Source organism: Aquarana catesbeiana, linkage group LG05 (assembly GCF_042186555.1).
Source record: "Aquarana catesbeiana isolate 2022-GZ linkage group LG05, ASM4218655v1, whole genome shotgun sequence".
NCBI classification, from domain to species: domain Eukaryota; kingdom Metazoa; phylum Chordata; class Amphibia; order Anura; family Ranidae; genus Aquarana; species Aquarana catesbeiana.
Genome location: NC_133328.1, coordinates 52,627,468 through 53,780,900, shown reverse-complemented (window position 1 = coordinate 53,780,900; position 1,153,433 = coordinate 52,627,468). Strand labels below are relative to the sequence as shown.

The window sequence follows — 1,153,433 nt, the reverse complement described above, 5'->3', positions numbered from 1 at the left end:
ATCGGGACAGATTTTTTTTATGTTTAGTGTTTAGATGTACTGTTTGTGTTCTTTGCTGTGGATTAATGTTCAGAGATATCTTTAATCTGTGTGGCCTTACAGATTCAGCACTGCCTGGATCAAGATGGGTTAAAGCCTGAGCAACTTACTAGTTAAGGAGGATCTGTCACTTTGTCCATTCAGGGCCCCCCCCCCCCCCCCCCCCCACACACACACACACACACGCACTCATACTCAGGGCTTTTTTTCATCAGGGTTGTGCAATGCACCTCCAGCACTGAATGTATGTAATGGCAAGGGGTGCCGGGGTGTGCTGGAGAGTCCATTGATGTTGGCAGCTGGGGGATCTATTGTTGCAGGAGTTCTTTTGTTACTGGGGTGGTCAACTGTTGCTGGTGAGGGGTCTATTGTTGCCAGGAAGGATCTACTGTTGAGAGAGGGGTCTATTGCTGCTGGCTGCTGGAAAGTCTATTGATGCTCACTGCTGAGGGATCTATTGTTGGGGGCATCTACTGTTTCTGGGGGGATCTATTGCTGCTTGATGGGGTCTATTGTTGCTGGCTGCAGGGGATCTACCTTACAGCTTTTCTTGATATCATTAACAAATTCCATGCAAATGACTTTACACAACAAAATTATATTTGGTTCTGTATTCTCTAAAAGGGATAGTATTGGGAAGTGGGTAGGGGGTGAAACCAAGGGACAGAGCTCGGAGGTGGGTAGGGGGCATAAAAAAGGGGTGACTCAGAAGTGCTCTCTCCCACCATTACAGAGCACTGAGTAAAATCCCTGTGTACACTTCATGTCAAATAGTGTTACAGTGTGTGGGCGATTGGCCTCTTAGGCATAAGCACTACATCTGGGGAGGAAGCAGAAAAGGTCATATTTTCCCCCATACACAGTAATACCTGGTACTTTCAATGGCTTTAGCAGATGAGCGGAGCAGTAGGACAGAGTATCAGGAGGAGGAAGGGAACTATAAAAAATTTTTACCTTTCCCTGTTCCCCTGTGTGTTAGAGGTCCCTTCAAGTAGTGAGAATCACACAGCCTGGACATTACAACCATATCACAAGTTAATCTCTCTCCCCACTGGTAATTAACAGGCCTGCGGAAGGGAGCAAAAAGATGGGAAGACATTGACTGGCCACATTGGTGGCTGGACTTAACCCCACCCTAGAGACAGAGAAGTGTAGAGATTTTTGAAGCTGGGGAAAGTTGGAAAGGGAGAGAGCAGTGCAACAGTGGAGAGGGGAGCTGTGGGGCACGTGGAAAATGGTGGAGGAAGGAGCTATGCTCCTGTTCTGCTAGTCCTGTAAGAGCCGCTGGAATTTTGCCCAGGTTCTTCCCCAGTGGATTGCCTCGCTGGACTCTCCATGAAAAGACCCAGAGTCCAGTGTACTCAGAGAATATATACAGTTAGCCAGCATGCCATCAGGGACCAGCTCCCTGAGATTGGCCAGGGCTGTATCAATATTCATGTTGCCATCTGCATAGCTCCACTCCTATGATCCAGAAAGTTCTCGTAGCTTTTCTGGAAGGCAGAGGGAGTGAACAGACTAGCAGTTGCTGAGAACACTGAGCAGACCTAACTAGTTAAAGGCAGCTGCACCGAATACAGTGAGCAACTCAATTTACTTAACACAGCAAATGCAGCCACACTGACTACAGTGTGACAAGCTAAATTTACCTATCAAAAACACAGCTCCACAAAACACAGTGAGCCAACACTAAATCTATCTATCTAATCCTAGCACCTATCTAGGAGGGAGCTACACTCTCTTTCACTCTCTTTCACCTGGCCTTGGAAAGATGTGTAAACACTGGAGGCCCTTGTCTGCAGCCAGGGCTAGCCTATACAGTCCTCCACGGCAGTGGCTTGTAATGCATCCTGTCTTCTGAGCCAGTTATAAGACTACAGACTGCTGTCAGGAGAACATCCAATGGGGATCTGATGGGTGAGGGACCTTAGGCCATTCTTGTGTGTATTGAACCTGCTTATTACCTCACGAATCCTGCCACTGCCAGAGACCCCTAATTAAATGGGACATCCTCATCCCTTTATCTTCAATTACTCTAGAACAGTGTTTCTCAACTCCAGGCCTCAAGGCGCCCCAACAGGTCATGTTTTCAGGATTTCCCTCAGATGAAACAGCTGTGGTAATTACTAAGGCAGTGAAACTGATCAAATCACCTGTGCAAAATAATGGAAAGCCTGAAAACATGACCTGTTGGGGCGCCTTGAGGACTGGAGTTGAGAAACCCTGCTCTAGAATACTTTGTAAGTGTGTCTCCAACCTTGGATTAAATATATTTTAATTTGAAGGTTGAGCACTCCCATGCCAAGTTAAAGGGCTCCACCACTGGCAGACTTTGCTTTTGTTAGCCCTCTGATCAATGACTAGATAACACCTAGGCAGAGTAGTTAGGCCATATTGTTAACCTCATTGTCCTACATTTTAGTAATACCTACCTCTGTGACTTTTGTTACTATTGCTGGTAGACTTATTGCTCTCTCATCCACCTAGTGCAGTCTGGAAAGGCCATTCACAGGTGACTAAAGCCTGGTACACACAATGAGATTATCGGACGAATGATCATGGCCACTGCCCTCACCTATAACTGGTCTTTGCAGCAAGGAGCCCTGGAAGGGTGACGTATGTCAAACAAATTCAAAGAGATTTCCAAGCTCAAACTCACCAACCAGCCAGCAACCAACCGAATGAACCTGTCTAACAATATGCGTTAAGGACAGGGTTGTAGTCTGCACACATTTGCAAATACATGCGTAAGCTACAGACCCCATTAAGGGACCCTGTTTTCTGTAGTTCCTCACTCTAACTTCTGAGAGTCTCCACAATGGAAGCACATGCATTTTAATGGATAGGCAGAGGGCAGGTGAGCCTGGAAGGAGCCCATCCCCCCTTAAAGGTACAGGGGCACACTGAACACCCAGCACATAGCCTTTCCAGTGCTCCTTGCTGCAAAGACCAGTTATAGGTGGGAGCAGTGGCCACTTGTTTGCATTTTTTGATTATATTGGTCAGGCAACGCACTGACATCTTTGCTGCTATAGTGCTATGTGCTGGGTGTTCAGTGTGCCCCTGTACCTTTAAGGAGGGGTGGGCTCTTTCCAGACTCACCTACTCTCTGCCTATCCATTAAAATGCATGTGCTTCCATTGTGGAGACTCTCAGAAGTTAGCGTTAGGAACTGCAGAAAACAGGGTCCCTTAATGGAGCCTGTAGCTTACGCATGTATTTGCAAATATTGTTAGACAGGTCAATTTGGTTGGTCGCTGGCTGGTTGGTAGGGTTGAGCTTGGAAATCTCTTTGTATTTGTTTAAGTTTAATGCTGCCCCGGCCAGAAGGGTTAGAGTTAACACGCTTCCTGGGTCTTTCTTGGTGGGCTTTCTTGGGGCTGACCCACTGGTCCTGTGCTGTATAAAAAAGGGATGGGGTGTGATCCAGGGGTGCGCATAGTAAAAAACATGTTGCCCTTGCCAGAGTCCATTCGTCCAGTCTGCTGCCGAGTCCAGAGTAACTATGGATAAAGAGCCTTCTGCAGTTTGCAGGACCACTGATATCTGCAAATTGCCCAAAGATACCAATTTTGGAGATCTGTCATAATGGATTCTATCCTGTGCAGGTATGCTGGGGCAGTTAGGGACTAGGTTAGGGAAAGACTGTGCACTTTGTTTGGAGCTGTTATGCTGAGAGTTCCCAGTAAAGCTTTTGAAGCCTTGTCTTTGCCTGGTCTGAAGTTACTAAAGAGGTGTAATGGAAATAACCGGCACACGCATGTAGTTTCCAGCCTGGGTCAGAAAGCACATTGGGGTATGAATACAGTACTGCAGGAGTAATGTGGTTTGGAGTAAAGCAAGTGGTTACCATGGGTAACAAAGGTTTCTCTAGCAGCCTGTCGTGTATACGTGTGACAGGTGGGATAGCCTCTTGCAGGAGGAGTTGTTGTCGGCACTCTATCCGTGCGTGGTCCATCTCCCATAGTAATGGGAGCAGTTCAGCACCACAGAGGTCCTCGGCCTGTGCACAGGTATGGAAGAGCAAGAGTTAAGTAAGTGCGTGCACGGAGCCTGTGCTAGGCACACGGCAGGGCCCCATTCCATTACTGGGAGTGAGGTAGCAGATATATGCTGGACAGGAGAAGAGGGCACTGGCTCATCATGTTCCTCCTAAATGAGACAGTGACCGTGGTGGTGTATATTAGCATCAAGAGTTTAATAGAGTTTAGTTGTCTGTTTAGGTAAAGGTACCCCATGTGTTAAGTGCCTAGCATAGCCCAGAAGAACCCTTCCCAGGGTAAGCCTGCTATGTGACCCAATTCAAAAAAAGAGATATATGCGATATAACTACTTCTCCAATGGTCAAATATATACAAAAAAATATATATTTAAAAAAAATAACTTTATATAAGTGTTTTGCTTGCGTTTATCTAGCAAGGTTACTCTGTGGTATAAGCAAGGAAGCTAAAACTTCTGCAGTGTGTAAATGTGCTTTTACTATACAAAGATGCTGTACATACAAAACTATTACAATCTTAGATATTACAGATATTACATATATAAAAATATGGGGATTTGGTTACACCATATGGCCATATAGTGCTAAGCCCACTACTGCGTCAAAGTACCCCATTATCAGTGGGTCCTACACTATTCATAGAATGAAAGGTCCTCCATCATCCCCATATTTTTTAATATGTTCAGGTGTTTTAAATAGCCTTGCAGGATTTAAATGTCATTTTTGTATGTGTGTGCTGTAATCTATTTTGTTCTGCTTGCGGTCTTATAGCAGCACCATCTTGAATGTAAAAGCATTTTTAGGGTTTGCCCCCCAAGTCTGTTGTTTGTATATTGTAAGGGTCCTGACCAGATCTCTTGGGCCGGAGCACCCCATCCCCCCTTCATTACCTCTTATTAGTGTCCACATGTGTTATAGGAGGAGTCCTTATAGTTCTCCCATAAAGAGGAGTTTGTCTCCCATGGTTGAGATGCAGGATCTTCCATTCTATGACTAGTGTAGGACCCACTGATAATGGGGTACTTTGACTCAGTAGTGGGCTTAGCACTATATGGCCATATAGCGTAACCAAATCCCCATATTTTTGAATATGTTCAGGTGTTTTAAATAGCCTTTGCGGATTTAAATGTAATTTTTGTACGTATGCGCTGTAATCTATTTTGTTGAAATGATTGTTGTCTACTGGCGTGCATGTAGTAAACTTCCACCCCCTCACTGCCCTCATGGGGGGAAAGATCATTCTGATAGGTATCAGAAGCATATTGACTTTTGTTCCACCAAGATAATAAGATTACATGGGAATTTCTGACCAGCATCTGTGGTCCATAGCCACATTCATAATCACAATAGCTACATACATTGCTAAGGAGTCTCTTGTGTTCACAATGAGTTGCACATTCTTTTCTCTCCCTTTACTCCACAAGAAAATTTTAAAAAGCTTTTGTTCCACATTGCTTTATTTTCTTTCTGTACAATGATTATAAGGTAAGTGAAATAAACTGTAGATTTGTAGCAGTAAGCAGTAAACACAGATTGGAACTTTTGGCCTTCGAGATAAGAGCCTCTTAATTTTTCTTGCAGTGTAAAAGGTGTATGTTTGAAGGATTAACCATGGGCCCCCGGTATGGAATTTTAATCAATACAATAAATAGGTCTAATCAAGAAATCTATAGCGTTAAGTGAAAAGTACTGGTGCGTGCAATGTTCCTGAGCTATACTGATTTGTCACACTGTTTTTCAGGAGCAAAAAGAACCAGCTTATAAAGTTGGCAAAAAAAAAAAAAAATGCTACTGTTTTTTTTTTTTTTTACAGTTTTTTCTTATATACTGTAAGTTATTAAAGCCGAAGTTTAGGTATGAATTGTAATGCATAGATATAGCTTGGGCCAATGTAAGTAGGTAGGTGCCATACTTGACTGATTCCTGTGTAAGTCATACCTCCCAACATTTTAAGATGGGCATGAGGGACACCTACTAGCAAATGTGTGTAGGCATAGGACACACCCCCTGTCACACCTCCTAAAGGAGAATTAACCAAAAAAAAAGTTAATTAAATCCACAAGGGCTTATTTACCAGGTTTTGTAAGGTTTAGCACTGGGAAACACTTTTTGAAAGATAAAAAGTGCATTTTATATACAACTATATAGATCAGACCAAAATGAGGGACAAATGAGGAGGAAAGAGGAACAGAGGACCTTTGTTCCAAATCAGGGACAGTCCCTCAAAATCAGGGACAGTTAAGAGCTGTGTAAGTGCAAATTAGTGTAGTAGTCACCACTATTACAGTGATAGCAGCAGCCTTCTAGGTCCAGTACTGAGTGGCTGCCCTTCCACATACTAATAATGTAACCACCGGGTGCTTGCTTGGCATGACCTCTATTTAGAGAATATGTGTATTTTTTCCATGAATACAAGGCATGCTGTGATTGGACAAAGTGGAGAGGCAGGGTGATGATGTCAAAATCTCCACCTTGTTCAATGAAGAATGCCTTGTATTCATTAAAAAATATAATATCATTTCTCTAAATGGCGACCCCCTGTGGTTACTATGCAGAATTGCAGCTGCTTAGCTCAGGACCCAGAAGCTGCTGCTATTACTGTAGCAGTGGTGACTACTACAGTGGATTTGCAGCTTCCACACTTACATTGCTCCAAGATGGACCAATGTAACGATGCAGAGAAAAAATATACCTAATCTTTAGCTTTAAGAGGTAAGTAAAGCCAAGAACAAAAATGTTATTTTTCAGGCTAAGACTACTAGATAACTACTAATCACCCCCAAGATTAACAAAGACGGTCATTTTTTGTAGCTCAGCCAATGACAACTATGACTTATGCCACAGTGGAGCAAAGGAGCATAGCCTCACAGGGACAGTTATTCACAGGATCAACAGGTAAAAATAAGTAAAAAAGTATAACAAATAAAACAAATTCAGCCACACCTTATTTAAGGACTGTTTTTTCTGTGTTTAAAGCTTACCTTACCTTTTAACACTTTACACTTTAAAGCCCCGTTCACACCTATGCGAATTAGATGCGGCTTACACCGCATCCAATTCGCAGGACATTTTAAAATACTTTCATTTGAATGCATCTGGTTCACATATGTGCGTTGCATTCGCACTGCGCATTGCCCAAAAAAAGTGTGCTTTTTTCTGGGCATTGCGGTGCGAATTACAAGCATGTTATCTTCTATGGGAACGCATCTGATTCACAGATGCATTCCATTCTGAACACAAATTCTCTCCTTCTCCTCACTACACCTCCCCCCTCTCCAGTGGCGTCTCCAGCTTTCAAATTTAGGGGGGGCACATGGGGGGACAAGGACAAAAGTAGGGGGGCAACTATAAAATGCATATATATATATATATATATATATATATATATATATATATATATCCTGGGGCCCTTTACTACGACCCCACAACGGGCCCTTTCACATGTTCTGCAGTGAGCTCCCTTCCTACTGTATTGGGGCCCCCCAGGATGGCAGAAAACAAGAGATATATGTCACCAGCATATCAAGAAAATATAAGGATCCAAAGCAGTGGGAGAACTATCAGGGTTGCAAAGGTTGTCTTGCCTCCGGGCCCTGGTGTTCTGCCACTGTGGGGTTCCCCAGCCTCCTCTTGCTGTCCTGCCCCTGCTATTGACAGCTCTGGTCTGGCATCTCTTGGAATTTACAGACTGGTTCTCATGGCCTAAGGACGGGAGAAATCAGTCTGTTTTTTCAGTAACTGAAAGTCCTGGTGGAGTCCTTCCTGCAACTCGCTCTTCTCTCTGCTAATGAGGATGCAGGTGAAGGAGCAGATCAGGCGGCCGTGGTTGTGTGAACACTCGCATTATGCAGTGTCAGCGAGCAGGGGAGGGGGAGGAATCACCCGCAGGAGCTGACTGGGGACTCTCTCCCTCTTAGACATTGATTTTTTGTAAAAAAAAAAAAAAAAATTTTTTTTTTTGGGGGGGCACATGGTGGGGCACAGCATAATGTTGGGGGGGTCAGGGCCCCCTCTGGCCCCCCCCTAGGGTCGCCATTGCCCCTCTCCCCCCTCTCCCTGCTCACTGATCAGCAGCTACAAGGGAGAGGAACCGCTGAACAGCTGTTTTTTCTCTTTGCAGAGAAAACAGAGCTGGAATTCGCACTGCACATGTCTGAACCCAGCCTTACACTTGTGTTTGGGAGGGGGTGATAAAAAACATACAGTTGAGCTGTGTTTTTACCACCCCCACCATCCCATTCAGTCTCTGTTTAGGTAATCTTGAAGCTGCCACATGTGCTGTGGCTATCTGAATACAATAGGCAGCAGGGGAGATTCCTCCATCCTTACTGTTGATGGGGAATCTATTGAAATCTAAGCATGTATGACTAGCATAACTTGATTTCCATTTTTTTTCCTGCTTTAGGCTTTAAACATTTTCCTGTCTCAATTTCTCAAATTTGAACTCTTTTCTTTCTTTTCAATAAAAGTGGGCTAAAAAGCTCCAAAACAGTACTTCTGGTATGACTAATCTCACTGGAAAGCACTACATTTGAGCTAACAACTTGCACTTACACAGACATATGCTCGAAATGCGGATAGTGTGTGTTCAGAACATAGGCCTGGGAGTGTGCGGGTGCTCATGCAACCCTTGGTGTATAACAACATACAGCCGCATCTTCTAATTCATATCAGTAGACAGCTGTGTGGCCATGTGCATGAAGCCATAAAAAGATTAATATCAAAATATGACAGGACAATGCAGTTTCAGCCACAATGTATTATTTATGGTGTTGAAGTCTGTGTAATTGAAATTGGATTAAAAAATTATTGAACATCTGAAATTGTTATTTAGCAGACAAATGCAAAGGCGGTATCACATTTTCTTATCTCTGAAATGTCCCGTTACCCCCAAATGAACTGCAAGCCCTCCTGGGCAATCTATATTTATGAAGCACTAAATGGAAAAAAAAAAAAAGCATGCATGCATTGTGTCATCTTGTATAGATGCAGACAAAATTATCAGTCAAGTAACATTCACCAGTTGTATTATCATCCTTTATTTAAAAGGCATTGGCACATGCAAAATTTGCAAAATCACTGAAGCAGAACTCATAATCTCAAACATATGTGGTACGTATATGTCCTATGTTTTCCTACAGTTGCAAGTTTCCTCCCCAAAACCAAGGTAATGGTATGTACCCATCAGAAGTCTGAACCTGGATTCAGACCTGCCCCTAGTGTGGCCAATGCAGAAATCTGAACCTGGATTCAGAACTTGTCTCTAGTGTGGACTATGCAGAAATCTGAACCTAGATTCAGAACTTGCCCCTAGTGTGGACTATGCAGAAATCTGAACCTAGAGTCAGAACTTGCCCCTAGTGTGGACTATGCAGAAATCTGAACCTGGATTCAGAACCTGCCCCTACTGTGGCCTATGCAGAAATTTGAACCTGGATTCAGAACCTGCTCCTAGAAGACGATAGACAACTGTTTCCATAATCTGTCAGTAGTTTGGTTCTAGGTGTATGAACTATACATGTTGTGCAGGGACAAAGATAATGATAACGCATACGCCGTTCCCTGTCCAAGTAGAGCACCCTTACTGGTCACTAATGCAGTCTTTTAATCAGCAGCACAGTGTCAGGGTAGCAGGGTGATGCCCAGGGCAGTCCTATGACCCCCAAGCCATAGCTAATGTTACCTAAGCAGAAATCCGAACCTGGATTCCTGTCTCTCATTGGGTCAGTAGTGGGATCCTTCATATCTCTGTCAGTTATGGGTTTAGCTTTCAGTTTTGCAAATAGTCCTCTAGTGTGTGTCAGAACGACTCTGGTGGGGACATTAATCTGCTGTCTCCTCTATGGTGGGAACTGATGTGAATAGTTCAGTGTTCTTTTTACAATACAACTAAAAAGTTATTTGCATGTGTACAGATGATTACCTAGGGAGCAACTGTAAATAATTGTGTTCTCTGCCTTGCCTCTTGGCGAAATGCCTTGTATCTGAACATAACAGCTCACAGACAAACCTCTGGCAAGAATCAGGCTCCAGTCACTTGGGCCTTTTTACCTTTTATTGCTGAACAAAAACTGGATAGAGGGTATAGAAGTTGAAAGATACTCAAAAAGCACAAAAATCAGATATATATTGAATCATTATTAGATCTTATGATAGCAAGCACTAATAGGGTTCTGAAGGCCCCTAATGTTCCATGAAAGCAAAGGGACATCACTTGCGCCATGGGCGCCCGGGGCAGTGCACAGTCCTGTTTGGCCAAACTGAATGGGCAGGAAGTTCGAGCAATAGCAGAGATACGGTGCAATACACACATAGTAGGAATTATCCACATCACAGGCCTTCGTGACTGCGTGTTAGCTCTACCAGTGTAGGAATCATGACAGTAGCATAGTAAAATAATAAGGAAAAATACCAGACAAAGAACAAAGGCATCCCCACCTCTGCGTGAATGCCGGTGAAGCCTGGCCTTCAAGGACTGACCCCACAGGCCAGTAGGTAGAGGGGAGGGAGTTGCAAAAAAAAACAGATAACCGGTTAAAGAAGAAAAAAAAACATAGGGTTGCTCCGGGCAACACAACTTGTAATCTGCTCGGGAAACTCCAAGTTCTTCTTGGTTTAAACTTGTAGATAGCAAGAACTCACTAAATGGTTTGCATTAAACTCACTTGCTCTCAGCACTTACGATGTAGCTGTTGGTCACGGCTTCCCAGCCAAACATGGTAAAACTTCACTTTTTTGATCTGTTGCGATGCAGCGTCAGTCACCCCCTGCAGCGTCTCTTCTGGCCTGGCGAAGAACATTTTCGTTGGCATCCAGCCATGAAGAAGCTTACGCAGCCGTGACACGAAGTTTCGCTGGAAACAGCATGGCGTAGGTAGCACAGAGTTGTTGCAGCCTTTTCTTCACGTGAGCAAATCTGGCTCCGTGTCTCTTCACTTCTGCAGAGTAATCAGGGTAAAATGAAATGCAAGCTCCATTAAACTGCATATTACGCCGTTCCCGTGCCTGGCGAAGCACAATTTCCTTATCTTTGTAGTTAAGCAGCCTGGCTAATAGGGTGCGTGGTGGGTGACCCGGTGGAAGGGGCCTGGATGGTACTCTGTGAGCCCACTCAACCGAGCTGGGTAAACACTTCCTTTCCAAAGACATCAAGGAGCCATTTTTCTGCAAACTCAGTGGGGCGCCTGCCTTCCGTTTTCTCCGGGAGCCCCACAATGCAGATGTTGTTTCGTCTCAGATGATTTTCAATATCGTCAGATTTGAGTTTGTTCACCCTTGCAAGTCTGGCTGTAATCTGTGTATCTCTGAGAAGCAGAGTCAATTTGTCCTCTATTTTACTAATGCGGCCTTCACCTGCTGTGGTGCGCAGGTCATGTCGGATGAACCCCAACTCTTCCTTGAGACCTCCAAAGTGCTCCTGGAGAGTGTGCACCAATGCAGTGCATTTGTGCACCTCTCTGAGGATTTCAGCCAGGGTGGGTTGATCAGCCTCGTCTCCCTCCTCATCTTCCTCCATATCAGGAAGTGTCTGGTCAGTGGTGTCTGAGGGGTCCTGTGTAGGCTGCACATCCTCTGGCTGAGTGTGAAATATAGCCGGGGTGGCCAGCATATCCTCCCCAACTCCCTGCCCAGCTGCTCCCGACAGTTTGGGCATATTATAACATGTCCCGGGGGGGTCTCTTCCAAATCCTTTAGGGGTCTTAGGGGGCTTACCCGTGTCCTTCTGCTTGTCCATGCCTTGTGAGCCCTGGGAGAGAGGGGCTGCAACGCCATGTCATAGCTTCTCTTGGCCATGCTCCCCCCTATACCACCTTACCCTGCCCTATACCACCCCAACCTGCCCTATACCACCCCAAACTGCCCTATACCATCCTATCCTGCCACTATACCCCCCTATCCCACCCTAACCTGCCACTATACCACCCTAACCTGCCACTATACCACCCTATACTACCGTAACCTGCCACTATGCCACCCTAGCCTCCCACTATACCACCCTCTACTACCCTAACCTGCCACTATACCACTCTATACTATCATTTACAAGGACTGGTTTGGGGTTCAGCCCGTGACCGTGCGCTTCCTGCAGGGTGCTGGGCAGCCTAGACAGGAGGGGGGGTGTTACCGCACCAGGAGACACCAACCCTAGTGACGCCACTGCTGCCGGGTTCCCTTACCAGGAATGGCGGTGGCTGTACCCGACAGCTAATCTGAAGATGCCGACATTGCAGGCTCCCTGGACAGATAAGTGTCCATGTATTAAAAGTCAGCAACTGCAGTATTTGTAGCTGCTGACTTTTAATTTTTTGTGGGGGGGCTTGACCTCCTCTTTAATTACATAAACACATGACATTTTAATAGCAAACAGATTAAAACTATTATTTGCTATACATCTGATGCTCAGGTCTACACCAATAAGGATACTGCAATAAGACTAGTACCGAAAAAAAGATCAGGTTTATATTAATTTTTATAAAAATTATAAATTTTAACAAAAAACACACTAGAACTTATTTCTAGAACTTATTTATTTACTCTATGTACAATAATCTACCTTTATTCAAATAAAGTCATGTAATCTTCTTCTGAAAAAAAAAAAATATATATCCTGATCCTTTAAAGCATGATAGACCGCACAGTGCTTGTGCTGTGTCATTTACCCCTCTCTATGTTCTAAAAAACCTGGAATAAAAAAATGTTTTTAAAAAAGTTCCTGTGTCGCCTGTCTTCTCTCCCCCTCTCCCCCTGTCAGCTCAGGAGTTAGCATTATAAAATTCTGTAATACCAAAACCTTGGTTAAAGTCATTGTAAAATGATGTAATCCATTTTGTTAAAATATTATATAATGTGCAATGTGTCCTTGTGTAACTTTATTGTGGAAAATACAGCGCCGCTGGGCGCCGACACATGACCAGCCGGAGCTCTTCTTCCTGCTCCGAGCACTGCAGAAGGAGGGGCCAAGATCTCAGCTGACGTCAGCTTGCTTCTGAGCACTGCAGAGGGATGGGGCTGCTGACATCAGACGGGAGAAGAGGAGAAGATCTCAGGCGAGTCACCTAAGCCCAGTGGTGCTATAGATAAGGTATTTTCCAAAGTAAAGTTACAAAAGGAGACACACTGCACATTAAATCATCTTATATTGCAGCTATCCCCGAAAATCACGCTAGGTCTTATTTTCGGGTAGGGCTTATTTTCGGGGAAACACGGTAGCTTCTTCACTACACACATGGATACACAGCAAAATATAAAGGTTGCTACCAAGGATCCGTTACCAACTAGGTCTAATTAACGAATGTCATGAGATGGGAGTCCGACATGCTGTCACTTTGGTCATCTGTTGTAGAATCAGAGTTTAACCAAAGATTCCACACCTTCTCAAACTTTTTTGGGGCAGCGCGTAAGTTGCTTTATAGAGAGGAACAACTGAACTGACAAGGTGCTTCCGGAGGGATATAATAGGAGCCCTATCAGATTTCCACCAGAGCACTATAACCTTTCTGGCATAAAATAGTAATAGCCCTAACAAAGTGTGCGTAGCCCCGGCAAAGGTCAGAGAGTCCACCAACCCCAATAGGCACACACTAACCTTTAGGGGACTAGGCATAGTCGTCAGATTGGTCTATACTTTAAAAAGATCTCTTTATGTTTTTATCATTTTTTTGTAATTCTCCCAAATTTCAATAGTGACATAACAAGCCAAATCATACCTCAAGCCATCACGCTAGCATTATTCAATGCCTTTTTATTGTTAGGTCCAAGCGAAATGGTCTTGAAACCCTTGTTACACAAGCAAACTGTGACAGACTGATGATCCTTCCATGTAAAACTACTGTTCTTGTCTCCTCCAGTAAAGCAGAGCAATTTAACTCATTCTTTATAAATAATATAAATGATTGCTCTTTATTTTATTGATGAAAGACTAAAGTTACTGTGTCCTGAGATTTAATCTCTATCATGACGGCAGATGCCATATGAATGAATATGCACTTAGAGCAAATGCACATAATTTTCTTATCTGACCTTGCCATAATAGCATGTATTCAAGGGAAGGGGTAGCTTAAAATATAACTAAAGACAAAACTTTTCCCTTCATTTGAACTAGATCAGGAACTGGTATAAACCCCTCTCCATTTTTTTTTTTTTACATCTATGTCCCATCAGGGAGATTTCCTTTTACTTCCCATTCTGTAGGGACAACAGGAAGTTAGAGGACATTTTTCCAACGTGAAAGAAACCCCCTCTTAGACAATTGTCACCAAAAACAAGTGTCCCAATTTGAAGATTTCCCCTCTATTCCTCTTTTGGTGGCAACTAAGAGTTTTAGATTCTCCTTGACTTTCAGTCCCTGTAATGGCGGTCAACAGGAAAAATGCAGAGAGTGTTTTTCTCTTAAAAGGGAGAACTGACTGGGTAAAAACACCTCACCAAAACAAAATTAAAGTTTTTGCTTTTAGAAACATTTTTAAGGATCCTGGGAATACAGGCATATGGGGGCTTGCAACCAATGCGAAGGCCTGCTCCTCTTTGTGTCTGTGATGATAAACACCATCTAGATGATCACAGGTTTCTGCCCAATGTACATAGCCAAAGGCCTACAGTTACAACTCATGACAACATATTTTACACAGGTGTGGTCACTGGAGGGGAGCCTCTTCCCCAGGACATGCCTCTGCAGTCCACAGGCTGGCCTTCTCTGGTTCCCTTAACACAAAATTCAAGGATCCCTTTAACCAAAAAGCCAAGCAGAGCCCATGAGTATACTCTTCAGCACTCAGTTTACCTTTTCCCAGGGCAGTCGCCCGGCACACCAAACCTCAATGTATGCACTGAATCCCCACTGATACTTTCTCTCTCTCTGCATCTTTTATCAGCACAGTACAGAATAATGTCCAGACAGGTTCAGTTAAAGAAATTTCAACTTTATGTAGTGCTACCCCTGGAGGAGCCGCTTAAGTATAGTTGGCTCCGTACTCTGCCTCTCAACCCCAAGAACTGTCCCAGGCCCTCTGGCACACCTAGCAAACAGTGTACTTGCAAACACACTTTTTGCGCTATAAACAAAAAAGACAGACAATTTTGGTAATACATATCCAAAAAAATATATAAAAAAACTAATTTATTCATCAGTTTAGGCCGATATATATTCTTCTACATATTTTTGGTAAAAAAAAAATATCGCAATAGGCGTATATTGATTGGTTTGTGCAAAAGTTATTGTGTCTACAAACTATGGGATAGATTTAGGGACTTTTATTTATTTTTGTTGTTTTTACTGGTAATGGCGGCGATCTCCGTTTTTTAGTGGGACTGCGACATTGAGGCGGACAAATCTGACCCCAAATTACACTTTTTGGGGACCAGTGACATTATTGCATTGATCATTGCTATAAAAATGCACTGATCAATGTATAAATGACAATGACAGGGAAGGGGTTAACACTAGGGGACGAGTGTATTCCCTGGGTGTGTTCTAACTGTAGGGGGGATTGGCTGCCAGGGACATGACAGAGATCACTGTTCTCGATCACTGGGAATCGAGTCGACAGGATCCACGGGCACACTCCCACGGCGCGCGGCAGGAGCGCGCCCACTATCCTCCTTGCACAGACCGATGTACAGGTACGTCGGTTTGGGCAGGAGAGCCGACCTGCCGCAGTAAATGTAAGTGAGCTGATCGGCAAGTGGTTAACGGTATAAATCAAAACCAAAGGTAAACTTCAAAAAAGCACACTTAAATATACTCTAAAATGGCCTATGCTCTCAGGCATAAAGGAGAACAGATCTGGCTTAAACACGGTCAGTCTGTTTCCCTCAAATCCTGATATCACAGACCCAGGCAATAATCATGTGAGGCAATAGGCCACAAATCCAAGTTAACACTTTAACAATTAACGTGAGAGTTCCCCTTTAGAGGTAATCAGTGGAATCTCTAAATTACTGGTACTAAAAGAGTAACAGAAAGGGTCCTCACAATGGAGATATCCAGGATCTTCGGCTAGCCTGGCATTGGTGCACTTGGTGTCCTGTTGATCAGGATAAACAAAGTGTACTTGAAAGTATCCTGGTAAGGCAAAGTGGAATGTAGGATGCTAGCAGTATCCTGGTAAGGTAGATGTAATGTAGTGACTGTTCAGCAGGGTGTAAGTGTTCCTGCAAATGTGGGCACTGGTAAGGCAATGTTGCCTGAATACAGTGTCTTTGGGACTAAATGAAATTGTATTCGCTGGTGCTACAAATACGAATGTGAACAAAGACAATGGTGTCTGTATACAGTGTCCGGTGGTACTACAAATACCAGAGACGTGAACAAAGACAATGGTATCTGTATACAGTTTCTATGTGATTAAATGGGCAGGTGTCTGCTCACCAAATACCGCAACAGATGAAGTTGGTGGTGATGACAGTGACTCTACAGGCTCTCCCTCTGGTTCCTGGCTCAGAGGATGATGTCCGACTTCTGCCGCAGCCTACCCGGATCAGCTACTGTGTCATTCAGATGGAGCAGAAACGGCCTCCCGGTTGCCGCTGGACAGTAAAGCAGTGCTGTCCACAGGTTCTCCAAAGATGCACATTTGGTCACTCTTCTTGTGCAGGCCGCAACTCAGCCTCAGCACTCTGCAACACAGAGCCCCTGCTTGCAGATCCAGGCCGGTGTCCCAAAAGAGCGATCTAGGCCTAGATCAGCCTTTTTATATCCTCTCCCAGCAGTCTGTTCTTCTCTTCTCAGCAGTCTGGAAGTTGTAGTCCTAAATCAGTACAAAGATTTCCCCTTAGGGGTGGGACTTTTTAGCCACAGACTGTGAGACACTGTATTTAGTAAAAAAGTATATAAAGTAATTTTATTTAACAATTATCAAAAACAAGTGACAAAATATTCATAAAAACATATGATTGGATTATCTGTACAAATCACTTTGAAATGCATATATTTCCTGGAGAATTCCAAGTATACATGCACTAATGATGTAAACATACAATAAAGTTATATGCATTCGTGTTTCCTACACATTACAGAGTATCATACACTCCTTCTTCAGGGTTAATCCAATATGCACGGACACCACCCTCCTGACAGGTGTAGGTGATAATAATCACCCAACACATCCATCCAATGCTGGAAGCACGGTCCCCTGAGTGCTCGGCGCATGGCGCCACCCCCTGCCCACATCCAAGATGGTGACGCGGGAGGAGTGACATGCGTCACACTCCCACCGGGACACATGTGCAGCCAACCAGGGAGCCGCCACGTAAGAGGCAGGAGATGAAGAGATGAAACGCTGTGGAGGATGGGCCATGGATGGAAAAAGGGAAAAGTCATTGGCCCATAAAAAGAGGGCCAATGTCGTAAGCCCTCCCAAAACATGGGGGACCACAGGGGAATGCCAAACAGCAAGAGGGTAGATCGGTGAGGGATACACTCGATCAAAATCCATGAGCCTAGTCCTAAAACAGTGAAATCTTAATGTAATACTTGAGTATTGGAACTACAATTCCTTGTATGCCTTGCTTCCTGGTGTTAATCACTCTGCTGGCAGGATGTGATGACACAGTCTTTGCTGCCACTAGAGGGAAACAGTGTCACTGCAGAAATGTTGCAGAGTGTCTTCTAAATACTGCAGGTAAGATAGCCAGCTCCCTACTACATCCTCCCCCCACTAAAGAACCTTTGGTCCGCCAAGGGAAATAACAGTCCTTGACATGCTTTTGTCATACAGTAGGGAGGAAACAGGTTAATGCACACATGACAACAAACAATTTGCATTTTCATAAGAAGAGCCCAAACTCAAACAACTCATGTCATGACACAAAGTTGATAGAGGAACCTTTCACCAATTGTCATGGGGGGGGGGGGGGGGGGTTGTTTTTTCCACACGCCTCTGCTACTGGAGTGTTCTGCATAGATATGCCAGGGAATGAGTTGGGGTTGTCCTCCACCATATCAGCAGTGGAAGAACCAGGCGTTTCAAGAGCCCTTTTGGAAGTGAGAACGACCTCCTCGGAGCTTTCACCCAGAGCGTCATAAGTTAGTCTCTTGGGTGGGTGAATAACCCTCCGCTCTCTCTGTTCTTTAGGCTCTGGTGTTACAGGCATACTGGTATCGCCTTCATCCACAGCCACTTCTTCCTCCTGCATATCAGCTTCAGCTTCCTGCAATTCAGCTTCAATGAAGAAAGAAAAGTCCTCAGATACTGCTCCCAGCAAGGAAAATTTGGGGTCTTCCAGATCTTCCAGAGGTTTATTCTGAGGCACAAATTCAGGGGCTTCTGGTGTGAGAATCCAAATGTTTGTCACCTTAGAAGGAGAAGAAGGGGGGTAGCAGACTCTGGCATTTGAGATGGCTACAACCAGTCTATTCCCATCTCTTCATCTTCGCTGTCCTCATCGTCTATGGCAAGCGGTACAGACTGAGATCTAATCACTGGTCGGGATCTTTGTGAAGCTGTAAGTGCAGGCTATGAATCCAGCTGTGGAGGCACACAAACCGCTTCCTACAGGGGTAACAAGTGATAGCGATGCCAAGTCTTTAATGGGCCTGTGCTTCCCTCTGGCTGGATCTGGTATACTGGGAGCCCTGCAGCTGCTTGCAGATGACATAGGGATGTGACTTCCAGTGATCAGCCAGCTTGTGCTTCCCAGGGACACCCAGATTCCTCAGCAGCACTCTGTCACCTGGTTGCAAGTCCTGCACTCGTACCCTGAGGTCAAAGTTCCTCTTGTTCCTCTGTCCTCGGGCATCTGAGATACAAGGTTGCTAAAACTGGCACTTCTCCAGAGAGAGCTTCAACCCCTTGTCATGGAGTCTCTTTAGGACCTTCTCCAAGCACTTTTCGTGCTCCTCCAGAGTCCTGCCGAACACGATAATGTCATCTAAGTACACCAACACCTCGATCAGGTTCATGTCACCCACAGTCTTCTCCATCAGCATTTGGAAGGTGGCCGGGGCAGCAGACAGACCTTGAGGCATGCGGTCAAATTCAAAGAACCCCACCTGGGTAATGAAAGCGGTCTTTTCCCGATTCTTAGGGTGCATAGGGATTTGGTAGTACCCGCTCTTCAAATCCAGCATGCTAAACCATTTTGCTCCTGACAGGCTCTGCAAGGCATCTTCTATTCTTGGGGTGGTATATGTGTCAGGAATGGTCCTTTGGTTTAGCGTCCTATAGTCGATACCCAACCTCAATGATCCATTCTTCTTCCATACCATCACTATTGGGGAAGCATATGGACTCCGGGACTCTCAGATGATGCCTGCTCTCTTCAGTTCTGCCAGCTGTTCACACAGGTCTTCCAAGTCCCCTAAAGAAATCCGTTGGACTCTTTCTCTGAACAGTTTATCCTCTTGAAGACAGATCCGGTGTTGGGCGCTTTTTGTACATCCAACATCGAACTCACTCTTGGAGAATGCAGCCTGTCGTCTCATAAACTGAGTCTTGGCCCTTTCCTTCCACTCAGGTGAGAGAGGAGTATTCTTCGGATAGAAGTCCTCGACAGGGATTCCATTCTTCGCTCCCCCCACCAAATCAGCTGGGAATTAGCTCCACTCCCATATCTTCTTTCTGACTGTCCGCTTCAAGGACGATGAAAGGGCCTGGTTGCCTCCAATTTAGCTTAACCGAGACAAGCTTCCTCACCGGGTTGTAACACTTTCTCACACCGATCTAGGCGCCAGATGTTCCCCAGTCCTTCAGCTGGGGCCTTCTGTTCTTGCACCAACCGCTGGTAGGCTTGCCTTAACATGGGGTGCACACTCGCAGTTGAAGTGCCAGGTTCCAGGACAAAAGGTGTCAACAGCCTTCAGACAAGATCAGTATTAGTCCCTATAATCAGGGACCTCTTGCTGGCTCCTGGTGGGCGCGGACAGACCACTTCCAGAGTGTCAAAGGTCTCTGCTTTCCCAGCCATGGAGGGATCAAAGGTCAGCTTAACTGGCAGATAGCCATCATAGGGGAAGTTCTTAGTCCCAATGCCCCATATCTCTAGCTCTTCCAACTTCTGCAATGGCAGGTGCTTGAGGTGCCTGTCAAATAAGTCTCTGTAGAGAAGGGTCGCTTGAGCTCCAGTATCCAAGAGGGCCTTGGTGTAGATTCCCTCTACTTGGATGGATACAACAGGAGAAGGCCCCAGACTGTACACTTATACCGAAATCACACAGGCCTGGGGGAACAAACCATTGGATAAATGGAGGTACGCCCAGATACAGCACTTTGCACGGTCACTACCACAACTACTGAGAGGAAGAGACCAACTAAGGGTCTTAGAAAAATTATTAAGCACCCCCACTAGCGTGAAAGGAAGCATTTCTAAACTGTACAGCGTTTTAAGGGGGGAAGCGAGTAAAGGGCACCCCATTTTTTTGGAGAAGTGGGAAAGGGAAATAGGAGGTCTAGAAGGTGAGGCACACAGATGCAAGATTTTAAAAATGGTATATCTAACGGCAAGAGAATCTCGGACACATGAAATGGCTTATAAGGCGATAGCGAGGTGGCATAGGACGCCCCAGAAGGTGCATGAATATGTTGCTGAGACCCCTCCAACTTGCTGGAGAGGATGTGGAAAAATTGGTACCCTCACCCATCTTTGGTGGGAGTGTCCTAAAATTCAGGCATATTGGGAGGAAATTCTGGGCAAAATACAGCATATAACGGGGGAGCAGGTCAACAAGAACCCATGGACGTGTCTGTTTCATGATACGGAGAAAGAGATATCCCAGTATAGCAAGTCAGCAGTCCCATACCTCCTAAACGTGGTTAAAGCACTGATCCCGTGTTGTTGGAAGGGGGCGTAAAGTGGCGCATTTTTCCTGTGTTTAGAACAGTCCCTGCACAAAATGAAATTTCTAAAGGAAAAAAAGTAATTTAAAACTACTCGCGGCTATAATGAATTGTCGGGTCCTGGCAATACAGATAAAAGTCATTGAAAAAAAGGGCATGGCCCTTTGGGTCTGGTATAAATATTTAGGGGAGCCCCGCGCCAAAATGAAAAAAAAAAATGGTGTGGGGGGTCCCCCCAAAAATCCATACCAGACCCTTATCTGAGCACGCAACCTGGCAGGCCGCAGGAAAAGAGGGGGGGACGAGAGAGCTACCCCCCCTCCTGAACCGTACCAGGCCACATGCCCTAAACATGGGCAGGGTGCTTTGGGGTAGCCCATTTCACAAAAAAAGTGTCAAAAGGTTAAAAAAAAACAAGACACACCTTGGAACAAGTCCTTTATTAAAAAAAAAAATGTCCCATGAAGTCCATTCATCTTCTTCTATCTCTCGGACCAAAAAATAAAATAAAAAAGATCCGCTTCCATGGGAGGCACCCGCCATATGATGCTTCAACGCCAATGACAGTTCTTTTATAACTGAGGGCGGGGCCAAACGGTGACGTACCCGGTGACCCCTCCCCCCTCTGACGCACGGGGGCTTCCGAATGGCTTTCCCGTGGTGTCAGAGGGGGCGTGGCCACCCGGGTACATAAACGGGTGGCCCGCCCCCCTCTGATGCCACGGGGAAGTCATTGGGAAGTCCCCATGCATCAGAGGGGGGCGGGGTAACCCGGGTATGTCACCGTGTGGCCCTGCCTTCACTTATAAAAGAACTGTCATCGGCGCTGAAGCTTCATATGGTGGGTGCCTCCGGATCTTTTTTATTTTATTTTTCGGTCCGTCGGCGGAGCCATAAAAGAAGATGAATGGACTTCATGGGACATTTTTATTTTTTTTATTTTTTATTAAAGGACTTGTCCCAAGGTGTGTCTTTTTTTTTTAACATTTTTACACTTTTTTGTGAAATGGTACGGGTACTATGTACCCGTTACCATTTCAAACAGGGGGGGGGTGGGACCTAGGAGCTTCCAGATTCCAATAAGCCCCCCGCTCACAGACCCCCACAACCACCGGGCAAGGGTTGTGGGGATGAGCCCCTTGTCCACATCAACATGGGGACAAGGTGCTTTAGGGGGCTAACCCAAAGCACCCTCCCCATGTTGAGGGCATGTGGCCTGGTACAGTTCAGGAGGGGGGGCGCTCTCTCGTCCCCCCCTCTTTTCCTGCAGCCTGCCAGGTTGCTTGCTCAAATAAGGGTCTGGTATGGATTTTTGGGGGGACCCCTCATGCCATTTTTTTTAATTTTGGCGCAGGGTTCCCCTTAAAATCCATACCAGACCTGAAGGGTCTGGTATGGATTTTGAGGGGGACCCCTACGCCATTTTTTAAAAAAAATTGGCGCAGAGTTCCCCTTAATATCCAGACCAGACCTGAAGGACCTGGTATGGAATTTGGGGGGACCCCCACACAATTTTTTTTCTATATTTTTGTTTGGGGTTCCCCTTAATATTCATACCAGACCCAAGGGGCCTGGTAATGGATTGGGGGGATCCCATGCCCTTTTTTTCAATGACTTTTATCTGTATTGCTGGGACCCGACAATTCATTATAGCCGCGAGTAGTTTTAAATTACTTTTTTTCCTTTAGAAATGTCATTTTGTGCAGGGTCTGTTCTAAACACAGGAAAAATGCGCCACTTTACAGGCATACTATAGACACCCCCCAGGTACGAAACATTTTTTTCGCATTGATACATGTCCCCTGGGGAAGGACCCAGGTCCACAAACACTTTTTATGACAATACCATGCATATAAGCCTTTAAAATTAGCACTTTTGATTTCTCCCATAGACTTTTAAAGGGTTTTCTGCAGCTTTCGAATTTGCCCCGAACACCCCAAATTGTTCGCTGTTCGGCGAACAGGCGAACACCCGATGTTCGAGTCGAACCTACATTCGACTCGAAAAACGGGCTCATCCCTACTTGGCAGGGAGCTTGGAGGAAGTGGTGGCCTTGGCCTGTTTGGTGGACTGTATCCATGCTCCTTTCTTGCAGAAAGTATGATCCGGCTTGAGTTTTCATTGAGTTCTGGGAGTCTGGTGTGCACCGACTTCCCGACGCTGTGCTGTATGTGTCAAAGGGAGCGGGACATTGGGTCGTTCAGAAGCAACAAGGGGAGCCCTCTATAAGGGTTTGGACTTTCGCTGCTGTCTTTTTGCGTTGTTGCTTTTGGAGCTAGCTACTGTAGATGGACACCCGGTTGGCTCCTTCACCAGGGCCCTCTGAAGTTTCCCGCAGGCTTTTGGCTCTGGGCTTCAGGCTTTATTGGACTTGGACATGCCTGTTGATAATGTCCCACTCCTCTACAGTTGAAGCATACTTCTTGGTTCGTCGGCTTTTTGCCAGAGACAGTAGGTGGGGTCGGAGGCACACTGGGCTCTGTGACACCCTCGTCAGGTGCTTTGGTGACTTTCGTCCGCCAGCAGGGTTATCATCTTCATTATCTGTGCCATTTGAGACTTCAGAGCAGAAATTTCGGAGTTCGGCTCCATTGCTTCCACAGACCCGGCATCAGCTAGAGGTGCTGATGCTGAATGGATGGCTACTCGCTTGTCTTAGAACATGGCCTCCTCTTCCCTCACCACTTTGATGAGCTCGGGATATTTTATGGACATAACAACTGCAGAAGTCTTCAGCTGAATCCAGACTGGGTCAGAGTGTAGGGCTCCCTTGAGGATTTGCTGTATTCCGGCCTGGTCTATGACAGAAGGCATCATCCCTTTTTTCAGCACGATCTCGTATAGCATCTTGTTCAACTTTCTGATGTATTCAGACAGACATTCGCCTTGGCATTGAAGGGCATGATCAAATTGATAAATCAGGTCGGCTGCTTTCTCTGTCCACCTAAACTCCTCCTGTAGCCAGGTAATCATACACTGTACAAGTTATGTTGCTGAATCTCAAGTTCCTGATTGCCTCAGCTGCAGACCCTCGGAGACTCTCACTGATGCGCTGCTCCTTTTGGGCCTCTGGCAGGTTCCACTCTTATAGGGTCTGCATGGCTTGTTCCATCCAGACTTCATACTCTTCCTCTCCAGTGGGCACTGGCTGTTTCCCCAAGAAGATCCTCAGCTTCCAAAATCCAGCCCCAGAACATACTGGATTGCCCTTCTGGCATTTTGATACAAAGTATCCCAGAGCTGTAAGGAATTCTGGCCGCGATTGGCCAGGGGCGCTGGGCAAGGGGCTACTTCCTCAATTGCCTCAGCTTGACTGGAACCTATTGGGCACTCATCTGGAACTTTCAGCTGGATTATGCAAAGCTCAGTCTTGTTGGCCAACTGCACACTGATGCCTCTGAAACTGTCTGGGACTCCTTGCTTCCATAACAAGGCATATGTACGGGAGATTCCATGGTCTGATCTGATGTCAATCTCCCATACTTTCCTGTCCGGGGCCAATGTCTTCACTGCTTGACTGATCTGCTCTTCAGCCCAGACCTCTCCAAGGAGCTCAATCACCATGTTCAACTCTGGGCAGGCACATTCCCCACCACACCACTGGATCGCAGTGGCAGAGTCCATGCTGGTGCTTGTAGGGGTGCTGTCTTGAGAAATTGATTGCAGAGTAGCAGCATATCCCGGACGAGCCCCCAGGTATAGTGCTACCCCCAGAGGAGCCGCTTAAGTATAGTTGGTTCCGTACTCTCAACCCCAAGAACTGTCCCAGCCCCTCTGGCACACCTAGCAAACATTGTACTTGTAAGCACAGTAATAACAGACACAAATATAGTGAACAGGAAGTTTGTTTACTGGGAGACTTTCCGCAATCAAAACAAACAGTAGTCTGATAACTTAATAGTAAAGAATAGCAAACTGTGATCTTTTTTTTTTTTTTTTTAACTCTTTATATTGTCAAAGATATAACAATTGGTACAATATCCATGATGCTCAACATGAGCATATGCAAGAATAATGCCGCGTACACACGGTCGGACTTTTCGTCTACAAAAGTCCAACGGACGCCGACGGACTAAAGCTGGCTGGTAATCCGATCGTGTGTGGGCTTCTCCGGACTTTCAGCAGACTTTTTCAGCCTCAAATCCGACGGACTTTAGATTTGAAACATGCTTCAAATCTTTACGTCGTAACTACGACGGACCCCGAAATCCGCTCGTCTGTGTGCTAGTCCGACGGACAAAAACCCATGCTAGGGCAGCTATTGGCTACTGGCTATGAACTTCCTTATTTTAGTCCGGTGTACGTCATCACGTACGAATCCGTCGGACTTTTGTGTGGTCGTGTGTAGGCAAGTCCGTTCGTTAGAAAGTCTGCTGCAAGTCCGCCGAAAGTCCGCCGGAAGTCTGTCGGACAGGCTGTCGGACTTTTGTAGACGAAAAGTCCGACCGTGTGTACGCGGCATAAGACTTTTCACATAGCATAAGTATAATGCAGTACATATACAGTGCAATATGCCATAACAGATCCAGAACATATTTGGCAAAACACCATCTCAGAAAACGAAGGCTAAAAGATATCATATGAAAACCAAATGGTTATATATGCTAATACTAATTACTCCCAAAATCAAATTTGGCTAGTGTATCACTCATATTTCTTAGTTGTTAGTAATAGTAAGCGTTGAGGAACACCACACATCTCAAATTTTATTGAATTTATGCTGGCATCCCCTAAGTTCAAAAATACGTTTTTCATAGGGTAAGATTTGGTTTACCAAATGCATCCAATGATGGATAGAGGGAGAGAAAAATATTGAAGATAACTAATATTTTAGTTTCCTTTAAGCATTTCTGGATGAATAGCATTGATAGTCAGGCTGACTTTAAAACAATGTGTGAGTTTATTGTCACACAGTTGGCATCATAAATACAATGTAAAATGTATAACAGTTCAGTTCAGTGTAGTTAAAAATATATGAAATAGAATTAGTAGTTATAGAAGTAGTTATAAAACTGTAACAAGCTTATGGAAGCATGTGTGCCTCATAGCTGTGCCTTCTGTCTGCACACTGTCTTGTGAGTCAAGAAGAAACAGGAAAATGACATTGTTTTCGGCTTCTGAGAGAAGTCAGCTGTTCCAACTTGTCCAAGGGTATAAGAATAGACTCCGTGTGTGGAATTGTCTGAAGATTGGTCAGCCTTCCCTTGTGTGTGTCCTTGTGTGTGTCCTTGTGTGTGTGTCCTTGTGTGTGTCCTTGTGCGTGTCCTTGTGCGTGTGTTCTCCTGAATATGGATGTCTTGTCTTTCTCTATCCTCCATGTGGACGTCATAACTTCACAAAACTCAGGACCTTGTATTGAACACATTAATGTTAACATCAGCAATATGCCATACAAGAAGAGGTACTAATTCAGAGTCATATATGGACTGTGACTGTCAAGCCCACATGCAACACACTATTCTTGTTTTGTAATGTGCTGATCATGTTATATAACCAAAAGTGTATTAAAGTAACACATATTACCAACTTAAACAACATTAAGTAAATACATACAAACACTAATGATTATAACTGAGATTACACTAATCCCAACAGCAATTAAACAAACATATGCATTATTCCTCTAATTACATAGATCCTGTCTATTCTTGACTTCCCATGACATTCTATACCAGTTACCTTATATGTCATACTCAAACCAGCTACATACACCAGCAATATCTGACATATTACTGACTCGGCTTCAGCTGGTCTATTTTACCAAACATCTGATCAAGGTAATTAACACATATTAATATTATGATTGCCGTAATCATAAATCCAAATATATTTTGCAAGCTCGCCATGAATATAATATAACACCTATAAGTGCCGAATTTTGAATTTGGAATAATATTCTACCAGGGAGGGGTAGGTTGGATCCACTTAAGCGCCACAGCTTTCCTGGCCAAGAACTATGTTTCTCTTAACATAGTCCTGGTATATCTCTGCCACTACTCACAAACTGTGATCTTTAACGGTGTAAATCAAAACCATATGTAGACTTCAAAATGGCACAGTCAAACAACTTAAATTACTCTAAAATGGCCTATGCTCTCAGGCATAAATGAGAGCAAATCTGGCTTAAACATGGTCAGTCTGTTTCCCTCAAATCCTGAAATCACAGACCCAGTCAATGATCATGTGAGGCAATAGGCCAATAGGTAATTAACGTGAGAGTTCCCCTTTAAAGGTAATCAGTGGAATCACTAAATTACTGGTACTAAAAGAATAATGCCCTGTACACACGATCGGACATTGATCGTACATTCCGACATTCGGACATTCTGACAACAAAATCCATTGGATTTTTTCAGATGGATGTTGGCTCAAACTTGTCTTGCATACACACGGTCGCACAATGTTCTTGGAATTTCTGAACGTCTAGAATGCGGTGATGTACACCACATACGACGAGACAATAAAAGGGCAGTTCAATACCAAGTGCGCCACCCTTTGGGCTCCTTTTGCTAATCTCGTGTTAGTAAAAGTTTGGTGAGAGACGATTCGCGCTTTTTCAGACTTGTGGTTTTCAGTTCGTTTTTCTGCTATTCAGTTTGTTCTTGTGGGTTTGTATCTGGTCTTCAGTGCGTGTAGTGAATTTGCATTGATTTATCATTGTGTTCTTGTCCACTCGTTGCTGATTTTCAGGTCGCTCTTCACAGGCCTTGCTGTTCTTCAGTGCGTTCTGTTACTTCGTTCTGACCAGCCGACCGTTTTGAAGCCATGTTGCGTGTACGTACTCATTGTAGAGTTTAGGCTGTGCAGGTGCTTGGTGTTGGGGTTCTTACTTTTACACCAGTCCATGAACAGGGTGGGGAGGAGTTTATGGACCAAAAATTGGTTGCTCCAGCGTGATCAATTCTGTCACATGCCTTTGCTACGTGAGATCCGTGAGAATAATCCTGACGTCATCCTCAGGATGACGGACCCCGTATTTCACCGTTTGTTGGCTTTGCTGATCCCTTATATCAGCAGGCAGGACACCTGCATGAGGCAAGCCATCACTCCGGAGCAGAGGTTAGTCTCCAAGTTGCGGTACTTGGTGACGGTGAGAAGCCTGCAGGACCTTAAGTTCTCGACAGGCATCTCCCCCCAGGCTCTGGGGATCATTATCCCGGAGTGTAAAAAAAGTGCAGCGCTGAAGGTATAAGAATCTCAGATAAACACTGAGAATGATGGATTCAGTTAACCAGTGACTAAACAAACATTGTAATGGAAAAATAATAAAATGTGGATAATATGTAAATCAAAAAAACATAACGTGTACACAATAATAGAATGAAAAGTCACTAAGAAGTGGAATTGATATGAATGACATAAATGGTAGTCCCAATCATGTTGTATTAATCCATAAAGAAAAATGCCCAGAGTGACCCGAATATAGTGAAGATGATAAACAGTGACTTAGGTGAAAAAAATTTTTGATAGAAAATCCACCACCTTATGTTCATAAAGGCTTACCAAAGAGATTGGACACAGATGGATGCACACCCACTGGGTCAATCAAGCTTGAAAACCGGTGGTTCCGGATGGAAGCTGCTGCAATAGACGCGGATTCCAAGGGATCAAGGAACTTGCAGTAATGTGTTAAAGGAGTTGGTCCAAAAAAACATCAATGGTGTATAGAAAAGGAAATAGGAGAGCACATAGCGGAATTCCATAAAACTCATAACATGTTTGTTGAAGATAAGAAATAACACTCACATTTCTTGAAGATAAAAAAGCGCTTAGATATAAAACAACGGCAGTATTAGTGGTATCAGTAGTCCATCCCCATGCGTTTCGTCCTATGGGACATCATCTGGGGTACTGATCCACTGTAGATACTGCCCCTTTATAATAAAAAGGACCCCCATATCGAGCCGTGGCTCCAATGAAGCGGCGCGGTTCTGTGGAGGTGACTTCCGTGAAGGAAGACGTTCGGAGCGCACAGCTGGAACGCACAGCTGGAACGCACATCCTGAGGTGGAGTATGTTAGAAACGGACGTTGTGTCAGTGCGACTCAAACTTCATTGTGAGTGAAGCCGAAGGAAGAGTGGAACGCATAGCGAGGCGCCGCACGTCTCACAATTGTATGCGTATCACAGTAACCATAAATACATGGCGTGAAAAACATCATATACATCACATGGTATAAAAGAAAAAAAGAATCCAGTCTGGATTCAGTAACAATATACTCTGTGTAACAAGATCTCAAACCACTATGAATATTATTCTTTTTCTTTTCTTTTATACCATGTGATGTATATGATGTTTATTGTGATCCCATGTCAAGCCGTGGCTCCTTAGTTGTTAGTCACTTTTATGTATATTGGTACATTGACCAATAATACCAATATACCCAAAACAACACTAAGTCATGTCCTGTACATAACGACACTTACATTCTTTTTTAAAATATTTGGGTTAAGTTCCCTTTTTTACACCTTTTCAGTCAAATTAGTATATATATATATATTTTTTATCGTGATACAGCCACATTGTTATCACTTATTTTTTTATTCTATGTCATAGTTTCTTGTGGACAATGATATTTGCATCTAGTCTTAAAACACTTGTCTATTTAGCCGATTTTATTTTCAGTACACACTTGTTATCATTTTTACTTCCGGTTTTCTGAGTGTCAGCTATAGCGAGGCTTGTCCCACATTCACCCCGCTATACGTTCCACTCTTCATTCGGCTTCACTCACAATGAGGCTTAAGTCGCATTGACACAGCTCCATATTAGTGCTTTACCCTAAACACCCCCTAAAATGTGTACAAATGTTATTTGTGTCCTTAACCACTTCCCGCCCGCCCTATAGCGGATTGACGTCTGGGAAGTGGTTCTGTTATCCTGACTGGACGTCATATGACGTCCAGCAGGATAACATGCCGCAGCGCGCCCCCGGGGGCGCGCATCGCGGCGATCGGTGGAGCGGTGTGTCAGCCCCCTTCAGACCCCTTAATAAAGGTATTTTTTTTAACTAATACTTGCCTATGTGTTTTCCTTCAAAAAGGACAGTTTGTTTGTGAGGAGGCAGGTACATTTTCAAAATACAATGTGAAATTAACAAGGGGCACCAACACCAACCAATCTCCTTGAGATTAAAAAAGACAAGATAATAATGGTATTGTGGTAACTTGACACACAAAACACACCCAAAACTAGGAGATCTGTATTTAAAAAAAAATACAAAAAAATAATAACAAAAAATAAATGAAAAAAAATAAAGATATTTTCGGTAGATGTGACAAATCAAAATATTATATTCATGAAATCACGAGAAATAATAAAGAAAGGAGTTTGTGAGAAGTCTGTGTGAATATGAGCAGCAAAACAACCTCATTCTTCTAGCATTATAAAGAAGAAGAGAGTGCGCTGCATTAAACCATTTAAAACATTGCAGTGTGACAAAAGTGCTATATCCATTCCGAATGCTAATTTTACCAGGCCGAGCAGTTCCGTCTTGGAATTTATTCTAAGCATGTGTGTCACTTTGTGCGTCGGAAGTGGCCGCACACGGTCGGAATTTACGCGAACAGATTTTGTTGTCGGAAAATTTTATAGCCTGCTCTCAAACTTTGTGTGTCGGAAATGCTGATGGAAAAAGTCAGATGGAGCCCACACACGGTCGGAATTTCCAACAACAAGCTCCGATCTGATGGAATATGTACAGGGCATAAGAGTGGCAAGAAGAAAGCTATTGTTGAAAGAAAGTCATAAGAAGTCCCATTTGCAGTTTGCGAGAAGCCATGTGGGGGACACAGCAAACATATGGAAGAAGGTGCTCTGGTCAGATGAGACCAAATTTGAACTTTTTGGCCTAAAAGCAAAATGCTATGTGAAACAAGCACAACATAGTTCCCAATTTTGGGTAAAGTATAAAAGAGGAGGTTGCATTGAGCAAATAGATACCAAACATGTCAAGCATCGAAACTTTGTGTGTTGGGAAACGGTGTACAGCTAAGATATCAAAAAAGTGTCAATAGGTGATTGAGGCTTTGAGGCTGTCAGACATTGCATGTGATTCGCACTGCACATCATCCTGAACACACCTTCCCCACCGTGAAACATGGTGGTGGCAGCATGTTGTGGGGATGCTTTTCTTCAACAGGGACAGGGAAGCTGGTCAGAGTTGATGGGAAGATGGATGGAGCCAAATACAGAGCAATCTTAGAAATAAACATGTTAGAGTCTGGGGCGGAGGTTCACCAGCAGGGCAACGACCCTAAACATACAGCCAGAGCTACAATGGAATGGTTTAGATCAAAGCATATTCATAGTTACATAGTTACATAGTTACATAGTAGGTGAGGTTGAAAAAAGACACAAGTCCATCAAGTCCAACCTATGTGTGTGATTATGTGTCAGTATTACATTACATATCCCTGTATGTTGCGGTCATTCAGGTGATTATCTAATCGTTTCTTGAAGCTATCAATGCTCCCCGCTGAGACCACCGCCTGTGGAAGGGAATTCCACATCCTTGCCGCTCTTACAGTAAAGAACCCTCTACGTAGTTTAAGGTTAAACCTCTTTTCTTCTAATTGTAATGAGTGGCAACGAGTCTTATTAAACTCTCTTCTGCGAAAAAGTTTTATCCCTATTGTGGGGTCACCAGTACAGTAAAATACAGTAAAAGTACATGTGTTAGAATTGCCCAGTCAAAGTCCAGACCTAAATCCAAATGAGAATCTGTGGCAAGACTTGAATATTGCAGTTCACAGACGCTCTCCATCCAATCTGACAGAGCTTGAGCTATTTTGTAAAGAAGAATGGGCAAAAATGTCACTCTCTAGATGTGCAAAACTGGTAGAGACATACCCAAAAAGACTTGCAGCTGTAATTGCAGTGAAAGGTGGTTCTATAAAGTATTGACTTGGGGGCTGAATACAAATGCACGCCACACTTTTCACATATTCATTTATTAAAAAAATTGAAAACCATTTATCATTTTCCTTCCACTTTACAATAATGTGCCACTTGTTGTGTCTATCACATAAAATCCCAATAAAATACATTTACGTTTTTGGTTATAACATAAGAAAATGTGGAAAATTTCAAGGGGTATGCATACATTTTCAAGGCACTGTATATGCCCCTATTTGGTCTGTTAAATGAACCATTGAAAGAGTGTCACAGATACCGAGCGCTGGTATCCTGTGAAACAATAAGCAACCACCTAAACCAAATATATACAGAGAGTAGGATATGGCTCACTCTGCCAGGAGATCAGGCAGAGTGAGCAAGGAGCAAGCCAGAACAGGGAGAGGGTACACGGAAACAGGAGCAAGGAAGCAGGCGAAGGATCAGGAATGGGATAATGATCCGCCTGCAGGTACATGGTTTGCAGGTCAGGGGCAGATGGCAGAACACTAAAGCAAGGGGAAGTAGCACAGGAAAGACTAAATACGCTGCTGGTGGACACCGGAACTACAGCCTATTGATCTGTAAACCACAGTGCCACCAGCAGGTGAACCAATTCCCGACAAAGAGTTTTGCTATATCTGTTCAAAAATTGCAAAAATAAAAATGCAAAAACTGTAGATTCTGCAGGAATAGGTTTGTAAGTTTTAATGCACTTAGTTGACTGTGGTTTTAAAGGGGTTGTAAAAGTTCATTTAAAAAATAAATTACAAACATGTCATACCTCCACTGTGCAAAGCGTTTTGCACAGAGTGGCCATGATCTTCCTCTGCTGGGGTCCCTCTGTGGTGCTCCTGGCTCCTCTTCTTCTCGAGTGCCCCCACAGAGAGCCACATTCCATGGGGGCACTTGTGCGGATACGCCCCCGATTCCAGCTGCTTCTGCTGCTATCAATCTATCCAATGAGGACCCGAGACAGTGGCTGAAGCTGCTGTGCTTGTCCCCGTCGCTGGAACGATCGGGTTCAGGTAAGTAAAAGGGGGGCTCTGGGGGGCTGCTGCACTACAGAAGGTTTTTCACCTTAATGCATAGAATGCATTAAGGTGAAAAACCTTGAGGGTTTACAACCCCTTTAACTTTAGAACACCTCCCCCTATATTATGGAAAGGAGGAGAAGTGGAGTAGTAGAGGCCTGTCCATAGATACAGTAGGGTGAGTGAACGTTTTACCTATGACAAGAAGTGGGTTACTGATAGGATCACCGGGAGGAAATAAAGGCAAAAAGTCAGAAAAATTAAAACAAATGCAGCCATGTGGGTAAGCTGCATAAAATAAGATTTGTGTTATTTTGTTTAAAGTGGTTCTAAAGTCAGAAGGTTTTTTATCCTAATGCATTCTATGCATTAAGATAAAAAACCTTCTGTGTGCAGCTCCCTCCTCAGCCCCCTTAATACCTACCTGAGCCCATCTCGATCCAGAGATGTTGCACGAGAGTCTTGGCTGTCCGGGACTCTCCCTCCACATTGGCTGAGATAGCAGTGGGGCGTCATTGGCTTCCGCAGCTGTCAATCAAAGTTGGTAAACCAATGAGGAGAGAGAGGGGGCGGGGCCGAGCCATGGCTCCATGTCTGAATTGACAAGCTGCTTGTTGTGGGAGCACTCGGCAGGAGGGAGGGGCTAGGAGCGCCAACGGGGGAAAAGAAGGATCTGGGATGCTCTGTGCAAAACCACTGCACAGAGCATGTAAATATAACATGTTTGTTATTTTAAAACGAAAAAAAAAATTTAGACTTTAATATCATTTTAAATACACTTTAATGAATACCGCTTATAAAGTTTATTATTACATTGCCCACATTTTCTTGTTGTGTCTCCAGACTATTTATGTGCTCTTCAACCACTTACTGGGTCCAACTCCCCAGGGGTTGGCCCCACAAATATTTAGACACTCATTTGATCTGCTCCACTCCTATGTTCTGGAGCCTTCCAGATGGCACAGAGAAGCAATCAAACCTGCTGCTGAGCTCAATCCAAGACAATCAGCAACTTCTCCACTGATTACAGAGCCAAAAAAGAACAACATTTACATAACATCCTAGCATCTAACTAAGAGGATGCTAAACTTATTTATATGCCAAGTGCATAACTGGGTCATAATTTGCATACTTACTAACATTATGGTTCTAGTTCCTGGGACATTGGTAACTGTGACCATAGTCCAAATTTCATACCCCCAAATCATGTCCACTTTATGGGTCGTGGACACTTGCAGCCCTGATCTCTGCAATAAATACCTTTTTGATTTACTGCTATAGCCAAGGGTTTGTCATTACAGTTATTATAGTTAAATAGGTTGTTGTTGTTGTAAATGAGTTTGGCTCCCTCTAGTGGCTGCTGTACTCTGTTAAGATTATTCTTTACTCCTTGAGAAGGAATGCAGCAAAGTATTGTGGGAGATGTAGTTTGGAAGAGGAAGTGACTCTGTTAGCTGGATCAGCCCCGAACTACAGGACAGACAATGCAAAGCGCGCAGCACTGCCTGCTGGGAGGAGTGATAAAAGGACAAGCGCGGCCTGCTTTCAGCCTCTCTGGACGCCATTCAACACCTGCCAGCAGGAGGTCTGTGTGTGACCAGGAGTGAGAGACTGTGGCTTATACAGCGGAGAGCCAGATCGCCTGCCTCTGTGGGATCTCGGAGTACAGCCCTGTTATCCTAGCAAGCTGACCGGCCTGCGCTTCAGAGCAACTGGAATCCCCTGCAGTTCAGTCCATCAGGAGTTGCAGCACTGCGCAGCGGTGCCATCTTCACCAGTTGGAGACATCAGGGGGATTCCGGACGGAGCCTCACAGCCATCAGGGTCTATTGTGGTGAGAGGGCACCTGCCCATTCCAGTATAGAGTACAATATTGCTGAGTGAGTTCTTTCTACAGACTGCTGGTGAGACTTGTAGTTCACAGAGGTGGATCTACTTCTTCACAGGCATCATACAGCTGGACATTGGGGTCTTGTCTTTCTCCCCTGCGCTGTAAGGTCAGTACTGTATTGCACTCACATGTAAAGAGGAATCTACAAGTGGTGTTATTTCTTCAGTTAAACCATCATCAGCATATCTTTTGTTCTACTGTCATGTCTTTCCCTTTGTCTTTGTGGATTACAAATACTGCAATTTAAACATCAGGCTAGCTGAAGATATCTGGAGTTAAAGGAACTTTCACCATCTTCTTCTTTTACTAAGCATAGCTGCCCTACTCATAAGTTGAACTCTGAATCACAGCCTAGGGGGAGCCATAGAGTATATGTTAGACTTTACACTGTGTTCTTGAATGTAAAGATTATATACTGCATTTTGGTCTGTGTGTAGAGGCCTCAGTGGGAAGGTATTTAATATATGTTTTGAAGATATTGAGTACTTATCCCTATGCGCACCCGTTCACATATACTCCTTAGAGTGATAAGCGGTTATAAGTCCTGTTTATGTGCTTTAAGTAATAACAGTTGTCAATCATAACTTGTGTTCATTCATGCCCTTTATTGTGTTTTATTACTTATCTCAGTAAACTTTTCTGAGTGGTTCAGTGATATTGTGTGAGTTTCTCATTGCTAACGACACATTGCAGAATGGAACCCAAGGTGTCAGAGGTAAGAGAGGATCTGCAGAGTCGGGGTAGCCAGTGGGGTATAGAGTCAATCAGCAGCCCTCACGGGGGTACCGCTACACTGCACATGTGCAGTAGCTCAAATAACGTTGATGATGTGATCCCAGGACATGACCCAGGACTCAGCATTGGTCAGACTCAGGGCCAAGATGCGGGGCTGTATTAGCAAATATGGGACAGTTGACATTATTGGATTTGACATATGGTATTTTGCTGCAGTATTATGTACAATGGGTTTGGAGAAATCAGCTCAGCAGCAATGTAAAGATATGAGGACACAAGGACACCCCCTGCCAGGCCCCTAGTTATGTGGACCGTGAAAAATGCTTTTTGACCACTCTTTTGCTTTATACTGGCTTTTCAAAATAATAAATGCAATGATATAGAGGTTGGATGAAATGTTCAGAGCAGTGTAACACTTTTGGCAGTTAAGTAGTACATTTTCATACAGGTCTATACATCAGATTAAAAAGAGGGACAAAGGAGGAGGAAAGAGGGACGATAGAGTTGGCTCTAAAGAAGGGAACAGTCTCTCCATATAAGGAGGTTGGGAGCCTTGGTTATTTTATTTCATTGGCAGCTATGATGTAAAATGGGATTTCATCCTTGATGCGAAGCCAAAAGCATAGCTGAATAGCAGGCATATTATTTAACAATTTGTAAACATGCATATTGCATCATTAACCATTTACATTTTATATAGTGTCCTGTCGCACCGTTAAATGTACTGTAAAAAGCCACCAGTAACCTTTTTGACTTTAGGTGTCGATGCGCTCACTGTGTCAACACAAACCATCATGAAACATTACTGCAGTGTGAAAAAAAACCTCCCAGCTAGCAATTAATATGCTTTATGTGTGCTGCAATGCTAAAATCCTTCATTTGTTGAATGCCATAAGTGCCCATTAAGGGCGGCATCAATTCTTGCCAAATGAAAGGAGCATTTATGGTTTGTGGAAAATTACAGAGGAAAGAGTGAGAAATAAATCCTCAACTATGCTGTACTGTGACCTGGAAACCCGAAGGTACTCTCCTCGCATCAGTACATGCAAGCATGAGCAAATAAAGAAAAATCCACACTGTAGATACAAGCACATATAAATAAGTGTCACAGTTAACAAACCAATATGTAGCAAAACAAAGCACTTATTATCGTTCCCTCAACTGCAGATTTTTTTTCTCAGTAATATGAATTATTGTATGTATGAACAAAATTGCAATAAAAAAAATCAACTTGGGCAGCATAGTGGCTTAGCGGTTAGCACTTCCGCCTAGCAGCACCAGGGTCATCAGTTTGAAGCTATGGCACTAACTGCACAGAGTTTGCATGTTCTTCCTGTGCCTGCGCGGGTTTCCTCCCATATTCCAAAGACATGCTGGTAGGTAGGTTAATTGGCTAATTACTAAATTGGCCCTAGTATGTGAGTTATGGACCTTTAGATTGGAAGTTCCTTGAGGGCAGGGACTGATGTGAATGTACAATATATACATGTAGATTGGGACAGCTCTATATAAGTACCTGAAATAAATAAAATGTTATTATATTGATAATAATTGTGTATATAACATTTCTATAAAATACACAATTAATCAAAACATTACATTCAAATTAATTAACCCCTTCACGACAAAATAACACATATATGAGGCCTCACTGGACTGGCCTTTTTGCCGTGGGGCAGCATATATGTGTTTCTGTCTTGGTGCTAGGAGCGCGCCGCACAGCTTGCTTCCACCACAGAGACCGGGGTCTCACCGAGAGCCCCAAGTCCCATACGAACTGCCGATTTCGGGTCATCTGATCACTGTGGATGCCTCTGATTGGCTACCACAGTGATCTGTCACTGTAAAGCCCGTCCCTGTGTTTCTCTCTCTGTGAATGGAGAGGAAAAATACATTGTATCTCTCTCTCTCTCTCTTTGCAGAGAGAAAAAAAATGTGTTTAGAAAAAATAAAATAATAATAATAAAAAATTCAAGAAAAAATATAGAAAAAATACCTAGATCAAGGTTTGATTTAGGTCAGTGCCAGGGTAAGTGTGGGTCAAGTAAGGGTCAACGTCAAAGGTCAGGACCAGTATATTTTGGGCAGTATATTTATTTTTTTAAATTAGTATCAGTGTCAGTGTGTTTTAGGTAGGACAAAAAAAACAAACAAACAAATTATACACTATTGTTTCTGGGCTCTAACATACATATACACTATATTACCAAACCTGCCTTTACACACACATGAACTTTAATGGCATCCCAGTCTTAGTTCGTAGGGTTCAATATTGAGTTGGCCCACCCTTTACAGCTATAACAGCTTCAACTCTTCTGAGAAGGCTGTGCACAAGGTTTAGGAGTGTCTATGGGAATGTTTGACCATTCTTCCAAAAGCACATTTGTGAGGTCAGGCACTGATGTTGGACCAGAAGGCCTGGCTTGCATTTGCTGCTTTAATTAATCCCAAGGTGTTCTATCGGGTTGAGGTCAGGACTCTGTGCAGGCCAGTCAAGTTCCTCCACCCCAAACTCAGTGTTGCCAACCTACCAGATTGAAATTTACTGACACAACACCCAAAATTTACTGGCACAGCCACGTTTTTACTGGCATTTCCAAAAGTTACAAAATTACAGTTTTAAGTGCAAATGAGAGTATTTAGGCTACAAACAATACAATATGCAATTAGCAATATGATTTAAAGTAGATAAGGCAAAAAACATATTTCTTATATTATTTTCAATATAGTAAGTAAGTAGCTCAGGGACAGGACTCAGGAGGGCAATAAATTAGAATGGGCGCACACACACATAAAATTGACTCTCACAGTGACACTGACAGCAGTGTGCAGCAGCACAGATGATGATAAGACCTCACAGACACAACATGTCCTCTCCTGAGTCACAGTGACAGTCTCTCTCCAAGCCAAGCGGTCCCTCCAGTCCACTCCAATCTAAACAGCACTGACTGTCGCGGTCTCAGCTTGCCTTGCTCCAATACCGCAGACCTGCACACGAGGCTTTGGCCGCTCTGCTTGGCTCCATTGCACCATGACATCACACGACATGCTCAGGCACCACCTCTGCCAGAGCCGCCCGAACACACTGTAGCAAGCACTGGGATGGTCTCAGCCAACTCCAGACCAAGCCGAGCGTCACAACCATATTTTTTACTGGCAACCTTTTACTTTTACTGGCATTTACTGGCAGGAGAAAATTGCCTGTTTTTTACTGGCTGCCAGTAAAAATACTGACGGTTGGCAACACTGCCCAAACTCGCTCATCCATCTCTTTGTGGACCTTGCTTTGTGCACTGGTCAAATCATTTGTTGGAGGGAGGGATTATGGTGTGGGGTTGTTTTTCAGGGAACGGACTTGGTCCTTTATTTCCAGTGAAGAAACTCTTAAGGTGTCCTTACAGAGACACCCATTCTAAGGCTTCAAAGAGAACTAAAAAGAATAATAAACTGACGAGCGGGACAACCTTGTGGACCATACCTCTACCTTTCAACCCTTTTTCTTCTCTCTCTTTCCTTTTCTCCACCTTACGATTAAAGCTCATTATCAGAATTTATTTGACCTACATACACTCTACTTGTAAACAATATGTATAGTAGGTATAAATCATTTAAATACCTACAAAAGTAACTAAGGAAATGATATATATCTTTAATTTAAGTTTACGTGAACCCAATGTTTAATATTTGAAATTTCATGATATTTACCTATATAAACCCTACTGTAAAACAATGAGCTTACTTTATAGATCCTTGTAAACTTACTTTATGTATCTTTATAACATTGTATACTCAATAAACTTCTTTTGACAAGGAAACTCTTAAGGTGTCAGCATACTAAGACATTTTGGACAATTTCATACTTCCAATATTGTGGGAACAGTTTGGGGATGGTCCCTTCCTGTTCCAACATGACTGCTCACCAGTCCATAAAGACATGGATGAGCGAGTTTGGAGTGGAGGAACTTGACCAGTTTTACTTTGCCATTTACCACCAAATGTAAGCCCACCTGGATGCACAGTAGCTGTGATGATATGTACGGTTTTACTAACACATGTCAAACTTGTAAAATGGTGCTTAGGCATTAAGATGTGTTTTACCCTTAGGTGTGAAGGGGTTAAACCCCCCCAAAAGTAGGATAAATAGACTGATAACTTGATATTGTGGGACCACCTCCTTTATGTATTTCAGGAACCAGCTTCAAGTGGTAGAGCTTTAGGGACACAGATACTCCCTTAATTCTTCTTTTTAAGGGCTTTTATTGCCCAATTTTTTTTTTTTTTTTTTTCCAAAACAAAATGGTGTTTTATTAGAAGAGTAGGTTGCATACAGTGCATATTTAGACAGCGGTATTTAAACAGTTTGATCAATATACATTTGACATCGATATATAGGAAGAGGTAGCAGGGGAAGTGTACAGGCATAGTATGTGGTATTAAGTAAAACAATGTGTTGTACAACAGGTCAATACTGCATATTCATTAACCATTATATCCATAATGTTCATCAATTTGTATATTTTGGGTATTCATTCAGCTAATGCATTACATGTTGAGGCGTTACCTATCCAGGTGTCCCAAATTTTACCATATTTTGCAGGGCAACCCCTATGAACATATATTTCTTTCTTGTACGGTAAGACATTATTTATGGCTAAAATCCATTCCTGAAGTGTCGGGGATATGGGCTGTAGCCATTTCCTGGCTATCAGTAGTCTGGCCGTGAAAAGTGTTTCTTGGAGAAAGATCTTATGAAATTTATCTGAATCAGGATCTGGGAATATTCCCAGCAGACATTGTTTGGGGCATAGTGTGAGGGGGGAACCCATTTCGTCGTGGATAAATTTCACAATTTGAGACCAATAATCCTGTATTGCTGGACACGACCAGAGAAGATGGAAGAAAGTGCTAGAGGGGCCGTCACACCTAGGACACCGCGGGTTCTGGTTGGGTTTAAATTTAGCCAGACGGAGGGGAGTCATGTATGTCCTGTGCATAATGTAAAGTTGTGTAAGGCGGTCTGATAACTTTGTGGAGACTTTTTTGCAAGTATCCAAGGCATCTTCCCATTCATTATCCTCCAACTCGCCTATATCTTCAGACCAGGGTATTTTTAGCCTATATGCAATGTGCACCGCTGTGGGTCTTAATAAGGAATTGTAAAATCCTGATATCAGTTTACGATGGTCTGAATCTAGCATAATATAGAGCACATCTAGCTGTTCCAACGTTGGGGGACCATCGCCAAATTGCGCTCTTAGGGCGTGCCGGAGTTGCAGGTAACGAAAATGCATATTGTTAGGGAGGTTGAATTCCTCCTTAAGTTGTTGGAATGATTTTAGTGTATTGTCAGCATAAACATCTGACAAGAACCCCACTCCATGGTCCAACCATAATTCGTGACCCGGCACCTCCAGCAGTTCCCCCAAGCTCGGGTTATTCCATAGAGGGGTATGAGAGTGTATAGCTGGTATTTTGAGTTTTCGTTGTATCACTTCCCATACTCTGCAATGGTGATACAGCAACCCTTTCTTATTATCTATTTTACTAGTGCCTCGAAATAGGATCTGGAAGGGGTGTGTGAATCTATGTCCTAGGGGAGAGTTCATAAGGGATAGGTATCGTTCCTTATCGTGCTTATCCAAGTGGAAGAAGTGGGATAGCTGTGCCGCTAAATAGTATAAGTTGAAGTCAGGTAATGCCAGTCCCCCCAACTCCGAGGGGTTTTTCAGAGCTTGCCAGGACAATTTGTGGCGGCTCGATCCCCAAACAAAGGAGTTAAGGATGGTCTCGATGGATTTAAATATCCTTAATGGGATATACTGTGGGGTGTGCCAAAGGACGTATAGGAACTTGGGGAGAAGCACCATCTTAATTAGGTTCACCCGACCCATCACCCCAAGTGGTAATTTAGCCCAACTTTGAGTTTTGGATTTCAAGGTAGTTATTAAGGGTTCTATGTTAAGGCGAATAAAGTCTTCCGGGGAGCGGGTCACCACGATTCCCAGGTATGTCATGGTACTGACTCTGACAAGTGGGGAGTTGGCCTGCAGTTCAGTGGGGGCACTTATGTCTAGTGGGAGGATTTGGGATTTATCCCAGTTTATTTTTAAGCCCGAGTATTTACCAAATTTTTTGATCACCTCTAGAGCCACCTGTAAGGAGGGGCCGGCGTCCGATAGGTATAGTAACATGTCGTCCGCATAGAGACTGACTTTTTCCAGTATGTTTCCCCTGCTCAGTCCCCGAATACCTGGGTGGGTCCTAAGGGAGGAGGCAAGGGGTTCCACCGCAAGTGCGTATAGCAGGGGAGAGAGTGGGCATCCCTGCCTCGTTCCCCTGGATAGAGGGAAAAAAGTGGAGGTTTTGCCATTAACCAAGACCCTGGCGCGTGGGTTCTGGTACAACAACCTGATCCATTTAATGAACCTAGGCCCAAAACCAAATTTGGCAAGGCATTCCCAAAGGTATATCCATTCAACAGAGTCGAACGCCTTTGCGGCGTCAAGAGACACCACGACTCTGGAGCCTAGAGAATCATGGTTGGCCTGGATATTCATGTGAAGTCTGCGTAAGTTGTACGCCGTGTTCTTAGCTGGCATGAACCCAGTTTGATCTGGATGGATCAATGTATGGATCACGTTATTCAGACGGAGCGCCAGGGCCTTGGCCAAAATTTTGATGTCCAATTGAAGAAGAGAAATCGGGCGATAGGACTCTGGGTATTCTAGGTTCTTGCCCGGTTTAGGGATTAGTACAATATTTGCTTCTGACATGGAAGGGGGTAAACTCTCGGAATCAAATATGTGTTGGAACAGTTCATGAAGTTTGGGAGTTAAACATTCACTATAGGCCGTATAAAATTCCAAGGGCAACCCATCTGCACCAGGAGCTTTGGATGGACTGAGCAGTGCCCAATTTTATTAAAGCAACTTTCAAGAGAATGCATTGGCTTCCTTCACAGGGGTTTTGTTTTCAGCATGGCACAATATTCATTGTACATCAGCCTCCATGGTTAAAGTGATTGTAAAGTCTAGTTTTTTTTTTGGTGTTTTTTTAAATAACAAACATGTTATACTTATCTGCCCTGTGCAGTGAATTTGCACAGGACAGCCCGGATCCTCCTCTTCTCATATCCCTCTTCGCTGCTCCTGGCCCCTCCCTCCTGCTGAGTGCCCCCACAGTAAGCAGCTTCCTATGGGGGTTCCTGAGCCGAGCTGCAGCTCCATTCAGACACGGAGCTGTGGTTTTGCCCCAACCCCTCTCTCTCCTGATTGGCTAACTGCTTTGGCAGCCTCTACTGTGTCTCAGCCAATCAAGAGGGAGGGTCCCTGATAGCTGGGACTCGTGGATATTGCTGGATAGAGAGGGGGCTCAGGTAAATATTAGGGGGGGTTGCTGCCACACAGAAGGTTTTTTATCTTAATGCATAAAATGCATTAAGATAAAAAAAACTTTCTACTTTTACAATCCCTTTAAACTTGCAGCACTGCTTCTCTGGCCTCATACTTCAGGCCCTAGTCTATCTTCTCCAGACAGTCTTCTCAAACTCCTAGGTGGAGCCCTCCTGACTCCTGGGTAGAGACCTCCTCTGTCCACCAGGGTGGAACCCTGAATGATAGTCACTTCACTAATGAAAAAACCTGTACACACCTGCCCAATTTGTGTGAAGGTTTTTTCACAAAACCTGGACCCAGGATTGGAGGCTTAATTCCTTCCAAGTCTCTACAAACCACTGAGGAAACTGAAAAAACAGTTTTCTCAGAATGAAACCAACATTCGGGAGACCCTCAACTTTCCTACATGAGAATCCTGGATGAAGTTAAAATCTTTCCACACCATAACAGGGCACAGCACTATCACAGTATATGCTGTATCTTGCTTTCTTCTTACCATGAAACTTGTGTGTTTAAGTTTTCATTGTACTCCTTTCCATGGAAAAGCTTCAATCTGTATATCTCAGTAGGGTCTTTGCGTATAAAGCAGTTCACTTTCAAAGTATGAAGAGCCACTTCACTGGCTAAAATGATGGTTAAATATAATACATGTTCCCATATATCTGAAACAAAAGACATCTGCTGACTGTGGCTGCACAAAATGAATGTAGGACTTAAATGTTCCATTAGCGTTAAAGCCAAGAATGTCTATAAAAATCCAACATCAGCTGGGTAGTGTGCATTTGGAATCAATGGGGTTGATTTACTAAAGGCAAACAGACCATGTACTTTGCAAAGAGCAGTTGCCCTCTGTAAGTTAACTTGCTCCAGTGCTTTTCTAAATGAGATAAAGGGGGTTATTTACGAAAGGCAAATCCACTTTGCACTAAAAGTGCACTTGGAGGTGCAGTCGCTGTAAATCTGAGGGGAAGATCGGAAATGAGGGGAAGCTCTGCTGATTTTATCATCCAATCATGTGCAAGCTAAAATGCTGTTTTTTATTTTCCTTGCTTTGCAAAGAGTACCCAATCACGTGCAAGGAAAACAAAACAAAAAAAACAGCATTTTTGCTTGCACGTGATTGGATGATGGAAGTCAGCAGAGCTTCTCCTCATTTACTAAGCTCTGGAGCAACTGCACTTGCAGAGTACTACACCTTGCAAAGTGCACAGTCCATTTGCCTTTAGTAAACCAAACTCACTATATTATAATGTAACCCTGCTACTGTGCACAAATGGTGCACCACATTACTTTTAATAATAAATCATATTCCACCTAACAAGTAGTATGTTGTAATACAGAATCAAATGCAGCTGTTCAAATCCAAATAATTTTCTATTTTCAAGTTGTGATTTGCAGATTCACCAATATTACACCAATGTAAAGCAAATGTAATCTAAAGGCAAAGTTTTAAAAAAAGGACAAATATGATGCAGTCTGTTGCTAGCAGCAACACAGCAGTTTTTGTTTTTCTTAGCCTTATTGATAATAGTTTTATTACCTGTCGATCTTGCCAGTAGATACGCTATTTTTCATTTACGGTAAAAGGGTGACACCACTGTTCTTTCTGCAATGAAATCTCACAACAGCATTGTTCCCGTGACAGCTGTAAAATAGTGGATTCCCCATCACTTCCTGTACCAGAAACAGGGGCCAACAGGACTAACAAAGACAGTGATTACACAGTAGGGATGAGCGAATCTACCTGCGTTCAATAGGTGGCCAGTTTTGCAAACATTTCTCTGAACCCAACGGAAGTCTATGTGGGAGTAGGGGAGTGTTTCAAACCTAGAGCTTGCAGAGGGGTAGTCCAGACACTGGAATGCATTAAAACGGATCTTCACTGCATCTGAGCCCCACAAACTAAAAACACTATTTTATTCATCTTTAACTACTTGCCGACTGGCTAACGCCGATATACGTCGGCAGAATGTCACGTACAGGCATATTAACGTACCTGTATGTTGCCCTTTAAGACGCGGCATTATGGGCGAGCGCCCGTCCGCCGCAGGCTCCGTGAGTGTGATCGCGGGTCTCGCGGACTCGATGTTCGCGGGGATACCCGCGATCGTCTCACAGAGAGAGGAAGAACGGGGAAATGCTGATGTAAATAAGCATTTCCCTGTTCTTCCTAGTGACAGGACACTGATCACCGCTCCCTGCAATCGGGAGCGGTGATCAGTGTCGTGTCACACGTAGCCCATCACCCCCACAGGTAGAATCACTCCCTAGGACACACTTAACCCCTACAGCGCCACCTACTGGTTAACCCCTTCACTGCCAGTCACATTTACACAGTAATCAGTGCATTTTTAATCGCTCTGATCGATGTATAAATGTGAATGGTCCCAAAATAGCGCCAAAAGTGTCCGATCTGTCCGCCATAATTTTGCAGATCGCCACCATTACTAGTAAAAAAAAAAAAATATTAATAAAATGCCCTAAAACTATCCCCTATTTTATAGACACTATAATTTTTGCGCAAACAAATCAATAAACGCTTATTGCTATTTTTTTTTACCAAAAATATGTAGAATATGTATCGGCCTAAACTGAGGAAAAAAAATGTTTTTTTTATATATTTTTTGGGGATATTCATTATAGCAAAAAGTAAAATATATTACGTTTTTTTTTAAAGTTGTCGCTCTTTTTTTGTTTATAGCGCAAAAAATAAAAACTGCAGAGGTGATCAAATGCCACCAAAAGAAAGCTCTATTGTGGGGAAAAAAGGACGTCAATCGGGGGGCGTGGTCTTGAGATGGCCGGGTGAGGACGTCTTTCTGAGGAGCTCCCGGCCTGACCCGTCCATTACCAGCTTTTATTCGCTTATACTCTGCTTGCTCCACCCGGTATGTACTCTGCTGGAAAGCGGAGAGGCAGATTTAGACAACGGGTATCTCCTAAACCACGTAACGGCGGAGACATACACCGATTCCTAGTGAACGCTTCAGGGGCAGCATCAGCTACCAAGATGGCGGACACCACGAGGCCCGGCGCACACAAGGACCGGCAACCACAGGCTACCTCGGACCAGATGTCGACACCGACGGTACAGAATTTAGACTGCTCAATCCCCGGCATATTCCGCTCCGACTCACAGGAGTCCCTCTCCCTCTCACACACACCGCTGACTTTGAGGGCTGATGCGGAGCTAAGGGCGCTTTTACAAGCCCTTCCAACCAGAGCAGATTTTGAAGCCCTTGCCAGCAGACTAGAGGCTTCACACCAGCAGGAGATAGAGGGGGTGAGACAGGAGATACAGACTCTGTCAGGACGAGTGGAAGTGGGAGAATCCTCAATGACCACGATTGAAAGACGTTTAGCGGTAGTCGAGGCGGCTCAAACTACACAGGCCTCGGCGCTCCTCACTCACCAGCTACGGTTAGAGGAGGCCGAGGACCGCAGCAGACGCAATAACTTACGTCTGAGGGGAATACTGGAGGCAACGGGGATAGAAGATCTAGCGGAATCCACACTGGCGATCTTTAGGGATCTACTGGGAGATCAATATCCTTCAAGCCTGTCTTTTGATCGCATACACCGAGCGTTGGGTCCCCGCTCGAATGATTTGGGCAGACCGAGAGATGTTATTTGCCGTATACACCAGTATACACACAAAGAAATGGTGCTGCGAGTGGCTTGGGAGAAAGGAGATGTCACATTTGATGGAGCAATTATTCGAATTCTCCCAGATTTATCGCAATCAACATTGCAGAGAAGAGCACAGTTAAAGCCAGTGCTGGAGGTGGCGAGAAATGCTGGCTGCACCTATAGATGGGGTTTCCCCATCTCAGTGACGTTTAGAAAAGCTCAGCATTCATTCACACTGCGGAGCCCTGCCGAACTTCCCGCCCTGCTTGCATTCCTGGAAGTGGAACCGGTGGTAGTCCCGGATTGGCTACAGTTGTTGCAGCGTCCCAACAACCGGCCTGGACCATCTGGCAGGCAGAGATCCCGGTCACCGAGACCACAGCGGAATCAACGCAGGTCACGCTACACTTCTGCAGAAGCGCCGAGGGAAGACTGAACGAATAACTCTGAGCGTTGGATGCCGTATGTCCTCTTTATCCTTTTGATGCTACCCCCGGACATATATCTTTCATGTCTTCACTGCAATTCTCCTGTGATTTGCTAGATCTCTCTCCCCCCTGTTGATAAAGATGTCTCATCCTCACTGAACAGCTCCATAAAGTGGCATGAAGGAGGGGAGACTATTTGCTCAGGCTGTTACTGAAATAACCTGTGAAGTTACTGTAGCCCCCCTTTTTACTTGGCCCGATATTTTACCTCAGGATCACAATTGCCACATAAACCCTTAACGGATTGAAAGGTCCTGAAGAGCATATTCAGAACTTGGACCTAAGGGTTTTTACATATGACACAATGTGACTTTATATCTCCCCCCCCCCCCCTTTTTTTTTTTCTTTTTTTTTTTTTTTATATCCTATACATGGTAATGGGGAGGGACGTTGGCTGAGGGGAAACTGATGTTGGTATTGCTTATATAGTTGCTTATAATATTGATATTATTATTGGGGCACTATAGGGGGGCAGGATTGCTTACCCTCAACTGGTCATCATACACATACCCCAAGAGGCAGATTTTGAGAGGTCCCGGGCTGCCAAACAGCGATGGGATGCTGCGGAGCAGTCTGGGTGGTGAGGGGAGTAGATGGAGACATCCACCCACGATAGCAAGAGGAGATGAATAACATCGCGGACAAACTCACATATTGCGAGGATGACATGGGAGGTTTCAGACCTCTGGTTATGGAGGAAGGGTCATCTGAATACACACCCCCCAGCATATCTCTTTATTGAAGTTTTGACCTCCCATAGGGGAAGACGCAAGTAGTATAGGAAGGGTGGTTAGTTTCAGAAGGGAAATATGGTAGTAACGGAGGGGTTCGTTTGGGGGGTGGCGAGGATAATGTGCATCCCCTGTCTTATCTCAAAGATATCTATATACTATTATAAAGTGCGCTGCTCATAGTCAGTAGCTATGCAACAAATCAGGATGCTATGTATTTTACAACATACACCCTACAAAAATTTCTGCTCGGTTATTTGTTGAGCTAACTTGAGTTTATTTCTGCCATGTTCAATGGAATATATAGTAAGATTCTAAGTAGAGGTTTATATAACGTTGTCAAGCTGGGTGGTAAGGGACGGACCGGGGACACCTTCACTGGTCTACTCTTACCTCTCCCCTAATAGGTCGGAGCAAGTCTCCTGGTAAGGTCCAGGACGTGCTCTCTTGTAAAGTAATTTACTTAATTTACTTCAGTAAACAGACGATACAAACCAACTGGTAGACGTCTCACTTGACGTTCTTTCCATCTCGTTTTCTTTTCCTATCGTCTCCTTTCTCTACATATATTCTTTCCTACATTCCCCTACTTTCCGCCCCCTTATCCCACACCCATCCCTTAACCTTCTTTGACCCGGGTGAGGATGGACTCAATCAATATATATTCCTTGAACGCCAAGGGTCTCAATATGCCAGAGAAACGCCGTATGCTCTTATCTGACCTTAAAAGAGCCCGCGCGGACGTCGCATTTATACAAGAGACACACTTTAGGACAGGAAATCAGACATATCTAAAAAGCCGACACTTCCCACATGCTTACCATGCCACGAATAAGGCGGCCAAGTCCAGAGGAGTATCAATACTTATTGCAGGGACGGTACCCTGGACCTGTGCAGATACCCTTGTGGATCTGAATGGCAGATATATGTTCATTAAAGGCATGCTTAAAGATACCAAAGTAACACTAGCCACCATATATGCACCGAACGACCGACAAGACACCTTCCTACATCACACACTGAACTTACTCACGGAATTCATGGAAGGACAGTTAGTGTTGGGAGGAGACATCAATGTACCCTTAATCCCATCGGAAGACACATCATCTAGATCCACGTCCATACGCTCTAGTGTACACAAACGCATAACTCAAGAATTACATGACACTCGACTGATAGACACATGGAGGTTACTTCACCCCGGGGAACGCGAATATACTTTCTATTCCTCTCCACACAAAATATACTCGAGAATAGATTACTTCTTTGTTCCCCACAGTCAGTTAGAGGCGGTTCACGGGGTGGAGATAGGCAACATCACATGGTCAGACCATGCACCTATCACCATGTGTTACTGTTTGTCATCATCCTTGACGACCAGATCCAAATTTTGGAGATTGAACGAGAGTCTATTGCAGACACCGGAAGTCCTAGCAGACGTGCAGACTGAACTGACACATTACTTTCGACTTAATGACACAGGAGATTGTGACCCGGGCATTGTATGGGAAGCCCATAAGACGGTAATAAGAGGCATGTTTATAAAACACGGTGCACACATTAAGAAAGAAAGGGAACAACTACTATTGACTCTTCTTGACAAAATACATGACCTGGAAGCCAAACACAAACAAACGCAGACCGTCTCAATAGAAGCAGACCTAACATCCCTCAGGAAACAAATTGTTGATTTGTTACAATATAGAGCTAAAGCTGCCCTGCAAATGTGCAGGAAAATATCTTATGAGTCAGGGAACAAATGCTGGAAACTTCTCGCACGGTCAGTCAGAAAACATCGACTTAATACGTACATTCCCCAAATTATTGATGTAAAGGGGCAAAAACAGACCACACCAACTCAAATTGCAGATGTATTCAAGAAATATTACACTTCCCTATATAACCTCCCTGTTAAACCGCTTTCTGATGACACAGTCAATGACTACCTTATGGCATCTCAAATGCCCAGATTGTCCTTAGAGGATAAGTTAGGATTGGAAGATCCCATCACAATAGAGGAACTGCAGAGAGCGGTAGGGGGGATGAAACCGGGTAAAGCTCCGGGTCCAGATGGGATGACAATACAATATTACCAAACACTCTTGACAATATTAGGCCCCCATATGGTGAAGATGTTTAATGGGCTAAGTAAGGGGGATTCCTTACCGAGGGATACCTTACGGGCACACGTATCTCTTATACTCAAAGAAGACAAGGACCCAGCGGCGTGTGGCAGCTATAGGCCCATATCGCTCTTGAACGTGGACCTTAAACTTTTCACGAAAATCCTAGCCAACAGACTGACACAGTTTATGCCAAATCTAGTTCATTTGGACCAAGTGGGATTTATCCCTGCCCGAGAGGCGAGGGATAATACCACCAAGGTACTCAACCTCATCCATGAGGTAAACAAACAACATGTCCCATCCGTCTTTCTCAGCACAGACGCTGAGAAGGCGTTTGACCGAGTTAATTGGGTGTTCATGTTGGCGGTCCTTAAGCATATTGGTTTGGGACACAACATGATACATTGGATATCTAGTATATACTCTACGCCCACAGCACAGATCAAGGCGAACGGACTCCTCTCAGATTCGTTCCCAATAACAAACGGTACCAGACAAGGATGCCCGCTTTCACCCCTCCTTTTTGCCCTGACGTTAGAACCTTTTCTTTGCACTATAAGATTGAATCCAGATATATCAGGTATATCAGTAGGGGATACTCAATACAAAATATCTGCCTATGCAGACGACCTTATGTTCACCCTAACTAACCCTACAGTGTCACTTCCGAACCTTTTGAGGGAATTTGGAAAATATGGCAACCTTTCCAATCTAAAAATCAACTTCGATAAGTCGGAGGCCATGGGAATCAATATACCGCCAAATAGACTAAGCTCTTTAAAATCGCAATTTAAGTTCAGATGGTCAGATACATCACTTAAATATCTAGGGACCTTGATTCCCAAGGACCTAAGACACACCTTCAATCTTAATTTCCCCCCTCTGCTAATCAAATCTAGAATGCTGTTAGAAGAATGGAACAAGGGACTCCATTCCTGGTTTGACAGGTGCAATCTAATTAAAATGACCATACTCCCGAAATTTTTATATTTGTTTCAAACCCTGCCAATTAAAATCCCGCTTCATTATTTTAAGCAAATACACTCTATTTTCATACAATTTATATGGGGGAAATCAAAACCTCGAATACGTAGAAGTTACCTTACCCTTCCCAAACACTATGGAGGATTAGCCCTTCCAGATTTAAAAAACTACTATAGGGCAGTTCACCTAGGCAGAATAATAGATTGGTGTAGACACAGCAACAACAAGTTGTGGATACAACTAGAACAGGCACAGTCCGAGGCCTCTTTGCAGGGAGCGGTCTGGTGCTTTGACAAACTACCTGGGACATTGAAATCGCACCCTACAATTGGTACGTCACTTTGGGTGGGAAATGCCACGATACTTGCAAACTCCTTATCCACAGATAGCTCACCTCTATACCCAATTCTGGGTAACCCAGGGTTCCCCCCAGGTCTGGAACGAATAGGATTTGAATCACTTAGATTGACAGGAAGAGACCAAGCTTCTAATTTTTTGACAAACAACAAATGGCCGTCCATACAGTCCTTAACTCTAGAGGGTGGCCAATTTCAACTCCCATTCTGGACAGCAATACGTTTGCATCACTTTCTTTGTACGATCCCCAACCCGTCACAGTTTAACCGTGACCTGACGACTTTTGAAAGCTATTGTAATGACGAGGGAAATTTACCTCAAGTCCTGTCCAAAACATATGCTTTGATTAATTCCCCTTCTGAACAACCCGCTTTGACGTTCATACGTGCATGGGAAAACGACCTACAACGCACATTTACTAGTGCCCAAGTACAAAAGATTATCACATTTTCCCTAAAAACATCTATATGCACCAAAATACAAGAACTTAACTATAAGATACTGACTAGGTGGTACTACATGTCTAGTAGACTTCACGAATACTTTCCGGATACATCTGACAAATGTTGGAGATGCCAAACGAGTAAGGGGACGCTCCTCCACATCTTCTGGTCTTGCCCACTCCTGCATAATTTTTGGACGACAGTCCGTATGATAACGCAAAAATTCACGGATTACACAATAAGTGATGATCCGGCACTGATTCTGCTTCACGCGACTACGATCTCGCCTCGAACCTATAAAAAATCGATAGTACGACATTTGCTGAATGCAGCTAAAGCGTGCATTCCCCTCTTGTGGAAACAGACACTCCCGCCGTCTATAGGGCTGTGGCTGCGCAGAGTGGAGGAGATCAGGAGATTGGAGGACTTGGTCCAAACGGCACAAAACAAACAAGATCAACATTCACAGACATGGAGGCTGTGGAATATGTTCATACTTTCAGATGAGGGAATAGCCCTTCTGGCAACATAGAACAAAATAATTTAATAGCAGACGGTTCACCTGGGTCGAATAACCCCCCCCCTCCCCCGCTTTTTACCCACCCCTTCTCTTCTTCCTAAAAACTTCTTATCCGTCTTTCTCTTCTTTCCTCCTTTTCTTCTCTACTTTCTTCTTTGTCTCTTTACTTTGTAATGTTCTTCAGTGGAATCTATTTGTTTACCTTATTGTATTTCTGGTTTTTAAGATGGAGGTATTACATGACAGTAATCGCAAAACATCCCAGAAACGAAATATACATCGTACATAGCAGGCGTTGACCAGTAATTTCTGTAAACACTGACTCGGTTAGCTAGATATCAACTAACAATTTGGAATACATAAACACAAATGCCAGTTTACTGCTATGGTCAAAATATGCTTTCAATTGTGTATAATGGATGACATGCTGGAGACTGTAATACAATCCTATTTCTGTTTGTCTACTTTCCTTTTTTGAAATAAAATTTATATTTGAAAAAAAAAAAAAAGGACGTCAATTTTGTTTGCCACGTCGCACGACCGCGCAATTGTCAGTTAAAGCTACGCAGTGCCGAATCGCAAAAAGTGCTCTGGTCTTCGGCCAGCCAAATGGTCCGGGGCTGAAGTGGTTAATATTCAAAGCAAACTCCCCCATCCATACATGTCTTAATGCTTTATTTTGGTGAGAAATCATTTTGAAAAACGCCCCCCTAGCATTTCTGGCCGTTGCCATCTTGAGTAAGGGCAGATGATTCATGTAGTATTTACTACCTGGAATCCATCTGCCCTTAGCTCAAGCATGCATGCAGGAGAGCTTAGCTGAGAAAACCCTTCTTGACCAAGAAATCTGACCAACACTGTAAGGGTGGCATTCTTGCTACTGACCATCAATGCAAGAGACATTTTTACACTGACCCTTCAGGATTCCCTGATACCTAAATTGTTTTTTTTAGAGGTCCCTCTGGAATACAAAGGTTGATAAAGGCTAGTCTAGGCCTGTACTATGCTGACTTGTACCCAGACAGGCTGGGGTTAATAACCAAACTATTATCAAACAAAAAGCAATGGGAACCAGACAATGCAAAGAGGAATATATATATATATTAATACCAAAATAAAAATATATTATACAGTGTGGAGAGGGCCTTTTCATACAGCTTCAATGGCAACTTTGAAAATACTCAAATCCTTTACATTATAGTTTTGGGGGATGCCATACAGCTGGAAGTGGTGTTGCAGAACAGCACAATTTTCATGGACATCCTCAGAGACAGCGTACTCTGGTATATTTGAATTGGAATTCATTTACACCTTAAAGTGGTATTAAACCCCAAACCAAAAATATAATATATTGCAGCTTAACAGTCATTAGATGTGCTAGCTGCATTCATTTTCTTTTTCCCCTCTCCTTTCACCTGGTAATCTGGCCAGTAACTCACCTCCTGTACCACACTGGAGGAAGCAGCACAGGAGGCACCTATAAACAGCAGCATTGTCAGTCGGGGGGGGGGGGGGTGTAAGATGCACTAGCAGATTTAGATACACTAAACAAACTGAAGCCAAACTCCAGCTAGCACTTTTTAAGCAGATGCAGCAACATTTTTGTTTTCTTTTAGGATAAAGGTTTTGCATAAATAAATAAAAGCCAGCCATTGTAAGTTCTCTTGTCAGTAGTAAATGGTTTGTCTCAATGCTTTAACTGCTACATCTGCAAGACAGCTTGTTCTGTGGAAAAACAACAGACTTACTATCTACAGGTGAAAATAAAGGAAAGAAAGCCTAAAAAAGAAAACAAACGCAGCCATCACATCTAAGAATTGGTAAGCAGAAATATAATAAATGTTTACTTTTAGGTTTAACCACTTTAGTACCATGCTATAGCCAAAAGACAGCTACAGCATGGCTCTCTAGTTCTGGGAGGGCGTCCATAGACGTCCTCCCAGAACCCCACCCCCTGCTCACCTCCTGTGGCATGCATCGGGCACACTCTGTTAGAGCCGGTTCACACTGGGACGACTTGTCAGGCGACTTAGCTGCTTGACAAGTCGCGCTCCGTTCTGTACAATGGAACCGTTCTAATAGGAGCGACTAAAGTTCTGTTGTATAACAGAAACTAAGAAAAACTTTTTTATTTTTTTCAACATTTGTGATCTTTTTTCATTTATTTAGAAAAAAAAAAAAAAAAACAGTGGTGATTAAATACCAAAAAAAAAAAAACTCTATCTAAAAAATATGATAAACATTTCATATGGGTAAAGTGTTGCATGACAGCACAATTTTCATTAAAAGTGCAACAGCTCTGAAAGCTTAAAATTGCCTGGGCAGGGAGGGGGTGAAAGTGCTCAGTATTGAAATGGTTAGTCTGATTTATTTCTGTTTTTTTTTTTTTTTCGGAAGCACTAGCTCTTAAAGCCACAGGAAAGTATAATTATTATACATGATTTATATAGGGCAAAGTAACTGTGAGGGATGAACTAATGAAGGAAGTAAAAGATTCGGTTGTTAGTTGAAGGCAAGATCGGCCTCCCTGAAGAGACGAGTTTTCAGGGATCGTCTAAAAATGGACAAAGTAGGAGATGACCGGACAGATTGGGGTAGGGAATTCCTGAGGGTGGGAGAGGCTCCGGAGAAGTCCTGGAGACCAGCATGGGAGGAGGAGACAAGGGAGCTAGAGAGCAGGAGGTCTTGGGAGGAGCGGAGAGGGCGGTTTGAGTGAAATTTGGAGACAAGATTGGTGATGTAGCTCGGGGCAGAATTGTAAATGTATTTGTATGTTATTGTTAGAGTTTTGAATTTTATTTGTTGGGCAATGGGAAGCCAGTGGAGGAATTGGCAGAGAGGGGTGGCGGATATTGAATGGTTGGTAAGGTAGATGTATCTGACATCTGGCAGCAGCATTCATGATAGACTGAAGCTTGTGAAGAGATAGGCCAATGAGGAGGGATTTACAATGGTCAAGGCGAGAGATAACAAGGGAGTGAATAAGTTGCTCAGTGGTTGCAACAGTTAAAAAGGTGCGTAATTTGGATATATTGCAATTTACTTAAAGTGGAGTTCCAGTCCCCCAATTCATTTTTTGAAAATGCTCTGCCATAATTGCCTCCAATTCAAATGACATTTAGATAATTACATTAATGTGGTCCTTTTAGTTCATGTTTAAATTGTTTAAACCTGACCTGATCTCAGAAGCATCTCTGATCTCTGCTGTGGGCACCTGAAGCCCTTTAGCATACACCTCCCAATCTCTTGCCTATGCAGTAATGCCACTGCACGGCACTCTTTTGTCCTGACACGTTGCTATAGCAATGGTGGCGTCAGGGGACACTCCTGCCCCGTTGCTAGAGCAACCGGTCAATCAGGACATCCTTGTCCTCCCAATCACATCATTTTCCAGTATTGAAATCACGTGAGATTGCGGTATTAAGCTATTCCCATGGACTCCTGGGATAGATGATGCCGATTTCCCAGGAGTCCATGTGAATCGCCTAGTTATGTCATCGCCTAGGCGGCCGGAGCCATATGTGCTCCATACAAAAAGGATAAAAAGGGTATTAAAAAAATAAAATATTTGCCATTTGAAATATAGATGAGGATGGGCATTGGATTGATCACAAGGTAAAAACATGGCGGAACTTGGCTTTAAGGAGGTATCTTCCTAACTAAATGGCAATGTAAGCAGATATAGCTTCCTATAAATTGGCCAGTGTCATTGGTGTCAGAACTATCTGCTGGGTGTGCTATGGCTGTGTTGGTTGACCCCTTTGGGGAAAAAAAAAAATACGTGCCCTTCCTCTAGTTTTTGCCGACCACCTCCGCTATGTCCTGCGGGACTACAAGTTTTGGCTAGGTATACACTTTATGGAACACTCATTTTTAATTTTGTTCATTACAATAAAAGTTTGCTACCCATGTGTTGCCGTTTCATCACATCTGTTGGATTGTAATTGATCTTGTACTCTGTTATCCCAACAAAAATAACAAACCAAAGAAGCTTAACAACAAATACTACAAGAAACAAGGCAGGAGACACAGAGAACCTAAATAAATATTAATTGCGAAGAGAGCACACACAAAGCAGCTGTGATAACATTATTTTAGTGTATTTCTGCAAATATTGTCATTAACTAACTCAAAGAAACAAGTGCAACAAACTTAGAACACAAACAACAAATCAGCCAAAGTCAATAGAACATCTCATCCAGGTTTGCAAAGTTTAAAATTAATCATTAAAGCAAATGTCTTTTGTAAAGTAGAAAAATTGCATTCCTTGACTGTCGTGGAAAGTTTATTTTCTTGTAAATGTGTTTACCTAAAAAGTGATTTTAATCTTCTTTCATGTGTTTGCTCCTAAAAAAAATATAGCTTTATTTGTACTAATATATTGTGTTGAAACAGTTTTAAATAAAATTAGAAAAATACTCACAGGGAGTCTATAGCAATTCTTGGCTATATACTGTGATGAGATTAGATCACATTATTATATTATTATAATTAAAGAGGAACTTCAGCATTGTAAAATTAAAAAAAAAAGACATCAGCTGCAAATACTGTAGCTCCTGACCTTAAAAAAAAAATCAGGTACTTACAAGTGTTTGAAATCCAGCGCTAAATTCTGCAGCCAGTTCTTTTTACCATTGTGGGTCCTCGACACCCCCCATCTTAGATTTGAGAGGCGGCTGTGACTTCATGAGGAATCAGAGCCAGCTTAGCACTGCATATGCAGATCTCATGGCACTGCGGGACTGGTCTTGCAGCCTCCTGGCGGTGTGATGTGTCCCAGCATGCTGAAGGCAGGGGGCATAGATGCTATTTTCACCTAGGTAAGAAACCAGGAAGTGGGAGCGGGTACCTGTCAAAAAATACCCGCTCTCATTAAAAAAACAAAAACAAAAAAACCTCAAAATTGTTACAGGTGGGGGTGGAGAGGAGGAATAGCGGCACTTTTGAGAGAAGGTCCGCTTTAATCATTTATAAATACATTTATGAAGAATTTGCAATTCATACATTTATGAAGAATTTGCAACCCTTTTAGTCCAGACAGCGATGCGCGCATCAAGTTCAGGTAGTTCTAAAATGCACCACTTTTACATTGTGTTGCATTGGATGGGCTGTTTAAAACTGTGTTGCATTGAATGAGCTAAATGTAAAAGTGGAGCTAGTTAAGAATAAACTTTCTTTTGGCGTACTGAGATAAAAACGGTCTCAGACAGATTCTGCAAAAGTGTCTCCCGTGCATTCTAAAAGTGGTGCAGCATGAGCCAAATTCAAGTACAAATTCTAGATTGGTACATGAATTTGGAGCTTTCTTCACCACTTTTAGAATACATGAAAGACACTTTCACAAAATCTGCCTGAGCCAGTCTTCAGGAATTCCAGGGATAGGATCTCTGAAAGTGTATGTTAAAGGAGTTGTAAAGATAGAAGGTTTTTATCTTAATGCATTAAGATAAAAAAAACCTTCTGTGTGTAGCAGCCTCTCCAGCAATCCCCACTTACTTACCCGAGCCCCATCTCTCTCCAGCGATGTCAACGAGTGTCTTAGCCATCCGGGACTCTCCTCCTGATGGCTGAAACACAGTGGCGATACCATTGGCTCCCGCGGCTGTCAATCAAAGTAAGTTAGCCAATCAGAAGACAGAGAAGGCAAGGCAGGGCCGGGTCGGGGCTCGGTGTCTGAATGGACACACAGAGCTGTGACTCGGCTCGGGTGCCTGCATAGCAAGCTGCTTGCTGTGGGGGCACTCCACAGGAGGGAGGGGCCAGGAGTACAGAAGAGGGACCCAAGAAGAGGAGGATCCCGGCTGCTCTGTGCAAATCCACTGCACAGAGCAGGTAAGTATAACATGTTTGTTTTTTTTTGTTTTTTTTAAAAGAGACTTTACAATCACTTTAGAGCACAGTGAGAAAACATATTTAGTACATTTCTGTAATACATGCACATTTCCCCTTTTTTGTCCCTTAAAAATCCTGCAAGTATAGAAAACATACTTGAGCTGCTTGTGCTGAAACCATGGCACATTTTCTGCACTGAAATTTCAACTTGCATTGTCAGCTGTGCCTGCTGGACCACAGAAGTCCTCATACCCCCCCCATCCCTCTCTTTGCCGCTTCATGTGAATACATTGATTTTTGCTCCAGCAAAACAATGCTTCTGCCTTGAAAGAAAAGAGCCTACCTGCAGAATGTGTGTAGGTGTAAGTGATGTAGTATTTTTCTTTCTTTTTTTTTTTTTTTCAAATTCCAATTTTGCCTTTTTGTGATTGTGTGGTGCAGTAGGTTATACTTAATTTTCTCTAAACATGCAATGTACTTTCTCTGTCACTTGCTGTACTAGCTTGCTCCAGCAGGGTGTGCTACAGAGGTGGCTCTCTGTGTTATGGATGTTTGATGTCTTGATCTTGGGGGGACCTGTTGAGTTGGCTGGGAAGATCTTAAATATTTGTAACACTTCCTTTCTTCTTCCCTCCTTGGCTTTTGCCCTGTCATGCTTTTCCTTAGTAGTGAAGCACATGCTATATATGTGTGTGTATTAAGCTATCTATTTATTTGGAGAACACCTACATTTGGCTAGAATAATTATTAAAAAATTGGAATTTTTAATGTACTACAAATAACAGCTGCTTAGCTAAACTGACCACTGAATATCTGGTAAGTGTAAACCCACAAATCATTATATTGTTGTTAGAAAAAAAGAACTGCATTTTTGCAACTATTATTTTATCCGACTGAGACACATTAGGTTACAAAATATTGCCTTGCCCATTACTGCGAAAATGTGTTGTAAATGTCCTAAACTACCTCTCATCATAGTTCATCACTCTCTAAAATATTCACTTTTTATGTTCTCTAGGTACATAACTTTGTAACCACAGACTTGCATGCAACTCTCACATATTTTTAGGAAATTATACATTAAATATTCAGTCTTTCTTTACTTGACACTGCACAATAGCCGATTGGGTATCCAGTTCATTAGTTATCAACAGAAAATTTACCACTGCTGTGAATGTTCTTTATAGATGAGTCAACTGCCTTCACAAGACACTCTTAAAACTCTTGCAAACCTTGGAAAATCCAGAGCATGTTGAGCTCCAGAGACACAGTGTGGCAGCAGCTTGTGGGTGCAGCGTGGTTCAGTGGCAGTGAGGACACAGAGCCCGGTTGCAATAAACAGAACTTGTATTAAGTAGAAAGTTCAATGATACAAACAGCCCAGTGGGAAGGCACCCAACTGGGAGCACTCACAGTATGTTTTGCCAAAGTAGAATTGAGCAGTTCTTGAGCGTGCCAACAACATCTGTCCCAGAAGGTGAAATGCGACCTGGCCAGTCTGCACCTAAGCGGGAGGATTCCAAGAAGGAAGGCTTACCCCTAGCCTGTCCCTACTCATTAGGAACCTCTCCCTACTGCTTGCCACAATCCCTAACAGATGGGAGATCTGCCCCTAACCTGTCCACTCACAAAAATGGGCGCCAATCCCAGGAGCCAGTGTCTTAAATAAACTTTGCCTTACCTAAGATGGCCACCAGAGTCACATGGGCTGCCAGCATCCAATCGGATCGCTGTCCCAGTGACCCAGGAAACCATAGAAGAGCCGTGTTCCTCTTGACTTCCTCTCCCTCTGCAATGCTACTGCAGTTGAGCGTCACTAGCAATGGAGAAAATACAGTAGACTGCATCTGCCTACAAGCTTTGTAAGCAAGAACTCCTTTTTTGGAAGGGTGCTGGGGTAGTGATCTTGACACAAGTGCCTGTTATCCTGAAAGAAAGGGATATGATGTGTGGTTAGAACTGGGCAGTCTAGGAATTATTTGTATGTACCTTATGTATGTATGTTTTATTGCTGCGTAGAAGCTGCCTACATCTCTTAAAAAACCATACATCTTATACTTACCCGCTCTGTGCAATTGTATTGCACAGAGCAGCCCGAATATCCTCTTCTGGAGCGACGCTCCCCACTCCTCCCCTTTTCAGTGTGTTGCCATAGGAAGCTGCTTCCTATAGGGGCAGATGTGTGGGCTTGCTTCCGAGTGTGCTGTTCTCAGTGAAGCTTTTGAGAGAAGGAAAAGGGGAAAGAACGACTGAAGCCGAGCACAGCACAGGATCGATACAGGACTCAGGTAGGTTTTTGAGGGTCGGTCGGGGGACGCTGCTATTGTAAGGTTTTTTTTTTAATGCAGAGAATAGCCTCTTGGGGTATCAGGAAGGATTTTTTTCCCCTGCTGGAGCAAATTGGATCATGCTTTATTGGGTTGTTTTTGCCTTCCTCTGGTTCATCTGTGGGTTAAGAATTGTATATATATGAATGGGCCTGGTTGTTTTGATTTGGGACTGGGAGTGTTTGGTATAGTGGTGGGTGTGGCCACCTGTGCTCTGACTCAGAGGTGCCTCCCCTGCTTTCAGGCAGATTGTTCTGGAAGAGAGGTTGGACCTGAGGTTTGAGTGGCAGGCAGCTAATGTGAGGAGATCTGACCAATAACCCTTTGGTATTGGCCGGGGGCAGGCCTCCCATATAAGCTGAGGTCACATGCTGCCAGGGAGGAGTTCTGATGGTGCAGGAAGAAAGAATGGAGTTTTAGGAGTCTACCACAGGGCGGCCCCACGTGGGGGCGCGCCGAGCGTGGAGGAATGTATTCCTGGATAAAGATCTTCATCATGGAGTTGGTGTCAAGCTGCTGTGACCGGGGAACACAGGACTTGTACACAGGAGAAGATCGGTGAAGGAGAAGTAACAGTAGGACTGAGAAGAGCAGAGTTCTGTGACCGGGGAACACAGAGTTTGCCCTTTGGAGAAGGTCAGTGTGAGAGAAGCAAAAGGAGAATTGTTGAGAGTAGTGCAGAATGCTGTGGTCGGGGAACGCAGCGTTTGCAGTTATGGACTGGCTGGAAACAGTGGTCTGCCTATTACCATGTGCTAGGCCGTCGGGGAGAGGTACTGAGTATCTCTGGCCAGGTAAAACACTTTGGTAATACCTTCCAAAAGACTGTGTAGCTACCAAATTCACTGAGCCACCGGGGAGAGGTAGTTGCATGCCTCTGGCTTATTGATTTGCTGAAGCAACACCATTCAAGTACATCCAGCAAACTGGGATTATTCAGAGTGGTCCCTTTTTGTAATACTGGAAGTGAAGCAACAGTAATCTAACAGTTTTGCAGTAGAGGATTTGTACAAGAGAAGTGATATTCTGCAGGAGTCAGTACAGAGGAGGAGGAGCAATAGTCTGCAGAGGAGATATGCAGAGGAAATAGACTGTATGTGTTAGAGGTGCATCATTTCAAGGCTAAAGCTGCTAATCAATGTGTTATCAATGTGATGACAATACACTAAGTGCTGTGGGCATCCCATATCTTCCTTTACCCCAACCAAGTTGTATCCCATAATAAACGCAACAAAACTACGCAAATTACTGCTCATTGTCTCAAATGATATATGGGGGTTTGGCAGCGGGGTGATTGGCAGATTGTTTGTCAGGAGTGCTCGTCACCATGGATATATATATATATATATATATATATATATATATATATATATATATATATATATATATATATATATATATATATATATATATATATATATATATATATATAGTATATTTACACACTGTATACATATTCCTGCTATATTCCTTCTACTGGTTGAATTAGATGGACTTGTGTCTTTTTTTCAACCAGACTATGTAATTATGAATGCATTAAGGTAAAAAAACAACTTTTGCCTTTCAAACCGCTTTAAATGCTGGAACTGCTATTTTTCCCCCCCAAATCTGTTAGTTATAATAAACTGGTCGCTGCTAGTTTGAAACCTGCCTGCCTTCTGGATTTCAAGAGAAAACAAGGACAATAAAAACAGGATCCAAACCATCCAATAAGAGATGAGTCATTACTGTGATTCATTCGGTTGTGTGTATAAAGTTCAGTTTGAGCTTTGAACCCAAGCAGTAGGCCTTTTCCATCAAAGGGGCTAACAAGACCCAGGGAAATGTGTGAACAGAAGGCAAGAAGCTTCACTCGCTGACTGCCTTAGGAAATAAAACATTTTCAAATACAATATTTTCTATTTACATGATTATTTTAAATAATAAAAATCATTACGCAATACGCAACACTTTTAAGCGCTAATAGATTTCTTTGCCTTCAAAGTTAAACAATGAACAGCAAGACAGGCAAGTATGTGTAAAAGGAGATAGTCACCCTGGATAAAGCCAGTTACGTCACCGGAATTACGAACCTTTCCTACTCCTCCGCTTTACTGCCCATAGGGATTATCCTATTTCTTCACATCTTCACATCCTTCACATCCTTCACTGCATGCCAGCTGAAACTATATCTCATTCACTATATCTGGTCTCCCACAGTACACAGAACATGGAAATGCAATTATTTTAGTAAATATAAACTGCTAAATACCTTTTTTATCAGCAGTATATAGCAGTCCTGTGACTTCTATCAGTGTCCAGCTGAGCACTGGCTAAGACTTGTAGGAAGAGTTTTCATGCTCCTCTGGTTGTCCTATGAGGGTGCATGGCTCCTGACCCTTTGTTTGGACAGTGTTGATTGGCCATGTGCCAATCACATGCACCCTCCCCAAAAAATAAAAATAAAACTCCCTAGCAATACACACCAAACTGAGCATGTGCAGAGTGCCCCCAAGGCTCTGTTCTATCAGCAGATGGATTGGGGACTGTGGAAGAAGGGGAGGATCAGAGAAGACAGGATCAAACAGCCTTTTTACACAATGCGGAGGATTAACCCCTGAGGTTCCACAGTGAGTATAACAAGCATGCTTTACTGCATATACAGACAGATCTTACTGTTGTGGGTTTAGTAATACTTTAAGGGCCCCAACTGAGCCGACATAAGAACTTGATACATAGTTTAAATGTGAGTGGTGGATTTTACCAACTTTCTGGAGCATAAACTTTACCTCTTCTGACTGAGGGCCTACAAGTCAGTTAGCCTTGTGTTTTTGTTACTCTTACTTTGCTCACTTGGGGAAAATCTCCCATTCTGAGAGTTATCGTTTACATTTTCAGTCCTGCAGGATGGGTGGGTGTGTCTTAACCACTTTCCGACCAGCCGCCGCAGTTGTACTGTGGCAGGTTGGCTCCCCTGGGCGAACCGACGTAGCTGTATGTTGGTTCACATTTTGACCACTAGAGGGTGCACGTGTGCGATCTCCGTGCTGTCAGGGGTGTGGAGAGTGATCTGTTCTCCTCACCCAGGCAGTCCCATCCTCCCCACAGTTAGAATCGCTCCCTAGGTAACACAGTTAACTCCTTGATCGCCCCCTACTGTTAACCCCTTCCCTGCCAGTGACATTTACACAGTATTCAGTGCATTTTTATAGCACTGATCACTGGATAAATGGCAATGGTCCCAAAAATGTTTTAAAAGTGTCCGATCTGTCAGCCATAATTTTGCAGTCCCGATAAAAATTGCTGATCGCCACTATTACTATTACATATAGGCTGAAACTGAGGAAAAAAAATAGCTTTTTTTTACCAAAAAATGGGGATATTTATTATAGCAAAAAGCAGTAGCGGCTGGTGCTCAAAATTTTTTGGGGGGCGCAAACAAACTGAAAAATTATGAAAAATACGTTAAAAAAAAACACATCAATTGCAGTCTTACTGTGCCTATCAAATTCAGGTACTTTGCCCATCAAATGCAGCCACTGTGTCCATCATATGCAGCCACTGTGTCCATCAAATACAGCCACTGTGTCTATCATATGCAGCCACTGTGCCCATCATATGTAGCCACTGTGCCCACTAAATACAGCCACTGTGTCTATCATATGCAGCCACTGTGCCCATCATATGTAGCCACTGTGCCCACTAAATACAGCCACTGTGTCCATCATATGCAGCCACTATGCCCACCAAATAAAGCCACTGTGCCCATCATGTGCAGCCACTGTGCCCACCAAATACAGCCACTGTGCCCCTCATATGCAGCCAGGCATGTCCCCGGCTGTCACTTTAACTAACCCCTCTGTGGCCAGTCCGGCGGCACTTACCGCTCGTGTCGTGGGGCTCTACTCCTCTCCTGGAGTGACAGGGCTCTCCTCCTCTTCTTCTGCAGAGGCAGGAAGCGGTGACTCCTGTGTCCCCTTGGCTCCTCAGGCTTCCTCCGCTGCGTCTCCTCTTCCAATAGGATCGCCTAATGCCTTGGCCAATCGGGAGACAGGTCTCACTGACCTGCCCCCTGATTGGCAGGGAGGAATGTTAAAGTGAAAATAGTGAAAATTAATTTGCTATGTCACACAACAGGATGGGATCGGGACGCAGTGCTCTGCGCCCCAAGCCCACCCTATTTTGAAGCCTATTATGCCGCGTACACACGAGCGGCCTTTATGGCAGACTTTGTCTGGCGGGCTTTTCGACGGACTTTACGACGGACTTTCCGAATGAACGGACTTGCCTACACACGATCAACCAAAGCCCGACGGATTCGTACGACCGGACTAAAACAAGGAAGTTCATAGCCAGTAGCCAATAGCTGCCCTAGCGTCGGTTTTTGTCCGTCGGACTAGCATACAGACGAGCGGATTTTTCGTCCGGACTCGAGTCCGTCGGACAGATTTGAAACATGTTTTAAATCTAAGTCCATCAAACTTTTGAGAAAACGAAGTCCGCTGGAGCCCACACACGATCGAATTGTCCGACGAAATCTGGTACGCCGGACCAAATATGCCGTAAAGTCCGATCGTCTGTACGCGGCATTAGGCTCTAATCACGTGCTTCAAAATACACACCCCCCGCCTATCCCCGCCATAGTATTTCATGTGTCCGGCGTCCTGAAAGGGGCCGGGCACATGAATAGAGAGGGTGGCGAAGGTGTCGGGGGGGGGGGCGGCGCCTAGAATGCATGGGTCGCCACTGGCAAAAAGTACAAAAAAATTGAGTTTTTGTCAAAATTGATGGTCTTTTTGTTTATAGCGCAAAAAATAAAAAACAAAGAGATGATCAAATACCACCAAAAGAAAGCTCTATTTGTGGGAAAAAAAGGACATCAATTTTTTTTTGGGTGCAGCGTTGCACGGCTGTGCAATTGTCAGTTAAAGCGACGCAGTGCCGTATCGCAAAAAATAGCCTGGTCATTGGGCAGCCAAATCTTCCGGGGCTGAAGTGGTTAAAGGGGTACTGTACAGTGTTGTATTGTTCCTTTACTTGTTGTTAACTCTTTCTTTGCCAACCATTCTATTCATTGATCTTAATACAATCCAATCATTTATTTTATAAGCGTATGCATATTTTTCCTTGTGTGAGAGCCAGGAAACTCCCTGGCCAAGGTACTTTTGTGGTGTGAGAGGAGGTGGTATACTGGCCAGGGATCAGTGACGAACAGAGGACCAAAAATATACTAGTGGCTCCTGCGGTGGTAGCGCTACATACATCTGCAGATAATTTTACCTAAAAGCAAAAAAAAAGCAAAAAAAAATATTTCTTTATTTGTAATACATTCTCTCAAAGGTCACAGGCCCTAACCTAGGGTAGCAGGGGCAATGGGACTACTTACAGATCATGCTATAATACTGCTGTATTGGTGATGGTGTATTATTTTATTTATTTCAGGTACTTGTATAGCACCATCAATTTACGCAGCGCTTTACATATACATTGTACATTCACATCAGTCCCTACCCTCAAGGAGCTTACAATCTACAGTAGGGTCCCTAACTCACATTCATACTAGGGCCAATTTAGACAGGATCTGATTAACCTACCAACATGTCTTTGGGGTGTAGGAGGAAACCCACGCAGGCACAGGGAGAACATGTAAACTCCAGGCAGGTGGTGACCTGATTTGAACCAACGGCCATTTTGCTGCTAGGTGAAAGTGCTATCCACTACACCACTGTGCTGTAATAGAGTCTCTCAAAGGTCAAGGCCCTAACCTAGGGTAGCAGGGGCATTGGGACTACTTAGCGCAATTTACAGATCATGCTATAACACTGCTGTATTGGTGATGGTGTATTATTTTGGTGTATTATCACTGCTACTAGGCTCCTGCATACAATACTCAACCTAAAGTACTTCTTTGCTCAAGTTGTAAGCCAGTTGCTTTTAATAACCTTTGTTTGCATGATAGCAGTGTAACCTTTGATATGCTTTAATACAGCCTTTAATCCTACTTGACAATTTAGACTGGGTCTTTGTAGGATACTGTACATGAAAAGACCACATATACTGTTTCAACAACAACTTTAAAGTAAATGTAAAGTCTCAAGGTTATACACCTTAATGCATTCTTTGCATTAAGATGAAAAAACCTTCTTTGCTGCACCTGCCCCCAGAGCCCCCGTTTTTCATACCTAAACCCATCCGGTCCAGCGATGTGTACAAGCCCAGCTCATCCAGTCACTGTCTCCGTCCTCATTGGACAGATAAATAGCAGTCCATTAGCCCCCGCTGCTGTCAATCAAATCCAGTGTCACAGGAGCAGGGGGCCGATTTCTGTGTCAATGGGCGCAGCAGCAGGACTTGGGAGCGAGCCTGCATGTGTGCCCCCATGGAAAGCGTCTTTCTGTGTGGGCATCCGATGAAGGGGAGGAGCCAGGAGCATCCCAGAAGTGGAGTATCCCTTGAACAGAGAAGGTAAGAATAGACATTTTTTTTACATTTAAAAAAAAAAGGCAAACCTTTACAATCACTTTAACCAACCAATTATTCTAAAATGCCCCTGAATGATACTGAATCTCCATACTCCTTCTCATGGCCAGGTCATGCCCTTTGGGTAGATTTCAGGCATCAGAAGGAGCAAAGCAGTTCATACAATAGGGCTAAAGTCTCTACCAGCCAGAGAGAAGATAATTTGGAACCTGTTGTTGAAGGCCAAGGGATGTATACAGCAAATTATTCATGATTCATGATTGATTACTCACAGCAGAAGCCGATCTGCGGGTGCTGTGCACTGGATGTCCGCCGGCACCCAGCGATCATTGGGCAGAGACACAGAATGAAGCTCTGCCTAGGTTAACAAGGCAGGGCTTTGTTCTGACAGGGGAGAAGTGATGGATTTTGTGTCTCTGCAAAGCAGGGAACAAAATCCATCACTTCCCTTAGTAAAAGCACCTCACACAGTACACATAAACACTAGTTAGGCACACAGTTAACCCTTTGCGTGCCCTAGATGTTTAACACCTTCCCAGTCACTGTCACTAATATATTAGTATTAGTGACAGTGCATATTTTTAGCATTGATCACTGTATTAGTGTCACTGGTTCCCACACAGTGTCAAAAGTGTCAGTTATTGTCTGATTATCGGCAGCAATATCGCAATCCCTCTATAAGTCACTGATCACCGCCATTACTAGTATAAAATAAAAAAAAGCAGTATATATACCATAGTTTGTAGACTCTATAACTTTTGCACAAACCAATCAATATACTCTTAATGGGAATTTTTTGGACCAAAAATATGCAGCAGAATACATATTGGCTTAAATTTATGAAAAAAAAATGATTTTTTTCAATTTTTTTTATTGGATATGTTTCATAGCAGAAAGTAAAAAATATTGTTTTTTTCTTTTTAAAAATTCACGGTCCTTTTTATGTTTATAGTGCAAAAAATAAAAAATGCAGTGGTGATTAAATACCACCAAAAGAAAGCTCTATTTGTCTGAAAAAAAGCAATACATTTTATTTGGGTACAGTGTTGCATGACCGTGCAAATCTCAGTTAAAGTAACGCAGTATCACAAAAAATGGCCTGGTCATGAAGGGGTGTAAATCTTCCAGAGGTCAAATGGTTAGGGTACTTGCCCCATTAAGTGTTCTCCTGGAGCAGCATCTGCCAAGCACTACTCATCTTATCTTCTCTACATCCCCAGCTCCTGAGGGCGGTTGGATCATGCAAGCACATCCAACTACCCTCATAGATCTACAGGCAGCCCCATTATTACACAGACCATGTAACATTTAGAGGCCTTCTTATTGAAATGCAAGCCTGCAGGTCATTAGTTAAGTCAGGAGCATTGAAAGGTATTCTAAATTTACAGCATTTGGTTCTCAGGGTCCAAATGACCTGTTTGGAGAAAGGTCTACAAAAGCTCTTCGTTGCTGTGCTCTATAAGGTTGACCTACTAGCTTGTCACTCATTGTCCACACGGTGCTTTGCACTTTCTTATTACTAGATTAAGCCTAAAGGCTTGTGCTATCAAACCTCTTTCCTTGGGAAGCTCTACAAAGTACTGTCAGGATGTGAGCAGTGAATTCTGCAATGGTTTATCCTAAGTAATTATGCAAATCAGCCCGCCGAACAGAGTTTCAATGACTTCAGCAGAAATGTACTTTCTATTTCAGTCTGAATTATGAATGACTCAACATTATTATCTCAGCAGTTTTAAGACATCCAGTAATGTACGGTGTGCAAAAAAATATGTTTTTTTGAGCTATAAAATTGATGTTTTCCCCCCTGTTCCGCTGTGGGATGAAATTTATTTTACTCTGGGTGACAGGGCAACATTTAAAAACAAATAAGACTCACTTCTGCTTTTAAGAAATATAATTAAGAAAAAAAAAAAAAATGGTAATGATTTTCCATTCTGGAGTTCTTACAAAGAATTTCTTTATGCTATTAAACTTTATGAACAGTTCAATGGTAGCTAGTTAGCATTTTTGTCTTAATGTAACATATTGGAAATGAAAGGATGTGAAAGTCAGCGGATACATTAAGATGGTATTCAGACTTGGATTCCCTTTTGATTTGATTCTAAAGATGTTGGGTTAGATTAAATTAGGGACAAAAGTTACTGTAATGTATCAGTAGGAATAATGTCATAAAGGTCTGTACTTACTGTCAGATCTAATAGATCTAAGAATGTCATAGTAGATAATGCCAGCTAAGCTCACACTATTAACTGTGCCCTTTTACTCCTGTAAACTTTTAAAACAAAGAGCCAGATCACTCCATCATACTGTTGCTAATAGATGTAAAAAAAGGCCCCAACATCAGCAGTCAGAAAAATAGTGAGCTCTTGTTGGTGTCAGTGGGAGGAGAAATAGTGTCTGATGACTTGTGTCATTGGGAGAAATAGTGTCTGATGACTTGTGTCATTGGGAGAAATAGTGTCTGATGACTTGTGTCATTGGGAGAAATAGTGACATATTGTTGGTATCAGTGGAAGGAATAGTGACATTTTGTTGGTGTCAGTGGGAGGAATAGTGACTAGGGATAAGTTACGTGTTCGGTTCAGCCATGAGTTTGAACCTGAGCTGTTCACAGTTTGCCACATAGGCAAACAAAATGCCTAGATTTGGCCAGTTCACCTGCCCAAACCTGTTGGCTGATGAAGCTAAAGTCATTCATTTAGTGGTGGTATTACTACCACCGCTAAATGACACCTCCAGCTGTCTGTCGCCTGGCTTCTTTCAAAATGTAGACAAGCCGATGGGCATCCTGGGTGATGTCACTGACCAAATTTTTCATGACCATATTTGGACAATGACATCACCCATGATCTCTGGTCAGTTTGTTGACATGACTAAACTGCCTTCCACTTTAAATTAGCTGCTGAAAAAAAACTAAGGGCTTAATATTACTTTAAAGTCATCTCCTCTGCTGGGCAGAGGTTAAAATTTTGTGAGATTTGGAGTGTTGGCAGGTGTAGTTCTTCTCCACCCAGCAGGTGGTGCCTTGCCACTATGGAATTGACTAGAGACCCATGGAGTGTTACTGAACCTGTTACTGAATAATACTGAACCTGTCACCACAAGAGATAGTACATCTGTGTAAGATAAAGCTGCTAATGCTTACTTTTGTACTCTGCAAGTGAAAGTGCTATTTGTGGAACTGCATTCAACTAAATACCATACTGTGAAACTTCTTTGGTCGGACATTCTGACAACAAAACCGTGGATTTTTTTTCCGAAGCATGTTGGCTCAAACTTGTCTAGCATACACACGGTCACACATATGTTGTCGGAAATTTTGAACGTCAAGAACGCGGTGACGTACAGGACGTACGACGAGCCGAGAAAAATGAAGTTCAATTGCCAGTGCGGCTCTTCTGCATGATTCCAAGCATGCGTGGACTTTTGTGCATCGGACTTGTGTACACACGCTCGGAATTTGAGAACCTACTCTCAAACATTTCTTGGCGGAAATTCCGAAAGCAAATGTCCGATGGAGCATACACATGGTCGGACTTTTCGACAACAAGCTCACATCGAACATTTGTTGTCGGAAAGTCCGACCCTGTGTACGCGGCAGGAGTGTGTTGCTTCTTTGTGTTGGGTACCATACCACTGGCCCCACCTACAGGGATCCTAAGCTTTACCTGGAGGCTGAGTGACGTCACTGCTGCTTATGGGAAAAGGCCAGAAGCCATGGTGGGTTCAAGATAAGTAACTTTTGTTTTATTTTTCCTTGCAGCAGTGTTAAGATTTTTTAAAACTTGTTTCGGTACATAGTTTACAACGAATGATTCGAGTTTTTTTTATCAATTTTTCTTTTTTATGTCTCTGGAGTATGATATTTACAGTGCCTTGAAAAAGTGTTCCTACCCCTTTAGATCAAAGCATATTCATGTGTTAGAATGGCCCAGTCAAAGTCCTGACCTAAATCCAATTGAGAATCTGTGGCAAAACTTTAAAATTTCTGTTTACAGACGCTCTCCATTAGGGATGAGCTTCGTGTTCGAGTCGAACCCATGTTCGACTCGAACATCGGCTGTTCGATCGTTCGCCGAATTGCGAACGTTATGGGCCGTTCGCGCTAAATTCGTGTGGCGCGTCACGGCCCATAATTCACTGCGGCATCGCAGTGCATTGCTGGCTGATGATTGGCCAAGCATGCACTATGACCCGCATGCTTGGCCAATCACAGCGCCGTCAGTAGAGAGAGCTGTAATTGGCCAAAGCCAGGGTGGCTTTGGCCAATTATGGCTCAGGGGATTTAGTACACACCCCACACTATATAAGGCCGCCTGCACGGCGGCCCTGTGTAGTGTGTGTTCCGGTGTGCTGAGAGATAGAGAGAGAGAGAGACAGTGTCATTTGATTTGAGTTAGATAGATTAGGCAGAACAGTCAGTCAGTTAGCTGCACTTACAGTGTATTGTGTATATATATGCATCCCAGGTGTTGCATATATATATATACACTGTATTCAGTTTAGCTAGATCCGTTCCTGTTATCTTCTATCTAGACTATTTACATTTAATGCAGTGCGTCCTGCTCACAGTGTTCAGCTAGATCCGTTCCTGCTATTTACATTTAGTGCAGTGCGTCCTGCTCACAGTGTTCAGCTAGATCCGTTCCTGTTATCTTCTAGACTATTTACATTTAGTGCAGTGCGTCCTGCTCACAGTGTTCAGCTAGATCCGTTCCTGCAATTTACATTTAGTGCAGTGCGTCCTGCTCACAGTGTTCAGCTAGATCCGTTCCTGCTATTTACATTTAGTGCAGTGCGTCCTGCTCACAGTGTTCAGCTAGATCCGTTCCTGCTATTTACATTTAGTGCAGTGCGTCCTGCTCACAGTGTTCAGCTAGATCCGTTCCTGCTATTTACATTTAGTGCAGTGCGTCCTGCTCACAGTGTTCAGCTAGATCCGTTCCTGTTATCTTCTAGACTATTTACATTTAGTGCAGTGCGTCCTGCTCACAGTGTTCAGCTAGATCCGTTCCTGCAATTTACATTTAGTGCAGTGCGTCCTGCTCACAGTGTTCAGCTAGATCCGTTCCTGCTATTTACATTTAGTGCAGTGCGTCCTGCTCACAGAGTTCAGCTAGATCCGTTCCTGCTATTTACATTTAGTGCAGTGCGTCCTGCTCACAGTGTTCAGCTAGATCCGTTCCTGCTATTTACATTTAGTGCAGTGCGTCCTGCTCACAGTGTTCAGCTAGATCCGTTCCTGCTATTTACATTTAGTGCAGTGCGTCCTGCTCACAGTGTTCAGCTAGATCCGTTCCTGTTAAATTCCTACTGACCGGCAGGCTTGTCTGGTTACAGTATATAAAGCTACCTGAAGAAAATTACAGGTGTTCTATTTGATCCTATTAGTACCACGGTCAGGCAGCTAGACTATTTACATTTAGTACAGTGCGTCCTGCTCACAGTGTTCAGCTAGATCCGTTCCTGTTATCTTCCTACTGACAGGCAGGCTTGTCTGGTTACAGTATATAAAGCTACCTGAAGAAAATTACAGGTGTTCTATTTGATCCTATTAGTACCACGGTCAGGCAGCTAGACTATTTACATTTAGTACAGTGCGTCCTGCTCACAGTGTACAGCTAGATCCGTTCCTGTTATCTTCCTACTGACAGGCAGGCTTGTCTGGTTACAGTATATAAAGCTACCTGAAGAAAATTACAGGTGTTCTATTTGATCCTATTAGTACCACGGTCAGGCAGCTAGACTATTTACATTTAGTACAGTGCGTCCTGCTCACAGTGTTCAGCTAGATCCGTTCCTGTTATCTTCCTACTGACAGGCAGGCTTGTCTGGTTACAGTATATAAAGCTACTTGAAGAAAATTACAGGTGTTCTATCCCAGCTTAGTGCAGCTACAGGCCATTAGTATGTCTGGAAGGCCAAGAAGGAGAGGCAGACAGTCACAAGCCAATAAGAGAGGGCAAGCAGGCTCTGTGTCTAGTGCTGGTCGTGGAGACGGTGCATCCTCATCAGCACGTGGCCATGGGACACGCTTGGCCTTTTTTTCGGCAGCTGGCCATGTTGAGCCGCAACATGCGGAAGACTTGGTCGAGTGGATGACCAAGCCGTCCTCATCCTCCTCATCCTCTCTCACCCATGCCCAGGGTGCTTTGTCTGGCAAAGCAGCGGCCTCTTCCCTCAGCTCAATGTCATCAGTGACTCCTTCCCTAGCTCCACCATGTCCTCATGAGGATTCCCTCGAACTGTTTGACCACAGTGTTGGGTACATGCTCCAGGAGGATGCCCAGCGTTTGGAAGGCTCTGATGACGATACTGAGCTCGATGAAGGCAGTAACATGAGCGCGGACAGAGGGGGTGCCCAAGAAGGACAGCAATCTGGCAGTCATGCTCCCCCTGCTGCAGCATACTGCCAGGTTTGCTCCAGTGATGAGGAGGGAGGGGATGATGAGGTCACTGACTCAACGTGGGTGCCTGATAGGAGAGAGGAGGAGGAGGAGGAGGAGGAGGAGGCGGCAGCACATCACCAACGAGGCAGGATGCCCTCCAGGGGCCAGCCTAAGGGCAGCACATTGACTGCATCACACCCCAAAGCTCCACATGTGCAGGGCGCTGCAGTCTCTGCGCGTTATTCAAAAAGTTCTTTGGTGTGGGCCTTTTTTGAGACGAGTGCATCAGATCGCACCGCTGCTATTTGCAACATATGTCTCAAGCGTATCTCGCGTGGCCAAAATATCTCCCGCTTGGGTACCACATGCTTGACCAGACATATGTTGACCTGCCATGCAGTTCGTTGGCAAGCGTATCTAAAAGACCCACACCAAAGAACAAAGAGGATCTCTCCTTGCTCCTCATCAGCTGAGATTTCCAACCCCACTAGACCTTCAGTCCTCTCTGAGACCTGCAGTGAGAGGAATGAAGGTGTAGAATTAGGTGTGTCACAGCCAAGTACTTGTGGGCAATCTGCTTTTGGTACACCGACGTCAGATTGTACCAGGCAAATTTCCCTGCCCCAGCTGCTGCACCGCCGAAAGAAGTTTGCTCCCAGCCATCCACATGCCCAGCGGTTGAATGCTAGCTTGGCAAAATTGCTAGCACTTCAACTGCTGCCTTTTCAGTTGGTAGACTCTGCCCCCTTCCGTGAGTTTGTGGAATGTGCGGTTCCTCAGTGGCAGGTACCCAAACGCCACTTTTTCTCACGGAAGGCGATTCCGGCTCTCTACCGGCATGTGGAAGGCAATGTCCATGCCTCGCTGGACAGGGCGGTCAGCGGTAAGGTGCATATTACCGCTGACTCATGGTCCAGCAGGCATGGACAGGGACGTTACCTAAGTTTCACGGCGCATTGGGTGACTCTGCTGGCAGCTGGGAAGGATGCAGGACAAGGTGCAGTAGTGTTGGAGGTTGTTCCGCCACCACGCCTCCAAAATGCTGATTGTGACACACCTCTCTCCTCCACCCCCTCCTCTTCTTCTTCCTCCATGGCCTCTTCCTCGGAACCAGCGGTGCTCCGTAGGCGTTCAAGGGGCTACGCAAGTACGCAGGCCAAAAGATGCCATGCGGTGCTTGAGCTGGTGTGCTTGGGGGACAGGAGCCACACTGGGGCAGAGGTTCTGTCAGCTCTGCAGGGGCAGGTTCAGAGGTGGTTGACGCCACGCCAACTTAAGGCAGGAATGGTGGTTTGCGACAATGGCACCAACCTCCTCTCTGCCCTCCGACAGGGACAAATGACCCATGTGCCCTGTTTGGCTCACGTCCTTAACTTGGTGGTGCAGCGGTTCTTGGGCAGGTACCCGGGCTTACAGGATGTCCTGAGGCAGGCCAGGAAAGTCTGTGTGCATTTCCGCCGGTCATATAATGCCAGTGCTCGGCTGACGGACCTCCAAAAGGAGTTTAACCTGCCCAAGAACCGCCTAATCTGTGACATGCCCACCAGGTGGAACTCAACGTTGGCCATGCTGCAGCGGCTGCACACGCAGCAGAGGGCCATCAATGAGTACCTGTGCGACTATGGCACCAGGACAGGGTCAGGGGAGCTTGGTTTTTTTTCCCCACGCCAGTGGGCCATGATCAGGGATGCATGCACTGTCCTGTCACCATTCGAGGAGGCCACGAGGATGGTGAGCAGTGACAGTGCATGCATCAGTGACACTGTCCCCCTTGTCCACCTGTTGGAGCACACGCTGCGTGGAATAATGGACAGGGCACTTGAGGCAGAACAGAGGCAGGAAGAGGAGGACTTCCTTAGCTCTCAAGGCCCCCTTTATCCAGACAGTGTTCCTGCGTGCCCGCCGATCACACAGGAAGAGGACGAGGAGGAAGAGGAGGAGGAGGAAGATTGTGTCAGTATGGAGGTGGAGCCTGGCACTCAGCATCAGCAGCAGTCTTTAAGGGATCAGTCCCAAGAAACACATGGACTTGTACGTGGCTGGGAGGAGGTGGCTGCGGACCATGTCGTTCTTAGTGACCCAGAGGACTCCGGACCGAATGCCTCAGCAAACCTACGCTGCATGGCCTCCCTGATCCTGCAAAGCCTGCGTAAGGATCCTCGTATTCGTGGTATCAAGGAGAAGGACCAATACTGGCTGGCAACCCTCCTTGATCCACGTTACAAGGGTAAGGTTGCGGACCTTATCTTGCCATCGCAGAGGGAGCAGAGGATGAAACATCTTCGGGAGGCCTTGCAGAAAGGTCTGTGCAACGCGTTCCCAGAGACTGGGAGGTTACAAACTCCTGTTTCTGGACAACGTGTTGCTGAGGCTTCGGTCAGTCAAAGAAGGAGCGGTGGAGAAGGTGGCCGTCTGACCGATGCGTTCAGACAATTTTTTGGTCCGCAGCCCCAAGGTATGATCGGTTCCAGCAACCATCGCCAGCGTCTGTTTTACATGGTGCAGGAATACCTAGGGGCAAGATCAGACTTGGACACCTTTCCCACCGAAAATCCTCTGGGTTACTGGGTCTTGAGGATGGATCACTGGCCAGAGCTTGCACAGTATGCAATTGAGCTACTGGCCTGTCCTGCATCCAGCGTTCTTTCGGAACGCACATTCAGTGCTGCTGGAGGCGTGGTAACCGATCACAGGGTGCGTCTGTCCACCGACTCGGTCGATCGGCTGACCTTCATAAAAATGAATGAGTCTTGGATCACCACCAGCTACCAAGCACCTGATGCTGATGTAACCGAATAATTTTTTTTGAAATCTCAGATCCCTTCAAAGACTGCCTATGCTGATGCTGAGTGACTATCCCTGAGTAATTATCCTCTTCCTCCTCAATCATCACGCTGATAGCTTGTAAGAACATTTTTGGTTCTGGGTGCCACCACCAGTGCCTAAGGCACAATTTTTCAGCCCCTGTTTAACAGGGGCGTGTAATTACAATTTTTGATGTAATACTTTGCAGCAGGGCTCGTTCCTGCATTCCAACTAGAGTGTCTGTGAGGGGTTGCAGTGTTGTGGCACCAGCACCAGTGCCTAGGGCCCAATTTTTCTGCCCCTGTCTAACAGGGGCGTGTAATTACAATTTTTGATGCAATACTTTGCAGCAGGGCTCGTTCCTGCGTTCCAACTAGAGTGTCTGTGAGGGGTTGCAGTGTTGTGGCACCAGCACCAGTGCCTAAGGCCCAATTTTTCTGCCCCTGTCTAACAGGGGCGTGTAATTACAATTTTTGAAGCAATAATTTGCAGCAGGGCTCGTTCCTGCGTTCCAACTAGAGTGTCTGTGAGGGGTTGCAGTGTTGTGGCACCAGCACCAGTGCCTAAGGCCTAATTTTTCAGCTCCTGTTCAACAGGGGCATGTAATTACAATTCTTGATCTAATATTTCACAGCAGGGCCCTGTGAGGGCTTACAGTGTTGTGGCCACAGCAACACCTAAGGCCCAAATTTCTGCTGAGTATATAGGGCAGGACCCTACTTTCAAACATCTAACTTACAAACGACTCCTACTTGCAAACGGAAGGAGACAACAGGAAGTGAGATGAAATCTACCCCTAGGAAGGGAAATTCTCTCCTGTAAGAGTTAATATGGGAAAACAATTTCTCCTTTCCACTGATGCTTTCCAATCCTTGTTCCACAAAAAAACCCAAATTTTCAAAAAACATTTTTCATTGGGACAAAAAAGTGAGGTGAAATCTTCTGAAGAGGAGGAAAGACAGCAAAACAAATGTCACAGGGGTGATAACCCTTCCCTATGTTTTCCAAAAAGCTTAGAAAAGATTTTTTGGCTGGAGCTAAACACGTTAAAAATGTTCAAAATTACAAACAGATTCTACTTAACAACAAACCTACAGTCCCTGTCTTGTTTGCACCGCCTGTATACTGCTGTTCAGAGTATATAGGGCCTGGTGGCCCCACACCTTTCCTTATTTTAATTTGGGTGCGGGGTTCCCCTTAATATCCATACAAGACCCAAAGGGCCTGGTAATGGACTGGGGGGTACCCATGCCGTTTGTCTCACTGATTTTCATCCATATTGCCATGACCCGACATGACATTAAACCCGCAAGCAGTTTTAAATGAGATTTTTTCCTTTAAAAATGACATTTGGTGCAGGGACTGTTCTAAACATGGGAAACACGCGTCACTTTACAGGCATACTATAGACACCCCCCAGGTACGATATTTAAAGGAATATTTCACTTTTTTTTTTTTACTTTAAGCATCATTAAAATCACTGCTCCCGAAAAAACGGCCGTTTTTAAAAGTTTTTTTTGCATTGATACATGTCCCCTGGGGTAGGACCCGGGTCCCCAAACCCTTTTTAGGACAATACCATGCAAATTAGCCTTTAAAATGAGCACTTTTGATTTCGAACGTTCGAGTCCCATAGACGTCAATGGGGTTCTAACGTTCGTGCGAACTTTCGGTCCGTTCGCGGGTTCTGGTGCGAACCGAACCGGGGGGTGTTCGGCTCATCCCTACTCTCCATCCAATCTGACAGATCTTGAGCTATTTTCCAAAGAAGAATGGGCAAAAATGTCACTCACTAGATGTGCAAAGCTGGTAGAGACATCCCCAAAAAGACTTGCAGCTGTAATTGCAGCAAAAGGCAGTTCTACAAAGTATTGGCTCAGGGGGGCTGAATACAAATGCACACCACACTTTTCACATATTTATTTGTAAACTATTTTGAAAAACCATTTATCATTTTCCTTCCACTTCACAATTATGTGCTACTTTGTGTTGGTCTATCACATAAAATCCCAATAAAAAAAATTTACGTTTTTGGTTGTAACATGACAAAATGTGGACAATTTCAAGGGGTATGAATACTTTTTCAAGGTACTGTAATAATCCAACAGTGTGAATAGCTCCTTCATGTATTCTCACAAGCAGGAGCATTACTAGGATAGTAGAAAAACTGGGGCACCTTTGAGCACCCCAAAGAGAGTAATAATGCGGTGTGCTAAACGTGCTGCAGCGAACAGTGGGTGTGGCCAGACTGAATTTACAGTGGAAACAATCATACGATTATGCAAATATCAAAAATATATTGAACAGTGGAATCCAGGGATGTAGGTGATCCTAGGCAGATTGCATTTTCCTGCAGGTGGCCCTAGGTAACACCAATATGCGATGCTAAGCCCTCATGATTGAAAGAACTGAAACCCATATAATGAAAGCATCAGGTCAGGGATAGGGGGAGGAAAGTCCTAAAGATGCTGGGCATCTTCCAGCCAGGAAACAAATCTATTTGAGGGAGGAGCTTGCCCAATTGTGCAAAACTGAGGATAAGGCAGCAGGTCAGCTTTAAGAGAGAAAAACGGGAGGTGCCAGGGGCAGTAGGTTGGCTGGAGTTGGGTGGAGGGGAAAGAACTTGTGTAAAGATCACAGGAATATTATTATTATTATTAATAAACAGGATTTATGTAGCGCCAACAGTTTACGCATCGCTTTACAATATTAGGGCAGACAGTACAAGTACAATACAATTCAATACAGGAGGAATCAGAGGGCCCTGCTCGTTAGAGCTTACAATCTAGGAGGGAGGGTCAAGTTATATAAAAGGGTAATAGCTGTGGGGGATGAGCTAATGGAGAAAATAGTGCAGTTGTTAGATGGAGGAAGGATAGGCTTCTCTGAAGAGGAAAGTTTTCAGGGATCGCCTAAAAGTGGATACATTTGGAGACAGTCTGAAAGATTGGGGTAGATAATTCCAGAGGATGGGCGAGGCTTGGGAGAAGTCCTGGAGGCGGATATGGGAGGAGGTGATGAGGGAGCTAGAGAGCAGGAGGTCTTGGGAGGAACGGAGACGGCGATTAGGTTGGTATTTTGAGACTAGGCTAGTGATGTAGCTGGGGGCAGAGTTGTGGATGGCTTTGTAACTAATTGTTAGTATTTTGAATTTAATTTGTTGGGCGAGTGGCAGCCAATGGAGGGATTGGCAGAGAGGGGTAGCAGACACTGAGCGGTTTGTAAGGTGGATGAGTCTGGCAGCCGCATTCATGATGGACTGAAGGGGGGATAGTCTATTTAAAAGTAAGCCAATGAGGAGGGAGTTGCAGTATATAGGTTAATATAGGTTAAGGCTTGGTTCACACTGCCACGACTTGGGATCTGACTTGTGAGACCCCAAGTTGCGTGACATGTGAAATCCCATTTGAGTCAATGAAAGCCATCCTAATTAGCACTACTGAAGTCCCTCCCACTTTAGAAAAGGTTCCTGTACTACTTCGAGGCGACTTCTATCTGACTTGTCCCCATAGACTTTAATGGACGTCGCCTCCAAGTCGAATCCTTAATTGATATGATCTGGATCCGATATTATAGGAAAATTACCAGGCATTCCATGAAGTTGCTTCAAAGTCGCTTTCGACTTTCAGGTCAGGGCAGTGTGAACCGAGCCTTATGCCGCGTACACACGATCGGAAATTCTCCCAGCAAAAGACCGATGAGAGCTTTTGGTCGGAAAATGCGACCGTGTGTATGCTCCATCGGACTTTTGCTGGCGGAATTCCCACTAGCAAAAGATTGAGAGCAGGTTCTCAATATTTCGGTCAGAAAAAGTTCCTATCCGAAAATGCGATCGTCTGTACAAATTCTGACGCGCAAAATTCCTACGCATGCTCGGAAACAATTCGACGCATGCTCGGAAGCATTGAACTTCATTTTCTCGGCTCGTCGTAGTGTTGTACGTCACCGCGTTCTTGACGCTCGAAAGTTCAGAGAATTTTTGTGTGACCGTGTGTGTATGGAAGGCAAGCTTGAGCGGAATTCCGTCGGAAAAACCATCCAAGTTTTTTCAGACGGAAAATCCGCACGTGTGTTAGTGGCATTAGTTAAGTATAACTGGGTCATTGAAAATTCATTAAAAACTAAAAAAAAAAAACAAGAAAAAAACTGTGGTAGATTGGCTGGAGTTGGGTAAAGCAGTAAACACTTGTGTTTTTGGTTCCTTCGCTGGAGTTCAGCTTTAAGCAAAAAGTATTTTTCTGCATCTACAGCTATCACTGTCAGACAAGCCCATATATTTGTTTTTATACAGCTTGACCATAAAATAATCAATAAAGAGCATTCATTTCAGTTGATAAAACTGTTAAGATAGCAGACCTATTCTATCTATTATATGGTTATGAAATTATGTAGAAGCCAATATGTACTGAGAGGCTCTATGACAAGCCTTTTATATAAGGTTGATATAGAGCCACAGCTATAACTATTTAATTCTAAAACATTAATGCCACAGTGCCAGCCATGAATACTCAGGAATAGTCATTTGTTAGCTCTGCTGTTTTGCAATCAATAGTTTAAAAGGTAATTACAAACTTTTTATGTTCTTTTGAAAGAGAATGTTTAAGAGCATTTATTGTGAGAAGTATAAAGTTAGTCTGCATGTAATGACTGTGCTGCCATAGCTGCCTTTTTATTAGTTTATTATACCCTTGGTATGTTCCTTTGCTCCTCCTCTTCAGTTGTATCTCTAGTTAGTACAGTCCCTAGCTAGACCCTGCTTGCCTTTCCCAGTTGCACAATAGTTTCTACCGCAGACAGGGCTTTAGAATGTCTTCTGACATTTCAAGGTGCCCCCGGCAGAGTCTGTCCTTGCATCAGGTACCCTCGGCAGAGTCTGTATAGACCCCCTCAGTGCAGACCCCCCTCCATCAGTGCAGACCCCCTCAGTGCAGACCCCCTTAGTGCAGACCCCCTCCATCAGTGCAGACCCCCTCCATTAGTGCAGACCCCCTCAGTGCAGACCCTCTCCATCAGTGTAGACCCCCTCCATCAGTGTAGACCCCCTCAGTGCAGACCCCCTCCATCAGTGCAGATCCCCTCCAACAGTGCAGACCCCCTACATCAGTGCAGACCCCACCTCTATTAGTGCAGACCCCCCCTCAGTGCAGCCCCCCCTCTATTAGTGCAGCCCCCCCTCTATTAGTGCAGCCCCCCCTCTATTAGTGCAGACCCCCCTCTTTTAGTGCAGACCCCCCTCAATTAGTGCAGCACCGCCCTCTATTAGTGCAGACCCCCCTCTATTAATGCAGCCCCCCCTCTATTAGTGCAGACCCCCCTCTATTAGTGCAGACCCCCCTCAGTGCAGCCCCCCCTCTATTAGTGCAGGCCCCCTCAGTGCAGCCCCCCTCTATTAGTGCAGACCCCCCTCAATTAGTGCAGCCCCCCCTCAGTGCAGCCCCCCTCTATTAGTGAAGACCCCCCCTCAATGCAGCCCCCCTTAGTGCAGCCCCCCCTCAGTGCAGCCCCCTGCTCAGTGCAGGAGCGGCCGGTGTTCTGCCGAGAAAAGTTCCCCTCGGCAAGTAAGGACCCTCTGTACTGCGCAGGCGCAGCGCTTGCGCAGTACGAGCTGGGGAACTTTTCGGCAAGACACGGCGACGGCGGCGACGTGTCTTCTGCTTCAGTGGAGAAGGGAGGGGCCGTGCAGCTAAAGAAGCCAATTCATTGGCTGCATGGATCGAGACCCCTTCCTCTCTGCACTTACTCAACACTAGGGGGAAGATAAAGTGGCGGCGCCGGCCGCCATTTTGCTGGAGCCAGCTGCTCCAAAAATAAAAAAAACAACATTCCCGATTTCCCTTATGGAAAATCCGGATTCGGGACAGCCTCCAATTGGGACGAGGGTCCCAAAATCGGGATTGTCCCGGGAAAATCGGGACTGTTGGCAACTATGGGTCTAAGGAGGTATACCAAGCAGGGGCGGACTGACAACTCATGGGGCCCCCGGGCATTAGGGGATCATGGGGCCCCTAGGTTTAAAGATGGTCACCACAAAGCAGCCATCTTTCTGATGCAACATTAATGCGGCATGGCCTTTGTGGAGGGGCACCTAGCTTGGTGACATGAAGAGTGGCAGGAAACTTAAAGCTGGTGACCCAATAAATGTACTGGGAGCCTCTCATGGGCAGTGCCACCTTAATAGCATGGGCTCTGAAGGCCCGGCACTGTAGGAGTGTATGCACTGATGATGTCCTCAGCTGCATGCACTCTGAAAATCTCCTAAACGGTGCAAGTTTAGGAGATTTTCACAGTACCTATAGGTAAACCTTATTATAGGCTTAACTGTAGGTACAAGTGGTAGTACAGAGTTTAACCTCCCTGGCGGTTTTCCCGAGTGTGGCTCGGGGTTAATATTCAGTACCATTAGCGGTAACCCTGAGCCACACTCCGGATCGCATTGCAGGATCCTGGGGCGGCGTTACTTACCTTGTCCGCGGGATCCTGCAATGTCACCCGCAGTGTCCGAGGGCTCCGTCCTCCTCCGAAGCCTCTCCGTGCCAGGCTCCGTTCCCTGCGAGCGGCGCAACGCACGGGGGCGGAGCCTGGCGGCAAATTGAAAAAAAAGTAAAAATCATAACACATACAGTACTGTAATCTTACAGATTACAGTACTGTATGAAATGATTTCACATCCCTTTTGTCCCCAGTGCTTTGTCCTATGCCCTGCATGCAGTTTTACATGATATACACTGTTCTTTCTGCCTGGAAACTGGAGATTGTCCATAGCAACCAAAAAGTGTCCCTTTATGTCAAAAGTGGCTTTAGATCAGCTAGAAAACAGCGATAGTAAATTAGAACACTTGCAGAATTGAGCGATAGTGAATTGTGGGGAAATTTATTTTATTACTATTTTTTTTTTTTTTTAATTATTTATTTTTATTTATTATATTATAATTTATGTTTTTGTGTTTCAAACTTTATCATACCCGGGATATCTACTAGACTCTGGTTTGGACAGATTTAAGTGTGTTATTGTTAAGATTTACAGACCTACAATATAAAACGCCAAATTTCCATGCAAAATAATGGTACCGCTTTCAGCACCTAAAATCCGAAATAATCATACCGCCAGGGAGGTTAACACCACTCAGATTTTTTACAAATGTTTTTTTTTTTTTACAATGTTTAATTTTTTTTAGTCAAATTTTTAATTCAATGATTTTCATTTTTTTAAAACATTTTTTTCACAACTCTGTTGGGGGGGGGGGGATCTTTGGTGAGATATCAGGGGTCTAAACAGACCCCCTGAAGTCTCACTTTTGAGACAGAGACAGGTATTGAGGACAGAGATTCCCCAGTTCCTTTCTCTGCAGCCTCAGTTGCACTTAAAATGAATGAATAGGAGACAGAGACTACTATCCATTCATAAACTGAAGCATAGTAAACATAGTTTGAATGACTATAGTGAGTGATCAGTATCAATCACTTACTGTGTTCACCTAGAAAAGGAAGGGGCTGGTAAATGCTGTTGGGAAAGGAAAGGAGAGAAACCGGCAGCACTGCTGGGGGGGGGGGGGGGGGGGGGGATGTTCCAGGCAGTGAGAGAAGTCCAGATTAGTGCAGCGGGTGGGGGAAATAATTGAATCAATCTTTCAGCTGCAGTGAGAGCCACAAAAGATCGGTTTCAGTTATTTCCCCCACCCGCTCTATCCACACATCATCCCCTTGGTGGGAATAACTGCAGGTTCAGGGCCCCCCCCCAAAGCACCAGTGGGGTGAGGGTGTGAGACAGTTGGCGGGGGTGACTCAGTTGTGGAGGGATTTATTTCAGTGGCAGTGTCTGTGGTGTGACCGGCCAGGGATGTTGGGAAGGTAGAGAATGAAAAGTGACCATGGAATAATGTCACTCATCTGGGGGGTAGGAAGTAGCTCAAAGTGATGTCTGTTAGCTGGATGTATGAAGTAGCCTGGGGGTTATGCAAGCTGGGGGGAGGCAGAGGCTGAGAAATATTTAGATAAAGATGTCTATAATCAAAAAACTTCTGCGCTCATCTACAAATAGATAAAACAATAAATCGCACAATGGTACTGCTCAAAGAGAACAACCTCTTCTTATAATAATATGCAACCCCCAATCACTCTGTGCATGTCCAGATTCTTTTTCTAACCCTGTGTTATCCAAACTCTGTACGACCAAAAGTTTAAACTCAGCACATAAACTAAACACTCAATGGGGTTGATTTACTAAAGGGAAAAAGACTGTACACTTTGCAAAGTTGCAGTTGCTCCAGAGCTTAGTAAATGAGCAACAGCTCTGCTGACTTCCATCGTCCAATCATGTGCAAACAAAAATGCTGTTTTTTTTATTTTTCTTGCAGGTGATTGGATATTCTTTGCAAAGTGAAGCCTTACCATTTACTAAGGTCTGGAGCAACTGCACTTTGCAAAGTGCACAGTCTGTTTGTCTTTAGTAAATTAACCCCAATGGCTAAGTTCACATCTATGCATTGGGGGAATGCATGAAAAAGTGTATGCTTTCCCAACATGCACAGAAATTAGCTGCCCTTTAATCAGATGCACAGCAGTTCTATTAACTGGTAACGGAACTCCCATGCATCTGCAAACATGCACACCGAACTGGACTTTTTCATGGCTTTTAAATGTTGCTTGCGTGTAGGGCAGCCCATTGAGATTAATGGGCTACCCTACACGTGATATGTGAAAAACATGCCCATGCTTGGTTGCACATGTACCATAACTGTTAGCACATAAAAAAATAACAATCCTCCATAAACATAGATATTTTCTAATGTTCAGTGTTCATAAAGTTGTGGTACCATGCAGATAGCCATGAATATTGTGTTATGACATGTTTATAGTTTATGTGGTGAGTGTACACTTTTCATTGTACAGGGTGTGCATAACACAGGGTTAAACGGAAAGGTCATAAATGAACTTCCCATTATCTGGGACATACACAGAGTGATGGGGGGATGTTTCTGTAGATAGATAGTGCTTAGTATAAAGTGTGCCTGCTTAGGAGATGTCTGTCAGCTGGGAGCAGTGCCGGCGCAAGACATGGTGCTGCCTGGGACTAAGAATGAAATGCTGCCCCCCCCCCCAAAAAAAAATCACGCCTACCAAAAGGCCCCCACATTCATTATTTTATATCAAGATAACTAAAATTAAATTAAATCTTTGAGGCGCAGAAGGAGCGGTGAATACACCGCTCCTAAAGCGCCCCTGCCCATTGAAGGTTAACTGAATATACTAAAACGGGGCTGTTGGTTGCAATACAATTTAAATACAGAATACAGGATTACCATGTGCCAATCTGTGTGATTGTCCCCTACTGCTAAGGTTTGGGTGCCCAACTGCACGCCTCATAGTGAATTTTTCACTGGATCTGAATCTGGGGGACCCTGGCAGGTTGGAGAGAGGTTAAACACACAACCTATCCTGGACTGCCCTGTCCCCCAAAACACTCCACCTGCCTCCCCCCCTATTTCCCCCTTCTCAACCTAACTTTTTTATTTTCCTCTGACCCCCTCAATAAGGCCTCTCAGACTCAATACCCCCACCCTAATCACACCCAAAAGCTAAACTAAGCATATACAAGCCTCCAAGGACACGCTTGTACTGGAATTCCCACTGGAGGCCTCAACTCTTAAACCAAATATCCCTACCCAACCTCTTTTGCTTTCTTGCAGTTTAGATGTTCATGTCTATCCCACTCAAGCTGTAAATGTCACTGTTTTAGTTGTTGAATAAACCTGTAAATTGTAATGCAGACACTAAACTGCACCTGAAAATATTCCGTACAAATTATTAGGTACAAAAAAAATTAAAGAATGAAAAAACAACAATATAAAGCAACAGAACCAAGACATAATAACAACGTTAAACACATGTCACTAGAGAAAAATGTCCTCTAAATAATGAGAAAAAAATAGTAGCAAAGCAGTGCAGAGATTCCCAGGGACAAAGCAGCGGTCACCAGGTTTCTCGGGAGGAGACTGGATCTGAGCAGCACAAATTCTGTCACCCAAAGGTGAGGTGAGACTGGTGCATACAGTAGCCAGAATGCGATCGGGAGGTATTACAGGAACAGGCACTGACCCAATCTTGGAAGCAGAGGAAAACCCTTGCGACAATGCGTCAACCCTTACATTCTTAGTACCGGGTAATGTAGTTGAAGTGTCAAAGAAAAAGAGCCCACCGCGCTCTTCTGGGAGATAAGCACTTAGCCTTAGACAAGAATGAGAAATTCTTATGGTCAGTCAAAATGAGGACTGGCACAGTGGTACCTTCAAGGAGATGCCTCCATTCAAGAGCTAAAATTATAGCTAACAATTCTCTGTCCCCAATCTCGTAATTGCATTCTGCAGGTCACAATTACTTAGAAAAGTAGCCACAAGGATGCAGGAGGAGGTAGGACGTTGAGACAGAAGGGCGTTTACTCCAGTCTCAAATGCATCAACCTCAAGAATGGAGGGTAGCATAGGATCAGCATGTGCCAGCACAGGAGCTGAAACAAGGCAGCCTTAAGAGACTCACAGACTTTAGTGGAATCCGGAGACCAATTCTGTGGTTTACTGTCCTTTCTGGTCATATCAATCTGGGGTTTGACCAGAGAAGAGAAGTTCCAAATAAATTTCCGATAATAATTGGCAAAGCCAAGAAAATGTTGTAACGGATGTAGACCTACGGGTCGATCCCACTGTAGAACTGCAGATAATTTCTGGGTCCATCGAAAAACCGGCAGTAGAAATGTCATAACTCAGAAATTTAACCTGTTCATGATGGAACTCACACTTCTCCAACTTACAATACAGGTTATTATCTCTCAGCCTCTGTAGCACATGGGAGGCATCTGTGTGGTGGCTCTCTAGGGATTTAGAATATTTAATAACGTTGAGATAAACCATATCTCGGAGGACAGCGTTGATGTACTCCTGAAAAACTGCAGGAGCGTTGCAAAGACCAAACAGCATTATGAGGTATTCCGAATGTCCTGTCCCGGTGTTAAAAAAAGATTTCCATTCATCGCCCTCCTTGATCCTCACAAGATTGTATGCCCCTCTTAGATCAAGCTTTGTGAAAACCGTTGCTCCCTTGAGGCAGTCAAATAATTCCGTAATCAACGGAATTGGGTAGACGTTCTTAATCGTAATGTGATTGATACCCCTATAGTCTTAGTTCACTACTCTTCTTTTTCACAAAGAAGAAGCCAGCTCCAGCAGGAGATGAGGATTTGTGGATGAACCTCCATGGTTTTATCTTCCGAGACAGACAAAGGGGAAACCAGGCCACGGGAAGGCATAGCACCAGGTTGAAGGTCAATTGCCCAATCATACGACCGGTGGGGAGGCAAACTACTAGCTTGACCTTTGTCAAAGACATAGCTAAATTTGCGGTACTCCTCTGGCAAGGAGGAGAGGGAAGAGGTGCACAAGACCTTAGCCACTTCCCGCAAACATGTCTTACTGCATTGTGGCAACCAGGAAAGAACCTCAGCATGAAGCCAATCAAAAGAGGGGTTGTGCCTCTGTAACCAAGGATAACCAATAACCACCATATAATGAGGAGAGGAAATGACTTGAAATTGGATTATCTCATGGTAAAGAGCCCCTACGGCCATAGTCAACGGAGCAGTCTCATGAGTCACATGGACAAGCTGTAGAGGTCTCCCATCAATAGCCTTAATGGTAAGTGGAGTGGCATGAAGCTTCAGCAGAATCGAGTGCTTAGACACAAAGGCTATGAACAGGCCTGCAGCCCCAGAGTCGATTAGAGCATGTGTATCGATGGACGACTCAGACCATAAAAGGGTAACTGGAACGAGAGGCTTATCCTTCAAGGTAAATGGGGACGTAAAAACGCCACCTAAGGTCTGTCCCCTACAGGACCTACCTGGCCACAATAAAGGCACAATCTCTCCCTCCTCCTAAAGGCCCTCTCATCCGCAGAGAGATGTGTGAAGCCCAATTGCGTGGGTTCTACTTCACTGGCAGTCACCAGTGCATAGGAGGAATCCCTTCAGTTCTCCCACATAGAGGAGTTTGGCTCCCATGGTTGAGACGCAGGATCTTTCATTCTATTACTAGGGTAGGACCCACTAATTCGCTTACTTTGTCGCAGTAAGTGGGCTTAGCACTATATGACCATATAGTGTGACCAAACCCCCGTATTTTTTGAATATGTTCAGGTGTGTTTAACTAGCCTTGCAGGATAAATGTCATTCTTGAATGTGTGCGCTGTAATCTGTTTTGAACTGTTTGTTGGTCTTATAGCAGCATCATCTTGAATTTAAACGTATTTTAGGGTGTACCCCCCAAATATGTTTTTGTATATTGTAATAGACCCTGACCAGGTTTTTGGGGCTGGAGCACCCCTACCCCTCCTCATTACCTCTTTATTAGTGGTCACCAGTGCATAGAAGGAATCCCTTCAGTTCTCCCACATAGAGGAGTTTGGCTCCCATGGTTGAGACGCAGGATCTTTCATTCTATTACTAGGGTAGGACCCACTAATTCGGGGTACTTTGTCGCAGTAAGTGGGCTTAGCACTATATGACCATATAGTGTGACCAAACCCCTGTATTTTTTTGAATATGTTCAGGTGTTTTTAACTAGCCTTGCAGGATAAATGTCATTCTTGAATGTGTGCGCTGTAATCTGTTTTGTACTACTTCACTGGCAGACTTGGTACAAGGGGGCATGGGAGGTAAGGGATGCAAGTGTGGGACTGCAAAGCTCGGAGCCAAACATACAGGAGGCTTCCCCAAGCGCTCCTTAAAGGAAGGTCTCCCTCGGAGTCTGGAGTCAATGAGAATGGCAAACGTGATCAACTTCTCCAGATCTGTAGGTATGTCTCGGGCTGCTAGCTCATCTTTGATGTTATCTGAGAGACCACGAGAAAAAGTAGCCACGAGGGCCTCTTTGTTCCAAGCAACCTCTGCTGCCAGAGTACAGAATTCAATGGCGTAATCGGAACAGTTCTCATACACTGTTTGATGGACATGAGGCTCTTGGCAGCAGAAGTGGAGTGCGTGGGAACGTCAAATACCCTTTTAAAGGAAGCCACAAACTCTGGGTAACTCAGGACAATGGGTTTTTGCGTCTCTAAAGAGGGTTTGCCTGGGCCAAAGCTCTATCAGAAAGCAAAAAAATAATGAAGCCTACTTTGCTTCTGTCCATGAAGAATGCCTGGGGCAGCATCTCAAAGTATATCCCAACCTGGTTGAGAAACCCTCTGCATTGAACCGGATAGCCCCCAAATCGCTGAGGAAGCAGAGTGGAACCAGACATACCTCCTACAGAGGTAATATTCGAGGCAGGTGCCTGCACAGAGACTAGGGCAGCAGCAGGGACGGTCCACAACACGGGTTGTACTGGAACAGCCGCAGTGGGAGGATCCAGGTGAGCAGCGCGAATCAGGAGAGTCTGTAACGCTATGGCAAGCTGATAATAAAAGTATTCACATATGGACATGGAGTTGCCCTTCTCTCTTCGCAAACTGATCCATGCGGTGATCCTGCTCATTCAGCCTGGAAAAAAAATTACCACTAGGTGAATTGCCTGCATCTTCTGAATTCATGGCCTTCACCTACTGTCAGAAACCATGAAACAGACGGAGACAAAAAATGCAGTAAAAATAACATCTTTTAAAACATTTTTAAAAATAGTACAACTGGTAAACGTAGTCAAAACATAGCCAGGGTTTGGTAGCCAAATTGGGTAGTCTAAACAAGCCAGGAAATCAGGAAGCCAGAGATCAGTATAGTCAGAGGCAGCAGACAGGAGCAGGAACCAGAAGGGACGTCAGCCAGGCAAGTCGTCAACAGGAACACAGCAGTGAGTCTCTAGATATGTTGACCAAGGTGAAGGCATTGAAGAAATGGATCAGGCAGTTTAAATAGCCAGAAGGGGCTGGCTGTTGGCTTGACTGATGAGTAGGGATGAGCCGAACACCCCCGGTTCGGTTCGCAGCAGAACATGTGAACAGGCAAAAAATTTGTTCGAACACATGAACAACGTTAAAGTCTATGGGACACGAACATGAAAAATCAAAAATGCTAATTTTAAAGGCTTATATGCAAGTTATTGCCATAAAAAGTGTTTGGGGACCCGGGTCCTGCCCCAGGGGACATGTATCAATGTAAAAAAAAGTTTTGAAAATGTCTGTTTTTCCGGGAGCAGTGATTTTAATAATGCTTAAAGTGAAACAATAAAATTGAAATATTCCTTTAAATATCGTGCCTGGGGTGGGGGGGTATCCTTAGTATGCCTGTAAAGTAGCACATTTTTCCCGTGTTTAGAACAATATCACAGCAAAATGACATTTCTAAAGGAAAGAAATGTAATTTAAAACTACTCACGGCTGTAATGTATTGACGGATCCTGGCAATGTAGATGAAAATCATTGAAAAAAATGGCATGGGTCCCCCCCCCAATCTATTACTAGGCCCTTTGGGTCTAGTATGGATATTAAAGGAAACCCTACACCCAAATAATAAAAGAAAAAAAATGGCGTGGGGGTCCCCCAGGCACTATATACTCTGAACAGCAGTTTATATACTATACGGCCTGCCCTATATACTCTGCAGAAAATTGGGCCTTAGGTGTTGGTGGTACCAGAACACTGTATGCCCCCACATTTAGTCTTGGTGGGCGCAGGAACAAACCCTGCTGTGAAATACTATATCAAAAATTGTAATTACAGTACATGCCCTTGTTAAACAGGGGCAGAAAAATTGGGCCTTAGGTGTTGGTGGTACCAAAACACTGTAAGCCCTCACAGTTACTCTTGGTGGGCACAGGAACGGGCCCTGCTGTGAAATGTTATTAAAGAATTGTAATTACAATACATGCCCCTGTTAAACAGGGGCAGAAAAATTGGGCCTTTGGTGGCGGTGTTGGTTGGAGATCCCAGATGAGGAGCAAGGAGTAGTCCGCCTTTTTCTTTGATGTGGGTCTTTCAAGTGCTGTTGCCAATGGATTGCATGGCAGGTCGTCATATGTCTGGTCAAGCATGTGGTGCCCAAGCGGCTGCTGTACTGACCACGCTTGATCCGCTTCAGACATAGGTTGCAAACAGCAATGGTGCGATCTGCTGCACACGTGTCGAAAAAGGTCCACACCAAGGAACTTTTAAAAATCAGCAGCGCCCTGCACCTGCGGAGCTCTGCAGTGTGATGCAATAGGGTGGCTGTCCTTAAGCTGCCCCCTAGAGGACATCCTGCCTCATTGGAGTTGTGCCTCCTCCTCCTCATCTCTTCTCTCAGGCACCCAAGTACAGTCAGTGACCTCATCATTCCCTCCCTCCTCATCACTGGAGCAAACGTGGCAGTATGCTGCAGCTGGGGGAACATGACTGCCAGTTTCTTGTCCCTCTTGGGCATCTCCTCTCTCTAGGCTCACATTACTCCCTTCCTCAACCTGGGAACCAACATCGGAGTCTTCAAATCACTGCGCATCCCCCAGCGGCACCCAATACTGTGGTTGAATAATTCTGGGGTGTTACAAAACAAAATATACATCATGTTCGGAAGGCCACCAAGGAGAGGCAGATGCTCACAGGCCACTAAAAGAGGGCAAGCAGCAGCCTCTGTGTCTACAGTAAACAGTGCTGGTCATGGACATGGTGCATCCTCTGCAGGTGGCCGTGGGGCAAGCTTGTCCTTTTTTTCTTCTGCTGGCTGTGTTATTGAGCCAGAACATGCAGAAGAGTTGGTGGAGTGGATAGCAAAGCCGTTCTCATCCTCCTCATCCTCTGTCACCCAGGCTCAGAGTAGTTTGCCTTCTTGGCCTATTCCACAAGCTCCTTGTCCACAGGCACTCCTTCCGTAGCCCCAGATCTGCCGGCGCCGATGTCCTGCATTTTTTAAATAACGATGGGGGCGTGGCAATCGGATTGCATCATCTGAAGGCCACGTCCCCTTGCGACATCACCGCCTGGGGCTTGATGGGTCAGTGACGTCACAAGGGGGCGTGGCCAATTGTTATTTAAGAAATGCAGGACATCGGCACCGACAGATCAGCGGGACGCAGCATCGGAGGAGGGTCGTCGGCGGGAGCGGCGGCAGAGGAAGAAGAAGAGCGGAAGAAGAAGCAGGGGAAGAAGGAGAAGACCAGAGGATGAAGATGCGGGAGAAAATGGAGCAAGGGTGGAGGAAGAAGCAGAGAAGAAAAAGAAGATTTTTAATAAAAGACTTGTCAAAAACTGTCTACTGTATTTTTTAACACTCCACAATTTTTTTTTAGTGAATGGGTAGGGGTACAATGTACACATGGGGGGGGCCTGGATCTGGGGGCCCCCTTGTTAAAGGGGGATTCCAGATTCCGATAAGCCCCCGCCCGCAAACCTCAACAACCACCGGGCAAGGGTTGTCGGGAAGAGGCCCTTGTCCTCATCAACATGGGGGCAAGGTGCTTTGGGGTGGGGGGCGCAGAGCCCCCCCTGCCTCAAAGCACCCATCCACCATGTTGAGGGCATGCGGCCTTGTATGGTTCAGGAGGGGGGGCGCTCGCTCGTCCCCTCCCTTTCCTGACCTGCCGGGCTGCATGCTCGGATAAGGGTCTGGTATGGATTTTAGGGGGACCCCCACGCCATTTTTGAAAAAAATGTTGGCATGGGGGTCCCCTCTAAATCCATACTAGACCCAAGGGCCTGGTATGGACCTGGGGGGACCCCACACTGTTTTTTTTTTCACAATTTTTTTTTTTTTTTTAGCCGGCATTTTTTTTTTACATTGAGCGGGAAGCCAGCTGACAGCTGATGACTCATCGGTTGTTAGGGAAGTGGCGGCTGGCTTCCCGGCCCCCTCCTTAGCAACCAGCTATATACAGTGTAAAAAAAAAGAAATTAAAAAATGCAAATCGCAGCAAAATCACAGTAAAAACGTGGTACTTGCATTTTGGATGCAGGTCCATTGAATTCTATTACATGCAAAACGCTGCATTGTGCTGAAAATAAAAGTCCCTGACCCTTTTCAAAAACGCAGAGGCACAAAAATGCATTGTTGTGAGAACATGTTCCATAGGAACCCATGTTAAAAAATTTCCTTGCATTTCTGCAAAATGCATCAAAAAACGCATTAGTGTGAATCCAGCCTTAGGCTGGATTCACACCTAGGCATTTTTAATGCTTTTTTCATTTTGCAGATTTGCACTACAGAACGTGTTCCATAGGAAACCATGGTAAATGAACTGTAGTGCAAGTCTGCAAAATGCAAAAAGCACTAAAAATGCATAGGTGTGAATCGAGCCTTAGTGCCCATGACTGCTTTGAATGAGGAGTGGTTACACATTTTTTTTTTTAAATGTTCACATTTCCATGTGGAACTAATGTAATTTTGATAAATAGTAACTTTTTTTTCAAACGTCATTTTTTTTGTTTTTATTAAATTAGGGTTATATTAGGTCATAAGTTCAAATGTACAGTAGATAATGCAGGCAGGTAAGCTTTTTTTTATTTATTTATTTTTTTAGAACTTGTTTTTCATTTAATTGTTTCATTTATATAGAATTCTGGATAGTGCCTTACAGTGTACAGAGCCAATTATTTAAACCTAAATCAATAGAATATATGGATTGGGCTTTTCCTCTGTGTCATTCTTTTCTGTAGTTAAGATTACTCTGTTCCTGTTGTACATTGTACACTAATATTCCTCCATTTACTGAAAAAATGGCACCATGTTTAATGGTCAATACTGATCTTCTTGTTCATCCCAAGTGTATCATTGTAGAAAATTAAAGTGAACCTGTTTTTGCAAGACACAGCAAATTGATTAAGCTGCAGAAGGCACGGTATGATATGTTCTTATTGTTCATTACTTTCACTGGCTGTGCTCTTAGCCAAGGGAGAACCTCAACACAAAATACCTTTACTGTCACTTAAAGTGTATCTAAACCCAAAAACAAACATTTAATATACTGCAATTTACCAGTCCTTAATTGTGGTCGTTGCTTATTTTTTTTGGCTTTTTTCCTTTATTTTCATCTGGTGACCATGCCATTATGTCTGTAATTTTTCCACTTCTTTTAACAGACTAAGCTGTCCAGCAAAAATGACAGTTGGAGACAAACCTTTAACACTGACAGGGGTGCTCAGAATGGTCAGCTTTTAATCATTTAGTTAAAACCTTTATTCCAAAAGAAAAAATACAGTTGCTTTAACTGCTTAAAGAAGTGTTAGGTGGAGTTCTGCTCAAAGTGTTACTAAACCCACAACAGTAAAATCAATCTGTATATGCAGCAAATCATGCTTGTCATACTCACTGTGGAACCTGTGGAAGATTTTAATCCTCTGCATTGTCTAAAAAGCCTGTCTTCTCTCTTCCTCCTCTTCTTCCATAGTCTCAAATCCATCTCCTGATAGTACAGAGGTACAGAGGTACAGGGCAGTATTCCAACATGATAACAACTCCAAACACACCTCCAAGATGACCACTGCCTTACTAAAGAAGCTGAGAGTAAAGGTGATGGACTGGCCAAGCATGTCTCCAGACCTCCAGACCTAAATCCTATTGAGCATCTGTGGGGCATCCTCAAACGGAAGGTAAAGGATTGCAAGGTCTCTAACATCCACCAGCTCTGTGATGTCATCATGGAGGAGTGGAAGAGGACTCTAGTGGCAACCTGTGAAGCTCTGGTGAACTCCATACCCAAGAGAGTTAAGGCAGTGCTGGAAAATAATGGTGGCCACACAAAATATTGACACTTTGGGCCCAATTTGGACATTTTCACTTAGGGGTGTACTCACTTTTGTTGCCAGCGGTTTAGACATTATTGACTGTGTGTTGAGTTTTTTTGAGAGGACAGCAAATTTACACTGTTATACAAGCTGTACACTCACTATTTTACATTGTAGCAAAGTGTCATTTCTTCAGTGTTGTCACATGAAAAGATATAATAAAATATTTACAAAAATGTGAGGGGTGTACTCACTTTTGTGAGATACTGTACATGCACGGTGGTATGCAGAAAGACACAGCTTAGAGAACCCGACTTGAATAAGTCCTAAAAGTGCTGCTCCCAGATGACATTTTTTTGTATTGGTACATGTTACCTCTGAAGGTGCCCAGCTCCCCATGCACTATGTTTGAAAATCTCTCTCCTATTAGCCCTAGAAACTATTTATAGGATTTGTCCCCCTTAGACGTCGGTTGGGTTAAGGAAATATTCACAGTTTTACCTGTTTATCTAGTGTCCTTTGAATTAAACCCAGGCACACCTGAATCACTATCTACCAAAAACAAATACTGGTTTAAGGTGGACTGATCCTTTAAGTCAGCAGTCTCTAAACTGCGGCCTGGGGGCTGGATTCGGCCCTTTGCTTGCCTTTATCTGGCCCTTGAGGCACTATTCCATCCACTGACACCAACAATGGAGCACTATTCCTCCCATGGACACCAATTATGGGACACTATTTCTCCCACTGACACTAATGAAGGGGCACTATTCTTTCCACTGGCACCAACAATGGGGCACTATTTCTTCCACTGGCACCAACGATGAAGCAGAATTCCTTACATTGACACCAACAATGGGGCAGAATGCCTTCCACTGACACTAACAAAGGGGCAGAATTTCTTCCATTGACACCAACAATGGGGCAGAATGCCTTCCACTGACACTAACAAAGGGGCAGAATTTCTTCCATTGACACCAACAATGGGGCATAATTCCTTCCATTGACACCAACGATGGGGCAGGATTTCTTTCATTGACACCAACGAAAGGGCACTATTCTTCCCACTGACACCAAAGATAGAGCATTGTTCACTCCCACTGGACGCCTGGACATTTTCTACTCCTACTGGCCACAGTCAGGTCCCCCCCTAAACTCTGAAGGACAGTAAACTGGCCCTTTGTTTGGAAAGTTTGGAGACTCCTGATTTAAGTCATGAGGGGAAGGTGAGAATTACCAGAATAACAAAATAAATAAATAGAAATGCTTTTGCTTATTCATCCAGCTCACAGTTGCATTATGTGACATTGAGCTATATTGGTTTTATTTATGTAGAGGCATGTACTTTAGGATTAGTGTGTATGTTATAAAGGTGTTACATATTGATTTCAACTCCCAAGTACATCCGAAAGGCACAGTTCTATAATGAGTGAGAAGTAGAAAAGTTTAGCAAAGTCTGAAGTGATTATGTTAGTAATGTACTGTAACTCATAGGTCAGACACCGCCGGGTGCGTTCTTGGCAACGCTCGCCCGTGTCCTCATCGATAAGTTATTACAATAAACAAGGAGCTCTGTTTTTTAAGAAATGCAGGATGCTTGCTGTTTTCTGCTCTGAATATTCTGCTGGCTCATATAAATAACAATAGGAGGAAGAGCGCGGGGATGTGGAATAAAAACAAACACACAGTGAAAGTAGATCTGGTTATTTGGAAGGCTTGCTCCTCCATATGTTATGAGGCAGAGCTCCAGCAACCCTGTTGTATACCGGTAATTTACTACAGATGGGCTCCTCTCTCTATAACTCTAGCTGTTTTTCATATCTGCGTCTTGCTGATCCAGAATAAAATATCTGTATTGATGCCCATCTGTGTTCCCGAGCACTATCAGCAGCATTGTGTCACCTGTAACGTTCTATTTAACACACATTTTCTCTGGGTTAATATCTATTTTTCAAAATAGACATTACCTTGTTCATGTTACTGCTAGAATTTAGCCTTTAAAGGCACATGTGCCCAGACTATGGACTTTGAAGCAATTGCAAACCCTTACATATACCCAGTGAAGTGACTGGCCTCAGGTGATACACAGACATGAATCAAACCATCCTATATAAGTTGTATCTGTTTATCTTCAATCTTCTCTCCTCTACAGCCTTCTAAAACCACAGATCAAAGGCTATTTCTCAGCTTCAGCAGGCAGAAAGCGAGATTATGAGGTCAAACGGCGCACCGCACATAGAGGAGAGCTGAATGTAATCTGAGACCTGAGTGAAGGGAATAGACACGCCCCTCTACAGAGTCTCCTAGGCAAATATGAACAGCTGAGGCTGTCAATATCCTTCTTCATGCTGAAGGGGGCGGGACCGAATTTGTAATCACTTGTCGTCGCCCTATAGCAGTTGGACTGCTACAGGGTGGCAGCTGTGCACCAGATCACGTATATATACGTGATCCCGCCCTTCCGGGTAGGGGGCGCACTTGCGCGACGCTGGCGGACCTCTTCTGCTGTGATTAGAGCTAAAAAAAGTGAACACCCAACTGGACCATATAGGTTGCCAACATCCCTCAAATACAATATAGAGAGGGTACCCCCATATAAGTGGGATTTTAACAGCAAAAAAAAATATATATATATATATATATATATATATATATATATATATATATATATATATATATATATATATATATAAACAATAAAAAATTTTAGAAAAATACAGAAAAAGCACAGTGTACATAATACAAAAGTACAAAAATACCGAAAACCATTAAAAACATTGGTGTCAATAGTGATGATACAAATGGTTGTCCAGATGGCCCGACGCATTTCAGGACTATAAAGATGTCCCTTCATCAGGGGAAAATCATAGGACAGGATCATACTGTGCAATAACATCAAAAAAGGAAAGAAAACCAATTAAACAACATAGTATACACATAAATCTAACAGCTGCTCTGAATAACAGGACATACAAGATCTGCTGTGATTACACACAGTGGAAGCCATCATCAGGCAGAGACACGGAACTGCAATCCGCCTATGTAAACAAGGCAGATCGCCATTCTGACATTGAGGGAGTGGATGGAGTTTGTGTCCCTGCAAAGCAGGGAATAAATTCCATCTCTTCCCCTAGTAAAAGCACCTAAGGCCCCCCCTTCACACGGGCGCCTCCGTCTTACATATTTTTCTTGCTCAGCAGGGGATCGCTCCACCAACAAACAAAAACTAAACTTGAATGGCCAGCTTTACTCTATTGGAGAATGATTTCTGGCACAGAAAATCAAATCTAATGCAGGCCACATACTCATGTGCGCTCTGATAGAGCACACATGAGTATGCAATTTTTCTTGGATCTACTGTCTGCCTTTCCTGTCAACTACCAGACTTCATGTTGGGGTTGCTTTACTAAAACTGGAAAGTGCAAAATCTGGTGCAGCTCCCCATAGAAACCAATCAGCTTCCATGTTTTTTTTGGTCAAAGCTTATTTGAACAAGCTGAAGATAGAAGCTGACTGCCTACCATGCGCAGCTGCACCAGATTTTGCACTTACCAGTTTTAGTAAATCAACCCTATTGTCTACCAGGCTCTTGACTGTGCATAATGGCATCAAATAATGTAGGTCGGAATTTAAAGGGAATGTGCATGCTTTCAAATTTAGATAAAAATGGAAAAGTGATCAGCTTGATGTAAATAATTATTACAATCTGTGTTATAATTTTGAAAGCTTCTTAGGACCGTATGTATTTGTAATGATAAATGTAGCTATATTTGCTCAATATATCTGTAGACTCTTCTTCCTGCATTGTAGAGGATAATGTCACCACACCGAATCCCACCGGGACATTCTATACATTAGAAATATATGGAAGCTCAGGTATGCTACCGGATGGGCCAAGCGCCAGCTATGGAAATAAAATGTTACTAGTCTTGTTCTTAGTCTTTTTATGCAAACCTTATCCATCCTTTTCATTATGTAAATTTGTAGTCAGAGATTACGATATCACAAGAAACTCTGTTCATAAGCCACTGGATTAATAAGAAATGTTTACGTTTTCTTCTTGATAAATTCAGTCATTATCGGCAACTGAAGACCCTTGCAGTATCTAACTGCTGTTCATCCTAATTAACGGACTGCATTCTTTAGCGCTTTGAAGATAGTTTAATACTTCCATGCACCTAAAAGAGTTCTGAAATTTCATGTAGAATGTAAGCAGATTAAGCAATTATCAAAGTTTATAGCTTCTCTCTCCAACTTTTATCTTCGATTCTGAGCAACAGGCAACGAAAGTTCATCTCTCATGGGAGCAATTATTAGAGTTTAGTTTAAGCTTTCACAAATTTTATAACCTTTACTGGCATTCAAACAGCGCTTAAAGGTCATTATATATTACTTTACCGGCCAAAGAAAATTATTTCAAACCTTCATCTAATACAAACATGATTATAGGTCAACAAGCTGTACTTCTTGCTTACTGTAATAGCAACATCAGAAACATATTAATTGCAAATATGTCTGCTAAAATAGATGAGCAACGTGTTTACTGTATTAAAAATGTAGACAATAGACCAGTGGTGACCAACATGTGGTTCACCAGTTCTAAGTGTGCATGCTGCCTGATAGCGGCTCCTACAGGTCCTCATCAACTTCAGTGCTGGAAACATTGGCTCAGTGACCCCATCACTAAGCCCAGGAGAACCTAGACCTCTGCTCCCACTACAGAACACTCTGTAGCAAGCACTGACCTGAAGAAGACCCTCCATATGTTAATCTGCTTTGCATTAATACAGCATGAGTACACAGTGGAGCCTCACATAGTACCCAAACAGTCCCCGCCTGTTAGCCATGCCCCTCCGATGCGTTTCACCCTGATTGGGCTTATTCGTAAATCTCTACGAATAAGCCCAATCAGGGTGAAACACGTCGGAGGGGCCTGGCTGACAGATGGTGACTGTTTGGGAAGCCGACTTTTGGCTAAGGAATTACTAGGTGACGTTACCAATGTGAGGATCCAATGTGTACTCGTGCTGTATTAATGCCAAGCACATTAACATATGTAGGGTCTTCTTCAGGTCAGTGCTTCCTACAGGGTGTTCTGTAGTGGGAGCAGAGGCCCTGTTTGGGACACTGGTTTGTGCCTATTGCATTCAGTTGGCTTTAATTTCATCAACTGCATTCAAATAAAAGAAATGGTGAGGTCATTAGATTAGAGAAGAAAAAAAGAAAGAGAGGGAAAGAAAAAGAAAAAAGGGTGGGGAGGGTTGTGGGTGGAGAGAAGGGTAATGGTGTGGGGAGCACTCCTCAGTTCCCAACCAGGGGGGCTTGGCAGCCAGTAGTTCTTTGTACGTATCAGAAAATTGGAACTGAGTCCCATAGAACAATGTCTTTCAAAAGCATTCCTCTTGTTTTCGCAGGGACATGGTAAGGTCACCCATAGTCTAAAATTGGCTTTTTATGTTGATTACAGTAGCTGGAAAGTGGGCTGGAGAATTATTGTATTGTTCTTCTGACACCCTGATCACTGCTCTACTTCGGTGTCATTCTTCAACCTCCTGTGATAGGTCATCAAACACCATCACTAAGAACGGAATGGCTACAGAGAGCACACAAGGGGTAGGATTCCGTCTCCCGTCTGGTGTATAAACACCTACATATCCGTATTTAGACTACCGTTATGGAAATCTCGTAAAACTGCACATTAAAAATTCATCTAAGATAAATGTTAAAACATTATCTCAAATGGCTATTACCTGAAAATGACTATAATTTTCCTTTAGGTGATCTTAAATAACCACAGTAGGAATTTCTAATTCTCTGTTATTTCACTCCCTGCCCACTGTAGAGATGCTTATTCTCTAACTGGATTTCAGAGTACCAGCCTGTATGATGGATGTGGTTCAATGTACAATAGCTCGGCTCTTTCCTAGTCCCCTTTGCACTGGTAAGTCATTTGAGGCACCACGCTACATAGATTTTTATAAGCCGACATGAAATTCGGTGCAGCCCAGTGCAATTATGTTATATAGAAGACACAAAAGAACAGTTGGCGCTCCATATTCACCTGCATAGCTCTCTAGACACGGTTATAACTTACTGTAACATAAAATATATGCTTAAAGCGAGCCTAGCATCAAATCTATTTTATCATGCAGCGTGCATGTACGACAAATATTGTGTAATGCTACCAGGTATGTATTACGTCTGACAAAGATGAAAGTACTCCCCTTGACCATGTCCTAATCTGTTTTTCTCTCTAGAAGGGCACAGCCATTTTTGTTCAGATATCATCCAGGGTCACAATCTACTTCTTGGACTGAGATTCTGGCTCATGTGGTGCATGTGTTGTTCTAGGCTGTGTTCACAAATGTCTGACACAAAGCAGCCACTGTCACAGCCATGCAACTAGCTACAAAGTCACAATGTTGCAGTCTGATCACTGGCCTCACTGATTTCCTGACTGCAGAAGACTGATAGCATCATATCAGCCAAGGCAAACTGACTGAAGGTGGTTCTAAAAGCATTATGTTTTTTTTTTACCTCAATGCATTCTCTGCGTTAAAGCGAAGCTCCACCCAAAAGTGGAAGTTCAGCTTCAAGTACATTTCCCCTGCCAAATTTGGCATGTTATTTTTTTCAAGGGGGGTACTTTAATTTTTACAGTTCTCCTCTCCCCTTCCCTGTCACAGGTCCCATAAGACTGCCGGACCATTCAGGAGGCACATCGTGACTCACACATGCGCAGTGGGCACCCGGCTGTGAAGCCGAAAACTATCACAGCCGGGTGCCCACAGTTGAAATGCCAGCGTCAGGGAGAGAACCCGGTGGGAAGGGACGACTTGGGCGAGCCCATCGCTGGATTCTGGTACAGGTGAGTGTGTATTTATTAAAAGTCAGCAGCTACAGTTTTTGTAGCTGCTGACTTTTAATAAATGCAAAAACAACTGGAGCTCCTCTTTAAGGTAAAGAAAGCTTCTGTGCTGCAGGTTCTCCCCCAGCCCCCCTTTTACTTACCTGAGCCTGATCTCAATCCAGTGCTGTGCCTGCGAGCAGCGGTTTTCTACCTCCTCACTGGGCAGATTGATTGCAGTGGAAGCCTATAGGAAAGTGCAGTCTACTTTCTCCACTGCAGGTGGCGCTCACCCGCAGTGGCCTTGCAGCTGGAGAGGAAGTCAAGAGGAACATAGTTTCTCTATGGTTTCCTAGGTCACTGGGCTAGCTATCCGGTTGGATGCTGCTGCCCCACGTAACTCTGATGCCGCGTACACACGGGCTGACTTTTTGGCCGGACTGGTCCGACGGACTTTCTGACGGGCTTTCAACGGACTTTTGAAGGACTTCCGACGGACTTTCGAACGAACGGACTTGCACACACACGATCACACCAAAGTCCGACGGATTCGTACGTGATGACGTACACCGGACTAAAATAAGGAAGTTGATAGCCGGTAGCCAATAGCTGCCCTAGCGTCGGTTTTCGTCCATTGGACTAGCATACAGACGAGCGGATTTTTCGACCGGACTCAAGTCCGTCGGAAAGATTTGAAACATGTTTCAAATCTAAAGTCCGTCAGATTTTTGACCAAAAAAGTCCGCTGCAGGTCCGATGGAGCCTATATACACGCTCGGATTGTCCGCCGGATTCGGTCCGTCGGACCAGTCCGGTCGAAAAGTCCGCCCGTGTGTACACGGAATGACGGTCATCTTGGATCAGGCAGAGCCTTGGCTCCCAAGTTTGGTGCGCTTTATGTGAGTGTGTAAAGGCACCCCATCTGTTAGGGACAGTACCAGCGGTAAGGAAAGGTTCCTGACGAAGAGAGAAAGCGTGGGGTCGCAACTCCTTTGGGCATTATTTCGCTTGGGCACGAGAAGGCCAGGCCACATTCTGCTCTTTTAGCAGACACTGTCAGTCCAGCTGAATCTTGCTCTCTTCATGTTGTTGGAAACCGCGAGTGCGCCCAGTTGGACAGCCTTCCCACTGGGTTTTTTGTGACTGTTGCTGCATTACTTCAACACAAGTTTCTCATTGCACCAGACTGTATGAATTATTGCCGCCGCACCACGCTGCACCCCACCTACAAGCTATTGGTTCCTGCTGCTTTCAATCCAGGGACTAGTAAATATGTAATTTACTGGCCCCTTCCTTTTCTAAATGAACACAGTGAACACTTGCTCACTGTGTTCATTTATGTTTACTATGGTTCAGTTTGTGAATGAACAGAAAACCACTCAGCACAGAGCACTTGCCATTTATTCACTGGCCCGAGAAAGGCATGTGTGTTTGAGCTTTGGGGTGCACACCCTAACGCAATACACTGCGCACACCTATGCGAGTCACGAAGAATGCTTCTTCAGGAGCTAAAGGGGTTAAGTTTGATTCTATACCCTGCTAGGGGTAAACACAAAAATTTTAGTCATAACTTATTGGCTTGCAAAAGTACAAGATATACAATGTATTAAATTTACAAATTACTGTATACATAGAAGGTAACCATATATACTTACGGAAACAGGCGTGGGTCAGGTGGAGGAAGGGGCAGAGCAGATGGTGCATATGGCCCCCTAGAGATAGGCAGATTAGGGCTGCGCATCTTCACTGGTCTCACGATTCGATTACGATTATCTGGCCAACGATTCGATTCGACTTGATTCCGCGATGCATCACGATGCATCACGATTACCGACGAGCTCCCACTTCCGCTTGGGCCGCCTAGGTGGCCCTTCCACCCTGCAATCTTCTAGGACACATCACAGTTCCCAAAAGATTGCCCGGCTATGCAGGACAGCGCAGTGAGACATGCGCACCCGGCTGTGAAGCTGCAAGCTGTCACAGCCGGATGCCCACAGTAGTATTGCCAGCGCTGTGGACAGGTGGGGGAGAGAAGGGAGGGTTTGGGTGGCCACGTCGCTGGATTGTGGGACAGGTGAGTGTCTTTTTATTAAAAGTCAGAACATGCACTTTTTTTGTAGCTGCTGACTTCTAATAAACAAAAAACTGACTGGAACTCCGCTTTGAATTAAAAATAACCTCACTCCCTAAAAAAGTGCACTAATCCGGTGCACTACAGGGTACAGAGATTCACACACACACTGCTGCTGGGAGGTCAAAAGGGATAGAATCCACAGATGACAAACAGCCCTGTGAAGTTCCCTGTACTGTCTCTGTGCTGACCAGTGGCGGCTGGTGCTCAAAATTTTTTTGGGGGGCGCAAACAAACTGAAAAATACTGAACCTCCCCCGTCAAACGCAGCCATCTGTGCCCGTCAAACGCAGCCACTTGTGCCCGTCAAACGCAGCCACTTGTGCCCATCAAACGCAGCCACCTGTGCCCATCAAATGCAGCCACCTGTGCCCAAACGCAGCCACTGTGCCCAAACGCAGCCACTTGTGCCCCCCAAACGCAGCCACCTGTGCCAAAACGCAGCCACTTGTGCCCAAACTCAGCCACTTGTGCCAGCCAAACTCAGCCACCTGTGCCCAAACTCAGCCACTTGTGCCCAAACGCAGCCACCTGTGCCAAAATGCAGCCACTTGTGCCCGCCAAACTCAGCCACCTGTGCCCAAACTCAGCCACTTGTGCCCAAACGCAGCCACTTGTGCCCGCCAAACTCAGCCACCTGTGCCAAAACGCAGCCACCTGTGCCAAAACTCAGCCACTTGTGCCCAAACGCAGCCACTTGTGCCCAAACGCAGTCACTTGTGCCCACCAAACTTAGCCACCTGTGCCAAAACGCAGCCACTTGTGCCCGCCAAACTCAGCCACCTGTGCCCAAACTCAGCCACTTGTGCCCAAACGCAGCCACTTGTGGTCCAATAGTCAGTGACACAGTAGAACCCACCATACAAAGGGGCCCATCAAGCACAATTCATGAAAGCATGCCTACCTTGTCACCTGTATATCTGTCAGACTACTTGCTCCTCGCTTGCACTCCAATGCTGCACCAATGAGACTGATCAGCGGGTCTCAGCAAGGCCCTGCTGATCATCTCTCCCTATTTTTGTGCATCCCGACCGACGCGCCCAACCCTTAAAGTCCCATACTCTTGTATCCTCTTTTTCTTATGCTTTATAGGGATGAGGCACGGGTTACCAGTATGTCCACGGTAGCCACCCTGTGTTGACATAAATATTCAATTAATTCCACAGAGCAGGTAAGTATAACATTTTTTAATTTGCTTCTCAATATATTGGTGCCGTGAGGACAGAAATGTGGCAGTTGCCGTTGCTGAACAGTTTTTAGGGATGCAGGGGGGTGAGAGGCTGTAATCTGGATCCTGAGCAAACAATGCATAACATCTCTTGTAAACTTAGAAAAACACAATCATCCTTGGCACTATGCTCAAAGAGTGAAGGTACAGGGCCCAAATGTAATAATATCACCTTACTCAGTGTGCAGAACACATCACCTGCTCTTAAAGCAAACCTTTCCCCTTTCGCTAAAAATCACATCAGCATACAGCTTCACATGCTGATATGAAATCATCTTACATTCATTAGTTAAGAAAATGTCTTTTGCTTTTTTGTGCCATAGTGATCCTTCCTTCCTGCCTTTCATGTGCCATGGTGATCCTTTCTTCCTGCCTTCAATGTGCCATAGTGATCCTTCCTCCCTGCCTTCCATGTACTATAGTGATTCTTTCTGCCTTTCATGTGCCATAGTGATCCTTCCTGCCTTCCATGTGCCATAATAATCCTTCCTGTCTTCCAAGTGCCATAGTGATGCTTCCTGCGTTCCATGTACCATAGTGATCCTTCCTGCCTTCCATGTGCCATAGTGATCCTTCCTAGACATGTGCACAGCCAAAAAATTTGTTCATTTTCGTTTTCGTTTCATTAGTTTATTATTTTTTTGTTTTTCGGGTCATTCGTTATGATCACGATTCGTAAATTCGTTCATTCGTAAATTCGTAAATGCGTTCATTCGTACATTCGTTCATTCGTACATTTGTACATTTTTACATTTGTACATTTGTAAATTCGTACATTCGTAAAATCGTACATTTGTAAATTAGAAAATTTGCGAATGTACGAATGTACAAATGCCCGAATTTACGAATGTCCAATTTTATCGAATTTACGAATATTCGTAAAAAATTTGTTACATTTGTTAAACGGGTTTTCGTTAATTCAGATATTCCCGAATTAACAAATTTGTCGAAATTCGTTAAAAAACTAATTTGGAACGAAACGAATTGCACATGCCTAATCCTTCCTGCCTTCCATATGCCATAGTGACCATTCCTCCCTTCTGTGTACCATTGTGATCCCTCCTTTTTTTCTTCCATGTACCATAGTGATCCTTCCTTCCCAACTTCAATGCACTACAGTGATACTTCCTTTCTTCCATGTAGTAAAGGGATCCTTTCTTCCTGCCTTCCATGTATCATAGTGATCCTTCCTTCATTTCTTCCATATACCATAGCAATCCTTCCCTCTTCCTAAGGGTTGGTTCACACTGGAACACAGTGCAGGAAAGGCACATTCCGTGTGCATTTCCCGCATTGCATGCAACCATGTGAGATGCATGCATGTGCCATTATTTGTAAATGGCAGCGTGTTTGCGGCCACCAAACCACATGGTACTGCAGTACTATGCAGTTTGGCGTGGTGTGATTTGAAAAAGCAGTGCGTTGTAGAGCATCCCCATTCACTTAAATGGGTCGCGACTTGTGGGCAGTAGTGGCTGCCAATGCATAAGGGGATATAGCTCCTGCCACAGCCACGAAGCAAAGCATATGTGCACCACTGGCTGCTGCCTCTGTAGCTAAAGGGGGAGCACTTGACAAGGTGGTAAAACCCTGTGGTTGAGCCACCTTTTTACCACCCCTACAAACACTAATGTGAATGAGCCCTAAGTGTTATGTTGCATATTTCTGACATTTGAGATAAGATGTCCTTCTGATGTTCATTGTATACAGCAACTAGGCTCAGCTCCTGTTTAATCCTCCCTTTTTATGTCACTCCTACTGTTAGGTGCAACTTGACCATGACCATCATTTGCTACTGTGTGCTACATGTACTGCAGCACTTATTTTTTGGCTCTATCCCAGGGTTCCTCGGGGCCTTCATAATACTCTATTTTAAGTTCTCTGTTTATTTTCAGTGTATACAAAACTTTATGTATTGAAACTATTTTTTAAATGATTGTGTATCCCTGAGACTCCAGCTTGTGGCACAGCAATCAAAGCATAATTTATATGTACAAAGAAGCCCAGATTTCACCCCTCCCACTATCATGTTTGGCCACACCCACTTTTTGCTGCCACATCTCCCTTAAATGTCCCTCATTCTCAAGTTCAAACATTGTGAGGTATGATTTAGTGGTAAATGGTAATGGATATCTCCATTGTAATGCATACCTACCACCAAAGAACAACCCAATATACATTTTCCTGCTCCAGATGATCACAGCGATACCACATATGTGTATGTTAGCTGTTGTTTGTACCCGTAGTACAGCCCAGAAACAATAGTGCGCATTTTGCTTTTTTTATCCTACCTAAAACACACTGACGCTAACGGAAACTGATAGTAATGGAAAAAATGCTTTTTTTAAAAAAAATCATGTCCAAAATATACTGACCATGACATTTGACCCTGACCTTTGACCCTTACTTGGCCCAAACAATAACCATAGTTACCTAGTAAATAAGGTTGAATAAGGACGATAGTCCATCTATTTCAACCTGTGTAGGTGTACATTTGTCAGTGTTGATCATTATTTCCCATATCCCTGTATGTTGTGTTCTTTAAGATGCAGGTCCAAGAGTCTTTTATAAAATATCCCTACTCCCCGCTGACACCACCAATTGTGGAAGAGAGTTCCACATCCTTATCGGCCTGACAGTGAAAAACCCCCTACACAGCCTAAGGCTCAACCGCTTCTTCTCCAATCTCATTGTGTGGCCCGTGTCCTCTTACACTCCCTGAGACTGAATTGTTTTTTTCCTATGCTGGGATCACCATTGAGGTATTTGTAAATCACTATCATGTCCCCTCTCAAGCGTCTCTTCTCCAGCGAGAATAAATTTAGTGCTTGTAGCCGTTCCTCTTAATTGAAGTCCTCCAGTCCCCTTATTAATTTAGTTGCCCTTCTTTGGACTCTCTCCAGTTCCAGCACATCCCTTCTGAGGACTGGTGACCAGAACTGGATGGAGTACTCCAGATGTGGCCTGAAAAGAGTTTTATAAAGTGACAGGATTATTGTTTTATCTCTGGAGTATATGCCCCTTTTTATGTATGCTAATATTCTGCTGGCTTTGGTAGCTGCAACTTGACATTGCATGCTATTGCTCAGTCTGTCTTCTACTAGAACCCCCAGATCTTTCTCCATCCTTGATTCCCCCAGGGGTTCTCCCCCTAGTGAGTAGCTTGCCTTTAAGTTTGTAGCCCCTAAGTGTATTACCTTACTTTTTCCACATTAAACCTCATTTGCCATGTATTAGCCCACTCCATTATTTTGTTCAGGTCTTTCTGTAAAATTTCTACATCCTGATGTGAAGTTATTGCCCTATTTTTGTGTTGTCCACAAAAACTGAGATTGAACCATTTATCTCATCCTCTATATCATATATGAATAAATTAAACAGATTTGGTCCCAAGACAGAACCTTGGGGTACCCCACTTACTACTACAGACCAGTCTAAATACACGTTATTTATCAACACCCTTTGGACACGCCCCTGTAACCAGTTTTCTATCCAAAAACAAACTTTATGGTCTTTGCCTGCAGATCTCAGCTTGTAGACCCCAAGGCACAGACCTAGATCAAACCTTGATCTAGCTAATTTTTTAATTTATTTTTTAATTTATTTATTATTAGAATTAATATTTATTTTATTTTATTTATTATTAGAATTAATATTATTATTTTACAGTTTCTTTTTTTTTTCTCTGCAAGGAGAGAGAGATACAGTACAATGTATCCCTCCTTTCCATTCGCAGAGAGAAAGAGACACAAGAGGCTGGCTTCAACGTTACTGATCACTGCGTTAGCCAACCAGCGGCTCCGTCTCCTGTCTCCCGGAAGTGGGGTACGGTACCTGTCAAAAACAGTTGTTTCAATAAATGCAAGCCTTTCTCTGATTGCACAAGGTATTTGTGACATCTTCTGCCTCTTCTCTCTGACTCATCCAATCAGAGATCACCTTGTATTCATTGAAAAAAATTACAAGCCATTCTCTAAATGGTGGCGGTGCCGAAGGAGTGACACCCTGTGTTCAGTGTGCAGAGGGGAAGCTACTAGAGAAGCATCTGAAAGATCACAGCTATCTCTGTATGTAGTCCCAACTAATACAGTTATTTTCAGTATGCTCAGCAGCTCTATGGATATTAGATACTTTAACAGAGCCAAGCTGGATCAATGTAAATTTGCAAAAAAAGTAATTCCTGGAGTTCCGCTTTAGGTTGCCATTGACAAGATCAGAAAAGGTTTTTCTTCTCCTGTAGTATTTCCAGTGCTATTAAACGGTCAGCCTTTTTTTTAGATTAACGCATTGAGCACAATGAAATAAATATTCCCCAGTAAACTTGAGTTTTTTCTTACTCCAACACTATGTTACAACTTTCAATGCTGGTTCTTGCTTTCTCAGTACTACTTCCCTTAACTTCTGGTCTTCACCAGAAAGAGTTAACAGTGGACAGTGGGTTGTCTAGTCAGTCTGTTAGCTTGGAGAATGGAGGAGCAGGGGAGTGCCTTGCCAACCTAGGCTACCAGCTGTGTGTTTCTATGATGCACACAATGTAGGGAGACACAAATCCAGTCCCTGCATACAGGGATTCTCAAGGAGAAAGGAGCCACCCTGAAATAGGAAACCCATGGCAAGGGCCAGTTTAACACCTTTCCGCTCAGCCTATAATACAATGACGAGTGGGAGAACTATTGTTCTGGGAGGACGTCAGGTGATGTCCTCCCTGTATGCGCCTCTAGCACGGCCACGCAGTGGTGTGATCTGTCACCGGATGACTGATCACTGTACCAGTCCGCTGCCAGTACCATGTAATTGCTGTGACCAATCACAGCAGATCACATAACAATAATAAACAATGGATGGCTTCCTTTCATGCCACCCATTGTATACAATTGTGTTACTTGCTGTGATTGGTCACAGTGATGACATGGTACAGACAGGGCCAATCACAGACCATCTGTACCAAGTGATTAGCTTTACCAATCAAAGATAATCACAACAAAAGACATGGAACGCTTGCAATCATGATTTGTAAAAAAAAAAATCCCGCTCACTTCCCTAGAGCAGTAGTGTTACTATGGTGACACTGTATTCTCTGGTCACAGTGTGTTAGAAAAAACAAAATGCAAAGAAAAAGAAAAAAACGTTAATGGAATTTCTTCATGTTCCAAATTATTGTGACAAAAAATTACAACTTCCAAAAACTTGCCATGCCTCTTACTAAATACCTTGGACTGTCTACTTTCCAAAAAGTGGTCCTTGGGGGTCCTTGGGGGTAATTGTACTGTTCTTGCATTTTTGGACCTTTGGTACATCAGGATTGACCAATTTTCAGATATATACCATAGTTTGTGGACTCTTTCACTTTCCTACAGACTAAATAATCAACATTATTTGGGTTGTTTTCACCAAAGAAATGTAGCAGAATACATTTTGATCCAAACTTATCATGAAAGATTATTTTATTTCAAAATGTTATAACAGAAACACAGAAAAATGCATTTTTTTCAACAGATTCCGTCTTTTTTCATTTACTTAGCAAAAAATAAAAAAAACAGTGGTGATTAAACACCACCAAAAGAAAGCTCTATTTGTGTGAAAAAAATGATAAATATGTCATATGGGTACAGTGTTGCATGACCGCGCACGCAATTGTCATTCAAAGTATGACAGCGCTAAAAGCTGGAAATTGGCCTGGGCAGAAAGGGGGTAAAAATGTTAGATATTGAAGTGGTTAAACTGGAACATAGGCAAGAATTAAAAGATAAATAAGCTTCATACACAGTAAATGATTAAATAAGCTACTGAAAGTGCATAAAAAGTGAGGGTATAATATCACTTTAAGGTGAAATTGAAACTTCTTACAGTACCAGCAGGTTAAGTAAACTTCTGAGGTTATTTGGCAAAGAAGAAATGTAACTGTTACAAGTTTTAACTGTCAGCATTCTTTTTGTTTGTTAGACATTTGATGACATGTTCTTGGAAGAAATCAGAGCTGCGATACTTTCTTTCTTAAAGCACAAAATTAGATTTATACTGCTGAACTACAAGTGATTATGTTACCTCTTCAAAACAGTGCTCTGCCTTTGCCAGGAATCAATGAGTAAAGGCTGGTGTTGGGCTCCCAGTCACTGTGTAGTTTTTCTTACCACTGGACATTCTCCTGCAATAGTCACTGTAGACTCACCACTAGATATTTCCCTGCCATACAGTGCCTTGAAAAAGTATTCATACCCCTTGAAATTTTCCACATTTTGTCATGTTACAACCAAAAACGTAAATGTATTTTATTGGGATTTTATGTGATAGACCAACACACAGTGGCACATAATTGTGAAGTGTATGGAAAATTATAAATGGTTTTCAATTTTTTTTTTACAAATAAATATCTGATAAGTATGGCGTGCATTTGTATTCAGCCCCAGTGGCGGAACTACTGCCATAGCAACACACGCAGGCGCCATGGGGCCCGCAGCCGAGTGGGGCCCGGTGAGGACAGGCGGCTCCGCGGGTGAGAGCGGGCGGGTCTGAGGGCTGTCAGGCTGCTCAGTTGGTGATAAAGCTGGGCCCCTCGTGGGTGAGCGGGCTGGCCAATCAGGAAGCTAGCGGGTGGGGGAGCAGAGAGATGACATCATCTCTCACTGCCCGGTGCCCGCCCTGAATCCCTGCAGTGCAGTTCCCCCCTCACTGTGCAGGCAGCTGCGGGAAGCAGAGAGATGACATTATCTCTCTGCTGCCTGACTGATAATCTGCTGCCTGACTCTGGGACACAGCAGGAAAGTGACACAGCAAGTGACAATCCGTAACATGTGGCAGGCGACGTGGCAAGTGACAATCCGTGATGTGGGAAGTGACATTCCGTAATATGTGACAGGTGACGTGGCAAGTGACAATCTGGGACGTGGCAAGTGACAATCCATAATGTGTGGCAGGTGACGTGGCAAGTGACAATCTGGGATGTGGCAAGTGACAATCTGTAATGTGTGGCAGGTGACCTGGCAAGTGACAATTCGGGACGTGGCAAGTGACAATCCGTAACATGTGGCAGGCGATGTGGCAAGTGACAATCCGTAATGTGTGGCAAGTGACAATCCGTGACGTGGCAAGTGACATTGCGTAATGTGTGACAGGTAAAGTGGCAAGTGACAATCTGGGATGTGGCAAGTGACAATCCGTAATGTGTGGCAGGTGACCTGGCAAGTGACAATTCGGGACGTGGCAAGTGACAATCCGTAACATGTGGCAGGCGATGTGGCAAGTGACAATCCGTAATGTGTGGCAGGTGACGTAGCAAGTGACATTCCATGACGTGGCAAGTGACAATCTGTAATGTGTGGCAGGTGATGTGGCAAGTGACAATCCGGGATGTGGCAAGTGACAATCCGTAATGTGTGGCAGGTGACGTGGCAAGTGACAATCCGTAACATGTGGCAGGCAACGTGGCAAGTTACAATCCGTAATGTGTGGCAGGTGATGTGGCAAGTGACAATCTGTGATGTGGCAAGTGACAATCCGTAATGTGTGGCAGGCGACGTGGCAAGTGACAATCCGTAATGTATGGCAAGTGACAATGCATAATGTGTGGCAAGTGACAATCCGACACGTGGCAAGTGACAATCCATAATGTGTGGCAAATGACAATCCGGGACGTGGCAAGTGACAATCCATAATGTGTGGCAGGTGATGTGGCAAGTGACAATCTGGGACGTGGCAAGTGGACAATCCGCAACATGTGGCAGGTGACGTGGCAAGTGACAATCTGCATCTGGTGGCAGGCGACATGGCAAGTGGACAATCCGCAATGTGTGGCAGGTGATGTGGCAAGTGACATTCTGCAATGTGTGACAAGTTGCATCTGGTGGCAGGCGACAGTGGCAAGTGACACACTCAGGGCTCCCACTGATTCTGCATTATGGTGAGTTGAACTATTCCATTTTCTATAACAATGTAATAATAGAAATAATGTGTTTCAATCATCCTGACACTATAACAACCATGGTGCCGTGATGATTGAAGCGCCAACATCAGCCATTTCCCTGATAAATTGCCCCCAAAAAAAGTATTTTCTGGCAGTGCCCCTCTCAAGACAAGACTCTAGACCCGCCCCTGGGGTGAGGATGAGGAATGTAAGTTTACTGTTAATCCTCCCGGGCCCCGCGAGTCCGGCCGTGTCCTGACACACGCAGCCGCATACAGCAGGAGCAGAGAGAAGAGTGGGCGGGAGCAGAGTGGGCGGGGCAGAACGCTCGAGCCCGCCTGTGAAGGGACATCGTTTTCGGCACATGAGGAGGCTCTGGAGCCTGGACAGGAGGTAGGAAGGGAGTGGGAGACTGTCATCTGTTTTGCACTGTTTTGCTATTTTTGTGAAGAAAATATTTGCTATATTTTTTCATTAGCATAATTTCGGCACAAAGAGAGGGGGAGCAATGCCAGGTTCAAGGGTGCAGATGTTCCTAAGACCTTAAGAATAATCTTGATCAAACTGCCATTAGGGCCACTGTTCATCATTGCTGTCTTATTTCTCCCCTATTTGTCTTGTATTTACACATAAGTTTAATCAGAACAGAACGTGGTTAGAAGGCATAGAGGTCAGCAATGTGTGTCCTTCAGGGGCTGCATATAGTATACTGCATACTTTATTGTTCTAAATTAATTTAAACTGTTGCCTGGGTACTGTGCCACATGGGTGTGGTAATCTGTTGTTCTATGGCATTAGTTCATTTTTTTGTGGGGGGGGGGGCCATACTACATTTTGCTATGAGGCCCTGTGATTCCTAGTTATGCCCCTGTTCAGCCTCCTTTACTCTGAAACCCCTAACTAAAATCTAGTGGAACCAATTGCCTTCAGAAGTCACCTAATTAGTAAATAGAGTCCACCTGTGTGTAATTTAATCTCAGTATAAATACAGCTGTTCTGTGAAACCCTCAGACGTTTGTTAGAGAATCTTAGTGAACAAACAGCATAATGAAGGCAAAGGAACACACCAGACAGGTCAGGGATAAAGTTGTGGAGAAGTTTCGAAGTAGGGTTAGGTTATAAAAAAATGCCAAGCTTTGAACATCTCACGGAGCACTGTTCTATCCATCATCAGAAAATGGAAAGAGTATGGCACAACTGCAAACCTAAAAAGACATGGCCATCCACCTAAACTGACAGGCTGGGCAAGGAGAACATTAATCAGAGAAGCAGCCAAGAGGCCCATGGTAAATCTGGAGGAGCTGCAGAGATCCACAGCTCAGGTGGGAGAATCTGTCCACCGGACAACTATTAGTCGTGTTTTTGGCCTTTGTTACTGTAGACTATCCCGTTAAATAAGCTTCATGTGGGTAATTAAAAAAAAATTAAACCTGCATTTTGTAGGACCAAAATTAAAAGTAGTTATAATACCATGGTCAGAATATCAGGTCTGTGTGTTATGTTTCCATAGAAGGACCATGAGAATGGATTTTGTTAATGTGTCATCAATGTATCATCTCCATACACATTCTGTAGCCATTCTGTGGGCCTGCACCCTCCTTCGTTAGGAACTCAATGATGGCACAATGCTTCTGCTTGGAATCCATTATTCACCTGCAATGAAAAAGAAGAATTAGAGTTACTGTAGAGGAACAGTTATTCTACCAACATGTGAAATTTGAAAACCTATGTAAGTTAATGAAACTGTTATGCCCACTTTTGCATTACTTTTGGTACAACCCTCATATAAACATGCATACAGAAGCAGTCGCCTAAGAACATTCATTTTAGACAATTTTCCCTCCAAAGGCTGGTCATCCAAAGGTTGTCGCCTGCACACATAAAATCATTTCTCCGTCTGGGTCATTTAGTGCTATTTGTAATTATAGGGTGATCAGGCACCATTATATTTAATCTATGAGAGGTTGAAGAAAGAGTTGGATAAATTCACGGTTAAAGCTGAACTCTAGGCAAACAGCCAAATACAGTGAAAAAATACTTATACTGTAAGAGAGCTGTTTTACCTGCTAAACGACACAGGATATTATAGTGACATAGGGGCCCATGGTAGGAACTACAGTGCCCAGCAGTATACACAACTGACACAACCAGAAATGTGAAATAGCAGCTGTGCTCAAAGCAATCACACTGAGCTAGCATTTAACACACCACTGTCTGGGAAAGTAAGTAAAGCTGAATATACATTAGTAGAAATTAGATCGAAATTTTGCATTATAGGAACGCCTGTTTGATTCTCTAATCATTATTTGTGTCAAAATTACATTTAGTTTACACCGTAGTAACGAGAAATTTGAAGGAGCAAGACGAAAAAGTTTTCTTGAACAGGAAATATGAAATACCTCAAGAATTGACTTTTTAAGGCAATTATAGAAAATAGAGAATATATATATACAGGGCTCCACCACCTCTGGCTCAGGCACTCTGCTCCCTGCTGACCACTATTACTTGAAAACACAAAAGTCCAGCTTCTATGCTTACAAGTGACATGCAGAGGTCAGAGCTGAAGAGGGGTAAACGTGAGATGTGGATGGGGGGTGCAGAGGTAAGCAGCTGTGGAAGAAGGCCGAATTCTGCACTCTGTATGCAGCGCACCCCTGAACTCTGCACTATTTACATAGCACACCCTGAACTCTGCAGTCTGTGTGTAACCCCCTCCCTAAACTCTGCACTCTGTACATAATGCACTCCTGGTATTTAATGACCCTGTTTAGACCCCCCCACTGCTAGTGAAATTTGACCACACCCACAATTTGATGCGGTTTGGAGTGTGTGTAAGGGACGGGGGGGTGAGTGGTTCGTCATTGAGTTCCTGTACCTATTTTCCAAGAAAAAAAGATATATATATATATATATATATATATATATATATATATATATATATATATATATATATATTCATATATTCATAAAAAGACTGAAAATGTATTGGTACAATTTAAACATGATAAAAACATTTCCCAAGGAAGGAACCCAAGCAAAAAACAAAAAAAACAAACACACACATGTACATGTATCATAATACAGATAATATCACAAATGGCATCACCCCACTACACATGAAATACCATCCATGATGTAAATGAATGATGATAAGTAGTGGGAATATCCAACGCGTTTCGATAATATGTATGAAAATATAATCTTCTTCAGGGACTGATGCCACTTCTGAGAGTACAGAGTAAAGTATGAATACAGATTGAAATTCTCATAAATAAATATGGGACATACCTATCATCATTCATTTACATCATGGATGGTATTTAATGTGTAGTGGGGTGATGCCATTTGTGATATTATCTGTATTATGATACATGTACATGTGTGTTTTTGTTTTTTTGTTTTTTGCTTGGGTTGTTTTTTTATACATATTTTTGTACAAACTTTTGTTCAAAAATCTAGCCAGCTTAAATCTTGTTCTTTTACAGGTTAGTTTAGTGATTCCCCAACTCAGAAGTACGCTGCCAGTGACAGGGACGCATTAAATTACCAGCAGTGCTTTTACTGCCCTCAATTGTTTTATCCCAGCCCGGATTCTTTATCCCATTCTGTTTCATTAACCATTTTTCATCTGAAAACACTAAGCTTTAAAGGGCAAAATTACTTAAATACTAATGGCTATTTTCCTGTTTTAAGTGCTCCTACCTGATTAAGCTCCCAGAAATGAATTAGCAGCAGCATTGATTATTCATTAATTTTTATAGCATTTGAATAAAAGAAGGGCTCTACTAAAGAAGCTCATTGACCATACTCTTGTTTGGCTAGGTAACTTGTGACCTGTGAAAAAAAGGCAGGTAAGAATTCATCAACTGGACAGCAGAACAATGCCTATACACAGCACACAGTTGGGCATACTTAGCATTGTTAGGAGTACTCAGACTTAAAATCAAATTGCAGCATTATCGTATTATATCAATTGCTAATTTGACGCTGTAGACTCTCCCTGTGAAATCAATGCTTTTTTTAATAGGGCATCAAACTAGTTAAGCAAAGGTCTTGTTATAACCAGAAGCAAAAAAAAAAAAAAAAGCAGTTTCCCTTTCAATACTATTCTGCAATAAATATTAATCTACACTACAACTCATTATTAATGATTACAGTTTAATTATAATGAAATAATATTTAATCGCTTCATGACCACCCACCGCACATATACTGCAGCAAGGTGACCGCTCTGCACCAAATTACGTACCTAGTACGTGAGCTGACACTTCCAGGTCTGGGGTGCGCATGCACGCCACTGGTGACCCGCTCTTTCTGTGATCACTCACAGCGGGAGCCCAGCAGTGGGTACCACAGACTCGATGTCTGGCGGCACCCGCCGATTGTTTAGTACACAGGCAGAATGACGATCGCCCTTTTGTCAGTAGGGAAGACATTGATCCCGTGTCCCTGCTAAGCAGGAAAATGGATATATGCCTTCTCTTAGTAGAAGCCCCTCCTCCACAGTACATAAGCACTGGTTAGGAACACATTTTACCCTTTGATTGCCCCTGCTGTTAACCCCTTTCCTGCCAGGGTCATGAGTACAGTGACAGTGCCTAATTTTTAGCATTGATCACTGTATTAGACCCCATACACACTATTATATTTTCTACAGATTTTTGTCTTCAGATTTACCAAAACCATGTAATATGAGGTCAAATCTTAATGCTCCGTATACACGATCGGATTTTTCAACAACAAATATTGGATGTGAGCTTGGTGGCTGAAAGTCCGACCATGTGTATGCTCCATCGAACATTTGTTGTCGAACTTTCCACCAACAAATGTTGGCTAGCAGGTTCTCAAATTTTCCGCCAACAAAACTTTGTTGCTGGAATTTCCGATCATGTGTACACAAGTCCGACGCACAAAAGTTCACGTATGCTCGGAATCAAGCAGAAGGAGCCACAGTGGCTATTGAACTTCCTTTTTCTTGGCTCGTCGTACGTCTTGTACGTCACCACGTTCCCACATTCGTAATTGTTGGCCAACATTTGCGTGACCGTGTGTATGCAAGACAAGTTGGAGCCAACAACCTTCGAACAAAAATCCACGGTTTTATTGTCGGAAAGTCCGATCGTGTGTATGGGGCATAAGAGTTTCAATTTGTATGCAATCAAGCAGGCCCTTGCACTACATGGTTTTGGTAAATCTGCAGACAAAAGTCTACAGAAAACCTAATAGTGTGTAAAGGGGTTTAGTGTCACTGGTCCCCAAAAAGTGTCAGTTAGGTGTCCGATTTGTCCGCCACAATATCGCAATCCCGCTATAAGTCGCTGATCGCCGCCATTACTAGTAAAAAATTTTAAAAAATTATAAAAACAAATTAAAAAAAAAATATATATCACATAGTTTGTAGATGCTATAACTTTTGCGCAAACCAATATTCGCCTATTGGGATTTATGTAGCAGAATACATATTGGTATAAATTGATGAAATTAGATTTTTTTCAATTTTTGTATTGGATGTGTTTTATAGCAAGAAAGTAAAAAATATTGTTTTTCTTTCATAATCGCCGGCCTTTTTTTGTTTATAGCACAAAAAATAAAAACCGCAGAGGTGATCAAATACCACCAAAAGAAAGCTCTATTTGTGGCAAAAAAGGAACATACATTTTATTTGGGTACAGTGTCACATGACCGCGCAATTGTCAGTTAAAGTAACACAGTGCCGAATCACAAAAATTGGCCTGGTCATGACGGGGGTAAACCTTCTGGAGCTGAAGTGGTTAAATCAAACCTATTATGCATTTTACCTTTTTAAAGTAAAAGCCTTGCATAACAAACATCACCAGAAGATATCTTCTGTTTTCTACTTTTAGCCAGAAAACTCACCTCTATGCACCTCCTGTATTTAATCTTACAGATAATTTGACTTCTGGGCTAAACCCCACCAACCTTGAGAGCCCCTACATGAAGGATAACAGTGGGGCAGAGCTTAGCACACAATTCAGGCCCATTGAGCTGGCCATACACCAGTACATTTTCCAATGAACATTCGTATGAAAATTCGTAAAACATTTGTACGAAAAATTTCGGTACATTCAATGACTTGACAAATATAGTTTGAAACACTTCAAAAGTTCATTGCATTTAACATTCTATTTTGGGAAAAATGGACATTCTCGAACGAAAACCACTTTCCATTTTCAACGAAATAGGCTTTCCCAAATGAAAAATACATACACTGCTGGAAATTTGTTTGTTCTTAAAATATTTCCCATCCTGCGCCTTCAAAATGTGTCATCACTGCGGCCAAAAACAAATGACCCTAATGATTGGACACTAATGATTAGACCATTGAATGAATGTTCTTAAAAGGGAAAATTTCCTACAAATGTCTACTAGTGTATGCCCAACTTTAGGCTAAATCAGGGAAGAACACAGAGGAGTTTCTGGTTAGTAAAAATTACAGCAATGAGCTTGCGGAACTTGCTGTTCGGCAGGACTTCATTCATTAAAATTATTAAAACTGATAGGTTTATCTTAATAATTATTCATATCAATTTAATATTAATATCCATTATTATTTATGGACATACTGCATTACATGGTGTCTTAAGTAATACACTGCTGGAGTACATTTTTTCTTCATAAGGATTTCCCCCCAAAAATGTTCTCTAACTTGTCTAATTTATTCTGCAGAATTAAATTTCAAAGTCCCCCTAAATTTTGCTTTACTGGATTAAAGAGTAACTCCACGTTCCTGGGAACAAAAAATAGCAAATTAAAAAAATATATATAGCACATACAATTGCCACACAAGCCATATTATAATTGAATGGTTTTACCCTTCCTTTTCAATCTACAGCGTTGTAATTTTCTGTAAAATTTAATGTAATATTGCAACCTGGAGGTGTTCCATGAACATTGGTGTACAGAACCCACCCCCAGAAATGTAATGTAATTGGTTCACTGATTTTCCCAGAAGTCTGCATTTAGGCAATTATTTCTAAAGGGATGCTGGCCCTCCAGCTTTCCTCATTAGAACACTGCAAGTGCATCAGCTGATTATTATGAAAAATCACTCTCATTTAGATTCATTGCACATTGACAATAACCAAGCAAACAGCCTTTTCTTCAGAGCAGAATTAGGTAGGATTCTGCAACAAAATCTGTTAAAATCCTTGCAATGTACATAGATCACCCAGAGAGGATTGTTTTTTTCTCAACAAAAGTGGAGTTACTGTATAAAGAGGAACTTCACTCCTCAGTTCATGTGGTTTTTTTTTTCAGATATCCTTTTTTTGCTGGGGATATGCACAGAAAACATACTCAGATGACCAGTTAAACCAGCATTGTCCTGCTGTAATCTGCATACTGGTTCCTGAATCACCTTCTTCTTTCTATATCGTACATTTTATGTTTTTTGGTTTATTAGTGCTTTAAGTCAGATCAGTTTTACTTTGCAAATGCAGTCAGACTCTCAAAGTTTTTGGCATAGTTTGTTTTTTTTGTTTTTTCTGCACAGCTGCTCTTGGTGCAGGATAATATGAATATATAGCAAACGGAGGTTAGGCTAATCTTAGGGGTTATTTGAAGTGTAAATTAATTTATTTATTTATTAAAATGCTTGACCTACGCAGTCTTACCTGAAGGCCTCGATGCGTAAAACAAATGACGTTGACATTAAAAGACCTTAAGAGAGCCAGCATACCAGCATGACAACATACAAAATCAAAACCTGTGGGTCTGTCCAACACACCCCAATAAAATTAGGTGACTCCAAAAGCTTGTACAAAAAGTTCGGTTTTCAATTTCTTTCGAAATTTCAGAAAATCATTCACAAGTCTCAGTTTCAGAGGCAAGGAGTTCAAAAATTCAGCTTCCTGTACTGCACACAGGGGAGGGCTGGCAGCCTTAGGCCTGGGGGGCAAGTCCAGTCAAGTGGCCCATTGAACCACCGAATCAGCTCAGTCACCGTCCATTTACGCCACATTCCCCGTACAGAGAGAGAGGGAGGGAGACCGCTCCACATTGCCCCAGAGAGAGATAGACTGCTTGACAATGCCCGCACAGACAGACAGAGACCGCTTCACCCTGCCTGCACAGAGAGTAACCGCTTGGGTGTAGAAATTCACTTTGAACTCCACCTTATTTCCAGAACTCTCTTTAGGGTACTTTCAGATTAAAGGCGCTTTACAGGCATTTTAGCACTAAAAATAGTGCCTGTAAACTGCCTCTCATGCCACCCCAGTGTGAAAGCCCGAGTGCTTTCACACTGTAGCGGTGTGCTTGCAGAACATTCTGAAAAGTCCTGCAAGCAGCATTATTGGGGTGGTTTGGGAGAGGTGCCCTGCCCAATTAAATGAATGCAACACAGGCGGTTTTAACCCTTTAAAGCTTTACCACTACCGCCCACACCACCCCAGTGTGAAAGTACCCTTAGGCATTAGATGTACAAACAATAAGGTGAGAGCACATCTAATACAGTTTAAAGTGAACCGTGGCATTACCTGCAGGGATTGGCATTTAGGGGGTTAAAACAGACAGGGATGAAATGTGATATCAACTCCTCACTGCCTGTCAAATGCCTCTGAAAAGTGATCCATGCTCAGGTCACTGAGTGGCAGTGCCTGCTGCAAGTGAATACAAGCCTTTGGGCTGACACTGGTGTGCTGTGTTTGGCTGCAGTGCAGGTGTACTGGCGGGTTTCCTTAGCCTCAGTCCCTCAGACTTCTTTTAGGTTGCACATTTTTGCTGCATTTTCTGAAAGTGCACCAAAAGATGCAGCATTCAGGACATTTTGTGCACTTTCAGAACATGCAGTAAAAATGTGCAACCTCTATGGGACCAGGGGCAACATGCAGGAAGACTGCCAGTACACCAGCACTGCAGCCAAACTGCATCATGCCAGTGTTTGCCCACATCATAGCACCTAGCAGGGCGAGGTACTGCACAGTCTGCTAGAAAAAGACTCTTTGGCTGCAGAGAGGGGGAGGGAGGAGAAGTTCTCTTACTTGGACAGTTCCAGCCAACTGCTCAGATTTAACTTTCCCGCCCACACATCCTCGTCACAGACAGCACACGGGCTGCCCGGAGTGTGGGCGGGGCTGCCTGGAGTGTGGGCGGGGAAAGAAAGAGCAAGTCCAGCCTCTGCCAGCAATTCGTGTGAAGGAGGGAGGGGCTGGGCGGGGCTGTGCTCTGTAACACAGACTGTCAGCCCTGACAAGAAGACATCGCTGGCTCACAGTACTGGACTCGGCCAGCTCAAGATCTGCGCATGTCTGGTTTTGAGCTGACGACACAGCAGCCTTTGCACAGGAGATCAGAGCGGCCCAGGGGGCAATTGCATCCCTGCCCCCCGGCTAAGCCCACCCCTGACTTCACATGTTCTCCCTCCGCATGTTTTCTTTTTAAGTTTTGGAATCTTTAATATGGCCAAATTCGCTGATCTCAAGGATCGGGTAGGCACATACTTGATCAATTTTTCCTTCAGATACTCTGGGCCACGTCCATGCAATGCCTTATGGACAAGAAATCCAGTTTTGAACAGAACACGTTCTTTCACAGGCAGCCAATGCTGGGATCTAAGAGATGGAGTGATGTGGTCACGATGACAAGCACCCGTCAATAACCTGGCTGCTGCATTCTGAATCAACTGGAGCTTGTAGATGGTACAAGCAGTTAAACCCAAGTACAAAGCATTGCAGTGGTCCATTCGACTGCTGATAATGGCATTGACCATAATGTAAGTTATTATTAGGGTCAGGGATTAAGGGTTTACTTTTTGTTTTGGCATTGTTTTAGAGAGTAAGCTAAACTTTTGGGATTAAAGCGCAACTAAATGCATGTATACTGACCTTAATTTAAATGGTCGGATACCCGTGAGGTTCCCTGCTGGCACCTTCTTCCTGGGTGCTTCTGGGAGCCAGTCTTTGGCCATTTTGATTGGCCAGTGCAGATATCAATGAGTCAACTAAACTCCAGAACAGGATGGAACTGTGGGAATTTTGTGTTAGAACAGTGCCACGTCCTAAATGACAATCTAATTAACACAAGAACAACAAAAATGGACTTTGTAGGCACCAATTATAAAACATGCATAAATTTATTATTTAACATATAGTGCAAAAATCGACTTTAAAAACATTGCAGTTAAAATGTGCAAGCAGCTAGCTAGACCTCTCTAATGTGAGTTGAATAAAATAAATGCGTAACATTAGCGGAGATGGAATCCTGCAGTAAGTAGGAATATAGAAGAACGAAATAAGCTCTACATGTTTCGCAATTTGATTGCTTCTTCAGGAGATATTGTTAGGTACCTGGTAGTAGAGCCTGACTTGTAGGAGAAGACCTCTCATACAACACTGGTTCAGGAGCCACTGGAGTGGGGACAGTGGTCTCCTGAGCACAGTGGGGTAGGAGTGCCTGTTGAAGTAGAGTCTCTGATGCTGGAGTGAGGTGAAGATCCCTCCTGGGATGGCTGGACTGCAGGTAAACAGGAAGCAGCAGGCTGGAACACTGGAGATGCAGAGATCACTGGAGCTGGAGGTGCAAGAGCAAACAGCAGGCAAAAGCAAGGTCAAACAGTCCAGGTCAGCAGGTAGATGAGACAGGCAATAACGGCAGGCAGAGGCAGTGTAAGTAGGCAGGCAGAGGTCGGCAATGGTATTCGGTAGAGGCAGCAGAATAGTCAGGCAGGCCGGGTCGGGTTTGGAGCAGGACGGATGGTCAGACAAGCCGGGTCAATCAGGTAACAATCAATCAGGTGCAGGTTAACAGAAATCACAGAGCTGAGACAAAGCAGCAACGCACCCATGGAACAGGGGTACTCTTATGAGCTCCTTGGCGCCAAAACGGCGCGAACGCGCAGCGCACCCGCGCGCCCGAGCGCCGCGCTGTTGCATGCTAACAGTAGAAGTTTGCTGCAGAGTTTGAACAGGGGCGAGCCGGCGCATAGGCGCATGCAAACGCCCAGGTCTGGCGCTGGTAGATCCCTGACAGATATAAAGTATTCTACAAAAGAGAGATACAATTACAAGCAATCAGTAACAATAGACAGACAGAAGTTTATTTAAAAGGTAGAATGTCTCCAGTGGTTTGCAGGGAGTGTCAGGAGGTGATCAGAGTTAGCTCCCAAAATTAGCGTGCATGTGGAGACACAGGGTATAAGTGGGGGCGTGCCTGGTATAGAACCTACAAAAATATAAAAGTTGGTACTGGTGGTAAGGGGGACGCAGTCAACCACCAACTGAAATACAGAAAATAGTTCTATAAACAGATAGGGGGGTAACTCCATGCAGGAAGCCAAAGGGGAGTGTGAACATTTTCTTGTGTTAAATTGATTGGCCAGTGCAGGATAGCTTCACTCCTGTGCATGTGCAGGACTGCAGTCATCCTGGCACACCGACAATGTATGCCAGAATATAAAGTGTGCTATACAATATGCAGAGGATTGTGACTAGGCAGGTAAGTGTACATTGCATGTCTTTTCTGCAATAAAAAATCCTGCCTGCACAAATTTTTTATTTTTTACATTTAGTTCCACTTTAAGCATGAAGGACTCATAGGGGAGGGTAAGGGTCGAAGTACCACATTTCCTAGAAAAAATACTGGCCACTATGGGTGTGTCATGCGGTGAGTGTGGACCAAAAGGGGGTGACACACTCAATATAACAGTAAACAGTTTCAGGTCTTCTAGTATACACTCAACTAACAATTTAGGAACGCTATACTGAGGTTGGGTACAGCCTCCATCAATTCTTCATGGCATGGATTTCATGTTCCACAAACATTCTGTTGGCATAATTGCATCATGCAAGGAAGATCTGTGCTAAAGGTCTCCATTACAACACAAGAACACTAATGCCGCGTACACACGATCGGAAATTCGGCCAACAAAAGTCCGATGAGAGCTTTTTGTCAGAAAATGCGACCGTGTGTATGAAATGCGACCGTGTGTATGCTCCATCTGACTTTTGCTGTCCGAATTCCAGTCAGCAAAAGATTGAGAGCATGTTCTCAATTTTTCGGTCGGAAAAAGTCCCTATCCGAAAATGCGATCATCTGTAGCAATTTCAACGCGCAAAATTCCTACGCATGCCCGGAAACAATTCGACGCATGCTTGGAAGCATTGAACTTCATTTTCTTGGCTCGTCGTAGTGTTATACGTCACCGCGTTCTTGACAGTCGAAAGTTCAGCAAACTTTTGTGTGACCGTGTGTATGCAAGGCAAGCTTGAGCGTAATCCCGTCGGAAAAGCCATCATATCTTTTTCCGACGAGAAGTCTGATCCTGTGTACGCGGCATTAGAAGGAAAGTCTTCACCAGAAGGAATGTCACCTGGGGATGAAACTAGTGCCTGATTTTCTGCAGTCACTTGTACAGTAGAGCTTGGAGCCCTGTTTGCCTATGGAGATCGTAACGCCACTATAAACCAAGCTAAGTGACTTTAGTGTATCCCTATTGTACACAGATGATTGTTCATGCTTATTGCATGTATGTATATTATGTATGTACAGTATATCTGTAATACTCTGTATGTCTTGTATTGTTTTACTACAATTGTAAGTTATTTGTATTTACAGCATTATTGTTTGGTATTGTTTAGCACATAACATACTACACAGGTTTTTATGCATTTGGCCACTTCAGCAGGACACAGCCAAATATCAATCCTTCTGTGGCCATTCCTGTTCAACACTAGTAGCTGCCTTCCTATAAAGTGTACGAGGTCCCGAGGGAGATGCTTAGGAGAGTGTCCTAAAACCCCATGGAATGTTGTAATTATGCCGTTGTTCATACTAGCATGTATTGATAAGGCACAGTAAAGTGGAAGTGAACACCGCATTGCACAGTAATTCACTACTGCGAGTTGCAATTATCTGCTTTACCATAAATACTGGATGTGCATTTTTCAGTTACAGAGGTTGGGAAAAAACTATATAACACTACTGGAGGTGCTTACAACTGTAATTATGCATTTGGAGTGAATTAACCTAGCGGGGATAATGCACTTATTTTTCAATTCCTTTTTTTGACCACAATACAACTTTAAAAGTCCAAATGTAAAATGCCACTTGCTGTGAAAATGTTAATTAACCTTGCAGCTAGAAATGTGCAACTGTGTGTGTTTCTAGTGCTCAGATCTGCTGTCAAGCTTCTTGATGCATAGCAATGCTACTAAAATTGGCTGAGTGCCTTAAAGCTGAGTTCCACCCAAAAATGGAATGGCATGTCATTTTTTTTTTGGGGGGGGGGGGCGGATAGTTTCTTTTTAGAGGGTCCCAGCTCCCACTTCGTCCGGCGCACCGCGGCGCCGGAAGGGAGGTTACCTCTCCACCTCCCTCTCGGCAATCATCTGGGACATGCCCCAGGTCCCTGATGATTGCCCGGCCGGTCACACGCATGCGCAGTGGGTGCCCGGCTGTGAAGCCACAGCCGGGCGCCCACAGTTACAATGCTGGCGCCGCAGAGAGGAGGGGGAGACAAGCGGGGCTTCGTTCCCTCGCATTGCTGGATCCTGGGACAGGTAAGTATCCGATTATTAAAAGTCAGCAGCTGCAGTATTTGTAGCTGCTGACTTTTATTTTTTTTTTTTCCTTAAGCAGAACTCCACTTTAAGCTTCAAAAGAACTCTGTTCATGAAAAATCAGGGAAAAAAATCAGTCTACATTGCAAGGATTTTAACAAACTTTGCAGATTCCTCCTTTCTGCTCTGAAGAAAAAGCTGTATGCTTGATAATGTCAATGTGCAAAATAAATCTGAACAGGGATGAATTTTTCATTATTTATCAGTTGATGCACTTGCAGTGTTCTAATGGGGAAAGTTGCAGTGTCAGCATGCCTTTAGAAGTGATTAGCCCTTTGGGAGTATCTCACCAAAAATGAAATTTTTGTTGCAGAGGATGCCTCAATTAAGACTTGTATTTTTGTCTAGACTTCTGGGAAAACCAGAAAGCCGATCACACAAGCAGGAAATTACATTTTTGGGGCAGTTCTGTACACCAACTGTCTTCATCAGATTGATTTAGCTCCAGAAGAAGCGAATATTCAAGTGCAAAACTAGTCAAGCACGTCTTTGTACCTTGAAAAGCAGAACTAATACTCCCTGAGCTACCCATTATGGACAACTACCATAGGATTGTATCTTTTCAGGTTACATTGTATGCTACTGTATTGGGGCAATTGCCATACTCAGGATTTCTCAGGTCGACTATTTGTATCTATTGAGCCCGCAAGGACTCTGGACAGACATATTCACAAATGTACATGTTTTTATAATTGTTTGTCCATATATCTGTTATAAATAAAATATTTTTGTCATATTGTTTACAAGTATGCCTAGAAAGTCAATTCTTTCCAAACTTCAAATTTTTTGAACAATTTATAGGAAGTGGCATATTATATTTTGCTGTCCTGTCCACAGTGCCACCCTGTGGTGACAACACCAATGACATCCGTCTATATCTCTACAGAAGGCCTCCAGGTTGCCATATTGCATTGAATTTTACAGAAAACCTCATTGCTGCAGATTGAAAAGGAAAGGTAATTTCTAATCATGTGCAATTAAAATATTGCTTGTGTAGTCGTTGTATATGCTATATAATTTTTTTCATGTTACAGAAAAAGGTGTAACTGCGCTGACCCTAAATAGTATATTTATCTTACCACATATCAAAAACAATCTTTATCAGTGATTTATCATCATGAATTCAAATAAAGTGCATATTTTGTGAACTGCAATATTATGAAGAAAATTATCCTTCTTAATCCAGAATAAAATCATGTGTTAAACAAAAAACAGTCACAATATTCCTCTTCAAAATATGATTATCCGAATCCCACGTGCACAAATCCACATCCGTGATTGGAAAACTTCACCAATTCGTGAAACACCACCACCTTCTAGAATGGACACTCACCAGAAACAAGGTAAAAAGACACTTTTGGTTTATGTTGATATAGTATAGCTGAAGATTTCCCAATCAAATGCCAGTAATCACTCCTTGCATCTCCACATTAATCTCAGGATCTCATAAAAAGCAAACAGCCATCATTGCACAGCATAAGATAGTTTATTCAATCATTAAAATAAGTATAGGGAATTTTCACTCACAAGTGTGGTGCCTATAGACTAAGTCTTTCCAGCAATGCTCTTAGGGCTAGCAAGCGTTGTTCCGTCTCCCGGGATCAGTCGTACGATCAAAGCCTCGATTTGGTGCAGGTTGGGGCAGGAAGTGACGTCGGCATTACCCAGAAGCCTCTACGCGTTTCACATCCAATCGTTCTTCCTGAAGACACACGATTGGATGCGAAACGCGTAGAGGCTTCTGGGTAATGCTGACACACAGATCTGTTGGTGCAGAGAACTAAGGCACCCGTTTTTAGAATGCGGCTTCTGTATAGCTGTTCATTAGAAAAGTGTGAATAATCTAAATAAAAAGCTGCTGACTTCCTGCTGCTGACTACTCAGCAATGGCAGCAGGAAAGTATAAACTGTTCTGCCATCTCAGTAAGCTATAAAAACACTGATCTTCCCTCACATTGGCAGATCTGCTTTATCAGAGAGAAAATAAAATCCTTCTGACCTTTAAATGGCAATTGGATAAATCCCTGGATCAACATACTACTCTATATTGTTATAAATAAAAGTAACCCTTTATAGTTTGCTGTAGGTACCATGCTACTTCAAGAACACAGGAATCATGACTCACTGTGTTAATGGATGTTTTTGTCACTTGATAATTTGGCAACTAAAGCAAGATATGTATTAGCATACTATCTGCTTTATATTAGGAGTGATCATTTACTTTCTGATTCTACAAATGTAGGCCCATGTTAGAGCTGAGATTGCCAGGATTGCCCGTCTGGACTACCGCCAGATGGATTTGCTAAGAGGTGCCCATGTCCTCATGTATGAAACTGACAGGTCTTGGGACACACCATTCTTGTGAGCACCATGGTACACCTTCACCACTCCTGGCTGTTATAGTGGAGAGAGGCTCCCGAGCACTAATTTTGTTCTCACTGCACCACAATGCACAAAAAATAACTCCTGCTTCGTCTTTCATAATGTAGAGCATTGCAACACCCAGAGCAATTACATCTGTGCACTGCGATTGGATGCTGAAATCCTGCAAGATTTGGGTGGCCATCTTGACACAGAAGTGCTTAAAGTGGGGTTCCACCCAAATTTTGAACAATATCTGTATGTATTCTCTTCCTTGCCTAGATGCTGACATGCCGTTTAAAAAAATTTAAATCGCCGTAATTACCTTTTATTTTTCTATTCTTCTTTGCACTTCCTGGTTCTCCTCCCGTGGGAGTAGGCGTGTTTCTAGCCTCTCCCAGACTCCTGGGAGCTAGTCTCAGGCTTCCCAAGATGCCACTGAGCATGTGCGGGAACGAGCGGTGTATGCTGGGAGCACAGCATTCACCACATCCAGGAAATAAATGCTTGTGGGCTTCAAATGCCCACAATGAAGATGGAAACCGCCTGCAGTGAATAATATTATTATTAAGTTATTCTTTCCGACGAAATCTGCCACAGGCGGACATATTACACACAATATGTGAGTATGTAATGCTGAGAAGAAAAGTTTGTGAATGAACTCAAAAAAAAAAAAAGATAGATAGGTGGACCCCTGCATCATTTGGTATGTCCAAAGTGTGGGAGTAGGACAGGGATAGGGAGTGAGTAGGAGCAGTGTTAAGCCCCATACACACTATTAGATTTTCTTCAGATTTTTGTCTTCAGATTTACCAAAACCATATAATATGAGGTCAAACCTTTAAGAGTTTCAATTTGTATGCAATCAGGCAGGCCCTTGCACTACATGGTTTTGGTAAATCTGAAGACAATAATCTGCAGAAAATCTAATAGAGTGTATGGGGCCTTAGGGAAAGATTCCTGATAAGGAGGAGACAAAAAGGTTTCCCATTACAGAGCATCTCTTCTTTTCTTGGAAGTGTCTCCAACATCAGCCTGATAAACTGCAAGGACTTTGGGGATCTCAGGGTTACTTAGTAATCTGGATACCTCCTCCAAGGGGTGTGCTCTTCAGGCATTCTGTGGTCTCTAAGCATATATTATATGGCTACTGAAAATGTGGCTTGTTGACAGACATAACCTCTCTGCTTCAAGAAGTGTGTAACCCATTTCTGTATACTACTTTATACAGTATCTCTGATCATTCAATGTCTCCAATATAAAATGATGCTTAAAAGATAAGTATGGGAATATATATATATATATATATATATATATATATATATATATATATTTTTTTTTTAAATCATACTTACCTAGGTGGATGCAGCATTGGTCTGATGCTGCATCTGTCCCCCGGCGCCTCTACACTGATAACCCAGCGATCGAACACCAAGGGGTCTCACAGCTCCCTGAGCAGAGAGCTGATGACTGTCAGTCACCAGCTCTCCCCCTCCCCATTCACTGGATCGCTGAGCTGTGGCTAAGGTGGGAACAGCCGGCTCAGGCTCTCAGCAGCTCACTGAGAGGCTGAGCTGGGTGTCGGTCCAGGCATGTGGGCAGATCTGGACTTTATTGTTGCGATCTTGTCCAAGCCTGGACCGGCTCTGTGACGCCAGCCGACAGCGGGCTTCTACAAGCTGTCGGCTGAAAATGGGTCACAGGAGTGCAGAACGAACTGCAGTCCTGTGGTCCACAGGAGAAGTACAGCCAAACGAGCTTAAAGAGGAAGCTCACATAATTTGTATTAAAACATCTTTGCCATTCTGAAGCTTCCCTCCAACCACTTTGCATGTTATTTTATATATACTGTGATTCTGGACTCGTACTGCCAAATATGCTGCAGGAATCTCCCTCTACCATCTTGTGGTTGCAGCCATTTTAACTGTGGGCAGCCGAAGCTGCTGCCTGTTCATTTCCTGGATTTACACAGACACACAGAGGCACACCTCCAGCTCTGCAGCCCTGCAGCTCTCATTGGCCCTCTTATGACTCCTCTCCCCTCCCTTCCTGGCAAACTCTCACAAGAGTAAGAGAGAGAGCTGTGTATGATGTCATAAGCCTAGGCTAATGACCAGACAAGAAACAGGAAGTGGGCTGTATAAGGTATTTACTGGCAGAAAAAAAATGTTTTACTATTCAAAGTTAAAACAACAAGGGCAGAGCATTTAACCACCTCAATATTGGGCACTTTCACCCCCCTCCTGCCCAGGCCATTTTTTAGCTTGTAGCGCTGTCGCACTTTGAATGACACTTGCGCGGTCATACAAACTGTACCCAGATCCTTAGGAGAGTTGCCACTGAGGGGGCTGCGGAGTGGACTGGACAGTCTTTTTCCTGTCAGCAGGGCCCATTCTGTTCTAATTTGAGTTGAGAGGCTGGGGGAACCACATTTTTTCCACACACTGGAGATTGGCTTATGGTTGCACTGGAATTCTTTGGATGAACTGTGTGCTGCACATTGAATTTTGATTGTCACAATCAGATTGCACCATGTATGGGAGTCTTTTTCAACTTTATTTCCATTTGTGATGGTTTTTTTTTTTTTTCACCTTCTAGCATCAAGCACTTTATCCTGGACTATTTTGGATTGTATAACCTATTTCTGCACTTTTTGCAACATTTTGCACGTATTATCACAGTTTAATAATTTATATATTATCTATATTTTTTTTGCATTTCTTGCTCAGATTGCACATTTGCACTTTATTTGCATTACTCTTGATTGTCATTTGCACTTTTTAGTGTGATATAGTTCTTTATTCATTTTTTAGTAAGATATACATTATTTTGGATTAATTTTTTTGGGGGGTTTTTAATCATGTATTAGGAATTATTTACCCTCTTATCAAGTGCTTACCGACTATTATCTCTGGAGTGGTTTATCCTCTACTCATTAATTGTTGTAACATTGTTTTTTGTTGATGAAAGATTAACTGTTAAGACGCATTATCCGCCTGGACTTTCTCTTTTTGAATATACAAAGATTTTGTTTCTATACATTTATTACTTTTAGTATCGCCACATAATTATTATGTTATCATACCAAGGTGTGTGCAGCCCACACTGCTTGTGGATTTGGCTGGGGATACTGCGGCTGCCTGACTTGGCGCTGCACCCCTATCCTCCTCCGCAGTGCCGCGCATGTCAGATGTGAAAACATTAGCCGGCACCCCAAAGCTGCTTTGTGACAGCTCAGAGTGAGGGGAAGTCTCATCCCATCTCCACCCATATGACAAAGCCGAGAATGGGAAATCCACTCACTGTGAATTCTCACCCATCTGGTGAGTGAGGGTTATAGGGGTGTCTGTTCTTCGGGTTTCCACTTGGAGGGGGGTTGTGGGTGGGTCTGTACTGAGGATCTGTGCTTGGGGAGGGGTGGGTGGTGTCTGCACTAAAGATTCTGTACTTGAGTGGGTATGGAGGGTGTCTGTACTGTCTCAGGTTTGTGCTGGGGGGTGTTAGTACTGAGAGGTCTGTGATGGGGGGATTGGTCTGTGCTGGGGGGTCAGTATGTACTGGGGGGGTGGCCTGTACTGAGGGGTCTGTACTAGTGGAGGTCAGTCTGTACTGAGGGATCTGTGTTGGGGAGAGGGGTTGGACAGTTTTGGGGGTGGGGGGAGGGGGGATGTGACTGCACTAAGGGGTCTGTGCTGGAGGGGAATTGTTAGTACTGAAGGGTCTGTATTAGGGTGGTTTGTCTGTGCTGGGGATTGGTCTGTACTGAGGTGTCTGTGTTGGGGAGAGGGAGGCATTAGTACTGAGGGGTCTATGTTGTATTCGGTACTTTGTTTTTTAATTTTGGTTTAATGGGGCAGGGCCTTACTTTTGTTGGAGATCCCAGTGGGGACATCTTATGCCCTGTAAATACGATAGGATTTTCCGACAACAAAATCCATGTTTTTTTTCCGACGGATGTTGGCTCAAACTTGTCTTGCATACACATGGTCACACAAAGTTGGTCGGAAATTCCGAGCGTCAAGAACGCGATGACGTACAGCACATACGTTGAGGCGAGAAAAATGAAGTTTAATAGCCAGTGCTGCTCTTCTGCTTGATTCCGAACATGCGTGGAACTTTGTGCATCAGAATTGTGTACACACGATCGGAATTTCTGACAACGGATTTTGTTGTCAGAAAATTTGAGAACCAGCTCTCAAATTTTGTGTGATGGAAATTCCAATGGAAAATGTCCGATGGAGCCTACACATGGTTGGAATTTCCGACAACAAGCTCCTATCAAACATTTTCCGTCGAAAAATCCTATCGTGTGTACGGGGCATTAGTCTGGCTATGATCATACCTGGAAACTTGCCAGAAAACAGACAGCAATAGTGGATCTGTGGGCCTTCATTAAGGTTTGCCAGGTCAGTACCAAACCTTAGAATAGAATGTTTGTAAGCATACATGCCATGATGTCAGTCTCATAAGTCTTGCATACCTACTTGACGCAGCCGTAGAGTGGAGTGGAAGGTGGAATGTTGAAGGAAGAGGATGTAAACCATGTGTAGCGCCCCCCCCCCGGTCTACTGGGAGCAGGAAGGTACCTCCAGATACAGGGAGTGGGCTTACATTCACCCCAGGGCTGAGTCCATGGCTATAATGGGAAGTTTGAACAGAATATAGGCGCCAGTCACTTTAGGTACTTTTCAATGCTTTAATTGAAACTTGAGAAAGGTTGTAGAAAAGAGGTTGAGGGGAGGTTTCAGATACCCTTTTTAGCAGATCCCTTACAGACTCCTTGAATTAAATGACAAACAACTTTCTTTCAGAAGATCTTGAATATCTGGGTAGGTCTCTCACACAGACCTAGCAACCAGTAAGATGTCTGGATAAGCCTCTCTCACAGACTTAGCAGCCAGGAGTGTATTACCTTGATTAGATTGTAGAACAGCTTGACAGTATCAGAACCTTTAAGCTGACCTGGCGGTATTGTAAGGGTAGTCAGATACAGGTGCGTCCTCCAAGTGAGTTACCAGACCCTTCTGAGAGACCAGCCTTCATCTTGGCTATCTCCAGCAAGGGTCCTCCCCTGGATCTCCTCAGCTTGACTCGGCTTCTTCCATTCAGGCAAGACAGCCTAAGGACCACCTCAGGAGTAGTAGGCCCCAGACAGGCTTCTGGGCCTACTTGCAGAGCTTGCAGCAACGTAGCCTCGGGCCAGAAGGGCCACGAGGTGAGGACTGACTAAAGCACATGGCCTCTGCCCAATAAATACCCCTTCCCAGAATGCACAGCGGCTAGGAACCTCCTACTGGACTGTTTCCGGAAAAAGAATATTAATTACAGCTCAACCTTGTTATTTTCACACTGTCCTGTGGTACCAATGACATCTACTAGCGACAGTGGGAAATGCCCAACACAGTCAAACAGAACCAAATAAACTATGTACAATCAATCTGAGCTGATTACAGCTCAGCCAAAAAATAAATTTACGCTATAGCCCCAATTTCAGGAACAGGGGGCTACACATGTAAGTGAGGGAAGGGATTAGACCAGCGAGGATGTTGGATGTGATGGCATTGCCAGTTTGCCAGCCCATGTGTCGTCCAGAATGCCATTCTTTTGCCTATGAATTGTCATATGACTATCTTACTATAATTTTATCCCATACTGCCTGTCACTTTCAAACCAAAGAACAGTTAGCTTTTTTGTCACTACTAAACCATTAAAATTGCACTACAACCACTGCCTCTATTTTGTCATGGGTACTCCATCCATGAATCCTTATTAGCCCCTATTGTTACCCAACCACTGTCCTACCCTCAATCTCTGGTTCACCAACTTTGAAAGGTTTCCAGGTAAGGCTATGACAGTTAAAGCTGGGCTGTGAAGGAAAACCTTCTCCATAATTCCCCAGACAGCCCAGGCCAGTTTTCAGTAGTTATCTGCTTGACATGCTTACCAACAAGTTGCTTGCTTCTTTTTTTATAGACATTAAACTGTCTCAAGCTAACACCATAGAGAATTTTTAAATAAAAATAGATGACAAATTCTCAAAAATTAACCCTGACAGCTATATAGAAATTGAGACATGGAAAATGTGTTTTGTTGAAGGTATAATATGATTTGAAGCATGAAAATTCATTATGAATCAATTCATGTGACACGAGGAACAGAATATGTATTTGAGATGCTCAATCTTGTTTATTTTGCAACAGAGTAATTGGCATTTAATTGCAGTACGTAACATTAACAAATTACATGAAGAGTCTTTTTTGTCCTCTAATAATTTAAAGTCATGGCTAGTAAGTCTGAAAAAAAGATGGAAATGGTATGACAAAGCTATGTATATATATATATATATATATATATATATATATATATATACATAGCTCTGTCCTCTCAAAATAACTCAACACACAGCTATTAGTGTCTAAACCACTGGCAACAAAAGTTAGTACACCCCTAAGTGAATATGTCCAAATTGGGCCCAAAGTGTCAATATTTTGTGTGGCCACCATTATTTTACAGCACTGCCTTAATCCTCTTGGGCTTGGAGTTCACCAGAGCTTCACAGGTTGCCACTGGAGTCCTCTTCCACTCCTCCATGACGACATCACGGAACTGGTGGATGTTAGAGACCTTGCGCTCCTCCACCTTCTGTTTGAGGATGCCCCACGGGTTTAGGTCCGGTGACATGCTTGGCCAGACCACCACCTTTATTCTCAGCTTCTTTAGCAAGGCAGGGGTCGTCTTGGAAGTGTGTTTGGGGCCATTATCATGTTGGAATACTGCCCTGCTGCCCAGTCTCCAAAGGAAGGGGATCCTGTTCTGCTTCAGTATGTCACAGTACATGTTGGCATTCATGGTTCCCTCAATGAACTGTAGCTCCCCAGTGTCGGCAGCACTCATGCAGCCCCAGACCATGACACTGCCACCACTGTGCTTGACTGCAGGCAAGACACACTTGTCTTTGTACTCCTCACCTGGTTGCCACCACACACGCTTGACGCCATCTGAACCAAATAAGTTTATCTTGGTCTCATCAGACCAACGGACATGATTCCAGTAATCCATGTCCTTAGTCTGCTTGTCTTCAGCCAACTGTTTGCAGACTTTCTTGTACATCATCTTTAGAAGAGGCTTCCTTCTGGGATGACAGCCATGCAGACCAATTTGATGCATTGTGCAGCGTATGGTCTGATCACTGACAGGCTGACCCCCCCCCCCACCACCCCTTCAATCTCTGCAGCAATGCTGGCAGCACTCATATGTCTATTTCCCAAAGACAACCTCTGTATATGACAGGGAGCATGTGCACTCAACTTCTTTGGTTGACCACGGCGAGGCCTGTTCTGAGTGGAACCTCTCCTATTAAACCACTGTATGGTCTTGGCCATCATGCTGCAGCTCGGTTTCAGGGTCTTGGCAATCTTCTTATAACCTAGGCCATCTTTATGTAGAGTAGGGATGGGCCGAATACCCCCAGTTCGGTTCACACCAGAACACCGCAAACAGGCAAAAAGTTCTAGCAAACATGCAAACCCTATTAAAGTCTATGGGACACAAACATGAAAAATCAAAAGTGCTCATTTTAAAGGCAAGTTATTACCATAAAAAGTGTAGGGGATATGGGTGCTGCCCCAGGGGACATGTATCAATACAAAAAAAAAAAGTTTTTCCAGGAGCAGGGATTTTAATAATGCTTAAAGTGAAACAATAAAAATGAAATATTCCTTTAAATATTATGCCACGGGGGGTTCCTTAGTCTGCCTGTAAAGTGGCGCATCTGTGCGATTGTATGGAACAGTGCTGCAGCAATAATGACATTTCTAAAGGAAAAAAATTAAGCCAAACTTGCTCATGGCTGTAATGTATTGCCGGATCCTGGCAATATTGATGAAAAATCAAGGAAAAAAACACTGCGTAGGGTCCCCCCCAGTCCATACCAGGCCCTTTGAATCTGGTGTGGGTAATAAGGGGAACTCCATGCCAGCATTAAAAAAAATTGGCGTGGGGTCCCCCCAAAATCCATACCAGACCCTTACCCGAGCATGCAGCCTGGAGGTCACTATAGGGGGGGACCAGGCCACATGCCCTCAACATGGGGAGGGTGCTTTGGGGTCCCCCCCAAAGCACCTTGTCCCCATGTTGATGGGAACAAGAGCATGTTCCCGACAACCCTGGCCATTGGTTTAACAAGAGGGCTCCCAGGTCCCGTCCCTCTTGAATCACGCCGCCTGATGGACCCAATAAATCGAAAAAAAACAAAAAAAGTCTCCATGGGAGGCCTCCCAGCAACTGCTGTCTTTTCGCTTTGACAGCTCTTATATAGGCAAGGGCGGGGCCACCCGCTGATGTAACCGGATGAGCCTGCCCCCCTCTGATGTCACATGACAACAATTCTTTTTTTCAGATCCTCAGAGAGTTCTTTGCCATGAGGTGCCACAATGAACTTCCAGTAACCAGTATGAGAGAGTGAGAGCGCTAACACCAAATTTAACACACCTGCTCCCCATTCACACCTGAGACCTTGTAACGCTAACGAGTCACATGACACCAGGGAGGGAAAATGGCTAATTGGGCTTGTATAACAGTGTAAATTTGCTGTCCCCTCAAAATAACTCAACACACAGCCATTAATACCTAAACCGCTGGAAACAAAAGTGAGTACACCCCTAAGTGAAAATGTCCAAATTGGGCCCAATTATCCATTTTCCCATCCCTGGTGACATGTGACTTAGTGTTACAAGGTCTCAGGTGTGAATGGGGAGCAGGTGTATTAAATATGGTGTTATCGCTCTCACTCTCTCATACTGGTCACTGGAAGGTCAATATGGCACCTTATGGCAAAAAACTCTCTAAGGATCTGAAAAAAAGAAATTGTTGCTCTACATAAAGATGGCCTAGGCTATAAGAAGATTGCCAAGACTCTGAAACTGAGCTGCAGCACGGTGGCCAAGACCATACAGACTTTTAACAGGACAGGTTCCACTCAGAACATGCCTCGCCATGTTTGATCAAAAGAGTTGAGTGAACGTGCTCAGCGTCATATCCAGAGGTTGTCTTTGGGAAATAGACGTATGAGTGCTGCCAGCAGGGCCGGATTAACATAGGGGCTATAGGAGCTGCAGCTCCAGGCCTCTGCCTTTAAATCGGCCCACCCAGCCAGCAGTACAAACCCAATTTCTCCTCTCCATAAACGTCTATGGGACAGGAAAAGCTGTGTGTAAATGTAGGGATGTCTGGCTGCATTTGTGTTGACTCACTGCGGTTATTACAGTGTCACAGTGCACAGCCCCCCCTACACAAATGGCTCTGCCTTCCCCCTCCCCTCTCTCTCCTCTCTCTCTGTGAAGTCCGTGCAGTGAAGGAGCCACGTGGGCGGAGAAATTGTGAACAGAGCAGCCGGTAGATGCAAGGTGAACTGAACACAATATCTGAGTGTTAAGCTTCCGACCATCCAAGTGTGAGCTCAGTGACTTGACTCTTTTCTCCCTTCTCTCCGACTCTTTTTTTTTTACTTTTTCCTTCAGCAATGGCTGTTATAACTGCAGCCAATATGTTTAGACTTGGCTCCTTGTGCTTTTAAGTGTGTTCACACTGGTTTGCTGTGTTTTGGCCCATTGGTGGTGTATCCGCAGTTTTCCTGCGTTTTACTCACAGTCCTATTGATTTCTATTAGGTTGCGAGTTATTTCTGAAAGCGCACCAAAATTCCTGCATGCTGCATCTTTGGCGCACTATCAGAAAATGCGTCGAAAACCTGCAACCTGATATAAATCAATAGGACTGCAGCTAAAACTGCAGATACACAAGCAGTGCAGCCAAACTGCAACACACCAGTGTGAGCCCAAAGACTTGTACACACCCTCCTCTGTAGAACTTGGTATGATTAATACTGCTGGCATTCATTTTACACACAGCCATACCATCCCAGCTCCAGAGGGGTGGGGGCTTCAGGGATTTGTTTGACTATGCATGCACTGTCCCTTCTACTCATCCGGGAAGAGTCCTGGAGGGAGTGGCAGGCTGCTGGTGGCAAGTGACACACTGTATTTGGGAGCAGGCTGCTGGTGGCAAGTAGCTCATTGCATCTGGTGGCAGTCTGTGAGTGGCAAGTGGCACACTGTATCTGGTGGCAAGTTGCACACTGTATCTGGTGGCAAGTTGCACACTGTATCTCGTGGCAGGCTGCTGGTGGCAAGTGGCACACTATATCTGGTGGCAGGGTGCTGGTGGAAAGTGGCACGCTGTATCTGGTGACAGGCTGCTGGTGGCAAGTGACACACTGTATCTGGTGATAGGCTGTGGTTGGCAAGTGGCACACTGTATCTGATGGAAGGCTGCTGGTGGCAAGTGGCACACTGTATCTGGTGATAGGCTGTGGTTGGCAAGTGGCACACTGTATCTGATGGAAGGCTGGTGGTGGCAAGTGGCACACTGTATATGGTGACAGACTGCTGGTGGCAAGTGGCACATTGCATCTGGTGGCAGTCTGTGGGTGGCAAGTGGCACACTGTATCTGGTGACAGGCTGTGGTTGGCAAGTGGCACACTGTATCTGGTGATAAGCTGCTGGTGGCAAGTGACACACTGTATCTGGTGGCAGGCTGTGGTTGGCAAGTTGCACACTGTATCTGGTGACAGGCTGCTGGTGGCAAGTGGCACACTGTATCTGGTGGCAGGCTGTCGGTGGAAAGGGGCACACTGTATCTGGTGACAGGCTGTGAGTGGCACACTGTATCTGGTGTCAGGATGTCGGTGGCAAGTGGCACACTGTATCTGGTGGCAGGCTGTCGGTGGCAAGTGGCACACTGTATCTGCTGGCAGGCTGTCGGTGGCAAGTGGCACACTGTATCTGGTGGCAGGCTGTTGGTGGCAAGTGGCACACTGTATCTGGTGGCAGGCTGTAGGTGGCAAGTGGCACACTGTATCTGCTGGCAGGCTGTTGGTGGCAAGTGGCACACTGTATCTGGTGGCAGGCTGTTGGTGGCAAGTGGCACACTGTATCTGGTGGCAGGCTGTCAGTGGCAAGTGACACACTGTGTCTGGTGGCAGGCTGTCGGAAAGTGGCACACTATATCTGGTGACAGGCTGTGGTTGGCAAGTGGCACACTGTATCTGATGGAAGGCTGCTGGTAGCAAGTGACACACTGTATCTGGTGGCAGACTGCTGGTGGCAAGTGGCACACTGTTTCTGGTGGCAGGCTGCTGGTGGCAAGTGGCACACTGTATCTGGTGGCAGGCTGCTGGTGGCAAGTGGCACACTGTATCTGGTGGCAGGGTGCTGGTGGCAAGTGGCACACTGTATCTGGTGACAGGCTGCTGGTGGCAAGTGGCACACTGTGTCTGGTGGCAGGCTGTCGGTGGCAAGTGGCACACTGTATCTGGTGACAGGCTGTGGTTGGCAAGTGGCACACTTTATCTGGTGGAAGGCTGCTGGTGGCAAGTGTCACACTGTATCTGGTGGCAGGCTGCTGGTGGCAAGTGGCACACTGTATCTGGTGATAAGCTGCTGGTGGCAAGTGACACACTGTATCTGGTGGCAGGCTGTGGTTGGCAAGTTGCACACTGTATCTGGTGACAGGCTGCTGGTGGCAAGTGGCACACTGTATCTGGTGGCAGGCTGTCGGTGGAAAGGGGCACACTGTATCTGGTGACAGGCTGCGAGTGGCACACTGTATCTGGTGTCAGGATGTCGGTGGCAAGTGGCACACTGTATCTGGTGGCAGGCTGTCGGTGGCAAGTGGCACACTGTATCTGCTGGCAGGCTGTCGGTGGCAAGTGGCACACTGTATCTGGTGGCAGGCTGTTGGTGGCAAGTGGCACACTGTATCTGGTGGCAGGCTGTCAGTGGCAAGTGGCACACTGTATCTGCTGGCAGGCTGTCGGTGGCAAGTGGCACACTGTATCTGGTGGCAGGCTGTTGGTGGCAAGTGGCACACTGTATCTGGTGGCAGGCTGTCAGTGGCAAGTGACACACTGTGTCTGGTGGCAGGCTGTCGGAAAGTGGCACACTATATCTGGTATAAAATAGTAAATGTGCCCACTATATCTGGTGACAGGCTGTGGTTGGCAAGTGGCACACTGTATCTGATGGAAGGCTGCTGGTAGCAAGTGACACACTGTATCTGGTGGCAGACTGCTGGTGGCAAGTGGCACACTGTTTCTGGTGGCAGGCTGCTGGTGGCAAGTGGCACACTGTATCTGGTGGCAGGCTGCTGGTGGCAAGTGGCACACTGTATCTGGTGGCAGGGTGCTGGTGGCAAGTGGCACACTGTATCTGGTGACAGGCTGCTGGTGGCAAGTGACACACTGTATCTGGTGGCAGGCTGCTGGTGGCAAGTGGCACACTGTGTCTGGTGGCAGGCTGTCGGTGGCAAGTGGCACACTGTATCTGGTGACAGGCTGTGGTTGGCAAGTGGCACACTTTATCTGGTGGAAGGCTGCTGGTGGCAAGTGGCACACTGTATCTGGTGGCAGGCTGCTGGTGGCAAGTGGCACACTGTATCTGGTGGCAGGCTGCTGGTGGCAAGTGGCACACTGTATCTGGTGGCAGGCTGAGGGTGACAAGTGGCACACTGTATCTGATGGCAGGCTGCAAGTGGCACACTGTATCTGGTGACAGGCTGTGGTTGGCAAGTGGCACACTTTATCTGGTGGAAGGCTGCTGGTGGCAAGTGGCACACTGTATCTGGTGGCAGGCTGCTGGTGGCAAGTGGCACACTGTATCTGGTGACAGGCTGCTGGTGATAGGTGGCACACTGTATCCGGTGGAAAGCTGCCGAGACTACATCCCCCACCCTCATCTTTTTTTGGGAAGTCCCAAATGGCAGTTTGAAAATGTGGTCTCCCTATGTTGCTGCTGATGAGAGACCGCATAGCAGGTGGTATTGGTGGTTTTGCTGCTGCTCAAAGGCTGCACGGCTGGTATTACTGGTGAGAGTATATTTCATTTGTTTCAGTGAAAAATTGTTTGCATTTTCCATAAAAAGGCCCACCAAAATCCTCAGCACCAGGCCCATGATGTTCTTAATTTGGCCCTGGCTGCCAGCATTGCTGCTAAGGTTGAAGGGGTGGGGGCCAGCCTGTCAGTGCTCAGATCATACGCCGCACACTGCATCAAGTTGGTCTGCATGGCTGTCGTCCCAGAAGGAAGCCTCTTCTAAAGATGGTACACAAGAAAGCCTGCACATGGTTTGCTGAAGACAAGCAGACTAAGGACATGTATTACTGGAACCACGTCCTGTGGTCTGATGAGACCAAGATAAACTTATTTGGTTCAGATGGTGTCAAGCTTGTGTGTAGGCAACCAGGTGAGGAGTACAAAGACAAGTGTGACTTGCCTACAATCAAGCATGGTGGTGGGAGCGTCATGGTCTGGGGCTACATGAGTGCTGCCGCCACTGGGGGCTACAGTTCATTAGAGGAACCATGAATGCCAACATGTACTGTGACATGCTGAAGCAGAGCATGATCCCCTCCCTTCGGAGACTGGGCCGCAGGGCAGTATTCCAACATGATAACGACCACAAACACACCTCCAAGATGACCACTGCCTTGCTAAAGAAGCTGAGGGTAAAGGTGATGGATTGGCCAAGCATGTCTCCAGACCTAAACCCTATTAAGCATCTGTGGGGCATCTTCAAACGGAAGGTGTTGGAGCGCAAGGTCTCAAGGTCTCTAACATCTTTATATAGAGCAACAATTATTTTTTTTTTAGAATTTCAGATCCTCAGAGAGTTCTATGCCATGAGGTGCCATGTTGAACTTCCAGTGACCAGTATGAGAGAGTGAGAGCGATAACACCAAATTTAACACACCTGCTCCCCATTCACACCTGAGACCTTGTAACACTAACAAGTCACATGACACCGGGAAGGGAAAATGGCTAATTGTGCCCAGTTTGGACATTTTCACTTAGGGGTGTACTAACTTTTGTTGTCAGCGGCTTAGACATTAATGGCTGTGTGTTGAGTTATTTTGAGGGGGGCACAAATTTACACTGTTATACAAGCTGTACACTCACTACTTTACATTGTAGCAAAGTGTCATTTCTTCAGTCACATGAAAAGATATAATAAAATATTTACAAAAATGTGAGATACTGTGTATATATATATATATATATATATATATATATATATATATACTGTTAAAACATATTAAAACATAGCGGCCAAACGGGCAAAGGGGAGCAGCTACTATGAATTAGAGGTAGGGTCTCCTTTCATAATAAATAGATTAGAACAGATTGAGATTCCTCATAGCTACATAGCATGCGCACTCCTTAACAGCCGCATAGTAGTTGACTATAACTAATTTGAGGGCCCCCCTTCAGGAAGTGTGTTTGAATCTTTCCGTTGTCCATAGAGAGTGGATCACTAATCTTCATCACTCCACTAGTGCCTCTCCAGTTGATCTCTCATTATCTGTGGGCCTCTAGGCCTACTCCTATCAGCTTCTTGTCGACATTTGTCAAATGCCCTTTTTATATTGGTGGTTAAAGTAAGAAAGGATGCTTCCTTACATTCATGTTCAGTTGGAAAAAGTATACCCCCTTTACACTTGTGGTCATTGAGAGGAATAATATGCTTCTTTTCATTGATGGTCAGTAGGAGGAAAAATTCCTGCATACATTCATTGTCAGTAGAATTGGTGGTTAGAGTGAAGAAGGATGTCCTCTGCATTAGCGGTCAGTGGTGGAAAGAATGCCTTCTCACTTTGGTGATTAGTAGTGACAAGGCCTGAACTCACAGGAAGCTGTCATATGATAGCAGGCAACCAGCCCAATCATCTATGGCTAGGGAATCCCCTTATTCACAGACACTCAAAGCCAGGGGGCAGGGATGTTGGTGACATCATTAGCCTAATATAGCCACAGGGCCATATTTTGGTAAAAAGTCATGGATGAAATATGGCCACCAGCATTCCATACCCATAGTTACATGGAGGGGAATCTTCTGGTGTTATCTCATTGGGCTGGTAGCCTACTATCATGTAACAGCTTTCCTGTTCAGCCCAAAGCTTAGCTCATCACTAGTGATCACGTAGAAGAAGAAAGCCCCCTTGTATTGGTGGTCAATGAGAAGAAGAATGCTCTTTTACATGGGTGGACAGTGGAAATAAGGATATCCATTTACATTGGTAGTCAGTGAGAGGAAAAATGCCCCTTTATATCGATAGTCAATAGGAAGAACAATGTCCTTTTGCACTGGCGACTGGGTGTGCAAGAAGGAAAGAAAGAAAGAAAAGCAGACTGTATAAAGTCCACATTCAATTTTATTTAGACTCATATCATAAAAAACACATTCCAGGGGTTTGCGGGGTCCCCCCTTGATCAGGTCTTGATTTTGACTGCTTCAGATGCCAGCTTCTAGAGTGATCATACAAATTACCTCTAATAGGGCGTACACACGGTCGGACTTTGTTCGGACATTCCGACAACAAAATCCTAGGATTTTTTCCGACGGATGTTGGCTCAAACTTGTTTTGCCTACACACGGTCGCACAAAGTTGTCGGAATTTCCGATCGACAACCACGCGGTCACGTACACCACGTACGACGAGACTAGAAAAGGCCGGTTCAGAACCAAGCGCGGCACCCTTTGGGCTCCTTTTGCTAATCTCGTGTTAGTAAAAGTTTGGTGAGAGACGATTCGCGCTTTTTCAGACTCGTGGCTTTCAGATCGTTTTCTGCCGTTCGGTTTGTGCTTGTGGGTTTGTATCTGCTCTTCAGTGCGTGCAAGCAAGTTCCGCGTGACTTTAGGTAGTCATTGTATTCTTGTTCGTTCGTTACTGGTTTTCAGGTCGCTCTTCACAGGCCTTGCTGTTCTTCAGTGCGTTCTGTTACTTCGTTCTGAGCAGCCGACCGTTTTCTAGCCATGTTTCGTATGCGTACTCCTCGTAGAGTTCGTGCTGTGCAGGGGCTTGGTGTTGAGGTCCTGACCTTGACACAAGTCCAGTCCATGAACAGGGTGGGGAGGAGTTCATGGACCAAGAATTGGTTGCTTCAGCGTGACCAGTTCTCTCATATGCCTTTGCTCCGTGAGATCCGTGAGAATAATCCTGATGATTTCAGGAACTTTCTCAGGATGACGGACCCCGTATTTCACAGTTGTGTTGGCTTCGCTGACCCCCTATATCAGCAGGCAGGATACCTGCATGAGGCAAGCCATCACTCCGGAGCAGAGGCTCATCGCTACCCTGCGGTATTTGGCCACAGGGAGAAGCCTGCAGGACCTCAAGTTCTCGATAGGCATCTCCCCCCAGGCTCTTCTTTGTGGACATTTACTGCTTGTGTTTGTTTGAGCTGACCCTGACAGAAATGTGTGGAGTCCAGAAAATATCGTGATTGTGTAACCTTATACAAAGCACTGTTGGTTGTTATTTACTAAATGCAAAGACACTTTTCACTACAAGTGCACTTGCAACTGCACTGAAACTGCACTTGTAGTGCAAAGAGGATTTGCCCTTAGGAAATTACCCCCATTTTCTCATAAAACAACAATTACATCACCCCAAAAGTGTTGTAGCGTTGAGACAATAATCCACACATTCTTGATGAGCAATCTTTTTAATACCTGCACAATCACATGTGCATTTACCAAAGGTTTTTCTGACAAACCAACATGTTTGTTGTATAACAATTTTTGTGGTGTCATTATCCAAAATCAAAATGTGCATTTTATAGAAAACAGGCCTGTGTAAAACCCACAAGAAAGACACAAATCTTGATCTTACAAAGTTCACATATGGTAGAACTTGAAGGAAATATCAGACATGAGTATTTAGGAACTGTGTTTGATATTGCGTTCAGATGGGGGGAAATCACCCCAGGAAAAGCCAAATTTGGAAGATGCACACAAATTTCACAATGTCAACATGTGCGACCTGCCATCACGGGGGATCAAGGGACGTGTTTTGGGGGAGAAAGCCCTTCCTCACCGCTACTTTATTATTGAGGAAGGGGTTGCACCCCCAAAACACGTCCATTGATCTCCCGTGATGGCAGATAGCACATGTTGACACACTGTGTGCATCCTCCAAATTTGGCTTTGGGAAAAATCACAAAAACATTTCGCACATTGTAGCACACAAAAGAAGAAAGTGATTTGGAGGGGTTTTAAACTCGCCCCAAAACATCAATGATGTTTTTATATTTTGGAATAACATCATTGATGTTTTGCTTGATGTTTTCCAATTGTAAATTACACCCCATGATCTCCCCGATCAGGATCTGGGCACTTTCTGATGTGAAAGGATCTTCATCCACAACCTCACGATCACCTAAAAAGAGAGGAAACCCAAAATAAATTAGGTCTAAAAAAAATGCCGCCATCCATCTCTTATCTGAGCCTGTGGTCGCAGACACTCACCTGTTGTGGTGACTAGTTCCACCACGTCTTCATCCTCCTGCTCATCTTGTGTTGGGTGGATTTCCCCTTCTTCCAGAGGGGGGGGGGGCTCTGGTCTCCTCGGATGAGGGGTGTCCTCCGAGTCTTTTCTCCCCTATGTAAAACAATAATGGTATAATTAGCACACAGATATTTGATGGCAGAACTATAAAGATGAAACATTGCTTGGAAGTGGGGTACAATTATGTATTTTAGCCGTGTTCCAAGATGTAGCTTTTTTATTGTCCTTTGTCAAGCTTCAATACTTTACCTGTTTAGTACAAGCTTCACAGATGGAGACCCCCCTATAGTATACACTGGAGCACCTGTGTGCCCCCCCTAATAAAAATGGTGTTCTGGGGTCCCACACTAGTGCTCCAGTGTCCAGATGTGAAAACAGCTGCTCAGTGTCCTCTCCTTACACAGAATCTAGTTTGCATTTCATTCTAGTAACAAAGCCATCTACACAACCCAATTCTTTGAAGACAAGTATAGGGCGTCAAAATGGTGGCCAAATGCATATGGCCTAAACAATGGTATTTTATCGTCCGAAATGAAAATGTGTGATCCGAACGAATAATGTGCCCATGAACATGAAAGTTGCCATTTTAAACTGTACAAAAGTTCCTAAAAGCACATGGAGCAGCACGAACGTAATAAACACAAAAAGAATAGGAACACAGCACAACTACTTACTTTTTTGCAGCACTCTCCGGATCTTTCTGTACTGCTCATGTTCTCGTAATTTCAGGTCCGACCACCGCTTCCTGAGCTGATCTTTCGATCGTCGTACCCCGAATTTCCGGTGCAGACTCCTGACCACTTTCGCCATGATCTTGGCCTTTCGGACATTGGGGTTGGGGTAAGGCCCATACTTTCCATCATAGTCAGACTTCTTCAGGATGTCCACCATCTCCAACATCTCCCCAAAGGACATATTTGAGTCCTTTAATCTCCTTCTGGATCGGGACGTTTCAGGCTCCGGCCTCTCCTCCTCCTCCTCCTCCTCGTTGCTGTAATTAGCACGATCCTGCTGTCTATCCGCCATGTGCTCTTCCTCCACTGCGCCGAACGAAAAGGGGCGGGGAATAGAATAGAAAGAACGTCAGGGGCGGGCGGAGTTATACGCATGCGCAGTGTGTATAAATCGTAACGCGCGCGTCTTACGTACGATCTGTGAGCGGAGGAAGGAGCATCGGAGACGCCGATCGTGCTAACGAAGGTAGGATCTAAACTTGGGCCTATACTGCTTCGAAATTGAAGCCTATATTGTAACAAGATTAGGGGAGTTTGGCCTGACATTAGGGTTTGTCTTGTGTTGTGTCTTGCAGAGAAAATGGATGGGTTCAACGACCACAATTTCCTGCCCCTGTTCATTGACAAGTACAGGGAGCTGCCCTGTCTGTGGCAAGTGAGACACCCCCACTATAATAACAAACAGAAGAGGCAGGCAGCGCTGGAGAAACTGCTGGAGTTGGTGAAGCCGGTGGTCCCCACGGCAACCATCCCTTATTTAAAAGCCAAAATTGGTGGCCTGAGGAGCACGTATCTTAGGGAGCGCAAGAAGGTCACAGATTCCCAGAGATCCGGAGCTGCAGCAGATGACATTTATGTCCCCAGGCTGTGGTACTATGAGAGACTGCGATTTCTGTCAGACCACACTGAAGTCAGGGAATCCCTCTCCACTCTTCCTTCCACTCTTCCTTCCACCCCAGCTGAGGCTTCCGATGTCCAACCTGGGCCTTCCAGCCAGGAAGAAGTGGAGGAGCCCAGCTGGAGTTAGGTATAGCATTCTTCTACAGATTTCTGGGCAATAAATAAATGATGTTTACTAGATGTTATTATTGATCATTAATTGCTGATTAAAAAAAGTGTTTTACATATCAATAGACAGTAGTGGGCACCCAAAATTGGGACAAGAATGCAAAATGCTGGGCTCAGAAGGATAGTCTGTTATATTTGTTAACATTCAATTTGCAGCAGTCAGGAGGTGAAAATTGTGTGTGATTGATGAAAACAATACTAAAACTATGTCCCTTTTTCATACACAGGAAGACCTCAGCCAGGAGGAGGCTTTGGAATGCGGGGGGAGGAGGTGGGGATTAGTGGCAGCCAGGAGGAGGCGGGGCTAAGTGTCAGCCAAGAGAAGCCTGGGACAAGTCGCAGCCTGACTGAGTCTCAGGTTCCTCCCCTCCGCCTGCCACATAAACGAGCCAGGAAGATGACTCCCAGTCCTGTGCAGGATTCAGCGTACAGGCTGATCCAGGAGGCTTCGGCGTCCCTCAGAGCCTTCCCCAGTCCTGAAGAGGCCTTTGCCTGCATGGCTGCCACCAAATTGCAGGGCATGCAGGAGGGCCAACGCAAGATCTCTGAGGACCTGATTTATAAAGTCCTACATAAGGGGGAGAGTGGGGAACTGACACACAAGACGGATGTCATTGAGATTGACGATCCTCCTCCTCCTCCTCCTGCTGCCACAACTCCACTACCACAGCCAAAGGCTGGAAGGAAGCGTGGAAGGAAGACCAAAGAGTGATTGCCCTGGGTTCAGTCTGGTCTGACAAAAGCTGCAGTCTCTCGTATGACCACAGCCTGGGGACACAGATGTCATCTGCTGCTTTCCGGATCTCTGGGACTTCTGGACCACACTGCCCTCCCTTAGATAAGGACTCCTCAGGCCACCAATTTTGCTTTTAAATAATTGATGTCTGCCCTGGGGGTCCAAGGCTTCGCCCACTTCTGCAGTTTCTCCAGCGTTGCCTCCCTCTTTGTTTATAGTTGTGACCCCTTAATAACATTTTTTTAGGTAAATTCTACTCTCCTGTGTGTGTTTTCATCCAAAAAGGACAGTTTGTTGGTGACGATTCAGGTACATTTCTAAAGTACAATGTGAAATTAACAAAGGACAACAACACCAAACAATCTCCTACAGATTAAATAGAACAACATATCAATGGTGTTGTGAGAACTTGTCACAAAAAACACACAAACATTTTCGGGAGTACTAATCAAAATCACCAAAAAACAAAATTAAAAAAGAGAAAAACAAAAAAAGAATCTACATTAAAGTCCAAAAAAATAAAAAAAATATGTTGTCAGATGTGAGAAATCAAAATATATTGAGGGAATCCCGATAAATAGTAACGAAATAAGTTTGTGAGAAGTGTGTGTGAATATGAGCATCAAAACTACTTAATTCTTGTCACATTATAAAGAAGAAGAGAGTGCGCTGTATTAAACCATTTTTAACATTGCAGCGTGACGAAAGTGCTGTATCCATTGCGAACGCTAAGTTTACCAGACCGAGCTGTCCATTGTCGGAATTTCTTCTGAGCATGCGTGGCACTTTGTGCGTCGGAACAGGCCACACACGGTCGGAATTGACTCGATCGGATTTTGTTGTCGGAAAATTTTATCTCCTGCTGTCCAACTTTGTGTGTCGGAAAATCCGATGGAAAATGTCCGATGGAGCCCACACATGGTCGGAATTTCAGACAACACGCTCCGATCGGACATTGTCCATCAGAAAATCCGACCGTGTGTACGGGGCATAAGAATTCCTCCAATTTTATCAGTTCAGTACACATTTTGTTCAACAGTAAACAGTACCAAGGTCTTATGAAGTGGACCCTCTGAAACCTTGATGCACATTGGATTTTTATGATATATGAATCTGAATAAAACTGAATCTGGACTTTATACATTCTACTTTTGGAGCTTTTCTCCATGCACACACATTCCCTTCTCAAGCAAAGAGCTGATTGCGAGCACATACAGCTTTAAGAAATTAGGCACCTCATCTCTTTTCCATAATTTCTCTTACACTGATGGTCTGTGGGAAAAGGAATGTCCCTATACACTGACAGTCAGTAGGAGGAAATATGCCCCTTTACATTGGTGGACAAAGGAAAGAAGAATGCCCACTACGGTGTTGGTCAGTAGGAGTAAGAATTACATACATTGGTGGTCAAGAAGAAAAATGCTCCCTTACATTGGTGGTCAGCAAGAAGAAGAATGTTTTTAAGGAAGCTTATCATTTAGATCAATAACATTTTTGAGTATTCTGGATACAAGCATCATGAAATGTGATGCCTTCTCTTTCATGATAGCCTTATATTGAACAGCAGAGAGAAGCTCTGGTGTGAACCTACGTGTAAAAGCCAATGGGAAATTGCTATAATAAAAATAGAAAGCTATAATATTTCTTATGCATAAAAAAATAACTTTTCATTGAAGTTTCATAACGAGCTCCCTGACAAGGGACAAGCCCTCATTCACACGTTTGAGCCATTGATCTCTGTAAACATTAGGCTTTTTGCAAAGCAATCGTAAAGAGGAAAACATGAGAAAAGGAGAAGTGAGTTCCACCTGCTGTCTGGAGAGAATATTACATATTTACTATATATGTAATATTTTGTATCTACTTGCCAAATTTTTTTATTGCCATAACAAACAAAGAAAATATGTATAAAGCACTTTTTAAAATCAGTTAGGAAGATAACAGAAACCCTGAAAACATGACCTTTTGGAGGCACTTGAGGAACAGAGTAGGGATGAGCGGACAGTTCAGCCTGAGCATAAGTTCGGGCCAAACTTTTGCTGTTCGGTTGTTCAGCAAACATCCGAACAAACGGGTCGTTCGACCGTTTGTTTGCCCCCCCCCAAACCGTCCACATAGCATTGCGGCGCTGAACACTGCATTGCAAGCCCTGATTGGCTGAAGCAGTGAAAGCTTCAGCCAATCAGGGCACAGAGCACTGTCAGAGTAATGATTGGACACTGTCATCATTACTTTATCCAATCATGGCTCATTCCCACCCAGGGGAGTAACTAGAAATCACAGGGCCCCATAGCAAAATGTTGTATGGGGCCCCCCCTGCAAACAGCCCCCCCCCACAAAAAAATGAACCAATGCCATTGAACAACAGATTACCACACCCATGTGGCACAGTACCCAGGCAACAGCTTATATTAATTTCGAACAACAAAGTATGCAGTATACTGTGTGTAGCCTCTGAAGGACACACACTGCTGACCTCAGTGGCGTTGCATCCATAGAGGGCGCAGGAGCGCTGCCCCCTGTCTCCTGCACCCATCATTCTCCAATAGATAGATTCATGCATTGCATTCATGCACTGCACATGCACTGCTGTATGCGGCTGCATATGTCGGGACAGGGCCGGACTCGCGGGGCCCGGGAGGCTTAACAGTAAACTTACATTCCTCCTCCTCACCTAGGGGCGGATCCAGAGTCTAGTCTCGGGAAGGGCACTGCCAGAAAATATGATTTTTTGGGGGCAATTTATTTAGGAAATGGCTGGTGTTAACGCTTCAATCATCACGGCACCATGGTTGTTATGGTGTCAGGATGATTGAAGCGCATTATTTCGATCATTACATTGTTATAGAAAATGAAATAGTTCAACTTACCATAATGCAGAATCAGTGGGAGCCCCGAGTGTGTCACTTGCCACCGTCGCCTGCCACCAGATGCAGATTGTCACATGCCACAAATTGCGGATTGTCCACTTCTCGCACGTTGCAGATTTCACTTGCCACGTCAGCTGCCACAAGTTGTGGATTGTTACTTGCCACAAGGTGCGGATTGTCCACTTGCCACATCACCTGCCACACACTGCGAATTGTCCACTTGCCACGTCACCTGCCACACATTGCGGATTGTCCACTTGCCACAAGTTGCGTATTGTCACTTGCCACAAGTTGCATATTGTCACTTGCCACGTCACCTGCCACACGTTGCAAATTGTCCACTTGCCACGTCACCTGCCACAAGTTGCGGATTGTCCACTTGCCAGGTCACCTGCCACAAGTTGCGTATTGTCACTTGTCTGCTAAGGTGGGGAATGGGGATTTTCACATCCTGTGTCCCAGTCTGACTCAGGCAGCAGAGAGCTGATGTAATCTCTCTGCTGCCTGCACAGTGAGCGAGGGCGGAACTGCCAGGATGCAGGGCGGGCACCAGGCAATGAGAGATGATGTCATCTCTCTGCTCCGCCACCCACTGATTCGCCAGTCCACCCACCAAGCCCCCCAGCTTCCCGTCCGCCGAGCTGCCCAGCTGCGTCCACTTGCACAGTCAGTAGTAGGCGGTAGTTCCGCCACTGTTCCTGCCCCACAGTATAAAAGTATTCTTTCAATGGCCGCCATTTTCAGTGTGATTTTGGTGTGGAGATAGAACAGGGCTCTGTTCAGTGGTATTAGTCAGTGTGCTATACTGTGCTATTTTGCTTCAATTGTCAGTGTAGAATATTAGTCTAGTGTCAGTCTAGGGATAGTGTGAGTGTAGTGAGGTGGACCATCATTCAGCTTTGCATAGTGTGCAGCTCAGAGTAGGGACAGCTCAGAAAGTTTTACTCTAGTGTAGAGAGACCTTGTCAATTATACATACATTAGTGTAGAGTAGGGACAGCTCAGATAGTTTCAGTGTAGTGTAGTGAGAGCATGTCAGTAATCTTGATATTAGTGTATTGCTAGAGTAGGGACAGTTCAGATAGCATCAGTGTAGTGACGGTTGAACACTGTCTATTTAAATGCATTACTGCCAGTTTAACGCCATTTACTTCTGTGTGCGTTACTGCCAGTTTAACGCCATATAGTTCTGTGTGTGTTATCGCCAGTTTAACGCCATATAGTTCTGTATGCGTTACTGCCAGTTTAACGCCATATAGTTTTGTGTGCATTACTGCCAGTTTAACGCCATTTACTTCTGTGTGCGTTACTGCCAGTTTAACGCCATTTACTTCTGTGTGCATCACTGCCAGTTTAACGCCATATAGGTTTGTGTGTCTTACCGCCAGTTTAACGCCATATAGTTCTGTATGCGTTACTGCCAGTTTAACGCCATATAATTTTGTGTGCATTACTGCCAGTTTAATGCCATATAGTTCTGTGTGTGTTACTGTGAGTTTAATGCCATATAGTTCTGTGTGTGTTACTGCCAGTTTAACGCCATATAGTTTTGTGCGTTACTGCAAGTTAATGTAATTTACTTCTGGGTGTGTTGCTGCCAGTTTAATGCCATATCGTTTTGTGTATGCGTTACTGCCAGTTTAACGCCATATAGTTTTTTGTGCGTTACTGCCAGTTTAACGCCATATAGTTCTGTGTGTGTTACTGCCAGTTTAACGCCATATAGTTCTGTGTGCGTTACTGCCAGTTTAACGTCATATTATTATTTATTACTATTATTATAAAGGTTTTATATAGCGCCAACATTTTGCGCATCGCTTAACAAAATAAAGGCAGACATTACAGTTACATTACAATTTTGTACAAGAGGAATCAGAGGGCCCTGCTCATTAGAGCTTACAATCTAAAAAGTAAGGGGCAATTGATACAAAGGGTAATAGCTGTGGGGGATGAGCTGATGGAGGAAGTAGAACAGTGTTAATTAGAAGCAGGATAGTCTTCTTTAAAGAGAAGGGTTTTCAGGAATCGTCTAAAGATGGATAGATTAGGGGACAGTCAGACAGACTGGGGTAGGGAGTTCCAAAGGATGGGAGAAGCTCTGGAGAAATCCTGGAGGTGAGCATGGGAGGAGGTGACAAGGGAGCTAGAGAGCAGGAGGTCTTGGGAGGACCGAAGAGAGCGGCTTGGTTGGTATTTTTGGAGTAAGCTATTGATGTAGCTGGGGGCAGAGTTATGGATGGCTTTGTAAATTATTATTAGTACTTTGAATTTTATTCGTTGGATGAGTGGAAGCCAGTGCAGGGATTAGCCGCGAGGGGTGGAGGACAATGAATAGTTGGTAAGGTGGATGAGTCTTGCAGCAGCATTCATTATGGACTGAAAGGGGGATAGTCTATGTAAAGATAATCCAATGAGGAGGAAGTTGCAGTAGTCGAGGTGAGAGATAACCAGGGAGTGAATTAGAAGCTTGGTGGTGTCATTAGTGGAAATGTTGCAGAGGCTAAGGTGGCATGATTTGCACAGGGATTGTATGTGGGCCTGAAAGGACAGTTCAGAGTCTAAGGTTATCCCTAGCACCCTGGCATGTGGGGATGGACTGATAGATGTGCCATTGATCTTGACAGAGAAGTTAGGGGAAGGGGCACGTGGGGGAGGAAATATTAAGAGCTCAGTTTTAGATAGATTCAGTTTGAGGAAGTGGTTTGACATCCAGCCTGATATGTCTGTTCGTAAATCAGTGATGCGTGAGGAGACTGATGGGGTGAGTTGAGGGGCAGAGAGATATATTTGGGTGTCATCAGCATATAAATTGTAGTGGAAGCCATGGGAGGCTATCAGCTGACCCAGGGAGGATGTGTAGATCGAGAATAGTAGAGGTCCAAGGACAGAACCTTGGGGGACCCCAACGGTAAGAGGAGTTGGAGAGGAGGAAGTGGAGTTGTAAGTGACACTGAAGTTGCGATGAGATAGGTAAGATTCGAACCAATGGAGAGTGCAGCCATGGAGACCAAGCAAATTGAGTTTTTTGATTAGGGGGGGGGGTGGTCAACTGTATCAAAGGCAGCGGAAAGGTCTAAGAGTAAGAGTATGGAATAATCACCATTGGTTTTGGCTGTTTGTAAGTCGTTTGTGAATTTTAGGAGGGCAAGTTCTGTGGAGTGCTGTGGGCAAAATCCAGACTGAAGGGGATCAAGAAGGTTATTCTCATTGAGGTGGCCACTCAGTTGGTTGTAGACTAAACGTTCAAGGAGTTTGGAGGCAAAAGGGAGTAAAGAGATGGGTCTTAGGTTGTTAAGATTGGTGTGGTCTAGTGAGGCCTTTTTGGTATGGGAGTGACTAGCGCATGTTTTAGAGGGTTGGGGAAGATGCCAGTAGAGAGTGAGAGGTTGAAGATATGAGTTAAAGAGCGTAGGATAGAGTCAGATGGTGACTGTAGTATTTGAGAAGGAACAGGGTCCAGGGGGCAGGAGGTTAGGTGGGCGTTAGAAAAAAGTTTAGTGACTTGCTCTATAGTAGCTGGGTTAAAAGTTTAAGTATTGATTGTGCAGGAGGACAAGAACTGTAAAGTGAGGGAGATATCTGTAGAGCGGAGATCTCGAGATGAATTGTCTCAATCTTATTTTGGAAGTGATTAGCAATCTCCTGGGCAGTGAGTAAGTTAGTGGGTGGAGGTAATGGAGGACGAAGTAGAGTGGTAAAGGTAGAAAAGAGTTGACGGGGACTGCGTGAGAGGGTGTTGATGAGAGTGATAAAGTAGGTCTTTTTGGCAGTGTGGAGGAATGGTATTTTAAGAGAGCAGATTTATATTGGCTGAAATCGTGCTGTGACGCCACAAACGCTCAAGAGCGCGGCTACGTTTTTTGAGGCTTCTGGTATTGTCTTCCAGGGTTGTAGTGGCCGGGGCCTGATTCTGTGTGTAGCGAGGAGGCGAAGGTATCCAGGGTGGATGACAGTGAACTGTTGTAGACAGAAGTGGCCAAGTTGGGGCAGGAAAAGGATGAGATTTTGTCGTAGAGACAATCTGTAGCAGAAAAAAAGAAGAGAAGGGTTAAGATGGCGAAGGTTTCTACGGGTAATAGTTTGGTAGTTGGAAGGCAAGGAGGAGGCAGACAAGGAAAGAGTGAAACTAATAAGGTGGTGATCAGAGAGAGAAAAAGGAATATTGGAGAGGTTGTGCGGAGTGCATAGGTAGAAGAATATGAAGTCAAGGCAGTTGCCAACAGAGTGAGTAGAAGCGTGTATCCATTGTTTTAGGTCAAAAGAGGAGGTTAGGCTCAGCAGCTTAGAAGTAGCAGGAGTGTTAAGATTAACAGGGATGTTGCAAGTCACCAAGAATGATTGTTGGAATTTCAGAAGAGAGAAAGTAGGTTAGCCAGGCAGAGAAGTCGTCAAGGGGGCTGATAGATTACAGCAATTCTCAATGAAACTGGAGAAAATAGACAAATATGGTGAGCTTCAAATGAGGAGAGGGACAGAGAGGGGGGTGGATGAAGAACCTTAAAAGTGCTTTTAGGGGATAGGAGGATTACAACACCACCTTCTTTCCATCCACCAGGCCTGGGAGAGTGAGTCCACAGGAGGCCACCATAGGGCAGCAGGAGAAGGAAGGTCAGATTATTGAATCCAGGTCTCAGTAATTGCAAGTAGGTTCAGGGAGTTTGTGATAAATAGGTCATGGACGGTGGTGAGTTTGTTACAAACAGAGTGGGCATTCCCAAGGGCACAGGAGAAGGGAAGGCTGGTTCTAGGCTAAAGAGGAATAGAAATGAGATTGTGTGGGTTGCGGCTGCTATCAGAAGATGAGGGGTGCTGGGTATGTTGGCCGAAGTTTTGTGCGTTACTGCCTGTTTTGTGCATTATAGCTGGTTTAACGCCATATATTTTTGTGTGTTACTGCAAGTTTAACGCCATTTACTTCTGTGTGCGTTACTGCAAGTTTAACGTCATATAGTTTTGTGTGCGTTACTGCCAGTTTAACCACTTACCAACCCGGACAATTCTGACACTTTGCGCCTACATGTAAAAATCATAATTTTTTTGCTAGAAAATTACACAGAACCCCCAAACATTATATATGTTTTTTTAGCAGAGACCCTAGAGAATACAATAGCGGTCATTGCAACTTTTTATCTTGCAGGTATTTGCGCAGCAATTTTTCAAACACTTTTTTAAAAAAAGAAAAAAATAGTTTCATGCTTTAAAAAAAAAACAAAACAGTAAAATTAGCCTAATTTTTTTGCATAATGTGAAATATGAAGTTGCGCCGAGTAAATAGAAACCTAACATGTCACGCTTCAAAATTGCACACACTCGTGGAATGACACCAAACATAGGCGATGCTTTAAAAAATTTTACTGCTTACATGTTTTGAGTTACAGAGGAGGTCTAGGGCTAGAATTATTCTCACTCTCTCACTCTCACTCTAATGTTTCTTGGCGACACCTCACATGTGTGGTTTCAACACCGTTTTCATATGTGGGCGGGACTTACGTATGCATTCGCTTCTACGTGCGAGCACACGGGGACAGGGGCACGTTAAAATTTTTTATTTTTTTTTGTTAATTTTACTTAAAAAAATTTAATTTGACACTTTTTAAAGAAAAAAACATTTTTGATCACTTTTATTCCTATTACAAGGAATGTAAACATCCCTTGTAATAGGAATATGGCATGATCGGACCTATTTACAATGAGATATGGGGTCAATAAGACCCCACATCTCACCTCTAGGCTGGAAAGCCTATAATAAAAAAAATAAATAAAACGATCACCGCTTCCCAGCCGAATCGGCGCCATTTTTTTGAATGCAGAGGCCGGGCGCGATGTTATGACGTCCCAACGATCATAGAGACTCCGGCGACCATCTGGTCCACCGGAAATCTCTATGGTGGACATCCGGCGCTGGCGGATCCATTCTCCGACTCACCGATCGCAGAGGTGAGTCGTAAGAAGCACCAGAGAGTGGCGGGAGGGGAGGGACATCCCCTCCCGCTGCCCGTAAGAAGGATCAATCGGCTGACTCGCCGCTATGATCATTCTTATGGTGTAGGGAATCGCCGGCTGAAAATGGCAATATCTGAATGATGCCTCTAGCTACAGGCATCATTCAGATATACCCCCACAAATCCAGGACATCCTAGGACGTCCCACGGTCGGCAAGTGATTAATGCCATATAGTTCTGGGTGCGTTACTGCCAGTTTAACACCATATAGTTTTTTGTGCGTTACTGCCAGTTTAACGCCATATAGTTCTGTATGCATTACTGCCAGTTGAACGCCATATAATTCTGTGTGTGTTACTGCCAGTTTAACACCATATCGTTTTTTGTGCGTTACTGCCAGTTTAACGCCATATAGTTCTGTGTGCGTTACTGCCAGTTTAACGCCATATCATTTTGTGCGTTACTGTACGTTTGGTGCATTATATTGCAGTATATTATAGTGTATCCGTGAAGTGTGTCTGTGTAGTGTGAGTATTCAAATTAAAGTGCACCAAACACCACTTTACATTGATTAAAGTGCATCTACGTACAGATTTCCACTTCTTCTTTACATTTGCTTATAAGCACTGCCCCCTCCCTTACAATAATGTCTGGAAGGACAACAAGGAGAGGCAAACGTTCCCTTGGCACTGTAAGGGGGCCAGCAACAAATGTGTCCACAGGCAAAGGTGGACGTGGTGGTCAGTCCTCAGGTAGAGCATCATTTCCTCTGTTTAGTGAGTTTGCCCTCGCTATCCAGCCACAGCATGCAGAGGAGGTTGTGGACTGGCTTACTAAACTTTCCTCATCCTCCTCATCCTCTGTCACGCAAGCAGAGACAAGTGTGCAATCCCATGCAGTTGCCAGAGTGGATAGACCTGCCTTGTCCACATCTATTCATACCATAGCCCCAACATCAGCCATGGAGGAGTCAGCTGAGTTATTTGACCACAGCGTCATCCACTTGCTCCTTGATGATGCCCAGCCATTACTGAATTCAGATGTTCTGAGGTTGAGGATGACAGGAACATGAGCCTAGAGAGAGGGGAGAATACTGGTAGACAAATTGGCATTTATGTTCCCCCCAGCCGCAGCATATTGCCAAATTGTCTTCAGTGGTAATGATGGAGGAGATGGAGATGATGATGATGATGATGAGGTCACTGATGCGATTCGGGTGCCAGATAGAGTAGAGTAGGAAACTGAAGGTGATGCTGCAGAACCCCAAGGAGGCTAACATGAAGAAAGAGTAGAATGCAGCCACCCTATTCCATCACATTCTGAAGCTGTTATTTCCCATCCCACTCCCCAAAGCTCAGCTGTTTGGGCCCTTTGCCTTTTTCAGCACATCTGCAGCAGATCGCTGTAGTAATATGCCCAAACCATTGTGACTGATATGCTTTGATATGCTCTGCTATTTCAGGATAGCTTAAATTTGCAAATATAACAGAATGCTTAGGAAGATATGTGCACAAGCACTGTACTCTATATCAGTGTTTCTCAACTCCAGTCCTCAAGGCGCACCAACAGGTCATGTTTTCAGGATTTCCACTATTTTGCACAGGTGATTTGATCAGTTTTTACTGCCTTAGTAATTACCACAGCCATTTCATCTGAGGGAAATACTGAAAACATGACCTGTTAGTGCGCCTTGAGGACTGGAGTTGAGAAACACTGCTCTATATATACATCATTGTGGGTTGGTAGGTCATGGGACATGATGCATGACTTATGACTCATAACCAGACAGCCTGACCCAACCTAATATATGGGTGGTCCTCCGGAATACCTCATATTTCCTTTCAGATGGGGGCTCGTGTCCGGGTAAGACAATCATCTGCGGTGGGATGGACCTTTGTCTATTTTGATAAATTCTTTCTTACCCTGGCTCTGATAAAGTCTTAGCCTTTTAAATTTAAAGAGAAAGGAAGGACGGACCACGCCTTAATAGATGCACTCACAGGAGTGTAACATTGTAGGGTCTTTGGGAGACCCGAGTCTTTATTTAAGACTCAGTTCAGTATCCTTTTGGGGAAGGTATTTAAGTAACCAACAGCACCCGCTAAATCTTTGCTTCTCTTTCTGTACCATAGAAGTAATAAGATGTGATTGCTGATTGGTATTGGTAGATTACTTGTTTTAGCAGCTTGGGGTTTCTATAATGTTATGCCCAGGTTGGCTTTAAGTGTTTTGGGAACGCTGAAGAAGCGTTTTGGGAACGCTGTGGAAAAGTGTACACACCCATTGGAAGCTTGGTGCTCGTGGAAATAAAGGTGATCGATCAGGTAGGTTGGAATATTAGTCCGAAATAGGGACAAAGTAAATTAGAAATTTCCCTTGCTTATATCAAAATATCGTGAGAGTGGTGAGTACTTTTGTATGTATGTTCATATAATCTGCTAAGTTTTCTTTAAAGAATGAAAGAAGGTATGGGGAAAATTCAAATGTGTGTATGTCATTACTTAAGGTGTTAAACCCCCTCTGACGCCACGGGGAAGCCATGGGAAAGTCCCCATGCGTCAGAGGGGGGCGGGGTCACCCGGGTACATCAGCATGTGGACCCGCCCTCAGTTATATAAGAACTGTCACCTGCGAGGGCGCATCAGACGGCAGGAGCCTCCTATGGAGGCGGATCGGTGGTGGGTTTATTTTTATATTTTTCGGTCCTTCAGCAGAGCAATAGAAAAAGAAGAATGGACTTCGTGGGACATTTTTATTTTTTAATTTTTAAATAAAGGACTTGTCCCAAGCTGTGTCTTGTTTTTTTAACATTTTGACACTTTTTTTGTGAAATGATACTGGTACAATGTACCCGTTACCATTTCACTCGGGGGGGCGGGATCTGGGGGTCCCCTTGTTAAAGGGGGCTTCCAGATTCTGATAAGCCCCCCGCCCGCAGACCCCAACAACCACTAGGCAAGGGTTGTGGGGATGAGGCCATGGGGACAAGGTGCTTTGGGGGGCTACCCCAAAGCACCCTCCCTATGTTGAGGGCATGTGGCCTGGTACGGTTCAGGAGGGGGGGGGAACGTTCTCTCGTCCGCCCCTCATTTCCTGCGGCCTGCCAGGTTACGTGCTCAGATAAGGGTCTGGTATGGATTTTGGAGGGGTCCTCTATGCCATTTTTTAAAATTTTGGCGCAGGGTTCCCCTTAAAATCCATACCAGACCCGAAGGCACTCCTACGCCATTTTTGAAAAAAAATTTGGACCACTGGCCAGAACTTGCCCAGTATGCTATTGCGATGTTGGGCTGCCCTGCATCCAGCGTGCTTTCAGAACGGGCATTTAGTGCTGCAGGAGGTTTCATTACTGATCATCATAGACTCTGTAGACCGTTCGACTTTTATAAAAATGAATCAGTCCTGGATTACCAGCTATGAAGCCCCTGATGCCGATCTCACTGATTAAGTCTTTTCGGGATGTGGAATCTCTGCAGGCCTTCGAGGCTGCCTAGCTTTGAGGGTGTTCAATCATTTCTCCTGGAAGAATGTTTTTGGTATAGGTTTCATGGGTACAATTAACATCCAAGGACCAATTTTTCAGCACCTGTTTGACAGGTGCATATCATTGCAATTTTTTTTGCCTTCATCAAGAGCACCTCTATAGGGTTATGATGGGAAGGCGCCCCTGACACCCAAAGAGTAATTTTTCTGCACCTGTTTGACAGGTGCATATCATTGCAATTTTTTACAACAAGGCCAATTTTTGCTTTCATCAAGCGTACCTCTATAGGGTTTTGGTGGGAAGGCGCCACTGACACCCAAAGACCAAATTTTCTGCACCTGCTTAACAGGTGCATATTATTGCAATTTTTTACAGCAAGGCCAATTCTTGCTTTCATCAAGATTACCTCTATAGGGTAATCAAAGACCAATTTTTACGCACTCGTTACTTCTATCCAAAGTCAATGTGACACCAGAATGTATCCAAAAAATCTCTAAACTTGTTCCCAGTGCACTACATTGTGGCAGATTCTAGACATGGTACAGATCTGCCACTTTACAAGTAGACTAAGGGGACCCCCCCCCCCCCCCCCCCCCGGCACTATATTGGATGGAATTTTTCATTTTTATGTTTTCACTTTAAAAATAAAAAAATCATTTAAAAATGACGTTTTTCACAAACTTTTTTTTATTGCTACATGTCCCCCAGGACAGGACCCAGACCACTATAACCAATGTATGCCAAATTACTTGCCTATAAGCCTTCAAAATGGGCACTTTTGATTTTTGAAGTTCGGGTCCCATTGACTTTAATGGGGTTCGTTATTGGGGTTCGAACTTTTGCCGTGTTCGGAAGTTCGGCCCATCCCTAGAACAGAGTTGAGGAACACTGCTACACACGCTCCAAGTGAAGATAATATGCTGTAAATATGATTACGTTTTTTCATAATCTTAAGAGTTTTATTTTACATACTTTGGATATAGACAATAAACTGGTGGAGAGGCAGCTGGAACCAGGCACGGAGCTGGAAGTAATTCCAATATTGCAAGAATAAAAGGTTCCGGGATTCATTGTTTCTGACGGTGACCTGGAGGTTGAGTGAGAATTTGATGCCGTTTTAGTTCTTTTCTTCGGGAACGCTCGGGGGAAGAAATTTCCTTCCCACTCGCATGACTCCATTTCACAAGGGTAAGTTTCCATTTAGAGGTGAGACGCCGGCTGTATGAATACCAAGCACAAGAGTCTACGAGTTGTTTTATGAAACCTGACATTTGCTAGTCATTACTTTCTCCGTGGCACGGGGGAACGTGAAAAGTAGTGTATAAAATATTTAGGCCGAGCAGGTAATATTGATCTGTTTATCTGGTGCCGTCCATCACTCCAGGACTTGCACTGAGCACAGCAGCGGGATTTGATGTTTTTATATGAAGAGTGTAATCAAAATATGGAAATATAAAGAAGTAGCGTCAAAAATTCATTGCCTTTGCTCAGAAATCAATCAATTTTTTCCCACAGTCCTAGGAAAAGTGTTTATGCGAATGTTTTCTCCCTTTAAATGAAAGGCAACTTTATTACTGAATGACATGAGCGATGTCCACTCAGTGGGTACAGCAGGGTGAAAGATGTCCAAGGCTTGTTCAGCTGCTATCACACGGCAGGGTGCAGAAGTACATGCTGCGTAATTTCCAGTTTGAAGTCTGTTTTTATGTATAGGTTTCTGGTATGTTACAGCAAAATAAGAGTGATAATGCATGCACTTTAAAGTGAATCGGTGGTTAGGCTATAGACAGTTAAATATTATTATTTTGTTCATCAGCATTAATTAAGCTTTAAGACATGCCCTAGCTGTAGCTGTAGCTGAGGGCACTGTGAAGAAGTTCATCGTAAAATTTAAAAGCATAAACACTCCTCTCCGCTCTTGCCCTCCTTCCCTTCCTAAACTATATTTTTGTTTTTACAATATAGATCACAGCTGGAATGCTGCTGAGTCACTGCTGAAAATGGGGGTCAGGGTCAGCTGTACTGCTGAGTTGCTGCTGAAAATATGGGGTCTGGGTGAGTTGTACTGCTGAGCCTGTGCTGAAAATGGGGGCTAGGATGAGCTGTGCTGCTGAGTCACTACTAGGGTGACCACATTTCCAAACTGCCATTCAGGGACCCCCCCCCCCCCCGCCCAAAAAGGATGGTTTTTGATACTTTTTTTTTTTTGCCAATTTTTTTGCCAGGACGCAGGGGGGCAGCAGCAGAACGCAGGGGCAAACGGAGGAAGAACGGAGGGGGACAGCAGCAGAACGGAGGGGGACATGGAGGAAGAAAGGAGGGGGACAGCAGGACGGTGGGGGACACGGAGGAAGAACGGAGGGGGACAGCAGGACGGAGAAGGACAGCAGCAGAACAGAGGGGGACAGCAGAACGGAGGGGGACATGGAGGAAGAACAGAGGGGGACAGCAGCAGAACGGAGGGGGACACGGAGGAAGAACGGAGGGGGACACGGAGGAAGAACGGAGGGGGACACGGAGGAAGAACGGAGGGGGACACGGAGGAAGAATGGAGGGGGACACGGAAGAAGAATGGAGGGGGACACAGAGGAAGAACAGAGGGGGACACAGAGGAAGAACGGAGGGGGACACAGAGGAAGAACTGAGGGGGACAGCAGGATGGAGGGGGACAGCAGCAGAACGGAGGGGGACACAGAGGAAGAACGGAGGGGGACAGCAGAATGGATGGGGACACGGAGGAAAACTGTAGGGGGACAGCAGAATGGAGGGGGACACGGAGTAAAAACGGAGGGGGACATGGAGGAAAGATGGAGGGGGAGAGCAGCAGAACTGAGGGGGAGTGGGGGGGACAGCAGCAGAACTGAGGGGGATGGGGGGGACAGCAGCAGATCTGAGGGGGATTGGGGGGGACAGCAGCGGAACTCAGGGGGAGTGTGGGAGACAGCAGCAGAACTGAGGGGTGTGGGAGACAGCAGCAGATCTGAGGGGGGTGGGGGACAGCAGCAGAACTGAGAGGGAGTGCTGTGTGGGGGGGGGGGCAGCAGCAGAACTGAGGTGGGTGGGGGTCTGGGGACAGCAGCAGAACTGAGAGGGAGTGTGCATTGCTCACTGAACTAGGTAGGTAGTGGAAGTTACAGAACTGAGGGGGGTGGGGGTCTGGGCTGGGGACAGCAGCAGAACTGAGAGGGAGTGTGCAGTGCTCACTGCAATAGGTAGGTAGTGGAAGTTACACTAACCTGAAGTTTGTCTGGCGGTGGCGGGCGGACCTCGTGGGCGGGAGGGAGCCGGAGGGAGGACTCGGACGAGGCGGCTCAGTCAGGATGGAGAGAAGTTGGAGCAGCTCGGAGTCGGCCCGGGTTGCGCTGCTGGCTGGCAATGTGCTTCAAGTTCTGCTTCACGAATCACCGGCTGCAGTGCTGGAGTAGTCGGCTCGGCGGCTGGCAGACACCAGCCAGGACTGGCCGGGACTGGCAGGCACCACTGACTGGGGCTGGGCACAGGGCAGGGCAGGCTAGTAAGTCAGTGTGGCAGGCTGGCGGCTCAGCGGCTGCTCTCTCTCTGGGACTGAGGTGCGCTGCACTGACTATCACGTGAGGTGAGGGACGGTGCCAGCTGACGTCACTGGTTGCTAGCAACCAGTTAAGCTGCATGGTGTGTGTTACATGTTACTGTGTACTACTGTATAAGAGTGGCGGACTCGGAGATGGAGTCGGACTGGTGCCAGCCCCGGCAGTGTGTTTTTTTTTCATTCCGGGACACTGTATTGTCCCGGAATGAAGGTACCCGGGACACGGGACAAAAAGCTGAAATAAGGGACAATCCCGGGCAATCCGGGACACGTGGCCACCCTAGTCACTACTGGGAATGGGGGTTATTGCTGGGAGGGGAATCTGAGCTGCAGAGTTCTGCAGAGTGTTCCTCCAGAGTGCTTATAGCCACAGAAGTCAGTGAAGACTTGTTTTAACACTCATTTATTGCATGCTAAGAATATGTAAATACTTGAATGCAGGGCCATCTTTAATATTGGACTCTGGGCAAACATTTTCATGGCCCCCCCCATGCAATTTCAATCTCCACTCCAACATCCCAAAAGACAAACAAACACACACATAGGGCTCTTTCGCATGGGTGGACTCTGACAGCGGATCTACCTGCTCAGCAGGAGAGCTGTCCGCTGATCCATGTTGAGCAGGTGGATTACAGGTCTGTGCCCTCTCTAATTATGCAGAGCGGACACGGACACTTTCCTCTATGGGCAGTTGGATGTAAATGGATTGCTTGTCTGTTTACATCAGACTGTCATCCGATCCACCAGACAGATGGAGCACAGATCCCCATTCATGTGTTGTGGTGGATAGTATCAGATCGGATGTTGCAGGTGTCAATAGGCACATGCCCGTCAGCTGCTTCATAGGGGGCAATGGATGGTCCGATCAGGTCCACCTAAAAAATTGACAAGTGGACCCAATCAGTCGGCCTGTGTGAAAGGGGCCTTATGCCGCGTACACAAGAGCGGACTTTACGGCAGACTTTTCCCAGCGGACGGGATTTCGTCGGACAATTTGATCGTGTGTGGGCTCCAGCGGACTTTGTTTGCTCAAAAGTTGGACGGACTTAGATTTGAAACATGTTTTAAATCTATCCGTCGAACTCGAGTCCGATCGTAAAGTCCGCTCGTCTGTATGCTAGTTCGATGGACAAAAAGCCACGGTAGGGCAGCTACTGGCTACTGGCTATGAACTTCCTTGTTTTAGTCCGGTCGTACGTCATCACGTACGAATTCGACGGACTTTGGTGGATTGTGTGTAGGCAAGTCCGTTCATTCGGAAAGTTCGTCATAAAGTCCGGCGTAAAGTCCGCCGAGCAAAGTCTGCCGTAAAGTCCGCTCGTGTGTGCGCGGCATTAGACTTATCCAAAAGAACTTTAATAATGTAAACTTAAAAAAACTGGTTCACACTCACTGATTGCTTGCTAGAGGTTACTGCACATTCTTATCGCTCACTGATTGGTTGCTAGAGGTTACTGCACATTATTACTGCTCACTGGTTGCTAGAGGTTACTGCACATACTTATCGCTCACCCATTGGTTTCTAGAGGTTACTGCACATCATTACTGGTAACCGATTGGTTCCTAGAGGTTACTGTACATAGTTACATAGTTAGTCAGGTTGAAAAAAGACACAAGTCCATCCAGTTCAACCATAAAAAAAATTAAAAAAACATAAAAACAAAAAAAAACAAAAAAAAAACATCATTATTGCTCACTGATTGGTTCCTAAAGATTATAGCAGATCACTACTGTTCACTGACTGGTTACTAGAGGCAGGGCCGGTGCACTCATTTTTGTCTACACAGGCGAAGGTGCATTTTGCTGCCCCCCCACCCCCATCATCCTCCCGGGAGTGGTTGGATTAAATTGAATATTGAGTGTGGCTTAATACAACTTAGATTCTGAGTAGAAATAATGTAGAAACCTTGTGTGGCAATTTTATAGGCTATATTTTTCTTTAACAAAAATCCATTAAAAATTACAAGTTCATCCAAGAATATCCTGTCCACAGAGTGACCGCGCTGCTGCACAATTTCACTTCAAAATGAACACCGTAGTCACCCCGTTATGCTGCATACACACGGTCGGAATTTCTGTCAAAAAAAGTGTGATGGGAGCTTTTGGTCGGATATTCCGACCGTGTGTATGCTCCATCCAACTTTTTCTGTCTGAATTTCCGCCAGCAAAAGATTGAGAGCTGGATCTCTATTTTTCCAACGGAAAAAGTTCCTATCGGAAATTCCGTTCGTCTGTATGCAATTCCGACGCGCTAAGAAACATGCATGCTCGGAAACAATTCGACACATGCTCGGAAGCATTGAACTTCATTTTCTCGGCTCGTCGTAGTGTTGTACGTCACCGTGTTCTTGACGGTCGAAAGTACGGAGAACTTTTGTGTGACCGTGTGTATGCAAGCCAAGCTTGAGCGGAATTCCATCGGAAAAACCATGTAAGATTTTTCCGACGGAAATTCCGCTCATGTGTACGGGGCATTAGAGTTAGAAAAATAACAGATCTACTGGCAGGATCAATAGGTAATAACAGTATGTTAATGGAGGACTCATAAAAACAAAGACCGCTGTGTTAATACTATTGACTTACTACGTCATATATGTCAGTTTGCCTGTAGTTCCACATTTACACAATTAATTACATTAAGTGGATCTGTCTGGTACATGTGAAATGTATATCTCAAATGTTAAAAAAGGCTGTAGGTCTACTTTAACACTAAACTCTGGTTTAAAGAAAATAAAAATTATCCTTCTGTTGCTTCCAGCCTCCTCCAAACCTCCAAATCCCTTTGTTTTTCATTTTTGGTGCCGTGAGCTCAAAGAAGATGATACAAAGAAACATAGATAACAGGGCCATTCATTAGTTTATGCATATGGAATATCTTTAGAGTAGAAGGATATAATTTAATGTCACTTTAAGATTAACATGCAAACAGAAAAGACTGTTATCCTGCTTTCTATAATTTATTTAGGTATTTAATTTTTAAAAATCTTTTTTTTTTTGTATCTTTTTTATCTTTATTTAAAATTCCAAAGTTTGCCCAATATCTTGAATTTTGATGTTATATTGGAAGATTTCTTGAAGAATTCTAAAAAAAAATTATTTCAGCCCAGAGTTGTGTTACATTGTCTTGAATTATGTTTATTTGTTACATTTAACATTGTATTTACATGCATGCTATATTCCTTTTGTTTGTGACATCACAGATCAATCTTCACAGTTTTATAAAAGATTCATTGAAATTCAAGTTGGTGTGAACTCTTCTCTGTAATTGATATGGGTCTTTTTTCCCACATAAAAATTGAATTGTCCTTGCTGAGAAGCAAGCCAGTCATCTTGACTGATGGCTTCCATAGAAAGCCCTTAGGGAAATTACCTACAAATGTATGCATCATATATAAATTTAAAATAGAAAGCCTACATAAACCAAAGTGTTCTTCATCTGAAACAGGGAAGGTTATTGTATTTTACCTTTTATAAAGTTAGGGGACTATGTGATTTAATGTTAAAGCATAACTAAAGGCAAAACTTTTTTATTTTTTGGTAGAGTGGAGGGGGATTAGAATATCTGTCAAGTTTTTATTGCTGTCTGTGCCCGGGAGTTTCACCCTCTCTATTTGACATGTTTAGTCACTGAAGGTAATAAGAAAATCCCAAATTCTGGGTTGTCCCCAGAACAGGAATAGTGGTTCTGTTTTTTCTCTCACTTCCTGTTTTGGCTATGAGACAGGAAGTGAAGGGAAATCTCCCCAATGGGATACAGATGGCAAAAATAAACCTTAGAGGGATTATAGCAAATTTAAATGCATTGACCTGGGACTTTAAATGAAGCACATGACATTCAAATGGTAAAATGATCAATACACATGGTTACATATTTATTAATTCATACATATGTAAGTCTCATCATAGCAAAATTCAGTTAAAAATAATATGATGCTATTGAGCTAATATGTAGTATATATATTATATCCATATAAACAAATTATACTAAAATTAATTAATGTTGAAAAAATTAATGTATAAAGTCCAAAGTATAAACGCATGATTGCATTAAAGCTGCATTCAAAAAGCTCAATGGAATACCATCCACTTCCTCAGGGGGCTCAGCATGTCATTCGGACACCCCCCTAAATTACTTGCAGATCAGCTCTTAATTCAAAATGGTGGTACTGAAGACTAGGGATGAGCTTCGTGTGCGAGTCGAACCCATGTTCAACTCGAACATCGTCTGTTCGCCCGTTCCCTGAATTGCGAACCAGTGTCATTTAATTTAAGTTAGATAGATTAGGCGGGACAGTCAGTCAGTTAGCTGCACTTACAGTGTATTGTGTATATAAATATGCATCCCAGGTGTTGTATATACATATATATATATATATATATATATATATATATATATATATATATATATATATATATATATATTGTATTCAGTTTAGCTAGATCTGTTCCTGTTAATATCTTCCTACCGACAGGCAGGCTTGTGTTGTTACAGTATTTACAACTACCTGAAGAAAATTGCTGGTGTTCTTCTGATCCTATTAGTACCACAGTCAGGCAGCTAGACTATTTACAGTTAGTGTAGTGCGTCCTCCTCACAGTGTTCAGCTAAAGCTACAAGTTAGTTTAGTGTGACCTCTGCACAGTGTTCAGCTAAAGCTACAAGTTAGTGTAGTGCGACCTCTGCACAGTGTTCAGATAAAGCTACAAGTTAGTGTAGTGCATCCTCTGAACAGTGTTCAGCTAAAGCTACAAGTTAGTGTAGTGCACAGTGTTCAGCTAAAGCTACAAGTTAGTGTAGTGCATCCTCCTCACAGTTTTCAGCTAAAGCTACAAGTTAGTGTAGTGCGTCCTCCTCACAGTGTTCAGCTAAAGCTACAAGTTAGTGTAGTGCGACCTCTGCACAGTGTTCAGCTAAAGCTACAAGTTAGTGTAGTGCATCCTCTGAACAGTGTTCAGCTAAAGCTACAAGTTAGTGTAGTGCACAGTGTTCAGCTAAAGCTACAAGTTAGTGTAGTGCATCCTCTGAACAGTGTTCAGCTAAAGCTACAAGTTAGTGTAGTGAGACCTCTGCACAGTGTTCAGCTAAAGCTACAAGTTAGTGTAGTGCGTCCTCTGAACAGTGTTCAGCTAAAGCTACAAGTTAGTGTAGTGCGACCTCTGCACAGTGTTCAGCTAAAGCTACAAGTTAGTGCAGTGCGTCCTCTGAACAGTGTTCAGCTAAAGCTACAAGTTAGTGTAGTGCACAGTGTTCAGCTAAAGTTACAAGTTAGTGTAGTGCATCCTCCTCACAGTGTTCAGCTAAAACTACAAGTTAGTGTAGTGCGTCCTCTGCACAGTGTTCAGCTAAAGCTACCTGTAGAAGGTTGGTGGTGTTTTCCTGATCCTATCACTACCGCAGGCAGCTACATTATTTTAATGTTAGTGTAGTGCGTCCTCTGAACAGTGTTCAGCTAAAGCTACCTGTAGAAGGTTGGTGGTGTTTTCCTGATCCTATTACTACCGCAGGCAGCTACATTATTTACACGTTAGTGTAGTGCGACCTCTGCACAGTGTTCAGCTAAAGCTACCTGTAGAAGGTTGGTGGTGATTTCCTGATCCTATCACTACCACAGGCAGCTACATTATTTACACGTTAGTGTAGTGCGACCTCTGCACAGTGTTCAGCTAAAACTACCTGTAGAAGGCTGGTGGTGTTTTCCTGATCCTATCACTACCGCAGGCAGCTACATTATTTTAACGTTAGTGTAGTGCGTCCTCTGCACAGTGTTCAGCTAAAGCTATCTGTAGAAGGTTGGTGGTGTTTTCCTGATCCTATCACTACCGCAGGCAGCTACATTATTTACACGTTAGTGTAGTGCGACCTCTGCACAGTGTTCAGCTAAAGCTACCTGTAGAAGGTTTGTGGTGTTTTCCTGATTCTATCACTACCGCAGGCAGCTACATTATTTACACGTTAGTGTAGTGCGACCTCTTCACAGTGTTCAGCTAAAACTACCTGTAGAAGGTTGGTGGTGTTTCCTGAACCTATCACTACGGCAGGCAGCTACATTATTTTAACGTCAGTGTAGTGCGTCCTCTACACAGTGTTCAGCTAAAGCTACCTGTAGAAGGTTGGTGGTATTTTCCTGATCCTATCAGTACCGCAGGCAGCTACATTATTTTAACGTTAGTGTAGTGTGTCCTCTGCACAGTGTTCAGCTAAAGCTATCTGTAGAAGGTTGGTGGTGTTTTCCTGATCCCATCACTACCGCAGGCAGCTACATTATTTTAACGTTAGTGTAGTGCGTCCTCTTCACAGTGTTCAGCTAAAGCTACCTGTAGAAGGTTGGTGGTGTTTTCCTGATCCTATCACTACTGCAGGCAGCTACATTATTTTAACGTTGGTGTAGTGCGTCCTCTGCACAGTGTTCAGCTAAAGCTACAAGTTAGTGTAGTGCGACCTCTGCACAGTGTTCATCTAAAGCTACCTGTAGAAGGTTGGTGGTGTTCTCATACTGCAAGCAGGCAGTTGATTTTGCTAGCTGCAGTATCAGTATATATATATATATATATATATATATATATATATATATCCCAGCTTAGTGCAGCTACATCTCACTGCAGGCCATTAGTATGTCTGGAAGGCCAACAAGGAGAGGCAGACAGTCACAAGCCAATAAAAGTGGGCAAGCAGGCTCTGTGTCTAGAGGCAACAGTGCTTGTCGTGGTGACGGTGCTTCCTCATCAGCACGTGGCCGTGGGACACGCTTGGCCTTTTTTTCGTCAGCTGGCCGCGTTGAGCCACAACATGCGGAAGACTTGGTCGAGTGGATGACCAAGCCATCCTCATCCTCCTCATCCTCTCTCACTCATGCTCAGGGTACTTTGTCTGGCAAAGCAGCTGCCAACGCGGCCTCTTCCCTCGGCTCAATGGCATCAGTGACTCCTTCCCTAGCCCCACCATGTCCTCCTGAGGAGTCCCTCGAACTGTTTGACCACAGTGTTGGGTACATGCTCCAGGAGGATGCCCAGCGTTTAGAAGGCTCTGATGATGATACTGAGCTAGATGGAGGCAGTAACGTGAGCACAGACAGAGGGGGTGCCCAAGAAGGACAGCAATCTTGCAGTCATGCTTCTCCTGCTGCAGCATACTGCCAGGTTTGCTCCAGTGATGAGGAGGGAGGGGATGATGAGGTCACTGACTCAACGTGGGTGCCTGATAGGAGAGAAGAGGAGGAGGCATATCACCAACGAGGCAGGATGCCCTCCAGGGGCCAGCCTAAGGGCAGCACACTGACTGCATCACACTGCAAAGCTCCGCATGTACAGGGCGCTGCTGTCTCTGTGCGTTATTCCAAAAGTTCTTTGGTGTGGGCCTTTTTTGAGACGAGTGCATCAGATCGCACCGCTGCTATTTGCAACATATGTCTCAAGCGTATCTCGCGTGGCCAAAACATCTCCCAATTGGGCACCACATGCTTGACCAGACATATGTTGACCTGCCATGCAGTTCGTTGGCAAGTGTATCTAAAAGACCCACACCAAAGAACAAAGAGGACCTCTCCTTGCTCCTCATCAGCTGAGATCTCCAACCCCACTATACCTTCAGTCCTCTCTGAGACCTGCACTGAGAGGAATGAAGGTGTAGAATTAGGTGTCTCACAGCCAAGTACTTGTGGGCAATCTGCTTTTGGTACACCGACGTCAGATTGTACCAGGAAAATTTCCCTGCCCCAGCTGCTGCACCGCTGAAAGAAATTCGCTCCCAGCCATCCACATGCCCAGCGGTTGAATGCTAGCTTGGCAAAATTGCTAGCACTTCAACTGCTACCTTTTCAGTTGGTAGACTCTGCCCCCTTCCGTGAGTTTGTGGAATGTGCGGTTCCTCAGTGGCAGGTACCCAAACGCCACTTTTTCTCACGGAAGGCGATTCCGGCTCTCTACCTGCATGTGGATGGCAATGTCCATGCCTCGCTGGACAGGGCGGTCAGCGGTAAGGTGCATATTACCGCTGACTCATGGTCCAGCAGGCATGGACAGGGACGTTACCTAAGTTTCACGGCGCACTGGGTGACTCTGCTGGCAGCTGGGAAGGATGCAGGACAAGGTGCAGTAGTGTTGGAGGTTGTTCCGCCACCACGCCTCCAAAATGCCACTACGAATGATTCTGACACACCTCTCTCCTCCACCCCCTCCTCTTCTTCTTCCTCCATGGCCTCTTCCTGTGCTTTGTCCTCGGAACCAGCGGTGCTCCGTAGGCATTCAAGGGGCTACTCAAGTATGCAGGCCAAAAGATGCTATGCGGTGCTTGAGCTGGTGTGCTTGGGGGACAGGAGCCACACTGGGGCAGAGGTTCTGTCAGCTCTGCAGGGGCAGGTTCAGAGGTGATTAACGCCACGCCAACTTAAGGCAGGAATGGTGGTTTGCGACAATGGCACCAACCTCCTCTCCGCCCTCCGACTGGGACAAATGACCCATGTGCCCTGTTTTGCTCACGTCCTTAACTTGGTGGTGCAGAGGTTTGCGGGCAGGTACCCGGGCTTACAGGATGTCCTGAGGCAGGCCAGGAAAGTCTGTGTGCATTTCTGCCGGTCATATAATGCCAGTGCTCGGCTGGCAGACCTCCAAAAGGAATTTAATTTGCCCAAGAACCGCCTAATCTGCCGCCGAATGCCTCAGCAAACCTACGCTGCATGGCCTCCCTGATCCTGCAAAGCCTGCGGAAGGATCCTTGTATTCGTGGTATCAAGGAGAAGGAACATTACTGGCTGGCAACCCTCCTTGATCCACCTTACAAGGGTAAGGTTGCAGACCTTATCTTGCCGTCGCAGAGGGAGCAGAGAGAGGATGAAACATCTTCGGGAGGCCTTGCAGAAAGGTCTGTGCAACGCGTTCCCAGAGACTGGGAGGTTACAAACTCCTGTTTCTGGACAACGTGTTGCTGAGGCTTCGGTCAGTCAAAGAAGGAGCGGTGGAGAAGGTGGCCATCTGACCGATGCGTTCAGACAATTTTTTAGTCCGCAGCCCCAAGGTATGATTGGTTCCAACAACCATCGCCAACGTCTGTTTTACATGGTGCAGGAATACCTAGGGGCAAGATCTGACTTTGACACCTTTCCCACCGAAAATCCTCTGGGTTACTGGGTCTTGAGGATGGATCACTGGCCAGAGCCATTTTTTACTTTAAGCATCATTAAAATCACTGCTCCCGAAAAAACAGCCGTTTTTAAAAGTTTTTTTTACACTGATACATGTCCCCTGGGGCAGGACCTGGGTCCCAAAACCCTTTTTAGGACAATACCATGCAAATTACCCTTTAAAATTAGCACTTTTGATTTCAAACGTTCGAGTCCCATAGACGTCAATAGGGTTCTAAAGTTCGTGCAAATTTTTGGTCCGTTCGCAGGTTCTGGTGCGAACCGAACCGGGGTGTTTGGCTCATCCCTACTGAAGACTGAAAGCTCCTGGGGACGTCTATCCTGAGAGCTATGGCATTACGGTCCATGGTGACCCATGGGGACCAATGGTACAAAAGAACAAACTTCTAAAGCAATACAAATCCACATATCATGGTCAATATTGATGCCAACAGCAACTCCAAGAAGTTTCTGGGGAGAATGTTTTAATGTGCATAATTATATGAAGTAAGTGTATACTACTTAAAATAAATAGCGTATAACCTATGACTGCTAATTGGATCAAGGAAGCAGAAAACAAGACAGGCAAGATGAGAGGTGTGCTATTACCACACAAAACCCAGAGAGAAAAAGGAAAAAAAAGCAATAGTAAAACCACAGTGAAATTTCCCACAAGGGGCTCATAAGAATATAGAAAAGCTCGGACAGAGAAGGAACCAGTGTGAAGAGAAAGACATGCAAGAGCAGATACCTCATAGTCCCATATAATAGAGCCATCATCCAAAATGTGATCCACAGTACCCCAAGAGGAAAAGAAAAAGAAGGATCTAGTCCAGCTAAAAGTATTACTTACTTGGATTAACTCACCCTTACTCATCCAAAATGGGGAAAAAAATGGAAAATTGTATCAAATACTTACCGTAATTTTCCATTCCTGATGCCAAACCATGGCAGCATACTAGTGATAGTGATAGGCTCTGCCTCTCTTCCAATCCTTCAGGACCAGTGAATAGCATAAATCAAAAGGCCTAGTTAGGCCCCACCCCATTCTTTGTAATTAGCTACATACCGAAACGTACAAGGGTGGGTCCGTATGCTGCCATGGTTTGGCATCAGGAAAGGAAAATTACGGTAAGTATTTGATACAATTTTCGGTTTTCCTGATGCCACCATGGCAGCATACTAGTGATAAATAACTAGCTGACAGGGTGGGTTCTACTTGTCGAATCAATTTTTAACCAGAATGGGACAGACGATGGAACAGTCCTTCCTCCACAGTCCATTAATGACAAGACCCCAGGATCTTCGAATGGGCAGCCCATGAGACTGAAACCGCTCTGGAAGAGTATGTATGCACTGCTGAAGGATGTTCATGACACCTCTCCCTATATGCCTACTAACCTACTAAGTCAAGGAGGTAGCCTCTTTTCCCTGACGAATTCCAGCTGGAAAGATGAAAGGCTTATTACATGAACTGAAAAGGATCTGAAAAGGGCAATTGTGGATATGGACTTCAAGTTCTGTACACGTTCAATTTTTGTGACCCACATGAGTGATCCTCTGAACGATCCTCTGGGAAGTTAGGCAATGCCCAGATGACTGTTCGATGGAGGGCTGTCGCTACCCTTGATACAAGATGATCTACTGGACACACGTCTACTCCTTCTGGAAAGAAAACAATATCTTTTTCTGAAGCTCTTCGAGATTGAATCTCAGACATCCTTCTGCTTGAAGATCTTGCGATAGATACTGCCTAGTAGGTAATGTCACAAACTGAACACTGTTCTGTCAGAGCAAGTGGTCGAACTGATTTGAAATCCAGCAACATCGATAGAGTCCACTGGGAAAGATCCTCTTTTGTGGTGGTCAAAACCTCCTGACTGTCTTCAAAAATGTGTGCCAACGAAAGTATTTCCGGCACATTTAAGCTTTGTTATTGCCAACCTAATCGACACTTGCAATCTCAAGGAATATAGGCTAAGGCTCATGTCTAATCTGGTCTACAAGAAGTCCAGAACAGCTGTCACCGGAGGTGCAGTAGTATCAATATCTCACCCTGCTAAGAAATAACGCAAACTTGTTGCAGATTTATAGGCATAGATGTTGTTAATAAAGTGCCTTTTCACACTCTACAGGGTAGAGATCATCCTGGAGCAGGCTAGATTCTCAAGCTTCCCCTATCAGTTGTCCTGTTTGCAGCCATGGCAAAGGGGAATTGGCTTCTGTCTCATGAGATGGATGGCCATGAAAACTCAAGGCCCTCATTGTCAAAATGGCGGAATGGATATGACTACCATGTTCACTCTTGACAACCTCAAGAGGAATCTCATTACGAGAAATGTTGTTGGAAAATATATAGGCTAGATTGCAGATCCATGGAGAAAATCAACGCATTTGTCCCCTCTGCCTTGGGGTGCGGAACTGATTCAGACATCCTCCTAAGTTTGAAATTGCTGTGAGAAGCAATGTAGTCTGTCTGTGGTTGGCCCCACCTGTGGACAAGCTCATAGAAGACCTACAGTGTAGGGCCACTCATGCTCTGGAAAGTTTGCATGATGGTCAGTCTGTTTGTGTGTTCAAGTCCCCTAGGAGGTAAACTGCTTTCGAAATTTGCAGGGGATTTCCTGACCCCTACAGTGTGGGGTTCACTTCTCTTAATAGCATATTGCCACAAGTTCCTCCTTGGTGATGAATATAGACAACTGCTGCCATGTTGTTCAACTGCATAGAGACTGATCTTCCCTTGATTCTGTGTAGTAAGGCAAAAGGTGCTTGGATTTCTAGGTTAAAACTATCTGGGAATCTTCTATTGGACTGAACCGACGGTTTCCCGCAGTGTGCCTTCCAGGATATCTTTGCTGAGATAAATAGTAATTGTGATCTAGTCTAATGGTTCTAATGGGGCGACTTCATCAGATTCTCCCTCTTCAGCCACCACCGTATACTCCTACTCATACTGAGTGACAGTTGCTAACTGTGCCAGACTCAAGGGATTATTGGTATGACGACATTGTGCTCCAAAGATTTAGGCACTGAGAAATGGTCAAACAAGTGGAGATTACTGTCTTCAGCATTCCTTCTTTGACTTCCACCGTTTTCTCCAGTGGAAGCCGAACAGAGGAGTTGGCAGAGTACCTCCCAGCATACTAACTGTTAAGTTAGTGTAAAAATGTGGAGAGGGTGTAAAAAACCTTCTCTTCTCAGACACATGTTATGTCAACAGTGTCTTAGGCGTTTTGTTCAAAAGTTCAGTAGCCAGACTGTCTTTAAACAAAGTGTGAGTTTATTTGGTCACACTTGGCAATTACTTGAAAATATATACAAAGTTAAATTCTTCTTACAGCTTGATGTAGTAAAACAAAAATAATAATAGGAACAAAAACTTGTATCAAGAAGGTTCAAGACATGTCTCAGCTCCGTTGGTGCTTTTCTATGTCAGAGAGATGTCCGCTCTAGCAGCTGTTTGTGAGGTAGGCTGTATTTAGGCCTAATGTAAACGAAATGTCTTCTGTAGAGTAAGAATGCGTGTGTTCTTCTTTGTGTATGTGAAAAGGTAATGAAGTCCTTCTGTTTGTGTGTGTGTGTGATGTGTCGTGTGTGTGTAGTAAAGTGTGTGCGTCCTGAAGTGAAGTGTCACTCTGTTTTTATACTATTTCAAATCAACTAGTCAGCAGACTAAAGTCATAGCCATATACGGCTAGAACTAAAAATGAAATGATCATATTCGTGATTATTCTAAATATTCTCTTTGCCAACAGCTGACACGTCTCTTAAACCTCTTTGATTGTCAGTAACACACAACAGTTTCTTATAAAAAACTCAAGGTGAATGACCTTTCCAAATGGCCAAATTCTTGTAATGGATATCTTTTAAACTACAGAAATGCAATTCTGTACCAAACCTTACAAATGCATATTAAACTATAATTGGATACATATATAAATATATACTAATTCACACAAACTCAATCTAACTAACTAATTAAATAACTATATCAAATAACTAACTATATTATAGATAATATATGTTTTTACTTTTAAAAAGATCTTTGCAATAAAGTCTATGACAGACACAGTATATTCTTATCTGTGACATCACTGACCTACTGACCTTTAGTCATTAACTCAGCACATGTAGAACAACTGTTACAAAAATGACATGCACACAACCTAGCTATTTCAAGATTTGTCTTATGCTGAGCTGAATGAGCTTTTTCAATGTCAAAGCTTAAAAGGGAACCCAGACTGCATACTTACAGATCTTGATTATAAAGCCGAATTAATATAATTATTCTACAATTCCCCCTGAATATAATTTATTATATTAACTAAATCACGCACACTCCATTTATGGCCCTTTCATACACATTTTGAATCAGTTGTTCCAGATGTACCACAGCCAATCACAGGATCAGATAAGCCAGAAGTAATTTTCTGACTAAAAATACCTGTCATAATTTTTAAATCATTATCTGATTCCATGGTTTGAAATCCAACCCCAATGGAATATGACATCAGTTCACAACAACTTAGCTTTTGTTAAAAATATTATTTTTTCTAGAATTATCTCAATTAATTTATCAAAAAGAAACATTAACTAAAAAAACAACATCCTAATATCCTCCTTTAGTAGGTAGAAAAAACTAATATAATCAATCTATAAAGATTTGCCAAATTCCTCAATACTTTGTAGTATCAGGTTACTCTTTCCTATTGGATTATTCAAATAAAACATTATTCAGAAGTTTGATGACAAAGTGTTCTAAAATGAGTAGTTCAGAATTTCTTTCATTAGCTTAAACAAAAAATCAATCAGTCAGTCAGGTACCTGGATATGCAAAAATAAATATTTTCATTTAAAAATAACTCTATCCATTTTTGTTGAAATCATTTTTTACCATAAATTTTATCTCCATAATCAATCTGTACTGACTCTAAGACAAAGTGTCATAGTCCCCCTTTTTATCCTGTGACTAATATTAAATCTTGTAAAAGAATAATCTTACCAGATTACTGTATTTTTTCCTTTACACTGACAATTTAGGTTGGGCTTTCCCAAATATTCTATTTCTGAAAGAAATTTGATCATGTTGAAATTTCTTTTCAGAACCAACCATCCCTCTCATACAGTATGATTGAATGAACCACACATGCTCTGTCACTCTGACTGCTAAACAAACACATGGCAGTCTTAAGATCAGCTTTCAATGCAGACACTTACAGAAAGTTTAATATTGTCATTCCATTGTGCCAATATTTGGATCCATCTATAGAAGCACAAGAAATTCTTTCCCAATAAATGTCCACTAAAAGTTGACAAAGTGACTTTTTCATGATTAATTTACACAACTGTGGTTCTATCCCTCATATTGCATCTATTTAATCCCCATGTATTTTTAAATACCACTACAACTGATCTTTTTAACATCCAATTGCCATTAGACAAAGCTGTGTGTATTGACACCTCCTGTTTTCCTAGTAATAACACCTTTAGTGTAACATAAGATGTTTTCAAAACAAATGGTGCAAAACCCACAATGTCTCTGATCTGTAGCATTGGACAATGCTCTCCTAACACATTTTTTTTATAAATACCAATGAAATTGTCTCATCATCCACATACACTTGAATGTAAAATGGCTGAGAGAGATCTCTATATTAATCAAAAATACTAAATTAATAAGGGCTTTTTTTAGATCTTCAAATTATTTTATATAAGTTTTCTCTTGTAATTAAAAATATTTGCCTTACAGTAAGCCTATATAATTCATTAAAATTTACTCAGACAAATACTTTGTCTACAAAAATCTCAATGAACTCTCGAGAAAAGTTAAGGCCCAAAAAATCTTATTTTTTTTAAAAACAATTACTTTAGTAAGTGATAATACCTTTTAAAAATACATTTTTCTCATCCATGAACCCTCTTCCAGATATTTGGAAGACTTTGATCCACAGAAGTGAAAACTGTCATGGCATGACGACTAGTCTGTGTAACTTGATCTGCATTTCTCTGTTGGTAATACACTCCTCGTATGTCACAAACTCTTCAGAAAATGATCTGTTACTGTCAGTCTTAGCTATCATGCTTTGTATACAATACACTGTACAATTCGGTAACAATCTAGTTTTTCGTTTTTAAAATGTTTAACCTTTTTAACACTTTTTAAACATATTTTGTTTGTACATCTGCCAAAAATCATGTACACTACGTTATATGACTTTTCTGATTATAGTAATGACAAAAAAATTGTTTAGAGGACAATCTCGTGAAACTCACAGATTGGGTCCTACCCAAAAAACTGCGATTGGCCATATCCCCGAGAAAACTCCTCCCTCAATCAAAGTCCTTACTTTTACCAGAAATACTCATTTCCAAAGACTTTTAACAATTCTTATTTTTACAATTTTTTTTAGATTGAACAAAACTTTCATATTTTAATATTTTCTCTAGGTAGTCTTAAATAAATTAGAACAATCTACTACTTTTAATTTAATAACCAAATCTAAGTTTGGAATTTTTGTAAAAATTGTTCAATCCTTAACTTATTATTTCTTACAACCAAATCTGTAGGATTTTTGTAAAACACTAAACACCATGTTTTTTCCATTATCTCAATTTCATACAGTTCTTTCCACAATCTTAATCAATACTTTTTCTCTGAAAACTTTTTTTTCTCTGCCCCCTATATATGTGTTTTAAAATGACCACGTGTAATAACACACATTTTCTGTTGTTCAGGGCTAAAATATTCATAAACATTTACATGCAGCATTAAACTTAGTTTCCTTATTAAATAACTTCTTTACACTCTGGAATTAATTAATTACCTTACTACTGCATGTATTCCTGTATTCCATATATATGGAATGTATCAATTTCCCGATAGTACAGGAAAATACTTCTGAGCCTTGAGATGTTAACCATCCCATGTTACCATTTTATATAAACAAACACACTCACCCCTTGTTAGTATGATAGTCCTTGTGCACTTTAAAAAAAACAAGAGATGAATAATGTCCTTTAACTTTGTTGTTCGTTGCCTTTTCTTTAGTTTGTTGCTTTTTCTTTCGTTTGTTGCGTTTTCTTTCTTTCGTTGCTTCTTCTTTCGTTTGTTGCTTTTTCTTGGAAGAATCATTTTCTTGTAGCTTTTTGCCTTGTTCCTTGTATTGTGTGCTGTAGTGTGCTTTAGTGTGCTTCAGTGTTCTTGCCTGTTGATTTTTCTTTGCCTGTTTCTTGGACTTTCCATCTTCAAACATCAAAATCCGACTTTCATCTTAGCTCACCCAAATAGTACATACATTTGCCTGTTGTACCTCAATGGTAGCTTTTTCAAATAACGTGAAGTCTCAGTTCCTGATTCAACATTTTTTCTTATTGGGCAACTACCCAATATTTTCTTATGTGAGACTTTCTCACCTTCTTAGGAACTAACCTTGGCAGAAATCTTCACGTACGTAACGTTACGTTTTCACAAAGTCTTGGATTTCCAACCATAGCTTGAAGCATACCGTCCAAATGGCCTTGTCAATCAACTTCATAGGCTGGGTCTTCCTTTTTTTTTTTTTTCTTCAAAGTTACAAACTTTGGCTAGAGGTGAGAAAACAGACATAGAAAAACTCACCCTCAACTTTTATTGAACTGTTGTCCACATCTGACGCAAACGCCTCCTTCTAGGTTCTTTACTTAGTTTCTTCTTGGAGCTGCTTGTTCCTCCATATTTGATTATCAGAAGCCATATCTTATTTAGAAGAATTTCTCGTCTTTAGCTGGCTCAGTTCCTTGGACCTTGCATCCTTGTCTGATGGAACACAAACGCCGCTTTCTAGGTTCTTTGATCGTTTTTTCCCGAGACTTGATCAATCATGAAAATGTGTGAGTCTCCCCCCTTTGTCGAGGAACAGGGAAAAAAACTAAACTGGCTGGCAATCGCCAATGTAAAAATGTGGAGAGGGTGTAAAAAACCTTCTCTTCTCAGACACATGTTATGTCAACAGTGTCTTAGGCGTTTTGTTCAAAAGTTCAGTAGCCAGACTGTCTTTAAACAAAGTGTGAGTTTATTTGGTCACACTTGGCAATTACTTGAAAATATATACAAAGTTAAATTCTTCTTACAGCTTGATGTAGTAAAACAAAAATAATAATAGGAACAAAAACTTGTATCAAGAAGGTTCAAGACATGTCTCAGCTCCGTTGGTGCTTTTCTATGTCAGAGAGATGTCCGCTCTAGCAGCTGTTTGTGAGGTAGGCTGTATTTAGGCCTAATGTAAACGAAATGTCTTCTGTAGAGTAAGAATGCGTGTGTTCTTCTTTGTGTATGTGAAAAGGTAATGAAGTCCTTCTGTTTGTGTGTGTGTGTGTGATGTGTCGTGTGTGTGTAGTAAAGTGTGTGCGTCCTGAAGTGAAGTGTCACTCTGTTTTTTTACTATTTCAAATCAACTAGTCAGCAGACTAAAGTCATAGCCATATACGGCTAGAACTAAAAATGAAATGATCATATTCGTGATTATTCTAAATATTCTCTTTGCCAACAGCTGACACGTCTCTTAAACCTCTTTGATTGTCAGTAACACACAACAGTTTCTTATAAAAAACTCAAGGTGAATGACCTTTCCAAATGGCCAAATTCTTGTAATGGATATCTTTTAAACTACAGAAATGCAATTCTGTACCAAACCTTACAAATGCATATTAAACTATAATTGGATACATATATAAATATATACTAATTCACACAAACTCAATCTAACTAACTAATTAAATAACTATATCAAATAACTAACTATATTATAGATAATATATGTTTTTACTTTTAAAAAGATCTTTGCAATAAAGTCTATGACAGACACAGTATATTCTTATCTGTGACATCACTGACCTACTGACCTTTAGTCATTAACTCAGCACATGTAGAACAACTGTTACAAAAATGACATGCACACAACCTAGCTATTTCAAGATTTGTCTTATGCTGAGCTGAATGAGCTTTTTCAATGTCAAAGCTTAAAAGGGAACCCAGACTGCATACTTACAGATCTTGATTATAAAGCCGAATTAATATAATTATTCTACAGTTAGAGAGAGTTAATAAACCAGCCATATCCCTGTATTGTGTTTATGAGAATCTCTTGGTACGTCGGCAATTGTTTCAGACCTCTGGATAGAGGAATAATGTTGTCCAAGTAACGGCACACCCAGAGAACTTGTTCTCTGAGTGGAGCTAACACTGCACTGAGAACCCTTGTGAACAGTCTCGGAGCCCTGCATAGGCCAAAAGGCAGACTGTTAAACTGGAAATGCGTCTAGCTGATCGCACGCTTACCAATTATGAAAGAAAGAAATATTTTGGGATGTTTAGTCATCGTGAAGATTCAAAAATAGCATTTTGCCATCTGGCTGCGCTGGTTTCATGGATTACATTATGAAGATCTCTAAGGGGATCTTCAGATCTACAACCGGACGCTAGATACCATCCCTTGCAAACTACATACAGGGTTGAATTGAAGCCTGTATATTCTTTTTGTGAATGGAGTCAGGACGAAAACCCCCTAGGTCTGATATGTATGTATTATAGCAGCCCATCTGCCTAGAAGAATGGAACCTGCTGAGAGGAGGAACATTTCCTATCCCTTTGCTTCCCATCTTGTGGGAGCAGGACGGACTTCCTGTCACTCCTGGTATGGCTGTGTTAAGTTACCTACCAACACAGAGATTTCCTGTTATAAGGTATATTATACCAAACTTGCCTGAGAAAACAAACGCAGCCCAAAGTTTCAAACATCATATCTACTCTAGGCAGGGATTAAAGCGATGCTATCCAATCTCTAACAAGGATAAAACCTGTATAGACAAATAGAGATTTTCTCTCGGACTTTGCCGTTCTGAAGAAAGGGTGAATATGACTTTACCCATACAACTGGCCTGCTTGACTGTCTGGATAAATAGTTCAATAGAGGGAAAATTGGAGCCAAGCAGTTTTGGGCCTTCCTCTGATGAAGAGGAGCTACTACTGTCCGCAGGCTGTCCACTCGCCAGAGTAGCGGAACTAAGTGGGTTAACGCCACTTGTCGAGGCGCCAGGATGCTCTTCTAGTGACAGGCAACTAGTAGGGGTCTGCCTGGCCGAGATAATTGACATTTTTACTTCTACGCAGAGACACATCAACTGCCTTTTTCTGCAGCAACACTCATACTCTATTATTCAGTGGCATGCATTTGGGCAGGAGCTCACACTACAATTAGCCTGGAGTTCTTGCAGTTGGGTAATGTGCTTCCCCCTCTGGTTCCTCTTCCCCTGGTCGTGGGTTCGTCCCCCTCCAGTTACCGTCCGGGATCTGCTTCGGCTGCACTTGTCAGTCCACGGGAATCTAGTTACAAGCAAGATCCTCCCCTGGTTGTTTTTATTAGTAATTAGCTCATCCATGTAAGTATAATCTCATTTGCTGTGATGTCCTTCTATATGTGCAGATATGCATTTTTTGTTTAAAGTAAAACTTTTATGTTTATTCATTATTGAAACACATTGTAATCTACTATTTTGTACTAATGTTGATTATATTTATATTATAGGACATTTACGATCTTTTCAAATGACAATAAGCCTCTGAAGCAGGGGCGGATCCAGGGGGGGGGCTCCCGACTGAGTCTCTCTCTCTCACATCAGTATAATTAGCCAATCAGCGGCGCTGAGAGAGAGACTCTGTGTTGTGGTGATTACGCCGTGCTGAACCTGGAGAAGATGGAGGGAGGAGCTGTGCGGAGCTGCGCCGTTGGCTAGTGTTCCCTACACTGGTTGCTAACGCCTAGGCCTCCTGGCGTGTAGCAACCAGTGACGTCAGTCACGTCGGAGGCTGGAGCCGCTGCTGAGGAGGAGGAGAACCCCCGTATTCATAGCGGAGCCTTCTTCGTTCTCTGCCCCTGCATGAGAGTGTTGGCTTCACCCACCTCCTCCCTCCATCTTCTCCACAGCATGGCGTGAACACAGGAAGAAGCAGTGACTGTGTGTCACTGTCATCTGATGCTGCCGGCTGCACCTGCCAACGGATCCTACTCATCTTCATTGCTCCTGCATGGGAGCCCCTCCCCCCCACCAGAGCACCAAAATCATTTATAAAAGTGAGTAAAAGAACTAATGAATGTGTAAAATCGCAAAATCTTGTGTGCCATACTGCCATTATTTGTGGAAAGCAAATTCTGCCCTTTTAGTCTTGTTCAATCTAAACCCCTTCAGCTCCGGAAAGTTTTACCCCCCCCCCTCATGAACAGGCCATTATATGCGATACTGCGTTGCCTTACTGTAACTGACTGACAATTGCGCGGTCATGCAACGCTGTACCCAAGTAAAATTGATTTATTTTTTTTCCACTAATAGCCCTTTCTTTTGATGATATTTTATATTTTGTGGTATAAGCAAACCGACAATTTTGAAAAGAAAACTATATTTTTAAAATTTTTGCTATTAAAAAAATGTCTTCCTCAATTTAGGCCAATACTGTATGTATTTTGCTACATATGTTTGGTAAAAAAATCCCAATAAATGTATATTGATTGGTGTGCACAAAAGTTATCGCATCTACAAAATAGGGGATAGATTTATGGCATTTTTATTTATTTTTTTTCTAGTAATGGCGGCAATCAGTGATTTTTTTTTTAGCAGAACTACAACATTGTGGCGGACAGATCGAACACCTATCTGACACTTTTGACACTTTTAGGGGACCAGTGACACTAATACAGTGATCAGTGCTAAAAATATGCACTGTCACTGTACTAATGACACTGGCTGGGAAGGGTTAACATCAGGGGTGATCAAAGGGTTAACTGTGTCCCTAGGGGGTGCTTGCTAACTGTGTGGGGATGGACTCACTAGATGAACACAGTGATCCGTGTTCCTGATTAGCAGGAACACAAGATCACTCTGTTCATCTCTGACAGAACAGCGATCTGCCTTGTTTACATCAGCAGACCGCTGTTCCATCTCTGTGGGGAGTGATTGCAGGTGGCCGGCAGATATCACTTCCGCCGGACTCGCTGTTTGGCTCCCCTTCTGGCCAATCAGCATGCGTGCCTTTTGCACAAAATGGCGTACAGGTACACCTTATTGTCTGGCAGTGCCCCTCCCGAGACTAGACTCTGGATCCGCCCCTGCTCTGAAGAAGGACTACACGGTCCGAAACATGTTAGGTGTCATTTCCTAGTATGTATTCACGCTAACCCAACAATGTGTATAGGGCAGCTGAGATCCGTGCTAAGGTTGTATTGAGTTCACTTGTCATTATCATATATATATCCTTTTATCATGTATTTTCTACCCCTTTGCTACTACCCCTTTGCCACTATATTACCTGGTCTGTCTTTAAAAATCCAGAGGGATAATACCGTGCCTTGAGCACTAAGTTTTCTCTTTTTGAGATAATTGAAATAAGTACAGCATAAAATCTCACACCACCCTCTTCAATAACAATGATATTTGAGTGTTACCTGTCAACTGCGAACTCCTCCAGGCAGTCTTTTCTCACCAGCCTATTGGGCATAGGTATTGCGCCACAGGTGTTGCAGGACTTTTGCTGGGATGGTAGAGTTGCTCTAGGAAGAAGCGATAAGACGTCATCCTTAGAACTTTCCCCTTGAATGGGAGCGGCCTCTAGGGATACCCTGTTTCCCTGAAAATAAGACCTAGCGTGACTGACAGTGATGGCTGCAATATAAGCCCTACCCCCCAAATAAGCCCTACCCTGTTTCCCCTAAAATTAGCCCTACCCTGAAAATAAGACCTATAAGGACTTTAACTAGGGCTTATTTGGGGGGTAGGGCTTATATTGCAGCCATCACCGACAATCACGCTAGGTCTTATTTTCGGGGAAACAGGGTATGTTCCTCCAAAGAACGTCTGCCTTCCGTGGCTCTTGAACTTAGAGAGCATGAGCATGCGGGGCTGAAAAAATTCAAAGCAATCCGCAAAGGGAGGCACTCTTTTCCTGAAACTTACCACATGATGGTCCCCCATCTTTGAATTTGAGGGTCTTTTGTATAAATGGTGACTGACTCATGGTTTGAGGACAAATAGGATGACCAGCTGAAAAAAACAAGGATAGCTGAAAAGGAAAATAGCATTAGAGAGCGAAAGGTTTAGAGATGAAAGAGAAAAATATACATTGGTAACAAAAAAATGAAAAAGTGTTCTTTTTTTTTTCCTTTTAAACAAAAGTCTAAGGGAAATAAATAAATTATTGCCCATACATACACATACGAATATGTGCATAGACACATATACAAACACAGGTTTTTTTTGTGTCATACCTGAAGCAAACAGCAGGGGGAATCGAAGGAAATCTTCCCTCGGTCCCAGGAAGCAGAGGGAAGAACGATCCAGAGCCAGGCAAAGGAGGTTCTGCCTGACCAAAACTCCAGGGCCGTTTTAGCCCCTCTAATTATCCCTGGAGATCTATAGATCTACTCTGTTACTCTGACCCTCATTATTAACAAGAGGGCAGCTTTTCCCAAACGAAAAATGGCGGTCAGTATTCCCACCAGCCAGTGTGCATGTGCAGACCGGCGCAGCCCGATGATGTTATCAAGAGTGCCTCCAGCACAGAGAAAACAGTCCAGCACAGGATAAAACAAGCAAAAGGTCAAACAGAAACAAAAAATGGAGCCAAAGAAGAAACAGAAAAGGTAAAGACAAAGGTAAAAAAGGGGACACATATAGGGAGACAGAAAAGAAAAACAAAAAGGGAGAGGCAGCCCTGTGAGATACAAGGGACCAAAGGAGTGAAATGAATGAACTAGCGGTCCCCCCCCCAAGCCTCAGTCTGCAGACACTTACTGGAAGATTCCATTCCTAAAGAGGAAACACTGTAGGACCCCATCAAGACCCACAGAAGGGGTTACCAGGCTGTTTAGTGCAATTTAGAGGCCCGAGCGCTGGGGCTTGGCACTGGGAGAGGCTCAATCCAGCTTGCACGGAGGCAGAGGTGGGGACATAGTACTGCTTACTCTTCACTGGTGCGTAGAGGTATGAGGAAAAAAAGAAGAATGGGGGGGCTAACTAGGCTTTTAATTTATGCTATTCACTGTTCCTGAGGGAGTGGAAGAGAGGCGGAGCCTATCACTAGTATGCTGCCATGGTGGCGTCAGGAAAAAGTTTTGCCTTCAGTTCTACTTTAAAGTGAGTCTAAGTTTGGAAATTCTGGAAGTCTGGCAATTCACCCCTAATCTTTAGGCAACATTCTCACTATAGTGTTTCTTCAATTCATGCAAAATTGTGCAATTTATGAAAAGCGAAAAAAAAAAAACCCACACATGACATATTTGAGTTTCCACCCATTGTTAATGGAACCCCAAATATGGTAAAACAGATGTGCATTTTGTCATGCAGAAAAGCACACATGCAAGCTCAATAAAGTGCATGAGCTACTTTGGATTATTTGTCGCACGTAGGCCAACTGTGTCCTCCTGCACTGCCATGACAAATAATGTGTCACTTTCTTATAGTTGGATCTTCTGTTGTTTATGTTAAATTATAGAGACTTCCTCAGCAGGGCCGTAGATAATTTTTTGCTCTGGGGGGGTTCAGCAGCAGGTACTAAGTAAAAGTATTAAAAAAAAAATAAAAAATTGCGCCAAATTCATAAAGACTGGAAAAAGGAAAAGCTATGTGATGCTCACAGTACGCAATCACATCCTTAATTCTATTTTCTCAGATCCTCCTGAAAATCAAACCTGATTTCAGTTTTGCCTTTTTCCGGTTTTTATGAACATTGCCCAGTGAGGTTGGCTATTGTCCAGTCTAAAGCCTCGTACATGATCGGATTTTTTGGCAGGGAATTGTGTGATGACAGACTGTTGGCCTAAAATCCGACCGTTAGTACGCTCCTTCAGACAATTGTCCAACTTTCGGCCAACAAATGTTGGATGGCAGCCTAGTACATTTTCGGCGAACAGCGGTCTGTTGTCAGATTTTCGTATCATCTGTACACAAGTTCTTCACACAAAAGTCCAAAGTACAAACACGCATGCTCACCAAACACGACATTAGCAGAAGTTGCCCAAAGGGTGGTGCTCAAGAGCTGAAATTCCATGTAGTACATCACTACGTTCGTGTTTGTTGGCTGACAATTGTGTGCTGTTAGTATGACAAGTTCCTGGCACACACCCTTCGGACAAAAGTCTGAAGCTCGGTTGGCCAACAATCCGATCGTGTGTACGAGGCTTTAGGTCTGGTACTGGCTGAACGAAAAACAAAAAGAAAACCTGACGGATCAGTGCTCTCTGCCATTGGACTGCCTATCACAGGGTGGTGCACTGTTATAGCTGGGCAGGTGCAAAGGGCACCATCTTGTGGAAGGAAGCACACTCACTGATTTTTTGTTAACCCAGGATACTAGACAAGAAAAGTGCTACTGTGCAGAGTCCATACTTACAGAACGTAGTTTTGAGCTTGAGAATCAGGGGTATGACAGGGAAGCAGTGTCCCGCTGCTGCAAAAAAGTGGGTGTGGCCAAACATGATACTGGTATCATGGTATCACTGGATACACGGTTAAACAAAACCTGGGCTTCCTTGTACCTATAAAATACGCCGAGGCTGAGTCTTCCATAATTGCTGTTGTGTTAGCCTGTTAGGCCCTGACTGTTCACATGTAGCGATTTGGGATCGTGGACAGAATTGCTGTGATTCTGTCCACATTTCCAAATCACACTGCAATGTTGGCAAAACGCAGCACATGTGTTTGTGTTGTATTCATTTTTAGTGGTACGAAAACACAGCGTGGCTTTGGATGCTTGTTCAACAATCAACAATTTTCGATCAACAATTTCCTCCCTCAGGTGCCACTTCCCCGATTTCTCTGTCAATGTCAACGGCTCAACTATCAATTTGTCCCCCCACGCCAAGGTCCTAGGTATAATCCTGGACTCTAAACTAACCTTTCGGCCCCACATCCTACCGCTATCCAAAATTTACTGCCTCAACCTCCGCAACATCTCCAAGATACGCTACTTCCTAACCAATGTCACCACAAAGCTGCTAATACACTCCCTGGTCATCTCCCACCTCGACTACTGCAACTCCCTCCTCATTGGTTTACCTCTAAATAGGCTATACCCACTTCAGTCCATCATGAACGCTGCTGCCAGGCTCATCCACCTCACAAACCGCTCAGCGTCTGCTATACCCTTCTACCAATCTCTCCATTGGCTGCCACTCAGCCAACAAATTAAAATCAAGATACTAACTTTAACTTACGAGGCCATCCACAACCTGGCCCCCACCTACATCACTAACCTAGTCTCAAAATACCAACCTAATCGTTCTCTTCGCTCCTTCCAAGACCTCCTGCTCTCAAACTCCCTTGTCACCTCATCCCATGCTCGCCTTCAGGACTTCTCCAGAGCCTCTCCCATCCTCTGGAATGCTCTACCCCAATCTGTCCGATTTTCTCCTACTTTATCCACTTTCAGACGATCCCTGAAAATTCATCTCTTCAGAGAAGCCTATCTGGCCCCCACCTAAAAATTGTACATTTATCTTCTCAATCAGCACATCGCCCACAGTTATTACCTCTTGTATCTCTTCACCATCCCTCTTAGATTGTAAGCTCTAAGGAGCAGAGCCCTCTGATTCCTACTGTATTAAAGTGTATTGCATTTGTACTGTCTACCCTCAAGTAAAGCGGTACGTAAACTGTTGGCGCTATATAAATCCTGTTTAATAATAATAATAACAATCACAGCAAAAAGACACCACATTGTGGTGCCAGTAAAAATGAATGGACCACAAACACATGGGCTGCATTTTGCCAGCATTGCAGTTTGATTTGGAATCAAGGCGTGGTGGCGGGTGGAATCACAGCAATATTCTGCCCTCGATCCCAAATCGCTACATGTGCCTAACAGGCTAACACAGCAGCAATTATGGAAGACTCAGTCCAGCGCCTCAATCACCAACTTTGCCAGGGCACACCTAGTGACTCGGGGTGGACAACCCCCCCCCCCCTCCCTTAGCTATGTCCCTGTTTCTCAGGGGAGTGCAATGTCTTCATAGAGTTTGAGACTGCTGTTACAGCTGGGCATAACAGAAAATTCCGGTAGAGATATGGAGTTGGAGTTTTCAAGAAATATATTGTAATTTAACTTGCCAGCAACCATGAAAAAGAGAAATATCAATTATAAGTAGAGTTATTTTTTCCTGTTTCAATCATTTGTATTGAAAATATTTTAACGGAACATGGAGTTAAATGCAAGAACATTCAACAATACAATCTCAATGTTGTGGTGACAAATACAAAGAATTAGGTCTGCTTATAGATGGTAACCGGATAACTAACTGGATCCGTCTTCAGGGTATAACAGAGCAAATCACCACAATACGATGAAAATGATACTCTTACCATACCTCACAACTGCAGACATATAATAAAAAGACCAATCAAAAGCAAAAAAGAAATACAGACCTGCACCTATCGGAGAGATATAACAGTATTAGCCCCACTGCCCTGGAATAAGCCAAAAGGTAAACGGGTGTTTCCTGAAGTATAGTACAATATTCCAAAAATAGAAATAGCAAATCTATCATGGTAGAGTGTATTCAAATTATCTTGTAGAATGCACATCAGAGAAATAAGTACCAGAAAAAGAAAAAGGAAAAAAAGAATTGGGAAAAGAAGGCACAAAATGGAGAAGGGAAGGAAAGAGATGGATCCACTCCATTCGACCACCACGGCCCCCAAAATATCCCACTTCAGGTCAGTGATTGTAAATAGTTAATCCAGGGATTCCAGACCCTCTAAAATCTAGTCTGCTTGTCCCATAAAATACTGCCTAGTTTTCATGGAGCATAATCCAAAAAATGTTTTGTTTCGTAGCTGCATAGTTAATTGTAGAGCTATAGTCACCCTGACCGCCAGGAGGATAAAGAAAATGAGGGCATTTTTGTAAGTCTCGATGGATACCAACAGGAATGTTTTCTGCTTCAACTAACATCATGTTAGGAATTCCATTATGAACCATGACTGACCATTGAGCTCATTTTTCCTCCTTTATCTCTACCCCCAAGTTCACTTCCCAAGCTATCATGTGAGTTTACCCAGCAGGGCTGGAGAAGAGAAAGACGTCTATATTTCAGAGACGTCCCCCTTTGTCCCAGGGCCCCTTAGAAAGTTGTGGAGTTATCTTGGGCCTGCATCAAACAAAAACCTGAAATATGCAGCAACAGTATATATATATATATATATATATATATATATATATATATATATATATATATATATTAAAATTTTCTATAAATAAAAACCCATGCTTGAACTCTAGTCAGGTGACTTTACCTAGGCAAAGTTGATGCCATTCCTTGGGGACCCCCAGGTCACCAGAACTAGTGTCCCCATTGGAAGATTTCCCCTCTGTTACTTTTCTGGGGACAACCCAAAATGTGTGATTTTCTTTTACTTTTACTTTCAATGACTCATAAAAACAGGACTAATAGAGAGGGTAAATCTCCTTAACGTGGATGCAGACAGCAATAAAAACTGACAAGAATTCTAATCCCTCTGCACTCTATCCAAAACTAATAAATAAGTTATACTTTAAGAACCTGTTCCCAGCCTGTGACTGGACAGTGAAAGGAGAAGCAGCACACTGATGAACCCATCACTCGTTTCTCATATCAGCATGTCAGTTCATGTAGTGACTGACTCTTTGTGCTTCTTTCTCTCCCTTCCTGAGTTCTGCTGTAAAGGGATTAAAAAGCCCATACTTGGTCACTTTCACATACTTGCTCACTTTTAAAAAATATGTTTACCGATGTATTATTGGATCATTAGCTGCATTCATTGGTGCCTTTTATAGCTGCTTTATTATTGTATAGAGAAATATCAATGACTCTAATACAAATTATATTTAACTTCCCTTTTCTAACAATTCCTCTTAAATAATCCGTGTTCTATTAGTAATGAAGAAAGTGATGATAATCCCTCCTTTTGTTGTTATGATCATGATCCCACCAGGAGCGAACGTCTAATGGCACTTATGGGGAGATGCAATCAGTACGTTGTGGTTTATCTTCCAGAAGTAGACCTGGGAGACCGAAGTGCCTCCATATGCAGCATAAACCATTCACTGTGCTCAGAACACAGACCCGACCATAAAAATATTTCATTGCATCCATGATGAGGCTTTTTATTTATGAAGAAAATGTTGCACCAGCCTCACGGGAAGCACAGAAGAAAAACCTCAATCTCAACCAACTGAAATCATAATGAGGGTAAAAACAGCCTAATTTCCATACCTGTGTAGAGCCAGAGCCTAATTCAGGCTCACTGGAACGACAGATGGCTCAGAATTTTCCCCTTTTGAGAAATGGCAATTTATTCCGGCTGAATTTGGCAATATTCACACGTAAGGGCGCTGTGTCTGTGTGGACGAAGATTGCTGTGTTTTTTTGCTGTTTAAGATTTAATTTTCTTTATTGGTGTCACTTTGTCAGCAGATGGGGCTGTAGCTTTGGGCGTCCTCTGGGTTTGTGTTTGTATAAGTCACTGGATGTGCATCAGGGAAGCGTTTTAGATAAAGATCCATTCCCAAAGTGGAATATGCAGTATATGGAATTTTTATGTCTATGTGTTATTTGCTTATTTTTATATTAATTATATATTTATATTAATGGATCCACCCTTCCTCTGATCCTGTCTAATTGTATCCCTGTCCCTTCCCATCAGCTTAAAGTAAATCTGTGCTTGCCCATGCAGGGCAAAGCAACAGGGCCATTCTAATGGCAGTCCTACCAGCTGCACTACTTGCCTTCCTTCACTCCCCTGTTTGGCTGCTGGGAACACAATGAATGATCCCTATGTAAGTTTGGGATTTGGAGCTTGCCCAGGGCTAATAATAACTTTCCAAGGATGATTGGGGGGGGGGGGTCCGAATTCCCCCCAGAGCAACCATGTCGCCACAGCTAGCGCTGACAGTAGATGCTCACCTGAAGCACTACAGCTATGTTCCTTCTACCTGTTAGACTTCAAAGACAGTCAGGGGCAGTTCAGAGTGAAGGAGGCACTTTCTTAGCTCTTCCTCAGCTCCAGCCATATTACACACCAGAGGGAGGATTTCCCTTCAATTTGAAATGCCTGCCATGGTGTCAGAGCTGGGCTTCTGCTACTTAAAGAGGAACTGCAGTCTGCTCGCATAATTTGTAATAAAAACATCTTTGCCATTCTGAAGCTTCCCTCCAACCACTTTGCATATTATTTTATATATACTGTGATTCTGTACTTGCTAAATATGCTGCATAAGTCTCCCTCCACTAAGTCTGGCTGCAGCCATTTTAACTGTGGGCAGCTGAAGCTGCTGCCTGTCCACTTCCTGGATTTACACAGACACACAGAGGCACATCTCCAGCTCTGCAGCCCTGCAGCTCTGATTGGCCCTCTTATCACTCATCCCCCCTCCCTTCCTGGCAAACTCTCACGAGAGTGAGAGAGAGAGAGCTGTGTATGATGTCATAAGCCTAGGCATTTTACCAGACAGGAAACAGGAAGTGGGGTATATAAGGCATTTACTGGCAGAAAAAAATGTTTTACTATTCAAAGTTAAAACAAGGGCAGAGGATTTAATAGATGGAAATGCAAATGACTGAAGGTCTGCTTTAAGACCCCTTTCGTACTGGGGCGCTTTTCAGGCTTTTTTTTAGAGATAAAAATAGCGCCAGTAAAGCGCCTCTCAAGCCACGCCAGTATGAAAGCCAGACTACCCCTGACCATTGGTGCAAAACAGCGATATTAACTCTTTTCTCGGCAGCTAGCAGGGGTTAAAAGTGCCCCGCTAGCGGCCGAAAAGTGCAGCTATAACAGTGGTATAGCGTCGCTAAAACTAGCGGCGCTTTACCGCCTGAGTGTGAAAGGGATCTAGCAAGCAACTCTTTTCTTTCAGTGCTCAGAAGCTGCTCAGCTCTCAGTTAATTACCAGCCACTCGTTGTTACCAAAATGACTCACCTGGTTACCATTAAGCTGCCTCATTAGGCCTCATGCACACGGGGCATTAGAAAAAACAAGCTGAAAAGCCACTGCCAACGCCAGGAAAAAAGGGTGGTAAAAACGTGCTTTTAGTAGCTTTTTGCATTGGCGTTAATAATGCACGTTTAGCCGCACTAGCTTTTTTTCAGCGTTTCTCTGCCTCTATTGAAAATCAGTAATTCCCTATGAGAACACATTGATTTAAATAGAAGTCGCACCACAAGTCGGATCATGATGATCTGACTTGCGGTGTGGCTTGTGCGCTGAGGATCTTGAAGGGAAATCCTCGACAAAACGATTAAAAAAAAAAACAGTGTGGGGTTTCAGCCCCCAAGAGCATACCAGATCGTTCGAACTGTATGGATTTTAAGGGGACCACCACACCAAAAATGCATACCAAACCCTTATCCGAGTGCGCAGCCCAGCAGGTCAGGAAAGAGGGGGGACGAGCGAGCACCCCCCCAACTGGATCATACCAGGCCACATGCCCTCAGCATAGGGGGTGGGTGATTTGGGGCAGGGGGGCCCTGCGCCCCCACCCCAAAGCACCTTGTCCCATGTTGATGAGGACAAGGGCCTCTTCCCAGCAACCCTGGCCGTTGGTTGTCGGGGTCTGCGGGCAGGGGACTTATTGGAATCTGGAAGCCCCCTTTAAAAAGGGGGCCCCAAGATCCCGGCCCCCCACCCTATGTGAATGAGTATGGGGTACATTGTATCCCTACCCATTCACCCCCAAAAAAGTGTCAAAAATAAAAACAGTACACAGGTTTTTGACAAAGTAAGTTATTAAAGCAGCTCCAGCATCTCTTCTCCTTCCGATTTCTCCATCCTCCGGTTCTTCTCCCTCCACTGATGTCTTCTTCCGCCGGTGTCTTGCCGAGAATGTTCCCTCGGCGGATAAGTTCCCCCCCTGTACTGCGCAGGCGCAGCGCCTGCGCAGTACATACTACTCTCAGCCGCCGGAGATAGCCGAAGCTCAAATGCTTCAATCAGCTGTACACGGCGCCTGCGCTCTGGGTCCAGGTTCCTTCCCCACCATCCAAGTGGACCTAGAGGGGGAATCTAAAAGTGCCGAGCGCAGCGAGGGGCCCTCTTACAGGCGCCGTGTACAGCTGATTTTCAGCTGTTCTGCTTCGGCTATTTCCGCCGATACCTACTGCGCATGCGCAGTAGAGGGGGGAACTTATACGCCGAGCGGAACTTTCTCGGCAGAACATCGGCAGTTCTCTTCTCTCAGCTGTCTTCTCCTACTGCCGGTTCTCCTCTCTCCACTGTCTTCTCCCTCTGCTGGGTCCACTCTCTGCTGTCTTCTCACTCTGTTCTTCCTATAATGTTCTTCCGACGCTCTCTCCCGCTGTTATGCTGGGTCCGCCGTATGCCATTACTTATTTAGCCATGGGGCGGGGCCACCCAGTGATGTCATCTGGAGGCCTGCTCCTTGTGACATCACTGTCCCATCATGCCCCAGGCGCTGACATCACAAGGGGCGGGGCCTCTTGATTATTCTGTTCAAATTAATGGGCTCCTATAGGGAACCATTGATTTTGACATAAAACAAAAAAAATGCTTGACAGTGCTTAACATGGCTGTATCCAGCATTAAGCAGTGGTTTGCAGTTTTTACAGCTTTAACGCCAGTCCTTTTTTTTGCAGCTCAAAAATGCCTATGCCACTTACAGCTCCTAAAAGCCTGTGTGTGCATGAGGCCATAGAATAACATGGAGAAGCATTTTAAAGGTGTAAAAAAAATGCCTGACGCTCCTAAAGCGGATGTAAAAATGCCTTGTGTGCATGGGGCCTTAGTCCAACCTACAGCCAGTCCCTTTTTGCTATTTAAGCAGCTTAGCTCATTTCCTCTTTGCCCTTGCGTGGTCTATGATCTCTAGGTGTGTTCCTCCCTGTGCTCCTGTGTATGACTTGGCCTGGCTGATTTCCCTTATGATTCCTGTTCCTGATTTTTGCTCCTAACTACGCTGACCTCTGGTTTCCTGACCCTGGCTCATCTGATTACCTGCTCTAGAGTTTTCACTGTGTTATTTTTCTCATTTCATGAAAGGTGTGATTTTAACTGCACTTTCTTTCTCCATCTGGATTATGGTTCCTGACATCTGGTGAGTGGATTTCATGGAGCAGGAAGATCTGTACTGGAAGGGGGGGGGCACACTGTTGTTGTGGGGAGGATATGTATTGGTGAGGAGATATGTACTGGGGAAAGAAAATTTGTATTGAGGGAAGACCTGTACTGAAAGGAGACCTCAGCTGCTGGTGCTCAGCCGCTCAGAGCAAGCAATGTATTCTAGCAATGAATACAAAGCTTCCTCTGATTGGCTGAGTGAGAGTTTGTGACATTATCAGCCCGCCTCTCTGACTTAACCAATCAGAGGAAGCTTTGTATTTATTACTAGAATACATTGCTTGCTCTGAGCAGCTGAGTGCCATTGCGGTAGACTCTTCTGTTTTCCGGGTTTGAGACAGGAAGTGTCGGCTCACACCCAGAAAACAGTGCGGTATCCTGCGGCCTTACAGGTTAGTGGGGGACATAGCTTTCTTGGGCTAGCTTGGCCCAAATGAACTATGTATAGTGTGTGGAAAAATTGAGTTCTTAAGACAAATGATAAAATACTACATGACTTCATAACTTCATAAAACATCACCTCCAGCAAGTCTCACTGTATACTATTTTTTTTGAATATGCTCAGTTTTAGAAAACAACTTAATTTCCATGCTGACTTTATTTTCCAAGTTCATTGTGCTTAGCTATTTCATTATCATAGTGTAGAGGCAGATTACCATATATAACAGCATTAAACATTTACTGGAAAATGTTCCTTCTCGCACTCAACTACTTTTTAACTTTGTTAGCTGAACTTTTCTGGCAATGGAAACGGAGGCAGACTTGTGCGGCAGTGCGTCTATAAGTTCCAAACCTGAAATAATATTTTGATGAAATCAGCACTGCTATTTCTGGAAGAGCTGTGTTCCCGGATATTTTATCAGCCGAATGTTGTGATAGATGTGTCCTTTAAGCTCTCTATCTTTTCGGTTTATTTGCACGTTTTGGTCGAAGGTTCAATCACCGCAGCAAGATGTAATTATGTTCTCCGGGGCACGAGTGGCATATACCTTAATGCTGAGCTTTTGAATGTGATCTATTTCCCTGGGCACAGTAAAAAAATGAAATATTTGTGGTGATGAAAGCCACAAAAATGTTATACAGGAGTCATGGTAAAGGAATAACGTCTGTCCGGAATACTTGGATGACCCCATTTTAAACTTCTTTTTTAAAGACAAATACTGCTTTATATTGTGTCTATTTACATTGTTAACTAATTAATCTGTAAGAAGGTATAAGACATATTCTTATTGTTATATGTAGCCTTGCATAGACCATTGTCTGTATCTCCAGAATTGCCCCAGATAGACAACCTTTCAGAAGCGGATATCTACCTGAACAATATGAAAGGAAACAAAGATCACAGGGGTTCGGCTCCCTTATTTTTTTTAACTAGCAAGGTCTAACTAAATAGTAAGGAAAATATAGAAAAATAAAGTAAAACAAATATTGCTGTAAAAATATAAATTTACACTACAGTACCTTTAAAAGTGGACAGTGTCAGTCAGTAGAGCAGTGGACAGCTTCAGTAGGGCAGTGGACGATGTGTGGACAGTGTCAGTAGTGCAGTGAATGGTGTCAGTAGGGCAGTGAACAGTGTCAGAAGAGCAGTGGATGGTGTCAGTAGAGCAGTGGATGTTTCAATAGTGCAGATGTCGATGTCAGTAGGGCAAAGAATGGCGTCAGAAAGGCAGTCAATGATGTCAGCAGAGAATTGGATGGTGTCAGTAGAGCAGTGGATGTCTCAATAGAGCAGAGGATGGTGTCAGTAGGGCAGTGGAAGGTGTCAGTAGAGCAGTGGATGTCTCAGTAGGGCAGAGGATGGTGTCAGTAGGGCAGTGGAAGGTGTCAGTAGAGCAGTGGATGTCTCAGTAGGGCAATGGTGTCAGTAGGGCAGTGGAAGGTGTCAGTAGAGCAGTGGATGTCTCAGTAGGGCAGAGGATGGTGTCAGTAGGGCAGTGGAAGGTGTCAGTAGAGCAGTGGACGATGTCAATAGGGCAGAGGTTGGTGTCAGTAGGATGGTAGATGGTGTCATTAGGGCAATGGACTTTGTCAGTAGGGCAGAGGACAGAGTAAGTAGGGCAGTGGATGATGTCAGTCGTTTTTTTTTTATTTGTATTATTTTTTACAACTTTATTTTTTTATTAATGTAGCATTATCCCTGCATGAGCCTCTAGTAATGTGTGGGTCCTCTGGTCTTTCTAGCCCTAGGCAAGGCCTCACCCTCACTGACACCACCAGAATATATTGTCTGGGAACTCCCAGTAGATGTACAAGAATTGCACACACTGCCCTTAAAGATAAACAGACTGTACTGGCAGGTTAAAGTCACAAATATAACAGAGCAGATTAGTACATCTATGTCAATGCATGGAAACACAAGAAAGACAGATACAGTGTACTCAACAGAAGTACCTCTCAGTGGCAGCTGGGGGTCAAACTTTTTTGAGGGGGTGCAAACAAACTGAAAAATACTGAAAAAAAAAACCCTTTAATTGCAGCCTCACTGTGCCCATCAAATGCAGCCATTGTGCTCATCAAATGCAGCCACTTGTGCCCATCATATGCAGCCACTTGTGCCCATAATATGCCGCCACTTGTGCCCCATCAAATGCCACCACTTGTGCACATCAAATGTTGCCACTTGTGCCCATCAAACGCAGCCACTTGTGCCCCATTATATGCAGCCACTTGTGCCCATCAAATACAGCCACTTGTGCCCATCATATGCCGCCACTTTTGCCCCAACAAATGCCGCCACTTGTGCCCATCAAATGCAGCCACTTGTGCCCATCATATGCAGCCACCTGTGCCCATCAAACGCAGCCACTTGTGCCCCATTATATGCAGCCACTTGTGCCCATCAAATACAGCCACTTGTGCCCATCATATGCCGCCACTTTTGCCCCAACAAATGCCGCCACTTGTGCCCATCAAATGCAGCCACTTGTGCCCATCATATGCAGCCACCTGTGCCCATCATATGCCGCTACTTGTGCCCATCAAATGCCGCCACTTGTGCCCCATCATATGCAGCCATTTGTGGCCATCAAATGCCGCCACTTGTGCCTGTCATATGCCGCCACTGTGACCCCCACCCGCCCGCTGTTTGCCCAGCACTTACCCCATTATAGTAGCAGGTCAGGCAGTGGGTGATGGCGGCGAGCTATGGGATGGCTCCTGTGACCTCCATGCTTCTCCCTCCTCTGTTCTTCCGTTCTGCTAGGTGTCCAATAGGGGCGCCTGTGCCTTCAGCCAATCGGGTGATGGGTATTAGACCCGCGCTTCCTGATTGGCGGAGAGGCGGTTCAGTGTTGGCGAGGGTGACGTGACAGAGGGGGCGGCACCCATGCACCCTTAATGAACTGGCTGCCCCTGGTACCTCTAGAGTCAAGCCCAGCTTATACTGCAGTATTAGGAGCGTAAACAGTAGCTCTCCATATGAGAGGTTACTACTCAAGTGACCAAAGAGAATTATGAAAGATGTATCAAACTAAGTCAATTGAAAGTTCTCAAAGGCACTAGGCTTAGGCCTACAAATTTAAGCATAGTAACAGCAACCCAGTTCTACCCTCAGAAATAGACTGACTGGGATATGTCTTTATGGTAAACTTATGCCGGCTAAGCGGGGGCCCTTTAGACATATTGGCATGCAGAATGATGAAGATGACTCAGAGTGTTGTGTTTAACAGCAGCCTGATGTAAGCTTGGGCTCAGTAGATATGTAGACTCCATGTGGCAACAATGCAGAATATAGAGCAAGTTTGCAGGGGGGCAGTTGGGGGTATCAGGACTAAAGTACTATACACCAATGGGCGGTAGATGAGTAACAAAGTAGAGTCAAAGATCTAAAGTATTCCTGACCTTATGCCGCGTACACACGATTGGAATTTTCGTCGGAAAAACCCTGGGTGGTTTTTCCGGCGGAATTACGCTGAAGCTTGCCTTGCATACACACGGTCACACAAAAGTTCTCTGAACTTTCGACCGCCAAGAACGCGGTGACGTACAACACTACGACAAGCCGAGAAAATGAAGTTTAATGCTTCCGAGCATGCGTCGAATTGTTTCCGAGCATGCGTAGGAATTTTGCGCGTTGGAATTGCTACAGACGATCGGAATTTCCGATAGGAACTTTTTCCGTCGTAAAAATAGAGAACCTGCTCTCAATATTTTGCTGGCAGAAATTCCACCAGCAAAAGTCCGATGAAGCATACATGGTCGAAATTGCCTACCAAAAGCTCACATCGGACTTTTGCTGGCGGAATTTCCAATCGTGTGTATGCGGCATTAGGCTCTATGTTTGACTTTCTGCTTAGTGGTGGGTGCAACTGCAAGAGTGATAGTTCTCTTAGGGCAAAGTGTAAGTGGAGAAAATGGCTCTTTAAAGTGGTTCTAAAGGCAGAAGGTTTTTTAATTCAATGCATTCTTTGTATTAAAAAAAAAACTTCTGTGTGCGGCAGCCCCCCTCAGGCCCCCTAATACTTACCTGAGCCTCATCTTGATCCAGCGATGTTGCACAAGAGTCTCGGCTGTCCAGGACTCTCTCTCTCCTCATTGGCTGAGACACATCAGAGGGCACCATTGGCACCTGCTGCTGTCAATCAAAGTAAGTGAGTCAATGAGGGGAGAGAGAGGGGGCGGGACCAAGCCACGGCTCTGTGTCTGAATGGACACACAGAGCTACAGCTTGGCTTGGGTGCCCCCATAGCAAGCTGCTTGCTGTGGGGGCATTCGGCAGGAGAAAGGGGCCAGGAGCGCCAGCGAGAAGAGAAGAATCTGATCTGCTCTGTGCAAAATCATCGCACAAAACAGGCAAGTATAACATGTCATTTTTAAACAAAAAAATAACCAAGACTTTAATATCACTTTAACAAGTTTATACTAAAGACAAGGTTAACAGGTGGTAAGGTGGTTGCAACTGTAATGCGGGTCAGTGACCCTCTCACCGGATCGGTCTGTGGGCAGTCCTCTGATGGCAGCAAGGGGTCTGTATGGTGGGATGGTGGGAGGCCCACTTATGCAGCGGTACAGCAGGCGGCAGCAGATGCGATGGCCATTTGGACAGCAACTCTGGATGCAGATGTCCCCATTTGGATCAGCTTGCTGGTTCCAGCCTCCAGCACAGCAACCTGCTCTCTAATCTCTCTGACACTGCACAGCTTGACACAGCTCTGCTCAGCACAATGTGACTTGGCTCTGCACGGCTTGACACACAGCACAGCCCACTCTCTCCTGCCCGGTCGGCGCACTTCCCCAAACTCCTTCCTGCGCTTTTACTTTTATATGGTCCCTCCTGCTCTCAGGTGCTTATGGACCTTGTAGTTGCAGCCCATGGTTAGAATCCTCCAAGACTACATCTCCCAGACTGCTCCAAGCAACCTGTAATCCAGTCAAGGTTCTGCAAATAGTAACTTTGCCCAGTGTTACATTATTTTTTACATTTTTTTTTATTACTTTTTACAATATTATGATTTCAGTTAAATTTTTTTTACAATTATTTTAGAAGCTCCATTGGGGGGCATTGGTGAAATATCAGGGGTAAAAACCTACCCCTGATGCCTCACTTTTGAGACAGAGAAAGGGACTGATGACAGAGATTGCCCAGTCCCTTTTTCTGCAGTATCATCTGCACTGGCCGATGAATGAATGGGAAGTGTTCTGTGCTGAGTGGCTTCATGTTCATTCACACACTGAGTAAAGTTTACAGTTTATTTATGAAAGAACACAGTGGGTGATCAGTACTGATCACTCACTGTAATCATTCAGAAAAGAAAAAGAAGGGTCCAGTAAATAACATATTTCCTGAAATATCCAATGCAGCAGGCGACGGGAGAGGAGTAAAGCGCTGCGCATGGAGGGTGGACACAGGGAGCACACGGGGCATCGGGCAGCTGGAACAGGAGGAACAGGAGGGGCAGCGGGGGCGGCATTTATTGGTTCCAACCCTTTTTCCTCCTGTACCCTCTGATTGCCGGCAGGAGCGAGAAGAAAGGCACCTTCCAGAGGCTGCAGGAGGAAAGGGGATCGGTATCAGTAAATAATGTCCCTCCTGTCCAAGTTCTGGGGTCGGCAAGGAAGGATCGTAGTCTACTCGTCACCTATTATCGATTGATTGGTAGATTGCCATTGATGGGTTGCCGACCCCCATTCTAAAGCTTTGTTTTAAATGTCCTTTTACGATCTTTTATAAGGCTGGCTGCTTTAATATCTAAACTTAAGAAAAAAGTGTGATATTTTACAGCTTACGAGTTCTTATGCCCTGTTCACACGACCGGTTTTGCCATCGGAATAAACTCTGAAGGTTTTTACGATGGAGTTCCGACGGAATTCCACTCAAGCTGTCTTGCATACACACGGTCACACCAAATTCCGACCGTCCAGAACGCGGTGACGTACAACACGTACGACGGGTCTAGAAAACGGAAGTTCAATAGCCAGTAGCCAATAGCTTCCATCTCGTACTTGCTTCAGAGCATGCGTCGTTTTTGGTACGTTGGAATAGCATACAGACAAGTGGTTTTTCCGATAGTAATTTGTTCCGTTGAAAAAATATAGAACATGTTCTCTATCTAAGTCCATTCGAACTTTAGACAGAAAAAGTCAGATGGAGCATATATCGGAATATACAATGAAAAGCTCCCATCGGACACTTTCTGTCAGAAATTCCGCTCGTGTGTATGCGGCATTAGATGTAGTGGCTGCATTACTTTTTGTTTTTGTTTCAGGCTTTTTTCTTTTATTTTAACATGGTGATCCTGCCAGGAACACACTTCCTGTTCTATGAACACACTTCCTGTTCGCCGTAATAAGTCTATGGAGGAACAGTGTTGCCACCCTCCCTCTATTCTCACCTCCATAAGGTTAAAGGTGCTTTGTAGTCCAGAGAGAGAGCTGGAAGTACAGTGGAACCTCGGATTGCGAGTAATGCGGTTTACGAGCGTTTCGCAATGAGCTATTTTTTTTTTTAAATCTTGACTCACTTTGCGAGCGTTGTCTCGCAAGACAAGCAGGATTCAAGCCACTGGGGGTGTGCAGTACCGCATTTGACCAGAGGTGAGGGAGCGCCGGTGACGCTCTGAAACATTCGGAGTCGCTCAGAGACACTCGAAAACACCCCATTCCCAAGTGTCTCCAAGCATCTCCGAGTGTCTCCGGGCGCCCCATGGCCACATGCGATACTGCATAGACAAGCAGTGGCTGTGGAACGGATTATCTGAGTTTCCATTATTTCCTATGGGGTAACTCGCTTTGATATACGAATGCTTTGGATTACAAGCTTTCTTCTGTAACAAATTATGCTCGTAATCCAATGTATTACTGTAATGGTAACTGGTAGTAATGCAGCACAGGCAGAGAGCACAGGAAGTTATAGGCTCACTGGATTTCTAGTGAGATCAGGAGGTATTTTTTGCATTTATTGAGCAGGTATAAAAAAATATTTCAGTGGCAGACTTAACAGTACAAATATTTCCCTGTACTTACTGCAAGTGGAAGTACTCAGCTCCTGGCACGAATGTAACCATTTCTGGGGAAAAATACCAGCCTTATGAACTGTTTAATATTAATAAATATTGACAAGCATTCCTATATTTATTAGCCAAGCCATTCAAAAAAGCAATTTGGCAATCCTAGCTCCTGGTAAAATGTAAATTGGGCAACTTCTGTAGGAGAGAATGACACAGGAATCCCATTAAGGCTTAATGCGAGGTTCTGAGCAGAGAAAGCTGTGTTTTGACTTTTTCTGGATTCTGTAAACCCAAAATGGGGTTTGGAGCTTAAAGGTTCCAAAGTGTCTTGGGTGGGATGGAACCTTCAATCCTGTGTGGGTGGGATGGAACCTTCAATCCCGTGTCCACATTGTGTGACTGCACAGGTGTGCAGTGTCATGACTAATGCCGCGTACACACGAGCGGACTTTACGGCAGACTTTGCCCGGCGGACGGGATTTGGTCGGACAATTCGATCGTGTGTGGGCTCCAGCGGACTTTGTTTTCTCAAAAGTTGGACGGACTTAGATTTGAAACATGTTTTAAATTAATCTGTCGAAATCGAGTCCAGTCGAAAAGTCTGCCGTCTGTATGCTAGTTCGACGGACAAAAAGCCACGCTAGGGCAGCTATTGGCTACTGGCTATGAACTTCCTTGTTTTAGTCCGGTCGTACGTCATCACGTACGAATTCGACGGACTTTGGTGGATTGTGTATAGACAAGTCCGTTCATTCAGAAAATCCGTTGTAAAGTACGTCGAAAAGGCAGCCGGGCAAAGTCTGCCGTAGAGTCCGCTCGTGTGTACGCGGCATAAGGCATACCAGAGGTAGTGCATCACTTGCCACCATAGACTGCTATGGCCCACATGAACCCCTCCCTCCTGCCACTTACAGCTAATAAAATGATAAGACCAACACTCTTTTTTGGAGTAAAAATTGGCCATAGCAGCCATTTATTAACACTAACGAACATATCAACATTCCTTTGAACAGAAATATAATAACAGTACGATAATGACCAGGGTTGCCGATCCTTGGAGGCACTAACAAACCAACAACAAACTTGTATTAGCGGAACCATTTAAAGGTCCTCAGCTACAGAACACCGGCTCGAGGACAATATCAAATTTCTGCTGACACCTCCATTTTCACCAATTCCCGTTAAACCACCGTTAACTGGGTTTACATAGAGGATGCCATACCATAGACGGGCCCTTACTCTGACGTTTCACAGTACAATTTGGATGCTTCCAAGGACCCCAACTGCCACAGCTCACATGTGCAACACCTTACACCTGTGAGCCCCTCCACAACCAAAATGCTCTCTGTAACCCTTTCAGTAAACCCAGGAACCACATATTAGTGCCAATGGCGTTCAAATGAACTCCATCACTCCGCAGATACTGTCATGTATCCTCCTCAAGCTCCCGGTGCATAATAACGAAACCTTAGTTTCACACTACAAACCTACCCACCTCCTTGTTAACTTAGATGTGATTTATTGAGTTTGTCAACAGAACGTGCAAGACGCCAGGAAGTTCGGCCGATGGTGTCGGACCAAATCACAATCATTTTGTGAAAGCTCTGCGAAGCCTAAGGAAATCACATTTAATGTCCCGAATAAGATGGCGCATGGACAGAAGTCATTGCCGCCAGCATGCAGCGCAAGGATATTGGGCACTCTGTCCAGGTGGGAAAACTATGACCCTCATGCACAACCCTGCTCCAAAGCATACCTGAGATGCCTATCCACCTGACCCTGGTCTCCCAATTGGCGCCCATTGGGACAGACTTCTGCCTGCTTGGCACCCCAAAAACAAAGGAATGGCTCAGAATCCACGCAAGGCAGGCACTATCATCTGAAAAACAAAATACAGCAGGCACAAATACAAACAGAACTTACCCAGAGCCCAAAAAAGGCACATAACAGAAAAACAGAGAACAATACTCCCCAAGTCAAAACGTCCCTGGACTAAGTGGGGGCGAACGTACAAAACAAAACCTATCCGACTCCCACAGGCCAATGTGCATCAAAAACCAATGTATGCACGCCCCACTTGGCAGCCTCAGTGACTGGCAGCCTCAGTGACCGCCCCGATGCGGAAGGAGTAAGAGGAATAATCATAAGAATCATTACCCGCAGCCAAAAAACTGACACAAACTGAAATAAAGGCTGGCCATACATTACAATACAATTTTCATGTACAATTTTCATTTAGATTTACCAAAACCGTATAATAGGAGGTCAAACCTAAACACTTTCAATTTGTATGCAATCAGGCAGGCCCTTCCACTACATAGTTGAAGGCAAATCTAAAGGAAATTGAACAAGAAAATTGTATGTAGCAATGTAGTTGCCGCTAGTAACAAACAATCCACCAATTCACCCCGCTGGCAGACTTCATACATCACTTTCAGAGACAATGAACAGTCTTTTGCTGGTTTTGTTTTTGTTGTTTTATTGGGGGATACAACTTGGATAGGGAATAGGGACATGGGATGCCCATAGGATATATCGTTGTCATCATATTTAAGATTTAAGTAAAATAGAATAAGGTTAGAGCCAGAAGATTGGATGTGCATTTACATTGAATATGAATCTTCCTCTGCATCTCCATGCAGACTGTTACTCTTCCTGCATAAACTTGTTTCTTCCTACACACACTGGTTTCCTCCTGCACAAACTTACAGTTCCTGACTTAAAGTATGTCACATCTTCTTCTACTGAGTGCTACTCAGTAACCTTCCACTACCCTGAGTCCTTGATGAGGAACTTGACCGGACCATGCGTTCCGACAGCTTCACCTGCCCCTCTGCTCCAGGAGTTCTCTACCACCGACCGTGTGGTGGCAAAGACAATGCCAATGACCTGTAGAGGCAAAGTTCCTTCACAGCTCTCCCTGGGCCTCCTCCTGCAATGGGCACCCCCCCAAGATGGAGGAGTCCTCCTGCTGCTGCCTAGCATTCCATTCCTCACTTCACTCAGCCGACATCTCCTCCCCAGTGGCATATCACCTCAGTTTATATAGGAGGCCTGCCCCCTGCCAATACCAATTAGGGATTGGTCAGAGCTCCCACATGAGCTGCTTGGCACTCCAGTTCCAGGCCCAGCCCCTCTTCCAGAATCTTTTCTCTGGAAGCAGGGGAGGCGCCTCAGAGCTAGAGCACAGGTGGTCACACCCACTGCTACTCTGACCACTCCCAGCTCCCAGATCAAAACAGACAGGCCTAGCTTGCAGCATAGGCCTACCTTAATTTGCCTGTGCTGATTATCCCTAACAAAAACACATTACTAGAACCTACCTATTGGTAAAGGGTGCTACATGTATAATGTATAGCCAGCTTAAGATAAAGCAGATCCATCCTGATGCATCAAAAAAGGATCCCTGCCACGCTGGACGAATCCTCAAATAATCCTCCACAGCGGATACAGGACAAATAGCTGAGCCATATACTCGGTATACACGAATATACGTACCTTTACCAGCCTGCTCCATTTTGGAACATCTAATGAACAAAGACACTGTATTGCCACCGCAACAGACATCGCTAACCTGCATACCCCCTTGCGCCATCCTAGACGAGCTGACCAACTAGCCAACCCTAAAAGCACCATAAAAAGCCACAGAGAATGTTTCCTTAAACAAAAGAACCTTAAATGCTGAAGTGCACACAGAACTTACCTGACCAAACAGATCCCGTAACATTGGAAAGGTAAAGGGTCGTCCCATGTCCGGCCATCTGTAGCCCTTCCTATAGCCCTATACATATAAAATAAAGCAAGACATTGCCCACATCCGCACTAACCATGTTGACGGCAACCCCCTCTGAAAGGTCCCACCAATCACACCATACCTTTGAATAAGCAGACAAAGTCGACCCACTTAAAGAATTCGGTATCAATCCTGCAGCAATGGCAAGGTAATTTGCCACAGCTTCTAAAGACAAGGAACTCCGTGTTTCTCAGCTCTCAGTCCCAACTCCTGGAATTTGTCCCACTGAAACCGAGACAAAGCATCAGCCAATGTGTTAGTAGACCCAGGAAGGTGAACTGCATACAAGAAAACATTCAGTTGTCAAAAACGCAAAACGAGCTGCCGCAAGAAGCCGAATGGAGGCAGAAACCTGATTGATGACCTGTACTACGCCCAAATTATCTTAGTGACCTTTTTATTACAAAAGAATGAGCCCCAGATTTTCACAGCGACAATAACCAGGAAAAGTTCCATGAGGACCAAGTTCTTCAGGAACCCTGCTGCCTACCAAGAATCAGGCCAGCATTCAGCGCTTTACAGGCCCCTAAAGAAATGCCTCATAGCCCGTTGAACCTGCAGCATCTGTGTAAAAATCTAAATCAAAATGACTGAATGGCCCATCGATCAAGAAAGAAATAGTGAGTGACGGAATTAACCCTCGACACACCCCGAACAACCCATTCGATGAAGGTCTCGAAGAGTGCACAGGAAATGGAGCATCCCCATCGGTAGGCAACGGTCTACATAAAAGGCATTCATCTTCACGCAACCCAAGAAATGAAAGCGTGGAGGATGAATTGGCCATAAAGGAACCCTGTCCGTAATGACAAACCCAAAATAAGCTGCATCTAAGGAGGTATCAGCCACCGTGCAAGCCACCAGGTAAATGGCCTCATTTACTGACCCACCTCTAGGGAAAGAAAGGTGGTGAATCAAACTCATTGGGCTCCTTCTTGGGGATGACCCCCAAAGCAGAAACTACGAAGTTCACCAGCAGAGGAGCTGAAAAGGGGCTGCTTGTGCAGCCCAGAGCTACTTCCTTGGGTAGCTTGTCCGAGACAACAGAAAGTGTAACATCGTAGAACGCAAGTCGTCTGCCATGAGCGGGATGCGGAAAAGAGAACAAGGATTTTGAAAACCATCGAAAAAAATTGAACTCCAACAACCACGCATCCACACGGTCCGGATACCTCCCCTTTTCCCGAAGCATCGCTAGAACGTCCCTAACCCTGCTTGAAACAGCGAGAGAAGGCATGGGATCCGCCCCAACTAGAGCATTCATGTTTGAAGCGGCAACCACTTCCAAACGTGTACACTCCCTTGTTAAATGACCAACAGTACCTCTTTTGTTTCACGGCTGGTTGTCTCGAGGCAGCGGAGCTGCCAGCCAAGTCTGGAAAACACAACGTAGAGGCACGGGCAGACACCATTAGCTTCATCCAATGTAGCGGCTACATCCTCCGTCGCTGCCAGCATGGTAGATGGAGCCCCCGACATCCCCGCAGGCTCTGGTTACCCCAACATCCCCAAAGGCTCTGGCTCCCTCCCGCAGGGGCATACTTACCCTGGTACGGCCCCCCACATCTGCTGGCCCAACCCCAGGTCCTATGCGGTACCCATGCCGAAACAGGGCCAGCGTCGGACTGTGACCCCCTGTCGAATCGCTGCACCAGAGATCTAAGACCTGATAACAGCCCCTGTAACTCCCCAGTGGCCCTGGACGCAACGGACACTGGTTCCACTTCACGTGAAGCATAAGATGGTCCAGCCACAGCAGCAGGTCTTCCAGAAGTCCTTGCCCCCCATGCCACCAAGTCCAAAAGACCCATCAACTGCAAAGAAGAAAGATCAGAAAAGGTGCACTCACCAGGCCTCACTGGACCTGACCCAGCCACCGCCTCTCTCATATCCACTGCTGAAGCCTGTTCTATGGCACCACCATCTTCAGAGCTGGAGAGCTCCCCCTTGGATCTGGCCAGCTCTTCCTCTGTTCTGTCATCCTGCACCAGCTTGCCAGGCACACTAGAGCCTGTAGCTGAGGGTCCAAGCCGCTTGCCGCCATCCTAGATATATGAGGGCTCTGACCCGCCAACAGATGTCTTCCTCCTCTTCCCCCTCGCTGGTGCACAGTCTCTCTGTAGGTCCCCGAGCTGAAGCTCCGCCCACTGTCACTGAGCATCGCCACTGAGCAGGGCCCACACAGCAGAGCTCCACCGAGGAAGGCAGGAGTGCACTTCAACGGAGGGCCCCGCAGGGGCTCCCAAAGGGGCGCTGAGCTCCAGGGGAGGAACGTGAGTTAAAGCGCTTCAGAGGTCGGGACCTCCGAGCGCGTGACATAACCTACACCCCCGCGGCTGAGCTGTCACTTTCAAGCAGAGAGGACACACACTGTTGCAGCCATGCAGTGCTCATGGATGCAGCCGCAGACCGCAGCTGTCCCAGCAGCCGCTCCAAATCACCCTTGATGTGGGACAAAAAGGGGATACCAAGTATGGACTAGAGAATAGCAGGGGATCTTCCAAGTTTCTTTGTCGTTAGTTTGCCTCAAAGTGCTCACAGACCCTGCATCCCCACCTCAACATAGTTGCTGCCCCTCTCTATCCATTCTTCCACCAATCCAGGTATGTGCCCCTACTCCGTCAACTCTTGACTGTGCTATTTATTTGAACCTTTTGACTTCTGTACTCCCCTGCTAGCCCAGTCATGCCAGCACTTTGCCTATTTTTAATTTTTTTTTGCTTCGGGCCAACTTAGAGCCTATCTTTATATACTCAAGCCTGAGGATGTCTCAGGGCACACAGGGTGGAGACAGGAGGTCTCACCCAGTAGTCAAAGGCGCCCCAGCCAGGAGATCTCATCCCAGGAGTCAGGTGGGCTCCTATCCGGGTGTCAAGAGAACTCCTTTCCAGAGGCCAGAAGTTGTTTAGTGCAGCAGGGAATAAGGCTAAACGAGCCAAGTGTACCAGAAGAGCTGGACAATACAGTCAGAGGGACTGGTAAGAAAAGTTGACAAGGGAGTCATGTAGCTCTGCATTTTCAATTGACTATTTATGTTCATGTGGAAGAGCCCCTGTGTGGGCAACTGATGTTTATGTGAACTTTCCCTTTTGTTCAATAAAAGTGGGCTACCGTGCCCTAAAATACAGTTTGGACTGGCGCAACTTGAAAAAAAACCCCTCTACTACATTAGTATATTTACCCCAACACCACACCAGCTACAAACAGGCTGCAGGTCCACTGTTTTTTCTTGATATCTAACAACTTTTTTGCAAGTGTACAAACATAAAAAGTCAGACTGTTGCACACTGCTCACCGTCAGACCCTCCTCTACTACTTCAACAGACTTCTTCCAAAAAGAAGCATGTATTGATGGCCTTCCATGCAAATTGCCTGAGAGGATCCGAGAGTGAAGGCTGCTTATGTTATAACAGGGGCAGATTTTTTGTTGGCTTGCCCTAATCTCCCTGTGTCGCTAACATCTAAGGAGTCCAAACCATCCTTCACTACAGGACTTGAGGAGACTTCTTCTCTGGGACCACCGTCAGGGTGGCTAGGGCCCTTTGGCGGGGACACACCACTGATCTTGCCTTTTGGCAATGGCAAAGCTATGTTCTTTTAATTAATGTACGGCTACATGTCTTTCTAATCATTTCATATTAAATCTAGATTGTATATATCTCCCCCAGTATACCCCTGAAGAAAGGATTGACCTGAAATGCTTCAAGTTGGAGTGGAGACAATATGACTTCATAAGTGTAACTTTGCAAGATAAATGTAATCTGAGCTGTTCAAGTTTTTAGAATATGCATATACATCCAAATAATGGAATTTTAAAGTGTACAAATAAATGCATGTTTTTACAACCAATTTATTTATGGTCAAGTTGCCTATAAAGTCCCGCTCATTTGTGGGGGTATTTGTTTGCTCCATAACTATCAGTCGAAATCTACTTCCCCATGTCTGGTGCATCGATCGTATGGGTTGTTCACTATGAATGTATTATTCCGACTGGAAGGGATCAATCAGAAAAAAAAAAAGATAATTTATCAAAGCGTGTATGACCACCATTAGTTATGAAGTTCATACTTAAAACTGTCTGCATGTCTAAGTTTTTGGAAAAAATGATTTTGCATAGGGTATGTTGCCCAAGTTTCAAATGTGTCAAGCTGAACTGTATTTTTCCAACTGTTATTTTTGCTTTAAATGCGGACATTTATCATTAATGGTAATAAATGGGGTGTTTTTACCTTGGATCAGTATCTTCACTTTCCTAAATATATCTCACAAGTATTATACATTGGTGTCCCTAGATAATCAATAAATCTTTGTACTTTGTTTTGTGTTGTTGATTGATTGCTTTTGTTTTGCCCAAGTAAGAAACATTTGGATTTCACAGTGTAATCTGAATACTCACCTCAACACATTTGTGCAACTCAGCCAGCAAACTTCTGTATATAGCTGCAAGCAATCATAGTAACTGCACGTTTTATTTAGAAGTTGCCTGAAAAGTCTTTGTTCAAGGCACAAAATTTTACATAATTGACAGTTTGTACCACTTAAAGCAGTATTAACCCCCCGCCCCCCCCAACAAAAAAAATGTAAAATGTTGCAGCATACCAATCCTTAGGGCCGGTTCACACAGGGGCGACTTGTCAGGCGACCTAGTCGCCTGACAAGTCGCCTCCCGTTCTGTGCTACGGAACCGTTCTAATAGGAGCGACGCAAGTCGCTCCGACTTAGAAAAAGGTTCCTGTACTACTTTGGGGGCGACTTGCATAGACTTCTATACAGAAGTCGTCTTGCAAGTCGCCCCGGCAGTCGTGTGCAGGTCGCCTCGGTGAGGCGACCTGCAAGTCGTGCCGCGTCTAGTGTGAACCGACACTAAAAGTGTTACTAAACCCACAACAGTTAAATCAGTGCATGCAGTAAAGAATGCTTGGTATACTCACTGTGGAACCTAAGGGGTTAATTCTCTGCATTGTGTAAAATACAAGTCACAAGGCTGCTATATATTGCTGATGAGAAAAGTCAAATAATTGCATTTCCATGTTTTGTGTACTGTGGGGGACCAGATATAGTGAACGTGGAGTCCTGGGTTCAGTAATGTCCTGTACACACAACCGGTTTTGCTGTCGGAATAAACTCTGAAGGTTTTTCCAACGGAGTTCCGACAGAATTCTGCTCATGCTGTCTTGCATACACACAGTCACACCAAATTCCGACTGTCCAGAACGCAGTAACGTACAACACGTATAACGGGTAGTTCAATAGCCAGTAGCCAATAGCTTCCGTCTTGTACTTGCTTCAGAGCATGCGTCATTTTTGGTGCGTTGGAACACCATACAGACAAGCGGTTTTTCCAATAGTAATTTGTTTCGTCGGAAAAATATAGAACATGTTCTCTATCTAAGTCCGTCTGAATTTTTGGCAGAAAAAGTCCGATGGGGCATACACACGGTCGGAATATATGATGAAAAGCTCCCATTGGACTCTTTCTGTTGGAAATTCAGCTCGTGTGTACGCGGCATAACACTTTAAATGTGGTGGCTGCATTAGTTTTCCTTTTTAGTTTTTTTTCCTTTTTTTTCACTTGGTGATCTGACTAGTAACACACTTCCTGTCCTAGGACATCTCTATTCTGGATGGAGGAGAAATGGGTACACCTTAGGCAGCAGCATTGTTAATCTAGGGAGAGGGTAGCGTTGGACTACTAGCAGATTTAGATGAACTAAACTAACAAATCAAAATTGAACTCCAGCTAACACTTAACCAGTTACAGCAACAGTTTTTTTCATTTGGGATAAAAGTTTACATGAATTAATAAAAGCGGACCATTGTAAGCACCTGGTAAATGGTTTATATCAACCCTCTCACTGCCACTTTTGCTGGACAGCTTGGTCTGTAAGAGGAATTTGAAAAATAGCAGACTTAAAAAAAAAAACAAAAAAAAAAAATGCAGCCACCACATCTAAGAATTTAAACTGCAATATATTTCATTTTTGTTTTGGGGTTTAATACCCTGCTTTATAGCCCAGGTCTGGGCACAATAAGCTTACCAGGGTTAAAGCAGTTGAAGACTATGTTGTTTTAAAAGCCACCTTCTATGATGAATGCCTTCTTCTACATTATCTTGTTTCAGCACTATGGTCATGTCTCCGCCAACCTCTCCTCCTTGCCATTTATAAAACACATAGCCCCAGGCTTCATTTTTACTAGAGAACAGTGCTTAGATCCTTGCGGTCTCGAAGCACAATGTGGGCTGAATTCCCCTGGCATGTAAATATGACGATTTGTGGGATGTAGAAGAAAGTGTTCCTCAGGGGAGGAGGCTTATTAGGCTACTGAGTTTTCAACTGCCTTAATCTTAGTACGCTTTTTGTGTCCAGAGTTGTACCTCAAATAAATGTCTTTGGTGGTCTTTGATGTGGTCTTCATAGCCAGTCTTTCTTTGATCAGTATACACTGACTGCCTGTACAAGAAGTTAAGTAAAGTGGAAAAATACTGGATCCATAAGGTTATCGGGTTCTGCACCCCAGGGGATCTCCACAGTCACCTTGGTTTATAGTGTAAAGCAACAAATATATAAATTAAAGCACCACACCACTGATAAAAGGTCTTTATTCCAATAAAGGTCAGGGTGACAATTGAAAGGGTAATCAATGCATTTCAAGTGTCCAAAAATGCTCCCTTAAATCTGAATTGCCTTGGCACTATCCACACAGGTATCCAGTCTAGATCATAAAAGGAGGAACAAGCTGTCTATTTTATTACAAATATCTATTCCAGTAGGTGTTGTTTTCAAATCCTTACAGATCAAAAAGTCTTAAGACATTTCAGCACCATACAGGTATTGCAAAAAACTAACAACGCAGCTAGACCACTGACATCAATGCTTTGATCAATCCTCAAGGCTAAGCAGAACACTTGATTGTGCAAATGATATGACTCAAAATGCCAGCTGCAAAAAAGGATAATTCTACCTTTTACAGCATTGTTTAAAAATATATAACAATTATGTACTAAAGGACATATTTTAAAGTAGATGTAAGCCCAACCACTAAAATCTTATGTAGCCAGATACTTGGCTACGACTGTATAGAAAAGGAGACACTGCTCCTTGTTTTTACTGCTCGCACTCTTCTGTGATATTAATGTTGTACTGCATGACCCTCCATTAGCCTGCAGGGGAGAGCCAAGTCAAGTGAACCCATGGACTTTAATACAGAGCACCTGGAATCCTGGGAGGTGTAATCCAAGGCAGCAGCTATGTAAGGAAACAAGTGACCCTCTAGTCTATAGGCTCCAATAGACTCTGAGCAGCAGGAGGAGCTACAAGGAGCATTTAATTCAATTGCCAGGGAAAGCCCTGGCTCTTTGAACAGCGGGAGTCTACGCACACACACCTGTTTGTGATGATGACTGCCAGTGCCAGCAGGGGACCAAGCCAGTTTCACAAGACCCCGAGGTTGGGGGTGAGATCCCTGGAGATTCAGCAGCACCGCCAGCCCTGTTGATCTTGTGCGGTTGCCGCAGGGGTCCGTAGTGTTCATCCGACCCTTCTCCTCAGCCAATTGAATTGCAGCATCAGCAGAACAAGATCAAGGGCCCCCCCTTCCACCGCAAAAGCCTGTTGCCACATCCCAGAGTTGATGAAAAGGCCCCTGGGACGCTTCTACACTGTTAGCAGTAATCAAGTTACTAAGAGCAGGACACTTAGAGTACCCAATCCACACCCCTTCTATAGCAACCCTTTACCTCACTACCATCGAAGATATACCACACCATTACCATCCCTGAAATGTGGTAGTACTACACTATTAGTATCTCTGGCCCACTCCACTTCACCTTGTACTGAACTGTATTGCACCTTTCATCATCTTACTGCATGCAGGTTTAAGAGACTTAAGTGAACCAACGCTCATTTAAAGATCCTCAATGATAGCCGGCAGAAGATCAACTTGAAGGACTGCCCCTTTAGGTTTAGTCCTAGCATAGTGCACACTAGCAGTATTGTCCCAGCAGTTTGTTAGATTGAGCTTTATTGCTACTCACTGTTGGACAGGGGATGCTAAGATACTGCAAGCATGCTATAAGGGCCTGTGACCGCAAAACACAAAAAGTGCCACTCCAAGCCCCAATTAATGTCAACCCGGTGACTTCAACCACTGCAGGGTGCCAGCTTCCAAGGACCCGGTAAAGCTAACTGTCTGACGGAACACTGAAGCACATACCTGCAGACTGCCCAGGCAAGTGATATAACAAATCAGCTTCAGCTTGTCTCTTCCCATGCCACATTCCCCTAATGGCATGTTGGAGGGACGTAGCTTGGGAGGAGACAAGCTGAAGATGATTTATTATACCACTTGATTGGCTGCCAATGTGTGCTTCCCTATGCTTTAAGAATAATTCTAAAGAAAAATTGCGCTAGGTGAACAAGTGTTAAGTGAAAATTGAATAAAACAACCTGTGAGAAGGTATCCTGCAGCTGAGCACTATAACCCTGATATGGGGCACCAATAGATATATGTAAAAAAGAGTGCAGCGCTGGATAAATATATCTTAAACAAGCTTATTGTGAATATTAACAAAAAGTGCAAATACCATAAATAAATAAACCGTGTATAGATAAAATATATATGAACCTGTGATTAAAGGATAAATAATAAATATGGCAAAAAAATTTGGCAAAAAAATGTAAGCGTCCATAAATAGTAAAGAATAATGAAGATAACTTTGTTGCAGAATATATAAGTGACTTCCACCGCAACAAACGCCCGTCACCTTAAAAAGATTAAAGGCTTACCAGGCAGCCTTTTAAAAAGGCACGATGACACAAATGTCGAAATCCTAGGTACTTCCTTTCAGTAAGTAAACTTCTTCTGTCATGAAAAGGAACTTCCTCACAGATATCCGGTTGTCACCCCAGGCTTCTCATCTTTGGAATGATGGATAGGTATTGGCAGAGTGAACCAAATGCATTCACTATCAATCCAATCAGCAGACCGCTGGGCACCACCAGCACCTATGCAGCAGCATATATATAAGAGCCTGTTCACACTAGGTGCAGGAAAGACGCATTTCTATGCGCATTTTGACACCGCGTGAAAATGTGCTGCCCTTGCTAGACTCGTGCTGGTGCAATTAATTGTCAATGGCACCCTAAAAGCATCTAGGAAATGCAACGTTTCCACATTTGAGGCCACTAAACTGCACTGTACCACAGTACCATGTGTTTTGGTGTGATTTTTATAAGTTGCACCTGCCATACTTTGTGAATTCCAGTGCGTTTGGCAGTCCATTGAAATGAATGGGCTGTTAAAAACAGAGCGTGCAGGAATGTCCAAAAAAAGTGTGTGTTCCAATGTGAACCAGCCCTGAGAGTTGTTGGAGACTGGGTACACACTACAGGAGACAGTCAAAGCCTAAAGACATGTGGCTGCCCCATTGCTACTACTGCCGCTATATGGAAAGTCCCCTACTTACTAATGAGTTCCATTCCGGGGGCTCGTTTGTAAGTCCAACTTGCTTGCAAGTCCAACAAAGATCAGTGCTTGCAGACAATGGCTGCGAGTGCTGATCAATGTGTTCTGGTGGGGGGAGTCCCCCTAGCAGAACACAATAGTACAATGCTTGGGTTGGTACGGCGATCTGTCAGTTTTTTTTTCTTTTAGCCCGCTGGCAGTGTATGTACCCAGCTTTACACGACTGAACATGCAAACACGTTTGCATCTTTGAAAGTTTGCAAGTTGAACATTCATATTTAGGGGGCTTGCTGTAAAGTCAGTGTTTCCACATTTATGCTTCCTACAGCCATCTCTAAACAAACTCATAATTTTTAGAAACCACGCTAAATAATATTTATCCCTCACAGGCTCGATTAAGTACTAAAATAGACGGCTACAGTCTGCAGGAGCCCTGTGGGCCACACAGTAAATGCCAAAGGGCTGCATGTGGCTGCTAGGCCACAGGTTGGACACCATGATGTAGACAGTAGAGGTAAGTGGAGTGATTTAGGCATACCCCCCAACATTTTGAGATGGGAATGAGGGACACCTACTTGCAAACGTATGTAGGCATAGGACAGCCACCTGACACACCCCCTTAAAAGGAGAATTAACCAAAAAAGGTTAATTAAATCCACAAGGACTTTTTTTTACCACTCCTATTCCTTTATATTGGTTTTTAAATTTACAAATACAGCAATTTAGAAATTGGATGAAAGGTTTAGCACTGGGAAACAATTTTAAAAGATCAAAAGTGCATTTTAGATACAACTACATAGATCAGACCAAAATGAGGGACAAATGAGGGGCAAAGAGGGACAGGGGACATTGCTCCAAATCAGGGACAGTTGGGAGCTATGATTTAGACAAAAATAAATTTTGCTGCACAATTACTTAGAGCCCTTGCACACTGGGGCAGGGGCGGCCTCGGCGGTAAAACGCCGCTATTATTAGCGGCGTTTTACCGTTGGTATTCGGCCGCTAGCGGGGCGGTTTTACCCCCCGCTAGCGGCCGAGAAAGGGTTAAATACCACCGCAAAGCGCCTCTGCAGAGGTGCTTTGCTGGCGGTATAGCCGCGCCGTCCCATTGATTTCAATGGGCAGGAGCGGTAAAGGAGCGGTATACACTCCGCTCCTTCACCGCTCCGAAGATGCTGCTGGCAGGACTTTTTTTACCGTCCTGCCAGCGCACCGCTCCAGTGTGAAAGCCCTCGGGGCTTTCACACTGGATACACAGCAGCGGCACTTTCAGGTCGGTTTGCAGGTGCTATTATTAGCGCAATAGCGCCTGCAAACCGCCCCAGTGTGCAAGGGCTCTTACAGTTCTTGTCCCTTCTTGTCCCTCCCTTAACCTGTGACTAGACAGTGAAAGGAGAAGCAGTACACTGATAAGTTCATCTCTTGGTCACTGCCTTTCTTTTTATTAGAAAGCTCTTTGCTAGCACATGAACATTGCAGCACAGATGATTGGGTCATTGTGCTGCTTCTCCCTCTTTCAGGGAGAGCTCTGCTATGCAAGGACTGTGAAAAGCTGATACCAAATCAATGCCAGACATTTACACTGCTTGAAATTAAAAAATAAAAAAAAATGTAATTTTATTCTGAAGCTTCCCTCCAACCACTTTGCATATTATTTTATATATACTGTGATTCTGTACTTGCCAAATATGCCGCAGAAATCTCCCTCCACTGAGTCTGGCTGCAACCATTTTAACTGTGGGCAGCTGAAGCTGCTGCCTGTTCACTTCCTTTATTTACACAGACACACAGACACACACACATACACATACATACAGACAGACACACTCACACCACTGCTTGCCTGCATATTTCTCCTCTGTGGATGAATACACATGGATCTCTGCAGTCTCCTGTTATCTCAGCCCTCATCCAGCCCCCTTCAGCTCTTCAGCTCTCATTGCCCTTCCTATAGGGTTGCCACCTGTTCGGGATTCACCCGGACAGTTCGGGTTTTGAATCATGTGTCTGGGTTTCAGTCCACCTGAAACCTGGACATATTATTCAGACAGGTATGTGGCTCAGAACAGGGCCGATAGGAAGGTGAGGGGGCACTATGCATGCCACATTACTTTTCTCTTTGGAGCACCCAAAGGTGTCCCAGGTCTGTTACAATCATATATTTTATGCTAAAAAAAAAAATTTTTTGCTGTGCGCTGCTAAAGTGTTCAGGTTTGGCTTGAAGAAAAACTGGCAACCCTACCTTCCCATGACTCAGCCCCTCTCCACTCTCCTGCCCCCCTCCCTTGCTGGCAAACTCCCACGAGAGTAAGACCCTTTTCACACTGGTGCTGCCGAGCATTAGCGTTAAAGCGCAGCTCGTTTTAGCTGCGCTTTACCGCTGTTTAAGCTGTGCTTATCGGCCATTAGTGTCCGAAGAAGGGGTTAAAAGTGCCAATGTTGTGGCCCTTCCAAAGCACTTTTCAGGCGGTTTGGAAGAGTTGGCCATTCATTTCAATCGGCAGGGCGTTTTGGGAGCGCTGTATACAGCCTCCTAGCATTTCTGGCTGTGGCCATCTTGAATAAGGGGAGATGATTCGTGTAGCATTTTCCATCCCTGGAATCCATCTGCTCCTAGCTCAGGCATGTAGACAGGAGAGTGTGCTTAGCTGATAAAGCCCCTGCTCCTCCAGATGAAGAGAAAAAAAAATGCCCATGAAGACTCATGGGTTTGGTCTAGGTCAGAAACCCGGAAGCAACTGAAGAAATGTAAAAAAATAAAATAAAGCAAGTAAATATATTATACCTTCCTGTCTATTTCGTAATGATAACAGCATAAGGATCAAAAGTAGTTAACGTTGATTGAGGGAGTTTAATTCCACTTTAAATTTCATTTTTTTTTTTTTTTTTTTTTTTTTTTTTATGCAAGCAGCGTAAGTTCCTTCCTTGACTTGGTATCAGCCTCCTCCAATCCCTGTACACCAGATCTTAGACATACAAGGAGGGCTTTTTTTATCACTAACTTCTCTGTCTGTGTCGTAGAACAATCCCAAAAGGGAGGTAATTCCAGCCAGCGAGGAGTTCCTTAAAAGCGCTGCAGTTCTAAACTTGGGCCCTTCTAAACAAATTAGCGTGACTGCTATGAACAGGCCTAACCAGGGAACATTGTGAATATGGATCAGTAAATAAATCAGCGAATCAAATCTGCACCAGTTACTCCATTCTGCTTCAATTACTTCAGCTCAAATGCCAGAGAGCAAATGGCACTTCAAACGTAATCATGTATTACAAAGTTTCTGTTGTTCCCAAAGCACTTGAGAAAAACTCCAGACAACTAGTAAAGTGAATCGTTCAGCTGATGCTGCTATTCAGGAAACATCGTTACTGGGCTGCTTCAGAGCTGTCAAGTCTCCTGGGAAACCGGAGAGAAACCTGTTATTTGAGAATATTCTTATGGTCTAAAGTTGTAACAAGTGTAGCACCCAACTACTTAGGTTGCTAGGAAATTAGGCAAATGCATTTATTTATTTTTTTTGCTCCTCTGTAGTCAGTGATTGTTCTTAGCTGTTCTGGGTCTCACAGGCTGCATGTTTGATTGCTCTCCCCTGCTTTCTAAAGGTTTCTAGAACATACAGTATTTTACCAAAAGTATTGGGACGCCTGCCTCTACATGAACTTGAACTTTATTGGCATCAAAGTCCGTAGGGTTCAGTATTGAGTTGGCCCACCCTTTGCAGCTATAACAGCTTCAACTCTTCTGGGAAGGCTGTCCACAAGGTTTAGGAGTGTGTCTATGGGAATGTTTGACCATTCTTCCAGAAGCGCATTTGTGAGGTCAGGCACTGATGTGGACAAGAAGGCCTGGCTTTCAGTCTCCGCTCTAGTTCATCCCAAAGATAATCTAACAGGTTGAGGTCAGGACTCTGTCCAGGCCAGTCAAGTTCCTCCACCCCAACCACCAGTAGTGTATTTAGGTTTTGTGCTGCCCTAGGCCTGACTAAACTCGTGCACCCCCTAATTTAAATATGACCCACCCCTTCCTGTCAAGGCCACACCCCTTGCTGTTTAAAACCCACCCTGAAATTTTGGAGTGGGGACACTAGTTCTGAGGGCCTGGGGGGAGCAATGGATTCCCTTAATTTGCATAAATTTCTTCTCACTTCCTGTTTGGCTATGGGGCAGGAAGTAAAGGGAAATTTCTGCAATGGGACAGGGGTGGTAAACTGACAGGGGCTATAACCCTCCCTTACTCTATCCAAAATGGAAAAAAAAGTGTTGCCTATAGTTCTACTTTAAGCACAAATTTCTGATAATTTTATGGAGAGGACTAAGAAGATATAACCATGCCAATGGTGCAGCAGAAAACATATAGCACAGTGAGGAAGGTTTGTGGTCCAGGATGATAGGACAGTCAAAATTAGAAGCGCCCCCCCCAGTTGCGAAATGCCAGCCGCCCGCATACCGGAAGCAGTGAGGCCGCTTTATTGGGGCACTAGACTAATTTGCCTCACAGCCAAGTCCACCCCATAAGTCTGGTGTTACACTAACAGTGTTGCGCAAGCTGGCGGGGACTCTTTCCATGCTGCCCCCCTGCAAAGTGCTGCCCTAGGCAGCACTGTGAGCCAGGTCTTCTCTGTATCCTGGCCTTGTTGCCTTAGGCCAGGATACAGCGTTGCCAACCACCCCATTTCTTTATGGACCTTGTTTGTGCACTTGTGCACAGTCATGTTGGAACAGAAAGGGGCCATCCCCAAACTGTTCCCACAACAGTTTTGAAGCATGTAATTGTTTAAAATGTCTTGGTATGCTGATGCCTTAAGAGTTCCCTTCACTGGAACTAAGGGGCCAAGTCCAACCCCTGAAAAACAACCCCACAATATAATCCCCCCTCCACCAAATGTCTTGGACCAGTGCACAAAGCAAGGTTCATAAAGACATAGAACTTGACTGGCCAGAGTCCTGACCTCAACCTGATAGAACACCTTTGGGATGAATTAGAACGGAGACTGTGCGCCAGGTCTTCTCGTCCAACATCAGTGCCTGACCTCACAAATGTACTTCTGGAAGAATGATCAAACGTTCCCATAGACACACTCCTAAACCTTGTGGACAGTCTTCCCAGAAGAGTTGAAACCGTTATAGCTGAAAAGGATGGGCCAACTCAATTTTGAACCCTACGGACGAAGACTGGGATGTCATTAAAGATCATGCACGTGTAAAGGCATGCGTCCCAATACTTTTGGTAAAATAGTGTAGGAGGCTAGGCAACAGAAAGGGGCAACCTGAATATTTATTGTGCTTCAGTCAATCCATGGGGAAGTGTACCCAATAGTGGTTGGAGAGCACATAAATAGTCTGAGGCCTGAAGCATCCAGGTTCTTGTTCTACTGCATAAGTTCCCAGCCTGAGGGGCTCTGTCCCTCTGGGCAGACTGCTAGAGTTTGCTGCGTGTTTGTCGAGGTCCCAGCTGTGGCATCTAAAATACTTCTTTGTAGCTAATCGAGGGGATTTCGCCCAAGGGCCTGGTCTGCAGAGTTTACTGAAGGGTATCTAGTGGAAATTGGAAGGGGTCTGACTGTCCTGTGACATTGTGAGCATTATTAAAGTCTTGGTTTTTTTTTTGTTTAAAAATAACAAACATGTTATACTTACTTGCTCTGTGCAGTGGTTTTGCACAGAGCAGCCCAGATTCTCCTCTTATTGGGTCCCATCCCGATGCACCTGGCCCCTCCCTCCTGCCGAGTGCCCCCACAGCAAGCAGCTTGCTATGGTGGCACCCAAGCCGCTGCTCTGTGTGTCCAGACACAGGATGGTTCAGCCACGCCCCCCTCTCTCGTCATTGGCTCACTGACTTTGATTGACAGGAGCAGGAGCCAATTGTGCTTGCAGTGTGCTCGATCCCACGCTTCCAGCACTGAGACCGGGCTGTCTGCCCCAGCCCCAAGTCTCCACTAATGATTGGGATTGGGCGAGCTGGATTCTGATCACATGATTTCTGTTATAGTGTCTGATTGGCTGTCACACTGATCCTTGCAATTCTTGTGGGTGACCTTGTACATGGCAGGTGTATGTGGGTGAAAAACTGAAAATAAAAACAAAACAATCCAGTTTACTCTTTTTGAATCCTCCTTCCAAAACTGTTGCTTTTCTAACAGACATTTGAATGGCATTTGTAGGCGGTTGTTGTTGGAGGTACCTTTTATTGGGAGTAATTATGCACACATTGTATATAACATTCTGATGTATTTTATATAAATCTTGAACAGTTAGGGCTCATGTACACTACAGCTTGTAAACTTGAGTTTAGGAGTTTTGGGCGTTTTTTTGCCAAAGCTCCTAAACTTAACTCCGTCAAAGTGTAAGAGAAGTGAAGAAGGAGTTATCCCTTCTTCTCAGGAACTTCTCCCTGTGCTATGTACTGGCCCTTACAAGTGGGTTCTTCTCCCTGTCCACTTACTTGCTGAAAACACATCAAAACGACATGGGTTACCTTATTTAAAAGGTTCCCTCACCCAAGATGGCTGCCAAATTCTTTTGAGAGTTCTGTGTCCAATCAGACCACTTCCCTTTTCAAGGTAATGGACGGAATCACTAAGGGTTCAATTCCTTTATGAGACTCCCTTCCCATGCAATAATGGCCACCTAGAGGCAGGAAGGCTAATTGCAACTGCCTACAAGAATATAGATCAAGAGTTCAGACTTCACTTACTTCAGTGGCTCAGGTAGCAGCAGAGGTAAGTGTCCACAATCTTTTTTAGAGGGAGAGCGTTTATCTACATTTTCTGTTTTACGCTATTTGCTTTAATGTCATTGTCAGTAGTTTTAATTCTGCAGATTTTATTAAAATGATAACTGGCTATTCATGAAGCTCTTTTACTTTATTTATTGCCTGTCAATGGATGACAACAACTTGTTCCTGTCTCCTATTTGTGCTCCTGGTATATTACCCTGTCACATGGTCTTCCAATGGAGACTACAAGCAGTTGTTTTCACACACATTATGCAGGCATTGTTCGGTAACACCATTGGGAAACCCAGCCTAACAAATGCCATGTACCTATCGCTGGAGTGCATGTAAAAAGGAAGTGGCTGAAAAAAGGCTGTATGAGAACAGCAGCACTGAGATGCAACGAAAGAAGAAAAAAGAGAAAAAAAAAAATCAAAATGTCAATTGTTTCTGAAACAGAGGGGTTGATTTACTAAAGGCAAATAGACTGTGCGCTTTGCAAGGTGCAACTTGACTTTGTAAATAATACCCAATCATATGTGAAGAAAAATATTAAACAGCATTTTTGCTTGCATATGATTGGATGATGGAAGTTAGCATATCTTTATTTCATTTACTAAGCTCTGGAGCAACTGCCTTTGCAGAGTGTAACTACACTTGCAAAGTGTGCGGTCTATTTGCCTTTAGTAAATCAACCCCAGAGAGTTTTGGGAAATTAAATATCATTTGGTTAGGGTTTGGCTCTAGGTCAGTGGGTAGGTTAAGACAGTGGTCGCCCACTAACAGGCCAGGTTTTATGTATTACCTTAGGGAGATGCAGACTAGAATACTGCAATCACTGAGCAGCAAATGATATCACCTGTGATGTATTCCAGTTATCTTGCAAACCTGGCCTGTTAGTGGGCCCTGAGGACAGGGTTGATGACCACTGGGTTAAGGGTTAGGATACTTGGGAAACTTTTTTTTTTTTTTTTGGTCACTTTTTCTCAGCACAGAGCACCAGCAGCACCACATTCTTTCACAATAAATTAATATAGCATCATCTAAACCAGTGGTCTCTAAACTGGGGCCAAAGAGCACTACTATAGTCTGAACCTCTGGAAAATGTGTCTGTGTGACAGCAGGTATTGCAGACATTTCTTTAACAGTCAGACCTGGTACAGTGGTTATTGTAAATGGTTCTTGTTTTCAATCCAACACGTTGTGTCAGCTGTTTTGGTGCATGCTGGGTTAATGTTACATAGTTAAAGTGGAACTAAAAGGATTCTTACTTACCTTTCCTCCAGCTGTCCTCATCCCTGGCCCACACCGGTATTTTCTTCTGTGGTCTTTGGCCATCTTCATTGGCTGGTGCACTATTCCTCCTACAAAAACTAATGACAGGGCACTATTCCTCCAACAAAAACTAATGACAGGGCACTATTCCTCCCACAAAAACTAATGATGATGACAGGGCACTATTCCTTCCACTGACACCAACTATGGGACACTATTCCTCCAACTGATATCAATAATGGGGCACTATTCCTTCCACTGACAAAAACAATGGGAAACTATTTCTCCCATTGACACCAATGATGGGACACTATTCTTCCCACTGAAACCCAGGATGGTACACAATGCCTTCCACTGACACCAATGATGGGACACTATTCTTCCCAATAATACTGGTGGGACACTATTCCTTCCACTAACATCAATGATGGTGCACTATTTCTCCCACCTATACCAATGACGGGACACTATTCCTCTCACTGACAGCAATAATGGGGCACTATTCCTCCCACTAATACCAATGATGGGACACTATTTCCTCCACTGGCACCAATGACAGGACACTATTTCTTCCACTGGCACCAATGATGGGACACTATTTCTTCCACTGACACCAATGATGGGACACTATTTCTTCCACTGGCACCAATGATGGGAAACTATTTCTTCCACTGACACCAATGATGGGACACTATTTCTTCCACTGACACCAATGATGGGACACTATGCCTCCCACTGAGACCAATAATGGGGCACTATTCCTCCTCCTACTGACCACAGGTGTTATGTAACTTATTACTTTCACTGGCTACCAAGCCTGAGGCATTGTTTACTCCCATGATAAAGAGGCATCTTCTAGCCACAGTTTGCCCCCCCAAATAAACAAATATGAAACACAGTAAACTGGCTCTTTGTTTAGGAAGTGTGGAGACCCCTGATCTAATCCTATAGGTTACACACCATTTATTTCATTAGCACCAGAAAGCTTCCTACGGGAATCTTTCGTTTGGCGAGCATTTTTTCAGGGTTTAGGGGGGCCCATTTGGTGACAAAACAGAATGTTCAGTATCCTATGAACACAACGTACTTCTGCAGAGGTGACCTGTCAATTTCCCGTATCTCCAAAACAAATTTATCTTCCTAAGAAAAACAGCCAGAGTAAGACAGATGTTGCCTCCCCCCCCCCCCCCCCCCCCCCCCCCCCGGCATTGGTCATGGATCCACATTACTGTCACAGCACGTCACCATCCTATAAATGAAATTATCTGCTTTCAAGGGATGTTAATTTATGTACAGCAGGCTACAAGTCTTACTTTGACTAAGTGAATGCATTAGCCACATTTAAAGCACATTTTATTATCGCTCAGGAAAGTAAACAAGTGATAAGACGACAAAGCGGAAGCAAAGCATTGAACCCCCCAGTGCCGTGTACACTGGCTGTTCTGTGTTACGCCAGCAAAGTAGCATCTGGGAAAAGAAATTATTTGACTTTTTATGACTTTTGCGTCATATTTGTAATTTTTATTCTTCTCTGTGTTTCCTCAAACTCTATACGCCTTTCCAGCAAGCATAGGAATTTAATAAAAAGGAAGAAACCCGAGGATGGTTAAACATGTTAAAAGAGTATTTACTTTAACCACTTCAGCCCTGGAAGGATTTACCCCCTTCCTGACCAGGCCCTTTTTTGCGATACGGCACTGCGTCGCTTTAACTGACAATTGCGCGGTCGTACGGTGCTGCACCCAAAATTGACGTCCTTTTTTTCCCACAAATAGAGCTTTCTTTTGGTGGTATTTGATTTTCTCTGCGGTTTTTATTTTTTGCGCTATAAACAAAAAAAGTGACAATTTAGAAAAAAAAAGCAATATTTTTTACTTTTTGCTATAATATATATCCCCAAAAAATATATAAAAAACAAATTTCTTCCTCAATTTAGGCCAATATGTATTATTCTACATATTTTTGGTAAAAAAAAATCGCAATAAGCGTATATCGAGTGGTTTGCGCAAAAGTTATCGCGTTTACAAAATAGGGGATAGATTTATGGCAGTAATGGTGGCGATCTGCAATTTTTATCATGAATGCGACATTGCGGCGGACAGATTGGACACTTTTGACACCTTTTTGGGACCATTGACATTTATACAGCGATCAGTGCTATAAAAATGCACTGATTACTGTGTAAATGTCACTGGCCGGGAAGGGGTTAAACACAAGGGGGCGATCAAGGGGTTAAGTGTGTACCCTGGTTGTGTTCTAACTGCAGGGGGGGTGGGCTCACTAGAACATGAGAGAGATCACTCCCGATCACTGGGAGCAGTGAATCCCTGTTATGTTGCTAGGCAGAACAGGGAAATGCCTTGTTTACATAGGCATCTCCCTGTTCTGCCTCTCCGTGCCACGATCGTGGGCCACCGGCGGACATCGAGTCCGCAGGACCTGTGGGCATGCCCACTAGCTGCCGATGGTGCAGTGACGTACGGGTACGTCGTTTTGCGTACCCGTGCCACTTTGCCGACGTATATTGGTGTGAGCCAGTCGGCAAGTGGTTAAAGTTGAAATCCTGTTAAATACACAAATTAAATGCAGATTTCACCTGTTTAAGAATTTGTACTTTTGTCCATCCAATCCTGAGATTTACATAGCTCTGCTTCAGATCACAGCCAGCTTTTTTCTAGTGCTGTTAAAGTGGATCTCTGGGAGTTAACTTCTCTGTAAACTTGAAATGGTCCATCTTGGCTCCATGTAAGTATTCATATATTGTATGATATCTAAAGTTCCATTGGGGTTGCTGACAATCACTGTTGTAGTCCATAGCCTTGTCTTCCAGGCGCTGCTCCAGCAGTTATCCCTCTGCACGCTGAATACAGGGGGGTGGGGGTGTCCTTTTACTCGGCACCACTGCCATTCAAAGAATGTCATGTATAATTTTTAATGAATACAAGGCATTCTCTAATTGGACAAGGTGCAGATTGTGACACCATCATCCGCCCCACCTCTCCGCCTTATCCAATTAGAGAGCAGCACAAACTACTACAGTGATTTTCAGCATCCCCCGTAGCCCTCTGGATATCAGATATGGATACTTACTTTGAGACAAGCTGGACCAATATAAGTTTAGAGAAAAGTTATTTCCTGGAGTTCTGCTTTAACCACTTCAGCTCCGGAAGATTTACCCCCCTGCATGACCAGGCCATTTTTTGCGATACGGCACCGTTACTTTAACTGACAATTGCGCGACATGCGACGCTGTACTCAAATACAATTTACGTCCTTTTTTCCCCACAAATAGAGCTTTCTTCTGGTGGTATTTGATCACCTCTACGTTTTTTATTTTTTGCGCTATAAACAAAAGAAGGTATGTATGTGTGTGTGTGTGTGTATATATATATATATATATATATATATATATATATATATATATATATATATATATATATATATATATATATAATATATATATTAGGACAGGAGGGCACACAGCAGGGAGAATCAGATGTGGGAAGGACAGTGAGGGGGATCGGTGTAGCGAGGGCATTTACAGGAATGATACTCTGTGTGTCTCTCTTAGAGCTGGGCGATTTTCTCCCCCCAAAAAATCTGCGATTTAAAAAAAAAAAAAAAAAATCGATTCACAATTCGAATCAAGTGTTTTTTTTTTTTTTGATGGGCACCGCGCTGGTCCTGAGGAGCTGCGGGCAGGAGTTTTTAGGCGAGGCCGCGGCTTCGGCCTAGTCCTCGGCATCTGGCCTCGCGGACTAGGCCGAAGCCGCGGCCTCGCCTAAAAACTCCTGCCCGCAGCTCCACAGGACCGGCGCGGTGTCAGCACCGGTCCTGGTGAAAAAAAAAAATCAAAAGAATCGATTTGCTGAAAATTTGAATCGATTTGACCTCTCAACTCAATTCAAGATTCAAATCGATTTTTTCCCCAGCCCTAGTCTCTCTTTGCAGCAGCTGGAAGCTGGCAGTAGGGAGAGGGGCAGAACCCCCCCCCCCCGCACCTGTGTGCACCCAACAGGAGGAACAGTGGTACCCCCTTATCGGCAGCCCTGCCAGGTTATATGGCATATCATCACCTATCTAGCAGTGGTAACATTACAGTGTAATACAGTACTGAGAGCTATGCTGAACTGTCCTATTCTGCAGTGTGAATGAATTGTTCATTCATTGTGACTATTTCAACTGTGAGCAATATTATAAAGTTTTACTGTGCCAAGGCCTAAATGTGTGTGTTGTCCCCCTCGGGCAGGTACATTGGAGAGGTCCTGCCTTCATGCTGGACTTTTTATCTATTTCATATTATGAAGAACGTAACAGAAGGATCCAAAACACATAAAGGTGGGCAGGAACTCCCCAAACTTCTGAGTGGACAGGAACAGGGTAGAACATGATAGCAACTGCTGGAATCAAAAACACTTAAACTCGGTCAATTATTCTACATTTGTGACTAAAATGCTACTTTTGGACTATTTTAATATCCTGTAGGTTTTAATTAGATGATAATAATGTGGGTTGTTAAGTACTGTAGCTAAAAAAAGAAACTGGGCTGGGATGACACCATTTAGTCTATTAAAATGCTGTGTGTTGTCGGACATAAGAAAATTTATTGCGGAGCTTAAATCTGACAGATCAACATATATTTTTTCTGTACTTGTAGAGTCTTTAAAGGGATAAAACATGGAACTGCATATTTTATTTTATTTTGCCTTGACATACATTTTAAGTCTTTGCATTGAAACAAGACAACCCAGACTGATGCATTACAATTTAGAGAACTCTCTTCCACACAAAAAGCATCGGATTTTTAATTATTTATCAAATATATTGCTTTATTCATCCTAGGCATACTTATTACACAGGACAGGAACATACAGCCCCTTAAAACCTTCCGCAGGACCATGGATAGCATCATTACACCAAAGACATTGACCACCCAGCTGCCTTCTTGCCTCTCTGTCACTTTGAATATTTGAAAACATTACCTGGTAATGGTCATCCCACATTCAATCACAAACCTATATGACTACAATCTTGATGACCACTAGAGATTACCTGTGGGACAATTTCTTTTTTAGACATCAATAAAAAAAGAGATATCACTTTGGCCACATTTGTAGTATGCAGGAAAAGCACAATACGTAGTAGACAGCAAAGAGCCATTTATTATTTTGTATATGGATCATTGATGCCTATGTGCATCCTTATAGAAATATTAAAAAAAAAAAAATCACATATCCAGAGCCACGTGTTTGCCATTCTCCTCAGTATGATCATGTGGCTTTCATCTGTTCATTTGCAATTTTATGCTACACAAGCTTTCGTCCATGTGAGCTGAACAAAATGCACAAGCCATAGGAACATTGTTGTATGGAGAGCTCCTGTTAGTGCACAGGTTTGTTCGGAGTCTCTTCTGTAGCCAGTAGAAGAGTCATTGTCCATTCACTACTGTTGTCCAGCTACAATGCCCAGGACGTACTACGTATTTCCACCATAGGAAGATGACCGTGAGTGTCCGTTATATTTCAGAGTGAAGAAATCTTTCTTCGTGATCAGTGATCATGAGAAGCTCTCTTTCTGTCTCCGGATAGGTAGCTCACAGCACTTTTTTTTCTTGGAAAATATATGTAAAATGTATGGGTCGGACACCAGAAACCAGTACTGATGTAATGTTCCACACACAGGACTCAGCATTGCTCTGATACAATGAAACCTTCTTTTTCGCCAACAGGTTCTACTTCAGCATAAGCGGGATGTCCAGATCCTCTCCGGAACTTCATTGCTGGCCACCGGCTGGGACGTCGCTGTCAAGATACAACATTACATATTTTAAATGAGAACTTCAATAAATGTCATGTTTATAGATGGACCTATACTTCCTGTCCACCTTGGTCAATTGGCTCTTGATGTCTCCCTCTAACTCCAAATGACTGGCTTACCTTAAGCTGACCATACACTAGTAGAATTTGGTTTGAATGTTTTTTTTTTTTTTTTCAAGAACTTTAATTCCATTTCCTAATTGTTAGTGGGGTCACATTGATGTTAGTTTCCAATGCAGGAAATTTGAAGGAGTAGGATGGAAAATGTTCTCAAAGTTCTAAAAGTGAATGTGGTTTTGTTTGTAAAAGTTCAAAATCAAATGTTAAAAGTAAACATTTTTTACGTTTTGTCAAGTCATCAAACGTACTTACGAGACTTTTCATAAAAATGTTTGTATGAAATTTGACCAAAAATCTACTAGTGTATAATCTAGCTTTAATAACACACACAAAAAAATCAGATGTCATATCCATGCAAGGCATGCTCAAGCTGGAGGCAGAAAGGCTGAAAGAGACATTTTGGTCCCTCGATGTGAGTACAACCAGAACCAGCAACTTGAAGAGCACTGACACTCTACTCTGCAGTATAATTCCACTGACAAATTGTAATAAAAGCAAAAATTACTCAGGTAGCATAGACAGGATGGAGGTCTAGAACTTTTTACATGGAAACGTTTTTCTGATTGTAATATGATGTGTATTTGGATATGTACCCAGCACCTATGCTGCCCTATAAGGGCTATGTAAAAGTCCATCCCTGGATTGGCTAGGCCCCAGGGTTGACTAACCTCCAACCACTCCTTTTGAGGATGAAACTACAGATTGTGATTATTATATTACTATTATTATGCATGGGAGAGGCTCTGTAGAAGCCCTGAAGGCAAGCATGGGAGGAGTTGAAGAAGGAACTAGAGAGCAGGAGGTCTTGGAAGGAGTGAAGAGAACAGTTTGGTTGGTATTTTGAGATGAGGTTGGTGATGCAACGCAGAGCATAGATGGCTTTTTAGGTTGTTAGTGGATTAACTTGGGTGTAACTAACCTGTCCACAGATGGGTCAAACCTCGGACGGTCCCTGCTGAACCGGGCAAGTTTCGACCCATCTATGGCCAACTTTAATGTGGGTTTCCTGCTGGTGCTCTGGTTTCTTGCAACAAACAAAAAAATATTGATCATCACTTTTCTCCCAAACTTGCCCTAGTGTGTGTAGTAGCCTGCAGCAGGGGTGTAGATTGTAAGCTCATTTGAAAACAGGGAGTGATGTAAATGGATTGGTATTCTCCAGAGCTATATCAAAAGCTGGGTTCACACTGGTACAATAAGACAGTCTTACGACTGTGGATCAGACTTTGCACTGCGACTTGAAGTCCGACTTCCATCCAACTCCAAAGAATAGGATCCGACTTTTATCCTGACAATACCAGGCCCTTTGTGTCTAGTAAGAATCTTGAGGGGAAACTCCACGCCAAAAATTAAAAAAAAAAACACGGCATAGGATTCCCCTTTGACCATACAAAAGGGTCTGGTATTGTTTTAAGGGGACTCCAAATGCCAAAATTAAAAAAAAAATGATGTGGGACTCCCCCAAATCCATACCAGACCCTTATCCGAGCACGCAGCCCAGCAGGTGAGGAAAGGGGGGGCGAGCTAGCGCCTTCCCTCCTGGATGATACCAGGCTACATGCCCTCAACATGGGGGGTGGGTGCTTTGGGGAAGGGGGCCCTGTGCCCCCCCACCTCAAACCACCTTGTCCCCATGTTGATGGGGACAAGGGCCTTTTCCCGACAACCCTGGGCAGTGGTTGTGGGGGTCTGCTGGCAGGGGGGGCTTATCGGAATCTGGAAGCCCCCTTTAACATGGTGGTCCCCAAATCCCACCCCCACTCTATGTAAATGAGTATGGGGTACATTGTACCCCTACCCATTCACCTAAAAAAATTTACATAGGGTGGGGAGGCTGAGACCTGGGGGCCCTTTTGTTAAAGGGAAAAAAAGGAAAGAAAAACTGCGCATAGGTAAAATGTGTAAATAAAAAAAAAAAGCTGCAAATTCCTATGTGTAACACAAACATAAGATAAACAGAAAAAAAATGGAACTGCGCTAATGAAACAAATTATATGAATGACAACCAGCCATCATACAGTGCAAAACCTTGTGAAAGGTATATAAAACATGCATATAATACACATCACTAAGCATATGCATTTGAATAAACGTACAAAAGTGCTTTTTCATGTGCAATAGTGCAAATTATAAAATACTATGTTAAAGTCCATACAATAAATGGGATAGGTCACCCAAGTGTTGATTGAAATGTGGACAATCTGGATGATTGAAAATAATGTGTTAGATCCACCACCACCAATAGAGATACTGGCCGCTTACCAGAAACACATGACCCCCCACTACAGAGGGTCTGGGTAGGCTGTTAAAATGATTGTTCCGAACCACCATCAAGGGACCGGATAGTAATGCTCCGATGGGATAATGGGGGCCTGGATGTCAGATGGATCAGCAGCACAATAGCAGGGCGTCAAACTCTCGGCAGCGAGGTTAACCATAAGTGAAAAAGAGAACTTCAATAGTGTAAAATCATATGGTTTTATTGAGTAAAAAATTTCCTCTTCAGTCGTTTAACACTTTGATTTTACATGTGAGTGTTTACATTTTTTACTCAATAAAACCATATGATTTTACACTATTGGAGTTTTCTTTTTCACTTATGGTTAACCTCGCTGCCGAGAGTTTGACGCCCTGCTATTGTGCTGCTGATCCATCTGACATCCAGGCCCCCATTATCCCATCGGAGCATTACTATCCGGTCCCTTGATGGTGGTTCGGAACAATCATTTTAACAGCCTACCCAGACCCTCTGTAGTGGGGGGTCATGGGTTTCTGGTAAGCGGCCAGTATCTCTGTTGGTGGTGGTGGATCTAACACCTTATTTTCCATCATTGTCCACATTTCAATCAACACTTGGGTGACTTATCCCATTTATTGTATGGACTTTAACATAGCATTTAATAATTTGCACTATTGCACATGAAAAACCACTTTTGTACGTTTATTAAAATGCATATGCTTAGTGATGTGTATTATATGCATGTTTTATATACCTTTCACGAGGTTTTGCACTGTATGATGGCTGGTTGTCATTCATATAAATTGTTTCATTAGCGCAGTTCCTTTTTTTTTTTTTTTTTTTCGTTTTGTTAAAGGGAGCTTCCAGATTCCGATAAGCCCCCCACCCGCAGACCCACACAACCACCCCCCAGGGTTGTTGGGAAGAGGCCCTTGTCCCCATCAACATGAGGACAAGGTGCTTTGGGGTGGGGGGGCGCAGGGCCCCCCCACCCCAAAGCACTCACCCCCCCATGTTGAGGGCATGGGGCCTGGTATGGTCCAGAAGGGGGGGTGCGCTCGCTCGCCCCCCCTTTCCCGACTTGCTGGGCTGCGTGCTCGGGTAAGAGTCTGGTATAGATTTTGGGGGGACACCACGCTGTTTTTTGGGCATGGGGGTTCCCCTTAAAACCATACCAGACCGAAGGGTCTGGTATGGTCTTGGAGGGGGAACTCTATGCCGTTTTTCTTTTCATTTTGGCGTGGGGTTCTGTTTCAAAATCCTCAGAGCACAAGTCGCATGCCAAAGTCGGATCAGTTAAGACAATGATCACACTTGGATCCGACTTCAATGATATTCAGTGGGCTAAAGTAAGATCAAAGTGGGACTAACGTAGTGCGGGAACCTTATTCAAAGTCGGACCATGTACTCCCAATGTCGAAGCGTTTGTCGTACCAATGTGAATTCAGCCTAAAAAACCCAATCAATTTCAGTTTACACCAACTAAATGCATACCAGCTGCAAAGAAAATGTGTACAAAGTCTAAGGTCTCATTCACACCAGCACACAAGCTAACACTGGCATCATTGGTGGGTGTGCACCTGCACAGATGTCAAATTAGGAGCAGCAGCTGTGTCCGTGCAGCTGCTGCATCCTAATTGCCATGAATGGGACTGTGTGCGTGCAGATGCACGGAACACCTATACAGTACATGCCCGTGCAGGCAAGCATGGTCCACACACAGGTGTAAGGTGTAGTATGCCTGTGTGAATAAGTCCTATGTCTTACCCAGTCCTTTATTCTTTTCTGCTGGTATTTAACTATGTAAGAAGTGTAGTGTATCTCAGCCCCTTCTATCCCAGCCTCAGAAATCTCCATTCCTCTTATGATCTGGGTGCTTACATACATAAAGTACAGTATATATTTCTTTTTAACATCAGCTAACTTTATTGTTTTTGATTTCCCTCTCCATTTAAAGCACATTTCCACTTAATACACACGGCAACGCATTGCTCTTTTGTTCATTTATAAAACTAACTATATAGTAGAAATGGAGATCATCTTCTAAACAGAGCGCTGCCGCTTCTAGTCTCTGGAGTGCCGTGTGATCAACATTCTGCCCAAGGTTGTCATTCTCACTGAGACTTGACAGATATTTAATAAGTCATTGTGAAGGCAGATAGAAACCCCTTTATCCGACAAAAGACTGATTTGATGTTCATGAAAGAAACATGTCTCTGTACAGTACGCCAATGGAGGAGACTACACAGGAATAAATGTTTATGGTATTAGAAGAATGCTGGCAAGGCACAGAATGTAACATTCAGGCAACATTTGAGATCAAGCAAACCAGCTTTAGTTTGAGGGATTATGTCTTTTTTCATCTAAAATATACAGTATGCTTTAATAGCCCCAGAACACAACACGTTGGGTATGCCTTACAGATGGACTAAATCAATTAGCTATAGCAGGGTTTACAAGATATCTAAGAAGATAAGGGCCTATTTAAACCACCTAGAACAACAGCAGAGCAGGCACTGCAGAGGACTAGAAAGTTGGAAAGAGGTATGGGCTGTCTTCTCCTCCACCACCATCCACTTAGTGACCAGATGGAAGCAGAAATTACTACCTTTACATGATGGAATGAAACAGCGGTAGGAGGAGGTGAGAGATGGGTTGAGGGAAGGCTGTCTGAGTTCCTGGTATTTTTCTGCCATTGCCAATTTATAACCCACATATTGCCAACATTGTTCATTTGTTGTCTAAGTTGTTACCAACTCCTACTAGTCCTGGTAAGGACACTCTCTTCATAGAGTTTGCATGTTATCCTTGTGCTTACCTGGGTTTCGTCCAAATACTCCAGTTTCTGCCCATACTCCAAAGACATGCTGGTAGGTTAATTGTCTATTTTCCAAATTGGCCCTAGTATGTGTGTATGCATGTTAGATATTGACCTTGGATTGTAAGCTCCTTTGAGATTAGGGTCTGATGTAAATGTACAGTATGTAAAGCACTGCAAAAATTGTCAGTGTTGTATAATTACCTGTAACAAATAAAAAAAAAATGTATTGCCACCATTTTGCATTGCCTGTGTACTGCAATGATTAGTAGTTTTGTTGTTTAAGCATTGACATGACTGTCAGTCCATTACCAGGACACGCTCCTGTATTATTACAGTTGCCAGCATGTAACCTATGCATAGCCACAGTTGTTGGTGTGTGTTTGTTGCCCATTATTTTGTCACACTTGCCATTGTTTAGCCAACACAGGTCTGTGCATGTACTGGCATATTTGTTCATGTTTTATCACAGGTTAGTGTTGAGGGGCTATTTATATGAGTGCATAAAATCAAATCTAAACAGCTCTGTTTATTATGGGGTCCACATTAATATCATTTAAACCCCTTCCCCACAGGCCAGTCACTTTACAACCATGCCTCTTAACCACTTAAGCCCTGGACCATTTGGCTGCCCAAAGACCAGAGCACTTTTGCGATTTGGCACTGCAACACATTAACTGAAAATTGCGCGGTCGTGCGACGTGGCTCCCAAACAAAATTGACGTCCTTTTTTCCTCACAAATAGAGCTTTCTTTTGGTGGTATTTGATCACCTCTGTGGTTTTTATTTTTTGCTCTATAAACAAAAAACTAGCAACGAATTTGAAAAAAAAAACGCATTATTTTTTACTTTTTGCTATAGTAAATATCCCCAAAAAATATATAAAAAAAACATTTTTTTTCCTCAGTTTAGGCCGATACATATTCTTCTACATATTTTTGGTAAAAAAAAATCACAATAAGTGTATATTGATTGGTTTGCACAAAAGTTATAGTGTCTACAAAATAGGGGATAGTTTTATGGCATTTTTATTAATAATTTTTTTTTTACTAGTAATGGCGGCGATCATCAATTTTTATCATGACTGCAACATTATGGCGGACAGATCGGACACTTTTGGCACGATTTTGGGACCATTCACATTTATACAGTGATCAGTAAGATTAAAAATGCATTGATTACTGTGTAAATGTGACTGTCACTGAAGGGGTTAATCACTAGGTGGAGCTGTAGGGGTTAAGTGTGTCCTAGGGGGTGATTCTAACTGTGGGGGGGGGTTGGGCTATGTGTGACATGACACTGATCACCGCTCCCAATTACAGGGAGCGGTGATCAGTGTCCTGTCACTAGGCAGAAAGGGGAAATGCTTGTTTACATTAGCATTTCCCCGTTCTTCCTCTCCGTGAGACGATTGCGGGTATCCTTATGGACATCAGGTCCACGGGACCTGCGATCACACTCACGGAGGTCGCGGTGGGTAATCACTTCTTAAAGAGCAACATACAGGTACATTATTCTGCCGGTACGTCCCCTTCTGCCAACGTATATCGGCATGAGCTGGTCGGCAAGCGGTTAAAGACAAATATATTTTTACATAGTTACATTGGACCAGCTTGGATATATACCATACCTGGCCAATGAAGCAAGAAGCTGGAAACAACTGAAGTAGACACCTCTATTCCAGTGCCTCGCACACTTGCTTTCAGTCTTGCGTCGGGTCACTGAACACAGGAGGTCAGCTGTTCACCACAGGCACCATTCAGGAAATTCTTTGCAACTTCTGAATGAATGCAAAATGTTCTCTGACTGGATGAGGTGGAGAGGTGGGGCGGTGATGTCACACTTTCCACATCGTCCAATCAGAGAATGCTTTGCATTCATTCAGAAGATGCAAAGCATTCTCTGAATGGCACCCATGATGAGTGGCCAGCCTACTAAGTTCACAATGCAGCAGATTGGCTGCTCGGCATGGGACCCCTGAAACAAGTGGAGATCACTGGAGCCCCATTGAAAACGTCACCTATGACGAAACGCGTCTGGGAGGGCGCGCATTGATGTCACCACGCTGTCTGTGAGGAGGACGGGCTTTTATGTTTGCTGGCATTTGGTCTATAAGTTTTTATCTATGTAAGTGCAATACATTCTTTCATTAATAAATGATATGCAGTATTACGCTATGGTCAGTTTCTCCCTTCTTTGAGCATTCCCCGGAGTACAGTCCATTATTTCTTCGACCCAGTGGGATGCCTAGGGGGTTGTTACCATCAGACCTTTGACTAGGGGCAATCCCGTGTCAGTCCAGCAGCTGTCCTTGGAAGATAAAGGCCGTGGTTACAGTCGATTGCTTCTTGCCTCCTGCCATTTGGTAAGCAGGCAATTCGTAAGGTGGTCGGGCACTTTTTATTGGTATGAAGTCACTGTGGTGGTTACTTGATCAATTTATGGACTATTGATTTAGCATTTACGGACTGATTCACTGTTTATTTTTCACTTTTATTTTTCACAATTTGTATTACATTTTTTATTATTTCTTATTATATTTACTTGTGTTTTGAGCGCAGCTCCTTTTTATCCATAGATCACTGGAGTAGCAGTGCCTACTACAGTGATTAACAACATTTTGGGGCATCAGCACCTATGGCATTTACATAGTAACTATGTAAAAATATAGCATGTGTGGAATTATTCTATTGGTATTTTGGCTGTACTCCTAAATTGGCATTCTAGCGCAAACTGCTCTCCTAGAATCACAGACCCTTAGGGTTAGCAAGTATGCATATGCTGGTTGTATACTGTTTTTGGGGCCTGGAAACTCCAAATCATACAAAGCACCAGACACAAATTGTCATTCAGCATGTAAAATTGTACTGACAGATTAACTAGGTTTCAGAAAACTAGAGGTTGGCAGTGCTTTGTACCCAGTACTGTAAATGCAATAATTTTGCTAGTGTGAAAATATGAAATGAAAGGGAAGCAGATTACCTCAATAAAAAAGAGGCTAGCAGATGATGTCGGATGATGGTACATGTAAATTGTTACAAGGATGGCAGCAGCAACAACGAGGACCAGTACGAGTATCCCTATAATTAATCCCGTGTGCAGCGTGCCGTGCGTCTTCTCCTCCGCGCTGTCATCCGTTGAGGCTGCAGTATAAGAAAACATGACAGTATAAAATGAATAACAATACTTTGTTTTCCTACCACTCTGTGCATTTAATCAGTACAAGCCTCAGTCACATATTTTATATGAAAGGTATAGGTAATGGAAATCCATCAGGAGTCTTACGGTACAACAAAAATGCTGGATGTCTGATGGTGTAATATGAACAAGGGCCAGGTTTGACGGGCTTGTGTTGATAGGCAAATGCAGTGTGCTTTTGACATCAGTTTAAGACCTTTCTAAAACAAATCCAAATTCATTGGCAGGTGCAGTTGAGTTGACCTTCTACTCACTTGCTTCAAGCTGCTTTTGCATTTCCAAAATCTTGTATGGAAAAAGAAGCAGTTCTGGCACGAGCAAGAGCCATTTAACACTGGCCTTCTTAGCTTGGGCCTGATGTAAAAACATAATTTTTCCTTCCTTGTGGCTCACTAATGTAAAAGGAAAGCCTCCTCCAAGAACTGGTCAACGAGTCATATAAGGATTTATGTATGATTTGTATGATTTACCTTAACTGACCTAACGCTTGAGGAATGCAGGATGACAGAGCCCACTATCTCCCTTAAAAGGTGATATCACTGTCCAAACAACGTTGATTGGTCATTTACTCACATACTAGCCTGTATCTACCACAGCCCCAATTAGAATAAGCTAATCCTCTAATGCCGTGTACACACGGGCGGACTTTTTGACCAGACTGGTCTGACGGAACAAATCCGTCGGACAACTGACCGTGTGTGGGCTTCATCGGACCTGCAGCGGACTTTTTCGGTCGAAAATCAGATGGTCTTTAGATTTGGAACATGTTTCAAATCTTTCCGCTGGAACTCTGCCGGACCCAGTTCCTATCGAGAAATCCGCTCGTCTGTATGCTAGTCCAACGGACGAAAACCAACACTAGGGCAGCTATTGGCTACTGGCTATCAACTTCCTTATTTTAGTCCGGTCGTACGTCATCACGTACGAATCCATGCGGCGGACTTTGCTGTGATCGTGTGTAGCCAAGTCTGTTCATTTGAAAGTCCGTCGGAAGTCCGTCGAAAGTCTGTCGGAAAGACCGTCAGACCTTTGATGCCGAAAAGTCTGCCCGTGTGTACAGGGCATAACAGAACGTCGAGAAGCAAGTGTCTGTCCTGATCATCTGCCAACTATTAAAAACAGATGGGGTCTTTGGGAAGAGTATCTAAAATCTATCCTTATATATTCTTTTGATATTATTGCATTTGTACATTTGTCACTCTGTCGTTATTCAATTAAATGTTATATACAGTGCCTGGAAAAAGTATTCATACCGCTTGAAATTTTCCACATTTTGTCATGTTACAACCAAAGACATAAAAATTTATTTTATTGGGATTTTATGTGATAGACGAAAACACAAAGTGGCACATAATTGTGAAGTGGAAGGAAAATGATAAACTGTTTTCAACATTTTTTACAAATAAAATGTGGAAAATTTGAAGGAGTATAAATACTTTTTCAAGGCACTGTATATACTTACAATTGTTTGTGTGATCTTTGCACATATGGAAAATCTCTAAAAAGTGTAAACTGTCATGTAACCAAAACAGGGCCTTGTTCTGCCTTGACGGCCATGCACATCTCTGTATCTTCCTGGGGATTTACATCCTATCCAACCAGAAGCTCTTGTAGTACACCTGCACGGTTCCATATGGACCCTTGAGCAGACACGGCTTATGGGCTGTTTGGTGCCCTTCTATGGTTGATGTAATGCCACTACCTACTAAACGGCTACTTTTTGGCCCTTTCCTTGCTGGAAATGAACCCCAAGATTGGTTGTAGATGGGAACAGTGGATGTTTATCTACCTCTATTGACAAGACCTTGACGTCTATACTCTAATAAATTTGAATTACCATTGGTTTGAACTTGTGAAAGCCTCCTTACAAGTAAGATCCTCTTGTGTGTTAACTGAAACCTGAATGTGTCCTGAAGAAGTTCTCTACGAAACGCGTAGACGCATCGGGGCTTGTATCATGTACATTTTCATATAGATGGTTTTTATTACCTTGAGTCAATGTATTTGTATTGTATGCATTTAATAAAATGTATTATATTATTATTTTGATTATGTTCTCTTAGGTTTGTTGTGCCTCTAAAGTCCGTTTAGGAGTTCCTTGTTGAACCCCCTCCTTTTTTAGGCCATGCAAAGTTGTCCCATACACTCCTACACCTTCATTAATGATTGTATCCTAATAATTAGCATCGAAAATTTCATTTTTCACATATTTAAAAGATTAAAGTAAGTATGTCACAAACCTGATCAATTAAATCCCAATTCCAGCATTTTTTAAATGAAAAAGGTAGCCCATCTGTTACAAAAATCATAATACTCAGCTCCTCTCCTACACTGCCCCCCCCGCAGACCCAACAATCTGTGATCCAATGCTGGTCTTCTTCCCTGTTGAATGTCATCCAGCTTAACTTCACACCTTTCTGTGAGTGCAGGATGTCATGAACCTGTCACCATTGTGCTCCATACTCATAGTGTAATGACGAAGAGAACATTGTTATTTTTGGAATCAAATTCCTGTATCTCTTTTGTCTAATGAGTTATTTTTGGTTTGATGTATACATTTCTATAAAACACTAATTTAATACCAAAAATATTATATTACAATAAACTTTTTTTCAACATCTAAATGATTACATTTCCTATTTCCAACACCCTTACCTTTCCTTTTTATCTTTTCTAATTCCATTAAAGTGTAACTAAAGGGAAAACCTCTTTTTTTTTTTTTTTTTTTTTTAAATGGATAGCATAAGGGAGGGTTATAACCCCTGTCAGTTTTTTGTTTGCTTTTTTTTGCATTCTGTGTCCCATTGGGAAAACTTCCCTTCAGTTCCTGTCCAATAGCCAAAACAGGAAGTGAGATGAAATTCCTCCAAAGTGAGGGAATCCTGATGTGTCACCAGAACAGTGCCCCCATTGGAACATTTCCTCCTATTGGTGTTCTAATGTCAACCCAAAGTTTGGAATTTTCTTTTACTTTCACTTTTGATGACAACAATAAACAGAACAAATTGAGAGGGGGAATCTCCCTAACGTGGGCACAAACTGCAAAAAAAAAAACGACGGGGTCAAATTTCTCTCCACTTTAACCAAAACTAAAAAAAAAAGTTTTGCCTTTATCTACACTTTAAAATGTTTGTGATAAGACTATAGAATTGTAACACATTTATGCAAAACATTTTTGTTTTACTCTGAATCTTTTATTTGAAATGTAATAAATATAATTGACTTGAAAAAACGCACTTATAGGTTTTACCTATTTTTTAATATTTCACATACATGTTAAAACATAAATAAAATGTGGGAATGCTGTGCTGTGTTTCAAAATAATATCTAAAATCTAGGCAGCTAACACATAAGCAGTATACACAACTTACAACATAAATAATAGTGGAAATGTAGCGCCTTTAAACACAGGTGTTCAAATATTCAAACATAAAACATTTAAACACAGTATTGTTATTAGATTAAAAAGGACAGTCCATGTTTAATAATTCCATCAAACAGGTAGTAGTCCATGATAGAGCCACCAAACGAGTGAGTATACAGCAGGGCAAAAGTATCCAATGGAATGCACAGCCACCAATGGAAAGGATGCAAACTCACCGAACAAAGTAGCTGCCATTCCATGACATGAAAGCCTTAAACACACATAGAGGTCCCTCTGGACATCATGCAGTGGATCGCTTCCACCTATAGATCATATCAGGATCCCACTAGGAATAAAATAAGCTCACCCAGAGCCCAGAAGGGTTCTAATAGTGTATTAAGGTTTATTCCAAATGTAAAATACACAGCAAGTCCAAAAAGTAAAACAATAAAAACTCACATAGATTGCGTCTGGCGACCAAAAATCACACAGCAGCGAGACGTTAGTGCCAAATGCCGTACTGACGCATTTCATCCGATAGGACAGTGTCAAGGGGTTCCATGTTTGACAGAATTATTAGACTGTCCTTTTTAACCTAATAACAATACTCATGTTTTTACATGTTTTATGTTTGAATATTGGTACACCTGTGTTTAAAGGTGCTGCACTTCCACTATTATGTTAAAATATACATTTATGGCTTGAATATTTACTGGGGAACCTCAAAACTATAAATCTTCTGAAAGTAAAGGACCTACAGAATAACATGTTCATTGGCACAATTTTTTTATTTCACGCAATGTGTGCAAATGTTTATGAAATCTATACAGTACTTTCAGTAAAAAAATACATTGAAATGTATTTTAGTGCACACACAAAATAATCTTTACATTTTTCAATAAATATAAAAGATGAGACAGTGTCAAGATAATAAATACAAAATATGTCAATCCTTAAAATCGCATGTGTCTGTGAAATGGCAAAAAAAACCCCTACAATACCCAAAATGGCCAAAAAGCAACCTTTTAAAAACCTACATCCATTAAGAGTGGTTGGAATGTGTCCTTTCCCTGCACACTTTGTACTATAAGGTGTCTATATTTCTGATGCCTGAAAGCTGGGAAGTATGGTAAAACTGACCCAGAAAACAGTAATGGTAAACCAGAAATTAGTGATCTCACTGGCTACAGGTGGTGTGTGTATCACAAGATTGACTGGCCAAAAAAGAATAAAATGTTGGATATCCTAATGGAATGTATCTATGAAAAAGAATCTAATCTCTCTGGATAAGATGGCATCAATGCACAAAAGGGCCATGGGGGAAACCTCAGACAGAATCCAATGAGGGGGCTGAAGAACAACAGAGCACATTGGTTCTTTTCTGTCCAAGTTCAATGTCTAGTTCCTTATGTTCTACAAGCCAACACACTTCTTCATCAGAGCTTTAGGTGTTGAAAGAAAGAATAGGTAAAAAACAACTAAATGCCTATCCAGAGTAATTACCATGTAATGGTGTTCTGTAGTTCTTATAATCAAAAACTCCTCCAATTCTTTAGAGCCCTATGTTTACATCATATTTCAATCACTAAAGTCCTGAAGAAGGGGGCATCTTAGGTCTCCTAAATGCTTAGAAATAAACCTTTAACTTGGACTTCCAAATACCAGTTTGGTGTTTCCTTCTTCTCTCTCCCCCCACCCCAGTTCCACTTGAAAACTGACCATAATAAAAACATTGCACAAGCCGTGGTTACCTTGAAAGAAACCTGGATGTTAAAATGAACATTAGATCCAGAGATACGGGAAAGTGTAAGGAATATGCAAATCTAGACTTTACTTGTTAGAAGTGGACCCGCCTCGCCAAGCCGATTTATTGACCAAGAAGACTTTCTATCACATCAACAAGCTAATACGGATTCCCAGAAGCTAGAACTGTATAGAAAAGTGCCACAATTTGCATACAATTTCAGCTGTTCAAATCTTTGGAAAACCTGACTATTATAACATTTAGGGATGGGTGAACGGTTCAGCCCGAGCATAAGTTCGGGCCGAACTTTTGTTATTCAGAATTTCAGTGAACAACGAACATTATGCGGGTTCGTGGCAAATTCGAAAGCCGCGGAACCCTGTTAAAATCTATGGGACCCTAACATGAAAAACCAAAAGTGCTTATTTCAAAGGCTTATATGCAAGTTATTGTCATAAAAAGTGTTTGGGGACCTGGGTCCTGCCCCAGGGGACATGTATCAATGCAAAAAAAAGTTTTAAAAATGGCCGTTTTTTCGGGAGCAGTGATTTTAATGGTGATTTTAATGGTAGGGGTACAATGTACCTGTTACCAATTCAAATAGGGGGGAGGCCGGGATCTGGGGGTCCCCTTGTTAAAAGTTCAGCTCATCCTTAATGACATTCTTGTTCTGTTCATTGAAGGTATACCACATTTTTTTCACCATATGTTCAGTTTGAATTGCCCATATTTGTGACAGATTTACTCTAGCCACTTGAATACCAGGCCCATTCTGACATTTCTCTCCTACATGTAAAAATCATAATTTTTTTTGCTAGAAAACTACATAGAACCCCCAAACATTATATATATATGTTTTTTTAGCAAACACCCTAGAGAATACAATGGCGGTCATTGCAACTTTTAATTTCGCAAAGTATTTGCGCAGCAATTTTTTGAATGCGTTTTTTTTGGAAAAAAAAAACAGTTTTGTGCTGTAAAAAAAACAAAACAGTAAAGTTAGCCCAATATTTTTGCATAATGTGAAAGATGAAGTTACGCCGAGTAAATAGATACCTAACATGTCATGCTTCAGAATTGCACACGCTCGTAGAATGGCGCCAAACTTCACTACTTAAAAATCTCCTTAGGCGACGCTTTAAAAATTTTTACTGGTTACATGTTCTGAGTTACAGAGGAGGTCTAGGACCAAAATTATTGCTCTCGCTCTAACGTTCGCGGCAATACCTCATATGTGTGGTTTGAACACTGGTTTCATATGTGGGCAGGACTTAGGTATGCGTTCGCTACTGTATGCGAGCTCGTTCATTTTACTTAATTTATTTTAGCTTGACACTTTTTTCCCCCAAATTTTTTTTGATCACTTTTATTTCTATTACAAGGAATGTAAACATCACTTGTAATAGGAATATGACATGACAGGTGCTCTTAACAGTGAGATATGGGGTCAGTAAGACCCCACACCTCACCTCTAGGCTGGTAAGCCTGAAATCAAAAAAAAAAAAAAAAAAAAAGATCACCATTTCCCAGCCGAAGCGGCACCGTTTTTTTGAATACAGAGGCCGGGCGTGATGTCATAACATCACGCCTGGCCTCCGAACGATCATAGAGATTCTGGCGACCATCTGGTCCGCCAGAAATCTTTATGCTCAACATCCGGGGCCGGCGGATCCTGTGTCCGACTCACCGATCGTAGTGGTGAGTCGGTAGAAGCACCGGAGGGCGGCGGGATGGGTGGGACGTCCCCTCTCGCCTCCCGTAGGAATGATCACGTGGTGGCCGATATGATCATTCTTATGGTGCACAGATTCACTGGCTCTAAAAGACGATATCTGAATGATGCCTGTAGCTACAGGCATCATTCAGATATCCCCGCTCAAAGCCGAGGACGTCATTTGGCGTATGGCAGGCGGGAAGCGGCTAGAGATTAAAAGAGGAACTGCAGTCTACTCACATAATTTGTAATAAAAACATGTTTGCCATTCTGAATCTTCCCTTCAACCACTTTGCATGTTATTTTATATATACCGTGATTCTGTATTTGCCAAATATGCTGCAGAAATCTCCCTTCACTAAGTCTGGCTGCAGCCATTTTAACTGTGGGCAGCTGAAGCTGCCACCCGTTCACTTCCTAAATTTACACAGACACACAGAGGCACATCTCCAGCTCTGCAGCCCTGCAGCTCTCATTGGCCCTCTTATGACTCATCCTCCCTCCCTTCCTGGCAAACTCTCACGAGAGTGAGAGAGAGCTGTGCATGATGTCATAAGCCTAGGTGTTTTACCAGACAAGAAACAGGAAGTGGGCTGTATAAAGTATTTACTGGCAGAAAAAACGATCTATATTACTATCCAAAATTAAAACAACTAGGTCAGAAAATGTAATAGATGGAAAGTTGAAAAAAAGACTGAAGGTCCGCTTTAACTTACACGGGAAACAAGTTATATTTGCCAAGCTGTACAATTCTTTTATTTCGTGGGCAGCCTATCTTTGATGACACTGTCCGTCCCGCTCAACTTCACCCTAGAGTGTTGTATCATAACTTTGTGCCTACCATGAAAAGCGCTTGAACTCTGACTGCCTCCCTATACACCTCCCTACCCACTCCTTATGCCTAAACTAAAAGACTGTCTAGGTAAAGTTGCCAACATTTTATAATTCAACAGGTTGTTATGTTGAAGGCTTAATTTTGTTTGTCTTATGCCCCGTACACACGGTTGGACATTGATCAGACATTCCGACAACAAAATCCTAGGATTTTTTCCGACGGATATCGGCTCAAATTTGTCTTGCACACACACGGTCACACAAAGTTGTCGGAAAATCCGATCGCTCTGAACGAGGTGAAGTAAAACATGTATGTCGGGCTCTAAATGGGGTAGTAGCCAATAGCTTTCATCTCTTTATTAATTCTGAGCATGCGTGGCACTTTGTGCGTCGGATTTGTGTACACACGATTGGAATTTCCGACAACGGATTTTGTTGTTGGAAAATTTTATAGCAAGCTCTCAAACTTTGTGTGTCGGAAAATCCGATGGAAAATGTGTGATGGAGCCTACACATGGTCGGAATTTCCGACAACAAGGTCCTATCACACATTTTCTGTCGGAAAATCCTATTGTGTGTACGGGGCATTAGAGAAGCTCCTAATAAAGAACCTAAACATTTTTCACATGGGAGAAGGTCACATTTTCCCCTGTACCTTATCACCAGGTATTTCCATCTGCTAAGGCAACAGTAGGAGCAGCAGGGGAGTGTTGGCAAGATATTAGTGGATGGGTGGGGATCTCCTTTACACAGACACTGTCTCTTTGCCCTCAATGGGCAAGGTGACAATTTTTTTAACTTATTCCCTTCCATCCAATTAAAGGAAAGGCCTTCTGTAGGACTTGTTGACACCAGATCCACTTCAAAATGCACAAATCCACAAACAGTGCTCTAATGCTTATGGTTAATCATCTTTAGATGCATTTTGAAGGACCCTATCCAGCTAACTTAAGGTGGTCTGACTGGGCTGATTTTTGGCAAAAGCCTGCTTAATTATTGTCCATCTCATCAAATAAAGTCACTCTTTGGTTGTACAGGCAGCTGAAAGTGCCACAGCTGCCTGAATACAATAGCCAGCAGTGGAGTTTCCTCCATCCATGCTGTTTGGTTTGGGTGGGGAATCAACTGATTTTCGTGTGGGCTGAATGAGAGAAAATGAGAGGTGTATGGCCAGTGCCACCTTTAAATGCAAAAGCACAGGTGATTGCATCACAAATGTAGCAGGCATGACTTATTTTCAACACACCTCAAGGCAGTGTGTTGGTGTAAATGGCTTCCTTGAAAAAAAACATGGATCTTCTCATGCCTGTGCATTTTGGCTGTATAGGCAAATGCAGCTCAATGCTTGACAACATGTTTGCCGAGAATGAACCCTTCACAATTATTTCCACTTTTTTTTTTTTTTTTTATACTTTTATTAAAATGACTTTATAAAGAAGCTTCTGTTTGCTGAAACATCGGCTGGCACCAGCTGCCGCAGGCTACAATCCAAATAGAGAACTCTGTGGTCCATTTGTAAAAGAAATTAAAAACAGGCAGAATAGGGAGACAAGGATGGGGGACTCAGTATGTCACAGACTGAAGATCAGGTCATGAAAGAGGATATCACGTTAATCTACTGTGATATATTATATCTGTATAACTGGGAGCCAGTTCTGTCATTTCAAATTGACAATGCTGAGCATGAAAAAAACGTGATTAGAGCCTCCGGGAGGGAGGCTTTTGTACCTGAATTATCAGAGGACCATGAGAGCAGACGTCAGGTTAATGAAATATACCATAGGCACATAAGGAGAGACTTTTCTAAACAGTGTAGGAAAATAACGAAACACAGTAAGTAACTGGTGATTTCCATAATCAAAACTTTATTCCTTCACCTCAAGGTTATTCTCCTCAAGAGGAATTGATTTCAATCTGTTTTCACTGAAGACAATAAACAAGGCTGTCAACTAGGAAAATAAGCTGTGCCGCACACACAAGCAACAGTTTCTATGGATGAGCCCCACCAGCATGGATTCCTGTGGGCTTAGTTGCCAGAAAAAAAGTTTATTAGACTCTGAGCAGCTTTTATTGCAAACTTAAAGTTAATATGTCATATATGAAAACTAGCGTTGTGGAGTAGATTAAAACAATGTAGGAAAGGTATATACTTTTCCTACATTTCCTACATCAGGGTATCTAGTATTTGGCACAGCCAATGCTCACTTTCAGCTGGAAAATTTGACATCAGTACTTTTTTTCATATCGTGTCTGGTAAAGTCAAATTATAAATTAGCTTTCCATCTGTAAGTTGGGAAATGGCATGGGGTTGCAAGTGTAGCACCCTCTAGTGCTAGTGTAAATAGTTTTTTTCTAGTGCAGGTAAATTTATGCAGGCTTGGCTGGCAGCCAAGTCTGTCAGTTTTTTTTGTCCTGGGTTAGGCAGAAAGCCAGGGAGAGCTGGATAACTCACATGCAGCATCACTGAGACCTGTCCCCAATTTCCACAATGTGCTGGATCCTTCTGGAAAGATGGAAGGAGAGGTGAGCTGGAGCTTTCTGGAGTATTCTGAGGGCCCTGACCAATCCCCAACTTGGAATGGCAGGGGGCAGGCCCTCTCAATACTTTGGGTCAGCCCAGCTGGGGAGAAGTTGTGTTTGGGTGGAAGCTGGAGATGGAGTGTTAGGCTGTTGTGGCCTTTGAGGGAACTCCCCAGTCTGGGGGGGGGATGACCTTTGGCCAGGAGGCACTGGGAGCAAAGAGGACAGTGGAAGAACACTGCCAGGGAAGTCTCCAGGAGGAACAACAGATTGGTGCAGAGCCAGTAAGGAGGACTGTGGTGGCATGGGCAGTGGAAAGAGGCAGCTGCAATCAGGAGGGCTGGCAGGGCCTGAAGCAGTGGTACTGGGATCAGTAGCCACATGGGACAGCTACCATGAGGACTACCATATTTGCTACACCATAGGGTCCCACAGTCCCTGCCTGCAAAGGGCATTTGATTTGGGCCTGGCTGAGCTAGTGTCAAACCTCAATAATAGTACTAGCTGGTCTCGGGAGTGATAGTCTGCAATTAAGTATATGTACTGGAGGTGAAGAGAAGAGATTGTACAGTATCTCACAAAAGTGAGTATACCCCTTACATTTTTGTAAATATTTTATTATATCTTTTCATGCAACAACATTGAAGATATGACACTTTGCTACAATGTAAAGTAGTGAGTGTCCACCAATGCAGCCTTGTGCCCACCAATACAGCCTTGTGCCCACCATGCAGCCTTGTTCCCACCATGCAGCCCTGTGCCCACCAATGCAGCTCTATGCCCACCAATGCAGCCTTGTGCCCACCAATGCAGCCTTGTGCCCAGTGCCCACCAATGCAGCCTTGTGCCCACCAATACAGCCTTGTGCCCACCAATGCAGCCTTGTTTCCACCATGCAGCCTTGTGCCCACCAATGCAGCCTTGTGCCCAGTGCCCACCAATGCAGCCTTGTGCCCACCAATGCAGCCTTGTTTCCATCATGCAGCTTTGTGCCCACCAATGCAGCCTTGTGCCCAGTGCCTAGTATGCAGCCTTGTGCCCACCAATACAGCCTTGTACCCAGTGTCCACCAATACAGCCTTGTGCCCACCATGCAGCCTTTTGCCCACCATGCAGCCTTGTGTCCACTATGCAGCCTACCTGTGCAGTGTGCAGGAGAGGAACAGGAGAGCCGCCCAGGTGTTCAGAGCGCAGCGCGGGGCCACAGCAATAACAGCTTTAATTTCAATTGACGTGTTCCCGCTGTACAACGTCATATACAGCCCTGCCACCTGGCCGGGGAACTTTGATTGACAGATCACCCGTTACTGGAATTTGACAAGTGATCTGTCTATCAAAGTCCTGGGATCAGGAGGCGGAGTCGTATCTGACAGCGAGTGGTGGGGAACATGGCAATTGAAATGAAATGGAATGTGTTCCCCACACTGTGCTCCGAACACCTGGGTGGCTCTCTCTCGCAGTGTCAGCATGGAGAGGGAGGGAGTGAAGGGAGGGGGGGATCTCCCGCAGGAGTGACAGGACTCTCTCCTCAGGAGAGCCTATGTCATTATGATGGTCGGCGGCCCGAGCAAGATGTGGGCATTTTAATTGGGGGGCACATGAGGGGACACAGCATAATGTTGGGGGGTCATGGCCCCCTCTGGCCCTACGTTAGTGATGCCGATGCCTCTTGGGCATGGAGTTCACCAGAGTTTCAAAGGTTGCCACTGGAGTCCTCTTCCACTACTTCATGATGACATCATGGAGCTGGTGGATGTTAGAGACTTTGTGCTCCTCTACCTTCCATTTGAGGATGCCCCACAGATGCTCAATAGGGTTTAGGTCTGGAGACATGCTTGGTCAGTCCATCACCTTTACCCTCAGCTTCGTTATCAAGGCAGTGGTCATCTTGGAGGTGTGTTTGAGGTCTTTATCAGTGGTGGAATTACCAGGCTCACAACAGTTGCACCTGCGACGGGGCCCTGGCATTCTGTCACTGTTGGGGGGGCCCAGTAGGGTTACTATTCACAAACGACTCTGAGCAGGGAGCATGTCTCTCATGGAACAGCAGCACAGAGACACAGGCATTGACAATCTATTTTCCCCTCCGTCAGTCCTCTCTCGCACGGGATGACAGAGGACACATAGCTGATCTGCTCCCCCTTCTCTGTAAAGCTAACAAGCTCACATTTCCCGCGGAACACACAGGAGAGGGAGAAGGGGGAGCAAATCAGCTGTGTGCCCTCTGTCATCCCGTACAAGAGAGGACGGACGGAGGGGGAAATAGAATGTCAATGCCGGTGTATCTGTGCTGCTGTTCCATGAGAGACATGCTCTCCGCTCAGAGCCGTGCTGTCCCGAGAAAGCAGACGGCACTGATGGGCACTAATAGCATTCACTGAGGAGCACTGATAGAAGGCACTGATGGGCACTCATAGAAGGCACTGATGGGCACTGATAGAAGGCACTGATGGGCACTGATAGGAGGCACTGATGGGCACTGATAGGAGGCACTGATGGACACTGATAGGAGGCACTGATGAGCACTGATAGAAGGCACCGATGGGCACTGATAGAAGGCACTGATGGACACTGATAGAAGGCACTGATGGGCCCTGATAGGAGGCACTAATGGTCACTGATAGAAGGCACAGATGGACACTGATAGGAGGAACTAATAGGCACTGATAGGAGGCATTTATAGGAACTGATAGGAGGCACTAATGAGCACTGATAGGAGGCACTGATGGGCAGTGATAGGAGGCACTGATGGACACGGTTAGGATTCACTGATGAGCACTGATAGGAGGCACTAATGGACACAGATAGGCCACATTGATGAGCACTGATAGGCAGCACTGATAGGAGGCACTAATGTGCACTGATAGGCTGCACTGATAGGTAGAATTGATGGGCACTGATAGGTGGCACTGATGGGCACTGAGGAACACTGATAGGCAGAACTCAGGCAGTATTGATGGGCACTGATGGGCAGCATTGAAGAGTACTGATAGGGGGCACTGATGGATGCTGTTAGGCAGCATTAATGAGCACTGATAGGTGGTGCTGATATGCAGAATTGATGGGCACTAATAGGCGGCATTAATGAGCACTGATAGGTAACACTTGTAGGCAAAATTGATGGGCACCAATAGGCGGCATTGATGAGAACTGATAGGCAGCATGGCTGGGCACTAATAGGTGGCATTGATGAGCACTGACAGAAGGCACTGATGATTGGGGCACTGATTATCAATGTAAACAATTTACTGACATTATTGACAGTTAACGGCAGTCCTTTCTAAAAACAGACACAGCATGGGAGGAAAGGGCTGCAGATAACCGGCAAGTCTGTTTACATGTGATCAGCTGATACATATAGAAACAAAAGGTGTTTTAATTGGGGGGCACATGGTGGGGCACAGCATAATGTTGGGGGGATCAGGGCCCCCTCTGCCCCCCCCTTAGTGACACCACTGAGAGCAGAATGAAAACTCCCCCTACAAGCTTTAACCAGACACTGATAGAAGTCACAAGACTGCTCAAACTGCTAATGAAAAAATTTGGCAGTTTATATTTTCTAAAACCATTGCATTTCCATGTCATCAAGTGGAACAAATTAAACCAAGCCTAAGTTGCTTGCACAAGAAGATAATTTGCTATAGGATGTTATAACCAAAGGGAGGAACTGTAGGAGAAATTACACAGGACAACAAATTGTTTTCAAAGTTTTGCTTCCTGAAATTTTTTTGGTGATTATGATAGACCTCTTCAAACTGAACACAAATAACATTTCAGAATTACTGTATCGTAGGAAATATGAAATTAACTTTTAATAACTATAAATGTATTTAATCTCATAAAGTTTCGACATTCAACAGGACTAAAAGTGTTTTGCAGGAAAATTTGTTTTGTACCAAATGTCTGGTGCATCTCATTGCAGTGTCCATCAATAGTCAGCAAGCAATGATGGATTGCAGTTGCTCTGATATCGTTATTCCTTTGTAGTTATGTCCTGGTGAAACCTTTTGACCATGTTCGTCACTGACTGCACCTAGATTTTAGGGAAAGAGGTACAAGTGTGAATGCAGAAAATGAATCTTCAGTGGCATGATGCACTTTATGGTCTTGCATGGTCTTGTATGCTGTAATTTGTCAACCAGCTGAATGTAGTTTGGTCCTCTGTAGCAGCCTAGAAATTCTCAATGACATCCTTAAATTCTTTCCAGGTAAGGACAATTCTTTCCAGATAAAGTAAGGATCCGGATCTGAACCTACAACCTCTGCTGTGTCTGGTGGTATCTCTTCTTGCTGAGCCGCCTGAGATGCTGGACAACTCTCTGCCTGATTCCTTAGACAACCTTGCCTTGTGTCTTGTTTCTCTGGAACCTTGAACCCTTTGCTACTCCCATGAACTTTCTATTTATGCCAGGCCTTTGCACTTCCTGTTTGCCAGATTATTGTGCTCTCCAGCCAAAATCTCACTTTCATCACTCCTACTGCCGTCCATATCTTCACTACCACTCATTTGGCTTATTCCTCGACTATGCTTCCACTTGATCCCAATCTGCAGCCACTTGTTGCCTGTTCATCGACTGTGGTTCTGCTTAGTCCCAGCCTGGAACCACTTGTTGTTGCCAACCTGTAACGTGTTTACTGACTGCGCTTCTGCTTAATCCCTACTATATCTGCTACTGGTTATTTTTGTGATTAGCAGCCAAATTAGCACCCGTAAGTGTCATAAACCTGTAGAAGCCTGAGGTTTGCAAGATGGCGTTTTAGGCATGGAGTAAAACTTAAGGATGGCCGCCGAAAAGGTAAGGTATGTATCATATTCTTTTACAGGCTAGGCTTAGTTTAATTTGCTGCACTTTATAATAGGTTTGCTTTAATAGGAACGCTTAGCTATAGTACATGTAACTTTCCAAAATCCTTTCATTCTCCAACTGTAAAGTGGAAATCTGCATGCAGTCAAGAGTTATACACTTTGCTTCATGCCTGGACTCTGCATATAATTATTCAGCATTGCCACAAGCATTTTGCATTATACTGTAATAGTAATCTAGATACAGTATTGGCAAAAACATGTTATTAGTGAAGTTTTGCATGTCCAAGCCCTAATTTAATTAGCAAAGTAGTAAATTAATTAGTAAAATAATTAAATGTGCAATTCAAAGCCTGGATTAATTAATTCATTAAGTAGGTCTGTACTTTCATCCAGGGACATCATGCCAAAAAAAAATGGTCGCAGATAGAAACGTATAGTGGTAAAAGAGCGCCATGTGGCGTTCCAGGGTGGTATGTAACAGAGCAACAGTAGGAGGACCAGAACTGCCTATCGTATAAAAGGGGCAGCTTTACTACACTGGAAGACTTTGCAGCATGCATCGGAAGGTTGAAGCTGAGGATCCTATATGCAGCTTCAGTGTGCTTATATTAGTGACTATTGTGGCTTATCTCCACTGTGCAGCAGTCTAATAAGTGGTGCTGTTCTTTACTTCCCATCACAGCACTGTCAGATGTTGCCAGTGATTCAACTACAAATGGCCAGTTTAATAAGGTGCAAATGTAAGTATATTTGCTTCTCTACCTCAGATGTGGTGATAGAAGGAAGAGAAGAAGAAAGAGAAATTATATATATTGTGACAGTTCGAAGTCCTGCCACTATGGAAATGGATATAGGAATAACACAGGGTTCACACTAATACATGCGGGGCTCCAGGGTGTTTATTGGAAGTGGAGAAAACAGGGTTTTTCTAATTTTTTTCTAGTTTTTGTAATCCTGGATCGGAGCCTGGAGCTAGAAGGCTTCAAAGTATCTCAGGTGGGACAAAGTCTTCAATACTGGGTTTGGGTCTTGCTGGAGACCTGCAGACCATGTGAGTGCACAAGTGTGTAGATTCATTATAAAAAAGGCCTAACCATAGATCAAATCTCCCATTTGGAGACAGAGCCCTGCCTGGGGAGAGTTGCGTGCTCCACCCAGGGGGCACATGTGTTCCTGCCATCGAGACTGTACCCCATATTGCGAGATTCCTTGCTCACAGGATTGGCAGAGTTGGGACAGCTTCACAAGCCTGGGGAGAAAGCAGAGGAGACTAGCGAGTCCAGGTGACTGGAAGATGTCCGTAAGTCTCTGGAGTCATGTAAGAATCCAGGGTTACTGGAGATCCAATATTTAGAAGCCAAGGAGTGGGTCCTGTGCATCAAGGGTTCTGCATCTGTACTGGCTGAGTGAACCAAGAAGAGTTGGGTGAGCCAGGTCTAAGAGACCAGAGTAATGAGAACAGTGGCGCTGCTGGAAAGATAGTCAGGTGTCTCAGCATTTATCTGTTTAATTTTTCTGCTTGAAACTGAAATTCCCTGCGCTTGCAACTGCTGTGTTAGACTTTTCTTTTCAACTTTTTCAACTTTGCCTAATAAAAGTAGGCCACCAAGCCCTTAACCACAGTCCTTGAGTTGCATGGAGTTACTACAAACACATTTACCACATGAGATAAACATTCCCCATGTGACTATATATCACCATGCCCCCTTTGACTCTAAAAGTCGGGGACCTTTTTTAATTCCTGAAAAAAAACCCTAATGCTTAGCGGTTTGTGTCCCTTATATTGGGGTGTAGTGTGGGTAAATTCCCATCCTTTATGAAGTGAGAAAAAAATACACACGGGGAACAATTATTTAAGAATATATGTTATTAACTTGATTTTTATTTTCTAACTCTTATTTTTTCCACCTTTACATTTTACTTTTTATTGAGCACTATTTCATTCCTTGGCCTCACACATTTAATATTTAGGGAAAACCAAGATATAAGTGCAGTGTAAGTGTGCTTTTATGCTTTTAATAAATGATATATGCTCGTATTGATGTTTGCCCTGTGGCCACTTTTGTTTTCTGTTATTGAGGATTCCCAGACCTGATAAGCCCTGCTGCACCACAATCTGAGCTGTCATCCATCCATCCATCCATACTCACATCTTTTCCTGTGATACATCCCACATTCACTTTCACTAAGGCTGCTGCTGATTGATGTATTCCACTCTGATCCATCCCATCAGAACCAACACTCCATAGGAGTACTGGACTTGGAGCCCCTCTGTTACATCTTAAAGTCCCTTCTGGCCGTGGATCCTCATTCCCCGATTTAAGGCTTGATGAGCCTGAACTTAGAGCGCAATGAGACTCTTTTTTTGTACGCCGGCACAATGGCACGGCTGCGCAAATGGGCGTACCTGTATGTCCCCTTTAAATCGTGGGCTAGTGGGGGCGCGCGTGCCTGCGGGTCCTGCAGACTCGATGTCCACCAGTGGAACGCGAGCGTGACACGGATAGGCAGAATGGGGAGATGCCTATGAAAACAAGGGACTTCCCTGTTCTGCCTAGCAACATGACAGTCCTGTCATCGGGAGCAGTGATCTCTGTCATGTTCTCGTGAGCCCATCCCCCCTACAGTTAGAACAGAGTGAGGGAACACACTTTCCCCCCTTGATCGCCCCCTAGTGTTTAACCTCTTTTTTGCCAGTGTCACTTACACAGTAATCAGTGGATTTTTATAGCACTGATCGCTGTATAAATGCCAATGGTCCTAAAATAGTGTCAAAAGTGCCCGATGTGTCCACCATAATGTCACAGTCATGATAAAAATTGCAGATCTCCGCCATTACTAATAAAAAAAATTATAATAAAAATGCCATAAATCTATCCCCTATTTTGTAGACGCTATAACTTTTGTGCAAACCAATCAATATACGCTTATTGCGATTTTTTGACCAAAAATATGTAGAAGAATACATATAGGCCTAAACTGAGGAAGAAATTTGTTTTTTTTTACATATTTTTTTTTGGGATATTTATTATAGCAAAAAGTAAAAAATTGTGCTTTTTTTTCAAAATTGTCGGTCTTTTTTTGTTTATAGAGCAAAAAATCAAAACCACAGAGGTGATCAAATACCACCAAAAGAAAGCTATATTTGTGGGAAAAAAAGGACGTCAATTTTGTTTGGGCACAACCTCGCATGACTGGGCAATTGTCAGTTAAAGCAACGCAGTCCCGTATCGCAAAATTGCTCTGGTCAGGAAGGGGGTAAATCCTTCCGGGCTGAAGTGGTTAACTTGCTGGAGTCGTAACCCATAAAGTTCATGAACTACGGTTCAAACTTCGTGATTTACATTAATTGATTCTGAGACGTGGCACTGTTGTATTGGTAGGGTTAATGGACTCCCATTGTGCCTCCCAATGGTTCTCCATTTGATTTATTCTTAATCCACTGCAGAACTATTATGATGTCATCCCTCTACTTCCTTTTCTTGCCCTCCTGTTCGCATGTTCACTGTGAGTTACACTGAAAAATATATTTATCGTTTCACTGAACACATAACTGCAATAATTGTTTTTTCTTGTCTAAAATTCTGATTTAATTATCCTCCATGATTCAGAACCTTTCACTACCTGAAAGATCTTATGAAAAGCGATGCTTCATCTATTTACAATTTTCCACTGAACATGTACCCTGCTTTGAATTCTACTTCATAACAATATCTTCATGTTGCCAGCATTACAGAAAAGGTCAGCATTGGGTATTTTGCCTGAGATGAAAAACGATATTTCTGATTTTTTTTTTTGTGGTAGATTTTAAATGAGATAAAACAATGACATTTCCTGTGAAAATGAAAAGTCTAAAGCTGTATCGTCTGCTGTTATATTTCCTTGTAAGCTGTCAAGTCCATGATATGTCACTTTGCTGTAAAATCTCAAACTCTAATCAACAGCTTCCATAAGCAAAGGAATATCGGGATGAAACATCAACCCTGCCACAGTATGGGGAGAGGGAGGCACAGGGTGTGCAGCATGGGTATGAGGCATATGCTGTGTCTCCATTGTCCTAATAGGCAATGCAGCGCCTCCTATTCCCTGGTGGCTTTATATAAAAAAAAATACAAAAAAATAATATATATATATATATATATATATATATATATATATATATTTATATATATATGTATTTATATATATATAGCGCACTACTCCCTTGGGAGCTGCTGGGTGTGTTCATACCTTTCTGTTAACTGATTCCATTCTTCCACTCCTGCACGAATTACATCAGCAGACAGTTTACTAACTTTTTACAAAGAACTTTATTCGCTTGATTGCAGTATGTTACAGGATTTTTTAGGGAAATATGAGCTGTCTCTTAGTCTCTGGTTCCTTAGTGTATCCAGTGTCCTCTCCTATAATGAACTGACCAGTGCCCCTCTGAAAGACACTGTGGTATGTGGACGCTTAAAGCCCCAGGCCTCACCTGCCTATCTTGACTCCTGCAGTCCTCCCACGTCAGTTCAGGAAAGTTCTGGATTAATTGAGTACCGCTGGGTTGCAACCTCTTGCTCTCTCCCACCGACAGTCCATGATTGCCACAGAAAGCCGATCCCAGTCTACTCCCTCCTTTTGGCAGCTACTTCCCGATCCGCATGGTCCGGTGCATCCCAGGTTGATATGCCCGGTCCACTTCCCCCGGAATTTCTTGTGGTGAATTGGTGTTGTTGAACCATCCAGCGCTGAGGTCTCTGAACCCTCAGGCCTTCAGGTTTTGTTCCTGCTGTCCAGCGCTGGAGGCATTGCACCTCCAGGCCTTCAAGACTGCTCTTTGCTGGTTACATTTCTGCTGCTTCTCTGGATTCAGTTCCCATCTCCAACCCCCAGGAAGCATGTGACCTTAGTTTTTATAACAGTTCCGCCTCTGTCCAAACAAACAATGATTGGCTCAGAGCGGTCTTCATGAACTAACTACCTTCCACTCTGCTCCCCAATCCGCCTACCTTCCAGAACATTTCAGGGAAAGTAAGGGAAATCCTTCAGGGCAGACTGTAGGTGGCCACACCCTCCTCTATTCTATGAAATCTCCCAACCAAATTAACCAACCAGGCCTGAACAAACAGGGTGAGGCACTGGCAATTTACCTAATGCCGCGTACACACGGTCGGACTTTTCGTCTACAAAAGTCCAACGGACGCTGACGGACTAAAGCTGGCTGGTAATCCAATCGTGTGTGGGCTTCTCCGGACTTTCAACTGACTTTTTCAGCCTCAAATCCGACGGACTTTAGATTTGAAACATGCTTCAAATCTTTCCGACGGACTCGAGTCCGGTCGAAAAATCCGCTCGTCTGTATGCTAGTCTGACGGACAAAAACCCACGCTAGGGCAGCTATTGGCTACTGGCTATCAACTTCCTTATTTTAGTCCGGTGTACGTCATCACGTAAGAATTCGACGGACTTTTGTGTGATCGTGTGTAGGCAAGTCTGTTCGTTAGAAAGTCCGCCGCAAGTCCGTCGAAAGTCCGTCGAAAGTCTGTCGGACAGGCTGTCGGACTTTTGTAGCTGAAAAGTCCGACCGTGTGTACGCCCCATAACACTTACCTACTAGCACCCACCTTAAGGTGGTGGGCGCTACATATATATATACCTACACACACCAATCAGACATAATATTATGACCTCTCCCCTAATATTGAATAGGTCCCCCTTTTGCCACCAACACAGCCCTGACCTGTTGAGGCATGGACTCCAAAGAATTCTGAAGGTATGCTGTTATATCTGGCACTGAGCTGTCCGTAGCAGATCCTTTTAAGTCCTGTAAGTTGGAAAGTGGGGCCTCCATGGATCAGACCTGTTTTTCCGGCACATTTCAAGATGCTCTATTGGATTGAGATCTGAAGGATTTAAAGACAACATCTTCCATGGCTCCATGGTCCAGTTCTGATGCTCACGTACCCATTGTAGGCACTTTTGGCTCCAGACACAGGTCAGCATGGGCACTCTGACCGGTCTGTGGCTACGCAGTCTCATACACAACTACTGCGATGCACTGTGTAACCTGACCCCTTTCTATCGAAAACCAGCATTAACTTTTTCAGCAATTTGAGATACAGTATCTCTTCTATTGGATCAGACTACATGGGTCAGCCTTCCATCTCCATGTTCATCAATGAGGCTTGGCCACACATGACCCTATCACTGGTTTGCAGGTTTTCCTTCCTTGGACCACTTTTGGGAGGTTCTGACCACTGCAGACCAGGAACATCCCACAACAGCTGCAGGTTTGGAGTTGCTCTGACACAGTTGTCTAGTCACTACAATTTGGCCCTTTTCAAAGTCACTCAAATCCTTATGCTTGTTCATGTTTTCTGCTTTCAACACATCAACTTCTGGGACAACATGCTCACTTGCTGCCTAATATATGCCTCCCACTTTCAGGGGGCATTGTAATGAGATACTCAATGCTACTCATTTTTCCTGTCAGTGGTGATAATGTTCTGGTTGCTCGTTGTATATACCCTATAGTTCAATCAATTAGAACTGCAAATATCCTTGATTCAACACAATTCAACTCCCTTCCCTCCCATGAAGTCATGGCAATGGTACTTGTCCATCTGCTGGGTAACTATAGGCAAAAAGTGCTGAAGTTCTAGTTACTTGGACAGTGAAGGCGCAGCAATACACTGTTAAGGCCATTCTGTAAGCCCAACTCACCAGACACTAGGTACCACCTCATTCAGCTGTCAAATGCGCAACCTGGGGTTCAGCTTCTCCCCAAGACCTACAGCAGCCTTTCTCTGCTTTCCAATATAAAGGAACCCCCTAAAATAACTTTCTCATCTCAGGGAACCCCTAATGAAAATTACTATATCTACAACTCATGATACATTAGCATGAAGGTCACTGGGAAGAATGCTCCCTACACATTATGGTCAGTGGGAATAATTCTGCCTATGCTTGTGGACATTGGGAAGAATTATCCCCTTACAGATAGCTAAAAAGATCAATGGTATCAGTTGGAACCTATGTGTGAGGCAGAATTTGCTCATTGCTCAAGGAACCCCTAGCAACCTCTGGAGGAATCTTGGGGTTCCATAGAACCCTGGTTGCGAAGCCCTGACCTAAAACATATCTGAACCCTAGAAAAAAATGTAATTTGTTGTGGCTTTCCAGTCCCTTTGTTCTAAGGCTAAATACAGTCAGTTAGTACAGAACATATTTGTTGATCTTGCCTGAAATACAGTGTTCCTCTCACGCCCTGTGAATTGAATTGAAATCACAAACAACATTATCTTCTATCCAAGTTACCTTCTGTAAATTACTAATTCCCATGTCCCAGTGTAATGGAAATGAATCAAGAATGCAGCCTAGTGTGACGAGCGTAGTCACCCAGGGACAAAAAAGTGTCTTTGTCTGTCCCGGTAGCTACTGTTACCAGGACAGAAGAAGATGGGAAGACAAGTAACCAAAGAAGGAGGTAAAGGGAAGTCTTCCAATGAAGACACCTATTCCAGTTATAACTAAGAGAAGATTTCCCTCACTTTGGATTCTTTTGTTCTGGGTGGAATGTGGCTAGGTTCACTTCACTGGCACATTCCTGGTTGCTAGTGGACAAATCTCCCAATCTTGTGTCCAAGATGAGTTGTGAATGTAACCTGTTGCTGAACTGGATTAGATTTTTAAAATGATAAATTAATCAAACAGTATATTTGTTATAATTTCCTCTGGCACAGGTTATATGTTTTGTATACTGTACCTGCGGTATATGTTTTGTATACTGTACCTGTGGTGGCATTTCTTTTTATATAATTGATCTTTGTATCTTGTTCTGCTTACAAAGTTTTCCTTTGAACCTGCCTAGACGGATGACAGTGCTGTCCTGTCTTCTTCCCTATAACTCATTACATGCATCTTTGTTAATGTGCCTCCAGTTAGGTTTCTGTGTTATGATCTTGGTGTCCATGCTGGCATTTTAATGATTCACATTCTAATTAGTTGCTTCATTGTTACAAGAGATTCCATCACTGACAAATTATCCTGGAGATCATCATAGGTCTTTTTTTTTTAATTGGAACTCTTGTGCAGAAAAGGACGGCAGGGAAAACAAGATGAATTAATGAACTTTCTTTTAATTTGTACAAATGTTGCTCAGTTGGAAGCCCAGGAGCAACATGTGACCCTTCAAAGTCTCATGTATGGTCCTCCTGAGCTTTAGAAGGGTAAACATTAATTTTATGGCTTCCTTGGTGATTGCTGTAAAGTTGTAGAAGAGAATGGAGATCACCTTTACCTCCTATGCACTTTACTCTCTTTTCCATATACCCACCTTACTTTTTCCCAAGAACTACATCCATCTGATGAATTCTTCCCCTTCTCAGGCTGTTTGTTTCACCAACTTCAAAAGTGCCCTTCTTACCTTTCCCAGATACTGTCACTATGGATCATTACTCTTGCTACAATGACACCCCCATTTTATTTTATGTTGCAGATAACCCAGCTAGAGAACTCTCTTAGTTGGTGCTGTCATGAGGTGTCAAGTTGATCAGTCTAGTTTGTAGATCTGCAGTCCCCCAAAGCAGCCAATGGGAGAGTCAGTTTGCTAGAATCAGTTTTCCAGTCTTTCATTTAGAAGGGTAATTACTTGAAACCCATGTTTGACTTGCCACGTGGCTACTTTCAAGTAGAACTTCACTGAAAAAGTGAAGTTCCCTAGGTTTATTCCTACCTCCAGCTTGTAAATGAGGTACAGTTTTTTGGTGGGATGGGAAGTACCGATTTTTTGTGGTACCCAGCCCCCTCCCCTTCTGCAACTTCCTGGGTAACATCGCACATCCCAGAAGGCTGCGGGACCATTCACAAAGCACTGCATGAACTCGTGTATGCACAATAGGGGCCTGGCTATGATTCCTCAGGAAGCCACAACCAGCTTTAATATCCAAGATGGAGGTGCCGAGGACTTGCAGTAAGAAGAACTAACTGTGGGAAGACAGTGCTGGGCCCCAGGCATTGGTATGTACCTGATTTTTAAAAGTCGGCAGCTACAGTATTTGTAGCTGCTGACTTTTAAAAAAGAAAAAAAAGAAACCTAAGTTTCTGTTAAATGTTGAAATTAGTTTTGCCATGCGAATGTCTGTTCTGTAAGATGATGGGTTGAAGAGGGAGGCACTAAGGCAGACATACAAAAGGGAATAACAGATTCTTGCCATAAGTTTTCTAGCTGTCCACAATGCAGGCTGGGGGTGGGGCAATGTTACAGAGACAGCAAAAGTGAAAGTTATGGTGTCATACAGTGGGAAAACAAGACTGCGTCCATCACTTTACCAATCTTTTTGGCAAGCAAAATTATTTGTATATACTGTAGGTGTTTTAGCCGAGTTAGGTGTTTGCAGCACTTTAGAAATGAAGCATATCTGTTCAATTTTATGAAATAATCCTAAAAACAAATATGTTTACTTTGAGGGATCTGAGAAAAAAAAGAAATACACAGTTCTAGACAAATCTCTAATATTGCTTTGACAACCGGAGCCCTCTTATAATTGAAGGCGTCATTTTTTTGCCAGCATCTTTCTTTTGTTTGTGCAAATGAAAAGACGAAAAAGTACAACATAAGGTAATTCCCAAACACAAGCTTGGAAAAGAGCACCTGTCACATCAGACACCCACTTTACACTTTTCTTATAGAAGTGGTGCTCAACGCTCAGCTTTCATATTCATTGACATTCTTTGATTTCCCCATAGAGCTGCATTAGAGCAGAACTAAACTCTCTGAATCAACATTAACTATTTTTAATCCTTATTCTGCCTTCTTGCCCTTAATCCTTATTCTGCCTTTTTGCCCTTACTCAAGATGGTCACTGCTAGAAATGCTAGTGGGATGTTTTTCAAAGTGAATTCTGAACAAAATAAAGCATGGAGACATGAATGGATGGGTGAGTTTGCTTTGAATATTAAAAATGAATTAAATACCATTTTCTGTCTGTGCATCAAAATCTACTGTGTGTAGGGGAGGTGTGTGATACTGTAGTAGTTTATACTATTGGAGGTATCATCCCTAGAATTACAGGAAGTAAAGGAACAACTCAAGAAATGGGAACTTTCATTTATACCTCCAGGAGTGTAATATAAACACAAACAATACAGTATTAAAATATTAACACTTTATTCGGACATATCCATTAAAAGAGAATATAATCAATTGTACAGGTTACCCGTCCAAAGTTTCCTGGGTGTGTAAAATAGAAAAATAGCCGGCAACTCCAATCCGTAAGAAATATTTACTGGCACATATAGAAAAACAAAAGAGCAGACGCGTTTCGGCTGAAAAGCCTTGGTCACACACTTCCTGGGTGTGTGGTCTTTGGATCAAATTGTCTAGGTCAACGTGTTTCACAGGGAACCCCGCTTCGTCAGGACCTGAGATCTCAGCATAAATGAGTTCATAATAAACTTGTTGGAGAGTGGTCGATAGCAGTGGTCAAGTTGAGTCTTTTTATTGCATGTATAGATGGGATCTATGTGAACTTAGAAGTTATAGGATACATAGCAGTCCCTTTTGAGTGTGAGGTGACTCAGAATTGGTGTTCCCAGAAGACCTTGCTATTGACCACTCTCCAACAAGTTTATTATAAGCAAATTTTTAGATCTCATGCTGATGAATCGGGGGTTCCACGCGAAATGCGTCACCTAGACATCTTGATCTCAAGATCACACACACACAGGAAACTATTGATGGTTAATCCGTACAATTGATTTTAATTTGTTTTAATGGATATGCTGAATAAAGTGTTAATATTTTAATACTGTATTGTTTGCGTTTATATTACACTCCTGGAGGTATAAGGCAAAGCCCCCATTTCTTGAGCTGTTCCTTTACTTCCTGCATTTTCTGTTTGTGGCACTCAGATACAGTTAATTTCCACTTTAAACTGTTTCTACAGCCAACACTTTGACATAAAGTATATGTGAATCATTACCTTGGAAAACAGACCATTTAGTTAAAGATAGAAATGAAAGGCATTACATTTGTGTATGTGTAAATAAATATATATATATATATATATATATATATACACACACACACACACAGTATATATCATTATAAACTTTTTTGCTTTTTTTATGAGTAATCTCATAACCTTTCCACAAGTGGCTTAGAGAGGTGGGGTTGTAAACTGCGGTGGGGGGGGAATGACCACTGGAGGAATAGGCAGGCTGGCTGTGCTCCCAGCACAGTTAGAAAACTGACCAGGCTGCGAAGGATGTGCTTCTATAGAAATACAATATACCTGTGCTCAAATCTCAATAGCTTATACATACAGTATATAAACCATCTGGTGCTAAAGGTGTATGAACAATGTGCTTCTATGTCTAACATGGTCAGTTTGAAATAGGAAAGCAGGGGGTCTGGCAGCATCACAAGGTATTTCACACAAAGGAAGAAATACAAAGAGAACAGAACACTTTTTAACAGACATAAATGGTACAACAGACACAATTTAGGAATATGAAACCTTGGGGTAACATATTCTTTAAGTTAGAACTTTCATCAGGCCTTTATTACTGTATGTGTCACCAGTAGAAAAATTCACCTAAAAAGCAATTGGAATATGTTATTTTAAAAACTGCCATCGGAGAGAACTCTTCGAAAAGACTTCCACTTACTTTCTGTTGAATCTCTGGGACAGGAATGAGGAATATGATTAAATACTACTGGCCTCACTTTCAACTGCAGTCACGTCTTCCCCTTAACATCAGCTAAAGGAATGTAGTTAAAATGTATCCATAGCCAAAACCTTTTTGGTTTTGGTTAGAGTGGGAATGGATTAGAACCCCTGTCAGGTTTTTAATTGTTACCTGTGTACCTGCTGCATAGATTCATCTTCTCTATTGCTCCTGGTGACCTTTGTCACCAAAACAGAAAGAGATGTGAAATACCCACTTTTATTGTTGTCCCTAGAACAGGAGGTGAGGTGATATCTTCCAATAGGGACACCTGCTCGGGGGGCAAAGTCTAAGAGATATATTCCCCCCACTTAGTAGAGATTTCCTATTGTGTCTCTGGGGCAGGAAGTAAGGGACGTTCTCCTCAACGAGACACAGGCAGAAAAAAAATCAGCTGACAAGGTGTAGTACGTTCAAGCATGCATACACTTTAATTAAAGGACATTTGCCATGAAAGAAACAAGGACGTTGCCAATGCTGACCTCTCTTTGTGGAAATGCTAATTGCCAGACACCCCACCCTGCTACATTTATTTGAAACACTAACTTAAATTAAGTATGCAAACTTAAACTTCTAACTTTCTTGGCCTATATACGTTTTCCAGGTCAGGGACCTGGAATGTATTGAAGCCAAACTTTCAGCACAACAGACGGGTAGCTAACATTTTGAGAAGGAGGTAGAAATTGACAGCACTTGTCAATAGTGGGCTTCTACTCGCTGTTGTGTGATACTACAATTCCAGAACAGGAGCACCAGCTGAACCTACCTTTCCCATCCTGGCACTTCATCTCTGCCATAGGACATCATTCTATACAGCTGCATTCAGTGGACAGATCTGATGCTCGCAGCCAATGAGATCTTGAGTAGGTAATGATAATAAATGCTATGTATGTAATTGAATTATCTTATAAGTTTACAGTATTTTTCAGAGAGTTGGTGAGCGTAAGCATGCACCAACAATTGGAGACCTTTCATTTTTGGAAGTCTTCAAAGAGCTTGATTAGAACCTGTTTCTGTAAGGTGATTACAAAATGGTCACCACATGGTCTAAGCATGGCACAACAAAGCCCAAGCTGCCAAATATTTTTCACGGAGCTCTCCAAGAGCTCTTATTGATTAATCACATTCTTCCCTGCTCCAAAAACAGGTCCTCCTGATTGCACTTTTACAAAATCTAGCCTTGAAGGGATTAACGACTCAACATTCATCGCGTTCAAAACTATTAAAGATGCCTGCAAGGTTTACAGATTGCATTGAAGTTTTGCTCACAGCAAGCATGAATTTTATCTTATTAAAAAATCTTTTGCTGGCACCAAATGCAATGAATAATTGAAGTATTTTTGAAGAGTCAGTTCTCTGATTTGAAGGTATGTTTTAAAACACAAATGGGAAACCTGTTTACTGATTTGGCTCCATGAGGCTTTAAAGCCTTCGTTTTGTATCAAATATAAGTAATCTGCCCTCGGGATGTGAATCCATAATGAGGTAAAGTCTTGATACAGTTGAGTCACGCTAACCGTTCTCATAAATCATGTTCTCTCACATGAAAGAAAGTCAGATCTTAGCAGCTCTTTTGGTTATTTTATTGATTTCCTCTCTTTGTTTTCCCGACACTGATCAGTTATGTTGAATAATTTAAAGGGCAGATACACTGGGTTGCTCATAGACTAAAGACACATGGGGTAATAATGGTTCATTTGTAAAGATGTTTACAGGCAGGACACACCTTCGTGATAGGAACAAAGCTACATATGTGCTAAAAAGGCAAAAACAAAAGCCCATGGAAATTTCATAAGGAACGCCAAACAGAAGAAAGAAATATAAAAACACAGAATTTTATTGCATAAATACAAAATGTATTAAAAATGCATTCTAAAATATGTATTAATGGTCAGTTGGATTATTTCTGTCATATATTGGTTCACACAGTATTTGATAAATCAACAGTAGCCTAATACATGCAAATAACTCTCATATCATGAATATTCTCAATGCGTTTCGAGAATCTCAGTTCACTTCGTCAGGAGAACCAGTGTTTGACCAGAAATCTATAAAGGAATTATATATTAAAGGTTATTAATCCAATCCTCCCATACATTTCACATGTATGATGTAAAACTGGTCCCTTGTGGTAGCCCTGGAATTTTGTCCCACTCTTCCACAGCTCTCGGGACAGACACCTTACGGAGACCCTCATGCATTCATTGATTGAGATCCAATTCCCATGCCCTCTTTTTGCAATTGAGTTTGTGGGTATGGACTAGTATTATTTTTTTAATAATGTCAATATTTTTGAAATTTATGGGGATGTCATAGTTCAGCTATTTGCATTTATTATGCTGCTGATGATATATCAAATACTTGTGTAAACCAATATATGACGCAAATAATCCAACTGCCCATTAATGCATACTTTATGTATATTTTAAAATGCATATTTTTACCACATTTTGTATTTATGTAATACAATTCTGTGTTATTATATTTCTTACTTCTGTTTGGCATTTTTTATGAAAGTTCCATTGGCTTTTGTTTTTGCATATTTGGCATTCTCTAGGGATGAAGAGACGCCACTCTGTGCATACAACCACATACATTGTGTAGATCTAAATATATACCTTTAAAATAATTATTAGTAGAATAGCTTTGTTTTACCACACCTCTGGTGACCTCTATGTCTGCCTCTTGTGCAAAGAACACATAATAGGGACAGGGAAAACATGGCTGTTAACCATATCAATCAATTATGTTTTAGCTCTATACTATGGAAATCTGACCAATTTTGTCCTGCTTGCCAAATTCAAATCCACCAGTTTTTATTTTTACCATTTATTCCTTAGTTGGTAGATACCAGTCCAGCCTAAAGCAGAACTAAACCCATCAATTTAGGTTTCCTAATGAAGTTAAATTCAAGACATGCTGTCACGTTTGCTTGTGCTCTCAACTGAGCTGTCAAACCATCAATCGGCTGGTGTCTTAGCTGATCATATGTGCAGCACCGTGGCAACTTCAGATCAAACAGAAGCCAAGATGGCAGTCGCCTTGGCTGTAAAGGATAGGAGGGTTTCGTTCAACTTTAACAATCATGTATATGCCCAACAGTATGTTACAATGTTTTCCACAACTAAATTATTTTGCAAAACCATACCAATGCTCCCCCTCTTCTTCTTCCTTCGTCGCAGTTAAAACTAAAATATTTAGTGACGGTTGGTGTCAAATAATAGGGGGGGTGGGTGGTGGGTGGTGACGTTATTGCCTCTGAATGCTCTGATGTGCTCAGGCCTAGCAACTGGCAAGTGGTTTAAAACAGTGGAAACTTTTATCTGTTTTTCTGCTGACCTCTTCTCTTTGTGATATTGACCTGGTTTAGTTGGACATATGGGCTTCTTTGAGCATAGCAGGGGCATAGCACTTTTGCTGTGCTCTTGCTATAGGATAACTTATCTTATATGTCTAGTGTGCTGAACTAGTAACTTTAATGGGAGGGTTCTCATTTTCTATTTAAAAAATCTAAATAAGAGACCAAGATTGATATTTGCATAATGTAACTGCATCAATTTGTATCTTTTATATCTGCCTAGAGTTCAACTTTAAAGCTGAACTCCAGGATTTCAGCCAATCTGTAAAATGTGCTGGCATACTAGCAGTTAATCCATCGAGTCATGCATGTCACCATGGATTTATCTCTTTAATTTACATTTCACATTTTTAACAAACTCTGGGGGCACAGCTATCTCTACACTCCCAGAGCTCTGACAGGAGAGACTCTGCTGTCTCATACAGCAGCAGTTTTGCCCACACCTCCCTTTTAGTGTTCATTCACAGAAGCCTTTGTATTTGGTGAATGAGTTCACATAATACAAATTTCTCCTTGATTGGGCAGGAGGAAGGAAGGGGTTGGCAGAGCTGCTGCATGCAACTCTGCAGCCTCAGGAGCTGAGACCAGTATGCCCAGGCTCCTATGGCTCATCCATCATCAGAGCTCCCTTCTTGTCCCTGCAGCCTACATTGGCTGACAGAGGGGAGTCAGATTATGTGACAGGACAAGAGCAGCCTGAAAGTAGGTAAAAATATATAGAAAGAAGAAAGATCCGAATCAAATCAATATTTGTTGTGACTACCCTTTGGCTTCAAATCAGCATTGATTCTTACACTTGCACACTTTGTACATTTGGACAAAGTCAGGGATTTTGTAGGATTAGGGTCAGGCGTATGATTAACCAATTATACCAAGCAAGTGCTAATGATCATCAATTTCATATGGTGGTTGAAACACAGTTATTAACTGAAACATAAACAGCTGTGTAGGAGGCATAAAACTGGGTGAGGAACAGCCAAACTCCCCTACTAAGGCGAGATTGTGGAAGATAGTTTCATGTCACAGGTCATACACCATGGCAAGACTGAGCACAGCAACAAGACAAAAGGTAGTTATACTGCATCAGCAAGGTTTCTCCCAGGCAAAGATTTCCAAACAGACTGGAGTTTCAAGATGTGCTGTGGAAGCACTTTTGAAGAAAGAAACAGGTTGAGGACCAGAGACGCAGTGGTCAGCCAATGCAGCAGATGAAAAACACATTATGCTTAATTCCCTATGACATCAGAAGATGTCCAGCAGTGCCATCAGCACAGAACTGGCGGAAACCACTGGGACCCAGGTACACCCATCTACTGTCCGGAGAAGTCTGGCCAAAAGTGGTCTTCATGGAAGATCTGCAGCCAAAAAGCCAAACCTCTGATGTGGAAATAAGACTAGGTGACTCAACTATCCACTAAAACATAGGACAAAAAACAGAAAAGAAAGGGTGCACCGGCCTTGTGCATTAGCTTTAAAAAAGTTTATTGCAAAAGAACACATAAAAACTACTACTCACAAGGGTAGATGAAAATCATGCATAAATGGTGTTGGTGATAAGTCAACCGATTGCAGTCTCCAGACCTAAGGACAAGGCGTGCAGACAGCTGCTGGCTGACGCGTTTTGAAGGTAGCACCTTCTTCTTCGGAGGCTCTGAAGAAGAAGGTGCTACCTTCGAAACGCGTCAGCCAGCAGCTGTCTGCACGCCTTGTCCTTAGGTCTGGAGACTGCAATCGGTGGACTTATCACCAACACCATTTATGCGTGATTTTCATCTACCCTTGTGAGTAGTAGTTTTTATGTGTTCTTTTGTAATAAACATTTTTAAAGATAATGCACAAGGCCGGTGCGCCCTTTTTTTTCTGTTTTTTGTCTGATTGTTAGGATATCCCTATCCTTGAGGGCAGCAAGGCTGGAAGCTTCCGTCCATCTTAAACTTTGAACTGTCGGGCTTACACACTTATGCGCAAGAGTTTTTGTTTTGTTGTATTGACTAAAACATAGGAACTGGGGTGCAGAAAAATGGTAGCTGGTGTTCTGGGCTGATGAGTCAAAATTTGAAATATCTGGCTGTAGCAGGAGGCCGTTTGTTCGCCGAAGGGCTGGAGAGTAGTACAATAATGAGCGTTTGCAGGGAACAATGAAGCATAGTGAAGGTTCCATGCAAGTTTAGGGCTGCAGTCCTACAAATGTAGTTGGAGATTTGGTCAGGATCAATGGTGTCCTCAATGCTGATAAATACAAGCAGATACTTATGCATCATGCCATACCATCAGAGAGGCGTGTAATCGGCTCCAAATGTATTCTGCAGCAGGACATCGGCCCCAAACATACAGCCAATCTCATTAAAAACTCTCTCTTCAGCGTAAAGGGGAACAAGGAGTCCTGGAAGTGATGGTGTGGCCCCCACAGAGCTCTGATCTCAACATCATTGAGTCTGTCTGGGATTTCATGAAGAGACAGGATTTGAGGCAGCTTACATCCACAGAAGATCTATGGTTTATTTTCCAAAATTTTTGGAACAACCTACCTGCCGAGTTCTTTCAAAAACTGTGTGCAAGTGTACCTAGAATAATTTATGCTGTTTTGAAGGCAAAGGGTGGTCACACCAAATATTGATTTGATTTAGATTTCTCTTCTGTTAATTTTCTTTCCATTTTGTTTAATGATAAAAAAGAAACTCCTAAAACTTCTGTTTCTAAAAGGATTCCTAATTTACAGCATTTCTTCACACCTGCCTAAAACATTTGCACAGTAGTGTATATATCTTTAAATATATATCATTAGAACAGATGTTAGGAGGGAACATTTTTAATAAGTTGACAAAGATGATGATTTCTTATTTGAAAACCTACCCGCGGCCGCACACAATTGTTCCCTTTTCTATGATGAAAACGGGAGCTGTTAATTTCACGTATGCCGCATACATATGACAGTACAATTGGCAATAAAACTGCAGTAAGTCAGGACAGTTTGAAAAAATGGCTGTGAACTTGTGAACTTGGAATCTGAAAGCTGTGATCAATATCACCATTTCTCTTTGCTATGGTTTCACTCGATTACCCCTTCTGTGAACAAGGCAACTACATTTGCTCATGCACAGAATAATACAGTATGTTGCAGTTTGCTTATATGCAGTAAAATATCCAGTTGTGGATATTGTCTTCTTAAAGTAACCGCTAGAAAATCTGGAAGTTTGTTGTACACGGAGAGATACAGAATATGAAAAAATGTTTGGAACTACTGACAAAAATTGCTCATGTAATGAACTCACAACCAGGCCCATAAATATAGAGAAGACGTATAGTTTAGCAGGGAATTGTAAGATTAAAAGCCATGCATGTGCTTGGAAAAGTTTTTTTGTGATCCATATTATATACAGAGGTCATGAAACGCCTCACCCTGCTCCGAGGTAGAATGCAAAAGTCTCACTCTGTGCTGTGGAACTAGAGAGGTAACTTTCAATCTGTAAAGCTGGCCATAGATGGATCAAAATTGGAATTCAAATTTTTATTTTAATCCATCTATGGCTGTTCCCATTTGGCAAAAGTCGATCTAATAATCAACTTCTGTTGAACAGGAATGTTGGAAAATTTTGATTCAATCAGTGGATGATCAGTGTATTCTGACATCCCTCTGTCAGAATCCAATAGCACAATGGGAATGATTCCTCCATCCACCTTGCTTAAAGCGGGGTTCCACCCAAATTTTAAACAATATCTGTATGTATTCTCTTCCTTGCCTAGATGCTGACATGTCGTTTAAAAAAATTTAAATCGCCGTAATTACCTTTTTATTTTTCTATTCTTCTTTGCACTTCCTGGTTCTCCTCCCGTGGGAGTAGGCGTGTTTCTAGCCTCTCCCAGACTCCTGGGAGCTAGTCTCAGGCTTCCCAGGATGCCATTGAGCATGTGCGGGAACGAGCGGTGAATGCTGGGAGCACAGCATTCACCACATCCAGGAAATAAATGCTTGTGGGCTTCAAATGCCCACAATGAAGATGGAAACCGCCTGCAGTGAATAATATAAGTTATTCTTTCCGCCGAAATCTGACACAGGCGGACATATTACACACAATATGTGAGTATGTAATGCTGAGAAGAAAAGTTTGTGAATGAACTAAAAAAAAAACAAAAAACGATAGATAGGTGGACCCCCGCTTTAAGAACTAAATAAATATGTACTATCCCATGCTACCTCTTCAGCTACATGTATATTATTAAATCACTTCATTCTATTTGGTGGCTGCAAACAAAATAATTGTGTTCCCAAAATCCTTAGTTAGAATAGATAAACAAAATGTTTTGTTGCTTACAGGGTAGGCGCAACAAAACATTTTGTTTATCCATCCACCTTGCTTGTGTTGATGGGGAAATCTGTTCATTTTTTTTTTTTCTGACCAGCCTAATGCCTGATTGGCAAAAAAAAAGACCCATCTATGGCCAGCCTAGCTCTTAAGCCCTGTACAGATGGGCAGAATATTGGCCAAAATCAGCCAGTAAAGTAGAAACCAGCCAACATTTGGCCTGTGTGTACAGGTCCCTGTCCTGCAGAAGCTGATCTCACAAATCGGCTTCTGTCGAAGGAGAATGCTGGAAAACCAGCCAATGGCTGCGAGTGATCGGTGTGTTCTGGCAGAGGGGGAAGAACATCATGTGACCTCAGAAGGGGGCGGTGCCACGGGTGACGTAGCAGGGTGGCCCTGCCCCTTGCCTATAAGAACTGTCAAAGCGCAGAGCAGGCATACGGCAGAAGGCCTCCCAGGAGGCTGAGCGGTTTTATTTTTTTTTCTATTTTTCAGGTTCAGTGGGCTTCATGATTGATGACTGATTTACATAGAGGGACACTATATTTTTATTTTGTATTTTTTAATCACTTCCCGTCTGGCCTATAGCAGATTGATGGCCAGAAAGTGGTCCTGTTATCCTGACTGGGCGTCATATGACATCCAGCACAGCGATTGGAGGTGCTGTGTGTCAGTCTGACACACTGCATCTCTGATCATAGTAAGGAGCCTCTGATAGAGGCTTCTTACCACGTGATCAGCTGTGACCAATCACAGCTGATCATCTCATGAACCAGAACGGCATTCCTCGGTTCGCACTGACAGGGAGATCCGATCGGTGGCTCTCCCTGTCAGAGGGGGGTCTGTGCTGATAACCAGCACATTGATTATCAGCACAGCTGCTAATCAGCTGCCAATCAGCGCTCCATCAATAAAGTCTGTCAGTGCCAATCAAAGTGCCAATCAGTGCCCACCACAGTGCCAATCAGTGCCCACCACAGTGCCAATCAGTGCCCAGCAGTAACACCTGTCAGTACCTCATCATCAGTGCTGCCCATCAGTGCCATCTATTATTGTCCATCAGTTCCACCTGTCAGTGCCAATCAGTGCCCATCAGTGCCGCCTGTCAGTGCTGCCCATCAGTGCCCATCTGAGCCTCCTATCAGTGCCCATCAGTGCTGCATATCAGTGCCGCCTATCAGTGCCCATCAGTGCTGCATATCAATGCCACCTATCAGTGCCCATCAATTCTACATATCAGAGCCTCCTCATCAGTGCCCATCAGCGCCACCTTATCAGTGCCAACTCATCAGTGCCCATCAGTGCCACCTCATCAGTGTCCATCAGTGCTGCCTCTTCAGTGCCCGTCAGTGAAGGAGAAAACAAAATTTATGACAGAAACTAAGAAAAACATTTTTTTTTTAAATTTCGGTCTTTTTAGTTTGTTTAGCAAAAAAATAAAACCCCAGAGGTGATAAAATACCACCAAAAGAAAGCTCTATTTGTGGGAAGAAAATGATAAAAATTTAGTTTGGGTACAGTGTAGCATGACCACGCAATTGTCATTCAAAGTGCGACAGCGCTGAAAGCTGAAAATTGTTCTGGACAGGGAGGGGTGAAAGTGCCTGGTATTGAAGTAGTTAATAACTGTCAAAAAATAGTTTCTTGTGGTTATTACTTTTTGACACTTTTTTGGTGAATGGGTAAGGGTACGATGTACCCGATAACCATTCACATAGGGAGGGGAGATCTGGGGGCCCCCCTTGTTAAAGGGGGCTTCCAGATTCCGATAAGCCTCCCACCTGCAGACCCCAAAACCACAGTCCAGGGTCGTCGGGAAGAGGCCCTTGTCCCCATCATCAGAGCCCCTCCTGCCCCAAAGCACCTACCCCCCATGTTGAGGGCATGTGGCATGGTATGGTTTAGGAGTGGGGCACGTGCTGTCCCCCCCTTTCCTGACCTGATGTGCTGCATGCTCGGATAAGGGTCTGGTAAGGATTTTGGGGAGACCCCACGCCATTTTTTTTTACAAATTTTTGAAAAATTGACATTGTTTCTCCACTGACAGATAAATGCAAAGAAAAGAATGCCGGCAGTCGCCCGGCAAAAAAAAAATGTAAATAAAAGCGGCGTCCCCCCCCCCCCCCCCAGTCCATACCAGGCTCTTCTGATCTGGTATGGAGATTAAGGGGAACTGTACGCCGTTTTTGTAAACATATTTCTTTTGCTGAGTAATTACTGGTATTCTTTTCTTGACATCACCTGTTAGTGGGGAAGCCACGTTGGAATTCATTAGAAAATTAATAAATTAAACTAATTTTAACGAAAACAAAACAAAACTAAACAAATCCTGAGACCAAAGAAAACGAATTCCATAACGAAACAAAATTAGTAACATAAACAGTCTATTCGAAACGGAACAAAACAAATGTTTCCGTTCTGCACATGTCTACCAGCCATTACAATATTAGTAAATCAAACCTTACCTCTGTTGTCTTTGAGGTGTAGCGCAATCTTTGTGTCATCTGAAAAAAAAAAAACATGACAGCAATTTGTTATAGGCACAATATAAAGCGGAATTAGATAGTATGTAAATCCAAATAATAAACTTTTATAATTTGCTTCATTTTGATCTGTTAAATATACCAATGATATTTGGTTTTGTTATATCTGTTTGATAAAAAAAGAAAAGGCAGGCGCTAGCCTTTTAGTGCATAATTAAAAACAATCCAAGTCCAAGATATTTATATCAAGAAAAGTCCCCAATCACCATGCTGTTATATTAATTGTGAAATAATTCTTTCTTCTTTTAATTGAAAAAGTGCTTCTCCTTTTGCCCAGGTGAAATATACACTTACCGGTTGGCCTACAAGCCTGATGTATTAAATCCCGTGTATATGATATTAGATCTTCTCCATGAAGGTTCAAACGCCACCCAGCTTTGAGATGTCACTGTCTTAAAATCCCATTCACTCATATGAGTGAACAAAAACCCAGAAACAAATCATAGTGCAGTATATTTTATTTATAATGAGGAGTCAAACAAAAATAGTAAAAATACACTCAGATTTTGTGGGTGCCAATAGGGGACCGACACAACCCACTCGACTGTTATTGTATCCTGCACCGCTGCTCGTAATGCCAGAGAAGGCGTTCCAAGAGTCTGGATGCGACGTGGGTGGAAGACTGGATGTGACGCCGGCAGCTCAGCTTCTATGCATTTTCATGCGATGCGCATCCTCAGGAGTATTTATAATTATGCACTAAAAGATTAGCGCCTGTCTTTTAATTAATGTCAAGTTGAAAGTCTTTTTACACTTAAAGGGGCAGTTGGGTCTATTCTATTCACACCATTTTATTTACAGTATATTTACATGCAATTATTGGTAATGTAGTTATACCCTAAGGACAGCGCCTTGAGATTGGTTTTCTGTTTAATAAGTGCAAAAAATGTTAAAAGAAAAAAGTCTATGGATATGGCCAGAAATCTAATGTTGTTCTGAGCACTTTGCATTATATTTAAAAAAAAAAACGTTATCAGGACCTATGTTACGAATACTAGACACCTCCCTCCTATGGTGTGGTGAAGAGGAGAGGCGTATGTGTTCTGTAGTCTTGCCCTAAGTCCAAAGGTAGGGTATGGTGAGTGAGCATGGTCCCCCTAGGACACAAAGTATATTACAGTATTACAGACAGGATCACCAGGTAAAAATAAAGGAAATAAGCCTGAAGGAAAAAAAAAAAGTAGACTAATGCAGCTTCAATATCCAAGGACTGCTAAGCTGAAATATATTATACTTTTGTTCTTGGGTTTAGATTTACTTTAAAGCCCAACTCCAGGAAACTTAAAAATGATCCCTTGCAGTGAGAATATGACCGCACTGCAAGGGTTGATTGCTTGTTCAGGGCTAGGGGACATAGAAAAGAAGATCCACTTACCCGTGTTGCTAGACTGATCCCCACGGAGTCTTCTCCCCCAGTGCTTCATTGGTCTATGGTCCTGATGTCATCAAGATCAAAGTAGGGTCCACAGCCCTGCTTTGGACGTGATGACGCCAAAAGGCCACTCCACCGCTGGAGTGTGAGGGAGCGCCATCTGGGAGGGCAGAGGATCGAGTAAGTAAAAGTTCTTTTCCTCTAAACTAGATAAGCAGTTAACCCTTGCAGTATGGACACAGTCCCACTGCACGGGAGCATTTTCAAATTTACTGGAGTTGGCTTTAATCCCCATCCCGCCCACCCTGGCATCCCCATCTTAGCGCCCAGGGGGGTGGGCAGAATCGGTGATCATGTAACCACTATGATTGGCTGTCACAGTGGTCACATGATTTGAAGCTAGTCCCACCAGCTACCGAGGTCCTCTTGGGGCTGAGAGACATTTTTGTCAGCTGCTTTTTGCCACCACTCATATTGATTGCTGCGATGTAAAGGGGTTAAGACCCCTTTCACACCGAGGCGCTCTTCAGGCACTTTCACGCTAAAAAAAGCACCTGAAAAGCTCACGAAAACCTATTTCCATTAAATAAATGAATGCTTTCACACTGGGGCAGTCCGCTGGCAGGGCGGTGAAAAAACGCCCCTCTCCATTGAAATGAATGGAAAGCTCTTCAAAAGCGCCTGAAAAGCTCTTCAAAAGCGCTCAGTGTTTTACTGGTGGTTTAGAAGCGCCTCACTGTGAAAGGGGCCTAAGTTTAAATTTATTATACAACAGTAATTATGCTGTATACAGTACATAAACGGAGACGTATAAATACACTGAAAACCTGCTATAACACATCTAATATTGTGTATTAGCCCTCGTTGACATGGGACATGCTATACCTGCGCAGGGTTGGGTTTACCCGCATGGGGATGCAGGTAGTCCCATTGGGATGCAGGATCTGCCCAGACACAGATTCTGCTCTCAATTTGACATCCGTGTGGAAGTGGGTGCACGACAAATGCAGACAGTGTGTTCAGGGCTGCACCCACACAGATGTTAACCTTTGTGCAGTATCTGTGTCCGCACCACTTTAGCATCCCATTTAACATCAATGGACCTGCCTACATGGGGATGCACAGAACACCTGTGCTTCCCCATGTGGGTAAACATGGCCTTGCACTGGCTTACACTGTAGTATACTCCATGTAAATAAGGCCTTTAATAAAATGCAGAAGCAGATAATCGGGCAGTTTACAACCAAATATAGTTAGTACCAAGTCCCCTTCTAATGACATGTTGATCCTAAATTCCAGGGTTCCATTAAGTGAGGCAACAAAAAAAATTGAAAGGAACCCTTTAATGACATGAGACCACATGTAAAGAATTCCATGGAGCCTGTAATTAGTGATATATTGAGAATCTATGTGCTAAGACTTGCTACAAAATATACTGTAGATAATTTCAGCAGATGTACTGTATATTGTTCTTCCAAAACAAAACTGCTGTGGGGAAAAATGGCACTGGAATGAAATTCGTGATAACATCATCAAACGTTCTGCAAAATATTTTTACTGTAGTATTTAGCTGTCAGACAATATATTATTGTATTGTATTAAAATATCAGATTTTACCAGTTTATACACCAAAAATTAGGTAGTTCTGGACAGTTATGATAACAGATAATGATTCTCTGATCTATAGCAACCTGTCAAAGGCTATTACAAATCAAAGTAACCCAGTGGCCATATAGCAAGAATTCTTTTCTGCCCCGGATATTTAGTTCAGTACCTTTTTTTTCTAACCTTTGGTAAATGGGGTGCTTAGTGAAAGCTTAAAATGTGTACCAAGCTACCTTGCTCTGAGAATAAGGCCTCGTACACATGGTTTGATTGTTGGATGATTTTTGTCAAAAGGGCATGTGCAGGATTTTGTCTAGAATACTAACTATCCGTAAATTGTCGTTTGACAAACATGAACGTAGTGATGTACTATGAGAGTATAAAGAGGAAGTTAATTTCTCAAGCGCCACCCTTTGGGCCCCTTCTGCTAATTTTATGTTAGTAGAAGTTTGATGAGCGTTGATTTGCGATTTTCAGATCGTACAAGACAAATGCCTTTTAAAATAGGTCGTTAGCATTCTCCCACTATGCTGGGAGAGGTCACTTTCATCGAGACCAAGTTAAAAGTTGGGGAGTCCCTAGTGAAAATCCTTGATGCTATCCGAATTACATCATTATCTGGCTGAACCATCTATTGCATTGCCGGTTGGCAATATAAGCCTTATTGATTCATTAAACGTATGTTTGTATGAGTCCAACTTATCCGGTAAGCCTGCACTGCTTACATGTGGGGGACACACTATATCTGTCTGCGGTCTTAGTAACCACTCACACGGGAAACGGAATCATTTTATTCACAACAAGGGACTTTTTTCTTTGCAACGTGTTTATACCCAACAGATATTCGCTGGAGCATTTTTCACTACAGGTTACAGGATACCTGCTGGAGCATTTCATATTACGGTCACATAAAGTGTATGACATATTTATCCATGTATCTTTAATTTTATACTGCTTGCAATATTATGATTGTATTTTCTCATTTTAAGTAGCGTTACACGTATGTATACAGTATATCCCTTCTTTACAAATTTCCTGTTTTGTAGTGTGAGCTGCTACCCCAATAGAGTAAGCGCAGAGTTTTTGGTTTTTGTATACATGCAAAGCAGCTTCATTATTATCCTATTAAAGAAGATGAGAATTTTGACATTTCATCAATTGCCGCATCACGAATGTTAATTCTAGATTACGAACAGTAGTTTATAAGACCGTTCTCTTCCCAGTCGTTCCTTGATTCCGAGCATGCGTGTTTGTACTTTCAACTTTTGTGTGACGAATTTCTGTACTGACCATCCAAAAATCAGACGTTGAGTTCATATCAGACAAAAATTTTATATCTGGCACATCCAGCTTTTGTCTGATGTAAAAATCAAATCGTCTGTCAAATGCACCATACTAACGACCCGAAAATCCAGAGACGTAAATCCAGACTCGTCTTCAGACTTTTCCCTTCTGATTTTCGTACTGTGTGTATGAGGCCTTAGGCTGACCATGCACACTTCAATTTCTACCGCTCAGATCCGCTGGCTGAATGAGAGGAATCAATAGATTTCTTCATTCACGATAAACAGAGTGGATGAAGGAATCTCCCCTGCCAGCTATTGTATCTTATTGATTGCAGTCACTGTTCAACCAACAATTGTCCACCTGGCCCCTTCAATGTTTTGCATTCAGGTAGTGGGGCATTTTTTACCTTAACGCAGAGAATGCATAAAGGTAAAAAACATTTAGACTTTTAGAACGACTTTAAAGTTTAGGTTATTTTTTGGGGGAATACAGCACCGATTACATTAGGCATGTATAATGGTATTCATTTTATCACCTGCAGGCTTTTGCTTCTGCTAAAAAAAAAAAGTATGGAGAAGTACAAAGACGTGCTGGGGGGGTACATGCTGGTGCTTGCAAAGCCTTTGCAGCATTGTAAAAAAGGTGTGCTGAAGGGATACAAAGATGCTGGGAGGTGCAGGGGTGTGTGTGAGGGGGTATGGAGGTGTGGGGGGTGCAGAGATGTGCAGCGAAGTATATAGATGTGCTAGGGGGTGTTAAGGTGTGCTGGAGGTTACAAAGAAGTGTTGGGGGATATGGAGGTGTGCTGGGGATTACAGAGAATGCTTGGAGGTGCAGAGGTGTGTGAGGGGGTGCGGAGGTGTGCTGGGGTGGGGGTGTGTTTGCAGAGATGTGCTGGAGGGAGAATGCTGGGAGAAGCAGAGGTATGTGTAGGGGGTGTAGTGAGGTGCAAGGGGGTACAGAAGTGTTCTGGGGGTATGGAGGTGTGTTGAGGAGTACGGAGGCATTCTGGGGGGCGTAGAGGTGTGCAATGAGGTATGGCATTAGGTGGCTCTTGAAGAATGACGCCCATTTTAAATGCTCCACCCCTGATAATCTCCTAACGGTCTCCGCCCTTTAAGAAGTTTCAGATGCCGGGAGGCGGAGGCTGACATAGTGGTCACATGATCAGAAAGCTCCCAATTGCATGTAGCGATCGGGAGCTTTCCATTACCCGCTGGTAACTGTGCCAGGAGTGCGCAGGGTGCACACTCTCAGCACAGCTTTGTTGACATTTTGGTACACATATATGCAGCCTCTCGGCGGGTGGCCTTACCTTAACAATGAGAGGCCACATATATGCGTATGGCCTGCACAAAGGTGCTGATACGTTCTCCACCTAAAATGGCTTACAGAACACATAGCAAAAAAAAAAAAGGTGTCCCTGAAAATTTTTTGGAAAGGTTGGCAACTATGCAAGAAGGGGGCCCGCTGCAGAACTCGTGAAAGGGTTCTGCTGCAGGGACCATAACAAAGAGCCCCATGACAGGAGAAAAGGGCCCTGGAATCAGTGGCAAGGGTCCGGGACTGATGGAAAGGGCCCTGGTATGGGGTCAGGGGGGCCCTTCATTGTTTATTTGGGTCCCTGAAAGTTCTAGTTACGCCTCTGTTGCACTGCTTACCCATTCCCTTCTGCCCACTCCGCCATTCACAGAACTTATACTATTACACTCCCACAATGCACTGTGTTCTGTGAATGGACAGTGCAATTCTGTCATTCAACTGCTCCACCGCCTGTCACGGAATGCATTGTGTTGTGGGAGTGTAGCGATACAAGTTCTGTGAATGGAGGAGAAGGCAAGAGAGGGCGGGCGGGTGGCACAGTTTGTCGCAGTAACAGTGGCTGCAGTAAACTTTCACAGAGAAGGAAGACAGCCACTCTGAGCAGTATCTGGAGGCTGTGAGGAGAAACAACAGGGAGGATTTTTAACAGAAGCAGCCATGCAGATAATGGGTACACTCTATTACACATTACGAATAACTAATGTCTATGGTGCTGCATACTCCCCCCCCCAAAAAAAAAAAAAACCCTTAAAGTAGGTTCCCAGGATAAACCTATCAATCTTCAAAAATGCTCCCTTCCCCTCTCTAATACCTATAGTATGCTGACTAACCTGTGTAAAAAAATTGTAAAGTCTCATTTGTTTTCCTTAAAAATAACAAACTTACCTGCTCTGTGCAATGGTTTTTGCACAGAGCAGCCCCAATCCTCCTGTTCTGGGGTCCCTTGCTAGCTCTCTTGGCACCTCCCTCCTGTCGAGTGCCCTCATAGAAAGCAGCTTGCTATGGGGACATCAGAGCTGAGCCACAGCTCTGTGTGTCCATTCAGACACAGAGCTGTGGTTTGGCCCCGCCCCTCTCTCCCCTGATTGGCTAACTAACTTTGATTGACATCAGAAGGAGCCAATGAGAGGAGAGAGTGCTCGACAATGGCTGGAATACCTGGGAGTGGTGACGTGACATCACCCATAGGCTCCTATGGCCCATCTGTTGTATTTATTGTGAGTTAACAATCATAAAGCGGATATTAGAAGGGTGCTGCGGATAAGGTGTATAGGAAATGTTTAGAAATTGGTAGGTTATTTTTTAAAAGCATACCTTTTGTAATAAAGCCCATTACTTAGAAATGGTGGTATATATTCAGTTCAGTGATAAATAGCTAAAATGAACAGTTTTTATATGCCATTCAGTTTCTTAAAACATTCCAAAGGCCACAGTTTCAAAAAAGGAAGATAAAGCCTTTCATTGTACTATTTGTCATAGCACACTGTTTATATCAGCTATATTTCCTTCAGTACTGTGCATGGTGTATTAGTTTTATTTACAGCACTGCTAAGCTCTCTTCCATATCATTCTTTTATTGCCAAATGCTTATTGAAAGAGATCTATCAGCTGCTATGAGAATGTTTGTATTTGCTATAAAAGCATAATCTGATCAATGCTCTGTTTGCTTTTATGCTTTGTTGTATAGCATTTTCATAATTTAAAGGCAAAAATAAGACATGCAAGGCTGTTTTATGTAAAGAACAAACTATGACAGCTCCACAGTCCTGAAAGCAGCATGACCCTGACTTTCCAGATGTCCACTTTTATTTGCATACATGATGGTGGATACAACCAAGGGTCACAAAGATGAACCAAGTTTCACAAAAGCTCACAGCTCAGTTCCACCGAGCATTCTGGCTAGTAAGAGACCAACTTATTCTCTTTATAGTTTAGAGAACTCCAATAGGATCCCCTATTTTCCAACATACCAATACAGGAAGTGCCCTTGTAGGCAGGTGCAGTTTGTCCTCCCCACTGTAGGTGGCGATGTTCAGCTGGCTGCTGTGCATAAGGGAATCGAGGTTGAGAGGAGCTTAGTTTCTTAGTTTGAAACCTTCGTAGGTGTCATCAGGGGAGAAACAGTCCAGTTGGGTGCTGCTGCCCTGGCTGACCCAAGCAGCCATCTTTAGTGAGGGCAATGCTAATAAATAGCACTGTCCCACTGCAGTTGGTGTGCATTTGGAAAGAGCACGGACAGTATTTCCGCTGGCTAGGGACAGTGTATCTAGCGATAGGGAGAGGAGGAATAGTGCAGGAATGCCACACCTGGCTCAGCTATCTGGGAAGTCTAGAGAGTTGGATCAAGGACCTTTCCTATCAGTTTACTAAAGGCTCTTGCACCACTGTTATGCCTATCAGCCTCCCCTTTCCCTTAGATGCTGCTTGGGTAACATAAACCAAATCAGAGTGTCTTCCAAGTGAAGAGACTGTTAAAGCACTGTCAACATTTTTAAGGGTGATTGTACGTGGATTGCCTGTGATATTAAGGTTCCATTGCCATATTGTCTGGAACTGTGAAATGAGCACCTTGCCGCTGTCTTCCACAAGTTATTTGTTACATTATTTATTATTATTATTTATTACAGGCACTTATATAGCGCCATCAATTTACACAGAGCTTTACATACATATTATAAGTTCACATCAGTCTCTGCCCTCATGGAGCTTACAGTCCAAGGTCCCTAACTCACATTTTTATTATTATACAGGATTTATATAGTGCCAACAGTTTGCGCAGCGCTTTACAATGTAGGGAGACACTAGATCAACAGTACAATTTAAAACAAGAGGGTTAGAGGAGTGTTATTTTTGGGCAATGGGAAGCCAGTGGAGGGATTGGCAGAGAGGAGGGGAAGACACTGAACGTTTGGTAAGGTGGATCAGTATGGCAGCGGCATTCATAATAGACTGAAGAGGGGATAGCTTGTGGAGAGGTAGGCCAATGAGGAGGGAGTTACAACAGTCAAGGCAAGAGATAACAAGGGAGTGAAAAAGTTGCTTAGTGGTCTCGACGGTTAGAAATGGGCATATTTTGGAGATGTTCCAGAGGTGAACTCTGGATGATTTGGACAGTGATTGGATTTGAGGCTGAAAGGACAGGTCAAAGTCTAGGATTACACCTAGTACCTTGGCATGAGGGGAGGTACTGATGGTTGTATTATTGATCTTGATGGAGAAGTCAGGGGGAGGGGCACAGGCTGGAGGAAAAATGATGAGCTCAGTTTTAAAAAGATTGAGTTTGAGAAAGTGGTGTTAGTAAGTTAGTAATGCAAGAGGAGACTAAAGGAGTGAGGTGAGGAGTAGAGAGATAGATTTGTGTGTTGTCAGCATAGAGGTGGTACTGGAAGCCATAGGTGTTTATTAACAGATCAAGGGAGGAGGTGTAAATGGAGAAGAGAAGGGGTCCAAGGACAGAACCTTGAGGTACCCCTACAGAAAAAGGAAGTGGAGAGGAGGAAACAGAGTGCCACACTGAAGGACCACTGTGATAGTAGGAGGAGAGCCAGGAGAGAGCAGAGTCTTGAAGTCCAAGAAAGTGGAGTTTTTTGAGGAGGAGGGGATGGTCAACAGTATCAAAGGCTGCAGAGAGGTTGAGTAGTATGAGTATGGAGTAGTGGCCATTTGTTTTAGCAGTTAGTAGGTCATTAGTGAGTTTCAGTAGGGCAGTTCCAGTGAAGTATGGCAAGCGGACTGTAAGGGGTCAAGAAGGTTGTTGTCAGTGAGGAAGGAGCTAAGACCGTTGTAGACTAAGTGTTCTAAAAGTTTTGAGGCAAATGGGAGCAAGGAGATGGGTCTCGGTGTATCATTATTCTATCTTGAGTACCAAGCAACTGGCCCTGCCCACACCCTGCTCAACTTCTAAGAAAAAATCTAAGCATGGGCAGTGCTATGGTTCTAAAATATACAGACTAATCTTGGGCACCTTGAAGAAACATGGTGGAGGTTGTACTTAAAGGTGAGTGGCCCTGTTTCTTGTTCTTTGTATCATCTATTTTCTCTCCCTTCTCCTCCTCCTTTGCTGTGTTCTCTCTATTGTGTCCCAAGAATTCAACCATTGGTCAAAACTTTTTGGAATGGAATGAAATTAGTGTTTTTATTCTCTGAAGGCAAATTCCATTTTAGTTGTCACCAGAAACTAGTCGTGATTAGAAGATTTCCCTTACCTTTTGTTCCATTTGAAAAATGGTAAAAGTAAATCTCCTAAATGGAGTCCCAGACAGCAAACAAATTCTAGCCATATTCTACTCTGTCCCAAAAAATTTTGGATATAGATGTAGCAAAGTCCCAGCCCCCCCCCCCCCCCCCCCAGGTCTAATAGTGACCTCCAGAGTTAGGGACAGCTGACATCCTTCTATGTAGAGTGGGTTACAAGGCATGGTGGGTGTAATGCAAGGTAGATTGATGGGGGCCAGACACTTCTTGAATGCAAAGAAATCTATTGTTTCTTAAACAGAACTGTGGGAGAGAGGGTTGGGGCCAGGACACCCTTAAGTAGACGCAATGTTAACAGCTTCCCGACCGCCTCACGCAGATATACTGCGGCAGAAGGGCACCTACAGGCAGATTAACGTACCTGTACATTGCCCTTTAAGAGGCGGCTTGCGGGCGCACCCACGCCCGCAGTGGGCTCCGTGACCGTGATCGTGGGTCCCGAGAACTCGATGTCCGCGGGGATACCCCGCGATTGTCTCACGGAGAGGAAGAACTGGGAAATGCTGATGTAAACAAGCATTTCCTCATTCTGCCTAATGACACCTACACTGATCACAGCTCCCTGTAATCCGGAGCGGTGATCAGTGTCATGTCACACATAACCCATCCCCCCCACAGTTAGAATTACTCCCTAGGACACACTTAACCCCTACAGCGACACCTAGTGGTTAACCCCTTCACTGCCAGTCACATTTACACAGTAATCAATGCATTTTTAATCGCACCGATCGCTGTATAAATGTGAATGGTCCCAAAATAGCGCCAAAAGTGTCCGATCTGTCCGCCATAATGTCGCAGTCAGGATAAAAATCGCTGATCACCGCCATTACTAGTAAAAAAAAATTATTAATAAAAATGCCATAAAACTATCCCCTATTTTGTAGACGCTATAACTTTTGCGCAAACCAATCAATAAACGCTTATTGTGATTTTTTTACCAAAAATATGTAGAAGAATACGTATCAGCCTAAACTGAGGGAAAATTTTTTTTTTTTATATATATTTTTTGGGGATATTTATTATAGCAAAAAGTAAAAAATATAGCTTTTTTTCAAAATTGACGCTTTTTTTGTTTATAGCGCAATAAATAAAAACCACAGAGGTGATCAAATACCACCAAAAGAAAGCTCTATTTGTGGGAAAAAAAGGACGTAAATTTTGCTTGGGAGCCACGTAGCATGACCGCGCAATTGTCAGTTAAAGCGACGCAGTGCCGAATCGCAAAAAGTGGCCAGGTCATTAAGCAGCCAAGTCTTCTGAGGCTGAAGTGGTTAACCCTAAACTGCATAGGGGGTGTTGGTCTTTGGCCAGCCAAATGGTTGGGGGTTAATTGGCAAACTCTGAGACTTCTATAGGCAGACAGCCATGCAGGGAAAGGTATCTAGCCAGACACCACATCTGCATGAGTAGCAACAGTCTCGTAACAGTTTCTAACAAAGATTGCAATGAACGCTTTAACTTCTTCTACAATCTCCTATGGTAGAACTTCACTTCCACTGAGCTCTCTGTCTTTCACTAGACTTACTGATCCACTGCCACTGGATTCCCCTGAGCTCTTCCAATCTAGCACTCAGTATCTTCCTCAAGCGTCACCCCCGCTTCACCACTGGGTCCCTGGCTTTGCACTCACAGATACTCTTTAAGCTTCACCCTTGCTGACACGTTAGGTCCCTTGCTTGGCACTCCACAAGCGTCACCTCTGCTGTCCTGCTGGGTCCCTGACTTAGCACTTGCTGAAGTTTACCCATTTCTTCACCGTCCCCGGCTGGGGAAAAGTCTGCTTTGGTACTGGTCTCAGCTTATTCACAGTGGTCTTCGGTAGCAAGTGGATAGTCCCTTAGTGGCGACAGCTTTCCTTCTACCGCCGACCGCAACTGGTTACCCGGGCGGTTGAACCGTTACTTCTGGTTGGACTGCTAGTCGCAATCCCAACCCTGCACTGCTCTCTTGCTTCTCGATAGGCCCTCAGACAGTCAGATGTCCCCGGTCATACGCCTTAGATTTATGGCCTAGCAGCCCAGGGCAATACGACACACGTCTACCCAGACAGCCATCCAGGTGGCACAGAAGCCAGATCACTTGACTCCACCCAAATAAATAGGCTCTCCCAGCAGGCCAAGGAACCCAAGAAAATCCCTGCCTATTGGCTGTGACACCCCATTCATTCCTAATCTGTCCTTGCATTGCCCTTCTCTCATCTAATGCCACCAGATAACCGGCCATCTAATGACAGAAGAAAGAAGTGCAGCAGTTCCAGAATTAGGGTGAAATCAATTGACCTCCTATCAAATTGTCAAGGCAACTATCACTTGGCAGATACATTTAATAGCCACCCTGCCTAAACATCAGGGTGCTACATAGATATACTTTAAAATAATCATAACTACTATGATGGCTCTTCAATTTACAAAAAGATTTACTCAATTCTCAAGATCTGTGAGCAAAAAAATGTAATTATTAGTGGAGGTATGTTAATGATGTCCTAGACAAAAAAAAAAACAAAACACATCCAAAGTTATATTTTTCATACTGGTAGACACAATTTTTGGAAAGGAGTGTTGGGTATTTAGTAGAAGACCTGGGGTATATGTCCTTGCTGTGAGGGTGTAGCATTGTTTCTGACTATGAGCTCTTCAAACCCAAAGAAGTAATTTTGTATTTTGAGTCCCTGCCTTTAACTGCCATGTTTAACTGCATGTTTTAAGCTTAGTTCATACTCTACCTGCATGTGCAGATGCCCCTTTCATTCAATATGTCACTGCCAAAGAGGTAACTCAACAGCCAGGGTACATTAGTGTGAAAAGAAGCCAGCAGTATCCAAAAGGAATGGTAAGTAATCAGATGACTAGAACCGGCTGAATTTTTAGTGGGTCTTGTTTGCTGGACTGCAGGATTAATATTTCTTTGCCATTAAGTGCATGGTATGTCATGGGTAACCTCAGAGAGCCCAGAGTCACTGAAAAGAGTGATGCCTTTTGCTGACAAATTTAGTAAAACTGGAGCTATCACTGATATGTCCTTTTTAATATGCACCCAAATCACATTGAAAAAACTCATACAGTTGACTGCGTGCTAGTAAATCACACCTCCCTGTTCCTAGCCAATTTCATGTATTTTTTTTTAGCCCTTAAAATCCAGAAAAACTCACCTGATCTCAGATATTGTTCAATGGTGATCAATGATACCTCCCTATACTTTCTGCTGCTCAGTTGGGAGTCCACTCTTGTTGTGATGTCACAAAGGAAGACTTTGGGATCCTGTGATGGACACTTGTGGCATCCGTTGGCCAGCACCCACATCACCAGGAAGCATGTCACCATTGGGCAGCACTCCAGAAAGCACGTCACCAGAAAGTGAGGTGAACATTGCAGGCCAGACCTGCAATGTTCTTGGACTGTCACATGACTAGAGGTTTAGCCAAGCAACCAGGCTTATTGGTAGACTTTTGAAATGAATAATTATAGATTATTCACAAGGGAAAGAGTGTATTTTTTTCTTGGAGATGAGCTTTAAAATGTATAACTAGCCTAACTAGTTTTTTGTCATCAATACAGAGAGTTTAAGGGAATACTACATTTTATGGTTTTCAGCAGAGCTCTTCTAATGAGGACACCTGTTCTCTGGATAACTGTCTAAGAGGAATTCTCCTCTATTTTGGACAGACATCTTCTCACTTCCTGTTAAAGGGGTAAATATCACCAATTGGTCAAGGAGATTAATAAAAAATCAAAGCAGTTTTGACCCTTCACTTCAATATCCAAAACTAAACAAAAAGGATTTAACTATAGATAACTAAAGTTACATACAGTAGTTTGTAAGGTTGAATATAGACACCAGCCCATCCAATTCAACCTGTGCTAGTGTGTGTGTTTATGTCAATGATAACACTGACATACATGGACCTGCGTGAGCTTCACTATTCCAAGAAAAATATTTGCCAACTCACCTTCTGTGGGGAGGCTGCTTGGCAGGTGTGACGTTGTTAGCTTTGCCGTTGTAGTAAAATGTCTGTAGGTCGTGCCATGAATTCCAGAAGTGGTGTGATGTGGGACTTGGGTAGTGGGAAATAAGTCTTCACATACTTTATCTTTTGACTAATGGAAGAAAAAAAATAAAATAAAAAAGAGCTGTCATTGCAAATAAATAAATAAATAAATAAATAAATTAGGAAACAAAAGTAAGTTAAGGTTAAATAGACCTCAGATTGATTTTATGTTTATGGAAATAACAAATGTGCTTTCATTCAAGATTGTAAAAATGTTTTGACATTTGAAGAGAAATGTCTGCCTTTGCAGCATCTTCTTTTTTGTATACATACAGTACTGAGCAAAAGTTTTAGACAGGTGTGAAATAAATGCTGTAAATTAAGAACGCTTTCAGAAATAGAAGTGTTAATAGTTTATTTTTTATCAATTAATCAATAAGAAGCTAATGAACAGAAGACCAATCCAAATCAACACATTAAGTTGGTGTGACCACCATTTGCCTTAAAAACAAAGTAATTTGGCTGGTTTTACACTTAAAAAGTCAACACAGCATGATAAAGTATGAGCCCATGAAATTTACAGACAATTGTAAAAATCACTGATTTTTACAAACTGTCCCTAAATTTACTGACGTTTGCCAACCCTTCTTCAAAACTGCATCAAGTCTTCTGGTTACAATTGCACACAGTTTTTGAAGGAACTTGGTAGGTAGGTTGTTCTAAACATCTTGGAGAACTAATCACAGAGCCTCAAATCCCTCTGTTTCTTTATGTAATCCCAGACAGGCTTGATGATGTTGAGATCAGGGCTTTGTGGGGGCTAAAGCATCACTTCCAGGACTCCTTGTTCTTCTTTACACTGAAGATAGCTAGCTCTTAATGATATTTGCTAAATGTTTGGGTTCGTTGTTCTGCTGCAGAATAAATTTGGGGCCAATCACATGCCTCCCTGATGGTATGGCATGATAAGTATCCGACTGTATTTCTCATCATTGAAGACACCATTGATCCTCACCAAATCTCTAACTCGATTTGCAGAAATGCATCCCCAAACTTGCAAAAAGCATCCACCATGCTTCATTGTTGCCTGCAGACATTCATTATCGTACCGCTCTCCAGCTCTTCAGCGGACAAACTGCCTCCTGCTACAGCCAAATATTTAAAATTTTGACTCATCAGTCCTTTTTTTCGGCACCCCAGTTCCAATGTTATTAGTGTAGTCTAAGTGTAGTCTTCTTTCCATGGTCAGGACTCAGGATAAATGATGTCCTTAATAATGACAAATACAGGCAGATACTTATCTATCATGCCATACCATCAGTGAGGTATGTGATTGGCCCCAAATCTATTCTGCAGCAGGACAACAACAACCACAAACATGTCATTAAAGAGGAGCTCCAGTCTCCCCCCCAAAAAAAAAATAAAATAAAAGTCAGCAGCTACAAATACTGTAGCTTCTGACTTTTAATATAAGGACACTTACCTGTCCAGGAATCCAGCGATGTCCACACTCTTCAATCAGGTTTGGGTGCAGGTGTCGGTATCTTAGGTAAGGGAAACTGGCAGAGAAGCCTTGTGGCTTCATAGCCTGTTTCCTACTGAGCATGTGCGAATCGCGGAGAATTAATGCTGTTTTGAAGGCAAAGGGTGGTCACACCAAATATTTGATTTGGATTTCTTTTCTGTTCATTTACTTTCCATTTTGTTAATTGATAAAAATACACTATTACCGCTTTTACTTCTGAACACATTCTCAATTGACAGCATTTTTTCACACCTGCTTAACCACTTGCCGCCCGCCATATAGCAATATGACGTCAGCAAAGTGGTTGAGATATCCTGACTGGACGTCATGTGATGTCATATGATTTCGCCAGGATATCAAGCCACTGCGCGACCCCGGGGGCGCGCATCGTGGCGATCGTTGTTGCGGTGTGTCAGTCTGTGGCACTCTATCAGTGCCCATCAGTGCCGTCTATCAGTGCCACCCATAAGTACCTGTCAGTGCAGCCTTTCAGTGCCCATCAGTGCCCATCAGTGCCACCTATGAGTGCCCATCAGTGCCACCTATCAATGCCCATCAGTGCCACTTATCAGTGCTGCCTATCAGTGTCCATCAGTGCCGCCTATCAGTGCCCATCTTCAGTGCCACCTCATCTGTGCCATCTCATTGGTGCCACCTCATCGGTGCCACCTTATCAGTGCCCATCAGTTCAGCTTATCAGTGTCCATTAATGAAGGAGAAAACTTACTTGTTTACAAAATTTTAAAACAAAAACAAAAAAAACTTTTTTTTTTTTCAAAAGTTTCGGTCTTTTTTTATTCGTTTATCAAAAAATAAAAACCGCAGAGGTGATCAAATACCACCAAAAGAAAGCTCTATTTATGGGAACAAAATGATAAAAATGTAGTTTGGGTACAGTGTAGTATGACCGTGCAATTGTCATTTAAAAAATGACAGCGCTGAAAGCTGGTTTGGGCAGGAAAGTGCGAAAGTGCCCAGTATTGAAGTGGTTAAATCCTTTGCACAGTACTGTATATTTTCATTTATTATTTTATTTAAAGGGACAGCACAACAATGTTTGACATAAAATAAAACATTCTTGCCTTTCCAGTAAAACAGTAAAACATATACAATGTCGCAGAAAACAAAAGCAATCTTTAACTTGGTGTTAAGAATAAATAATGTAAGTTATGTGTGTGAAATGTATGCTCAATGTCATTATGCGGCATTATGCGGGGTTAAAGAGTTACATTATCTCTCCCTGAACTCTGCTTCCATTATGAATCCATTAGTGGTGAAGAGTTTGAAGTATTCACTTTGAGCCTTCTGTACAGTGCAATGGGTCATACGTGAACGCTTTTAGTCTGGAAAAGGTACAAAAAAGTATACAGCAGGCTCAGAATACAAATGACGCTCTCCAGCATTCGCTAACAGCCATTTAGCAAAAACCATCTAATCGTTAATTAGCTCTCAGGCAGAACTCAGCCTTATTTTTATGGACGTCAAAACAAGAAATAATTAGATGTTCATCGATTTCAAGAAACAATGGATTGAATGCAAAGGTGTTCAAAGGGGCAAGTTGTTGAGGAATTACTTATTTTGGAAGCATGTGTCTTATAGATCTTTGTCTTTGTATACATTCTTGTTAAGGAGTCTGTTTTCATGAATATATTAGTAACACTTTTCATTGACTTTTATTTTTACAGCCAGAAATCCATCCAAGAATAACAAGATAAAAATGAAGATCCCATGCAATAAAATAGAATAACAAAATCAAGTTTGGCTGCAATATTCAGGTTCAATCCAGATATTTCTTTTGCAGTACATTTTTCTGCAGCTAGATATCCTCAGTCTGATGGCCAGCATCATTCAACTCACCTCCTCTGACCCAAGATCATCCTGGACCTGCCCCAGCCTGTGACTGGACAGTGAAAGGAGAAGTAGCACAGTAAGGAGCTCATCTCTCTGCCACTCTGCTCTCTCCTCCTTTTATTATGCCTCTTAAAGAGGCTAATACCAGGTCAAATTCAGGGACCTACACTACTTGTATTTAAAAAGAAAATACATTTAATGATATGTGTCTTTTATATCATGAAGCTCATCTTTGATAAAAAAAAAAAAATAGTTGTGGAAATGACTAAATATAATCAATTATTTTTATATGTCCTTATTTATATACAGTAAATACTAAAGCAGAATTCTTAGCAAACATGTATATACGTTTTTGCTTACTAAAGTACTATATTTTTAACTGTGTTGAGCCAGTATTGTGATTTACACTGCACAACACACACTTAATTCCTGGTGTAGACCCCTTTCACACTGGGGCTGCCCGTGCATTAGCGGTAAAGCGATGCTCGTTTCAGCGGCACTTTACTGCTGTTTAAACCGTGCTTTTTGGCTGCTAGCGGGGCACCCCAAAGATGCTGCTTATAAGACTTTTTCTTACGTCCCGCAAGCGCACCGCCCTAGTGTGAAAGCACTTGGGTTTTCACATTCGGGGGGCATGGGAGGCAGTATTCAGGTGCTTTACAGGTGCTATTTCTAGCGCTAAAACACCTGAAAACTGCCTCAGTATGAAATAGGTCTTAGTATTTCAGCGACCTTTATCACTTCTCTGCCTCTAGACTTCTATCTGAATGGGTCAGCATTTTCACCTCTGTCCAGCGAGCTGGGAGGTTACATATAGTTACATGGTTGGTAATGCTGAATAAAGACACTAGCCCTGTTCAACCTGTGTAGGTGTGCGTGTTCATAATCATTTCCCATATCTCTGTATACTGTGTTCTTTAAGATGCACATCCAATAGTTTTTTAGAACTATCAATACTTCCTGCTGACACTACCAATTGTGGAAATGAATTCCACATCCTTACTGCCCTGACAGTGAAACACCCCCTAGGCAGTTTAGGGTTAACTAATTCAGCCCTGGAAGACTTGGCTGCTCAATGACCGGGTCATTTTTTGCGATTCGGCACTGCGTCGCTTTAACTGACAATTGTGCGGTTGTGCGACGCTGGACCCAAACAAAATTGACGCCCTTTTTTCCCACAAATAGAGCTTTCTTTTGGTGGTATTTGATCGCCTCTGCGTTTTTTGTTTTTTTTTGCGCTATAAACAAAAGAAGAGCGACAATTTTCAAGAAAACACGCAATGGTGGTTATTTACTAAAGGCAAATCTACTTTGCACTACAAGTGCAAGCTACAAGTGCAAAGTGCACTTGAAATTGCACTGAAAGTGCACTTGGATGTGCAGTTACTGTAGATCCGAGGGGGACATGCAAGGAAAATAAAAAACAGCATTTTAGCTTGCACATGATTGGATGATAAAATCAGCAGAGCTTCCCCTCATTTCAGATCTACCCCTCAGAATTACAGTGAATGCACTTCCAAGTAGGGCTGGGGAAAAAATCGATTTAAATCTTGAATCGAGTTGAGAGGTCAAATCGATTCAAAATTTAAGCAAATCAATTTTTTTTTATTTTTTTTTCACCGCGCTGCGGGCAGGAGTTTTTAGGTGAGGCCTCGTCTTCGACCTAGTCCGCGGCTTCGGCCCAGCCCGCGAGACCGGACGCCATGGACTAGGCCGAAGCCGCGGCCTCGCCTAAAAACTCCTGCCCGCAGCTCCTCAGGATCGGCGTGTTGTTCACAAAAAAAAAACAACTCGATTCAAATCGTGAATCAATTTTTTTTTTTTTAGGAAAATCGCAGATTTTTTTTTTTTTTAAGAAAATCTCCCAGCCCTACTTCCAAGTGCACTTTCAGTGCAATTTCAAGTGCACTTTGCACTTGTAGTTTGCACTTGTAGCTCAAAGTGGATTTGCCTTTCATAAATAACCCCCAAAATCTTTTACTTTTTGTTATAATAATTATCCCACATTTTTTATCAAAAAAACAAATTTTTTCCTCAGTTTAGGCCGATATGTATTCTTCTACATATTTTTGGTAAAACAATCGCAATAAGCGTATATTGATTGGATTGTGCAAAAGTCATAGCGTCTACAAAATAGGGGATAGATTTAAGGCATTTTTTTTTTTTTACTTGTAATGGCAGCGATCTGTGATTTTTATCGGGACTGCGATATTGCGGTGGACATATCGGACACTTTTGACACATTTTTGGGACCATTGACAATTATACAGCGATCAGTGCTATAAACATGCACTGATTACTATATAAATGTCACTGGCAGAGAAGGGGTTAACACTAGGGGGCGATCAAGGGCTTAACAGTGTTCTAACTGTAGGGTGGATGGGACAGTCTAGGAGAGATGACAGATCGGTGTTTATAATCAGTATGAACACACGATTAGTCTCCTCTTCCCTGAGATAACCAGGATCTGTGTGTTTGCACACACAGATCCTGGTTCTCGCTCTGTCACGAGCGATCACGGGAGCCAGGCGGTCATCGCGCCCGCCGGGCACTCGCTTTGGCATACGCCACAGGCACGCGTGCCCCTAGTGGGCAAAAGGCGAAGTGACATAAGGTAACATTGCGTCGCCCAGCCGTGGCATTCTGCCGCAAAACTGCGGCGGCTGGTCGGCAAGAGGTTAAACCACTCCCTGATGCTAAATAGTTTATTCCCTATGCTAGAATTGCAATTGAGGTATTTTTATACCGCTATCATATCTTCCCTTAAACCTCTCTCTCCAGAGAAAATAAGTTTAGCACTTGTAGTCATTCCTCGTAACTGAGGTCCTTCAGTCCCTTTATTAACTTTGTTGCCCTTCTCTGAGCTCTCTCCAGTTCCTGCACCTTCCTCCTGAGAACTAGGGATGAGCTTGATGTTCGGGTCAAACATGAGTTTGACTCGAACATTGAGTGTTCGCCCATTCGCTGAATATCGAACATTATGGGGCGTTTGCTGCAAATTCGAGCACCCGCAAAACGCCTTATGATGATTGGCCAAAGCATGCACCTGGCCTGCATGCTTTGGCCAATCCCAGCGCCCTCTGCTAAGAGAGCCTTTGGCCAATTATGCCTATATATATTTACACTCTGCATCTAGTCAGTGTAGCCTAGAGATGTACATTCTACAGTGCATTCCGTGGTGTACTATTTCTAATCTACTTCAGGCGGTGTATTTGATATATATATATACAGACAGTCTAATATATATATATATATATATATATATATATATATATATATATATATACACACTCTGCAGCATCCAGTGTAGCGTATATCTACAGTGCAACCGTAGTGCAGTTGCTACTACTTTTCTGGTGGTGTACACATCACACAATACAGTGCAACCGTAGTGCACTTGCTACTACTTTTCTGGTGGTGTACACAGCACACAATACAGTGCAACCGTAGTGCAGTTGCTACTACTTTTCTGATGGTGTACATATTACACAATACAGTGCAACCGTAGTGCACTTGCTACTACTTTTCTGGTGGTGTACACAGCACACAATACAGTGCAACCGTAGTGCAGTTGCTACTACTTTTCTGGTGGTGTACATATTACATAATACAGCGCAACCGTAGTGCAGTTGCTACTACTTTTCTGGTGGTGTACACATTACACAATACAGTGCAACCGTAGTGCAGTTGCTACTACTTTTCTGATGGTGTACACATTACACAATACAGTGCAACCGTAGTGTAGTGGCTACTACTTTTCTGGTGGTGTGCACATTACACAATACAGTGCAACCGTAGTGTAGTGGCTACTACTTTTCTGGTGGTGTGCACATTACACAATACAGTGCAGCCATAGTGCAGTTGCTACTACTTTTCTGGTGGTGTACATATTACACAATACAGTGCAACCGTAGTGCAGTTGCTACTACTTTTCTGGTGGTGTACACAGCACACAATACAGTGCAGCCATATTGCAGTTGCTACTACTTTTCTGTTGGTGTACACAGCACACAATACAGTGCAACCATAGTGCAGATGCTACTACTTTTCTGGTGGTGTACACAGCACACAATACAGTGCAGCCATAGTGCAGTTGTTACTACTTTTCTAGTGGTGTACACAGCACACAATACAGTGCAGCCATAGTGCAGTTGTTACTACTTTGGTGGTGTACACAGCACACAATACAGTGCAGCCGTAGTGCAGTTGCCCCTACTTTTCTGGTGGTGTACACATTACACAATACAGTGCAGCCGTAGTGCAGTTGCTACTACTTTTCTGGTGGTGTACACATCACACAATACAGTGCAGCCATAGTGCAGTTGCTACTACTTTTCTGGTGGTGTACACAGCACACAATATAGTGCAACCGTAGTGCAGTTGCTACTACTTTTCTGGTGGTGTACACATCACATAATAAAGTGCAGCTGTAGTGCAGTTGCTACTACTTTTCAGATGGTGTACACATTACACAATACAGTGCAACCGTAGTGCAGTTGTTACTATTTTTCTGTTGGTGTACACATTACACAATACAGTGTAGTACAGTGCAGCTGCTACTACTTTTCTGGTGGTGTACACAGCACACAATACAGTGCAGCCATAGTGCAGATGCTACTACTTTTCTGGTGGTGTACACAGCACACAATACAGTGCAACCGCAGTGCAGCTGCTACTACTTTTCTGGTGGTGTACACAGCACACAATACAGTGCAACCGTAGTGCAGTTGTTACTACTTTTCTGGTGGTGTACACAGCACACAATACAGTGTAGCCATAGTGCAGTTGCTACTACTTTTCTGGTGGTGTACACATCACACAATACAGTGCAATTGTAGTGCAGTTGCTACTACTTTTCTGGTGGTGTACACAATACAGTGCAGCCATAGTGCAGTTGCTACTACTTTTCTGGTGGTGTACATATTACACAATACAGCGCAACCATAGTGCAGTTGCTACTACTTTTCTGGTGGCGTACACATTACACAATACAGTGCAGCCATAGTGCAGTTGCTACTACTTTTCTGGTGGTGTACACAGCGCACAATACAGTGTAACCATAGTGCAGTTGCTACTACTTTTCTGGTGGTATACACAGCACACAATACAGTGCAGCCGTAGTGCAGTTGCCCCTACTTTTCTGGTGGTGTACACATCACACAATACAGTGCAACCGTAGTGCAGTTGCTACTACTTTTCTGGTGGTGTACACATCACACAATACAGTGCAGCCGTAGTGCAGTTGCTACTACTTTTCTGGTGGTGTACACAGCACACAAAACAGTGCAACCATAGTGCAGTTGCTACTACTTTTCTGGTGGTGTACACATTACACAAAACAGTGCAACCATAGTGTAGTGGCTACTACTTTTCTGGTGGTGTACAAAATACACAATACAGTGCAGCCATAGTGCAGTTGCTACTACTTTTCTGGTGGTGTACATATTACACAATACAGTGTAACCATAGTGCAGTTACTACTACTTTTCTGGTGGAGTACATATTACACAATACAGTGCAGCCATAGTGCAGTTGCTACTACTTTTCTGGTGGTGTACACAGCGCACAATACAGTGCAACTGTAGTGCAGTTGCTACTACTTTTCTGGTGGTGTACACAGCACACAATACAGTGCAGCCGTAGTGCAGTTGCCCCTACTTTTCTGGTGGTGTACACATTACACAATACAGTGCAGCCGTAGTGCAGTTGCTACTACTTTTCTGGTGGTGTACACATCACACAATACAGTGCAGCCATAGTGCAGTTGCTACTACTTTTCTGGTGGTGTACACAGCACACAATATAGTGCAACCGTAGTGCAGTTGCTACTACTTTTCTGGTGGTGTACACATCACATAATAAAGTGCAGCTGTAGTGCAGTTGCTACTACTTTTCAGATGGTGTACACATTACACAATACAGTGCAACCGTAGTGCAGTTGTTACTATTTTTCTGTTGGTGTACACATTACACAATACAGTGTAGCCATAGTGCAGTTGCTACTACTTTTCTGGTGGTGTACACATCACACAATACGGTGCAGCCATAGTGCAGTTGCTACTACTTTTCTGGTGGTGTACACAGCACACAATACAGTGCAATTGTCGTGCAGTTGCTACTACTTTTCTGGTGATGTACACAGCACACAAAACAGTGCAACCGTAGTGCAGTTGCTACTACTTTTCTGGTGGTGTACACAGCACACAATACAGTGCAACCGTAGTGCAGTTGCTACTACTTTTCTGGTGGTGTACAAATTACACAATACAGTGTAACCGTAGTACAGTTGCTACTACTTTTCTGGTGGTGTACACATTACACAATACAGTGCAGTGTGGTGTTACCAAACAATATATACATCATGTCCATAAGGCCACCAAGGAGAGGCAGACGCTTACAGGCCACTAAAAGAGGGCAAGCAGGCTCTGTGTCTACAGTCAACAGTGCTGGTCGCAGACTTGGTGCATCCTCTGCAGGTGGCCATGGGGCACGCTTGTCCTTTTTTTCTGCTGCTGGCCATGTTATTGAGCCAGAACATGCAGAAGAGTTGGTGGAGTGAATAACAAAGCCGTCCTTATCCTCCTCATCCTCTGTCACCCAGGCTCAGAGTAGTTTGCCTTCCATAGCAGCTGCCAAAGTGGCCTATTCCACCGGCTCTTTGCCCACAGTCACACCTTCCCTAGCCCCACCATCATGCACGAAGGAGTCCCCTGAACTATTTGACCACGGTGTCCGGTACATGCTGATGGAAGATGCGCAGCGATTGGAAGGCTCCGATGTTGGTTCCCAGGTTGAGGAAAGGAGTAAAGTGAGCCTAGAGAGAGGGGGTGCCCAAGAAGGACTAGAAACTGGCAGTCATGTTCCCCCAGCCACAGCATGCTGCCAAGTTTGCTCCAATGACGAGGAGGGAGGGGATGATGAGGTCACTGACTCTACTTGGGTGCCTGATAGAAGAGAGGAGGAGGCACAACACCAACGAGGCAGGATGTCCTCTAGGAGGCAGCTTAAGGGCAGACACACTACTGCATCACACTGCAGAGCTCCACAGGTGCAGGGCGCTGCTGACTCCCCGTTGATTTTGAAAAGTTCCTTGGTGTGGGCACGTGTGCAGCAGATCGAACCGCTGCTGTTTGCAACCTATGTCTGAAGCAGATCAAGCATGGCCAGAACAGCAGCCACTTGGGCACCACATGCTTGAGCAGACATATGGCGACCTCCCATGCAGTCTGTTGGCAACAGCACTTGAAAGACCCACAACAAAGAAAAAGGCGAACTTCTCCTTGCTCCTCATCTGGGATCTCCAACCCCACTATACCTCCAGTCCTCTCAAAAACTTGCACTGAGAGGAATGAAGGTATAGCAATAGGTGTCCCAAGTACTTGCAGCCAATCTGCTATCAGTACACCTCCATCTGATTTTAGCAGGCAAATTTCCATACCCCAGTTACTAAACTGGAAAAAGAAATTCGGTCCCAGCCATCCACATGCTCAGCGTCTGAATGCTAGCTTGGCCAAATTGCTAGCACTGCAACTGCTGCATTTTCAGCTGGTAGACTCTGCCCTCTTCTGTGAATTTGTGGAATGTGTTGTACCTCAGTGTCAGGTTCCAAAACGCCATTTCTTTTCACGGAAGGCCATTCTGGCTCTCTACCGGCATGTGGAAGGCAATGGTTTGGCCTCGTTGGACAGGGCAGTCAGCAGTAAGGTGCATATTACCGCTGACTCATGGTCCAGCAGGCATGGGCAGGAACGTTACCTTTCCTTTATGGCACACTGGGTAACTCTGCTGGCAGCTGGGAAGGATGCAGGACAGGGTTCAGTATTGTTGGAGCTTGTTCCACCACCAGGCCTCCAAAATGCTAATGGTTATTCTGCCACAGTTCTCTCCTCCACCCCCTCCTCTTCTTCTTCCTCTATGGCCTCTTCTTTTGATTTCTCCTCTGAACCAGCGGTGCTCTGTAAGCAGTCAAGGGCCTACGCAAGTACTCAGGCAAAAAGATGCCATGCAGTGCTTGAGTTAGCCTGCTTAGGGGACAGGAGCCACGCTGGGGCAGAGATTCTGTCAGCTCTGCAGGGGCAGGCTCAGAGGTGGTTGACGCCATGCCAGCTTCAGCCAGGAATGGTTGTATGCGACAATGGCACCAACCTTCTCTCCGCCCTCCGACAGGGACACTTGACCCATGTCCCATGATGGCACACGTCCTGAATTTGGTGGTGCAGCGGTTCTTGAGCAGGTACCCAGGCTTACAGAATCTCCTGAGGCAAGCCAGAAAAGTCTGTTGTCATTTCCGCCAGTCATACAATGCCAGTACTCGGCTGGCTGACATTCAAAGGGAATGCAACCTGCCCACCAACCTCCTCATTTGTGATATGTCCACCAGCTGGAACTCAATGTTTGCACTGCTGCAGCAGCTGCACTCGCAGCAGAGGGCCAGCAATGAGTACCTGTGTGAGTATGGCACCAGAACAGGGTCAGGGGGGCTTGGCTTTTTTCTCCACGCCAGTGGTTACTGATCAAGGATGCATGCACTGTCCTGTCACCATTTGAGGAGGCCACAAGGATGGTGAGCAGCAACAATGCATGCATCATTGATACTGTCCCTCTTGTCTTCCTGTTGGAGCACACGCTTCGTGGAATAATGGACAGGGCACTTGAGGCAGAACATCGGGAGGAAGAGGAGGACTTCCTTACCTCTCAAGGCCCCATTTATCCAGATAGCATTCCTGTGGGCCTGCCAAACACACAGGAAGAAGAGGAGGAGGATTGTGTCAGCATGGATGTAGAGGATAACACTCAGCAGTATTCTTCAAGGGATGGTTTTCAGTCCCCAAAAACCCAAGGAATTGTACGTGGTTGGGGGGAGGTAGTTCCTGACAACGTCATCCTCAGTGACCCAGAGGACTCACAATCGAATGCGTCTGCAAACTTACGCTGCATGGCCTCCCTGATTCTGCAAAGCCTGCGAAAGGACCCTAGGATTGATTTGTGGTATCAAGGAGAGGGATCATTACTGGCTGGCAAGCCTTCTTGATCCACGTTACAAGGGTAAGGTTGCAGAATTCATCCTGCCTTCGAAGAGGGAGCAGAGGATGAAACATCTTCAGGAGGCCATGAAGAAAGGTTTGTGCAATGCATTTCCAGACCCTGGGATGTTACAATTTCCTGGTGCTGGACAACGTGTTGCTGAGGCTTCGGTCAGTCAGAGAAAAAGCGGTGGAGAAGGTGCCTGATGCCTTTAGACAAATTTTTAGTCCTCGGCGCCAAGGTCTGATCGGTTCAAGCAACCATCGCCAGCGTCTGCATTACATCGTGCAGGAATATCTTGGGGCAAGAGCAGACTTGGAGACCTTTCCAACAGACCATCCACTGGGTTACTGGGTCTTGAGGATGGACCACTGGCCGGAACTTGCTCAATATGCAATTGAGCTACTGGCCTGTCCTGCATCCAGCATTATTTCTGAATGCACATTCAGTACTGCTGGAGGGTTTGTAACGGATCATAGAGTGCGCCTGTCCACAGACTCCGTTGATAGGCTCACATTCATAAAAATGAATCAGTCTTGGATCAGCAGCAGCTATCAAGCACCTGATGCTGATGTAACTGATTGATTTTACTACAGATGTGGGATCCCTTGAAGACTGCCTATGCTGAGTGACTATCCTATTCCTCCTCAACCTTGATAATGCTAGCTTCCAACAATATTTTTGGTTTAGGGCACCACCATCACTGCCTAAGGCCCAATTTTTCTGCCCCTGTTTAACAGGGGCATGTAATTACAATTTTTGATCAAATATTTCACAGCAGGGCCAGTTCCTGCACATAACAAGAGTATCTGTGAGGGGTTACAGTGTTGTTGCACCACCACCACTACTACCTAAGGCCCATTTTTTCTGTCCCTGTTTAACAGGGGCATGTAATTACAATTCTTGATATAATATTTTCACAGCAGGGCCCGTTCCTGTGCCCACCAAGAGTAACTGTGAGGGCTTACAGTGTTCTGGCACCTCCAACACCTAAGGCCCAATTTTCTGCAGAGCATTTAGGGCAGACCGTATAGTATATATACTTCTGTTCAGAGTATATAGTGCCTGGCCCCCCCCCACGCCATTTTTTTTTAAAATTTGGGTGCAGGGTTCTCCTTAATATCCATACTAGACCCAAAGATCCTTGTAATAAGCTGGGGGTACCCATGCCATTTTTCTCAATGATCCGACAATACATTACAGCGGCAAGCAGTTCTAAATTACTTTTTTTCCTTTAGAAATGTCATTTTGCTGTGGTATTGTTCTAAACATGGGAAAACTGCGCCAATGTACAGGCATACTATAGACACCCCCCAGGAAGATATTTAAAGGAATATTTCATTTTTATTGTTTCACTTTAAGCATTCTTAAAATCACTGCTTCCAAAAAAACGGCCGTTTTTAAAACTTTTTTTGCATTGATACATGTCCACTTTTTAGGGCAAAAACTTGCATACAAGCCTTTAAAATCAGCACTTTAGATTTTTCACGTTCGTGTCCCATAGACTTTAACGGTGTTCGCATGTTCTAACAAACTTTTTTGCATGTTCGGATGTTCTGGTGTGAACCGAACCGGGGGTTGTTCGGCTTATCCCTACTGAGGACAGGTGCCCAGAACTAGATGGAATACTCCAGATGTAGCTGAAGTTGAAGCTGAGTTTTATAAAGTGGCAGGATTATTGATTTCTCTGGAGTAAATCCCCTTTTTAATGCATGCTAATATTCTGCTACTGTAGCTTTGCTTGCTGCAGCTTGGCATTGTATGCCATTGCTGAGTCTGTGATCTACTATGACCCCCAGATCCTTCCCCATCCTGGATTCCTGTAGAGGTTTTTCCCCTAACGAATAACTTCCATTATCATTTTTAGCCCCCAAGTGCATCTAGGAAATAGTGCAGCTGAGACAGGAAGAAGCAGAGATCCTCCTGGCGCAGTGTTGTAGAAGTGTATAAATCACAAGAGTGGACAGGCAGAATTACAAATCGTTTCTCAGATGAAACAGCTAATCAGCAGCGTACCAAGGGCAAGGTGGCATCCTAGGTGCCACCACTGACAGAAAGCATCTTAGGCATTGTCAGGCGGTGGGTTGATGCTCTCCTCCAATGTGCTTGTCTGCACAGTTCCCATGTTAACATCACTCAGTAGAGCTGGAGCCAATGGGATAAGATTTGGAGCTTTTTACTTGTCAGGTATATAGTTTTATTCCCAAAACAATGCAGGGAGGCACCAAACCACTGACCACCAATTTAAAAAGGGGCAGTACACTGATTGCAAATTCAACAGGGGCACCACAATGACCACAAGCGTAATGAGGAGTACTAAACTGACCACCAGTATATAAAGGGGCACTACACTGACAACCAATAGGGCTGAGGAAGGGCTACACTGAACCTTAAAGCGTTTGTTACCCTAACATTCCATATTCCTGATATGTTCCTGTTGTACCATGCACTTGTATGAGAAAGTATCCTGTTCTCTTTGTAATGCTTCCTTTGTGTGAAATCCCTGGTGTTCCTGCCAGTCCCTCTGCTTTCCTATTAAAAACTGACTGACCACACTAAGCAGGAGGACACACAATGGTCAGTTCTCTAGCTATGCTGGGAACTCGGTGTGCTCTCCTCCAATGACCAGACTTCTCCTGACACGCCCCCCGTTGCACAGCCATTCACTGGGAATCTCAGCGTGCTGCTGTTTTCCCACCCCCAGCTCTTATGCAGCTGAGAACAGAGGGAATGTGATCACTTAAAAAAAAAAGGGAAAAAGGGTATTTATAAAGTATTTTTGATATCTATACAAAAATGTGATGCCTTTCATACCACTTTAAACTGATTGGGTTGTTTTACAAGGTGATCATTTACAATCACTTTATTTTAATGAACGGAGGAAGGACTATACTGACCACCAATGTTATAGGGGAGGACTACACCTACCATCAATGTAATGGACGGAACTACACTGACTGCCATTGTAATGGAGGAGGAAAGCAGCACTGACCACCAGTTTAATGGGGGAACGTTCACACTGTCCCCCAATGTAAGGGATGTGATGGACTACACTGAACACTAATGTAATGGAGGGGCTACGCTGACACCAATGTAAAGCAGAAAGAAGGCACTCCACTGACCACCATATAATTGAGGGGGGCTACACTGACAACCAATGTAATGGTGGAAGAGGGGAAACACAGACCACCACTGTAAAGAGTGGGGGCTACACTGAACACAAATGGGAGGGAGAAGGACTACACTGACTTACAATCTAACAGAAACGGGGACTACATTGACCATCAATGTAATGAAGGAGGGCGGGGAGGGGACTACACTGATAACAAATGTAGAGGAGGGAGGGGGAAAAACAAGACAATTTTCTGGTTTACATTACCTCATCTGGGCATCCATTTTCTACCCAATCTTGCCGGTGACGATCAAACCCACTTGAACATCTGTAAAAAAAAAAAAGAAAATGTAGGATGTAAAGCAGATACCGTATATGCTTAAATAAATAAAGACATTGTTCCTGATTCATCAGTCTACAATAGCACTTATGGCATGCCAAAGGTTGACACATATTTTAGTGTTCTTTCACGCAGGTGTCATCAGTTTAGTCACATTTTTTGCTAAGAAAAAAATTATGAATACGAATTCAGGTTACTTCAGTTTATATCAGTGAAAGAGACAAAAACGTTCCCCTGTGGTGGGATTTTTAAGGCACTACCATGAATGATACAATATAAATATAAAAATAATTTTTATTACAAAGATCCAAAAGAGCGACAAAAAATTAACAAAATGTACAAATCAAATACAGACAATATGTACAATAGGATACATCAAAAGCAACAACATGTAGTTTAGGATACAACTGCATAACAATGGAAAGAAAGCCAAAAATTGGAATGTAATGCGTCTCACTCAACCGACGCGTTTCGGAGAATCCTTTATCAGGGTTCACCAAGTGAGAGTTACCATTTCCAAAATACAAGTGCTATAGAGGTATCCAAGGCTTAAATCAACTTCACAACGGTCTCCCAGGCCATGCGCATATAAAGATAGCCAGGTTGCTGGCCATATGAAGTAGTATCATAGATAACCGGTGCATAAGATGAAATCCCAATTAGTGCTGAAAAACGCAGCGCCTGAAGATTTGGCATGGCGTTTGTGCGCGGGCTAGGGTCCAAAAGTCTCCGGACCTGTGAGCTAGATCCAGTAGTAAGACCTACAAATTGTCATGATCGGAGGAGGATGTTTCATTGTTGCTGTGTCTTTGGGCTGACCAAGTCTTTTTACTATCTGCACCTTTATGGTTGCCAGCCCGGACTCTGAGCCCTCCTCCTCTCCCCTACATGACAATTTGTAAAGGCAAAAAACTTTTGCCTTTACAACCTCTTTAACCACTTGCCTACCAGGCACTTACACCCCCTTCCTGCCCAAGCCATTTTTCAGCTTTCAGCGCTGTCACACTTTGAATGACAATTGCGCAGTCATGGTACACTGTACCCAAACAAATTTTTTATCATTTTCTTCACAGAAATAGAGCTTTCTTTTGGTGGTAATTAATCACTGCTGGGTTTTTTATTTTTTACAAAAAAAAGACCAAAACTGTAAAAAAAAATAAATAATTTTTTACTTTTTTTTCTGTCAGTAAATTTTGTAACCAAGTAATTTTTCACCTTCACTGATGTGCGCTGATGAGGCGGCACTGATGAGCACTGATAGGCTGAACTGGTGGGCATTGATGAGGTGGCACTTATGGGCACTGATTAGATGGCAGTGATGAGGAGGCACTAATATGCCGCACTTATGGGCACTGATAGGTGGCACTGATATGTGGCCCTGATGAGCACTGATAGGTGGCACTGATGGGCACTGTTAGGTGGCACTGGTGGGCACTAATAGGTGGCACTGGTGGGCACTGATATGCGGCACAGGTGGGCACTGATAGGCGGCACAGATAGGCGGTACTGATGGGCAGTGATGGGTGGCACTGATGGGCGACACTGATGGGCATTGATTGACAGCAATGATGGGCATTGATGGGCAGCACTGATAGGTGGCACTGATTGCCAGCACTGACTGGCATCGTTAATGGGTACTGATTGGTGGCACTTGTGGGCAGTGGTGGGCACTGATTGATGACATTGCACTATTGTAATCAGGGCACTGATGATCAGTGCCCTGATTACATTCTTACATGTCTCCCTGTGAGGAGATGCCGCTGATCGACTCTCCTCTCCTCACACTCTGTTAGTGTGAGGCGAGCTGATTTACATGTGACCAGCTGTGATTGGACACAGCCGATCACATGGTTAAAGAGCCGCAGACGCGACTCTTTACAGAGATCAGGGTCGCGCTGTGTCCTAGTAAGATGGTGCGGCAGCAATCGCCGCGATGCGCGCCCCCCTGGCCGTGCTAGAGCGCCCGTTCTGGGACGACATCATACAACGGGGTCCCAGAATGAGAGCTGCACCGTCCCGCCGTCATTTGATGGTGGGTGGGCAGCAAGCAGTTAATATAACTCGTCTGGCAGCCACCAATACTAATAAGTGTGGCACTGCAGCCTAATGCTCTGCCTACCCTCCTCGATATGTAACTTCCTCCCAGGATCTGTGTCAATAGCGGAGAGAAGAGGGGAGGGAAGCCCCCAGGTATGGCATAATTTCAATAACATAATTTAATTTCTTTAACCACTTCCCTACCCAGCCATAGTCATATGACATCCACAGATGGGATCTCCCATCCTGGGTGGACGTCATATGACGTCCTGGGATTCCTGGCCGTCTAGGGGGCGCGCACGCGCCGCCGGGAGCGCGTGCGCCCGCCGCGTTGCTCGGGACCCGGTGCGTGTGCCCCGCGGCCGCGATGTCTGCCGGGCACCCGCGATTGCCCGCTAACCGGGCCGGACCGTGGATCTATGTGTGTGTAAACACACAGATCCACAGCCTGTCAGCTCTGAGGAGAGCGATCTGTGTTCCCAGAACGGAGGAACACTGATCGGTCTCCTCCCCTTGAGCGTCCCCTCCCCCTTCAGTTAGAATCATTCCCTAGGAAACATATTAACCCCTCCCCGCCCCCTAGTGGTTAACCCCTTCACTGCCTGTCACATTTACACAGTAATCAATGCAATTTTATAGCATTGATCGCTGTATAAATGTGAATGGTCCCAAAAATGTGTCAAAAGTGTCCGATGTGTCCGCCATAATGTCGCAGTCATGAAAAAAAATCGCGATCGCCGCTAAAAAAATAAATAAATATATATTTTTTTAAAATGCCATAAAGCTATCCCGTATTTTGTAGACACTATAACTTTTGCGCAAACCAATCAATATACGCTTATTGCGATTTTTTTTACCAAAAATATGTAGAAGAATACGTATCGGCCGAAACTGAGGAAAAAATTTGTTTTTTAAAAAAAAAATTGGGATATTTATTATAGCAAAAAGTAAAAAATATTGTGTTTTTTTCAAAATTGTCGCTCTTCTTTTGTTTATAGCGCAAAAAATAAAAACCGCAGAGGCGATCAAATACCACCAAAAGAAAGCTCTATTTGTGGGGAAAAAAGGACGTCAATTTTTTTTGGGTACAACGTCGCATGACCGCGCAATTGACGTTCAAAGTGCGACAGTGCTGAAAACTAAAAATTGGCCTGGGAAGGAATGGGGTGAAATTGCCCGGTATTGAACCAGTTAAATATCCTTATCCTTGAGTGAGCATATTGAATTGCATCACATACAATTACAACTTTTAATTGTATATGATTGCAACAATATTTTGGACCTGCTCACCTCAAATGTGCTATCACAATATGTCACTGGATTAGTAAGATTACTCCTATCTAAGATATTTGGACTTGTAATTGCTGCCACTGATTATCTCACTTATTTGTATATTGACTAGGGACTTCCTAATCATTATACAAATAAGTAAAATAATCCAATGATTACAATCAGTGGCAGCAAACACAAGTTGAAATGTTTTACAAAATAGGAGTAATCTTACTAACCCAGTGACATAAGGCTGCACTGATGGGCACTGATAATGCTGCACTGATGGGCACTGGTGAGGTGGCACTGATGGCCACTGATGCAGCTGCACTGATAAGGAAGCACTGATATGCTGCACTGATCGGCACTGATATGCTGCACTGATGGATACTAATAGGCTGCACTGATGAATACTAATAGGCTGCACTGATGGCCACTTATGAGGCGGCACTGATGGCCACTGATGAGACTGCACTGATAAGCTGCACTGATGAGGCTGCACTGATATGCTGCACTGATGGGCACTAATAGGCTACACCGATGGGCACTAATAGGATGCACTGATAGCCACTGATGAGGCTGCACTAATAAGCTGTACTGATGGGGCTGCACTGATAAGGCAGCACTGATATGCTGCACTGAAAGGCTGTACTTATGGCCAGTGCCACTGAGGAGGCGGCTCTGATGAGGCTGCACCGATAAGAGGAAGATGTGTGCTTTAAAGATGACGGGACGGGTCTTAAACTGGAAGGGGTGTGGCCTTGACAGGAAGGGGTAGGTCATATTTAAATTAGGGGGTGCACAAGTTTAGTCAGGCCTAGGGCAGCACAAAACCTAAATACACCACTGGCTTTGCAGGGACAGATGCAGCATCGATCCACCTAGGTAAGTATGATTTAAAAAAAAACTAAGCAAATCCCATACTTCTCTTTTAAGGTTGGTTCTGATGGAAAGTTGTCAGATCACACAGTGCATCACAGTTTGTTGTGTATGGAGATGCGTAGTTACAGACCGCTCAGGGTGCCCATGCTGATCCGTGTCCACAGTCAAAAGGGCCTACAATGGGCAAGTGAGATTCAGAACTGGACCACAGAGCAATGGAAAAAAGTGGTCTGATAAATCATGTTTTTTCTTTTACATCATGTGATTGGTCGGGTGTGGGTGTGTCGCTTACCTGGGGAAGAGATAGCACCAAGCAGTGTAAATCTGTGGACGAAAACTAAATTAAAAGTACAGCATATTTTCGTCCACTGACGAAAACTATGACGAAGATCAAATCTGTTTTCGTTAAGGAACGAAAACGTGACGAAAACGGCAAGGAGGGACGTTTACCCTCATGGACTACTGCATTTATCTTATATTTGTTTTTACCAACAGGGGGGTAGGGATTGGGCGATCCGCCCCGGGTGCCTCACATTGGGGGGGTGTCAGGCTGGCCGCCCGTCTCTCCTGGCCCTGGGACAACACTGCCAGCATAGTCTAAAGTTAGGAAAAAATCACTGCCAGCCCCTTCTCCTACGTGGGAGTACACCACTCCAAATTAATCACTTCTCCTGAGAACAGCTGTCTCCGCAATTAGGCGGGGTGCTGGCTCTGTTTGCAACAGAGATAATGGAAAAATAGAACATTGGATAGCCGCACTCAAAAAAAATTCACCTCTATTTTAAAAAGATTGAATATCAAAGCATCACAGGTCGATACAGACTAACTGGACAGCTGCTGACGCATTTCACATTTCACACCGAATATGGTGCTTAGTCATAGCCCCTTCTCCTACACCGCTCCTCCTCCTGTGTCAATCTCATTGTATAATGAAGCTTGTAAATACCGAAATTACTCCGTTCTTGTCGGCTGCTCTCCTCCTCCTGCTCGCTCTCCTCCTCCGAGTGTTGATTTAGATTGGAGGAGGAGAACGGTCACATGACCATTCATGAAATGTCAGAGGAGAGCAGTCATGTGACCGGGTTAGTGAAAGAACAAAGCTATTAAGGTATTTAGAGACTTTGATTTATGAGAGTGACACAGGAGGAGCTGTGTTGTGCATTGTGCAGAGAGTGGGGGGCTGTGTATTGTGCAGAGGGTGGAGGGCTGTGTAGTGTGGGGGGCTGTGTATTGTGCAGAGGGTGGGGGGCTGTGTATTGTAAAGAGGGTGGGGGGCTGTGTATTGTGCAGGGGGTGGGGGCTGTGTATTGTGAAGAGGGTGGGGGGCTGTGTATTGTGCGGAGGGTGGGGGCTGTGTATTGTGAAGAGGGTGGGGGGCTGTGTATTGTGGGGGGCTGTGTATTGTGCAGAGGGTGGGGAGCTGTGTAGTGTGGGGGGCTGTGTATTGTGCAGAGGGTGGGGGGCTGTGTATTGTGAAGAGGGTGGGGGGGCTGTGTATTGTGCAGAGGGTGGGGGCTGTGTATTGTGAAGGGGGGTGTGTATTGTGGGGGGCTGTGTATTGTGCAGAGGGTGGGGAGCTGTGTATTGTGCAGAGGGTGGGGAGCTGTGAATTGTGCGGAGGGTGGGGGCTGTGTATTGTGAAGAGGGTGGGGGGCTGTGTATTGTGCAGAGGGTGGGGGCTGTGTATTGTGAAGAGGGTGGGGGGCTGTGTATTGTGCAGAGGGTGGGGGCTGTGTATTGTGGGGCTGTGTATTGTGCACAGGTGGGGGGCTGTGTATTGTGAAGAGGGTGGGGGCTGTGTATTGTGCAGAGGGTGGGGGCTGTGTATTATGCAGAGGGTGGGTCGCTGTGTATTGTGAAGAGGGTGGGGGCTGTGTTTTGTAAAGAGGGTGGGGGGCTGTGTATTGTGAAGAGGGTGGGGGGGTGTATTGTGCAGAGGGTGGGGGGCTGTGTATTGTGAAGAGGGTGGGGGCTGTGTATTGTGGGGGCTAGTTGACTAAAATGATTTTATTTGAATAAAATGTACTGGAGATTTTAGTCGACTAAAATGGGACTAAAACTAAAATGGCATTTTAGTCAAAGACTATGTCTAAAACTAAAACACTTGCAGAAGACTAAAATTGGACTAAAACTGAAATGCCATTTTAGTCCTAAGACTAAGACTAAAACTAAATCGAAATTTGCTGCCAAAATTAACACTGGCACCAGTGGTGGCTGGTGCTCAAAATTTTTTGGGGGGGTGCAAACAAACTGAAAAGTTCTGAAAAAAAACCCATCAATCACAGCCATTGTGTCCATCAAATGCAGCCACTGTGCCCATCAAACGCAGCCACTGTGCCCATCAAACGCAGCCACTGTGCCATATCAAATGCTCCCACTGTGCCATCAAATACAGCTACTGTGCCCATCAAATGCAGCCTCACTGTGCATATCAAATGCAGCCTCACTGTGTCCCATCAAACGCAGCCTCACTGTTCTATGAAATGCAGCCTGTGTCCCATGAAATGCAGCCTGTGTCCCATGAAATGCAGCCTGTGTCCCATGAAATGCAGCCTGTGCCCCATCAAATGCAGCCTGTGCCCCATCAAATGCAGCCTTTGTCCCATCAAATGCAGCCTGTGCCCCATGAAATGCAGCCTGTGCCCCATGAAATGCAGCCTGTGTCCCATGAAATGCAGCCTGTGTCCCATCAAATGCAGCCTGTGTCCCATGAAATGCAGCCTGTGCTCCATCAAATGCAGCCTGTGCCCCATGAAATGCAGCCTGTGTCCCATCAAATGCAGCCTGTGTCCCATCAAATGCAGCCTGTGTCCCATTAAATGCAGCCTGTGCCCCATCAAATGCAGCCTGTGTCCCATCAAATGCAGCCTGTGCCCCATCAAATACAGCCTGTGCCCCATCAAATGCAGCCTATGTCCCATCAAATGCAGCCTGTGTCCCATCAAATACAGCCTGTGCCGCATCAAATGCAGCCTGTGTCCCATCAAATACAGCCTGTGCCCCAACAAATGCAGTTTATGCCCCATGAAATGCAGCCTGTGTCCCATGAAATGCAGCCTGTGTCCCATGAAATGCAGCCTGTGCCCCATCAAATGCAGCCTGTGTCTCATCAAAAGCAGCCTGTGTCCCATGAAATGCAGCCTGTGCCCCATCAAATGCAGCCTGTGTCTCATGAAATGCAGCCTGTGCCCCGTGAAATGCAGTCTGTCCCATCAAATGCAGCCTGTGTCCCATCAAATGCAGCCTGTTCCCTATCAAATGCAGCCTGTGTCCCATCAAATGCAACCTGTTCCCCATCAAATGCAGCCTGTGCCCCATCAAATGCAGCCTGTGTCCCATGAAATCCAGCCTGTGCCCCATGAAATGCAGTCTGTTCCATCAAATGCAGCCTGTGACCCATGAAATGCATCCTGTGCCCCATGAAATGCTGTCTGTGTCTCATCAAATGCAGCCAGTATCCCATGAAATGCAGCCTGTGCCCCGTGAAATGCAGTCTGTCCCATCAAATGCAGCCTGCGTCCCACCAAATGCAGCCTGTGTCCCATCAAATGCAGCCTGTTCCCCATCAAACGCAGCCACTGTGCCCATCAAACGCAGCCACTGTGCCATATCAAATGCTCCCACTGTGCCATCAAATACAGCTACTGTGCCCATCAAATGCAGCCTCACTGTGCATATCAAATGCAGCCTCACTGTGTCCCATCAAACGCAGCCTCACTGTTCTATGAAATGCAGCCTGTGTCCCATGAAATGCAGCCTGTGTCCCATGAAATGCAGCCTGTGTCCCATGAAATGCAGCCTGTGCCCCATCAAATGCAGCCTGTGCCCCATCAAATGCAGCCTTTGTCCCATCAAATGCAGCCTGTGCCCCATGAAATGCAGCCTGAGTCCCATGAAATGCAGCCTGTGTCCCATCAAATGCAGCCTGTGTCCCATGAAATGCAGCCTGTGCTCCATCAAATGCAGCCTGTGCCCCATGAAATGCAGCCTGTGTCCCATCAAATGCAGCCTGTGTCCCATCAAATGCAGCCTGTGTCCCATTAAATGCAGCCTGTGCCCCATCAAATGCAGCCTGTGTCCCATCAAATGCAGCCTGTGCCCCATCAAATACAGCCTGTGCCCCATCAAATGCAGCCTATGTCCCATCAAATGCAGCCTGTGTCCCATCAAATACAGCCTGTGCCGCATCAAATGCAGCCTGTGTCCCATCAAATACAGCCTGTGCCCCAACAAATGCAGTTTATGCCCCATGAAATGCAGCCTGTGTCCCATGAAATGCAGCCTGTGTCCCATGAAATGCAGCCTGTGCCCCATCAAATGCAGCCTGTGTCTCATCAAAAGCAGCCTGTGTCCCATGAAATGCAGCCTGTGCCCCATCAAATGCAGCCTGTGTCTCATGAAATGCAGCCTGTGCCCCGTGAAATGCAGTCTGTCCCATCAAATGCAGCCTGTGTCCCATCAAATGCAGCCTGTTCCCTATCAAATGCAGCCTGTGTCCCATCAAATGCAACCTGTTCCCCATCAAATGCAGCCTGTGCCCCATCAAATGCAGCCTGTGTCTCATGAAATCCAGCCTGTGCCCCATGAAATGCAGTCTGTTCCATCAAATGCAGCCTGTGTCCCATGAAATGCATCCTGTGCCCCATGAAATGCTGTCTGTGTCTCATCAAATGCAGCCAGTATCCCATGAAATGCAGCCTGTGCCCCGTGAAATGCAGTCTGTCCCATCAAATGCAGCCTGCGTCCCACCAAATGCAGCCTGTGTCCCATCAAATGCAGCCTGTTCCCCATCAAATGCAGCCTGTGTCCCATCAAATGCAACCTGTGCCCCATCAAATGCAGCCTGAGCCCCATCAAATGAAGCCTGTGCCCCATCAAATGCAGCCTGTGTTCCACCAAATGCAGCCTGTGCCCCAACAAATGCAGTTTATGCCCCATCAAATGCAGCCTGTGTGCCATGAAATGCAGCCTGTGCCCCATCAAATGCAGCCTGTGTCTCATCAAATGCAGCCAGTATCCCATGAAATGCAGCCTGTGCCCCGTGAAATGCAGTCTGTCCCATCAAATGCAGCCTGCGTCCCATCAAATGCAGCCTGTTCCCCATCAAATGCAGCCTGTGTCCCTTCAAATGCAACCTGCGCCCCATCAAATGCAGCCTGAGCCCCATCAAATGAAGCCTGTGCCCCATCAAATGCAGCCTGTGCCCCATCAAATGCAGTCTGTTCCATCAATTGCAGCCTGTGTCCCATGAAATGCATCCTGTGCCCCATGAAATGCTGTCTGTCCCATCAAATGCAGCCTGTGTCCCACCAAATGCAGCCTGTGTCCCATCAAATGTCCCATCAAATGCAGCCTGTTCCCCATCAAATGCAGCCTGTGTCCCATCAAATGCAACCCGTGCCCCATCAAATGCAGCCTGTGCCCCATCAAATGCAGCCTGTGTCCCACCAAATGCAGCCTGTGTCCCAACAAATGCAGCCTGTATCCCATGAAATGCAGCCTGTGCCCCATCAAATGCAGCCTGTGTCCCATCAAATGCAGCCTGTGCCCCATCAAATACAGCCTGTATCCCATGAAATGCAGCCTGTGCCCCATCAAATGCAGCCTGTGTCTCATCAAATGCAGCCTGTATTCCATGAAATGCAGCCTGTGTCCCATCAAATGCAGCCTGTGCCACATCAAATTCAGCTTGTGTCTCATCAAATGCAGCCTGTGTCTCATCAAATGCAGCCTGTGCCCCATCAAATGCAGTCTTTGTCCCATGGGATGCAGCCTGTGTCCCATGAAACCCCCCTCTCCACCCCCCGTTCTCCACGGGAGGTCCGGACCTTACCTTGCTGTGGTGTCCTCTCCTCCTGCTGTGTCTCCTTCAGTGGGCACTGGCAGCGGCAGTGGAGGAATCCGCTCCTCATACTTCCTCTGCTCGGGCGCAATGGGACTCAGAGAGAGAAAACCGGAAGTGACATCTAACTCGGATGTCAATCAAACCTCCCATCCGTAGTAATACATACTACGGGCGCCAGGCAGAAGCTGCTCGGTGCCTTGGAATGCGCCGCAAGGTGGGACAAAAGCCTGCAAATGAAGTGCCGCGTCTGCAATCTGGTAATTGCATAGACATGGCGCCTCCCATAGTGCACTGTGTCCGGCGCCCGAACACAGTGCACTTAAGGACCTTTTTTCCTATTTTTTTAAAGGGCCATTTAAATTTTTTTTTTTTTGTGACTGCCTGGAGGGGAGGCGGCACCCGTGCGCCCCCTATGGACTGGCCCCCAGCCTGCGTGGGTGCCCCCATTGAAAGCGGCCTTCCGTGGGGGCACCTGATGAAGAGGAGGGGCCTGGAGTGCCTGCGGGGGACCCCAGAAGGAGAGAATAAGGGCTGCTCTGTGCAAAACCATTGCACAGTCCAGGTAAGTATAGGCATGTTTGTTATTTTAATACAAAAAAACCCAAAAAACTTTATAACCACTTTAAGGATGTCAGCATCTTCTTATTTTAAAACAGTATACTGCCTCTCCATAAGGCTGGAAATGTAAATTTCTGCTAACCATGCTGCTGCAAAGTTGTTATTTTCTTTATATAGGAAGAGCATTTTAGTTTCCTCAAAGGCTGATACACCTTATCAAAGAATATCATGTGCAGATAATTGAACAGATAAGGTGGAATAGTACATGAGCACAGCAGGGAGAACTATAGAAGCGTATATGAACTAATAAAACATCCATAACCGGATATGAGGTACAGTGATACAAGGTAATATTTCCCTTGGTACCAGGCTAATATTCCAGAAAGCATATAACCTGTAATGATAAACTCAGACTTTTATTTCATTTGTATAGGAACAGCATAAGGCATTCAGTAGCCACTGAGCAATGTAAGATAAATACTCAATTGCTATACACACTGCCTAGATTTTACTGGGATCCTGCTATTACACTGAAATGTGATATAGGTTATACAGTACAGTGGATCACACAGTTCACCAGTGGGGACCATTTGTATTTAAAGTGTAACTAAACCCAAGATCAAAAATGTAATATAATCACAGCATACCAGCCCTTACATGGGGTAACTACATTCTTTTTATAGGCTTTTTCCTTTTAACCACTTGACCTCCGGAAGATTTACCCCCTTCATGATCAAACCATTTTTTGTGATATGGCACTGCATTACTTGCATTACTTACTAACTGAGAATTGCGTCGTCATGCGACGCTGTACCCAAATAAAATCTTTGTCCTTTTTTTCCCATAAATAAAGCTTTCTTTTGGTGGTATTTTATCACCTCTGCGGTTTTTATTGTGTATATTAATGCACTTTTTTTTTCCTTCACTTTATTTATTTTTAAACATAGGACATGCTCGAGAACATACATACAAAGAGAAAAAAAAACACAAGCATTAACATTTTTAAACATACTTAAAACATGATTTCCTATCATCCAGCAGTAAGTTGAGTCTATGTCTAAAATAACTCTTACTCAACCATTACCCTGCCTCCCTTATAGTCTCGAGCCGGTCCCAGTCATTTTTATACCCATATATATTAACAAAACAAACACAAAAAAAAAAGAGCCAATCCATGGAGATATCTCTCCAGGACGTTTGTATCCCATAAAGAGGATACAGGTAGAATCCCTAAGTAACTACTTGAACTATTCCGATTACCGTCATAGAGGGTCCTTCCCTCTTCCGAGGCCAGGAAAGAATTCCAAGGGGACCAAGTCTCAGAATATCTCTCCTGTTGGTGTCGTGCAGAGAGAACCAAATCTTCCAATTTATTGATCTCTTTCACTTTACGCAACCACATCTCTATCGTCCTTCCTTTTAACCACTTGACCTCCAGAAGATTTACCCCCCTTCATGATCAAACCATTTTTTGCGATACGGCACTGCATTACTTTAACTGAGAATTACGTGGTCGTGCGACGCTGTACCCAAATAAAATCTTTGTCCTTTTTTTCCCATAAATAAAACTTTCTTTTGGTGGTATTTTATCACCTCTGCGGTTTTTATTGTGTATATTGATGCACTTTTTTATATAGATTTATGTAAATTATAGGTTGTCATGACATTGGGAGTATCGCATAGGATTGCAATTTTTAATTGTTTATGATCGCAATTTTAATCGCATAAGATTTCATTATTATGTTCACTAGATTTTTTACATAGGAATAGAATATCTCACCACCAATATTTAACTGCACTCAGTAATATTAGGATTTAGTACAATTATCATTTGATTACATTTGGATAGCGCAGCATTATATTGGTATAAATTCCTATTTGGCATGAGCATATGAGACGTGGTCAATGCTAGCAGCTGTCCTTTAATCATCTCTAATTATCATTTGGATTTTCACATGGTAGCTCGCAAGAGTTTGTTTGTTTTTAACTTTTGAAAAAATATATATATTTTTTACTTCCCGCTATACAACATATCCAATAATACAATTTTAAAAATCTAATTTCTTCATCAATTTAGGCCAATATGTATTCTGCTACATATTTTTGGTAAAAAAAAAACAATAACACAATAAGTGTAAATTGATTGGTTTGAGCAAAATGTTATAATGTCTACAAACTATGGGATGTTTTTATTTTCTTTTCTTTACTAGTAAGCTCGAAGAGCAGGGCCCTTTGATTCCTCTTGTATCAAATTGTAATGTAACTGCAATGTCTGCCATCATGTTGTAAAGCGCTGCGCAAACTCTTGGTGCTATATAAAACCTGTATACATAGGCGTGCGCACGGGGTGTGCCGGGTGTGCCTGGGCACACCCTAATCACCCCGTGCTGTGTCCAGAGATTTGCCCCAAAATGCTGCATCCAAGAGAGTGTGTGGCCCGCGCTGCCTGCGAAACAGTTTCACAGGCAGCAGATTGTGAGAATTGCCAGAGCTGTTCAGTGTATGAAACTGTCAGATAATGACACTGCATGCAGGGAGAGACACCAGCTGTCAAAATCTCGGGGTGATGTCGGGGGTGGGCGGGACAGAACAGCCATCGAATACCAGCCAATGGGATGGGGTCTGGGCGGGCCGCTACATTTATGTGGCCCCGCCCCCTCTCTGAAGCAGCTCAAACATTGGCTGGTGTTTATAGCGCTTGGTCCCGCCCACTCCCGACATCGCGGCTGAGTTGTAAGTCATCACAACTCAGCGCGATGTCGGGGGTGGGCGGGATCAAGCGCCAACACCAGCCAATGATTGGGCTGCTTCAGAGAGGGGGCGGAGCCAGAGAAATGTAGCGGCCCGCCCAGACCCATCCTATTGGCTGGTGTTTGGTAACTGTTCAGTCCCGCCCACCACCAGCATCACCGCTGACTTTTAACAGCTGGTGTCTCTCCCTGCATGCAGTGTCATTATCTGACGGTTTTATACACTGAACAGCTCTGGCAATTCTCACGATCTCCTGAATGTGAAACTCCCCCTCTCTCCTATCTGTGCCACCCAATGCTGCCTATCAGTGCCAACCAATGATGCCAATCAGTGCCAACCAATGCTGCCTATCAGTGCCAACCAATGCTGCCAATCAGTGCCAACCAATGCTGTCTATCAGTGCCAACCAATGCTGTCTATCAGTGCCAACCAATGCTGCCAATCAGTGCCAACCAATGCTGCCAATCAGTGCCAACCAATGCTGCCAATCAGTGCCAACCAATGCTGCCTATCAGTGCCAACCAGTACTGCCTATCTGTGCCAGTGCTGCTTATCAGTGCCAACCAATTCTGCCTATTAGTGCCAACCATTGTAAACCAGTGCTGCCTATCAGTGCAAACCAGTGCCGCCTATCAGTGCCAACCAATGCTGCCTATCAGTGCCAGTGCTGCTTATCAGTGCCAACCAATGCTACCTATCAGTGCCAGTGCTGCTTATCAGTGCCAACCAATGTTGCCTATCAATGCCAACCAGTACTGCCTATCTGTGCCAGTGTTGCTTATCAGTGCCAACCAATTCTGCCTATCAGTGCCAACCAGTGCTGCCTATCAGTGCAAACCAGTGCTGCCTATCAGTGCCAACCAATGCTGCCTATCAGTGCCAACCAATGCTGTCAATCAGTGCCAACCAATGCTGCCTATCAGTGCTGCCTATCAGTGCCCATAAGTGCTGCCCATCAGTGCTTCCAATCAGTGCCCATCAGTGCTGCATATCAGTGCCCATCAGTGCTGCCTATCAGTGCCAATCAGTGCTGACAATTAGTGCCCATCAGTGCTGCCAGTCAGTGCCCATCAGTGCTGCCAATCAGTGCCAACCAATGCTGCCAATCAGTGCCAACCAATGCTGCCAATCAGTGCCAACCAGTACTGCCTATCCGTGCCAGTGCTGCTTATCAGTGCCAACCAATTCTGCCTATCAGTGCCAACCATTGCAAACCAGTGCTGCCTATCAGTGCCAACCAGTGCTGCCTATCAGTGCCAACCAATGCTGCCTATCAGTGCCAGTGCTGCTCATCAGTGTCAACCAATGCTGCCTATCAGTGCCAACCAGTACTGCCTATCTGTGCCAGTGCTGCTTATCAGTGCCAACCAATTCTGCCTATCAGTGCCAACCAGTGCTGCCTATCAGTGCAAACAGTGCTGCCTATCAGTGCCAACCAATACCGCCTATCAGTGCCAACCAATGCTGTAAATCAGTGCCAACCAATGCTGCCTATCAGTGCTGCATATCAGTGCCCATCGGTGCTGCCTATCAGTGCCAATCAGTGCCCATAAGTGCTGCCCATCAGTGCTGCCAATCAGTGCACATCAGTGCTGCATATCAGTGCCCATCAGTGCTGCATATCAGTGCCCATCAGTGCAGCCTATCAGTGCCAATCAGTGATGACAATTAGTGCCCATCAGTGCTGCCTATCAGTGCCAATCAGTGCTGACAATTAGTGCCCATCGGTGCTGCCTATCAGTGCCAATCAGTGCCCATAAGTGCTGCCCATCAGTGCTGCCAATCAGTGCACATCAGTGCTGCATATCAGTGTCCATCAGTGCTGCATATCAGTGCCCATCAGTTCAGCCTATCAGTGCCAATCAGTGCTGACAATTAGTGCCCATCAGTGCTGCCTATCAGTGCCAATCAGTGCTGACAATTAGTGCCCATCAGTGCTGCCTATCAGTGCCACCTACCAGTGCCCATCAGTGCTGCCAGTCAGTGCCCATCAGTGCTGCCTATCAGTGCAGCCTATCAGTGCCCATCAGTGCCAATCAGTGTCCATCAGTGCTGCCAATCAGTGCTGTGAATCAGAGCCTATCAGTGCCCATAAGTGCTACCAATAAGAGCCCATCAGTGATGCATATCAGTGCCCATTAGTGCCAATCAGTGCTGCCTATCAGTGCCACCTATCAGTGCACATCAGTGCTACCAATTAGTGCCCATCAACGCTGCCAATCAGTGCAGCCTATTAGTGCCCATTAGTGCTGCCTATCAGTGCCCATCAGTGCTGCCTTAGCAGGGATGGTGGAAACCCCTCTACCGATAATTGCAATACAAATTACCTTCGAGTGCAACAACTTTTTAGTTGGAAGGTTCACACCATTATAGCACTTTGGATTTTTTATTTTTTAGAGTGTTACACTTAATTGTATATGTTTTAGTTACAGTTATAATGTGAATTATTGCACTTGAAGTTAATTTCCCACCACCCCTGCTAAGTCCATGTCTTTATGGACCTTGCTTTGTGCACTGGTGCGCAGTCATGTTGGAAGGGGTCATCCCCAAACTGTTCCCTCAAGGTTGAGAGCATGAAATTGTCCAAAATGTCTTGGTATGCTGACGCCTTAAGAGTTCCCTTTACTGGAACTAAGGGGCCAAGCCCAACCCCTGAAAAAAAACTCCACACCATAATCCCCCCTCCATCAAATGATTTGGACCAGTGCAGAAAGCAAGGTCCATAAAGACATGGATGAGTGAGTTTGGGGTGGAGGAACTTGACTGACCTGCAAAGAGTCCTGACCTCAATCCGATAGAACACCTTTGGGATGAATTTGAGTGGAGACATCACAAATGCCCTTCTGGAAGAATGGTCAAACATTCCCATAGACACACTCCTAAACCTTGTGGACAGCCTTCCTAGAAGAGTTGAAGCTTTTATAGCTGCAAAGGGTGGGCCAACTCAATATTGAACCCTATGGACTAAGACGGCATTAAAGTTCATGTACGTGTAAAGGCAGGCGTCCCAATACTTTTGACTATATATATATGTATGTGTGCTTGAGCTTTCGGGTGCACACCCTAATGCAATAGGCTGCGCACGCCTATGCCTGTATAATAATAATAGTAATGGCGGCAATCAGCGACTTATAGCGGAACTGCGATATTGCGGCGGAAAATCAGACACCTAACTGACACTTTTGACACTTTTTGGGAACCAGTGACACTAATACAGTGATTAATGCTAAAAAATATGCACTGTCACTGTACTAATGACACTGGCAGGGAAGGGGTTAACATCAGGGGCAATCAAAGGGTTAACCGTGTGCCTAGGTTGTGCTTACTCGACTGCCAATTTACTATTTACAGTGCTGCTCTTGTTCACATTTGGGGAGAGGATTTTTGTATCTGATCAGTGGCAGAGACATATTGTGGGAGATTAAGGCTCCATTCACACTATTCAACTTGTCATGCAACATTGGACATCAAAGTTGCACGGAAAGTCATTCCCCATGTTTTTCAATGATAACCATTCATATATGTGTAACTTAAATTAGCAGCAACTTCAAAGTAGTTCATGCACTACTTTGGTCCAACTTTCATGCAACTTGAGGGCCATAGACTTCAATCTGAATACTCAAAAGTTGCAAGCTAGGTTCACACCTATGTGTTTTTCAGCCGCTGTGTTTTTGGAAAGGGTCAGGGACTTTTTTACCACAGCAGATTGTGTTTTACATGTAAAAGGCTTCAATGGACCCTCACCAAAAATGCAAATGTTGATTTTTTTTATGCGTTTTTGATACTTTTTTTTTTTTTTTCTTCAGCGGCCAGCGTTTATTGTGATTGATGCTGGATTTACTTCGGGGGACATTTTTTAACAATTGTTTTTGAATAAGGACTTGCTTTTTTTTACCTTGGTGAATGAGTAGGGGTACTATATACCCCATACTCATTTACATAGGGGGGCCGGCATCTGGGGGCACCCCTTGTTAAAGTCACCCCCCACATCGCCCGATAGATTTTGGGGGGACCCCACGCCACTTTTTATTTTAGCATGAGGTTCCCCTCAAAATCCATACTAGACCTAAGGGTCGGGTATTTATTTGGGTGGGGAACCCACACATTTTTTCTTTACATTTTGGCATAGGGTCCCCCTTAAAACCTGTAGCAGACCTGAAGGGCCTGGTTTGGATTGAGGGGGACCGATGTGTATTTTTTTAATGTCGCATCCTTTTGTTTACATTTAGCTTTTAGCGAGGAATCCTGCTTACAGCTGATGAGTCATTGATTGTTACGGACTGGATGGCTGCCCCTTCCTTAAAACCCGCTATTCACTGGTTGTTAAGGACGCCGACGGCTGCCCGCTCCCTAACCATGAATCACATCCAAGTCACACCCATCCAAAGTAGCATCAAAGTTGCAACGAGTGTGAATGGAGCCTCACTAATGCTACTTAAGTGCCAGGGAGTGTAAAGTGGCATTACATGAACAGAACTACTTTCCTATTAATGAAAAAAAAAAAGCAAATGTAAAACGCATCAAAAACATGTGTTCAAAAATGCAAAATGCATTGCAAAACACACTGGAAAAACGCATCAACTGCAACCTGCATAGATGAGAACCTAGTATGCATAGATAAATTTTTTTTCGTGGTTTTTGGAGAAGCATGTGAAACTCTTTTGGACTTGCTTTTGGAAATAAGGTGCTCTCCTCCTCTTTTAATCAGGGTTAATGTCTTCTTTTCCACTTCTGCGTAGGAACAACAACTTGATAGAGGGTCTTTCCAAAACTGAAAAAATATTTTTGCCTAGAGATGCACTTTATTCTGACCATCTGAGAAGACCGCTCATGTCTTGATGATTACATTTTTTTTTTGTTAATTATGACGAGTCTTCTGTTGTCCAGTACTGTCCTCTATTTAACAACATTATCCAAAAATGTGCACAGCACTTGATCTTTATACTTACGATAATACTTTCATTAATCAAGAACATACCAACTTCCTGCCAGAAATAAATTAAAGTGCAAATAAAAATTGCAGCCTCTGGACACAGAAGAATAAATCCCCTCTGTAAACAACAGAATTATTATTATGGATGTGTACGCCATTTCTACAATATGAGGAGCTGGTAACGGGAGTAAAGCTGTCAGTTTGATAAATGCACAAAATTAATTTTAGAAGAGTTTTGGAGATACAGGTCAAGTTCATTGACCAGCCTCTTGTAGGAATTTTCTACTCTCATATCTCATCAGGACGCTGGCTTGATACTCTTGTGCTTTCTTATGTTAATCAACTTGATTTTGTACAGTTTGGTGTTCTGGACGACAGGGGATTTATCTTCCACCCATAAATCATTCCATCTTCTATAGATCGTTGGGAGAAATTCTGGAAAGTCTATAGTTGCAGGCAAAGCTTTAGGTTTATTTCACTGTCCAAATCTTATTTGGATCTGGTTATTCATCACAAACTCTGCTTTGTCTTAACGATTACCTGCCAAGATAAAGTTACTTAATGTAGATCTAAACCCAATTACTAGTAGACTCTAACAGAAGCTTTAGTCGTGATGTAATTTTAATTCAATCTTTTTAAATCTGCAGTGTTCATTAAGAATTACATGGCATGGTGATCTGCCATGAAGATCCTTGCTTAGACACTTCCTTTTAGTGACAACCATGTCACAATTACAGTATGCTCCTGCGTTGCAATCCAGTCATATGTACCCCTGATTAAGGACTACAGGTGGCTATGCTGACAAACATTGCACAGGCATGGTCCGCAGTTCTCACTATCAGGAAGTCGATCCAGGCAAATAAAGTGCTGCTGACCTCCTCCAGCCTCATTCAGCCACTTGTAGGCAGGTGCCTATGTGCCTATAGAAGGGGTAAGTTTTTTTCTGCTGTTCTGACTCGTGTTCTGCAGCTATCTGCAAACTGTGCTGTTTCTCCTGTCTGTGCTCGTGACCTCAAGTTAACTGAGCCAGCCAGGTGCAAATTTTACTATGTAGATGTGTGTTGGGTCTGAGGAATTGATTGGCTACATCTTCCTGACAATTTTCCAGAGATCCACATAAAAAGGGCTCACTGAAATGCCCTGAGAGAGCTGCTGGAAACAACTGTGAAGAGGTAGGTTGTTGTCAGTCTGTGTCCCCATTTGGGGGGGGAGCAATTGGGGTTCCCTGTGGGGCTAGGATCCTGAGGACTCTTAAAAGCCAGCTGTGGCCTTATTGCCTTTATGGATTTACTGCCTTTATGGATCACTGCCATGGATCATGTATGATTTTTAAAAGGAAAAAAATGCACTTATGAGTTTTGAAAGTGAAAAACAAAAAGTATAAAATTGGATAAAACCCAGCAGTGATTAAACAAGCTACAACTCTACTGTGTGATGGAAGCACAGTGAGACATAATCATATATAAACAGACAGTTAATCAATAATTGGTGTAAAAAACATAGTAAAAAATATATAACATGTGCTCAAATAAGTCCAATTATAAATGCTGCAAAGATTAATTGTTAAGGTAAAGTCCCCCTCATATGTGACACAGGTTGGAAAATGTGCAGTCACCATCCATCACCATGTGCAAAGGTCCGCAGAAGACACCGCCACTTTGGAATGGTAAAATTGCCTGCTTACCAACTAGAATGGACCTTTACTCGAGAAAGGTCAACAGCGCTTTTGGCTATATACCCAGCCAGGACCTATCAGTGATGTTCCTGCGGGGTACCTTAGAGTCAAAGTAGGAATTATCCAACCACAGTCTCCATAATATCAACCCCAAAAACATAAGATGCTCCACATAGTGTAAAAACTTAAGGTTAGTGTATTAAAATAAAGAATCACACTTACATTAATGTAGAAAAACATGTGAAAACGATCACACCGGCCGCCGTAGAATAAGGCAACCTCTACTTCTGGGAACCGAGGTACGCAATTATGTCAGCATGGTCGTTCTTCCCTATGCGTTTCATCACAGGATGACGTCGTCCAGAGCATGGGTGCCATGCTGCGCCATCACTTAAAATAGTCTGTACGGAACCAAGCCTCGACCTGAATCTCAAGTGCTTAGCAAGGGACCTTCCAAGCCTCGTTCAGCATATCGTCCCAATCTGTGTCAGATCTCTACTCTTTGATGCAAGACAAAAACTAAACACCCAGAAGCATCCATAGAGTATTCACAGTGCTTCACTACAGCCTTATTCCAAAATGGATTAAATTCATGATTTTCCTCAAAATTTTACAAACAATACCCCATAATGACAACGTGAAAGAAGTTTGTTTGAAATCTTTGCAAATTTATTAAAAATAACAAACTAATAAATTACATGTACAGAAGTATTCACAGCCTTTGCTCAATACTTTGTTGAAGCACCTTTGGCACCAATTAAAGCCTCAAGTCTTTTTGAGCATGATGCTACAAGCTTGACACACCTATTTTTGGGCAGTTTCTCCCATTCTTGTTTGCAGGACCTCTCAAGCTCCATCAGGTTGGATGGAGAGCGTTGGTGCACAGCCATTTTTAGATCTCTCCACAGCTGTTGAATTGGGTTCAAGGCTGAGCTCTGGCTGGGCCACTCAAGGACATTCACAGAGTTGTCCCATAGCCACTCCTTTGTTATCTTGACTGCGTGCTTAGGGTCGTTGTCCTGTTGGAAGATTAACCTTCACCCCAGTTTGAGGTCCAGAGCACTCTGGAGACAATTTTCATCTAGGATATCTCTGTACATTGCTGCATACATCTTTTCCTCAATCCTGACTAGTCTCTCAGTTCCTACATCCCCACAGCATGATGCTTCCACCACAATGCTTCACTGTAGGGATGGTATTGGCCAGGTGATGAGCGGTGCCTGGTTTTCTCTAGACATGACGCTTGCCATTCAGGCCAAAAAGTTCAATCGTTGTTATATCAACCATCTTCTGAAAGGTTCTCCTCTCTCCACAGAGAAATGCTGGAGCTCTCTCCGAGTGAACATTGGGTTCTTGGTCACCTCCCTGACTAAGGCCCTTCTCCCACTATCACTCAGTTTGGCCGGGCGGCCCGCTCTAGGAAGTCCTGGTGGTTCCAAACTCCTTGCATTTATGGATGATGGAGGCCACTGTGCTCATTGGGACCTTCAATGCTGCAGAAATTTTCTGTACCCTTCCCCAGATCTGTGCCTTGATACAATCCTGTCTCTGAGGTCTACTGACAATTCCTCGGACTTCATGGCTTGGTTTGTGCTCTGACATGCACTGTTAACTGTGGGACCTTATATAGACAGGTGTGTGCCTTTCCAAATCATGTCCAGTCAACTGAATTTTCCACAGGTGGACTCCAATCAAGTTGTAGAAACATCTGAAGGATGATCAGTGGAAACAGGATGTACCTGAGTGTCATGGCTAAGGCTGTGAATACTTATGTACATGATTTTTTCATTTTTTTATTTTTTATAAATTTGAAAATATTTCAAACAAACTTCTTTCACGTTGTCATTATGGGGTATTGTTTGAAGAATTTTGAGAAAAATAATGAATTTATTCCATTTTGGAATAAGGCTGTAACATAACAAAATGTGGAAAAAGTAAAGCGCTGCTAATACTTACCGGATGCACTGTATACTCTGAGCACATCTAAATGTAGCATTTTAACCAGAGTCTTTGGGAAAGCAAAAAATAAACTGACATAGGTTTTAACCCTTTAGTTCTCTATCGAAAAAAAAAAAAGTTTTGGCCAGAGATACCCTCTTACCTAATCCCAGTTGTAATTGTCATTAAACTTTAATAAACTGGTAGTTAAATAGGTAACTTCAGCATTGTTTGAGGGAGCCAAATAAGCCCCAAAAACCCCAGATGCTCTGAAAAGAAGCTGAAGTTAAAGAAGATTTCCAGGTATGGTCATTTTTACATAGTTACATTGCTCCAGTTTAGTATATACCATACCTGTGGGATCCATTGAGAAACTGGAAATCACTGTAATAGACATCCGTACTCCAGTGATCTCCAGGTGCTTGCGGGTCCTGGGCTGAGCGGCTGATGCATTCTGAACACAGGAGGTCAGCCATTGGAAAAGGGCGCCAAATAGAGAATGGTTTGTATTTTCTCAATCAATACAAAGCATTCTGATTGGACAAGGTGGACATTGTGATATCACCGCCCCACCTCTACACTTTATCCAATCAGAGAATGCTTTGCATACATTGAGAAAATTCAAAGTGATCACTGAATGGCACCCCCCTTCCCTGCCGATCGTACAGCAGGGCAGCCACTCGGCACAGGACCAGAAAGCTGTTGGAGATCAATGGAATAGCAGTGTCTACTTCAGTGATTTCCAGTTTCTAATGGGATCCCACAGGTATGGTATATACAGATGGGTAACTTGAAGCTAGTGGGCCCTGATGCAAAAGTTAACCTGCCCCAACCCCCCCCCCCCCACTACCACCTGCCACTTCCACTGCATACCAAGATACTCCAAGAGGCTAAAGAGTTATTTCAGATGTTTATTTATATATTGAGAAGGTAATTCAAAAGGTTTTGGAGCAACTGTCTACGTTTTGACATACCTCTCCAATTCTTTTGAATACCCAGGAGCAGGGGTAGGCAGCCTTTGAGAGGTGGAGATCTACCAGAACAACATGAAAGTAATTTAAAGCTCACCAGGGTTTGGTGCCTTTTTCTTTTTTTCTATTTTCTTAAGTCATTAACTAGCAAGGCATAACTAAGTAGGATTGAAAACTTAGAAAAAAAAAAAAAAGGGACAGTAAAAATAAAAAAACGTAGCCTACCTTAAAAGTGGACAGTGTCATTCAGTAGAGCAGTGGACATGTCAGTAGGGCAGTGGTTGGTGTCAGTAGGCAGTGAATGGTGTCAGTAGGCAGTAGATGGTGTCAGTAGGGAAGTGGATGGTGTCAGTAGGGCAGTGGGCAGTGTCAGTAGGGCAGTGGACAGTGTCAGTAGGGCAGTGGAGAGTGTCAATATGGCAGTGGACGGTGTCAGTAAAGCAAAGGTTGGTGTTAGTAGGGAAGAGGTTGGTTTCAGTAGGGCAGAGGACGGTGTCAGTAGGGTAGTGGATGGAAACAGTATTTTTTTATTCTTATTATTTTTTTATTCTTTTTTTTTCTTTACAATTTTATTTTTTATCATTTTTATTATCAGACCTGTTTGGGGTTTTTTGTGAATTCGAGGGGTCGAAACAGACATGTCAGAGACTTTCAGAGAAGGGAGATTGAGGACACAGCTCGCAATCTCCATCTCTCCAGCCTCAGCAGCACAGTACAGAGCTTCCTGTTCATTCATAAACTGAAGCATAGTAAACAGTGTCAGTGATTGGTATGGATCACTGACTGTCCATTCAGAAAAGGTAGGAGCCAGTAAATTACATATTTACCAGCTCCTTCCCTGCTCTCCATCCTGACAGCATCCCAGCATCCCCCACAGCATCCAGTGAGGAGGGGCAGCAGCGCTGTGGGGGGTGACAGGGGAGAATGGGCAGCAGACATAAGAGTAACCTGGACAGGAGGGGCAGTGGGGTGGCATATACAGGAACTTATTAGCTTTATGTTCCTCCTGCAGCTGCTGAATGCCAGTGGGATGGAGAAGAGAAGAAGTGGGCTTTCAGTGACTGGCAGGGGGAAAAACAGTTGATTGGTTCCTGCATTGGCCCCCCTGCCTCCCCTCCTGTCCAGGTATAATTTCAAATGTGACAGGGAGGCTGCATTGGCAAGGTCGCCGCTGCAACCTCTAATGATTATGGCAGTGTTGGGGTCCCTTCATGTCACACAGGGGTCCCCCTGCTGCCTTCAAACTACAGCATGTCCATAATTCACCCCCCTCATGCTGGCTTCTTTAACTCTCCCACACATGGGATGTTCCCAGTATAGGGGGCGTCCAGGAAATTCTTAGTCCCACCCAATGTGTAGAAGTCCCCCAACCCTGTCAATATCCTGGACTGTATAATGTTCTCATTCCCTCCACATACCCCCTTCTCCCCCCCCCATACTCCTCTCTCACCACTTGCTGAACTTGCTTGCAGGATCTCTGTCAACTGGACTGGCTCCAGGTAGAAAGCATGTACCCCCAGCCGGGCCCCCGCCGTGACTGAGGACAAGTCAGGGGGAGCAATATGAGAAGCGGGAGATGAGGAGACACCAGCAGAGACTGAGATGCAGAGGTGAGGAGAGGAGACAAGGGAGGAGACGCGACCAGCTCACAGAGCGGCAGGGACCGGGAAGACACAGGACCGGTAGGCAGCGGGGAGAGGTCGGAGATTAGACTGTCCTCTACTCAGCGGCCCCATCCCTAAAGGCACATGTGTGCACAGACACACAAATGAGCAGGAGGCACAGAGAAGGAGACACAGAGAGTGTGATCAGTGGGGGGGGGGGCGCAAGTGGAGGAACCGATCCCCTGTATGCAGCAGCTGAAAGCAGTGGGAGGAAGAGGAGGAGATGATGGCTTTAAGCTGCTGCATACAGGGGATCAGTTCCTCCACATGCCACCCTCTGCGACCACTGATGGTACGCCACTGAGTACATACATACCTTAGCCCAAGGTGGCTCAATGTAACTATGTAAATATATCCATACCTGGAATTATTCTTTAACTGCAGGTGCCTAGAGGTGAACTCCACTACCAGTTTATTTATGGTGACAGCTACTACAGATACTTTTTCATTATACTGATGCTCATTTCTTTGGAAATTTAAAATATGGCACTTAGGGCTTTTAATATCAAAAATCCAAAACATCATCTTTGGAGGACTTTGCTACAAAAATAGATTCTTTTCGATTTAAATGCATGATTGAAAAGCCAAAAGTGATTAGCAAAGCATAAATGATTGATGCTCTTTCAGAAGAAAAGTCTTTGACATAGTGGACATAGCAGAAAAGAAGAGAGGGGAAGCAATCACAGAGGTGACCGACATCAGACAGAATGTTCCTCCTAGTAATAGTTTCCTTTAAAGCAATCACCGAAGGATTGAGTAAGGTCAAAAGTCATATATGTTCAGAGAAAATGGGACTGAGATGTGCATTTTTATAAAGAATAAAAACTTCAAAAAGTTTACAGAAATACTTTTTTTTTCAGCTTATATCGGTGTTTAAAGTGATTCTAAACGATTAACTTGCAAAACAACCCATTCAGTTTAAAACTGAAATGAAAGGCAAAACATTTGTGTATAGATATAAAAAAACATTATAAATACCCTCCCCCCCTTTTTTTATAAGTGATCACATTCCCTCTGTTCTCAGCTGCATAAGAGCTGGAGGGAGGAGAAGCAACAGCACACTGAATTCTCCAGTGAATGACTGTGCGGGGGCGTGTCATTACAATTTCTTATCATTGAAGGAGAGCAGACTGAGTTCCCAGCATAGCTAGAGAACAGACCACGATGTGCTCTCTTGCTTAGTGTGGTCAGTTTATAATAGGAAAGCAGGGGAACCTGCGGGAACACCAGGGAATTCACACAAAGGAACCACTATAAATAGAACAGAACTTTTCCATAGAAGTACATGGTACAGCAGGCACATATCAGGAATATGAAATGATGGGGTAACAAACACTTTAAAGTTAACTTGTTTAAAACATGAGATTTGCAATGTGCAAAAAAAAAAAGAAAGCAAGACTTAAAAATGATTCAACCTGAACTCCAGGAATTAGGCAAAATGTACCATTTCAATGGGGTTCTCTACACTGAAAGGGTTAAAGAATAACTAAAGGCAAAACTTTTTATAGAGTGTAGAGGGAAAATTACAAAGAACAAGTATCAGCACTACAGGTGAACGAGCTCCTCATGTCTATGAGTCTATATAGACATTCTCGGGTAGTGTTCCTCTTCTGTCTCACCAGACATTTGAAAAAAAAAAACAACTTTTGCTGCGTACACACAACCGGTTTTGCCGTCAGAATAAACTCCGAAGGTTTCTCCGACGGAATTCCATTCAAGCGGTCTTGCCTACACGCGGTCAAACCAAAGTCCGACCGTCCAGAACGAGGTGACGTACAGCGCGTACGACAGGACTAGAAAAAGGAAGTTCAATAGCCAGTAGCCAATAGCTTCCGTCTCGTACTTGCTTCAGAGCATGCATCATTTTTGGTCCGTCAGAACAGCATACAGACAAGCGTTTTTCCCGATAGGAATTGATTCCGTCGGAAATATTTAGAACATGTTCTATTTCTAGATCCGTCAGAATTTTCGAAAAGAAAAGGCTGATAAGGCATACACACGTTCGGAATAGACGATAAAAAGCTTCCGTCCGACTTTTTCTGTCAGACATTCCGCTCGTGTGTGCGGCTTTAGAGGAACTCTGAAACATACATACCTTTCTGTCCACATCAAATAGGACAATCCTTAGAACAAAGGCTAAAACAAAGTAAAAAAAGAAAGGGCGCACCATCCTAGTGCATTTTCGTAAAACCTTTATGTTGCGCCCTGGGGTTTAGTCAGGGAGCTCCTCACAAATTTACTTTCCAAGAGTAGTTATCTTGGTCGATTGGTAGAGAGCTATTGATTTCTTCAATTTCTCAAATTGAAGTTTGGCCTTGTTGCACTTTTCTCTTCTACCACTAGGTGGCCGGGTGTTTGGTGGTACTAGATATGAGAAGCGGAACTCAAGGTCAGGTTATGAGTATATGGGGTATCTCAGCCAATGGGCAGGGGTTCCCTTCTGGGAGAACCTATATATTCGGGTGAGTTCAGGTGATCTATGTTCTGTGCCACCTGGACAGCTGTCTGGGTGGACATGTTTTGTACGCCCCGGGATGCTAGGCCGGAGACTGGGCCTATCCCAGGGGCATCAGGCTGCCAGGCTGTGTGAGGGCCTATCCAGAAGTAAGAGGGCAGCACAGAGTTGAGACTGCGGCTTGCAGTCCAACCAGACCAGTCCAACCGGCCGGAGAACCTGTCAGTGGTCAGAGGTAGAAGGGAAGCTATCGCTGCAAAGGGACCAACCACCTTTACCAGGGACCACAGTGAGTAACTGAATCAAGTACCGGAACCATATTCTCACCGAAAGGGCACGGTGGAGAATTGGAAAAGTTCAGCCGGTGATCAAGTCAGGGACCCAAGCCGCGAGGGAGACGCTTGCAGAGCAGCCTTGTGAGTCAAGCCACAGACCTCGCCGGTTAGCAGGGGTGAAGCTTGAGAAGTATCTGGAGTGCCAAGCTAGGGACCCAGCAGAGAAGCAGGGGTGATGCTTGAGAGAGACATCACCACAACCTTGGGATTCAGAGTCAGTGAATCAGAGGGTTTAGTGAGAGACCAGGAGCTCAATGTTAAAGAACTACAAGATGCAGTTGTAGTGGAGCTGAAAGAACTGTTACGTTTGAGTTAGGAACTGTTAAAGACTGTTACCATAGGAGACAGCATTCCTGCCAGTGCAGATGTTGCTTCTTGCTGGGGCCTTTCCATGCATGGCTGTTCTCTTATTGAAGTCTTGGAGTCTGCCAATTGAATTAGCAACTATCTAAGGGTGTCCTGGCTCTAACCCTCTTTCTCCCAAAAATACAAAAAGGACTGTTAAGAGAAATAAAAACAAGGCCAGAGACTTTGCTACATTTATATTGTGAAAAAATAAAAAATCCATGAAGAGATCCATAAATCTGATGAAGAGGGCACTGCCCTTGAAATGTGTCAGCTACGCCCTTGTGGATGGGCATCATTAAAGCATTGGAACTTGACTGAGTATAGGATTGGAGTTGTTCACTTTTGTTAGTATATTGGTTTTTATATTTTTTCACAATAAAACGGTCTTATGATAAGTGAATAGAATGAGTAGAGATGGATTAGAACACCTGCTAGATTTGTATTGCTGTCTGTGCCCCTGTTAGGGAGATTTACCCTGTCTGTTAGTCCTGTTAATTGTAATTACTGTAAGTAAAGGTGAAAGAAAATCCCAAGTTTTGGGTTGTTCCCAGAACAGTAATAGAGGGGAAATCTTCCAATGGGGCACTAGTTCTGGTGACAACCAGGGATTTCCCTTACTTTAGGCGGATCTCCATTAATTTCCTGTTGTGTCTATGGGACAGAAAAGGAAACATCCCCAATAAGACATAGATGTAACCCTCCCCTGCCCTATCTAAAATGAAGCTGGGTTCACATTATTGTAGGTTTCCTTGCATCCAATTTGCATGTCAGGAGACTGTTACCAGCTCTCAATGGAGCCGGTTCACACAACCCCTGGGACGGCTGCGAAGCGAATTGCACAGGGGTCCTGTGCGTCTTCTGGTCTGTTTCAGGTCCGAATTCAGCCAAAAATTCTGACAAAAATCAGACCTGAAACAATGAACAGGGACGCACCGGACCCTTGCTGTGAGCCGCTCCGCACAGCAGTGTGAACCCAGCCTAAAAGAAAATGTTTCTTAGACCCCTTTCACACTGGGGCGCTTTGCAGGCGCTACATCACTAAAAATAGCACCTGCAAAGCACCAAAGAGCCACTCCTGTGTCTCCAATGTGAAAGCCCAGAGGACTTTCACACTGGAGCCATGCGCTGGCAGGATGCTAAAAAAAGTCCTGCTAGCAGCATCTTTGGAGCAGTGAAGGAACGGTGTGTACACCGCTCCTTCACCGCTCCTGCCCATTGAAATCAATGGGGCAGCGCGGCTATACCGCCAGCATAGCTCTGCTGCAGCAGTGCTTTGCGGTGGTTTTAACTCTTTCTCGGCCACTAGCGGGGGGTAAAAGCACCCCACTAGCGGCCGAATAGCGATGCAAAATTGATGGTAAAGCGCCGCTAAGAATAGCGGCGCTTACCGCCAATGCACCCACCGCCCCAGTGTGAAAGGGGCCTTAAGATTACTTTAAATGCTTTATAATGCATCAGCTTTATAAGGGAAGGTGTGAACAGTGGTGTCGGGGGGGAATGGGTCCCCCGAAAAGCCGTGGGTCTCAGGCATGCACAATTGTATTGTTAGTCCCGAGCACCGCCGAGCGCTGACCGATCTGATCCCAAGCGCCGCCAAGTGCAGCCAAGTCACATAGTAGGTCCCGCCTTCTGGAGCCTGCAGTGCCTATAATGGATGTCCCACTGGTCCAATGGCGGGACCACGGGACGTGTGACATCCATCATAGGTGCTGCAGGCTCCAGAAGGCGGGAATTACAATGCGGCCGCCTCGCCACATCACTGTGAGATCCCAGATCCCCGCTCGGGCGGGCGGCTCTCCTCTCCTCAACAAAAGCTTCACATAAATAAACGAACGCACCCACCACATCTAAGGACTGGTAAGTTGCAATATATTATATTTTTATTCTTGGGTTTAGAATTAGATACATTTTAAAGAATATGTCAACCCAGAATGTTATATTCCGGATATGTGCCTGCTGTACCATGTACTTGTATGAAAAAGTTTTTTTTTAATGGGACTGTACTCACATGTGCATAAACTGTGCTATGTTGGTTCAATTAAAAAAAAAATAAATAAATAAAAAATCTGCTTTGCTGGACAGTATTTACTACGTGCATAAATGCACATATACAACTTTCCCCAAGAAAGAATGAAATAATTTTTGTGCACTTTTGTGTACAAGAGAATAGACACACTAACTATACAGCCCATCCTTGTGTTTTTATGCAGGGTCTTTTTGCCAGTAATTTGGTGTTCATATACATCAGTACCGTGTGCAAGTACCTTAACTACAGCAGACAAAGTTAGGTTACCAGGCTGATTGTGCAGGGTTGTGTACATAGCAGGACTGGATTTACAGAAAAACAAATCCATTGGCAGATATACCCACTTTCATTTATGTACTTGTATTGTGTGTTTCTCGCTTACCTGGGGTTCTGCTTTAAAGCGGAACAAAAGTCCCACTGTAAAAAATTGCGAGCAGACAGACTTTTATTGCAGAAGAGACATGCACTTGGAATGATTTACTAAAGGCAAACAGTCTGTGCACCATAGGCGTGCGCACAGGGTGTGCCGAGTGTGCCTGGGCACACCCTAATCACCCCATGTGCATTAGCATTATCCAGGGGTGGCACAAGGTGGGTGGTTGGGGTGCCGGTGGCCAGTGTAAATGCCCCCAATATATTAAAGGCTAGGTTCAACTAGGAACAGATTACACCTATACTTAGGATGTAAGGTAATATGCTCCCAATCAACTGTCTCCCACCATCAGAGCCTCCTCCCTGTGACAGCAGGTGGCACTCATGTGTATTTGAGCTTTGGGGTGCACACCCTAATGCAATAGGCTGCGCACACCTATGCTGTGCACTTTGCAAAGTGCAGTTGCACCCTGCAAATGCATTGCTCCAAAATGTACTAAATGAGGTAAAGCTCTACTTTGCAGAGAATACCCAATCAAGTGCAAGGAAATAAAAAAAAAAAAAAAAAACAGTATGTTTGCACTGTGTCCTAGGATCGGAACACAGACAGGCCAATCACCATAAGGACCTTTTGTGTCTGAAAACTTCGGGAAGGTGAGCAGGCAGTACACACTAAGGTGGTGGTGACTTTCTGTCTGCACTTTTTCATTTTTTATCATCATTTTTTCACTCTGTATTTCATTATTTTTTTATGAAGATTGGTGGTAATTTGAATATTATGGACAATCAACTACATGAGGATATATTTTTATCACTGTGATTCATTATGTGTATAGGTTCTAGCGCACTAATAATCAATTAATTAGCATGTTTGCTTGCACATGATTGGATGATGGAAGTCATCAGAGCATCCCCTCATTTACTAAGCTCTTGAGCAACTGCACTTGCAGAGTGCACAGTCTATTTGCCTTTAGTAAATCAACCCCTATGTCTTTTCTGCAATAAAATGCCCCTACCTGCCTGCTTGCTGTCTCCTCCAGCACTGTAAACTGAACTGCGCATGTTCAGCTCAACTTACAGTGCCGGGCTGGTCTCTGAGTGCCAGGATGACGGCCGCTGTGCATGTGCTGTAGTGAAGTCAGCCAACGAAGAGGTTGGAAGACCAGCACTCAGGTAAAGATACCAGAGCAAGACCATTGGACAGGTAAGCATGGGGATTTTAGTTCCCCTTTAAGGGTCCTTTCACACGGGACGGATCCGTGATGATCTGCCCCGTGAACATCCGCTTGCTCAGCGGGGATCGCTCCGTGGATCCCCGCTGAGCAGGCAGATGACAGGTCTGTCTCTGCACACTGTGCAGCGACGGACCTGTCAGAGCGCCGCTGTCCCCTATGGGGGATCGGATGATGACGGACCGTAGAGTCTGTCGTCACCCGATCCGATCCGAAAACGGATGGAAAAGTAGGTTTTTCCTCCGTCACACGTTTTGGATCGGAGCAGGTCCGATGTCAGCAGACATGTCACCGCTGACATCCGACGCTCCATAGAGCTCTATGGAGGGTCCGTTCAGGTCCGCCTAAAAAACTGACAGGCGGACCTGAACGGATCGTTCATGTGAAAGAGGCCTAACACCTGTATTATAAACCATCTCCTGAAAGTTTCAAAATGGTATAGGAAAATATTCAAATTGATCGCATAACTCTGACACTTTGGGGTTGATTTACTTAAGGCAAATAGACTGTGCACTTTGCAAGGTGCAGTTGCACTCTACAAGTGCAGTTGCTCCAGAGCTTAGTAAATGAGGTAAAGCTTCACTTTGCAAGGAATACCTTATCACATGCAAGGAAAATAAAAAAAAAAAAAAACAGCAATTTTTTCTTGCACATGATTGGATGATGGAAGTCAGCAGAGCTTCTTCTCATTTACTAAGCTCTGAAGCAACCGCATTTGCAAAGTGAACAGTCTATTTGCAGTCTATTTAGTAAATCAGCCCCATTCTCTCATCTGCAGTAAGTATAAAATAAGTTACAGGGACACATTTAATGAAATCAAATGGGTGGCATTGTTCCTATCAAAGGAAATTACATTTGTTGTACTCAGTGAGTGATATGGAATTTGTTTAACAATGTTTGGAATTCCCAAACACAGCCATTAGCTATAATTACATCAATAACTGTCGGTGAAATTTCGTTAAGAATGGATAAACCAACCTCATCAGTGAAATGGCAGTATGGTTTCCTGAATGACAAGAACGCCTTAGAAAATAATTACCCGAAATCTCACTGAAAGGGAGCTGTTTAAATACATCCCAGGATAACCTTTTCCCTGAGCTGAACATCTTAGAGAGGACTTTGTAAAGTTTAGCCATTTGATATTCATGCTGAAATTCCGAAGATTAAAGAGAAAGCGAGATTTTGTCTTATTAGTCATGAACTTATGCGGTATATCTAAAGCCAAAAATGTTTTTTTTATTCGTTTGGATAGAGTAGGGAAGGGTTAAAACCCCTGCCAGTTTTTTTCTTTTTTTTTTTTGCCTTCTCTTTTCCTTTGGGGAGATTTCCCCTCGCTCCATTTACTTTATATACAACAGGAGGTAGGTGGAAATCTCTTCAAAGTGTTCTGTTTCAAACGCTGCTTTATGCATTTACATATCTCGTTAAACCCAATCTATCTGGACTGTATGGTCACCTGCTGACTTGGCACCATTCACAGGCAGCTTAGCTCTTCAATAAGACACAGAAGTTGAATCCAACGTAATTTTACTTCAGCTATTTGCAGTACAGATTTTTGCAGAGTTTTGCAGTCTTTTAAAGAAGACAATGGGCTTTGATATACTAAAACCTGAGAGTGCAAAATCTTACATAGTTACATAGTTAGTCAGGTTGAAAAAAGACACAAGTCCATCTAGTTCAATCACAAAAAAAATAAATAAATAAAATAAAAAATATCATACAATCCCATATACCCAATACTATACCCACAGTTGATCCAGAGGAAGGCAAAAAACCCCAGCAAAGCATGATCCAATTTGCTACAGCAGGGGAAAAAATTCCTTCCTGATCCCAGAGAGGCAATCAGATTTTCCCTGGATCAACTTTACCTATAAATGTTAGTACCCAGTTTATATTATGTACATTTAGGAAAGAATCCAAGCCTTCCTTATGAGCCCTTTCACACTGGGGCGGTTTGCAGGCGCTATTGCGCTAATAATAGCGCCTGCAAACCAACCCGAAAGTGCCGCTGCTTTAATTCCAGTGTGAAAGCCCCGAGGGCTTTCACACTGGAGCAATGCGCTGGAAGGACGGTAAAAAAAGTCCTGCGGTGGTATTTAACCTTTTCTCGGCCGCTAGCGTGGGGTAAAACTGCCCCGCTAGCGGCCGCATACCGACGGTAAAACGCCGCTAATAATAGCGGCGTTTTACCGCCGACACCTCCCCCGCCCCAGTGTGAAAGGGCTCTAAAGCAATCTACTGAGCTGGCCAGAACTATCTCTGGAGGGAGTCTATTCCACATTTTCACAGCTCTTACTGTGAAGAAACCTTTCCGTATTTGGAGATGAAATCTCTTTTCCATAAAGAGTGCTCCCTTGTCCTCTGTGATGATCTTAAAGTGAATAACTCAACACCAAGTTCACTATATGGACCCCTTGTATATTTATACATGTTGATCATATCCCCCCTTAATCTCCTTTCTCAAGAGTGAACACATTCAGTTCCTCTAATCTTTCCTCATAGCTGAGCGTCTCCATGCCTCTTATCAGTTTGGTTGCCCTTCTCTGCACTTTCTCCAGTTCCCCGATATCCTTAGTTTGAAAATCTAGGGTAGCTCTGCATTTTATGTTAAAACTGAACTGAACAAGCTGAAGTTAGAAGCTGATTGGTTACTACCGTGTTTCCCCAAAAATAAGACCAGGTCTTGTATTACTTTTGGCTACAAAAAACACACTAGGGCTTATTTTCAGGGGATGTCTTATTTATTTACGGCATGCACAAAAATGTTCCTTCCCTTGTCAGCTTAGGAGTCAGCATTGTGAAATTGTGTAATAAACCTTAGTTAAAGACCTTGTAAAATCATGTAATCCGTTCTGTAAAAAGATTATATAATATGCAGTGTGTCTCCTTGTGTAACTTTATTTTGCAAAATACCTTATTTACAGTGCCGCTGGGTGCTCCCGTGACCCGCCGGAGCCCTTCTTCCCTGCTCCGAATACTGCAGAGGGAGAGGCCAAGATCCCTGCTGATGTCAGCCCACACCGAGCGCTGCAGAGGGAGGGGCTGCTGATATCAGCCTGGAGGAGAAGGTAACCCGCTCCGTCGGATTACATGAGCACCCACGGCACTGTAAATTAGGTATTTTCCACAATAAAGTTACACAAGAAGACACACATTATATAATCTTTTTACAGAACGGATTACATGATTTTACAAAGAATTTAACTAGGGCTTATTTTTGGGGTAGGGCTTATATTGCAGCCATCCCAGAAACTTACACTAGGTCTTATTTTCGGGGTAGGGCTTATTTTCAGAGAAACAGGGTATGCACAGCTGCACCAGATTGTGGAGTCTGCAGTTTTAGACCCCTTTCACACTGGGGCTCGTTGCAGGTGCTACAGCTCTAAAAATAGCGCCTGCAAAGCGCCCTGAAAGTGCCGCTACTTTGTCTCCAATGTGAAAGCCCCGAGGGCTTTCACACTGGAGCGGTGCGCTAGCAGGATGGGAAAAAAAGTCCTGCTAGCAGCATCTTTGGAGCGGTATATACACAATGAAATCAATGGGGCACCGTGGCAATACCGTCGGCAAAGCGCCTCTGCCGAGGCGGTTTGCGGTGGTTTTTAACCTTTTCTCAGCTGCTAGCGGGGGGTAAAACCGCCCCTCTAGTGGCCGAATACCGCCGCTAAAACGACAATAAAGTGTCGCTAAAAACAGCAGTGCTTTACCGCCGACGCACCTCCCGCCCCAGTGTAAAAGGGGCCTTAGTAAATCAGGCCACTGTACACTATCTCTGTAAAAAACTAACATTGACCAAGGGAGCATTGAAGAAACTGGGAGTGTCTAGCTAGGACTGAACTAATTAGCACTAAACAGGAGGAGAATACAGAGGGAGAAACCAAAATCACATATTAAACAAGTTTTAATGGTTCAAAACCTCCACTAGGTGTCAGCATACTACTTAAAAGTATTGGATTTATTTTATTTTTAGGGGTTTAAAGCCTAAATATGACTAGTTTGAAAAAATAGTGCCTTAACCAAAGCTCTCTTTATTTTAAATAAAGTTTGTAACATTCAGTAATATTCACCTTAATATGTATAAACGCTAGTTCTTGCTGTGACAACAAGGCCACTAAAGCCAATGTGCATGCAGGCCTATGACTAGTTTTGATGCCACCCCTTTTGTCAACATTATCAATCCTGCACATAATTAGTCAGCCACGTCATCAGAATAGGTGTAGAATACCACTACTAGAGGTACCCTCCCGCATTCTAGTGCTCGAGATCGGAAGAATGGGAAGCCAGCTAATGCAGGACTATGGCTATTGATGTTATAAACTTACATTTTTCCCCATAAATTTGTGTTGAAGATTTTTAGAGAAAACAGGTACAGGATGTAGAGAAGTTAGAATTACAATGGTATCGACTATGCTGTTAATTGGGCTGACTTCTTGAGACAGGAGGGGTAGGTTTGTTTTTTATTTATTCATACTTACCTAGCTGGATGCAGCATCGGTTCCCCGCTGGCTATAAGACTGAGAACCCAGTGATCAAACACCACCGATCGCTCTGTTCTCAAAGCTCCATGAGCAGAGCGGTGACTGTCAGTCATTGCTCTCTGCTCTGCCCACCCCTACACTCACTGGAGCGCTGGGCTGTGCAGGGGGTGGGAGCACCCAGGTCAGGCTCTCAGCGGCTTGCTGAGAGGCGGAGTCAGGTGGCGTACCAGGCATTTGGATGATCCCGACTTCATTGCAGCGATCTTGCCCAAGCCTGGGCCGGCACTGTGACATCAGGTGAAAGCGGTCACAGGAGTTCAGAATGAGCTGCACTCCTGTGATCCATAAGAGGAGTACAGCCAAACAAGCTTTAACAAAATGAACCTGATGTGGTTTACTACAACACAGAAAAATACATATAAGTGGGACAGGACACAGAGTTGTCACTGCAACAAGTGCCCCCATTAGAAGATTCCCCCCTTTCTACTCCCGCTGTCAAATGACAATGATCAAAGGACAAATAGAGGGACTGAATCTCCCTAGCCAGGAGGTAGCAAACATAAAAGGTTCTACCCCTTACCTATTACCTATTCTAGCCAAAACAAACAAACAAAACATTTTTGACTATAGATGCAGAGTCCCATTTATGGCAAAAGGTTTTTCCTCATAAGGCACCCCATCTCCGTCTACTTACCGTACAATACTCCCATACCATTCCACTCAAATGCAGATGCAATCAAAAATAATCCTTGTGTCTATGTATTGGTGAGCAAACACTGAGACAATGATGGGGCACTATACCACTCACTGACACCAATGATGGGGCACTATTCCTCCCAGTGACATCAACGATGGGACACAATTCCTCCCAGTGATACCAACGATGGAACACTATTCCTCTCAGTGGTACAAATGATGGGGAACTATTCCACCCACTGACACCAATGATGGGGCACTATTTATCCCAGTGATACCAATGATAGGGCACTATTCCTTCCACTGACACTAAGGATGAGGCATTATTCCTCCCACTGACACCATCAATGGGCCACAATTTCTCCCACTGACACTAAGGATTGAGCATTTTTCCTCCCATTCACACCAATGATGGTCACTATTCCTCTCACTGATACCAACAATAGGGCACTTTTTCTCCTACTAATACCATTGTTTACCACCACTGTCACTGGGGCATTTTCTACTCCCACTAGCCAAATAAAGACCCCTTGTTTAGAAAGATTGGAGACCCCTGTTTAAAAGGAAACAGATGCCATAAAATCCTCCCACACATTATAAATACCAAAAGGCATATTATTGACATACAGGCATACACAATTCCAGGGTACAACTCTAACCCATGAAACCAATTAACCCCCAAATATCATTGGGCTGCCCTTCTCAATAAATCAATATTCACCCACAAAACAAATCTGGGTTTGGAGATAGATTGGTAAAAGCCCAATACTGAGTGTAACACACTGTTACTACCACACTAAAGCACTGTACACACATGCCATTATCCAATGGTGTTGGATGCACCTATGACATGGAAGTGTTCCATGCGTTTTGTTTTTTTTTGTTTTTTATGTCCCTATTACACTATAAGCACACTTACATATTGGCAGCGCGTATTTACACTTACAGTGGGGGGGGGGGGTGTAAAAATATTAAGTTGCACAAACCCCTTTAGGATGCAATGGCAGGTGAATGGGTATCACTGCCGTGTTCAGTGGGTGGCACCACCGCTGCACGTGACCCAATCAAGTGAATAGTGCCACGCCACAACTGCCATGCAACCATGTGCAGTGCATGCAACACAGTGGGTCAGCATTTTCAGTACTAAAACAGATACCTTCTGACTGAATGCCAAGCTCTGCCTATATTGTACATGTTGATGTGTCGATGGTAAATCCAGCTATACATAATTCACGAGCATAGAGGGAAGCCAGTTTGATTCCTTGGAGAAGAGCTTATGAAGTTCTTTTTGATTCACCATTAAACAGATTGACATTTTGATGGTGTGAGCTCCTGTCCAGTAGGTGGTGGGATTGCACCTGCAGTACTGAGTGATACACATCAATGGATTTATTGATTATTCCAGATTGCGCATAAAGATACCGACTATTTTTTTTTTTTCATGTTTTATCTCCTTTGATTACGAACATTAAAAATAAACACAGTTTGGCGAAGTACGACATTTTTTTTCATTTCTAGAGACACAACGGTTCTCTTTAATCTGGCAGTCATGTAATATTTATAAGACACACTCAGCTTGGGAAAGTGTGAAGGTGCCTGTGGTTTTATTGTTTCTGTATTAATTAAAAAAAGGAAAATCACATTTAATAAGCTGACTTTATATTCCAAAGACTTGTATTATTTATAATGGATTTTACATCGAAGTCTCCTATTTATACTTTTAATAGGATTATATGTTCTGACATATCCCGCTGTGAACTGTATAAATAAATACAGAAATAGATTAACCCGTGATCTACATGGTTCATGGATTCTGCATCTCTGCAATATATCAAAGAAAGGACGATGCTTTATAAGGCCGCAGCATCAGCAGCCTGGTCCAAAAGTGGTGTTAATTTATATGTTCATATACTACCCTACTTACATACATTAGTCTATACTTCTTCAAACTCCTCTTCACTTATACCGAAGGGAATACATAAACGTTTTGCATATATTTACTTTATTTTATTAAAGTAATATTAATAATATTTATTGAAAAAAGTTTATAGTATAATAACAGTGTTCAAAGAGAATAAAAAACATGAAAATGATACAGTTTGTACAATGAGCCCTTGTGCGTCTATGCATTTCGCCGTTAGGCTTCTTCAGGACACAATCAAGATTCAGAGATGAGAAGAAGAAAAGAGAGTGAATCTCACTATCTTCAAGTAGACTAGGCCTCTTGTACAAATTCCCAGTAGCCGGAAGGTTTCAAAGATTGTGGAATGCTTCTTGCAAATAGTATGTGAACTTTAAGTATTACTACAACAGGGGCAGTTGTACGTCTTGTGTCCAAACGTGAAAGTGACCACCAGAACAATAACGCTGGAGAGTCCAGGATCCAAAAAGGAAAAAACACAGGACAAAATTCAGCAAAGCTAGTGGCATGTAATACAGCCCAACTAGCATACAATGCATGGAAATTAAGATAGACGGATATGCCCCTGGGAGACAGCTGGGTGCTGTACATGAGGCCTAGTCCACTTGAAGATAGTGAGATTCACTCTCTTTTCTTCTTTTTTGTTACGTCTCTGAACCTCGATTGTGTCCTGAAGAAGCCTAACGGCGAAACGCGTAGACGCACAAGGGCTCATTGTACAAACTGTATCATTTTCATGTTTTTATCCTCTTTCAACACTGTTTTTATACTATGAACTTTTTTCAATACATATTATTAATATTATTTTTGCTACTTCTCCATTGTTTCTATGCCTAAAAAGTCCCGACCTTTTGTTACTTAATTAGTACCCTCTCTTGTCTCCCTGAATTTATGGATGTGGCATCATGAGTGCTTCCCATTCTCATTCTCCTTTCTTTTATTAAAGAAGAAGTAAAGTAAAGCTCATTTGGCTGTACTTCTCCTGTGGATCATGTTGGGGCCTTTCAGAACCGGACAGCTGGGAAACTCGCGACGGAGCTCCAGGAATACACAATGACACCACACAAGATGAGGTCAAAACATTTTCGGTTTATTCACAGGAAATCCCAAGCTTATATACAGTTAAAACAGAAGGGGGTAGACCGTTTGAAATTGGTTTAAACAAGAGTTAAAGTCATACGTTGCATTCCAGCAATGTTTGCAAGTCAAGATGTTCTCGAAGGGAACTGTTTCTGCTGATTAGGCTTGTATGCGCAAATCTCGGGGCTATGAGTCATGCATAGTTAGATGAAAAACAAAGAAATATATACAGCATAAAAACATCATTAACCCTTCAGATCACAGGAGTTCAGTCTGTTCTGCACTCCTGTGACTCGTTTTCAGCAGACAGCAGGCTGAAGCCAGCAGTCGACTGACGTCACAGAGCCGGTCCAGGCTCGGGCAAGATTGCGACAATCAGATCGGGATGGCCCACATGCCTGGATCGGCACCCAGCTCAGCCTCTCAGCGAGCCACTGAAAGCCTGAGCTAGCCGCTCCCGCCCCCCCCGCACAGCCCAGCGCTCCAGCGAGCAGGGGGCAGAGCAGAGAGCTGGTGACTCACCAGCTCTCTGCTCAGGGAGCCCTGAGAACTGAGCGATCAGCGGTGTTTGATCGCTCGGTTCTCAGTGTTAGAGTCAGTGGGGGACACACCATCTAGGTAAGTATAATTCCAATAAAAAAACAAACCCCATACTTCGCTTTTAAGTTCAGGCCTAAAACTGTTTTGAAAAAATCTGTTTTCTTTTCTTTTTTTAAGCACAACTTTGGGATCACCCCTACAATTTCCTTCTATCCACTCTAACTATACTTTAATTTTAAAGTTATCATATATACTGTTTTCTATCCATCTCCTGGCCGGTCACGTCATGTGGGGTCTTCTTCCTCTTCTGTTTTTCTCTGTCAGTGGGTGATTTTGCATGCGCTCTTGTGCTGTGCTTGACTCGCGCATGTGCATTACGGGGTTGCTGATGCTATCCACAATAACATGTCACTGGGAGTGAGGTGGCATTAAAGCTGGGCTGGGGAGCGGTATACAGAGAGTAGTTAATTGTGCCATGAAGGGTGCTCGCTTCTAAATTGAAGACTAAATGCAGATTTCTCATGGCCGCCGTTTCTGCCTGCATAATTGGGCATTAGCAAGCAAAGAAGCTAGAGCTCCCCTTTCCAGGTGATAAGCTCTGCCCCACACATACACGCTTTCAGTTGGCTAGAATATTTATTCATTCTAGCCACTAGAATAGATGTACGCACATATGTGTGTGTTTAGGCGAGTTTAGATGCATTTACCTGAATATGGGAGTAAATTATGCAGAAAAATTGTCTGAATGCAGATTTGGGGCATCTGACCAACCAAACAATGTCCATGTCCAGGGTGACACTAGGGAGACTCTAGAGGCCAAGGGAGCACCCTACAGGCATAAAAAGCACACTGCAACTTTCAGAGGCCGGTAATGCTGGAATGAAAGCACAAAACATGGAACAGGAGGCGATGGTGTACAAAGGTGTACAGCTACATTTATTCTTTGATTTTTATGAGGACAGTTTAATATCACTTTAAGTTGCAGTTGTTACTTGTTGGAAGAACAACAGCAAAGTTGCTTATATAAACTGACAATATATACATATGCATTATACCTGTCTATACCAGCAGGTGGCGCTGCAGTATTATAATGTGTATTCTATGGTAATGTAATGAGAGGAAGTGTTTGCTTTCCTCACTGTGTTCTTGTATGCTCCATGTTTCTCATGCTGGAAGACATGCATTGCAATCCTCCATAAAAGCAAAGCTATTGCCGCAAACAAGAAGCTTCCAGCACATGATTTCAATACTCTGCACAACAGGTTATGGGCTCCAGGCACCCAGGCATTGGAGAGGACACCTCAACGCACCCAGCAGGCACCCAGCAGGCCCCCAGAGGCACTGGAACGAATTCTGCAAGTCAGTGAGAACTGTATACAAGCTGCTTAAAGATGGCAAGCGGTTCAGATGTGAAGTTTGCAATAGCAAAGCTGAACAATGCCAATTACCAGCTGTGAAAGTTCAATGCTTTTTAGCATGGATGACTTGTGGCAAGTGCTGAATATAGACAGTACCACAAACAGAGAGGAATGGGACAAGACGGATAGGCAGGCAAAAGCGACTATAAGCTTGCTAGTGGGAGATGACCAGCTTATTCACATAAGAACACTGCATCGCGGTGACCGTTTTTGCGGTGTGTTAGTCTGACACACCGCAACACCGATCTAGGTAAAGAGTCTCTGGCGGAGACTCTTTACCACGTGATCAGCTGTGTCCAATCATGGCTGATCACGGTGTAAACAGGAAGAGCCGTTGATAGGCTGTTCCTCACTCGCATCTGTCAGACGCGAGTAGAGGAGAGCCGATCGGCTGCTCTCCTGACGGGGGGGGCTGTGCTGATTGGTTATCAGTGCAGCCCCCCCCCCAGGATGCCCACACTGGACCACCAGGGACGCCCCTAGGACCACCAGGGATGCCAATACGTGCCCACAATGGATGCCAATCAGTGCCCACAATGGGCATCACTGATTGGCAGGCATTATTGTTTGGCACTGATTGGCATCCATCCGTACCATCAATTAGTGTACATCAGTGCCACCTATCAGTGCCCATGCATGCCCATCCGTGCCACCTATCAGTGCCCATCTGTGCCGCCTATCAGTGCCCATCCGTGCCGCCTATCAGTACCCATCTGTGCCACCTATCAGTGCTCATCCGTGCTGCCTTTCAGTGCCACCTATATGTAGCCATCAGTGCTGCATATCAGTGCCACCTATCAGTGCCCATCAGTGCCGCCTATCAGTGCCCCATATTAGTGCCCATCATCAGTGCCATCTCATTGGTGCCCATCAACGCTGCCTTATCAGTGCCGGTCAGTGCAACCCCATCAGTGCCCATCAGTGAAGGAGAACACTTACTTATTTACAAAGTTTTGTAACAGAAACCAAAAAAAATATTTTTTTTTCAAGATTTTCGTTTTTTTTTTAATTTGTTTAGCAGAAAATAAAAATCCCAGAGGTGATCAAATACCACCAAAAGAAAGCTCTATTTGTGGGAACAAAATGATAAAAATTTTGTTTGAGTACAGTGTTGTATGACCGCGTAATTGTCATTCAAAATGCGACAGCGCTGAAAGCTGAAACTTGGTCTGGGCAGGAAGGTGTAAGTGCCCTGTATTGAAGTGGTTAATACCCTTATAGAAATCTACACAGCATCTGCTCCTGAAGAGCAGCAGTTTAGCCACAAAACGCGTCGAGCTATTAGATGCCACCCATATTACTTTTATATACTATCAGTATGTATGTATATATGTATATGTTCCAGTGGATTTTACCAGTTTCAATTATGTTTTATACTGTGGAGACAAGCACAATGAGTCTGGCATTTGTACGATGTTACCATTGTTATACCAATATGTTGCTTTGCCAATATGTCACTATATTACTATGTTACTATGATATGGAATAAAATGTTTCTGTATTTTATTATATTGGATGTTTTTTTATTATGCAAGATATATGGTGGTTATTATTATGGTTTACCTACCAGACATCATTGTGTTGTGTTGCCTCCCTGGCTGCATGTTTCATAGAAAGTCCCAAACCTTGCTCCTATGTATATCTCTATATCCAGAAGAAGCTGAATGTAATTTGACAAAGCACATACTGTTAAGACGAGGTGTTGAAAGAACAACAGCAAAGTTGCTTATATAAACTGACAATATATACTTTATACCTGTCTATACCAGCAGATGGCGCTGCAGTATTATAATGTGTATTCTATGGTAATGTCATGAGAGGAAGTGTTTGCTTTCCATTTCATGTTTCTCATACTGTAAGACATGCATTACAATCCTCCATAAAAGAAAAGCTATTGCCGCAAACAAGAAGCTTCCAGTGCATGATTTCAAAACTCTGCACAACATTACTATGATGTTGATTACCAAAGTTCTATCTCTTTTTTCTGCAATTCAAAGGGTGCTGCCCTCAGTAGATATAATGCTGCCCCTTTATTGATGTATTCCACTGAGTTTGGACCACTGTTTCATATAAGTTTGACATGTCTGCTAAATTGCCAATTAAAAGATATAACATACGGTGGTAATGAAAGCAGATTCAATTTAGGAGCTACAGTAGTTTCAGAAAGGTCATGGTGAGGCAAGTCTGATTTCGTTAGAGCTGAGGAAGATAACATTCGGCGACAAAGTTTGTGACAATCCTTCCATAGTGTAAAGTCCACCAGACAAGGATAATTTTTTCCCCTTCATTTTGAGGCCTCGTTCACATGGGAGCTCTGACCTGTACACCCGTGGCACAGGGGTCCACGAAGCCGTGTGCAGCCAGCCTAGTAAAATCAAAGACAGGTGCATGGCTATACAGATCTTCACTGTTCTTCCCACACATCCCTGACCAATGCAATATCTCTGAATGCAGTGTGTCTTCTGAACCCTGCATCATTCCTGCATGAATGTACAAGCAGGGATGTGCATGAAGATCCATACAGCTATCAACCTGTCATTGATATTAACAGGCTGGCTCAACAGACAACCTATTCCTCCCGGACAGGTAAACGCGGGTCTGTCTGTGTAAAAGAAGGCTAAACCTGAATGCCAAGCAAAATGCTAACTTTACAGATTAAAACCTTGCACAATGATTTGTAATAACAATTAAGTGGGCGGCGCTATCACAAAAAAAAGTGTTTCAATATAAGATCCAAACACAAGATCTCTCTGTTCATACCTGACAGGACGGCGATCTGCCTTGTTTACATCGGCAGACCGCTGCCCTGTCTCTCTGGGCAGCGATCGCGGGTGGCTGACGGACATCACGTCCGCTGGACGTGCTGATTGGCTCCCCTCTGGCCAATCTGGCTATTGCATGAAATGGCGTACAGGTACATAATTTCATACAATAAAGCCGACCGGCCACAGTATATGTGCATAAGGTATCAGAATAGTAGTTTTATTTGAGCAGCTTAAAAACACAGTACCAGCCAGAGTAAAGCACCAGTACAAACAAATACAGAGTAAAATGCCGCTTGTAACTCCCATGCAAACGCCGGCGCAGTTATTGCAAGGCATGGCGGCTTGATGTCATGTGGACAGCTCTGCCCAATGCTTTTCCAACCAATGCTCGTCTTCAGAGGCCCCTGAGGACGCTGGTACTGGTATCATTTGGTGATGTGAGCGGCTGTGCGTCCCCTAGGAGATATTGATTGATATTGACGATTGATTGAGAGTCCTGGGCTCAGAAGACAGGAGACACTGTCTGGATCCATTGATCTGCTAATAAGGGCTGTATATTGCATGGCTTTATACTCCCTCTGGTGAGTGTTTGTTATTACTACGGGTGATTTATTTCACTGTTCCATTTAAATATTCACTAAATACTACACTATAAGATTTTCTTGTTTAGAACACTGGTACTGGATTGCATATGATCTGGAGGAACTAACAGTATATGACACCAGACGTGAATTTACATGAGCTGTTCTCTTGATTGAGACAGCAACTTTGTCTGGTGAGTGACCACTTCTTCCATTAATGCACATTTCAAGGAGCACTGCACTTTTATGGACTGCTTACTGTATATGGACTCTTCTACTTGTTCATAATATTAATCTGTTTTCCTTGCACTACACTTTATATGGACCTTTTGGAACTATATGATTTGTTATACTGTTAAGCGCTGCAATTTTGATTTTATATTTGTTTGAGGGTGGTGCATTTCCTCTATTGCTAGCATCTATTCAGAAGGTATAGCACTGGTTATTTGTTTGATTTCCTTTCCTGTAGGTGTGAGTGGGTGGGATTAAATGCTAATTAGGATGTATTCAATCCCACCTGCCATCAGAGCTGTAAAGGAAATGACATCATATCCAAAGTCTGAAGGACACCAAAGAGGAGTGTTACAGACTCTAGCTGCTGCAGGAAGTGGCTGAAGAAGGGACAGAGTCTATCTACAGGATATACAGAGTGTCACATGATACAAAGCCACAACTAAACCCAGAATATCAGAAGATCTGCAGACAACAGAGCAACATGATATAGAGGTATGATCTATGCAGGGATTGATCATTCCATTGAGTTCTAGAAAAAAAAGTTGGATTTCAAATTTATTTAACCCTGTCTATACTGTGCAGGCAGATCTTTATTATCAACAGTAACTCGATTTGAACACGGTCTGTCCTAACAAAGAGTTAAAGGATATCTAAAAGTTTTTTTTTTTTAAAAACAAACATGTTATACGTACCTTGGTTTTGCACAGAGTGGCCCCGATCCTTCTCTTCTGGGGTCCCTCAGCGGCGCTCCTGGCTCCTCCTCTTCTCGAGTGCCCCGTTGGAGAGCCGCTCTCCCTTGGGGCACCCATGCGGGTGCGCTCCTGTGTCCTGCTGCCGCATCTATAGACACAGACAGCAGGACTTGGTCCCACGTCATTGGATTTGATTGACAGCAGTGGGATCCAATGGCTGCGCTGCTATCAATCTATCCAATCAGGACCCGAGACACCGGCTGGAGCTGGTATGCTTGTCCCCGTCGCTGGAAAGACCGGGTTTAGGTAAGTAAAAAAGGGGCTCTGGGGGGGGGCTGCTGCATCACAGGAGGTTTTTGAGCATTTACAACCCCTTTAAAGGTGTATAGTCTTGGTTTCTTACATTGTATGTTAATGAAGACAGACTTGGGACACGCTCACTCTTAGGCTCCATTCACACCTGAGCGTTTTGTAGCTTGAAGCCTGAAGCTACAAAACACTGGAGGGGAAAAAAACAATTATTCTCTATGGAGATGGTTCACATCTCCACTCCAAAACGCCTGAAGCCTTACGCCTGAAGCTCAAACAAGTTCTGGACCCTTTTTTGTTGCGCGAATCAGGCAGATTTGGGCGTTTTTCTGCTTTTTACATTGGTGACCTTTTGCCCTGCACAAAATCGCTGCAAATCGCGGTAAAAAACGCCACAAATTGTGGTAAAAAATGCTGCAAAAACGCAGTAAAAATGCGCAATTTTCTGCCTGAAAACGCCAAGCTCAGGTGTGAACGGGGCCATACTGTTCACAAAATTTGCAGTCAGCCATGACAACTCCTCCTGAGAAACATCTAAACAGTAAGAAATGTTTTTAAAACATGTTGGGCATGGTGTGTGAATGGGAACACATAACAAACATCTAGTATGGTTTTCTCAAATGTGACTGCAAAAGTGGAAATACACTTTAAAGCAATGGTAAAAGTTTTGCTGGTATAAATAACTACAGAATTATATTAGAAGGGTTTAAATACTAACCTTTCCTAAGGTAGGTGCTGTTCCAGGCTCCCAGGTTTACAAGTGATAGTTGGCTGAGAATATTTTCCACTCTTTGCTGATGACTTATCCTGATCGGAGCCAATACACTTTACTTTTCGCCATCTTGAGTAACTCAGCCAGTATATTTCCAGCCAATCGGTAAATAAATCATTAATCACAAATGCCACAGTAAATGAACTGCTGTACCCGATCTTAAAGAAAATTGTACTTTGCTTCTCCAGCCAGTGAAACTTCCAAAACTCTGAAGTCATTTGAGACATATTAGTCCGGCTCGATCTGCCTGAACAGATTTAGGTGCTGTTATTCTTGCCATCTACACAGCAAAAGCAACATGGCTGCAAATTCACGGCGAGACTAAATGAATGCCTGGAGCTGTGAGTCAGTCCATTGTTTCGGCACCTCGGGCTCATTATTTCTGCTACTCTTCTGGATTTATTGGGACATAAAATCTACTACCAACTTTCTGCTCTGAGCTTTCGCTTCTGTCTCATTTTTTTTTTGCTTGCGCTGTAAAATGCCAGTGACAACTTTTTTTTCAGCCTGAATAAAACCTGAAAGCTGAACTATGGGCACATTTAAAATATACAAATGAATGCAGCTCTGTGTTAATTAATACATCATGCATAAATGTATTTGTTTTAAATGAAATACCTGTAACTACCTGAATCTGACCTGGTGATGAGCCTACAATCCCTCGTACAGCAGAATGCAGAGCGAGAAAGGAAGAAGCAGCACAAAGCTCCAATCAGTTGTGCTGCAGTGCACATATGCAAGCAAGGAGCATGCTGATAGTAGGAGACAGCAGAGGGATAGAGAGATGAGCTCATCAATCTGCTGCTTTTACTGTCCAGTCACAGCCTGGGGAAAGGACAAGACTGCAGCAGTCAAAAAACGGGTCTTCTACTCTGCCAGACAGAGCCGTTTTGTGGCAAAGCTGTGTTACTACCAGGATTGGGTGAACAGAAATTTAAATCACTTTGCCACTAAACAACTATATGTTATCCAAGCAAAAGTAAAATGTTTAGAGTTTGCAGCTATACTGTAAGAGAGGTATACTGAATGACTCAAAGAGGGACAGCAGAGACAGGACTTTCTGGTTTAGTCAGTTATGCACAGGCTGCCAAAAAGCATGCCGGAGCTTTATTAGCTTTAAAAGTCTTACAAACGGCAAACTTAGCATTTTGCATGCGCCCTGCAGCAATAAAGCAATAAAATAAAGATATTACTAAAAAAAAGAATAATAAAGAAAAACATCAGATAATGTACCCTGTATGTAAGGCCTTTTTGTATGGTATGGGTTTTATAAAATGAAAAAAATATATACAGTATATACTACTTGAAAAAGTATTCATACCCCTTGAAATGTTGCCCATTTTGTCATGTTACAGCCAAAAAAGTAAATGTATTTTATTGGGATTTTATGTAATAGACCAACAGAAAGTGATACATAATTGTGAATTGGAAGGAAAATAATAAATGTTTTTTTAAAGTTTTTTTACAAATAATTATCTGAAAAGTGTAGCATGCATTAGTATTCAGCCCCCCTGAGTGAATACTTTGTAGAACCACCTCTCTCTGCAATTACAGCTACAAGTCTTTTTGGGGATGTCTCTACCAGCTTTGCACATCTAGAGAGTGACATTTTTGCCCATTCTTCTTTGCAAAATAGCTCAAGCTCTGTCAGATTGGATGGAGAGCATCTGTGAACGGCAATTTTCAAGTCTTGCCACAGATTCTCAATTGGATTTAGGTCTGGACTTTGACTTGGCCATTCTAACACATGAATATGCTTTGATCCAAAGTTCCATTGCAGCTCTGGCTGTATGTTTAGGTTCGGTTCCTCATGGAAGGTGCACCTCCACCCTAGTCTCAAGTCTTTTGCAGACTCTAATGCCGCGTACACACAATCGGAAATTCTGCCAGCAAAAGACCGATGAGAGCTTTTGGTCGGAAAATGCAACCGTGTGTATGCTCCATCGGACTTTTGCTTTCCGAATTCCAGCCAGCAAAAGATTGAGAGCATGTTCTCAATTTTTCAGTCGGAAAAAGTTCCTATCCGAAAATGCAATTGTCTGTAGCAATTCGGACGCGCAAAATTCCTACGCGTGCTCGGAAACAATTTGACGCATGCTCGGAAGCATTGAACTTCATTTTCTTTGCTCATCGTACTGTTGTACGTCACCGCGTTCGTGACGGTTGGAAGTTTTGTGTGACCGTGTATATGCAAGCCAAGCTTGAGCGGAATCCCGTCTTAAAAGCCATCATATCTTTTTCCGACGAGAATTCCGATCGTGTGTACGCGGCATTACAGGTTTTCTTCTAAGATTGCCCTGTATTTGGCTCCATCCATCTTCCCATCAACTCTGACCAGCTTCCCCGTCCCTGCTATGGTGTAGCATAGGTAAGATCGTACCGTGCTAATTCCCAGGTGCTTTGGTTATTTATGTATCCCATTGTAAATTTTACTGCTATTCTGTTTGCATATTACCATAAGCTTTAAGTTGTGGGAAAATTCAGTTTGATTATCAATAATGTGGACCTAACTACAAACAACATTTGTCACGTCATTTCTGTTCTTTTGTCTTTTCATTCATATTTTCATGTCAATCTCTCTCTCCTCTCAGCTGCTTCACAAAACATTGATGTCAGTCACATTTAATTTTATCCCAACCTTACCCTCTCCAGTGACATGTTGTATGCATACATAGGCGTGCGCAGCCTATTGCATTAGGGTGTGCACCCGAAAGCTCAAGCACACATACATATATATATAGTCAAAAGTATTGGGACGCCTGCCTTTACACGTACATGAACTTTAATGCCGTCTTAGTCCATAGGGTTCAATATTGAGTTGGCCCACCCTTTGCAGCTATAAAAGCTTCAACTCTTCTAGGAAGGCTGTCCACAAGGTTTAGGAGTGTGTCTATGGGAATGTTTGACCATTCTTCCAGAAGGGCATTTGTGATGTCTCCACTCAAATTCATCCCAAAGGTGTTCTATCGGATTGAGGTCAGGACTCTTTGCAGGTCAGTCAAGTTCCTCCACCCCAAACTCACTCATCCATGTCTTTATGGACCTTGCTTTCTGCACTGGTCCAAATCATTTGATGGAGGGGGGATTATGGTGTGGAGTTTTTTTTCAGGGGTTGGGCTTGGCCCCTTAGTTCCAGTAAAGGGAACTCTTAAGGCGTCAGCATACCAAGACATTTTGGACAATTTCATGCTCTCAACCTTGAGGGAACAGTTTGGGGATGACCCCTTCCAACATGACTGCGCACCAGTGCACAAAGCAAGGTCCATAAAGACATGGACTTAGCAGGGGTGGTGGGAAATTAACTTCAAGTGCAATAATTCACATTATAACTGTAACTAAAACATATACAATTAAGTGTAACACTCTAAAAAATAAAAAATCCAAAGTGCTATAATGGTGTGAACCTTCCAACTAAAAAGTTGTTGCACTCGAAGGTAATTTGTATTGCAATTATCGGTAGAGGGGTTTCCACCATCCCTGCTAAGGCAGCACTGATGGGCACTGATAGGCAGCACTAATGGGCACTAATAGGCTGCACTGATTGGCAGCGTTGATGGGCACTAATTGGTAGCACTGATGTGCACTGATAGGTGGCACTGATAGGCAGCACTGATTGGCACTAATGGGCACTGATATGCATCACTGATGGGCTCTTATTGGTAGCACTTATGGGCACTGATAGGCTCTGATTCACAGCACTGATTGGCAGCACTGATGGACACTGATTGGCACTGATGGGCACTGATAGGCTGCACTGATAGGCAGCACTGATGGGCACTGACTGGCAGCACTGATGGGCACTGGTAGGTGGCACTGATAGGCAGCACTGATGGGCACTAATTGTCAGCACTGATTGGCACTGATAGGCAGCACTGATGGGCACTAATTGTCAGCACTGATTGGCACTGATAGGCTGAACTGATGGGCACTGATATGCAGCACTGATGGACACTGATATGCAGCACTGATGTGCACTGATTGGCAGCACTGATGGGCAGCACTTATGGGCACTGATTGGCACTGATAGGCAGCACCGATGGGCACTAATTGTCAGCACTGATTGGCACTGATAGGCAGCACTGATGGGCACTAATTGTCATCACTGATTGGCACTGATAGGCTGCACTGATGGGCACTGATATGCAGCACTGATGGGCACTGATATGCAGCACTGATGTGCACTGATTGGCAGCACTGATGGGCAGCACTTATGGGCACTGATTGGCACTGATAGGCAGCACCGATGGGCACTGATATGCAGCACTGATAGGCAGCATTGGTTGGCACTGATTTACAGCATTGGTTGGCACTGATAGGCGGTATTGGTTGGCACTGATAGGCAGCACTGTTTGCACTGATAGGCAGCACTGGTTGGCACTGATAGGCAGAATTGGTTGGCACTGATAAGCAGCACTGGCACAGATAGGCAGTACTGGTTGGCACTGATAGGCAGCATTGGTTGACACTGATGAGCAGCACTGGCACTGATAGGCAGCATTGGTTGGCACTGATAGGCAGCACTGGTTGGCACTGATAGGCAGCACTGGTTTGCAATGGTTGGCACTGATAGGCAGAATTGGTTGGCACTGATAAGCAGCACTGGCACGGATAGGCAGTACTGGTTGGCACTGATTGGCAGCATTGGTTGGCACTGATTGGCAGCATTGGTTGGCACTGATTGGCAGCACTGATGGGCACTGACTGGCAGCACTGATGGGCACTAATTGTCAGCACTGATTGGCACTGATAGGCAGCACTGATGGGCACTGATATGCAGCACTGATGGGCACTGATTGGAAGCACTGATGGGCAGCACTTATGGGCACTGATAGGCAGCACTGATAGGCAGCATTGGTTGGCACTGATTGACAGCATTGGTTGGCACTGATAGGCAGCATTGGTTGGCACTGATAGGCAGCACTGGTTTGCACTGATAGGCAGCACTGGTTGGCACTGATAGGCAGAATTGGTTGGCACTGATAAGCAACACTGGCACAGATAGGCAGTACTGGTTGGCATTGATAGGCAACATTGGTTGGCACTGATAAGCAGCACTGGCACTGATAGGTAGCATTGGTTGGCACTGATAAGCAGCACTGGCACTGATAGGCAGCATTGGTTGGCACTGATAGGCGGCACTGGTTTGCACTGATAGGCAGCACTGGTTTACAATGGTTGGCACTAATAGGCAGAATTGGTTGGCACTGATAAGCAGCACTGGCACAGATAGGCAGTACTGGTTGGCACTGATAGGCAGCATTGGTTGGCACTGATTGGCAGCATTGGTTGGCACTGATTGGCAGCATTGGTTGGCACTGATTGGCAGCATTGGTTGGCACTGATAGACAGCATTGGTTGGCACTGATAGACAGCATTGGTTGGCACTGATTGGCAGCATTGGTTGGCACTGATAGGCAGCATTGGTTGGCACTGATTGGCATCATTGGTTGGCACTGATAGGCAGCATTGGGTGGCACAGATAGGAGAGAGGGGGAGTTTCACATTCAGGAGATCGTGAGAATTGCCAGAGCTGTTCAGTGTATAAAACCGTCAGATAATGACACTGCATGCAGGGAGAGACACCAGCTGTTAAAAGTCAGCGGTGATGCTGGTGGTGGGCGGGACTGAACAGTTACCAAACACCAGCCAATAGGATGGGTCTGGGCGGGCCGCTACATTTCTCTGGCTCCGCCCCCTCTCTGAAGCAGCCCAATCATTGGCTGGTGTTGGCGCTTGATCCCGCCCACCCCCGACATCGCGCTGAGTTGTGATGACTTACAACTCAGCCGCGATGTCGGGAGTGGGCGGGACCAAGCGCTATAAACACCAGCCAATGTTTGAGCTGCTTCAGAGAGGGGGCGGGGCCACATAAATGTAGCGGCCCGCCCAGACCCCATCCCATTGGCTGGTATTCGATGGCTGTTCTGTCCCGCCCACCCCCGACATCACCCCGAGATTTTGACAGCTGGTGTCTCTCCCTGCATGCAGTGTCATTATCTGACAGTTTCATACACTGAACAGCTCTGGCAATTCTCACAATCTGCTGCCTGTGAAACTGTTTCGCAGGCAGCGCGGGCCACACACTCTCTTGGATGCAGCATTTTGGGGCAAATCTCTGGACACAGCACGGGGTGATTAGGGTGTGCCCAGGCACACCCGGCACACCCCGTGCGCACGCCTATGTATGCATACAGGAAAGATGAAATAAAAATGGAAAATATTAATAAAACCAAAAGCTAACAATCACTATCTGCACTTCCATATGTCCATTCCACTTTGTAACATTATAGTTATTGAAAAATGTGACGTCCGCTTTAAAGAACACACATTCGTATTTATGAGCTCAGTTATTATACCATAATTCATATTTTACAAAGCTACTAAATTTTCTTTCAGATTGTAAAATTGTTTATTCTGTGAATAACAGTGAAATGTTTTGTTTTATTTTATCTTTTTTACCACACTAAACCCACCTCAATAAACTCTACTGATACGCAGAGCCATCTTGTTGAGTGCTGTCCCTGTGCCACTAAACAGGGTAATCACATTCTCAGGAATACTCTTCTTTTTTTTTTAATCTGTTATTTGACGGCAGCAATATTTTGCAGAAATGTAAAGATAAATAAAAATTATAATGTACAATAAATTTGACTCTGCTCCGCCTCTTCTGCCCTCTCCTAACCTTCATCTCTTCTCCATTTCATTCCCCCTCCTCCACTCCTGCCCCCCCTTCCCATGATTCCCTCCCCTCTGGCCTACTCTAATCGGCTCTTCTTCTCCCTCCTCCTGTACTCTTTTCCCTAATCTCTTTTCTTGCTCCTCTCCTTTCCTTCTTGTTTCTTCCCCTAACCATCCTTCTCTGTCTTCCACTCCCCTTCTCTTCTCCCGCCATCCCCTAATCTGCTCATCTCCTTTCATTTATTTTTCTTCCCCTACACATTCAACCACTCCACCACTCCTGCTCTCTCCTAATTCTCTTCTTCTCTTCTTATCTCCTGCCCTTGCTTAATATGCTCCTCTCCTTTCCTACCCTAAACATCCTTTCTTGTCTTACCTACCCTTCTTCCCCTAAATCTCTCCTCCCTTCCTTCTCTCCCCTACTGCCCTCCACTAATTTCCTCCTCCCCTTCCCTCCTCTGTCTCTACTCTCCTCTGTCTCTACTCTCCTCTCCTCTTCTCCTCTCCTCTTCTCCTCTTCCTTCTTCTCCCCCACTAGCCTGCCTCATCTCTCCGCTTCTTCATCTTCCCTCCTTCTCTTCTGCCCTCCCCTAATGCTCTCCTTTACATTTCTTTTCCTACTTTGCTTTCCCCCTTCCCTTCATACTTGCCCTTCATTCTACACTTACTTTGCCTCTGCTTTTCTCCTGTCCTCTCCTTCTTCTCTTCTGCCATCCACGTCATTTCCCTTGCCCTCTCATTCTTCTCTCCTGCCCTCCCCATCTTTTCGCCTGCCCTCTCATTCTTCTCTCCTGCCCTCCCCATCTTTTCTCCTGTCCTCTCCTTGTTCTCTCCTGTTCTTCCGTCTTCTCTCCTGCCCTCCTTGTCTTCTCTTCTGCCCTCTCATTCTTCTCTTCTGCCCTCCCTGTGTTTTCTCCTGCCCTCTCATTCCTCTCTCCTGCCCTCCCTGTCTTTTTCCTGCCCTCTCCTTCTTCACTCCTGCCCTCCCTGTCTTCTCTTCTGCCCTCCCTGTCTTCTCTTCTGCCCTTCCTGTCTTCTCTTCTGCCCTCTCATTCTTCTCTTTTGCCCTCTCATTCTTCTCTTCTGCTCTACCCATCTTTTCTCCTGCTCTCTCATTCCTCTCTCCTGCCCTCCCCGTCTTTTACCTGCCGTCTTCTTCTCTCCTGCCCTCCCCGTCTTCTCTCCTGCTCTCCCTGTCTTTTCTCCTCCCCTCTCATTCTTCTCTTCTGCCCTTCCTGTCTTTTCTCTTGCCCTCTCCCTCTTCTCTCCTGCTCTCTCATAATCCAATCCTCACTTTTCCTTCTCATTTCCTCTTTTCCCCCTTGCCCTCTCATTCTTCTCTCCTGCCCTCCCCATCTTTTCTCCTGTCCTCTCCTTGTTCTCTCCTGCCCTCCTTGTCTTCTCTTCTGCCCTCTCATTCTTCTCTTTTGCCCTCTCATTCTTCTCTTCTGCTCTACCCATCTTTTCTCCTGCTCTCTCATTCCTCTCTCCTGCCCTCCCCGTCTTTTACCTGCCATCATCTTCTCTCCTGCCCTCCCCGTCTCCTCTCCTGCTCTCCCTGTCTTTTCTCCTCCCCTCTCATTCTTCTCTTCTGCCCTTCCTGTCTTTTCTCTTGCCCTCTCCCTCTTCTCTCCTGCTCTCTCATAATCCAATCCTCACTTTTCCTTCTCATTTCCTCCTTTCTAGCCCCAACAATACTGTTCTTTCTTAAAAAGGAAGCAATCAAAACTATACTTCTAATAAAATTTAAAAAATAGTCTTTCAAACTTCAGCAGCGCTAAAATACTGTTCTTTCCACTGCACTCAACTTTCCTCCACCTCTCCTCCTCTAATTCTTACCCCCTACCCTAATCCTTTCCACTTCTCTACTCACTTCTCCCTACCCTTTCTCTCCTTCCCATCTCCTTTCCTTTCTGTCCTTCTTGAGCATTATTTATCCTATTTTCATTTTCAAGGAAATCCTTTTAGAAAGAATTACAAATAAGGCAACAAGTACATTACCATTAAAACAAAATGAACACTCAGATGCGCTTAGATAGATCAAAAAAGCTATTCAGCTAAAAACTGCAGTGCTGTTGAATACATTACAGCCATATTTCAAAGGAATACTCTTTGTGTGGAATAAGATTGATTACTCAATCTGCTTTTGTTTATTACAATCCCAGCAGATATATTTTGGTGTGGAACATACGTTACTTTGAGTGACCACATTATAAACGTACGTGGAAGTCTTACAGATAAAGTCACACAGCAACATATCAATATCTTAGATAAAAAAGTATTGAAATGGTCCTGTAGCAAAGCAACCAACCATTTAAGAGGTAGAGAAATAATCCCGGAGTATGACCCTAGCATTTCCAAAATGTCATTGCAACCTATCCCTATTATGCTGCCATGGATCAGAGACCTGTGTTTGGGAGTTATTGAGACCAGGAGCCTCCAAACTTTTTAGTACAAGGGCTACATTGTAATTTTTTCAAATTTATGTGGAGCAAAAAAATACTCATCAGAGTCCCCCCCTACATAAGGGTCCGTATAAGTGTCCCCCCAGTACATCAAGGTCCCCATCAGAGTCTTCCTTACATCAGGGTCGCCACCAGTGCCCCCCTTACATTAGGGTTCCAAACAAAGTTCCCCTTACATCAAGGTCCCCATCCCCCAACCCTTTTAGAGATTGGCATATTTTGCACAATTAAAAGTCTGGTGCATGCACTGCTGCCTATCCCCATATGTTTTTTACTTGAAGTGGAGACCATAGGAAGCCTCTGCTGACCTTATTCCTTAAAGGGTTAGTTCATCTTTACAGAACTGAGACGGTACAGCCTCCTTATCCCCCACCCAGTCTCTGCTGTACTTACCTTCAGCAATCCTGAGCTGTCAGGGATTTCACAGCCGGTCCAGCAGTCTGGAGGTTTGAAATGCCTGCTCTTCTCCATCTTCCCTATGCAGTGCTCATAGGAAGATTTCCCTTTATGTAGTGCACCTTCCAAGTGGGATCCCCAACCCTGCACAGGCAGGCACACCGAATCTTCACAGGCACACTTGAGTCAGAAAACAGTACGTGACTTTGTTGTTTTTGTTTTATTAAGTGGTTCAGAACAAAGTAAAGAACAAACTACAGGGATAACTCTTCCTATATACAGTCTCTATATACAGTTCTATATACAGCTCTTCTTCTTCCTCCAGCACTCACTTGCTTACAGAACCCAACTGGAACACTGTGAATTATCCAACAGTCACTCAGTCAGATGAAGCAATAGCCCATTACAGGTAGGAACCCGAGGCCCCTTGGTTGTGTAGCAAATGTTCAGTGTCCAGCTTACATTACTCCTGTGGCTACTGATCCCAGCACCACCTCTTCAGGCACTGCCAACCCATCTGGCTGCAGCTGCCCCTTTCACTAGCCCTCCAGGCTAACTTCTCCCGACAATCCTCCAAACTGACACTCACCAGCCCACCCGACTGACTCTCAGGAGATCTCCCAGATGTGTTGACTTGCTCCTGCTGTCCTCTCCTTGCTCCCGTGCCTCCAGGAAGGGTTTCCTCCATGTGTTATGGTGATTTCTTCCAGCACCTGAGTCCCAGGCCTGAAGTGACCCCCCAGACTAGGGGGGGCACCCTCAAGGGCCACCGACAGCCTCCTCAGCACTCCATCTCCATCTTCCTCCCAATTGCCCATGGTGGCATGACTCATGTCTATTTATGAGGTGGCTTGCCCCCTTCCAGCCCTTTTTTGCTGGGGTTTGGTCAAGGGCCTCATAAATATGCATGGCAGCCCCTTCTTACTCTCACCCTCTAGCTCTGGAAGTTTCTATCAACTTCCAGACCAGGGGGAAGTGTCAGAGAGTGCTGCCAGATGAGTCATCCAGCTCCCAAGTCACTAAACCCTGACCCAGATTCACAACAGAGGCCTGGCCCTCAGCCAAGACAAAGTTTTCCTACACTAACAACTACTTCTAGCACACACTAGAGGGTGATACATTTAGTTCTTTAGTATGCTCTTTAGATGTACATGTGTAGATTTAAATCTATGCATTGCGGCAACATATGCACTGCAGCATATGGTGACGCGCCAAAGTGCATTGCAGCAAACTTTTCATGGTATGTCCAATATTTGGGGAGTTTTCGTGCATTGGAAGCCCATTGACTTCAATGAGCTGCCTTAATGCAGCTCATGTTAACGTGTGACACAACACCTGCCAATGCACAGCACAAATGTAAATGAGCTCTAATTGTTTTTGCAATCAAAAACTGGTTTAAGTTCCTAGACACGTGCTGTGTGTTTTAGGGCTTGTTCACATCTATGTAGTTTTTATTTCCTTTCTAGCCAATCAAAAATGGCAACTGAGGACAATGCACATCGATGAATGACAGGTAAAAGGGTGAAAAGTGGATGGAAAATGGGCAGCGGATAACCTCAGAATTATAATCACAATCTGGCTTTGCATGAAATGAAATGCCCTCTCTTGCTTTATTCTAAAATGCTCAAATGGTTTAATGCACTCCATTTATAAAGTTAATAAAGCTGCACTAAGTAATCAAAGTTAGTAAAACATTTCCTCCATTTAAAACAATAAGCTCTGTCTCTAATGATGGCAGATGGTGTTGTGCTGCATTAGCCTTAAAAAAACATGTGTCTATCATTAAAATTGCATGCCCCTACAGCACATAATTGCATTATGATATTGTCCCAGCATTGCAAAACTACCTCATCTGGAAACTTTATATTTATTTTGCTTAGTCTTGTAACCATTAGAGCTCAGCTACACATGAGAGGATAAAAGATTTAAAGCGACCCTATCAAGCCATAAAAAATCCTTAAGGAAGGTCCTTGGAATACAAAAACTCTTGATGTCAACCCAAGTCCCCAACAGGAACAACCTTAAAAACATTTTTTTGTAGTGGATATGGGGAAGTCGACATGTTTAAGCTTGAGTTACACTTTAAAATGACCCTATTAATAGAAAAAGATTTCTGCACTGGAAGAGCTCTTATACTTCTGTGCCCCCCGCTGCACATGGTAGTTCTATTCGCTGACCTCCTACATCATTACAGAACACAGCAGTGCCTAGGATTTGGAGGAAGCACCTTTTAGGGGATTCATGCACTTTCAGGGTTGTCAAAAGCTGGACAGAATGATGGAGGCTGCAAATAAAGGAGACCAGGCCACCAGAGAGGTGAGTATAATAGATCTTCCAGTGCAGAGATTTTTTTATTTTGAACAGGGTCACTTCAAAGTGTAACTTTCCCATGTTCACATCTCAAAAAATGCTTTTAAGGTTGTTTGTGTTCCTGTTGGAAGCTTGGTGACACATTGTCACTGGGACAGGACGTAAGGGAAAAATTCACAAGAAAGTCCCAGACAGCAGTAAAAATGTGACAAAAGTTGTAACCCTTTCCATACTGTCCAAAAGGACAAAAGAAAACAAAAAATAGTTTTAGTTGAAGACTTACTTTGAAAGGAAATGAAAGCCCAACTCTAGCCAAACCATTTACTGGTGAGTAAATGAGGACACAACACAGGAAGCACCTCCATGGTTAACAGAGGACAGAATTAAAATTAGACTTGAGAAACCTAACATTAATAAATCACCGGGACCAGATGGCTTGCATCCGAGGGTACTTATGGAACTCAGTTAAGTGATTGCCAGACCGTTGTTCCTAATTTTTACAGACAGTCTACTGACTGGAATGGTACCAGCTGATTGGAGAAAAGCCAATGTAGCACCAATATTTAAAAAGGGCCCAAAATACATCCCTGGGAATTACAGACCAGTTAGCCTAACATCAATAGTATGTAAACTCTTGGAGGGGGTGATAAGGGACTATATACAGGATTTTAGTAATAAGAACGGTATCATTAGCAGTAATCAGCATGGATTCATGAAGAATCGTTCTTGCCAAACCAATCTATTAACCTTCTATGAGGAGGTGAGTTGCCATCTAGATAAAGGAAGGCCCGTAGACGTGGTATATCTGGATTTTGCAAAAGCATTTGACACAGTTCCCCATAAACGTTTACTGTACAAAATAAGGTCCGTTGGCATGGACCATAGGGTGAGTACATGGATTGAAAACTGGCTACAAGGGCGAGTTCAGAGGGTGGTGATAAATGGGGAGTACTCAGAATGGTCAGGGGTGGGTAGTGGGGTTCCCCAGGGTTCTGTGCTGGGACCAATCCTATTTAATTTGTTCATAAACGACCGGGAGGATGGGATAAACAGTTCAATCTCTGTATTTGCAGACGATACTAAGCTAAGCAGGGCAATAACTTCTCCGCAGGATGTGGAAACCTTGCAAAAAGAGCAAATTCTGAACAAATTAATGGGGTGGGCAACTACATGGCAAATGAGGTTCAATGTAGAAAAATGTAAAATAATGCATTTGGGTGGCAAAAATATGAATGCAATCTATACACTGGAGGGGGGGGACCTCTGGGAGAATCTAGGATGGAAAAGGACCTGGGGGTCCTAGTAGATGATAGGCTCAGCAATGGCATGCAATGCCAAGCTGCTGCTAACAAAGCAAACAGAATATTGGCATGCATTAAAAAGGGGATCAACTCCAGAGATAAAACGATAATTCTCCCACTCTACAAGACTCTGGTCCGGCCGCACCTAGAGTATGCTGTCCAGTTCTGGGCACCAGTCCTCAGGAAGGATGTACTGGAAATGGAGCAAGTATAAAGAAGGGCAACAAAGCTAATAAAGGGTCTGGAGGATCTTAGTTATGAGGAAAGGTTGCGAGCATTGAACTTATTCTTTCTGGAGAAGAGACGCTTGAGAGGGGATATGATTTCAATATACAAATACCATACTGGTGACCCTACAATAGAAATAAAACTTTTTCGCAGAAGAGAGTTTAACAAGACTCGCGGCCACTCATTAAAATTACGTAGAGGGTTCTTTACTGTAAGAGTGGCAAGGATGTGGAATTCCCTTCCACAGGCAGTGGTCTCAGCGGGGAGCATTGATAGCTTTAAGAAACTATTAGATAAGCACCTGAATGACCGCAACATACAGGAATATATAATGTAATACTGACACATAATCACACACATAGGTTGGACTTGATGGACTTGTGTCTTTTTTCAACCTCACCTACTATGTAACTATGTATTTTTTCTAAAATGTAATTTTGGAAAGAACGCAGTAAAGTTAGAGCCTCTTTCATGGTTTCATTGCCATCTATGTTTAATTTGGGAAACTTCTCTGCACTTCCTATCAGGACAGGAAGTGATGAGATTTCTCTTCAATGCAGAGCATCACTTATCCTGAAAGACTGAGGACGTCTAGTGAATAAAAATATGTACAGCATTAGAGAGGAGTACAGGAGTTGGAGCTTTCTGGGGCACTTATAATATATATATATATATATATATATATATATATATATATATATATATATATATATATATATATATATATATATATATATATATATATAAATATATATAAAATTATCTGGTATTCGATTCGATTCAGCGATGCATCACAATTACCGACGAGCTCCCACTTCCGCTTGGGCTGCCTAGACGGCCCTTCCTCCCTGCAATCTTCAGGGACACATCACAGGTCCCAGAAGATTGCCTGGCTATGCAGGACAGCGCAGTGAGACATGCGCAACCGGCTGTGAAGCTGCAAGCTGTCACAGCTGGATGGCCACAGTAGACATGGGCACCGTTAATTAATTCGTAATTCGTGTCCGAAATTCAATTCGGATTCGTAAGAAATACAAATTTTCGTTAGGTTCGTAAACTTTTCGTAACAATAACGAAAGTTCGTTATGATAAATTTATCATTATGAGGGGCTTCCACCATCCCTGTGCTGTGCGGACTTCCTGGGGATTTTAACTTTTAGGTTTGTTAACTTTTCGTAACAATAACGAAAGTTTGTTATGATAAATTTATCCGAAGTTCATAAACGAAATTCCAGATTTCGTACAAAATTCGTATGCATAAAAATATGTATTTCGGATCCTCACGAATGTACGAATTTCCGGAAATTCGTACGAAACTAATCGCACATGTCTAGCCCACAGTAGTATTGCCAGTGCCGTGGACAGGCGGGGGAGAGAAGGGAGGGTTTGGGTGGCCACGTCGCTGGATTGTGGGACAGGTGAATGTCTTTATTAAAAGTCAGAAGATACACTTTTTTTTGTAGCTGCTGATTTTTAATAAACAAAAAATTGACTGGAACTTCGCTTTGAATTAAAAATAACCTCACTCCCTTAAAAAGTGCACTAATCCGGTGCACTACAGGGTACAGGCATTCACACACATTGCTGCTGGGAGGTTTACGAGGGATTACAATCCACAACTGACAAACAGCCCTGTGAAGTTCCCTGTACTGTCTCTATGCAGACAGTTCCCTGGCTTTCCTGTTTGCACCTTCCAGCACACTAGTAGTTAATAGTGGAATGTGCAAAGGGGAAGCCTGGGAACTGTCAACACGGAGCGTGTATGAGGTGTAAGTAGAGTACAAACACATTTGTACTCTACTTACCTTTGTTAAAATTACTGTGTTTTAATAAATCCCGTGTTACAATCAATTAAGTGCCCCGCTGTATGTGCTTTTTAAAAAATATTCAGCTTCATACCTCATTTCTCAGTCTGTATACATGCCGCTCATGTGACTTCCCGGCCCGCCTCTCTCCTCAGCGGAGAATTCTCAGCCCTGCCCACCTCTCTTCTAATCTGATAGCTACAGTCAGCGGGCAGGGCTGAGAATTCTCCGCTGACGTCAGAAGAAACGTGAGACGTGAGAGGAGAGAGAAGAGAGGCGGGCCGGGAAGTCACATGAGCGGCATGTACACAGACTGAGAAATGATGTATGAAGCTGAATATTTTTTAAAAAGCACATACAGCGGGGCACTTCATTGATTGTAATAGGGGATTTATTAAAACACAGTAATTTTAACAACTTTACCCTGGAGGGGCGGGGCAAGTCGGCATGACGTCACCCGGCAATCGATTTTTCCGGTCGTATGCATCAATGCCGCATCGGGGACACCCGAATTGTGATGCATCGATGCAGCAAATAATTTCAGCACCCCTAATATAGATAGATAGATAGATAGATAGATAGATAGATAGATAGATAGATAGATAGATAGATAGATAGATAGATAGAAATAGTCCAATCTGCAGCACCTTGTAAATTGATTAAGAGAGTGAAAAACTCATAAAAGAGACATAAAAAAATCACAACATTTTGGATATCAGAGATCAAGATTCTTGCTATACTTGATTAAGGATCTTGATAGATCTGAAACGTCGTGATTTTTTGATGTCTCTTTTATGAGTTTTTTACTCTCTTAATAAATTTACAAGGTGCTGCATATTGGACTTTTTCTTGTTTTTCTATATACTGGAGTCTGGGTGATCTCCATTGTCTGCTCTGCACCTAAAGGATAAAGGATCAAGTTATATGCCGGGTGTGTGCAGTCCTGACCTGTTTGTGTATCTATATATAGAGTATGCTGAGAAAATAATGGTGGCCACACAAAATATTGACACTTTGGGCCCAATTTGGAGATTTTCACTTAGGACTCACTTTTGTTGCCAGCGGTTTAGACAAAAATGTGAGAGGTATACAGTATATATATATATATATATATATATATATATATATATATATATATATATATATATATATACAGTGGGGACGGAAAGTATTCAGACCCCCTTACATTTTTCACTCTTTGTTATATTGCAGCCCTTTGCTAAAATCATTTAAGTTCATTTTTTTTCCTCATTAATGTACACACAGCACCCCATATTGACAGAAAAACACAGAATTGTTAACATTTTTGCAGATTTATTAAAAAAGAAAAACTGAAATATCACATGGTCCTAAGTATTCAGACCATTTGCTCAGTATTTAGTAGAAGCACCCTTTTGATCTAATACAGCCATGAGTCTTTTTGGGAAAGATGCAACAAGTTTTTCACACCTGGATTTGGGGATCCTCTGCCATTCCTCCTTGCAGATCCTCTCCAGTTCTGTCAGTTTGGATGGTAAAAGTTGGTGGACAGCCATTTTTAGGTCTCTCCAGAGATGTTCAATTGGGTTTAAGTTAGGGCTCTGGCTGGGCCATTCAAGAACAGTCACGGAGTTGTTGTGAAGCCACTCCTTCGTTATTTTAGCTGTGTGCTTATGGTCATTGTCTTGTTGGAAGGTAAACCTTCGGCTCAATCTGAGGTCCTGAGCACTCTGGAGAAGGTTTTCATCCAGGATATCCCCGTACTTGGCCGCATTCATCTTTCCCTTGATTGCAACAAGTTGTCCTGTCCCTGCAGCTGAAAAACACCCCCACAGCATGATGCTGCCACCACCATGCTTCACTGTTGGGACTGTATTGGACAGGTGATGAGCAGTGCCTGGTTTTCTCCATACATACCGCTTAGAATTAAGGCCAAAAAGTTCTATCTTGGTCTCATCAGAGCAGAAAATCTTATTTCTCATCATCTTGGAGTCCTTCAGGTGTTTTTTTTTTTAGCAAACTCCATGCGGGCTTTCATGTGTCTTGCACTGAGGAGAGGCTTCTGTCAGGCCACTCTGTCATAAAGCCCCGACTGGTGGAGGGCTGCAGCGATGGCTGACTTTCTACAACTTTCTCCCATCTCATGACTACATCTCTGGAGCTCAGCCACAGTAATCTTTGGGTTCTTCTTTACCTCTCTCACCAAGGCTCTTCTCCCCTGATAGCTCAGTTTGGCCGGACGGCCAGCTCTAGGAAGGGTTCTGGTCGTCCCAAACGTCTTCCATTTAAGGATTATGGAGGCCACTGTGCTCTTAGGAACCTTAAGTGCAGCAGAAATTTTTTTGTAACTTTAGCCAGATCTGTGCCTTGCCACAATTCTGTCTCTGAACTCTTCAGGCAGTTCCTTTGACCTCATGATTCTCATTTGCTCTGACATGCACTGTGAGCTGTAAGGTCTTATATAGACAGGTGTGTGGCTTTCCTAATCAAGTCCAATTAGTATAATCAAACACAGCTGGACTCAAATGAAGGTGTAGAACCATCTCAAGGATGATCAGAAGAAATGGACAGCACCTGAGTTAAATATATGAGTGTCACAGCAAAGGGTCTGAATACTTAGGACCATGTGATATTTCAGTTTTTCTTTTTTAATAAATCTGCAAAAATTTCAACAATTCTGAGTTTTTCTGTCAATATGGGGTGCTGTGTGTACATTAAAGCGGAGTTCCACCCAAAGGTGGAACTTCCGCTCATCTGATTCCTCCCCCCCTCCGGTGCCACAATTGGCACCTTTCAGGGGGGAGGGGGGTGCAGATACCTGTATTAGACAGGTATCTGCACCCACTTCCGGGAATAGACTCCCGCAGGAGTCACGCCCCCTCCCGCACCACCCCGCTGTGACCTGGGAAACACACAGGTCCCAGGAGATAGCGGGACCACTTAGGACGCGCAGCGCGACTCGCTCATGTGCAGTAGGGAACCGGGAAGTGAAGCCATAACGCTTCACTTCCTTATTCCCTCACCGAGAATGGCGGTGGCAGCAGCCGAGAGCCGAGCTATTGCTCGGCTTCGGCTGCCAACATCGCTGGACTCCAGGACAGGTAAGTGTCCGTTTATTAAAAGTCACCAGCTGCAGTATTTGTAGCTGCTGGGTTTTAATAATTTTTTTTCAGGTGGACTCCCTCTTTAATGAGGAAAAAAATGAACTTAAATGATTTTAGCAAATGGCTGCAATATAACAAAGAGTGAAAAATGTAAGGGGGTCTGAATACTTTCCGTCCCCACTGTATATATATATATATATATATATATATATATATATATATATATATATATAGTACTACTGTATAGTACAGATAGATAGATCTTGATTAGTCATAAAATATTTATAATAAAATACTTAAATTATATACTTCGGTGTTTAATATTGATGTAAAAATATGGCAACACATTCAGGATTATCCATCTTTCAATAAGATGTTCCAACAATGCAAATGCTGCACAGTTCCCCTTCAGCCGCAAGCTACAGATTTTCTAAACCTACTCATTATTATTCCTGCAAAACACATTTTGTCAGATTATATATTTTATCGATTTACATTAGTTTGCTACTTGATTGCAAGACATAAATCTAGGCCAGAACAGCTATATATAGCCTATATTAGATGACACAGTAAACACAATAAACAAGTATTATCATACAAACAATATACTCAGTGATATTGCTTTGTTTCCTAAGGGAGGAAATGGGAGGGAGATATGGATGTAAACTTCCATTATCATATAATACATGGATTACCTAAAATATGCACTACAAGAACACACTTGATGTGGTATATCTAAAGAGATTGCAGGAGTCTGAACATCCAGTGTTAAGTAATTATATTTCTACAGACTTACCTATAAAAGATGTATATATATCTATATATATATACCCTTATTTAACTTAATTTTATAGTTGTATTACGCCAAAACAAAAAGATTACATTGCAGCTTACCTAATCTTAGATGTGGTGTCTTCGTTAGTTTTCATTTTTAGGCTTTTTTTCCTTCATTTTCACCTGATGATCTTGGCCAGTAATGTCCCGTACACACGGTCGGACATTGATCGGACATTCCGACAACAAAATCCTAGGATTTTTTCCGACGGATGTTGGCTCAAACTTGTCTTGCATACACACGGTCACACAAAGTTGTCGGAAAATCCGATCGTTCTGAACGCGGTGACGTAAAACACGTACGTCGGGACTATAAACGGGGCAGTAGCCAATAGCTTTCATCTCTTTATTTATTCTGAGCATGCGTGGCATTTGTGTGCACACGATCGGAATTTCCGACAACGGATTTTGTTGTCGGAAAATTTTATAGCAAGCTCTCAAACTCTGTGTGTCGGAAATTCCTATGGAAAATATGTGATGGAGCCTACACACGGTCGTAATTTCCGACAACAAGGTCCTATCACACATTTTCCATCGGAAAATCCTATCGTGTGTACAGGGCATAAGTCTTTTATTTTTCAACTTACTTTAACAGACCAAGCGGTCCATATAAAGTGTCAGCTAAAGGGTTGGGGCAAACCATTTACCACTGGCAGGGATGCTTACAACGATGGGCTTTTATTTATTTATGTAAAATCTTTATCCCAAAAGGAAAATAAAACTGTTATGCCCTGTACACACGACCGGTTTTGCCGTCGGAGTAAACTCCGAAGGTTTCTCCGACAGAACTCCGACGGAATTCCATTCAAGCGGTCTTGCCTACACATGGTCAAACCAAAGTCCGACCAAAGTCCGACCGTCAAGAACGCGGTGACGTACAACACGTACGATGGGACTAGAAAAAGGAAGTTCAATAGCCAGTAGCCAATAACTTCCGTCTCATACTTACTTCAGAGCATGCGCCGTTTTTGGTCCGTCGGAACAGCATACAGACGAGCGGTTTTCCCAACAGGAATTGGTTCCGTCGGAATAGAACATGTTCTATTTCTAGATCCGTCAGAGTTTTCTAAAAGATAAGACCGATGAGGCATACACACGATCAGAATATACGATGAAAAGCTTACGTCGGACTTTTTCTGTCGGACATTCTGCTCATGTGTACGCGACATTACTATAACTGCAAAAAAAAGTTTTAGCTGGAATTCGGATTAAATCTGTTAGTCGAGTCTATCTAAATCTGCTAGTGCATCTAGAATGATCCTCTCCTCAGATTGAAAATGCTGTCCAAGGTTATCTCCATTGCTTTGCCATCTCGAGTGGAGACACCCAATGACAGGAGGTGTGTTACAAGCCTAATCACCAGGTGAAAATAAGGGAAAAAAAGACTATAATAGGAAAATGAATACAGCTAGAGCATGCAAGGATTGATAATCTGCAATATACTGTATTCAGTGACTCAGGGGGCTGGACTATTTTTGACAGCTCTTCTGGTGGCTCCCCCTGTTTTCTGGAATATTAGAGAATGTTCCAGAGGTAGTGGGTGGAAGCTAGGAGGGGCTGTCATTCATATTTACAAGGTTCTTGGCCAATCCCCAGCAAATGGGCCAACATGGGGCAGATTCACCTCATAAATAGTCATGAGTCATGCCAGCAGGGTATTTGGGTAGAAGCTGGAGATGGAGTGCTGAGGAGGCTGTCGGTTGCCCTTGAGGGTGCCCCCTAGTCTGGGGGGGGTGACCTTGGGCCGGGGCTCAGGTGCTGGAGGGATCCTGCCAAAACACATGGAGGAAGCCCTTCCTGGAGGCACGGGAGCAAGGAGAGGACAGCAGGATCAGGTCAGCACTACTGGGAGGTCTCCAGAGAGTCAGACGGGTGGGCTGGTGAGTGTCAGTCTGATCCCATCCTTTCAAAACTCCAACAAACTCCTCGGGAGGTCCAGCAAGACCCCACAGTTGTAGGTGAGCAGCCTCTCGGACCACAAAACCTCCATTCTGTTAAAACACATCTGCATGAGGTTCAGTGATCCTACATCACAAAGAATCCTGTAGGAGTATGACTGGGTCTAATGTGGAGGTACTGTGCAGGCAGAGAGCAGCAAACAATAAACTGCCAGAGGTTTTAACCCCTCTGTCCAAAACAACAAGTGACTAGAACATGGGTTTTTATCTTTTACTGTGTTATTCAATCTAGAGCGGTTTTACTCAGTTATCCTCCAACAGCTTTCAATGTGTGTGCTTTTTAGCCTTATGTAAGCAAGTTGTCATATGTCAATGTGCGTTTCCTTTGTGCCTTCACATGTTTTGGTGTGCATTGATAGGCGTTTTCAATTTGCTTTTTATTTAGAATTAGGAGTGGATAGGGTTTAGAGTCATTGACCAAAGCTTGTTAATGTAACGCGTGTGAGGCAGCAAAAGGGTGGGCTTTAATGCCAACATGCCACACATATGCGCCGTTGGGCGGCTTTCGTTTCTGTCCTGACAGTGTGCTCATGGCGTGCCCCCAGCACAGAGACCGAGCTGACGTAGACAGCTAATAAATGTGAAATAAGTCCCTACTAAAATGTCTACATAATTATCCTTGAACATACATGCACTTGTGAAGTTCAATGTGATATGATCAACATGTACAAATACATAAGTGGTCTATATAGTGTACTTGGTGTTGAGTTATTTACTTTAAGGTCATCACAGAGGACAAGGGGGCATTCTTTACTTCTATAGGAAAAGAGATTTCATCTCCAAATACGGAAAGGTTTCTTCACAGTAAGAGCTGTGAAAATGTGGAGTAGACTCCTTTCAGAGGTGGTTCTGGCCAGTTCAGTAGATTGCTTTAAAAAAGGCCTGGATTATTTTCTAGGTGTACATAATATACAGTAACTGGGTACTAACATTTATAGAAAAAGTTGATCCATTGAATATCCGATTGCCTCAGACCAGTTTCCAGCGATGAGCCCACCTTCTCGCTTTTTGGACTTGTAGGACAATCTAACGAGCCTGCCGGTGCTGGCCCTGGATCCCCAGGGGTGGGGCTTACTTTCTTCTCCGTGATTCCTTTTTCTTTGGCTTTCTACTGTTACTCTCCACTTTGTTCCTCTTTCTTTCCTTCTTTCTCTATTTTCGATTTACTTATTATTTTTGGCCATTTACCACTGAAGGCCAGTGTGCGGAGTCTGTTAATAGCTCCCTGACAATACTTTTGGGGTCACTTTTTCCACTCCTTATCTTGCGGTATGGCTTTTGGCCTCTGGGTGGGGGCGAAGCCCTCCAGCACATCAGGAAGCTTATGTAATAGTTCCCTCCTCCCATTTTCTTTTTCTTTTACTTTTCTCATATACAAATTTCTTATCGTTAAGTCCTTGAGAAGACCCCTTTATTTTTATATGAAAATATAGGTCAATCTCAGGTATCGTATAATATTTGTTGTATGATGATTCTTGAAATACCACTTGTTTGGTGTACTTTCTAGGCTTTGATTATAGGGAGTACCATAGTTCGTTATGTCCCTACAGACAGTGAGAGTACCAGTACATCCTCACCTGGTTACCTTTCCTTTTTATTTGTAGTTACTGTCTAAACCATATAAGAGGTCTACTTATCTGTGATATATTTGTTATCATTTTCAAATTAATTTCTGCCACTGGCCCCGGCGTCTGTTCGATGTTTTGTGAGTTTGTCTTTATTCAATAAAAATATTGTAATAGAATATCTGATTGGCTCTCAGGGGCAACACCAACCTCTGTGCTCCAACTTCCACTACATAAATCTGCTTACCAGAGCCCAAAACCTGACACTTCTCTCAGGGAGATGGATGGCTCACAGTCCTTCCAAAAAGGCATGGATGGCTTTCTCACAGCAGGGCATCTCACAAATAGAAAGGAGGGAAAAGGGACCCAATAGTGTAGCGTTTACTTTGTCCGTTTATTAAAAAAAGCATATATACTCACATAAAAGAAAGAACAGGTTAACATTAAAACATAGCAAATGCTGCTCATCCAAGCTGGCATGATGACATCACCGCTTGATCCTGCCCTTGCCTGCCCATGCGTTTCTTCCCAAAGAACGTCGTCCGAGGGTTGCCAGATGCAACACTTTTTTCTATTCATTTTATGTTCAGTTTCATAGTATTCTGATATCTGAGTGCTGCTGTTACTTGTAATTTTATTTTTTCACTTCCTCGCTAACGGTAGCTGGTGGGATCGGCTCATGATTATGTGACCACTGTGTAGACCAGGGGTAGGCAACCTGGGGCCCTCCAGCTGTTGTGGAACTACATTTCCCATGAGGCATTGCAAGGCTGGCAGTTACAATTACTCCCAGAAGCATGATGGGACTGATAGTTCTGCAACAGCTGGAGGGCCCCAGGTTGCCCACCCCAGGTGTAGACTAATCAAAGTGGTCACATGATTGCTGATCGTTCCCACACCCCCCACCCCAAGGCATTCAGAAATTTTTTAAAGGGAAGCCGGAGCGGGTGAGAAGGGGTTAATACTTGTTGCCAATGCATCAAAATGCATGTTATATGCTGCCATTAAACTGAAAAAAAAGCTGAAAAATGTATTTATTGTATTATTTTAACAAATGGTGCACTGCAGCCCTGAGATGGGAACAAACACTATCCTTATTATAGCGAGCCATGACATGACACCTGTTTTAATGTCTTGGAAAGCCTGTGTTAATACTCAACAGGGTACAGTATATGGGCCCTCGATGTCTATGTCATTCTTTATTTCTACAATTTCCAAGAGATAGAAAAAGCTAGATACTCCCAACAGTGTTCTCCATAGGAAGCACAGCAGGCATATGTACAAAATAGATATGGTTGCCCACATGGGCAAATACAGTTAAAGGTTGTAAAATAAAACACGAAAATGAAAAACAAGACCTAATATTTACACGTAACTGATCAATCTTATGAATATAAATTAAAATAACACAGCACGCTGCCCTAAAAAAGGTGATCTTTGAGAGAACTTGACCTTAACATAATGTTTATTCAAAAGGAAGACCTTTGACCAATGTTAATCATCGATTATCTTTATCAGCCCCGTACTGTCATTTAAAATTCAAATGATAGGATGACCCTAATGATAGAATCAGTTTAAATGGAAGATGAATTGGTTTAAGAGGCCTCTCATTTGTAACTTTCCAGAGAGGTCATCAACTCCAAGTGCTACCAATAAGCCTTCATTTTGTCATCTCATTAAAGTGAGTGATTGCCCTAATGTGCTATAACTAAGGCCTGGCATCAGAATTATTCTGATAAGACGTGTACGCAGATTTTGTACAGTGATGGTTATGTCCTGTTTGGTATATTGATTTTTATTAGAGAGCGGGAATATCATTATATTGTATGTAAACCTCCACTGAAATTAAGTGAGTCCCCCTGCAGGGTTAAAGTGGTATTAAAGCCTTGTTTTTTTGTTTTTTTAAATTGCAGACATGTTATATTTACCTGCTCTGTGCAATGGTTTTGTCCATTCACACACAGAGCCGTGGCTTGGGCCCCACCCCTCCTTCTCCTGATTGGCTCACTGCTGCAAAAAAGCCAATCAGGAGTGTGAGTCCCCGGAGAGGCAAGGCTCTCTTGGACATCGTTGGGTCAAGAGGGGGCTCAGGTAAGTATTAGAGGGGGTGCTGCTGCACACAGAAGGTTTTTTACCTTCATGCATTTACAACCACTTTAAGTCATATTGTACGAGTATGCACTACATACTCGTACATTATGACAGGCTTACATGTAAAGTGGATCCCTCCAGCGTAGCGCTGCCATGGATCCCCAGTGCTGCCTTCTTCACCCGATCTTCCTTCCGGGTTTGCGGACTCCGGCTGTATGAATTGCCAGAGCCACGGTGATGGCAGCATCGCTTGTGACTATCTCCTAAACAGTGCAGGTTTAGGAGATATTCACTGTAACTACTGTATAGGTAAGCCTTATTATAGGCTTACCTGTAGGCACAAGTTCAAAAGTGGAGTTTACCTCCACTTCAATTAGAACCCAGCATAGAGGTCTGCCATCCTCTTAGCCTGATCGAAAAGGATGAGAGGACGGCAGGACCTGATGTTGGGTCCTTGTTTGGAGATCCCACTTTTCAGTGAACCAGGCACTCAAAGATCGTGGGATGGGGAAAGAGAGGTGCACATGTCACATATATGATTTAAGTCTATAACCATTCAACTGTTTTGGTTATTATGGATTCCATTTATATCTTTGAATACAATTGCAGTGCCTTCATCTAGTTAGGCTGCTAGGCTAAATTTCGTTTTTAGCTTCGCTGCAGTCAGTGGAGCAGTGATCTATTTAATTTTTTTCTGGTCAGTGTTTCCTAGCTGGGTGTTTGCTTTCTCTCACCTGCTCCTGGAAGAAGCTTTCAGAATATAGGGCAGGGAGAGTCAAATGACCAGTATGAATATTTATCATGCCCCAGGTAATCCCTGCAAGGAGGCGTCCAGAAGATGGCTGGGGAGGTGATAAACATTTGGGAGACTTTTCCAGACTGTTTTTTCCTCTCCCGGAAGGGTTCCAGTTCTCCTGGGGCTGCCCCTGGGAGATAGCAAGTGAGACCAGAAATTGCAGTCTGGGCCTCAACAGGTGCTGAGCCAAGGGCCTGGAAAAGATTTCTAATGGATTTTTGCTGAAAGGCACTATACTGGAGTCTTGGTCTGGATAAAGATCTTTTGTCTTACTCACTGAGGATCTACCTGTGGAAGCTGGGTGGCATACAGCTCCTGATACATTGCAAGTAAAGACTTTGCTGTGGACTTCTGGGTGTGCAAGTGCTAAAAGGAAACTACGTGCCCAGGATATGGCCCGGAATTGCTCCTATAAAGCCCTAGATATAATGGTTAATCCCTGTTACCTCCAGGAAAGGCTGCTTAGAGAAGATTAATGAGAAGCTGTCCTCCTGGTATTTCTGCTATCGTTTGAAGTATCCTGATCCCTGAACCCCTCTCCTGTTTCAAGTTATTCAACAATAAATTCTGAAAAGGCATTTCCTAGACTGAGAATATGTGTTGTTGGTGTGAATGGAACTGTGCTTGTTAATGGCAGCCTCTGTATTAGCTAGGGAGACCTAAAATTATATTCAGTGGCACCTCCAGGGGTGAGTGTTACACAACCATTTTATGTGTAAAATAAACCAACTAACCATTGGAGTTCCCTAGGATTGAAGAAGCAGGGTCAACCCAAGAAACACGTTGATGGACATAACACTGGTTTATGATATTGTATTTGCCTGTATGTACTGGTTTTGATTGTAGTGTTATTGATATAAAATATATTTAACATACAGGTATAGGGTTATTTTGTACATCTTTAATATAAACGGTATACTTCTGCTATGTTACTAATTTTTTACCTACTGGGATGAACTATGATTCTCCGTTTAAATTTTCTGGATGAAGAAATCTTTGAGTTTTGTGAGATTTTCTTTTTTTTCTTAAAATGGTTGTAAAGGCAGAACATTTTTTTACCTTAATGCATTCCCTGCATTAAGATAAAAAATGTCCCAGTGATAATGTCACCCTCTTATCTTTTTAATTCCTTACTCAAGTTCTATCTCGATCCAGCGCTGTGCCCACCTGCAGCGGTACTGCTCTCTGTTCTTCTCCTCACAGGACACAGAGGCAGCAGTGGGAGCCATTGGCTTCTGCTGCTGTCAGTCATAATCTATGAGGAGGCAGCAGGGGTGGGGCCAAGCGGCGTTTTGTTTGTCTATGGACACACAGAGCCCGGCTCAGGAGTGAGCCCACACGAGTCTTGCTATGGCGGTGCGGGAGCCTAGAGCACGGGGGGACTCCAGAAGAAAAAATTTTGGAGCTGCTCTGTGCAATGGAATTGCACAGAGCAGGTTAATATAGACCTCTTTATTATTTCCGGAAGAAACAAGAACAGACTTTACAAACATTTTAAGGGCAGGTTCACACCGGGAATGCACTGGATTTCACGGGTTTGAACTAGTTTGTCACCATTCCAGGAGTGTGCGCAATTTTAAAGCATGATATGTTAGGTATATATTTACTCACGTAACATCATCTTCCACATTATACAAAAAAATTGGGCTACCTTTACTTTTTTGTTTTTATTTTGTTCATGAAAATGTATTTTTTCAAAAAAATTGCATTTGAAAGACCGCTGCGGAAATACAGTGTGACATAAAATATTCAAACAAATGCCATTTTATTCTCTAGGGTCTCTGCTAAAAAATATATATATAAAAAATTTGGGGACTCTAAGTAATTTCCTAGCAAAAAATACTGATTTTAACTTGTAAGCAACAAGAGTCAGAAAAAGGCTTAGTCCTTAACCTCCCTGGCGGTATGATTATTTCAGAATTTAGGTGCTGAAAGCGGTACCATTATTTTGCACAGAAATTTGGCGTTTTATATTGTAGGCCTGTAATTCTTAGGAATAATTCAGTTAAATCTGTCCAAACCATAGTCTAATAGACATCCCGGGTATGATAAATTTTGAAAAACGAAATAAAAAATTATAATATAATAAATAACTATAAATAATTATAACAAATAATAATATAATAATAATAAAAATTATTCAATAATGTAATCAAATCAAAAACACTGAAATTTGCTCAGTTGCAGAATTGTCACTTTCGTTACTTTTAGTGTTTGATGATGGATTTTCCCACAAATCACTATCACTCAATTCTGCGAGTGATTCTAATTTATTATCGCTGTTTTCTAGTTGCTCTAAAGCCACTTTTGATGTAAAGGGACAGTTTTGGTTGCTATGGACAATCTCCAGTTTCCAGGCAGAAAGAACAGTTTTTATAATATAAAACTGCATGCAGGACACTGGGCAGACCACTAGGGACAAAGGGGATGTGTAATTATTTGATACAGTACTGTAATCTGTAAGATTACAGTATACTGTATCTATACTGTGTGTTTCACTTTTTGAATTTGCCGCCGAACTCCGTCCCCGTGCGTCGCAACGCTCGCAGGGAACGGAGCTCGGCACTGTGCATCGAGCGAGACACAGCGGCTCACCGATCACAGCGGGGAGACATCGCAGGAACCAGGGGACAAGGTAAGTAAACTCTTCCTGGATCCTGCGATGCAATCCTGCAATCCGGCTCGGGGATACCGCTTTGGTATTGAAAATCTACCCCGAGCCAGACTCGGGGAATACCGCTAGGGGGGTTAAAGAGGAGTTCAACTAAAAAGTGGAACTTCCGCTTATCCATCTCCCCCCCCCCCTCCAGTGCCACATTTGGTTTTTCAGGGGGGGTACCTGTTTTTGACAGGTACCATTCGCCACTGCCGGGAGACCAGGCCACAGCCCGATCTCCTGGAAGTTCAATCCCCTCCTCCTTCCTCCGCTGCCGGACCAATTAGAAAGTGCAGCATGCTTCGCGCATGCGCAGTAGGCTTCACTGCTGGCTTTCCTTACCAGGAATGTCGACAGCTGCACCTGACATCCCATCCAAGTTCGGCTGAGATGCCGAAATCGCAGGCTCCCTGTACAGGTAAGTGTCCATATATTAAAAGTCAGCAGCTGCAGTATTTGTAGCTGCTGACTTTACATTTTTCGTGGGGGGGGGGCTGTACCTCTTCTTTAAAGAGGTTGTAAACCTCCCTGTTTAACTTGTACCTATAGGAAAGCCTATAATAAGGCTTACCTATAGGTACTGACTGTAAATATCTCCTAAACGTGCGCCGTTTAGGAGATATTTGCTGTATACTGTGCTGATGATGTCATCTGGGAATGCGTTTCTTTAGGAGTGTGTGCTGAGACTGGCGGGAGTGATGTCAAATGGCTCCAGCCAGTCACACAGCCAGAGTCCACGGAAGGAAGATGGGCGAAGATGGATGTGGCCTGCAGCGGGGACGGCACGGGCTTTGTTTGCAGGTAAGTGTCACATAATGTGCTAGCATGCGATTGCATACTAGCACATTATGCCTTTACTTTGCAGGGAAAAAGAAAGGAAGAAAAACCCACCAGGGTATACTTCCTCTATAAGTGGTTAAGCTTTGACAAAAAAACTGGAAGCTGATTGGCTACCATGCACAACTGCATCAGATTTTGTACTCTCCAGTCTTAGTAAATTAATTCAATAGCGCTGCAGCAAACTAAATGTCATCCAGTTAGGGTTTACATCCACTTTAATCAACATGCAATTATCTCAATAGTATATTTTAATGATCTGAACATACTCCATCTACACAATACATTTAGAACATTTAGTAAATCCAGCATTTTGTATTACAGCTAATGCTGTCATTTCCTTTGGTAGCTGCTTTCATTAAGAAATTTAACAAGAGGTTTTAGTATTTGAAGTCAGAATATTGTTCATCGAAGGTTTATTAGCTCCTCTGTTTTCCAGCATTCTGCAAGGCATTTGACTGGAATATAAAATCATCTATTATTAAATGCTAATTCCCATAGAGTTCTATGCAGTTTGTGCACACAAATTATCTTGTTACATTAGAACACCACTAGGACTGGAAGACTCTGGGTGGGGAACAATTTTCTGCTCTATAAACTCTCTTGAGCTATCGCCTGTTATCAGAAATATGTTTCAGACACCGCATTTTATAATATAACTATTTAAAATATATATTTAGATTTTTTTGTCAAATGACTAGCATTTATGTTCAGATAATCTATAAAACAATTATTTAAAATTAAATTTTGTGAGCCATAGATTGCATAATTATAAAATATGGAACTATATAACATATGAAGTATTTGGAAGTCTCAATGTCACTCTCGGAGTGTAGACTTTTTTTTTTTTTTTCAAAGTCTGAATTCACAAAAAAAGGAAACCATGTATTTTAGGAAGTTATAGCACATTTTTTCCTGAGAATCATGTTGGACTTGACTTTCACATTTTTATTCGCTTTTATATTTTCGTGAGTCTACTCTACATCCAGATTTATAATTCTGCATCCAATAGCTATCAGCACATCAGACAATATGATCACCAACAAAAATGAATGACTGTTGTGAAAACAATATTCTCAGAATAAAACTACCTGTTTTATTTGGCAAATAACAATATGAAAAATCTAGATACAATAAGCAGTCATCTAGCACCTAAAGCTGAACTCAAAGTGTTTGTTACCCCAACACTTCATATTCCTGATATATGCTGCTGTTCCATGTACTTGTATGAGAAAGTATTCTGTTCTCTTTGTATTGCTTCCTTTATGTGAAATCCCTGGTGTTCCTGACACTCCCTCTGCTTTCCTAATAACCACTTCAATACCGGGCATTTTCACCCCCTTCCTGCCCAGGCCAATTTTCAGCTTTCAGCGCTATAACATTTTGAATGACAATTGTGCGGTCATGCAATGCTGTACCCAAATTAAATTTTTATCATTTTTTCCCCCACAAATAGAGCTTTCTTTTGGTGGTATTTGATCACCTCTGCGGTTTTTATTTTTTGCGCTCTAAACAAAAAAAGAGTGACAATTTAAAAAAAAAAAAGACATTTTTTACTTTTTTGCTATAATAAATATCCCAATTTAAAAAATATAAATATATTTTTTCCTCAGTTTAGGCTGATATGTATTCTTCTATATTTTTGGTTAAAAAAATAGCAATAAGCGTATATTGATTGGTTTGCGCAAAAGACATAGCGCCTACAAAATAGGTTATTGATTTATGGCCTTTTTTATAATTTTTATTTTTTTTACTAGTAATGGCGGCGATCTGCGATTTTTATTGTGACGGCGACATTGCGGCAGACAGATCAGAACTTTTGACACTATTTTGGGAACATTGACATTTATACAGCGATCAGTGCTATAAATATGCACTGATTACGGTATAAATGTCACTGGCAGGGAAGAAGTTAACATTAGGGGGCGATCAAGGGGTTAAATGTGTTACCTAGGGAGTGATTCTAACTGTGGGGGAATGTGACTGACTGAGGGAGGAGACCGATCGGTGTCCCTATATACTAGGAACACACGATCGGTCTCCTCTCCCCTGACAGGACGTGGATCTGTGTAAGGTAAGAGAGGGGGCACTGACATAAAGGAAACTGTGTTTGTTGCAAAGAAAGAAGATGGCTGTAAAGGGGACCGGGATACCAGAAAGGAGGGGACTGTGAAGTGAAGTGAGTGTCAGGGGGGATCAGTGTACCTTTCAGGGGGGATCAGTGTATGTGTCGGGGGGGGGATCAGTGTATGTGTCAAGGAGGGGGGGGTCAGTGTATATGTCAAGGGGGTGTCAGGAGAGGGATCAGTGTATGTGTCAAGGGGGGGATCAGTGTATGTGTCAGGGGGGGATCAGTGTATGTGTCAGGGAGGTGTCAGGAGAGGGATCAGTGTATGTGTTGGGGGGATCAGTGTATGTGTCAGGAGAGGGATCAGTGTATGTGTCAGGAGAGGGATCAGTGTATGTGTCGGGGGGGATCAGTGTATGTGTCAAGGGGGTGTCAGGAGAGGGATCAGTGTATGTGTCAGGGGGGGATCAGTGTATGTGTCAGGGGGGTGTCAGGAGAGGGATCAGTGTATGTGTCGGGGGGGGATCAGTGTGTGTGTCAGGAGAGGGATCAGTGTATGTGTCGGGGGGATCAGTGTATGTGTCAGGGGGATCAGTGTATGTGTCGGGGGGATCATTGTATGTGTCAGGGGGGTGTCAGGAGAGGGATCAGTGTATGTGTCGGGGGGATCAGTGTATGTGCCAGGGGGTTCAGTGTATGTGTCGGGGGATCAGTGTATGTGTCAGGGGGGTGTCAGGAGAGGGATCAGTGTATGTGTCAGGAGAGGGATCAGTGTATGTGTCAGGACAGGGATCAGTGTATGTATCAGGGGGGATCAGTTTATGTGTCAGGGGGATCAGTGTATGTGTCAGGGGGGTGTCAGGAGAGGGATCAGTGTATGTGTCAGGAGAGGGATCAGTGCATGTGTCAGTAGATAGATCAGTGTATGTGTCGGGGGGATCAGTGTATGTGTCAGGGGGGATCAGTGTATGTGTCAGGGGCGGATCAGTGTATGTGTCAGGGGGGTGTCAGGAGAGGGATCAATGTATGTGTCAGGGGGGTGTCAGGAGAGGGATCAGTGTATGTGTCAGGGGGGATCAGTTTATGTGTCAGGGGGATCAGTGTATGTATCAGGAGAGGGATCAGTGTATGTGTCAGGAGAGGGATAAGTGTATGTGTCAGGGGGGATCAGTGTATGTGTCAGGAGAGGGATCAGTGTATGTGTCAGGGGGGTGTCAGGAGAGGGATCAGTGTATGTGTCGGGGGGGGATCAGTGTATGTGTCAGGAGAGGGATCAGTGTATGTGTCGGGGGGATCAGTGTATGTGTCAGGGGGATCAGTGTATGTGTCAGGGGGGATCATTGTATGTGTCAGGGGGGTGTCAGGAGAGGGATCAGTGTATGTGTCGGGGGGATCAGTGTATGTGCCAGGGGGTTCAGTGTATGTGTCGGGGGATCAGTGTATGTGTCAGGGGGGTGTCAGGAGAGGGATCAGTGTATGTGTCAGGAGAGGGATCAGTGTATGTGTCAGGACAGGGATCAGTGTATGTATCAGGGGGGATCAGTTTATGTGTCAGGGGGATCAGTGTATGTGTCAGGGGGGTGTCAGGAGAGGGATCAGTGTATGTGTCAGGAGAGGGATCAGTGCATGTGTCAGTAGATAGATCAGTGTATGTGTCGGGGGGATCAGTGTATGTGTCAGGGGGGATCAGTGTATGTGTCAGGGGCGGATCAGTGTATGTGTCAGGGGGGTGTCAGGAGAGGGATCAATGTATGTGTCAGGGGGGTGTCAGGAGAGGGATCAGTGTATGTGTCAGGGGGGATCAGTTTATGTGTCAGGGGGGATCAGTGTATGTATCAGGAGAGGGATCAGTGTATGTGTCAGGAGAGGGATAAGTGTATGTGTCAGGGAGGATCAGTGTATGTGTCAGGAGAGGGATCAGTGTATGTGTCAGGGAGGATCAGTGTATGTGTCAGGAGAGGGATCAGTGTATGTGTCAGGGAGGATCAGTGTATGTGTCAGGAGAGGGATCAGTGTATGTGTCGGGGGGGATCAGTGTATGTGTCAGGGGGGATCAGTGTATGTGTCAGGAGAGGGATCAGTGTATGTGTCAGGGGGGATCAGTGTTTGTGTCAGGAGAGGGATCAGTGTATGTGTCAGGAGAGGGATCAGTGTATGTGTCAGGAGAGGGATCAGTGTATGTGTCAGGAGAGGGATCAGTGTATTTTGAGGTGGGAGCTATGCTTGACATTCCATCATTTTGTAGACTGAAGGTATGCTGAATCTCCACCAGCTTGCATCCCTTAGAACTCATCTACCTTATCAGCCAGGTGCCTCTACCAGAAAACAGTCCAAGGGGCACCAAAGGGAGATTGATTTAGGGTGCACTCACATTGGGCATGGTTGAACTGAGCCATGCCCGAGTTTGATTGCCCCCTCTTCCTACTCTTCCGCTGGTTTCCGCTCACACTGGGCAAGTGTTCCCAGACACACATACATCATCATCATCATCTCTGCCGACCAGACCACATGGATCCCTTCCTCTGTGCTCAGTGATGTGTGGCAAACTGTTCTGGACCACAAGTGAACCATGCCAGAGATCACCTCTTCCAGGTGGTTCTGAGCATGGTACGCTTAACTGTTTCTGGGCATGCTTTTGAGCATGAACACTATGAACCCGACCAAAGGGAGAAACCATGCCCAGACATGGTTAAAATTGCCAGTGTAAGTGCACCCATCAAGACTAACACAAGTGAAAGAAGCCACAAAGTTCTGCACTTCAGCAGTAGACACTTTTTAGGCCTTGACCTTGTACCCTTTAATAGCAGTCCTGTCTGTAACTTTAAATAGAGTATAGACTTCAGCAGGTTTCACTTACTGTAGCTTTTATACAGCTAGGATTCTTCTTGAAGCTTATTTGAAATGCTTTGTAAATACGTGATAGTCTTCAGATTTGGTTTACTAGCATTAAACAATTTTCATTTGTATGAAGCTTTGTAGATTGCACCAGTGTGATTTCCTCCCATAAGATTGTACTTCTTCCTCCCACCCACAACTGACTAGTGTGAAATACCACAAAAATATAAAAAGAAACACGTGACTCAACATGCCAGAAACCATGTAAACCCAGTTCATCAATTTTGGATGGAGTTGTTCTTCAGAATAGCAATGAATGTTATTGTACAGCAACAGAATAAAACTGGGAATGTGTGAGAGTATTACACATAGGATAGTCTTAAGACACTGTTCACATACTTGGGAGAGAAGTCATTGCATGAGTTACCCAGCAAATCGAACACTCCTGTGACAAATTCGGTAGCACAGTGTGAAACATGGATACTTTTTACAAACTTTATCTTAGCTCACGCTAAGCCTTATGGAGCCTAAACAGAAGTGCAGCTAAAGTACTCCTGATTTATGAAAGTTATTTTATTTAACCCCTTCATGACCAAAGTCAAAAAGATCTTAAAGCCCAAACCCAATTTTGCCATGTGTTTACCACAGCCTTTTTCAAAATTTTCAACACAGAGGAACCCTTGAAATAACTTTACAGTCTCAGGGAACCCCTACCAAAAGTTACTATGTCTACAACTCATGACACATTAGTGTGATGGTCATTGGGAAGAACGCTAATTACACTTGAGGTCATTGGGAAGAACGCTCCTTACACTTGTGGTCATTGGGAAGAACGCTCCTTACATTTGTGGTCATTGGGAAGAATGCTCCTTACACTTGCGGTCATTGGGAAGAACGCTCCTTACACACGTGGTCATTGGGAAGAACACTCCTTACACTTGTGGTCATTGGGAAGAACGCTCCTTACACTTGCGGTCATTGGGAAGAACGCTTCTTACATTTGTGGTCATTGGGAAGAATGCTCCTTACACTTGTGGTCATTGGGAAGAACGCTCCTTACACTTGTGGTCATTGGGAAGAATGCTCCTGACACTTGTGGTCATTGGGAAGAATGCTCCTTACACTTGCGGTCATTGGGAAGAACACTCCTTACACTTGCGGTCATTGGGAAGAAAGCTCTTTACACTTGTGGTCATTGGGAAGAACGCTCCTTACACTTGCGGTCATTGGGAAGAATGCTCCTTACACTAGTGATCATTGGGAAGAACGCTTCTTACATTTGTGGTCATTGGGAAGAATGCTCCTTTCACTTGTGGTCATTGGGAAGAAAGCTCCTTACACTTGTGGTCATTGGGAAGAACGCTCCTTACACTTGTGGTCATTGGGAAGAACGCTCCTTACACTTGTGATCATTAGGAAGAACGCTCCTTATACTTGTGATCATTGGGAAGAACGCTCCTTACACTTGTGGTCACTTGTGGAGAAGCATAAATTGCTCATTGCGCAAGGAACTCCTAGCAACCTCTGGATGAACCCCAGGGTTCCATGAGAAACTGGTTGAGAAACCCTGGTATAACTTACACATCGTCACAACTGCTGCTGTGTTTCCAGGTGGATTATACTTTGTTTTTCTTTTTTCAGGAGAGGTTGGGTTTTCATTTGATGGTTAATGTTAATGGATACTTCCTGATTTATTTTATTATGCCAGGAAAATGGGTCCAAAGCAGTAAAAAATATAATTTTTTAAAGTTCGAGCTGATCAGGAGCAATGGAAACAATGCTGCAGGCCTAGAAGTGAGATCTAAGTAAGAGTGGTGACTTGTGGAGGAGGGCTACATCTACTGAGCTTGGTGGGGGGGCAAAAGTCTTAGCAAAATTTTTGGTAAAGTTTCTTTAGCCTTTTAGGCAGTGTGATGTCTAAATAGGGCTTTTTTTTAGCACAAATGTGGCAGCACCTCCAGCACTCAATGTATTTGCTGGCAAAAAGTGCTGGGGAGTGCTGCAGGGTCTATTGATGCTGGCTACTGGGGGATCTATTGTCGCTGGTGGTCGATTGTTGTTGGGGGGATCTTTTATTGTGGGGGTCTATTGTTGCCAGTGGGGATCTATTGTTGTTCTGGTAGTCTTTTGTTGTTGGGTGGGGATCCACTGTTGAGAGTTGGGGGTCTATTGATGCTGGCTGCAGGGGGGGTCTATTGATGCTGGCTGCAGGGGGGGTCTATTGTTACTGGCATGGATCTATTGTTGCTAGTGGGGGGTATATTGATGCTTCGGGGTATTTTGTTTCTGGGGGACTATTGTTGCTGAGAAGGATCTCTTGTTGCTGGTAGGGAATATATTGCAGCTGGGGGTTATTTTATTCATGGGGTCTATTGTTGCTGGGAAGGATCTATTATTGCTGAGATGGTGGATCTATTGTTGCTGGTGGGGTATATATTGTTGTTGGGGGTATTTGGTTCCTCTGTGGGGGGGGGGGTCTATTGTTGCTGAAAAGGATCTATTATCGCTGAGATGGGGGGTCTATTTTTGCTGGCTACAGGGGATCTGTTGTATTGCCTTTTTTTATCATTAACAAATTCCATACAACTTACTTAACAACACGAAATGAAACTTGGTTCTATATTCTCTAAAAGAGGCGGTACTGAGGGGAGGGAGTTAGGGGATAGAGATAGACATGTGCAATTCGTTTCGTTCTGAATTCGTTTTTTTAACAATATTCAACAAATTAATTAATTTGGAATTATTTGAATTAACGAAAACCCTTTTAACAAATTTTTTCAAATATTCGTAAATTCGAATATTAGAAAATTCGGAAATTCGAAAATCCAAAAACCCTAAAATTCAAAAATCTGAAATAATAACTAACTAATAATAAATTAACTATTAGTAACTATTAAATTATAGGTATTGGAATTATCTTTTCAAATTTGGCTGTTGAACGTAACAGCACAAATTTATTTTACGAAGTTACTAATTATCTGAAATAACGAATGCCGTATCTAACAAATGGAACGTAAGGAATTAATGATAATAAATATCAATAATAAAAAGGTATTATTATTTATTATTGATTAGTTCCATTCCATTTGTTTAGATGCGGCATTCGTTATGTCTGGTAATTTGTAACTTTGGATAAATTCGTATTTGTTACGTTCACTAACAGCCAAATTTGAAAGTAAATTCCAATACCTATAATTTAATTAGACATGTGCCGTTCATTTCGTTCCGAATTAAAATTCAAATTAATTTTTGTTTTTTGGAAATACCAATGTATCCGAATTTCCGAATTAGCATAGTACTGAATTTAAATGAATCCGAAATAACGAAAAAAAATTCAGATGAAATTTGAATTCAAATAGTTTTCGAATCGTTTTCGAATACTTTTTGAATTCGAATAGTTTTTAAATTCGAGAACTTGCCGAATTCAAATAGTTTTCCAATTTCCAAAGAGAATAAAATAGATTAGAAAATAAAGGAATAGAAGAAAAAAATATTTTTTCTATTCTATTCCTTTATTTTCTATTCTATTTTATTCTCTTTTGAAATTGGAAATCTATTCGAATTTGACAACTATTCGAATTTGAAAACTATTCTAATTCAAAATTGATACGAAAACTTTTAGAATTGATCCAAATTTGAAAAATTTGAATCGATTCAAAAACGAATGAAACGAATGAAACAAATTTAACTAAACTAATTTATCTAAATAACGAATCAAAAATTTGTTTTCATTCTGCACATGTCTAAATTTAATAGTTAGTTATTATAAGTTAGTTAGTTAGTTATTCTTTCGAATTTTCTGAGTTTCTTTCTTAGTTTTGGATTTAGGAATTTACAAAATTTTTAATTTATGAATTGCGATCATAACGAATGACCCGAAAAACAAACAAAAAAACAAGGGGTGACTTTGGGGAGGGGTGAGTACCTGCATCTATTCCCTGAGAAAAAAATCCTAAGTATGGCCCAGGCAATAATATTATATAAACATGTGCAATTCATTTAGCTCCAAATTTGTTTAACGAATTTTGACAAATTCGTTAATTCTGACATTTCCGAATTTTGACAAATTCGTTAATTCTGAAATTTCCAAATTTTTTTTAATTTCCTAAATTTCGAATTTCCTAATTTCTGAATTTCAAATTTCCATATTTTGAATTTCCGAATTTTCTAATTTCTGAAAATTTGGAATTTCGGAGTTTCAGGAATTCGAAATTTCAGAAATTCGGAATTTCAGAAATTCGGAAATTCAGAAATTCAGAAATTCGGAAATTCAGAAATTCGGAATTTCGGAAATTGAACATTTCGAAAATTCTAAATTCGGAAATTGGACATTTTGAAAATTCTAAATTTCGAAAATTGGACATTTCAAAAATTCTAAATTTCGGAAATTGGAAATTCAGAAATGGGAACTTTTGGAAATTGGAAAATTTCGGAAATTTCGGAAAAATTCGTATTCGGAAATTCGAAATTTGAAAATTCGTATTCGGAAATTCGAAATTTCTAAATTTCGGAAGTTCGGAAATTCAAAAATTCTAAATTTGAATATTCGAAATTCAGAAATTCGAAATTTCGGAAATGTAAACATTCTAAAATTTGGAAATTTGAAAATCCAAAAATAAGAATGAAAATCCAAAAATTCAAAAGAATGAAAATCCAAAAATTCAAAAGCCCGAAAATCTGAAATAATAACTATTAAATTATAGGTATTGGACTTTCCTTTCAAATTTGGCTGTTAGTGAACATAACGAATATGAATTTATCCAACGTTACGAATTATCTGAAATAAGGAATGCTGTATCTAAACGAATGGAACGTAATGATCTAATAATAAAAAAATAACAAAAATAATAATGAAAATCTTTTTATTGTTATTATTTATTAATAATTTGTTCCATTCCATTTGTTTAGATGCGGCATTCGTTATTTCGGATAATTCGTAACTTCAGATAAATTTGTATTCGTTATGTTCACAAACAGCCAAATTTGAAAGGAAATTCCAATACCTATAATTTAATAGTTAGTTATTATTAGTAAGTTATTATTTAGAATTTTACTGATTCTTTCTTTTTTTTCAGATTTTCACATTTTTCGGATTTTCTAATTTTTGAATTTCTGAATTTTCGAATTCCAGAAATTTGAAAATTTGAAAATTCAGAATTCGAAAATTCGGAAATTCGAAAATTTGAACATTCGGAAACTCTAAAATTTGAAAATGTGAAAATTCGGAAATCCGAAAATTCGAAATTCAGAAATTCGATAATTCGGAAATTCCGAGAATTGCAAATTTTCGAATTTCCGATTTTCCGAATTTTCAAATTTCCAAAAAAAGCAAAAAAACTAATGAAACAAAAAAGAACACATTTTTTATCAGTGCAAGTGTCTAATATTATATATTGTACACACACGCTCTGCCTCTCTCTCTTCATTTCATTACCTTTCTATGTATCTCATGTAATATATCTGTCTTGCCTGTACTCTCTCTCCTTGTGTAGTATGATAGGATTATATTAGTGTGTGTGCCTTATAATGATTTAGAAATGAAGCAGAAAACTCCAGGGTTTAAAAAACCATTTTAGCCGATAGACAATCATTTCATCAGATAAGTGAAAACATAATTACGCGGAGGAATTCCAATCTCACTCTACCTTTGGAGATTATTGCACCAGCTGCAGTTGAAGCCGATCTGGGATCTGACACAAGTGCCACAGCTGCTAAACTGGAGACAAGCTGGAACAAAAAATAAATAAAAATAAGGTGCCGATTTATACATCTGTGAGTCAAAAAAGAGAAAACAGTAAACTGCGCAAGTGGTCACATCCAAAAAAATCAAGACTAGTGAAAAAAGCAGCAAGCACACCAAGTGATATCAACCTAGTTAGAAACAATTAAAAACAGACTGTGTTGCGCTAGACAAACAAAATTATAGTGAGCAAACATAACCCCCCCCCCAAAAAAAAAACAATATGAAACTGTTGAAAAATAAAAAAGTGCCCTTTTATATCTTAATAGTCCAATGATGACCTTGGTTTTCCACTGTAGAGTACTATGAAAGAGTATATTCACCTCTAAGTTATACTAAGCACACACTGTTTAATATACATTGTCCCTTCTATTTCTGTATGTGGATGATGGCACTGTAATTATTATAACCCCTTTGCGCCTAAGGGTAAGACAAATCTTAATGCCTAATACGATCCAAAAATCGAACAATAGTGCTTGCAAAGCGATCGTACGATAATCTGATCATTAATACAGAGCTTTCGAGAGCCGATCATGACAGTTCATCCGATATTATCTGGACAAACACGGGAAACATCATCACACTGAGCTTCCCATTGAATGGCTGGGGGGGGGGGGGGGGCGTGTCAGGACAAGTCTGATCATTGGAGAACAGGCTGAGTTCCCAGCACAGCTAGAGAACTGACCACGGTGTGCTCTCCTGCTTAGTGTGGTCAGTTTTTAATAGAAAACTGGAGGGACTAGCAGAAACACCAGGGATTTACCATAAAGGAAGCAATACAAAGAGAACGGAATACTTTCTCATACAAGTACATGGTACAGCAGCCACATATCAGGAATATGAAGTGTTGGGGTAACCAACGCTTTCATTTTCTTTCTGTAAGTAACTTATTTCACATACCCCCATGTAATGGAATTGAACAAAGACAGACATTTTTGAATTGCAGACTACGTGACAACCACAGATTCAGTAGAGTGAGCGTAGCCGCCCTGGGAAAGGAAGTGAGTTGTTCGCAGGTATTCCAGGTGTAAATAAAAGAGAAAAAAACAGAAAAATTGTAAACTAAAGTAGCCACCAAAACTAAAGGCTAGTAAGTTGCAATATATTTAAAAAATATATTTTGGGCTTAGAAACACTTTACCTACATTGTCCAGTATCAGACCTCTTGATCAGCAAGGTAACTGGCACCAGCAGAAACCCAGTGTAGGTCAATCATTTTCATTTTCCCTTGTGGCTCTATGTCATATGTCATCACATGACACAGAACACCAACAGTTCAAAAATAGTCCCACAGCTCATATGGGTTCCTTATTTATCAAGTTTAACCTTTGTAGCAGTAAACACTGTGAAGCAATTCATCCTTAAAGTGGTATTAAACTCCAAACCAAAAAATGTAATATATTGCAGCTTACCAATCATTAGATGAGGTGGCTGCATTAGTTTTAAAACAAAAACAAACATGCTATACTTAGCAAAGTCCACAAATCAGAATAGGGAAGAAAAGATATCACCGCTCCAGGAGGACAAACAAGTAGTAAACCTCTTCACCAGCCTAGAAGCCACAGGTGCTGGCAGTTGCTAGTAGCAATAAATAGGAAGTGGTTCTGGACAGCACTCTGAAGATTTGACCATGAGCTATGAGTAAGCACTACTGTTAGTGCGAAACGCGTCAGTCTTTTGTCTGCTGTGGCATGTACCCTTGATTTTGATTAGATTTTTGAATAAAAAGGCAATTTCCTCAGAGTGTGGCTGTCCAGAACCACTTCCTATTTATTTAAACATGCTATACCTACCTGCTCTGTGCAGTGCTTTTGACCCAATCCTCCTCTCCTCGGATCCCTTGCTGGCACCCCCCTGGCTCCTCCCCCTTGACCAGTGCCCCCAATAGCAAGCCACTGGCTATGGGGGCACTGGTGCGTGTTCAATCCTGAGCTCTGCTCTATGGGTCTATAAGACACATTGGGGGTTATTTATTAAAGGCAAATCCACTTTACACTACAAATACAAACTACAAGTGCAAAGTGCACTTGAAATTGCACTGAAAGTGCACTTGGAAGTGCAGTCGCTGTAGATCCGAGGGGGACACGCAAGGAAAATAAAAAACAGCATTTTAGCTTGCACATGATTGGATGATAAAATCAGCAGAGCTTCACCTCATTTCAGATCTACTCTTCAGATCTACAGCGACTGCACTTCCAAGTGCAATTTCAAGTGCACTTTGCACTTGTAGTTTGCACTTGTAGTGCAAAGTGGATTTGCCTTTCGTAAATAACCCCCGTAGAGCTGCAGCTCTGCCCCGCCCCCTCTCTCTTCATTGGCTCTTTGGCTGTGATTGACCATAGTGGGAGCCAATGGCTCCCTCTGCTGTGTCTCAGCCAACGAGGAGAGGGATTCCCGGGACAGCCGAGGCTCTTGTGCACATTGCTGGATCGAGAGGGGGCTTAGGTGAGTATTAGAGCTGGCCAGTAACAGACTTCCTCTATTAGAATACCTGAACCCTGAATGAAGGATCACAGGGGGCAGCTTTGGACAGCAGCATTGTCAGTCTGGGGGTTGGTGGGTGTTCAATGTACTAGCAGATTTAGAAACACTAACAAATAGAAGCCAAACTCCAGCTCACACTGCAGTTACATGCAGAGTTACAGCAATAGTTTTTTTTAATTCTTTTTGGGATAAAGGTTTTACGTGCATAAATAAAAGCTGATCATAGGCGTGCGCACAGGGTGTGCCGGGTGTGCCCAGGCACACCCTAATCACCCCATGTGCATTAGTGTTATCGCTCTGTGTAGCAACAGGAACATGGGAAAGATCTCCCTCTTACCGGTTCTGCCATAAGAGAAGTGTTTATGCTCTTCTCTTTCACTGTGCCAGCATAGAGATCAATGTGTGGGTCATATATATGTAGATACATACAAATTCATGTGTGTTTGAGCTTAAGGGTGCACATCCTAATGCATTAGGCTGCGCACACCTATGAAGCTGATCATTGTAAGCAGCCCTGTCAGTGGTAAACGGTTTATCTCAATACTTTCACTGAAGCATTTGCGGGAAAGCTTATTCTGTTGAAAAAATAACAGATTTACCGGACAGATCACCAGGTGAAAATAAAGGAAAGAAAGCCTACAAAAAAAGAAAAGGAATGCAGCCACCACATCTAAAAATTGGTAAGCTGCAATATAATAAATGTTTGTTTTTGGGTTTAATACTGCTTTGAATTTCAAAAGATGTTCTTTATTGGTGGCACAGGTGGTGAGACAGGTAATTGTTTTATTTGAAGGAATCCCTTTTTATTAATTTATTTCTATTTTTTATATGTAATGATCACTAACACAAGCAAGATCCAAGTGAAGGCAGCTTCACTGCTATAAAATACTGTCTATACACAAAGGTTCAATCTGTCACTTTGCTTCTTCTATGCAGTAGAACCTTTAATAAAAGTAACCCATATATTGTTAAAAATTACATAATATTCTTTAATTCATTGGATTGCTTATATTGTTGCCTATACTGTATGTTGTACAAGGCATCCGTTCTATTGTGGGACCCTGTCCTCAATATAACAGCAATAGTACGTGTACCTTGACAGCTTTATTACATGATTATTAAATGATAAACCCAGAGGACCCCCCATATTAAATTTATCTTTGCAATATAATTTTAAAAGATGTGGAATAATTTATTCCTCTCTTTTTTCCTTCAATCAGATGTACCTAATGCAGGGAATATTAAGGAAGGGTCTTTTGCAGATAAATCACTGTGCTTTGTAAAAAAAGAAATTGTGTCAATCGTTGTAAATTTAATTTAAAAACAGATCAAGCTAATTAAACAAAGGTGTGACAGAAATGTGGCATTTACAGTTAGAAGCATTATCCGAGTCAGCTTATAACGTATTCCAGTGCATGTCTGATCCATTCCATATTAACCTCCAGCGCAGGATGCTCAAACTACAAGGGCATGTGTAAAAAAAACAGTAAAAAGAATAAAAAACAAGTTACGATTCCTCTATTGCATAACATTGTATTTAAAGTGGTTGTAAACCCATTAAAAAAACAAAAAACTAACACCTGCAAGACAAAGGCATAATGAGCTAGTATGCATAGCATACTAGCTCATTATGTAATACTCACTTGAGATCGAAGCCCTCGCTGTGGTGCCCGTACACAGCACCGGCCGGCAATATCACTCCCGGGGATTACTTCCAGGTATCGCGGCTCCGGCGGTGTGATTGGCCATAGCCGCGATGACGTCACTCCCGCGCATGCGCACAGTAACAGCACATTCACTGGAGCAACGGCACATACGTGCCATTGCTTCAATTTGTGTCAGTGCGCATGTGCCGATGACGTCGGCACATGCAATTACAAGGGATATCTCCTAAACCGTGCAGGTTTAGGAGATATCCGGGGTAGCTACAGGTAAGCCTTATTATAGGCTTACTTGTAGCACAAAGTGGTCTGTAAGGGTTTACAACCACTTTAACATCAGCCATTCTATTCTAATGCTGCGTACACGCGGTCAGACTTTTCGGCTACAAAAGTCCGACAGCCTGGCCGACAGACTTTCGACGGACTTTTGGCGGACTTGCGGCAGACTTTCTAATGAACGGACTTGCCTACATACGATCACACAAAAGTCCGACGGATTCGTACGTGATGACCTACACCGGACTAAAATAAGGAAATTGATAGCCAGTAGCTGCCCTAGCGTGGGTTTTTGCCCGTCGGACTAGCACACAGACGAGCGGATTTCTGGGTCCGGCGTAGTTACGACGTAAAGATTTGAAGCATGTTCCAAATCTAAAGTCCCTCAGATTTGCGGCTGGAAAAGTCAGCTGAAAGTCCGCTGAAAGTCCTGGGAAGCCCATACACGATCGGATTGTCAACCGTATTTTGTCCATCGGCGTCCGTCGGACTTTTGTAGACGAAAAGTCCGACCGTGTGTACGCGGCATAACAGAGATTGTTCATCGCAAAGGGATCACTAAAGCGGAAGCTAGAGATACCAGGAAAAATGTCTCTACCCATTGATGGTAGAGATCTGCACCCTCTCATTTTATCTCCTACAGTATTCTTTCCCCTTAGGAGGCTTTTGTGGTTTCTGTAAAGGCTCATTCTATTTCCCTTAGAGAAAAGTTACCCATTGCTGAATGAGATCAGATATTTTTCAAATCTGTATACAGTAAGTGACAGCAAACAATAACATACAAGTTAAAGTGTTACTAAACCCAGGACCCTGCATTCACTATATCTGGTCTCCCACAGTACACAGAACATGGAAATGCAATAATTTTTGTAAATATAAACTGCCAAATGTTTCTCATCAGCGGTATATAGCAGTCTTGTGACTTCTATCAGTCTTTGGTTAAAGTTTGTAAGAGGAGTTTTCATACTGCACTGGCTGTCCTATCAGGATGCAGAACCCCTGACCTTCTATCTGGACAGTGCTGATTGGCCCTGTGCTGATCAAATGCACTCTCCCAAAAAAAAAACTCTCTAGCAATACACACCAAACTGACCATGTGCAGCCTGACTCCACTAACGCTGTAATTTCTGGACATGTTATGGGGGCAATGCAAGAAGGGGAGGATCTGTGTATACAGCATTAGGGATGAGCCGAACACCCCCCTGTTCGGTTCGCACCAGAACATGCGAACAGGAAAAAAGTTTGTTCGAACACACGAACACCATTAAAGTCTGTGAGACACGAACATGAATAATCAAAAGTGCTAATTTTAAAGGCTTATATGCAAATTATTGTCATAAAAAGTGTTTGGGGACCTGGGTCCTGCCCCAGGGGACATGGATCAATGCAAAAAAAAGTTTTAAAAACGGCCGTTTTTTCAGGAGCAGTGATTTTAATAATGCTTAAAGTCAAACAATAAAAGTGTAATATCCCTTTAAATTTCGTAGCTGGGGGGTGTCTATAGTATGCCTGTAAAGGGGCGCATGTTTCCCGTGTTTAGAACAGTCTGACAGTAAAATGACATTTCGAAGGAAAAAACCCATTTAAAACTACTCGCGGCTATTGCATTGCCGGTCCGACAATACACATAGAAGTTCATTGATACAAACGGCATGGGAATTCCCCACAGGGGAACCCCGAACCAAAATAAAAAAAAAAAAAATGACGTGGGAGTCCCCCTAAATTCCATACCAGGCCCTTCAGGTCTGGTATGGATATTAAGGGGAACCCCGGCCAAAATTTTTTAAAAAAATGATGTGGGGGTTCCCCCTAAATTCCATACCAGACCCTTCAGGTCTGGTATGGATTTTAAGGGGAACCCCGCGCCAAAAAAAAAAAAAAAAACGGTGTGGGGTCCCCCCAAAAATCCATACCAGACCCTTATCCGAGCACGCAACCTGGCAGGCCGCAGGAAAAGAGGGGGGGATGAGAGTGCGGCCCCCCCTCCTGAACTGTACCAGGCCACATGCCCTCAACATTGGGAGGGTGCTTTGGGGTAGCCCCCAAAACACCTTGTCCCCATGTTTATGAGGACAAGGGCCTCATCCCCACAACCCTGGCCGGTGGTTGTGGGGGTCTGCGGGCGGGGGGCTTATCGGAATCTGGAAGCCCCCTTAAACAAGGGGACCCCCAGATCCCGGCCCCCCCCTGTGTGAAATGGTAAGGGGGTACTTACCCCTACCATTTCACTAAAAAAATGTCAAAAATGATAAAAATGACAAGAGACAGTTTTTGACAATTCCTTTATTTAAATGCTTCTTCTTTCTTCTATCTTCCTTCATCTTCTTCTTCTTCTGGTTCTTCTGGTTCCTACTCCGGCGTTCTCGTCCAGCATCTCCTCCGCGGCGTTTTCTATCTTCTTCTCCTCGGGCCGCTCCGCACCCATGGCATGGGGGGAGGCTCCCGCTCTTCTTCTTCATCTTCTTCACTTCTTCCCTTCTTCATTTTCTTCTCCGGGCCGCTCCGCATCCATGCTGGCATGGAGGGAGGCTCCCGCTGTGTGACGGCGTCTCCTCGTCTGACGGTTCTTAAATAACGGGGGCGGGGCCACCCGGTGACCCCACCCCCCTTTGACGCACGGTGACTTGACGGGACTTCCCTGTGATGTCACGGGGAATGCCACAGGGAAGTCCCGACATGTCCCGTGCGTCAGAGGGGGCGGGGTCACCGGGTGGCCCCACCCCCCGTTATTTAAGAACCGTCAGACGAGGAGACGGCGTCACACAGCGGGAGCCTCCCTCCATGCCAGCATGGATGCGGAGCGGCCCGGAGAAGAAAATGAAGAAGAGAAGAAGGAAGAAGAGAAGAAGATGAAGAAGAAGAGCGGGAGCCTCCCCCATGCCATGGGTGCGGAGCGGCCCGAGGAGAAGAAGATAGAAGACGCCGCAGAGGAGATGCTGGACGAGAACGCTGGAGTAGGAACCAGAAGAACCAGAAGAAGATGAAGGAAGATAGAAGAAAGAAGAAGCATTTAAATAAAGGAATTGTCAAAAACTGTCTCTTGTCATTTTTATCATTTTTGACAGTTTTTTAGTGAAATGGTAGGGGTAAGTACCCCCTTACCATTTCACACAGGGAGGGGGCCGGGATCTGGGGGTCCCCTTGTGAAATGGGGCTTCCAGATTCCGATAAGCCCCCCACCCACAGACCCCCACAACCACCGGCCAGGGTTGTGGGGATGAGGCCCTTGTCCTCATAAACATGGGGACAAGGTGTTTTGGGGGGCTACCCCAAAGCACCCTCCCAATGTTGAGGGCATGTGGCCTGGTACGTTTCAGGAGGGGGGGGGCGCACTCTCGTCCCCCCCTCTTTTCCTGCGGCCTGCCAGGTTGCGTGCTCGGATAAGGGTCTGGTATGGATTTTGGGGGGACCCTACGCCGTTTTTTTTTGTTTTTTTTGGCGCGGGGTTCCCCTTAAAATCCATACCAGACCTGAAGGGTCTGGTATGGAATTTAGGGGGACTCCCACGTCATTTTTTTTTTTTTTAATTTTGGTTTGGGGTTCCCCTGTGGGGAATTCCCTTGCTGTTTTTATCAATGAACTTCTGTGTATTGTCGGCAATGCAATAGCTGCGAGTAGGTTTAAATGGGTTTTTTCCTTCGAAATATCATTTTGCTGTCAGACTGTTCTAAACACGGGAAACATGCGCCCCTTTACAGGCATACTATAGACACCCCCCAGCTACGAAATTTAAAGGGATATTACACTTTTATTGTTTAACTTTAAGCATTATTAAAATCACTGCTCCTGAAAAAACGGCCGTTTTTAAAACTTTTTTTTGCATTGATCCATGTCCCCTGGGGCAGGACCCGGGTCCCCAAACACTTTTTATGACAATAACTTGCATATAAGCCTTTAAAATTAGCACTTTTGATTTCTCCCATAGACTTTTAAAGGGTGTTCCGCGGCATTCGAATTTGCCGCGAACACCCCAAATTGATCGCTGTTCGGCGAACTTGCGAACAGCCAATGTTCGAGTCGAACATGGGTTCGACTCGAACTCGAAGCTCATCCCTATACAGGATCAAACAGCCCTTTAACACGATGCAGTGGATTAACCCCTTAGGTTCCACAGTGAGTATAACAAGCATGCTTTACTGCATATACAGAATAGTTTTACTGTTGTGGGTTTAGTAACACTTTAATGTTGGCTAAAAAAAATGTCCACTTTTGTTAAAGTGAACCTGAACTCAAAAGGTAAAGATTTACTATGTTGTATCTTATAGGGGACCTCAAGAAAGGATAATTGTGCCTAATCAGTCCTCTTCATCTTAAAGTGGTTGTTAATGCATTAATATAAGTCTATGCCAGCCCCTCTATTAGAGGTTGGCATAGCACAATGTGTAATTTGTATTTAAAAATGAGCCGTGTAAATACTAAAAATCAGCTGTCTTCAAGCCAGTCTCATCACTCACGGCCGCTTTCCAGCTCTGATAGATGTCTTCTGAGGAAGGTTTACAGAGTTGGTTTACTCTATTCCATTTGCCATGGCAGATGTTTTTATTGTAAAGCAGGGGTCTCCAAACTTTCTAAGCAGGGGGCCAGTTTAATGTCCTTCAGGCTTGGGGGGGGGGGGCAGTGGGAGTAGAAAAGCATCAGTACCCCATCATTGGTTTTAATGGGATGAATAGTACCCCATTGATTGTGTCAGTAGGGGGAATGGTGTCATAGCCAGGGGCGGACTGACAACTCATGGGGCCCCTGGGCAATAGAAGATCATGGGGCCCCCTATGTCCCCGCCCACACTCAAGCCACACCTGCACAGGGGGACACTGGGGGGGAGCACACGGGGGACACTGTGGGGGGGTGAGAGCACACAGGGTCTCCCTGGGAGGGGACACTGGGGGAGGGAGAGCACACAGGGGGACACTAGGGGAGGGAGAGGGCACAGGGGGACACTGGGGAGGGGGGGAGAGCACACAGGGGGACACTGGGGGAGAGCACACACAGGGGGACGCTGTGGGGGGAGAGCAAATAGGGGGACACTGGGGGAGGGAGAGCACAATTGGGGACACTGTAGGGGGGGAAGCACACAGTGGGACACTGAAGGGGGAAGCACACAGGGGGACACTGTAAGCGCGGTAAGCACAAAGGGGGACCCCGGGGGGGGGGAAAGACACTGGGGGGAAGAGCACAGGGGCACACTGTGGGAGGGGCACACGGGGGACACTGGGGGAGGAAGAGCACACTGGGGAGAGACAGCACACAGGGGGACACTGGGGGGGGGGGGGGCACACAGCGGGACACTGGTGAGGAAGCACACAGGGGGACACTGTGGAGGGGGAGAGCACACAGGGGGACACTGGGGGCACACAGTGGGACACTGGCAGGGAAGCACACAGGGGGACACTGTGGAGGGGGAGAGCACACAGGGGAACACTGGGGGGCACACAGTGGGACACGGGGGGGCACACAGGGGGACACTGTGGGGGCAGAGCAAACAGGGTGACACTGGGGGGGGAGCAAACAGGGGGACACTGGGGGAGGAAGAGCACAACTGGGGACACTGTATAGGGGAGAGCACAAAGGGGGACACTGGGGGAGGGTGAGCACACAGGGGGACACTGTGGGGGGAGAGCACACAGCGGGACACTGGGGAGAAAGCACACAGGGGAACACGGGGGGAGCACACAGGGGGACACTGTGGGGGGGGCACAAGGGGGCACTGTGGGGGGGGAGCAAACAGGGGGCACTAGGGGAGGGAGAGCACAATTGGGGACACTGTAGGGGGGGAGCACACAGGGAGATACTGGGGGAGGGAGAGCACACAGGGGGACACTGGGGGAGGGAGAGCACACAGGGGGACACTGGGGGAGGGAGAGCACACAGGGGGACACTGGGGAGAAAGCACACAGGGGAACACTGGGGGGGAGCACACAGGGGAACACTGGGGGGGGGGGAGCACACAGGGGGACAATGTGGGGGGGAGCACAGGGGGACACTGTGGTGGGAGAGAAAACAGGGGGACACTGTGGGGGGGGGAGCAAACGGGGACACTAGGGGAGGGAGAGCACAATTGGAGACACTGTAGGGGGGAAGCACACATGGGGACACTGTGGGGGGAGCACACAGGGGGACACTGGGGGAGGGAGAGCACACAGGGGGACACTGGGGGAGGGAGAGCACACAGGGGAACACTGGGGGGGAAGTACACAGGGGAACACGGGGGGAGAGCATACAGGGGTACACTGTGGGGGGAGAGCACACAGGGGGACACTGGGGGAAGAGCACACAGGGAGACACTGGGGGGGAGAGCACACAGGGGGACACTGGGGGGGGAGCACACAGGGGGACATGGGGGGGAAGTACACAGGGGAACACTGGGGGGGAGAGCATACAGGGGGACACTGTGGGGGGAGAGAGCACACAGGGGGACACTGTGGGGGTGGGGGGACCTGGAGAGACCTTCCTGAGGTCCTGTTGGAGCCCAGGCTCCATACATCTGTACTGCCCCCTCCCTCCGATGGCGGCCCTGGTGTCTCCCCGCCGGCTCCTCCTCTCTTCTTGTCCGTTCCAGGTGATGTCGCGTACAGTACAAGCACCGGGGGGAAGGAAGGAGCAGCGCGCTGTTAGCGGTATTATCGGTATAATTACAGCCGCTTAAAGTGGCCTCTCATGGGGCCGGGCCCCTAAATGAGTCAGTCCACCCCTGGTCATAGCTCCCAACTGTCCCTGATTTGGAGGGACTGTCCCTGATTTGGAAAAATGTCCCTTTGTCCCTCTTTCCCCCTCATTTTTCCCTCATTTTGGTCTGATCTATATAGTGGAACCTCGGTTTGCGAGTAACGCGGTTAACGAGCGTTTCGCAAAACGAGCACTGTACTTCTAAAAATCCTAACTTGGTTTGCGAGTGTTGTCTCGAGCAGGATTCAGGGCAAAAGCGGTGTGCAGTACTGCTTTTGGCCTGAGGTGGGGGGCACAGGAGCTGAACAGCGCCGATCGTCGGCGTTCGGAAATGGACGGAAAGGCCCAAGGACAGTTCGGCTGATTTTGGAAAACCTCAGAAATGCTGAACGTAGTCTTTCCGAGGTTTGCTGAGGTCAGCCGAAGTGTGCTTGGGCCTTTTCGGCCGTTTCTGAGGCTCTCCAGCGACCCTGCCTCTGGCCGCATGCGGTATTGCATCCCAATTAAGTCAATGCGGATCGAATTATTTTTGTTTCCATTGACTTCAATGGGAAAACTCGCTGTGATATGTGAGTACTTTGGATTACGAGCATACTCCTGGAACGGACTATGCTCGTAATCCAAGGTTCCATTGTAGTTGTATATAAAATGCACTTTTTATCTTTCAAAAAGTGTTTTCCAGAGCTAAACCTTTCATTCAATTTCTAAATTGCTGCATTTGTAAATTTTAAGAGCCAATATAAAGGAATAGTAGTGGTAAAAAAAAGCCCTTGTGGATTTAATGAACTTTTTTTGGGGGGTTAATTCTCCTTTAAGGGGGTGTGGCAGTTGGCGTGCCCTATCCCTACATACATTTGCTAGTAGGTATCCCTCATTCCGATCTCAAAATGTTGGGAGGTATGTTGGTGTCAGCTGGTGGAATAGTGCCCCAAGAGCCAGATAAAGGCAAGCAAAAGGCCATATCAGGCCCCCGGGCCGCAGTTTGGTGACCACTGTTGTAAAGCATCCGCCAAAACCCTCCATAGCAGTTTGTATTTGCATGACACCATTGCTTTATACATTTTTTTCAGAGCATATGTATATCTTTAAATAAGTGATCATGTGCCTCTTTTTCCTTTTGTCTACTGCCAGAGCTTTAAGCTCCTCTTGCTTGCTAATAGGCTACATCGATCAGAACGTTTTCATTTATGAAATGGACACTTCATTTGTCATGGTTTGTACTTATTTCCAGATGACTATGCATTTGTTCATTCAATCATTCATATATTTATTTACAGAATTTAAGTTCTGATAAATTTTGCATTTGTCAGTATGTGTTTCCCAGCGGCACCCAACTAGATGTTGCTTTGTTTTTTGCAAAAGCTTTTTTATATGAACCAGAATTGTAATGAAAGTTTACTGACCCTGTAAATGACCATACAATGAAATATCTGCTAACAATTACATCTTCCTGTCCTGCATTTATAAAACGTCCATAAAACTGAGGAGCAAATCATGTCAGTCCATTCATCTAAGTAATGCAGCACTTTTAAAAATGATATGACATCAAATATAGAAAAAGCGCACTGTGCATATGAATTCTGTAATGGATCTTGCTTGCTTAGTCTTAATATAATCTGTACAAACTATATGTTTTCTCTGATGTCCCCTGCATTATGATCATTCCTCATACTCGGAGCCACTTTACAGATCATTAAATCAATAGACTGCAGTGTCTTTTGTAGAGTGACGTATTATCCAACAACCAAAGCACTCACTTGGAAGAGGCAACATTTCCACCGCTGAGTAGTTAGTTATCCTAGACATTTCCAACTCCACTCTGTGATACTCAAAAATCGTTCTTCTGCGAACATCTAGAAAAACACAGAATTATAAAGTATTAGAGGAATAGATCATATTTATTAACCACTTGACCACTGGGCACTTAAACCCCCTTAATAACCAGACCAATTTTCAGCTTTTGGTGCTCTCACATTTTGAATGACAATTACTCAGTCATGCAACACTGTATCTATATGAAATTTGTGTCCTTTTTTTCACACAAATAGAGCTTTCTTTTGGTGGTATTTAATCACCTCTGGGTTTTTTATTTTTTGCGCTATAAAAGAAAAAAGACCTAAAAATCTGTAAAAAAATGCATTTTTCTTAGTTTCTGTTATAAAATTTTGCAAATTAGTAATTTTTCTTTATATATTTTGGCCAAAATTTATACTGCTACATATCTTTGGTAAAAATAACCCAAATCAGTGGATATTATTTGGTCTTTGTGAAAGTTAGAGAGTCCAAAAGCTATGGTGCCAATATCTGAAAATTGATCACACCTGAAGTACTGACGGCCTATCTAATTTCTTGAGACCCTAACAAGTCAGAAAAGTACAAATACCCCCAAATGACCCCTTTTTGGAAAGAAGACATTGCAAGGTATTTATAAAGATGCATGGTGAGTTTTTTGAAGTTGTCATTTTTTCCCACAATTCTTTGCAAAATCAAGTTTTTTTTTTTAACTTTTTTTTTTCACAAAATTGTCATATTAGCAGGTTATTTCTCACACACCGCATATGCATACCACAAATTACACCCCAAAACACATTCTGCTATTACTCCCGAGTATGGCGATACTACATGTGTGAGACTTTTACACAGTGTGGCCACATACAGAGGCCCAACATGCAGGGAGCACCTTCAGGCGTTCTGAAGCACCCAGGCCAATTCTGACATTTCTCTCCTACATGTAAAAATCATCATTTATTAGCTAGAAAATTACATAGAACCCCAAAACATTATATATGTTTTTTATCAAAGACCCTAGAGAATACAATGGCAGTCATTGCAACTTTTTATCTCGCGCGGTATTTGCGCAGCAATTTTTTGAACGCGTTTTTTTGGAAAAAAAACAGTTTTGTGCTTTAAAAAAAAAAACAAAACAGTAAAGTTAGCCCAATGTTTTTGCATAATATGAAAGATGAAGTTACACCGAGTAAATAGATACCCAACATGTCACCTTTCAAAATTGCACGCGCTTGTGGAATGGCGTCAAACTTCGCTACTCAAAAATAACCATAGGCGACGCTTTAAAAATTTTTTACTGGTTACATGTTTTGAGTTACAGAGGAGGTCTAGGGCCAAAATTATTTCTCTCGCTCTACTGATCGCACCGATACCTCACATGTGTGGTTTGAACACCGTTTTCATATGTGGGCGGGACTTACGTATGCATTCGCTTCTGCATGCGAGCACACGGGGACAGGGGCGCTTTAAATTTTTTTTTTTTTTATTGTTCATTTTACTTTATTTATTTTAGTTTGATGCTTTTTTCAAAAAAAAAAAAATTTGACCTCTTTTATTCCTATTACAAGGAATGTAAACATCCCTTGTAATAGGAATATGGCATGACAGGTCCTCTTTACAGTGAGATATGGGGTCAATAAGACCCCACATCTCACCTCTAGGCTGGGAAGCCTGAAATAAAAAAAAAAGATCCTGGCTTCGATCGGTAGAGTCGGTAGAAGCATCGGAGGGTGGCGGGAGGGGGGGACGTCCCCTCTCGCCTCCCGTAAGAACGATCAAGCAGTGGAACAGCCGCTATGATCATTCTTATGGTGTAGGGAATCGCCGGCTAAAAAAGCTGATATCTGAATGATGCGTCATTCAGATATCCCCGCTCAAAGTCAAGAACGTCGTATGACAGCCGGCGGGCGGGAAGTGGTTAAAACGCATTTTTTTTTTAACACAAAGTTGTCCGTTTATACAATATTTCTAACACATAACATGTACATACCAAAAATGACACCCCAAAATAGATTCTCCTACTCCTCCTGAGTACGGCGATACCACATGTGTGAGATTTCCACAGCCTGGCCACATACAGAGGCCGAGTACAGCCGAGTATGGCTGAGCATGGCAGGGTATGGCTGAGCATGGCAGGGTATGGCAGAGTATGGCTGGGTATCACCGAGTATTGCAGAGTATGGCTGGGTATGGCAGAGTATTGCATGGTATTGCAGAGTATGGCTGGGTATGGCAGGGCATGGCTGGGTATAGCAGAGTATGGCAGGGTATCGCCGAGTATGGCTGAGCATGGCTGGGTATGGCTCAGTATGGCAGGGTATCGCTGAGTATGACTGGGTATGGCTGGGTATCACAGAGTATGACTGGGTATGACTGGGTATGGCTGGGTATAACGGGGTATTTCAGGGTATTGCGGAGTATTGCAGGGTATTGCGGGGTATTGCAGAGTATTGCACAGTGTTGTGGGGTATTGCAGAGTATTGTGGGGTATTGCAGAGTATTGTGGAGTATTGCAGAGTATTGTGGGGTATTGCAGAGTATGGCGGGGTATTGCAGAGTATGGCGGGGTATTGCAGAGTATGGCAGGGTATCGCCGAGTATGGCTGAGCATGGCTAGGTATGGCTGAGTATGGCAGGGTATCGCTGAGTATGACTGGGTATGGCTGGGTATCACAGAGTATGACTGGTTATGACTGGGTATTAGGGGTGCAACGGATCGTCATCGATCCGTGATCCGATCCGCGGAGGTTGATCCGTACCGGACACCCGCGATCCGCGAAGCGCTCTGTGGCCTCGGCCATAGGAAAGGCCGCGGCTTCGGCCTAGCTCCGGAGCGGCGGCCATCTTGGTACACCCGGCGGCTGTTTAGCACGTGATCGCTCCGTCAAATGACGGAGCAATCACTTGTAACAAACCGGCGTCATGTCATGACGCCGGTTCCTCTCTCCCCTCTGTGTACTGATCTGTACAGTGGAGGGGAGATATCGGATGGCAGCAGTGCCAATACTCTGCAATGCCCTGCCGCAATACTCTGCAATGCTCTGCTGCAATGCCCTGACAATACTCTGCAATGCCCTGCTGCAATGCCCTGACAATACTCTGCCATGCCCTGACAATACTCTGCCATGCCCTGACAATACCCTGCCAATACCCTGCCAATACTCTGCCAATACTCTGCCAATAGGGAGATTGTATTACAGTGGGGGAGATTTTTTTTTGTTGATCCGAAAATGATCCGAACCGTGACTCCTGATCCGAGGAACGATCCGAACCGTGAGTTTTCTGGGTATGGCTGGGTATAACGGGTATTTCAGGGTATTGCGGAGTATTGCAGGGTATTGCGGGGTATTGCAGAGTATTGCACAGTGTTGTGGGGTATTGCAGAGTATTGTGGAGTATTGCAGAGTATTGTGGGGTATTGCAGATTATTGTGGAGTATTGCAGAGTATTGTGGGGTATTGCAGAGTATTGTGGGGTATTGCAGAGTATTGTGGAGTATTGCAGAGTATTGTGGGGTATTGCAGAGTATTGCACAGTGTTGTGGGGTATTGGAGAGTATTGTGTGATATTGCAGAGTATTGTGGAGTATTGCAGAGTATTGTGGGGTATTGCAGAGTATTGTGGGGTATTGCAGAGTATTGTGGAGTATTGCAGAGTATTGTGGGGTATTGCAGAGTATTGTGGGGTATTGCAGAGTATTGTGGAGTATTGCAGAGTATTGTGGGGTATTGCAGAGTATTGTGGAGTATTGCAGAGTATTGTGGGGTATTGCAGAGTATTGCAGAGTATTGCGGGGTATTGCAGAGTATTGCACAGTGTTGTGGGGTATTGCAGAGTATTGCACAGTATTCTGGGGCATTGCAGAGCATTAGGGATGGCTGAGCATGGATGGATGGATGGCTGGATGTCACTGGTTAGCGCTGTGAGCACTACACATACAGGCAACATCGCTACTGCCATCCATCCACCCCCCTCTCCGCTCACAGTGTACCGATCGGTACACAGGAGGGGAGGAGAGGAACCGGCGTCATGAGATGACGCCGGTTTGTTTACATGTGATCGCTCCGTCATTTGACGGCGCAATCACATGGTAAACGGCCGCGATCAGCGGCCATTTACCGGGATCGGAGAGGACCTGGCGGTCATGGATGTGTTCAGGTGCGCAGGGGGCACGCGAGAGGGGAACTCTGGGAAGACGTCATATGACGTGATCCCAGAGTTAAGCAACCGCCCTGCTGCAGTCATTCAGCTATGGGCCGGTTGTAAAGTGGTTAAAACCGAAGCAGGTAAATACATAGTTGTATAGGATTTGTCATAGGATTTGCTTCTGAGATCTACTAAAACTTGAGCATACAAAATCTGGTGCAGTTGTGCATAATAACCAATCTGCTTCCAGGTCTATTGTCAAAGCTTAATTGAACCAGCGGAAGTTAGAAGCTGATTGGTTACTATGCACAACTGCACCAGATTCTGAGTGCTTTTTTGTCTAGGTGCAGGAACTCCTCCCTTCCAAGTCACCCCTTGACTCCGCCCCCTGTGCATGTCTGAGCACCGTACCTTGGTTCCACCCCTTACCCACCTCCCAGTATCGCCCCTTTTAGAGAATACAGAACCAAGTATAATTTTGTGGCACTAAGTAATTTGTATGGAATTTGTTAATGATAACAAGAAAGACAGTAAAATAGATCTAGCAACAATGGGTTGCTAGATCTATTTGCTAGATCCCCCAACAACAAAACATCCACTCCAGCAAAAATAGACTCCCAACAGCCAACATTAGTCCCCTCCCTCAACAGTAGATCCCTCCCAGCAGCGATTGACCCCCCCCAGCAACATAAGACCCCTCAGCAACAATAGACCCCCCTACAAAAATAAACCCTCCAGCAAAAACAGATTTCCCAGCAGCCAGCATCAATAGACCCCTCTCTCAACAGTAGATCCCTCCCAGCAATGAAAGACCCACCCCTCTGCAAAAATAGATCCCCCACCAGCAACAGAAGACCTCCTTCCTCTTCAAAAAAGATCCCCTCCAGCAACAATAGATTCCCCAGCAGCCAGCATCAATAGACCCTACAGCACACCCCAGCACCCCTTGCCATTATATACAATCAGTTCTGGAGGTGCTGGAACTACGTTCCCCTGTGTTCCTGCTGAAAAAAGCCCTGTGCACCAATATTAATAAATTTAGCACTTTATGTCCATCTATTCCTGTGACTAATGCCGCGGACTTTTCGGCATCAAAGGTCCGATGGTCTTTCCGACGAACTTTCGACGGACTTTTGACGGACTTTCGAACGAACGGACTTGCCTACACACGATCACACCAAAGTCCGACGGCTTCGTACGTGATGATGTACACCGGACTAAAATAAGGAAGTTGGTAGCCAGTAGCCAATAGCTGCCCTAGCATAAGGACTAGCATACAGATGAGCGGATTTTTCGACTGGACTCGAGTCCATCGGAAAGATTTGAAACATGTTCCAAATCTAAAGTCCGTCTGATCCAAAAAAGTCGGCTGCAGGTCCGATGAAGCCCACACATGGTCGGATTGCCCGACGGATTCGTCCCGTCGGACCAGTCCGGTCGAAAAGTCTGCCCGCGTGTACACGGCATTACACAGCCTTATCAGATAACAGTTAAGCAGCACAGCTAGGTCAAGTCTTCGCTCACAGCCTCTGACAGGTCAATAAAAGAACAGCAGAATACTGATGAACTCATCCCTCTGCTCTCTCTTTCTGTCAGTATGTTTATTTTTGGAACACCTGATTGGTTGTTACTACTGCCCTTCCCTCCCTTTATATGATTGCTGATGTGCAGAAGATATTAATTCTGATACGAAGACAAACTAAGGTACTAGAATTCATTCTGTTTAGAAAATATATTATTTTTCATTGATGAGTTGGAATTTATGTTGCGAGGGCTCAGACACCCATGTACTGTACAAGAGGCCTTAAGACAGACCTAAGTTTACCTTTCCTTTGTCGGTCCCCATCCCTCACCTACTCCAGCATCTTCTGCTGGGTTCTGATCCTTCGACTTTTATCATTAGCCAGCACTTGGTGCTATTATGTCTCTTCTGCACTAAAGAGACTACCTGCTTGTAGTTTTTTTACAGCACTTTACGTCTGCTTTAAGACTCTCTAATTAATGTTTCTTCGTACTGAACATTTTAATTAATCATTGATGGAGAATCCTAGCTCTGACTCAGCAGGGGGTGGGGTTGGACCTCTACAGAGAGACCACTGCTTCCATCGAGCATAAGGGTACTGCTATTCATCATGCTGGTAGGGGACAGGCCCGTTCCCAACTGATTTCTAAATAAACAAACTGCAAGACTTTTTTACAATTTTATTATTCTTTTACAATTTTTTTAGGAGCCCCGTTGGGGGTCTTTGGTGAAGTATTAGGGGTCTTAACAGACCTCTGATGTTTCACTTTTGAGACAGAGAAATGAGAATGAGGGCACAGTTCTCAATCTCCCTCTCTGCAGCCTCAGCAGCACAGAATGAATGGACAGGAATAGCTCTGTACAGAACTTCCTGTTCATTCACAAACTGAAGCATAGTAAACGCACACACTGTTTCCATTCAGAAAAGGAAGTAAATTACATGTTTACTGACCCCTTCCCTGCTCTTCATCCTGACACATCTCCTGCAGCAGCCGGTGGGAGATGGGGAAAGTTGGCAGCGCTGCTGTAGAATGAGGGAGGTCAGGGGATCAAAAAGGGGCCCGGGGGCAGCAGGACCTTGATAAGGCAGAGCGGCAGGGGTAGCATATAGATGAACCAATGCCCTCCAATTTCATCCTGCAGCCGCTAAATGCCTACAGGAGGGATAGTAGGAGAAGCAGGCTTTTAGGTGTACAGGGGTGCTGCACAGGCACAGGGCCCGGTTGTTATTAGGGCCCCCCTGTAGTTACGCCCCTGGTGGTGAGTCATTGCTCTGCTACATTTCTGCTCTCTCCTTCTGTCAGAATGCTCCTTGCCAGCTCATGTGCACTGCCCATTCCTCTTTAAAGTTGAGTGCTGCGGAAAGAGGCTGATCTCAAGACATATTTAGATACTTACACTAGTTGCATTTCAAAATATGATAATAAATATAATGTTATAAATTTAAACGAATACATAAATTGATTAAAAAGTGTTTTTTATCTGCTTAGAGCTCAGATTTAAATTCATGAAGATGAATTCTTTAAAATTATTTTCTACCCTATATGTTACTAGTATAGACAGCCAGTTGTTGCTTGTTTTTTTCAGATGACCCCGTACTGATGGATTTTGAAGTTTTCTATTTTGGCAGTGCTGATGGCCTGGTGGCTCCAGTGCTGCACCTGCATACACCGAGCGGTGAGGAGAAGTACAGTTTTGCACTGAAGCAATGCCCAGAGCTATGATGGAGCCAGTCATCCTTTTCTGAAGAAGTTAATGGACTGTTTTATGCATCGTCCCAGAGAAAGGAAAATATAATAATGTTTTCTGTATAATTAGTCCTGCGTACGTGTCCTTGCCAAGTATCTTCGCTAGTTTGTGTTTTCCGAACACCAGCAATGGTGCTATGAGACTGCTGATCACTGCTAGGAGCCTGCTTTAAAAAGTGAATTAGCTGAGGCAGTTAACTCTGCTTTTAATAGTCTAGCATTCTGAAGAAGAAAGTCAATATGCACCCCTGAGCTTACTCAATAACAAAGTACAAGGAGCAATATGCAATGTGCAGTATACAGTGAAGGAAAAAAGTATTTGATCCCCTGCTGATTTTTTTACGTTTTCCCACTGACAAAGAAATGATCAGTCTATAATTTTAATGGAAGGTTTATGTTAACAGTGAGAGACAGAATGACAAAAAAAAAATTAAAAAAAATGCATTTCAAAAACGGTATAAATTGATTTGCATTTTATTGAGTGAAATAAGTATTTGATCCCCTATCAAGCAGCAAGATTTCTGACTCCCGGGTGTCTTCTATACAGGTAATGAGCTGAGTTTAGGAGCACTCTCTTAAAGGGAGTTCTCCTAATCTCAGCTTGTTACCTGCATAAAAGACACCTGTCCACAGAAGCAATCAATCAGATTCCAATCTCTCCACCATGGCCAAGAACAAAGAGCTTTCCAAGGATATCAGGGACAAGACTGTAGACCTACACAAGGCTGGAATGGGCTACAAGACCATCGCCAAGCAGCTTGGTGAGAGGGTTAAAACAGTTGGTGCGATTATTTACAAATGGATGAAACACAAAATAACTGTCAATTTCCCTCGGTCTGGGGGCTCCATGCAAGATCTCACTTTGTGGAGTTGCAATGATCGTGAGAACGGTGAGGAATCAGCCCAGAACTACACGGGAGAATCTTGTCAATGATCTCAAGGCAGTTGGGACCATAGTCAACAAGAAAATAATTGGTAACACTACACCGTGAAGGACTGAAATCCCCTGCTCAAGGAAGCACATATACAGGCCCGTCTGAGGTCTGCTAAAGAGCATCTGAATGATTCAGAGCAGAACTGGGTGAAAGTGTTCAGATGAGACCAAAATCGAACTCTTTGGCATCAACTCAACTCGCCGTGCTTGGAGGAGGAGTAATGCTGCCTATGACTCCAAGAACACCATCCGACCATCAAACATGGAGGTGGAAACATTATGCTTTGGGGGTGTTTTTCTGCTTAAGGGGATAGGACAACTTCACCACATCAAAGGGACAATGGCCAGGGCAATGTACCGTCAACTCTTAGGTGAGACCCTCCTTCCCTCAGCCAGGGCATTGAAAATGGGTCATGGATGGGTATTCCAGCATAACAATGACCCAAAACACACGGCCAAGGCAAAAAAGGAGTGTCTCATGAAGAAGCTCATTAAGGTCCTGGAGTGGCCTAGCCATCTCCAGACCTTAATCCTATAGAAAATATGTGTAGGGAACTGAAGGTTCGAGTTACCAAACGTCAGCCTCAAAACGTTAATGACTTGGAGAGGATCTGCAAAGAGGAGTGGGACAAAATCCCTCCTGAGATGTGTGCAAACCTGGTGGCCAACTACAAGAAACATGTGTGATTGCCAATAAGGGTTTAGCCACCAAGTACTAAGTCATGTTTTACAAAGGGCTCAAATACTTATTTCACTCATTAAAATGCAAATTAATTTATAACTTTTTTGAAATGCGTTTTTCTGGATATTTTTGTTGTTATTCTGTCTCTCACTGTTAAAATAAACCTACCATTAAAATTATAGACTGATCATTTCTTTGTCAGTGGGCAAATGTACAAAATCAGCAGGGGATCAAATAATGTTTTCCCTCACTGTACATAGTAGATAATTTGTACCAGTTTGGCATCAACAAAGTGAATACTGATTCGTGTCAATTGATTACAACACTGTTCTCTATTGCACCGTTTATTTAAAAAGCCAAAATATTTGTATATTATAGCGGTTGTAAACCCTTACATATACCCATTGAAGGGACTATCCTAGGGTGATACACAGAAAAGAAACAAATCCTACATAAGTTGTACCTATTTGTCTGCAGTCTTCTCTTCTCTACATCAAATTAAAGTCCAGAATGTATAAAGCTTGTCTGAGCTGTCAGAAAAAAAGGGGTGGGGAGCTGAAATCACACTCTGCAGAGCTCAGTGAGGATAGCTATGAGAGCTGATTCTGGGGAAGGGGCACATACATTCTGTGGGCTGTATCTGAAGTTCCCACAGTCAGGATCTCTCCCCCGCCCACTCTGACTCACCCTCTCGCCGGCTCTCCCCTGCCCACTCACCCGCCCACTGGCTCTTCGCCGCCCCCTGACCCACTCGCTGGCTCTCCCCAACCCACTGACCCGCCTACCGGCTCTCCCCCGCCTGCTGTATGGGATGTATGAGGAGGGAGAAGGAGGTGGGTTAGATCAGCTTCACCTCCTCCCCATGTCCCGCCGTGTCCATCCACAACCCCCCAGCATGCAGCCAATCTGTGCTGGGAAGGGGTTGTGTGGGTGGGAGATTTTAAAGCAGCCAGCGAGCCTGATGTCTGCCTGAGCCTCTGGACTGGGCAAGAGCCAGCCTGGGGTAAGTGAGCTCTCCCCTCTCTCTCTTCCCTCTCTCTCTTCCATCCATGTCCCACAGTATTCCTGCTTTCCATGTCCCACAATATTCCTGCTTTCCATGTCCCACAGTATTCCTGCTTTCCGTGTCCCACAGTATTCCTGCTTTCCATGTCCCACAGCATTCCTGCTTTCCGTGTCCCACAGTATTCCTGCTTTCCATGTCCCACAACATTCCTGCTTTCCGTGTCCCACAGTATTCCTGCTTTCCATGTCCCACAGCATTCCTGCTTTCCGTGTCCCACAGTATTCCTGCTTTCCATGTCCCACAGTATTCCTGCTTTCCGTGTCCCACAGTATTCCTGCTTTCCATGTCCCACAGCATTCCTGCTTTCCGTGTCCCACAGTATTCCTGCTTTCCATGTCCCACAGTATTCCTGCTTTCCGTGTCCCACAGTATTCCTGCTTTCCATGTCCCACAGCATTCATGCTTTCCATGTCCCACAGTATTCATGCTTTCATTGTCCCATAGCCTTCCCTCCTTCCATGTCCCATAGCGTGCACTCCTTCTTTGTCCCATAGCATTCCCACCTTCCAAGTCCCATAGCGTTCCCTCCTTCCATGTCCCATGTATTAGAAGTAATTTTTTAAATGATTGTGTTAAAGTTTATATGTATCCCTGAGACTTCAGCTTGTGGTACAGTAACCAAAGCATACTTTTATAGGTACAAGGAAGCCCAGGGTTTGTTTAACCATTGCCCTCAAGCCCTTCCCGCTATCATGTTTGGCCACACCCACTTTTTGCCGGTGCACTGGAAATTGGTCTGGTTAGGAAGGAGGTTTAAGTGCCCAGTGAGCAAGTGGTTAAAGACCAACTGAAGTCTCACTTTTTTATCTCTTTATGGGCCTGTATACTGACATGTTTTGATTTGTAAATGCTGTATCTTTAGCTGCTTACTGCTCTCCCAATCCTGTGCTCTGTACTGGCAGAGCTGAGTAACAGCCACACCCGCATCCCATGTCCTCACACGGACTTGCACTGCAGAGAAGAGGAGGGGGTATTTCAGACCAAGTTATTAACTGGGTGCTGATTATTGAGAGCATTGACTCATTTCTGGTGCCTATTAGACTGTACAATCAAACTCAGAAACTCGCACAACCGTTATGACATTAAAGGGGAAGATATAGTATGAAAATAGAGGTTATCAGTAGAGTGTTTATGTGACTGCATATCTATTTTTATTACTTCAGTTTGGTTATTAGTGACATCACAATTCTTTCTGTGAAAAAAAACTTACATTAAAGTGGCTCTAAAGGCAGAAGGTTGTTTACCTTAATGCATTCTATTCCGTTGGCTCCTGCTGCTGTCAATCACAGCTAATCTAATGAAGAGAGAGCAGGGGACCGGGCCGAGCCATACTCTGTGTGTCAATGGACACACAGCAGCGAGCACACATGTGTCCCCATAGCAAGCAGCTTGCTATGGGGGCACTCGGCAGGGGATAGGTGCCATGAGCACCATCGGGTGACTCCAGAAGACTGCACAGAGCAAGTAAGCATTACATGTTTTTTAATTTAAAAAAATACTGTAGAAATGTTACCTTTAAAATCACTTTAATGGTGTATTCATACCATAGACTTCCAATAAGGTACATCATGATTTGAACGTTAGCCCCTGGGTGTGGAAAAAGGGTGTTTTTTTTTAAACATTATGGTATGGGAATGTCTGGAGACTCTGTTTAAGATTGCAACCCATTAGGTTACAGTTTCCAGTTAAGTGTGATTTATAAGCTATTAGTTATATATGGTTGGTCTGTCATGCAATGTCTAAAGCTGGCCATACACTGTTAGAACGTTAACCATGGGTGGCCCTGGCGGCAACATCCGAGTGGACAAGTTTTTGAAAAATTTAAGTAGAGAATTGTGGTTGCTGTTTATGTATTCTGACAGCCATCCTATCCTACCTATGGGGGTCCCCACTAGCCTCCCAGGGTGGGGAACTCATACACTTATGTCAAACGCTTATTGCTGTCATTGACCCCATTGGGGAGATTTCAAGTTTTTTCCTATTCCTATGACAGCAGGACGAAAATTGTGGGGGGGGGTGGTTGTAACCTGGACAGAGAGAGACATAAGCCGCATACACATGAGCGGATCGTCCGACAGAAAAAGTCCAACGGCAGCTTTTCATCGTCCGATCGTGTGTAGACCTCATCTGACTTTTTTTTTCGAAAATTTGGACGGACCTAGAAATAGAACATGTTCTAAATATTTCCAACGAAACCAATTCCTATCGGGAAAACCGCTTGTCTGTATGCTGTTCCGACGGACCAAAAATGACACATGCTCTGAAGCAACTACGAGACGGAAGCTATTGGCTACTGGCTATTGAACTTCCTTTTTCTAGTCCCGTGGTAAGTGTTGTAAGTCACCGCGTTTAGACGGTCGGACTTTGGTCTGACTTTGGGTTGACCGTGTGTAGGCAAGACCACTTGAATGGAATTCCATCGGAGTTCCGTCTGAGAAACCTCCGGAGTTTATTCCGATGGCAAAACCAGTCGTGTGTACACGGCAACAGACAGTGATACTGTTCTGAAAGAAGGTCTAACATTTTCCCATTTTACTTAAAAAAGTCAGGAAGTGGGGGTGAGTCTCCTTAGCAAGAATACAGACTGCAGTACTAAAGTACACTGAACTAAAATTTTGACTGGGCTTGAGCTATAACTGTTACTTTTCATTAAAACTCATGTTTTAGAGTGGAACTCCAGACATTTTTTTTTTAAGTCCTATTTAACATTAACACCTTCTTGGGAAAAGATCCCAGCCTTATTCCAGCCCTATGATCTCTTTCCTATTAATAACATTGGCAATAGGCAGGTCAAACACTGGCCAGGTGGTAATTTCAATGTAAAGCATTCATGACCGTACAGAAACAGAGTTTTTAAAAAGAAATACATACTTGGAATCTGCTGAATCTTGTGCACCACCACAAAGGCGTCTGACAGTCCCACTTTCACGGGGTGATTGGTGGAGCTTATCTCCATTACCGGTACAGGGATCTGCAAGACAAAGTTGCATTTGTGTTACAAAGTGCGGCTCTGGTGACTAGGATAACGGCTCATGATAATAGACATCAGCACAGTACGGTATCATCATAATCACTCTGCTTTATTGAAGGCACTCATGCATCTGGAAAACAAACAAATCAGATATTGTGTAGGCCTTTCTGCGGATCTCTGCTTTAATTGCCCACATCCATTCATCCTGGTGACTAACTACTGCTCTCTTCACACTGGCAAATTCCTATCACACATCTCCTATCTCAAATAGTTTGTTTTCACTGCACTCTGTATTTTACAATCTGTCTTTCCAGTAGTTCTGTTTTGGATCCACTGTGTCTTAAAGTGGTTGTAAACCCTTTACAACCACTTTATACTACAGGCAAGCCTATAATTAGGTTTACCTGTAGCTACACTGGATATCTCCTAAACCTACACGGTTTAGGAGATATCCCCTGTATTTGCATGTGCCGATGTCATCGGCACATGCGCACTCAAGCAAACTGAAGGAAAGGCACGTATGTGCCGTCACTTCAGTTGTACTGTGCCGTTACCTGTGGCTCCCACGCGCATGCACGAGAGTGATGTCATCGCGGCTCGACGCTGTGATTGGCCGGAGCTGTGATACCCGGAACTTACCCCCTGGGGAGATGTCAGCCTCCGGAGCGGTGAACGAGGACTGCTACGGGGGCTTTAATCTCAGGTAAGTAATTCTTAATGAGCTAGTATGCTATGCATACTAGCTCATTATGTCTTTGTCTTGCAGGTTTTGTTTTTTTTTTGTACATTTTTTAAAAGGGTTTACAATCACGTTAAGCCTAGTACACAAGGTTCAATGAAAACTGGCCGACATTTGGCCCATGTGTATGGTAGCTTTGTGCACTGTTTCAAATCATTTGGTGGAGGGGGGATTATGATGTGGGGTTGTTTTTCAGGGGTTGGGCTTGGCCCCTTAGTTCCAGTGAAGGGAACTCTTAAGACATCAGCATACCAAGACATTTTGGACAATTTCATGCTCCCAACTTTGTAGGAACAGTTTTGGGGATGGGCCCTTCCTGTTCCAACATGACTGAGCACCAGTGCACAAAACAAGGTCCATAAAGACATGGATGAGCGAGTTTGGGGTGGAGGAACTTGACTGTCCTGACCTCAACCCGATAGAACACCTTTGGGATGAATTAGAGCGGAGACTGCAAGCCAGGCCTACTCATCCAACATCAGTGTCTGACCTCACAAATGCGCTTCTGGAAGAATGGTCAAACATTCCCATAGACACAAGTTGTTATAGCTGCAAAGGGTGAACCAACTCAATATTGAACCCTACAGACTAAAGCTGGCCATACATTATACAATTTTCTTATTCAATTTCCTTTAGATTTAGCTTCAACTATGTAGTGCAAGGGCCTGCCTGATTGTAGACAAATTGAAAGGGTTTAGGTTTGACATCATATTATATGGTTTTGGTAAATCTAAAGGAAAACTGTACAAGGAAATTGGATAATATATGGCCAACCTAAGACTGGGATGCCATTAAAGTTTATGTACATGCAAAGGCAGACAACCCAATACTTTTGACAATATAGTTTATGTCTTAACCATAGAGAGCAAGAACTGTGGTTTGCCTTAGGCCCCAGACATACAGTTTGCCAAAAGTACTTATGTTAAGAAATCTGCACATGCCATATAAGACCAACATTCCACTTGCACTGGTGAGACCTTATCAATTCCTCGCCTGCAGCTAGAGGGGTGAGTGAGAGCTTTCTTTTAAATGTAACGCTTTAAAGTGATTGTAAACGTTGACCTTGTAAAACACTCTATTCGGTTTAAAAAAGAAATAAAAGGCAAAACATTTTTGTATAGATATAAAAATACATTATAAATACCCTTTTCCCCCATTTTTATAAGTGATCACATTCCCTCTGTTCTCAGCTGCTTAAGAGCTAAGGGGAGGAGAAGTAACAGCACACTGAGCTTCCCAGTGAATGATTTTGAGGCAGGGGAATGCCAGGACAAGTCTGATCATTGGAGGAGAGCACACTGAGTTCTCAGCATAGCTAGAGAACTGACCATGATGTGTTCTCCTGCTTAGTGTGGTCAGTTTTTAATAGAAAAGTGGAGGGACTAACAGAAACACAAGGGATTTCACATAAAGGAAGCAATACAAAGAAAACAGGAGACTTTCTCATACAAGTACATGGTAGAGCAGGCACATATCAGGAATATGAAGTTTTGGGGTACCAAACACTTTAAGTTCAGCTCTGAGCAGATATAAGATGCAAAAATGATTTCAGTACTGTAATCACTAATAAATAATGAAAGGAGAACTATGGGGTTGGATAAAAATATACCTAATTCTTTATTTCAATCAAACAGTGAATCCAAAAACAAATACTGTAATGCCGCGTACACACGGTCGGACTTTTCGATCAGACTGGTCTGACGGACGCCGACGGACCAAATCCGGCAAACAATCAGATCATGTGTGGGCTTCACCGGACCTTCAGTGGACTTTTCCAGTCGCAAATCTGACGGACTTTAAATTTGGAACTTGCTTCAAATCTTTACGTTGTAACTCCGCCGGACCAAGAAATCCGCTCGTCTGTATGCTAGTCCGACGGACTAAAACCGACGCTAGGGCAGCTATTGGCTACTGGCTATCAACTTCCTTATTTTAGTCCGGTCGTACGTCATCACGTACGAATCCGTTGGACTTTAGTGTGATCGTGTGTAGGCAAGTCCGGTCGTTTGACAGACTTTCGACAGACTTTTGACGGACTTTCTGACAGGCTGTCGGACTTTTGTAGCTGAAAAGTCCAACCGTGTGTACGCGGCATTGAAGGGGAGCTCCAGACAAACTGCTAAATACATACAGTAGATGAAACATATAAGGAAGCTCTTTTACCTGGCAAAGGATTTTTATTTCTTACTATCCAGTCCTGAAATGCCTGCAGCATAGGCGTGTGCAGGGGGTGTGCTGGGAGTGCCTGGGCACACCCTAATCACCCCATGTAGAGCAGATTCCCTCTGCTTATGTTTCACCAAATTCCCCTACTGGGGCTCCAAAAAAATAAAATTGTAAGAAACAAAAAAAAATAATAAAATTAATAAACATAAAAAACTACTGTCTCCGTCCATTGCTCTACTGACAAGTCCACAGCCCTACTAACACCGCCCATGTTTTAAAACATTTGGGTGCACACCCTAATGCAATAGACTGCACACACCTATGGCTTGCAGCTTTGTCACACAGCCTAGCCCTATCTGGCACCTAATGGGACCTGATTTTTCACATCTACATTTAAGTAACATCATGTCCTGCCCCCATTTTTTGATTGAACAGTGAAAGGAGAAGCAGCAAACTGATGAGCTAATTTTCAATGTTACTGTACTCTCCTTCTATCAACATGTCCATTTGCCCCCCTTGTTACCATATGAGCACTACAGCACAACTGATTGACTACTTGTACCACGTCTCCCTATCCAAGTCTAAGATGTGTTGGACAGTGGATTGCAATATCTAATAGCAGGTCAATTTCACATGCTTATTCTGTTTGCATTATATGTTTAACCTCTTCCCATCCCGCAAATAGTTAAATGACGGCTGCAAGGTGGCTCTCATATCCTGGGCGGCCGTCATATGATGTCCTCGGCTTTCCGGGGGGGGGGGCCGTGTCACTCGGGAGCCGATGCGCGTGCCTGGCGGCCGCGATGTCACAGGGCAGGGACGTGGATCACGTCCTGTCAGGGGAGAGGAGACCGATTGTGTGTTCCCAGTACAGAGGAACACCGATCGGTCACATTCCCCAGTCAGTCCCCTCCCCCCACAGTTAGAATCACTCCCTAGGTAACACATTTAACCCCTTGATCGCCCCCTAGTGTTAACCCCTTCCCTGCCAGTGACATTCATACAGTAATCAGTGCATTTTTATAGCACTGTTTTCTGTATAAATGTGAATGGTCCCAAAATAGTGTAAAAACTGTCCTATCTGTTCGCCGCAATATCGCAGTCCTGACAAAAATGATCGCCGCCACTACTAGTAAAAAAAAAAAGAGCTTCCCCTCATTTCAGATCTACCCCTCAGATTTACAGTGACTGAACTTCCAAGTGCACTTTCAGTGCAATTTCAAGCACTTTTGCACTTGTAGTTGGCACTTGTAGTGCAAAGTGGATTTGCCTTTCGTAAATAACCCCCAATGTGTTTTTTTCAAAATTGACGCTCTTTTTTTTTGTGTATAGCACAAAAAATAAAAACCGTAGAGGTGATCAAATACCACCAAAAGAAAGCTCTGTTTGTGGGAAAAAAATGCTCAAAATATCATATAGGTAGAGTGTTGCATGACCGCGCAATTGTCATTCAAAGTGTGACAGCGCTGAAAGCTGAAATTTGGCCTGGGCAGGAAGGGGGTGAAAATGCCCGGTATTGAAGTGGTTAATAATGATGTATTAATAAATATAGAGATTCAATAATCTGTGTTCTATATCTGCCTGGAGTTCAGCTTTAACCCCTTCACGCCGACGTCACACAAATATGCAGCCCCACTAGACTGGGCTTTTTTCCATGGGGCCACATATTTGCGTACCTACCGTGCGGCGTGCTCCCAGCACAGAGACTGGGGTTTGAATGTGATCCCCGGCCCCATACCAACGATCGGGAACTCGAGATTCCAGGTCACCCGATCACTGCGATAGCGTCTGATTGGCTATCACAGTGATCAGTCAATGTAAAGCTGCCTCCATGTTTTCTTTTTCTGTGAATGAAGGAGACAGATACATTGTATCTCTCTCTGTCCTTGCACAGAAAATAAAATGAATTCAATAATAATATTCATAAAAAAATAAAGTAAAAAAAATACAAAAAAATACCTAGATCAAGGTTTGATCTAGGTAAGTGCCAGGGTCAGTGTTTGGGTCAAAGGTCAGGGTCAGTATTTTTTTTTTTGGGGGGGGGACAGAACTGTATTTTTAATTTTTTTTTTATTAGTATCAGTTTCAGATAACGCCCGTGTCAGTGTGTTTTAGGTTGGATTAAAAAAAAAGCAAAATGCACACTATTGTTTCTGGGCTGTACTAAGGGTACATGCAACACCTAACATACACATATGTGGTATCACTGCAATTGTTAGGAGCAGGAACATTTATCTTGGGTTGTTCTTTGGTGATAGATTATAGTAGTACTAAGAAATATACAGCTAAATTAAAAATGCTTTTTTTTTACTATTTTGGACCAGTTTTTCTTTAATATTAAAAAAGTCAGGAGATATCAATTACCATTTACCACCAAATGAAAGCCCAATTTGTCCTAAAAAAAAAAAACAAGGTATAATCAACCCTGGATGCATACAGTAGTTGTGATGATATGTACGGTTTTACTAACAGATGTCAAAAGTCATCAAAATTAAACTTAGGCATTTAGATCTATTTTACCCTTAGGCACAAAGGGGTTAAATACCTTTCAACTTGCATATTTGTTATTTCATTTTGTGTTTTCCTTTAATGCAGGTCCCCTCTGACAATCATCTGAGCCCTATTTGAGACTCACAAATTCATATTTTTGCATATTCTAGATAATAAAGATTTTTCATGTTGTGTATTTGATTGTTATACTCATTTACAAAGAGCAATACAAAGAAAGCACAAGCACCCCATTTATACTCACTAATAAAGAATACAACTAGAGTTAAAAGAAGAAGAAGAAAAGGATAAAGCACATTTTTTTGAGAATTTTTATTCAAATTTCCCCGTATAAGTAGCAATCTTGTTTTCTGACCTTGAAAGGATTGCATTTGAAGTTAAATGACTACTTAATAGATTTGGAGGAAAAAAGAATGACTCAATTAATACATATCACACAGCCTCTGAGCACTCACAGTCATTTTCTGTTCTTAGATAGATAAATTAACTTTTAATTAAAAAGCAAAATAAAAGAACAAAACAGAGTCTCTCCTAATCTGTTTATTTTGTATCCAGAAGATTCTAAAAAAAAACGTGAAGGAAAAAACATTATTTGCTGTTTCTCAGGGAAATAATATACCAACAGATATAAATGTTAAAGGGACTTAAAGACAAACTCCGGCCAAACTGATATTTTGGTGATGCATGGTTGTTAGCAAAACTGAATCACAGGCTGTTTTTTTACGTCTTTGAAGGCATCAAAGGTCAGCTTTTCTCACAGAATCCATTCTTTTTAACACCTGCAAAAATTACAATTTAGATAATATAGTGTCATGAAACCTCCAGTGGATTGACCATAATGTACAATAAACAATTGATTGGGTCCACCTGTGAGAGAGAGAGAGAGAGACCATCATGACAACTATTCAGTAGCATGTGGTGTTTCCATTTCTGTAACCCCAAACCCTTAAAAAAAACAAGATTAATATAGATTCCATTTCTGGAACCCCAAAATGTTAAAAAAAAACCAATGTAAATATGGTTTGAAGGAAGGTACAACCAAGGCAAATTAGAACATTATTTAAAGCGTAACTCCACTTTCATGGGAAAAAAATAGCATATTAAAAAAATAAAAATAAAAAATAAATATAATATATATATATATATATATATATATATATATATATATATATATATATATATATACAGCCATACCCCACTTTTAAGTACACAATGGGCTTTATTTACTAAAGCTGAAAAGTGCAAAATCAGGCTCACTTCTGCATAGAAACCAATGAGCTTCCAGGTTTTATTACCAGAGCTTAACTGAACAAGCTGAGGTTAGAAGCTCATTGGTTGCTATGCAGAAGTGAGCCTGATTTTGCACTTTCCAACTTTAGTAAATACATATGCCTATATATATATATATATATATATATATATATATATATATATATATATATATATATATATATATATATATATATATATATAAAATGTGTATATATATATATATATATATATATATATATATATATATATATATATATATATATATATATATAATGTGTGTATATATATATATATATACACACATATATATATATATATATATATATACACATATATATATATAGTATATACAATTGCGACACAAGTTATATTGTAATTTTCTAGCAAAAAATTATGAGTTTTACATGTGGGAGAGGAGTGTCAGATGAGGCCCAGTACGGAAGTGGTTGAAGAGGAACTACAGTCTGCTCACATAATTTGTAATAAAAACATCTTTGCCATTCTGAAGCTTCCCTCCACTTTGCATATTATTTTATATATACTGTGATTCTGTACTTGCCAAATATGCTGCAGAAATCTCCCTCCACTAAGTCTGGCTGCAGCTATTTTAACTGTGGGCAGCTGAAGCTGCTTCCTGTTCACTTCCTGGATTTACACAGACACACAGAGGCACACCTCCAGCTCTGCAGCCCTGCAGCTTTCATTGGCCCTCTTATGACTCATCCCCCCTCCATTCCTGGCAAACTCTCACGAGAGAGAGAGAGAGCTGTGCAAGATGTCATAAGCCTAGGCTAATGACCAGGCAAGAAACAAGAAATGAGCTGTATAAGGTATTTACTGGCAGAAAAAAAAATGTTTTACTATTCAAAGTTAAAACAACAAGGGCAGAAGATTTAATAGATGCAAAGTTGAAAAAATGACCGAAGGTCCACTTTAATGAATTAAAAACAAAACAAAAAAAACCCAGTAAATTTAGCCCAAGTTGTTTGTATAATGTGAAAGATGATGTAGAGTAAATAGATACCTAACATGTCATCCTTTAAAATTGCACACGTTTGTGGAATGGCGACAAACTTTGGTACTTAAAAATCTCCATAGGTAACGTTTTAACGTTTACAGGTTACCTGCTTAGAGTTTCAGAGAAGGTCTAGTGCTAGAATTATTGTTCTCATGCTAACGATCGCGTTGATAACTCACATGTGTGGTTTGAACACCGTTTAAATATGCGGACATGACTCACGTATGCATTCGCTTCTGCGAACAAACTCGCAGGGATGGGGTGATTAAAAAAAAAAATCTTCCTTATTTTACTTTTTATGTTTTATTTTTACACTGTCCCTTTAATTTTATTTTTTTTTATCACTTTTATTACTATTACAAGGAATGTAATCATCCCTTGTAACAGAAATAAGTATGACAGGTCCTCTTTATTGAGATTGATTGGGGACCGGAGCGTCCTCTGATGTCACTTCCAGCTCTCAACCATCAACTTTTTTTTTTTTCTTAAAGTCATAATGCCATTTTTTTTTCTTTTTTTTTTCTTTTAAAGGTTAATGAGAGATGGGGGGTCTTTTTGACCCCCCCATCTCTCATTAACCTTTAAAAGTAAAAAATAAAAATAAAATGTATGTAATGTATGTATGCTGGAAATGTATATTTAGCTGGCATGTCAGCACTTTTTATTAATCCAACTTAACTTCCGCTTTAAGTCTTGTATGATGGGTATTCTTTCTAACCTTCTTTCCCTTCACTCTAGTAAATAATACCAATTCCTTATGCTGAGGGAGTTAATGGACGCTTGAATTTACGCCATCATTACATTAGTTTCCCATGTGATATTTATTTTTGTCCTTAGATAGGAGGCACTGACATGTACTGCAGGAGAGTGTCCTTGCAGCTAACTGACAATCAAAATTAATACATGTGGTCCTATTTATTCAAAACAAATATTGTATAAAATCCATTATATTAATGAAAATTTCTGTTATCATGAACATGCATCTTCAGTGACTGAACAAACTAGGCAACAGTCCTATGGTTTGAAGCTGTAATTACGCTAAACATTAGATATTACAATTTAAACATAAGACCAGTATCCTAACTGGGCTTCCAATAAAAATAGACTAATGCCACGTACACACGGTCGGAATTTACGACAACAAACGTTCGATGGGAGCTTGTTGATGGAAATTCTGACATTTTCCTTCAGAATTTCCGACAAACAAAATTTGAGATCTGGGTCTCAAATTTTCGACAACAAAATCCGTTGTCGTAAATTCCAATCATGTGTACACAATTCTGACACACAAAATTCCACGCATGCTCGGATTCAAGCAGAAGAGCCTCACTGGCTATTGAACTTCAATTTTCTCGGCTCGTTGTACGTGTTGTACGTCACCGCGTTCTTGATGTTCGGAATTTCCAACAATATTCGTGTGACCATGTGTATGCAAGACAAGTTTGAGCCAACATCCGTTGGAAAAAAAACATGGATTTTGTTGTCGGAATGTGCGATCGTGTGTACGCGGCATACGTTTTTATCAACCCAAGCATGGCATTGCGGGAGTTTCAAGCTAAAGAAAGCCTGTCAGGTCTTTTTAGATTGAAACCCATCAGATCCGTGCATTAGAAGCAGGGCCATGTTTAAGGCAGTGCAAAAGGGGCAGCTGCCCAGGGCCCTGTCATTGTTGTGGGGCCCAAAGCAGCTGCCTCATACTTGCCAACTATCCTGGTTTAAATTCCCTCATCCCTTGAGATTTTAGTCCCGTGCTGTGTCCCAATATCTCAGTGTGAAGGGCTGCTACTAATGCTGCCCAGCTCTGCCCTTCTGTTGTGTACAGATGACTCACCTGCAGACCCTATGTTTACATGTAAATTACCGGCATTCATATGTAAATAGCGGCGGCCGGCAGCATTGATATGTATATCATGCCCCCCTGAGGTCATATCCACAGTAATATCTAGCAGACAATCAACAAGCAGAAATCATGTGCTGTAACCTCTAGCAACTAATCAGTGAGCCGTAATGTGTGCTGTAACCTCTAGCAACCAGTCAGTGAGCGGTAATGATACACTGTAAGCTCTGGCAACAATAGCTATCGCAATAGCTGCCAGTAAACTGATTTTGAGTCCAGCTGCTATTTATTGTATGTCTCAGAGCAGGTGGAGAGCGAAACTGCATGGGGGGGGCAAGAAAAATTTTGCCCAGGGTCCAATCAATATTAAAGACGGTCCTGATTAGAAGACAGTACACTCTTATTAAAAGAAATGTGTAATTTTTCTAAGGCATTTTGACTCAAATAAATAATTCAATCAGGTTATCACAATGACATTTAGCTTCATGCTGATGATATTTGGGTTTCGGTGAAGTGTCTATTGAAAAGAGAAGGAAATGGAGCTTTTGTCAGGTGAAGATAAAGTAATACTTTTGACTAATGCTGCATACACACGGTCAGAATTTCCGTCAAAAAAAGTGTGATGGGAGCTTTTGGTCAGATATTCCGACCGTGTGTATGCTCCATCCAACTTTTTCTGTCTGAATTTCCACCAGCAAAAGATTGAGAGCTGGTTCTCTATTTTTCCGACGCAAAAAGTTCTTGACGGAAATTCCGTTCGTCTGTATGCAATTCCGACGCGCAAAAAAACACGCCTGCTCGGAAACAATTTGACACATGCTCGGAAGCATTCAACTGTATTTTCTCGAGTCGTCGTAGTCTTGTAGATCACCGCGTTTTTGACGGTCAAAAGTTCAGAGAACTTTTGTGTGACCGTGTCAGACAATTTTAACCGCTTCAGCCCCAGAAGATTTTACCCCCTTCCTGACCAGAGCACTTTTTACAATTTGGCACTGAGTCGCTTTAACTGACAATTGTGCGGTCATGCAATGCTGTACCCAAACAAAATGTGTGTCCTTTTTTTCCACAAATAGAGCTTTCTTTTGGTGGTATTTGATTGCCTCTCTGTTTTTTATTTTTTGCGCTATAAACAAAAAAAGAGCGTCAATTTTGAAAAAAAAAAAAAAACAATATTTTTTACTTTTTGCTATAATAAATATCCCCAAAAATGGTTTTAAAAAACAAATCTTCATCAGTTTAGGCCAATATATATTCTTCTACATATTTTTTGTAAAAAAAAATTGCAGTAAGCGTATATTGATTGGTTTGCGCAAAAGTTATAACGTCTACAAACTGTGGGAAAGATTTATGGCATTTTTATAATTTCTTTTTTTACTATTAATGGCGGTGATCTGTGATTTTTAGCGGTACTGTGACATTGCGGCCGACAGATCGGACACTTTTGACGCATTTTTGGGACCAGTGACATTTATACAGCGATCAGCGCTATAAAAATGCACTGATTACTGTGTAAATATCACTGGCAGGGAAGGGGTTAACACTAGGGGGCGATCAAGGGATGTTCCCTAGTTAGTGTTTCTAACTGTATGGGGATAAGACTGACTGGAGGAGGAGACATATCGCTGTTCCTACCTAGTAGGAACAAACAATATGTCCCCTCTCCCCTGACAGAACAGGGATTTGTGTGTTTACACACACAAATCCCTGTGCTGGCTCTTGTGCCCCGCGATTGTGGGTAGCTGGCGGCTCTTAAAAGGTACAACGTACCCATATGGGGTTTCGCCCAGCAAAGACATATGCCGACGTATATCAGTGTAAGCCGGTCGGCAAGTGGTTAATTGTCAAAATACATTGGTGGTCAGTAGGAAAAGAGACCTTGGTTTTAGTGGTTTTACTTTTGTGGTCAGTTGGAGAAGGGCCCCCTCTTACATTCGTGATCAGTTTTAGAAGTGCCCTTACACCGGTGGCTAGTTGAAGTGCAACATTTGTGCAAACATTTGTGGTTCGTGTTTGAAAGGCCCCTTTATATTGGTTGTTAGTGGGAGAAGTGACCCATTACATTGGTGGTTTGTGGTGTTATTCAAGTAGCTGCAGAGGAAACCATTGATTGGATGATGTAAGTCAGTAGTAGAGCTTCTGCTCATTTACTAAGCTCTGGTGCAACTGCTCTTGCTGAGTGCAACTGTACTTTGCAAAGTGCAGTCTATTTGCCTTTAGTAAATCAACTCCATTATCCCTCAAAGTATGCTGGTATCAATAGACAGAAGATTAAGCTGCATGTAGAGCAAGCCTAGAGTCCAGAGGCTGAGACGTTCATTTAAATGTAATTTGGCCAATGTCTGACCTCTGTGGTCCTGGGACCCATTGTAGGCAAGGATGGTCCTTGACTGTATTGAGTCTCAAGATCTCAGGGGCCCCTTTCTTTGTTCATATGACATATCCACCCTTGCCAACTGCCTTGACAGCTGTTTTGCTATCTGTTACAAATCTAAGCATACAGTCATTTCAGAATTGTCAGTTAATACACTGACACTCATGGGTGCTGTAGATCGGGGGTGATAAAAGCAGCTTGACCAAAGAGGGGACACCAATAGAATTATTTTATGGGGATTTCTATTCATATCTCTGCCAGTATGTCTGGTGTTCTGGGGTCATTCCATTTTCATGGGGTTAATTACATATCATTTAAAATACAAAGATTGCAAATGCAACTGAAAAAAAATCCATTCCAAAGTGAACCTCAAAGCTCTTGGGTCGATTCTGTAATCTCTTATTATAAATATTATTTTGCATTGCACTCACTCAGTTTAATAAAGGTCATCTGTCATAGGTCTACAGTCAATAAACTGTTTTAGCATGCATTCAAACAAAGAGGTAGGGGCTAGTTCACCATCTATGCTTATGTACAGTGGATTTTGCTGAGTTCTATTGTTTATTATATTAGATTTTCTCTCAAAAGCCACAGTGTTTATCAGACTCGGATGCTGAAAAGAACATGAGTAGCAGGGGTGACCTTGTGACTGTCCTGATGATGAACATCTGCCATCATTCATTCTGTAATTGAAAAATATGACTGTTAGGTTTTGATAGGGACAAAATTAATGAAACTAAAATTAAAGGAGAGATGTACTAGGAGAACACGGAAGATGCCACCGCTGCCTTCTCCATTTGGAGATATTAGTCATTTGGCTGTGATGACAATCCAAAAGCTTTGAGGTACTGACCTGGACCAAAATATGTAGACCAGGTGTTCTAAATTTACTGTGACTTTCTAATCTGCATGCTTGTTTTTAGAAGACTTAACTTCCAGTGACTCAGAAACAGTGGCGTTCCTGGTATATTTCACAATCTTCAGAATGTCCCTTAATATAAGAGGCATTCCTCTTTCCACAGACCCTTCTTCTAGTGGCCAGTGAGAAGAATTCCACATCCCCCCACTGACAAACAATGTAATGGAGCATTCTTCCCACTGACCTCTGATGTAAGGGACATTCAGAATTCCCTTAACATTGGTGGTTTGCTGAGAAATAATGCCTTCTAACATTGGTAGTCAGCTGAAGAATGATGCCTCCTTACATTTATGGCCAGCTGAAGAATGATGCCTCCTTACATTGGTGGTCAGCTCAAGAATGATGCCTCCTTACATTCATGGTCAGCTGAAGAATGATGCCTCCTTACATTGGTGGTCAGCTGAAGAATGATGCCACTACATTTATGGTCAGCTGAATAATGATGGCTCCTTACATTGATGGTCAACTGAAGAAGAATGCCATTGGTGGTCAGTGGGAAAAATGTCCCCTTTACAGTAGCAATCACGTGCATGCTATCTATGCACTACACTTTATTTGCAGGTTTCCTTAATATGTACATTAATATAATTGTGTTGACTTGATATATATTTTAAATAGTTTTAACTTCTACAACTGAATTGGCTTAAACAAAAGAATGTAATGCTTAAATCTGATTACACAGGAAATTGAAGGGTTGCCAGCATTTGAGGTAGGGGAACACAGAGGAAGGGCTTTTCAGAAAGAAATGAGCTATATCGTACTTTGGCATGTACTACGCAAGAGCCTTAATGACTCCACTGGAAGCATCAACTGAACCATGCACCAGCCATTAGAGCTCTCTACTGTCAAATTTTCTTAATACTTTTATTAACCTTTCATGGAGTATGTAGATGCATAGATTTCTTTTAGCACTTAAAGAAGGTATTTTTCTTTAGCTGAGTTTTGTTCGACTTATGTGTATATGTGCAGTACTGTTTCTTTTTCTGTGCAGATTTATTACCCTGTTCATGATGTTGCCATTTCTTTTTAAATCAGTAATGCTAACTTTTTTTTACATCTTTTCTTTTAGAAAATTATAGAGTCTCTACAATCTCTAATTATACAAGAGTCCCACATCATTTTTTTTAACATCTCAAACTAGCTCAACCCCGAGAATCAGCGCTCTTTGATCCAGCACTGGTCTTCCTCCAGGTTGAATGACACCCAGTATCAACCCAATTACTGTCAGTCCTGGTGGGAGATTTGATGGAAGATTCTCACCAAGTTAGAGGACATAGAAATGCCTAAGGATTACAAGATTACCAGGTGTTAAGTCTTGCTAAAGAGCAGCCTTCAGAATGCCTGGCTGTAGACAGTCGACAATTCAGATAGAGCCAAGTAAAGTACCAAATATTAAAACTTAGCTCCAAGATAAGCAAATGTTGTCTAAATAGAAGAGTCATGTGTATTCTTCCATGAATCTTAGTGGGCTTTGTGTATTTCTTCCAGATCTGTGCAGTAATCCAGTGTGAAACTTTGCCTCTATGCAGGAGCTTCAGTAATAAAGACTGTTCACTTCTGTTCTCTCTCCTTGTGCAGGGTAACTGGTCTTGTCTCCGCCCCCTCCTGCATTTCCTGTAGGCGCATACTCACAAACGACAACATCAGTTGGGCATAACAAAATCCAGTGCAGCGCTAAGAATCAAATGTTGAGTATTGACATATCAACATACTGTGATATACAAAATACATTTTGATTAGCATATACAAAAAACTCTAACACCATCATCTGATTGATAGTGTCTCTAAATAAAGTGCACTGTGCAAATTTTAAATCAACATTGGTAGTATAATCCCATTGGTGATTAAAAAATTAATCCATTAGTATATATTGATGGGAAGGAATCCAGGATTGTAGTACTAAAGGAGTCACCGTCGTGTGTGCATCCACCACCCAGGGGAGAAGATTAAATACGCTTACCAGAAGGTAGCATCAATCAGGCATGTGATATCAAAGCTCTGGATATCAAGTGGTGCAATTCTTCCTCTTCAGCTGAGCCACCTCAGACAACCTCGATCCGGCATGTGAGAATATGGATCAGGATGGCAATGTCCCAGATGGTAAAAAACCTACTTCTACCACAGAACTGTTTGGTAGGTTTATGGTTAACAGCATCCATAAAAAACAACAGAAAGCCTCCACAGAGTGAAAAACCATATGGTTGCGGAATAAAAAGGCTTTACATAGATTCCAAGATGTACTGCATAAAGTAAAAATCTCCTCTGTGATCACAAAACCATAAAATTCAAAAAAGGCACAATGGCATGGAAAGGACTTATCAAAACCCATGCCTATGCCGTTACATAAACGGGTGACCCTGCCCCCCTCTGACGCCACAGGGAAGCCATAGGGAAGTCCCCGTGGCGTCAGAGAAAGCGGGGTCACCCGGGTACGTCACCGGGTGGCCCCGTCCTCAGTTATAGTAGAACTGTTGCAAGCAAAGAAGCATCACATGGCCGGAGCCTCCCACTGAGGCGGATCGGTCGAGAAGAAGATGAATGGACATCATGGGACATTTTTATCTTTTAATAAAGGACTTATCCCCAAGCTGTGTCTTGTCGTTTTTAACATTTTGACACTTTTTTTGTGAAATGGTAGGGGTACATCTGTACCCCGTTACCATTTCACACAGGGGGGAGGCTGGGATCTGGGGGTCCCCTTGTTAAAGGGGGCTTCCGGATTCCGATAAGCCCCCTGCCTGTAGACCCCCACAACCACTGGGCAAGGGTTGTGGGGATGAGGCCCTTGTCCCCTTCAACATGAGCACAAGGTGCTTTGGGAGGCTACCCCAAAGCACCCTCTCAATGTTGAGAGCATGTGGTCTGGTACGGTTCAGGAGGGGGCGCGCTCTCTCGTCCCCCCTCTTTTCCTGCAGCCTGCCAGGTTGCGTGCTTGGATAAGGGTCTGGTATGGATTTTGGGGGGGACCCCTACGCAATTTTTTTTCTATTTTGGCGCAGGGTTCCCCTTAATTTCCATATCAAACCCAAAGGGCCTGGTATGGATTTTAAGGGGACCCCCCACACAAATTTTTTTTTTAATTTTGGTTCGGGGTTCCCCTTAATATTCATACCAGACCCAAAGGGCCTGGTAATGGACTGGGGTTATCCCATGCTCTTTTATTTAATGAGTTTTATCTATATTACTGAGACCCGACAATTCATTACAGCCACGATCAGTTTTGAATGACAATTTTTCCTTTAGAAATGTCATTTTGCTTTGGTAGTGTTCTAAACACAGGAAAAATGTGGCACTTTACAGGCATACTATAGACACCCCCCAGGCACGATATTTAAAGGAATATTTCATTTTTATTGTTTCACTTTAAGCATTAAAAAAATAACTGCTCCCGAAAAAACGTCCGTTTAAAAAAAAAATGTTTTGCATTGATACATGTCCCCTGAGGCAGGACCCAGGTCCCCAAACACTTTTTATGACAATAACTTGCATATAAGCCTTTAAAATGAGCACTTTTGATTATTCATGTTCGTGTCCCATAGACTTTAACGGTGTTCGTGTGTTCTTGCCAAATTTTTTGCCTGCTCACATGTTTTCCTGCGAACCCAAACAGGAGGGTGTTCGGCTCATCCTTAATCATTACTATGTTTGCAAGGAAATAACTGGGCTTGCAAAGGCATATGGTACAAACAAAGTATATTTACAGTATTTGTTGTGTCTACTGAGGAATGTATTCAAATAAACATTTTTGTCCCTGAAGTTCAGCTTTAAAGCAGAGTTTTGGTTTTATCAGGCCAGTAAACTGTGCAGCTGACTAGAGAACAGGATTAGGACAAACAGCAGAAGGAAAATCAAATAAAAACTCAATCAAGTCACAACCAAGAGTAACTGAATAGTAGCAATCAGTGGGGAAGTTGCTTTTAAGTCAGTTGCTGGTGATCTGGAATTGGATACTAGAGACTAGCAAAATCATAACCAGAGTAACAGATCAGAGTAATCTCAGGAATAGTTTAGCAAACCCAAGTAACAGATACCTGATCAGAACACTATCTGCATGGAGTTTGCATGTTCTCTCTATGCTTGTATGGGTTTCCTCCGGGTATTCATGTTTCCTCCCACACTCAAAAAATATGCCAGTAGGTTAATTGGCTCCTGTCTAAATTGCACCTAGTATGTGTATGCACATATGTAAGATAGGGCCCTTAGATTGTAAGCTCCTTTAGGGCAGGGACTGATGTGAATGTGCAGTAAAGCACTGTGTAAAATTTTTGGTTCTAGATGTAGTGGTACCCCGTAGGGGCTGCTGATACTTGTGGTCCGTCTCTCACCCTGCACAATCAGGCACACAGTTCTCAGTCACTCTTAGGCAGAAAAACAGTCCTTGCACTTTGGTTTTTGTTTTTATTGGGGAAATTCAACTTGGATGGGGTAAGCGTAAGTATGGGATGCCCACTTGATTGAAGAAAAAATAGAATCTTGGGACTGAAACTATATACACTCCCTTACTTCCATCTCAAGCATATTACTTGATTACTGCTTATTCCTCACTTCCAGCTCCAGCACATCACTTAATTACTGCTTATCCCGACCAGCTAGCACTGTTAGTAGTCCTAGTGCTAGCCCTGCCTGCCCTCGTGGCTGCAGCTGCCTCTCTCCACTGCCCATGCCACCACAGTCTACTCCACTGGCTCTGCACCCATCACAGACTACACTCTCCCAGTCCGCTCAGGCATACCTCCCAGTCCTCCTGGCTGTTTGAACACTCACCAGCCCTCTTGGCTGCCTCTGTGGAACTTTCCTGGCAGTGTTCTCCTGCTGTGCCATCTCGCTCCTTCTGTGCCTGGTCAGGACACCTCTGTGCAGGGGCATAACTAGAAATCACAGGGCCCCATAGCAAAATGTTGTATGGGGCCCCCCTGCAAACAGCCCCCCCCCCAAAAAAAATAACTAATTCCATTGAACAACAGATTACCACACTCAATTTTTTTTTAGATTTTTTTTAGATTTTTATTTTTTTCACAGCACCAGTCCTGAGGAGCTGCGGGCAGGAGTTTTTAGGCGAGGCCGCGGCTTCGGCCTAGTCCGCGAGGCCGGACGCCGCGGACTAGGCCGAAGCAGCGGCCTTGCCTAAAACCTCCTACCCGCAGCTCCTCAGGACCGGTGCGGTGTCCAAAAAAATAAAAAAATAAATTTGAATCGTGAATTGAGTTTTATTTTTTTAAATCGCAGTTTTTTGGTTTTTTTTTAGAAAATTGCCCAGCCCTAGTGACCGTGACCAGTAAATGCATTCATCAGTGACCCTGAGGGGACCAGTAAATCATTCATCAATGACCGTGAGGTGACCAGTAAATCATTCATCAGTGACCATGAGGGGACCAGTACAATCATTTCTCAGTGACCATGAGGGGACCAGTACAATCATTTCTCAGTGACCATGAGGTGACCAGTACAATCATTTCTCAGTGACCATGAGGTGACCAGTACATTCATTCATCAATGACCGTGAGGTGACCAGTACAATCATTCATCAATGACCGTGAGGTGACCAGTAAATCATTCATCAATGACCGTGAGGTGACCAGTAAATCATTCATCAGTGACCATGAGGTGACCGTGAGGTGACCAGTACAATCATTTCTCAGTGACCATGAGGTGACCAGTGCAGCCTGCAGGACATTAATACAGCAGTTACTTGACTCCAGTGCAGGACATTTACCCCCCTCCCCCCACCCTCCACCATGCTGTATATTACAGAACAGACACAGTTTATATTCCTCTGGCCGTATAACATCACTGAATGCAGCATACTTACCTGTGTGAAACGTTAATGATCTCTCAGTCTGAATCTGTCTCTCTCTGGCGCTCTGCAATACAGTAGGTTCCTCCTCCTCAGCAGCGCTGCCTGGCTCGGCTCCTCTTGGCTGCAGCAGGCTCTGCAATAACTCTCGACGCTTCTCCCTCCTCCGGCCGAGTGACGTCACGCCGCTGGGATGGGGATGGCGTCGGGCCGGTGTTCTAGCTACTGTGCAGCACCAGGGACAGTCACAGGAGCTTGCCGATGCCACTCGGCAGCGGGCCCCCGGCTGAGGGCCCCACTCGGCAGCATGCCGGGGCCCCATAGCGACCGCGGGCCCCATAGCGACCGCATGTGTCGCTATGGCGGTAGTTCCGCCACTGCCTCTGTGGGTTGTAAGAGGGTCCCATCCCAGGTACCCAAGCCCAGGCCCAAGGTCAACCCCCCCCAGACTGGGGAGCTCCCTCAAAGGCCGCAACAGCCTAATACTTCATCTCCAACTTCCACCTGAACACAACTCCTCGCCAGCTGGGCTGACCCTGAGTATTTCAGGGGGCCTGCCTCCTGCCAATCCAAATTGGGGATTGGATAGGGCCCTCCAAATACTCCAGGCAGCTCCCCCTCTCCTCTCCTCCTTTCTTTCCAGAAGATTCTAGCATGTTCTGGAAACAAGTGGGAGGTCTCAATGATGCTGCCTGTGAGTCATCCAGCTCTTCCTGGCATCCTGCCAACCCAGAATCAAACAGACAGGCTTGGCTACCAGCCAAGCCTGCTTAAATGTACCTACTCTATTGAAAATCTATCTGTACACACCTAGCACAACTAGAGGGTGCTACATATAGAAATACTTGTAGTAAATAAATAAAGTTTGCATGAACTAGGAAGGGTCCCAAACTGATGTCAAACTGATACCACTGACATGAGCCTAAAGACTGATGACACAGACCCTAATGTAAGTGAGGGGAGGCAGCGAGGTGTCAGCAGACTACATGTGGTAAGGAGCTAGACGCAGATCAGTAAAAGCTAATTATTATTCCTAGCAGTGGCCTTAGAATAAGGAGAGAAAAGATAGCAATTGACTGACCCTGGGCTCTTGAAAGCTTAGCCTTCACCATGATTGGAAAATTCTTGTCTCTTTTCCCTTGTTACAGTGAAAGAGGCATCCTAATGGTTTAATAATCAGCTAGAAGAAGCCTTCATACTCGCAAAGTAGTTACTGCAAAAGGTATTTGTATACTTGGTAGATAATGTTTATAATGAGGAGATGTTGAGGGAGCTTGGTTTACATTTACATCAGGTCTCAGTGGAGTCTGAAGAGCTTCCTAAGGCAACAAGTAATATCAATCAAAGCAAGGCTAATGATCATGTGTCCTAAGCCGCTATGATAAGAAAAAGGGGAACTTTTCATACAAAAATACCTAGGTAAAGGACCCCCCCCCGCCCCCGGACACACCTATATGCCCAGTCATGTAAAGGAAACAATCAGGAAAACCCTTTAATTAATTTTCACCACAAGTTATCCATTTTACTAGCATTTGAAAATATCAAATCTGGTGATTTTAGAGGTTGAATAAAATGTTATTTGCAATATAACACTTTTAATAGGTAAAAAATATTTTTTTTTATAAAGATATATACCACAGATGGAAAAGATGGACAAACAAAGAGGAAATTGAGATAAAGGAATCTAGTTATGAAAGAATGGCACTTGTGACATACTGAAGCCACAGGAATAGGTATTTAGTCAGAAACACATTGTAATAACATCTTTCATTTACCATGGCCTCCTATTAAAAAAAAAAAAAAATGTGTTGCAATTTATTATAGGTGCATCTGCATTTAAAGTTTTCTCTTAGTCCTCCTGAAAAGTCCTACAAATACCTGTTACGTGAAGTCTACCTAATGCAGCTTCCTGCCGGTGTTGCCAACCTTCCAGATTGAAATTTTATGACATGACGCCCAAAATTTACTGGCACAGCCAAGTTTTTACTGGCATTTCCAAAAGTTTAAAAAAATTACAGTTTTTAAGTGCAAATTTCAGTATTTAGACTACAAATAAGTACAATATGCAATTAGCAATGTGATTTAAGGTAGATATTAGGACAAAAAACAAAAAACATATTTCTTGTTTTATTTTTAATGTAGTAAGTAAGTAGCTCAGGGACAGGACTCAGGAAGGAAAGAAATTATAGGCGGCACACACATGAAATTGTCTCTCACAGTGACACTGACAGCAGTGTGCAGCAGCACAGATGATGATGACCCCTCTCCGACATGACATGTCCCCTCTGGAGTCACAGTGACAGACACCCTCCATGGCAGGTGGTCCCTACATTAGGCATGTGCAATTCGTTTCGTTCCAAATTCGTTTTTTAACTAATTTCGACAAATTCGTTAATTTGGAAATATCCGAATTAACGAAAACCCTTTAACAAATTTTTCCGAATATTCGTAAATTCGAAAGATTTGTAAATTCGTAAATTCATACATTTGTAAATTCATACATTCGTAAATCCGTACATTCGTAATTTATGAATGTACATTCGTACATTCGTACATTAGTAAATTAGTGAATTCGTAAATTTGTAAATTCGGAAATCTGAAATAATAATTAACTAATAATAACTTAACTACTATTACTAGTAACTATTAAATTTTAGGTATTGTAGTTTCCTTTCCAATTTGGCTGTTAGTGAACGTAACACATACAAATTTATCCGAAGGTTACGAATGATCCGAAATAACGAATGCCGTATCCAAACGAATGGAACGTAATGAATTAATAATAATAAATAATAATAATAAAAACGTTTTATTATTATTATTTATTATTAATTTGTTCCGTTCCATTTGTTTAGATGCAGCATTCGTTATTAAGGATAATGCGCAACTTCAGATAAATTCGTATTTGTTACGTTCACTAACAGCCAAATTGGAAAGGAAATTACAATACCTATAATTTAATAGTTATTTACTATTTCAGATTTTCGGATTTTTGGGTTTTTGGATTTTCAAATTTCGAATTTACAAATGTACAAATTTACGAATGTACGAATGTATGAATTCACGAATGTACGAATGTACAAATGAATTAATTTACGAATGTACAAATTTACGAATTTATGAATTGCAATCATAACGAATGACCTAAAAAACGAAAAAAAAAAAATAAACTAATGAAACGAAAACGAAAATGAACACATTTTTTGGCTGTGCACATGTCTACCCTACATTCCACTCTAGTCCAAACAGTACTGACAGTCCCGCTACCGGCTTGCTTTGCTCTTGTCCCACAGAACTGCACATAAAGCTCCGATCTGCTGCCTTGACATCACACGATACACTCTGGCACCGCCTCCACCAGACTCGCCCCCCACTGGTGCCACCCAAATATTCTGTAGCAGGCACTCGGGTGGTCTCAGCATGCGCAGTTCTGAGCCGAGCGTCAGACATATTTTTTACTGGCAACCTTTTCCTGTCACTGGCATTTACTGGCAGGAGAAAAGTGCCTGTTATTTATTGGCTGCCAGTAAAAATACTGACGGTTGGCAACACTGCTTCCTGTGATGGGGTGGCAACTATGCTGCACTGCTTCTGAATTCAAAGAGGTGCCACTCTCATGTAGGCTGTATCTGCTTGCACTACAGTGGGAAAAAATGTTGCAAGAGCTGTGGCTATCAGCATATTCACTAGTTGATAGCTTATCAATCAGCATCTGGCCACACCTAGTCCTGCTCATGGCTTTGTGGACTGACAGCACTGCCTCTGTTGCTGAAACCCTCCCACTGTGAGCTGCAGTGTCTGGGAGGGGGAACATGGGAGACACAAGTGAAGGAGTCAGTAGGTGAAGGAAGTTTTTGGTTTACATTATGGGCCATATGCATCACATAGTAACTGGATTTGGTACTTGTTTAGACTGTCATACTGGAACCTTCAGTTGTACTCCAACTCCAAAATCCTGTTTTAGCAGTTGTACATTGTTTGCAAATATGACTGGACAGTACAAAGGGCACGAGAGTTTGATCACACTGTAGAAAGAAAAACTTTAATTTGGCTTGATCTGCCACCTTCTGCCCTTGATGCTCCTGGAAGGAAAATCAGGGAAGCTTATTTAAAGGCTTTCCAGAATTCGTCTCAATGCACTAGGCCAGCAACACTAAGCATTCCTTCCAACTGTTATTATTTTGAGGAGTGTCCTTGCAGAATGCACAGGAAAGATTTTCTGGGTTTGATAAAGTGTTTCTACAAAGTCTTCTACATTTTGTACACAGTTTTTTTCAATAGCTGGGGTGTTTACCCCATGGACCCATACTACTTATGTGCCCAGTGCTCTACTTTAAAAATGGTCTATTACCATTTATTTTAACCTATGCATAAGCACCAGAAACACATAATTACATTCTGGAGATTGGATTGTGGCATTTAAATTTTAAATACCACTTTTGATTTGAAATTTGAAGAGGGAAGCAACAAGGCATGAAGGTTATTGAACATATCATTGTTTCCCATGCGTAGATAAGTAAATGAGCCACTCTAGAGATCAGAGTAAAATTGTGCTCCAAGAATAAACAATGGCGATCAACTCCTTTCAGCGGTATTCTGGAATTTCACATATCAGAGCTGCAAATGCAGAGGATCCAAGCCAGAAACTCACACCGGCACTAAAAAACAAACTACATCAACTCTGCCAGGTAAGGTGGAATGGAGTGCCAAGTTCCCTGTTAGAAGGATAAATTCACCATATTGCCATTGTCCTATGGACAATACAGAATCTAGGAGGATAAAACTCTCCATCTGTGAACAAAGAAACCCAAACTCCAACACACAAGGTGGTTAGTTAAGCCAATATTTAGATAAAAGAACATCTGTTGTAATTTAGAGAAGAAGCAATCCTGATTAATTAGAAGATTTAAATCAGGTTGCTATAGTGCCAAACATTTTCATGGACAAAATACTTCTCTGAAGGATTCCTGAAAATGGAATGGTCTCATATTTTCAAATGAGGAATGTTTAAGGTACAAGAATTGGCATATATTTGTTACATCTATCTCATGGCCAAGTTGTGTTTTCAATTGGACACTCTTCAAAACTCCTGACCAAGCAATTATATGCAAATTAGTAGATTCTCTAAATCAGACACCAAAATTATTAATCTTGCTGGCCTTCTTTAAGGTTCTTTGTGAAGACCATGCTGTGTGTGTATAATTTGGACAAAAACTCACCCAAGCTCTAACACAAAATTGTAGAGTAATGGGCTGAATATCGATGCTCAGGCTTGTTGTGTCCCATGAATATTAAAATAGCAAGAAATGCTATAAAGCGACAATGCTAATTAATGAATTCTCCATATGGGCTATCTTGGGAGAAGAGAAAAATCTCCTCCCACCAACCCATATACAAATTTGCCAAAGAAGGGGAGAATTTTGTGCCCATCAAGGCACCAGGGCACTGTAAATAATATTTAGAGTCAAACATAAAATAGTTGTATTTTAGCAGGAATTCTATGGCCATACAGAAATTCACATAACTCCCACTTCTAAAAACAATAGCGTGTAAGGTGATATTTGACAGCTTTAAGTGCCAGGTGGTGTGGTATGCAGGAGTACAGTGCTTTACCATCCACTGTAATCCAACAACAATTGGACGACCATTTTATCTCATGTGTATGTACCAGTAAATGTCCTGTATCTCTAAGATAACTGGGTAGGTTTGACCAAGGGTTGTAAATGCTCATCAACCCATTCGATTAGTTTTTGTAATGGGGATCCAATACCTGCTACTATTGGGCGTCCCTGAACAGGGGATTGTTGCTTGAGCAGCTTTGGAAGGTGGTGGAATATTGGGGTCACAGGTTTATCTGTAAATAAAAAATCAATGATCCTCTGTTCTAATACTCCTATTTCTCCACCATCATCCAAAATGTGCAACAAGCCACGTTGAATACTGTCAGTAGGATCAGAATCCAGTGGCCTATAGGTACTGATGTAATTTAATTGTTTGAGTGCTTCTAACCTATAGTCTTCTGTATTAAGAACTGCTACTGCTCCACCTGATTTTAAATGGGATTGCACCGCCCCCTTTTTAGGAGGAATGGATATTTTTTTCTATATAAATTTGATTTTATTGTAAACCTGTATGCTATGAGGAAGGCTTCGACCGAAACACGTTAGCACTTTAGATGTAGCACTGCTGTTAGTGCCAAATAAAGATTTGTAAGAATAAGCACTCGTGTTGCCGTAATTTCTTGCCATGCTGTGTCTGTAATACTTTCTACTAGCTTATTGGAGCACAATTTTCTTTTTTCCTTTCAAACTTGTTGAAAAGGGGGTTCATACCTTTCCAGTGCCAGGAAAAGGGTTTTCTACCACCAAAGGTGAAGTTGGTGTGCTGTCTCTTGAAAAATATTTAAATATCATAAAGTGAACAGTGAATATTAATCATGAAGTGCAATAAACAAAGTGCGACATGCAATAAATTCACGATAAATAAAAATAATTTTTTGGTAACCAAGGTGAAGTTGCCAAAGTGAACCCCCCCCCCCCCGATGCAGCCACCAATGACCACTAGAGCTGGACCACTGCAACAGTCCAATTCTCATTTTTTTAACCTTGCAGCAGAAAATGCCATGTAAATAAAAAGAACAGCAAATGTGTTACTGTATTACAGTAAGAAATCATGATGGCTCAATTGGGCCTTGAAGCTAAACTCCAGACACCCAGAATAAAGCATGTGCACAAAAAAAACTCCATGCTAATAAGCATTCAAAGGATTAAAAAAATTACTTTCCATTGATAAATCACTTGAAAAATTAAGCTTCGCATGATAAATTGCAGTTGCTCGAGAGCATGCTTTTCAGCTAGTGTGTCCCAAAATCAGCTTCTGCTCAGGGCTACAAAAAAGGCATGGACTGGTTCTGGCAAAATGCATTGACTCCATCATTTTTTCATTTTTATAAATTGTCTTGCTTTGCAATTAGAGCAAATTTATCCCATATTTTGACACCTAAAGCTTCCAGCATGCTAAAAATCCATGTAACCAGTAATAAAGATAACTCTAGCCAATTATCTCTAGAGCATATTAGTTACTGAAAGTTTTGAAACTTAAAAAGTCTATAATTATACCAAAAGCAGCTGTTGTTTTTTTGGATGTACTCACAAGAGTACGGAGGACTATGACGCATACGGTCAGGAACCTCAAGCGTTTACTGTGTGCTGCATTCACACACTTCATAAAGAACTTATTAACACTTTTATTTTTCTCTACTGTATGTATAAAGGAGTTGAACATTACTGTTTTTCTGTGTACATTAGGTGACTCATTCAGAAATAAGCATTTATTAAACAAATTCATATAAACGCAGAATGGCTCCCAAATATAGATTTCATTATGTAAATGAGGGAAGCATAGGGGCCTAAAGAACACCTGTAAAGACTAAAATTCAGGCTGCCATTGTTAAAGCTCAACACTGGGTAATAAATATTTTTCTTTTTTAAAAAAAAAGAAGCATGAGAATCACAAAATTGTACAGAATTCCGTGTTGTTTGGCAAGTAAAAACCCAGAGTTTAAAATAGGAAAGTATATTTGGCTGCAATACTCATCACCTCTCCCGCACTGTGACCCAAAGTAAATTTTCTCCACCTGAGGATCTTGTCAGACTTCCAGGCTGAATGACGTCCAACATCATGTAACTACTTCAATACTGGGCACTTACACCCCCTTCCTGCCCAAGCCAATTTTTAGCTTTCAGCGATGTCGCTGTTTACATGACAATTGCACAGTCATGCTACACTGTACCTAAACAGAATTTTTATCATTTTGTTCCCACAAATAGAGCTTTCTTATGGTGGTATTTGATCACCTCTGCGGTTTTTATTTTTTGCTAAATAAATAAAAAAAGACCTAAAATTTTGAAAAAAAAGTTTTTCTTTTGTTTCTGTTATAAAATTTTGAAAATAAGTAAGTTTTCTCCTAAACTGATGGGCACTGGTGGGCACTGATAAGGCGGCACTGACAGGCACTGATAAGGCGGCACCGATGAGGTGGCACCAATGAGGTGGCACTGATGGGCACTGATGATGGGCAATGATAGGTGGCACTGATGGGGCCTGGTAGGCGGCACTGATGGGTGGCACTGATATGCAACACTGATGGGCATTTATAGGCGCAACTGATGGGCACTCATGGGTGGCACTGGTGGGCACTGATGGGCACTGATAGGCGGCACTGATGGGCACTGAAAGGCTGCACTGATGGGTACTTATGGGTGGCACTGATAGTCAGCACTGCTGGGCACTGCTTGGCACTGATATGCAGCACTGATAAATGGCATTGATAGGCATCACTGATGGCACTGGCAGGCATTGAGGATGGGCACTGATTGGCAGCTGCCCGGGCACTGATTGGCATTTCCCTGGTTATCTAGGGTGGCATGGTCTAGAGTGGCATACCTGGTGGTCCAGTGTGGTGGCAATCCCTGGTGGTCCTGGCAGCATCCTGGTGGTCCTGGTGGTCCTCCGAGGGGGGGGGCTGTGCTGACAAACAATCAGCACAGACCTTCCCTATCAGGAGAGCAGCCGATCGTCTCTCCTCTACTCTCGTCTGTCTACTCGCGTCTTTTAGACGTGAGTGAGGAAAAGCCGATCAATGGCTCTTCCTGATTACATTGTGACAAGCCGTGATTGGACACGGCTGATCACGTGGTAAAGAGCCTCCATCAGAGGCTCTTTACCAAGATCGGTGTAGTGGTGTGTCAGACTGACCACGGGCGCGCGAGAGCGGTCGTTCTGGAGGGCCGTCATACGACGTCCACCCAGAACGAGAACCGCCCCGCCGGTGGGCGGGCGGCAAGTGGTTAAAGTGGTAGTAAACCTTTACATATGCCCAGTGAAGTGACTGACCTCAAGTGATACACAGAGATGAAATAAATCCTCCTACATAAGTTCTACCTTGAATCCTTCTCTTATCTACAGGTGTTTAAAGTCCAGAATTTATAAAGCTTGTCTGAGCTGTTAGAAAAAAGGGGGAGGAAATGAGCTGAAGTTACACTCTGCAGAGCCCAGTAAGGAGAGTAATGAGAGTTGATTGGAGGGCAGGGACACCCCCCTTCACACAGCAGACAGGAACAGAGCTGAGATGGTCAATCAGCTGGAGGCCCCTCCCTGTCAACTTTTCTCTCTTGGTGTCAGGAAAATTTGTCAGGCGGCAGGCAGACAGAAATGGCACGGAGTGCCAGTTCACACTTGTGCGCTGCGAATTCCGCACCGCATCCAAATCGCACACCGTTCATACGAACCACTTCAGGTGGGTGTGTTAAGTTAAAAACACCCCCAAATCGGTTTGCAAAACGCAGTGTGATTCAGAATCAGATGGCGTGGGTGTGAACATTCTGGTAAGGCAAAAAAAAAGGGTCCTGCACTGTTTTGGTGCGGATTTGGTTCGATTTGAGCCATACAGAATAATGGCTCAAATCACACTGCTAAAGAATCGCATGTGATTTGAACAGGAGGGCGGTGTGATTTTTGTTTAAAATCAACCCCTTAGTACTCTTAATTGAGATTATTACACTCTATAGAGAGATATGCTTTGCCCATTTTTCATGTCTGAGGTTTACAACCACTGTAATCTGTATGACTAAGGACATATTGTGAGTGCCGGGTGTCATTGACCTGTACCCTGGAAGGGCATCACCGTGTCACCTTGTGTCATGAGCATAAGTGATGCAATGAACATCTCTGATGTCATCACTTCAACTACTTCTCCAATGGATGACTGAGTGCCTTGTGAATTCAAAGGCTTTTGTCCTAGGACAAGTAAAGTCAAAACATTTGTATAGCACTATGGGTTAGTCAAAGACCGAGCACAACACACCTACTTTGCTTTCAGGCATGCTGTGTCTCATTGAAACTTTGGAAAGGGCTATCCTGTAACAAATGAGTTACTGCTTTAACGTATCTTGAGCTTCTAAGCTCTGTAAACCACTTTTTGCAGCCGGAGATAAGGAGGATACATCAATAAATATTTAATAAATGCAAACAGTGTAATTGTCTCAGTTTGACTTAAAGAGGGAGTCCACCTAAAAAAAAAAATATTAAAAGCCAGCAGCTACAAATACTGCAGCTGCTGACTTTTAATACATGGCCACTTACCTGTCCCAGGGTCCAGCGATGTCGGCAGCCGATGCCGATAAATCGCTCAACTCTCGGCAGCTGCCGCCGCCATCCTAGGTGAGGGAATCAGGAAGTGAAGCGTTGCGGCTTCACTTCCCGATTCCCTACTGCGCATACAGTAGGGAACCGGTCCCCGCTATCTCCTGGAACCTGTGTGTTTCCCAGGAGACAGCGCGGAGGGACAGGAAGAGGCATAGACTCCCATGGGAGTCTATGCCGGAAGTGGGTGCAAATACCTGTCTTAGACAGGTATCTGCTCCCCCCTCCCCCCTGAAAGGTGCCAAATGTGACACCGGAGGGGGGGGAGGGTTCCGAAAAGCGGAAGTTCCATTTTTGTGTGGAACTCCGCTTTAAGCTGGCCATACATTTATACATTTACGAATGAACATTCATTTGAAAATTTGTACAACACTTCTCAGTACATCTGATGACCTGATGAATGTTGTTCAAAAGTACAGTAGTACCTTGGATTGCGAGCATAATCTGTTCCAGAAGGATGCTTGTAATCCAAGGCACTTGTATATCAAAGCGAGTTTCCCCATAGGAATCAGTGGAAACTCAGATAATTTGTTCCAGTGTCACTGCTAGTGTATGGCATGTGGCCAGAGGTGGGGGGGGGGGGAGCCGGAGACACTCGGAAACACTCAGAGATGCTCAGAGACCACAAAGGAGACGCTTGGAGACACTTGGAGACGCTCTGAGATGTTAGGAGACACTCGGAGACACTCGGGAACTGAGTGTTTTCGAGTGTTTCTGCGTTTCTCCGAGCATCTCCAAGTGTCTCCACGCATCACCGGCTCCCCTGCACCTCTGGCCACATGTGGTACTGCACACCCCAGAGGCTTGATTCCTGCTTGTCTTGCAAGACAACGCTCGCAAATCGAGTCAAATTTAAAAAAAAAAAAAAAAAAAAAACAGCTCGTATTGCGAAACGCTTGTAAACTGCGTTACTCGCAATCCAAGGTTTTAATGTACATTTTTGCTTTTAACCTTCGATTTTAGTACGAAAGGATTTTCTCAAATGCACATCACATTCACAAGTGAAGTGCTCCTTTGAATTTTCTTGTGACTGCAGTTGAAAATGGCCCCACTAAGAATTAGAAAATCAAACAAACATTCTTAAAGAGGAGCTTCAGGCTCCTTCAGAAAACATGTAAAGTCAGCAGCTACAAATACTGCAGCTGCTGACTTTTAATATTAGGACACTTACCTGTCCAGGAATCCAGCGGTGTCCTCACCCGAGTCGATTTTTCAATTGGCCATCGGATGCTGCCGCTGCCATCTGCAGTAAAACTGTAATCTGTCAGTGAAGCCTTGCGGCTTCACAGCTGGTACCCTACTGCGCATGCTGCAGGGGAAGGCGGAGGGAGGCCTCGGCAAACCCAGCTGGAAGTGGGAGCGGGTACCTGGCTTTGACAGGTACCCACTCCCACGACCGGTTGAGTTTGCTGTGGCCTCCCTCCTCCTTCCCCCACTCCCCCCCCCGAAAGGCGCCAAATGTGTGGCAGCGAAGGGGGGGGGGAGGCAGACAAGCGGAGCTTCCTCTTTTGGGTGGAGCTCCACTTTAATATAAAAAAAAATTGAACTAATTCTATTAGTGCATAGTTCACTTTAGTATCAGCCTCTTGAAACCCCCTACATAGTAGAGCTCAGACTCGGGAAGAGGGCTGCAGAACAAAAAGATCAATATTTGTCTGCAGTGCAAGAAGCATTCTGAAAGAAGGAGAGAACAGAGTGACAGAAAGAGGAGCTCATCAGTGTGCTGCTTCTCTTTTTACTGTCCAGTCACAGGTTGGGGGTGATGAAGAGACCTGGAAGTGTTCCTGAACTGCAGCAGAGGAAAACGCCCGCCCTGTTAGACGGGGCTGTACTGTTTGAGGGGCTTTGTAAATCGCACAACGAAATGGTTAACGTGTGATACAGCTTACATATATGTAATTTATTTATTTATTTATTTCAGGCACTTATATAGCGCCATCAATTTACGCAGTGCTTTACATATACATTGTACATTCACATCAGTCCCTACCCTCAAGGAGCTTACAATCTAAGGTCCCTAACTCACATTCATGTACTGGGGCAATTTAGACAGAAGCCAATTAACCTACCAGCATGTCTTTGGAGTGTGGGAGGAAACCGGAGTACCCGGAGGAAACCCACGCAGGCACAGGGAGAACATGCAAACTCCAGGCAGGTAGTGTCGTGGTTGGGGTTCGAACCAGTGACAGATAGATAGATAGACAGATAGATAGATAGATAGATAGATAGATAGATAGATAGATAGATAGATAGATAGATAGATAGATAGATAGATAGATAGATAGATAGATAGATAGATAGATAGATAGATAGATAGATAGACTTTATTGTCATTGTATACATACAATTGTATACATCTATTGTATCTGAAGGAGATTGCACAGACCATGACCCATGTGGCCAGCTTAAATCTTACACCTTCTATTCAAAACATAAAAAAGTCTTAGCTGGGCTTCTACTTTAATGAATAGCCCTGGTGATTCTCAAGTCGTATTATTTCTTGCTGAGCACATAAGAACTTTAAATTGCAAAACCTCTCAGTTGTGACTTATTAAAGAAAGTGCACCATTTGAAGAAAATCAAGACCGAGAGAATGATCCAGGCTAGATTACAGTGATATGAGATCTTTATAACTGTAATTGTCTTTAACCTGTATATTAGGAAGTTGAATATACAATCTTTTGGCCTTAGTGAAAGGAAATTAGTTAAAGATATCTGATACGTTTATATGGAATACCCAAGCGCTGCTATGTGTGGTGATGAAAATAATAATATAAGTGTATAGGCAGGACAGCTGAAACTATTCAGTAGTGATCTGCCACTTATAGTCAATCAAATTGCCGTGAAAAAGTATTCCTACCCATTAAAATTTTCCACATTTTGTCATGTTGCAACCAAAAACGTAAATGTATTTTATTGGGATTTTATGTTATAGACCAGCACAAAGTGGCACATAATTGTGAAGTGGTAGGAAAATGATAAATGGTTTTCAAAATATTTTACAGATACATTTGTGAAAAGTGTGGCGTGCATTTGTATTCAGCCCCCCTGAGTCAATACTTTGTAGAACCACCTTTTACTGCAATTACAGCTGCAAGTCTTTTTGGGGATGTCTCTACCAGCTTTGCACATCTAGAGAGTGACATTTTTGCCCATTCTTCCTTGCAAAATAGCTAAAGCTCTATCAGATTGGATGGAGAGCTTCTGTGACCAGCAATTTTCAAGTCTTGCCACAGATTCTCAATTGGATGTGGGTCTGGACTTTGACTGGGCCATTCTAACACATGAATATGCTTTGATCTAAACAATTCCATTGTAGCTCTGGCCGTATGTTTAGGGTCGTTGTCCTGCTGGAATGTGATCCTCCTCTCCAGTCTCAAGTCTTTTGCAGACTCTAACAAGTTTTCTTCTAAGATTGCCCTGTATTTGGCTCCATCCATCTTTCCATCAACTCTGACCAGCTTCCCTGTCCCCGCTGAAGAAAAGCATCCCCATAATATGACGCTGCCACCACCATGTTTCCCAGTGGGGATGGTGTGTTCAGGGTGATGTGCAGTGTAAGTTTTCCACCACACACCGCGTTTTGCTTTTGGGCTAAAAAGTTAAATTTTGGTCTCATCCGACCAGAGCACCTTCTTCCACATGTTTTCTGTGTCCCCCACATGACTTCTCGCAAACTGCAAATATGACTTCTTATGGCTGTCTTTCAACAATGGCTTTCTTCCTGCCACTCTTCCATAAAGCCAGATTTGTGGAGTGTACGACTAATAGTTGTTCTCTGGACAGATTCTCCCACCTGAGCTGTGGATCTCTGCAGCTCCCCTAGAGTTACCATGCTTCTCTGATTAATTGCTCTCCATGCCCGGCCTGTCAATTTAGGTGGATAGACATGTCTTGGTAGGTTTGCAATTGTGCCATACTTTTTCTATTTTCAGATGATAAATTGAACAGTGCTCCATGAGATGTTCAAAGCTTGGGATATTTTTTTTATATCCCAACCCTGCTTCAAACTCCTCCACAACTTTATCCCCGACCTGTCTGGTGTGTTCCTTAACCTTCATGATACTGTTTATTCACTAAGGTTCCCTAACAAACCTCTGAGGGCTTCAAAGAACAGCTGTATTTATACTGAGTTAAGTTACACACAAGTGGACTCTATTTACTAATTAGGTGACTTCTGAAGGCAATTGGTTCCACTAGATTTTAGTATCAGAGTAAAGGGGGCTGAATACAAATGCACGCCACACTTTTCAGATATTTATTTGTAAAAAATGTTGAAAACCATTTATCATTTTCCTTCCACTTCACAATTATGTGCCACTTTGTGTTGGTCTATGGCAGAAAAACTTCCAATAAAATACATTTACGTTTTTGGTTGTAACATGACAAAATGTGGAAAATTTCAAGGGGTACGAATACCTTTTCAAGACACTGTATTTATTGGATTAGCGTATTATTATTCCTTTCCCTAATATCTGATACGCTGACTACCCTGGTTCCACTGGGCTCTGATGGCAAAATGGGTCCAGCAACGATAATGACTACTGCTTTAAATCTATAGAAAACTTCCACTTAAAGTTATTGTAAAGTCTTGCTTTTTGTTTAAAAATAACAAACGTTATACTTACTTCCTCTGTGCAGTTGGTTTTGCACAGAGCAGCCCAGAGCCTCCTCTTCTCTGGTCCTTCTTTGGTGCTCCTGATTCCTCCCTCCTGTTGAGTACCCCCACAGCAAGCAGCTTGCTATGGGGGCACATAAGCTGAGCCACAGCTCCCTGTGACCATTCAGACACTGAGCCCCAGCCCTGTCCCCTTTCTCTCCTCATTGGTTGTAAAAACACAGTGTAGCACTAGAAAACCATCAAAGAAACAGCATACTGCGATGCATTAAAAAATAAAAAAGACAAAAATATAATAATGATATATACTGTGAAAATGATATTACTACAGTCCAGTGACTATGAACTAGTGAAAACGTGAATTCACCACTGTAGTGAGCTAATTATAACAAGTTTAAAATAAACTGTAGCGCTAAAAACACACATAAATTAATAATAAATATAAAGTTCAAAGTGCATATAAACGTAATGTCCCAAGAAAAAACAAGTGTGTGATCCAAAGGAACAAAAGTCCACAATGAAAATAAATGATCCGTGTATCAATCCTGTCTGCTTCCCACCCTTCAGCTTGTATATCATCAATTTAAGCAAACAGATGGAAGGTCATTGGACCGAAACGCGTAGGGCGGCTTTTTATAGACCCTATACACTGCTTTTTACTTTATCTTTGTGATCACCTTTTTTATATGTATTGTGTTTTTTTTATGAATAAAAATACCCAGAAGTTAAACTATGTGGGAGCATTCCTTCTTTTTTCCACATATCCTGGGGAACTGAGAAACCACTTCGTTTTCTGGAACCCATTTTCGGCTCTGCTTCGGTGGGTAAAGAGGGGACGTCCCGGCCTGGTAGAGGCTCTACCCTTGCCTCCAACACTTCACCACTTCGCCCTGGGTGGCATTAAGCTCCATTGATTCTATGCTCATGGCAGTAGAATCCAACTTCTCTGGTAAGCGTATTCCATCTATTCGCTTAAATTGATGATATACAAGCTGAAGGTTGGGAAGCAGACAGGATTGATACACGGATCATTTATTTTCATTGTGGACTTTTGTTCCTTTGGATCACACACTTGTTTTTTCTTGGGACATTACGTTTATATGCACTTTGAACTTTATATTTATTATTAATTTATGTGTGTTTTTAGCGCTACAATTTATTTTAAATTTGTTTCCCTTTTTTGTCACATGGTTTGTAGCAGCTGTATCTATTTCTTTTGGGTAGCGCTTTAATCATCCCCTTTTTCACTGCAATTATAACAAGTGTACATAGATGTCAAGGACTCAGGATCCACTCTTGAGGTGACACTTGTAAAAATGGAAACAGGTGACTGGCCATTGAAACGCCAGGGATAGTGTGTCTTCCACCAAAGAAATTGGATATGTACTCTTACCGTACGGAGTGGACTCACATGCCAGCGGCAGTGAGTCAATTGCACTTATATTGGCCACAACCTGGGAGTCCAATGTTGCACAGGACTTGGATGGAACTGGAACTCAGTTCCAGTTACTTCCTTGTACCCTATACTAGCAAGGTGTACCTAAAAAAAGTGGCCAGTGAGTGTATATCACTGAAGGTAAATATATTTACTTACTTCCTTGTATCCAAACACTATCCGGCCATCGTTGATTATGGTGGCCTGAAAAGTGAAGCTCCCAAGGCTGTAGTTATCTTGCAAGTGAACGTGATCCCACTGAACTACTAGTGCAGTACCTGCAAAATAAAAACAAACTATAAGAAAAACCCTAGTACATATGACAATCCGCCAGTTAAAGTTGAAATGAAAACTTTAAAAAAGAATTTGGGCTCCAATGCGGTGTTGCCAACCGACCAGATTGAAACTTATTGACACAACACCCATATTTTAGAGGCACAACCAAGTTTTTACTGGCATTTCCAAAAGTTACAAAATTACAGTTTTAAGTGCAAATTTCAGTATTTGGGCTACAAACAAATACAATATGCAATTAGCAATGTGATTTAAGGTAGATATTAAAGCAAAAAAAGATATTTCTTATTTTATTTTCGATATACAGTAAAACCTTGGTTTGAGAGTAACTTGGTTTGAGAGTGTTTTGCAAGACAAGCAAAAATTTTTAATACATTTTGACTTGATATACAAGCGATGTCTTGATATAAGAGTAGCGTTGTGTCACAACTGGGTATAAAAGAGAAGAGAGGAGCCTCTAAGTGTAGCAATATGGCTACATTTAATGAAGGTACAACATTTAACAACTCACATGGTTAATGATTAAAAGAGGCACATCTAAGTATGCAGACATCTGGGTAAAGCTGTCCACATAGACCATCCTCCTCACAGCCATCAATGTCGTCTCTTTCACTCTGCGCTCCAGGAGCGGTTCAAGCCTTGCTTTCAGATCACTCTACTGCAGGGTAGTCTTTCCGGTCATGATTGCAGACTGACAGCGGTGAGAGTCGGCGGTGCGGAGGATAATCTATGTGGACAGCTTTACCCCGGATGCCTGCATACTTAGATGTGCCTCTTTTAATCATCAACCATGTGAGTTGCTAAATGTTGTACCTTCATTAAATGTAACCATATTGCTACAGTTATGCCCTGTACACACGACTGGTTTTGCCACCAGAATAAACTCCGAAGGTTTCTCCGATGGAACTCCAACAGAATTCCGCTCAAGCTGTCTTGCATACACACGGTCTGACCGTCTAGAACGCGGTGACGTATAACACGTACGACAGGACTAGAAAAAGGAAGTTCAATAGCCAATAGCTTCTGTCTCGTACTTGCTTCAGAGCATGTGTCGTTTTTGGTCCGTCGGAACAGCATACAGACGAGCGGGTTTCCCGATAGGAATTGGTTCCGTTGGAAATATTTAGAACATGTTTCATTTCTAGGTCCGTCAGAATTTTCGAAAAAAAAAGTTCGATGAGGCCTACACACGATCGGAATAGACGATGAAAAGCTTCCGTCTGACTTTTTCTGTTGGACATTCCGCTGGTGTGTACGTGGCTTTAGAGGCGCCTCTCTTCTCTTTTATACTCTGTAGCTCCTGCTGGATTTTGCTTCTAATCCCCTTGTGGAGGCTTCCATTTGTGGATGGACATTTTATGGTTACACAACTTATCACATTGCTATAATCTTTTTTATGGTCTATAAACTGAAGGACCTATGAATAAATGGTTGTGGAACAAATCATTTGAGTTTCTGTTATTTCTTATGGGGAAATTCGCTTTGATATACAAGTGCTTTGGATTACAAGCATGTTTCTGGAACGAGTTATGCTCGCAATCCAAGGTTTTACTGTAGTAAGTAAGTAGCTCAGGGACAGCACTCAGAAGGACAAGAAATTACAATGGGCGGCACACACACAGGGAATTGACTCTCACAGTGACACTGACAGCAACACAGATGATGATGACACCTCACCGACACGACACGTCCCCTCCTGAGTCACACTGACACTCTCGCTTCATGCCAGGTGGTCCCTTCAGTCCACTCCAGTCCAAACAGCACTGACAGTCCTGCTCCTGGCTTGCCTTGCTCCCTTCTCGCAGACACATGCACACGGCTCTGGCTCCCTTGCACCATGACATCACATGACTCAGTCAGACCCGCCCCCTGCTGGCGCCACCCGAACACACTTTAACAGGCACTCAGATGGTCTTGGCCGGACTGGAACTGCGCATGCGCATGTGCAGTTCCGAGGCAAGGGTCACAACCATATTTTTTACCGGCAACCTTTTCATAGTTACATAGTAGGTGAGGTTGAAAAAAGACACAAGTCCATCAAGTCCAACCTGTGTGTGTGATTATATGTCAGTATTAAATTGTATATCCCTGTATGTTGCGGTCATTCTGGTGCTTATCTAATAGTTTTTGAAACTTTCAACGCCCTCCGCTGAGACCACCGCCTGTGGAAGGGAATTCCACATCTTGCCGCTCTTACAGTAAAGAACCCTGTACGTAGTTTAAGGTTAAACTTCTTTTCTTCTCATTGTAATAAGTTGCCACGCGTCTTGTTAAACTTGTTATCCCTATTGCGGGGTCACCAGTATGGTATTTGTATATTGAAATCATATCCCCTCTCAAGCGTTTCTTCTCCAGAGAAAATAAGTTCAGTGCTCGCAACCTTTCCTCATAACTAATATCCTCCAGACCCTTTATTAGTGTTGTTGCCCTTCTTTGTACTCGCTCCATTTCCAGTACATCCTTCCTGAGGACTGGTGCCCAGAACTTTTCCTGTCACTGGCATTTACTGGCAGGAGAAAAGTGACCGATTTTTACTGGCTGCCAGTAAAAATACTGACAATTGGCAAAACTACTCCAATGGTGACACCTGCTCCTCTGACTACTGTTTGAGGTGAAACCTCATTCAGTTTGCACAGATCTCCTCTCTATGAAGAATAATGAATAACCCTAACTCCCTCCCCCCCTAAAAAAAAAAAAATTCAATTGGACTGGAGGATATATACTTTAACATTCAAAAGAAATAACCCACCTGCCTGTGTGCCAGTGAACACAGGATGCAATCATAAAAATGATCCGTTACCAAAGAATCCCCGGAATCCAGACAGTTCAACGATATAAGAGATTACACAGCAGTCATCCCAGAAATACCCTGACTTATTTTGTTCAAACTTACTCATAAGGCCAAGTTGTGTGAGATGCAACAAGACGCTTTTGAGATGACTGCTGTGTAACCTTTTATATCTACAAACTTACTAAATTCCAGAGATTCCTCAATACACTTTAACACGCAATTCTAGGATGAGCAAATGTCATCTAAATACAAGAGCCATGAGTATATCTTGGTGTGATTTGTGTATTTTTTTCCAGATTTGTGTAGTAATCCTCTGTGCAGGAGCTTCTTGTAATACAGACCAGTCTATAGGGCTCTCCCTCCTTGTGCAGGGAGACTGGTCTTGTCTCTGCCCCTTCCTGTAGTTTTCTACAGGCAGCCTGTAGTGGGTGGAGCCTGCTGGGCCCCTCCCACAGCTCTGCCCTCTGAACAAAATATTTACATCACAGTGATAATGTCACTGATGCTTTTGCATTGTTATGCCAATGGGATAACCTCCGTCGGCATTTCTGACGGAAAAATTTAGAACATGTTCTCTATCTAAGTCCGTCGGAAATGCCGACAGAAAAAGTCCGATGGGGTTTACACACGGTCTAAATATCCGACCAAAAGCTCCCATCGGACTTTTTCTGTCAGAAATTCCGACCGTGTGTACGGGGCATTATACCTAGGTGTGCAAAAGTGTTTGGAAACAGTAGATTTACAGTGGGTATAGAAAAGAATCACCCCCAGCTGTATTTACTCAGTGCAACATATAACATCTAAGTGAAAGGTATGACACCAACATGTCAGAAAAAAATAATAACAATTCAAAAACAGAATCACTGAGTTGGAAAAAAGGATCACCCCTTCCTAAAATTGACCTGTAAACCAATCAGGTGTAGCTAATCACATTCTCAATGGCACACAAAGACATTTGACTTTCAGCTGTGGTCATTTTGATTAGCTCAACATGAAAAGAGTTTTCCTGGAGCATTTTAGTCCCTGATAGTACAACTGAAGTAAACAATCAACTATGGGAGGCAAACTAAAGTTGTGGACAGGCACAAGTCATGAAATGGATACAAAAATATTTAAAAGGCTTTATCAATACCCAGAAGCACAGTGAAGTCTGTTATTAAAGTGTTACTAAACCCAGGACCCTGTATTCACTATATCTGGTCTCCCACAGTACACAAAACACAGAAATGCAATTATTTTAGTAAATATAAACTACTAAATACCTTTTCTCATCAGCAGTATATACAGTAGCAGTCTTGTGACTTCTATCATTGCCTGGTTAAAGCTTGTAGGAGGAGTTTTCATATTGCACTGACTGTCCTATCAGGATGCAGGGCCCCTGACCCTTTGTCTGGACAGTGCTGATTGGCCCTGTGCTGACCACATGTACTCTCCCCATAAATAAAAACTCTCTAGCAATACACACCAAACTGAGCATGTGCAGCCTGACTCCATTTACTCTGTCTTATCTGGACATGTTTCGGAGACAAGAGTGCAAGAAGAGGAGGATCTGTGCATACAGGATCAAAAAGTCTTTTTACACAAAGCGGAGGATTTCGGTTCCACAGTGAGTATAATAGGCATGCTGCATATACAGACTGATTTTACTGTTGTGGGTTTAGTAACACTTTAAGAAGTGGAAGGTATTTGGTACAATACAGACCCCCCCCCATCCCCAATCAGGAGGTCACTCCAAACCTGATGAAAGAGCCAGGAGGAAACTGGTCAGAGAGGCTACTAAGAGGCCTGCAGCAACTCTGATGCAGTTGCAGGAATTTATGACAAAGAGTGGTCTTTGTGTGCATGTGACAACAATATCACAAATTCTCTACAAATGTGGCTTGTATGGGAGGGTTGCAAGAAAAAAAGCCACTCCAAAAAGCCAATCCAATACAGTTCACCCATCCAAAAAACAGAATTCCTAGAGTAAAGCATGGAGGTGGTAATATCCAGTTAAGGGGGTGTTTCTCTGCAGCAGGGACTGGTGCACTTGTCAGGATAGAAGAAAAATGGATGGGGCAAAATACCATCAAATTCTTGAGGAAAATCTGCCGCCCTCTGCCAGAAAGATGTCAATGGGAAGAAGGTTTACCTTCCAACATGAAAATGACCCAAAGTACACAGCAAAAATGACCACACAGTGGTTGAAGGAGAAAAAGGTGGATGTCCTTGCATGGCCTAGTCAGAGCCCAGACTTAAACCCCAATGAAAATCTGTGGAATGACTTAAAGACTCCAAACCACAAACGGTCACCTTGAAATTTAACTGAACCTGAGCTGTTCTGCAAAGAAGAGTGGGCGAAAATTGCAAAGTCTAGATGTGCAAAGTTAGTAGAGACAAATCCCAACAGACTAAAGGCTGTAATTAAAGCAAAAGGTGGTTCAACAAAATACTGACATAAGGGGGGTGATCCTTTTTCCAACTCAGTAATTCAGTTTTTTACTTCTTTTATTTTTTTCTGAAATGTTGGTGCTATTTCTTTCACTTGGATGTTATAAGTTGCAAAAGTTGTTGTAAATACAGCTCTATTTGACCATTATTACAAGTAAAGGTAAAAGAAAATTCCAAATTTTGAATGGACACAAGAACAGACACAGACTAGAAATCTACCAGTGGGGACACTAGTTCTGGTCACAACCAGGGGTTGCTTAACTTTGGATGGATTTCTATTCAATTCCTGGAGTAGCTGTGGGACAGGAAGTGAAGTGAAATCTCCAGAATGGAACACAGATGGAAAAAAAAACCTGACAAATAGTAACCTTCCCCTACTCTATCCAAAATAAAAAGAAAAAGTTTTGCCTTCAGAAAAGAACTGCCAGGCCAAAACTGGATGAAAAAATCCAAGATAGTTTTTATTGTTAGTAAAGAAAAGCCATATATAGCCAACATGTTTCAGGGGTAACACCACTCCCCCTTCATCAGGGCTACTTTATTTCTATGGTTTGAGCTTTTGTTGAGTGCCTATTGAGGGAAGCCATGCTGTGTGGGAGCCATCTCGCCTAAGCTATTAAGCTTGTTTTACATTTTCCTTCATCTGACTACATGTGCAATTCTAGAAGTTAGACTTGCACATGTAGTCAACTTGTTAACATAAAAAATTGTTAACAGAAAGGCCCTGTACTCAGGAGGGGGTTAAACCTGTACTAATAAGATGTGCTGAGCTTGTGGCCTTGAGTTAAGATATTGCTCCAATTCAGATATCAATAAGAGTTGAAACCATTTGGATACAGAAATAAGGGCCAGACCAAAACTGGATGAAAGAGACCAAGATTATTTTAATTGTTGCTAAAATAAAGTCATTTTATATGACATTTATACTAACAATTTATTATTATTATTATTATTATTATTATTATAATACAGGATTTATATAGCGCCAACAGTTTTCGCTGCAATTTACAACATGGGGGCAGACAGTACAGTTACAATACAATTCAATACGGGAGGAATCAGAGGGCCCTGCTCGTTAGAGCTTACAATCTAGAAGGGAGGGTCAAGTGAATCAAATGGTAATAATTGTGGAGGATGAAGTAAAGAAAATGAAAATACATTTGTTAGGTGTGGATAAGATAGGCTTCTCTGAAAAGGAGGGTTTTTAGGGATCGTCTGAAAGCTAACAGAGTAGGAGATAATCGGACAGATTGAGGTAAGGAGTTCCATAGGATTGGAGAGGCTCTGGAAAAGTCCTGGAGACAAGCATGTAAGGAGATGATGAGGGAACTAGAGAGCAGGAGGTCTTGAAAGAAATGGAGAGAATGATTAGGTCGGTATTTTGAGACTAGGCTAGTATGGTAGCTGGGGGCTAAATTGTGGATGGCTTTGTAACTTGTTGTTAGTATTTTGAATATAATTCGGTAGGTGCCAGCCAGTGGAGGGACTGACAGAGAGGATTAGCAGACACAGAGCAATTGGTAAGGTGGATGAGTCTGGCAGCAGCATTCATGATGGATTGAAGGGGGATAGCCTATGTAGAGAGAGATAATGAGAAGGGAGTTGCAGTAGTCGAGGCGAGAGATGACCAGTATCAGACTTCTACGTACCTGACCGGTGAGTCCACTTGGGCAGAGGGTAGACTCCCTTACGCATCCGACTTGCGGCCCCTGAGTAAACAGGAGACACGGGAGTGTAGAGTGGTATGGGAGCCTGGTAGTAGAATCCAGATGCTGGCAGGTAAGCAGTCCTTCAGCAGCAAAGGTGTAGGCTGGATCACAGACAAGCAGGTGCTGAGCAGGAGCAGAGCAGGATGGTCAGGACACTGGCTGGGTTCGGCAACAGGCAGACAACGAGGTACAGTGGAGCAGGCAGAAGCGGAGTCAAACAAGCCAAAGGTCAGGTGTGGGCAGAAGTCAGAGGAGTCCAAGAAACAAGCTGGGTTTGTCAGGAGATCCAGAACACAGATACAGGAAACAGGAACAAGGCATGGGGGAGCTGTTGATCAGGCAGCACCGAGCAGAGTGTGCAGCTAACCTAAATAGGCAGATTGGCACCAAACGGCACCGACGTGCACAGGCGCGCACGCACGCACACCCGCACACTGTCACGCACACCAGCACCCAGGGTGATGCAAACCAGTGTCCATAGGAACGCACACGCTAACGCGCACACGTGCGCGCGTCCGAACAGCGGCGCGCACACCAGGGCCAACTGGATCGTGCACACTAGTGCCCACAGGAGCACGCACACCAGCGTGAACAGGAACGCGTGCCCCAGCGCGAACAGGAACGAGCGCGCCAACGTGCACTGGCCCACCCCGGCGCGCACCAAGGTGAGCAGCACTACGTCCACCAAGGTAACCTCTCTGACAACCAGGAAGTGAATTAAGAGCTTTGTTGTGTCATTGGTTAGAAAGGAGCATATTTTGAAGATGTTGCGGAGGTTTGGACAGTGATTGGATGTGGGGCTTAAAGGAGAGTTCAGAGTCAAGGACTACACATAGGACCTTGGCATGCGGGGATGGGCTTATATTTGTGCCATCCATTTTGACAGAGAGAGATCAGAGGAAGGAGCACGTGGTGGAGGAAAAATAATAAGTTCAGGGGTAGAGAAATAGATGGTATTGGAAGCCATGGAAGGCTATCAGCTGACCCAGGGAGGAGGTGTAGATTGAAAATAGGAGAGGTCCAAGAACAGGACCTTGGGGGGACCCCAACAGAGAAAGGAAGAGGAGAGGAGGACGTAGAATTATAAGTAACGCTAAAGTTGCGGTTGGAAAAGTAGGAAGAGAACCAATGAATAGTACAGTCAGGGAGACCAAAGGTGTGGAGTTTTTTGAGGAGAGGGTGGTTAACCATATCAAAGGCAGCAGAAAGGTTCAGGAGTAGGAGTACAGAATAGTGTTCATTGGTTTTGGTCGTTAGTAGATCGTTTGTTAGTTATAGGAGAGCAGTTTCTGTGGAGTGTTGAGGACGAAATCCAAACTGAAGACCAGACGTTCAAGGAGTTTGGAGAAAAAAGTGAGCAAGGAGATGGGGCGTAGGCTGTTAAGATACAGAAGAGAGGGAGAGATAGACGATGTGGGTTAGAGAGTGTAGAATAGACACAGAGGATGAACGTAGCATTTGCGAGGGAACAGGATCCAGGGGGCAGGTGGTTAGCTGGACGTTGGCAAGTAGTTTAGCAAGCTCGTCTATAGTGGTGGGGTTGAATGAGGGAAGTTATGATTGTACCTGTGGGTATGAAGTGTAAAGCGTGGAGGGTATCTGAACAGCAGAGTTCTCCTCATGAATTGTGTCAATCTTCTGTTTGAAGTTATTGGTGATCTCCTGGGCAGTGAATGAGTTAGTGGGTGGAGGCAGAGGAGGACGAAGTAGAGAGTTGGTAGAGAAAGGTAGAGAAGAGTTGATGGGGACGGGATGATAAGTTGGTAATAAGAGTGATAAAATAGGTCTGTTTGGCAGTGAAGAGGCTAGAATTGTATTTTTGGAGGGCAGATTTATATTGGTTGAAATCTTTCTGAGACAATCTTATCATGGACTCTTTCATCTGGTTTTGGTCTGGTGCTCCTTTCTGTATTTCTACAGATTTGGGCTACTGACCATTGAGGGAAGCCTTGCTGTGTGAGAGTAACCTAGTCAGAGCTATTGAGCTTGTTTGAAGTTTTCCTTAAAGTGGAGCTCCACCCAAAATGTCATCACAGGTCTAATCATTGGAGAAGAGTAGCCTGAGTTATCAGAACAGCTAGAGAACAGACCAGGCTGTGCTCTCATGCCTAGTTTGGTCAGTTTTTAATAGGAAAGCAGAGGGACTGACAGGAACACCAGGGACTTCACACAAAGGAAGCAATACAAAGAGAACAGGATAATTTCTCATACAAGTACATGGTACAGCATACACATATCAGGAATATGAAGTGTTGGGGTAACATATTCTTTAATCTGACATCTGGCAGCATGTGCATGTCTGGAAGTTCCCAGTGCCTCTTTTTAATATGAGTTTGCATTTGGAAGAAAATATTCTGATAAAGACAAAAAAAGTAAAACATTTGCAAACGGTGTTTTAATAATCCCCTTACAGACCATTACTTGTCTAAGGGAAGGGTTTCTTTTCCCTTTAGTGTGTTAGAAAGAGATTTTGTGAGTCGTTAGCTGATACACAGAGCTATTATCTATAGACTTCATTAAGTTAGCTATTAGTATAACATTCTTTGTTACAATTGCTTCCAGATCAATGTGTTTGTCTTTTGTTTAAAGCACCAGAAGCAATGGTTTGCTTTTGCTTATTATTTAGGTTATAATGGTGATTCTATCTTAATGTCCCTTTTGCCTCACAGCCAAAGCAATGTGTTCAGCACTGAATGAAGATTTACTAAATAGTGTTTCCTTTGCTTGATAATATTAAACGTTGAATTCTCTGTGTGCAATATAGTTGAAAGAACCAACAATTTTTTCGCTTGTAGCTCACCATTAAAGACTGAAAGAAAATCTCATTAGAAGAATTTCTAAAATCAAAACTTCATATATACAGTGGGGCAAAAAAGTATTTAGTCAGCCACCAATTGTGCAAGTTCTCCCACTTAAAAAGATGAGAGAGGCCTGTAATTGTCATCATAGGTATACCTCAACTATGAGAGACAAAATGTGGAATCAAATCCAGACAATCACATTGTCTGATTTTTGAAAGAATTTTTTTGCAAATTATGGTGGAAAATAAGTATTTGGTCAATATCAAAAGTTCATCTCAATACTTTGTTATATATCCTTTGTTGGCAATGACAGAGGTCAAACGTTTTCTGTAAGTCTTCACAAGGTTGTCACACACTGTTGCTGGTATGTTGGCCCATTCCTCCATGCAGATCTCCTCTAGAGCAGTGATGTTTTGGGGCTGTCGCTGGGCAACACAGACTTTCAACTCCCTCTAAAGGTTTTCTATGGGGTTGAGATCTGGAGACTGGCTAGGTCACTCCAGGACCTTGAAATGCTTCTTATGAAGCCACTCCTTCGTTGCCCGGGTGGTGTGTTTGGGATCATTGTCATGCTGAAAGACCCAGCCACGTTTCATCTTCAATGCCTTTGCTGATAGGAGGAGGTTTGCACTCAAAATCTCATGATACATGGCCCTATTCATTCTTTCATGTACACGGATCAGTCGTCCTGTTCCTTTTGCAGAGAAACAGCCCCAAAGCATGATGTTGCCACCCCCATGCTTCACAGTAGGTATGGTGTTCTTTGGTTGCAACTCAGCATTCTCTCTCCTCCAAACACGACGAGTTGTGTTTCTACCAAACAGTTCTACTTTGGTTTCATCTGACCATATCACATTCTCCCAATCCTCTTCTGGATCATCCAAATGCTCAGACAGGCCTGGACATGTACTGGCTTAAGCAGGGGGACACGTCTGGCACTGCAGGATCTGAGTCCCTGGCAGCGTAGTGTGTTACTGATGGTAGCCTTTGTTATGTTGGTCCCAGCTCTCCGCAAGTCATTCACTAGGTCCCCCCGTTCTGGTTCTGGGATTTTTGCTCACCGTTCTTGTGATCATTTTGACCCCATGGGGTGAGATCTTGCGTGGAGCCCCAGATCGAGGGAGATTATTAGTGGTCTTGTATGTCTTCCATTTTCTAATTATTGCTCCCACAGTTGATTTCTTCACACCAAGCTGCTTGCCTATTGCAGATTCAGTCTTCCCAGCCTGGTGCAGGTCTACAATTTTGTTTCTGGTGTCCTTAGACAGCTCTTTGGTCTTCACCATAGTGGAGTTTGGAGTGTAACTGTTTGAGGTTGTGGACAGGTGTCTTTTAGACTGATAACAAGTTCAAACAGGTGCCATTAATACAGGTAATGAGTGGAGGACAGAAGAGCCTCTTAAAGAAGAAGATACAGGTCTGTGAGAGGCAGAAATTTTGCTTGTTTTTAGGTGACCAAATACTTATTTTCCACCATAATTTGCAAATAAATTCTTTCAAAAATCAGACAATGTGATTGTCTGGATTTGTTTCCACATTTTGTCTCTCATAGTTGAGGTATACCTATGACAATTACAGGCCTCTCTCATCTTTTTAAGTGGGAGAACTTGCACAGTTGGTGGCTGACTAAATACTTTTTTGCCCCAATATATATATATATATATATATATATATATATATATATATATATATATATATATATATATATTTACTGTATATATATATATATATATACACACACACATAATAACCAAAAGTATTTTTTGGTTGAAAAAGTATACTTTATTTTGCATAATAAAATATACAAAAAATCAAATACTTAATTGGGGTACATTCTACCCTGTACTGCGACGCAGCGCATAAATACACTACATAGCAATACAGTTTGAATCATACAATAAATACATTCAGCCTGCGGTATGATGCCTAACATGTTGCGCAGAGTAAAAATACACCGAAACATCACGTCGTGCATGACGCCGCTTACCCTGAAAGCATTTACTAGAAACATGTTACATTTTTTGAATCAAAGCATGCATCTTTTGAACATAATACAATTTCAACAAGTGAAGGGTGTGATGGGGGTAGGGAAGAAGGATAAGGGAGGGGAAAGAGATTACAGGACCAAAGCTTTATTGAAAGGACAAAGACACACAAGGGAGAGTGGGGGGAAGGGGAAATCTTCAGACCTCCTCTTCCTCCTTAAAGTCCATGAAGGTATAGTATCTGAGAAGACTGTAGACCAGTCTGTGACAGTCCTTAATGAACATCCTCTCTGGCTGGTGCATGAGGCACTTTCTGGAGCAACATAAAGCATCCTTAAAGCAGCACAGCACCCGCCAGGCGCTGTCAATGTCCTCCTGGGTAAAAGTCCCACAAAACAGTCCGTTCAGCACACCAAAGTGTGTGATGGCAGTCTGTAGCACAAAGTCCTTAAGTTCTGGTTCCAAGGCCCTCAACAGCAATTTCCTCCTGGATGATGCAAAATGGGCAGTGCCTATATCTGCACAGGTTTCTGGCATGCATAAATGTCCAGATCTTTGTGCCTGTTGGTGAGTCCCTTTGAAGAAACATTCCTCCAGACCACTTTCCAAGTGGCTGAAGGTAGGCCTGGAACAGTCCCTACAGTGTCCATGGCTTTAATCAACTTGTAGATAGTCTTTGGCTTCCACAAGTTGGGTTTAACTCCATGCAGCCTCTGCTCCTTGATAAACTTAAAAGTGTCCAAGTAATTCCAAGGAGTGTCCCAGTTGTAGGAGATAGAACCGCCCCATTTGCCCCATCTAAGGGACCTCCAAAGAGGCAGGAGGAAAAAAACGGGACATAGAATTACCACCAGAGTCCAAAGTTCTGTCCACCAAAGTCCTGCAGACGAAGTTACAAACAAAGAACACCCTCAGTAGTGTAGCGATGTGAGGCACGCCCTTACCGCCCTTGGGGCAGTTCAGTAAACATGACTGCCCACTTCACTCTGTCCATTTTGGAGCCCCAGATGGAGTGAAACACCACCCTGGTGATGGCCTTGCAGGGGTTGACCCGCCGGGGGGGGGGGGGGCCAAGCCTGGGCGAGGTATTGCAACACAGAGAGAATCTTGCTGCGGAGTACCAGTATTTTTCCTTCAATGATAAGTTCTCTGAGGCTCCATAGTCCAAACTTTTGCCTCATCTTGGACAATATCTCCTACCAAGACTTAAGGGTTGTGCCATAAAAACCAAAAGTATTGGGACGCCTGCCTTTACACACACATGAACTTTAATAGCATCCCAGTCTTCATCCGTGGGGTTCTATATTGAGTTGGCCCACTGTTTGCAGCTATAACAGCTTCAACTTCTGGGAAGGCTGTCCACGATGTTTAGGAGTATGTCTATGGGAATGTTTGACCATTCTTGCAGAAGCGCATGTGTGTGGTCAAGCACTGATGTGGACAAGAAGGCCTGGCTCACAGTCTCCGCTCGAATTCATCCCAAAGTTGTTTTGTAGGGTTGAGGTCAGGACTTTGTGCAGGCCAGTCAAGTTCCTCCACCCTAAACTTGCTCATCCGTGTCTTTATGGGCCTTGCTTTGTGCGTTGGTGCACAGTCATGTTGGAACAGGAAGAGGCCATCCCCAAACTGTTTCCACAAAGTTGGGAGCATGAAATTGTCCAAAATATCTTGATATGCTGACACCTTAATGCCGCGTACACACGAGCAGACTTTACAGCAGACTTTGCCCGGCGGACTGGATTTCGTCAGACAATTCGATCGTGTGTGGGCTCCAGCGGTTTTGTTTTCTCAAAAGTTGGACGGACTTAGATTTGAAACATGTTTTAAATCAATCCGTCGAAATCGAGTCCGGTCGAAAAGTCCGCTCGTCTGTATGCTAGTTCGACGGACAAAAAGCCACGCTAGGGCAGCTATTGGCTACTGGCTATGAACTTCCTTGTTTTAGTCCGTTCGTACGTCATCACGTACGAATTCGACGGACTTTGGTGGATTGTGTGTAGGCAAGCCCGTTCATTCAGAAAGTCCTTCGTAAAGTCTGTCGAAAAGTCCGCCGAGCAAAGTCTCCCGTAAAGTCCGCTCGTGTGTACGCGGCATAAGAGTTCCCTTCACTGGAACGACGGGGCCAAGCCCAACCCCTGAAACAACCCCACACCATAATCCCCCCTCCACCAAATGGTTTGGACCAGTGCAAAAAGGGCACCAAAACAAGACCTTATTATTTATTATTATTATATAGGATTTATATAGCGCCAACAGTTTACGTAGCGCTTTACAACTTGAGGGTAGACAGTACAACTACAATACAGTTTAATACAGTAGGAATCAGAGGGCCCTGCTCCGTAGAGCTTACAATCTAAGAATTCCAAGAAAATGTCACTAACCAGTTCATACCATAAACATATAAAAACACATTGTTCTAAAATATGTACTTTTTTTTAAAATCATCGTTTTATTTAAAATTAGTTAAACAAAAAAGCAAGTATCCCTTTAAATCTGAACTCTAGCCACAAAAATATTAATATAAAAATATTCCTCAATAACTACAAAGAATATAAATCCATCTGTGTGCAACAAATGTCTTTGCAAACCCAGAAATTAATTTGTAAAAGTAGCAATGACATCACTGTGCTCTTCAAAGCCTGTGCAGATAGCAGAGTTGTAGGAGGGGCCTAGTAGGCCCACCTACTACACACTCCATGCAGAAAACAACAGGAGGGGTCAGAGATAAGATCAGTCACCCTGCACAAAGAGTGAGAGCAGCAGTGACCAGTCTTTATTACAGGAAGTTCCTGCACAGAGACAATGTTTTACACTGGATCACTGCACAGATCAGGAATAAATACACAATGCACACCAACACTTGAGATGAGACATGACTCTTGTATTGAGACATTTGCTTATGCCAGCTTTAAATATCTCAGATTACAATTGTGACTTTCTAAGTAAGACACATGTAAAGCTGGCCATACACTAGTAGATTTTTGAATAAACTTTTATGGGACGATTCGTATGAAAATTCCAAGTACAGTTGATGACTTGAGGAATGTTGTTTGAAAGTACTTCAAAATTTCATTTGCTTTTACCATTTAATTTTAAGATTTGATTTTGGATTAAAGGATACGTTCCCCTTTGGGAACATGTTACACGTTCTACCCATTTATAGGGTGGAACACGTAACATGTTCCCAATGCTGCAGCAGCTCCTCCATCCCCCCTGTGACATCAGTTTGGGGAGAAATTCTCTGTACCAGCTGTCACTTTTTGAAATCAGCACGGCTGTGCAGGGCTCCGCCCAAGTGGCCACGTCATTCATTCACACAGCTTTACATCCTTTACAGCTGTCGGCTTGCAGTTCTCAATTAACTACCACAGCACTGTGGAGCACTGAAGTAGTTCATTGGTTCTTCCTGTCAGTGTTTCTGCTTGCCCATATGAGATGTAAAGGACAGATCTGCAGGAGACCTGCATGGCACTAGTGATCTGCTGATTGCTGGTGCAATGCTTTACAGGCTCCAAAAAAAAAATGCACATTTTTTTAACCTGCAAAAAATTGTGCATTTATTTATTTATTTATTTTTTAAAATGAACTTATCCTTTAAATGGAATTCCCTAACCAAAAATTACATTCACTGTTAGAAATGTGTTTGTTCATTTGGATACTAATATTTATAGGTAAATTTGACCTAGGGAATATCCGATTGTCTCTTGGGGGATAAGGAAGGAATTTATTTTTCCCCCAAATGGAGCAAATTGGACCATGATTTATTGGGTTTTTTTTGCCTTCCTCTGGATCAACTGTGGGTTTAGGTTTCTGTATATGGAGGTTTTCTATTTGTTTGTGTGTTTTATTTTTTCTTTGTAGGTTGAACTGGATGGACTTGTGCCTTTTTTTTAACCAGACTAAACACCAATTTGACGAAATGAATCATTAGAAAATATTCTACTAACGCGGCTTTTTTCAACCCTGGGGTGCCTTGAGGTGGCTTTGGGGGTGCCTTCGCAAAATCCTACAAATTGCCCCAAATTGTATACAAGCCAGTGGGTGGATAAAACCTGCCTTTTTCATTGTACACCATTACAACCTTCTAGCTGCCAACCTTCTAACAACCAATGACATCGAAAAAAAGGAGAAAGGCTGGTGCTATGAAAGTCAGCTACAATATCGTTTTATTATTGTATGTGAACAGCAGTCAAAAACAAAGCTTTCTTTTTGACTGCTGTCCACATGCAATAATAAAAATGGCTTACTTTCTGACTGCTGTTCACATGCAATAATAAAATGATGTTTTAGCTGACTTTCATAGCACCAGCCTTTCTCCTTTTTTGCATGGACTATATGGAGGTTTACAGAGACTTCGTAGGCTGAGTGCTGTGTTCTTGAGCCTCACCAGGCATTGCACAGGGATAGTAGCTCAGATGCACCTGTTCCAATGACATCATCAGTTGATAAGGAGGATGCCAGTTGTCTGCATATAATCCTTGTTTGACCCTCCCTTGCCTCTCTCCAACAGCTTTGTGATCTCATTAGCTAAGTGATGGAGAAAAACTGAGGGAGAAATGAAACATTGGAATACTAGTCAGTACCAGTGTGCAAAAGTGTATTTGCTATGGAAGAATAAATCACCTGTAACGTTGGGTGTCCTACATGTATTGATGTAGCTGCATTATGTAAAACTATCAGAATAGTTTTTACATTTTAGAATGGGGAGCCTCAAGATTGTCCATAATTTTGGAGGGTGCCTTGAAATTGTTCATAATTTTGAACAGTGCCTTGACTGAAAAAAGGTTGATAAACACTGTACTAGTGTATGGCCAGCTTAAGGTTGGGCTTAGTGGCCTATAAATATAAAAGCCAGCACTCAAGGTTCAGCACTGAATTCGCAAAACACAGCATTACATACCGTTGTCAAAGTATCTGACGGTAGAATTCCGGGACACGCTCGGATCAAAATTGGCCATCAAGGGAGCAATATATTGAGTTGCTGTGAGCATCCGATGCACAACTTCTCCCGTATATATAAAACCTGAGGAAAGACACACAAATTAGAACACTTTTCCTTTATCCACTTCAACAGCAGGGAATTGAAAATGCTAACACAAGCTTTGTGTGTTCTTTGCAGGAGCTTACTTATCTCTGGCGTGATCTATAATACGCCACAAATTTGCCAATTAAGGATACTTTATATGTGTTTGGTAGAATTACAGAGGTCTGAGTACCGCAAAGCAATGGGAATCACATCTGCTCAGAAGACCAGAAATTGCTCAAAAAGCATATGTTCCAACATATTGCAGGACTCGTTCTCTACTTTTATGCTGTGTTTGCTAGCTGGTTTCCTTTGCATTAATTCCAACGCATTCGCATTTTTGTATTTCATTTTATGCTGCTTCAATTACCTTCTCAGAAATGTAAAGTATCCCCGGAGTCCTTCATGGCTATGAAGCAGATTGTCATGAGAAATGTAGCTGACAATTTAAATACACAGCTTCTGCCTAAACAGATGACTCCTCTTTGGGTTTGCAGGTTTTGATCCCCGATTGGAGTTTTCTATCTTTACTTCTCCTTTGGGACAAAAACCTGTTCCTTGTGACAATTGGAAGGAGCTTGCCTTTTCAGCCAGGATATTGTTATCACCAATCTAAGTTCTCCATTTATCATAATGGTAAATTTACTTAGTCCAATGGTAACAATAGCTCGGATCAAAGTTGAACTAAGGCCGGCCAAACACGGAGCAAATTTATTTCTTGCAACCATGGGTTGCAGGAAAGAAACTTGCATGATTCCCCCATCAACACAGACAATGTTGATAGGGAAATCCCTCCTGCTGGGCCATTGTCTTCTCCCGGCTGTGGGGCGGGGGAGGGCAGTGGAGGGTGGAAGAAGCCATTGCCACTGGGAGAAGACAGTGATTATTGCTAGCAGCTATAACAGCGATAATCGCAGGTAAGACCCGGCATGATGGTTGTACCCAAGTTGGCCGATCGATCAACTTGTACATTCAGCCTGCCCATACACGGTTCGAATCTCAGCCAGTTCCTGCCGAACCGGCTAAGATTTGAACCGTGAATGGCCTGCCTAAGTCTCTCCCATCTTTGCCACCAGGTGTGGCTGTAAAATATTGAAGTTTGAGAGCGTGTTTTATATCTTCCAAGATTTGGAAAATTGCCAGGCCAGCATGCTTAGTAGCACATTTGTGATCCAAAGGAGATACTGGTGATCAAAAACTGTTGGTGCAAATCCAAACCAAGTACAATTATTTGAAAAACTGTCAGTTTCTTTTAAGCTGAATTCTAGGCAAAAAACATCAGTGAATGCAGTTATGTACCAATTAAAATCATTAATGGCGACCTTTTTGTAACTTTGAAAGTCTGCATGAATAAATCCCAGACATGTCACAATATACTGCAAGTTTATTTTTTTTAAAAAAGCTCCTTGAACTTATGCCAGTGACTTTGGCTGAAATGATGGCATCAGTCTACTGAAGGCAGGATGGAGCATTTCCTCAGTCTCCTCTCCCCCTGGTAATCAGACTGCAATATTGTAACTTGGTAAGTAGTCAGACGGTGAGAGACTGAAGCAGAGGCTGATCTGGGTCAGACGTTTGTGAACACAGCTAAGAACTGTGCAGACACCAGGATTTACAAGACTGTATCATTTCTAAGCCAACATCTCAGTCCAGGAAGTAGATGCTGATCTTGGATAATGCATGAACAAAGATTGTGCTGCATTTCTGGAGGCAAAAAGGAGGAATGTATATGGAGGCATAGTCAGTTGAAGTACTGTTATCTTTGTGAGAGCTAATAATTACCTGTAAGTGTTACATCCAGCCATTACTTAGCATGCATGCAATAAACATAAAAAAACATATCTGATGTTAGGTCCACACTGCGACTTGTACTGATAGCTTGGAGCGCCGCACTAAGTGCTTGATATAATCCCTCCGGTTATCCATTACTAAGATGGCTGCTGGTGTCCAAACCCCTCATCCAAAATGCATAGTATCTGTACAATGTGAAGGCGCAGCACTCCCGACAGTCCAATGTATGCTAGTAGTCGGAAACGGTTTTAGCCTCGGCTCCTCCTAAGCCACACCTTCACAATGTACTGATGCTAAGACCACTTTAACATTTAATCTGATACTCAACATGAACCCTTTACATCTCACATAAATCCTCAGACGTAACCCCTCATAAATTAAAACACTCTATAAATCCTAATTTTAACAGTTAATCTTAAAGTCAAACTGCAGGCACTAGGATCCAGTTCACCTAATTTCTATAATTTCCCTCGGTGTCATTCAGCTGGAAAGACTAAGGATATTGCATCGTGAAAAGGAATTACTGCAGGAGAAGAAGTTTTACAACCAAGCTGCATTTTTTAGCTACTCAGTCTTTTGTAGAATAGTTCTCAAGTAGAACAGCTGTCAGGAAAGGTTTCACCTGCTGGTGGCGCTGTCTCTCCTATGGGCCGCATTTCTGGTGTCCACCAGCAGGTTTCTCCCGGCAGTCTGGAGCCAACATCATCCCCTGCAATCAGGCATCACCTGAGACTGATTGCAGGAGGTGTGTGCACTCATGCTTGCAGATGCTTGCACTCATCGCCCTGGTATTCTATCCATGTGCCCTGACCTGTGTTTGCTGAATCCTGTGTGCCTGAACCCTGCATACGTTCCTGGACCCCTGCCCTGCAGCCTGATCCCTTCCAACCTGCTCTTTCCAACATCTGTTTCCTTTTCCTGCCCTGTCTTGCTCCCAACTCCCACTGCTTGATCTCCTGTGTATGACCCTGCCTCGGCTACGATTACGATTTTGGTATTCCCTATCTGCTGTATATACTTAGTTTAGACAGCTGTTCTTTGTGGGTCACTATTTGGTTATTTGATTTGTTTTGGACAGTTTGGTATGTTGGAGGTGGAATTATATCTTTATTGTTCACTTATCTTTTAAATGAATTATATTATTTTACACTGCTTGTGTCTGGCATTCTCTGGCAGTCCACACATTTCTGGTCTCCCCCAGTTCCTGACAACAGCGACAGTGAAAAGTTCCTACACACCAACCCTGGCGAAGTGGCCAAAGCCACCACAAAACATATTGGAGATGTTAAAATTGCTTCTATAAAGCCTTCTTGATACACACAATTGGTAAACCTCATAAAGAATAAGAAAAACCACTGCGCTCGGGTTTAATACTGTAAGTAATACCACAAGCTGGTAGAATTCAGATACACAAACTCAAAAAACATATATAAAAGCGAAGTGCAGTGCTAGAAAAACTACAACATATTACATCCATAGTGAAAGAACCACCTTAAATAATAAATACACATAAACTAAAAAAAAAAAATAATCAGTCAAATTAGTAAGATGGGCAGAGATAGAATGTTAAAAGTCTGTCCTTTGAGGAACAATGCGGATAATATTAGGTTTAGTTGGTCTATGATTGCAATTTTTTTTAATCAACACTTTGCCATCAAAAATTGTCTTTAAAAACATTGGGCTGTTTTAAAGAGTGACAGGATTTTAGGCCCGTTACTTCCAGATCAACCAGTAGTGGTGTTTAGAGGGGCATCAGAACTCCAACATAGAGTGGCTCCCAATATCATGGACCCACCCAAAAATGTATATATATTTTTTTCATTCCATGAAAGTTTTTTTCCCCATGCCGCAAATGAATCAGATGGGGCAATCTTATGATATTGATTCTTTTTTGACATGCACATCTAAATACGTTATTTACATGATCCAATGTACATGTGGCAAACAATATGTGGGAAGCACTATGGGTATGCAACATCTGCTTCCCGCAGAACATATACGCAATATTAAATTCGGTTTCAAAGGCCACAGCCTATCCAAACATTATGTGAAATACCATTAAAGAAAATCCAGATGGTACGCTTTTTGTGGCATTAGAGAAATATATTCCACATTGGAGGGGCAGTCATATCAAAAGAGCCATCTCTAGATTAGAGTAAATTTGAAAATCTATGTCCCTGTGGGTCATAATGTTGACTGGGATGTAGATAGAATTTTTAAATAACCGTTAGGTCTATTTTTTGGATGCACTTGATTAATAATAGACAATTATACCAGGTCTAATACCCTTTTCATAGAGTTCAGAATATCATTATAGTTTATGTAAATGGCATTCCTAGGGTTGTTAATATTGGACAACATTTTTATTTATTTTTTAACATGCTTGTGTTTTTTTATATGCAATATATATATATATATATATATATATATATATATATATGCATTATACCTATCTATGCCAGGAAGTACCCTCTGTATCTAAGTGTACATGTGTTTGTGTTTAGCTTCCTGTGTTCCTGTTCCATGATGAAGAAGACACGTTATGATATTTCTCCATGACATTAAAGTATTCTCTGTATCCAAGAAGCTTCCAGCGCATGATTTCAATACTAATGGCACTATAACAAGCATATGGGTATCAACTTACTGTGATTATATATGGACATTAGTGGGTTTTCTTTGTGCTATTATCCCCCAGTCCTGAGGTGGTGCTGTATGGGCCTCAGTAGCAGTATTGGCAAAACGCCATGAGTCAATATGGCAGTGGTACATTATATATATATACTTAATGCGTGATGGCTCGTCTCTAGCCTGCCCCCCAGACGACGTAATCTCTGATGAAATGTGTAGGGTGAGGCCTTCGAAGGTGACGTCATCAAGCACTATCTTCCTCTTTATTTGGCCTCTCCAGAAATGTTATTGGAGAAATCTTACAGCTGTTCTGGGCTGTCCATGGAGGACAATCAAAAATGAGATTGAAAACACATGGACATATGCCTACCCCCAAGGCAATGTTTCATTTTATAGTTGTGGGAAGGGCGGGTACTGTTTTGCTTTGTTGCTTGTAGAAGTTTGGGCTTGATGGAGGACTCCAAGGACTTTACTACAACAAAATTAAACCTGGCCATGGTTGGATTTACATTCAAATGTTCATTGTTGTCAGAACATTCTTTCCTACTATCTATGTTTCCTACTATGTCCTACTATCCTACTATCTACGTTTGTTCAAAAATCCCCTGAAATTTCATCCAGACCTACTATTTGAATAAAATCCCACATAGGTTTCATTGTGATTTTTCTTAAACAGAAACCTCATTCACAGTTAGGACTTTGTTAGTTTGAGAAGAATTCTCTATCCTGCTCCTTTAAACTTTCTTGTTACTATTATGGAAAGCTGACATGGATTTGCCTCCACTAACCATTAGGAAAATGTGAAAATATTTTAACCAATTCTACTGGTGTATGGCCAACTTAAGTGACACTTAGGTGCCAATTTCCAAATCAGTGATATGGCCTTATCATGACTATAATAAAGCTTTTTAAAGAAAAAAAATCTTTTGCTGCATTTATCAAGTACAGCTACTGTATGTGCTTCAAAATGGGCTATCCTCTTTACTTGCTTTGAGATATTAAAGCAAGAAAACCCCCAATTATTCTAATTCATTTTAATAAATGGGGAAAAAAGTGCTGGGAGGAGGAAAGCCTAGTCACAAGACCTGGCAAAATCATGTGACCAAGCTTTCCCCCTATCATGGAGTGTTCTCTGCAGCGTTCTGCTGAGCATAGTTCTGCATTGTGCTGAGAATATTTCTTGATGTAAGTTATCCAGCCTATTTGTAATCGCTAAAGTTTAGCTGGTGGGATTCTTTATTTTTGCTTTATCTTATTATGTAGGTGTGAATCAGTTATTATGGACAAAAAAAGAGGTAGATGGAGCCCAAGACTGTGGACAGTGGGGCCCAAAAAGTTTTCTTACCTTGAGACCCATGCTGGTTATCAGTGCCCCTGATGGAGTCTCAGATTTCAGCATTGCCCATTAGGCTTGCAACATTATTCAAAGCTATCTAATTTGGATGTTGGAACCCCTGACCAGCATACCCAACATCTACAAGTACAATCACCGGTCAGTCCCCGCACAACTGAATTGTCTGCTGAGATTTTTTTTGAGGCTTTCCCGTTCTCATTACAAATGTTAAATAAAAAATGTGAATGACCTATTTAATATAGCTCATATTGTTTCTTTTCTAAATAATATGAGGATTTCCAACCTCCCATTGTTTAACAGGCTGATAGCTCTACTAATTGCAGCCATTACTTAATTTCATGAAGGAGCTGATTAAAAGAGTCTTCAACATTCCCCTTAATAATTCAGCGCGGGGTACAGTTTGCTAACTTTTAATGCAATTTGCAAATGTATTTGTTATGGCCGCACAAAAAGTACAAAATAATTGAAATATAATTTAGAACAAAGATTTATAACAGGCTGCAGCATAAAGAAACACCCTCGCTATTTTTGTATTAAATGGGATAAAAGGGTGAAATGAACGCTCGACGTCTGCTCTTTACATAATATTTAGCCCTCAGTAACACTGAGACATCACATTGATTGAAAATATAATTTATGGAGTATTTTATGGGTTGTACCCTTGAAATGGATTTCAGCTAATTAAATGACAATCCATTGGACACTTCAGCTGTATTTACTTCCATTTGCAAAAAAAGGTCATTTATGCTAAACATAATAAGACAAATGATTGGGAATATCATTTTATTTGCTATGTTAATTTGCAAATCACTCAAGTGCAGACAACACTGACATTTTAATGGATACAAGAGGTTGGACCCCCTCTACAACTGGCTTTTCACATCTCTATTTTATATTTTTATATTCATATCTCTATTTAAAGCCAAATACCACCCAAACTGCTATGTACTCTTTGGCTGGACAGCAAGTTTACTCAATTGAAATCTAAATTACAGTTGTCTATATTTCTGTACTACCCACAAACCCATGACAAAGGTGTAATACTCTCACAAACAGAACCTGCGTTGTGAAGAGTCCACCATGAGCATAGCAAAAGAGTGTCACGGACACAGCAAGGATCTCCATAATGAGTCCAAAACTTTATTCAGCAATCACATTGTTACAGCAGACAGCAATGTTTTGGAGCCACGCAGGACCCTTTCATCAAGGGTCCTGCGTGGCTCCGAAAGTTACTATCTGCTGTAATGATGTGATCGCTGAATAAAGCTTTGGGCTCGTTCTGGAGATCCTTGGTGTGCTGGTGACACTGTTTTGCTCTGACTAGACACGGTTCTGGCCGGTGGTCGCTTCAGCACCCACTTATATGCACAGCCATTTCTACAGGAACATGTGCATTGGGCCGCCATGGGCATGACACCATTATAATGGGATACCCGTCTGTCAGGGACAGTGTTTAGCATCAGGGAGAGGTTCTGGACAAGCAGGGAAAGTGCCGAGACATGTCATCATTCCTGGAACCCTCCCCATTTGGGTACAAACCAGCCAGGCTGTATTCTGCCCCTCGAGACAGATGCTTTCAGCTAACCTGAGACTTTCATCTACTGCACATGTGTCAAACACAAGGCCCGTGGGCCAAATCCAGCTGGGCAAGCCATTTCATGTGGCCCTTGCACCTCTTCTGAAGATGCAGCAATCCTTGGCCTGCACCCCCACCTTGTCTCAACAGTTGACAGCACAAAGGAGGACAGAAATCCTCCGACAGATCCCGGGCCTCTCTGTGCAGTCTCAGCATTTAGCAGACTCTGGCAACTGACTCCAGCCCTCCTTTGGTCCTCCTCCAAACCCTGCACTTTCTGCTTTTCTGCTTCCCAACTCCACCCCAAAGTTCTTCCCAGCAGCAGCATAAGGGGGTTGCACTGTGATGCAGGGGAGGGTGGGGGGCTCTTGACATCTGATGTAAGGGGGATGGAGTGCTCTGGACATCTCTGGATACAACTGACCCTTTGAGGGCAACCATAATGCTGATGCGGCCTGCAATGAAATTAAGTTTGAACTACTGACACATCACTGTTACATTCTGTGAGTGGATTGGCTTCCTGTCAGGCCTGTTGTGTATTGCTAGACTTCTGTTACAATATATTCCTGTTTCCTGCCTACCGCCCCACGTTGCACCTGCCCACAAGCAGCTGTAGAGCAAGTTGTTGAAGAGCTTTCAGTAGTCTTGGATAAAAGAATAATATAGAGTCAGGGAGGTAAGTATAAGCAGCCTTTTTTACAGGCACCTTTAAAAAAAAAAAAAAAACAACCATCATAAGGTCTCTTTATATTAAAACAATGGATGCTCCTTTGGACCCATCTGAAACTTCATCCTGCTCCGCCATGCCTCACCAATATGGAGAACACTGCTCTAGTCTAAAGTGAAGCTCATAGTCAACTGCAGTTCCTCTACCATAAAGCAGATTCTTTAAACTGAGATCAGGAATAGGAATATGTTAAACCTAAAGGCACAGCAAAGAAGCTGTTGGACCTCCATGCTATCTGCATTGTTCCAGATTCTCATCTGTACTCTGTGAATTGAGCAATTTATCCTGCTTACTGTCTAAGCATCTTTCTTTACTTCAGTATCCCGCCTCTGACAGGCAATACATTTCCTTCCTGGAGATCATATTGACTTTTACCATATGTGCCTTTTAATTACCGGGCTGAAGGCTGATGTCTGGGAAATAAAAGCATCTTATTTCCAAACGTTTCACAGGAGATGCTAATCTATATTATAATACAGCTCTGTGTCTCTTTGTTAGGTTTTCTCATGATTGGCAATACAATGAGTGGGTTACTAGGCATCTGTATATTCATAAAATCCTGTGATCTTGTTTTTCTTCCTTCTAAGTGCTGTAGATTTTCTTTTTTGTATAGAAAATTAGATTTTATTCTCCACAGGATATCTTCTTGATGATGGCTAGACAAATTCTAACTATACTATTCAGCAGAGCTTGTCCAAACAAGAAGGCTTCTTCAATCCCATCTCATCTTCTGTCTGCTACTGCTAGTGGAGGTCACCACAGGGCCAGGCCTCAACTGCCAACACTCAGCAGATTGCTCCTGAGAACAGGTGGTGAGAAATTTGCCTGTCTTTACTGAAACTGGCCACCACCAAGACTTGCTGCGATCCCAACTCGACTAAAAAACTGACACGAAGCATACAAAATAAAACATCTGCTCAGTTTTCTCCATGTCTCTCCCCAGCTAACCTCTGCAGGAGTTTCAAATACAATGATTTTTGGCGCTCTGTATGACCACTCTTTGATGTTCCAGAGACAAATTCTTCTGGGACATATAACACCATATTAGGTCATCGTAATACATTTTAGAGATTCTTTTTTCTTTAAAATATTTAAATTTATGTTGGTTACGTATCATTATCAATGTCTGCATTGCTTAACCGAATAAGTCAAATCACTGAATCATAAACTACCTATGATCTCACACAGAGAAAAGCAAGAGGATCCTGTCTGATGGGGTTTGCTGGCAAGTACCTAGCTATTTCAATATACCTCCTAGATTAAACCTTTCATAACTAGAGGCCATTGGTGCCCAGATGTCCAGGTTTAGCAACATCAGCAACCCTATCACTTTTTTTCTCCCTAAATAATTTTTATAACTTTAACATACATATTTTTTTTTTACTTACTTCTATTTGGTAAACTGTTTTAATAAAGACCCCCTTCCCCTGTTTTTTTTGTTCTTTTTTTCTTTTAATATAGACAGACTAATAAGCATTTTTTTTCTTAGTTAATTAATATTTTAAATACTGCAGTGCCATCAGTATATAATTGCCACTATAGGCTGAATATGGCAGTTTCATCTACATGTAAGCATGTTGAAATAGCCATATAGGTGCTGTCCTGGCCTGGGAGGGTAGAAGTTAACACCTCTTCCAATTCTTTGGTCTTTTGGCTGATTCTTCCCTGGGTCTGGCCCACTAATCCTGTGACACATAAAAAAAGTGGTCAGGAAAGAGAGATCCATGGTCAGAGTTCCTGCTGGGGGATAGAGAGTTCAGGGAGTTCCCCCATGGAGAGTCAGAAGGAGAGAGATACAGTGGGGACAGAAAGTATTCAGACCCCCTTAAATTTTTCACTCTTTGTTATATTGCAGCCATTTGCTAAAATCATTTAAGTTCATTTTTTTCCTCATTAATGTACACACAGCACCCCATATTGACAGAAAAACACAGAATTGTTGACATTTTTGCAGATTTATTAAAAAAAGAAAAACTGAAATATCACATGGTCCTAAGTATTCAGATCCTTTGCTCAGTATTTAGTAGAAGCACCCTTCAGATCTAATACAGCCATGAGTCTTTTTTGGGAAAGATGCAACAAGTTTTTCACACCTGGATTTGGGGATCCTCTGCCATTCCTCCTTGCAGATCCTCTCCAGTTTTGTCAGGTTGGATGGTATTTAAGGGGGTCTGAATACTTTCCGTCCCCACTGTAGCTGTAACCAGGGCCCGTAAGGGAGAGAGACAGAGAATTTTACCCATGAGGAGCAGAAGGAGGTCCTCTATCACTATTGGGATGTAAAGTCATCTGAATCTGGGGTTCTCCCTGAAGACACCAGCACTGGAGCATGCCTCTGAAGGACATACATCTGCATGAGAATGACTCTGAAGGACTGTAATTGCTTGGACTTCACCTTTGCAGGTATGCCGGGGCAGTACGAGCCTGAAGTTAGGAGTAGGGATGTAGGAAAAACTTTGCACTTGTACATTGGAATGTTCATTTTGCACTCTTGTTAAGTAAATTATTGAAACTTTGTGCTTCCCTGGTCTGAAGTTACTAAAGAGGTGTATTGTAAGTAACCAGCATACATAGTTTATTGAGTGGGTCTTGACACATTGGGTACTGAATACATCAGTGTGTAATGGAGTAGTGTGAAGACAAAGTGGTTACCTAGAGTAATGGAAGCTTAACAAGCAGCCCGTCGATAGCATGTACCTGTTCTTGGTGAAGCGACCTCTAGCATCGAAGGAGATGTTGGTGACACTCCTTTCACCAGCAGTCTGTCTCCCAGAGCAATGGGAGCATATTCGCACCGCAAAGGTACCCAACCTGTACAGAGGTACGGAAGCTCAAGATTTAAGATAAGTACACGTGTGGAGCCCGTCCAGAGTGCACAGCAGAGCCCACTCCGCTACTGTGGAGTAGTAGTGGAAAATGCTGGACAGGTGGATGTGAACATTGGCTCAGCCAGTCCCTCCTAAATGCATATTACAGAGAAGGTGTACTTTGTCACGGGGGAGCCGAGAGTTAACGGGAGTGCAGTTGCAGTGCTAGTGTACATTGGGTATGTTCATCTCTATGAGTGGAGGCCTGCTTTAAGGTTAAGTATGTCACCCCGACAGCTTCAGCCTTGTCCCAGGGCATTGATGAAAATGGCACAAAGAAAGTGTATCCCATGTGTGGTAAAGTGATCCTGTATAAGGTGCCTAGCATAGCCCAGAAGGACCCACCCCAGGGTAGGCCTCTCATGTGACCTTTGCTTGGCGCCCAACGAGGAGGGACACATGCTGGATGTGACGACCAACCACCCCCACCTACAAACAGGCTAAAGGCTCCTTTTTTAAAAAAAAGCCTACAGCTTCATCATATCATAGCTGGCACAGCCATCATATGATTTGGAACCACTCTGATTGGTTCCTGATTTTCATTTGGGGCCCCTGAATGTCAGACCTTTGATTGCCATTCAAAGTGTTGGCTGCTGGCTCTCAAAGTGGGGATGTTTATTAACACATCCTCGGCATGAGTATTGTGTTGGGAAAAAAATGCTAAACAGTTTAAGGGTGGGAAGGGGTTAAGCTACCCATACACATAAAAGCATGCTATTAGACTTGTGAGATAATGGTTCTACACATTGCTTTCTGTGCTGCCACAGCAGCTTATTTATTTTTGCGCCCTTGGTATGTCTCCTTGTTCCAGTTCCTGTTTTGGTGCAAATTGGTAAAGTCTTTAGCCTTTGCCTCAACCTGCTGTATAGGTATTTTTACTTTCCACTGCAGAAACAGGGCATAGAAAAGTCACTGTCTACTTTGAAAGACCGGAAGAATAACCTTTGTATTGTACTTACCTAATGTAAGGCTATGTAGAATTACGTTTCTGTGTCTTATTGAAGGGTTAGGGCTCATGCACATGGCTGACAAAATCACAGTTTTTTAATCAGTACTGCTTTTTTTAAGGATCTAATTGTAGTTCTATAGGCCCATGCACACAATACGTAAAAAATAGTAAATCTGCTATCAGATCTGTAAAATCCAAATAAAAAAATCTGCGTCCATGTAAACACAGTGCAGATATCAATAATGATATGTAACCAACATAAAGTCTCTATCTATTTTGTGTTCTTGACTCTGCACTGCTAGACATACACAGGTTCTGAAAAAACATATGCATACCCTAACCCTTTCATGACTAAGCCTATTTTTGAAATTTGGTGTTTACAAGTTAAAATCCATATTTTTTTCTAGAAAATTAATTAGAACCCCCAAACATTATATATATTTTTTTAGCAGAGAATCTAGAGAATAAAATGGAGATTGTTGCAATATTTTATATCACACGGTATTTGTGCAGCTGTGTTTTAAACGCAAATTTTTGGAAAAGGGACACTTCCATGAATTTTAAAAAATCCAAACAGTAAAGTTACCCCAATTTTTTTGTATAATGTAAAAGATGATGTTACGCCGAGTAAATAGATACCAAACATGTCATGCTTTATAATTGCACACACTCGTGGAATGGCGACAAACTATGGTAGCTATGAATTTCCATAGGCGACGCTTGAATTTTTTTTTACGGTTACCAGGTTAGAGCTAAAGAGGAGGTCTAGGGCTAGAATTATTGCTCTCGCTCTGACGATCGCAGTGATACCTCACATGTGTGATTTGAACACCGTTTACATTGCGGGCGCGACTTCCATATGCGTTTTCTTCGCTGCGCGAGCTCGCGGGGACGGGGGCGCTTTAAAAATGTATTTATTTTTTTTATTTATTTTATTTATTGTTAGACTTATAAATTGTGTTTTTAAAAAAATGTTTTTTTTTTTTACTTTTATTGCTGTCACAAGGAATGTAAACATCCCTTGTGACAGTAATAGGTGGTGACAGGTACTCTTTATGGAGGGATGGGGGGTCTAAAAGACCCCCCATCCCTCCTTTACACTTCAAAGTATTCAGATCGCCGAAAACGGTGATTCTGAATACTGTGTATTTTTTTAAATTCGGCGCCATTGGCAGCCGAGTAAACGGGAAGTGATGTCATGACGTCGCTTCCGCGTTTACATTGAGAAGGCTGGAACGAAGCCACCCACGGCTTCGTTCCAGCCCGCCCACAGCCGCCGGGGGCCGCCGATTGGACCCCGGGCCTCTCGATTGCACGGGAGGCCCGGTAAGAGCGGCGGGAGGCGGCGGGAGGCGGCGGGAGGGGGGGATGTCCCCTCCCGCTCCTCCGGTATAACAGCCGAGCGGCTTTTAGCCGCATCGGTTGTTACATACGGTAGCTGATCGCCCGCTCAAAACAACGGTACCGGGATGATGCCTGCAGCTGCGGGCATCATCCCGGTATAACCCCGGAAAGCCGAGTACGCATATCTGCGTACGGTCGGCGGGAAGGGGCTAATAATGCATTTTCTCTCTCTGCTAAATATTCCATTGAAAATATATTATTACATGGATGCAAAAATACCTGTTAATCCTGACAGATCTTTAGTGAAATGATAGCTTGCTGTGCCCTCTGGATGCTTTGCACTCTTATTGGTTAGCAATGTTCTCAGAACTCCGTTGACTACAGAACACCTTCCCCATTGTTACAGAGATGACTAGCGAGGAAGTTGTTCTGTACTCCAAACTCTTAAACCGCGTACACACAATCAGATTTTCTGACGGGAAATGTGTGATGATAGGCTGTTGGCGGAAAATCTGACCGGTTGTACGCTCCATCGGAAAATTGTTGTCGGATTTTCTGCAGACAAATGTTGGATGGCAGGCTTTAAAATTTTCCATGGACAAATGTCTGTTGTTGGATTTTGCGAGCGTGTGTACACAAGTCCGCCGGACAAAAGTCCAAAGTACAAACATGCATGCTCGGAAGCAAGGACGAGCCAGAAGCGGTCGGTCTTGTAAACTAGCATTCCTAATGGAGAATTAACATTCGTGACACGGCAAATTATGAAATCTGGAAATGCAGCGCACAATTCTTTTCTTCTTTAATGGGATAATAATGAAGCTGCTTTGCTGGTGATACTGATTGAGTTATGGCAAACGTATTTTAAAAGGCTTTTATTTTCTAGAAATATCAAGAATAATATTATTATGCTTTTTTTTTTTTTTTTTTTTTTTTTTTTTTTTGGTCAAGTTACCACAACATCATTATCCCGTAGTTTTTAAGATCAAAGATACAACTATGTTGGTGTCCCTTGTCAATTTTACATTGTATTTTTTTAAATGTAACTGCCTACTCCCAAACTGTCATTTGAAGTAAAACACATAGCCAAGTATAATTCTACACAATTTTTTTATTGTGCATTAAAAAAAGAAAACAAATAAAATTAGACATGCTATCTGTCAATAGAAATTAACCAAAAAGTGCATTCTATGCATCCAAAAATATAGAAAATATACCAAATCAAATCATTATTCAACCAAAAATTTAAATAAAAGCCTCATGCATGTCTCCTGCTTCTTAATACAGGGGGTCAACCATGATGAGAGTTGGTGAAAGCAGGGGTCCGTCATCCAGAGATAATTCCGAAAAACATCTGGATTATTCTCCTGGAGCTCCCGCAGCAAAGGCATATGACATAATAGGTCGTGATTAATAAAGCAACCAATTTTTGGTCCAAGAAATCCTCCTTCTCCTGTTCCTGGACTGGACTTGGGTCAACGCAATAACTCCAAGGCCAATAATAAATAACATGTTATCTCCTTCGATTACGCAACATGTCTGGTTGACGAACGGCCACTCAGAAACGAACTGAAGAGCGCTATATGAAAAGCATGAATCAACACTCACCAAACTTTTACTAACACAAAGTTAGCAGAAGGAGCCCAAAGGGTGGCACTAAAGAGCTGAAAAAACATGTAGTATGTCACTACGTCCATGTTTGTTGGCTGACAATTCCTTGCCATTTGTATGCAAGACAAAATCCAGGCACACGCCTTCGGACAAAAGTCTGAGGTTTTGTCTTCATAATGCATGCATAGGGAGCTGATTTAAAAAGTAGTGGTATGGCCACACCGTTGTCATATCTTTTTTTACTTCAGGAGCCTGAAGTCGGTGGAGTGCCATTTAATAAATGGCAAGTTATAAAAAAACATAAAAAACACAGAGACGAGCCCTTTCAAGGTCACATGTGCAACTCTCCTCCAATCACAGAGCTCTCTCTGTTGTGTCAAGCAGAGGGAACTCTGTTCAGTACTGTAAGCTTCACTGCGTGGCTTGAATTTAATAAATGGGCCTTAAAATGTGGGCCATGGTGTGTGCAAATTAGTATAGAAGAATGGAGAGCGGATAGCAATATCTGTTATAAATGAGTGTGGAAAACAAAGAATGCTTTTACATAGAGAAATATTTGAATATACATAAAGTGATTTAATGAAATGTGCATCTCTAATTTACTTCATTAAAATTACACATTCCTTATTATCATAAATCATATTATAAAGACACTTGCAAAACTGAACCCATTTATTCAGTTATTATTAATTAATAAGTTATACCTGCGCTTAGGTACAAAAAAACATAAAAGAAGCTAGCGCAATTTCTACAACAAATAACAAAATACTTATGCCCTGTACACACGGTCGGATTTTCCGATGGAAAAAGTGCGATCGGATTGTGTTGTCGGAAATTCCGATCGTGTGTACACAAATCCGACGCACAAAGTGCCACGCATGCCCAGAATAAATAAAGGCGAAAGCTATTGGCTACTGCCCTGTTTATAGTCCCGACGTACGTTTTTTACATCACCGCGTTCAGAACAATCGGATTTTCCGATAACTTTGTGCGACCGTACGTATGCAAGAAAAGTTTGAGCCAACATCCATCAGAAAAAATCAGATGTCCGATCGTGTGTACGGGGCATTGTAATAAAGATGCAGCTCTTTCAGTTACACTAAAACATAAACACATATATATACTGTATATAAATAGTAGAAAAGTCCTCCAAGTAAGGCTTGGTTCACACCTATGGCTTTTTTATTGCTTTTTATTTTTTTGAGAAACGCACTGCAGTCCATTTAACATGGTTTCCCATCAGACACGGTCACATCTATGCTTTTCAGCTGCTGCGTTTTTGGAAAAGGGCAGGGACTTTTTTAAAAGCAAAACTGTGCACTTTTGGTTCAACAGACTTCAATCCAGAAGCTGCAGAAAAGCATGTCTGCTGCGATTTGCATTTTGCCTTTTTTTAACCACTTAAGAAGCGGAAGGATTTGCCCCCTTAATGACCAGGCCGTTTTTTGCGATACGCCACTGCTTCGCTTTAACTGACAATTGTGCGGTAGTGTGACGCTGTACCCACACAAAATTTATGTCCTTTTTCCCCCACAAATAGAGCTTTCTTTTGGTGGTATTTGATCACCTCTGCGGTTTTCTTTTTTTTGCGCTATAAACAAAAAAGGACCAACGATTTTGAAAAAAAAACTATATTTTTTACTTTTTGCTATAATAAATATCCCCCCAAAAAAATGTAAAAAAAAACAAATTTCTTCATCAGTTTAGGCTGATATGTATTCTTCTACATATTTTTGGTAAAAAAATTGCAATAAGCATATATTTATTGGTTATAGCTAAAATAGGGGATTGATTTATGGCATTTTTATTATCATTTTTTTTTTTTACTAGTAATGGCGGTGATCAGCGATTTTTAGCAGGACCGTGACATTGCGGCGTAGTTATTGGACACTTTTGACACTTTTTTGGGACCAGTGACATTTATACAGCGATCAGTGCTGAAAATAACCACTGATTACTGTATAAATGTCACTGGGAGGGAAGGGGTTAACACTAAGGGGTGATCAAGGGGATAAGTGTTCCCTAGTGAGGTGTTTCTAACTGTAGGTGGAGTGTAGTGACTGGTGGAGGAGACAGATTGCTGTTCCTAATCACTAGGAACAGCAGGTCTGTCTCTCCTCCCCTGACAGAACGGGGATCTGTCTGTTACATTGACAGAGCCCCATTCTGTCTCTCTCAGGAGGGATCGCGGGTGGCCACCGCGCACATCAGCCCCAGCGTCACACAGCGGGCGCACGCGCCCACTAGAGGTCTTAAAGCGCCCCATGTACAATGACGGGGGTTCGCCAAAGAGAGCAAACCTTGTACTGTGGCGGCTGGTCTTTAAGTGGTTAATCTGTCCAACAACAAATTGGCCAAAGTTAAAGAACAAAACAAAACTGTGTAAAAAAAGCAACAAAAACGTGTGTGCAAAATGCAAAATGCACTGCAAAAAGCACTGCAGAAATGGATCAAAAGCAAACTGCATAGGTGTGAACCAAGCCTAAATTCTTGAAAAAGTGTCAAATAAAAAATCCAGTTGAAAACACCTAGAATGTGCTCAGAGATTATGAAGTGGTGCCAAAAGAAATTTCCTCCAGATGTTGACCACCAGAGTTAAGTGGTCAAAAGTGCTCATATAGCATATTGGTGTGGCTAAACTCCATGACCCCAATGTTCTAATACTTGTACAGTATATCGCAGGTTAATAGATCGCCCCTCCAGGACAAAGAATAATGGTATATGCCCAAATTCCAATAAAAATATCCCTAGTGTCATTTTTCGAACTACAGGACACCTATAGTATGCAGGGCTTTGTCGTTCTGATTCCACATCTGGAATAAAAGATGCAACTTGATAAAGATTTATTCTAATATAAGCTATTAAATGTTGACACTGACAATGAAGAATATCTGTCAAGGTTGAATTCTATTTGAACAACATTTGGCAGTGAAGTATAGCAATAAAATATCAGAGAGAGAACATCTTGATCTAAACATGCACTCGGAAATTTGCGTGTGTTTAACCAGCTCGTTATTAAGTTGTCGGCAATATCGCGCAGTGTCTGTTTCCATTAGCATACAAGAGCTCTTCTTTGCTTATGCTATGCTGGTTCTTCCAGGATATGATTTCCCAGCTGTGGTCTTAGATATCCTCGACATATCATGTTTTAAGGATTTCCAGAAGCAATTAAGTCTTCTCTGGGCAACATTTGCAGTGGCAGCAATGGTATTCACTGGTTCTCTTCTGAGAGTCAGAGGCTCTTCCATGCAATAGAGCTAAGCGGAGAAGGGAGCGGACTGCTGTCAGGGGCCAGCATGCGGATGTATTAACTATGGATTATTCAGCTGAATCATAAAGGAAAAAAAACGAGGCATAATATTTTGATAAATCCACAAAGTATTCACTCTGATCCATTTACTAGATTAAATCAGATAAATGGCCTTTACCTGATTTAAAAACATCTCCAGTAAAAGTAATTTTATTTTAACATGTCTACATGGCAAGTCCATAGCTAAAACTCCAAAAAAAAAAAAAAAAAACCAGGACCAAACACTTTACAGATGTGTGCATATTGCTGGTAATCTGCCATATAATCCTTTTCCAAGTGTCAGATCCTAATGAGAGTTTTGTTTTGCCTTTCTTTAATTACATTGACATTATAGAATAGACATTTTCAGCCAGGGTTCCTCCAAAGTTTGCTAGGGTATCTTGAGCTGTAGCTGACTGACCTCCCATCTGATAGTGCCTACATAGTTTTGGGTCCAGCACCAATTAACAGAGGCAGCAGCATGGCACTGATGATCTTCATTGCTGTCTGTAAGCCCTAGTTCACACCGATGCGACTTCAAAGTCATACGATTTGGTGCAATTTGAGTGTGACTTTGATGTGCGTTTATGTTGCGTCTTGATGTAATTTCGTTGCCACTTGATGCAATTTTGTTGCAACTTTAATGTGACTTCTGGCGATTTGTTCTTTGGCTATGCCTAATCAAAACAATAGAGTGTGTGACATAAATCCTTTTCTTTCTAGCTTGGGTTTCATTTCCTTTTTATGTTTCTATTAACCAGTTTGTGCTCAACAGTGATGTTTGCAGGGCGCTATGTTGCAGCAACAGCTGTCATTACGCCTGCTATCACTGTATTAACTGATGAGGAGGAGGAGGAACGTATGAGAAGGACGAGGAGAAAGCGTAGATACTGGATTCATCCAATCATTGCCAATAGGCAAACAAGAGGACAGTTCTGGGTCATGTACAAAGACCTTCATGCACATTCTGATAAGTTCTTCAATTACACACCCATGTCAATAACAAGGTAAGTACATATGCTCATTCTCAACGTGTACATACAGCATTATGGTTAGAGGTGACATTCTGACCAACACTGTAAGGGGGAACATTCTTTCCACTGACCACCAATGAAACAGGAGTTCCCTGAGACCTGAAAATGATTGGGTTCCGCTGGGGTAAAAAAGGTTGACAAAAGCTGTCATAGAGTGTTGGGGTGAACTGCTGAGGTCCTCTTTAACAGTTCACTTCCAGGGTTGGAGATTTGAGGGAAAAAATTGATTGCCTTGTCAATTGGTCATGTTTGGAGATATTTGGGTTGCTGCAATACGGTCTGATCCAGATCAAATCTTGGATTGAGTAAATCCACGTTTACTTGCTTTATATTTCGATTCTACACCTGTAGTAGTCACTTTCTTCTAAAAAAAAATGTTAAACTTTGCAGTTTGGGAAGCATGTGAGGCCCTCTATGGTAGGAGATCTTTTTAGGTCAAGTGAAGTAAGGAGACCACACCTGTAACTGGTTCCTACAATGGGAAACTCTATTGAGGAATCACATGGCAGATCTAGTGGTCTCCTACAAATAGGAAAAAGGCATTGTCTCCTCAGCAGCCTGTGGAATCCCCTTCTCCACCCATTAACCAACACCCTTTCTCTTGATTGAAGGAAAATCTTTATCTTTTGCTTTGCTACAGTCGTAGACTTGAGGCAAAGTTATGTAAGCATTCGTTATAAGCTGCTTCCTCCTCTTAGCACATCACAGCTGAAGAAGAAAATCTAATACACAGATGATAAAATCCAATCACCTGACTGTTTAGTGAGTTCTTATCAACCTATCTGTGTCTGACCTGATTGTGTTTAAAATAATACCATCAGTCCTGGATCACAGACTCAACGTGAATCTACAGTTAAAGTATTACTAAACCCATAACAGTAAATTCAGTCTGTAAGGAGTGAATTCTCTACATTGTGGAAAAAGGCTGTTTGATCCTGTCTTCTCTGGTCCTCCTCTACTTTTACTGTCCCCAATCTATCTGTCAATAAAACAGAGCCTTGGTGGTACTCTGCACATGCTCAGTTTGGTGTATATTGCTAAAAAGCTTTTTTGGAGGGGAGGGTGCATGTGATCAGCACAGGGCCTATCAGCACTGTCCAGACAGAGGGTTCGGAGTCATGCAGCCTCATAGAACAGTCAGAGGAAAATGTTAACTCCTCCTACAATCCTTAACCAGTGCTCGGTCAGACACTGATAGAAGTCACAAGACTGCTATATACTGCTGATGAGAAAAGGTATTTAGCAGTTTATATTTACTAAAATAACTACATTTCCATGTTCTGTGTACTGTGGGGGACCAGATATAGTGAATACAGGGTCCTGGGTTTAGTAACACTTTAATAAATTTCCCCAAAGCAAGGAGCGTTGGCTGGCACACATAGCAGCCAGGTTCCCAAGGATCTGCATCTTCTAACCTGCAATAATTTAAAGTGGTTCACAATGCAGAAGGTTTTATTTTTTATCTTAATGCATTCTAGGCAATTAAGATAAAAAGCCTTCTGTGTGCAGCAGGCCCCTCAGCTCCCCTAATACTTACCTGAGCCCCATCTTGATCCAGAAATGTTGAACAGTTGCATTTTGGGAGTACCCACTTTTATACAAATTTTTTATTAATAAATTATCTTCAGTAATGCACTAGGTGTGCTTGCCTTTCGCCTTCCATTTTTGTTTTTGTAGTTTCCTTCAGATTACCCCATCTGAGGAAGGCAGCATCCACCCAATCCTGGGATACCATTTATACCATTTTTACCACCATTATATCTGATACCTGTTACCCCTTACTTCAGAAGACCTATAAGCGCTGGAAGTGACTGTGTTTTTTGTATCACTAATGTTGCACGAGAGCCTCGGCTGTCCTGGAATCTCCCTTCTGATTGACTGATACACAGCAGTGGCTGCCATGGCCTCCCACTGCTGTCAATCAATGTCAGTGAGTCAATGAGGAGAGAGAGAGGGGGCAGGGCCGAACCACAACTCTGTATCTGAATGGACACACAGAGCAGCGGCCCGGCTTGGGTACCCCCACAGCAAGCTGCTTGCTGTAGGGGCACTCGGCAGGAGGGGGGGCAAGAGCGCCGTCGAGAGACCCGAGAAGAGGAGGATCTGGTCTGCTCTGTTCAAAACCATTACACAGAGCAGGTAAGTATAACATGTTTGTTACATTTAAACAAAAGAAAAAAAAACAAGACTTTAATATCACTTTAAGGACTGGACCACTGGTCCCAGATTGGGATTTCTTGGTCTATATTTTTTGTCAGACTCTATAACAAATGTACATTTTCCCATAGGCTGGAAGCAAGATTGGGAGAATGTCATAGTATGTCCCAGCTTATAGAAGCATATGCAGGGGATCATTGCAGCACTTGAGACTTAGCTGGAGCAAGAAATAAAGAAATTATTTACACTTCACTCATGCACCCCTAGACATATGAGCATTTAACTATTGCAGTGTGGGAGCCCCATTGCAAGGATGTATGTTATGTTATGTGGTCTTTAAACTGTGTACTTTTTTGTTTTAAGACAATCATTATTTAGGCTGAAAATCTGATAGACAACTGTAAAACTACAAACTATAAACAGAAAAAGAGACTAACGATAGAAAGATAGATAGCTAGACCATAGATAGATGGATAGACGTTAGATTGCATATTAGCTCTGAACCAGATATAAATATGAAGAGATCTGAATACAGAGCAGAAACTCCCATGACCTCCTAGGTTTTCTCACATTTAATACTTTAATAGCTACCTATGTTTTGTGAGCTGTAATCCTGTGTTTGCTCAATATGCAATATATTTATTTAATGCCTCCAGTTAGTTACACGTCCACGTCGTTATTCCCTCTGAAGCTGTTTATCATGCAGGCACTCATTCCAATGTCCCCTACCAGCAGAAGAAGTGATTGCTCTTCAGATGACCAATTTCATAAACATACCAGTATGAGCCAATCCAACATCTTATCGAGCATTCCTCCTGTGGGCATGGCGTATTATTTGTTTCTCCAACATGCTTCTCACTCATCATTTATCCTATTTGTCCTTCAGACATATCATCTATAAATCTGTTCTTCATAATGAAAGCGTGTTCTATTGCAGCTCTCTAGATACTTTGCTTAAGAAGTCTCTGATGCGCTCTGTTTTCTTGTTTATACGGAAAACTTACAAGCTTTTATTTATTAAGGAAGAGCTCAATTTTTATTGAAACACAGGGTACTATTATAAAATGAGTGTACATCAAAGATGAACTGCAGGAATACAGCTTAATAAATGGATTAAATAATATACTGGAACTATTAAAATGGAGACACTGTCAGAGAATGCCTACCAGACATTTGGCTAATAGAAATGTGCATACACAAAGATTGGCTAATAGAAATGCGCATGCTTGCAGAGTTATCGGCGGAATGGTGACTAGCTGCGTGAATGCGCACAGGAATGCACACAGGTGTGCACGCACAAAAAAACACAAGCTCGCATTCAATGAATGTTGGCACCAAACAGACTATTTAAAGAAGCTCATGCTCATGCTCCAGTGCTGACTGGTCTTTCAGCTGTTCCCTGTGTTCCACTATTATTCTGCTTGTCCCCTTATTGCTAACTTGGCTTGCCTTTGACCTTAACTTGGATCCTGTTTCTGCTCTGTCCCAGTTCCCAACCTCAGCTCTGTTCTTGACCACCTCTCTGTCTTATGTCTCAGTACCTCGCTGCCCGCCCGTTTCTGACCTCGGCTAGTCCTGTGACCACGCTGCTCTTCCTGGCTCTGCTCTCACATCTGGTTCAAGTGCCTATCTGGCTGTCACCTGTATCAGCTCTGCCCATCGCAGCTAGTTCCTGTTTCAAGCCTGCTAGAAGCTCTGACAAGCCTCGGATCTGTACCCGCAACCAGTGCAGAGTGCCCCTTTTACTTCAGCTGGATCAGCTACTGTTCCTGACCTGATGTCCTGCCAGCCTGCCAAGGTCTATCAACACCTGCTGGCACTCATGTTCCTCCTGTCCCTCTGTTCCACCTTCAGCGGGACTTGGGCTGGAAATACAAGAGAGGTCTACCTCGTCTTTTCAGTCTCTGATCAGGTACGTAACACCCACATAGAGATAAGTAGAAGCTTCTCACCCCAAATAGTATACAAGAAAGAAAGTAACTCCCCAGGGGTTTTTATTGCAGCAAGGAAGAGTCAAACAAGGACGAAAGTAGTTTTAAAATATTAATTGTAATGTTACAAAAATTAAAACCAACATAACCAGACATCAAGTTGGCCCACTGTTGGCCTTGAAAATCATAACGCCCATACATAAAATAATAAATATCCAATATGTATGAAAACAACAAGAAAAGGATTAGTTGACACAGCTTATATTTTAATCTCTATGTATTGGATTGGGGGAGGGGTGTTTGCAGATGGCGGAGTATTGCAGATGACAGAATGCTCTTTTACCGATCAGGTCACACAGTTTGCCGACTGCTCTTTTGCCGACTTAGATACCCAATTCAGTTTAGTTTAGATTTTTTGGGGTTTACAACCACTTTAAAGTAAGTTGAAAAAAAAACAACAGATTCACTGGCCGGATCACCAGGTGAAAATGGGAAAAAAAAGGTCTAAGGCTGGGTTCACACAAATGCAAATTGGATGCAGGTTTCCTCAATTGAGCCAGTTCACACAGCTCCGGGGTAGCCATGGTCCGCATTTAAAAAGGGTCTTGTGTGTCTTTGGTTCCGATTCAGGTGTGAATTCAGGCAAAAATTCGGACCTGAGTCGCACCTGAATCAGTGAACAGGGACGCACCGTACCCCCTGCTGTGAACCGCGGCTGCGGGATATGTGAAGCCAGCCTAAAAAAAGAAAACCAATGCATTCACCATGATTAAAGTGGAGCTAAAACCTCCTATCCTTTATAGCCAAGGAAACTACCATCTATGCTCTGTTTGCAAAAGGCTGATGCCAGAACAAATATGGGTACTTGCAGTGCTTGCATTTAAAAAAAATCATGCAATGGTATATTAATGAATACAGAGTTGCATTTTTTTTTTTACAAATATCTGCCTGGAGATCTGTTAAACATAAGTTTTTACACGTCATCACTTACAGCAATAATCCAAAAATGAAAATAGTCATACCTCATTTAAGGGCCATATGCAGAACTATATTAATAATTTCTTTATGCCCCCGTGCCTAACTGTGCACCCAGAGCAGCTGTTATACAGCTCTGATAACTCCTAACATCAAACAGCAATTTATTTCAAATTGTACACAGATGTTTAAAGTAACCTTGCTGAAAAAGTTAAAGGCTGGCCAGCCTGTAAAAGAAAAAGAACTTAGACTCATATTATCCACAATTGACATACATACTGTACATGTCTAGCAAAACCCAACATTGTCCCGCTAGGATCTGCCACTCTGCTGCAGCACACCGGCTTTCACACTTCACCACACGACTTCTCTTCTTACATCAATGGGAGATTTCATCCAGCTGCAGTGTGGAAGGTGATGCAATGATGTAGGCATGGGGCAGGCTGAACTGGAAGGGTAAAGAAGGTGAATTAACACACCCACACAAAAAGTCAGCTTTTTTAACTCGCGGTGGTAGTGTGGGGTGTTACAATGATGCAAAATGAATTTTTGGTGTGAAGGTCAGCCCACTGGATAGGTTAGTCCTTCAGAGATATTGGCACCAATGCTGTCTGATTAATTTCACCACCTCCCATTAATTTCAACGTAATTTCAATTAATTCATTTCATTTAATTTTAATTCATTTCACTTAATTTAAATGAAAGGGCAAAAGCTTCCTGAACATTTTCCTGATTTTGGGGAAATGAACAACCTCAATTTCATTCACCCCTATAAGGAATCCACCTGGAACTCTTTTGCCAGACCACTCAAAGCAATGGTGTGCCTACAAACTAAGCAAAGGATTAAGAACAGAAATATTCTACTTTCCTAGAACTCCACACAATAGACAAAAGGAGTCTGGATTCTGGCAGACACCTAAAGGTGTACTGAACACTGAGTTATATGCAAGCACAGCTGCTGGATGGTCAGTGTAACTTAAAAAGGGCCTCAAGACACCAGAGTTCTGGTTGACTGTCAACTGTGCAGGCACAGCCACAGTACAGAATGGCAAAGCAGGAACACATTTAGAGAAGCGGGAGCATAGTTGTGTGCAGCCTTTTGCATTAGGGTGTGCACCCCAAATCCCCCTGCTTCTAGAAATAGGTCAATGTTTTATCCAGAAGTCTAAACAGAGCTTGTGGACAAATCACAGAAAAAGTTGTGCTGACATAATGTCATTAAGGGTTCAGCAGGGACCGACCGAGATTCAAACCATCTATGGGCAGGCTGATTGTACCCAAGTCACTCCACGGATCGACTTGGGTACAACCAGCATGTTGGACTTCTGGCATGCAGTTATTGCCAGCGGCTATAGCCGCTAGCAATAATCATTGTGTTCTCCCAGCAGGGACAGTTCCCCACGTCCCCCCCCCCCAGAAGATCACATTAACTCAGCAAAAGGGATTCCCCCATCAACACTCATCAACACTCAGGCTGGGTTCACACTAGGCCACGGAGCAGCTCACAGCAGGAGTCCGGTGCGTCTCCATTCACCGGTTCAGGTCCAAATTCAGTCCGAATTTTTGGCTGAATTCGGACCTGAAACGGACCAAAAGATGCATGGGACTCCTGTGCAATTCGCACTGGAGCGGATCCAGAGATGTGTGAACCGGCTAAATAGAGAGACGGTCACAATCTCCTGCTATGCGAATTGGATACAGGGAAACCCGCATCCAGTTCGCAATAGTGTGAACCCAGCCAAACTGTGTTGATGGTGGAATTGAGCGATTTTCTTTTCTGCAACCCGTGGTTGCAGGAAAGAAAATCGCATAATCTATGGCCTCCCTTAAGTCGGCAGTAGACGGTTTGAATCTCGGACAGTTCAGCAGGAACCGGCCAAGATTAGAACCATGTATGGGCAGGCTGAATGTACCCAAGTTGATGGATCATTGTGGGTACAACCAGCCTGTTGGATATTACACACGATTATTTCTAGTGGCTATCGCTAGCAGTGTGTTCTCCCGGAGCACACAATGGCTCAGTGGGAGAGATTCCCCCATCAACACTGACTTCATCATCATCATCATCTATGGCCAGCTTTACACTGTGAGTACAGAGTGCCACAGTGATGCTTCCCAAGGAGGGTGGAACCATGACACCCTTCACTCCCAGTATGTCTTCAGTCCTCTAGGTTGAATGACTTGAGGACATTTGTGATGAAAAAAGATTGCTGCAGATAACAGCAGCAGTGAAAGGAAAAGTACTGCACTCAGAGCTATGTTTTTTATACATGCTAGAGAACATTCGACAAAAAAAAAGCCTAGAATTGCGTTTTAAGAATTTAATGTTTACTCCATAGTCAAAAGTTAGCATTTATGTTAATTCCACAGTTCTTTTCCAGACATTTTCTATAAAGAAAAGTTACTCAAAAATAAACTTAATTGATTTCTTCTCATAAAATATTAAATTCAATTTTCTTATCACTTATTCTTTTTCTACAACCAGAACAAACTTGCAGAGAGCTTGGTGAGAAGAAAAAAAAAAAAAAAACAATTAATGGTATTAAGGATTCCAGACAATGCGTTTTATATTAATCCAATTCCACACTATTTTCTTAATTTAATTTCAATGCATTCATTTGAATCAAGCGCAAGTGACATAGAGCTGTTTAATCAGACAGTTCCTCAACCTTAAAACTGTAACCAGCTGCACAGCACCCGGCACAAAGACAAAGACGGATTCATTAAAATGGAACAAATGGAAAATAGACTGACTGCGAGAGGTTTATTTATTTTTCTTAAATAAATATTAAGGCATATGTGTGTATTATATTGTTTGCGGATAGAAATGGGAAATGGCATTTATGTGGTCACAAATATTTTGAGGACAATAAAATCAGCAGACTATGTTATTAGCTAGCGGGCAAAATGAGTCTTCATAATGGACAAGAGATTTTGTATATTACCAGAAAAAAATTCCACTTGCCTTTAAAAAAAATTGATAAAATGTATATATGCAATCTACATGAACCATTTTGTAATTTAATGATACAGGTCATTACATCGCTGCCCAGTAATGCATTTATCCATGCCTAAGGCAGCAGGGTTAGGAAACACAAAAAAATCATTGCGCAAAGGTATTTTTACCATGCAAGGTTGTGTCATCTGTGGGATGGGGATAAGGTAAAAATGTCTGAAATCTGAACATATAGTCCAAAAATCCAGAGGGGATCAGAGAGTCAATAAAAATTAGCATAAAAGGGATTGCTGATAAGGGTGTAAGGATTTTTGATGGGGGTCCGTAGCCTGGGTGGTTTACCACAGGAGATGTAGCCGGAACTGGGAAAGCAACGTGCTGAAGAGTAGAAGAACCTCTGGCAGAAACATAAGAAGAACAAGCAGTGCCAAATCTGTGCAGCAATAAGTTAACATGTATAATGTAAGTTAATGCACTTACTCAAAGCAGGGTAAAAGCAGGCACATCTTTGGTCAAAGAGTCAAATAGGCGACAGGATCCAAGTTCAAACATCCAGATAGCGTTGTAGGATCTATCTTGGCAGCGCCGGTGGTCTCCGGTGTCCTGGGCTTGAAACTGCAGGGCGCAGGAGGAAGTCGTCAGTTGGAGTGTTCCAGGTCGCGGTGTGGTGATGCTGTGATGTGCACGTGTTCGGAGCATGCGTGCTCCTGCATCAGGCATATTGTTATATCAGGCATATCGTTCAGCCATCTTGGATGTGATATATAGGTTTTTCCTTGCCAGTCCTATAAACCACATCCAAGATGGCTGAACGATATGCCTGATATGCCTGATGCACGTCACAGCATCACCACACCGCGACGAGACATTCCAACAACATCGCTGGATCTAGATGGGGCTCAGGTAAGTATTGGGGGGGGGGCTGAGAGGGGCTGCTGCACATAGAAAGCTTTTTATTTTAATGCATATAGAAAACCTTCTGCCTTTACAATCACTTTAATAGTGGGCAGTGCAGTCCTGAGACAGTCTGTTATATTGGAGAAGGGGGGAGGAAGGAAGGGGCAGGGGAGTGCCTTGCTTTATAGGCTATGGAGCTGTGTGTAGGGCTGTGTGTTTCTATTTGGAGTAAATCCTCCAAATAGATGCACTATTGGCTCCTGAAGAAGCGACTATGTTGTGAAACATGTACAGCTATTCATGCTGGTGTAAGAAAACCCTAGCACCTGGAGGGACTGGAAGTACATAGTTTACATTTAGACAAGCCTCCTGGTGTGCGGTATACGTGCATTACACCATGTTTGGATCATATAGCGCACAATAGAGCTATAATGGTTTATATATACAGTATATATTTACAGTATCTCACAAAAGTGAGTACACCCCTCACATTTTTGTAAATATTTTATTATATCTTTTCATGTGACAACGCTGGACACTTTGCTGCAATGTAAAGCAGTGAGTGTACAGCTTGTATAACAGTGTAAATTTGCTGTCCCCTCAAAATAACTCAACACAGCCATTAATGTCTAAACCACTGGCAACAAAAGTGAGTACACCCCTAAGTGAAAATGTCCAAATTGGGCCCAAAGTGTCAATATTTTGTGTGGCCACCATTATTTTCCAGCCTTAACCCTCTTGGGCACGGAGTTCACCAGAGCTTCACAGGTTGCCTCCTCCATGATGACATCACGGAGCTGGTGGATGTTAGAGACCTTGCGCTCCTTCACCTTCCATTTGAGGATACCCCACAGATGCTCAGTAGGGTTTGGGTCTGGAGACATGCTTAGCCAGTCCATCACCTTTACCCTCAGCTTCTTTAGCAAGGCAGTGGTCATCTTGGAGGTGTGTTTGGGGTCATTATCATGTTGGAATACTGCCCTGCGGCCCAGTCTCTGAAAGGGAGGGATCATGCTCTGCTTCAGTATGTCACAGTACATGTTTGCATTCATGGTTCCCTCAATGAACTGTAGCTCCCCAGTTTTGGCAGCACTCCTGCAGCCCCAGACCATGACACTCCCACCACCATGCTTGACTATAGGCACCTGGTTACCACCACACACGCTTGACACCATCTGAACCAAATAAGTTTATCTTGGTCTCATCAGACCACAGGACATGGTTCCAGGAATCCATGTCCTTAGTCTGCTTGTCTTCAGTAAACTGTTTGCGGGCTTTCTTGTGCATCATCTTTAGAAGAGGCTTCCTTCTGGGACGACAGCCATGCAGACCAATTTGATGCAGTGTGCGGCGTATGGTCTGAGCACTGACAGGCTGACCCCCCACCCCTTCAACCTCTGCAGCAATGCTGGCAGCACTCATACATCTATTTCCCAAAGACAACCTCTGGATATGAAGCTGTATGTGCCTCCATAGTCCATATTTCAGATTTGTTTAAATTATGCACAATTTCGGGACATGGCACTGACTAAGAATAAGAGTGCTCATGGTACCACCCAGTGGGCACTACACCTATTTAAATATTGATTGCTACTGAAAATGCTTAAACAATTGAGGGTTTAATACCACTTTTACATATACATCCCAGTTAAAAGTAGTGGAGCACTTCTGAAAACGATAGTGCCTATGTACCTACTGTTCTTCTAGCCTTCCCATCAGAAGTTTAATAGATTTAGCCTACCCACTGCTGAATTACTGATTACTGGATTACACTGATCATGTCCGTCAGGCAGCTGGCCTGGGAACAGGAAGCACCGCCATTGATAAGGTGGTCTCCTCACGTTCACAAAGTGCTGTGAAATGAATGAAAACATGGGCAATTGCAGAATGCCTTTTTCTTTTTTTCTTCTTTTTTTGGTGCTCAAAAAGAAAACACCATAGTGAACCAAAAGATTGCATGTGAACACCCACTCAAAAAGTGCACTTAGAGTGTGTCAAATGACTTCCTCCCAAAGAGGCAGGACCCCTCCCTGACCCCTTGGAGTGAAAGACTCCTAACAGGGAAACATGATCAACCAAAGATGACCAACGAGTACTGGGTGGGGAGATCTCCAGGAGGAGAAACCACCAAGGAAGGGGAGAAAGGAACCTAAGGGCCACACATCCCCCCTCTTGACTTCAGGGTTAGCCCAAAGACATACATCCTACAATCCTTGAGTGAAAAGGTGACACCAAAAAAAATGCAGTGGCAGACAGTAAGAAAAAATAAATAAAAGGTGCCCACATGCAATACTATGGCTAGGCAACTGCAAAATGGTGAAATGGTGGATATAAGTACTATATTATTCACAACTGACTTGTCTCATACTATCTAAAGGACAAGTCTGCCCGAGTCTAGGTCCACTTTAATTGTTAACTTAAAGGTGCTTCAATCTATGTGTGGATGATATTTCAGTTTAAAACCAAATTAAAATATGTAAAACATTACTTTAATTTAAGATTCATGCTCTACTACTCACTGCAACCTGTCCTACAAATGAGCAGCTGTCCTTCCCGGAAGGGGCCAGTTCTGCACAGCATAGGGGAATTATGGGAAAACTTTACACAAGGAAGGTCTCTCCCATTAGTAAGATTGGTCTGTTCCCACACAAAGAGATATCTTCAGGCTTATAAATCACATTAAAGAAAAAATATGTAAAATATGCTAATATAGGCATAGAAATTCACAAATCTCTTAAAACGAACCAGTCGGAAGCATTTCTTCCCCTAAAATACCTATAAGTGCGTAGCTGCTTGCAGTTCTGTCTGTACATAGTGTGGAATTTCGCACTTACAGATTGTGAATATATTACACAGCACCCAGCAATACAGATAAAACAGGAGTACTTTGTCACAGCCTGGCAGGATTACTGCACATTTGGGTTTTTTGAAATATGTGAAAATACAATAAATTAAATCCAACAACAAACAAGAACCAGCTTCCTAACACATTATGGTAATAGGTGTTTCAGCATATAACTGATACATGTTTATCCTTAAAGCATAACTTAACTCATACATTATACAATCCTCAGCCTCCTCGCTTTTAAAATGATATAGGAAGTTCGGAACATATATATTTTTTTTGTATAATACTTTTTGTGGGCAATATTTCAGCCTACTCTCACCTTCCTGGCCTAGGCCAAAATGACATTGCTGCTCCACCCCACAGACTCCTGGGGTATCCTTGTCATAAATCCCAGGAGTCTTCAGGGGAACTTTTTTTATTGTGAGAATATGGCAGTAGTAAGCTGTAGCTGCTGGCAGTAACTGCATGTGAAAAAATCCAACATGCTGGTTTTTCCCAAGTTGATCAACCGGGGTTACAATCAGTGTCACAGTCTGGGGTCAGGCTTGGAGACTAGTAGCTATAGCAGTAGGGGGTCATCTACCAACCAGCAGGATTGGTATACAGGCAGGTCACCCTGGCAAATAACACAGGCTCACCTGAGGTGCTGAGTCAAAGTACTAACTGGTGTTTGCCAGAGCTCCTGATGGTGGAGATGGGTTTGGCTGCATGTTAGCACCAGGTTGTGGTCCTCAGAATCTCCCCACCAGGAGGTGAGCAAGCCGGGGTCCAGTAGCGGATAAAGCAGGCAAGGACCAAATAGAAGCGTAGTCAGTAAACAAGCCAAAGGTAGTTAACAAGTAGATGCAGGTTGGGATTAAGCTGAAACGTAGTTGAGGAACAAGCGAAGGCTCAGTAACTAGTGGTAACAAAGATATGGATGGCAGCAGGAAAGACAAAAGCGAGATACTGGCTGGAGAGAGCACAATAATCTGGCAAACAGGAAGTGCAGAGACATTGCTTAAAGAAGGAAGTTCATGGGTGGGGCAAAGAGTTCAAGGTTCAAGACAAACGAGGTTCAAGGCAGGATCATTCAGGCAGGATCATTCAAGGAAATGTCCAGGGAACTATCTCAGCGAGAAGAGTCATTGCCAGACACAGCAGAGGTCCCAGGTTTAAGTCCAGGCCCTGACAATCAGCCTGCCGGTACATGGTTCAAGTCTCGACCAGTCCCTGCTGAACCGGCCAAGATTCAAACTGTCTATTGCCGGTTTTACATTTACATTCCAAATCTGCTCTGGCTTTCTCCAATACAGCAAAGGTTAATAAATGTAGAGAGAACTGGATAAAGAAGGAGCAAAACAGAATATGCAAACTGGAGGAGGGTAAGGGAGCCATCTAAACACCCTAGGCTTACCTCTGCTCAAACCAACTAAGTGGAGTTCTCAGTGAACAGAAAAAGGAAGATGAGAAGTAAGAGAATGGGCATACAAATTGCCACAGGCCCACAATGTACTGATTCCCTAAAAAGCGGCAGACTGAAGTCAAAGAGATTTTGTGAGTGCTGAAATTCAGCAATGCCTCTGGGAGACATTACTCAATCCTAAGTTCAGTAAGATAACAAGACTCCTGGGACACTGATCGGAAGCTTCACATATGCAACGCTCACTGATAGCCAATATTTCTTTAATATTCAACTCCTTAAAACTGAACAGTAGCTAATCTATGAGATGCCACGTAATGCAGCAGGGCTAGCACTTTTCCTGAAAACTTCACTCTTTAGTTCTCTTCTTTTTAATAGCTTTGATTTATGTCCACTCAGCAGTACCCACTACATGGTCTGTAAATGTAATATTTAGAAATGGGGATGTGTTGGTGGCTGCACTGTTATAACTCACAGGGGCTTGTGCACACAGTTGCCACAGACCTTTGCTTGGTGCCCTGCATATGCTTTCAGTAGGGGAAGCTGCAAATTATTTCAACCTCAACTCCTTGGAATCCACATGTATTAAATATATTTGACAACTGGGCATCGGAAATAAACATATAACTTTAGTGGAGTGATTACAGATCAGCTTTGGAATTTTAGAAACGTGGAGATCACCCAAGCTCTCAATATCTCCCTTAAAGTGTATACATTGAATAGGAACATGTTAAGTACACACCAAAATTAGATCTATACAAAAAGGTTCTGAACACCTGGCCACCATGGGCATTAATACAGACAACAAAAGTTGAGTGTTTTCACACCCCCAGGAATGCCATCATCCCTTCAAATAAATGTACCGTATAAAGAAAAAATATATGTGAATTGGGATTTTATAGGCATCCAGGCTATTAATTCATAAAAATAAAAACTTCATTGTCACATATTTATAACACATCAGTTAAAAGTAACAAAGAAAAATGTAAAAATGATAAGTGATCATAGCAACAGCTTGGGTATAGTATTCTCATATTCTGAAGCATTTCAAGACACTCTCTTCTTCAAGGGAACAAAGAAGATACAGAAGAACCCAAGGGATCACTAAGCATTGATGATAAAAAAACACATCGCACTAGGGGAAAGCCACCCACCACCATGTAACAGGCTTAGGGACATCTTGCTTGACAGGATCACAGACACTCTTAGCAAATATTGTCAGCCTTGGGGATGTCTGATGATTATTTGGTATCTGACAAAGGCAGCACTATAACTTATGGACACTAATCCTTGCAACTTGCTGCACAACTTTGGGCTTCCATATTTTACCTCAGCCTGCAAATGTTTTTTAGTTGAATGGCTTCAATATTTGCAAAGAGTGACACCTGTCAAGTGATCTTGTCAAGCAAGATGTCCATGGACCTGCTGCATGGTGGTGAGTGGACGTTTCCCTTGTGTGATGTGTTTTTATCATCAATGTTCAGTGATCTCTTGGGTACTTCTGCATCTTCTCTGTTCCCTTGAAGTAGAGAAAGTCTCAAAACACATTAGAATATGAGAATACTATACCCAAGCTGTAGCTATGATCACTTATCATTTTAATATTTATTTATGTTACTTTTAACTGATGTTTTATATTATGTGTCAATAAAAATGTTATTTTTATGAATTAATATCCTGGGGAGCAGTCATGCTGAAACAGAAAAGAGCCGTTCCCAAATTGTTGTCACAGGGTTGTCTAAAATGTTTTTGCATGTTGTAGTACTAAAAGTACCCCCTAGTGGAAACGCCCGAACTCAAAATTTGGAAGGATATCTACGAACTTGTGACCTCATAGAAGTCAAGGAAGTAATCAGTATGAGAGGCCATGGCTTGAAGATTCTGAAAAGTAAGCAGCTGGTAATAGGGTATTTTAGGTTGGAGGTTAGGCAGGCAAGGTAGGTATATTTGTGAAAGCGTAGTTACTCTTTGAATTTTATACAGCAAAGGACTAGACATGTGCATTTCATTTCGTTAAGATTCGTTTTTTGGACGGAGATTTCATTTTCGGAGAGTTGGATGTATATGAATCTCCGAATGGACAATCAATGTTCAGTAACGAATGCCAACAAATCCGAAAAAAGTTCTAACAAAATTAAAGAGGAGGTAAACCCTGATGGGTTTTACTTAATCTTTTACTCCCCGCAAGGCCTGCAAATTAAAAGCATAATGGGCTAGTATGCATCGCATACTAGCCCATTATATGACACTTGCCTGAAAACGAAGCCCGCGCTGTCCCCTGTGCAGGCCGTGTCCATCTTCGCCCCTCTTCCTTCCGGGGCCACGAACTCCGGCTCTATGACTGCCTGGAGCCACGTGACTGGAGCCGCCAGTCACAGCACACGTTGGGGGAAGAAACGGCACGGTGGTCCGTTTCTTCACAGTGCATGCGCCGATGAGGACATTGGCGCACTACAAGTGAAGTATCTCCTAAACAGTGCATGTTTAGGAGATATTTCCACTACCAATAGGTAAGCCTTATTCTAGGCTTACCTATAGGTAAATGTCACACAAAAGGGTTTACAACCACTTTAAAGAATGCATTAATTTGGATGACATCACATGATGCAATAGTAGTTTAGACTCATGGGGAAATTAATTAAATTTTCAAATTTGTCCTGCGCGAGTCCCACTCCTGATGTTACCCAAATGTTGGCTGTACTGTTGTATGTTTGTTTTGTCTATGTGTTTGTTATACACAAAATAAAAAGATTTTCAAAAAAAATGTTCAAATTTGTTTGAGAATTCGGATTTGGATAATGAATGCATCCAAATTTTGTTCCATTTTGTTAATTCAGATGCATATGAGGCCAGTCAATATTGTCCAATCAGCTCCTGCCATTTCTCTTGGTGGGTTGAATTAGCATCTCCCAAAATATCAAATCCTTCCAATTCAAATCTGTCCGATTCGATATATATTGAATATAGAGCAATCTTCTAGAAAAACTGCTAATTTATTTACCACCCGGACAAACAAATATACAAAATGAATGCTAAAGATACGGATCAAAATTCCAAAAATGAAACGGTTTAGCATAGCTATTATGACAAAACTAAATTCTTCAATGAAGAAATGCATCCAAAATGAAACGAAAATTTCTGGCGTGCACCTGTCTACAAAGGACTACAAAGTGCAAAATTGATGCAATAGGGGGTTGATTTACTAAAGACAAATAGGCTGTTCACTTTGCAAGGTTGTTTTCTTTTAGCTCGGTGAATGAGGTGAAGCTTTGCTGACTTCTATCATCCAATCATGTGCAAGCAAAAATATATATATATTTTTTTCCCCTTACATGTTATTGGGTAGTATTTTCCTTACATTCACTAAGCAAAGGGCAACTTCTCTTGCAGATTGAAAATTCCCTTGCAAAATTAGCATCCTGTTTGCTTTTAGTAAATCAACCCTGAAAAGTGTAGTATCTCATAGCAATGAATGAGAATTACATTATCGGAAGTTGGATCCGAGGTTGATTCTAAATGGTTGCAGTGGATTATTTCTTTGCATTGGTGACTATTAAGCCCACAAGTGCTTCTTTTGCTGTTCAAAAAAAGTTTTTATAAGAGGCTACATGTACCTAAGCCTAGAGCTCCCTTAACTCAAGCTCCCAAAGCGGCCAAACAAGCTACTACGGAGGTGGATTCTATGCTACTTTAGCATTTGTTTAAAACTTGGATGAGAACACAGAACGATCTGCTATTAACCTTTGATATTTAGAGCCATTAGACTGTAGCAATAATTTAATTTCCAGTACAAGACTACAGAACAATTTTGTTACCCTAATGGATTTCCAAAAATGCCACTGATAGTGAAAGCCCAAGATCATAAAATTATAATAAGTACGAACTTCCCAGTGGATACTTTCTTTCAGATAATAAAAGTCAGACGAGGCGCATAAAATATAAACGAAATTTGGAGTTTCTGGCTACTAAAATCTAATTTTCTACTGTGTTATTTTTTTTTAGTTTCTAAACTGAAGTGCGCAAAAGTTCAAAAACTTTCATTGGCATATGTTGACATTAATTAGGACAGAAAATTGAGGGAAATATTTACTCTTTCAACAGAGGCAATTTCTAATTTGTTCTGGGTTATACGGAAGAGAGAAAAGAAACAACTTTGCAAATTGATTGACATTGTAGGACACTCAAGAGTTTTATTAGAATCTAAACGGGTCACATGGAGATGATTCAGTTTCCAAGACAACCATTAGAGCTACCAACTCTATAATACCCTTAGAAACAGAAAATAGAGGAAAATGATACTGCTCTGTACAATGCTTTGTTTTTTTTTTCTTTAATAGAAATGTCTGTTAGTTTAATAAAAAAAAATGTAAGCTCACCTCCAGGCAAGCTGCTAAATATACACAATATTACCAAAAGTATTGGGATGCCTGCTTTTACACGCACATGAACTTTAATGGCATCCCAGTCTTAGTCCGTTGGGTTCAATATTGAGTTGGCCCACAGCTGTAACAGCTTCAACTCTTCTGGGAAGGCTGTCCACAAGGTTTAGGAGTGTGTCTATGGGAATGTTTGACCATTCTTCCAGAAACGCATTTGTGAGGTCAGGCACTGATGTGGACGAGAAGGCAGTCTCCGCTCTAATTCATCCCAAAGGTGTTCTCTCAGGTTGAGGTCAGGACTCTGTGCAGAGCAGTCAAGTTCCTCCACCCCAAACTCGCTCATCCATGTCTTTCTGAACCTTGCTTTGTGCACTGGTGCTCAGTCATGTTGGAACAAAGAGGGGCCATCCCCAAACTGTTCCCACAAAGTTGGGAGCATGAAATTGTCAAAAATGGCTTGCTATGCTGACGCCTTAAGATTACCCTTCACTGGAACTAAGGGGCCAAGCCCAACCCCTGAAAAACAACCCCACACCATAATCCCCCCTCCACTAAATGATTTGGACCAGTGCACAAAGCAAGGTCCATAAAGACATGGATGAGTTTGGGGTGGAGAAACATGACTGGCCTACACAGAGCCCTGACCTCAATCTGATAGAGCACTTTTTGGATGAATTATTGGAGTGGAGACTGCGAGCCAGGCCTTCTCGTCCAACATTAGTGCCTGATCTCACAAATGTGCTTCTGGAAGAATGGTCAAACATTCCCATAGACACACTCCTAAACCTTGTGGACAGCCTTCCCAGAAGAGTTGAAGCTGTTATAGCTGTAAAGGGTGGGCCAACTCAATATTGAACCCTACAGACTTATGCCCCATACACACGGTCGGACTTTGTTCGGACATTCCGACAACAAAATCCTAGGATTTTTTCCGACGGATGTTGGCTCAAACTTGTCTTGCATACACACGGTCACACAAAGTTGTCGGAAAATCCGATAGTTCTGAACGCGGTGACGTAAAACACGTACGTCAGGACTATAAACGGGGCAGTGGCCAATAGCTTTCATCTCTTTATTTATTCTGAGCATGCGTGGCACTTTGTCCGTCGGATTTGTGTACACACGATAGGAATTTCCGACAACGGATTTTGTTGTCGGAAAATTTTATCTCCTGCTCTCCAACTTTGTGTGTTGGAAAATCCGATGGAAAATGTCCGATGGAGCCCACACACGCTCGGAATTTCCGACAACACGCTCCGATCGGACATTTTCCATCGGAAAATCCGACCGTGTGTACAGGGCATAAGACTGGGATGCCATTAAAGTTCATGTGCGTGTAAAGGCAGGCGTCCCAATACGTTTGGTAATATAGTGTATGCGTGTTGTTCATTCGCTACTGGAGACAAAAACAAAAGCCCCATTATAGCTACGTATAAAAGAAACGAGGCGGGGGAAGGGGGGGGGGCAGAGGTGCCTCTCTAAGTGTAGTATTAAAACGGTATCATTTATTGCATAAGATTAAAAACACTTAGTGCGCATGCGCGAGAGCTCCGTAATGGCCGCATAAGACCGGAGCTCCGCACCACCCCGGACCGACGAGCGGCATAACCCCGGCCCCAGCAGGAGGAGGACGCTCTCAAGCACTCCCCCCACTCGCGGAACAGCGGGGGAACACGGTGAGATGGCCGGCACACAAGCCCGCCGAGATCTGGGCCCGCAATTTCCAGCGGTGGCGGCGGACAGGTCCACCAAGATGGCCGCCGACGGGGACACTGCTAGGCCTCACACAGCCTCACTTTACAAGGGGTCAGAGCAGCGTCCCATCCTCACCCCTCCGACCCTGACCTATGCCCAGGCAACACAGGGAGGCCACAACACGCTCCAGACCGCGCACCAGGGCATGCACCAGCACCAAGCTCCACAGGCTGCTCTCAGAGACTCTCACAGCAGTGAGCAGGGGGAAGATGGCGCTTCTCCCTCAGGCATACCCCCTCACCTCTCCTCCTATGCAGGCTCCCCACCTGGATACACATTTCAGGACATATCTGTCATGCAAGAGGAGCTCTCCAAATTCTCTACCCTTTTAGAAAAGGGCCTAGCCAACACTGCCTCCCAGATCACAAATGCTATTAAATCAGACCTCTCTAACCTGGGCTCTAGGATGGAGGCGATGGAAGACAAAATTGACCATACAGTCGCCAGAACCAACCAGAACGCCGCACACCTCCAGTCAGTCCAAGAACAGCTAGAAACGGCCCTATCAAGAATTGACGAACTTGAGAACAGGTCTAGGAGGTACAACTTCCGAATTAGAGGCCTTCCTGAATCCTTCACGGATATCCCCCTCACGGTGCAGGACTTTATCTCGGACCTCATCCCCAACATCCCGCAGCATAGGCTGGAGCTGGATAGGGCGCACAGAGCCCTGGGTCCCCCGAGGAAAGACGGGTCCCCGAGGGACATAATAGTTAAACCGCACTTCTACGCGGTAAAAGAGGAGGTAATGAGACAATCTCGCCTGAAGCCCAAGCTCCAACACCAGGGTCACCAAATTCAGGTCTTTGCGGACCTCGCTCAATCCACCATCCAAAGAAGACGCACCCTCAAACCCCTTCTGTCAGTCTTGATGGAACGAGACATCAAATACCGCTGGACTTTCCCCTTCGCGGTAAAGTTTTCCATACAAGGCAAGACCCACACTTTCTCCAATCTCCCGGAAGCTGAAAAACTTTTCCTCTCCCTCAAGCTGATCTCCCAGGAAGCCCCCATGGAGCTCTCCTCATCTGCCACGGGCTCAACCAAACGCCCCCCCCCAGGCAGCCCAGTTTCACCTCTCTGGATCAAGGGCCCCTCTAAGAGGAGCAAAGATGGCAAGCCCCCTTAACGGAGCAAGAAGACCCCCTTCTTACGCACCCAGGCCTTCCACGGTCTTTCCTGTGGGGGACGTTCCCCCTTCTTTGAATGAGCTAACGCTCCTCTTTTCAATCCCAAGACCCCAACGAGGCCTCGGACACAGGTCATTGAACTTAATTTTCTTTTACAGATGGGACTACGTCTACGGATGAAATCCCCTGAAGTGTCCATCCTACGGAGAACAGTTCTTGTGATCCCTTGGCCTTTTCGAGGCGGAAGAGAGTTCTCTTCCCATCCCAATCTGAGACTTATAACACTGAGACCTCAGTTCCTCATAGCCCTCAATAACTAATTTCCTTTTCAGATCCAGGTACCAGGTTGCAGGTCACCTAAGGTAGATGGTCATGCTCCTCCCATGACATTTAATTATCTTCTCCCCGTTGTTACTTTTTATTATCAGGTTTATTTGGGTTCTTAGCCCTGCTTGAATCCCTTTTACAGTCTCCACGAAAGTTTTTACTGTACTGAAATAACAGTAACAAATTGCACTTATTGAGATGAAGATCTTACACCACGTTATGCAAATAGTATATAGTTACCCTGTTTCCCCTAAAATAAGACCTAGCGTGATTGTCGGTGATGGCTGCAATATAAGCCCTACCCTCCAAATAAGCCCTACCCTGTTTCCCCAAAAATAAGCCCTACCCTGAAAATAAGACCTACAAAGACTTTAACTAGGGCTTATTTGGGGGGTAGGGCTTATATTGAAGCCATCGCAGACAGTCACGCTAGGTCTTATTTTAGGGGAAACAGGGTACGGTTCCTTAGAAGCATGGGTCCGGGGTGGTACCCATGCGCCTCCTCTCACCTCGAGGGCAACCACTGTGCCCCCGAAGAGTGAGACTTCTCTCGGCCAATATGGACGAGGGAAGACTTAAATTGGAGTGTAAGCGGCCTGACATACCGCTATCCTCCACGGGTCCTTCTAGAAGACCCTTGTCGCTACAGTTTTTGTCATTATTGTTGTTGTTTTTTTATTTACTTGTCTCTCCTCCTTCTTCCCTCCTTTTCCTCTCACCTTTACTTTCTCTCCTAGCTGGCCGTCTGGAGATTCCCCGGTCCCTCCCGCACGCTACTATAGCACGGACCCGTCCACCTTCTCGTACTCAAGGAACTCTCCCCATCACAAGGTAGGAGGCTGCTGGGCCGGCGATCACTCCTCTCTCTGTTCCCATGACTGATCAAGTGTCTAAGGGCCTGGACCTTAGGGTCGCCTCTCACAACGTGCAGGGGCTCAACTCTCCCAGGAAAAGAAGGGTTGCCTTAGACCAGTATAAATCCCTCAAACTGGATGTAGTGCTCCTTCAGGAGACGCACTTTCCGATTCGATACAGTCCCAAGTTCTTACATGCCTTCTACCCATCTTTCTTCATGGCCAACGCACCAAACAAAACCAAAGGGGTAGCAGTACTTTTCTCTAAAAATAGCAAATTTAATCATATCTCTGACCTTAAAGACCCAGAGGGTAGGTTCATCCTTGTAAAGGGCACTCTGGAGGGAGTACTATACTCCATAATCTCTTACTACGCCCCTAATAAGGGTCAAGCATCCTTCTTCCAGAACCTCTTTGCAACTCTTGGCCCCCTCCTGGAGGGGAAAGTCATTTGGGGTGGGGACTCAAATGTAGCGTTTGACCAGGGTCTAGACAAAACCAACCCTCTCAAAGGAAAACTTACACGCCCCACCAAACTAAGCACCAGAATAGCTAAAATGATTCACTCCCAGGGGTTAGCAGATATTTGGAGGGAACTGAATCCCACCTCCAGGGACTTTACTCACTTCTCCTCGCCCCACCAGACCTACGCAAGGATAGATCACATTCTTATCCAGACTAATCTCATCCCTCTTGCCACCAAAGCCAAAATCCTAGACATAGTCTGGTCGGACCACTCAATGGTCCTCCTGACTTTGAAAAATGTCCTATCGCGTAGTGGTGGCTCTTACTGGAAACTGAAGGAGTCTCTCCTGGGGGATCCAGTTCAAGCCAAATTAGTAGCGGACGCGATTAAGGAATATTTTCGGTTAAATGATGTGGGTAACATCTCCCCCGAAACACTATGGGCAGCCCACAAGGCCTCGGTCCGTGGCGAGCTTATCAGATTAGCCACTAAAGTTAAAAAGGAGAGGATGATAGACATTCTCAGGCTGGAACAAAAATATATAGCTTTAAAAACCGAACATAAAAAATCCCCATCTAAAGACCTCAATGACAAATTAGACACAATTAGACTGGAACTCAACCTAGCTTTAACGGCAAAAGCTGAAAAACACATTAGATGGAGCGGTGCTAAATTCTACTGCCACAAAGACAGAGTCGGGACAATGCTAGCCGCGAAACTCTCCCCCAAGTTCCAATCTCGCACTTTCCCCAAAGTGCGCATAGCGGGTCAACCCCCCATGGCCAATCCATCCAAAATCATGACAGCTTTCCATGACTTCTACTAAGGCTTATACAAAGCCACGCAAACACAGAGCGACAGTTCAACCGCCTCCTTCCTCGAGAATGTCAAACTGCCATCCCTTTTCAAAGACCACAGAGACCTGATGGAGGAGCCCTTCTCCCCAGATAAATTAAGGAAGTTATCAAAAACCTCAAGACAGGCTCGGCCCCCCGGGCCGGACGGCTTGTCAGTCCCTTATTACAAAAAGTTCGGGGATATACTGGCCCCACACATGGCCAAATTTTTCAATTCTAAGAGAACGGGATCCCCATTGGACCCCCACTTGAATACGGCTTTCATAACAGTAATCCCCAAACCGAATAAGAACCACGAAGAAGTAGAGAACTATAGGCCCATTTCCCTTATCAATAACGATCTCAAGATACTCACTAAAATCTTAGCCAACCAACTAGCCTCCTTTATCAAGCAGTACGTTCACAAAGACCAGGTAGGCTTCATCCCAGGAAGGCAGGGTCCAGATCAAATTAGGAGAGCGGTGGACATTTTCTCCATTCTCCAATCAAATTGGGATGGGGGCCCAAAACAAGCAGGTATGTTGTTGTCATTAGATTTACATAAGGCCTTTGACTCGATCGAATGGCCTTACCTTTTCTCCATCCTGGAGAGATGGGGTTTCGGGGCTAGCTTCCTAGGGGTACTAAGATCCCTCTACTCCAACCCCGGTGGCAATAATCCGACTGCAGGGACAATACTCCAAACCCCTTCAAATAACGAGAGGGACGAGACAGGGTTGCCCTCTCTCCCCTCTCATTTTTGCTATGGCCATCGAAACACTGGCAATAGCGATTAGATCAAACCCCAACATTCACGGCGTATCCTGTGGGGAACAAGTCCACAAGTGTGGGCTCTTCGCCGATGACATGCTCCTGTTCATAACGTCCCCTATCACTTCACTCCCTAATTTATGTAAATTATTGAAAGATTTCTCGAGCACCTCAGGCCTCAAGGTGAACTACTCTAAATCTTCTGCCTTAAACATCTCCCTGCAGTCGGGTACGGTTGCCGCTCTTAAAAGCTCCTTTGATTTCAAATGGAATGACCAATGGATAGATTATTTAGGAATCAAACTTCCAGCTAGAACAGAACAACTGTACCCCCTAAATTTCCCGCCAATGTACCGGAAATTAACAGCTGATCTGGGAGCTTGGTCCAAGGGTGAAATTTCCTGGCTGGGCAGAGTTCATGCTGTGAAGATGACTCTTCTTCCCAGACTGCTATACCTCTTCAGGGCCATCCCGATAAATATAACCAAAGAACACCTTTCCAATTTGCAAAAGAAGATCACCAAATTTATCTGGGGGGGGGAGAGGACATAGATTTCAACAAAAAACCCTATTCCTTCCAAGAGACCAGGGTGGCATGGGGGCTCCTCAGCTTCACTGGTACTTTCAAGCGGCCAGGCTGGCCCAACTGTCCACGGTTTACTCCAGGGCAGAGAAACCAGACTGGATTCAAATAGAGCGATAGGCTGTCCCCACATACACCCTGGACTATCTCCTCTGGACCCCTCCCAAACAGAGACCCCCAATTCTCTCCCCATCCTTATCTCAATCATTCCATATATGGGATAATCTAAGAAAAAATTCGGCATTAATCTCTAGATGTCTTCCTTTAGCACACATCTTCAATAACCCTGACTTTCCCCCTGGGTTGGATATTAAGGCTTTTCGTTGGTGGCTGGACAAGGGACTGTATCGAATCGAACATTTTTTCACGAATGAGGGTCCTATCTCCTCGGAGCAAGGTATAAGGCAACTGGAAATTCCGCATTCTGAGCACTTCAGATTCCACCAAATTAGACATTTCCTCTGTCAACGTTGGAGAGGGGAAATCCCCTCACAGAACGCCTTTACGCCATACGAATTATGGTGTGGTCGCTCCTTTGAACAGAGAGGGGGGATCTCCGTCATCTACCAGTCACTAGCCTTGCACCCCCAATAAACCCCCTTTATGCTGGACTGGGAGAGGGATCTAGCCTTTGAATGGGAGATCTCTAAATGGAGATGCTCCTTCGACAGAGCCTTTAAAGGCATCAAAAACATTTCCTTAATCAAAGGAGGTGTTAAGGTTTTAACAAGGTGGTACCTCACACCTGTCAAGCTCTCCAGAATGTACCCAACAGCTGACCCTAGGTGCTTTCGAGGGTGTCAGCTAGTGGGCACAATGGCCCATGTATGGTGGGAATGCCCCAGACTAAGGCCCTACTGGAACAAGATTTTTTTCCCTGATAAAGAAAACGACTCAGACCCAAATCCCGAAATCCCCGACCATAGCTCTTCATAATGACAACTTTCCCAGGATGCCGAAGAGCTCACGCAAACTGACACACTTCATACTCTTAGGTGCAAAACTCACCATTGCTAAGGCCTGGAAACAGCCCAAAGTCTCGGTGAAAGCGGCTATCCACAAAATCTCTTGGATCATGGCCCAAGAGAAACTGGCTAGCATCTTAGATGACAAAACTAAGCAATTTGAAGCCATATGGGAGCCCTGGGCAAATTTCGTCGGCATCTCTCTCATACCAGGAGTCCCACCCCAAAACTAACAGGGGTCAACTTATGAGGCGGGGGCCCCTCCAGACGGACGGTTAACATTCCTCTCACTCTTTTCCTTTCTCCTCTTCCTCTTTTCTGTCCTTCCAAATGTATTTTCGATTGATCCAGTCCCTCTGCTGGGGGAAACTAGGATAGTTCAGCGGGTAATGACTGTATTGTGTTTTCTGACCAGTTTTCCTTCATTTTGAGACAATCATTACTCATCTCCTAGCTCGTTTCTCTCGGATAGGTGGTAATCTCCACTGCTTTATTATATAGATCTTTGAGACCCTAGGGCCCTTGGTCAATCCCTGGTCAGGATAGGAGGGGGGCTCACACTGTGCACAGCATGATCCCGTTAGGGGTGCCGGTGGGATCCCCTAGTGCCTCTCTAGACGTCAGATAATCCCCCTAGGGAACACGTCCTATGTATACATCAGTTGCAAGGTTTCAAGCATAGATTCCTATACACCATAGTTAATCATATTCAATGTACCTTATAAATGCTAATGCTCTAGCCCCAGCAGGCATATCTTATGTATCAGAGGATGTTACATGATATGTGATTTCAAATCCTGTATTGTATTTTATCTTATATATTTTCTTGTTTTTGTACAAAACCAATAAAAGATTTTGAAAGTAAGATTAAAAACACTTACAAGATATAAGTGGGAGTCATGCTCGTCATAAGTATGTAGTCCTAGCAGTTCTACTGTATTGCCAGATACCCGATTTACCTTCCATTATAGATATGTAGTTGTTGGATAAAATTTCCCATCACGTTCACTCCCAGTGATAATGGTCACCTGGACAAACTAGAGAGAGTAAATCTCCCTAGTGGGGACACGGATGGCAACTCAAGCTTGACAGAGTTGCTAACCCATCACCACCCCATCCAAAACTAAAGAAGACTGTTTTTGCTTTAGATGCTCTGTAATAATTTAGCATTTTATTATAGTATATAATTCATCCTTTAGCCATAAAGGGGCACTCTGGTCTAACTGGAGAAAGAATGCCTATAAAAGGTTTTGTGCTCTCTGTAGTAAATTTGTAAATGGAAGAACACTCAGTTGGCTGGCATAGTTTATTTTTACCACTACATCCTTGAAAATCCTGACATCTGCCTGCAGCATGCATAATAATGAATTAGGAAACTGACATTCTTTTCTTTGGTCAGAACTAGCACGTGCCCAGCATTTAAAAGTGCAAGAGGTGAGTTATGTAGGGCTTATAGGGCTAAGGACTCTCCTTTTGTAATGTGTTGGTGCTTTGTATTTAGCCCAGTGCTGTCATATGAAGTGAGTCACATGCGCCCCCTACCTAGAAGTACCCGCTATTTCTCTTTGGTCCTGGTAACTGAATGGAGCTGGGGAAGAGCATTAAAGTGATCCTGTTACTTTGCCATGCATGGGAAAATGACAAGTGTGCTTTAGGATCTATTCTCAGTGCATGCGTTTCTGCTTTTATTTTAAATGGCACTCCAAAGCCCCTCCACAATGCACTTGATTTGCAGCACACTACAGTGCGTTTAGGTGAACTGTGTTGCGAAAATGGCAATTAACCCTTTTTGAAGTGTTCTGGTGTGTTAGCAGCCCATTCAAATGAATTAGTTGCATTAATGAAACACATGGTAATGTGCTATAACACAACGTACCAGAACATGAAGGTATAAGTGGAACTTCAGGGGGTTTTTTTGTTATTGTTAGACAGGTGCAGAACGAATAAAATCTGTTTTGTTTCGTTTCAATACATTAATTACATAAATTCGTTTAATTTGTTTTTGAATCGATTCGAAAAGTTTTCGAATCCATGTCAGTGTTCAAATCAATTTCGAATAGTTTTCGAATTTCAAAATGTTTTTGTCAGAAACCATGAAATCAGGCCGAGACAGAAGTACAGTTAAATCACATATATTGAATAATAACAGTAAATAGAACAACAAAGTAAAAACATAGACAAAATTCAGTAACTGGAACAGATAGTCAGTCAAGCAAGAAGTCAGGGATCAATGCAGTGGAACAGCAAGCAGGATCTGGAGCCAGAAGGGATGTCAGCAAAGCAAGTCTTTAAACAGGAACACAGCAGATATTCTCTGTGGTGTTGACCAATGCGAAGGCAGAAATCCTCTGGACTGGATGGCTTAAGTAGGCAGGACTGACGAGCAGGATATCATCAACAGCTGAGTAAATGTGGACAGATAGAAGCCGGAAATTAGCCGACAGCTGAGCGGCCAGCTCTGAGAAGGAAGGGCTGAGCCCAGCCCTGACAGTTTTAGATTTTGAAAAGTTTTCGAATTCGAAAAGTTTTTTTTTTTCTATTTTATTCCTTTATTTTCTATTCTATTTTATTCTCTTTGGAAATTGGAAAACTATTCGAATTTGAAAAGTTTTCGAATTTGAAAACTATTCGAAAGGTTTTCAAATTTGAAAACTATTTGAAAATTATTCGAAAAGTATTTAAGAACTATTCAAATTTGAATTTCCTCCGAATTCGAGTTTTGTTATTTCGGATTTGTTTAAATTCGGTACTATTCTAATTCGGAAGTTTGGATACATCCGAATTTCCAAATAACAAAAATTCGTCCGAATTTTAATTCGGAACGAAACAAACCGCACTTGTTTAGTTACCTGCTACGTACCTGCCACACTTAAGTATAAAATTTCAGCTTCCACTGTAATACTCACTATATCCCCAACGTGTTCCTTTTTTTGATGAATAAAGTGATATTAACCATTGTCATAATATTTCTTGACAAATGCCGCCAATGGCATGCAATCAAATACACCAATCAGCCATAACATTATTACCACCCCCTAATATTGAGTAGATCCCCTTTAACTGCCAAAACAGCCCTGACCCATCAGGGCATAGACTCGACTAGACCTCTGAAGGTAAGCTGTGGTATCTGGCACCAAGCCTACAGTAGCAGATCCTTTAAGTCCTGTAAGTTGTGAGGTGGAGCCTCCATGGATTCGACTTGTCTTTCCAGCACATCCCACAGATGCTTGATTGGATTGATACCTGGAGGATATGGAGGCCCCAAATTTGTTGTTGTGTTCCACAAACCAATTTTAAACCATTTTTGCAGTGTGGCAGGTTGAAAGAGGCCACTGCCATCAGGGAATACCCTTTCCATGAAGGGTGTACTTGGTCACCAACAATGTTTAGGTAGGTGGTACCTGTCAAGTTACATCCACAAGAATGGCAGGACCAAGGTTTCCCAGCAGAACATTGCCCAAAGCATGACATTGCCTCTGCTGGTTTGTCTTCTTACCATACTGCATTGTGGTGCCATCTCTTCCCCAGGTAAGTGATGCACACACACCCGGCCATCCACATGATGTAAAAGAAAATGTAATTTATCAGACCAGGCCACCTCTTTCAATGGCTCTGTGGTCAAGTTCTGATGCTCAAGTGCCCATTGTAGGCGCTTTTGTCTGTTGACATGAGTCAGCATGGGCACCCTGACCGGTCGCAGCCTCATACACAACAAACTGCAATGCCCATTTTTTCTACTTTAAACACTAGGGTTGCACCGATACCACTTTTTTTAACACCGAGTAAGCGTACCGATACTTTTTTGTAAGTACTCGCCGATACCAATTACCGATACCCATCGCGTAGGTAGGGGGGTGGTTTGGGAGGGGGGTTGTTAGGGAGTTGGGCGAGGCTTGGGTGAGGACAGGGTGGGAAGTAGAGGGGTAAGTGAGGGCAGGGTAGTTGAGGGTGGGGTGAAATAGGGATTGTGGGGTAGGAGAATTGAGAAGAAAAAGGCTGTGATTGCTGGGGGAAGAGGATGGGAGGGTCATTGAGAGACATGGGGGCAGAGGTGACAGCTGGTGGGGGGGGAGGAGGAGGCAACACAGGGAGGGCACAGTACAGGGTGTTAGGATGGTGTTAGGAAGGCGCAGTACAGGGCGTTAGGAGGGCGTAGTACAGGGCGTTAGGAGGGTGTTAGGAAGGCGCAGTACAGGGCGTTAGGTGGGCGCAGTACAGGGCATTAGGAGGGTGTTAGGAAGGTGCAGTACAGGGCATTAGGAGGGTTTTAGGAAGGTGCAGTGCAGGGCGTAAGGAGGGTGTTGGGTTGGCACAGTATAGGGCGTTAGGAGGGTGTTAGGAGGGTGCAGTACAAGGCATTAGGAGGGCGCAGTACAGGGCATTAGAAGGGTGTTAGGAAGACGCAGTACAGGACGTTAGGAGGGTGTTAGGAAGACGCAGTACAGGACGTTAGGAGGGTGTTAGGAAGGCGCAGTACAGGGTGTTAGGAGGGCGCAGTACAGGGCATTAGGAGGGTGCAGTACAGGGCATTAGAAGGGTGTTAGGAAGACGCAGTACAGGGCGTTAGGAGGGTGTTAGGAAGGCGCAGTACAGGGCATTAGGAGGGAGCAGTACAGGGCATTAGAAAGGTGTTAGGAAGACGCAGTACAGGGCATTAGGAGGGTGTTAGGAGGGGGCAGTACAGGGCGTTAGGTACAGACCAGTCTGTACACTAACATCGTACCTTACATTATTTACAGACTGGTGTGTGTATAACATATACAGTACAGTATTGGGGTACAGACTGGTCTGTATATACTGTATGGTGCTAGTGTATAAGACAGCTATCTATCTATCTCTCTATCTATCTATCTATCTATCTATCTATCTATCTATCTATCTATCTATCTATCTATCTATCTATCTATCTATCGCTATCTCTCCCTAATTACTTTTTTAGACAACTAAATCAAGGAATCAATGCAATGACATTGACAGAACTTCAGAAAGTCCTTTTTGTTCCGATAATGCTATTTTATATTTTTAGCTCTTATGCGGTGTTGGGATTATAGGGCTAAAGCTTCCCTGAGCCTCACGGGAAACACTTGGAGTGCTCTGAATCACCAAAACCAAATAATTAGTAACATTTCAAAGTCACGAAAGCATTTGAAATTCCATAGTTTCTACAGAGAAGGACATTTCAGACCAAATATTGTAGGAAACACAACATACTACTTTTAAAAAGGTAATCATTGGGTTTATAAACTTTAATTGCCTCTAACACAGGAAATGTAGCGGAGCGTGTTTAATGATCTAAAACACATAGACAATTTCCTGGGGATTGAAGTATACAGTATCTCTACCCAGTCAATCCCAAAATCAATAAGCAGTCCCAAAACGTTCAGTAGCACTGAGATAACACTGTCTGGGAGCTCTTATCTAGTTGCTTACAGAATTTAACTGACAAATTGTCAACTTGTTCAACTTTTGCAGGTTTTCTCTGCATGCATTAGCTGGGAAAATGCATTTTCTCTGGAGAATTCAAATGATTTCAATCTGATAATGGTACGAATGTTGATTCGATGTGATAAAAGGCTGACAAAGTTTACATCTGATAGGCTGTTTTACAACGCTGGCACTTGCTTTTATGCAATCTTTTGTTTTATATACTGCTAAAACTAATGTAACTAAGACCCCAGAGGAACACTTCCCCTTCCTCACAGCAACATTTTTTTTTTTTTACTTACCTTTTTGATATTGTTCTGCCAGTCACATGACATACTGGGCTCTCTTCATCTTATGTCTTCTCACAGTGGTGGACAGTACTGGATAATACAGAAAGTGGCACTGACGTGATGATGTCAGCACCGCTCTCTATACCAATACACTGTAAGTGCAAGGCACCCTGGTCAGGGGAGGAGCAATGACATTCTGAACTCACAGCCTTTCCTCAGTCTACCAAGAGTGATGTTGCACAACTTGCAGCCCAGAAGACTGAGGACATCTTGTGGAGAAGAAAAGGTATTACATGGGGACAAAAAAAAAAAGTGTAGAGTTGGAACCACAAAATACAGAGTGTAACCGGGAGCACCAGGTGCTTGGTCAGCCTTTACATTCTGTGGTTTCTTCTGCCAATGTTCTGTTACCACAGGATGCAGATACATTTAAATAATATTGTAACACCTTAAAAAATGGGTGTTTAGCCTATTTATTTAGACCAGGGGTGTCCAACCTTTTGACCTTCCTGGGCCATATTGGAGGATATACAGAAGAGAAATTGTCTTGGGCCACACATAAAATACACTAACACTAAGGATAACTGATGAGCAGAAAAAGACAGGAAAATCACAAGTTAACGATCAGTGATATAGATAATGTGCCTATCTGTGTAATAAAACTTAATTTTTGTGTAATTTTTTTCATTACAAAAGTAAAAAAGGGCAACATAAAACTAGTGCAATGCTTTTGATAAACTAACGTATCAATATCTGGTTCAATGAATGTACAGTAGTAGCAATTCCTAATTAATTCTCAAAGTGTTCATCAGATATTTTGGTTCTAATTTTGCCCTTTGTGTGCTTTATCCTTGAAAATAGTTACTCACAAATATAGGCTCCCGAAAATTAATGGCATGAATAAGGCGTGATTGTGAAGAGCAGGATATTTTTCTTTGGGAAGATAAAATGTATTAAAGTCCAGTAAAGAGACACTGTCAAATTTTTCTTCAGCCGCATGTGTTCGCTAAATTTAAATGCATTTTTACAAAAATCCCCCCCCCCCCCGAATTTATATTATTAAGTAAATTTACGATTGAACACCAGGTTGGACACCACTGATTTAGACCTTATTTTTGTTTCTCTGATGCATCACTCTACCTTTGGTAGAGAAGAGAAGAAGACATGTGCAAACTTCAAAGATGCAGCATAGGGCTATGGTCTCCCTCCCCATCTCCAAATGAGAGTGTTGGGTTAATGAATGGCCAGTCTCTGTGCACCAACAAAAGAAAGTCAGTGTAGCACCCTCTAGTGTGCTAGAATGGGAGTGTACATAGTTTGTTAGTGTAGGTAAATTTGGCTTGGCTGGCAGCCAAGCCTGGGTCTAATCTGGGTCAGAGTGAGTGATCCAGGGAGGCTGGGATGAATCGTCAGGCAGCATGTCTTATACTTCCCCCCTTCCCCCACTGCCAAATGGGCTGGCAGTGGGAGGTACCTCTTAAATACTCTGGGCCGGGCCAGCCGGGGCAGTGGAGTTCGGGTGGAAGCCTGAGATGAAGTGCTGAGGAAGCTGTCGGTGGGCCCTTGAGGGTAACCCCCCAGAGGGGGGTAGGGTGACCTCAGGCCTGGGAGCTCAGGTGCAGGAGGGATCCTCTAACAACATAAAGAGGAGTCCTGTTCAGTGGGACGGAAGCAGGTGTGAGGACAGCAGCAGCCAGCGAGCATGCCTGGGAAATCTCCAAGGAGAAGACATCCAGGTGGCTGGTGAGTGAGACAGTGGGGAAGACTGAGGTGTAGCCTGAGAGGACTGGGTAGTGCAGCCTGACATGGTTTCAGAGTCAGTCTGGGAGGACTATGGAAGATTAGCCAATGCTAGTGAAAGGGACAGCTGCAGCCAGGTGTCTGAAGAGGTGGTGCTGGGATCAGTAGCCACAGTAGGATACCTGGGTACTGGGACTATAATACACAACCAAGGGGCCCGCAGTCCCTGCCTGTAAAGGGCTTCTACTGGATCTGGCTGAGTGCCTTGTTAGAGCCCTCAAACAATGTTCCAGCTGGGCCTGAGTGTTCTGCAAGTAAGTTTTGTGCAGGAGGCAGAAGAGAAGTGTATATGGACTGTATATAGTTGTGTCTTTTATGAAAAGTCAAGTGGGCATCCCATAATACCCCAATCTAAGTTGAATGCCCCTAATAAACAAACAAAAAAAAAACGTTGGTGGACTGTTTCCTGACTGAAGAGTGCTGTGGAAATTCAGTGCAGAGTAGGGGATCCCTATTTACCAGCAGCTCCTACGAGGGTAGCGCTACAACAATGCAGTCATATATTTAATAAAAATAATGAAAAAGGTTTTGAAATACAGCTAGTGTAAGTACCTAAATCTATCTTGATATCAGACATCTGTAAACCCCTGATGAAGGGTCAGCACTAGGAGCTAATCAGGCTCTGCCCCATGCACCTGTGCTCATAGGGGAGATGCTAAAAGGAGGAGAACAGAGTGAGCAGAGGGCTAAGCTCATCTCTGTGTTTCTTCACCTCTGTAGTCTCTGTAGTCTCCAATTAAAACATGGGGCATATCAGACCCTTTCCTATGTGATAAAACACCACAAAAATCTGGTCAAATACAGAGCAGTACCACTCAGACTTGTTGAACCCAAGACAGTTGGCAGGTTCAGATGTCTTGCTTGTCTATAAAACATTTGCAGCATGTCATAAAATATTTTTTCTAACAGCCATGAAAAAGTTTCAAGAGATTCTGTAAATTCATGCACAGTGCATAAGTTTGGGACGATATGTGAAAAAAATGGAAAAATCTTTTAAGAACTATAAAAACCAGCAGGAGGACTGTGCTGCCCTTCCTTCATTATACCCTGTAAGTCATTTACATTTATGGGCACTTAAATATCAGTAGGCTTCCATTTCATTTTATAGCTCTCCGTCTGCCAACTAAACTCTTTACATGACAGCAGAAAATAACCATCAGGACGGCACAAGTCTCTTCTGTTGTTGTAAAAGTAATAATACTTCTGCCTTTTTGGGGTGTGATTTATTTGTATATTATGATCCTGCTGCCTGCAGCCTGTCAAAGTCTATGGCATGCTGAAATATGCTATGGGGCTGAACTCTGTAACGAGTTGTACGCGCGTTTAGGGCCCTATGTGTTTAGAGACAAATGCCCAGGATGCAGATTACTTCTGATTAATTTAAAATTTAGTCCCACCCCTTCCTGATGCTAAGCCCTGCCTCCTGTCAAATGTTAGAGCCTCCATTGCCTACTGAAGCTCTTGCACTTGACAGCTGAATGAAAGGGGTGGGGCTAATTGCTAGGAAGGGGTGTGGTTTAGGAATACATGTACAGCCTGGAGCTAGAGTACACGGGACACTGGGGTCAATCTGAGGATTAACACAGGTTCCTGCAGGTACCACAGGGTACTTAAACGTCATCACTTTTAGGCCAGGAAGTGCTTTAGGCCAGGTCAGGTTCACTTTAAAACTACATTGGGCACAGAAAACCAGTAATTCTGCCTTGTTTAGGAGATTAGCTAATTTGCATACTGGCAGGATTCCCAGCTTCTGAAACTGAGACAACATTTTTAATAGCTTATACGTAGAGATCTCAACAGCTCAACCATTAGAAAATATAGAGTTTAAAGTTTTTGTAGCACATTTTTTTTCAGAAAGCATTATGGTTCTGGAACTTTACTCAAGTCACGTGGCCAGTTTAGATGCAGTAGGAGCTTACTGCAATTTTTTATTTTATTATCTCACCACCATGGCTGAAATTCCAGTGATCTACAGTAACAATTTATCTTTATTGTGTTGGTCCCATGAACATTCTTGTAGGATCGAAAGGAATGTACAGTGGATCTATCCATCTATCTAGAGATACAATAGATATATACAGTATCCCACAAAAGTGAGTACACTCCTCACATTTTTGTAAATATTTTATTCTATCTTTTCATATGACAACACTGAAGAAATGACACTTTGCTATAATGTAAAGTAGTGAGTGTACAGCTTGTATAACAGTGTAAATTTGCTGTCCTCTCAAAATAACGCAGCACGCAGCCATTAATGTCTAAACCACTGGCAACAAAAGTGAGTACACCCCTAAATGAAAATGTCCAAACTGGGCCCAATTAGCCATTTTTCCTCCCCGGTGTCATGTGACTCATTAGTGTTACAAGGTCTCAGGTGTGACTGGGGAGCAGGTGTGTTAAATTTGGTGTTATTGCTCCCACTCTCTCATACTGGTCACTGGAAGTTCTACATGGCACCTCATGGCAAAGAACTCTCTGAGGATCTCAAAAAAAGAATTGTTGCTCTACATAAAGATGGCCTAGGCTATAAGAAGATTTCCAAGACCCTGAAACTGAGCTGCAGCAAGGTGAACAAAACCATACAGCCGTTTAACAGGACAGGTTCCACTCAGAACAGGCCTTGCCATGGTCGACCAAAGAAGTTGAGTGCATGTGCTCAGCGTCATATCTAGAGGTTGTCTTTGGGAAATAGACATATGAGTGCTGCCAGCATTGCTGCAGAGGTTGAACGGGTGGGGGGTCAGCCTGTCAGTGCTCAGACCATATGCCTCACACTGCATTAAATTGGTCTGCATGGCTGTCATCCCAGAAGGAAGCCTCTTCTAAAGATGATGCACAAGAAAGCCTGCACATGGTTTGCTGAACACAAGCAGACTAAGGACATGGATTACTGGAGCCATGTCCTGTGGTCTGATGAGACCAAGATAAACATATTTTTTTCAGATGGTTTCAAGAGTGTGTGCCGGCAACCAGGTGAGGAGTGCAAAGATAAATGTGTCTTGCCTACAGTCAAGCATGGTGGTGGGAGTGTCATGGTCTGGGGCTGCATAAGTGCTGCTGGCACTGGGGAGCTACAGTTCATTGAGGGAACCATGAATGCCAACATGTACTGTGACATACTGAAGCAGAGTATGATCCCCTCACTTTGGAGACTGGGCCGCAGGGCAGTATTCCAACATAACAACCCCATGCATGTTAAGCGTGGTGTCACGCGTGTCAAGTGTTGTCAAGCGTGTGTGGTGTCAACCAGGTGAGAGGTACAAAGACAAGTGTGCCTTGTCGTCAAGTATGGTGGTGGGATGGGGGAATAGGCTTTTTCCTTAATTGGAAGGTAAGGCATAGGAAGAAGATGGGGAGCTGTCAATAGGATGTCTTTTAAATGGTGAAGGACCCACTACTGTGATGATGTGAGTCTACAGAATTATTTTTATTATAGAAGATTTCTATAGCACCAACAGTTTGCACAGTACTTTTCAAAAAAAAGGAAGACAGTACAGTTACAATACAAGAGGGTTCAGAGGGCCCTGCCCATGAAAGCTTACAATCTAAAGGAAGAGGCAAGTGATACAAAAGCATTGATGGAAAAAGTAAAAGTTCAGTTTTTTTAGGAAGAGGTGGGATAGGCTTCCTGCTTAAAGGTGAAAAGTGTAGGATATAGCTGTAGAAACTGGGGCAGAGAGTTCCAGAGGATAGGAGAGGCTCTGGAGAAATCCTAGAGATGATCATGGGAAGAGGTGACAAGGGGACTAGAGAGCAGGAGGCCTTTATTAGAATGTTTGTAAAGGCTGAAGTTTTTTTTACCTTCATGCGTGAAGGTAAAAAACACTCTGTGTTCAGCTCTACCCACAGCCCCCCAATAAGGGGATAGTGGGGGGGGGGCGAGCCGTGGATTTGTGTGTCTTATGAACGTATAGAGCATGGCTCAGGAGCAAGCTTGGACGAGTACCCCCATAGCAAGCAGCTTGTTATTGGGGGCACTGGTCAAGAGGGCGGAGCCACACAAGATGGCAGGGGACCCAAGAAGAAGAGAATCAGGGATTGCACAGTGCAGATAAGTATGATATGTTTGCTGTTTTTTTTTTTTAAAGCTCTACCTTTTATACCACTTTAAGAAAAAACTATACAAACAATGATCTAGAGACTCTTTGTTGTCAATGAAGAGCATTGACTACCCAATCACATGCAAGGAAAAGAAGAAAAAATGCATTTTTGCTGGCACATGATTAGATGATGAAAGTCAGCAGAGCTTTATTTCATTCACTAAGCTCTAGGGAAAAATTGCCTTGCAGCCTATTTGCCTTTAATAAAGCAGAACTATTGTCCAGTGTAACGATCTTCTGGATCTACCGGCTGGCCACTGACATCTTCAGCTTGGCAGGTTCCTGGTAACAATCGACAGCCATTTTAATTGGCTGGGCCAAGATAACATCACTCCCACGCAAACGCGGCAGTGTTAATTTCATTGATGAAAATATTTTCATCAAAGTTTTCGTCGGCTGCATGTTTTCAGTGCCAAAAACGAAACAAATATAAAATTCAATTTCAAGTCAGATGACTAAAAATGACTAAAACTAAAATGGCATTTTAGTCAAAAGACTATAACAAAAACTAAATCGAAATTTGATGTAAAAATTAACAGTGGTCAAAAAACAATATTCTTGTTTGTTTACTAAACTTGGTTTTATTTATATGACCTCATGCACACTGGATGTTAAAATAACGTTAGAAAAAACACCAGTAGCTTTGCAGTGAGTTTTTCAAAATTTTTCAACGTTTTTGCAATAGCGGTTTTTAGCATTGGTGAGCAGCGTTTTTGAGCGTTTATCTGCGTTTATCAGCATTTTTTGATGTTAGAGCATTTTTACAGCTGAAAACAGCTGAAAAACTCCTCTCAGAACCCGCTAGTTTTGTGTTTTTTTTTTTTTTAAAGCCAAAAAATGCCCTAGCCAAAAACTGCTGATAACATCCTATGTGTGCATGGACACATAGGATAACATGATGGGGAGTTTATTGACTGTAGAAAAAAATGTCTGAAGCCAAAAACAGCTGTTGTAAAAACGTTCAAAAACGTCCAGTGTGCATGAGGCCTAAGGATTAAACATGGGCCGAACACCCCCCTGTTTGGCTCACAGCAGAATCCACGAACAGGGGGGAAGTTTTAACCCAAACGGCAAACTCCATTGAAGTCTATGGGAGCCGAACAGAAAAAAAATCAAAATTCCCCATTTTGAAGGCTTATATGTAAGGCGTATGGGAGTATGGGGGTCTGGGTACTGCACTGGGGAACGTGTATCAATGCAATTTTTTTTTAATTATCGTTTTTTTCAGGAATAGTGATTCCTTAATGTAAATCCATCATCAATCACACTGTCCCCCCCCCCTTTTCTGACCTGCCAGGCTGCATGCCCGGATAAGGGTCTGGTGTGGATTTTGGGGGGCTCCATGCCATTTTTTTTTTTTGGAGTTTTTTTCTCTATTTTTTTAACCAGCTGTCAGCGGAGAAACCCATTGGCAGCTGATGACTCATCGGTTATTAAGGACGCTGCAGCCGGCTTCCCGGCCCTGCTCCTTAACAACCAGCTTACGTTGACTGCGCCTTGATTAATGATCGATTGCTCAGTGCATTGCAGGGTGTTCAGCGGGCCTTCAAAATTCGGGTGTTCGTCGAACAGACAAACAGGCAAATTTTTCGGCCTGAACTCATGCTTGGGCCGAACCGTTCGCACAACACTAATAAAGAGTTATTAACAGAGAACTGTTAAAGTTTTTATATTCAGGTAATATATGCTATGGTATTATAGCCAATACAGTTTACATTTTTTTTTTTATATTTTAAAATGGCACTTCTGTTTGTCAAAAAGCAATATTTTTGTTTGCTTATGATTCTGGAGATTGTAGTCAACTAAAATATGCCTAAAACAATTCACTTGATCAAGATATGAGTAAAACTAAAATGGCATTATAGTCAAAAGGCTATGATTAAAACTAAAAGAAAAAATAGTAATGCTTGATCAATAATAAACTGCAAATCTACCATAGAGTAGTGACTTAGTGCATATTGAAAAAACAAAAACACTGGTATTGAAAAAGTATATATGTGAAACAAATATGAAAAAAATGAAGATAAAAAGCTAGAAGGTACAAGAGAGTTCCCAAAATGTAAAATCCAACAGGATATTGTGATCCAAAAAGTTCCACCACCAAGAAAAGCAGGCAACTCTTCCTGTGATAATCACTCTGTAAATGGGGACTCTTACCAGATAATGTGAACCTCGTATTGCTAGCGAGGTCACAAACACTTACAAATATAGCCCTCTGCAGGGTCAAATGCTCCACCTCGTCTCTGGAACCCACTGAGGGTCAGAGAAGGTCATCCACGGTATCCTGTTCTCATCTGTGGAGCATATATAAAGGAGGCACCAATAGTGTAATAACAACTAAACAATTTATTAATAAATGCCAAAAAGGTGGGTACTCACAAAGGCATACAAAATTCCAAGCATAGTAGAGATAAGTTTGCCAGCAAACAGAATTTAAATCACCTGCACTTCCGGGGTCACGTGGGGCGTAATGATGGCAGCACGTAGCTCCGCCTAACATATTTTGTCATACGTGACATCTTCCTGGGGTACGGCGGACGCGCTGAGCCATCACAGTTTATACCATAATATAGAAACCAAGCCTAATTTCCTCAACCATATTGCTCTGAGTCCATACCTCATTACCTCATCGCATATATAAAAAAGAACCAAGCTTTAATATGAATTAAGGATCAAGCCTCGATGTGATAATGGGTCAAACTACATGAATTAGAGAGGCCTGGAATCAATACATTTAATCCAAAAATAAAACATTAAAAATTAAGAAATAAAAAAAGAAAATTAAAAGTTTTGAACAAAATCACAGCATGCTACAATAGATCTGAATTTAATTACAGTAAACATCATATTGGGGATATTATAAAAACTTGGATATTATCCAAATCTACAGAAATAATTTCTAAAATTAAAATACATTAATCGAGTAAACATATCACATATGGCTTAATATTTTATGCATTGTCAATAAAAGCATAAATCTCCACATCTCCACATCAGCGTTCAACCCTAATGGTCTAAGGCAGGGATCCTCAAACTACAGCCCTCCAGCTGTTACTGAACTACACATCCCATGAGGCATTGTCAAACACTGACATTCACAGACATGACTAGCCATGATGGGAATTGTAGTTCCTGAACAACTGGAGGGCCGTAGTTTGAAGACCCTTGGTCTAAGGCATTTGATCCTATAGATCCAACTCATTTTGAGTTTTGAAATCTCACGTCTTTTGGATCCTCCTCTGCAATGCAACCTAAGTTTATCTATCCCTTAAAGTTAAAAGGTAAACTACATTAGGAGTCGAACATTAAAGGACTTTATCTGAAATTCCAGAGAAGTACTGATGAAAGTAAATTTTGTAGTTTTTCTGACTTTGATAGCATTAATAGAACATACGGCACACTTCTTACGTTTGTGAAACCCTATCAATTTTTAAAAAAAACATCAATTTTTTATTGTTGGGGGGATCGCAAACACCGGGAGCCAGTGTGTCTTTAAGGGAGGGAACTCCTCTAAAAACCACCTGGGGTCTGTCAGGAAGAGTAGAACCGAGAATGTGATAATTTTTCAATATATGCCAATGTTTACATACAAGTTTTTTAATCATATAATGTTGGTGAGAGTATCCTGTGATAAATGGCCAGGAGAAATTGGTTTCTTCATTGGTCATTTTGGGTTTCTCAACTATAAACTGCTCCCTGTCCAATTCTTGAACTTTAGACAATGTCTGGCTGAGAACATCAAATGAATAACCCTTCTCGATAAACCTATTAGTTAAGATGTTAGCTTGTATATTAAAGTCATCTACTCTAGTACATTTGCGCCTTAGGCACATATATTGACTTTTAGGGACCGAATCCAACCACTAAGGGTGATGACAACTATCACGAGGGATACATTATTTTCTGTCTGTAGGTTTAAAGTAGGTGGAGGTTAGGAGCTGGTCTCTCTCTACCCAAATTTTCAGATCTAGAAAATGAATAGTATTTAAATCTGCCTCATATTTCAAGTCAATCCATCTATCATTATCATTTAAGTACTCCATGAAGGTGTTTAAGGATTCCAGTGTGCCCTTCCATAGGAGGTTCCAACTCGGATCTATTGTAGGCATAGATGACATCCTCCTCCCATTTTCCCATAAACAGATTGGCCAAACTGGGGGCAAATTTGGCCCCCATGGCCACGCACCTATTCTGGAGATAATATTTATTATTAAACCAGAAGAAGTTGTGCTTAGTGGTGTATTTTAAAAGTTCCATAATGAAATTTTTCTGTTTAATGGGTAGAGAGTCCTTATTTAGAAAATATTTAACAGACGTAATCCCCCATTGGTGAGGAATTATCGTGTACAATGATGTAACATCTGCAGTAACCAATCAACACCTTTCTTTTAAGTAAGTAAGTTGATGGTATGTCTACTATCTTTGATATATGTGGGTAACAATTTTACAAGCGGCTGAAGAAAGCCATCAATGTATGCCCCCGCCCGAGATGTGATGGAATTTATCCCACTAATGATGGCCAGGTGGGTGGACAGGATCCTTATGGATTTTAGGTAGATAGTATGATTAAAACTAAATCAAAATTAGATGTCAAAATTAACACTGATACGTGGAAGTGCAGTCAACTTGGTGTACAGTGGCAGACAGGCAGGTAAGCAACTTTAATGCAGAAGAGACATGGTGGGGTTGATTTACTAAAGGCAAATAGGCTATGCACTTTGCAAAGTGCAGTTGTACTCTGCAAGTGCAGCTGCTCCAGAGTTTAGTAAATGAGCAGGAGCTCTGCTGACTTCCATCATCCAATCATGTGCAAGCAAAAATGCTGTTTTTTTTTTTTAATTTTCCTTGCACGTAATTGGGTATGCATTGGACATTCAAGATTTACCCCATTTACTAAGCTCTGGAGCAACTGCACTTTGCAAAGTGCACAGTCTATTTGCCTTAATAAATCAACCCTGATACAGTATGTCTCATCTGCAATTAAAATCCTGTCTGTTCACCTATTCTTATTTTGTCAATGAAGTGCCACTTTAAATTAACCCCATTGCGCCATAGCTTCCAGTATACCCAGAAATGATGGACACCACTGTAGTCCTGGTTCACGGCAAGCCACAGAACCCAAGTGAAAAGTTTACGAGGAGTATTTTGCTCATAAATGTGTAAAAATGATAAGTCAGCCAGCTCTTAAGTCTGACTTTGTGAAAACAAGCAGAGCGTTCCCCACCATGCCGGCTGATGAAATAGAATATATGAATGTTCTATTCCAACATCTGAGAGTCTGAAAGTCGAAGCGTCTCACAAGATGCCCTGCATTAATTCTCCCGAGAAAACAAAAACTTCCAAAAGTCACTTGGAAGAATTCCGTCTCCAGCAACCAACTACAAAACACGACACCGTGCCAACGTGAAGTGGATTGTTGGCTTACAAATTGATACATGAAAGCAGTTCTTAAATTTAACATGTTTTATATTTTTAATGTTTAATCTTTAACATTTCTTTTTTTAATTTACTACAATTCAGCCTGACTTATAATATCCGCTACAGATGCTGCTACACAGCAGTGGTTCTTAATGACTTGAAAATTCACCGACTTTACTGTGAATACAAAATATCTTTTGTGCTTCTATTGACAAAGCAGAAAGCATTCTTGACTGAGTGAACAAACAATGCTAAGCTGGCCACGCACATCACAATCTTATTGTGCAACCTCCTTCAAACTGACCATATACATGACAATCTAAATGTAGATTTTCTTGTAGAGCTACTACCTACTGTATAGTACAAGGATCTTCCTCAAAGTCTACCACTTTAAGACCGGGCCTTTTCCTGACACTTTTTGCTTACAAGTTAAAATCAGTATTTTGTGCTAGAAAATTACCTCAAACATTATATTTATATATTTTTTTTTAGCAGAGACCCTAGAGAATATAATGGCAGCCATTGCAATATTTTATGCCACTGTATTTGCAAAGCGGTCTTTCAAACACAATGTTTTGGGAAAAAATACACTTTAAAGAATTTAAAAAAAAAAAGTAAAGTTAGCACAATTCTTTTGTATAATGTGAATGTTGATATTACGCCGAGTAATCAGATGCCTAACATGTCATGCTTTAAAATTGTGAGCGATCGCAGAATAGCGACAGACTACGGTACTTAAAAAATTTCTAGAGGTGACATTTTAAAACTGTTTACAGGTTACCTGTTTAGAGTTACAGAGGAGGTTTTGCACTAGCATTATTGCTCTCGCTCTAGCGATCGTGTCGATATCACATGTATGGTATGAACACTGTTTACATATGCTGGCGCAACTTACGTATGTGTTCGCTTCTGAGCGTGAGCTCGGAGGGATGGGATGCTTTAAAAAAAAAATAAAAATCTTACTTATTTTGCTTTTTATTTTTTATTTTTATGTAAGCATACCTTGTGGGAGAAATAAGCATGACAGGTCTCTTTATTGGTGGATCTGGGGTCGAAAAGACCCCAGATCTCTCATTTACTTTTAAAAGCAAAACAAAAAAAAGACATTTTGCCTTTACAGGAAAAAAAAATCATCCCTTTAGGCTGAAGGGCGTTAGACATCGCTCGGGTCCTCCAAGGGCATAGAGCCAATTGGAGGCTATCTTGCCCTCACTCGGCTTCCTCTCCAGCCACCGATCGGACCAGATCGCTTTCGGGTTTACCAACGGCTCTGGTAAACCCATAAGACACCCAGAAGTGGCAGGAGGGGGGAGGGGCACATCTCTGCTGCCTATAAAAGTGATCTCATGGCAAATCTGCCGCTAAGGCCACTTTTGTATGAAAGCTGGCCATTAGCGGTAAATAAAGATACTGGGGCTATTGCAGCAAGCTGCTGCCATAACCCCAGTATTTAACGTCAAAGTAATCACCTACATTTACAGTTAGGCATTTGGCAAGTGGTTAAATGAATACTTTAGATACCTCATATTGCATAATTTTAGTATAAATAGAAGACTGTACAGTCATGGAACAATTACTGTAAATTGAAATGTGTATGGCCATCTTTAGATTCACAGTCAATTTTGTTGTGCAGGGGCCGGCCTAAATAATCTTTTCCATTGTTCCTACCAGAAAAGTCATAATTGTTGGTAAATATAAGCTTATAAAGATTGTAATGGTAGAGGGTATTTTGAAAATGACCCTGCTGCTATTATAATTATAATATACTGTTTGCATACCCTGTCAATCATCAATCAAATCATGAAATGTTGGCATTGATATTGAAAATTGACTGATCATGCCAAATAACTGTCATATGTCTAGTGATCATATAAAGCCATTTATTATCACATAGTTGTTTGGCTCCTTTTTAAATTATAATAATAATATAAATCTCCCAAATGGTCATGATCAAAAGTTTCCATCCCCTGGAATGTTTGGCCTTAGTACAGACACGCAAGGTGGCACACACAGGTTAAAATGGCAATTAAAGATTAATTTCCCACATCTGTGGCTTTTTATATTGCAATTAGTGTCTCTGTAAAATAGTCAATGAGTCTGTTAGCTCTTACGTGGATACACTGGGTAGGCTAGGTACTGAGCCATGGGGAGCAGAAAAGAATTGTTAAAAGAACAAGGCAATGGAACTTTATAAAGATGGAAAAGGATATAAAAAGATATCCAAAGCCTTGAATATGCCAGTCAGTACTGTTCAATCACTTATTAAGAAGTGAAACATTTGTGGATCTCTTGATACCAAGCCAAAGCCAGGTAGATCAAGAAAAAATGCAGCCACAACTGCCAGAAGAATTGTTTGGATACCTAGAAAAATGCCACAGATAACCTCAGTAGAAATACAGGCTGCTCTGGAAAAAGATGGTGTGGTTGTTTCAAAGATCGCAATCCGATGATACTTGAACAAAAATTAGCTGCATTGTTGAGTTGCCAGAAAGAAGCCTTTACTGCGCCAAAGCCACGAAAAAAGCCCGGTTACAATATGCCCAACAACATGAAACGCCTTACAGCTTCTGGCACAGTAATCTGGAGTGATGACACCAAAATAGAGCTTTATGGTCACAACCACTATGTTTGGAGAGGGGTCAACAAGGCCTATAATGACAAGAATACCATTCCCTACAGCAGAAAAAGGTGAAGGTTCTGGAGTGGCCATTACAGTCTCCTAACCTTAATATAATCGAGCCATTCTGGGGGGATCTTGCATATCATGCAAGACAACCAAGGACTTTGCATGACCTGGTGGCAATTTGCCAAGACGAATGAGCAGCTATACCACCTGCAAGAATTTGGGCCTCATGCACCACTATTACAAAAGACTGCACAGTTTCTAAGGGTATGCAGACTTTTGAACAGGGGTCATTTCCTTTGTTTACTGGTTGCCATGTTTTGTTTTATGATTGTGCCATGCTGTTATGGCCTACAGTTACAGAATACGAATCCCATCAGAAATAAAAGGAATGCGTTTTGCCTGCTCACTCATGTTTTCTTAAAAATGGTACATACTGTATATTACCAATTCTTCAAGTGTATGCAACTTTTCAGCACAACTGTAACTTGCACATTGTGCAACCTCTGTTTGATCTACCACAACTATGTCAACTATGTAGTACAAGAGAATACTTGACTGGATACTCATGGAATGGATCTTTTCTTTTTTTTTATAGGTAGGGCTTCGACTGCAATCAAGGGTTTTGTCACCAAGTACTAAGTCACGTTTTGCGAAGGGGTCAAATACTTATTTCACTCATTAAAATGCAAATCAATTTATCACTTTTTTTAAATGCGTTTTTCTGAATATTTTTGTTGTTATTCTGTCTCTCACTGTTAAAAAAAGGGTTAAACAGAGCCCCACACAGCTGCCCCCTTTTTTGAATTGTGTCAGCAGGTGCGGGGAGAGGATCCCCCATCCGCTGTCATGGGGGTGGGGTGCAGGGAGAGGTGCGCAGTAACATGTTACACCCTAAACACAATCTAATTACCAAAACTGAACTTTGCCTTTAACAATTATGTAGCACGAGGGCCTATCTAAACAATCTATTTATTTGTTATAACAGCTAAATATGCGCTCACCCTATGCAGTGGTTGATAAATCTAAACTAGATTGTACAATCGGATTACAATATATAGTATGTGGTCAGTTTTTATCTTGCCGCACACATAAGACATAAGACAGAAGAAATATGCAATTTCTAGTCAATCATTCCTCAGCGTGTGCATTTATTTTAGTAAACTGATTTTTGCTGCAAACTGAAATAACCAGAAAAATCAATCTGTTGAACAGCAATATTTTTTGCTGTTTTCTGTCAAAAAAGCTCAGTTATTTCACCTTCAGAAAATATATGTGTACATTTCCTGTAAATGGAAGCATTGCTTCTGTATAGACTGGCACTAGTGTGGGTGATTTCATCCAAAAGTCATTTGTATTTTTGGAACCAATGCATGCACTTAACCCAGCTTTCTCAACCTTTTCAACACAGAGCAAACCTTGAAATAACTTCCCGGTCTCAGGGAACCCTTCTAAAAATGAATATACTTGGGAAGAATTAGGGTGTGCACCTTGAATGAAAATTGCGCGGTCATGCTACACTGTACCCAAACTAAATTTTTATCATTTTGTTCCCACAAATAGAGCTTTCTTTGGTGGTATTTGATCACCTCTGCGGTTTTTATTTTTTGCTAAACAAAAGACCGAAAATTTTGAAAAAAATAAAAGTTTTGCTTTTGTTTCTGTTAAAAAATGTTGCCCCCAGCCTCGCCAATCTTTTAATGGCTCAATGGGAGGAGGATGTCGTCTATGCCCTGAATAGACCTGAATTGGTACTCTGGGCTAGATATATAGACGACAGCCTTCTCCTATGGAAGGGTGACGAGGAGTCCTTACATGATTTTATGGCTATTCTTAATAACAATGAGAGAGGCATCTTATTAAGTTATGAGGCTAGTTGTACCACCATTCACTTTCTTGATTTAAAAATGTCCATTTTAGACCGCGGACTAATTACTAGGACTTTCTTCAAACCCACTGACCAGAATGGATACATTCCGGTTGACAGCTGCCACCACAGTTCTTGGCTGAAGTTAGTCCCACAAAGTCAATTATTGCGCATTAGACGCAATTGTACTAATCTATCTGATTTTCATTATCAGGCTTTAATTCTTAAATCTAAATTTGTAGAGAAAGGGTATCATCCCACAACCACAGATGAGGAGATTGGCAGGATGTCTTTGTTGGATAGGTGTACATTGACAACTGAACAACCTAAACGCGTACAGGATACTAAGTTTAGATTGTCCTTTGTGACTGAATTTTCTGTACAACACAAACAAATAAAATATATCCTTAATCGTCATTGAAAGGTACTGAAGAATGATCGAGTGTTAGGCCCTGCCCTTCCCGAGCATACTGGAGTTATCTGCAGAGGAGCACTTCCTTTGAGTGGACAGATTGCTCCAAATGATATTGATCCCCCGATCAGAGCTTCCTTTTTCCAGAATCTTAAAGGATATTATCCCTGTCGCAAATGCAATGTATGTATGCACAATGTGTGTGGGAGGAGGAAGTCTTTTGAGTCCACTTCCACTTCCACAACATACCAGATGAAGCATTTTACCACCTGTGCCACCCAACATATTGCTTATCTAAGAACTTGCCCTTGCAAGAAGCAATATGTGGGTCGAACCATTAGATCTTTTTCGGTGAGGGTTAATGAACACATTGCCAGTATTAAAAAAGGCCGTATTAATCATAGCGTACCCCGACATTATCTCCATCATCATAATAAGAACCCATTAGGTACTAAATTCCAGATCACAGATAAATTTGTACCCCATTGGAGAGGAGATTCTTGTTTACGGGGGAGTATCACGTCTAGAAACATTCTGGATATATCAGCTTAAATCATATTCACCCTATGGGATGAATATTGATTGGGACATAAATGCCTTTATCAAGAAAGCCTAGACCTTTGATTGTGCACCCATTTTTTAGGGTCTTGTGTTTCCTGATTTTTGTCCATTATCTAGCTTTATTCAAAAGAATAGGTCCATACATTTTATTAGGTCCTGTTTATACACTAGTTCCCTATTACAAACCTATATACCATATATACCATTGAATGTTACCTACTACCATTCTATTTATTTTTTTTATTGTTTAGTCTCCACACATTTATATATTGTTAAATATCAGACTTCAGTGAATGTTATTAATTTTAGATTTTATTAACGTTAGACTTTGTGGTGTTCAACCGGCCATATAATTAACTTTGCATGTAAATCCTGGTTTCTGTTCCATTTTAATGAGTAGCCTTTGCCCTTTCGGTGTATGATTGACATTGGTCTTCTGATGTACCTGCCTAATCTTACGTCTATGACACACATGGGCGGGGCTGAGTTGTTTTGCGAACCAGGGCGTGTTGACTTCATTTATGTGTCATGCCCTATTGCACGTCTCCTGGTGTGTTGTGAATTATGTATCCATAACCGCAAAGAAGCTTGGACGTTCACCACAATGTCATTTAAGTGATGATGCTTGCCACGTGATTTTATGACGATGGCGACGTAGCCTCGATTGACGCACCCGTGATTGGTGAGCAGGAACGAGGCAAGGAACGCATGCCATACGTTTTGATGACGTGACCCTGAAGCTACGCTCGTGTGATTGGTGAGCCAAAATGGGGGGAGAAGCGCACGCCATGCTCTAAGATGGATTCTTAATTAGGCATTTGATTATAGTTTAATTGAGTTATAAAGCTTGTTTTATATATATATAGCGTAGTGTGTGACAGCAGGCTTATACCCCAGTTGAAGTCCCATAGGACGAAACACGTCAGATTATTGCCTGCTAGGCTGCATATACTGCGCCTGTTTTATCAATTTCTGTGATCACATTTTAATGTACACATCTTGAGCAATGTTTGTACTTTTCTTTTATTATTAAATCCATACATTATTTGACCTACGCCATGTGAAAGCCTTCCTTTTTTCTTTTATGAACATTTTTCCCTGGCGGGAGGAGAGCTTCAAGGAATTTGCACAATCCAGGACATCGTGACTGAATCTCTGTTTCCTGTGTCCATTGCATCATCGCAGGTGTGTTTTTCACATCGGTCCAACCACAGAAGATCGTGACCCATGATTCCGGCTTCTATCTATGCCTGTTTGACCCACCGCCTCTGGCGTGTGTGTCCACACCTTATGGTAAGAGTACCTACCCCTCCCCTGGGTGGTTGAAGCACAGTCCTAGGTGCCCTGTGAAAAATTGGATCATCACTATTCATGCTTGTTTGAGATCTAATGACATCTGGTATCTACACCATCATGTTTTTTCCCAGAGGAATACATCATGTTATCTACTATTGATGGACTTTGCACTATGTTATATTGTGTCAAAGTTTAATTTTTATTGATATAACACGTACACTTGGTATTTTGTTATATGTGTTTTCACTTTTTTCATTTAAGGTGCCACCTGCACACATGATGCTACCTGACATTTGATATTTTTGCTTGCACTTGATTCACCTTTAGTGCATATTATATTAGTGTCTTCATTGCACTCTTTTTTTTTACTTATTTTTAACACAATCCAATTGTGACGGTTTCTTTTCCCCCAGGTTTACACTTGGGATATATTGGTGTTTCTAGCGCTGCACTTTTTCTAATTACACATTTACACACAATCAGTCTCATTGTTAGTGCTGGCAGCTCATTTTTTAAACATTAGTAGCGCAATAATTCCTTATATTACTGGTCATAAAATTCAACAACTGAAACATCAAGATTATAAAAAAATCTTTCTGTGAATAGTAAAGCTGGATTCACCCCTGTGTTTAGAGGTATTGTGCGCTACACGTACAGGTTTTACCATCTGGTCCCTTACACACTTTTGGAAAATTGTTCATGGTGATTTGGTGGGAAGACCACTCTGACCACAGCTTAATTCTGGCACAACTAGGCCTCATGCCCACAGGCATTTTAAAAACAAGCTGCAAAGCTAGTACCGATGCTAGGAAAAAAGCGGCGTTAAAAACGCTTTTTTTTCGCATTTTGCATTGGCGCCAATGAGCGTTTAGCCGCGCTAGCTTTCAGCCGTGTTTCTCTGTCTCTATTCAAAATCAATGATTCCCTATGGAAGCCCATTGATTTAAATAGAAGTCGCACCAGAAGTCAGGATTGTTGGGAAGAGGCCCTTGTCCTCATCAACATGGGGACAAGGTGCTTTGGGGTGGGGGGGTGCCCCAAAGCACTAACCCCCCATGTTGAGGGCATATGGCCTGGTATGGTCCAGGGGGGGGGGGTGCTCGCTCGTCCCCCTTCTCCTGACCTGCCAGGCTACGTGCTTGGATAAGGGTCTGATTTTGATCTTGGGGGAACCTCACGCAAAATTTTGGCGGGGTTCCCCTTCAAGATTCTCAGCACACAAGTTGCTCCGCAAGTCGGATCATCTGGATCCGACTTCTGGTGCGACTTCTATTCAAATCAATGGGCTCCCATAGGGAACCATTGATTTTGAATAGAGACAGAGAAATGCTGGACGAGACATAACGCTGTGTATACAGCGTTAAGCCTTGTTAAATCGAATTTAACACCTTTTACCAGTGTCTGGCGTTTTTACAACTCTAGCGCTGGAGCTTTAGAATGCACTGGTCCTGGGTTTTTTTGGAGCTTAAAACGCCTATGCCACTTACATCTCAAAAACGCCATGGTGGGCATGAGGCCATAGGCTTACATGGAGAGGCGTTTTTAAACTGCCTAAAACGCTCTTAAAAGCGGCTGTAAAAATGTCCCTGGGCATGAGACCTAATGACATTTTTGACAATGAACTGGTCACTGGGAAGTTGTCAGTTGAGGCTGCAGCGTGTCCCCAGACAAATACAGGTAGTCAATTAGAGGAATGTTTTTGATGTTACTCCCAAAGTGTTCTTGACCTTATTTTACAGGTCATGTGTGTAGTTCAAAGAGACAGCCTAGTCCATTGTCACTTTAATTAGGTCTGTTGTCAATGGTGTATAAACTGGAACTGGAATTTCTGAAACTAGAGGCACTGTACATAACCAGTTCTGTACATGGCCCCTCTTCCTTGGTACTCTCATCATCTAAGCAGCAGACTCTGATGCTCTATACTTTCTGCATACAAAGCACCTGCAGTGCTGGAGAAAGTGCTATGTTGCACAAGTGGAGGATAAGACATATGAGGCGCTAGTCTCAGGTACGGGGTATTGCCTCTCATGAGGGCTGGCCAGAAACTCTGTTGCCCACACTGCTCTTTACCTATGGTCGTTTAAATAACAAATAATTAAAGCAGTTCTAAACCCAAAACCAAAAGCTTACCAGTCATAAGATGTAGTGGCTGCATTCATTTTCTTTTTTTAGTCCTTTTCCCTCTGTTTTCACTTGGTGATCTGGCCGGTAACACATCTCCTGTATTAGAGGGCCTCTACTCTGGATGAAGGAGCACAGAAGCACTTTTGGACAGCAGCATTGTTAATTTGGGGGAAAGGGATTGTTCGATTGTACTAGCAGTTTAAAGCTGGCCATACATCGAATTCCGAAAGAATTTTGTTAAAAAATCATAACTAAGAACTTTCTTTCAAATTTTGCACCATTAGTTGGCCCCAGCAACAGCCAATTTTCGTGCAGCTATCAAATTTGAGTGATGGGGCATGTTGTAAGTTTTTGGAAAAACGAACGAATGTCTAATCAATGACTGGAGAATCGTGCGAGAAATATTATCGAAAAAGAAATGTGCATGAGCGGTGACCAGGAAAGAGAAGAAGATTCCCAGCCACCAATGTTCTTTTTTGTAGCTTGGTTGGTTGAATTTTAAAATTAATGGTGGCACCATCAGATCACAAAACACACAAAATATCTGATTTTCAAAGGAAAATTTGTTCAGAATTTGGAATGGCCAGCTTTAGATGCAAGTGATGCACCGAAATTTTGTCCGACAAAAATTAGTGCCCGAAAATAGGGTTTTTAGCCATGTGCCAAAAGAAAAAAGGTGTCATTAATGGCTGCCGAAAACGCCTGTGATTTTGACAAATTTTACCATGATTTTGCTTAGATTTTACCATACTTATGGTGTGTTTTTCGTCCATCATGTGACTCAAAAAATGCATCAGAAACCCGGGTGCATTTTTGGTGCGTTATTGCTGCATTTTCAATGCATTTTAATGGGGAGGTGTATTTTAGGTGCGTTTTTTTTAACCTGACCAAATATACACCAAAAAATGCAGCAGGCAGGATTTTTAACACCCCTTCAAAAGGTGCAGATAATGGCCACCAATAAATTCATACTAGTTTAAATTCATGATATTAATTAAAAAGTCAAATATAATACAATTATTTATAAATATAAATATATATATATATATATATATATATATATATATATATATATATATATTTTAAAAAATGTTGGTTTTGGTTTTTGGACAAGTGCATCCTGAATTTTCGGTTTTGGTTTTGACAGCAGAATTTTTATTTCGGTGCACCACTACTAGAGACACTAACAAACCGAAGCCAAACTCCAAATGATGCTTTAGACGCAGTTACAGAAGACAGTTTTTTTTTTTTTTTTTAGATAAATGAACAAAAGCTTGTAAGCACCCCTGTCAATGATAAATGGTTTGTCTCAAAACTTTAACTACTACATGTGCAGGACATGTTGTTTTGTTAAAAAACAGACTTACCGTACTGGCAGGATCACAAGGTGAAAATAAAAGAAAGAAAACCTAAAAAGAAAACAAATGCAGCCATCACATCTATATTGTTTATAAATGTTTGTTTCTCTTTAAACTGAAATTTTAGTTTTGTGATTAATGCTGTCTATTGCAAGGATTTGATCAATGTTATTGCAATCTCTTGCCTGATCTTTTTCTGCAGAGGTGGCTCAACAGAATAAAGGGACTAAAACTTATAAAAAAAGATATGTAGCCCATATCTTGTAGCAGTGAGGAAAATGTGAGTGTAGGGCTTCGTTATACAGTGACAGACCTTTTCCGACTTTACATGCTATCAGCAGTACAGAAGTTCTCCTAATTAACAGTAGAATACCCACAACCAGCAGTGTGTAAACTGCAGCACAGATGTCATCCCAGAAAAGAAGCTTCTAGGGCAGGTTTTATAATCCTTTTTAACACAGCAGAACCCTTTAAATAACCTTCAAGTCTCAGGGAGCCCCTGACAATAATTACTATATACAGTATGTATATCTACAGCTCATGGTACATTAGCATGAACACGAAGTTGAGATGTAAAAATAAACCAAGGAATAAGGAATGTGGCGTTCTCTATGTACTGTATTTGAAACCTAGGGCTGCTCTAACCGACAAAATTATTTTCAGTAACAATGGAATGAAACAAACAATTAATAATGGGCAAAAAAGAAATTGAGACAGTGAACACTGAAATGATCCCTCACTGGTGGTCAGTAAAGACTGTCGTTACACGGGGAATGGGCGTGACCAGAGGTTGAGGGGAGGGGAAGGACGTTGCTGACCGGACCGGACCCAGCTGCTCTACCTAATGCCTTCGCTAGAAATCTGGCTGCAGTAGCGGCTCTCCCTATCCCTATGCTGGCTGGTTCTTATGGAAGCAGGTGACTGGCGATATAGATCGAGCTCCGTCCTGTGTCTTCCTGGGGACAGGAGCCTGCACGCCTGGAGCAGCTGCATTGGCTGAGAAGGGAGGAGGACGCTGACGGAACAGCGGAACAGCTGATCAGACGGCCGAGCGGTGAGGTCACTTCAGGTACACTGTGTGTGCGGTGTGTGGTGAGAGAGCCCGCCCGTGGTGTTCCTGGCTGAGAGCCTGTAACCTGCCCCCTCTGGTGTGTCCCCTTGATGAGATCTGGATGTGGAGATTGGGGGGAGGACGCTGATGCTGACAAGTGAACAGCTGATCGGTGGATTGTGCGGCGTGAACGCTTCAGGTACAGGTACGCTGTGTGCTGTAATAGAGTCTGCCAGTAGTACTCCCTGGAGGGGCTCTTGGAATCGCCCCCCCCCGGCACGTCCCTTGGGGTGTTTCTATTGTGGTGTGTGGGGAGGAGGACGCCGAAGGTCGAAGCGGTTGTCATAAGAGGGGGAGCGTGTGCATTAAGCTAAAATTGGTGTTTGCATAGCCAGGGGTGGCTCTCCCCTGGGGCAATCAGCATACTCCTTGGGAAGAGGGAGGAGGCGTCTGGTAGAGACTGTGCAGCACTTTATTTCGGGAGACCCAAGGGGTGTTTGGAGACAAGATGACCAGGAAGAAAGGGGCAGAAGAGGCTGAAGCGCAGGAAGGAGCTGGGGCACATAACACACGCGGCCCCAAGGATAAAGCAGGTCAGGGAGCAGCTGCAAAACTGGAGCGCTTTGCCCACACACCGAATTGCACGCCTAAAAAAAGTAGCCAGGTGGGGGGCGCGCAACTCCAGGGGGCGCAAGCCAACCACCTTGGGGGAAGGAAAAGCCAAGGACCAGCAGAAATATGTGTACCGGCACTGTCGGAAGCGGCATCACAAACACATTTGGAAAGGGTGAGCGGATCAAGCAATGAAATAATAGATGGTAAAGGGCCACTAGAGCAGGAGCCATCTTTAAAGGACATTCTCCTAGCAATTAATGTCTGTAAAACTTCCTTGTCGGATCTATCGGATCAGCTTAGAGGTATTAGAGAGGATTTATATACGCTGAAACGGGATATGCAGGAGGTATGTGCGCGGACTACCGCTCTTGAGGAGAGACTCAGTCAGGTGGAAGACGACGTGAACCCAATGAGACATGAAATTAAAAGGTTGAAGGAACAAGTGGATATGTGCTCGCAGAAGTTGGATGAATACGAAAATAGGGCACGTAGGAAGAACGTGAGGGTTTTGGGTCTCCCCGAAAGGAGCGAGGGTAACAACCCTGTAGAATATATGGAAGGCTGGTTCAGGGACATGTTTGGCAAAGACTCTTTTTCTAAATATTTTGCAATTGAACGAGCACACAGAGTTGCCTTTAGGGCTCCATTGGCGGGGGGTCAGCCAAGGCCTCTCATTGTCAAATTTCTGTTTTTTAGAGATAAAATCACCATTCTCCGGAAAGCAAGGGAGATGAAAAACATACAGTATAACGGCGAATATCCCTATATCCCTATACCCAGATTTTTCCCCTGAGCTGCAGAGACAGAGGGCAAAGTTTATAGAGTGTAAACGGAAACTTCAGCAGCATAAAATTGGTTATGCGCTATTATACCCAGCCCGCTTGCGAGTAACAGCAAATGGGGAGGTGAAGTTCTTTAATGCCCCTGCAGAAGTTTTTTCATGGTTGGAGAAGTATGAGGGGAGGCAACAGCATGGTGAAGGTCTATAGAGGGGGGGGGGGGAGAGGAGAAGGATAAAACAAGCTCTTTTTTTTGTGTTTTTTTTTTGCTCTTTGGACGAAGGGTCATTTAAATTTTCTGGATCTTTTTTTTTCCTTTTTTTTTTTTTTTTTTGTAGAAGTGAAGGTTTAGGGGAGTAGTAGATTCAATCCTTTTCACATTGGTTAGGTTGGGGGTAATTCCCCTCTCATAAAGGTTCGGGTAGCAACGTAGAAGGAGAAAGGAGGTATACCCACGTTTAGAGGGTTAATCACGGTCACTTTGGAAGCCCAGGATAGGGGCCCAAGGGTGGGCGAAGGGGGGAGGGGGAAGGGGGGGAGGGAGGGTGGGGATGTGTTGGGGAGGATTGGAAGAAAGGGTATGTATGAGGTGGTAAGGGGGGAGGAGGGTGGTAGGGGTGCGGTATGGAATGTAGTGAGAAGTATTGAGTGTACAAGAGTAAATTCACTAAAATTTCAAAGATTAGTCAAAATGGTTTGTTTTGTAATATTGAGGGCCGGGACTGTATTCTGGCAAGTGTGTATATACCTTCACCATTCAGCACAGGGATACTCAGTGCACTGTTAAGCTCTATAGCGGATAAGTATTGAGTGCACACGAAAAGTAAATTCACTAAAATTTCAAATATTAGCCACAACGGTGTTAGAGATGATTACTATTTTTTGCAAAGTTAAGACACAGGTATAAGTGTATGTTAGGCACTAAAGGTGATAGGATGGTAACCTCAGGGATATTTAGATGTATGAACGTATGTTCATGGAATGCACGGGGGGTAAAGGAGATGTGGAAAAAACAGGCAATTTTTTCCATGGCCAGGTTAAGGGATGTTGGGATATTCTGTCTTCAGGAGACCCACCTGGATAAAGGTACAACTAGTGTTCTGAGACATAGGAATTATCAGGAGCAGTATCATTCAACATACACATCGTATTCAAGAGGTGTGAGTGTACTGATAAGCACTGGGTTGGTTTTCTCCTGTAGACAGAGTAAACTGGACAAGAAGGGCCGGTATGTTTTTTTGTTTTGTAATATTGAGGGCCGGGACTGTATTTTGGCAAGTGTGTATATACCTCCTCCATTCAGTACAGAGATACTCAGTGAACTGTTAAGCTTTATAGCAGATAAACCTGGGGTGCCGGTAATAGTGACGGGAGACTTTAATATGGTTATGGACAACTGCTTAGATAGGTTCCCGACAAGGGTGGTCTCTGGAGGGGCATCCAGAGGCCCGCTCCTACAACTTTGCAATGAGGTAGGGTGGGTGGATATCTGGAGGAAGTGGCACCCGGATGTGAAGCAATACTCTTGCCACTCTAGAACACATGCCACTCTCTCTAGGATCGATTTAGTGCTCTGCAATGAGGAAGCCCTAAGGATAGTGGCGGGGGTAGACTACGAGCCAAGGGGGCTCTCAGACCATTCTCCAGTAGTTTTTTCAGTTAGAACGGGGTCGAATTTTGGAGGGAGGGAGTGGAAATTGAACCCCTTTTGGCTCGAAGTAATTGAGGATGATGGGGGGATTGTAGGTGGTCTAAAAGAATTTATAAAGCTGAATTCAGGTTCCGCCCCGCTAGGTATAATATGGGACGCCTTGAAGGCGTTCCTCAGGGGGATCCTTATACAGAAAATTTCCTCTGTTAAAAGGAAATCACAGGTTAAGGAACATAAAATAAAGGAACGGGTGAGGGAGGCGGAAAGTAGATATGTGGAGGAACCAACCTTAGACAGATATGAGGGCTGGGTAGAGGGTCAGGAGGAATATAGGAAACTAGCTCTGGAGAAAGAGGAAAAAAGGAGAATGTTTCAGAAGCAGAATCTTTTTGGGGAAGGGGAATCAGTGGGAAGAACCTTGGCATTGATAGCTAGAGCAAATGGCCCCTCATCCACTATATCAGCAATATGGGATAAGGGAGGGAGGATTATAAGGACTACCCCCGGTATAGTGGAGGTGTTCAAAGAGTATTATGAAGACCTGTACAAGGCCCCACAGCTGGATGTAGAGGGTGAGATGTGGGAGTTTTTTGAAAAACTGAAAATTGTCCCGTTATCCAATGAAGACAGGGAAATTTTGGAAGCCCCGTGAACACAGGCAGAGCTGCAAAGAGTGGTAATGGAGATGGCGAATCAGAAAGCACCAGGACCCGACGGCTTGCCTATAGAAACTTACAAGAAATATGGAGATGTTTTGCTCCCAAAATTACTGGAAGTTTTAAACGGGGCAGTGGCGGAAGGAAGATTGCCCATGTCCATGACAGAAGCCACTATCATAATTTTGTTGAAAGAAGGGAAGAATCCGCTAGAAGTATCCTCCTATAGACCGATCTCACTCTTGTGTACAGATATTAAGATCCTGACAAAAGCCTTAGCAAATAGGTTAAAAAAGATAATTGCTAAAGTAATATATTCGGACCAAACAGGTTTTATACCGGATAGATCGGTAAGCATGAATATCAGGCGTGTCTATGGTAACGTACAATTACCTACAGAGAAGGGGGGGAATAGAGCCATTTTATCTTTAGACGCGGTCAAGGCTTTCGACAGCCTTGAATGGCATTATTTATGGAAAGTACTGGCAGAGTTTAAATTTGGTCCTAATTTTGTGAAATGGCTGAGAATTTTATATGACAAACCAAGAGCTAAAGTCAGGGTCAATGGGGAGTGTTCCGGGGGGTTCCAGTTGGGGAGGGGGACGAGACAGGGGTGTCCGCTGTCGCCCCTGCTCTTCGCCCTCGCGGTGGAGCCACTGGCAGTGGCTCTAAGAATGTCACAGGAGTTTCGTGGGTTTAGAAGAGGGAGCGAGGAAGAGAAAGTCGCAATGTATGTGGATGATATTCTGCTATTTTTGGAGGATACACAGTCCTCACTGCTAGCAGCCATGAAATTGATTAAAGAATTCGGCCATTTCTCCGGTTTAAAAATCAACTGGGAAAAATCTTCACTCTTGCCGATAGATCCCCTGGTAGACCCGCTTCCAAGACAGGTAGACTCAATAAGAGTGGTAAACCAAATGAGGTATTTAGGGGTGAATATAACAAAAGACCCGGGACAGTACATAACAGGTAATATAGTACCACTGATGGTGAAGTTAAAACAAAAGAGTCGGGTGTGGAGCAGTCTTCCTCTCTCGGTCGCCGGTAGATGTAATCTTATCAAGATGATATGGATGCCGCAAATTCTATTCGTAATACACAATTCCCCTGTCTGGATCCCAAAACATTGGTTTAAAAAGATGGACAGTTTGTTTAGAGAATTAATTTGGAGGAAAGGGGTGGCAAGGATTGGTTTGCGGGTGCTTCGTCGGCCGAGGGAGGAGGGAGGTTTGGCCCTACCGGACCCCTGGAGCTACTTTTTGGCAGCCCAAATGCAGCATATGAGAGGCAGCAACCTGCCTGAAGAGAGGGAAGGAGGTAGTGGTATATGGCTAAACAACAGTGGTCATGATACAGTTGTGGAAGCAGTGGAGGCAGAGTCTTTTGTGCATAGCTGTCCCACAACTCAGTTAATGATTAGAAGCTGGAAGACTGTGAAGGCCGTGTTAGGGTATACAGGGTTTTCTGAGTTCTCTCCAATATGGAATAACAAAAATTTAAAAGAGCTTATTACATTGGGGAAAATAGAGGAGTGGGATAGGAGAGGTATTCATTGCTTGGCACAGCTGTATAGGGTGGGGAGACTGAAGTCATTTCAAGAGCTAAGAGAGGAGTTTGCAGTCCCCAATAGGCTATTTTTTCAATATCTGCAAGTGAGGCACGCCCTGGAGACACAATTCAGAGGAAAGGGGATAGAGTGGAATGAAATGCCTTTGTTGAAGAAAGTGGTAAACAATAGTAGCTCGGGAGGGCTGATCTCAGAAATGTATAGGGGCATAAATATGACAGGGCAGGAGGGGGTAGTGGTGTTGAAGAAAAGAGCCAAATGGGAGGAAGAGATTGGCACTATTACGGAGGCACAGTGGAAGTATGTCCTAGCATTGGGGCCTAGGATTTCTCTGTCACCGGCACAAGGGGTATCCCATTTGTATCTGATCTATAGACTATACTATACCCCAGAAAAACTATTTAGGTTTGGGAGGAGGCAAGACGCGAAATGTCAACGTTGCGGGGACGGGGGAGGAGACCTGATGCACATGTTCTGGCGATGCCCCAAGCTATATAGGTATTGGGAAGAAATAGTGGGGAAAATCAACGTAGTATTTGGGACCTCGCTAGCCATGGAGGCCAGAACCTGTCTTTTGAGCCTGATGGAGAACAATGGTATGCTGAAAGACACCCAAACCGCAATAATAAGATGCCTGTTCCAGGGTAGGAGGATTATAGCTAGGAAGTGGCAGGCAAAAGACCCCCCAACAGTAGTAGAATGGCTGAGAGAGGTTAATGATATGATTATGAAGGAGGAGCTTTGGTTTAGAAAAAAAGGTAGTTTGAAGAAATATAAGAAGATATGGAAGCAATGGCTGGAGTATGAATGGTCTGATCGGGTATGAGTGGATTAGGTAGAAAGGGTGGAGTGAGTATGGGGGGGAGGGAGGGTGGAAGGTATGGTGTGATGGAGGGAGGGGAGGTGTGGAGGGGTATTATAGGGGAATATGTTTGGGGATGCTGTCCTTTGTTTTTCTGCTCTTCAGTAGGCCGACTTGTCTTAAGAAGTTTTTATACGGGATGTGCACCCTATTTGCTTGGTTGGATAAGTCTTTATTTTATACTTAAGGGGGGGAGGGGGGGAGGGGAAGGAAGAAGGAAGAAGAGGGGGGAGGGAAAAAAAAAAAAGGGGAAAAAAAAAAAAAAATGAGGCGGAAATAAACCACAATGATGTGAAAAATGAGAGGAGATAAATTTTGATTTTCAAAGTTGATACAATGTCTCTCAATAAGATTTTCGCTGAAGTGGAATAGAAAAAAAAAAAAAAAAAGACTGTCGTTACAATGATGGTCAGAGAAAAGTGCTTCCTTACACAGGAGGTCAATGCATGGGTGTAGCATAAGGGGTTGCAGGGGTCACAATCGCCCCTGCAGCCTCCCTGTCATATTATCATATCCTCCACAAAGTACAGCTTCGATCTGCCCTAGGGCCCCACAGCCATGCTCCAGTACTGGACTTCCACTTTGCCTTCCACAGTCCACACCCTTTTGTTCTCATTGGCTGGGGAGAAGCTGTGAGCCATTTCCTGAATGGAGAGGAGCATGTGGTGAGAACAGCCCAGGATGGGGAAGTGTCTGTGTGCTGGCAACATGGAATCGTAACCAAGCTCAGTGAGGTAAGAGGAGGAGAGTACCGTCCTGTAGCCACGATGGGACCAATGTCACTGGTGAAGTAAGACACCGCTCAGTGTCTGCTAGTCACTAGCTAAGATTCTTTGTACCCCCCCTGGGATGTCCGCTTACCCCACTAAAACAAATCCCTTAACACCTCTTGAGGGGCCCCTGAGAGGCTGCAGGCTCCAGATTGCATGTCACATGGCTTTGCCCCCCAGATCTAAGTTTCCCCCCCCAAAGCCCCCTGACCACCCCCTCCACCCTGCATGCTATGCCCGGCTGCTGAGCTTCTTTCCCATTACAGCACTCTATACTGTTCCTCCTCCGCAGGGCTCAAATCACATTCCTTTACAACACAGCCAGTTAGCCATGATCTGCACAGGGTGTATCTGCCTACTGCAACCACACTGCCGTTCTGCCCAGAGAATTTCACAGAATGGCAACATAAAAGTCAGATACACCCTGTGAAGACTGATAGACTGTGTGTAAAGGAATGTGATTTCAGCCCTGTGTATTGGGGGTGGGGACTGTTTACAGTGCTGGAATGGGAAAGGAGCTCTGTCAAATGACCTGCCAGGGGTCCCTGTCCTCTGATTCTCCAGCAGTGATCCCTGTCCTCTGATTCTGCAGGGGTGATCCCTGTCCTCTAATGTAAGGAGGGACTCTGGGAACTCTAAACTCTTAAGCCACTTTGAGTATCTTGGCATGCGGTGGATGTATCTGCACACACGGTGGGAGTGGTGGGTGGTAGTGGGGGGGCCGTGTCAACTTTTGCATCGGGGCCCACAAGCTTCAAGCTACACCTCTGGGTCAATGAAATGCTCCTTTACACTGGTGGTCGGTGATCTACCCCAGGAGTCGCCAAACTTGCTAAGCAAAGGGCTAGTTTACTGTCCTTCAGGCTTTAGGGGGGCCAGACTGTGGCAGTGAGAGTAGAAAATGCCCCAGCACATTATTGATTTTAATGGGAGGAATAGTGCCCCAAAGTTGATATCAATGAGAGAAATCGTGCCATTGATGGTGTCAGTAGGGGGAATGGTGCTCTATCATTGGTGTCAGTTGGTGGAATAATGCCCAAGGGCCAGATAAAGACAAGCAAAGAGCCACATCCGCCCCCCGGGCAGCAGTTTGGAGACCACTGATCTACCCCCTTGCATTGAAGGTCAGTGGAGAAGGGCCCCTTTAGAATTGTGGTCAGGGGAGAAGAACCCTCCTATTTTGGTGGCCACTGGGAGATGGGCCCCTTACACTCATGCATATGAGCTGACAAGGAACATGCTGACAGGGGATATGACAGAGCAATAAAAAGATGATATCTTGCAAGTCTGCTGCTCCATCACTATCCAATCACAGGCTGGTGACAGGTGTTCAGTAGGTCAAGGGCCCTCTCCATACATTGGTAGTCAGTGGAAAGAATACTTACAGTGGTGGTCAGTAGGAAGAAGATACCATAGCTAAAATATAACTGGTGTAAGCAGTTATTTATCAGAGAGTCAAAAATTGCTCATTGCTCAACAAACCCCTGGCAATCCCTGGAGGAACCAGAGGGTTCCATGAAACTGTGGTTGAGAATGTCTTTTCTAGAGTGAAACGCAAGAAAATTGGTAGTGACCAAATATGTAATGTTTAATTCCTGTGGCATAATCATATAGAACTCATTCAATAAATTTTCCCGCATCCAATTTGTATGACAGGCAAGTGTGACCGTCTCTCAATGGAACTGGTTCACACAGGTCTGCGGTGGCAAATTGCAAAAGGGTCCTGTGCATGATTGAGTCCAGTTCAGGTGCGAATTCAGGCATAAAATTGAACCCAAATTGCAATTTAACCGATGAAGAGACACGCAGCGGACCCCAGGCACAAACCTGCAGTCGCACATATGTGAACCCGGCCTCAAAGATAACTGGCAAGATACAAAGAATTGACATCCTGTACTATTGATGGTCTCCTGTTGGCTGTCTTGTGTAATGCATTGGTAATCTCTAGAGACTAACAATGTACTAAGACGGATAGAGACCAACAAAATTATACAAAAATCAGTAAAGACCAACAGACTGCCATGCTACAATAGGTTATTACTGTAATACTAAAAAAGAAATGTGTCAGATATACAAAAAAAAAAAATCATGTACAAAAAACCTTCTTCATTCACTGGATTTGGTCATGGTTGATGGAATGACTGTGCATTTTGAAATGGTAAATTCAGAGGATTTGCTGTAAGACGGACATAAGGTTAATAGCCGGGCTAAATGAGAAGAAAAATATTGAGCACTGGAGTCTTGTAATGATGTCACTTTATATTGATTGATAGCAAGTGATGCATTAGTGCTCTTTCTGTTTATACTTTGGATCTTCTCTTTAAAAGCTGGCTGGACAGTGGAAATGACCCTGTGGGTCACTGAGCAATTTGCCTTGCCACTGGTTAGACACAGGTGTCCTATGCTAAGACTGGTTTTTGTACCTTCTGTGACACCTTCCCTAGGAAGAAAGTATATAAAAACTGCCATTTTCGTCCTCTCAAAATCCCAGTCTCAATGCATTCTAAATCACTGGCACGATAAGAACAAATTGATAATATAGACTATAGCCAAAACTTATGGTTGGAATGAAGCTTTTCAGTCAGTGAATCAAAATATTGAAGCCAGAGAATCAGCACAACAGCCAGACAACTACTAGAAGAAGAGGTCAGAAATTGAAGCCTCCATGTATTTCCCAGTAGAGGATTCCATTTAAAAATGGAATCCGCTGAAACTAAAAGAAGTAAAGGCTCAAAAGTAATAGTATAGATAAAGTATATATGCTAGGTCTGTGATTTATCAATGAGACTAAAACATAGGAGCCACAATATGGATTATGCTTACATGCCAAGGAAGTGGTGAAGAATGATAGGACTTTTTAGAACTTCATTAGTCCATGCCAGTTGTGCTGTCATAGTAAGAATTCTTGATCTGTAGCTGGGTTGTGCAATACAAACATACTGTTTGCTGATATGGAATATGCAGCCAAGGCTTAAAGTGGCTGTAAACCTAAAAAAAATGTAAACATTTTTAACGAAGGATACACAACCTAGTGCTTGTACTGGGTCATTTGTCCCTCTCTATGTTCTAAAAAAAACTTGGTTGATCCTGCCTGTTCCTGTGCCCCCCTTAGTGTGCTGACCACGGTTATCATGGCTGCTGATCCATGATTACTGTAGTCCGGTTACATGCCTCCGTCACACCGCTGCTCTCCCCCCCCCCTCCCTGCCTGTCAGCTTGGGAGTCTGTGTGTTATCCATCTCCTCCCCACCCCACCGGCTGCTATAGCTGATAAATTTACTACTGAGAAATTCTGTAATTCCCTCTCTTCCTGGAAGATATAATGTGCAGTATCCGTGTTTTTTAAAAATCATTCCTCAAAATACCTTATATCCAGCACCGCTGGGCGCTCCTGTGACCTCCTGCCGCACTCCTTCTCTCCTCCCTGCTGATGTCAGCGGGGAGTCTCAGGCCTTCCCACTGTAGTGCTCGGATCGAGGAAGGAGAGCATCGGCAAGTCATGTGCGAGAGGGATCTTTATGTAAGAGAGGGATCTCAGGATTTGACTTTACAACCACTTAAATTGTATATGAGCTATTGAGAAAATTGAGTACTGTCCGTGATACTTTTTTTATTTGCACTAACATATGAGCTATTGAAATCTTTGTGTGCACACACTCCTTGGTGCAGGAGAAGGACTCTTATGGATTCAATAAATACTGAATTTATCTGCAAGTGATCTTATGGAGAGCAAGCCTGGATATAGAGTGGTGCTGGGGTGGACTCTGCCCCCCCCAGATTTTAATTGCAACCCCCCTGCCTCAAAATTTCAGAGAACAATGCATCCATTGAGACATGAACCGCTCCCTAATCCAGAGCCCCAAGCTCAATTTTCTCTACAGTGGTTGGTTGGACCATTGGCATCCTGACAACAATGATGTCACATGCTTAACCTTGCTCCAGCATTCAAAAAAGGATTAAAGTGGAACTTCCTGCATCCAAACCTGCAGCCTGCTCTGCCACCCAACTCCCATCCTCTGCCTGTATAGCACTACAGGGGTTGGGGCCACTGTGATGGGACAATTGATGTAAGACAGAACTCTGATGCAGACAATTTATGTAAGGGTAGACTCTAATGGGGACAACTGATGTAAAGCGGGACTCTGATGGGGACCCTGATGTCCGGGTGGGACAGGTTCTGTTTCATCATGCTAATCCCAGTGACAGCCTAATACATGTGCTTTCCCTGGCAGTCATATAGAGATGCAGGGAACTTGTGTTCCCTGTTCACTCCTGCACCACCTCTGCACTACCTGGAAGTAATGTCAGACATTGCTTCTGAATCATGCCTTGTGGTACAGAAGCATGCTGAGTGAACAAGAAATGGACACGATTGAAACCTTTAAAATACATCAAGGAGGTGAATACGGTTCAGGAAGACAGTCTTTTCAATATGAAACCAAAATCAAGAACATGGGGACAGGACCTCAAACTAACTGGAGGAAAGTTCAAAATGAATCTTAGAAAGTAGTATTTTACTGAAAGGGTAGCTGATGCTTGGAATAAACTAACAACAGAGGTAGTGAGACAGTCAACAGTAAATGGCTTCAAACATGCTTGGGAAAAACATAGAACAGTTGTTCTCAACTCCTGTCTTCAGGACCCAGTAACAGACCAGATTTTAAGTATTACCTTGGGGAGATGCAGAATAGAATATTGCAATCACTGAGCACCAAATGATATCACCTGTGATGTACTTCAGTTATCTTGCAAACCTTGCCTGTTAGTGGGTCCTGATTACAGAAGTTGAGAACCACTGACGTAGAGCTATAGTCACACAACAAAGGAAAAAAAACAAACAATAAAACAAAAAAAACAAACAAAAGAAAACAAAACAACCCCCCCCCCCCCCCAAAAAAAAAGGGGCAGACTCAATGGACTACTCTGTCTTTTTCTGCCGTCACTTTTCTATGTTTCTAAATATTAGATCCCTGTATCCTTTTCACAATGCATGACAAACTGTCAGTGGTTCCCATAAAGTGTTGACATTATGCCCCCTGATTTTTTTTTAATGCACCCACAAATTAGACAGGATAGATCTGGTCCTGATGAAAAGTTTGCTCTGTATACAAATTTGAAGAACACATGGACCTAAAGTGATTCTGAAGGCTCAAGGTTTTTTTACCTTAATGCATTCTTGCTATTGGGGGGCACTTGGCAAGGGGAGGAGCCATGACCACCGGCAGGGGACCCAAAAAGAAGAGGCTTGGAGCTGCTCTATCCAAAATTATTGCACCGAGCAGGTAAGTATAACATGTTTATTTATTTATTTATTTTTTATTCTTTCCTTTAGAATCACTTTAATCTGATATAATTGCTATCATTTAGAATTGATTATAGGGTACTAGAATCATCAGCATGCCTTAGCCCTGACATAGGACATATCTGCCATCATAGGAAGGAAGGATTGCATCAACGAATTATAGTTTACCTTTATTGCCCCCATTTTTATGTTACAGTATATAGCAGTCTTTACCAGGTATAGTTTAGGATTGTAGGAGGTGCTGCTGACCAAATAGTTATATTATTGTGTTTTTTTTTTTTTTCCCATAAACAATTTTTATTGAAATTACTAAGAACAGTGCATACAATCAAGGTATGGCAACAATATTTGTCAAATTCCAAGGCATATAAATTCACCATAGACAACAGGTGGTTATCAAGCCCTGGTGCATGAACAAAACTTAGATAGAATATTTGTTCCTAGGGATCATGTAAGTAAAAGTTGTTGGGTCAAATAAGGGGGCATAGAGCTCTTATGCCTCTTCACGTATGGATATTCTAATCCTGTAGTATATAACTGGCGGGGTGTGCCATCAGAACCGTATAAGAGCCTAAGAGACAGGCTGTTACAGAGGAAGAGTAGGAGAATGAAAAAGAAAGAGAGAGAAGAGAGAGAGAGGAAGAGGAAAAAAGGGGGGGGGGGAGGGTACACTGAAGGGTAGGGGGGAGGGGGAGGAAGAAGGGTACATGGCATATATTATTATGTTTTTATTGGCAGGCTATGCTTTTTTGTCATGATTTAGAATTTCACATAATTACTATTTTTTTTTTACTACTGGATTCGGAATACTCTTAAGTGGTGTCCATATAATTTTGCCACTATAATATATGCTAGGCTTCACCAGTACTAGAAATTCATCCTACGAATGCATCGGTCTTGTAAATCCGATGTGTTGCCAAACATGCAGATATCCTAATTGCCAACTGCAGCTTTGTTGGAAGAGACTCAGACTCACAAGAAGTGCCAAATTATAGCTTTCCTGACACATCATCCAACTTACCTGGTATGCTGCAATGGATTTGATTGGTCCTATGGTGATCATTATGTGCACCTACTCAGGGATTAGAGCAGTTTAATTTAAATATTGCAAACTGAGCAGACAATTGGTGCAGGGCCAAGTAGCTTGCAGCATTTTTATTTTGAAATGTATTTTAAAATTGTAAAAGTGTATACCGTGTTTGTGATTACCGTGTTTTTTCATTTTAAAGTGTTTTTCTTCTTTGATTCCTATCTTTTTTCAAAGCACCTAGGCATGAGCTTCAAGTTTTCTTCAACCTAGCATCACAAGAGCTGTCACAGTAGGCTACATTGCAGTTGATCCTATCAGGCCAATTACTGTACAGTATTCCATACCATACTATATAATGCAAGGTTGTGAAGGATGTGGACCCAGGATGTGGAGCTATGTAGAATCCTGGTAGAAGAACTTGAAAAGACAGGAGCTCCACAAATGAAAAGCCTTAAAGCGGAACTAAACTTTCCTACCATTTTCAGCCAAGGAAGCTACCATCTTAGCCTCTGTTTGATCTGCAACTGCTATGATGCTGCACATGTGATCAGTTATGACACCAGCTACTTGATGGTTTGACAGTTTGTTTGAGGACACAATTAAATGTGACAGTTAGCATTCCTGACATGCCGGGAATGTAACTGGTTTTTAAAACAGTTAAACCGATAGGTTTATTTCCGCTTTAGGTTAGGTTCACACTAGTGCTATACCAGACATTGCATGTGATTTGCACCACATTGCTGTGCACATCACATGCGATGTCTTTGCGATGTCAATTCAGCCATAGAGCATTCACACCAAAATGGTGCAGGACCCTTTTTTGGTCCGTACTGGAATCAGATCACATGGGTGTTCACAGTCATGCAATCTGATTCCTGTCCGATTTCACAGTTCGCACTGCCATCTGCAAACCAATTTGGGGGTGTCAATGTCATTAACTTTACACTGACACCCGCAGCAGTTCGCAGAGAGCAGTGTGAACCGCCTGTGAGTGAGATGAGATGCGGGTACCCACACAGGAATACCCACTGATATAAGGTCTGATACTAGATGTTCTCATAGGTCTTATCAGTCCATGTGCTAAAAGTGAACACCTATTGGGAAAAATGTAATCCCAGTATCGGAAAAAGAAACACTGCATGCCCTCTAAAATGCACTAAAATTTTAAAAGTGACATTAGAGTTCTCCAACCAACAAAGCTCATGCCCCCTGAAGAGCTCTAGATCTTTCTTACAGGGAGTGTGTCAGACTTCTGCAGAGAGACCACTTCTTCCACACATAGAGCAAAAGTCCTCTGCACACCTTTTCTCTTGTTGCACCTGAAATGTATTATGCCCCGTACACACGGTTGGATTTTCCGACGGAAAATGTGTGATAGGACCTTGTTGTCGGAAATTCCGACCGTGTGTAGGCTCCATCACACATTTTCCATCGGAATTTCCGACACACAAAGTTTAAGAGCAGGCTATAAAATTTTCCGACAACAAAATCCGTTGTCGGAATTTCCGATCGTGTGTACATAAATCCGACGCACAAAGTGCCACGCATGCTCAGAATAAATAAAGAGATGAAAGCTATTGGCTACTGCCCCATTTAGAGTCCCAACGTACGTGTTTTGCGTCACCGCGTTCAGAACGATCGTATTTTCCGACAACTTTGTGTGACCGTGTGTATGCAAGACAAGTTTGAGCCAACATCAATCGGAAAAAATCCTAGGATTTTGTTGTTGGAATGTCCGATCAATGTCCGACCGTGTGTACAAGGCATTAAACTGAAAATTCAGTTTAGCTTTAACTTTAATTTGTAGAACTCTAACCTGTAGAACACTGGGTACACCTAAAACCAAGGGCTCACTATAATCTAATTATCATAAATATCAGAAAAAAATGTGTACCGTGCAACTTTTTTTGCACTTAGAATTCTGGAATAACACCCCTTCTATGAAAATGTTGGGAGTTATTAATAATGTAGCAGTAAAACTGGTCAAGCATCACACACTCTCATGAAACCAGTTCTACAGGGGGAATGCAATGAGGATCGCAAGCCAACATGGGTTTTGCATCTTGCATTCTGTTTATGTATATGTGTCGTTAATATTCCTAAGGCTTGCTAGTATTATAATGCATACCAATAACTTTGATTATATTTTGACCTTGTCAAGTGCATCAGTGCCTTTATCTATGAACATTAGCATCACAGATTGTATTCTAAATATCCTCTATGCAATACAAGGACCAAAGAGAGAAAAATGCATTATATTATAAAAATATAATACATATTTCCTATGTATATGATATCACATCATTATGTTGCTTTAAAGCGGAGGGTCACACAAATTCATAACTTAATCTTATCCCTTTCAGTTCATTGCATAGATGTTCAAATGACCAAAGAAAATTTTTTTAGTGCTGTAATTACCTTAGTATCGTAGTTTATTCTGGCACTTCCTGTCTATCACTCCCGCGGGAGTAGGCGTGTTTATTACTTTTCCCTGGCGCCGCACTGTGGAAGGCCACCATGAAATCTCGAGAGATCATGGTTTGGTTGCCATCACAACGGGGCAGGAACTTCCACCGCCGCCGCCCGTTGTGATGGCAACCTGGAAGTTTACGGCGCTCCGCTCTGTAAACACTGAGTGTGCGAGGGAACGAACGGTGAATGCTGGGAGATCAGCATTCACCACATCCACGAAATCAATGCTTGTGGGCTTCACATGCCCACAAGCAAGATGGAACAGGCCATCATCAGTTTTTATAACTTCTTAGGTACGAAAACGGACAGCGGCTGATATATTACACCAAAACAGTGAGTATTATTTTGTGATTAGTAAAGTGTCTGAATTACTTAAAAAAAAAAAAAAAAAAAAAGAATGGTCGGCGAACCTCCACTTTAAGTGAGTTATTTTGTTTATATTTTCTAATAATTAAAAAAAATAAATAAACATGTCTTTACAGAAATATAGGAGCTGCTTTCCTGACTATATTTTAGGGGTGAAGGCGCAAGGGCTTTTATTTTTAACCTGGCTTCACTTATTAGTCAAAGATTGCTAGTTGTTCCTTAACCAGCGAGCAATGATAAATGGATCTCCCACCTAAAATGACTACCAATAACTACATTGAATACTAGTGCCAAGGGACCTTTTCTAACAGTAATCACCAATGTATAGGACATTTCTCCACTGAGCATGAATGCAAGAAGATGCAGTATTTTTCCACTGACATTTTTGTAAGAGGATTATTTTTAAAACAGTCTCTTTCCCTTCTGGACAATATTTTCATATTTTGTATGGATTGTTGTAAAATATTAAAGTGGATGTAAACCCCAATTTAAAAAAAAAAAAATTTTTAATGTCATAATGTAGAGTATAAGATTTCCTATCATTTGAGCCCAGTCTTGCCACAAAGAGTTAATCCAGCTCTGAGCAATCCTCTTTTATTGTTCAGTGAGATAAAACTTGACAAACAGGGAAAAACTTTGTCAAATCCTCCCCCTTGCTGTGAGTGACAGGTGATTTACATATCTCGTGCACTAGCCTAAGACATGCATTATTTTTTAATTCCCTCCCCCACTCCTTTCTTCAGCAGCTTGGCAAGGATTGGCTGTTCCACACCTCAGCATGATTTGGCATGCTGAAGTCATGTGGTTACTTTCCTGTCTTTTCACTGGATGTTAGAGATCATAGCAGAAGTTCAGTGTAAGAAATATACAGGAGAAAATGCATATTGACAAGGGGAGTGTAGAAGTGGGCGGGGAGTCTACTGACATCATGACTCCACCCACCAAGCTCCAGACAACAGACCCACCCACAGAATCTGCAGTTTTTCGGGCCTCATAACAGACAGAGGGGAGACATTTGACAGGTAAAGATACATGCAGGAGGCGTGTATATCCTTATAGATAACCACTATGGCAGTAGTTTAGACAGGATGACATTGGGTTTACATCCACTTTAGGGGGGTGAAATGATCTAGGTATACTAGGTTCTTTATTCTTTTATTTAAAGCTTTCAATAGCTTAATTATTATGCTATTTCACCCGGAAATTCTTAGCAGGGGTTCCCTGATACCTCAAAGTCATTTCAAGTGTTCTTTCAGGGTAAAGAGGTCAAGAAAGGCCGTCCTATATGCTAGTTCTAGGTTAGTGAACCTCTAGGATAAATATGAAAGCTTTGAAGTCAGCACCTTTAATAACAGATCAGCAATGGCTCTGTGAAGCCCTCAGAGGTTTGTTAGAGAACCTTAGTGAAAAAACAGCATCACGAAGGCCAAGGAACAGACCAGACAGGTCAGGGATAAAGTTGTGGAGAAGTTTAAAAGCAGGGTTAGGTTATAAAAAAAATTCCCATCAATAGGAGGCATCAACCTCATTGGCTGCAAAATATATCAAAAAGTCAAATTATGTGGGTGAGGGGGAATTCTACTACAGATATAGATTTTTTGTAACAATCACAAGAAATAAAGCAAAGATTCCTAGATAAGGGATACTCTGCTAGGAATACACATAAGATTATTCAGAATAGTAACCATTTACTAGATCCCATTGTACGACTGATATTGTTCATTCTTATTGTTGTTTTCTCTGCTAAGCTTTAATAAAAATATTGAACAAGAAGATTATTCAGAATATAATCCTATCCCGAGGGAAGAATGTATACGAGATAAAGTGAAAGGACACATAGAACTTGACATACATCACTGGAGGTTTTTGTTTCAGGACTCCATGCTCAATATAGGGAAGTAAAAAATATATTCCACAAACATTGGCCTATATTACAGATGTACAAGGATTAGGGCCATTGCTCCCAAGGAGACCACATTCATCTATAAAAAAGCCACCAGTTTTGAGGACAAAGTTATGAAGAAAATCCCTAACCCCCATAACAGCCTGTCAAGTTCCTAGATAGAGAATGCTTCATCTCATGTGGAAGGTGTAGAGCCTGTATAACCAGTAGGGTTAATACGAGAAGGAGGGATACATTTCTTTCAGAAGTCACCAGAAAGGAATTTATGATTATGAATTTTATTTCCTGTAAACACAACTCATGTTGTATATCTTATACAATGTCCTTGTGGACACCAATATATTGGATGGACCAAACAACCTCTTAAGAAACATTGCTGAGCATATTCAGAATATTAAAATAGGTTTCAAACATATAGTGTGTCATTATATTTCTGAGAAGTTCACAATAGGGACCCTTCTGGGCTACAATTGTAGGGCATAGATAAAGTGTTTCCACTCTGGAAGGGTTCCAATAGAGTCAGGGACTTCTCCAGAACTGAAACAAAATGGATATACACTCTGGGCTCAATTAATGTCTTAAGGGGTTAAATATAGAGATAGATATTAACTCTTGTATCAGTGACTATTAGGGGCTGTGGTGAGAAGGTTAAATATACTTATTCTTGCTCTTTAGTCATTGTTTAGGTATATTTTGAGATTATTCCTGCTTGTGTGAATTTATAGTGGGTTTCATTATTTATTATCATTCGTAATATTTTTCCATTTCCATTTGTCATGTATACATATGTAGAGTATTTTGTTTATGTGCATTTTTATTGTTGATCATATGGCAACAATGAGAATGGAGGTTGGTTGATTGAGAAAGCGTGTGTTATATAATTTATCTACTGAGTAATCTGGTATAAAATGATGATTATGAGTTGTGGAATACTTTCATTAGTTGGCAATTAATTTTATGAGCCTCTCTGTTTGTTTATTTAGGAATCCCCCATTTGCAGTGTGCTCAAAATTGGAATCGATTTATGGTGGCTGTATAGTAAGGGCTAAATTATGTAGCTAGGTGATAAAAGCCAGAGGTCCGTGCCGTTCACCCATCCCCTTGATAATGTCAGCTATGACGCACCACGTTGGAGTGTGGATGGATAGCAACCAGACGTGACGTTGAATATAAGACCAGATTGGTGAGACACCACATGTAGTTTTGTTTATTTATTTGTAACAAATTGAGTTAACTTAATTTGTCGCACATTTATGACAGTGCTACATTTGGAGGTTACCTATATTGTATTAGGTATATATTCACTTATGAGTTTATTTGGAGTGTGTAATGTGGCAGGAGTGATATGGGCAGGTTGTTGAAATACACATATGGAAGGAGTTTTTGTAGAAACACGTATAAATTGTTTTAGCATGGAGAGGAGAGCGATTAAAGGATAAGTTTACCTTAAAAAAAATAATAAATGCACATCTTTTTGTAGGTAAAAAATGTGCATTTATTATTTTGTTATTGGTAGCCTGTAAAGCATTTCAACCCCCAAGATCAACAGATCGCAGGTGCAATGCATGGTTCTTGTAGACTGTCAGTGCTTGTATGAGCATGCAGTTACACACTGACAGGAAGCATCAATGAACTACCTTGAGCACTCAACAGTGCCCTAGTAGTTCATTGAGAACTACAAGCCAACAGCTGTAAAGGCTGTCCGTACTTGTAGTTCTCCCATTCACAGAACTCTGTGAATGAATGGTACAGCCGGGTGGATGGAGCCCTGCACGGCCACGTCTTTTTTAAATTGTGACAGCAGGAATGAGGAGAAGATCCCTCGCCTGCTGTCACAGCGGAGACTCAAGGAGCGCAGGGGGCACACATTATACCCTGAATACGGGTGTAACATGTAACATGTTATAAAAGGCGAACTTATCCTTTAAAACTATAAATTACTCTAAAGATCATGCTGGAAAAGCATGCAGTTTGAAAAATATGGCCATTGCTGGCATTTTTCTCAATGTCAGTTATTTTGAGTCACAAACCCGCAAGTGAAGTCCGAATGGATTCCTCATACCTATACTTGTAATAGAACAGTGACTCAGAAAGTATTGAAGGCACTGGGACAACACAAAAGTCAGGCAACAAGTATTTTTAGAATGAGGTCACCAGTGGAAGCCAATTTATTATTCTCACTACAGGTCTCCTTGACTTTAACAGATGGCATTTACTAGAGTTGGACTCTACTGTAAAGTTCCTGCAAAAAAAAGCATCTGCATCTGTAAGGTAAATGGAGCCAAGTGCTGGGACAATATAACTCCTAAGCAGGGTTTTTTTCAGCAGGAATGCAGGGGAATGTAGTTCCGGCACCTCCAGCATGGACTGTATGTAATGGCAAGGGGTGTGCTGGAGGGTCTATTGATGCTGGCTGCTTGGGGATCTATTGTTGTGTTGGGGGGTCTACTGTTGCTGGTGGAGGATTTATTGTTGCTGGAGGGAGTTCATTGTTGCTGGGGGGATCTACTGTTGAGGGAGGGGTCTATTGTTTCTGACTGCTGGGAGATCTACTGTTGCCAGTGGGGGTGGGGGTATTTTTTGTGCAGTAGCTCTATTGCTGCTGGGCAGGTCTATTGTTGATGGGGGGGTCTATTGTTGATGGGGGGGGGGAATCTAGTGTTGTTGGCTGTAGGGGATCTATTTTCTTGCTTTTCTTAAAAGTATCAAATTCCATACAAATTACTTGGTTCCGTATTCTCTAAAATGGGTCATACTGGAAGGTGGGTAGGGGGTGGAACCAAGGGACAATAACCGGAGGTGGGTAGAGGGTGGAGAGAAGGGGTGATATGGAAGGAGGAAGTACCTGCACCTATTCTGTGAGAAAAAAGCCCTGCTACTAAGCACATGTGGTAGCAGACATAGTAACAGGGAACAGCTATGATCTGTTAGCACTGTAGGAGGACAAAAAGACAGGTTATTTTGTTATAGTGTATAAGTATGTACAGCACATTATTGCAACAGCAGTGACACTACAGTTCCAATTTAATATACAATATGATGTTAATATATATATATCACAAAAGTGAGTACACCCATCACATTTTTGTAAATATTTTATTATATCTTTTCATGTGACAACACTGAAGAAATGACACTTTGCTACAATGTAAAGTAGTGAGTGTCCAGCTTGTATAACAGTGTAAATGTTCTGTCCCCTCAAAATAACTCAACACACAGCCATTAATGTCTAAACCGCTGGCAACAATAGTGAGTACACCCCTAAGTGAAAATGTCCAAATTGGGCCCAAATTGTCAATATTTTGTGTGGCCATCATTATTTTCCAGCACTGCCTTAACCCTCTTGGGCATGGAGTTCACCAGAACTTCGCAGGTTGCCAGTGCTCTTCCACTCCTCCATGACGACATCAAAGAGCTGGTGGATGTTAGAGACCTTGAGCTCCACCACCTTCCATTTTTCCATTTGTGTCATTTCTTCAGTGTTGTCACATAATAAGATAAAAATAAAATATTTACAAAAATGTGAGGGGTGTACTCACTTTTGTGAGATACTAATATATATATATATATATATATATATATATATATATATGTGTGTGTGTGTGTGTGTACACATACATACACACAGTATATTATAATAATATAATTAATTTAATAATACTACAGTATAGAGCTGCACAGTTAATTGTTACAAAATCGTGATCTCGATTCAACCTCTCTGACGATCTCTATTGCAGAGTTTGCCGATTCTTTCATATAACAAGTGGAGAGACTTATCTGCTCACTCAGCTGTCAAAAGAAAACATCTGGGCAGGCTGCCAAGTTTTTAAAATGAAACACTGTAACTAACTTCCTTCTTAGATCAAAGGGAAACTTCTTTGTGTAAAGAAAAAAATCCAGGCAGTCTGCCAAGTTTTTAAACAACGTGTAAATGCAGGAAGTTCAACCACTTAAAGTCTAAATCTTTTTCTGACACCTGTTTCTTAACCCCCCTGGCGGTATTCCTGAGTCTGGCTCGGGGTGGATTTTACATACCAAAAGCGGTATCCCCGAGCCAGACTCGGGCTTGCATCGCAGGATCCATATAGAGGTTACTTACCTTGTCCCCTGGATCCTGCGATGTCTCCTCGCTGTGATCGGCGAGCCGCTGTGTCTCGCTCGATTCACAGTGCCGAGCTCCGTTCCCTGCGAGCGTTGCGACGCACGGGGACGGAGTTCGGCGGTAAATTCAAAAGTGAAACACACAGTATAGATACAGCATACTGTAATCTTACAGATTACAGTACTGTATCAAATAACTACACATCCCCTTTGTCCCTAGTGGTCTGCTCAGTGTCCTGCATGCAGTTTTATATATATAAAACTGTTCTTTCTGCCTGGAAACTGGAGATTGTCCATAGCAACCAAAACTGTCTCTTTACATCAAAAGTGGTTTTAGACCAGCTAGAAAAAAGCGATAATAAATTATAATCACTTGCAGAATTGAGCGATAGTGATTTGTGGGGAGATCCGTCATCAAACACTAAAAGTAATAAAAGCTAAAATTCTGGAACCAAGCAAATTTCAGTGTTTTTGATTTGATTACATTATTATATAATTTTTATTATTATTATATTATTATGTGTTTTCATTATTTATAGTTATTTATTATATTATAATTTTTTATTTCGTTTTTCAAACTTTATCATACCCGGGATGTCTACTAGACTCTTGTTTGGACAGATTTAAGTGAACTATTCCTAAGAATTACAGGCCTACAATATAAAACGCCAAATTTCTGTGCAAAATAATTGTACCGCTTTCAGCACCTAAAATCTGAAATAATCATACCGCCAGGGAGGTTAAGGTAAAATCAATATTTTTTGCTAGGAAATTACTTGGAACCCCCAAACATTATATATATTTTAGCAGAGACCCTAGGGAATAAAATGTCAATTGCTGCAATATTTTATGTCACACTGTATTTGCCCGGCGGTCATTCAAACGCAATTTTTTGGGAAAAAATACACTTCAATGAATAAAAAAAAAAAAGAAACAGTAAAGTTAGCCCAATTTTTTTTTGTTTTAAAAAGATGATGTTACGCCGCAAGAATCGTGAGAGAATTGTGATCTATCTTCTAAGCAAAAAAAAAATCGTGATTCTCATTTTAGTCAGAATCGTGCAGCTCTACTACAGTACAATCTCTTCTAAATTCTTTTAAGTTTTCCAACAACTCTGTAGTACAGGAGCCTAATCAATGGAATATAAATTGAAAAGATAATGTGGTAGGTTACGCTAAATAATATTGCACCATAATCACACAATCAGAATGCATGGTGTGTGGCAAGATTTATATATACACAAAGTCGACGTGTAGTTTTCCAGTTTTGTACTGCACTGATAAAATATGCCTTGGTCCTATCTCCTGAAATAATCTCTAAGAAAGGTAAGGATAAGCTTGTTCTTCTGCAGCAAACACTGATGATAAACTTTCCTATGGCAGTATTTGTGAAGTATGTCTGCCAGGCAAAATGCCAGTAAAGCAAATGTAGAAAGGAAACAAACATAAATAAACAGGTATAACCTGTATAATATGAAGAGGGTTGAATCAGCATTGGCACCCCTGTCCAACACTCCAGCAGTATTATTCATTAAAGTTATCCATGCACTTTCACCGCCACTGAACACTTCATTAATATGCATTAAGAAGTGCATCAGCCTTATCTATATTGTGGAACGCAATATTGGCATTCCAGCCATTACTGAAGAACTAAATCCATTATGCTGCTTTAACTACAGGGTGTAATGCTTTTCATTTTGATTCCTGAATATTTCTAGAACCTTTAATAGCAAGGCATAAAACAAACTTATTTTCACATTTACATTACTTTACCTTGACTATTAGAGAAATGATCACAATATTTTAAAAACGCACCAGAGCAGAGACAGAGTTGCAATGCTAAGCTGAAATGAATAAAGTTTTGTGCGTCTTTTATCATTTTGTTTCAAAGTCAGGAAAGTGACTAAAAAACTTAAAGTGAACCTCTGCTTTTCTCTATACAGGGCAAGCTGCTCAATGTCCAGCCATCGGGGGGTAAAGACAAATACCGAATACTTTATAGTATGGGGCCTCCCCCTTCCTCCCGCCTGCTGCTTCGCTGATTGGCTGCTCAGGCACCTGGTACTGTCACATGGGGACTCTGAGAAATTCCTCAACTCTGAGCTTACACAATATTTCTTCTCTTCATTTGCAGTGATTAAATGAAATGGCATGGGAGCAAAAGGAATATAAGAAAATGGGTAAAGAAAAAGTTAAATGTATTCAAAGTCTAACCATTTTTTATGTTTTATATAGAGTGGTGAGGTAAGAACCCCTTAATGTTTATTTTTTCCTGTCTTTTCCCCACTAGGGAAATTAGCTCTCACTGCCACTATGACAAAAAGTGTTGGAAAATTCACGAAATGTAGTTATCAGAGAAGAAACGGAGTGGAAGTCTTCCAATGGGGACTCTTGTTCTGGTGACAACTGTCTAAGGCAAGCCATTGATTATTTGATTTTCTTCCCTTCCACCATGGTAGCAGAAAAGAAAATTGCTTGATTCCCTCAATAATGCAGTCAGTGTTGATAGGATGATGGGTGATGGAGGATCCCTCCTGCAGTGCTATTGTAAGGGGGCAGGGAGACTGGCTGGTAAAATAAAATCATTACCACTAGTGGCTATAGCCACCGGCAATAATCGCATGCTAAAAATCTGGCAGGCTGGTTGTACCCACGTCAATCGATGGATCAACTTGGGTGCAATCAGCCTGCCCATAGATAGATCGAATCTTGGCTGGTCCCTGCTAAACCTGCTGAGATTTGATCCATCTATGACCAACTTAAGAGGAGACATCCTTTAGTTTGAAGAGACTTGCTCTCATTTTCTTTTTTATCTACAAGAAGAAAATCTCCTACTATAACAATCAAGGTAGCAAAAAAATCCTAAAAAAAGTTTCAGTTTTAGAATCCAGGGGCAAATGTCATTCTTTCCTAGGCAAGAAAGACTAAAAATAAAATGCAATGTCGCAGCTCAAAAACACAAAAAGGTTGAAAAAAACTAAATGTGAGAGAGGGAGAAGGCAGGGGAAAATATGTTTTTATTTAGGGTCAAGGCACACTTTAATGTTTTAAGCAAATGTTGTTTCACTAAAAACCAGTGAATCTGAGTGCAAAGTCATTACATCTTTAAAGTGATTGTAAAGGCTTGTTGTTTTTGTTTTTTTTGAAATAACAAACATGTTATACTTAACTCCTCTGTTCAGTTGGTTTTGCACAGAGCAGCCCTGATCCTCCTCTTCTCGGGTCCTTCTTTGCTGCTCCTAGCCCCTCCCTCCTTTGAGTGTCCCTCAGCCAGCAGCTTTCTACAGGGGGCATCCAAGCTGAGTCAGAGCTCCATATATCCATTCAGACACATAGCCCCAACCTGGCCCTGCCCCCTCTCTCCCCTGATTGGCTGACTGACTTTGATTGACCACCGCTGCTCTGTCTCAGCCAATCAGAAGGAGTGCCCTGGATGGCTGAGGGGATCATGGACATTGTTGAACAGAAAAGGAGCTCAGATAGGTAATTAGGGGAGTACTGGGGAGGCTGCTACACACAGAAGTTTTTTTTCTTAATGCATAGAATGCATTAAGATAAAAAACCCTTCTGCCTTTACAACTCCTTTAACCACCTCAATACAGGGCACTTCCTGCCCAGACCAATTTTCAGCTTTCAGCACTCTCACACTTTGAATGACAATTACTCAGTCATGCAACACTGTACCCATATGAAATTTGCATCCTTTTTTTCACACAAAATGCTTTCTTTTGGTGATATTTAATCACTAGTGGGTTTTTTATTTTTTTGTGCTATAAATAAAAAAAGACCGTAAATTTTGTGAAAAAATGCCTTTTCCTTTGTTTCTGTCATAAAATTTTGCAAATTAGTAATTTTTCTTCATAAATTTTGGCCAAAATGTATACTGCTACATAGCTTTGGTAAAAAATAACCCAAGTTAGTGTATATTATTTGGTCTCTGTGAAAGTTATAGAGTCTACAAACTTTGGTGCCAATCACTGAAAATTGATCACATCTGATCAGGCCTTCAGTACATCAGGTGAATCTCATTTCTTGAGACACTAACAAGTCAGGAAAGTACAAATACCCCCCAAATGACCCCTTTTTAGAAAGTAGACATTCCAAGGTATTAAGTAAGTAGCATGGTGAGGTTTTTAAGTTGTATTTTTTCCCACAATTCTTTGCAAAATGTTTTTTTTTTTTCAAAATTGTCATATTATCAGGTTATTTCTCACACACAGTATATGCATACAAAAACTACACCACAAAATACATTCTGCTACTCTTTCCGAGTATGGCAATACCACATATGTGGGACTTTTACACAGCCTGGCCACATACAAAGGCCCAACATTGAAGTAGCACCTTCAGGCGTTCTACAAGCATAACACATCTCATTTCTCAACCACTTTTGAAGGCCCTGGAGCACCAGGACAAAGGAATTGCCCACAAAATGACCACATTTTGGAAAGAAAACACCCCAATGTATAATCTATGAGGCATAATGAGTCTTTTGAATGGTTCATTGTTATCCAGAAGTTTTTGGAAAATGTGTAAAAAAAAAAAAAAATGAAAACGCATTTTTTTTTTACACAAAGTTGTCAATTTATAAGATATTTCTAACATATAACATGTATATAGCAAAAATGACACCCCAAAATACATTCTGCTACTCTTCCCGAATATGGCGATACCACATGTGTGAGACTTTTACACAGCCTGGCCACATACAGAGGCCCAACATTGAAGTAGTACCTTCAGGCGTTCTAGGAGCATAAATTACACATCTCATTTCATTCCTACCTATCACACTTTTGAAGGTCCTTGAGCACCAGGACAGTGGAATTACCCACAAAATGACCCCATTTTGGAAAGCAAACACCCCAACGTATATTCTATGAGGCATGGGCTGCAGATAGGTACTCGGGTAACTTGATGAGCTGCAGACAGGTACTCGGGTACTCTGATGGGCTGGTGACAGGTATTCGGGTACTCTTATGGCCTGGTGACAGGTACTCGGGTACTCTGATGGTCTGGTGAAAGGTACTCGGGTACTGTGATGACCTGGTGACAGGTACTCGGGTACTCTGATGGGCTACAGATAGATACTCAGGGACTCTGATGGACTGGTGACTGGTATTTGGGTACTCTGAAGGGTGGTGACAGGTACTCAGGTACTCAGTACTCATATGAACTGTGACAGGTACACAGATGGACTGTGACAAGTACTCGGGTACTCAGGTGGACTGCGACAGGTACTCAGGTACTTGGGTACTCAGATGAACTGTGACAGGTACTCAGGTACTCGGGTACTCAGATGAACTGTGACAGGTACTCAGGTACTTAGATGAACTGTGACAGGTACTCGGGTACTCAGGTGGACTGTGACAGGTACTCGGGTACTCAGATGGACTGTGACAGGTACTCGGGTACTCAGATGGACTGTGACAGGTACTCGGATGAACTGTGACAGGTACTCGGATGAACTGTGATAGGTACTTTGATGGGTGGTGACAGGAACTTTGATGGGTGGTGACAGGTCCTCTTTATTAGGGCGGGGGCAATCGGTGTGTGTTGGTGTACACGATCAGTGTGTGAAGAGGAGAACCCAGTAACATCTCGTTACCGCTCTGTATTTACATTTAGTGATCGGCTGTGAAAGGATCACGTGGTAAACAGCCGGAGGCCAATGGCTGTTTACCAGCGTCGGTGACAAGCAGTGTTCCCAGGAACACGCCGCCACCAATGTGCACACGCAGCGCACTCATGATTGCACGCATGCGCCGTGCAAACTGGGGCAATACCATCTGTGATCGGCTGTGACTTCATCACGGCTGATCGCGTGGTAAACAGCCATACCCAATGGCTGTTTACCCCTCTCGGTGGCGAGCGGTGTCTCTGTGACATGCCGCCACCGAAGGTACAGGGCTGCGCGCACACGATCACGCGCATGCCCTGTTTAAATGGACAGATGTCATATGACGCCCGCCCAGAACAAGAGCTGCGCTGCCTGGCCGTCACATGACGGCCAGCGGGCGGCAAGCGGTTAAACAAGGATTTTTTACATCCCTGCTGAATTATGGCTCCAGCATCATGCTGTAAATATAACAGAGTTTTGGAGACTTTGAAGAGGACTGAACATTTTTTTTGTCTTGAAAAGAGTAGGGGATGGTTTTCTCTACCAATGACACAGCAGGAAGTAAATGAAGTGAGTGAATGTCTCTAAAAATTATGGGGAGATTCCCTCTTAGACAATTGTCATTGGAACAGGTGTCGCCATAGGAAGATTTCCCATTGCCTCGTTCACACAGGCGTACTACAGCATACACCCTTGTGAGGAGCGTATCTACCCCCTCGGGGATGCACAGGTGTTCTGTACATCCCTGGGCAGGCAATCACATTCATGTCACTTAGGAGGCAGTGGTAGGGTTGCCATCTTTTCATCAAGCCAACCCGAACACTTCAGCGGTGCACAGATTTTTTATTTTTTTGCAGTATACACTATAGATTGTAAAAGACCTGGGACACCTTTAGTAGTATTTTAGCACCTGTAGCAATCCCTGGTGAACAGTGGGTGTGGCCAAATTGTGTTAATAATGGCAGAAGCTTAAGGAGCGTAGTCAAATCAAAAAGGTCTGTCCCCAGTGCATTCCCCACCCCCCTCCAGGTCAGCCAGTATATCCCCCCCAGGTCAATTTATCCTCCAGTATAATCCCTCCTTGGTCAGTCTGTCCCCCCAGTACATCCTCCCAGGTCATAATATAATCCCCCCAGGTCAGTCTGTCGCCAGTATAATTCCCCAGCTTCAGTCTGTACCCTAGTTAAAGTGTCCCCTCTACCAATATAATTAAAAGCAATGGAAGCCTATGGGAGAGGAGAGGTGGATAGGAGGACTGGTGCTGTGGGGCTGCCACTGATGTGTCCGGGTTTCAGGTGGACTGAAACCCGGACATAGGATTTAATGCCCAAACTGTTCGAATGAATCCTGGACAGGTCGCCACCCTATGCAGTGGCTCTATGGACACAGCCGCTGCTCCCAATTGTAAATCTGTGCAGGTGCACACAGACAGTGTGCACTTGGGGCTTGTGCTTCCACATATGTTAAACTGGGAGAAGTGGCTGTGTCTGTGCAGCCGCTGAGTCCCAACTGACATGAATAGGACTGCCTGCAAGGGGACGCATGGAACACCTATGTGGCCCTTGCACAGGCATAGGCTATAGAACACCCATGTGAATAAGGCCAAAAAGAGGATGAAATGCCATAGTGGGGACAAAATCAACCGTAAAAAACGTTCCCAATTCTATCTAAAACCAAAAAAAGGGGTTCTCTTTAGCTAAAGTAAAGGCTGGCTTTGGTTGGCTAGCCCTCACAAACATTGCTAACCTCTGGATGGACATTACAAAGGAAAGAATTTGAGAGTTCTAAAAAAAAAAAAAAAAAATAGAAGCTAGGTTGGGTGATATAATGTAAAAAATGTAAAAAGTAGAAATGTAAAAGACAAATCCTAATCTGTACCTAGGCTGGGAACACAACATTGGCCTCTTCAAATCACTAATATATCCACCCACTTCAACCAATTTACAGCCCCATTCTAGCACATTAGCTCTTCCTGCTTTCAACAACTATTTTTGACTCTTTTTATTTTTCACAAAACAATAGGAAAAGTTAGAAGTGCTGCTGAGCACAAATGTGTAAATCAACTCTAATTTCTGCAATTTAGCACAAATTAAGGCAAATTATATACATCCAATCTGCCAAAAGACCAGTTGAACAGTTGAAAAAAAATGATTAAAAGTGTAATTCTTCTAGAACGAAGAGGAAGAAAAAACAGAGCATCTCATAATCAGTCCCTTTGTGCACAACGCTGAGAAGGATCTTGAAATTGCAATCAAGTTAAAAATCCTTAGAGGAGAACATTACCTTGAAGATGTACAATCATTTTTTTTCATGTTTTTTTTTTCTAAAAACTAAGAACACATTGCAAAAATGTTAAATAAAATAAGAAAAGACCTACATAAATTCCACAATTTTCTGTTTGTCATAAGTAAACAAACTGAGTCCAGGCTACTAAAGTAAGAGACAATTTATTTAGGGCATTTAGTATTACAACTCCTTTAACAGTATTTATAATACTTGGGGGTTTATTTACTAAATTAGGAGAGTGCAAAATATGGTGCACTTTGCATAGAAACCAATCAGCTTCCAGTTGTATTGCTAAAGCTTAATTGAATTAGCTGAAGATAAAAGCTGATTGGCTATCATACACAGCTGAACCAGTTTCTGAGTGCTCCAGTTTTACTAAATCAACCCCTTAGTAACTTAACTAAAGTTGCTGCAGAGCTTAGTAAATGAGGAGAAGCTCTGCTGACCATCATCCAATCATGTACAAGCAAAAATGCGGTTTTGTATTTTCCTTGCATGTGGTTGGGTATTCTTTGCAAAGTGAAGCCTCATCTCATTTACTAAGCTCTGTAGCAACTGCACTTGCATAGTACACAGTCTATAGAACTTTAGTAAATCCACCACCTCACTGGGTAATGATGATGCTCATTGGCAACTACACTGCACAGTCAAACTCAAGGTCCAAACACATTTTTTAAATCTATGAACACCTTCAGGTCTTGGGTATGTTTGCTTGCATGGCAAGTCAAATGGAATGAAAAGGTATTTCAAAACAGCTCAAAGCAGCTAAGCGGGAGGTCTGAAGCAGAACAGAAGGTGGTCAGAGGTTCCTTAGTAAGAATTCAAGAGGACAGAAGGAGGTTGAGTGTTTCTCATGCCGCGTACACACGAGCGGACTTTATGGCAGACTTGGTGCGGCGGACTTTCCGAATGAACGGACTTGCCTACACACGATCAACCAAAGTCCGACGAATTCGTACGTGATGACGTACACCGGACTAAAACAAGGAAGTTCATAGCCAGTAGCCAATAGCTGCCCCAGCGTCGTTTTTTGTCCGTCAGACTAGCATACAGACGAGTGGACTTTTCGACTGGACTCGAGTCCGTCGGAAAGATTTGAAACATGTTTCATTTCTAGGCTCGTCGAACTTTTGGGAAAAAAAGTCCGCTGGAGCCCACACAGGATCAAATTATCCGACGGACTCCGGTCCGCCGGACCAAGTCTGCCGTAAAGTCCGCTCGTGTGTACGCGGCATCAGAATGAAATCAGGAGGACACTGGGAGGTCAGAGGCTACTCAGAATCGATGCATCTTAAAGTATATTTCAAGGTAAAAACATAATTTAAAAAAACACATGCGGTACATCTCTGCAATACATACAGTTTCCCCAACCCCTTTGAAACCCTACAAGTACATTAAATGCCTATTGATCTGCCAGAAATTAACTGTTTATCTGAAGCCCCTCTCCTCTGGAATCTCCTAAAGCACACATTTTACACAGCACCTCAGAGCTCCAGAAGGCAGGAAGTAAGGATCTGATGTCACACACTGCACAGCATAGAGAATGAAGCTGAATGTAATCTGAGATCTGAGTGTTGTGGAAAAGACACATCCACTTCAACACAGTCTCATAGGCAAGCATGCACAACTGAGGCTGTCAATCAATTTTGTTGATGGGAAGGTGGGCCGTCCCCTAGGATTCTGTGTGGGCTATTAGAAGTGCCTCATGCAGATAGCAGAGGGAAGAGGGAGCAGATAGAACACCTAAAAAAGAAAACAAATGCAAACATCACATCTAAGAATTGGAGGTGGTAAGTTGCAATATACTAAATCTCTACTTCTGGATTTATTACTAATTTTCGAAAGAGCAAATACGAGAAGTGCATTGTTAGGGTTTACATGCACTTTAAATGTAGGCTGAACTCACTTAAAGCGCTTGCTAACCCCCCAAAAAAATGGATCCTGCTTCTTTAAAGCATGTTATATGACACAGTGCTTGTCCTGTGTCATTTGGCCCCCTGTAACACCTAAGAAAACTGGCTTATCCTGCCAGTCCCCCCCCCCCCCCCTGTAAACTGACCGCGATGTATTATGGTTGCTGAGACCAGACACCGTGGTCAGTTTATGTGCCTCTGTCATCAGCAGCCTGTTGTCTGCTCTCCTCTCTGCTCCTGTGTCCTCCTTCCCCCTCCCCTCTCTGTCTTTGTGAGAGCCAGCCCTCCCCCCTCCTGCTGCTCTCGTAACACTAACCTATATATACCATCAGCACTGCCTCCTATTGCAGTGTCCCCCTCTGTGAATGATTTATTATATAAATTATTAAAGAAATAAATGCTGCAAATACCTCATATAAGAGCCGAGATTGCGATCACATGACCGAGCCAGCTCTCTCCTCCTCTTCTCTTCCCCTCCAGACTGACATCAGCAGAGGAATCTCAGCTCCGCCCGCTGCATCTCTCAGAGGAGGAAAGGAGAAAGCTGGCCAGTCATGTGATCGCAATCTCGGCAGTGAAATGAGGTATTTGCAGCATTTATTTTTATAAATCACACACAGAGCGGGATACTACAATATGAGGCAGTGCTGATGGTGTATACAGATTAGAATGGCTTACCAACCACTTTAAATTGATGCTGCCTTTAAACATCTACTTAGGCTCTTAGGGTGAAACCAAGTAGATGTATTGTGCTACCCAAGGTTTATATCTAAAAAATCAAAAATTTGTACAACATGTTATTAAATCATAATAAGATCATAATATATATATACAGCAATATATACAATATAACATAATACAGCAGCCTCTGTATTGTATTAAAATGTATACATTTTTTTAATATTTGAATAACAGTATCCCTTTAAAAGATGACCACATGAAAGATGCAGCCCGATGAAATCATAATGCAATAAAGTCATCTTGTAACTGGATTCAGTGGGATGAAATCACCCATATGCCACCAAGATAAATCCATTTGGACATGAATCAATGTAAACAAAGATCTGAAATTTGGTCCCAGTTTGTACAGTATATTTGTATTGGATGATGACCATTCCATGTGCATGGGTTCTTTTTAACATATTGTGTGTTTCCATTTTTTCTTCTCTGTGCCTGGTTTACTATTTTTATAGTCCCGACATTGATAAATGGCTCTTCAAAGTTTAACAACCATTATTGAAAGGGTAAAATATGGACGTTGTGCTCTCTTTTTACCATACAATATGTATCATCAATGAGAGACATATAACACATTTCCTCTACCTTATTACAGTGCAAATTGATGCAAGCCACAAAAAATAAAAATCTCACAGTTCATTATCTTGATGCCCTCAGTATGTTCCAGTATAAATAGCAATTTTATTCCTTTATTCTTTTGTCCTTCCTTGATCTAGCTTTTAAATTGGTGAGCTGATGCAGATGGGAGGAGATGGGTGAGATTTGCGTGAAACTCTTTTTTGCCGTGTGAAAGCAGCAAAATAGGAGGTTTAAAGATCTGCAACTGATTATGCTGAATATAGGAAAATAGGTTGACAGTTACAGGGAATTATTGTTATATAATCATTATGAAAAAGAAAGACAAAATGAGAAAAATGTAAAAGAAAATATTAGCTATAGATCAATGCTTTTAGAGCAATGGTACTCCACTACAGATTGAATGGACCTTAATTACCCAGCTGGGTATAAAAATAAAAGTACAGTATAATATATACTTAGAAAACTGGACTATTTTTTTCCTATCTGTTACAGATATTTGCTCAGCTTTACCACTTGAAGATCAGGCCTTTTTACTGGCACTTTTTGTTTACATATAAAAATCATTTATTTTTGCTATTAAATTAATTAGAACCTCCAAACATTATATATTTTTCGAAAGGAGAGGCCCTAGAGAATAAATTGGTAAACATGCCTGCAACAGCAATAGGCTTGTCACAGGTACTCTTTATGGAGGGATCTGGGGTCTATAAGACCTGAAATCCCTCCTTTGTGCTTGAAAGCATTCAAAATGCCAAGATTGGTGTTTTTGAATACTTGCGATTTTTTTTAAACTGGCGCCTTTAAGACTCCAGTAAACCGGAAGTGATGTTATGACATCGCTTCTGGGTTTCTACATTTGAGACCTGATCAAAGCCAAACCCGGCTTTCTTCAGGTCTGCGGCCAGCCGGCGGACATGCTGGTGGGATGGGAGAGCCCAGGCGATCTGTGGAAGGTGGCGGGAGGGGACGTATAGAAAATATAATCAAATGTATATAAATTATATCTAAAGGCAAAACGTTCACCTTTTTTCATGTTGAAAAGAGTAGTGAAGGGTAAATATACTTCTAGGTTGTTGTTTGGGTTTCCACCTGTTTTGGATTTCCCCTCATTTTCCTTCTTGGTGATGTAGCCAGGAGTTTGGCTGGAGACAGAGAGCAATTTAGAACACTCTCTGTGCTCCCAATGGACTTCAGCTGAATGGGTTAGCACAACCTGCCTTCATCCTCCAGGGGGCGCTGACAAGCAGAAGGCACTCAAGAGACTTGATGGTTGGCAGCATTGAATCATGGCAGATGTAGTGCAGGGGAAGGATCATGCTATGGGAATCAATGGACTATAGTACTACTATTCCCAATGTGAGCCGAGTATAAAGAGAGAGAGAGAGAGAGTGCTGTATTTTCACAGGCTTAATACTGTGCCAGGAAACCAATGTGTGCACCTCCCTGCTTCTGTGTGTACATCAACCTGCTACAAGCCTGTGGTCATGTGCTGAGGACTGCAGTTGTTCCAAGAAGATCCAGAAGTGAGTGGACACCTAAACCTGATATGAAGTGAGCTAACACCTAAACCTGATAGGAAGTGAGTGGACACCTGAACCTGCATAGGAAGGGAGCAGACACTTGAACCTGATAGGAAGTGAGCGGACACCTGAACCTGATAGGAAGTGCGCTGACACTTAAACCTGATGGGAAGTGAGCTGACACCAGAACCTGATAGGAAGTGCGCTGACACTTAAACCTGATGGGAAGTGAGCTGACACCAGAACCTGATAGGAAGTAAGCAGACACCTGAACCTGATAGGAAGTGAGCGGACACCTAAACCTGATAGGAAGTGAGCTGACACCTAAACCTGATAGGAAGGGAACAGACACTTGAACCTGATAGGAAATGAGCGGACACCTGAACCTGATAGGAAGCGCGCTGACACTTAAACCTGATGGGAAGTGAGCTGACACCTGAACCTGATAGGAAGTGAGCGGACACCTGAACCTAATAGGAAGTGAGCGGACACCTGAAAACCTCCTTCCATGCTTGGCACATGACAGCAGTATGGTGGCCGGAGTCCCAGCACAGACTATTCTGCTCCCCACTGCAGTGCTCTCCTCGTCTCCCAGAGAAGATTAGTATATTTACTAATCATTGCTATTACTATGACAGCGGAACTCACTATATAAACTGGCATTGCACACCTGACTCCATTACCCTTTGATGAAGTCGCATGTTCAGTGACGCAACACGTCAGGAGGAACCAGGTGTCGTCACTTCCAGTCGCGGCCCAGACCGGAAGTCCCTTTGTATATCTGTACTGGGTGTTTAACAACTGTAAGTTACTACTCGTTTTTTAAATATTATTGGATTACTACACTACGGAGCCCCCCCTTCTTTATTGCATGTAAACTGCATTGGATGAGCCTGGAAACTTTCCCTCTTATCGGCATTGTTGTGGATATTTTCGAGAATCAATCGATCATTGAGGATCCATCTTTCTATCCATACAAGGGCTTGATTTGACCTGTAGGGGTCTTCCTATGAGGTGCCGACCGTACGCACATATGTGATAACAACCGATGCGGCTAAAAATGGCTTGGCTGTTATCCTTAAGGAGCGAAAGGGGATGCCCCCCCCCTGCTGCCTTCTGCCGCTCTTCTTGGGCCTCCCGTCCCACCGGGAGACCCGATCCACGATCTGGCACGTCCACCGGCTAGTCCTTGTGATCAGATTTTTTTTTAAAGAGACAGGTTCTGGAGACATGTGTGAAGACTCAGCCGACGCACCAAACCAACTGCATCACCAAGGTAGGCATTGAAAAGGGTATCTCCCCTTTTGAACTAATGGGTTTCTCCTTTCCCATTCAGCCTAAATATACCCTGGATTTAGCCCTATGCTGCCCAATTGGCACACTTAATATACACAGATGATTTACCTCCCCTCCATTTAGACTGCTCCAAATGATTAATGCATGTCGGTATACCGCATATATGCCAATCTAATAAATAACAGCCACTCCACAATGACACCATATACATATGTACATACTTGTATTTACATCTACAAGGTGATCTTATACAATATGGGCTATTTTATATTTATTTTTGGGTTAGTATGGGCCATTTCTTTTGAATGTCAATACTTTATCGATTAGTCTTTCTGTCATTACTATTATGTATTTATTCTCCTTTTTCCTTAGGCCCAATTATTCCATCACCTTGTTTGTTGGTCTCCTCATTAGATCATAGACACTCTTCTGACACTGGGCTGGTTGGGTTGGCTGCAGAGAACCCTCCCTTTGGGGATCTTTGTGTGTGACATTTTGAGCCTCCAGGGGGCTTTTTCCATCTTCTTCTGGTTGTTCTCTCCAACAGGAAAGATTTATTTCTCATATGTTTCAGCTTCATTTCATTTTAATTAAGAAATGTTTATCCTACGATACAGCACTGGTATGTATATGCTCTTATGGCTGCTGTGCTTCCAAGTGCAGACACAGTGCTTGCCTTGATCATGCTATAAACAGCATACTGTGTTTTTTCTCTCTTTCTTTCAGAGTACTTTTTTAAATTCTTGCTTTGCCTTTTCTATGTCCCTGAAGAAGGGATAAACTTCAAGACTCCTGAAACGCATCGGGTTACATGAGAAGCCTTAGAAGCCTTCCAATGTTTTCCAGCTCTTGATGAGCACGATACTCAGTGTATGATGTATTGTATATTGCTATGGTGTTGTTTTGCACCTACTGTTTTTTAATACCTAAATAATAAAAAATATTTTTGTTCTTATGTTCATTAGATTTTTTTCTATATATAAGTTTTCCCTTAAAGTCCCATAGTACCAGGGGGTACTTTCTCTTTGTTCCTATATAATAGGAAGGATTTGTGGGGGTTTTGGGGGACAAGATTTATGCTAGGATAGAAAGCTTGAGTAGAAAGAGGATACTGTATGTGCTAGGTGGGTGTTTTTTTGGGGTGAGGGAGATTTGTGCTAGGAGGGGGGGTTTTCGTTTTGAAATTTTTGCACGGGGGGGCCCATCCGAAATGCTGTATGGGGCCCCGTGATTTCTAACAGCTGCCCTGTGGTCAAATCTCAGTAAAGCTGCAGCGGCTCAGCTGATGCCAATAGATTTTATAACAAGCCATCAAACTTTTCATTCTGATTTAGGTAGCAAGGCAATTTCAGCGTTTGAATAAATCTACAAGAAGCTATTAATTTCTCTTCAAATTTTTTTTTAGCGTACAATCGTAGGAAAATGTCATCCCATTTGCAGCCATTCAATACTGTTTCTTTCTGTCATCTTCATTAGGACACATAGAATCCTTGAAACTACCCGGCTTCCTGGCTCATTTGCATGCTTCTATTGAGAATGCAGACACAGCTATAGGAAACAAATGACTGCATGCGAGTCCCTTACTGCATCCGCCTTTTTTGCCAATTAAACCATCTTCTAAGGGAAGGTGGGAAGGCTAAGAGTCTTAGACTGCATTCACACAAAATGCAACAAGTGTTTTTAGGTCCCATAGAAATAAATGGAAATGCCTGAATAGAGCTTCATGGGCGTTTTACCGGCATTTAGGCTGCGTTTTTAAGCCCAACAGTTGTCTCCACCCCTTGTAATCACACACACCCCTAATCAAGCACATGATCAGCAAGATGGAGGACATCAGTTTGCTGCATGAAGCTGAGGGCTTCATTGCCTTGGTGCGGTCACATCCCTGTCTTTATGACACCAAGCACCCACAATACAAAAAGATCAACTACAAAACAAGAATATGGGAGGAAATCTCAGCAAAAATGATTGTCGGATGGTCCAAGTTCACAAACCAAGAAAAGCATTATAAAGGCGTTTGCATTTATTAAGTATGATAAAGGTATATGTTCTGCAGCTATGTTTTTCCTTTGCTTTTCTTCTCACATGTCATATCTTTCCTGTTGTTCTGCTGCTTGTATTGTACAGTTGTGAAGCTGAACATACAGACATGTTTCAGCATTGTAGTCATGTGGTGTAACATGTGGGGATAGAGAAATGCACTACAGCACTTCAAAATTTACACTGTGAATGTGTCCGACACTACGATTTCACATGAGTGTGGGTACCATTCAGAATGCATGGCAAACCCCCCCCCCCCCCTCATGTATGCGAAATCGCAGTTCAGGTGTGTGACCTGCAGTGAAATTGCATTGTCAAAAAGACCATGCGATTTCACTGTGGGTCCAGACCTACACGTTTAGATGTGTGTGGGTGCCATTCAGAATGCTTGGCATCCCCCTACGCATGTGAAATCGCAGTTTGGGTGTGTGACCTGCAGTGAAATTGAATGGTCAAAAAGACTGATGCAAAAATTGAAGACACATAACACTGAAATTAATTCAAATACTTTATTGTGTAAATGGTATTGGAATTCCTTATTTTCAAATGTAGAAATTGACATATTATGCAGAAATTGACATATTATGCTTTTTCAATGGCTTCCATTTGCCATGGAACCTGTCCAGTTGTCATGAAATATCTGGTGAAATCATCCCAGATATGGGCGCCAATTGTACTTCAACGGTTCCCGCTCCATTCAGCCCTCTGCATAGGGTGCATTAAGGCATCTTCAAATCGCCATCCCACTGCCTTACAAAATTGTGCAAGATGCACTTTGCCTTCACTGTAGACATGGCGTTCTGCATATTCAGATAGATGGCTCTGTGCAAAAAACGCCATTTGTTGGAAAGTAAGCAAATGCCTCATCCCCAAGGCAAGCGTAGGGTGCAGGTGGATGATTGGTTCCTGGTAGCAGAGAGTTTGCAGGCAGGTCCAGATCATTGGTACGCAGCATCTGGCCGAAGGTGGAATTGGCAAAGATGCTGGAGTCTGAACTACTCCCATAGGAGCCAATGTCCACATATCGGAAGCAGTAGTTGGCTTCCACAACTGCCAGCAGGACAAAGGAGAAGTTTTTTTTATAGTTAAAGTATTTGCTTCCACTTGAAATTGGTTGGACGATGCAAATATGTTTTCCATCCACGGCTCCAACACAGTTCAGAAAATTGCACCACTCCCAAAACAAATTTGATATTGATACCCATTCCTCCTTCATAGGCTTTGCCATCACCATATTGTGCATCACATCACAGATTATATTGCATGTGTTGCGAATTATGTAGATTTATGTATGTATGTATCGCTGTAGATTTTCCAGCCATGAAAGAAAAGTGCAAACTGGCCAATGATTGTCCAGTACCTGTGGGAGAAAGAAAAATTATCATTTTTGTTTTGTTCTTTTTATAGTAATCATCATGAAAAAAAATGGAAGAGCCTCAAGGATGCATACACACGATATAGGATGCAAGGGAGAGAATTTAAAAGTGGACAGGCTGCCGTTTATCCCCCTCTCTACATCCACGCAAAGGATTTGGATTTCTTGAGGCACGTTTTAGAACTGAGCTGGTAAGTCATGCTCCTTTGAAAGTATGTCATATAAAGTACTGTATATAGACATTCTAAAGTATGGTTCTTTTCTTTTTTTTTTTTTTTTACAGTACCCAAAGTTCATGGGAAATGGCACGTGCTACTGCTGCATCTCCCGCTCCTGATCCAGAATGCCATGATGAGAGCCCTGATAAAAAAGCCAGCTAGTCAATGCCTCACATGCAACCAGAAAATGTTGAAACCACATCAATGTCTTCTTCGGGGGGTTGGGGGGGATGTGACCCTCGGGCTTATGTTGTAACCCCTCTGGCTGAAGAGGTCAACCCACCAGCTGGAGTGGTCATCCCTGCGACTGGAGTGGCCACTCCTCTGGCTGGAGTGGTACACCGATCGTTGACTAGGTCCGTTCGAGGCAGGGGGGAGGACAGATTCAACCGTCTCGTAGACTTAATGGATTAATTCTCTAAAAGAATTGGGGATAGCACAAGCATTCTATTTCTGAAAAGCTTGAATGAGTTCGTAATGCTTGTCCCCCAATCTAGCCAGGTAGAAATGCGTAGAGGACTGCTGAACATCGTTTCATCGCTCATTCCCAAAACCACACCCTCCCAATTCCCACCTGTCCCATCAACAAATCATCACAGTACAAGTCCTCCTTATCCTACACCTCATCACCATGCTCCATGCACCATTGTCAGGTCACCTGTATCCAGGTGACAGATGCACACCTTTGGGATCAGGAGTGCACCGCAAGGTAGTGGACCCTACGGCTGACTGCTGCGGATTGAACCCTGGGAGGTTTCAGGAAGCAGGTCTACTGGATCACTGACACAGATTCCACTGGGGGCTAGAGCATAGATTCCCCAGGGCACGGAGTCTAAGAGCCAGCAGGTGTTTACCAGAGCCTTTAATGGTAAGGATGGACTGCGCTGCAGTCTGGCTCCAGGTCGCGGCCCCCAGGGTCTCACAGCTCACGGTAGACTACAGGAGAAGAGGAAGGAGGCAGCAGGCTGGAACAACAAGGAAAGTAAGGGACAAGCCAAGGTCGGGGCCACAAGCAGACAAGGACAACAGAGTACACGCCAAGGTTCAGGGTCACAGGCAAACAGGGATGGTCGGGAACAGGCCAAAGGTTAGGGTCACGAGCAGACAGAAATAGTTAAGAACAGGCCAAAGTCGGTAACAGGAATTAGACGCAGGAAACACAGCAAGTACACACAGAGGCTAACACACAATAGTTGATCAGCACTGCTGGCTTGCAGTGCACAGGTTAATATAGGGTTCCCTGATAGGGCCTGGGGTGGGGCTATGCTTAGTGGAGAGGTTACAAAAGCAGTCAGGTGAGGGTCAGCTGGTCTCTAGAGATGAACACATGGATACAGGTATGCTGATCGACAAACTCTATTGCATAACCATGACAACCATGCTCCATCATCATCATACACATTCACACCACCACCTGCTCCCTATGGTTGATCAGCACTGCTGGCTTGCAGTGCACAGGTTAATATAGGGTTCCCTGATAGGGCCTGGGGTGGGGCTATGCTTACAGGAGAGGTTACAAAAGCAGTCAGGTGAGGGTCAGCTGGTCTCTAGAGATGAACACATGGAGACAGGTATGCTGATCGACAAACTCTATTGCATAACCATGACAACCATGCTCCATCATCATCATACACATTCACACCACCACCTGCTCCCTACACTAATTACCCATATTACCCACCCAGCTCTTATCCCCCTCCTCCATCCTCATACCAACAAGACTATTATTCCACCAATACATTTCAATCAGTTTCCCAGGATAACCCCCACCTTTCAAGTCCCATTCATTCTTCCCTCACTCTGCCATGCAGTCCATTCAACCGACTTGCACGCATTCATCTACTTATATGCATCCCTCACAATCATCTACGTCCACACGTCCATTCCAACAGTCAACGTACATGCAGCATTCCAAACAGTCATCATCCATTTCTCCCTCTGAATATTCTCCTTGCCCACCGACTACATCCTCCTATCCTGCTCCTTCTACTGGATCGGCCACGGGAATGAATGATGAAATGCAATGCCCAATATCCTCACCCTGCAGATTTGAGAATCTTTGAAGTTTTTTTTTTTTTAATATAGCTTTTGGAGGAGTGGCATCTGGTGTGGCCTGCGGCTGCTGAAGCCCATCTTCTTTGATTAAATTTTTTTGTGCGTTTATTATGATATTCTGCCTAACTAGGTTCTAATGAATGGCTATTTAAGTTACCGTTGCCCTTCCCTCAGTCTGCCCATTAACCTCTGGCTAGAGGGTGAGAAGGGAGTTTATCCCTGGTGCCGCACATCCGTGTGGTCCTACTGATGTTGTTGAGGGTGGCAACTCTCAACACCATAAATAGATGTGCCTCAGGTACAATGTTTTGTGTGATAATAAAAGTTGGTATTCTGCATACCTTGCTTCTACACAAATGGTTATACCGTTGCCTTTCTATCAGTCTGCCCATTCTCCTCTGGAGGGTGAGAAGGAAGTTGATCCCTAGTGCTGCACATCTATAGTCCTATTGATTGGGTTGAGAGCGGCAACCTCTGCCTTGACCAGGCAGAGGTTGCCATTCTCAACACCATCAATAGATCTGCCTTAGGAACAATGTTTTCTGTGATAATAAAAGTTGGTGTTCTACATACCTTGGTTCTAACATATACTGATGCCTTTCTATCAGTCTTCCCATTCTCCTCTGGAGGGTGAGGAGGGAGTTGACTATATTGTTATTTTATGTTATATACTAATAAAGCATACAATTTAAAAAAATAAGTAAATGTGTGCACTACAAGTACACTTTAAGCCACATCTGTGTATATGTGTCTCTTCTTCATAGTGGGTATAGGAGGAGGTTGGGAGTAGAAAGTTAGGGTTGCAGGGGAGTAGATTAGGGGGATATTAATAAAAGTATCTTTTTTTTTTTTAAAGGTAAAAAAAGGGCATCTTTTACTTTTTGTTTGCATGCAGGAGCTTATTATTGCATAGTGATCACCAGATTGCTGATGCCATGCAGGTCTTTGGCACACTGTCAGTGTATCTGCTTACAGATTCCCAGCTCATTGAGAACTACTACTGGTCTGGTTTTGTGGTCATTTACATGGAGCTGTGTGTTGAATGACGTGGCCATGTGGGTGCGGCCCCGCACTGCCACACTATTAGTATGTATGGGGAAATTCTCCCCATATGGCTGGCCCGGGGGGGTGGGGGGGCAGCAGATGCAGCATTGGGAACGTGTTGCATGTTCCCACATCGGGTGGAACTAGGGTTGCCACCTTCTCACCAAGCCAGACCCGAAAACTTTAGCAGTGCAGGGCAATTTTTTTTCGCATAGTATACACTATAGTATTATAAAAGACCTGGAACACCTTTGGGTGACCCTAGAATAGTAGTAATGCAGTGCGTGAAGTGCACCGTAATGAACAGTGCGTATGGCCAAATTTCTCTTGCTGACATCATTGCCCTGCCCCCCAGTAATGCCGAACCTGTCCCCATACAGCTGCCCACAGCTCCTGGATGGCAACAGATTTTTATGTGACTATCTTGGTTACTTGGAGAGCCACAGCCCTGTCTGAATAATGTGTCCGGGATTCAGACGGACTGAAACCCGGACACATGATTCAAAACCCGAACTGTTTGGGTGAATCCTGGACAGGTGGCAACCCTAGGTGGAACATGTAACATGTTCCAGAGAGAAGAGAGGGGTAGGGAGTGGGTGTGGGAGATGGGGGTTTGGAGAGGGTATGGGGAGTGTGGTGGGGAGGTGTGTTGATGTTGCTTACCTCAGTGTGATGATGAGCCTTTCCACCGGCGGAATACTGTTCCGAAAATAGGTGTGCAGAGAGTAACCCAAGCAACTCATCAAAACTGTAGGGTAGAATATGAAAAGTTAGTAGTTAAATAATCTATCACACATTGTTCAGATTGTACAAACTTTTGCGTGGTTGAGGAGATCAACCTACCTTTTAACAGACACTGGTGTGTACTCAAATAATTTTTCTTCATGCACTCGGAGATCACCGTACATTGCCCAGAACTGGCCAAGCTGTTCTCTATTGGCAATAACAAGATGGACCCAGTATCTGCACTTGTTTTCTTGCTCTTCTTCCTCCAGCATCAGTAGTGCAGCTGCTGCACATGCGAGGAAAACGTTCTTCGCAGACATCTTCCAAAAACCAGAGAGAACACAAGAAGCACACAGAAACTTGACCTTCACAACCACACCAACACTACCCACAAAACAGGAAGAGGAGGACCACTTTATGATGATGTCAGATGTAAAATGCCTGCCTAAAAACACTCCAAAAATGCCATAAAAACGCCCTAAAAACGCCTGAAAAGGAAATGCTCAGGTGTGAATGCAGCCTAAGATATTACACATAGAGCAGCCAATGTGAATATCGAGGAATACATTGATCTCACAGCAGGCATTAATAAACTCAGCTCTAATTATACAATTAGTACCACTAATGACATACTGTATGTATATATCATTTCTGCATTGTAACAGAGCCAGTGCTGGGAGTTTATCTTTAGGGACTGGAACAGAAAAACATAAAATGAAAAGTTTCCCTTCAACCTGTCACCCAAGTTGATCTTATCTTTCACCTCCATAGAAGGAAAAATATATATATAAAAAAAAAATAATAATAAAGCATATACTGTACAATTAGTACACAAGCCATGTTGTTATTTAACCACTTGACCTCCAGAAGATTTACCCCCCTTCATGACCGGGCTATTTTTTGCGATACGGCACTGCGTTACTTTAACTGACAATTGCACGGTCATGCGGCGATGTACCCAAAGTAAATTTATGTCTTTTTTTCCACAAATAGAGCTTTCTTTTGGTGGTATTTGATCACCTCCTTTGTCAATAAATCCCAATAAATGTAGTTTATTGGGATTTTATGTGATAGACCAACACAAAGTGGCACATAATTGTGAAGTGGAAGGAAAATGATAAATGGTTTTCCAATTTTTTTTACAAATAAATATGTGAAAAGTGTGGTGTGCATTTGTATTCAGCCCCCCTGAGTCAATACTTTGTAGAACCACCTTTCACTACAATTACAGCTGCATGTCTTTTTGGGGATGTCTCTACCAGCTTTACACCTCTGGAGAGTGATATTTTTGCCCATTCTTCTTTGCAAAATAGCTCAAGCTCTGTCAGATTGGATGGAGAGCGTCCGTGAACAGCAATTTTCAACTCTTGCCACAGATTCTCAATTGGATTTAGGTCTGGACTTTGACTTGGCCAGTCTTATGCCCTGTACACACGGTCGGACTTTATTCGGACATTCCGACAACAAAATCCATGGATTTTTTCCGACGGATGTTGGCTCAAACTTGTCTTGCATACACACGGTCACACAAAGTTGTCGGAAAATCCGATCGTTCTAAACGCGGTGACGTAAAACACATACGTCGGGACTATAAACGGGGCAGTGGCCAATAGCTTTCATCTCTTTATTTATTCTGAGCATGCGTGGCACTTTGTCCGTCGGATTTGTGTACAAACGATCGGAATTTCTGACAACAGATTTTGTTGTCGGAAAATTTTATATCCTGCTCTCAAACTTTGTGTGTCGGAAAATCCGATGGAAAATGTGTGATGGAGCCTACACATGGTCAGAATTTCCGACAACAAGGTCCTATCACACATTTTCCGTCGGAAAATCCGACCGTGTGTACGGGGCATAACACATGAATATGCTTTGATCTAAACCATTCCATTGTAGCTCTGGCTGTATGTTTAGGGTCGTTGTCCTGCTGGAAGGTGAACCTCTGCCCCAGTCTCAAGTCTTTTTCAGACTCTAACAGGTTTTCTTCTAAGGTTGCCCTGTATGTTGCTCCATCCATCTTTCCATCAATTCTGACCAGCTTCCCTGTTCCTGCTGAAAAAAAGCATCCCCACAACATGATGCAGCCACCACCATGTCTCACGGGGATGGTGTGTTCAGGGTGATATGCAGTGCGAATCACATGCAATGTCTGACATCGCATGAGTGTGAACCCAGCTTCAAAGCATCACCTATTGACAATTTTTGGTACCTTAGCTGTACACCGTTTCACAACACACAAAGTTTCGATGGTTGACATGTTTGGTATCTATTTGCTCAATGAAACCTCATCTTTTATACTTTACCCAAAATTGGGAACTATGTTGTGCTTGTAGCACTACAATTATTTTAGGAGTATATTTTTTACTGAAAGTATAGATTTGATCAACAGTAGCTGAAAAAAAGTGTGACATAAAAAAACTGTAACCATTTTATTTTAGGGGTCCCCAATTTCATTTGTTTAAAAAATGAAAGGTGTCTCCAAAGACAATCAATATTGTAATGAGCCTAATACACCTTTTAAAGCAGCAATATATTATAAATGTTATACCTTTTTTCCACATAAGCTTCGATTTTGCTATGATCTGCCGAACATGAATCTGTTAAAAATCAAACATAATGGTGGCCGCTTACACCGTTACTAACTGACCATCCAGGCTCCTGTGGAGCAATAAGCACACAAGAAGTACTCTCCTGTGCTCTACAAGTCCGTGCATTCAGCGCTCTACTGCTCTCTGTTTTTCCAGTCCCTCTCTTGGTGGAATAGATCAGTGGTTTTCAACTTCAGTCCTCAAGTACCCCCAAACAGGCCATGTTTTCAGGTTATCCTTTATCTTGCACGGGTGCTTTAAATCAGAGTCAATGGCTTGGTATTTTGGACAGCTTTTTTCTAAGAGAAATTCCCAAAACATGGCCTATTGGGGGTAAATGAGGACAGGGTTGAGAACCACTGGAATAGAGGACAAGTTGAGAAGATTTAGCAGTTTTTGCATTCTACCTCAGCAGTCTCTGCCATTACACACTTGATGAAGCTGAGGATACCTAGTGAAGAAGCAAGGTTTTTTAAATGTTTGAGGTTCATCCAGCTGGCTTCTACTTTGCATTGAATGATGGGACTTGTAGAGGACAGAGCGACACTTCTCATGTACTCCTTCTTGAATCCTGAAGCCCTTTTACCTGCAATAGGCAGAGAGAATTCTGTGGGGTTCCCGCCAGCTCCACACAGCAGATATAATTTTACAGATGAGCCATGTGAGCTACCTCAGGCTGTCTACAAAGAAGGAGGACACTACAGATTGTCACCGTGGTGGCTCTTGGACCTCTCATAAAGCACACGACTGTCAAGAATGGGATGAAAAAGATCATTCATCACCAGTTAGACCATTATGTTAAGATTAAACCAAAAAGGCACAAGCTTAGAGGTATTAATAACAGAGCCCACAGAAGATTCAAGGATCAGATTCTGATGCCCAGCATTGATTATGGTAGCAGCAACAGAATCAAACAAATGCTACCCACTGGGTTCAAGATGTTCCTTGTACACCACATAATGGAACAATGAGCAGCAAGTCATTCTGTGCTGAAATTGTTCATAATGTCTTCTCCAACCATATGACCATTGTGGAAAATGCAGCACAGGTCACCACCAATGTGACAAATCCCAATGCCGGACCGTGGAGTGAGAAGAACAAATAAACCTCTCTTGAAGCTTCAAAAAATATATTGCACTGCTCTAAGCTTTTAAAGCAGCCTCTTGGGGAAGTCCACTGTTCCAAGGACAGGTCTCTGGAGCTTGTCTAGCTCAATAGGTATATTTATTCTACATATATAGCAGAGAGCAGATATTGCTTTACTTCACACTGTTCCCTGTATTTTACATTTTACATACCAGTATTAAGTGGACCTTCAGTCATTTTTTCATTTTTCCATCCATTAAATCTTCTACCCTTGTTATTTTAACTTTGGATAGTAAAACATCTTTTTTCTGCCAGTAAATACCTTATACAGCCCACTTCCTGTTTCTTGTCTGGTAAAAAGTCTAGACTTATGACATTATGCTCAGCTCTCTCTCTCTCGCTCTCATGAGAGTTTGAGAGTTTGCCAGGAGGGGGGGGGAGTCATAAGAGGGCCAATGAGAACTGCATAGCTGGAGGTGTGCCTCTGTGTGTCTGTGTAAATCCAAGAAGTGAACAGGCAGCAGCTTCAGTTGCCCACAGTTAAAATGGATGCAGCCAGACTCAGTGGAGGGAGATTTCTGCAGCATATTTGGCAAGTACAGAATCACAGTATATATAAAATAATATGCAAAGTGGTTGGAGTGAAGTATCAGAATGGCAAAGATGTTTTTATTACAAATTATGTGAGCAGATTGCAGTTCCTCTTTAAAGTGGACCTTGCACCAACAAGCAACGTCTGCTTAGATTGGTCATTTATGGCTGATAACAATATTCACAAGCTATTTTACACAGCAGGGCTATGCACATCACAGCCCACATTTCATGACCCTTTTTTCACTTTGACTTTTATTTAACCAACTTCAAGAGAGCAAAATCCTTGAATGAGGCTACACTCAACAGAAATCCCACTGGTAAGTTTATTGTGTATAGCTGGCTGTTGACACAGTCCCCGCCCTTAAGCCACACTTCTCTGACATGTTTCACCCCTCTTAGCCCTTGTTCACACGAGTTCACACATTCCTGTGCAAGTTACATGCGGTGCCTCCGGGTGTGATTTGAGCCATGGATTTGTATGGCTCAAATTACACCGCATTTGCACCAAACTGAGTGTATGTTAACTTAACATACACTCCGCAATCAGTTCGCATGGACGGGTTGCGATTTAGATGTGGTGCTGAATCTGCAGCAAATTTGATATTAATTTGCTCCGCATCTACTGTGAACCCAGCCTAAGTGGGGTACACACCCTAAGAAAATCAGGCGGACAAGAACAAGTCGGAAATGAGGAAGGAAATAATGTACAGAAATTCTTGTACGACAAAGGCATTTTTTTTGGTGTTAATTGCTTTTGATCATATGCAGTCTTTCTTTTCTGATTTTTCTCATACGAAAAATTGTACGAAAGCGCTACACATGAAACAAAATTCGTTTGTTTGGTTCCCGAACGACAAAAATCTGGGGCATTTGTCCCTTCGGAAAATTTTCATCCGGAAGGTTGGAATTGGCTTTCAAAAGTTGGGTACACACTATCGGAAAATCGTGCGATCATTCCTCGGACGAAAATGTTCGCCCAATTTTCTTATAGTGTGTACAAGCCTTTAGGCTTTTAGGACTTAAACGTGTCAGATGGGTGTGGCCTAAGGGTGGTGACTGTGTCAACTGCCAGCTATACACAATAAATTTACCAGTGGGATTTCCATCTTTGTGGCTCCCCTATAGTGGAGCACCGTGAGTTGTTGTACAGGGGAGCCACCAAGAATCTGTATTCAAGGAGCACTAGATGGTTTTGAGTATGTTTTATGTGCAGTTTTTGTGTGTTTTGTATGTTTTTTGATATGTGCAATTTTTATCATATAATAAATACTATATTTATTGGTGTATAACACTCACTTTTTCACCATGAAAATCTGGTGCAAATAGCATGTGCGTGTTATGCGCCAATACTTCAATTTTAGCTGCCTCGGAGGGGACAGGGAGGGGGGCATGACGAGAGCCATCAGATTACATACAGTGAGGATCTCCTGTTTAGTTGGCAGCCTCTGTAATAGGAAATCCCGTCTCCTGGGCCACCATCGGACCACTGTTCTGTCTATCATAGGAGAGTCTCACTGTATGTAATCTGTCGGCGCTTTACCCGCCCTCCTCACTGTCCCCTGTAGGCAGCAGATGGGCATCGATCAGGCTGCACTGATGGCCGTGGTGAGGCTGCTGCATTGATGGCAATGGTGAGGCTGCTGCATTGATGGCAATGGTGAGGCTGCTGCATTGATGGCAATAGGGAGGCTACTGCATTGATGGCAATAGTGAGGCTGCTGTATTGATGGCAATGGCAAGGTTGCATTGATGTGGACTAATGAGGCTGCATTGATGGCACTTGTGAGGCTGCAGATGGGCATTGATCAATCTGCATTGATGGCAATGGTGAGGCTGCAGATGGGCACTGACCCTTATTTTGCTTTAAAGTTCCTTCTTTAAAATGTAAGTTTTTTTCCTGAAACTTCCCTCTTAAAATGAATGTGCGTGTTATACGCCTGTGCATGTTATACGCTGATAAATACGGTATTTTTTTTGATACTTTTTACAAAAATTGGTTGCTATTATAGTCCTTATATTTAGTTTGTTAGAGTTCTTTATTTTGTATATCATTGATTAGGATGAGGTACCGGACCTATATGGTCTACCAAATGAGGTTCTCTCATTGAGGCCTTCCTCCCAATTTCCTATTTTTTACTTGCATTTTAAAAATGGGATATAAAATGTAAAATGCAGAGCACAGTGTGGAGTAAAGCACGATCTGCTCTCTGCTATGAAGAGGCTCCTAATAATATCACCCATAAGTCTTTGGAGTGCACAGGCTAATATACCCTGCTGGTGACTGCCAAGAACTCGTTTAGAAACATCAACCTCTTCATACAATGTATTTTTCCTACCAGGGCTGAAAAGTACAAAATAACATTTTCGTAAAAAAATAAAATAAAATCTTATCAAGGTATAGAATTTGGCCACGGACTGGATATGCCGGTTGCTTGCTGGGAAATGTCCGGAAAGCACAGAAGAGGAAAATATAATCATCGGTAGAAAACCATGAAAAATGAATTTTCTGCTTAAAAGCTTTCAATCATTTGACTATTATAAAGCATACCGATTATTCTCCCGGGGTTTCAACTCCTAACTTCTCTTGAAAACTGTTTTCTCAAAGCATCATCTAACTTTTTTTTCCTTCCCACCACTAAAGAAGCACCACAGGTGTATTATTTTATTCAGGCCCTGCAGGAAACTCACAAAGCATTTCAAAGTTGAACAGGAAAAGTCAAACTACTCACCCCCAGTCGCCACGGTAATCTCACGCAGAAAATATCCGTAAAATGGAAAATCAAATGACAGGTTCACTCTCTGCAAGGGACAATATCAAGAATAAAAAAAAAAAGTCATTTTTTTTTTTGGTATGTGAAAGAAAATGCTGAATTAAAGTTTTATGTCAAAGTGTTTTATTCATTCTATTCCACCAAACACTCCTTCATTTTAGCTGGTAATAAGACCTAGTTTGAAGCTGTTGCCATAGAAACAATGCAGCCAGTGTAATTGAGAATTTCTGTAAAAGGAAATGCTTAGCATACTCTGAATGTATTTTTCCATCATCAAATTAGTTTAACCTTAAATCTGAGAAAAAAGCAAATCCTCCCATGTTTTGTACTATCAATATTGAAACTTGTACATAAATCTAGTATTTATTAGCAAAGAGAAAGGTCAGTACAGTTCTGTAGAGCAGAAGAAAGGGAGAGTCTCTAGTTCTCATAGCAATATGTCATAATCCCCATTTTCTATATTTTTTGGAAAAAGGCTTCACTCTGATTGGCTGCAACAACTTTGCGCTTGATTTAGCACATGTTTTATAGCAGCTACAATATCCTTTGTGTATCTTATTCTCTATCCCAGGTGTATCCTATTATCTATCCCAGAGGCCTCAAAACTTTCAAAACAAAGGACCTGTTTACTGTCCATCAGACTTTGGGGGGGCGAACTGTGGCCCGTGGGAGTAGAAAATGTCCTGGTTTTAGTGGGATTAAACAATGCCTGATCTTTGGTGTCAGTGGGAGGAATAGTGCTCAATTGTTGGTGTCATAGGGAAGAATAGTGTCAATTTTGTTGGTGTCATTGAGAGGAATAGTGCCCCATTGTTGTTAGTGGCAGGAATTATACCCCATTGTTGGTGTCAGTAGATGGAATAGTATCCCAAGGGCCAAATAAAGGCAAGCAAAGGGCCCCATCTGGCCCTCTGGCCACAGTTTGGAGACCCCTGCTCTCTTATAATTCAAGTCTAATAGGTGTTGTGGCACTTTAGGTGCTAAAATAAGTTAAAGTACATTTGCCATAATAATATTTTTCCTAAAATGGCCTCCAAGCTAAAATGACCTTTAGACATCTCAGGGGTCAGTCCTGAGCTGGCCTGCTCCCTTATTCCTCCTATACCTTTCTGTTGAAATCTAGGGACAAACATGGAGGTAATAGGCCTGCACACCCCAAATATTGTACTACAGAAGAAAATCGAGAATTCCCCCAAGGTTTTTGCAGCAAACAGACTATCAAGCAAATTTCAATATATATATTAGTGTATATAAGTGTTTATTATACAAATATTAAAATCAACAATATGAGCTCTGTTCACATAAAATGTCAGCATTGCCATGAAAGAATGAATTATGCAGAATGTGAACTATAGGACAATCAGTCTTGATTCTGATTATATTACTACCATACACAGTGGGCATGTTTATTTCACGTGAGGAGGAGACATTGAATGGGAAGGACCCCTAAAAAAACAGTTCACGAGAGATGATCACCTACATGTCTCCCATGGAGGTAGGTAGATGACATATACTGTACATGTTAAACTAAACCAAAAAACGTATGCGTTGTCACTCCAATCCCAACTGTAAAACAAAAAAATCTCTGTAATAAACAGCTGCTGCAATCACCTATGTGTGTTCACCACCACAATAAATGAAAATAAAAAGAAAATAGTTCTTGTACTGCCCTGCTGCTGTGTACACAAATAAGTAAAACACTGAAAGTAATTGTGATACCAAACAATAGGGTTAATTTTTTAAAACTGGTGAGTGCAAAAACTGATGCAGCTGTGCATGGTAGTCAATCAGCTTCTAACTTCAGCTTGTTCAATTAACCGCTTAAAGCGGAGAACCACCCAAAAGTGGAACGTCCGCTCATTTGTCTCCTCTCCCCCTCCGGTGCCACAATTGCCACCTTTTGAGGAGGAGGGGGGACAGGTATCCTGTTTCCACTTCCGGGTGGCCCGTGACATCACCGCGGGGCTCCCTCCTCTCCCTGTCGCCGGGCCAGTAGGAGAGAAGAGCGGGGCCTCACGCATGCGCAGTAGGGTTCCCAGCGTGAAGCCGTAAGGATACACTGACGGGTACCCTTACCAGCAATGGCGGTGGCAGCACCCGACAGCTGACGGAAACATCAGTTGCGGTGCCGACATCGCTGGACTCCAAGACAGGTAAGTGTCCTATTATTAAAAGCCAGCAGCTGCAGTATGTGTAACTGCTGGCTTTTAATTTTTTTTTTTCGGGGGCGGAACACCGCTTTAAGGACCAGCCACCGTCATTATACTGCGGCAGGTTGCCTCTCCTGGACGAATCACCGTAGGTGTACATCAGCCTCTTTAAGAGCTATAGGGGGCGCGACGCCGGACAGCCGTCCACCCGCGATCGCTCCATAGAGAGTCAGAATGGGGATCTGTCAATGTAAACAAACAGATCCCCGTTCTGACAGGGGAGGAGAGAGAGGTTAGGAACAGCGATATTTCTCCTCCTCCAGTCAGTCCACTCCCCCCACAGTTAGAAACACCTCCCAGGAAACACATTTAACCCCTTGATCGCCCCCTAGTGTTAACCCCTTCCCTGCCAGTGACATTTACACAGTAATCAGTGCATTTTTATAGCACTGATTGCTGTATAAATGTCAATGGTCCCAAAAATGTGTCAAAAGTGTCCGATCTGTCCGCCGCAATGTTGCAGTCCCACTAAAAATCGCAGATCACCGGCATTACTAGTAGAAGAAAAAAAATGCCATAAATCTATCCCCTATTTTGTAGACGCTACAACTTTTGTGAAAATATGTAGAAGAATACATATTGGCCTAAACTGATAAAGAAATTAGTTTTTTTCCATTTTTCTTTTTCAAAATTATCACTTTATTTTTGTTTATAGTGCAAAAAATAAAAACTGCAGAGGTGATCAAATACCACAAAAAGAAAGCTCTATTTGTGGGGGAAAAATAAAGGACGTCAATTTTGTTTGGGTACAATGTCGCACGACCGCGCAATTGTCAGTTAAAGCGACGCAGTGTCGGAACGCAAAAAATGGCCCTGCCATTAAGGGAGGAAAATCCTTCTGGTCCTTAAGTGGTTAAGCTTTGGCAAAAAAAAAAACAAACCTAAAAGCTGATCGGTTTCTATGCAGAACTGCACCACATTTTGCATTCTCCAATTTTAGTAAATCCCCCTCAATGTGTTTAAGCACTTGCCCTCCATAAAGGTTTACCCCCCTTCATGACCAGGTCATTTTTCTGTGATACGGCACTGCATTACTTTAAGTGACAATTGTGCAGTCATGCAACGCTGTACCCAAATAAAATAGATTTTCCCCACAAATAGAGCTTTCTTTTGGTGGTATTTGATCACTTCCTGCAGTTTTTATTTTTTGCACTATAAACAAAAAAGACCGACAATTTTGAAAAAAAAAAAAAACAATATTATTTATTTTCTGCTATAAACATATCCAATAAAAAAATGTTAAAAATAAAATTTCTTCATCAATTTAGGCCAATATGCATTCCGCTACATATTTTTGGTAAAAAAAATCCCAATAAGCGTATATTAATTGGTTTGTGCAAAAGTTATAGCGTCTACAGACTATGGGGGTGTGACATTGCAACGGATACATTGGACAGTAAGTGACACTTTTGATACTTTTTTGGGGACCAGTACCACTAATACAGTGATCAGTGCTAAAAAATATGCAGTGTCACTGTACTAATGACACAGGCAGGGAAGGGGTTAACATCAGGGGTGATCAAAGGGTTAAGTGTGTCTCTAGGGAGTGCTTTCTAACTGTGTAGAGGGTGCTTGTACTGTGGGAAGGCAGAAATCCATGTTCCTGCTTAGCAGAAACACAGAATCTCTGTCTTCCCATGTCACAGAATGGCGATCTGCCTTGTTTACATAGGCAGATCGCCGTTATGCCTCTGTCGGGAATGATTGGCAGTGTCCAATCACAGCAGGAGTGGGTTGCCGGCGGTGTGTGTGCGCTCCGCAGACCCCAAAGGACAGAATGACGTAGAGGTAAGTGATTCTGCTCAGAGGAGCTGCCGCCGCCCTGCAGTACATGTACGCTTCACACTCAGTGTACATATAATAAAGAAAAGTGTCTCTATTGGTTTCACTTAATGCAATTGACCCTACAAGCCTGAACACACATAAGGCCCCTCTCCATTTCTGTGCACTGGGGTGCTGAAGAATCCAGTGCCCATCAGCATTGAACAGCAGGGGTGTAAGAAGAACATCCTCTTTTTTTGGAAAACCCCTTTCAAAGCACCCCATGAATGCTGAAGGGTATGCAAGCTGGTATCCACTTGGCAGGAGGTTGTCTGCCACCTTGCTATGGGGGATACAAGTTTGCATATCTGGTGTGCCAGGCTCATTATGTCTGAAAGTGGCATTCTTTTTTTTTCCCCAAATCTTTACATATAGTAAATAAAAAACTTAAACATGAATTCTTCCTGGTTCTGAAAGCACACAGTTTCAGCACTATGGAGAGCTCAGGACAGCTAATTTATTTATTCTCTAGGTTCAGCCCTCTTTCTCGGCTTACTGCAACTGTAACTTTCACTAGGTGTTTACTGGTTGTCATATTCACCTGGTGCACATTGATATTTTCATATTTAGGGTGAATGTGACTGAGAAGAGTCAGGCAAATAACAACGGACGAATTTCTGACAAAAATACATTTCCAGCAAATCCATTCTAAATATACCCAATAATAACTGTGATATGAAAATATCAATCAGTGGTAATGGGGACATAGCTACACCCTTGAAACCAAAGCCTATGCCCTAGGTCTTATGCTAGTGTCCTGGGTCTCCTTTGAGATATATGGAGATGATACATTCTATGCATTATAAAATTTGAAACAGATTGTATCTACTTTTTAGTTCATCTATTAATTATTATTTTGTCATTATAATGTGACATTTAAATTTTTAGACCCATTGGCTTTTGTTCAGGTAAAAAGATGATTACATCTGATCCAAAGTGGTCATCATGGTATCAGAATGAATGTGTACCCTGGTCCATTAGGATCTTAGGAATGTCCCGAATGGAAGTACTAGGATATCAGTGACAACTAGACATGTGCAATTTGTTTTGTTCCGAATTTGTTTTTTAACAAATTTTGACAAATTCGGAATTATCCAAATTAACGAAAACCTGTTTAACAAATTTTTCAGAATATTCGTAAATTCCGAAATTTGAAAATCCGAAAACCTAAAAATTCGAAATTCTGAAATAATAACTAACTAATAATAACAACTATTACTAAGGCTGGCCACTGGCCATACATGGTTGAATTTCAAAAAAATTTTGTGCGTTTTATGATCCGATGGCGCCACAATTGATTTTGAAATTCGACCAACCAAGCCTTAAATTACACCACATGTTGCTACAGAAAAAGATTTTCGTGGCCGTGAATCTTCTTTTCTTTCCGGGAATTTTTTTTTTCTTGCACTCATGTGCATTTCTTTTTCGATTACATTTCTCACACGATTCTCCCATCACTGATTAGAAAATCGTTTGCTTTTCAAAAAATTTCCAACATGCCCGATTACTCAAATTTGATTGCCACACGAAAAATCGACTGTTGCTACAGCCCAATAATGGTGCGAAATTTAAATGAAAATTCTTAGAAAAGATTTCCGAAAGAAAATTCTTTCAAAATTCGACCCATTTATGGCCAGTGTAACTTTTAAATTATAGGTGTTGGAATTTCCTTTCAAATTTGGCTGCTTGTGACCGTAATAAAAAAAAAGTATCCAAACTTACGAATTATCCAAAATAACGAATGCCGTATTTAAACTTATGGAACGTAACAAATTAATAATAATAAATAATAATGATAAAAACTTTTTATTATTATTTATTATTAATTTGTTCTGTTCCATTTGTGCAGCATTTGTTATTTTAGATAATTCGTAACTTCAGATAAATTCGTATTCATTACGTTCACTAACAGGCAAATTTGAAAGGAAATTCCAATACTTATAATTTAATAGTTAGTTATTATTAGTTATTCTGTCTTATTTTTGGATTTTCGAATGTTTTCTAATTTACAAATTTACAAATTTTCAAATTTCCGAATTTATGAATTGCAATCATAACGAATGACCCAAAAAAATGAAAAAACAAAAAACAAAAAAACTAATGAAACGGAAACGAACAAATTTTTGGGCAGTACACATGTCTAGTGACAACTATTCAACCTTTAGGAATCACTTTCTGAATTTCACTCGATAAAATGAAGCACAGAATTCACTCCACTTTTCCATGTGATAGAAACCAGATTTTTCCTCTCTTTGTCTATACTGCCATGCAGTAACAAAGTCTTTATTTTATTAGATAACAAAAGGAGACACGCTTTCCTTTCCCTCCATTTTCATAGAGTGGGTCTGCAGTCATGCTTTATACCTTTATAGTAGAACTGAACAGCACAAGTGTCTGTGACTGGCAACTGAGAGATTTTTGGAATACGACCAAACGTGATCATATGACCCTCCAGCTGTTCATATTATATACCCAGCAGATGCTGCACCTGCTGAATTATTCCAAAAGATGTATAAATTATGCATTGGTGATGGGTGATCAGAACATTTTTTTATAACTAAAATTAAAATTTAGGACAGACACAAAATTAAATGTGAAGCTTTCAGAATGTATGTTCTAAGGCCAACTATACTTAAAGTCGAACTCCAGGAAAAAACTACACACAGATAAAATACTTATATGTACATCTATGATAGCTGTTTTACCAGTCAACACCCCAGATATCCCCCCAGCACTCTGACCCCTCTACACCCCAGATATCCCCCACAGCACTCTGACCCCTCTACACCCCAGATATACCCCCAGCACTCTGACCCCTCTACACCCCAGATATCCCCCCCAGCACTCTGACCACTCTACACCCCAGATATCCCCCCCAGCACTCTGACCCCTCTACACCCCAGATATCCCCCCAGCACTCTGATCCCTCTACACCCCAGATATCCCCCCCAGCACTCTGACCCCTCTACACCCCAGATATCCCCCCCAGCACTCTGACCCCTCTACACCCCAGATATACCCCCAGCACTCTGACCCCTCTACACCCCAGATATCCCCCCAGCACCCTGACCCCTCTACACCCCAGATATACCCCCAGCACTCTGACCCCTCTACACCCCAGATATCCCCCAGCACTCTGATCCCTCTACACCCCAGATATCCCCAGCACTCTGACCCCTCTACACCCTAGATATGCCCCCAGTACTCTGACCCCTTTTTCCCCCTAGATATCCCCCAGCACTCTGACCCCTTTACATCCCAGATATCCCCTCAGCACTCTGACCCCTCTACAACCTAGATATTCCCCCCAGCACTGTTTCCATATACCATAAGATACCCCTTGTATTGTGACCCCACTATATCCCTGATACCCCACTACACTGTGGCATCTCTACATCCCTGCTACCTCTAGCTCTATAGCCAGGCAAGATACCCCAAGCATTGCTACCCCCTATCACCAGACCCCCCCTCAGTATTGTTTTCCCCATACACCCATGATACCCCCCAGCACCATTATTCCATCCATGTAGTACACCCTTTTCCAGTGGAGATACAGTACAGTGCATGCAAACTTTTGGATATGTGCCCACCTCCAGCACTGGACTCACCTATACCAATCAAGCAGGCAGAAGGAGGGGCGGAGGAGGGAGCATCCCTCTGGGCATTCCAAGCCCTTCGGTGCAAACAGTGCTGGACAGCTGTGCTCACCATGACACCATCTACAATGCTACTTCCGCAGATGGGCTCTCAGTGCTGCCGACTCAGCAGCTCCCACTCCAGCTCCTACCCTGCAGCCTCCGAGTCCTGAGCATTCAAACTGCATGGGGCAGGGTCAGAGCATCACTGGCGCTCCGGCCCTGCCCCTCCCTGCTGGCTGTGAAATAATAGGTATCGTTCTGCACAGAACGGCACACCGCTGCCAGCCTGCCTCCCCTGTGTATCCATCACTCTGAGTTCCATAATGGGGCCTCTAATTTTGGGCAACGTGGGCTCAAGGACCAGCTGCTTTGGGGAAAGTGCAGGGGCCCCCCATGCAGCTGGGGCCCCTGGGCAATGCCCAGGTGAGCCCACTCATTAAGACAGCCCTGACCAGAGGTGTTCTATTGGATTTAGGTCAGGCTAGCGTGGGGCCATTGAGTGGTATCAATTCCTTCATCCTCCAGGATCTGGCTGCATACTCTCGCCACATGAGGCCAGGCATTGTCGTGTGCTAGGAGGAACTCAGGACCCACTGCACCAGTGTAGGGTTTGACAATGTGTCCAAGGATTTCATCCTGATACCTAATGGCAGTCTGGGTGCCACTGTCTAGCTTGTAGAGGTCTGGGCGTCACTCCATGGATATGCCTCCCAGACCATCACTGACCGACCACCAAACCAGTCATGCTGAACGATGTTACAGGCAGCATAACATTATCAATGGCTTCTCCAGACCCTTTCACATCTGTCACATGTGCTCAGGGTAAACCTACTCTCATTTGTGAAAAGCACAGAGCGCCTGTGGCGGACCTGCCAATTCTATTGTTCAATGGCAAATACCAAATGAGCTCCATGGTCCCGGGCAGTGAGCACAGAGCCCACTAGAGGACGTTGGGTGCTCAGGCCACCCTCATGAAGTCTGTTTCTAAATGTTTGGTCAGAGACATTCACACCAGTGGCCTGCTGGAGGTCATTTTGTAGGGCTCTGGCAGTGCTCATCCTGTTCCTCCTTGCGCAAAGGAGCATATACCGGTCCTGCCGATGGGTTAAGGATGTCTACAGCCCTGTCCAGCTCCCCTAGAGTAACTGCCTGTCTCCTGGAATCTCCTCCATGCTCTTGAAACTGTGCTGAGAGACACAGCATACCTTCTGGAAATGGCACGTATTGATGTGCTATCCTGGAGGAGTTGGACTGCCTGTGCAACCTCTATAGGGTCCAGGTATCGCCTCATGCTACCAGTAGTGAAACTGACCCTAGCCAAATGCAAAACTAGTGAAAAACAGTCAGAAAAGATGAGTAGGTTGAAAAAGGTCAGTGGCCTCCACCTGTAAAACCATTCCTGTTTTGAAGGTCGTCTCATTGTTGCCCATCTAGTGCACCTGTTGTTAATTTCATTAACACCAAAGCCACTGAAACTGATTAACAACCCCCTCTGCTACTTAACTGACCAGATCAATATCCCTGGAGTTTAATTGACTTGATGCTATACTCTGATTAAAAAGTGTTCCTTCAATTTTTTTGAGCAGTGTTATATATGTGTGTGTATATATATAATATATATGTATATATACACACATATACACATATCTGCATGAATTTGTGATTTATTTTATCTGTTTGGAGTTCAGCTTTAAAAAAAAATGTTTCAATTTTGAGCAGTTGTGGACACTTTGGATTTTAGGTTCTGCAAATGTTGTGAACATTACTAAGCCAAATGATGATGTCACACTTTTCTAGTAGAATATCCATAATGTACAATTAACAATAGGTAAATTTGAAGCCTAGCCACAGGGCAGCAATACTTTGTTTTGGTTTCCAGGAGTAGAAATATTGATTACTGATGAGTAAACGTAACTGGTGTAATCTCCATGAGATATAAGAAATCAGCATGAGATCCCCACCTAAACTACAAACAACTGCATCTAATCTGTACATAGATAGAGGCTTTCTTGCCACAGCTGTAAATGAAGCTTCCATCTATACTGTAAAATAAGGCGGCCATGATAGTTTTCTCTGTGGTATATCTTTCAAGATATGTTTTTATGGTTTTGCAAGACTATCCTAAATATTCCCTTTATTCTTCTCCTTATTTCTTATTCTTTTGTATAAGCATTCAATATTCCTATATCTACACTGCTTCCAACAATTCCTCATTTAGAGGGATAGTCCCTCTTTGGACCCAAATCCCTTCTCCATCATTATTTATATTCACATTCCTTTCACTGCATTGTCTCCTAGTATGCCTACCAGTGGAAAAAGTCCTGTGTAAGCTCTAAGTCTGAGCTTACACAGATTAAGGACATTCTTTTTGCCACACTGTAACAATACTCAGGCCTTACAATAGGCCACTTAGGCAACTTGCAATGCACTGTGGGAAGAAAAAGAGTGAATCACTTGTTCCTCCATTACTAATGAGTGTTTTACTTCACTTTGGCAGGTGAACAGAGTAGGGTAAGTGGAGAGAAGGTGAATATAAGCAGTAAAAGGGAACTGAAGTTCATGTACATTCAAAACTTTTTTAGATTTGGGCGGAGGTGGAAGGATTAGACCTCTCTGGAGCTCTGCATCTGTCACAGTGGCATCGGTTTTACGAAAAACAAATAATTAATTTTCTGGTTAGTTTTAATCTTTTTTTAGGTGTACGCATAGATAGGACCACCTTAAAACCTAACTCCGGCAGTGATAGATTTATAAAACTGCCTCTCTGAGCTAATGAGAAATATACTGCTACAGTAATTTTTTAAGGAGATATATTTCGTAGGTAATACTTATTTTAGTAGTGCTCACCCCCGGAGGGTCCACTGAGAATATGCCCAAGTGCTAGTACAGAGGCTGTCAGTCACAAGCACAGTTCCATGCACACCAAGAATACAGACTCAGTCTAGGGAATGTCTTAGGAGCGGGGTTCAGGGGCAAAAGAGGACATCATATGACGGTCTCCTGGCAAAGTGCTACCATGCTGTAGCAGTCATTCGGCTATAGCGCAGTCATAAACAGGTTAAACATAAATAGCATTACTGCGCACAGAATGTGTACATTTCATTCTGTAATTTGTCCTGTTTAAAACCATACTAAAATTATGATTCTGGTACAGAGCATTGCAAAGTTATTTACAAATTAAATTAAAAAATATATATATATTTTTAGTGTTGCACTTTTTTAAATGGGAAATGTTTAAATACATGTTACATGTGTAATAATTTTAACAAACAAAACAAAAATAAAAAAGTTTAAATATTAACAGTTAAAATAGAAAATCAGCAGGAAAATAATAGTTGAAAAGGAAAAGAGACTAAAGTCGGCCATAGAGGACGGGTTTGCAGGAACCAGCTGAGATTCGATCCACTTATGAGCAGGCTGATTGTACCCAAGTTGATTGATCGATCAACTTGGGTACAATCTGTACAACAGCATGTTGTATTTCTTCACATACGGTTACTGCCAGCAGCTATAGCCGCTAGCAGTAACCATTGTATTCTGCGGGCCAGAAATGCTCCCAGCGCCCACTGCTAGCAGAATACAATAGCACAGTAGGAGGCATTCCCCCACTGACTGTTGATGGTAGAATCAAGCGATTTATTAAGGCTGATTAGAGAAACTAAGGAGTTATAAGAGTTTAAACAGAGGAACATTTTATAAACAAAATATTTTTTTTACTTGTTAGGTTGTGTTAACTGACATCATCTGCAGTTCATCCTTTTGATCTGCAGATAAATGGACAGAAAGATACAAATGTAACAATATGTTACTTTGCATATTCATGTCTGGTGGGGAGAGGTCCCAGAAGCAGGGCAGAGAAACTGGACGTGCTACACACGCCCAGTGTAAAATTATGTAGTCTTTTAGGGCGTGTGTAACACACCCAAAGTCTTCAACTGATTAAAAATGTCATATATAGTTAGGTCCATAAATATTGGGACATCGACACAATTCTAATCTTTTTGGCTCTATATACCACCACAATGGATTTGAAATGAAACAAACAAGATGTGCTTTAACTGCAGACTTTCAGCTTTAATTTGAGGGTATTTACATCCAAATCAGGTGAACAGTGTAGGAATTACAATAGTTTGTATATGTGCCTCGCACTTTTTAAGGGACCAAAAGAAATGGGACAGATTAACAATCATCCATCAAACTTTAACTTTTTAATACTTGGTTGCAAATCCTTTGCAGTCAATTACAGACTGAAGTCTGGAATGCATAGACATCACCAGACGTTGGGTTTCATCCCTGGTGATGCTCTGCCAGGCCTCTACTGCAACTGTCTTCAGTTCCTGCTTGTTCTTGGGGCATTTTCCCTTCAGTATTGTCTTCAGCAAGTGAAATGCATGCATTGGATTCAGGTCAGGTGATTGACTTGGCCATTGCATAACATTCCACTTCTTTCCCTTAAAAAACTCTTTGGTTGCTTTCGCAGTATGCTTCGGGTCACTGTCCATCTGCACTGTGAAGCGCAGTCCAATGAGTTCTGAAGCATTTTGCTGAATATGAGCAGATAATACTGCCTGAAACACTTCAGAATTCATCCTGCTGCTTTTGTCAGCAGTCACATCATCAATAAATACAAGAGAACCAGTTCCATTGGCAGCCATACATGCCCACACCATGACACTACCACCACCATGCTTCACTGATGAGGTGGTATGCTTTGAATCATGAGCAGTTCCTTTCCTTCTCCATACTCTTCTCTTCCCATCACTCTGGTACAAGTTGATCTCATCTGTCTCATCTGTCCATAGGATGTTATTACAGAACTGTGAAGGCTTTTTCAGATGTTGTTTGGCAAACTCTAATCTGGCTTTCCTGTTTTTGAGGCTCACCAATGGTTTACATCTTGTGGTGAACCCTCTGTATTCACTCTGGTGAAGTCTTCTCTTGATTGTTGACTTTGACACACATACACCTACCTCCTGGAGAGTGTTCTTGATCTGGCCAACTGTCGTGAAGGGTGTTTTCTTCACCGGGAAAGAATTCTTCGGTCATCCACCACAGTTGTTTTCTGTGGTCTTCTGGGTCTTTTGGTGTTGCTGAGCTCACCGGTGCCTTCTTTCTTTTTAAAGATGTTCCAAACTGTTGATTTGGCCACACCTAATGTTTTTGCTATCTCTCTGATGGGTTTGTTTTGTTTTCTAATGATGGCTTGCTTCACTGATAGTGACAACTCTTTGGATCTCATATTGAGAGTTGACAGCAACAGATTCCAAATGCAAATAACACACTTGAAATGAACTTTGGACCTTTTATCTGCTCCTTGTAAATGGGATAATGAGGGGATAACACACACCTGGCCATGAAACAGCTGAGCAGCCAATTGTCCCATTACTTTTGGTCCCTTAAAAAGTGGGAGGCACATATACAAACTCTTGTAATTCCTACACCGTTCACCTGATTTGGATGTAAATACCCTCAAATTAAAGCTGAAAGTCTGCAGTTAAAGCACATCTTGTTCGTTTAATTTCAAGTCCATTGTGGTGGTATATAGAGCAAAAAAGATTAGAATTGTGTCGGTGTCCCAATATTTATGGACCTGACTGTACGTTTTAACAAGGTAATGTAACTTTAAAAATAATTTTCAATCACTTTTCCATTAAAGTAATATCTGGTGATCCTGCCATGAAACATTTTTGATATGGGGTGGCAATGCTCTGTCTGTCTTTCAAGTGTGTTAATGTATTTCTGATGGAAATCACAATCAGCCAGGCCAACAGACACAGGCAAACATGGTCCACTGTTAACATTATGCAAAAATCTTCCATTGGCAGCACAGTGGCTAAGTGGTTAGTACTTACGGCTAGCAGCACTAGGGTTGTCGGCTCAAATCCCAACCACAGCACTACCTGCCTGGAGTTTGCATTTTCTTCCTGCACCTGCATGGGTTTCCTCCCGCATTCCAAAGACATGCTGGTAGGTCCTTGTATGTGTACTATATGTATAAATGTGAGCTAGGGACCTTATATTGTAAGCTCCTTGAAGGTAGGGACTGATGTGAATGTACAATATATATGTGTAAAGTGCTGCTTAAATTGACAGCCCTGTATAAGTACCTGTAATAAATAAGTACTGTAATCCAGCCATTGCTGGAATGCATGTAGACATAACGTGGCTGCAAAGAGTCTGCTGGAGATCAGCAGCACTGAGATGCCACAAAGAATGGAAAGAAATGCAAACAAGTATTTTATATTTTTAAAAAGGCAGTTGTCTATGATACATAGTGCTTTAGCAAACTAAATGTCATGGGGCTGGGGCTTACATCTACTTTAAATAACGGATTGTACATTTATCAAGTGCCACACATACTGTGAGTGACACACATTTCACAAGGAGTTTTCTATTCTCCAAACTGCTTGCAAGTTCGCTCCATGTGATAATGATGGACTTCCAGCTGTGACGTCTGTATCCTTGATGAAACCACACTCAGCCATACAATAAGGTGGCAAAGAGACTGTGTCGAATAAGATAACATATGAGCCTGGCGCCTATAAGTGGCACAATTATCTCTCAATACATAGAGGCTATGCATGGAACTATATCCAATTAATTTCAAAGTTATTGCGTCTGAATATTTCAAAAGGCTAAAGGGGCCCACTGCATTTCCTTAATCAGTAACAAGAAAATATGAAGTGTCAAAGAAAGATGGATGACAGTGGAAGGCAGGCATATGAATATGGTAATGCTTCTCTGAGAAAATTGAAGACTATATTTTTTCCATTAAAATGCATGCTAATTATAGATAATATATGCAATAATAAATGTAGTCCCTATTACTACCTGCATTGCTTAAGGAGACCTTGCCATCAGACCATTTGTTTCAATAAAAATCTTCCTAAAAGATTATACAGTATGTGCATATGTGTTGTTTGACTGTAAAAGCCTCCCTTGTGTAGACATCAAAAAGGACTTTGTTTTCTGCTGGGCTCTTCCATGTTGGATATGATGTCAGCAGCCCCAACACACTCACAGCAGTCATTTATAGCAGTGATATCCAAACTGCGGCACAAGGGCAATGATGGGACACTAATCTGCCCATTGACACCAATGATGGGGCACTATTCCTCTCATTGATACCAACAATGGGCTACTATTATTCCCCCTAATACCAATAATGGAGCATTGTTTACTCCTACTGACACAAGGACATTTTCTTCTCCCACTGGCCACAGTGCGCCCCCCCCTAAAGTGTGAAGGACAGTAAACTGGTCCTTTGTTTAAAAAGTTTGGAGACTCCTGCTCTATAGTATTTCCTTTGCATCTCCCCCAACAGTCACATAACAGAAAATTGAATACCAATACTTACCGTAATTGTCTTTTCCTGACCAATATCATCACATATGGGTTGACTCTGCCACCATGCTGAACACCCCAGGATTTATCAATTTATCAATTTGAGCCCCTGTCCAGCAGAGGTGTTCATAGCAAGGGCATTTCCTACTCAGGAAAATTACGGTAAGTATTGGAATTTTATGTTTTCCTAACATCTCCATTGCATACCAAATGGGAAATATCTACCACAGAATGAACGGGACAGAATAATTTGTAATTTTTTTTTAGAAGCAACAGACAATATTTTTGTCCAAATTCAACAGTGGTGAGTGTGGTAAATTCTACACAGTAGTAAGACAGGAAAATGTTTGAGGATGACCGCGTGGCCACCTCACAGGTTGTCTTAATGGACACCATCCATGCTGCCATCCTCAGTGTGGTTATGCTGCGCATCAAGTTCACTGTCAACTCATCTGCATCTGAAAAAGAGTTTACCCTATAGCTCTTGCTAATGACCTTGGTGATCCACACAGATATGGGGAGATTTACTAAAACTGGTGCATTCAGAATCAGGTGCGGCTGTGCATGGTAGCCAATCAGCTTCTAACTTCAACTTGTTCAATTAAGCTTTGACAATAAAACGCGGAAGCTGATTGGTTTCTATGCAGAGCTGCACCAGATTTTTACTCTCCAGTTTTAGTAAATCTCTCCCATAGTGTCCTCAAGAAAACGTATCTGTCCTGGTTGTCATGCAGAATCACAAACAGGTTTTCTGATTTTCTCTGATTTTCTCTGATTTTTCTTTGCAGAAATCTGATTTCATTAACTCTACTGCTGCCTTGTGATAGACTTTCGAGACCCTGCTACATCAAGTGAATGAACTTGATTGCCCTCTGGTATGGTGAAGGTCACTAAAACTAGTTCCCGGTCGACATTGAGCCCTGGTTCACATTGCAGCGATATGGCATACGATTTGACATGCCAAATGGCAAATTTTGCTGGCAATGGCAGAAACCCGCACAGATGTCTCTGAAATCACCCCTGAAGTCGGGACTGAATGAAATCGTACAAGTTCATCTGAACTCACCCAATTTAATTCTCACTGTCAATGTGAACCTGGGCTGAAACTGGGAATGTACTTTTGGTAGAAAATCTAGCCTTGGAGAGAGAAAACAAACTGAAGAAAGAGCTCAGCAAGCCCAAATGCTCTAATCTCTGAAACCCTGGGAGTTATTTACGAAAGCCAAATCCACTTTGCACTGAAAGTACACTTGGAAGTGCAGTTGCTCTAAATCTAAGGGGTAGATCTGAAATGAGTGGAAGCTCTGCTGATTTTATCATCCAATCATGTGCAAGCTAAAATGCTGTTTTTTATTTTCCTTGCATGTCCCCTCGGATCTACAGCGACTTTACTTCCAAGTGCACTTTCAGTGCACTTTCAAGTGCACTTGCAGTGCAAAGTGGATTTTCCTTTAGTAAATAACCCCCCCTCTTTGCAGTGGTAATTGTAACCAGAAAAATTGCCTTCAGCTGAGATTTTCCATGCTGCAGGATTCCAGGGGCTCGATTGGTGGGCCTGCTAAGTAGTCAAACACAATTGTCAGATTTAATTTAGGATAGAAAGGTTCTCCTGGTGGTATTAGCCACATAATAGCTACAATTAACTATTTCACCAGCCTTTTTGACCCACATCATGTATTTTTGAATGTCTATATAGCAGAAACCTTGACTTTTAAGGGTTGATTTACTAAAGACAAATAGACTGCAGTTGCCCTTTGCAAGTGCAGTTGCTCCAGAGTTTAATAAATGAGGCAAAGCTTTACTTTGCAAAGAGTATCTAATCACATGCAAGGAAAATTTTTTAAAAAAGCATTTCAAGCATTTCCTGTCGCATCATGGCAGCATACATTTGGGTTGTAAAACATGTGGGTGTGAGCGCTATATTCAATATGGTCAGGCAACGGTTGTGAGTCTAATTGTATTGGTTAAGAATGAATGGGGCGATTAGGAGCTGTACAACTATTATAATAAATAACAATCTGGAATGATAAAATTATATAATAATCAAAAACAACAGCAAACTGTAAGCTGTTACAGTCCGAAAAGGGAGAAACTAAGTAAGGTCCAATAAAAGCAGTTGTAGAAGGCAGCCCTGTTGGTAAAGAAGAAGCAATCCTCTGGAAACTGTAGAAGAAGAACAACAATGGCGCCACTCTAAGTGCAGTATTAAAACGGATTTTTAATAAATCTTAAAAACAGGTACTCACAAAGGTACATGTATTCAGGCATGTAAGTATTGGACAGGTGATGCCAGGTGTCCCAGGGGTATGATCCAATCACATCCTCAGATGTCGTTCCGCTTGGAGACAGGCTGCGCTGCTGTGTGGGCGGCAGATCCGGCTGCTGGAACGCACTGTGTGTGATGATCTGGGGGAACGAAGGCACTTCCGGGTCTAGGCAGGGATGACGAATAGGCGACGCGTTTGCGGAGCTACGCTCCTTCCTCAGGCCTAACGTGACCTGTGATTGGTCAATCTTGTTATAGTCTAAGATGGGCTGGGATTGGGGGAGAGATCTGTCAATCACCGTGAGGCATAGGCTGTGTTCAGGACGCTGTGTGCTAATGTGTCAGCGTCTGCAGCTGTGTCAGATCTTTGTACAAGACAGCGGCATGTGTTTGTAAATAAAAAAGGGAATGTGATGTTACTTTGGAAATCATGTTATCTATGAGAAAGCAAGGGGGAGAAAAAAAGGGGGGGTTTTTTATTATAACACATAAAGGGGGGAGAGAAAAGAAAAAAAGGGGAGAGAAAGAAAAAAAAGGGGGGGGGGAGAGGAGAAGGGGCATGTATGGGTATAATGAATGTGTAGCTGGAACTGCTGCTATTGGATGAACTCCCTGTAATAGCAATGTGTTATGCATACCTAGTGAGATGGGGAATAGGGAAATAAAAAAACTCAATGGACTATGGTGAACACGGAAAAGGAAACATGTTGAAACTGAAGTGACAATGAAAATAGGAAGAGAATTTTTTGTATTTGAAGGATGTTTATAGTAGTGGAATAATGGTGATAAACTAATAATTAAATAATAGAAAATTATATATAGGTATTATTATTGAAAAAAATCTGAAAATGAATTAATACTTATAATATTGGGGTGATGCTGATGTTCTTGCAGAACTGCTATATTGTAAAAAGGGGGTTGGGGTGTGCTATGATAGGAGACCATACTGGTAAGTTATTTTGTGTGAAAAATAAGAAGAGTATGTCCTAGTTGGACTTGGGAGTTGAACATGGTATGTTGGCGGCCAATGTTACATCAAATGGAAAATGCTACGGGGTAGGAGGGGAAGGGGGGGGGGTTGGGGGCGGGGAGGGGGGGGGGAAGAGGGGGGGGAGGGGGGGGGAATGGTAAGGGAGAGGAGGACAGATTAAATAATATTGCTGAGGTTCCTGCTTCAAAGTACAAATTGGGTTAAAATGACAAACTGGAATGTTGGGAGTTAGAGCATCCTGGTAGGACTTGGAGGACTAGGAGAGCGGTCAGATGAGGCTGCTCGTCTCTATTTCCTCGTTGAGTCCTCCAGGAGTCAAGGTATCCAAAGTATATATCCAGTAAGTTTCCCTCTGGCAGAGACGTTTAAAACGCTCTGCCAGTGGGAACGTACTGGGAACTGACTCAATGATCCAAACCTTTAGACCAGATGACGAATGATTATGTTTGCGTAGGAAGTGGAGGGGAACACTGTGATGGTCATCTCCTGCCTCTACTAGGCGGCGATGCTCACCAAACCTCTTTCTCAAAGTGCGTATGGTGCGGCCTACGTAGTGTAACCCACATGGACATGTCAAGCAATAGATGACGAATTCTGTGGAACAGTTATAAAAGTTACTGATCTGATATGTCTGGCCTTTGATGGTGAATTCTTTCTGACCATGATAGACATGACTACATGTGAGGCATAGTTTTTTACGGCATTGATACATCCCGATGAGGGGAACAAGACAGAGAGATGTTTTCTTGAGATTTTGTTGACTTTTGAATTTACTGGGTGCTACCAGATTTTTGATGTTTCTGCTCTTCCGGTACGTGAACTTGGGTTTGGAGGTGATAGTGGATTTTAAATGTGGGTCCTGAAGAAGGATCGACCAATGTTTGGTAAGTATGCGTTCCATGGCTTTGTGTTTGGAGTGAAATTGAGTTACAAATCTAACCGGCTGTGATGTGGATTGAATGGTTTCGCTGGTGGATATGGGGGGTTCTGATAGATAAAAATCAAAGGCTTCGTTTATGAGTTTTGATGGGAAAGCCTTATCTAAGAACTTTTGTTTTAAGTGGGACCCTTCCGTGATGTAGTCGGTTTGTCTGGTGCAGTTTCTGCGTAACCTGCAGAACTGACTTTTGGGAATATTAGCAATCCATCTTGGATGATGGCAACTCTGATGATGCAAAAAGGAGTTGCCAGCTGTCGGCTTATTGTAGTTTTTGGCCAATATTTTACCTTTTTCATGAAAAAGTAGAAGATCTAAAAATGCGAGTTGGAACTGATCATGTTCGGAAGTGAAGGTGAGGCCATGCTCATTGTTATTACAGTGTTTGATGAAATCAAGGAAGAGGGACTCCGGGCCATCCCAAATGATGATGATGTCATCTATATACCTCCCATAGAACACTATATGGGAGGTAAAGGGATTGTTGAGCCAGATATAGTTGTCCTCCCAGTAGCCCATGGTTAGATTCGCGTAGCTGGGTGCGAAATTCGCACCCATGGCTGTGCCCTTTGTTTGAAGGAAAAAGTCGCCATCGAACTCGAAATAGTTATGGGTCAGGCAGAACTCTGTGGCCTCTAGGATGAACTCTGCCTGACTGGGATTAAGCATGGGATCGGCAGAAAGAAAGCTGGCGATAGCTCTGAGACCTATGTGATGTGGAATTGAGGTATAGAGAGAACTAACATCTAGGGAAGCCCACAAGTATGTGGATTCCCAAGTGTAGTGTTCTAGCTGTTGCATGAGGTGGAATCCGTCTCGGATGTAAGAAGGAAGACTGGTTGCAAGTGGTTGTAGGAACTGATCTATATATTGGGAAATGGAACTGGTAATGCTGTCCATAGCCGCAACTATGGGTCGACCTGGTGGATTTTGGATGCTCTTGTGTATTTTCGGAATGTGATAGAAATACGGGGTGGAAAAGAATGGCCGATTGAAGAAAGCATACTCGTGTTTTGAGATGATGTTGTTATTTTTAGCTCTATCTGTGAGCGTTTTGACTTCTATAACGTAGCTAGACAAAGGGTCGCAGCGCAATTTTCGATATGTACTATCGTCTGACAGAAGACGGCGGGCTTCAGCTAGGTAATCACTGCGATCTTGGACCACAATGCCCCCGCCTTTGTCAGCCGTCTTGATGACTATGTTGTGATTGTCAGTGAGATTTTTGAGGGATAGTTTTTCTTGGGTAGTGAGATTGGAGTGATATGAATGGCTGTCGTGTGTCAATTGGCAAAGTTTTTTGATGTCAGAGAACACCACTTGATAAAAGGTTTGCAAATAGGGTCCCTTTGAATGTGTGGGGTTGAACACGGATTTGGGCCTAAATGTACTATACTGTATGGGGGGAGAGGTAGAGGGATGCTGAGTAAGAAGAAGTAAATCTACATCTTCATCATCACTCTCCATGTTGTATAATTCCTTTAGGATACTCAATTCAGGTAGATCACTGTTGTCTGGAGAAACATTGGGTTCAACCAGATTGGGAGGTATGTGACTATCAGTAACTGGAGATGTTTTCATGCTGTAGTGGCGTTTGAGAGTAAGGTTACGGATAAACATATGAAGGTCTTTAAATAACTGAAATGAGTTGGGTAATGAGGTGGGGGCAAAATTGAGACCCCGTTGTAGAATTGAGACCTCAGCTGGGGACAGGTGATGGGAGGATAGATTGTATATTTTTATGGTTTGAGGGATTTGGCCCTGTGATTTATGTCGTTGTTTTCCCCCTCGTTTGCCTCGTCTTCTAATTTTCTTTTCCCTATGTGTGGGCGGCTGGGTAACGAGGGGGGAATTACTAAAAAATCCTGTGTAACAGGCGAAAAGCAGTTGGATGGGACTGATGAGGTAGATGCTAAAGCATCTGTGTGGGGAAGGGAGCTGTGTGTCTGTGTGTTGGCCTTCTGAAGACCAGCGTCAGAGACAGGGGTACGGCTAGTGGATTTGGCCAAAACAGAGGTTGTCATTGAGCCAGATATGGAATAGGGTTTTGAAGGATCCATAGTATGGTTCTGGGATAAAGGAAAATTGCTTGAGTTGATGTTATTGTCTCTTGTGGGCCCACTGGGAGTACTTTTCTCATTGGTGTGGGTAAGATTGCCGGAGGGATGGGGATGGTGATGGTTGGAGTGGGTATTGGTATTAGAATTTTGATTTGTATTTGAGCGGGGTCTGGTTCTCTTATTGAGTATGCGTTGAGGTTTGGGAGTAAGTGGGTGTGAGATGTTTCTGGAATGGGAGTTTATGGAATGCATGGACTGGAGTAAAGGTTTGGGCCTCGGTAGTGGCCATGGTCTTTCGCCTGGGGGTTCCACTATGCATTCCATAAGGGGTATGAGGTGGGTAGGGGGGTGGGTTGGATGGTTAGTGTTTGTAGCGCGGTGGCTTCTCTTCCAATTGAAGACCCTCCCTAGGTTGAAATCATCTAGGTCTCTCCTCATTTTTCCCAATTTGGTCTGAATCAAGGAGTCTTCGTCTTTTTTGCTGTGGTGTTTGAGGGTGTTAAGCCAAGAGTGGGGTAAACTGGCTGTGGTGGTATTCAAAAGGGAAATGTGAGTCTTAATTTGTTCAACCAGATCCCGATACTTGATCTGTCTCTGTTGAATAATGATCCGCATCCATTTCTGTGTACAAAACTCTGAGATCTGTGACCACTCACTGGTCAATTCGGATGTCAGAAAGGAGCAGGTTTTTAATATTCTCAACCCTCGAGGGGAGATGGAGTGGGAAATATATTGCTCTAGAAAGAACTTATCCCACCATTGATGGTTGGCCGCTATTATGAGATGTTCTAATTTTCTGAAATGTCTGCAGCAAGTTTTGTGGATGTATTTAGGGACGGAGAGATGTGGTTTGAAAAAATTGTTTGGAAATAAGCCATATAATTGGTCAAGGATATCGTATTTGGCTTTTTCCAATTGTTGTAGCCACTCCATGTTTGGAGTGGTGTGGTAAAAGAGCTTGTGAAGAATTGAAAGAATTCACCATCAAAGGCCAGACATATCAGATCAGTAACTTTTATAACTGTTCCACAGAATTCGTCATCTATTGCTTGACATGTCCATGTGGGTTACAATACGTAGGCCGCACCATACGCACTTTGAGAAAGAGGTTTGGTGAGCATCGCCGCCTAGTAGAGGCAGGAGATGACCATCACAGTGTTCCCCTCCACTTCCTACGCAAACATAATCATTCGTCATCTGGTCTAAAGGTTTGGATCATTGAGTCAGTTCCCAGTACGTTCCCACTGGCAGAGCGTTTTAAACGTCTCTGCCAGAGGGAAACTTACTGGATATATACTTTGGATACCTTGACTCCTGGAGGACTCAACGAGGAAATAGAGACGAGCAGCCTCATCTGACCGCTCTCCTAGTCCTCCAAGTCCTACCAGGATGCTCTAACTCCCAACATTCCAGTTTGTCATTTTAACCCAATTTGTACTTTGAAGCAGGAACCTCAGCAATATTATTTCATCTGTCCTCCTCTCCCTTACCATTCCCCCCCCCTCCCCCCCTCTTCCCCCCCCCCTCCCCGCCCCCAACCCCCCCCCCCCTTCCCCTCCTACCCCGTAGCATTTTCCATTTGATGTAACATTGGCCGCCAACATACCATGTTCAACTCCCAAGTCCAACTAGGACATACTCTTCTTATTTTTCACACAAAATAACTTACCAGTATGGTCTCCTATCATAGCACACCCCAACCCCCTTTTTACAATATAGCAGTTCTGCAAGAACATCAGCATCACCCCAATATTATAAGTATTAATTCATTTTCAGATTTTTTTCAATAATAATACCTATATATAATTTTCTATTATTTAATTATTAGTTTATCACCATTATTCCACTACTATAAACATCCTTCAAATACAAAAAATTCTCTTCCTATTTTCATTGTCACTTCAGTTTCAACATGTTTCCTTTTCCGTGTTCACCATAGTCCATTGAGTTTTTTTATTTCCCTATTGCCCATCTCACTAGGTATGCATAACACATTGCTATTACAGGGAGTTCATCCAATAGCAGCAGTTCCAGCTACACATTCATTATACCCATACATGCCCCTTCTCCTCTCCCCCCCCCCCCTTTTTTTTTTCTTTCTCTCCCCTTTTTTTCTTTTCTCTCCCCCCTTTATGTGTTATAATAAAAAACCCCCCCCTTTTTTTCTCCCCCTTGCTTTCTCATAGATAACATGATTTCCAAAGTAACATCACATTCCCTTTTTTATTTACAAACACATGCCGCTGTCTTGTACAAAGATCTGACACAGCTGCAGACGCTGACACATTAGCACACAGCGTCCTGAACACAGCCTATGCCTCACGGTGATTGACAGATCTCTCCCCCAATCCCAGCCCATCTTAGACTATAACAAGATTGACCAATCACAGGTCATGTTAGGCCTGAGGAAGGAGCGTAGCTCCGCAAACGCGTCGCCTATTCGTCATCCCTGCCTAGACCCGGAAGTGCCTTCGTTCCCCCAGATCATCACACACAGTGCGTTCCAGCAGCCGGATCTGCCGCCCACACAGCAGCGCAGCCTGTCTCCAAGCGGAACGACATCTGAGGATGTGATCGGATCATACCCCTGGGACACCTGGCATCACCTGTCCAATACTTACATGCCTGAATACATGTACCTTTGTGAGTACCTGTTTTTAAGATTTATTAAAAATCCGTTTTAATACTGCACTTAGAGTGGCGCCATTGTTGTTCTTCTTCTACATTTGGGTTGTGACTCCGCCCCTCACAACCTGATAGAACTGAATAGCTATAAATTGTAAGAGAGGACCCACCTCAGTTTTCTCCTTTTTTTCCCTCACCTGTCCAGGACTGTATGGAATGCTCAGCACCCCTTACCACTCTTGCCCCAGCCAGGTTCAAGCCTCTCCTGGGTGGAAGTCCTTACATGTACAGCCTCTAAACGAGCTAGATGGAAGGAACCCCACTGTGATGGTCTCAGGGGTTTGTTGCCTGGTACTTTACAAGCCTTAAATAGGCTTAGATTATTTGTAGTGGTCTCTGTTTTTTCTTTCTAACACTCGTGAGGTTTCTTTGGGATCTGTAGTCCCACAAAGCCATCCTGACATTCCTAAGATGGCGTCTGAGCGTCCGATCGCTTCTGTGCATGCGTGAGTGGGAGTGACACTGCCAGGAGCTTGTTTTGCCAGCATCCATCATGACAATGGGCTCCTCGGCGCGCTATTGCAAATGCGTGATCGGGATGTCATTCTGCCGCAACGACGTTAAATTTAAACCTCCAGCACTTCCTCTATCTCCTGTCACTGCAAGACACCAGGGATTCCTATCAGGATTGCACTAGATGCAAACACTGCCTGCTAACCTCTCTTTCCTTGCTCCTCCACTAAGGTAAGACTAACTTAGTCTCCATGGGTGATTGGTCTGCTTCTCTATGTATTCTCTATCTCCTCCTGCATACTCTAGGTGGAAGCTTATGTTCACTCCTCATGGAGACCACTGCCCAAGCAGACCATCCACAGCTTAATAGGTAAGGGAACAAATTGGTAAGTAGTGAAGATTGAGAAAAAGAGAGCCGTGCCCCTAATGCTGCCTTATTGGACACCCCTATCAGGTCCATAAGATCATCAAACTCAAGATGCAGAAGAAACAGCTCAGATCACCGAAGAAGTTGCTCAGATAACCGAAGGAGTCGCTCAGGGCACCGAAGAAGTTGCTTGATTCAAAGAAGCCACTCAGGTCACAGACAAAGTCGTTCTAAGTCACCCTCTCAACACTGTCACTCATACCATAGAAGGTCCTCTTCCCACAGAACATCTTCGGTTAGCCACCGCTCCTGCCCGAACGCAAACGCTTGCTAAGTCTCTTCCAAACAAATTGACCTGTCATTCCTGCTTTGATGAAGCTACTACAGAAAAATAAACGGGTGCCAGAGAGGTGACTGACATCATTAGAGAATCCGTTAGAGAATCAATCCAACAAATATCAACACCTGAAGCAGATAAGCCTGCTCAGACTACCTCAGCAGTTATACCCAGTATATCAAAAACAGCAGATAGCTCATCTGAAACTGAAGAATTAGAGACCTCAACAGGATTTGACTTTACCCTGATAGAGCCATTTGTTAAGTCCTTGAAAGAAGCAATGGGAGGAGCCTAAAAAAGTGGCATCACTAATGCGTTTGGCCAGGCATATAACACTACCTCTCAGGGATGCAGTAACATTCAGATATGTGTTAGATCGGAAAATCAATCTCGATTTAAAAAGAGCCTATGTGGCAGCAGGTGGAGCTTGTAGGCCAGCTATCGCTTTAGCAACCGTAGGAAGAGCCATCTCCAACTGGACGTCTAATGTTGAGAAACTGATTCTGGAGGGAGCAGAACAGGAGAGAGTGATCACAGCTCTTCAGGAACTTCAGGAAGTCTCACAGGGGACTTCGTGGCAGAGGCCTTGGTGGACACAATCAGGTCCTCCTCAAGGGCAATGCTGGCCTCCGTGATCGCCAGAAGGGCCCTATGGTTTAAACCCTGGACAGCTGATGCTGCTTCAAAAACTAACTGGTGTATGATCCTATACAACAGAACAAACCTTTTTGGAGAAAAGCTAGACACAGCCATATCCAAAGTTACCGGCGGAAAATCTGGACAATTCAGGCGTAATCTCCCAGAAAGGTATAGCGCGGCCAAGTTATACAGACCCGGAAAGGAATTTAGGAGAAATTGGCGGAATCCCCAGACCTCCTTTTTAAAATTCCAAAAAACAAAATCCTCCTCCACAGGAGAACAGCAAAAGTCTTTTTGATGGTGCGTCCGTCCAGCCTGCGGTGGTAGGAGTCAGGCTCAGGAAGTTCACGAAGGCTTGGGCAGAGAATATAAGAGATCCATGGATGGTCAGTTTGGTCACAGGTTGAAATTCAAAAACCGAATTCCCAAGGACCAGTTTTATGCAACCAGACTTCCAGCATCAAGAAAAAATAGAATGCTCTTAGTCAAGTACATTCAAGACTTGTTCAGAAATGGGCTATAGTAGAAGTTCCATTGCACCAGAGAGGGAAACGATTCTACTCTCCGCTATTTCTAGTGAAGAAAAAGACAGGAGACCTGCGCCCAGTATTAGACCTAAAGAAACTCAACAAGAAAATCATGGTCGAGTCTTTCAAAATGGAAAGTCTTCAATCAATCCTTTGCGCGATAAATCTGGAAGACTGGATGCTATCTGTAGATTTATCCGACGCATATCTTCACGTCCCTATAAACGCTATGTTCCAAAGATTCCTTTGATCCTCGGTAAAACATCAACACTTTCAGTTCCAGAGTCTACCTTTCATAATTTCCACCGCCCCCAGGACTTTCTCAAAGGTCCTGCTACCGTTGATAACCCTCCTGAGAGAGAGGGGTCTAACAGTCCATCACTACCTGGACGACATCCTCCTCTTATCAGACAGTTGGGAATCTCTCATTTTCCATTGGGAAACATTGATTGCCACACTACAAAGTTTTGGATGGTTAATAAATTGGGAAAAGAGCAACCTTCAACCAAGCAGAAGATGATCGTCCTGGGAGCAGAACTAGACACTGGATTAAACAGGGTACAACTTCCCCAAGAGAAGACAACTCTCCTAATCTAGAAAATGAAAAGATTACTGGCAGCAGTATTGATTCCAGCCAGAGCATGCCTCAGCATTCTAAACTCAATGTCAGCAACCATACCAATGGTTCAGTGGGCCCAGTGGCACACTAGGACATTTCAGAATTCATTTCTGAGGCAGCGGAATGGAATGTCGATATCTCAACCAATCTTTATTTACAATCAGATCAAACAGTCCATATGATGGTGGATCCAGATACACAACCTCAAGAGGTTCAGAAACATAGTTCCCCCTCCACAAGAAGTGGTAATTTCCAACGCCAGTATGGAGGGATGGGGAGCCCACTTTAGGGACTAGGCAGACGCCAGTAAGGAGGGATGGGGAGCCCACTTTCGGGACCAGGAAGCCCAGGGTCTTTGGCAGTTCCAAACCTGGGAGATTGTTTAATGGATGCAAGGGAGGTGGAGTGGGATTCCTCTTATCCCTCTTATCCTAATGGATGCAAGGGAGGTGGAGTGGGATTCCTCTTATCCCCCCAAAGCACCTTCCAGGTTATTCACTCCCCTCCCTCTCTTTCCCTCTCATCATTTGAAGCTCACTGTATACGTCTATTCTCGCCTACTTCCCTAAGAATTTCTGTGATCTACCGGCCCCCTGGACCATTGTCAACTTTCCTTGAAGAGTTTTATGCCTGGCTACCCTATTTTCTCTCTTTGGAAATTCCCACAATCCTCGGTGATTTCAATATCCCTGCTAATACAAACACTCCTGCTACTTCTATACTTCTTAGTCTAACCTCTTCATTTGAACTGAAGCAATGGGTACAGGCTTCTACTCACTCTGATGGCAACACCCTTGACCTTGTATTCTCCTACCTTTGCACTCCATGCAACTTCTCAAACAATCCTTTTCCTCTCTCCGACTATCACCTTATTTGTTTCTCTCTCTCTCCCTGTCTTCCACCATCTTTCCCTCCAATCGCCTAACCATCACCTGTAGAAACTTTCGCAACTTCCACTCTTCTCTCCTCTATTCTGCTACTGACCACCTCTATGACAAAATCTCTCCCCTGTCCTGCCCCAACCAAGCCACTTCCATCTACAATAAATCCCTGTCCTCCACCCTGGACAAGCTCGCTCCCCTCACTACACGCTGAATCAGGCCTCGATCCCTACAACCCTGGCAAACAGATGACACTAAAATTCTTAAAAAACGTAGTCGCGCTCTTGAGCGTCTGTGGCACAGGACCAAGTCTCTCAAAGACTTCAACCAATACATATCTGCCCTCCAAAAATACTATTCTTTCCTCCACACTGTCAAGCAGACCTATTTTACAACTCTTATTAACACCTTCTCATCCAGGCCCCGTAAACTTTTCTCTACCTTCAACTCTCTCTGACTCACTCCTGCCCGGGAGATTGCTAATAATTTCAAAAACAAGTTTGATACAATCCGTGATGAAATCTCCACTCTACAGGTATCTCCCCCAGTTAAGACCCCATATCAACAGCTATAATTGACACTCCTCTTATTCAATTCTGCTACTACAGACAAAGTTGCTAAACTCCTTTCTAACGCCCACCTAACCACCTGCCCCCTGGACCCTATTCCCTCTCAAACACTACGGTCACCCTCTGACTCTATCCTACACTCTCTAACTCACATCTTCAATCTCTCCCTCACCTCTGGCATTTTCCCCAATGCTCTAAAACATGCACTGGTCACCCCCATACTTAAAAAGCCGTCCTTGGACCCTACCAATCTTAACAACCTATGCCCTATCTTCTTGCTCCCCTTTTCCTCTAAACTCCTTGAACACCTGGTTTACAACCAACTGAGTGACCACCTCATTAAGAATAACCTTCTTGATCCCCTTCAATCTGGATTTCGCCCTCAACACACAGAAACTTCTCTTTTAAAACTCACAAATGATCTACTAACTGCAAAAACCAACGGACACTACTCTGTACTCCTACTTCTGGACCTTTCAGCTGCCTTTGACACGGTTGACCATCCCCTCCTCCTCAAAAAACTTTACTCCCTTGGTCTCTGTGACTGTGCTCTTCAGTGGCTCTCATCCTACCTATCCCAACGCATTTTCAGTGTCACAATTCTACCTCCTCCACTTCGCTTCCCTTCTCCGTGGGGGTCCCCCAAGGTTCTGTTCTTGGACCTCTTTTATTTTCAAATTAAAACACCTCTTCCCTGGATCAGCCTCTCACGGCTTTCAATATCATTTCTACGCTGATAACACACAAATCTATCTCTCCACCCCTCAACTCACTCCATCACTAACTTACTAACAGACATATCTGTATGGATGTCACACCACTTCCTCAAACTCAACTTGTCCAAAACCAAACTTATAATATTTCCTCCCCCACGTGCCTCTTCCCCTGACTTATCTGTCAAGAGCAATGACACTACCATCCACCCATCCCCACATGTCAGGGTACTAGGTGTTATCCTGGACTCTGAACTCTCCTTTTGGCCCCACATCCAATCACTTTCCAAAGCTTGCCGCCTCAACCTCCGCAACATCTCTAAACTACGTTCCTTTCTAACTAATGAAACCACAAAGCTCCTGATTCACTCCCTGGTTATCTCTCGCCTTGACTACTGCAACTCCCTCCTCATTAGCTTACCTTTAAATAGACTATCCCCCCTTCAGTCCATCATGAATGCTGCTGCCAGACTCATCCACCTTACAAACCACACAGTGTCTGCTACCCCTCTCTGCCAATCCCTCCATTGGCTGCCACTTGCCCAACAAATTAAATTCAAAATACTAACAATAAATTACAAAGCCATCCACAACTCTGCCTCCAGCTACATCACTAGCCTAGTCTCAAAATACCAACCTAATCGCCCTCTTCATTCCTCCCAAGACCTCCTGCTCTCTAGCTCCCTCATCACCTTCTCCCATATCCACCTCCAGGACTTCTCCGGAGCCTCGCCCATCCTCTGGAATTCGCTACCCCAATCTATCAAACTGTCTCCAAATTTATCCACTTTTAGGCGATCCCTGAAAACTTTCCTCTTCAGAGAAGCCTATCCTGCCTCCATCTAACAACTGCACTATTTTCTCCATTAGCTCATCCCCCACAGCTATTACCCTTTTGTATAACTTGACCCTCCCTCCTAGATTGTAAGCTCTAATGAGCAGGGCTCTCTGATCCCCCCCCCCTGTATAGAATTGTATTGTAATTGTACTGTCTGCCCTAATGTTGTAAAGCGCTGCGTAAACTGTCAGCGCTATATAAATCCTGAATAATAATAATAACATACTGGAATTGAGAGCTGCCTTTCAAGCCCTTTTAGCATTAAGTCCCCTCTTGAGAGGCAAAGGGGTGTTACTACGTATGGACAACAAAGTGGCAGTAACTTACATTAACAGACAGGGGGGTGCCTTTTATGGAAGAAGTTTGCCCCATCCTCGAATGGGAACAAACGAACTTGATGGATCTGAAGGCGGTGTATGTCCCCAGGGCACAGAATTATCTAGCTGACAACCTAAGCAGAAACTTCTTATGCAACAACGAGTGGTCCCTGAGTCATCAGGCTTTCTCTCTCATAACCAAAACCTGGGGTATTCCGGACATAGACCTGGCAGCAACCCCAAAGAACACAAAATACTGAAGATACCTCTCGAGGGCTGCTTACCCATCGGCGGAATGGATAGATTGCCTGCAACATCCATGGAACTTCCAGCTAGGCTACATTTTTCCCTCCAACTCCTCTGATAACGAGGTTCCTGTTCTAACTCAAGAGATCAACATCAACAGTGATAGCTGTGATTCCCTTCTGGCTGAGGAGCCCATGGTTCACAATGCTCATGCAGATGAACACAGAGAATCCTCTGCCTCTTCCAGTCACACCAGATTTCCTCTTCCAGGGCCAATTTCTTCACATGTCACCAGAGAAACTACATCTAACGGCATGGAGGCTGAAAGGTCTAGGTTCCTAGATCAGGGTTGTTCCCAGAGAGTGGTAGAAACTCTAATCCAAGCCAGAAAAGCCACTACCAACAACACCTACAAGAGAACCTGGAAAAAATTAATTTCACTCTCACAACAACAATGTTGGGACGCATCATCACTAGAGGTGGCACAAATCTTCGAATTCCTCCAGTCTGGTCTGGAAAAAGGCCTAGGCTCAAGTACCTTAAAAGTTCAGGTCTCAGCACTATTGGCCATGACAGGAGTAAAGTGACCCTCTTGTCATGCAGTTTCAAAAAGCCTGTCTAAAAATAAGACCTCCCAGAAAACCAACTTTTCCGGCATGGGATCTATCAATTGTATTGGAAGCACTGTCTCACTAACCTTTCTTTCCTACCGGAGCCATATCCCCATGGGATTTAACGCTTAAGGTCACATTCCTCATTGCCATAACCTCAGCAAAGAGGGTCTCAGAGATGCAAGCGCTACTTGTGAAGGAACCTCATTTAGTCTTCTATCCAGACAGAATGGTCTTAAGGCCTTTGGACTATTTCATCCCAAAAGTCGCCTCTTCGTTTCATTTTAACCAAGAGCTAAGTCTCCCAGCACTTCTTACAGTTCAAGGTGATCCGCTTCCACTGGATGTTAAAGGCAACATCTCGGCATACCTTGCGACAACTAGTACCTTTAGGAAGACAGATAACCTTCTAGTCATTCCTCACGGCTTCAAAAGGGGACAGGCAGACTCCTCTCAGGCCATCGCTTTGTGGTTTGTGAAGATCATCAAAAAACCTATTCGCTACAGCATATTCAAATACCTGAGGGCCTAAAAGCTCACTCCACTAGGGCAGTGGCGACTTTATGGGCAGCGTACTGCAAAGTGTCCTCTAAGACAATATGCAAAGCTGCAACTTGGTCTTCCTCACAGTTGTCGATTGTGGATTTCGGGAGGTCAATCATTCAAGCCAATGCCTCAATTGCTTGTTAAATAAACTTAATTTCTTCTTGAACCCACCCATTTGGTGAGTTATTTCCCAAATGTATGCTGCCATGATGCGAGAGGAAAATGGAAAATTGTAGCTGAATCCCTGATCACCTAGGCGAAAGTCTGAAGGACATGCTGCCCTGAGTTCCAGCATATTATATGCAAGGATTGCTTCAAATACACCTTGCATCAGTCCTTCAAAATCAGATCTTTAAGCTAGTCTAAAAACGGGAGAGTGGCTGTCTCTCTTTGGAGGGCTTGTCTGGAAGGAACTTCTACTGTTTCCACCCTCTGAGGGACATATCTCACAGCTCTGATATACAGTGCCTCGAAAAAGTATTCATACCCCTTGAAATGTTCCACATTTTGTCATGTTACAACCAAAAATGAAAATGTATTTTATTGGGATGTAATAGGCCAGCACAAATTGGCACATAATTGTGAAGTGGAAGGAAAATGATAAGTGGTTTTCAAAATTGTTGACAAATAAATATCTGAAAAGCGTGGCGTGCATTTGCATTTAGCCCCCTCAGGAAATACTGGGTAGGTGCTGATATAGTTACATACATACATAAGTATCAATAATATTAGCACTATATATGCTCATCATTTATTTAGATATATATATTGAATTGTACATCTTGGAACGAACGAGAAAAAAAAAGGGGGAAGGGGCAACACACATATAACAAGATATACATACATAGACCATCACTACATGTATGCTTGCCTGCTAAACCTTGAAAACCAGATAAGGGCTGACACACCACAACAACAAACTGGGAGCCAATTTAATCCATGAAGGCATAGAATTCTCTGATACACCCTGGACAGGGAAAAGGGTAAATGGGAATGCAACTTTCGAAAGTGACCAATTGAATTGATAAAGGAATTTTAGATAGGTGTGATCAATGAGATATCTCAAATTCTAAAATGAAACAACCACTCTCATATAGGATGTATCAAATCTTACCTAATCAAGGTGAGGCAAAGTAGATCACTCTAAACAAGATATCAGGGGTGAACAAATCATAGAATGTGCACACTTGACTAAGTAGAAATCTTCTCCTGCAGCTCCCTGCAGACTATTACTTCCTCTGCATCTCCTATGCAGACTACTGCTCCCTGCATCTCCATGCAGACTGCTGTTATTAAGAGTTCTCCATCCATCACCGTGTGAGGGACAGAAACATCACTTTTGACCGTGTAAAAGTAATGGTCTTAGTTCTCTTCACCACCTGCCCAAACTTGCTTCTCCTTGCACACTTGGTTTTCCTCCTGCACAACTTGTAGTTACATTAGGGTATAACACATCCTCTTCTAATGGGTATGAAGAACTCACTCTGAATAAGCCCCTCTACTGGCTCTGGTGACTCGCTGCTACTAGGCCTGAGACCTGCAGAACCTCTCCCTGGAGGCCTAGTAGGTTAAAGTCTATGTTCTAGGAAATGGACTACTGCTCCCAGCCAGTCCAACTTGAAAACCATGTGTTCCCCGGCCACACTGTTTTGACACACACTTCCCTACAGTCTCTTTTCTGATCCAGGACTCCTCACTATCCACCGTGTGCAGAATGAAGACTCTGCTAGTGACCGTGTAGAAGCAGAGTTCCCTTATAAACTCCCTGGCAAATCCTCCAGCCATCCACTGTGGTAACACTCACCGATCTTCCAACCTTCCAGTCCTTAGTCCTTGATGAGGAACTTTCCTGGACCATGCGTTTCGACAGCTTTTCCTGCCCCTTCTGCTCCAGGAGCTCCCTGCCACCGACCGTGTGGTGACAAAGACATTGCCGATGACCGTGTAAAGGCAATGTTCCCTCACAGCTCTCCCCAGGCCTCCTCCTGCGATCCCACCCCCCCCCCCAAATGAGGGTGTGATCCTGCGGCTGTCTAGCACTCCATTCCTCACGTCACCCAGTCGACTTCTCCTCCTCAGCAGCATGTGACCTCAGCATATATAGGAGGCCCGCCCCCTGCCAATGCCAGTTAGGGATTGGTCAGAGCTCCAACATGTGCTGCCTGCCACTCCAGCTCTAGGCCCAGCCTCCTCTTCCAGAACATTCTACCGGGAAGCAGGGGAGGCGCCTCAGAGTGGAGCCCAGGTGGTCACACCCACTGCTACTCTAACCACTCCCAACCCCAGACTAGCCTTTGCAATCACTTTAAGCAGCCTAGGTAGGAATCATCATCTTATTTCACTTTTATACCTTGCTGCATTTATTGCATTATGTTTCAATTTCAAATTCAAATGCATTTTTAATTTCTAATTCATTTTCGAATTTGGACAATTATTTTTGTTATAAGTTATTTTGGATTCGTTAAAATTCATTACTATTATAATTTAAAAATTTGGATACATCTAAATTTTCTGAATAATGAAAATTTTGTCAGAATTTCGATTCGTAACGAAACGAATTGCACATGTCTACTATTCATACATATGACTGGGTATGGGAAAGACCCTAAGGAGCTATAATGCCTTGGGTAGGTATGGCTGTGTAACTCTCCTGGTTCAATTCCCTAGTAAGTCCAAAGACACATTGCAGATAAATAAAAAGTAATATATGAAAATGAAAAATGCTTAAAAGTTTTGCCTTTTTTTAATTTTACTTGCAATTTTTTAGGTTGATGACAGATTCTCTGTAAATCTTACAACTGTCTGTTCACTGCACTTTGTGGTTTCTTCTTATCATTGCCAAGTTTTCTGTATATTTCATCCTATCCTATTAAACATAGCTTACCTTATACTGTATAAACTGAATCTGTCCTGACACCCATTCATTTTATTTCTGTCTGCTTAGCCTCAGCCTAGGATGGATATTTAACTTGTTCTGCAAGAAATGTCATTCTCATACTTGCAGCCTTGAGAGAGTGATAATGGAATCGAAGCAGCTTTTCTTGACATACAGAAATGGGGATTTACGTTTCACATTTTAGCTATTACTAAATATGTTCTTTTTGGATAAGAATATGCACAAATATTGGTGCTGAAGTTTTATGGTCACATAAAAACATAAAAAAAAAGAAGAAAAAAAAAAAAACAATCAACATCAAGCTACGTTAATGCAGGGAAACCAATTACCACCACACAGAGGAAATATATTTTAAAGTACATCTAATATAATAATTTTTGGATGGATGGAGTGAGGAAGAGTTCAGACCAGGGATGAGCTTAAGGTTTAGTCCAAACACAAGTTTGGATTTTTTGGATTGGAAGATTCTAAAATGAACAGGCGTCTGCGCTAGTGTAGCAAAAAATAAGGCAAATAGCATGCAGGATTGATATACTATATAAATCCCATAATCAAGTACTTTACAGATAAATGCAGCACCTAAACCATAACAAAAATGCATGTAAAAATAATAATTAGTATCAAAGTCCCAAACTCTGTAACCCTGAAATATCGAGTTCCGAGTCCCGATCGTTAGTACCTGGCCCGGGGCTCACGGTGAGACCCCAGGCTCTATGCTGAAAGCTGGCTGTGTGCACAAAGCGAGATACGCAGATATGTGGCCCCACAGGAAAAAACTCAGTGAGGCCTCATATTTGTGTTATGTCGGTATGAAGAGGTTAAAAAAAAGTCTCTTGTGTATCACTGAAGTGCCTCAGGCAATAATATTCCTCCAGTGAAAGCCCACCACCAGTAAGTATAAGGCTTACCAAAATAAATATCTCACATACACTATATTACCAAAGTACTGGGATGCCTGCCTTTAAACGCGCATGCACTATAATGGCATTCCAGTCTTAGACCGTAGGGTTCAATATTGAGTTGGCCCCTCCTTTGCAGCCATAACAGCTTCAACTCTTCTAGGAAGGCCGTCCACAAGGTTTAGGAGTGTGTCTATGGGAATGTTTGACCATTCTTCCAGAAGAGCATTTGTGAGGTCAGACACTGATGTGGACGAGAATGCTTGTCTTCGCTCTAATTCACCCCAAAGGTGCTCTATTGGGTTGAGGTCAGGACTCTGTGCAGGCCAGTCAAGTTCCATCACCCCAAACTCACTCATCCATGTCTTTATGGACCTTGCTTTGTGCACTGGTCAAATTCATTTGATGGAAGGGGGATTGTGGTGTGGGGTTGTTTTTCAGAGGACTTTTAAGGTGTCAGCTTTGTGGGAACAGTTTGGAGATGACCCCTTCCTTTTCCAACTTAACTGCGCACCAGTGCACAAAGCCAGGTCCATAAAGACACGGATGAGCGAGTTTGGGGTGGATGAGTCCCAATCTCAACCCGATAGAACACCTTTTGGGATGAATTAGAGTGGAGACTGTGAGCCAGGTCTTCTCATCCACATCAGTGCCTGAACTCACAAATGAGTTTCTGGAAGAATGGTCAAACATTACCATAGACACACTCCTTAACCTTGTGGACAGCCTTCCCAGAAAAGTTAAAGCTGTAAGGGGGCGGTAACTCAATATTGAATGCTACAGACTTATGCCCCGTACACACGGTCGGATTTTCCGACGGAAAATGTGTGATAGGACCTTGTTGTCGGAAATTCCGACCGTGTGTAGGCTCCATCACACATTTTCCATCGGATTTTCCGACACACAAAGTTTGAGAGCAGGCTATAAAATTTTCCGACAACAAAATCCGTTGTCGGAAATCCCGATCGTGTGTACACAAATCCGACGGACAAAGTGCCACGCATGCTCAGAATAAATAAAGAGATGAAAGCTATTGGCTACTGCCCCGTTTATAGTCCCGACGTACTTGTTTTACGTCACCGCCTTTAGAACGATCGGATTTTCCGACAACTTTGTGTGACCATGTGTATGCAAGACAAGTTTGAGCCAACATCCGTCGGAAAAAATCCTAGGATTTTGTTGTCGGAATGTCCGAACAAAGTCCGACCGTGTGTACGGGGCATAAGACTGGGATGCCATTAAAGCTCATGTGCGTGTAAAGGCAGGCGTCCCAATACTTTTGGTAATATAGTGTATGTGTTTTTTTGAATTACAGATCTGAACAAAGCTGCTTTGATTTTAATGGAGCCATTCACACAGGTATAAACATGCACTACCTTCAGATCCATAACACAGAATCCAAAAATCTACATCTAAGAACATGTGCCTTATGCACTTACGTGAATATTTGTATGTATACGCATTTGTAAGTGTGTAAATTAAGTCTAAACAAAGAAGAAAAACGAAATTATCACATGTACGCATGGCCGTCTTTATGCGTTTCCACACATCCGTACATAAGTGTTTTACTGATTATTAAGCAAGAACTTTTCCCCTAGAAAACACATGAGCAATAACATCAGTAAATTTTTACGCTCATATGAATGAAGCCTAATAGCCAAGAAAATGGCTATTATTGATTTCACAGATTCAGCTCCCATTGATTTCAGTGGGATTCTGAACCAGGATCAGAACCTGATCTAATCTCCCAAACCCTGCCTGAACCAAATCAAGGTACATTAGGCTCATCACTCATTAACACACACTGATAATAACATTTACAACAGACCAATCTATTTTAGAAGCAAAGTTTTTCAGCATGACCTGATCAGAAGCTCCATGTTAGTCTTTGGGAGGCCACATGTAAAAGGAATTTTATCCCTATAAATCTGATTACCTCCAAGTATATCCAGATCTGAAAAAAAGAATAACAAAAAAGGATCTGCATCCTTTTCTGTATTTTTGGACATATCTGAGCCAGTCTGATATAAACAGATGCAAGTTTGTGTATATCTGGCCACTCATTGGTCTAACATACATCTGGAAAGTTTTAAAATGCAGCAGAAAACTGAATTGACATGGATGTCGCAGAAGTTGAGGACGGGGCTTGGCAGTTGGCACTGGTTTTGGCAAAGGTTGTGGCCATGTGTAGAGCATATCCAGGGGCACCCCAGCAGCATAGATATCGATTGGGAGATTAGCACAGGTACTTGCAGGTGTCACACGAAGGATGTGTTTTAAAGTATTAGACACATTTTCAGACTTGACATATTTACTATAACAGATTGATCTAGCATGCAAAATGAGAAGGATTCCACAGTACAGATAAACAGTACTTAAAACCAGTGACATTTTAAGGGCCACATTTTTAATCCTGGACATATAAAAGTAGCACAACATTTAAAATAACTTACAGCTGCTTGTCGATGTGTATTGGAAAGAATTCCATGAATCTTGACCTTCTCTTTTTCCATTTCATCTATGTTGACCCATAAATCCCGGCTGGCAGGGTCCAATGGACCAAATATTCTGGAGGTGTAGTATTTATGATCCCTATCCTCCTGAAACAAATAAAAATACAGATTTATGAGGAGTGAATGTCGGTTGCATGGTTTCTTAGCAAAGCAAAATTCTGGATGGAGTTACAGTTAAATTATAGCTTAGTTGTAAGTTATTCCAGAAAAATCAAAGTGAAGCAAAAGCAGAAATCTGTAGATAGGAGTGGAATGAATGGTTTTTATTTTTTTTCCCCTATTAAATTAGATGTAGGCCTTCTCTGAATGGTATTTAGTTTGATAAAGTTCTGTGTATCATACACATTTGCCTTCTTTTAATTAAAATTATTGTTTTAACCTTTTTTCATCCCATTAACGAATGCTGCTACGTTAATGCTGCCCATTAACGAGTACTTTAAAATACATCTAAAGCCAAAAACCTTTTCATTTTGGATAGAGTGGGGAAAGGAATCAGAAAATAATCACTGATATGTTCTTTTAATTATATATATATATATATATATATATATATATATATATATATATATATATATATATATATATATATATATATAGGGCTTTTTTCCTAAAACAATAGGTGCTGGACCACTCAACTCAACCACAACCCCTCAACCCCTCCAAATTACATCAAATAGTGGGTGTGGTCAGTCAAATTTCATGAACAGTAGGAGGGTCTTAAAGGGGCATTAAATACCAGGATTGCATTACATACAGAGTGCAGAGTTCAGGGGGATTACACACAGAGTGCAGAGCTGTCACTTGTAAACGCAGAAACCGGACTTCTGTGTTTACAAGTGATTGTGGTGAGCAGCCCCCCCAAGGGTCTGAGCCAGAGGTGGTAGAACTGAGTTCCACCAAGTTCCCCCTAAAAAAAAGCCATATATATATATATATATATATATATATATATATATATATATATATATATATTTATATTTAACCCTTTCATGCCTAAGCCTATTTTTGAAGCTTAAAGGCCACAAACATTATATATATATTTTTTAGCAGAGAATCTAGAGAATAAAATGGCGATTGTTGCAATATTTTATGTTACACGGTATTTGTGCAGCGGTGTTTTAAACGCAACTTTTTGGGAAAAGGGACACTTTCATGAATTTAAAAAAAACAAAACGGTAAAGTTAGCCCAATTTTTTTGTATAATGTGAAAGATGATGTTATGCCAAGTAAATAGATACCAAACATGTCACGCTTTATAATTGCACGCACTCGTGGAATGGCGACAAACTACGGTACCTAAAAATCTCCATAGGCGACGCTTTAAATTTTTTTTACGGTTACCAGGTTAGAGTTACAGAAGAGGTCTAGTGCTAGAATTATTGCTCTCGCTCTGAAGATCGCGGCGATACCTCACATGTGTGATTTGAACACCGTTTACATATGCGGTCGCGACTTCAGTATGTGTTTACTTTGCTGCGCGAGCTCGCGGGGATGGGGACGCTTTAAAAAAAATTTTTCTTATTTATTTTATTTTTATATTAATAAATTGTTTTTTTTTTTTTTAATTTTTTGATCACTTTTATTGCTGTCACAAGGAATGTAAACATCCCTTGTGACAGTAATAGGTGGTGACAGGTACTCTTTATGGAGGGGTCGGGGGTCTAAAAGACCCCCGATCCCTCCTTTGCACTTCACTGTATTCAGATCGCGGTTTTCGGCAATTCTGAATACTTTATATTTTTTGGGACGGGAGGCCCTTTGAGAGTGGCGGGAGGCGGCGGGAGGGGGGGACGTCCACTCCCACTCCTCCGGTATAACAGCCGAGCCTCTTTTAGCCGCATCGGTTGTTATCCCTGGAAAGCCGATCGCCGGCTCTAAAAAACGGTACTGGGATGATGTCTGCAGGTGCGGGCATCATCCCGGTATAACCCCCCAAAAGCCGCGTATCTGCGTATGCTCAGCGGCAAGGGGATAAAAAAAAATTAAAAAAATAATTTTATATATACAATTATAATTAAAAAACAGACTGATTAAAAAAAACACTTTTATTATTAAACAGTGCAAAAACTATTATTAATTGACAAAAAGAATTGAATACAAATAAACATTGATCAGAAGCAATTATTTTTGCTGAGAAAGACCGATATTCTACTAGACTGATTTGCTGGCCTTTAAAAGGACCATATCATCTGTAAAAATGATTTCTGTAAAAGAAGGCTCTTAATACTTACCTGTTTGGTGGGTGGTAAATCCAAACTTCACTATCCTCAAAAGCTATGACTTCTGGCAGAATAGTCAGCACTACTCACTTCCAAGAGTGTCAGATGCTTGCGTCCCTTGTTGCATGCCATACCATGCCATGGTTACATCCACAAACCCGTATGTCACTACCAGACACTATAGTGATGTGCTGGTGATAGGAGCTGCCATAGTGCATAGTGGAGGACCAAGTATCTGACACAAATGGTATCAAATGGTGAAGATTTTTCAGCCACCAAAGTTATTTTGATTCCAATGAGGAAAAAATAGCCAAGAGTCTCTGGGACTTTGATGTGAGTTCATGCAAAGTAGCGAGAGGGCAAAAATATTCAGAGAGCTCACTGGCTCAGGGTAGGCTGCTCACAACAGACAAGGCTACCCTCCAATAGGTACATAGCAGGTTACCAGAAAAACATCCACCAATAAAAGGGGTTCCAGACCGAAGGCTATAAGAGTCCAAATTAAGTAATTGGTTTACACAAAAAAACAAAAAACAAAAAAAAAAAACCAAACAACATGTTTTGGAGGCAGAACCCCATCCCCCTTTCTCCCCATCAGGGCTATAACAGTATACAATATAATATAAATGTAAATGTGACTGGTATAATCCATGATTTTCTATAATATTTATACTAGTCACATTTACATTTATATTGTTTTGTGTTTTGCTGAAGCCCTGATAAAGGGGTATTTTTTCTGACCCCCAAAATGCATTGAATGTGTAAACCATTGGTGCATGTTTTTTTAGGTAACCCTAACCCACTGGGGAAATAAGTATTAAGAGTCTTCATTGGCAGGAATAACTGTAAAAAATAATAAGCATGTGGCTGGGACTTTATAGGCACCTTTAAACTTGAGTAAACATAGTAGAATACATACAAAATCCTAAAATCACAAGATTATTTATTTAACAACAATTACAAAATATATATCATATGATCCTGAAAGTTGCTGATAGATTGAATGTACCTATTTCCAATAATATACAGAATCCAACTGTTGCCATTGATAGCAACCCTTGTGACTAATACCGAGCAGTAGTGGAGTTAGTGGGCTTCTGAGTGGGTCAGTTGAAGTCACCATTCTATATATTTTAAATCACATGGCTTTTGTTCTTTTTTGGTCCATGTATCATATAATATACCATATGCAGCCCTGAAGAATACAACTAATATTGCGTTGGTTTACTCCATATGAATAGATATGAGATTTTTAAGCAGGGGTAGGCAACCTCGGCACTCCAGCTGTGGTGAAACTACAAATCCCATCATGCCTCTGCCTCAAGGAGTCATGCCTGTGATTGTCAGGGTCTTGCAATGTCTAATGGGACTTGTAGTTTTACCACAGCTGGAGGACCGAGGTTGCCTACCCCTGCTTTAAAGCAAAACATGTGGAGAAAATAGTGATATATTTTTTTAGTCATCTTGTACAAGGACTAAAAAAAATTTTTGATTAGCCATAATATATCATTTTAATTGTTGTTAAATAAAGAATCTTTGTGATTTTAATATTTTGCATACATTCTTTTATATATATTAAATTCTCAAGGTGCCTATAAAGTTCCAGCCACATGCTTAATAGGGATGAGCCAAACACCCTCCGGTTCGATTTGCAGCAGAACATGCGAACGGACCAAAATTTAGCACGAACATTAGATCACCGCTAAAGTCCATGGGACCCGAACGTGAAAAATCAAAAGTGCAAATTTTAAAAGCTAATATGCAAGTTATTGTTCTAAAAAGTGTTTGGGGACCCGGGTCCTTCCCCAGGGGACATGTATCAATGCAAAAAAAAGTTTTGAAAACTGACGTTTTTTCGGGAGCAGTGATTTTAATAATGCTTAAAGTGAAAAAAATAAAAGTGAAATATTCCTTTAAATATCGTACCTGGATGGTTACTATAGTATGCCTGTAAAGTGGCGCGTGTTTCCCGTGTTTAGAACAGTCCCTGCACAAAATGACATTTCTAAAGGAATAAAAGTCATTTAAAACTGCTTGAGGCTGTAATGTAATGTCGGGTCCCGGCAATATGGATGAAAATTATTGAGAAAAACGGCATGGGTACCCCCCCCCAGCCCATTACCAGGCCCTTTGGGTCTTGTATGGATATTAAGGGGAACCCGCACTCAAATTAAAAAAAGAAAAAGCGTTGGGCCCCCAGGCCCTATATACTCTGAACGGCAGTATACAGGCGGTCCAAACAAGACAGGGACTGTAGGTTTGTGCTTAAGTTGAATCTGTTTGTAATTTGGAACAGGTACATTTTGTAAGTGTAGCTCCAGCCAAAAATTCAATTTTTAAGCTTTTTGGATAACATAGGGAAGGGTTATCACCCCTGTAACATTTGTTTTGCTGTCTGTGCCCCTGTTCAGAAGATTTCACCTCAATTTCTGTCCCAATGACAATTGGATTTTGAAAGTTTGGGGTTATTAGGGAAACAAGGATTGGCGATAAAGCATCAGTGGAAACACCTTTTTCCCATATTAACTCTTACAGGAGAGAATTTCCCTTCCTAGGGGTAGATTTCCTCTCACTTCTTGTTGTCTCCCTCTGTTTGTAAGTAGGAGTCCTTTGTAAGTCGAATGTTTGAAAGTAGGGGACCACCTGTATATACTATATGGCCTGCGCTATATAATCTGCAGAAAATTGGGCCTTAGGTGTTGGTGGTACCAGAACACTGTAAGCCCTCACAGTTACTCTTGGTGGGCGCTGGAACGGGCCCTGCTGTGAAATATTATATCAAGAATTGTAATTACACGCCCCTGTTAAACAGGGGCAGAAAAATTGGGTCTTAGGCAGTGGTGGTGATGCCACAACACTGTAACCCCTCACAGATTCTGTTGTTGAGCGCAGGAACGAGCCCTGCTGTGAAATATTAGAGCAAATATTGTAATTACATGCCCCTATTAAACAGGGGCAGAAAAATTGGGCCTTAGGCACTGGTGGTGGTGCCACAACACTGCAACCCCTCACAGATACTCTAGTTGAGGGCAAGAATGAGCCCTGCTGTGAAATATTACAGAAAAAATTATAATTATATGCCCCTGTTAAACAGGGGCAGAAAAATTGGGCCTTAGGCACTGGTGGTGGTGCCACAACACTACAACCCCTCACAGACACTCTAGTTGAGCGCAAGAACAAGCCCTGCTGCGAAATATTACAGCAAAAATTGTAATTACATGCCCCTGTTAAACAAGGGCAGAAAAGTTGGGCCTTAGGCACTGGTGGTGGTGCCACAACACTGCAACCCCTCACAGACACTCTAGTTGAGCGCAAGAACGAGCCCTGCTGCAAAATATTACAGCAAAAATTGTAATTACATGCCCCTGTTAAACAGGGGCAGAAAAATTGGGCCTTAGGCACTGGTGGTGGTGCCACAACACTGCAACCCCTTACAGATACTATAGTTGAGCGCAAGAACGAGTCCTGCTGCAAAATATTACAGCAAAAATTAGAATTATATGCCACTGTTAAACAGGGGCAGACAAATTGGGCCTTAGGCACTGGTGGTGGTGCCCTGAAACAAAAATGTTCTTAGAAGCTATCAACATGAACATTGAGGAGGAATAGGATAGTCACTCAGCATAAGAGGATAGTCACTCAGCATAGGCAGTCTTCAAGAGATCTCACATTCATAGAAAAATTAATCGGTTACATCAGCATCAGGTGCTTGGTAGCTGGTGATCCAAGACTGATTCATTTTTATGAAGGTGAGCAGATCAACTGAGTCTGTGAACAGACGCACTCTGCGATCGGTTACAAATAGCCTTCCATGAAAAGAAATGGTGTTTGGGAACCTGTCACTGAGGTACTGCACATTCCACAAATTCACAAAAGGGGGCAGAGGCTACCAGCTGAAAAGGCAGCAGTTGGAGTGCTAGCAATTTAGCCAAGCTAGCATTCAGCCGCTGAGCATGTGGATGGCTGGGACCAAATTACTTTTGACGGTTTAGCAACTGGGGTAGGGAAATTTGCCTGCTACAATCGGATGTTGGTGTAGCTATAGCAGATTGCCCGAAAGTACTTGGCACACCTAAGTGCAGTTTTCTGAGAGGATTGAAAGTATAGTGGGGTTGGAGATCCCAGCTGATGAGGAGCAAGGAGAGGTCTGCCTTGTTCTTTGGTGTGGGTCTTTTAAGTACTGTTGCTAACGGACTGCATGGGAGGTCGCCGTATGTCTGGTCAAGCATGTGGTGCCCAAGCGGCTGCTGTTTTGGCCACGCTTGATACTCTTCAGACATATGTTGCAATCAGCAACGGTGCGATCTGCTGCACACGTATCAAAAAAGGCCCACACCAAAGAACTTTTCAAAATACGTGGGGAGTCCGCACCATGCACATGCGGAGCCCTTAAGCTGGCCCCTGGAGGGCATCCTGCCTCATTGGAGATGTGCCTCCTCCTCCTCCTGCTCTCTTCTATGAGCCACCCACATAGAGTCAGTGACCTCATTATCCCCTTCCTCCTCATCACTGGAACAAACCTGGCAGTATGCTGCAGCTGGGGGAACACGACTGCCAGTTTCTTGTCCTTCTTGGGCACCCCCTCTCTCTGGGCTCACATTACTGCCTTCCTCAACCTGGGTACCATCATCGGAGCCTTCAAAACTCTGCGCATCCTCCTGCATGTACCTGACACTGTGTTCGAACAGTTCGGGGGACTCCTCCGTGCATGATGGTGGGGCTAGGGAAGGAGTGACTGATGACATTGAGCTGATGGAATAGGCCGCTTTGGCAGCTGCATTGGCAGGCAAACTACTCTGAGCCTGGGTGACAGAGGATGAGGAGGATTGAGGACGACTTAGTTATCTACTCTACCAACTCTTCTGCATGTTGTGGATCAACACGGCCAGCTGCCAAAAAAAAAGGACAAGCGTGCCCCACGGCCACGTGCTGAGGATGCACCGTGTCCATGACCAGCACTGTTGGCTGTAAACACAGAGCCTGCTTGCTCTCTTTTAGTGTCCTGTGAGCATCTGCCTCTCCTTGGTGGCCTTCCGAACACCGCCTGAAGTTTACTAGAAAAAGTACACCAGGAATGGCCTGCAGTCAGATATAGGCTTGGCTAGACTAGAATGCAGTGGATATACTGTATATATATGTAGGAGACTGTATATATATTTTATGCACTGCAGATCACTGAATCACCTGCCTGCCTGTAATTATATTTGAAAATGTACACCAGGAATGGCCTGCAGTCAGATATAGGCTTGGCTAGACTGGAACGCAGTGGAAATATATATGTGGGAGACTGTATATATATTTTATTCACTGCAGATCACTGAATAACCAGCCTGCCTGCCTGAAAGTGTATTTGAAAACGTACAGCAGGAATGGCCTGCAGTCAGATATAGGCTTGGCTAGACTAGAATGCAGTGGATATATATGTAGGAGACTGTATATATATTTTATGCACTGCAGCTCACTGAATCACCTGCCTGCCTGAAAGTATATTTGAAAACATACATGAGGAATGGCCTGCAGTCAGATATAGGCTTGGATAGACTGGAATGCAGTAGATATATATATGTAGGAGACTGTATATATATTTTATGCACTGCAGATCACTGAATCACCTGCCTGCCTGACAGTATATTAGAAAAAGTACACCAGGAACAGCCTGCAGTCAGATCTAGCTACACTGGATACAGTGTATGTATATATATATATATATATATATATATATATATATATATATATATATATATATATATATATATATATATATATATATATATATATATTAAATGCACTGCAGCTAGCTGAATCACCTGCCTGCCTGAAGTATATTAGAAACAGTACACCAGGAACTGACTGCAGTCAGACCTAGCGAAACTGGATACAGTGGATATATATATATATATATATATATATATATATATATATATATATATACGAGACTGACTGTATATATATATTAAATACACTATAGCTAACTGAATCGCCTGCCTGCTCAATCTAAATGAAATGACACTCTCTCTCAGTCAACGCCAGCAACACACTACACAGGGCCGACGTGGAGGTGGCCTTATGTAGTGTGGGCCGTGGACTTAACCCCCTGAGCCATAATTGGCCAAAGGCGACCTGCCTTTGCCCAATTATGGCTCTCTTTGCTGATGGCGCTGTGATTGGCCAAAGCATGCGGGTCATAGTGCATGCTTGGCCAAACATCAGACAGCAATGCACTGCGATGTCACAGTGCATTATGAGGCATGATGCGCCGCATTGTTTTTTTTTTTTAGAAATTAAACAAAAAAGTTGTTGGTCAATTTTCCAGCAAGTTCAGAGGCATATTACAAGTGAATAGAAAATCATTTATGGAAAGGAAAAACACTACAAGCAAACATTTTGAATACTTTATTCTTATTAAAAAGCTGCTACAGATATTACTCAAGATGAAGCTGTTTTATTGGAAAAAACAGGAATGCAGAGACAGGATAAAAAAATCATAACCATGTAGCTCCACTAGAAAGAACATTATATTATGTAGCTAGTAGCAGTTAATCACATTAAACTGGACTTGTTTTGTAATGTTGTCGATGTTTTGTGGTTTCTCCAAGATACTTCTTCAATTCAAGGAACCAAAAAAGTGGCTTGGAAAAGTTAAGAAACATCTTCAATAATGCAGAATAAGTCAAGTTAAATGTGACTAAATACTAATAGCTACACTGAGACCTGGATAACTTAGAACCTTCTCAGATATTACATCATGCATTACATCAAACACAGCACCACGATCTAGAGGCAGAACCAATCACAATATAATATAAGGACTGTACCAAGAGTAATACAAAAGTGGGCATAACTATTTTTATTAACTTACATTGGCCATTCTAATTTCACATGTTGGTAGAGTAACTTTTCCTTTAAAGTAACTCTTCTTCTTCTTCTTCTTCTTCTTCTTCTTCTTCTTCTTCTTCTTTTTTACTGTAGGTAAATAATCGATTCCAAACAGAAACAAGCTGTCATTGAGTTCTTGATGAAGGAGAGGTGCATGCTGTCCAACATTTAGAAGAAGGCTACAGAATGTTTATGGAGATTACATGATTTGACAAGAGCAATGTCTTGCCATTGGTGACTTTTATTAATGTGTCATCCTTGTAAACATTCTGTAGCCTTCTGTGGTTGTCGGACAGCCTGCACCCCTCCTTCGTCAGGACCTCAATGATGGCACCTTACATTTGCTTGGTTAACTATAGAGGAAGAGTTAGTCTACCAATATGTGAAAAAAAAACAACCTATGTGAGATAATTAAAAAGTTATGCCCACTCTTACATTACTTTCGGCATAGTCTTCATACATGAGAATGGTTGTATAAACAGCAGGCTAACAATTTTTCAGTGCTTTTAATTTATTTAAGGAATATTTCATTGTTGCAAAATGCAATCTTTTTTTTTTCATGACTGACATAGTAAAGTAATAGTAAAACTGACATAAAAGAAACATTAAATATTCAACTCATTTATACACATTTGTCAAATTCAAATTTGATCTCTTATCATTTAATTATTTTGTGATAGTAAGATGATAACCCCAGCTGATGGAATTAGGCAAGGCACCACAATGAATTCAGAGCCATCCTCTCCTTTTAGGTCAAGACAATTTATTTATTATTAATTCTTCCTCTTAAAAGACAGCTAGCGAAATTTCATTAATTGTTTCAAGGATAATCTTCTTGAGGTTAATTAGCTTATACAGATATATAAGAAAAAGGATTTCAGCTTCAATTAACCTATTAAATAATATAACTAAAAGGCATAACACAAGGGTTCGCAGAGCAATTACACAATAAATTAAGCTCCTAAAATTCCTAAAATGCATTAATCGAACGTAGAAGAGTTAAACCATTTTAAGGCATTAATTTACAGAAGTAAGAGGAAAGTTCATAGGAGGTCAGGAAAATAAACCCTTGACTCAGAACGTACGGAGAATAGAGAAGAGCAGATAAGAGCAAAAAGCTTTTACCAATGAATTTGCCTAAAATATTATTCTGTGGTGTCTGATGATCTGTGGATGCCTGCAAATGCAGCTGTAGGAGAGAATGGTTGATCGGTAGCATTTACCCTCATCATTGCTATAAATTTGTATGCTTAGCAGAGTATACAAGAAATATTAGATAAGGATTACAGTGAACCATTTTGTCACCAAAGGTCACTGAAGCTTAGAATTTAGCCAAATTTTGCAGCATCAGTTATTTTGGTTTTAACTTTATGACTCATATGTCAGTTTGACACAAGGGTCTGAGAAATAGGAGTGCACACAGGTGTGTATTCCATTTTTTGGGCTACAGCTTTGATTAATGTTCTCACAGAATAGAGTATTGTGCACGGAGATTTATAAATGTGTATTACAATCACAAAGTGATTAAATACATCTGCCTAGGGTGCTGGAATTATACAGTATAGTCCATTTGAGATGAAAAAGATTTAGAGGGCGACCAATTTCTTTTTTTGTTGTTGTGTTCCACAGTAGCATATTTTATTTTATATTTTATATCTATTTGGTATGTGTGTCCCCCTTCTATTTTGTGTAAGAACAGCCCTAGTGAGATGTTTCCAGCCTCCCATGCTTAGTGTTAGTTTCAGTTTCTTCCTCGTTGTGTAGGGAGGGCTTAAGTTTTGTGACAGAAATGTCTTTTCACCTGCAAGCAATACACAGAAAATGCATCTCTTGAGTTACCTACAACTTTACCTTCCAGGCCTGGACTTTGACAAAAACTAGGCCTGGGCATTTTAGGCTAAGCAACCCATTTAAAAAAAAAACAAATTACAAATAATGACAACTACTGGTTTCTAGCTTCAGTCACTGTTGCGGCAGACTGAGGCCCAAGGGTGAGAGCCAGGTGCATGATATATGCAATATATAAAAACCACAACAGAGATTTTAATCCCTCTCCACTCTATCCAAAATGGAAAAAAAAGTTTTCCCTTTAGTTACACTTTAACAGTCAGAAAGGTTTCAAAAATACCAAAATATTTAGGAAATTCCTTATGTCACTATTTAAATAAAAACATAGCACTGTGCATTATTAGATACATGCTTGTTTACAGTCCCCTGGAGTTCCCCTTTAAGTGGAGCCCTCTATGCCAACCAGCCTGCCTTTGACACCTCTGGTCCCACACCAACACTCCTCCTACCACAGAATGGACACCATTACTGTGCACTGAGACTGGCTGTGACCTCTCACCTGGAAGCTCTCCTCCCTTCAACATGGTGGTGATGGCCTCTTTCTGTCCCCTGCCTGGACTGCTTCCGACCGCCTCCAGCAACCTGGCATCTCTATGGCAATGGGTTGTCTTTCGGTGCAACTTTATTGGGGTCACTGGTGCATAGACAGAAGCTGCAGCCCGAGGCAACGGTGCGCCACGGGAGTTGTATCCCAAGGTGACGCTTCAGGTGTGTATTTATGACATGTCTACGGCACCGGCGCACCGCTCCATGTCCATCTATGCTGTGTGTGTGATGGTGTGCGGGGCAGGAAAGGGACATGGCGGGTGTCTGTCTGATCATCCATCCTTAGGACATGCAACCCTGTGGTCCCAGACAAATGCCCTGGTGTGCCCTATGGTCAGTCCGGGTCTGCTATCTTCTTTCTTCTTCTTTCCGTAGAGGTCCTCCAGGGCTCTGTCCTCAGACCCCTTCTATTCTCTATCTATGCCTTCTAGGTCAACTGATAGCCTCTCATGGCTTCCAATGCCATCTCTATGCTGACGGCAACCAAATCTATCTCTCTACTCCCATGCTCACCTTGGCAGTCCACTTGCATATCACTACATTACTAAATGACCTATCAGTATGGATGTCACATCACTTTCTCAAACTGGGTCCTTCCAAAACTGACTAAGCCCCAGTGGGTGGGACAAAACGTATAAGAGGGAGTGGTCAGTTGGCGGAGACATGTAGGCTGAAGCCGATCCTCACTTGTATGTCATGGTGGCTGGTCGGGAGAGTGGCTTTTACTATTATTTCCAAAACTGAGTTTATAATATTTCCTTACCCCCCATGCCCATGCCCCTTACTTTTTCATCAAGAGCAAAGATACAAGTTAAATTGTAGGCAACCACTGAAATAAGAATTTCAATTTTGGTGAGATACTCCCCAAGGGTTTAATACTTCTAAAGGCATGCAGATCCGTCAGCTGTTCTCATTAGAACACTGAGAGTGCATCGGGTGATGATAATTCCTATTCAGAATCAGTACCCAAAGGACATGGGGAAACAAACAGCTATTTCTTCAGAGCAACAAAAGCAACAAGCTAGCTAACTAGGAATCTGCTATGAAGTTGGTTAAAATCCCTGCAATGTACATTGATTACCCAGAAGGAGTTGTTTTTTTTTTCAACAAAAGTGGGGTTACTCTTTAATTCCCCTTTTCACATGCTCCCCAGAAACTGTTAATGGTTCTGCAGGTTCAAGATGCAATTTACACATAAAAATCCATGTCATCCCTTATTAGATGATTTTAATCAAAGGCAGCCAGCAGGCGTGCCTCTACTGCTGTGATAATCTAGAGTGCTCTTGGAATCCTTTGCCATTTTTAATTGTTTATTTCTAAAACAAGCATTACATACTGTACGTATAATAAAAACATTAAAAAAAAATATTAAACGTATAAACTTATACAAAACCATTATAAAAAAAAAGCAATATAATTTCCCTTTAAATGCGCATACACCTTTTAAAGCTGTACTCTAGTTAGTTATAAAATACACACTTATGCCGCGTACACACGGTCGGACTTTTGGACCGGACTTGTCTGACGGACGCCGATGGTCCAAATCCAGCGGACAATCCGATCGTGTGTGGGCTTCACCGGACCTTCAGCAGACTTTTCCAGTTGCAAATCTGACGGACTTTAGATTTGGAACATGCTTCAAATCTTTACATTGTAACTCCGCCGGACCCAGAAATGTACGCGGCATTAAATGAAGCTTTGTATTTGTTAATTAATAATTCAATGTATCTTTAAAAATAAAATAAGTACCAATACTTGCATTTTTGCCTGGTATAAAAATCTCCTCTTAAAATCCCCTATACAGCATCACTGCTTGGAGATGGAAGGGCAGCACTTATGTGCTGACAAGAAACGTGCTGATAGGAGAGTGCAGAGTAAGCAGAGAGATGACCTCATCAGTCTCCCGCTATATTACTGTGAAATCAACAGGCTGTGGGTGGACTGAGGACATCAATATTACGCCTTCTACAGTCCTTTACTTTAAAAGAGAAAGTAGTCTCATCTGCCTAGCTGTGCGGTGTGACATAGCTGTGTAAAACTAAGAACTGGATGGACAGAAATACTAATCCTTAGACAGATCCCTTATATGTATTTCATCTGTTTTGCCGGGATTGAAGCTTGAAGCTGATCACATAGAAGTATATATGTAAAAAAGGAAAACATTTGAGTTTATTTAAAGCTACCATGCAAATGCATAAGGGCTTATTCACACCAGGTGCAGCATGGGAACACATGCAAAATTGTGTGTTTTCTTGCACCGCATAAAAACGCATGTCTTTTTGTAGACGCACGTGGGTGCCATTAATTCCTAATGGCACCACTACACATCTAAAAAAAACATGTCCATGTTCACGACCACCAAAACTCAACCCGATTGCGCGATTTAACCACTTCATCCCCTTAGGACATTCAGGACCGTCCTTGACTTGGTGCAGTCATATCTGAATGATGCCTACAGCTACAGACATAATTCAGATATTGCTGTTTTAAGCCGGCAATTCCCTGCACCACAAGAACGATCATAGCGGCTGTTCTGCCTCTCCCCCTCCCGTCACCCTCCGGTGCTTCCACTGACTCACCTCTTCCATCGGTGAGTCGGAGAACGGATCCGCCGGCCCCGGACGGCGACGATAGAGATTCTCTATGATCGTTCGGAGGCCGGGCACGATGTTATGACGTCACACCTGACCTCTGCATTAAAAAAAAAACGCTCTGCCACGACTGGGAAGCTGTGATCGTTTTTTTTTTTGTTTTTTTTTGTTTTTTTTTTATTTTAGGCTTCCCAGCCTAGAGGTGAGATATGGGGTCTTATTGACCCCATATCCCCCCAGATCATGCCATATTCCTATTACAAGGGATGTTTACATCCCTTGTAATAGGAATAATAGTGATCATTTTTTTTTTTTAACTGTTAAACTAAAAAAAAAAAAGTCAAATTAACAATAAAAATAAAAAAAAATTAAAGCGCCCCTGTCCCGCCCACATATGAAAATGGTGTTCAAACCACACATGTGAGGTATTGCCACGAACGTTAGAGCGAGAGAAATAATTCTAGCTCTAGACCTCCTCTGTATCTCAAAACTTGCAACCTGTAAAAAATTTGAAAAGTGTCGCCTATGGGGATTTTTAAGACCAAGGTTTAGCGCCATTCCACGAGCGTGTACAATTTTGAAGCGTGACATGTTAGGTATCTCTTTACTCGGCGTAACTTCATCTTTCACATTATGCAAAAAAATTAGGGTAACTTTAATGTTTTGGTCTTTTTTAAAGCATGAAACTGTTTTTTTTCCCCAAAAAAGTGTTTGAAAAATTGCCGCGCAAATACCGTGCTAGATAAAGAGTTGCAATGACCGCCATTGTGTTCTCTAGGGTCTTTGCTAAAAAAACATATATAATGTTTGGGGGTTCTATGTAATTTTTCTAGCAAAAAAATGCTGAATTTTACATGTAAGAGAGAAATGTCAGAATTGGCCTGGGTGCGAAGTGGTTAAAAAATAGAGTCTGCACCTTTCTTGCACATTTTGTGCACATAGGGCAGCCTGTTGAAATGAATGGGATGCCCTAAACTGCAATGCACAGGAATGTGCAAAAAACATGTGCGCTGGCTTGACCTCATCTCCTGGTGTGAACAAGCACTAACACCTGGAAGATAGCGGTTCCTCGGTCACTCGACCCTGGCCCTGTGTACAATCCTTGTATTAGGCTAAACAAATGCTGGTAAGACTCAATGTATCATTTAACTGGCCATTGCCAATATTATTTCAGTGCAATGCTATTTGGTTGCTTTGCAGAAGACGTTTCTGTTTATAGAACGTGCCCCATTGAAACAGAATTACAGGGCCACATCCAAGCCAAGAGGTGTTTTCACAGAAGACAAAATGAGTTTTGAAAGTGGGACTTCTGAGAGCTGGACGTTTGCCCAGAAGCAATTTAATATCTCTCCCGACACTTCCCAGTCTACATAATGCTGCTGTAAGCTCAATTTCCAGGGAGGGCACTCAGAAGTGCAGCGACAGAGAACAAAAAATATATATTTCATTGTACTAGGTATATTAAATTTCATCATCATTTGTTTTCTTCTTTATGAAAATTATTCAAAGGGGAACGCCAGCTGATGTAGTTTTCAAATAACACAAAAGTGCCAAAACGACTACTGCATGTTGTTAATTAAGTAAAGCAAAAAGTAACGGAGGAATAACAGACCATACAACAATGTGCTACTTAGATCTGCATCTTGAAGCTGTCCAGCTTCACTGCTCAGCCCTTGATCCCCTGGATTCAGCTATATTAAAGCTCATCTCTGGGGAATTTGGACAATTCTCATTTGCACATGTTGCACATGTCTGTGCCCGCAATGCAAAGGTTAATCCTAAGTTTTACTTACCTAAATCTCCACTCCCCCCAGCAGGTGGCACTACCCCACACTTCGGCGGTGGACCGTCCGTTGGTATCATCATAGCCAATAGAAGGACACTGCATTGGCCTTGATGACGTAAGGACCACTAGAGTATGGAGGAGAAGAGACTGCAGGTACTGGAGGAGCGGAGGACTGGGTAAGCATCTTCGTTTCTAAGCCACTAGACCTGAACGAGCAGTTACCCTTACATATACCCAGTGAAGTGACTGACCTCAGGTGAAACACAGAGATTAAACAAATCCTCATACATAAGTTGAACATGTTTATCTACAGCCCTCTCTACTTTACATCAAAGTCCAGAACTTACACAGCATTTTTTAACTTCAGATGGCAGGGGGCAGGGATCTGATATCACACAGTGCACAGCAAATCTGAACTCCTCTGCACCAGGATACCCCCGCAGCAGTAAGCGTCCGGTGTTGTGGGGGTTAATATGAGTGGCTGCCTGGTGACGACTATACCCGTTCTCCCCCAGCTTCTCCACCCCATTCCCAGAAGTCATCCTATTAGTTCCCTCAATGAAAAGCACTCTATGAAATGAGGACAGACATATGAATGAAAGGTCATCCTCCTCCAATCACAAAATGCTTTTACTGTGGGAACCAATAGTTCGGCTTCTATGAATGGAGGAAGGAGCAAAAAAGAGTGGGCATAGTCATCGCTTAACAAGTGCCTACTACCAGGGCCGGTGCTACCACTAAGCAAACTAGGAAGCCATCTAGGGCACACTGCTGCCTAGGGGCACCCGGCTGCTGGTTTCCCTCCATGTCTGCATGGCTGCAGCATGTAACCAATAGACATGTGCAATTCAATTCGTTCTGAATTCCTTTTTTTAAAGAATTTCGACAAATTCGTTAATTCGGAAATATCCGAATTAACGAAAACCCGTTTAACGAATTTTTCCGAATATTCGTACATTCAAAAAATTTGTAAATTCATACATTCGTAAATTCGTACATTCGTACATTAGTAAATTAGTGAATTCGTAAATTTGGAAATTCGGAAATCTGAAATAATAATTAACTAATGATAACTTAACTACTATTACTAGTAACTATTAAATTATAGTTTTTGTAATTTCCTTTCAAATTTGGCTGTTAGTGAACGTAACACATAAATTTATCCGAAGATTACAAATGATCCGAAATAACGAATGCCGTATCCAATCGAATGGAACGTAATGAATTAATAATAATAAATAATAATAATAATAAAAACTTTTTATTATTATTATTTATTATTAATTTGTTCCGTTCCATTTGTTTAGATGCAGCATTCGTTATTTCGTATAATTTGTAACTTCGGATAAATTCGTATTTGTTACGTTCACTGATAGCCAAATTTGAAAGGAAATTACAATACCTATAATTTAATAGTTAGTTACTTTTTCAGATTTTCGAATTTTCGGGTTTTTGGATTTTCAAATTTCGAATTTACAAATTTACGAATTCACGAATGTACAAATGTACGAATGAACGAATTTACGAATGTACGAATTTACGAATTGCGATCATAACAAATGACCTGAAAAATAAAAAAAAAAATAAATAAATGAAAGAAACTAAAACGAAAATGAACGAATTTTTTGGCTGTGCACATGTCTAGTAACCAACTCAGTCTCAGGTAGCTGCTCTATCCGACCAGTAGTATAATTAGAGGCGCAGCGCAGCACTGAAGCCAACGCTAGAGGAAGCAGAGCCAATGCTTCCTGGATAGTGGCGCCTTCTGTCACATGGGCAGGGCAAAGGGGGTGGAGTCAGGGGTGGAGCCAATTTTGCCTAGGGTGTCAAAAATCCTTGCACCAGCCCTGCCTACCAGAAGTCATACCCAGTGCCTCCAACTCATATATGTCCCCGCAGCAACAGAAAATCACCACTGCCCAGGTATCTGGCGGCAGAGGACTTCCGATATCAACAGAACACAGCAGCCACCAGCACATGGGACACTCTTCATTCATACTGTCCCTGCTGCTTTTACATTTCCCCAGCTATACTAAAACCAGCCCATCAGCACTAGAAAATGAGTGGGCCCCCCAAAATAGCAATCTTCAGCTAAAGGGCACTGGGCTCTTCATCACCTCTGGGGCTATAAGACAAGGGATGAGATATTTGGAAGGTAACTTATCATTCCAATAAGCGATTCCTAAACTAATAAATAATGTGTCCATTTAGACCCTTGCATTTTCACGACAAGGAAAATAAAAATAAAAATCTTTATTTAAAATAAATCCTATGCTTCCTTTTGATAATGCATCTTCATTCTTGCTGTCCCTAGCCCAGGTCCAGAGTTAAAGTTTTGGGTTCAAGGCTCCCCACAGCTAATAGCCAGAAAAAACAAAATAACCAAAATGCAATATTGCCTCCCGGAGCACCTGACTTGATGGGATTCCCATGCACATACTGGTTAACATAGGACTAAACTGTCTCAATCAACTATTTTTAATCCTTATGCTACTAGCGATAGTAAATAGATAGGAAAGTATAATATATTTACTTGTTTTAAACTTTTTTTTTTTACATATCTTCAGTTGGTTTCTGGTCTAGGCCAGAAATGCATGTATGTCATTCATCCCAGGGGTCTTCATGGGCAATTTTTTTCTTTCACCTGGAGGAGAGCAGGGGAGACTTTCTCAGCTAAGGACACCCTCCTGCCTCCATGCCTAAGTTAAGGGCAGATAGATTCCAGGAAGTAGATGCTACATGAATCATCTGCTCTTACTCAACATGGCCGCAGCTAGAAATACTAGTGGGTTGTTTATCAAAGTGATTTCTCAACAAAATAAAGCATGGAGACATGGATGGATGGGTGAGTTTGCTTTGAATATTAAAAATCAATTATGTAGCTTTTGCTACCCCAGCTACTTTTTACTGCGCTTTTTAGTTCAATTGAACCAATCTTTTATCGCCCATATTTTTATTGTATGTTGGAAAACTTTTTATATCAATACATTTTCCATCCTTGTCGGATATACACCATGTGGAGGTTCTCCTTTTTTCTTTTACATTTTGGGAACTGTCTCTGATTGAGCGGAGCTCGGTTGATGATTCAAGCTAGCCTTAGGACAGGAAATCAAGACAGCTGGAAGTCCGGGTCTAGTCCATCTCCTCTGGTGGTGAGTAAGTCTCCAGGCTCTCTCTCCCTACTAAGTACATCTGATCTATTGGGATTAGATCTACCTTCACCGCTTGACAGTACAAGCACGTTTGACTCACCGCCGACGGCCTGTGAGTCCACCACTACTCATAAGGGTATTTCATCTTTCTTTACTTGAAGTTTGTTTTGGAGAAGATAATACCCTATATATGTCAGCGCACTTCCAGAATCTTTTGAGAAGCATTTAAAATTAGAAGTATCAACAGCACCATGGCTTTATCACCATGAATCTTTACCTTGCCGATTGATATGGACCATACCTACATGTCAACACTTACTTACGTTTATGATATACAGTATTGTGGCCTGTCTGGCATGCGGTATTCCTAACCTCACTTATTTATTTAGCTTTGTATGTTTATGTCATATTGTGATTTACAGGATCATTCACCCACGGTGTGTTGATCCCATTTTTTTACTGACAATTTTGTTGGTCTTGTACTCTAGATGTTGCATTCACTGCGATTCACAGACACAGCTTTGTCACGAGCATTTTTTCATATTGATTTTATTCATGACCTTTTACCTGTAAGCTACAGTGATCCCTGTGGCTATTACTGTTTATACACATTTTTTTGCCATATGTTTTTCCCATATATTTCTCTTCTAACGTCATTGTGACACTGCTTTCAATTATTAAGAATTTTTATTACATTCTATTAGCGCCACACATTTTTGTTTATTTAGCTTTTTCGGTTTGTGGTGCTCAGATACAGTTAGGTTCAGCCAGTGCATAAAGCAGTACAGTGTTCTGGGACTCCTACCCTGTTGCTCTAGGTGCACCAATGGGTGTCCTATAAAACGAATATTCCAGTATATTTGACAATGTTATTCATAATGACATGGCTGTAATTTGATAGATAAGAATGTAGCACTCAATAAAATCTATAGAGAACAGGTTACATGTTTTACACACTCACATTCTTTTTATCCAATTTGGGAAATTCCTGGCCTATAACAAATAACTCTGGCCCACACTAACAGATTGCAGTGTCTGAGAGCAACCTATGAACCAACAGAATTGGCCAAATCCAGATGGAATACCGGGCTTAATGACAACAGTATTGCAGACAATGAGCTGGAGATGGAACAGAACGAAGTGTGCCCACGTTCCTAAAGAAAAACATGATTTGGACATTGCCTTCATTCTATCACCCAACTGTGTTCACAAAAATGAAACAGTGTTTTCACAAATAGCTTTTTCAGTCAAAACACATTTATTTTTAATTAAAAGGAAACTCGACAGTTAGGCTAAAGTTGAGGTATGGCAAGCAATTTTTACATTGGTCTGGCTTTGACAAATGTGAGTATGTATGAAGCAAACCATAGGATGCCCATGGAAGCTGGAAATCACTGTATTAGGTATGGCTACTTCAGTTATCTCCACTGGATTCTGGGTCTCGTGAGCATCAGCCCTGCTGCATTGTGAAAACAGGAGGTCGCTTGTTCAGCACAGGTGACATTAAACACTTCCCAACCACCCTATAGCCAAAGGACGGCTACAGTGTGGTAGACTAGTACAGGGAGGCCCCCTGCAGCATGCATTGGGCCTGTTCTGTGACCACTGTGTCTTTTGGACATAGTTGATCACAGATCACGTTAAAGAGCCAATCACAGCAGCTCTTTGCCATGTGATCAGCTGTGTCCAATCACAGCTAAACATATGTAAACAGACTTGTCAGCTATTGGCAGTCCTTTCCTCACACGCTGTCTCTGTGTGAGGAAAGAACAGCCAATATCCGGCAAGGCTGTCAGTATATTCATTAATAAATACAATTGTTGGGACTTTGTATGAGACAACAACTACTACAGAGTTTGTATGTCTCCATCCCTGAATCATTTAAAGTCCCACCATTCCCCTTTACCCTCTTTTTTTCCCCTCTTTTTTCACTGTCAGTATATTGTTTACACTTATAACCAGGGCAGCCCTATCAGCACCAATCAGTGCCCATCAGTTCCGCCTCATCAGTGGCCATCAGTGAAGAAAATGTACTTATTTGCAAAAGTGTATAACTGAAAGCAAGAAAAACTTTTTTTCAAAATTTTAGGTCTTTTTTTGTTTGTTTAGCAAAAATAAAAAAACCCAGTAGTGACTAAATACCACCAAAAAAAAGCTCTACTGGTCACAAAAAATGATAAAAAATATCATATGGGTACAGTGTTGCATGATCATACAAATAGAATTCAGAGTGTGACAGCACTGAAAGCTGAAAGTTGGCCTTGGCAGGAAGGGGGTGAAAGTGCCCTGTATTGAAGTGACTGGACAAGTTAGAGAGGCAGGATGGTGACACCACGATTTCCACCTTGTCCAGTCAGAGAAAGCTTTACGTTCCCTGGGAAAATGCATGTCTCTGAATGGTGCCCGTGCCAAGCGAGCGACTTCCTTTGTTCAGTGAGCAGCAGGGCAGCTCCTCAGCACAGAACCCAGATTCAGTGGAAATCACTACAGTAGAGATGACTGCTACAGTGATTTTCACTTTCCATGGGGATCCAATAGGCTTCAAAAAAGGGTGGCCTCGGAGCACAGAGCATTGTGCTCCGAGACCATCCAGTTGTGTGACCATAGCAAATTAATTTTCGTTATTATCACACTAAAGTTCCTCCCTGCCAATCAGGAGGCAGGTCTGTGAAACCTGTTTCCCGATTGGCCAAAGCGTCAGGCGATCCTATTAGATGGCTGGCACTTTGGCGGAAGAGGAGACACGGCAAAGGAAGCTGGAAGCTGGAGGAGCAGACACTGGAGCCGCTGCAGCTGCTGCCCGCACTCCAGGAGAGCAGAAGAGGACACCACAGCTTCGCCACACAAGTGGGTAAGTGACGGACCGCCCTCGGGCATGTGGGGGGGGGTTTGGGGTGCTGTTTTATTCCAGTGCCGTGCCACGCCGCCGGGGGGGGTGTTTGTTTGCCGCCCCCCCAAAAGAAGAACCCACCAGCCGCCACTGGGTAAAACCCCCTGATGGTAAACTTAAAGACATGAAGGTGGCTATACAGTATGTACAGTATGGTATAGTCTCTTAAAGGATAACACCACCTAAAAATATTTGTCAGTTTGTAGTTGACATACTCGGTTATTATGTCTTTTGTATACTTCAGTAGGGAGTCATCTGCTGTTCTGCCCCACTTTCATGTTATCGTATATTGAAATGCATCAGATTGGTATTGTTTTGTAGTATGCTGGCATCCAGGGCAGTTTGGGGCAACTACAGTTGGTTTACTAATGCAATGTGGGTATCTTCCTCTGTCTTCCCTTCCTATTTACAGCTAGTTAGTTTAGTACTCGCTAGACCCTTCCCACTTCTTCCATGTTCCCTCAGTCAGTGTTAGCTATTTAAAGAGACATTTTCTTCTTACACTTCAATAGACTGGAAAAATCATCCTCTGTACTGCTATAAGCTGATGTAAAATCAAATTCAACTTTTGTGCATTATTGAAGAGTTAAGCTGCCTGTGGATGGTGCCAAGTCAGCAGGTGACCATACTGCTTGGACAGACTGGGTATAAGGAAGTATGTAAATGTATATAGTGGCATTTTAAACAGTACATCTATTCTGCACCTGAGCTCCCAGCTTCACCCACCTACCATAGCGCATCTCTATCATTTTCTGTCTCTGGTTGGGTCTATGGTTAGAGTTTGGAGTGTAAGGCTCACCACATCCAATTTAAACTAAAATATCAGGTTTTGACGGACAGTGTATGCACAGTAATTTATATAGAATAGGGATGTTATATTGATTGTGCACCCGCTAGGTTGATTCAACAGGGGTTGATTTAATCAAAGCAAAAAGGCCATTTAGTTTGCAAAGGAATTTCCATTTTGTAAGAACATTTTCCCTTAGCTTAGTGAATGTGATAAAACACCCAATCGTCTGCAAGGAAAATAAAATATATGTATATTCTTGCTTGCATATGATTGGATAATGGATGTCAGCAGAACGTCTTATTAAGCTAAGCTCTGGGGAAAATTGCCCTGCAAAGTAAACAGATTATTTGCATTTAGTAAATCGACCCCATCAGCTCTATAAACCTGGTGAAAAGTGAGGGAAAATCACACATTTTGAGTTGTCTCCAGAACAGAAATAAAGGAAAAGTCTTCCAATCGGGACACTTGTTCTGGTGAATTCCGCTTTCTTTGTAGAAATTTCCTCTTACTCCTTGTTACATCTCTGAGACAATAAGTAAGGGGAAATCTCCCCAATGGGACACAAGCAATTAAAAATGCACTGACATGGGCTTATAACCCGTCCCTACTCTATCCAAAATGAAAAACACTCTGGAGTTGTCTTTTCAAAGGTTATTTGAAAAATGATGGAATTCTAAAATGAAGTTCATTAAGTTGTACTTACATTTTAATATATTTTACCGAATACCTGCAGATATAGAAATGTAAATCATATTATTCAGTAAATATTTGAAGGTTGAAGAGAGGTTAAGTCTCAAAAGACTCAACAAATATCAGAGTCATGACCCGGCTTCTCTTGACTTTTTAAATACAATCTGAGACCTATGTTATGATATTTAACATCTAAAAATGGGGAATGACCTTTGATGAAGGAAAAGGACAGTGGAGGAATGATGAATCAGAAATGACATCTCATGAATGAAAAGAGCTGGAGGAACTTTGTCTGGTTTAACTTAAGGCCAAGCCCCAGGTACACAGCTAAAAACACAGTCCAAATAATTATAGACGATAAAATAATAAGAACAATAGTAATAATAAGAATAATATATTTATAGCTTTCAGAAGATTTGTTTTTGCTTTCAGCTAGTCTTGTGATCCAGACACCCCTGCCAGACAGTACAGTGAAGTCCTGTACTTGCTTTGTCCTTTGTGCTGTAGCTGAGCACTACTGACCAGTGGCGGCTGGTGCTCCATTTTTTCTTTTTTTGGGGGGGCAGGAAACAAACTCCTGGTCACCTCTTACCTGCCCCCTCGTCCACCGCACTTATCCCATCCAGGTCCCGGGCGGCCTCCACGGCTTCTCCTCCTGGCCAATCCAGTTGCTTCTCCTCCTGGCTAATCCGGTCTTTCTGCCCTGATTGGCCAGTAGGAGAAACAGTAAGACAATAGCGAATGTGGTGTCCTGAGCCCAACCTTTTTAAGCCAACTAGAGCCTCAGGCTCTAATCATGTGCTTCAAAAAGAAAAAACACTGTAAAAATCCTTGCGTCCAGCGCCCTGCATGGAGATTAGGGGGGCGGCGCCCCAGCACCCCTTTGTCAGGGCTGGCTCAGCCCTTCCTTCTCTGAGCTGGCCGCTCAGCTGTCTGGTAATTGCCAGCTATCATCTCTCTCCACAGTTAACCAGCTGTTGTGGATCTGCTCGTCAGTCCCGCCTACTTAAAAATCTCCAGCTCACTTCATTCCTGCCTTCGCCGTGGTCATATCACAAGAAACCATCTCCTGCGTTCCTGTTTAAAGACTGACTTTGCTGACATCCATTCTGGCTGCTTATCCTGCTTGCTGTTCCTCTTCTTGGATCCCTGACTTCTGGCCTGGCTGATTACCCGATCTGGTTACTGAACTCTGGCTTGGCTGACTACCCGATCCGGTTACTGGAGTCTGGCTATGCTTTGACTACGCTTACTCTATTTACCTTTTTATTTTTATTAATAAACAAGTGTGATTTTACTGGACTTCTGTCTCGGTCTGGTTTATGGTTTCTGACACCCTTATGGACTAGCTGCCACTGCTACTGACTAATTCTAAATCTGTTCCAGCCTGTGATTGGAGGATGAATTACAGAATCACAGTGAGAAGGTCATTTTTCTGTTCTCTACTTTTGTTAGTGTTAGATGGATTGGCTGACATTGTTGGCCCTTCCTCTCCCAGTCTAACTACTGTATTGTACAGAGAATTGCAGGGGGCTGATATGAACAGCTGCCAAGGTACCTTTGCAAACTGTGTGCAAAAAAACAATTGATTTAATGAAGCCATAACTGGATTATTTTTTGAATGTATGCCTGAAGTTCACTCAAAGGCCTCATGCACACTGGACATTTAAAAAACGCCAGTAGCATTAGCTGTAGAAAGCTGTAGCTGTAGAATGAGTTTTTTTCAGTACCATTTTTCAGAGTTTTTTTTAGCAAAACTATACTCCCATAAAAGCTTATAGCTCAGAAATGTTGATAAACGCCAAATAGCCTTTTTTTTTTTACATTTTCAGCATTTTTAAGCTTTTATCAGAGTTAGAGCGTTTTTACAGCTGAAAAACTTCTATTTAAACCCACTAGTTCTTGGTTTATTTTCGAGCCAGAAAACGCCCCTACCAAAAACTGCTGATAACAGCCTATGTGTGCATGGACACATAGGATAACATGCTGAGGAGTTTATTGGCTGCAGAAAAAAATATCTGAAGCCCAAAACAGCAGCTGTAAAAACGTCCACTGTGCATGAGGCCTTAATGCCCAGTTCCAGCCACTCCTACTACCTGTGTGTAATTAACCGCTTGCCAACTGGCCGCTGTCGGTTGACGACGACAGAATAGCACTCCTGCATGAATCGCCGTAGCTGTACGACGGGCACTTTATGGAGTATGGGGGGCGCGCGCATTTTACAGTATTCGTCTTTTTTAATTTTTGTGTCTGTGTTTATCATTTTTCTTTTCCTTTATTGCACCTTCCCATTAAACATTTTATGATTTAATGCCAATCTGCACTTTCATGCTTTTTTCCTCCTTCCATATGCTTTACATTTCTATCTGATTTTCATTCTCCATAATAATTATCTTATTCTTATACAAACATTTACTATCCTCTTTTAATTTCATATACTACTACAACTCTTCTATTCCTTTTTTCTCAATGGGTACATACAGTATATACTGTATCCTCTCCTACTGTGCCTTGAAAAAGTATTCAAACTAAAATTTTCCACATTTTGTCATGTTACAACCAAAAACATAAATGTATTTTATTGGGATTTTAAGTGATAGACCAACACAGAGTGGCACATAATTGTGAAGTGAAAGGAAAATGATAAATGGTTTTCAACTTTTTTTTCAAATAAATATGTGAAAAGTGTGGCGTGCATTTGTATTCAGCCCCACGATTCAATACTTTTTAGAACCTCCTTTCTCTGCAATTACAGCTGCAAGTCTTTTTGGGGATGTCTCTACCAGCTTTGCCCACCTAGAAAGTGACATTTTTTCCCATTCTTCTTTGCAAAATTGCTCAAGCTCGGTCAGATTGGATGGAGAGCATCTGTGAACAGCAATTTTCAACTCTTGCCACAGATTCTTAATTGGATTTAGGTCTGGACTTTGACTGGGCCATTCTAACACATGAATATGCTTTTATCTAAACCATTCCATTGTAGCTCTGGCCATATGTTTAGGGTCGTTGTCCTGCTGGAAGGTGAACCTCCTCTCCAGTCTCAAGTCTCTCTAGTCTCTAACAGGCTTTCTTCTAAGATTGACCTGTATTTGGCTCCATCCATCTACCCATCAACTCTGACCAGCTTCCCTGTCCCTGCTGTATAAAACATCCCCATAACATGATGCTGCCATGTTTCACGGTGGGGATAGTGTGTTTAGGGTGATGTGCAGTGTTAGTTTTCTGCCACACCGCCAAAAAGTTCAATTTTGGTCTCATCTGACCAGAGGACATTCTTCCACATGTTTGCTGTGTCCCTCACACAGCTTCTCGCAAACTGCAAATGGGATTTCTTATGGCTTTCTTTCAACAATGGATTTGTGGATTGTACAACGAATAGTTGTCCTGTGGATAGATTCTCCAACCTGAGCTGTGGATCTCTGCAGCTCCTCCAGAGTTATTATGGGCCTCTTAGCTGCTTCTCTGATTAATGCTCTCCTTGCCCGGCCTGTCAGTTTAGGTGGACGGCCATGTCTTGGTAGCTTTGCAGCTGCGCCATACTCTTTCCATTTTCGGATGATGGATTGAACAGTGCTCCGTGAGATGTTCAAAGCTTGGGATATTTTTTATAACCTAACCCTGCTTTAAACTTCTCCACAACTTTATCCCTAACCTGTCTGGTGTGTTCCATGGCCTTCATGATGCTGTTTGTTTACTAAGGTTCTCTAACAAACCTCTGAGGGCTTCACAGAACAGCTGTATTTATACTGAGATTAAATTGCACACAGGTGGACTCTACTAATTAGGTGACTTCTGAAGGCATGGAATATAAAAGCTAGGAGAATGGACTTTAAAGGCACACGAGTAGTTTAGCTATAAAAAGTAAAAATAGTTTTATTTAATTTAAATTACAAAGATGAATGAAAAAATACTATAAATATTACATCGGTCATAAGAAAATGCTCTGTATTCAACTTTTTTCCACCCTACATGCAATTTAGTCCTAACGTAAGCTGACGTTGCTCTATCAGAGGGAGTCGCACCTTATCCTACAGCCCTTCCACCAACCAATTTGAGGCTCCCCACTGACGCCTATCCCTATACCAGGAACTGTGGCTGTATTGGTGCCTCTGCAATGCCTTGTATACACTGCTAATCTTCAAATACAACTAAATAATTATCCATCTTATCAGCTGTAATACTACATTTTATGCTCTTCACTATGTCTGATCATGTGGGAATTTCTTAGCTCCTGAGGAAGCGTCATGTAGACGCGCAACATGTTGAGCAACTAAGAGAATACCCACCCGGACCTGCAAATGAACCTACAATTCCTCATCTGACATTCATAAATCGCAATATTGGTTTGGGAATTTATCCCCTACATGTCTTTGGAATGTTTATAAATTATATGTATAACAAGAGGAGGTCTAAATTGCATGTAGGGTGGAAAAAAGTTGAATACAGAGCATTTTCCTATGACCAATGTAATATTTATAGTATTTTTTCATTCACCTTTGTAATTTAAACTAAATTAAACTATTTTTACTTTTTATAGCTAAACTACCCTTTAAAGTCCATTCTCCTAGCTTTTATATTCCATGCATTTGATATAGGGACATTGGCACACTATTATAGAAGTACCTACAGTGTCACCCTGTTCTTAGGTATATATCCCCTTGGGAATTTCTTTAATTACTTCTGAAGGCAATTGGTTCCACTAGATTTTAGTTAGGGGTATCAGAGTAAAGGGGGCTGAATACAAATGCATGCCACCCTTTTTAGACATTTATTTGTAAAAAATGTTGAAAACTATTTATCATTTTTCTTCCACTTAACAATTATGTGTTACATTGTGTTGGTCTATCACATAAAATCCCAATAAAATACATTTACGTTTTTGGTTGTAACATGACAAAATGTGGAAAATTTCAAGGGGTGTGAACACTTTTTCAAGGGACTGTATATCTTGATTTGTCTTGACTGATCTGTTTATCACTATACTACTTTTTATATTGTATAAATTTCTTTTTTATACTTTATAGAACTCCTACAGTATGTTCTTATTACTTTTTACTGCTTTTGCTCTCTACCTCAATCTTCCTTTTATATATTCCCTCCTCTGTAATGATCCTTATTCCCTTCTACTTCCATACTACTTCTACTTCCATACTACATACTGTATTATTAGCGGTCACCACAATAAAAATTGGTGTGGAAATGTGTGATGTACCTTGAGCACTTTATGGGCAGAAAATGAGCATTTATTACTCCTGAAGAAGACATGAAAACCAGCAAAACATGTTGAGTTGGACTTTTATTTCTGTTTTTATGGAAAAGAAAATCCCCAATTGGAATAAGATGCCAGTTTGCAGGATGAAAGTGAGAAATAGTATGAAAGCAGAAGGAAACAAAAACAGAAAAAAGTTGGTACTGAGGAAAGATTATATAGAAGGAAGGTCTGAGTTGAATAGCACTAGAAAGTATTAAGATCATAGGACAGAAAAGGATAGAAAATGATTTCATACACAATACACAAGGTAGAACAATGTTAAATAAATCAAAACATAGGAAAAGATATGTGTGCCCTGAAGAAAAAAAAGTAAAAGACGAGTTGTAGTTGTATATGAATTAGAGGAGAAAAATAAGTTTATTGAATAATAAATAAAGGTTGTTTTTTTGGTTTTTTAAGTCTAGTTTAGAGGCAACTCAATACATGATGCATGAAGAAACAGACAACCAAGAGATTCAATTGAATGGGGAAGATTTGTTATCTAAGTTAAACATTGTCGGCACCCTGTGTGGTGGCTGAAACATTTTAGTAATGGATGATCCCCTGGGATATTCATGCACAGCAATCGGGAGAGGTACTTAATTGCAGACATAAAGTACCTATATGACAAGCCAAATCTTTTTTTTCCCCTTCATCTTATATAGAATAGGGAATAATTAAAACCCCTGTTATATTTTTTGCCATTGGTATCCCATTGGGAAACTTTCTCTTCAAAGGGACTTTTAGACACGACAGGAAATGAGAGGAAACCTCTCCAAAGTTAGGCAAATTCTTCTTTTTAATTTTCCTTAACTAAGTCCTGGGACAGTGGTCTTCAGGCAATTAGAGAGACAGAAAAATCCCCCTTATGACGTGTACACACGATTGGAACTTCGGCCAGCAAAAGGCTTTTGGTCAGAAAATGCGACCATGTGTATGCTCCATCGGACCTTTGCTGGCCGAATTCCAGCTAGCAAAAGATTGAGAGCATGTTCAAATTTTTCGGTCGGAAAAAGTTCCTATCCGAAAATGTGATCGTCTGTAGCAATTACAACACGCAAAATTCCTACGCATGCTCGGAAGCATTGAACTTCATTTTCTCGGCTCGTCGTAGTGTTGTACGTCACCGCGTTCTTGACAGTCGAAAGTTCAGCAAACTTTTGTGAGACCATGTGTATGCAAGGCAAGCTTGAGCGGAATCCCATCGGAAAAGCCATCATATCTTTTTCCGACGAGAAGTCCGATCATGTGTACGCAAAATAAGAGGGACACAGACAGTAATAAAACCTGGCATTGGTTCCAACCCCTCAGCAATCTATACAAAACAAACACAAAAAAAAAGATGTACTTTAAACTGATATGAAGTCCTTAGCTGCTTAGATAATTACTTTTCACAACAGCACATAGCAGACCGGTATCTACAATATGAATGCATATTATGAACAGGACAGCTACATTACCAGAAGACTGTATCAGTTCCTCTCATCATAGCTAGGAAGAGGAAAGAGATTTCATTTGACACTGGATTGCTAAAGTCTGGGAAAACCTTGCCTGGACCAACACATCTCAACTGTACTATGACATGTATGTAGACCGTAGGGTCTAAAGCTGGCAAACAACATAAATCAGTGGACCAACACCATCTTGAGTCCATGCCTTAGTCTGATGATCATGTACTGGTGTGGGGAGTCTCTTCTAGGTGCACCTTACTTAATGTCAGTTAGGTATCATTTGAATGCCATGGCATAAGTAATCTTCTTTATGCTTCCTTTTGGGTAGTACACTTGTATGAGTAATATTGTGGTCACTATAATAAACCATTTCATACAATATTTATTACTCCTCTTTTAAATATCAAGCATCGCTATCCCCCATCCCTTAGGAGAAAAAAAGAGTACATTGGGGTAATTATGCCTGTATCTACATATAGTTTTCTCTACGGTATATTGCTTTTTAACATGTTCAAGGACTTTTTATATTTGCATCTTTATTGTCTTCATGTTAGCCCTGTTGAGCTCCCAAAACAAGTTGTATTTTGTTGCAAAATAAAATATTTTAAGGACTGGACAACTAGTGTGGCACTTGAATATTTTCAATTCAGTCAGGAGAAAGGAACAAGATGGTGATCACACCAGAAAAAATACATATAACACCCTCCTAGCATAGGATGCTGGGTACATTTCATTTTTGGCACCTTCTGTAATTAAGGGAGCAATAATTATTTGGTCTGGACTGTTCAGGGTTTCACAGGCTGGGAATGAGATTGCTTCCCCCTGCCTCTAGAAGACGTTTCTAGTGCTTAGGGAAAGAGAATTCAAATAACCAGCCTCACCATTAATTAGGGTCTAGCCAATCCCAGGGGAGGTGTGCCCAAATGGTGGTTGGGAAGCTGATAAATAGTCTGGAGCCCTGGAGAGATGGTCCTTCCCCAGCAAGTTCACTTTCAAACCTCAGGGGGCTACTTGCCTGAGGCAGCCTATGGACTGTGTTGCTGTTCTGTGAGGTCTCAGTGGTGGCAGAGCTAAAATGTGGAAGTGATCTGGAACTAACTGCAGGATTTCACCAAAGGGAGAATGACTGTCTCACTAACTGGAAGGTGGCAATCATCCTGGGGATTTGTGAGTAATGACCCTGAATTAATTCCAGGTGACTGTGTGCTTTTGGGATATAAGTGCCAAAGGTAGCTTTGACTCAGAGAGCTCTCATAGGGTCTCACATACTGGCCATTCCCCATCATCAGCAGTGGCCTGGACTGTGAGCTTAGAAAAGAGTTCTCTCCTGTACTTCTGTAGTATTCCTGAGATTGCACTGGGTATCAATAGCTAAAAATCCCCTGGGGGTGGGACTTTGGAGGCACTCAATTAGTATTGCAATGTAGTAGTTAAAATTTCATTTTATTATATTGAAAGTGATTAAAAACTGAAAACATGGAATAAACATGGCCTAAGCAACTGGAAATACATCATTGCAAAAATATATGACAATACAGGTGATATCCTTCATCCTACGCATTTTAGAGTTTGTTAGCATCTCCTTCACCAGGGGTTAGTAGGGTATCAATTGTATTTATTACAGTCATGTACATGTATATATTCCATGTTGTATTAAAAGAAAAACACGGTCTCAGAGAGTTTCTGATAGCTTCACCCCCATTGCAGCTGTTACACGTTGCAGATTTAAAGAAGAAACCAATATTTTAGAGGGGCCTCAACCAATACTGCCCCTAATATGGGAGACCAAAGAGCACTGAGGTCAGACAGAGAAAGTACTGCATATAGAGGCCCGTTGTGCTGGTAAGTCCAGTCCTGGTAAGTAAAGTTCCAAGAATATGCTGGTTACAGCCTGGTGTCCTGTGTGAACAATGGTCTCCCAGCCACACGTTCAGTCCTGAACTTTACTTACCAGCATGTGATGTCCCCGGCTGAAGTCAGAGGGAGATCTCGGCCCCTCCCGCAGAAGCCATGTATCGGAGCTGTAAAGCGGCCGCGAGTCGCGTGACCGGCCTGAAGATAGCTCTGAAGAGGTATTTACAACGCTCGTTTTTAGAAATGACTTACATAGTGTGGTATGCCAGGCTCTAATAGAGGGGCTGGCAGTGTTTTAAAAGTTTGATTTAACAAACACTTTAACCATATAAGAAACTGGAAGGATTTCCCCCCTTAATGACCAGGTCCTTTTTTGAGATACGGCACTGCATCACTTTAACTAACAATTGTGCAGTCGTGCAATGTTGTACCCAAACAAAATGTATGTCTTTTTTTTCCCCACAGATAAAGCTTTCTTTTGGTGGTATTTGGTTACCTCTGTGGTTTTCATTTTTTGCGCTATAAACAAAAAAAGAGCGTCGATTTTGAAAAAAAAAAAACAATATTTTTTACTTTTTGCTAAAAAAAATATCCAAAAAAAAAAAGTCTTCATTATTTTAGGGCAATATGTATTCTTCTGCAAATTTTTGGTAAAAAAAAAAAAAAAAAATGCAATAAGCGTATATTAATTGGTTTTCGCAAAAGTTATAGCATCTACAAAATAGGGGATAGATTTATGGCATTTTTATTATTTATTTATTTTTTACTAGTAATGGCAGCGATCTGCGATTTTTAGCGGGACTGCAACATTGCGGTGGAAAGACCGAACACTTTTGACACTTTTTTGGGACCAGTGACATTCATACAGCGATCAGAGCTATAAATAGCCACTGATTACTGTTTAAATGTCACTGGCAGAGAAGGGGTTAACACGAGGGGGCCGATCAAGGGGTTTAGTGTTCTCTAGGGAGATATTTCTAACTGTGCGGGGAGTGTACTGACTAGAGGAGGAGAGAGAGTGCTGTTCCAGATAACTAGGAACAGCAGATCTCTCTCTACGCCCCTGTCATAATGGGGATACAGTGCCTTGAAAAAGTATTCATACCCCTTGAAATTTTCCACATTTTGTCATGTTACAATCAAAAAGGTTACATGTATTTTATTGGGATTTTATGTGATAGACCAGCACAAAGTGGCACATCATTGTGAAGTGGAAGGAAAATGATAAATGGTTTTCAACAGTAACAGTAATTTACTCTCAGTAAAAATACAGCTGTTCCGTGAAGCCCTCAGAGTTTTTTTAGAGACCCTTAGTGAACAAACAGAACCACAAAGGCCCAGGAACACACCAGACAGGTCAGGGAAAAAGTTGTGGAGAAGTTTAAAGCAGGGTTAGGTTATAAAAAAATATCACAAGCTTTGAACATCTCACAGAGCACCGTTCAATCCATCATCCGAAAATGGAAAGAGTATGGCGCAACTGCAAACCTACCAAGACATGGCCGTCCACCTAAACTGACAGGCTGGGCAAGGAGAGCATTACTCAGAGAAGCAGCCAAGAGGCCCATGGTAACTCTGGAGGAGATGCAGAGATCCACAGCTCAGGTGGGAGATCTGTCCACAGAACAACTAATAGTCATGCACTCCACAAATCTGGCCTTTGTGGGGGACACAGCGAACATGTGGAAGAAGGTGCTCTGGTCAGATGAGACCAAAATTTTACTTTTTGGCCTAAAAGTAAAATGCTATGTGTGGCAGAAAACTAACAATGCACATCACCCTGAACACACCATCTCCACCGTGAAACATGGTGGTGGCAGCATCATGTTGTGGGGATGCTTTTCTTCAGCAGGGACAGGGAAGCTTGTCAGAATTGATGGGAAGATGGATGGAGCCAAATACAGGGCAATCTTAGAAGAAAACCTGTTAGAGTCTGCAAAAGACTTGAGACTGGGGCAGAGGTTCACCTACCAGCAGGACAACGACCCTAAACATACAGCCAGAGCTACAATGGAATGGTTTAGATCAAAGGATATTCATATGGTAGAATGGCCCAGTCAAAGTCCAGACCTAAATCCAATTGCGAATCTGTGGCAAGACTTGAAAATTGCTGTTCACAGACATTCTCCATCCAGCTATTTTGCAAAGAAGAATGGGCAAAAATATCACTCTCTAGATGTGCAAAGCTGATAGAGACATCCCCAAAAAGACTTTCAGCTGTAATTGCAGAGAAAGGTGGTTCTACAAAGTATTGACTTAGGGGGGCTGAATATAAATGCACCCACACTTTTCACATATTTATTTGTAAAAAATGTTGAAAACCATTTATCATTTTCCTTCCAATTCACAATTATGTGCCAATTTGTGTTGGTCTTTCACATAAAATTCCAATAAAATACATTTAGTTTTTTGGTTGTAACATGACAAAATGTGGAAAATGTCAATGGGGTATGAATACTTTTTTAAGGCACTGTATGTCTGTTTACATAGACAGATCCCCGTTCTGGCTCTCTGAGGAGAGATCGTGGGTGGCCGGTGGACATCGCGGCCGCCGGCCATGTGCATCGACTCCGGCGTAGCGCCGCGGGCGTGCGCGTGCCCCCATAGCTTCTTTAAGCGGCCAACTGCTGCGTATAATTGCTGCGGCTAGTCGGCAAGTAGTTAAAGCGGAGTTCCACACAAAAATGGAACTTCCGCTTTTCGGAACCCTCCCCCCCTCCGTTGTCACATTTGGCACCTTTCAGGGGGGAGGGGGGTGCAGATACCTGTCTAAGACAGGTATTTGCACCCACTTCCGGCATAGACTCCCATGGGAGTCTATGCCTCTTCCCGTCCCGACCGCGCTGTCTGCTGGGAACACACAGCTCCCAGGAGAGAGCGGGGAACACTAGGGACGTGCAGCGCGACTCGCGCATGCGCAGTAGGGAACCGGGAAGTGAAGCCGCAACGCTTCACTTCCTGATTCCCTCACCTAGGATGGCGGCGGCAGCTGCCGAGAACCGAGCGGGTTCTCGGCGTCCCCTGCCGACATCGCTGGACCCTGGGACAGGTAAGTGGCCATGTATTAAAAGTCAGCAGCTGCAGTATTTGTAGCTGCTGGCTTTTAATATTTTTTTTTTTTGGCGGTGTGGGTGAACCTCCGCTTTAAACTGTTTATTGGAGCCAGACTGAATTAACTGTTGCCTGGGTGGCCGGTGGCCTCTGTACTGTTAGGGAGAGAACCAGTTAAAACCAGTAACCCCTGCGTGGGTAGCGCTACATGCAGTATGGAGGTAACCAATTTGTACATTTTCTTTTCTGTTTTTCAAAATAAAAATACAAAAGCATAGCAGGCGCATAGTGGTCATCATCTTCTAAGTGCACTTGTGCTGGTCGCTGTTCTTCAATGCATGTTTAAGTACTATCATCATTCACAGTCAAAATGTAATGAGGGCTTCTCATAGTGTCATAATGTTATCGTTTATCATTATTCATCACAGTCACAAACTGAGCACTTTCTAATTGTCAGTGTTTTTTGTTAGCTGGTCATTATTTTCACTGTCTGCTATAATTTCAGAAAGAAATGCAGATTTGCTTTCCCTACATTACATAGAAGCTCACACATGGACAAGCAGCAGCAGGAGTTAGGCAGGGCCAGCGTGAGGGTTTGTTGGTCATTGAAGGCTTGGTTAGGGCACAAATGGAAGGTATGAGGACAGAGTTAGGAGATTCAGGGCTAGCCCAATGCTCATCCTCTCATCTAGCAGCCTATGAGTTTCTGAAAATGTAGTTGACCTCACTGCATTTTTATTTTGTTTTTCAGCAGCAATCATTGTATTGCTTTTTTTTCTAAAAAGTTGACATTTCCTGTTCTATTAATAACTATAAACTGTGCAAAAAAGTGTGCGCTGTATCTTTAAATTATGATGGCAACACATTCAAGTGCCAAAATCCTAACTTCTATCCAAAATAATTCATATTACAAAGTGCTCATGTGCATCAAAAAATTCATATGTGCCAATTCTTAAAATACAAAGTTCCATTGTTCATGTATATAACTAATCCGTTGAAATACAAAGTGCTCATTGTGCATATGGCTATTTAAAGTCCTCCAACATCACAATACTTAAAAAGATCAATATGAGTCAATTATACATATAAAACAAAATCCCTCCATAAATGCTTATGTGCATCACAGTACATGTATTAACAGATCAAAAGTGCCCATTCCAAAGCTTGAATCGCAAATTAGGACAATGCTGTGAACCTTCACTGCCAATTTCTACCGCTGTGTCTGTGTACACACCACCACGATCCTGGCCGCTAATCCTCTAGTTATCCTCCAGATTTTAGGAGGTTAAGCCAGCAGATATACTCCTTGTGGATTCACAGCAGCAGCAAAGGTCCTCAGTTTGTTCCTCTGCTCGGCACTCCCAGAGTTAGAGTATGTAAACCCAACATTTGATATTCCTGATATGTGCCTGCTGTACCATGTACTTGTGTGAAAATGTAAAAGTATCCGGTTCACTTTGTATTGCTTCCTTTGTGTGAAATCCCTGGTGTTCCTGCCAGTCCCTCTGCTTTTTTATTACAAAATGACCACTAGAGATGAGCCGAACACCCCCCTGTTTGGTTCGCAGCAGAACTCCCGAAATGTTCTAACCCGAACAGCAAACCCCATTGAAGTCTATGGGAGCCGAACAGCAAAAGTACCCATCTTTTAGGCTTATATGCAAGTAAGTGGCCAAAAAAGGGGTATGAGGGTCTCGGTACTGCCCCAGGGGACATGTACCAATGCAAATTCTTTTTTTAAAAAAACAATAATTTTTTCAGGAGCAGATATACTGCAGCAGAAGGGCATGTACAGGCAGATTAACACACCTGTACGTGGCCCTTTAAGAGGCAGCTTGCGGGCGCGTGCGCTGGGAGCTCCGTGACCATGATCACGGGTCCCGCAGACTCGATGTCCGTGGGGATACCCGCGAACGTCTCACGGTGAGGAAGAACGGGGGGATGCTAATGTAAACAAGCATCTCCCCGTTCTGCCTAATAACACTGATCATAGCTCCCTGTAATCGGGATCAGTGTAGTGTCACACACAGCCCCTCCCCCCCACAGTTAGAATCACTCCCTAGGACACACTTAACCCCTACAGCGCCACCTTGTGGTTAACCCCTTCGCTGCCAGTCACATTTACACAGTAATCAATGCATTTTTAATTGCACTGATCACTGTATAAATGTGAATGGTCCCAAAATCGCACCAAAAGTGTCCGATGTGTCCGCCATAATGTCGCAGTCATGAATCGCTGATCGCCGCCATTACTAGTAGAAAAAAATTATCAATAAAAATGCCATAAAACTGTCCCGTATTTGTAGACGCTATAACTTTTGCGCAAACCAATCAATAAACGCTTATTGCAATTTTTTTTTACCAAAAATATGTAGAAGAATACGTATCGGCCTAAACCGAGGAAAAAAAATGTTTTTTTTATACATTGTTTGGGGATATTTATTACAGCGAAAAGTAAAAAATAATGAGTTTTTTTCAAAATTGTCGCTATTTTTTTGTTTATAGAGAAAATAAAAACTGCAGAGGTGATCAAATACCACCAAAAGAAAGCTCTATTTGTGGGAAAAAAAGGACGTCAATTTTGTTTGGGAGCCACGTCCGCGCAATTGTCAGTTAAAGCGACGCAGTGCCGAATCACAAAAAGTGCTTTGGTCTTTGGCCAGCCAAATGGTCCAGGGCTTAAGTGGTTAATAATGCTTTAAGTGCAACAATAAAATAAATAAATAAAATAAAACATTCCTTTAAATATAGTACCTGGGGGACCCCTTAGTCTGCCTGTAAAGTGGTGCATCTGTAGCATATATGGAACATAACGCGGCAAAAATTACATTTCTAAAGAATGAAAAAAACAACTCAAATTCACATTTAAATCAGTGGCAGCCCGTTCAAAGGGGGTGCACGGGCTCTGCCCCCCCTTATCCATGCATCTGGCCCCCTGATCTACATGCAGGGTGCCAGACACATGGATTCCAATGGGGGATTTTTTTTGAAGCATGTGATTAGAGCCAGTGGCCCTAATAGGCTTCAGAATAGGGTGGGCCCGGGGTGCAGAGTACTGCGCCCGAAGCCCACCCAGTTGTGTGACAATAGCAAATAAATATTCACTGTTGTCACATTAATTCTCTTCCTGGCTAATCAGGAAACGGGTCCTGAGACCCATCACCTGATTGGCCGAAAGGAGATCCAATCGGATTGGCTGACAGGAGGAGGAGGGAGGAGACGCAGGTGAAACCACCTTGGCTTCCCAGGAGGAATCCACTGCCCAGAGCGAAGCCGTCGCCCGCTGCCTGGAGTGATGCCCATAAGATGGGGTAAGTGCAAGCCCCGACCTACTTGACCGACCGACTGACCGGGGTGCCAACTGTGACTGACCCGACCAACTGACCGGGGGCATTAGTTCCTGGTTGCATACATTTCTAAATGTTGGTACACCATCTAGCCATGTCCTGCTACAGCAGCCTTCAGCCTCTCATAGACTTTTTAGAGGCTGCTGGCAGTGGCGCTGGATGGTGCACCTGTGCCTTCAACCTGCTGAAATCTCAGGCACAGGGGCTAAACACTCAGTGTGCATGAGGCCTAAATGTGCTTGATTAATTATATCAGGTCAGCTGTTCTTTAGCACTAAGTGCTTGTTCATGCCACAACGTGAATTAAATGATTGCACGTAAAAGCACAGTATAATATATGTGTGTGTGTAGGGAAATGCCATTCATTGTTTATTACACTTAGGTGAGATACCTACTGTGGCAGACCATGACATTCCACCCTAAATCCAGCTATGCTGGGGGGATGGTGGTCGGGTGCTTTGTTTGCCGCCCACCCAAAAGAAGAACCACCAGCCGCCCTTGATTTAAATTGATTTGCAGTTGCAATTGCCAGCTGCTATTTTTTAAAAAAACAGCGTGCCCCTCCACAGTCCACAACAGGCCCTTCAGGTATGAATTTTAAGGGAAACCCCAAGCTAACATTTTTTTAAAAATGGCGCGGGGTCCCCCCAAAATTTTCCAGAACCTTATCTGAGCATGCAGCCATGTTTTTTGTGCATAGTTGAGTTGCTTAGCCTTGTTTCCATGTTCTATGCATGAAAACATAGGAACTGGGATGCAGAAAAATGGCAGCAGGTGCCCTGGACTGATGAGTCAGAATTATTTGGCTGTAGCAAGAGGCAGTTTGTTCCCCGAAGGGATGGAGAGCGGTAGAGTGACGCCTGTCTGCAGGCAACAGTAAAGCATGGTGGAGGTGCCCTGCAAGTTTGGGGGTGTCCTCAATACTGGGAAATACAGGCAGATACTTATACATATCCATCATGACATGTAGGTAACTATCTTCAGCCTAAAAAATAACAAGGACTCCTGGAAGTGATAGTTTGGCCTCCACAGATCCCTGATCTTAACATCATCAAGTCTGTCTGGGATTACATGAAGAGACAGAAGGATATGAGGCAGCCAACATCCGCAGAAGATCTGCAGTTAGTTCTCCAAGATGTTTGGAACAACCTATCTATTCTGTACCTAGACTAATTGATGCTGTTTTGAAGGCAAAGGGTGGACTTATCAAATATTGATTTGATTTGGATGTCTCTTCTGTTCATCTACTTTCCATTTTGTTAAATGATAAAAATAAACTATTAACACTTTTATTTCTGAAAGCATTCCTAATTTACAGCATTTTTTCCACACCTACCTAAAACTTTTGCACTCTCTCTGCTAGGTGATAAGGCTGACTGCTGACACCTGAAAAAAACTGCCTGTGTGTTTTGGGAAATTAATTGGGGGGGGGGGGGCACCCTGTAAGCCAGGAATGGACTTAAGTTTAGTTAAAGGCTTGAATGAGCAGAAGTTTTGTTTAGTTTTATGTTATGTACCTACTGTACAAAGCTCTCCGATATTTGTTAAAGGAGAAGATTGGGGTTTGTTAAAAAAAAACAAGCATATTGGGGTTTGTCAGGATCCTTCCAAAGCATAGAGAGCTTCTGTCATGTCAGCTGATAGTGGGCTATAGACGAGCAAAAGCACTCCTGTGACCCACATCAAAAGTATTGTCGAAAAAAGCCTTGGGCTCTTGCTATTTACTGGCAGATTTTTTCTCTTGGTGCACAGAGGCTGCTCAGCTGTTGGTTAATTAGCAGTCACTTGTTGTTTCCACAGTGACTCACCTGGTTGGTTACCATTACCTGCTCCACTATTTCAGCCTACAGCCAGCTCATTTTGGCCATTTAAACAGCTTTGCTCACTCCCTCCATGCCCTTGTGTGGTCAATATCTCCAGTGTGTTCCAGCTTGTGCTCCTGTTAAGACTCAGCCTGGCTGACTTCTCTTCCGTAACCTGTTCCTGATTTTGCTTTTCACTTCACTGAGTCCTGGCTTCCTGATCCCGAATCGTCTGATTACCTGCTCTGGCTTCCATACCCTGGATTCTGTTTTATCTTTGCTATTTCATTAATGGTTTGATTTTGACTGCATTTTCTGTCTCCATCTGGTTAATGGTTACTGACAAAAAGTGCGGGACAAACATGCTTGGACTGTTACCAGGAGTCTTTCTTTTGTGCATGATTTATTGTTGCCAGTACCAGTTGAGCCTTTCCCTGTATAATATATACAAATGTGTATAAATATATATATATATATATATATATATATATATATATATATATATATATATATATATATATACCTCTTTTGCCCTAAGCAAAACATTCTGCTTTATAATACTTACTGGACACATTTATTGATTGGTAAAGGTTCCTGAAAAAGATATATTGCTCTCTGCTTTCTCATAAAAAGTAGCCCCATAAGAAAACACACAAAGAGTACCTTGCATATTGTAAAATACTGGGAGGGGGGAGGGGCATGATGTGTGTCAATTGCCGGTGATGCAGAATGGAAGAAATCCATTAATCTCTAGTCAATGTCGCACCCATCTTTCCCATATCCATTATTTAATGTAAATCCCATTGTCAAGGCAATATCAATACAACATTTTTCCCTGCGTGGCACAAAATGTGATAAACCAGCCACATATCATAACAATAACAGCAACACAACACAGATTCATATTTAAAATATATACAGAGTGACCCTCAGGCGAAAGATGAGATGTAATCCTCAACTCAGAACACCATATTCCAGGATATTTTATTTTACTTATTTTGCAAAGGGTCATATTCCTGAACGTCCAGCAATCAATACATATGTCAGCTTGAAGAATGATCCAATTATTACTGCTACTCCTATCCGACAAGTGATCACAATAAAACAGGAGCTCCATTACAGCTTTGGTCATTCCCTACTAAAAACCCACCAGAACATATCCAGAGTTAAAGTGAAACTCCACCTTCGTTAAATGATATTCAAATCCCAAAACAAAAATGTAATATAATTGCAAATTACCAGTTCTTATGTCGCGTACACACGAGCGGAATTTCTGTCAGAAAAATTTTGGATGGTTTTTCCGATGGAATTCCACTCAAGCTTGGCTTGTATACACATGGTCACACAAAAGTTCTCTGAACTTTCGACCCTCAAGAGTGAGGTACAACACTACGACGAGCCAAGAAAATTAAGTTCAATGCTTCCGAGCATGCGTCAAATTGTTTCCGAGCATGCGTAGGAATTTTGCGCGTTGGAATTGGTACAGACGGGTACTTATGGGTGGCTCTGATAGGTGGCACGGATGGGCACTGATGGGCACTGATAGGTGGGCACTGATGGGCACGGTGGGCACTGACAGGTGGCACCAATGGACACTGATGGGTGGCACTGATGACACTGATTGGTGGCACTGATGACACTAATGGGTGGCATTGCTGGGCATCACTGCTATATAATGGTGCCAGTCAGTGCCCATTTGTGGACACTGATTGGCACAGATCTGGCATAATTTGCACATGTAGATGGCCATGGGGTACATACCTGGCCATCCACATGTTGCCTCCTTCCCTGGTGGTCCTGGCGGCTTCCCTGGTGGTCTAGTGCGGGCATCTGAGGGGGGGCTGCACTGATAAACAATCAGCATAGACCCCCCCGTCAGGAGAGCCTCTTTCAGACGCGAGTGAGGAAAAGCCGATCAACGGCTTTTACTATTGACATCGTGATCAGCCATGTCCAATCACGTGGTAAAGAGCCTCCGCCGGAGGCTCTTTACCAAGATCGGTGTAGCGGTGTGTCAGACTAAAACACCGATCGGCGCAATGCGTGCCCCCACGGGCATGCGGTGGCATGTTATCCTGCTGGACGTCATATGACGCCCAGTCAGGATAACTGAACCACCGCCCGGCCGTCAATCTGCTATAGGCCGGGCAGGAAGTGGTTAAAGAGCATTCTTGCCAGAAACAACTTGTAATAGGAGGAGAGATCAGAGTGACAGAGAGATGAGCTCATCACTGTGCTGCTTATCCTTTCCCTGTCCAGTCAAAGGGACTGAGGAAGCTCAGAGGAAGTCGGATGAATGTTGCTAGCCATCAGACTGGGGACATCTAGTAGCAGAAAAAAGTACTGCGGGAGAAATCTCTGGATTGAAGTTGAATATGGCTTTGGTAATGTATTTTTTTAATGTATTTTTACCTTGATATTTATGTTCTATTTTAACCACTCTGGAAGATTTTACCCCCTTCATGACCAGGCCATTTTTTGCTATTTAGCACTACACTTTTTTAATTGTTCTGTCATGCAACACTATCCAAACTAAATGTATTCTTTTTTTTCACACAAATAGAGCTTTCTTTTGGTGGTATTTGATCACCACTGGGGTTTTTTTTTTGCAATGTAAACGAAAAAACACACTGATAATTAAAAAATATATATATATTTAACTTTTTGCTATAAAACATATCCAATAAAAAAAATTTTTAAAATGTAATTTCTTCATAAATTTTGGCCAAAATGTATTCTGCTACATGTCTTTGATAAAACAAAATCCCAATAAGTGTATATTGATTGGTTTGTGTGATTAGAAGTTATAGCACCTACAAACTATGGTATATATATTGGAATATGTTTTAAAAAAATGTATACTAATAATGGTGATCAGCGACTTACAATGGGACTGTGATGGTGCAGCGGGTGATCTGACACTAACTGACACTGGGTGGGAAATGACTAACTGACACTGACATCACCAGAGACGTTAATACAATGATCAGTGATATTACTACACACTGTCACTGTACTAATGACACTGGCTGGGAAGGGGTTAACATCTAGGGCGAACAAAGGGCTAAATGTGTGCCTAAAAATGTGTAATGTGTGTAAGGTGTGCTGCTTTTACTAATAGATCTCTTAGTTTGTCATCCTTGCTTTGCAGGAATTAGAAACAGAGAGATCATTCTTCCCACTGTAGAGAGCTCTGTGATTATAGTCAACACAGAGCTTTGGGCTGTGATTGTACACAGCCGATCAGCAGGTCCTGGCCATGAACCATTAGCCAGGACTTGCTGATGGCTCCCACTGTGTACAAACACAGGGGGGGTTTTGGGTGCGCGCATGCCCAAAACCCGGAAGCAGGCAGCGGAGTATGGGTATGAGTACTTTGCGGGCGGTCCATAAGTGGTCAAAGAAGGACTTCACCAACCCCCAACCCCCAACCCCCCCCCCCCCCCCCATGTGCCCCAATGTTACTTTTTTTTGTAAAGCTTGCGCCATACTTCCCTTTTTAACTTTGCATAACAGCCAGAGAAGAAAAGTTGGGCAATAAAAACCTCCATACACCTCTCAGTATGACTTTCCTTTAATAATTATCTCCAGTGTTCAGACACGCAGCAATGTTGTAGGTTGTCTTTCTTTCTACTACTGACTATTCAGCAATGGCAGCGTGAATGAAAAAATAAGAGAACAAGTTTAATTTATGACAAATTCTTTATATATATATATATATATATATATATATATATATATATATATATATATATATATATATATATATATATATATATATATACACACACACAATTATTCATGACCACATCAGTGGAAATAAACACTGGCAAATAATAAGTGACAATTCACAGCCAGCCAGTGATAATTTTTTTATCCTGATATATTTTTTGCTCTATCTCTATCTGCAATGCTCTTACAATTCTCCCAGGTCCATCTGCTGTTTCTTTTCCTTCCTTTTCAGTTATGAGCTGCTTGTTGGTTTAGTCGATGTCAGGACGCTTATTGGTTTTGTCTGTAAATACTAGTTAATGAGGCTCTAAGAGACTTGCATTCCCTAATCATTTGGAAGTGACATAATGACTCACAGATATCGGAGTATATATTAATACGCCTCTGGGGGGCTGGGGCTAAACATAATGCTCTCATCAGGTATAAAGAACAAAGAGATTGAATAACTAATAAATGAAATACTTCTTTGAGGTGAGCCTTAAAGTGAACATGGTTAGCTATTCCGAGAAGGCGTTGCGTTGGCTTACTCTCAGGAAGTTTTTCCCTTAATCTTTTTCAGCCATATTGCACAAATAGCGCCACATAAATATAACAGGAACAATCAATTGTTTTTTGCATTTTTTTTTTTTTTTTTATCCACATGGAGGTACTAAGGAGAAGGATGGGAAACTTGGCATGATTATTCATATGGTGAGATTACTATGTATTAATAGTTTATTTAGGGGTTTCATTGTGTTTTGTGAGGGGTCTTTCTCCTAGTGGTTCATCGCACTATATATAATAATATACTGCATGATACTCCTCCCATGTTCTTCTCCAGGACTTCTCGAGAGCCTCTCCCTTTCCTCTGGAACGCCTTACTTCAATATATCTGACAATCCCCTACTCTGTCTGCCTTTGGGAGTTGCCTGAAAACATATCTCTTCAAGGAGGCCTATTCTACCTCTAACTAATAAACTAAAACTAAGTGTATCACTTGTCCCTTCTTTTAGATTGTAAGCTCCAGAGAGCGGAGCCCTCTGACCCCTCTCGTACTGAATTGTACTATACCTGTACTGTTTCCCTCCATCAAATAAGGTGCTGCACAAACTGTTGGCGCTATCCAAATCTGGTATAGTAAAAAATGAAAATAAACTTTTTCCCGTCATTGCCGCTGTTGCCTGAAGGACTCTGAAATGTTGCTTGTTTATTAAAGCAGAACTAAACCCATCAGTTTTAACGGTTTCAAAGAAGAGTTACAAAGCCCGCATGCAAAGAATGCCAACTGACACATATGCTTGTGCTCTCAACCAAACCGTCAAACTATCGAATGGCTGGTTATGACTGATCGCATGTGCAGCATCATGGCAGTTGCAGATCAAACAGAGGCAAAGAAGGAAGCTTCCTTGGCTGAAAAGGATAGGAGGGTTTAGTCCCGCTTTAACTATAAAATGGTTGTTTACTCTGATATATGGTGTGTTGATGATATTCTACTACGGAGGGACCCGAGTAGGTCAAATGCTCCTCCAGCATTTCTGACAAATGGCATGCTCACCTGTTCTCTCTATTGGACTCTTCACTGTGTAGTCTGCTCCGTGCCTCTTCTGCTCCTCCGGTGTATATACATCCCAGTCTCAATGTATGTATCAATATGGTACCAGTGCTGTTACAAGGAACATGCTTGTGTCTTACTAAATCCGGCTCTGTGGACATGTTTGTGATTGTGTTAGTACGGTAATTATTCCTTTCTGTGGACATGTTTGTGTCTGTAGGGTACATATTCTGTCTCTGATATGCTTGTGGCTGTACAAGTATGGTACTGATTGTGTCTCTGCGGACATATTTGTAACTTGTGTCAGTATGGCACTGATTCTGTCTCTGGGGACATGTTTCTGTCAGTAGACTACTTATTCTGTCTCTGCAGATGTGCTTGTGGCGGTACCAGTATGGTACTGAATGTGTATCTGTTGACATATTTGTGATTCTTTTAGTACAGCACTGATTCTGTCACTGGGGACATGTGTCACAGTCTGGAGTCAGTCTTGGAGGCCCGGTAGCTACTGTATAACAGTACAGAAGCAGATCACCCTGGCGGATGACACAGACCCACCTGAGGTGCGGAGTCTAGGCTCTATTCACATTTTGCATTTTGAGTTCGCGGGCAATTCTGCCCAAGATCCAAAAACCGTCAAAATGCATATAGAGCCTAAGTACTAACCGGTGTTCCTTAGAGATCCTGATGATGTGGATGGGTTTTGCTGCATGTTAGTACTATGTCATAGTCCTCAGGATTGCCCTACCAGGAGGTGAGCGATCCGGAGTAAAGTAGCAGATATAGCAGGAAGGGATTAAGCAGAAGCGTAGTCAGTCAACAATCCAAAAGTTGGTAATGAGTGGTTGCAGGATGGGATCAAGCAGAAGCGTATTTGAGAAACAAACCAAAGGTCAGCAAAAAGTGGTAGCAAAGATACAGATAGCAGCAGGAGAAACAAGAGCGAGATATTAACTGGTGAGAACAAAATAATTTGGCAAACAGGAAGAGTAGAGACATGGCTTAAATCAGGAAGTTCAAGAAAAACAGAATTCAAGGCAAGATCATTTAATTGTCCAGGGAACTGTCCAGCATCCCAAGTGGCTCATCAAGAGAAGATATTGCCAAACACAGCAGAGTTCGCAAGTTCAGGCCTGGGTCCTGATAATATGTTTGTGCCAGTATCAAGCTGATTCTGTCTCTGCGGACATGCTTGTAGCTGTATCATTATGGTATTGATTGTGTATTGGCAGACATGGTTGTGATCAGTTTAGCACTGAATCTGTGTCTGGAGACATATCTGTGGCACTGATTCTGTCCTGCAGACATATCTCTGGTTGTGTCAGTACAGCACTGATTCTGTCTCTGCATACATGTTTCAGGGTAGGGTGGGGGGGCCAAAGGAGATGCCAGCTATATACTTCCAGGTATAGAAGAACATGTGACACTCAATACAACAGTGCTGGGCCAGTCAACTGTGCCACACGGGGAGTCTAGAGCCTTGTGTAAGCTACAACTTGTCACTTACATTGGACTTTCCTTTTGCTCCCAGTAAACAGAACAGTGAGGAAGCAAAAGGAAGCAAAGTACAACTGCGGGGGTCTGTATTAAGGTGAATTGTTTGTTTTGCCCTGCAAGGACAACAGGTTCACTTTAAAGCGGACCTAGACTCAAAGTTCCACTGTTATTCTGTAGTCATGTTTCCATGTAGCCATTACACCCCCCACTGCCCCCACCCACCAACTTGCTTACTGCTCAACAGATTGCCAACCACTTCAATAGCAAAATAGACAATTCGCAAGGAGATATCCAGCATTCAAATTCCTTCCCTACTCAACATATCAGGTCCAACAGCACACTCAATACTCTCCTCCTTTTGCCCAGTTACCACAGATGAAGTTGATAAACTCCTCTCCATGGCCCACCTCACTACCTGTCCCCTGGACCCTGTCTCCTCTCAATTACTACGACCGCCTTTCCACTCTATCCTCAACTCCCTAACTCACATCTTCAACCTCTCCCTCTCCTCCGGCACCTTACCTTCCCCGCTCAAACATGCACTGGTTACCCCCATACTCAAAAAACCCTCACTAGACCCCACCTGTTTGAATAACTTAAGACCCATCTCCCTGCTCCCGTTTGCCTCCAAGCTCATCGAACACCTTGTTCATGACCAAATGAGTTGCTACCTCACGGACAACAACCTTCTTGTCCCCCTACAGTCTGGCTTCCTCCCACAACATTCTACTGAAACTGCCCTACTAAAACTCACCAATGACCTAATAACTGCTAAAACCAATGGCCACTACTCCATACTCATATTTTAGACCTCTCTGCTGCCTTTGACACAGTTAACCACCTGCTCCTCCTCAGCAAATTACACTCCCTTGGCCTCCGTGATTTTGCATTATCCTGATTCTCCTCCTACCTATCTCAGCGCACTTTCAGTGTCACTTACAACTCCATCTTCTCCGCTCCCCTTCCTCTTTCTGTTGGGGTACCCCAAGGCTCCGTCCTTGGGCCTCTCCTATTCTCACTCTATACCTCTTCCCTGGGCCAGATGATAACCTTCCATGGCTTCCAATACCACCTCTATGCCGATGACACACAGATCTATCTCTCCACTCCTCAACTCACCCCCTCTATCTCCTCACAGATCTCAAACTTACTGAATGACATTTTGGTATGGATGTCACACCACTTCCTCAAACTTAATCTTTCTAAAACTGAGCTTGTTATATTTCCTCCTTTACGGTCCCCCCCCTGTGACTTCACCATTAATATCAACAACACAACCATTGGTCCCTCCACACATGCCAGGGTCCTGGGTGTAATCCTTGACTCTGACCTCTCCTTCAGCCCCCATATCCAATCACTGGCTAAATCCTGTCGCCTTAACCTCCGCAACATCTCCAGAATTCGACCCTTCCTGACTAATGACACCACAAAGCAACTTATTCACTCCTTGATTATTTCCCGCCTTGATTACTGCAACTCTCTCCTTAATGACCTACCCTTAAGCAGGCTATCCTCCCTTCAGTCTATTATGAATGCTGCTGCTAGACTAATACACCTCACTAATCAATCCGTGACTGCCGCGCCTCTCTGCCAATCTCTTCACTGGCTTCCCCTACCCCACCGTGTAAAATTCAAAATGCTAACCATAACATACAAGGCCATTTACAACATCGCCCCCATCTACATCACCAATCTCATCTGCAGATATCGCCCAAATCGTCCCCTCCGCTCCTCCCAAGACCTCCTGCTCTCTAGCTCCCTTGTTACCTTCTCCCATGCTCGCCTTCAGGACTTCTCTAGAGCCTCTCCCATTCTCTGGAACTCCCTGCCCCAGTATGTCCAATCAGCCTCTACCCTGTCCACCTTTAGGAGATCCCTGAAAACTGATTTATTCAGGGAAACCTATCCCACACCCACATAACAACTGTCCCCGAGCCACCCCCATCAAATCATTCTCTGCAGCTATTACCTTTTGTACCACCATCCCCTCCCTTTAGAATGTAAGCTCTACGAGCAGGGCCCTCCTGTACCTCTTGTATTGAAATGTACTGTAATTGTGTTGTCCCCCCTATACATTGTAAAGTGCTGCGTAAACTGTTGGCGCTATATAAATCGCGTATAATAATAATGATAATAATTACACAAAATGCAGTTTAATTTACCAAAGAAACCCTCCCACCATTCCCCCACCAACAAACAGCTGCCATTGTTTGCATGTGTTCGCTGCAGCTCACAATCAAATAAGAAGAAGCAGAAAAGGTTTACAGGAGGTTGGCTGACTTTAGCTCTCCTTTAAAGCTCACATCAACAAAAGTGCTGTACAACTTATTTCTTCTTATTTGCTGGGTTGTCCATATGCCGATAAAATCATTCTATTATAGTTGATGTTTGTATTGATTTCAGCTCCTCTTCACGAACATGTCCGCGGCAATGCTTCCCTGGAGGTTTTAATAAAATGAACCTATTTTTTTATAATTGTTTTTGTTTTCTGTCGAGAAGTGCCTGGAGTGTGCTATTTTATATGTTATGTTACAAACTGCACAACTGGGAGACATCCCATATTCATGTTACTGGAGTTACTTAGTTTGTATACAAGTATAGTAAGTTCTGTTCTAAGTCAAGAACTCTTGGCAGAAGTAATACATGCAATGAATTTGTATATACAGTATATTATTTACAGTAACTGGGACTTTCAATACGCCAGCCTGGGAATATTCAGTATTTATAATTACAGTATTAAATAAAAACTGTTAAAATATTATATTTTTTATTTAATACACCAATATTTGAAAAACAATTTCCCCAGAAAAACAATTTCCCCAGCATAACCAGAGAAACAGGATCTTTATATTAGCAATAATGCATATGTACAGTGCCAAAACCTAGAAGGCTAGGTATGCTTTTTGCTGTGTTTGTGCTTCTTTAGGACTCAAACAAGATTCTGTCTAGCTTTCAAGATTCTGGCATTACAGTGCCAGAATCTTGAAAGCTAGACATGAAAAGTCTAATGAAGTCTACGCGTTTCACTGTGTATCTGCCTCTTTAGGACTCAAACATTAGCTTTCTGGTACATGTTGATGAAAGATGAACATCCATCTCACTCACTAAAACCAAACTGATAACCTGGAGTATGAAGGCTGGTCTTCCATCACCTCCCTCCAGCCTGTGGGGGGAGGGGCACAAGGTTCAAGAAGGGGGGGTTCTTAGTCGAATCTCAATTCCAGTTCAGAGATTTGAAATCCAAACAGCCACTGTCAAAAGATAATTTAAAATCCTTGCATTGGTATTCAGATTCGAGTAAGAATCCCCCCCTTTCTTCGAATCCCCCCCTTTCTTGAACCTTATGTGCCCCCCACAGGCAAGGGGGAGGGGGTGATGGCCTTCATACCCACCTAAGTTGGGGTTATTGGTTTGGTTTTAGTGAGTGAGATGGATCTTTATCTTTCATCAACAAGTACCAGAAAGCTAATGTTTGAGTCCTAAAGAGGCAGATACACAGTGAAACGAGTAGACCTAATTAGACTTTGCATGTCTAGCTTTCAAGATTCTGGCACTATACATATACTTTCTATTGCTAATTTTCTGGATATACCAGGGGAAATTATTTTAAAATATTGCTGTATTAAATAAAAAGTATAATATTTTAACAGTATTTCTTTTGTAATTATAAACATTAGATTTTCCCAGGCAGGCGTATTTAAAGTCCTATGTATGTTGGATGCTGTTTAGATTAGCACTAAATAGGATGACACCCCCCCCCCCCCGGGTTATATTTGCATTCCATATTAGTCATTGGCCCTACATATCTATGTTTGTCTATGCTTTTATATACAGTACCTTCTCAAGTTATGTTTACACCTTTTAAATGCTACCTGTAAAGCTCCTATGTTTATCGTCACCTGAGCCCCGGCTGAAATTACATTATCCTTCCAAAGAAAATGTCCTTAGTGACTTTTATTCATCTTCTCTTCTCATCTCCTTTGTATTTTATACCTGTTTTATGACACACTCCAGTTGAAATTGAAATGTAAATGAATTCAGAACATACAGTGCCCTGTCCAATTTCAAAATAAATCTTCAAAAACCTGAGGCCCTTCATATAAATATTCTGCAAGGAACTCTTGCAAATATTAAAAGTCAAGTCACTTCCCATTCAATTGGGTGCAGCAATATGGTTAATACTTCTCCATCTTTCTGACTCGTCGGATTAAAAACATCTTTTATTTTCATTTCCCCCCTTTCACAACTAAAATTAGACAGGACCCATGGAAATGGATGCTGAAATTTTCCAGGTTCGGGAGATACCACATTCTCAAGATGAGCGTTCTTTCTAGTCTTCTATATAACCCCTACACCCTTCCAGTAGGGATTGTCATAACATTCCTTAACTGATTGCCGACCGCCGCACACTGATGTACGTCGGCACAATATCACAGGCAGGCAAATGGGTGTACAGGTACGTCCCTTTAAATTTGCCGCCTTTCGGGCGAGCGTGCCCGCCGCGGGAGCGTGCCCGTGGCTCCCGAAAGCTCGATGTTCTCCAGCGGCCCGCGATTACGGTGTGGAGAAGTAGAACGGGGAAGCAAGGCATTTTCCCGTTCTGCCTTGTGTCATGACAGAGATCCACTGCTCCCTGTGATTGGGAGCAGTGATCCCTGTCATGTCCTAGGTAGCCCCTCCCCCCCACAGTTAGAATCACTCCCTAGAACATTTAACCCCTTCATCGCCCCCTAGTAGTTAACCCCTTTCCTGCCAGTGTCATTTACACAGTAATCAGTGCATTTTTAAAGCACTGATCGCTGTATAAATGACAATGGTCCCAAAATAGTGTCAAAAGTATCCGATGTGTCTGCCATAATGTCACAATCATGATAAAAATCGCAGATTGCCACCATTACTAATAAAAAAAATGAATAATAAAAATGCCATAAAGCTATCCCCTATTTTGTAGACGCTATAACTTTTGCGCAAACCAATCAATATACACTGATTGCGATTTTTTTTTACCAAAAATATGTAGAAGAATACATATCGGCCTAAACTGAGGAAAAAAATTTGGTTTTTTTATATATTTTTGGGGGATATTTATTATAGCAAAAAGTAAAAAATATTGCGTTTTTTTTTAAATTGACGCTATTTTTTTGTTTATAGCGCAAAAAATAAAAACCGCATAGGTGATCAGATGCGTTTCGCACACTTTTCGTGCGCTTAGTCATTACACAAGTATGTCAGCAAAACAGTTCTTATATAGTCCCACCTATAACAGGTGTCACCAGGTGCTAATTGCAGACATCCTGTTGCATAATCCTCACTTGTGAAAAAGAGACCCATGAATATATAATTGTATATATCACATATAGACAAAAGAAAAACAAATAACCAAAAGTGTATATGTGCTCTAACAAGACAAAGTATTGTTCCATAAAGACTAAATATACAAAATAAAAACATTGTCATAAAACACTGTATAGTCTTGTGTCTCCCCGTATCCTTATGCTCTAAAACAATTAGCCATTAAACAACAGTTTTCCCTCCCTACTCTGATATAAACAACAATCAATACATATAAACACGAATGGAAGAAAAAAATGACTGGAAGAAGAATGTGTATCAACACGCATGTTTAGACATTACTTCTATACACAAAAATAATTGATATCATAATCTCTTAGATTGTAAGCTCTAAGGAGCAGGGCCCTCTGATTCCTACTGTATCAATTTGTATTTGTACTGTCTACCCTCAAGTTGTAAAGCGCTACGTAAACTGTTGGCGCTATATAAATCCTGTATAATAATAATAATAATAACATCAAAGAGGAAGGAAGTGTTGCAACAGGTGATATCGGAACTACACTAGGCTCTCAAGCTGCTACAAGGTGTCACACAGTTTGCTGAATTTGATTTACATCTGAATGAGAAATTTAATCGTTTGGAAAAAGAAATTATATCAGGTAAAAAAGAAAAAATGTTATGAGACAAAATTGACTACGACACAAATAACGTGTATATTAGGAAGAGGAGACCTCACTGGAATGGATCATCCAAATCAGCTGGTGGAACAGCTAAGCATGTCAGCTTTTCAGACACGGAGGGTGAACCCTGGAACAGCACCTTAGCTTGATCGGACTCTGATCAATCACCACCTCGTTCAGCCATCAGAGGTGCACAAGCTGGCTCTACCCCTTCCACAGCAGCAAAAACGGGACAAGAAAGCGCAAGTCCCACAAGAGGGGACCGAACCAAAGTACAAAAAAACACGTCGAGGCCACAGAGGAAGAAAGGACAGAGGAGCAGAAGAGGTATCCATCAAGCAGGCAGCCACGCAAATTGTAAATTATTTTTCTAATGTTTTGAATTTATCTGACAGAGTTCTCGTGGATAGTGAAATATCTCTATTATCTAAGGGACTTCATTTTTGTCCACAGAGACATTTGAATCTATTTGACACTATTCTTGATGTTAATAGTTTTATTAGAAATCTTACTATTAAAAAAACATTATTTTGCAGCAGGAGGTGTTGATAATTCGATGTCATCTGTGCCCTGGCCTACTAACGGTGAATTGGAGGGTACAGATTTTTGTTTCAGGGAATTATGTGCGGTTAGAGATATAGAAGATTTAATATCTCTCAATAGCCTACCCATTGCACCAGCTGCTGACGCTGGTGCCGTCAGACCGGTTATCTTTAATACCAAATCTGATTTCTATCCTGTTAATTCCTGCACTCCTGATATGACTAAATTTAAAAAATCAATGGAGCGGGATCTGACGGCACTAGCCCAGCAGGCAATGGGAGGCACTACAGAATGGCGTGATAACCTAACTAGAGAGGAAAGGAAATCCTTAAAAGATCTAGAAGAAGAGGACTCCATCGTCATTCGTAACTCCAATAAGGGAGGCCTTATAGTTGTTGTGAATACAACCTCCTATAGAGAGGAGGCTATCCACCAACTGTCTGATACCTGCACCTATATTAGGCTTAGGGGAGACTCCACTAAGCAATATACAGCGGTTCTTGCAGGGCTTGTGGGGATTAAGGTGGGCGTTTTCAACCAAAAAGAAGTCACAAAAATTATACCAGAGTGTCCCACCATCCCTACATTTTATCACTTACCTAAAACACATAAGGGGTTAAACCCCCTGTATGAACGGCCCATCATATCAAGTATCAACTCCCTTAATGAGAGGCTGGGGCAATGGCTGGACCAACAATTACAGCCCTTGGTCCAGCAACTCCCTGGGTTTCTGAAGGATTCCAATCACCTTCTGAAAGTTGTGGAGGATTTTGAATGGGAGAGTAGTTACTCATGGGTCACATGTGACATTGCGAGCTTATATTTATCAATTCCCCATGACCTTGCTATTTTATCGGTCTCTTTTTACTTAGAGACATGCACAGATTTACTCACTGAGCAACGAGATTATATCCTGGAAGTCTTGGAGTACTTGTTGTCCCACAATTATTTTTGTTTTGATGGAGAGTTCTACCTCCAGAGGTGCGGGGCTGCTATGGGAGCTAAGTTTTCGCCCTCTTTAGCCAACCTTTACATGGGTTGGTGGGAGCGGGCCCGCATCTTTGGAGTGGAGAACCCCTTTAGGTCCTCCATTAAACTATTCTTCAGGTTTATAGATGACTTGATATTCATTATGGAGGATGGGACATCTAACTTGACTCCATTCTTTGAATATCTTAATTGTAATAATAAGAATCTTACTTTCACTGGTGAGGCAAATGATAGAGATATCCACGTGCTGGGTGTTCTCCTGACAGGTTTCGAACGGGGGGTTAACATCACCCTATACAGAAAACCATTATCTGGCAATTCCCTCCTGTCGGCACAGTCAGGACATCCAAGGCATACCATCAAAGGTATACCCGTGAGACAGTTCATACGGGTAAGACGAATATGTAGGTATGATTCAGATTTTGAGTGTAAGGCAGCTGCCCTATATAGTCACTTTATACAGAGAGGGTATCCAAGGTGGATGATTAACAGAGCCTTGGCAATTGCACGAAGCAAAGACAGGAAAACTCTTGTAGGTAGAAGGGTACAGGACAAAGGTAGTCCTCATCAAAACAAAATGACTCTATTGACCCCGTTTAGTATTGAGTTTGGAGACATCAAGGACATCATAAACAGACATCTCCCTGTTTTGTTTGTTGTCTGTGCAAATATATTGCAGGGAGGTATCGATATAGTATCCTGGAGGGCCCCCACATTAGGCCGCTCTTTATCCCCCAGTTTCTTTGCCTGTAAGACCATGAAATCAACTACATGGCTACACTTTAAGGGCAACTTTAAGTGTGGAGCTACAGGATGTTCATCCTGTGGTCACATCAAGGGTGGCAATAAATTCTGCTCATCAGCTACACAGAAGGAACAGGACATTGATTCTTTCCATAATTGCAATACCAATTATGTTGTGTACCTACTTGTGACATATGCCATATTCAATATGTAGGCAGGATGACGAGACGCCTCCGGGATTGTTTTAATGAGCATATATACAGTGTGGCTAAAAACCAATCAACAAATGTGACTAAACATTTCAATTTTTGCCACAATGTGAATGTTTCAGCCATGCGTGTACAGGTCATTGAAAAAGTGAAGGCCCCCAGTAGAGGTGGTGATGTGTTTCATTTGCTCTGCCGGAGGGAGGTGTTCTGGATTTTCCAACTTCAGACTCGCATCCCGCAGGGGTTAAACTTCGAGTGGGATGTGAGCCATTTTTATGAGTAGTATAGTGTACTATCTCCCTCCGACAGCAATCGATACACATTAATATGGTGGGTTCTTTATTTGTGCAGAGGATGGTTAACCACTTGCCGCCCACCCACCGTCAAATGACAACGTGGTGGTGCGGCTCTCGTTCTGGGTGGACGTCATATGACGTAGTTAACGATACACTACACTCACATATTTATTATTGTCATTTTTATTAATATCCTTCATTCATTATGATTGTACTAAATACTGCGATGTGTAACATAACCATCCGGTATTTTTGTGTATGAAAGTAATGTCTAGGCATGTATCTTGATACACATTCTTCTTCCATTCATTTTTGAACCCCTTCGGATATTCACTAGCCATTAGGTTGTAAATAAAGGGACAGATGGATGGGCGGTAATATTGCGGTTTACCCTGTGTTTTACCCAAATTGTACCGCCCATTTCCATTGCACCTTTTTTGGCTTTTTGTCCTAACAATTTCATGGTGTGTTATATGCGATGGTGCCTGGTCTGTTCCTCACAGATGTGGGCCACATCGTATATGAATGGGTTTTGCAATATACAGTACAGTATACTTGTGTGTCAATTGTCTTTCTGTCTTGTGCTGTTTGTCTTTTCCCATTCCTATGTTAGGAGATTCCCCCATCTATTGATATGTATGTGTTTATATGTATCGATTGTTGTTTATATCAGAGTGGGGAGGGAAAACTGTTGTTTATTCGCTAATTGTTTTAGAGTATAAGGATACGGGGTGACACAAGACTATACGGTGTTTTATGACAATGTTTTTATTTTCTATATTTCTTCTTTATAGGACATTACTTTGTCTTGTTAGAGCACATATACACTTTTGGTTATTTGTTATTCTTTTGTCTATATGTGATATATACAATTATATATTCATGGGTCTTTTTTTCACATGTGAGGTTTATGTAACAGGAAGTCTGCAATTAGTACCTGGTGACACCTGTTATAGGTGGGACTACAGTGTATATAAGAACTGTTTTGCTGACATACTTGTGTAATGACTAAGTGCACGTGAAGTGTGCAAAGCGCGTCTACCCAGCATTCTGATGCCTGTAGTTTTTGGGATGTCCAAATAAAGAGGATTTTGATCTACAGTGGTGTGCGGCCATTTCTTCTAATTTCATTGTGTGTAAAGGCGAGCACCTACTGGATCATTAGGCTTCCTGGTCTCACCTGGAGCAGCGGGTTTTCTTTTTCCTCAACAGAGAGGGGGACTGTATTTCCTAGACCTTCTCAAGTATCACAAGACGGTTCATATGGCCAGGATCCTAGATTAGTGTAAACACAGTGCTTTCTAATGTTGGATCCAGCTAGAACAAGCATTGATCAATATTCCTCTCAATGGCCTCCCCTGACTCAGAGAACATCTTCCTCAGATACTCAACCACACTATAATACATTAGCTGTCACACTTGAAGGGTTTCGGAAAGACGGGGTTTCCTTCACGTATGACAATGGTTTTGTACTAGGATTACTTTATAAAGAGTTTCAATCTCTCCACTGAAATGGGAGGACATGAGTCAAACATTACTTGTCAGCCAGTAATTAAAGCGGTAGTAAACCCAGCCATAAAATTGTTTAATTTCCGGCATGTGCCGGAAATGCAGCACTCCCATTGGTTGTGCTCTCAACCAAACTGTCAAACCATCCAATGGCTGGTGTCATAATTGATCACATGTGCAGCATCATGGCAGTTATGGATTAAACAGAGGCAAAGATGGCAGCTTCCTTGGCTGAAAACAACAGGAGGGTTTACTTACACTTTAACTTACAGATGTTCAGGTCATGACTGAATCTCAGCTGATGTTTTGGAGGGCTACACAAATACATTTCCTCACTCAGACATTAGGTGGATGCTATGCCCTCCCTCCTTTGACAAAGTTTTAAGAGTTGTGTGATGATCCTGCCGCCATGCGTCATGGTCTCTCCAAACCATAGCTTATTCTATCTAATTCCCCAAAAACTTTACCCCACCATACATAAATATATAAATACACAAGTGGGAAAGAGACCTACAATGCACCTTTTTCAGAACAACAAAAGAAACACATACTCAACTTGGTCCATAAATCATCCACCTCTTCCAGAATACAGGACCCTGCTGGTATAAGGTCCCCACCACACTTCACAAACTCTTCTTACAATGTCTCATCTCTCTGCTGGAACGTTGAATGAGGTGCGCATGATGCAGCCCAATCACACTCACAGAGGTGCAAACATATGTATGTTTATTAAGGACCAATGATCAACATGGCATAAAAACGCATTGCATACATTAAACATAAAAAAATCGCATATAGACAATAAATCTATGTATATACAACCATAGGACATGGGTAGGTACAATTATGCATCTTAATCCCCCAAGCAAGATAAAAGTCATGTGAAGTAAAAAACATCTGAAAATTGGTCAATGTGTGTTGGATGCATCAAAGGTAGGCCCGACGCTGCGTTTCATGGACTTCAATCCACTCTTCAGGAGCCAGATGCATCTAAATTCTATAAAAAATGTATGAAAAGCAATATAGTTTCAGGGTCTAACAAGATCAGCAGAAAAGGGGGAAATTTGGGCATAATGGGCCATGCCAAAACGGGTTACTCACATGATAGGCAAAACTGGGACCGTGCGACAAAACCTCATTCAAAGTCCCAACCTTCCCCCCTCTTTTTCATGATATTAAGGATGGGGGGCGCAAACTTTCCCTTGCATCCCATTTAAAGTCCTAAGTTCGCTTTCCCCCCCCATTGCTTGCATCTCTCTGCTGGAAGTGCCTTCAACATGAATGATTCATGTTACACATTTTTTGGTCCTACTTGGTATTAAAAGGGTTCTCAGACCAAGTGAGAGAAATGCCATTCAGACTCATTGATGTTTGCCTAGGAGACAATCCTGTGTCTTTTCTCTTTCCTTCTCCATCTTACGCCATTACCAATAAAGTTTCTTTTAATACTGTATATCTACTAAATGCAGTTAAATCATGCATTTAACTCTATTCTAAACCCTACCACCCCTAATCAGTTTCTGGTTTAAAATCAATTAGATAAAAGTAATGGTAGAGGTCATTGCTTCCTCAAGCAATAAAGAGGAACAATTCTGTAAAATTTTCTTTTACTGGAATGACTTTGCATCCACCTTGGATTTTCAATCTTATTTGAGAAGAAATCAGCCACAGCCTGCGTGGAAAAAGCCTGTCTGCTGTCTGTATATTGTTCAGAAAGACTGCTATCTATGTAGAAGCAGTGGTCTCTCTGCAGAGATCTGACAGACCCTCCGCTGAGTTGGAGCTAGAGCTCTCCAATCAGTAGAGAGATATAGATCTCATTTAGTAGGGGGCATGACAACTGTCAGCGCTGCCCTCTGCATCATCTCATTGTGAGTGCAAGGTGCTGTGATGATGCCCCTCTGGGGATAGATCATCCCAGATAGTAAGGATAACTTGCCACAAATTTGTGACAGTGCTGAATTGCAAGTCTTGTTAACTTGCTGCACATTTTCACTCGCAAGTTGTACACTTGCAGAGCACTTGAAGCACAAGTTCTAGTTGACACTTTTCCAAATTCAGCCATAATGACCCCTGTGGTGGGATGACTATTGCACAGCATAACTGAACCAGAACTTGCTGCAGACTTGCAGAATGTATGCAAATAAAGTTGATCTGGAGTCATGCAATGTGGACTTGCTGCAATTGTGCAACAAACTTGTGAAGCCTGGCATGTCTAGCATCAGCTTAGCAAGTCATTTTCAAACTTGCAGCTCAATTGCTTGCTATGTGGGATAAGACCCTAAACTCACAGTATGTCCTCATTCTTCCAGGTTGATGGCATCTTGTGGCAGAAAAAAAAATATTGAGGAGGGTGAGAGGATACAGCGCTAAAGAGGAGATATATAAATCACAGACAGAGCTGCTGGGGGGACTCTATTAAAACAATGGCAAGAGTTGGGTTTTAACTTATTTTGAGCAATCTCAGTTTATCAAAGTTTTAGAACAAAAAAGTTTAAAGTTATTTGTCATATTACATGGAGTTGGTAGTCATTGCTGATGACGACCCTCTAAATGCATACACATTATTGTTTGGAAACATAGTATGAGCTAAAATTTCCTTTACACTGCAAACCATGAGGCCCAGTTCACACCTGAGCAATTTTCAGCTTGTAAAACGCTTAGCTCTGAAGCTCCAAAACACTCAACAAGCAAAATTCCATTCATTTCAATGGCCCCAGGTCACATCTGAGTGTTCTGTGTAGTGCAGCAAAACGCCTGAAGCTCAAAAAGTTACACAAGTTTTTTTTTTTGGCAGATTACAAGCGTTTTTGGCCCCATAGGCTTTTTTATTTTTAATTATTTATTCCTTATTCATTATTTTCTTCCATTACAAAATATCTTTAAAAAACAATTCATGTATCCCAAGCATGATATTTGTCCAACATAGTTTAAATCTCAGCATTATTATACTATCCATCAAACTTTCCCCAATTCCCCTCCCGTCTCCCCCCTTCCCTCTCCATTAGAAAAATAATCGCTGTTTATAAACACCCATGCTGGCTTCCTAATTTTCCTATATTTCACTGCTATACTACACCAAGTCTTATCTTCATTTTTAAACCTTGTTAAAATTCAGTGTTCCCTTCTACTACTATTAATTTATCGAGAGAATATGTTTCGAATTCATCCCTTTTAATAGTTCACCGATCTTATGCCACGTACACACGATCGGAATTTTCTGTCCGAAAAAAACTTGGATGGTTTTTCAGAGGGAATTCCGCTCAAGCTTGCCTGACATACACACGGTGACGCCAAATTCTTGATTTTGATTTACTGCTCGTGTTTCTTTGAGCTGTCTCCTAGGTTCTCCTAGTGCACTTGCAATGCCAAGTGGTTTTTGCATTATTAAATAACACTCATTGTCACTGTAAACACCAACTTAATACAAAAAATGATATTGAGCATTGAAAGAAGAAGCCACGCATTGAGTGCACATTCACATGTGCGTTGTAATTTTTTTTTTTTTTCTTTTTAAGCATTTTTTTTTTTTAATTTTACCTTGAAAAAACTTATTTAGTACATAAACAGGCATGTTTCAAAACATAGCATACACAACTCAGGAACTCACAAAGTTCAACATTGAAAAACTGAAGGCAATATCAGACATTATAGTGTCAAAAATGTGTTGATATTGCCTTCATCAGATGGGGTGATGTCCCCCTGTAAAAGCCAAATTTTAAAGATGCACACAAATTGGGAGTCAAACTGGAGATTTCCCTCCTGATCCCATGCCTAATGTCAACATGTGCTATCTTCCATCATGGGGATCAATGGATGTGTTTTGGGGGTGCAACCACTTCCTCTCACTTACTTAAGTTACGAGGAAGGGGTTGCACCCACAAAACGCGTACATTGATATCCCCAGATAGCACATGTTGAGACACTGTGTGCATCTTCAAAATTTGGCTTTTAAAATGCGTAAAAAATTTGAAAAAAATTGGACCCCAAAAATTGAAAATGGTGTCATTTTGGTGTTCTTTAGATTCTTCCTAGTACATCAATCATGTTCTTCAGTGTTTGTTCTATGTCATTTGTTTTTGCTTGATGAGGTCCAAATCCTGACTACAAACCTTTATGTCCTGGATTAGCCTTTGTGCACTGTCAGTCGTGAAATGAATAGATTGTTCTTCCACAACATGCACATCACCTAAAAGAAAAAATACACACCATGTATTATAAATATGCAGGCATACATCTATTACCTGAATCTGTGGTGTCAGACACTCACCTGTTGTGGTGACAATCTCAACCACCTCTCCTTCCTCCACATCCTCAGGTTGTGGTGTAATCTGTTCCCCTTCTTTCTTCAGGAGGTGGGGGTTTCCTGGTGTCCTCAGACGTCCGGAGTCTTTTCTCCCCTTTGAGGATGAAACAAAAGGTATACTTAGCACACAGATATTTGAGGCCAGAAATAGGAATATGAAACATTGTTTGGAAGTGGGGTAAAATTGTCTTTTTTGGCAGAGTTCCAAGCTGAAGACATGATTTTTTCACTTACCAAAGCTGGAATACTTTTTTGGACAAGTTTCACACATGGAGACACCCCAAGTATCCACTGGAGTACCTGTGTGGGACACCCTAAAAAGTTTGTTCTTGTGTCCCACACTAGTGCTCCTGAGTCCAGATGTGTAAATAGCTGCTGAGTGTCCTCTCCTTACAAGACACTGAATCAAATTTGCAATTCTTTCTAGTTTCAAACACATCTAGACAACAGTGTCCTAAACTTCTTTTAATACAAATTAGCATAATGTAGTTAACCCTGTATCTGCCCAAAACATCGTATTTAGTTGGTAAACAAACAATGTTTCCTAAGACCGATTATTGTGCCCATGAACACGAAAGTAGCCATTTTAAACTGTACAACAGTAAAGAAAAGCACATAGAGCAGCATGCAAGTAATAATAATAATTGGAACACCCGACAAGTACTTACTTTTTGGAAGCACTTTCTTGATGCTTCTGTACTGATCCTGCTCCCTCAATTTCAGGTCTGACCAGCGTTTCCCCAATTGCTCCTTGGATGGTCGTACCCCAAAATTCCTGTGCAGACTCTTCACAACTTTAGTCATGATCTTGGCCTTTCTCCCATTTGGGTTTAGGTACGGTCCATACTTCCCGTCATAGTCGGGCCCTCTTCAAGATGTCCACCATCTCCACCATCTCTACAAAGGCCATATTTGAGGCCTCAAATCTCCTGTGGGATTAGGACGTTTTGGGCTCCGGGCTTTCCTCCTCTTCGTTACTGCTATTATCACGCACCTGCTGTGTCTCTGCCATGTTCCTCTCCCACTGCGACGAAAGAGAAGGGGCGGGGAATATTCGAGAAAGAACGTCAGGGGCGGGCGACACAGGCGGAGTTTCACGCATGCGCAGTGTATATAAAGCTAACACGCGTGTGTTGTACATACGATCTGTGAGTGGAGGAAGCGATGAACGTTATAACGAAGGTAACATTTTAACTTGGGACATCAGTGGCCTATACTGATTCGAGATTGAGGCCTATATTGGGATAAGATTAGGAGAGTTTAGCCTGATATTAGTGTTGTCTTGTGTTTTGTCTTGCAGCAAATATGAAACAATTCAAAGACCCTGAATTCATGGGCCAGTTCATAGACAGATACAGGGATGTGAGAAATTTGTGGCAGGTTAAAAACCCCTTATATCGAAATAAACCAGCTAGGAAGGCATTGCTGGAGAAACTGCTGAAATCTGTGAAGAAGCAGGTCCCCGACGCAGACATCAAGTTTGCGGATAAGAAAATTGGTAGCTTGAGAAGCACGTATAGGAAGGAGCTTAATAAGGTCCAGGCTTAAATGAGATCAGGAGCAGCTGCAAGGGATGTGTATGTACATAGTCTGTGGTACTACAACAGGATGCAGTTTCTGGAAGACCAGATTGAAGCCAGGGAATCACTTTCTACACTTCCATCCACCCTTCCCTCAACCCCAGCTGAGGCTTCCGAGGACCAACCTGGCCCTTCCATCCTGGAAAAAGTTGAGGAGCCCAGCTGGAGCCAGGTATAGTATTTTTGAACATATTTATTGTCCGGAATTTATTGTTGTTAACTAGATGTTATTATTGCTAACAAATGAATGATTGAACAAAAAGTGTTTGACATATCAATAGACAGTAGGGGCTAAAAATGATTGGGACAAGAATGAAAAATGCTGGGCTCAGAATGATAGTCTTTTCTATTTATTAACATTCAATTTGCAACAGTCATGAGCTTAAAATTGTGTGTGACTGATGAACCAAAAACTACAGCTATGTCCCTTTTTCATACACAGGAAGACCTCTGCCAGGACGAGGCTCTGGACTGAGGCTGTCAGCCAGGAGGAGGCGGAGGTAAGTGTCAGCCAGGAAGTGGCCAGGCCCAGTAGCCTCACCCAATCCCAGGTACCTCCCCTCCACCTTACAACAAAAAGGGCCAGGAAGGGGAGTAATGTGGAGAGGGCAGCACTGGGCCCCATTAAGGAGGCTAATGCGGCCCTGAAAACACCCCCTGACACTGAAGAGGCCGCTATGGCTGCTATGTAGCTGCAATATTGCAGCAAGTGAAGGAGGACCAACGCTTCGTATGCGAGAATTTTATTTTTCAGTCCCTTCGGAAGGGGTCGAGGGGCCAAATTAGTGACAACATGCACTTATGTGCGCTTGCCCATCCTCCTCCTCCTGCCACAAGTCCACCTCCAGAGCCACAGCCTTCAAGGAAGGCTGCAGGGAAGCGTGGAGAGAAGGCTGGAGGGAAGACAAGAAAGTGATGGCCTGGGTTCAGTCTGGTTTGACAGAAGACACAGGCTGTTGTAGTACCCCAGCCTGGGGACATATATGTCATCTGCTGCTGTTCATGAGCTCTGGGAGTCCTGGACCAGATTGTGCTCCCTATTATATGGACTTCTCAGGCTACCAATTTTTAGTTACAAAGAGTTGATATGTGCCCTGGGGTACAAAGGCTTCGCAAATTCAAGCAGTTTCTCCAGCGTTGCCTTCCTCTTTATTTTGTTATGAGCCAGAATAAATGTAGATTTTTTTATATGAAAATACTTGCCTATGTTTTTTGCTTCAAAAAGGACAGTTTGTTTGTGAGTAGGCAGGTACATTTCAAAACTACAATGTCAAATTAACAAGGGACAACAACCAACCTCCTTGAGCTTTAAAAATACAAGATGATAATGTTGTTGTGGAAACTTGACACACACAAAAAAAACATATGGAGATCACTAGAAAATACATTTTAAAACAATAAAAAAAACAGGAGATCTTGATTTAAAAAATGACTATAAAAAATAATTCTCAACATTATTATGGAGATCTCGCTTTAAAAACAAAAAAGATTATTGGGGAGATCACGAGAAATAATAAAGAAATAAGTTTGTGAGAACTCTGTGTGAATATCTGCAGCAAAACAACTTAATTCTTCTAGAATTTTAAAGAACAAAAGAATGCGCTGCATTAAAAGATCCAAAAATTGACAGCATGAGGAATGTGCTATCTCCATTACGAACGCTCGTTTTACCAGAACAAGCGCTTCCGTCTCGTACTTGATTCTGAGCATACGTGATTTTTTGAGCATCAGAATTGCATACAGACGATCGCATTTTCAGATAGGAACTTTCTCCGAACGAAAATAGAGAACATGCTCTCAATCTTTTGCTGGCTGGAATTCCGCCAGCAAAAGACCGATGGAGCATACACACGGTCGCATTTTCCAACAAAAAGCTCTCATCTGAGTTTTGCTGGCGGCATTTCCGATCGTATGTACGCGGCATTACTCTAAGTTTAAGCCACTAGGGAGGAGGGACCCATTCTTACCTGCCATGCTCTCCACATCTTTTCAAATTCTCTAAGATTTCCTCTCTTTATGTAAGTTAGTTTTTCTTTCAATATAGTTTCATTTATTGTATTAATCCATTCGCTCACTGCTGTGGGCTTCCTCGAATGCCATCTCAGCGCTATCAGTTTTCTGGCCTGGAATAAGCACCTTAATATTGCGACTGTCATACTCTGACCCTCACCTAGTTTCTCCCTATAGCCCAACACACAGAGCTTAACCTCCTGACCCAAGGATGTCCCAAAGATCCCATTTATGATATCCAAAACCCCGGCCCCATAGACTGTAATAGACTTTAATGACTGACTTGAGCAGAAAAATGCTTGTAAAATACTGAAATAGCAGCTCTCCACCCCTAATTTCCTCTCCCTCTCCTCCCCCTAGTGCTTTCTATTGGCTAAACAAAACTGCCTGAAGCTGTAAAACGCTTGTAATACACTTTTAAAATGCTTTAAAAAAAAAGTTTGTAAAAAGCTGCAAAAAAAGTTTAAAAAGAGTCAGAAAAATACCAGTAAAGCGATAAGTTAGGTGTAAATGGAGCCTGAAACATTTCTAGGACAACGGAAGCATTTCCTAATCTGCTGTTTTTGCATTTCTTAGTTGAAATAGGTAACACAAAACAGATATATAACTAACAAATCTGCTTTAGGGTATATGAATCTGACTTGGATAGGAATGGGAATCAATGGCATACAAATGTGGTAAAACAATGGAAAAAGCAGATATGAAGACAAGAAGAAGACGGTAAAATGAAGTCAATCATGAGATAGTCATAAGAGGTCAGTTATGGGGGCAGAGTAATGAAATGTTCACATAAATAGGAATGAATATTGGAATTCCAAATGACAAAACCATGCGGCAATGGGCACTTGAGTGACATTGAGTGACAGATAAAAAGAAATGATATCTGCACGAAAATGTGACATATAAGGCACTGAGGGGCTGAAGAGGTGAACAGAGAAGAGGACGGTGGAGATGGATGTCTAAGTATGAGGAAGGAAGTTGGTCTAATATGTTGGAGTTATGATGTTTAAAGGGTTGTGGCATTTAAGACACTGATTGTAGCAAAGAACTATGGTCCAAGTGTTTCTTTTAATGGCAGAGATATTAGGATATCAAAATATGACCCATTTCCAATTTTTATCTTAGTATCACATTCGTCTGACTGATGGAAGTATGGCAACTCCATAACTAGTGGATTTTATTTCAAAGAAAGGTTTTTCTGCTTTATATTAGAATGGATTACACTATGTGGCTAGCTTGTTCTATAACACATTCTGTTCCTTTTATATGTATGTTCTGTTTATTCTAGAGCTTCTGCTTCAAACACTTCACATCTCTCACCTGTTCACCCCCTATGGACCACAGCTATTTTAAAATGTCTGCTATGGACCTGTTTATTCAGCAATAACTTTGTTATTACCAGAGATAACAAGGTGATACATACTGTATATTGTATTTTTAAGAATGAGAAAAGCTTTGTTTTCTTTATTGTGTTGCAACAAATATTTTTTTTTCCTGAAATCCTTAGACAATAAAATGCAAAAAAACTAAACAAAACACACTTTTTATTTCTCTATTTAGCAGTGTTAGTTTAAAAATAGTGTTACTGCGCATAAAATGTGTGCACTTTCTTCTGTAAAATTCCTGTTTAACTGCTTGCCACCCGCCGGCCGTCATATGACGGCCAGGCGGTGCGGCTCTTGTTCTGGGCGGGCGTCATATGACGTTCGTCCATTTAACAGGGCATGCGCGCGATAGTGTGCACGCAGCCCTGTACCTTAGGTGGCGGCGTGTCACGGACACACCGCTCGCCACCGAGGAGGGTGAACAGCCATTGGGCATGGCTGTTTACCACGTGATCGGCCGCGATGAAGTCACGGCCGATGATAGATGGTACTGCCCCACTTTGCACGGTGCATGCGCGCAAACGCGCGTGTGCTGCGCGTGCACATCAGCGGCAGCGTGTTCCTGGGAACACTGCTCGTCACCGACCCTGGTAAACAGCCATTGGCCGGCGGCTATTTACAACATGATCAGCTGTGATCCTTTCACAGCCGATCAGTAAATGTAAATACAGAGCGGTAACGAGATGTTACCAGGTTCTCCTCCTCACACACCGATCATGTGTGAGAAGGAGATTGCGATAACATCTCGTTACCGCTTACAGTGTACACTGACACACACTGATTGCCCCCCCCAATAAAGAGGACCTGTCAACAGCCATCAAATTACCTGTCACAGTTACCTGAGTACCTGTCACACACAGTCCATCCGAGTACCTGTCACAAACCCATCAGAGTACCTGAGTACCTCTCTGCAGCTCATCAAGTTACCCGAGTACCTATCTGCAGCCCATGCCTCATGGAATATACATTGGGGTGTTTGCTTTCCAAAATGGGGTCATTTTGTGGGTAATTCCACTGGGCTGGTGCTCAAGGACCTTCAAAAGTGTGATAGGTAGGAATGAAATGAGATGTGTAATTTATGCTCCTAGAACGCCTGAAGGTGCTACTTCAATGTTGGACCTCTCTATGTGGGCAGGCTGTGTAAAAGTCTCACACATGTGGTATCGCCATACTCGGGAAGAGTAGCAGAAGGTATTTTGGGGTGTAATTTTTGCTATATACATGCTATGTGTTAGAAATATCTTAGAAATTGACAATTTTGTGTAAAAAAAAAATGTGTTTTAATTTTTTTTACACATTTTCCAAAAACTTCTGGAAAAAAATGAACCGTTCAAAAGACTCATTATGCCTCATAGATTATATGTTGGGGTGTTTGTTTTCCAAAATGGGGTCATTTTGTGGGCAATTCCATTGTCCTGGTTCTCCAGGGCCTTCAAAAGTGTAATATTAGGTGGTTGAGAAATGAGATGTGTCATTTATGCTCGTAGAACACCTGAAGGTGCTACTTCAATGTTGGGCCTTTGTATGTGGCTAGGCTGTGTAAAAGTCTCACACATGTGATATCGCCATACTCGGGAAGTAGCAGGATGTATTTTGGGGTGTAATTTGTCTTATGCACATGATGTGTGTGAGAAATAACCAGATAATATGACAATTTTGTAAAAAAAAAAAAAAATCTTCATTTTGCAAAATGGGAAAAAAAAATACAACTTAAAAAAACTCACCATGCTACTTACTTAATACATTGGAATGTCTACTTTCTAAAAAGGGGTCATTTGGGGGGGGGATTTGTACTTTCCTGACTTGTTAGTGTTTCAAGAAATGAGATACACCTGATGTACTGAAGGCCTGATCAGATGTGATCAATTTTCAGTGATTGGCACCATAGATTGTAGACTCTATAACTTTCACAAAGACCAAATAATATACACTAATTTGTGTTATTTTTACCAAAGCTATGTAGCAGTATAAATGTTGGCCAAAATGTATGAAGAAAAATTACTAATTTGCAAAATTTTATGACAGAAACAAAGAAAAAGGCATTTTTTTCACAAAATGTAAGTTTTTTTTATTTATAGCACAAAAAATAAAAAAACCCACTAGTGATTAAATACCACCAAAAGAAAGCTCTATTTGTGTGAAAAAAGGATGCAAATTTCATATGGGTACAGTGTTGCATGACAGAGTAATTGTCATTCAAAGTGTGAGAGCGCTGAAAGCTGAAAATTGGTCTGGGCAGGAAGGGGGTGTAATGCCCCGTACACACGGTCGGATTTTCCGATGGAAAATGTCCGATCGGAGCGTGTTGTCGGAAATTCCGACCGTGTGGGCTCCATCGGACATTTTCCATTGGATTTTCCGACACACAAAGTTGGAGAGCAGGAGATAAAATTTTCCGACAACAAAATCCGTTGTCGGAAATTCCGATTGTGTGTACACAAATCCGACGGACAAAGTGCCATGCATGCTCAGAATAAATAAAGAGATGAAAGCTATTGGCCACTGCCCCGTTTATAGTCCCAACGTACATGTTTTACGTCACCGCGTTTAAAACGATCGGATTTTCCGACAACTTTGTGTGACCGTGTGTATGCAAGACAAGTTTGAGCCAACATCCGTCGGAAAAAATCCTAGGATTTTGTTGTCGGAATGTCCGAACAAAGTCCGACCGTGTGTACGGGGCATAAGAGCCCGGTATTGAGGTGGTTAAAATGACACTAAAATTATGATTCTGGTACACAGCATTGCAAAGTTATTTACAAATGAAATTAAGTGTTTTATTTTTAACTTTTGTGCTTTTTTAAATAGGAAATGTGTAAATATATGTTAAATGTGTAAACATATTAACATACAAATCAAAAACAAAAACCGTTTAAATATTAACAGTTAAAGGGTAACTTTAAATTAAAAGTTATTAAAAATTATTTATTAAATTAAAGTTATTAAAAATTGCCTTTTCTTTTCAACCTGCAGTGTTGTAATTTTCTGTAAAATGCAATTCCATATGGCAACCTGGAGGAGATGGTATACAGAACGCCCCTCCCAGAGATGTCATTTCCTGCTTGTGTGATTGGCTCACTGATTTTCCCAGAATGCTGCACTAAGATACGGATCAGATTTTGAGCATTGCCTGCATTAAAAATGTCATTTTTGGTGAGATACTTTTAAAGGGAAATCACGTCTAAAGGGATGAAGAATCTGCAGCTGTCCTTATTAGAGCCCTGCAGGTGCAGCAGCTGACTGATTATAAAGACACTTGATACAGATTCACCTAGCCACAGACAAACAAACAGCAATTTCTTCAGAATAACAAAAGGTAGGACTCTGCAACAAAGGTGTCTGTTTATGAAGCAGTGAAATATATTTACTGCGTTCCCACGGCGGAGACGTGCTCTACCACTCTGCCCGTTGTCTCGGCTCTTGATTGGATAGATTGATAGCAGTTCAGCCATTGGTGTGTGAATAGACACAGAAGCCGGACTCGGGAGCGCGCCCATACGGGTGTCCATCTTAGGAGAGCCTTCTCCAACATGGGCACTCGATGCGGGGAGGAGCTACCAGCGGCGCCGGGGGACCCCAGAAGAGGAGGACCGGGGCCACTCTGTGCAAAACTTACAGGACAGGGGAGGTAAGTATTACATGTTTGTTATTTTTTTTTAAAAAAGCGAAGGTTAACAACCCCTTTAAACATTTGCACAAAGGCATGTTCATGAACAACCATCCAAATGTGTAGTAATGATGTCATAATAATTGAAAGTGCATTATAAGCATTACTGCAGATTCTATTATTCAAGGGTGCAAATAGTCCATTATTTTATAACTTGTTGTAGAATTACCTAATTTACTTTATTGGTTATGAGCATGGCTGGAGTTTACTAAACAATTTCCTCAATTGAATTAAAAGGGCCTCGGGTGATGCTGGGAAAAGGCAATCAAAGCCGTAATCTCAAGAATAGCAGAGAGAGCTTTTTTGGCATTTCTCAATATCTTCCCTTGCTGTGTAATAGTGACACAGAGCCCCGTCTGGCATAAAGTGAAATATTCTGACTTATTCGCACAGTGTGCTCTTAAAGCTCCATCTGAATTAATCTTCAACTGATCCAACTAGAGTACACTGACATCAGAGACATCCAACCAAACGTGGTCTCTGAACTGTCTGTGCATGTGTGTGTGTTGCAAATGTAAAGTCTATCACATATACATGGTTCTGGAGTGATCAATAGTTATTCATTATTTAAAGGTCGTGTATAATTTAATAGCAGGAATAATGCTGTGAAGAAAGGGTAGTAGAAAAGATAGACATAGTCCTTAGTACGTCCATTTATTAACCAGCCAGACCATCCAAAAGGGATATTTTACTTAAAGGAGAAGTATAGCCAGAGCTTATTCGGCTGTACTTCTCCTGTGGATCACAGGAATGCAGTTCATTTTGCACTCTTGTGACCTGTTTTCAGCTAAAGCCCGCTGTCGGCTGATATCACAGAGCCGGTCCAGGCTCAGGAAAGATTGCGACCATACATATGGTCGGGGTCCGCCTGCATGCCTGGACCGGCACCCTGCTCAGCCTCCCATTGAGCTGCTGAGAGCCTGAGCCCACAGTTCCTGCCCCCTCCACAGACCAGCGCTCCAGTGAGTGAGGGGGGCAGAGCAGAGATCCCTGACAGTCACCAGCTTCCTGCTCAGGGAGCTCTGGGAACCAGGCAATTGGCAGTGTTTGTTCGCTCGGTTCTCAGTCTTAGAGCCGGTGGGGGGCAGATGCAGCATCGGACCGATGCTGCATCCACCTAGGTAAGTATGATTCTAAAATTTTTAAAAAACCTATACTTATCTTTTAAAGCTCAACTCCAGCCTTCCTTCAGTCTTGCACAGTGACACAGGCTCCGCTCCTCTACTGAAATTGCTTACTTACAGTATCTCACATAAGTGAGTACACCCCTCACATTTTTTGTAAATATTTTATTATATCTTTTCATGTGACAACACTGAAGAAATGACACTTTGCTACAATGTAAAGTAGTGAGTGTGCAGCTTCTATAATGCCCCGTACACACGGTCGGATTTTCCGATGGAAAATGTCCGATCGGATCGTGTTTTCGGAAATTCCGACCGTGTGTGGGCTCCATCTGACATTTTCCATCGGATTTTCCGACAACCAAAGTTGGAGAGCAGGAGATAAAATTTTCCGACAACAAAATCCGTTGTCGGAAATTCCGATCGTGTGTACACAAATCCAACGGACAAAGTGCCACGCATGCTCAGAATAAATAAAGAGATGAAAGCTATTGGCCACTGCCCTGTTTATAGTCCTGACGTACATGTTTTACGTCACCGCGTTCAGAACGATCGGATTTTCCGACAACTTTGTGTGACCGTGTGTATGCAAGACAAGTTTGAGCCAACATCCGTTGGAAAAAATCCTAGGATTTTGTTGTCGGAATGTCCGAACAAAGTCCGACCGTGTGTACGGGGTATAACAGTGTAAATTTGCTGTCCCCTCAAAATAACTCAACGCACAGCTATTAATGTCTAAACTGCTGGCAACAAAAGTGAGTACACCCTAAAGTGAAAATGTCCAAATTGGGCACAATTAGCCATTTTTCCTCCCTGTTGTCATGTGACTCGTTAGTGTTACAAGGTCTCAGGTGTGAATGGGGAGCAGGTGTGTTAAATTTGGTGTTATCGCTCTCACTCTCCCATACTGGTCACTGGAATTTCAACATGGCACCTCATGGCAAAGAACTCTCTGAGGATCTGAAAAAAAGAATTGTTGCTCTACATAAAGATGGCCTAGGCTATAAGAAGATTTCCAAGACCCTGATACTGAGCTGCAGCACGGTGGCCAAGACCATACAGGGGTTTAACAGGACAGGTTCCACTCAGAACAGGCCTCACCATGGTCGACCAAAGAAGGTGAGTGCACGTGCTCAGCGTCATATCCAGAGGTTGTCTTTGGGAAATAGATGTATGAGTGCTGCCAGCATTGCTGTAGAGGTTGAAGGGGTGGGGGTGGGGGGTCAGCCTGTCAGTGCTCAGACCATACTCCGCACACTGCATCAAATTGGTCTGCATGGCTGTCATCCCAGGGGGAAGCCTCTTCTAAAGATGATGCATAAGAAAGCCTGCAAACAATTTGCTAAAGACAAGCAGACTAAGGACATTGATTACTGGAACCATGTCCTGTGGTCTGATGAGACCAAGATAAACTTATTTGGTTCAGATGGTGTCAAGTGTGTGTGGCGGCAACCAGGTGAGGAGTACAAAGACAAGTGTGTCTTGCCTACAGTCAAGCATGGTGGTGGGAGTGTCATGATCTGGGGCTGCATGAGTGCTGCCAGCACTTGGGAGCTACAGTTCATTGAGGGAACCATGAATGCCAACATGTACTGTGAGATACTGAAGCAGAACAAGATCCCCTCCCTTCGGAGACTGGGCCACAGGGCAGTATTCCAACAGGATAACGACCCCAAACACACCTCAAAGATGACCACTGCCTTGCTAAGGAAGCTGAGGGTAAAGGTGATGGACTGACCAAGCATGTCTCCAGATCTAAACTCAATTGAGCTTCTGTGGGGCATCCTCAAATGGAAGGTGGAGGAGCGCAAGGTCTCTAACATCCACCAGCTCTGTGATGTCATCATGGAGGAGTGGAAGAGGACTCCAGTGGCAACCTATGAAGCTCTGGTGAACTCCATGCCCAATAGGGCTAAGGCAGTGCTGGAAAATAATGGTGGACACATAAAATATTGACACTTTGGGGCCCAATTTGGACATTTTCACTTAGGGGTGTACTCACTTTTGTTGCCAGCGGTTTAGACATTAATGGCTGTGTGTTGAGTTATTTTGAGGGGACAGCAAATTTACACTGTTATACAAGCTGTACACTCACTACTTACATTGTAGTAAAGTGTCATTTCTTCAGTGTTGTCACATGAAAAGATATAATAAAATATTTACAAAAATGTGAAGGGTGTACTGACTTTTGTGAGATACTGTATTTCACTGCACACTGTAAGCTTCTCAACATGTGCGTTAGAAGCTGCAGCAAGCCAGATTCCTCCCCAGGTATAGTGTGACCCGTCCCTTTCATTCATTGGATTTCATATGTACAGCACACTGCTGACCCCTCCTACCCTGTTTCCCCGAAAATAAGACCTAGCATGATTGTCAGTGATGGCTGCAATATAAGCCCTACCCCCCAAATAAGCCCTACCCTGTTTCCCTGAAAATAAGCCCTACCCTGAAAATAAGACCTACAAGGACTTTAACTAGGGCTTATTTGGGGGGTAGGGTTTATTTTGCAGCCATCACCGACAATTACGCTAGGTCTTATTTTCGGGGAAACAGGGTAGTAGCTATGATCTGCCTACATTGCAGTGAGAAGCACAGGGACCAAGTTATGATGTCACTGGGTTTAAAATAATGAATGTAACGAAAGAGGAAAGGATTTATTTAAACATTTTATTACTCCAGGGTTTCTCAACCTGGGCTCGCCGCTCAATCTCACAGAAGCCAGCTCCCATATCCAAGATGGCGGTGCTGGGAACCCGCAGCAGTGTGGGTGGGCGCCACTTATTGGGGGAGCAAAGGATCACGGGAAGGTTAAGTGCTTTTACTGTCCCCTAGACTAAACGAGCCCCACAGTGGAGCTGTGACCAGAATTATTAAATTTCTCGGAATTAGGCTTTAAGTCAGGCATAGGCCACCTTTCAGAGGATGAGATCTACCTTGTCCACATGGAGGAAAGCAAAGATCCTGGGGGGGCTGGCTAGCGGGGTTAACGGTCCTCTAACTATCTTTCACTAGAGATCCCCCGAGAGTCAGCAGGGTGTGCTGGTGAAGAGTCAGTTGGACTGGGTGGACTGGTGTGAAGAGTTAGCCTGGAGGGCTAGTGAAAGGAGGTAGCTGCAGCCAGGTGGGTTGGCAGTGCCTGAAGTGGTGGTGTGGGATCAGCAGCCACAGAGGAGAAATTACAAGCTGATTCACTACAACTGTGCAACACAAAAATGGGCTATGAGTTCCTGCCTGTAATGGGATATTGCTAATCTGACTGGGAGTCTGTCAGATCTTCTAAAGTGATTCAGCTAGAGCAAGCAAGTGTTGTGCAGGAGGCAAGTGAAGGAGATTGTATAAAGGAAGATGTCCCTGAAGTTTTGCTGAAATTTTGCTGAACTCAAGCGGGCATCCCAAAACTTCCCATCTCTATCCAAGTTATTAACTCAATAAATAACAAAAGCAAATTCATGGACAGTTCTCCGACTTTGGGTGCTTGTGAAAATTTGGTGTGCCTGGCTGTGCAGGAGTGGGGGATCCAAGTTCATCAGCAGTCCCTACAGGTGTGTGCTATAATAGCAAGCTGGTGATTGGTTGCTAGGACCGCCTAGCAACCAATGACTGAGCTGTCCCCACCCTCCATTCAGCTACCACCTCCTGCTCTCCACTCTGCAGTTAACAGGAGAGCGGCGGAGGTCACGATCCATCTGTCAGCCCCCCCCGTGTTCGACCAGTCGATCGCAATCGACGACTTGCCGACCCACTTTAAGTTTGATATAACCAAAATTACAATTAAACAAATACCAATTTGTTGCCTTATCATATAAAAAAAAAAGTTTAGAACATAAAAAATAGTATGGGATTTATTAAAACATCAAATAAAGACCTTATAGATCCTTAAAAAAAACAATACAATAATGATGTAGGTCGGCCACGTAGTGAGTTGAAGTAGGTTAATTGGCTTGCTCCTTCCATTGGCCCTAATTGTGCGTGTGAGTGAGTTAGGAACATTAGAATTAGATCTTCTGGGACCAGAGACTAATCTAAACAGTTCTGTGTACTATATAAAGCACTGTGCTATATTGTTGGCATTATATTAATATGAGAAAGGAAAAATAATAATTTTTAAATGTTAAATTCTGTACTAACTATATAAATTTTTAAAGGTACTAAAAATACTGAGAATATTGTTACAGCAAAATGATTTTCCCCTTTTTAACCCATTTCAAGCTGCAGTCTATAGATGATGTTCTCAGGCCCCGTGCTCCATGCTGAGAGAATATTACTCACCTTTGTCCTATCATGGACAGTGCTGGTCTCTCAGCATTTGGGAACCAATCATTGTGGTTCATGATCACCTGATCAGGATAACACCCTATGGGCCGCACTTACCACTTTCCCTAGCATAGAATTTATTCAAGTAGTGTACCAAATAAAAGCCTAATATGCCCTTTAAAAACAATGTAAAAATGATGTAGGATAGACAAACTAGTCATTATTGTCAAGTAATATTCTGAAACACTTATCTTGTATTTATTACTATTGCATTTGCGTTCATTAAAGTAAAACTATAGGCAAATAATTTTTTTAAATTTTGGATAGCGTAAGGGAGGGTTATAACCCTTGTCATCAGGCCACCAGAATTAGTGTCCATTTCCTCTCTATTACTTTTCTGGGGCAGCCCAAAATTTGTGTTTTCCTTTTACTTTCACTTTCAATGACAATGGTAAACAAATAGAGAGGATGAATCTCCTTAATGGGAGCACAGACAGCAATAAAAACCTGCCAAGTGTTTTAATCCATCTCCACTCTATCCAAAAGTAAAAAATAAAAGCTTTGTCTTTAGTTATACTTTAAAGAAGAACTGCAGTCTGCTCACATAATTTGTAATAAAAACATCTTTGCCATTCTGAAGCTTTCCTCCAACCACTTTGCATATTATTTTATATATACTGTGATTCTGTACTTGTCAAATACGCTGCAGAAATCTCCCTCCACTGAGTCTGGCTGCAGCCATTTTAACTGTGGGCAGCTGAAGCTGCTGCTTGTTCCTTTCCTGCATTTACAAAGACACACAGAGGCACACCTCCAGCTCTGCAGCCCTGCAACTCTCATTGGCCCTCTTATGACTCACCCCCCTCCCTTCCTGGCAAACTCCCACGAGAGTGAGAGAGAGAGCTGTGCATGATGTCATAAGCCTAGGCTAATGACCAGACAAGAAACATGAAGTGGGCTGTATACAATATTTGCTGGCAGAAATAAAATGTTTTACTATCCAAAGTTAAAACAACAAGGGCAGAAGATTTAATAGATGGAAAGTTGAAAAAATGACTGAAGGTTCGCTTTAGGTATGTATCAATGTATTTGTGCTAACATCTAGTGGCTATTCGGTGTCACTACAACTTGTTATTTTTAAGTTTGTTCATGGTATAATCCAGCTTGCCCGTATGTTGGGGCTAGTTAGTTTAGTCCTTAGATAGACCCTTCTCTTCTTCTTCATGTTATCTCAGTAAGCTACCAGCCTTCATAGCGGGCATAAAGCTGAGAAAAATATTATCTCTGTACACTTCAAATGATAAACGAACATCTCATGTAATGCATTTTAACAAGTAAAAACTATTTTGGAGAAAACTGCCGTGTCTTATTGGAGATTTAAGCTGTCTGTGGAGGGAGCTTATGCAGCAGGTGACCATACTGGTCATATGGACCAAGGTCTAACAGAGGTATGTCAATGCATAAAGCCTTGCTTGAAACAGAACAAGTTAACCTACTGTATGTATACTGGCACTATTAGCCCAGAACTCAGATCAAAAAAAGTAAGGTTATTGGTTCTAATCCCAACCAAGGCACTACCTGTATGGAGTTTGCATGTTCTCCCTGCGCCTGCGTGGGTTTCCTCCGGGTACTCTGGTTTCCTTCCACGCCCCAAAGACATGCTGATAGGTTAATTGGCTCCTGTCTAAATTGGCCCTAGTACTGCATGTGTATGTGTGAATGTGAAGTTAGGGACCTTAGATTGTAAGCTCCTTGAGGGCAGGGACTGATGAAGCTGTACAAGATATATGCTGCATATGCAAAGTACTGTATAAAGTGACAGAGCTATAAAAGTATTGTACCTATAATAAAATAAATAAATACATAAAATTGATCAGCCTATTAACAGATTAAATGTCAAATCAGATTTTTTTGCAATATTTACTTTTAATCCAGGGATTTCCCCTGCAGTACTTTTTTTGTGCAGATAGACATCCTCAGTCTGATGGCCAGAATCATTCAACCCACTTCCTTTGAGCCCAAGTCATCCCAGGCTCACCCTGAGCCAGTGACTGGACATTGAAAATAGAAGCAGCACAATGAGTTAATCTCTCTGTCACTCTGCTCTCTCCTCCTGCATGCTTCTTGGCAGCATATGAACGGATCGGCTACTAGTATGGCTTCTAACGGGCTGAGCTTTGCTGTATAGGGACTGTAAAGGTAAAATTCAGATACAATATTTGTATTCAATAAAAATATGATTGATTACAGAGCTGCAATATTTTTTTTTTATATATGCCTAGAGTTCAGCTTTAAATTTGATCCAGGGTTAAATGGCATCTGATCATTAAATGGTTAAGCTCAGCATGTTAATGCATCCATATGAATAAATGTAAAAAGCCTAAAGATTCCATTTAAACATCTTTTATGTAGCTAAACCATAAACTTTATTGGCACATTGCAAACTCCATGTGGTCAGATCTTAAAAACGCTTCAGTGGTTCCACAGAGATAAAAAGTCACAGTAACCCTAATTAATGATGCTAAATCACAGCGTCTGCTTGTCTCCATTATTTTTTTAATTAATAGTCTCTTACAATATATCTGTGACAGATCTCTGAAATATTGTTGGAGAAGTAAACTTATTGTGGAGGGGCACTTGTGTGATAATTAAGTGAAACCATTATTAGAGTGGACACAGCAGAGCACCATAACAGGCCAGTAAATGAATTATATGTTTAGAACACTTTGTTCAGAGTTTGAACCGCTTGTATTTCTAAATCATCGTTTTTAATTAACTTCTACAATTATGGGAATAAGGGAGAATGAGAGAGGAAAAAAAAGTTACCAAAGATGTGAAATTCATTACTGGCCAGCCTGCATGGAGTATTAGAATTGCCCTGTGGGCCTCATAAAAAAAAAAAAGAGATTAATCACTAAATATAAAATAGCTCTAAACCCTAACCGGACAAAATTTAGTTTGCTAAAGCATTGTATATCATTAGCAATTTCTATTTTCTTTCTTAACCACTTCAGCTCTGGAAGATTTACCCCCCTTTATGACCAGGCCATTTTTTGCTTTACGGCACTGCGTTACTTTAACCACTTCAGCCTCAGAAGGATTTACCCCCTTCCTGACCAGAACACTGTGACAGACCTAGCCGGGAGAGAGACTTTTGGAGGGGACTGAATGCTAGCCTCTTGCTGATCGATCGTGGGCCCTGGCATTTGGGGGAACGGTGCTCTTTGTGAGCTGTATGCCTGGGGACCCTTGAGCAGGGGCATAACCAGAGTCTAATCTTGGGAGGGGCACTGCCAGAAAATACCTTTTTTTTGCGGGCAATTTATCGGGGAAACAGCTGGTGTTGGCGCTTCAATCATCACGGCACCATAGTTATTATGGTGTCAGGATGATTGAAGCGTATTATTTCTATTCTTACATTGTAATATAAAATTAAATAGTTCAACTCACCATAATGCAGAATCAGTGGGAGCCCTGAGTGTGTCACTTTCCACGTCGCCTGCCACCAAATGCGGATTGTCACTTCCAACGTCACCTGTCACCAGATGCGGATTGTCAGTTACCACATCACCTGCCACATGTTGTGGATTGTGACTTGCCATGTCACCTGCCACACGTTGTGACTTGTCACTTGCAACGTCTCCTGCCACATGTTGTGGATTGTCACTTGCCACGTCACCTGCCACACGTTGTGGATTGTCACTTGCCACGTCACCTGCCACACATTGTGAATTGTCACTTGCCACGTCACCTGCCACACGTTGTGAATTGTCACTTGCCACGTCTCCTGCCACACGTTGTGGAATGTCACTTGCCACGTCACTTGCCATGTCACCTGCCACACGCTGTGGATTGTCACTTGCCATGTCACCTGCCACACGTTGCGGATTGTCACTTGCCACGTCACCTGCCACCCGCTGTGGATTGTCACTTGCCATATCACTTGCCACACGTTTGTCACCTGCCGTGTCACACTTTCCTGCTAAGGTGGTCTCTTGCTATGTCCCAGAGTCAGGCAGCAGAGAGATGATGTAATCTCTCTGCTGCCCACAGCTGCCTTCACAGTGAGGGCGGTACTGCAGGGATGCAGGGCGGGCGCAGGGTGGTGAGAGATGTCACCTCTCTGCTCCCGTGCCCGCCGGCTCCCTGATTGGCCAGCAGACCACTCACAGTCACATGGAGCCACCCAGCTACCCCCCCTCACCCGCCCACTCACCGACTCACTCACTGACCGAGCCGCCCGCACTGTGGAGCCGCCCGCACTGTCACCTGCAGGGCTGCCCGCACTGTCAGCCGCGGCGGAGGCTGAGACACGAGTCCGACCTCCGCTCCGACGTGACGGTGACTCACTCACTGTGACTGACGTCACTCGTTGCTAACGCCTGGGCCGCCTGGCGTCTAGCAATGAGTGCAGGGAAGAGGCTCCACCCACCTCCTCCTGGTATCCTTCCTTCAGTGTGAGTGACCGCCGCCGCCCGTACCACACACATAGATGCGAGTCTTTCTCTCGGCGCCGCTGATCGGCACATGTGAGAGAGAGACTCGGGCCGGCAGCGGCAGGAGGCAGTGACATTTCAGACAGTGCTATTATTTTGGGGGGGGCAATTGCTCTGTTGCCCCCCCCTGGATCCGCCCCTGCCCTTGAGGTGGTATTACTGTGGATTCGGGTCCTGGTCCCCCAGGACACACAGACTCTGGGGACCCTGGATTTGCCATATTAGGAATAGTGGCTGATTCATAATGCTTGGACAAATACTGTTAGGAGATGCTGATGTCAATTCCAGCCACCTGTCTGTCTGTTGCCTGCTAGAATGTGTATTGTAAATAAGTCTCTAGTATGGGATCTAAGAGTCATTAGATCCCCATTGTTGTTTGTGTTAATTAACTCTGCTATTGTGATAATGTTGATTGTGTTTTCTGAGCTACAAGACGGCCAGTCTGGCCTAAAGGTCATGTCTGAGTCATCTAGGCTGTCTAAAGGGATTAGTTAATTAGCCCATGTTAATTAGGTTTCTGGTCACAGGTGTATGTTCATAGTAATATGAGCCGGAGGTATGCACCTCCACTTTTAGTGTATAAAAGAGCCTGTATTTTTCAATAAAAGAGATTCCTGGTTGAACTTACATACAGCCTGCCTGGTGTTTGTTCTGAGCTACACAACTGGATTAGAACGGCACATAGCTGTAGTTCTAGTCCCGGAGCATCGGATGACCAAACAATCAGATGTTGCGATCTGCCGGAGCATCGGATGACCGAACCATCAGACGTTGCAATCTGATTCTATAGCAGCAGAGGAGTGTCGGGAGAGTGGAACCGAGCGAGCAAGGAGCTTGTTACAAACACTTTTTTGCGATACGGCACTGCGTCGCTTTAACTGACAATTGCGCGGTCATGCGACGTTGCACTCAAACAAAATTGACATCCTTTTTTTCCCACAAATAGAGCTTTCTTTTGGTGGTATTTGATCACCTCTGCGGTTTTTATTTTTTGCGCTATAAACAAAAAAAGAGCGACAATTTTGAAAAAAGGAATATTTTTTACTTTTTGCTATAATAAATATCCCCAAAAATATATAAAAAATCAAATTTCTTTCTCAATTTAGGCCGATATGTATCTTCCTACATATTTTTGGTAAAAAAAATCGCAATAAGCATATATTGATTGGTTTGCGCAAAAGTTATAGCGTCTACAAAATAGGGGATAGATTTATGGCATTTTTATTCTTTTTTTTATTAGTAATGGTGGTGATCTGCGATTTTTATCATGACTGCGACATTATGGCGGACACATCGGACACTTTTGACACTATTTTGGGACCATTGTCATTTATACAGCGATCAGTGCTATAAAAATGCACTGATTACCGTGTAAATGACACTGGCAGGGAAGGGGTTAACCACTAGGAGGTGATCAAGGGGTTACGTGTGTCCTAGGGAGTGATTCTAACTGTGGGGGGGATGAGCTCACTAGAACATGACAGAGATCACTGCTCCAGATCACTGGGAGCAGTAGATCTCTGTCATGTTGCTAGGCAGAACAGGGAAATGCCTTGTTGACATAGGCATCTCCCCGTTCTGACGCTTCGTGATACGATCGCAGGACACTGGCGGACATTGAGTCTGCAGGACCTGCGGGCACGGTCACGGAGTACACGGCGGGCGCACACTTGCAATTCCGCATCTTAAAGGGGATGTACCTGTACGCCCAATTTGCGCAGCCGTGCCATTGTCCCGACGTACATCATCGTGCACTGGTCGGCAAGCGGTTAACTGACAATTGTGCAAACGTGCGACACTGTACCCAAATGGATCCATTTATTTTGGTGGTATTTGATCACCTCTGCGTTTTTAACTTTTTGCGCTATAAACAAAAAATATTTCTTACTTTCTGCTATAAAACATATCCAAAATTTATTTTTTTTTAAATCTTATTTCTTCCTCAATTTAGGCCAATATGTATTCTGCTACATATATTTTTTTGGAGAAAAAAAATCCCAATAAGCATATAGTGATTGGTTTGCGCAAAAGTTATAGCGTCTACAAACTTTGGGATATAATTATGGAATTTTTTAATTTTTTTACTAGTAATGGCAGCGATCAGCGACTTATAGCGGGATATTGCGGGGGACAAATTGGACAATAACTGACACTTTTAACACTTTTTTGGGGACCAGTTACACTAATACAGTGATCAGTTGTGTGTACCATGTGTAGTGTGTACCAACCGATTGGCGGGTGCCGGCAGCCATGGGACCCGCTGATCAGCTTCCGCTGTGTAGAATTACAGTGGGAGCGAGCCATCGGTGGAGCACACTTGCTCCCGATACCTGGAAGTGCAGGATCACGTATATATATGTTAACCTGTGCAGCACAGCTGCCCTATAGTAGTAGAATTAGCAGAATAGTTTAGAATACTATTTTCACCATATTTTCTTCCCTTTTGTATCTGAATGCTGCTGATCTCCTACAACCTCTTTTAGCCACTTCCTGCCTGCATGCACATCATGGTTCTGGACTGGATTTCTTTCATGCCTGTGCAGTGTGTGGCAGCATAGCTGCTTGTAGTCTCCATCAGGGGTCCATGGGACAACGCAGAAGTGAAAAATGGGAGATGGTTGTCACCCCATAACAGGAAGTGCCTGAAGAAGGACCTTCATGGCAGAATCCCAAGGTATTCTTGTAATCAATAAAAACAATATACAGTGCTCTAAATAAAGTGATTATTTTATTTATTTATAGGGCTGAATATTCGTATTATTGATTTTTTTAGTGGGTGTACAACATTTATTAATTCTTAGGAGTGTCAAATACCGTACTTTGTTTTATTTGATATGCTTTTAATGATACAGATTTAAAAAGATCAAAAAAGTTGTGTATTTTTCTATCTTTCCATTTTCTCCCTTTTAGTGCAGCGTCTGTCTTCGGCATTTTGAAGAAGCACTGAGGTCAGTGTGAAAATGCACGCGTCACCTCCTGGGTTCGGACACACTGTCTTTGTTGGCTGTTTATTGCTATTTTTTGGAATAAAATCATTGGAACGTTCCTGGTGTGCAGCCGTTCTTTTCTTCCTGTCTTTGGCACTGATTTCTTTGGGAGTGTGTTACAGGACATCACTGAAGAAATTACACTTTGCTACAAGTAAAGTAATGAGTGTACAGCTTGTAAGCCATTAATGTCTAAACCGCTGGCAACAAAAGTGAGTACACCCCTAAGTGAAAATGTCCAAATTGGGTCCAAAGTGTCAATATTTTGTGTGGCCACCATTATTTTCCAGCACTGTCTTAACCCTCCTGGGCATGGAGTTCACCAGAGCTTCACAGGTTGCCACTGGAGTCTTCTTCCACTCCTCCATGATGACATCACAGAGCTGGTGGATGTTAGAGACCTTGCGCTCCTCCACCTTCCATTTTAGGATGCCCCACAGATGCTCAATAGGGTTTAGGTCTGGAGACATGCTTGACCAGTCCATCACCTTTACCCTCAGCTTCTTTAGCAAGGCAGTGGTCGTCTTGGAGGTGTGTTTGGGGTCATTATCATGTTGGAATACTACCCTGCAGCCCAGTCTTCGAAGGGAGGGGATCATGCTCGGCTTCAGTATGTCAAAGTACATGTTGGCATTCATGGTTCCCTCAATGACCTGTAGCTCTCCAGTGCCGGCAGCACTCATGCAGCCCCAGACCATGACACTCCCACCACCATGCTTGACTGCAGGCAAGACACACTTGTCTTTGTACTCCTCATCTGGTTGCTGCCTCACACGCTTGACACCATCTGAACCAAATACGTTTATCTTGGTCTCATTAGACCATAGGACATGGTTCCAGTAATCAATTTCCTTAGTCTACTTGTCTTCAGCAAACTGTTTGTGGGCTCTCATTTGTGCATCATCTTTAGAAGAGGCTTCCCTCTGGGATGACAGCCATGCAGACCAATTTGATGCAGTGTGCGGTGTATGGTCTGAGCACTGACAGGCTGACCCCTTCAACCTCTGCAGCAATGCTGGCAGCACTCATACGTCTCTTTCCCAAAGACAACCTCTGGATATGACGTTGAGCATGTGCACTCAACTACTTTGGTCGACCATGGCGAGGCCTGTTCTGAGTGGAACCTGTCCTGTTAAACTGCTGTATGGTCTTGGCCACCATGCTGGAGCTCAGTTTCAGGGTCTTGGCAATCTTCTTATAGCCTAGGCCATCTTTATGTAGAGCAACAATTCTTTTTTTAGATCCCCAGAGAGTTCTTTGCCTTGAGGTGCCATGTTGAACTTCCAGTGACCAGTATGAGAGAGTGAGAGAGCGATAACAACAAATTTAACAAACCTGCTCCCCATTCACACCTGAGGCTTTGTAACACTAACCAGTCACATGACACCGGGGAGGGAAAATAGCTAATTGGGCCCAATTTGTACATTTTCACTTAGAGGTGTACTGACTTTTGTTGCCAGCGGTTTAGACAATAATGGGAAATTTACACTGTTATACAAGCTGCACACTCATTACTTTACAGTACATTGTAGCAAAGTGTCATGTCTTCAGTGTTGTCACATGAAAAGATATAATAAATAATTTACAAAAATGTGACAGGGGTACTCACTTTTGTGAGATACTGTTAGAGGAAGGAACCGTATCATGCAGTGGATGACACGCATGATGTGTCAAATGCTGAAAACAATAAAAGAGCCTACAGAACTGGCATGGAGGGGAGGTAGGACTACCTTTACACCTATGGTGGCCATACACATGTCAAAAAAGGATCAATTTCCTTTTCAACCTCTTCTCTTATGGTGGTCATTAATGCTTCAATGAATGATCAATTTCTTTTCTAATTAATCTCTTCGGATAGGATAAATCGATCTATATCTAGCATCCTCCTAGTTAGTTTGCTAAATTTAGTGCTTGACTCCTCTGTAATCAGTTGTTGATTGTTTTTGGCTGCTCTGGATTTCACAGGCTGCAGGTTTGATTGCATAACCCTGCTTTCCAGGAACATAGATGGTTGGGCAAGGCGATTTGGCATTCTGAATATTTATTGTGCTCCAGCCAATCCTTGAGTAGGTATGTCCAGAAGGTGGCTGGAGACATCTACATAGTCTGAGATTGAGAGAAGTTGAAGGGATTCCACCTGTTTGGGTGGGGGTGGCTACCCCCATTCAGAGCAGCTCCCGTGACTACAGCTGATTATTCATAGAGGTCCAAGCTGTTGCTTAGCTAGGGGGGGGCTACTTCCAGAGATCCAATTTTGAAGCTAGTTAAGGGAACCCTCTCCTTGAATCTAGAGAGCTCACTGAAGAGTGGCCAGTGGAAGTTAGAAGGGGTCTGGCTGTCCTGTCGCATTGTGAGCTCTAGGTCCCTTTCACACAAGCGAACCAATCAGGTCTGCCTGTCAGTTTTTCAGGTGGACCTGATCGGATCCTCCAGTCTCCTCTATGTAGAGGCGGGTGTCAACAGACATGTGTTCGTTGACACTTGCCGTCATCCAATTCATTCCTATCTGCTAAAAACAGATGGATGGGTATCCATTTCCCCATCCATCTGGAGAATCGGATCGGATGGCAGTCGGGTGTAAACGGACAGGCCTATAGAAGAGAGCGGGCTGTGTTAGTGTCCGTTTAGAGGTGCATATCTGCAGATACCTCTGGACACAGCAACACTCCATGCTATGACTACATACAAACTTACTGATTACCGGGGCATATTTTTATGCATCCAAAACGCCGACCCTGAACACACATTGTCTGCACTGAGGGTCGGTCAGAGACTAACAAGCAAACATTAGCGATGTCAAACATTGATTTGTACAGAGCACAAATCTGACAGCCCCTGCTGGTCAGACAGAGTGTGTGCAGGAAGCACTTATAACAGCCGGCAAAAATCTACCGATTCCTGGCCGTCCGCCCCCGGCTGCTCCTATCCGGCTGTATGAATGTAGCCTAACCTTTGCAGCACTGCAGTAAATCTTCAGTACTTCCGCCATAGAAAAGTGTGCCTTCATTTCCTTTCCCTTTACACTAAGCCCTTGATTAGACTCGTTCTGGAACATAGATGGCATCTGCCAGTCATATCGTCTGCTGATGGCAGGGTTGTGATTTCATATAATTAGAGGTAATCATTTTACTTTTATGTTAAAAGCTTGCACAAGGCACTCAGATGAAACACTGGCAAGATATGCACACAGGAATCTATGCATATTTAATAGCAGCAGTATAATAGCGTGAAGGGTTTCAGAAGAGAAAGTAATATGCAGCAAGGAAAAAAAAAGAAAATAAATTATTTTACAAACTTGCAGAAGAGCAAATCTGTGAGGCAAATACAGAAAACACTGCAACTATGCAGAGATCTGTAACGTTGGCTAACATTTAGGCCTCATGCATTCACACCTGGGCTTTTTTAATGCTTTAATGTAGATTTATTAAAACTAGAGAGTACATTTGGTGCAGCCTGCACTATGCATTTTGCTTGGTGCAGCTTGCACTATGCATTAAGATAAAAAGCCTTCTGTGTGCAGCAGCTCCCCCCAGCCCCCCTAATACTTACCTGAGCTCCATCTCTATCCAGTGATGTCCACAAGTGCTTTGTCAGTGCAGGACTCTCCCTCTTGATTGGTGGAGACACAGAGCGGCATCATTGGCTCCCACTGCTGTCAATCAAACTCAGTAAGCCAATCAGGAGAGAGACACGTCTTCCTGTCAGAATGAATACACAGAGCTGTGGCTCAGCTTGGGTGCCCCCATAGTAAGCTGCTTGCTGTGGGGGAACTCAACAGGAGGGAGGGGCTAGGAGCAGCAAAGAAGAATCCGAGAAGAGTAGGATCCGGGCTGAACTGCAAAACCAACTGCACAGAGCAGGTAACTATGACATGTTTGTTATTTTAATAGAAAAAAAAACAAGACTTTATAATCACTTTTATTCCAGAGAAGCCTATCCCACACCCACATAACTGTCCCTGAGCCACCCCCATCAAATCATTCTTTGCAGCTATTACCTTTTGTACCACCACCTCCTCCCTTTAGAATGTAAGCTCTACGAGCAGGGCCCTCCTGTACCTTTTGTATTGAACTGTACTGTAATTGTGTTGTCCCCCCTTATACATTGTAAAGCGCTGAGTAAACTGTTGGCGCTATATAAATCTCGTATAATAATCACTTTAATGAGGTTAAGCACATGTAAACGCGACTAAACGAGCATTAATGCCAGGTGCGTTTAGTGATTAAGTACTAATTTATTTCAATGGTCAAAATAAACTATTATTCTGGCCAATTAAATGAATTAACGCCCAAGAGCTTCAAGATGCATTTCCACGCGTTTACAAGCGTCAAGCATTTTTTCTGCCAAAACGCCGCTGCCAAGAGGAAAGACATCTAGGAGATATGGGCAAACCCCCTGGGTGCATGAGGCCTTTAAAAGGATGTAAATCCTAAAAATGAACTTGCTCACTTTTCATCTGTTAAAAATAACAAATATATTTACTCGATAAGTGCAAATATTGATCCTGCCAGAAATCCAGTGATGTGCACCCTGCAGGTTTATTGCATGCAATATTATCAGGAAGTGTTTTAAGAATACAGACCCCGCCCCCCCCGGTGTTATGGAGTGGCAAAAAACTGAGGTGTTCTGTAGTCCTACCTGGGCTCACCACACCAACACAATCTCTGTACAATCAACTTTAAATCTACCAAAACTATTTAATGAGGACCTTCCTAAACTTCCCACCTTGACTGCAGCTCCCTGCTCACTAGCCTACCTTTACACAGGCTATCCCCCTCAATTAAAAAATTAACAAAGTGTGGGTGGGTGTCAGGATACAGAACAGCTAAGCCCGAGTTCAGAGGCAAAGAAAAGGATGAAGGCTTCTGGCAGATGTTTTACATTTCAACTATTATTTTAGTAATCAAGATGTTTGTTTTAACATGACTGTGTGAATTTTTTACCTTGTTTGTGAGAAGCAAGTGGGTGGAACAAGAGAGACGTTTGAAAAATGTTGAAAAGTGCCAGGTAACAGCCCAACCCCAACCCTGATTGGGTCAAGGGGCAAATCCGATACTCCACAATCTCAAATAGAGTAAACTTTTGTTAGCAAGATTTACCCGAAATTACGAGATTTGGTCGAATTCGAGACAGGCATGGCAGAGAGTCGGGATAAAATTGGCAGAGAGTAAAGGACCTTCCTTACTTGTCTTGCACCAAGAGTAGTAGTGCGGACATTACTCCTAACTACAATGTCCTGTGTAATGTGTATTCTTATAGTCAATAAAATTGAGAAAAAAAAATTGGATAAGTGTCTTCTTTGGAACCTAACATTTTATTTTACAACAAATGTGGTTTATCATTCAGTTCATGTTTTTATTTGTCATATCATTTAATTGCTATGTTGAGGGGCCCCCGAACTTGAAGTGCTCCAGCCCCTCAGAGTCTAAATCCAGCACTACCCAGTGTGCATGAGGTCTTTGTGGTAAATGTGAGGCATTTAAAAAAAAAAAAAAAAGACACTCACTTTGTCCTGAATGGATAAGGTGGCAGTGTCTTCTTAAAGTCTATTTGAGACTGATTGCTACTACATGCTAGTTGTGTAGCCTACTTCATGGGGAGCAATTTGTTCCACCTGTTTGGCCATTGATTGCTGTTCTTAGCGATTAAATACTAGCAATGTTAGCGGCATAATTAACTACTAAAGGCCTCCCCTGTAGCACACACTCCGGGGGTCCTATCACAATCTCCGTGGCTTTTATTTATAAACAAAGGCATGACTGTTGGATAACAGATGTATTTACCATACTATTATATAACTTCCACCTTATACTCTTTACTCTCAATAATTCAGACCACACCAAAATTTGGAGTAACAAAAAAGGCCGTAGCAGCCAACTTTATTTAAACAAGTATATCTATGTCTTAAAATTAACATACAAAAAACATATCAGCAAACAAAAAACATCTGTTATTCAACCCCATAAATCTAACTAGCGTTGGTCTGAGCAATCACTTAATAATCATCTATGGCCCATAACAATATTACACTGCGGTCCCAATCAAATGTATTAAATAGGCCTCAAGCCGACAGGCTGGCTCAGAGACTACCAATGACCGCAGTGCCCCCATTATCACTTCCCGGCTAACCTCCGTTAACCAGGAACCACCATCAGGACCCATACCAACGACAGATCCCTAACTCTTACTTTTGCCATCCGCACCCCGAGAGTAACCACCTTACTCTTGGGTGCCCCTCCACACCCGAAGTGCTCTCTGAATTCCATCTTGCAAGCCTAAAGCCCACAAATCTATGCCCACATCATTCAGATGCACCTCATCAATCCTCAAATACCTCCAGGTTTCAAACTCCAGTTCTAAAAGCCTAATCGCCAACCCCTCATTACGCAACACAAACTTGCTCACCTCCCTATTTATCTTCTTCCGGGCCCTGTTAACACCCTCCACCGACCTGGTCATTCTCCATGTCGTCCGAGCCACCATATCCGACCAGACAATGACCATCTTAGGGAATTCCTCCATTAAATGCCACACATCAAACTTGATGTCTCGCGTAATATCCACCATAGATCTGATTCCTAAATTATTGCCACCTATGCGTAGGACTAAGACTTCGGACGGCCTGTCCCTTTGCGCATAACGATACACCTCCGAGACCAATCTACCCCATTAAAAACCTTGTATTCCCAACCACCTGATACACGCCTCCCGCCTATCCAAACGCAACTGCCTGCCCTCATATCGAACGTCCCCCCTCCGTGCCCCCCAACACACGTAGGAATGATCCATTATCTAGACCAGTCCCGTCACCGAACCTGAAATTAGAAGAAAACACAAACACCATACTATAACCACTATAATTCAAAAAACCAATCAATTACTGAAGAATACAAACCCCAACTTTTCTCTACAACCCCACCACCAGATGAGGCCGAACATAAGATTGAAACCTCCTAGATTCCCACCGCCCAATCCGTTTTACGGCCTCCACATCCATCCCCTGTCTAGCTGCCTCTGTAGCGGCCCCTATACTAAATGAATGGGACGAAAATTCCATATCTTCCAACCTCAACCCCCGTAGGCATATCTTAAAAACTGCCACAAACTGAAATCGAGATAAAGGGTTTCCATCTGCATGCACTAAAAAGGGGCCCTGTACCACCGGACGAACAACCAAAAATTCCTTAACTTCCCCTACCGGGGGAGGCAATCCCGGGACTGGATACACCTGTACCAGCCTACGTCTTACCACTTGATCCGTCTTAGGCCTCCGTAAAAACAACGTTAACCCATTGTCTCCACACGTCACCTCTTGACACCCCAGTCCCCCCGGTACTTTTTTTGAAGGACTAACCAATTCTCCTATCCTGAACGCCCCAAAAAACGTCAACAAAAATGCCACTTGGAACAAAATAACTTCATATGCTGATGAGCACACACCCCCCAGCTGTGCTACAATACCCAGCATAACCTCAAAGGTTACCGGTCTCCTGGAGTCCTGCCTGACCACCGACCTCCGATAACCCTTTACCGCCTGCCGAACCCAGAAATCCTTGGTGAAATCGGGTAGCCCTTGTAACTTGAAAAGAAAAGCTAAACCAGCTAACTTCGAATTTACTACTGACGCAGACACACCTTCTTCCATTTTTCTTGCCAAATAGTACAGCAAAAGTAGCCGTACCCCCGGTCCGGTAGGCTCCTCACCTATCCCTTGTACAAACTCCATCCACTCCTGCCATACCTTCGTGTATGCTGACCATGTAGCCCCACTTACCGACTTCTTTATCCATCCAGCGACGAGGCCAATGCTATCCCCCACAGCCACTCGGGACAAGGTACCCCCTGTTGCTCTGCATCCGGCGCCAATTCTCGGAACCTGTCCCACTGGAAGCGAGATAACGCATCTGCTATAACATTTTCCACAACCGGTAAGTGGACAGCATGAATGAACACATTCAGTTGCAAACATCGCAAAACTAAATGCTGCAGCAACCTAATAACCGGCAGAGAGGACGCCGTAATTCGATTGATCACCTGCACAACACCCATATTATCCCCATGGAAACGCACCTTCAGATCCCTGAACGATGCTCCCCACAGTTCCACTGTCAGCACCACTGGAAACAATTCCAGCAGCACTAGATTATTTTTGAATCCCGCCTCTATCCACGACTGTGGCCAAGGACCTGCACTCCACTGTCCCTGGAAAAAGGCCCCAAAACCTGTTGAACCCGCGGCATCGGTGAACAGTTCCAGGTCAAAATTGCTGACTGGTCCTGACATCCAAATCGCCCTACCATTAAATGATTCCAAAAAAGTATGCCACACCCTCAAATCCTCCCTGTGAGTTTTGACTAATCGCAAAAAATGTCTTGGTGACTTGATTCCACTTGTGCTGGCCGTCAGCCTGCGACTGAAAACCCTCCCCATCGGTAAGATGCGGCATGCGAAATTAAGCTTGCCCAGCACCGATTGTAACATTCTCAGCTGCACCTTGCGCAGTCCAATCAACCTCACAACTTCCTTTTTCAAATCCGCCAACTTATCTTCCGGCAACCTGCATTCCATTGCCTCTGAATCCAGGACATTTCCCAAGAACGTGATGACCGTGTAAGGTCCCTCCGTCCTGTCAGCAGCCAACGGAATGCCATACCTGTCCGCTATGTGCTCCAATGTAGCTAGAAGCACAGCGTAGATCCTGCAAGAAGCCGGGCCAATGCAAAGGAAATCGTCCAGATAATGAATTATTGAATTCACACCCGACACATCCCATACCACCCATTCCACAAAAGAGCTAAATTGCTCAAATATCACACAAGATATTGAGCAACCCATTAGTAAGCATTGGTCAACGTAAAATTCATTGTCCCAATGACACCCCAGCAACCGGAAACTATCTGGGTGAACTGGCAGAAGCCGGAAAGCAGATTCCACATCCGCCTTTGCCAACAATGCTCCTTTCCCGTAACGACACACCCACCCCACCGCAGCATCGAACGATGTATAAGTCACTGAGCATTCCTCCTGGTCTATGGCATCATTCACCGACCCCCCCCTTTGGGGAAGGACAAGTGGCGAATCATCCTGAATTTGTTGGGCTCCTTCTTTGGCACCACCCCCAGCGGTGATACAACCAAATCGGCAAACGGCGCCACTGGAAAAGGACCACCCATTCTCCCTAAAGCAACCTCCTTCTTTAGTCTCTCTGAAACCACCTCCGGATGTTGCAACGCGGACTGCAAATTGGGAGACAGCGGGGGAATAACAGTTAACGTACATGGGATCCTAAAAAGTACAAAGAAACCTTCCTCTAATAAGTGCGCCGCCCTTCTGTCTGGATACCTACCGAGAAACGGCCGCATCCTTTCCACCATCACTGGGGTCCTCCCTCTTGTTTCCAGCCTCCCCAGGACGGCCTTTTCCTTGTTTAAAACATCTGGACGCTGGATGAGATCCACCGCACCCTGAACATTCGTGCTTGTACTTGCATGAAGCTCCAAACTTGCAGGTCCCTGAATTGTATTGCCAACAAATTTCTTTTTTGTTTCCGGCCGAATGTCCCTGGGCCGAAGGGATTGGTGCCCGCGAAGTCGTCATCAAGCGCATCCACAAGCTGATGTCCTTGTGGTCCCAACGCAGCGCCGGACGTACAGCTTTCCGTTGAGGGAACTGTTCGTCGTACCTCAGCCACGCCGTCCCACCATAGATTCTATATGCCTCCCTGATCGCATCCTGATAGCAGAAAAGCGACGAACAGTGTTCAGGGTGCTTTTCCCCGATTACGCTTGCCATAATTGCAAACGCCTGCAACCAATTAGTAATTGTTCTCGGGATTAACCGGTACCTACTCTTTTCCTCATCTTCCTTCTAATAACTGTCTGGCTTTACCCTATCAAGACTGAACTTTTCCAATGGTAGCAGCGAAAAAATTTCCACATACTCACCCTTCCACAGTTTTTCACGAACCTCCTGCTTCAGGTGAGCTCCTAACGGCCCTTCATAGCATACATATACCTCACATTTCGCTGAATCATCCAGCCTGGTTATGTCCTGCCTCACTGCGGCCTCCCCTGACAGTGACCGTGGCCGTATCTGCCTGCACCACCGCACCTCCTCCTGCCATACCGACAGCCCCGGTACACCCTGCTGGCTGACGCCGAGCCCGCAGAAGCCCGTTCGGCATTTTTAAACTTCTGCACTAGCTCTTTTATTCCTGCCGAAAAACCCGATAATCCAGAAGCCACCCCGGCTGCTTCCGCTACACCCACACTGGTAACCACTGACACACACCTTGGCCCCGCGCCACTATGCATACCTAAATCAGTAACAAGTAAAGGAGACTTACCGGGCTGCACGCCCCATCAGCCGTGCTTCCGCTCTCCCCCACAGCTGCATTCCTGGAAAGGGGGGCTGCCTCCTCTTCCGACCCTGACCATTCTGCTGGTAAACTCTGGCCTGCTTCATCTTCCTCCTCCGACGAAAGCCTACCAGGCCTGGTCACCATGGCTGCCGCTGAAGCTGTAGCCAGCCATCCCCGCCTCCGCGCAGCGTACCCGCTTGCCGACTTTTAGACAGCCTTGCCAGGACCGGTATTGGATACCTCAGTCCTGCAGGCTGCCGCTCTCCTTGCTGCTGTCCCAGACCGACCATGATCGCTCCTCCTGCGATCCTCTGCCAAGGCATTAGAAGGCCCGGGGACCCCTCCCTGCTCTCTCCTGTGCAATGTTCCTGTACCCCCTGACGTCATCCTGGGGGCGGGGCTCGCGGTCTCTGCATCGCCTCTCCTAGTAGGCCGCGCAGCGGCTCTCGATCCATCCTGCCCCCGGTTTTGTCTTGCAGAAGTCCGCACTGGACTCCTACTGTCTCCCCCTGTCGCCCGTTTGGCCGGTGGGCCCGTCGGGAGTCCCGTCATGTGACTACCCGACTGCCGCTGTGCCTCTGTCTGATGCTCCAGGAAAAACCTCCCTGGGGGCCGTGACCGGCGCTCTCTTGTGCTGCTCCTAATGCCCCCGCCTGCCTCAGTCACCTGGCTCTGTAACGCTGACCCGATGGAGTCCTGTAGCCATGCTGCACCCCGCACTGCCGCTGCCTCCAGTAGCTGGGTCATCAGGCTCTCCACGTCTGACATGCTGCTCCCTGATGACCTTTCTTCCCCGCTCTGCTTATCCCTCCCAGGGCGTGATCTCTATTTAAACCACCCCATCTGATACCCCCCCCCCTCGGCACCATAATACCACCCATCTACTCTATTCCTACACTGCTACCACTGTCATGTCTGCCCTACGCCTATGCATTCCATGCTGCTGCTCCGGGCTTCCTTTTGTGATCTGTCAGAATGTATTCTGTAAGAACCAGTTCAGAATTCGCACATTGCTTTCCTTTTGCATCAAAACAATTCACCAACTAATAAAAGTAAAACCTCAAATGTTGTGTACATTATTCTATTCATCACTCTCCCTTCCATTCCTGTCGTGTTGTTGCATTTATCTGTAGGAACAATCTGCTGTTTGGTTCCTATATAATATCTCCATAGTAAAAGGTTTTTTTTTTTCTCTTGAACAGATGCTTTCACTATATTCTGTATTCTAGCAGTTGTCTATGGTTATATAACATCACCTTTACTTGAAGATTTCAGGTACATCAGTTTTCCTCATCTATCATGTTCACTTGCAACGAACACATTGAAATGTTTGCTACATGCTGTAGTATATGATCACGTTAAACCTGCATACAATTCTTTGCATAAAACAGCAACTGCAGGCAGGTAGATTGTGCTGCCCATAAATGTAGTATAAATTTGTCTTTCCCACACTCTAGAACAGTTTGCTGCAGACTATTTATCACAATCTCTTCCTTCCTTCCAAGGAACCAAGTGTAGCGCTACTCCCGTAGGAGCCGCTAAAATTATGCCCAGGTTCTTCCCAAGTGGATTGCCCCGACTGCCAGGCACACACAGTAACTATTTTCCTCAATATCCAGTCTAGGGGCGTTGTCAGAGAAGGCCTATCACGTGTTTGGCTTGCAGAAAATGCACATGCACGCAGAATTATTAGCAGAATAGTGAACAGGCGAGCTAATGTGCATAGGAATGTGCATGCACACAGGCTCGCACTCAGTACATGTTGGCGCCAGAAGGGCTATTTAAGGATGCTCCTGCTCATGTTTAAGTACTGACTGGTCTTTCAGCTATTTCTGCATCCTGCTACTACTCTGCTTATTCCCTTATTGTTGATCCGGCTTGCTTCTGATCTAAACTTGGATCCTGATTCTGCTTGTTACCAGTTCTTGACCCCGGCTCCCTTCCTGACCATGTCTTGCTTTATGATTCTGCATCTTACTGCCCACCTGCTGCTGACCTTGGCTATCCCTGTGACCACATTTCTGTTCCTGGCTCTGTTCCATATCTGGTTCGAGTTCCTACCTGGCTGTCATCTGTATCAGCTCTGCTCACCACAGTGAGTTCCTGTCTCAAGTCTACTGGGAATTCTGACAAGCCTCACATCTGGAACCAACAGCCCATGCAGAGTGCCCCTTTAACTTTGGCTGGACCTCTGTGCACACTTATTGTTCCTGACCTGATGCTCTGCCAGCCTGCCTGGGACTGCATCACCTGCTACAAGCACTCTTATCAACACCTGCTTGCACTCATCTTCCTCCTGTCTCTCTGTGCCCCTTGTTGCATTTTCAGTGGGACCTGGGTTGGAGGTACAAGAGAGGCCTACCTCGTCATTTCAGTCTCCGATCAGCTACGTGACAGGTGTTGTTTTTTTTGGCGTTTTTTTGTTTTTATTTTTTTTAGAACTTGGATAGGGTTGAGAGAATTAAGTGGGATACTCCAAAAACAGAAACTATGTACAGGTTGAGGACAGTGAGATTCTTTCTGTAAAACTGAAGCAGAAGTACTTTCATATAGCAGACTATGAACTTGGCTTTGGAATGGAAACAGTTAACAGCACCCCGGCTTCTTCCTTTAGAGCGTCAAGAGCAGAGTCCCTTCACAGAGAACCAAACAGAATAGGACACCAGCCGATGTCCCCTTTGAACAGACAGACACATCTGACTCTCTAGCACAAGAAGGGTGGCAGCAGCCCAAAAGTCTCTAAGATCTCTCACAACCATCTGTAATCACAAAAAGGTCCAGGGACAGTTGGTTCCCTCCTTCCAATTTCCAAGCGACACCTTTCTCCAGTGATATAAGACCTGATCTTCAGTAGACAGCCCCTCTGCCAGCTCTCCTTAACTTCACCATCCAGGCCCTCAGGTCGTCCACCTGAAGCCTCATGAACAGCAAGCACATGGCAGAACTGCCCTGGAGGCAGGGGCGGATCCAGGGGGGTGGGCAACGGGGCAATTGCCCCCTCCGAGAATGAGGGTGACAGTGCGGCGGCTCTGGTGATGACAGTGCGGGCGGCTCTGGGGATGACAGTGCGGGCGGCTCTGGGGATGACAGTGCGGGCGGCTCTGAGGATGACAGTGCGGGCGGCTCTGGGGATGACAGTGCGGGCAGCTCTGAGGATGACAGTGCGGGTGGCTCTGAGGATGACAGTGTGGGCGGCTCTGAGGATGACAGTGCGGGCGGCTCTGAGGATGACAGTGTGGGCAGCTCCCCAGGTGACAGTGTGGGCGGCACCACTAGTGACAGTGCGGGTGGCTCGGTCGGTGAGTGGGCAGGTGAGAGAGGGGGGTAGCTGGGCAGCTCTGTGTGTGACTGAGCGGGCTGCTGGCCAATCAGGGAGCCGTCAGGCAGGGGAGCAGAGAGATGACATCTCTCACCACCCTGCGCCTGCCCTGCATCCCTGCAGTTCCGCCCTCACTGTGAAGGCAGCTGTGAGCAGCAGAGAGATTACATCATCTCTCTGCTGCCTGACTCTGGGACATAGCAAGAGACCACCTTAGCAGGAAAGTGACACGGCAGGTGACAATCCGCATCTAGTGACAGGCGGCGTGTCAAGTGACAATTCGCAACGTGTGGCAGGTGACGTGGCAAGTGACAATTCACAACGTGTGGCAGGTGACGTGGCAAGTGACAATTCGCAATGTTTGGCAGGTGACGTGGCAAGTGACAATTCATAACATGTGGCAAGTGACGTGGCAAGTGACAATTCACAACGTGTGGCAGGTGACGTGGCAAGTGACAATCCACATCTGGTGACACGTGACGTGGCAAGTGACAATCCGCATTTGGTGGCAAGTGACATGGCAAGTGACAATTCGCAGCATGTGGCAGGTGACATGGCAAGTGACAATCCGCAACGTGTAGCAGGTGTTGTGACAATTTGCAGCGTGTGGCAAGTGACAATCCGCATTTGGTGGCAGGCGACGTGGAAAGTGACTCCCACTGATTCTGCGTTATGGTGAGTTTAACTATTTTATTGTATATTACAATGTAAGAATGGAAATAATGCGCTTCAATCATCCTGACACCATAATAACCATGGTGCTGTGATGATTGAAGCGCCAACACCAGCCATTTCCCCGATAAATTGCCCGCAAAAAAAAATTATTTTCTGGCAGTGCCCCTCCCGAGACTTGACTCTGGATCTGCCCCTGCCTGGAGGGCAGCAAACCCTCCAGGCTGGACTAATGCTCTCCAGGAAAAGACCAAGAGCCCAGTGTGCTTAGAGAATATACACAGTTACCCAGCATGCCATCAGGGCCCAGCCCCCTTGGATTTGACAAGGCTGTATAAATATTCATGCTGCTATCTGCATAGCTCCACACCTATGATCCAGAAAGTTCTCACAGCTTTTCTGGAAAGCAGAGGGAGTAAACAGACTAGCAGCAGTTGAGCACTGAGCAGACCTAACTAATAAAAAGCAGGTACACTGTATACAGTGAGCAACTAAATTTACCCAACACAGCAATTGTAGCCACACGAACTACAGTATGACAAGCTAAATTTAGCTATCAAAAACACAACTCCATAAAACACAGTCAGCCTCAGCCAACACTAAATTTATCTATCTAATCCTAGCACCTATCTAGGAGAGTGCTAAACAAGTCCTCAGTGGAACAACTTTTTTAGAGTCTACTAAGTGTGTATCTTTCTGTCTCTGGGCAAACAATGCAAAGTACACCTATCAACTAGGGATGAGTTGAACACCCCCCCGGTTTGGTTCGCACCAGAACTTGCTAACAGGCAAAAAATTCGGACAAACACGCGAACACTGTTAAAGTCTATGGGACACGAACATGAAAAATCAAAAGTGCTCATTTTAAAGGCTTATATGCAAGTTATTGCCATAAAAAGTGTTTGGGGATCTGGGTCCTGCCCCAGGGGACATGTATCAATGCAAAACAAAGTTTTAAAAACGGACGTTTTTTCAGGAGCAGTGATTTTAATAATGCCTAAAGGGAAACAATAAAAATGAAATATTCCTTTAAATATCGTGCCTGGGGGGTGTCTATAGTATGCTTGTAAAGTGGCGCATTTTTTCCGTGTTTAGAACAATAAATACCACAGCAAAATTACATTTCTAAAGGAAAAACTGTAATTTAAAACTGATCAGGCTGCAATGAATTGTCAGATCCCTTCAATATAGATATAACTCATTGAAAAAAACGGCATGGGTTCCACCCCCAGTCTATTACCAGGCCCTTTGGGTCTGGTATGAGTATTAAGGGGAATCCCGAACCAAAATTTATTGAGCACTTTTGGTTTTTCATGTTAGTGTCCCATAGACTTTAACGGTGTTCCGCAGCTTTCGAATTAGCTGCGAACACTACATAATGTTTGTTGTTCGCCGAACATCCGAACAACCAAAGTTCGGCAGAACTTATGCTCGGGCCAAACCATTCGCCCATCTCTACTATCAACATTGAAATAATAGCAATCCGCAGAGATGTATTCTGTCTACAAAACAAGGACAAAATCAGACATTCTGCATCCATGTGTTTCTGAGTGACAAATGACCCTTGTATCCATTTTATTCCTGCTATTATTAGGAAGCTGCAGAGCCTGAAACTTTTAATTGGACTCTGAGCGTTGAAGTTATCCTGAAGGAAATGCAGTTTTTATAGTTGGAATTGAAATTAAATGTCTAATTGTGTAATATCGTAGGCAATTTGCCACAATGTTCTAGTGGAGCCTTCAGAAAATAGGTCACAACAACAGACTGACAATTAGATGGCCAGTGATACAGGATTGCCACAGCAGGTTACTAATAAAGAGAGTAAACGCATTCACAGTGGTCTGAAACTCATAGCAAGAGGCTACATTAAGCTGCTGTGCTCATAGTTAGTGAGCTGTAGATTTATATCTTCAGAGATGAATTCTGTTCCTTCAGGCATAGAGAACAGAAGTTAGAGCTGTTTTATTTTATTTAAGTGCCCAAGTTCCCACAAAAGGAACATTAAAAAAAAGAGGAGGTGATTTACCCAGGGATGGTTACTTTGCCCTAAACAGACCCTGATCCCCTTCTCCAACCACGTTATACTTACCTTTCCTTTGCTCTCCTTCCTCCGTATTCCTTCCTCTGTGGTTGTCATTTCAAAATACTTGGGCCCAACTGAGGGAGGAGAGATTATCACCAGCCAATTTCGGGACATCTTCCATACCCCTAAGCCCTGACAGTGGTCAGTGAGTGGACTTTACACAGGCACTGTCACTTTGCCCTGAACGATGACACTGGCTCCTTAAGTTTTGCAAGTTTTTGTCTGTAATCAAGTGATCTGAGCACCCCTTTTTTTGATGACGGAAGCAATTGCTAATAGCACCCAGCAGAGATTCCTTACTGCATTTGTGTTCCATTGAGAGCTATGAGTCCCTCTAACGTTCCTGTGAGTACCATTAAAAAATGACATGTCTCTGTGGGTACAGCTGCTCCAAATTCAAATAATTGAGGAAAAGTGGAAAAATAGAGCTGGACCCATAGGGTTATCTTACTGGTATTGCTATTGATGTTGGTGTAAATTGGGGGTCCGCAACGCATTGACTGTGATCTACCCCCGATCTTTGCCGACCCCCAGAACCTGGACAGGAGGGATTGTGGGGGATGACATTTACTGCAATCAAGCCCCTGTTTTTTTTATCCTGCAGCAGCTGAAAGCCTGCATCTCCTCCTCCTCCCACAGGTTTCAGAGGGAAAATATAGGGGCTTGGTTCCAGTAAATGCTGCCCCACAGACCCTCCTGTCCAAGTTCCCCTATGTGCTCCCCTGCCCAGTCACCCCCCCCCCCCCGCAGTGCTGCCGGCTTCCCCTCTTCCCCCTCCCTCCGTCTGCTGCAGGGGAACTATTCAGGAGAGTGAGGGAAGGGGCTAGTAAAAATTAAATTTTCTGTCCCCTTCCTTTTTTGAATGAACACACTGAGTGATCAGTACTGATTGCTCATTTTGTTCATTTATAACCGAAGCATAGTAAACTCTGTTTTCTATGCTTCAGTTTGTAAAACAGTGAGCTCTGTGCAGAGCTCTTTCTGTTCATTTATTCTGTGCAGCGGAGGCTGCAGAGATAGAGATTGAGACCTTATATAATGGCTACTGATGCCGGTTTATACCCTAGAAATGTTCTAAATAAAAATCATTGGAAACAAGATAGAGACTGAGGGCTGTGTCTTTACTCTCCTTTCACTGTCTCAAAAGTGAGACATCAGGGGTCTGTTTAGTCCCCTGATATTTCACTAAAGCCCCCCAACAGGGCTGTTAAAATTAAGAAAAAATAAAACTAAAATTAAATTGTAAAAAATTATTAACACTGTTACTAACACTGTCCACTGCCTTACTGACACCATCCGCTGCTCTACTGACACCATCCACTGCCTTACTGACACCATCCACTGCTCTACTGACACCATCCACTGCCTTACTGACACCATCCACCGCTCTACTGACACCATGCCAACACCTTGCCAACTGTATAACTTACATATACAGAAGCAAGGTGGCTATCCTGCACAGGAACACGTACCTAGTATGTGATCCTGCACTTCCAGGTGTGGAGCACGCATGCGGGCCTCCAGTGACCCGCTCCCACTGTGATTATACAGAGCAGGAGCTGATCTGAGGATACCGTGGACTTGATGTCTGCTGGCATCCGCCGATCATTAGGCAGAGAGCCAGAACTGCGATCTGCCTATGTAAGCAAGGCAAATTGCCATTCTGTCAGTAGGGAAGGCATTGATCCTGTGTTCCTGCAAAGCAGGTGAGGGGCACGCATGCGCGCCTCCAATGACCCGCTCCCACTGTGATCAGGGGCGGACTGACCATCGGGCAGTTCGGACGCTGACCGAGGGCCCGTGGCCAGTAGGGGGCCCCATGGCAGCTTTCACTTCGGGGCCCGACCTACCCGTCAGCTAGCTGTGATTGACGGGCAGATCGGGTCCCTGCTCACTGCTAAGAGACTGTAGTGTATACAGACCTCTCGTGATGCGCTCCTCCTCCCCCCCGCCGGCCCCTCCTTCCCTCCCGTCCATCCCAGGTGCTTGTATCTGTCATCACCTCGGACGGACAGAAAAGAGGAGGGGCCGGCGAGGAGGAGGAGCGCATCACGAGAGGTCTGTATACAGCCGCTTCCCGCGCTACTCTGCATCTAGGAAGGAAAGTGCAGCAGCTTGTACCACATGCTGCTATTAAAAAGTTGCTGCACAGCTTCCCACCCACAGTGTCCCCCTGTGCCCCCCATCTCCCCACAGTGTCCCCCTGTGCCCCACAGTTTCCCCCTGTGCCCGCCACCTCCCCACAGTGTCCCCCTGAGCCCTCCACCCCCCCACAGTGTCCCCCTGTGCCCCCCATCTCCCCACAGTGTCCCCCTGTGCCCCACAGTTTCCCCCTGTGCCCCCCACCTCCCCACAGTGTCCCCCTGAGCCCTCCACCCCCCCACAGTGTCCCCCTGTGCCCCCCATCTCCCCACAGTGTCCCCCTGTGCCCCACAGTTTCCCCCTGTGCCCCCCACCTCCCCACAGTGTCCCCCTGAGCCCTCCACCCCCCCACAGTGTCCCCCTGTGCCCCCCATCTCCCCACAGTGTCCCCCTGTGCCCCACAGTTTCCCCCTGTGCCCCCCACCTCCCCACAGTGTCCCCCTGAGCCCTCCACCCCCCCACAGTGTCCCCCTGTGCCCCCATCTCCCCACAGTGTCCCCCTGTGCCCCACAGTTTCCCCCTGTGCCCCCCACCTCCCCACAGTGTCCCCCTGAGCCCTCCACCCCCCCACAGTGTCCCCCTGTGCCCCCCCATCTCCCCACAGTGTCCCCCTGTGCCCCACAGTTTCCCCCTGAGCCCTCCCCCTCCCCACAGTGTCCCCCTGTGCCCCCCACCTCCCCACAGTGTCCCCCTGTGCCCCCCACCTCCCCACAGTGTCCCCCTGTGCCCCACAGTTTCCCCCTGAGCCCTCCCCCTCCCCACAGTGTCCCCCTGTGCCCCCCACCTCCCCACAGTTTCCCCCTGTGCCCCCCACCTCCCCACAGTGTCCCCCTGAGCCCTCCACCCCCCCACAGTGTCCCCCTGAGCCCTCCACCTCCCCACAGTGTCCCCCTGTGCCCCCCACCTCCCCACAGTGTCCCCCTGTGCCCCCCACCTCCCCACAGTGTCCCCCTGAGCCCTCCACCTCCCCACAGTGTCCCCCTGTGCCCTCCACCTCCCCACAGTGTCCCCCTGTGCCCCCCACCTCCCCACAGTGTCCCCCTGTGCCCCACAGTTTCCCCCTGAGCCCTCCACCTCCCCACAGTGTCTCCCTGTGCCCCCCACCTCCCCACAGTGTCTCCCTGTGCCCCCCACCCCCCCACAGTGTCCCCCTGTGCCCCCCACCTCCCCACAGTGTCCCCCTGAGCCCTCCACCCCCCCACAGTGTCCCCCTGTGCCCCCCACCTCCCCACAGTGTCCCCCTGAGCCCTCCACCTCCCCACAGTGTCCCCCTGTGCCCTCCACCTCCCCACAGTGTCCCCCTGAGCCCTCCACCTCCCCACAGTGTCCCCCTGTGCCCTCCACCTCCCCACAGTGTCCCCCTGTGCCCCCCACCTCCCCACAGTGTCCCCCTGAGCCCTCCACCTCCCCACAGTGTCCCCCTGAGCCCTCCACCCCCCCACAGTGTCCCCCTGAGCCCTCCACCTCCCCACAGTGTCCCCCTGTGCCCCCCACCTCCCCACAGTGTCCCCCTGTGCCCCTCACCTCCCCACAGTGTCCCCCTGTGCCCCCCACCTCCCCACAGTGTCCCCCTGAGCCCTCCACCTCCCCACAGTGTCCCCCTGTGCCCCCCACCTCCCCACAGTGTCCCCCTGTGCCCCACAGTTTCCCCCTGAGCCCTCCACCTCCCCACAGTGTCTCCCTGTGCCCTCCACCCCCCCACAGTGTCCCCCTGAGCCCTCCACCCCCCCACAGTGTCCCCCTGTGCCCCCCACCTCCCCACAGTGTCCCCCTGAGCCCTCCACCTCCCCACAGTGTCCCCCTGTGCCCTCCACCTCCCCACAGTGTCCCCCTGAGCCCTCCACCTCCCCACAGTGTCCCCCTGTGCCCTCCACCTCCCCACAGTGTCCCCCTGAGCCCTCCACCTCCCCACAGTGTCCCCCTGTGCCCTCCACCTCCCCACAGTGTCCCCCTGAGCCCTCCACCTCCCCACAGTGTCCCCCTGTGCCCTCCACCTCCCCACAGTGTCCCCCTGTGCCCTCCACCTCCCCACAGTGTCCCCCTGTGCCCCCCACCTCCCCACAGTGTCCCCCTGTGCCCTCCACCTCCCCACAGTGTCCCCCTGAGCCCTCCACCTCCCCACAGTGTCCCCCTGTGCCCTCCACCTCCCCACAGTGTCCCCCTGAGCCCTCCACCTCCCCACAGTGTCCCCCTGTGCCCTCCACCTCCCCACAGTGTCCCCCTGTGCCCTCCACCTCCCCACAGTGTCCCCCTGAGCCCTCCACCTCCCCACAGTGTCCCCCTGTGCCCTCCACCTCCCCACAGTGTCCCCCTGTGCCCTCCACCTCCCCACAGTGTCCCCCTGTGCCCCACAGTTTCCCCCTGAGCCCTCCACCCCCCACAGTGTCCCCCCGTGCCCCCCACCTCCCCACAGTGTCCCCCTGAGCCCTCCACCTCCCCACAGTGTCCCCCTGTGCCCTCCACCTCCCCACAGTGTCCCCCTGAGCCCTCCACCTCCCCACAGTGTCCCCCTGTGCCCCCCACCTCCCCACAGTGTCCCCCTGAGCCCCCCACCTCCCCACAGTGTCCCCCTGAGCCCCCCACCTCCCCACAGTGTCCCCCTGTTCCCCCCACCTCCCCACAGTGTGCCCCCCACCTCCCCACAGTGTCCCCCTGTGCCCCCCACCTCCCCACAGTTTCCCCCTGAGCCCCCCACCTCCCCACAGTTTCCCCCTGAGCCCTCCACCTCCCCACAGTGTCCCCCTGTGCCCCCACCTCCCCACAGTGTCCCCCTGTGCCCCCCCACCTCCCCACAGTGTCCCCCTGTGCCCCCCACCTCCCCACAGTGTCCCCCTGAGCCCTCCCCCTCCCCACAGTGTCCCCCTGTGCCCCCCACCTCCCCACAGTTTCCCCCTGAGCCCTCCACCTCCCCACAGTTTCCCCCTGAGCCCTCCACCTCCCCACAGTGTCCCCCTGAGCCCTTCACCTCCCCACAGTGTCCCCCTGTGCCCCCCACCTCCCCACAGTGTCCCCCTGTTCCCCCCACCTCCCCACAGTGTCCCCCTGTGCCCTCCACCTCCCCACAGTGTCCCCCTGAGCCCTTCACCTCCCCACAGTGTCCCCCTGAGCCCTCCCCCTCCCCACAGTGTCCCCCTGTGCCCCCCACCTCCCCACAGTTTCCCCCTGAGCCCCCCACCTCCCCACAGTGTCCCCCTGTGCCCCCCACCTCCCCACAGTGTCCCCCTGAGCCCTCCCCCTCCCCACAGTGTCCCCCTGTGCCCCCCACCTCCCCACAGTTTCCCCCTGAGCCCTCCACCTCCCCACAGTTTCCCCCTGAGCCCTCCACCTCCCCACAGTGTCCCCCTGAGCCCTTCACCTCCCCACAGTGTCCCCCTGTGCCCCCCACCTCCCCACAGTGTCCCCCTGTTCCCCCCACCTCCCCACAGTGTCCCCCTGTGCCCTCCACCTCCCCACAGTGTCCCCCTGTGCCCCCCACCGTGTCCCCCTGTGCCCCCCCCCCACCTCCCCACAGTGTCCCCCTGAGCCCCCCACCTCCCCACAGTTTCCCCCTGAGCCCTCCACCTCCCCACAGTGTCCCCCTGTGCCCTTCACCCACCCCCCACGGTGACCCCCTGTGCCCTTTACCCCCCACAGTGTCCCCCTGTGTCTTCTATCCCCCCCCATGGTGCCCCCCTGTGCCCTCAACCCACCTACAGTGTCCCCCTGTGCCACCCACCCATCTACAGTATCCCCCTGTGCCACCCACCCCCCCATGGTGTCTTCCTGTGTCCTCCACCCCCACTGTGTCGCCTTCGCCCCTGATAGCTACCCTGAGAGGCACTGTGTTAAGTCTGGAGGATCCCAGTGCTCTACTGTGTGCCCTGTGTTTTGGTTTGTGCCCTGCTATTTGCCCTACTGCGTGCCCCATGGCCTGTGATGTGCCCTGCTGTGTACCCCCTTATGTGCCCTACTCTGTGCCCCTTGCCCTGTGATGTGCCTTGTGATGTGCCCTGCTGTGTACAGCCTGTTGTGCTCTACTGTGTGCCCTGTAATGTGCTCTACTGTGTGCCCCATGCCCTGGGATGTGTGCCCTGATGTGTACCGCCTGTGTCCTGTGTATCTCCTGATGTGCTCTGTGATGTTCCCCGCTGTGTACCAACTGATGTGCCCTGTACCCCCTGTGATGCACCATGCTGTGCTCAATAATGTGCCCTGATGTGTACAGCATAATAAACCCTGCTGGGTGCCCCATTATGTGTCCTGTGATGTGCCCTACTGTGTGCCCCATGCCCTGTGCCCCATGATGTGCCCCGTGCTCTGCTGCGTGCCATGTGATGTGCCTTACTGTGTGCCCCATGATTTATGTAAGTGGGGCTTTGTGTAGGTTTGGCTTGCATGTGGGCGGAGACACAGGGGGCCCCATGACCTTCTACTGCCCGGCGGCCCCATGAGTTGTCAGTCCGCCCCTGACTGTGATTATACACAACGGGAGCTGATCTGAGGGTACCGTGGACTCGATGTCCACTGTCAACTGACGATAATTAGGCAGAGAGCCAGAACGGCGATCTGCCTATGTAAACAAGGCAGATTATCGTTCTGTCAGTAGGGAAGGCATTGATCCTGTGTTCCTGCAAAGCAGGAACATGTATCAATGCCTTCCTCTAGTAAAAGCTTCTCCCCCACAGAACACAAGCACTGGCTAGGCACACCGTTAACTCTTCTGGAGCTCAAGTGGTCAAAAAAAAGGACATGATCCCTGTGATTATTGATCTCTTTTATGTTCAGAGGCGCCTCAATGTGTGGTATGCAGTTTCCACATACAGTTGCTAATGTAGACAACAAAGACCTCAACTTTTATTTGTATTCTAGAAGCAAGTGGCTCCTAATGCTAGATTATCTGCTTCCCACCCGCCCAACGTCATATGACGTTGCAGACTTTGAGCGGTGATATCTGAAGTATGCCTGCAGTTACAGGTATCATTCAGAAATCTTCTTGTACAGCCACAGTCAGCGATTCCCTTCACCATAAGAGCAATCACAGCGGCTGTTCAGTCGCTTGGTCCTTCTTACAGGCGAGACGTCCCCCCTCCCGTTTCCCTCCGGTGCTTCTCCCGGCTCGCCCCTGCTATCGGCGAGCCAGAGAAGGAACCAAACGGATGATGACCATAGAGATTTGCGGCGGGCCAGATGGTCCCCGAAGTCTCTATGATCATTCAGAGGCTGGGCGTGATGTTGTGACGTCACGCCAGGCCTCTGCGTTTGAAAAAATGCCGCCGCCTCGGCTGGGAAGCCAGGATCATTTTTTTTAATTTCAGGCTTCCCAGCCTAGAGGTGAGATCTGGGGACTTATTGACCCCAGATCTCACTGTAAAGAGGACCTGTCACGCACTATTCCTATTACAAGGGATGTTTACATTCCTTGTAATAGGAATTAAAAGGGATCAAAAATAAAAAAGTAAAATGAACAATAAAATTTTTTTTTTTAAAGCGCCCCTGTCCCCGCGTGCTCGCTTGCAGAAGCGAACGCATATGTAAGTCGCACCCACATATGTAAACGGCATTCAAACCACACATGTGAGGTATTACCATGAACGTTAGAGCGAGTATATAATAATTCTAGCCCAAGACCTCTTCTGTAACTCAAAACATGTAACCTGTAAAAAAATTGAAAGCATCGCCTATGGGGATTTTTAAGTACCGAAGTTTGGCACCATTCCACGAGCTTGTGCAATTTTCAAGCGTGACATGTTAGGTATCTATTTACTTAGCATAACATCTTTTACATTATGCAAAAAAATTGGGCTAACTTTACTGTTTTTTTTTTTTTTCTTAATGCATGAAACTGTTTTTTTTTCCAAAAAAACACATTTGAAAAATTGCTGTGCAAATACCGTGCAAGAAAAAAAGTTGCAACAACCGTCATTTTATTCTGTAGAGTCTCTGCTAAAAAACATATATAATGTTTGGGGGTTCTGTGTAATTTTCTAGCAAAAAAATGATGATTTTTACATGGATGAGCAAGTTTGGGGTGGAGGAGCTTGACTGGCCTGCACAGAGTCCTGGCCTCAACCCGATAGAACCTTTGGGATGAATTAGAGTGGAGACTGCAAGCCAGGCCTTCTCGTCCTACATTGGTGCCTGACCTCACAAATGCACTTCTGGAAGAATGGTCAAACATTCCCATAGACACACTCCTAAACTTTGTGGACAGCCTTCCTAGAAGAGTTGAAGCTGTTATAGCTGCAAAGGGTGGGCCAACTCAATATTGAACCCTACGGACTAAGACTGGGGTGCCATTAAATTTCATGTGCGTGTAAAAGCAGGTGTCCCAATACTTTTGACAATATAGTGTATGTAAAAAGTTTGTGGTTATTGTTATCAAGTAAAACAATTGGTTGACACATAGGAGAAGATTTACTAAAAATGGTGCACACAGAGTCTGGTGCAACTGTGCATAGTAACCAATCAGCTTCTAACTTCAGCTTGTTCAATTAAGTTTTGACAATAAAACCTGGAAGCTGATTGGTTGATATGTACAGCTGCACCAGATTCTGTGTGCACCATTTTTAGTAAATCCCCCCCAAAATGAATAAGTAAGTAAAAATTAACAACTTTGAAATAAAATAAAAGAGTAATATAAGAGGAGACAAGGAGGTGGGTCAAGCGTTGACAACTGTGCAGGATCTGAAAGTTAATAAGTATAGGCAAGATAAAAGAAGGCCAGACTAATGTGGCATGTCATAGCAGGAGGACAGTCAAAGTGTTATGGAACAGGATAAGAGACTGGGTGGCGTTTAATGGATGCCCATCAGCCAGGCTCGGGTTGTGATTGATGACACTTTTTTAGAGACACTTGCTTGTGGCTACCACAATTTAAGGCACAGGACCACAGTGCCACCAGCAGCAGAAGATCCAGGCACCTGGTAATTACCGAAGGTTCTTCTGCTGGTTAGACTCTTAAAGATAGCAAAGATTGGAAGGTGGTGTTACAGGAATGTCCTCTTGTTTATTAGAGTTGCTCTAACTATCAGTGGCAGTATAAACACCAGCTTCAAACTGAGCCCTAAAGACATGCTAACTCCCCCCTTCAAAGATAAGCAGTTGTCTAATTCAGTTGCCCACCCACCACTAAACTGTACTTGGAATGGACACTATTCATTGAATGTCAAATGAGTATTGTTCTAAAAATTAGTCAGAGCAATGAATAAAGAAAACTATTCTAAAGCACCAAAGGCCTTTCATACGATCCCCTGGCTATTTGAGTTTGTGTGTGACATTTCTGGGTTTTGCTAACTGCCGAGCACTTTGACAAAAACACAAGAACAACAAACACAACAAAACTCATCATGAATCTCCCCAAATGTCATCACCGTATTTTTTATATCTCTGCTCCTAATTCCAACTAAGCCCTGTTTTCTTGCAAGTTAAACATTTCAGTACGAAGCTATAATTTCTGTGTGCTTCTGAAATATAATGTTAGGAGTAAAAATAACCGTTGAATAGTCAATCAACTCAAAACTAATATTTCAGTGTTTGGTAGAGGATGGAGCACTAAACTACTTGATGCTTTCTTAGATTTCTCCAGGTCTGTACACCTATAGAAAAGACGTGGCTCCTATTCTGGTGGATGTTTAATTAAGTGTGCATGTTCATGAACAGGTTATTTCAGATTTAATGGGTTTTTGGTTGTGAGCAATTTCTTGTTAGACTGGATCTCGCCTGGCTAAGGCTATGTGTAAAAAAAGCTTATATGAGATATGAATTCCAGAGTAAAGGAGGCACTGGTACCATAACCTTGTTAACAGAGCAACCTGTCACCTTGCCAACATTTCACCTCAGGATGAAGTCCTCAAACAATAGTGGAGCAATGTGTATAAATGGACGCCAGTCACTTTTAGATGCAAATTAAAATAAGTTTATTGACTCTCTTGAAAAACTCTAGGGAGAGAGGGTAAGGGTACAGGACACCCAAAGACCAGCAGACTCTAGAAAAGGGGAACAAAAGTATTTACAGTCTTCACAGATGGAGAACCTTTACACCAACCTAGCATTCCGTGACTGTAGCTCTAGACTATAAAGCACTTATCACTTCAGCTCCCAACACCCTGTGGAGAATGCACAAAATACTCCAGTGAGGTCCAAGCTTCACATCCAAGCTTCTCCAGCCCACCAATACATCTGGAGTTCCTCCATGGCTCCTCAGTTCCCAGGTTAGGCAAGCTAGGCCTCAAACTCAGGCGTTTGCCCAGCCACATGGTCACCCTCTCTGGCAGCAGGCCTAAGAGGATTCAACAGCCAAACATATCCCTCCCCTAGGCAGAAGACCCCAGAAGAGAATTGAACAGCAGGGTTGCTACACTAGAAAAAACAATAATTATTGCGCTAGGCTAGGATATTCCAACAGGCATAAGGTTGTGTCACCTGGGATAATAAGGGTGTAGTGTGAGGACACTGAACACAATAATCCAAGTTCCAAACAGTAAAGGAAATGATACTTTAAAATCATATATGTACATATATTATATATTATAATAATATTCCGTTGAGAAATTTGTGCAAGGAAGTCCATAACCTGGGTGCTGACCACAGGAGTTAAAAGCTGACACAGGAGAGGCAGCACAGTGAAGAGCAGAACAGACTCTGGGATGAATAAAAGAAAACAGACAAGCAGCGCCAGTTTAAGTGTAGCAATAGTAGTAACACATTTATTTAAGCAGTAATGCACTCCCTACAAGATAGAATAAAGTAGGCACATCTTTGAGGCAGCAGATGGGATTCAGGGATTCAGAGCGGTTTCCATGAAGCATAGTGTCATCGTGGTCATCGGCGCCAGTGGTTTCCGGTGTCCCAGGTAGAACTGGGTGATTTTCTCAAAAAAAAAAAAAAAAAAATCTGCGATTTAAAAAAAAAAAACTTGATTCACGATTCTAATCGAGTTTTTTTTTTTATGGACACCGCGCCGGTCCTGGGGAGCTGCGGGCAGGAGTTTTTAGGCGAGGCCGCAGCTTTGGCCTAGTCCATGGCGTCCGGCCTCGCAGACTAGGCCGAGGCCGCGGCCTCACCCTAAAAACTCTCCTGCCCAGAGCTCAGGACCGGCACGGTGTCAGCGCCGGTCCTGGTGAAAAAAAAAAAAATTGATTTGCTGAAAATTTGAATCGATTTGACCTCTCAACTCCATTCAAGATTCAAATCGATTTTTTCCCCAGCCCTAGACGAGGAGGACGCAGGAGGAAGCCTTCATACAGAAAGTCCCTGGTATCTGGGGGAAAAATCTGTGACATGCATGCGTTCGGAGCACGCATGCTCCTTCCTCAGGCCCTTTCACTTTTTGTATGACGGCTTCCTCCTGCGCCCTCCTCGTCTAGCCCAAGACACCGGAAACCACTGGTGCCGCCGAGCACGATGACACTGCGCTCTATAGAAACTGCTCTGGATCCCTGAAACCCACCTGCTGCCTCAAAGATGTGCCTACTTTAATCTAACTTCTAGTGAGTGCATTACTGCTTAAATAATTGTGTTACTAATATTGCTACACTTAGACTGGTGCTGCTTGTCTGTTTTCTTGGGTTGCTACACTAGTACATCTCTCTATAATAGAGCTTTAGATAGCAGTAAATACCTAAAGAAGTCTAATCCTCCCCCACTCTATCCAAACTAAAAAAATAAAAAATTGGGCTTGACATACACTTTAATTTTGCTTTCACTATTGAGGCCAATGCAGTTTGCCAAAATGTTGAAATTTTACCCAAATTTCCTGATTTTTGATGACATTTGGGGAAATATAAATCATCAGATTTACCCATTCCTGTCTTGGAGATGGTAGGATGTGTAACAATGTAATAACCAGTATTTTCAAATGCACTGGATGAATACGATTACGAACTGGATAAGTTCAAATTTTATGGATTGTACTAAAAATATACTTGTTGCATAGTTTGGATTCAATGTATTTTTTCTAATTTTCACAGGCATAACACCTCAAATGTAAGCATATTTAGCCAGGTAATACAAAGTTATGTCCATAGAGTGTGAAGAGTTTCTAAGGATTTGTAAAAAGTATGCCTCCCTTCTTTTCTCACAAGTGAAAAGTATGTATTGTACCTCAATATCTGTTCCATTATCATTTCCTTCATCGAAAAACAAATCTGAAAGACCAGCGGCTTCAGAGAAGTCATGAACAGTGCTGGGACGGTTTGTGTCCACGGAATGCCTCCTCCATCTGTGCCTGGATAGGTGCAAGTCCACGGAAACACTTTCATCCACTCTGGATATGGGGGGACTGATGAAATAAGATGTGTCTAAAAATAAAAACACAAAGAAGATTGATATAGGGATTACAATGTTATTTGATGTCAATTTACAAGTTTCCTTCCTGCTAAAACTGTAAATCTCAAGTCAAGGCACAGCGAGGGCAAAACATTAGGGAAACAAAATTGAATAACAGCATAGTAAAATAAGTCCAGACAATATATACTGTAGGTTTTCCTCTGCAGCACAACGTTTCTATGCAAATACCAACTTCATATCTACATCCGTCATGTAATGCTTGAGTCTCAGTAGTCTAGGTGCTTAGTCCTAGGCATTACCATATAGACTATGGGGGGCATGCCTCTGCCACTACTTGAAGTAAGCCACTATTTGCACACTGACAATATGAGGCTTCTGGGATTGCCAGAGGAAAAACATCTTACGCATCTACTGGCAACTTATGGCTGCTGAACTTGCATGCCCACCTTGTTTAACATGTTCTATTAGTGTAGCGCTGGTAGATTTATGATCTACCATCTGATAGGTAAATTTAATGAATTGCTCGTTAGAGGAAGTTAGATTTGCCTCTGCTCCAGCTTGGCTGACGCTCAATGTGATTCCACATTGAGACGGTGGGTGTCGTTGTTACCCTTAGCTGGTGTTGGAAAGGCAACGTGTTGAAGCTTATGGGTGCTCCTCTGTCCCGGAGACAATTCGGTGGAGGTGGTCCTCCGAGTTGCATTCTGGGAGAGGGTATTTATGGGACAGACGCCATGTTTAGGAGTCGTTTTACAGCCACCTGCTGGCCCTCCTGGCCGACAGGTATGTGTTAGATTACCACCTCGTGGTCCTCCGTTCCGCTGTGGCGCGTGGGTGGGTCCTGAGCTGTCTATCCAGAGTGAAGAAGCTGGACAACCGAGGAGATCCCAGGGGAGGACCCGTCATGGAAGGATCACGCAGAGTGCTGGTCTGGAGAGGGGCCTGGTGACTCGGTTGGAGGACGTATCCTGAAGTAGTCTTATTACATAGTACTGCCGGGTTGGCTTAGAGGTCCAAGTACTGTGTCTGACATTCACCGCAAACCAATACATCCTGTGGCAGAGGATCGTACCGGTTTATTCCAAGCAAGTCTGTGGCAGAGACTTTTGTTCGTGCTGCATACTGGCTGCTAGGCAAGTGAGAGAGGCCTATCCAGGCGAGCAAAGATCGTGTCCCACAAGGGGATCACATTCAATTACAGTATTCAATTTTAAAGGACGTTCTAAAGAATCCTAAAGAAAGGTATTTGAGCTTCCCTGCAGTTTCCCTCCTGCCTCTTTCCTGCTACTTCCTTCATTACTTGGTTCAATAAAGCATTGAAAATGTACTCAAGTGTTGGTGCTTGTATCGTCCAGAGGTAAACTCAACGGAACCCTAGACCTGGTGCCTGTGAAACAGAGGTATCGAGAGTGAAGGTAACAAGCCCGCTTAAACCAGCAGCTCCACCGAGAGTTATTACTACACTAGTATAAGGTCTACCGTAAATGTATTTGTGACTTTGCTAAAGATGATAAATTGTTTGCTGGATAGATAGCAGGCACCTTTAGGGCAGTTTGCTTTTTTTCCAGAGAATCCCAGTAGCCTACATATTCTGAGTTGGTCTGTAATGTAAATTGTCGGCATGGTCCTTGTGTAGCCTACACTTTCCTATTGGCCACCCCATCAGGTTTCCTGGCAAACCAGAGGGCACAGGAAGGGACAGGCCATACGTGTAACATGCAGGCTATGTTATAGAGCAGACAGCACATTCAGACATTAATAGGTTTCTACTGCTCAGTCTTGTGGGCAGGGGCGTTGCTAGGTCTAGAAAAGATCCGGGGCTAGAGCCCATAGCAGCGAAGTAAAAGAAAGTCATATGCTTGGGTGGGCAGGCAAACACATGTATAGAATATACGTGTGTGTGTGTGTGTGTGTGTGTGTGTGTATATATATATATATATATATATATATATATATATATATATATATATATAAAATATCGTTACATATCTGAGTGCGGATTCCCTCTTACATCAGGGTCCCCAGAGAGCCCCCCCACTTACATCAGGGTCCCCAGAGCCCCCCCCCTTACATCAGGGTCCTTAGAGAGCCTCCCTACTTACATCAGGGTCCCCAGAGAGCCCCACGGTTGGCTACATAAAGAATGCAGGGCTCAGCTTTGCCCATCTATGCAGCCTCACCAGTGCCCAGCAATGCAACCCCCACTGTAGTGTCCACTGTCCCCTGCACCCCACTACACTGCACAGCCCCCATACAGCCCTGTGATAATGTCCGTAGGCCGGGTGCCTGCGTTCAGTGGTGGCGGGCCAGGTGCTGACCCCTGCCCTAGAGACTCGGGGCTATGGGCCCCAGATTCGGGGCTATAGCCTCAATAGCCACCCCCTAGCGACGCCTCTGCTTGTGGGTAATTTAACATTTTAAACAAAGCCACAGCACACTTTACAGCTTGTATACACAGCCATTTTTTCAAACTCCTTTTGCTCCATATCAAAATGTAAAAGCAGCTTAATGCAGTGTAGAACGAGGTCAGAAGCACATGGGAAGGAACTCAGTAGCATCTCAAACTGATCTTGAATGGAAGACGAATGCACCTGTAATCACACTGCATCTATCCACCCCCTCAAGACCTTAAAGTGAACTTGCTGATTTGCACTACACGGTATGTGACTTCCTCTCATGTGACTGGCTAGCACTTGGTAATCGGCCATTCAGGCACCCAGTGCTTTCACGTGGCGCTTCAAAAGAGTCTTCAGCCATGGGTAAGCTCCAAGTTGCAAGCTTACATAAGGCTTTGCTTCAAAAACGAGGGCTGCAAAAAAAGGTAATTATAAGCTACTGACAGGACCATCATTAGGTGAACCTGTTCTTTACAATGGATTGGCAAAGCACAGATTTAGTTCAGTGACAAAACTTGAAGTTGCATTTCAATAATCAGCAACATACTGTACATGAATAAATATTAGAAATTAAAGAATAAGAAAAATGACTAAGCACAAATCTTACAATATAATTTAAATTGCGCTGTTTTTTTGTCCTAGCTCAACATGATTGGTTTCTATGGCAAACAGGTCAATGCTGGAATGCATTGTGCCTGTGCAAAAATTCCATTGCTAATCAATTGCTGTATATAATAATATTATTGATAGAAGTTACTATTTCAATACTATCTTATACATTATCGTGTTTATTTGCAAAGAAAGAAAAATTGTGTTATACTTAAAACGAAAAGGGATATTTTGTTTTGAAGAAAAACAGCTGACATGCAGTCCAGAACCACCCATTTTAAATTTTAAGTTCCTATTGACCTATCGATCAACCTATTGAATGAAAACATAACCTAAAAAGTAGAATATACAAAGCTTCTGTTGCACCATTGAAGCTAAACTTTTTCTGCTACAGATCTGTTCAACTATGACATGGATGCAGAATTACATTAGGCTTCAAATCCTTTGTGAGAATATGACAGAGAGGCAAGACACCACTGAACTAAGTTTGTTTTCAACAAACTTTGTGGACTGATCATTAAACTCCCACATTAGTTCAAGTAATAGGGCAGTCAGAGGTCATATGGTCTCTGGCTATCAGAAGCTTTGTGGACATGCCATAATATTAGAGACTGCTGTGAGTCCTTTTTTTTTATTTAGCTAGACAACTCCTATCAATTAGATAAGACATGAGCTAATATGATCAGCAAGGCACAATATTGTTGAGCACTACCAAGCATAAAGCAGAGCCTGCATACAGTACATAACAAGCAAATATGGCTTCCTCCATGTACAGATATAATTACAATAAACAAAACTATATATAGATGCAAGGCTTTAACACACAATGATAAGAGTATTTATATTTCGCTGTTCTGTTCTGAAAATGGTAGTTGCCTGGCTGTGTTGGACTTAAAGCCCAAATCTAGGTTCTGATTCCACCTACTCTTTTGCCCACACTCCCTCTGGATCCAACCCTGCACTGTTAAAACAATTGAGGCAATTAACATTTTACTTAGCAATCTAGGGGCCAATCTGGTGGCATCACAGGTCCTTTTTATTCCTCCAGCAGGCGGCAGATCCTAAACTTGCAGAGCACTGCCCTGCCCTGCCATGCAATGATCTTTGCAGCATTCACCTATAAATCCCATGTGGGAGATGAATTTTGACACACTGGGCTTACAGGAAGTCTGTCAAATGATACTGGGTGTCATTCAACCTGGAAGAGGAGTGCTGTCATATCATTAGATTCGTATATCTATGGTGGACAGTGCCGGCGATTAAGTGAGCATAGCAGCCATAGCTGTTGGGGAAACCAAATTTTGCAACTTTGAATTGGGCTTTTAAGCCCATCTCCAGGCAGAGCAAATCCTCCCTCCAGGCCCATCTTCATTTTTCTTTAAGTAAAGCCTTAGAACCCCCTTTTTTAAGTCACCCATGTCCACTGTCATATGTCCCTCACCAGCACCTGTTCCAGGAGTGGAGATCAGTCATTCAGCACTACAGTCTGTGCCCATGCTGACCAGTGCCCTGGTTGTGACATCTTTATTACTATCAGTGCTCTGGAGCCTAAGAGGACCCCTCAGTATATGGGAATATAGTGATACATGTATGGTGGCACACACCTTTAAGATTGCCTGGTGTCAGAATTAGTACCACTTTCGGAATGCAGGGGATAGGCATGATCTATAGCCAATAGTTGTAATCTGCAGCAGGTCTTGTATGTTTAAGATAGGTCTTTTTGTATAACATGACAGCATAAAAAAAAAGCTCCTTCAAGAGATGTTTCAAGCATCCTCGGATCTTTCTCAAGACCTGTATGCGAATTTCAACTAATGCAATACAGTGTGCAGGAATGGTCAGCGCTGAACAGATTTTTATTGGATGGGTTGTAAATAAAAGAGAACATATCAACACTGGAACTGGAAGAAGGGGAAAGGGGAAGAGTCATAATAAAAGTACAGCTACCCTTCACTTTCACTGAAAACATGTGAAAACATACCACAAGTTATCGCCACAAAAGCTATTTTTGTCATTAAAAATTACCTTCGCATTTTGCTCCACAGCCGCTATAATTTTTTTTAAAAAGTCAAAGAATTTAAATGTCTCTGCCTCACAACTTTGGCTGTAAAAATTTAATAAGCATACTTTGATTCTGTTTACTAGAACTTTTTTTTTTTTTTTTTTTTTTTAAAGGTGGGAAAAAAATCCAGCAACACAGCCAGTACGTGGAATATTTTGTTGATAAGATATATGAAATTTAAATGACTCCGTATCTAGCTTAAGCAGTACATGCAGTTTATAATTGAAAGTGTCGGCTTAGACATTCAAAGCATATTATGAGCTTGTCAAAGCCTCTCTTGTACAAGAGAACATTAAATTAGGCTGAGGTTCCATCAGAATAACAGAGGAGAATAAATATACTTTTGGAAGTATCTTCCCTGTCTCTGCTGGTTGCCACAAAATTAACCACTGTTGTAAGATTAAAATCAATATAATAGGTTTATTGAGTATATTTGGAATTTTGCTGACATATTTACCCCCCTAACAGAAAGTTGTTACAATAGAAATAACAATTGCTGCTTATCAACTGCTTTACCACATAATAATACTGAGGGGAAATCTCTGGACTGAAGTTGAATATTGCAGCAAAAGTCTGATTTTGAAATTGTATCTTTTAATTGGCCCAATACTTTTATCTTGTTATTTCTGTCTGGAGTTCTGCTTTAATAGGACATCTATTCTAGTCAACTACTGCACACTGAGAGGCACTTTAGAAGGGAATGCTTGGGGAAAATTTACAGAGAAGCTGCAAAATTAAGCATTCAGATATATATATCATTTGACCATTTGTTGGCCCCCCGAACCGACCACAATGCATTGTGAGCCCTGATTGGCCGAAGCAGCAAAATCTTCAGCCAATCAGGGCACAGAGCACTGTCAGAGTCATGATTGGACACTGTCATCATGACTTTATCCAATCATGGCTCATTCCCGCCCCACAGTATAAAAGTATTCTTTCAATGGCAGCGATTTTCAGTGTGATTTTGGCATGGAGAGAGATAGAACAGGGCTCTGTTCAGTGCTATTAGTTAGTGTGCTATACTATGCTATTTTGCTTCAATTGTCAGTGTAGAATATTAGTTTAGTGTCAGTCTAGGGATAGTGTGAGTGTAATGAGGAGGACCCATTCAGCTTTGCATAGTGTGCAGCTAGAGTAGGGACAGCTCAGATAGTTTCACTGTAGTGTAGTGAGACCGTGTAATTCATACATACATTAGTGTAGAGTAGGGACAGCTCAGATAGTTTCAGTGTAGTGTAGTGAGACCGTTTCAGTAATCTTTACATTAGTGTATAGCTAGAGTAGGGACAGTTCAGATAGTGTCAGTGTAGTGATGGTTGAACACCGTCTATTTGATTGCGTTACTGCCAGTTTAACGCCATATAGTTCTGGGTGTATTACTGACAGTTTAACGCCATATAGTTCTGTGTGCGTTACTGCCAGTTTAACGCCATATAGTTCTGTGTGCGTTACTGCCAGTTTAACGCCATTTACTTCTGTGTGTGTTACTGACAATTTAATGCCATATCATTTTGTGTGCGTTACTGCTAGTTTAACGGCATACAGTTTTGCGTGCGTTACTGACAGTTTAACGCCATATAGTTTTGCGTGCGTTACTGCCAGTTTAACACCATATAGTTTTGCTTGCGTTACTGCCAGTTTAACACCATATAGTTCTGTGTGCATTACTGTCAGTTTAACGCCATATAGTTTTGCATTTGTTACTGCCAGTTTAACGCCATATAGTCCTTTGTGCGTTACTGCCAGTTTAACGCCATATAGTTCTGTGTGCGTTACTACCAGTTTAACGCCATATCGTTTTGTGTGTGTTAATGCCAGTTTAACGTCATATAGTTTTGTATGTTACTGACAATTTAACATCATTTACTTCTGTGTGCGTTACTGGCAGTTTAACGCCATATCGTTTTGTGTGCGTTACTGCCAGTTTAATTCCATATAGTTTTGTGTGCGTTACTGCCAGTTTAACGCCATATAATTCTGTGCATCACTGTATGTTTGGTGCATTATATTGCAGTATATTATAGTGTATCTGTGGAGTGTGTCTGTGTAGTGTGAGTACTCAAATTAAAGTGCACCAAACACCTCTTTACATTGATTAAAGTGCATCTACGTACAGATTTCAACTTCTTCTTTACATTTGCATATAAGCACTGCCCCCTCCCTCCCAATAATGTCTGGGAGGACAACAAGGAGAGACAGATGTTCCCTTGGCACTGTAAGGGGGCCAGCAACAAATGTGTCCACGGGCAAAGGTGGACATGGTGGTCAGTCCCCAGGCAGGGCATCATTTACTCTGTTTAGTGAGTTTGCCCATGTTATCCAGCCACAGCATGCAGAGGAGGTGGTGGACTCGCTTACTAAACCTTCCTCATCCTGCTCATCCTCTGTCACGCAAGCAGAGACAAGTGTGCAATCCCCTGCAGTTGCCAGAGTGGATAAACCTGCCTCCTTGTCCACATCTATTCCTGCCATAGCCCCAACATCAGCCATTGAGGAGTCAGCTGAGTTATTTGACCACAGCGTCAGCCACTTGCTCCTTGATGATGACCAGCAATTACTGGATTCAGATGTTGGTTCTGAGGTTGAGGATGACAGGAACATGAGCCTAGAGAGAGGGAGGAACAAATTGGCATTCATGTTCCCCAAGCCACAGTGTATTGCCAAGTTGTCTCCAGTGGTAATGATGAAGATGGAGGAGATGGAGATGATGATGATGATGAGGTCACTGATGCGACTTGGGTGCCAGATAGAGCAGAGGAGGAAACTGAAGGTGAGGTGGCACAACCCCAAGGAGGCCGACATCAACAAAGAGTAGAGAGCAGTCACCCTATTCCATGACATTCTGCAGCTGTTATCTCCCGGCCCACTCTCCAAAGCTCAGCTGTCTGGGCCTTTTTCAGCACATCTGCAGCAGATCGCACTGTTGCTATCTGCAAACTGTGTCTCAGGCACATCAAACGTGGCAAAAACACCAACCATTTGGGTACCAAATGCTTAACAAGGTATTTAACGTCCAACAACTTAGCCCGTTGGCAAGAGCACCTTCAAGCCATAAAAAAGGGGCACAAATCTGCCCCTCCTCCTCCTTACCCACTTCAGTCTGCCCTTGTGATACCGAGTCACTACCTCTCAGCAGCCTCCACTGACAGGGATGATGGTATAGCACAGGGTGTCCCAGGTCCTAGCAGCACATCTGCCAGCAGCACACCACCAGCTGTAGACTGTAGCCGGCAAATATCTCTGCCACCTACATGCCCAGCGTCTGAATGCAAGCTTGTCAAAGCTGTTAGCTCTCCAACTTCTGCCTTTCAGCCTGGTGGATTCTGCCCCCTTCCATGAATTCGCACAATGTGCTTTACCACAATGGCAGGTTCCCAGTTGCTACTACTTTTCATGTAAGGGCGTTCCATCCCTCTACCATCACATGGAAGGGAATGTTCTGGCATCGTTGGGCAAGGCAGTCAGCTGTAAAATCCACCTTACTACTGACACGTGGTCCAGCAACCATGGGCAGGGATGATATATTTTGTTCACAGCACACTGGGTAACGCTGCTTGCAACTCGAAAGGATGGGGAACAGGGCTCGGTGCTGCAGCTTGTTGTGCCCCCACGTCTCCATACAGCTGGTGGTGATTTCAGACCTGTGAGCTCTACCCCCTCCTCCTCCTCCGGCGCCTCCATGCCCTCCTCTGCAGCACTTCCCGATGACGTGTGCTGGAACGCGTAATGCATAGAAGCTAGGTCCGACATGCACTCTACGTCACTTTTGCTGGGGGGTTGCCTAATGCATAGCATACACCGCTGGTCAGATAGCGCTGTCTGAAAGGACTTCCACTGCACTAGGTGTTTCCGATATATTGATGCACTCCTCTGCTGGAAATATTGTATTTTTATATTTCTCACATGGTGTTGGAGTGGAATCATCTAGAAAGAATTTTGGCGCTGTTTTGAACTTTTCATGATATATTTGTTTGAGCAATCATAAATATATTAATTATTTTTTCTGAGACATTTGTGCACATGTATAAAGTGAAGCCATTCACTAATATACGTTTATACACAGTTTTGAATGTATACATATTATTTGTATAAATCACTTTTTTGCATTTTAATGATTGCATTGGGAGCGCCCTTTACCACAGCATTCATTCTTCATTAGTCTTCACTAATTTCAGGTGCAGCAACCCTTTTTTTCTTTTTTGTTTTATTATTGGCGCAGGTTCCATTTATTTATTATTCATCTGGAAGAATGTTTTTGGTATAGGTTTCATGGGCACAATTAACACCCAAAGACCAATTTTTCAGTACCTGTTTGACAGGTGCATATCATTGCAATTTTTTACAGAAAGGGCAATTCTTGCTTTCATCAAGAGTACCACTATAGGGTTACGGTTGGAAGGCGCCACCAACACCCAAAGACCAATTTTTCTGCACCTGTTTGACAGGTGCATGTCATTGCAAGTTTTTACAGCAAGGCCAATTATTGCTTTTATCAAGATTACCTCTATAGGGTTACGGTTGGAAGGCGCCACCGACACTCAAAGACCAATTTTTACGCACCTGTTACTTCTATCCAAAGTCACACCAGAATGTATCCAAAAAATCTCTAATCTTGTTCCAAGTGCACTACATTATGGCATCATCATAGATACTGGCTCCCCAGCTGTTGCTGAGAAAAATAAAGGCAGCTTGCAGGGGAAAATGTCATTTTTGTTGGCTTTAGAATTGCAATTATTGCTGCAGCAGATTCTAGACATGGTACAGATCTGCCACTTTACAGGTAGACTAAGGGGACCACCCATGCACTATATTGGAAGGAACTTTTCGTTTTTATGCTTTCACTTAAAAAATCAAAACATCACTGCTCATTTAAAAATGACGTTTTTCACAAACTTTTTTTTTTTATTGATACATATCCCCAGGGCAGGACCTGGACCCCTATAACCATTGTATGCCCAATTACTTGCATATAAGCCTTCAAAATGGGCACTTTTGATTTTTGACGTTCAGGTCCCATTGACTTTAATGGGGTTCGTTATTGGGGTCCGAACTTTCGCAGTGTTCGAAAGTTCTGGTGCGAACCGAATAGGGGTCCGTTCAGCCCATCCCTAATAATTTGTTTAATTAGGCTTTAACCCTAACGAGGCTATGAGAGAGCAGATGAAAAAGAGTGGGAAGTGAGAGACAAGGTGATCAAGTCATGGGAAAAGTGTGGTGTTTGAGTATGGGAAGGGAACCTGGGGGTGGAGGATCAGGCAAGGTTATACCTGGCATGGTTTGAGGCATATGGTTTCACAGATAGTTGAGATACAAGTGGTTCAATGAGGGTGTATTGAATCCAGTTGTCCCATCATTTTTTTTAAATTTACTGTTGGAGTCATTTAGGAAGCTTAAAAGCTTTCCATGGACCAAAACATGAATTCATTTAGTTTATTTATTTTTTCTTCTTTGCTCAGGTAAGAAAATAAAATTGTCAGGTTTTGTTCACTTGAATGCAGGCTATCTACAGGCTAGTAAAAAAAAATAAAACCCATTGATTCTTGAGGACTACAATGTGAAAAATCATGGGAATTAAACAAAATATTCCGGACCAATGGCTACCAGTTTTGGACAGGTCCAAGCCTTGATAAAAGTGTCAGTCTTCCTCCACTCAATTTAAAATAGGTGTGAGCAAACTAATTTACACAAGTGATAACCCACAAAAAAACAAAAACAAAAAAAATAAATACAAAAAACAGATGATTTACCCTGATTTAAGGTTTTCAGCATTTCTCTCATCCAGTGATCCAAATACATTCAGTGAGCTAGTGAAGTATTCCAAATAACTTTCAGTCTCACAGAATCAGAGGCCACATGTCTGACTTCACCTCCTTATTAAAATGGCATCTACATCCATATTAAACTGATGACATCACAGGGGCTGGGTATCTTCACCCAATAACCCAATGTGGTCTAAAAAAGCAGGAACCCTATTAGATTTTCCATTGTTTGCTCATTTCTAAACCATATTTCTAAAACAGGTTTTAGCTGGAGTTTAATTGCATTTCATGTAACTTTTTAGAAAAAAAAATCTAAAAAGTCACTCTAAAGGCAAAATTAAAAAGTAACTCAAAAGTCCAAAGTAATGAATTATGCATAATGTAAATGTTAATCTAAAATAATAATCATATTGCTTCTGGTATGTAATAACTGGAGAAGCAATACATTCTTCAAACCACTTTTAACAAAGTCTAGTAATTAGACAAGTGAAAACTGATACAAAAACCAGGGAAATGTAGCTGTAGCATTTTTTAAATTAATTTTTTTTTCTTCAAAAGATGAAAACGGTTAATGAGTTTCTGAAGCACAGATGAAACTATCTTGAAGAAAAAGTAATGAACTTTATTATTCATGCCTGCTGGAGCTTGACATTTTGCACCAATTATATGAAGGTTAAATGGACTAATATATTTTTTACCTTGAAAGGTGTGTCTTTCAAGAGCATATAGATAGATATATACTGCACGTATTGTTTGTCCTTCAGTTTATGAACCCTAAAGATGAACTCATTTTAGACTCTGAAGCCAACCGGAAGATCACTAGAGAGCACTGCTTAAATATTGTTGCTAGAATTTCTTAAAAGCAGAAGAGTCAGCAAAAGCCCTGACATGTTATGGTGCCAGAGCCAAAAGGAATAAAAAATAAAAAAAATACTCCATTAGAAGAGCAGCACATCCTACCTACGGCTTGTCCTCATCTCCATCCTAGGTTTTAAACTTGATGAGTTTATTGCGCATTTAAAGCTAAAGTCTCAGTAGATATGAAAAAAAGAAAATTCTGTAATCTATTCATTATTAGTTCATTCAGACTATATAATATACAGTATTTGAAAATGTTGATGCTGAAAAATCAAATAATTGTTAAAAGAAATATATCCAAATACCTTGTATACCTTTCAGTATGATTCGAAATCATTTTCTTGCATAAAAACGTGCCTTTATGTGCTCAATTCCTTCATCTATGCTTCTCCCCACACAGATTCCTTATTTGTGGATATTATGCTTGTAGAAGATGGCAAACCACAGCTGCCACAGCCCCTTTGTGTAGTTGCCATTGCATTGGCTCTCTTTGTGTAGTGAGCCAAGGTTTGTGCACTACAATTAGAAGCAGAGACTCGTTCTAGAACCTCTGATTCTCCCTTCATGTACATGGACCAAGTGTGTGTGAGTAGCAAAGGCGGACCTCTGATGGGAGTATGCATGTGTGGTTCACTAAATGACAGTGCATCTCACCACCACCACCACTACGTTTGGCTTTCTGTGATGCCACTTTTCCTGGAGACCAGTGCTGCATGTGCTGTCTGTCAAGATTTCAGCCATGTTTAACCAGCGTTTTTGGAAAATAAGGGGGCTGTCATACACTGGATCTCTGCTGCTACAAGACCTATAAGCAAGGGGCTCAGTGTCTAGCAGGCTGCATCAGCAAAAGAAGTACATAGTGATACTTCTTCTTTAACCACTTCAATACCAGGCCATAGTCAAATTACGTCTGCAGATGGGATTTCCCATCCTGGGCGGGCGTCATATGACGTCCTCGGTTTCTCGCCGCTCCAGCGCTGCGATCAGGGATGAGGAGTGTCCTTCGGACACAGCCCATACCAGATCCGTGTAAAGAGCCAATAAAGTATTTCTCTTTACCACGTGACCGACTGTGTCCAATCACAGCCGGTCACATGTACTGTCCACGCGCACGGCGCTCGACAGCCGGTCATGGAATGTTAACAAACTACGGTAGCGAGATGTTACCGGGTTCTCTTCTCACACACCGATCATGTGTGAGAAGGAGATTGCGGTCACATCTCGTTAACGTTTACAGTGCACACCAACACACACTGATTGCCCCCCCCAATAAAGAGGACCTGTCACCACCCATCAAAGTACCTGTCACAGTCCATATGGGTACCCGAGTACCTGTCACAGTCCATAAGAGTACACGAGTACCTGTCACAGTCCATAAGAGTACCTGTCACAGTTCATCTGAGTACCTGTCACAGTTCATATGAGTACCTGTCACAGTCCATCTGAGTACCTGAGTACCTGTCATGGTTCATCTGAGTACCTGAGTACCTGTCACAGTCCATCTGAGTACCCGAGTACCTGTCACAGTTCATCTGAGTATCCGAGTACCTGTCACAGTTCATCTGAGTACCCGAGTACCTGTCAAAGTTCATCTGATGTAAGGGGGGCGGGACACTATGGACATCTAGTATTATAGATACAACCAGTCCTTTGAGGGCAAGGCCTATATGACGTTGAGTTTGACACCCCTGGTCTAGACAGTAAAAAATGTTTCATTTAACCTTCATTATCACATGCTTATTGAACTTCATCATTTTTTTTTTTTTTTTTTTACATTTTAAGTTCATGACTTTCCTAAATATTAAAAGTCAAACAGTAAGGACAAACAGCTAAAAGCAAGTTAAAATAATTACATACACAAAAAAAGAGGTGATGAAAAACAGAGAAAAAATGAAAAGATTATTACTTAAGAGACAACAGGAATTGCAGCATTTTATTGTTCCATATTTATAGACAAGCCTTTACCGAGAGACTATGCTGGGTCTATTTTTCATTGTTGAGAATCTAACAGGAGGAATGAGACTCTATTTTTTTATAGGGATGCGTTGACTGGCTTTTGTTTGTGTCAGAATTAGCTTTTCTTCACACACAAGTCTAATGTCTGAAGAAGACGGACAACTGCAGGTCAAATGCACCAATCAATCACATTCTGAATTCTCTCTAAAGTGTTTGAAACTGATGTCAAAAGCTAGCTTACTGACATGGGCCAACGTCCATCAACTCAGGCCTTACAAACATTTATACCTTATAAGGAGTAACTTAAGGAGTAAACCTCAGACATGAAATATGAACAAAGCATATCCCTCTATATAGTGTGTACTTGTTAATAAAGTGACACTGCTGCTCCTACCTATCAAACGCTAATACAACAAAGAGTGAAACCACCTTAAATAGTTATACATGATGAACTTCACAATACCGTGATACCAAATAAATACATGCAAGTAGCAGACTAAAAAAAGTGCATTAAATGTGCAAAAATATTAAAAAAAAAAAATCTAAATTACAATCACTGATTTCTAATTATGTATACCATACACTTTTCAAAATCAATTATAACTTTCACCAGTTCATAAATATGAATAAGTGTCTCTAGATTCAAAATGTCTCTTGATGAAGACCATACACATCCAGTAGATTCTTGACTTTCCCAAAAGGATCTTCTTACATATACATGTAGTGTTAATTAAACCAAAAAGAGTGATTCTCACCACCGTTTACACGCACCAAAATGGTGAAATGGCCAAATATTGCTTTCCCCTTGGTTAGGAGCCACCTTGTGATTCCATTCGGTTAAGATACCTCTTGAAATGTCCTCTTTTAGCCACCTAAAGGTGATCACATATAGTGGGTGTATGGCTCTTTAAAAGGCTGTGCATACATCCTGCACTGGACTCATAATATAATATAGTGTGCTTGTCTTAATACATAACACTTATGCCCCGTACACACGGTCGGATTTTCCGACGGAAAATGTGTGTTAGGACCTTGTTGTCAGAAATTCAGACCGTGTGTAGGCTCCATCACACATTTTCCATTGGATTTTCCGACCCACAAAGTTTGAGAGCAGGATATAAAATTTTCCGACAACAAAATCCATTGTCGGAAATTCCGATCGTGTGTACACAAATCCGACGGACAAAGTGCCACGCATGCTCAGAATAAATAAAGGGATGAAAGCTATTGGCCACTGCCCCATTTATAGTCCTGATGTACGTGTTTTACGTCACCGCGTTTAGAATGAACGGATTTTCCGACAACTTTGTGTGACCGTGTGTATGCAAGACAAGTTTGAGCCAACATCCGTCTGAAAAATCCTAGGATTTTGTTGTCGTAATGTCCGAACAAAGTCCGACCGTATGTACGGGGCATAAGGCCGCGTACACACGGGCGGACTTTTCAACCGGACTGGTCCAACGGACTTTCCGATGGACTTTTGACGGACTTCCGACGGACTTTTGAACAAAAGGACTTGCCTACACACGATCACACCAAAGTCCAACGGATTCGTACGTGATGACGTACGACCGGACTAAAATAAGGAAGTTGATAGTCAGTAGCCAATAGCTGACCTAGCGTCGGTTTTCATCTGTCTGACTAGCATACAGACGAGCGGATTTTTCGACCGGACTCGAGTCCGTCGGAAAGATTTGAAGCATGTTTCAAATCTAAAGTGTCAGATTTTCGACTGGAAAAGTCCGCTGCAGGTCCGATGAAGCCCACACACGATCGGATTGCCCGCCGGACTCAGTCCGCCGGACCAGTCCGGTCAAAAAGTCCGCTCGTGTGTACGCTGCATAAGTGTCATTTCTGTCCGCTGCCTCGATCCTCTGCTATAAGTATGAATCACCTCTGACCAGTTTTTCCTGACACCAAGTTAAAAATTGTGACATGGGAAGAAGCTCCAGTTGATTCCCTCCAATCAGCTCTCAGAACTCTCCTCACTGATGTAACTTCTGCCCTCCACCCCCTGCTTTTCAGAGCTTTGAGATCCTGTGTAAATTCTGTACTTTGAATGAATGTAGGGGAAAGACCACTGTAGATAAACAGGTACAACTGAAGTAGGAGGATTTATTTCATCTCTGTGTATCACCTGAAGTCAGTCACTTTAATGGGTATATTTGAGGGTTTACGACCACTTTAAACTATTTTATAGTCCTGTGTCTTCTGAAAGTCAAACTCATTGTCTAGCCATTGAATCAGAGGTTATGTGTTGTGTTAGCTATCAAATACACTACATATTACGATTATTATTTTAATTCCCATAGAGAAACAAAATTACACAGATTGACCTTTGCATATAATTTTCCTTTTTTATAGAATCTTGTTATGTTCAAGAGCCAGAACACTTTATATAGATAGTATAATTGGATATTAGAGTGGCTGAACACATGTATATGTGGTTTGCTATACAACTAGGAAAGATGATGTACTGTACATTGCTGCAGCAGAGTTCGTAAAACTAAAAAACGTATTAATAATGAAAGATGCAAAGTGATTTGTTTTGTAGCACTGTACAAATCACTGTATTATTTGTAGACACAATCTAAAAATCTAAAACCACATTACCCTTAAAGCAGCGGCCCCCAACCTTTTTGGCACCGGGGACCGGCTGCGTGGGAGAAAATTGTGCCAAGACGGGGGGTGGGGGGTTGCACGTTTTTTCGCAGGCCGTTTTGTCGGGCAATAACTGATGTTGGCGCCATGGTTGGTATGGTGTCAGGATGATTGAAGCGCATTATCTCTATTATTACATTGTAATATAAAATGAAATAGTTCAACTCACCATAATGCAGAATCAGTGGGAACCCTGAGCATGTCTCTTGCCATGTCGTCTGCCACCAGATCCTGGTTTGTCACTTGCCACATCGCCTGCCAGCAGATGTGGATTGTCATTTGCCACATCGCCTGCCACCAGATACAGATTGTTACTTGCCACCAGATGTGAATTGTCACTTGCCACATCGCCTGCCACCAGATACAGATTGTCACTTGCCACATCACTTGCTACCAAATGCGGATTGTCACCTGCCACGTCGCCTGCCACCAGATGAGGAGTGTCACCTGCCATGTCGCCTGCCACCAGATGCAGATTGTCACTTGCCACGCTGCCTGCCACTGGATGCAGATTGTCACTTGCCATGCTGCCTGCCACTAGATACTGATTGTCACTTGCCATGCTGCCTGCCACCAGATGATGAATGTCACTTGCCAGGTTGCCTGCCACCAGATGAGGAATGTCACTTGCCACCCTGCCTACCACCAGATGCAGATTGTCACTTGCCACACTTCCTGCCAGTGCCACCAGATGAGAAATGTCACTTGCCAAATTGCCTGTCACCAGATGAGTAATGTCACTTGCCATGCTGCCTGCCACCAGATGAGGAATGTCACTTGCCACGCTACCTGCCAACAAATGAGGAGTGTCACTTGCCAAGTCGCCTATCAGTGCCACCAGATGTGGATTGTCACTGCATTGGTGGCGAAGGTGAGCGAAGGCAGAAGAGCGGTGATGTGGGGCAGGCAGTGAGAGATGATGTCATCTCTCTGCTCCCCGCCGCAGCTCCAACATTGAAGAGGCCGCGCTGTGTGGGCAGAAGAGCGGTGATGCAGAGCGGGCAGAGAGAGATGATGTCATCTCTGCTCGCCAGCCTGCTTCTCTCATCCGCCCGCCCGCCTTTCTGATCCACCCGGCTCTCTCATCCACCTGCCCACCTTGCTCTCTCATGCTGCCCGCCCCTCACCGCACCTGTGGCCTGGCTGCAGAGAGGCCACGGCCCAGTAGTGGGTGGCGGCCCCGTGCTTGGGGACTCCTGCCTTAAAGGCTAAGTTTAACACCTGCAAAAAAATAAATAAATGCACCCATATTGTTTAATAAAAAAAAGTCAATTTATTATTTTTCGCATTGGAGCCTGCAAAGCATTGCAACCACAATCAGTGAATCACAATCAATTCTAGCTGTCAGAGCTTCCATCTTCACCCAGGGTCTTCCTTCCGGTTTCGTTCTCTCTGGCTGCTTGAATGGCCGGGCCATGATGATGTCACTCCTGCTCATGCGCATGAAAGTCACTGTTGTGCCACAGCATTCTCAATGGACGGCATACTTCAGTGCACATGTGACATCACTGACCACAACAAATGTGAATATCTCCTAAACGGTACATGTTTAGGAGATATTCTCTGTACCTACAGGTAAGCCTTATTATAGGTAGGCTTACCTGTAGGTACACGTCACAAAGTGAAGCTTACTACCCCTTTAAAGCGTATCTAAGCCAAAAAAAAATGATATATTTCAGCTTGCCAGTCCTTAGAAATGGTGACTGAATTAGTTCTTTGATTCTCACTTCGTGACGCTGCCAGTAACATACTGCAGGTATGTTTTAGGATGACAACCGGAGGAAGGTTTTGGGAGGACAACACTCACTCTTTTGTATCAAGACAACAGAAACAAGATAGGACTGTGGAACCCCAACCCTCTCCTAGTATATTAGTAAACTGGAGAGTGCAAAATCTGGGGAAATTATGCATAGAAACCAATCAGCTTTCAATTTTTTGTCAAAGCTTAATTGAACAAACTGAAGTTAGAAGCTGATTGGCTACTATGCACAGCTGCACCAGATTTTGTACACTCCAGTTTTAGTAAATCAACCCCCCAAGTGTTCAATGGTACACTTAACAGATCAAAATGGACCAAATAAGAGAAGTTCAATGTTGTGGTTTACATACACTTCAACAGCAACTTTTTCTATGGAGTCCCTTTTTTCTAGTTGTAATGCGGTTGGTAAATTTGTCGCCCTGGTTATCACACCTTGCAGCATTTCAGCAGCGTGGGCCTTTTTCTGCACTGACATCGCCCGAGGTGATTATACTAGCAGTTCGCCACGTTCATTATCAGACTGATTACACCACCGGATAATTTAAAGCTGCTGCAACGCACAACTTAATGACTTAGTAAATAAGCTTTCAGAACCAATTTACACACAGCCATTATTTGGTAATCACATGTTTGTAAATTAAAAGAGCCATTTCACGAAATATAAAAGAGAAATAAAAGAGAAATCCAGCTGGTACTTGCAATTCCTACAAGGCAGTGGAGACTCGGTAGGCACAGGTGTCAATAAGGGGCTCTCTGCAGGTCCAACTGATGACTGCTGAATACTTCCTAAAGTCCAAGAATTAAAAGGTGTGTTATACCATTTGGGTCTGTACAGTTCTGTAATTTGCTTCGCTGCAGGCTCCGACTATTGTTGCCTGCAGCATTAGAAATGCCTTGATGCTACAGCACCTGATCCTATGAGTGACTCCTCTAAACATCGCCTAGCGCTCAATAAGGCTCAGCAGGCACAAAGAATTTAAAATCAATGTCTTGAGTGTCCAATGCATGCAGCACTTGGTTTTAAAGCCAACATGTGCAGGGCAAAGAAACAGGTTCAAATATAATAGACCCTTAAAGGCATTGTAGACTTTCAAATGTTTTTTTTTTCTTTTGCTTTAACTAGGTATTGGTGTAGTTACATTATCTATGTTGTTTGTTTGCCTTACCTTGTAATGATGGGTTGACATGTTGTGGCTGTAGTTTGCAGTGTCATGGATTATCAATCCCTCTATGTCTATGCATGGCTTCATCTAGCTTGTCCCCTATCCACCAAAAGGACAAGACATTTTCTTGTTCCAAGTCACACAGCATCCAGTGAATGCCTAATCACCCCCTCTGTGTTACATCACAGATATGGGAGTGCTAATGTGATGAAACACATCTCCAAGTTGAATGAGAAAAGTGAGGTCTCTGTGTGTCTGTGAATGCTCTGCCTGCTTGTGCATGTGTCAGATCTAACTACTGTGTAACTCTCACTTGCCACCAGCACCAGCCTGAGAAACCTAGGGATTGTGTGGTATGTAGTTTCTTAACAGGAAGTGTCAGGTCTCACACTACAGAGATTATAGTTAGTCTGTGCAGTACCATGCTAAATGACTCATGATTCAACACAAACTAAAACTGCTGACACCAGAATGTGAAGATTTAATCTAGTATAGGGCTGTGCATACAGGGTAACAAATTACACCATGAAACTACATGATCAATGCGCATCATATGCAGGTGAAAAACACAAGCTGCAGGTAGGATGGTTTACCATGCCTTTAAGGTATAAGCAATACATGTGAGCATTAGGATATTAGGATACGTTTTTATTTGTTCCAAATGAGGCACCATGAACTTTATCTCACGCCTGCACCATACAATATTACACTTATCTGTTTTAAAAAAGCTTTCTTTTCACCCCTGAGATCTGAGATTTTGCCACAGTTTGGAAACTGAATCTCTTTGGAAGGCACTGGTAACGAAGCCCATCCAGGGTGCATCTGTGAAGCGCTGGCTACATGTCTGGTGCCTTAGGGAAACGTTTTATGTAGGTATCATTTTATCTAGTCACAAAAAATTATACCGGCAACAAGCTGCTTGTAAGTATCAACAACAAAAAATGAATACAATGTGGTGATCAAACACAGCTTTATAACATTCAAATAAACTTTTCTGAAAAGACTGATCATTTGAATAAAGTGCTGAATCTGAAAGTAAATGTAATGCCGCGTACACACGGTCGGACTTTTCGTCTACAAAAGTCCGACAGCCTGTCCGGCAGACTTCCGACGTACCTTCGGCGGACTTGCGGCAGACTTTTTTACGAACGGACTTGCCTACACACGACCACACAAAAGTCCGACGGATTCGTACGTGATGACGTACACCGGACTAAAATAAGGAAGTTCATAGCCAGTAGCCAATAGCTGCCCTAGCATGGGTTTTTGTCCGTCGGACTAGCACACAGACGAGCGGATTTCGGGGTCCGTCGTACTTACGACGTAAAGATTTGAAGCATGTTTCAAATCTAAAGTCCGTCGGATTTGAGGCTAAAAAAGTCCGTTGAAAGTCCGGAGAAGCCCACACACGATCGGATTACCAGCCAGCTTTAGTCCGTCAGCGTCCGTTGGACTTTTGTAGACGAAAAGTCCGACCGTGTGTACGCGGCATAAGAATTAATGATATATTAAGATGAAGTAATGCATTGGCAAAACTTTCTTCAAAACAGCTAAGCTGGCAAGTTATGTTTCAATCAATACAAGAGCCAAAAGTTAAAAGCACGAGAGAAGAAGAATTAGAAAAGAATCTTGACCAATGTAACATGAGTCCCTGCTCCAGACAATTTCGCTGCTTCTGTTAAGCCCTTTTAAAAAGTGAGTGCACATTTAAAGGGATTGTAAAGGCAGAAGGTTTTTTATTTTAATGCATTCTATGCATTGAGATAAAAAGCCTTCTGTGCGCAGAAACCCCCCTAATACTTACCTGAGGTCCCTATCTGTCCTGCAATGTCCATGAGTGTCTCAGCATCCAATATTCTCCTTCTTGATTGGCCAAGACACAGCAGCGGCGCCATTGGCTCCCGCTGCTGTCAATCAAAGTCAGCTAGCCAAACAGAGGAGAGAGGGGGTGGGACCGGGTTGGGGCTCCATGTCTGAATGGACACAGGGAGCTGTGACTCGGCTCGGGTGACCCTATAGCAAGCTGCTTGCTGTGGGGGCACTGAACAGAAAGGAGGAGCCAGGGTCATAGAAGAGGGACCCGAGAAGAAAAGGATCCGGGCTGCTCTGTGCAAATCCACTGCAACAGAGGGGGTAAGTATAACATGTTTATTATTTTTATAGGAAAAAAACTAGACTTTACAATCACTTTAACAATTGTCCCCGAACCCATCCTACACTATATAGACAAAGGGTGAAATCATTGTTTAGAGCTTCCTGTGATATTTTCCCATTTTCTAATTGGGCTGAAAATAAGCATGGTCAGAGTGTTAAACCAGAACTAATCTGTATCTGAGCACCACAAACTAAAAACACTATTTAAAGATTGGCCTGGGGTAGAAATGAGAAAACATGAATGCAGGGCCGACATGACAGAGTTAAAAGGGGGTTTGCTTGGGGGTAGGGGATTCTGGTTGGTGGAAGTATTATTCAAATAGTACTTACATGACTGGTGGGGAAGGGTGTAGAAGGTGGGGCTCCAGTAAGGGGATCTGTAGGAGAGTCTTGGAAGCCAGCAGTCGGAGGAGAGTGTCCTTAGGATAACGGACTGGCCTCCTGCCCCTTTATTGAGTTCCAGGTTTCTTGAGGAATGAAGTTAAGACTATGATTCTTGAGGTTTAATCATGGCAGCCGGCTGCTATGGATTTTTGATCAGGGAAAATATGTACATTTGTAGGGACCCGTTCTGGGTATGGCTCCCATTAATATGGTTGGTGGTACCTGCTGGTAGTTGTGTGTCTTCGAGTCAGTGTTTGTTGTGGCTGGAGGCTTAAAAAATTCAGTGGTTACGTAGGTACAAGTAGTAGATGCTCATAAGGACCTTGGGACTCCTAGTTTTTGGCAGAAGATACTGAATGTTCATATGTTCAATATGTTCTTATGTTTTTAAGTTAAAGTGATTGTAAAGTCTCCTTAAAAAAAAAAAAAAAATAACAAACAGGTTATACTTACCTGCTCTGTGCAGTGCATTTGTACAGAGCAGTCTGGATCTTCTTGAGTCTTTCTTCTGCTCTCCTGGCCCCTTCCTCCAGGTGAGTGCCCCCACAGCAAGTTACTTATTATGGAGGCACCTGAGCCGAGTCACAGTTCCCTATGTCCATTCAGACACAGAGCCGCTACCCGTCCCTGACCCCTTTCTCTCCTCATTGGCTAACTGACCTTAATTGACCTTTCAATCATGCTCAGTCAGCCTTCTGACTTTACAACCACTTTAATTTATAATGTGTTAATAAAGGGCTGCTGAGGCCATTGTACTCCCTCTTGTGTCTGGTTTGTTTATTGTAGGTTAATATGGGAGTGGTGGTCTAGTAGTTAGGAGAGCTAAAAAGCATCTTTTATACCCTAGTCATGGATTTTTAATATTCAAAGCAAACTCACCCATTCATCCATGTCTGCAAGCTTAATTTTGTGGATACATCAGATACATAAAAAAAGCCCCTCTAGAATTTCTAGAGGGTAGATGATTCATGTATCATTTACTTCCTGGAATCCATCTGCCCTTAGCTCAGGTATGCAGGCAGGAGGGTGTGCTTTGCTGAGAAAGCCCTTCAAATAAAAGAAAAATGCATGTCTATAAAGACTCCTGGGATGTATGACATAATTTTGACCTAAGCCAGAAACCAGGAAAGCAACTGAAGAAATGTAAAAAAAAAAAAAAATTAAAAAAAACTAAATACAATAGTTAATGTCTATTGAGAGAGAGTATAGTTCCACTTTAAAGTCCCCAAGCTGCCTAATTACCTAATTACCTCTCCTCTAGCTCCCACTGCTTGAAATATGTTGGAGAACTTTCATGCTGAGGTGCTACAGCTAAGGCGCTAAAAATAGCGCCTGCATAGTGCCTTTAAAGAGCCTCTCCTGTGTGCTTGCAGGACGGTAAAAAAAGTCCAAGCCGCAACTTTGCAGCTCTGTAGGAGCGGTGTATTCACCGCTCCTAAAGCGCCCCTTCCCATTGAAACAATGGGGCAGCACCGCTAAACCGCCGGCATAGCAATATGCTGGCGGTTTAACCCTCCTTCAGCCGCTAGCGGGAGTTAAAACCGCCCCACTAGCGGCCGAATAGCGCTGCTAAAACGTCGGTAAAGCGGCGCTAAATATAGCGCCCCTTTACTGCCAATGCCCGCAACGCCCCAGTCTGAAAGTAGCCTTACGCCACGTACACACGAGCGGACTTTTCGACCGGACTGGTCCGACGGTCTATCCGACGGACTTTCGGCGGACTTCCGACGGACGTTCCTAACGAATGGACTTGCCTACACTCGATCACACCAAAGTCTGACGGATTCGTACGGGATGACGTACGACCGGACTAAAACAAGGAAGTTCATAGCCAGTGGCCAATAGCTGCCCTAGCATCGGTTTTTGTCCGTCGGACTAGCATACAGACGAGCGGATTTTTCGACCGGACTCGAGTCCATCGGAAAGATTTGAAACATGTTTTATTTCTAGGTCCATCGGACTTTTGGGAAAAAAAAGTCCGCTGGAGCCCACACACGATCGAATTGTCCGACGGAGTTCAGTCCACCGGACCAAGTCTGCCGGAAAGTCCGTTCGTGTGTACGCGGCATTAGTATGACAGCACCACTGCAACCTTTTGGAAGTTGAAAACTATCCTGGGAAGGTAAAATGAGTAGGAACTTCTGGTAATCAGTAGTATTTAATAGAATATTTATTGATGTTTGAATGAATATATACATTTGGTAAAATGTAATATTGGGTATCTACACCTGAAGTTTCTTTTTTTAATTTTAAGATATAACAATGTGCTAATTAGCAAATTTGATTAGTAGATGAGAAGTGGGTTTGATGTTTTGTACATTGTGGTTTTTATTACAAACACACAGCAGAATCTCTCTGTAAGGCATTGTTTTAAGGCCTAATTTAAAGTCTCACACCTTTTTTTATATTTTATAGTTCCATATCTCCTCATGTTATGATTCGTGATTGATACATTTTTTGGAAATGCTTTAAAAAACATTGCTGCTTCCTGCTCTCAGGCTGCAATGCTCTGTACCAGCCACACCTCTCAGCAGAAGTATCCTCACCAGTGGTGCTAATGCACTAATGCAGGGCACCTGGGCGCCGCCCCCCCAATCCATGCGCCTGGCCCCTAATCTACATGACAGGCACCGGGCGCATGGATTTCAACAGGGTTTTTTTTTTTTAAGCACATGATTAGAGCCCGAAGCTCTAATTGGCTTCAAAAAGGGTTCAGAGCAGTGCGCCCAGAGCCCACCCAGTTGTGTGACAATAGCAAATAATTATCCACTATTGTCTTTCTGCTTCTCCTCCCAAGATCCGATTGGCCGAGAGGAGAAGCAACCAGATTGGCCGGGAGCAGAAGCAGGGGAAGCCAAGGAGACGCAGGGAGAAGACGCCTGTGACCTGGATGGGTTAAATGCGGGGCTGGTAGGTGGACTGACTGATGGACGGGGGCGAAGACGTGCTGGGGGGAAGGGGGGGTTTGCTGATTGAGCGAGCGAGCTCCATTTTTTTTGGGGGGGGGAGGTAAACCCCACCCCCCAAAATGGAGCACCAGCCGCCCCTGATCCTCACACAGACTTAAGTAGGCCATACACAGTGCAAATTTCCCCATTAACACAGACAGTACTGCTAGGGGAATCCCTCCTACCAAGACGTTGTTGTCTCCCAGCAGGGGGGACAGGGGGGCGGCGGAAGCTGTTCCCCCCGGGAGAAGACAGTGTTTATCACAGTGAATTGCAAGTAAATTCAGCAGGCTGGTTGTACCCAAGTTGATTGAACAATCAACTTGCTAAATTCAGCCTGCCCATACATAGTTCGAACCTTGGCCGGTTACTGCTGAACCAGCTGAGAGGTCTATGGCTAGCCCACTATCGAAGAAAAGGGGATGGGAGTGTCTGGTCAGGTTTGTTACTTAGTGCTGATTACAAAAGTCCCTAGGTCTAACCCTGGTGCCTATTGGACTGTACATTGATATTTAGCTTCCATACACAAATACTGTAATTGTAAATTAGGGCTAAGGCTATGACAAAATACGTTGTTAGTATATTTATCCAACTGCATATGTATCTGTCACCTCAATTGGGCAAAAAAGCATTTGTTAAGGAGAACATTTTTGTTTTCTGATTGGGGCATCTGCAGTAAAAAATAATTCAGACTTGGGTTAAAAACAAACTGTTCGGGGGGGGCAGGAGGCGGAGCCTAGCAGAGCAGACATGCATTGTTAGAGCTCCACACCGCTGAGGAGAGAAGAGAAGGACAAAGCGGAGCCTGCAGGCTCAAAAGGTATCCATTTGAACCTTTTTGCCCCAGGGAACAAACTGTGAAAGTTTGGGCAGGAAATATGGTACTGGGAGGAAACCGTGGCAGAAATAAAAATCACCTCACAAAGAGCTCACAGTCACTCACTGCAGCTGAAGCAGCTCCAGTCACCTCACAAGATACAGCATCAGGGCGCTCTCACAGACAGAAAATGTCACAGCAAGACTCTCCATTTGAGTCAGATACAGAACAAATCCTCTCACAAACTTCTCCACAAGCCTCCTCAGCATCCCCAGTAATATTATTACAATTTGAAAAGATGCTTCATAAGGCTTTAAAACAAACCTCAGACCAAATAACAAAAAGCCTAACCAAAGAAATAAGAGAGCTGGGAAACCGCACCGCAGCCTTAGAAATAAAAATGGATGAAATTGAAATTACAACCCAAGAAAATATAACAGAATTGGAACAATTAAAAGAAGAGAATTTAATACTTCAAACTAAGCTCGAAGATTACGAAAATAGAGCCAGACGTTCAAACTTACGCATAAGGGGAATACCTGAAACTGTGACAGACCTGCAATCTACTATTACTGCTCTATTACAAGAACTAAAGCCAGATATCCCTATTGAACGTTTAGAACTGGACAGAGTACACAGAGCCCTCACAGCCAAAAAGAAAGATGGACCCCCACGTGATATAATCACAAAATTTCATTATTACAGAACGAAAGAACAAATACTAATTGCTGCAAGAGAAAAAAAGGAACTTAATTTTCAAGGACACAATTATCAAATTTTTGCTGACCTATCCCAACTTACTATTACTAAAAGACGATCCATGAAACCCCAACTAATGGAACTGCAACGCCACAACATTATGTATCAATGGGGCTTCCCCTTTTCAGTCAGATTTAACTACCAAGGTACAATTTACAGAAGCAGATCAGCAGATGAACTACAACAAACCCTTTTAAAATTAAATCTGACAGAACCCACAAGCAGCAACACTCCCACACGCAGAAGAATTACATCATCTTCACCTTCAGGCAGCACCCAGAAAATTTCAGAACAAAATGGGAATCATCATTCTCACAAAAGAGGCCGTTATGCCACATCATCCATGGACCAAGAAGATTCAATGGACTGACATCCTAATTCCTGATATCTCTTCATTTATTATACTAAGAGATGGTTCTCTATAAAAAACCTGTATTTATAACTGAATGTAACTGCATTCTGATAGTCACACACTGTGTGGGATCATGTTACATTCCAGTTATATTTCTTATTACTTCTGATTCATATAGCCTTAGAATATATAAGTGAAATAAGGAAATTCATGTTCAGTTATATATTATCAGGTAATAACAATAGATTTATTACTTTTTAGGACAAATATGTTCAATAATCCAGAAGTAATGGAAGCTTTTTCTTTCTTTTCTTAAAACAAATATATTATTACCTTGTAATAGTTCCTAGAATTATGTTTTTGTTTATTTTAATCTGAAGCAATACAACCTCAATTTTATGAGTTAACATATCTAAACAGTTACATATGAATAAAATATGTAATTGTTTACTCTAAAAGGGTTAAAATCCCAAAATAATTCAAACTATCTTCATCAATACCAAAGTTATTAACAGTACCTTTCTAACTGAATTATTTAGCCTAGGGCAAGACTAACCATATACAACCACCCTGGAATAAATAATTTCAACAAAAACTATATTCTGCACTCCAATTAATGAAACATCATTTTGATGTCTTTTGACATAGCACTTCTCTCCTGTAAGCGGAAGATCCGTGTACCCCCATTAGCCCTCCTCATTCTCCCAACCATATTATGTGGGAGTGTGACGAAGGCACTTATTCCCCTGAGAGAGATATTTATTCTCTTTCACGGGTAAATTGTGATTACTTGCAAAAAATAATTTATACAATGTATCATCTAATCTCATATGTTTTTTGTTTACTCTTTACTCCAGAATTCACTGGTTTCTTTTCTATCTATTCATCTCTTCAGTCCACACAGGTTGATCTGCGCAGTCAGCTCTGCATAACAAAAAGTAAGTCAAAACTATTTGATCTATTGCCATGGCACCACTGAATATACTTTCCCTGAATGTTCAGGGAATAAATGTCCCTCAAAAAAGGACCAAAGCCTTCCGTACTTTCCATAACAAGAAGGCTCACATAGTATGCCTCCAAGAAACACACTTCACCAAAGATTCTACTCCAAAATATATTTCTCCTTTTTATCAACAAATTTACACGGCTTCTGCCTGTACCAAGCAAAGGGGAACTCTAATTGCATTTCACCGATCCACACCATTCACCTTATCATCAGAAATTAAAGACCCAGAAGGTAGATACCTGATACTCATGGGTTATATAATGGATACAGCAATCACAGTGATTTCCTACTACGCTCCTAACAAACAACCTACACCATTCCTCTCACATATATTACAAGTGATTAATACACACAAAATAGGAACAGTGATAATGTGTGGGGATTCGAACCAGGTCCTCCTCCCATTTCTAGATAAATCACCTTTTACACCATCCAAAATAACCTCTAGATTACCTTTTTCTCAACTTCTTTCCAAATACAATCTGGTAGATTCATGGAGAGAAAGTAACCCAATGAAAAAGAAATTCACTTATTTCTCGCACCCTCATCAAACTTTCACCAGAATAGATCATATTTTTCTAACAATAGGAATGATACCAGAAATTATTGCATCAGATATAATTCCTATTCCGTGGTCTGACCATAATGCAGTATACACTACTATAGCCTCAGCCATACCAAAAGCGCATGACCCAACGTGGTACTTACCGGATATAATGCTCAAACACCCACTACATCAGATGGCCATTGAACAAGCTTTAAAGGAATACATATCAATTAATAATACAACAGACATCTCCCCAATAACACTGTGGGAAGCTCATAAGCCTGTCTTGCGTGGTACAATACAAAGACAAATGGCACTATTTAAACGGGAACGCAAAAATCTAGCAAAAAAACTAGAACTCAATTTTAATGCAGCCTACATATCATTTCAAGATAATCCATCTCAGAGTACAAAATCTCATCTGGAAAAATCTAGATTGGAATACGATCTATTTCTCACTGAGTCAGTTGATAAATCCCTCAAACGCTCCAAACACAATTTCTACATGAATACAAACAAACCAGGTACATATTTGGCTCGGGCATTAAATTCAACTAACAAATCTTTCAAACCAATACGTTTGAAATTATCAAAAAATGTTTACACTTGTAATCCAGTTAAAATAGTCCATAAATTTCACTCACATTTCGCAACTTTATACAAGACAAACAATGAATTTAATCCTACAGAGGCTGAATCCTTCTTCTCAAAAATAACCTTACCCGAGTTATCTCAGAATCAAAAAAGCAGTTTGGATGAGCCTATAACTATAGATGAAGTTGCTAACGCCATAAAAGACCTAAAACTTAACAAAAGACCAGGCCCAGACGGCTACTCGGCTTTATACTATAAAACATTCTCAGAAATACTCTCTCCCATTCTCACTGAAACTTTTAACAAACTTCTAGATGGACATTCTTTTCGGCAAGAAACACTAATGGCAATTGTTTGTATGATCCCAAAACCCCTTTCTGATGATACTTCCTGTGTGAATTATCGGCCTATCTCTCTGTTAAACCTCGATATTAAATTATTAGCAAAAATAATAGCAAAACGCCTCAATAGCATTATAGGAAAATTAATACATAGAGATCAAGTAGGCTTCATGCCAAATAGACAGGCAGGCGATAATATACGCAGGGCAGTGTTATTGGCACATATTGCTAAAAAACGGAAAATCCCTTTATGTTTTCTATCTCTCGATATTAAGAGGGCATTTGACACAGTATCCTGGCAATATATGCAATATTCATTACAAAAATGGGGTTTTGGACCCCACTTTTTAACATGGATCAAAGCATTATATAATAAACCCAAAGCCTATATAAAATATGCTGGATACAAATCTGAAGCCTTTAATATCGAAAGAGGTACCCGACAGGGTTGCCCATTATCTCCCTTATTATTTGCCCTTATACTCGAACCCATGGCCCAATACATCAGAACAAACCAAACTATAACTGGCATTGAAGTAGGAGGTATTACACACAAATTATGTATATTTGCAGACGACATATTACTTTTTCTATCATCACCACAGGTCTCTGGTCCTAACTTAATACCAGCTCTTGATGGATTTGCAGCCCTATCCGGCCTTATGATTAATCCTAAGAAATGCCTAGTGCTTAATATTTCACTCACAAACATGGAATTGATCCCGGCTAGGGCTGCACTCCCATTCACATGGGCAGAAAAATCAATCCCATATCTTGGAATTCATTTAACAGCATCTCATTCTGACTTATTCTCAACCAATTATCCTCCTGTATTAAGACAGATCACAAATCTAATAAAACAATGGTCGCAACTTCCTTTATCCTGGATAGGGAAGATTAATGCAATCAAAATGACTATTCTACCCAAATTGCTTTATCTATTCAGAGTCCTCCCTATTCCAATTCCTTCCTATTTTTTGAGAATAGTACAAAAAAGAGCAACTTCGTTTATATGGGGCTCTTCTAAACCACGTATACCTATACACACACTACATCTTCCCAAAAATAAAGGAGGCCTGGGATACCCTAATTTTACTAACTACTACAGAGCAGCACATTTGGCCAGTCTGTCCAAATACCATGCAAAACAGGAAATGCCATTATGGGTATTTATAGAGGCTTCAGAAAATGACCCTCTATTAATATCAAATTTATTATGGCTTGATCCTAAAGACCGCTTTAAAATTCATAATCCCATAACTAAACACTTCTTATCTCTCTGGGATAAACTAAAAACCAAATATCAGTTACAATCTCCACACAATCCTCTCCTTTCTTTTATCAGAAATCCGGCCTTTTATCCAGCATGGATCTACCCAAATTCTTTTAAAGCTTGGACAACATCAGGCATTCAGACACTAAATGACTTCATAGCATCTAAATCATTCCTTTCATTCCCATCACTTAGAGAAAAATATGATCTACCAAACTCTGAGATATTTAGATATCTCCAAATCAAAAATTTCTATACACCATTCCTAAAGGGGGATACACCATTATCCCAATTATCCATTTTTGAATCAATCTGTACAAAAGATCCATTTGCTAAAGGTACAATTTCATCACTTTATAATCAATTATATGGAGTAGCAAATCTTAATAGACCCTCTTACGTTCAGAGGTGGGAGGAGGACCTGGGACGAACTTTAGAAGACACGGACTGGTCTAACATATGGCTCACATCTAAGTCATCTTCACCCAACATCTTAGCACTGGAGACAAATTATAAAGTCCTAACTCGCTGGTACCTTGTACCCGCTAGAGTGGCAAAATATTCACCTAATTCCTCAGCTCTTTGTTTTCGAGGATGCCCAGAAATAGGCACATATTTACACATATGGTGGACGTGCCCAGTAATCCAAACCTTCTGGAAGGAAGTCTTCGTGATTGCATCTAAAATATTTAAAAAAATAATACAACCAGATCCATATTTAACTTTACTTAATCTAAAACCGGAATGGTTAACACTCTCTCAATTCAAACTTATGATCCAACTAATAACGGCTGCAAAACAAACAGTGGCCAAGGCATGGAAATCTCCTACATTGGTACTAGCAGAAACAATTCACAGAATGAATAATACAATGTCCCATGCTAAGATGGCAGCCATCGATCAAAATCAAATTCCAAAATTTGAAAAACTTTGGCATCCTTGGATAAAACAACAGTTCCTGTCAAACTTCAATGACTCTGTCCTGTTGCCATGGTAACAGATTAAATGACTTACAGAGACACCCATTCTAAGGCTTCAAAGAGAACTAAAAAGAATAATAAACTGACGAGCGGGACAACCTTGTGGACCATACCTCTACCTTTCAACCCTTTTTCTTCTTTCTCTTTCCTTTTCTCCACCTTATGATTAAAGCTCATTATCAGAATTTATTTAACCTATATACACTCTACTTGTAAACAATATGTATAGTAGGTATAAATCATTTAAATACCTACAAAAGTAACTAAGGAAATGATATATATCTTTAATTTAGGTTTACGTGAACCCAATGTTTAATATTTGAAATTTCATGATATTTACCTATATAAACCCTACTGTAAAACAATGAGCTTACTTTATAGATCCTTGTAAACTTACTTTATGTATCTTTATAACATTGTATACTCAATAAACTTCTTTTGACAAGGAAAAACAAACTGTTCACATTGGACATTTATTGCTGAATTTTATGTTTTTCCGGGAGCCCTAAGTTAAAAATAACTTTCTGTAAAGTAAAGGAACTATAACCTGCAGTTACACTTCCATCATTTCAGTTAGAAAAATATCAACTAAAGCCAGATACATGTGGAAAAGACACGTTTTCATGCACTGGCAGACACCTACAATAGTTAACATCAAAAAGAGGATATTGCAAAATAAAAAGAACAATTCACATAAACAGGAGAATGAAAAAGTGGCCACTAAAGGAAATAGAGAAAGAAAGATTGTGATCCAAGAGAAGCATGGACTGGTCCACCAGACCATCAGAGGAACGTCTGTCATCACAATCGGAACACACCTAACAAAAAAAGTATCCTCTAACTGCAAGTTCATGGATTTATAAATATGTACAGTACATATAGGAAATTAATATAAAATGCTCAAGTCATTTAGCAGCACTCAACTAGGAGCAGGAATGGACGTCCATACTCCATTCAAACTTTATCAAAGATGGCAACTCTAATAATCTAGGCAAGAAACATCACTTTTGTATTGGCCATGACCATGGCTGAAAATGCAGACTGACCAGAAAAACATCAGTGGATGCTCAGCATAGTTCCAGGTCTTCATCATAAATAGAACCCAATGGAAGCCTTAAAAACAGGCATTCTCTATCTGCATATACGTACATTAACATAAATATTTAAAGTGACCAGATCCAGTGAACCCAGGACCCTGCAATCACTATACCTGGTCTCCGACAGTAAACACAACATGGAAATGCAATTATTTTAGTAAATATAAACTGCTAAATACCTTTTCTCATCAGCAGTATATAGCAGTGTTCTGGCTTCTATCAGTTCCTAGTACAGCTTGTAGGAGGAGTTTTAATACTGCACTGGCTGTCCTATCAGGATCCAGGACACCTGACCCTTTGTCTGGACAGTGCTGATCACATGCACTTTCCCAAGAAAAAAAAAACTATCTAACAATACACACCAAACTGAGCATGTGCAGCCTGACTCCAAAGGCTCTGTCTTATCCGGACATGTTTTGGAGTCAGTGGATTTCATCAGTGTATTTAGCTGTTTGTCTGGAGTTTAGCTTTAAAGCGTAACTAAACTAAAAGAAAAAAAAAAATACACATTTGCTTCTCAGTTGTTTCATTCTGTTAAACTTCTGTGTACATTTAGTCCTTAGAAATGCCTTAGAACCTTTCCAGAGATTCACATGTGTGTTAATTTCCCTAACACCTGTGTCTACAGTGCATTCTGCTCTCTCAATATTTACCCATCCAAATGCACTAAGAGCAGAGACTACAAGTGTAAGTGATGACCAATAATGAGTCTGAGTGAAAGAACACATCCCCAGCATCTCTTTAGACAAGCATGTTCCTCCCTGCTGGTCACTTGATGGTGCAGACTTGATTACTGTTCCAAAAGCAGATCTGATAAAATGTAATCAAGCAACTGATGAGCAGACTACATAGCTAAAATCTATATCCGCCAGTGGCCAGTTCTCTCCCTGGAATATGCAAAAGGGCGCATGGGGATATGTTCTTTCATTCTGGCTCAGATAGAACAGCAGTACTGTGACACTGAAAAAAAAATAGGAGATGTCGTTTTGTAATCAGCTAACGTATATTCCCCCAGCCCCCTTCCTGCTGACTGTTATGAAGTGCTGGAAATACTAAAAAACAGCAGCTGCACCTTTAGCCCTCGTTCACATTGGAGTGATTTGTCATGCGATTTGACAGGTCAAATCGTATGACAAGTCACAGCCTATTGCCGGCAATGGCACAGTTCTAATCGGTGAAACGCCGACATCTGTGCATGTCTTTTGAAGTCACACCCGAAGTCGCAGCTTTGAAATCCATTTCAGATGAATTTGCATTGTTTCAAAGCCGTGTTCAATGTGAACAAGGGATGGACTAAGGATATTCACACATTTTCATAATTGGGGACTTTAAAGTGGAACTAAACTCAACGTGAACTATTTTTAATCCTTTTGCTGCTAGCATTAGTACATGTTGGAAAGGAACAACAGCATGTAATGTAAAGTTGCTTATACATATGCATTATACTTATCTATGCCAGCAGGTGGTGCTGTAGTATTATAGTGTATAATTTATGTATTCTATGATAGGAGAGGACGTACCCTCTGTATCTAATTGTGCACTACTTTGTATTCTTTTCCTGTTTTCTGTCTACATGATGTAAAGCCATGATAAAGATATCCTCCATGAAAGTAAAGATGTTCTGATGTATACAAGAAGCTTCCAGCCCATGATTTCAATACTCTGCACAATAGTACATAGATAGGAAAGTATATTACATGTACTTGTTTTAACACCTTCCCGCCGAGCGTACACAGATATGCGGCCTCGGCTTTCGGGGGTTATACCCGGATGATGCCTGCAGCTGCAGGCATCATCCTGGTACCATTTTTTAGAGTGATTGGCTTTCCAGGGATAACAACCAATTGCGGCTAAAAGCCGCTCGATTGTTATCCCGGAGGAGCGGGAGGGGACATTCCCCCTCCCGCCGCCTCCCGCCGCTCTGACCGGGCCTCCCGTCCCACCGGGAGACCCGATCTGTGATCCGTCACATCCGACGTCTAGCCACAGACGGCTTCGTTCCAGTCTCCTGAATGTAAAAACGGAAGCGACGTCACAACGTCTCTTCCGATTTACTCGGCTGCCAATGGTGCCGAGTTTTAAAAAATATACAGTATTCAGAATCGCCGTTTTCAGCGATCTGAATACTTTGAAGTGCAAAGGAGGGATTGGAGGTCTTTTAGACCCCCGATCCCTCCATAAAGAGTACCTGTCACCACCTATTACTGTCACAAGGGATGTTTACATTCCTTGTGACAGCAATAAAAGTGATCAAACATTTTTTTTTTAAAAATATTTTAATAATATAAAAATAAATAAAATAAATAAGAAAAAAATGTTCTAAAGCCCCCATCCCCGCGAGCTCGCGCAGCAAATAAAACGCATACAGTCGTGCCCGCATATATAAACGGTGTTCAAAACACACATGTGAGGTATCACCGCGATCGCCAGAGTGAGAGCAATAATTCTAGCACTAGACCTCCTCTGTAACTCTAACCTGGTAACCGTAAAAAAAAAAAAATTTAAAGCATCGCCTATGGAGATTTTTAGGTACCGTAGTTTGTCGCCATTCCACGAGTGTGTGCAATTATAAAGCATGACATGTTTGGCTAACTTTACTGTTTTGTTTTTTAAAAATTCATGAAAGTGTCCATTTTCCCAAAAAGTTGCGTTTAAAGCAGTGGTCATCAACCGTGTCCTCAGGGCCCACTAACAGGCCAGGTTTGCAAGATAACTGAAATACATCACAGGTGATATCATATCATATAATACATAAAACCTGGCCTGTTAGCGGGGTTGATGACCACTGGTTTAAAGCACAAATACCATGTGACATAAAATATTGCAACAATCACCATTTTATTCTCTAGATTCTCTGCTAAAAAAAAAATATATATATATATATATATATATATATATAATGTTTGGGGGTTCTAAGTAATTTTCTAGCAAAAAATATGGATTTTAATTTGTAAACACCAAATGTCAGAAATGGGCTTAGACATTGCTTCAGTTGCTTCCTGGTTTTCGGGTCTAGGCCAACGTGATGGCATACACCCCAGGAGTCTTCGTGGGCATTTTTTCCTTTCGTCTGGAGGAGGAGGGGCTTTCTCAATCACACCCTCCTGTCTGCATGCCTGAGCTAAGGGCAGGTTAAGTCCAGGAACTAAATGCTGCCCTTACTCAAGATGGCTACAGCTAGAAATGCTAGGAGGGTGTTTTTCAAAGTGATTTCTCAAAAAAAAAAAAAAAAAAGCATGGAGACATGGATGAGTGAGTTTGTTTTGAATATTAAAAATTGAATGAAATAGTGTTTTTGGTTTGTGGTGTTCAGAAACAATTTAGTTCTATTTTAATGTACTGAATATGACTTTAGCATTCTTTTAAGTAAAACTATAAATGCAGAGAGCAGCACCACATAGCAACCAATCAGTATTACTTAGCCAAAAGCACACCTTACACAGTTTTTTAATGAGCTTGAATGTCTTCTGGCTGACGATTTCCTACGTATTTTCCCTTTAACTTCTGTCTAAACACTGTACAAAGTATAATGATGTCAATTTAGCCTGTAAAGCAGAGTTCAGCACAGAGTAACGCCAATGTGCCACAGGTGATCAGCGCATCTGATGTTGTGTACTGGGGCTATAATTAAGCTCAGCTGCAGCCTCCTTATGATATTAAAAATGTCACCGGCAATGAAGCTAATTTGTGCCTGACCAAGGCGGCTACAGTAACTGATTACTCACAGATGCCAAGTCTCTGAGTGAAATTTCTGCCACCTGTTTTCAATTTCCACACTGCGATTTTCACACTTATAAAGCTGGATGGCACAGACTTTGCTGGACCATCTGTTACCGAGAAGGCTTTGTCCAACTGTTCCTTCATACCTGTTGTCTGCACCAGTCTAAGGTTGGGTTCCTCTGGGGCACTCAAGGAATCGGCAGTGTAGGGGTTACCATGCTCATTAGTTATATTGCTGATAGTGTTTTCATAGTGTTAATGCACTCTGCATCCACCGGTGTGGTCAAGGCGTATAGAAACATGGCACACTGACATGGACTATACATTTCCACATATAAATGATTATTGTTATTATTATTATTATACAGGATTTATATAGCGCCAACAGTTTGCGCAGCGCTTTACAACATGAGGGCAGACAGTACAATTACAATACAAATCAATACAGAAGGGATCAGAGGGCCCTGCTTATTAGAGGTTAAAATCTAGAAGATTATAAATGTTTTCTTTTTAAAAAATATTTAACTTATGTTTAAAACAGAATTCTGTTTTTGCAAAAATAAAAGATAAAAAAAATAGATAAGAAAAAAAGAGAAAAGAAAAGAAAAGTTTTTTTTTCCCCAAAAATATCAATCTATATTGTGCTGCCTTGGTAAAGCAGGCTGACTCCCCCTAAGCCTGACCATGGACTCCAGGCCTCGCCAGCTGGGAGATAGAATTCCACCAGCATGACACAAGGCTTCCTTCCAGCTGAACATACGTAGTACAATTCAGGATGCGATACATTTGTTTTCAGCCTGGGGTTGGGAGTTTTTAGCAGAAGGCATCCGCCTCTGAGAATCAGTGTGAATAGTGGGGTTGGCCAAAGTATTATCCTCTGTACTATGTGCCCCTCTAATGTTAACCCTCCCCTACCAGAACACTTAAAACTGAACTCCAGGATAAGCTAATATTGTCTAAATACAAGAGCCATGTGTATTCTTTACTTGAATCTTGTTGTGCTTTGTGTATTTCTTCTAGATCTGTGCAGTAATCCAGTGGCAGAATTTACCTCCATGCAGGAGCTTCCTGTAAAAAAAATAGAGCTCACCATAGGCGTGTACACAGGGTGTGTCGGATGTGCCTGGTCACACCCTAATCACCCCATGTGCATTTGTGTTATCGCTCTGTGTGCCAGCAGGAAGATGGAAAAGATCTCCCTCCTACCGACTCTGCCATAAGAGAAGTGTTTATGCTCTTCTCCTTCACTGTGCCAGCAGGGAGATCAATGTGCCAGGGTCATATATATATGTAGACACACACACACGTGTGTTTGAGCTTTGGGGTGGACACACTAATGCAATAGGCTGCGCACATCTATGCCGCTAATTGTTGCTTGTTCTGATTCTGCAGGGTGATTGGTCTTGTATTTGCCCCCTCCTGTAGTTTCTACACGCAGCCTGTGATTGGTGGAGCTACTGAGTCCCTCCCACAGCTCTGCCCTCTGCATAAGTTATGTACAGCACAATGATGAAGTCACTGCTACGTTTACAAGGCAATAACTAGCAAAGGCATTTGGGGCACAGGATTTTTATCACTTGTGGCACCTGAAGAATATACTGTATCTAAAGTCCAACTCCATGAAAAAAAATTTTTTTTTTTTAGTGAATAGTGTACTATCCACTTCAGCTCCAGAAGATTTTACCCCCTTCGTGACCAGGCCATTTTTTGCTGTTTTGCACTAAACTACTGTAACTGGTAATTCCGCGGTCATGCAACAACAAAATTTATAACATTTTTTCTCCCACAAAGAGAACTTTCTTTTTGTGGTATTAAATCACCACCGGGGTTTTTTTTGCTATATAGATGAAAAAAGACCCTAAAAATTTTGGCCAAAATATACTCTGTTACATGTCCTTGATAAAAAAAAATCCCAATAAGTGTATATTGATTAGTTAGTGTCTACAAACTATGGTTTAACCCCTTCCCGCCGAGCGTACGCAGATGTGCGTTCTCGGCTTTCGGGAGTTATACCGGGATGATGTCCGCAGCTGCAGACATCATCCCGGTACTGTTTTTTAGAGCGGGATCGGATTTTCAAGTATAACAACCGATGCGGCTAAAAGCCACTCGGCTGTTATACTGGTAGAGCGGGAGGGGACGTCCCCCCCTCCCGCCGCCTCCTGCCGCTCTTAAAGGGCCCCCCGATCCACTTCGGCGGTTACTGACAGTCTGGAACGAAGCCATGAGCGGCTTCGTTCCAGCCTCCTAATGGTAAACGCGGAATGACGTCACTTCCCGCTTACTCGGCTGCTAATGGCGCTGGTTTTAAAAAAATATACAGTATTCAGAATCACCGAAAATGGCGATCTGAATACTGTGAAGTGCAAAGGAGGGATCGGGGGTCTTTTAGACCCCCGATCCCTCCATAAAGAGTACCTGTCACCACCTATTACTGTCACAAGGGATTTTTACATTCCTTGTGACAGCAATAAAAGTGATCAAACATTTTTTTTTTTTTAATAATATTTTAATAATATAAAAATAAATAAAATAAATAAAAAAAAAATCTTTTAAAGCGCCCCCCTCCCTGCGAGCTCGCGCAGCAAAGAAAACGCATACGGTCGTGCCCGCATATATAAATGGTGTTCAAAAAACACATGTGAGATATCGCCGCGATCGCCAGAGCGAGAGCAATAATTAACGCACTAGACCTCCTCTGTAACTCTAACCTGGTAACCGTAAAAAAATGTAAAACATTGCCTATGGAGATTTTTAGGTACCGTAGTTTGTCCCCATTCCACGAGTGCGTGCAATTATAAAGCGTGACATGTTTGGTATCTATTTACTTGGCGTAACATCATCTTTCACATTATACCAAAAAATTGTGCTAACTTTACTGTTTGGTTTTTTTAAAATTCATGAAAATGTCCCTTTTCCCAAAAAGTTGTGTTTAAAACACCGCTGCACAAATACCATGTGACATAAAATATTCTCTAGATTCTCTGCTAAAAAATATATATAATGTTTGGGGGCCCTAAGTAATTTTCTAGCAAAAAATACGGATTTTAACTTGTAAAAACCAAATGTCAAAAATAGGCTTAGTCATGAAAGGGATATATATTGGATTTTTTTTTTTATACTACTAATGGTGGTGATCAGCGACTTATAATGGGACTGCAATAGTGCAGCAGGCAATTTGACACCGGGCTGGCGGGGAGCTAACTGCCACTGACTTCACCAGTGACACTAATACAGTGATCAGTGCCAATACTATACACTTTCACTGTACTAATGGCACTGCCTGGGTAGGGGTTAACATTTAGGGGCAATTAAGGGGTTAAATGTGTGTCTAACAATGTTTACTGTGTATACTTTGTGCTGTTTTTACTAAGCCATGTGCTCGCTTTTACTCCTTGCTTTGCAGAGAGAGAAAAAAACGGCACATCGCTGCTGTCTGTTGTTTACCTACACAGAGCTCTCTTCTGTCATTCCCTCAGCTGATCAGTGGGTTCTGCATCCTACAATAGTTCAGTAACAAGGTAAAGTGGACACAATATTAATCACATCTCCAAGAGATGAGCACACAGACAGAAACAACAGGTGACTCATTGAACAATGGGGATTTATACCTAGGAGGAACACAATGGAGAATTGATACCATGGGAGAAAGATACTTAGTAAACAGATTATAGCAGGTGACCCCAGTATCAGGTTGCTTTGATTATATTAACACCTGCTCTGAGACTCACAGTCTAAAGTAGTCATTGCTGGTTTGGGCACAAAGACACCAAATCTGTGTGTTTCGGGGAGACATGGACCCGAATCCGAAGCATGACCACTCCAAAGGTCCCCCAGGCACACGTCTCCCAAGAATAGAGCCCCTCAAAAGCCAGGGCCGATAGTCAGTAGGCAAGAGGCTACCCTGCAGTGTCCTCCAAAAGCCCCTGTCCTGGTTGGGTCTTTCACACCCACTATGTCTATCTCTTCCCATGTGTTTATGAGAAATGTCGTTATCCCAGTGTGGGGAAGAAATAATCAGAAATGGCGTGTGCCTGGACACAGAGTCGTCTCACCAGCGCTAGAGGATAGTACTGATTTACAGCATATATTGCAAAGCAAGTGTCTGATCACTAAATCAATGCAGTATCTTTAATATGTAAATCAGCTGGAAGCTGTTAGTAAGAGGAGAAACTGATCCTGGAAGCGGTCTTTAAATTAAAGTTCATGTGCCTGGAGTTCTGCCTTAAAGTGTATATAGTCAAAACTTTTTTTTTTTTATTTTGGAAACACTTGTTATCGGGGAGATGCCAGAGGAAATTTCTACAAAGTGAGGGGAAGTCTCATCTGACTATATGCTTATTAGGGTAACATCAAACTGATCCTTGGGGATAACTGTTTTGATAGTTGTATCTACTGAAAATAGATTAGGACTACAAAGTGTAGCTTTAGCCATTTAAGAGAGTTGATCAGCAACAGGAAAAATGTTCCATGTAGAGAAGAAAAGGGAACTCCAGTAGTGCAAGTAATGTATGAAAATCTTTTACAAAAACATAAAAATGCCAACAAACACAATATACAGTAGAGGTGCTAGGAACCGATGATAGGAGATAGGGTCTGACGTCAGAGCTGCTCAAGCTCCATCCTACATGTTTTGTCTGAAAAGTTAGTTGTCAGGGGCTAGGGTACTGACATCCTACATAAAAAACCTATAAACCATGCGCTTACTCCAAAAAAATCCTAGATGTAAGCAGCTAACACAACAAATAGAAAATTTGTAATAAATCATATATAACCAAGTGTAGCGCTAAAAAATGAGAAAGAAAATATTGCTATACCACATATAATAGCAAAATGAATTGTGAAAAGATAGTGTTTTGTATACTTTGTGAACATTCATACATATAGAACACTTATGTTATAAAGCCTTAGGGTCACCAAAAGTGATAACAGGATGTAAAAATGGCAATAAAGTCCAAAACTGAATGTGCAGATACGGTGAACATAAATTTTGCAATGGTGATAAATTCCAAAACATATACTCGTGAGAGATTTCTGTATGTAATCCAACATGTGCTGACAGACCCTTGTGCGAAACCGCCACCTAGGATGACTGGAGGCTTACCAGAAAGTTGGGACCCACCTAGCATACGCTATATGGGTCAAACAGGCTTGGATTGCTCACTGGCAATGAAGGTAGGGAACCAAGGGCTGGTGAATGGTAAAGTTGTAACGTTGCTATCCCAAAGAGGTCTTCTTCATATGGAAGCTCGGACACCAACGGACATTACCCACATGTAATGAAGAAGGGGCTCATAGCGTAATTCCGTAAACCATAAAAAATTTATTAAAAGGAAAAACACTTACATTTCAGAATAAAAAGCGCTTGCAAGTAAAATGGTGGCAGTGGAGTCCTCCCGACGCGTTTCGTCATACAAGACTTCGAAATGTAAGTGTTTTTCCTTTTAATAAATTTTTTATGGTTTACGGAATTACGCTATGAGCCCCTTCTTCATTACATGTGGGTAATGTCCGTTGGTGTCCGAGCTTCCATATGAAGAAGACCTCTTTGGGATAGCAACGTTACAACTTTACCATTCACCAGCCCTTGGTTCCCTACCTTCATTGCCAGTGAGCAATCCAAGCCTGTTTGACCCATATAGCGTATGCTAGGTGGGTCCCAACTTTCTGGTAAGCCTCCAGTCATCCTAGGTGGCGGTTTCGCACAAGGGTCTGTCAGCACATGTTGGATTACATACAGAAATCTCTCACGAGTATATGTTTTGGAATTTATCACCATTGCAAAATTTATGTTCACCGTATCTGCACATTCAGTTTTGGACTTTATTGCCATTTTTACATCCTGTTATCACTTTTGGTGACCCTAAGGCTTTATAACATAAGTGTTCTATATGTATGAATGTTTACTGACATCCTACACCCTTCACAATATTATCACAAATAGGGATGGTCCCGATGTTTGAATCGAACTTAAGTTCAACTCGAACATGGGGTGTACGTTTGTTCACAGATGAACCGAACATATGGGGCGTTCGCGGCAAATTCGAGCGTTCCAGAGCACCCCATAATGCACTCCGAGATCGCAGTGCATTGATGGCTGCTGATTGGCTTATACTTAGGACCATGTGATATTTCAGTTTTTCTTTTTTAATAAATCTGCAAAAATGTCAACAATTCTGTGTTTTTCTGTCAATATGGGGTGCTGTGTGTACATTAATGAGGAAAAAAAAATGAACTTAAATGATTTTAGCAAATGGCTGCAATATAACAAAGAGTGAAAAATTTCGGGGGGTGTGAATACTTTCCGTCCCCACCGTGTATATATATATATATATATATATATATATATATATATATATATATATAGTGTAATATATATATATATATATATATATATATTTATACAGTACGTTAAGTGTAGACTATATATACAGTGCAGGCAGTCTAATACATATATACAGTGCAGTCAGTGTAGAATATATACATATATATATATATATATATATATATATATATATATATATATATATACAGTGCAGGCAGTGTAATATATATATATATATATACAGTGCAGGGTATATAGTGCAGTGCAGAATTTACAATACGGTGTATTGAAGTGGTTAAGGGGAACCATATAACAAAATTAAGAAAAAAAACAGCATGGGGTCCCCCCCCCAAAATTCATACCAGGTCTGGCATAGATTTTAAGGGGAACGCCATGTCAAAATTAAAAAAAAAATTGCCCCCACCCTATCCTGTCCTCCAGGCTGCATGTTTGGATAGAGCCTTGTATGGATTTTGGGGGTGAACCCATGCCAATTTTTTTTTAAATTTGCCGTGGAGTTCCCCTCAAAACCCATACCAGACCCCAAGGGCCTGGTATGGACTGGGGGGTGGGGGACCCACGCTGATTTTTTTCCTTGATTTTTCATCTATATTGCCAGGAGTACTTTACAGCTGCGAGCAAGTTTATATTCAATTTTTTCCTTTAGAAATGTCATTTTGCTGCGGCTCTGTTCTACACATAGCACAGATGTGCCACTTTACAGGCAGACTAAGGGGACCCCCGGCACGATATTTAAAGCAATATTTCATTTTTATTGTTTCACTTTAAGATTATTAAAATCACTGCTCCTGAAAAAACTGTAGTTTTAAAAACATTTTTTTTGCATTGATACATGTCCCCTGGGGCAGGACCCCGGTCCCCATACACTTTTTATGGCAATATCTTGCTTATACGCCTTTAAAATTAGCACTTTTGATTTTTCATGTTCGTGTCCCATAGACTTTAATAGGGTTCGCTAGAACTTTTTGCCTGTTCGCATGTTCTGGTGCGAACCGAACCGGGGGGGTGGGTGTTCGGCCCCTCCCTAATCACAAATAATAAGTCTCTCCTCCTTTTCAAACTCAGAGTTTATCCATCGCTAACACCAGCTCATTTGGCATCTCAACCAAAGCAATGGTTTTATATTGAGAAACTTTTACGATCCTCTCTATTTTTATGGCGAGTAGCCAAGCAATTTAGCTAAGAAACTTCATATCCTGTACTTGCTCCTCAATTGTTCATGATTGGAGGTGAAGACAGAGATACAGACTAAATGGTAAACCACAAACCTCACTTGAAAATTCAGCTTATGCTTGCCAAGAGCCAGCTGATACAGTGTCAGCAAAACCTTCCACCCACAGCCTTATATCCCCGCTATTCATCACTCATGAACCCAAGGTGCCTGAATTACACTATATAAGGTAATATTCCCCTATGTAGCTGGAGACGTGTTCTGCAAAATTACAGCTTTCAGTAGAAAAAAGTAACATGTTTTTATTTTATTGTTTGATGGAATCATCTTTTAAAGCAAACCTGATTAGCAATTCAGTCTGGTAAAATCTCAGTATGCTTTAAGTACACCTTTAGTTTATGATCATCCTTTCAAGCAGAGGGTGCTGTATTAGCTGCAGGCAAGCAGTATTGTTTTTCCCTTTTGTTCTATATGTGTTTTTTATTCCTTTTTTTTTTTTTTTTTACATGGACATGACTGTCGTATTTTGTGTTTGCAGGCGTCTTTGCTTTTGTAATGTTTGTTGAAAACTTAATAAAAATAATAAATTAATAAAAATACACCTTTAGTTATCTTCAGGGCACCCCAAGACCCCTAAACCCAAGGCACTCTAATATGTGAATTATGGCTTCAGCTGGGAAAAACAAGCTAAGGTCTGCCTGCTTCTGCATCTCACTATAGGCCTTTAACTATGATGGACAACCCTCCTGACCAGTAGTGAAGTGCTGAATGCAAAATAGAATTATATGAGTGTATTGAGTGCACCAGGTTTCAGAGTTCTAATAACTAGATGTTCAAATAGACACTTTAAAAACTGTAAAAAATGTAAAATATTTTGCTGTTTTTTTCCGGCACAGATCCAGGATAGTTAAAAGGTTGAAACCCTCAGGAGCCATTTAAAGCCTATGGCACCCTTCAAGTACAGTATCTCACAAAAGTGAGTACACCCCTCACATTTTTGTAAATATTTTATTATATCTTTTCATGTGACAACACTGAAGAAATGACACTTTGCTACAATGTAAAGTAGTGAGTGTACAGCTTGTATAACAGTGTAAATTTTCTGTCCCCTCAAAATAACTCAACACACAGCCATTAATGTCTAAACCACTGGCAACAAAAGTGAGTACACCCCTAAGTGAAAATGTGCAAATTGGGTTTGCCACTGGAGTCCTCTTCCACTCCTCCATGATGACATCACGGAAGCTGGTGGATGTTAGAGACATTCCGCTCCTCCACCTCCATCTGTGGGATACCCCACAGATGCTCAATAGGGTTTAGGTCTGGAGACATGCTTGGCCAGTCCATCACCTTTACCCTCAGCTTCTTTAGCAAGGCAATGGTCATCTTGGAGGTATGTTTGGGGTCGATATCATGTTGGAATACTGCCCTGCTGTCCAGTCTCCGAAGGGAGGGGATCATGCTCTGCTTCAGTATGTCACAGTACATGTTGGCATTTATGGTTCCCTCAATAAACTGTAGCTCCCCAGTGTCCCCCAGCACTCATACAGCCCCAGACCATGACACTCCCACCACCATGCTTGACTGTAGGCAAGACACACTTGTCTTTGTACTCCTCATCTGGTTGCCGCCACACACGCTAGACACCATCTGAACCAAATAAGTTTATCTTGGTCTCATCAGACCACAGGACATGGTTCCAGTAATCCATGTCCTTAGTCTGCTTGTCTTCAGTAAACTGTTTGCAGGCTTTCTTGTGCATCATCTTTAGAAGTGGCTTCCTTCTGGAACAACAGCCATGCAGACCAATTTATGCAGTGTGCAGTGTATGGTCTGAGCACTGACAGGCTGACCACCCCACCCTTCAACCTCTGCAGCAATGCTCGCAGCACTCATACGTCTATTTCCCAAAGACAACCTCTGGATATGACGCTGAGCACTTGCACTCAACTTCTTTGGTCGACCATGGTGAGGTTTGTTCTGAGTGGAACCTGGCCTATTAAACTGCTGTATGGTCTTGGCCACTACGCTGCAGCGCAGTTTGAGGGTCTTGGCAATCTTCTTATAGCCTAGGCCATCTTTATGTAGAGCAACAATTCTTTTTGTCAGATCCTCATCAAGTTCTTTGCCATGAGGTGCCATGTTGAACTTCCAGTGACCAGTATGAGAGAGTGAGAGTGATAACACCAAATTTAACACACCTGTTCCCCATTCACACCTCAGACCTTGTAACACTAACGAGTCACATGACATCGGGGAGGGAAAATGGCTAATTGGGCCCAATTTGAAAATTTTCACTTAGGGATGTACTCACTTTTGTTGCTAGCGGTTTAGACATTAATGGTGTGTGTTGAGTTATTTTGAGGGGACAGAAAATTTACACTGTTATACAAGCTGTACACTCACTACTTTACATTGAAGCAAAGTGTCATTTCTTCAGTGTTGTCACATGAAAAGATATAATCAAATATTTACAAAAATGTGAGGGGTGTACTCACTTTTGTGAGATACTGTATCCCTGTCACTGCAAGATAACTGGTACTCAATGATCACCTTGTGACAAAAGAGTAAATACTTACCTTCCTGGTGTTAAAACAACAAAACTCTAAATATGCAAATAATAATAGGTGCTCACATGTATACAATATATACTCGTGAACAATATTTGATCCAGTGATTGGATTGGATTTTGGGGTCAGGAAAATTCTAAATTTTACGCATCTCTGCAAATGATTACTCTGAACATTATGCCTTGCAATATTAAATACACCAGAAACATGCATTAAGTGATAAAATGGGGAATACTATGTAATCAAGGACTATGGACTTCATTGATTGACATTTTAAAAGCTTGATGGTCAATGCTCTGTTTGTACTTGGTATCGTATATCCTTTATTTTCAGAAGGGTATAAAATGCGGCCATATACAGTTTTGCAAAGTAAATAGAAAAATTGTGTATGTTAGAAAAGTTCAGATATTGCCTGTTTTCTTATCCAATGTAAAATGTTTTAAATGTTCCCATAGTATCCCCGTTGGCAGAAAAATAGCCGGAGTGCCTTGCTGTCCGTATCTTAAACAACAATCCTGAATTTCAAGCATCAATTATTGTACGCTATATGGCACAAGCTGCTTCCTCCACCTCCATTCCTGCAGCGCTGTCACTATGACATTGTGGGCTGAAGAGCTCCTGATGCAGTGTATTTGGACTATTCAATCCTATCAGCAAAGACAAGCACTGATCAAACTGTGCCATTAGCAACAAGATGCTCCCACGCATCACCTCCCACTCCTGCTCTCCTTCTGCTCTCCCCACACCATGGCTGGAGACATCTCCTCTCCAAATGCATTTAAAGCAGAACCATCAGATGAAAATTTATTTTTCATTTTTAAAGTGTATATCGAGGAGAATTAAACAAAAAAAAACATATTTAGAACCACTCTGCTATACATGCACATTTCTTCATGTTTTATTTCATTAAAGGCACTGCACAAGAGAAAAATACCTGTTGCTGTGCCATGAATTTAGCCATAAATGTCATGTTTGAGCTGCCAAACCAAGTTTTTCAAGCTCTGACTACTATACATGTGGAGTCAGCCCTACGTACTTCAGTTCTGATGGTTATAAAGAACATGGACCTTTCCTCATCTCTTCCATCCTTCTAATCTCTATAACTCCTCCTTGTACACAGGAGTATTCACAATCAATTGGTATTTTTTTTAGTACATTTATTTATATATAATATATATATAACAGGTATTATATATAATATAGATAGATAGATAGATATATATAGATATATATATAGTATATATATACTATCTATATGTTTTATATCTCAGCAGATTGTCTCACTTTAGGATATTTTTTATGTTGCTTTTTCAGCTTTACTATTTTTTGCCCATTGTATCATAGTTCTGCGAATATTTTATTGTTTATTGGTGAACATATCTTCATGATGCAAATTATTATATATATCTATATCTATCTATCTATCTATCTATCTATCTATCTATCTATCTATCTATCTATCTATCTATCTATCTATCTATCTATCTATCTATCTATATATAGATAGATATATATATATATATATAGATATATATAGATATATATCTATATATATGGAGATATATATCTATATATATATATAATATATATACTATATATATAACAGGTATAACAGAACTCTTTCAATGGTATATTTAGCAGACCAGGAAGAGATAAGAAAAGTTATTAATTAGGGTTTAGATACACATTAAACCTGAACTCCAGGAACCATTTGTATTGCATACCTACATTGTTCTAAGTATATCTCACACCTGTATGATAGATAGCAAGATGCTCCAGGTGGGCCAGCCGCCACTATCTTCCACACTCTTCAGAGATTCGGGTGCCAGCCCAGTTTATTTAACCACTTGCTGACTGCACTTTAGTAAAATGACGGTTACAGCGTGGTCCACCAATTCTGGGAGGGCGTCTTAAGACGTCCTCCCATGATCGTGTCCCCCACATGCCGGCTGCGGCGCGCATCCGGCACACTCTGTGATTGCTGTGTCCTTCACAGATCAGGGTAAAGAGCCAATCACTGCGGCTTTTTACCACGTGATCAGCGGTGTCCACACTTGCCGGTTATCGGCATTCCTTTTATCACGCTTACAGCGCGAGGAGAGAGCCGGTAACTGGCTAGTTTAAAAGGGGACATCTGCACTCATAATCAGGGCACTAATCATCAGTGTCCCGATTACCAGTGCAGCCCCAACAATGTTCATCATTGCTACCTATCAGTGCCAATCAATGCCCATCATTGATGCCAATCAGTGCCCATCAGTGCTGCAAATCAGTGACCATCAGTGCTGCCAATCAGTGCCCATCAGTGCCCATCAGTGCCTCCTCATCAGTGCTGCCTGTCAGTGTTGCCTATCAGTGCCCTTTAGTGCTGCCTATCAGTGCCCATCAGTGCCCAAAACTGCTGTCCCATCACTGCAGTCTATCTGTGCCACCTCATCAGTGCCTATCAGCGCTGCCTATCAGTGCCTTTCAGTGCAGCTTCATCAACGTGCATCAGTGATGTAGAAAAATTTCCAGTTTGTAAAATTTTATAACAGAAACTAAGAAAAATGTTTTTTTTTTTTTAATTGTTGGTCTTTTTTCATTAGCAAAAATAAAAAACCCAGTGGTGATTAAATGCCACTAAAATAAAGCTCAATTTGTGTGAAAAAAAATGATAAAAAATTCATATGGATACAGTGCTGCATGACCGCGCAATTGTCATTCAAAATGAAAATGCGACAGCGCTGAAAGCTGGAAATTGGCCTGGGCAGGAAGGGGTTAAAAGTGGCTAGTATTGAAGTGTTAGCTGTATGTAAAACGTAATCCACAGGTCCGGACAGCTGCACTCTGAAAATACATCTAACTTTATTGTGGTAGAAAAAAATACTCCAATAAAGCACGGTAACAACATGGGGGCCGAGGAAAGTCAATGCGTTGAATTTCCTCGGTCCCCATGGTGTTATCGTGCTATATTGGAGTGATTTTATTACTACAATAAAGTTGGATGTATTTTCAGAGTGCAGCCACCCAGACCTGTGGATTATGCACTATATCTTATACCTGATGGACCACTGAGAAAGCTGGAAATACCAAAGTAGTCACACTAATAAAAATTATTCGGTTGGCTTGTAATTTTAACATAATATTTTTGTAATTTTCAACATAAACATAAATGTTAATTAATGTACTTTGATATTTTAAGATCATTACTTAATTTTCATTAGTTCTTAAAACACCCCTTTTACATTTACAAAAATAATGTATAATATTGAGTAATCTAGACAAAACTTTTAATGTATTTGCATTTCCATATTCTAATTGAGTTACATTTGCTTAAAGAAATTATCTTTTCATTTGACTGAAATCGTGGGACGCATATGTTTGCCAAACAGATGGCAAACAGATCTGCCTTATCACCTGCACAAAACCCGGGGTCCCCCAGACCACCAAGGTGTCACCTGGGACCATTGATACGGCGATCCCGTTTTCCGGCCACCTTAACTACAGACCGCGGCTCCGGCCGCCTTAACTACAGACCACGGCTCCGGCCTTAACACGGGGAGCGGCGGCCATATTGGTACACCCGGCCCGCACAACGCTGCTGCCTCCGAGCCTTCCTGGCTACTCTGCGCCTGGCTCTCTCCCTGCATGTACACCGGAGCAGCCCAACCTACTGACCGCAGCCTGCGATCTCCCCTGTTCCGCTCCTGCATACCAGCCTAAAGGACAACACTAACACACACAGTAAGTGGCAGCCATCTTGCTACACCTCAGCAGCTTCCCCGTCTCCTCTGTGCTCGATCCAGGCCCCATCTAACCACCAGGGTGCACGACCTAGTAGACTGTGACCCCAGAAGGGGATAAAAGCCAATATCCACCCTCACTTGTGGTGTGGGTTGCAGCCCTGACCCCCAGGGCCACGTGGAGTGGCCATCTTGCTCCACCCTGCTGCAGTATATACATTTGCTCCTGGTCTCCTTAACCCCTTTGCTCCTGGATCACTCCCTGCACTGTCACTAGAGCTGCCCAGCAGGTCCAGCTGCCACCTGTAGCCCTCCTCACAAAACAAAACTCCTCGGCTGACAGTTTGCCTCCTCGCCATAGTTTTACGACACGTCTCCATATTATTCTATGGTGAAACAGACTAGCAGGGAATGCAGTCCTAGCTCCAGAGTCGCATGTAGTGACCGTCCTGCCCCGCCCCCCCCCACTAGATACTATGCTTTCTGGCTGGCGATGGACGGCTAAAGACATGGGCTACTGAGCTCCGTGCTCTCCAGACATTACCAGGCTGTGTTACCAGTTACCTACACCTGGAACCTCTATGTCATCCTCAAGCTCTCACCCGAAGGTTCAATCCAGCGCTACCTACTCCATAAATCCTCGCTTGACTCCCGCACGGGAAAGGACAAGCTGGCGGCCAGTCGCAAACCTAAACCTCCTTCTCTGGTTTACATGGACTCCTCTATGTGCGGGGACACTGCAGATGAGCCCTTGGCCCCTCCGATGGCCCCTCCAACCCCTGTCACAGGGGCAGCTATGCCCCCTGTCATCTCCACCAAAGATGGCCCCGTGGAGCTACTTCCTCCGACCTCGGGCGGATCAGCCAGCTCTGCGACCACAGCCCTTCTTTCCGCCTTTAGGGCAGACTTTGCATCCTGGGCATCCAAGATGGAAGCCTCCCTCCATGTAGAACTACAAGCCCTCCAACATCGGGTTTCAACAACAGAGACCGCTGTATCCGCTCTGGCTACTACCCAAGATGAACATACGGCTTGTATTGTGGCCCTCGAATCTGCAACCACATCATATCTGTCCCGTTTGCGGCAACACCAACTCCGCATAGAAGACAGTGAAAACAGGAGCCGCAGGAACAACATTAGGATACAGGGAGTCCCGGAGGCAACCTCAGGCACTGATCTAAAACCCACTGTCGTCTCTATCCTCAACCAGGTCCTGGGCAGGGAAGTTACATACCCAATTGAACTGGACAGAGTGCATAGAGTGGGAGGCATGGGGGGAGACCGCAGCGACCGCCCCTGCGATGTCCTATGCTGGGTCCATTACTATACCCTCAAGGAAGAGAATATGCATAAGGACTGGTGCTTGGGTCCTGTGGAATTTGATGGATCTACAATACACCTCTATCCAGACCTCTCCCGCAACACCTTATACATGAGAGGGGTGGTTCGCCCACTTTTGGATTTGATCCGTCAGGCTGGGGCTACCTACACCTGGGGCCATCCTTTCAGTATCAAAGTAACCCGAGATGATAACTGTAAGTTTGTTCTGTCGGACCCTGAACAACTTCCTGCCTTCTTCACCTTCCTTGCACAAGACCCTATCAGCATCCCGAACTGGCTGGACCCTCCAGAAGATCGTCAACGACTACCGGGCCCTCTCCCACAACGTCACAGACATCCGAGATCTGGATCTGCTTCTTTTGGTCCTAGAGCAAGACATCCAACGTCGCCGGAAGACTGATTTGGCTCCCCACGTGAGCCAACACTTTTACTTGTTCTCTCTGTCCAATGTTTTACAATGGGTTTACACCTTTCAATCCGCAGTTTTCGTTAAGGGACTTGGCCAGGTTTGCATTGGTACTGTGTTCTCTATGTGTCCTCCTCCTATGAACTCATGCTAACCATACCACTCCACTTACAGGGACTGTATAGAAATTTGCTGAGCTCAGGGTTTTTTTTTTTTGTGTTGCCCTTACTGGGACCGTTACACCTAAAAGGGATGTAGATTAGATATTGACAATGTTGCTGCTCTTTATAACTGCCTGGGGGCTCCATTCAACACTGGGCGGTCTTGGCCTTAGCTGTACACTTACCCACACATGGACCATACTAAGACCAAATTGAATACTATGTGCATCGTTTCCTTAAAAAACCTTTCTCTGTTACCTAATTCTCCAAAACCCTATGATTCTCTTAATCGGGATGCGGCCCGGCCCGGCCCGGCCCGAATGGAGCCCACCACTAAGTTCCTGGGGTAGTACCTATAGCCAATGTGCCTTTCCAGTTCTTCGCACCCGTGGACCTGCTGACTGACTTGGAGTCCTCCAGAAGCTACCTTATTACCTGTTCTGGGCTTCTTGGTCTCCTCATTCCCGGGCCTAACTGACGCTGTACCATAGAACTACTTGAATTCCTCAATGTTACCTCATATTTTTTAAATGCTTGTTATACATACTATTGCTTGTGATGATAGCTGACTGAACATGGGTGTTCAAGCTTTTTTTCAAACACTGATTAGATATATGCCATGTTCTTTTGTAACCTAAAATTTTAGGTATTCAATATATCCTACGATAGACGGGTGTGATACATGTACGTTATATATGCCTGCTATGTTGTCGGGTTCACAACTCAGACCTCCCGATTCCGACCTCCCTCCCCAAATAGGTTTGGCACGATTTGTGCCTAGCACGTGATATTTCACGGAGTGTCTCACTATTGCGAACACATTAGATTTTGTTTTGAGACACCTTTCCCAGGTGTCCACTGTCCAGCCTTCTTCCATTCCTCTTCCCTTTTTGTAACTACCTTCCTTTTTTCGTTTCTTCCCCAATCGCCTTCCCCCTCTTTTTCTGGACTTTCAAATTTCTTCTCGTCTCCTCGCTCCACAATGGCCTATACAGTATTTTCTCACCCTCGAATAAAACTGTGTTCATACAATGTAAATGGACTCAATGTAGCCTCTAAACGTGGACAAATCCTATATCAAATGCATAAATGCCAAGTTAATGTACTCCTCTTACAGGAGACGCACTTTCAATCAGCCTCCACCCCTTGCTCCAACAGATATTTCAACACATGGTTCCATAGTACTAATCCATCCCAGAAAACTAAGGGAGTATCTGTAGCTTTTCACAAATCTCTCCCCGTTGAATTGCTTGTTCATCTCTCCGACCCTCAGGGAAGGTACGTCTTTGTGAAATTTTTGCTGTGGGGAATTAAATTTACGATAGCTAACATTTACTTACCAAATGTCAACCAAATTTCATCAGCTTTGCAGTATCTGAAGATTCTATCTGAATTCATGGAGGGCAAGCTCATCCTAGGTGGGGATTTTAATACCCCCCTGGAGCCACTATTGGACTCCTCCACCTCAAGGTCACTTATCTCATTTCCCAAATTGAGGGCCCTGAAACGCGCACTATACGACTTACACCTTGTAGACGTTTGTAGGGTACTGTACCCTAAGGCTCGTAAGTATACGCACTTTTCTTAGGTACATCAGACCTATAGTCGCATAGACTATCTATTGAGTGACCATAGTTGTCTAGACTGGTCTCTTGAGTGCGAAATAGACTCTATGATCTGGTCAGACCACTTCCTTATATACTTGACGTTCTCTCTCCCCTCCACGCCTGTGAAGGAGTGGACATGGTGTTTGAACGACTCGTTGTTAGCAAACTCGGACTGTATTACACGTATCTCGGAAACAATCTCTAACTTTTTTGGGGACCACACACAAGATACCATGTTGTTCCCCATCCAATGGGAGGCATTGAAAGCAGTATTACGTGGAACCTTTATTCAATTAGGATCTTGTCTGAAAAAGGAACGCTCAGCCGCTATAGTGGCAGCAATTCAAAAGCTCCGAAACCTGGAAACTGACCATAAGTGTTCCCCAACAATCGAAATGCTCACGGAGGTTTCTAACACCTGATGACATCTCAGAGGTCTGTATGAGACCTCTGCACGTACATTCGCTGACAAGCTCGCTTTCCATCAATATAAATTCCAAGACAAGTGTGGCAGGTCACTGGCCCGCTCCCTACACCCAAAAGGATCCTCTACTTTCATCTCCTATATCCAAGGACCGCATGAAGAATCAGTCTCCTCACCTTCTAAGATTGTGCAGACGTTCAGGGATTTTTACCATTCCCTGTACAACATACCTGTGGCCAAGTCGTCAAGCTCCCCCTCTATTACAGAGGAGCACAAGTCCTCTTATGTCAGGGAAACTGCGCTCCCCACTTTGGATGAGGACACCGTTACCGAACTTGAAACACCTATAACAGCAGATGAAGTTGCGAAAGCCATTGCGAGTACACCAACTGGCAAGAGCCCAGGGCCGGACGGCTTTACCCCAAAATTTTATAAACTATTTGCTCCCCTTCTTATTCCTTTCCTCACTAAAGTATTCAACTCTGTGTCAGAGGGCTCAGTGTTCCCTCCACAAACACTTGAGGCTCATATATCCCTTATCCCAAAACCAGAGAAGGACCCGACTTTATGTACAAATTATAGGCCAATATCCTTGATTGGGGTGGACTTGAAGATCTTCGCTAAAGTGTTGGCCAACAGATTACAACCATTGTTGCCCAGTTTGATCCACTTAGATCAAGTTGGATTTGTGAGTGGCCGAGAAGCAAGGGATAACACCCTGAAAACTATTCTTTTATCCAACTATGCCCGAACCCACGATATTCCTTTATGCCTCTTAACAGTCAATGCATAGAAGGCAATCGACCGAGTAGATTGGCAATTCCTTTGGCTGTCTTTACAACAAATAGGACTGGGAGCCCACATGATCTCAAGGATAATGTCCCTCTACTCCTCTCCATCTGCTAGGATAAGACTGAATGGCTCTTTGTCGCCGGCATTCTCTATCTCTAATGGGACATGACAAGGGTGCTCTGTCTCCCCTCCTGTATGTTCTCACCATGGAACATTTAGCTATTGCTCTGCGAAACAATCCCTCTGTGCACGGAATAACAGTCGGGCCCTCTCAAATTAAACTTGCTCTATTTGCAGATGACCTGCTCCTATTTGTGACACGTCCACACTCATCCCTGACCTCAGTGTTGCAGGAGTTCCAGAGATTTGGGGAAGTCAGTAACTTTAAAGTAAACTACAGTAAGTCAGAAATTCTCAATGTTTCTCTCCCAAAGTCAGACCTGCACAGACTCTCTACTGCCTTTTCCTTTAAAACAGGATCCACCTCCATCCGATACCTTGGTATTCAAATACCGGAGGATGTTTCCAAGAATTTTACCCCCTTACTTCTTAGAACTCAAGCCGATCTGTCTACTTACACGTTCGAATGGCTCTCCTGGCTTGGTAGGGTGAATGCTTTGAAATGGATGTCCTTCCCCGGTTTTTGTACCTATTTCAGACAATCCCTATATATATATATATATATATATATATATATATATATATATATATATATATATATATACTTAACTCCTATTTTCGGAAATTGCGCCAGCTGTTCTGTAAATTCATTTGGAATTTGGCCCGTCCTAGAATTCGATACAGAACGTTATCTCTTCCGAAAGCGAGAGGGGGAGCTGGAGCCCTGGATGCTTCCTTGTACCATAAGGCAGCGATACTTACTCGCATACTGGACTGGTTCCATAACCATACGACCAAGCTCTGGGTTCACTTGGAGAGCCACATGAACTCCATTGAACTCTCAGCTCCCATTGACCACACCCGCAAATCGTAGGGGTGCACACTCCCTCTGTGACCTCACTCGTCAAACGATCCAAACTTGGGATCGCTTAATCTCTAGCAGGAACATATCAAATCCTTCGGGACCTATGACCCCCCCCCTATTTGGGACCCAAGCCTTCCCACCAGCTATGCATGTGACAAGCTTTAGACCTTTGCGAAAAGAAGACCATAGGAGGCTTTCCCAGGTTCTCCGAGCAGACCCCACTCTAAAGCCAGATACCCCGCCCCCCCGAATTGCTTTCTCGATACCCTATACACTTACAGCTCCTTCCAGAGCTGAAGTAAACAAGGTGATTCCCTGTTCTGCCAAATGACATGTCAGAGATCTTCTGTTCCCAGTGATCGGGAACAGCTATCTCTGTCATGTGCCTGGTAGCCCATCCCCCCTACAGTTAGAACACACCCAGGGAACAAACTTAACCCCTCGATCACCCCCTAGTGTTAACCCCTTCCCTGCCAGTGTCATTTATACATCAGTGCATTTTTTTAGCACAGATCAATGTAATAAAGTCACTGGTCCCCAAAAAGTGTGATTTGGGGTCAGATTTGTCCACCGCAATGTTGCAGTCCCGCTAAAAAACACAGATTGCTGCCATTACCAGTAAAAACAATAAAAAAAACCTAAAAGTCCCTAAATCCCATAGTTTGTAGACGCGATAACTTTTGCGCAAACCAATCAATATACGTCTGTTGCGATTTTTTTTTACCAAAAATTTGTAGAAGAATATATATCGGCCTAAACTGATTAATAAATTTGTTTTTTTATATTTATTTTATTTTTTTGGATATGTATTATAGCAGAAAGTTTTTAAAAAATGTTTTTTTTCAAAATTGTCTGTCTTTTTTTGTTTATAGCGCAAAAAATAAAAACTGCAGAGGTTATCAAATACCACCAAAAGAAAGCTCTATTTGTGGGAAAAAAAGGATGCCAATTTTGTTTGTGTACAGCATCACACAACCGCGCAATTGTCAGTTAAAGCAACGCGGTGCCGTATCGCAAAAAATGACCTAGTCATTAAGGCGTTAAATCCTTCCGGGCTAAAGTGGTTAAAGTGCAAATTACTTTCCTAAAAGGCTTAAAAAAAGTGAATACATTCTGTAATCTATGTTCTTTACAGATATACTGTATATACAGTATCTCACAAAAGTGAGTACACCCCTCACATTTTTGTAAATATTTTATTATATCTTTTCATGTGACAACACTGAAGAAATTACACTTTGCTACAATGTAAAGTAGTGAGTGTACAGCTTGCATAACAGTGTAAATTTGCTGACCCCTCAAAATAAGACACCATACAGCCATTAATGTCTAAACCACTGGCAACAAAAGTGAGTACACCCCTAATTGAAAATGTCCAAACTGGGCCCAAAGTGTCAATATTTTGTGTGGCCACCATTATTTTCAGCACTGCCTTAACCCTCTTGGGCATGGAGTTCACCAGAGCTTCACAGGTTGCCACTGGAGTCCTCTTCCACTCCTCCATGACGACATCACAGAGCTGGTGGATTTTAGAGGCCTTGCACTCCTCCACCTTCTGTTTGAGGATGAACCACAGATGCTCAATAGGGTTTAGGTCTGGAGACATGCTTGGCCAGTCTATCACCTTTACCCTCAGCTTCTTTAGCAAGGCAGTGGTCGTCTTGGAGGTGTGTTTGGGGTTGTTATCATGTTGGAATACTGCCCTGTGGCTCATTCTCCGAAGGGAGGGGATCATGCTCTGCTTCAGTATGTATGTATGTATGCTTCAGTAGACTAATACACCTCACTAATCGATCCGTGACTGCTGCCCCTCTCTGCCAATCTCTTACTGGCTTCCCCTACCCCACCGTGTAAAATTCAAAATGCTAACCATCACATACAAGGCCATCCACAACATCGCCCCCAGCTACATCACCAACCTCATCTGCAGAGATCACCCAAATCGTCCCCTCCGCTCCTCCCAGGACCTCCTGCTCTCCAGATCCCTTGTTACCTCCTCCCCTGCTCACCTTCAGGACTTCTCCAGAGCCTCTCCCACAGACGTTCTGGTACGTCCTCACCCCACAGACGTGCTGGTAGGTAAATTGGTCCTAGTATGTGTATGTAAGAATGTGAGCTAGGGATCTTATCTTGAAAGCTCCTTGAGGGCAGGGACTGATGTGAATGTACAATGAATAAGTAAAGCGATCCTTAAATTGACAATGCTATATACTGTAATTACTTCTATTAACTGGAAAAATTGAGTTGCCTTTACTTGAACCTATGGTCTATAAACTGGACAAGATTTAGTTGACTTTACTTAAACCTATGGTCTATAAACTGGAAAAATTGAGTTGGCTTTACTTAAAACTATAGTTCCAGACAAGTTAAGGTATGCATTCCTAACTTAAAACACTATGGTCTATAAACTGAAAAAAATTGAGTTGATTTACTTAAAACAACAAAGTTGAAAACATGAAAAGTCTAATGAGTTAGACAAAAAGTTTAGTTTACAGTACTTAAAAAGCTGACGCAAGTAGTTGCCTCAATTTTTTTGAGTAGACCCAGCACAATATTTTTTACAGTTACTGTTGTAATCTTCTGGGTTATGTGTGAGCAACTTCCCCTGTGTACACTGACCACAGGGGATTGCTTGCTTAACACTAGTGGAGGCCCATCCATTAGGCGTGCCCGGGCGCCGCCCCCTCTATCCACATCACCCCCTATATGTATAATGGATAAATTCATGCATAACATGAATCTATACATGGCCGCCGTGGCCACCCCCTATTCAGGCATCTGGGCCCTTTCAGGACACCGGCGCCTGAATTACAGGCTCTAACAGGCTTCAAAATAGGGTGGGCTCGGAGCGCAGAGCATTGCACCATGAGCCCACCGAGGTGTTACAACAGCCAATGAATATTCGCTGTTGTAACACTGATCCTCAATCTGGTCAATCAGAAGCAGGTCTGAGACCCGTTTTCTGATTGGCCAAAAAGCGAAGACTCCCGATTGGCCGCGGAGGAGGAGGGAGGAAACGGAAGCCACCAATGCCGTGGAGAGCAGAAGAAGGAAAAGCTGACGCCACTGCCATTGAGCAAGTGAAGCCGCCGGTGAAGCACTGCATAGATGGGGTAAGTGCACCAGACCCGCCTGCCCACTGGGGGGGTGATTGGTACTGTTTGCCGCCCCCGGTCCCCAAAAAATACCACCGGCTGCCACTACTTAACACTGAAACTTTTCATAGAACGACTTGTATTTTTTTCATTGAATACAAGGAGTTCCCTGATTGGATGATGTGAATGAGTAATCCACTCATTATGTGTAACTTTTTTATGTTTTCCAATAAGCTTTATTTTCATCTGCTACATGGTTTTATTTGTGAAGTTTATTTATTATTATGTATCCCCTTGCTTCTACTTTATTTCTTGTCTTAAAGCAGGAGGCATGCAGCAATTTAATGATTAGCGGTTGTGTGTTTCATCAATGAATGCAGTCCTCCTGATTATTATTGGGAGGGTCCTAATATGTATATATTTGTGTTTAGGTTATGTGTTATCTTTGTCAGCCATGATTAAGTGCAGATCAATCACAAATCATGTTAGCTGTTTGCTTCAGATTTTTCCCTGGGGAATTATGGATATGTAGATTGTAAGCTCTAACGACCAGGGCCATCTGATTCCTCCTGTATTGAATTGTATTGTAACTGTACTGTCTGCCCCCATGTTGTAAAGTGCTGTGCAAACTGTTGGCACTATATAAATCCTGTATAATGATAATAATAATAATAATAATAAGTGATTTTAATCAGTATGAACAATAAAGGTGATTTTAGATGTGCAGACAACCACTATTTTCCTGCTTTATTGGTCTTCTATGTATGCATATTTGTAGCAATCTCCAGTTTGTCTTGTATTGTCTTGGTGTAACTGTAAATAGTTTGTATATTCTACATTTCTGTTTAGTAAAGACACATTATTATACTACTGGGTTGTTTCTTTGGCTTTACTGCAAGAATTAGACAAACAGCAAGAATTAGCAAAACTGATTTGCAGTGTGAAGAGCTTTTTTTAAGGCTTCTGTTGAATTGCTCAATCACTCCATTGGCTTTCCTATGCACAATATTTCTATCTCTCAGGAAGAATTTAAACTTAGATAAAACAAATTATGGTCCATCATCAGCCAGTTGTTTCTATAGGTTACATTCTCTGCTGAAGACTGTGGAAAGAAATGTAATTAGCAGATGTTATATTTGAGATCAATGTCATTTTCTGGCCATTTACTGTAATAAACCAGTAATGTAATAGCAAGTCGGCAGTCCACAGGTGCCTCTGTGGAAGGACCTCCAATACCAATAGCAATCTATTACGTAGCAGAATCCGTAAATGCCACTGACTGGAAAGGTGGAGTATGTAGATAGTAGATTTGTCATGACTCCTCTGACAAGTAACGCAAGATTAAATGGTAGTTTAAATCTGAGCGTCCATGCATGATTATCAGTACAGTCCACATAGTCTTTGCTAGACATGTGCAATTCCTTTTTTTAGGAATCAAAATTCAGGCTAAATTGGTATACGGATATATCTGAATTTCAGAATCACAATATTAATGAAATTTCAGCAAATCCAAAATAAATTATAAAATATTTATCAAAATTTGAATATGAAATTGAAAAGGAACTAGAATTTAGAAAATGCGTACAAATTCAAAATTGAAACATATCACAATAAATACAGTAAGGTATAAAAGTGAAATATGATGATGATAGGTTGATTTATAGAATAGAACAGAATAGAATAGAACTAGAGTTTAAATTTGAAAATTAATTTGAATTCAAAATGGAAATCTATCGCAATAAATACAGTAAGGTATAAAACTGAAATAAATTCTAGTTCTTTTTTTTTTTTTTTTAAAGAAATTGTCAAAAACTGTCTCCTGTTGTTTTTACTTTTATGACACTTTTTTGGTGAATGGGTAGGGTTACAATTTACTCGATACCCATTCACATAGGGGGAGGGGTGGGATCTGGGAGCCCCCTTGTTACAGGGGGGGCTTCCAGATTCTGATAAGGCCCCCGCCCGCAGACCCCCACATCCACCAGGGAAAGGGTTGTGGGGATGAGGCCCATGGGGACAAGGTGCTTTTGGGTCCCCCCATGTTCAGGGCAGGCGCCCTGGTATGGTTCATGTTGGGGGGACCCTACGCCATTTATTTTTTCTTTTTTGGTATGGAGTTCCCCTTAACTTGTTCAAACCCGCGCTATGACGGCTGCAGGGGGGATCTGCTTTGCTGGGAGGCCATCAATAGACCTCCTCCCCTTTGCAAGCTGGCCACACCCCCCTGAAGTCTCAATGAGACTCGGGTGATCACAGATCCAAATAAGGGGCCGATCCCGGCCCCTTACCACGTGATCGTCTGTCAGCCAATGACAGCGGATCATGTGATGTAAACAGAAGATCGGTAATGAGAAGAAAAAAAGCCGATCGCCGGCTTCTGTTTGAAGGGACATCGGTCCCGAAGAGGAAGAGGCGAAGCTGCCTCATATATGCCCACAAGTACCGCCTGCCAGTGCCACAAATCAGTGCCCACAGTGCCACCAATCAGTGCCCACAGTAGTAAGTGCCAGCAATGAGTGCCACCTATCAATGCCCACCAGTGGTGCCAATCAGTACCTCATCAGTGCCATCTAGCAGTGCTGCCTATCAGTGTCACCTACCAGTGCCGACCAGTGCCCATCACTGCCACCCATCAGTGCCCATCACTGCCACCCATCAGTGCCCATCAGTGCCAGCTATCAGTGCCAGCTATCAGTGCCACCTATTAGTGCCCTTCAGTGCCACCTATCAATGCCCTTCAGTGCCGCCCATCAGTGCCACCCATCAGTGCCCACCAATGCCACCTATCAGTGCCCACCAGTGCCACCTCATCAGTGCCCATCAGTGCAGCCTATCAGTGCCCATCAGTGTTGCCTCATCAGCGTACATCGATGAAGGAGAAAAATTGCCTGTTTGCAAAATTTATTAACAAAATATAAAACGTTTTGTTTTTTTTTTTTAAATCGGAATTTTTAATTTTTTTAACAAAAAATAAAAAACCCAGAAGTGATCAAATACCATCAAAGAAAGCTCTATTTGTGGGGAAAAAAAGATAAAAACTTCATTTGGGTACAGTGTTGTATGACCGCGCAATCGTCATTCAAAGAGTGACAGCGCTAAAAGCTGAAAATTGGTCTGGGCAGGAGGGGGGTTTAGGTGACCAGTAAGCAAGTGGTTAATATCCATACCAGACTGGAAGGGCCTGCTATGGACTGGGGGAGGGAGGGGTATTTTACTTGCAAAGTACTTCTAGTGAATTTCCTCAGGCAGTATACAGATATCAGATTCTATATCAGGATAATGCAGGAGCCTTTGTTAGCAGAAACGGTAGTAATAGTTACAGGAAAAGCATGTATCTTGAATGGAAGTGTCATATTTAGCTACACTTAAAGGGTAAGTCAACTTTTGTGTAAAAAAAAAATAGCTGACAAAAAAATATAATATAGCATTTACAATTGCTATACAAACCATATTGTCGTTGAATAATATTAAAATGAATGAAAACTTTATTTTAATTTTATTCTGCTGTGGATAAAGAATTTGTTTGTATACTTGTGGGTATGCATAGCTCCCAACTGTCCCTGATTTCGAGGGACTGTCCCTGATTTGGAGCAATGTCCCTCTGTCCCTCATTCCTCCTCATTTGTCCCTCATTTTGGTCTGATCCATATAGTTGTATTTAAAATGCACTTTTTATCTTTAAAAAAGTGTTTCCCAGTGCTAAACCTTTCATCCAATTTCTAAATTGCTGCATTTGTACATTTTAAAAGCCAATATAAAGGGATAGTACTGGTAAAAAAAAAAAGACCTTGCGGATTTATTAAACCATTTTTTGGTTCATTCTCGTTTAAAGGGGTGTGGCAGGGGGCGTGTCCTATACCTACATATATTTGTTAGTAGGTGTCCCTCATTCCCATCTCTAAATGTTGGGAGGTATTGGTATGTGCCTTGAAATTAATAAAAATGTATTCTTTAAAAAATGAAAAATGAAATGCAATATGGTATGTACAGAACGCTTACAGAAATGTGAGTTCCTGCTTGTGTGAGTGGCTCAATGATTTTCCCAGAAGTCTGCACCAAGATAGAAGTCAAATATTAGGCATCTTCTGCAATAGAAATGTAATTTTTGGTGAGATACTCACCAAAACTACTCAAGGGATAAAGAAGTATTAACCCAAAAACAAAAATGTAATAAATTGCAGCTCACCAATCCTTAGATGTGGTGGCTGCATTTGTTTTTCCTGCGAGTTCCTCGGCAGTGCGATTTTGCAGCCAATTGATTAGAATGGAGGAGCCTCCATTCCCAGTTGACTCCTATTACGTGGAAATGCGCCGGGTGGCACCATATCTGTGACATCATCGTGGATGAGCTGGCTGGCGAGGACCATGGCCTTGCCTACTTTTGTTTGTATTTTGCTGGTTTACTATCTTCTAAGTGTAAGTGCAATATATACTTTTAATTAAAGCTTTGTCTTAGCATATTACACTATGAAGTGTCTTCTTCTTCCTATACATGTATGAGAGCCACTGCGGGTCAGCAAATATACATTTTATTGAATACTGGCTAATATCCTTGGATGATAACAATGCTAAGATTAGATTTGGATGACCCCTCTTCTAGCTACTGGGTCTCGTGGAGATTTATAAAGCGAGCGAGATCTTTATAACCTGAGATCATAAACTTCTGGTAGAAGGCATGAGTGTATGTGGGTATGGCTTTCTTATGAGCACCCTTTCACGCTGTGTTTGTCGTTCTTGTACACCGATAAGTCACTGGAATATTCACCAACCAATTGGATTGTCTACTATGGATTTATTTATATGAACTGTCATGAAGGACATTCATATTAACAATTGATTTATTTTGTATGTTGCATTATTTGCAGTTTTATTATTTTTTCAATGTATTATTGTTTTGACACTTATTACTTAAGTTATTTTTTTGATCATTCAAAGAAGCGCACTAAAATACTTTTAAATCATTGATTTTAATTGGCTGCAAATCGCACTGGAATGCACAAAAAGTAGTGTGTGCACTTCTTTTGAAAAACACGCCACGCCAAATCACATGATACTGCAGTACCATGTGATCTGGTACCCGCAAACGGCATTTGGAGTGTCGTCAACAATGTATTGGCACCCTCAACAAATTGCAAAAGCAGCTAACACTTTTTAGACAGCAGTTTCTCAAACGCAATTTTTTTGGGGGAAAAAATACACTTTAATGAATTTTAATGCAAAAAACACAATATATTACACAATTTTTTGGTGATCTATAAAAGATGATGTTATGTCGAGTAAATAGATACCTACCATGTCACCCTTTAAAATTGTGCACGCTCATGGAATGGCAACAAATTACGATACTTAAAGTACTCCATAGTCGACTCTTTAAAAATGTTTATAGGTTATCTGTTTAGAGTTACAGAAGAGGTCTAGCACTGGAACTCTCACTCCAACTTTCATGGCGATACCAACACCTCTTTATGGAGAGATCTGGGGGTCAATAAGACCCCAAATCTCCTCTCCACCCTTAAAAGCAACAGATAAAAAAAATCATGATGTCACCAGAAGTGACATCCTGACATTGCTCTGGTCCTCCAAGACCATAGAGGCGATCATAGACGATCTTTTCGCTGTTAACCTCTATGGCCAGCGGCGTGAACCGTCAGATCATTTCTTGGGCGCGCTGGTAAAATGGTAAGCCCGAGAAACTCTGGCAACCTGCGGGAGGGGAGGGAAGACCCCTCCCGCTGCTTCTGAAAGAGATCCAGCGGCTAATTAGCCACTCGGACTGCTTTCACTAGAAAGCCAATCACTGACTGAATAAAAAAATACCGGGGTTATGGCTGATAACTTTAGTCATAACCACGGTAAACCACTTGCAAGGTGCAATGTATATATACAGTATGTATTGCGGTCGGCAAGTGGTTAATAATGAACCAGACCAGTGGTGGCCCTCTTACTTGCACTACACCCCCCCCCACGATGGGTCGGACAGGAAGGTGGCGACCTTAGGAGGCTGATGACGAGGTGAGGCTGGATCCGGAGTAGAGCTCATGGAAGCTGAAAGAGGCTGTTGATGCTCCTCCACGCCTCCACCTGCTGCTCCGCGCTGCACATGGCCCGCAGCTTGCCGAGGTAAGAGCCATTGCTTCTCCTCCTGGCCAAACAGGAAGCAAGGCCTGAGACCCGATTGGCTGAGAGTCCTAAGACATTAGCGAATATTAATTTGCTAATGTCACACAGCTGGGTGGGCTTGGAGTGCACAGTGCTCTGCACCCCGATCCCACATTTTTTTAAGCCAATGTGCTTTGGAAAAAACCCCACATTGAAATCCATGCACCCAGCACATGGATTAGGGGGAGGGCGGCACCCCTGCGCCCCTAATGGAGCGGCCGCCACTGAACCAGACCCTCCGATTCAGAATAAGCATGCGATCAGTCTGGGGAAACTAAAAGCTATTTCAACAGCAACAAAGGGTAGGAATCTGCTACAAAGTTTGTTAAAATCACCACAATGTACATTGATCACTCAGAAGGGATTGTTTATTTCTCAACAGAAGTAGAGTTACCCTTTAAAGCTGATCTTTACCCCACAACACACAAAATCCCTGGTTCATGCATCTGGGAATGCTGTGGCCAAAACATTTGCCAGTCATTTTAAAATCAATGTGAATAGAGGGAACACATTTTTCAGGCCACAGATGAAAGCTGGTGTTAAAATAATGATGAAAAGGAATATTAAATATGAAACATTTTACTATTTTATATACTAAAACATCTGCACAGTGCATAACCACAAACATTAAAGTGTAGGTTACCCTACAATTTTTTTGTTCTATGTGTGTGTTCACATTTGTGTTTTATAACTTAGTCTCTATTGTTTTTATGTAGTTCTTCTATCTGAAGTACCTGGTTGATCCTGCCAGTCACCTTTCTTCCCTGTTGTAAACTGATCACACAAAGCACAGAAGATGATCTGGTCAGTTTTCATCCTTTGGTTGATCACTCAGAGGTATACAGGACACTGTGCAGTCACAATGCATTGGGCAGTTTGTTTAGCCACCACACCCCCCAACTAATCACAGCCATCCTCTGGCACAGACCCCCTCCCAATTACAGCCCACATCTTGCCTCAGGCTGAGCAAAACTATGGACTATAGGCACCATGTGTGTCTGCACAGTGTCCTGTGACTCTGCCCCCCACTATCAGGAAGAGGCAGCATTAAACCCAAAAGCAAACCTTTATTATATTGCAGCCAGGGCCGGTTTAACATAGGGGCTATTGGAGCTGCAGCTCCAGACCCCTTACCTTAAGATAGACCCATTTAAAAAAAAATAAAATCATAAAAAAAAACAAAAAAAAAACGATCGACTTTGAGGGTCGTGGCTCGGCAACCAGGGGTCACATAGAGCCCAAATTTGAGGGGTAGGTAGCTGAAGACCTACTTAACCACTGGTCAAAATTGGGGCTCTTATCACCTATGGTTCCGCAGATACCGAGCTCCTTGTGCAGCCTGTCAGGAGCTACATACAGAGCGGCCAGTTTAAATGTGCCTCTCCTCACTTCTTGTCAGAGGCACTGAGCTCAATGGACAGCTTGGAGCCTGCAGAGTCTGACAGGCAACACCGCCTGTCAAACTCGCCTATTGATTTCCATGGGGCCACTCTGCAACTGCAAGCCAAACTCGCTCGCAGTAGCAGCATAGCCTAACAATGTAAAACTACCATTCAGTAGTACCTCATGAACACCTGCCGGCTGCTGCTATACCACTTGTTGAAAAGCAATACACCAGAGATCACTTTTAAGAGGGCAGTAAGCATTACCACAAATGTGAAAGAAACGTGAAACACATCATCCATTTCACACTCCCCATCAACCAGGTCACTCCCCATGTTAGCCACCTCCCTTCAACTTATATCACAGGTGACTATTTCCCAACCTGCAGATGACAGACCCTTCTCCAAAAGATATCACTCCCAGTTACTCCCCCCACCCACTGATTGATATCCCTCCATGACCAACCCACACCCCCCTGCTGACAGACCTCTCTCTCCAGCCTGTCCCCACACACCCAATCACCTGCTAATCTGTGGATGGGGGAATCACTCCGCAGTGTTATTGTGTTCTGCCAGTGGGGAGCCTTCCCAACCCACACAATACAATGATCAGTGTTGCTAACTATAGCTGGCAGCACTGATTGTTATTGTTTTGGGAAAAACCTGACAGGCTAGTTGCACTCAAGTCGATTAATAGATTGACTTGTGTACAACCAGCTAGCCCATACATAGATTGACTATGGCTGGTCTCTGCTTAATTGGCTTAATTTCAATCCATGTATGGCCCGCTTAACCACTACGCAGTCCCTAAACATCCTTCCACAAACCTTTGCATTTTTCCTTCCCAGATTCTTTCATCCTCCTCACCTGTACATAGTGCCCACTGTCATACCCTCCACACTCCTCTCCTGTACATACTGCCCCATAATACCCTCCACACTCCTCTCCTGTACATACTGCCCCATAATACCCTCCACACTCCTCTCCTGTACATACTGCCCCATAATACCCTCCACACTCCTCTCCTGTACATACTGCCCACTGGCATACCCTCCACACTCCTCTGCTGTGCATAGTGCCCACTGTCACACCCCCCACACTCCTCTGCTGTGCATACTGCCCACTGTCATACCCTCTACATTCCTCTACTGTATATACTGCCCACTGTCATACCCTCCACACTCCTCTTCTGTACATAGTGCCCACCGTTATATCCTCCACATTCCTCTCCCTCAGCTGCACATACTTCCCACTTTTATACCATCCATACTCCTCCCCTATGCCTCTCACCCACAAAAACAGTTCTTTAAAATTATATTGAATATCCTCAATGTTACCAGTTCTAGAATGGGCACACTTTTGTTAGTTCAACTAAAGTAAATCTTCTCAGTCCTCATATTTGTTCTGCCCATTGTTAGTATTCATTTAATTTTGTGATTACTACTGTGATGTATAGAGGAACATGGGGATGTCAGCTACTCTAAATATACCACTGGAAAAAAAAAAATTGTCCCTGAAAATATTTTTGAAATGTTGGCAACTATCCAGGTCAGTAGGTGGCCCCATGATATTAAAGCGGGAGTAGTAAATTTTGCTAACATTACTACTTTTTAGAGGCCCTGAGGTAGGTTATGCCATAATGTATTAATATGCACAGCATATTAGCACATTAGGGTACACTTACCTGTCAGACTGAGCCCTCCATTGCTGCACTGTGATCAATTCGGTGGGTCCCGGGAACTTCCATCTTCACCCGGTCTTTCTTCCGCGTTTTGTACCTTTGTTCACTTATCTTGGCTGGGCTGTGTTGCTGTCGCTTCCACGCATGCTCATTTGCATCCTCTCTTTCTCTCATCCTCCCTCCCTTATCCCTCACCCCTATTTCATCCCCTTTCTCTCTCTGTGATCCTCCCTCTCTCTATTTAATTTAATTTGCTATAACAAAAAACTGTTTGCATTTTTATTTATTTTTTATTTTATACCAGGCCCATGGTGTTCTTAATCCAGCCCTTATTGCAGCTTACCAATTCTTAGATGTGATGTGTGTATTATTTTCTTTTTTTTCTTCTATTTTCATCTGGTAATTCATCCACCAAGTCTGTGTTTTTCACAGCACAAACTCTCCAGCAGAATGTATCAGTTTACATGGATGAGACAAACCACTTAACACTGACAGGGATGATTAAAATGATCAAATATTTAGTATTGAAGCAAAACCTTTATCCCAAAAGGAAAAGAAAACTGTCTTCTGATTATAATGTGTAAACTGGAGTTTGGCATCAATTTGTTAGTGGTCAGATCACCAGGTGAAAACAGAGGTAAAAAGCTAAAGAAAAAAAAAATGGATGTAGCCACCACATCTAATGATTGGTAAGATGCAATATATTACATTTGTAAAAAATACACTTCACAGACCTTATCTACATTATCTGCAAAGCTATCCCTAAGGAAGGAGCCAAGTGACTCTGAAACGCGTCGAATTTGTCTATGCACGCTCTGTATGTAGATACCAATATAAATATTGTGTAATATTATACTGTGGTAACATGTACCCCGCATTTTATTGTGCGCCATCTTTGTGATATATTTGCTACTTTGTTGTATGTATTTTTTTTGATAATAAAATTACTGTTTTTTAAATATATGTCTACTCTCTGATCCTTTAAAGTCCCACTATATGGGGGGAACCCCTTTTTCCAAGATATATAGGGATGTGGCCATGGTGAGCACAAACTTAAACCTCAATTTTCTCTGTATATTACAATTGTGGTTTTGGGTTTAATACAGCTGTAATGCCTGTACATAGGGTTCGTATAAGATATCATATGACAAATCCAATATAGACATAATAGTTAAAGAGTAACTCCACTTTTGTTAAAAAAAATTAGAAAAAAAGATCTATGTACATTACAAGGCTTTTATAAACTTTGTTGCAGATGCCTACCTTATGATATTCTGAAGAAATCCCTGTGTGTTTGTCTGTGTCAATGTGGGAAAGTGAGTCTAATGGGAGTGGCTTCATAATTATCAATCAGCTGTGCACCTGTATGACTCTAAAGAGGAAAGCTGCTGTGCCTGTATCCCTTTAGACGTGATATCCTATTGGGAGTATCTCACTAAAAATGTAATTTTTGTTGCAGGGGATGCCTGATGTCTGACAAGTATCTTAGGCAGACTTCTGGGAAAATCAGTGAGCCAATCACACAAGCAGGAAATTATGTTTCCGGGGGGCATTCTGTGTACAGAACACCTCCAGGTAGCCATATTTCATTCTACAGAAAATTACAGCGGCTGCAGATTGAAAAGGAAAGGTCATTTTTAATAACATTAAATTACAAAATGACTTGTGTCACAGTTGTATACTCTATATTATTTTTTCTTTATTTGCAATTTTTTTTCCCCCCCCACGAAAGTGGAGCTACCCTTTAAGGCTCCTGACACTATATCATACATGCATTGTAATGTGGCACAGCAATTGTCACATCACATACAGTATATTTCACATTAAGTAAACATTCACAACTGCATATTTTTGAAGGTTCTTATGTAAGGCATAGCAGCATATGGCATCCAATATGTTGATGCATGCAGATGATGTCAGCAGCCCAAATTAGCAACGCAAATTAGTCAACTTGATATATATATAGCATAAAGAATGGAAGCGCTAAGTGAGATTTTGTTAATTCACTCACAGATCTGTTTATGCCTCCTACTCATATTGTGCGTCATCATTGGGGGGGCAGAAGAGGGAAGAAAAGGAAGAGATAATGCTCTGCTCATAATAAAAATAGCCACCAGGAGAAGAGCACCTCTTATAAAAAAACAAAACTTAAAAAAAAAAAAAAAAATAGCAAACATATCATACTTACCTCCACTGTGCAGCTTGTTTTGCACAGTGTGGCCCCGAACCTGCTCTTCTGGGGTCCCCTGGCAGCTCTCAGCTCTCTCCCGAGGGGGTTACCTTGCAGGTGCGCTCCCGATTCCAGCATTCGGTGTCCATAGACGCCAAATGCAGGACTTGACCCCGCCCCCTGGCAACTGCATCATTGGATTTGATTGACAGCAGCAGGAGCCAATGGCTGAGCTGCTATCAATCTATCCAATCAACAGCCAAGAACCCCCTAGCAGGGAGATGGCGCGTCCCCGTGAGACAAGTTCGAGATTTCAGGTAAGTAAAACGGGGGGGCTGGGGGCCGGTCACTGACAGGTGTTTTTTCACCTTAATGCATAGGATGCATTAAGGTGAAAAGACACAAACCTTTACAACCCCTTTAATTTTAGGAAACAAAAAGCTGCAAGCAGTGATTATGTCATTTTATTTTTCTTGCTCTTTCACCTCTTGCTGACCCACTGACAGTAGATGTACTGCAAGCGGGCAGCATGGCCAGTACTTTGCGGTGTATGTCCTGTACTGTCTGGTACTTCTTGGTTTGGCAGCGCATGCGTGCCCCCTGCTAACCCGTGCTGTGATTGGACACAGCACGAGTTTGTCAGCAGATTCCAGCCAATGATTTTGGCTTCAACCTGCTAATTGGCTGTGGCCAATCACAGCACAGAGTTCTGTGTTGACAAACACAGAGTTGTGCAAAGATAGCGATCCTTCTGTTTGTTCTCTCCAAAATCAACTCTGATTTCAGGGAGAAAAAGCAGACAGATCTGTTCGTAAAAGTAGCACACATTACGCACATTAAACTTGTTGGCACACAGTTAACCCCTTGATTGCCCCTTGATGTTAACCCTTTTCCAGTCAGTGCCATTAGTACAGTATTATCACTGATTACTGTATTAGTAACACAGATAAACCAACCAAGTGGTACATAATTGTGAATTGGAAGGAAAATGATAAATGGTTTTCCAAATTTTTTACAAATAAATATGTGAAAAGTGTGGTGTCCATTTGTATTCAGCCCCCCTGAGTCAATACTTTGTAGAACCACCTTTCACTGCAATTACAGCTGCAAGTCTTTTTGGGGATGTCTCTACCAGCTTTGCACATCTAGAGAGTGATATTTTTGTCCATTCTTCTTTACAAAATAGCTCAAGCTCTGTCAGATTGGATGGAGAGCGTCTGGGAACAGCAACATTTCATATATTGCCACAGATTCTAAATTGGATTTAGGTCTGGACTTTGACTGGGCCATTCCAACACATGAAGATGCTTTGATCTAAACCATTCCATTGTAGCTCTGGCTGTATGTTTAGGGTCGTTGTCCTGCTGGAAGGTGAACCTCCTCCCCAGTCTCAAGTCTTTTGCAGACTCTAACAGGTTTTCTTCTAAGATTGTCCTGTATTTGGCTCCATCCATCCTCCCATCAACTCTGACTAGGTTCTCAGTCCCTGCTGAAGAAAAGCATCCCCACAACATGATGCTTCCACCACCATGTTTCATGTTGGGGATGGTGTGTTCAGGGTGATGTGCAGTGTTAGTTTTCCGCCACACATAGCGTTTTGCTTTAGGCCAAAAAGTAAAATTTTGGTCTCATCTGACCAGAGGCCCTTTTTCCACATGTTTGCTGTGTCCCCCACATGGCTTCTTGAAAACTGTAAATGGGACTTCTTATGGCTTTCTTTCAACAATGGCTTTCTTCTTGCCACTCTTCAATAAAGACCAGATTTGTGGAGTGCACGACTAATAGTTGTCCTGTGGACAGATTCTCCCACCTGAGCTGTGGATCTCTGCAGCTTCTCCAGAGTTACAATGGGCCTCTTGGCTCTTCTCTGATGAATGCTCTCCTTGCCCGGCCTCTCAGTTTAGGTGGACGGCCATGTCTTGGTAGGTTTGCAGTTGTGCCATACACTTTCCATTTTCGGATGATGGATTGAACAGTTCTCCGTGAGATGTTTAAAGCTTGGGATAATTTTTTATACCCTAACCCAGCTTTAAACTTCTTCACAACTTTATCCCTGACCTGCTTGGTGTGTTCCTTGGCCTTCATGATGCTGTTTGTTCACTAAGGTTCTCTAACAAACCTCTGAAAGCTCCACAGAACAGCTTTATTTATACTGAGATTAAATTACACAAAGGGGGACTTTTTTTTTACTAATTAGGTGACTTCTGAAGGCAATTGGTTCCACTAGATTTTAGTTAGGGGTATCAGAGTAAAGGGGGCTGAATACCAACGCACGCCACACTTTTTACATATTCATTTGTAAAAAAAAATGTTGAAAACCATTTATCATTTTCCTTCCACTTCACAATTATATGCCACTTTGTGTTGGTGTATCACAGTGATATGCAATTAGCGGACCTCCAGCTGTTGCAGAACTACAAGTCCCATGAGGCATAGCAAGACTCTGACAGCCACAAGCATGACACCCAGAGGCAGAGGCATGATGGGACTTGTAGTTTTGCAACAGCTGGTGGTCCGTTAATTGCATATCCCTGGTGTATCACATAGAAAACCCAATAAAATACATTTACGTTTTTGGTTTTAACATGACAAAATGTGGATAATTTTAAGGGGTATGAATACTTTTTTAAGGCACTGTATATATAAAATGTAACAGTTAGATGGTTTAACCTTTAAAAAACCTAGAACATATTTTGTATCCAGAAGGGCTAGGTATCCTTTACCAGTTACACGCTAAAAAGCACACGCCAGATTTTATTCCATGTGTCAGGTATTTTCATTGTGGATCATTCTCACACCAGGGGGTTGTCTGTGAAATTGTGCATAGAATAGTACTGCTGCAAATGAGATATGGCAAAAACCTGAAGCCATCACAATATACACAGTGTATATGACAAGGAAAAGAAGATATCGCTGATACATTTTAAAGTACTGTGAAATATATTTTTTTCTTTTAAATTGAGAATACACCCACACATACCTCAAGAATCGCGTTTCAGTTTTACTAGCTCTGGCAATTATACTATTAAGGTCAAACATGGCAATTTTGCATTTGAAGCGATCCCATAGGTAGCATTTTTAAAAATCACCAGCTGCTGTTACTGGTAAAGGCATAACACGCTTTTTCCTTCCCATCCAAAGTCCTTACAATGCTCAGCTGGTTTTTAGGTGTGCTTGTAGCCTGCTTATTACTTTGTGTGAGCTGGAGAAAAAAGGAGATTGTGACCAGCAGGAGATCTCACTGTGACTTCTCACTGGCCGGACACACGTAGTAAAGAAGTCATCAAAAAAGTATGGCTCAATTCTGCAACAGAAGCACAGGAAATGCAGCAATTCACATTTACAGCCACTACAAAGTCCCTATAAACATTTTTGTGATTAATTTTTTTTTCATTAGAATGTATAAACTAAGGGGTTATGGCAAGGTGGGCCAAAGGTAACCAAAAAGCCTTCCAGTGAACCAGTGCAAAGCACATTAGCGTATTCTTAGAACAGAAAGTATTTAGATATCATTCATCAGAAATCCCCAAAATAAGGAGATTACTTCTCATTTTAGGATAGTGGGTGTAGCCATGCAAATCATTTCCTTATGTCCCTGTCAGGGCTGGGCTCAGCCCTTCCTTCTCTAAGGCTGGCCGCTCAGCTGTCGGCTAATTGCCAGCTCCTATCTCTCCACAGTTGCTCAGCTGTTGATGATATCCTGCTCGCCAGTCCTGTCTACTTAAGCCGTTCAGTTCAGAGGTTCTCTGCCTTCGCCTTATGCCGTGTACACACGAGCAGACTTTTCGGCATCAAAGGTCCGCCGGTCTTTCCGACAGACTTTCGACAGACTTTTTATGGACTTCTATCAAACTTTCCAACGAACGGACTTGCACACACACAATCACACCAAAGTCTGACGGATTTGTACGTGATGACGTACGACCGGACTAAAATAAGGAAGTTGATAGCCAGTAGCCAATAGCTGCCCTAGCGTTGTTTTTTTCGCCCGTCGGACTAGCATACAGACAAGCGGATTTTTCGACTCAAGTCCGTCGGAAAGATTTGACACATGTTCCAAATCTAAAGTCCGTCTAATTTTCAACCGAAAAAGTCTGCTGCAGGTCCAATATAGCCCACACATGGTCGGATTGTCCGACGGATTCGTCCCGTCGGACCAGTCCGGTCGAAAAGTCCGCCCGTGTGTACGCGGCATTAGTCAACATCACAGAAAATATCTCCTGCGATCCTGTTCAAGACTTGCTTTGCTGACATCCCTTCTGGCTCCAGATCCCGCTTGCTGTTCCACTACATTGATCCCTGACTTCTGGCTTGGCTGACTATCCATTCCAGTTATTGAAATTTGGCTATGTTTTGAGGACGTTTGTTCTTTTTATTTTTATTATTAAACAAGTGTGATTTAACTGTACTTCTGTCTTGGCCTGATTTAATGGTTTCTGACAGTCCCTTAGCAAACTATGCATCTAGAACGACAGGTGCAAAGTATGGATACAACCTAAAGCTACATGCACATGGCCCGTTTGGCCCCTCAGCATCAAATCCTGGCATTTTTAGGCACTGGAAGGCTCAGGGGCAGCATCAAGCTCCACAGCCAGAAGCCCCTGTGCAAACAAACAAAAATAAAGGGTGCAAACTCCTAGTGCATTTTCCACAGCACTTTAAAGGGATTGTAAACCTTCGCGTTTTTTCACCTTAATGCACCTGGCAGTGACCTCAGCCCCCCCCTCCCCATTTTACTTATCTGAGCCCAGGAACTTGACCCGACGGGTGTGCGCTGTCTCTTTGCCCGGGGTTCTGGGCTCTTGATTGGATAGATTGATAGCAGCGCAGCCATTGGCTCCTGCTGCTGTTAATCAAATCCAATGACGCGTGCGCTGGGGGGGTGGGGCTGAGTCATACATTCAGCGGCTATGGACGCCGATTGCTGGATTCGGGAGCAGGCCCGCAAGGTAACTGTTATCTGATTTGGGGAGGAGCTGCCAGGGGACCCCAGAAGAGCAGGTTTGGGGCCACTCTGTACACAGTGGAGGTAAGTATGATATGTTTGTTATTTAAAAAAAAAAAACAAAACAAAAAAAACAAAAAACGAACCCTTACAATCACTTTAATAAAAGATGTAAAATATAGGGAATATAAAAATGTCAACGTTGTTAAGTGTTCAAAAACCCAAAGGTCAGCCCTTTGATGGATAACCATCTAGATATCTTATAGCCAGCTGACACGATTAGGGGGACTTGCCCTCTTCCTGGCTGGTATACTCATCTCCTCCAATCACTTGTATAAAATTATTATTCACACCCCCTGGGGAGGGGGGGCAGAGGAAGGGGGGAGAGAGGAGGGATGGGTCACCAAATTGTGCCAACTCCAAGGGGTTATTAATCCTTTAATATAAGGGAATGAAGGAGATGAGTATACCAGAAATACTTTTGAAACTCCAGCCACAATACTGTTTTTATGAGATTTTAGTGAATGGGTTTACATATACTTGTGTACCTCAACTAAAGAGGTATTGATAGATATCTTTGAGGTCTGAAATGTTCTATTTTGCCATTCCTGTAATTTTATCGCCATATTTCATCTTTCACATAAGCCTAGACTTTGGCTCATTGCTTAATTTTAATCTCCTCTGGAATTGACATAAATTTGTACATTGCTCATTCATGGCAACGGTGCAGATTAAATATTTTAGCCCAAACACATTAGGACCACAGCTGCCAATGCATTTTTGGCTTCCCTGGAGGTTCCACATCCAGAACAGTTATTCTTCTGGGAGACACCTTTTGCTGTTACTCTGCACCCAGTGCAGTATGAACGCAGTTATTACTTGTCTTGCACACCGATTGACCGTTACCACCTGGAGCAATGGGGTGACATTTCTAAAGGATATTATTATGGCATTTAACCATTCCAAATGATATCCAGTTAGACACACTAATGTGAGGCTGTATGGTTTTTGAGAGAGCCGTGCTGTTATATTTTCACTGCAGGCTCTTTGGTCAGCTGTATTCTTGACTTCTCTGCTAGATAGTTTAGTGAGTCTCATAAGGTGTTGGAGGTTTTCAAGGTTATTATTTTCCTAATAATTGCTATCACTGCAGCAATATGGAAAACTGTGTCACCTACCTACTGTATATGTGTTAAATGCATACTATAAAGGTTCAAAAAATGATATCTCACCTCCAGTATCAAATTATTTTATACTGACACAGAACGTGTTACCAGGAGACAGCAAAGTAACAGGGCACGGCTTTCACAGAAACAGGCTAACACCAAACGGTACAAAATTAATTGGGCTTAAGGGAAGCAACACAAGTACAGGGATTACATACAAACTCCATGCAGACATTGATGCTGACTTTCTAGAAAAGAATAGAAAATGGATAACTTTCTTGAAAACATTGTGCGACTATTGATTTTAAAGTGTAACTAAACTGTCTTAATTAGCATTAACTATTTTTAATTCTTATGCTGCTAGGATTAGTAAATAGATTGGAAGGTATGTATATGCAGGTATATTTATGTAGATATGTTTACCTGTTATGAACCTGTTTTCAGCTGTCGGCTGGTGTCACAGAGCCGGTCCAGGCTCGGGTAAGATCGCAACCATATGGTCGTGATCCGCCCACGTGCCTAGACTGGGCCCCGGCTCAGCCTCTCAGCGAGCCGCTGAGAGCCTGAGCCAGTTGCTCCTGTCCCCTCCACAGCCCAGCACTCCAGTGAGTGCTGGAGGAGCAGAGCAGAGAGCCGTTGACTGACAGTCACCAGCACTCTGTTCAGGGAGCTCTGAGAACCGAGTGATTGGCGGTGTTTGATCGTTCAGCTCTCAGTCTTAGAGCCAGCAGGGGACAGATGCAGTATTAGACCGATGCTATATCCACCTAGGTAAGTATGATTAAAAAAAAAAGAAAAACATTCCCATACTTCTATTTTAACCACTTCAGCCCCAAGCCTCTTTCTGAGATTTGGTTTTTACAAGTTAAAAACTTACTTAGAACCCCCAAACATTATATATTTTTTTCTAACACCCTAGAGAATAAAATGGCGGTCGTTGCAATACTTTCTGTCTCACAGTCTTGCAAGTGCACTTTTAAAAAAAATATATACTTTTTTAAATTAAAAAATAAGACAACAGCAAAGTTAGCCCAATTTTTTCTTATATTGTGAAAAATAATGTTACGCCGAGTAAATTGATACCCAACATGTCACCCTTCAAAATTGCGCCCGCTCGTGTAATGGCGACAAACTTTTAAACTTAAAAATCTCCATACGCAATGTTTAAAAAATTCTACAGGTTGCATGTTTTAAGTTACAGAGGAGGTCTAGGGCTAGAATTATTGCGCTCGCTCTAACGATTGCGATGATACCTCACATGTGTGGTTTGAAAGTTTTGCCCACAGGACTTTTAAAGAGTCACACCTCGGACAGTTAATGTAAAAATATGAACATTTTTTATTATCATACATTTAAAAACATATGTACCACGATAATAAAGAAGACATAAATGATGAACATGAATGGTGCTGTACAGAGTTCATATGAAAAAAATAGATATGCGGGACCTGAAAGCACCATACAGATACCCCAATCGATCTAGAGCTGCTGCGAGAATGATCTCTATGCGTTTCGCGAGGTAATTCTCGCTTCCTCAGGAGAGGCGCAGGTAGGTAGCTGGAGATAAAAATGAATCAATGAATGATAATAATAATCATCAACTCCTTTTCCATGGGGAGTTCTGGACATGCCTGGGGGAGACCCTCTGTATGTTACCATATATATTGCTACACATAAGCGTGCCTTCTTTATCCAACCGGATTACTTTTTCGGCGAGAGTTGACCAGAATTTGGCACTACCTGTAAGTTACAGTTATTGAGATATACTCATACATACATGGTTCTCCTCCTGCCCTTTCCCCTCCCCCTACTACCCCTTCCTTCATTTTTATTTTATTTTATTAATTAATTAATTTATTTATTTATTTATTGATGATTAAGTCTGACCAGGCCCCAAATTAAAACCAAAGAACCAGTAATCCAAAAAAGAATGATACTGGCTCTATGAAAAATGGACTCCCCTAAATATTTTTCTTCTGTAGCTCTGGCTAGCTTCTTCTGTAGAATGGATACGTTTGTTCTCATTCCAGCACTTGGCGCAGGTGGTTATCATGAAGGTTGGACTCTCCTATTCAGAAATCAACGTGAAAGATGAAATTGCAAAAAAACTGTAATTCCAAACCAACAGAAGGTTTAAAAAATTGTTAAAACCCTTTCAATGTATATAAAGTAGATCAATCAACTGGAGTTACACTTTAAATACATCTTCCAGGGAAAGCAGGAAAGAGTTACCAGCACACCTAAAATGAATATCTAAGATGGTTTTAAGCACAAAATCCACCTATACCCCAGACTTTTTCTTCTGAAGCCACCATCAGCATTATCAATTTGATCATCAGATCAGGTTTTATTGCCAGCTGTAAACCATTTTCTTTCCACCAGGCAGACATCCGTCCTGAGTTCTATTAATCTTTACATAAACCTTACTCCTGAGCGCTCCGCTGAATCAATGCCATTACTCCTTATTGAAATATTATAGCATTTACTTGACTGTTCCGTCAATCAATCTACTAATGCCAATACGTCTTTTTTTTTTCTGTGCCAGCAACATATCAGTGATTTTGGCTCCTTGTTCCATCTGTGGATAATTTACTCTGTTGTTGTTAGCTTTCATTAAAAATACCTTACATCAGCTGGGTTCCATTTAATCATTAAGGAAACCTCTAGAATAAAACCTATGTTCAATAAAGAATAATTCTTTTGTTCAAAGATAAAGGCCTGAAATATTCTGTTTAATACTTTTACATATTTTCTTTGCAATTAAACTGGAGCTCCAGTCCCCCTAATCATTTTTTTAAGCTCCCCCTTAATTGTCAGTGTATGCACATTATTATTTGCATACTATCCTAAATGTCTTCATGCTAGTTATTTATATATTAATAATCTCTTACATGATCTCGGAAGCAGGCAGTGGCCATCTTGGTTGTGGGAATCTGAAGCCCGCTCGCTTACATTTCCGGGATTAGGTGCAGCTGGATACCCAGCATGCACCTCCTGATCTTGCGCCTGTGCAGTAATGACGCGGTGCAGTTGATTGCAGGCTGTCATGTTGTATTCAAATACCTTGCGCTTTCATTAGGCTTCCCAAAGACTCCTGGGATAGATGACGCCGATATCCCAGGAGTCAATGAGAATCGCCTAATGACGTCATTGTCTAGGTGACCGGGACAGGAAGTGCCATCCAAAGATATAAAAAAAGTTTTTTTAGAAACAAAAAAAAACGGGGGGGGCACTGGGAACACAGAAACTTAAAAAAAAAAAAAAAAAAAAAAGGAACTCCGCTTTAATGAGCATCTGATATCCGAATCCAGTACCTGACACTCTCACACTGTGTACACCTTCTTCTAACGTACTGTAAAGCTAACATCAAACTCATTGGATTTGGCACTTTTTTTTTGGTTGTGTTGTGTACTTGTGCAAATCATTTTTGTTGTGATATGAACATTGGTAACTTCCCAGACACACAGCACCACTCCAGACCTGCGCCTCTCTCACTTACTGTGGACACCAAGGGTTCCAGCTCAAGAAGCCTTTTCCGCTTGTCTTCAAAGGATGCTGATGAACTGAAGCCATGACCAGTGTAGTCCAGATTTTACCCCCATCTTGTACTTACCAAAAACAGGCCACCCATACTCCAACCCCCATACCTTCCTAAATAATGAGACCACACCATACTTCTGGAGTATAAAATGGCCACGACAGCCTCTTTATTAACACCGTATAAAATTAACTCCAATATCAAAACTTTAAATATATAAATAACATATATATATAACATATATATATAACCTCAGGTAACGATCAACCTATTTAAACCAATCTATTGGTCAGTGACGGAGCTACACCCTATTTTACCACCCATCAAAACAGTACACTGCGGGCACCATGATTTAAACTGAATAAGGCCTCCAGCTGTACCGCTCGGAGACAACCCCTACCCGCAGTGCAACATACCGGTATTCCATTTCGGAATACACAGGAGGGGCCATACTATTGATGACCCCCCACCCCATTTTAACCTTTCATTTACCGCTACCGTCACCGAGCAACATCAAAAAACCAGCCATCCAGCTGTCATGACGACGCTCATCCACTGATCCTGAAACGAAAAACACACACATTAACCGGCACAACAACACATCACCTAGGGAGGGAGGGTGGGAGATTCTGCCTCCTTGTGTCTTTTCACCCCACGCACTGCCCGTTCTGGCTCCACCCCCACCTTATAACTGGACACTCCCCCCAACTTTCCTCCTCTCTCCTCCCCCTACCTTTTCCCAAAACTTAACCCTGTGTGTCACTAGACACACTGTCATGCCCGGCCCTGCTCTAACTTCATTTCTTTCATCGCTCCGGGCCTTACTTGACCAGTGTAGTCCAGATTTTACCCCCATCTTGTACTTACCAAAAACAGGCCACCCATACTCCAACCCCCATACCTTCCTAAATAATGAGACCACACCATACTTCTGGAGTATAAAATGGCCACGACAGCCTCTTTATTAACACCGTATAAAATTAACTCCAATATCAAAACTTTAAATATATAAATAACATATATATATAACATATATATATAACCTCAGGTAACGATCAACCTATTTAAACCAATCTATTGGTCAGTGACGGAGCTACACCCTATTTTACCACCCATCAAAACAGTACACTGCGGGCACCATGATTTAAACTGAATAAGGCCTCCAGCTGTACCGCTCGGAGACAACCCCTACCCGCAGTGCAACATACCGGTATTCCATTTCGGAATACACAGGAGGGGCCATACTATTGATGACCCCCCACCCCATTTTAACCTTTCATTTACCGCTACCGTCACCGACCAACATCAAAAAACCAGCCACAGCCCGAAAGGATGAAACCTTATCCTTAAGGGCCCCTCCACACCCTCAAAGCCTTCTGAATTCCGTCCTGCAATCCCATAGACCAAAGATCAATCCCTACATCCGTGAGGTGAACCCCATCCTTTCTCAAATAGAGGCCTACATTTAACTCCAATTCTCTGTGACGAATCACCATGCCCCCTTGTTGCACTATAAACCTTCCAACCACCCTATTAACTCTTATCCGAGCCTTGTTGATTCTGTCCACTGACCTGGCATTGCGCCACGTCGTACGTGCCACAATATCTGACCATAACAGCAATGTCTGCGGAAATTTAGAACGGATGTGTAACAAATCCGCCTTAACAGCCGCTATCAGCTCCCTGACAGTACTTACTCCAAAATCATTGCCCCCGGCGTGAATAACCAACACATCCGGTGGCCTATCGAGCCATGCATATCTCTCCACCTCTGGCACCACTCTACCCCACAACATGCCTGGTCTCCCCAACCATCTGATAAACGCCTCCCTCCTTGATATGCCCAACTGCCTACCATCGGGTCTCGCATCACCTCTCCTTGCCCCCCAACACACATACGAGTGTCCTAGTATCCAGACGAGGCGTGGAGACACTCCATCTGAAACGAAAAGACAACAAGGAACGGTGACACCAGTAAAACCAAGACTACCCCGCCATCTGCGTACAAACATCAAAACCCTTCATCTTCATTTTTTTTTTTTTTTTTTTCATTCAACTACTAATTGAGGACGGATGTAAGTGCGGAATCTCCTTGATTCCCAACGCCCGATCCTCTTCACCGCCGCCTCGTCCAATCCACATCTGGCAGCTTCTGTAGCCGCCCCAATGCGGAAGGAGTGTGAGGCGTAAGCCTTCCCATCCAAACCTACTGCACCCAAACATTTCCTAAACACTGCCACAAATTGAAATCTGGATAAATGCGATCCATCTGCATGACACAAAAATGGCCCCTCAACTGACGGTCTCACTTTTTGAAAAGCGCTAACCGTTCTTACCGGACACACTGTTGATCCTGGCAAGGCGAACAACCACACATCCACGCCCCTGCCAAGCTGATCTGTTTTCGATCTGCGCAGCCGTAAACCCACCCTGTCAGCGTGAGTACTTACATCCTGAACCAAAATACCTCCCGCTTCCTTCCTGGACGGACTAACCAACTCGCCCACCCTAAAAGCCCCAAAAAAGGCTAACGAAAAAGCCGCTGCAAACAATAAACACTCATAACTTGAATCACAAACAAATCGTAACTGTGCACAGATTAATACCAGGTTTTGAAACGTGACAGGCCTACGGTTATCCCTTCTTTTTTGACCTTTCCGATACCCTTTTAGTGCCTGCCTCACCCCAAAATCTTTAGTCCAATCCCCTTTTCCTTGTAGCTTAAAGAGAAACGACAATGCGGCCAACTTTTTACCAATGGACGAAAATGCCACCCCACATTCCATATTCCTGGCCACAAAATATAGTACCATTAATCTCGCTTCCCCGCCAGCCTCACTAACCCCAGCTTCACAGATAAGTCCTGACCATTCCTTCCATACCTTCACATATGCCGCCCAAGTGGACTCACTCACAGACCGTTGTATCCATCCCGCGATGACTCCAATGCCAGCTCCCAGATCCACTCCGGGCAAGGGATTCCTTCCAACTCTGCAGCCGGAGCTAATTCCCTGAACTTGTCCCACTGAAAGCGAGACAGTGAATCAGCCAGTGTGTTATCGACTCCAGGTATGTGGACAGCATATATGAAAATATTCAATTGCAAGCAACGCAAAACCAACTGCCGTAATAGCCTTATGACAGGTGGGGAAGACGCCGACATGCGATTGACTACCTGCACCACTCCCATATTGTCGCAATTCAATCGCAACTTCAGGTTCTGACAAGACTTCCCCCACAACTCTATAGCCAATACTACCGGAAATAATTCCAGCAATACCAGGTTACGCAGGAATCCCGCTTCCACCCAGGATTTTGGCCAATGCTCCGCACTCCATTGCCCTTGAAAATAAGCCCCGTAACCAGTTGACCCCGCCGCGTCTGTAACCAACTCCATGTCAAAATTACTTACCGGGCCCTCCATCCACACCGACTTTCCATTGTACTCTATCAGAAAATGATACCATACCTTTAGGTCCTCTCGATGCTCTTTCTTAAGCCTAACGAAATGTGTAGGTGCTTTAACCCCTGCTGTAGCCGCTGACAGCCGGCGGCAAAAAACTCTGCCCATCGGTATTATCCTGCAAGCAAAGTTCAATTTTCCTAGCAATGATTGAAGTACCCGCAGCTGTACTTTCCTCATCCCATGTATCTCTCTGATTTCTTTCTGCAGATCCCCCAACTTGTCCTGCGGTAACCTGCATTCCATTGCCATGGAATCAATAACAATCCCCAAAAAACTAATCTCTGTCTTGGGGCCTTCTGTTTTTTCTGCTGCCAGGGGCACCCCAAATCGTTCCGCAATGTGTTGCAGCGTTGCCATGAGGATCGCACACACCTTGGATGAAGGGGGGCCTATGCATAGGAAGTCGTCCAAATAATGGATCACCGATCCTAGCCCTGACACATCCCTTACCACCCACTCTAAGAAGGAACTGAAAACTTCAAACATGGCGCAGGAAATAGAACAACCCATGGGCAAGCACTTGTCCACGTAGAATTGCCCTTGCCAGTGGCAACCTAACAGCCAAAAACTATCCGGGTGAACCGGAAGTAGCCGGAACGCCGCCTCTATATCCGATTTTGCCATTAATGCCCCTTTTCCATATCGCCTAACCCATCGAACAGCCGCGTCAAACGAAGTGTACGACACGGTACATGCCTCCGGGTCAATAAAATCGTTAACCGAACCCCCTTTTGGGAATGATAAGTGGTGAATCAACCGAAACTTGTTCGGTTCCTTCTTTGGTACCACACCTAATGGGGACACTACTAAAGCCTTAAACGGCTGTACCCCAAACGGCCCCCCCATCCGCCCCAATTTCACCTCTTTCTCCAATTTTTCCCCTACCACCCCCGGGTGTTGTACTGCGGATCTCAGATTCCGAGCCACCGGAGGCACCACCTCCAATGAACACGGTATTTTAAACCCCTCAGTAAAACCCTCAAACAACAACCTCGCTGCCTCCCTATCTGGATATTTACTTAGGAAAGGCCGCATCCTTTCCGCCATCACCGGTGTCGTCCCTCTTGTTAACAGTATCTCCGGTACACTTTCCTTTTTTGAAACACCGTGCCAGGGTATGGGTTCCCCCACACCCTGAGCATTCGTGTTTAAACTTGCAAGATCCACCGAACTTACAAGATCCTTCATTGTACTGCCAGCACACTCCCCATTTTCTGCCGGCCGGTAGTCCTGGGGAGTGGGTACCCCCGGCCCCCCCCTGAAATAACTGAGGCGGGGCCCTAGCAGACGTCATCAGTCTCATCCATAAGCCAATGTCCTTATGGTCCCAACGCAGCTCCGGACGCATCGCTCTGCGTTGACGAAACTGCTCGTCATACCGTAACCAAGCCGTACCACCATATACTCTGTGTGCTTCCCCTATAGCATCCATATAACAAAACAACCCAGAACAATGTTCAGGATTCTTTTCGCCAATGACGCTGGCCATGATAGCAAATGCTTGTAACCAATTTACAAACGTCCGCGGTATCAGTCTATACCTCCTCTTTTCCTCATCCTCCTTCTTGGAATCGTTGGGCTTAACCCTGTCCAGGTTAAACTTTTCCAATGGCAACAAGGAGAATATCTCTACATATTCCCCTTTGTGAATTTTGTCTCTCACTTCCTGTTTCAGATGAGCTCCAAGCGGGCCCTCGAAACATACATATATCTCACATTTCGCTGCATCTGCCAGCCTTACCACATCGGTCTTACCCTTAGCTTCCGGGCCCCCTTTTTCACCTGACGTGTCCTTACCTGTCACCGGCTCCACCGTCTGGGCAGCTTGACCCACCGTAACCGCCCGTTCCACCGGCCCAACCCCTGGGTTCACACTCACAACCTGTTCTTCATCCTGGGCACCCCCTTGTGCATCCCCTTGTGCATTGCCAAAACGACCTACCAGCACCCGTAAACCCTCCAATAGCTCCTGAAGCTGTCCCGTGGACCCCGAACTGGCGGATACTGTACCCGCCACTTGTTGGTCCGGAACCTGTCTAACCGCCCGCGGCGAAGGTGCCGCCACCCCCCGTGCACTTGTTGCCACCACCCCCAACAAGCCCTGCAATGCATTGGTAAATGATAGATTGTCACTGGACTTACCGGGCTGACCAGGAGACCTCCCAACAGCCGCTGAGCCGCCTTCCCTCGCCGGTGCTTGCTGGCTGGGCTCCTCTGCCTCATCCGACATTTCCTCCTCTGATGGTGCCCCGTGCGCTGGAACGGACGCCACAGGCGAATCCCTCCTGGAGCCCCGGCCTTCTGCATGCTGTATGGCTTGTCCCCTGTTGCGATCCGACGAGAGCACATGCTGCCCTGACGTCCCTGCAACCGGGCCAGCCTGCACACGATTCCGTCCGCCATCTTGTGACACCTCCGCGCCGCCGAGTGAGCTCCGCCCCCTCGCAGCGTATCTTGACCCTCTGCTCACCGCTTCTCCTACTCCCGCCACTGCTCTGCTATCCTCCCCCCCACGCTCGTTTAGAGCTACTGGGGTGCCAGTCTGCCGTTTTCCTCTGGTGACCGTGCGCAGGGAAGCGGCGCCATTGCGGCCCGTGGCCCCGCCCGGTGAACTCTGACCCCGCCGTGAAACGCGCCCGGGCCTCGCCGGTGCCTCCTTGCTGCTCCGTTTTGACGGCGGAAGCGATCGTTCTTCCCCTGGACTCCTCTCCGTTCTTCCCGGTCTGTTTACAGGCCCCGGCGAGTACCGTGCCGGAGGCCGCGATCTCCGCGCACGCGCCGCCGGCTCCTCCGCCCTCGCCGATCCGCTTGCCTCCCCTCCGAGCATCTCCACCACTTGTCCGTGCAGCCAATCCGACCCTCTCACCTCCGCTGCCCGCCTCAAACGCTCCAACAAGTCCTCTAAACCGGCCATAGCTGAGGAGCAGAGAGATTCTGCCTCCTTGTGTCTTTTCACCCCACGCACTGCCCGTTCTGGCTCCACCCCCACCTTATAACTGGACACTCCCCCCAACTTTCCTCCTCTCTCCTCCCCCTACCTTTTCCCAAAACTTAACCCTGTGTGTCACTAGACACACTGTCATGCCCGGCCCTGCTCTAACTTCATTTCTTTCATCGCTCCGGGCCTTACTCACGTCAATATCCACTTCTTCCAAAAAACAATCAGTAGTACAACTGCATCCATATTCTGTCCATTGAGGAACCACCCCTTCTTGATGCATTACGCCACTACCAGCTTGATCACAAGGATCCTTGTGATCAAGCCAGTGGAGATGAAACAGGTCAAGGAAGGGCGGTCCCTGGGTAGGGACAACATGGATGCAGTTGAACTGATGACAGTTTAATAAAAGGTTTTTGAAAGAAGCTGATATTAGAGTGTGGCTTCCATTCATCAGCGTCCTTTGATGAACATTGGTATTGTCATAATCATTTTTATGACAAAGATACTTTGGCTCAGACTTAAGAAAGCGTTCACACCTTTGCAGGTGTGGAGGTATATGTTTGTTTTGGTTCGGTGTGTATTCATTTTAATGGGCTGATCCATGCGCAACAATCGCCCCAAAAGAAGTGCGAGCAGCATTTTTTTTTTTAAACTGCGCCATACCAAAATGATTTGGCAGGCTATTTGTCGTTTACATTAGTACGGTGCATTAGAGTGCCATTAAGAATGAATGGCATCACAGTGTGCCCTCAATAAAAAATGTGTTTCTTTTGAGCCGCAGGAATACAATTTTTCTTACATCGCTACATTGCACAAATGTAAACTGAGCCTCAAGCTCTGCTCTTGGCAGATAAATTAGACAAAAGTTATTGCAGCTCTGTAATCAATTAAATATTAAAAGTATCTTTATTGTAATCAGCATAAGTCCCTAAATGTGATTTGGTATCACCATTTTGCACCCTCTGTATAGCAGAGCTGCAGTGTGAGAGGAAGAAGCAGAACAAGAAGCCAATCCGTTCATATGCTGACAACAAAGATGCTGATTGGAGAACAAAGCAGATTGACAGAGAGATGAACTTATCACTGTGCTGCTTCTTGTTGACTGTCTAGTCACAAGCTTAGGGGGGTCCATCGCCACCCAGGCTCAGAGGAAGTGGGTTGAATGTTTCTGGCTATAAGACTGAGGATATCTAGCGGCAGAAAAAAATACTGCGTTGGGATTTTCTTTACTGACACAAAAAATAAAAAATTGACGCAAAAGCTGGTTTTGTTATTTTATCTTCTAATGGGCTGCCTCTTTTTTGGCTGGAGTTGCTGCCTAAAAGAGCTTTAACAAACCAGGGAATGCAAAAACAGAGAATTTATATGCCCTGTTGCCAGTTCCTGAAGAGCTATGGACAGTTGAAGAATTTTCACATTTGTTACTTATTTTGGCTGCCTGGTCCCTTAGGGGGCCACCACATTCTGTACTTCCTTCTGATGGCCCCTATGTTGCTACAAGATGAGTAATGATGATGTAGGGTCCAGCTTAAAGCGGAGTTCCACCCAAAAATGGAACTTCCGATTTAAGGGAGGTGACCCCCTGACATGCCACTTTTGACATGTCTTTTTTTTGGGGGGGGGCGGTACCCGCGCACCGGCCACCGGGCACCGCGCACCGGGCACCGGAAGGGAGATCACCTCTCTCCCCTCCCTCTCGGCAATCATCTGGGACACGTCACAGATCCCAGATGATTGCCCAGCCAGTCACGGCGCACGGCTCGCGCATGCGCAGTGGGTGTCCAGCTGTGAAGCCACACCCAGGCGCCCACAGTTACAATGCCGGCGCTGCAGAGAGGAGGGGAAAACGAGTGAGGCTTCGCTCCCCCACATCGCTGGACCCTGGACAGGTAAGTGTCCGATTATTAAAAGTCAGCAGCTGCAGTTTACAGTTACATTTGTAGCTGCTGACTTTTATTTATTTTTTTTTTTAACAGAACTCCGCTTTAAGGAACCAGATTGTGTATCAGGGTTTGGGAAGGTGCAGCATGATGTGGTGGCAGAAAACAGAGTCCAGGTGCAATATCAAGAATGTATAATAATGGAAGTCCAGCAACAACAAACAGGCCCGGCAGGAAAGCAACCCAACTGGGAGCACTCACAAGTTGTAACAGCAAAGGGGCAGTAGAGTGGTGGACCAAAGGTGCCTACAGCGTCTGTCTTGAGGAGCGGAATACGGCCTGGCCAGTCTGCACTCAAACGCGTGTGTATGTGGGGGGGGGCTTTCAGGAAGGATGGCTTGTCCCTGCACTTTCCCTACTTAGAGTCTAGTCTAGAACCTTTCCTTAATGCTAAGCACTGTCCCTGACAGAGGAGTGACCTGTCCCTATGCTAGCCACTCACCAAATGCATGCCAAACCTGGGACCCAGGGTCTTAAATTGACTCTGCCTGACCCAGGATCGTCGCCAGAGGGTACCAGCATTCATGGTCTAGATCAAATCTTTGTTAACCTGATCCAGACCCCCCGTACATTTATTTTTATAAATATAAGAAAAATATCTAATAATCAAATTGATCCCAAAATATAATGCAAGTCACTTGCTCTGAATAATATTTGCTTTTACTGACTGAGCTTGAAAAACTTGTGTAAGCAAGCACAATGTTGTTCACGTATCGATCCTCAATATGCTAATTTTATTTCCATGCAAACACAGCTTGATCCTATCTTAATTTTACTTTAACTATTCTCACAACGGGATTGTTTTTTTCCTAGGTGCATCATGATGGTTTAGTCAAAATGAGCATGGTAAAACAGATCCTATTTTTCATTACCTTAAAATAAACAATATTTTGCTTAAGCCTAGGTTCACATTGCTGTGGGTTAGAAATAGTGCGTGTTCTGCTGAACTTGCACAATTTCAACCCGGCAATGCCGTCCGACTTCGGAGGCGATTTGACAGCAATCTGTGCAGGTTCCTGCACAGAAGTCTATACAAATTGCTCCCCAAAATCGCCAAAAGTAGTACAGGACCAACCATTGCCAAAAAATAGCCATAGATTTGGCATGCGATTTGACATGTCAAATCGCATGCCAAATAGGACCAATGTGAACCAAGGTTCAATCTGGGAATTTCACAGTCTCTTCTTACAAAAGTGCAAATCCTAATCTGGCCATATAACAGTGACTCTTTTTCCATTCAGCCTGCGGGCTAAATGGAAAGTTTGAACAGTTTCCCACTGTATAACATGGATAGATGAATCCTTGATGCTGGGTATTGCATGCTGACAGCTGCGGCTGGCAGCTGTCAGAATACTTGTACAGCAGCTGCATCTGATTGGGTGCAGCTGCTGTTTGACCAACAATTTTCTGACCAGCTTCTTCCATTTATCAATTGAAAGGTGTTAGGCAGGATGGTGGAGATAAGGCCCCCCCCCCCCGTGTAGTAATTGTCTGCTGGTCCACCAGGAACCAGAAATATTGTGAAGTGTATGCCCAGCTTTATTCTGTGTTGTTTTCTATATATAACACTAAATCTATATTTGTGGTGCAAAGCACAGCCGAGTTACAGTGAATATTAATCTATAATATTAGACTAGACCCCAATAAGACTACTCCAATTTAAACTGGTATTCACAGTGTCAATGATTTCATTAATCTCTGCGTATCACCTAAAGCCAGTCACTTCAGTGCGTTTATGAAAGGGTTTATAATCACTTTAAAGCAGCCGCCAGTCACTGTGGGGGGAAGTTTGAACCCCCATATCCCCCATTATCTACCCCCCTGTATGGTTGCAGTTTATTTTATCCAGTTCCTGGGCCATATACTCTTTCTTTCTGCCTCATAGGCTAAAGGGGTTTATTCAAAACACACTAAAAGGGGAAAAATTTACAGCTGCAACCAATTTAATTTACCTTTACTGAAGCCAGTCCAGGATAAGATGGATTCTGACTGGTTGATACGGCACTCCACTTCATTCTTTAATCCTGCAGCTATTTTACTGATTGGGCCCATAATGTACAGTTTTGAAATCTGTATGAGTTTTGACTCCAGCAGGTATTATTTTGTCTCTTTGTAGTTTAATAGTCTCTATTTTTTCTTCAAACGCAAAATTCATTTTTCTTGAGGCTCGGAGGTCAAACTGAAATGCGTTTTACGCCCTCGGAAACTGATCTATTCTCGATATCACAACAAGTGTGAGCGATTTAATGAGAAGCCAGTTATTACACTGGAGATAATAGCACCGAGTGATAGTGAATTACCTTTTACCTCCTAGCACAGGGGTCATAGATCAGGCAACCTGAGAAATGCTCAGGGCCAAATTCAAGTGTTCTGTATGTATCAATCCTCATTCTATTTACTGGTTCCAGCGCTAATGAGATTTCGGCTAGATATTATCTGTGGATAGAGGAGATGATGATTCACTTCCTGCAGACCTGAACATCAATGACAGCTGTCCAGCTTTGCCTGAGGATGGAAGACCTTGATTACTGCCGTTTTTCATTAACCCCTAAATATTGGCCCATGATTGCAGAATCGCACCAGCATGAAACCTATTTTTTTATTTACTTGTGTATATTCCTGTTACAATGAAAACTCTACTGCGTTTGAGGTGATTTATTGCAACATAATGCTGAGTGTCATTTTTATTTGACTTCTTCACTTTATTTGCTTACTGTGACATAATGTAATACTTTTATTTAGTATACAGCTTTGTAGTCTCATCCATATTTCCAGGCTAGTACTCACATCCTTGCTGTACAGCTACTGCAGTAAAATGAATTGCAGCGTTAGATGACCCACAGTCAGGGGATTAATCGTTCATAAAAAAAAAAAAAAAAAAATTTCTTTGCATGAAAAATTGTTCCCTAAAATGTAAAGGTAAATAATGATTTATGTTAAAAAAATATATACATGCAACAGAGCCAGAATATAATAACGTTGAGGTACTTTAAATGCATATGTGTATTATGTATAGTTCTTCAATGTCCAAAGATGGTAAAACATACTACCAATATATGTAATCAGGGGTGTTGCTAGGGGGTGGCTATTGGGGCTATAGTCCCGAATCTGGGGCCCATAGCCCCGTGTCTCTTGCCGCAGGGTCTCTGCCTAACCAGCGTGTTGTGGCTGCTGCGGCGGGCAGGCTGGCTGCATGAGAGAGGCGGAGGAGAGTAGAGAAGCGAGCGGGCGGACGAGCAGAGATGACATCTCTCTCCGCCTGCTCCACATCAGCGTTCTTCACAACCAGGCCTCTTCAATTTGGGAGCGAGATGTGGAGAGAAGCAGAGAGATGACATCATCTCTCACTGCCTGCCACACATCAGTGCCCTTCATACCCTCACAGCATGGTGGAGTGGAGGTCATGTGCTTCCTGTCATCGTGGAGCTCCACTTTGCAGCCAGACACTCTTGCTTCAATGTCAGAGGTGCAGCGGGGAGCAGCGAGATGACATAATCTCTCACTGCCTGCCCCGCATCACCGCTCTCCTGCTCTCACTAAATGGACCAGTGCTGTCAGCCTGCCACCAATGCACATTTGGTGGCACTGGCTGGCATGGCAAGTGACAATCCACATCAGTTGGCAAGTGACAACCCACATCTGGTGGCCGGTGACGTGACAAGTGACAATCTGTAAATGGTGGCAGGAGACGTGGCAAGGTGACAATCTGCAAATGATGGCAGGAGACGTGGCAATCTGCAAATGGTGGCAGGTGACGTGGCAAGTGACAATCCACATCTGCTGCCAGGTGAAAGTGGCAAGTGACAATCCACATCTAGTGGCAGGTGACGGTGGCAAGTAACACGCTGCATCTGGTGGCAGGAGATGTGGCAAGTGACGCGCCCAGGGCTCCCACTGATTCTGCAGTATGGTGAGTTTAACCACTTCATTAAATATTAGAAAGGGAGGCCTGGAGCAGGTGGAATAGAATGAAACTAGCAGAGGGCCGGCATGACAGGGAGATAAGGGTACAGCAGAGGTTAAAATAAAAGTTGTTTTAGATTTGTTAGCAGGGGATTGGGTAAAAGTTAATGTTTTAATGGGAGGGGTTTAGGTTATTTAAGGGTCAGGAGGGGTCTCCCGGGCATCATTGCGGGGAGAATTACAGTGAGGAGGAAGTTTGTGTCCCTGAGCAATAGGGCAATGGCGGATTTGGACAGTTTATTAGCCCAGCTGCGGGCGGCGGCGACCACACACGGCCCTGGATGGCTGCACAGCCAAGTGGCTAGGCTCCTCGGACCTCAAGCTGGAGAGGAGGTGAGGGGGCAGGATCTTCCACGCGCCCGGAGGTCTCGGCCTCCGGAGCGTTTTTCACCAGAAGCCTCCCCCAGAGCTGCACGCCACGTTAGGAGCCCCCCAGAGCGGGACCCGTCGGGACCACCGGCGAAACGACACCCTGTTTCGGCCGGTGTGGTTCCCGGGCGGAATACTCGGCAGCGGCGGAGCTCAGTGGGCGGGGTGTCGGCAGGACCCAGCGTTTCCCCCCCGCCCGCTCGACGTGGGCAGCGTGAACGGACGGACGCTCCCTGTGTTGTGGACGCAGCCAGGGGGAGGTCTCAGCGCGGGAGGATGACGTCAACGGCCGCCGGGCTTTCCCCATCCCCGGCCGGCGGCTCGGAAGTCCGGAGCGTTACCCCTTCCAGGAGGAGTGGGCGGCCCAGCAGTCAGGTCTCCAGGACGCCTGTGAGGAAGATAGTGCCAGCGGTGGGAGGAGCCAGCGTCGGGAGGCGTGGTCGGCGAGGTCAGGAGACGGCAGCATTCAGGCCCTCTTCCCCGGGGCTGGATGACTCGGAGCCCCTGCAGGAGCCCGGTGACCGGTCCGAGGGAGAACTGAGCAGGTCTGAGGAGGATGAAGTGCAGGTGCGTCCGGCGCCATCGGATTCGGGAGCAGCGGCGGCGGGGACAACCCCTGGTCAGCCCGGTAAGTCACGTTCTGTTGCTTCTTACACACTTACAAATGCCTTACAGGGGTTGTTGGGGGCGGCTGATGTGGGGGGGACTGGTACCATATCGGGTGGGCCGCAATCTGGGGCAGTTTTGGCAGCCAGTACAATGCCAGTGGGCCCGGGACCTTCTGCTGGGGGCACGGACGGGCAGTTGCAGGCTTTATTAGGGGGTTTGCGAGATTTAGTCCAGAAGTTTGGGTCGGGTAGGGAGGGGCAGGCGCCGCAGACTGCGGTGTGGGTCCCTCCAAGTGCAGCATCGCAGGTGGTGGGGGAGGTGCCCCCTACGGCTGATGCGGGTGTGACAGCCCCCTCGGGGTCGGTGCCCACGGTGGGGTCCGCGCCGGCCACGACTGTGGTGGCTGCAGGTGAGGGGGAGAAAAGGACGGACGTGGTTCGCATTGCGGATGCCGCAAAATGCGAGGTTTACGTATGCTTCGAAGGGCCGCTTGGGGCACATTTGAAGTCGGAAGTGCGGGAAAAAATTGTGAAAGGGGAGTATGTGGAAATTTTTTCCCTTCTCCCTTTGGAAAAGTTTAACCTGGACAGGGTTAAGCCGGATGACAGTAAGAAGGAGGATGAAGAAAAACGGCGGTATGTTGATTCCGCGCACGTTTTCTAATTGGCTGCAAGCATTCGCGATTCTGGCGAGTGTAATCGGTGAAAAGAACCCTGAACATTGTTCGGCGCTCTTTTGCTACTTGGACGCCATTGGGGAGGCATACAGAGTTTATGGGGGTACAGCGTGGCTCAGGTATGACGAGCAGTTCCGGCAACGGAGGGCGGTGCGCCCCTCCCTTCGCTGGGACCATAAGGACATTAGCCTCTGGATGAAGCTTATGTCCTCAGCTCGGGCCCCGAATCAGTTTTTTCCAGGGGGGGGCGGCGGTTCTTCTTCACCCGGACAGCCGGCCGCAAAAAAGTGGGGCGTCTGTTGGCAATTCAATGACGGGACGTGTAAATTTGGGGGTGCCTGTCGTTTTAAGCACGAATGCTCCAGCTGCGGAGGATCTCACCCAGGATCCCGCTGCTTTAAAAAAGGGAAAAGTCGCCCAGGAGAAGTGGGTAACAAAAGGGAAGACACCAGTGAGGGTGGAAAGGATGCAGCCTTTCCTAAGTAGGTACCCGGACCAGGCGGCCGCTCGGCTTTTGAGGGAAGGGTTCCTGGAGGGTTTTAGAATCCCTAGTTCATTGACGGTTATCCCGCCGGTGGCGAAGAATTTACGCTCAGCACTGATTCACCCTAGTGTGGTTGAAGAAAAATTGGGGAAAGAAGTGGCATTGGGCCGCATGGCCGGGCCATTTCAGGAGCGGCCGATGCCGAATTTGGTGGTATCTCCGCTCGGGGTGGTCCCCAAGAAGGAACCGAATAAGTTTAGACTTATACATCATCTATCATTCCCCAAGGGCGGATCGGTCAATGATGCGATCGACCCTGATGCATGCACGGTTTCTTACACATCCTTCGATGCAGCGGTGGGTTGGGTGCGCCGTTGTGGGAAGGGAGCGCTTATGGCAAAAGCGGATATCGAATCGGCCTTTCGCCTCCTCCCGGTACATCCAGACAGCTGTTGGTTGTTGGGGTGTTGCTGGCAGGGTAGGTTTTATGTCGATCGCTGCTTGCCTATGGGTTGTTCGATTTCGTGCGCATTGTTTGAAACTTTTAGCTCATTTGTTGAGTGGGCGGTTCGGGATGTTTCAGGTTTGAATTCGGTAATTCATTACCTGGATGATTTCCTATGCGTTGGCCCCCCAGCATCCAAGACGTGTGCTGTGCTGTTAGCCACATTGCAACACATGGCTGGTATTTTTGGTATCCCGTTGGCACAGGATAAAACAGAGGGCCCGACCGCAGTGCTTAGCTTCTTGGGTATAGTCATTGACTCCGAGGCAATGGAATGTCGATTGCCGGAGGACAAATTGGTGGCTTTGAGAAGGGAGATTCGGGCGACTGTGGCGTTGCGTAAGATTCAGCTTAGAGGCCTGCAGTCATTGCTGGGCAAGCTTAATTTTGCATGTCGCATAATTCCTATGGGCAGGGTGTTCTGCCGACGGCTGTCGGCAGCTACAGCAGGTATCAGGTCCCCTCATCATTTTATCCGGATGACCCGTGAACATCGGGCCGATCTGAGGGTGTGGGACACCTTTTTGTCCACGTACAATGGTAAATCGCTGTGGTTGGCGGGGCCGCTGAGCAATTGCGATTCGCAACTGTTCACGGACGCAGCCGGGTCTTCGGGTTACGGGGCGTTTTACCAGGGGCATTGGAGTGCTGAACCCTGGCCGAAGGAATGGCAGGAAGCGGGATTCTGCAAAAACCTGGTGCTGCTGGAGCTGTTTCCGGTGGTGCTGGCAGTCGAAATTTGGGGTGAGTCGTTCAGGGATTTGAAGATCCGCTTGAACTGCGACAATTTGGGGGTGGTGCAGGTGATTAACCGCATTTCGGCTTCATCGCCACCGGTAGTTCGGCTGTTGCGGCACTTGGTGCTGCGCTGCTTACAGATGAATATCTTTTTGTATGCGGTACATCTTCCGGGGGTGGATAACACGTTGGCTGACGCCTTGTCTCGTTTCCAGTGGGACAAATTCCGGGACTTGGCTCCGTCGGCAGACCAACAAGGGGTTCGGTGTCCCCGAGGGCTGTGGTCGATCGTTTTGGAACCCTCACTCGATGGATAAAGGGCTCGGTGAGTGTATCCACCTGGGGGGCTTATGAAAAAGTGTGGGCCGAATGGTTTGAGCTTGTCAAACAAGTGGGAGTGGACCCTGGATGTGAAGACGTGAGGTTGCTAGTGGTCTACTTTGTCTCCAGGAATCTGGAGCAAGGGGTGTCGGTTTCGATGATGGACCGCAAGCTCGCCGGTTTGGCATTCATGTTCAGGTTGCAAGGGGGGACAGATTTCACAAAAGAATTTTGGGTGAGACAAGTGATGAAGGGCTATCGGCGGTCGCAGAAACGCAAGGATACTAGGAGGCCATTGACTTTTAGCAACCTGCGAGTTCTATCTGATCATTTGGGCAAAGTATGCGCGTCGGCTTACGAGGCATTGCTATTCCGGACAGCTTTTTCGCTGGCCTTTTTTGGTGCCTTTCGGATAAGTGAACTGGTTAGCCCTTCTAGGAAGGTTTCGGGGGGCTTGGGGGTACAGGATGTGAAGGTCACGGGAGTTAGCTTGGAGGTATGGTTGAGACGGTCAAAAACGGATCAGATTGGAAAAGGGGTTAAAGTGCAACTATATCGTATGCAGGATCCTTTGGTATGCCCGGTGAGCGTTATGAGGGAATTTTTGGGATGCCGCCCGGTGAGGGAAGGGACTTTGTTGATCCACAATGACGGGTCTCCTTTAACAAAATTTCAGTTTGTGGCAGTTTTCAGGAAATGCTTGAAAGCGGGGGGTTTGGATTCTACGCAGTATGCTTCGCACTCCTTCCGCATTGGAGCGGCCACAGAGGCGGCTTGATGTGGGTTGGACAAAGCGGCTGTTAAGCGCATTGGCCGTTGGGAGTCTAGGAGATTCAGTACATATGTGCGGCCACACTTGGTGGTGGAGTAGAAGGGCGGATCACCGATGTTTTTTGGGGAGGTCGAGAATTTGTTTTGGGGCAGGGGATTGATTATGGTGTGTGTTATTTGATTTTGGTTATCTGTGTTTTTTTCTCCTTTCTTTTAGGTGGAATCAAGAGGGGTCTCGTATGGATATTGGGCCACTCCTATGTGTTTTGGGGGGCAAAACGGCCAGATATGAGACCTAAGGGGAGACAGTTGGGGATTCCCAGGGAGGATGCTTGTGTACGTTGGGTAGGCAGGCCAGGGATGCAATGGGCTAGGGTTTTGCCTGAAATACAGCATTTTGCACGCCTGGACAGACCACCCGACGTGTTGGTGCTTCATGTTGGAGGCAACGACCTGGGTGGGCGTCCCAGCCGGGAGCTCATAAAGGACGTTAAGATCGATTTCTTACGTCTGAGAACTTCCTTCCCTGAGATGGTGATTGTTTGGTCCGATATTGTGGCCAGGACAAATTGGAGATTGGCCAGGTCGGTGGACCGGCTAAACAAAACCAGGATTAAAGTGAACAAAAGGGTGGGCCAGTTTGTCATACGAAATGGAGGTTTGGTAGTTCGCCACAGGGAGTTGGAGAAGGATGTGGGGCTATATTTGAGAAGGGACGGAGTGCACCTGTCGGAAGTGGGTATTGACCTTTGGTCCATGGGTTTGGAGGAAGGGATTCGGAGGGCACTGCGTGTGTGGAGGAGCTCCCAAGGGTAAGGGGGGTCACCCTTGTTAGCGTTGGCGGTGGTGGTGGTCTTTGATGGTGGTAACTAACCCAGGAGATGGAAGTGTGGGGGGACTCAACTGTTATGGGCCCCTATTGGTGTGTACAGTTAACACTGATTAGCTGAAGATGGTAATGGTGACACTGCGGGTAACGAGTTGTCTTTGGGCTGATGTTATCACGGCCATAGGCCTTTTATGATAGAAGGCCCGCAGTGTAGATGTGGAACAGAATTTACGTTGGGAAGTGCCGTCATTGACCACCAGGAGGAAAAACTGACAGTTGATATTGTTACGTTTTAAAAGGTTACAGATTTATATATATATTTATATATATTTTATATAGTTTTATATTGGTTAATAAAAGGCTGCTATGGCCATTTTTACTCCAACAAGGTGTTGTGTCGTCAATGTAGTTAAGGATAACGGGGACTTAAAGTTGGGGTATGATAGATGGCGGCAGCCATATAAGAGAAAAGGTGTGCATCTTATTTGCACTGGTCAAGGGAGGCCTGGAGCAGGTGGAATAGAATGAAACTAGCAGAGGGCCGGCATGACAGGGAGATAAGGGTACAGCAGGGGTTAAAATAAAAGTTGTTTTAGATTTGTTAGCAGGGGATTGGGTAAAAGTTAATGTTTTAATGGGAGGGGTTTAGGTTATTTAAGGGTCAGGAGGGGTCTCCCGGGCATCATTGCGGGGAGAATTACAGTGAGGAGGAAGTTTCCCACCCACCCTCCCTGAATATGTGTTTTGTGTATATTGGTTAATGTTTATTTACAGGTGGTATGAAGGATTACGTCGTGGCAGCAGATGGATGGCGGTGGTGGTGGTCTTTGATGGTGGTAACTAACCCAGGAGATGGAAGTGTGGGGGGACTCAACGGTTATGGGCCCCTATTGGTGTGTACAGTTAACACTGATTAGCTGAAGATGGTAATGGTGACACTGCGGGTAACGAGTTGTCTTTGGGCTGATGTTATCACGGCCATAGGCCTTTTATGATAGAAGGCCCGCAGTGTAGATGTGGAACAGAATTTACGTTGGGAAGTGCCGTCATTGACCACCAGGAGGAAAAACTGACAGTTGATATTGTTACGTTTTAAAAGGTTACAGATTTATATATATATTTATATATATTTTATATAGTTTTATTTTGGTTAATAAAAGGCTGCTATGGCCAGTTTTACTCCAACAAGGTGTTGTGTCGTCAATGTAGTTAAGGATAACGGAAGTTGGGGTATGATAGATGGCGGCAGCCATATAAGAGAAAAGGTGTGCATCTTATTTGCACTGGTCATGTAACAATAGAAATAATGCACTTCAATCACCCTGACACCATATCAACCATGGTGCCATGATGATTGAAGCGCCAACACCAGCCTTTCAGGTGTTGGACTTGGCCCCTTAGTTCCAGTGAAAGGAACACTTAAGGAGTCGGCATACCAAGACATTTTGGACAATTTCATGCTCCCAACTTTGTGGTAACAGTTTGGGGATGGCCCCTTTCTGTTCCAACATGACTGTGCACCAGTGCACAAAGCAAGGTCCATAAAGACATGGATGAGTGAGTTTGGGGTGGAGGAACTTGACTGGCCTGCACAAAGTCCTAACTTCAACCCGATAGAACACCTTTGAAATAAATTAGAGAGGAGACTGCGAGCCAGGTCTTCTCGTCCAACATCAGTGCCTGACCTCACAAATCTGCTTTAGGAACAATGGTCAAACATTCCCATAGACACACTTCCCAGAAGAGTTGCAGCTGTCCGTAGGGTTTAATATTGAACCCTACGGACTAAGACTAGGATGCCATTAGAGTTCATGTGTGTATAAAGGCAGGCATCCCAATACTTTTGTACTTTTGGTAATATCGCATGTGTGTATATATAAATGCATTGCAAAATAACACTGCCTTTAGTGGAAGTTTCTTATATAATTGTGATATTCTTTTCACTTCAAACTATGTGCATCATCTTTTTCCCAAGTGAGTGCTCCTGTGTCAGATTGGAAAGACACTCGCTAGTTCTATTACCTTTCTATCACAGAGATGTAAGAAAAACTCAATCGATAATCTCTTTGGTTCTCCACAATCCCTTTTTACATTATAAAAAGGTAATAATGTTTCACCACTTCTCCTCTTCTCACCAGATGGAGAAGAGCTCATATAGTAATTCCCGATAAATTATGCAATATAAACCTTATATAGCAAAAATATGTTTAATAAAATGACATAAAAACAATATAGCTGTAAGGTGTTCTTCCAACTGACCATCAGTGTAAGGGGGCATTCTTCTTTCTACTTGTCACCAATGTAAGGGGTCTGTCAGTGTAATGCCCCGTACACACGGTCGGATTTTCCGATGGAAAATGTGTGATAGGACCTTGTTGTCGGAAATTCCGACCGTGTGTTGGCTCCATCACACATTTTCCATCGAATTTTCCGACACACAAAGTTTGAGAGCAGGCTATAAAATTTTCCGACAACAAAATCCGTTGTCGGAATTTCCGATAGTGTGTAGACAAATTCGACGCACAAAGTGCCACGCATGCTCAGAATAAATAAAGAGATGAAAGCTATTGGCTACTGCCCCGTTTATAGTCCCGACGTACGTGTTTTACGTCACCGCGTTCAGAATGATCGAATTTTCCGACAACTTTGTGTGACCGTGTGTATGCAAGACAAGTTTGAGCGAACATCCGTCGGAAAAAATCCTAGGATTTTGTTGTCAGAATGTCCGAACAAAGTCCGACCGTGTGTACGCCCTATTAGAGGTCATTCATCTACTGACCACCAATTTAAGGGAATATTCTTCCTCACTTTAAACACCAAATGTAATGCCGCGTACACACAGTCAGACTTTTCGGCTACAAAAGTCTGACGGACGCCGACGGACCAAGTCCGTCGCACAATCCGATCGTGTGTGGGCTTCCCTGGACTTTCAGCTGACTTTTCCAGCCACAAATCTGACGGACTTTAGATTTGGAACATGTTTTAAATCTTTACGTCGTAACTCCGCCGGACCCAGAAATCCGCTCGTCTGTATGCTAGTCCGACGGACAAAAACCGACACTAGGGCAGCTATTGGCTACTGGCTATCAACTTCCTTATTTTAGTCCGGTGTGCGTCATCACGTACGAATCTGTCAGACTTTTGTGTGATCGTGTGTAGGCAAGTCCAGTCGTTAGAAAGTCTGTTGAAAGTCCACCAAAAGTCCGTCGAAAGTCTGTCGGACGGCTGTCGGACTTTTGTAGTTGAAAAGTCCGACCGTGTGTACGCGGCATAAGGAAACATTCTTCCTCCTATTGACCAGCAATATAAGGGGACATTCTTCTTTCCACTGACTACCAATGTAAGGAGGCATTCTTCAACTCACCTCCATGTAAAGGAACATTCTACCTCTCATTAACACCAATGTAAAGGATCATTCTTTGCTCCACAGACCACCAATGTAAGGGGATATTTTCCTCCCACAAGCCACTCATTTCAGGGGACATTTCCCCCCTGACCACTCATATAAGGGGGAGCATTCTTCCTCCTAAAGACCAACAATATAAGGGGACATTTTTTCTCCCACTGACCACCAAAGTAAGGGGGCATTCTTTCTCCCTTTGGTCTCAAATGTAAATGAATAAAAAGCCTAGAAAACATAAACAGGACCTAAAGCTTCATCTGCTGGCTCATAAGGACAAAACAAAAAAGCAAAATCTGACAGAGGTTATAACCCTCTCCCATTCTGCTTTAGATAAACTTTAAAGTCCAACTCTGGGCTATTTTGTTTATAACATCCCCCAGAAATGTGAAACAAAAAACAGCACGTGGCTGCAATATCTTCAAACCAGAATAGCCCTGAAGAGCACCTCTTCTCCACCACAAGATGTCCCTCAAACCAGAAGACTGAACAGACTGTGAATGCGTCATTGCCTATCCCCCTGAGGCATCATGTCAGCACCACTCTCTGCATCATATAGCACCTCTGGAGAAAGCAATAAAAACTATCAAGAGAACATTAGGAAATGTATGTATACAATGTATACAGGGGTTGGAAAAAAATATGGAAACACTACATGATTTGCAGGTGTGAAAGTGACGATGTTAGAAATTCTGTATATAGCCCTACAGAACAGATATTGCACAATCCACAGGGGCTTTGCCGCTTAAAGTGATTGTAAAGTCTTGTTTTTCTTTTTTTTATTAAAATAATAAACATGTTATACTTACTCCCTCTGTTGCAGTGGTTTTGCACAGAGAAGCCCCAATCCTCCTCCTCTCGGGTCCCTGGCTGGAGCTCCTGCCCTCCCTCCTGATGAGGGCCCCCACAGCAAGCAGCTTGCTATGAGGGCACCCGAGCCAAGCTGTAGCTCTCCTGATTGGCTAACGGAGTTTGACTGACAGCAGCGGGAGCCAATGGCACCGCTGCCGTGTCTCAGCCAATCAGGATGCATAGAATGCATTAAGGTAAAAAACCTTCTGACTTTACAACCACTTTAACTGCAGACAGGAAACTTTTATTAAGGGAAAAGACATACAGCATACCATAGATGCAGCCACAAACTTAAAAAACACTGCCATCTACTGGTATCTGGTATATATGGTGTACCCCATATTTCATAAGACAACATCAAAATGAATGACAATCAATAATAGATAAACAACACGCATATGTGAAACAGTCCAAATCCACAAATGGTTATATAGGTGCTCCAATGGTGCTCTGTGATGAAAAAACAAACGTGCTCAGGAGGTGGTATCCTCACATATATTCATGGCTCTTACTGGACTAAGTTGATGTCAAATTATAGAGACTAAACCCGCTCGTGTATAAAAAATGAATGCTCTCATCACCAGATATCCAAATACAGATATGGCCCTATCTGTGAATCTGGTGTCCTCGCCATACGTATAACATAAGCCGACCAACACAGGCAGATCAATACCTTCCAACTCCAGTCTCATTAGAAGGCAGAGAATAGAAGAAGCTTCATAGTTTAGTAAATCAGTAAAGGATTTATTGTAAAAGATATTGCACTTACATCTTTAAAAGCATCTAAAAGGGGTTACAAGATTCCACAAACATGACCCTGGTTTCTGGTCCCAGAGGAAGCCTGTTACGCCTGTAACATGGAAATGAGTCGGGTGGAGCCACATCTGTGATGTCATCACGCACCGGGGAGGACCGTGGCTGTGTTTGTGGAATATTGTAGCCGCTTTTAGATGCTTTTAAAGATGTAAGTGCAATATTTTTTACAACAAATCCTTTACTGATTTACAACACTATGAAGCATCTTATATTCTCTGCCTTTTGGAGTTGGAAGGTATTGATCTGCCTGTGTTGGTTGGCTTATGTGATATGTTTGGTGGGGACACCAGTGCTGGGATTCACAGACGGGGTCATATCTGTATTTGGATATCTGGTGATGAGAGCATTGGCTCTTTATACATGAGTGGCTTATATCTCTATAATTTGGAGATCAACTTAGTCCAGTAAGAGGAGTGAATATATGTAGGGATAGCGCCTCCTGAGCACGTGGACACAGATTTGTTTTTTCATCACAGAGCACCATTGGAGTATCTGTATAACCATTTGTGGATTGGAACTGTTTCACATGTGTGTGTTGTTTACCTATTATAGTCATTCATTTTGATGTTGTTTTATGAAATATGGGATACAAATTTTAAAGTTTATTAATAATATATTTTTTCTATTATTACTATTATTATTTTTATGATATGCATGTCACATGAATTGAATATATTCTATTTATTAATCTTACTTCGCACTAGGAGTTATTAATACACTTTTAGTGAGAGATACATACATTTTAGGGTCTAAAATTTTCATTATCCATTTATTTATTTTTTTATAATTTTGCTTCCTATCTATGCATTTCAAGATTTATGGGGGGCAAGTGCACTTTTATGTTGGTATATAATTTATTTTCGGTGTCGTGAGATACAGTATCAAAGGAAAACGTTGTCTGATAAGTATAAGCACGGTCGACATGGTCAACTAACTGAAAGAGACAAAAGGACATTGCATAGGATTGTGACCTGGATTTTTGCATGAAGAGTGGTATCAGATTCCATTATCCACCAGCCACGATTTATATTTGTGATTCTCCAGGGGAATTCGGGTCGTCTTGGATGCCAAAAGCAGTCCAGCGCCATATTAGGTAAGGATTTCATTCTTTTACCATACTTGTTTCCATAATTTTGTGTAAACATAGTATACAGCAATGGCGGCTGCCCCATCAGGGGCGAAGGGGCACCGCCCCCTTAATCCATGCGCCCGACCCCTAATCTACATGTGGGGCGCCGGACGCATTGATTTTAATGGTATTTTTTTTTTTTTTGAAGCACATGATTAGAGCCTAATTGGCTTCAAAATGGGTGGGCTCGGGGCACCCAGTTGTGTGACATTAGCAAATGAATATTTACTAATATCTTCCTGCTTCTCTTCCTGGGCAATCAGGAAAGTGGACCTTAGACCCGATTGGCTAGGGAGTCTTAGGATTTCCTGCCAGTCGGGTCTCAGGACCCACTTCCTGCTCGACCGGGAGGAGAAGCAACAGCCCCAGATCTTTCCTCGGCAAGCTGGAGTGAGGAGCAGCAGATGGTGGGGGGGGGGCAGCAACAGACTCTTCCAGCTTCCAGGAGCCCTACCCCAGATCCAGCACCACCTCGTCATCGGCCTCCTACGGTAAGGCCACTGATCGCCGGCTTCCTGACCATCCCGTGGGGGTTGTGGGAGTAGTGAGGGGGTCAGGTTTGACGCCCGCCTCCCCAAAAAAAAAATATTGAGCACAAGCTGCCACTGGTATACAGTATATATTGTATTTTAGTTGAGGTGAGCTGAAGTCATATTTAGTTACATTTTCTTGAATGCCTTATTCAGTTTGCACTTACTAGCCCTGTGAAATGTATTGTGCTCTATAGCACCAACAGCTGGAGCCATCTGGAGGCCAACCATTGTCCGTGACAGTTATTCCAAAGCTGCCAAGGAAACACTGTTACACACTAACGAAGAACTAAATCTGAAATACTGCATAATAAACATTCAGCAGCAAACAAACATGCTTTGATGTTAATGAGAGGAAGAACTACAAGAATATGTCTTTGACAAGCGTGAAGGACCCTCCGGGTTTCATTAACTAGTGGCTGTTTTCACACATTTTTTCCTCAACGTGTAATTCATTCCAATGTAAGATTTCCTGAACATGGGAGATTACTGAGAATTACATACTCTTATTCAGCTGGTTCGCGGTGGAACGGAAGAGGCGATAAATCACTCATAATAGCACAGTGTATTGTGTAATACGTTTTGCAGAACTGCATACAACGACTCTCTTAATTGTGTCATTTCTAAAACATGTCAATTTCTTTAGGAACTGATTTGTAAACAGAGAAGGCATACATTACTGAGAATATAACAATGTTCATACATTTCCTCTGTTTAATATTTCCTATAGCTACTCTGTGAACCTATACTGTGCCCACACTAGAGAAAATAACAGGTTCACTTAAAGTGCATGTCAGGGAAAAAACATATGCACTATATCTCTGCAATGCTTGCATTTTTCCCCAAATGTTATCCTAGTAAAGACCATGCAAGTACAATAACTGATTTGCAAAAAATGCACTTAGCTCTTAAATCCCATTGTGGGCTCACAAAACACAGCATTTTTTTGGACTGCTTGGTGTCAGCCCTGACCTCTTTTTTGTTTTGCTAAATTGCTCAATCCCTCCCACTTTCATCTCTACAACATTGAGTAGTCTTTTTAACAAGGGTTCCATGAAACCGTAGGGTTCCTTCAGAGGTTGCTGGGGCCTCTCGCGCAATGGGCAATTTCTGACTCTCAGATAACGAGTAACCACTGACACCAATTAACTTTTTAGCTATATGTAAGGGGGCATTTTTCCCAGTGACCATCAATGTAAGGGGCATTCTTCCCAAGGACCATGAAAGTAGGGGGCATTCTTCTAAATGATCTTTCATGTAAGGAGCATTCTTCCTAATGACCATCAATGAAAGAAACATTCTTCCTAATGACCATCAATGAAAGAAACATTCTTCCCAGGGACCATCAATGTAAGGGGCATTCTTCCCAATGACCATCAATGTAAGGAGAATTATTCCCAGTGACCATCAATGTAAGGGGCATTCTCTCTGATGACCATCACTATACGAAGAATTCTTCCCAGGGATTATCAGTTTAAGGAGAATTCTTTCCTGGGGCCATCAATGTAAGGAGCATTCTTTCTTGGGGGCTATCTATGTAAGGAGCATTCTTTCCAAAGACCATGAATGTAAGGTGCATTCTTTCCACTGACCATCAATGTCAGAAGAATTCTTCTCTGGGGGCCATCAATGTGAGGAGCATTCATTCCACTGATCAAGAGAGTTATGAGGACCTTCTACTAGTGATCAACAGTGTAAAGGTGGCTAAATGGTTAGCACTTCTACTTGGTAGCACTAGGGTTGTTGGTTTGAATACCAATCACAGAACTACCTGCCTGAAGTCTGCATGTTCTCCACATGCCTGTGTTGGTTTCCTCCGGGTACTCTGGTTTCCTCCCACACTCCAAAGACATGCTGGTAGTTTAATTAGTTCTTGTCTAAATTGGCCCTAGTATGGATGTGAGTTAGGGACCTAACTCCTTGAGGCAGGAACTGATGTGAATGTACAATATAAATGTCAATTGTTTGTATTATATAAATACCTTTAATAAATAAGGGGGCCTTTTTTTCACTGATATTCTGTGTACGGGAGCATTTCACAACTGACCACCAATTTAAGGGGGCCCTTTAATGACCGACAATGTAAAACCACACTTTTCCATTCACTACCAATGTTAGGGAACATTTCTCCACTAACCACCATTGTGGTAGGGAACACTAACATTTTCACTGCTTGTCTTTCTTTTCTGCCTATTATTATTTCCTTTTTAATTTCATTGTAATTATTTAAAAAAAAAATTTATATAGAGCAACTCTGTGTCAATTATATTCTTTATGTATGCTTTACATTTCTTTGCATTTCCAGAAGCGCTACAATGCTCAGCATCAAGATTCCCATTATATTCAATGGTGCCCGTTCTCGTCTAAGCAGCATATCGCTAGTAGCTTGAAAAAGTTCATGAGCTTCTTTGGGGCAGAGTTGCATGTTAAAAAATGCCTGAAATTGGGTGTAACATGCATTTTTTTAGCAGTTTCTTACCTCTCCTCCTCTGAACTTCTGAAAAGACCCAAAATGCAAAAAAATTACTCCAAAATCACCTAAAAATACTCACAGGTGAATGGCAGCTTACTGTTCACACTAAAATCCATTAAGCTGTAGTTTAGTAATTGTGAGCAACGGTTCCCTATATTATAAAGGAAGTTGCATAATAAATAGGCAACATATGACTATTTATTCTCCTTGAAACATTGCAAGTTGTGTGCATAGGACACAGGACAGCTCCCAATAACAGACATGATCAACGTAATTTTTTTTCCAAAGGCATGTTTAACAGATCAACAAGAAGCAAAAAAGTGAAGTTCATTGTTAGGGTTTGCCTACACTTGAAAGCAAAATGCAAGCCCTATTAAAAAATACAATATTATTCAGTGCAGGCAATATCTCATGCATTTGTTGTCTTATTAAGCTTTAGCCCCTATGTATTTTTTATTCAAGTGTTTATAAATGTACTCAAATGGCCACTTGCTTTGCCATCTTCCTCTCCATGATAGGGACTTTGGGTGGGCTGTAGTGGCACTGTGGCAGACTACAAATCCCACTGTAAAGAGAATTAAAATTAAAGCACCACACCACTGGTAAGAGGTCCAGACACAACTTCATTTCATTAAAATGTCAGGGGTACAATCCAAAAAAGTATCCCATGCATTTTGGGGTCCAAGCTCCCCCTTCATCATGGCTAGAAAGAAAATAAGAAGATTTCCATATCAATAGGATCACATGGGATATTGTATCAATATGAAATTGATATGGAAATCTTATTATGTTCTTTCTAGCCCTGATGAAGGGGAAGTTTGGACCCCTGAAACAAGTTGGATACTTTTTTAGAATGTACCCCGAGCTTTTAATGGAATAAAGTTGTATCTGATCCTCGTAGAAGTGGGGTGGCACTTTAATTTAAATTCTGGTTACATTACACTTCAAGCCAAGGAGACTGTGGAGATCCTCTGGGGTGTAAAAGTCACCTGCCCAGGAACCAGATCATTTACACCAACATAAATACCTTAAGATAACAATACCAGTAAGATAACCCTATGGGTCCAGGGCTATCTTTCCATTTTCCACAACTATAAAATTCCCAGTGAGCTTTGTTGTGCTTTTCATGGTTGCTCTTCAGGAGATTGACAAGCAAAACTCATCTGAAGGTCATTCCCTCTTGCCAGTAGCTGAGATGAACTCTTAGAAACATCTTACATTCAGGACATAGAGGTGTGTGACCAGCCTACATGGTGACAGTGCTGAACCACAAGGTTACATCACCTCACAGTGCAGTAATTCTGAGGTATCGGGGTGGAGGGTACAAGGTTGTCTCCCTAAAGCAGGAAGGAGCTTTAACTAATGGGATCAACAATGGAGATAAGCTGAACATACCTTGGTTCAATTGGAGCAGGGTTTGGCAAGCATGACTAAATTTAGGGTGCTGAATCTGAACCCCATTGATATCAATAGGACCAAAATGTAAAAAAAAACAAAAACAGTTCTGGTAATTTTCCTGTAAAATGGACAAGAGATTGTCAAACAAATGGCCTGAGGAGCTGGGCACTGCCATAGGAAACATGTACAAAAAAACACACTTTTAATCATTTCCCTTGGCTAGGAGCAAAGTTATACAAACATAACAAAATATGTTGAATGTGCTTTCCCGAACATTGTAATTGCTTAAAGTTTTTTTTATACAAAAAAATGACAGTCTATACTTTCTAAAAGTGTTGAAAACTTCTGTCGCCATAACAAATCACTTTTGCTATCACCTTCTCTTTTAAACAAACAATTTTCTAAAATTATTGTTTTTTCCCCCCTTTCGTCTTTAAGGCAGATTGAGACAGTTTTTACGCTTTATTAAACTGGAAGGTCATAACATATTTTACAACTGCTGACAAATATTCCTATTAAATGGAGCTGCTTGCCAAACAAAGATAAAGTAAACACAGACGGCAAAATCACCTTCGCCAGCACCAAAAGAGACTCTGTGCTTTTTTTGTCATAAATCTACAAAGCACATTGATTTTGGAACCACAATGCCTCATGAATTTTCAGTATTACATCTGATAGCATAATTTTATTGTCACCGTCTAGACTGCTCTCCTAGTAGACTTGAGGAGAATGACCCGCAAAAGGGGAAATGAATCAAGTTCTTGTGTAATATTACCTTTAAAATTAAATCACAGATGAAAAAGTTTGTATTATAAATTTATTTATCAGACAAATACATCATTAAGGTCAAAAGTTTTACAGTTTGAGGTGGTCATAAGGAAGATCTATGGGCTGTATTCCCTAAGAGGTAGAGGCCAGTGGATTGTAGAGGTGAACTAATGGTGGATGATTAATGCCAGTTGATATCTGTTTTATCACTGGCGTCACAGCTCTCGTAATTTTACACAGCAAACCTTCCTAAAAATCACAAGGAAAACTTAGTTGTGTTTCATCAAACTCCTCTCCACAAGCTAGAAAATCTACCTTGTGCCATACAAGCGAGCAAACTTTCCAGAGTTTAAAGAATTCCTGGTATGGATATTTTTACACAGTTGCATTGGTCCAGCTTGGACCAATATAACTTTGTACAGCAGGGATGTCCAACCTGCGGCCCACAGGCCACATGCGGCCAAAGATGGCTACAAATGTGGCCCAACACAAAATAGTAAACTTATATAAAAATATTGATTTTTTTTTAGTAATTTTTTGGTAAAACCGCATTTACATTTAGTGAACACATACAGCCGAAGAAAAATGTAACAGTGTCTTTTTACTGGATTTTTAGAAGTTTCATCTTCCCAAAGAAAAATATCCCATTCTTCACAATCATGCCTTATTGATGTCATCAGTTTTCGGCAGCACCTATATTTGTGAGCAACTATTTGCAAGGATGAAGCACATGAAGGGCAAAATTAGAACCCAAATAACTGTTGAGCACCTTGAGAATTGCAACTACATCCATCCAACCAGATATTGATACGTTAGTGTATCACCAACGGTGTCAAATATTGCACTAGTTTTATGTTACCCACTTTTACGTTAAAAAAATTACAAAAAATGAAGTTTTATTCCTCAGATAGGTACATTATCTATATCAGTGATTGTTACCTTGTGATCTGCCCACCTTCTTTCTGCTCATCATCTATGCTTATTGTTAGTGTACTTTATGTGTAATCCAAGACAATTCCTCTTCTTTCAATGTGATCCAGAAGAGTCAAAAGTTTGGACACTCCTGATGCACAGAATATACGCTACCTGTAGGATACTCATGGAAGCTAAAAATCACTATAGTAGGCATGGCTACTCCAGTGATCTCCAGTAACCTCCAAGTCCCATTCCAAGCCGCTGCTCAGCTGCTTACTGAACACAGGAGGTCATGCCCTCCGCATGGACACCATTCAGAGAAAGAACACTTTGCATTTTCTCAATAGATGCAATGTGTTCTCTGATTGGACATGGTGGAGACTAAGACATCACTGCCACACCTTTCCACCACTTCCAATCAGAAAACAGATTGCACCATTGAGAAAATGATAAGCGTTCCCAGAGTGGCCCCATTGTCAAGTGGTTAGCCTCCTGTGTCCTTTAAGCAGCAGGGCATCCACTCAGCACAGGACCTGAAATCTATTGAAAAATCACTGGAATAGCAATGTCTACTACAATAGTTTACAGCTTCTAGAGGGATCCCACAGGCATAGAATATGTATAGCAACATTGATCCAAAGTGGACCAATATAACTATGTAATAATATCCATACCTGGAATTCTGCTCTAAAATGTATCTAAAGCCAAAACATTTTTTTGGATAGAGTAGGAAATGCCTTTTAGTATGCCAAGTTTTTTTTCCATTGGATGAATGTATCTTCACTTCCTGTCTAAAAGACACAACAGAAATTGAAAGAAAATGATTCCTCTCAATGGGAGAATTTCAAGGAATGTCAAGTAAGGGACATCCCTTCCTAGACAGTTGTTAGTGGAACAGTTGTCCCTACTGAAAGATCTTCTCCATACCTCCCAACTTTCAGTAAAAACTATGCCGGAAAAAGACACAGCCCCTGCCCCCTGTTCTCCTTCATCCAGAGTGGGAGCACTCTAATGAAGGAGGTGTGTTACTGGCCAGATTGCCAGGTAAAAACAAAGGAAAAAAGCCTAAAAAAGAAAGCAGCCACTACATCTAATGATTGATAAGCTACAATATATTCAATTTTTGGTTTTGGGTTCAATATCTCTTTAACTATTTTTTAATGCTGCTAGAACTGGTAAATATATGGAAGGTAAATTATATTTTTACTAACTTTTTATTTTTTTTTTACATTTCTTCAGTTGCTTCTAACGAGCAGGGCCCTCTGATTCCACCTTATTTTAAATTGATTTCTAACTGTACTGTGTGCCCCCAAGTTATATAAATCCTGAATAATAATAATAATAAATTCCAATAATCAAATTAAGTGGCGTCGCTACAGGGGGCAGGGGGGCAATCGCCCCCCTAGGTTATTCCTTATAACTTCATGTGCCCCCCTCCCTGCCAGGGGCAGATTGTATCGGGCAGGCTCGGCTGGACTCCGGCAGAGGCAGACTGGGCTGGGCTCGGGTGGAGAGGCGGGCCCGGGCCCACAGTGATGTGATATGGCAGCTGTCTTCCATTCCCTAACACTGCGCTGAAGAAATACCTGAGAAAGAAAGGAAAACGCTTAAAAGCTTGTCTTTTAAGTGTTAGGTTAGTGCAATAAAAAGGTATCATTTCATACTACATTACTCTCGTATTTTGTAATCCACTTGCCACTGATCAAATTAACTATATAAGTATTGTCTACAATGTACTCTTTTGTCTCTCTCCCTGCTCGGAGATTACGAATACCTACATTGTCGATGGTCTTTATGTCACCTAATAAAAATGTTTGAATTGAAATAAACATATAAGTAGTGCATCAATCAAAGAGAATAGTGTGTAACCATGAATAAATATCCAATTAAATACATGATTTGTGCTATTAATTCATCTGAAATTGTGCCTAAACCATAATTAGTATATAAACATGCATAATCAAATTAACCAAAATTTCATTAATCACAATGTGATTTAAAAGCTTATACGAAGTGCAAAGAAGAAGAAACGTGATATAGACCACAAAAGGGTAACGTTCATTAGTGTTCAAATCTCATTCTATGAGTGTGTAAAAGAAATGCACTAAATATTCAATCTTCAGTCCAGCGTGGTGCTGCCCTCTTCTACCTCATGACACGTATAGCTGCTCACCTCCACAATGTGACCACTGAGCACATATAAGGTAAAAAAACCTTCCCCTTTAAGGGGTAATCAGTATGAGGCCTCTGGACAATCCGGACTCCATAAGCAGTTAAAATCCCCAAATAGCCACAACAATCATGTAGCGGTTCTCAACCTCAGTCCTCAAGTACCCCTAACAGTGCCATGTTTGCAGGTTTTCCTTTATCTTGCACATGTGCTTTAAATCAGAGTCAAGGGCTTGGTATTTTGGACAGCTATTTTATCTAAGAGAAATTCCCAAAACGTGGTCTGTAAGAGGTGCTTGAAGACTGAGGTTGAGAACCACTGTGAAGAAGAGAGGAAGAGACTTTATTAAAATCGCAAAGGGTTAAAGCAACTTACAAACAGATGATAAAAGCACAACTCTCATCAGGCATCTCATCACCCCAGAACAAAGCCGACAAGCCGAGTACACAGGTATCTCTTACACCTTTGGGAATGACACACGGATCCAACTAACGTGATGATGTCATTAGTATCAGGGCCACCCCTATACGCGTTGCGTCCAGTCGGGGCCTACTGAGAAAGTCCTGAGATTTAAACTGCTACTGTAGTCTGGAAGAGAGATTTGAGTACTCCAGAAAGAGTCAGTTCCCTAGCACATCCCCCTCTCTCCTTGTATGTCCTAACCCTCTCCACTTCTAAGAGATTCTAAATACTGTAGCGGCCCAGCTCCTCAGCCTCTCCCCTCACCGCCCTAACTAACCTTTCATGTAGCAGTCAGGGAAGGAGTGACGATGAATACTATAGAGCTTATATATCAAACACAAGGCCCGCAGGCTGGATCTGACCCACCAGGCCTTGTCATGTGGCCTTCGCACACAGTTTTGCAGCTGAAACGTGGTGGGGTTTGGGGATGAGTTTACACACTATGCATAGTGCACCTCTAAATCCTGCCCCATTTACACAGCACACCCCTGAACTCTACACTCTGTATGTGTCATAGTCCTGAACCCTGCACTCTGTAAGTAGCGTACCCCTAAATCCTGCACTCTGTACAAATTGCACCCCTACACTATTTACATAACGCACTCCTGAACCCTGCATTCTGCACGTAGCCCACTCCTGAACCCTGCACATTATGTGTAGTGAACCTCGCACTCGGTAATTAGCGCACCCCTGAACCCTGCACTCTGTATTTAGCAAAACCCTGAACCCTGCCCTCTATATGTAGTGTACCCCTGAACTCTGCATTCTGTACATAAGGCACCCCTGGAATTGCACTCAGTGCACAGGGCACTTCTGAACTCTGCACTCTGTAAGTAGAGTATTCCTGAACTCTGTACGTAACACACTCCTGAACACACTCCTGAACCCTGCACTCTGTATGTAGCGCACTCCTGACCCCTAGCCTCTATATGTAGTGCACCCCTAAACTCTGCACTCTGTGCATAGGGCAATCCTAAACCCCACTTTCTGTATGTAGCGCACCCCACTGGCCCTTTTAGGGCAACCATACTGCTGATACGGCCCGCAATGAAATTGAGTTTAATACCCCTGCTATAGAGTGTTGAGTGACAGCTCTGAGTCTGCTGACCTCCCATCCAAAAATGGCAGCATCCAGCAGTAGTCTCAGGGGTTTTGGATGACTACACAAGGGAGGATCTTATGATAAATACCATGCATCAAATACACTAAATGATCATATAATCATATGGTAAGATTTTTGTTGAAATGACAGGGTCACTTTAAGCAGTTGTAATGGTGTGTTGCACTTTAATCCTAAAGCCATCCTTTTCTGTACACATTCCAAGAATCCCAAGCCTAATTAGATTAAAAAGATTAGTATTTCTGACTTTGTGTTACAGCATCAGCCTCTGTACGCCGGAATCCATAAAATGACATGCTACTTTATACACATTTTACTTTATCACCTCTTCTGGAACATATATTTAGACATTTTTATGATTCTTCGATGCTGAATTTGTCCCGGAGGAGAAGGAGAGCTAACCTGGAGTTGAGGAAGAAAAACAAGTGATTTGCATTGAAAGTGTTCATCTCCTGAATGTTTGGAATAGGTTGGAAATTCAGCGGACACAAATGTTACAAACACGCATCTGTTGTTAGCTTCATTCCCCCGCCAACGTCACGACCAACAGTGTTTTTTGATTTTCTAGATGTATTATTATTTCATAGCAATGTAATTGGTTGCACAGGGAATTTTGTATTTCATATTTTGTACGACCTTACTTTATGATTCCCCCCCCTCCAAAAAAAAGTCAAGTCAAATACATCTTAGGCTACTTTCACACTGGGGCGTTGGGGGCGTCGGTGGTAAAGCGCTGCTATTTTTAGCAGCGCTTTACCGTCATTTTAACGGCGCTATTCGTTTGCTAGCGTGGCAGTTTTAACCCCCGCTAGCGGCTGAAAAAGGATCAAAACCGCCCGCAAAGCGCCGCTGTAGCAGTGCTTTGCTGGCGGTTCGGCAGCACTGCCCATTGATTTCCATGTGTGTACACCGCTCCTACAGCGCTGCAAAGATGCTGCTTGCAGGACTTTTTTTACCGTCCTGCAAGCGCACCGCTCCAGTGTGAAAGCCCTCGGACTTTCACACTGGAGTGAGAGGAGAGGCTCTTTACAGGTGCTATGTAGGTGCTATTTTTAGCGCTATAGCGCCTGTAAAGCGCCTCAGTGTGAAAGCAGCCTTATGCCGCGTACACACATTCCAACAACAAAATCCATGTTTTTTTTCCGGATGTTGGCTCAAACTTGTCTTGCATACACACGGTCGCACAAATGTTGTCAGAAATGCCAAATGTCGAGAGCGCGGTGACGTACAACACGTACGACGAGCCAAGAAAAATGAAGTTCAATAGCCAGTGCGGCTCTTCTGCTTGATTCTGAGCATGCGTGGAATTTTGTGCGTCGGAATTGTGTACACACGATCGGAATTTCCGACAACAGATTTTGTTGTTGGAAAATTTGAGATCCAGATCTCAAATTTTGTTTGTCGGAAATTCCGACGGAAAATGTCCGATGGAGCCTACATACGGTCGGAATTACTGACAACAAGCTCACATCGAACATTTCCCATCGGAAAATCCGACCGTGTGTACGAGGCATTACAGTTCACATCCTAGGCTCTATAGAAACAAGTAAATGTGCCGTAATCCAGTGTGAATTTTTTTTACCTCTGTGTATGAGCTTCTTATAATAAAGACCTGTTACTGCTGCTCTCTCTCTCCTTGTGCAGGGTGACTGGTCTCGTCTCCGCCCACTTTGTAGTTTTCTACACAAAGCCTGTAGTGGGTGGAGCCTGCTGGGCCCATCCCACAGCTCTGCTCTCTGTACAGCACCTCCAAGTATACAAGGTAATATCTGGGTTTTCAAAGGCATTCTGTACACACAAAGATAATTTATATAATAGGGAATTAGGGAATTTAAGGAATATATTTAGACAAACTTTTCTCTGCCTAGATTTCAGCTTTAAACAAGTATGAAACCCAAAACCAAAAATGTAATATATTGCAGTTTACCAATCATTAGATTTGGTGGCTGCATTAGTTTTCTTTGCCTTTTTCCCTCTGTTTTCATCTGCTAATATGGCCAGCAACACATCTCCTGTATTAGTGAGACGCTACTCTGGATAAAGGAGCGCAGGAGGCAGCAGCATTGTCAGTCTGGGGGGAGGGAAGTGTTGGCAGATTAAAATACACAAACTAATTGAAGCCAAACTCCAGCTCACACTTTATAATCAGTTACAGCAGGCAGTTTTTGTTTTCTTTTGGGAAAAAGGTTTTAAAGCGGAGTTCCACCCCAAAGTGGAAAGTCCGCTCATTTGTCTCCTCTCCCCCTCCGGTGCCACAATTGGCACCTTTCAGGGGCGAGGGGGGACAGGATCCCTGTCCTTGACATAAAAATAGATGAAACAAAATTGAAATAGAAAACGATGCAGCCATCACATCTAAGAATTGGTAAGCTGTAATATAATAAATAATTGCTTTTGGGTTTAATACTGCTTTACCCCTTTCAGCACTAGAAGGTTTTACCCCCCTTCATGACCAGGCCATTTTTTGCGATACGGCACTGCGTCGCTTTAACTGACAATTGCGCGGTCGTGCGACATTGTACCCAAATACAATTGATGTCATTTTTCCTACTAGTAGAGCTTTCTTTTGGTGGTATTTAATCACCTCTGTGGTTTTTATTTTTTGAACTATAAATAAGACCGACAATCTTGAAAAAAAAAACAAACAATATTTTTTACTTTCTGCTATAAAACATTCCCAATAAAAAAAAATTAAAAAGTCAAATTTCTTCATCAATTTAGGCCATTATGTGTTCTGCTACTGTACATATTTTGGGTTAAAAAAATCCCAATAAGCATATTATGATTGGTTTGCGCAAAAGTAATAGCGTCTACAAACTCTGGGATATATTTATGGCGTTTTTGTTTATTTTTTTTTACTAGTAATGGCGGCTCTCAGCGATTTTTAGCAGGATTGCAACATTGTGGCGGACAAATCTGATACTAAGTGACACTTTTTGGGGACCAGTGACACCAATACAGTGATCAGTGCTAAAACAAAATGAACTGTCACTGTAGAAATGACACTGGCAGGGAAAGGGTTAACATCAGGGGCAATCAAAGGGTTAAATGTGTCCCTAGGGGGTGCTTTCTAACTGTGGGGGATGAGCTTTGACTAGGGGAAGACAGAGATCCGTGTTTCTGCTTAGCAGAAACACAACATCTCCATTTTCCCCTTTGACAGAACGGCTTGTTTACATTCTGCCTCTCCTCAGAACGATCGGCGGGTCCCGGCAGACATCGCGTTTGATTGGCTCCTGCTGTGTCCAATCACAGTGGGAGCGGGTCACCGGCGGCGCACGCTTCAGACCCCATGCACAAAATCACGTACAAGTATTTAATTTCGCCCAGGAGGACCGCGAGTAACTTTTCAGTGTATTTCTACTGTTTACAGATTATAGTTTCTGCTTATTTGCTAGGAAGTAGTTAGCATTTTGTTTGTTGTAAGAAAAGCCCGCAGCAAAAAAAAAAAATAAGCGCAGGGCTACATGAAATGTGTACACTGTAGGCTGGGTAAGTGAGGGTTAAATATTTCTGCAGTTAACTTGGCTCACAGGGAATTGGTCAGAGCGGTGTAAGGGGGAGGGAGTGCAGAGGAGAGGTCAGGGGTGCAGACATCCGGTCAGCACACGAGGAAAGGAAACGTTCCCGCCCGCCCTAATAATTTTTTAGATTGGGTTCTAATTTGTAATATGTTTGCTGTCTTTGTTTTTTCTGTGTTTTCCTTTTTTCATGTTCTCTTAGGAAGTTCGGTTGGGTCTTTGGAGGCCTGATGGAATTACAGGATTGGGACACATATGAGGTATCTGCTGAAGGTGGTTCGTCCCCGAGTCGGTGCAATGCGACAGGGACCATGGAAATGGTTAAGCTGATATAAGGTAAAGAGTTGGATACGTAGTGCCTCCAAGGATCGACAACCAAAAAGTTTATGCTGTGTTTTTGTTGATATTGTTAATTATTTTACTTTAATAAAGGGGCCATTCCATTTTTATCCCAACCTTTGGTGTCAGACTATTTGTAGTAGCAATAATAAGGGGCTACAATATGGGGATGTAAAATGGGTAGTAGAGGGTAAACATAGGACAGGATACATATGGGTTACCCTTTCATGTATATCTACCAGTCTTGTATTGTATAGCTAAAAATTGTAACAGTTTTGTATGTTCAGCTTTTTGCATTTAGTAAAAGCACATTAATACATTGCAGAGGTCAAAGCTTTCTTGCTTTATTGCAACGTGACCTTACTAGACACTATTATTAGTTAAAAAGAAAGTAAGCGGTAGCAACCGCAATACCACAAAATAAAAACTTCAGAGGGTTTGATCTGCCTGCGTTTATGACCTCGCTCTAGAGGGGGTCCATCTGTTCCGGTAAGGGTCCCCACTTACAGAGTGGGTTCTTCTCCTCAGATTGGGATCTTTTCCTCCTTTTCCCCTCTCTTCTCCTGTTGGTGAAGGTGGACAACTCTTGGAACAACTCTTGGAACTTTGTATTTCAATGGATTGCCTTTTTTTACCCTTTTTTTCATCTTAATGGAATTTCACTATTTTTTTTTTTAATTTTATTTTTGATTCAGTTATGTTTTCGATTATTTTTTTATATATTCACTCATTTTGATTCTTATTATTCACTATTAAGTTATCATATGTACACATGTTTTGTGTTTATGGATTTTTTGAACGCTCAATGTTTATTTATTTATTTGCATTTTATGTCACTTGATCTGTGATTTTTTTTCACTTCTAGCGCAACTTATTTTTTATTATTATTGTTTACGTGCGTTTACATGCGGCTGCGTTTAGAACATTCTTGCCATTTCTGATGTGCTTCCTGTTGTCTTTCTTTCCTTGTTGCCGCTGCTATCCGCAGGAGAAATAGTACACTGAGATTACCTGCAGTTATGTGCAGATAGCTGCAATAAATCGTTCCTGGACGCAGTCAACTTTATTTTTTCTATCTGCACAAAACCGCATGTAACAAAACCGTCGCTAAATGCAGTGTGTGAATGGGGCCATAGGAAAGCATTGTGTGAGTTTAGCTGCTGTAGATAACTTGATCTGTCCGCAGCTAAAAGCACAATTCTATCCGCCCGTGTGAAAGGGGCTTAATTCCACACCCATAAGCAAGGTCATTCACATGGACCCCAACCACCCTTTCAGCCAAAAAAGAGCAACACACACTTTAGCTTACACAGCTGCATAAGCAAGTTTTATTCTTCTGCAGCAGATTAGAATAGAAATGTATTATATAGACATTTCAAAACACCATTTTATATTTAGCTGCAATATGGATGAAATCCTTTATCACTTTCAGGCGGAATGGTATTTAAATGCACTCAGGTTCCTCTACTTAATCCCCCTTCTTGTTTTATCTCTGGGAAAAATGGTGAAAAGAAAATAATTACATTTTTTCCTTCTGTATCTTACAACAAAAATGAAAGTACTTTGCCTGAAATAATACATCTGTGAGTCCCTGAGGAGGATTTTCTCTCTCAAAGAGCACATTTAAGCAAGACGGATCAAAACTCTATGCATATATATCTTCATGTCTGAAATCAAAGTCCAGGCTAAACACTTCCTTGGTGCTTACAATGCTCATTTTCTTGTACATTCTAGAGGAGAGCGGGACCAATAACGGGAAAGGAGGAGGCAGCCAGAAAGGCAATACAAAGGGCCTGGACTGGCAAGCTGGCCACTCTGGCAATTCCTATAAAGTATTTTTAGTTGGATTTCTGGGCTAGTATGCGTTCCAGTGTGCTAAGCCCCAAATATAACCATTTTCATAAGGTTACAGTTAAATTAGAATGCATTCACTATTGTGTGGTGTGATGACTTACTGACCTATTTGCAATATTTGCTCATTACATATTCACATAGCTCCCAACTGTCCCTGATTTTGAGGGACTGTCCCTGATTTGGAGCAATGTCCCTCTGTCCCTCATTCCTCCTCATTTGTCCCTCTTTTTGCTCTGATTTATATAGATCAGGGGCGGATCCGGGGGGGGGGGGGGTGGAGGGACAACGGGGCAATTGCTCCCCCCGAAAAAATATGAGCGGGTGAGCCGGTGGGTGAGCGAGCGGATGGGCAGGCTGGTGAGCAGGGTGGTGAGTGAGTAATCATGCCGCCGGCTCGGGCGGGCAGCTGGCGTGTGACTAAGGCTGAGCGAGCAGGCAGGTGTTGAAGCCGCTCCCCTTCTGAATATGTGACTGAAGGGACGTTGCGTCGCGGCCATCTTGGTACTCCCGCACTCGTCTACAGTAAGCCTAGTGTTATAAGTCGGCAAGCGGACATCTTTATACACCCACCAGAGTCTTGCTTTTCACAGTTATTTTTAACAGTAAACTCAACTTATATTTCACTAAATAAGCAGAGTTTACTGTTAAGAATAACTGTGAAAAGCAAGACTCCGGTGGGTGTATGAAGATGTCTGCTTGCCGACTTCTAACTCTAGTGTTACTGCTGACAAGTGAGGGTGTACAAAGATGGCCGCAATGCAACATCACTTTGCTTGCATATTCTGAGTTACATGAGGTAATGAGTTACATTATCTCTCACTGCCCGCCCTCAGGCTCAATCTGGGACACAGCCACTGGCAAGTGACAATCTGCATCTTGTGGCAGGCGACATTGGCAAGTGACAATCCACATCTGGTGGCAGAGGATGTGGCAAGTGATATGGCATGTGACAATCCGCATTCGGTGGCTGCCAACAGTGGCAAGTGACACGCTGCTTCTGGTGGCAGGTGACGTAGCAAGTGACACACTCGGGGCTCCCACTGATTCTGCATTATGGTGAGTTGAACGATTTCATTTTACATTACAATGTAATAATAGAAATAATGCGCTTCAATCATCCTGACACCATATCAACCATGGTGCTGTGATGATTGAAGCGCCAACACCAGCCATTGCCCCGAGAAATTGCCCGCAAAATTTTCTGACAGTGCCCCTCCCGAGACTAGGCTCTGGATCCGCCCTTGATATAGATGTATATAAAATGCACTTTTTATCTTTCAAAAAGTGTTTCCCAGTGCTAAACCTTTCATCCGATTTCTAAATTGCTGCATTTGTAAACTCTAAAAGCCAATATAAAGGAATAGTGGTAGTAAAAAAAAACACTTCTGGGTTTCCCCAATTTAGCTTTTTGTACAATTCTCCTTTAAGAGGGTGTGACAGGGGGTGTGTCCTATGCCTGCATACTTTTGCTGATAGGTGTCCCTCATTTCCATCCCAAAAGGTTGGGAGGTATGTATTCATGTGTTGTGCCCTACTTAAAGTGTTACCAAACCCAGGACCCTGCATTCACTATATCTGGTCTCCCACAGTACACAGAATCTGGAAATGCAATAGTTTTAGTAAATATAAACTGCTGAATACCTTTTTTCATCAGCAGTATATAGCAGTCTTGAGACTTCTATCAGTGTCTTGTTAACCACTTAAAGACCAGGGATCTTTTTCAGACTTGGTGTTTACAAGTTAAAAACAAGTTTTTTTGCTAGAAAATTACTTAGAACACCCAAAACATTATACATTTTTTTTCTAACACCCTAGAGGATAAAATGGCGGTCATTGCAATACTTTTTGTCACACCGTATTTGCGCAGCGGTCTTACAAGCAGACCTTTTTTGGAAAAAAATTCACTTTTTTGAATAAAAAAATAAGACAACTGTAAAGTTAGCCCAATTTTTAAAAATATTTTGAAAGATAATGTTACGCCGAATAAATTGATACCCAACATGTCACGCTTCAAAATTGCGCCCGCTCGTGGAATGGCGTCAAACTTTTACCCTTAAAAATCTCCATAGGCGACGTTTAAAAAATTCTACAGGTTGCATGTTTTGAGTTACAGAGGAGGTCTAGGGCTAGAATTATTGCTCTCGCTCAAATGATTGCGGCGATACCTCACCTGTGTGGTTTGACCACCGTTTTCACATGCGGGTGCTACTCACGTATGCGTTCGCTTCTGCTCGCAAGCTCGTCGGGACGGGGCAATTAAAAAAAAAAAAATTCTTATTGATTTTACTGTAAACATCCCTTGTAATAGAAAAAAGCATGATAGGTCCTCTTAAATATGAGATCTGGGGCCAAAAAGTCCTCAGATCTCATATTTGGACTTAAAGTGGAGTTTCACCCAAAAGTGGAACTTCCACTCATCGGATTCCTCCCCCCCTCCGGTGTCACAGTTGGCACCTTTCAGGGGGGAGGGGGGTGCAGATACCTGTATATTACAGGTATCTGTACCCACTTCCGGCATAGATAGCCACAGAATCTGCGGTTATTTACGCCACTTCCTGCTCCCTCCCCACTGCCTGCTGGGAAACACACGGGTCCCAGAGGCAGCAGGGACCATCCGTATTGCGCTGCGCGACTCGCGCATGCGCAGTAGGGGACCAGGAGGTGAAGCCGCACGGCTTCACTTCCTGATTCCCTTACCGAAGATGGAGGCGGCAGCACCCGAGGACGGAGAGACGGTTCGGCCTCGGGTGCCGACATCGCGGGTGCCCTGGACAGGTAAGTGTCCATGTTTTAAAAGTCAGCAGCTGCAGTATTTGTAGCTGCTGACTTTTAAAAAAAAATTTTTCGGCGGCGCTCCGCTTTAAATGCAATAAAAAAAAAATTTCATTTGAAAAAATTACAACAAAAAAATGGCCCTATAAGATGTATGGGCGGAGCTGACGTTTTGACGTTGCTTCTGCCCTGCTATGGTATGGAGACAGGTGGGCGCCATCTTCCCCTCACTCGTCTCCATACCCAGCTCCAATATGCTGACACAATTTTACCTCTATGTGAGTGTTTTAATCCTTTGTTCCATATAAAGTTTACACTGTCTGCACTTAGAAGGTGCTCTTCCTTTGTTTTTTCAGTGCAGCTTGTCACCTAGCCTCTGCTCTATCAGGAGATGGTTTGGGGAAAGTGGAAGAAGGGGAGGAACGGAGAAGACAGGATCAAACAGCCTTTTCACACAATGCAGAGTGAGTATAACAAGCATGCTTTGCTGCATATACAGGCTGATTTTACTGTTGTTGGTTTAGTAACACTTTAAAGCAGAACTACAATGCATCTGAGCACCAGAAACTCTATTGAATTGATTGATAATGATCAAAAAAACACCCTCCAAGCATTTCTGGCCATGGCCACCTTGTGTAAGGACCGATGGTTAATGTAGCATTTACTTCCTGGAATCCATCTGTTCTTAGCTCAGGCATGCAGGCAGGAAGGTGAGCTTAGCTGGGAAAACCCTTCCTTCCCTACTGAAGACTCCTGGAATGTATGAAATCATTTGACTAGGACTGGAAACCAGAAAGTAACTTAAGAAATGTAAAAAAAAAATTAAACAAGTAAATATAATGTAGCATTAACCCTGTAGGAGTCGCTGAAGTTAGGGTCTCCCACTGCTGCACAGCCAGTCACATAGCATTTCATTCATTCACTCCAACTCAAAAACAGTCCTTGGCTTGTTTGTGTTATTTTTTTTAGAGGATGATTACTTGGATGGGGTAGGGAAATTATGGGATGCCCAACTTGTCCAAAACACTGAACCAGAAACAACTTCCTCCCTATTTACAAAAGTCCTATTCTTCCTGTCTTCCCTCTACCTGCACAAACTTGGTGCCTTTGTACAGCACACGTTGCTCACTTCTGATGGGACTAGCAAGGTATTGCTAGTTCAGCAAAGGCCCATTACAGGCAGGAAGTCTTAGTCCATTGACAAAATAGCACAGATCAAGTGAACAGCATAACATCTCTACCTCTGCGTTCCTGCGGCCACTGATCCCAGCTCCATTTTCCTGCAGAATGCTAGCCCACCTGGCTCCCACGTCTGGCTGATCTTCCTCCCTGTCCTCCCGACTGACTCTCTGCACCAGTCCTGCCTGACTGGCACACACACATGGAGATCTCCCAGGGCAAGTTTAGATGAAGACTTGGCACAACCTGGTCTTCAATAAATCACTGTTACAGCTGCCAGTCTTCCCCCTTGTCTTGTCCCTGCTGATCTATTCACTGTCTCTGCTTGCTCCTTCCTGCCTCCTCTCCAGCATAAATCCTTCCAACTGCCTCCTGTGGTAGGCTCCTTCCAGGCCAGTATTCCGGAGCTCCCAGCCAGAGGTAACCCCCCCCCCCCCCCCGGGTGAGGGGTCCCTGAATGGCCATCAACAGTCTCTCCTCAGCACTGCTTCTCCATCTTCCACCCGACTCCCCTGCTGGCGTGGCCCATGTCTATTTAAAGGCTTCTTTGGGGATTAGCTAAAGGCCTCTAAATATATTCATGAAAGCTCCTCCTCACCTCTGCCCACTAGTTCTAGAACATTCTTCAATATTCCAGATACCAGGGGGAGACACCATAGAGCTGCCAGGATGAGTCATCCAGCCCTGGCCTCTAATAACCCTGACCCAATTTTATGATTCAGGTTTATCCCTGGCCAGAAAAATGCTTTTACCTATTCTCACTTCTAGTAGCACACACTAGAGGCTGCTACAATAATATACCTTCCAATCTATTTACTAATGCTAGTGGCATAGAGATTAAAAATCATCAATGTTGACTAATCGCAAGTAAAATTCAGCAGGCTGGTTGTGCCCAGGTTGATCGATCGATCAACTTGGTACATTCAGCCTGCCCATACACAGTTAGAATCTTAAATTCGAATCTATAGCCGGTATTACATTGCGTGCATTGAAAATATAATAAATGAAGGGATGTATTATATAAATAGCTACATTATTTTTGATCTTTTTATATCTGCCTGGAGTTCAACTTTCAAATGCCCTTCACATGGGGGTCATCCAGCTGCAGTGCATCCCTTTCGGCATTTCAGTGCACCAAGGTGGGACAAGTGCCAGACTGCGGTTGGATGGGGCTGAACGCTGTACCAAGTGGTACCGGCTTTTAACGCCCTATGCCCCTGTTGCCCAACCTGCAGCCCTTTGGTATATGATGTGTGGCCCTTGGACTTTAGCAGTCTGTAGTGGGAACATTGATTAGGGCTGCTTTTTTCAACCAGGGTGCCTTGAAGTTTCTTCAGGGGACCCTTGGCAAAATGCCTAAAAATTGCCCCAAAACTGTATACAAGCTGGTGGGTGGATGAAACCTGCCTTTTAGTTACACTAAGCCACAGGTTTTCATTGTATATCATGACAACTTTCTAGCTGCCAACCTCCTAATGACCAATGACATCATCAGTTGATAAGGAGGATGTCAGTTGCCTGCATGTCACCCTTGCCTCTCTCTGTCAGCTTTGGGGTCTCATTAGCTGATGGAGAAAAACTGAGGGAGAACTTGCGAGAAACATTGAATACTAGTCAATACCAGTTTGCAAAAGTGTATTTGCTTTGGAAGAATAAATCACCTCTAACGTTGGGTGTCCTACGTGTATTGATATTGCTGCATTAAAAAAAGTAAAATAGTAAAACTATTAGAATCGTTTTTACATTTTAGAATGGGATGCTTAAAGACTGTCCATAATTTTGGAGGGTGCCTTGAGATTGTCCATGATTTTGAAGGGTGCCTTGACTGAAAAAAGGTTGAGAAACACTGGATTAGGGTAACAGAATTGATCTTTACTAGCCTCGTGTAACATGTATCCAGTTTCCTATTGTCTTCTGCAGCATATCCCCAGCCAAAAATGTAGGATGTCCACCCTCTCTGACCCTCATTTCCTCTATTAGGTTTGCCGTCCTCTCAAGCATTACATATATTGAATGTTATGTTTGGCCCTTTGGTGATATAAGGGCCCGCATTAGATGCCCCTTACGCTTATAAGTTAATAACCACTGCCCTATGTGTTCAGGGATAAGGGTCTGAAAGGAAGGTCTTGTGCCAACCTATACGCCAACCTTGAAGTCTCACTCCCCTTCATGATTCTATATAATATCTAAAAATGACAAATCTGGGAAGACTCTGAACATGGCCACGGCAAGTGGGCTGAGCTGTGAATTCAGGTTCTAAAATCTTACTTCTGCATTCCCTGCCAGATAAAAGAAAGTTGTCGTAATTCAACTTTCCGGCTCCTACCAAAAACTGAGCTTTGGTTTCTGGGAGGACTGACCTTTTTATGATCTGTCTCAGCTGTCACCAAAGAAATAGTAACACAGTGTGCGACTTGGCAGTGCGGCTTTGATAAGGCTTTAGCTGTTTGATGTTTCTTTTCTCCTAGAAAGAAATAAAATAAAAACCCCTAGCAATATCTTAGCATACTTTTCCTTCGAGCTCCGGAACACGTATCCATCACGGATTGCGTTATGATGGCTTCAATAAAACAAAATGCCAGAAAAGCATTAACTCGTTATTAAAATCAGATCAATGTGTTTGAACAAGTATGTAATGTGCTTATTGTACACTTTGGTAGGCTCCAGAAAATGAAATGACAAGTGTAGGCCAAATTCCTCTAACCTTTGACGGGAATAAAATATAAATCGTGGGATACAGTCATCCAGAAAGCTATTATGCGCAATGTGCATTAAATAGGGACTTGCAATCAGATGACACAATATTGGGACAAGACAATCTGCTTACAATGTGCATTTTAAAGAGACTGAGAGCTCATAAAGTAAAATTAAAATTAAATGAAAAACAATATGTTGGATGATGGATGTTGGATGATTAAAGCAAAACGCATTCTGGATTTAAAGAAATAAAGTCAACTCCAAGCACAACTTTTTATTTTGGATATAGAGGGGAAAGTGTTAGAGCCTCTGTCTGGTTGTTATCACTCTCTGTGTTCTTGGAAATTCAATCTAATTTTGTGTTGTGGTGAGAAACTAAGGCCAATCATGAGTTGTCACCACAACAAAGAAGTTTGAAAAAATCTTCCAATGCGGTCATGTTCTGGTGACAAATGTCTAAGGTAAATTTCCTCTAACTTTCAGTGAAATTTCCTTTCAGTTCCAGTTGTGCATTTGGGACAGACAGTGACAAGAAATATAATGGTCAGCAACCTTTTCCTTATTTTTCAGCACAATAGTTGTGGGCTCTCTGCAGTGCACACCTGCCTCAATTATGAGTGTTTAAATAGATTGCTTGACTCTCAGTCTGGGCCTTAGCAACAGGTTTGACTGACCCTGACTGCCCATGTTCTGGGTTTTTCCTGATTGTTTGGTCTGCGTTTGGTCTTGGCCACCGTGCCGCAGTTCAGTTTCAGGGTCTTGGCAATCTTCTTATAGCCTAGACCATCTTTACGTAGAGCAACAATTCTTTTTTTCAGATCCTCAGAGTTCTTTGCCATGAGATGCCATGTTGAACTTCCAGTGACCAGTATGAGAGAGTGAGAGCGATAACACCAAATTTAACACACCTGCTCCTCCATCACACCTAAGACCTTGTAAAACTAACGAGTCACATGACACCAGGGAGGGAAAATGGCTAATTGGACCCAATTTGGACATTTTCATATAGGGGTGTACTCACTTTTGTTGCCAGCGGTTTAGACATTAATGGCTGTGTGTTGAGTTATTTTGAGGGGACAGAAAATTTACACTGTTATACAAGCTGTACATTCACTACTTTACATTGTAGCAAAGTGTCATTTCTTCAGTGTTGTCACATGAAAAGATATAATAAAATATTTACAAAAATTTGAGGGGTGTACTCACTTTTGTGAGATACTGTATATATAAATAAAAAAATATTTAGAGCCCTCCCCCACACACACCTACAAAAATTGCATGTGTTGGGGTGCCTACATATGAAAACGGCGATTGTCCTATACATGTTACATATCAGCGGGCACACCAGAGTGAGAGCAATAATTTTGGCACCAGTGCTCCTGCATAACTCTAAACTGATGACCTGTAGGGGCTTTTAAAACGCTGTGGGTGCACACAAGTTTAAGGTTTGACATGGGTATCTATTTACTCAGCACAGCCTCATTTTTATATTATACCCAAAAAAATAGGTAATAAATTGCATTTATGTGTCCAGAAATTAACTTTAATGTATTTTTTACTGAAATGTTGCCTTTCGTAAACAGTTGCGTTAATGTGTGTGTGTGGGGGGGGGGCAAAATGCACCTTCGCCTAAGTAGATAAAGATCCTTGCATCCGCCCCCAATGATGTCATCTCTGTGGTCTCGCCTGCTGTAAGAATGTTCAGTCTTTGACTGATAGCTCCATGTTAGGTAACATCTGATTGAGTCCGATTGGCTGGCACTGGCTCTCCAAATCTGGGTTAGGCAACAGTGCCAGCCGGTCCATAACGGGTGCAGGGGCGCCACCCCCCCCCAGTTTTGCGGGTCGCCCCCCCCCTAGTTTGCATGTGGCGCGCCAGACTAATATGAGGGGTTTTTTTTCAATGCCATGATTAGAGCCTTATGCCGCGTACACAAGAGTGGACTTTTCAGTATCAAAGGTCCAACGGTCTTTCCGACAGACTTTCGATGGAGTTACGATGGACTTTTCGAATGACCGGACTTACCCACACATGAACGGACTAAAGTCCGTTCGAAAGTCCGTTGGTTTGCACGTGATGACGTACGAAGGGACTAGAAAAAGGAAGTTCATAGCCAGTAGCCAATAGCTGCCCTTGCGTCCTTTTTTTTGTCCGTCGGACTATCATACAGACGAACTGAATTTTCGACCGGACTCGAGTCCGTCGGAAATATTTGAAACATGTTCCAAATCTAAAGTCCGTATGATTTTCGACAAAAAAAGTCCACTGGAGGTCCGATGAAGCCCACACACAGTCGGATTGTACAACGGATTAATTCTGTCGGACCAGTCTGGTTGAAAAGTCCAGCCGTGTGTACGCGGCTTGAAAAAAGGTTGGGCTCAGGGAGCAGAGCACTGCGCCCCAAACCCACCCACTTTTGACACTGTTGAATCAATGTTCGCTATCGGTTTCTGGTTTCTCCTCCCCGGCCAATCAGGACAGGAGGTGGATCTAAAGAAGACCGGGTTAGCCGGAAGGAGAAGTTGGGGAAGCCATGGCGCCGTGACCCTGGAGGGGTGAGTGTGGACCTGGGGGGGGGGTTTTCTTTGCCACCCCCCAAAAAAGTTTAGCACCAGCCGCCGCTGTTAGGCAGGCGATTATCAAAGCCTGAAATCAGGACAGATTTGAAATACTATGCCTGCTCTGTCTAAAAACAAATACATTTTATACTAATAAACCTACAACTAAAGTGTTTTTTTGATATCTGTCTGGAAATCATCTATAAAATATTTAAAAGTGACCATAAATCCTCCAATCAGACATATGCCTTGTTATATTTTTAGGATGACAGTAAGCCTATTAGTATACAAATATTGTTATTGAACTAATTATTATGTCAGTGATTAGGGCACGGCTCCCAGACTGATTCACCAGGGTGCAAAATAAATAAGAGGAAAAGATCAGAGATGCTAATTAAAAATATCTACAGAGCAAGATTTAACTATTTTGCAAAGTTCATAACTGTCCTGATCCGGAGAAATACGCCGTCTTCCATCCAGGCAATAAAATGTTCTGTAAGGGAAGGTGTCTGACAACGAAGAGGAAATATTGTATGTTAAGGAGGTTTCTCTATTCACAGGAGAGCTACTTGTTTATTAAACAAGCAGAATTTTAATTAAATCCCTTTAATTAACAGCACGGAAGATAGCATTTCTGCAGAGTAGAGATTGTGCGTCTGGTACGTTTCCAATCAGCAATGGTTCTACTCGTGCCAACATCCTGTTTGAAAATGGCACTATGTCTCCCTCCCTCCCATACTTGTGTCAGACGATGAGAACAAGCTAAACGGTGTGATGACCGGCCCCCGCCTCCGCATGTGTTCCCATATCCACCGCTGAATAAGTACTTGGAGCTATATTATATTATATTATATTTACATCAGGCATACAGCTAAACACACAGATCACTTACATACTGTATATGAAAAACGTTTTTAACTGATTTGTATTTCTGTCCATCCAATCCAGCAATTTACACAGCTCTGCTACGCAGTACAACCCCATCTAGCAGGGCAGGAGATTTTTTTTCTGCTGCAGTTAAAGTATATGCATAGCTCCCAGCTGTCCCTGATTTCCAGGGACTGTCCCTGATTTGGAGCAATGTCCCTCTGTCTCTCTTTCCCCCTCATTTGTCCCTCATTTTGGTCTGGTCTATATAGTTGTATATAAAATGTACTTTTTATTTTTTTTAAAGTGTTTCCCAGTGCTAAACCTTACATCTAAATTCTAAATTGCTGCATTTGTCAATTTTAAAAGCCAATATAAAGGAATAGCAGTGGTAAAAAAAGTCCTTGTGGATTTAATAAGCCTTTTTTTTGGTTAATTCTCCTTTAAGGGGTGTGGCAGGGGGGTGTGTCCTATGCCTACATACGTTTGCAATTAGGTGTCCCTCATTCCCATCTCACAATGTTGGGAGGTATGGGATATGTACTGTAAACTCTCCCCTTATAAAACAACCCATTCAGTTTAAAATAGAAATGAAAGGCACATCATTTGTGGATAGTAAAATATTATAAATACCTTTTTACCCTTTTTAGTTCTGGGGGCACCCAAGCAGACACACTCCTGACCCGTGGCCCTGTGCCCATTCACACACAGAGGCCCCGACCCCTCCGTCTCCCGATTGGCTCACTGGCTGTAATGGACAGCAGCAGGAGCCAATGGCTCCCACTGCTGCCAAAAGCCAATCAGGAGTGCGAGTCCCCGGAGATGCAAGGCTCTTATGGACATCACTGGATCAAGAGGGGGCTCAGGTAAGTATTGCGGGGGCTGCTGCGCACAGAAGGTTTTTTACTGTCATGCATAGAATACATGAAGGTAAAAATCTTGTGCTTTTACAACCACTTTAAGTAAATAAATGTTAAAACTGAACCAAACTGTATCTGAGCTACACAAACTGAAAATGCTAACTAATTAATTTTTAATATTCAAAACAAACTCACCCATCCATCTATGTCTCCATGATTTATTTTGTTAAGTAAAGAACAAGATTCCTCAGGAAATGGGACTTTGAATGGACGCAAGCCAGTGATAGTATAAAAATACAAAATTTATTGTGCGATTGTTAAATTACAGCATAGAACATATATAACTGATGATAAAAACATATATATAAGGGGAAAACCAGCTGGAGAAAGGGAGGGAGCTCGCAAATGAATGTCCGACGCGTTTCAATTGCACAGTATAGTGCAGATCTTTCTCAGGGACTTTGCGATTTGCACCACTCCAAATGCTGTAATTCCCAAACATAAAATGATTTCACCAGCAGCTGAAGAACAAGACGCTCAAGTACTGGGAGTGAAGTATCCGTCCGGGCCAGACCGGGAACATCACCCGCAGACAACCCAAGATCCACCCGTGCTCCCAGAGGTTGCTCGTGGTAATTATGGGGGGGGTTTTAACTACCCAGGTAGTGTCCAACTTGTTTATGAAAGCATGTGTATATATATATGTCTCTAATGGAATGTGTATCCATCCAGAGCGGGGTTCTCATATTATGTGATGGAACTGTGTCCAACATGCAAACATATGGGGTAGAACCTTGAACTTTTCATCCTTATGGTCAGTTCCTTAAGGAAAGGCAATTGTCACCATCTTGGTGGATGGAACGGGAGTCAATCAGACGCAAAGTCAAAGTTAAGTAATCTCTTTGAAAACCCTTCTCCGCCCAACATTTCAAGCGGCAGCCATCTTGAATAAGGGCAGAAGATTCATGTAGCATCTACTTCCTGGAATCCATCTGCCCTTAGCTCAGTCATGCAGATGGGAGGGTGTGATTCATGTGAACAAGCCTGCTCAGAGAGCTGTCCCCAGTACATGCCCCCATTGGAGGATTTACCCTTACCTCTTGTTCTGGGGGAGAACTCTAAAATTTAGAATCCCCCCTATCTCTTTTTTTTTAATGACAATGGCCAGCAGGACTAAGTGAGGGATGAATGTCCCCAGAAGAGAAAAAGACAGCAATAAAAATGTGACAGAGGGTCTAACCCTTTCACTCTGTATCCAAAAGTAGAACAAAAAAGTTTTGCCTTAGAAGTTTATATTTACTAAAATTATTGCATTTCCATGCTCTGTTAACTGTGGGAGACCAGATATAGTGAATGCAGGCTCCTGGGTTTAGTATCATATCAAAAATGATGTTTTCCTTTTCAATCTGCAGCACTGAAATTTTCTGCAAAATGCAATATGGCAACCTGGAAGCATTCTGTACACAGTTGTTGTACAGAATGCCTCCCTGCTTGTGTGATTGGCTTACTGATGTTCCTGGATTTTGGTCATCACCTGCAACAAAAATAAATAAAATTTTTGTTGCGATGCTCCTAAAGGGAAATCACATCTAAAGGGATGCAGACCCTGCAACTTTCCTAATTAGAGCCCTGCGGGTGCTGCAGCTGTATGTTCATTTTAAAAACACTCCTGTTAGATTCACTCACACAGACAAACAAACTGCTATTTCTTCAGAATAACAAAAGTTAGGAATCTGCAACAAAGTTTGCTAAAACCCCTGCAATGTACGTAGATCGCCCAGAGGGCAATGGGGTTTTTTTTCTCATCAAAAGCGGAGTTATTCTTTAAGATTGGCATTTCCTTCTTGCTGCACTGTGTGTTCTACTCTAACATAAATCCATAAAACAGATGTATAAAACGCTTTGTTTCCTCCTGTACAAATATGCCCAGGCAGTCAGGTAGGATGATGAAGAAGAGAAATAACCTTCAGGGCTGCTAATCACAGGAGTATTACATGAATTATATCCAAGCTGTGTCACAATAAAAGGTCACATTTGTGCTGTTCTCTCCCCGGGACAGTCACATCAGCTGCAGCAGAGGACAATGGAAATGGAAATACATTGAGCTCTAACCTGCTGTAACCTTTATAGTGAGCCCCATACCTTCTCACTGCCTGGAGCATGATCCACATCCCTCTCTAGGACTTCATTCGCCACCAGCTGCCTTGTAATAATGTGTTACTCACAGGAGGACATCATTCTTCTACATTCCCTCCTGCAGAGCGGCTATGGAGCATGACTACTGATGGGTGTTACTTCCTCTTTGTTTCCCTGCAAAGGTAAAGCATAATGGGCTACTATGCATTGCATAGTAGCCCATTATGTGACACTTACCTGCAGGAGAAGCCCGCGCGATGTCCCCGTCTTCCTCGCTAGTAGCGAGCGCTCATTCTTCACCCCTCTTCCTTCCGGGGCCGCGAACTCCGGCTCCGTGACATGCCGGAGCCGCGTGACGTCGCGTGACAACACGTGACGTCATTCCCGCGCATGCGAGCGGGAGCCGCCTTTAACGGCATGACCCAAGCTAGAAACAGGCACAGCGTGCCCTTTCTAACTCCAGCGCATGCGCAGAAGAAATCGCCCTACGGCAATTTGCAAATATCTCCTAGACCGTGCAGGTCTGGGAGATATTTCAAGCACCTACAGGTAAGCCTTGATTTAGGCTTTCCAATAGGTTAAAGTGGTTGTAAAGGGTTTACAACCACTTTAAAGCTGAACTCCGAATAAAACAGCTAAATACAATGATGAAATACATATACTGAAGTTGTTTCACCTGCCAAAGGAGTTGTATTTCTGTCTATCCAGTCCTAAGATTTACACAGCTCTGCCAGATAGCACATTTATCCTGGTGACCTGATTGTTCTCTACAACACTTAAAGAGGAAGTAATAAAGAGAAAAACACATGTGGGAGAGACGCATGCGCTGCACACCCCAAAACAATAATGGTAAAAAATGGACAGTTTCCCCAGTGGGGCTTTAGACAGCAATATCTTGAAATCCAGAATAATAAAAAATGTATAACCAGTGAGTGCTTTTATTGAACCATGAACAATTGTAATGTTATAATTCAATTGGCATTACAACATAGAGCGCTGGCCTAGTAGTACAATACATATTCCACAATATAAAGTCGACACATCTTTACACAAAATTATATACAGTCATACATTTAATAATATCACAACACTACACTCATACTCCTATTCCTATAATCAGTTTAGATCTTTCACACATGTTTTTGATTGTTTCATTTGGTTTTATTCATTCACACACTCTCCTTTTGACTTGTTTTTCACTTTTATTCCACCATGTGTTGGCTGACACTACACACTCATTTCATTCACCTGGACATGGCACTGTAGTCAGCATTGTGCTGGCCATCCATCTAATTTTACTTTATCACTCAAAGGGTTTTTCATATTCCTAGTACCACATATCACTTCCCACTCACCTGTGTTTACACACCACACCACTCAAACAACACTATAACTATACAACCATTTCTTTTATGGTTTTGCCAACTTCTATATAATTAATTACAATCATGAAACCTTAGGACACCAGATCAATATATATTGATCACTAGGATTGCAGTTAGCCCATACACTTCATACTCTTGCGATCAAGGGGTTAATATGGCGCACAATGGAGGTAGCCGAGTACATATAACTAAAAATGGTGGGGGGAAGGGGGTGGGTTGGGGGTTCCTGAGAGGGGGAACTTGATGGTGGTAGTTAATGTTTCACAACAAGTTCAGGTATTAGTCCATGTAAGGATAAAATGATGCTGAATAACTGGAAGGCAGCCAGTCTATAAAAGCTAAAAGAAGCTCTGGAACAAATAAAAAAGAAAGAAGGACGGCGCCCCCTAAGTGCAGCATGTATGTTAAAAATATTTATTACAATAGATAAAAACACTCACATTTGAGTTGCTAAAAACCAGCATGTAAAGTAGTTTCATCCGCGTGCTCTCGGGGGATGTGGGTGTCACGGGCCAGTGGAGGGGTTCATAGCCAGAGCATAGCCCGATGAAGGAGCACGCATGCTCCGAACGCGAAGCACCGCCCGCCTCACCCCGCTCCCGGAAGTGAAGACGCAGGTCAGCACGGCGCTCCACGGAGGATCCATGACCGATATCCTGGCCGCCCGGAGGCTCTGAGGACCCTCGGCACCACCGGAACAGCTACCAGGACCCAGGTTACAGGACTCACATCCCAGGAACCCCTCCACTGGCCCGTGACACCCACATCCCCTGAGAGCACGCGGATGAAACTACTTTACATGCTGGTTTTTGGCAACTCAAATGTGAGTGTTTTTATCTATTGTAATAAATATTTTTAACATACATGCTGCACTTAGGGGGCGCCGTCCTTCTTTCTTTTTTATTACTTCATACTCTTGCCTATGTGCTGAGAATCATTTTGACTTATTGGGTATTTGTCGTAGGTGCTGACTTCTCCTTCCCCTGGAGGGCGTCTATGTGGCTCCTTGCAAGCCCCTTGGGCTGGACTCATGCGCTCTGGGGAGACAGGGGCGAATATGGGGGTCCCCCGGATCCATTTACGGCTTTCACTGGCCAAAGGATTATTCCCTGTACTTTTCAACGGTAAATATACTACCATTTTTAACCTTACAATGAGATTTATGATGACATGTTCTTAAATTTTGAAGATATTCAATGTATTTTATAGAACCAACTATCCCCCTGATGATGACCGTACACAGGTCGAAACGCGTCTGGGATTTATACCGTCAACAGCCCGGAAATGTATGACTGTATATAATTTTGTGTAAAGATGTGTCGACTTTATATTGTGGAATATGTATTGTACTACTAGGCCAGCGCTCTATGTTGTAATGCCAATTGAATTATAACATTACAATTGTTCATGGTTCAATAAAAGCACTCACTGGTTATACATTTTTTTTATTATTCTGGATTTCAAGATATTGCTGTCTAAAGCCCCACCGGGGAAACTGTCCATTTTTTACCATTAAACCCTGATTGGTTTTACTTCCTCTTTTGCTCCCTGCAAAGCATAATGGGCTAGTATGCATTGATGTTGCAGGGTGTCAGTCGTTGCTGGGAGGGATCTACTGCTGAGGGAGGGTTCTAATGTTGCTGGCTTCTGGAGAGTCTATTGATGCTGGCTGTTGGGAGTCCATTGTTGCTGAGGTGGATCTATTGTCTCTGGGGTGTCCATTTTTGCTAGATCTATTTTACTGCCTTTCTTGTTATCATTAATACATTCCATACAAATTGCTTAGCGCTACAAAATGATGCTTGTTCCTGTGTTCTCTAAAAGGGGCAGTACTGGGAGGTGGGTAGGGGGTGCAACCAAGGAACGGTGCTCAGAGGTGGGTGGGGGCGGAGACAAGGGGTGACTCAGAAGGGAGGAGTGCCTATGTCTATTCTCCAAGAAAAAAAGCCCTGGGAGCGGGTACGTGTCAAAACCAGGTACCCCCCCCCAAATAATGCCAAATGTGGCAGTGGGGGGGGGGATGAAAACAAGCGGAACTTCCCCTTTTGGGTGGAGCTCCACTTTAATATGCTTTAAGTACTACAACTAGGTCTTGTCCCTGTCCCCAGCCCATGAGTGGACAGTGATTGGACAGTAGCAGCAGCAGACTGATAAGTTCATCTGTCACTCTGCTCTGTCCTCCTGTTAGCATTTTTCTTGTTAGCACATGAGCACTGCAGTCCACCTGATTGGCTCCCAGGCTTACCCCTCCCTCTCGCAGTCTGAGATCTGCTGTACAGTCAGTGGATTGCAAGAGTCTCATACTGAGTCCAATTCAAGTACTTACACTAGTTGCTTTTAAAAATATACTCAATGATTTTTTAATGAATATATATTATTATTATTATTATACAGGATTTATATAGCGCCGACAGTTTACGCAGCGCTTTTACAACATGAGGGCAGACAGTACAAGTACAATACAAATCAATACAGGAAGAATCAGAGAGCCCTGCCCGTTAGAGCTTACAATCTAGGCGGGAATATATATACAGTGCCTTGATAAAGTATTCATACCACTTGAAATTTTCCACATTTTGTCATGTTTGTTACAACCAAAAACATAAATGTATTTTATTGGGATTTTATGTGATAGACCAACACAAAGTGGCACATAATTGTGAAGTGGAAGGAAAATAATAAATGGCTTTCAACATTGTTTACAAATAAATATCTGAAAAGTGTGGCGTGCATTTTTATTCAGCCCCCTTTACTCTGATTCCCCTAAAATCTAGTGGAACCAATTGCCTTCAGAAGTCACCTAATTGGTAAATAGAGTCCACCTGTGTGTAATTTAATCTCCGTATAAATACAGCTGTTCTGTGAAGCCCTCAGAGGTTTGTTAGAGAATCTTAGTGAACAAACAGCTTCATGAAGGCCAAGGAACACACCAGACAGGTCAGGGATAAAGTTGTGGAGAAGTTTAAAGCAGAGTTAGGTTATAAAAATTATCCCAAGCTTTGAAAATCTCACGGAGCACTGTTCAATCCATCATCTGAAAATGGAAAGAGTATGGCACAACACAGCAAACCTACCAAGACATGGCCGTCCACCTAAACTGACAGGCCGGGCAATGAGAGCATTAATCAGAAATCCACAGCTCAGGTGGGAGAATCTGTCTTCAGGACAACTATTATGCCGCGTACACACGGTCGGACTTTTCGTCTACAAAAGTCCGACAGCCTGTCCGACAGACTTCCGACGTACCTTCAGCGGACTTGCGGCAGACTTTCTTACGAACGGACTTGCCTACACACGACCACACAAAAGTCCGACGGATTCGTACGTGATGACGTACACCGGACTAAAATAAGGAAGTTCATAGCCAGTAGCCAATAGCTGCCCTAGCATGGGTTTTTGTCCGTCGGACTAGCACACAGACGAGCGGATTTCGGGGTCCGTCGTACTTACGACGTAAAGATTTGAAGCATGTTTCAAATCTAAAGTCCGTCGGATTTGAGGCTAAAAAAGTCAGTTGAAAGTCCGGAGAAGCCCACACACGATCGGATTACCAGCCAGCTTTAGTCCGTCAGCGTCCGTTGGACTTTTGTAGACGAAAAGTCCGACCGTGTGTACGCGGCATTAGTCGTGCATGCCACAAATCTGGCCTTTATGGAAGAGTGGCAAGAAGAAAGTCATTGTTGAAATAAAACCATAATAAGTCCTATATAAGTCCATATTTCCTATATGGAAGAAGGTGCTCTGGTCAGATGAGACCAAAATTGAACTTTTTGTCCTTAAAGCAAAACGCTATGTGTGGTGGAAAACTAACACTGCACATCACCCTGAACACACCATCCCCACCGTGAAACATGGTGGTGGCAGCATCATGTTGTTGGGATGTTTTTCTTCAGCAGGGACAGGGAAACTTGTCAGAGTTGATGGGAAGATGGATGGAGCCAAATACAGGACAATCTTAGAAAGAAAACCTGTTAGAGTCTGCAAAAGACTTGAGACTGGGGTGGAGGTTCACCTTCCAGCAGGTCAACGACCCTAAACATACAGCCAGAGCTACAATGGAATGGTTTAGATCAAAGCATATTCATGTGTTAGAATGGTCCAGTCAAAGTCCAGACCTAAATTTAATTGAGAATCTGTGGAAAGACTTGAAAATTGCTTTTTACAGACGTTCTCCATCCAATCTGACAGATCTTGAGCTATTTTGCAAAGAAGAATGGGCCAAAATGTTGCTTTCTAGATGTGCAAAGCTGGTAGAGACATACCGAAAAGGTGGTTCTACAAAGTATTGATTCAGGGGGGCTGAATACAAATGCACACCACACTTTTCACATATTTATTTTCAAAAATGTTTGAAAACCATTTATCATTTTCCTTCAACTTCACAATTATGTGCCACTTTGTGTTGGTCCATCACATAAAATCCCAACAAAATACAACAACATTTTTGGTTGTAACATGATAAAATGTAGAAAATTTCAAAGGGTATGAATACTTTTTCAAGGCACTGTACCCGCCAGAACTGATTTTTTTATTTGCATGGAGATCAGCTTTAAAATTAGTCTGTGAATGCTGATACAATAAGTAAATGTTCCTTAAGCAATGATGAAATGCCTGGGCACACCTTTGTTAAAAAAGAGCATATCCATCATGCATCACATGCATTTCATTTTCTATAACAGAGCCGCATAAAACTCTGCTTTGACTTTTACAAATTACGCTCTGTGAGCTTTCTTGGGTGTTGGATTTGAAAAGAAATATTGTCATCAGCCCTCCAGAATGTAAAAGACATTCTATTAAAAAAAAAAAGCACACCGATTGAGGTTGTCTGAATAAACGTCTTTTAAAAAGTATTGATTTTTTCCTGGCATTAGAGCTGAACTCCAGGTACAAAGACTTTCTTTTAAATATAGTCCTCATTAGCTACAAACGAAGGGAATTACCTTTGTGTGCACCAAATGCTCACACATACCAAGATATTACCTTGTAATCATGGTGGTGACATCATTACTGTGCTGAGAGCAGAGCTGTGGGAGGGACCAAACAAGCTCCACCCACTACGGGCTGCCAATGGATTTTTACTGCCCCCTCTAAGCTGCCAGGAAAGTGGACAGGGGTGTTCAGACACCACAACTGCAGCAAAAATCTACAGCATTTATGGGGTTAAAACAGGCTGGATAGCTTTTCAGAGGCATAGCAATCTCGCCAGAGGATAGGTGCAGGTACTCCGCCCTTCCGAGTCACCCTTTGTCTCTGCCCCCTACCCACCACTGAGCCTATCCCCTGGTACCACCCCCTAGACACCTCCCAGTACCACTGCCTTTAGAGAACATACAACCAAGTATCTTTTTTTTGTGCTAAGTAATTTGTATGGAATTTGCTAATTATAACAAGAAAAACAGTATAGTAGATACCTCCAGCAATAACAGACACCCCCCACCAACAATAGATGCCCCCACAAAGGAACTAGATCCACTACAGCAACAATATATCCCCTCCAGCAAAAATATATTTATATTTCCTAACAGCCAACATCAATAGACCCTTCAGCAACCAGCAACAATAGACCCATCACTCAACAGTAGATCCCCCCCAGCAACAATAGATTCACCAGCAACAACAGACCCTCTCAACTATAGACCCCTTCCAGCAACAATAGATCCCCCAGCAGCTAGAATCAGTAGATCCTCTAGCATTTCCCAGCGCTCCTTGCCATTACATACATTCAATGCTGGAGGTGCCAGAACTGCATTCCCCCACGTTCCCGCTGTAATAAATCATAACAAAAGAAAGAGCCTCAGAAATAAATTAATGGCAAGACAGCAAAATATAAGACATACCTATAGGTACTTAAGGCAGAGCTCCATCCAAACGGGGAAGCTCCCCTTGTCTGCCGCAGCAATGTAAGCTGGAAGGTCAGCCCCACTCGGCCTCCCCCCCCCCCCCAAAACCCGGCCAATGGAGAAAGCGCAGCACGATTCGCACACGCAATGTAGGAGACCACCTGTAAAAAGGCAAGGCTTCACTGGCGGTTTCCCTTATCCAAGATGGCGGCAGCAGCACCCCAGAGCTAATTCAAGAATCGGCTCGGGTGGGGACACCACTGGGTGTCTGGACAGGTAAGTACCTAATAGTAAAAGTCAGTAGCTACAGTATTTGTAGCGGCTGACTTGAAAAAAATGTTTTTGTGGGAGCAGAACTCCTCTTCAAATTCTATCTGAGAGATCCGCAGTGAGAAGTGAGCAATCAATGGTGTTTGATCGCTCAGTATTCCCTCTCTGCCCTGAGCAGAGAGCCATGACTGTCAGTTGCCGGCTCTGACCCTCCAGTAGAGTTGCACCGTTACCGAACAGGGGAACCTGGAACTGTGCATAGCTCATCCAGTTGGTGGAATAATAATGGAATCATTTTTGATACACATGGATACTTGTTTATTGAACTCTTTATTAATCTCTAGTTGATACACTGTGTTTGCTATATTTTTTGATAAGAGTTTTTTCGTTGTTTATGAGACAGCGCAACCTTTTACATTTTCACATTTTTTCCATTATCTCCTTGTATCCAAGGAGTGATAAAAGTGCAACAGTCTACACTTATAATTAGCGCGAGATTTTCACACACATTTCTAATAAATAAATATTGAAAAGGTTAAATTGTAAAAATAATTAAAAAAATAAAATAAAGGACATACTGACACTATCCACCCCCCCCCCCCCCAAAAAAAAAAGAAAGAAAGCAATGTAAAAAAAAAAATAACAAAAAAAACAAAAAAATAACAAAAAAAAATTGCAAACAATAATTAAAAAAACTACTGACACGCTTGATCAGTGCTGCATATTAGTGCCACTGTCACGTGTCATTAAAAAAAAGTATCGGTAATCGGTACCGGCGAGTACTTGAAAAAAAGTATCAGCACTCGTACTCTGTCTTAAAAAAAGTGGTATCGGGACAGCCCTACCCTCCAGTGCTCACTGGAGCTCTGGGCGGTGGAAGGGGTGGAAAGGGCTTGGTCAGACTCTCAGTGGATCACTAAGAGGCTGAGCCAAGTGCAAGTCCAGGCATTTGGGTGGATCTCGAGGCATCTGGTCAGGATCTTTCCTGAGCCTGGACCAGCTGAGTGACGTCTCCAGTGGAGTGGAATGGCTAAAGTCCACTATCAGCTGAAAACAGGTTACAGGAGTACTTCTGTGACCTACAGTAGCTTTGGTTATACTCCTGCTTTAAACATTGCAGCATCAGAAGTTCAGAGGCAGGAAGAAGACCGGCATCCCTGCAGTGAAGATTTCTTCAGGATTCAGGAGCCTGCGCAATGTGAGACATACAGTACTTCAATACAGGTAAGTGATATGACTAAGGGCCCTTTCACACTGGGGCGGTTTGCAGGCGCTATTGCGCTAATATTAGCGCCTGCAAACCGACCCGAAAGTGCCGCTGCTTTGATTCCAGTGTGAAAGCCCGGAGCGGTGCGCTGGCAGGACGGGAAAAAAACGTCCTGCTAGCAGCATCTTCGGAGCGGTGAAGGAGCGGAGTGTATACCGCTCCTTCACCGCTCCTGCCCATTGAAATCAATGGGACAGCGCGGCTATACCGCCGGCAAAGCGCCTCTGCAGAGGCGCTTTGCGGTAGTTTTTAACCCTTTATCGGCCGCTAGCAGGGGGGTAAAACCGCCCCCGCTAGCGGCTGAATACCGACGGTAAAGCGCCGCTTACAATAGCGGTGCTTTACCGCCGACAACGCCCCCGCCCCAGTGTGAATGGGGCCTAAAACTGTACAGAGCTGAAGGTAAACTTAATATTCCTAAAGGCCCTAAAAGTTTTTGTTGCCTAAAACTGGTGGTTCCTGTTCACTATCTATTGGGAATTGAGAGATCAACTTTACCAAATTACATCTTAATTATGGGTAAAAGATCAAAGCAGTATTAAACTTAAAACCAAAAATGGAATATATTGTAGCTTAACAATCATTATGCATTCACTTTTTTTTTTTTTAAGGCTTTTTTCCCCTCTGATTTCACCTGGTGATCTGGCCAGTAACACACCTCCTGTATTAGAGTGCACTTACTCTGGATGAAGGAGCACAGAGAGCAGCTTCGGACAGCAGCATTGTCAGTCTAGGGGCGAGGGAAGTCATAGATGTATGAACAGATATACACTAACAACACTAATTAAAGCCAAACTACAGCTCACACTTTATATTCAACTAAAACAAAAGTTTTTTCCTTCTGGGATACAAGTTTGACATACATAATCAAAAGCTGATCATTGTAAGCACCTCTGTGAGTGGTAAATGCTTTGTCTCATCCCTGTAACTGCAAGAGAGCTTTTCTGTTGAAAAACAACAGACTTACTGGCCTAATCACCAGGTGAAATTAAAAGGAAAGGAAGCCTAAAAAAGAAAACAAATGCAGCCATCACATCTAAGAATTGGTAAGCTGTAATAAAATAAATGGTTGCTTTTGGGTTTAATATCACTTTAATATTAGCACACTGGGGAGATGATGGAAATATTAATATCATCGACTTTAAGGCCTTTTTAGTTTTTTTTTTCCATTAGGCAAGGCCTCTTCTTTAATACGGCCTTATTTTCTCTCTATAACTATGGAAATTAGCTTTTAAAAATGTAGCCCAGGAATGCAGAGCAGCAGAGGAGTCACCAGATCTAGAAGATGGAAGAAAATATTTTCTGACAGAAAGTTCATTTAATTTGCTTTGCTTCATCAGAAGGAATCTCAAGGTGACAGGACGGCGGTGAGAAGTCTCTGCTCCGTGTTTGCTTCCCTCTTGTACTATCAGGAGTTTGAGTCCCTCTAATGAGACTGCTTTGCATTTCACTGAAGTAGCATGGAGGAGTGAAAGGGCTTACTCTGATTATCTCATAAATGTGTCATTTCACCACCGTTTTCCCCGCACAGGATTAAGATATATGTTAACAGACTGGACTAAAAGGGATCCTACCTGAGAGCCTGCAGACATACTTTTCATTGCACTAAACGCAGGGATATGCAATTAGCGGACCTCCAGCTGTTGCAAAACTACAAGTCCCATCATGCCTCTGCCTGTGAGTGTCATGCTTGTGGCTGTCAGTGTCTTGCTATCCCTCATGGGACTTGTAGTTCTGCAACAGCTGGAGGACCGCTAATTGCATATCCCTGCACTAAAGCATTCAAACTCTCGACTTGCAGGGGTTAATGTGTATCCAAAGCTAACCATGGATGAACCTTATTTGCATTTCTGCAGCTGGTGCTCAGAATCATCAATTGCAGCCACTGTGCCAAACGCTGCCACTGTGCACATTAAAAGATGCCACTGTGCACATTAAACGCTGCCACTGTGCCATCAAATGCTGCCACTGTGCCCATCAAACACAGCCACTGTGCCAAACACTGCCAGTGTGCCCATCAAATGCCCCCAGTGTGACCCCCGCCCGCTCATCATCTGCCCGGCACTTACCCTGTCTTGGTGGGGCAGCGGGTGACGGCAACAAGCGGGGTCCTTCGTGCGTCTCCTGCCATCCTCATCTCCCGTCCTCTCCTCCTGATAGGCGTCCAATAGCGGTGCCTGTCGTTTCAGCCAATCAGGTGACAGGTAACGGACCCGAGCACCTGACTGGCGAAGAGGCGGTTTAGCGTTAGAGCCCTTTCACACTGAGGTCGTTGGCGATAAAATGCCGCTATTTTTAGCGGCGCTATTCGGCCGTTAGCGGGGCTCTTTTAACCCCCGCTAGGGGCCGAAAAAGGGTTAAAACCGCCCGCAAATCGCTGCTACAGCGACGCTTTTCTGGTGCTGCCCATTGATTTCAATGGGCAGTGGCGCTTTAGGAGTGGTGAGTTCACCTAATGCGCTCTGAAGAAGCTGCTGGCAGGACTTTTTCTGACGCCCTGCCAGCGCACCGCTCCAGTGTGAGGGCCCTCGGGCTTTCACACTGGAGTGAATGGAGTCACTGTTTCAGGGCGGTTTGCAGATGCTATTTTTAATGCTATAGCACCTGTAAAGCACCTCAGTGTGAAAGGGGTCTAAGGAAAGCGAATTTTTATTCGCTTTTCTAACACAGCTTTTTTGACGCCTATTAGAACCTATGGCTCTAATCAGGTGCTTCAAAAACACCCCTCACTGCTGTTATTCAGGCACCCTGCACCCAAAAAGGGACCAGGCGCCTGAATAGGGGGTGGCTGCGGCGGCCATAGATAGATTCATGCAATGCATGAATCTATCTATTGGTGATAGAGGGGGTTGCAGGCCATTAATGCACGGGCCGCCACTGCATTTCTGTCTATACAGTTCTAAGATTTACACAGCTCAGCTGTACAGCACAGTCCTGTCTGGCAGGGAAACAGAGCCCCTCTTTCTTTGTTGCAGTTAAAGTGGTTGCAAACCCTTACATATACCCAGTAAAATAACTAGTCTCCGGTGATATACAGAGATGAAACAAATCCTCCTACATAGGCTTTACCTGAAGTCCTCTCTCCTATATATATCTTTTCAAAGTGCACTGTTTAAACTGCATAGAGAAGTGAGCTGAGTGTAATTTGAGACCCGAGTGAAGGACTTAGGGGTTGATTTACTAAAGACAAAAAGACTGTGCACTTTGCAGTTGCTCCAGAGTTTAGTAAATGATCTGATCATCCAATCATGTGCAAGCAAAAATTATTATTTTTTTTTCCTTGCACGTGATTAGGTACTCTTTGCAAAGTGAAGCTTTATCTCATTTACTAAGTTTTGGAGCAACTGCACTTTGCCAAACGCACAGTCAATTTGCCTTTCGTAAATAAACCCCTTAGTCTCATAGGGTAACATGCAAAGCGAGGCTGTCAATCACATGCTGTGTGAAGGGGAGGGGAGAATGTCTGGTGCCACCATAACCTGAGACTCATGCAGATAGCAAAGGGAGGACTGAACAGATAGAAACCACACTAAGTGCTTTGGATTAAGGCAAGTGCACACTATAGAGGTATATACTTTGTACAGATTTTATTTCAGATGTTTAAAACCACGTTAAGTAACATTTACAGGGCTAGTTCCTCCCCCAGCTTGTGACTGGACAGTGAAAGGAGAAGCAGCACGCCAGTGAAGCCATCTGTCACTCTGCTCTCTTTTCCTCTCAGCATGCTTAATGTTAACAGTTGAGCTTTGTGGCACAACTGACTGGCTCTGTTCTGCTGCTTCCTTTCCTGGTCTGAGCTCTGCTGTATAGTAGAGAGCAAGAGGTTGTTGCCAGTTCAAATTCAGGTTGCATTAAAAAAGTACATTTATTGATATAGTAATAAATACAGTACAAAACTGCATTTATTTTTGTCTTTTATATCTGCCCAGAGTTGAGCTTTAAAGTATTACTAAACCCAGGACCCTGCATTCACTATATCTGGTCTCCCACAGTACACAGAACATGGAAATGCAATTATTTTAGTAAATATAAACTGCTACATACATTTTCTCATCAGCAGTATATAGCAGTGTTCTGTTGGGTGCCCATAAAGGCTCCCACACAGCAAGGCTTCCCTTTATGGGCACCCAACAGTAGCTCAAACCATAAAAATACAAAAAGGAGCACCAAACCAAAATTGGATGAAAAAGTCCAAAATAATTTTAATTGTTGATAAAAAAAAGTGATATTAAAAAATTCAATGTGTTTCCAGGCAACACCGATCCCCCTTAACCACTTCCCGCCCAGCCCATAGCAGATGATGGCCGGGTGGTGGTTCAGTTATCCTGACTGGGCGTCATATGACGTCCAGCAGGATAACATGCTGCCGCACGCCCGCAGGAGCGTGCATCGCGGCGATCGGTGGATCGGTGTGTCAGTCTGACACACCGCTACACCGATCTTGGAAAAGAACATCCGGCGGAGGCTCTTAACCATGTGATCAGCCGTGTCCAATCACGGCTGATCACGATGTCAATAGGAAGAGCCGTTGATCGGCTTTTCCTCACCCGCGTCTGACAGACGTGAGTAGAGGAGAGCCGATCGGCGGCTCTCCTGGCAGGGGGGGTCTGTGCTGATTGTTTATCAGTGCAGCCCCCCCTCAGATCACCACACTGGACCACCCGGGATCGCCACTAGGACCACCAGGGAAGGGGCAACATGTGGATGGCCAGGTATGTACCCCATGGCCATCCACATGTGCCCAATGTGCCCAGTCAATGCCTAATCTGTGTCAATCAGTGCCCACAAATGGGCACTGATTGGCACCATTATTTAGCACTGATGCCCAGCAATGCCACCCTTAGGGGCATCAGTGCCATCAATCAGTGTCATCAGTGCCATGCATCAGTGTCCATCGGTGCCACCTGTCAGTGCCCATCCGTGCCCATCAGTGCCCACCTATCAGTGCCCATCCGTGCCACCTATCAGTGTCACCAATAAGTACCCATCAGTGCCACCCATAAGTACCCATCAATGCCACCTACAAATGCCCATCAGTGCCACCTATGAGTGCCCATCGGTGCCACCTATGAGTGCCCATCGGTGCCGCATACCAGTGCCACCTATCAGTGCTCATCAGTGCCCATCAGTGCCACCTATCAGTGCTCATCATCAGTGCCCGTCAGTGTCACCTCATCAGTGCCACCTCATTGGTGCCACCTCATCAGTGCCCATCAGTGCAGCCATATCAGTGCCCGTCATTGAAGAAGAAAACATACTTATTTCCAGAAAATTTTAACAGAAACAAAGAAAAACTTGTTTTTTTTTCAAAATTTTTGGTCTTTTTTTATTTGTTGCGCAAAAAATAAAAACCGCAGAGGTGATCAAATACCACCAAAAGAAAGCTCTATTTGTGGGAACAAAATGATAAAAAAAATTGTTTGGGTACAGTGTAGCATGACCGCGCAATTGTCATTCAAAATGCGACAGCGCTGAAAGCTGAAAATTGGCCTGGGCGGGAAGGTATCTAAGTGCCTGGTATTGAAGTGGTTAATCAGGGCTCAACACAGGAAAAAACTTGGATGGACTCAACAGCAATTCCACGGATCCATATTAGAACCAGTAATGAACTCTTCTCATGGAAGAACAACCGTATAACAGTTGCTGAGCAGCAAATGTATTTATAGAAATCGAAGATACACCGACCCATGTATATTCTCCTGAAGAAGCGGACTTTGTTTCACGAAACGTGTCAAGAAAAGTCGAATTTCTTGACAAATTTCAGTGAATAAGACAACCTTTCTATAGGCATGAATGTTGGATGATTTTATGTGAGACAATGGGGTTGATGTAATAAAGGCAAATAGACTGTGCAGTTTGCAAGTATATTTGGACTCTGCATAAGCATTTGCTCCAGAGCTTAGTAAGTGAGGGACAACTCTGCCGACTTTCACCATCCAATCATGTACAAGCAAAAATGCTGTTTTTTTAATTTTTTTTATTTTTCTTGCATGTGATTGGGTATTCTTTGCAAAATGAGGCTTCCCCTCATTTACTAAGCCATGTAGCGAATGCCCTTGCAAAGTGCACAGTCTATTTTCCTTTAGTTAGTCAACCTCAATGTCTCAAGGGTACATGATGTACTCAACTCTCAAAAAGCCGAAATATGCTTTTTAATGACAACGGTTTATATGTACAGTACTGGAGAATCTTGGTTTACGAGCAACGCAGTTAACGAGCGTTTTGAAAGACGAACAATTTTTTTTTTTTAAATTCTGACTCGGTTTGCAAGTGTTGTCTTGTAAAACGAGCAGAATTCAAGCTAATAGGGTGTGCAGTACCGCATTTGGCCAGAGGTGCGGGGGCGCTGGGGACACTCGGAATGGTTCGGAGCCGTTCGGAAATACTCAGTTCCCGAGTGTTTCCGAGCCTTTCCGAGGCTTTCCGAGTTCAGCCGAGCTGTCCCTGAGTATTGCCAAGGCTCTCCGGCGCGCCCCCCACCTCTGGCCACATGCGGTATTGCATGTAATAGAAGTTAATGCGGAAGAAATTATGTTTTTTTCTATTGACTTCTATGGGGAAACTCGCTTTGATATGCAAGTGCTTTGGAATACAAGCATTCTCCTGGAACGGTTTATGCTCGTAATCCGAGGTTCCACTGTATATACCTTGTACTAACAAAAGAATGCGTTTATGAATGCGGTTGTAATTTAGTATCTAAAAAGTCCCGCTTACTTTATTTGTATGTCTTGTTCAATAAATATACATCTGCAGCTATTCCTGTGTTTTATATTTGCTTGGAGTTGAGCTTCAACTGTCCCAGCAGACGGGCAGTCACAAAAATTAGAAAGCCTTTCTATAACTTTTATTATTATAAGCAATTATAAGACCTCTGCACTAATTACAAGTCATCTAAACATGATTCTAATCTGATTAGTATAATTTGGCCGGTGAATATGGAAATGTATTCATAGAACTATGGAGGAATCATAAAGATGTTTTATTGAATAATAATAATTTCGGTCCTCAGGAAGCCTGTGCATGCCTAGCTCAGTCTGTTCAAATGGAATCCCTCTTTGCGTGTCCTATTATAAAAGATTACATAAATTGAAGCATAATATAGTTATTTTAATTAAGAACATTATGCCGGTGACAGTAGTGTAGCATTAAAACTGATACATTTATCATCCTTCTAATATAGGCAGATCACTCTAACTTAGCATGCTTGGGCAAAGTCAGGCCCGCTGTGCTCAGCCACACTTCTTCTGATGACCAAAATCGATACAAAAAAAAAAAGAAACTTTTTTAAAGGAAAACTACTATGCTGACCCTGAATGTTGGTTAGGGGCTCCCGAACAGGCAACCATAATCCTGTAAGATGGAAACCGCTTTATGGGTGCAGGCTGAGAATGAGTCCCTCCTGACTCAAGACACGCTGTAGATAGGTGTTCCAGCAGCCGCACACCTGTCCAGCCATATATTTACCAGGTAAAAGCTGCCTCAGTTCGCTCCAACTAAATCCATGCACCCAACACGTTTTGCCCCTCTCATGATTAAGCCCTGGGGGAAAGGTGAAATGTGTTGGGGGTGTGGCTTCAGATGGAGTGAGCTGAGGCTGCTTTTACCTGTTAACTGCATGGCCAGATAGGTGTGTGGCTGCTGGAACATTTTTCCATTTTTACAGAGGAAACTACTATGGGTTTAAATCATTTTCTTTTTTTTTTTATTATTTACAAGTTTTAAAGACAAATTCCATGTACGGGTTTTTTATATTGGCCCAGCTTGAGACAATGTAACTATGCATATATCACATCTGCAGCACCCCCTTGGAAATTGGATATAACTGCAACTACAGTGACCTCCACCAGCTTTTAGGTCCCGGGTTGAGCCACTGCCCTGCTGCTTACTGAACACAAGAGGTTGATTGCTTGGCATGGGCACCCATCAGAGAATGCTTTTTTTTTCTCAATTAATGCAAAATGTTCTCTGATTGGATGAGGTGGAGATCTTAACATCACTGCCTCACCTCACCATCTCATCCAATCTGAAAACGCTTCATAATCATTGACAGCATATCTATATTTGAATGATGCTCATGCCAAGCAGATGACCTCCTGTGATTACAATGCATGGCAATGCTCAGCACGGGACCCAGTAGCTAGTTGAAACCACTGGAGTAGCAGTGCCCAGTGGGGGTACAGACAACAATATTAGGTTAAATACATGGTATTTTGCAAGCTGACCTTATAAATACCTGTCCTAAAGAATAAAAATCCTTCCAAAGCAGCTCTAAAAATTTGCAAGCAACAACAGTATCACTGCTTTAGGGAAAAATCAAACCTTCAATGGGTAGCAACACCTACCACAGCCAAGTGATATATGGTGGCGTAACGTGTAGGGGAGGGACCGGCAGACGTCACGACATGTTGAGAACACAAGGAATTGCAGTAAACAAACCTGAAAATACAGTAGTTTTTGGATTTGGATATATTCTTTTAACAGTTTGTTGCACTGATAGCACCCTACAAATGTGAATCTATTGGTATTAGCTTTTAATAAAAAGATTAAATGTTTTTAAAAGATTGAGCACTATGTATAGTTTCCTTTGGTGGCTTTACTGAGAGGAGGTGAAACGGAGGAGAGGAGATAAGAGGAGGTGTCTATACCATTAGAACATCAATATCCCCAGTAGTGGGAAAAATGTCCATAATGACCATTCATTGGTCATATCCCCCAGGTGAGGGCACATCTGGTGGAGGAAAGTCACAATTGCAAGGTGTTGATGTGTTACACAAAGTGGTGATTATTTGTAGAGGATCTTGACAACAAATCCATACTTTGCTGGTGGTGATACAACAAAGACTTTAGAACTTGTTTTTTTGGATGAACTTCGTAACAGATTTAAGTTCAGTTGAATTTTTTGCAATATAACAAGGAATTGAATTTTGTCTTTTGTACATGTTTCATATTCTTATATGTATTATATTTATTGTCACTGTATTCACTATATATTCAGTTTTGGTTAATGTTTATGATTTAAAGAGACAGTATCACTAGTGAATCGTTATATAGGAGTCTGGCACCATTTTTGGCTTTGCTGCAAGTAATATAAATTGTCAATAATATATTTGTAGCAACAAAAAGCTTACAGTATAGTGCAAGATCCACTTTTAATGTCTGGGCTCTCTCATCTGCTGTCAGTAGGTGTAAAATGTACCCGTAAAGAAAAAAAGTTAAATTTGTTCTTACCTTACCACTTCGCCTAGGCAAGGGTGATCTCTCACTCCTTTTGATTGGACCAATGAAAATCTTGTAAGAAGACGCTCTTGCATTGCATTGGGTTTCTCATGGGATTTTGCCCACTCTGCATTGCCCAATGATCTTCCTGGAAGAGCAGTGGCATCACGTCCAGCGATGAGGAAAATGGGAGTAAGGTAAGTATAATGCCGCGTACACACGGTCGGATTTTCCGACGGGAAATGTTGGATGTGAGCTTGTTGTCGGAAAGTCCAACCGTGTGTATGCTCCATCTTGACTTTCCGCCAACAAATGTTTGATAGCAGGTTCTCAAATTTTCCGCCAACAAAACTTTGTTGTCGGAAAGTCCAATCGTGTGTACACAAGTCTGTTGCACAAAAGTTCACGCATGCTCGGAATCAAGCAGAAGGAGCCGCTGGCTATTGAACTTCCTTTTTCTCGGCTTGTCGTACGTCTTGTACGTCACCACGTTCCCGCGTTCAGAATTGTTGGCCAACATTTGTGTGACCGTGTGTATGCAAGACAAGTTAGAGCCAACAACCTTCCAACAAAAATCCACGGTTTTGTTGGCGGAAAGTCCGATCTAAAGAAGGGTCACTGGTTTGAATCCCAACCACGACACTACCTGCCTGGAGTTTGTATGTTCTCCCTGTGCCTGCGTGGGTTTCCTCCGGATACTCCGGTTTCCTCCCACACTCCAAAGACATGCTTGTAGCTGGTAGGTTAATTGGATCCTGTCTAAATTGTCCCTAGTATGTATGAATGTGAGTTAGGGACCCTAGATTGTAAGCTCCTTGAGGGTAGGGACTGATGTGAATGTACAATGTATATGTAAAGCGCTGCGTAAATTGACGGTTCTATATAAGTACCTGAAATAAATAAATTAATTAATTAAATAAATGTATTCGTTGCTGAGACCTTTTAACTTTTTTTTTTTTTTTTTTTTAAGGGGAGGAGGCCTGGATGTTATAAGCAGACCTTGCATTGTACTATTTTTACAATATTTTATGACAACATACATTTTTTTGAGCCAAAAAACAATTATTATCAAACACGGTAATGGCAGGCATCTTGTAGGAACAACTCCCCGTGTATCTGGAATGTACAGGCACAAAGCACACTTGAGAAACCAGACGTAATGCAGCAAAGAAGATTTATAACACGTACATTTCTTTGTAGGGAAGATTTAGCTCTTCAAATATTTTGACAATTAAGGCTCAGCACCTTGTAGAATGCTGAATGTTTTCACTTTGCAATTTGCAGTCAAACATTGGGACACGATGAGTGAGTGATGCTTCTGCTGGGTCTCAGCTGTCACTCTTATAGTTTATATAACTGCTCCACTAATTTACAATTCGCTTAGTTTTAATCACAGGGGCGCCTGAGCAGTGCTCTATTATATCACTGAACAATAATGGAAGAGCCTATCCAATGATAGACAGAGTGTATATAACTCTACAATTGCAAACACTGACATTATTTAATTTTGCGGCCATATGGTACTCGGCGCACACACCACTGCAAATGCACTTTCATATCTTTAACGTCACTAGGTGAAGAATAGAAGTTAGTTGTGAACCCTACGTGAATGATATTTAGTTTGATGAAGTCCTGGGATTCATAAATAACTGGCATTTTTTTTAATAAAAAACATTTTGCCATTTTTTAGATCTCAGGGTCTGAGCTCTCCTTTAGACCCATATCCAGTCACTGTTCAACTCTTGCTGGTTCAATTCTTTACCATTTTCAAAATATGCCCCTTCTTAACCAATGGCACCACCAGGCTACTAATTCACTCTTGCTATAGCTCAATGACTATTGCAACTCCCTCCTTGTTGGCTTACCTCTACAATGGCTATCTTCCATTAATTCTATCATGAATGCTGCCGCCAGACTCATCCACCTTACCAACTACTCAGTTTCCACTACCCCTGTCTGCCAATCATTCCATTGACCCCCAATGCAAACTCCCTACCCTAATCTGTCTAACAACTATCTCCTACTCTGTCCACTTTTAGACAAACCTTGAAAACTCATCTCTTCAGGGAAGCCTATCCCACCTCTAGCTAGCAACTGAATCTTATGTTGTCACAACTCATCCCCACATAGTTACTATTTTTTGTATCACTTCCCCCCCTCCTTTAGACTGTAAGCTCTCATAATCAGCCCCCCAAACCCTCTTGCAATAGAGGAAATCCGGACAGCCGCAATCCAGTGAAAAATGTCTTTATTGAATAAAAGCTATGACTAAGCACCAGTAAGGGGTGTGAAACGCGTCAGTAATTCATCCACTGTCCTTGATTGCTGTATGGACTGATTTAATTCAATAAAGACATTTTTCACTGGAGTGCGGCTGTCCGGATTTCCTCTATTTATAGGGGAGGTGAGGTCTTGGTATTTGTACCTGGAGCGGTATACATCTTTCCCCCAAACCCTCTTGTCTTAAATTATATTGTTACTGTACTGTGTCCCCAGTGGCGGTGCATCTATAAGGACGCGCAGGTGCAGCCCCCTCTCTCCTGCCACCCCCTCACCCCTTGCATGAATCTATCTATCTATGGCCGCCGCTGCCACTCCCTATTCAGGCGCCCCTTTTCGGGCGCCGGGTGCCAGGGGATGTTTTTAAGCACCTGATTAGAGCCATAGGTTCTAATAGGCATCAAAAAAGTGACCTGCCAGCGCCATGCTGGGCACTCGCAGGTCACTCAGCTGTGTTAGAAAAGCAAATGAATATTCGCTTTGCCAACACTAAACCGCCTTTCCACCAATCAGGTGTTCAGGTCTGTTACCTGTCACCTGTTTGGCTGAAACGACAGGCACCGCTATTGGACGCCTATCAGGAGGAGAGAACGGGAGATGAGGACGGCAGGAAACACATGAAGGACGCTGTCGTTCGTCGCTGTCACCCGCTGCCCCACCAAGACAGGGTAAGTGCCGGGCAGTCGGCGAGCGGACGGGGGGTCACACTGGGGGCATTCAAGGGCACACTGGCAGCATTTAATGGGCACACTGGCAGCATTTGATGAGTACACTGGCAGCATATGATGACACACTGGCAGCATTTGATGGGCCCACTGGCAGCATTTGATGGCACAGTGGCAGCATTTGATGGGCGCAGTGGCAGCGTTTGGCACAGTGGCTGCGTTTGATGGGCACAGTCGCAGCATTTGAAGGCACAGTGGCAGTGTTTGATGGCACAGTGGCAGCATTTGATGGCACACTGGCAGTGTTTGATGGCACAGTGGCAGCATTCAGCGTTTGATGGCACAGTGGCAGCATTTGATGGCACAGTGGCTGCAATTGGTGATTTTTTTTCAAAATTATTTTGCGCCCCCCAAAAAATTTTGAGCACCAGCCGCCACTGTGTGTCCTTTTGCTTTGTACTGAGTTGCACAAACTGTTGGCGCTGTATAATAATAATATTAATAATTTCAGTGCTACTGAAGTGCTGCAGCATCTTTGCAGGCACATTTGGTCTACACAGGGCCAGTGATAAGGCAGTACAGCCAGCCCTCCTCTACTGGGCCCGGGCCCCATCAGTTCAAAAGCGGGGCCCAGGCACCTGCTGAGCAGGAGGACTGGCTGGACTCTCTTATTGCAGACACCGATTCTCTTCTGCTTCCCCCTGCAGTGCTGCCAGCTTCTCCTCTTCTTTCCCCCTCTGGCTGCACTGCAGGGGGCTTGTTCTACTGTCCAGGTACCCCTGTGTGCCACTTTCCCCTGCAGCGATACCAGCTTCCCTCCTTTTCTTTCCCGCTGGAAGCTGCACACAGCAGGCACACAGGGTGATGTTTCAGGATGGAGAGCAGGGGAAGAGGCTGGTAAATATGTAATTTACTGGCCCCTTCCTTTTCTGAATGAACACAGTGAGTGAGCGGTACCAATTATACCTGTGTCCATTCATCACCAAAGCATAGTAAACAGCATTTACTATGCTTCAGTTTGTGAATGAGCACAAAGCCTCAGAGCACTTCTTATTCATTCATCTGTGCAGCTGAGGCTACAGATAAAGAGACTGATAAATCTATGTCCTCAGTCACTTTCGGACGGGAGAAGGGGGCCCTGTCAGGTGGGCTGTATGGGGCCCCATGATTTCTAACAGCAGCCCTGGGTCTACATGCATTCTAGCATGTCTATGTGGTATTTCTCAGAATGGGATTTCCTAGCTGTAACAACAGTGGACCACGCCTAAATGATATGTGTTGAACAGGCCATTTGTAGTCCCTATCATAATCCCATGTGACAGGGTGACAAGCAGGGACACAGATACCTTCATGGCAGGATCACCCAGTATTATTTTAATGAATACTTCCGAATTAAAAACACAAAAAAAATATTTTGAAATAGCATGTTAAAGCTTCTATGAGGTTTCAGTCATTGGGCTTACGTAGCCTCCCTAGCGGTATGATTATGTCAGATTTTTGCATCTCAAAGCGGTACAACTATTTTGCATAGAAATTTGGCGTTTTATATTGTAGGCCTGTAATTCTTAGCAATAACACACTTAAATCTGTCCAAACAAGAGTCTAGTAGATATCCCGGGTATGATGAAGTTTGAAACACAAAATCATAAATTATAATATAATAAAAAATATAAATAATTATAAAAAATAATAATATAATAATAAAATTAATTTCCCCACAATTCACTATCGCTCAATTCTGCAAGTGTTCTAATTTACTATCGCTGTTTTCTAGCTGGTCTAAAACCACTTTTGACGTAAAGGGACACTTTTTGGTTGCTATGGACAATCTCCAGTTTCCAGGCAGAAAGAACAGTATATATAATATAAAACTGCATGCAGGGCATTGGACAAACCACTAGGGACAAAAGGGATGTGAAATTATTTCATACAGTAATATCATTTGTAAGGTTACAGTACTGTATGTGTTATGATTTTTACAATTTTTTGAATTTGCTGCCCAGGTCCACCCCCGTGAGTCGCGACGCTCGCAGGGAACAGAGTCCAGCACATAGGACATCGGGGCGGAGGACAGAGCCCGCAGACACCACGGGGGGACATCGCAGGATACTGGGGACAAGGTAAGTAACGCCGCACCAGGATCCAGAGATGTAATCCCGAGTGTGTCCCGCTAATGGTACTGAAATTTAACCTCGAGCCACACTCGGGAAAACTGCCAGGGAGGTTAAAAGAGAAGTATGGGAATTAAAGAAAAAAACCAAACATACATTCTCACCTAGGTGGAGGCAGCATCGGTCCAATGCTGCATCTGTTGCCGCCACCTCTAAGACCGAGAAGTGAGCAATCAAAGGCCACTGATCGCTCAGTTTTCAGTCTTCAGCGAGCAGAGAGTGGTGACTGTGGTGTTCATTTACTAAAGGCAAAAAGGCTTTCTTGTGAAAAAAAAGGCAAATATGCTGTGCACTTTGCAAGAGAAGTTGCTCCAAGGCTTAGTAAATGAGCAGAAGCTCTGGTGACTTCCATCATACAATCATGTGCAGGCAAAACTGCTGTTTTTTTTACATTTCCTTGAACTTGATCGGCTATTCTTTGCAAAGTGAAGCTTTACCTCATTTACTAAGGTCTGGAGCAACTGCACCTGCAGAGTGCACAGCCTATTTGCCCTTAGAAAATCAACACCAGCTCTCTGCTCTGCCCCTCCAGCTCTCACTGGAGCGCTGGGCTGTGCAGTGGGCAGGAGCAGCTGGCTCAGTCTCACTGAGAGGCTGAGCCAGCTGCTGGTCCATTAAAGTCAGGATGGATCCAGCACCTGGACCAACTGAGTGATGTCAGCCAACAGAGAACTTTAGCTGTCGGCTGAAAACGGGTCACAGGAGTGCAGAACAAAATGCACTCCTTTGACCCACAGGAGAAGTATATCCAAAAGAGCTTTGTCCCTACTTCTCTTTTAACCGCTTGCCGACCAGCCGCTGCAGTTTTACTGTGGCAGAATGGCATGGCTGGGCGAAACGACGTTACTTTATGGCACTTCGCCTTTTGGCCACCAGGGGTGCGCGAACGTGCCCGCAGCGTGTGCCCGGAGCCAATGCGAGTGCCGGCGGGCACGATGAGCGAGAACTGGGATCTGTGTGTGTATACACACAGATCCCGGTACTTTCAGGGGAGTAGAAACAGATCGTGTGTTCATATTATGTATGAACGCCGATCTCTCTCTTCTCCTAGTCAGTCCCATCCACCCAAAAGTTAGAACACACCTAGGGAACACAGTTAACCTCTTGATCGCCCCCTAGTGTTAACCCCTTCCCTGCCAGTGACATTTATACAGTAAACATTGCTTTTTTATAGCACTGATCGCTGTATAGTTGTCAATGGTCCCAAAAATGTGTCAAAAGTGTCCAATTTGTCCGCCGCAATATCGCAGTCCTGATAAAAATCGATAAAAATCGCAGATCGCCGCCATTACTAGTAAAAAAAATAATAATAATAAAAATGCTATAAATGTATTCCCTATTTTGTAGACGCTATAACTTTTGCGAAAACCAATCAATATACGCTTATTATGTGTTTTTTTTACCAAAAATATGTAGAAGAATACATATCGGCCTAAACTTAGGAAAAAATGTGTTTTTTTTGATAAAAAATGTGGGATATTTATTATAGCAAAAAAGTAAAAGATATGGGGGGTTATTTACGAAAGACAAATCCACTTTGCGGTTTTTATTTTTTGCGATATAAACAAAATACATTTAAAAAAAAAACACAGTTATTTACGAAAGGCAAATCCACTTTGCACTACAAGTGCAAACTGCAAGTGCAAAGTGCACTTGAAATTACACTGAACTGTAACTCTGAGGGGTAGATCTGAAATGAGGGGAAGCTCTGCTGATTTTATTATCCAATCATCTGCAAGCTAAAATGCTGTTTTTTATTTTCTTTGCATGCCCCCCTCGGATCTACAGCGACTGCACTTCCAAGTGCACTTTCAGTGCAATTTCAAGTGCATTTGCACTTGTAGTGAAAAGTGGATTTGCCTTTAGTAAATAACCCCCATTGTGTTTTTTTTTTTCAAAATTGTCGCTCTTCTTTTGTTTATAGCGCAAAAAATAAAAAACGCAGAGGCGATACCGCCAAAAGAAAGCTCTATTTGTGGGGAAAAAGGACGTCAATTTTGTTTGGGTCCAGCATCGCACGACCGCGCAATTGTCAGTTAAAGCGACACAGTGCCTAATTGCAAAAAATGACCTGGTCATTGAGCAGCCAAATCTTCCAGGGCTGAAGTGGTTAAGAATGAACTGTCCAAAGCTCTTTTAGGAAGGTTCTAGATATTTTTCATCACCCACATGGAGCCCAACCCAGCAATGTATGAACAATCCTTCAAAGCAAAAAGATAAAACATTTTCTAATTAAGGATAAAGAAAAGAGATTGTAACAATCAGAAACACAAGTCAGTGGAGACTTTATTCATCATCTTTTCAGCCTCCTAATTAATGATTTTCAGGTTAACCAATTATTTCACATAGATAAGAGCAAAGATCAGAGATAATGCATGAAAGTTATTTATGTGTGGCATGCACGGCTTAAAACACTTCTCCTTTTCAAAGTTAAGAACAAAACACTGGACGCTCTTTAGAGTGCTAATGACTTTACCAATCACTGTATTGATAACTAGTTTAAGACATAGACACCTTATGTGCATAGCTCCCAACTGTCCCTGATTTGGAGAAATGTCCCTCTGTCCCCTTTTCCTCCTCATTTATCCCTCAACTTGGTCTGATCTATATAGTTATACATAAAATGCACGTTTAATCTTTAAAAAAGTGTTTCCCGGTGCTAAACCTTTCATGCAATTTCTAAATTGTTGCATTTATACATTTTAAAAGCCAATATAAAGGAGTGGTAAGAAAAAGCCCTTGTGGATTTAATTAACCTTTTTTTTTTTGGTTAATTCTCCTTTAAGGGGGTGTGGCAGGGGGCGTGTCCTATGCCTACATACATTTGTTAGTAGGTGTCCCTCATTCCCATCTCAAAGTGTTGGGAGGTATGTATGTATGATGTGTCCAAGTGAACAGCAATCTGTATGTCTCACATAATAACTGATCAGCTTCACCTTCTCTTGTTCTAACATACAGTCAACAGGAATGTGAGAATCTGATTGGTTGGTTGAGGAAAAAAAAGAAAAGAGACAGTTGGACACTTTGTGGATAAGATCGGAAATTGGAGGACAAAAACAGCTGTTGATCACAAGTGCTTGGTACATAAACCATCATTGCAGGTCTTAGAAGGAACCTGGCAGGACAGAAGTATTTTTGAGGCAGTCAAACTTATCCTTTTGTTACTACTTGGTAAATTATAGACCTGGAACAAGTATGACACCAGTGAAGTGTTGGGGCAGCTAAAGTCCTGTATTTCTATTCTGGTTATTTTTTTTTTTCTAGTCAAAGAATTTTATTGAGACTAGCAAGTCAAGTAGGTTCAAAAAGTATATGGGAACAGTGGCGTCTCCAGCTTTCATATTAAGGGGGGCACATGGGGGGACAGGGACAAAAGTAGGGGGCAACTATAAAATGCAATTATATATATATATCCCGGGATCGAGGGTGCTCTGTGCAAAACCATTGCACAGAGCAGGTAAGTATAGCCATGTTTGTTATTTTTTGAAAGAAAACAAAACAAGGCTTTATAACCACTTTAATAGCTCCGGACGTATGCCCCGTACACACGGTCGGATTTTCCGATGGAAAATATGTGATAGGACCTTGTCTGAAATTCCGACTGTGTGTAGGCTCCATCACACATTTTCCATCGGATTTTCCGACACACAAAGTTTGAAAGCAGGCTATAAAATTTTCCGACAACAAAATCCGTTGTAGGAAATTCCGATCCTGTGTATACAAATCCGACGGACAAAGTGCCACGCATGCTCAGAATAAATAAAGAGATGAAAGCTATTGGCCACTGCCCCCTTTATAGTCCCGACGTACGTGTTTTACGTCACTGCGTTCAGAACGATCGGATTTTCCGACAACTTTGTGTGACCGTGTGTATGCAAGACAAGTTTGAGCCAACATCCGTCGGAAAAAATCCTAGGATTTTGTTGTCGGAATGTCCGAACAAAGTCCAACCGTGTGTACGGGGCATTAGACTTGCCACTCTGTAGCAGCCTTTCTCAACCTTTTTAACACAGAGGAACCTTTGAAAAAACTTTCCAGTCTCAGGGAGCCCCTACAATTAGTTACTATACCTATGGTTCATGACACTTTAGGGCTAGTTTACACTTGCTTCAAAACAAGGCTTCGGACACGCTTTGTTAAAGCTCTCCGAATGCCAGTCAAAGCTCCTGTCACTAAATAAAATGGTTAGCTTACAGTCCTGTTTACACCTGCTTTTTCTTGGTGCTTCGATGAGGGTTCGATGAGGCTTCAGTGGGGCTTCGATGAGGCTTTGGTGAGGCTTCGGTGGGGCTTCTATGAGGCTTTAGTGGGGCTTCACTGGGGCTTCAAACAAGCTTTGCCATAGACTTCTATGGAGGCTTTAAAGACGCTTTGAAGCACCTTTGAAGCTACATGGGGTATAATTTTTTAAGTGAAGCCAAAGCAAAGAAAAAGCAAGGTGTAAACAGGACTTTAAGCTAACCATTTTATTTAGTGACAGGAGGTTTGACTGGCATTCAGAGAACTTTCATGCCGACCAGCCACCACAGTTATACTGCGGCAACATGGCTCGGCTATGCGAATCGCCGTCATGGTAAGTCGGTACCATAGACGGCCACTAGGGAGCGCATGCATGCCCCCTGCTCGCCCACAAAGCTGATGCGAGTGCCCGGCGGTCACGATCACCGCCGGGTTCCCGCGATCGCTTGGGGCACACCGAACAGTTTCCAGTTCTCTGAGGGGAGAAGAGACAGATTGTCTGTTCATACAGAGTATGAACAGCGATCTGTCATCTCCCCTATACAGTCCCCTCCCCCCTTCAGTTAGAACACACACTAGGATACACTTAACCCCTTCACGGCCCCCTAGTGGTTAACCCCTTCACTGCCAGTGACATTTTTACAGGTATCAATGCAATTTTATAGCACTGATCACTGTAAAAATGCCAATGGTCCCAAAAATGTGTCAAAATTGTCCGACATGTCCCCCATAATGTCGCAGTCCCGATAAAAATCGCAGATCACCGCCATTACTAGTAAAAAAAAAAAATGAATAATAAAAAAGCCATAAAACTATCCCCTATTTCGTAGACGCTATAACTTTTGCGCAAACCAATTAATATACGCTTATTGCGATTTTTTTTACTAAAAATATGTAAAAGAATACATCTCGACCTAAACTGAGGAATAAAAATGTTTTTTTATATATTTTTTGGTGATATTTATTATAGCAAAAAGTAAAAAATATTGCGTTTTTCTTTTCAAAATTGTCGCTCTTTTTTTGTTTATAGCGGAAAAATAAAAACCGCAGAGGCGATCAAATACCACCATAGAAAGCTCTATTTGTGGGGAAAAAAAGGACATCAATTTTGTTTAGGAGCCATGTTGCACGACTGTGCGATTGTCAGTTAAAGAATCTCAAAAAGTGCTCTGGTCTTTGGTCAGCCAAATGGTCCGGGGCTGAAGTGGTTAACAAAGCCGGTCCGAAGCCTTGTTGAAGCCGAAGCAAGTGTAAATAAACCCTGAGTGTGATGGTCAGTGGGAAGAATGCTCCTTACACTTGTGGTCATTGGGAAGGATGAGAGAGCTCAAGAAATCAATGGTGTTTGGAGCTGGTAAACTGGAGTTTTGGGAACACTAGATCTTGAGACTATGAATGTGCAGACTAGGTATTCTTAATCCCAACCATTCTGGTTTCCGAGTCTCTCAAGAAGGGAACCTATACAAGAGAGAGTCATCTGATCAGAAGCTGCAGTCCTATCTGAAAGCCCACAAGGAAGCTTCCCGGCAACTCTGAGAAGGTAAATTAACGTAAATCAAGTGGAATTTCTGACTGTTTACAGCTGTAATGTTCCCTGGATAGAAATGACAGATCACCGCAGTCTGGAGCTGCTCGTCGCTCTGCCAGTTTCTGAGATAATATTGAAAACAAAAATGAAAGTTTGCTCATTTGAAGAAAACATATCTCAGCATCCAGTCCGCTCTATTTCTTTTCCCTGATAATTATCTGCTAAAGCTGCCATTGCGAGACGGACACAAGTTCCAGCACATGCTGACAGCATCCCTGCGGCTTCCCGCTATGTCAGTGTTGAGCCGGGGCTTTAATTTTTAAATCCCTGCAGATGAAACAGCTGCAGCTGGAAGATCCCCAGGAAGCGATATTTCACCCACACTCTATAGGCCAGGTTTGCTGTAAATGACGACTTGCTGCTGAAGTTGTAGTTTTCAGCACTCGATGCAAAAAGTCATTTTGAAAGACAGAAATGAAAATGAATTGTCTTCAAGTGTCAAGGGATGTGAACAGCAGTGGATTTGACTTTGAATTTTGTTTATTTGGCTGTTATCAGCCTCGTAAAGTAGCTTCCAACTGTCTCGATTACAGGAACTGTCCCTTATTTGGAACCTAATCCCTCCGTCCCTGATTCCTCCTCAGTAGTCCCTGTTTTGGGTCTGATGTGTAGCCCTCTATAAAATAGAAATATATTATTTATCCAACAAAGTGCTATACTGTACCAAATATTTCACCCAGTCTCTAACACAAAGAGGTTGATTTACTAAGGCCCCTTTCACACTGGAGCGGTTTTCAGGCGGTATTGCGCTAAAAATACCGCCTGAAAAACCGCCCCTAAACAGCCTCCGCTGTTTGTTCAGTGTGAAAGCCCGAGGGCTTTCACACTGAAGCGGTGCGCTCGCAGGACGGTAAAAAAAGTCCTGCGAGCCACTTCTTTGTCGCGGTGAAGGAGCGGTGTATTCACCGCTCCTAAACCGCTCCTGCCCATTGAAATCAATGGGACAGCGCGGCTATACCGCGGTAATACCGCGGCTATAGCCGCGCTGTACGAGCGGATTTAACCCTTTTTCGGCCGCCAGCAGGGGTTAAAACCGAACCGCTAGCGGCCGAATACCGCTACAAGAACGACGGTACAGCAGCGCTAAAAATAGCGCTGTTGTACCGCCGACGCCCCCACCGCCCCAGTGTGAAAGGGGCCTAAAGGCAAATAGACTGTGCACTTTGCAAAGGGCAGTTGCACTCTACAAGAGCTGTTGCTCCAGAGCTTGGTAAATGAGCAGAAGCTCTGCTGACTTCCACCATCCAATCATGTGCATGAAAAAAATCATGTTTTTTTATTTTCCTTGCACGTGATTGGGTACTCTTTGCAAATTGAAGCTTTACCTTATTTACTAAGCTCTGGGGCAACTAAACTTGCAGAGTGCAACTGCCCTTTGCAAAATGCACAGTCTATTTGCCTTTAGTAAATCAACCCCATAGCATTTATTATTTTAGAATACCAGTATAATTGTAAAGTTGCAGTGAAAAAAAGCACTTGTGGGTTTACCTAATCATGTATTGCATATTCATTTTTTCATAGTCTACCCAACTAGGGGCATGGCAGGGGCGTGTCCTTTGCCTACATACTTCATGCCTTAAAACATTATTAAACCCAAAGTGAAAAATGTAATTTATTGCAGCTCACCAATCATTAGATGTGGTGGCTGCGTTTGTTTTCTTTTTTTTTTTTCCCTCTTCTTTCACTTAGTGATCCAGCCAGTAACACACCTCCTGTATTAAGGTGTTCCAACTCTGGATGAAGGAGCACAGGGGGGCACCTTTGGACAGCAGTATTGTCAGTCTGGGGGAGGGGAGTGTTGGATGTACTAGCTGATTTCAATACATTAGCAAATTGAGGCCGAACTCCAGCTATCATTTTTTTTTTTCATTTTAGAATAAAAGTTTTACATAAATAAATAAAATTTAATCATTGCAAGCACCCCTGCCAGTGTTGAATGGTTTTTCCCATCTCTGTTTCTGATATATCTACAAGAGAGCTTGTTCTTTTGAAAAACAATAGACTAACTGGCTGGATCACCAAATGAAAAACAGAAGAACAAAAGCGTAAAAAATAAAACAAATGCAGCCATCACATCTAAGAATTGGTAAGCGGCAATATAATAAATGTTTGCTTTTGGGTTTGATACCACTTGCACACAGGGCGGTCTAGGAGCAGTGCGTCCCCCCCAACATTTTAGTGTGCACAGGATGGTCAGGCAGCCTATGAAAGTCTATGGCAAGAGGCTTGCCTTTCAGACCTTCATTCCTGAATGTACATGATGGAGGAGATGAACACATGGAAACAGAAAGAGCTTAACCTACCTGAGGAAAATGCTTTGTGAAATTTCTCCATGGAAAACTTGACACCAGCATGAGCAAAAGCCATTTCTGCTTTACCGGAACATCCATCAACCGGAGGGAGTGACCCCTCCCCATAGACGGAACGGAACGCCATCACCGACTGGACCAGAAAGAGCACATCTCCAAAGGATTCATATAGGCACATTTATTGTGTCATCATGGTGAGAGTTCTGGGAGCCCCTAGTGGGGATCTAACACCACGAAAGTCACCAGATCTTCTATCAACGCATGCTCACTATTATCAGTCACACTTTTATGTATTTTATTAATTTTACTTGATTAATTAGCACTTCAGTCACGTTTTAATTCACGTATGGACAATCACTTATATATTTATTAGCTGTGGATTATGCATATATTATTTTGAGGAATTTTATCACATCATATTTCAAAAGAGCATTTGTGCATCTATATATTTATTATTTATTGGAATCACTTATTTAGAGGTTTTGCGCGGAATCACACACACAATTGATTTTTATTGTGCAATCTTGAAGCCTGAATGTACAGGGCCTCAAGTGCGGGTACCATTCAGTACAGTATTTAGCGACAGCCTTTCAGAGACTTTTACATGCTGCCTGCAGTGGGGCCGCATAATTCACCTGTCCCTCTGGGGCGCACTAAAGTGTCTGGAGGGACTCGTTGCTCCTAGATGGCCCTGTATGCAAGGGGCCTAATGTGTCCCTCTTTCTCATCTCAGAAAGTAGGGCGCTATTCTCTCTACATCACAGTTATTGGTAGATGGAGTGTTGCCTCCACAATTTAATAAAAAAATATAAATGGTGGGGTATAGGGCTAGTGAAGTACTTAGTGCCTGAGTGACCTATCACAAGGTCTGAGTTCTATCACATGAGGGTGGGGTATGCTTAGCGCTATGCAAATACAAACTTCGTAAGAGTCTCTGTTTGAATAGGATTTTCAAGGCTCAGATCAGCTCTGTAGCCCTCCAATTAAAAGGTGGCATACATCAACAGAGGTATTGTAGCATGAAATTGTGGATTTGAATGTTAATTACAGGTAACATACAAGAGGCACTGTCAGTATGCCCAATTATGGCCAAGGGAAAGTGCCTGCACATAGCCTAGCACCCAAGGCATGTGTATTTAATGCATAGCTCCCAACTGTCCCTGATTTAGAGAGACTGTCCCTGATTTTGAGAAATGTCCCTCTGTCCCTCATTCCTCCTGATTTGTCGCTCATTTTGATCTGATCTATATAGTTGTATATAAAATGTACTTTTTATCTATCAAAAAGTGTTTCCCAGAGCTAAACCTTTCAGCTGATTTCTAAATTGCTGCAATTGTAAATTCCAAAAGCCAATATAAAGGAATAGTAGTGGTAAAAAAAAGCATTTGTGTGGTTAACAAATCTTGTTTTTTTTGTACAATTCTCCTTTAAGGGGGCGTGGCAAGGGGTGTGTCCTATGCCTGCATACTTTTGCTGATAGGTGTCCCTCATTCCCATCTCAAAACGTTGGGAAGTATGTTTAATGTGCCAAACTTCCTTATCACCTCCACACACTGCTGGAGCCCCATAACAGAGGAGGGTGTTCAGGCATAAGGAGCAAATGATTGCTTCAATGTGACACTGCTAAGGCCTGTGTGAGCATTCACCAGTTCCAAACACCATTGTGTGCAGTGGGGCCATGACGTCACCCTGCTGTCTAAACCATCTGAAAACAGAGCTTGGACAGGCAGAGATGCTGCAGCTAGGAGGTGGCGGCTGGGTAAGAAAACAGTGGATATAACAAGTCTACACACCCCAGTTAAAATGTCAGGTTTCTGTGGTGTAAACAAAATGAGACAAAGATAAATAATTTCAGAACTTTTTACACCTTTAACGTGACCTATAAACTGTACAACTCAATTGGAAAACAAACTGAAATCTTTTAGGAGGGGGAAGTAAAACTAAAATAATGTGGTTGCATAAATGTACACACCCTCTTATAACTGGGGATGCAGCTGTGTTCAGAATTAAGCAATCACATTCAAACTCATGTTAAATAGGAGTCAGTACAGACCTGCCATCATTTAAAGTGTCTCTAAATAACCCCAAATAAAGTTCAGCTGTTCTAGTAGGTCTTTCTTGACATTTTCTTAGTTGCATCCTACACCAAAAGCCATGGTCCACAGAGAGCTTCCAAAGCATCAGAGGGATCTCATTGTTAAAAGGTATCAGTCAGGAGGACGATAAAAAATTCCAAGGCATTAGATATACCATGGAACACAGTGAAGACAGTCGTCATCAAGTGGAGAAAATATGCCACAACAGTGACATTACCAAGAACTGGACGTCCCTCCAAAATTGATGAAAAGACGAGAAGAAAACTGGTCAGGGAGGCTGCCAAGAGGCCTACAAAGGAACTGCAGGAATATCTGGCAAGTACTGGCTGTGTGGTACATGTGACAACAATCTCCTGTATTCTTCATATGACTGGGCTATGGTGTAGAGTGGCAAGACGGAGGCCTTTTCTTATAAGGAAAAACATCCAAGCCTGGCTAAATTTTGCAAAAACACATCTGAAGTCTCCGAAAAGCATGTGGAAAAATGTGTTATGGTCTGACGAAACCAAGGTTGAACTTTTGGCCATAATTGCAAAAGATATGTTTGGCACAAAAACAACACTGCACATCACCAAAATAACACCATACCCACCGTGAAGCATGGTGGTGGCATAAGGGGCCTTAGTCAAGTTAGAGGGAATTATGAACAGTTTGAAATACCAGTCAATATTGGCACAAAAACTTCAGGCTTCTGCTAGAAAGCTGAACACAAAGATGAACTTCATGTTTCAGCATGACAATGGCCCAAAGCATACATCCAAATCAACAAACTAATGGCTTCACCAGTTTTTGGAATGACCCAGCCAGAGCCCAGACCTGAATCCAATTGAAAGTCTGTGGGCTGATCTGAAGAGGGCTGTGCACAAGAGATGCCCTCGCAATCTGACAGATTTGGAGTGTTTTTGCAAAGAAGAGTGGGCAAATATTGCTAAGTCAAGATGTGCCATGCTGATAGACTCATACCCAAAAAGACTGAGTGCTGTAATAAAATCAAAAGCTGCTTCAACAAAGTATTAGTTTAAGGGTGTGCACACTTATGTAACCATATTATTTTAGCTTTTTATTTTTACTACCCTCCACCAAAAATATTTCAGTTTGTTTTCAACTGAGTTGTGCAGTTTATAGGTCACATTAAAGGTGGAAAAAGTTCTGAAATTATTTATCTTTGTCTCATTTTTTTATATCACATAAACCTGACATTTTAACAGGGGTGTGTGGACTTTTTATATCTACTGTACATGGCTGGGATTGGTGGGCTGTGTGCAGACCTTGTCACTTTTCCCTGAATGGAACAACTGACAAGTAATGACGCTGCTGTCCCTTTTACTATAAGCCCAATGGTGGAGGATCCAGAGGGAACTCCCAGGAATCTGAGAACCCAGGAGGCAAACGCTGGAGTCCCGGGTTCCCACACATGGTCATGTACACACATTCATTAGTGGTGACATTCAGAAGTACTGTACACTCACTGTGACCAGGCTTCTCCAAAAATCAATGGAAACGATGAAGTGGCTGGGAGCTAACCAGTGACAGTGGTCACATGATGAAGTATTGTCACTTAGGCATCGCTTTGCCATAAGCCTACTGCCTCTGACCCCACATTTAAAATGGGGACACATTTTACATAAAAATGCTCAAATAAATAGTCATCAACATACCCAAATCTCCACAGTATATAAAGGCTGAATGTTTCCTGTCTATTTTTTTAGATGCTTGTAAAGTCTTTTATTGCAAATAACATTCTTGATGTTTGTTCAATAGTAAAATCAGCATATACAATAGCTTAATAATATCACATTAGTTTAAGCCAATTAAGTGAAATAAATAAATAATTTTGTATAAAAAACAAAACTTAAAAACCCAACACATAAAAAAAGCAAGGATAGATTTAGTCCTCTGAAGAATTTGGCAATGCCATTTTTCTGGTGCTAGTAGATGCATTCTATGTTATCTTAATTTCAGAGTTCCTACCTTCTAATTCCATCTACTCTGTAGTGGATCCCTTAAAGGTACTATAGAAATCCTGACTTCTCTAAAAGATGGTTTTCATATAGGGCTAGGCACACTCCCATTTGCATGAATTGTATTATGAAATACATGCTGCACAGAAGGATGTTTGCTCTCTGTGTGAAAGCTCTAAATCAGCAGGAATCAAGTCGGACTTCTACGAAGATAACATAGCTTCCACAAAAAAAGCAATTGCCTTGCTCTACAGCATCCTTTCTCAACCACTTTTACCCCAGAGGAACCCCTAAAATAATGTTCAGTTCGAGGAAACCTTACTAAAACCATTTCATTGGGAGTCAGTGGGAAAAATGCACCTGACATTGGTGGTCAGTAGGAAGTATGCCCTTACAATGGTGATCAGAATGCCACCCTTGCAGACAGATCAAATGATAATTGGTGTTGTAGCCCTGGAAATATGCAGGCACCATCAAATTGAATGGAATATCTCAAGGAACCTCTAAAAACTTCTGGAGGGACCCTGGTTGAGAGTAGTTGCTCTATAGCAGTGGTTCTCAACCTGGGGTCGGGACCCCCTTGGGGGTCAAATGATGATTTGCCAGGGGTCACCAAATCCTGGGCTGTTCCTGAAGCCCGCAACGCTCTCCTAGTCCTTTTGCGGCCGCCCAGCTGGGCTGTTCCTGGAGCCCGCGGCCGCCCACACAGCTTCCCAATCAGTTAATGGCATGGCTGGGGGGCAGAGACTAGAGGTCAGCTGACTGGAGAGGAATGTGAAGTGGGAGGGGCTGGAGGAGACCCTATCTCCTGATTTCAACATAGGTGTCACTGCTACGAGACACCACAAAGTCAGAGACACAGTGAAGCCAGAGACACAGTGAGTAACACTACCTGTGATTAGAGTTGCCATTAAAAGTCCCCACTACAGTTCTCAGATCAGCAGATGACCTTGATCAAGAACACCTAAGTTGGCCGATCAGAACTCCCCCCAGCATTGCCACTCATCCCAGCTCCCCGCCAGCACTACCACTCTACACACTTTTTCCTCTCGCACTATCAAACGAGAGGAAAAAGAGAGGAAATAACAAAGAAAAAGGGAGAGAAAGAATATGAGAAAGGGGCAGGGAAAAAAAAAACAAGATATTAGGATAGAGAGAGATAAAAGGGAAAGAAAGGAGAACAAAGAGAAAGAGTGGTACATCCTAAAATGTACCATAAGGGGTTTTAATACTGTAGTGGAAGGGACTCGTAATGTTCGTGGGTTAGGGGCGCAAATGACTTGTCTTGCCTTGGGTGCCGATAACCGACGCTACGAAAATAATTTTACTGTTAGCGGTCCCCACAACTTGGGAAATCTTATCAAGGGGTCACGCACTAGTAAGGTTGAGAACCACTGCTCTATAGCATGCTGAAATGGAAAAATACTTTTTTAATGTGGCTGTGGTTGTGGCTGCTTTCTAAAAAAAAAAAAAAGGAACTGTACGATGTTGTACACCTTTTGTTTTTCTGGCACCTACAATGTAGCAGATTTAAACTGAAAATGAAGGTAGGATATGGCTCATATGCAGTTAGGAATGTAATTTGCTTTTTTTTATTGAGTCAGGGAACATATGTTGTATTGCCGGAGGAAAAGGTCCTGCCCTAGGCCTATACTAGACTAATACTGGCTATTTTGCTCATTTTATTTTTCCAGTCCTGAATTAAATTCTGAAGTACCTAACAGTAGTCATTTTGGGGGGTGGGGGATGAAAAAGCAGAAATGATGTACCATGGGTTGAGCCTTTATCTAAAAAATAATTGTATTTTTCCAATTACGACCAATCCAGAATTTATTTGAATTGAGTGACTGCGTTGCAAACTCGAATATATTGCCTTAATCTTCCTCCAAGTCAGGCTGGAGATTAAGGTGCAGACTTTAGGAAGATTTTTTTCATAGTTAAAATACCTTCTTCAGCAATATTTCAAATTCCATCACAGGAAGACGTTTACAGTCAACACGACAAGAGGATTAATCAACTTTACATAGCCGACTTCTAACAGTTAACGGGCAAACATCTTCAATGAGTTTGAAAATACCTGGCTGGATTCACCATAGCTGGGGGACTGTCTGGATTTATCAGGCAGCCACACAGACAAAAAGGTTCTCCTGTCTATTCAAATAACGTCTCTTATTTTTCTGACAAACGGTGAATGACATAATACTGCCTGGAGCAACGGCAAAGGAGCAGAAGACAGTAATGATCAGACATGAATAATGGTAAACACGGAACATTGCACTTAGACTGGAGGCCTGGTGCCTGCCAATAAGTTTTACTGACTTACCTAAATGTTACCAGACGCATAAAAATGATCAAGTCTTCAGTTAGGGTCTTGGGAAGCGTAAAACAGTTATGTCTATTTACTGGCGGTTGAACCTGGAGCACACTCATAATGAAAAGTGTATTTCTCTGCACCTTAGAGGGAAAGGGCAACAGAGTTGGAAGCATTCTGCTCCTTGCCAAAGAAGAGAATTACCACGGCTCGTTCCTTGGATCTTCTCTCTCTCTTTTAGAGCTACGCCTTCCAAAGAATATTCCCCATCCAGGAATGTTGGATGCTCTTTGGTTCCATCAGAACACAGAAGTGATAGCATAAGGTGGAACCCCAGGCATCCAACACACACACAACTGTGAACCTGGAGTACAAACATAAAGAAGAAGAATCTTCAGAAGGTGTAGTTTTTAAAGACAGCAAAGATACAAGATAGATAAAAATGAATAGTCTTCTCTGACACAGTTGCTTTAAGGATTAGTTGAGGGAAAAGGTTAGGTTTTTGGTATTAAACCCAAAAACAATATGTGGTATATTACATATTTAACTTCTTCAGCCCTGGAAGATTTTACCCCCTTCCTGACCAGAGCACTTTTTGTGATTCAGCACTGCGCCGCTTTAACTGACAATTGCGCGGTCGTGCGACGTTGCAACCAAACAAAATTGACGTGCTTTTTTTTCCCCACAAATAGAGATTTCTTTTGGTGGTATTTGATCACCTCTGAGGTTTTTATTTTTTGCGCTATAAACAAAAAAAGAGCAACAATTTTGAAAAAAACACTATTTTTTACTTTTTGCTATAATAAATATCCTCCAAAAATATATAAAAAAAACAATTTTTTTCCTCAGTTTAGGCCGATATGTATTCTTCTACATATTTTTATGTTTATATTAAGCGTATATTGATTGGTTTGCGCAAAAGTTATAGGGTCTACAAAATAGGGTTTAGTTTTATGGCATTTTTATTTATTTATTTTTTACTAGTAATGGCGGCGATCTGCGATTTTTATCGGGACTGCAACATTATGGCAGACACATTGAACACTTTTTATTATCATTATTATTATTATTATACAAGATTTATATAGCGCCAACAGTTTACGCAGCACTTTACAATGTATAAGGGGGGACAACACAATTACAGTACAGTTCAATACAAAAGGTACAGGAGGGCCCGGATTGTAGAGCTTACATTCTAAAGGGAGGGGGTGGTGGTACAAAAGGTAATAGCTGCAAAGAATGATTTGATGGGGGTGGCTCAGGGACAGTTATGTGGGTGTGGGATAGGCTTCCCTGAATGAGTGAGTTTTCAGGGATCTCCTAAAGGTGGACAGGGTAGGGGCTGATCGGACATACTGGGGACACGTTTTTGACACGTTTTTGGGACCATTGGCATTTATACAGCGATCAGTGCTATAAAAATGCACTGACTACTCTAAAAAGGTCACTGGCAGGGAAGGGGTTAACACTAGGGGGCGATCAAGGAGTTAATTGTGTTCCCTAGTGTGTGTTCTAACTGAGGGGGGAGGGGACTGTGTAGGGGAGATGACAGATCGCTGTTCATACTCTCCCCTCACACAGATCCTGGTTCTCCATGTGTCAGCAGCGATCGCGGGAGACCGGCGGTGATTGTGACCTGACGGACACTCGCACCGGCTCCGGGGGAGAGCAGCGGGTGCTCATGCCCCTAGTGGCCACAGGGCGAAGCGACGTAACATAACGTCGTTTTGCCCAGCCGTGCCATTCTGCAGCAGTAAAACTGCGGCGGCTGGTCGGCAAGTGGTTGTAAGGTTAGAAGGTTTTTTTATCTTAATGCATTCTATGTAGCTCCTATATGTGTAATATCTTACTAGTTCAGCCAACGAGGGAGCAATACCGCAGAAGCTTGCGATTGATAGTGTAACATAGGCCTTAGTATGGGCATGTCGATATACCTGTCAAGCCCGCTTTAACCAAACAAGTGATGATATGAAGCTTGCATACATAAATCATACTGCAAACCCTGCACAGGCTAAAGAGCCAGCAAGCCGACAGGCAACGACCGCTGGCACAGATCTTTTTTAAAGAAATCAGTCTGGTACTGAGCCGCTCACACATGCAGTCCAGGGGAATTCTACATCGATCTGAGCTAGAAGAACTTTGAAATCTCCAGCTTAAAGGCACAGCGGTGGCATCTCCCATTGATTGTCAGGAGAAAACATGCTGATTAAGTTGTGTAAGTTCTGGACGTTGGCTGTATCAGCGGATGGCAGAACAGGTCTGCAGAAAAGAGGCTTTAACATCCTTTGAATGTCACCGGGTGACATGGTCCGTGATCAGCACTTGCCGGGGAAGTGTGAGACCTCAATTGCATAGTCAGTGCAGCTATTACAGTTCATATGCTCCGATACATGTCAGGTTTGTCCTGTTGCCTGGAAACCCGTAATCACGGTCTGTTTAAATACAGAGTTTTATGCAAATAGGGAACAGAAACATGCTAGTGCAAATGAGCGCAGGTATTAAAAACCCATCTCTCTAATTACACATCATTATTATTATTATTTAAGGTACTTATATAGCGCTGTCAATTTACGCAGCGCTTTACATATACATTGTACATTCACATTGGTCCCTACCCTCAAGGAGCTTACACTCTAAGGTCGCTAACTCACATTCATACATACTAGGGCCAAATTAGACAGAAGCCAATTAACCTACCAGCTACAAGCATGACTTTGGAGTGTGAGAGAAAACCGGAGTACCCGAGGAAACCCACACAGGCACAGGAAGAACATGCAAACTCCAGGCAGGTAGTGTCGTGGTTGGGATTCGAACCAGCGACCCTTTTTACTTCTAGGCAAAAGTGCTATCCACTACACCACTGTGCTGCCCCATCATAACAGATGCATGTGCAATAGCCATGGTCGCTTCAGATGTTCAGTATAGTTTTGCTACTTACCCGCTTGCCGACCGGCTCACGCTGATATATGTCGGCAGAATGGCACTCCTGCGCAAACTGACGTACATGTACGTCAGTTCGTAAATGCAGGATAGCGGGCGCGAGCCGGAGGAGCGTGTCTTCGGTTCCTGTGGACTCAATTTCCGTTGGTGGCCCGCTAACTCGCCGAGTAGAGGCAGAACGGGCAAATGCCTATGTTAACATAGCATTTCCCTGTTCTGCCTAGTGACATGACAGAGATCTACTGCCCCCAGTGATCAGGAGCAGTGATCTCTGTCATGTCAGTGGTAGCCCACCCCCCCTACAGTTAGAACATACTGAGGGAACACACTTAACCCCTTGATTGCCCCTAGTGTTTAACCCCTTCCCTCCCAGTGACATTTATACAGTAATCAGTGGCTATTTTTAGCTCTGATCGTTGTATAAATGTCACTGGTCCCAAAATAGGGTCAAAAGTGTCCGATCTGTCCGCCGCAATGTCACAGTCCCGCTAAAAATCGCAGATCACCGCCATTACTAATAATAAAAAAAAATTCATAACAAAAATGCCATAAAACTATCCCCTATTTTGTAGACTCTATAACTTTTGCCCAAACCAATCAATATACACTTATTGCGATTTTTTTGTTACCAAAAATATGTAGAAGAATACATATCGGCCTAAACTGAGGAAGAAATTAGTTTTTTTTATATATTTTTTGGGGGTATTTATTATAGCAAAAAGTAAAAAATATTGCTTTTTTTTTTTTTAAATTGTCGGCCTTTTTTTGTTTATAGTGCAAAAAATAAAAACCACAGAGGTGATCAAATACCACCAAAAGGAAGCTCTATCTGTGGGAAAAACAGGACGTCCATTTTGTTTGGGTACAGCGTCGCACGACTGCGCAATTGTCAGTTAAAGTGACGCAGTGCCGTATCGCAAAAAAATGCTCTGGTCATTAAGGGGGTAAAATCTTTCGGGGCTGAAGTGGTTAAAGTACAGGTCCCTGATCAGTTGCCCTGGAACCCTATGTGGTTTTCAGCTACACTTTTATGGTAAGCGCTCTGTACCTATTTAAAGTGGGACTCTAAGTTCTCTTTATGAAACAGCCCCAGCCCCCTGGTGTTTCACAAGGAGAAAGTCAAGGGCCTTCCTCTACTGGTTCTTACTGTTGCACTGAACGGTGCTTGTGTAAGGATATGTGAGTGCTGTTCAGTGCAGCATTACTCTGAGCCCCGGCTGTGTGATAGCGCACCCCAGAGGGCAGGTCCATGAAATCTGTACTTAGAGTAAGTGGGCTGAATGATGCTGGTCTTCATTCAATCCAGAAGAATGAGGACATCTAGTGGCGAAAAACAAATGACATTTTAATGCAGTTTTTTTTTATTTTCTATACAAGTGGCCTCTGGCTTTTTATTATAAAAAAAGGGTTTAATGTATTCCCAGCCCCAGAGCAGCTACTACATACAATGGCAAAAATAAATATTTGATCCCCTGCAGATTTTGTAAGTTTATACACTTACAAAGAAATGGTATCATTGTTATCATAGGTGTATTTTAAATGATAGAGACAGACTATCAACCAAAAAAAAAAACATGATACAAATGTTTTAAATTGAGTTGCAGTTCAGTGAGTAAAATAAGTTTTTGATCCCCAAGCAAAACTTGACTCAGTACTTGGTGGAGAAACCCTTGTTGGCAAGCACAGAGGTCAGACATTTCTTGTAGTTGGTGATCAGGTTTGCACACATCTCAGGAGGGATTTTGGTCCACTCTTCTTTACAGATCTTCTCTAAATCCTTAAAGTGGTTGTGAACCCTTTACAACCACTTTTTGCGACAGGTAAGCCTATAATAAAGCTTACCTGTAGCTCCCCTGGATATCTCCTAAACCTGCACGGTTTAGGAGATATCCTGTATCTGCATGTGCCAACGTCATTGGCACATGCGCACTGAAGCAATGGCAGTACGTGCCGTTGCTTCAGTTAGACTGTGCTGTTACCGGCGGCTCCCGTGCGCATGCGTGGGAGTGACGTCATCGCAGCTCCGGCCAATCATAGCGCTGGAGCCCACGATACCCAGAAGTAACTCCGGGAGCGATGTCGCCGGCCGGAGCGGTGAAGGAGGACTGCTGCGGGGGCTTTGATCTAAGATAAGTAATACATATAAGTAAGACATATGCCTTTGTCTTGCATTTTTTTTTGTTAGTTTTATTTTTGGATTTACAACCAATTTAAAGCGGGAGTCCCGTGAAAAAACATTTTTTAGATGTCAGCAGCTGCAAATACTGCAGCTGCTGACTTTTAAAATAAGGTCACTCACCTGTCCCGGGGTCCAGCGATGTCGGCACTCGAGACCGAGCCGTCCCTCGATCCTCGGGTGCTGCCGCGGCCATTCTCAGTGAGGGAATCATGAAGTGAAGCGTTGCGGCTTCACTTCCCGATTCCCTACTGCGCATGCGCGAGTCGCGCTGCGCTTTCTCAATGGTCCCCGCTATCTCCTGGGACCTGTGTCTTTCCCAGGAGACAGCGGGGGAGTGCAGGAGGGGGCGTGACTCCCATGGGAGTCTATTCCCGGAAGTGGGTGCAGATACCTGTCTTAGACAGGTATCTGCACCCCCCTCCCCCCTGAAAGGTGCCAACTGTGACACTTTTGGGTGAAACTCCGCTTTAAGGTTTCTTGGCTGTCGCTTGCCAACTCGAAGTTTCAGATCCCTCCATAAATTTTCTATTGGGTTAGAGTCTGGAGACTGGCTAGGCTACTCCATGACCTTAAGGTGCTTCTTCTTGAGCCACTCCTTTGTTGCCTTGGTGGTATGTTTTGGGTCATTGTCATGCTGGAAGACCCATCTTCAGTGTTCTGGCTGAGGAAAGAAGGTTCTCATCCAATATTTTACACTGCATGGCCCCGTCCACTGGCCCCATAATGCAGCAAATTTACCAGAGAAGTACCTTTACCAGAGAAACAGCCCCAAAGCATAATGTTCCCACCTCTGTGCTTGACTGTAGGGATGGTGTTCTTAGGGTCCTAGTCAGCATTTTTCTTCCACCAAACACGGTGAGTTGCGTTAATGCCAAAGAGCTTAAGTTTGGTCTCATCTGACCACAGCACTTTCTCCCAATCCTTCTCTGAATCATTTAGATGTTCATTGAGGCTAGCACTCTCTCTTACTCACTTGCACCCATGTGACTGGTCACTTAGGCACCCAGTTATTGCATTGTGAGAGGAAGAAGAGTAGGGCACATGCTCCAATATGCACGGAAGTACCAGATATTTCAGATAAACTGCATTGGTGCAAGACAGAAGGGAAAGCAAGAAGGGATTATATTGGTAAATTGATTTTGCTGCAAATTTAAAGAAGAATTCCAGGTACAAGTATTTTTACATAGTTACATAGGTCCAGCTTGGATCAATGTAACTATGTACAGTATATAAGATACCTAGCTAATGCCCTTGGAAGCTGGAAATTACTGAAGAAAACACTGCTACTCCAGGGATCTCCACTAGCTTCCATGTCCCTGCCGAGCAGCTGGCCTGCAATATTGTGAACGCAGGAGGTCAGCCACTCTGCATAGGTACCATTTAGAGATAGCTTTGCATTAGTGCTGAGCCAACCTCATGTGTTCACCATGCAGTGGAGATAACTGGAGTAGTAGTGTCTATACACATTGTTACATTGGTCCAAGCTTTGAGTTTTAGGTTAGCAATAGCTGAGGTCAAAACTCAGGGTTTTGGGCAAAGCTCGCTTAAAAGAAAAAAAAATCTTTTTGTGTTTGGAGGGTTTTTTGGTGTCATTCAGTTTATTTCATGTAGGGCTGAATCACACATTTGTATCAAGGTATTGTGTGTTTTTTACAGCGCTTTATTGTAACGCGTTGCACATAGTGCAGTGTCATTCATTTTAAATCTCACCCCAATTAACCTAGGCAGCGTAACAATGTAATTGCACTTTTGTGAGTTGTGTTAAAAAAAATGAGTACATGTCAGTATTTTCTGTACAGGAGCAATGCCAACCAATACAAAATGAATAGGCTTTCCTAACTCAGTGCATCTTAACACATAATGTGAATTGGCTTTCGTGGTTATTTTTTCATTCTAATTTTGTCTATTTGATTGCTCTATGTGTGTATTTTACTTTTTTCACTGTCTGTTTTTCTTTCTGTAAAAAAGTAAACTAGTTAATCTAATGAAGTGCCTTTTATTTGACACAAAAACAGGTCCAGGATACATAAAACAAGTTTCAAAAAACAATTTAACCACTTCAAAACCGGGCCTATTTCTGACATTTGTCGTTTACAAGTTATAATCAATATTTTTTGCTAACCCCCAAATATTTATATCTATCTATCTCTATATATATCTATATATATATATTTCTCTATATATATCTATATAGAGATATATATAGATATATATCTAAAAAAAAAAATAGGACTTTGGCCAGCCGGCAGACGTACTGGCTGGTGGTTCGGGTCTGCTGGAAGACCCAGGCAGAGCAGCGGAAGGCGGCGGGAGGGAGGGGGACGTCCCCTCCAGCTGCTTATAATAACAGCTGAGAAGCTGCTTAGCCGTATCGCTTGTTATTACAAGAAAGCTGACCGCCGGCTGTAAAAAACGGTACTTACCTCGGTACAACAACTTAAGAAAAATGATGTACAGGTATATAATTTTGCATGAAGTGGTTAAACCCATTGCACCATTAAAGTAGAATTACAAGCAAAACTTTTTTTTTTTCATTTCAAACAGAGTAAGGGAGGTTAATAACTTATGTTCGTTTTTTTTATTTTTTTTTTTCATCTGTGTCCCATTGGGAAGATTTTCCTTCACATCCTGTCCCATAGCTAAAGCAGGAAGTGAGAGGAAATTCTGAAGGAATCCTGGTTGTCACCAGGGTAACCAGAACTAGTGTCCCCATTGGAAGGTTTCCCCTCTGGGAGACAACCCAAAATTTGTTATTTTCCTTTACTTTCACTTTCCATGTAAAATGAAGGTTTACTTTTAGTTGCACAGTACTTTAAAACAGAAATAAACTCTACCTGAACACCAGAAACTGAAACTGCACTTTAATTCATTTCTATTAGTCAAAGCAAACTCACTCATCCATCCATGTCTCCATGCTTAAAGGGGTTGTAAAGCTTCGTGTTTTTTCACCTTAATGCACCCTATGCATTAAGGTGAAAAAACACCTTGCCCTCTCCGGCCCCCCCGAGCCCCCCGTTTTACTTACCTAAGCCTCGAATCTCTGTGGGCGCGATCCCGCGTTGCTTTCCCCTAGCTCCTGTGGGCTCTTCATTGGATAATTGATAGCAGGGCAGCCATTGGCTCCCGCTTCTGTCAATCAAATCGATGACGCGGAGCGCCGGGGGCGGGGCCGAGTGATTCAGTCGGCGGCTATGGCCGCCGAGTGTATCACACGGGAGCGCGCCCCCAAGCTAACCCCCTTGGGAGAACACTTCCCAGAGGGGGGTTAGTTCTTGCAGGGAGGAGCCGAGACAGCCGCCGAGGGACCCCAGAAGAGGAGGATCGGGGCCACTCTGTGCAAAACAAACTGCACAGTGGAAGTAAGTATGACATTGTTTGTTATTTTTAAAAAATAAAAACAAACCTATGCAACCCCTTTAATTTGCTGAGAACTCACTTTGAAAACGATCTCCTAGCATTTTTTAGCCATGGCCAACTTGTAGCTGTGGCCATCTCAAATGCAGCATTTACTACCTGTAAACCATCTAATCTTAGCTCAGGCATGCAGGCAGGAGGGTGTGCTTTTCTGATATAGCCCCTCCTCTCCTCCTCCAGATGAAAGAAAAAAAAATGCCTATGAAAACTCCTGGAATGTATGACATCATTTTGGCCTAGGCCAGAAACCAGGAAACAACTGAAGAAATGTAAAAAAAAAAAGTTTAAAACAAGTGAATTTAATATACCTTCCTATCTTTTTTCTACGGATAGCAGCATAAAGATTAAAATAGTTAAAGGGGTTGTAAACCCTCGCGGTTTTTCACCTCAATGCACTCTATGCATTGAGGTGAAAGACCTCTTGTAGTGCACCAGCCCCCCAGAGCCCCCCTTTTACTTACCTGAGGACGATCGTTCCTGCGCCAGGGACGAGCACACCCACTCCAGCCGGTGTCTCGGGTCTTGATTGGATAGATTGATAGCAGCGCAGCCATTGGCTCCCGCTGCTGTCAATCAAAACCAATGATGCGGGAGTCGGGGGACGGAGCCGAATCCTGCTGTCTGTGTCAATGGACACAGCAGCAGGACACGGGAGCGCGCCCGCATGGGTGCCCCGAGGGAGAGCGCTTTTTCGACGGGGCACTCGAGAAGAGGAAGAGCCAGGAGCGCTGATGAGGGACCCCAGAAGAGGAGGATCGGGGCCACTCTGTACAAAACCAACTGCACAGAAGAGCTAAGTATAACATGTTTGTTTGTTTTTTTTAGAACCTTTAGTTATCCTTTAATGTTGATTGAAAGAGTTTAGTTCTGTTTTGAAAACTACAGCTTCCAATGCATTTCAACAAAATGGTACCATTTAGCTGAAGTCTCAGGATTTTCCCAGAAAAGACACTCGCGTTCATCTGTTCAGAGAGGGAGTGACATAGCTAAGTAGGTTTTTAGCGGTAGTGACAGAATTACTAGTGGGACATGGCCATTACTGGTTTGGTGATTTATTTTCCAGTAGTCCTGGGAGAACAGCATGCAGAATTGCAATTTGTAAATGGAGTTGTCACCTTACTTCCTCTGATCCGCACGTATGTTCACTGCTTTACAAATCAGTTGTAGATAAAGCTGTTCTTATATGTGTGTGTTCTAAAACCAAAGATTTCTTTTTTATTTTTCTTTTTTTTTTTTTAGTGGGTCTTTTTTATGTCTATGTCCCTGTTGAGAAGATTTATCCTCTCTGTCTGTCCAGGGCAATCATTTCCAATGAGATAGACGGTAAGGGGAAATCCAAAAATGTACAGTTGTCACCAGAACAAGAATAGAGAGGAAGTCTTCCAATGGGGACAGGTTTCCTTAAAAGCTGAATTGACGGATTTCTATTTCTGTCCATACATTTCTAAGATTTACACAACTCTGTCTGGCAAGGCAGGGGACCTGATTTTGTTTTACTTTTCTTCAGTTCATTACCACATAAAGGCAGTGGCGGGTGATGGTAATTTTTCTTTTGGGGGGGGGGGGGTGTCAAACAGTGAAACTGCCACCCTCCCCCATCGAACCAGGTCAGGTTGGTCAGCCGGTCGGTGGGTGCACTTACCCTGTCCATGGGTGAGCAATCACGGGCGGCTTCCCCGGCTCTCCTCCGTGGGTCCGTGGGCATCACAAGCAGCTTCTTCTTCCCCTGCTCGGCGGCTTCTGTCTCCTCCCTCCTCCTCAGCAGCCAATCAGAATGCTTCACCTTTCGGCCAATCAGGAAACGTGTTTCAGAGGCGATTTAGTGTGAGAATAGGGAATATTCATTCCCTATTCTCACATACCTGGGTGGGTTATGAGCGCATTCTCAGCGCCCCAAGCCCACCCTATTTCGAAGCCTTTTAGAGCCTATTGGAGCCTAATCGGCATTGGAATTTATGCGCCCAGCATCCAGAAAGGGGCCGGATGCATGGATGGGGGTTTGGAGGTGATAGATAGGGGAGGCGGCGCCCATGCGCCCGTAATGGACAGGCCACCCCTGCATAAAGTTCTCCTCTCTAACCCCACACCCTAGTTGAGTTCCAACTGTTGAGATCCGATGCCATCTACGGTCAGCTGCTAGTATCAGACTTTAATGTATTAATATGCATGTCACTTCCTGACCGGTATGTTGTTGGGAAAAGATTTTGGAAGGAGGAAGTTGAGAGAAAAGCTTTCAGCTGCATGTCCTGCCCATGCTACTAATATAAGATCAGAAGAGATGAATATTACCAGATAACTAGAACTACGTTCCAGGCTGGTTAAGTAACGGCTCATTATTATTATTATAATACAGGATTCATATAACGCCAACAGTTTGCGCAGTGCTTTACTCATTACCTCAGATCGTGTCTTCAGGTCTCTGACACCAAAACAGATGTTGCACCATCCTCAGGGGCCCTTGCAACGGGACTCTGCTGCAACATTCATGTGGTGGTATCTCTATTAATTTTCATATATACCCGGGTATATGTGCATAATTCCACCAGGATTCTTAACAGGCCCTTTGCTGATAATAACAAAGAGATGGCCCTGCCCCCACCTATAACTGGCCTTCACAGCAAGGAGCACATGGAAGGGCAAACGCATGAAAGACAAAACCAGAGGAAATTCCCAGCTCAACTCACCAACCAGTCTGCTTACCAACCAAATTAACCTGTCCAACAGTCTGCGTTATAGACAGGGAATTAGTGCAAGCACACATTTGCAAACGCATGCGTAAGCTTCAAGGCCTCTTCACAGCACCCTGTATCACTTACACTCCTAACACTACTAAATTTCTGAGCGTCTCATACACAAACACAATAAGTGTATATTGATTGGTTTGCGCAAAAGTTATAGCATCTACAAAATAGGGGATAGATTTATGGCATTATTATTTTTTTTTACTAGCAATGGTGGTGATCTGCGATTTATATCGGGACTGCAACATTGCAACGGACACTTTTGACATTTTTTTGAGACCATTGACATTAATACAGCAATCAGTGCTATAAAAATGCACTGATTACTGTATAAATGTCACTGGCAGGGAAGGGGTTAACACTAGGGGGCGATCAAGGGGTATCTGTGCTCCCTAGGTGTGTTCTAACTGTAAAGGGGAATGTGGCTGACTAGAGGAGAAGAGAGATCGTTGTTCCTACTTAGTAGGAACAACGATCTCTCCTCTCCCCTGACAGAACCGGAATTTGTGTGTTTACACACACAGATCCGGGTTCTCGCTCTGTCACGAGCGATAGCAGGTGCCCAACGGTCATCGCATCCGCCGGGCACTCGCATCCGCCCCGGGGACACGCTTCGGGGCGTGCACACGCCGCCAGAGGCGTCTTAAAGAACTGATGTACAGTTACAACGGCTCGTGCAGGGGAGCCAACCTGCCACAGTATAACTGTGGAGGCTGGTCCGGAAGCGGTTAACCACTGTAGCCCGGAAGAATTTACCTCCTTCCTGACCAGGCCATTTTTTGCGATGCGGAACTGCGTCGCTTTAAGTGACAAATTGCGAGGTCGTACCCAAACAAATTTTGTGTCCTTTTTTTCCCACAAATAGAGCTTTCTTTTGGTGGTATTTGATCACCTCTGCATTTTTTTTTTTTGTGCTATAACCAAAGGAAGAGCGACAATTAGGAAAAAAACTATATTTTTTACTTTTTGCTACAATATATATCCCACATTTAAAAAAAAAAAAAACAATAAATTTCTTCATCAGTTTAGGCCAATATGTATCCTTCTACATATTTTTGGTAAAGAAATAACACAATAAGCGTATATTGAGTGGTTTGCGCAAAAGTTATAGCGTCTACAAAATAGGGGATAGATTTATGGCATTTTTATTATTTATTTATTTTTTACTAGTAATGGCGGCGATCAACAATTTTTATCGGGACTGCGACGTTGCGGCGAACAGATCGGACACTTTTGACAATTTTTTGAGACCATTGACATTTATACAGTGATCAGAGCTAAAAGTAGCCACAGATTACTGTATAAATGTCACTGGCAGGGAAGGGGTTAACACGAGGGGGTGATCAAGGAGTTAAATGTGTTTTCCCTCAGTGTGTTCTAACTGCATGAGGATGGGACTGACTGGGGGAGGAGACAGATCATTGTTCCTAGCTAGTAGGAACAGACAATCTGTTTCTGCTCCCCTGTGAGAACAGGGATTTGTGTGTTTACACACACAAATTCCGTTCCTGCTTCCGTGCACGCGGCTGTGGTTGGCCGGCGGCGATCGTGCCCGCCGGCCACACGCATCGGATCCCCCGAGCCTGCTATGGCTCTTAAAGGTGCCGCCTTATATATACGACGATTTGCGCAGGAGAGCCATTCTGCCGCCGTATATATATACAGAAGCCAGTCGGGAAGTGCTTAAAAAACTTTAGGGCTAGTTAGGGGTTTAAATGTTCCACTTTAAATGATGTAGAAAAAAATACATAGCTGCATTAATTTGTGTCTTTAAACTGTATCTGAAGTTGAGCTTTGAAGTGTCACTAAACCACCATCAGAAACAAATCTATAAATGCTGAATTACATGCTGTTCATACTCACTCTCTATCACCCCATTCTGTCCAAGTCCCCAATTCAGCTGGGGATTTTGCAGGCAGTGTTGGCAGCTCTGCACATGCTCAGTTCTCAGTGACTTTCTATGCTGAGTATTTCCTCCCTATTACATCTGAGCAGCCCATGTTACTATAGAGTCACACATCTGGGCGTATACACAGTGGTAAATGAATGCCCACTCCCTCCATTTACATGCCCATTAACCAGATAAACACCATGGGGGACAGGAAATGACATGTAGATTGATTGAGGCTTCACCTCCCTCTTATTCTAAGACACAGGCTGGAGGTGCGTGACACAGCCTGTGACTGGCAGAAATCCGACCACACCATGTTGTTGCCAAAAAAATAATAAAGATTTAATTTAAAATATATATTTGTATGATGATTTAAAACAGTTGATAGATATTATTTATTTTTACCCTGTATTCCAAAGGCTGTTTTTTTTTTTTTTTTTTCATGTGACCAGCAGCAGAGGACTAGAAGCTCTTCCTGCTTATGTTTCCCTGCAGACAGGCTGGGAAAGATCTGGGTCATGTGACAGCTGTATAATGACAAGGAAAAAGGTACTTTTTTTAATTAAAATAATTACAGTACCGTCATCCATATACAGAAATAGAAAGGACAATGTAAATTTAACAGTGTATGTTTATCTTTTTAAATGATAAATATATCTTGAGTTTAAATTGCACCAGGACCAATACGTGTTTGGACAATACGTTCCCCATGAGTTTTTGTAGTAGAGGTAATTGCAGAGTAGGGAAGAAACCGGCACTGAGTTGGAAAATCTCTGTCCGCGGTGATGGGCACTTTTAATGTTCTGAGATGCTTTTTATGATCCCCTATGGAGACTATAAAGAGCCCAATCATGACAAATCATGCCTTATTTGGGTGTTTCCCTTATAGGAGTTAGGCTGCATTTGGCTACCATAATAGCAGATAAAAGCAGCAAGTCAGCTCTACATTTTAATTGCATTAAAGCTCATTCACAAGAGAGTCGGCTCCATTCATCATTCCGTGCCAGCGAGTTAAGGAATTACTTTCCTCTCCATTAATTCTTCCATTCTGCGGTATACTAAATATAGAGGAGAACGGCACCATGCAACACATATTCATGGCAAATAAGGTGCCCTTAACACTAAAATCACATCATTGCTACTCAAATGTCATTCTAATAATAAAGAATATTATTATTCGGTAATATAAAAGCACAGTGATAATCAGCATAGATGATAAATGAAAATATTTATAGATGTTAAATATCTATACCAGCAGGCATTTGGGAAAATGATTTCCAGATGTAGATCTCTATCATAAAAAGAAAATGAAAACTACTTTTTTTATTAAAAAAAAAAAAAAAAGGAGGGTTAAGATTTTTTCCTGGGGAGCCTTGTTTTATTTTTAGCATTTAGGCTGTAGGGTTGAGAGTTTTTGTTTCCCTGAAATTTTGGTGAAAGTTAGGAGAAAGTTAACCAAAATATAATAAAATATTTTATAGTGAAATATAATAAAATAATATATTGTATAATATATTTAAGTAATTTGACAATAAAATATATCAAATACATTTATTACTTTCTAATAATAAAAAAAATCTGCAGGGGTAATACATCTAACTTTTTTTTACAGGTACATTTTACATTAACTAACAATAGGTGATGTGTTAAGGCGGAGGATGCCTGGGTAATCTGAGTGGACCTGGTATTGTACTGCAAGGTCTGCTTCAAGGTTTTAAAGGCTTTTAAGGCTTTGTGCACACCAGTACGCTGCAATAAATGTACATGTTACTGTAATACCGGATAATGCACTACACATGCCTTCAAAATAAATGGCAATTCAATGCTCTGCACATTTCAGTAGGCTACATTACAAAAACGTTCAGTCTGTTGAATGGGCGGACTTAATGCCACACATGTTACAGCGCAACATAACAAGTTTTAACCCATAAACATATACTGCAATAGACTGGGATGGTGTAAATGGGTCCATAAGGGTGCAATGGGCTTTAAATGGCTCCTGAGGGTTATTGAATCTTCTTTAAACTATCTTAGACCTGCTAACATGCCAAAAAAGATCCCCGCGTTATTTTATGCTTTAGCTTAAAAAATAAATAAAAACAGACAACAAATAAACGCCGGCATGACGTCATATGGCGTTGTAGACTTGAAGTGGCTTTACCTGGGTGATGTCCGCAGCTACAGGCATCATCCAGATATCTTTTTTTTTCAGCTACCAATTTAAAGCGTCGCCTACTGAGATTTTTAAGTACCGTAGTTTGGCACCATTCCAGGAGCGTGCACAAATTTTAAAACGTGACATGTTAGGTATCTATTTACTCGGCATAACATCATCTTTTATAATTTACAAAAAATTGGGCTATATATTGTGTTTTTTTGCCTCAATGGGTAACTCCACTTTTGTGGGGAATAAAATAGCAAGTAAAGGACAAATAATATAGCATATACAATTGCTACACAAGTCACATTGTAATTGAATGTTATTAAAAAGGACCTTTCCTTTTGAAGGTGCCAGCGCTGTAATTTTCTGATAATGCAATGCAATATGGCTACCCGGAGGTGTTCTGTACACAGAATGTGTACAGAATGCCCCCCAGATACATAATTTCCTGCTTGTGTGATGGGCTTACTGATTTTTATAAGTCACATTTTAGGCATCCCCTGCAACAAAAATGTAATTATTCCTAAGATGCTCCCAACAGGAAATCACGTCTAAAGGTATGCAGACCAAACAGCTTTCCTCACTAGTTTCCTGCAGGTGCTGCAGCTAATTGATAATTATGAAACCACTCCCATTAGATTCACTTTCCCACATGGACACAGAGAAACACACATGGATTTCTTCAGAATAACAAAAGGTAGGAATCTGCAACAAAGTTTGTTAAAATCCTTGCAATGTACGTAGATCACCCAGAGTGGATTGTTTTTTTTTTTTTCAACAAAAGTTAATCTTAAAAATTTATTAAAGTGTATTTTTTCCAAAAAAAATCCCTGCACAAATATCGTGTGACATATCAAATTGCAACAACCATCATTTTATTCTCTAGAGTCTCTGTTTAAAAAAAAAATAATGTTTGGGGGTTCTGAGTAATTTTCTAGCAAAAAAATACAGATTTTTACACGTAGGAGAGAAATGTAAGAATTGGCCTGGGAGAGAAGTCGATACCCCCCCCCCACACACACACACACACACACACACACACACACACACACACACACAAAACAAAACAAAAAATGAATCGTTTTTAAATTATTTATTTATTTGTTCCAAGCTGATTTTGTATAAGCAGCTCGAATAACAAAACTGAAAGTTTGAGCCTTTGGCGAAGTTTACCAATAGTGTAATATGTGGGAAAATCTATTTTACCAAAACCACACGGTCTGTTGCAAACATAGCAGGAGGAATCACACCATGATTGGACTTCTTGCTATGGTGAAAACAGCAGATGTTTAGACTGTAGATAAAAGGTAACAAAAAATAAATAAAAAAATCATAAAATACAATGCATGCTGATTACCCTGATCTGTGCATATTAGTTTGCTTATCCATTGAGAGCACTGATAGTTGGCAAGTATAATCTGTGGCTGTGATAGATGAGGATGGAAATGACATAGAACTAAGTGGACGCATTGTGACAGTGACTGATGAAAGCATGGTGAAGAAGAGTCCGGGATCTCTGCGTTTGGAAAACAGTGATAAGTGGGCGCCTGCAATGCTGTTATATAGAGCTTGTGATCGATGACAGAGTCCTGACTGATTGGCTGGGGAGGAGTGGTGGGCTTATCGGTGATTGGGAGACCACGTAAGGATCCAGGGAACTGGCGGACGTTCCTTTTTTTAAAAATTTGCATATTGTTCTCCGCACAACTAATGCCAATTTTAAATGAAGAGTCGTGGAAATCATTAAAAATAAACTGAACACTTTTACTTCCTTTCCCTAGAAAGGGAAATGCAACTCTATTTCTTGACACCATTGCAAATTATGCAATTTCACAACCGTTCAAATCCTGCACAGCTTATAGAGAATCAAAACTGGGGAATTTCTCCTAGTTCAGACCATTTCAGATATGATCTGTACCTAATCTGCTCTTCTATGTCAGTTAGAAGCTCAAGAACCGCATAAAAGGTGCTTTTTAAAGTAGATATTCTGTTTGAAGCCTTTAACAAGCAATTAGTGTTTTGGTGGGATTCTTCTTCAAAGGGGAATGCACAGTGGTTTGTATATATTTTCCATATTATTATAATTACAGAGAACTTGACAGACAATTTATTTCAGCAAAATGTTCTCATAATATTATATGAGCATTTACCATTTTTCATGCATGTTAATAAACTGCTGCAAGGCGTCACCATCTTGGATGTGTCAGCAGCCCTGGCCTATGCAGAGTTCTCACTCAACCCTTCGCTCTTCCCCGGCTGCTGCATAAAAGGGATTGTGGGGAGGCAAGGGTCAGAGGAGCTGGGCCAGCAAACAAAGTCATTAGAAACACCCAGAATAGGAGAGGGCTATGGAATGCAAGAAGGGAGGGGGCTGTGATAGGGAATCGCCTCTTCCTGAAGTAGTCAAATTTTCTAGGAAGTTCAGAAGTACATTGAATGTGAATAAAAATAATTTTGTAAAGAAAAAAAAACAGAAAAAAACAAAAAAAAAAAAAGTAAACACTTGGGTTTTCTGTTTTTACCTGCATTTTTTAAGCTGGTGACAGGGCCTTTTAAGGACAAAAATTACCTTTTAAAAACTATTTTTAAAACATTTTTAGTAGTGAAATACTGCATACAAATATGCTGTATTCACATTTCTGGCCAGCAGATGGAGTTTTGATCTCCTTTTTCAATGTTTATGTCTATAAATATATCCTTATCTTTTTTTTTTTTTTGCTGAAAAAAAGCCTGTTTCTTACAAAGCTCTATATCACAATCTCAAATTTACACACACAGCAGAATGACACAGCTGGATAAGTTGAAGGAGTGATTAATTCACCTCTTTCTCTGCCACCTGTATTGCTTTGGTAACTTGCAGAGTTTCAATCAGAGAGAGACATTCTAAATACAAACAACTTCTGATAGGTTCTATCTTTAATAACCCATATGGTTTACCTCAATGGGTCTCACATTACTTGCTGAAGTTCAAACTGAGCATCAGAAAGAAAGGGGATTTAAGGGACTTTGGACGTGGCATGGTTGTTGGTGCCAGACGGGCTGGTCTGAGTATTTCAAAAACTGCTCATCTACTGGGATCTTCACACACAACCATCTCTAGGGTTTACAGAGAATGGTCTGAAAAAGAGAAAATATCCAGTGAGCGGGCAGTCGTGTGGAGGAAAATTCCTTGCTGATGTCAGAGGAGAATGGGCAGAATGGTTCCAGATGATAGAAAGGCAACAGTAAGTCAAATAACCACTCATTACAACCAAGGTATGCAGAATACCATCTCTGAACACACAACACATCGAACCTTGAATCAGATGGGCTACAGTAGAAGACCACACCGGGTGCCACTCCTGTCAGCTAAGAACAGGAAACTGACGTTACAATTCGCAGAGGATCACCAAAACTGGACAATAAAAGATTGGAAAAACTTTGCCTGGTTTGATAAGTCAATTTCAGCTGCGACATTCAGATGGTCGCGTCAGAATTTGGCGTAAACAACATGAAAGCATGGATCCATCCTGCCTTGTATCAACGATTCAGGCTGGGGGTGGTGGTGTAATGGTGTGGGGGATATTTTCTTGGCACACTTTGGGCCCCTTAGTACCAACTGAGCATGGTTTAAATGTCATGGCCTACCTGAGTATTGTTGCTGACCATGTTCATCACTTTATGACTACATTGTACACATCTTCTGATGGCTCCTTTCAGCAGGATAATACACTATGTCACAAAGCTCAGCTCATCTCATCACTGGTTTCTTGAACATGACAATGAGGTCACTGTACTTCAGTGGCCTCCACAGTCACCAGATCTCATTCCAATAGAAGACTTTCGGGATGTGGTGGAATGGGAGATTCGTATCATGGATGTGCAGCTGACAAATCTGCAGCAACTGCGTGATGCTGTCATGTGACTATGGACCAAAATCTCTGAGGAACGTTTCAAACACCTCGTTGAATCTGTACCATGAAGAATTAAGGCAGTTCTGAAGGAAAAAGGGGGTCCAACCCTGTACTAGTAAGGTGTATCTAATAAAGTGACCGCTGAGTGTATATCCCAACAGTCATGCTATTTATTATACTTTCTTGCTCTCATTTGCATTGGACTGCATTATTTACTAACTGTGACTTACCTGTATAGTACAATCATTACTACGTTCCACCTGCATTGTGGACCTATCACATTGCTTTGCTCTCCTAAGGACACTTTTCATGTTATGGTTACAAAAATCTAATAAACATATTGAAACAGAAATTCATATCGTTTTGTGCAACTAGTGTCATGGGAGCACCTTGTATTAAAGGGGTTGTAAAGGTTCACCTTAATGCATCTTATGCATCCGTTTTACTTACCTGACCCCTTGAACTTGAACCACGGTTACGCACTGTCTCTCTGCCCGGAGTTCTCGGCTGTTGATTGGATTGATTGATAGCAGCGCAGCCATTGGCTCCTGCTGTCAATCAAATCCAATGACGCGAGTGACGGGGGGGCGGAGCCGAGCCCTGTATTCGACCTCTATGGATGCCAAATGCTGGACTCAGGAGCGCGCCCGCAAGGTAACCCCCTCGGGGAAGCACTTCTCCGAGGGGATTATCTGATGCGAGGAGGAGCCGTGAGAGCCGCCGAGGGACCCCAGAAGACGAGGATCGGGGCCACTCTGTGAAAAAAGAGCTGCACAGTGGAGGTAAGTATGATATGTTTGTTATTTTTTTAAAAAAACATTTTTACCTTTACATTCACTTTAAATGCTTTTCCTAAAATAAGGATTTTATATGAATCATAAAATAAAAGATAAAAAAAAACATCAATTTAAAAATATCAATTTAAAAATAAAACCTATTAAAGGTTCCCTTTATTAAAGGCAAAATCATTCTTTCATTTCTCATTTTGTAACACAAATTATAATAGTTTAATTTTTATTAGTATTGATTGTGAACTAGTAAGTTTAACATCACCCTGCACATGATTGTGAAATATTGTGATCTTTGGTTGCTTGGGACTGATCAATACACATACAACAGGGACCTAAATGAGTGTTGTATTGAACTGACTGCAAATTTCTAACAGTGAAAAAAAAATCGTCAATTTCTGCTGTAACCTGCAGGCATATTAAATAAGCCCCTTAGAGAGAAGGTGACGGATGAAAAGAATGAGCTGAAAAATTAACAGGTTTACAAGTACAACATATGCAATTTCCTCACATGGCTTGACATGATCACAAATAAATTGCACTGACGTGAAGTTTCTATAATAAGCACACATGTATTTTCATAGCAACTGTAAGACTGTGAAGGGAAAAGTGGGGGTAGACGCTGTACATTTATTAAAGAAAATATGTTATGATTAATGATCTGCTTATATGGCTGCATGGCACGTACCTACAGGTGTCGGTGCATAACCCCACATTCTGATTTCATATTCTGAGCTGAACTTCCAACCTCCATGTCAGGAGGGTTCCACCACCTTCTCAGTTAAGGAATATATTGGTGTCCCTTCCCTCTCTGATTGCTTGTGATCTCCCTTAATCTAAATGCTGCTTTACAAAGGATTAAAAAGTCTGATCCAAAAAATGTTGACATCTATACCAGCTACATTTAAAGAAAAATTCAAAGCGGGACCAATGTAACTATGTATAGTGCCTTAAAAAAGTATTCATACCCCTTGAAATATTCCACATTTTGTCACGTTACAACCAAAAACGTAAATGTATTTTATTGGGATTTGATGTGATAGACCAACACAAAGTGGCACATAATTGTGAAGTGGAAGGAAAATGATAAATGGTCTTCAATACTTTTTACAAATACATATGTGAAAAGTGTGGCGTGCATTTGTATTCAGCCCCCTTTACTCTGATACCCCTAACTAAAATCTAGTGGAACCAATTGCCTTCAGAAGTCACCTAATTAGTAAATTACTATGAAGCAATTGTAAATTGTACTATGAAGCCCTCAGAGGTTTGAGGCTGGGTTCACACTGGCGTGACATACGCTTCGACTTTGGGAGCACATGTCACATGACGTGTGCAAATCAACGATTCACTATGAGAGCCATCTTAACTAGTCCCACAGTCCCCACTGGTCCGACTTTGAGAAAGGTTCCTGCACTACTTTTGTCCAACTTTGGTTCTACTTCAGCCCATTGAATATCACTGAAGTCGGATGAAAGTTGGATCCTTGTACTAACCATCTGACTTGTAACATCCGACATGGTGTTTACAGCAGCAGGAAAAGGAATTCATGTTACACTGGAATTGTTTTGATTGGTCAAAGAACAAGTCAGACTATCTCAAAGTCGGGGCATAATCTTATTCTGTTCATTCAAGTCACATGAAAGTAGGACTAAAGTAGGACTGATGTCGGACTTATGTTGCAGGTAGGGTTGCCCTGTCATCCCTTTAATCCAGGTCACACATTAATTACACAGATTCTGTGGCTGATTAAGGTGGTAATTAAACTCACTTGGTGCCTTATCTGCATTAAATCAGCCTCAGAACCTGTTTAATTAATATGTGTCCTGGATTAAAGGGATGATGTGGCAACCCTAGTTGCAGGGCAAAGTAGGATGACAGGCATACAACAGTTGGGTCCTACCAGTGTGAACCCAGTCTCATAGAGAACTTTAGTGAACAATCAGCATTATGAAGGCCAAGGAGCACACCAGACAGGTCAGGGATAAAGTTGGAGAAGTTTAAAGCAGGGTTAGGTTATAAAAAAATATCCCAAGCTTTGAACATCTCATGGAGCTCTGTTCAATCCATCATCTGAAAATGGAAAGAGTATGGCACAACTGCAAACCTACCAAGACATGGCCGTCCACCTAAACTGACAGGCCGGACAAGGAGAGCATTAATCAGAGAAGCACCCAAGAGGTCCATGGTAACTCTGGAGGAGCTGTAGAGATCCACAGCTCAGGTGGGAGAATCTTTCCACAGGACAACTATTAGTTGTGCATTCCACAAATCTGGCCTTTATGGAAGAGTGGCAAGAAGAAAGTAATTGTTGAAAGCAAGCCATAAAAAGTCCCCTTTGCAGTTTGCTAGAAGTCATGTGGAGGACACAGCAAACATGTGGAAGAAGATGCTCTGGTCAGATGAGACCAAAATTGAACTTTTTTACCTAAAAGCAAAACCACACGTGAGGTGGAAAACTAACAATGCACATCATCCTGAACACACCATCCCCACTGTGAAACATGGTGGTGGCAGTATCATGTTGTGGGGATGCTTTTCTTCAGCAGGGACAGGAAAGCTGGTCAGAGTTGATGGGAAGATGGATGGAGCCAAATACAGAGCGTAGAAGAAAACCTGTTAGAGTCTGCAAAAGACTTGAGACTGGGGCGGAGGTTCACCTTCCAGCAAGACAATGTCCCTAAACATACAGCCAGAGCTACAGTGGAATGGTTTAGATCAAAGCAAAGTCCAGACCTAAATCCAATTGAGAATCTGTGGCAAGACTTGACTTTTGACTTTTTGGCTTTTCACAGATGCTCTCCATCCAATCTGACAGAGCTTGAGCTATTTTGCATAGAAGAATGGAAAAAAATTTCACTCTCTAGATGTGCAAAACTGGTAGAGACATCCCCAAAAAGACTTGAAGCTGTAATTGCAGTGAAAGGCGGTTCTACAAAGTATTGACTCAGGGGGGCTGAATACAAATGGACACCACACTTTTCACATATGTATTTGTAACAAATTTAGAAAACCATTTATCATTTTCCTTCCACTTCACAATTATGTGCCAATTTGTGTTGGTCTATTACATAAAATCCCAATAAAATACATATTTACGTTTTTGGTTGTAACATGACAAAATGTGGAACATTTCAAGGGGTGTGAATACTTTTTCAAGGCACTGTATATGCCATAACTGCCCAATGCCCCTGGAAGCTAGAAATCACTGAAGTCGACACAGCTTCTCCAGTGATCTCCACTTGCTTCTGGGTCCGGTGCTGAGCAGCCAGTCCATAGAAAATGCTTATAAGCTGTTAGCAGTAATTACAAATGCCAAACCAAAAATTTTAAAATAGTTATACGTCAAAGCAGGGCTTTTTTCTCAGGGAATAGGTGCATGTACTCCCTTCTTCCGAATCACCCCTTGTATCCGCCCCCTGCCCACCTCCAAACACCATCCCTTGATCCACCCCCTACCCACATTCCAGTACTACCCCTTATAGAGAACACAGAACCAAGTAATCTGTATGGAATTTAATACTGATAACAAGAAAAGCAATAAAATAGACCCCCTGCAGCCAACATTAATAGACAATCCCCCCCCCCAATCAATCATAGATCCCCCAGCAACAATAGATCCACCCAGCAACAATAGAGCCACCACAAAAAAATACCACCCACCCCAGCAACAATAGCTCTCCCAGCAGCCAGTAACAATAGACCCCTCCCTCAGCATTAGATTCCCCCCAGCAACAATTAACCTCCATCCAGAAACAATAAAACTCCTCAACAACACTAGACCCCCCCAGTGAGCATAGATCCCCGCAGGGCTTTTTTTCAGAGGGAATGTGGGGAAACACAGTTCCGGCACCTCCAGTACAGAATGTATGGCAAGGGGTACTAGTGTGCTGGAGGTGCCGGAACTGTGTTTCCCCACATTCCCTCTGAAAAAAAGCCCTGCATTAAAGTAATATCTGGTAACTCCAGTTTTTATTTTTTATATGTGAGTTTTGAGTCAATAAGCTTTATATGGGTAGGCTACACTACATGAAACCCAACTTCAATGTTTTTGTTGTGATCTTTGAGAATGCATTGCTTCACAGTACAGAGTGAGCTAGAGTGGACAGGGATTTCTTGTTTTAAAATATTTTTTTGCTTGCTAAGAATGTGTAAATACTTCAATGTCTATAGTCTGGGCATAGGTGCTCTTTAAAGCTGAACTCCAGGCAGAAATAAAAGATTCAGATTAACACAGCACAGTATGTGTTATTAATTCATTACATTTACTTTTTAATTTCAAATGATGTAAGTATTTGAATTTGACTTTGTATCAGCCTCCTACAAACCCCTATGCAGCAGAACTCAGACTAGGAGGAGAGGCAGGACTTTGAGCCAGGTATGTGTGCTGCATGCAAATATGTGGACAAGGAAGATGCTGATTGGAGGATAGAAACAAATGAGTAGGGAGATGACCTTATATTCTCGCTGCTGCTCTTTCAGTCTAGTAAGCAGGATGGCAGTGAAGTGAGGACACCTTTGTAAATTTTGTAAGGGGTGTCATCCATCTAGCTGTGTTAGATAAATGTGATCAATGCACCAATAATCATAAGGAAGTATTGTTTAATAAAATGAGTGACCTGGTGACAGGTTCTCTTTAAAGGTATTGTTATCTATTTCTATAGTTCAGAATGTTACAGCAAAAGGTATAATCTGTTTGTAGAACTACGACCGACGGTCACCAGTCATGTCATCTCTCTGTCCTTCCAGAAGGAAATCAAATCGTGTGTTGGCTATTATGATGGCTTCAGGGGTTTAAGCCAAGTCAGGGTGTGTGGTTTTGCAGTGTTCAATTAGAAATGTAAGATGCAATTATCTTGTATGCAATGAGGGAGATTACTCATGTACAGCGGCAGCAAAATGTACAACTAATAATAAGCAAAGTCTGCAGAAAACCAGTTCTTTAACCTGAGGGACATTGTGCTGCTTTTCTCCATGGAGCAGAACAGCGGTATTGATACATGGCTGTGGTTATTATTAAAATCCTGATGAGGTCAGAGAACATGTGTTACTGTGTATGTAGCACTCACTCCAGGAGCCGCTGGAAGTGTTGGGTATCTCTGCTCTTCGCACTTATGGCCCACCCCTTAACTTGACCTGACATCTCAAAACCCAACAAAATGGGCTTTATTTAAGAAGGAACAAGCCCTGTAAAAGAGGTTCTGCTTAAACAGGTTCATCAATGACAGAGTTAATCTAAAATAAAATAGAGGAAGAATTCAGAGAGCAGCAAAGTTTTCTTGTTGCCTGCTAAATGGCCTGGTCAGAATGCACTGGTCAAGCATAAGAGATTGATGTTAACACAATGGCAACACTTATAACAGTAGTAGATACCATTGTACTGTAAGGTAATGCAGATAGAAACGCTAATGGTGGTGCAAAAAACAGTGCAGCTCAGCTACTATTTACAGGTCATGTCTAACCACTCACCCCTGCAACAATAAACAAGTCTGCCGGAGTTCCATCAGATTAGGCGACCCGTCAAAACTTGTAATGGAAGTGACGTTCCGTCACGGCCATCTTGGTACACCCCGCACTTAGCCGCAGTAAGCCTACCATCTGAAGTACACTGCCCTACATGCTACTGACTTCTGTACACTGCTCTTCATACTACTGACCTCTGTACACTGCTCTTCATACTACTGACCTCTGTACACTGCCCTACATCCTACTGACCTCTGTACACTGCTCTACATACTACTGACCTCTGTACGCTGCCCTACATCCTACTGACCTCTGTACACTGCCCTACATCCTACTGACCTCTGTACACTGCTCTACATACTACTGACCTCTGTACACTGCTCTTCATACTACTGACCTCTGTACACTGCCCTACATCCTACTGACCTCTGTACACTGCTCTACATACTACTGACCTCTGTACGCTGCCCTACATCCTACTGACCTCTGTACGCTGCCCTACATCCTACTGACCTCTGTACATCGCCCTACATCCTACTGACCTCTGTACACCGCCATACATCCTACTGACCTCTGTACACTGCTCTTCATACTACTGACCTCTGTACACTGCCCTACATCCTACTGACCTCTGTACACTGCTCTACATACTACTGACCTCTGTACACTGCCCTACATCCTACTGACCTCTGTACACTGCCTTACATCCTACTGACCTCTGTACGCTGCCCTACATCCTACTGACCTCTGTACACCGCCCTACATCCTACTGACCTCTGTACACTGCCCTACAATCTACTGACCTCTGTACACTGCCCTACAAACTACTGACCTCTGTACACTGCCCTACATCCTACTGACCTCTGTACACTGCCCTACCTACTACTGACCTCTGTACGCTGCCCTACATCCTACTGACCTCTGTACACTGCCCTACATCCTACTGACCTCTGTACGCTGCCCTACATCCTACTGACCTCTGTACACTGCCCTACATCCTATTGACCTCTGTACACTGCTCTTCATCCTACTGACCTCTGTACACTGCTCTTCATCCTACTGATCTCTGTACACTGCTCTTCATCCTACTGACCCCTAGTTCTCTTCCATACTGTTCTCTGTACACTGCCCTACATCCTACTGACCTCTGTACACTGCCCTACCTACTACTGACCTCTGTACACTGCCCTACATAGTACTGACCTCTGTACACTGCTCTTCATCCTACTGACCTCTGTACACTGCCCTACATCCTACTGACCTCTGTACACTGCCCTACATCCTACTGACCTCTGTACAGTGCCCTACAAGCTACTTTCACTGGCCAGAAATCAGAGCAGATATCTAGGCCTGAAATGAGTCAAGAAAATCAGCCTGCAGTACCAGGTCTTCTGCTCTCATGATGAACTCAGGGATTAGACTTGTGGGGGTAACCAATTGCTCCCCAGACATGAAAACAATTGTGAATGAAAGTGAATGTTGAGTTTCTCAATGAAGCTAACATTTAAGGTAGGCTAAGTTTACAGTGATAGTTTTAGTAGATTTTTCTAGGTTTTTAATGATGTCTTTACTTTTTATTGGGGGCTTGCTAATTAATGTCTTTTAAAAAAAGGGGGCGCTGCACCACGGTGATCTTTGATCTCTTCAATGTTGTCCAGGTAGATCTCCACCTCTCAAAGGTTGCCCACCCCTGCTGTACAGCATACATGGTAATTCTCCATAGAGGGGACGCAGATGACAATAAAAGCCTGACAATATTTCTAATTGTTCCTTACTCTGTCTAAAACTATTTACAAAAGTTTGGAAGGAAAGTTTAAAAGCCAAAATACAGTCCATTTTTTTCTTGTTTTATTGTTGGATAGAGTGGGGAAGGGTTAGAAACTCAATCACGTTTTTAATCACTTCCTGCCATGCAGCAGGGGGGTCACAAGGATATCTCTCCAACTGGTAAAGAGACAGCAATAAAAATAATTGATAGTGCCAGCTAACGAGCGTGCATTAATTCCTGATACTCTTCGATAAAGAAAAGCAGCTTACTATTGTTGCTGTTTACATATATATTCACAGATTTCAGCCTTCAGCAGATTCCCGATGAGACAAGTAACAAATAAACAAGGATAATGCTCATGGTAAATAATTAGCAAGTTTGTATATTGCTGTTTTTTTCCAATGTATACACTGTGTTGGCCAACATCAGACTAGCAATTATCATTGGGACCCCCACTGTGCCGAAACAGGCACACGTTTACTTATATATGTATACTGCATATTGCAGTAATTGCAAAGAGAATGTATGGTGTTTTTGTAAATATAATTATTTCTGAATAATTAATAAAGTAGATGTAAACCTAAACTAAAGCACATTTAGTTTAATAAAGCTGTCTTTTTGCAGCTGTTTGCTGTCCACATACACATGCTTTAGTATAACTTATAGATTGAGAAATACTTTATAGAATACCATATTATTTATAGAATTATTAGTGACCCTGGCCATATTGGAAGTTGGATCCCCTTCCCCCTCCTCCCCATTTGGGGGGTCACATACTTATGTTGAATGCCTTCAAGCTGATCCCTGGCAGGATTGATTTAATTCGTATTGCGTCTTGTATGGTGTCACCCAATACCTGGTTTCAAGGCCTATCAGGCAAACATATATGTGGTGTTGTGTTGCGGTGTGTTTTTGTTTTTATATGTAATTTTCCAAGATGCATATACATATACAGGATCTCACAAAAGCGAGTACACCCCTCACATTTTTGTAAATATTTTATTATATCTTTTCATGTGACAACACTGAAGAAATTACACTTTGCTACAATGTAAAGTAGTGAGTGTACAGCTTGTATAACAGTGTAAATTTGCTGTCCCCTCAAAATAAGTCAACACACAGCCATTAATGTCTAAACCACTGGCAACGAAAGTGAGTACACCCCTAAGTGAAAATGTCCTAATTGTGCCCAATTAGCCATTTTCTTTCCCCGGTGTCATGTGAACTCATTAGTGTTACAAGGTCTCAGGTGTGAATGGGGAGCAGGTGTGTTAAGATTTGGTGTTATCGCTCTCACTCTCTCATACTGGTCACTGGAAGTTCAACATGGCACCTCATGGCAAAGAACTCTCTGAGGATCTCAAAAAAGGAATTGTTGCTCTACATAAAGATGGCCTAGGCTATAAGAAGATTGCCAAGACCCAGATCTGAGCTACAGCACGGTGGCCAGGACCATACAGCGGTTTAACAAGACAGGTTCCACTCAGAACAGGCCTCGCCATGGTCGACCAAAGAAGCTGAGTGCGTGTGCTTAGCATCATATCCAGAGGTTGTCTTTGGGAAATAGGGGTATGAGTGCTGCCAGCATTGCTGCAGAGGTTGAAGGGGTGGGGGGTCAGTCTGTCAGTGCTCAGACCATATGCTGCACACTGCATTAAATTGATCTACATGGCTGTCCTCCTAGAAGGAAGCCTCTTCTAAAGATAATGCACAAGATAAAACCGCAAACAGTTTGCTGAAGACAAGCAGACTAAGGACATGGATTACTGGAACCATGTCCTGTGGTCTGATGAGACCAAGATAAACTTATTTGGTTCATATGGTGTCAAGCGTGTGTGGCGAAGACAAAGACAAAGATAATTGTGTCTTACCTACAGTCAAGCATGGTGGTGGGAGTCTCATGGTCTGGGGCTGCATTAGTGCTGCTGGCACTGAGGAGCTACAGTTCATTGAGGGAACCATGAATACCAACATGTACTGTGACATACTGAAGAAGAGCATGATCCCCTCCCTTCAGAGACTGGGCCACAGGGCAGTATTCCAACATGATAACGACCCCAAACACACCTCCAAAATGACCACTGCCTTGCTAAAGAAGCTGAGGGTAAAGGTGATGGACTGGCCAAGCATGTCTCCAAACCTAAACCCTATTGAGCATCTGTGGGGCATCCTCAAACGGAAGGTGGAGGAGCGCAAGAATTGGAAATAGAATTGGGTGGGGGGAGTAAAATAAAAATAATGATGATGATGAATGCTATTGGCCAATTGTAACCAAAGAGGAGGGGCAGTAAAATAGCTAGAACTAAGTACACACGTACAGCCAACATATTTTCACTTACGATTTGCTAGCAGTGAGAGACACACACACTGAATCATTTCAGAAGACAGTCAATCTTAGCTGATCCGTTTGTCAGAGAACCTGAATTATTTAGCAATAAAGCATAAGCACAGCAGCAGAACAATAGTGAAGTAAGCTACAGTTCAACTTAACTTTTCCATAATAATCTGCTACTATTGTGTTAGTGTTGTGACCTTGATAGTGATTCTAGTGTTGCTAGTGTTGTGATAGCCTCAGAGGCTGCTCGTGTTGTGGGGGGGCTTCATTATTATATTCATTATTATAGATTATAATGCCATATCAATATCTGACACAACGTCGGATGCCGCGCCCGCCATTGCACTTGGAGACTGAGAAACGAATGTGAAAGTTGAATGACTGTTGGGGTAGAGTAGACCATTCAACACGAACGACGAAGATTGGACAAAGCAACGAAAAACATACAAACGTCGAATCTTTGGCTTATGGTGTCTGTCGAAAGTTCTAAGAAGATTCGACGGAGCAGCTAAACTGTACGACGCTGCAATCTTACATTTCCGGTCAAATGCATCCGCCCATAGGCTATAGAAAAATTCTAATGTTGGTTGACTAGTAAAATAATTAATAAATATAATTATTACTAGTCATACAACATTAGAATTCTACTACAGCTAGCTTGTAGGCGGAAAATTAGACTGGAAATGTACGATTGCGGCGCCTTGTACAGTTTAGCTGCTCCGTCGAATCTTCTTTGAACATTCGACAGACACCATAAGCCTTCAATGACAGATTCGACCTTAATTAATTTGGATTTTCGGACGAATGCAATTTTTAACGAAAAACGAAATGAATAAAAACGAATTTCGGGTGTAACTAAATAAATTTATTTTTCGGACGAAAACGAAATTCCGAAACTAAATATTTCAGTGTGCACATGTCTAGAGTTCAGGGGTCAGTAGTAAGTAACAGAGTGCAAAAGTTGCAAAAGTCAGGAGTAACACAGACTGCAGAGATAAGTAGTTTGGTGGGCATAGTGCAGGGGTCTGAAGTAGGTAAGGCAGAGTTCAGAGGTCAGTGGGATGTAAAGCATCGTTGGAATCCAGTAGTATAAAACACATATCTCCAGAGGTCAAGAGTTTGTAATGCAGAGTGCAAGGATCAGTATAAAATAAGCAGATGGCAGCTGACAGGCATAAATAGTACAGACTGCACAAATCAGTAGTTTGTTGCACATAGTGCAGGGGTCAGGAGAATGTATAACAGAGGTCAGAGGCCAGTAGTAAGTAATGCAGATTGGTGGGGTCAGGAGTAAGCAGAACAGAGTGCAAAGTTCAGGAATAAGTAATGCAGAGTTCAGATGCCAGTAATATGGAAAGCACAGTGCAGGGGCCAGGAGTACTCAACACAGAGTGCAGAGGTCAGTAGTATGTAACACATTGCGCAGAGGTCAAGAGTATGTAATGTAGAGTGAAAAGGTCAGTAAATAAATAACGTAGAGTTCAAACGTCAATGGAGTGTAAGACAGAGTGCCAGCTTACAGGAATAAGTAAAGCAAAGTGCAGAGGTCAGTAGTATGTAATGCACAGTGCAAGGGTGACATTTTTTGTTCTGACAGCTACTTGTGCCCCAAATTCAGGTAGTTATAAAATGCGTCACTGTTATATTGTGACGCAAGGTCAGCGCCAAAATAGAAATAAAATATCAGCAGTTTGTATCCTACTAAAGAGGAGCTAATTAAGACTAGATTTTGTGAAACAGTTTTGCCTGCATTCTGAAGGTGGTGCAGCGTGTGCCAAATTCAAGTACTCGAGTTCTAGATAGGTATGTGAGTTTGGCACATGCTAGGCCACTTTTAGAACACATGTGAGACACTTTTGCAAAATCTGTCTGCTCCAGTCTTTATGATTTCCAGGGCAAGTTTGGGCTATAAGTATACTTTAGCAAGTTACAGATTATTTGAGGTTTTGGTCATTTTGGTTTACATTTACTTTAAAGTAGAACTATAGGCAAAACCTTTCTTTTCCATTTCGGATGGAGTAAGGGAGGGTTATAACCCCTGTCAGATTTTTTTTTCATCATCTGTGTCCCATTGGGGAGATTTACCTTCATGTCCTGTCCCGTAGCCAAACAGGAAGTTTAATGAAATCCCTGAAAATTAAGGGAATTCCACCAGAACGAGTGTCCCCATTGGAAGATTTCCCCTCTATTCATTTGGGACAACCCAAAATTTGGAAGTTTCTCCCCTCCATCCAAAGCTAAAAAAAAAAAAAGTTTTCCCTTTAGTTATACTTTAATGAAACATCTTTGTCTGACCTGTTTTTCATTATAGAGAAATATAAACATTAGTGTAGCTGATATCCAACTATTGCCATGGCAGCAGGGCTGGGACAAGGGGTGGGCAGGAGGGACAGCTGCCCTAGGCACTGTGGTATCATGTGAGGCAGGAGGGCGTCACAAGGAGATTGGGGTGGGGGGTTTGTTTAGGAAGGTGGGGGGCTGCAGGGATTAAGTATTGTTGTAGGAGGGGATATTCTGTGGGATGAGTGTTGGGAGGGGCACGGGGAAGAAGATTTGCGCTAGGTTGGGGGATTTGGGGGGATGTGTTCTGGGAGGGGGAGATTCAAAGTGGGGGGGGATGTGTACTAGGAGGGGAAAATTTAGGGGTAGAGGATTTGTGCTAGGAGGGGTGATTTTTTTTTGAGCTGGGAGGATTTGGGCAATGGGGGAGCAACGATCTGTGCCAAGGTGGGGGTTTTCAGCAGGGGGGGTACTGCTGGGAGGAGGGGGGATTTATGCTTAGGGGGTAAGCATGCAGAGCAGTGCAAAGTGTTTTGGTGGATAGATTTTTGCAGACACATAATGCTGATATACCTTGAATGGGGGGCGCAGTTAGGCATGTTCGCTCCAGATGACCTTGTCCCAGCACTGCATGGCAGGAAGTGTTTTATTCTTGACAAATGAAGAGAAAGATCATAAGGAGAGACATAGAGAGAAAACAAGAAACGAGGGATGGGGGTGACACAATATTTCCGAAACAGCATTTGATAAATTCATATTTGACAGCAGGCTGGAGAGGATTGCACTTGGATCCAGCATCCTGTGACAAATATTTTCCACAGTGTGGATTCTGCTGAATTTTTTCCAAAAGGCGTGGCGTGTCCCTTTCCACATTTTCTAGCAATGTAATAAAGTAATTTGGTATTTGTTGAAAATCTACTTTTAAGATGTGTTGTTAATGCAAGCAAAGAAAGCAGCTGAAATGTTTATTTCATATATCTGCAAACATGGAGCCTCTCGTACAGATAGGTAATTAAACAACATGGAAACCTGCTTGGAGTTATATTTACCATAATGGCTGGTGCCCAGAATAAAAGGGTTTTCAAACTTTTTACTACACTATTACCAAAAGTTTGTGACCGCCTGACCGAACTTTTTGGACATCCCATTCCAAACCATGGGCATTAATATGTAGTTGGCCTCCTTTACAGCTACAATTGCCTCAGTTATTCCTGTAAAGGCTTTCACAAAAGATTTGAAGTATATCTATGCAAATTTGTGCCCATTCATCCAAAAAACAAAGCTTTCCTGAGGTCAGGTACTGATGTTGGATGGCAGAGCTGGCTCACAATAAGCTTTCCAATTGATCCCAAAGGTGTTCAGTAAGGTTGAAGTCAGGACTTCCTGCAGAGCACTTAAGTTAAACCAAGCCAAACTCATTAAACCAATTGTCTATTATGGATTTTTCTTCAATTTGCAGATATTTTTCTTGATGTCTCTAGATTGAAAGTAAAAAGAAATTTCCCCAGTAGAACACAGACAAAAATTAAATAAACTGACGGGTTTTTATCCTTACACATTTTTATTTTGCAAAATTGTAATAAAGGTTTTGTGCTTTAGATGGGCTTTCATTTAAAACAAACAAACAAAAAAAAACAGTAGTTCCTGAGCAACAAATTTGAAGTAGAGCTAACCGGGACAGGGGCTTTTGGAGGAGACTGCAGAGTAGCCTCTCACATACTGTCTATGGGCCCTGGCATTTGAAGGACCTACAAGAATTCAGGAAGATGTCCTGTTATATAATGCAAGATGACATTACCACATTTAACAGTCAAGGAAGCCATGATGGTCTCTGCCAATTTGATACTCAGTGAGAAGATGGATGTGAAAAGAAAGCTGGTTAATCAGATTTGGACAGCCTTGAGTCTTCTTAAATACTGGCGCAGAACTGTCTTGAGTGGTCAATGACACCTAGGCTTGTTTAGGTGACTAAGTGTTGTTAATTAGCTTACTGTTTAATTAGCTTAGTGTTTATGTTTATGTTAACTGTTCATTAGATGTACTGACATTACTGTTTACAGTTTGCATTGTTTAGGATAATGTGATCAGGCTCTTACCTGATCTTGTGTGTTATATAGTATATTCTGTGTGAATTTACCATAAAGTCACTTCCAGTTTGCACCTAGGTTAGTTTCAGCTAGTTCTTGGGTGTAATGCTCAGCTATAATAACTGGTTCCAGAGTGGAGGAAGCTGTATCTTGGTGGAGGCACCCAAAGAGGGTGCCAGGAGGTCAGTCACAGTGGGAAATTGCCAACACTGGCATATGGGAGCATGGGAAAGTCCTTAGCCCTGTGTGAGTTCCGACACGGATCAATATGGAGTTAAACAGGCTATTTACCCAGGACTCTGGCGGAGAAGTGTTGGGAAAAAAGGTATCAGTAGAAAGAAAGGTAGGCTTTCAAGAGAACATGTTACTTTGGCCTTTTCAGCAGAACCCCCTGGAGAGAACCAATAGGCATCCCGCTTTTTACATTGTATAAAAAAAAAAAAAAAAAATCTATTCCTGGGATTATCCCATTTATTTCATCATCATTTTGGGCAGTCAGTCCTTCATCGGGGCCTCCTCTTTTGATGCCCCAAAAGGTCATGGCCCAAGAAAATCACCATTTGTAATGGAAATAAGGAAGCAGTATACTTCCTTAACAGCTTGCCGACCTTTATACGGTGGCAAGGCGGCTCTCCTGGGCAGGATCATCTACCTAGTACACGATCCTGCACTCCTGCATCTGGGGTGCGCATGCACACTGCCAGTGATCCACTTCCGCTAGGATTGGACATATCGGGCCCGGCGGACTCGATGTCCGCTGGGACCCGCCGATTGTTCGGGACACCAGCAGAAAGGCGGTCTGCCTATGTAAACAAAGCAGACTGCCGTTCTGTCAGTAGGGAAGGTAGTGCTTCTGTGTTTCTGCAAAGCAGAACACGGATCTCTGCCTTCCCGTAGTATAAGCACACACCTCCCCCCACACACACAGTAACCAAGCCTAAATTGATGAAGAAATTTGATGTTTTACATTTTTTTATTGGATATGTTTTATAGCAGAAAGTCAAAATATATTGTTTTTTTCTAAAATTGTTGGTCTTTTTTGTTTATAGTGCAAAAAATAAAAACACAGAGGTGATCAAATACCACCAAAAGAAAGCCCTATTGGTGGGAAACAAAGGCCATCAATTTTATTTGAGTACAGTTGCTAGTTAAAGTAACGCAGTGCCGTATTGCAAAAAATGGCCTGGTCATGGAGGGGGGTAAACCTTTCAGAGCTGGAGTGGTTAAAAGATATCCGATGGAGGAAATTTTAATCACAGCAATGTCATAGAAAATGCCTAATATAGACTTTGCAAATCAGAGTTGCTTTGAAATTATGGTCTCTAGTATAGAGCGATTTAAATAAAGGCAGAATATGAGATTATGCAAATTTAATATGCAAACTAAGGAGAGCCTTTTTTTCTCATTTTGCTCAAAATTAACAAAAAAAAACTTGGACCAGCCTGTTCATTCTTCAAAGTCTGGGACAGCAACTAGGAATCATTGACAGCTGGCAGTGATCATTAAGTGGCAAAGTGTCAAAGTTGTTTGCAATTGAAAGGTATCTTGTTACACTACATCATTCCGATTGGGATTTCCATTACCTGCTTTTTATTTTATAATTAAATTCTGACCTACAAGGCAATCAATACTTGTTTTATTACTCTTCCAGGAGCACTTACTGCTATTTAAATATATTTATCAATTGCAGGCTGATCTGGCATTTCGTGATGACCTCATACTGGTTCGAACCAACGGGACGCCATGCATGCCTTGCTAATGATCTGTGCAGCCAGGCGTGAGGCCTGACCGACAAGAGATACACAAGCAGCACTAAATCAGGTACCACAGAAACAAGGTCTGAATAGGGGATGATATTTGTTACAGAGTAGTTTGTGTGCAAGAAAAGCTTTATTGCCAAAACGAGGAATAAATACGACAATTCACTGTCACCTTATGGAAATGAGCATGCCCTTTTTCAATAGATGTCTATCACACAGCACAATGGCAGAAAGTTTTATTGACGGGAGTTATAAATGGTTATATTATTCTCTTTTCCTGCATAATGTTACAGTTGCCTACTAAACCAAAAGTTGGTATTTTCATCTGTCATGTTTAGCAACATTTATTGACTTTTAAAACTGAAACTCTAGGCAGATATAGAACACCAATCAATGCATTTATGTACTTATTAAAAAATCAAATGTATTTTTAAATGTGCCTAGTAAGCATCGGCTTCATATAATTACCTTTACAGCAGCACTAGGAGGGGGGCAGCCACCAATCAAGACTTTTTTTGAATTGCCCATTTCTGTCACTCTAATGCTTCAGACATGCGATCAGACTTTCCGACGGGAAATGTTGGATGTGAGCTTGTTGGCTGAAAGTCCGACCGTGTGTAGGCTCCATCGAACATTTGTCGTCAGACTTTCCACCAACAAGTGTTGGCTAGCAGGTTCTCAAATTTTCCACCAACAAAACTTTGTTGTCGGACTTTCTGATCGTGTGTACACAAGTCCGTCGCACAAAATTTCACACATGCTCCGAAACAAGTACGAGCCGGAAGCGCTCGGTCTTGTAAAACTAGTGTTCATAATGGGAATATCACATGACTATTAAACTTCCTTTTTCTCGGCTCGCCGTACGTCTTGTACGTCACTACGTTCGTAATTGTTGGCCAACATTTGTGTGACCGTGTGTATACAAGACAAATTGGAGCCAACAACCTTCGAACAAAATTCCACGGTTTTGTTGTTGGAAAGTCTGATCGTGTGTACGGGGCATAACATGGAGGACAGGACCACAGGAGAAGTGCGGAGTGATATTTCTCTCCTGTGTGCCGCTGCTCTTTCACTGTCCAATCAGCAGGTTGGAGAGTGTCTTGGACCAAGACATAGACACACAAAAAGTGACAAGGTGCCTTCACCTCCATGAAAGTTTGCTGCAGGGATTGTTGAAACCTGAAGGAAACTAGCTGCCGTTCTTGCCGTGACTTGGTAAAGTGCATGCGTACGAAACATGTCTTCACGGCAACAGAAAAGCTTGCGCTCCACAATGGTACCCTGAGGCTTCCACTGGTTGTTCCTGTTTCTGCCCGTCGTGACGTCACTCGGGCATGCTGGCATGCTCCTCCTAGCTCCTCAGCGGCTTGAATCACATCTTCCATGGGCTTTCAGATTGGCATCCCCTCCCCCCATTAGCCCTCATCGTGGCACCGGATTACCTCATTCCATCAATGTCCAGGAACTTTGCAGTGGTATCTTTCGCTCTTTTATTGTTTATTTCATTTAAAACTATGGACATTCCGATATACTGATGTGTGTTTTTTACCCTCAGATTGCTACAGTTTCCTTCAGGTTTCAACAATCCCTGCAGCAAACTTTCATAGAGTGACCAGTGAGGGCACCGAGCGTTGTCACTTTTTGTGTGTCTGTGTCTTGCATTACCCAAAGTTGTCCCTCAAGTTGTCCCTGGTTCAGTGCTTTGAAAATGTTCTAATTGGGCACCCCATAATTCCCTACCCCATCCAAGTTATCAACCTCTAATAAAACATCCAGAACAAGAAAAGGACTGTTTTCTGTGTTGGAATGTATGAAGGAAATGCTATGTGACTGGCTGTGCAGCATTGGGGACCCAGGACATTAGTGACTCCTATGGGGGTAGTGCTACATATGCTACGTGATCTGGCGCACAGCTGCCGCCCTGTAGCAGTAAAACTGCTTTAGAGCGTTCAGCAAGTGGTTAAAAAACAAAATGGCTTATCTCTCCCAAGAGATACCAATCAGCATCTAGCAAGCACGTGAACTGGTTTTCCTACAAATACAGGCTAAGCAACCACGCAGCTCTCAGTTATGATTCTGGCCTATATATACCAGGTGCCCATTAAGACAGCTTTGATACTGAAGTGCCCTGGGCACATATCAGGGGGTTGTGTGCAACTAACTTCTGTGGGAGAGCCATAGATGACAATGAATATGTTTTGTTTTCCAAAGAAGCCTGGAATCCTGGGACATTCCTATACTCCATTTGCTTCACAAGAGCATGGTGCCCCTGAGTAAGAATAGTCACATTAAGAGAAACACTGATTCATCTCTTTATGGAATATTTGTATAGAGGTCTGTGTGATCTAAGGAACTATGCAAATCAAGAATCCAGGTGTAGCACTCTCCTAGTTAGGCTGCAAGATATATATAGTTTTTGTTTTACAAATCAATAAATATAATAAATTACGTATTCATACCTCTATTGTATGAATGTGGGAACCCATATTGGTGTGAGCAGCATTGTATATTTTTGTATTTAGCACTCTTTGTATTTGAGTTGCTGTATAATTTATTACGCAGGAGAAGTATTATTTGTTATGTCTAAATTCAGTTTTTGGCTTCTTCTGTAACCAGGGGAGCCAAAGTAGTTTGGTCTGGTCTGTCCTGGGCTTTACAGGCTGGGAGCTTGATTGCTTCCCCCTGCCTCGAGAAGAAGTTTCCAGAGCTTAAGAGGAGAGAATTCAAGTGATCAGCCTTAATACTGAGCAGGACCTAGCCAATCCCTGGGGCGGTGTTCTGAGATGGTGGCTGGGATGTTGTTAAATAGTCTGAAGCCCTAAGGAGATGGTCTTTTACTCCCTGCTGGGGCAATGGAGCTGTGAACTAAATGGAGGGGGGGGGGGTGCTTGCCCCTGGAACCTCTTTAGCTGGATGCTGGACTATTTTTTAAGAGGCTACACCTATGGATTGACCCTGTTCCAGGATTCTGTGAGTAGAGCCTCCTTTATATGTGCTCAAACCTACTTCCCAGTCTCTAGCCATTAACCTATATACTGTTCCAGTCTACCTTTACTTGTGTTCAAACCTACTTCATGGTCCCCAGCTGTGAAGCTACAAATTGTTACAGTCTGACTATTACTTCTGCTGCTGTCACTGAGCAAGAAGTATCCTCTGCTAACAATACCTAACGTTTTGAAATATCCAATGTCACCTCAAACCCCCCTCCTCTTACCAGTTGTACAAGCAACTACAGTTTTAAAAGACATCCCCTAGACTGTTCAATAAGCCAAAGTGTATGGACTGTTGCTGTGTGCCTGGCTGCCTCTGCACTCTTGGTGAAAGAATTTGTAAATTTACAGGGGCCCCTTTGGGGGTAGCGCTACACAAGCAATCGTGATTCAGAAATACATAAGTATGTATAAGTGAATAGTAAAAAATTCTGTTATCTGGTGATTTAGCAGAGTATGGAGCATTATTTGCTCTGATGGGCCAATATTCGGTTTACATGGTGGAATTAGTATATTGATAAACTTTTCTAAAGAATTCCTTAGCAGGACTCTAATCCACATTTAGGGTTGCAAGGAAAAATGAGGCAAAAATACCCACCAACTGTGATGTCAGTCGGTGCATCCTTATAAGGAGAGTAATGTCACCCAAGGGATGCGATATGGGTTTCTGGTTTGTGTAGGGGGCTGCTGGCACCCTGCTGCCTGCAGTAAGCTGGTACTATGCCAGCTCCCAGACAGATTTGGGTTTGCCAGTAAAGCATATTGGCATATATTGTTGAAACTTGGCCTCAGAGAAAATTAGTGGATTTTTTGTTAGATCTGACTTGTGTCTCACTTATCTTTATTCTTGATCTTTTTGATTTTCTATCAACTGGAAAAGTCAGATTTCATGAGAGTTAAAGAAATGTACAAATTTTCTGCTTTTCAAACCAAATTTCATATAAATTCAGTATAAACAAACTTGTCCTTTCCCACCTTCTTCTTGGTTCTACAATGAGAGGGGTATCCCTACTGACCCAATACAAAGGCTCAAAGGGCAGGAGGAGGTGGATCCAACCTCAACTTTTAAATGAAAATCTGAGAACTTTATATAATTTCATATGCATATATCTCTAGTTTTTTGGGTCAATTTCGGGTAACTTTTGCTTTTCTCTTTGTTACCATACTGATTAGTTTTGTGACAGGTTTATGGTTTTTAGAATAATACTTTTGGTACATTTATTTATATCGATCAACACATCAGATCCAAAGAAAGACACTTGCAGAGGAATGAGGGAGATAAGGATTTTTTCCCAAGCTAAGAACAATACAGTAGGAAAGTATGGTGTCCTTATTTATATTTTTTCTATAGCTACAATTTACAGCCAACATGCCCACTCTCGTCACCTGTCTTGTTCCATATAGACACAGCACTCTGTACAGCTTTTCAGAAAATCTCTATTAACAGGGGAATAAAAGTTAATGTATTTGTTTTTCCCACGCCAAGAGAGTTGACAGTTAAATACTGCATGATATTTGAAAAGACTATAACAATCTTGTGTATTCTCTCCCGGGTATTTCTGTTTATGGCATTCACAAAAATCTTTCAGTGAGCAATATTTCAGAGGCATGGAATGACAGCGTGCATTGTTTCGGCAATCCGTGGCAGCAATTTGATATCCGTTTAATGAACTTGCCCAGTCCAGAACTGTTTGTAGTAATGGTTCTGCCAATCGGATGCTGCACTGTTATAACTTTTAAGTTATTACAGTAATTGTCACAAACATTCTGTGCTGTAAAACTGTCTACTGTTTATATACCATGCATTAAACAATTATACGCCACTGCAGTGAGGCAGTTTATAGAAAATGTTGACGTAACACATATTTGTTCGGTTTATACTTTTTAGGTGCTTAGGTTTTGGAAAATGCCAAATGTAGTTGGACCAAAAACTGAAAAAGATTAAAAGGCTTTATACAGATCCTCCTGCAACATGCTAAAAATTATAAACATGAACTGGGAAGTGAGTGAGAAGCAGTCAACCAGAGCACTCTGGAAACCCCCAAGCAAGGGGCAATATATCTAGTAGTTGGTAGTCACATTTAACCTCTTAAGGACCGAGCCTCTTTCTGAGATTTGTTGTTTACAAGTTAAAAACAGTTTTTTTTGCTAGAAAATTACTTAGAACCCCCAAACATTATACATTTTTTTTCGAACACCCTAGAGAATAAAATGGCAGTTGTTGCAATACTTTCTGTCACACCGTATTTGCGCAGCGGTCTTACAAGCGCAGTTTTTTTGGAAAAAATACACTTTTTTTGAGTTAAAAAATAAGACAACAGTAAAGTTTGCCCATTTTTTTTTTTTTATATTGTGAAAGATAATGTTACGCCGAGTAAACTGATACCCAACATATCACGCTTCAAAATTGTGCTCGCTCGTGGAATGGCAACAAACTTTTACCCTTAAAAATCTCCATAGGCGACATTTAAAAAATTCTACAGGTTGCACGTTTTGAGTTACAGAGGAGGTCTAGAGCTAGAATTATTGCTCTCGCTCTACCGATCGCGGCGATACCTCACATGTGTAGTTTGAACACCGTTTTCATATGCGGGCGCTACTCACGTGTGCGTTCGCTTCTGCACGCAAGCTCGTCGGGATGGGGCGCGTTTAAAAAAATTTTTTTTTTTTCTTATTTATTTTACCTTTTATTTTTACACTGTTTTAAAAAAAAAAAATGTCACTTTTATTCCTATTACAGGGAATGTAAACATCCCTTGTAGTAGAAAAAAGCATGACAGGACCTCTTAAATATGAGATCTGTGGTCAAAAAGACCTCAGATCTCATATTTACACTAAAATACAATAATAATAAAAAAAAAATTGTCATTTAAAAAAATCAATTTAAAAAAAAATGGTCCTTTAAGAGCTGTGGGTGGAAGTGACGTTTTGATGTCGCTTCCACCCAGTAATTGTATGGAGACGGTCTTCCCCTCACTCGCCTCCAAACCCAACAGGAAACAACACGCGATCGCCTCCACTGTTGCCGGCAGCGCCGGTAAGCAGCGGAGGGCACCGGAGCGTGGCAGGAGGGGCCCTCTCCCGCCGCCGATATAAGTGATCTTGCGGCGAATCCGCTGCAGAGACCACTATTATCTTGTAGTGGACCGCCCACTGAAGAAGAGGATACCGGGGTAATGGCAGCTAGCTGCTGCCATAACAACGATATCCTCCTTCAAACAGCCGACGTAAAACTGCGGCGGGTGGTCCGTAAGTGGTTAACTGGCTCTGTTGGTCCCATTCAACTGGGCATTCAAACTGGACATTCATTATGCAAATATGAAATGAGCTTCAAAGTCAGAGTTCTGACATACCTCACCTGTAGGGATGATTTTGCAGAAAATGATTTAGCTGCAAAAATACTGAAAATTTGCCATTGCTGAAAAAATAAATTTAGCATATCAACCTACCTTCGCAAAATCTGAACAAAAAACATATATATATATATATATATATATATATATATATATATATATATATATATATATATATATGTTTTTTTCTTTCTTATTTTTATTGGAGGGTTTTGGATTTGGGGTATATTTAGGTAAGTTTATATAACCACTTGAGTACCAGCCTGTAGAACCCCTTTTTTTCAGTTTGCTTCTGGATGCATATATCTTCTGATTGCTTCATCACGGGTGCTCAGGGGGTAGATGGCAACTCACCAAAAGTGTTTGACCCCTTGTTACAGGAGGTCAAATTGCGCTTTTGGAAAACCAGATTGGTTACTGAGCTCCCACCATTCCACTCCAATGATCCCTCAGGTTATAGCTAGGAAGTAAGGGTGTACTCCACCAGAGACACAAAGAAGGACTTTATAGTATAGCAGGTTTATTTGATGAAAAACAAGCATAAAAAAATATTGCACTCACATGTATCCGTGCCTAAGCCTGGAACTAGGGATCTACAGCATGTGCGGATGTTGCCTGTCAGTTTAACGCCAGCGTGCACTCCACGCCTCGTTCTCGATACCGGGCCTTGGTAGAGGTCACATTGGAATCCGAAAGTGACGAATCCCCGCGCCGACGTATGTTTCACCGTAGTTAGCGTCTTCAGGAAGTTGTGGTCTCTGTGTACCAAGCAACCTAATGACAGCTAGGTACACAGCAATTACCGGGCAAAGCTTCTACCAGCCGCTATTTATTTAGTGCCATTCATGAACAGCACTGGTTAAATAAGAGATAGCCATTACACCATTTAAATATGTATCCTGGTAGAAAAGGGGTTAATCAGTGCTGTATTTTTGTCTCAGCCAACAAGACCCAGGATGGCGCCCACGACAAAAAAATCCCCCCCTCCTCCCCCCGAGTCAGTCCATTCACTCACTGCAGAGGTTGCTGGCTGCAGCGTCTCTCATAGAGCAGAGCGTGTGGTGACAGTTCCCCCCTCTCCCTCCCCTCCACACAGACAGGAGAGCAGAGAGAGAACTGGTCAGCCTCCTGTGTTGTGATTCCAGCAGGTGCACATGGAGCCTGCAGGGTCGGTCTGTAGCTTCAGCTGGCAGCTAAATTCTGCATATCCTGGAGGGTTGAGAGTAACTAAAATACCAGAGCCTCCTCACTGTCTCTCTATGCTCCAGCTTTCACCTTGTTTCTCCTATCCCCCCGTTATCTGAATTAGGGACAACTCTCTGATAATGGACCCTCTGTGTCCTTGGTGCTGGGGGAGGACTGTGCTTTTCTTCTCTGCATCAATGGACACATGTACACTGCTGCTTACATATATGGTTAACTCTTTACAGCTCAATATCTGCAGGCTGGTGCTTCTGGAATCAAGAGGAAAAAGTGGAGCCCAAAGAGCAAGCAGTGTGGTTTACAGATGACAGGACGGGTCTAAAACAGGAAGGGGCATGACATTGGCATAAAGGGGTGGGTCATATTTAAAATAGGGGGTGCACAAGTTTAGTCAGGCCTAGGGCAGAACAAAACCTAAGTACGCCACAGGGGTTAATCTAACACTTTTTGTATTCTTTTTTTTGTGTATTTGAATGTTATTTGTATAATGTTGCTTACCTTTTTTCTGTGTTATATTTTTCAGTTGTATTCCTTTCTGTAAAAAAAGGCTAATGAGGCTAATCAGCGGCAGTTTTGGGCACAAGAGCAGTTTCAGAATAAAGGCAGGGAGCTTCTGTAAGCCCCAGAAGCCATTAAAAGCGTATTGCACCCTTAACAAAAAAAAACAACTTAATTTCACCTGTAGCGATACCCCCAAAGGGGCTGCTGAGTGATTGTGGTGCACCTGTCACCCTGCCCAGCCCGGCATTCACTTCCAGACACTCCAAGACAATAAACAAGTCCATCAGCTTTGTTTTTTTTTTTTGTATTTTATTGAGGGATTAGAACTTGGATGGGGTTCAGGAATTCATGGGATGCCCAGAAAATATTCTTGCATGGCTTGGGACAATTTAGATACTCTCCTCCTGCACAACACTTGCTGCAGACTATCTCTCCTTCTCCCTCCAGCACAGTTTTTCAGGCGCAGCTAGCACATTGTTAGATCTGACACTGGTTTCAGCCAGGCCTTAGCAGGGTGCCTTATTACAGGCAGGGACCACGGGCCCCTATGGTGTAGCAAAGAAAGTTCTGGTGCTAGCTGCCCTCTTTGGTGGACTACTGATCCCAGTCAGCCCTTTGCAGACCCTGACAGGCCTCCCGGCTGCCGCGGGCCCGACTTCACTGCCAGTAACATCACAGTCTCTTCCGCTGGCTCTACATCCATCTCAGACTGCACGCTCCCAGTCCGCTAAGGCATGCCTCTCCCAGCTCTCCTGACTGTGCCTGTCACTCACTGACACCTGATGGATCCCTCCTGGAGACTTGCCTGGCAGTATTCCCTGCTGTCCTCTCCTGCTCCTGTTCAGGACAACCCTTGGGTTGTATGGGGTTCCCATTCAGCTCTGAGCCCCTGGCCCAAGCTCACCCCCCCAGAGTAAGGGGGGCTTCCTCCAAGGCCCTGACAGCCTAATACTCCATCTCCAGTTCTTCCACCCGAACAACTCCTCCCCAGTTGGGCTGACTCTCAGTATTTAAGGAGCCCTGCCCCCTGCCAATCCAAGTTGGGGATTGGTCAGGGCTCCTTAGAACACCCCAGACAGCTCCACCATTCTTCCCCACCTTCCTTCTAGAAGCCTCTAGAAGCAGAAGGGGGTAACCGAAAGGTGAAACTAGCTGGGAGTCACCAGCCTACTCTAGGACACTTCCAGCCCACAGATCAAAACAAACAGGCCTATCTTTTGGCTATGGCTGCCTAAATTTACGTGTACTAGAGAAAAATCTATCTGTAGCACCTATCTAAGGTAGAGGGTGCCACACACCTTTTTATAGTTGCATAGTTAGTAAGGCTGAATAAAGACACCAGTTCATCCAGTTCAACCTGTGACTCCAGTGTAAATTTCCAGATTATTGCCCACATTTACCTACTCGCCTGCACCGTGCTCTCATTCAGAAAAGCATGGTGCGTTTCACTGAGAAACATGGCCATGGGGATTCTTACCCAAACCATAGTATGCACACAGAATTTTTCCTCATCTTAGGTAATGAAGGGTGCATGAATATCTGGGTTCTCTAGATGATAACGGGAGGTGCAGGCAGAATTTAGATAGAGACAGGATTGCTTTAAGCTGTCTGCACTTAACAAATACATTTTCTGAAAAGGAGACTTATTAAGTGAATTCGGAATTCAGTAATGAATGTCAAAGTCGTTGCTGAATCCCAATATTCGTGAGCCACAGTCTTGCGAGATTTCTGTGAATCCTGGTGATAATTTAAGTGCCAGAGGCAGTTAAGAGGGTATATTATAATAGGATTCTGTTATATGGCCATTTTACTTACCAATATTGCTGAACAGATTTCTTTTTTTTAAGAGACAGTGATATATAACAGCAATGCCCTAGGCTTATTCAATAAGCAAGAGCAATATGCTAGGCATCCTAATCCCCTGCAAAACTCCAGATTCATCCTTCGCTGTGTGTCTTCAATAAACTGAAATCTAATTGGCTGTGTGAAAAAAAGTTGTGTTTTTACATGTTTTTTTTTATCATGTCTTTTAATTATTTTATTTTTAACACTGTTTATTATTAAACAATATGGAGCTGTGTAAAAAGTGAAATTATTTGTATCCAATCTCCGTCACTGCACACGAGCAAGGATGACGCCAACATTTCTTTATCATCAATATGCAGTACCCAAAGTTGAGGACAGCTATATGAATAGAGGTTGCAGTAGCAAGGGACATGCACAGAATGACACATGCAATTGATGGGCGTATTGTTAGCAAATTCTCAATTTTTGTGTCCCTGAGTATTCAATGAGAAGGTCAGAACACTTAGGCAATGCAAACGTTGGGGACCGTTAGGTCTATTTCACACTTGCAGTTGGGGGAGGTGGTAAAAATAGGCAGTTGAACCTCCTTCTTAAGCTTCAAAAGCAGCCCCATGGCGTATAAACATGCCGTGGCCACGATGCTTTGTCTTGCGGGATGGCAAAAATTATTGCCCCTCATGTTTGACAGGCAGTACCGCTGCCGAATGCAACCTATTCAAATAAAGCCAAAAGCTAGCCTTGCAATTGTCCATTCAACTGTCAGCAAAATAGAGCATTCAGGGGGCAGAAATATCGCCTACTGAACTCCTGTAAGCCTCCCCCTTGCAGCTCTGTGAAAATAGGGATCCAAGTGTAAATGAGCCCTTAATGTTCTAGATTCATGGCTTTTTTTCCCAGAGAATAGGTGCAGGAACTCCTCCCTTCTGAGTGACCCCTTGACTCTGCCCCCTACCCACCTCCAAGCACCGTCCCTTGGTTCCACCCCCAACCCACCTCCCAGACCCAGTACCACCTTTGTTAGAAAATACCGAACCAAGTATAATTTTTTCGTGCTAAGTAATCTGTATGGAATTTGTTAATGACAACAAGAAAAGCAATAAAATAGATCCCCTGTAGCTAGCAACAATAGACATCCCAGCAACAAATAGACCCCCCAGCAACAATAGATCCACGCAAAAAGGGAGAAAGGCTGGTGCCCTGGAAGTCGCCTAAAACGTTTTATTAATGCAGGTGAACAATCAAAAAAGCCATTGCCTTTTGGTCATCAGGCCTTAATCATGGATAGATAGAGGAATAGATCCGCCCCAGAAACGATGGACCACTCCAACAGCCAGCAACAATGGACCTCTCCAGCAGTCAGCAACAATGGACCCCTCCCTCAACAGTAGATCTCTCCCAGCAATGATTGACCCTCCAGCAAAATAAGACGCACCCCTAGCAGCAAAAGATCCCCACAAGCAACAATAGATTCCTCAGCACCCCTTGCCATTTCATACATTCAATGCTGGAGGTTCCAGAACTGCGTTCCCCCACGTTCCTGCTGAAAAACTCTGTCCGGATTCTTGGGAAAGAAGCCAAGAACATTTGCGATAAAAATCTAGCAAGAACATAAGAAGATTGGGCTGGGGAGAACATTTGCTCCCTGGGTCAGTGCTAATAAATATGTTGGGCTGGTGACCCTAAGTAGAGATATTTTACCATAATGCATCAATCAGAGAAAAGCCTACAGTGGCACATGGTAGGCATTGAATAGTTATTCACTCCCTGCTTCTGGACCCGATCACAGGGCCCAGCAGGGGGAAGTCTTCCATCATCAACTCCTTTATGGCTTTAAGATGTGACCAAATGCTATGAACTACAGTGAACGTTGATGCTGCAAGTTGTAAAAATGTGTGTCACAATAAACCAAGAATACTCACCTTTTGCCATGCCCACCAATCATGGAACACTTTGTTTGGTACAAATCCTTAGCTCACAAAACACTGTTCCTACAATGAAAGGACATTGTGGTTGCCTTTGCCCCCAGCCCAGGCCAAAGGTTTCTAGTCCTCTCCTGAGCAAGAATAACTCTATGGGGTAGATTTACTAAAACTGGAAAGTGCAAAATCTGGTGCAGCTCTGCATAGAAACCAATTAGCTTCCAGTTTTTTTTTGTCAATGCTTAACTGACAAGCTGAAGTTAGAAGCGGATTGGTTACCATGCAGAGCTGCACCAGGTTTTGCACTCTCCAGTTTTAGTACATCTGGTGGCGGTTGGTAATATATTGGTCGGTGGGTCAGTCGGTCACCAGCCCCTGCACTTACACCATCGAGGTCGTGGGCATCGATTCCTTCGGGCAGCAGCTTCCCCTGCGTCTCCTCGGCATCACGGCGGCTTCTGCCGTGCATCTCCTCCCTCCTCCTCCTAAGCCAAAAGGATCTCTTTCTCCTTTCGGCCAATCGGGAAACGGGTCTCAGGATCCGCTTCCTGATTGACTGGGAGGTGAATTCATTCGCTATTGTCACACAACTGGGCGGGCTTAGGGAGCAATGCTCTGCGCCCCGAGCCCACCCTTTTTTGAAGCCTATTGAAGCCTCTGGCTTTAATCACGTGCTTAAAAAAAAAAAAAAAAAGAAAACCCCATTGGAATCCAATGCATCCGGCGTCCTGCATGCAGATTAGGAGGCCGGACACATGGATAGGGGGATGGATTATGGGCCGCCGCTGAGTACATGAACCCCTATATGTCTTGGACAGAACATCTTGGTCTTAATTAAATCATTTTGGTTTTTCACTTATAAACAAAGCTAAAGGTTGTTCTAAAAATGAAAAAAAAAAAGGTATGAGATTTATAGACATTAGACAGTTGCTATGAGTTACTGCACTTTTTGGAGTAGGTCTGAGAAAACTACACCAGGGAATGACATTTGCCAGACCGTCACAATGGTCTTTGTCAGGGGCTATTATGAATGTTCCCTAAATAGACAGCCTGCATTTACATTTTTATTGGCTGACAAGGTCTTGGCAATGCTTGATGAACCTTACCTTGCAATTTATTTTAAGAAACGGCTCCAGTGTTCCTTTGTGACTCGTCGCTCTCTTTTTTTTTTTTTTTTAGCCCTAGCCATTATCAAGCCTAGACTTTGTTATCATTTTAAGGAGAACCTTGTGTATTCACAGAAAATAAAAGACTCAAATAGGAGCATTATAAATGCATTCTTAAATATATAAATGAGTTTAATTTATGAATGTGTTGGAATTTACCATATAATTTAATAGCATTGTTGAAAAAACATTAATGTGCTACAGAAGTCTAATGGCAAAAAAAGAGGCCCCAAGGGGGGACGTGACGGGGACTGTGACATTATTGCACAGCAGGTTATGATGTCAGTGTGTATAAAATAACAGCAGTGTGCAAAGAATGACCAACGGCTGATTGTATATTCTAGCAGGGTGGCCAAAAGGATATCATAGATTGGGGAAATGGCTAGTCAGTTGAATGCTTTGTGACCCTAATAGACAGTAGTAATGGATGATTATGTGCTGAAGAATTACATGTGCCATGCAGAAAAGACTGTACATGAAGGATAAATGTTATAATTTTATACAAAAATTTGTGGTACACCAAGTACTCTACATAATCAGCTTAGCCATACAGGCTCAGCAACAAATATAAAAAGATACATTTTTTTTTAATTTGATTTTAATTTGATTGATCTGAACACCTGAAATGCACCTTGAAGATTCTGAGGCCACATGGAAAAATAGGCTATGGTCAGATGAGACTAAAATTTCATTATGTGGCCTCCACACCAAACCATAAATCCAATAAAGCTCACAATCCAAATACCACCATTCATGCAGTAAAGTATGGAGGTGGTAATATCCTGTTATGGGGTGTTTCTCTGCAGCAGGGACTGGATCACTTGTCAGGATAGAAGAAAAATGGATGGGGCAAAATACCACCAAATTCTTGAAAAAAAAATCTGCTGCCCTCTGCCAGAAAGCTGTCAATGGGAGGAATGTTTGCCTTCCATGAAAATGACCCAAAGCACTCAGCAAAAATGACCACACAGTGGGTGAAGGAGAAAAAGGTGAATGTCCTTGCATGGCCTAGTCAGAGTCCAGGCTTAAAAGGGGTCGTAAAGGTTTATTTTTTTTTTTCTTAACTAACAAACATGTTATACCTACCTCCTATGTGCAAGAGTTTTGCACAGAGCGCCCCCGATCCTCCTCTTCTGGTGACCCCGGAGGCGCTCCTGGCTCCTCCTCTTCTCAAGTGCCCCCACTGAGAGCCCCTTTTCATTGGGGAACTTGTGTGGACACATTCCTGAGTCCTGCTGCTGCGTCCATTGACACAGACAGCAGGACTCGGCTGGAGCTGCTGTGCTAGTCCCCATCGCTGGAACGATTGGGGGGGGGGGGGGGGGGGCTGCTGCATAGAATGCATTAAGGTGAAAAACCTTGAGGGTTTAAAACCCCTTTAAACCCCATTGAAAATCTGTGGAATTATTTGAAGACTGCAGTCCACAAACAGTCACCTTTAAATTTAACTGAGCTTGAGCAGTTCTGCAAAGAAGAGCAGGCAAATATTGTAAAGTCTAGATGTGCAAAGTAGAGACATATCCCAACAGACTAAAGGCTGTAATTAAAGCCAAATGTGGTCCAACAAAATACTGACATAAGGGGGGGATCCAACTTTTCCCAACTCAGTGATTCTGTTTTTTGAATTTTATTTTTTTTCTGACATGTTGGTGTTATATCTTTCACTTGGATGTTAAAAGTTGCACTAAATAATACAGCTGGATGAAACAAAAAAATGTGTTTGTCTTCTTTTCAGGCTGCAGAGCAACAAAATTTGATTATTTTAAAGGGGGTGATTCATTTCTATACCCAGTGTATATCCAAAAAAACAACACATCACAGCAGGTGTGATTGAGTGGAAGTGTAGCGTGACGCAGTGGTAGCAAAAAGTCCAGGTGCAATAACAAGAATATATTATAACAGAAGTCTGGCAAAAACAAACAGGCTGGGGGGAAGGCAACCCAACCAGGAGCACTCACAAGTTATAGTAGCAAGATGGCATTAGAATGGTGGACCAAAGGTCCATCCAAACTAGAAGGCTTCCAGGAAGGATGGCGTGTCCCTACAATTTCCCTACTCCTCCTTTCCCTGCCATTAAGCACTGTTCTTGACAGGTGGGTAACCTATCCCTACTCTAGCCACTTGCAGAATGCACGCCAAACCCTGAAACCAGTGTCTTAAATAGGTTTTTCCTGAACCAAGATGGCCACCATAATCACATGAGGTGCCAGCATACAATTGGATAGCTGCCTCCCTGTGACCAAGTTAACCATAGAGGAACAAGGTTCCTCTCGACTACCTCCTTCCTTGCAGTGCTGCTGTAGAAGAGCATCACAGTGGAGAAAGTAGACAGTACCTGCCTACAAGATGAGACTTTCAATGTGTTTCGCACTACAAAATGCTTGATTGATCACGATTAAGCGCTCTGTGGCATGAAATGCATTGGCAGTCTCATCTCTCCTGCCGTGCTGTATTTTTTTATGGATATATTACAAATAAAGAGTGTTTTTACTGGAGCCCGGTCATCCACCTATTTTCTATTGATGTCTCAGTGAGGAGCTGGACTGGCAGCCACTGTACAGGCAGAGAAATGTGGACCAACCTGGAGCGATATATATTTTTGATTGAATAATGCTTAGCAAAAGACTGAGGAGATACTGTTAGTATAGGCAACCATGGCCCCTGAGGACAATGCCCCGCACTGTTTATTGATACAGAGTGGCACTAATGTCATCATGTCAGTACCCCTCTCTGCATCATCAGGGATCAGAAAGACCAACAAGGAATGACATTCTGCATGTCATGCAACAGGCCAGAAGGCATTGACAATGGTAAGTAAAAAAAAAAAAAAAAAAAAAACATAGAATATTGCTGGTGGGGGCTCGAAGGGGGTCTTCTGGTGGTTGGTTGAGGTTCCAAGGGGGTCCTCTGGTGGTTGGTTGGGGTTCTAAGGGGGTCCTCTGGTGGTTGGTTGGGGCTCCAAGGGGGTCCTCTGGTGGTTGGTTGGGGCTCCAAGGGAGTCCTCTGGTGATTGGTTGGGGCTCCAAGGGGGTCCTCTGGTGGTTGGTTGGGGCTCCAAGGGGGTCCTCTGGGGGGGGATGGTGAATTTCACAGTTGGGCTTTAACAGAATCTGTTAACGCATTTATAGAATACACTATACCAGAATTTAAAATGTTAACTGAAATGCTCTTTCCTATTAAATATAACATAAAATTGGTAATTCTTTCTTCTCTAGGCTGTTACCCATAAAAATCAGACACCATCGTGACAAACTGCTAAAAATCAGCTGGGCCAGACTGAAACTTATCATTTGAAAAACCCAAGTCTACAATGACTTTCTCGCTTGATCTGCCAAACTGCATACTCTCTCTCTGCTGCGAGACGCACACACAGCATGGAATCCTTATATCTCAAGGCAAAACAGTCCCTTTAAATGTCACCATGATTAATATTCTAGGCAAAGTGGCTTCTGCACAGAGCTGAATGCAGTACAAATTGAACCAAATGAAAAAAAAAACACAAATATGACTTTGTCTGTTTGAAGATTATTACTGCAGATTACTTTCTGTTTTTGTGCGTATTTTTAATCTTATTGTTCTTCACCCTTTATGCTTTTGTAAAGAGACTCAATATATGGAAAGTACCCATTTTTGTACTTATGGGAATACAGCACATTAACGAATAGAGAACATAAAAGAAAGATAACTAGGGACTGTGCATAAGCAGCACATAAAGAAATTCTGTATAATTAACAACTTAAAGCTGGAACAATTTGGCTAACTACAAGAATGTAAACATTGTGCGCCGCAAAAATATAAAATCCTGAGGGCGGGTCGGTCTATCTATTGTGCAGCTAGATATGTGCGGTTTTTGCCTATAAAACTTTGTTGTTTGGTCTGTGCCTGGGGTTCTAATTACAGCTTCCTTAATGAAATAGGAATTTCTGCATCGTTTCTACCATGCCAAGCTTATGCTGAAAACTTTAGGAGAAACACAATGTAAAACCACAGGAAGAAAAAAAAAAGTTTACAGCAATATCTAAACTGCGCTAGAAGCAATAATAGACTATAGCTAAAGTTACACCAGTTTTATTGTTTTCATATTCTTAGATACAATAGCATTAAAAAACGACATTTGCAAAATATGATTGCTTGCTGAAAAATGATAAATTTGTCAACCGCCCTTCAGGGTTTTTGAAAGAAGAGGGCGTAAGAGATGTGAAGTATCTCATAAAAGTGAGTACACCCCTCACATTTTTGTAAATATTTTATTATATCTTTTCATGTGACAACCCTGAAGAAATGACACTTTGCTACAATGTAAAGTAATGAGTGTACAGCTTGTATAACAGTGTAAATTTGCTGTCCCCTCAAAATAACTGTCAGTGACGTCACAAGGGGGCAGTGGGTTACCCACTGACGTAATTCGGTTACTCTGCCCCTTAGCTATTTAAGAAATGTCACATGGAGGAGCAGGCAGTTAGCCTATATTTTCGGGTCTCGTGGTGGCGGCGGGTGGCGTGATTGACGATGGATCTACATCAGGGGACATTGTTTTTTATTTTTTAATAAAGGGATTGTCAAAAATTCTTATTGTGTCTTTATTTACTTTTTACACTTTTTTTGGTGAATGGGTGGGGGTACTATGAATACACATTCACATGGGGGGGGGGGATCCGGGATCTGGCGGCCCCCCTTTTTAAAGGGGGCTTCCAGAATCTGATAAGCTCCACCCCCGCAGAGCTTTGTTCCTCTGCCTATGTGGAGGGGGTGTCCCTTTTCACCAATCAGCTCTCACACAGTGTTACTGCAGCCTCGTTTCTGCTGCTGACAGACGAAGAAAGATTTTTAAACACAATTTGCACTTTTGAAAGAGTATAGAAAGGGGAAGACAGCAGATATAGAAGTAAAACTTATGTTGGAGGATTTGTTTCATCCCTGTGTATCATCTGAGGCTATTCACTTCACTGCATATATGTAAGGGTTTACAAGCATTTTAATGCATAGAATGCATTAAGTTAAAAAGCCTTCAAGTGATTGTAAAGGTAAAATAAAAAAATAACAAACATGTCTATACTAAAGTTACAGTACCTGCTCTGTGCAATAGAATTGCAGAGAGCGACTGTAAACCTCCTCTTTTCGGGTCCCCCTCCGGCACTCCTGGCCCCTCCCCTCTGTCTAGCGGCTTCCCATGGGGGCACTTGTGAGAACCCGAGTCCTGCTGCGTCAATTGACACAAACAGTGGGACTCAGCACCACCCCTCGCACCCGTCTCTGGCTTTGACAGAACTGGGAACACTTCATTTTATAAAGCGCCGCGCAAACTGATGGCGCTATATAAATCCTGTATAATAATAATTATGTCATAGTTGTTTAATATGTATAGTTATCTTAACAGCGGTGTATAAAGAAAAGTTTCAATGCTGATAAAAATGTTCTAGGCTTGCAAGGAAGGCTAACTAAGATTTGGCATATGGGTTCCCTGCTCTCTCTCTGGTTCCAGGTGCTTTTGTCTACAGAAGGGGTCTCAAACTGGCGGCCCTCCAGCTATTGCAAAACTACAAGTCCCATGAGGCATAGCAAGGCTGACAGTTACAAGCATGACACCCGCAGGCAGAGGCATGATGGGACTTGTAGTTTTGCAACAGCTGGAGGCCCGCCAGTTAGAGACCCCTGGTCTACAGCTACTTCTGGAGGTTTCTCCCCATATTAGTACATTATAATTACCTAGGTCTGTCCCATACGTCTTTCTTTCCTCTGCAGCTGTTGTTCATTACTCATCATGCTTTGTTAGAGTGCTCACTGAGTAACAGCTGAAGGCTAAACAAAGGGTTCAAATCTCAATTTAAGTAATTGCCATTATAGGGGTTTCTGGCAATGTTGAGCCTCTGAAGATGATGGACTCTAGATGCATTGGGTAGCCCCAAGTCCTTCATATGGGCCATGGGGAGTAACTCTTTCACTTCTTGGAAGTTAATTTAGTAAATTCCTAGGTGGATTCTGACAACATCTGGAATACAGAATAATTTAACTGCATCACGATTGTTCAGTTGAGGAATTTTCAGGTGCTCAGAGAACAAAGGCAAAAGGACCATGGGTCACTGGCAGTAAAAACTTCATCTTCTCAATAAACCTTTCTCCAGCCTTCACAAAATTTTCAAAGGTTAGAAAAAGCATCCTGAGCTTGAGCTGTTTCTGGGTTTCAGCATAACATTATTCCTGAAAATATGTCAATGCAACAATGGCTGTTATCATTCCAGACCATGAGTGAACACTAGCCTTTTTGTCAGTGTACCGAGGCAAGTGTTTGAACTTTAAACTTGGCATAATGATTAGGATAACTGTGGGAGCTGATGGAGATGCTGCAGATGTTCAGCAATTAATTCTTTAGCATTATTTCTGGGAATCAAAGAGGTCTCCAAGATTCCAGGCAGTGGACACAGAGGTTTATTACATCAAATATTTCACTCCCCAAGAGAAATTCTGTAACTCTGTGTTTGAGAGAAAACATATTACTAATTCAATTTAACTTATAATAATAAGGAAAGCAACCAATAATATTTTTTTCCTGGGCTGCTATGGTGGTGTGATTTAAAAATATACTAAAAAAAACAAAGAATTGCAGAAAATGATGCTTAAATTTATAAACTGCCAACATTTTGCTGCTGAGTTTGTGTTTCTTTTATTTTGTCATGTACATTACTGTATTAGAAGAACGTGAAATACTGTAAAATAAATGATAAGTTTACATTAATGAAAAATAAAACAAATTTTTGCATTGTAAATTCTTATTTTCTTTCAACATTAACCTAATATTCCAACGGAAAGGCAATGCAAAAGGAATCCAACACTGAGAGATATAGCAGGCTGTCATTGCTGAACCTTGCATCTTAAAATGCTTGTTTTTCTGGTTATCATGCATAGATAATGGCTTCAATACTTTCAGGGCTTCCGAAAAAGTGCAAGTCGGAAAGCAGGAGCTACACCTTTACTTTAAATTCACCTTATTCATATTTGTTATTAAATAATTAGCATGCAAGCCAGGCATGTAGCATTTTCAGAAGGGTATCTGCAATAGTAGTCTACATAAGCACAGTTTTACTTTAGGCACTGAATTTATTGGGCAAAATAGGTGCATGAATCTAAAGCTGAAATCCAAGGGCAAATCATTGAACCCTGAAGCCATTCCTAAAAAAAAAAAAAAAAAATGGTGACAGTCCCAGACTATGCATAAGTAAAGATAAATATTTTAGTAAAGTGCTATAAAATACACCATTTCATATGTAAATAGAGGCAGGCTGGTAATCAAACTTCCTTGTTTAAATGCAAAAAGTAGTCAGCAGCTTAGCCATGTTGTCTGGTAGGGGTGTTTAGATCACAACCCGGCCAAACAGAACTATAAACATTTATGCCGGCAAAACCGTTTACCACGGCTATTTTTCTCACAGAATAAATGCAGGAACCCCCCTTCTGAGTCACCCCTTGTCTCTGCCCTCTTCCCCCTTTCGAGCACTGTCCCTTGGTTCCACCCCCAACCCTCCTCCCAGTACGGCCCCTTTTAGGGAATACAGGACCAAGTATCATTTTGTGGTGCTAAGTAATTTGTATGGAATTTGTTAATGATAACAAGAAAAGCAATAAAATAGATCCCCTGTAGCTAGCAACAATAGCGCCCCCCCCCCCAGCAACAGTAGATCCACCCCAGTAACAATAGGCTCCCAACAGCCAGCAACAATAGACCTCCCCGCAACAACTGATCCACCCCAGCAGCCAGAAACAAAGACCCCTCCCTCAACAGTAGATCCCTCCCAGCAATGATTGACACTGCAGCAACCCAATACCCACCCCTAGCAACAATAGATCCCCTCCAGCATTAATAGACCCTCCAGAACGCCTTGCCTTTTTATACATTCAAAACATACTGTAGGTATAAAATATATTTCCAAATTTATTAATCACATCATACAAAAGTTTAAAAGAATCACATATAATAAATAGACCTGACCGCAACCCGATAGAGCATCTTTGGCATGAATTAGAGCAGAGACTGCGAGCCAGGCCTTCTCCTCCAACATCAGTGCCTGACCTCACAAATGCTCTTCTGGAAGAATGGTCAAACATTCCCATAGACACACTCCTAAACCTTGTGGACAGCCTTCCCAGAAGAGTTGAAGCTGTTATAGCTGCAAAGGGTGGGCCAACTCAATATTGAACCCTACGGACTAAGATTGGGATGCCATTAACCACTTCCATACCAGGCACTTTTGCCCCTTCCTGCCCAGGACAATTTTCAGCTTTCAGCGCTGTTGCACTTTGAATGACAATTGCGCGATGATGCAACACTGTACCTAAACTAAATTTTTATCATTTTCTTCCCACAAATAGAGCTTTCTTTTGGTGGTATTTGATCACCACTGCGTTTTTTATTTTTTGTTAAACAAACTAAAAAAGACCAATATTTTTGAAAAAAAAAAAAAAACTGATGGGCATTGTTCGCAAATGTAGATTGTCTAGGGATATTTTTAGACCCTCGATAAGTCTGCATAAGATGTACCTTACAATCCCCACAGGCCTGTGAGATTAGCCCATTGAGACAATTATAAAAAACTGACAAAGTCTCGCCGAGCAAATCTAATCTTTATTCTTTAATGTGAATATTTAAAGGGGGCTTTCAGAAACTACCGCCCCTTGACCGTGTCATACAAATTATCCAATAAAATACAGAAACATTTTATGACAAAAGTGAAACTAATTATTTCTAAGAAATCACGTGCTTTACGGGAAACGAAAAAATAAAGATAACAGGGATGTGAGAAACTAAACTAGATTACATTACACACCTAGTAATATGTGAAATAGAGTACAGGGAAAAACACAAAATGGAAACTAAATTACAGTATAAAATGGATGTGGTTAAGCTAAATATGCCTTCAGGCATTGATAGGGGGCACTGACGGCACTGATGGGCACTGATAGCCGGCACTGATGGGCAGCACTGACGAGGGGCTACTGACAGGCATTACTGAGTGGCATCTGAAGGGCACTGACAGGCATTACTGATGAGGCACTGATTGGCAATTTTATGGGCACTGATTAGCACATTTATGGGCACTGACAGGCGCTCTTTATTGGGCGCAGGCTGGCAGCTGATGGGCAGTGATTTGTAAGTGATGGGCACATCTGATATGACTGTGCTGATAATAAATGTGCTGATTATCAGCACAGACCCCCCCTCTGACAGGGAGAACCATCAATCGCTCTCCCTGTTAGCGTGAACCGAGGAAAGCTGTTTACTGGAACTTCCTGGTTCACGTGATGATTAGCTGTGATTGGTCACAGCTGATCACGTGGTAAGAAGCCTTCGTGCCTGTTTTAATCATCAACCATGTGAGTTGCTAAATGTTGTACCTTCATTAAATATAACTGTATTGCTACACTTTTCTTCTCTTTTATACTCAGTTGTGACATGACGCTACTTGTATATCAAGAAATCGCTTGTTAAAAAATTTGGCTTGTCTTTTAAACGCTCTCAATTCAAGTTACTCTCAAACCAAGGTTTTACTGTATATTGATTTGTTTGTGCTAAAGTTATAGCGTCTACAAACTATAGGATAGATAACGCTGACACTGACACTTTTTGGGGACCAGTGACACCATACACTGATCCCTGTATAAATGACACTGGCAGAGAAGGTGTTAACACTAGGGCGCAATCAAGGGGTTAAATGTGTTCCCTGGGAGGTGTTTCTAACTGTGGGGGAAGTGGATTCACTGGAGGAAAAGCTTAGCTGAAACACCATCTCTCACTTTTCCTCCCTGACAGATCAGCGGTGTGCTTTCTTTACATCGGCACGCCGCTGCTCCGTCTCTCCTGTCAACGATTGGCGGGTCGCTGCGGCCCCCACAGCCGGACCTGCTGATTGGCTCCCACTGTATCCAATCACAGCAGGAGTGGCGCGCCCCCTAAAAATCCTCTTCCTTCTTCAGTGATGAATATGCCGGTAGCTACAACATTCTATTAAAAGGGATGCATGGATAGGGTAGAGTGAGGCATTTGCATTATTACTTACATTTTCCTATATTAACGTACCTTTTAATGTCTTGTATAAATGTAGTTTGTTGGTTCCCTGTTAGGTCGACATATAAAATTTTGTGAAGTTTGGCCGTGATGATATTCTAAACAGTATTTTGGCTCAGATGTCTGCTGGCTACATTCCCTTCAAACATGTTACAATGTTTGCAGCTCTGCATATCAAATGCAAACCTTAAGATACTCTGTCGATGATAACATCAGACAACACAGTCCGGACCCCGCCTGAAGCTTCTGCTTCCTGACGTTCACCCTGGTGCCTTCAAGATTCTTCCTCCTAAAGCTAACCTAGCTGCAAAGAAATTCAGTAACGAGCTCAGAATATCAATTTATTGGACAATATCTTAGGCTATGCAACTGCAAGCAGGAAAGAAGCACCTTAAACTATATATTTACCCAAACACTTAAACCAAACATGGCATGCAACAATTTCTTTTTATATGTCCTGCTTTCAGTTAAATAGTAAAAGCAAAGTATATCCACAGGCTCTTCCTTTCCCAGAGTGACAATCTTACACAGTTCAGCTCGTAGGCAGTTGGTATGTTGTGCAGCTGGTTCTGCACTTGACAGGTGGTAATCTTTGCTCTGGTGGGTGGTGGCGTGGGTAGTATGGCAGTTATCTACAGATCACTTACTTCCTGGTTAGCTGCCAGAGGCAAACATCATCTACATAATCGCTGGTTACTTCTGCTGATAGGGGAACCATTAAGAGGACTGACTTGTCCTCTGCAATTAGCTCCAGGCAGCCATTTTGGGGAAGCTTGTATTTAATTGGACACAATGCTCTCCTGAAATTTGGGTAGCCATATTGGACACAGAGCGACTATATATAACCCATGCTAGGTTGTTTTGGGGGGCCCGCAATGTGGTAAATGTGGAGATATGTGTCCCCAGAAGAGGACAAAGCAGCAGTAGTTGGAACAATCATCAATTCCAGACTTGACTACGCAAACTCCCTCTACATAGGACTACCCCAATATCAGCTTGCGCGCGTGCAACTCATCCAAAACACGGAGGCAAGACTGTTAACAGGAAAAAACCCTGGGAATCCATCTCCCCTTCCCTGAGGAACCTACATTGGCTATCCGTAAGGAACCGAATCAAATTCAAGACCCTCTGCCTCACCCACAAATGTATACAAGGAAACGCCCCTCAATACCTATGCGAGAAAATAAAGCACTATACACCCAATCGCAGTCTTCGATCTTCAAACCAAAACCTCCTCCTTATTCCAAAAATCCGCTACAAAACAAAAGGAGAAAGAAGATTCGCAGTCCAAGGACCACGGCTATGGAACGCTCTACCTACCCACATCCGCATGGAAGAAAACCATCAGGCCTTTAGGAAGAAAATCAAGACCTACCTCTTCTAAGGAGCTGGACAACACAGGAGAGATGAAGCGCCTCGAGGCAATTCAGTTCGCATGTGCAGCGCTATACAAATCATTCATTCATTCATTCATTCAGATATCACAGACAGACACCTGCTGGTAAGGGTAATGTATACTCTAACGATATCACGTACTGGACATGAAAAGCCATAGCTAGTCGCCATGTTGTTTAGAACCTTAGGGCAGCCATGACAGCTTGGCTAACCATGTAACATTACAGAAAAATCTGAACTCCCTCCCTCCTCCCTCTTCACTTGTGTTAGGAATACATAGATTTAGACTTCAAAGGAACGGTTATCTCAATAGAGAAAGCAGAACCAGGCTAGGTCAGTAAAAACAGCTCATGTCGGGCCTGGCAGGATGTTCAGGCCTGTCGTAAAACTGTCACCCTCTCAATTCAGATAACCAGCAGTTACGGTCGTAAACACCTGAATGCACATAAAACTTAAACAGTGGAATAAGTATGAAATTTCAGCATGTTTCATAACTTCCAAAGTAATAATAGCACAGCCATAATGTGGACATATTTAGTTTCCTCAGATAATTTGTAACATTTCAAGTCCAGACACCCCTATATCTGGTCATATTGGAAACCGCTGGTACCCCTTATTTCTCCTACTTAAACTAGACATTAGAGACATGGCATGTTTATATTTGTTTTGAAGGAAATATCACGCTGAACAATAATATGGATATTTGCAGTCTATAAACAGTAGAGATGCAGAGATATGAATATGTATCACAAAGTGTACCTGGGACATGGTCATGAGTGTAGACACCTCCCAGCAACCAACCGCTAAACAAGATGACCAGACGATTGGTCACTGGTCGCTGTCAACGCCCCCTTTGATTTGACAGAAAAGAGGAGAAGCCAAGACAATGGTCAGTTCTCATTTTACCATCCAAGCAGGAACATCTGCCAAGTTTGAGAACCGATTAACCAGCTCATCGATCGAACTCTGATCAACCCTCGGACATTATTTGCAAGTATTCTTTCTCCCCAATTCTACCTTATTTCTTTGTGGCTGTATATTGTCTTTATCCTTTTGAAACATCTTTTTTTTCTGTAAATGTTTTTTTTTTGCACCAACTCTGACCTTTTTCATAATAAACCCTTATGTTGAATGGTGTTAACCTCGTGTCAAGCTCTTAATGCAAGCTATAAACGAACCTACCTCTTGAAGAGCGCTACTGTTGTAGAGTAAGGCCTCTGAGCAGACCTGTCTGTAGTGGCAGTGTGTGTGTGTTGCAGACACTTATTCTAAAATTATAATTGATATTGCTAAAATTACGAGTCTCCCCCGGCTCGGTCTAAACAGGGGTGGTGGCAGTTAAAGGGTTAATTGCATAATTAGCCCAGTGACAATCGCTCTTAGGCTGTTGGCACCTAAATTGTGGTCCCGCAAGCTGGAAAATCTTTGTTTCGGGCGCAGCTGACAGTGGCATTGTTACGTAAGTGACAGCGTGGTGTGAGGTTGGCCGGTCCTTTGTTGCGAGTTAGCGAGGAGGGCAGGGATCTGACACCCGCGTACTAGTCTAGGAAAATGTTCCAGAGGAGTAGAGATAGTTTAGAAATGGCCCTGAATCTGGGAAACTTAATTAGGCTTTAACTTTGGGCTTTTTTGGTGGTTATTACCACCTACTATAAAACTTATGGCCCTCATGTCTAATATACTGTGCTTGCAATTGAAGTTATTCTCTTGGGATATATATACACCTATTTTATCTCATAATTGATGGACTATTTCTGCTAATTTTTTCAAATGTTCTGCTGTATTATCTTTCAATGTATAAATAAAGTTTTCATAAAAACAAAAAAAATGGGGCAGAATATTCCCCGGATACTATGTGATGTTTGAGAAAAAAAAACACTGTCACATAACCTACCCTGTTTCCCCGAAAATAAGACCTAGCGTGATTGTCGGTGATGGCTGCAATATAAGCCCTACCCCCCAAATAAGCCCTAGTTAAAGTCCTTATAGGTCTTATTTTCAGGGTAGGGCTTATTTTCGTGGAAACAGGGTAGGGCTTATTTGGGGGGTAGGGCTTATATTGCAGCCATCACTGACAATCACGCTAGGTCTTATTTTCGAGGAAACAGGGTACTATCCAGATTGGTACATCCTAGCTTCAGTCCCCTGGAAGTACCTTTTTCTGCTGCAAGATGTCTTCTGATGGCCAGCATAGTTCAACCCATTTCCCCTTAGCACAGGCCTTCCTGGCCCTGCCCCAGCCTGTGACTGGACAGTGAAAGGAGCATCAGCACAGTGATATGCTCATCTCTCTCTCCTCCTTTCAGCATGCTTCTTGTTAGCACAAGAATTGAATGGCTCCTTGTAATGCTTCTTGCTCTCACGTTCCAGCCCTGCTGTACAGGGGCTGCAAGAGACTAATACTGGATCAAATTTAGGTACAATGCCTGCATTTAAAATATGCATTCAACAATGTAATACTAATTAGAGAGCCACAATAATTCATATTGTTTATATGAGCCTGGAATTCAGGGTTTGCTTATAATTTGATTACCAAACCAAATCAACCAAATATAAGCACCTAGTCATGGTTTTGAAAGCTGCAACCAAATTCAAACCAACGGTGGTCTACCCACTAGCAGGAATGGCTCAGGCCAACTTACAGTCTCCTGCTGAAGAGCACCCATGTGCAAAAAACATCAAAACGACAAAAAAAAAAAAAAAAGGGCGCACCAGTCTTGTGCATTATCTTTGGCACCATTTCTTAACAAAGGAATCAAATAATACTTACAAAAGAGTTGCATTCACAAGCATATAAGATCACTGAAACCCCAGCCTGAGAACAGCTATAGAACCCCAATGTTAATTAACTTGACCTGGATGACACATCTTCTTCAAAGCTAGCTCGTCAACCACATTTTAAGCATTTATATAGATCACATGCACCAAGAGCTAATGACCCACAAGTCCTAAGACGCCTCCCAAGTTTCAGCTCTTCAGAGCAACTTTTCAAGGTCAAATTTTGGAAACAAGTTCAACTTGTAACAGCTCCACATTAGTTTCACTGAGGAAACAGTACATAGAATATTATTGTATTGCAGGTGTATTTTTTTTAACCAGAAGTGGCGAGAAATATATAAAAAAAAAAAAGCCTCCCTTCCTTGTAAATAAAACGTTTCATTTCTGTCATTTTAATTGCCACCGCAAGCCCTCCAAACGTGAAAGGAGAGATATTGGCTCTCACCGTCCACTTAGAGCCCTGTTAAGGATGATGTTTTGTGGATTTAGTGTTGCAGACATTCTTTCTGCTTGATAGCTTCCCTGTAGAACCGTGCCTGTTGTTTTGTCACTGCCACTTTGATAGATAAAAAAGCAGCATGTGTGGATACGGGCCATTGCTCTTGCCGCTAATAACCTGCCAGGTGAGCATCAAACATTGTAACAGCAGAATAACGATGACTAGTTTGGGTGGAAAAATTCAGAAACATGTGGGAGAAGATCCTCTTCTTCGTAGCCTACGCTAAATTGCAAGCGGAGGAGGTTTATTCCAGACAATATTGGTTTTACCAGCTTTAAGTGGTACAGGAAAGTGGTATTATCTTGTAAGCCTTTCCGTGAGATTTATTAAAGCTGAACTCCAGCCTTACATTCAGTCTTGTACAGCTGTACAGGCTTCTCTATCATACTGCAATTGCTTACTCCAATTTTACTGCAGACTACAAGCTTCTCATATTGTGCATTAGAAGCTGCAGCACGTCAGATAGAACTTTGTCTACTGGAGAAGTGGAAAATCAGGTAAGTGCTTTTACCCCTACATTGTACAGTCCCACTGAAATGGGAATTTTCAGGTTTCTTGGAGTTGGGCTTTAAGGTATGTAATGAAAACACAAAGATTTCAGAAATTTCATTAGCATGATAATGATGGGGGGGGGGGGGGGGGGGGGATGGAGGAACCCAGGAAGGCAAAATATAAGCAGGCCACAAACCAACAAGCAAACCAAAGAAATGTAAAAAAAAAAAAAAATGTAAAACAATTAATGTCTTCCTATCTATTTACTAATGTTAGAAGCATAAGGAATTAAAATAGTTTATTGAGAGTTTAGTTCTGCTTTAAGAAATTTACCACTACTTTTTCTTTATACCGGCTATTTAAAAAATATTGAATGCAATAAATATTTGGTTGGATAAATGTTCTTGTGCAGTAAAACATTCTTTTTTTTTTAATCCAATCAGCAGGCTTGGAATGTGTTCTTGATCAAGATGTATACAGCGGAGCCCATTTTTTTTTCTTTTATGACAAATTCACATTAAAATTCCTTTACTTACAGTGAACATATCTGAATATAATCATTCTAAAGGCAACCGCAGATTACTTCTAAATTGTGACTATTTTAAAACACCAAATTGAGGCTTGTAATTATGAAGTTTTAATGGATTCCAATTATGTTAATTGCTGCTCATTATTAATATTTTTGAATATTTATGTACAAGTCAAACAGAACTTAGAGAAATTACTATATTGCCCCCATGGCCCATAATAGCGGGACTAATTATGTTTAAAGGACTAAATATAAAAAAAATGTGATTCACAGTTTTTACATGCCCCCCCCCTATTTGTCTGTTATTGGCACAGCTTTATTGACAGCTCTCCCATGCCAGCATTATGGTCTCCGGTTGATGCCATCAGTGGGATTTGGACAGCGCAATATCTGTCTTGAATTTATGGTTAGGACAGGCATTTAGGCTATGTCATGTCAATTTGTGCATAACATAACATAGTGGTGAGCAAATCTGCCTGGGTTCGGTTTTCAAACCTTGCAGCAAAAATGATTGAAGTCTATGGGGGGGAGGGGGGATAGGTATTAATTTCTGGTCATTTGTGGGGCTAATAAGCAAGTTATTGTCAACAAAGGCACTGGAAGCCAGACACTACAATGGGGGGGACAAGTACAAATGCCAAAATGAAGACCACATTTTAGCACAGTATCTTTCCCCATACAGAATAGTCAATTTTTCCGAATATAAAAACAAGTAAATTCTGCGCTGCCCTTAAATTAGCAGCTTACACACCACATATGAAATTAATGGTAACAAAAACAAATATAGCAAAAGTGTAGCGCTAAAATGACGTGCTTAATGAGATATGCATAGGTGAATTTCCATAACAAATAAAAATAGGAAATTAGTTAACAGTGAGTAGATTAAATAAGCCTCCCCCTTCACACGGTGGTGGTTTTCGTCACTTTTTTATTTACTCACCTATTTACAAGATTGGGTTTCATTTTCATCCACACGGAGAACTTGTTTCACTTAAGAACTGTTTATGGACACTTTTTGTAACTTTTTTATCTCAGTTTGTCACATTGTATATTTGATATATAGTTTATAGACTGCAAAGGAAATTGGAACATATGCATATGTTTAACATCTTTATAAGCAATCTAAAACGAATGTTTATATTTAATCTACTCACTGTTAACTCATTTCCTATTTTTATTTGTTATGGAAATTCACCTATGCATATCTCATTAAGCACGTCATTTTAGCGCTACAGTTTTGCTATATTAATTTTTCCGAATAGAAAGACACGCTGACAACATGGTTGCTGTGAGCCCATTCTTTAACAATTAGGGGTTGGGGTTACCAAATCCTTCTGATTATTGGCTTCTGTGACTCATTAGACTAGGGGAAAGGTTATGCACTACTTTATGAGTTGTTCCTTATGTCTGGTGGCAAACCTACAAAATTTCAACTCAAAGTTTGTGATATAAGAACCCCGGGGACTTGCCACAAACTCATTTTAGTTGCAAACCTAATACTCATCCCAACTTATAGATCATCGATGACTGAGGTCTATTTGGTATACGTATGCTGTGTACGCGCAAAGCTGTGGCCTTACCTTACCAACCGAAGCAGTTTGGGATTTTGTTGGAAATGTCTTACTACATATTGTTATGCCTATTCTTCTCCACAGTCAAGGCCTTGATGTATATCATTCTGCTACATTACCACATAATCACTCCGTCCCGACTACTGCAACTCTCTCCTCACTGGTCTACATTTACACAGGCTATCCCCCTTCAGTCTGATATGAATGCTGCTGCTAGACTAATACACCTTACTAACCGATCCGTGACTGCTGCTCCTCTCTGCCAATCCCTTCACTGGCTTCCAGTACCCCACCGCATAAAATTCTAAATACTAACCACAACATACAAGGCCATCCACAACATTGCCCTCAGCTACTTCACCAACCTCATCTGCAGATATTACCCAAATCGTCCTTTCCGCTCCTCCCAAGACCTCCTGCTCTCTAGCTCCCTTATTACCTCCTCTCATGCTGCCCTCCAGGACTTCTCCAGAGCCTCTCCCATCTTCTGGAACTCCCTGCCCAAGTATGTCTGGTCATCCCCTACCCTTTAAGCTATCTCTAAAAACTCACTTATTCAGGGAAGCCTATATCACCTCCACCTAAAAACCATAACTGAGCCACCTTCATCAGTTCAACCCCCGCAACTATTACACTTCGTAACACCTCCCCCTCGCTTTAGTTTGCAAGCTCCACAAGCCGGGTCCTTCCATTCCTTCTTTATTAATTTGTATTGTAATTGTACTGTCCCCCTTCTACATTGTAAAGCTCTGTGTAAACTTTTGGCGCTATATAAATCCTGTATAATAATAATAATATTTTATCCTTATGTGTAGCGCTTACTCCTGAAAGGGCCACTGATTTGTCCCAGCTTCCTTTCCCAGATAAGTGCAATAGCAACCAGGCACACAGCAACAGTCATTTTCTGTTTCAATAAACAGTCTAGGGGTTGCCTTTTTAAAATGTATTACTGATTAACTTGAATAGAGCATAGGGAACTGTTGAATACTTCTTGAAAGCTGAATAATAAAGGACACTCTTCACTGTTATACTACTTCTCAAGACAGTCCATCCAGCAAAGGCCCAGAGAATGAACAGCACCAGGACACCTTCAGCAATGTCCCAGGCCAGGCAAGCACTGGAACTGGTATGCTAAGGATATCAGCAGCAACAGGCACTAGGATCCTCCACGCAGGTCTGTACTCACAATGTCCCTGGATACTTGTATGCCTCCCTCCAATATCAGACAGACAATTCCTCCATGAGTCTCCTAGACTGGGTCCCCAGTGAAATCCCTCCCTTAACTTCAGAGATCTTGGCAGAACAGCCCGCCCAGCTCTGCCACAGCTGGTCCTTTTACAAAAATGCTGCACTACCCTTAAAGAAATATATTGTATTATATACAAAAATAAAGTGCAATAGTGCTGTGAAATAAATCTTGAATCCACTGAATATAAAGTGCATCTAATATCTTTCATACAATCTGACACTTTAAATTAATAAACACTCTCCAGATGTCATCAGGAGGCGCCTCAATACCTGCGGGTGAGTGTGCACCTCTGTGGGGGGATATCCACGGTGTGGTCTTTGGAGTGGAAATTGCATGCACACGGAGCACTTCGTTCACTATTTTCACTGGGAGCATACTTGTTTCAAGTTTATGGACTATTTATAACTTTAAAGTTTCAAATTGTATAAAATAAATTAGATGCACTTTATATTCAGTGGATTCAACGTTTCTTTCACAGCACTATTGCACTTTATCACTGTATACATTACGGTATATTGCTTTAAGTGTAGCGCAGCATTTTTCTAAAAGGGTCATATGTATAGTCATTTCACATCACTAAGCTTCAGCAACCCATATTTTGTTTGTATTTTGGTTTAGGGTTGGGCTCTTTTGATGTTTAGTTTTTACCTTTGCGCAAGTGACACATTCACATTATCTGCCACAGCTAGGACCTCGATAAGCACAAGTAGAATTTTCAGCTAGCTAGGCCAAAAGGGCAGCAGCCCTTAAGGCTGGGAACTTATCCTCCTGAACCCGAACAGGGCTACCTCAGGCCCCAGGTTATTTATGCACTCTGGAGCCACCTATTGGGAACCCTCCCCCAGGGATTGACTGAGACCACATAAATATTCAGACTGCTGGTTTGCATCCTCCCATCCCACCATATGCCGGAATCCTCCAGAAGACAGGGGAGTGCTACTAAACCTACAGCCTGCAGAGCCCAGGACAGCCCAAAGCAACCACACACTGCTAGTTTAGTTAAAGACAAATGCCGTGTACACGCGGGCGGACTTTTCGACTGGACTGGTCCGAAGGGACGAATCCGTCGGACAATCCGACCGTATGTGGGCTTCTTCGGACCTGCAGCGGACTTTTTCGGTCGAATATCAGACGGACTTTAGATTTGGAACATGTTTCAAATCTTTCCGACGGACTCGAGTCCGGTCGAAAGATCCGCTCGTCTGTATGCTAGTCTGACGGATGAAAACCGACGCTAGAGCAGCTATTGGCTACTGCCTATGAACTTCCTTATTTTAGTCCGGTCGTACGTCATCACATACGAATTCCTTGGACTGTGGTGTGATTGTGTGTAGGCAAGTCCGTTCGTTCGAAAGTCTGTCAGAAGTCTCTCAAAAGTCCGTCGAAAGTCTGTCAGAAGTCTGTCAAAAGTCCGTCGAAAGTCTGTCAGAAAGACCGTGGGACCTTTGATGCCGAAAAGTCAGCTCGTGTGTACACGGCAAAACAACTAAATTTGCCTAGCTTTCCTAGCAACCTATTTATGAGGGTGCTACATATGTACTATGTAGAGAATGTCACACCTTTGCCTAACATTCTGCAAAATACATCATGTTTCATTTCAAATTGCTGAGGAAAGAGGTTACAAAACACGGCTGTCAGCATTTTCAAGATCCAGGCAAGATACAAAATATATGCACAGTTCCTGCAACAGACTGCCTTCTGTATTTTGATTAATATTCCCTCTAACTCTGACAATATCATTTGCATAGTCTACTTATGTGGGCAAGATTAAATTACTAGCCATGAATACTGATTAGGCTAATATGATTATTGTAATCAATAGTTCTTGATTTTCTCTACTTCCATACTTTACTTAACTTCTTGAATTACATTTCCATTAATGTATTCTTTCAGGGATTGTTTTCTGTACAAGCAGGGAATATGACTTTTTTTTATATTGCTCTAGGAAAGTGAATTTTGCTCTTTGTCTGAATTAAAACAGGCCTCTGGACTTGTGAGTAGGCCGCAGAGGCATAAGTCCAGAGTACCCTGATACACAAGGTCATGACCGAAACTCACTGCCAAAGTGTTCTCACTTTAGTCTGGTAATATACGTCCCAATCTAAACCAAGTAACAAAAAAATTTTCACCTGGTGATCTTGCCAGCAATACACTTCCTGCCCTTAGGTGACAATGCTCACCCTTTGTTCTGTTTCTATGGAGATGCAGCATTATAACCTTAGGACAGGACTACAGAGCACCTCCTGTTCTCCTCATCTACATAATATAGGGGGTGTTTGGATCCTGGAGGTGATTGGACCCTGGGCAAAAAATTTTTTGGGTCCCCCCTCATGCAATTTCACTCTCCACCTGCTCTGAGACATACAATAAATAGCTAGACTTAAAACCAGTTTAATGTATCAGATCAGGCAGCAATTGTGATTGGTTGCCAGAGGTTATAGCATATCATTACAGCTTACTGACTAGAGGTTACAGCATGCATTACGGCTCACTGATTAGTTGCTAGAGGTTACAGCAAATGATTTCTGCTTGTTATTTGGTTGCTAGAGATTACTGTACAGTATTACTGCTCACTAATTGGTTGCTAGAGGTTACAGCACATCATCTCCTCACTGCATTGGGAGCATGATATACATATGAATGCCACCTTTATTTACATATCAATGCTGCCAACCACAGCTATTTACTTCTTAATACCTCCGCTATTTACATATGAATGCCAGTTATTTACATGTAAACACAGGGTCTGCAGGTGAGTCATCTGTACACAACAATAGGGCAGAGCTGGGCAGCATTAGTACCAGCACTTCACACTGAGATATCGGGACACAGCACAGGACTAAAACTTCAAGGGACAAGAGAATTTAAACTTGGATAGTTGGCAAGTATGAGGCAGCTGCTTTAGGCCCCACAACAATGACAGGGCCCAGGGCAGCTGCCCCTTTTGCCCCGCCTTGAAGACGGCGCTGCCTGTAGTCCACAGAGAAAACTAGGAACAATGACAATTTACAACAGTGCATCCCAGGCAGGGGGCACAGGAAGTCATCAGCTCAGTAGACTTCTGGCAAGATCAATAAGTATTGGTTTGCACTTAACAAACAGATACAGTCAGTGCCTTGAAAAAGTATTCATACCCCTTGACATTTTCCACATTTTGTCATGTTACATCCAAAAATAAATGTAGTTTATTGGGATGTTATATGATAGACCAACACAAAGTGGCACATATTGTGAAATGGAAGGAAAATGATAAATGGTTTTCAACATGTTTTACAAACAAATATGTGAAAAGTGTGGCGTGCATTTGTATTCAGCCCCCCCGAGTCAAAACTTTGTAGAACCACCTTTTGCTACAATTACAGCTGCAAGTATTTTTGGGGATGTCTCTACCAGTTTTGCACATCTAGAGAGTGACATTTATGCCCATTCTTCTTTGCAAAATAGCTCAAGATCTGTCAGATTGGATGGAGAGTGTCTGTGAACAGCAATTTTCAAGTCTTGCCACAGATTCTCAATTGGATTTAGGTCTGGGCTTGGACACACTGGGCCATTCTAACACATGAATATGCTTTGATGTAAACCATTTCATTGTAGCTCTGGCTGTATGTTTAGGGTCGTTGTCCTGCTGGAAAGTGAACCTCCGCTCCAGTCTCAAGTCTTTTGCAGACTCTAACAATTTTTCATCTAAGATTGCCCTGTATTTGGCTCCATCCATCTTCCCATCAATGCTGACCAGCTTTCCTGTCCCAGCTGAAGAAAAGCATCCCCACAACATGATGCTGCCACCACCATGTTTCACAGTGGGGATGGTGTGTTCAGGGTGATGTGCAGTGTTAGTTTTCCACCACACATATCATTTTGCTTTTAGGCCAAAAAGTTACATTTTGGTCTCATCAGACCAGAGCACCTTCTCCCACATGTTTACTGTGTCCCCCACAGGGCTTCTCGCAAACTGCAAGCGGGACTTCTTATGGCCTTCTTTCAACAAAGGCTTTCTTCTTGCCACTCTTCCATAAAGGCCAGATTTGTGGAGTGCACGACTAATATTTCTCCTGTGGACAGATTCTCCCACCTGAGCTGTGGATCTCTGTAGCTCCTCCAGAGTTACCATGGGCCTCTTGGCTGCTTCTCTGATTAATGCTCTCCTTGCCCAGGCTGTCAGTTTAGGTGGACGGCCATGTCTTGGTAGGTTTGCAGTTGTGTCATACTCTTTCCATTTTCGGATGATGGATTGAATAGTGCTCCGTGAGATGTTCAAAGCTTGGGATATTTTTTTGTAACCTAACCCTGCTTTAAACGTATCCACAACTTTATCCCTGACCTGTCTGATGTGTTCCTTGGCCTTCATGGTGCTGTTTGTTCACTAAGGTTCTCTAACAGACCTCTGAGGGCTTCACAGAACAGCTGTATTGATACTGAGATTAGATTACACACAGGTGGACTCTATTTACCAATTAGGTGACTTCTGAAGGCAATTGGTCACACTAGACTTTCATTAGGGGTATCAGAGTAAAGGGGGCTGAATAAAAATACACACCACACTTTTCACATATTTATTTGTAAAAAATTTGGAAAACCATTTATCATTTTCCTTCCACTTCACAATTATATGCCACTTTGTGTTAGTCTATCAAATAAAATACCAATAAAATACATTTACTTTTTTGGTTGTAACATGACAAAATGTGGAAAATTTCAAGGGGTACGCATACTTTTTCAAGGCACTGTATAATTAATGGCATATTTAACAGACACGGATGGAGCCAATAAGACAAGATCATTGTTAGCATTTATATATACTGTACTTTAGCTTCATAACATTACAATAAAATAAATAAATTCCTCCTGAAACATAAGATGCTCCATAAGATGCAAAATATGGTTAGTCACATAATCTTCTCCTGTTCTTGAAGCCTAGATTATGTCCAATCACACTCACAATGAACTGTTCTTAGTAACATTTAATTATAAATAGACCTTGCGCTAGGTGAAATTAGAATGGGACTGCTGCAACTGAATCCTGAATACAGGATTAAAAAAACACTGTGAAAAAAAGAGTGCGCTATCCCTTTAAATCAAACAACTAAACCAGTGCAAAAAAATATTATAATTTCAAAATGACATACATATTATTCATAAATTCATGTGTATCACTAAAATTCATATGCGTGCAAAACAAATAACCATTCAATCAAAAAAAGTCCATCATGTAGCAAAATTGCGGTAAAATCGTAAAAAAGTTTTTTACCAGGATTTTGCGGTGTTTCCCATGCATATCCTGTGCCTTTTTGGGTTGCCTGCACCTGTGAAAAATGGACATGTGACTCAAAAATGCATCAAAAACATAAATTGCGGTGTGGTTTTTCCACGATTTTACCACGATTTTGCCGCAATTTCAATCCATTTCAATGGGAAGCTGCATTTTTGGTGTGGTTTTCAAAACTGCACCAAAGATGTAGCATGCAGGACTTTTTAAAATGCACCGCACCCACAGCCCAGTGCTGTGAAAAGTCAAAGTTAAATGGAAAAATTTTTCCTGCAAGGTAAAAACGCAGGAAAAACGTATCAGTGTGAAAGGGGCCTTAATCATGATATGTCCAAGTGCTTCCAAAGTGCTCAGTGCTCCAAAAGTATGTAAACTACTCCAGAGCAAATAAAGTGCTCTTCAAAAAAGTATAGTTGGCCTCCTGACCAGACAGGGGAGATCTCAAATTATAGAGATCAAAAAACGCTAAACATCTCTCCTGGATGGCCAGAGCTCTCACCATCAGGCATCCGGTTAGCTTAGTAACCCCATCAGTAAGATATAGCTAGAGTGGCTCCACTGCTGGAGTGAATTCCTGGTATCTTACTCCACGTCCACACAATCAGTAGCCATGCACAATAAATATAAGAAAGGAGAAGCCACTTAGCCTAATATAGTTTATTAAAAGATTAAAATGTGCTTACATGTATCCATAAATACAAATGAGATGCAACAGAGCAGAGCCGCGGGACCATCCAACTAGCTCATGCGTAATGATGTCACACTCTAGCTCCGCCCAACGCGTTTCCCCAAAACTAGCATCTTTTGGGATTGGTTTGGGCTGATTTGTTCTTAGTAACATAATTTCCTTTGTAAGATCCTGTGGAAACACGCTTTTGTTAGTGTCAGAACTGCTTCCCTCTCCATATGAGTCAAAGGAAATGCATATGCTACTTGAAGCTTGATGCAGCTTGGAAGGAGGTCAATTGCTGTTTAGAAGGAGCTCAAATACAAATTCAAGATGAATTCCAGGTATAGCAATTTTTACATAGTTACATTGATCCAGCTTGGACCAGTGTAAATATGTATGTGACATACTTGTGGGATCCAACCGGAAGCTGTAAATCCCTGTAGAATGCACCGCTTCTGCAGTGATCTCTGCTAGTTTCTGGGTCCGTGCCGACCAGCTCCCCTGCTGCATTGTAAACACAGAAGGTTGCAGTCGGCAGTTTCTCAGTGAATGCAAATTGCTCTCTGATTCAACAAGAAGGAAAGGCAGGGTGGTGTTGCCACAAACACCACCTTGTCCAGTCAAAAATATGAAATAGTTACATCGGTCCAGCTTGGACCAATTGTGTTAAATGGGAAAATGCACAGATACATAGCAGCACCCGCATGGCAGATCGCAACTACTCCTTACTGTGTCATAAGAGAAAGGCTGTCCCCAACTCTTACGTGTTTCAGCCCAATATGGGCCCCAGTCATAGCCAAATTAATTGAGAAAATGGAAAGTGTTCCCTGAATGGTTCTCATGCTAAGCAGATGGCCTCTTGTATTTAGTAAGCAGCAGTGCAGTGGCTCGGCATGGGACCTGGAGGCTAGTGGAGATCACTGTAGTGGTGGCTCCCACCACAGAAATTTTCAGCTTCCAGGGCATCCCTCAGGTATGGAATAGACATACTTACATTGGTCCAAGCTGGACCAATGTAACTATGTAAAAATTGTCATACCTGGAATTCTGCTTTAAATGCACCTGTGAAGGAACTAGGAATGATCTCAAAAGGAACTCCAATGAAAGCAGAATGTAACTGAAAGCAAGCTGCATTTGCCCATGAACATAAACCCAAATACAGTTACCCGCTACAGAAGAATGAACAAAAGTTTGATGGATTTATTTAATTACAAGTAAATATTTTAGCTATTTCATGTACAATATACAGCTCAGTGACCTTTAATATATCAATGCCAAACAATGGCTTTCCGTGCTCCTTATAAATTGAAGAACACTTGGATTTCTTTGCTCGCTTTAATACAAAACATATGCTAAACCCAAGGAGCCGTGGAGGCGATCTGAGTCACGGTACTTCAGCCATTTATCACGATCAAAACCGTAGATATGTGTTTTATTAAAAGTGCTTTATTTCTTACTGTGTTTAACAATTTAATATAGTTCTGGCCCGGGATGTTGAAGTTCAGCCCTCGCTGGATTAACCTGCGCTTGTAATTCACCTCCATGTTGGAACATGGCACCAGACGGCCCTGCTTGGGGTCACGTTAAGATGTTTCTGATACAGCTGAACCTGCGTTATTCCTGACCCTTGTCTCCAGCCAAGATACGTTCATTTCTTCCACAAACAGGAGCTATTTTAATTCTCGGAATCATGGCGAGGATGGATTACAAATGTAATCAGCTGAAAAATTGGTTTCCAGTTGGGTTCTGACCTTACTTGGAAGAGGACGTGCATTGGGCAGACATTTAGTCATTCACAGTCAAAGATAATTAAGGTTTCTAGGAACTGCTGAAGAATTCAGTCCCTCAACGTTACAAAAAAGACGGCTGCATATTGTGGGTTGTAAAAAGGGAGGATTACAATCAAAATGTAATTTTTGGTATGCATTGTTTTGATAGATTAGACATTAACCAGGCGCTTTTTGGAAAATAAATGGAAATTTCTGTACAATGGAAATGCTGTATTTAAAGAGAACCACTAAGGGCTGGGCCTAAGTCCATGCTAAAGCTCACGATGAATGTTCAGTCTAAAAATAGAAATATGGCCAAAAGTAAAAACTATGTACATGAAACAGAAATTTTATAGCATTAACCCAGCAGTTTTTTTTTGAGCCCTCTATTACCTGTCGATCCTGCCAGCAGATCTGTTGATTTTCTGCTTCCTGTAATAGGGCGACAATGCTATTTGTTCTACACTGACAGACTCACAGTACAACTTATAACCACTTCAGCTCCAGAAGATTTACCCCCCTTCATGAACAGGCCATTTTTTGCGATACGGCACTGGGTTACTTTAACTGACAATTGCACGGTCATGCGACGCTGTACCCAAATAAAATTGATGTCCTTTTTTTCCCACAAAAAGAGCTTTCTTTTGGTAGCATTTGATTACCTCTGCAATTTTTATTTTTTTGCGTTATACACAAAAAAAAAATCTGACAAATTTGAAAAAATATATATATATATATAAAATCTGACAAATTTGAAAAAATATATATATATAATTTTACTTTCTGCTATAAAACATATTTAATAAAAAAAATGTAAAAAAATCGAATTTCTTCATCAATTTAGGCCAATATGTATTCTATATTATTATTATATTATTCTAATAATATTGTTTATTAAGACAGTTTAGTTCCATTGAGACAGTTTAGTTCAATTTTAAAGCAACATAGGTTTTTTTTTTTTCCTGGTTCAGATCTACTCAGCCCTGCTAAGCAGAAGGTGAGGTCGTGTTGTACACTCACTATTTACATTGTAGCAAAGTGCCATTTCTTCAGTGTTGTCACATGAAAAGATAGAATAAAATATTTACAAAACTGTGAGAAGTGTACTCACTTTTTGTGAGATAATGTATACAGTTGTGCTCATAAGTTTACATACACTGGCAGAATTTATGATCTCTTGGCCATTTTTCAGAGAATATGAATGACACAAAAACTTTTCTTTCACTTATGGTTAGTGTTTGGCTGAAGTCATTTATTATCAATCAACTGTGTTTTTAAATCAACAACAGAAACTACCCAAATGACCCTGATCAAAAGTTTACATACCCTGGTGATTTTGGCCTGATAACGATAACATGCACACAAGTTGACACATAAGGGTTTGAATGGCTATTAAAGGTAACCATCCTCACCTGTGATCTGTTTGCTTGTAATTAGTGTGTGTATAAAAAGTCAATGGGTTTCTGAACTCCTGACAGACCCTTGCATCTTTCATCCAGTGCTGCACTGATGTTTCTGGATTCTGAGTCATGGTGAAACCAAAAGAATTGTCAAAGTACCTGCAGGAAAAGGTAGTTGAACTGTATAAAACAGGAAAGAGATATAAAAAGATATCAAAGGAATTGAGTAGTGTTCAAGCTCAGATCAAGAAGTGGAAAATGAGGGGTTCTGTTGAAACCAAACCACAATCAAGTAGACCAACTAAAATTTCAGACACAACTGCCAGGAAAATTGTTCGGGATGCAAAGAAAAACCCACAAATAACTTCAGGTGAAATACAGGATTCTCTGAAAACATGCAGTGTGGCTGTTTCAAGATGCAAAATAAGGAGGCACTTGAAGAAAGATGGGCTGCATGGTGGAGTCGCCAGATGAAAGTCATTACTACGCAAATGCCACAAAGTATCCCGCTTACAATACGCCAAACATCACAGCGGCAAACCTCAAACCTTCTGGCACAAAGTCATTTGGAGTGATGAGACCAAAATTGAGCTTGACCAGTGTAGTCCAGAGGTACCCAACCTACCTCTTACTGCTATACCACTTGTACTCCAACACCCCATTTCTTACCCTCCTCAAATGATGAGACCAAATCTTGATTTTGGAGTATAAATGGCCATAACAGCCTTTTTCTACCACAATCTAAATAAATAACTCCAATATAAAAATATATAACAAAAATATAACATCCGTAAACAACTTGTTTTAACCCCAGTCTGTTGGTCTGTGACGGCACCCCCGAATTCCAACACATATACACCAATACACTGCGGGACCTTTTCCAACATGATAGGCCTCCAGCCGTATAAGCGCCAGGAGACAACCCCCTTCCTTCAGTGCAACCATTACAGTATTCCATCAACCTTTCTGCTGGAATACACCGGAGGGGCACATACTACCAATGAGCCCCCCACCCCTTTTCATCACATATGTTTACTGCCACCGTCAAAGACCAACAAAAACGCTGCCAATCCAAAGCTGTCATGACAACCATCTTCCAACGCCCCTGAAAGAAATAAAAAACACACACAAACAAAACACACATCAACAACATATAGGGAGGGCAGGTGGGAACAACTGCCTCCTCCTTTCTCTTTCCTCAGCTCACTGTCCTCCAGCCTGGCCCCGCCTCTCTCTTAAATATCACCACTCCCCCACGTACTTTTCTCTCTATCCCCTCCCATCTCAGCACTTTACCGATTAACCCCTTATTGTCTCCCCTTGACACACTGTCATGCCCGGCCCTACACTACTTTTGTTTTCTCTTTCTCCGTTCCGGGCCTCACTTTTTGGCCACAACCATAAACGCTTCATTTGGAGAGGAGTCAACAAGGCCTATGATGGAGGGTACACCATTCCTACTGTGAAACACGGAGGTGGATTGCTGATGTTTTGGGGATGTGTGAGCTACAAAGGCACAGGAAATGTGGTCAAAATTGATGACAAGATAAATGCAGTATGTTATAAAAAAAACTGGAGGAACATTTGCATTCATCAGCCAGGAAGCTGCACATGGGACATACTTTGACATTCCAACATGACAATAATCCAAAACACAAGGACAAGTTGACCTGTCATTGGCTACAGCAGAATAAAGTGAAGGTTCTGGAGTGGCCATCTCAGTCTCCTGACCTCAATATCATTGAGCCACTCTGGGGAGATCTCAAACGTGCAGTTCATGCAAGACAGCCCAAAAATTTACAGGAACTGTAGGCCTTTTGCCAAGAGGATTGGGCAGCTTTACCATCAAAAAAGGAAAAGAGCCTCATCCATAAATACCACAAAAGACTTCAAGCTGTCATTGATGTTAAAGGGGGCAATACACGGTATTAAGAACTGGGGTATGTAAACTTTTGATCAGGGTCATTTGGGTAGTTTCTGTTGTCATTAAGATTTAAAAAGAGTAAAGACAGTTGATTGATAATAAATGGCTTTAGCCAAACACTAACCATCAGTGAAAGAAAAGTTTTTGTGTTATCATTCATATTCTCAAAAATGGGCAAGAAATCATAAATTCTGCCAGGGTATGTAAGCTTATGAGCACAACTGTATATATATATATATATATATATATATATATATATATATATATATATACACACACACACAATATATTTAGGGAACAACTGTAATTTTTCTGAGCTTGTCTGCACTGTGCGTCCATAAATGCAAACAAAACTCAAGCGGAAAAAAAACTGCGCAATTGCACGAGTTTCCCACTTAACTGCTCCACCCTCGTACATCGTTAAGCGTTAAGCTTAGAAAACATCTGTTTAGATGAGTAAGCTTTCCAATCACTGCGGTTTTACCACAGAAAGTGGCTGATTCACCACTGATTAAACCTGAAAAGTAAAAAACAGAAAAATCTGCAAATTCAGGTTTGTGAGTTAAGGAAAATATTCAAGTTTCCATAAAAGCGGAGGCCAAAAATTAGAATAATATCTGCCATGAGTAATACACTGGATGGGCTTATTCGAAGTAAATTACATCTGAAATGTAGTTACCTATGATTTCTTCTAGCTGCTCTGCAATTTGTGTAATTTAACCTGTAATTCTGCTAGTATGCATCAAACAGGTCAAATACACAGGAAAAGAAAAATACTAATAGTAAAACTTTCATTTTCAAGTCTAGAAAGTGACAGATGCAGGGAAAATACAAAAATATTCAAGTGAACAACCTCCCCCTCTACCTCTCTACAAGACATTGTGACCAACCATCCTATTGTAGTTGCAGGTGGTGGGAAAGGGTGGGCCAGTCCTTGACTCTCCTGGCAAAGTCACTACAGGGCTCTGGGGTTTGTGGGTGCACCTGAAGCTGATAGGTACATTTAATCCTTGTCATTTTTTTTGTCTTTTTCCCATTTAGGAAATTTCCCTTAAAGTGGTTGTAAACCTCTGAAATGAAATTTGAACAAAGTATTGCCCTTCTATAGTGTACACTAGCCTCAGTCCAAAGCACCTAGTGTGATTTCTGTCTCCCCTCTCATTCCTCTGCTATCTTCAGGAGTCACTTCTAACAGTCTATACCGAAACCAGACAACCTCAGGACCCACCTCCCCTCCAGCACACAGCAGGTGATTGACAGCATGTTTCCCCATGTGTCCATTCCATCCACTCGGGTCCCAGATTACACTCAGCTCTGTGCTGTGCAGCATGTGATATAAGATCCCCTTCCCTGCTTCTGAAGCTCTTAATTTGAAGGGATGTAGATGGATATAAACAGGTACAACTTATGTAGGAGGATTTCATTCATTTCTGTATATCACCTAAAGCCAATCATTTCAGCGGGCTTATGAAAGGGTTTACAACCACTTTAATTCCTGTCCTAGAAACGTAATAGGAAGGGAAAGGAAGTCTCTCCAAAGTGAGGGGACACTGGTTACCTGAACAAGCTTTATAATATCTGTCTATTTATATCTATCGACCCTGTTTCCCCGAAAATAAGACCTAGTGTGATTGTCGGTGATGGCTGCAATATAAGCCCTACCCCCAAATAAGCCCTAGTTAAAGTCCTTGTAGGTCTTATTTTCAGGGTAGGGCTTATTTTCAGGGAAACAGGCTAGGGCTTATTTGGGGGGTAGGGCTTATATTGCAGCCATCACCGACAATCACCCTAGGTCTTATTTTCTGGGGAAACAGGGTATCTATCTATCTATCTATCTATCTATCTATCTATCTATCTATCTATCTATCTATCTATCTATCTATCTATCTATCCATCTATCTATCTATCTATCTATCTATCTATACAGACAGACAGACATTATAAAGCTTGTTCAGGTAACCAGTTTCCCCTCACTTTGGAGAGACTTCCTTTCCCTTCCTATTACGTTTCTTTTTTTATTTATAATTGTAGCGCTGGTAGATTTATGATCTGCCATCTGAATGGACAGCCCTGAGTTCTGGGAAGACGTCACCCTGTGTGGAGCCACACAGCACTGTAAATGGGACATTGTCAAAAGTTGTTAGTTCACTTCAGACACCGGCTGGGTCTATGGTGAGCAAATCATTGGATTCATGTGTGCCTCCTGGCATGGGGAAAAACAGATCCCTGCCCAAACTTGCACTTTGCAGAGAATGTTGAACAAGCGTGTAGCTACGGAATATGGCTTGGAGTTCCCTTATGTCCCTCAGGACATAATGCAAGTGATTGAAGTTAACCAGGAACTTTGGTACAGTGAAGCTGTTTGGGACTATTTGTCTGTGCCTAAGCCTTTCCGAGAACGTTTTAGTGGATGTTTTATGCACTGGAACTTCGGTCGACACATCTATGCTGACAAAGTAATTATCTGCAGGCCCGGAAAAGAGGACGTTGTATATTTCATTACCACAGTGGATAAACTGGGAAAGACACTGACCTTGCCAGATCCCCGGTTTTATTGGTGATTATGGACAAAAGAACTTTGGAGTTAGTTAGTTAGGTAGTGTCAGTATAAAGAGATCTTCGTGGTCAAGATCTGGATATTCATCTCAGTGTTTCAAATCCAAGGATTTCTTTTTGCTAGCCAGATTTCTTTCATTTGAAGGGAGAAAAGTTTTTTTTATACAGGGATGGACTCCTAAAGATTATTTTGATATAGATTATGGGAAGAGTCTAATTTTTAAATTAGGCTTTGCTCCTGAAGTTGTACAGGATATATGTGTGTTAATATGCTTTCTTTTTCAGGAACCATTTGATCCTCTATCAAGCTGTTAGGATTTTCAGCTAGATAGACAGTGAGGTTATGTACAGTCATAGGATGGTTTTGTTTACAGACGTGAACATATTGTTTTATAGATGTTAATCTTATAATGTCTTTCCACTGTCTTTCCTTCTTCTTTATCTAATCCAAGTTTTAAGCTCAAATACCTACTCCCAGGCTTGGGAGTTATTATCATTATTTTTGGACAGACGTGGGGGACAACGTCTATTGTAGTGGGGGGAGTATGTAGCGCTGGTAGATTTATGATCTACCATCTGATAGGTAAATTTAGTGAATTGCTCGTTATAGGAAGTTAGATTTGCCTCTGTTCCAGCTTGGCTGACGTTGCGTGTGGCTCCACATTGTGCCGGTGGGTGTCGTTGTCACCATCGGCAGGTGTTGGAAAAGCAACGTGTTAAAGCAGATGAGTGCTCCTCTGTCCCAGAGACAACTCGGTGGAGGTGGTCCTCCGAGTTGCATTCTGGGAGAGGGTATTTATGGGACAGACGCCATGTTTAGGGGTTCGTTTTCAGCCACCTGCTGGCCCTCCTGGCCAACAGGCATGTGTTAGAGTTCCACCTCGTGGTCCTCCGTTCCTGAGGCCCGCGTTGCTGCGGCACGTGGGTGGGCCCAGAAGTCTGTCTGGGGACTACCACAGCAGCCGAGGAATGTCCTGAGCTGTCTATCCAGAGTGAAGAAGCTGGACAACCGAGAAGATCCCAGGGAAGGACCCGTCTTGGAGAGATCACGCAGAGTGCTGGTCTGGAGAGGGGCCTGGTGACTCGGTTGGAGGACGCATTCCGAAGTAATCTTACAGTATAGTACTGCCGAGTTGGCTTAAAGGTTCAAGTACTGTATCTGACGCCCATCACAAACCAATACATCCTGTGGCAGAGGATCGTACGGGTTTATTTCAAGCAAGTCTGTGGCAGAGACTTTTGTTTGTGCTACGTACTGGCTGCTAGGCAAGTGAGAGAGGCCTATCCAGGCGAGCAAAGATCGTGTCCCAAAAAGGGGATTGCATTCAATTACAGTATTCAACTTTAAAGGATGTTCTAAAGAAACCTAAAGAAAGATATTTGAGCTTCCCTGCAGTTTTCCTCCTGCCTATTTCCTGCTACTTCCTTCGTTACTTGGTTCAATAAAGCATTGAAAACGTACTCAAGTGTTGGTGCTTATATCATCCAGAGGTAAACTCAACGGAACCCTAGACCCGGTGCCGGTGAAACAGAGGTTTCGGGAGTGAAGGTAACAGCCCGCTTAAACCAGCAGCTCCACCGAGAGTTAGTGCTACATAATATTTTATAATACATTATTTCCTTTCTCTTCCAGCCCTGGTGACTACTGTAATATTTTTATTTCCAGTAATTTTATGTTCCACTAATAGTGGTCACTGAGACAAGTAGAGAAGGTGATTTTTCCCATTGGACAGCTATAAACACCTGGAGTAACCCAATGCTTCCAGTGCCTTACTCTGTTTATCTATGGTGAGCGGCACATGGCAAACTGTAGTGCCATATTACAGCTCTCTTCTCTCACTTTGAGAAGGGGTCTGGCGTGACCCCCAAAATAGCATGTCATGATGCTTTGTGGTGCGTTAGCAATTGTTTTCATGCACTGTTCTGGTGTGAACAGGGCACAAAGAGAACAATAATTTTCTATGTGTCTGTGTTGAGAATTCACTAATCAATGCAGTTCAGCATCGAAATGCGGCCAGTTCAGCAGGAACCAGCTGAATTTTTGATTCATCTATAGAAAGCATGTCAGGGTTTTTTTCGTACGGTCACTGTCACTGGCTGTAGCCAGCAGCAGTGATCCTTGTATTCTGACAATGGGGAAGCTTCCCCTATCAGACTATAATAACATAGTGGGAGGGATTCCCCCATCAACACTGACGAGTGAAAAATGCATTATATATGTCCAGCTTTAGCATTGACCTTAAAGTGTTACTAAACCCACAACAGTAAAATTAGTGTGTATATGCAGTAAAGCATAATTCTTATGCTCGCTGTGAAACCTAGGGAGTTAATCCTGTGCATTGTCTAAAAAGGCTGTTTGATCCTGTCTTCTCTGATCCTCCCCTTATTCCACTGTCCCCAATCCATCTCCTGAGAAGACGGAGCCTTTGGAGTCACTTTGCACATGCTCAGTTTGGAGTTTATTTCTAGAGAGTTTTTCTGGGAGGGTGCATGTGATCAGCACAGGGCCAATAAGCACTGACCAGACAGAGGGTCAGGGGTCCTGCATTATCATAGGACAGTCAGAGGTGAATGAAAACTCCTTCTTCAAGCTTTAAACTGACACTGATAGAAGTCACAAGATTGCTATATACTGCTGCTGAGAAAAGGTATTTAGCAGTTTATATTTGCTAAAATAATTGCATTTCCATGTTCTGTGTACTGTGGGAGACCAGATATAGTGAATGTAGGCTCCTGGGTTTAGTAACACTTTTAAGCCCAACTGAACTCTCCATTTAAATAAATTCAAGATGCATCAAAGCAATAAGTAGAAATCAGTTACAGCCTTAGTAGAAAAGTATGTCCCCTATCTGCAATGCTGTAGTGAAGGACTCTTGCTCTATGTGTGGAAGCAGTTGTCTATCTGCAGAGGTCCCACACACTCACAACTGAGTCAGACCTATGGCTGGTCAATCAGCAAAGTTCATGCTCCCAGCTGGTTACAGAGCTCTGCGTTTAGATCAGCAGATGTGTCAGACCTTTGCAGAGAGACCACTGCTTGCACAAGAGAGCAAGGGCCCTTTTTTACAGAACGTTTCAACAGGTTATAACTAGAGTCAGTAGCAGCGGTTCTGTAGCTTGAAACAATGCTAACAGCTTCTGCAATGAGGAGCATGAATGTGGCCTGGCCAGTCCTATCCAACTGGGAGTCTTCCAAGGTGGAGATAAGGTAGTCCCTACGCTTTCCCTACTCCTCTGGAACCTCTCCCTGATGCTAAATGCTGTCCCTGCCAGAAAGGAAACCTGTCCATAAATTAACCAATGGCAGAATGTGCACCAAATAAGGATTGCGTAGGCTAAAATAAGCTCTTCCCTCACCCAAGATGGCTGTGGAAGTCACAAGGGGCACCAGCGTCCAATCAGACAGCTGTTCCACTGGTAACATAGAGGAACCAAGTTCCTCAAATCTTTGTTCACCTTCTGCATTGCCACTTCAGTTGAGCGCCACCTACAGTGGGGAGTACAGACTGCATCGGCCAACATGCTGGCAGGGGACTGGATGTGGATGCAGGTACCTTGTGGCATCACATTCCTGAAATAACTTTTACTAAGAATATGTTTGACAGGTTAAAAATCTGCCTGCATAAATCAACCCATAAATTATGTTCAGTAGCCCTTTAATGGCCATCTGCATGACACATGGAACCTCTTTACGGAATTTTGTAAACAGCCATCCACTCTCCAACAAGCTGCAAGTAATATTACCAGCCAGCAGACAATTAGCATAGAGAACATAACCAAGGGGTAAATTATACAAGAGACAAGAGCAAGAAGCATGCTGTGCCGCCTTCCAGCCCTTCCAGGAACATATTACACAAGATTCTATCTATTCTCCGCCACATGCCATTAACATAACGCGTAATGAAATGATTTAATTAGAAATTCCAATATCCATATGTAAAATCATTATTGCAATGAAGTTTATTAAAATAGGGCTTGGGGAAATGCAAAACCACCAGATAGAAAATGACAAGTACATGAGCAACATGGAAAAGCCTGATTCTACTCCGATGGAAATCCGCTAAATCTTTTGCATTTAAGCTGAACTTCGGGATAAGCAGATATTGTCTAAATAAATGAGTCATGTGTATTCTTCCTTGAATCTTGGTGTGCTTTGTGTATTTTATCCCAGATTTGTGCAGTAATCCAGTTTGAAACTTCACCTCTGTGCAGGAGCTTCCTGTAATAAAGACCGGTCACTTCTGTTCTCTCTCCTTGTGCAGAGTGACTGGTCTTGTCTCCGCCCCCTCCTGTAGTTTTCTGCAGGCAGCCTGTAGTGGATGGAGCTGCGGACTGCTTTATTGGCATCCCTTGACTGCTCACATTTCATTCCAGATTTATTCAAAGTTAGGCAAGACTACATATACATACACTGTATATATTTTATTTATTTATTTATTTCAGGTACAAATATAGCGGCATCAATTTTCGCAGTATATTTTATACATTCACATCAGTTCCTGCCTTCATGGAGCTTACAATCTATGGTGCCTATCTCACATTCATACATACACATACTAGGTCCAATTTAGACAGGAGCCAATTAACCTCCCTACCAGTGTGGGAGGAAACCGGAGTACCCGGAAGAAACCCACGCAGGCACATTGAGAATATGCAAACTCCAGGCAGGTAGTGCCGTGATTGTGTGTATATATATATATATATATATATATATATATATATCTCAAAGCTTGGGTTTAGCAATATGTCCTCTAATATCATTTGTTGGAAGTTTGCTGCAGAAATCCTATTTAATCTTGACAATATCCCCCACACACAAGCAATACATTTGTATAATTGATGGTTGCTGGGTGTGTGTGTGTGATTGGAACGCCCAACTTTACAGGGAATGAACAGATTCAAGCCTACCAATAACTATGCAAATACAGTAGGTTCCTGGTGTATAATACATTTTATATCTTTTTTATATCTACATAACAATATAAACATTACAAAATAATGTGGTGAAAACAACATAGTATTAGTAGAATTCCCCTTTAACAAGTATTTTACTGGTGTTCCCAAACCCTCCATATTATTTTCTAAAATTCTTTAGCAGTGCTTCTCATAGCATTGTCACATCTGAAAGCAGTGAGGTCTCTCCCAAACAACGTGATCAACATGAATGGTGACAACTGAAGAGAGGATGGCATGAGGTGGGACTGGTTCCATCATGCTGAGAAATTCCATCCTGTCAATCTTTCATTGCTCTGTTCAGGTAATAAGAAGGGACAGACTTTTCATTATGTGGACATGACATGCAAGGATCAGTAGCGCTACTCATCACAGGACCTCATTTTATGTTTAAATGTATCAACTCTAACTTCAGCAAGTTGCTTTTTTATCCTCAGTCACTTCCACCCTATCAATCTTTCTCTCTCCCATCTCTCCCCCTCTCTCTTCTCTCCTCTCTTTGCCCTCTCTCCTCTCTCTTTCTTCCTCTCTCTCGTTCTTCTCTCCCCTCTCTCTACTCTTTCTCTGCTTCTCTCCTCTCTCTTCTATCTTCTCTTCTCTCCTCTCTTCTCTCTTTCTTCTCTTCTCCCCCTCTTCTCCCCACTCTCTCTACTCTTTCTCTGCTTCTCTCCTCTCTCTTCTATCTTCTCTTTTCTCCTCTCTCATCTCTTCTCTCTCTCTTCTCCCCTTCTTCTCCCCCCTCTCTCTACTCTTTCTCTTCTCTCTTCTATTCTTTCTCTTCTCTCTTCTATCCTCTCTCTTCTCTCCTCACTCTCTCTTCTTTCTTCTCTTCTCTCCTCACTCCCTTTTCTCTCCTCTCTCTCTGTCTTCTCTCCTCTCTATTTCTTCTTATCCCTCTCTTCTCTCTACTTTCTCCTCTCTCACTTATCACCTTCCTCTCTCTCTCTCTCTGTGTCCTCCCTCTCTCTTCCCTCTCTCCTTGCTCTTTTTTTTTACTTTTCTCTCTCTCATTTCTCTTCTTTTTCCCTCTCTCTCTCTCTCTCTCTCTCTCTCTCTCTCTCTCTCTCTATCTCTATCTTCTCTGTCTCACCTCTTCTCTCCCTTCCTTATCCTTTCCTCCCTCTCCTCTCTCTCTGTTCCCCCTACACACACACCTTTCCTCTCCCCTCCCTCTCTCTTCTCTCTTCCACATCTCTATCTCTCTCCCTCTTTCTTTTTCTATCTCTTCTATCTTCCCTGTCCCCCGCCCTGCCCCCCTCTTTAGAATGATTTGGGACCACACAAGTGCATAAAGTTTTTTTTTTAATTGTGTTGTTTAAAAAAATATGCCCTCTGGTGGTTATATTCAGAACACTGAATGATTTATCTTTATGTAAAACACCGTTAGCCACATTCCTTCTGTGTATGATATATTGCAGAGAATTCGCCCTATCTGTTCCTTTGACCAGGGCTGGATTAAGAACATCATGGACCTAGTGCTGAGGATTTTGGTGGGGCTTTTTAAAAAAAATTAATATAAATAAAAATGCAAACAATTTTTTGTTATAACAAATTAAATTAAATAGAGACAGGGAGGATGAGAGAGAGAGAGAGAGAGAGAGAGAGAGAGGGACAGAGACAGAGAGAGAGACAGAGAAAGAGGATGAGAGAGGGGTGAGGGGTAAAGGAGTGAGGATGAGAGAGAGAAAGAGAGAGGATGTGCATGAGCATGCGTGGGAGTGAAATCAAAGCAGCCCGGCCAAGGCAAGTGACCGAAGGCACAGAACCCGGAAGGAAGACCGGGTGAGGATGGAAGCACCCGGGACACACCGGATTGATCACAGCGCAGCGCTGGAGGGCTCAGTCTGACAGGTAAGTGTACCTTAATGTGCTAATATGCTGTGCATACTAGTACATTATGGCATAACCTACCTCAGGGCCTCTAAAAAGTAATGTTAGCAAAGTTTACTACCGTTTTATCACAGGCTCCCATGAGCCTCTCATGGGACCCCCTACTGACCCGGTGGCCCTTGGGCAGAGCCCAAGTGCATAGTTGCCAACATTTCAAAAATATTTTCAGGGACACTTTTTTTTACCAGTGGTATATTTAAAGTAGCTGACATCCCCTATGTTCCTCTATACATCACAGTAGTAATCACAAAATTAAATGAGTACTAATAATGGGAAGAACAAATATTAGGACTAAGACGATTAGACAATTTCCTTTAGTTGAACTAACAAAATTGTACCCATTCTAGAGCTGGTAACATTGAGGATATTCAATATAATTTAAAGAACTGTTTTTGTGGGTAAGAGCCATAGGGGAGGATTATGGATGGTATAAAAGTGGGAAGTATATGCAGGTGAGGGAGAGGAAAGTGGAGGGTATAACAGTGGGCACTATGTACAGGAGAGGAGTGCGAAGGGTATGGCAGCAGGTACTATGTACATGAGAGGAGTGTGGGGGGTATGACAGTGGGCATTATGCACAGCAGGGGAGTGTGGAGAGTATGGTGGGGGCAGTATGTACAGGAGAGGAGTGTGGATGGTATGATGCTGAGCAGTATGTACAGGAGACGAGTGTGGAGGGTAAGACAGTAAGCAGTATGTACAGGAGAAGAGTGTGGAGGACATGACGTTGGGCAGTATGTACAGAAGAGAAGTGTGGAGGGTATGACAGTGGGCAGTATATACAGTAGAGTAATGTAGAGGGTATGACAGTGGGCAGTATGTACAGGAGAGGAATGTGGAGGGTATGACAGTGGGCAGTATGTACAGGAGAGGAACGTGGAGGGTATGACAGTGAGCAGTATGTACAGGAGAGGAGTGTGGAGGGTATGACAGTGGGCAGTATGTACAGGAGAAATTTGTGGGGGTATGACAGTGGGCACTATGTATAGGAGAGAAGTGTGGAGGGTATGACAGTGGGCACTATGTATAGGAGAGGAGTGTGAGGGGTATGACAGTGAGCAGTATGTACAGGAGAGGAGTGTGGAGGATAAGACAGTGGGTACTATGTACAAGAGAGGAGTGCGGGGGGTATGACAGTGGGCACTATTTACAGGTGAGGAGGATGAAGGAATCTGGAAGGAAAAATGTAAAGGTTTGTGGAAGGATGTTTAGGGACTGCGTAGTGGTTAAGCGGGCCATACATGGATTGAAATTAAGCCAATTAAGCAGGGACCAGCCATAGTCGATCTATGTACGGGCTAGCTGGTTGTACACAAGTCAATTAATCGACTTGAGTACAACCAGCCTGTCAGGTTTTTCCCAAAACAATCAGTGCTGCCAGCTATAGTTAGCAACGCTGATGATTATATTGCTTGGGTAGGGAAGGCTCCCCACTGGCAGAACACAATAACACTGCGGGAGTGATTCCCCCATCCAGAGATCAGCAGGTGATTGGGTGTGTGGTGACAGGGTGGGGAGAGAGGTCTGTCAGCAGGGGGGTGTGAGGTGGTCATGGAGGGATATCAATCAGCGGGTGGGGGGGGGGTAGCTGGGAGTGATATCTTTTGGAGTAGGGTCTGTCATCTGCAGATTTGGAAATGGTCACCTGTGATATAAGTTGAAGGGAGTTGGCTAACATGTGAAGTGGCTGGGGGGTGACCTGGTTGGTGGTGATGACTGTGAAATGGATGGTGTTTCAAGTTTCTTTCACATTTGCGGTAATGCTTACTGCCCTCTGAAAAGTGATCTGTGGTGGATTGCTTTTCAACAAGTGGTATAGCAGCAGCTGACAGGCATTCATGAGGTTCTACTGCCGCCTCCTTGTTCTCTGAAGGATCTCCTTCAGCAACAATAGATTCCCCAGCAACAATAGACCTCCTGCCAAAAACAATACCTCCACCCAACAAAATAGATCCACCCCAGCAACAATCAATCTTCCAGCAGCCAGCATCAATAGACGCCTCCCTGAATAGTAGATGTCTCCCAGCAACAAAAGATCCCACACCACCAGCAATAGATCCCCCTGCAACAATAGATCCCCCTGCAACAATAGATCCCCTTCAGAGATAACGAATTCCCCAGCAGCTGGCAATAGACCCTCCAGCACACTCCAGCACCCCTTGCCGTTACATACATTCAGTGCCAGAGGTGTTCCCCAGCGTCCTCCACTGAAAAAAATCCCTGGCGATGATGTAGCGCAACTTGGATGCAATGTGCATGCTGTGGATTGCATATTCTATGGAGCCAAAATCCCATTGGAATTGCACCAAAGTAGTACAGGAACCTTTTTCAAATTTTCACTGTGCCGAGTTGAATTGATGTGAATGGAAACGAATAAAAACAACGTGATTTTCATTGTCATTAGATTCTGTGCAAAGTCACATCTGAAATAGCACTAGTGTGAACAGAGCCTAAAAGTACAAAATACATGAATTTGTCACACGTGTCGTATTAAAAAAAAATGTTATATGGATTTCATGAATTTGGCGTAAGACTACAAACTTCATACACAACACCAGACATGTGTTGCAAATACCTTATTGAGTTACCCCCATTGTGCTGGCGTTGGCACTATCACATGCCCCTGCCTTAAGCAAGTCCAGGAGTATGAACAATTTTAAAGGCAAATAATTTAAATACATAAAAAAACATAATATGATTTAACCTTTAACCTGAAAGTAAATTTGTCATGGCATTAAAAGTTTTGAACTGATTATTTATGTTTTTTTTTTTTTTGCAAAATATGAATGTTCTTATATAGTTACACAGTAGGTGAGGTTGAAAAAAGACACAAGTCCATCAAGTCCAACCTATGTGTGACTATGTGTCAGTATTACTTCACAAAGTGTCTGCACTTTTTTAAACTCTATTACATAAAAAAAAAATGCAGAAAAATTTTTGTTTGACAATTAAGGGTGTACCCATGACACAGGATCCCCAGAGCACTAGAGTTTTTCCAAAGAGAGGGAACAGCAGGAGCTATAATTTTACACGCTCTTATGCCCTGTACAAACGGTCGGATTTTCCGATGGAAAATGTGTGATAGGATCTTGTTGTTGGAAATTCCGACTGTGTGTGGGCTCCATCACACATTTTCCATCGGAATTTCTGACACACAAAGTTTGAGAGCTTGCTATAAAATTTTCCTACAACAAAATCCGTCGTCGGAAATTCCGATCGTGTGTACACAAATCCAACGCACAAAGTGCCACGCATGCTCAGAATAAATTAAGAGACAAAAGCTATTGGTTACTGCCCCGTTTATAGTCCCGACGTACGTGTTTTACGTCACCGCGTTTAGAACGATCGGATTTTCCGACAACTTTGTGTGACCGTGTGTATGCAAGACAAGTTTGAGCCAACATCCGTTGGAAAATCCATGGATTTTGTTGTCAGAATGTCCAATCAATGTCCGACCGTGTGTACAGGGCATAAGTCTGAATAAATCTCCACTTCATGCCTCTTTAACCCCTTCCCACTAACAGTACACAGATATTCAGCCTCACGGAAGCGGGTCTTTATCTGTGAGGCCACCTGACTTTGTGCTGGGAGCACGCCGCACAGCACAGAAGCCAAACTCTAAGAACCCTTTCACAACGAGGGCGTTTTGCAGGCGCTATAGCGTTAAAAATAGCGCCTGCAATCTACCCTCAAAGAGCTGCTCCATTGTCTCCAGTGTGAAAGCCCGAGGGCTTTCACACTGGAGCGGTGCTCTGGCAGGACGTCAGGAAAAGTCCTGCCAGCAGCTTCTGTGTTTACCGCTCCTCCACCGCTGCTCCCCACTGAAATGGGGGTAAAAGCACCCCGCTAGCGGCCGAAATGCACCGCAAATTCGACGTTAAAATGCCGCTAAAAATATCTGCGTTTTACCGCCGACGCTATGGGCGGCTCGGTGTGAAAGGGGTCTTACCGAGAGCCCCAGGTCTCCTACTTACAATCTGGACTCTGGACTCCCAGTTCCAGGTCACCTAATCGCTGTGATAGCCCCTGATTGGCTATAACAGAGAGGAGGAGTCACTTGAACTACTGAGCTCTGTAAACAGGTTTCATTCAGCTCTGAAGAAGCTTGGCAACAAGCGAAAAGCGTAAGAGTCTAACCCATGCACAGGTGGGACATAGACCTCCACACATTGATGAAGAAACCCCTTTGATCATATGGGAACATCTCGATTGACTCTCGGATTTTGGGTTGAGTCCTGTGGTGGACACTAAGACTGAGCGCTCCTTCCAACCATCTGATAGATCAAGCGCGGAGAGCCTGAACGTCTGAACTCTGTGACTCACCATACATCCCCTCGGGGAAGATCCGGAAACGACAGCTCATATCTGTAACAGACAAACACACCGCATGAACGCTCCCCTATACCACATCAGCGCGGCTACCATCAGTTTTCTCGGGCTCCACCATCCCTTCACTGAAGACGTCAAACGGTGAGCTAAGTAGTACTCCAACACATAGGAGGTACACTGTCTATGGCTATTCACCGTCTGCCTTCTTGCATAAGATGTGAACTTGCCCTTTGATTTGCCGCTATCTAGCTGATTAAACCGGGACTTCCCATCTCCCTATGTTGTTTTGACATATGTATCTTTAGTTGGTTATTGGAATTATATCTGGATGGAATCTCATCAATCACCAGCATTTGCACTTTATTGAGGAAAGACCGAAGGCTTAATATTCAATTATTTTTAATCCTATTTAGGAACTCTATGAAATTTTGAACAGACCCGGGTCTTCTCTATAACAATTCACATGGGTGCGAGTGCATGAGTGACAGATGTATGTGGAATGTTTGTGGTGGCCACCTGTGCATATTAGGACTCTTGTCCTATTTTTTAATACATGGTTTTTGGATAGTTGTTCTGTATCTATTGTGACACAAATAAAGTTATTTAGGTTTACACTAGTTTGTTCATGAGCGGACCATCTTTTGGGGGTTCTTCCCTCCTCCTCTCTTTCATATATGCAATATGGTCCATTGAACAACCACTTGTTTGATTGCTGACTAAGTATTGTCGAGTCAACCAACAAAGGGTACTTGTGACATTAGGGGTATAATAATTAAGGTAGGAAACTTTAGGTCGTCCACTGAACCTCCTTTATATACCCCTAAACCTAATTTGGATGAATTTAAGGTGTCCCCCTCCCTTTGTCTTTTCATTCAGCAAAGCAGATAATGACAACCACAAAACATATAAACATGAGTCAAGAATACCACCTACAGGCTGAAAATGTAAATACAAGTTATTTATAAATATATTAAAATCTTACCAGACTAAAAAATATAAATCTTTACATAGTTTAGTTTTTTTTATCTCATCATAGCAAATAAAGAAAATCTGTTCAAAGCAACTACACCCTTTATGCCGCGTACACACGGTCGGACTTTCCGGCATACTTGGTCCGGCGGACCAGAGTGTGCCGGACAATCCGCCCGTGTGTAGGCACCGGTGGACTTTTCCGGCGGACTTTTTCCCAAAAGCCCGCCGGACCTAGATTTGAAGAAAGTTCTAAATCTTTCCGCCGGACTCAGTTTCGGGCGGAAAGTCCGCTCGTGTGTGTGCTGGTCCGACGGAAAGCCCGCTCGTGTGTATGCTGGTCCGACGGACCAGATACAACACGAGGGCAGGGTATTGCATCTCACGCTCGCTGCAATAGGAAAAACACATTTTCCTATTGCGGCGAGCGCGGGGCATACCAGGCCCTTAGGTCTGGTATGGATTATAAAGGGAAGCCCCTACGCCGAAAAAAACGGCGTGGGGTCCCCCCTAAAATCCATACCAGACCCCGATCCGAGCACGCAGCCTGGCCGGTCAGGAAGGGGGGTGGGGACAAGCGAGCGCCCCCCCCTCCTGAACCGTACCAGGCCGCATGCCCTCAACATGGGGGTGGGTGCTTTGGGGGAGGGGGGCGCCCTGCGCCCCCCCCCCCCAAAGCACCTTGTCCCCATGTTGATGAGGACAAGGGCCTCTTCCCGACAACCCTGGCCGTTGGTTGTCGGGGTCTGCGGGCGGGGGCTTATCGGAATCTGGGAGCCCCCTTTAATAAGGGGGCCCCCAGATCCCGGCCCCCCACCCTATGTAAATGAGTATGGGGTACATGGTACCCCTACCCATTTACCTAGGAAAAAAGTGTAAGTAATAAAACACACTACACAGGTTTTTAAAATATTTTATTAAACAGCTCCGGGGGGGGGATCTTCCTCCGGCTTCGGGGGTCTTCTTCCGGCTTCGGGGGTCCCTCCGCTTCATCTTCTCCCGGCGTCCGGTTGGTTCTTCTCCCGGTGTTCCAGTTCTTCGGCCGGCTCCTCTGCTGTCTTCAGGTAGCTCTCTTGCCAGCAGAGGTCCGGACTTCTGGGCTTCTGGGCTTCTTCTCTTCTCTTCTCCAGATGTTGACACGACGCTCTCTCCGGCTGGACTGCTCTCCGAGGGCTGCGTTGTGACTTATATAGGCGGAGACCCCGCCCCCTTTTGATGTCACAGTCCCTGGGCATGCTGGGACTGTGACGTTTTAGGGGGCGTGGTCAACATCACCCAGTGACCACGCCCCCTAAAACGTCACAGTCCCAGCATGCCCAGGGACTGTGACATCAAAAGGGGGCGGGGTCTCCACCTATATAAGTCACAACGCAGCCCTCGGAGAGCAGTCCAGCAGGAGAGAGCGTCGTGTCAACATCTGGGGAAGAGAAGCCCAGAAGCCCAGAAGCCCAGAAGCCCAGAAGCCCAGAAGTCCGGACCTCTGCTGGCAAGAGAGCTACTTGAAGACAGCAGAGGAGCCGGCCGAAGAACAGGAACACCGGGAGAAGAGAGCGGAGAAGAACCAACCGGACGCCGGGAGAAGATGAAGCGGAGGGACCCCCGAAGCCGGAAGAAGACCCCCGAAGCCGGAGGAAGATCCCCCCCCCCGGAGTTGTTTAATAAAATATTTTAAAAACCTGTGTAGTGTGTTTTATTACTTACACTTTTTTCCTAGGTAAATGGGTAGGGGTACCATGTACCCCATACTCATTTACATAGGGTGGGGGGCCGGGATCTGGGGGCCCCTTATTAAAGGGGGCTCCCAGATTCCGATAAGCCCCCCGCCCGCAGACCTCGACAACCAACGGCCAGGGTTGTCGGGAAGAGGCCCTTGTCCTCATCAACATGGGGACAAGGTGCTTTGGGGGGGGGGGCGCAGGGCGCCCCCCTCCCCCAAAGCACCCACCCCCATGTTGAGGGCATGCGGCCTGGTACGGTTCAGGAGGGGGGGGCGCTCGCTCGTCCCCACCCCCTTTCCTGACCGGCCAGGCTGCATGCTCGGATCGGGGTCTGGTATGGATTTTAGGGGGACCCCACGCCGTTTTTTCGGCGTAGCGGGGTTCCCCTTTATAATCCATACCAGACCTAAGGGCCTGGTATGCCCCGCGACGGGGCTAGTAAGGTGTCAATCTCGCCGATAAAAGCGGCAAGATTGACATCCTTTTCTAGTCCCGTCGCACCTGAGTCACGTTCAAAATTAACGGACTTGTCCGTGTGTGGGCAAGTCCGTTCATTCTGAAAGTCCGCCGGAACTCCGGCGAAAGTCCGTCGGAAAGACGGGCGGACTTAGCCCGCCGGAAAGTCCCGGCGTGTGTGGGCAAGTCCGTCCGTTTTAAAGTCCGGCGCACCTGGCGGACAAAGTCCGTCGGAAAGTGTGCCGGACCAAGTAGGATAGAAAGTCCGCTCGTGTGTACGCGGCATTAGATTGTGGATTATATCTCAAATGATTAAATGTGTGTGTAACTATTGCAAAGCAAATGTATCCACCCACAAAAAAAAATGTTCTGTATTCTTTCAATATGGATTAATCCATCAGCACTCAGAATCCAATTAACTGTAATGTTTCCAGCGGCCCTAAAATGCTTCAAATCAGTACACACCTGCAATGTCTATAAAACAGACATTAACTTACCACTGATATTAGTTTATAGCATCTGTACAGCCATATTCAGCTAGATGCACATAAAGCACGCAGGCATTCCTAGGACATCAACAATATAAAATAGACATGCACAGCTTCCGTGGCAGAAATTCATTTAACATTAATAATCCAGTATGTCACATAAAAATACAATTATAGGTATAACAATGTGGGTAAAATACTCAGCCTTTAGATCCATAAACATTAATTTGGGGACAGGACAAACTGAAGCAGAATTTCTGTTTGTTTCCACAGAAAAGTACAAGCATTCAGGGCCATCATTATCAATTATGGAGCCCCATAAACTACCCATTCATTGTAAAAGCAACCCCAATACACCCCAGTACATCTTAAAGTAGAAGGAAAGGCTATGAAATAACCCCCCTATACTTTAAATGTGGTCTTTCTCATACACCAATCAGCCATAAGATGACAGGTAGATGAACATGTCCCTGAAGTTGATGTGTTGAAAGCAGAGAAAATGGGCAAGCGTAAGGATTTGAGTGACTTTGAGAAGGACCAAATTTTAATGACTAGATGATTGTTGAGAGCATCTCCAAAGCTGCAGCTCTTATGGGATGTTCCTGATCTGCAGTGGTCAAAACAAAAGTGGTTCATGGGAGGAAAACTGGCGACACAGTCATTGGCTGAAAAAAAATGATCCGCACTCCGGTTGTTGCTGAACAAACGCAGATTAAGTCAGTTGACGCGTTTCAGCCTATAAGGCCTTAGTCATAACCCAAGACTCTTTGATGGTGGTGGGGAGAGAAGGCTGGCCTGTGTAGTCTGATCCAATAGAAGAGTTACTGTAGCTCAAATTGCTGAAAAAGTTGTTGCTGGTTCCTATAGAAAGGTGTCAGAATACACAGTGCACGCAGTTGGGGCTAAGTAGCAGCAGAGTGCCCATGATGACCTGTATCTACAGCCAAAAGTGCCTACAATGGGCATGTGAGAATCAGAACTGGACCACAGAGCAATGGAAGAAGGTTGGCATTTTTTGGATTGGGGAGCTGGTTAACCCATCTAAAACAGTTCATGGGGGCATGCTGGATCAGGTGGTATGCTGCACTGGTATGCTGCACTGAGGAGGTGTCCCTCATTGTCTGGCGATCGAAGTCGCGATTCCAATTTATTGCTGTGTTCTGAAAAGGTTTAAAGGCTTTAGGTTTGGATGAGAAGGAATTTTCATCCCATTCCTTTAGAATAGGGGCGGCTACGGAGGCGGCGAGGAGTGGTTTAATGGATGATGTGGTAAAACGCATCGGCAGGTGGGAATCACAGAGGATCCGGATTTATGTCAGGCCTCAATTATTGGTAGATTGAGCCAAAAGGGGGGAGACATTGGGGTTTTTTTTGTGCCAGTGTGATGATGAGTTGTGGTTATTTGGAGTTTGTTTTCTTCTCTTTCAGATGGAAGGCAGAGATTGGTCTGGATACTGAGCCCTTCGTATGTGTTTTGGGGGGCAAAACGGGGTGAAGTTAGGCCGGAAGGGAGACAGTTGGACATTTCCAGACGGAAGGCATGTATACGGTGGTTGGGGGTACCAGGAATGCTATGGAGTAGAGTGGTTCCTGAAGTGCACAAACTTTGCGCGTTGGGACAGGCCACCAGACTTTTAGTTCTGCACGTAGGTGGCAACGATTTAGGGGTAAGGTCAATGCTGGACATCTCAAGAGACATAAGATTTGATCTCCTGCGTCTCCACATGGTCTTCCCCGATATGGTGATCATTTGGTCTGACATGATTGCTCAGACTAATTGGAGGCTAGCTAGGTTGGTTGATAGAATTAATAAGGCTCGAAAAAAGGTTAACCGGGAAGTCAGCCGTTTTGTGGTTAGGAATGGGGGCTTGGCCATTCGGCATTGGGAATTGGAGGCGGATACCTGGAGGTACCTGAGAGGAGATGGGGTACACCTGAAAGATGTTGGGATAGATATGTGGGCTCTCGGGCTGCAGGATGGCATCCAGAGAGCGTTTAGGGTGTGGAGGGGCACCCAAGGCTAAGGTTTTACCCTGTTGGGTGCTATGGCGGGTGTTGGTCTTTGTAGGAGAACGAAGACACCTCGGAAGGATGAGTTGGGGACCCATCGGTGGTATGGGTCCTGATGGTGGTATCACAGTTAACAGGGGTTTAACTGAAAGTGATTAATGGGTGCACTGCGGTCTGTGGGTTGTCTCGGAGCCAGCATGTCGGCGAGAGGCCTATTATCATATTTTAAGGGGACCGCAGTGGAATCTGATAGTAGGTAGAGGTATCCAGCAAAGACCAACGCTAGGCAAGAGATATGCTTTATGACAGATGGTTTTTACGGTTATGTTAAAAGTTAAAATATTTTGATTAATAAAGGAGGCTGCTACGGCCATGTTTTACTTCAAAAGATTGGTGTTGTCTCATGTTAATGGGGTAATTAAGGATACTGTTTTGTGGAGTAATAATGGGGTCGGGTAGTCTGGTATACTACATCTGTTATACAATGTCATGTAGCGATGGCCCCATGGGGTTGATACGTGTTACAGCATCCACACATTTCACCTTGCTGCCAGACATCCATTAGACACACTTCTCAGTTAATGAACAGTCTCTTGCTTGTTGTTGTTTTTTTTATTAGGGGATTGAACTTGGTTGGGGAAAAGGGAGATGGGATGCCCATGGGATAAATTGTACTTTGTAGAATATAAGTAACTGTGTCACACTTCTCAGCAGAACAAGATGGCTGACCCACTTGACAGACTTTTACCTCAGAACACTTCTTCCAGCACACATCCTCCAGCACTGTCCAACTTTAGTACTCCTGTGACACCATCAGCATGACTAGGCCTCACTCTGAAAAAGTCCCAGTGTCCTTTCTTTATAGCCCTTTGTAGGCTGGGACCTGCAGTACCCCTTTGTGGTAGCAACTGATTTACTTGAGAAGAATAAATGTAGATGGACTACTGATCCCAGCAAGTCCGACTTGCAAATTCTGCCGCCCTCCTGGCTGCAGCGACTTGACACAAACTCCCACAGTCTCTCCCTCTGGCTCTACATCCAGCTCCACTGGCATGTCTCTTCTAGACCTTTCCATTGTGGTTTCCACTCACTGACACCTGCCTGGATCGTTTCTGAATGACTTTACTCCAGACATGTGGACCAACTGTCTCCTCTAGTCCCTGTTCCAGGACACCTCTCCATGACCGTGTAAGGAGAGGCTCCCTCCCAGCTCCCGAGCTCCCAGCCTGAGGTACACCCCCCCCCCCCCTCAGAAAGGGGGTTTCCTCAGACATGACAGTCTAACAAACCATCATCCAGTTCACCCAGCCAACAACTCCCCCTCCAGCAGGCTGACCGTGGGTATATGATCCTAGTTGGGGATTGGTCAGAGCTCCTCAAATGCACCCCATGTCACTCCAGCTCTCTGCCCTGCCCCTTTTCCAGAACCTTCTCACTGGAAACAGAGGAGGCGCCCAAGAGCTGAAGTACATGTCAGTCACCCATAGCTATATATACTAAACCACTCCCCTGCCCCCAGATCAAAACAAACAGGCCTAGCTCACAGCATAGGCCTGCTTAACCTCTTGCTTACTGGGCACTTGAACCCCCCTCCTGCCCAGACCAATTTTCAGCTTTCAGCGCTTTCACACTTTGAATGACAATTGCGCAGTCATGCTACACTGTACTCAAATCAAATTTTTATCATTTTTTTCACACAAATGGAGCTTTCTTTTGGTGTTATTCAATCACAGCTGGGGGTTTTATTTTTTGCTAAACAAACAAAAAAAGACAGAAACTTTTGAAAAAAAAAAAAGTTTCATAGGTAATTTTTCTCCTTCATTGATATTCGCTTATGAGGCTGCACTGATGGGCTGCACTGATGGGCACAGATAAGATGACACTGATGGACACTGATAAGATGGCACTGATGGGCACTGATAAGATGGCACTGATGGGCACTGATAAGATGGCACTGATGGGTGGCACTGTGGGCACTGAGAGGTGACACTGTGGGCACTGAGAGGTGACACTGTGGGCAGTGATGGGTGACACTGTGGGCACTGGTAAGTGGCGCTGGTGGGCACTGGTAGGTGGCGCTGGAGGGCACTGGTAGGTGACGCTGGTGGGCACAGAAACCTCTCCACGATCGGGACCGATGTCCGCTGGTGATCGGCTTTTTTTTCTCCTCACGCTAACAGCGTGAGGAGAAAAAATAGCCGATTACCGGCTCTGTTTACGTCACATGATCAGCTGTCATTGGCTGACAGCTGATCATGTGGTAAGGGGTCAGGATCGACTCCTCACTCCAATCTGTGATCAGCCGAGTCTCATAGACTCACTGATCACAGAGCGCGCCGCGTGTGCCCTGCAGGGGGTGTGCAGGCCGCTCAAGCACAGGAGGACGTCCAGGGACACCCTCCCGGCAAATTAAGTCCGCGCTGCAGATGTCTTTCGGCTATAGCACGGATGGGAAGTGATTAAATTTACCTGCACTGGCAGCTTACACAAAACCTACACCTAGCACCTACCTACCTAAGGTAGGGGGTGCTACAATTAGGTGGGTGGTCATAATATTATGGCTGATAGGTGTATTTGCTGCATACAATTTGTAATAAATCTCAAACTAAATACGTGTTTTTGTTTTCCAAGCAGTCACACGACAGCAAAGCTCTGCTGAATGGGCTTGTGTGTGCAGGCCAGACAACGCCACTGATGTCACCCCACCGGCATCCATGACATTAAGGTGTTGTTGACCCTGGGAGAGTTAACATCTACCAGCTGCACAGATGGACACACTCGTCAGAGCTTTGTAAACGCATGACGGCTTTAAAACAGAATAAAAATAAGTATCTGCATTGAGATTTATTACAAACTGTATGCAGCAAATAAAGCAGTGGGTAGTTGGTGGGCTATTGTATAGCCTTTCCTTTCATTTAAGTCATCAGCCAATCAGGGAGTGGACAGCTAATTAGGGGTAGGTCAAGAGGTAACTCCACTACATATCCATAACTCATGCTTAGGGTTCCTCCTTTGTTACTCGGGGGCCACACTCATATCCCTGGCCTAGGTGTCTCTGCTCTGCTAGTCCCAAAGGCTATCTACCACTACCCACTAAGCCATTGGGAGCTGTCAGGTGAGAGACATTGGTGGCAGAGAGTAGCAATTATATCATGGAAAGAAGGCTGCTCCATCCCTGATACACTAGACAAAAGATATCTCCCATGGGACTTTGTTGCAGCAATAGAAATCACACAATTACAAATTGGCGTATAAAATGTACAAAAAACTTTTAGTCAACAACAGGTTTAAAATTGGCTGGTCTAGACACTTCGCATCCTGATCTTATACCATTCCTACAATATACATATACTGCAGGAATACATGAAATTATTAAAATAAAAATTGCATATCCACCAAGTCAACCCAAGCAAGTTGAAACATGATTGGTTTGGCAAGAACGATTCTTCATGAATCCATGCTGATTACTGCTAATGATACCATTCTTATTACTAAAATCTTGTATATAGTCCCTTATCATCCCCTCCAAGAGCTTGCATACTATTGATGTTAGGCTAACTGGTCTGTAATTCCCAGGGATGTATTTTGGGCTCTTTTTAAATATTTGTGCTACACTATCTTTTCTTCAATCAGCTGGTACCATTCCAGTCAGTAGACTGTCAGTAAAAATTAGGAACAATGGTCTGGCAATTACTTGACTGAGTTCCCTAAGTACCCTCGGGTGCAAGCCATCTGGTCCCGGTGATTTAGTAATGTTAAGTTTCCCAAGTCTAATTTTAATTCTGTCCTCTGTTAACCATGGAGGTGCTTCCTGTGATATGTCATGAGGATAAACACTGCAGTTTTGGTTACTGAAGCCCCCCGATTCCCTTGTGAAGACTGAGGAGAAGAATAAATTCAATACCTACGCCATCTCCCCATTGTTTGTAACCAGATGTCCTTCCTCATTCTTTATGGGGCCAATATGGTCTGTCCTCCCCTTTTTACTGTTTACATACTTAAAGAATTTCTTGGGACTTTTTTTGCTCTCCTCCGCTATGTGTCCCTTATGTTCTATCTTAGCTGTCCTTATTGCACCCTTACATTTCTTGTTGCATTCTTTATAAAGTCTGAATGCTAATGATGATCCCTCAACCTTGTATTTTTTGAAGGCTTTCTCCTTTGCTTTTATATGCATTTTTACATTGGAGTTAAGCCATCCAGGACTTTTGTTCACTCTTTTAAATGTATTACCCAATGGGATGCATTGGCTAATGCCCTAATTTAATATGCTCTTCAAAGAAAGACCACCACCAGGACACAGTCAAGCTAGAAATGGTTGACGTGTTTCACACAAATGTTGTACTTAATCATAATGAGTCATTGTTGGACTAGCCGTGGTGTGCAGCCAATTTTGTTTGGATTTCAGATCTATTTGTGTTGCCATTCATTTTTCAATAGCACCCCAACACTAATAAATAGGCTAAAAATATATGTGTTGCCTTGCAGTTCACTGGGAAAAAAAATGAGGTAGTTATGTTTTTTTTTTTTTCAGCCCGTTGACATGTGATAATGGACTTCAACATGCTGAAAAATGAAAAAATACACACATTGTTGTAAAAGTCCCTTTAAGTAAATGTATATTGTTTTATACAATTTTGTTTCATCTATATCTATTATGGTGTGGCTAAACAAAATAAAAAATTGGAAAAAAAACATCAAAAGCTAAAATAGTACAAAAAATAGGGTCCACTCTCTGATGGAATATATATTCAGCGAGAAGAACATGTCAGTAATCAATGACACAGTGACCATTTCATACTGACACATCAAAGAGGCCCTGTTCAGAGTACAAACGTTGTTTATGTCATGCCACCATTATGTAAAAGAGGTCACTAAATGTTCCTTGAATTTACAATGAGAAGAGAAGCCATCTAAACTACAATGAAAGCCAAGAAGACCCTAAAAGAATATATAGTGGTTTTGTACATATTTTCTTTCTTAATTATTATTATTATTATGATCAGTGCTAACAAATCAAACACATACATATTTTCATCTGTTTATATAGTATTTTATTCAACCAGCAAGTGAAGCTCTCAGCAACATTTCACATTATCCGCTGTCTCTTTACCACCTGTAAAAAAAAATCCTGCTGTGTATGGAGATCAATAGCTCATGCTGAAATGTACACACACAAGAAATAAGGGAGTGACTCATCCCTTATCAAATGACTTATTCCTGAGGGAGGTCCTGTAGTGTCTTTTCAGATAACCTAAAATGCTCTAGGGATTCTTTGTTGTGTTAAAATATATTTGTAAAATAAAGATGTACAATACATACACACTGAATACTAGAGCTGCACGATTCTGGCTAAAATGAGAATCACAATTTTTTTGCTTAGAATAAAGATCACGATTCTCGTGGCGTAACATCATCTTTCACATTATACAAAAAAATTGGGCTAACTTTACTGTTACTGTCATTTTTTTTTAATTCATTGAAGTGTATTTTTTCCCAAAAAAAATGCATTTGAAAGACCATTGCACAAATACAGTGTGACATAAAATATTGCAACAATCGCCATTTTAATCCCTAAGGTCTCTGCTAAATAATATATATATATAATGTTTGGGGGTTCCACGTAATTGTCTAGCAAAAAAAATACAGATTTTAACTGTGTAAGAAACAAGTTTCGGAAAAAGGTTTAGTCTTTATACACATGAATACAACATACATTCACATTGCAACTCACATACATACACATGCATGAATATGCATAAAATTAGAGATACACACGGTATACACATTCATACAACATAAATACACAGGGTATACACATACATATGTACAGTGCCTTGAAAAAGTATTTTTACAAATTAATATCTGAAAAGTGTGAGGTGCATTTGTACTCAGTCCCCTTTACTCTGATACCCCTAACTAAAATCTAGTGGAACCAATTGCCTTCAAAAGTCACCTAATTAGTAAATAGAGTCCACCTGTGTGTAATTTAATCTCAGTATAAATACAGCTGTTCTGTGAAGCCCTCAGACGTTTGTTAGAGAACCTTAGTGAACAAAGAGCATCATGGAGGCCAAGGAACACACCAGACAGGTCAGGGATAAAGATGTGTAAAAGTTTAAAGCAGGGTTGGGTTAAAAAAAAAATACTCCAAGCTTTGAACATCTCACAGAGCACTGTTCAATCCATCATCCGAAAATGGAAAGAGTATGGCACAACTGCAAACCTACGAAGACATGGCTGTCCACCTAAACTGACAGGCCGGGCAAGGAGAGCATAAATCAGAGAAGCAGCCAAGAGACCCATGGTAACTCTGGAGGAGCTGCAGAGATCCACAGCTCAGGTGGAAGAAAATGTCCACAGGACAACTATTAGTCGTGCACTCCACAAATCTGGCCTTTATGGAAGTGTGGCAAGAAGAAAGCCATTGTTGAAAGAAAGTCATAAGAAGTCCCATTTGCAGTTTTTGAGAAGCCATGTGGAGGACACAGCAAACATGTGGAAGAAGGTGCTCTGGTCTGATGAGACCAAAATTGAACTTTTTGGCCTAAAAGCAAAACGCTATGTGTGGCGGAAAACTAACGCTGCACATCACCCTGAACACACCATCCCCACTGTGAAATATGGTGGTGGCAGCATCATGTTGTGGGGATGCTTTTCTTCAGCAGGGACAGGGAAGCTGGTCAGAGTTAATGAGAAGATGGATGGAGCCAAATATAGGGCAATCTTAGAAGAAAAATTGTTAGAGTCTGCAAAAGACTTGAGACTGGGGCAGAGGTTCATCTTCCAGCAGGACAACGACCCTAAACATACAGCCAGAGCTCCAATGGAATGGTTTAGATCAAAGCATATTCATGTGTTAGAATGGCCCAGTCAATGTCCAGACCTAAATCCAATTGAGAATCTGTGGCAAGACTTGAAATTTGCTGTTCACAGACGCTCTCCATCCAATCTGACAGATCTTGAGCTATTTTGCAAAGAAGAATGGGCAAAAATGTCACTCTCTAGATGTGCAAAGCTGGTAGAGACATCCCCAAACAGACATGCAGCTGTAATTGCAGGGAAGATGGTTCTACAAAGTATTGACTCAGGGGGGCGCCATACAAATACACATCACACTTTTCACATATTTATTTGTAAAAAATTTGGAAAACCATTTATCATTTTCCTTCCACTTCACAACAGTCTGACATCTACGGTCTCCCTCTGCTGTTTGCATAGCTTTCAATTGTGCCCATGAAATGGTATGTTCCGTCGAGAGATACCTCCTACGGTGTGCGCATCACGCCAGCTGATCGGGAAATCAGCTGGTGTGCCCTTCTATACTGCGCATGCGCAGGCACTTTTTGACGGCGGGCACTATCTGATAGAACACCGGCAACTGGAGCAAAATTCTGGCATTGCCAAGTCAATTTTGGTAAGTTCCCAGGTACGATCATCAGTAAACCTACCCTGAAAAACGCCATGCAGCCACCCCTGGAGTGTATGTAGACAGGAAGCAAGTGCAAGTGCAAATAGTCTGTGGGAGATCAGCATCACTAAGATGCAACAAAGAATAAAAAAAAATGAAAGTTGTTTATGATACACAGTGCTTTAGCAAACTAAATGTCAGTTAAAGTTTACATCTGATTTAAGAAAGCGCACACACTCTCATAGATCATTAAACTCAACAATCGACCCTACAGAATCAGTGTAATTGGAGGTATTTTAACCGCTGGTGCCTCATTACTTGAAAATCCCATGGAGCTTGTCATTAATTAATAATTGTCACCAACTGTATATATGGAGTGTCTGCAAACAGAAAATGAAACAAGGTGACTCGCTTTAACCAAGTCGCTTATTAAAAAAGGCAAAACAAATGGGCAATTAGCAGAAAGGAGACGCGACTACAGCTGTGACAAAGGAAAGGCTTACACCAAACATTAATGCTGTCACTCGGCGGTCATGAACCGGTTCTCAGCTGCACATGACGGTTAATTGCAGCATGGGAATGTAAAGTACAGTCAGAAGATTCCGACGGACGCCGACAGACTAAAGCCGGCTGACAATCCGATCGTGTGTGGGCTTCCCCGGACTTTCAGCTGACTTTTCCAGCCGCAAATCTGACGAACTTTAGATTTGAAACATGCTTCAAATCTTTACGTCGTAACTACGCCGGACCCAGAAATCCGCTCGTCTGTATGCTAGTCCGACGGACAAAAACCCACGCTAGGGCAGCTATTGGCTACTGGCTATCAACTTCCTTATTTTAGTCCGGTGTACGTCATCACGTACGAATCCATCGGACTTTTGTGTGATCGGATGTAGGCAAGTCCGTTCGTTAGAAAGTCTGCCGCAAGTCCGCCAAAAGTCCGTCGAATGTCTGTCGGACTTTTGTAGCCGAAAAGTCCGACCGTGTGTACACGGCATAAGATTTACTTTGAGTTGACCTTTTGTTTCATTAGATCTTTAACGAATTACCGAATCATGTTGAATTCTTTCGTTATATTCGCTATAATTTCTTTCGTATTAGTTGAAATTCGTTATTTTTTTATTCGGACATTCGGATGCATCCAAATGTCCGAAAGATGCAAAATTCGTCCGAATTTCGATTTGTTACGAAACGAATTGCACATATCTATCAAGCAGCTAGGCATACAGACGGCTTCTAAAAACATTTGTGAAAGAATGGGTCGCTCTCAGTGAATTCAAGCATGGTACCGTGATAGGTTGCCACCTGTACAATAAGTCCATCCATGAAATTTCCTTGCTACTAAATATTCCACAGTCAACTGTTAGGCTCAGTTCACACTGGTGCGATGGTAGAACCCATGTGAATCCAGAACGGGTTCCCGCATCGCACCCAACTCGCAGGCAGTTCACACTGCCATATGCGAACTGCTGGGAGTGTCAATACAAAAATAATGACACCCCCAGATCGGTTCGCATATCGCAGTGCGAACTGTCAGTTCAGACATGAATCAGATGGCATGGGTGTTAACAACCCACACAGCGAATCAGTATTCCAGAGATTGTCTACTGCAGCCTGGGTGTCCGCAGGCATGAGAATCATTGTTCAACAGATATGGAACATCTTCCTATATTTATTAATGGAAACTCCATCTTTACACACTCTTCAGGTTAACTTTATATTCCAAGCCAGGCAGGCTAATCAGTGCCCATCAGTGCCTCCTCATTAGTGTCACCTATCAGTGCCTGTCAGTGCCTCCTATCAGTGCCATCTGTGAATGCCGCCTATCAGTGCCCGTCAGTGAAGGAGAAAAATTGCCTGTTTGCAAAATTTTATAATAAACTATGAAAAATGTTTTTGTTTTTTCAAAATTTGCTGTCTTTTTTAATTTGTTTAGCAAACAATTAAAAACCCAGTGGTGGTTAAATACCACCATAAAAAAGCTCTATTTGTGTGAAAAAACATTGTTAAAAAAAATTCATATGGGTACAGTGTAGCATGACCGCACACTTGTCATTCAAAGCGCGACAGCACTGAAAGCTAAAAATTGGCCTGCACAGGAAGGGGGTAAAAGTGCCCAGTAGGCAAGTGGTTAAACCCAAAACCAAATATGTAATATGTTGTAGTTTACCAATCTTTAGATGTGGTGGCTGCATTACTTTTCTCTCCTTTTTTCCCTCTGTTTTCACTTGGTGATCTGGCCAGTAACACACCTCCTGTATCAGTGAGACATACCTCTGGAGGAATGAGAACAGGAGGCACAGTAGACAGCAGCATTGTCAGAAGTGATTATATATATACACACACATATATATTATATACATATACACACACACACATACATACATACAAACACACACTATATTGCCAAAGGTATTGGGACTCAAATCATTGGATTCAGGTGTTCCAATAGCCTCCATGGCCAGAGGTGTATAAAATCAAGCACTAGACTTGTGCACAGCGGAAAATTTCCTTTGGTTTCAGTTCGTTGTCATTCGTAAAATACATAATTTAGTTCTGTTACATTTGTTATAATACGTTAATTCGTTTTCGGATAATTCGTTATTTCTGTAGAGTGTCGATATTCGTTATACTGAATCTCGAATCATGTCGAATTCATTTGTTATATCCGCTATAATTTCTTTCGTATTAGTTGAAATTCGATATTTATGTATGTATATATATTCGTGATAATGATTCGTAGTTTGGAAAGTTGTTTGTTTATTGAATCCATTAACACACACAATGACAATATCTCTTCTCCTCTGCTCAAATACAGTACAACACCCTTCTCACTCAGTTCACAGGAATGCACTTTGCCAGTAATCCAACCTCCAGCACAAAATTAATCAGCTGATTGGACTGTAATGCCGCGTACACACGGTCGGACTTTTCGTCTACAAAAGTCCGACGGACGCCGACAGACTAAAGCCGGCTGACAATCCGATCGTGTGTGGGCTTCCCCGGACTTTCAGCTGACTTTTCCAGCCGCAAATCTGACGGACTTTAGATTTGAAACATGCTTCAAATCTTTACGTCGTAACTCCGCCGGACCCAGAAATCCGCTCGTCTGTATGCTAGTCCGACGGACAAAAACCCACGCTAGGGCAGCTATTGGCTACTGGCTATCAACTTCCTTATTTTAGTCCGGTGTACGTCATCACGTACGAATCCGTCGGACTTTTGTGTGATCGTATGTAGGCAAGTCCGTTCGTTAGAAAGTCTGCCGCAAGTCCGCCAAAATTCAGTCAAAAGTCTGTCGGACGGGCTGTCGGACTTTTGTAGCCGAAAAGTCCGCCCGTGTGTACGCGGCATAAGATTTACTTTGAGTTGACCTTTTGTTTCATTAGATCTTTAACGAATTACCGAATCATGTTGAATTCTTTCGTTATATTCGCTATAATTTCTTTCGTATTAGTTGAAATTCGTTATTTTTTTATTCGGACATTCGGATGCATCCAAATGGCCGAAAGATGCAAAATTCAGCCGAACTTCGATTTGTTACGAAACGAATTGCACATATCTATCAAGCAGCTAGGCATACAGACGGCTTCTAAAAACATTTGTGAAAGAATGGGTCGCTCTCAGTGAATTCAAGCGTGGTACCGTGATAGGTTGCCACCTGTACAATAAGTCCATCCATGAAATTTCCTTGCTACTAAATATTCCACAGTCAACTGTTAGGCTCAGTTCACACTGGTGCGATGGTAGAACCCATGTGAATCCAGAACGGGTTCCCGCATCGCACTCGACTCGCAGGCAGTTCACACAGCGAATCAGTATTCCAGAGATTGTCTACTGCAGCCTGGGTGTCCGCAGGCATGAGAATCATTGTTCAGCAGATATGGAACATCTCCCTATATTTATTAAGGGAAACTCCATCTTTACACACTCTTCAGGTTAACTTTATATTCCAAGCCAGGCAGGCTAATCAGTGCCCATCAGTGCCTCCTCATTAGTGTCACCTATCAGTGCCTGTCAGTGCCTCCTATCAGTGCCATCTGTGAATGCCGCCTATCAGTGCCCGTCAGTGAAGGAGAAAAATTGCCTGTTTGCAAAATTTTATAATAAACTATGAAAAATGTTTTTGTTTTTTCAAAATTTGTTGTCTTTTTTCATTTGTTTAGCAAACAATTAAAAACCCAGTGGTGGTTAAATACCACCATAAAAAAGCTCTATTTGTGTGAAAAAACATTGTTAAAAAAAATTCATATGGGTACAGTATAGCATGACCGCACACTTGTCATTCAAAGCACGACAGCGCTGAAAGCTAAAAATTGGCCTGCACAGGAAGGGGGTAAAAGTGCCCAGTAGGCAAGCGGTTAAACCCAAAACCAAATATGTAATATGTTGTAGTTTACCAATCTTTAGATGTGGTGGCTGCATTACTTTTCTCTCCTTTTTTCCCTCTGTTTTCACTTGGTGATCTGGCCAGTAACACACCTCCTGTATCAGTGAGACATACCTCTGGAGGAATGAGAACAGGAGGCACAGTAGACAGCAGCATTGTCAGTCTGGGGGGAGGGTGGTGTTAAATGTATTAGCAGATTTAGATACACTAACGAACTGAAGCCAAACTCCAGCTTATCATTTTAATTACCCCTCCTAGTGTTAAATAGTTTGTCTCATCCATGTAAACTGATACATTCTGCTGGAGAGCTTGTGCTTTTGAAAAACCACAGAATTGCTGGCTGGTTCACTAGAATATAATAGAAGAAAGAAAGCCTAAAAAAGAAAACGAATGCAGCCATCACATCTAAGAATTGGTAAGCTGTAGACTCCGATCTCTGTAAAGAGCCGCGGCTGCGGCTCTTTAACAGTGTGATCAGCTGTGTCCAATCACAGCCGGTCAGATGTAAACACGGAGATGGTGGTAATCGGCGCTCCTCGCCTCACACTGACAGAGTGTGAGGAGAGGAGAGCCGATCAGCGGCATCTCTTTGCAGACCACATCTAGGTATGTAATCAGGGCACTGATCATCAGTGCCCTGATTACAATTAGGTGCCCACCACTGCCAGCAATTAGTGTTTACAAGTGCCAGCAATCAGTGGCCATTAGTGATGCCAGTCAGTGCTGGCTATCAGTGCTGCCCATCAATGCCCATCACTGCTGCCCATCAATGCCACCCATCAATGCCCAGTGCCGCCCATCAGTGCCCACCAGTGCCGTCTATCAGTGCCCATTAGTGCCCACCAGTGCCACCCATCAGTGCCGCCTATCAGTGCTCATCAGTGCCCCATTTCAGTGCCACCTAATCAGTGCCCATAAGTGCCACCTCATCAGTGCTGCCTCATCAGCGCCCATCAGTGAAGGAGAAACATTACTTATTTACAAAATGTACTGACAGAAAAACTTTTTTCTTTTTCAAAATTTTCGGTCTTTTTTAGGAAAAAAACAAACACCCAGAAGTGATTAAATACCGCCAAAAGAAAGCTCTATTTGTGTGAAGAAAATGAAAAAAAATTTCACATGGTTACAGTGTAGCATGACCGCACAATTGTCATTCAAAGTGCAACAGCGCTGAAAGCTGAAAAATGGCCTGGGCAGGAAGGGGGTGTAAGTGCCCAGTATTGAGGTGGTTAAGGGAAGATGGTTGGGAGGGGGGCGGGGGGTTCAAAAATTGCGGATCAACCACGCATTTTAAACGCACCCCCCTCCCAACCACACGTCTAAACTTACTGTTCCCAGTTTTCTTTGAGTGCCATTATGTCAATACTGATCTGAAAAGACAGACACGATCCTATAAAACATCAGCTGAGTGGATGTTTCATGCTACAAATATATAAATAGAGAAATACATAAATACAAATTTCACATCTTTTTTCATCTAACTTCCCATGTCTGGGGACTGGCGGACGGAGCAGGCATTATAAATCTAGCGTGCTTTCCATCGATGATCAGTCCAAAATATGCGGCTGACCATAAATTTGCTGTTTGTTTGTGAAATATTGAAGTCGTCTCTCTCTCGGAATAGCTGGCAGACACTGGGATATTATAGAGAAACAGGACAAGAGGTATAGATTGCAGCACAATAGGACGGATTACGGTGAAGCAGAGCGAAGGACTTATCCAAATAACGAGGTGAAATGACAGCTAGATTGCCGGGTAGCCTGGCATGACCTGTCCTGCGCTGAAAACACAGGAAGATGACACTAATTTGCACGGCAGCCGGCGAGGTTCCAAGTCAGGATTCCACCCGGCGCATTCTGAAGCCCAAACAGAATGTTCAGCAGGAGGATAATGATCTGCAGTGGGGAGATGACAGGCTTCCTAGAAAAAGCTGAAAGAGTGCCGTAACCCTCAACAACTAAACACAAAGGTGCACGTTGGTCTGCAAATGTTGAAAGCATATTGCTGATTGGCTGAACAAAAATAAGGTTAATTTTGAGCCAATTGGACTCCTTTATACAGTATCTAAGTAGAGGTCACCTCATCCCCCTTACTATCCGATCCGTGGCCATTGCCCCTCTCTGCCAATTCCTCTACTGCCTTCCTCTAGCCCAGCGATCTCCAAAATGCGGCCCAGGGGGCTGGATGTGGCCCTATACTTGCCTTTATCTGGCCCTTGGGGCACTATTCCACCAACCGACACCAATGATGACGCACCATTCCACCAACTGACACCAATGATGACGCACCATTCCACCAACTGACACCAAAGATGACGCACCATTCCACCAACTGACACCAATGATGACGCACCATTCCACCAACTGACACCAATGATGACACACCATTCCACCAACTGACACCAATGATGACGCACCATTCCACCAACTGACACCAATGATGACGCACCATTCCACCAACTGACACCAATGATGACACACCATTCCACCAACTGACACCAATGATGACACACCATTCCACCAACTGACACCAATGATGACGCACCATTCCACCAACTGACACCAATGATGACGCACCATTCCACCAACTGACACCAATGATGACGCACCATTCCACCAACTGACACCAATGATGACGCACCATTCCACCAACTGACACCAATGATGACGCACCATTCCACCAACTGACACCAATGATGACACACCATTCCACCAACTGACACCAATGATGACGCACCATTCCTCCTACTGACGCCATCAATGGGCCATTATTCTTCTCATTGATATCAACAATGGGGCACTAATCCCCCCTTACAACCAATGATGGGGCACTGGTGCTGGGGCATTTTCTACTCCTAATAGCCACAGCCTGGCCCCCTTAAAGCCTGAAGGACAGTAAACTGGCTTTTTGCTTAGAAAGTTTGGAGACCCCTTCACTAGCCCCTTGTATAAAATTCTAAATACTGCCTACAACATTCAAAGCCATCCACAACACTGCCCCCAACTACATCACCAACCTCATCTTGACATGTCTCCCAAGTTGTTCACTCCGTTCCTCCCAAGACCTCCTTCTCTCTAGCTCCCTTGTCACCTCTTCCCACACTCCAGGACTTCTCCAGAACCTCTCCCATTCTCTGGAACTCCATGCCCCAATCTGTCATGTTATTACCTACCCTGTCCACCTTTAGAGGATCCCTGGAAACTAAATTTATTCAGAGAAGCCTACTTTGGCTCCACCAAAAAAAAAAAACAAATCGACCACTTCCATCAGCTTTTGTACCACCACCCCTTCCCTTTTAGATTGTAAACTCCATGGACAGGGCCCTCCTATTGCTTCTGATGTGAACTGAATTATAACTGTACTGTTTCCCTTTATATTGTAAAGTGCTGCACAGATTATTGGCGCTTTATAAATCCTGTATAGTAAAAATAATAATCTCTTCAACTGCCAAGGAATTACTGAAAAGGCAGCCTGCATACCTGAATTATATCAACTCTGTTTCAGACTGGTAAGCAGATATATTAATACATATTCCTTTAGGTATTGGTTAGATAATACTGGCCAAACAGTCATACAGTGCAATCTAATTGTACAATTTCTATGCCATCTCCTTAAAGTGGAGTTCCAACTACATTTACTAATTCTTTTAAAACAAACCTTTCATTAATGACATTGCTATTTAATACTCACGTTTTTGGATAAATTTGTCCCCTGATGTCATGTCTAATAGACAAAATAAGGTTATATCATTAATTGCTGGCCGTTGTCATTTTGCTTGTGGGCATGTGAAGCCCACAAGCATTTAGTTCCCAGGATACGGTGCAGCTGAGTGACCAGCATGCACCGCCCCATTCTCGCACATGCGCAGTAAGGCTCCATAGCAGCGCTGTAAAGTATACAGGATGCCATAACAACCGGCGTCGGAAGTGCCCGCCCCGTTGTTATGGCTACCTAGCCCTCGGCGCTGCCCACTGCCTCCTGGGAAATGATGACACACATCTCCCAGGAGCAGTAGCAAGCAGAGGCGCCGAGGGACGTGACGTCAGGAGCCGAGGTGTTGAAGGAGGCAGATTTCGAGGGACCACATAGCAACAGGTATAAAAAAGATAAGCAAGTTAGGTGGAACTCCACTTTAAAGAGGAGTACCAGTCTGTAAAAATAAATAAATAAATAAATAAATAAAAGTCAGCAGCTACAAATACTGTAGCTGCTAACTTTTAATATAAGGACACTTACCTGTCCAGGGATCCCTTGATGTCGGCACCCCTAGCCAATTCGTCAATTGGCTTCGGGTGCAGGCGCATCTGTACTAAGGGAAACAAGAAGTGAAGTATTGCGGCTTCACAGCCAGTTTCCTACTGCGCATACGTGATTCGCACTGCACTTTCTCAATGGTCCCGCCGTCTTCTGGGACCTCTGTGTGTCCCAGAAATCAGCAGGCGGGGGGGGGGGAGTGGAAATGATGGAGATCGCCGTGCAGCGACCTTACCAGGAAGTGGGAGCGGGTACCGCTCAAAACCAGGTACCTGGTCCCCCCCAATAAGTGCCAAATGTGCCAGTGGAGGGGGGGGGGTGCAAAAAAAAAAAAAAAAAGGAGCTTCCCCTTTTGGGTGGAGCTCCACTTTAACCTCTATTGTACTGTAGATGGGCATCTCCTACAGGCACAGCAACATATTTATAAATCGCTGGCCTCTTCTGGGTACAGGCTGCCAACTCCTGCTATGATGAGACACAGCTGATCAGGTGTGTCCAATCACAGCACAGATCCCTGTGTTGGCAAACAACCCAGGGCTCTGTACAGAGAGGGAGAAGGAGCAAAGAGATTTTTAGTAAAAGGCAGCACATACACAATAGACACATTAACACTTGTTAGGCACACACTTAACCCCTTGATTACCCGAGATGTTAACCCCTTCCCATTTGTATCGTATGATCACTGTATTAGTGTCACTGGTGATGTGTCAGTTAGTCAGTTCCCACCCCATGTCAGTTAGTGTCAGATTGCCTGCTGCCCTATCGCAGTCCCATTATAAGTCGCTGATCACCGCCATTACTAGTACATAAAAAAAAAAAAAAAAATGCAATATATCCTGCTATAACTTCCACGGAAACCAATCAATATACACTTATTGGGATTTTTTTTTTACCAAAGACATGTAGCAGAATTTGGCCTAAATTTATGAAATTAGATTTTTTTTTAATTTTTATTGTATATGTTTTATACCAAAAAGTAAAAAATATTGTTTTTTTTTTTTCCTAAACTGTCTTTTTTCTTTTATATAATAACAAAATAAAAAACCCAGTGGTAATCAAATTCCACCAAACAATAATGTTTTTTGAAAAAATATATATAAATGTTGTTTGGGTGCAGCATTGCATGACCGCGCAATTACCAGTTAAAGCTAAAGCACAGTGCTAAGTAGCAAAAAATGGCCTGGTCATGAAAGGGGTTAAAACCTTCCGGAGCTCAAGTGGTTAAGGACTTGTGTCAATGGGCTTGTATTGATCATTTATTGAGCTGTAGTTGATCTCCTTCTTTTGACCTGTTTTAAGTTGGATTTCCATTCCAAATGACTTGTACAGAAATGCCAAACTCGAATGAAGTGAACAAAAAACTGTCGACACAGGGTTTTCTTCCAGTTTAAGGGCCTAACTATACCTATTCTTAAAAAATTTGAATAATATTCTGGTGAATAACATTAATATATGACCAAATGCTTGATGCACCTACATGCTTCTAAACTTGTTGGCAAAACGCAGCTTTAGGAGTGTTTTTTATGCTGCTCTTCTCATGCCAGGAGAAAAGGAATTCCGAAGATCTGGGTAAATGCCCAGTGTGCATGAGGCCTTACCCTCACACTACATAACTGCTGATAAAAAAAAGAAGATTGTACAACCAGGTTGTAATGGAAGTGGCCAGATTTAGGATTATCAACAGCTATCTTGAGCGAAGCCCTACCAATCCATTCAATTTATAACCAATACGGTAGGTCCTTGCGATACAGGACTGTCAGAAAGTTGAAAGGAGACTTGCACCATCAAATTGTAACATATGTGGTCAACTTGAGACGTTAGGCATGCCTTTTCAGTAATTATGATGGGAGTTTTAGTCATGCAGTACAAGCAAGTTTGAATATTTGTACAAATGTTAATTTTCTATCCAATAGTGAACAATGGATTCCTATAGCAAGTTCTGCCTAAAACATTAAGTTGGAGGGTTAAAACAGACGTAAGGTACACGCAGACATGAGAGAGCAGGCATTGGACCCTGCTGTGATGGAGCGACCATCTCCTGACTATTAGGTATCCATCAACACCAATGGCCAAGTCACCTTGGGGGGAAGTGGTCAGGTTAGAACACCTCACCCAATCGCTCTTGGTTTTCCCATGATAAATGATGTTGTACATGTCTGCAGGACATCTTCTCCACCTGACTCCAGTAGATAAACACAAGCGGGCAGCTGAGGCAGACACCTGAGGGTGTGCACCTCTGATTGCTCTCTATGATCAGTTTTAGGGCCATTGCACATGAGCCTACATGCAGAGCATCAAGAATGTGTCATGAGACATAGTGGTAAACTACATAAACATGTGCACCACAGAAGTTTATTACCCTGCAAAATGCTGAGTCTGATTACATGTACCTACAATTTCCATGGATAGGGCCATGCAGAAGCTTTGTAACTTAACAGCCAGTTTGGAAACTGTCATTCAGTTCTCTGTTCTCATTTGCTAGAGCAAAGATGTAGAGCCAGAAGCCACAAAAGAAATGTACTGCCTCCTAGGCAATACATATGGGATCACCCCACTCTATGCAATAGTGGATGTATATCTTTCTATATAATGCAAGATTATTGGGGAAACTTGACTGCGGATGGTCAGCAGATTCCTGTATTATGTATACGCTAGAGCCGGGGTCTCCAAACAATCTAAACAAAGGGCCAGCTTACTGTCCTTCAAACTTTAGTGGGGCCACGCTGTGGCCAAAGAGAGTAGAAAATGTTCTGGCATCAGAGGGGGTAAACAATGACCCATGATTGGTATTATGGGGAGTAATAGTGCCCCATTGTTAGTATCAATGGGAGAAATAGTGCTCCATCATTGGTGTCAGTGGAAGGAACAGTGCCCTATTGTCAGTGACAGGAACTACACCCCACTGTTGCTGACAATGCAGGGAATAATGCCCCATGGGTCAGATAAAAGAAAGCAAAGGGCCACATCTGCCCCCCTGACCACAGTTGGGAGACCACTGGTCTAGAGCAGCCATTCTCAACTAGGGTTCCATGGAACCTTAGGGTTCCCCCAGAGGTGGCAAGGGGTTTCTTGAGCTGTGGCTAACTGACCTTCCATCTTATTATGCCTCCGTAGTTCCAGGTTTAACACCACTTGGCAGAGAGAGTGGCATGATTGCAAGAATGGCATTCTGACTAGCACTGTAAAGGGGTATTCTTCCAACTGACCACTACCAATTTAAGCTGCTTTTTCCAAATTTTTTTCCCCAATGGACTGATTCTATCAGGGGTTCCCCGGAGACCTGAAATTTAGTTCAAAGGTTCCCCTGGGGTAAAAAAGGTTGACAAAAGCTGGTCTAGAGCGTAAGAGTAAGCACCTAGCAAACAAAAAGTGATATTTCACTTATAGATGTAGTCTGCTGGTCATCTGGCTTACTGTATTTACTGAGTTCTCCATCTGTGAGAGAGGGAATCCCTTGCAATGACCACAGTAGCCCTGAGATATAGGGAACTGTTAGGCAATTTTAAGGAAAACTCTAAACCTAAAGAAATATTAGATGATTTGACAAGTAACTGTGTGTAGGTTAAAGCCGTTAATCAACTAGTAAGCCTAAAAGTAGGGCACCTAGATTTGCCTGCACATTCAATTATCTTGTAGGGCTGCTTTTGAGTACTCAAACCTCAGTTCTCCAAACAGTAACTGTGGGTCTAACAGCTCCCGTCTCCCACATCTCACTATTGGCATGTGACACCACCCATGGCAGATATGGACTAATAGTGAAATGAGGTGGGACAGATATGATTTTGGTATCTGCGTATAGTTGTAATGAGCAAAATAAAACACCATGGATTTTTGACTGCCACTGCCGGGATGAAAGTCTTTCTTGATGCATGCTTTTTTAATCTTCCTGGTAGTTTCAGAACTTTTACCTGTGCGCACAGGTTCATGGTAACTCTCCATCATATACCACAAAACAAGATTCAACCAGTTAATGAAGCAGCTCTACTTCAGATTTCTAAGAAAATAAAGCTTTCAAAAAAAAAAAAAAAAAAAAAAAGGGAATAAACAACTCAATTAGGTCCATCAATCTAGCGCCATCTGATTTGATCTGTGCAGTGAAAATAATGACTCCTTTGCCAAAAGCCATAGAAAATTAAGTACTGTCCGTGATACTTTTTACATTTTTTTTATACAGCTCGATAAAAAACAAGCGATGTACAAATTTCCTGCCACACTTTTGACAGTTGTAGGGGTTAACAGCTGAGCCATAACGAGTTCTCTAGAACATCAGAAGCACTCGTTATCGCATCCAGAGATTTTCCAATCCATGCTGGAAAATCTCCGAGCAATCGATCCACTAACCCTTCACCCCACTTCTGCTCTACGAGTCAAGGATTAGATTGTGGTTGTGAACATTTTTCTCACTCTTGTATTTCTTGATTTGTTGACAGTACCTAAAAAAATTACACTTAAAGGTCGAAGCCTTCTTTCCGATATATCCTGAATCAATCCAATCTAATGCTGGCCATACACTATACGAAAAACGAACATTCGGCCGTGAGCACAAACGATAGTGCCATCATGTAATGACCGGTAAATCGTTCAGTGGACATAAATGAATGCATTTTTTGTTCGTTTTTTTACATATACCTAGTGCAGACAGTTTGGATGGAAACACATTAACCTTTCAATTTATCGTTCGTTCGGCAGAAAATTTCCAAACTTGTCCTTCGTTTTTTCGGCTCAAAAACATTCCAGCGTTTATCGATTTTGTGCCCATTAACTGGCCGAAAAACGAACGAACTGTCTAAATGACCGAATTTCGGCTGATTTTTCATACAGTGTATGGCCAGCATAAGTTACATGGCTAAATCTGGTTGACCAAGACCATTGCTGTACCACAAGGGAAATTGTAATACAGTGATTGCACACATTATATTGTTAATATCATATAAGGAATATACTTTTGAATATATTCCATTCTTTCCTTACCTTGCTCCAGTTCTCCAGCTGCAAACTCGCACCAATCCGCCAACAATTTGAAAACTAATAAAACTCCAAAAACCAACTTGGTCTTCTTAATCTGGCCCATATCTCCGATGGTATCAAATCTCCTTCCTAGGGGTCAGAGCAAAGAAAACAACGGCAATTTTTTTCCTGCTTCCAAACTCCCAAGTCCCGATACATCCAATGGCAACACTTCAAGGAAAAGTTCTACAACCAAATATCAAGGGCAAACGTGAAAAAGGAACATCTTCATTTCTGAGAATGTCTTAACTTGTCCAGACAAAATTCTGATGCTTAGAGAGTGAAAAGGCAAAAAAAAAAAAAGAAACTCCTCTTGGTGTCCTTTTATCCTGATCACAAATTACCCTGTGGCAACTGTCAAAGCCAAACAATGAATGGAAAGCAATTAAACGCCTGCTGGGAACTTTTCACAAGACACCTCCAGGCTGCAAGGGGGTGTCAAGAGGTGGATGGAGGGGGTTTCTGCAGAAGTCAAAGACTTTGAGGGTCTGTCACGAAAAGCGAACCGTACAGAAAAACACAATTTCCTAAATGAATTCTCACCTCATAGCACACAAATGAGTCAATTCCAGGCACAGGGTCCTGAAAAGGGGGTCGAAGGAGTTAAGGCGCTCTTACTTTCCGACTGGCACTACCCAAGGAGAAGAAGGAGTTTTTGGTCAAGCCCAGTCTTCTTCATTCCCCCCCTATTTTTATTTTTTCTCTTTCCTATCGCATGCCCTGCCTCTGCACCTTCCCCTTTTATTCTTCACGCTGTCCGATGGATGCACTTGTGTGACAGTGACATAGAGTAGGGTCCCTCAAGTCTTCTGCTGGTAGAAGATGTAGCTTGGAGGCAACTAGCACTCAGCAACACCTTCTCCTCCTGCTGCTCCAGCCTCGCCACTGCTGCTGCTGCTTCTCCCACCTTACAAGCTGATTGCTCTTAGAAGAAAAAAAAAAAAAAAAAAAAAAAGGAAAGAGAAGAGAAGAAAACCCACTAGCAGGCTGCCTCCTTCCTCCTCCTCCTTCTGGGGAGCTTCCTCCTCCTCCTCAGCTGCATGCTACAGCCGGCTGCCTACAAGGCTCTGTGTTTACAGCCTAGAAACACACACAAAGCTCAGCTCATCTCTAGGCAGGACACTTGTGAGCACATAGACCCCCCTGGTGCGGTCCCTTCTCTAGGAGAATGGCAGTCCCCGCAGTCCCAGCACTTGTGAGGGAGGAGGAAGGATACAGAGATACATTGTTCCAATCGAGAAGCATGAGGAGTAGCACATTCCGCTGCACAGGTTCTGCCTGCCATGGATTGTGTTATGTTTATGAAAAAGAAATTCTGATATACAAGATTTCAGAAGTGTCCCACATCCCATGAAAGATGGAAAGAAAGAAAACCCCTGGGGGTGGGATTTTTTAGGCACTACCAACAGACAATGAAAATTAAGAATAATCATTTTAATAATTTTATAGAAAAATACATTGAATATTAAACAAAGTCATGCACATTAGAAAATCAAGGTATGCAAATTGATGATACAAAGAAGATCTTTGTATCATCAGTTTGCATATCTTCATTTTCTAATGTTTGACTTTGTTTAACCTCTTCAGCCCTGGAAAATTTTACCCCCTTCCTGACCAGAGCACTTTTTGCATTTCGGCACTGCGTCGCTTTCACTGACAATTGTGCGGTCGTGAGACGTTGTACCCAAACAAATTTGACGTCCTTTTTTTCCCACAAATAAAGCTTTACTTTGGTGGTATTTGATCACCTCTGTGGTTTTTTTGTTTTGCGCTATAAACAAAAAAAGAGCGACAATTTTGAAGAAAAAAAGCAATATTTTTTACTTTTTGCTATAATAAATATCCCCCAAAAATATATAAAAAAAACATTTTTTTTCCTCAGTTTAGGCCGATATGTATTCTTCTACTCTTGTATTCTTGGTAAAAAAAATAAATAAATTGCAATAAGCATATATTGATTGGTTTGCGCAAAAGTTATAGCGTCTACAAAATAGGGGATAGTTTTATATTTATTTTCATTGTCTGTTGGTAGTGCCTAAAAAATACCACCCCCCGGGGTTTTCTTTCTTTCTTTCCTTGTTTTATGTATATGGTGTTTGGTAAATACATAGAATGTAGCGATTGTCATAATTTCCTATATTTATTTTTCGAAGTAAACATTTTATATTTTGTAGCAATATACTGTAAGGATGTTTGTTCATTAGGGCTCATGCACACTGCAGCTCAAAAAAAAAAAAAAAAATCTGCTTTTACAGGAATTTGAGCATATCTAATAAAAACAAATTTAAAAAAAATATAGTTTCTTCATAAATTTTTGCCAAAATGTATTCTTCTACATGTTTTTGATAAAATAAATCCCAATAAGTGTATAGTGATTGGTTTGCATGAAATTTATAGCACCTACAAACTATGGGATATATATATATATATATATATATATATATATATATATATATATATATATATATATATATATACACACACACACCGGAATTGTTATTTTTTAACTTTTTTTACACTACTAATTGTGATGATCAGCGACTTATGATGGGACTGCGATAGTGCGGTGGGCAATCTGACACTAACTGACGCTGGGGGGAACTGACTAACTGCCATTGACATCACCAGTGACATTATTACAGTAATCAGCGCTAAGGCCTGATTCACACCTATGCATTTTTAGTGCTTTTTGCATTTTGCAGATTTGCACTAAAGTCCATTTAACATGGTTTCCTAAGGAACACGTTCTGTAGAGCAAATCTGCAAAATGCAAAAAGCACTAAAAATGCATAGGTGTGAACCAAGCCTAATACTATACACTGTCACTGTACTGATGACACTGGCTGGGAAGGGGTTAACATATAGGGGCGATCAAGGGGTTAAATGTGTGCCTAACTATTTGTATTGTTTGTATTATTTGCTGCTTTTAACTAAAGATCTCTCAGTTTATCACCCCTGCAAACTGACAGATCGTTCCCTCTGTACAGAGCTCTGTGTTTTTTACCAACACAGGGCTCTGGGCTGTGATAGGACACATCCGATCAGCAGGTCCTGGTCCTTGCTGACAGACTCCTGCTGTGTACAATCATGCACGCACCCTAAACCTGGAAGTAGGCGACAACATACAGATATGTCGCTTTTCCTACAACGGCCACTCACCTGCAGTGCATTGCGGCCAGGCGGGCGGATGGGAAGCGGTTATCACCTAGCGCTCTGCAAGTACACATTTTTGCGTGTTTTTTTGCTTGTTTTTGCGTGTTATTGCGCTGCAAGCAGAAGGTAGCACCAAAGTTGCTCATGTACCGTTCTTTTTTTTTTTAACTGTGTGTTTTTACTCATTCTTTGTTTATTTTAATGTGCGTGTAAACCTGCATCTGCTTGACGTGTTTGGAGTGCCATTAACAATGAATGACACCACAAGCACGACCCGCGTTTCCTGCACACTTTTGCTCGCGTTCACAAAATGCTCCTGTGGGAATGCAGCCTTAGGGATCATTCTCATATGCGACAGCCCTGGCTACCCCTCTAAAAAGCAATCCACAGGGGATCCCTTTTCAGAAAGTGGTTGACAGATGGCTGGGAGATGATATGTCACTGTTATAACTGCACCCCAACTGTGTTCATTACACACGGCTGCAGGGCAGTTGTGGCATGGTACTGCCTATCAAATGTGATGAAAGAGGGGGTTTAAAGCCAGGATCATTGGGGACCGGCCGTGATTTGATCCATCTATAGGCAGGCTGGAAAATTGCATCATCTATGGCTTGCCTATTTTTTTTTTTTATTGCGAGCATGAAGTATCACTCCCTTTGCAAGTGTACAGCCCTGAGCTCCTGTAGGGCTTTGTTTAGGTGGGTGGTAAAATTGATGCCCCTCCACCTGCTTTTAAGCCGCCCCCCCCGGTGTCCAAGTGGATGAGCCTTGAATGATTATCAAAGTACTGTAAATTAAAACATTTATAAACTCCTGTTCATTTTATTTTACCTTCCACCTCTACACTTCATTGTGCTTCTAGGCATTGATAAGTTATCAGGCACAAGTCAGGAGATGGATACAAAAAAAAAAAATTCAAAAGGCGTTATCAATGATAATGCATTTGAACATTTTTTTGTATCCATCTCCTGACTTGTGCCTGAAAACACCTGACGCTTGTAAAAGTGTCTAACCTGTAAATGCATTTAGGTGCATTTATAGGTGTCAGGCGCATGGGCATTAATTCATTTATTTGGCCGGAATAATCATTTATTCTGGCCATTGAAATTTATTAACCACTTCATGCCTAAGCCCTTTTCTGACACTTGTTGCTTACAAGTTAAAAATACGTATTTTTTGCTAGAAAATGACTTAGAAACCCCAAACATTATATATATATATATATATATATATATATACATATATATATATATATATATATATATATATATATATATTGTGACAGCAGGCAGGTAAAATCGCCTGGTTGCATCCAGGATGGAAAATATGTATGCCCTAGATTCAGGCTTTATGCTGACTTATACCACTAGGGGGAGTACTGGGAGTCCTGCAGGGGAAGAGGTAATGAGCCCAGCTGAAGTAAGTGGGCTCATTAAGACCTATAGAAAACATCCCAGCATGCTTAGGGAGAAGCTCCATCCTGGAACCAGTTCTGTGATTGTGTAGACTGGGGAGTGTGGTATCTGAGCTTTGCGGTGAGTTAACGCCTGTGTGGCAAAACTTCTCAAAGAGAGATAGGGTCTGGGGCAGCACAAGGCTGCACCCAGTTGTTAGTTAGGGAATCTACGTGTGTAGTAAGCGGTCAAGCTGACCAGGATTTCTTTTCATGTTTCTTTTTTTTCTGTTATTTTTCAATGCATCTAGTCTGAATAAACCGCACCTTTGTTTTTGTTTCACCTACCAAGCTGTCTGCTGTGCCTGATTTTGTGTGGTGAACCCATCCAGGGGGTCACACACACCCGCTGCCGAGTTAACCCCTCACAGTTGGTGGAGAATGCGGGCAGTTTTTTTTTTAAGGCCAGCATGGAGGAGATACTGAGACAGCTGGCTCTAGCAAATGCAAATCAGCAGCAGACAAATGCAGGTTTGCAAAAGAGCCTTGCAGCCCAGCAGCAGACAAATGCAACTTTGCAGCAGAGTCTGGAAGCTCAGCAGAAAGCTCAACTGCAGAGTCTGGACGCTCAGCAACAAGCCCAGCAGCAATCTGAGGCCCGCTTCATAGAGCTGTTACAAAAGCAAGAGCAGAGACTCCAACAACAAATCGAGACATTAATGCAGCAACGGCCGCAGACCAGTGAGGCAAGTGGTTCCACTAATACTGCATCCTTTGGGGTGAGCCGTTTACTGACAAAAATGACTGGAGAGGATGATCCGGAGGTGTTTTTGACCACATTTGAAAGGACTGCTGAAAGGGAAAAGTGGCCTAAGGAGCAGTGGGCTGGACTTGTGGCCCCTCTGTTAACAGGGGAATCGCAGAAAGCCTATTATGACCTAGAGCCGGACCAAGCAAAAGACTATGTGGTGCTAAAAACAGAAATATTGGCACGGCTGGGTGTCACCCTGGCCGTCCGGGCTCAGCGTGTACATAACTGGACTTTCCGGCTTGGAAAACCCCCCAGGTCTCAAATGTATGATCTCATTCACCTGAGCAGGAGGTGGCTGCAGCCAGAGACTTTGACCGCACCAAACATTGTGGAACGTGTTGTTATGGATCGTTTCCTGAGAGCTCTTCCTACTGCCATCCAAAAGTGGGTAAGCCATGGAGCCCCAGAAACTGCAGATAAGCTTGTGGATCTGGTTGAGAGGTACTTGGCTACAGAGAACCTGACCACCTCTTCCAGGGACTCACGGACTTTCCACCCTAAGACCAGACCATCCCCAGTGGCGGGTAAGATGACTCCAAGGGGTGAGGGTGGAGAGAGTGAGAAGGTGGGGGTTCAACCTAATGTCTGGCGGGAGCAGCCCGGGAAGCCCAGGCCGCAAGGGGCAGCGAAAAAGATTATTTGCTACCGCTGCCGGCAAGAGGGACATATTTCAGCTAATTGCCCAGTTGTGGATGAACCTATGCAATGTGACTTTATAAGGGACAGACGTCAGTCGATGTTTGCGACAGTCGCTTGTACTGCCATTCGGGGACCTGAGAAACATTTATGTAAAATGTGTATTAATGGTAGAAATGTGGATGTGTTGCTGGATTCAGGTAGCCTGGTGACATTGATAAAGGCTGAATTAGTTACTACAGTGGTCTCTGGGAATAACAAGGTGGCTGTTATTTGTGTGCATGGGGACACCCGAGAGTATCCTGTAACTTCAGTGTTTTTTGAGACCCACAAAGGTAACCTCTCTCATCAGGTGGGGTTAGTGTCTCACTTACCACATGATGCCATTGTGGGAAGGGATTTTCCAATGTTCTGGGAACTCTGGGATTGTCCTGAGCCCCCCACTGGTGCCCCTATAGACCAGAAAGATGATGACCAGAATTCCTCTGAGAGTGGTGAGGACTCTCCAGAATTTCCCTTGTCGGTATTGGCAGGGGAAACTCGAGAAAATGGGGAGGAGCCAACATCCTCAGATGAAAACATGCCGTCTGTGGAATTTTCAGATCTTGAGGTTCACAGGGAAAATTTTGCCACAGAACAGTTAAAAGACCCCACCCTAATAAAGGGACGGGAAAATGTGGTGAAAATAGATGGCGAGTTAGTGAACCCAGAAAAAACTTGCACTTACCCGTACTTCACTGTGGAAAGGGACCTACTGTATCGAGTGGCTCAAAGGGCAGAAGAAACCGTTGAGCAACTTGTGGTGCCCAAACCTTACAGGAAGTTGGTGTTGGAATTGGCCCATGGGCACATTCTTGGAGGTCATCTGGGGACAGAGAAAACCAGAGAGAGAGTATTGCAGAGATTCTATTGGCCTGGGGTCATGAAGGAAACAGAAAATTATTGTTCCTCCTGCCCTGTGTGTCAGAAGTCGGCACCTATGCCACATTTCCGTAACCCGCTGGTACCTCTTCCTATCATTGAGGTCCCCTTTGAGAGGATCGCAATGGATTTGGTAGGTCCGATAATGAAGTCCGCTAGGGGGCATCAGTACATTTTGGTTATAATGGACTATGCCACCCGTTATCCGGAGGCAATTCCTCTTCGAAATACCTCGGCCAAAACCATAGCCAAAGAACTATCTCTTGTTTTTAGCCGTGTGGGTATTTGTAAGGAACTGCTTACGGACCAAGGTACACCTTTTATGTCCCGGGTTATGAAAGAACTATGCAAGTTGTTCAAAGTGACACAATTACGTACGTCTGTGTATCACCCCCAAACAGATGGGTTAGTTGAAAGATTCAACAAAACCCTAAAACAAATGTTAAAGAAGGTGGTGGATAGAGATGGAAAGAATTGGGACTGTCTAATACCCTATTTGATGTTTGCCATTAGGGAGGTACCCCAATCCTCTACGGGTTTCTCACCCTTCGAGTTACTCTATGGGAGACACCCAAGAGGACTGCTGGATATCGCCAAGGAAACTTGGGAAAATGAGAGTTCTCCCCACAGGAGTGTGATTGAGCATGTCGCCCTGATGCAAGATAGAATTGCACAGGTAATGCCAATCGTAAAGGAACATTTGGCCCAATCGCAGTTAGCACAGCAGAGAGTGTACAACCGTGGGGCCAAGACCCGTACTTTTTCCCCGGGGGATAAGGTATTGGTGCTAGTCCCTACGGTTGAAAGCAAATTCATGGCCAAATGGCAAGGTCCATACGAAGTTCTTGAAAAATTGAGCGAGGTGAACTATAGGGTCAGACAGCCAGGAAGGCGAAAGCTGGAACAGGTATATCACGTCAATCTGCTGAAAGCCTGGAGGGATAGGGAATCCCTAGTTGCAGAGACTTTGTCACCGGTCCAGTCTGATTGCTTTGTTCCTGAGGTTGGAATCGCAGTCACCTTATCGAAACCCCAAAAACAGGAGGTTAAAGAGTTTGTACTTCGCAACAAAGAGATTTTCTCTGAGCTGCCGGGAGAAACATCTGGCGTAGAGCATGATATTATTACCCCGCCAGGAGAAAGGGTAAAACTAAAACCTTATAGAATACCAGAGGCCCGACGGGAGGCAATACGTGGGGAGGTTCAAAGGATGCTGGAATTGGGTGTGATAGAGGAGTCCCAGAGTGACTGGTCCAGTCCTATCGTACTAGTGCCCAAACCTGATGGGAGCTGGCGGTTTTGTAACGATTTTCGACAATTGAATAAAGTTACAAAATTTGACACCTACCCCATGCCGCGTATAGATGAGTTGATCGACCGGCTGGGAACAGCCCGATACATGACAACTCTCGATCTCACCAAAGGGTATTGGCAAATTCCCCTGGCCGAGTCGGCCAAGGAGAAAACTGCGTTTGTAACCCCAGATGGGGCGTTTCAATACAAGAGAATGCCGTTTGGGTTACAGAATGCACCTGCAACATTCCAGCGGAAAATGGACAAGATTCTGAGGCCCCATCAGAAGTATGCTGCAGCTTACCTGGATGATGTGATTATCCATAGCACAGATTGGGTCTCACATCTGCCAAAAGTGCAAGCAGTCTTAGACTCCATTCGGGAAGCTGGGTTTACGGCCAATCCAAAGAAGTGTACCATTGGACAGGAGGAGGCCAAATATCTGGGGTACACTATTGGGAGGGGAGTGATAAAGCCTCAAGTCAATAAAGTCGAGGCCATACAGAGTTGGCCACGTCCCAACAGCAAGAAACAGGTACGAGCCTTTCTGGGAATCGCTGGCTATTATCGGCGATTCATCCCCCATTTTGCTTCTCAGGCTGTGCCCCTCACCAACCTGACAAAAGGGAAAGAGTCTGTCATGGTCAAATGGTCCCCAGAGGCTGAAGCAGCATTCCAGTCATTAAAAACCGCCTTATGTAGCCAGCCAGTGTTGTACTCACCAGACTTCTCTAAGGACTTTGTTGTACAAACTGATGCATCAGACGTTGGGTTGGGAGCAGTGTTGTCCCAGGTCTGGAACGGGGAAGAGCACCCAGTCATTTACCTCAGCAGGAAATTGAAGTCCCATGAGGTAAATTACGCCACAATTGAGAAGGAGTGTTTAGCGGTGAAGTGGGCTCTAGATTCCCTTCGGTACTATCTATTAGGTAGGCACTTTGACCTGGTAACTGATCACGCCCCTTTAAAGTGGATGGCTCAAAACAAGGAGACCAATAGAAGGATAAATAGGTGGTTCCTGGCCCTACAGGAATTCAACTTTACAGTAAAGCATCGCCCTGGCGTTAAAATGGGGAATGTGGATGCTTTGTCTCGAGTACATGCGTGCCTGACTGCGTGTGTTCCAACCCCAAGGTTGAAACAAGAGGGGGGGGTATGTGACAGCAGGCAGGTAAAATCGCCTGGTTGCATCCAGGATGGAAAATATGTATGCCCTAGATTCAGGCTTTATGCTGACTTATACCACTAGGGGGAGTACTGGGAGTCCTGCAGGGGAAGAGGTAATGAGCCCAGCTGAAGTAAGTGGGCTCATTAAGACCTATAGAAAACATCCCAGCATGCTTAGGGAGAAGCTCCATCCTGGAACCAGTTCTGTGATTGTGTAGACTGGGGAGTGTGGTATCTGAGCTTTGCGGTGAGTTAACGCCTGTGTGGCAAAACTTCTCAAAGAGAGATAGGGTCTGGGGCAGCACAAGGCTGCACCCAGTTGTTAGTTAGGGAATCTACGTGTGTAGTAAGCGGTCAAGCTGACCAGGATTTCTTTTCATGTTTCTTTTTTTTCTGTTATTTTTCAATGCATCTAGTCTGAATAAACCGCACCTTTGTTTTTGTTTCACCTACCAAGCTGTCTGCTGTGCCTGATTTTGTGTGGTGAACCCATCCAGGGGGTCACACACACCCGCTGCCGAGTTAACCCCTCACAGTATATATATATATATATATATATTTTTAGCAGTGACCCTAGAGAATAAAATGGCAATCTTTGCAATATTTTATGTCACACTGTATTTGCACAGCGGTCTTTCAAATGCAATTTTTCGAAGAAATAAACTTTCATGAATGCAAAAGAAAAAAAAAAACAGTAAAGTTAGCCCAATTTTTGTGTGATGTGAAAGATGATGTTACGTCGAGTAAATAGATACCTAACATGTCATGCTTTAAATGTGGAATGGCAACAAACGGTACTTAAAAAATTGGTCGTTCTAATGATCGTGCCGATACCTCACGTGTGGTTTGAACACTGTTTACATTTACGGGCGTGACTTATGCGTTCGCTTCTGTGCGAGAGCACAGAGGGATGGGGCACTTTAAAAAAAAAAAAAAAAATCTTATTTAATTGTTTTATTTTTATTTTACACTGTCCCTTTAAAAAAAAATGTGATCAATTTTATTGCTGTCAGAAGGAATATACAGTAAATATCCCTTGTGACAGTAATAGGCAATGACAGGTACTCTTTATGGGGGGATTGGGGGTCTAGAAGATACCAAATCCCTCCTTTGCACTTCAAAGCATTCAAAACGCCAAGTCTGGCAGTTTTGAATACTGTCATTTTTTTAAAGAAATTGACACCTTTAAGTCTTCTGTAAACCGGAAGTGATGTCATGACATCACTTAGATCGGAGACACGATCAAAGCCGATTCCGGCGGACGTGCCGGCTGGTCACTCAGGCTTCCTGGTGGGATAGGCGAGCCACGGAAGGTGGCGAGGGGGGGGGGACGTTCCCTCCCACTGCTTGTGATAACGATCGAGCAGCTGCATCGCTGCATCAATTGTTATCATAAGAAAGCCAACCGCTGGTTCTAAAAAACAGTACCGGGTTGATGCGTGCAGCTGTAGGCATCACCCCGGTACAACCCCTTGAAGAAGAAGGTCGCATATTTGCATTACATCGTTGTGAAGGGGTTAATGTATAGACACGTTTACAAGAACCTGCGGGCAGTCTAATACAAGAGGTGTGTTACTGGTCAGATCACCAGGTGAAAATAGAAAAAAAGCCTAAGAAATTAAAATGAATGCAGCCACCACATCTAATGATTGGTAAGCTGCAATACATAAAAACACATAAATAAGAAAAAGCTGATCATTGTGAGCACCCATGCCAGTGCTGAATGTTCTGTCTCATCTCTGTAAGGCCTCTTTCACACGGATGATCCGTATGTCCGTTTTTCATCCATCCGTTTTCGGATGCAAAACGGACATACAGTCATCCCTATGGAGCGTCGGATGTCAGCGGTGACATGTCCGCTGACATCCGACCCCGCTCCGATCCGAAAAGTGTAACGGAGGAAAAACCTACTTTTCCCTCCGTTTTCGGATCGGATCGGATGACGACGGACACTACGGACCGTCATCATCCGATCCCCCCATAGGGGAGAGCGGCGCTCTGACAGGTCCGTCGCTGCACAGCGTGCAGCGATGCACCTGTCATCTTCCTGCTCAGCGGGGATCGGCGGAGCGATCCCCGCTGAGCCAGCGTGTGTTCACGGGGCGGATCATGACTGATCTGCCCCGTGTGAAAGAGGCCTAACAAGAGAGCTTGTTCTTTTGAAAAAAAAAAAAAAAAAACAAGAGACTTACTTGCTGGATCCCCAGATGAAAATAGAAGAAAAAAGTGTAAAAAGAAAACGAATGCAGCCACCACATCTAATGACTGGTAAGCTGCAATATATGACTTTTTTGGTTTTGCGTTTAATAATAGTAAATACAATCATTTGAAGGTTGGAGGATAGGTTTATTGCAATGTAACACTTTTGATTAAATTCAATAGAGCACTTAGAGCATTATAGAGGTCTAATAAAAAGGAGGATAATCATGGAGAAAAGTGGGACAGAGGGATTTATTTCCTGCACTAATGCACAGTGCAGGATCACCTAGGAATGGGAAGTGTAGTACATTACCATACAAACATTCAGGCTCCATTCACACCTGGGTGGTTTGAATCGTGGACCCGGACTACTGCGCTGTCATTCGGTGCAGCACAAGCCGATCAGAGGGTCCCAGCCAATGATTTGTGGTCGGCACCCGCTGATCAGCTGAGCCAATCCATTTCAGCTCCAGAAAGTTTTACCCCCCGTCAGGACCTGGCCATTTTTTGCTATTTAGAACCACTATTTTAACTGGTAATTGCGCGGTCATGTAACGCTGTACCAAAACACAATTGATGTTCTTTTTTTTTTCACACAAATAGAGATTTCTTTTGGTGGTATTTGATCACCTCTGTTTTTTTTTTATTATATAAATGAAAAAAAGACCAAAAATTTAGAAAAAAAAAAAAACAATATTTTTTACTTTATGTTATAAAACCTATCCAATTAAAAAATATATATATATATAATTCCTTCATACATTTTGGCCAAAAGGTATTCTGCTACATACAGTATTTTTGATAAAACTTTGTTATATATACTGGAATTTTTTTTTTTTTTGTGGTCAGGGACTTGGGTCATCTGTCACATTGGACGTTTGGTGGTCAGTGACTCAAAGCATTGAAGTCATTGAATTAGCACGATAGCCCCTGGAAGCACAGGCTTCCTTTAGACCCCTTTCACACTGACAGCGCCCGCCGTTAGTGCTAAAATTAGCGGCGCTTTTGCATTGCTTTTTGTCCACTACCGGGGCGGTTTTAACCCCCAAAAAAAGGGTTAAAAACTCCCGTTTTGCAGCACTTTTAAATCGCTTTTAAGGTGCTTTGGAAGCACTGCCCATTCATTGCAACCTGGGCGTTTTGGGTGTTTTGGGGGCACTATTTACAGCACTCCCATCCCACCCCAAAGATGCTGCTTGCAGGACTTTTCATAACATCCTGCCAGCACACAGCCCCAGTGTGAAAAGTCCCACTGCAGTGAATGGAAGGTGGTTTTCAGGCGCTTAGCAGAGGCTTTTTCTAGCGCTAAAGCGCCTAAAAACCACCCCAGTGTGAACGGGGTCTTAAAGCTGAACTCCAGACAAACAGATAAATGCACAGAATTATTGCATATATGGGAGTTCTTTCATCTGCCAAAAGATTTGTATTCATGTCCATCCAGTCCTGAGATTTATGCAGCTCAGCCACACAGCACAGTCATGTCTGCCAGGGGAGGGGATCTAATCTTTCTCTGCTGAAATTTTACTTTGACTTTCAATGACATGTCGCTCCCCACATACCTCGATGAATGAACAGTGAATGGAGTAACCGATGAGCTTATGTTTCTTTCACTCTGCTCTCTCCTATCAGCTTGCAGTGCAATGCACTCGATTGGATCTTTGTGCTGCTTTTCCCTGACCTTCCCTGAGCTCTGCTGTGCAACTAAATAGTCTGTTGAAAGATAAAATAAGAAGATCAGATTGTGTGCGCAATATCCAGCTTTAATCCAGAGATTTCTCCAGCAGTACACTTTACTGCCTCTAGATGTCCTCAGTCTGATGGTCATCATTATTAAACCTACTTCCTCTGAACCCAGGTCATTCTGGATTCACCCCAGCCTGTGACTGGGCTGTGAAAAGAGAAGCAGCACAGTGATTAGTTCATCTCTCTGTCACTCTGCTCTCTTCCAGATAAAAGTGTGTATAAGGGTGATCTGAGTAACAAACCAAGCAGATATCTGTAGAAATAGAAGAGGGTCTTCATGCACTTTCAGCAGCACTTGAAGAGAGAAGGAAACTCTGGAAGTAAAATGAAAAGAAAAAAAGGCGCAGAAGTAAAACTTTATATTTCCCAAAAGGGTTAAAAACACTTGCAAAAGGGTGGATGGGGAGAAGAACAGCATATTAGTAATATGGCAGGTGGTCCGGCGTTCTGGTAGTCCCAAGGAGTCTCTGTGATATCCGCAGGTGTAATTCTATGGCAGCATATTCTGAAGTGGCCGACAGATGGAAGCCACAACTAATAAGGCAAAAAACATATTATTTTATTTTTCATATAGTAAGTAGCTCCGGGACAGAACTCAGGAAGGCAAGAAATTAGAATGGGCGGCACACACATGAAATTGTCTCTCACAGTGATACTGACAGCAGTGTACAGCACTACAGATCACCGACAGGACACGTCCCCTCCTGAGTCATAGTGACAGTCTCTCTCCAAGCCAGGTGGTCCCTCCAGTCCAAACAGCACTGATGGTCCCGCTCCTGGCCTGCCTTGCTCCCATCCCGCAGACCCACACACAAGGCTCTGGCCGCTCTGCTTGGTTCCCTTGCACCATGACATCACAGGACATGCTCAGGCACCGCCTCCACCAGAGCCGCCATGAACACACTGTAACAGGCACTTGTATGGTCTCGGCTGGCTCCGGGCCGAGCGTCACAGCCAAATTTTTTACTGGCAACCTTTTCTTTTTACTGGCATTTACTGGCAGGAGAAAATTGCCTGTTTTTTACTGGCTGCCAGTAAAAATACTGACGGTTGGCAACACTGGTCAGCAGGAAGGGACCAGCAAACAGCGTGGACAGCAAGCTGGACGTGATGTCATCAACATGCGAGACGCGTTTCAGGAAACAGGTGATTGGTTCCTTCTTCAAGCAATGACTAAAGGTTACTAGAAGCAGAGTTTCCTATGATCTGTGGGCGGGCTTTGGGCGGGACTATGGGCGGACATGAGCAGGACAAAGGGAAGCACTGAGCTTACAAAATGACATAATGAATATAAAAACAGCGTACTGGGGATACAAAAAGGAAAAAGAAAAAACAGAAGATTGACATACAGGGCAATCTCCCCTAGAGAGGTTGACGTGCTGACGTCATCGCGCTGTACCCAGTGGACGGGTGTTCGCTTGCTGGCCGGCTGTGTTTTATGATTGTTTTTATCTTCTATTTTGTAAGTGCAATCCTTTTATTCCATTACATTCTTTTGGCACGTTTTACACTATGGAGTATCTCTTTATATTTTTTGGGTGACACCTCAACTCTTTCCTTGGTGGCTGATGCTCGAGTTTCCCAGGCTATTTGGTGCTTAATCTAAGCTCCTTCCCAATATTAGCTGTGGATAACCATCTTCCTTTTTGGATAAAGGCCCTGGCTGGGTATTTAGCAGCAGGCTCCCAAAAGTTTGCCTTCTGGTAAGCACGCAATTTATGTGGTGGAGATGCACTGTCGTCAAGAGGTGTCATATCACAAGAACCCACATTTATGTGTTATATATGGACTGTTCATTTATTGCTATCACTTATGCTACTTGTGTATATTAGTTCACACACAATCACTGATTTGGACTATTTTATTTTATTTTTTTACATTTTTTTTTGTAGTGCTGCTATTTTGTATTGTATATCTGTATCTGTGTGTAGTGATGTAGTTGCGGCTAGTAACAAACAATTCACCCCGCTGCCAGACTTCATACATCACTTTCAGAGACAATGAACAGTCTTTTGCTGGTTTTGTTTTTGTTGTTTTATTGGGGGGTACAACTTGGAGAGGGAATAGGGATATGGGATGCCCATAGAATCTATAATTGCCATCATATTTTAAGATTTAGTCACAACACAACATAGAACATAGTTAGAGCCAGAAGACTGGATGTGAATTTATATTGAATTTATATTGAGTGTGAATCTCCTCCTGCATCTCCATGCAGACTGTTGCTCCTCCTCTGCTCAACCTCCACAGACTATTTCTTCTAAGAATTCTACATCCATCACCGTGTGAAGGATGAAGACATCACTTTTGACCGTGTAAAAATGATGCACAGTTGCCAACATTGCAAAAAAAAAATTCGGGACACTTTTTTGCATGTGGGCGGAGCCTTGCTATAATTAGGGGGCGTGGCATTCTTTTGTAGGCGGGGCATGTCATAACAGGAAAATGCGGGGCGCTTTGAAAATGGGCGTGGTTTGAGCGGAATAGTGGGTATGTCTTAAATGGGCGTGGCTCGGAAGGGGTGTGGTATGAGATGAATGAGGGATGGAGGGAGAAAGAAAGAAAGAGAGAAAGACAGAAAGAGGGAGAGAAAGAAAAAAGAAAGAGAGAAAAAGAGAGAAAGAAAAAGGGATGGAGGGACAGCAGGCCCAGATCCTACACAACAGCAGAAATATGTGTATTCCAGAAAGTTTAACAAATCAGCAGATAAAGATACTCCAAACACCTGGTGTTGGCACTTCAATCATCCCAGCACCATGGTTGTTATGGTGTCAGGATGATTGAAGTGCATTATTTCTATTATTACATTGTAATATAGAATGAAATTATTTAACTCACCATAATGCAGAATCAGTGGAAGCCCTGAGCGTGTCACCTGCCACATCGCCTGCCACCAGATGCCATCAGGTGTCCCCAGCGGAGTCCTCCCTTACATCAGGCATTTCCAGCGGAGTCCCCCCTTACATCAGGCATTGCCAGCAGTGTCCCCCCTTACATCAGACATTGCCAGCGGAGTCCCCCCTTACATCAGACATTGCAGCGGAGTCCCCCCTTACATCAGACATTGCAGCGGAGTCCCCCCTTACATTAGACATTGCCAGCGGAGTCCCCCCTTACATCAGACATTGCCAGCGGAGTCCCCCTTACATCAGAGATTGCCAGCGGAGTCCCCCCTTACATCAGACATTGCCAACGGAGTCCCCCCTTACATCAGACATTGCCAGCGGAGTCCCCCCTTACATCAGACATTGCCAGCAGAGTCCCCCCTTACATCAGACATTGCAGCGGAGTCCCCCCTTACATCAGACATTGCCAGCGGAGTCCCCCCTTACATCAGACATTGCCAGCGGAGTCCTGTCCTTACACCAGGCATCCCCCAATGGAGCCCCCCCTTTCCTTACATCAGGCATTCCTAGCAGTGGAGACTCTCTCTGCCGCCATTACTAAATAGAATTGGACAAAATAGCTGGGTGGCTGCCAAAAGCAATTGAGCTGCGGCGCCACCTACCCCCGCCCCTTCCCACATCAGGTCACAGACAGACGGCAGCGGGGCGGGAGGTGGGCGGTGCCACAGCTCAACTTCTATTAGCAGCCAACTGGCCATTGCTAAACAGTAATTGTTTATTTTGGTCTTCGGCAAAATGGCGGCCGGTGGAGACATTGTCTCTGTCGGCCACAGACCTCTAGCGGCGGCGAAAAAAAAAATCGGTAAAATAAGAATTTCCCGGGAATGGCTAAATCCGGGAAAAGGGTCTAAATCCCAGGAATGTCTCGGGAAATTCGTGACAGTTGGTAAGAATAATGATGGCCTTAGAACTCCCTCATCTCCTGCACAAACTTGTTTCTTCCTGCATAGACTTAATGTTACTGAGTTAAAGTAATGTCACATCTTCTTTTGAAAGATAAGGACCCACTCTGAATAAGTCCCTGATCAGGCTCTGATTGCTCGCCGCTACTAGGCCAGAGGCCTGCAGCACCTCTCACCAGAGGCCTAGTAGTTTAAAAGCATGTCTTTAGGTGGTGGACTACTGCTCCCAGCCAGCCCAACTTGCAAATCCTGTGCCCTCAGGCCACATTGACTTGACACAGATCCCCACAGTCTCTCCTCTGATCCAGGACTGATGAAGACTTTGCTACTGACCGTGTAGAAGCAAAGTTCCCTCACAGACTTCCTGGCACATTCAGCCCTCCACTGTGGTACACTCACCGACCTTCCACTGCCCTGAGTCCTTGATGAGGAACTTGACCGGACCATGCATTCCGACAGCTTCTCCTGCCCCTCTGCTCCAGGAGTTCCTCACCACTGACCGTGTGGTGGCAAAGACATTGTCAACGACCTTGTAGAGGCAAAGTTCCTCCACAGCTCTCCCTGGGCCTCCTCCTGCGATCGGTACACCCCCCCCCCCAGATGGTTGTGTCCTCCTGCCAGATGGTTGTGTCCTCCTGCTGTTGCCTAGTATTCCATTCCTCACTTCACTCAGCCAACAACTCTCCCCAGTTGCATATCACCTCAGCTTATATAGGAGGCCTGCCCCCTGCCAATACCAATTGGAGATTGGTCAGGGCTCCCACATGAGCTGCCTGCCACTCAGGGGCGGATCCAGAGTCTAGTCTCGGGAGGGGCACTGCCAGAAAATATATTTTTTTGGGGTACATCTATCGGGTAAATGGCTGGTGTTGGCGCTTCAATCATCACGGCACCATGGTTGTTATGGTGTCAGGATGATTGAAGCGCATTATTACTATTATTACATTGTTATAAAAAATTAAATAGTTTAACTCACCATAATGCAGAATCAGTGGGAGCCCCGAGTGTGTAACTTGCCACGTCACCTGTCACCAGATGCAGATTGTCACTTGCCACGTCGCCTGCCACATGTTGCGGATTGTCACTTGCCACGTCACCTGTCACCAGATGCAGATTGTCACTTGCCACGTCACCTGCCACATGTTGCGGATTGTCACTTGCCACGTCGCCTGTCACCAGATGCAGATTGTCACTTGCAACGTCGCCTGCCATATGTTGCGGATTGTCACTTGCCACGTCGCCTGTCACCAGATGCAGATTGTCACTTGCCACGTCGCCTGCCACATGTTGCGGATTGTCACTTGCCACGTCGCTTGTCACCAGATGCGGATTGTCACTTGCCACGTCGCCTGCCACGTTTGCGGATTGTCACTTGCATGTCACTTGCCACGTCGCCTGTCACATGTTGCAGATTGTCACGTGCCATGTCGCCTGTCACCAGATGCAGATTGTCACTTGCCACCTGCTAAGGTGGTCTCTTGTGTCCCAGAGACAGGCAGCAGAGAGATGATGTAATCTCTCTGCTGCCGCAGCTGCCTGCATGGTGGGGGGGGAACTGCAGGGATGCAGGGCGGGCGGTGCGAGATGATGTCATCTCTCTGCTCCCCCGCCCGCCTGCTCCCTGATTGGCCAGCAGCCGCTCACAAACACGTCAGCGGTGGCTCTGTCACCTATGGAGCCGCCCGGCGGCTCTTTTACTCACAGAGCCGCCCAGCGGCTCTTTTACTCACAGAGCCGCCCAGCGGCTCTCTCTCTCACGGAGCCGCCCGGCGGCTCTTTTACTCACGGAGCCGCTCAGCGGCTCTTTTACTCACAGAGCCGCCCAGCGGCTCTTTTACTCACGGAGCCGCCCAGCGGCTCTCTCTCTCACGGAGCCGCCCAGCGGCTCTCTCTCTCACGGAGCCGCCCGGCGACTCTTTTACTCACAGAGCCGCCCAGCGGCTCTCTCTCTCACGGAGCCGCCCGGCGGCTCTTTTACTCACGGAGCCGCTCAGCGGCTCTTTTACTCACAGAGCCGCCCAGCGGCTCTTTTACTCACGGAGCCGCCCAGCGGCTCTCTCTCTCACGGAGCCGCCCAGCGGTTCTCTCTCTCACGGAGCCGCCCGGCGACTCTTTTACTCACAGAGCCGCCCAGCGGCTCTCTCTCTCACGGAGCCGCCCGGCGGCTCTTTTACTCACAGAGCCGCCCGGCGGTTCTCTCACAGTGACAGTGACACTCACCTGCATTTTTTTCGGAGGGGGCAATTGCCCCGTTGCCCCCCCCCTGGATCCGCCCCTGCTGCCACTCCAGTTCCAGACTTAGCCCCTCTTACAGAATCTTCTCCCTGGAAGCAGGGGAGGTGCCCCAGAACTAGAGCACAGGTGGTCACACCCACTGCTACTCTGACCACTCCCAGCACCCAGATCAAAACAGACAGGCCTAGCTTACAGCATAGGCCTGCCTAAATTTGCCTGTCCTGACAATCCCTAGAAAAAAACAATTACTAGCACCTACCTATTGCTTCATTCACCCCCATCAAAATCACAGCTGTCCTCAGCTGTGGAAAATAATTTTCAAAAATTCCTCCTGGGCCCAGGAGTAAAGGCATCCCATATATTTTAGATGGATGGGGGAAAGGATAAAACTTGGATGGAGTTTTTGTATAAAAGTACAAAAATTATAGTATATACACTCTGTTCATATATTTATATTGTACATTTTATACACACATCCTAATCTACAGGTCCCTGTATCTACATCCATACAAGCGGAGGCAGAGCACTGCTCACTTGGGAGGAATACTCTGCCCACCACAGGTCTTCATCTGTTGTCCCGCGGTGGAGATGGACAGCCGTCCCATCCCTGCGTTCCTAAGAGAAGACAAAATACACACACACAGTCTATCTATACACTATCTATACAACATTCACCAGGTAGAGAAGGTTACCATCCACTTCAGAATATGCTGCCATAGAATTACATCTCCGGATATCCTTGAGACTTCTTGGGACTACCAGAACGCCAGACTACCTGCCATATTACTAATATGCTGTGCTTCTACCCATCCACCCTTTTGTAAGTGTTTTTAACCCTTTTGGGAAATATAAAGTTTTACTTTGCACTGCACTTAGAGGCGCCTTTTTTTCTTTTCACTCTGCTTTCTTCTACTGTCAGCATGCTTCTGGTCACCACACAAAGTCATTGGCCCCTTTAACTGTTTCTTCCTCTCACATGCCAGCCTTGCTGTACAGGGACTGCAAGAGGCTTATACCGGGTCAAAGTCAGGTACTTACTGCTTGTATTAAAAAAAAAAAATACATTTAATGATGTAATAATAAATACAAAGCAGTGTAATGCCCCGTACAAACGGTTGGACATTGATCGGACATTCCGACAACAAAATCCATGGATTTTTTCCGACGGATGTTGACTCAAACTTGTCTTGCATACACACGGTCACACAAAGTTGTTCGAAAATCCGATCATTCTGAACGCGGTGACGTAAAACACGTACGTCGGGACTATAAACGGGGCAGTAGCCAATAGCTTTAGTCTCTTAATTTATTCTGAGCATGCGTGGCACTTTGTGCATCAGATTTGTGTACACACGATCAAATTTTCCGACAATGGATTTTGTTGTCGGAAAATTTTATAGCCAGCGGACTTTGTTTTCTCAAAAGTTGGACGGACTTAGATTTGAAACATGTTTTAAATCAATCTGTTGAAATCGAGTCCGGTCGAAAAGTCCGGTCGAAAAGTCCGCTCGTCTGTATGCTAGTTCGACGGACAAAAACCGACGCTAGGGCAGCTATTGGCTACTGGCTATCAACTTCCTTGTTTTAGTCCGGTCCTACGTCATCATATACGAATTCGACAGACTTTTGTGGATTACGTGTAGGCAAGTCCGTTCATTCAGAAAGTCCGTCGTAAAGTACGTCGGAAAGTCCGCCGGGCAAAGTCTGCCGTAAAGTCCGCTCGTGTGTACGCGGCATAACACTTCCCTCTCCCCAGATTGACAAAACTGCTGTCCAGAGGTGACTCCACTCCTCCTCCATCCAGAGTGGAGACTAAGACAGGAAGTGTGTTACTGGCCGGATCGCCATGTGAAATAAAAGCCTACAAAAGAAAACAAATGCAGCCATCACATCTAAAGATTGGTAAACTGCAAGATACTACATTTTTGGTTTTGGGTTTAAAGCAGTGTTAAAATCAAAAATGTAATATATTGCAGCTTACCAATCTTTAGATGGGATGGCTGCATTATTTTTCTTTATTTTTCTTTCTTTTTTTTTTTTTTAGGTTTTTCCCCTCTTTTCACTTAGTGATCTGGCCCGTAACACACTTCCTGTCTTAGTGTGTGCCTCCATTCTGGATGGAGGAGCAATGGAGACACCTTTGGATAGCAGCATTGTCAATCTGGGGGAGGAGAATTGTAGACTAGGAGGCTTATATGGACTTGACTAACAAATTAAAGCTGAATGCTAATACTTTCATAAGCAGTTACAGCAAACTGTTTTTTTTTTTCCTTTTGGGATAAAGGTTTTACATTAATAAAAGCTGATCACTGTAAGCACCCCTGGCAGTGTTACATGGTTTGTCCCAAACCTTTAATACCACTTTGTCTGGACAGCTTGGTCTGGTAAAGGAATTTAAAAAATGACAGACTTAGGGCCAGTTCACACCACGTGCAGTCCAGTGCCTTTTTTTTCTGCATCAAAAACGCATGTAAAGTATGTTATATGGTTTTCAATGGCACAGTTCACACCAGTGTGGTCAGTTCCAGGGCTTTCCAGTTCCAGAAAAAACTGGAACACAGTAAAATGATTCAAAAACGCACTGGAATGCATCAAAAACGCACCTGACCTCAGTACAGTGAAATAATACAGGAAAAAAGAAAAAAGCATCTGAAATGCATCCGGAAATGCATAGAAAACGCATCAAAAATGCACTGGAATGCACCAAAAACACATTAAAAACGCACATGCAAAAACGGATCTGGAACGGATCTGGACTGTGTTTTTGTGGTGTGAATCAGCCCTGACTCCAGGTGAAAATAAAGGGATAGAAGCTTAAAAAAAGAAAACTAATGTGGCCACAACATCTAATGATTGGTAAGCGTAAGTTTATTTTTAGTTTTTGGGTTTAACACTTTAATCGTTCCTCTTCTATCCAAAACAAAAAAAAAAGTTTTGTCTACAGTTGTAACAAAATGCGGAGTGATTGCAGTTCTTGTTGAGACTTACTTTGAACTCTATTACAGGATAGGTGATGGTCTTCCTTCAAGGGGATATCCGCTCTTACACCATCCCTCTGTTCCCAGATCTTTTTGTTGCCATCCAAGTGAAGACGCCAAGAACACCCAGTAGGCTTTTACAGATTAATTACCTTGTAGCCGGTGAATGGCGTTTGTTTCCACTTTCCTTTTCTCCTTCCTCAGGGCGAAGTGAACTTTTCTTTTCTTTATCTTCACATTGGTGTTGAAGTTGGCACCTTCGTGCTACACATTTAAGGCGATTAAGTTTTAGCCATTTAACTCTAAGAAAACTTCTTTCTGCTGCTAGAAAAGAGCGATTGCACAGCTTTAAAGGACAAAAAAAACCTTTAATGGGCATTAAAGAAAGAGAACGGTGTGTGATTATTGTGCTCTATAATGGGCTGTTCTGTAGGTTATAGAGGACAGATCTAGGAGGGGCTGTACTAGGTGGTGTTCTTTCCTAGGCTCACATCAATACCCGTGTCATCATTGGTATTAAGTATATTACATGATTATTATCACAGGAAGATGAGAATCAGAATGGAGAAAAGCAGCATGTTATCTGGTTTATATGAGTTACAACTGGACTACAGAACCCAGCAATCAAGGGAAGAATAAGGGCCCATTCACACCTGGTGCAGAGGGACTGCATCGAGGAACAGTGCAATGCATCGCTATTGGCACTGCAGCTGTCTCGCCGCACAGCAGCCGCTGCATTGTACTGCAGCAGTTGGCAAAAATAGACGCTAATATTTCAGCTCTGCACCTGACCCCCTCAACCTGACCTTCCCAGCTCTGCACCTCACCCCCTCAACCCTAAACCTGACCTTCCCAGCTCTGCACCTCACCCCCTCAACCCTAAACCTGACCTTCCCAGCTCTGCACCTGACCTCCTCAACCCTAAACCTTACCTTCCCAGTTCTGCACTTAACCCACTCAATCCTAAACCTGACCTTCCCAGCTCTGCACCTCACCCCCTCAACCCTAAACCTGACCTTCCCAGCTCTGCACCTGACCCCCTAATCCCTAAACCTTACCTTCCTTGCTCTACACCTGACCCCCTCATCCCTAAACCTTACCTTCCCAGCTCTACACTTCTCCCCCTCAACCCTAAACCTTACCTTCCCAGCTCCACACCTCTCCCCCTCAACCCTAAACCTTACCTTCCCAGCTCCACACCTCACCCCCTCAACCCTAAACCTTACCTTCCCAGCTCCACACTTCACCCCCTCAACCTTACCTTCCCAGCTCCACACACCCCCCCCCCCCCCCCCGCAACCCTAAACCTCACCTTCCCAGCTCCACACCTCACCCACTCAACCTGACCTTCCCAGCTCTGCACCTCACCCCCTCAACCCTAAACCTGACCTTCCCAGCTCTGCACCTGACCCCCTAATCCCTAAACCTTACCTTCCTTGCTCTACACCTGACCCCCTCATCCCTAAACCTTACCTTCCCAGCTCTACACTTCTCCCCCTCAACCCTAAACCTTACCTTCCCAGCTCCACACCTCTCCCCCTCAACCCTAAACCTTACCTTCCCAGCTCCACACCTCACCCCCTCAACCCTAAACCTTACCTTCCCAGCTCCACACTTCACCCCCTCAACCTTACCTTCCCAGCTCCACACCCCCCCCCCCCCCCGCAACCCTAAACCTCACCTTCCCAGCTCCACACCTCACCCCCTCAACCTGACCTTCCCAGCTCTGCACCTCACCCCCTCAACCCTAAACCTGACCTTCCCAGCTCTGTACCTCACCCCTCCACCCTAAACCTGACCTTCCCAGTTCTGCAATTAACCCACTCAATCCTAAACCTGACCTTCCCAGCTCTGCACCTCACCCCCTCAACCCTAAACCTGACCTTCCCAGCTCTGCACCTCACCCCCTCAACCCTAAACCTGACCTTCCCAGCTCTGCACCTCGCCCCCTCAACCCTAAACCTGACCTTCCCAGCTCTGCACCTGACCCCCTCATCCCTAAACCTTACCTTTCCAGCTCTACACTTCTCCCCCTCAACCCTAAACCTTACCTTCCCAGCTCCACACCTCACCCCCTCAACCCTCAACCCTACCTTCCCAGCTCCACACCTCACCCCCTCAACCCTAAACCTTACCCTCCCAGCTCTGCACCTAATCCCTTCTTAAATCTGCACCTCACCCCCTCAGCTCTGCCTCTGATCCCATAAAGTCTGCACCCCACCTTCCCAGCCATGCACCTAATCCCATCAACTCTGCACCTCACCTTTCCATTTCTGAATCTCACCCCCTCAGCTCTGCATCCCACCTACCCATCTCTGTACCTCACCCCTCAGCACTGCACACGCTCTCTTAACTCTGCATCCAACTTCTTATCCAATCACCCACTCCATTAGCTAGGGTTGTCACCTCATCCCTTTAAACCCAAACACATATGAATTCCACAGTTTATGAGGCTGATTTAATGCAGATAAGGCACCAAGTGAGTTTAATTACCACCCTTATCAGCCACAGAACATGTGTAATTAATATGCTTTCGGTTTTAAAGGGATGAGGTGGCAACCCTATCCTTAGCCCTACACCCTGCCTCTTCAACACTGCAGCTCACTCCCTGAGCTGTACACCTCACCCCACCAGCTCTTTACCTGATCCCATAAGCTCTGCATCTCCCACCCTCAGCTCTGCACTCCACCTTTCCAGCTCTGCACCTCACACCCTCGCCTCTGCACCTCACACCCTCAGCTCTGCACTCCACCTTCCCAGGTCTGCACCTCACACCCTCAGCTCTGCACTCTACTTCCTCAGGTCTGCACTCTACTTCCTCAGGTCTGCACCTCACACCCTCAGGTCTGCACTTCACCCCACCTTCCTGGCTCCATACCTCACCCCCTCAACTCTGCACCCACTTGCTCAAATGTGCACCTCACTTTCTCAGCTCTGCCCCCCACCTTCCCTCAGCTCTGCACCTCACCCCCTCAGCTCTGCCCCCACCTTCCCTCAGCTCTGCACACATTCTCTTAGCTCTTTACTTCACCCCTTCAGCTCAGCACCCAATTTCTTATCCATGCACCCGCTCCCTTAGTCCTACACCCCACCTCTTCAGAGGTGTACAGCTCACTCCCTGAACTGTACACCTCACTCCCCGAGCTGTACACCTCACTCCCCGAGCTCTGCACCACACCCGCTAAGCTCCACAAACCACCCCCTCAGATCTGCACCCACTTCCTCAGCTCTGATACTGGATTTGCCCTGAAAGCATTTTATACTTGCAAATATTTTTGTTGTTTTAGAGTCAAATATGTTTTTATTATGTTTAACAAAATAAAAGAACATAGATAATGACCAAATGTTCCCTACAGAAGAGAGTACAACGTAAATCACGTATCCACTGCATGGTAAAATATAATCCTGAGTTAAAAACCATCATACAGATATATTTCAAAATCAAGAGGCTAAAACCTTTACATCTTGAGGTGAGACTTATTAGAGTTGGGGAATAAAACATTCTGGTGTGGGGTGAGGAGACATAAAAGTAAAGGAAAAAGGAAAAGAGGAAGAGGAAAGAGGAAAGAAAGGGAGAGAAGAAGGAAGGGGGGAAAGTTTAAGTATATTGTATGAGGGGAGAGGGTCAGAAGTAAATTGAGCAAACCTTGGTGCAGCTCAATTCCCTGTTCCATCACCTGTGTGATGGAATCAGGAAGTGTTTCGGAATTGGCCATGGAGTGTCAGCATAGCTTTCAGAGAGTCCGAGGTAGAAAAGTCAATCCAAATGAGCAATAGGACCTTACATTTTTCAAAGGTGTCATTGTCCAGGGCTAGCATCTCTTCCATACGCATGATGGCATGGACCATTGAGAAGTTTTTGTTGTTTTAACTAAGTATTAGAATAGTTATATTCTCTGTGTCCTTACCTACCTACCTTGAAATGATGGGCTCACATGTTTTGGCTGCATGGCTGATCGATTCCCCTATGTCCATGTATTGCTGCATCTAGCTTGCCACATTTACTAAAGGGACAGGCAACATCCAGTCCATGCCCTGCCATTTCCTCTGTGTTGCATTACAAATGTTGGAGTGCTAATGTAATGAAAGGCTGCATGGTGATTGTAACGAGCCCCTGCTCACTCGGTTCCACTCTCCCGACACTCCTCTGTGGCTATTGAATCAGATTGCAACGTCTGATGGTTCGGTCATCCGATGCTCCGGGAATTGAACTACAGCTATGTGCCGTTTAAATCCAGTTGTGATAGCTCAGAACAAACACCAGGCAGGCTGTATGTAAGTTCAACCAGGAATCTCTTTTATTGAAAGGAATACAGGCTCTTTTATACACTAAAAGAAGAGGTGCATTCCTCCTGCTCATATTAGTCTGAACATACACCTGTGACCAGAAACCTAATTAACATGGCCTAATTAACTAATCCCTTTAGACAGCCTAGATGACTCAGTCATGACCTTTAGGCCAGACTGGCCGTCTTGTAGCTCAGCAAACACAATCAACATTATCACAAATCAACACAGAACTCTTCTTCACACAATAGCAGAGTTAATTAACACAAACAACAATGGGGATCTAATGACTCTTAGATCCCATACTAGACTTATTTACAATAAACACATTCTAGCAGGCAACAGACAGACAGGTGGCTGGAATTGACATCAGCATCTCCTAACAGTATTTGTCCCAGCATTATGAATCAGCCACTATTTCTAATATGGCAAATCCAGGGTCCCCAGAGTCTGTGTCTCTTGGGGGGATATGGACCTGAATCCAAAGTAACACCACCTCAAGGGTCCTCAGGCATACAGCTCACAGAGAGCACCATTCCCCCAAATGCCAGGGCCCATGATCGATCAGCAAGAGGCTAGCATTCAGTCCCCTCCAAAAGTCTCTCTCCCGGCTAGGTCTGTCACAGTGATTTCTCTGTTAATTGCTCTGCCTGTTTGTGTCTGTTACGTGATCTAATTACTGTTTAGCTCTCACCTGCTGAGCAATAGACTTAGACACAGGGATCGTGGGTTATATAGTTTCATCACAGGAAGTGAGATCATGCATTAACCTGTTCAGTGACATATAGCATACCTCATGCTTAAGCACAAAAAGAAAACCACCTGCATTATGGATACCCATGAAACGCATCATTATAATTGCATTGTTTCCCCCGAGTGGACCCTAATTTCCATCTGGGAGCCTCACTGTTGAATGGAGGGAAATTAATAGTAATTGACTGTCAGACGGATGTGCACGTTTTCTCCTCTGACCACATAAATTTTATGCATTCACAAAGCCACTGCCAGCTTTTCAGTAGTATCAGTCTTATTTTAAATGGATAAGAGAGTGGTCCACAGATGAATGGCACTTAGCTGAGTAGTTAGCTGATAAAGGAAATCAAGGCAGAGGAATGAGTGCAATCTATCAAGGAAAGCTGATACCCACTGATTGGATTTTCATAGTACACATCCACTAGTCCAGCCGTTTGTATTCTCTGCAAGCCTGAGCATTATCAAGGCGTCCTGGAAACACCTGCTGGAGATCCGGCAATCAGTTTATCTCTGTGCTGACGCTGAGGCCCTGCTGCCATCTATGGTACAAATAATATATGAGGATGCATGCTCTGTACACTTTCCTCCAGTATCTCTGAATACAGAACACACAGAAGATCTGTCCATTTATGTATGCTGCCTGGTAATCAATGCAGCTGCTGTATAGAATGTTTTTTTTATCATCAATGTTATTATTTATGCCGTATCTATAAAGGATACAGAAAGTGCAACTGCTTCTGGGACCAGGAGATCAGACTGACCAACCATGACTGCTGTTTCCATTTATTTACCAGTTGTGTGATCACATTACATTATGTCCAGAATACGCTTTTCTGAAAGAGAACCAGTCACCAACGGCATCAGTAGTAATCTGAATCTCCATTCTTGATCTGTTATACAAGTGCAGCCTTACCTCTTAGGGATTACTAGCCTCACATTTTAGAGATTTTTTTAATTCACTTCCTGTATTATGACATTGGCTTTTACGCCCAGGGGGGTCTGCCTGATTACGTGACCACTGTGGTTGACTGTCACAGTGGTCACATTACTAAAGTATGATAGCTCCCAACTGTCCCTGATTTTGAGGGACTGTCCCTGATTTTGAGGGACTGTCCCTGATTTGGAGCAATGTCCCTCTGTCCCTCATTCATCCTCATTTGTCCCTCATTTTGGTCAGCTCTATAGAGATGTATATAAAATGCACTTTTTATCTATCAAAAGTGTTTTCCAGTGTTAAACCTTTCACCTGATTTCTAAATGGCTGCATTTGTAAATTCCAAAAACCAATATAAAGGAATAGTAGTGGTAAAAAAAAAAGCACTTGTGGGTTTAACCAATCTTGTTTTTTTGTACAATTGTCCTTTAAGGGGGCGTGGCAAAGGGGGTGTGTCCTATGCCTGCATACTTTTGCTGATAGGTGTCCCTCATTCCCATCTCAAAAAGTTGGGAGGTATGAAGTATGGGAGCCGTCTTTGGCAGCTTGGTGACTGTGCTGGGAGTGAGCACTGAGCGTGCCATCAGCACAGAAACCTCTGCTATCAATGGATTAATATATGCCTCAGCAAAGAGAGTGGGCTTTAACAGCCACAAGCAGCACATATGCGTGGGTGGCAAAAGGTTAACAAGCAGTAAATATGTTTTAAAATAATGCCTCACTTACCTTTGCAGCTGTGTGCAGGGTGGAGTAAATTATTCACAAAGTTCACAGCAGAGGCATTGAAGTTCAAGTCTATCTCTGAGGCCTCTGCTCTCCTCACTCCACCTGCAACCCACTCCCAAAATTAACACTTCAGCTTAGCTCTCCCTGCTCCCCCTCCTAGAAGTGACTCAGAAGCTCATTTCCCTCCTCCCCGAAGTGACTCAGCTCTCCCTGCTCCCTGCATTGACTTAGAAGATCAATCTACCCTGATTTCTAATCTCTAGAGGAAAACAGAACAGTGAGAGCTGCTAAGTCACTGTTGGGAGGGGGGAGCTGACCTGAAAATGGTAATATAACAAAGGTGAAATATACAGTATACAATTAACATTGTATGCTGTTTAGAAAGAGTAATAGACCCTTACCAATAAACAAACTCTAATGCCCCGTACACATTGACGGACATTGATCGGACATTCCGACAACAAAATCCATGGATTTTTTCCAACGGATGTTGGCTCAAACTTGTCTTGCATACACACGGTCACACAAAGGTTATCGGAAAATCCGATCGTTCTGAACGCGGTGACGTAAAACACGTACGTCAGGACTATAAACGGGGGAGTAGCCAATAGCTTTCGTCTCTTAATTTATTCTGAGCATGCGTGGCACTTTGTGCATCGGATTTGTGTACACACGATCGGAATTTCCGACAACGGATTTTGTTGTCGGAAAATTTTATAGCCTGCTCTCAAACTTTGTGTGTCGGAAATTCTGATGGAAAATGTGTGATGGAGCCTACACACGATCGGAATTTCCGACAACAAGGTCCTATCACACATTTTCCGTCGGAAAATCCGACCGTGTGTAAGGGGCATAATAGATAGCATATATATACAGCACAGATTTATAGCATTCCATGAGAATATGTGCTCAATGATAAAATACACATATGTAATAATGTTATTAACTGCTTGCCGACCAGCGCACGACGATGTACGTCGGCACAATGGCATGGCTGCGCAAATGGGCGTTCCCTGTACGTCCCCTTTAAGACACGACTTAGTGGGTGCGCGCACGCCGCGTACTCCGTGAGCATGCCCACGGGTCCCGCGGACCTAATGTCCACCGGGGGGCCCGCGATCATGACACAGAGCGACAGAACGGGGAGATGTACACAAGGCATTTCCCAGTTCTGCCTAGCAACATGACAGGGATCTACTGCTCCCAGTGATCGGGAGCAGTGATCTCTGTCATGTTCTAGTGAGCCCATCCCCCCCACAGTTAGAACACGCTGAGGGAACACACTTAACCCCTTGCTCGCCCCCTAGTGTTTAACTCCTTCCCTGCCAGTGTCACTTACACAGTAATCAGTGCATTTTTATAGCACTGATCACTGTATAAATGTCACTGGTCCCAAAATAGTGTCAAAAGTGACCGATGTGTCCACCGCAATTTCACAGTCACGATAAAAATCGCAGATCGCTGCCGTTACTAATGAAAAAAAAAATTAATAATAAGAATGCCATAAATCTATCCCCTATTTTGTAGACGCTCTAACTTTTGGGCAAACCAATCAATATATGCGATTTCTTTTTTTTTTTTTTTTTTACCAACAATATGTAGAAGAATACATATCAGCCTAAACTGAGAAAGAAATTTGTTTTCTTTTATATTTTTTGGGGATATTTATTATAGCAAAAAGTAAAAAATATTGCTTTTTTTTTTTAAATGTTTGCTATTTTATTTATTTATGAAGTCCACTTCATTTTATTTATGAAGTCTACTTCATAAATAAAATCTATAATCAAAGGATGAAATGTGAAACGTGGTGTCCATCCATAGAATGACAGCTGTGTGTCAAAATGCTATCACCAGACACCTCTGGGTGCAATGCCTGCTCACCTCACTCAATGACCTATTACAGGTCATACTGCGCCTTTGAGATGTTAACCTGTTAGTCTGGTATGCCTCTGGTCAATTGACCTCCTCTTGTAATGTGCCTTCTAGACTGGTCAAGCTCCGCTTGGAAAATGAGTGCTCAGGATATATAAAAGAATAAGCTCATAGCGTATTATGCCTTCCAAATTATGTCTTTACAATAAGGGTTAAACACTTACAAAAACGCTTCTTATCATAAGCAGGTAAATAAATTACAATACAACATGGCAGATTGCCTTCTCACCATGACTTCCGGGTCCTGGAGTCTCCAGAAGTAAAGTCAATGGCTGCGCCCGGCACGTTGCGTCACATTTACTTTGTCTTTTACATAGCAGCACATAGGTTACTCACAAATAATTGCACATATAACAAAGGTGTTTTTTTTTTAATAAAAGATAAGTACAATGTCGTACAGAACAAGGCCCTATCATTGGTATTAATGGGAGGAATGGTGCCTTTTTGTTGTTGTCAGTGGGAGGAATAGTGCCCCAAAGGCCAGCTAAAAGGAATTAAAGGGACCTACGTGTAGAAGAATGTTAAAGCGGAGCTCCAAGTAAGCCGGAAGTTCGCCCCCCTCCTTTCCCCCGCAGCCAGCCCATTCACAAAGCACAGGGTAATATGTGCATGCACAGTAGGAAACCGGCAAATGGCAGTGCCAGCACCTGAGAATCGGCTCAGGTGAGGACACTGCTGGATGCCTAGACAGGTAAGTGCCATGACAGTAAAAGTCAGAAGCTACAGTATACTGTATGTAGCTGCTGACTTTTAATTTTTTTTTTTTGGGTGTGGGGGGGGACTCCTCTTTAAGTCGCTCCTGGTGTAATTCCTCTTTTTGCCACTAGAGGTATCTCTTTCCCTAGAGATAGGATATATAAAGAGGTGTAAAGTGGGTGTGGAAGGAGTTCAGGCACCTGAGTAGGAGGAGGAGAGTTGGCCCTTGTGAGAAGCTTGGTGGCTTCTCTGTGGCACATGTAGGCAACTTGGAAAGGGGCCTTCCCCAGCTGGGGATCCCTCTGAACACCCACCTTTTTCCCTTTGGGCTCACCCAGGGAGACAGTAGCTACGAAGCAACCCCATGTCAGGGCAAGAGGAAACATCACCTATATTATGCCCGGATACATGTTGACTTTCCATGTTCTGTATTGGACAAGTGTTTGCAGGAAGATGCTTGAATTTCCTTACTAAAAAATAAGAAATCGTCGGACTAAACTCAATTTCTTTGGTGCTTTGGCCTATACCTGGAAACTGTAAGTAAAGTAGGCCTTTGGATCCTCCAGCGGAGTGGTGGAAGGTGTTGATGTTCGATTTACTATATGATATATAGACATTGAGTGTAGTAACTCCCTACAGAAGTGAGGGCTCACATTAGCAAAGCTGAGTCTGTGCTGGCTAATGGTACCCAGGAAGCTAAACATTGTGTCCATGTGCGATTGGCCCTGCCTAATAGGGATGGGCCGAACACCCCCCCGTTCGGTTCGCACCAGAACATGCGAACAGGCAAAAAATTTGTTCGAACACGCAAATACCGTTAAAGTCTATGGGACACGAACATGAAAAATCAAAAGTGCTCATTTTAAAGGCTTATATGCATGGTATTGTTTAAAAAAATGTTTGGGGATCCGGGTCCTGCCCCAGGGGACATGGATCAATGCAAAAAAAAGTTTTAAAAATGGCCGTTTTTTCGGGAGCAGTGATTTTAATAATGCTTAAAGTGAAACAATAAAAGTGTAATATTCCTTGAAATTTCGTACCTGGGGGGTGTCCATAGTATGCCTGTAAAGTGGCACATGTTTCCCGTATTTAGAACAGTCTGACAGCTAAATGACATTTCTAAAGGAAAAAAAGTAATTTAAAACTACTTGCGGCTATAATGAATAATGGATTCACGCTACGGGAAAGCTATAGGAATGTCCCCGTGTGTCAGAGGGGGGCGGACCGGGTGGCCCTGCCCCCTCTGACGCTACGGGGGAAGCCATAGGGATGTCAGAGAGGGGCGGGGTCACCCGGCGACGACACTGTGTAGTCCCGCCCACAGTTTTAAAAGAGCTGTCACCTGCAAGGACACGCCATATGGCGTGTGCAGATCTTCTTTCTTTTTTTTTTTCGGTCCGTGGGCGGAGGTGAACGTACTACGTGGGACAGTTTTAATTTTTTATGTTTTAATAAAGGACTTCTCCCATGGTGTGTGTTGTTTTTTTTTTTTTTTTGTGAAATGGTACGGGTACAATTTACCCGTTACCATTTCAAACGGGGGGGGCCGGGATCTGGTGGTCCAAGGGGGGCTTCCAGATTCCAATAAGCCCCCCGCCCACAGACCCCCACAACCACCGGGCTAGGGTTGTGGGGATGAGGCCCTTCTCCCCATCAACATGGGGACAAGGTGCTTTGGGGGGCTACCCCAAAGCACCCTCCCAATGTTGAGGGCATGTGACCTGGTACAGTTCAGGGGGGGCGCTCTCTCGTGCCCCCCTCTTTTTCTGCGGCCTGCTCGGATAACGGTCTGGTATGGATTTTTGGGGGGACCCCACGCCATTTTATTTTTATTTTGGTCCGGGGTTCGCCGGACCGACAATTCATTATAGCCCCGAGTAGTTTTAAATTACTTTTTTCCTTTAGAAATGTCATTTTGCTATCAGACTGTTCTAAACACGGAAAAAACATGCGCCCCTTTACAGGCATACTATAGACACCCCCCAGGTACGAAATTTAAAGGAATATTACACATTTATTGTTTCACTTTAAGCATTATTAAAATCATTGCTCCCGAAAAAACAGCTGTTTTTAAAACTTTTTTTGCATTGATACATGTCCCCTGGGGCAGGACCCGGGTCCCCAAACACTTTTTATGACAATAACTTGCATATTAACCTTTAAAATTAGCACTTTTGTTTTCTCCCATAGACTTTTAAAGGGTATTCTGCGGCTCTCAAATTTGCCGCGAACAACCCAAATTGTTCGCTATTCGGCGAACGGGCGAACAGCCAATGTTCGAGGCGAACTCATGTTCGACCCGATCATAAAGCCCATCCCTACTGCCTAACGCAGTCCGCAGTTTGGAGACAACTTGTATAATGCCGCGTACACATGATCGGACTTTACGGCAGACTTTGTCCGGCGTACTTTTCGACGGACTTTACGACGGACTTTCCGAATGAACGGACTTGCCTACACACAATCAACCAAAGTCCGACGGATTCGTACGTGATGAGGTACGACCGGACTAAAACAAGGAAGTTCATAGCCAGTAGCCAATAGCTGCCCTACCGTCGGTTTTTGTCCGTCGGACTAGCATACAGACGAGCGGACTTTTCGACCGGACTTGAGTCCGTCGGAAAGATTTGAAACATGTTTCAAATCTAAGTCCGTCAAACTTTTGAGAAAACAAAGTCCGCTGGAGCCCACACACGATCGAATTGTCTGACGAAATCCAGTACACCGGACCAAGTATGCCGTAAAGTCCGATCGTGTGTACGCGGCATAAGGCATAAAAGTTACCAGGAACTGTAGTTACTTCTCATAATAGTGATGTCACACACCAGTTGAGGAATGGTTCTAGATTCAGTTTGTTGGAGAGGGTCACGAAATGAATTTCGTGAACATAGCAGTCAATCCCATTGAAGTCTATAGGGGTTAACCCTGTTAGTAGATTCTGGCCATTTTTAGGGCTAATACGCACATTTCTGTAAAAAAAAACCATAAAAAGCTGGGTTGCTATGGTAGGCCAGGACCAATGCCAAAATAAAAAAAATGCAGTGTGGACAAGGTCCTGTGGCTTAATGGGTCACAGGAAAAATATACAAATCTTTCAAATACCAGGTTTAAGGGATGCCTTTAAAGCTGAACATCAGAACCAGTGTGGTTTTTAAGGAACATTCTCAGTCACAGTGTACTTTGGAAACATATTTTTGTAGCCTCAACAGACAGCAGCATCTACTTTAATTTGATTGGCATCAGTTATTAAAAAAAAAATCCTTTGTTAGGTGGCTTGACTGGCAAAAGTAGTAGCCACAAAGTACTGTAATTATTTGGTCATTAAAAAGCTGGCATTGCTGTTGTAACTCTTTTACTAATTCCGCCATATTCCTTGAAACTGGATGTTTGGTGAATTTTAGATTAAAATGACACTAAAGGTTCATGTTTTTTTTTTTTTTAAATAACAAATAGGTCATACTTACCTACACTGTGCAGCTCGTTTTGCACAGAATGGCCCCGAACCTGGTCTTCTGGGGTCCTTCGGGGGCTCCCCACAGCAGGTAACCCCTTGGGAGAAGCTCTCTCCCGGGGGGTTACCTTGCAGGCGCGCTCCCGAGTCCAGCAGTGTCCATAGACGCTGAATGCAGGACTCGGCCAATCTATCCAATCAACAGCCGAGAACCCCCTAGCAGAGAGAAAGCATGTCCCCGTGGGACAAGTTCGAGGGTTCAGGTGAGTAAAACGGGGGGGGGGGGGGGGGTGGTCACTGACAGATGTTTTTTCACCTCAGGTGAAAAAACACAAACCTTTAACCATACGAATATCTCCCTATTCATTTTGTCAGCAGCATTGTAGGCAGGTGGTGGCTGCAGTGTATCCTCCAACCTGAAGGTGGCACTGTGCCATTTCCTCCAGCTGGCAGGAGCCCATCAAAGAACTTTTGTCTCCTGCTATGGGCTCCAGGTAACCATCTAGAGGAGGACAGCAATCCTATAGAATACCAAAGTTCTGTGAGATTTGGGCAGCCATCTTGACTAAGGATTCTGTAAATAGCAGGGTACTATTTTATAAATAGTAGCATAATTCGGTGTGCCTACAGTGTGGGAGTAAGATAGGGTAAGACCCCCTAATGGTTAGGGATAGCTTTGGAATAGTGTTAGGGAGAAGTCAGGGCTTCTGTTATCACTGGGCCCTATACTGCCTACCTGCAGGGCCCTGCTCCCTCCCCCCACCCCCCCAGAAAATATGAGATTATATTTTCGCTCAAAATACACTAAAACCATCATTATATGACATATTTACAGGCCCCTCCCCCCACTCCCCACCCTAAAACATCCCCTTGTGTGCCCGCAGCAGCTGCCGGAGGGAAAGGAGAGGAGGGAAGCTGGCAACGCTGCAGGGAAAAGGGGTGCACAGGCCGGGTCTGAAAAGCAGGGGGATGGGGACATAGATGCTAGATCTGATCCCCCGACAGCACAGCTGGAGGGAGGTAGCAGAGAAAAAGCCAGCAGTGCTGCAGGGGAGGCAGAAGAAGATCAGTGTCTGCAGTAAGGTGATACAGTTGGCCTTCCTGCTCAGTCCCCCCTTTTGATCTGATGGGGCCCAGGCCCAGTACAGGAGGGCTGGCTGTACTGCCTTATCAGTGGCCCTGGGAGAGGTACCAGTTAAGGAGGGAAATAATTGGTTTACTATTGCAGGGTGTCTCATCTGTCAGCTTCCTGGAACAGGCTCCCACTGGCAGCTGGATATCTGCAAGAACATTTGGGGATTATATTATAATATTATAGACCCTCCAAGGGAAGTGCTCCTCTGTGCATACCTCCCAACATTTAGAGATGGAAATGAGGGACACCTACTAGCAAATGTATGTAGGCATAGGGCACGCCCCCTGCCACACCCCCTTAAAGTAGAATCAACCAAAAAAAATAAGGTTTATTAAATCCACAAGTGCTTTTTTTACCACTACTATTCCTTTTTATTGGCTTTTAAAATTTACAAATGCAGCAATTTAGAAACTGGATGAAAGGTTTAGCACCGGGAAACACTTTTTGAAAGATAAAAAGTGCATTTTATATACATATATATAGATCAGACCAAAATGAGGGACAAATGAGGAGGAATGAGGGACAGAGGGACATTGCTCCAAATCAGGGACAGTTGGGAGGTATGCATTGTGGTAATATCTGTAATATTATTAAAACGTGTCTTGTGGATAGCGCCCTCTTATGCCAGAAGAAGTGTATGACCTGCAATATATGTCATGCTATTGCTGTAATATTACTATTGGAAAGCGCCTTGTGGATAAACAGCGCCCTCTTCAGCCTGAAGAAGTGTTTGACCTGCAACACACGTGGTGCCATTGCTGTAAATTGCCCTATTTTTGTGAACAGTCAATTTCTACAATATAGACAAAGTTTAAATATCCACGTTTGTTTACTGAATTCTTGGGTACAGTTATCTGGCTCCACCTACACACTCCCTATCCTTTTCCTTACATTACAGATAAAGCACATTGTCAATATGGCTGCTGAGACCTCCTCCCTTTATAGTGAGTTTGCTTGATTACCCAAAAGTCCCCTAATGGCCAGTGACATCTCCAGCCTCCATAATTAAGGGGGACACATGGGGGGACAGGGACAAAAGTAGGGGGCAACTATAAAATGCAATTATATATATATATATATATATATATATATATATATATATATATCTATCCTGGGGCCCTTTACTACGATCCCACAACGGGCCCTTTCACATGTTCTGCAGTGACCTCCATTCCTACTGTATTGGGGCCCCCCAGGGTGGCAGAAAACAAGATATATATGTCACCAGCATACCAAGAAAATATAAGGGTCCAAAGCAGTGGGAGAACTATCAGGATTGCAAAGGTTGTCTTGCCGCCGGGCCCTGGTGTCCTGCCACTGTGAGGTTCCCCAGCCTCCTCTTGCTGTCCTGCCTCTGCTATTGACAGCGCTGGTCTGGCATCTCTTGGAATTTACAGGCTGGTTCTCCTGTCCTAAGGACGGGAGAAATCAGTCTGTTTTTTCAGTAACTGAGAGTCCTGGTGAAGTCCTTCCTGCAACTCGCTCTTCTCCCTGCCAATGAGGATGCAGGGGAAGGAGCAGATCGGGCAGCCATGGTTGTGTGAGTGCTCGCATTATGCAGTGTCAGAGAGCAGAGGGAGGGGGGAGGAATCACCCGCAGGAGCTGACTGGGGACGCTCTCCCTCTTAATAGAGACTGTGTTACTCCAGCGGCGGCCCAAGTAAGATGCGGTGCATCTGCTACAAATGCAGACAAAAAGACATTGCCTTTTTGTAAAAAAAAAAAAAAAACATTTTTTTTTTAAATTGGGGGGGGGGGGGGGCACATGGTGGGGCACAGCATAATGTTGGGGGGGGTCAGGGCCCCCTCTGGCCCCCCCTAGGGATGCCATTGCTAATGGCCCTTCAAATCTACTGAGATAAATTCAAAGGCCAGGCAATGCATTATGATCACAAAGAATCTGGTCTGGCAAGTTTTTGCATTTATTTGCCAAGATAAATGTTGCTGGATCCACTGCTAACCCCTGATAGTGGTGAACCCAAACCTCATCTCTACTTATGAGGACCTGAAAGATGCTCCCACCACCATCCTGATGACTTTGGACATCTACAACTGCTGGAAATGAACACCAGGTTGGGGCTGGATAGGGAATAGTGTTGTTGTTAAACCTAGAATGCTGCATTAACCAAGACACTGACACACTTGGTATAAGGATGTTACTTTATATACGGTAAGTGATGAGTTGCTGTTGGAGCAAAAGTGCACCTTTTTTTTGGTGGCAGATAACGCTGATGTAAATGAGCACCCACCATCTAATTCAGTTGTGTATTCAAGTTGTGAAATGTAGACCCCATTACATTACACAGCACCCTGCACCTCTGGACCCCTTTACATTACACAGCACGCTGCATCACTGGACCCCTTTACCTTACACAGCACCCTGCACCTCTTTACATTACACAGCGCCCTGCACCTATTGACCCCTTTCCATTACATAGCACCCTGCACCCCTTCACATTACACAGCACCCTGCACCTCTGGAACCCTTTACATTACACAGCACCATGCGCCACTGGACCCCTTTGCATTACAAAACACCCTGCATCTCTGGACCCCTTTACATTACACAGCCCCTTGCACCTCTGGACCCCTTTATGTTACACAGCTCCCTGCACCTCTGGACCCCTTTACATTACACAGCACCCTGCATCACTGGACCCCTTTACCTTACACAGCACCCTGCACCTCTTTACATTACACAGCACCCTGCTCTTATTGACCCCTTTACATTACACAGCACCCTGCACCTCTTTACATTACACAGCACCCTGCACCTCTGAACCCCTTTACTTTACACAGCACCCTACATCTCTGGACCCCTTTACATTACACAGCACCCTGCACCTCTGGACCCCTTGACATTACACAGCACCCTGCATCTCTGCACCCCTTTACATTACACAGCCCCCTGCACCCCTTTACATTATACAGCACCCTGCACCTCTGGACACCTTTATATTATACAGCCCCCCACAGCTCTGGACCCCCTGCATGTAACTCAGACCCCCCTAACAATTCTGGACCCCCTGCATGTTACACAGACCTTCCCCCTTCAGTGCAGACCCCCCCATTAAGTGCAGACCGACCTCCCCCCCCATTCAGTGCAGACCGACCCCCCCATTCTGTGCAGATCCTGATTCCCCCCCATTCAGTGCAGACTCCCCCTTCAGTGCAGACAGACGGACCCATAATGTACCTCATATCAGTGCAGGACATGCACAGCAGGTCCCCTCCCCCTGTGTAGACATAAGCGGAGAGGAGGGGGAGGCGGCTTCACTCTGCTCGGCTGTGTGATACAGCTGGGACTGCTCAGAGCCGCTCAGATAGCCCGCGACTGAGAGAAGGGGATCATTGGAACAGTGGTGTTGCCCTAGGCCCTGCCGACGCAACGCCACTGCAGCTCGCCTCTCCCTGCTCTAACCTGCCCTGGAATCATGTCCTGTGGTCTGATGAGACCAAGATAAACTTATTTGGTTCAGATGGTGTCAAGCCTGTGTGGCGGCAACCAGGTGAGGAGTACAAAGACAAGTGTGTCTTGCCTACAGTCAAGCATGGTGGTGGAAGTGTCATGGTCTGGGGCTGCATGAGTGCAGCTGGCACTGGGGAGCTACAGTTCATTGAGGGAACCATGAATGCCAACATGTACTGTGATATACTGAAGCAGAGCATGATCCCCTCCCTTCGGAGACTGGGCCGCAGGGCAGTATTCCAACATGATAACGACCCCAAAACACACCTCCAAGATGACCACTGCCTTGCTCAAGAAGCTGAGGGTAAAGGTGATGGACTGGCCAACCATGTCTCCAGACCTAAACCCTATTGAGCATCTGTGGGGCATCCTCAAATGGAAGGTGGAGGAGAACAAGGTCTCTAACATCCACCAGCTCTGTGATGTCGTCATGGAGGAGGGGAAGAGGACTCCAGTGGCAACCTGTGAAGCTCTGGTGAACTCCATACCCAAGAGGGTTAAGGTAGTGCTGGAAAATAATGGTGGCCACACAAAATATTGACACTTTGGGCCCAATTTGGACATTTTTAACTTAGGGGTGTACTCACTTTTGTTGCCAGCGGTTTAGACATTGATGGCTGTGTGTTGCGTTATTTTGAGGGGACAGCAAATTTACACTGTTATACAAGCTGTACACTCACTACTTTACATTGTAGCAAATTGTCATTTCTTCAGTGTTGTCACATGAAAAGTTTTATAATAAGATATTTACAAAAATGTGAGGGGTGTACTCCCTTTAGTGAGATACTGTAGCTGTTTGCCCGCAGTTCAGCTTTAAGTACCGATCCTTCCACTATGAACCTTTTTTATTCCATGCGTTTTTCTCCTCTCACATTTCTGCTTTTGCTGGGTCATGCTGTCTAACAGGACACTTCGTCCTGATTCCATCACAATCCATTTTCATTTTGCAGCATGTGTAACCTTTCTAAGTCATAAAGTGATATTGGTTCACAGTAAAAGCACGTGGAGCTCGTCCTTCTCATCCTGTCTCACCTTGCCTCCTATGTCTTTCAGGAGATATTAGAGGAAGGTCGCTACAGATTGCTCTTTTTATTCCTTGTCAGAACTGAGCAGTTTCCAAATGAGAGAGCTCGGGAGAGTGAATTGAATGTTATGGGAGGTTATATTGTGCCAAGGATTTACAGTGGAAAAAAACATGTTGTGTTAAACTGGATGTTGAACCGCCTTCTGTACAGATGCAGGAATGTGTCTGGGTAGGCTTTTAGGCTAGATACATGCAGCCTGGTCATACAAAGAGACAAATATTTTTTTCTTTTTGGACTCTGTAAGTAAAACGAATGTGCAGTAAAGGCAAAGGTGAAGGCAAGTTAACCTTTACTATTTTTATAATACAGAATTTATATCATGCGAAAGTTTACACATTGCATTACAATATAAGGGACACAGTACAGTTACAATACAATTTAATGTAAGTTGATTTTGAGGACCCTGCTCATGAGAGCTTACAATCTAATGAGGAGGTGCAAAAGATAACTGTGATAGGGATGAGCTGATGGAGAATTAAAAGTTACATTTTTTGGTGGAAGTAGATAGGCTTCCTTAAAGGGATGGGTTTTCAGGGATCGTCTAAAGGCGGACAGAGGAGGGGATAGCTGGGCAGATTGAATAGGGAGTTCTAAAGAGTGGGAGAGGCTCTGGAGAAGTCCTGGAAGAGAGCATGAGAGGAGCTGATGAGGGAGCTATAGAAAAGGGGTCTAAGGCCCCATACACACTATTAGATTTTCTGCAGATTTCTGTCTTCAGATTTAACAAAACCATATAATATGAGGTCAAACCTTAATGCCGTGTACACACGGCCGGACTTTTCGGCAAAACTTGTCCGACGGAACTAATCCGTCGGACAATTCGACCGTGTGTGGGCTTCATCGGACCTGCAGTGGACCTTTTCTGTCGAAAATGTGACGGACTTTAGATTTAGAACATGTTTCAAATCTTTCCGACGGACTCGAGTCCGGTCGAAAAATCCGTTCGTCTGTATGCTAGTCCGACGGACGAAAACTGACGCTAGGGCAGCTATTGGCTACTGGCTATGAACTTCCTTATTATAGTCCAGTCGTACGTCATCACGGTCGAATCCGCCGGACTTTGGTGTGATTGTGTGTAGACAAGTCCGATTCAACGGAAGTCCATCAAAGTCCGACGTGATTCAGTCCATCGAAAGTCTGGTCGTGTGTACACAGCATTAGAGTTTTCATTTGTATGCAATCAGGCAGGCCCTTGCATTACATGGTTTTGGTAAATCTGAAGACAAAAATCTGCAGAAAATCTTATAGTGTGTATGGGGCCTTAGGAGGTGCAGAGATCATGGTTTGGGTGATATAGTGAGACAAGATAAGTGATAAAGCTTGGGGAAGAGTTGTGGATGTTTTTGTATGTTGTTAATATGCAAAACGCTAAGCGTGGCGGAAAACTAACACTGCACATCACCCTGAACACACCATCCCCACCGTGAAACATGGTGGTGGCAGCATCATGTTGTGGGGATGCTTTTCTTCAGCAGGAACAGGGAAGCTGGTCAGATTTGATGGGACGATGGATGGAGCCAAATACAGGGAAATCTTAGAAGAAAACCTGTTATGCCGCGTACACACAAGCGGATTTTACTGGAGATTTTGCTCGGCGGACTTTACGCCGGACTTTATGATGGACTTTCCGAATGAACGGACTTGCCTACACACAATCCACCAAAGTCCGTCGAATTCGTACGTGATGACGTACGACCGGACTAAAACAAGGAAGTTCATAGCCAGTAGCCAATAGCTGCCCTAGCGTGGCTTTTTGTCCATCGAACTAGCATACAGACGAGCGGACTTTTCGACCGGACTCGAGTTCGACGGATAGATTTAAAACATGTTTCAAATCTAAGTCCGTCCAACTTTTGAGCAAACAAAGTCCGCTGGAGCCCACACACAATCAAATTGTCTGACGAAATCCCGTCCGCCAGGCAAAGTCTGCCGTAAAGTCCGCTCCTGTGTACGCAGCATTAGAGTCTGCAAAAGACTTGAGACTGGGGCAGAGGTTCACCTTTCACCAGGACAACGACCCTAAACATATAGCCAGAGCTACAATGGAATGTTTTAGAATGGCCCAGTCAAAGTACAGACCTAAATTCAATTGAGAATCTGTAAAGACTTGAACGATGCTGTTCACAGATGCTCCCCATCCAATCTGACAGAACTTGAGCTATTTTGCAAAGAAGAATGGGCAAAAATGTCACTCTCTAGATGTGAAAAGCTGGCAGACACATCCCTAAAAAAGATTTTCAGCTGTAATTGTAGCGAAAGGTTGTTCTACAAAGTAATGGCTCAGGGGGGCTGAATATAAATGCACACCATACACACTTTTCACATATTTATTTATAAAAAATGTTAAACCATTTATCATTTTTCTTCCACTTCATAATTATGTGCCGTTTTGTGTTGGTCTATCACATAAAATCTCCCCCAAAAAATTAACGTTTTTGGTTGTAACATGACAAAATGTGGAAAATTTCAAGGGGTATGAATACTTTTTCAAGGCACTGTAATTTAAAAATAAGGTTACTTTATCGTAAATTGTAGAATTGCTATAGATATCCTACATGATGGCAGTCTGTACTGATCAAGCTATGACTTTTGAAATATGGAAGATGTTTTCCATCCAGTGAAGAAGCACTGGTATGCACGGGCAGTCAAACTTAAGACGGCCATACGCGAAAATAAATTTGGCGGGTTCGGCAGGGATGGGCTGAAATTCGATCCATGTATGGGGAGGGAGGTTATACAGCAGTCGATCTACCAACTGACTCCATTACAACTGCTCTGTCAGATTTTCCCCACTTGATCAGCGTGGATGGGTGGTGTAGTGGATTAACCTGCTGGCTGAATGAAAAATCTTGACTAGGGTAGCTCAGAGGTTGCTACCAGACTCCTACATAACCCCTCTAAAACTCCACCCCCCTTTACCCCAATAAAACACATAACACAAGGTGGAGTTAAATGGCCGTCAGGCTTTTTATGAAACAAAATAAGCAATAAATAACAAATAACAATAACATTATCTACTTCCCAACCGGCGCACACCAATGTACATCGGCAGAATGGCACTGCTGGGCAAATGGGCGTACCTGTAAGTCCCATTTGAATTCCCCACCGTGCCATTGCGTGCGCGCCGGCCGGGAGCTCCGTGAGTCGGGTTACGGGTCCCGCGGACTCGATCGCCGCGGTGATACCCGCCATCGCCTTACGGAGAGGACGAACAGGGAGATGCTGATGTAAACAAGCATCTCCCCGTTCTGCCTAGTGACAGTGTCACTGATCACTGCTCCCTGTCATCGGGAGGAGAGATCAGTGACGTGCCACAGTTAGCCCATCCCTCCTACAGTTAGAAATCACTCCTTAGTACTGACTTAACCCCTCCCAGCCCCCTAGTGGTAACCCCTTCACTGCCAGTGTCATTTACACAGGAATCAGTGCATTTTTATAGCACTGATTGCTGTATAAATGACACTGGTCCCAAAAATGTGTCAAAAATGTCCGATGTGTCCGCCATAATGTTGCAGTCACAATAAAAATCGCTGATCGCCGCCATTACTAGTAAAAAAAAAAATTATTAAAAAAATGCCATAAAACTATCCCCTGTTTTGTAAACGCTATAACTTTTGCGCAAACCAATCAATATTCGCTTATTGCGTTTTTTTTTTTTTTTTACCAAAAATAGGTAGAAAAATACGTATCGGCCTAAACTGAGGAAAAAAATTGTTTTTTTAATTATTTTTTGGGGATATTTATTATAGCAAAAAGTAAACAATAATGCGTTTTTCTCAAAATTGTTGCTATTTTTTTGTTTATAAAACCTCAGAGGCGATCGAATACCACCAAAAGAAAGCTCTATTTGTGGGAAAAAAAAGGACGTCAACTTTGTTTGGGAGCCACGTCGCAATTGTCGTTAAAGCGACGCAGTGCCGAATCGTAAAAAGTGCTCTGGTCAGGAAGGGGGTAAATTCTTCCGGGGCTGAATCAGTTAACCAAAGATAGATGGCCCCAGCTGTAAAACACCACCTCGGGGACATTAACACTTGTCCAAAAGGGTCCCAACCGCCATCTCAATACCTGCATACCTCCAACCTACTTAACCTATCTCAGGAAGGGAGGGTGGGACGTTCATCCGATGGCTTCCCAGCTCCGTCTGTTACTGTGCCACTCCTTCCTACAGTCTACTCTCCTACGCTGCTCCTCATCATCCCGTCTCCTCAACCAATCACGTAAGTAAACCTCACACCTCCCCGTTTGAACACAGTAAATCTATGCTGTCTGGTTTACCTTCCACCCTGTTATGCCAGCCCTACGCTTCATTCGTTCCTCATAGCTCTGGGCCTTCCTGACTCATCTGTGGGCTGTTTAGGGTATTCCGACAACAACAGAAGCAGACAATATAAGGCAGAAAAAAAATCCTGAGGTGTTTCTTAAAAGAAATTGAAACAAAACCACCAAAAATAACACTGAAATTTGGATTCAGCACAGGACATTGAGATTTTTAGTAGATCATTTATATTTAAAAAATGATAAATCAAATTTTTGATCAAATTTTTGATTAATGATTTTGGTCAATCATCAAGTGGGGAACAATAATGTGTGTGTTGCATTGCTCAATATTTTAATCAGTGATAAATTACTTGTTCATGATCACGTTAAGCATATAAAAAAATACATCTGAATTTAATATTCAGACAATTGTCTCATTTATTTGGGGTGCAATGTAGAACTTAAACTTTAAATGGTGGCTTGTACCTGTGTCAACATTCCTGGATCCATTCCCTGACCAGGCAGCTACCTTGGGTGTTCCAGAAGCGTTTTGCAGATAAAAGAACTATTTACTGGTTATATCCCAATGAGCAATTTCATCTCCTACATGCAGAATTATTAATCAATATTTCATTGAACTCTTTCTGAATGAAATGACTTGTTATTGATTGTATTTAGTGAAGCATTAGTATACTGTGGTTCATATAAATGCCATTTAGAAGTGTACTTACTGATTACTGTCCATGCTAGAGCTGCACATGAGATGGTTTTAATTGCTTTAATATTCTACGGGGGATTTTAATGCATAATTAAATGTCACATTTTATTTGCAGATGCGTTTTCCTACCAGGAACTCTTTTATTGTTTTACTATAAACATTACAATCATGTAATAAGCGATAAGCACAATAAAGGAAGTGAATTAATGAGCCACAAACTTTTTTTTTGTAGGGAGCGAGGGGTGGGCATGTATAAAGCCTTCAGGGACTTGTCTCAAAGAAATGTTCCCATACCTACCAATTGTCCAGAATTTGCCTGGATAGTCCTGCTTTTTAGTTAGTTGTCCCAGGACTACTGTATTCTGGGCTGCGTCCCATGGTTACAGTGTAAGGCTAGCTGTCTGCACTTGTTGTCTTGGCCAGGGGTCACATCCCATTCCCTCAATTGCAATTTCTGGCTGTATGGAAGATAGAAGGGCACTGACTACTGTGTTTCCACTGTATAGTCCTATCATTAATCACAGGACTGGCTGCTAAATAATCCATTAATTAATCAGCACCTTGCAGGGTGGATGGCTCTACTCTGCTGATAGCCACACTGTTATGCTATATAGAGGCAGGCAGGAACATTCAGGTGGAGCATAAAGACTAGAGGGGGTTAAATTAAATTAGGAGTAACCTAAAGTGGTAGTAAACTCTGTATGACAAAAAAAAAAAAAAGTTTCCACCTGCAAGGCAATATCATCATAATGTAAAAAATAAAAAATTGTCGTGCTAAGGTGAATTAATAACCAATTGAAATAAATAACAGTGATCAGTCCTTGAAAAAATTCAAAGTAAATGATATGTGAAATATCTTAAGTGGTCTTGTCTCAAGGATGCTATACGACTAAACACCCAAAGTGCACCGTGATAATAAAAGGCTGTGCCCTTACCAGATGGCTAGACTCCACATTATAGGACGAATCGATAAAGGACAATCCACAACTCCATACATGCTCTTTAAATCAGTCCAAATTTATTGTATCTCCATAAAAGATAAAAGTACAGCAGAGATAGACGCGTTTCATGGCCTTGTTCACAACTGCACATCCTGCACTCGACAGCTCAGGAGATTTCTCATTAACTTGAGGTAGTAGCACTTTTCTTTGTTTATCCACATTATAAGAGCCTAGTAAAGCTTGGATTCATACAACAACGAAGGATCCATATTATTTCACTCCTTTTATTGTGACATCATTGCCGACAATTACATTCTTGGTATTTATTTGTTTATAGCACTGCACCCCCCCCCCCCCTCCTTTTTTTGGACCATTTTATTTACATTGTTGTGTTGGCTGCTTTTTCACGTTTTTTTTGACAGCGCGGTACTCTTTGTGATTTTTTTCATCCTCTGGATATAGACAGGAAAATTTTGGTATCCACTCCACTGGTTACTCGCTTTATCGCTCGCTTCCAGGTATGGTGCAAAAAAGAGAGGAAAAGATCGCCAACATAGCATAAAACCGTGATGGTTTATTGAAAAATAATATCAAGTTCACAACTGAATAAAGCCTGGTTCACACCTATGCATTTTTTAGTGTGTTTTCAGTTTTGCAGAAACACACTACAGTCCATTTAACATGGTTTTCTATTGATGTAGTTCACATCTGTGCATTTTATAGAAAGGGCCAGGGATTCTTTTTCTGGTTTATGGTTCCATAGACTTTAATTGATCAAAGATGTGTATTTAAAAAAGCAAAATGCACCTGGAATATGCTAACTGCAATCTGTGAATCAGGCCTTAGAATAACAGACTGGAAGCTTTAACCACATAAGGACCAGCCTTGTTTTGGATTTAAGGTGTTTACATGTTTAAAACAGGTTTTTTGGCTAGAAAATTACTTAGAACCCCCAAACATTATATATGTTTTTTTTTCTAACACCCTAGAGAATAAAATGGCAGTCGTTGCAATACTTTTTTTTGCACCATATTTGCGCAGCGGTCTTATAAGCGCACTTTTTTTGGAAAAAAATCACTTTTTTGAATAAAAAAATAAGACAACAGTAAAGTTAGCCCAATTTTTTTTTTTATATTGTGAAATATATTACTCCAAGTAAATTGATACCCAACATGTCACGCTTCAAAATTGCGCCCGCTCGTGGAATGGCGTCAAACTTTTACCCTCAAAAATCTCCATAGGTGACGTTTAAAAAATTCTACAGGTTGCATGTTTTGAGAGGAGGTCTAGGGCTAGAATTATTGCACTCGCTCTACCGGTCGCGGCAATACCTCACATGTGTGGTTTGACCACCGTTTTCATATGCGTTCGCTTCTGCGCGCGAGCTCGTCGGGACGGGGATTTTTAAAATTTTTTATTTTTATTTTTATTATTTATTTTACATTATTTTATTTATTTTTACACTGTTTAAAAAAAAAAAAAAAAAAAAAGGGTCACTTTTATTCCTATTACAAGGAATGTAAACATCCCTTGTAATAGAAAAAAGCATGACAGGACCTCTTAAATATGAGATTTGGGGTCAAAAAGACTTCAGATCTCATATTTACACTAAAATGCAATAAAAAAAAAAGTCATTTAAAAAAATGACATTGAATAAAATATGCCTTTAAGAGGCGTTGGCGGAAGTAACGTTTTGACGTCGCTTCCGCCCAGCAGTGTCATGGAGACGAGTGGGCGCCATCTTAGCCTCACTCGTCTCCAGGCACAGGAGGGAGACGGATGCGATCGCCTCTGCCGCTACCGACGGCTCCGGTAAGCGGTGGAGGGCACCAGATTGCAGCGGGAGGGGGGCCCTCTCCCGCCACCGCAGGGACCACTTTTATCAGAAAGCCGGCCGTCGCACGAAAACGGGGATACCGGGGTTATGGCAGCTAGCTGCTGCCATAATAACGATATCCCCCTTCAAAGTTTGAACGTGCATCGGCGTGCGGTGGTCCGGAAGTGGTTAAAAGGAGGATGGTGCTTAAAATCATTGTTCTTCCTCTATTAACCATGGTTACCTGCAAGGAAACACGTGCTGTCGTCATTGCTTTGCACAAAAATGGATTCACAGGCATGGATATTGCTGCTACTAAGATTGCACCTATATCAAGCATTTATCAGATCAAGAACTTCAAGGAGAGAGGTTTAATTGTTGTGAAGAAGGCTTCAGGGCACCCAAGAAAGTCCTGCAAGCGCCAAGACCGTCTCCTACAGTTGATTCAGATGCGGGATCGGGGTATGGACTGGTGGGGGGAACCCATGCCGTTTTTTTCTTAGATTTTCTTAGATTTTTACTGTATATTGCTGGGAACCGGCAAATCATTACAGCCGCGAGCAATTTTAAATGACATTTTTTTTCTTTAGAAATGTCATTTTGCTGTGGTACTGTAATAAACACGGGAAAGGTGCGCTACTTTACAGGCATACTAAGGACACCCCCAGGCACGATATTTAAAGGAATTTCACATTTTTATTGTTTCACTTTAAGCTTTATTAAAATCACTGCTCCTGAAAAAATTTTTTTCCAATTGATACATGTCCCCTGGGGCAGAACCCAGGTCCCCATACACTTTTTATGGCAAAGAACTTGCATATAAGCCTTCAGTGAGAACTTTGGATTTTGCAGGTTCGAGCCCCATTGACTTCCACTATTCCCGCATATGTGATCTGACAATAGCAATAGCTATTGTCAGATCACAATAGCGCTGCTTTCCATTTGCATTAGCGCCCAGTTTCTGAGAGTTGAAGTCTTAATTGGCCTTAATTGGGCGCTATTTTCTGGGACTGCGGGATCATTTTTTGGCGCTATAATAAATGACCCCCAATGGGTCATCCCATTACCAGCCAATTGGTCTAGAAAAGCTGTTTTAGAGTCTATGCAGCAGGCAAATTCAGAGGATTAACAGGTAAGCTGTCCTACTCAAAAGATGGGCAGGGGATACATAGCGGAACAAGCAACAGCAGTTCCACTGCAGCAATTAGCTCAATCTCCTCCAGAGGAGTTAAGTCTTCCTGGTCCATCCTCGAGAGAATCCTCTCACCACGCAGCAAGAATCCCTCCTAGACATCTGGATGATCGAGGGCCATCTGATACCTCAGAAGAGCTCGGTCCTTGGACTTCATCTTTTTCCTAGTGCAGCCCTATGTCTATACTGTAAAGCCAGCTATTGGCTATGAGGATGCTGACACTACATCTGAGTATTCAAAAGATGTACTTCCAATTTCTAAAGAAGCAGGTTTCCTTCTTTCTGCTAGATTTTGAATAGTGCGATTTGTCATGCGACTTGGGACTGCAAAGTTGCACAACAAGTCGTACCCCATGATCCAATGAGTACCGTTTATCTGTGCAATTTCAATTCGCAGCGACTTCAGAGTAGTCCCTGCACTACTTTGGTCCCAATTTGATGCGACTTAGACCTCAAGAATAGACCTCCATAGACCTCAAGAATACACAGGCATTGTTTCAAGTTGCATCAAAATTGTGTGAAAAATGGTGCGACTTTTAGGTCGCAATAGTGGAAACATAGGCTTCCTCTGATGGATGATATCAGAAACATTGTTGAAGAGGAAAGGAAAAAAAAAAAAAATGTATGTTTTTTCCTCTTAATTGCCTAGGAAAACTTTATCCACGGTCGGAACAAGATTCTGCAATGCCAGACGGTCCGCCGGAGGTAGGTTTGTATAACAAAGAATTTCATCTCACCAATCGATAATTCAGACTCAATTGAGGATCCTTTTAGACAGATGAATAGGCCCCAACTTAAAGGAGCTTACCAAATGGCAGGTAAACGCCTGGAAGTCAGCGATTGCCTTATCTGTATCCAAAGCCCTGTGGGCATGGACCAAAAACATGTAAACAGTGAATCATCAAATTGTTCCTAGGGAAAATATAGTCAAGCCTTTGGACGAATTATGGCTCTCAGCAGACTTCACTGGTGAGATGGTGATGCATACAATTCGTTACTTCGCAAGATCATTGTCACTACTTGCGCTAGCCATATGGGTATTGTGGTCAGAACTACGGGCAGCTGACACTGTGTCAAAACAAAATCGGTATAAATACCCCTTTTTTTTATGGTAAATGTACCCGGGGATTCAGGGATGCATACTTGCATGCACCCATACTACAACTGTTACAGAAGTATCTGAGATTTTCAGTCGACCAGGCCAAACTACAATTCCAGAGTCTCCCCTTCGGACCCTGCACTTCCCTCAGAGCCCTCACGAGGGCTCGGACAACTATCCAAGCTTCTTTATGAGAACTGGGTCTCAGTTCTTATCACTAACTAGATGATATACTCCTTTTATCAAAAGATCCAGCGCAGCTAGTGGAACACAGGTGGATGCTGTGGCCTACACTATCAAGATACGGTTGGATGGTAAATCATCAAACGAGTCATCTTTTCTCCAGTTTAGGCGCCTTATTCAACACCGCAAAAGGGACGGTGTCCCTGTCATCTCAGAAATTGTGGGCGATCATTCAGAAAGTAAGGAGCGTGAGGACATGGTCCTACATAACAGCCTCAAGCTAACTCAACTTAATAGGGATTTTTGTCTTATTGTATCCAGATGGTCCCATGGACACATGGATACCTCAGGCACATTTTAGCTAGAATTCCTGAAGCAATGGAGCAAACTGTCTATCCCAGTCCATATATCAAAAAAGTTTAAAGCACAGAGATCTGCACTAGTGGAAAAAGAGGGAGATGCCTGTAAAGCCACGTCCATTAAGGCATGTCATGTGGACCACAGTTACCACAGATGCCAATGAAATAGGCTAGGAGGCTCATTGCAACCAGATGTTGGTTCCAGAGAGATGGGCGTTCAATGCGGTAAGCATCATCGCAAATATCCTGTAAATCCAGACGGCTTATCTCGCATCGACAGCATTTGCTCTCTCAGATCAAGGACAAATAAGTTCTGATTTGGATAGACAATAGAGCTGCAATATCATACATATATCACTAAGGCGGAACCAACAACAGTTCCTTACTAAGGGAAGTGGAACCCATCTTCATTTGGGAAGAGGGGAATCTGAAGGACCTAAGGTTAGTCTATCTTGCAGCCCACTTAAACACAGACGCCGATCACCTATCCTAAGGATTCCTGGATCCCAAGAAATGGTCCCTACAATCGAAGTTACTCGGTTGGATTGTGGGCCAGTGGACCTTTCCTGAACTGCATCCTTTTGCTACAGCAAGCAATATCAAGCTGCAGAGGTTTATTTCACATCTACCTCATCCTCGGGCAGAAGCAATAGATGCCCTGTCAAGTCCTTGGACATGCAATCTAATTTAGGCCTCCTCCGGCCTCCTACCTCAAATTCCCTCGAGACTTGCAATATCAACAATAAACGGTGATAACAGTCCTGCCATATTTGCAGGGAGACCCATGATTCCCTAGGGCAATATTTCTTATTGTTCAGCCTCTGGTAAATATTCCTCTCATACCCTTTCTTCTGGCTCGAGGCATCACACCCATCAAAATCCTCACAGACTGAACCTTCACATTACAATGTTAAAACAGAGGCTTTAATCATTAGGATGTTCCTCCAGAGTTGTTTCAACTCTGCTCAAAGCAGAGGAGCCTTCAATGAACAATACGTGTGACAAGGTTTGGAATAAGTTTAGATCTTTCACGGATGGCAAAACTTCAAAAATAGGCATTTGCCTATTTTAAATTCTTTTTCAAATAAATCTTTTACTATGCATCATCCCACATATTTCAGCTAGTTATTTTTCACAGGTATGCTGCCATGGAGGCACCAGGAAACCAGAAAATTGTTTCATACTTACCGTAATTTCCTTTTCCTGGTGCCTATCCATGACAGCATACAATCCTACCCTCGGTATGCTATATTATGTAGAATGCTGGGAGTGCACTAATCCTTTTCTTTTATAATATTCACTGGTCCTGAGGGAGGAGCCAATGCAGAGCTTGTCACGGGTATGCCATGCATAGATAAGCACAAGGAAAAGAAAATTATGGTAAGTATGAAACAATTTTCTGTTTTTTTTTCCTTTTAGATAGAGTAAGGGAGGGTTATAAACTCTGTCAGATTTTTTTCACCATCTGTGTCTCATTGCGGAGATTTACCTTCACTTCCTGTCCCATAGCCAAACAGGAGATCCCTGCAAGTTAGGAGAACCCCCAGGTCAACAGAACTAATGCACCCACTGGAAGATTTCACCTCCATTATTTTTCTGGGGACAACCCAAAATTTGGGACTTTCTTTACTTTCAATTGCAATGATAATGGTAAACATGACAAACAGAGAGGGTGAATCCCCTTAATTGGGGCACAGACAGCAATAAAAACTGACTGGGGTTTTACTCCCTCTCCACTATATGCAAAATTTAAAAAAAGTTTTGCCTTTAGTTATACTTTAAAGAAGCTAAACCAGGGGTAGGCAGCCTTAAAAAGGTGTAGATCTACCTGAACAACATGGGAGAAGTCAAAGATCACCAGGCACAGTGTCGCCCAGTGTCGCCTCCTCACACCTGATTTAAAACTCTAATTGCCCCACTACTGCGTTGCAATCATGTGCATTGCATGGCAATCATGGCTTTAATTCAGGTGGTGAGTAGGCAACATATCTCCTCCTCACAAACTGTCAAACACACTCAGATCATTTTACATAGGAGCAGCAGTGCCTGATGCACCTGTGAATGACCCCTTAGTTGCATTCGGCAGCAGCAACCTTAGGGGTGGTTTACACGTAAAGTTAGGGGGTCGTAAAACCCTAAAGTTGAGTTGCGGTTTTACTGCCCCCAATTCCTACCCCCAGTAGCTGCTAAGGCAGCAGCAAAAGGCCGCAGCAGGAATTAAGCCCCCTGTTGCTTTTGGTGGGTGCTACCGCCTGCCAATTGCAGCCCATTCAAGTAAATGGGGCCAATCTGCAGGTGCCCTGCAACTGCATGCTTCTGCCGGGTCCAAGGGGTAAAAGCAGGTGGTGAGAAAGCAGCACAATGCTGCCTGCCTTAACTCCGTGTTTTCTGTACTGCATAAGGTTGCAGGGCACTTGCAGAGTGGCCTCATTCACTTGAATGAGTCATGCTTGGCTGGTGCTATACCTACCAACCATGAAAGGGCATATAGCTCGTGCTGTGGCTACAACATTTGTACATCCCTGGCCACTGCAGCTAAAGTGGGTGCAGTTGGGGCAGGGGTGATAAAAACACGTCTTAACTGTGGGGGTTTTACCACCCTTCAAACTGCAAATGTAAATGAACCCTTACTGTTCTGAACCCCTATAAGGCTGCTTTCACACTGATGGGCTGTGGTTTACCTGCACCGCGGGTGCAGCGTAGTGTATTTGCAACTTTCCTGGGTTAGCTGCACTTTGCCATCATTTCTATTACATCCCGCAGGCGTGGTGCACTTTCTGAAAGCGCACAAAAACTCGTGAATTCAGGTGTTTTAGTGCGCTTTCAGAAAGTGCACCAAACCTGCAGGATATAATAGAAGTCTACGGCTAAGTGCAGCAAACCCACAGGAAAGCTGCAGGGTAAACTGTAGCACATCAATGTTAAAGCAGCCCTTTACTATTATGCCCAGTGTATTGCTTCACACTGACCTGAAGATCTCTTCTTTGTTGCTGCTGGCACCACTCTGGTGACCGCTAGCCAGGATAAGAGACGGAGTGCAGTAGGTATCTCTTCGCATGGGACAGGAGCCAGCACTACAGAGGAGGTATCGGCTTATGCGGCTCTAGCTCCCTACTACAGCTCCAACTTTACAAGTAGTCCCTCTGCATTGCACTCTGTTTGATGCTCTGGGATGGTGGGTCAGCAAACCCAGACCACGATCTACCAGTCCCCTGTCCGCAATCTACTGGTAGATCTCAATCTGCAGGTTGCTGACCCCCGAGCTAAAAAAATACAGTATGTCTACGTGGAATTGTTCAAGATGAAAATACTCCACTCAAAACTTCTTATGATGAATCTGGCAATTGGTTGCTATCTGTAAACTTATCAAATGCATAATTTCATATTCCCATTCATCAAAGCTTCTAAAAGCACCCGGTGGCACACACACTTGCAGTTCTGACCCTTTGGCCTTTAAGAATTGCTAAAAAGAGCATTCACAAAGGTTTTGCTACCTTTAAAAGCAACGTTGAGAAAAACAACGCCTGAGAGTCCATCTGGGGGGGTATCCTGTTTCTAGCCAAAAGTGAGAAGAGACCCATTCTCCATTCCGAAACCCTATTAAACAATCTAAAGACTTTGTTTGACCCATCAACTGCCATGATGCTTTATGAAAACCAAACAAATTGTATACTCACCTTTCTGTATGTAGCGGGCACCTACTTTTAGGTAGGTGACCTTTCTTGTTAGCTTTCTATATTAGGTAAATTTAGACAGGCTGATGCTATTTGCAGCAGGCCTGTATTGTTTGATTTCTCTATTTGAGTGACAGGTGTTTATGTGTTGTGTCTCGGCCAATCATGAATTTGTTTGGTAATCCCAGTACTCTCATATAAAAAGGGGGGTCATGTGTTGCCCAGGAGTTGGGAGTCTGAGCCTGAGTCTGGGGCCGAGTCCAGCCCGGCTCCGAGGAGCGGGAGAGCCAGCCTGGCTCCCGGAGGGGGAATTGGAGGGTTTCCCCTCCGGGGAGCCAACGGAGCTTCGCCCTAGCGAGAAGGGTGGAGGTCCGGTCCTCATGGAGGAACAGATGACATCTTGCTGCGTGTAGTCGTGGATGTCGTAGGCCACCCCAGCAGGGAGGGGAACAGGCCACAAAGAGATGAAGGGAACTGAGAAACATTGCAGATGAAGTAGCAACAAAGCGGAAGGAAACTGGGCAATTGATCGTTTATGAGTGGCACATGGACTATCGATCACGTGAGTGAAAGCCCAAGGGAAGGGTACTGCCAGAGACTGAGGGTTGTTGGTGCACAAGTCAGTGAGATGGGCAGTGAAGGCCTATGACTTTGAGTTCAGCATTGCCCGGGGATTCCAATCAGTCAAGCGGGAGGAGTTATTCAGATTTGCTCTCCTTTAGCTAAACCTGGAAGTACCATGTCGGTGGGAAGTAGTGGTAAAAGGGTAGCGGTGAAGCTGCAAGTACACATGTAGAGATATGGATCGTTCTCTAAAAGTTATCCTGATGAAGAAGTTATTCAGAGTGACTCTTTATCAACTCATTCTCTATTAAATCTACTTCCATCATCCCTGATAGAAGAAATCATTGAGAAATGATTTCTTGATTGTCCGCAATTATGCACAGTTTCTCTTGTATGACTCATGGAAAAGTGATAATGTAACAGAAGAGCATCTCAAAGAAAGTCCTTCTCCCATCCCAGTTTATGTTTATGAATAAAGCATTGAGAAAAAGCATTAAGGACTGTGACTTTTAAATCTATGGGCTGCGAGGGTTGAGCAGTAAGCGTGAATTACAGATATAACAATATTCAGCCGCTCCTTCGGGGGTAAGCGCTACATGTACTTTTCCTATCCTGGTGTATCTTTAATGTAGAAGTCCAGCCTAACACTAAGATCCTTGCATCTGTAGACATCTCCGATCTGACACTAACCTATCTAACCCTGTAAAGAAGAAATCAGTATACATACCTTTTTTGTAGCTGATCCAGTCCGGTCTCCAGTGACGGAAGCTCTGCAGAAAAGACAGCTGACTGTGAAATGAATGGGGAGTGACGTCACCCATAAACTTACTAAGGGGCTTCCATTGTCGAACGTGTCCTCTGCACCTGCCTCCACAACGAAACCGCGGCTGACAGCTCAGCGTGTGATCGGGTCGGATCGACTTCAGAAAAAGTATGTATACTGATTTCTTCTTTACAGAGAGGTTAGTGTTAGATCGTGGATGGCTGCAGATGCAAGGATTTTAGTGTTAGGGTGGTCTTCTACTTTAACCGCTTCTGGACCAGCCGCTGCAGTTATACTGTGGCAAGCTGGCTCCCTTGCGTGAAATCACATTTCTGTACATGATCTTGTGAGGTCCGGATAGCAGGCGCGCGCCTGCTGCGCAGCGGGGGGTGCCGATGCTCGTGGCCAACGGTCGCGATGACCGCCGGCCACGAGCGATCGTGACCAGGAGACACAGAACAGGGACGAGTGTATGTAAACACACACATCCCTGTTCTGTTCTGACAGGAGTGACAGATCTTGTGTTCCTATTAGCTAGGAACCACGATCTGTCACTTCCTGTAGTTAGTCCCTCCCCCTTCAGTAAGAATCACCTCCCAGGGAACATAGTTAACCCCTTCCCCGCCCCCTAGTGTTAACCCCTTCACTGCCAGTGACATTTTTACAGTAATCAATGCATTTTTAATCGCACTGATCGCTCCACTGATCGATCGGTTCCAAAAATGTGTCAAAATTGTCCGATGTGTCCGCCATAATGTCGCAGTCACGATAAAAATTGCAGATCGCTGCCAATACTAGTAAAAAAAAAAAAATAATAAAAAAAAAAAATAATAATAAAAATGCTATAAATCTATCCCCTATTTTGTAGACGCTATAACTTTTGCGCAAACCAAACAATATATGCTTATTGCGATTTTTTTTTTTATTACAGCAAAAAGTAAAAAATAATGCATTTTTTTTTTCAAAATGTTCACTCTTCTTTTGTTTATAGCGCAAAAAATAAAAACCGCAGAGGTGATCAAATATCACCAAAAGAAAGCTCTATTTGTAGGGAAAAAAAGGACATCAATTTTGTTTGGGTACAATGTCGCATGACCGCGCAATTGTGAGTTAAAGCGACGCAGTGCCAAATCGCAAAAAGTGCTCTGGTCAGGAAGGGGGCAAATTCTTCCGGGGCTGAAGTGGTTAAAGCAGCAAATCGTATCCTGGACTCAATAGGTTGCTGGTCATATGGGATTAGGGGCAGGGCTGCTGTTAATAATCACAGGGCCCCATACTGCTTATGGGACAGGGTCTCGCTCCCTCCCCCACACCTCCCAGATAATATCAAAGGATATTTTTGCTAAAAATACACTAAAATCATTATTATATGACATGTTTACCAGCCCTTTCCCCCGTTCTCTATACTGAAACATCTCAGCTGCTGGTGGGAGAGGAGAGGAGAAGAGGGAAGCTGGAAACCCTACAGGGAAAAGAGATGCGCATGGGGGATGGGGGCGCAGATAGAACTAATCAGCTAGAACTGATCCCCCTTCAAGACAGCTGTGGGGGAGTGGAAGAGTAGCTAGCAGCCCTGCAGGGGGAGACAGAAGACAATTTGTGTCTGCAGTAAGGCAGTACAGCTGGCCCTCCTCCTCAGCAGTTGTCTGCCCCCCCCCCATTTTGAACTGATGGAGCCCGGGCCCAGTACAGGAGGCCTGTCTGTAGTGCCTTATCAGCGGCCCTGATTAGGGGACAGAGCTTTGACCGATCATATTGCACAAAAGTGAGTATATCATTTTCCATTTTCTGCTCTTGGTTTTGGATATAATTTAAGTCCCATTTTAATTTAGCTTTTCCCATTGACTCCAATGTATTTTGCCAGAGTGGGGAAACTTTGCTAAAAATCTCTCAATTTTCATCAAAATTTCACAATATTGAAAACAGTTTTTGCTAATCCCTACTAACCACAATGTGTCAAAGAATGCATCTGGACAGAGTTACACAATTTCTAGAAACCTATTATCTGTAAAGGGTGTATTTTGTGTTTTGGTCAGTAGTTTTCCAGGGAACACTGGAATTTTCCTGCAGCGCAGAAAGAAAAATGTAATGTCCTCATGACAATTGCATCATTTTTTGACATCTGCTCAATGTCTTCATGGTATGGGCAGACTCCAAAAAAGATCTCACTGGCTTTTATTATGTTGGTCACATTTCTATTTGTTTTGTACTCAGAAAGGAACATCATACTACATCTGTTAATTTGCTGGATTTCCTTCCCTGTGGAGAACAACAGAGTAGCCCTCAAAATAAGGACAACAGCATGAACATGAAGAAAAAGTACCGTATTTATCAGCGTATAACACGCACCCCAAGTTTAGGAGGGAATTTTAAGGAAAAAAAACTTTTAGGAGGGAAGTTGAAGGAAAAAAAACTTACATTTAAATGCCCATCATTGCAGCCTTGTCAGTGCAGCCTTGTCAGTGCAGCCTTCCCCAGTGCAGCCTTGTCAGTGCAGCCTTCCCCAGTGCAGCCTTGTCAGTGCAGCCTTCCCCAGTGCAGCCTTGTTAGTGCAGCCTTCCCCAGTGCAGCCTTGTTAGTGCAGCCTTGTTAGTGCAGCCTTGTCAGTGCAGCCTTCCCCAGTGCAGCCTTGTCAGTGCAGCTTTCCCCAGTGCAGCCTTGTCAGTGCAGCCTTGTCAGTGCAGCCTTCCCCAGTGCAGCCTTGTCAGTGCAGCCTTGTCAGTGCAGCCTTCCCCAGTGCAGCCTTGTCAGTGCAGCCTTCCCCAGTGCAGCCTTGTCAGTGCAGCCTTCCCCAGTGCAGCCTTGCCCAGTGCAGCCTTGTCAGTGCAGCCTTCCCCAGTGCAGCCTTGTTAGTGCAGCCTTCCCCAGTGCAGCCTTCCCCAGTGCAGCCTTGTCAGTGCAGCCTTGCCCCAGTGCAGCCTTGCCCCAGTGCAGCCTTGCCCCAGTGCAGCCTTGCCCGAGTGATCCCCTGCCATCGTGGGCTTCAAAATCGCCGACCGCGATTTGAAAATGGCGCCGAAATACACAGAGCCGGTCCTTGTCTCTTCTCGGTGGCTCTCGTTCACTTTCGGCTCCACTCGTAGTCCCGCCCGGGATGGGCGGGACTATGAGCGGAGCTATCCGAACCTAGCCGAGTACACTCGACTAGGTTCGGGAGGCGTCGAGTGAAGCCGAAAGTGGCCGAGAAGAGCCGAAGACCGGCTCTGTGTATTTCGGCGCCGGCTGCGCCATTTTCAAATCGCGGTCGGCGATTTTTTAGATCTGTCAGCTCAGGATCGCAGGGGATCAGCGTATAACACGGACCCGCAATTTTCCCCTGATTTTAAGGGGAAAAAAGTGCGTGTTATACGCCGATAAATACGGTATATCTCAATTTTTTTTTTATAGGCCTGGATGCAGCAAGATATGGTAAGAACTTATGTCAAGGGGGATATCTCCTCACTTTCTGTCCTTTCAAGAGGATGAAAGAAGAAATATCTCCAAAGGAAATAGCAATCCACTTTTAGACTGTTGCCACAGAAAGAGATGTCCATGTTGGTGATTCTATTGATAGAGATCAGGAATAGAGAAGGTAAGTGGATCATGAGTACAAGGTTAGAATACTGAAAACTAGGGTTGTACCGATACTGATATCGGTATCAGTGCCGATACAAAGTAGTTATCCCTATGTTTCTTTTTGTATCTTTCTTTCTGATCAAAGGGATGAACTTCAATCTGCAGATGTGGTCAGTTTAAAGCAGGGGTAGGGTAGAAATTGAAAGTGTCGGCAACATTAAAAAAAGGCCAACTTCCCACACTCAATCAGGAAAAGGAATTTTTATAAACTAAATGCTGTAAACGACAAATAATATTATAAAATAAATATTGAGCTTTGCGCCTTCACAAGTCAAATCATCCCAATTCCTGCACTAAAGATTTCAGATAACCCCATTTCCTGCACCTTCACATCTTAGATCAACCCAATTCCTGCACCTTCACACCTTAGATCAATGTCAACTCCTGAACCTTCACACCTCAGATCAGCCCCAATTCCTGCACCTTACACCTTAGATCAGAGATATGCAATTAGCGGACCTCCAGCTGTTGCAAAACTACAAGTCCCATCATGCCTCTGCCTTTGGGTGTCATGCTTGTGGCTGTCAGAGTCTTGCTATGCCTCATGGGACTTGTAGTTATGCAACAGCGGGAGGTCCGCTAATTGCATATCCCTGCCTTAGATCATCCCAATTCCTGCACTCTCACACCTCACATTACCCCTGTTCCTGGACCTTCACATCTCAGATGAGCCTCAATTTCTAAACCATCACAATTCAGATCAGCACAGTTCCTGCGCCTTCACACCTCAAATCAACCCTAATTCTTGCACCTTTACACCTCAGATAATCCTCAAATTCTGCACTATCACGCTTCATTTCAGTCCCAATTCTTGCATTATTACACGTCAGATCACCCCTGTTCCTGCACCTTCACACCTCACATCACCCCAGGTCCTGCACCTTCACACCTGACCACCCCAGGTCCTGCACCTTCACATCTTGGAAAGCCCCAATTGCTGAACCATTACACCACAGATCACCCAAATTCCTGCACCATCACACCTCAGATCACCCCAGTTTCTGCACCTTCACATCTCAGATCAGCCCAGTTCCTGCACCTTCACATCTCAGATCAGCCCTATTTCCTGTACCTTTACACCTCAGATTATCTATCAAATTCTGCACCATCACACCTCATATCAGTCCTAATTCCTGCATTATTACACGTCAGATCACCCCAATTACTGCAGCTTCACACCTCAAATCAGTCCAATTCTTGCACCTCTAATGTAGTAGTTCCCAATAGCTGGTTAATTACCAGTCCAAAATGAGAGCAGGCAGCTTGAAATGCAACACCCCCTAGCAGCCATCTGCTGCTTCAATGTCGGCTGCCAAGTAATGTGGGTGGGAATGGAGGCAGGCAGTCAATGAGGTGATCCAAGCCGTGTTCCCTCTTGTGTAGCCAGCCGCAACTGCAGGCCGGATTTGCTGATGCATGGGAAGTGGGTGTCTCAGACATCCCTTGTGTGCTATCACAAATGTGGCACGCGTGCCGAGGGCTGCCGACCCCTGGTTTAAAGCAACCTGTCAAGTAAAAAAAGTTTAAATGTTCCTTTGTTTGATTTTTTTGTTCACTTCTATTTTACAAACTATTAATAATTCAAACTTTTTTTTGTTTTTGTTTTCTTTGTTTGTTAACCACTTCAGCTCTGGAAGGTTTTACCCCCCTTTCTGACCAGGCCATTTTTTGCAATACGGCACTGCGTTATTTTAACGGACAATTGCGCGGTCGTGCGATGCTGTACCCAAATAAATTTGATGTCCTTTTTTCCCACAAATAGAGCTTTCTTTTGGTGGTATTTTATCACCTCTATGGTTTTTATTTTTTGTACTATAAACAAAAAAGACCGAAAAAAAAAAAACTTCCAAATTTGACTCTAAGTGACACTTTTTGGGGACCAGAGACACCAATACTGTGATCAGTGCTAAAAAATTGCATTGTCACTGTACTAATGGCACTGGTAGGAAAGGGGTTAACATCAGGGGCAATCAAAGGGTTAAATGTGTCCCTAGGGGGTGCCTTCTAACTGTGTGAGATGTGCTTTGACTAAAGGAAAACAGAGATCTGTGTCTCTACTTAACTATCGCCTGCCACCCAGATGCAGCATGTTACTTGTCACCGTGACCTGCCACCAAGATACAGAGTGTTACTTGTCACTTGTCACCCAGATGCAGCATGTCATTTGTCACTGTCACCTGTCACCCAGATGCAGAATGTCACTGTCAGCTGTCACCCAGATGCAGCATGTCACTTGTCACCATCACCTGTCACACAAATGTAGCGTCTCACTTGCTTCATGTGCATTTGCTGGTCCTGGAGTGAGGGCGGACGGTGCGAGATTATGTAATCATCTCTCTGCTTGCTGGTGGCTGCAGCTCTCTCAAGAGCAGCTTTCGCTGCCCTGCTGTAAGAGCGGAACAGCTGGGTTTTTTGCCTTCCTCTGGATCAACTGTGGGTATAGGATTGTGTAGATAAGATTGTATGATTTTTTTTTTCCCTTTTAGTGGTTGAACTGAATGGACTTGTGTCTTTTTTCAACCAGACTAACTATGTAACATCTTTCTTCATGCTCAGTTTTGGTGGGAGAAAACTCATGGAACCTCTAATACTGGGATCCAATAACCAATGCCTGAGTGGGGAGTAGAGAAAAATAAAATGTTTAAACCTTCTGAATGTGATGGTCCAAAGGCTTATTCATGCCATAAAAAGTTAAAATGAAGTCCATAATGCTTTAAAACGTGTTAGTATACAACATTACTTTCCAATATTAATAAAACTCTCTCTTGAAATGCTTTAACTTTTTTAATGGATTAGAAAAATGTCTGTGTTTTTTGTTTTTTTTTTGGTCATGTGACTCTACAGGTTTGTGGGGATTTTCCTTCCTTTTTTTGTCCCCTAGACAAAACTTTTTTTTTTTTACCAGTGTGTATCTATATGGTTAACCATGTCCCTATTTGGAAGATCCACTCTAAATTTCTGTCCTGGTGATTTACATTTAAGAGGTAAGTGAAAATCCAAAATGTTGCAGGTGTCACCAGATTTTTTTATTTATTTATTTTAAAGCCTATGGCCTGCATAACACACCCAAAAACTTCACCCGGGGCCAAAAAAATGTGCACACACATAAAAAGTGATACACAAAAAAGAGCAAACGGGTACACAAATGTGCCATTCCCTGAATCCCCCGGGGCGTTAGGCTCCAGACAGGGACAAGGGTACTTACATTTGGTCCATCTGGCCGAAACCAGACGAACCCCGTTCTCTGGAGGGCCTGCTGAAACAGACCCACCCAAGTACTAGGTGAGGCTCCCCTGAAGGGAGACCCCATGAGAGAGGGTGAACCAAGCCAAAAGGCCTATAATCCACCCCCTCTCAAGACTTTCAGGGCTGGCCTGAGGACCCGCAACCCTACTCATCACACAGTGCAACAAACCGTGTACAAACATAAAAATACAAAAAGTGACGAACATAGGCTTAATAAATAAAATAAAGTGGGGAAGGAATAAGTGAAGAGGAGAGTGAAAAAGTGGCCATTGTGTGAAACAATGACCAGGCCCTCCGGCCAGGAATAAAAAAATTCCTCTGGTCCCAGCCAAAAGGCCCAGCCCAAGAGGCAGGTGCTAAAAAGCATGTTCTATGGTGCAATGACCGTGGTGCCTCAAACCAAAGTGACTCTCACTCACAGTGATTTTTCGGCACACCTGGACTGCCACTCCAGGGGCACATACTCCATAGGCTTTCAGGACCAAACCTGACCAACGACCCAGACCACAGCCGCCCCCACTCAAGGCAGAAAGGCATGAAGTTCAGGGAGCTTGGTGAGAGCCCTTTACAATCAGGCTCCACCGTCGCTCCCATCACTCCTTCCTAATTACATTCGGGAGATACTAGCCACTCCCCCCCCCCTCAAAAAGGGGAGTAAGTGTTCTCTCCCGAATAACTGTCCGTAGCTAGAGCTACCACAATCTAGGCCAGAAGGCCAGGGACCCGACCCTCTGGCCAGACCCAGATGCAGCACCTATCCTCACCAGGAGCACCCTTTCGGATGGCTCAGACTAAACCATCGGCCAGCCCCCAGTATCTATCGGGCAGCGTGGCATAGTCCCTGCTGAAACTGACTTTCCAGGCACTATAACACCATTGGATTTGCTGGCCCTGCCCAACGAGAGTATCACAGTGCCTCCTCTGGAAACTGATAAGAACAGATACTACACTTGATCTTAGCCAAATGGCCGAGAAGCGATCACCAGAATAGGAGGTAAAACATATCCCCCAGTGGGGATGCCGATTCTGGTAATAAAAGATGGATTTAACCTCATTTTGGGGAGATTTCCTCCTACCAACTGAGGCAGAAAGTCATGGCAAATCTTCCCAAAGGGGACACAGAAATAAAATAAAAAAACTGGCAGAGGATCTAATCCATCTATACTCTTTTCAAAACAGGAAAACATGTATTTGTTAAAACCTACAATAACACAAGTAATGCTTTTCAATCAATATGCAAAATTCTGCACAATTCACCAAGGAGCCAAACCAGCTGTGTTTTTCACCATCACACTACGATCTAGTTATTGTCGATCTTCCAGGTTTCCACATATCTTAATATCCCAACAATCAGAATATAATTCAGCTGCAACATTCTGGCTGGAACAAAGAAGTAACCAGCAAGAAGATGATTGATAATTTAGAAGTGGAAGCATATGTTAGTACAAAAGCAATTCTACCATACCGACATTTGGCAAGTAATACATTTAGTAAAAAAAAAATGCACAGCTAATAAACCAGCATATACATCTGTCCTGTGTAAATAAACAAAATGTGTGCAGTTTTTGGGATTTTCTGCACAATGTAAAAAGGGCTAATGTGCTAAAGGGAAACAATTGAATAGTCCTTGGTTCCATGTAAATGTTGCCGTTGTGCGAATGGTACAAATTCAAATGTTTGTTTTATTGTGAATACTGGCCAATCCACAAATAGAAAACAAATGTTATTGATCAAATGCTCTTATGGTTTTTTCTCTTCTGATCTAATGTTCTGTGTATTTTCTCTTAGGATGAAAATTCTTAGGGCAGTTTCTCGTAGGATCAAAGGTACTTGGGGTATTTTTCTTTTAAAGTGGATGTAAACCCGATTCATGAAATTTGACCTAAGCGCATATATCAGCAGTGTTTTATTATCTCTCTTCAAAGTCCCGTGACTTTCTCCTGCTCTGTTCTTCTGATATCACCATGGTAACTTCTGACAAGTTCTCTGACACATGTGATAAAACCAGCCTAAAATTTGTGTCAGGGTGGGTGCTATAAATAGATTAGCAGCGAGCTGGTCAATTCACAGCACAACTCTGCAAGTATCTGCCTATGAGGAGTGGGGGTGTGTGCCTTTCCTCCAATCAGCTGTCTCACAGTGTATAGAAAGACTCCCCTCCCCTTGCTGGAACAGGAAGAGAAAATTCTAACAGGATGTCCACTTTCTAAACAGTATATAAAGTTGAAGACAGAAGATATACATGTAAAACTTGTATGTTGGGAGATTTTCCATCTCTGTGTATCATCTGAGACTGTTCACTTTACTGGGTATATGTGAGGGTTTACATCCACTTTAAGAACAAATGTTCTAAGGGTATTTTCTCTTAGAGCCCTTTCACACTGGGGCGGTTTGCAGGTGCTATTGCGCTAATAATAGCGCCTGCAAACCGACCCGAAAGTGCCGCTACTTTCATTCCAGTGTGAAAGCCCCGAGGGCTTTCACACTGGAGCGATGCGCTGGCAGGACGGTAAAAAAAGTCCTGCCAGCAGCATCTTCAGAGCGGTGAAGGAGCGGAGTGTATACCGCTCCTTCGCTGCTCCTGCCCATTGAAATCAATGGGACGGCGCGGCTATACCGCCGGCAAAGCGCCTCAGCAGAAGCGCTTTGCGGTGGTTTTTAACCATTTCTCGGCCGCTAGCAGGGGGGTAAAACCGCCCCCGCTAGCGGCCGCATACGGACGGTAAAGCGCCGCTTACAATAGCGGCGCTTTACCACCGACGCCGACGCCCGCCCCAGTGTGAAAGGGCTCTTAGGATAACATTTTTTAGGGCAGGTTCTTTTTTTTATGATCGAATGTACTTTTGGTATTTTCTCTTTGGATCAGAAATTTTAGGGCAGTATCTTTTAGCATCAAGAGTTCTTAAAGTATTTATTTTTTTAGGAACAAATGTTCTTAGGGTATTTTTGCTTAGGATCAAAATTGTTAGGACAGTTTCTTTTATGATCAAAGGTACTTAGGTTATTTTTATTTTAAATATAAATGTTCTAAGGGTATTTTCTCTTAGGATCAAATTCTTTAGGGCCGATTCTTTTAGGATTAAATGTACCTAGGGTATTTTTCTTTTAGGAACAAATGTTCTTATAGTATTTTCGCTTAGGATCAAAATTCTTAGGACAGTTTTTCCTTTAGGATCAAAGGTTCTTAGGGTATTTTTGCTTAGGATCAAAATTCTAGGATAGATTATTTTACAAACAAAGTTACTATTAACTATTTTTCTTTTAGGAAAAAATGTTCTAAAGGTATTTTCACTTAGGATCAAAATTATTAGGACAGTTTCTTTTAAAGGTACTTAGGGAATTTTTTTTTTTAAGAATAAATATTCTAAGCTTATTTTCTCTTAGGATCAAAATTCTTTGAGCAGTTTCTTTTAGGATCAAAGGTACATAGGGTGTTTATCTTAACTGGCTTAAAAAAATGCTGCTACTGAGCTTTGTGCTTTGAGTGTAGAAGCAGCTCAGTGTTATTCTATGTGTCCATGCACATTAGGACGATTAGAGGCATATTTTAATCTCAGCGTTTAGAGAAAAAAACCCTTCTGGTCTGCTTCTTTGAGACCAGTTTTGTGGCAGAAAAAAACGCGGAATGCTTCTAAAAACATGTACGAAAATGCTCTATATGAGTGTTTTTTCTGCCAAGGGAACTGGCGTTTTTTTAAGCCCGGTGTGCATGGAGTCTAAAACAATGGCAGAGCAATGCTTGAACTTCAAATATCAACCAAATTACACACAAAAAAGGTGAAAAAAACATAAGGAAAGAATAAAAAAGAAAATGGATAAAAATTTAAATACAATTTTTTTTCTATTTTTAGGGTATTTATTTTTGTTATACATATATACCGTTGTGCTCATAAGTTTACATACCCTGGCAGAATTTATGATTTCTTGGCCATTCTTCAGAAAATATGATTGATAACACAAAAACATTTATTTCACTCATGGTTAGTGTTTGGCTGAAGCCATTTATTATCAATCAACTGTGTTTACTCTTTTTAAATCATAATGGCAACAGAAAATACCCAAATGACCCTGATCAAAAGTTTACATACCCTGGTGATTTTGGCCTTATAACTCAAGTTGACACAAAGGGGTTTGAATGGCTATTAAAGGTAACTATCCTCACCTGTGAGCTGGTTGCTTGTAATTAGTGTGTGAAAAGGTCAATGAGTTTCTGGACTTCTGATAGACCCTTGCATCTTTCATCCAGTGCTGCTCTGACGATTCTGGATTCTGAGTAATGGGGAAAGCAAAATAATTGTCAAAGGATCTGCGGGAAAAGGTAGTTGAACTGTATAAAACAGAAAAGGGATATAAAAAGATATCCAAATAATTGAGAATGCCAATCAGCAGTGTTCAAAATCTAATCAAGAAGTGGAAAATGAGGGGTTCTGTTGAAACCAAACCACAGTCAGGTGGACCAACTAAAATTTCAGCCACATCTGCCTGGAAAATTGTTCAGGATGCAAAGAAAAACATACAAATAACTTCAGGTGAAATACAGGACTCTCTGAAAACATGTGTCGTGGCTGTTTCAAGATGCACAATAAGGAGGCACTTGAAGAAATATGGGCTGCATGGTCGAGTCGCCAGAAGAAAGCCATTGCTATGCAAATGACACATAGTGTCCCGCTTACAATACGCCAAACAGCACAGAGACAAGCCTCAAACCTTCTGGCACAAAGTCATTTGGAGTGATGAGACCAAAATTTAGCTTTTTGGCCACAACCATAAACGCTACATTTGGAAAGGAGTCAACAAGGCCTATGAAGAAAAGGTACACCATTCCTACTGTGAAACACGGAGGTGGATCGCTGATGTTTTGGGGATGTGTGAGCTACAAAGGCACAGGATATTTGGTCAAAATTGATGGCAAGATGAATGCAGTATGTTATCAAAAAATATTGGAGGAACATTTGCATTCATCAGCCAGGAAGCTGCGCATGGGACGTACTTGGACATTCTAACATGACAATGATCCAAAACACAAGGTCAAGTCGACCTGTCATTGGCTACAGCAGAATAAAGTGAAGGTTCTGGAGTGGCCATCTCAGTCTCCTGACCTCAATATCATTGAGCCATTCTGGGGAGATCTCAGATATGCAGTTCATGTAAGACAGCCCAAGAATTTCCGGGAACTGGAGGCTTTTTGCCAAGAGAAATGAGCAGCTTTACCATACCAGAAGATAAAGAGCCTCATCCACAAATACCACGAAAGACTTCAAGCTGTCATTGATGTTAAAGGGGACAATACACGGTATTAAGAACTGGGGAATGTAAACTTTCGATCAGGGTCATTTGGGTAGTTTCTGTTGCCATTATGATTTAAAAAGAGTAAACACATTTGACTGATAATAAATGGCTTCAGCCAAACACCAACCATGAGTGAAAGAAAAGTTTTTGTGTTATCATTCATATTCTCTGAAAAATGGGCAAGAAATCATAAATTCTGCCAGGGTATATAAACTTATGAGTACAACTGTATATTTTTCACATCATAGATGATTGATCTGTGCACTGGCTTTATCATGTAGATGAGGCCAGACACTCCTTATCACTTTAAGGCAATGGCAGAGCAATGCTTTAAAGCGGAGCTCCACTCAAAAGGGGAAGCTCTGCTTGTTCGCCCACTCCACTGCCACATTTGGCACTTTTTTGGGGGGAGAACAGGTACCTGGTTTTGACAGGTACCTGCTCCCACTTCCGGGAAACATTGCCGCGGCGATCTCTGAGTATTTCTGGCCCCTCCTTCTTCTCTCCACTGTCTTCTGGGATACACAAACATATCCCAGAAGACGGCGGGACCATTCATAAATTACAGTGTGATTCGCACATGCGCAATTGGAAACCTATAGTGAAGCTTGAAGGCCTTCAATTGGACTCTGCGCCTGCACCCGAAGCCGATTGACGAATCGGCTCGGGGTGCCGACATCGTGGGATTCCTGGACAGGTAAGTAAGGTCGTTAAAATTAAAATTGAGCAGCTACAGTATTTGTAGGTCCTGACTTTTACTTTTTTTTTTTTGCCCAGGCTGGAGCTCCTCTTTAACCTCAAATATCAAGCAAATAAAACACAAAAAAGGTGAAAAAAAGTAAAGAATAAGAGAAATTACAAAAAAAATAAAAATGTTTTCATATGGTATAGGATATTTGTTTTGGGAAAAATAAGAAAAAGGACAAACAAGTAAAAACTTTTTACAACCTTTTAAAGAATTTAGAAGATCATGGTGTCTTGGATAACACTTTAGATTGGGGCACCTCTCTATGTTCCTATGTTGTTGCAACTATTCATGATCCTTACATATTTTGAGCTGTAAGAACATGACTATGCTCTGGTTGTTAGGATTATACTATATTATTAGTGGATCTCTTCCAGATGCTTGGAGTTCTGTTCACATCACCTTTAGAAACTCAAGCATGTGCCCAGTGTTAAATGTGTATATGTTGCTATTTTGACTCCCCCACCACCTTTTGTGCCACTGTTTATCAGTTAGTCCTTGCTGAACTTGAGCATAAAGAAAACCTCAAATAGCAACTAAATACATCAAAAAACATGCACAAAAAGAGCAATAGGACCAAAATTTTTGTGAAATGTATGCTTATCTGCTATTTTTTAATGTGTTATGTGTGTTGTAAGTTGTGATAAAAGTACCAACGTCTTCCTTCCCCCAATAAATAAGTACAAATTTTCTGTGTTTTTTTTCCTGTGTATTTTGTTGACAATATGTTCAGGTTCAGCAGGATCTGGCTGATATACAGTAAGAATAATAAAAGGTCATTTCATCCTGGGGTGAATTTCCAGCCATTCTGAGGACACAGCTGACATTCCCCGGACCCGGGTGTCCTCGACCTTTACTGTGCTAAATGTCCTGGAGGAAGCATGCTGTTCTATGGTATATAGAATATCGGTGTTATGTCTGTAGGCTGTACTAAGGCAATCGTTGTATTTTATCTACACCATGAAGACAAAAGGAAAACCTCCTCTCTGTGTGCGGAACTAAATCAGAAATTCTGCTTTTAATGAAATATGTTTACTAGTATCATCCAGCTCTGGGAATCAATACTGTGTGATGGTAGAATAACATAGAAGGAAGGGATGGAAGAAAAAAAAAAGAAAAGATAGACAGGGAGAGAAGGAAAGAAGCAAAGGAAGTATGGGAGGGAGGGAAGGAAGGAAGGAAAGAAGGAAAGTGAGGAGAGAGAGAGAAGGAAGGCAGTTTTTGAAAGAAAGAAGAAAGAAAGGGAGAGAGAGAGAAGGAAGCCACACAAGAGAGGGAAGGTTTATGGAAGAGGAAAGGAGGAAGGAAGGAAAGGAAAGAAGGGATAGAGGGAAGGAAAAAAAGATGCAAGGGGAGGAAAGTAGGAAGGCAGGGGAAAAACAGAAAGATGGAAGTAGGGAAAGAACGGAAGGAAGGAAGCAGAGGAAATAATGAAGAGAGGGGAGGAAAGAAGGAAAGGAGGGAAGGAACAGAAGGATGAAAGGAAGAAAGAAAAGAAGGAAGGAAATGGAGGGAGGCTTAAAGGATAAAGGGAAGGAAGGACGGAAGGACGGAAGGAAGGAAGGAAGGAAGGAAGGAAGGAAGGAAGGAAGGAAGCGGATGGAGGGGTGAAGAAAAGAAGGAAGGGAAGGAAGGAACAGAAGGAAGAAAGGAAGGAAATGGATGGAGGGGAGAAGAAAAGAAGGATGGAAGGAAGGAAAGAAAGGAAGAAAAGGGGTGGCGGAAGGAAGGAATGAATAAAGGGAGGAAGGAAGGAAGGGAGAGGTGAAGAATGAAATGAAGGAAAAGGAAATGGAAGGTAGGTAGGGAAGGAAAGAATGAAAAAAGGGGAGGAAAGAAGGAAGGAAAGTAAGGAACAAAGGAAAGGGAGGGAAGGAACTGAAGGATGGAAGGAAAGGAAGGAAGGGGAGGGAAGGAAAAGGAGGGAGGGATAATGAAAGAAAGGAAAGGGGGGATAAAGGAAGGAAGGAAAGGGAGGGAGAGATGAAGGAAGGAAGGAAAGGGATGGGGGGGATGAAGGAAAGAAGGGAGGGAAGAAACAGAAGCATGGAAGCAAGGAAAGAAAAGGAGGAAGGAGAGGAAAGGAAGAAAGCAAGGAATGAAAGAAGAAACTGAGGAAAGACAGGGATGAAGGAAGGTAGGGAAAGAAAGGAAGGAGGGGAGTGCAGGAAAGAATCAAGAGAGGAGAGCAATGGGGTCACAAAAAGGCAATGTCTAAGAGGGAGAGCGTCCCCAGTCAGCTCCTGCTGGTGATTCCTCCCCCTCCCTCTGCTTGCTGACACTGCATAATGCGAGCGCTAACACAACCATGGCCGCCTGATCTGCTCCTTCCCCTGCATCCTCATTGGCAGGGAGAAGAGCGAGGTGCAGGAAGGAAGGACTCTACCGGGACTCTCAGTTACTGAAAAAACAGACTGATTTCTCCCATCCTTAGGACAGGAGAACCAGCCTGTAAATTCCAAGGGATGCCAGACCAGCGCTGTCAAGAGCAGGGGCAGGATAGCAAGAGGAGGCTGGGGAACCTCACAGTGGCAGAACACCAGGGCCCAGTGGCAATACAGTAGGAAGGGAGCTCACTGCAGAACATGTGAAAGGGCCATTGTGGGATCGTAGTAAAGTGCCCCAGGATATATATATATATATATATATATATATATATATATATATATATATATAAAATTGCATTTTATAGTTGCCCCCCTACTTTTGTCCTTGTCCCCCCATGTGCCCCCCCTAAATATGAAAGCTAGAGACGCCACTGGAGAAGAGGAAAGAAGGGAGGGAAGCAACAAAAAATGTAATGAAGGAAAGAAAGAAAGGGAGGAATGAAGGAAAGAAGGACAGGACGCAAGGAAGGGAGTGAAGGAAGGAAAGGAACAGAAGAATGTAAGGAAGGAAAGAAAGGAAGGGTTAAAGAACGGAAAAAAAGGGATGGAAGGAACAGAAGGATTGAAGGAAAGATAGGAAGGAAGGGAGGGAATAGAACGAAGGGGGGGGGGGGGGGGGGTGGTGAAGAAAGAAAGGAAATAAGAAAGGGAGGTGGGGGGAGAAGGGAAAAAAAAGGGATGGAAGGAAGGAAGGGGGGTGGGATGGAGATGGAAAGAATGGGGGAGAGGAGAGGAGAGGACAGATATCATTAGAATACAATGGGGCATGCATCATTTGTATTTTTATAGACAATTCTAATAATCTTCACTGCCTTCACTGCCTGCCTTCTCAAATGTGAAATAAAACCATATTCTTGTTATTCTTGAAATTATGGACTAGGTGTGAAGATGTCATCAAGTTATGTTCACATTTACGTCAAGTGGAATCCAAGTGTGATGATGCAGTGGCTCACTGATGGAACTGACAGATGCATTTGTATCTGTAAACTTTTTACATTTAAAGAGTGAAAAGAAGTATTTGTGAGATGAAATCTGAGCTAATTTTCAGTGATCAGCCATGTTCCAGATCTGATTGAAGTCCTATTTTTCCTTAGGGTCTTACATATCTTTCCCTCCATATCAGTGACAAGAGCAATAATCAAACCTGTCTGCAATAAATGACTTGAACAGGAACACAGCGCTGTGCTTACACCAAGAGTATTAAAAGCTGCGTAGAATTTTTTACAGGATTTGATGTTCATGAAAAATTTGTATTATTTGCATATCAGTTTATTTAAGGACCGAGCCCTGTTATAAATGGTGATTGGATTCGGTGGCCATGGAGGGTTTTATGGGCCCATATGGATGGATCTTCTGGCTTTCCCTGATAGCCTAATGCAGCGTACACACGACCGGACTTTCCATCAGAAAAGGTCCGACGGAATCATTCCTTCGTCGGACATTCCGAACATGTGTGGGCTTCATCTGACTTTTTCTTTCGAAAATTCTGACGGACCTAGAAATAGAACATGTTTCAAATCTTTCCGGCTGAATCAGTTCCTATCAGGAAAACTGCTCGTCTATATGCTGTTCGAGAGGCAAGTACGAGACGGCAACTATTGGCTACTCGCTATTGAACTTCCTTTTTCTAGTCCCGTCGTAAGTGTTGTACGTCACTGCGTTCTAGACGGTCAGACTTTGGTGTGATCATGTGCAGCCAAGACAGTTTCAGCGGAACTCCGTCGGAAAGTCCTTCAGAAAGTCCTTCAGAGTTTATTCTGGCGGAAAGACCGGTCGTGTGTACGCGACATAAGGCTCAGAAGCTGAATCACTCATTTCCTGAGCTTCTGAACATCCATTACGTTATGGGATCCCTCCAGCATAAAGTTTTCTAATTAAAAGAGTCATCATGTGTATTCTTCTTGAATCTTGGAGTGCTTTGTGTATTTCTTCCAGATCTGTGCAGTAATGCAATGTAAAACTTTCCCTCTGTACAGAGACTTTTTTTATAATAAAGACAGATCACTGCTGCTTTCTCTCCTTGTGCAGGGTAACTGGTCTTGTCTGTTACCTGGTCATATCTTTTTTTGTAGTGAGTGGATCTTTTGGGCCCCACCCATAGCTCTATCTGCATAGGCTATGTACAGCACAGCTATTGCGCCGCTTCTACTTTTACAAGGTAATATCATCTGGGGATGCAAACATACATACAAAGTGGATTTCTATCCATTGTGACCATTGAGGAATATATTTCAAGGAAAGTTTTTTTGTGTCCAGAGTTCAGCTTTAAGGGATATTTGCTCCACATCAGTGAGTCACAAATCACTAAGGTTAGTAGTTCAGAATAACAGCAACTAACATTTTGCAATGGCAACACCCATATTTCTCTAATAAGAAGTTCTGTTAATAGGGCTGTGACACCAAAACAGAATAATTAGTTCAACATGCTGTGCTCAGTTTTTCTAATGCAGGCCATCCATGTTTTTTTATATGGAGTTGAACTCCAGTTGAAAGCTGAACTCCAAGCAAACAGTAAAGAGATGGAATACATACTGTATGTAGTAGCTACCCCTGCAGGAGTTGCTTCGTAATTTGGGTTCTTTATTCTCCGCCTAGACTCCAAAAACAACATCAGCCCCTCTGCCACACCTGGTTGAGTGAAAGTCCCTACAAACACAAGTGTGAATACCTTTAACCCCTTCACACCGATGTAACGCAAATATGCGGCCTTCGGCGTGAGTGGGTTGTACCGTGATGATGCATGCAGCTACACACATCACCCCAGTACCGTATTTTTAGAGCCAACGGTTGGCTTTCTTGTAGTAACAACCGATGCGTCTAACAGCCGCTCGGCTGTTATTACAAGCAGCGGGAGGGGAGGTCCCCCCCCTCGCCACCTTCCGCGGCTCGCCTGGGCTCTCCCGTCCCATCGGGAGGCCCCGAACGACCAGTCGGCATGTCCACCGGCTGCCCAGAGACCCGAACGAAGCCAGAATCGGTTTCAATCAGGTCTCGGATCTAATAACCTGGAAGCGATGACATTTACTGAAGACTTAAAGGTGCCAAATTTTAAAAAATGACAGTATTCAAAACTTGCCGTTTTGAATACTTTTAGGTACAAAGGAAGGATTTTTGGATCTTATAGACCCCAGATCTCTCAATAAAGAGTACCTGTCATTACTGTCACAAGGGATGTTTACATTCCTTGTGACAGCAATAAAAGTGATCAGACATTTTTTTTAAAAGGACAGTGTAAAAATCAAAAAATAAATAAGATTTTTTTTTTTTTTTTAGAGCGCCCCACCCCTCTGTGTTTTTGTGCAGAAGCAAAGGCATACATAAGTCGTGCCTGCAAAGGTAAACAGTGTTCAAACCACACATGTGAGGTATCACCGCGATCATTAGAGTGAGAGCAATAATTCTAGCTCTGGACCTACTCTATAACTCTAAACTGGTAACCTGTAGCAATGTTTAAAAAACAAGGAGAGGGGCGCCTCTGAGTATATATCAAAACACTTAAATAGTAAAAACAATATCCACTCACATAGGAGAAGGTATAGTTGAGTGCAGCTCTGGGCTTAGCAGGTGGGACAACAAGTCACAGTGAGTCCGCTTGTCTCTGGCAAGGTGCCGCACATCAGGTCCCAGGAAGAAATGGGGCAGTGAACAGTCAGAGTCTGTATATTATCATCTTTCACATTATACAAAAAAATGGGCTAACCTTACTGTTTTTTTTTTTTTAATTCATGAAAGTGTATTTCTTCCAAAAAAATTGCATTTCAAAGGCTGCTGCACAAATACACTGTGACATAAAATATTGCAATGATCGCCATTTTATTCTCTAGGATCTCTGCTAAAAAAATATATATAATGTTTGGGTTTTCTAAGTAATTTTCTAGCAAAAAATACAGATTTTAACTTGTAAGCAACAAGTGTCAGAAAAAGGCTTAGGCATGAAGGGTTTAACTCAACTGTGAATTAGGATCAGGAAATATACACTAGGCCAATTAGTGGTAATTTAACTCAAGGTATTGGTACGGGGTAGAATAAATGGTGGTTTGAGCATAAATGAGTATACAGAGGAAGGAGTTAGGCACAGTCTACTAAACAATGTCATCTCTAGGCCGAAGTGATTTGGGTTAAAGTTCTGTACCACTAGACTTGGATTAACTCATGAATCAGCAAAGTTAGCAATAAACAGTGGATATAAGCATTAACTGCAATGTGTATAATAGTAATATAACTAGTCTAGAGTGCACTTCAGGAGAATGGCTAGCATATGGTGCAATGTCCCCTGATCGGTACCTTTTAGCATAAGCAATAGGTGAAGGTCTCCATGTAGCAGCTGTAAAGGGACAGTCTAGCTAGTGTCGGGGCCCAATTGTACCATTGGCGCACATGAGAATAGTCCCAGTCAAGCCTGCAGGTAGCATTAAAGCTACTAGATGTCTGTACGGTCAGTTCCTAAAAGGGTCAGTCTCTCTAGCAGTGGTTAGCAAATCCCCACAGCAGCAGCTTACCAGTCCCAGTGATACTGCAGCTTACAATCCAGTCACGCACACAGCGAGTAGTCTATTGTCTGCTCTGCACCCAGGTGACTCTGTCGGCACATCTGGACACAGCACTCTGGATCCTGCTCAGGCCCCTGTTACACAACAGTGGTGGTGCACACTGGACAGCGATGTGCACTCTCCCTCATGGCAAAAGGAAGCTGTGTCCTGTACAGCCTGAGAAAAATGCAGCTCTATTCCCTCCTCTTGACAATCTCCATCTAGGAAATGCAGTTCAAAAGATTACAGTGGAGTCTTTCCTCTTGTCAGGAACCATGAATCAGACTGAGACAGAAATGCAGTAAAAATCACACCTTTTAATGCAATGGTAAAAATGGTACAGAACAGTAAACATAGTCAAAACATAAGCCAGAGATCAGAAGCCAAAGAGGGTAGTCAGAAAAGCCAATCAGGAAACCAGAGATCAGCGCAGTCGGAGGCAGAAGAACAGGAGCCAGAAGGGACGTCAGCTGGGCAAAGTTTTACACAGGAACGCAGCAGAGAAACTCCAGATATGTTTACCAGGCAAAGGCAGAAAAGGAATGAACAAGGCAGTTTAAATAGCCAGAAGTGGCTGACTGTAGGCAGGACTGACGAGCAGATAATGATAACCAGGTGAGCCACTGAGGAATCAGTGAGTGCTGACAATTATCTGACAGTTGAGCAGCCTGAGCACAGAGAAAGGAGCTGCTAAGAGCCCAGCCCTGACATCTCTGGACTATGGTTCCCACAGTGCAGTGCTTGCCTGACTCTAGCTATTGAACACTTTCTACTTACCAGCTTCCTCCTCTTATTGAAATAGCTGCACCTACTTAATGGTTGGGCAATCTTCTGGGACCTGTGACGTGTCCCAGAAGATTGCGGAAAGGGAGGGGGAGAGGAGAACTTCTGGTCGGGTCGCCTAGGCGGTCTGACTGAAAGTGGGAGCGGGTACCTGTGAAAACTAGGTACATTCCCTCCCAAATAGACTGCATGCCAAATGTGGCATAGGATGGGGAGGAGGATTGTTTAAAGCGGAACTTCCCTTTTTGGGTGGAGCTCCGCTTTAAATAGGTTAGGGTTAAAGTGGTTCTAAAGTCTAAATGCTTTTACCTCAATGTGTTTTCTACATTACGGTAAATAAAACCCCACTACTTGTCCTCCCCCACCCCCCCCCCACACCCCTAAACACCCCCACCCTGTGCCGGCTCTAGCACTACTCCTCTCACTTTCTGTTTTTACAGGAGACACTGAGGGCAGCAGGACCCATAAGCTCCTACTGCCGTCAGTCAAACTGCTATGGCGGTGAGGGGTTGGGGAGCTTACCAGTGCTCTGTGTGTCTATGGGCACACACAGCCCAGGTTGGGACCGATTGGGAGCAAGACCACGTGGGAGTGTCCTTAGCACCCAGCTTACTACAGGAGGCACTCAAAGGAAGAAGGATATGACAGCCCCAGCAGAGACAGGAGAGGAGGAAGAGACCTTTTTTATTAAAAATGTTTTTGTCTTTGGTATCACTTTATGGAATACAGTAGTGTCATCTCCCCAACTTTACCCCAATTCTGATAACAGCATGTGGGTACCGTCTTGCTTTGAGACTGTCTCTCTAACTAAAATACAGCGTATCACCCCTCCCCTAGTCTGGCTAAATTTAGTGTTATGGCTGAGCTGTAGTCAGCTGAGCTGCAATGGAGCCTTTAGGTCTCTTGAGATTTTCCCTAAACCTGGTGATTGATTACTTCTGCCTGCTGCTGGAAGATTGTGCCCACAAAAGTGTGGGAGGCTAACAACTAGAGGTATGAATGTTTATCTGACTCTAGCCAATCCCTGGGAGGCTGACCCAGGAGGAGAAGATAAATATGTAGGAGGAGCTCATCAGAGTCTCTCTCTTTCCTGGGGCTTCTTTCAGAGAGGGGGCATGTGTGTTCCAAAGAAACTACTACTATGCCCCAGCAGGTGCCATGTTAGGCATTTTTAGGCCTTTTTTTCATTACAGGGAGTGTTTTTACTGAAGAAGTGCCAAAAAGCCCTAACGCCAAAAACCGCACATAAGCGATATTCAAAAACGCGGCTAACAGCGCGTTTTTAACGCTGGCATTTTTTAAATGTCCTGTGTGCATGAGGCCTTAAGAAAAAAGAGAACCATGGGAAACACAGCAATAAAAGTCCCTATTCTGGAAGATCGGAGAAGAGTTAGGACTTCTGTCAGGTTGTACTATCTCTGTCCCCACCAGGGATCTTTTAGCAGAAAAAAAATTAGCTGCAGTTCAATTTTAATTAGTCCATGTGTAAATGTGCTTTCTATTATAACTGAGGTTTTTCGATTTTCTTGTGCATCTGTTTCCTGATCTCTTCAGGTCTCTTGTGATTTACACCTATTCTGACTTCACACATTTTCTTCAACCATCGCAGTCTCACTGCTCACAGTTGTGTTTATCACATTCCTATCTGTGATAGCATTTCATCTGTTTTGTTTTTTCTGCTTTTTAGGAAAAATCTAATTTCTATTTGTAAAGTTTTTGGTTTTTTTTTGAAAGTTAAACTACCAATGCTATAAGCTATTTATTGTCAACCACAGTGACAATAAAATTTGAAGGAGCAGGATGCAAAATATTTTTCCAACAAACAATTTTCTAACAGTGTACAGTGGAACCTCGGATTACGAGCATAATCCGTTCCAGGAGTATGCTCATAATCCAATGTACTCGCATATCAAAGCGAGTTTTCCCATTGAAGTCAATTGAAACTAAATAAATCGTTCCGCATTGACTTCAGTGGGATGCAATACCGCATATGGCCAGAGGCGGGGGGGGGGGCGCCGGAGAGCCTTCGGAAACGGGCGAAAAGGCCCGAGCACACTCCGGCTGACCTCGGCAAACCTCGGAAAGACTCCGTTCACGAGCCTTTCTGAGGTTTGCCGAACTGTCCTGGGCCTTTCCGTGCATTTCCGAACAGCACCAATCGGTGACTTTCGGCTCTGCTAGGCTTCGGCGCCCCCCACCTCGCAAGTGTGCAGTACCGCTTTTGGCCTGAATCCTGCTGGTTTTGCGAGACAACACTCGCAATGAATGTTAATTGTTCCTGCCCGTGCTATAGCACAGCTCTCCAGTTCTGGGGGAGATGTCCTCCCTCACGACCCCTTGTGATCATTGTGTCCTTTGGACATAGCTGATCACAGATCATGGTAAACGGCCAATCACAGTGGTCCTTTACCGTGTGATCAGCTATGTCCAATCACAGCCGGTCACATGTAAACAGACTTGCCGGTTATCGGCATTCCTTTCCTCAAATGCTGTGGAAGGAAAGAAGAGCCCCGGCAAGTCTGACAGGGTACAGAGAGTACATTGTTTACACTAATAATCAGGGCACTGAATATCAGTTCAGCCCTCTCAGTGCCCATTAGTGACGCCTATCAGTGCCTCCTCTTCAGTGAAGTCCCATCAGTGCCACCCCATCAGTGCAACCTTTTCAGTGCCCATCAGTGCAGCCTCAACAGTGCACATCAGCATATCTCCCAACATTTCGAGATGGGAATGAGGGACACCTATTAGCAAATGTATGTAGGCATATGACACACCCCCTGCCACACCCCTTAAAGGAGAATTAACCCAAAAAAAAAGGTTAATTAAATCCACAAGTGCTTTTTTTTACCACTACTTTTCCTTTATATTGGCTTTTAAAATGGACAAATGCAGCAATTTAGAAATCGGATGAAAGGTTTAGCACTGGGAAACACTTTTTGAAAGATAAAAAGTGCATTTTATATACATCTATATAGATCAGATCAAAATGAGGGACAAATGAGGAGGAATGTGGGACAGAGGGACATTGCTCCAAATCAGGGACAGTCCCTCGAAATCAGGGACAGTTGGGAGGTATGCATCAGTGCCACCTCATTAGTGCCCGTCAGTGCAGCCTTTTCAGTGCCCATCAGTGCAGCCTCATCAGTGTACATCAGTGCAGCCTATCAGTGCCCGTCAGTGCAGCCACACCAGCACACATCAGTGAAGAACAATTACTTATTTGCAAAATTTTGAAACAGAAACAAAGGAAAATGTTTTGTTTTCTTCAAAACTTTGTTTAGCAAAAAATAAAAAAACAAAGTGGTGATTAAATGCCACCAAAAGAATGCTAAAATTTTGGGTAAAGTGTTGCATGAACGCACAAAGTGCGACAGCACTGAAAGCTGAAAACTAGCCTGGGCAGGAAGGGGTGAAAGCGTCCAGTATTGAAGTGGTGAAAAGCAAATTAAATCTTGTAGTACTTTCTAGGTAAACTTTGATCAAACCTGATTGAAATTAAGTCTAAATTGATGGAAGTGGAAGTCATGGCTATCACCGGTCTACAAATTTTGGGAAATTATCGACCTCCGAGATAAAATGTGCTAATTCTTCTTACATATTTTGATTAGGTGAACTAAAAAACAGATGATAAAGGTGCTGGTTTTCAAGATATTTCACAATAAAGACTTATACACAGGTGAATGTATTTGCCTACAAAGAAAGGAGGTGTCTGATGATCATGTTATTTATTGCTCTTTTATTATAAGGTACATTTGTCTTGGTCAGATCTACGCATCATACAGTTACATCTGATGGCTTGTGAAAGTATCATTGCCTAACATTTTCAAGGAACAGTTGCGTGATATTTTCCCTCAGAAGCCAAGATGCCTCGAAATTGTGTAAACAATGCAGATAACTTCTGCTACATTTATGGCATCTCAAAAGTGCAGTATGATGGCAGTGGTAAAAAAGGAATACCACCTACACTATATTACCAAAAGTATTGGTACGCCTACCTTTACACACATGAACTTTAATGGCATCCCAGTCTTAGTACATAGGGTTTAAGTTTTAGTTAGCCCACCCTTTGCAGCTCTAACAGCTTCCACTCTTTGGGAAGGCTGTCCACAAGGTTTAGGAGTGTGTCTATGGCAGGGGCGTTGCTAGGTCTACAAAAGATCCGGGGCTAGAGCCCATAGCAGTGAAGTAAAAGTCATACGCTTGAGCGGGCATACACATGTATATAATATACGTGTGTGTGTATATGTATGTGTATATATATATATATATATATATATATATATATATATATATATACTGTATATTACATATATTATCATTACATCAGGGTCCCCAGAGAGCCCCTCCTTACCTCAGAGACCCCAGAGAGCCCCCCTTGCACCAGGGTCCCCAGAGAGCCCCCCCTTGTATCAGGGTCCCCAGAGAGCCCCCCACTTACAATAGGGTCCCCAGAGAGCCTCCCCCTTACATCACGGTCCCCAGAGAGCCCCCCTTACATCAGGGTCCCCAGAGAGCCTCCCCCTTACATCAGGGTCCCTAGAGAGCCCCTTCCTTACATCAGCATTCCCAGAGAGCCCCTCCTTACATCAGGGTCCCCAGAGGGCCCCCCTTACATCAGGGTCCCCAGAGAGCCTCCCCTTACATCAGGGTCCCCAGAGAGCCTCCCCCTTACATCAGGTTCCCTAGAGAGCCCCTTCCTTACATCTCTCTGCTCTCTCGCCCTCTTGGCTCTTCCGTACTGCCTGCCCGCTCTCTGGTGCTGCCTGCCGCACTCGCGGCCAGGCTGCAGAGAGGCCACGACAATGGCCGTCTCTGAGAGACTCGGGGCTATGGGCCCCAGATTCGGGGCTATAGCCCCAAAAGCCACCCCCTAGCAACGCCCCTGGTCTATGGGAATGTTTGACCATTCTTCCAGAAGCGCATTTGTGAAGTCAGGCACTGATGAGGACGAGAAGGCCTGGCTTACAGTCTCCGCTCTAATTTATCCCAAAGGTGGTCTATCTGGTTGAGGTCAGGACTCTGTGCAGGCCAATCAAGTTCCTCCACCCCAAACTCGCTCATCCAAGTCTTTATCGATCTTGCTTTGTGCACTGGTCCAAATCATTTGGTGGAGGGGGGATTATGGTGTGGGGTTGTTTATCAGGGGTTGGACTTGGCCCCTTGGTTCCAGTGAAGGAAACTCTTAAGGCGTCAGCATACCAAGACATTTTGTACAATTGCATGCTCCCAACTTTGTAGGAACAGTTTGGGGATGACCCTTCCTATTCCAACATGACTGCGTACCAGAGCACAAAGCAAGGTCCATAAAGACATTGAAGAGTGAGTTTGGGGTGGAGAAAATTGAAAAATGCACTTCTGGAAGAATGGTCAAACATTCCCATAGATACACTCCTAAACCTTGTGGACGGCTTTCCCAGAAGAGTTGAAGATGCTATCACTGCAAAGCGTGGGCCAACTCAATATTGAACCATGGGGATGCCATTAAAGTTCATGTGAGTGTAAAAGGAGGCGTCCCAATACTTTTGGTAATATAGGGTATATTTTGGATGTAAAATAGGGGATCAGGACAAGAGTTTGGCCCCTCATTAGTGTTGTATTACATGTGCAACTTATCTGCGTCGTTGGCAAAACAAGAAGAAAGGGTCCATGCCTTTCCCAGTACCAATGGTGTGGAGGGAATCCACCAATCATAGTAGCGTCTGCTATTTTTGCATGGTTCCCCCAATTGTAAAAGGTATCTCAAGAAAGAAGTGGACCATGGAATATCCAAACATTCCATCCGCGCTGCTTTCTTTACCTCTTGGTGAGGACTTGCCAATTGAAGGGCCACCAGAATCCTACTCTCTAGACTCTACTGATGATAAAGGAGATGAGCAGGATGCAGCTAACTGGGGCCATCGATGTCAGTGGACCCAAACTTTAACTTTTGGTGTCAATAAAAATATAAATTTATAATGACTGGTGTGGCATCATTCTCATCACTATATCACATTTTGCAGAAAAGCGGTGGAGCATAATCGCACATCCCCCTTGTAATTTTGCATAATTTTTATGCAATTTTGACATGAAGCTGTATCTTGCAGACTGGAGCCAATTAAAACTCAGGACTTAATTTTCTTTTATTAGTGACCCAATTCTTGTAAAATTTAGCTAATTTAATTTCCTAGGCTTTTTCCTTGTAGACCAGTGTATTCAGTTGTTGGCAGATTCAATCATTTTGATTGTATTGCACATCTTTCGAATAAAAATAAAAAATTGAAGCGTGTATTGCCACCATTAGAGAGATTTCCCTTCATTTCCTGCACCACTGGCATACAGGGGATTGCCTTGAGCAGAACTCACTTTTTGCCAATCTATGGAGTGCATTGTCCCTATATTCATCTAGAGAATATACTGAAAGAAAGTGACAGTGTTATAGGCTCCCTTCTGAACCCATAGTATATGAAAAATGTGCTTAAAGCGGAGCTCCACCCACTCCACCCACATTTGCCACTTTTTGGGGGGTAGGGGGGAGAGGGTACCTGGTTTTGACAGGTACCCGCTCCCACTTCTGGGTAAGATCGCTGCATGGCGATCTACAACATTTCCGGCCCCTCCTCCTTCCCCTCGCTGCCTTCTGGGACACACAGAGGTCCCAGAGGATGGCAGGACCATTCAGAAAGTGCAGCATGACTCGCGCATGCACAGTAGGAAACAGGCTGTGAAGCCACACTTCCTGTTTCCCTTACTACAGATGCCGGTACCTGCACCCGAAGCCGATAGATAAAACGGCTCGGATTGCCGACATCGCGGGATCCCTGGACAGGTAAGTGTCCTTATATTAAAAGTCAGCAGCTACAGTATTTGTAGCTGCTAACTTTTATTTTTTTGTTTTGTTTACAGACTGGAACTCCTCTTTAAGAAAAGAGAACCCGAAAATTAAACCCACAGCAGTGTTCTGAGTGTCAGTAGAGCATGAAGTGAACACAATAGCAATAAAAGTAAGTATATACTGTTCCTAAATCATGTAAATAATGTAAAAATCATATAAAAAAAATATAAAATGGTACACCCCTCACATTTTTGTAAATATTTTATTATATCTTTTCATGTGACAACACTGAAGAAATGACACTTTGCTACAATGTAAAGTAGTGAGTGTACAGCTTGTATAACAGTGTAAATTTTCTGTCTCCTCTAAATAACTCAACACACAGCCATTAATGTCTAAACCGCTGGCAACAAAAGTGAGTACACCCCTAAGTGAAAATGTCCAAATTGGACCCAAAGTGTCAATATTTTGTGTGGCCACCATTATTTTCTATCATTGCCTTAACCCTCTTGAGCATGGAGTTCACCAGAGCTTCACAGATTGCCACCGGAGTCCTCTTCCACTCCTCCATGACGACATCACAGAGCTGGTGGATGTTAGAGACCTTGCGCTCCTCCACCTTCCATTTGAGGATGCCCCACAGATGCTCAATAGAGTTTAGGTCTGGAGAAATGCTTGGCCAGTCCATCACCTTTACCCCCAGCTTCATTTTTAAGGCAGTGGTTGTCTTGGAGGTGTGTTTGGGGTTGTTATGTTGGAATATTGCCCTGCAGTCCATTCTGAGAAGGGAGGGGATCATGCTCTGCTTCAGTATGTCACAGTACATGTTGGCATTCATGGTTCCCTCAATGAACTGTAGCTCCCCAGTGCCGACAGCACTCATGCAGCCCCAGACCATGACATTCCCACCACCATGCTTGACTGTATGCAAGACACACTTGTCTTTTTACTCCTCACCTGGTTGCTGCCACACATGCTTGACACCATCTGAACCAAATAAGTTTATCTTGGTCTCATCAGACCATAGGACATGGTTCCAGTAATCCATGTCCTTAGTCTGCTTGTCTTTAGCAAACTGTTTGCGGGCTTTCTTGTGCATCATCTTTAGAAAAGGCTTCCTTCTGGGACGACAGCCATGCAGACCAATTTGATGCAGTGTGCAGCATATGGTCTGAGCACTGACAGGCTGACCGCCCACCTCTTCAAATCTGCTCCATTTACAAGGAGCAGATAAAAGGTCCAGAGTTAATTTCAAGTGTGCTATTTGCATTTGGAATCTGTTTCTGTCAACTCTCAATATGAGATCCAAAGAGCTGTCACTATCAGTGAAGCAAGCCATCATTAGGCTGAAAAAACAAAACAAACCCATCAGAGAGATGTCAAAAATATTAGGTGTGGCCAAATCAACTGTTTGGAACATCCTTAAAATGAAAGAACGCACCGGTGAGCTCAGCAACACCAAAAGACCCGGAAGACCACGGAAAACAACTGTGGTGGATGACCGAAGAATTATTTACCTGGTGAAGAAAACACCCTTCACAACAGTTGGCCAGATCAAGAACACTCTCCAGGAGGTAGGTGTATGTGTGTCAAAGTCAAAAATCAAGAGAAGACTTCACCAGAGTGAATACAGAGGGTTCACCACAAGATGTAAACCATTGGTAAGCCTCAAAATAGGAGGGCCAGATTAGAGTTTGCCAAACAACATCTAAAAAAGCCTTCACAGTTCTGGAACAACATTCTATGGACAGATGAGAACAAGATCAACGTGTACCAGAGTGATGGGAAGAGAAGAGTATGGAGAAGGAAAGGAACTTCTCATGATCCAAAGCATACCACCTCATCAGTGAAGCATTGTGGTGGTAGTGTCATGGCGTGGGCATGTATGGCTGCCAATGGAACTGGTTCTCTTGTATTTATTGATGCTATGACTGCTGACATAAGCAGCAGGATGAATTCTGAAGTGTTTCAGGCAATATTATCTGCTCATATTCAGCAAAATGCTTCAGAACTCATTGGACGGCGATTCACAGGGCAGATGGACAATGACCCGAAGCATACTGCGAAAGCAACTAAAAGCCCTTTCACACTGGGGCGGTTTGCAGGTGCTATTACACTAATGATAGCACCTGCAAACTGGCGCGAAAGTGCCGCTGCTTTCATTCCAGTGTGAAAGCCCCGAGGGCTTTCACACTGGAGCGATGCGCTGGCAGGACGGTAAAAAAAGTCCTGCTAGCAGCATCTTCGGAGCGGTGAAGGAGCGGAGTGTATACCGCTCCTTCACCGCTCCTGCCCATTGAAATCAATGGTATGGCGCGGCTATACCGCCAGCAAAGCGCCTCTGCAGAGGTGCTTTGCGGTGGTATTTAACCCTTTCATATACAAACTGTTGTAATTGCTACACCTTTTACCTGATTTGGATGTAAATACCTTCAAATTAAAGCTGAAAGTCTGCAGTTAAAGCACATCTTGTTCGTTTTATTTCAAATCCATTGTGGTGGTGTATAGAGCCAAAAAGATTAGAATTGTGTCGAAGTCCCAATATTTATGGACCTGACTGTATATTATTATTATTATTATTATTAGGGAGACAGTTATAATACAAAAAGATACAGGAGGATTAACAGGGCGTATATATATTGCTTGTTTGCTCCAGTCCTAACACACCAGCACTAGCACTTTTTTTACATGTTATTACAGTGTGTTTAGTTGATTTATATATTGTTTATAGGATTTTTACATTATTCACATGATTTAAAGGAACAGCACACCTATTTTGTATCTGTAGTCTACCAATCCAGTATCCTAGGGTTTCAGGTTGCAGCAGTTCAAGGTGACTTTAGGCTTCAGCGCAAAATATATATATTTTCTATTAACAATAAAAGTATAGCTAAAGGCAAATCTTTTTTTTTGTTTTCTAACCGCTTGCCGACCAGCCGCCGTCATTATACGGCGGCAGGTCGGCACGATCCTGCGAGCCGTTGTAGCTATACGTCGGCTCCTTTAAGCGGGATAGCAGGTTGCACTCGGTGGGGGGTGCTGATGCCCGTGGCTGACGGTTGCAATGACCGCTGGCCACGAGCGATCGCGGGCACGAGAGGCAGAACAGGGACGTGTGTGTGTAAACACACAAATACCTGTTCTGTGAAGAGAGACAGATCGTGAGTTCCTAATAGCTAGGAACCATGATCTGTCATTTCCTCCAGGTCAGTCCCCTCCCCCTACGGTTAGAACACACACAGGGAACACAGTTAACCCCCTTGATCGCCCCCTAGTGTTAACCCCTTCCCTGCCAGTGACATTTTTACAGTAATCAGTGCATTTTTATAAACTGATCTCTGTATAAATGCCAATGGTCCCAAAGATGTGTCAAAAGTTTCCGATGTGTCCGCCATAATGTCATAGTCCCGATAAAAATCGCAGATCGCCACCATTACTAGTAAAAAAAAAAAAATAATAATAAAAATGCTATAAATCTATCCCCTATTTTGTTGACGCTATAACTTTTGCGCAAACCAATCAATATACGCTTATTGCGATTTTTTTTTTACCAAAAATATGTAGAAGAATACGTATTGGCCTAAACTGAGGAAAAAAATTGTTTTAAAAAAAAAAAAAAAAAATGGGGATATTTATCATAGCAAAAAGTACAAAATACTGTGTTTTTTTCAAAATTGTTGCTCTTTTTTTGTTTATAGCGCAAAAAATAAAAACCGCAGAAGTGATCAAATAACCACCAAAAGAAAGCTCTATTTGTGGGAAAAAAAGGACGTCAATTTTGTTTGGGTGCAGCGTCGCACGACCGCGCAATTGTCAGTTAAAGCGACGCAGTGCCAAATCGCAAAAAATTGCCTGGTCATTCAGCAGCCAAATCTTCTGGGGCTGAAGTGGTTAATAGAGTGGAGAGGGATTAGAACCCCTGTCAGTTTTTTATTTTTTTGCTGTCTGTGCCCCCCTCAAGGAGATTCAGCCTCTCTATTTGTCCTGTTTACCATTATCACCGGAAGTGAAAGAAAATCCCAAATTTTTGGTTGTCCCCAGAAGAGTAACAAAGGGGAAATCTTCCAATGAGGACATTAGTTCTGGTGACAATCAGGGATTCCCTCACTTTGGATGGATTTCCTTTAACTTCCTGCTTTGGCTTTGGGACAGGAGGTGAAGGAAAATCTCCCAATGAGACACAAATGTCAAAAAAAATGAATAGGGGTTTAAGCCCCGCCTTACTGTATCCAAAAAAAAAAAAAGTCTTTAGTTCTACTTTAAAGCTGAACTCCTAGAAAAGCAAATATTTTCTAAATACAAGTGTCATGTACATTCTTCCTTGAATCTTGGCGTGCTGTGGGTGATTTGTGTATTTCTTCCAGATCTGTGGAGTAATCCAGTGTGAAGCTTTGCCTCTGTGCAGCAACTTCCTGTAATAATGACCGGTCACTGCTGCTCACTCTCCTTGTGCAGGGTGACTGGTCTTGTCTCCGCCCCTTCTTGTAGTTTTCTGCAGGCAGACTGTAGTGAGTGGAGCTTTGTGGCTCCTCCCTCAGCTTTGAGCTCTCCACAGGCTACAAACAGCACACTGATGTTACCACTAATTTTACAAGGTAATATCAGGACTTGCAAAGGCATTTGGTATGCACAAACTTGATTTTGATCCTTTGTGACTATTGAGGAATATATTTAGGTGAACAGTATTGGAGTTTAGCTTTAAAAAAACAGAAAGAGGTTCAAACCCTTCCAACACGTTATCCTAAACTAAAAGTAAATAATTATCATTACATTTTTTTTTTTTTTTAATGTAACGCTATAAAAAACATAAATAGCGTGTAATAAAAACGAAGGATTGCAGGTGTGATCATTGTCAGCCGCAGTGAAATAATTATGTTCAAAATTGCAATAATTAGTTCCCAAGCCACAAATGCATTGGCAGAATAGCCAAAATGTGTGTGAATGTTTCTAATCCCATGTGTTAATCATATACACTCACATACATCATTGTTTGGCTTTTATAGTACTTGAGGTTTATCTTTTTCAATTCTTTTAACCACTTCCCAACTGGCCGCAGTATGCATATATATATATATACGTTGTGGTAGGAAAGCGGTTATACTGGGATCATGGTTGAGGCTATAGTGGGATCATGGTTGAGGTTATACTGGGATCATGGTTGAGGTTAGACTGGGATCATGGTTGAGGCTATACTGGGATCATGGTTGAGGCTATACTGGGAACATGGTTGAGGTTAGACTGGGATCATGGTTGAGGCTATACTGGGACCATGGTTGAGGCTACAACCGTTTTCCCAGTGTAAATTTTTAGGGCCGGCGATTCTCTTTCGTGGGCAGCCGATGGAATACTTTTACAGGTGGCGGAAGGGGGTCCCCCTTCCCCCCACCTTTCGAGTGATTGGGAAGGCCAGTAACTATGCCGTCAGCAGCATCCAGCTTCTCTGGACTCACAGTGAGAGGAACTCAAGTTGTTCCTTCCTCTGTGTGGCATCAGAACCTGGAAGCAATGACTATTTTGTCACTTCTGGTTCCGGCACTCTGTTTACTGGCCGCATAGTGGCCAGTGAAGCAGCCAATCAGACCGATCTATGTCTGATCAGCTGAATGGAGCCCAAAGGAGAGATGAGGGGTCTGATAGACCCCCAACCTTCCAATAAAGAGTACTTGTCATTGCTATTGCCATCAAAAGGGATGTTTACATTCCTTTTTGACAGCAATAAAGGTGACCAAAAAAAATAGATAAAATGGAATGGGGAAAGATCCTCTCCTACTATGGTCCATAGACCTCTAGGGAGATATATCTATCCCTTGGCATTTGTCGACACTGTAATGCCGCGTACACACGATCAGACTTTCCGACGGGAAATGTTGGATGTGAGCTTGTTGGCTGAAAGTCCAACCATGTGTATGCTCCATCGAACAATTGTTGTCGGACTTTCCGCCAACAAATGTTGGCTAGCAGGTTCTCAAATTTTCCGCCAACAAAACTTTGTTGTTGGACTTTCCGATCGTGTGTACACAAGTCCGTCGCACAAAAGTTCACGCATGCTCGGAGCAGAAGCAGAAGGAAACCAAACCAAAGGGTGGCGCACTGGCTATTGAACTTCCTTTTTATGGGCTCGTCGTACGTCTTGTACGTCACCACGTTCCCAAGTTCGCAATTGTTATGAAGTGGGAATAAGTCCAGTGAAAAAAAAATTGATTTCAGAGACTTGCTGCAAGTGAATACCTTGTGTAGTAGCAAAGCCCAGTTTGAAGCTGAACCTGCAGCAAGTTTGAGGACTGTGGTCACCCATCGGTGTGCAGTCTCGGTTTCTTCAGTCATTCACTGATGTGCAGCACCTGTCTTTCTGTTAATGTGCTAAGGCAGGCACTTTTCATCTATATCAGCTGATCGTCCATGAGGGAAGTCGAGAGGTTTCCAGCAGTTCTCCATCGGTTCTACTAAGCCTGTTTTGACCCCCCTGAGAAGGGCAGTCGCAGGATTTCTGGTAAGCCTCCATTGTACTTTAAGGTGACGGGCTGCACAAGTGGAGAATACAGACCTTGAGTCCTTCATGGAAAATTAATCTTTACATGGACTCCTTTTTTTATTTTTTATATTTATGCACTTTTTTGTTTTTTTATTAATTTTTGATTTTTCATGCACATTTATATGTTATCACATATGGACTGTTTTTTCACTGGATGGTCAGTTTGTAATTTTGATTCATGTTTACATATGTTTGGTATATTGTATATTTAAATTTTTATATGGACTTCTAAACACATCATTATCCAGTGCTGCACTCCTATTTCTATACATATTTCTCTGTGCCCAATATCGGGGTTATAGTGCTTAGCTGCAGGATATCCTTCACGTTTTTTTCTTCATTTTTTAAACACGCGCCTAGCGCAATTCTTTCCCTTTTTTTGTTCGCAATTGTTGGCCAACATTTGTGTGACCATGTGTATGCAAGACAAGTTGGAGCCAACAACCTTCAAACAAAATTCCACGGTTTTGTTGTTGGAATGTCCGATCGTGTGTACGGGGCATAAGCCCCTCTAACCAATGAGAAAGATTAGAAGAGAGCTTTATATTTGTATACCATGTACTCCTTAGGTCGACGTCAGCACTTTTTTCATTGTTACAAGATACGCTACGGCGCTAATTTGTCTATTGTGAATGTGATATCTGAATATACTCAGTTGTTATATTTTCTTTATTAAAACCCAATAAGCATGATTGAAATGAAAAGTGACCAAAAACTTTCTTTTTTTTAAAGAAACAATGTAAAAATAAAACAAATAAAATAAAATAAATAACAAAATAATCCCAAATTTTTTTAAAGCACCACTGCCAGTCCCCCATATGTAAACAGTGATCGCACTGCAAACGTCATAGTGAGAGCAATTATTCCAGCACCAGACCACCTGTGTAAATCTAAACTGGTGACCTGCAAAAGCTTTTAAAGCGCCACCTATAGATAATTTAAAGTACCGTAGTTTGTCGTTATACCATGAGCGTGCACAATTTTAAAGCGTGACATGTTTGGTATCTATTTACTCAGTGTAACATCATCTTTTATATTTTACCCCCATAAAATTGGTATATTGTGTTTGTGCGAATTGAATAGAAGTGAATAAAAGTTCATAGAAACAAGGGGCACCGATTCCAAACGATGTGAAAGATGTGCATCAAGACAGCAACCAAGTGTCTTAATCCATGCGATGCCTCATCCATAGAAATATATGGCCACTCACCTGATGTACTGTATATGACTCCTGATTCAACAGGTAGGTCTCACACACATGCCCTTGTCAAGGTAAGACTCCTTGGGGTCAGTGGGAATGATCTCTCTGTGTAAACAATGATCCAGTATGCAAGGCAAATAAAAGCAATATAGTGCTCTCTGCTAAAACATAGTTTATTAGAATCAAAAGTAAAAAACGTACATCTCTGGCACTTAAACCAAATGCGAGTACAGAGTGCTCAATACTGTACATCCATAGAAACCACCCGGGATGTAACGCATATGGGGGGTGGAGCCACGTGACTTCATCTTTTCGGTTTCTATGGATGTATTGAGCGCTCTGTACTCGCACTTGGTTTAAGTGCCAGAAATGTATGTTTTCTTACTTTTGATTCTAATAAACAAAGTTTTAGCAGAGAGCACTATATTGATTTTATTTACCTTGCATACTGGATTATTGTCTGCACAGAGAGATTATTCTCACTGACCCCAAGGAGTCTTACCCTGACAAGGGCATGTGTGTTAGACCTACCTGTTGAATCAGGGGTCATATATGTCAGGTCATATATGTCTATGGTGGAGGCATTGCACGGATTGAGACACTTTGTTGCTGCCTCGATCTTTCACATCGTTTGGAATTTGTGTCCCTTGTTTCTACGAACTTTTATTAATTTCTACTCGATTCGCCGGCTCTATTGTAAAGTTTTTTTCTGTTATCTGGGTTGTTGTATTATTGGCCTTGAGTGTACAGCTGCATTCTTCTGAGATTTATTTGTAGGTTTGTTTGCGCTGATTGTACCATTTGTTTATATTGTGTTTGTGTTCACTAAAATTCATTAAAGTGTATTTTTTCCCAAAAAATTGCTTTTGAAAGATCACTGTGCAAATACTGTGTGACATAAAAAATTGCAATGCCCAGCATTTTATTCTCTAGGGCCATTGCTTAAAAAAAGATATATATAATGTTTGGGGGTTCTACGTAATTTTCTAGAAAAGAAAAGTAGATTTTTACATGTATGTGAGAAGTGTCAGAGTTGGCCCAGTATTGTAGTGGTTAATGAATCATCAGCAAAAAAATGATATTGGTTACAATGTTAACTTCAATCACATGGTGGGCAGAAGTCATAAAGAGCGCACAGTACACCCTCCCCTTCATACAACCACCAATCCCAGGAGGCGCATCTACAGAGTCAGGCAATTACAGTCTATGGAACTGTCGGTTTTTATTTGCCAACATGTTGGATAATGCTGGTATGCTTACAGATGTGAATAGAACAGCAATAACGGCAATAATCCTCTGTGCTGCCCTTTTTAGATACAGTGGGAGACAAGGGATGGCTGTGAAGAGAGCTAGAGAAGCTGAAGTTCAATCTGCTCATATTTGGCCTTCATTTGTTCCTTCCTCCCTTTGTTAAAATGCTAAGTAAATGTTTAAATAAATGCTTTCTGTTTATTAGATATGCTGCACATATGATGAATAACTATATATGGATTTTTGTTTGAGGGTGTCAATTTGTTGATACTTTGTACATACCTTATGTCAGGGGTAGGCAACCTTTCAGATGTTAAAAAAAAACAGGCTCCCAATAAAAATACATCATTAAGAACACATAGTATGTCACAGTAGTGTCCTCTGCCCCCCTTCACATCACTTTCCCCCACAGTAGTACCCTCTGCCCCCCTTCACATCAATCCCACTGTAGTGTCCTCTGTCCCCTTCATATCACCCCCCACACACACACACACAGCGCTGTGGAGGTAGCACTCTCCTACCTGACAGCAAGGGAGGCCCGGAGTAAAGGAGAGAAAAGACATGGACAGAGGGCTGGCATGGCAGGGGTTAAAGGGTTTTGGGTCAAGTAGGGGTGTCTGCTTAGGCCTGACAGGAAATATAAATGGTGGGAATCATTTGATTGGTGTACATGACAGGAACAGGTGGAGCTATAGGGAGTATCCAAGCCAGGGGTCCTAGGAGGGCTTCAGTCGGAGGGAAGTATATCCCTGTACTGCCCCTGATGACGTTCCTATTGGATGAAACATCGCGTAGGGTGGAGCTCTGACGTCACCATGCTGTATGTGCCGACTGCAGCCATCTTTGTTGTTGGAAACAATTGATACCTATGACAGACTGTAGCTTCTGACATGCCTGCTTTTATTTAATGAAATGTGAGTATTCTGGCTGTTTTCTATGAAATAAATTCACCCTGTTTTTACATGCTACACAATGAGAAGTTGCCTTCTTGTATTCTATGCATGCATCTATGGATTTACCATGTGGTGAGACTATAAGATCCAGCCATCTACTATCCAATTGAAGTGGTGCCATGGTGTTATGGATGTATGCCCATTTGACCACCTGTAATTCAGTGGTACATTTTCTTTGGTAAGAGGCCTAGTGTGTTGGTGTTCGGTGGAGGATATATATTTCATACTCACCTTATTGTGTCTCTGTTTACACCATGAGTGTTTCCAGTTTTTTTCCCTGAACAAGGACTTTGTTTCAACACAATGGACTCTTACTTTATAATTTTGTGCTTTTAGAGCTGCATATATTCATCCATATGTGAGGGTTTGCAACTTACTTTAACTGAGGCAGCTCCCACCCCTGCCCTCCACCCAGCACTATGCTGCCTCCACTCTGCTGTGAACATGAGAGCAGCAGAGGCTGGCGAGAAGCAGAACCATGCTCAAGATCTACCTGTTGGTTGGCTGCCAGTGGTGACCGGTAGATCGCTATTGACAGCTTGCTGACCCCCGCTTTATGTCATCACTGGGTCTCTGTGCTTCTTTATACAATGCCAGCAGATCATGACTGGTGGGAGGATGTTGTACATAGCTTCCTGAAAACATCACAGCACCCTGTCTCAGTACTCCTCTAAAGAACCCTCAGCCCTGATGCAAACAGTGGGTTGGGTTTGGGGAGGAATTATGCAAATATCAAAATACCCTGATGGGCGGATTTTAGTCTGGAGGAGTGGGTGTTCTTAAGCAGACTATATTTGCATACAGACCACCCTAGCTGACACCCACAGGGCAGAAATATATTGCTGAATTATGGTAGAGAGAGCTCAGAGAGAGTTTCTAAAACATTTAAGATGGCTATGTTTAGTCCACCTTATCTAGTCCAGTACACCTACTTTAAATATCACTTTAAAATATCTCTAAAGTCAGACAGTCAGACTCCCTATTTGCATTTCCAGAAGGGTCAAACAAGCTTCCTTGTCCACTATTTCACTGTGTATTTGTCGGTTTATCTCTCAAGCCTTTGGTTTTAAAGGAAAAGCTGCACCTTTTTTTCAGTGACAGTTCATTCTACCAGTGTAGATGGGCTATATGGCATCATGCTTCAGAGGCTCAGGTCTGCAAGGCTGCAACTTCATCTTCAGTTCACGCTTCACCAAGATTTTACCAGGTGGACGTAAGAGTCACTAAAGACGGTGCTTTTGGTTGCAGTGTTTTATAAGCTACGTTATAAGTCAACATCAGCCTGAAGGCAGGGCCGGTGTGGAGGGCTCTACAGGAAAAAGTCAAGGCACAACCCACCAGTTCCTTTCATGATGCCATGGTGGATGCGATTTTGCTGGAACATGAAGAAGCAGACGCAACAGTGGCACTTTGTCCCCTGTCAAACCTGCAAACGGCGCTGACAAAACTCCCTGTAAAATCCATTTCTTGGAGTATATCATGGGATACAGAGATTCTTTCCCTCTTTGTTGGGATGCATTGCTTGCTAAAAAACTGAGGCACTTCCTGTATGGGAGGGGTTATTTAGGAGAGGACTTCTTGTTATTTAGCCAGTGTCCAATCACCTGTAGGTGGTGTGTAACCCCGGTGAGTAAGGTATATTAGGGCTGTTCTGTGTCCCATGGTGTAGTCCAAAAAATGGATTTTACAGAAAAGTAAAAATACTATTTTTTTCATTTTGGATAGAGCAAGAGAAGGCTGTTTTTCTTTTTTTTTTTTTTTTTCTTTTGCTTGTTTTTTTTTTTTCTTCCCACCTGTTTCCTATTACGGAGATTTCCCTTCACTTCCAGTCCCATAGCCAAAACAGGAAGTGATAGGAAATCCCTCCAAAGTAAAGGAAATGCCTGGCAGTCACCAGAATGTCTGTCCCTGTTGGAAGTTTTCTCCTCTAATGTTACTTTGGGGACAACACAAAATTTGGGTTTTTAACTTTGACTTTTGATGATGTTAAGATAATATTAATAATTCTGATAATGGTAAACAGGATAAATGGAGAGGGTGAATCTCCCTAACGGGGGCACACACAGCAATAAAGAACAATGTTCTAATCCCCTCCTACTCTGTCCAAATCTAAAAAAGTGACCAATGGCTGCTCAGTTTCAAGCAAGTTGGAAATCCCTACAAGCAGTGCTTATTTTCAGTGGGAACATGGGGGGGGGGGACGCAGTTCCGGAACCTCAAGCACTGAATGTATTTTATGGCAAGGTGTGCTGGAGGGTCTGTTGTCACTGGTGAGAATCTATTTTTGTGTGGGGGGTCTATGGTTGCTGGGTAGGTCTATCAAATTACTTAGTAGCACAAAATGATACTTGGTTCTGTATTCTCTAAAAGGGTGGCACTGGGAGGTGGGTAGGGGATGGAGCCAAGAGACAGTGCTCAGAGGTGTATAGCAAAAAAGTGCAGCGCTATAAATAAATATGTGTGTGCCACAAAATATTAAAGTGCAAAAATGCAAATCATATCCTTGGTGTAAACCATAAATCATGCAAAACAATAAAAAACAATCAGTACGGTGCCCAACAGCAATAGATTAAGCAAATATCCCATATTTCAATAGTGCATAAAATACAAATATCCGTATTCTATTAGGATCAATTAATGACATGAGTTCATAAGCAAAATCCTGGTTAGCTGTGAAATGGGTCATTCATAGATAGTGAAAAAGAGAGAGAGGAGTGCCACTAAGTAAAATTATTTATTCACCAATATAAAAACAAAGTATCAACTTACATTTAGGAGCGGTATATAGAACAGACAGATGTGATTCCTGATAGAAGAGGGGGAAGGGAACAGTCAGTGATTCCCCGGGGATGCCTCCAAACACGACGCAGTCTGGCGGGGAGGCCAGGACGGTACACAGCCTGTCTCCGCGGGAGGACGGAGTGGCAGCCCAGGAAGCCGCTGGCAATGTTGTCAATGAGGAGAAAAAACACAACGCGTTTCTGGGCATGCGCAGGGTCTGTACGGCACATGCGCGCTCCTTTATCAAGTGTCATAAATAGTGGGACATGAGATGACCACGTGAGACCACCACCACAGAGAGACAGGAGGCTTACCAGAAAGCCAGTGACGGCCTTTATTCAGGGGGTCATACAAGACTTGTTGCATCTGAGATCCTATTGGAGAAGTATCCTGGTAAATGGAGCCTGAAGAGATGTCCCAATGTGCCGGGCCTTCACCACCGGATGGTTTCCGTAGGCACTGAGCGGTAGTCCAGTCCAGTTCCACAGATAAAAGTGCAAGTGAATCAATATAAAAAAGAAAAAAGGAAAAAAACTCCAATAGCGCAATACTGCTAGAAAAAGGGCTTTTATTGGAGGGTGATGCAATGCTGCATGTAACGAGATAACCCACAGCCGAGTAATTCGATCAATCAAGTAAAAAGTTGGAATTCCAAACAGGATAAAAACACATCAGGTCGTGAGAGCAATTGCGCATGTGCTCAGAGGTGGGTAAGGGGCAGAGACGAAGGTAGACTCCAAAGAGGGAGTTCCTGCACCTATTCTCTAAAAAAAAAAAAAAGCCCTGCCTACAAGCAAAAAGGAGCACACATTGCCTAACTGCTGGAAGCCATGTTTGAATAGACTTCATGACTTGTGAATATCAGGCCAAAACTCCACGACCTCTAAAACATTTGCATTGCAATAATCCTCACTGACAACACAGACTTTTTGGCGGCAGTGCATCTCCTTGAAAAATGTTCAGTAAATGGAATCACAAATTCCTATATTACTAGACTTATCTCCAATCCTTTATACTTGTCTAGTTTATTTTTTACAGATCCTTTTTAATCACAGTGGAATTCTGGCAGTATTTTCCTAGCAAATAAATGTGCCCTGGGTTTTTTTCCTTTGAGAAAGACTAAATGGATTGCTGCCCAGAAGCCTTTGCTCTCTCTAACGGGGAACGCATGCATTCATATTAGTTTGGCGACTCTATCATGGAGGATTCTACTCGCTTGTCAGTGTGGCGTCTAGGATGTACCAAAAGGTCATTTTTACATGCACGCAAATTTGAATTTGGCTTTGAAAGAAAGATGTAATTTATATACTAATAATTATAGGCTGCATCATAAAAAGAAATAACCCTGTAAAAATATATATAATTTATTCTCTCTGAAAAGCAATGGATCTTAATGGGTCAGTAATTACATTTTGTGATTTCTCAAGATTTTTAGAAATGGTAACTGTAGAAGAAAAGGATCAGCATTAGAAAAAGAAGACCCTTTGCACCTTTATATGATATTTAAAATAAAAACATACGCGATTCAAAAAGGTTACTGCTGAAAAAGTATGCAAACACTAATGCCGCGTACACACGGTTGGACTTTACGGCAGACTTTTCGACGTACTTTACAACGGACTTTCTGAATGAACGGACTTGCCTACACACAATCCACCAAAGTCTGTCGAATTCGTACGTGATGACGTACGACCGGACTAAAACAAGGAAGTTCATAGCCAGTAGCCAATAGCTGCCCTAGCGTGGCTTTTTGTCCGTCGAACTAGCATACAGGCGAGCGGACTTTTCGACCGGACTCGTGTTCGACGGATAGATTTAAAACATGTTTCAAATCTAAGTCCGTCCAACTTTTGAGCAAACAAAGTCCGCTGGAGCCCACACACGATCGAATTGTCCGACGAAATCCCGTCCGCCGTGCAAAGTCTGCCATAAAGTCCGCTCGTGTGTACGCAGCATAACCGTTCAAATGTGGTTTTTATACAAGTGACATGCTGTATGAAGATTATAACAAAGCACAAAGAAATGACTAGCACATCACAAAGTTGGTGTGTTGGCCATTTTTTGCTTTGTTGTTTTTATCCTTTTTTTTTCTTTGTTGTATTTACACAATATCACCTTTGGCCACGCATCCTCTTTAAAGACAGGAAAGGTGAAGATGTGACATGGATTTGTGTTCAATGAATGGAGAATATGTTGGAGCTGACTTGATAATATCCACATGCAGTATAATCCACCAGGACTTTAAAGTGATATTAAAGGTTCAGCTTTTAAAAAAAAAAAAACATGTTATACTTATCTGCTCTGTGCAATGGTTTTGCACAAAGCGGTCCTGATCCCCTTTTTCTTGGGTCCCCTGCCGGCGCTCCTAGCTCCTCTCTTTGACCAGTGCCCCCAATGGCCAGCCACTTGCTATGGGGGCACTGGTGCATGCTTGCTCCTGAGACACATAAGACACATGGAGCGGCTGTCTCGGCCAATGAGGAGAGGGAGTCATGGGTCAGCCGAGAGGGAGCTCAGGTGAGTATTAGGGGAGCTGTGGGGGGAGCAGCACACAGCCCCCCTAATAGAATGCATGAAGGTAACAAACCTTCAGCCTTTACAACCACTGTTTAAAAAAAAATCCATTGCAATCCAGCATTTATCCAGCAGTTAGGCACATAAGGGATAAGATTTCACACGTCCTTGGCTGACTGAAAACTTGTCTGAACAACCAATCGGGTGGGGCAAGGAGCTAGGACCAAACCAACTGGTGTGGCAACATAGCGGTGTACAGTGGGACATGCCCCCCCAAAAAAACATACATTACAAAAAATATATAAGCTAGCTGCTGTGACAGCACATTAACACTATATACATCTATCATTTCTATAATAGGATATTTTCTTTCTTATTATTGATACACTATCCAATAATACTATCCAAGGCTTTTGCAAACCATTGGCAAATCATGCAGCTGCCTGGGTTGAAATTAGGCTAAAGCTGGCCAAACATGGAGCAAACTCTGGCTGGTTTCTGATGAACCCGGGCAAAATCTGACTCCCAGGTGGCCCTGTTGGAACCCTCTCACCCATATCCTTTGTTCTGTAAAAAGGACTTGGGAAGAAAATCGTCTGGCCAAATGCCTCCTGCATCCAATCAGAGGCAGCCATTGTTCAGGCATTCTGATACCCCAGGTGTAGGTTGTCAGTATACAATAGCTAGAAGTACAGATTCCTCCATCCATTTTATTAAAATAATATTAAAAGCTCAGGTTTTATTTTCTCTAAATAATAAATATGGCATACTTACCTGCTCTGTGCAATAGTCTATTTTTGGGTCCCCTACTGGCACTCCTGGCCCTCCCCCTTGCTGAGTGCCCCCATAGCAAGCCTATGGGGGCACTCGTGTGTGCTCACTCCTTAGCCCCGCTCTGTGTGTCCATTGACTTAGCCCTACCCCCTCCCTCCTCAGGGGGCTGTGATTGACAATGGCTCCCACTGCTGTGTCTGAGCCAGTGAGGAGGGAGATAGCCGGGAGAGCCACATGCACATTGGTGTATCAAGATCAGGTTCATGTAAATACAAGGGGGGTGGGAGCAGCACACAGAAGGCTTTTTTACCTTTATGCATTTACAACCACTTTAAGCGTGGATGGGGGAGTCAATTGATTTCTCTTGTTCAGTGTGGCTGGCCAGCTTAAAATGGAACTAAACTCATCAATGTAACTGTTTGCCAAGCCAGTTACATTCAAGGAATGCCTTGAATGATAATTGTCACAGTTGCTTGTGCTCTCAACCACGCTGCCCATCCACCAAATGGCTGCGTGTCATTACTGATCACATGCACAGCACCATGGCCACTGCAGCTGAAATAGAGTCTAAGATGTCAGCTTCCTTGGATGTAATGGATAGGAGGGTTTAGTTCCACTTTATGAGTGCCAGGCTCTAAAAGTGGCCTGGAATTAGGCAGAGCCAAGCATTTATTGCTTACAATTATGCTTTTGTGGTATTGTTTGTAAGGAGGAAAAATCCCTTGACCAGAGTAGCTATGGTATAAATAATGGTGAACCTGAAGGGAAACTAAACCCTCCTATCCTTTAAGATGGGCGCCTTCTTAGCCTCTATTTGGATCTGCAGTTGCCAAAGTGTTGCATAATGCATATGTGATCAGCAGCTATGGCTTCTTCTAGGTGCCAGTCTTCAGCCATCTTGATTGGCTTTGGATTGATGTGGAATGATGTCACGCATGTAAGAAGTTCAGTCCACCTGGCACACAGGAACTGTGCCTGAATGTAGACTGAGCTGCACAGGTGCATTCTACAGAAGACTATGAGCAGGCAAGTAGGTTTCATGTCGTCTGCAATAAAGAGCCAAAAAAGAGCCTGTCTGCTTGCAGTTTTTAAATTTTAGACTTTATCAATGTTTGAAATTAGGGTCAAAAGTTTTTAGAAGCATAGCACCAAAGCCTGTGACTATTCGGCCACTATGGTGCCAGTCATAGAAGGTAACATCATGGTAAATTGGAGCCAACCAACCACAAAGCAGGTAGGTTGTAATTCTCACTGCCCATCAACATGAATGTACAGAATAGGACAGAATGAAATTCCCAAACTAGCTCCAAACTCCTCTGCAGGGATCAACGCGTGGAACACTACTGAGGTGAAATAAGAAGTCCTGGTAGATGTGTATCGATTCCAGGCACTCTGAGGTCATGCTTGTATAGTTGCCAGTGTTTCTGCTTTTTATTAAGAAGTTCTATTTTAATAAACTGTTTTTGTAATAAATCTGGTTGGCTAATCGAGGTGTTTCTCTACTATGCAATAATAACTTAATAAAAATAGTTACAATGAACAAACAAGGCCGGGTATACTTTTTCTTTCTTTTTGCAACATGCAAGGTGATGACACAGATTTATTATTTATTTACTTACTGTAATTTAAAGCCTGAATGCAACCAAAATCACAAACAGAAAAATCAGCACAAGGGACACAACTTACAGTCGGTAGGATGTATCACTTGTGCTAAATCCTTTTCTGTTAGTGAAAATCTTCCTTTTTCCTACTCCCCAGCCCTACCCCCGCCACCATAATCTTCCAGGGCAATGGGGGGTAATACAGCTAATGAGCTGTCAAAAAAGCCTGACTATGCCCACCCTTTCAGCCCAGTACCTCCAATTAAGGGAAGCAGCTTCTATGAATAAAACAGGATCTCTGAATGGAGGGGGGTGGAGCTTACAATTATCCACCCGTCATCCATTCATAGATCCTGTTTTGTTCATAGAGGCTGTAGCATACCTCCCAACGTTTTGAGATCAGAACAAGGGACGCTTATAAACAAAAGTATGTAGGCATAGGACAGACCCCCTGCCATGCCCCTTAAAGAAGAATTATACAAAAAAAAAATGCTAATCCCACAACTGCTTTTTTTTTTTTTTTTTACCACTACTATTCCCTTATACTGGCTTTTGAAATGTACACATTAAAAATACAGCAATTTAGAAATTGGATGAATGGTTTATAAATAGTGCATTTCATATACAACTATATACAGTATCTCACAAAAATGAGTACACCCCTCACATTTTTGGAAATATTTTATTATATCTTTTCATGTGACAACACTGAAGAAATGACACTTTGCTACAATGTAAAGCAGTGAGTGTACAGCTTGTATAACAGTGTAAATTTTCTGTCCCCTCAAAATAACTCAACACACAGCCATTAATGTCTAAACCGCTGGCAAAAAAAGTGCGTACACCCCCTAAGTGAAAATGTCCAAATTGGGCCTAATTAGCCATTTTTCCTTCCCAGTGTCATGTGACTCATTAGTGTTACAAGGTCTCGGGACTTAAAGGTTTGAATGGGGAGCAGATGTGTTAAATTTGGTGTTATCGCTCTCACTCTGTCATACTGGTCACTGGAAGTTCAATATGGCACCTCATGGCAAAGAACTCTCTGAAGATCTGAAAAAAAGAATTGTTGCGCTACATAAAGATGACCTAGGCTATAAAAAGATTGCCAAGACATTGAAACTGACCTACAGCACGGTGGCCAAGACCATACAGCGGTTTAACAGGACAGATTCCACTCACAACAGGCCTCGTCATGGTCGACCAAAGCAGTTGAGTGCACGTGCTCAGCGTCATATCCAGAGGTCGTCTTTGGGAAATAGACGTATGAGTGCTGCCAGCATTGCTGCAGCGGTTGAAGGGGTGGGGGATCAGCCTGTCAGAGCTCAGACCATACGCCACACACTGCATCAAATTGGTCTGCATGGCTGTCATCCCAGAAGGAAGCCTTTTCTAAAGACGATGCACGAGAAAGCCGCAAACAGTTTGCTGAAGACAAGCAGAATAAGAACATGGAATACTGGAACCATGTCCTGTGGTCTGATGAGGCCAAGATAAACTTATTTGGTTCAGATGGTGTCAAGCGAGTGTGGGGGCAACCAGGTGAGGAGTACATAGACAAGTGTGTCTTGCCTACAGTCAAGCATGGTGGTGGGTGGTTGGTGTGGGGCTGCAAGAGTGCTGCCGGCACTGGGGAGCTACAGTTCATTGAGAAAACCATGAATGCCAACATGTTCTTTGACATAGCATGATCCCCTCCCTTCAAAGATTGGGCCGCAGGGCAGTATTCCATCATGATAACAACACCAAACACACCTCCAAGACGACCACTGCCTTGCTAAAGAAGCTGAGAGTAATGGTGATGGACTGGCCAAGCATGTCTCCAGACCTAAACCCTATTGAGCATTTGTGGCGCATCCTCAATCGGAAAGTGAAGCAGCGCATGGTCTCCACCAGTTCTGTGATGTCATCATGGAGGAGTGGAAGAGGACTCCAGTGACAACCTGTGAAGCTCTGGGGAACTCCATGCCCAAGAGGGTTAAGGCAGTGCTGGAAAATAATGGTGACCACACAAAATATTGACACTTTGGGCCCAATTTGGACATTTTCACTTAGGGGTGTACTCACTTTTGTTGCCAGCGGTTTAGACATTAATGGCTGTATTGAGTTATTTTGAGGGGACAGCAAATTTACAATGTTATACAAGCTGTAGACTCACTACTTTACATTGTAGCAAAGTGTAATTTCTTCAGTGTTGTCACATGAAAAGATATAATAAAACATTTACAAAAATGTGAAGGGTGTACTCACTTTTGTGAGATACTGTACATCAGAACAAAATAGGGGACAAATGAAGGAAAGAGGGACAGAGGATCTTTGCTCCAAATGAGGGACAGTCCCTTGAAATCAGGGACAGTTGGGAGCTATGGCTGTAGTACGGCTTCTCTTGTTCTATATTCATGTTTAAAGGACAGGTATAGTTGGACACACATAGTGTGTGTAAGCCTGACAAGCCTACTGTCAGATGGAAGTGATCTGGAAGCTATGCAGCCGCCTGAACGTTTCCACACACCGATATAATTATCGGTCTTTCCTCTGTGTGTACCCCTACCATGTTTTCCAGGCTCTGTGCTTCCATTGGCAGACCCAGGACTGGCATGGCGGGTGAGTAGAGGGGTGAGAGATCAATGAACATCTATGCACTGATCTCCCTTGCCTGCTAATGACCTGGAAATGTCACTTCCGGGTCCTGATGGCACAGGAAGAAGCTAATAGTGTGCAATCTGTACTCCATTAGAATTATTGGATATCAGGTAAGACATCAGGGGTCTTTTGGATCCCTGTTGTTTCATTAAAGAGAACCAGTTACCAAAGTAACTAATTACATATGGGACTTTTTGTCCTCATGGGATGAAAAATAAAGTTTAGTGGAAAAAATGGGAGTTAATGTACATATTTGCCAGCACACCATGGCATGGATCTTCAAATAACCTCCAATGGTTTTATTCAAAAAGGGATCACATCACAGTGGAAAAGAGTAAGGTTTCAGGACTGCGCAACATCCTTCCATCAGGCATGTGATAAGTGCATACAGTAGCGTAAAGATTTTCAAACTAACATCCACCAATCAAAGGTAAAAGGAGCTCCTCCCCCCACCTTCTGACATCATCTGATGTCAAAATCCCGCCAAAACTATATAGTAAATAAAAACACATAATCTTATGAAATTGCCATACACCACAGGAAGAGCGAAGCGGAATACTATAAAATCACATCTTTGAGTCTGTTGGACTGTTGACATCACATCCAAGATGGTGGCATTTGACAACAGCCTCAGGCATCTTGAATGTCTACACGAGGAAAGCTTTTGCAGGTAAATAATATGTATGTAGTGCTCCCCCCGGAGGAGCTGCTGGTAAATAAGGGGTCCCCCCACCCTGCACAGCCAGGCACACCGCACCTTCACAGCACACTTGAGTCAAAGAAAAGTCCAGTGCTTTTTTTAAATTTTTTTTATTGAGAGTAATAAACTTGGATAGGTATAATATGGGATGCCCACTTGACTTTTAACAAAAGAACTCTTCAGGGACACAACTATATACAGTCCATATATACACTTCTCCTCTGCCTCAAAAGCCCTTTACAGGCAGGGGCCGCAAGTCCCTTGTTTGTGTAGCAAGTCCTAATGCCCAGCTGTCCTCCTGTAGCTACTGATCCCAGCACCACCTCTTCAGGCACTGCCAGCCCACCTGGCTGCAGCTGCCCCTTTCACTAGCCCTCCTGGCTACTCTTCCACAGTCCTCCCAGACTGACTCTGAATCCATCCCAGACTACTCTCTACCAGTCCTCTCAGGCGTGCCTCTCAGTCCTCTCTGACTATAACACTCACCAGCCCACCTAGATTTCTGCCTCCCTGGAGATTTGCCCAGCGGTGTTCTCCTGCTGTCCTTCTTCTGCTCCCATGCCTCTAGTAAGGACACCTCTGTGTGTCGTGAAAAGGGCCCCTTCCACACCTTCCCCAGACTAGGGGGCATCCTCAAGGGTCACCAACACCCTAAGACTCCATGTCCAGCTTCCACCCAAACTCCACTGTCCCAGCTGGGCTGACCTTGAGTATTTGAAGAGGCCGGCCCCCTGCCAACCCATCTCTTGAGAATTGGTCAGGGCCCTCAGAATTTTCTAGCAAGCTCCTCCTCATCTCCACTTCCCCTCTTCTGGAAGTTTCCATAAGGTTCCAGAAGTAGGGGGAGGTCTAAGAGATGCTGCTTGTGAGTCATACCAACCTCCCTGAGTCATTCACCCGACCAAGATCAAAACGTTTTACCTACACTAACAAAAAACGAAGCAATTTCTACTATAGCACACTAGAGGATGCTACATGTATAAAATACATTGTGGATGGTTGTGGAAATTAATGGTTTGGTGACTGGGTCTCTTTAAAGTGGAAGATAAGGCTAACTCTAACTATTCTTAACAGCAATACCTCCCCCATCCTGTTACCAATTCTCATGCCCTGTGTTAAAAAAAAAAAAGATGTGTGCGTTTACTTCTTTTTAATCTGCATCAGTCTGGTCATGTGAACCAGGTGCTCCAGCTCTCCTGTGTCAGAGTGAGTGACAGCTGCAGGGGAGAGGAGGGGACACTGACAAAAGGGTATGCATGATGGGTAGGGAGCATTTTTAAGAATAGTTAGAGTTACACTTTAGTAACACTTTAAGGGTTACTGCAATTGTGCGGATTAATATTAGGAGCAGAACCAGACAAAAGCCCTGAGTACCCCCTCCATATGTCTAACAAGACCCCCTCCAAGAATACTTACCCTACCCATAATCATCAGTATGCTGTAGTTAATATCTCTCCCTATTGCTACCTCCATGTTTATGTAACATCTATTTCTAAAACAAGAATCTGCCTTCCAGCCATGCTTTATATAAATCATGAAACATCAATAAGCATTAACTAAGTAACTAACTGTCTAAGACAAGGACATTTTTGCAAAAAGGTAAATTAATTTTTATGTTCTGAAAATCTAATTTTCTGTACACAATACACTGTCTCACTTTATAATTCAATAAAATAAATAGTTTTTGGACTTCTGCAGCAGACAAGAGTGAATTTTGGATTTATTCCAGCCTGCGGAGGAGCCCCTGAACCATTTGTGGGCACAAGAGGAGAAAATATGAGTCGTATGTGTTCAGACGGAAAGCAGTCCCAGCAATACAAATGAACACAGCCGATGCTTAATGACATCAGGGCAAGGTCGGACTTCTCTATCGATGCTGTCATTGAAAACTGCTTATCAGACTTGTCTTTTCAACTATTAGGCTAGGGATAATTCTTACAATATGGCTGAATGGATCGACTTAAAAACCAACTCCACTTTTCCCCTGCCCCCCATCTTCCCTTCTGCCCTCATCTCTCTGAAGCTCCTTCCCCACGACTTAAAGCGGGGTTCCACTCAAATTTTTAACTTAATCTCACCCCCTTCAGTTAATTGCATAGATGTTCAAATGCCGCACGAAATTTTTTTTATCGCTGTAATTACCTTTATATTGTACTTTTTTGTGGCACTTCCTGTCTCTCCTCCCATGGGAGTAGGCGTGTTTATTGCCTTTCCCCGGCACCGCACTGTCTCCTGGGAGCTTAGTGTCAGGCTTCCCAAGATTCAGTGCGGAAACAATGATCATGCTTGTGAACAAGCTGTGAATGAACAGCATTCACCGCATCCAGGAAATCAATGCTTGTGGGCTTCACATGCCCACAAGCAAGATGGAAACAGCCAGCATCACATTTTTTAAGTTATTCTTCAATACGAAAACAGACAGAGGCGGAAATATTACACCTAAACTCAGTATTATTTTGGGGTTAGCAAAGTGTCTCAATGACCTAAAAAAAAAAAAAAAGATTGGTCGCCGGATTCCCGCTCCCACTTAAAAAAAAAAAAAAAAAACTCATTATACTTACCTTATTACTTGCAGTTTTCTGACCTATGGAGGAGGAAGTGGAGAGGAACCTAGTTCCTCTATGATCTCTTCAGTCACAGAGAGGCAGCATTTGATTTGATGCTGGCATCCCATGTGATTTTGGTGGCCCTCTTGGATCAGACTAAGTCTATTTAAGACCCTTGGCACGCATTTCACTTGTGGCTAGAGTAGGGACAGGTCACCCGTCTGTCACGGACAGTGCTTAGCATCAGGGAGAGGTTCCAGACGAGTAGGGAAAGTGTAGGAACACTCCATCCATTCTGGAAGCCTCCCAACTTGGGTACGGACTGGCCAGGCTGCATTCTGCCCCCTCGAGACAGACACTGTCAGCATACCTGAGACCTAGTGCTACTACCCATCGCTGTTACATCCTGTGAGTGCGCCTGGTTGGATTGCCTTCCTGCCAGGCTTTTTGTGTATTACTGAACTTCAATTTTAATAAGTTCTGTTTTCTGCATCTGGACTTTGAGTGTTTACTGCCCCTGCACTATACTGCACCTATCCACTAATGTAATTGCACATGAGTGGAGTACTGTGAGCACAAGCCAGCATGCACCTCCAGGGGGTGTACTTATGACAGCTGGGGCTCCCTGAGCAAAATTATAAACGCGACACTTCTGTGTTTGCTCCTATTTATCATGAGCTGAACTTAAAGATCTATGACTTTTTCTATGTACACAAAAGGCCTATTTCTCTCAAATATTGTTCACAAATCTGTCTAAATCTGTGTTAGTGAGCACTTCTCCTTTGCCGACATAATCCATCCACCTCACAGGTGTGGCATATCTAGATGTGTACATAGAAAAAGTTGTAGATCTTTGTGTTCAGCTCATGATAAATACGGGCAAACACAAACGTGTCGTGTTTATAATTTTGCTCTGTGTAGTTTGAGTGAAGTCCAGCCTACTTCCTGGGAGCCCCAGCTGTCATAAGTACACCCCCTGGAGGTGCATACTGGCTTGTACTGCTTGAACTGCTAGGAACATCTCTGGATTAAGGATGATTATTGCAGCAAGAGCTGCTTTTTTATTTTTATATTTCATAGGTTTCATTAAAAAAAAAGTTTCATTAAAAAAAAAAAAAAATGTAAAATTGGACCTTAAAGTATAAGTCTAGGTTCACATCTATGTGGCTGCGCTTGATGTGTTTTTCAGGCCCCTTTTTTCAGAGCATTTAGCGTTTTTAAACCAGCGTTTTTTATGCGTTTTTGCATGCAGTTTTCATGCATTTTGTGTTTTATTTTTTTCTCTTTAAAAGCACTGTAAAACACACTGTATATAGCTGGTTGCTAAAGAGGGAGGCGGGATGCCAGCTGCCTTGTCCCTAGCAACCAATGAGTCATGAGCTGTCAGCGGGTTTCCCCGCTGAAAGCTGACCTTCAGGTCTAGTATGGATTCGGAGGGGACCCCCACGCCAAAATTTGAAAAAAAGGGCATGGGGTCCCCCCCGAAATCCATACCAGACCCTTCTCCGAGCATCCCGCCTGGCAGGTCAATTAAGGGAGGGGACAAGCGAGCGCCCCCCCCCTCCTGAACCATACCAGGCCACATGCCCTCAACATGAAGGGGTGGGTTCTTTGGGACAGGGGAGGCTCTGCGCCCCCCCACCCCAAAGCATTTTGCCCCCATGCTGATGAGGACAAGGGCCGCTCTAGTTCTGTTGATGTCTTCATCTGTTTTGCTGTCACCCGCTCTCTACCGACTCTTACATAGCCATGGGGCGTGGTCATCCGATGACATCACCCATAAAGCCTGCACCTTGTGACAAGGGGGCTTCCAGATCGCAATAAGCCCCCTGCCAGCAGACCCCAACAACAACCGGCTAGGGTTATCATGAAGAGGCCCTCGTCCTCATCAACATGGGGGCAAGGTGCTTTGGGGTGGGGGGCCCTCGCTTTTCCCCTCCCCTCCCTTTCCTGAACTGCCGGGCAGCATGCTCGGATAAGGGTCTAGTATGGATTTTGGGGGGACCCCACGCCATTTGTTTTTTAAATTTTGCAGTGGGGGTCCCCTCTGAATCCATACTAGACCTAAAGGGCTTGGTATGGACCTGGGGGGGGGAAAAAGTCCCCGACCCTTTCCAAAAATGCACCGCCCGAAAAAGCATAGATGTGAACTAGTACCATAGGAAACCATGTTAAATGGACTGTAGTGCGTTTCTGAAAACTGCAAAACGCACTAAAAAACGCATATGTGTGAACGTAGGGTTACTGAAGGCAGAACTCTTTTTTTAGTTTTAAATAGAGTGGAGAGGGATTGTCAAGTTTCTATCACTGCCTTCGTCCTGGTTAGGGAAATTCACTCCCTTGTGGTGCAGCCCCTTTCACTTCTATAGAGCGCATTGCCAGGTGGTATTGCCTCTGGAATATGAAATGCCCTACTTTTGTTTGCCAAAACACAAAGAGGGTTGATTTACTAAAACTATAGAGAGCAAGATCTGGAGCAGCTTTTCATAGAAACCAATCAGCTTTCAGTTTTTTGTCAAAGCTTAAAGGAAAAGTCCAGCCTGAGCTCGTTTGGTGGGGCTTCTCCTATAGGTCACAGGAGTGCAAAACGAATTGCACTCCTGTGACCCGTTTTCAGCAGAGAGCAGTCTGAAGTCCGCTCTCTGCTGATGTCACTGGAATCAGTCCAGGCACCACATCATCACAACAATAAAGTCTGGACCTGCCAGGTGCCTGGATTGATTCCTGTCTCAGCCTCTTAGCGAGCCGATGAGAGACTGAGACAGCCGCTCCCCGCACCTTCACAGCTCAGCGCTCCAGTGAGCATGGAGGAGTAGAGCGGAGAGCTGCTGATTGACAGGCAGCAGCTCTCCACTCAGGGAGCTGATAGAACCGAGCCATCGGCGATGTTCGATCGCTCGGTTCTCAGTGCAGAGGCATGGGGGACAGATGCAGCATTAGTCCCATGCTGCATCCACCTAGGTAAGTATGATGGGTTAAAAAAAAAAAAAAAAAAAACATACTTCTCTTTTAACTGAACAAACTGAAGTTAGAAGCTGATTGGCTACCATGCACAGCTGCACCAGATTTTGCACTCTCCAGTTTTAGTAAAGCAACCTCAGGGCTGAGACAGAGGCCATCTAGCAGCCATTGCTGGGTTTAGACAGGCACCTTGTTTTGGCTCTATCCAAAATGAAAAAAAAAAAGTTTTGCTTTCAGTTCTACTTTGAAGTGAACCTGTCATTAAAGACTATAAAGGCTGCCATTGACTTCCTTCTGGAAATGTCAGTTATCTGACTGTTATTCACCCCTTTGACATACATATTTAGAGTCAATGACCCAAAACATAAATATTTCAAGTGCTTAAGAGAAGTTGGAATGAAGTAAGAAGTCTTTATCATACCTCTTTAAGTACTAAAGCAAAGGGGTGGTCAGTGGGACAGCCAGGGTAAAGGCATTTTCAAAATGAGAGATCAGCCACTGTCAGGGTTCTCCCAGCACCAGACCTGGGCGCTTGCGTGCGCCTATGCGCCGGCACGCCCCTGTTCAGACACAGCGGCAAGCTGCTGCTGTTGTTGGGCATCGGCGCGGCGTTCGGGCGCACGCGGGTACGCGGCGCGGGTGCGTACGCGCGTTCGCACGGGCGCGCGTGTTCGCGTTAGCGCCGGTTTGGCGCCATTTAGCATATAAATGTCCCCCTGTTCCAGGAAACATTGCTGCTTCGTCTCAGCTTGGTGATTGAACCTGAACTTGTATCTGATTGCCTGCTATCTGATTTGACCCGACTTGTTGACCATCCGACCTGCTCCAATCCCGACCCGGCCTGCCTGACCACTCTGCTGTCTATATCTGCCACCGTTGCCGACCCTGCCTGCTCACCGACTCTGCCTTGCCTGCTGTGATCTCCTTTGCCAGTTACCTGCCGACCCGGACCGTCTGACTCTGCTTGTGCCTGCCACTTAAATTGCTGTTGCACCTCCAGCTTCAGCTCCTGTGATCCTTCACCTCCAGAGTGTCAAGTCTGCTGCTGTTCCAGTCTCCACTTACCTACAGTCCTGCCATCCCTGGAGGGATCTCTGCCGCTACACCAGAGCCTACTCCAACAGGCACTCCTACCCCACTGCGCTCAGGAGACCACTGTCCCCAACTCCAGTGACTTCTGAACCAGCGTTGTATGAGAAGTCTCCTCCTACAGTCAGGCTCTCCTACCAGGTACCTAACAGTACGAAGCAGCCATGACTGAGCCTGCAGGAGATACTTCTCCCTTGAAAGAAATATGCACCCACCTTGCGGCCCTCACTCAAGCCGTACAATCCCTCCAGGACAATTACAACAGATTGGAGGGACAAGTCCAGAACCTTGCAGGACCTAACCCCTTGGCCTCCTCCTCAGCCACAACCCCAGCACAGACGGTTCCTGGTCCTTCCGTTGTAATGCTTCCACCCGAACCAAAGGTCCCCACTCCTGATAGATTCTCCGGAGACCGGACCAAGTTCCGGGCCTTTCGCAACGCCTGCAAGCTCTTCTTCGCTTTACAGCCCCGAACTTTCTCACTGGAGGCTACTAAGGTGGGGTTCGTGATCTCCCTTCTACAAGGAGAACCTCAGACCTGGGCTCATCGTCTACTGGAGGAAGATTCAGCACTAACCCAGTCCTTATCCTCCTTCTTCAGAGCCATGGCGCAAATATATGAAGACCCTCAACAGACTGCTACAGCTGAATCAGCTCTGTTTATGCTTCAGCAAGGCCGCAGACCTGCAGAGGACTATATCATGGACTTTAGACGCTGGAGTGGAGACACCCAGTGGAATGATGCGGCCCTGCGTCACCAGTTCCGCTTGGGCCTGTCTGAAGGCTTAAAGGACGAACTTGCCCGAGTGGGTGTACCAGATACTCTTGAGGCTTTAATTAACCTGACTATTCAAATCGACCGACGTATTCGGGAACGTCGATCTGAACGATCTGCTTTACAATCCCGCCCGGTCTGGATGACAGCCAGAGCACCACTTCCGGCAACACGCTATGTACCCCCATCCAGTTCAAATCCAGCTAATGCCACGCCTGACTCTGCAGAACCTATGCAACTAGGACTGATGCGATCTGCCTTATCACCTGAAGAACGGGCCCGACGCCGGCAACTCAATCTATGCCTCTACTGCGGTGGGACTGGGCACTATGTCCTGAACTGTCCAGTTAAATTAAGTAAGTGCCCGTCTTCCGCATATTCCAGTCTTTCTGCTCTGTCTGCGAACTCTACTCACATCACCCTTCCTCTGTCTTTGCAGCTGCAAGAAAGGACTATAACAATCAACGCCATCATTGATTCCGGAGCATGCAGTTGCTTTATTGATTCAAACTTTGCCAGCCAGCATAACATCCCACTACGAACCAAGACCCATGGACTAGCTGTATTTTTAGCCGATGGATCCTGCATCAGATCGGGACAAGTAACCCAGGAAACCCTGCCTCTGCCTGCTTCTACTTCCTCCCAACACAAGGAATTACTGGTCCTTGATGCCATCTCCTCTCCTATGTTTCCCATCATCCTGGGTATTCCTTGGCTGCAGGCCCACAGTCCATACATTCATTGGACTTCTGGAGAAGTGAAATTCTCATCTTCATACTGTCTTGAACACTGCTTCAAGGGAGATTCGGATTCCCCAGCCACTTTACTTTGTCTGGACACCGACCAGAAACTTTGTCAGGTCATACCTAAACAGTATCATGAATTCCTTGATGTTTTCAGCAAGAAGGGGACGGACTCTCTTCCACCTCATCGTCCCTACGATTGCCCCATTGAATTGCTGCCAGGATCCGAAATACCATGCGGACGCATTTTTCCATTATCGGAGAAGTAACAGGAGGTACTAAAGACATATATTGATGAGAACCTGGCCAAGGGTTTTATACGCCACTCTACCTCTCCAGCTGGTGCCGGAATATTTTTTGTCACCAAGAAGGACAAGTCTCTCCGTCCATGTATTGACTATCGTGAACTAAACAAAATCACGGTCAAAAATCGGTATCCTCTGCCCTTGATACCTGAACTCTTCCAAAAATTAAGGACTGCCGTCATTTTCACTAAACTTGACCTTAGGGGGGCATATAATTTGGTCCGTATCCGAGCTGGGCATGAGTGGAAGACAGCATTCCGAACCCGATTCGGGCATTATGAATATTTGGTCATGCCCTTTGGACTCTGTAATGCCCCTGCGACCTTTCAACACTTAATTAACGATGTCCTCAGGGACTTCTTAGATGTGTTTGTAATCGCATACTTGGACGATATCCTGATCTTTTCGGAATCCCTAGAATTGCATCAAGAACATGTCCGCAGAGTGTTGGGTCGTCTCCGCTTACACAGTCTATACGCAAAAGCGGAGAAATGTGAGTTCGAACAGCAGAGTATTCAATTTCTGGGATTAATAATCTCCGCAACAGGCATTAAGATGGACCCACAAAAAGTTTCCGCTGTTCTGAACTGGCCGGTACCCTTGGACAAGAAGGGAATTCAGCGGTTTGTGGGGTTTGCGAACTTTTACAGAAAATTCATTAAGGGGTTTTCAGCCATAATTGCACCCATTACACAGTTAACCAAGCAGAATACCCGTTTTTCCTGGAACCAATCTGCTCAAGACGCCTTCGAAAATCTCAAAAGTCTATTTACTTCAGCACCTATCCTCAGTCACCCTGAACCATCTTTACCGTTTATCTTAGAGGTTGATGCCTCCGAGATTGCGGTAGGTTTGATTCTTTCACAGCGAAAAGGTAGCAAAGAAATAATGCATCCTGTAGGGTTCTTCTCCCGTAAACTTTCTCCTGCAGAGAAGAATTATGACGTTGGTGACCGAGAGCTTCTCGCCATTAAGACTGCACTGGAAGAGTGGAGGTACCTGTTGGAAGGGGCTATGCATCCAGTTTTAATTTATACTGATCACAAGAACTTGGAGTATTTACGATCTGCCAAACGCCTGAAGCCTCGACAAGCCCGCTGGGCCCTGTTTTTCTCACGTTTCTCTTTCCATATCACCTATCGTCCAGGCTCAAAGAACATTAAACCGGATGCATTATCACGTATGCATGACAATCCTAAGGACTTATCTTCTCCTGACACCATTTTACCCGCAAACAGCTTTTTACTGCTACAAACAGATTTACTTTCCCTGATTAAGGAAGCATCCTCTGAGTCAGCCAGGCCTACTGGGGTTTCTTTAGTAAGAAGAGATGGTCTGTTCTGGAAGGGAAGCCAAATTTTCGTTCCTGAAGATATTCGGGTCAAGGTTTTGACACTTCTCCACGATCATCCTTTGACAGGTCACTTTGGAGTTCGTAAGACCCTGGAACTAGTACAGCGTACATTCTGGTGGCCCAATCTGAAAGACTTTTGTGAAAAGTATGTCAGTTCCTGTCCCATCTGCATTCAGAACAAGTCATCTAGGAATCGTGCTTGGGGCCTATTAAAACCATTGCCTGTACCTGACAGACCATGGAAAATGATTTCTATGGATTTTATTGTGGAGCTTCCATGTTCTGAAGGGTGCTCAGCCATCTTTGTAGTAGTGGACCGTCTAACCAAAATGGCTCATTTTCTACCGTTAAAGGGAACCCCATCTGCCACCGAAACTGCTCGCATATTTGTCAAGGAAATCATCAGACTTCATGGTGTACCTGTAAACATAGTTTCTGATAGAGGGGTTCAATTCACCTCACGCTTCTGGAGATCCCTGTGTGAGACCCTGAAGATTGAATTGGCCTTGTCCTCGGCCTATCATCCTCAAACGAATGGCCAGACAGAAAGGACTAATCAGACTCTGGAACAATACATCAGATGTTTCACATCTTTCACACAGGACGATTGGGTATCTCTGCTACCCTTAGCAGAATTTGCCTACAATAATGCCAAACATTCTGCCACCGGTCAATCTCCCTTTTTCGCCAATTATGGCTTTCACCTAACCTTTTTGCCTGATTTCCTTTCAGAGTCTTCGGTTCCAGCGGTACAAAGTACAATGGAGTTCCTCAGTCGCAACAGCCGGTTGTTGCAGGAAACTGTGTCCAAGGCTCAGGCAGATGGTAAGAGAATCTTCGACCGGAAAAGAAGGGGGGAGCTGAATTTACAAATCGGCGACCAGGTATGGCTTTCTACCGTTAATATCAAACTTGCATGTCCTTCTAAGAAGTTGGCACCTAGATTAATGGGACCCTTTCCAGTTAGAAGGAAAATCAATGAAGTATCTTATGAACTGACTTTACCTGATTCATTCAAGATCCATCCAGTATTTCATGTTTCTCTGCTCAAACCTGCTGTACCTGACCCCTTTCCTGCTAGAGGGACAAGACCCCCTGAACCTGTTGTAATTAATGGCAGCGAGGAATTTGAGGTTGAGGCTATCCTTGATTGTAGAAGAAGGCAAGGGCAAAACCAATTCTTAATCAAGTGGAAGGGCTACGGCCCAGAAAGTAACTCGTGGGAACCGGACAGTAATGTGCATGCTAGGCTGTTAGTACGCGCTTATTTCTCTGCTCATCCTGAGAAAAAGAGGCTGTTGGGCATCCGGAGGCTGCCCCTTGGGGGGGCAATGTCAGGGTTCTCCCAGCACCAGACCTGGGCGCTTGCGTGCGCCTATGCGCCGGTGCGCCCCTTTTCAGACACAGCGGCAAGCTGCTGCTGCTGTTGGGCATCGGCGCGGCGTTCGGGCGCGCGCGGGTGCGCGGCGCGGGTGCGTACGCGCGTTCGCACGGGCGCGCGCGCGTTCGCGTTAGCGCCGGTTTGGCGCCATTTAGCATATAAAAGTCCCCCTGTTCCAGGGAACATTGCTGCTTCGTCTCAGCTTGGTGATTGAACCTGAACTTGTATCTGATTGCCTGCTATCTGATTTGACCCGGCTTGTTGACCATCCGACCTGCTCCAATCCCGACCCGGCCTGCCTGACCACTCTGCTGTCTGTATCTGCCACCGTTGCCGACCCTGCCTGCTCACCGACTCTGCCTTGCCTGCTGTGATCTCCTTTGCCAGTTACCTGCCGACCCGGACCGTCTGACTCTGCTTGTGCCTGCCACTTAAATTGCTGTTGCACCTCCAGCTTCAGCTCCTGTGATCCTTCACCTCCAGAGTGTCAAGTCTGCTGCTGTTCCAGTCTCCACTTACCTACAGTCCTGCCATCCCTGGAGGGATCTCTGCCGCTACACCAGAGCCTATTCCAACAGGCACTCCTACCCCACTGCGCTCAGGAGACCACTGTCCCCAACTCCAGTGACTCCTGAACCAGGGTTGTATGAGAAGTCTCCTCCTACAGTCAGGCTCTCCTACCAGGTACCTAACAGCCACAACACTGTTTGCAGGCTTCATTCACACAAGAGATGCTGTTTGTACTCATGAAACCTAGAGCAGGACCTGGTCCTGGTGATTTGGCATTGGAAGACTGACCATGTGAAGGTCAATGGAGGAGGGTGGACCTGGACGTAAAAGAAAAAAAAAAAAAATCCACTTTTGCATGTACTTTGGGTATTTTTTCCACTAAAATGATTGACTGATATTTCAATTAATTATTTTAAAAATAAATTATAAACCACTCTTAGTTAATATTTTCACAGGCAATCAATCTAAATGCAAGTAAAGCTAGCCATACATGTTCAAATCCAAATGAAGCAGTGATGATGTCCGATGACGAAGCGCATAGAGGTGGGACTTCCAGTGGCTTATGTCACATACGGTGACGTCATTTCCTTTGAGTGGAACGCACCCTGGCTCCGGTTTCCAAGAACAGAGCTGATTCCAATACTCTCAGTTTGGCTGGAGATACCGGGTGGCGGATGGGATTAGACATGTGCTTTTGTTATCGTCTAAATGCATTTTTGTCTAAATTTCAGGGGGTTTTCATGTTTGTTTTAACAAAACGATAACGAACGCGCAGAATCAAAAATCCGAAAGACCTGAAATAAAAAAATGCTTTATTTTCATATCCATTATATTTTTGTATCGTTGCGACAACAGTTCAATATAGAGATTATTCAACATAGAGAGAAAAGATTCAACATTATAGAGACAAGATTCGACAAAGCAGCTAAAAACATACGATCGCTGGGAGCGGACATTTACGGTCAAATGCTCCACCTATAGGCTTTAGAATAATTCTAATGTTGTTTGACTAGTAATAATAATTATAATTATTACTAGTCAAACAACATTAGAATTCTACTATAGCTTGTGGGCGGAGCATTCGACCGGAAATGTACGATCGCGGCGTCGTACAGGTTAGCTGCTTCGTCTAATCGTCTTAGAACACCTGACAGACACCATAAGCCTTCAATTGACAGATTCAACCTTAATCAATTTGGATTTTCGTACAAATGCATTTTTAACAAAACAAATAAAAACGAATTTCGAGAGTAACTAAATAAATTTATTTTTCGTACGAAACCGAAACTCCAAAACAAAATATTTCAGTGTGCACATGTCTAGATGGGATATCGTAATATGTAAATGTAATTGAATATTTTATATGTTTTTTTTTAATTTAATAAACTGGTTACACAATGATATCTCCTCTGTGGATCTCTTGTTCTCTTGTCGAACTGCATTTTTAAAGTGACAACATACAGAACTGGAAATTTCTTCCTGAAGTGGCGGAGTGTCAGATCCCTGCTTAACATAAGGCGCACATTGACCCACTTAAAATTAAGGGGTCAACTGTATTTGGCGAATGAGCACTTTTGTGGAGGCATCACTATCACGGAAGAGTGGAAGTTGGATTGAAGCAGCGCATCATTTATTTGGGAAGCATGGTTACTTATTTTTGGAGCACTCATTATTGAGCAAAGCACTTTATTGTCATTTGAGATCTATTATACACTCTTAAAGGGGACTCACACACATTGAAATTCATGGTTTATGGACTATATGAGGTGGAGATGTTATTGTCAGGAGCGTGTGTGCTCCTGTTCCATCATAGCTTCTGATTCCAGCATCCTGGTTTTGGCTATGGCATTCAACTTGTCTGTCTGTCCACCTGCAAGGTGATTGACGTGGCCAGGCTCTGGGTGGGGACCAAACCTGATACAAGCTAGCCAAGCCTGGAGTCTCATGCTTGTGATAGAGTGTGCAATACCTGATCAAGCTGCCTGTTTGTCTGCTCTGCTCTGCCAGATTGGATTTCCCTGTGTATAACCTTGGATCGGATATCGACTATTCTCTAAACTCTGTGTGCCTTATACCTGGTCTGTCATTGAACTACTCTGCCTGTCTGCCAACCGCAAGTACCTGTTTGCTTTGCTCATTTTGCGCTTGCCCTGGCGTGGTGACCTACTTGCCTTATGAGAAAGGGGACTGCTATAGGTGAAGAACACAGTAGCCAGGTATAGTGTCTGACCACCAGTGTTGCCAACCTACTAGATTGAAATTTACTGACACAACACCCAAAAATTTACTGGCACAGCCACGTTTTTACTGGCATTTCCAAAAGTTACATAATGACAGTTTTAAGTGCAAATGAGAGTATTTAGGCTACAAACAAATACAATATGCAATTAGCAATATGATTTAAAGTAGATAAGGCAAAAAAAAAACATATTTCTTATTTTATTTTCGATATAGTAAGTAAGTAGCTCAGGGACAGGACTCTGGAAGGCAAGAAATTAGAATGGGCGCACACACACATAAAATTGACTCTCACAGTGACACTGACAGCAGTGTGCAGCAGCACAGATGATGATGAGACCTCACAGACACAACATGTCCTCTCCTGAGTCACAGTGACAATCTCTCTCCAAGCCAAGTGCTCTCTGCAGTCCACTCCAGTCTAAACAGCACTGATGCTCCCGATCCCAGCTTGCCTTCCTCCAATACCGCAGACTCGCACACGAGGCTCTGCTTGGCCCCATTGCACCATGACATCACACGACATGCTCAGGCACCGCCTCCGCCAGAGCCGTCCGATCACACTGGGATGGTCACTGGGATGGTCTCAGCCAACTCCGGACCAAGCCGAGCATCAGAGCCATATTTTTTACTGGCAACCTTTTACTTTTACTGGCAGGAGCAAATTGCCTGTTTTTTTTACTGGCTGCCAGTAAAAATACTGACGGTTGGCAACCTGCGTTAGGGGTAAACATGACAGTTATGTTGTATAGAGCACTGGCACTTTCACAGGAGAAATTTGTGTACAGTGAGGGAAAAAAGTATTTGATCCCCTGCTGATTTTGTACGTTTGCCCACTGACAAAGAAATGATCAGTCTATAATTTTAATAGTAGGTTTTTTTTAACAGTGAGAGACAGAATGACAACAAAAATATCCCAAAAAATGGATTTCAAAAAAGTTTTAAATTGATTTGCATTATAATGAATGAAATAAGTATTTGATCCCCTATCAATCAGCAAGATTTCTGGCTCCCAGGTGTCTTCTATACAGGTAACGAGCTGGGATTAGGAGTACTCACTTAAAGGGAGTGCTCTTAATCTCAGCTTGTTACCTGTATAAAAGACACCTGTCCACGGAAGCAATCCATCAATCAGATTCCAATCTCTCCACCATGGCCAAGACCAAAGAACTGTCCAAGGATGTCAGGGACAAGCAAACGTCAGCCTCGAAACCTTAACCACTTCCCACCTAGCCTAAAGCAGAATGACGGCCGGGCGGTGGTTCTGTTATTCTGAATGGGCATGCAGGGTGGCGATCGTGGGTGCTGTGTGTCACTCTGACACACAGCATCTCCGATCATGATAAGGAGCCTCTGATGGAGGCTCCTTACCACATGATCAGCTGTGATCAATCACAGCTGATCACAGCGTGAACCAGGAAGTGCCGGTAAATGGTTTTCCTCGGTTCGCGCTGACAGGGAGAGCCGATCGGCGTCTCTCCCTGTCAGAGGGGGGGTCTGCGCTGATAATCAGCACATTATTTATGAGAGGTGCCCATCAGCTGACAATCAGTACCCATCTGCTGCCAGTCTGTGTCCCATCAGTAACGCCTGTCAGGGCCCATCAAAGTGCCAATCAGTGCCAATCAGTGCCACCTATCAGTGCCCATCAATTCTATATATCCGTGCCTCCTCATCAGTGCCCATTAGTGCAGCCTCATCAGTGCCCGTCAATGAAGGAGAAAACGACATTTTATAACAGAAACAAAGAAAAACTTTTTTTTTTTCAAAAATTTCGGTCTTTTTTAGTTTGTTTAGCAAAGAATAAAAACCGCAGAGGTGATCAAATACCACCAAAAGAAAGATTGTGGTAAAAAAAGTTATAAAAATTTAGTTTGGGTACAGTGTTGTATGACCACGCAATTGTCATTCAAAGTGCGACAGCACTGAAATCTGAAAATTGTCCTGGGCAGGAAGGGGGGAAAGTGCCCGGTATTGAAGTGGTTAATGATTTGGAGAGGATCTGCATAGAGGAGTGGGACAAAATCCCTCCTGAGATGTGTGCAAACCTGGTGATGAGAAATGTCTGACCTCTGTGATTGCCAACAAGAGTTTTGCCACCAAGTACTAAGTCATGTTTTACGAAGGGGTCAAATACCTATTTCACTCAATAAAATGCAAATCAATTTATAACTTTTTTGAAATGCTTTTTTCTGGATATTTTTTGTTATTCTGTCTCTCACTGTTAAAATAAACCAACCATTAAAATTATAGACTGATCATTTCTTTATCAGTGGGCAAACGTACAAAATCAGCAGGGGATCAAATACTTTTTCCCCTCACTGTACTGTATATATAATATTTCAGGGTTTTTTTTAGTACACTTGAGATAGTAGCACTGCTTATTACTTTTTCATATATACTGACTTTTTTTTAAGCAGGATTGGGGGGAGCCTTTGCTGAAAAAATAATTTGATGTGGAGCTAGAAAACCCTCCATGATCCATCCATTACATGCCTTACTAGGCCCCATGTGCATCGTCTACATGGTGCTGTATACTCACAGATTCCCTTTAAATATTTTTCAAAGTTCAAAAATTCAGCTCCTAGGGATTTTATTAATACAGGAGAAGATCTACATTACTTACTGCTGCTTTATCACTCGGGGAGATATAGAAGATACAACTGAACAGGATTGTACCAGCGCACAATGCCACACTTGAAGCTGCAGTGCTTCAATGGGATTGTTCCCTTGATGTTGGGAGCTTCCAAACACCATTGTGTCTGTGTGTGTCCTGTTTAGATTTCCCGATACTTCATTTGTTATGCCGGTCCAGCATCCTCAGCATGTTTTTCTTTGTCGTATATGTCTTGTGGGGGTTTAACTGGATTGTAGCTGAATTCTTTGTAGTGATGAGCAGTAACATAGCATGGCTTGCAG

The 1,153,433-nt window shown here is 43.2% G+C and overlaps 1 protein-coding gene and 1 pseudogene across 1 annotated transcript; both read right to left on the bottom strand.

Moving 5' to 3' along the window:
* Positions 1 to 229,981: 229,981 nt before the first annotated feature.
* Positions 229,982 to 1,033,103, bottom strand: PLXDC2 (plexin domain containing 2). Its single transcript, XM_073629749.1, has 14 exons — positions 1,031,854 to 1,033,103; positions 743,150 to 743,346; positions 631,458 to 631,604; positions 593,553 to 593,622; positions 470,224 to 470,346; positions 453,473 to 453,591; positions 418,334 to 418,433; positions 405,334 to 405,429; positions 392,398 to 392,479; positions 306,000 to 306,060; positions 290,182 to 290,329; positions 276,317 to 276,355; positions 239,279 to 239,439; positions 229,982 to 231,104 (listed from the first exon to the last, which is right to left on the bottom strand). The coding sequence occupies exons 1-14, from the start codon at positions 1,031,951 to 1,031,953 to the stop codon at positions 230,988 to 230,990; spliced, it is 1,560 nt and encodes a 519-aa protein (XP_073485850.1). The 5' UTR covers positions 1,031,954 to 1,033,103; the 3' UTR covers positions 229,982 to 230,987.
* A 62,893-nt stretch (positions 1,033,104 to 1,095,996) lies between these two features.
* Positions 1,095,997 to 1,096,101, bottom strand: LOC141146410 (U2 spliceosomal RNA; annotated as a pseudogene).
* Between the last annotated feature and the right edge of the window lie 57,332 nt (positions 1,096,102 to 1,153,433).

Bases quoted from the DNA above. Each gene is read 5' to 3' on its own strand.
- PLXDC2 (XM_073629749.1), bottom strand. From the start codon at position 1,031,953: ATGGGCCAGATTAAGAAGACCAAGTTGGTTTTTGGAGTTTTATTAGTT. The intron at 453,592-470,223 runs GTATGTAATGCT...TTTATTTTGCAG, and splicing joins CGTCAGATACTTTGACAACG to GTACTGCACTAGTAGTTCAG. The intron at 392,480-405,333 runs GTGAGTGCTTTG...TTTTTGTTCCAG, and splicing joins GGAAATGTTGCCTCTTCCAA to CTTGTCTCCAGTTTAGCAGC.